Here is a 1,062,966-nt window from a genome sequence, read left to right as displayed (position 1 = left end):
CTGCCAAAATCATGATCGACCTTGGCTCTACCTGAGGGTAACCCTAATGTGTCGCAGATGTACCTTCTATGCACCTAGCTCCCCCTCGCTTCCAGGTACATTTGCAAAGTCTTCCAACACGGTTTTCAACACACTGGCGGGTCCATCCCAGAATGAAGGTTATTCCCGCCCCGTGGTCCAAGTGGAGATGAACCATCGGGTGGTGCCGAACTATACTCCAGTCAACCGAGACGTACCAGGTAGCCCCTTTTGCGTCACTTCTGAAGAGCTGAGAATTTTACCAAAAAATGACCCGACTCAGACAATGTCCCAGTCGAGCCCGACGGCCGCGCGGAATGTCTGTGGTGCCTGGCGCTTCGTGCGGTTTGGCCGATCCAAACGGGGATGATGCACCTGACCACGTACGAGGAGAGCAGGTTTGCCGAGATCCCGATCCGCCTTGATCTTTGACCTCCCATGTACCTACCCTGGCTACGCTATCCAGTCCTCGTGTCAGACCGCATTCTCCCCGCTTCCACGCGGTAGAGTGGGAGCTCCAAATTTTGATTTGATTTGATTTTTCAACCGGGGAACGAGGCAGCTGGAGGCCGAGTCCAGAGCAGTAGAGAAAGCGCCCACCCTGTAATATCGCTATAATACCCAGGCATTGGTGCATAAGCACGATCAAGCCACCGGACAGTGGTTCCCGGCTCCGAACCTAACAAAAAAAAAGTGGATAGGTCTAGTACAATTGGGGTGGTGAGATGCGTGATGGGCCACCAAAGTTGAACCGGTAACAGCGTGCTGGGGCCAGGCACGACAAAGATGCTCCGACCAGCTCAACAATTTCCATGTCACATTTACCCCAACGCCATTTCCAAAGAGAAGGCGGGTGAAGGTCAGACCGACCGACGGTGACTGGAATCATCCAGTCACCGAACGATCCAAGCAAGCGCCAATAACGGGGCGATCATCGCGCGCTAAAATAGCGCTGTCCGTCCCTCGTTTAGCCTTACTGCTCTCGTGTTGGTGGACTGTCGCTCCCCGTCGGATTTACTCCGTCATCCCGCAGCCCCAGCTGCCCTTCCGAGAAAGAGCACCTGGTGTCGCGCGACTAGGATGCACCCCGCTTCGTCAATCTCCGGTCTACGGAAGTTTCACATCGCTCGGCGCTGACTATTCCTGGCTCGTCCATTGGGTGAAAAGCTACGGTTTTTGCGATGGCTTCATCAAGTTCCTGAGCAGGTCTTCGCTGGTTCCCGTCATCGATGGGGGAAATAAGTTGGACATTTCTATTTGGCCGATTGACCGCGGTGCTGGAACCAATATTAGTCCCGAATTCTTGGTCTGGGCTTCTTCCATGCAAAAAAACAATAGGATGGCATATCTCTCTTCTGTCCTAGACTGATGCAGCATAGTGAAGAGACAGCCGATCCTGCGTCGTGTCGTTTGCTGAGTGAAGACAAGTGTCAACACGAAGTAGTTGGGCACCTATATTCTCGATCGATTGGGTAGCAATCCGATTCGCGGCGTGAATCGCTAGAAAGAGCCATGGGTTTGAAGGAGACCGATACCTGTGCTAAAGTTCCATTCTTCGTGAGACCCCGGCGGTGCTCCGTCTCTGAACGATACCTACAGGCTTGGCAGGACTTGAATGTCAAGAGGTGTCGAATTTCCTTTTGGTCAAATAGTTACTCCCAGGACAACGGTTGAATGCAATGGTATATGTCATATTAACCAGTGATCTTTAACATTGGAGAGACGTGCGCCACAGCCCCCCGAAAATCGCGCACTTTGTATCCCTTCAAATCGACCGGCAGTCTATTGAAGGCCAAAGCCACCTCCTCCTCCCAGATAGTCCAGTTGATGACACCGGTGGCGCGAATGATATGGTCTAGCGGCATATGCTCGACGACTTAGGAAACACACACGGCCTCTAAACGTACGGGTCCAAGCGGTTGAGATGAAGGCTGCGTTTCGATAGATAACCAGTGGTCGTTGCGCCACGCATTGACTATCGAAAGATCGATCCTCTGATCCGAGCCCCATGATCGACAGTCTCTGCAGAACTATTGACTGTCAAGCTCCCTTCTCCATCAAATGCCTCGTTTGTAGGCTGTCAGAAGTAAATTTATCGGTAGACCCCTGAATGATTTCCCCAAGGTTCTCAATCCCCCAGAGTTGGCCGGTTTCCGGCAGATCGGTTCCCGAGCCGCACCTTTTCCAGCCAACATACTAGAATACAGAAGCCTCCACAATAATGAACGCAGAGCCAGAGACGGAGCTAGATCGTAGGTTAACCGTAGGGATAGAACGCAGGAAATAATGAATAACGCATGCTGTATCATTCCAACAATACCAAATTCCGAAATTAGGGCCTCAACGCATCACTCTGACACCACAGACCAAGAAAGAAAACAAGCTACCCAGGTCTCCATGAAGCGGCTCGTGCTGGGATGGCCACTGATAGCTGCAAAGAACTCATAAAATTCCCTCAGAGAGGTGATGGTATCCCGTGGACACGATTGCTTGGCCTTCATCTCATTTACGAACACATTTGCTGGCTGTCACCCCGCGAAGGTCGTATCGCATCAATAACCACCTGCTGAAGTGGATGACAGCGACCGGTTCGAAAGGGGGTGTTGCAGCAAATGGCGCCTGCCTTTGTCGTGGAAGTGGTCGTTTCACGCGGCCTCGAGCCTCAGAAATTACCGAACAGCATCCTCGACGTGGAGCACGAGCTTTAGGGAAGAAGGCCATGGTTTGGTAGTTGAGCGCTCGGAAGTCATTGATCTCGCGAACATGTTCCTCTTGCCCGGTCTGGCTGGTTGCTGATCGTATGATGATTGCCCTCGCTATTTCATGGACAGTGATGGTCTCCAGCAGCTTGTTCAGGCTGCTGAAGCCGACAGGCGAGCTGTGACTTCGTCGTCTGGTGGGAGATACGCTGCTTGGACTGGCTTATTGACAGTGCCACTCAAAATAACCCAGCAGGACTCATTCAGGGCCAGAAGCCCGATCTTGAGGCCCTCGCGTCGGGTTTCCCAGTCAGTGGGTTTTTTCACAGTAAGCGAAATATTCCTTGAGCCTGAGCTGCTCCATCGGGGCAAGGGGAAGGTCAAATGGATGACAGGTGACGCATGGAGAGAAGGAATAAGAAGAGATTGACGGTCGAGGGTGAGATAAGGAATAACAAGTGGGAAGCCAAAGAGAGAGTGGGCGTAGAAGAAGAGAGTAGGAGATTACGAGAGAGGCGGTACGTGAATGAGAGATGGGAAGAGAATCTACAACCGAGTTGACGACATAGAAGCAAGTCAATTTGCCTAATTGAATAGGGTATCCGAACCGTATACTAAACCATATAGACCGATCCCAATGCAGAAATGTATGAAAGGCCCATGAAACATGACCCGCGACCTAACACACATAAACAATGCAGATTGTCCCCGACCCATGCAATGCTAACAATGACCCAGTCAAAAACAAAAAGACAAAATGGATATCACAGAAACAAGACACCCAGCTCCGTAAAAGCACAAGCCGAATCAGGAATATACTAGAAACGACATTCGAGAACTGAAGTGGAGATCAAGCGATAGTGAGGTTTTGACTGCTTTGGCTTGATCTGGAGAATTTTGAATAGAACAGAACTGGCTTTACGCCGTGAACACCCGGTCCAGTTGGCGCAGTGCGCGCATGTCCTCGCCTGCGAAGCTCATCTTCTCATTGGGGATATCACGGGGTCCGTCGGCTCCGGTGATGGACGGGTGGCGGCTGCTGGGACTTCCAGGACCAGCTGCAGGACCGTCTGGACCTGAGATCGGAGCCAAGGATGTGCCGCTCATTAATGAGCCGATGCCAGGGACGCCTGCAGATTCGACGGGCTTGGGCGGGGTGCCCATGGAACCGAGCTGCTGCGCAGGACCGGCGAGAATTTGAGGTGATCGCTTCAGCATGTGCGGGCTGTGAGCAATGCCGTTGGCTTGCGGCATGGCTGATGCTGGTACTCGGGGTGAGGCAAGGCGAGGGTCTGCTGCGGGTGGTCCGTAGGCGCGAGGACTGCGCTGCTCGTGTAGGGACTCGTGCATCGACCGGGGTGAGCGACCCGGATATCCAGGTGGCACTGCTGCGGAAGGACCGGCAGGCGGCAGGGCTGATTCCGGGTGATGAGGACGATCGTAAGGACCGGGCAATCCTTGGGGTGGGGGCGGCAGGGGGTGAACGTTGGGGGGTTGGCGGGGAGGGGTTTGATGTTGCGGCTGGCCATAGGGCGGAGGAGGACCGTTAGCTGCAGACACCGAAGGGAGATAAGCAGCGCCATACGGCAGCGCGACTGTCGGCGGGGTAGCCAACGGTGTGGGCGGCCAAGCATATTGCGCTTGATACGAAGGCGCATGTGTGGTGCGCGGCGCATAGGCGCCCATGGGGTGAGGCGTGATCGGATAAGCTGCGCCCGCCATCGGACCCCGAGTAACGACTGGGAGGTTCTGCTGGTCATTGACGGTGGACTCTGGGTACAGACCCTTCTGCGGTCGTACTTGTTGCAAAGCGGGGTCGGTGGTGGGTTGTTGCAGGTTTGCCGCCGCGGGATGCGATCGCGAGTAGTAGCTGATCAGATGAAGATGCTGGCCAGTTGAAGTGGTGATACTGAATGACTGCTTCATTAAACCGTCCGGTTTATATCGATAACCATCTGGGCCTTCGTCGGTTCCATCTCCGCGGTCGTCATCGCTGCCCCGGCTCTCTGGCGTCTTGCCTCCTCTGGATACCGAGCTCTGGGAAACGCTACCACCTCCGCGCTTGCCCTCCATCTCGCGATAAGTCAGAAAGCTACCGGATACTCGACTGGCGCTCCATGATTTGCCGTCAGTCCATCGTCGCATGCCCGCTTCCCGCTCATCCCAAACAAAGACGGAGCCGGATCGAATCGACTGTCGCTCCTTTTCTGAAAGTCGTCGCTGCACTCGCGGAAGAATCCCAACGCGACAGGCCTCGAAGAGAATAATTGCGTCCGCGGGGGTGCGGACGTGCCCGTAGTACGTCTCCATCCAACCTCGTAAGCCAACCGACGACCCCGACGGGTGAGTAGCTTTGACGGCCAGGTTGTCTCTGGCTTCAAGATCGTATAAAGTGTTTTGGAGCTGGGCTGAGTCCCACGGTCCAGGCGATCGAGTATATTCAGTGACTTGTTGTGTCGGTATCACCGAGGCAGGAACAGATAAAATGTCTGTTTACCGGCTGTTAATGATTTTACTTCTCCAAAGGAGTGGTCAAGGGGAGGGGAGGAGTTGCAAAAGGTGTGGAGAGAGTGTAGGGATTCAGCGATATAAAAGGAACCAAGTAACTGATTATCGGGTATGGGGTAGGCTGAGTAGAGTGTATGAGACCGGCGTTCTGGGTGGGTAAGGCCGAGCGTTTTTACGTCACCCAACAGGGTTAGGCAGGCGTAATTTTCCTTTAATCTTTCTTTTGCCTTTTTTCCTTTTCTTTTTTTTTTTTTTGGTTTTTTATTAACCCCAAAAAGGGAAAAGGCTAAAAGGCCAGCCCGAAGAGATTTGTTGTGGGGCAGTGGATTGGGAGCGGGTGTAAAGAATGCCGACAATAAAAAGGGAAATTGGCTCAAAAATTCGGGGAGTTGGAGTTTAACTCACAGTCTTGGGCCCCGCAGGCTTGTGGATTCAGGCCCTGTAGCGGGTGTCTCAGAGAAGAAAATAGAAAATGTTTAAGATGGGAGAATGAAAAGAAGAAGAAAGATGAGGCAAAGGAAGGGGGTTGCTGAAACAGGGTCGGCGGTCTTGTTCTACTATCGGAACCTTGTAAAGGAGGCCTTAGGAAGAATCTTCGAAAGAAGGTTAAATAAAGGAAGTCAGAGGGGACTGAGCCAGGATCGGACGGAAGTTGCTAAACGCCGAGATTCCAAGAATGGGCGACCGGATGAGAAAAAAAGGTTACAAAAGGAAATTAAATTAAATTAAATTAAAACTGTAATACAATAGCCTCTTGGAAACAGAGTTGGGTGGGGACAGACAACTAAGCTTGAAAGATGGAGCGAATGATGATCCAGATGTGATAGGGTGAGCCAAAAAGAAAAAAAAAGAAAAAGAAAAAGAAAAAAAGAATTAATTGGAACAATGCAGGTAAAGAATATGATTTGAAATTCGCACTCGCTACGGATTATCCCATGACTCTCTTTATGCATGGAAACCTTGGTTAGCACTTGAAGTCGGTCTGGTTGTGGCAAGGTTGATGAAAGGTGGCACTGTCACTTTGAAGGTGGCGCCCGATCCATTCGAATCATGATAGGACATTATTCGTGTAGCCTATGTATACGGATTTACGGTGGACGATGTAATAAACCAAATTCAAGTGGTACCATCACGTCAAGGTTTCAGATCCGGCCCCCTGGAGAGAGGGGGCCGTGGAGCAAAGAGCCTAAGCTATGCTAAAAACAGAGTCATGGCGCGATCGGTGTCGGTTAACTCGGGTAAGCCAAGACTAAGACAAGACAACCATTTTGGAAGGATTGGTTCGTCATTCCTGAGTTGGCTGTGCCATTCTTGGAAGCTCTTGGAAGGGCCTTGGCTAAGCTTACGGTGGCTTGAGCAAGAAGGGGGGAAGCGCGGTAAGGTTATTCACGAGACCTTAGCTTTGCCCCTTCGCAAGGCATCCCCATTCCAGCGTAATGTGCAAAGGACCAGTGTCAGCACGTAAATCCGAACTGAAATAGAAAGGTAAGAAAGGGAGAATGTGACTGGTCGCTGGCCACCGGTACGTGTACTGTATGGACGGCGTAAAAATGAGCTGTGTCAGACGCATTCCCAAAAAAGTGGCGCTCTGATCGCAGGAAAAGGTGGTTAGTGCGCACTCCTTGAAGCTTAAGCTTAATCCAACACGAGGAAAGGATGGCGCTGAACTTTATGCTCGCTTAGAGAGCCCGCCTCCACTCCGTTCCATCTTCAGCCTGATTCGATCCTCGCTGATGCTTGGCTTCCGGACTAGGCCTGGAGAGGCAACACTTGATTTCTTCTATATTGCATTTAAATATTCGATATATGTTTAGCTGCTGGTGTGGGTTTCTTTTCTATCGTCTTGTCAGATACACGGACCTCTTCGGACATTGCGTTAAAATTACCTCAACCAGGGTTCGGGTCTCGGAAATGAGCCACCCCAGTTTTCATGACAGAGGCTGCTGCACGGAGTACAGTCATAGAGGAAAGAAAGAAAGAAACAGCAGGTGGCAGGCGAAAGTGAGATGCCCACAGGACTATCGGGATTGCGACCACGGAACCCGATTCAAACCCCACCGATAATCCGGAATCCGGTTATTAAGGAAGCGAATAAAACGACGAGGTCGGTTCTGTCCGCCTCAAAGTGCCCAGATTATCCCAACGGCAGTTCTCCGCCGTGGCCACTCGGAAATAAAATAAAAAGAGTATCTCGGGAAGAAGCCAGTGGCCCTTTCCCCTCGTGACTCGTTTTCGTATCTGGTGACGCGGCCGTGGTCTTGATTCTAACTGTGCTGACCGCAAAGCTTAGATCCTAGCACCAATGAACCCCAAACCACCGTCACGGTGGATAGCTATGTGCAAGAGTTATTCAAGGTAGGACCCCTTCCCCCCTTTCTGCCCGGGCACATCCATGTCGGGAACTATTTACTAAGTTTACGTGGGATGCACGGCCGAAACCCCACGCCGCGTAATGATGTATGGATCATCGTGCTTCAGCGCATTCTACTAGTTCGGTGTCCGCTTGCGAACGAGGATCATCACACTATAGATTATAGGCTGGGAACCAGGGTTGTGACCCCCCGGTTCGCAGTGCAGCGGCTGACCTCACTCGACGATAAGATAAGCATATTTCGGGCAAAATGGAACGAACCCCATCGACGTGCAGCTGCGACCTCGTTACCGGTGCATAGTGCGAGTGTTGGAGCTTGGCCCAGGAAGAAAAACCACGCGAACCAATGGCAGGGGTGGTTAACCGAAGCCCCCGGATGTTGTCAGTGGACGGAGCTAAGACATGAGCTGTCTGGCGCGCTCATAAACTGAAATCAAGCTCCAGCCTGCGCACGGGCTTCCTGTTATCGCGTATCGCCAACAAAGACCCCGTCCCAAGGTGGCACAGAGCACGGCCACTATAATAGGGTTCGGAGGCTGATCCTGGCAGCTCTGTATTCAGATATACTGTGTAGATTTCGAGAAGGCTGGGGACACCATGTGTCTTCCTCCGAATTGAGGAACATGGTCTGGGTGTACCTTTCATTCGGCCCACGGCTGCGTCGGATGTCTCACATGGCGTCGGTACTTGCTGATGCCGAGCTGGTGTAGATTACGGAACCCTCTCATTAAAAACAAGATCAAGAGCGAGATTAAAAGAATAAGGCCAGTACCGACTTACTTAGGCGTACTCCGTAGACTGCAGCGATGCAGTAGTATTGAACTAGTACGCTGCAGGCAAGAATAGCCGTTTCCCAAATGATTTGCTCCAGGGTTCAGCCGATCGAACTGATCGAACTGCGCCGCAGCCGATCACGAACATATCAATACCGTCTACTTTTTGCGTTTCCCAAATCCAATAAGCATAACACCGCATGTCACCACACGTCTCTCCCTTACATGATGTACCATGTGCGAGATCTGTCCAGTGGTGCCTCCCTTGTGCAAAGATCGCTCCCCAACCCATTTCTACACAGGACACATCCGGTCTTCCCGCACCGTTTACTGAATCGAGGCTGTGCCATTGGTTTAAAGCTTGGTAACGCAACCGAATGTAAGCGCCCCCGGGGCCGAGGTGGGGATAACACTTTTTTTTTGGATGTGCCAAGTGCACACGTACATAAAACATCTCAATTCAACCATCACACGCATCCGATCATCCGGACTCGTTTTCGAGCTGGGCAGTGGACCTACCCAGGCGGTCCACTGCTCGCTAAGCATAACAACACCCGCAGGTCAAAGGGCGCTTGCGGGCCAAGCCGACACAGCTTGGCGACCGTGGTTCCTGTGAGCAAGTCTGCAGCCCGGGCTCGGTTTCTGATTTCTCCATAATATTTTGCGTTTGCTCCACATGGTCCCGGCGCTCCCACTACCTTATGTCCGAACGGCCGAGCGTATTTCCCCCCTTTCCAGACCACGGTGTCTACATTGGGAATTTATGCACTTGTTACCTCGCTCGGGGGGCCCGAGCCAACCGATGACGTGACCTTGCATGCACCTTGGCACACGATTGGCGTTCCGATCAACTTTACTCGCGATATGGTTGCGTGTCATGTATTGTCACGCACGGTTGCAACCCTGGAATTAAAGGTTGCCAAGGCCTGATTCCGTGAAACGTCGCACGAGCTTATCTCCACCGACATAATTAAGGTGTCCGAGATTATTAAACGAGGAATGTCCTTGGGCCTGAAACCGGGATCAATTTCCAGTCGAGCAAATCACCGTCCACGGTGTCAGAGATCGGCCTGTACACGTACGGATTTACATTAGCGAGCACGGAGTGGCCTAAAACGTTGGTGCCTCACATGCCCAGGTAACTAGTGTCATCCTGCTCAAAGCCAAGAGGGCTCTCGGCAGCGTGAATGGTGCCTGGTCACTCGCCAAGAGGGGTCGAAGTGGTTCCCCTTCTCCTGGGCTTTCCGGGCCAGGTGTCCTTTTGTGGCAACTGTCATCGGCAAGCCTAAATTTACAAAATCCAGTTCCATCCTTGTTTCGGGGTGGGATGAACCATGGAAGTCGATACCTAAAATTCCAAAGTGGCGCAACGAGCACGGCAGTCTTACATTGAATCAGCAGGAAATCAGCACAAGCCATGTGGCGCCGCATTTGAATTTATGCGCCGGGGAGTTTATTCAGCCGAATACGAAGGGGTTACGCATTACAGGTTTACCAAGATTCCATTCAGGGCTGCCTCGTCTTGGTACGCGACCCCGATACAGACTATATATGCGGTTGCCTTTCTGTTTATTTTTTTATTTCTGGTATTTCCTCATGTCACATCGCAATCCCGACCACATTCTCGAATATGATACGTCAGACAGAGACATGCATGACTCGGGCAATGCCCGAACATCCAGCTTATGCTTAACCCCGGTAAGGTTGGGTCCCCTTGGCCCGCCGACCCTGGTCTCCTGATTGGCAGGGCCGTGCGCACGCTCGTAAAGTGTATTAGATTGATCCCTTCCAAGGCAGCCAACATTCCGATCTGTGAGCTTTAATCTCTTCCCCTGGGCCTCGCTCCATGTAGAACCAAAATTCAACTCCCAAGGGAAGCAGGAGGGGGCTCCACACGGAGCTCGGCAGGCTTTACGTAGGCGAGCTGCCCATAAAATAAAGTATTACCAAAGGGCGAAACGGAGACCCACGGACCACGTTTTAGCGGAGACCGCCGGTCCTGATCCAGCATATTGATTACTACAGTACGGAGGTCCCTACCAAAAGTCTTTGCATATTTGCTTTTTTGGTATTTTTGAATATTACTAGCGTCGTTTTGGTCTGAACACACCTCCTTTCATCCTCAATGCCCCTTTTCCTACCAACCTGCCAACCAGCTACCAATCTACGTCAATATGGCTAAATACGACATTGCTATGCGTGCTGTTGTTATTACAATGAAAGCGCTTGGTATACCGCCTCTTACAATCTCTGCTATGACTGGTATACCCACTCGAACGATCAATACTATCTGGGACCGCGCTATTGAGCGAGGGTTTAACCCTCGTCAGCAACCCTTGATAGTAACTGACGCTTACGTCGCTGATGCCCCTCGTTCTGGTCGCCCAAAGAAGCAGACACCTGAGCTAGTAGCTACAGTGCTTGCGAAGGTTCGACGTGATCGCTATGGGCGTGAGAAAACCTACGCTGATATTGCTAGCGAGCTATCTAATATCTCGGCTATGACTGTGTGGCGTGTTCTACGGAGCTCTGGTCTTAAAAAGACTAAACCAACGCGAAAACCTAGTTTAACAGCGCGAATGCGCACTGAAAGACTAGCTTGGTGTCTTGAGCATCGACACTGGACACTAGAGGACTGGAAAAACGTGATTTGGACTGATGAAACCTCTGTTGTCCTACTACATCGTCGTGGAAGCTATCGGGTATAGCGTACAAAAGATGAGGCCTTTATTCGAAGCTGTATTCGCGAGCGCTAGAAGGGAAGCTCTGAATTTATGTTCTAGGGCAGTTTTTCCTATGAGAAAAAAGGCCCTTATCATTGCTGGACCCCTGAGACTGCTGCTGAGCGTCGAGCTTCTGAAAAGATGATTGAGGCTTGGAATGCTGAGCTTGAGCCTAAATTACGCGAGGAATAGGAGCTTATATCTAGGGTTCGACGAATAAACCTACGACGTTAAGCACCTGGTATGAAGCCTACTTGGCGCTTTACCTCAAAGACTGGAAAGCTATCTCGAACTAAAGCGAAGGGTGGGATTGACTGGTTTCGGTATAATACTACAATCCTTTTGCCAAAGCTTCTACCTTTTGCGCAAGCTTATATGATTGATCGGCCTGATACGATGGTTCAGGAGGATAAAGCGCCTGCGCATGCGCATCACTACCAGCAGGGTGTATTTAGCCTTGCTGGTGTTCAGCGGCTGCTATAGCCCGGTAATTCGCCTGATTTGAATGCTACCGAGCCTGCTTAGCCCTGGATGAAGCGCTATACTACTAAAAAAGGCGCACCAAAAAGCAGGGCGGAGGCTATTAAGGCATGGGGTGAGGCATGGCATTTACTGCCGCAGGAGCGCATTCAGCAGTGGATAGAGCGCCTACCTAGGCATATTGAAGAGATTATACGCTTAGATGGGGGTAATGAATATAAGGAGGGCAGATACTAGATGAATACTGGTTTAAAAACACCTAGTCTGTATTAGGCATGGTAGAAAAAAGCAAATATGCAAAGACTGTTGGTAGGGACCTCCGTAGAGTGCTACGCTTAGGGTGAATAGCCTGCCCTCGTTCGGGCCCTTCCATAAATTCACGCCCTTGGGCCTCCCCCTTTTTTTTTCGTGTGTGGACGCCTCCATGCGCACTAGAGTGCTTGGCCTTGCTTGGCCCGGTCCGAGTCCCGGGGCGATGTCTAACTACAGTATACTCCGTACACCTTGAAAAGTAACAAGAGCCTCTCCGAGTCATGACTCGCTCGCATCTATTCTTAGTTCGGTAGCATAGGCTCGTATAGATGGCCAATTACATATTATTCTGTCGAGTCTCACCCCTGCAAGGCTGCCCTCTAATTCTTCCGCCCCCCCCCCCCCCCCCTGCCCCATGCGCCCCCCCCCTGCAGTGTGTACCGCTCGGGTCTACCACCTGGGCATGGTCACCCCGACCTCGATCGCTCGAGACTCCAAGCGTTCGCGATCTGCCCTTTTTTGTCCCTCCTTGGAGATCTGACGGGATGATCCCGCCGAATTCGGCCCGTTCATTAAACTTGTTTTGGCTCCAGATAATGGACGAAACACTAACTGCGTAGGATCCTACAAATGACTAATGGTGGGTGTACCCGGGTGTTTTTGGAGTCGCTGATCCTGGTACTCGATGTGAAACGGGACGCCGTGTCAGGGTGAGATGAGGGCCGATGACTGTTGATGGGTCATGCTGTCTGTGGTGAAACTGGGTTCGAAAGGTTTTTTTACGACCTGCCGTGTGAGCTTCGCTTGGTTGTGGGTGTGAATGGAATAGACTACTAGGCCGCTTAGAGTCACTTCCCATCTACGGATATACGATATAGCCATGGACCTGGTAAAGATACATCGCCCCGCTATGAAAACCAGTCATTTCTATGGTTGGGTGGTGGACTTTACAGTAAATTCTATCGTACAGTTTCAATATGATAACATTCGTCAGCTGTGCCTTAGCAATCAGCTCGGCCGAAATATCGCGGGAATGACACGACGTCGCGGACGCTGGACACTCCGGACAGGTAGCCCAGGAACCGATCAAACCCGAGTCCGAAGCCACCGTGAGGCGCTGAGCCCCAGCGGCGGAGGTCGGCGTACCATTGCAGATGGCCCAGATCCTCGGTCGGAGACAGGTGAGGGTATAACGGCTGGCTGGGAGCCGGAGTATCTGGGTCGGTGGAGGTGCGCTCCTTGATCAGGCCGTACTCGCGCATGTTCTGGATAATATTGGGCAGGCGATGCTCGCGCAGAGAGCCGCCAGCGACTTCGCTGACCTCTGGAAGAAGCAGATCGAAGCAGGCGACCGTCTCTCCTGGTGTACTGTTGTTCTGCCCGACCTGGGACGGGGCCATATAGAAAGGCTTGATGGCCTTGGGGTAGTTGGTAACAAAGACTGGACTGCCTTGATGAAGCACCTCGACAATGTACTTCTCATGTTCAGTCTGTAAGCCCCCTTCCCATGTTGGAGGGTGCTCAAACGAGGCACCGTCCTCTGTAACAGCCCGCTGTAGTTTTTCAATGGCTTCGGTGTATGTGATGCGATGCCATTTGGGTCCGTCCATTAGGGCGGTCCATCTTTGACGTAGATCCAACGCCGGCTGGTCAGAGTTGCTTTCCTGTCCCGACTCACCGGTCCGCTTTGCTGACAGGATCTCCTGTCCAACGGGATGATCATACAATCGACGGGTCAAGTCCCGAAGGATATGCTCCACCAAGCCAGTGAGCGAGTCCAGATCATCCATGAAGTTGGCCTCGGCTTCCAACATGTAGAACTCGCTGAGATGACGCGGCGTGTCGCTCTTCTCCGCCCGGAAAACAGGCGTCAATGTCCATACATTGCCCAGTTCGGCAGCATAGGCCTCAAGGTGTAGTTGCGACGACACAGTCAGGTATTTAGGTGCCCGGAAGAAATGATCGGTCTCAGGGCTTGACGACGTAACGGCACCCCGCGGAAGCAACGTGAATGTTTCACCGGCTCCCTCGCAATCGGAAGATGTGATTATCGGAGGCTGTACTTGTGTGAACCCGCCATTGGGGTAGGAATGGAAGACGTTGCCCAATTGGAATAGACATTCGGAGCGGAATCGTGCAAGGAGCGACTGGAATGGAGTTCGAATGCGGAGGTGAGGGATTTGGCGAAGGAAGTCGGTGCTTTGGTACTTCTTTTGGATTGGAAACGTCTGCAATCAAGAGGCGAAAGTCAGATGGCGCATTCCTGTTCGCGGGTATTGCAAAGAAAGCTCACCTCCGGGTCTGATTCTCCGACAATGGTCACGTCGGTTGTCTGAAGCTCATGTGTCTGCTCCTTTCCAGGCGGGCAAGCTTTCCATACTCCTGAAATTTCGACAGCGGCACCGGTAGAAAGACTGAAGCAATGATCGCGTTAGATCTGGTTCGTGACAGACGCAAGCTGCGCATCGCAACCTTTGGGCAGCAACGTACTCGACAGCCTGTGACGGCTTCAAGATCGCCTGTAATGGCTCAACGGTAGAGCCATCTGAGATCTCTGCGAAAGCAAATCGCTTTTGCTTTCGGACGGATCGAATGAACCCATTCACTTTGACTTCCTGGTCCTCCAAGCTGCAGGGTCCCTCCTTCTTGCTGGACTGGAGAATCTGCGCACATCGCAGAAGCGCGGGGCGCGAATTAGGTGTCGGATTAAAGCCAAATCTTGCTACAGATGTGGCGAAGGTCCGCCGCCATATCTGCATGGCTAGGTCCGGGGTGTTGTGTTGGTTGAGTCAAGGTCGGAGGTTGCGGGCGGGAAAATCCTCGGTGGAGTTGGGCCGATCGGTCGTGGCGATTCCTGATGCTGTTGCTCGAATCGCCACGACCTCAGTAATGGAACCATGGGGATTTTAGTGCAAAATGAATTCAACTTTAGGTATCCTACTTTGTTAATTAACCTCTGTACATTGTCGATCTCTTTATTTTGGTAGTATCCATGTTTGTAATCAAGCATGGAAGCGGACCATGTCTACAGATATATAGTGCAGTAGATGCATAGAATAGAATTGAGATTAAATAACTGACAGACTATCACCCATAAGAGTGAGGCGGGGTCATTAAGCATGAAGAATTCGTAAAACCTGGGAGCAAAGAGATATGCAGACCTAAGAAAAGTGATTCAGGCCCGGGGAGTGTGAAGTTTGAAACACAATTGGAGCCCGCAGATACATCCTACTGTCGATGCTGTCCAGCATATGCCTTCCTTTCCTCCTCAATCATCTCGATCGCATCCAGGAGGCTGCCGTTGGATGCAGCTGCATAGACAGCCATTCGTGATCGCCCCCCTTCTTGGGGAGTGCCATACCCCATGTCGACAAGTGAGGAGACACAGCTGTCGATACTGTCGGATCGGATGTCCTGGGCACCATCGGTGTTGCCTAGGCTCGCGTTCGTGACTGGTGACTGGGATACTTCCTCAACGGGGAAACTCCCGGGGATGCTCTGGGTGGACGATGGCCGGGAATGCAGGCGCTCACGTCTGTCCAGGCGCGCCCAAGTATCTATTTCGGCACTCTGACGAGCGCTGGGCCGGAGCGAGTTGCGCTCAGTTGCTCGGCGTCTCAGAGGAACTCCAGCAATAGAGTGAGTCAGAGAAGCCTCATTGAAAGGCGTGACGTTCACTGTATCTGAGCGCTTGACTGGTGGCAGAGGCTTGCTGCCACTGCGAGAGTTTTCGATATCATCTTTCTTCTCGAAATCATGCCTTTTAGGACGAGAGGCGACATCTGTAGGGACCTGCATTTCCTGGATATTGGAGCCAAAAGTAGCTCCCTTGAGAGGAACCTCAGGGGATGGGTGCGATGGCACACGACTTCGGAAAAAGGCATAATCCTCAGGGGATACACCATGAGGAGGTACAGATGAACGACCTTGCCGTTGATTTGCCCTGAGGTGGGCATCCAACTGCGAAACAGGAGGGAAACGATCCATTTGAATATCTATCATTTCCTTGTCTGTCAAAGGCTGCCCCTGCTTCAGAGGTGGGGAATGACTGTCCGCCCAAACAGGAGGAACACCCGCAGTGGACTCATCCGTCAGGTCAATCAATGCAGGAGATGCAGCTCGAGGGGCGTTGAAATCTTTATTGGCATCCCCCCTTCTAGCCTCGGTGAAGTAGCTTCTGGCGCAGACAAGACTGGCTCCCGGAAGGTAACAGACTTTCTGCGCTTGATTGAGCCACTGCTGTTCCTCCGAGCGGTGCCCCCAGGAACAATTCGCTCTTTCCCTAAGGTCTTGTCCTGAGATGAAGATGCACCGCTGACAGGAGCGGTCTGAGAACTGCCCTGCTGAGAGCTGGGCGAGCTCGAGTTTGCGGCCTCGGACGAGGGCTGCGATGAAGGGATGCGTTCAATGGGTATCTGATCACTGAACTCCAGGTTGATCGCGTGGCCATCAACGTGGAAGCCCTGCAAAGCGCTCATTGCAGCCATCGCCGGGTGCATGGACGGGAAATGTAGGTAGCCGAAGCCTGCATGTTTGCCCGACATGGAATCCGGAGGAAGATCAACATCAACAATGAATCCCTTTGAAGCAAAGACATCCTGGATCATATTTTCGGTGACATTAAAGCCAACGTTTCCGATGAACAAGGTCTTGTTTTCGGGTGCTTCGGTTCGCATGCTTCCATCCCTAGGTTGCGTACTTGCTGTGTATGGCGGAGGAGCCGGAGTGCGGTATTGCAAGATACCACTTCCAGGCTGTCGCATATTCGCCGGGGGATATGAGGGCGTAGAAGGCGACTGGAACCATTGAGGGAATGAAAACGGACCCGGTGGCGGAGGAGCAAAACGACCCAATGAATTTGGCGGATGACCGAACTGGTGCCATTGCTGCCCGTCGTTCAAAGACGGCCAGCTCGGTGGCTGAGCAAGCGATGGAGGGTGTGGAAGGTGTGGAGGGTGGAATGGAGGAGGCTGCCAGTGACGAGGTTGACGAGGTGGGAGACGTTCCCAAGGCCGGGGCTCTTGCTCAACATGCAGATTGGGGTGAGCACGTTGCGAGCTGGGCGGACTGGGTGGTTTGGGGTCTTTGACCGTGGGTTGACCGGAAGCCGTGGTATCTTTCTGCTGTGTAGTACCCACGGGATAGGCCTGACCTTCCTGACAGTTGGGGACAGAAGGCGCAGTCGCATTGTTAGGGGGAGGGCAAAAAAAGCCAGGTGCAGCATTTGAGCTGCCACTCGTAGTGCTTGTATTTTGGGATCCGCCTCGGCCGAATTCATTCTCAAATGCCGCAAACAAGGTTCGGGTGGATTGATCCAAATTAGTAGCAAAAGCCCTCAGACTTTCCACGGCGTTTTCGGCTACTGGCCTGCCGGCTTGAACTGCTTCTTCTGCCATGTGTCTTCCATTATCCGGCAAATTGTTGAAGGCAGCTCTCATTTGAACCTCAAGCTGCGCGAAAAGAGCCTGCAGTGAGGTGGTAAGATTTTCCGGAAGGTCCCTCTGAGCCTCACTCAGTTGACGCCGCAACTCAGGAATCCTTGTTCTCAGTTCAGTTTGCATAACATCGACCCCACTGCAAAGCTGTTGCAGCATCTGAGCCACAAACCGTTCCACAGAGGGATGGATTCTCTGTGAGCCAGCGCTGGCCGATGGCTCGATAGTAGGCTCAGATCTAGTCCCTTGGGTTTGAGTGTCAGAAGTCTCAGCGGCCTCAAGTATATTGGCCAGTTCAGCCTCGAATGCTGCCATGAGAGGCTGTGAATCTTCCTCAACGGTGGAAGGAGGAGAAGCGATGTGTTCCGAAACTGAGGAGCCCTCGGGTTTTATGCTGTTAGCTGCAGGCTCCGCCGTAGCAGGGACATCACTCTTCATTTCAGCAGTTGGCGCTTTATTGGCAGTGTTCTCGAATTGTTTCCACAACTCGGTCACAGAATTCGATCGACGAATATCAAAAATGTGCATCGGTTCTGGCTCATCTTGAGAGATATTGACGGAATCCAGGCGTTGACTGATGTCGATGGGTTCGTCTAGGCGTTCAGAGAGCTCGAGAGAGGACCCGACCTATACATGCATGTTTAGCCACCTGACGGAAGACAACTGTACTTGAGATATATACTCACTGTGATCTGATCACCATCATCATAGTCCATGTATGTCAACCTCGCCCGGGGATAGTTCGAAGCGATGTCATCATAGTCGGTCGCAGAGATCTGCACCACTCCCTGAGAGACCGGAGGGTCTGAGTTGACCTCATGGCCCGAGGATGGAGACACGTGAAGGTCCCTGATCTGGAAGGGTTTCAACATTATGGGCAGAGCAACGTTGTGAACCTTTGGGCCCAGATCGACGAGAGTGGGGATGTTACACGGATGGAGTAGATGCAGCGGGAGACCGTGATGATTTAGGAGGGATTCTCGAGGGAGAGAGCCTCAGTAGCGAATAGATATCAGGGAGGTCATGGGACAAGTGGCTGTTGCCTGACACAAGATCCTGGTTGATAAAGGAGGGGATGTGTAGAAATGCAAGGACTCGAGAATGATCTCACTTTGACATTTGACATCCCCAGGCAACAGCGGATAAGATAGCTCTCCCCGCCTATCGCCCCGCTGACTCATCCATACATTTGCGGCCCTTGCTAAACCTCAGGTGTCAACATATTCAATGCATACGAATTTCCCACACGGCGCGACTGATTCTACACCATTCCTACAGTACAGTGCATAACAGCTCCTGTCGGCCGGACGGTGCCAATGGCTGGTCCACTGGAGACGACTCCTTATATGCAACCCCACGCAACCTAGCTCCTGCACCACCCGCATATCCCAATCGAGCGGCCCACCCCGAAAGAAAGCCCCAATGGCCACCGGAAAAACCTCGTCACGACTGCAGAGTCCGGGCGACCGCAATTTCAAGAGTGTTGTGCTAGGAGATCTTTTGTTCAAGCCTTGGTACCAGTCCATCTACCCGGAGGATCTGGTTGCCAAAGACGCCGAGTGCCTCCACGTTTGTCGGTGGTGTTTCCGGTATTCCTGTGACCGAGTCACCTTTGCAGAGCACACTCGAGAATGTGTGCATCGGAAAACACCGCCGGGCACGAAAATATATGATCATGGCGGATACGCAGTGTGGGAAATCGATGGGGAGGAACACAAGCTCTTTGGCCAGAATCTATCGCTCTTCGCTAAGTTGTTTCTTGACCACAAGACTGTTTTCTTCGATGTTGCGACCTTCCTATATTATATCCTCACATTTACCGACCCGGACAACCCGGACAACTACCATATTCTTGGCTTCTTCTCGAAGGAGAAGCTATCCTGGGATGCGAACAATCTTGCCTGCATTTGTGTCTTCCCACCATACCAGCACAGGCAGCTGGGAAAGCTGTTGATGGGGGTGAGCTATAAGCTCAGCGGCTGGGATTCCCCCGGTGGATATATTGGTGGACCAGAGAAACCTCTCAGTGACCTGGGGCAAAAAAGTTACAATCGCTTCTGGGCTGAGCGGATTGCGAGGTATCTGCTATGCGGTAAACGTGGCGGCGGCAATAATGAGGCCGAGAACGCAAAGCCTAGCACTTTCTCCACAGCCTCCAAAAAGAGAGCTCCACGAGAGACCATGACTGTCGAAGAACTTGGCCTGGCTACCGGCATGCTGACAGAAGATGTAATAACCGCCGTCAAGTTCATGGGTGTCGTCCAGCCAGAGACACCAAGGAAGCGCAAAACGCCTCGTTTAAGCGGAGATGATGCGCCAGCCCAGGGTCCGACGATGCTCATCCGGAAAGAGGATGTCTGGAAATGGGCTAAGGCTCATCACCTGTCATTGGAGGACCCGGTGAGGGAGGATGGGTTTATTCTCCCATCTCCCCTTGTCTCTGATGCCAGCCAGAGTGCCTCCGAGGAGGAATAGCCCTCTGCGGCGCGATACCGTGTACAATAATGTTTGACGTAACCCAGGAATGTTAATAATGTAAAACATTGTTTCTCTAGGGAAGAACTATAACGGCCTCGGCATACAACCTGGAAATGTCACGAGGATCGACGACTGAAGCTTACGAGCTCCGTGATGCTATGCAACGGCCCTGAGACCATGTCTACGTCTACAGTCTACAGCCGACAGTAAATGATTTGCAATTATTGTATGCAATTTTTGACTGGACTTGTCAACAGCCAAAGCTGTAAGTCCTGGGTCCATCTAAATCTTTACACGAATGCCCAAACTTCATCAATCAGGAGCACATTACTCTTCCATACCGCCAGGACCACTCGACTTGCTCATTTGGCGAGCCTTCAGCAGCTCGTCACAAAGAAGCAGGTTCGAGGCGATACCAGTGCTAGAGGCAATGCAGTTCCGCAGAACACGGAACGAGTCGAAGATACCTTCCTGGATGGGGTCCATGGGCTCGCCGGTGTTCAGATCCAGACCAACAACGTCGTTGCCTAGCGAGCGCTCATCCTGAATAGTGGCCAGAGAGTCCTGGATATCGTGCCCGGCGTTGGCAGCGAGAGTCTTGGGAATGATCAGGAGGGCATCGGCAAAAGCATCAACACCCCACTTGGCCTTACCCTTGACGCTGTCACGGAACTTATCCGATCTCAGGTAAGAGGCACAGGCGATTTGGAACGCACCGGCTCCAGGAATGACACATCCATCAACAATGGTGTTGTAGACGGAGCGAAGACCATCGCGGACGGCATCCTTGACCTGAGCGATGTTGTGCGCGTTGGGTCCCTTGATAAGAATGGTCACAGACTTGGGATCCTTAACCTCCTCAACGAAAGTGAACTTCTCCTCACCAAGCTGGTGCTCGTAGACCAGACCGGCCCACCCGAGAACATCAGGGGTCATGTCCTCCACGCTGTTCTGGGCAATACCGCCGCACACCAGCTGCAGACGCTCCATGTTCCTCCGTTTGGCACGGCGAAGAGCCATGATGCCGTTTTTGACAAGAATATCCAAGCTGAGAGGATCGATACCCTTCTGGTTGATCACGACGAAGCCCTTCTTGGGGTCGTTGCCGCAGACCTGCTTCTTGAGCTCCACGATTTTAGCCAGCTTCGAGTCAACAAACTTGCGCTCACTCTCCACCAGCTTATCTCTCTGCTCGGCAGTAGAATAGTAGAAGCCGGAGTTAATCTCAGACTTCTCGTACTCCAGACTGACGTTCAGTGTCAAGATGAAAGCATTCTCCACGCGCTTGGGCATGTCGGGGTGTCTGGCACCGTGGTCCAAGGCCAGGCCACGAATGAGCTGGGTGTCGGACGAAGAGCGGTGCTGCATCGTCATGATCTCAATCATATGCAAATCGGGCTTCTCGGGGGCGCGATGGATGGCGAGCACGGCATCGACAATGTCAGGGGTGAGCTTCTCAGCGAGGGCAAGGTTCAGCTTGGTGGAGAGGGAGGTGCGGGCAACAGAGAGGAGCAGCTCGCGGTCAACGGTCCGCTCGAGCTTGTACTTGTCGAGGAACTGCGGGCAACATGTTAGATCAAAACTTGTCATCAATTCATTTTGTGATTCGATATACCTTCAACGCCTCATTCTTCGCAATCTCATAACCGTCGGTGATGACACGAGGGTGCAATCCCTCGGTGATATGACGATCCGCCTGCTTCAAGAGCTCTCCAACCAAGAGGACCACGGACGTTGTGCCATCACCTGTGATGTCGTCTTGTGCTGTCGCAGCACGGGCAATCATAACCTTGTAAAATTATCAGAGAGGATCGAGGGATTTTCGAGGCAACGGTGTCTTACAGCCGTGGGGTTTTGAATTTGCTGCCGAAGGTTAGCATTCATGCTCCAAAAAAGAAACAGCTGGACCTCAAACGAACCATCTCACGCAGCAGAACATTGCCATCCTTGGTCAGCTTGATCTGTTGTAGCACCCTCGCATTAGAAATCCCGATCTGAGGCATTACAGAGGATAAAGGACATTGCATACTCCGCCAGAACCGTCCACCAGCCTATTAGTTTTGTCAGCTCTATTGCGGTCGCTAAAAGAAAATCATCGACACTTACATCTTCAAGGTACCCGCGGGACCTAAGTTCGACTTGAGGACATCCTGGAGACCCTCTCCAGCGGCGATGTTCACCTTCAGGGCCTCTCCTCTCCGCTAGATGAAATGTTAGTGCGGGCCACGGAGGGGTCAAGCTTAGGGGGTAATCAATGCATACCCGGGATTCGGCTTTGGGGTTAAGTAGCTGAGTTGCCGACATATCTGCAGGCAATATTGAATGACAGCGACCTTTGCCCAAGAAAAACAAAAGTAATGGGGCAATGAAAGGGAGCTCGTTAGCACACAGGAGTTTGGATGCCCGCGCTCGTCGGAGGCGGTGAGCGTGGGTTTTGGCAAAAAGCCCACATTACCGATTTGCACTAGCGTTGAAAAAAAAGAGCTCCCGAATTCTTCGCTTTTGCCCGTCCGTCCGCCTTCTTGAACGTCCGTCCCAAACCCACTACGTCGACCGTCGTTTGTGGGCCTTTGCCGCTGCAATTAATCCTCTGGTCACCCTCGCGACCCATTTGGCCTAAGGATCTAGCACCATGGCCGATTATCTCCTGTTCGAGAGCCCTGTGGGCTACTCGCTTTTCAAGGTCGCCCTCCAGGGCGACGCTGTGGGCAACCGTCTGAAGGAAGTCCAGGAAGGCGTCAATGATCTTGCCAAGTTCGGCAAGATGGTTGACCTGACCAGTTTCCTGCCCTTTGAGTAAGTATTTTTGCGATAAAAACCACACCGGGAGAATTTTGCCTCGAACCGTTCGCTAACGCAACATAGAAACAACAAGCAGGCTCTGGGTGAAATTAACGATGTCTCTGAGGGTGTTGCCTCCGAGACTCTGGTTTCTTTCCTTGAATTGAATCTCCCCAAGCCGAGCAAGAAGAAGAAGGTTGTTCTGGGTTTGTTGGACAAGGGTCTTGCGGGAAGCATCAAGTCGGCTTTCCCCTTTGTGGACTGCGAGACCGGTGACACCAGCGAGGTCGTCCAAGATCTCCTCCGTGGTCTCCGTCTGCACTTCGCCAAGCTGCTGAACCAACTCCGTGAGGGTGACATGGACACCGCTCAGCTTGGTCTGGGTCACGCCTACTCCCGTGCCAAGGTCAAGTTCTCCGTCCAGCGCGACGACAACCACATCATCCAGGCCATTGCCATCCTTGATCAGCTTGACAAGGCTATTAACACTTTCTCCATGCGTGTTCGCGAATGGTACTCGTGGCACTTCCCCGAGCTGTACAAGGTTGTCTCGGAGAACCAGCGCTACGCTGAGGTTGCGCTCTTCGTGCAGGACAAAAAGACCTTGAACGACGAGAAACTGCATGACTTGGCCGCTCTCGTCGAGGACGACAAGGGTGTTGCTCAGAACATCATTGATGCTGCCAAGCACAGCATGGGTCAGGAGATCTCCGAGTCCGACATGGAGAACGTCATTGCTTTCGCCGAGCGTGTTGTCAGCCTCTCCAACTACCGCAAGTCGCTCTACCAGTACTTGGTGTCCAAGATGAGCGTTGTCGCTCCTAACCTCGCTGCTCTGATCGGAGAGGTTGTTGGTGCCCGCCTGATCTCTCACGCCGGTAGTTTGACCAACCTGTCGAAGTACCCCGCCTCCACCGTCCAGATCCTCGGTGCCGAGAAGGCTCTCTTCCGTGCCTTGAAGACTAAGGGTAACACCCCCAAGTACGGTCTCCTGTACCACTCTTCCTTCATTGGCCGGGCTGGTCCCAAGAACAAGGGCCGCATCTCGCGTTTCCTTGCCAACAAGTGCTCCATTGCTTCTCGTATCGACAACTTCTCTGAGACCCCTACCACCAAGTTTGGTGAGGTCCTGAAGCAGCAGGTCGAGGAGCGCTTGGAGTTCTACTCTACTGGCGCTGCCCCCACCAAGAACGAGGTCGCTATGGTATATTTAATCCCCTAACTCTTTATGATAATCTATAACTAATCTCGATCTACAGAAATCTGCTATGGATGCTGTCCTGGCTGGCATTGACGTCGATGTTGATGAGAGCGACGCAGAGATGGAGGATGCCGATGCGGCTGCGGCCAAGAAGGAGAAGAAGGAAAAGAAGGACAAGAAGGAAAAGAAGGAGAAGAAGGACAAGTCCGACAAGAGCGACAAGAAGAAGAAGCGCAAGTCTGACGTTGGCGAGGGCGAGTCTGAGAAGAAGAAGAAGCGCAAGCACGATACCGATGCCGAGCCTTCGAAGAAGAAGCAGAAGGCATAAAAGCGCTTTTTCTTGGGACTGGGAGTCTTCGTCATGGCGTTAGGTTTTTATTTTTTATTTTCTATCTTGTTTACGACTCGATGGGCTCGGGGATCTGTAAATTATTGATTTAGGCCTTTGTTGGCAATAAGATTTGCTATATCTCGTGCTATCTGATCCTCGATTCTCCTTTACTTTCATCTGAATACCAGTACCTACCAGAATTCCAGTTTCCTTTCTCTCACTCGGACATTGTGCGCGGGCCTGTCCTTTTCCCTAAGGGTTGTACGACAACCATTGGCCCGCTGCAACTCACATCCGAGCGTCCAGTGATCTGCCCCTCCTCAAGATCTCCGCACTCAAGTATACGGGGCCTGCGGCACCATGAATTCACTTGAACCTCAGTGAGACGAGCCCATGGAGTTGGGTTTCCAACCCCTGAGATCTTTTCGTTTAGGTGAGATCGGGAGTGACGCCACCATCTTGTCCGTTTTCTCCCCGCGATGATGCCGGCAGACCTCCCTCACTACTTCTCGCCTAAGCGCAAGCGTGAGCCCTCCGAGTCTGACTACTACAGCCCATCGGTGTCTCCAACGTCTACAGTATCCGTCGTTAGTCTACAAGAGGCTCGGCTTCGCGAGGAGGTTGAACTTGGACGACACAGTCCTCGAGCAGCGGTGGCAGGGCGTTTTGGAGAATTGGCCATTCGGGGAGATCGTTTCCCTGAGCCAGGGCCACTACACCGCGACTTTCACCAAGAACCCACCCCACAGTCCTCACAGGAAAGATGTGCACCCGAAAGCTATCCCCGTATCGAGAGTATGCCGGAACCTTTGCCAACTCGTCGCGGCGAACTGCATGAAGTTCCAGGCCGCCAGTCGCCACCCGAACCGTCGACGCAGGCTTCAATAGACATTGCACCGCCTGCCTCCGCCCTATCGCCTTCAAAAAGAAGCTCCGCCCCATCATATCATAAACAAACCTCTTCTATTTCACCTTCCAAGAATCGCAAACAACGACTATCACCTCCTCTCACAGATGCCTCGTCAGAAGATTCGTTGACTTGGCATGATAATGAGATAACAGGCCACGAACCTACAGACCCAACTGATGATGGGTACGGCATCAATGGCGTGGGATTCAAACCGACAGCGGCCATGGCTTGGGCTCGGTCACAGAAACGCCAAAAGCAAGTCGCCGAGTGGAAGACGCGCGAGGCACGGGACGCGCGTGAGAAGCGACGATCACGGAGGAACGAAGACATCGCTCTGGAGAAGATACATGGTGTACATCAAGGCGCCATTCAGAAGCGAGTCAAATTTGACGTCTAAATGGGGACTTCTCAATCCCTACCACCCTACAATATACAGTTTTCTTTATTTGTATTATTGGGGGTTTAACAAACTTGATGTCTTGAGAGCAATGATTGCGAATTTTTGGGATGATTCGACCAGCAATATGGACATTGGGGACTATGATACAAAGAGATGACTTTATGACATGATGCAATGATCCTAGCACAGGATTGGAATATACAGTTTTGGATATATCCCACAACTTTGAAAACACCGTGACTCCAGCTCGTCAATGAGCAACGCTACCAGAACTTGTAGTTGGAGAGGTTTGTCCAACTCTTCCTCCGCCGTTCCTCCTCCGCGCGCTTGGCAGCCTCCTCGGCAGCCCTGTCCTTGTCCCTTTGCTTTTTCTCCTTCACTTGCTTCATCAGATCGACCGCTTGTTTCATTCCATGCAATTCTTCGATGCGTTGTCGTCGGCAGAACTCGTAGGCTGCCAGGGAGGTAACGGCGAACACTCCGACGGCCCAGTTTCCAGCGGACCATAATGAGCGCATACCTATGCAAACAAATTAGTCATAAATCCCATTTCCAATAACTAGAAAGCATATATATACCTCCGAAGACACCTCGGATACCACCAGCGCCAAATCCGAGACCGATACCGGTCAATAACGATTCCCTTGCGCATGGTGCTTTGTGGAATGAAGATATCTCGGACACAGAGACTGTGCCCACGACGTCTGAGTAAGACACATCCTTGGGATCCTTCCCGCGGGGCTTGTAGGTCGCATTTGCGAGAGCATTCACGCGGTTTTCGGGGTCACCAAAAGCATCCCATAACTTTCCGACTTGCGACTGGGGGAAGTCGTGCCTGGGTTTCTTCGGATCGGTGTTCGGAATGCTAGCGGGAAGGTGGCTGCCAGGTTCCTGAGAGGAGCCGGGCTCTCGTGGATCCTCTGACATCGTTATCAAGTTGTGATCTTCGAAGAGATACAATTTATCGGACCGCCGTCAATATCATGCGGTTCATTGATGATCCGGCGTAGACTGTATTCGGATAGTTATTCCGGAAACACGCTGACTCATCTACGCGTGGACGCGGACGCGTCGAGAGAAGTGATTGAGATTGCCTCGATTGGTGCATGTTGCAAGGCCCATTGCTGATCCCTCTTCCAGGCACTGGCCACGGGATTACTTTAATGTTCCGCGTCTTCTTCTCTCTCGCACTCTGAATTTTATACAGCCCTTTACTCGAGTGTTTCATGTCCATCTACCCGCCCTGCCTTCCGATCTAGTCTGAGCAGCCCGGCCGGGCGACAGTGTCGCAATGCCTTCGCGAAAACCCAGCAAGTTTGGGAACAAATTCCGAGGAGCTGCTGCATCCTCTGGGCCCCGACGAACGAAAACAGTCGAATTTGGTTCCCTCCGTACCAGCGAAGCAACCTCTCAAGATGAGAAATTCGAGGCCATTCGGCTGGCCAATAGCATCGATGAATCCCTTGGTTTCCCGCGTTTCGAGTCCGGCGAGACAAGGGCCGGTTGGCTCGTCAACATGCACAGCACGACAATACAGGACCCCAACGTGCAAGGAGGCCGCGCCGGTGTCGACTTCTATTTCCTCCAAGATGACGGGGGTAGTTTCAAGGCGACGGTCGAATACGAGCCCTACTTTCTTATTGCGGTGAAAAAGGGCCATGAGATGGAAGTAGAGGAATGGTCCAAGAGATCCTTCGAGGGTCTGATCAAGAGCTTCAAGCGACTGGACAAGGAGGACCTGAATCTTCCGAACCATCTGCTCGGACACCGGAGGACCTTTATCAGGCTAAACTTTGCCAATGTGGGCAACTTGCTCGAAGTGCGAAGAACCCTTCTCCCCTTGGCAGAGAAGAACAAAAAGAATGCAGGTGTGATGGACGCATATGTCGAAATGTCCAGGTTTGTGTCGTGCTTTGGTGGCTTTGACATGGTCCCGTACTGATTGTGGATATTAAAGTGCTAATACCGGTTTCGACCTTTTTGACGACGAAATAATTAATGAGCAACGACCTAATGGCAACACGCAAGCGAGTGATTTTATTGTTGATATTCGAGAGTACGACGTTCCTTATCATGTCCGGGTGTGCATTGACAAGGGTACGTGATTTTGTTTTTCGGGATTGGGAACATCAGGCTGATACTCCAAAGATATTCGAATCGGAAAGTGGTATAATGTGCAGGCAAAGCACGGCGAGATCTCGTTAACCTGCCTGGAAGAACGACTCCAGCGTGCCGATCCCGTGGTACTCGCCTTCGATATCGAGACCACGAAACTACCCCTCAAGTTTCCCGATGCCGTGATCGACCAGATCATGATGATTTCGTACATGATTGACGGGCAAGGATTTCTGATCACCAACCGAGAAATCGTCTCCGAGGATATCAACGATTTTGAGTACACACCAAAACCGGAGTACAACGGACCTTTCGTGATTTTCAACGAGCCCAACGAGAGAGGTGTCCTGGAGCGATTTTTCGAGCACATCAAGATCGCCAAACCCACCGTCATTGCTACATACAACGGTGACTTCTTCGATTGGCCGTTCGTGGAAGCGAGAGCGAGTGTTCAAGGAATTGACATGTACACGGAGATCGGGTTCAGAAAGAACAGCGAGGACATCTACCAGGCCGACTATTGTGTCCACATGGATTGTTTTGCATGGGTGAATCGTGACAGTTATCTTCCCCAAGGAAGTCGTGGCTTGAAAGCTGTGACTGTCGCGAAGCTCGGTTACGACCCCGACGAACTCGATCCCGAACTGATGACTCCATATGCGAGTGAACGACCCCAGACTCTAGCCGAGTATTCAGTTTCCGACGCCGTTGCCACCTACTACCTGTACATGAAATATGTGCACCCCTTCATCTTCTCTCTGTGTACCATTATTCCTTTGAATGCCGACGAAACATTGCGAAAGGGAACTGGGACCCTGTGTGAGATGCTGCTTATGGTCCAAGCTTACCAACACGAGATTGTCCTTCCCAATAAGCACAAAGACCCAACCGAGGCCTTTTATGAAGGCCATTTGCTTGAGTCGGAGACCTATGTGGGTGGTCACGTCGAAAGTATTGAGGCGGGTGTTTTCCGAAGTGACATCCCTGTCGCCTTCAATGTCGACTCGAAAGCTATTGACGAGCTCCTCCGGGACTTGGACCATGCCCTCAAGTTCAGTATTGAGGTTGAAGAGAAGAAGTCTATGGACGACGTGGCAAACTTTGACGAAGTCAAGGGCCAGATCGCAGAACGTTTACTTGACCTGAGGAACAACCCCGTCCGGAACGAGGTGCCTTTCATCTATCACTTGGACGTCGCCTCTATGTACCCCAACATCATGATCACCAATCGATTGCAGCCGGATTCTTTGATCAAAGAATCAGACTGCGCAGCATGCGATTTCAACCGGCCGGGAAAGACCTGTGACAGACGAATGCCGTGGGCCTGGCGTGGTGAATTCTTGCCTGCAAAGCGTGACGAGTACAACATGATTCGGCGTGCTACTGCCAACGAACGATTTCCCGGTAAATACAAGAATTCACCCATGAGGTCATTTGGCGATCTCAGCGTCGAGGAACAGGCTGGAGTGGTAAAGAAACGACTACAGGATTATAGCAAGAAGATTTATCACAAAATCCACGACAGCAAGACGATGGAGCGAGAGGCCATTATTTGCCAGAGAGAAAATCCGTTCTACGTCGATACAGTGCGCAGCTTCCGTGATCGACGATATGATTTCAAGGGCAAGCAGAAGGTCTGGAAGAACAAGACCGACTCTTTACAGTCGTCCGGTGCTTCTGCAGCGGAGATCGAGGAGGCCAAGAAGATGATTGTTTTGTACGACTCTCTTCAGCTTGCACACAAGGTCATTCTCAACAGTTTCTACGGATATGTCATGCGAAAGGGTTCGCGATGGTACTCCATGGAAATGGCTGGAGTCACTTGTTTGACGGGTGCTCATATCATTCAGATGGCACGAGAGCTTGTTGAACGCATCGGCCGACCTCTGGAGCTGGATACCGATGGTATTTGGTGTATGCTTCCCGGGACTTTCCCTGAAAACTTTTCTTTCACTCTAAAGAATGGGAAGAAATTGGGAATTTCGTACCCTTGTGTCATGCTCAATCACCTTGTCCATGCCAGATACACAAATCACCAGTACCAGGCACTCACCGACCCATCCACGTTCAAATACGAAACCCACAGCGAAAACTCCATTTTCTTCGAGGTCGATGGACCCTACCGAGCTATGATCCTGCCGACGTCAAAGGAAGAGGACAAAAACTTGAAGAAGCGATACGCTGTGTTCAATCACGACGGATCTCTAGCAGAGCTTAAGGGTTTCGAAGTCAAGCGAAGAGGCGAGTTGAAACTTATCAAGATCTTCCAAACCCAGATCTTCAAGTTCTTCTTGGAAGGCACGAACCTTGCTGAGACATATGCTGCCGTGGCTCGAGTTGCTGATCGGTGGTTGAATGTACTCTACGAACATGGTGCAACATTAGCCGACGAGGAACTGATTGATCTCATTTCGGAGAACCGAAGTATGTCCAAGACTTTGGAGGAATATGGAAATCAAAAGTCCACATCCATCACAACTGCGCGACGCCTCGCAGAGTTCCTGGGCGAGCAGATGGTTAAGGACAAGGGTCTCAACTGCAAGTACATTATCTCCTCGAGACCAAGGAACACTCCCGTTACCGAACGAGCTATTCCGGTGACAATCTTCTCTGCAGAGGAGAATGTCAAGCGCTTCTTCCTGCGAAAATGGCTCAAGGAAGACCCTGGAGACATGGATCCTCGCACAGTCATCGACTGGGATTATTATCTCGAACGTCTGGGGTCTGTGGTGCAAAAGCTCATCACCATCCCTGCTGCTCTCCAGAAGCTTCGAAACCCCGTCCCACGAGTTGCTCACCCTGACTGGTTGCAGCGACGCATCAATCAGAAGGACGACAAGTTCAAGCAAAAGAAGATGACTGATCTGTTTGGAAAATCCGAGAAGGCTCCGCTTTCCTCGATTTCTGCCAACATCCTGGACCACCGCGTCCAACATGTTGGTGACATGGATGAAGTCATCGCAAGCTCGACCCAAAAGATCAATTCTCCCGAAAGCAAGGTTGCCCAGAAAAGGAAGCACCCAGAGAGTGTTCCAAAGACATCACTCGATCCTTTTGCTACTCTGCCGGCAATCATGCCATCCATGTCGGAGGATTATGAGGGTTTCCTCAAGTATCAAAAGCAAAAATGGAAGATCCAGAAGCAAGCACGGATTCGTCGTCGCCAACTCTTCGGTGAGCGGACCAATGTCGCTACTGACTCCTTGAGCAGCTTCTTCCGCAATCAGGCCCAGATGCTGTACATCAGTACTTGGCAAGTTCTTCAACTCTGTGAAACGGGCCGGCCAGGCATTGTGCGAGCCTTTGTGCTGATTGATCAAAAAATCCATGCTCTCAATGTTAAAGTTCCACGACAATTCTTTGTGAACTTGAAGCGGGACTCTCTGCCCGACATTGATGTGCCAGACTGTGAGGTTGAGAAGGTCAACCATACCCTACCCAATGGACATCCTTCAGTTCACCTTTTCCGGGTGTCGTTGACCGAAGACAAGTTCCTCGAAGAGGCGGATAAGATGGACGCTTTGTTCCAACATCCCAGTATCGAGGGTGTTTACGAGCGAAACATTACACCCAGCATCCGAGCAGTGCTAAAGCTGGGAAGCCACTGTACTTTCGACGAAGAGCAGCGTGGCGTGCTGGGTGACGGTTTGGACAAGGGCTTCGACCTCTCTACCTTGCTTCATGCCTCCTCCGACCAGCCCTATCTTATGGATTCGCCCCTGGCATACCATTACCTGTACCATGTTGCCTCTGGAGATCGACAGATCTTCGCCCTTTTCTCAACCACGAAGAAGGAAGCCAATATCGTCATCCTCAACCGAACGAGGGATGTTCAAGGCCTGCCGAACGTCGACAAAATCTACACTGAGCTGCTTACTCGCAAGATGCAAGACACGGCGGGCGAAACAGCACAGAATGCGTTCGAGTACCAAGACAAAATTCATTTTAAGACGACCCAAGTGATGACCCGACGAAAGGCCCACCTCGAAATCGGTGACTTGGTCAGGAAACTCCGCAGCGAGGAGACCCAGCCAGCCGTTTTGGTCATCCAGTCTCAGCAAAAGGACCGACTATGCCACGACATTCCTATTCTGAAGGAGTATCCCACCCTATTTGTGAAGCCCGAAGTGTCGGACATGGACCTTCCACCCCTTGGTTGGCAGTCTTTCATCGCAAGGCGCCTGGTCACCCACTATCTGTATCTTGCAGCCTGGATCCAGCACCTGACCCTGCTCGCCCGGTATGGAGACGTACCGCTCTGCAATTTGGAGACAGACGATCCTCGTTATCTGATTGATATTTCGTATGCCAGACGGCTGCAAAATAGCAATGTTGTTCTCTGGTGGTCTTCGGCGCCACGACCAGACCATGCCGGCTATGAAAGAGACGACATCGTCGGTTCGCTGGAGAAGGTCAACATGCCATCCGTGAATTCTCCCAGTTCCTATTCGACAGTATGCATCGAGCTGGATGTCCGCAACCTTGCCATTAATACAATTCTCACTTCATCGATTGTCAATGAAATGGAAGGAAATGACAGTCTTTTGGCGCCTTCTGGAAATGGTGCAGATGATACAGGGGTTCTGTACTCCGAGAAAGCATTTGCATCTGCCGGTGCGGTGGTCCTACGGGAGATGGTCAAACACTGGTGGACGGAGGCGTGCGCTGGAAACAGCATGGCTGATATCATGGTTCAGCACCTGATCCGATGGGTAGAATGCCCAGTTTCATGCCTCTACGATCGCTCCCTGCATAATTATGTGCGACTGCTCTCCCGCAAGTCGTTCCAGAGGCTGATGGCCGAGTTCAGACGGGTCGGCTCAAATATCATCTTCGCCAGCCCGACTCGTCTTCTGCTCCAGACCACGAAGACCGAGGTCGGCAATGCCTATGCCTACAGTCAATACGTGCTGAAGTCGATCCGAGCCAACCCCCAGTTCCATTTCGTCGATCTTGAGATCAAGGAATACTGGGACTACCTCGTGTGGTATGACGAGTACAACTATGGAGGCAAGGGCTGTCGCGAAGTGGTTGAGGCCGAAAAGCAGGACCTCGAGACCGTCATGCACTGGCAACTCAGCCGATTCTTGCCGACGCCCATGCAAACCATTTTCCACGACTGGGTTGTCGAATACATTGAGCTGATGCATACGGCGAAGCGGCCAGATCTTCAAGATGCTGAGATCTCTTCCACGCCCCGTTTGACCCAGATTCCCATTGGAAAGTCCAGTCAGGGTGATAATGAAGAGCTCACGGCTGTTCTCGCGGAGCGATTCTCGAAGCCCCTAAAGAAGCAGATCTCGGGCCTTATTCGCCGTCAGCGTGATGAGATGCTCCATCCCGAGCTCGCATCCGACTATGCCTTCCCCGTGCTGCCGGGTGTTCTGGTGAATCCAAACGGAGACAAGCGCAACCCGGCACTGGAGCTGGTGAAACTGCTCATGCAAGTTTTGAGTCTGTCCAAGACGACCACCCTCGAATCCAGACTGCTACGTCGGGAGCTACTGGCCCTGTTCGAGGTGCGCGAATTTAGCAAGGAGGGTCGCTTCGAGAACCCAAGCGCCAGTCTGAAACTGACGGAGCTCACCTGCAACGCCTGCTGTCTCATCCGCGACCTGGACCTGTGCCGCGACGAAGACGTGCTTCCGGACCCGGGCGACACCAGCAAAACACCCAAGCCTTGGCGCTGTCCCTTCTGCCAGACCGAGTATGACCGGTTGGCCCAGGAGGAGATCCTTATCGGCCAGGTGCACGGCCTTGTGGTTGAGTGGCAGACGCAAGACCTCAAATGCTCCAAGTGCAGTGGTCTCAAGATCAGCGAGTTCATGGAACATTGCTCCTGCAGTGGTGCCTGGGCTCCAACTGTGGACGTGAAGGAAACGGAGAAGAAACTGCGTGTGTTACAGAGTGCCGCCAAGTTCCATAGTCTGCAGCTGCTCGAAGGGGTGGTGGAGGGCGTGCTTGCCCGCATGTAGGATGTTTTTCTTTTCTTTTTTATGTTTTCATGCTTTTCTTTTGTGCTATTATGTGCTATATCTTTCTATGTCGGGTCGCACAAGGCGTTTGGGTGAGAGCATGGCATACTCGGCATATCCGGTGTTGGGCCTAGGTGTAAATAGCCTCTGGTTGACGATCTTCGTCGATCTCGTAATGTGAATCCCTTTTTATCTTCCACCTTTTATCCACTTCCCACTGTCCTCTAAGCTTCCCCTATATTACTATTCTCCATTCCATTTGACCCTCTGGAAGGTATCACATCTCCGGAGAGTAAACAATCCACTGTGAGTGGTCCTGCGTGTGCGCCCTAGCGGGGTTGAAGCGCCGCACAGGTGGACTGACCGCACTGCAGTCGGGCTGACTCGTACACACAGGTACATAGATACTACGCATATATTGTCTGCGCCGACCCCGTCGATCTCGCATTGCTTGAAACCCCCCTCTCGTCCGCATTACCGATCCCAATGGCACAACCTGCGAGCGGTCAGAAACCGATGGTCCAGCCATGCCGATACAAGACGGGCAAGACCCTCGGCGCAGGCTCGTATTCCGTGGTCAAGGAGTGTGTACACATCGACACCGGTCGCTACTATGCTGCGAAGGTGATCAACAAGCGCCTGATGGCAGGGCGCGAGCACATGGTACGGGCCCTTGTTCCTGCGGCGGAACTCACGATGCTAACCACCGTCCCCGCGGGGCACATGCATAGGTCCGAAACGAGATCGCCGTGTTGAAAAGAGTGTCGATGGGCCACCAGAACATCCTTACGCTGGTGGACTACTTCGAGACCATGAACAACTGTGCGTTCAGCCTCGGCGGCTAGCTCTTGTCTACGATCTGACGCTGATGATCGATGCGATTTAGTGTATCTTGTCACCGACCTTGCTCTGGGTGGAGAGCTTTTCGATCGCATCTGTCGCAAAGGCAGCTATTACGAGTCCGATGCTGCCGACCTGATCCGTGCCGTACTCTCTGCGGTGGCATATCTCCATGACCACGGCATCGTGCACCGCGACCTGAAGCCCGAGAACCTGCTCTTCCGCACTCCGGAGGATAACGCAGACCTTCTGATTGCCGACTTCGGCTTATCCAGGATCATGGACGAGGAGCAGTTCCACGTGCTGACTACAACCTGCGGGACACCGGGATACATGGCACCGGAGATTTTCAAGAAGAGCGGGCATGGAAAGCCAGTGTGAGTATTTATTGAAGCTGCGCTTTCGGTACACCGCTAATACACAACGCTAATTCTTAGCGATATCTGGGCCATTGGTGTGATCACCTACTTCCTTCTATGTGGGTATACCCCATTCGACCGCGACTCCAACCTGGAAGAGATGCAGGCCATCCTCGCCGCAGACTACTCCTTTACACCACTGGAGTACTGGCGCGGCGTATCACAGGAAGCACGCAACTTCATTAAAGGCTGCTTGACAACCGACCCGACGAAGCGTATGACCGCTCACGAGGCCCTGCAACACACCTGGATCAACCCGCCGTACGACCAGTCGAAGATGGGATCCGGCGAGGACCTCCTGCCCACCGTCAAGAAGAATTTCAACGCGCGTCGCACCCTGCACCGGGCTATCGACACCGTGCGCGCTATTAACAAGCTGCGCGAGGGCGGTGGCTTTATGATGGACGGGGTCATGAGCATTGACCCGAAGCCTGAGCGTGTCAATGGCAATGAAGTTGTTGAGGAGCAGCGCCAGGCAAACAATGACGGTGCAAGAGAAGGGGGCAGCCCCATGCAGATTGATAGTCGGGGCAATGCGCGTGGCCAATCGGAGGCGCAGATCCAGGAGCAGGAACGGAGGGTTAAGGCGATGGTTGCTGGCTTATGGAGTCGTGGAGCTCATGGCAAGTGAGACGTATACACAGCAAGGTTTTATTTACTTTGGATCTGGGCACTGGTGTCCGATCCTATGTTTTGAATCTACATATCATGGACCAAATGCAATGACTGATGAAATCAAACAGCTCTGCGGAGGCCTGACTCTTCTATACTGTATCTAAATAGGCCCATTGAACGTATATGAGTGGAATCGACCCAAACCGGTCATTTGTATTGCGCCATTACCGAAGATTATGCCAAATACTGTAATCATTATCGTCATTATTAGCCCGCGCCCGACGAGACGACGGGATTGTCTAGCAAAAGAAGCAACCATCAGGCCGAGCCCAAAATGTCCCATCCATCGTCTAGAGAAAGCACCCAGTTCCGCCATTCCTGCCAATCCTCATAACTAGCTTTTGCCTTGAGACCCTGATACTTGACAGTACGGAAATCTGAGACTTGGTCCCAGGGCTTCGTCCCGCTGGGAATCGCCCCGGTTCCTCGCAGTAGTCGCCGCGCAGCACTTCCACCGCCGCCATCCCAGCCGGCTTTCCGCATCAAGCTCTCGACTGTCTCCTCTTTCGTCCAGCCCTGCTCCACGGCAACGTCGGGTAGGTATGTGGCTCCGTAGCGCCGGCCGCGGTGGATAAAAGAGATGCGAATGCCGTGTGTGCCGAGGGTCCAGTCCATGGCGTTGGTGCAAGGCTCGAAGGAGCCCAAGAGAGTCAGAGCGCATTGTAATGAAGGCAGGAGAGATTTGGGAATTGGAGAAAAGCGCGTATCGTCAAAGGCCCTGTAGTTTCAACATGTTAATGAATGAGCTTGGAGTTGGGGTTGTGCTGGGAATGGTGTGGGCTAGCAAAAGGGAGGAAAGTCCACGTACGAGGTTAAAGCATAAGACTTCAGCCCCGCCGCGAGATCTTGCGCCTCAAACGTGCCTATGCATCCGCGTAGAGACTTGTGGCCGCTTCGAGATAGCGTGTTCCAGGTAACGAACAGCGGGTATTGTTGTTCGGTGGATTTCGAAGTCTCCGACTGCGTGCTGGGAGTCGTCATAGCGGTGGAAGTGGACAGATTCGAGTTGGATGAAGTGTTCGAGGCACTTGATGGTGTGCTGGATGAGTCGGACGCTTGGCTCTGCAGACGGTTGATGCGAGGGATTTGCAGGCCCTTGGGCCGACTACTCGTCTGGAACGACTGTTTGGCGTCCTCGTCGTCATTTACAGACTCCGCATCCTCTTCCTCATCCACGGGCTGAGCCGCGAGCTTCGATAGTTTCTTAGACTGCTCATGCTGTTCCCAGAGCGCTTCTATAGCAACTAAGCTAGCAGGCTCGCGATTCTCAAATGAGGCAGAAAGGCTCTCAAAGCAATAGTAGCACTGGGCTGGATTTGCCATCTCCGCAAGGATTCTTGTTCTTGGCCTGCTTAAGAATTGTCGAAAAGGCTTCTGCACTGCCGCACCGTTTCAGATCCCTGGAGCAACCGCAAGCCTGGTGATGGCAGAGAATGACCTCTGCGGGGTCCTGAGATAAGATAGAGGCCTGCTTATCGGGGATAAGACCAAACGGGCTGCCTGGGACAGACTCGGAGCAGCGCCGAAGGTGACCTGAGGAGGTTTACAAGGGGAACGGCAGTGCGAGAATGAGCGAACCAAGGAAGAACGACGTGTAAAAGACGAGTGATGACTGGGAAGGCGGGGAGATATGGTCGGCACGTGATGGGCCTTACATAACACTTACAACCTTGCGGGAAATCTGGGACTGCAGGTACTTTTCAGAGTACGAGTTAGTAGAGAAACATGTTTACCATGGTAATGGAATTCGATTTCAGTAGATGGTGATGTACAGCCAAATCAAAAGGCCCCCACGCCAGATCATGTTGAACTTTTTGGTCTTCTGAAAACCATGCCCTCCCGCAGTTGAATAAGCGGCGAGGTTAAGAAGTTGCTCGTGTCACACGCTGAAAACAAGAAATAAATAAAAATTAAAGAAACCCTGATGTCCCTAAGGTTGAAAGAGCAGACCTGTATATAAACCCCAAATAACGCACCGTGTGGTATTGGCGTCTTACCGACGCTTGATGTTGAATTGAACTCGCGAGATCCTCGGGATCTCTCTTCGTAACTTTCATATCATGATAGTCACTTCCCCTGGATGGTCATATGGAGACCAATTTAGACGGGCAGGGGGTAAGAGCTGGCCCAGTCGGCAACTTCCTTGCGGAGAGCCAGGATCTCAGGGACGGTGCCGGAGGCGACCTTGGCCTTGAAGTCCTTTTGCTTGTTGGCCTCCTTGGGCAACTCGCTCTGGATCTTCTTGCAGAGAGTGACGGTCTGGTCCACGTAGCGGGCAATGCGCTTGAAGTCCTCCTCACCCATACCACGGGAGGTCATGGCGGGAGCACCAATGCGGACACCGCCGGGGGTCAGGGCAGACTTGTCACCGGGGATGGAGTTCTTGTTGCAAGCAATGTTGATCTGCTCAAGGACAGCCTCAACGCGAGCGCCATCGAGGGCCTTGCAGCGCAGGTCAACGAGGACCATGTGGCTGTCAGTGCCGTCGGAGACCAGCTTGTGGCCGAGGGCCTTGAACTCGTTCTCAAGAGCCTTGGCGTTCTTGATGACCTGCTCCTGGTACTGCTTGAACTCAGGGGTGTCGGCCTGCTTGAGGGCGACGGCCAGAGCGGTGATGGTGTGGTTGTGGGGACCACCCTGGTGACCAGGGAAGACGGAGAAGTTGATAGGACCCTCAAGGTCATACATGATGTCCTTGCCGGCCTTGTCCTGACCGCGGACACCCTTGCGGAAGAAGATCATGGCACCACGGGGACCACGGAGGGACTTGTGGGTGGTGGTGGTCACCACATCGGCGTACTCGAAGGGAGAGGGGATGACGCCAGCGGCGATCAGGCCCGAGATATGGGCCATGTCGACGACAAGGTAGGCACCAACCTTGTCAGCGATCTGGCGCATGCGCTTGTAGTCAATTAGGCGGCAGTAGGCGGAGGTACCAGCGACCAGGATCTTGGGGCGGTACATCTCGGCGTTGGTCTCGAGTTGGTCGTAGTCGATGATACCGGTCTCAAGGTTGACGCGGTAGGGGAAGGTCTCGAAGTAGGTAGAGACAGCAGAGATCCTAATGACGTTGTTAGAGCAATACATAAAAGGTGATGTTCGAACGGACGACTTACTTCTTGGAGGGGGTCTGGTAGCCGTGGGACAAGTGACCACCGTGGGGGAGATCAAGACCCATAAGACGGTCGTGGGGACGCATGAGGGCCTGGTAGACCTGGAGGTTGGCAGGGCTGCCAGAAAGGCATTGGACGTTGACACCCCACTTGGCAGAGTCCAGGTGGAAAGCCTTGAGGGCACGCTGCTGGCAGGTGATCTCAATGGCATCGATGTGCTGGTTACCACCGTAGTAACGGGCACCGGGGTAACCCTCGGAGTACTTGTTGCACATGGGAGAACCCAGTGCATCGAAGACTGCGCGGGAGGTGAAGTTCTCCGAAGCAATCAGAACGACGGACTCGCGCTGACGCTGGATCTCTTGCTCCTACAGACGACAATTAGCAACCAGATTCCAGAAAAATGTACCAGGCAGCTTCATCAAGCTACGGAATCAATTGGGGTATTCACATACCATGATCTTAGCGATCTCAGGGTCACTGTCCTTGAGACTATCGTGCATTTGCTGTGTGGCATGATGAGTCAATGATCTGCTCTAGGATGAAGATGGAAGCAGAATACTCACGGCCTTGTGGGCCTCGGACAGAGCGTAGGCGGACATTGTGATGAATGGTATCTCCTTGAGACTTAGGGAGAAATGAAAAAGGGGGAGAGGATGAGGAGAAGTTATAGGAACGACGGAAATGAAAAAAAAAGTAAGAAAGTTCGTTGGTGGGGGAGGGGTTTCATCTCCCGATTCCTCAGGCAGCAACGCGATATCGGAGAGTTTCGCCGGATTCGGTTCGAGGACCCTCTGCAAGTACTGTATAGCGCTTCGTTTTGCTATATTTTGCCTTATTTTGCTCGAATATACACTACTAATGTTGCCTGGAATCATGGTCCGGCCCAGAACAGGCGCCGTTTCATCTGTAGTTCCGAAGCACGATATGTGCTTGATGCAAAATAGGACAGAGGTCCTGGATGAGATGACTGCTAAAGACACATTGGGTATTCCCTTTCCATAACTCCAACGAAAACAACTAGGAGGAGAACCGGGGCTTGCAAGCCGTCATTATTTGACCCCAGCTTGTTGCCATTTCTCAAAGAGTATGTTGCTCATGTTGCCACACCGGCGCGGTCCGTCTGATTCACCCCTGCCCGACTCCCAAAGTCTGAAATCACGGACCGTAAACGGGCCACACGGTCCTCAAGCTCGTCAATTTCCTTTTGTTGTTCTTCCACGGATCGATGCACGTCTGGGAGTCCCTCCACTACACCACGCGCCTTCTGAATCCGAATCTTGACCGAACTGGTTTCTGTGGGAAGATCTTTGATATCTAGAGCCCCCTGGGCCTTAGGATTATGGATAGGAATATCTGCTGCAGACTGTGAAGCCCCAGTGTCGTTGTTTCCACCTCCAGGATTGCTGGTGGGAGCTTGTTGTGACTGCGCATCACCCGATGCTCCTGGAGCTCCATTGGCATCACCGGGAGCTCCACCGGTTTGGTTGGACTGTGCCTTCTGAAGGAGCAGGCGAGACAGGATACCGTGGAGTGGTGGAATGATGTCAAACGTCGGAGGGGGAGGGAAGGGCACTGGTTGTTGTGGTGCGGTCGCGTCTTTGGGACTTTCTGGTGCGGCCGAGGATTTGGGCAGCGGCGTGGCTGCAGGCGGGGATCTAGAAGCCATTGCAGATCAAGGTCGAATCGGAACCCGTGGGAAGAAGTGCGAATAACGTCAGAAGCCGGGGCCTGGGGTAAGTCTTTAGGGAAGAGTCGGAACGCACGGTGACGTCGGGGCTAGGGAACCAAAAGTGTCACCGGGAATGCCCCTCCCTCACCGGGGACATTTTCCTCCTCTTCACTGGCGCCCACGATCTACTCCTTTCCCCTCAATATCTACCTTGTAGGTAAGCTTTTTCCCAATTGCATGCTGGTTATACTTCTTTAGATCATCCATTGACCTGTCATAAAGGTGTGATTACGATACATACACCCCCACCATGGCTGTCGACCAAAAAGTCGCTTTGAGTATGATCGGCTTGCCCCCCAGGTCCCCAAGTCCCCCGTATTTCAGAACTAATGCGGACTTGCAGTTGTCATTGACGGTTGGGGTATTGCCGGACCCGACTCGCCCCCGGAGGGCGATGCCATCGCCGCCGCCGAGACCCCGTTCATGTCCGGTTTCGCCGAGGTCAACTCGAAGACTGCCCAGGGCTTCACCGAGTTGGAGGCATCCTCGCTGGCCGTCGGTCTCCCCGAGGGCCTTATGGGCAACAGTGAGGTCGGTCACTTGAACATTGGTGCCGGTCGTGTTGTCTGGCAGGACAGTGTTCGCATTGACCAGACCGTCAAGAACGGCGAGATGAGCAAGGTTGAGAACGTTGCCAAGTGCTTCACTCGCGCCAAGGAGGGCAATGGCCGTTTGCACCTGTGCGGCCTGGTCTCGGATGGTGGTGTTCACTCCAAAATCACTCACCTGTTCGCTCTGCTCGAGGTTGCCAAGGAAATGCAGATCCCCCAGGTCTTTATTCATTTCTTCGGCGATGGTCGTGATACCGACCCCAAAAGCGCCGTTACCTACATGGAGCAGCTGCTCAACAAGACTAAGGAGCTTGGTATTGGTGAGATTGCCACCGTCGTTGGCCGTTACTACATCATGGACCGTGACAAGCGCTGGGAGCGTGTCGAGATTGGTATGAAGGGTCTAGTTACTGGTGAGGGCGAGGACAGCTCCGACCCTCTTCAGACCATCAAGGACCGCTACGAGAAGAATGAGAATGACGAGTTCCTGAAGCCCATCGTCGTTGGTGGCAAGGAACGCCGTATTCAGGGTTCGTCTCTAGTTCAAAATGGATCAACTATAATCACAGGCTGACACATCCCAGATGACGACACCGTCTTCTTCTTCAACTACCGTTCGGACCGTGTTCGTGAGATCACCCAGCTGCTGGGTGACTACGACCGCTCTCCTCGCCCCGACTTCCCCTACCCCAAGAACATCTCCATCACCACCATGACCCAGTACAAGACGGACTACACCTTCCCCGTTGCTTTCCCTTCCCAGCACATGGGTAACGTCCTGGCCGAGTGGCTGGGCAAGAAGAACCTCTCCCAGTGCCATGTCGCCGAGACTGAGAAGTACGCCCACGTTACTTTCTTCTTCAACGGCGGTGTTGAGAAGCAATTCCCTGGCGAGGTTCGTGACATGATCCCCTCGCCTCATGTGGCCACCTACGATCTGGACCCCAAGATGAGCGCTGCCGGTGTCGGTGCCAAGATGGTTGAGCGAATTGGTGAGAACAAGTTCGACTTCATCATGAACAACTTCGCCCCGCCCGATATGGTTGGCCACACTGGTGTGTACGAGGCCGCCATTCAGGGTGTTGCTGCTACCGATAAGGCTATCGGTGAGATCTATGAGGCCTGTAAGAAGCACAACTACATTCTCATGATCACTGCCGACCATGGGTGAGTTCTATCTCCAACAGAGAGGTTCTCGTGTATATATTTGACGCTAATAAATCCTTACAGCAACGCTGAGGAAATGCTCAACGAGAAGGGCACTCCCAAGACTTCCCACACTCTCAACAAAGTTCCTTTCATCATGGCCAATGCTCCCGCTGACTGGAAGTTTGCCAAGGACGGTGGTGTCCTGGGTGATGTCGCCCCCACTGTCCTCGCAGCTATGGGTATTGAGCAGCCTGCTGAGATGACCGGCAAGAGCCTGCTCATCAAGTCGTAGAAGTGATTCGCACATATTTCTTTTGGTTACGAAAATGAATAAATGAACGAATATTGAAGATGTTGATATACGGGGTTGTGTGCCCATGTGGTTCCTGTTCAAAAACTTATTTAGAAATGTTATAGATGGATCGGCATAAATTGAGATTGATCATAAACGTCATGTTCCTTCAATTGAGTGACTTTGTGGCCACATTATATTTCTAGGCGTATACAAAGTCTGATTGGGTATATCTCTGTGGCAAGCATCACCTGTTGTATTCATCTTCGTCCGTCTTCGAGGAGCTTCGTGCTACCAATAGACACTTCAGCAAATGAAACCAGCATCTTAGTGCCTGCTAGACTGCATTCCAGCATCAAGCGACACTCTCTTCGGAGTACTTCGACCAGATCAGGGCCATATAAGTGCGCAGTGCACAGCATATGGGATCTTCAACATCTGCATCACCTTCCCTCAAACATCATCCATCGGCATTATTGTAGAAGCATCGAGGCTGATCAAGCTCACGCGGAGGCAGAGGCAGCTTGTTGCTGGGCCTGGGCTTGGATTGCCATGACCTAGACGGGAACATGTCAGTATAGATGCGCCTGGAGGATTGCGGAAAGTCATTACTTCAGCGCGCTTCTTCTCACTTGTCTCCTGCTTCTCTTCAATCTCCTTCTCAATTCGCTTGCTGTTGAGCACGAGTCAGAGATATATTCACACTAGACGGGATCAAGCCACCCACATTTCTTTCTCAATGAACTCCAGTCGACCGTTGACGGCCATGGTCGCTTCGGTCTTATCTTGCTTCAAGAGAACGGGCCCAACAAGCTTGTAGATATTGGCGTCATCGTCCAGCTGGTTGAACTCGGTTTGTACGCCCTGGTTCTCCTGCTGCTGCGACTCGAGCTTCTGGCGGGCATCGATCAGACCTTCGAGCTCTGGGTGCAGGGAAAACAATTAGATATCGAGAATAAAATAAATGGATGGCACATTGAAGCTCACCGGTCTGCAGCTGCTGGAACTCATCCGAAAGGGCCTGAAGCTGTTTCTGGGGGTCCATGGCTGTGTTGGCGGGGGAGGTGGGAGAAAGAAAACCGATCGATCTTCTGCCCGCCCGTCAACACCTCTCTCCCTTCCCACTTCAATTCCATCCTCCACACCCACCGTGGATACCGAGACTTCCTTTCCTTTTCTTTTCTTGCTTCTCGAATCCCTCCTTCTAGTCAGAGCTGCTCTCGCTTAAACCATTCCCAAGCATACACGAGACCCTCGGCCCCCTCACGTCCTCCCCGCTTTATCACTCCGCGCTTGACTCACCACTCCGAGACTTGACCACGGCAGGGCCACGCTCGCCAGCATGAGCAACACAGACTTCCTAGGACGAGCGATTGACACGGTCAAGAAGGCGATCGAGAACGACAATGAGGGCGAGTACGAGAAGGCTTATCAGCTTTACTACTCCGCATTGGAGTTGTTCATGCTGGCCCTCAAGTGGGAGAAGAACCCCCGGTCGAAGGAGATGATCCGCGCCAAAACTGGTGAATACATGGACCGTGCAGAGAAGCTGAAGAATCATTTGGCTTCAGGGGATCGAAAGAAACCCAGCGCGGTGGGCGCGAATGGGAAGGTTGCGCAGGGAAGTGGGAAAGGGTATGACCTTGGCATATTGCGACTCGTCCCTAACCTCTTGCTGTTCTCTTTTGGACAAATTGTCTGCCAAGGCCCAGCAGGGGCTCTAGTTTCCAACGATTGCAATGCTGACGGAAATGTACAAACAGGAAAGAAGATGATGACAGCAATGGCGAGGATGCCGAGTCGAAGAAGCTCCGCTCGGCCCTCCAGGGAGCGATTTTGTCGGACAAGCCAAACGTCAAATGGGAGGATGTTGCCGGTCTGGAGAGCGCAAAAGAAGCGTTGAAGGAGGCAGTGATTCTTCCGATCAAGTTCCCACACCTGTTTACCGGCAAGCGGCAACCCTGGAAGGGTATTCTTCTCTATGGCCCTCCGGGTACCGGAAAGTCTTATCTCGCCAAGGCTGTCGCGACCGAAGCCAACAGCACGTTTTTCAGTGTCAGCAGTAGTGACCTGGTGTCCAAGTGGATGGGTGAGAGTGAAAGGTAGGAACCAGCCTAGGCCTTAACGCTATTGACATGCCCTCGAGAACTCTTGACTGACTCTCGCAGACTTGTTAAACAACTCTTCAATATGGCCCGTGAAAACAAGCCGGCGATTATTTTCATTGACGAGGTCGACGCGCTGTGTGGACCGCGCGGTGAAGGCGAATCCGAGGCCTCGCGCCGTATCAAAACTGAATTGCTTGTCCAAATGGATGGTGTCGGAAAAGACTCCAAGGGGGTGTTAATTCTGGGAGCAACCAACATTCCCTGGCAACTGGACGCCGCCATCCGTCGACGATTCCAACGACGAGTTCACATTAGTTTGCCCGACATCAATGCACGAATGAAGATGTTCATGCTGGCCGTAGGATCTACACCGTGCCAGTTGACCCAAGCGGACTATCGTTCTCTGGCCGAGATGAGCGAGGGCTACTCCGGTAGCGATATCAGTATTGCCGTACAAGATGCTCTGATGCAGCCCATCCGCAAGATTCAAACAGCAACACACTATAAGAAGGTTTGCTGGCCTTATCCTACTCATGCCCTTGAATGAAAAGGTTTACTGACTACATCTCACTGCAGGTGACTCACGAAGGCACCGAGAAGCTCACCCCGTGCTCGCCAGGTGACGCCGGCGCTGTGGAAATGAGCTGGCTCAGCGTGGAAGCCGAGCAGCTCCTCGAACCACCGCTCGTCCTGAAGGACTTCATCAAAGCCGTTCGTAATTCCAGGCCTACTGTCAGCCATGAGGATCTTACGAGAAACTCGGAATGGACGAAAGAGTTCGGCAGCGAAGGAGCTTAGACGGTTTCCTTTCTCGCGTTTCATCTGTGGCATTCAAGGCCGGCATAAATCTCATCTTGGCCAAACCCCTGCAATAAATAGACAATGTCTCGCCCAAGGTTTCTGCTTGGGTCCTTGGTCTGGTTTCCCTGGCTTGAGTGGGTGTCTGAAGAGTTTGGTGTTCAGAAGCGTTGATCACTTCTTGTTTTCTAGTACTTTGGCAATGGCGAGGCGTTAATTGAGCAAATATTCATGTGTTTATTCCGGCGAATTCTCGTCAAAGAGCAGTGCATACATATTAGCTCGATTTTATATATTTTCGGGTCCGAATCAATCGGCTCTAGCCCCAAGGATAACCAACATCTCGATGCCCATGCACGGATAGAATAGACGAGTGCCAACTAGGGTCAATTTCTAACAACGCTACTCGAAATCATATTGGGATCAGACCCATGCCAGGGTGACTATGCTCCAACGATGCCAGATCTCTGCAATAAAACAATGCCTTTGTTCACAAACCAGTCCCATTAAACGCCCTGAAAAACACAAGCTCAAAGGAAAGAAGGAAGAAAGCAGAGCGTGTATACTAGACATGACGGGGAATCTCTCGTGGCAGAAGGGCGACGCTTGAAAACGAAAAAAAGCAAAGGATCCACAAAACAAGACAGAAATCTAGCAACTATCCAACTCGTACAGCCTACAGGGCAAGCAGGCTCTTGTTCGAGCTTTCGCGGCGCTTCAGCATCTCGCTCTTGGCTCGTTTCAAGCCTTCGCCTAGCTTCTTGGCCCGGGACCAGTCTTGGCCCATGTTTTTCATGCGGACAGCGGCCACGACGAGGCAAATAGCAGAACGAAGCTTGCGGCGTGGAGTGCGGACTGGGTTGCGGTCGCGAGATTGAACGCCCATATCGGAAATCATACGGAGGTCGGCTTCGTTGCTGTAGGATGTTAGTCGAATTGTTCATCGGGTATAGGAGGGTAAGGGAGTCAACTAACCATGCAACACGGACGCGTTCACCAAGTTCCATCAAGCCCTTGCTCCAAGCCAGGTCGCGACGGAACTTTTCCTCGCGGTGTAAGCGGGCACGAAGCCAGATGATTTCCTTGCCGAGGCCGCGGATTTCTTTTTCGTGTCTGCTCTTGCTAGACGATTTGCCAGTTGAGATCTTCTCCAGAGCTTCATCATAGCGTTGTTGCAGGGCTTCCAAGTCCTTGGTGGCTGCTTCGGCCTTGCGAACGCAGAAGGCTCGCTCTTCTCGTATGCGGCGGACTTGGTTTTTGAGCTCGTTCAAACGCGAATCGCGCTCAGAGACCTTGAGTGCCAGGGACTCAGCCTCGAGGGTCGATGACTTGAGAAGCTCGTGTAGGTCCTTTTGATCCTCTTCTCTCATCACAGCACGCTCAAGATCACGGTTCTTAACCTTGACATCCTTGAGGGCCTTGTGCGCATCCGTAAGTTGCTTCCGTAGAGCCTTCAACTCTTCATGAAGCTTATTAGATGGAGAATTTTGCAGAGAGTGTGAGTCAAACTTATTGATGAGAGCGTCATGAAGGTCCCGCTCCAAATCAGAAACCCGGGATTTCAAGGCGCGAGCAGAAGCCTTTTGCTCAGCTTCGCGCTGGAGAAGAGTCTTTTCGCGCCTGCGAGCCTCTTCCAGGCTCTGGCGAAGAACCGACAGGTCCCCATGGGCAGTTGACTGGTCATTCTCCAGAGGAGCCTGGTGCTCAAGAAGCATCTCCAACTCTTGAACGCGTCGCTCAAGTCGTTGCACTTTGGTCCTAGCCGTAGCCAATTCGCGATCCCGATTGCCGGAGCCTGCAAGCACCTTGTCCTGGAGACGATCGATTTCAGCTGAAAGACGACCCTCTTCTGACGTGGCACGTTCAATTTCGGAGCCGAGCTGCCTTTCGAGGGTTTCCTTGGCCTCCAAGAGAGCCTCCTTGTCGTCTCGTAGTCGCTTCAATTCGGTTTCCAGTCGTGTTGCAGTTCTCCTAAGTTCAACCTTCTCGCGGTCAAATCGAGTAGTGTCATCGGCAGTCTGGCCTCGGTCAAGCTGAGCATGGAGCTCATCCCGCTCGGCTTCAATCTCGGCCATGGAAGTTCGCAGGTCGTGCAATTCGACGTGAGCATTAGCAAGTTGGTCACGGAGAGTCTGTCTGTCGGCAATTGCTTTTTGCAACTGATTTTCCACGTCAGAAGACCCCTTCTGCTGTCGGCCCTTGGCGTACTCTTGCTCATCCGCCAAGCTTGATTGCAAGACGACCACCTCATCTTCTAGGGCCTGCACTCTCTCCTTGAGGGATTGCTCCTCACGCCGAGAAACACGAAGTTCCTCCCTCAGGGTAAGAAGATCAGAGCGCTGTTCATCTATGGTACGTCTCTTCTGTGTGAGCTCGTCGCTCAAATCTTTGATCTGGCGATTCAGCACAGCTTCCTCCTGCACATGGCGCTGCTTCTCGCTATCGATGGCATCCTGAAGCTTGTGCTCCTTGCCGGAAAGGGTGTGTTCTGTCTGCTGTAACATTTCGATCGTTCGTTTGAAGCCCGCAGCTTGTTCTTCTGCGCGCTCCTTCTGAGATTGGAGTGTTCGCTTGGTGCTCTCCCACCTGTCCTGCTCGAGGGCAAAGTGTCCTTCTTTATCCTCGATCTCGTGCTGAAGAGCTTCGATCTCGTCTTGCAGGCGTTCAATCTCCACCTTATGTTGCCAGCGAAGGTTTTGTTTGTCCTGGGCGCGATTGGTGGCCTCTTCAACGGCTTGCTGGAGCTCACGAATTCGAGACTGCGATCGAGACAGCTCGCTTTGCAGACCGCCCGATTCGTCAGTCAATGCTTGGTGTCGAGTCTGCAAAAGCTCTTTCTCCTCCGTTCGACGTCGGATGTCGTCGAGGGCTTCCTGGAGTCGAGCAGATGTCCTTTCTTGCTCTCTCTGGGCCAAGTCGAGTTCGTGACGAGCTGATTCAAGGTCCTCGCCTAATTTGCCGGCATCACTCTTTAGGTCCTGTTGAATAGTGTGATAACGCTCCTCTAGGCGAGCAATGGATTCCGATTTGCTGTCGATTTTCGTTTTGAGAGTGTTGTTCTCTTGCCGCAAATCACGCACTTCCTCCTCAAGCCTCTCAGCTCTATCCTCCATTTGTCGGCTCAAACCCTTGGTCATGACAGACTTGTTCGACATCTCGTCCTGCAACTCTCGAAGGTCGTCTTCAGCTCGATCTTTCTCATCCGCGGCCTGCCTCACGGATTCGTTTGCTTCTTGAACCTCCGATCTGGCTTGCTCGAGGCTCTCCTGCAATTCTTCGACCTGTTCTCTTGCTCGGTCAAGTTCGGCTTGAAGATCGGCGGCTGCATCGCTCTCCTTGCCGTTCTCCCGAAGCTCCTCAAGTTCTTCGTCACGCTCATCGATGGCCCGATCCTTTTCTCGCACCGTGGCCTCCAAATCTTCGACCTCATCACGTAGTTTCTCCACTTCTTGGGATTGGCTGTCCTTGAGCAGTCTCAATTCTTCACGAAGTTCTCTGACCTCATTGTCCCGCGATTCCACCTCTTCACGCATAATATCCATCTCACGTTGTGCCTCCTCGTCGGTCTGCCTTCGTCGAGCCTTGTCGCTCATTTCCACGAGCTGCTGCCGATAATCCTCCAAGTCGCGTTCCGCTTGTAGGAGACTCTTTTTGTATCGAGAGATATCGCGTTGCATCGTTAATCGCAAGACCTTGAGCTCGGTGTTCTCTTTGAGTGCTGCATTGTTGTATTCCGGACCAGCCTTCTCGAGTTGCTCCTCCAAGTAATGGATTTTTAGCTTCAGATTCCAGTTGTCTTTGTCGAGTCGGTCGATGATCTGTAACAGTCAGGATTTTTTCTGTACAGCAATTCCACATAAGTACATACTCGCTCTTGTTCTTTCAGTGTCATGTTCTGTCCATCGCCCAGAATCCCCGAACCATTGCGTCCCAAGAGGCCGGGAAGCGGAGTGCTCTGGGCACTGCTGCTGGCAACCTGAGGAATTGGAGTGGCCTGATCGGTTGTCGCGTCGTCCTCGTACATATCAGACATGTCGATTGTAGGTAACCCAGGGGTATGGGCGGCGCCACGGCCACCTTCTCTCAGGTAGCCTGGCGTCTTCGGGTCGTCCATCCCACGAGTCGTGGATCCGTTCCTCAAGAAGTTGTTCTTTGTTGCGCTCCTCATGAGCGGTGTAAACTCGCCCTTGGCAGGTCCTGCTGCAGGAAGATGTCTTAACGCGGTTCTTGCTGGCTTCGAAGAAGTTCCGGCGCGCGGCGTGCCGGACTTGTAGCTGGCCGAGTCGCGTTTTCTCCCGTCTCCAAATCCTTTAATCACATCATTATCCTTCGAAGGTGTATGGAACGAGTTTTCCACAGAGTCGAGTGCTGAGAGGTGAGTCCGTCCCACACTGCGAAAACCGTTGGTCAGGTAAGTCGCGTTCCCGTCGATTTCGGTGCGCGGCGTGTCGATATAGGGGAACGCCATTGTGATGGGGCCGCGAAAGGTTACGGTTGACACGCGACCATCACTCTCCAAAACGGTGGAACTGGGTTGAAACAAGCTGAAGCAGCGTGTTGTGACGAAGCCGCGCGGGCGAAGCGTCGGAGAGACTGTTGATGTCTAGCCCGATTGGGTTTAGCGTGCGAGTCACGAGTGGGTCGCGACCGTCGCCGCTTTTTTTTCTTCATGAGGTCATGTTAAGCTACAACTAGCTACTTGAAAGACTTCAATCATGGCGACTGAGGAGGACATCGCGTGGTTTAAGTCCACCTTTCATCCTATTCCCAAACCGCAGCTCCCCGATGATTCTGTCGAGTATTACATTTATCACCTGCCTTCCCCCGCCCCCGCCGTTATCGATCAGGCCGCCGAGACTCGCGCGCGATTGCTCGAAGTGCAGCGCACAGCTGCCGAATTAGCCAAGGAGTTGCTCAAAAATTATATCTGGCAGCGCGAAGGCTTTCGGTTGGAGATTAGCAAGGATGATGGTAAAAAGCCCCATTCCAAGGACTTGCTCTATCCGGATTCTCCATACCAGGTGCTGATCGCGAAATCTAGGGATCACCTCACTCCACGGGCGCACCAACTACGGAGATTCTATCGAGGATGAGTGGGTGGTTGTCTACCTACTTCGTGAGTTAACGAAGCGACACAAAGATATTTGGGTCAAAGTGGCAGACAGCGATGGCGAGTTCTTGCTCATTGAGGCGGCGGGCACGCTTCCTGCGTGGCTGGAGCCTGAGGTGGCCGATAACAGGGTGAGCATGAAGCTTTTATTTTCCTTGAATGAGTTCTGTACTTACCTTTGACCCTTATAGGTTTGGATCAACCAAGGAGACCTCAAAATCATCAAGCCGAAGAAAGACACGGGGAAAACGGTCTCGGAAAAATTGTCCCTTCCCGAAGCACACAAGATCATCCAGGAAGAGCCGAGCCGCTTCATACGGTCCAGAATCATTCAGGAGGAAGCTTTCTACCGACTGCGCAACTACCCCAAGCAAATCTCCGAGAACATCCACTCGGCGATCGTGACAATTCCACGCAAGGCTGCATTCCTCTTACACCAAAAGCCGGCGTACATATCGCCTGCCGTGGAAGCCTTCTACATTCGTGACCCTATAGCCATGCGTCCCCTCAAGTCAAAGGACGCATCTGACCTCGTTTTCAAACCCGACGACTTGGTTACAGTTAGCGTTAAGTTCACTCGAGTAGGATACGCCCAATTGAAGAGTCAGGAGTTTCCCATCCCGAGCACCTGGGAGGGCAAACTACCTCCGACAGAAGATGTCGAAGCGCACACGCGCGCAGAGACTGGCATGAAGCTCTCGTGTGGGCTCGAAATGCTGCTCTACGACCCCCACCATCAAGACAAGGCTTCCGTCAGAGAAATGAAGCTGCTTCTTGAAGATGTCGACTCGGGCGATGAGAAACTTCCCACGGATGAAGAGATTGCAAATAAATGGGATAAACAGGAGGACGATGAAAAGTGGCTGGATATCAACTTTGAAGATCTGGATAGGGAGCTCAAAGGCGGCGGCAAGAACAAAGAAAAATCTGGCGGCGACTTTGGCGATGCAGGCGCTCAAGAGAATTTGCAACGGATTGTCGCTCGTTTCGAAGAATTTTTGAACGATAACTCTGCAGGCTTCGACGGCGCAGACTTCATCGATGACTTTGGATCAGACTCTGACGACGACGAACTCAGCAGTGATGGAGAGGACAAAGATGCCTCTTTCGATGAAGAGGAGTTTTCTCGGATGATGAAAGAGATGATGGGCATGGCTCCTGGTCCGGGGGGTCCGGGGGGTCCGTCTTTCAAAGCACCCATGGGCAAACGTGTCCAAGAGCTCGATGCAGAGGAAGAAGACGACACGGAACAGATCAAGGAATTGTCTCGACAGATGGAGGCTGAACTGCGAGGAACCGGAGTCCTGGACCTGAACAGACAGCAACAGAGGCTGGCTTCTGGAGAGGATGCATCTAAAGGAAAGGCCGCCGAATCCGCCAACCCAGATGATCACGAAGATGAGGATGACAATGCCAACATCAATCTTGCCAAGAATCTTCTGGAAAGTCTTCATGGCCAGGCCGGTACTGCAGGCCCGGCGGGCAATATGCTTTCGATGATGGGCCTACGGATGCCGGAGGATGATCGCCACTAAAGCCATAATACCCACGAGCCTATGTGATTTCAAATTCACTTCCATGAATTATCTCCTATTGCTCAAATCTGGATTTCCAGCCCTTTCAGGATGTCTGCGTCTGCCACTTCGATATTTGCAAAGGGTAGATGAGGACACCGACGGTGTATATGTCCGAACCATTGTGTTCTGGCAGCCTTGACTCAGGACCACCGAGTCAAGGATATTCAGCTCCACCACCGAGAGCTTGGCCTGGATTTGCAGCGCCTGTGGCAGCTTCCCTGCCTAGTACGATTGGATGACTTTTGCACCTCTGGTACCACTGCCAGGGCGGAGGTTACACCGTGCGAGTCAGCAATCTATCCGGGCAAAAGAACTAGCTTGTCCCTCCAGGACGAATCTTAAACTACGGAGACCACATGATAGGTACCGAGGACTTACCGGGGTTTCCGTATAAGAACATTGCACCAACCAGCTAGGGCATGAAAAGCCAAGGTCGATGGTAAAGTCCAAATCCAATCTATGCCAGACGTCGCTCCAGGTGAGAGGCTGCAACTAAGAATCAGCTACCTACCTCCCGAGGTCTACATGGATCGCCTTGATTTACCCGCTGCCTACGATCAAATTACTTACTTGGGACAAGTGCCTCGCTCTCTTATTTTTTCCAGGCCAGGTTCTTAAGATCCTCGAAGTATTTCTCTGAAACGTCTTTCTAGTCATCTTGAAATTTTCTGTATATGTACTTCTAAGCTTCTCTTTAAACATGTCGAATTGACATTCTAACTGCTATTTAGAAAGTAACTTACATCTGGTCTTGTACAACCCCGAAATATCCGCCCGAATGTGAAGTCTCCCACGATCACCGACTCCATTGCCGTATCCGATGGATCTAAGCAGATTTCGCCACCAGGGCACCGGGGCGGACTGGAGAGATTACAATAACGATTTGCAGATCAAGTCAATCACTTCGCCAAACGCGCATATGGGGCGAGCCGGGCGTGGATACGATTTGCCTACCTGCGGCACGCACGGCACGCAACAGAGACACCCTCTCCACGCAGATCATTACACGGACAGCATCTGGATTGGGAGAATGTCTCCGACACGTACTCGTGGGCAAGTTCAGCTGGTGATTACTTTTCGACTCCACAGACGGCCTCGGCGAACCACTCCTAGACACCAGCGGTTGGATGGATCTGCATATCGCAAGGAAGAGGCGGTGGATCGTCAATTGAGGATAATACTGTATCTCCGGTCTTACTGTATATGGAGACAAGTCCACTGATGGGCACCATTATTTGTATCTGTACAGTAATCTGGGATTGGACTTGGCAGGGGCACACAGGGGGGGGGGGTTTACGGAGTTCCGGAGGAGAGTTTTGAATCTGTGGAGGGACTTTTGTATAGCGACTACACTACTGGATCGAGAAGGTCGGGGCGTAGGCTACCTTGGAGTATGTTTCAGCGCCACGGTAACGCTGAGTTCGCAATTGAAGGTTGACAAAGGCTCCACGGTGTCCACCGGCGTGGAGACTCGGGATGCCTACAAAAGCAGGGTCAGGAAGAGCTGAGTTTCCACTCGCCCCCACCGAGTGCCCTGTATTCAGGACCCGATCGGGCATTTTGTAGAGTTGTGATCGGCATGCATCTCAGGGGGTGCGAGTGTACTGTAGTCGCGATAGTGCCATGTGTGTGTTATCTTTTATCTTTGGATCTCCGTGAGAAAGAGAAGCGCCACGTGGGAGATCAATCTTGGCGATCGAGTAGAATCTAGGGAAAGATCTAGACTAGGGCCTTACTAGGGCCTTCTTGATCTACTGCACATCCTGCAGCTGACTCGAGGCCGAGGTACCGAAAACGCCGACTAAAAAAAGCCACTTCTTCACCTGCCTAGGTTGGCACCGAAGTCGTAGGCCATCGGGCCAATTGCCTCGGAACGAGTCCCTCATGCGCAAAGTGAACGCCTATTAATAATATGGGCATGGCTGGGCCCATCAAGAGACCCCGAACCGTTAAGCTGTCGTGTGCCACACTGTCTAGTGGCGGGAAAAATCCCACCAAAGTTCCAGAAGAATAGTAGCGCGGGCGGGGGGCCCACGAAAAAATCGGGTCGGAATTCATTCTGGTGGATTCCAGAGTCGGGCTATGTACATGTGTTCCATGAACCCCATTGGCCCTGCCTTTATTATTTTGCTACGATCTTTCTTAAATGCCTCACTGGTTAACGGTTCCGGTGAAAGCCATGTCCGGAGTCGGAGCGCGGCTCGAGTGGACGACAGGGGAATATTCCCTTCTGCCTTCTGGCCCGAAAAACGAACGCACGTCGAGATTAGTTCGCTGAGAAGGAGAGGGTCCGGACAGGAATCCCAAATCATCGACATCAGTCCGATGCAAGATCATGAAAAATATTCGTGCCAAGTTGCGCACGTTTTGGAGGGTTCCAGTGGCTCCACCGTGGTGGGTACTGTAAGGCAACGATCGTAACCGACGGACAATCAAAATTCAATGGAGTGTAACTTCGACCCGGTGGAATAACTCGAACGAGCAAAGGGAACGACTATCATGAGGAGTAGAAAGTCATGACGCCAGTCTGGCTTCCGGGCGAGAACAATACGAGGGGTCTTGGAGCATAAGCCAAAGCTTACATCCCTGTCCCGAAACGCCCTAAGGAGATTTCGAATTCGAATTCCTGAATTTGCCGCGGACTTCTGGAAGGGGATCGACCAGATCGCGCCGGAACCGAGGGATCCGCAATCTAAAGCAATCAAAAGCAAATAAAAGCAAATAAAAGCAAATAAAAGCAAATAAAATGGCCAATTTCCGGTGGATATATCGTCGAACTCATAGAGTTCGGGCCAATTCGATGATGTCCTCGTATCAAACACCCGCGGAACGGCGACAAATCGGAGGCCCAGGAATCAGCCTTCCTCTGTCGGAGGGTTGTCCCCAGATTATCCCCCGACGCGTCCCGTCTTGCAACGCCGGAGATGACGGTCTGGCGGTGTGCTTCACTGTGATGATGTGAGGTGAGATGGAAGAAGCAAAATCCATCTTCACGAGAAGACGAAAAAGCAAGGCTGTCCGAGACAAGTCCAGCTGATGGATCACAACGAGGAAATAGTGTAGTTCGAGGAATCCCTAGTTAGGGAAGACTAGACTACCGGGACGAATCCCGACACCCGCATTCTCACCCCTGTTTGCAGCCACCCCCACTCACCAAAGGCCCTCGGCTTCCGCAGATGCGGACTAGAGCGCCCTTGGGCCACTAGGGAATTCATTCGCCGTCGGGCCGATGTAGCTGGGACTACTTCACATGCTGGGGGGAAATCAAAGGAGTAAGGAGTGGAAGAAAAAAAAAACTTGGAATGTGAGATATAGAGATAAGCGATGTAGAAGTCGACATGTACGACGAGACGCAGCCCTGGCAAAGTAATTGCAACAGCCTCAGTGGACTGAGTGGAGTCGTTCGATTCTTCCATCGGGCTTCTATCGTCTCAGAAGCAGACGGTTGGAAGCAGATCCACTCCGGTCTTCGACCGAAGCCGAAATCCAGATGTAACTTTGGGCCGTGGCAAACGCCCCTTCTTATCCCTTCTGTCTCCTCTTTATATGCGCCCGTCTTTCCCCTTCCCCCTTCGTCTTTCCCCGGGAACCTGGTCTGTGGAGCCCAGACGCATACCAGTCCATGCCAATCATGATGCTTCGTCATGGACTAAACTGAGATCTCTGCGCCATGGATTTCATTGTACGTACCCTTCTCCAGCCTGGTTTTCTTTCCCTCGTGCCCAACTAACTTCTGTAGCTCTCGCTGACGCACTTCTGTGAAGTGCATGGCCCCACGTCTATCATCTGCTCGCAGGTCCTCCCTTTCGCATGCACGCAATGTCATCCCGAGGCCGATGACGCTTCCTTTCCACGCGATGCTTCCAAATCACCCTCCATATCCGAGACCGCGAGCTCTAGATCTCCGAAGATCGAAGACCACCCGTATTTTCTGCGTACGCAAGTGGCATCACCCGAAGACCGATCCAACCGCGTCGGCGGTACGGACGGCGATTCCTGCGCCAGCTGTAGCTTGTCTCTGCCCGAAGGTGTGAGCAAGCAGCTCCCTGCTGGTGCTCCCGGCAGCCACGATGCGAAGGGCAAGAACGGTAGCCCCGTTCTGCGCTCGCGCGAGGTCGTCTATTCCTGCGGCAACAGCCACTCCGACGTGGATGATGACACGCCAGACCCTCATTCTCACGCCTCTCCCCCCGAGTCACTACACTCATCCTCGGTTGCGTCTGACGCATCCTGCCATACGCACATCTTAACTTACCTCTCACTTCGTGGCCCGCCGAACCCCGCGGACTACGCTCTACTCCGCCGCTCCTCAATTCGCACCCTTAGCTGCGAGCTTCTACCCCGCGGGCTGTCCTCCGGGCCATTGTGTTTCGGCGACTCCGTTGCTGGCTACACGATTGCATACATTTTCCGACTTCCTGACCCCATGGCGCGCGGCAAGCGACGCAGCTACGCCTTGGTGGCGCTCGCCGGCAAAGACGCCGGAAAAGCGTTCCGGGCGTGCCCCGTGATCTGGCGCACGTTTGGTCGCATCGCATCAAGCATTGTGAACGCCGCCGAGCGCTTCCAAGAAGAAGAGAAACGCCGTGAGGAGCAGACTAGCCCCGGCAGCAACGCCAAGAGCCGGCAGTACACACCGGTTTCTTCTTTCCTTACGGGTCGTGCCATGGACCCGACCGGACAGCCGCGGCGGCTCGGTCAGATTCGGGCCCGCAACCTTGCCGAGATTGTCGGCAACGAGTACATCTTTACTGAATTGCATGCGCACTTCGTTGCGCTCTTGCAACAGCTCGGTTCGATGTTCGGAGGTGTCCCCGTCTCTGATGAACGATTTGTCTGTAGCACTGTGGGTGACGCAGAGAGTACCTCTCCGCAACCAGTGCTCGTCTCGAAGAAACGCCAGTCAGTATCCAAGTACGACGACAACGAGCTCGACATGGCCAACCTTGACATATCTGCCGGCCCCAAACCCATCCCTATCACCGCCCGTCGGTCCGTTGCGGCCTAGGCTTTGAAGCCTCTCTTCGCGCTCTCGCCGTTTCTTCCATTTGAGATACCCGCCTGATTTATTTTCGCGCTTTGTTTTACATTGTTTTTCTGCCTTTTTCTGCCCCGCTTTTTATGCTTTTCCGCGAGAGGCACTTGTGACCTCGACTTTTGATTCCAAGCCTCTGTTTCTTTGCTTTCCAGCGATGTTGCCCTCCATGGCATCCGGCTTCTGCATACCAAGTCGGCTTTTCTGTTCATGCAAAGGTTACTGGGCATAGACTGGCGTCTCATATACACGGACACGGCGTTATTATTTGGGTCTTGGTTTCTTTTCTGGCTTCTTTCTCTCGGGCACCGTGCTTTCGTCCTTTTCTGAGGACACCGGTGATTTTTGTTTCTCGGTCCAGTGAGGACTTCTTTATCGGCTTGTGTCCCCCCTTGAAGCGGGTACTGGTTTATGATTGGGATATGATGGCCACGAGGATTCCAGAGACATGTATTCTATGTACTATTTGAACACGATTTAACCACAGTCTAGCTTTGACTGATGTTGCTTTTTAATTGGTTACTCTCTGTATAAGAAGTAAATTGGCCTTTGCAGTTCACGTTTAAATGGTCGCTGTGGAGTACATAGCCCTGGGATACCGAGGTGGACTAAAGCGCAGCGGAAAGTGGCTACATAATTTTTCATTTTGAGCTTTTCTAAGCTTCAGACTACCAAATTCAGGTTTCTCTGATGACTCGTTCATTCACTAAGTGATGGCCATTCCAGAAAATAGTGAGAGTAACAGACCCCGGAATGTGTATAGTGGCTAGTGCTACTCCGGAAAAACCATCCCCGCCGGGTTCTTCCGCATCCGGGCCACAATCAAAAATCCCACCAAAAAGACGTCCAACAAAGACCCGCATTCATCACCCCTCAAACAACAGCCAAGATGGTCGCCTTCGACAAGTGTGAAACCCGGCCGGCTCATATCGATGCCATCCTCAATGGCCTCGACCGCTACAACCCCGAGACCACCACCGTCTTCCAGGACTACGTGGCACAGCAGTGCGAGGACCGGACGTTCGACTGCTACGCCAACCTGGCCTTGCTGAAGCTGTGAGTGCACCTCCTGTCTATTACAAACCTATTTCTCTGTTTCTATGATGAATGAACTTCTTCATACACGTTTCCTATTACCTGACAACCCGTCACGAATGGGGTTGTTGAGAATTTCGAATGCCTGAAAACAATCATTGTAATGCCATTGCATTCAATGCACAGAGGCTTCTTGGCTTTCTTCACGGAACAGACATTTCCAATATGCATGCTAACACCGCAATTCCTCTACAATAGCTACCAGTTCAACCCCCACCTCCTCCAAGCCGACACCGTCACCAACGTCCTGGCCAAGGCCCTGACCGTGTTCCCCTCTCCCGCCTTCTCTCTCTGCCTCGCCCTGCTCCCCGCCTACACTCAACCCTTCCCAACCACCACCGATGCCCAGACCGCCTCCCAGGCCTCCGACTTCGTCGAGTCCGTGCAGAAGCTCTCCGGCCTGTCCACCCTCCTCGAATCCGCACAGTACACCCAGTTCTGGTCCACCCTCAACTCGGATGACCTGTACGCCGATTTGATTGCCGACGTCGCGGGCTTCGAAGAGCTCGTCCGCATCCGCATCGCCGTCGAGGTCGGCAAGGCCTTCCGCTCTGTCTCCGCCGAGACTCTGGAGGCCTGGTTGGACGTGCGCAGCCGCGACGCTCTCGAGAAGTTCGTTGCCGATGTCTGTGGCTGGAAGGTTGAGGGCGGCGTCGTCCGCGTGCCCACCAACAAGGAGAACGAGGCCCGCAGCGAAGTCAAGAGCGAGCGCGTCGGCGTCGACATGTTCGGCCGCGTGATCCGCCGTGGCTTCGAGCTGCCCGTATAAACGGCTTCTTGTCTAAACTTTCTTTATTTCTCGTTTTCTTATTCTCCGTCCCTTTTCTCGAAAGAGCGCGGGATAAAAAAGACATGAGTTCATGAATCCCCGATCCGTGACGACGGTGATAGATTTCGCATGGAGGAGGCTCGGAGATGAGTCGGGATCTGGCGCATCCGGCGTTTCTTTTCTCGATTTATGCCCTTTGTATTGGAACCCTGTGTTTTGATTCTTCTAAAATGAGCGGATGACGCCGAGAGAGACGCCTTGTTCATAACCAAGTACCATATCTACGCAGAGCCCATCGGCTCGCGAATAAAACATACATCTATTCCAAGCCTTTTTGCAGAATAACTGTAGATTGAAGTTGCACACGTCTATTCGTCAATTGAGATCTATTTTTTATGCGCCATCACCTCCCCGGACTGGGTATAATCAACAACTAATTCATCTATTTCATCTCTTCCCACTGCACACCAGCCCACTCCTCGCGCCAGCCAACCTGGCCGATGGTCTCTGGCCCACAGTCCTTGCTACAAACACCCAGAATGATAGTGCCCCATTCCATCCCCCCTTCACCCTCTCCCAAGCCGACGCCGGGGCGTCCCTCTTCCAACACACTGATAGCATGCGGCGTAAGCTGCATCTCAAATACCCGCCCACTACCGCAGTACTCACACGGCGGCATGTTCCCACCACCGGTGGTAGTCACATGGCCAGCAGAATGCTCCGGGTGCAGGCGCTTGCCAATCTGATCTGCGTAATTGTAGAGCAGCGGAGAACCGCGGTATTCGTAGCGCAGCACTTGTTCCGGGTTATGCGCAAGCCGAGTAGAGAACTTCATGAATGCCTTGTCGATCTCCGACTCGAAGGTATCCTTCAACTCGGCGGTGCCACTGCTCTGACCTTCTTCGTCCATGGGTTCCATGGTGACGTTCTCGGGGATAGTAGGCGTAGACGGCCGAGACATTGTCTCGTATTCAGCGTCCAGGTAGAAGTTTGTATAGGGAGCGGGGAAATCAGACTGAGCGGGCCATGGAGCCTGCGCCTGCGATTCGGGTTTGGGTTTGGTGGCTGCAGAGGGGTTTGCAGGGCCTGGAGACGAAAGCCGGACTTTGTCAGCGAATGATTCGGCCAGAGCATTGGTGGAGATCGTAGACGGGGCGGGGGTCGTCGTTGCGGGCTTGGGCATCGCGAACGGGTTGGCATCAGACGCCGCTGGAGCCGGGTTTGACGAGAAAGGGTTGGAGAAAGGGTTGGAGTTTGCAGAAACACTGCTCGTCAACGACGTAGCGCCGAAAAGACTCGCGCCCAGATCTGTCTTGGGCTTTGGGGGTGCACTCGGCTTGGGCTCTGGCTCCGTCTCCTTCTCCTTCACTTGCTTACATTGTTCCTGGATGCTTTCCAACGTGACCTTGCGAATTGAGCGGTAGGCCCGGATGCTGCCAGGTTTTCGGTTGCATGGCTTTCTGGGGCATCCGAACAGGTACAAACGGCGCTCGTCGGTTGGGAAGTGGTCGGGCAGGTCGCCGTGCAGTTCGAGGAGCAGAAGCATCGCGCTATTGCAGACTTTGCAGTTTGCATAGTCGCCCGGAGGCGGAGTCTTGTCATCGAGCCATTTCTGTAGCAGAATTGTCAGTGCGATTGTCCTTACTCGAGTGTGGAAGGGCACATACCGGCCAGCCGCCCAGATGGCTGATGGTGTCCTCGATGACTTCCTCGGCAGCGTAGCCAAGGAGCACGCCGGTCTCGGTAAAGTCTTCGTCGAGACTGGAATCGCTGTCGTAGGGGTCCATGGCGTGAGGGTTTAAACGGTGTAAAGTTCCCCTCTTCAAAAAAAATGTTGCGATAAGCGATACGCGCGCCCCACATGTTCTGGTATTACCGCGTCATCCAACGCTTCCCCAGCTTCACTCTTGACCTTAAAAGCACTCTACTCTCTATAGTCGCAATCATGTCGGTGTCTGCAGGCAGCCCGATCAATTTATGCATTCTCTACACCGTTCTTGCCTTCTTCTTGCCCTTCAGCAATGCGGCTCAGCAGCAGCCCTTGCGAACAGCTACAGCTCCGAAACGGGTGGCTGTCATCGGTAAGCCGTTCTCCATGTGCCCAAATGGGCCATATAATCACCTAGCTAGTTATCGCAGAGCTAACCAGGCCTGCAGGAGCCGGCGCGGGAGGCTCGTTTGCTGCGTATGAGCTACGCAAACTAGCAGACACCGCGGACATCCATGTTGACATCACGGTATTCGAGCGCGCATCTTATATCGGCGGCCGCTCAACAACAGTCAATGCATTCGAAGACCCTGCATATCCAATTGAGCTTGGAGCCTCGATCTTTGTGCAAGTCAATCATAACTTGGTGAATGCCTCGCGTGATCTGGGTCTCGATGTCCGCAGTGCAGATCATGCGCAGCCTCGGGAAACCGATGAATCCATTGGTATTTGGGATGGTAAGGAGTTTGTCTTCACGCTGAAGAATAGTTCCAGCTGGTGGAATATCGGCCGTCTCTTCTGGAGATACGGGCTAGCCCCACTGCGCGCTCAAAACCTAATGAAGAGCATCGTTGGAAAGTTCCTGCGTCTGTACGAGGAGCCGCTCTTCCCGTTCCGCTCGCTTTCTGAGGCTTCAGTGGCCCTGGATTTGATCAATGCTACTTCTACCCCGGGAGATGCATTCCTCGGTGCAAATCAGATTTCTGAATTGTTTTCCCGGGAGATCATTCAAGCAAGCACGCGAGTGAACTATGGCCAGAACTTGGCTCTGATCCATGGCTTGGAATCTATGGTTTGCATGGCTACTGATGGAGCAGTGTCCATCGATGGCGGGAACTGGCTGATATTTGACGGTGCTCTCAAGACCTCCCAGGCTGATGTCAGGTTGAATACCACCGTCACCGCGATTCTCCGGGGCGACGACGGCACTGCACGCATTACTTCACACCCGAGTGACGATGTCAACTCGGGTCGTTCTTTAACGGAGACATTTGATGAAGTTATCGTGGCTGGGCCTTTGCAGTACTCTGGAATCTCCGTCTCTCCACCATTAGAGCACATCCCGGATGACATTCCGTACGTGAAGTTGCACGTCACGCTTCTCTCTTCTCCGCATCGCATCTCACCGCATTACTTTGGTCTCGACGGCCAAGGAGCGCGAGCCCCAGAGACCATTCTGACCACCCTCCCCGAAGGCCTTGATCTCGGGTCAAATCCAAAGGGTGTTGGACCCGCTGAGTTTTGGAGTATCAGCACTCTCCGCACGGTAGACCGACTCGTCCTGAAGAACGGGAAAGAGAAGCTAGAGCAACACTACGTGTACAAGATCTTCTCGCCAAAACGGCCGACAGCCGAGTTTGTGGCTCAAATACTTGACATTGATTATACCAACGGCGATGGGTCGGTGACGGTTGCCGAGGGCAACACCACGATTGGAGACTTGTCCAAGAGCGATATTAGCTGGTTCCACGAGAAGCTCTGGTACCCATACCCATTGTTGTATCCGCGGGTTACGTTTGAAGAGACTCTCTTGGCGCCGGGTGTCTGGTACACCAGCGGAATTGAGAGCTTCATCTCGACGATGGAGACCAGTGCTTTGATGGGTCGGAATGTGGCGACGCTTATGGTTCAATCGTGGCAGCAGAAGGATTCGACGGACCAAACGTCTTGGGCTGCGAAAACAGAGCTCTGACTTTCTCTCTGATTGTCTCTCTGCATTTCCAGCTTTTAGCCACCCTAGTCGAATATCATCTACCTTCTTTCAATCCTTCGCATTCTACATTCTGTTCACTATTCACGAGTCGTTCAAGACTTGGATATTCCGGAATAGGGGATAACTGAGCATGTCGAACCCAAACGGCAATGGCGTGTCAAAGCTTGCGTTGCTGGGAATTTGCTCGCGGTTTGGTCGTGAACTCATTGAAGAAAACACTGACGTAATTAATGACATTAAACATCGCAGACAGTTTCCTTATCTCTATATATTTGAAATCAATAGCTGGCGGGTAATCCCATATTGGTTGGATTCCATGGTTGGCCCTGATAATCATCAACCGCAAGGTTTGGCCTGACAGTAAAAGGAACCTGAACTCGGAAATGTATTACGTTTGCGATATTCTTCACTTTTCAAAAGTGGTCTACATCACATATCTTCTAGCGTGTTTAGAATTAGAGTTCAGGAAAACATCACGAATCATGAAGTGGCGAGAATAATTTCGATCTGCGCGGCAGTAACCCAAGGGTTGAAGAGTGAATAACGAAAGTGGGTCTGGATGAACTTTATCCGCCGAAGATGGCTTTATCAGTGACCTACGTCCCACTCAAAACTCGATATGTATTTATCCTATGACTCTTAAGTTAACAATGAACCAAGAAAATTCCAAAATTATTCAAGCTTTGGCTCTCCCGGGTCTCAATTGTAACGTTAGGGGCGCAAGTGGAGACCTATGATTTGATTTCTTATGGAATTATTGATTCCGAGGGGTTCTCGCTGAGCCCGAGGTCCACCGACTTTACTCCGAGAGCCTGATGAGCCCCTTGTAAGAGCGGCCCAGCTGCAGAGGAATCTCCTATGGACAGGTACTACTACCGCTTCGGGTAGTCGCCGCACCCTACGAATCCCGGCATGCAAAGGTTGTTCAGGCAGCGTTTGCCGTCGCTAAAATTATGACTCGGCCCGACCTGTCTGGGCCCTGGCTCTCAGGTATTTAATTGTACATGTTTCCCTCCCCTACCTAGCTACACCATACTGAACATCCTTCAAACCTCATCCTTTCCACCTTCAACCTTTTCTTTCAGTCGTCCCACCCGACTGTCGAACCTCATACAATTACATCACCATGTGGACCTGGTGGCACAACATCACACAGCTGGTGCAGGCATCCTGCCGCACTTGGGATTGCAACCTTCTGGCGGCCAAGACGGATCTCGATGATGAATACAACTTTGAGCCCGGCAGGTATGCCGGCCAGGGATACAAATAGTTTGTTCCCTTACCAGGAGAGACCCACTAGGTGGCTTGTGCTCCGCAATAGACCCTGGACGAGTCTCAAATCTCGTAAGTTTCCTGCTCACTCGTGCACATCCCACTCGGCAATACTAACGCCTGCAATAGCAATCTGATACGAATCACGACTCGGCCGGTCCGAACCCACCTTGAACTTCACAATAATAATACAGCGGGCATTGCAATATGGGCGGGATTAGGATAGACCTTTGATAATGAAGAGCCGTAAAGCTCGAATGGACTGAATTTTTTTAAACTCTCTATGCACATGAATCATAAACGGTATTCAACTTTCTAAACACCAGGCTTTTTCTATTATACCTTGAATCGCCAAAGATAAACCAATCGACACTAGGGGGACTATATTTACTCCATCTCAATGGTACCCGGGGGCTTGCTGGTGAAGTCGTAGCAAACGCGGCAAACACCGTCCACCTCGTTGACGATGCGGGTCGAGACCTTGGTCAGGAACTCGTAGCTGAAGGGGTAGGGGGTGGCGGTCATGAAGTCACGGGTGGAGATGGCGCGGAGCAGGATAATGTTGGCGTACACGCGCTTGTCGCCCATCACTCCGACGGCCCGCGACGGGTCAAGGGCGGCGTAGGCCTGGCCGATATCATCGTACAGACCGGCTTCACGGATCATGGAAATGAAGATGTTGTCGGCCTTGCGGGCCATCTCGACCTTCTCCTTGGTAACCTCGCCGAGAACGCGAATGGCGAGACCGGGGCCTAAAATTGGGATTAGTTGGATGTTTGGATCTTGTAATTCGATAAGTCTTACCAGGGAAGGGGTGGCGTCCAACCAGCTCAGCGGAAATGTTCATCTGGCGACCGAGCTCGCGCACTTCGTCCTTGAACAGTTCACGCAGAGGCTCGATCAGCTTCAGGCCGTGGCCGGCCATCAGGCGCTCGGCAATACCGCCGACGTTGTGGTGGGTCTTGATAGTCTGCGAGGGACCCTTGAACGAGATACTCTCGATAACGTCTGTCCGACAAGTTAGTTTGGAAGCATAGAATGGATTGCTGATCGGTACTCACCAGGATAAAGAGTGCCCTGCAAGAAGAACTCGACCTTGCCGTTGCTCTGGGCCTCAATCTTCTTGGCCTCCGCCTCGAACACATCGATGAATTTGCCACCGATAAACTTGCGCTTCTTCTCAGGGTCGGACTCGCCCTTCAGACCAGCAAGGAACTCCTCGCTAGCATCAACGACGGTGAGGTTGATGCCAAGCTGATCCTGGAGAACCTTCTTGACCAGCTCGCACTCGTTGAGACGCATGCAGCCGTTGTCAACCAGCACGGCATGGAATCGGTCGCCAATGGCCTCGGTCATCAGCTTGGCGGCAACAGTGGAGTCGACACCACCGCTGACGGCACCAAGGACCTGGCCCACAGGGCCGACAAGGTCACGGATACGCTTGATCTCCTGACCGATGAACTCAGACATAGTCCAGTTCTGAGAAGCACCGCAAATACCGACGGCGAAGTTCTTCAGGAGCTGACCACCTTGAGGGGTGTCTGGAATCTATCAGTATTTGGCAACGACGTTGGTACTGAGCGATTGGGGAGACTAACGGGTAACCTCGGGGTGGAACTGAATGCCGTAGACGGGCTCGCTCTTGTGGGCGATGGCGGCGAACTCGGAGTTCTTGGTGGTACCGATGGTGTGGAAGCCCTCGGGCAGGTTGCAGAGCTTGTCACCGTGCGACATCCACACGGTCATGGCATCCTCCAGACCCTCGAAGAGCTTGTCAACGTGGCCGCCGAAGCGAGTGGCCTGCAGATCAGCATGGCCGTACTCACGAGCGGTTCCAGCGACAACGTTGTCCGCGTGCAGACGGTGGGCGATCTCCTGCAGACCGTAGCAGATTCCCAGGATCGGGACGCCGAGGTCGAAGAAGGCGGGGTCGATATGAGGAGCATCCTTCTCATACACGGAGTAGGGTCCACCCGACAGGATGACTCCCTTGGGCTTCCAAGTCAAATCAGCCAGCTTCTGGGTGCAAGGCAGCATCTCGGAGTAGACATTGATCTCGCGGAGACGGCGGGTGATGAGATGGGTGCTGTACGCAAAGTCCGCATTAGAATTCATTGCATGATCAACGCAATTGAGCTTGCGAAAGGCGATCGTAAGGCAGAACGTACTATTGCGATCCATTATCGAGCACCAGAATGGTGTCGAAAGAGTTGTGGGGGATCACCTCAGTGGAAGGCATTGTGAAGACGGCGTTGATTGGCAATCCGTCTGGGTGGTAGTTATAGCAAGTAGACACTGCTCCTGGGGAGAGGATGGAGGTTAAAGAGTCCAAATATTCAATGACTCAGGACCCCCGCAAGGCAATGACAAAGAGGATTTTCCAGATTTTCTAGAGGGGCCGCGATAAGAAAAAAAGTCATCGCGGGACCGATTGATCACTCACCGCCCACATGACGAGGGGCTATAGTTCCTTATCGATAAGGTCAACCCTACATGTAACTATACCGACGCGTGGAGAAAACCTCTGTTCGGGCTACACTAGGTAAGGAACACGGAGGGACTTCTGAGTGGCTTTGGTTTAAAAATCCTGCATTGCTTAGAACGCCTCATTTGGCCTTCTTCTTCTCTTCTCCCCCTTCTTTCCCCTTTCTAACGTCCCCCTCAATCCACGAACAATCCCAAACGAACCACCAGGAAGAGAGCTAAAAGCTAAACGCCAACAAAGAATGGCGCTAGACGTAAGCAATATAGTAGCAAGTGAGCGAGCGGCTGCATAAGCGAACGAAATTAGATGTGGTGAGGTAGAAGAGAGAGGGAAGCTAATGTTTACCAACATTAGAAGTGGTTAGAGATAGCAGAGAATAGAAAAATAGGCCAAGAAAAGTATTTAGAAAGACGCTAAGGTTTCCTTTCTAAATCCAGCGACCTCGTTGAACCAGTGGCGCTATTCTTTCTCGTTCACTCGGATGCAGGCTTATTCATTATATGGAACCGTGACGCGTTTGTCAGATTGCTTTGAAATACAGCGCTTGGGCTAGTACCATTGTGTAGAATGCGTAGACACAGCCATATTGGATCCAGGAGTAACCAAGGCATCTCGGGGTTAGTCATTTCCTGATATAATATAATGGTCGTCAATTTTACAGGATTTTTGAGCGCTTGGCTCCAAATAGCGCCCAGAACGTAGGAAGACTATTGTTTACCAGAAGGTTGGCTAGTGTGATGAGCTTCCAAGGCCAGAAAATGAGATTTGATTTCGGAAGTCGGCAGTGCTGTCGGCTAATTATGACCTGCTTAGTTGGAACAAAAGCCCACCTGCGGACATGCAGTGACAAACCACGTCGCACGTACGCTAAAAAGCAGGAACACGGGAGGCCAAAGTCAAATTTCAGGAACACCTTCCCAGCTTCGTGGATAATGTATCCAGAAATGGGTTGATTTGATGCCGCGATTCGGCATTTGGCTTATGACAACCCAATTTCCATAAAGTCAATTAGAACCAGGGGTTTGTTGACACTGACCTCGGTGACAAATCTCTGCGAGAATCTTAGGCTGACAGGGCCACTCCAACCCCTCCCAGGGTGCTCCCTCACATTTTCCATTTTGGAATCCAAAAGGGCTCGAGAGCCTAGACTCTTTGTTTCCCACTGTTCCGCATAAGAGGCCTCTCAGATTCGGCCTTGGCCGCCACGTCAAAGAAGAATCTTCCTCTTCCTTAAGCTTGCCCTGGATCTCCGGGTCCTCCACTAACTCCGGTGGAGGTTTTCTGCGAGGCCGATATTAGGTAAACAAGAAGATTATCAGGTTAAGCGGAATCTTACGGAGATTGCCTGTCCACTCATCGGAGAGGCACAGGAACATGTCATCATTCTGAGATTGTCCGTAATCAACAAGGAAGAAGCAATGCGGACTAGGGATACCAAATGGAGAGTTACATGAGGATCAGCGAAACTTGACACATCAACATTGAAGTTCCAGTGGTCCAGTCACATTCATCAAACATGTATTTGGCTCGCTCGAAGTTGTCATTACCGGTGGGTCAGGATTTGAAGCAAGATCCGAACCGGTGGCGAAGGCTTTGCCTGTTTACGGGGTTTATGGAGCTTGGACTATTGCTTGCAGTTGTTTCCATTTGGGGTGATGATAGGAGAACCGTGCTTGTTGGTCAAAGAGCCGTATCGGGGGCTGAGGACTATGATGATATTTGAAATGAACTGGTGCACGGGTTCTGCTGTGATGATACGTATTCGCCCAGGGCTTGTTGATATCCAAGGATGAGGGTAACTAGACTGGGCGATGATTTCATCCACAACCCGCATCGGAAAGTGGCGTGCGAGAAAGAAACAGTGCAGATGATCGATCGCGCTTGTAGTCGTTCTCGTTCGTTCTCGTTCGTTTACGACAACCTCCGATTGGAGCCCGCGTCTCCCACGAACCAACCCACATGGACCCGGGAACTATACGTTCCGATGGGACCAATTCTGTTCCTGCCAATGACAGTTTGCAAGGCTAACAACAAGTGCTCGCTAGTTCTTCACTTTTCTTGATTTCAATTGCTTTTAGGGGTATTCGGAGATTTGACGAGATCTGAGCCCTGGAAAGTTCCCCCGTTCTTTCTCCCGATCCAGCACCGGTTGACGTAGATCACAAAGCACAGCCCAAGAAACAGCTGGCTTGGGAAGGGAAAGCTCCACCACAGTTGATTTGAAGAGCCGTTCGGGAAAGTGCAGAGGACTGTATCCGAAGTCTAGAGCTTGTGGATGATGTAGGTACAGCTTCTCGGTCCCCAGGTATCCCAACCCTACATAAGAAATCAATTCGCCCTTCTTTTTTGGTTTAACCTTTCAAGAAAATACCATTGTCTTGTCATCTCCGTTCCTAATTACGTCCCTTCTTCAACATGAAGCTTACCTCTGTGGCTCTTACCGGTGCCGCGCTGGGCCTTGCCCATGCCACTCCCGTCACCAAGCGTCAGGCCATCAGCGATGGTATGTCGTCCGAAATATTGCTCGAGGAAGCTTGCTTACATGGTTTTATTTAGCTGATATTCTCAACTACGCTCTGACTCTTGAGCACCTGGAGGCCAATTTCTATGCAGAGGGCTTGAAGAACTACACCCACCAGGACTTTATCAGTGCTGGATACATGGACCCCTTCTACGCCAACCTGCAGACCATTGCTTCGGACGAGCAGACCCATGTGCAGTTCTTGACCTCGGCTCTGACTGGTATGATTCATTTTGACACCGGTGTAAAAGAATAATACTAAGCAATCGTTCTCATTAGCTGCCGGAGCCAATCCCGTGGCGGCATGCAACTACTCATTCACCTCCACAGACGTGAAGAGCTTCCTGGCCCTCGGTAGCGTCTTGGAAGGTGTCGGTGTGAGCGCCTACCTCGGTGCCGCCGCCTCCATTATGAACGGCACTTACCTCACTGCCGCCGCCAGCATTTTGACCGTCGAGGCTCGCCACAGCGCATACCTGCGCTCCTACCTCGGCGAATCGCCCGTCCCGCAGCCTTTTGACGATCCCCTTAATTTCGATGAGGTCTACACTGTGGCTTCACCTTTCATTGCCTCGTGCCCCTCGAGCAACGGCAAGCTCCCCGTGAAGGCCTTCCCGTCTCTCACTCCGACCTCGAGTGGATCCGTCATGAGCGGCGCCAAGGTCCAGCTGATGACCGGCTCTGGTTTCAACTCCTCAATGGACATGTCGGATATCTTCGCCGCCTTTATCACCGTCACTGGTCCCGTCTTCACCCCGTTGATGTCGAGCGGTGGTGGAATGTTCACCGTGACTGTTCCCAGCGGCGTTGCCGGACAGAGCTACGTCGTCCTCACCATGGGCAACACCACTGTTACTGATGACACTATCGTTGCTGGCCCCGCTATTCTTGAGGTAATTTGATTTTATGTTCACTTTGAAAAGTTGCCGGTTTGGAGATGACTAACAGGGTTGATTCGATAGGTTGGTGCGATGATGGGAGGTATTACTGGTGGTTGCTCCAAGTCTAAGACTTGGTCTATGTCTGGCTCGTCTAGCATGTCTATGATGATGCCCACTGCTTCGCCGTCTATGTCGATGTCCATGTCTGGTTCCTCGACCATGCCGTCTGGCTCGATGAGTTCCTCGTCTATGATGCCTAGCAAGTCCCCCGTTTTCAACTCGGCGAGTGGAATCTCACCGAGTGGAGCCATTAGCGTCTTGATGGCTGCCGTCGCTGCGTTTTTCATGTAAATGTTTTGCATGTAATTCTGTTGTACAGACCCTTGAACTTGAGAGATATGGGTATTAGTGGAGGAAACGGTCATTATCACTAGGCCTCGGTCATATCGGGGCTTGTATAATTAATTAATACTCTCGAGCAATGAAAAGAGGTATATTTCAACGCATTTCAGTACCCAATACCGTCATCACCTTAGATACGTGACCTGTATAGTCCCGATCCTGTTATGACGTAAACCTAAATTCCGTTAGCTCCGGATCATGTGGGGATAACAACGCGACCCCAGCCTTCCAATTTAGTCACGTATTAGCCTTTCCCCCTGCATATATATGCCCACAAACGAAATGTCATGATATTTAGCCCAGTGTCATGCCACGCCGAGCCCACACCAAATCCCGCTATGGCTGTGATAACTGCCGACGGCGGCGAGTAAAATGCGACGAACAAGGCCCACCCTGCACGAACTGCATCCTACGACGCCTAGATAATTGCATATACTCACGAGTTCTCCCAGCCTCGCTTCTGGACAACCCCCGCCGCCCAAGCCAGAGCAGTACCTCGCCGCACTCAGACCTGGTTCTCCCTTTAAATGGCTTCAGTCCCGAATCACCGAGCTCTCCGCTCAAGCACCCCAAAGTCGATGAGTTGGAGCTGATGCACCAGTTCGCAACGGATACGTATCGAAGTCTCTGCGTCAGCGACGATGAGATCGGCACGTGGCAGGTTCTCGTCCCGCGACTCGCGCTCAAACATCGCTACCTGATGGACGGCATCCTGGCACTAGCCTCGCTGCACATCGCCAGCACACTCGAGCCTGCCAAGGCTCTTGTTTACATAGACACGGGGCTGGAATACCACAGTCTGAGTCTGGAGCCCTTCCGACGCGCAATCGACAACCTAGCCCCGGAAAACTGTGACGCGGCCTTCGCGCACTCCGTCATCACGACCGCGATCAGTCTCTCACTGCCGCAACTGACGGTGACCCGCGAGAACGCGGCCCGTATGACGGATAATATGATCACCGTCTTTGAGTTGCTACAGGGCGTCAAGAAGATCTTGACGATCGGACAGTCGTGGATCAATCTGAAACTCTTCTCTCAAGGCGCGTTCTGGAAAGACACAAATGCGACTCTGGATGCGGATACGGATGGCGCGCTGAACCAGCTCGCTACTCTGAATGAACAAACGAGGGCAAATGGCGACGAGACTCAATTTCGCATTAATAAGGACGTCATATCCCATCTTCGCCATTGTTTCACGAAGTTTTCTGCTTCTTCTGACCCTGCGCCGGTGCTTGCTTGGCTGGCAGCTGTCGACAAGGGTTTTGTGGATAGCCTCCGGCGACGTCAGCCTTTTTCGCTGCTCGTTCTTGCATATTGGGGTCTTCTTGTTGCGGAACTTAATGGACAGCGATGGTGGGCGCTGGATTCGGGGCGGGCATTGGTGTCGGAGTTACTTCAAGCATTGACTGCGGAGGATCTGTTATGGGAAAGCTGTTTGGGGTGGGTGCAGCGGAGGATAGCGTCAAAAAGTGATTAAGCCCATGTTTCAGTGTTGGTTTTTTTTTTTTTTTTTGGATGAAACTTCATCAGACTGGGTCGCTCTTGTGAGTATTTGCATAATCTTAATGACTACCTCGACCGTCCCAAACACGTCGGGCGCGAGAAATTCTTCATCTTGATGATCTCTAATTCTATTTCCAATGGTGTACAATGATTATATACAACAGCGTAGTTTGGGAGGTGAAAAAGTACAAGTTTAAACTCGCTCAAAGGGATATCTCATGCAACGCTCGCATCAGAGATAGGGAAGATGGGGGAAGATGGAAAATGGATGCACGCAGAAGACGAAACAGCCGAGGCAAATTGACCGCCAAAGACGCGCCTGGTATCTCAAACTTTTCCCTTGAACCTGAGTGGAATCTTGATGATATTGCCCATGATCCAGGTTAAAGGACGCGGTGACCCAGCCCATTCACGATCCTCCATGGCCGCAGCTTCTAGCATCACGCCCAGGGGATGACGGGAACCGAATAAGACACCACGTTCGATATCGCGATTGATGATACAGGAGGCCAGTCGGAGCTGGAGATCACGACCGGGGCCCATTGGCTGCAACGTGCGAAGATAGAGATCTGGCGCATACTTGAACTCGGCCGGGAGAGCCTTGATGATATCCTTTGGGAACGGGTGCTGGGCCTGTTTTTCGATGCCAACGATGGCCTTGCCAGCATTGGTACGCCAGATCCTCCCAATGTCGTTGTCTTTCATGACGATTGAGACGTTGCTGGTGAGAGAGCTCAGGACTGCTTTGCGCATCTTGTAGGTCACTTTGCGTTCCATGCAGGCATAGTACCACAAGACACGGCAGATATTGTAGCGGCGGGATTTGTAGGCTATTAGGAAAAGACGTTCGTATGTTTCGCGGTAGAGTTTGAATAAGGGGCGTTTTAGGAGTTGAATGGTGTGGTGGATAGCGTTGAAGACGTTTCCACGTAACATCCCCACGATAGGAGTGAGAGAATCGCTATCAATCGCAAGGTCGTGTTCGTTGCAAATCCTCAGCAACTTTTCCAGGGCATCATAGTCTTTCAGACGAGCAATCACGGCGAACATTTGGGCAAGTATTGACGAACTGAACCAATCGGCTCCAAGCGTTTTGACCATTAAATCAATAAAAGATTCAACTCCTTGGCCGCTTTCCAAATGCACGAAGAATGAATCCTCGATCGTCAAATGAAGAGGGCTTCGAATTGACCTAATATCATTCATATGGCCATTCTGCGCCATGTGGTTGATCAAGGAGGCCTTGTGACTGGGCAGGACCATAGCCTTCAGTAACTTGACCCATGTCAATGAGTTGGGGCGAATATGTCCTCGCCACATACAGTGTAGGAAAAACCGAAAGGCTCTCTTGTCCTGGCGCCGCGCTGCAGAATCCAGAAGGATATTGTAGGTGTCCACAGTGGCAACTTGCTCTGCCAAGGTAAACACGTCCCGGGCAGTGGCGAACATCTCGCGCTTGGATAGATATTCCAGGGCACCATTCAAAGCCGCAGTTGACAAGAATGTGCGGTTGTCCTCTTGTTTGAACAATGCCAATATTTCACGTGCAACCAGCTGCTGACATGGAACGCTGGGCAGGCCCGGGGTTTTCTTAGGCGACTTTCTCTGCACCCGAGTCAGGTCATCGATGTGCTCCGAAAATTCTTTCACGGAGTTAATGGAGGAGCGATGTTCGAGGACTTCATCCAGACTCAGGGAATCTTCCCGGTCAGTGTACCAAACACCGCGGACCAAAGGTACCGGTATATTTTTCTGCCGCATGGTCAGGGTCGAGGCGAATATAGGAACAATGGGCTTAGCCATTTCGACGAGTGGGTCGCCGTTTGTCTGCGAAAGGTGTGCGCGAGCAATCGAGTCCTTCACCAGCTCCCTAGCATGCTCAGAGCCGGACAAAATCGCTCTGCGGTGGACACCATCGCCTTCCGACGGTGGTAAAATATGGATGCGGCAACCGTTGCGCACGGAAGAAAAGTAGATGTTCTCCCCGAAACTGGCTTTCGATACACCAACCAGCAATCCAACAGTCTCTTCGGGGATCAGGATCTCCTTGTGCTTGGGCACCTTCCTAGGTGCTGCGCGCGGGTTAGCCTCCACCTTCACCATCAAATTCTTGACATCGTTCCAGTTCCCTGCAAGTCTGCGAATCGATGTCGTGGCAGGTGTCGCCCTGATAAATCTCCCGTAGCGTAGCTTCTTCCGATCCCGAGCGGATATACGTCTTGGTAGAGGTCTCGTCCCTAAAAGGCCTAGCGACCCTAACACCCTCCTTCTTAATGTCCGTTTAGGCACAGCCGTTGGGACAGCCGGAAAGGAAATATGGAAATTGACAGGCTGTTTTGGCCCTCCCACCGAGGGGCTTTGAACGTCCTGGCCTGACACCGCATCTCCCTGAAATTCCGTCTCTCCATCAAGCTTCGTATGTCCATCAAGCTTCGTATGTCCATCCTTCGTGGCCAAACTCACATAGCCACTCGTGCTATTGTGAGTTTGAGATTGAGCAACAGCGCTCGAAGAGATCCATTGACTCGATTGGCTCCGGAACGATGAGACAACGCGGGGGTAGACGACGGTTCGAAAAGGGGCACTGCAGCCCTTCACCGGAGCTGCAGCAGGCGTCAAGGACGAGATCGGTCGGCGACGGCGGAGAGCAGACGCGGCCCATCGGGGGTAGAGGAACAGTAGAGGTTCATCGGGGCCAGCCGCGACGGTGTCCAAGACGACAGAAAGGCGTCTTCTTAGACACGGGCGGCCACACGAGAACATATGGAACGATGCACTCGCGGCATAGGCATGGAGGGGAGGGATTGGTTGATGCAGAGGTTTGACGGAGCGATTCTTTTGCTCCGAAAATTGTTGCGCGGGAAGGGCAGGCGGTGGATGCGGCGGCCGACACCTGGGCTCCGACGTAGCACCGATCCGATTACTGACCCTAACACAAGTATGGATTTGAATTGACTTGAATTGATAAGAAATGTGAACGATCATTACACGGAGGTATAAAGCTAAAAACAAATTCTATAATCCAGACGAGGATCGCGCCCTTCACGGTATAGCTCGCGCTCAGTAGATGTGCCATTCACGGCCAACCTGAGCTGCCTTGGGAATGCCCTTGATACCCTTGCCTTTGAGAGCATGTAAAGACTCATCAGTAGCTTGTGCTCGCTTCGAAAGCAGAATGTCATGTCTAGACACGGGAGTAAGGTCAAGTAGGTCTGTCGCCGACTCGCCTTGTTTATCGGTAAAGACCTCTGGGCCGGTAATATGACACCGGGCGCTTTCTGCTGCCCGAATAAGATTGTCTTTCTTGCGTTGAGCCCGGTCGGTCTCGTCGTCAGACTCGGTGATTTGTTTGGATAGTTGGTGGATGACGTCGACGAGGTAGGTCACGAATTGCCAGCGTGAAGCCTGGAATAGAAACATTGACATGATCTCGGGGATCTTGTCATAAAATATGAGTAACTTGTAACATAGGGTTGAGACTTTCTCGACTTACCTTGTCATTTAAATAATATAACTCCTCGCCTCCATCCTGCACAAACTTCTTCAACGCATCGATCTTCTCTCGATCAATTGAAGCAAGTTTCAACTCGTATATCAGAGATGGAATATCGCCAATCTCCTCCAGATGCACCTGCTCATCCACCTTGGTGCTGACGCGGTTCAAAATTCCGGACTCGACGCGGCTCATCCCAGCCACGCTTTGGTCACGACTCCTCACCTTCGAAGAATGAATAGTGAAATAGTCCTCGTTGAGCATATGGGAGCGCTCATAGTCCGTGCGGCCCCGATGATGTCTCTCAGGAATTTTGGTCCTCAACCGGACCCAGCGTCTTCGCCGGACGAAAGAGTGAAACCACGGATGCGTGCCGTGCCACTGCGACGAGCCAAATGAAAAGGCGTACTGCCATCCCTGTTCGTCCACATCGCCAGACATGTCCACGTACCATGCCGGCCAGGCCCATTCCCAACTAGGGTCTGGCAGTTGCGCATTGGTTATGTTGACCGCGCTGTCACGTTTGTCCTGTGTCATCCAAGCACTGGGATCGAAGTTCAGGAGTGAGCTATGGGAGTAAAGGGGGACACCGAAGAAGAAAGTACCGCGCTGGTTTTCATATAGGATATCCAGCTCCGAGCGCGGCTTGGAGCCTTCGGTGTTGGTTGTTTCCTGGTTTAACCCGGCGGATTGGGAAGTGTCTGTGTGGCTCAGGCCTTGCGATAGACCAAAGTCGACTGTATTGACGTCTCCTGCTCCATCTCCTGCTCTGGATTCTGTTCCGGGTCCTGTTCCGTTCTCATTTAATGAGGAGAGTCCACTCGGTCCTGCAGCCGAACTTGCGCCCGATATCGACCCACGCACTCGAGACGACTCCCTACTCGGGGAGGCTTCTGTGTTGGTAGTCGACACGCCGAGTCTGTCAGGTTGCCATTTGGCGTATTTCCTCTTTGCAAGTTGCCCCGATACAGACACATGACTCAAATGCTTGGTCAGGCTGCCTTGGCGACCAACTGGGGAAGCTCGTGCAGGGGACTCCAGACCTGAAGGTTGCTGCGGGACAGTGTTGTCCACGAGGGAAATACTGTCGGTGCTTGCCATATCGCCGCACGGTATTGAAATGTAGAACGGAGCGACCAATTTCTCCTAGGGTTCCGAGAACCCCCGTCGTATCACAAACGTGGTTGGCACGTCACAGTCATTATCCAGAGCTTGGTCGTATTAAACCACTGTTGCCTGTAGTGGACTCAGGTCGTATCCGTAGTCGACTATTGTAGCGACAAAGGGTATTGAAAAGAGAGGGAAAAGGCAAAAAGGAAGGAGAGTAGTAGAGAGAATCAAGACGGGAGTTCCAACCTTGGAAAACGCCGATGACATCGTTTGCGGGGGGAACACTGCCAAGCCCGCCCAACGCGTGCAAAAGTGAACCGCTGCAAATCAACACAACGTGCCCAATCCACAACCATGGCAGCGCCGCAACAGCGCAAGGTCGAGCTCCAGTCTCCGGCGGATTTCACCTACCTCTACGCCAACACGGTTGCGCTCTCGCGCCAGAAACTCGACCAGGCCCTACCCCCTTCCGCGACAAACAATGACGAACCCGATCCGATGCGCGAACGCGTGCAGGAATTGGTGGACGAGGTGAGTTTACACGCAATTCTAGCCTGCAAGTTACATTGCTCTGAAGTTTCTTTTGACTGACTCGATCAATAGTACATAAATCGCACCTTCACAACAGCCTCCGCCTCAATCAGCATCAACGGGATCGACTCTTCGTCCTCCCAGTTCCCTTTCCCGGCTGCATTCACCGCGCCAGAGACCATCGAGTATGAGGCGTACGACTCGGAACTAGCCTCGCGCGTTACATCTCTCTATGCACAACTGGAATCGCTCACCACGACCGTTGCCCAGCTACGACGGGACGCGCCGCGACGGGCTGCGAGGGATTATGCGGCACAGCTGACGCAGTTGTTGAATGAGGAGGACGAGGATCTCGACAAAGAGCTCGATGATCAGGATGAGGCAGATGCTGGTCAAAACGGCATGGACGTGGAAACAGAGTCTGGCTCTACGAAACGACCCTCTCGCCGACGGCCAGATCCTACGTGGAAGCTGGATATTCCGCTTGGTACGGAGGAAGAGACGGAGCGTTGGTGGAGCGGCGATATGGCAGATGTGTATGAGGATGCGTTGCGGACATTGCAGCGGCTGCAAGGCGAGGGCGAAGATGTCGAGGCTGGCGAGGGCAATGCGTTGGCCACGACGGTTGGCAAGGCTGAAAGGGCTGGAAGGGCTGCCGAAGTGGTTGAGAGTATGTGAGAGCTTTGTCTCTCTGAATTTTATTTCCAGGGTTAATGGCGGCGTTTCGGTGCCCGGGGCCTGCACCGGGGATCATGATACCATGTCTTGTTAATGTTTTTGGACCTCTGTCGGTCATTTGTTACATTTACCTTTTCTACAGCTTTACCATGACCGAATACTCAATCAGCAAGGAACTGTATTTTCCTTGGGCCTAGCGGCCACGATTTCACTATGTGCTCTCCCGTGTATACACTCCATGAGACAAGGAAACAAAGCCAGCCATCTTCACTCCCCAACTCGCTTTTAAGAATTTCATCCCGCCCAGTCCCTTCTATATTAGCGGGCGAGCCGCGTATTTTAAACAGGCAAAAAAACATATGTGAGGAAAAATGGCTCTTCATGATATCTAGATCAGAAGTATTCAGGTAAAGCCATAAGCCAGTGAGTCCACAGGGATGTGGATGGGTGGTCGGCGAGGGTGTGTTGAAGCGCCCAGACACAAATGTCTGGGTGAAATCGGATGGATCGAGTTTCTTCCACTGTTGATCGGCGGGGTTTAAAGACAGATAGATCACACATCGGTGAGAAATCCCCCGGCTCCACAAACCGATTGTTCTGTTTTTGTATTTTCTTTGGGTAGGAAGGAGGGGCCCTGAGGAGCAACGTCGGCCCCCAGTGGGTGCGACTAGCGAGTGGAATGAATCGTTCTATAACGTCTCTATGCGCTGGCCTCGGCGCCCTCGTGGGCCTCGTCGCCCTTCTTCTCGACACCGGCATCCTCGTTCTCAACGACATCCTTATCGGCCTTGGGGGTGGCCCAGGCGGGAGTGCGAGCCCACTCGGGATCCTGCCACGGGCCCTGATCGGAGAGCTCGCAGCCACCCTCGCACTTGCAGGAACCGCCAAACTCGACGGGAAGGTTCTCGGGGGGCACCTGGGAAAGCAATTCGGACTTGTAGCCGCTGCCGAGGACGTGAATCTTGTTGACGGTGACGGGGTCGAGGAAACCCTTGACGACGCTGAAAGCGCTGCTGAAGCCCCACGGGGCGTTGATGATGTACAGCTTGCCCAGACGCTCGGGGTAGTAGTTCTGGGAAATCTCGGAGGCCTGGCGAACGTAGCCGTAGACGGAAGGGATGCTGGTAATGCCGACACCCTTCAGATCCATAATCGTGCAGCAGGTCTCGAGCAGCTTGCCGGCCTTGCGGGAGCAGGCGGGCAGACGAGGGTCGGCCAGCTTCTCGTACTCGGTGACGAGATTCTGCAGCATGCGCTCACCGGTGGTGATCTTGTACATGGCGTTGAGATCGATCTTGCCGAGCTTCTCGATGTAGACGGGGCGGCCATCCTGTGTGGTGAGGGGGATATTAATTCTCTTCCTGTACTGCAGACGAAAATAGTTCATTGGGGGGCCTACCTTGTCCGTCTTGTGGTAGTATTGAGGGTAGTACTTGAAGACCTCGGGCTTCTCCTTGTAGTCGAAGGTGCGAGGAAGGTCGTCGGTGCCGAATTCCTTGCGCCAGGCCTCACATTTCACAAACCTAGACAGCCATGTTAGATAAGATCGTTCTCTACAAAGGTCGCTGGGGCCAAGCTTGCAGGAAGCAGGGCTCCAACAATCATCGGAATTGGTCAGCGTACATAGCCTTGGCCAGCTCAACATCGAACTTGCGGGCGCGCAGGAAGCGCAGCATGGTCAGAGTATCCAATCGCTCGGTGTAGCCCTCCTGCTCCAGCTGCGTGCGCAGCTGATAGACCTTTGCATCCTGCTCCGGCGTGGTGTGGCCTGGGTGACCACTCTGGGGCTCCGGTGCGGTGGTGGGGAAGTCGTACGAGTCGTACTTGGGCTCCAGAGGCAACGGCTTCTCAGCAGTAGCTGCCATTGTGATAGATGTATCTGAAAGACGGGGTGGGGAGAAGGGAGAAAAGAAAGTTGGGAGGTGGGAGAGGGAGAAGAAGGGAAGGCGGGAAGGTTGGCGTAAGTGGCCACTTTCACTTCCGGCTCTGGGGAGGATCCGCCCTGGGAGTAAACAAGACGCAAGTCGATCTTTTCGGTGGTAATTTACGGTGGGTTAAGAGGACAACGGATGAAAGTTTCTTTTGAAGTGCTCCATGCAAGCTCACAAGAGGATGGTCGATTCTACACTGCTTCTCCATCGTATCTGCCCAAAACGGGATATTTCGCCCATTCCCCCCTGGATTGCATCCCGGTACGATTTCCTCCATTGAAGGATCAGCACCGCCAAAAGGCCCCTAAAAAATCTCTAAATCACCCGAGATGAGGGGCGGACACCAGGCGGTGTCGCTAGAACGAATCCACTCTGCAGGACAACGCTTGACCGAAGGAGCTAAGACGGTTGGTAGCAGTGTTGATGGAGCCCAAAATAAATTCTACCTATGGTGATATTAAGGTAGCACCTGTACAAATTGGAAACACAGAACAGGGTATTCAATCAGAACAGACAAACGCATGTCGCAAAGCAGGTTATTATACAGCGCATGGAGACCCAAGGCCCGAGCGGTGATGGGACAAACAAGAGTAGGATTACAGGACGGATCCCAAACCAGGTCGATCAAAAAACAAAAACTGACCAAATAACGAAAACTATGCGCTGGGTATAACTTGCAAACATCCACAACAAAAGAAAAGGGAATAGAAGATTCGGTCCAAAATAGATAGTCGGGGACCCCGAACCAGCGGGATCCCGCCTCGATCATCCTCCATCAGATATGTTCGTGTTTATCGGCAACGTTCACACTGTCATCCATCTGGTTGGCGTGGACGGGTGAGATTCATTGCAGAGAGCATTCATCCAGACCGTCGAGGATGGAATGGGTATATGTATAACGGATTATGTTCCGTGTCCATCAGATCATCACAAAATTAGGCCGCATGGGGCAGCCAACCAACCGAGACGATTAGGTCGCAGAGACGGAGGCTGCTCGCCGGTAATCGGTCTCGTTTCAATCATAAGGGGAGACTGGAAGTCTCGGGGGCGCGTGGCCCTTACCACCCCTTCTTTCGTGCAAATCGTTTGTTCAGAAGAGCCAACACCTTCGTGACGTTGAACTGAACGTATTCCAGATCAAGGTCTTCCAGGTTGTCCTTCTGCATCTCCAGAAGATCATCGAGCTTAAGATCAAGTTCCAACAATCCACGGGCTCGACCTGCATTCAATGTCAGTTTCAAGTTCCCAGGATAATCAATTTTAGGTTAGTACTCACCCTTGTAGTGCAGGCTGATAACAAAGGTGCCAGGAAGAGGGCTCTTGAACATAAAATAGATGTTCGCCCGGCGATTTTCGGGTACGTTGCTGCGTCGGATAACACCCTCCTTCTCTAGTTGCTGGTGGGTGAACTTGTACGGACCAAGTTCCTGGTGCTTCTGTGTCTTCCGCTGCTTGCCCTCTGACTGACTGCGGACATTGTGGAGGTAGGACTTGTAGGTCTCCAGCTGCCCAACCAGGTATGCATTATGATCGCGGATAGTGGCAAAAACCTCCTCCAGTTTCCGGGTTTCCTCCAAGACATTCTCCTTCAGAGAGCCCAGATGGACCAACTCCTGCTCCACTTCGTCGCGGAGCATACTAAATTCGTCCGAGCGATCAATCACGCCCATATCCTGCAGCTGACTGAGCAGTTCCATGGTGCGGATACCCTTGCGCACCATCACCGCATCGTTCTTGAGCGTGGCAGCCGCTTCAGCGATGCGGTCCAGTCGGAGCGGTCGACGGGCGACCGAGGAGTTGTGGGGAAGGGATCGCAGGATCTGGACGAAAGTAGACTTGGCCTCCATGAAGAAGACCTCTTCCTGGGTAATGTCCAGGGCAGCGGTCAAGTCATCCAAAGCGGTCTCCCACCGGCTGAATAGCGGGACATTGATGGTCCGGTTCTCCTTGCGAGGCACCTGTGGCGGCGCCGCACCCAACTCCTGAAGCAGCATCAAAAGGTGCGAGTTCTGGTCCTGAGTGAGGGCTGCGGTGTGCTTCTCCAGAAGGGCGTGCGTGGCGTACATTTCGTTGAGGGTGATCTGGAGCTCGAGGTCGCGCTTGGACAGAGCAACGTAGTTGTCCATCTCAAGACTCTCGTAGAAGTCCTGGACCTCGCACAAGTCAAGAAGGAACTTGTTCACGCGCTCCTTGTTGGACTCGATGAAAGGCTGTAGTCTGGCCATGTAGGGCTCCTTGGCATACGAGGGCTTGTTGGCCAGGTTCTGTATCATCTTGGCGATCAACGTCAGGGTACGGCGGGGTTTGTCGGTCGGGGTGGCATCGATCAGCATATAAGAGCGCGGAGTGACAATGGCAGGGTTGATAAAGCGCAGGAAGAAGAAACCACCGATCAGGGTGCAGATAGTCTGATCCTGAGCGTCGGGGTACTTGCGGCGGGACAGGCTGCGAATCTGCTTGCAGATCCATCGGATGCCGTACGGGGTCTCGTCCACGGATTCAATGATAGTGGTCAAGAAACCGTTGGCAATGTCGGTCAACATCTTCAGGCGAGGGGCAATGATTGCCTGCACCTGCTCGTTGGCTTCGGCAACCTCCGCGGTCACCGAGCGAGCCAGGTAGTCGGGAAGGGAACCGGTCTCCTCCTCAATCTGCTTCACCATGCTCTCGTACACCTTCAAAGGGTTGATCTCCAGGTCCACCTCGCGCAATTCAATCAAAGAGTTGATGCGGTCCGCGAGGACCTGCTTCAGGTAGCTCTGACCGGGACCGCGGCGTGTGTATGTGGTCATCATGCGAGACACGGGGGTGTTCTGGCGCAGGAGGGAGGAGTACTCGGGGGTGTTGTCAAACTGGTAGGTGAGGACGGACTGGAACATGGTGAGCAGCAGGTGCTCTTCGCGGCTCTCGTACTGGTTTCCATAGATGGTGAACATGACGGTCTGAAGCAGAGAGTCAATCTCGGCCATGGAGACCAATCGACACAGATGAGCAATGTGGCGGGGCTCCGACTGCAGAAGGAACAAGAGATTGCCGTATTTCTGAGTTCGTTCGTCGTTCGGGAAAAAGCCTTCTTGTGGGTCGGCGGTATCGTCGAGATGGCTGGCGACTTCATTTTGCTGCGGGATGTGTAAGTGACAATTGACTTCGGCACCGGTACTTTCCAAAAATCAATCATACCTCTTCTAATGCCATCCGGTTTTGAATCAGGAGAGCAATTCGCGAGTCCAGGTATCGCACGTCCTTCTCCAGCACGAAGTTCTTCTTGGACTGGGACGAAATCTTCGACTTAAGCTCTCGCAAGTGTTTCTGCGCTGTGCGGGAGTCAGTACACAATCATGAAACATAGGGGACATCCAGACGCACCTCGCGCCAGGTCATCCGAGATCTCCAGGTCCCTGTCCTTCGCGGACATGGACAGGTAGAGAGCGGTGACCGACATCCGCTTGGATTGGCGGATCGAGCGAGTATCGTGCGATGACATGGTGTTCGGTCGTGCGACTGGCTGAAACGAGGAAGAGGAAGAGGAGGACGCTCGAGAGATTCTCGATGCGGGCTGTAGCATGGTCGCAACGGACATGGTGAGAACGGGGGAAGACGGGTTTCGGGCGTTGATTGGAGGTAATTGCACTGCCGCTAAGCAGTGTCAATGGAAGACCGTCGCGCGAAATTAGGAGCGGTCGTTAGATGCAAATAAGGCGCTGGAGGAGTCGAGGTTGGTCCGGGTCCCCAGCGTTGAGTGTTGCGAGGCGCAGGACGGGACAGGGGCAGACTTTCTCGGGTGGAAAAAGGGTGGAAGAAACACGGATGACGGAAAATGCAAGTAGTGCAGGGTTAGGCGACGAAGATGCCCAACCTGAACAGACAGGCCACGAGTTGAAGGAAGGGAGAGGGGAGAGGAGGCAGGGAGGGGATCCTTGGAGGGGAGGATTATTATTTCGGTAGTTTGGCGTTAGGGCGGTTCTGGGGAAAAGGGAAAAGGGCAGAGGGTGGATGCGGTGGAGCTGCAAAGAGAATCATGATTTCCTCTAAATTGGACCCAAAAAAAAAGGAGACCGAAGAGGGACAGACGAAGGATCAACTCTTTGTTTAATCGCTATGACTCTTCTGTTTTACTCTGAATTTACACATACAATTCGCCATGCAAGGAGGTCCCTTCAAGGCCACCGCACCGGTTTACCCCTGGCTCAACGCCCGCTTTTGCCTTTTTGCCACCCTCCCCTTATCCGATCTCGAGGTGCCGTACCGTACTCGTATGAATCCATGGATAGGGGATAGGGGCAAGCCGGTTCCACTTTTTGAGCAGAATCTTGATGTCACCAACGGTGCGATCCTAGGATCATGTTACTCCGTACTCCGTACTGCGTACTCCGTAATAATGCGTACCTGCATCCGAGCATGGGCCGCACTGACCGGGTGGAGATCCTCGACCTTGGCCAACTCGGGTCCGTCCACGAGACCTCCATGTGGACGTGGATGCTGCATTTTGTAACCGCAGGGTTTCAGGTTGATTTGTCTCGGGCGGAAGTCGGTTGTACGTACATTCAGACGTACATTCAGCAGTGTTCTCGGGGGAGGTCCGCATGCATTTGCTTATCTCCAACTCCGACTGAACTCATCCCGGACGAGAGCTCCACTCGATCGCGCACCGTATGTAGTCAGAACCTGCTGCAGGTGCAGCAATCGTTCGTCACTATCAAAGCGGATGTCTCAGACGCAAGGCCCGGGGCGGATCTCAGCCGGATTGGCACCCTGCGGCATCCGACATCGTGTGGTCCGCGTGGACGATAACGCTTCATTTGAGAATTCCTTCTCTCATTCCGTGGCCCCCAATTGCATTCAGTCACGTTCAGCGTGACCTCCATCAAGTTCCGACTGGGCCATAGTTGATCATCTACCATGTCGAGGGGACCGAGGCTCTCCCCCGGTTCTCTCCATGTTCACAGCTCGACTAACAACCAAAATCAAGACGATGCTCAGTCTGCGGGGTGGCACTGAACGCGCACTCGTCCGTTGCTTTTTTCTCGCTTGACTGCCCCGGCCACCCTGCACTTCCACTGGCATTCCTGGTCGGTGCTTTGTTCAGGGGTAAATGCGCGCGAGAAGTGGATCCCGTGTGGGACCCGGGAGGGAGACTCGAGAGTTTCCTCCGCTTGATCGCGAGACGCGTACTACTTGTCCTACGCCCTGTCCTACACACACCTACACAACTTCCCCACCCTTGATCCAGGGTCTCCATGCCGCCCGTCCTGCCGAGACAATCCACGTATTTCGGGGTGGCGGAGAGATAGAAAAGAGTCAAATGCGACGTCGGAGGTCATCGAATGACAGCAATTGACCAGTGATAATTCGACCCCATGCCATGGCCGATCAACCACACGGGCCATATGCACCCCTCCCGTCCGTCATGTAACGCGCCAAGCTCCCGTCGCAGATCTGTTGCAGTTCGCATGTTCCTGCTTCTCTTCCCGTGCATTATACTCCAGGACTGTAACTGTATATTCGATGCTCCGTCGTGCAGTCAGATCAGCGATCAGCGGCACATGCCCCCTGGACATCCGTCCGTCGACAAGCGAGTGGGACACCGGAGCACCGCCCCTAAGCCCTTTTCCCGTTCGGGTTATGGGACCACTGAAGAAGATCGCTCGGAAGTATATTTGTCCACCGTCGAACCTTACTGTACATTCTTTTTACGGGGAACGGGCCATGCGGTATGAGGTAGTCCGGCTGACCCGGCCTGCGCAGTGACAATATGTGGAGTGTGTAGAGTTTGGAGCTTGGAGCTTGGGCTTCTAGGCCATGTGACTGGTATTTAGCATATTGAACATGCAGTGTGTAGTTGAAATGACTGGCAGGAACGAACCCCATTCCCGACAGCCTTCGAGGTTGACAAATCACCGCAACCAGCTGGAAACACTATTGAGCCTCGGTCGACTTGGAAAGTCATCTGCACATTGATCTGACGATATCGACACTAGTCATGCACTAATTACAAAAACCTAGAAAGACACAAGACATGATTCAGTCATACCCGTGATTAACCTCAACTATCTTTCTTCTCATTCTCCGCAACCGATTCATCATTCTCTGGAGCCGAGTCATCGTCCTCCCCCTGACCCTCCCCCTGCTCCTTCTCCTGTCCTTGAGGAAGCCAAAAGCGAGTAATCATTCCGCCGAGGAACATCTGATCGACCCATTTAACCAGCCCGTACAAGATCCATCCCCAGCCCCACAATGATATACCCATCATGCTGGCCACGAGGAGGATCGGCCCGAGAATGAGCAACGACAGGAGCGCCCACAGAATGACGGAGACGATTGCGAAGACAACCACACCCACCAGGAAGACCAGCAGTGGCACGCCACAGCAAATCGCCTGGCAAACGAGGAAAGTAGAAGCAATCGGGCGATTCAACATAGCCTCGTACATGGCCGCCTGCTTAGGCGGCGGGAAGTAGCGGTTCACAACCCATTGAACGAAGTACTCGAACATGTCGACAGCTTGTGGGAACAGACCGGCACACCATTGGCTGAACGAGGCCCAGAGAGCGGTAAAATTAACTTCGGGCTGCTGGGCTCCATCATACTTCTTTTCGGCGGCGTCGTCGGCCGGGAACTCTCCGGGGATGATCGGATCGGTGACCGTCTTGGTTGTGTCGCTGACTCCCTGCACCGGGTCGTTCGCTAGCGTTTTCACACTCCCGGTTGCCTTATCGGTGACTTGGTTTACCGGCAGGCCCTTGCCCAGGCCGCTGGTGACGGAGTCGAGAGACATGGATAATATGTGCGGAGATCAAACTGAACCGAATATAAAGAATTTAATATCGCACGGAATATCAGCCTTGCACAGACGTTGTTCGAGAAAGAACTTGTTGAGGGCATAGATCTATATCAACCGATCGGGGTATTGTGCCATGACGTAAGGGGCGTCTGATAAACTTGATGAAATATATTAATTTCCGTAATCACTCGATTTCAAGGCCTTGATGTAACTGCCAGGCTGCAGAACGGCGACAGGTGCCGATGCGCAACCATGGCTGTGAGCCTGATTACGATTGAAAGCCACATCCCCATCTCATTTGATGGCAAATGTGGCGTAAGGTTTGAAGATTGGTGGGGCTGGTCTTGCTCGTCACGAGTATGAGCGTGGATATCGCATAGCCAACATTTGCATTCTCTTCATTCTTCAAATCTCTTGGGTATCGAGTTTTTAAATGTCTTTCTAGACTTCTTCTCAGAAAGAGGTACCACTGAGCGTTTTCCTTGCGCGACATATGTGCCCGCTTTAACGGGCGACTGGGACAGCGGGTATCATGAGCATAGATCAGTCGCGATGAGCTCCAGTAATCCTAATTTAAAGTCTCCAACTCTGTAATTTATGGACCTTAGATCCGTCTCGTTAGCCACTACTATTCAACCGCCTCTCCTTTAACCACCTTTAACCACCCTCTTCAGCCACACCCTTTTAACCACACCGTTTAAATACCTCTCTACTCAACTGGTAAGTTACCATCCCTCAGGTTGACAAGATTGCCTAGCTTACGATCCCTTTGGAGCTTGGTAGAGCTTTCTGTCACCCAGTGGAGGGCCGCAGCTTTGTCTCATTTTACAGGGACATAGATCAGGTGAGGAACCAGACGCTCGGCATTGCCATAGCAAATTTTCTGGGCGCAAAAGTTTCCGCGATTTCTGATGGGTCGACGGAAAACATTTCCCCAAGCTGCGGGTAGCATTTTTCTGTCTCGATGTTTCCGCGCTCAAATTCGTTCCACGGGTCGCATCGCGTGATAGAGCGGAGCAAAACAATGGAGACTTGGGTATCAGCTTTTGGGTTCCTTGTACTACGTCTTATTGGATACTGTCGAGTTTACATGGCACCACTGTGGACCCTACGGAATGTATGTGGTCCCCTACCCTTACTGATATCTACATTCCTCAACGAGGTTCTCGGCTCGGTCGCTACCCTAATGCCAGCTGAAATTGGGTTCCCAGTCAAGCTACACTACAGACTCAGCGGGATCCGGGATCTCCTGCATTTTTATTAACTTGTTTCGGCTTTTCAAACATGATTGTTCCATTATTACGTAGATTCTAACTTCGGCAATATCAGCACGATGCAGCTCCTCACTTCAGGTAATACCCTGCCCAGTGGCTAATTCTAACCTCCACCCCCACTGGGCGGGTGGTTCCCAAATGATGGTTGTTCAAATCTTCCTTTCGACTATCTGTAGGGGCCCCTGTCATCTGTTCTCTACATGGAAGGGCTCATGTTTTCTTCTCTGTTCGCTTATTCCTGGTCGTTTCTCCTTCCTCTTGACTAAGGAGAAATCTACGCCAGTCTTACCCTTCTCTCTTGTTCCCGCAAAATCCCCCCAAATGTCCCTACTCCTACTCACAGCGATCATTGCTGTCACATTACTTGTTTTCGGCAAAAAAGGGTGCCAAATATAGCTCGTGACCTGAGATGACTATGGCTCGAGAGGTTATGGCAAAAAAAAACAAGCAGACTTCCAATATTTCCTTCGGCGATAAGTGGAAAATTCATAACCGCATTCATCTCCCTCACTTTTGAATCCTCAAATGTCCCCAAAATATGAGAAATCGTTGAGCTTGAAAGCCGACGGGGGCTTTTTCGGTTGCTGAACGCGGACGATATCATCCTGTCTTCTAACCGTCTCAAGTTCAATATCACCTATACTCTTGCCTATGGCAAGGATCCAGAACAAAATGATGCCGACTTTCGAGAAATTTTGGACCTGGCGGACGGCTTTGCTCAGGCATTGACCAACTCCACTTGGATTGTTGACATTTTCCTCATCCTTAGTGACCTCCCGGGGTCTCTTGCACCATGGAAGAAGTTCGGCGACAAATTCTTCGCACGCACACAAGAATGGTTCGAGAATAACACTTCCCATGCATTGAGTGCAAACTTCTGGAGCTGGACCAAGCGTGTTACAACCACCGAGCAGACTGGAAGTCTCACACTGACCGAGACACGGAGCCTTACTGGTGTTTTGTTTGAAGCAGGAGTAGGTTCAACTGCCACAGCGCTTCACCTTTTGTCCTCGCAAGTATCTTTCACCCAGATGCTGTTGTACGGGCGAGAAAAGAGCTGGACGATGTCGTCGGTCAGTCTCGGCTGCCAACTCCACAAGATGTTGTTAAGATGCCATATGTCAAAGGATTTTTCAAGGAAGTCTTGCGCTGTCGACCAATCCTCCAAGGCTTGCCGCACCACACCACCGCGCCTGATTCCTATATGGGCTATGAGATCCCCAACGGAACCACTGTCCTCTTCCATAATTGGGGAGCACATCAAGACGAGAACCTATATCCCGGGCCCGCCCTCTTTCGCCCTGAATGCTTCGTCGAAACCCCTGGTCTTCCGCTGGGTGTCTTCGGATATTTCGGAGAGCATGCCCGGGCCGACACCTTGCATTAATGACTCTGGATACAATCATACCCAGCCTTCTTTGGGCTCATGGCTTCCAGAGCTCTGGTGATCTAGAGCTGCATAAGGACGCTCCCACTGGGGCTACTGCCATTGGAGCATTCCTAAAGCCACTTGACTTTCCATTTGTATGGAAAATACGTGATGAACAGCGGAGGGCCGTGGTTGAGAACGCATGGTATGTGGCCGAGCAGGATTTAAGCTCTGCGATCGACATGGAGTAAAGGCTCGGCTTGAAAGATCTGCTCAGTATTCCCCTATCCTTTAGACTTCCCATAAAACAGCAAATTTATCTCCTGCCAGAGAACAAGTGGAATTGACGGCCGTAATCACCGGCTACATTGCTTTTGAAATTCCTAGGGTTATCATAGCTCATAGCTTGGTCAAACCATTCACAGGAATACCAATACATGTTGATCCAACAAATTTTCGCTTTGCTCTCGGTAAATCCGAAACAAGAACGTAGCACCCAGGCATTCCGAAAAAATCTTAGCATCATGTAATGTGGATTAAAATAACCAAAATGACGTATAGAGCCAGCTACAGATATGTAAGATGTGAGCTGTGAGTCGAATTAAGTTGTGATTTTGCATCAGGGCAAGGAGTCTCGGCTTTGAAGCTAGGGGTTCATATCAGCCCAAAACTACAAGGCAGCGGCTGGGCCCCTCTCCTCCTGGAAGGATTATTGGAAGGCCATTATCGTATACTCGAAATCTATAATATTTTTACGGGCAACAGCAGCTTATCCATCTCTCTTGAATAAGTTAAGATGAGAAACACGAATCCTATTTTATACGGTCACCGGTGGAGATCGTCAAAAGCTTTCCTCATTACCGTCGGTGTCGTCAGTTTGTTTTCAGGTAGGACTGCTTGCCAACTTGCCTAGGTTTTGATGACATTAACCATTCCAATCAGAGAAATTTCTATATGGGTTCATTGTTCCCATTTTGAAGTATATGCTTGAAGATCGCCTTGGACTTGTTTCCACCCGCACCCAAAAGCTCACCACCGGTCTTCTTGCCACCCACGGACTCTGCTCTCTGGTCGGGGCACCTGTTATCGCGCATTTCGCGGACAAAATAACGGACAGAAAATACTTGCTTCTCTCTTCTCTCGTGGGATGTGCCCTTGGCACCTTGCTTGTGGCAACTACACCATCACGTATGAGACTTCGCTCATCCTACTAATATAGTCGCAGCTAACGTATGAAGTTTGGGCACTCTTTCTTGGACGAGTCATCCAAGGCTTTTCTGGATCTGCGACATGGATTTCTTCATTCGCGATGATTATGGATAGCATGAAGCCAGAGCGTATGGGTCAGACCCTAGCATTGGCCATGTCTTTCGTGAATGGCGGTGTACTTGCAGGCCCAGCAGTATCCGGCGCCTTATATCAAGTGGCTGGGTATTGGCCCGCTTGGTCCGTACCATTTACTCTTCTGGGGCTCGACTTCTTTGCCCGAATGGTAATGATCGACAGAAGACGTGGACTAACCCAGCCTGCATCATCCCCAAAGTTGACGGCGACTCCAAAGGTCCAGGGACAGGGGCAAGGCATCGGCCTACTTTCACCCCAAATAAATGACCACGAAAACGCAAAGTACAGTCCGGGCCAGCCTTGCGGGGAGCGATTAGAGAGTGCTGATGGCCAGAAAGCACCGGATACAAGCCCCGATCAAGCTAAAATATCGAGCCTGAGGTTATACCGCGTTTTGCTGGTAGTTCCTCGAGTTTTAGTCGGACTGGTGCTTACATTGGGCCAGTCGATTATTTTTGCTGCTTTTGACACCACGTTGCCTCTTTACCTCCACGAAACCTTCCACTGGGGAACTTTGCCCGTGGGGATGGTGTTTCTTGGAATCCAGGGGCCATCCATCATCCTAGGTCCTCTCATTGGCGGCCTTCGCGATCGTCTGGGACTGCGATACCCTACCACCATAGGGTGGACCCTTGTAGTACCAGCCCTATGGCTGGTTGCGACTCCAGGGCAGCATGTATTTCCATGGATTCCTGCCGACTCTCATGGAGAAGCTGTTACGATAACCAGTATCGTTGTGGCTGGGTTTGGATTTTTATTAGTCCGCGGGGCCGGAGCTTTCCAATTGATTGGTAGGTTCATCTAGCATCGTTGCTTATATGTCTCTTATTGACCATGACCTAGCCGTCACCAAGGAGATTGAAAATAGGACCCCAAATTTATTCGGGCCGCATGGTGCGAACTCCAGAATTTCGGCTATGATGGAGGTCTCGTCCAATGCAGGCATGGTCATCGGGCCTCTTATTTCCGGCGGTCTCTCCGAAGCAATTGGCTATTACTATATGAATTGTGTGATGTGTAGGTAGAGCAGTATAACTCGGTGAATGGTTTGGACATCAGCTAATCCTGACTAGCAAGCATCGCTTTCATAATTGCCATTCTGTCTCTAATTTACCTCCAGGGGTAGCTGTATATTGGTACTGTTTCTTTAAATGATTATCACTTGTGCACACTGAGGTTTACAATAAATCAATGTTGGTGAATGAGTACTTGTAACCGCTAAATACAATCCAATAGAACCATCTCCCCGATCAATACGGTGACTCAGTGCGTATTCGGCCCAATGCTCTTGACATAATTGGAGATCTAGCGTGTGGTGAGCCATTTGGGTGCCTAAAGGATTCTGAACATCACCCTTGGGTGGCCGGTATATTTCCCAGCATCAAAACAGGTGCCTTCCTGCGAGCACTATCCGTTTATCCCTCTTTGGCTAGGTGGGCCCGCAGATTCTTACCAAATTGTTTAATTCAAAAAAGAGGAGCACACTACAAGATGAGCAAGGACAAGGTCACTCCGCGCCTTGCGACCAAGACGTCTCGGCCGGACTTCATGTCATACATTCTGAGGTACAATGACGAACGCGGTATGGAGATTCCAGAAATTGAGGTCAATGCGGGAATCATTATTCCTTCCTGCCAACACGTTGGCTTGAGGGCAATGACAAGGACAGTTCATTTGCTTCCGACCGACATGACGCACTGCAGCCGTTGTCTTTTGGGCCACGCGCGTGTATTGGACGAAAGTAAGTTTGTTTATAGGTGCTGTTCCTATTCTTGCAAGCAAATTTTCTAACTAAGTTTATTTTTAGTCTTGCATATGCGGAAATGCGTACTGTGTTAGCCAAGATACTTTTACATTTCGATATCTCTCTGCAGCCCGAGTCGGACGAGTGGAATAAGGCAAGGAGCTACATTGTCTGGGAGAAAGGACCGCTGTGGGTTCGCTTGAGCGACGTGGCTGGGGGTTAGAGAAGTGTTGTGATATGAGGCTGGTGCAGATCAGGAACAAAGCCGCAGCATCTGAAATAAATCCCGAAGTGTCTTAACGAAAAATCAAGTTAATTCCCAATCAACTTCATGTAGCTTTACTTATTCCCTCCGGGCCCCCATACCTTGGCGACAACATATGTGCTTCGTGAAAAATAGAGGCGAGGAGACCCGTAATGCCCTTGTAGTCTATATAACGTGGCCAAATTTTGGCGCTCATCACTTTGGCAGTCAACTAGAACGATTTAGCATATCGACCTGTCCGAAGCCCTTGAGGCAGAGAGTCCTACCTCGCCATCATTTGAGATGCAGTAGAACCAGAACCCGACGGCGTCGGTAATGAGACCATACACGACACAGTCTACTTCTTCTTGGTTCTTGCGGAGGTTGTGGATCATGACTGTCAAGAAGTTAGCAGCACTCCGATGTGGAGGACGCACGTCTACCCACTCATATAAGCTAAAATCTGTGCTGGGCCACAGCAAGTATAGCGTTGATTCCGTGAACAGCAAGCGAACCCGGGCTGCTTCGCGGTGACAATAACAAGTTTAACAGCCGCCTTCTTATCGGCATTATAGCGGACAATGTAGTCGGGGATGCCTGAAAGAGTATATTTCCTTCCCTTGTAGTCAACTGGGCACCTGTATTCGATTCCACTTTGCAAAAGTAGCTTGGGCAGGCTGGACCGCACTTGAAAAGCAACCTCGTCAAATAGCGTTTTCAAGCAAACGTCGATCATGAATTCTTGGTACATTGGGTTGAAATGAGTTGGTAAGAATAATCCTATGCCAGTTTAGTATTCTGCAAAATTTATCTGGATAAAGAATACTACACTCACTGAAACCAACTCCTAGGCGTTTCTCCATCCATGGCTTTTTCTCTGCAGAGTATCTTGGCCCCGGGAACATGGACTCAATGTCGTAAGTACTGATAACATTCACTGAGAGTTGGGGGAGCCTCGTGAGTCCCGATGTGAGGTGTGCTTCGTAAGCCTCTTGTCTCAGGCTTTCTAGGAGGTGGTTGTTCTCGACGTTGCTATTGCAATAGTTCATAACGGAGATACTTAAGCGCTGCATCCCACTTCGGATGACCTCGTCCTTATTCTCTATTTTTAGTGAGTAACGCATTGTTGGTGGAAATATATTTTATTGCAAAGAGCTCTGAGATTTGGAAGGAAAGGTGGCAACCTTTGGAATATATTCAAGTGCCTCCTCCGTTCCCGAATAGGCATAGTAACAACCATATGAGTTGGACTTCCCAAATAAAATTCGCCTTAGTTTTACCTCCAGATTGACTCAATCGAGTGAACCAAATAGGCGCGGAGAGCCTTTTGCAGCTGATGGTACGGTACGGACCTGTCTTGTGGCAGTAACGTCTTGCCCGTGGAACCGACGAGCTCTATTTTGCGGTAAATCGGTATGCTTTGCATGAAATAAAAGAGAATCCAAATCTGATTGAAATGATATGATTGAAATGATATGCTGCAGTACCCAGACGCCGGTTTCATGTAAAAGTGCAAGTCTATCTGTTTTGGTCGTTTCCCATAAAGCATATCATGAAACTTCATGTTGGCGCATCCTGCTCGTAGAGGAGTGGAGATGCGTATTTCTCCAAGCCATGAAACAATCAGCTACTCCCATTGACTTGTGTAACGGTCACAACAGGAGGAGGGGGTGCCGGATAAAGTGGAGGATAAGAATCAAAAGTAGTTCGAATCGAGCCAGTGCCTTCTTTCAGATAGAGGACAAGGCGGTAGGCTGAGTTGCCATTCAAATAGTATCGGTGGAGTCGCTTGCTGCGGAGGAAGCCGAGTCGCTCGTAGAGTTTCATCGCGGCGGTGTTGGTCATCTCGGTTTCGAGAACGATCTAAACGCGACAAACACCTGGTAAGCGAGAGACCTATCTCGAATCTGGAAATAACATACTTCGTCTGCGTCGCGCTCAATCATGGCATCAATTGCCATGCGCACAAGCTTCGTGGCAATTCCGCGGCCCCGGTACCCCTCGCTCACAGCCAGCATGGCAATATACCCCCTCAGAGGGCCATTGCGATGCGGCTCAAGTTTTGACACGACCACACCGACCATCTCATCCTTGTTGTCCATCGCCAGGAAGCAGAGGTCGCCCCATTGGTACAGGAAGTAGCGGTAGACGTAAATGCTGTAGGGCTCGGACAGATCCTTGGAGATCAGCTGGCGCATGGCGGCGACGTATTCATTTTCGCGAGCGCTGTCGTATCGCACGTAGCGGAGGTCATCGGGGGCATCTTGGCTCATCGCCGCGGCGTCATGAAGGAGGGACGGAGGTTCGGAGGTCGGAGGTGGTTGGTGGGATGAGAGGGCGGAGTAGCTGAAGGTCCCGATTGCCATGTGATGCCGATCCGTGCTCGACGGGCATTTCCTGGAATTCCTCTTCTGGCTTCATCATTGTTCTGTACCTTTCCCCAGGAAACCTCCTTTTCAATTGGTTCGATCCTTTCTTCCTTCTGAGCGGTCGCTATGCTGCGCCGCCGCACGGGGAAGGATGACGTCCCGCCTTCGGACTCGTCCCGCGACAACAGCAGACCCGGACTCAATCGGATTAAAACAGAAGAAGACAAGCTCCGCGAGGAGTTTGACGGTGCGAAAGTCAAGCAGCTGATCATCCGGCCACGCAGTAAACGCCGGAATGGTTTCATCTTCGTGCTGGGCGGCCTGTTCGGCATATTTATCGCCCTATTCTTCGCGAACCAGCAGGAGGTCATTAGTTTCGACTCGCTGATGGACTTGAACCTCGACTCATTGATCGATGCTATCCCCCAGGGGATTATCCGTGATGCAAAACAATTCTCGGTATAGTTTCCTTTGTTCTGTTACCGCCCATATAGCTGTGCCTTGCTAACGAAACGCCGTCTTACAGCAACACGAACGCGACACCGTCAGCTACGATTCCTTCGCCGTCGGGTTACACCTTCAGTCACAGGGCGTTAAGGCGAAGCACCCCGTCGTGATGATTCCCGGAGTTATCTCCACCGGTCTCGAGAGTTGGGGAACCGGCACCAATTCGCGCCAGTACTTCCGGCGACGACTATGGGGCAGCTGGAGCATGATGCGGGCGCTGGTCATGGATAAGGCGGAATGGAAGAATCACGTTATGCTCGATCGCGAGACAGGTCTTGACCCGCCGGGTATCAAGCTGCGTGCGGCGCAGGGATTCGATGCAACCGACTTCTTTATCACGGGCTACTGGATCTGGAATAAGATTCTTGAGAACCTCGCGACGATCGGCTATGACCCTACTAATGCGTTTAGCGCTGCCTACGATTGGCGACTGTCGTACCCCAACCTTGAAGTCCGCGATCAGTATTTCAGTCGGCTGAAGTCTTATATCGAGACTGCGGTCGCAGTGCAAGATGAGAAGATCACTCTTGCGTCGCACAGTATGGGGTCGCAGGTGGTGCTGTACTTCTTCAAGTGGGTTGAGAGCGAGGATCATGGCAATGGCGGCAAGGACTGGGTCAACAAACACATTGACTCGTGGATCAATATCAGTGGATGCATGCTTGGCGCCGTCAAGGGTTTGACAGCCGTTTTGTCCGGAGAGATGCGTGATACGGCCCAGCTGAATGCCTTCGCCGTGTACGGGCTGGAAAAGTTCCTGTCCAAGGAGGAGCGAGCAGAGATCTTCCGCGCGATGCCCGGCATCTCCAGCATGCTCCCCAAGGGCGGCGAAGCCGTTTGGGGCAACGCAACCTGGGCACCAGACGACCAGCCCGGCCAGGTCATGAGCTTTGGCAACCTGCTCAACTTCCGAGAGACCAATTCTTCCTGGACGCGGCGCAACCTCACTACCTCCGAAAGTCTGCGGTACCTTCTAGACCAGAGTGAGGACTGGTACCGCAACCAGGTACTGGGCAGCTACTCACACGGGGTGGCACACACAAAACGTGAAGTCGAAGCCAACGAGAAGGACCCACGAACGTGGCTCAACCCTCTCGAGGCTCGTCTACCCCACGCCCCCGACATGAAGATCTACTGCTTCTACGGCGTGGGCAAGCCCACCGAACGCAGCTACTTCTACCAGGAGGAGCTGGACCCCCTGACAAACTTGAACGTCAGCATCGACACGACGGTCACCATCAACGAGAACATCGACCACGGCGTGGTCATGGGCGAGGGCGATGGCACAGTCAACCTGCTCAGTACGGGCTACATGTGCGCCAAGGGCTGGCGCATGAAGCGATATAACCCAGCAGGTACAAAAATCAAGGTCTTCGAGATGCCGCACGAGCCCGATCGGTTCTCGCCTCGCGGTGGTCCCAACACTGGTACGTTCTACGCTCCCATCCACTATTAACAACCATCTAATTCTGCCCAGGCGACCACGTCGACATCCTCGGCCGTGCCTCACTCAACGACCTGATTCTGCGTGTCGCAGGCGGCAAAGGTGACCAGATCGAAGAGACCTTCGTGTCGAACATCCGCGAGTACGCGGACCGAGTACAAATCTTTGACGAAGAATAGACATGAACGAATATTTCGGTGAGGGGCGCCTGGTTTTGTTTTATTTTGTTTTCAAACGCTCCACTTTGCTTTTTCCTTCTGATATCCACATACACCTGCCGAGTTTTTCGTATTGCAATTTCTAGATGGAGGCATGGCATGGTTTATTTCTTGTCCGGGGCTTGTGGTTCCTGTACATTCTTTGGCGCTCGTACGAACGTCGATTCGTATGTTTATTTACACTGCGTGTACGAGACACGCTTTGATGTCATCAATCTGCAGGGTGCAAGGTTCTAGACATGAGAAACTTTTTTTTCCCCAGGTCAACTTCGTATTGATTGCCAGATGCGTGTCAGATAGCGGTCATAGCCGAGCCTTGATAGCAAATCATGTGAATCATGCGCATCTGCCCAAGACCGACAAACCCAAAGACTTGGTTCGGTCTCGGGTAAGTTTTGACTTCGTCTATTAGCTCCTAGACCAGCCCTAAAGTCGAAACCTTGGAACTTGCCCAGCCTCAGACGTCCACAAAGAGCGAACAATATCGTGGCTCAGCCCCTCTCCGGCAAGCCTGGGAAGTCCACATGCAGGCTTAACCCGTTGGATCGACGTGCAGTAGAGCGAGTGGGTGATCAGCCAAAGAAGCGGGGTTTAACTGGCCCAAGTGGCATTCCAAGTGTCCCGAGGGATCTGCATGGACTGATTCATACCGACCTGATGAAAGTGAAGCTAGTAAAATACGTAACGTTGAAAGGTATACGAAGTAGTTTTGCAGTGAATAGTAATGTACAATTCTTCATAACTTCATCTAGGGAGTATGAATAATGCTAACGATATCCCCCACCGGGTGTCCCCGTTGGATCTGACTCAAACACCAGCCCCCTCCCATCTCAAAAGAGACAAGACATTAGGGTTCACACATTACTGTGTTGGTCATTTGGATTCGCGCTTCATTCCAGCCAGAAGCCAAGATATCGGCGCAGGGTCGGAGAAACGGGCTCCGTCAGATGCCGTTCTCCTCCCTCGCCGAAACCCCATCGCTGAGCTCAAAAGAGTCCCAGCTCTCCACCTGCTTTGGAAGATCCACATGGGATCATCCATGCCGACGCCGGTTATCACCTGCCAGCGGCGTAGGCACCAAAACGAAGGGCAGACCAAATCGACGGTCAAACGCATCCCTTCTTCTATGTGCCGATGCAAAAAAACAATGTCCTCAAAAAAGCAAAATGTCCAGGGTTTCTAATGCACAGCGAGTGGGTGCAAGCAATGGCGCCGAAACTTTTGTTCAACCGAACCCAACTCCCCAGTTCCCAGGCGCCAGTCATAAGCGATCGACACGAATAATAAAAATGTTTGTGCATCTGGACGAGCCCGAGCGAATGAAGGTGGCTCGTCCAGTCGGAAAGTCGTAGCGAAAGACATGGGTCAGAATAGAATGATAAAAGTGCAGATCGTTTCTAGTAGGAAACGTCTGAATCTGTACAAGCGAAGGTATCCGACGGTGACGATGCGGGAGTCGCAAACCCCAGGCAGGTTGATGGGGGCCCGCCACCGGAATTAATATTATAGACGGAGAAAGTCACACCACACGCGGAGTGACAAGGCATGTACAGCCAAAAGGTGAAAACAGAACCTTCGGCTCAAGGCGGATCGAGAACCGCGCGAACCGGAGGTTTTCAATAGGGGATTAAAAACCTGTAGGTGTCGAAAATGGCTCGATGCAGATAAGGGTCCCAACATTGTCGTGAAGTGAAACGCCGTGTGAAAAAAATAGATGCAATAATGAACAGGGGTCGAAAAATGGTATATGCATGTCGAGTGGTCATTCAGCGGCCGGCCTCGATGTCGTGGTTGGATGTCAAGGTCTCGCTCTCCCAGGTGTAATGGTCGTCAACCGGGGAGAGGGTACCCGAGGAAACCGAGGACGAAGAGCCCACGGTCCACTCATCGCTATCCAGGTTCAAGTCGCCATCCAAGCTTGCGAGGTCGTAGCCGAACTCGCGCGAGGAGTCGCCGACCTCGACATAGTCGTAGTCCCAACGGAACATCTTGTCGCTCTGGATGCGAGGCAAGAAGCGAGTCTTGGCAAAGTAGAAGGCCACGGTGGCCAGCAGACCACCGCAGACCAGGTCCACGGCGTAGTGGTGCGAAAGGTACATCGTGGCCCACCACATCCAGAGGGTGTAAGTGACCCAGAGAGGCTTCAACCGCGGGAAGACGTGGCTCATGAACAGAGCCGCGAGAGTCGAGTCGGCGGCATGGAGCGAGGGGAACGCACCAAAGACCACGGGGGATTGCTTGAAACCCGAGGTGTACAGGTCAATTCCGAGAAGCTTGTCGATACGAGCAAGACCAGCGGGGTTGCCTTGCATCGAGTAATCGGCCGGGGCGAGACCGTATAAGTTCTCGTACCACGGGGGTGAGCAGGGGAACACCAACTGAATGGTGACAGCTAACATGCTGATATATCCGAGAGTCCGGGCAAAGAGGGGAGTCGTGCCCGGGGGACCAAAGATAAAGAGGATTAGGGAGACGACGAAGGGCGCTCCATAGTGGCAAAGGCCGTAGGGGATCCACGCTAGAACGTCAAGCACGACGTTCTGGTGAGCGGACAGAATGTTGCTGATGTTGGCACCGTACAAGATATTCTCCATGGCCGGCAACACCCGGACCCAAATGGCAGGCCGCCAGTCGCTAGGAACGAACCTATTCACGAATTCAATTAGCCATGCTCCTTCCGCCACGCGCCCAATGACTTAATTTTTTGCCTCAGGAGGCGCACTGTGCACAAAGGGAGGCAACACTGGGGTGTGAAACTTACTGGCATCCATAGAAAAAGATAAGCCATCCAGCAATGGGCAGGAAAGGCAGGAAGAACTGCCGAGTGATGGGCAAAAGCAGGGAGAAGAGGAGGAGAGTCGAGATCGCAGTCTTGCCGAGCGGGCCAGCAGATTGAATGATCGTCAAGGAGAAGATGCCGATGATCAGAAGCAGGAGGTATTGGAAGTCATACATCGTCCACCGATGCGCCTGGAGGGAGCGCAGGGTGTCGGCGGGCGAGAACGAGGTCTGCAACGTCGAGATAGACGAGGTGGGCGATAAGCGACTCCGGAGCTTCGACCGGATCTTGCGGCGCATTCGATGCGGTACGAGCATCTGGAATGAACGCCATGGCATCTGAATCTGAAGTTTGCCGAACTGGTTTTGCGTGCGATCCTTCCATGACGGATAGGTATTCATCTTCGCGGCGAGTCTCCCTTCAGGAGACTCTGGATCACTCGAGAAGGGGCGAAGGGTCGAGGGATGCCGCGGGATGAGACGGAAGGAAGTCGCGGAGTGTTCGGAGGGGAGGAATTCAACGTGGACAGCCCGGCATGCGAGAGAATTAAAGAGGAGGGTAAGCAAGGCGCGGAGCCTAAAAGGTGTGTCGAGAGTAAGAGGAGGGAGGTAAGGATTAAGAAGGGGAAGATTGCAAGTTGGGAGGATTCCGTATCGTGTATTGGTATTACCGCGTTCGCGGTTTTGACGCCGGCGAGTCCATGGCGTCACTAGTCTTCTTCAGGGGGCCGTCTCTATCGATGCAACGTGCATATAGTCGTATGCAGTAATCTAGGTATTGGATGCACTACGTAGGCTACAGTTTGCTCAACACCGACGAAATCTATCGAATCTGTCTTTATAGTCGGACTATGGAAGAGAGACCAAAAAAATTCTCCGTATCAATACATTCGGACGAGTGCCGGGCGGATGCGGCGGAACGGAGATCACGGAGGCCGAGGGGGCAGACGCATCAGAGATCACAATGCCAGTCGGAGATTACTGGATGCAGGATCCGAATGGACAAGGCCAAGCCTGATTTCTTGGTCATCCGGTTCTTTCTTCTTTGTCGGTCTGCTGGGTCCTTATTTACGAACCCGAGCTGGGGTGACACTATGCACCCCGGGACAGATTATCTGATCTATAGAATGAGCTATGGCCTCGCAGGAAATGAATAAAATACATGTCTGGGGACATCATCCCTTGAAAATAATGCGGTACACTTGCGAGGCCGTACCGGTTGGGACGAAAATTTTCAGTATAAGATTCATTGAAGGAGGCCGATTGGTCCATGCTCCCCTTCCACGGGCCCATCGTCCCCCGTGGTATCCAACGGTATCCTTCAGATCTCCCGGCCAATTTCGCTTAATGCACCCAAGTTGTACTGGCCGTAATTCTTATGCGTATTATACACTGTCGTCCTGGTGATTATTCAACTCGCGTACCCGCAGGAAGAAGTCTCCAACACCAGTTCCAGGGAACTACCTCCTAATTTTTGTGGCCGAGACAGGGGACCCTCTTGGGCCAGGTACTTAATATCGACTACCGAGGGACATGGTTATCACCGCTCGGATATTGAGACTCTGCTGATACTGTCGCGGGTGGTCGCGTGTCCGGTCGCGTGTCGAGAGAAAAATTAAGGGTGAAGCTGTTTTTGACAGCTCCTTACCGGGTTGAGTGTAGCTCGCAGCAAGCTCGGCACGGATGAAAGGTATAAAAAATACTGTAAGTTTGTACTAGCTCTGCACTACCGCACGCTATCGTTCTTATTAGTCCTGTTTTAGTGCCGGGTCCAGCGCGTAGATGAGGATGTGCATGGCATCGTCCAAGTGTCTCAGTAGGGGATGACCAGCCACCCGACTTTTATTTCTGGTGGCGCGATTCCAAATCCCACCGACTCAACTTCGGTCTGGCGCATGTATTCTTAAGGGTACTCCGTATATGGCCAGTAAGTGAAGCACGACTAGCTTGCCGCCCCCAAGTTTCAGATTCTTGTGAAGCGCGACCGCGGCCAATCACGAACCCTTTCGGCGGTCAAAGCTCCCGTGTGTCTGACGAGGCGCCTTGGCGAGAGGGTGGTTGCTCTTCGATCGGAATTCTGTATAGTGTATAGTGTCAGTCAAGGCTTTGGATGTACGGAGTAGACGTACAGTTGTAGGGTGGCTTCGTATCAGTGCGCTGAGACTGTTGCCACTGACATCAAACTCGCATGCCGGTGGAGATGGCACCCGTTCCCGACGATGCCGGTATAGTCTCCAACTTGATATACTGGCTTTCGAGATTGTCTTCGCGCTGGTGAGGATCACTGCTTTCTTCTGTGTTGACCAGTCAGTCGAGACAAAACACCACGGATACTCTCAGATGAGTCTTACCAGCGACACTACTTGTCTCAAGCCACCATATCACAATGTAAAAGACGCAGATGTGCCCAAACACAACCAGGATCAGAAACATTTCATTGAAGGTGAGTTCTGGGCCCGTCTCTTTTCCGGCGATCGGTGCGTATGCTGCGGAATTGGGCGCCATTGTCTAATAGTCCCGACGAGGTACGGTATAGAACGGTGATGGTGTTTTCAACAAATGCCCGGCTCTGAGATGGAGGTAACGATGCTGATACTCTCACTGACGATACTCTGAGAGCTCGAGATGACGCTGAGTAGGTCCGCCATCTTGCCTGTTCAAGGTCGCCGTTGCCAAATTAGGACTCGGAGGTGATGTGAGGTTTAGTACATGGCAGTTGCTACTCAATGATGACATAAGGCTTTTCGATGTAGCGTCAAACGTCAAATACCTCAAGAAGCAGAAAATTAATTCAGATAGCATTGGCCTTCAATTTGTACTGTACGAGCCTGACTCAGGAGAGGCATTCCAAGTCAATACTCATAGAGCTGTCTGCTTCTGTATAAAGTATAAGCGCCACGGATGACGATCTCGGATATCTGCGAAACGGTGTCTAGAGGCTCTCTACGGAGTACTCGAAACATCTTCCAGTCAATGCTCGATCTCCTTGAGCGGCACCAATCCACGAGACCCGATTCGATGCTGCAGCGGCACCAACACCAACCCAATGCGATATATCGAACGTTTACACCCCAGCCTCTGACCCCAGCTTCTAACGTCGCAGAACCCAAGACCAATCACAAGCCAAAGAACAATGACAAAAGCCGGTGCGCTTACAAGGCAAATTAACCGTCTCAAATCCAAAATAGAAGACGGTAACGAAAGATCCGAAAAGTCGACGTGACAGCGTAATAATACTAGATTCTTCATCAAGACAGATTGTACATCGTACTCGTACAGCAAGCACGTTGACCAGTCTCGGCACCTTCGGTGGCTGCCTGGCACGAAGTGGATCCTACGTGCGTGGGGAATGATGATGAAGCAAGGCTTACAGACGACCCTTAATTTCGTGCTGTGTCCGTGTCTGTTTTTCCTGCACGAGTCGCTGCGTCAATCGACGGGGCTTGTACGCTGACCTCATAGCGGTGGCTTGGTTGAGGCTGCTTACTGCGAGCTTACCCTACGAGGAATGGCATGTGCGTGCCGAAGTAGGCTAATGAGATTGGATTTGAGGTCGGTGGGTACTATTTTCGGAGAGTGTCGGTGCTTACGGTACGTAATGTTTTGCGCTGCGTAGAGTCTTTCCGGGCGTAAAGTCGTTGGGCTGATATTTCTTGCTGACGGAAACTTTAACTACGCGTCTCCGTAACTACCTACTCTACTCCATGTGGTCATGAAGGATTGTTCAAAGTTGACTAGCCCGACTCTTTCGATCTCCTTCCAGCCCAGCGAGATTATGGCAGTGAGCAAGTACGCCATAGAGGGACGTCAGTGTCGATCGAGATCGAGCCTCCACCTGACCCAGAAAGCCAAAAATCAGAAAACCTGGTGATCTGGCGATCTACAGCCCTGGTATGTGGCACGAGTCTTACGTAACTCCACGAACAATTTATGTAGACTACAGTATGACAAAAGTCACAAAAGTCAGAGAACGAGATAATACCGAAGAATACACTTCATCCCTTCCTACACAATCGCAGCCTCGTGCCTTGCCAGCCCCAACCGAACCAAGACTGATGATCCCTTACGCCCGTACACCGTCCTTGGCGTTGCACAGCCAAGGTAATTGGCAATCGTGGCAGTATTTAGGCATCACTTGGTATGTGCAGCCTACCCAAGCCACAACCACCCGGCTATGATCCACCATAGTAGAAGCATCGTATGCCCATCGTAGATCCAGACGTGTGCTCCACAGGCATGAGCATCGCGTCCACGGTATAGGGAATGCGCAGTGGCTCTACTGTATGATAATTGACAATTTCCAGCCGGTAATTTCCGGTAGACGGAAATACAATACACATCGATGTAATTTCAGGTTATGTATTAGGTAGTGCCTGAAAGTTACTGTGGCAGTGTAATCTAGAAGGATGCCGGATCCGGATGGCGATCGGGATGATGAACCCATGAGAACGATATGGCGCAATGGCCAAGTTTCTAGAATACAGGCCGATACAACACCACATCGACTTTAACTATCGGAACTAGTTTTTTGCCGGTACCCAGAACTTCCGGATCGGCGGACGCAAGTCCCCGATGTATGTAGGTCCATGGCGGTGGCGGCGGCGGCGGCGGTGGTACCGACGTTTTTTATGGACCTGATGGAATGCTGAACTATTGACCCGCTTTATGCGACTCTACTGATAGGAGGAAAATCTATAGTATTTGGAGTTGATATGAAATGCTTAATTTCAATTTATGGAGATGAAGAAATCCATTGGAAATAAATGAGTCGAGCCACCCGAATTCTATGTACTGTGGATGTTTTTGCGAGCCGCCTCGCCTGGTGCAGAATGAAAGAAACCGCTTAACGCCAACCCGAGAGTCATGAGATAGATGCCATGTCGTCAACGCCAGATTACAAGCGAGATAAAGATTCAAAGTCGAAATAAGGGTATCGGGGCGCGATTATTCGTGCTTGGGATGATCTGAATGAGCCATCATCTGGAAAGCCTTGACCAATCCCATCGCCGATCCAGCGGCAATGCCTCCGACAAGGACCATTTGCAACCCACCAACGAAGCCCTTGCGGACGTTCTTCCGGCCCTTCCAGCCGGTCACGAAGCAAGTCTTGCCGTATCCGAATATGAACAAGGCGATGATCATTGTCGCGATGGACCAGCGCAGCGCGACGAAAGCATCGTGGGGACCAACGAAGAAGTAGGGCAGAAGAGGAACGAATCCACCGATGAAGTAGCCCAAGGCAATGGTGAGCGCGCAAGTGACTGCTCGAGATCCCGAGGGCTCAGGGAGGGTATGGTGGAAGTTCATCAGGAAGGAAGGGAGCATGGGTGAAACAGCGAGGTGGTTGGTGAGCTGGGCCACCAGTTCCGAAGGCAATTCATACGGCTCGAAGATGTCGCTGATGGTGGTTGAGACGGAGGCCGGGTCGGTCACCGTTTGTGTTTCCGTCTCCCTCAGCGTAGCCTTGTAGGATTCCCTGTTCCTGAGTCAGTGGACCCGTTGCTAATACACTTTCTCGAACGGGACTCACTCTTCACTCTTGGCTCCGAGATATCCACCCAGTCCCATTGAGATGGCACCTGCAATGAGCTCGGCCATACCACCAAAGACAACCACCTTGGTATCACCAAGAGCAGACAGGCCGGCCGTGAGGGCAAACGGCACAGTCATGCCGTCCGACAGACCGATAATGGCATCGGACACGGTGCGACCGTCAATAAAACGACCGGGCTTCTTCTCATCCCGTCGGCCTTGTTTGTCTCCGTTCTCGACATCGGACTGCAGACGCATATGCGATTCCTTCTCGTCATCGGTGGTCGAGCCGCGGTCGGACAAAGGCGAGTAGCTCGACATGAGGCCTCGGAGTGAGTTGGTCGACATGTTGATTGGTGACTGTAGCAGGGGGGAACCGTAAAGCCGAGTCGTAAAGAGGTTGCACACGAGCAGAGAAGAAAAGGGCGAGCGACGGCCAGAACTTAAGAGCCGAGCAAAGCCATGTGCTTCGCTTGGGGGGTCGCACGAGAGTGCGGAGGCGCTATCCTTGTCACAAACGGCATATCCCAGCCTATTGAGGCACAACGTGCTTGGCAACGACGGGAGCTCGAATGCAACGCCAGGCACGTGCCGCTCTGATTCGAGGACGCCGGCCGGACTGCGGGGCCAAGTGGGTCGTGTGCTTTGCTTGTTTTTCAGGAGTTCTCCAATCACGTCGTCTGTATTATAATCGCGGATAAGACGTTTTGTCCGATTGGCCCCATTCCCTCCGAGTGGACCTCGCATAGATCGCGTGTCCACAGTGGACCGCGTAGCCTGTCAAAGACTCTGCATCGGGGACATGCGATACACTTTCGACGTGCAAGGACTAATTCTCGTGCAAGTACCGACTGATCATGGCACGTTGCGCTATTGTTCTGAGGTAGTGGACTACATTCCCTCCCAAGTGGATTCCTTATCGCCCCCCTCCCCCACTCTCCTACAGGGATGGGATTCTGCACCATGCCGCCGGTCTCCGTTGAATAAACAGTCCCGGACAGAAGTGCGATCCCGGTGTGCCATATCCTAGCATCGGTCACCCTCTTCGTGCTCTCTTTAGCTTCTGTCGGAGATCCTGATGAGATGGTTTATCATAGATAGCAACCGTGCAACTATCGCTGGTGGGCAGGTGCCAACGAGGAGAATGCGGGATGCGGGGATGCAGAGTGAGGTGTAGATGCCAGTTATAATGAGAAATACCTAGGTGAGACGGGCGTGTCGTAGTATTCTTCTATAAATACCTCCCTTCTTCTCTCCCTAGATTCTGCCTTCGCAAGGAATGTGCAGAATTCCGATCAAGATTTCTCACGCGACATCAACACAAGCCACCATGAAGTCGATCTGGAGTCTGATCTGCCTGTCCGATTTGTTCATCGTAGCAGCAGCCCGCCCAGCAGCACGCAATGCTCAGGTCTGGGGCCAGCTGCGGGAGAATGTGGGTGCTTGGAAACCATCCCAACCTTCCTTCACCAATATCACTATCTAATCTTGGCTAGATCAAACATGTGATCTATCTGACCCTCGAGAACCACTCCTTTGACAACATCGCAGGCTACTGGGATTTCCATGAAGACATTGACAATCTGGTCGACATCTCATACTGCAATGAGTACACCAATGCAAACTGGACTGTATGGGGAGAGCCACTTGCGATCTGCGCTGCCCCATTCGAGCTGGAAGTCCCGCTCAATGATCCGGACCACGACTTCGCCGGCGTCACCTATCAGATCTTCCGCAAGTGGAATGCCACCAAGGACGATGTTCCCGACATGGGTGGCTTCATCGAGCGTCAATCGGAGAAGTACAAGTCCACGCCCGGCGATGCATCATTCGTGATCAAGGCCTATAATCAGAAGAAGACGGCACTGCTTGCGGAGCTGGGTCAGAACTTTGCCTTCTTTGATTCATATGTATGTGTCCATTCGCCATTCAAAGGCAGGAGATGGCTGAATTCAGAGTACAGTTTGCTGAGCATCCGGGCCCGACTAACCCCAATCGCCAATTTGCGACCTCGGGTTCGACCTGCGGTTTTGTCGACGACACTAACCAGGCCGCCGGTTTCTTCAACAACGTTACTGGAACCACTTGTGCCACATCGATCTTTGAATCCCTCAGCAATGCGGGCATCACCTGGAAGAATGTACGACGACGCAATCATGTAGATTTTCTATACTTCGGCTAACCATCTTCCTTAGTACTACGAGACTGAGATCGTGGATGCATTCTTGTACAAGGTATATATCCCCTCCCCCCATAAACAGACCGCCACTAACAGCACACAGTGGGTTCAAGACAACGCCATGGACCGTCTCGTGCACGCCGATGAATTCTACCGCGACCTGGAAGAGGGAACACTGCCCAGTTTCTCGTACATCAACCCAGAGTGCTGCACCATCGACTCGATGCACCCGACCAGCCCTATGGCCTCGGGTGAACAAATGGTCAAGCACTTGTACGATTCACTACGCCGCTCACAGTACTGGGACAACGCGTGAGTCAAGCTTCTGACCTCTTAGCGTGCCAAGCTTCTAACCGGTATAGTCTGCTGATCATCAACTTTGACGAGCACGGCGGGTTCGCCGATCACGTTCCCCCGCCGATGAACGTGCCCCAGCCCGAAGACGGAATCACCTTTGACGGTACATCGGAGGGACATCAAGTGACCTATGACTTTACTCGGCTGGGTGTTCGGTACGTTTAACGAGGTACATTTTTACCAAGGAAGAAACTGACTGAGTGACAGCGTTCCCGCTTTCTTGATCTCACCCTACGTTCCGGCCAACTATCTCATTCACGATGAGGGTACCATGTACGCTGACAACTCGGCTTACACGCACTCCTCGATTCTGCACTTTTTGCAGGAACTGTGGGGGTTGGAGGGCCTCAATAACCGGGTGCAGTGGGCGAAGACATTCGAGTCGGTCTTTATTGACGAGCAACGCGATGACACGCCCGAGACCTTGGGGACTCCGACCTGGTATGGCGGTAGCGGACAGCCCGAGCCGGATCCTTTCTACCTTTTGAACCAGGATGCGGCTTACTACAATGCTCTTCAGGACTAAGATAGCCTGGAAAAGGCTGGTCAAAGAGTCAGAGGACACGCGTAGATAGAGATGAGTCGCTCCATTCGGAATGAAATACCTGCATACCTAACTAGCATTCAACGCGTTAAAACAAGTGTCTACAAACACCCATGAAATGTACAATCAATAATATATTCAGAGAAATGGTTTTTTTTGCGAAACCAAAGAATGCCATGTCCAAGCACGTAAAAGCGCAAAGTTAAAATCAAGGTCAAAGTCGAGATGGCAATACCATCACGGAAAAGACCCCTGGGTATAGGGTGTGATCGGACATCGTGACGCATTGAGCGGTGTCAAAAAGCCGCAACAAGTGGAATGGGAGATGGACAAATGGCCATGAGAATAGATCAAATCACAAGAACCGTAAACGTGAAGAGGTGGCGGGAGCCATGCCGGAATATAAGAAGAAATGCCCGCGACTGATCGCGCTCCAAGTCTCAGTACCTTGGCGAGGGTATCTGGGCCCGTTTGCGCGAGTAAATGAACGAAGTGAAGAGTAAAGAATTGCAGGGCTAGACTGCGCGTTTACTTCGAGTGCCTGCAGTCCCAAGTTAGTAGACGGAACCAAAGTCAGGAACTAGATCGCATACGGCTTGCGCTTCTCGGCGTTCTTCTGTTCGCCGGTCATATCCCACAGCCGACTCTTGTATGCGGGGAAAGAAGTGTGATTCCACATGTTAACGAGGACACTGCGAATGCGAGCGATTAGTCTCCAACCCAACCCATCTCGACAAGAGAACACACCTCTGAGTTCGATCCTTATACGCCTCATCCTGGACTTCCTTAACCTGCACCTTCATACCATCCTTGGAGAAAACCATGTGCTTTTTCTCCATCTTCTCGCGCGTGTTCTTGCTGACATCCTGCACGATAGTGTACACCACGTATCCGACGACAGCGAGGACGGCGACGAAGAGAAGCAGGAGGACGAGGGGGAGGACGTTGTGCTTGGACTTTGCCATGGTGATCGGATCGGAGGGGGTTGTGGCTGGAAGGAAGTGGAGGGTGGAGAATTAATCTCTTTTGATCGGAGCGCCAAGGGCCGTGGTCCGTGTAGGGCTTGGTGTTTTCTGGGCACCGTTGCTGCCTGGAGGTTGTGCAGGAGGGTCCTGGAATACCCGGAGAAGGTGCTGTTGAAATAAAAGAGAATAGAGGAAAGAGCAAAGAGAGAACGACGATAACCATGAGCCGCCAGAATGAATCAGGGGCTCCTCTTAACGGTTCGGCTCAGGCCCCGGTGACGTCTGATTCGATGAAGAATGTGGCTGTGCCGTGTGGCTTGCAATGTCTATACTTAGGTCCATGGTCAAGGCAGTCCAGTCCCCGGAAGTATCCTTGGAAGTAGCCGTATTTGAGTCGCTTCGTTAATTTCTAGTCATCTCGGTCAATAAACATTTTGGACATCTCATACAGCGCGTCCCCGCAACCATCGGCCCGGTCGGGTGGATCGCGATCTCATCTGCGTCATAATGATAGAATCCAAACTCTGGCGGTGACCGTCCTGATCTGGGGAACCCTATCTCTTCGCTCTTTATAGCTTCCGAAACCCCGATGAACCATTCCAATTCATAGTCCCTAGTAACCACACACAATGTGCGACGTACCCTTCTTCCCCATCTTCCCCATCTGCTTCCAGTGCGGCACCGACCAGAACCCGTGTCACTGCAAAGTCGTCGGGCCGACTCTGGGTAAGTCTACCTACCTTTCCACGAAAGAAAAAGGAAAAAGGTCATTTCTAATCAATTCCTGTGATTAGGCTTCTTCTGTACCATCGTCGCGGCGGTATGTACACCCCAGCGATAACTGATCACCTTTAACCTCCGAGCATCCCGTGGCTGCATTGATGGCTGACTGACGCAGGTGGTTTGCTGGCCGGCCTCGATCTTTTGTGGCTGTGGCTGTACCCAGACTGGCCGAGAGTATGATTCTTGTACCTCGTTAAAGGCGTGGGCTAATGCGATACAGTGTGCTCGGGTACCCGGTGAAACTGAATGGGCAAGTTAGTAATGCTATACCGTTCTGATCGAGGTGGTAAATTTGGGGGGGGGATGTTGGAGATTCTATAATTGATTTCGGACGGAGTTTGGATTGGGATTTCCGCGTACGCCCGGTGCTCTTTGGGAGTCGGTGAACGAATATACGTATCATTTCTCAATTGGATGTCAATTAGATGTCGGTCGCACTGGGATTGACATGATTTCACTACGTTGAAGCAATTAAGCACTAAACCCTACAATCTTAATTTAATCAATTTGATGGCAAGAAGAATTCCCATTTTCATGTTAAATTCCGGGTGTGAGTGAATTGAAGGAAAAGACCAAGTGAGTCCAGTAATCCAGAAGCGTAGACACTATTAGAGTAGGCGAAAACAAGCCTTGCTGGAATACAATGCGGTGCAGTGCAAAATGAGGTATCCAGGTCAAAATAACAACGAAGTCAGCGAAAGCAGGCAATTTAAAAACAGAAGAGATCCTCCAACTGTTTTAGCCGTATTGGAAACGACTCCACGAGAAGCGTCTATTTCAGCTTGTCCTTCAACTTGCCGAAAAAGCTGCGGCGCTTCTTCTTCTTGTCTTCCTTGCTGCTGCCCTCTGAGGTAGTGGCAGCGCTGGCACCCGCAGTGTTGTTGGACTGCTGGGCAGGCTTCGCGGTACTAACTTCGTCGGTCGTCGCAGTCACAGGTCCGTCGGTAACAACAGGGGCGGTCTGGTTCGTGGTGTCAGGGACGGTCGGATTCGTGGTAGGGGCAGAGGTTGGCGCCGGCCCCGTAGAACGACCCGGGGGAGGGGTAGAAGTCGGGGACACATCGGCGGAGTCGAAGCCTGGAGCGGCGAGACCAGCAGCGTGCCCGGGGGCAGTGGGCTGGGTGGCAGCGGAAACGGTGGGAGCTGGAGTACCAGCCGACTCGTTCACGTCGACTTTCTTCTGAAGTTCTTGCTCGACTTCCTTTTTCTCTTGGACAGCCTCCTCGTAGGCTGCCGCCTCGGGGTCCCGGTGGGCGTCAGCGATTGACTCCTTCACAATCTTCGGAACATCCTCCGAGGGCTCCGTGCCGTTCGTCTGCGCGTTCTTCTCAAGAGGAACTGCGCCAGCTAGGGCTGCAGTGGTCGAGGTAGGAGCTGCCGATTGCGTCGTGTAGTCCGGTTCGGTGGCAGGCTGCTTGTTCTTTTCCAGAGGAACAGCGGCAGCCAGAGCGGCGGTGGTCGAAGTGGGAGCTGCCGACTGGATGGTGTAGCCTGGGTCGGCGGCGGCGGCCTGCTGAGCAAGGCCACCAGCAGACTGTTTTTGCTGATCGGTCATGGCAGCCCGCTGTGCAGGCCCGCCCATAGGCAGACTAGACTCGGGAATGAGGTTCGTGGAAACGGGAGGCACCGCGAAAGCACTGGAGCTGACGGTATCGCTCTGAGTGCCAGCACTGCCGAGGGGCATACTGTCCGCCTTTTCATACGACTCCTTGTCAAGCTTCACGGTCGAGTCAACGGTGTTGCCATGGATCGAGCTAGGGTCTGGAACCTTCTCGCCAGGGTTCAGCTTGATGGGATTGCCGTAGCCACCCGACGCGGGGATGGGATTGACGGATAGGGTTTGCTCGGACTCCTGTCCCGGCGTCTCGGGGAAGGAACCAGGCAGGTCGCCATTAAACTTCTCCTTGGGAACTTCAGCAGCGAGGGCCGCGGTCGTGGAATCGGGGGTGACGCCAGACATGGTTGCGGGTGCGTGGACGTTGTTGGAAGTTTCTTGGATATCTTCGGGCAGGATCACGTTGTTGATATTGCTGTGTCCGTCACTTTCCTCTCGCACACGGCTATCGGTAGTCCAAATGCCGTCGACAACAAACTTCAAAGTCAAGTCAGCACTGGGATGATCCAAGGTTTTGCATCGCACAAGTGGTTTTATAGTTTTGGAGAGGGACACGCCCAGTGACGTCAGTGGACGGGTGAAGCGTCATCAAAAAACCGGGGTTGCCTAGAACTGCCTGAGGCAGCTCCTGCTCACCGCAACGTTTATCTAGCGTGGCGCAAAGCAGGTGCCCAGGGGCAGTATAGGAAGGGGGATAGTCAGATGAAAGAAAGGGGAGACCTGCCTTGTACTGGACCTTCTCAATGGGGAGAGACACTGTCTTCGCAAAGCCGTCGTCCACCCGGTCAAGTCTCACCGTCTTACCCCAATCATCGAAAGTGCCCGTGACGAACACCTCGTTCGCGTTGTAAGGCCTGAAAATGCGAGGAGCCGTCCAGTCAGCGATCCAATCCTTTCCGCCTTTTTGTCCGTGCCACGATTCGATCCGGTCGCGAGTGTCCCGGGTCCAGAGTCAAGATTTCGGGAGTCGAGGCAAGAGGGACTCACCATCGGAATGTAAACGTCCCCATTTTTGTAGAGGGATGCAAGCTGCCACAAGCCAGAGAATGACAAGAGATGTGACAGAAGGAAAAAGGTGAAAAAGTTGGGAAAACTGGCAAGCTCCATCCTATCGGGTGGGGGGGGGGGTGACACAGACCATGTTCTCGCCCTTAGTACATTACTCAGGCCCTGAATCCCTTGGAACGTTGGTATTGATACATAGTTCTTGCCGTCTGCCATTGGCGCATTCCTACTACTATAGATATACCGAGTGGACGAAAAGAAACAATTTGGACCGGCCGCGTGCTTTTCCCTTGACAGTGGCAGTGGCCATGACGGTGAAAGTGACAAGCGACAAGCGACAGACTCCTGCTCTTTGCATGGATGTGCGACCGCCCCAATGCCGCCCAACTGGCCCCGATCGACACTACCCGCACACCTGACTTGAGACGAAATGCACAAAACTTTAGATTTGGATATATCCAAATCCTATCAAGGGGGAAGTCAATTATGTCCTTTAGGGGTGGGTCCATAGTCTGGACTATGATCTCCCGAGACTGTCTGAAAACGGTAGCACTCTAGTGAATGACCTCAAGAGTCACCACCAGCCCATATTTGCCACCCAGTCCCACAGCTGTGGCGACCAATGTGCATCATCTCCCTCCTCTCCGCTGCGTGTTCTAGAAGACACCTGGAAGATGCCGCGACAAAGCTTTTTTTTTTTTTTTTTTCCCGCTGTTTCCTGTCGTGTGCTTCCCACGGTATACAGTGAAAGAGATCAAGCTCGGTAAAACTCTGGCTCTCTCCGCTCGTGATCCGCGGGTGGAAGTGACGTCGATCACGATGGTTAGCCAGTCGTAGTGGAAGTCGGTTAAGGTAAAAGTGTAGGAGTAAATTGGTCGCCCATGATCGACAAGAAGCTCAGACCAACTGCCCCCGACTTTACTCCTCCTCTCTACCCCTCCCTCCTTTCCCTTTGCACCCATTGAGCTCAAGAATCCCTGAAACCCGGGGATCTGCTCCTTTCTTCTGGAGTCTAGCTGTCTTCTCTATGTGAGTGTCTTTCGTCATCCCGAGACCTTCTCCTCCACCCTCCCACCTTCCCACGTCTCCACGAGCGGTTTGTCTGGGACGGCCTCCAATTAGACTCATCCGTCACCCATCTCCACTCACTGCTGGCCGAGACTGCCCCTCCATTCTGAACGTCTTTCCTCTTCCACATCTCCTTTTGTGTCTCGAACTTCCCCTTTAATACCATATCCTAATCCTCCTCAGAGCAGACCAGACTCTCTCTACACGCTCGCCGTCTTTACCCTCCCGCAACCACACTCCCTTTCCCCAGTTTCGTAGCCGGAGCCGCGGCCCCTTCGGCCTTTACAACCGCAGTCATGGCGGAGAGCTCCAACTCTTTCCCGGGAACCAACCCCTTCATCAACACCAACACTGAAAAATCCCCCAACATCCAGAAAATATCGGAGGAGGAAGAAATCGAGGTGACGTCACCTACAGACATGACATTTCGACAGGCCAACGCAGGCGACTCTGGGGATGCCGGCTTTGGAGGAAGTGCTTTCAACGAAGGTTCACAAGATGGAGGCCCTGGGGCCTCGTTTTTTGGCCAAAGTCCCTTTGGCACGGGAGCTGCATCTGGAGAGGGCGAGGAGGAGGGTGGCCTGGGTGCTCTCCCGACGGGTTCTGCACAGCATGGCTTTCCTAACAACTATGCGCTGGGTCGTCGAACCTCCGTGTCGGCGGAGTCTTTGAACCCCACGTCTGCAGGCGACGAGAGCTGGTCACCCCCGTACCACCCTAAGACCGATGATCAGCTGGCTCGCCTCCGGACAGCGGTCAGCGGGAATTTCCTCTTCTCCCATCTCGATGACGACCAGTTCAAGACTGTACTCGATGCCCTCGTTGAGAAGCCTATCCCTGCCAAAGACATCAAGGTGATCTCGCAGGGCGACGCCGGCGATTACTTCTACATCGTGGAAAACGGCCACTTCGACATCTACATCCATCCGTCTGGCTCCGTGCAGCCAGGTCCGGGCGGCCTGGGCAACAAGGTCAGCTCCACCGGACCCGGTGGTTCATTTGGCGAGCTGGCGTTGATGTATAATGCCCCGCGTGCTGCCACCGTGATTTCCACCGAGAAGAGCACCCTGTGGGGCCTGGACCGTATCACCTTCCGGCGGATTCTGATGGACTCGGCGTTCCAGCGACGCCGCATGTATGAAGCCTTCCTGGAAGAAGTTCCGCTTCTCTCGTCCCTCAAGCCGTACGAGCGCGCTAAGATTGCCGATGCACTAGACGCCATCAAGTTCCCGGCGGGAGCGACCATCATCACAGAGGGCGATCCGGGCGATGCGTTCTACTTGTTGGAGTCGGGTGAGGCCGAGGCGCTCAAGAGCGGAGTATCTGTCAAAGAATACCACCGGGGCGACTACTTTGGTGAATTGGCTTTGTTGGACGAGAAGCCGCGCGCTGCGAGCATCGTTACCAAAACCGAGGTCAAGGTGGCCCGTTTGGGACGAGATGGGTTTAAGAGGCTTCTCGGACCGGTGGAGGAGATTATGCGACGGACCGAGTATCAATTCGATGCGTCCAAGTCCCCTACTGCTTCATGAATGTGATACGATACGATGAAATCGATTTGGGACATGACATGCAAGAAACTCGGATTGCCATGAACGGTCCCGAGTCTATATTTTAGGTTCTCTTTTGAACGATATCCATTCCTCCATGCGTGCCCCGTCCCCCTTCTTTTTATTTTAGTACTCCAGTGACTCCTCTTTCTATCCCGATGCCCCACCGATCCAACGCTCCTTATGACCTGTATCTACAAACTTTTGTCTCTTTTACGTGCGGCGTGGTCCCTGGCACAGGTACCCATTATCATCCTTGTCATACTATCTTGCTGTTGTTCGAATTATCCATGTCCCGAGCTCGCTCGGGTCAGAGCAAATTGACTAGAATTTTACGCATTATATTCCACCGTACACGGTCCTCACCATGCAATGTCGCGGTCACCTATGGTATTCGTTAATCGTAACCCCAACGCCATCCATGTATATACCTTGGTTCTCCATCACCGTGGAACAACCAAGTCACTCCGCAACACCCACTTCTCACCACTTGTCACTTCTTTCCCCTCGTGCAGCATGCAGTGATCACCATGCCGATGGAACAAGGCCATTCCTATCTCCGGAGCCACCGATATAGGCTCAGGATTGCGATCAGCCCGCGTAGGTTCCGGATAAAATACCGTCTCGCCGCCCCCGCAAGTAGTCAGATAGATAAGGAGGGTCCAAGTCGTGCGCGCGGGTGTAGACTTCGTCGCCGTCGAGGGTAGGAAAGTAAGCGAATTAGACTCGTCGTCTGCAACCCATTAGCACACACCCTTTCATTATCATATACGTGCAAACCCACAATGCTGCGCAAAAAACTGCCCTGCCGAGTAGCGATAGATGCGAATATTAGGGTTCAAGCCCAGTGGCTCCCCGCCCCAGACTTCCTGTGCTCTCCGCGCAAGCTCCTCCGGCGAAGGAAGAGTCGCGCCCTCGTCATATTCGTCATACTCATCCTCGCCAAATCGCGTCGTTGCAAGCTCCTTCATTGCCGTCCCGCTCCATAGCATCTCCGCAAACCGCGCATCCTCTACCTGGAACCGGTCATTCACCCGCACCGCCTCGTCCTTCTTGGGTTTTCCAGGTGTCGTGGTCAAGGGTAGGGATGCGAGGAAAGAGGCATATGTCTTGCATAGTGAAGCGGGGAGGAAGTTGCGGATCAGGTAGATCTGATCGGGGACGAGGGTTTCGAGTCTTAAGTCGGCGGCGGGGAGGAGAGGGCGGAGAGGAGGCCAGTTGGGGGGTGGGTATGCTGGGCTTGGCCTTGGGCTGGGGCCCATCAGACTTTTTTGTTTTGGGCATGGTTTCGAGTATAATCAGGATGACATGTGTCTAGGTGCTGAGTAGATGTGCCATGTAAGGTATTTTTTAGCGGTGGGGAAGTGGAGGATTGTGCGATAAGATGAGCCCGAGGTTCTGCACGCTGTTTCTTCTCCAATTGCCTCCGCTTCCCCCCCCCCCACAACTACAGAACATAGTGACTTGCATAGTACAGGTGTGACACTTGGGATGGGTGTATTGTCAGTTTGGACGTCAGAAAGAGGGGTCCAATTTCTAGGATCTTCGTTACCCCTCCACTCCAAGCGCTGATCCATTGGAGTATATAGATGGACGAGCCGAGTGGCAGCGGAGTCAAGCCACCGACTATCTGGAGAGGGGTCGACTCCACTTGCAAAACTTGTTCAATTCTGCTTTCGAATAGACAAATATACATTTTATTTGATCATAGGGGAATCGCAAAAGACACAGATCTCTTAACATCGAGTCGTTCGATTCTGTAGATCTCGACCGTCGGTGAGGAACCAGGCACCCAACTCGGTGGATCTGGTCGGAGGGTGGAGCGGGGCGGCAGAGAAAATTTGTCCCAGAAGATCGTCTGGTGCCAGGGGAAGGATCAGTTCAATGCAGGCTTTTGTACGGGGATCAACTCAATCGTCTCTTCTTGACTTCCTTTTCTACTTTTCGGTATTTTCAGCGACCATCACTCCCATATAATGCAGTGAAAGGAAGAATCTTCAAAACTACGGGCGTCTGCAGCCACCATTTCGGCAGGCCCTCACCGCCCGGCCCAAACTGAGAACTTCAGCTTTTGCTCCTCTCCTCCTCTTTTCCCTCTCCCAGAGCCATGTCGTCGCAGACCATGACGGCGCCAGCAGTGGGCCATCGACCGCCTGATCCAGGTCCCGATACGCCCATGTACGACTATGGTCTCCCCCAGAATGACGGCCCTCTCCCAAACGAATCGAGGAGCGACTCCGCAATCCGCGACATGCATAATTCTGCCCCAACCTCCAAGGGCTTGCCCGCCACCCCGATAGGTGTCAAGTCTGAACCCTCCGAAGACCAGGATTTTCCCATGTCCGAGAACCAGAAGGAAATCAACACCCAGTCCGCTGCCGGCGCCCTACTAGCCCAACTCCTCGGAAATCAATCCGCGCCGAATTCTGCTGCGATAGACCAATCGACCGGGCAACAATTTGACCAGAAAGATGGAAGTTTTGACGAGTTAAATAGCCATTTGATGGGTCCATCCGCTGATTTTACCACATCCTTCAATCCGAGCCAGCAACAGGACCCAGCCTCGATATCCAAAGGGATGTCCAATGGCGGAAAACCCGCCGTTGATGTCCTCGCGGCCGCTGAAATGAGTCCCCGGGGAGGAAACAGTGCAGCGCATCGAGGATCCGATGCAATGGATTTCCTCTCCGATCCTTTAAATCCCAAATCGAGCATGGATCAGCCATCTCTTCTCCCCCCTTTCGATTTCGCCGCTGCCCCAAAGAATGCGTTCGAGGCCCTCCAACAGAACGAGCTACTCACTGCCGCATACCTCTCTCAGGGCGCAGACCTTTCGGCTCTCGGATATCAAGGTGGAGCGGCATCCATCGCTGGGTCAGAACCTCAGATCCAAGCGTTTGCCAAGTTGGAATTTGACGATGGTCACTTTTATGTCAATACCTACTCGTTTATCCTAGGGCGAGACGTTCGGGCAGCGCGCGCCGCCCATCATCGAGAGATCCAGTACCGGCAGGCCGTACGAAGCTCTCGAGCGAAGAGTTCAAGTGGAGGCAACACTTCGCACACCCCCAACCGTATGAAGCGGGAGGGAAGCGGTCCAATGATGGGCAGTGTTGTCAGCGACCGGGGAGGTATCATGGGCTTTGACCCTGATGTTCCTCCGAATCTTCCAGCCAACGTGGAGCTTAGCCGACGGTCATCAAAGTCTTCATTCGATGGTTCCGCAGCGCCCCTGCACGCCAACCCGGCGCAATTAGAGTCAACTACAGACTACAATGCGCTCGCAATGCAATCCTTACAAGAGGAACCTGGAGAGGCCAAGCCCGTTGATACGTTAGCTTTGCTCCCTTCTCCGGACTCTTGTCCTACAATTCCCATCCATCCTCCATCGACTATTGATGGCATCGCCGCAGGCCACCGAGGTATCTCTCGCAGACACGTCCGCATTTCTTACAACTTCGACCGCAACCTCTTCGAGATGGAGGTTATGGGTCGCAATGGCGCATTTATCGGGGCTGACTGGCTTTCACCGGGGCAAATTCGCCCGTTGCACAGCGGTGACTATATCCAGATTGGAGGCGTGCGCATCCGCTTCTTGCTACCAGATGTTCCCATCGGTGACACTGGAGCGGACCGGATGGAAGAGAAATTGGCAGAAGAAAAGGAGGCTCAAGAATCGATTGATCTCGATGCTGATGCTGATGCTGACGCTGACGCTGACGCTGACGCCGATGCTGATGCCGAGCACGAGATTGACGACATGGACAGGCCCTTCAGCGAGAGTGCTGATGGCAAGGATTCCAGGAAGTCCTCCTTCAAGAATAAGGATGATTCGAAACTCCTGCCTTCTATCGAAGCAGGTGGAGATGGCCAACAACCGGCTCGCCGCCGTGGACCTGGCCGGCCTCCCAAGGACGGAATCATGTCCAAGCGCGAAAGGGCTGAGCTTGCTCGGGAGCAGAAAATGGCCGCCAAACGCGAAGCCAACGGTGGAGTCACACCGCCGCCTCTTGCCAACACCAAGCCCAAGGCTGGGAAGACTGTCTCCAAGGAGCCTTCTCAACCCGAGTCGCCGACATCCTCCAAGCCTGCCGAGAAGCGCAAGTATACCAAGAGGAAGAAGGGTGATGGCACTCCGACGGATTACCCTCTACCCTCAACCGAAGGTGGCCAGTTTACTACAGAACAACGGCCTGAAGAATACGTCAAGCCCCCCCCTGTCAAGAAGCGCAAGCCGTCACGGTCACCATCTCCCAACTATCCTCCGGAGTCTGCCTATACGCCGGAAGACCTGGCGAAGCCTCCTTACAACTATGCTGTGCTTATTTTCGACGCTCTCACGGAGGCTTCCGTTCCAATGACGCTGAAGCAGATCTACCGTGCATTGAAACTGAAGTATCCTTACTTCCGCTTCAAGTGCGAGACTGAGGGTTGGACATCCAGTGTTCGGCACAATCTGAATGGTAATGGGCATTTGTTTATGCACGCAGAGCGAGATGGGAAGGGATGGTCATGGCAGCTTCGTCCTGGTGCTTCTGTCGAGAAGGAGAAGAAGAGACGTCCTTCGCCTCCTCCACCTCAACCTCCACAGCAATCGGCACCTCCTCCGCAGTACATGTCTCCCATGACCCATTCCTACGCACCCCCAGCCGGGGCTCCTGCTCCAATGCCAAACCAGCATCAGCAATTCCAATTCCCCACGATGCCATCCAATTTCTCTGCGCCAACCGTGCCCCCTCAGCAACATCCCAGTCCTTATCCTCCCCCTGCCCCAGTCACATCCGTCGCGACTGCGGCTCCCACTGCGGCCCCTGCAGCGGCCCCGGCCCCGGCCCCTACGCCAGCTGCTGTTCCTGCTCCTGCTCCTACACCCGCTCCTGTTTCAGCTCCCACTCACACTCCCGTCCCTGCACCTGCACCTGTCCCTGCACCTGCCGCTGCATCTTTCCCCATTCCGAGTACCATTCGCAACAGCCTCCCGGCCGCCTTCGCTCAGACAATACCTTCGACCTACACATCCCCTTACGCCACCAGCTCTGCTCCACAGGCTCCTCAGCCCGGACAAATACAGGCTCCGCAACCTGGCCAAGGGCCGCCGGCGCAGCATCAATCGCCCTATGCACCCCAAAAGCCACCTTCCTCTCAACCGCCACACATGAACCCGCAACCTCAAGCTTTCCCTCCACCCGCTGGGCCATCATATCAACCCCAGCAGCACCAGCAACCGGTCCAGTCACAGCAGCATCCGCATCCGCCTCAGCAAGTGCCCCAACCACACCAGCACCAGCACCAGCACCAGCAACAGCAGCAACGTCCTCCGCCCCAAGCACCACAGGCGCATTCACAGCCGCCGCCTCCGGTACAGCAAAATTCCGCACCTTCCGGTCCGTCGGAGTCATCCTCGTTCACTGAACGCGCGAACAAGGCCATCGATGACTTTGAAGCCGTTCTCATGGAAGACTACGAAGACAAGAACTACATCCGAGAGGTGCTTCGGAGTGCGCGCGCTCGCGTCCTGGACAATGCCACCGAAAGCTCATTCCCAGGCGGCGAGCCGAAGGACGAAGCGGTCATCATGGACGTCCTGCGCAATCTGGTCGGAAGCTTGAAAGACGAGTAGAAAACGCCCGAGTTCTCTCGTCATGTATTACGATTTCCTTTTACCCGCTTTGGGGCACGGGTTCCGGCGTCTTTTGGGTTTGGATGCAACCCGGCTTTGCTGCCCTGCTCGGGGTTGACGATGGTAACGTCTCGAAGAGCGCTCAACCGGGAGGGGAATGGTCCTCCCTGACGATCTTACCGAGTATACGAGTCTTATGTCTATGTTTGCGTCTGGGTTCTCTTGAATCTTAATGATATCCCTCTGTTCTGGCAGGCCGAAGCCTCAGCCATTTTGTTCTGGATTTGATTTTGTCTTTCTTTCTTATTTCGTGGGTCGGCTGGCAACCGTAGTACTTCAAGTACTACGGTGCCAGATGGGGGGTCCTCTCATATTCCCGAGGTTTATGTTTGGATCAACCTTTTTTTTACTTCCCGATGCCCGTATCCGGGCGCATGTCATAAAAAAATCCCAAAAGCTGAGCATGATAGAATTACTCAATCCATATTTACGGATACTACATTTCCATCCTAGTATTAGTTTATACGCAGTATTCAGGAACTAGTTCCTTCCACCCGACCCGGTCCGCGGCACATGTACTTCCCCCGCGCGCAACAGTGAGGGGTGTGCCCGGCTTTTTCCTAGGTGGGGGTCCAGGGGAGACTTCTGCCCGACTCCCGCATGAGCGTAACCAAGAGGTGGGCCGAGAGTAACCGGTGAGAATTTCAGGTTTTCCTTCGAGCATCACAACCTCGACTTCGGTATAGGCGGGTCATTATTGATGCAATTAATTTCCTACCCGTGGACAGCGGTGCTGACAGCCGGAGTAGGCTTCCATGTATCCATGTACAGATGGGAGGCTATACCGGTGGCTTGGGTGTTGGCCTAGGCATCTGAGAACTCCGGTTCAGCAGCGGCTAGTTTCATTCTAGAACGGAGCGACACGAAGTACCTGTGGAGAGGGTACCTGGCCACCTGTTGGAGTGGGGGGCTATGCTGTCGCCACTTAGAATGTGCAGAGTCCGGCTGACTGAGTATTTCCCGTAACTAAACTCGGGGCCTGGGACTTTGTTCATCAATGCTCTACGCATAATTTGAATGAAACCGTACTAGATCTTTGCCGAGCCCTGGAAGTCTGTACTCCGCCGAGAATATTTGTGCGGAGATGAAATTAATACAGACCCAGGGTTATTCTCCTCTTCAGAAATCATCATAATTCTCCGCATAGGATCACCATCAAAACATAGATCGGTCATGCTGAAGAGCGGGTGTAAATTACTAGTTGCCCCCCGGTAGGGAATGATCCCTCGCTTTGTCCTATAGATCAATGACAGCCACGGCCTTACGGAGCCTCTTGACTCGGACTTCACGGATCTCGTCCACCAGAGAAGACCGAAATTCCTCAGCTCAGGCCCAGGGAGAAACAGCAGCGAGAGGTGCACACTAAAACAGATGGGGAAAACCAGAGGTTCCAACGTAGGTCACTGGGTACAAGGGCAGCACCAATGGGATGGCCCATGGCGGTCCGGTGTCAGTTCGACACGGTGTTCGCCCCCTCTCTGCTGTCACTGCCCATGCGGCATGACGCTATGCACACCGCAGGGATCACCGGTGACTCAGAGGGGCCGTGGCAAGTCATCGGCCCTTACTTGGTTGTACGGGGTGATAAAGCGTGTGATCGTGGTCTATAGTCCGTGAAGTGCATCTTGACCCTATAATAATACCAGGAATACAGAACCCCAACCCCCGAACCCCTACGGGAAAACCCACCGTAACTTAGCAACGGCGGGAATGTCTAGTGCAACGCTTGGGCCGGCTCTCCGTTTGGGGTTTCATTGGATCCATTCGAATGGAGTCTTTTTTTCTGCTGACTCAGGTGGACCCCACGAGTCCGTTTTTGTTGGCTTTCATTGGATTTTTTATTTTTTTTCTGACCAGTAACATGGGCATTGCATCACTGGTGGGCAAGGTGTAGAACGTCGGATAACATGGAATTGCCTAGGTTGATGATCGGAGGCATTGCGAGGTACCTAGAGTGCTTTTACCTGCAGAAGAATCCGAATCGACGTCAATAGGGGGTGAATAATTGATGGGGTCGTTCGGCTGGGGCGGTTTTGGATTGACCGTCTTCCTTGTTTTTTTGGCTGGTTCTGGGTAGGGTTTGGCGTGCGGCGAAAAAAAAAAAAGCGTCGAGGCCTGCGTCACGTATTGTCACGGGGGCTGCCTGCCCACACAACTCCAAACTCCCTTTTCACACCCTCTTCTCTCTCTCACCTCCCCTTGTTCAATCCATCTTTCTCCCCCTTTTCTTTCCAACGAGCTTTTCACTAAGTGTCGTTGCTGATCTCACGACGGTGAGGTTTGCCTCTACGCGAGGGAATTTTAACCCTTTTTGTGCTTTTTTGTGTCGCCCGGTCCCTCTCGACGCGTGTGTCCGAACAAAAATAATTGCCGTGCAGGGCTCTATCGTCCGCCTGGTGATCCAGAACTCTCTCGACTGCTATTGAGGAAAGGAACCGATCTATTCAGATTCCGAGAAAAGAGAAGCTTCGCCCTTCCTCGTTTTCGACACGCTCCTTCACTCTCCTTTGTCCTCGGTCCGTTCGGTTGACACTCCCCTCGATGTCATTCAACTAGAGACGTTCTCTACGACTACATTTGAGCGACGCTCTCGCTGAGCAGCGTTCTTCTCTCCCCCCAGGATCAGGACGTGGTGGAGCTGTAGACGGTTCGTTTCTTCTTGCACCCGCAAGTGAACTTGCTTGCTGATATCTATCGCCAATCCACAGCACTTGATCGTCTACCTCCCCCTCCTGAACTGGTACTCCCCTCCCCCCTTCGAGATGCCGTCTTTCTTCGCTCCAGGCCACGGCCTGCCCCCCACCCCTCCTCACGTCAACAGCGGTGGTCGCCTGGATGAACCCACCTTCTACCCCATCGGTCACGCAGCGTTCCCGCCTCGCTACCATCAGAATGGCTGTGAGTTTATCGAACAGTTCTCGCAGTCGATGTGCTATGCGAAGCCCAACACGATGAACCTGCACCCGGCGTCGGCGCACCCGATGCACGCCACTCGGGACATGCACCACATGGGCCAGCCGATGTACGGTCCGATGGCAAATGCTTTGCCCCCGATCCGGACCAACGTTCAACTGCCGCCCATGGACAGTGCTATTCCCCAGCAGTACCGCCGCCAGGAGCTTCCCCCGATGCAACATCAAGAACAGCCCCGCAAGGAGGAAAAAGCCACTGGAGGCGTCGCCGCCCATCTGGATTACGAAATGGACCGCATGTCCGACTTCGTGGCGGAAATGACCCAGGGAATGTATGAGCTATACAACACCAAGATCACCCTAGCAGATATTGACATCGCGCGAAGCATCTCCCCAGGATCTTCGGTCCCCCCACAGTTCCGGAAATACGTCTACCAAATCTTGTCCTCGACCCGACTCCCTAGTTCGACCATTCTTCTGGGCCTGTTTTACATGTCCTGTCGCATGCGCAAGTTGTCTGCCCAGCGGGTCTTTCAGACAGGCAGTGGCCAGATCTACCGCATGTTGACCGTGGCACTTTTGCTAGGAAGCAAGTTCCTGGATGACAACACCTTCCAGAACAAGTCTTGGGCAGAAGTTAGCAACATCCCCGTATCTGAGCTGAACAAGATGGAGTTGGAGTGGCTTTTTGCCTTTGAGTGGAAGATTCACGACCGCATCTATGACCAGCAGGATGGCTTCGCCTCGTGGCGCCGACACTGGGAAACCTGGCGTGCCAAGGCCAACGTCCGGGCTCAACAGGAGTCTCGCCAGACCCTCAAGCCCCTCGACACTAACGTCGTCCGACACCAGGGCGTCTCGAAGCCTCTCATGTCCCCCGAGGGCCCCATTCCGCCCCAATACCAGCGCAGTTCACACTTTGAGAACTCCTGGCTCAACCCAACTGCCTCCGAGTACTCTCCGCCGTCCGCTCCTCACAGCGGTCCTAACACGCCGGACTACTACTCGGTTGGTCCTTGGGCTTACTCGAATCCCCCCGCCGCCCTACACCCGGGCCTGGATTCCCCCTCCGCAGCATATGGCCCCATCGGTGCCCCGTTCGCAGCCTCCATCCTACCATCACACTCCGGCGTACGGTCTCCCATTCGCCCAGAGTGCCTGGACTGGCCACGGTTCATCGTGTGGCTGCATGTACTGTGCCAAGCATCTTGAGCATTACATGTGCAACAGCGCCTTCCCTGCGTTGCAGCCTATTGTTGCAGGCTAAGCCTGGCTTTGATTCACAGTTTTTTTCTTCCCATTTTTTGCTGATTTCATGACTTATGGATGGATTTGACGGCTACTTCTTTGGGCGCCAACACGGCTCCTTGTCGTCTTTTCTTCCCTCGCTTTTCTGCGGCTTTTTTCTAGAATTCTTTCTTTGACGGTTGGGTGACTGCATGGTTTTTTTTTCACTTTCGACGACACCGTCTTCTTGTCTTCCTGGTCTGATTCGACGTTCACGCCTTGAGATTTCTTCCTTTTGACTCGCTGGCCATTCTCTACAAGTGCGATCGGCATGCGCCTCTCCCCCGAAAAGTACATTTTTTTTCTGCAATCTGCTGGTTCGTGTCGGCTTAGCGAAAAACTCAAAAACATCAAAAAAAGAGGAAAAACGCTCCCGCGGCGACATTGGCACGTCCCGGCCATTTGCTTTCAAACCGACTCATCCTATCCAGGTTGAACGCGGGTGTCACGCACGGCGACTGATCGTCATTTCGAACTTTCACCGAGGCCGGGGCCGCAGTCACGACGATCACGAATACCCTAAATCTGACCTTGTTTATTACCCATGATCATTCGGTTCATATCGACTCAATTCTTTCTACCATGCTTGGCATTCAGCCTGCCGGTGATTACCTATAGATTGCTCTTTTCTTTTTTCTTTTTTCTTTGCCTTCCTGCTTTTCCGTTTCCAGTCGGTACATTATTCCCATTCCACGCGCTACAAATCAGTTGCCCGGCGTTAATACTTCAACTTCAACTTCTTCAATCCTTTTTTCGAGTCTTCGATTCGTCAACAGCTCCTTGACTTTGCTTCTCAATTTTTGAATTTATGACCCGGTTTTCTTTCGGCTTGGACGTGGATCCATGGACCCACGATTCCCCCGAAGGACCCACACGACGTTCTTCTTTTCCCCAGCTGGACGGTATTCGAATGCCAGGGCATGTGTTTCTCGCTTGGATTCTTCTAAAGCTGCACTATCCCCGTTCCTTATCGATTCTACTTTGGGAATCACGCCAGCTTCAGTGACTGGTCTGTATGTAGTCTACAAGTTTCTCTTTGCACTGCTTTTCATTTCTATGTGCCTGCCCCATCGCGTTCCTACAAGTTACGTCTCTGGGTTTTTGCTCTCGAGCTAGAAATGTCTCGCTGGCGGCTATGGCTTTTGTTTTGAATTGCCGAAGATGATTCTAGCACAAATTTGACAAACTATTATCTTTGTCATTTGGTTTCACTCGTAGTTTCCGTTCTCTTTACTTCGAGGACAGGCCGGTTGCTTTATTTACCTCCAGGCCCCATATCACCCAGGGACCGCCAATCCTCGAGTTACTTCTCGACATGACTTGATAAAAATCCAAAATAAGTCCTGCAATGAATGCCTTGGATCTCTCTATTCATGACAGACATAAAGAGGTACCTCAATTTCTTCCGTATAAGTGTAATATAATCCAGTCATTCATGATCGTTGCAGTCCTAACGCTTCGCTTGTAGTCAATCCCATATCCATAATCCATGTATGCCCCCAGAAAATACAAATTCTTTTATCCTTGAAATGATGCAATGGGGAAAAGAAACCACGTATCGCGGTCCCTTAGTACACGCTACCGCGAACACTCTGGTCCTCACGCTGCTGTGCTTCTAGAGACCCATTTCCTTCCTGTTGGTTGTCGTTGTGCGTCTCCGGAAGGTCAGGTGTCAGGGCGCCCGATCGAGTGGACATGTCGTCTCCGTCACCAAGGATATTGGCCATTCTGTGCAGAGGCAGCGACGTTGATGAGGAACTGCGGTGGTGGGTGTGCGTGTAAACCGGGTGGTGGTGGTGGTGGTGGTGATGATGATGATGACGGTGATGTGCGCGTGAATGCTTTGTTTTTTTGGCGCTTAGCTCGTCGTCGCCGTCATCTTCAAGATCCTGGGACGGCGGTATAATGCGTGAGACTGATGATTGCTTGATGGTGCTTGACCGAGAGATATGGTGGTCGTGGTCGTCACCTTCATCGTCGGATGGCGCGAGGCTGTTCGCACCGCTCATGGAGCCGCCCCCGTCGCGCCCACCTAGATGCAGGAGCGCTAGTTTGAGACAATCTGTGGATGATGTTACAGCCGGTGGGTGCAGGAGGTGGTCCTCGCTGTCTCGGTGCATGCTTTGCAGGTTAGGCCGTCTTGGGCGGGAGTTATCAGATCGGGAGTCCGAGTTCAAGTCGCCAATGGCCCTTTCTCTAACGGATTCCTCGTCTTCAGGTGTGAGTCGGGGCTTATACGTAGCAGACGTATTTTGGTGAGTACTTGCACGTGGGAACGGGAAAGACCCATCCAAGCTTTCCGACTGGGTTGAGGCGTGCTTGAGAGGTGATGGCTGGTCGGGCAGGGTGCTATGAACAGTCTCGTCCACTGATTTTCGTCCAAGTCCATTCTCATGTCGCATCAAGTCCACCACGGGCGCTCGCATGGTCCGCTTGACATCGCCAGTCAAACCGTGGGTGCACCCATCAGGGCAGCCACCCCATCTCCGCCGGATGGGTATATGGTCTGTAGGCGATATGGGAGAAGAGTCTAGCCCTTTTGCTGTACCTTCACGCTCTTTCTCGGCAGCTCTTTCCTTCTTTAAATCGGACCACGTGCGCAGCTTGTTCTGAAGCGTATATTTGCCGTTATCTTGGTTGTGGGTCATGATCACGAACTCGCAGTGGTTGATGTTGCGCAAGTCTTCGAAATACTCTACGCTCCAATGGTACCACTTCATTAAAAAGACTCGGGTCATTAGGCCGTGAGTTACAAGGACGCAGACACTGGCCATGTCCTCTTCACCAAAAAGTCGCCACAAAGACTCGTTGAAGCCGCTTACTCGGTCATAAGCATCTGCCGCAGACTCGCCGTTGGGAATGCGATAGAAGAAGTGGCCGTAGTCTGCTCGCTCCATCCACATCCGCTCCATTTCGGTCGAACATGGTTGGAAGTTGCCAAAGTCCTGTTCTCGCAGCCGGGGCTCCTCGTAGACCTTGATGGCATGTCTCGGAAACGGCGAGGGAGAAGGCGAATCGGAAGTCAAGGAGTCCAGCATGCCCTCAGCAGTCTCCCTCGTCCGGCGATATGGAGACGTAAAGAAGTGAAGAGTATCATCTGGACGTAGGAGATCACGCAGCCGGCGTCCAGCCTCCTGAGCCTGGCGGTGTCCTTCGGGTGTGAGTTTCACTCGGTGGTCGGGGGTAGTTTGGTGGATATCGCGATTCTTATTGCCCTCGGACTGGGCATGGCGGACCAGAATGATCATCTGTAGACACAAACACATCAGCCTATAAGCCCACAAGCTCCCAAGCAACACAACTTACCCGTGGTTTCCCCATGACTGCAGGTATGCGGAACAGAAGTGAAGATGCGGGGGAGAGGTAAGAAGAAGAACAAGCGCGATCAACTCGACAAAGGCAAGTCTAAGACCGTGCGACAATCTTCGACAAAGCCCGTCTATAATAGACCCGTCGTTGTTCCAAGGAAAAAAGCAAAGCGAAGGGAAACTGGAGGATGTGCAAACCGACCGCACGGGCCACCGTAACGTGCTCCATACAGCGCGCTTCCTTTACGCAACTCCAACTTCATCAACCATGGCCGACTCGCTGTTGGAGCTGCTGGCTCCGCACTTGGACACGCCACAGACTCACGATGCTACGACTGCACAGTATCTCAATCGCCTGTCGACTCTGTCCTTACAATCCCTGCAGGACACCGAACCCCAGTCTCTCGCACAATCATCCCATTCGACGCTCCTTTCTCTCCAAGCCCTGTCCAATCGCTCACATCGCGCCTTCATTACATCCGCCGATAATCTATCTACACTACGATCCTCCATCCCTCAACTAACCCGCGAGGCTCAACAAGTTTGCGATGCCCTCCCGAAGCTCGACGAGGAGGCGGTTGGCTTCTCTACCAAGTACAGCAAGATCACAGATAATCCCGCCCTAGAACGGCGGAAGAGGGCCATGCAGCTGGCACGAAATGTCGATCGACTCTCGGATATCCTAGAACTGCCGACCTTACTGTCCACCGCCGTCTCCGCAGCGTCTGCCAACTCCGGCGCCGGAGCTGCCTCCACCACCTACTCGTCCGCCCTCGATTTGCACGCACACATCAAACGACTTCAGACATTATACCCCGATTCACCTTTAATTCAAGATGTGGTTGCACAGGCAGAGGATGCGATGAAGGATATGACAACCAACTTGATTGCGGGCCTCCGGGCCCAGAACCTACGGTTAGCAGCTGGCATGCGAACCGTCGGTTGGCTACGACGAGTGGCTCCGGATTTGGAGACACTTCAGAACGAGGGTGCCGCCGGCACCGGAGAAGGAGCGCTAGGCGCCATCTTTCTGATCTGTCGACTCTCCCATCTGGTCTCGACCCTCGAGGCCCTGGACCCGCTACGGGAACTTGCAGACCAAGAAACTCAGCGAAGGATCAGCGGCAAGGACAAGTCCGAAAACTGGTCGGACGGTCAGCAGACTGACCGCTATTTGAAACGATACATTGAGATCTTCCGTGAGCAGAGCTTCACCATCGTCTCGCTATACAAGAATATTTTCAGCTCGGAACAGTCTGATTCCGAGCCGGCTGTATCAGGCATGCGAGCTGCGGACAAATCTCGATCACAGTCAAGCCGCCCAGACGACCCATTGCAAAATCTCCCTTCGGCCCTCGCCACATTCCCGATGCACCTGGTGCAGTTACTTACTGATACGATGCGGATATACCTTCCTAATGTCCGGGACCGGAGCTCGCGAGAGTCATTGCTTACGCAGCTTTTATACTGTGCAGCTAGTTTGGGGCGGCTCGGGGGCGATTTTGGCATGATTCTGACCGAGCTGAGTGGGGAGGAAATCAGTTACGAATGGGAGGAGGTGATGCGTAAGCACCGGGCGCTGGCAGGACGGCTGGAGCAACTGACCAGCCGAGTGCCTGTGCATTGAGCGTTGAATATCCAATAAACTTTGTACCGTGAAGTAGATCGTTGACCAAAAGTAAATCAGAGGTCCGGGTGGGTCTCCGTCGTTCCCCGTACTTGTGTCACCTCTCTCACTTCTTCCTTCCTTCACTCGTTCACTCATTCGCTCCTCCCATAATTATCCCCCTTTCAATACTTACAAGATCGATCTGAAAATCGCCTCTGTACACATCAACTCAGCGCGGAGTCATGGCCGCCCCCTCTCTGTCCACCATTGACCCGACCAAGCAGGCTGAATACCCCATCGTGCTGGGTGAAAGGCTAGCCAACGGAGACTCGACTCGCCTGATCAACGTCAATTACAATTACAAGACCAAGTCCGCGACGCCGCAGCAACGTTCGACCATCTCTCGTTCCGCCCGATCCAGCGATCTCTACGACCTCTCAGTTACCGATAAGGCCCCCAGCGCCGATCATACGTTGACGTATTCATACAAGGGCAGCGAAGACCCGGCGGCAGAGCGCAATCTGGTTCTGGTGTTTGATCCCGACCGGAAAGTCTTTGTCCTCGAGCCCGTGTCGACCAAGTTGAACTTCAATCTGCGGTCGGCGCCGGGCAAGACGGAGAAGCAGGTCCTGGAGCAATACGAGCAGCTACGGATAGCCGAGGGGGAGGAACCCACATCGGGGGATGATCGCAACACAGTTAGCACCAGCGAGGATGAGGGTCCGGCCGATGAGAGCAACCCTTACGACTTCCGGCACTTCCTCCCCAAGAAGGGTGCGGTGAATGTCAAGCCGGCCTCGGGCTACTCGACGCCGGAGCTAGTCAACACAAGCCGGGTCAACACACCCCTCATGCCGGCGACGAAATCTGCCGCCAAACCCCTGCCTCGACCGAAGAAACAGGCGAATCCGCTCCGAGAGACGAAACGTCCGGCAAAGCCACCGGCGAGCGCCAAAGCACCAAGACAGGCCGAGCCGCCCGCTCAGCAACCGACTCGCGCAGACCTACCCGAAACTGCGGCACTGCGCGATTCTGTTTCAGATGCTGGTACGGGGACAGCATCCCAACAAAGTGCACAGTCTCCCAACTCGAATATCATCGTTGATGGAGACCTGATCATCGACATGGGCTCACCGCCACCGACCCGAGCCTTCAAAGTCGATCCATCATATTTCTCGTCCAACAATACACCGACTGATGGCCTAAAGGATGACGGAGACGGAGATGAGGAAATGGGAGATTTCCGACTGCCGTCCCCAGCAGGAAATACCAAGCCTACGTCGGCGCCTACCGAAACGGCTCCAGGTGGTGATGATATGGACGACGAAGATTTACTCGCAGCAGAGATGGAGGCAGCATTTGAAGAAAGTGCTCGCGAAGAAGAAGCGCGTAGCCAGCAATACGGTCACGCTTCATCCGGGCGGTACAATGTACCCAGTGACGATGAGAGTGAAGTCAGCGAGGAGGAGTGAGATATCCACATTGTTTTTTTGTTTGTTTTTTTTTTTCATTTTACATACCATCAGCGTGGCGCTAGGGGGCAGGACGAAGATACCAAGCTCGGCACTGCAAGTTCATCGTGTGCTTTTTCATTTGCTTCATTTCATATACTTCCTCCAATGGATCTTGGTTAGATCCTCGGAGTTCACTTTTGCATATTACTGGACGACTTTGAGAAAAGTCAATAGGATTCTTCGCCAGGTACAATACCAGCCACTCTCGATTTCCCTTTGATGTCCCTAGTATACCAGATTTTCCTTTTCGGCTTCAGCTTGGGAACCTGTACCTTGGGCATATCTGGACCCTTCATCAACCTCGAAGCCTTCCTCCATGTTCCTACTATCCGCTGACTCTCTTTCCATTTTCTCTGGGGCTCAGGGACCGTTGTCAAATCCAGCCTCTCTTCGGGAATAGAGTCCAACGTCCACCCAAAAGTATACAGAAACAAGGGTACCAAATTTCGTATCTCAGGCAGGCCGTGTGGCTTCCCTGTGCACCGGGCTTGTCGACTCAGTTCATTCAGAACGTCCGATAGAGTATATTCCTCGATGGGTGTATCCAGAATCCCTGCCACAACTTCATCAGAGAAGTACGGCCGACCGAGATAAAAGGGGCGATGAACTGATGTAAGTTGATTCCTCGAAAACCGTCTTTCTTGCCGTGTTGTCCCTAAAACCGTGGAAAAGACCAGATCTTGGATGAATACTAGTGCGTTATATTCGAGATGCGGATGGTCAGTAGCCAACCGTGTCAGATGCTTCACTCTCTCCGGGGGGATCAAGCCAGATTCATTCCAGACATGACCCCATAATTTGATCCTTTCAACAAACATGCCCAGTACATTCGGCTGACTGCTGGAATGCGACGTCGAATCACTTTTACATCGTGCTATAATAGTGATGGTGGGGTCGTTCTTGCAGAAGGTCATGTAGAAAAGGACCAGTTGACTCTCACTGGGAACCCTTTCGGCGGGGTGAAGGGAGTCGCTTGTTAGCCAGAACTCGACATCATCAGTTTGATCGAGATCGAGTATTTCCTTGAAATTTTCAAAAGAGAACAGGCTAGCTGCCGTTTTGTTGAGGTTTCGCTTTTCGAGGTAGCAGCCAGAGCTAGACATTCTCTCGCAGAGAAGAAACCATGTTTGGTGCATCCTTTCCGCATTGTTTTGGTGATAAAATCTTGAAATTGCGTTCATTTAGAGGAATAAAATGAATCATGTTAGAGATTCATCGTCTAAAGGAGATCGGAGATCTAGGGAGTACTCGGCGTTGAACTCTAAATGCTTAGAGAGTGCGAGAGCTTCATTAGGTCTAGATAGGGATGAGACTTGGTTGAATCTTGGACAAAGGGGTCAAGTTCCAACGGACGACGCTTCCAATATTGGCGTTACTTTCCTTCCTCGGGTCCGATAAGGAACGGGTCTGGCGTAGCCTTGTCGTTTAGCGACGTTTAGCAATGAGTTGGATCTTCGGAATGAAAATACACCACAACGCTAAGTGACGGTAAACCGGGCGCCGAAAATGGCTACTTTTGACCCCATTTTAAGCGTCCTATCTAATAGAATCTTAACCATCGAGGCCTCACGTGAGTTCACTTTTACCGTGTGCCCACTGGACCCGCAGGGAGCGCTCCCTCGGCACTTGGGTTTGTTCAGGTACCGTCTCAATATTTACTCAGGGAACCTACGTCAAGTAATCCTTCTGAGTGAATACTCGTTCGGTCGAAGATATTTTCAAACCCCGTGTATCCTCACTGCGTTAATCCCTGAGGTCGGACTCTAAAAGACGTCTCATCCTTCTGCAAATCTCTCTCATTGTCAGCGTTCATACTTCTCTAGATACTCCCATCGGATTCAAGGGCCGCGAAACGATCCGCCAGATGGAACCCAAAGACGAAGGATACTGTACCCGTCGACGTCTTCCTAATGAGACCTCGAACCGCGGGGTACATGAAATGAGCAAAGGTGACATGAGCGTTGCCAGCCCCTCCCGAGCTAGGACTTAGGGCCAGATTAGGAAACTCGGGACTGCAAGAACGTCGTGTCGCGGTAATGTAGGAAGTGATATCTTACAATGGCAAAGAAGAAGATTAGGATTTCATTGTTGCATGAAATCGAATTCATAAGGTTTGGGGTTGCATTGTCACGCTTTCAGATCAGTAGATGTCTACACATGACACTACAGTGATGTGATGAAACAGGGGTACGTAGAAGCAAGCACATTGGCTACTTTGAAACTGGAGTTTATCGTACCGTAGTTTCTTCAGGCAATTTGCCTTAATCTCCCATTTCCCCAAAATTTCATGGTAGGGTACCATACCTGGCTGGGTAGACTACTACCCTCTCTTAGCCAGGTAAGATCTCCGCCTTTTCTACTACGAGTGTGATCACTAGTGTATACTACCTTGGACCGTGGGTGCAAGAGCCGAAAAAGCACGTTCCATCTGCTTAAGGGCATCGTGGTTTTGTTCTGTCGGAGGAGGCATAAATAGAGCCAGATCCCACTGCGTTTTTTCTTTCTTTCCATCACCAGCGCCAACTCCCACGACATTCCTTCGGTTCACAGCTACCTCGTTCTTGACGAACGTTCCATTCTCCAGTCCTTTACAGTAGAGTTTATACTCTCAACATTATTTTTATCATTATTCTATATCCAAGTCCAATCGACCTCATCCAATATGCACTTCGCAACTCTATTTACCGGCCTGAGCCTGATGACTACCGTTGTTTCAGCGGTGCCTCATAGGCTCAAGGCCTCTCCCCGTTCATCTGGCGCCCAGAACGTTGTTTACTGGGGTCAGAATGGTGGTGGCACCGTTGAAAACAATGATTTGTCCACGTACTGCACATCGACTGCTGGCATCGATGTCATCGTGCTCGCCTTCCTATACGAGTACGGCAACGGCGATGAAATTGCATCTGGCATCATTGGAGAGTCTTGCTATATCTCTCCAGCCGGCGAACCCCAGCAGTGCGATGCCCTAGCGGCTGCCATCACCACATGCCAGGCTAATGGCATCAAAGTTATCATCTCGCTCGGTGGAGCTGTCGGCGCATACTCTTTGTCTTCACAGCAGGAGGCTGAGACTATCGGCCAAAACCTCTGGGATGCATACAGCAAAACCGGGAATGGTAGCGTTCCTCGACCTTTTGGCACCTCCTTCGTGAATGGCTGGGATTTCGACATCGAGGCCTCTAGCGGTAACCAGTACTACCAGTATATGATCAGCACTCTTCGCTCCAACTTCGCTTCTGATCCTTCCAACACCTACTACATCACGGGTGCGCCACAGTGTCCGATCCCAGAGCCTAACATGCAGGAAATCATTGTGAACTCCCAGTTTGATTACCTCTGGGTCCAGTTTTACAACAATCCCGGCTGCTCTGTTAACGGTCCGATCAACTACGACGCATGGGTCTCAAACGTCGCCGGAACGCCATCTGCCAATGCCAAAATCTTCATTGGTGTGCCTGCCGCCCCGGATGCCGCCACAGGAACCGCTAGCGGCGCACAATACTACCTCGATCCAAGCGCCCTTGCTACCCTGGTCGGTAATTACAGCTCCAATCCCGCATTTGGTGGAGTCATGATGTGGTCTGCCGGATTCTCCGACTCCAATGTCAATAACGGATGCACTTATGCCCAGGAGGCTAAGCGTATTCTCACTACTGGCTCGCCTTGCTAGTTCAAGCGTCGCGCCATTATTCTACATACTCCGAGGTCCAGTGACTAAAGTGACCTTCCATTCTTTTCTGCCGGCCCCTGGATTTGGGTACAGGCTCGGGTACAGCTCTTCAAGAGCGATCCATTCTTTCAAACATCTATTGAAGTTTTTTGGCTTTGGGCCGAAGTTGTCGACGGAGGCTGTGGTCTGTCTTACGGATCACATATATACATTGAAACATGTCATATGTATATACAATTACTATGCGAGAATTAAGTCGTTGAAAAACTGATTTCCAAGTAAATACCAAGATTGCAGTAGCAAGATGCGTCATTGTCACTGACTTATTCTATGTCATTCACATGTATCATGGCCTCAATCTCATAGAACTCATGACACTTTCAAGCATGGCTTGTGATCAGATTCCACATGAGCACACCTCGTCGTCTAACGGTGGTATGAAACGAATCCGGTATAACAGCCTCGCTTTCTGGATTAGGAAATTGCCATCACTGCCTGGTAGTTAGCTTGACCCACTTTCTGGAGGCCCAAGAACCGTACTACCGATCCTTCGATGCCCTTGATCTATGAACATCCAATGAGAAAGAATCCAGAGCTAGTTGAAACAAGCCATCTGCTTCGAGGCTCTTTGCGTGCAGAGTAGTACGAGTCATGTTACCACGAGGCTTTGCACGCCACCGCGATTGTACGACATCGGAGTTCCGCCGGAACGAGGCTTTATCTGGGCCTCACAAGGCGCGGTGATAAGTTACAAAGGCCACATTAAGCTTTGGACAAGGTAGCCCTCGGAGCTGACTTGTTCCAAGAGAGTTTGGGTGTAGCGCTTAGTGAATGGGTTCAGCAAATTAGTAGGGGCCGACTGGCGTGGTCATTTCGGCTCTACCGTCTTGATCGGTCTAGATTGTAAAGCCACTGAATGTCTAACCCGACGAGACCCACATTATTGCTTAAAAGCCCAGGTACATCTTTCTAGTAGATAGTAGATCTTCTGATGCATACCAAGGCAGATGACCTATTCGTTTTCAAGGGTTTGCACCTTTTGTCAACTTCCCCTGTATTCAAAGGCATATCAAAGTACGCAATATATGTAGTGTCTACCTACTCCAGCCATTAAGCTTTTGTCATGAAGGGGAATGTAACAAGCCTATACTGGGGTACAGGAAATAGTTTGGGTATAGTAGTATCCCTAATTTTCCAAGGACCCTCAAAGTCGGCACCAATCGGCAAAGTAAGTATATTCCAGGGGCAAAGGAATTGTATCACATAGATTACGAATCTTAGGGTTGCATTTATTCCAGAGTGCGGGGTTCTTTGGTTCCTTCAGTATACTAGTCGGGATTAGCCGTTGTCAGTGCTGAAAAGCTAGTCTGGTCTAAGTATAGCGCCGCCTCGGGTTATATTCCCGTTCGGTTTCATTCAATCAGCGCCCAAACTACATCTCCAGGCGAGATAAGAAATAATAAAGGACAAGGATCCGAGTGTCTATCACTCGTGACGTCCAGGTGATGGTTGCTATCATCTGACGGACGTTAAATGTGATAGGGCTTTCTGGCATCTACCCTGTTGATGCTCCATTCCCCTCTAATCTTCCTGTCACAGTAACATCCTGTAAGAAGATTAGCAGAGATAGCATGCGAAATGAATCGGGAGTTAGAGCGGGTGAGCTATGGCGTAAAGCCGCCTCAAACCCGACGCCATAAGGGGGAAGCTCCGACGACCAAGGTCACGGCGCTCACTAACTACCTGCATACTTCACAAAAATGTGTTTGTTCAAGCTACCTCTTTCATCGCTCATGATCTAATTTCCCTATAGTGGAAACCGATATGGTATCTTTTAATTGATTGAGTACGGCGTGTAGGGCAATACGTCATAATGCCACATCTTGACCCCACGTGATGGCTTTTATATTAGATCAAATGTACGGTATAGATAGGGGATTGATACTCACACCATCTCTTTTACTGCTCGCACCTCCCTCTGTCTGTGTCCTGGTGTACACCGTAAGGGGTGGACAAAATTCTGGCTCTCGAAACAAAAGTTCACAAGATGGTAGAGTCCTGTCATAATACTCTATCTCCTCTACCCCTATGAACAGTCATAAAACAGCTAACTATAATAGAACGGCACCTCGTTGAAGAGCTATGTTAGATGCGCATTTTGTGGAAGTGAAGCTCAAGGGTGAAGTGAGAAGCTGAGACATTCGAGGTCGCCAACTTCATCACATGGCTGTAAAGCCAGTGAATGAACTGGCTAAAGCACTACGCCTTGAAAATCAAGAACCAGACCCCTTACTCTTCCCTGCTATGGCATTTACTTCAACCGGTTCTTCAGCGTATACTTCGGGTAAACCCTCCGCCGAAGAGCGAGTTTTTCCGGCTGCAGCTCACTTTCCGCTCACAATCACAATCTCACGTTGCCATAACCATCTCGACTCCAAACTTGGTTCCTGCCCTCCTTGTTGGAGCCTTCTACTCACCCATTTACTCCAGGGCACTTTACCCCGCTACTGTTGTCTACCTGGAGCTTTTGGATATGCGATGAGAAGCTCCACTTGGGTCGATTGGACCGGACCTAGACAACTACGACTCGAATTATAGAATCGATCGCTAAGCGTGCGGGCGCGCTCTTCGCTTTTTCCTGCCTGGGAAAAACAGACAGTATCCGGCCTCATTTAGCCTGCTCCGCGGACCTCGTTGCCCACCGTCTCATCCCTACGCACCTCGGCCATTCCCATCTCCATTCCGCCCTTCCAATGGAGTCCTCCGCGTCTCCCGCGCCAACGAAGCGTCCGATTCCCGGTCTTCCCAATCCCGTGGTTGCAGCCGCACAGCAGAAATGGCTTTTCACAGAGGAAGAGCTCGAGCGCACGCCCTCGCGCATCGATGGCATTAACCGCGAGAAGGAGGATTACATCCGGCACCGTGCGGTCGAGTTTATATGGCAGGTCAGCATGATGCTGAAGATGCCGCCGCAGACCTCGATGACCGCGACTGTCTTCATGCACCGGTTCCTCATGCGATACTCGCTGATCGGCAGTGACCCAGACCCCGAGAAGGCTCGGGACCTGATGCATCCGAAGGTGATTGCGGCCGTGGCTCTGTTCGTTGCGTTCAAGGTGGACGAGACCATGCGCCGCATGAAAGACTTTGTGGTCGCTTGCTGCAGGGTCGCGATGAAGAAGCCGGATATGGTGGTTGACGAACAATCCAAGGACTACTGGAGGTGGCGCGACCTCATTCTTCAGAATGAGAGTATCCTGCTCGAGCACATGTGCTTCGATCTGCAGCTCGAGTCGCCGTACCGTATTCTGTGGGATTACTCTCAGTTCTTCAATGTCGGGGATAACCGACCCCTCCGTCATGCAGCCTATGCTTTCCTGAACGATTCTACATATACCGTGCTGTGCTTGCAGTTCCCGCCGCGTGTCATCTCAGCTGCAGCTCTCTATGCCGCAGCCCGCTATTGCAAGGTCGCATTCCCGGATGACTTGCAGGGTAGGCCATGGTGGGATCAGATAGACGTGAAAGTCGAAGATCTGATCCGCGCCAGCAAAATGATCGTGAAGATCTATGAACGCGTCCAGATGAATCTGAGCAAAGGCTACCCGGACTTCTCCGTGTCAGACACCGACCCCAACGATCCAACCCGCATCTTCCACACCGATCCCACCACCTATAAACCAGCAGAATCCGTAACAACACCATCCCTCAACACGCCCGGCTCCGACTCCGGCGCTCCAAACGGGCGAAAGCGCTCTCGTGACCCAGAGTCCCACGCCCCCGAAAACAACCACCCAACTCCCTCCTCACAACCACCTTCCTCCCTGAACGGCGGTCGCTCTCCGAAGCGGCAACGAACCGTTTCACCCTCGACCGCGGGAGCTGTACCGCAGTCCCCTGCACCCCGCCCACGCATTCCACTGCGAGCAATGGCCCAATTAAAATCTGAAGATAGCGCCAGTCGGAATTGCCCTGCACCGGGGTCACTTCCGAAGGAAGAGACCAGTGCCGAAGAAGGCGAGGTCTCAGATAACAAGGGACCCGGAGCTAGTGTTCCTCATTCACGCCCGAGACCGCAAAAAGAAAGTAATGAACAAGGGGGAGGCAGTGAAGAAGGCGAGATCTGAGTTGTTTGAAGTGCAAGTATGAGGTCTATGCATTTGGTGGACTGGAAGTGTACATCAATGAATATCTACGAAGGAATCAACGACAAAGAATAGAAATCCATGCTTCCAATATGCATTCAAATGTTTGCTCGTATGCTTAATGAAAATGTAATGCTGTATGACTCTTAGGAACAAAACAAGGGGAGATCTCATAACTCCAAAGGCGTAGAACAGACAGGTAAAATGGAGTGTAAATAGCCAATAGCCGAGATGAAGGAAATATCCAAAACTCCGATATTTTCTGCAAGCTAGTATGCCCCTGTCGTAGCGTCGAGTCCATGGTCCAGCAAGCTGCTCGACGCCACGAAACTGAATCCGCCAAAGGGGTTCCCATCATCGACCGACAAGCCACGACCGTGTCGAGAAGAAGGCGAATGGCCCGTGTAGAAATCGTCAATGCTAGTTAAAGGAGGACTGAGTGGTAGGTTGGTGAAGTCAAGAGAGAAGTTCTCGGCGAGGGCCGGGTCGGTGACCACGGGTTGAATCGGCGGGTCGAGCTCGCGGCGCTCGAGAGCAGCCCAGTCGATTTTGCGGAAGAAGCGGTGTTTCTTGATAGTCTGCAGATCCTTGGGCATGTGGTAGCCGAGACGCTTGGTAGGATCTTTGCGCAACAGGCGGATGAGAAGGTCTTTAGCATCGGGGCCGAGGAAGTAAGGCAGGACGAGCTTCTGCTTGACGATTTTCTCCTGTAGCTTGGTGTGATTGTTTGCGCGGAAGGGTGGCGAGCCTGTGAGAAGATCATAGCCCAATGCGCCGAGTGACCACCAGTCACAAGCTTTGCCGTACGGCTTGCCTTGGACGACTTCGGGGGCCATGTACTCGATCGTGCCGAGGGACGAGTTGCAGCGATCGTCATCGCTGACGGCGATCTTGCTGAGCCCAAAGTCGGTTAGCAGCAGGTGGCCCTGTGTGTCGAGAAGGCAGTTTTCGGGCTTGAGGTCACGGTACAGGACGCCAACGTTCTGGTGCAGATGCTCCAGGGCAAGAACCATCTCTGCCATGTAGAAGGCTGCCGCATCTTCCTCGAACATGCGTTCCATCGCAAGATGGGTGAATAACTCTCCACCCTGAGCATACTCTAGAATGAGATACAGCTTCTCGTGGTCCTGGAAAGCATAGAACAGCTTGACAACGAATGGGTGTCGGTTGACACTCTCCAACACCATGCGCTCCGTCTTGGTCTGCTCCACCAACTTCTTGTGGACGGTGATCGACGCTTTTCGGAACTGCTTTTGCGCATACAGTTTGCCCGTAACAACATGGCGGACCAGTAACACAGTTCCAAAAGAGCCTTTGCCAAGGCAGAGAAGAGGCTCAAAGTCATCTGCAGTCATCTTGCGGCAGAGCTGGCTTCGCAAGTCCATGCCATTGGTAGCAGCCTCCGGGCTTGTACCAGAAGATCCTCCTGTCGCAACATCCGGGCTGACAAAATCTTGATCCAAGGGAACTTCGTAGCTAGTCAGAACTTCGGTCTGGTCACTGTCGGATTGAACACTCGCGTTGCTGGGAGTCTCGGAGCATAGGCCGCTGCTACCCGCGGAGGGTTTACCGGCAAGACTGAGCGAATCAAATTGGAGCTTCAATGCGCTCACCCCATGACCAGTAGCCGGCTGTGCCAGTGGGCTCCCGCCTCCAAGAGACGTTGTTGGGCGCGAATCCGCAGCACGGGAGCTAGTAGTCGAAAAGTCTGAGTCCTCGTCAGCCGAGGCTAAAGGCGTGAAGCCGCGTACGGTGGAAAGAGCCTGGTCCGCCTCATTATTCTGCTTCTTCTTTTTCTTCCGGCGCTGCTTTCCCGTCAGCAGGTTCGGGTGGAACACCGGAGGCTGCATCGCGTTGTCTCCGTTGGCCCCATAGTTGGCCATCTGTTTGCGCGGCGAAAGTCGGTCACCCATGTGGACGTCCGCGCCATGGTGATTGGTCGGAAGGTCGATAGAAGGTTGCCCACTGTCGGCTTGCGGGGTGAAGACGTCTCCCACAGAGATATCATCATGTGGCGGCTGGAGAGACATGGTGCGCGAGTGTCACTCGTTGTGGTCGTGGTTTCGCAAGAACTGGAGTCGAAAAGACGCCGATAAAACGCTCGTTCCGGAAGGAAGCCGGCGATAGTCGTTGACCGGTGAACAATTCGTCTCACGCGGTGTTAATAATGGCAAGTATGTACTCAAGAAGCCTGTATGGCAGCCACTATTCCCAGGAACAATCCGTCAGCTTCATTCTTGGTTGGATACGGGGTTATGGAGGGGTAAATTTGGAGCTTTTCAGCTCGACCATTTGCCCCACCAATAGGACCAGAGATAAAGAAAGACGATCGCAAAAATACGTACCTCAACTTGGAAGAAGAACAGCTCTGTCTCGTCGTCTTGGTCGTATTAGACCAGATTGGATCTCTCGAGTAGTTTTACCGTCCGCCCTTCTTCAGGACGGACCCGGGACCCCTAGCCAAATCACTTCGCTAACCGCGAAGTCGAAGGCCAAGGCGGATGGGGCCAAGAAAGGATATTCGGTCACTTCGATAGGATCGGGAGACACGCGAGGCAGGTATGAAGTCTGAGGAATTGGGTTCAGGTGGGCCAGATCGCTGGTCAGAAGGGTCGAGAGCGAAAGGGGTGGCGCAGATAGGCACATAGAGAAGTGGCAAATGAATCGAGCTGGGAGCTTGAGAGTAAGTTGCTGGCAGATCCTCCAGGAAGATATGAGGAAAGGTTGAAAGCCAAAGGAGCCAAAGCTGAAAATAAAATCAGCTTTGGCAAATCCGGGGAGTTCGCACTAAACCCCTTCCGGCATTCACGTGAAGTGCATTGTGCATTGGATTCGCTCCGATTTGCTAACAAATCCCTCTTCTCATCTAGTCGGCATTATATTCAAGGGTATTGTTACATTCTGCCTCGCATTGTCTACGCGATTCAAAGTCAACCTGTCTCCTGCAGGGCCCTGCATGCCTCCGGTCCGTGCCCCCGGCATCACCGCGCCGCTTCATGCTTCTGGAAGAATGCCTGGGATCGAGTGATCTCCACGCCAGATCGCTGCACGAATGCCAAGGCGCTGGGCTTCTCGACTCTAGCGGTAACTTTCTCGTTGCCAAAGTCCATCGTCACAATGCGAGCCACGAAGGTTGCTAGCGCCTCGACACTCTGGAAGGTAGTCTCGTCAACTTTCTATACACACTGTTAGCACCTGTTTCAAATGGTAGTCAAAATAGACGTACTTCTGCCACAGCTCTCGTCATGGCCTGATAAGTATCGAGGAAAGTTGATCCCCACGCTTTCTGTCCAGGACCTTCGAACACGAGAGAAGTTATCACGGCCTGCTTCTCGATACGCTCGTGCGGGTTCACACCCAAAACGCAGTAAGAGCGGATTCCCTCAATGCGAAACTCCTCCTCCAAGACAACTAGAGCCCGTGAAGACGGATCGACTGCCTCTCCTCGCTCCGGTCTTCGCTTGTATCCCCACGCCGTGACGCTGCGGTACATGAGTCCCTCTTCTGCGCGCAGCAATGCCTTAGGCATGTGTAGCCACACCTCGCACTGGCCGTATTCACTACCAAGTGGATATTCAGCCTTAGCAGGTAGTTCACCAGCACCCGAGAAGCTATTCCACGGGCTCTGCTGAACATGCTCCATCCGCTGCACACCAGCCGCGGTCTCATCCAGCAATCCGAGCCCACAATTCGCGACGATCCCTGCCGTAACTCGGGGGTCCTGACCTACGGCACTGACCCTCATATCCTCACGCTGCGTGCCCTCCAAGCTAATCATTCGGTGGTGTGGATGCTCAGATGAAGTACTGGGGTCCGCCATGTTGCGGATATCGGCCTCGAGTCGCCGGAAAAGCTTGCCGTAGTCCAAAGAGAGCGAGACCTCATCCTGAGCGGCGGAAGCAATGGCGGATGAGTAGGATAGTTTTAGACTTGCGATGCACGGCTGTGCTTTGTCCGGGCGGTGCCATGCGTCCGGGGCTGCAGGGAGAGGAAGCTCGATGTCGCGGAGACGGACGCTGTCGAGAACATCTGGGACGGAAGGGATATAAATGACGGAGCGTGAGCTGGACATTGCGTCTGTATACTGCGAAGCCGGTTGTCAGGCTTCCAATTGCAAGGTAGCGCAGTGCAGATGAAGGGCGGGGAGGGAAGCTCGGGAAGGGTTTTGGGCGGGGCAGCTGCAGATCAGGGCCGGCAACGTCCGCAGGCAGCTTATTTGACATGGGCAGCGTTGTACTACCTACCCATCTAACAATTTGGTCCCTGGATACTAAAATAGAACGGAAGACTGTATTCATCACTCCTGAATCCTATGTCAAGACTGTCGTTGAAGAAACAGATAGATCCACAACCACAAAATTGCCACTCCATCCGTTGTCCTCGTAACCTGTGCAGACCACTGAAACCAGCTGAAGAACAAAGCAAAACACCCATCGATAGAAAAGAAAAGGAATCAAAGATGGTCGTTGCAGACACAATAGTACCAGCCCAAGGGACGAGGGCTGGAACCTAGACCAGAAGAAATGAAGTCCAGTCCGAGGGAAAGGTCCCAGGCAGGAGAAAACGCTCAGAACAACGGCAGATGGAAAATAAAATCGGCACCATAAAGCTCAATACGATACGTAGCGGGTATTAGGGAGGTGAAAAATTATCTGCAGTAAAAATCCAAGGAATGGAAAACAGAAATGGAGACGGGCCGCCATCTACCAGTAGCGGGGGCGATCATACGCAACGTAGTCAGCTCGCGGCGGCGTGCGAGGTCGACCGTAGGGCCGCCCCGCCAGATAGGGGTCATCATAGTGGCGCGGAGGAGGCGGAACCCGGGCATCATAGGGGTCCTCGTAAGGACGACGCGGAGGCGGGTAGTCTTCTATGCGAGGACGCGGGGGAGTGCGACGTCCGTATCCATCACGTTCATAGTAGTCTCGGCGGATGGGGATGGGCGACCGTTCACGGTAATGATCCCGGGGACTGTATCCACGGGGCCCGGGGAACCTTCTGTCGTATTCATCCACGGGAGGGTAGGGCCGGCGAGGGGAGCGAGACCGATATGGGTCACGGTGGGGACGCTCTTCGAAGGGTTGGATCTGGGGGGTATCAGATGGGGATCCATTTGCGGGTTCCTGGTCGGGCTGCTCCCTTACATCCGCAACGCATGTCACGCGTGAGCCTTTGAATTCGCGCTGGTCCAGCTTCTCCACGGCAGTTTTCAGGTCGTTGGCGGTTTCAAATTCAACAAACCTTTTTCCTTGTCAATGGGGGGACGAACACACGAATATGGGAGCATGCTCAAGATGCAATGGTAACCCACCCTTTTCCTTGTTCACGGCCAGTTTCCGAGTAGACAACATCCAGTCCAGACTGGCGGGCAAAGTCTTTGAGGTCCTATAAAAAGAACAAGTGGTGAGTCCAGGTCCAGAAAGAGGAATATCCGGCAGGTCCAAGTGGAAAGTGGGCAGCAAAAGATCTACGTCCGGGCAAAGAGTGACAATATGGTGATTGATATCCGGAGTGACCAGGATGCACTATTCTTCCAGTCCAGGTGAAACCCGAGTTTCGCCCTGCCAGGTCCTCGGAGCAAGACATGAATGCCTCCAAAGCCTAGAACGGTAAACGGTCCTTGGTTCCAGGAATCAAGTTCCACGACCCAGCAGAGGAGCACAGACTGGAAGGCATATGTTCGAGCAAAGTGGCCAGAGGGCAATGAGGTCCGGATATCCAAGGGGGAATGGGCATGGGCTGGAACTGCTAACCTGCCAACTTGTTTCTGGAAGACCGGATATCTGCATCCGGAACATGGTACGGCGAGGGCGAGGAGCAGTGGGACGGTCCGTAGGGCCGGGGAAGTTCTCCTTGCGCCGAGGACCACGAGCGAACTGCACGGTCAACCGCTCACCCTTGAAGTCACTACCGTCTGTCGGAGGCTTAGTTAATGGGTCATTTTTATTGGTCCAGCTAAAGTTATGAACATACGAAAGGCTGCAAGAGTTGTTAGCAGATTGATAAACAGCGGGTGTTCACGGGGGCTTACCGGGCACGACATCACGGGCATCCATGGCATCCTCATATTCGATAAAACCGAAGCCGTTCATTAGCTTGATTTCGGTAATCTTACCAGAGCCATGGGTGCTGAAATGTTCCTCGATATCCGGTTTAGTGACTGCAAATCATTTGATCAGATCATGTCAGCGGGCTGTTCAAGTGTTGAAGGTCCACGGGACTGCTCTATGTGCTGCATGGGTGGAACGCTGCCAGGGAAGTGGGCCGGGGGCGCCTGCAAGCGGGGACTGAGAGAATCCATAGACAAGATCCAACCGGTGATGTTTTGAGGGAAGAGGGTGTGGGTTGCCAGCATACCATTGCGGGGAAGGTTCCCGAGATAGAGACGGGTCGATGACACCTCCGTCATGGTGGGAAGTCAGGCCACTAAGAGATGGATCCGGCAGGTACTAGAAAAGTGGCCAAAGAGAGTTCCAGCGGCGAGCGGAAAAGCCGTGTGGCTAAGGGAAGATGGCGGTGACTCCGGAAGCTAACCTATTCCCCCCAAACGAGAAAAAGGGTTGGGCTGGATAGGATATTGGGCACACACTCCTCGGGGAAAGATGAAAGAGAGGCAGGATGCAAGAGGGCAGAAAGGAGAAAAGAGGGGGGAAGGGGAAAAAAAGAAGACATGGCGGTGGAGGGCGCGACAGGTAACACAGGCCGCCTCACTTTTTTTTGGCTATTTGATCCACGCGCTCCCCACCAATGGGCTGTACTGAGTACAAGTTGCTTTGGATTTTGATTTTATTGTTTAGGTAGGCGCAAGCCCTGTGAAATACCGAGTAGTGCACCTGTACCACAACTATAAAAGACCTTGTAGTAAAGTAAGTAGATCGCCTGGTGGACCTCCACCTTCCATTCCACGGTTCTGTCCGCTGACCCCGACGGGGCGACCCATTTTTGCCACGTACTTTTGACCTCAGGCTAGCTTCCTGTACTAGCTGAAAAATAAAAAAGAAATCACCTGCTTTTTGGTATTCGATATATACAATACAGGGCTATATTTAATTCCACAACTCCAGAGCATACTGAAGTTAGCTCATGTCATGATGTACTTGGGGCCCTCTCCACCCTGAGGGGTTTGCCAGTTGATATCCTGAGTGGGCACCTTGATGTCACACGTCTTGCAATGGATGCAGCTACATGGCTCGTTAGTACTGTTCACGACCGACATCGGTGTCAGGGGGCGATGACTTACTTCTGCGCGTTGATCTGGAACCGCACCCCGTGCGTCTTGCTCGGGTCTTCCACGTATTCGTACACTCCGGCCGGGCAGAACCGATTCTCCACACCCTTGTAGACCGGCCACGCCAGGTCCTTGTGCTTGTCCCAATCCTCCACCTGCAGATGCACGGGCTGGTCCTCCTCGTGGTTGGTGCCGGTTCGGCTCACGCTGGTTAAGATGTCGAAGCTGATCTCGCCGTCGGGTTTGGGATATTCGATCTTGTTGCACTGAGATGCAGGTTTGGTGGCGGCGGCATCCGTGCCGTGGTGCTTAAGTGTCCATGGCACACGGCCACGGAGAATGTAGGCCTCCAATCCGGAGTACATCAATCCACCGAAGAAGCCCAGAGGGGTATTGAAGGAAGGCCGCATGTTGCGCACCTCGCGCAGCTCCTTCCAAATGTACGATTCCCGGAGGGCCTTTTCATAGTCGAAAAGGAAGACGGTGCCTTCGCTTGTGCTTTGCAGCGCAGAGAAGGTAGCCTCGGCTGCCAACATACCGGACTTCATCGCAGTGTGCGTACCCTTGATTTTGGGCACGTTCAAGAACCCAGCAGTGTCACCAATCAGGGCACCGCCTGGGAACGCGCACTTGGGAATGGACTGGAAACCACCCTCGTTCAGTGCACGCGCACCGTACGAGATGCACTTGCCACCCTCCAAGACTTCTTTGAACAGGGGGTGGTGCTTCATTTTCTGGAACTCCCCGTACGGCGAGAGCCAGGGGTTCGGGTAATCCAATCCCACCACCAAACCAATGCTGACCATGTTGTCGCCAAAGTGGTACATCCAAGCACCACCGTAGGTATCCCTGGGGAGCGGATATCCCATCGAGTGGGTGACCTCACCCGAACGGAACTTCTCCGGCTGGATTTCCCAGATTTCCTTAATTCCCAGTCCGTAGGTCTGAGGCTGGCTGTCCCGTCGCAAGTCATACTTCTTAATCACCTGCTTCGTCAAGCTTCCGTGGCAGCCCTCTCCGAGAAGGGTGACGCGGGCGTGGAACTCCATTCCGCGCTCGAACGTATCCTTGGCCTTGCCATCCCGGCTCAGTCCAAGGTCATTGGTCGCAACACCCTTTACTGATCCATCGTGAGTGTAGACAATCTCGCTGGCAGCAAATCCGGGATACACTTCCACTCCTAGTTCCTCCGCGCGCTCACCGAGCCACTTGGTCAACTCGTTCAAACTGATGATGTAATTTCCATGATTGTTCATCTGCGGCGGGGCGGGAAGAGGGTACGATGAGTTCTTGGTCAGGAACCGCATCTTATCGCCCGTGACAGGGGTAGCACCCTCGAAGCGGGAAGGGTTATCTTCGTCGAGCCAGTCGGGAAACAGCTCGTTCATGGAGGTCGGTTGGAGGACGTTGCCGGAGACAATGTGCGCACCCAGCTCGCCAGCCTTTTCTAGCAAAACGACTCGGAATTCCTCATTCCCGGCTTCGTTTGCAAGCTGCTTCAATCGAATTGCGGCGGCGAGACCAGCGGGACCTATGGTTATCAGAGCTCAATTAGATCGGGCTCCAGGGTCAGTATTGCGGTGTAACACATACCACCACCCACGATACAGACATCCACCTCGTCGGATTCACGGTCAATTGACCGCGGGTCGAAGTTGCCATTTTCATCGGTAAAGCGCCGTGATACCGATTGCGAGAACGCCCGGGTTTGCAGCGGAGTGAAGGGCACCGTTTGGCAGGCCAAACGTCTCCCGGAAGACGAAAAGGGACTGGCGGGGCTGCGAGCAGAAGAGACGAGGGAGGAGATCGAGGGGGTAGTTCGTGAGAATCGAGAGGCCGAGCGCATTTCGCGCCTCAGCAGAGGCAGAACGGCACCTTTGGATGCCATCGCCGATGTAAAAGGAGGTTGTTAGTAAAACGGCAAAAGTACTACTGAGCGCGCATGAACATGTCCGCTTAGAATCGCACGGGGAGCGGAGAGGATGGAGTCCTTGAATAGCCGAGTTGAAGTCGGAACGGCGCCCGAAGCTGGTGAGCCAAAATCGCCGAAAAGCGCCTACCCGAGGCCCATCGCCGGTCGCGGGCCAATGAAATCGGGTACGTTGTCAATCCGGTCGACGTAGCTTGTTTTTCCGCTTCACCGAGAGCGTGTCAATGGGAATCTTTGGGTGAAATGCTCGAATACACCCGGATGAGTCCAGTTGATATCCTCAGGAATATTTTACCTGTACGGATCATATATACACTCTAGAGTCTGTAGCTACTGTGTCGACGGAGCCAACGTAATCATCACGTGGACCAGTCACATGCACCGAAAACATCTTTGACATCATCGAAAGGTCAAATGTGACGGAAGTGGACGACTCGATGCAGGTTCTCGAGTGTCAAGAATCAAGCTTAATTTACTGTCACACCGCGGGGTCTGGATTGGACCAGTACCAGTACCGGTGCCTCGTGGTTATTACGATAACTGTGATTACTCTGATAACCGTCGGTTTGCAGGAATGTGACGGGTGAGGTGCTGGGTATGGTATTCAGCATACCGGAATGGAAAATGTCCAGATGTAATAATAACAGAACCGCGGGTTAGTAGACGGTGACAGATCAGCGACTCATTAGGGCTTGGCGAGCGGTGGATTACAGATCCGCAAGATTCGACCGGTCCAACTTGCAGTCCTGAACGGCCACCTGTCCTCAACGGCAGGAATGACGGCGCTGACACCCTTCTGAGTTGGGGGAAGCCGACGGAAGGTATTTGGAGTTTTCGCGTCAACAACGAGTGGCGAGTAGGCGATGAAACACTTGGGAGGCACATCCGGCGCTTCCAGCACCCTTTGTTGCAGGAAGGAAGAGGGAAGCGCTGACAATTTTTGTTCAGTTGCCATCCGCTAAAGCGGCGAGAGGGTAGCGCGTCGTACAGGGAGCGGCCGAGGATATCGATGCGCAGTGATTGGGCCGCGGTGAACAGGATTGGACGGGTCCGACTATCGGTTGCAGCAGCCCCGTTTCATGGACGCTGAGTGGTTGATACGGCGGCGCGGCGGAGGATAAAAGCAAGGGCGGGTGAGCCATTCAGGGGCCAGTATTGAGCCAGGTGGATACAGGTATTCACCAATAGCAGACATGTACTGGAAACCAGCCACTTCATTGGTGTTCAGATATCTTCCAGAGCCGCTAGCGGCCCACCGGTGGAGAGGCAGCCGTGGTTGAAGGGAGGCCGACCGTCGCTGCTTTTACCGCCACCATGGGGCCAGCCTCCCCTGACGCGGGCAGTGAGTCAGCACTATATAAGGGCCCTGCCTCCCACTCCCGCGTCGCTCCTGGGATTCCTGTCTCGGTCTTGGCATCCGCTATCTGGAGTTCTATACTTCCCGCCCCTCCCCCCTACTCCCTTTTCTCTACTAATCAGATCTTTTCTTATCTGAAAGATCTCCTCATCGGGAAGCCTTTTTTCTATCGAAAAAAGGAAAAAAAATATTTCATCTCGGTTTTCCTACGGGCTTACCTAAGGAAGCTTGTCCTGCGACTCCCAGGTACTCGCTTCACCACTCTCCTTCAGATCGCTCTGCAGATAGAACACAAAATCCAATTGAAAAAAAGCAGAGGAAAAAAAAAGAGCGAACAAAAAAAAAAGTCTCTCGCGTGTCTGCCATTTTAATCTCCTCGGCGATCTGTCCTCCTGAAAACACTTTAGTGTGCTTTTCTTTCCAACCCTCTTCGAATCAAGAGGATCAGTGATCTGAGATTCGTGTCACCTTCACCATCATCTGGGTCGAGCAGCAGTTGCCTTGGGGGGATACATTGACTTGTCCATCTCCCACTACAACTAGGTAAGCTTTTCTGCTGCACTCCTTTACCATCTCGGGATTCTGCCACTCCTGACCGCCTCCTATAGGCGGTCGTCATCGACGTCTTTCACTTCTTCCCTCGTCAACATCTCACTGACTCGTCCCTCTTCCTCCATAGTTGTTATTGGTTCCTTCATCTCCATCGCATCAACCCGATCGCGTTTGTGGATCCTGACGTTCATCATGGAGCACATGAACACCCTCACCACCCACCCGAAGACCGCGGAGCAGGCGCGTGCCTTCACTTCGCCCTCATCGCTCTCCTTCCCTGGTGGAGCCGGGGACCTGACCCCGCCTTCCTCTGTGAAAGAGGCTCAGGGTATGAACGGTCAGCAGGTTGGAGGAAATGCCACTAATGGCAATGGGGTGACCCCCGCCACTCCAGCTGCGACTCCTGGTGCTACTTCGGGAAGCAGCGGCATTGTGCCGACTTTGCAGTGAGTATACCTCTTTTGTTCTGGGTTTCTCGTAAGACAGAAATACTGAACTTTACCGTCCTCAAGAAACATCGTGGCCACCGTCAACCTTGACTGCCGCTTGGATCTGAAGACCATTGCCCTGCACGCACGCAATGCAGAGTACAATCCAAAGGTATATTCCACACCTCCCTGAGCCGTGGCAAACCAGGGGACAGTGTGGCTGAACTTTTCTACCTTAATAGCGTTTTGCCGCCGTCATCATGCGTATCCGTGAGCCCAAGACCACCGCTCTGATCTTCGCCTCTGGCAAGATGGTCGTTACCGGTGCCAAGTCAGAGGATGACTCCAAGCTTGCATCCCGCAAGTACGCCCGTATCATCCAGAAGCTCGGCTTTAACGCCAAGTTCACGGATTTCAAGATCCAGAACATCGTCGGCTCCTGCGATATCAAATTCCCCATCCGTCTGGAGGGTTTGGCTTCTCGCCACCACAACTTCAGCTCCTACGAGCCCGAACTCTTCCCCGGTCTGATCTACCGTATGATGAAGCCCAAGATTGTGCTCCTGATCTTCGTCAGCGGTAAGATCGTCTTGACTGGCGCCAAAGTGCGTGAGGAGATTTACCAGGCTTTCGAGCTGATCTATCCTGTGCTGTCTGGTAAGTGACACTTGTTTCCATCACGCTCAATATACGTGCTAACCAATCCCAGATTTCCGCAAGGTCTAAATTTCCGCAGGAAGATCACCACTTGCTTTCGCATTCAAACCTGTATTAACACACGCTGCCTTTTCTTCACCGTTGCCATGGGTATGGCAGTATGCTCACGCATCTGTTACTCCTGTGTTCGCTCTTTCTATTTTCACGATTCTTTATGCACAGCATCGTTCGGCGTTATAGCGATTTGGTGATCCTCGGTCTGTTTCTCATTTTTCGACTGTTACGATTTAGAAGATTGCTGCACACCGCAGTGAGGCGGTCCCGTGCGCTGGTCGAAACACTGCCTCTTAATCTTTTTTCTGTGCTTTCATTTCCGTTGATGGGGCAACCTGTCGCCGGCCAAAAAAATTTCTGCTGGGCCTCTAGATTCCGTCATTGCTTATGCCCAGGTGGATGACTGGGGGATTGAACGGCTTTCTGCCGTGGTGTTTCCGTTAACAATATCAATGGAAATCCAACAAAAAAAGAAGTCTGTTCCAAGTAAAATTTGTAATGTATTTTTTGTAGGCTTTCATCTCCGCCCTTATATGTCCATGTGGTGTTCAAATGTTGGATGTACCTAGGTTCAGACTCAGTCCGAATGTTTCGAGGCCTATGCAAGTATGTACAATGCCCATTTAGACATCTATTCGTCAACTACTTATAGTACACTGGCTCTGTCACCCCTCCTGGTCTTTGCCAACTCATCTTTCAAAATGGGGTTCCTGTCCCCAGATCGGCTTCCATCTCCATCAAACAGATCATCGACATTCGCTGCAGGCGTGGTAACCTCAGTCCAAGCCCACATCTTCTGCAATTCCGGGTCAAGCGAGCCCTCCATAGCATCGACGACCTTGTCTCCAATAACAGGGAAGAACTTGTACGCGTGTCCACTACCACCCGTGGCAAGGAAGAGCCCGTCGTAAGCGGGGTGGTATGAAACAATAAAGTCACCATTAGGCCTGTTCATTCAAGATCAGCAATCAATACACTTCACAAAGAAGGTCCAAACTTACGTATCGGTATACCAACAAATCCTCGTACCAGCAAATGGACGGTCCATAAACCGCGGCAGCAGCTGCTTCAACGCTACCCGGAATGCCTCCTCTCCTTCCAGCGGCACTGGCGCCCCCGGCTCAGGAAGACTAACCTGCATCGTCTCTCCAGCCGCACCAGGTACAGGAATAGATCTCGGGTTGCGGTACCCATACGCATGGCGCGCAATCTTGAGCAGGTTGTCCCGCGGCGGGATGATGAAGATGCCCGTGGCAAAGTTCAGGATAGTCGGCAGATTTTCGAGCTCGCGCTGCTCGGCGTCTGAGATGCGGATGTAAGCGATCGCCTGGCCAGTTGCGACGGCTTTTCCGCGCAGATCAACAAGCTTGGATGACCATGCACCTGTAGCGAGGACGACCAGGTCGGCCGTGATGGTGGTACCATCTGCCAGGGCAACACCGGTAGCCCGCGGTTTAGCACCAGATGTGTCGTACAAGACACGCTCAACATCACCCGTGCGGAAAGTGACCTTTCCCTCGCGATCAAGCTGCTCCTTCGCAAAGTGCACAGTAGCTGCAGCATCCGACCAGCCAGAGCCCCAGTTCACATACCCACCAGCCACATCGAACGTCTCGCCATACAGCGGGACGACACGGAGAACATCCTCTTTAGTCGGGAGAAGGATGACATTATCGCCCTCGATGCGACGCACATTGGCATAGCTCTTGCGCGCATACTCTTTAGCGCTGGCACTGTTTTCGGGGTACACGAGCAGCAGACCATTCTGCGTGTAGCGGCCCTCACGACCCCATTCCGTAGTTCGCCAGCGCTGAATCGCCGTATCGGCTAGCCTGGCGTATGCAGCATTCGCATAATCTGCACGCACAATGCGCGATGTGTCCACAGACGAACCATGCGGGTTCGGAATGGTGGGTGATGCCTCGACCAACGTGATCTGCGAGTCCGGGTGCCTCTTGCTCAGCGATTGTGCCGTGGATACTGGAAAATGTTAGATGAGAGCGGCAATCGGCGTGGGGATCCGGGGTTGAATTGTGTGCGCCTCTCGCGTGTATAATTACTTACGGCCGAAGACTCCTCCTCCCACGATCAAGATCTTTGGAGGCAGCGCCATTGCGATTGAGGGGATATTTTTATGTATGCTTGAGAGTGTGGCGTGATTCTGATAGAGTGGCCGAGGGAATGGTTTGATAGTTCCTGATAACGGCAGTTTGTCAGACTCGGCTCCGGACCCGACCATTCTCCATTTTATCCCGAGCTAGTCGGCACTGGGCCTCACTCAGCTTGGCTAGATAAGAGACCAAGGGCACTATACAGGGAACGGGTGCAAGATTGAGACCCCTTGAGCCGCTTTCTCGTACTTCTCCCGCCTTTCAACGCGCGCCCGAAATTTTCAGTCGCCATCTCGCACCCGTACTGTCGACATCGGGATAGCGGGAGACAGTCAATCCACCATCCGAATCTATCACTTTTCTACTGTTCTGAAACACTCTTCCAACAGGTCACCCTGAAGGTTGCCTGTCAGTGCATCGCCGCGATGAACACAACCCGATTAGGAAGAGCCTCCTTGAGGGCCGTCACGCCTACGATCCCCTCCAGAGGCGTGCAAAGCAAAGCACCTCGGCCAAAGAAACCAACGTATGTCCAATTTTGCTCTGAAGTGTAACATTCCAAACATTGACCAACCCTACAGTACCAAACCACCACCAACGCGCAAGCAATTTAACCCAGAGCTCAAGCGCTTCCAAGAACGCTTCGAAGCCAAAGAAGCCCAGTCCAAACCCAACGGCGGCATTCCACCACGCGTACTAACCTTCCTGGGCATCTCAGCCCTGACAATAAGCACATACTGCGGCTACTTGTACGCGTCTTACCAGCGCCAGGTATCCAAAGGACAAGCGCTGGACCTGCCGACAGACGTGTCAGACCGGTACAATACCACCGCACCGACGTTCGATGCAGATGTCGAGCTCTCTGAAAAGGCTATGCGCTTGGGCTCCAAACGTGCTGATCTCGTTCGTATGGCGCGCGGCGATGTCCTCGAGGTTAGCTGTGGTACGGGGCGGAACTTGGAGTACTACGATCTGGGCGAGCGACGAGGTCTCGACAGCACGGATCGACTGGGGGTTATTGGATGTCGCAGTTTGACGTTTGTGGATCTTAGTCCGCAGATGGTGGCTATCACGAAGGAGAAGTTCGAGGCGCTCAGGCCGGATTTTAAGCGGGTGGCATTCCGTGCGCAGGATGCTGGGAGCGTGTCCGTTGAGTTGAAGGGGTTGAGAGGGTCTACTGGGTCGAAGGAGGGCGAGTACTATGATACTATCGTGCAGACGATGGGTCTATGTTCGATGCCGGATCCTGTGGGCACGTTGCGCCATTTGGGTGAGATTACGGAGCCGAAACGTGGGCGCATCTTGTTGTTGGAGCATGGACGGTCGCACTACGATTGGCTGAATCGTATTCTGGACAACCTGGCTCCGACGCATGCGGACCGGCATGGGTGCTGGTGGAATCGTGATATCGGGGCTATTGTCCGAGAGAGTGGGTTGGAGATTGTGGAGGAGAAGAGGTGGCATCTTGGGACGACTTGGCGGTATGTTTTGAAGCCGAGGCAGAACTGATTCTGCCTGGTTTTGTTTGAAGGGGTTGTTTAAGGTTGTTGTGATGCCAAAGGTGTGCTTGGTGTTGAAGCTTTGATTGTATATATCCGAGGACTGTATAAATATTGTAGAATGGACCAAATGACTTGATATTCAATACCATGTACCTGCAGTTCAAGATTGAGTCACAGTTAAATAAACCGATTCCTCTATTCGCCATGCCATTCTTGCAGGTGTTCATGATAGTACTTGTCCATATCGAAGGGTCTGGATGCGTGGGCCTAGCGGGTTGCACCTTACCTACCCGACCGGCTAACCAACAACGCTACCCAAAATACCGTTAGCCTCACCCAGAAAATGACCCAACAAGCCCACCTGGGCAGTAATCTACTCGGGATAACGCCCTTCCAAAGAGGATGGGGACGATCTCGATATGTGGTTATGGAAGCCATCAAAGACGCAGTTGCATAACACAACATCCAAGGAAACCGTTTTCACCAGCCAATTCACATCGATAGCGTTAGCAGACAACCCCCAAGTCAATGGAAATTGGATGCTGATTGGGTTGATTGATATCAGTCCCACATAAATCCCTTACCATTCGCCGTCCGTTATCGCAATTTGATACGTGCAGGGGCCATCTATTTACTCTGAAACAACAAGGAGCACCGAGCGCAAAAACTGTTTCAAAATTAGGATTCGATGTACGGAGTACTGTAGGGGAGGACACCTTATTTCCCTAACAGTGTACTTCTGGACCCCCAAAAGGGGAGAGCCGTATAATTTGAGGCGATCCCGTTCAGGGCCATCCATCTCCAGGTCCACAGGTGCCAACAACTTGTTTACGGGTCACAACCCCTGAAGACAAGTATTCCAGCCAAACACAAACGCAGCCAATTAACCGTCTCTCATAAAAATGGATGGAGGAGATGTTAGCATATCCAGTTGAATGACTTGCCACGGCTCGCAAACGACGGCACGCACGGTACGAAGCCCTTCCAATTTGCGCCGATAGACCAATTAATGGATGTTGCAGATCCCCTGCAGGGGTATTTCTACATGTCTTGGATGCGACCGGTTTCTGTTGGCCCGGCAATTCCATGGCAGTACTTTTCGCCATGATATGCGGGGTCGCAGATGGGCTATGTAAGGACTGCATCAAAACAAAAAAAAACAGTTGCGATGTGGGTTTGATGTTGATGTATGATTGTGCATAGTGCGTGGCTAGTGGGTGTCTATGCGAAACAAGTATGTTGGTTGTTTGGAGAAGGAATCGGGCCAACTACACTACAATGCACCCCAGCACTAGATTCTTATTGGAACGGTCGCAAGATCGACTCGGTATGACTTCACAGAAAGTATAAGAGCCATAGGATAGCCTTGGAATAAATGGTTGACGCTAGCGCGCACAAGGCTGAGTGGTCGGGGCACACATCCTAGCCGTGTGGAGATGCGGAGATATTAGCGTGCGTCCGCTGCTGCATGATGCATGCTGTACTGTATGTGCCGGGCGCAGTTCGCGTATCTACACTATGGGTGGGAACTTTGATGATGTTGCAATGCGACGGATCTGATTACTCCTTTCGGTCGACGCATTCGAACAATAGGCTGATGGCAAAGAAAGTCTAGGGTCCCATGGTTAGGCGTTTGCCTGGGGAAGTGACCCCTCGCCTTGGCGAAAATGGACGATGTCATGAAAACGGAGATGAGTATCAGGGTTGAGGTGAAGATCGGGTATTAGATTGATTGAATGATGTTCCATGGGCGAGACCTGCAGGTTGCTGCAATGCTTGCACCCGCGCCCTTACTGAGTGCCAAGATCAGAACCTTGGCTATGATGTACAGTCCACCACATCCCTCGAATTAGAGGGAGGGGGAGAATATACCAGCGCTGTGGCCTCGGGTGCTACTGTGCTACAGGAGGTTGGCATCATATCGACACCCGTTTGCCCTCCCGGCGATGGCATCATCACTTTTAAGACCAATATTCAGCAACTCCGATGAGATCTAGATCTGTTGATCGGTAAAGTCTAGTTGGGCGTAGGTTTGAGACACACCATAAACTCAGCTACATAAGTACGGAGTAAGTACGGAGTACGGAGTACGGAGGTGGTGCAGCGCGGTCGATAGCTGAGCTCATGCATCATCAGTGGCGAGGCTCCTGTTTTCCCCCCGAGACGCTACTGCGAGCATCCCTTACTAGCGTAAGTTACATTACCGTACATCGTCCCGTGGATTCGGCCGGGGATCCACTGGCTATGGACGGAGTGGGCTGGGATGTGGACCGAAGTGGACTTGTCTCTTGTGAAACGGCGACGCTAGGGATCTTTTCAGGGAACCGGTGTTTTTCGTCCGGGAGTCTCGGGTTGACTTCCTATGGTTCTCGGGGATCACTCAGTGATCACCTTTTGCATGCGTCAATCATATCTACGATTGTTGTAGTAAATATTTGGATGTCGGTGTCGGAGGCGGTCAACATCTTACAGGCGACTGGTCACCCGGCAACCGAACAGATCTAGTCGAGTATGTACGGAGTACCTGTATAGGATAACATGCGTGTTCTTCATGGCCTACGCCAATGGGAAGATTGCATTATTCACTTGTCCGATGTGTGATTAGTCCAGGGCGATGTGTACGGAGCCCCGATGGCCGCCGCTGGAGCTCGGCACAGGAGCCTTCACCCAAAATGGAGATGGAACACATGGTTGTTCTCCACCTACTTTTTTTTTTTTTTGCCTCCCAGTGTCTTGGTATGCCACTACGGCCGAGGTTGGAATGGAGCGAGGCAACTAATGAAATATGGGCATGGCGCGTCTTGGGATCCACTGACCGCCTGGAATGGGAAAAGTTTGATTCCTTTTCCCCCTGCATCTGCGGCGGTGTAGCCTCACATATAGGCGTGGGCCGAAGACATAGGGACAGCTGTATAGCTGTATAGCTGTAGATGTGCCTGGTGGTGGTGAAGGGCCCATCAAAACGGAAAACCCAACGGATGAATCCATGGATGACCAGTCGAAGATGGCGTAAAAGAAAAATCGAGAGCGCAGAAAGTCCCGCCCAGCCAATCAGCGCCACATCGATTCCCGATGCCCGTAACGTAATTACGCCATAAAAAAAAACAAATTGAGAAATTCCTCAGGCCGTTGTCATTCGCCCCGAAGCAAGAGGTCGTCGCATCCCATATGCGCCCCTTCCTCTTCGATTTCCATCCTCCCCATTACTCCCCCCCCTTTCAAAAAAAACATATCCAAGCTTTGTATTGTTATATTATTTTCCATTCTGGTTATACTTTATTATTACTCTCTCTCCTTTGATTCCCACCTTGACCTCTTTGTTGTCGACATCATCACTATGCCTTACAATACCCGTCGCAAATCACTCTCCCTCCCTTCGCTAGGCATCCATCTCCCTAACTCTTCGCGCCGCTCTCTCTCCATTTCAAAAGGCTCAACCGATGACCATCCGCCATCCAAAAAAGTTAAGCGGTCGCATCACTCATTATCGCCCGAGCCCAGGGAGTCCGCTGTGCGCGCTGGTCGACACGGGGCTCTCGAGCACACCCCGCCTCCCTCGCCTCTGGATGCCCGCGCCGCGCCCAAAATCGACACCGAAGGCATTAATGATGATATCGTGGTCGCTGTGATCGACCAGTTGGAGAAGACTGGGAATCGCCCCCATCTGGTCAAGGAATTGGCCGCCGTTCTCGTTGCCCTAAATGCGAATGTCGCCAAGTACGTTTTACTTTCCAATTCCGAGTGTCGCGCAAATGCTAATCTACTCATCAGTTCCGCCAATCCCGCTGCCCTCCTTTCCTCCCGGCTGGCAGCATATATGAAGCGTTCTTGGACGGCTCTTGCGCCGTGCCCTATCGCCAAGGAGCTTGTCTTAATTCATCCTCGCAAAGTGTATTATTATCTGACGACCTTCCCTCGTCAGCCTATTCCGGAATCATCAGACGATCTGGTTTTGGGCATCGACGGCAAGCACATCACCCCGAGTGTGTCGAGTCTCGACGAGGACGAGGAAGACGCGATCCGGGAGCGCAGCCCCAGTCCCGAAGTGGACCTGTCTTCGCCCGACTTTGAGCAGAACGAGGACGATCTGGATAGTCCCGCAGGTCGGGGAACCTCTATGGACCAGTTTCCCGACTCTTCCAGCCACAGCCGCCTGATGCATTCTAATCGCGCGGCATCTCCGCCCCTGGAGGGGGACGAGAAGGAGTTTACTCAGACCGCCAGTGCGGTGCGCGAGCGTGCCTCGGAGGAAAAAGCCCAATCGGAGCGTGCCATTTCCGTTCTCTCCGAAAGCCTTAGCAACATAGACGAGGATATGAGCAGCGCCGACTCCTCCGTGAACAATGGCTCTGTGTCTCCCGCACCCCCTATGACGGAAGAAGAGTACAGTGATTACTTCTCACACATGAATCCTGCGGAGGGTTCCCAGGACTTGGATGAGGCCGCTGCCGCCACCCTCTTTGGCACATCCCCTTCGCCCTCCCTCACCTCGGTTGCATCGTCGGTCTCGTCTGGCACGAGCGTTATCGATGCCACGGATGAGGGGCGGACTGTTACTCTTCCGGTTGTCCCACAGATCAGTCTTCCGACAGACCCGGATGCCGCTCCCGTCTCAACTCTGAAGCGATCTCTTGATATGTTGAACAGTGGTCTTCCGGACGTCGACCTGAAGATGTCTGATCTGACCGAATCTCACGAAAAGCTCACCCTGGGCCCTCGTGCCTTCGGCAACCTGAACCACGAGCCCAATTTTGACTCCTGGAGAGAGTTGCAGAACCCGGAGTCCGTGGAGGTTGATGAGCTCGATGAGATGTTTGGCGAAATCTAAACTTTCGTACCTTTTCTCCTCTGCTCCGGTCTGCGCCCCTCCATACTTGCTTCCATTATTCCCACTTCTGTCTCTCTCTCCACTCTCGGTTGGCTAGAATGCTATACCATGGTCGTTTATCCTTCCTTGCCCATTTCCCCTCTACTTCTTGACCTCTGTACATGTTGCCGACGCTCTCACCTCGCCGTGCCCTACTCTTTTGATAATTCCTTCCTGTACATATACATCTTTTGTTGATTTTCATTTCGGTCTCGCCCTAGATGGGTAGAAGGAAGATATGGGAAATTTCCGGGTCATTTCAGGGGCAAACAAAAGCGACTTGATGAATTGATACAATTGCAAATGGCGTTTCAAATTTCGTTCAACCATGGAAATCATGAACCATGACACCTGACTAAGCCCTACCGTAGGGCCAACGGCCCAGCCAGTAATCTCGGCCCTGTGATTAATCTCCCGCCACTTTGCCATGGACTTTTTTATCCATTCCATTCGCTTTCTTCGCTTGTGACTGAATGTCTTATCCTCTTCGGATCTTCATGGATTCGTAGTCTAAGCTGACGTCCCGGTTGCGCTTTCCCCCAACCCGACCGCTGGAGCCGTTGGAGCCGTTGGAGTCGAATCGCATCGAGCCGGAGTCGCAGAACGCCGAATCGGGATCCCTTCGATACCGATCGATACCACCCATCGACCTTTGTACCCCTTCCGTATGCTCTTTGCGCGATACCGCGACCATGACGATGGAAGATCCGCCCCAGAACCCTCCGGGGGATAGGCTCGCCAATCAGCAAAAGTTGCCGACCGTTCAAGTTGATGGCATCCCCGCGCCGGCTGCATCGGTCGCAGAATTCGGATCAACAACGACCAAGAACGAGCCCGGTGCAGTTCGCTCGGAAACCAAGAATTCTGCCAAAGTTGCTATCCCCCGTCAACGCTCGGGGATCGCCCCACGCTATAACCGGCGTGTCCCTCGCGCTTGCGAATCCTGCAGGCAGCGCAAAACGAAATGCAGTGGCGACACCCCGGTCTGTCGTCAGTGCCGGGAACTGAGGGTGACATGCCATTATCCCGTGGGATGGAAGGAGAGAACGAAGAAGTAGGTGATGCCGTTTTCCTTATCATGATCCTGCAGGTTGGTGGAGTCGAGTTGTACTAACCCGCCGTGGCAATTTAGACAAGTTGAGAAACTATCCGACAAAGCACAAGATTATGAGAATATGCTGAAAGACTTGGGATCCTTTGTTGAGTCTCGCACTGCAGACCGGATCAGGAGCTTGCTGGAAAAGGTTTGTACTCTCCCGTCCCTTGGTCGCAGGTTTGTTTGGTTGCTAACATCTTCATCTGCAGCACGGTCTGGACCAGGACTACTCGTCGAATAATTCCCATTCAGTTACCCCACAAGATGAGATCCAAGATGATGCACCTGACGGGGATGATATAAGTTCGCCTTCGTCGATTGGGTCTTTGGAAGCGATCGATCGCGTGGAAGAGGACCTGAACCGGACTGAAAAATCGCGAGCAACAGGCTTTATGGGAAAGAACTCGGAAGTCACTTGGATGCAGCGTCTCCAGAGAGAGGCAGAGCATCGTTCTCGAGGATTGCCCGGGTCTTTAGAGCCGGGTCAAAGCAAACGACAGGACGATGACCTGGCCCTTCATGCCGTGAATTACCACTTGGACGACATGGACATCTCCGTTCCTGGTCCGGTAGAACTCTATGGCATGCCTCCTCGCGAGCACGCTGATCAACTTTTTGACGATTACTTACGAACTGTGCACCCGTTCTTCCCTATCATCAACCGGCCCCTTTTCCGCGCGCAATACAAGACCTTTTTCGAAAGCAACGCGCAACCGGGGGACAAGTGGCTTGCCATATTGAATATGATCTTTGCCATCGGTGCAAAGCATGCCCATCTAATTGAGGCACCTTGGGCCGGAGATGAAAAGGACCACCTCATGTACTTGACCCGTGCCAGAATTCTGAGTATGAACGGCGACGTACTGTTCAGCCACCCAGACCTGCAGCAGGTCCAAGTTGAGGGCCTAGTTGCCTTCTACCTACTTTCATCAGATCAGATCAACCGGTAAGTACACATCATAGTCTATACCTGGCTCGGAATCTAACACCACCTTTTTAGGGCATGGAGGATGTCGGCTCTTGCTGTACGGTCTGCTATTACCCTCGGCATAAATATGAAGAGCAGTAGTCCTACAACTCCGAATATCTCCAAAGAGGCTCGCTACCGAGTCTGGTGGTGTCTCTATACCTTTGAGCATTTGCTTGGCATTATGACTGGTCGGGCAACTTGTATCTTAGATGGAGTCTGCACAACGCCACTACCTCTTCCATTTGAAGAGGAAGATCTATCGGAGCCTATTGCTGCCGAAATACTCAATAATTCGCACCTTCGGGATGATCGTGTTAACCAGGTGATGGCGAGTGCGTGGGTTCGGCATATGCCACTCAACCCGCCGGGTGGCAAAGAATCCAGCCCCTCTTCTCGCGCACGAGACAATTCATGGGTGAAAAGCCTGCCGTTTAGCTATGGACTCACCTATCTTTACTACTGCGATCTGGCAGTCATTACCCAGGAGATTGTGAACAAAGTGTACTCGGTGGACTGCGTGATGGTGCCATGGGCACATATCGAGAATCGCATTGGTGAACTGAGGTCTCGCTGCGACCTCTGGTACCGAAGTCTTCCGAACGTCCTCGACTTTACCCAGAAGAATGATGACGGCCCCGACGTCCTCCGCAGCAAGCTGGCTTTGGCATTCCAATACTACAGTGCACGAATTACCCTGGGCCGCCCATGCCTGTGCCGGCGCGATGCGCAGCAGAAGAATCCGGCCGACAGATCATGCTTCAGTCACGATATGGCCGTGCTCACCCTGGAATCTGCCATGCGCATGCTTGATCTTGTCCCGGATGAGCCAAATGCCGTCCAGCTCTATCAGATCTCCCCTTGGTGGTGTATTTTGCACTACCTCATGCAAGCAGCCACGATTCTCCTTCTCGAGCTATCTTTCGGAAGTGTCCATATGCCCGACGACGAGAAGAACTTCATTGCGTTTGCCAAGAAGGCCATTCGGTGGCTCTTCGCCATGTCTGAACACAGCGTTGCGTCCCGTCGCGCATGGCAACTGTGCGATCTTTGCTTGCGTAGACTGGCAACTGGGATGAAATTCGAAGTGAACGACATGCCCACATTCACCTATCAAACAGCACCCACCTCCACTCTGGACTGTACCGACCCTGGCCATCATCCCAACCAACCCATAAACATTGACCGGTCCGGATCGCATCGAACGGACTCTGCCGGTTACTGGGGTCCTCACTTCGAAGATTTGAACCTGACCGGCCAAAATCTCCCCACCGACCACTTCTATAACGCCTTCTCCGACGTGCCTACATCTGACCCCACGGCCTCACTTACCATCGATGGCTCGATGGCGGACGATCTTTACTTCCCGTACGATCCCATCAGTGGCGAGTTCATCCGCAGCTTCTTCCCTCATGGCAATGAAGAAGAGTCGTTGTGGGGCCAAAACTGAATGACCAGGAAACAAATAATAAAAAAGAAACAAACAATCACGCCCTATGATGAGCCAAGAAACAACGAAGCATGGATTTCATCTGCCTTTCACAAATCCTCATACCTCATATTCCTTTGTTGCCTGCTTCCTATGCACTATTCAACTTATCCTTGGGGTTTCTCGTTTATCAAGATGGCCATTGGCTCAGATACATCTTCTAACGCTTACCTTTACTCTTCTTTCATCTTCCACTTGGTATATGGCTCATCATATTTACCAAAAGCATTGCACATTATCAATGGATCACATCGGCAGGACCGACGGCGCTATGATACAAGGGAAAGGAGCTGGTACCATTCAGGCTAAAATCAAAGGGTTGGGGTATTTCGAATGGTTTCTGGGGGGTTTTTTTTTGATTTGAATGGGTTTCGGCAGGAACGGAACTTGGGATCTTAATGCATTTATGTGTTTAATCTCTTTCATCCATTTCTACGGGAAGCATTTTACGTTATGGTTCCAACATTATCATGATTTTGTCACGTACTCATTTCGGTTCATCTGAATATTTATCAATTTCAATCCACAAGTCTTGAGTCTATATAGCAAGATCGATTTCATGATTGTACACGTGGAAAGAGAAGGGGGTATATACACGTTGGTGCCAAAAAGAAACATAGTACTGTACATGTAGACCTCAACACTACTCCTGCGCAGCATCAGCCAGCCAAGAGGCCATGAACGGATCGTTCTGGAGCTCCTTCGCTTCATCTCTGACCCGTTTCGCCGCCGCCCGCTCGCTCCAGTTATCGCGAGCACCTGAACGCTTGGTCAAAACACCGCGAGCGCGCAGGCGGGCCAGGTGGCCTGGAAGGTCGGCGTCGATTTGGTCTTCGGGAATGCGGGCGCGCAGGTACCTGGTTGCGCAGAAGTCGAGCGCGGCTTCGGCTTCTGAGGCCGGAGGCCTGCCGCCGTTTTTGCTGACGTATTGGTAGAGGGATCGAGAGACGTCGATTTGGTAGCCATCCTCGATGAAGTGATCGGTAGGGGGAGATGAGGGAGGAGGTTCGTCGGGAGTTGAGGAAGGCATGTTTGTCCGCTCGGCCTCAAACTCTTGGAGTGCGGCTTGCGCAATGATGCGGATGGTGTTCACGTCTGGAACCACTGCTTTGCGTTGGATCTCAGCGTGCCACGCCGGGTTGAAGGTTGGGTTGCCATTATGATCCCTCATTTCTGGCAGGGTCAGGAGCCGCGATACGCCGCCCTCTTGTTGACGGGACATCGTTGGGCTTGGAACGTCCTGGCACCATTGGGCATAAAGTTCCATGCCGACTTTGCTGCCGTGGACTTCCACTGCAGCGGTGAGGATATCGTTGAAGGAGACGCAGGGAATGTAATGCATTCGTTGGTGGCTTCTGGGAGATCGCTTAAACTTCACCTGCTCCATGAGACCAGCCAGAGGCTCGGGCAGGGTTGACAATACCTGCTGGAGACGGCGGAGAGCTCTTCCTTGGAAGTCGGCTACCCGGCGGTTCTTGCTGGCCTGCGTGTTGAATTCACCTTCGAAGAAACGCAGGAGTATGTCTTTGGCGGACTCGAGGCTTTCCTCTTCCTTCTTCTCCACAGTGACTCCGCGAGCATGCTTCTTCTTGATGGTAGCGTCCATTCTGATGACCTTAGCCGCCAGGGAGGCGAGATTGTGGAATCCCCAAGATTTCAATCTGAAATCGCGCATATAGTTCAGTGTCATGCGCACGCGGGTCCAATCGGCTAGTGCGATGTGGAAATTAACCAGGCACTTAAGCGTGTTGACAGAAAGTGGCATGGCTAGGGCAGCAATGATCTTTTCGCAGAGCTCCGGATTTTTGGTGGCAGTTGCGAATCGTAAGAGCGCTGGCGCCAGCATTTGGTTGCCGTAGGAGCTTGTAGGGATTGAAGGTCCGTCAGGGTCATCGTTAAAAAGCAACCAGTTTCCAAACCCATACGCACGGCTCGAAGTAGCCAGATCTATCAATTCGGCCATCGTCATATCGGAAATCCCTGGCAAGGAGGACTGGTGTATCTTGAGATTAGATGAGTGGGCATCGTCGAAAAATAGGACATCCGCAGACTGTGATTGGTTTATATGTTCAAAGAAAGCTTGGATGTGTTGAGCCTTGCTGGCATCAACAATGTTCTGAAGCCAAGCGAATTGGTAGAAAGAGCGTCCAGCTTGGCGTTGATTGGCAAACGCCTTGATGTTGTACTCCACCAGGCCGGAAATGGCCGCTGACTCGTCATACAGCTGAGACCTCGTCACTTTATCAAGTTGATGCTCCGATGTATCGAAGCCGGGTTGCCATGGTGGCACCACGCTTTGAGTGGACCGCAGTATCCGTTGAAAGGCGACTGGGTCCTTGTTGGGCTCTAGGCTGCCCGACTCAAAAATTCGCGTCATATGCCAGTTCGTCAACTTGTTTGTCGGCCGAAGGTCGTCTTTAGACCCGGCGGGGTCGAGGAGCTCGCTCAGGGGAGCCTCGAGTTGGAGTAGCTCCGAAGGAGATGCTCCGTAGAAACCGACTCCTGTATAGGCTTTGTCGTACAGTGTGTCTCGCAAGCATACAACCACCTCTGTGCTTATGGTCCTTTTGCCGAGACCATTGAAGGGGGGTTTGTTGCGTCCCTTGAACACCTCGGGAGGACCGCCATTATGCGGACGACGCCAGGACTGCTCCGTAGTGATGTTTGTTTGTCGTACTATATCAAGATTCTGGGCTAGAGGTGCCCAGCTCTCGACTTTCCATTCGCCGTCGCCCTTCCGCTTCTGCATCGCTTTAACCAACAGGGCGCCTTGTTTTGCCAACCCGTGCTCAACGCAACACCAAAGGATGAGCTCAAACCAAATTTCCGGGCCCAGCTCTCGGAATTCGACAGGGAAAGGCAGGAATGGAGGATCCTCTCCTGCTTCGGTAGCCGCCTTGGCCAGTTCAGACTCATGCTCTAACCATGCTGCGTCAGACAGAACTGTCATAATATGGCTTGAAAGCAGATGTAGCCCGGGAGGACGAAACACTTGTTCATGAGAGTTGTAAGGCTGGTATTGGTATATTTTGTCAGAAATCAGGCCCAGATTATGCATGCGCGCAAGAAGGCGGAACACGCAGGACATCGCGGCCTTAGATTCCTCCGGGGAGCGATCTGCTGCAGCCAGAGCCAACGATCCAATATTGTATAAGAGTTCCCCCAGATAGCGATCACTAAGGCCCTTCGCGGCAGGCCTCATTGTAATAGCATCGAGAGAAGTAGTGTCTGATGTGGGAAGCGATTCGACACGTTGACCCAAAGCTGAGGGAGTGATGCCTGTGAGTTGGTTCAGAGACATATCACCCGCAAACCAGTCGAGGGTTGGTGCTAAATGCTGAGCGATCTGGAAAGGCCTGATGATCTCGTATGTGTCGATAAATTGGCTCAAAAGCGCGTGTACTCCAGACCACTGCTTCATATTAAAGCCCAAATGCGCCAAAAGGTCCAGATTCGCATGCGTTCTTGATGCCCACAAGACTCCCATCAGTTTATGTACCCGATCGAGGTCCTTTTTGTGTTGCATGAGCGAAACGGTGGGGTTTTGCGGATCCGCGCGGTTGTCGGGTCGTTGTGTAGGCCGACATGCCATGAGGAATGGTATCCATGATTCGATAAGGAATCTCCGCTCGGATTGGAGGGGAGATGCCGGAAAATCATTGTATGAGGTGATAAATTGGTGTTCTTCGTCAGTAAGAGGCCCGCGTGTCGAGGCAGGTCGAGTCTGGGTTCGAAGCGCCAAGGGGGAGGAGAGGGCGAGTAACGGAGTGATCAACCGGCGGCCAATCCGCAAGGACCGGCCGGTGCACAAGCACCTTCTCATGACAAAGCGTCGAGTTTCGTGAGAGGCGCCTGCGGAGGAATCTCGGTCTCGGTGGGCATGGAAATAGGTATGGAGTGGCGCATATCGGATCAATCATGAATCGCACATGTCGCGGAGGTTTCCGGGTACATATCCCGCACAATGCCGCACTTAAACTCAGCTCAAGGCCGGATAAGTCGTCAAGGAAGAGTTGACGACTCGGCGGAAAAGGAAGATCATGAAACGGGAAATTTAGATGCTGAGTAAGCGGCCACCAGCTGCGGCCAATCAACGTAGCCAGATTTACTTCCATGGGGATATGTCTTTCAACCTGTACAAAAACAAAGGGAAGGAAGGAAGTAAGCCTCGGAGAAGAGATATAGAATCACAAGTTTGCTTATGATGTTTCACAAGGCCGCACGTAACGGTCCTGGGCCCGGTGTAACGGTGGGAGCACTGTCCGTTCAAGGAAAGCTTAAGAATGTTTGCTACTTCGGAGGAACATATTGAATATCAATTTTCAGGCCCTCCTTTCATTTCATGCATCCATCTCCAATGTACTGGATGTTACCAGCCCACATTTGCTCGGGAGTATCTCGCCCAGATCCATGCGATGAGACCGAAGCCATCATCGCCGTGACCCAAGGCTTCCTTGCTGCGTTGAGCACAAAATCACGAGCCGACTTTGAAAAACACTGTGTTAGAGCTGGAGGAATGTCACTCTCGCCTCCATCGTCAATTGCACCACGTTTCTGCACCATCGGGTCTTTCATCGAACACGTGGCCACACTCAAAGATGAGATCGACGAGCGGATTTGGGATCCTGAGGTGAAGGTTCACGAGGAAGGGAATCTAGCTACGGTGTGGGCACCGTTTCGAGCCAAGGTCAATGGCATAGTCGATCATGTCGGTGTCGAGCTTTTCGTGCTTCACAAGTTCAATGGCGAGTGGAAGATCACTGGGCTAGCGGATTCCTGTCGGCGGCCGACCGAGGAAGAGAAAATGATGGAGTAGATGAGTCTTATATCTGGGAATTACGGGAGAGCAATGTAGCAGGATCCAAACTCGTTCGCACGAATTGCAGGCTATATTATACAACACTTTCTCTATAACTGAACCAGCAGCCACTGTAATACAACCTTGACCTAATACACAAAGCATTCGGGGACCCGAAACGAACGTAGAGATCTGGAAAATCTAGACCTGGATAGGGCGAATCTGGCGACCGTGGACCCGCTCAAACTGTTTGCTACCCTGCTGAGATCCCTCACCTCGGCCAGCGCGGGGAGTTTCGCTAGGCATACCACCGCCGAAGCCACCGCCCTGGATGCTACTGGCACTGCTTGACTGAGGGAAGCCAGAAGGAAAACCAGTTGGGACTTCGCCGAAGCCGCCGCTGGGTTGAGCACCACCGGAGGGGAATGTGGTAGGGACAGCGCTAGAGTGGTGAGGACCATGACGACCACCACGGTGGCCGCCGTCGTCGTGGTGACGTACAGGTGACCTGGGAAAGCCGCTGGGAACACCGGTAGACGTACCGGAGGGTTCACCGGAGAGATGAGCGGTAGGAGTGGCGTGTGAATTACCGCCAAACTATGAAGTTATCAGTATGGATTCAGACATCGTGGATGGATATACCTACTCCAGGCAGGGCCCAGCCGGCGGCATTGGGAGCCAGAGAGAGAGCGGCAGCCAGGCCGATGGCAACGTTGAGCTTCATGATCAATGGTGTTTAATGTATTGATAAATGGAAAGATGTTCTAAAAAAGAATGGATGACTGAGTCACTCAATGACGGATGATTTCAGGTCTGTAGAAAGGAATGAAGCGCGCAGCACTGTGATCGAAAGAATTGGAAGGAATTCTCATGAAGACAACCGAAGTCCTTATATAGCTTGGAGCTGAGCTTATAGAGCGGGTCGCAGCAGTTGAGACCCTGGTTCTCCCTGGTCTAGATCGACAGCCCAACATTCTGTGAAGATCGGCACTGAGTCTGCTAGGAGGGGTTCTCAACTCCATCAGGCGTGACGGATTTGTCGAATCACCGATGATCATGGGCGAAGATGGGTACGTAGCCGTAAGGAAGCATATTGGTGCATCATCGTGGAGCCAAAACATGAGTCCAGTTGTGGAAGTTGCACGGGACGTCACCGGGAGTTATGAGGCAGATGGCGCCACGGACCAATCCACCTTGGTATTTCGCTGGGGGGACCCAAGCGTACATGCAGAGTTCGTTGGAGGCGGAGTTTAAGGTGAAACAGGGAGGCAGCGGTGGACTCCACATCGGCTTACACGTCGCTGCCGATCGGTCCACCGAGTGCTTCAGGTTGGTGTATAAATTGACCAGTCGCTAGGAGCCGAAGGTTCTGGCCCTGCCAGACCCAATATGGCTCAAACGACGATACCATGGCTCTCAAACTAAGGTTCTATTACAGAATTGTCCCGCGATTGCGCGTCCTTTCTCAAATAAATATAGCAGATAGCATTTTACAATTGCTCGGGGTATTGTACACCATATCATGGAACGGCTCAATGAAAGTGATACCGACAACACAGAAACCAATACGCCTAGTTCATCACTCATGAAAAAAAAGGGGCATAGGGGAGCAAATCATAGCTCTTCCTCCTCAACCGACATGTCGCCACCAAGCTCTTGCTCCACTTCGTCGACCACAAAGCTTTCGTAATCCTCGAGGCCCTTCTGAACATGCACCTTGAAGCGGATGACATCGTTGAGCATCGTCTCCACATTGGTATGAAGTTCCTCACGGAGGGCATTCGCTCGAAGTGTGAGCTGCTCGTACTCGATGTTGGTGTTCATCTCACGTTGCTCCATCAATTGGACACTGTCGCTAAGAGTCGCCCGCATCTTGGCAAGCTCCTTCTCCATCTTCTCAATCTGGGCGTCAGATGCCGTCTTCTGAGTGGTTGTAATTTCCTTGGTGCGGTCGAATTCCTCCTCAGCCGCCCGGCGCCGGTGTTCCAGTGCCTCAACCTCGCTGCGCTTTTCATCCATCGCCTCCTTGATATTGTCAAGTAGATTGCGGCGGTCAAGGTCATCATCAATGGCCCGTTTTCGGCGCTCGTTGATCTCCTTTCGGAGCGACTGTAGGCTGTTGCGGACCGCGCTCCGAAGGTCTAGATTCAACAGATGCGCCGGGTGGTAGCCGGTGAATGGCTCTGCCAACAGACGATCGCCCTCCGATGAAATCCGGTTTGGTGGGCCGCCAATTTGGCTCGTGGAGAAGTTGTTCTCGTTGACGTTCAGAGTTAGCTCGAAGTCTTGGCCCTTTGCATTTTCCGCAGACTCGGGAATCAGGCTGGTTTGGTAGCCGAGAGAATTGTACGCCTTCACCAGATGTTCTAGATCCTCCAACTTCTGACTTGCCTCCGCCTCCTTCTCCATGACGCGAGCGTGGGTCTCTTCCAGGCGAACCATGGTATCCTCCAGACTCTTTTGAAGGCGCTCCCGTTCTGTGTTCATGCGGTCGATGTCCTGGATGGTGATCCCCTGTCGGTCGACACTGGCCTGGAGATCGAGGCGTTCCGCCTCACTCTCCTGCAGCTCGGCATCGGTCTTCTGTATTTCAGTGTCGAGGAATTTAATGCGGACTTCATATTTCTCGATCTTCCCCTTGACGTTGTTGTTGTAGTCCTCGAACTTTCGCTTGTCGTCCTCCAGGATTCGGAAATGCTTGTCCAATTTGGCCATGTCGGGTGCGTTCTTCTCCAATTCTTCGATCTGTTCACGGAGAGCCCGGTTCTCGGCCTCCAAGGACTCCAGCTCCTGTACATAACGCTCATTCCCGCGAGCAAACTCCTGCGACATGTTTTCGATATGCGGGACCAAGCGCTGCTCGGCCATATCGTCATCCTCGTCTTCACCACCCTGAAGCCAATCATGGTAGGCGCCAGTGAGGAAGCGGTAGATGATGCGATCACCGATAATATCAACACCCGCCTCAACACAGGCCTCATCATAGTCACCCTCCACATAGCGGTCCATCATCTGCGCCAATTGCATCAACCAGTGTAGCATACCGAGGAAGGTCGACCAATTCTGGCCACCCACGGCCGCAATTTGCGACTTCGTAATGCCCTTCTCGTAAGGATAGCGCAGCTGTTTGAGAATCGGGGGCACTTCGGAGTCCATGGCTTTCTGGAACTTGTAGCCTGGATCAATGCGATGGTAGAGCCACTGGAAGATGTAGTTGAAATCCTTCTGGGTTGGCGAGCGCAGGGTATTCTGGCCCAAGGTATGCTTCATCTCCAATTCAAACTTGTTATGGGTCAAGTACTCCAATAACTCTTGACCAATGCGCGCTTGGTAAGCTCGGTCTCGCAGCGGTCGAGGGTCCCTAGGGACTCCGGCCACGGTAGGGACTTGGGTAAAGAAAGACTGGTGGCCCATTGGCCCAGCCATGGACGGTCGCGAGAAAACACTGCTTCGGCGTTGTACATTTTGAGGAGCGGAATTGGACGAAAGAGACCCTGGCGCAAAGCTTTGTCGACCGGCACTGGCACCATGGAACATGTTGCTCGAGACGGACCGGCGAACGGATGAGAGACCGGCTTCAGCACCGAAAGGTCCCCCGACGGATGCGCGCGAGAAGTTGGGTTGTTGAGGCCTGCTTGCCGAGTTCAACAGGGAGTGGCGCGCATGCTGCGATGTAAACGGAGGATTGTTGAATCCGATGGAGCTCGTGCGTTTCATTGCCGACGCCGGCTGCGGGATGGACGAGTAGTTCTGGACGCTCCCCAGAGTCTGGAGGCTAATATTAGCAGCTGCATGACTTTGCGACGACCCAGAGAGCATTCATACCTCTCGGGGGCGCTTAATACTGAACAGCCCAGTATCCTGCGACATGATGATAAAAAAGCCGCGATTGCGACGGGAAGGAGGGTGAGTCTTCAAACAACAAGTAGTAGATGCAGAATCCCAAGTGTGGAAAGCCCAAGTGGGATACGCCGCGCAAGTTCCTCGAGAAAGAGGGGATTGTTCTCACTTCCGCGCAAGCTTTGGGCGGGAACTTGGGAAAGCGCTCAATGTAAACAAGAGCGTGCCACCTCCGGATGTAGCAGGCGGTGTAAGGTGCAGGAAAACAATGCGGCCGGCAATCACGAGACACGATCACGGGACTTCGGTCTGGGGAAGTCTTGGCGGCCCTGGGTTCCGAGGTCCACGGCGGCTGCCGATGACGGTCGCTCCCCTGCTCTCGATCTTTCCCTCCGGCATCCTCCTGCTGCGGTTGACACTCTCTTCACCATGGCTCCCCGCGAGGAGTTGATCGCTTCTGCTGTAAGTTCATGCCGTTCTACTCTACTTCCGTTTTCGGTCGCTAACTGATGATCTAGGTGACTTGTATGATCTACCGACATATCTCGTAATGGGAGTGTAATCGCTGACTTCGAAATAGTTCTCCAAGATCCTTCAGTGGCATCGTCTCCTATTGAAAAGAGAGTCGCGTTCCTGCAATCGAAGAACCTTACACAAGAGGAAGTCGATCTCGCCTTATCACGAGTGGGCGAAGACCCAGCCTCCGCGGCCGCTGCTGCAAATGCGGCGTCATCGTCACAAGGTTATTCCTCACAACAGGTCGCATATCGCCCACCGCCACAAGCCCCCCAGGGATATGGCTATCCCTCATACGGTCAATGGCAGCCTCCTCCGGAGTAGGTCTCTTGGTCTCTATCTTCCGAACTTGAGCACTGATCACATGGCAGGCCCCCGAAGCGCGACTGGCGGGATTGGTTTATCATGGCCACTGTAGTGGGTGGTGTAGGCTATGGGATGTATTTCGTCGCAAAGGTAACGCGTTCAGCCAATACTTTCCATTTCCTCAGATGCTAACTTACAATTCAGCGCTACATTACTCCATTGATCGCCCCGCCAACTCCCCCGCAATTGGAGCAAGACAAGGAGAACATCGATGAGCAGTTCTCCCGTGCTTTCGCTTTGATCGACCAACTATCAACCGATACCTCTGCCCTGAAGGCCGCCGAGGATGCTCGTACAGAGCGCCTGGATGCCGCTCTTAAGGACGTGGAGAACCTTGTTTCAGACCTCAAGAGCTCGTCGCGTCGACGAGACGACGAGACCCGTCGGATCAATGATGAAATCAAGTCTTTGAAGGATGCAATCCCCAAGGCCCTTGAGGGTGCCCGGGAGGGCAACGAGAACCGGTTGAAGGAGCTTGGAAGCGAGCTGAAGAGCTTGAAGACCTTGTTGGGCAACCGCCTGGGTGGCAGTGGCTCTGCTTCTCCCTCGGCGGGCCGAACTGTTGGCAGCTCGACTCCCACTCCCGCTGCTACACCTCGCCCCGTGGAGGAGACTCCTGCTGCTATCCCCACTGCTACCTCCACTTCAACGGCCATTAACGGTCTGCAGCCAACCGTTACCCCTGCCGAGCAGGAGCCCCAGCCTGTTGCTGCTGCCCCGGCGCCTGCTCCTCAGAACAGCGAGAGTCCCCTCTCGAAACTTGGCCGGTCTGCTTCTATTCCGGCCTGGCAGATGGCTGCCGCCAACCGGTCCAAAAACGGCTCGCAGTCGAGCCCGGCCCCCGCTGACGACAAGCCGGCCGGCAGTGAGCAGAGCGCTCCTCCCAGTTAAATTTTTGGTTGATTCAGTTTGAAGAACACTGTATACCTCTTCGCTTAGATGTATTTAACACAACGGCTATTTTCTTGACGCATGTAATACGATTTTAAAAAATGTAGCACATTGGGAATGGCTAGGCCGATAAGAGATAAGAGGCGCAAACCACCTCGGATCTCACTCAGTCAAGCTCTTCTCTCCTCAACAAACGAACCTCGATTCCAACGAAAAAATGCCGTCGCCCACTCGGCCTTCACAAAGACTGCAATCCCCGTCAGCGCAAAATCCAGAGCGTCCCCATCACCGGAGTAGTCATGGCCATTCGCATTCCCATCGCCACCGACACCGTGACACTTCACGCTCGCGCTCGCGCTCGCGCTCTCCTCGCCGATCGGACGGACACAAATCGGACCGTCGCCACCGCCGTGAAGATCGGGGAAAGGAACGAGAACGGGATAGAGTGCGCCGTGAGCGACGAGAAAAAGAGGCACCTGCAAAGCCCGTGATTCTGCCGTTCCGGGCGCGGGAGCTGTCAAGGCGCGACCTCGAGACCTACGAGCCGATGTTTGCTATGTACCTGGATATTCAGAAGGGGCGTTACATCGAGGATATGAAAGAGGATGAGGTGAAGGGGCGGTGGAAGAGTTTTATTCAAAAATGGTATGCATGAAAGTGATCCGGGGTAGACGCTCTGTTTCTAATCAGTCGCAGGAATCGTGGAGAACTTGCCGAGGGTTGGTATGAGCCAGCCACGCTTCAGAAAGCACGCCAAAATGCAGTCCAGCAGCCAGCCTTGGATCGAGAACGTGCATCGCCGGATTATGCACGGGGGGAACAAGCGCAGAGTGGGGACGCGGAGGATCTGCTGGCGGACAATGATGACGACGATGAGGACTATGGACCGAAATTGCCTCATCCTGGCTCGATGAGAGCTGCGGCACGTTCTGGTCCGGCGATACCGAATATGCAGGATCTCGAGCTCCAAAGAGGTAAGCATTTCATAGACCGACCTATAGATAACCAACAATCAGCTGACATTTTACAAAAGAACCCGCCATTGAAGATGCCATAGCTTCACGCGATGATTCGCGACAGCAATACCGTAGCGACATGCGCTCTCACAAGGCGGAACAGCGCCACCTGGAAGACGAGGTTGCGCCTCGGGCTGAGGCCGGCACGAGGGAGAGACAGCTCGAGAAGCGCCGAGAGGCAGCCGCAGCGAATCGCTCATTCGCGGAAGCTCGTGGACCTTCGCCCGAGGCTGCTCCTGAAGAAGAGCTGATGGGCTCTGGTGACAATGACCTGGCTGCTCTCAAGCGAGAGAAGGAAAAGGACCAACGCAAGAAGAACGAACGAGAGATTCGTCGCGAAGAGATTCTGCGTGCTCGTGCTGCCGAGCGAGAGGAGCGCATTCAGAAGTATCGAGAGAAGGAAGAGGAGACTATTGGCTGGTTGCAGACTCTGGCAAAGCAGCGATTTGGCTGATCCGTTGGCACCTTTGCAATTTTCTATCATTTAGCGAGCGACAGTCCTAGAGATTCTTTGGATTCGACATAACTTTATTGCATTGCCACATAGTCTGGGAAATTTTGAAATCTGATCACCAGTATATCTAGAGCTATTATTTTGTCTACACCGATTCCTCTGTTTAGAATACACGCCACTTCAAACACCCCGGAAAGCCGTCAACGAACAAAGCTGGTTACCATCAGCGTCGAAGTTCGCTGGATCAAGCCACTTCTCAAAAGAGTACTTCAGCGCCGGCCACACCCTTCTTCACCCCTCAACCATCCACAATGAGCATCTCCAAGGCCCTGCAGGGCCTGAAGCGGTTCACCACCTGCGACGTATGCCACATGTCCCTGCAGTTCTAGTCAGTTATTAACAAAGGGCACCAGATTGGCGACGCGCTCGTCAAGCTCAAGCACCCGTACGGCGGCTTCCTGGACGGCCTCCAAATGTTCTCGCCGGGAAGCGGAACCAGCATCTACGGACCGGCCATTACAGTGAAGATGGTCGAGACAAAGAGTCCCGGCCCGACGCCTCCCATTCACTTTGCGGACTCAAATAAACCAGGCCACGTCATGTACATCCAGCAGCCTAAGGGGCTTCCTTCCGCGTGCTGGGGCGGCTTGATGTCGACCCGGGCGCAGAAACTTGGCAGCCTGGGTACTATCATCGATGGTCGTATGAGGGACATCCAAGAACATATCGATATGAAGTACCCGGTATGTGATGCGTTTTCTACCCAGCTTGTATCTGGTGCTGAAAAGTTCGAACTAATAAATGTGACTACAGGTCTTCGCGCGAAGCACATCCGTGCTTGGATCGAATGGATTCACCCGTGCATCCGAGATTAACGTCCCACTGCAATTCAAAGGCGATCTCTGGATCTACCCGGAGGATATCCTAGTGGGTGATGAGAACGGTGTTGTGGTTGTGCCGCCGACTCTGGTGGAGCAGGTCGTTGAGCTATGCCAGGAGCGCTTTGAGATTGATGAGAAGACTATGGAGGCTCTTCGGGCCGGTGAGGCTATGGGGCCGACGATAAAGCGGCTGCGCAAGTAGCTATGATAACAGCTGCTTCTACTGATTTTAAAAGCAGATTTCTACAGCCCTGGGAGTCTTGAAATATAGATTAAGGGAAACTCCAGAATTCACGCATTCAACGCTATATACTTGTAATGAACCGACATCTGGATGGGTAGTTTCAACAGCTTCTAAGTCGAGGGTATCCAAAGACGCGTTACGTCTGTGCGCAGCTGAAAGGACGCCCAATATTTCCGGTTCGATATTGTTTTCTCTGCAAGACCAGTTAGCGATTGACCCATCTTTGCTTTAAGCAAGAACTTACTATATCATCAATGCTGGAGTATAATCCACAAACCAGCACCGCCAGACCAAACAGGAATACCAGGCTGTTGACAATGGCAAGAATCAGGTTCTTTCCTGATGTCAACTTGCCCTTGCGAAGAAGCACCAGCCACATGATAGGAGGCAGATAGAAGGAGAAGCCGGACGTAAACAGGGAGGCAACAATAGATAGCAAGTCCGAGAAGAAGGGAATAGCTTCAGCAATCACCCATGCTAGAATGGTGATAACTGCAATGAAGGCGACCCACGTCATCCAGCCCTTGGGCGTATTGACATATCGGAGAACGCTGTCCTTGTAGACTCGACTATGCAGTAATCGCCCAGTCACGATCGAGTTGATCGAACCCGAGATGAAAATAACGGGTAAGGCCACGCCAAAGGCAATTCTACTAACAGTGTCCCCAGCGGAGAGAAGCGCCGGAGATTGGACACCTGGGCCAACGAATGCATAGATCGTAGCCCCGGTGATGGTGTAAATGGTGATCTCAAGTAAACCCAGTGCCCAGATTGATTTAGTAAAGTCCTTCGGCGTGTGCATTTCCTCCATAAATGAGAACTGGCAGGTCGCGAACGAATATGCAAACACGATATCGCCAATGGCGACGTAGGCTTCGCTGAACGTCACGTTCTCTTTAGGCAGGGCAGTCCAAGGCACAGAGCTTAGGCCACCGGGAGAGTTGGTCCCTTGAATACCCGTGGCAATGATCGTGATACCAATGGCAATGATAATAGAGGCAAAGTCAATGTAGCCGAGAATCGTGATATCGGCAAAGGATGAAGGGAGCGCGAGTAGGAAGAGAATAACGGCCGTCACGATACCGAACACCAGAGAGCAGACACTGCTCTGTGTGATATCGGCGAGCGCAATAGTTCCAGTAAGGCAGTGTGAGCCAATGACACAGAGGAGCTGTATCACAAAAATGGACGAGAAGAGCTCGTAGCCGAATCTGCCCATCAGCAAAGTGCCGACATCTCCATAATGCTGCACTGAAGGATAGGCAAGCTTGACCTGGCCGATGATCATCGACGTGTAGATCGCAATGAGGCCAATGCCAACGCAGCAGATAACTCCGGTGACCATGCCCAGGGTTGCAAATGCCTGAGGGATGGATAGTGCTCCAAGTGCAACGGCCTCGACGATCAACATCAGAGTCAACTGCTTCCATCCGAGACGCTTGTATTTCGCTTCTCCCGCAGTGGCGATCTGATGCTCGGCTTCTCTCACGTCTTTCATAGTCTTGCAATTGGAAATTGAAAATCCCGATGGAGATTCAGGCCTTTCCATGTTCGCGTCCCATCTGGGATCGGCGACATGTTGGTTGGCAGCGTGTGCCACGTCTTGGTTGCTCATGACTCAGACAAGATATGTGAAAAAAAATGGATCAAACGAGAACGCTTTAGAAAGGGAAATGAAAGGAGTCAATGTCCAGGTCTCTGACTTGCAGACCATATCCGAAGGATGCGGAGAGAAGGATGAACCGTTCAGTTCACTATGACACATCGATACTTAGGTAGCCGACCCTTGCAGTTTTCCTCGGCTAACTCCAAGTGATCTCCAGGACTCTCCAAATCTTATGGAACTTTTTTAAGGCTCGGCGCTTGAACTCATTGTGGGCCTAGGGCAATGAGGAAAAGTGGGACTTGGTTCCAATTGTTTTGTATCAAAGGGCACGCCGGTAGACTCCGAAGAACAATTTCGGTAGTATCAAGCTCTTTAAATACCCGAGGAGTACTTGTAGTTTTTATCTATTGGATCAAATTCCAGAGTTCTCGGTTGCAAATATGATCGGTAGGCTATACCAACCCAAGGGCCGCATAGAGATGCTCGCGGCGATGGTGCAGGTGAACTAAACTGATGCGTGCGGGGAAATCAGCCACATAAACTATCGCAACTGGGTATGCTATGTCTTATCTTCCCCCATTTACGGGGCGCCCCGAAAGCAAAGATCGCATCAACGACGAAGATTTTATAGACCCATAATCGCGCGGAAAGGGCCGTGATTGGTCAGAGATTCTGCGCGGCGGCAAGGACCGCCATTGGTTGAGTCTTCTTCAGGGGACTGCTCAGTTTTATTTTCCTCTTGTTTCTCATATTGACAACACATCCCCCTAAGAGTCTACCAGCTGAGCTGATGATTAGCAGGCCTAGGTAGCGTACTCCATGCACCCGGGGCGTATAGATGTGAGAACTCGTTAAAACGGTTCAAACTAGCCCTGTCAACGTGATTGTAATTTCATCTATACAGTCTCAACGTATCGTTTGAATTCCCTGTGAGATATATGTTATCTAATGTTTTTTTTTTTTTGGGATAAAAGCCTATCCTGGGAGGAGGAGATCGAGTTATAAGTCAGTCACAGCCTCACGGTATAGCCGCAATTCATGCTCGCGAGAGGCAGTAAAGAAATCAGCAAAGTCTGAGCCCAAAGGTTCTCTAGCAATACTACTTGGCGCTTAAAACCGCTCCACCGCCGACTCGAGGGTATTTGGCAGATACTCCAGCGACTTTGGAAGTATTAACACTAGCCTAACTCCCAAAGAGCCCTGCAAACAAACCTCCTGCTACCTGCTACACCCCGGCAACCCGATGCGCCGTGCGGCAGATGCCGGCGATGCCTCCAGTTTGAAAGCGGCCCTCGACTGGTCTCTGGAGCAACTGGGTAGCAAACTGGATGTCCTAAGCTACAATGCCGGCCGGGCATCAGAATCATTCGTTACCGGTCTACGCCTGAGACTCTCGAGTTGGATTTCAAAGTCTCTGCCGTGGGCACCCTCGTTGCCGGTCAATGGTTCCGTGAACATGCCCGGCTTGACCGCGTCGCAAAGGGCGAACTGCCGTTGTTCCTGGTCACCGGCGAGGTTCTTGACAGGGAGCCCAACCCGGAAATAGTCTCACTCAGTGCAGTCAAGGCTGCTTCACAAACCATTACTCCATAGTTCGTCAAGGCTTTCCCGCAAGAGTGTCAAATCCTGGTCGGTATGCCAACTGTGACGGGGAGGATTATTGATCGGGAGGCCGGTGACTACTTTACGAATTTGCAGCCGGATAAAATTATCCAAACTCTTTTCAAGCCGTATTTCCATGATCGAGAGAATATGCGGGGTAGATTCAATGGTAGTCAAATGTGAAGTGTTGTTCAACTTGAATTCGCGTATACTTCACCTCGGATTCGCCGCGTCTCGCCGCAACGGATCCTCCGCTCCGATCGTCGGAATCGCGGGAGACAACCGCGTCTCAAGGAAAATATTACATCTGCATATTTCTTCACACTGATGTCCTAATGAGCACTTATTCAGAATGCGCATTCCGGGACAGATACACCGTCTGCCCACGCACGCTTCATTAACCGGCAGACGCGCCATGCATACCAAACAGCGCTCCTTACCAGCCGCCTACTACCGCGGCGGAACATCGCGCGCAGTGTTTTTCAAGCAGGAGGATCTCCCACACAACCGAAAAGACTGGGACTCGATATTCCGGAGTGTCATCGGCAGCCCAGATCCATATGGTCGGCAACTTGATGGAATGGGAGGCGGCATCTCCAGCCTCTCCAAGGTGTGCGTGGTAGGCAAGTCCACGCACCACGACGCAGACGTCGACTACACCTTCATTTCGCTGGGCATCAAGAACACAGATGTAGACTACTCCAGCAACTGTGGGAACATGAGCAGTGCCGTAGGGCCATTTGCTGTCGATTCGAGGTTGTTTCCCTTAAAAAATAGTCGCGACTCTGCCTCGGTTCGCATCCATAACACCAACACCGGCAAGATCATTCATTCTTCTTTTCCTGTCGTTGATGGAGAAGCCGCTGCTGATGGCGACTTTTCTATCGATGGAGTTGCCGGCACCGCGGCTCGCGTCCAACTGGACTTTATCAACCCGGCTGGCTCGGTGACGGGGAAACTGCTGCCCACGGGCAACGTCACAGACACATTTGACGGTATTCCAGCGACCTGTATCGATGCCGCGAACCCCTGTGTCTTTGTTCGCGCCGCTGATCTTGGCGTGGAGGGGAACCTGACTCCGGACGAGATCGCCGCGCAACCCGGTCTTCTCTCGCGCTTGGATTCCATCCGTCGTCAGGCTGGAGTTAAGATGGGCCTTGCAGATACACCCGCTGCCGTAACGGGGAGCATACCCAAGATCGCTCTGGTGGCACGGCCTTGTTCGTCTGGTTCTGGAGATGGGGAACAGAAGCAGACCTCTGCTGATGTGGATTTACTTGCTCGCGCTCTTTCCGTTGGGCAACCGCACAAAGCTGTCCCCATTACCGTTGCCCTGGCTCTGGCTGCTGCTGCACGGGTTCCTGGAAGCACTGTTGCGGAGGTCGTGGGAGGAAAGGAGCCCGTTGATGGTGCTGGCATCACAATTGGGCATGCGAGTGGGAATCTCCTCGTAGGTGCCAACTTCGAAAATGACGGTGCCCTCGCCTCTGCAACCGTGTTTCGTACAGCTCGCCGGCTGTTTGAAGGTCGAATTTTCTGGAAGAATGAGAACTCAACATGAATCGAGCCTCATTGAACACATCATTGAAATTATCCACGAATCTGATACCAAGCATGTACAATCCCCAAATCAAACAACTTCATAAATCATCTCCATTATACGCCTATCTACCAGATCCGACTCAATGCTTTTTTTTGTACCCAAATGCACCGACAGAAACATCTCCAACACGACTATGCCTTCCTCCCCAAATCAAGATCCTTCACCAACTTCATATCCCCATTCCCATCAGACGTCTCCAGTCCAAAGAACGGCTTCACGGCAACATCAATCGTCTCCTCAAACAATCTTCCAACAACAACCTCCCTGAGTTCCTCACCAGTTTGCCCGAAATCAGGGAACGCATTCAATTCTAGCAACCACGCATTCCCGGACGCATCAACTAAGAAGTCAACACCAAACAGTTCGAACGCATTAGGCAGCGTCTGGAAATGCACCATCATGCCCCGCGCAGCAGCTTCAAATACTTCACCCGTCACATTGCAGATCTGGTCGAAGATCTTCTCCTTCCAGTCAGCCGCGAGGCCGGGAACGTGGTGATCGAGGTCCCAGAACCGGCGCACACTGCCCTCGTTCGAGCTTCCACCTTCCTGGAAGCAGGTATTGGTGAGATGGCGAGCGAGATCCATGACCTCGTCTTCTTCTTCGTGCGGTGGGCAGTACGGTTTCGCAGCGAATAAAGCCAGCATCTCCTTGAAGACGTAGACCTTCAAAGCGCCCGTTGCCAGAACGTAGGTGCGGATGTGGAACTTTCGGTTCGATGACGAGGGTAGGAGGAGCGGAGGGTCGATGTAGGGCTGGGCCATGAAATGACGCAGCTGGGAGGTGACGATGCCTGCGTCGTGGGCAACCTTTTCATCTTCGTCTTCCTTGGTTTCCGAGCCTTCTTCTTCTTCGTCGGAATCTTCCTCCCACTCCTCGAAGATCTCGCGTAATTGATCTTCGTTGTTGAAGAGTCTAATGCCTTGGCCGCGGTCACTCATGCCGGGCTTGAGGATCCACCATTCTTTCTCCGAGTCCGGTCTTTCTTCGTTCTTGTCCATGCTCTCTCGTAGCTCGTATGCCTCCAACAAAGCATCGTCTAGGAACTCTGCGTAATCAAGTTCGAAGTCGAATGCAGGCTTGAAGTGGTGTCGCAGAATACTGTCGGGATTCTTGGAAATCCAGTTGGCGACCGTGTTGGAGAGGTAGTGTTTGCGGATGAGGGCCTTGCGGATGATGTATGCGTTTGCGAGGGAGGTCGTCGGCCGTACGAGGACGTGTTCGAATTCGAGGCGCTCGTATTCGCGGTATTGGAAGACGGGCGCGGAGCGGTCGGGCATGTCGTCGAGAGATGATACCATTTGAATAGAGGCCACATCACCGAGACGGCGGGTCAATGCTTTCTGCACGAGGTCTTGGACGTAGGGATCGTCGCAGTCAACGATGGAGTATACCGTATGCTGTTTATCTGATCTACATGATCTCTATCAGAATCCGACATGTATTGCAAATAGATAGGGGGCATGATGTCTATCAGCTAGGCCAGATGTCTAAAGTGCATGTATCAGGTATATCTGAAACGAAACCGTCGTAGCCAGCATGCTATAAATCTCCACTCACAGCTTGATCTCCCCAGCGATACCAGGCGCATGCATGAAACTCGCTTTGAGCGGCGTGACACTGTAGAAAAGAAGGTTAGGATAGAACGGTCAGACTTGGAGGGAATAAAAAAACCTTGTCATCTGCTCCTTGACGGCCCAGCCATCGTTTCCTGGAGGATTCTCCTCGACACTGCGATAAACATCCTGAAGACTCGGCGCCCACTTGAAGTGCTTATGCTGGAATCGTGTCTGGCTCGGCTTGTCACCAGAAAGATCGGGATTCTTGCCAGTGGTCTCACTGGCAATGCGCAGCCGCTGCTCATCCAGCTCAGGATCGTCCGCAGCAGCGGCGTCCGTAACTTGGAAACAGCTCCCAGCAGACCACTTATTGATCAGCATATCAGTATAGAGAATCTTGTTCTGGCTCACGCCAGGCTCCAAAGGAACATTGACACTGTAGAGATCCACGCCATCGGCCCAGTTAGCGCACAGGTACTCGATCAACTTGACCGAGTGGCGCGAAGCCTCTGCAATAACCACTGGATCGTGGTTGCGCGAGCTGAAAGCATATGACAATGCAATTGAGTGTTTACCGCAGACGGCACCCTCCATGGCACCACCGATAGTCCCGCTCGACAATGCGAACAGCGCAGTAGTGTTGCGCCCGTAGTTGGGGCCAGACACGACGAGATCGATCGGTCCGCGTTCCTGGAAGTAGTGGTAGAGACCGATCTGGACGCAACTTGCCGGTGTTGAGTCGATCAAGATCCATTCATCGCCGCCGTCGTCGGGCTCGCCGTCGCTACCCCGCGGTAGGTGGTGTATTGTCCCATCCTCCTGGTGAAGTGTGCCGGGCCGGAAGTAGGTTGGCTTTACGGAAGCACCTATTATATGCGCTTTACCGATCCATGATCGCTGTTGGTGTGGGAGAACGACCGAGACAGTGTGGCCGGCGGACTGCAGCGAGTGGACAAGGGAGTGAACGTAGGGCGAGGACTGGTTCGACGGCGGACCGTCGTCGTTTGTGACCTGGTCGAAGGTTAGAGACACTCAGGAACAACTCATGAGGCCGGTATTTACCAAAATGTGCATGGTGAATAGGTCAATGGCAAGTTGGAGGGGAAGCGGAATCGGAGATTTGCCCGTGCAGCGGGGCCCTTTTTATCGGAACATTGGACTTGGCATTTACATCACGTCACTTGAAGTACACGTTGGGTATAATTTGGGCGCATAAATAACATGTTTAAGAATCAACGGTCGTCCTCGGTTAAATGACTCCGTCGCTTTTGCACGCCACGGGCCTCTGCGCTTTGAAGCCCTGAACCTTGTCCCGCATCATCGCCAGCGGGTGGGTAGCTCTGCAGTAAACTCTCGCGTTCCTCCTCCTTCGCATTGACGGGGTCACTAAAGGAGCCATCGTCTTCCGGCTCAGCTTTCACGAGCTCAGGCAATTCCTCCTTGACCTCCCCCTCTTCCTCATCCTTGAGGGTGGGTGCAGGTTGCAAGACCCAGCTCAAGACCAACCAAGTCAAGCCGGCGGAGCTCATCGAGATAGTCCAGAACAGAGAACTAAAAACGACAAAGGAAGTAAGCTTCCAGCGGTACATGCACCATCTGTATATCTGTTAGCATATCTCTCTGAACAACCAATAGCCAAGAGACCTACCGGAGTCCTGTAAACCTGGCCCGAAGTTCCACCCGGGCAGAGTAGATTTGCATCTTGTTATCGCTCTGAATCTCAAGGCGCAAGCTCTGCGGTAGGTTCTTCGCACCGCGCGCGAACTGAACTTTCTCCATCATCGGCACCTCTAACCTCTCGGCCTCCCGGCGCCAGCCAACCACGTAAAGCGGTAGGCGAACAATCCTCCGCGCAACATCCACGAGCGGCGAGGAATAAGTCAAGATAGCCGGTCGGCGAGACTGCGAGATCGGGTTCAATGTGCTGGCCGGTAGCACGGATCCTCCTGTCTGGCGAGAGTAAAGGGTGAGTTCGACCATGAAATTGCCGACGTCAAGGTTATTGGGCGTGCGCGGTAGATCGAGCGTCACAGCAACATCATAGGGCTGGGAAGACACAAACTCCGACTCGAAGGAGGCAGTGCCCCATGGGTTTCCGTCTCTGTTGCGACATTGTCAGTACGTCATTGAAGCTGTGGAAGCGGGCCTCCCTACCCGAATTGCAGATGCACGTCGCGATAAACTCCGACAGTGGGAATGAATTTCATATAGAAGATGCCGTATGCGATCCCAGAGATACCCAAGAGAAGCAGTGTGGCGCCACTAAAGAGGAAGATATTGAGGTAAATGCGGAGGGCGGTCCTGGAGAGTAGGACGCGGAACGGGGCTAGGAGCGCGTCCTGTCGTTTGTCAGTCGAGCACATGGGGAGGGTAGGAAGGCACCGACTTTGATGACCGCCTGCGAGTTAGACGGGCTATCATATTCAGTCTCGTCGTCTGCGTACTCCGAATCGGCCATTTTGGAGGTTGATGAAGGAGGATGTCGAAAGCAAGTTCCTCGGCAAACCAACGCGGGTGTCCAGCTTATCGCAGCTCCACTAGATAGCCCGCGTTGAGCATCCTAGATTCGACTGTCTGAACAACGCAATGCAGGTGTTTACTGAAGCGAACAGTGATAAAGAAAGCTATGCATTCAGTCCACGTAATAAGCTAATCTTGAAATTTCATCGACCACATCTACCCCAAGACTGTACATATGTAACATCTAAGGAAACCCAGCCCACGAACAGAAATGATAGATTGAATTAAGAATTCCCACCGTATGCAGAACCATTCAACTCCAGCTTTTACAATCTTATCATTACAGGTCGCGGTCTCGAAACGCGAGAAATATCATAGTATCTCAGGCCATGCGCAAATCATGACATAGGAAAGATGCATGCCATCCCCACGGCCACCCCGGCCGTAACGTGAGACATAAAAATAAACGTGAAAGCAATAAGAACTCCGTGAAGAAATACAATGAGACGTGGAGTACGACATCAAGCTGCCGGTTGGAGAAATTGTGTGGAGAGGAGGGTAGGTGGCACAGCTTCAGCTTCACGCAATGGGGCGAGGACTTTGCTGCTGGATGTGCTGGAGGAGGGCATCGAAGAGTCGACCGATCTAGAGAATCAATGTTAGTGGTTGTCTCAGCAGAGATAGGCATCCAACGTTCGAAACCGAAGAAAAGTAGCCAGAAATGGAAGAAGGATCTCGTCGTACCTCAGGAGCCGCCTGGATGAAAGGGAGGCGGAAGAAGGAATAGCTCCGGTTCTGGAGGAGCTCTTGGAGGGTGATGATAAGACCCCACGGGTGAGGACGGTGCACAATGAGGCGCTCAAGCAGCACACGGATGATCTGCTGACGGATGTCGGAGTCATCCTGCTCAGTATAGTCAACGCCGAACAGGCGAAGAATGGTGAAACTGAAGAAGTATGTGTGGCTGTTGGGGTACCGCAGCTGGTTCGCCATCGCGCTGAGCAGGTAGTAGCGGGCCTCGGGCTGCATGTTTTGGGCCAGCGCCTCCAGGAGGGCCGCATGAGTCGAGTTCTCGAATGCAGAGCGGGTGTTGCTCTTCGAGGCATGCTCCACCGCAGCTTGCTGGCCAATGTACAGGACCAGTGCATTCACGAGCACGACATCCACATTGACAGGCACGTAGAACAAGGCGGTGTCGTTGGCATCGTCACTGAGGACAGCATCGCAGATCTGCTGCACAGTAGATTCAGAGACGCTCTCATTTTGGAGGGCAGCATCCACGGTGTCCTTGATATCGGCTTGCAGCAAGGGAGCAGCAATGTCGCCCGCAATCTTTGGGATCTCGCGCATTTCTTCGATACGTTCGACCTTGAGACCCTCCCTGAAAGGATCAGGCAGCTTCTGGAAAGAAGAAGGGTAGGCACTGAGGACCAGGTTGCGAAGTTGAGCGCAATGAGCGGGGATCACATTGCAGAACTGGAAGTGGTTCTCAGCAACAAACTCCGGGAAGTCGTGGTGCAGGATCAACAAGATGCGAAGCACGCCCTTGTACAAGTCCTTGGCGACATAGGTGATGTTAGCAGCCTTGAGCTGTTCGCCAATGTAGGAAAGCAGGGCCTGCATGATTGCGCAGTAAGGCGCCCAGCCAGCGCGCTCCGGCATGTTAAGCATGTCGGACATGAACACACGGTGGGAGACAAGAGACAACCATCCGTAGACAAAGCCAGGCACGTAGCGGGGCTGGATGGAGAGGAACTTGTTGGCCAGCGCAAAGATCATGCCCTGGTGCTCTTCGTTGTGTTGGAGGCCAGCCATGGAGTACTCGCACAGGATGCTTGAGAACAGACGGAAGAAGACACGCTGGTTGAAGCCTTCTCCTCTCATGACCTGGTGGTTGTTGAGGACCAGGACCAGAGTAGCAAGGATGGAATTGAAGTAAGCAGGCTTGCTGGCCTTAACAGCGCCAGCATTCTCGCCCTGGAACTTGACCAGGAAGACAATGAGCTTCGCGAGGGCGTCGATGTAGAGGAATGCCTCATCGAGGCTGCCCCCGGTGGGGTTCTGGTACTCGTGCTCGAACATGGCAACCGAAATGTCGATGCTGAGACGGAAGAACAAAGCAGAGTCTTCCTGGGTGTTCATTACCTGGCGGTTGTGCATGTCCTGGAGGAAGGAGAGGTAGGTGCGGTCATTGGCACCAGAGGCCTTGTAGATGCCAATCCACTCGCTGAAAATGTACTCCATCTGGTCGCGCTTAGACCGTGCCTGGTCAGTGAGAAGCGGGTTGACAACCTCGGGGATGCCAACATCGCGCAACTTGCGGATGATCTCCAGAGCGGGGGCCAAATTGGCATCCTCGGCGAGCCACTGGCTCATAGCCTCCAAGCTGCCAGAGAAGTCCGATCTGAGAGCAGACGGCTCGTCATTGAAGAGAACCCTGTCCATCAGATTATCAAGCAGCTCCAGAGAGCTGGCATTCTTCTGCAAGATGAGGCGGGTGAGAACCATATCCACTCGGCGAATGTCCAGGAGACCTGCGTCGATGAGAGCGACAGTGACGGGAACATTGAACATGTGCTCATCGTCAATCTCGGACAGAAGGGCCCAGGTGTAGCGTGCGATCAAGGTAGACATGTCGCAAAGCTTGGCAAGAAGGTGCACAAGAACCTCAATCTCCAAGGAGTTTGAAGACTGAGAGTAGAGAGTGGTGCAAACTCTCAATGATGTCAGGCGCGCCAATTCCTCTCCGTTGGGCGAAGCGAGGATTGCACGCAATGCCTGATTGTACTCCTGAAGGACAGTGCTCTCTCTGCCAAGGTCCTTGACGTGCTCTTCGGGGGCACTGCGAGCAGATTGTTGGAGTTCAGAGATGAGAGTCTCAACTCGGTCCCGGGGGCTCTGGGCGTCAAGGAAGCCGTTGGTGTGCACAGGTATCTGCGAGATTGCGTGCTGTGCCTGAGGGGTCCGGTGAGGGACGGCAGGTTGTTCAGCCGGGGTAGAGAGGTTGGGAATGGCGGGGTAGGATTCTTGAAGGACATCTGGCAGTTGGCGACCGGAATCAGTAGAGGCGTTCTGCGGGTGAGCAGTACTGGTGCCTCGGGATTGACGCGCAAATTCTTCGTAGATAGCCAGCTGCTCCTTGTTTAGGCCTCCAGGGTTCTGACGGTAGGGCTCAGGGATGAAGAGCCCCCAGCGGTTCATTGACGGGTCAATGAATGGCTCATTGGGGCGAGTGGCAAGGTGACGCCGACGCGCCTCCAGCTGAGGTTCAATCACCTTCTCGATCTCGGGAAGAGACTTCTCCTCGGCTGCTTTCTCGACAATACCACACGCGGCATCCAAGTTGTCATTGACACACATCAAGATCAAGCCTTCGGGCATTGGCTGTTCCGAGAATTCTTGCTGGATGACCCGGATGTAGTTGGTCATGCTGACCTTGAGCGGCTCCTTGCAAGTAACGAGAGCCAGGCTACCGGCCAGTTGTCGGACCATGATGCCGGCGGCATGTCGCACCTTCTCCTCATCGGGCTCCATAGCAAAGTCCTTGGAAACCAGCTGGACAGTGGAGATGGAAGCAATGGTCACAGAGCGCTCTACAACGGGGGTGATGATCTCCCCAATAGCACGCTCCACCGCAGTTTGAACGATTTGCCGCAGCATTGTGGGGTCAACCATGCTGCTTGCCGATGGGGGCAGAACGAGAATCTTGTCAAGGCTTGGCAGAGTCGACATGATCGATGCCGGTGACAGCCTCTCATTGCGAATGCCCTGGTTGAGGCTGCCGATAGCCATGTCCTCAAAGGGCTCGAGACCTTGCGGAATGCTCGCAGCCGGCAAGGCTTCTTCGGCATGGCCGCTGCGGTCGCGGATGAAGACCGCCGGCTCGATTGTCTTGTGATCAAGATCAAGGTCTTTGCACAGCACCTCAATTTCAAACTTCAGGTTGAGTTTCAGCTCGGCGAAATGGTAGAGTTCCAGCAAAAGATGGAGAATGTCCATCAACCATGGGTTCGGAGGCTTAAAGATCGTGGACTTGGTGGCCTGCACAAGAGTCTTGCAGGTGAAGGGAATCGTGACCATGAGACGTTGAGTATCGTAACCTTCCAAGAGCAGGCCCTTGAAGTAGATGTTCTTGTGAAGGATAGGCTTGTCTTTGGCGATAGTCAACGAACCAAGCCAGGCTCCGAGGTTCTTGAGGTGGCCCCGGTCTTGGGAAGAGGTGAGGGTCGCCTCGGAATTCAACAACTTCGCGAGGCTGACGTAGGTCTCGCGGAGGACCTCTGTCCAGAGTGTTTTGTCATCGATGCGCCCGAGAAGGTCGAGATAAAGCTGCTGGAAGTTGGGTTGAAGCTTTGCGCGCTCCTCCACCAGGTACGCCGCGAACCACTGGTGGTGATGCTCACGCAGAACTTCGTTGAGATCCCGCATCTTCTCCTCAATATTCTGCTCGGAGACATTGTTCAACACGAACAGGATCTTGTCTTGGACGTCTTCGTCGGGGTCTTGGAAGAGATCGGAACGAGCGGGGTCAACTGAGACGGAGCGGAACTTGCGCGAGGCGCCGTCGGTGACTGGGGAGTCGTCCATGCCGTTGGGCAGAGGAGGAACTGCAAGGTCAGAGAATCCGGGGGTGGCACCTGCGTCGCCCGCCTCGCGAAGGACCTCTTCCGCTTTCTGGAAGATTGGCGTTCCTTGCAAGGTGGGGATTTGAAGGAGAAGGTGACAAAAGCCGGCCCACTCTGAGAGACGATTGATCAATTGTTCAATGGCTTCCACACCAAACTTGTACATGGGATCGTGGGGTTCGTGTTCGCGCACAGCTTCCAGAATCATTCCGAGACCCACTTTGAGGGTAATTCCGTCAACCAAACGGAAGTTAATGATGCCACCGAACATGACCGCAGTCTTTGTCAATGCCTCAAGCGGGTACTCGTGGTAGCAGTGATACTCGTCGATTAAACCATGGACCATGCACGAAAAGAGATCTTGCTCCTCGGGCTCCCGTGATGATTTGTACCGCCGCATCAGCTCCAACATTTCTCTGAGCGACAGTTCCTCGTGGTACATCTTGCCAAACAGTTCTTGCATTTGCTTGTCAATGTTCTCAGGCAGAGTGTTGCCATTCTCGCCGTTTGCATCAATGATATCATCAAACCCTTCGCCGTAGTTGATAAGCCGGGGGTATGTCTGGATACAAATACGTTGAACGGGCGTGAGGTTTTCACGATCGCCCACATACTCCTCCAAGACGGAGAGAAGTGTGTATACAGTTTTCACAGCGAGGGTAACCATTTGTGGACCAGGTTGTTCCTTCCGCTGCACATGAAGCTCATCTTCTGCCTTGATCCTCAAAAACTTTGACAAAAGACTGCCCATGGTCATGTTCGGGGAGTTCGAAGGGTGCAAAGCAGCCGTCTTCTCAGCAGCACCCCGAACCCACTGCTCAAGGTCAAATGAACCCTTGCGATGACAGTAACAAGCAAGGTCAAGTGCGAGACCGTTGGTAAATTGAAGCAGGAAGTCAAGCCAGCCAAATGCGACAGCATGCTCATAAGTCAACTCAGTGACGGTAGGATCCGAAGAGAAGAGCGTGAACAGTTGCTCTGCAACCCATTGTCGGTCTTGGTGCCAGGCTCCATGGAGTGCAAGTTGGTAGCCATCCTCTTGTTTGGAAACAAAGACCACAAAAGTTCGTACAACAAAGCTCTTTTGAAGCTGAGTCCACGGCTGCGGGAGGGCAAGAAGGGCAAGCGCGGAAACAAGGAAAACCGGGAGATCGTATTGGACCATCGCTTTGATCAGAAGCTGGCTTTCTGAAGCGGCCCAATTGGCCTCAGAGAACAGGGTGAGGTCAAAGATAGCCCTCATGGCATCCATGGACCGGAGAGGCGACTTGGCTGCACGTTCACCCTGCAGCTTGACAATTTCGGGTGCGTCCTCAAAGAAGTCGGCCGGGAATGTTGCCCGCAGATTAGGAATCTGAGATGCATCTGTACGCGAGGCTACAAAGGCAGTCAAGAATGACAACTGTGTGTCGCGGTGTTCCCAGTCACCGCCCCAGAGCTTCTGAACATCCAGGGTAGAATCATCTGCCGCAGTAGCGCGGAGGACATTATACAGCTTAGCAAACTGCTTGGGGTCCACTCTCAGCCCTTCGCGATCAAAGCTCCGCACCACCATCGGCCAGTTTACTTGCTTCTCGGTATAAGCGCTCAGAAGAGTCTCCAGAGAGAACTGCTGCCAGTACTGTGACAGTATCATAAAGAGGAGAGCACTAGCCAGGTGCTCCTCGCTCCAGCTCTCTGGTCCAGCCGCATTGATGGTCTCTGTCATAGCTTCCGTGCTTGCAGTCGCGCGCGGTCCCTTGGCATGAAGTTGTCTGACAAGAACGTATCTGGGGTTCACAAAGTTGAACATCTGCAGAGCCGAAGACACTTCGAAGGGCATGTCCAATCCCAGCTTCTGATAACGCAAGTTGGATGCATATACCAATTTGCCCTTAACCTCGTCGCTGAAGTTGCGCGGGGGATAGAGGATGAATCGCTCGATCGTCATTCCAAGGAAAGGAGTGTGGAAATCTTTGGTCGCTTCCAAAGGAGTCGCCAGGCTCTGCAGGAAAGGGGTGACGGAGTTTGAAAGGATCGCATCGGCTGATTTGGCATGACGTTAGCATACAAGCAAAGTCAATAGAACAGAGCAGAAAAAACTTACCCTTGGCTCGAAGATCAGATTTGTTGGTCATCTTGAAGGCCAATGCGAGTGCCACCTTGACAATAGGGTCCAGACGGAAATGATCCAAGAACGTCGACAGATCGAAATCACGGAAGATGTCTCCCTCGGACGTATCTACCGTCTCGGCGATTTTCTGGGCTTGTTCGATGTCCGAGGAAACTTTCTGCATTTCCTGGACTAAGAGAGGGTAGTTGCCCGCATTTTCGACGGACTTGTTGACTCCCGGGAAAATCTGAGGCGCATTGCCTGTAAGAAGGCGACGAAAGTACTTAGAAAAGACCTCCATTCCGTTGGATGTCACAAGCTGTCGGTTGTTAATATACGTATAAGGGAAGGGGCGTTGGGAATGGCGTTGCTTACTTTGTGTATTTGAGCAGCCTTTGTGTCCCACTTTTCTTTTCCTTCCTTCTCCGTAATGGAGTCTAATAGAAGGTATACCTGTGCGATCGAGATCTTTGCAAGAGACGATTGACTAGAGTGTGCTGCTGAGCCCGACTTATCGGATGCAAACCCCGTAGGTGAATTCACGGTTGTGCCAGACGACAGTGGTGAAAAGGCGACACCTCTGGAAGAACCCGGCCCACCACCTCCCCCAGTGCCTCCAACACCCGGGATGGAACCTGTTGCAGAGGCGAAATGAGACCCTGCAGATGGGGTATGTGCGCGGAACTTCGGAGACGAGAGCGACTGAGCCGACTGTTGGGAGCCAGACTGCAGTGAGGAGAAGGGTGAAGGTGCGGGCTTCGGGCTGCCGCCTGAGAGACCCCTGGTGGAGCTCAGAACGGCAGAGAAAGACGACGGCGTTGAAACCCCAGGGCCTGCGTCGAAGCCCCGGGAGGAAGCAGACGTAGCGTTGGAGGAGGAAAGGTTGGTCGCGAGAGGAGTCAACCCACGACGAATGCCGGACTGTGACGTGGACCGACCCCAGGCACCAATCTCAGGCCTGGTCGGGGAAGATTTATCGGTGCCAGAAGCAATCGACGATTGGGCGGAAGGGTGAGGGGGAGGGAAGGTCATCTAGGAGACGCGATCATTTGATCTGAGAGGGTCCAAAGACAGATTTTGAAGGGTAAAGGCGTAAGTGAACAAAGTCAATATGACCGACCGATTAGGAGGAGATCGTGCGATATCGAGTATTCGAGGCGACGGAGAAAAGGATGGGGGGTGGAAGGGGATTGAGATGGCGGAGATGGAGAGGTAGGATGGGATCGTGTGCAAGGTGCGAGGTGTCGGAACTGTCCGCGCCTCAGGTGTCGAGAGGGAGCTTTGGGCAGTTGGGCACAAGCAGCGCCATTGAGAGTCCCGCATGGGAATTGAGCACCGGGAAACTAAATTTATATACTTCTTGGACTATTTCAGGTGAAAATCAAACGACTATCTGCTGCTTTACGGCAGCACGCTGTCTCATGTCTTTTGGGCGAGTGGTCGCAGTAACATCACGTGAAGTGTGCATTGTTAGTCATACACGGGCAGCCCTTGCACGATATCAGGGCTTCCCCGGTATAGTCTCAGAGCGAGATGATAGGAAAGTGTGATCAATGATAACCAACAAAGATTGCCTAGTGGGACTGTAATTTTCCCAGATGTATATGAGAAAATGTGGAAATGAGCATATACTGCCTGTTTGCAAAAATATTTATACCTTCTACGATTGCCATCTCTCGACTGAAATGCCGATGGAGGGGGTTTGATAAGGTATCCAGAAGCTCTTGGTGAAAGAGTAGTGCATAGATAATGGATAGCATCTATTTACTTCTCAAGCTATCCATAAACTTCGATCAGGTTCAGGTACACTGCCAATGGATCTACTTATGATCAAAAAATTTCCCATGAATCGCCATCTTGTATTCGAGGCCAAACGACGTGGATGGCATTGGCACCAAGCGAGATGCTAACATAGGACAAAAGCCGGCATATCAGCTTCAGCAGAATGAGAGAAAAAATGGCAACAATAGATTGACCAGACATGTCACAGTACCCGAATATCCTCCAGTGAACGCCGGAATCACTCAACGATGAACAGAGTAGAAAAAGACGATATACAACCCTAAAAAAGAAGAGAGTTTGTGAGAAAATGAGGATCGTATCATGTTGCAGTGCAAGGTAGGACAATGAAAAGCATAGCAAACAGGACGAGCTGCGTGGGCTGCAAAAAGAAAAAGACAATTCCCACGAGGCCGATAGCTTCGGAAGACAAGAACCAAATAGAATCACACATAGTAGAAGGAAGACAATCGTGTGCACATGAAGCCGATGTTAGATTGACGGCCATCTCAAACGCCAACGCCGGGTCTCCGGACCGAAAGACCATGATGAAGAACAAGATACTCGCTCGAACGTCAGAAAATTGCACTAATCAGTCAAAGACAGACAATAGCACGGCGTGGCGTATTGCGCCTTAGCCGTGTATGTCTGGGGGGAGGTACCCTCGGTATTGACGTAGGTGGTGGTTGGAGTGGGCTCCCTCTCTTTGATGTTGATAATGGAATTCGCGATAGGAACCGCTTGGCCGTTAGGCATCACTTGCATCTGCTGGCAATAGGGTGACACTGCTCCGGAGTAGTCTCGTCGCTCTTCAATCTTGATCTTCCGAGAATAGTCGGGGGCATGACCAATACGCTTGGACTCTTGGTGGTAAGAGCCAGTAGCAGTGCCGCCTGGCATTTGGCCATCGGTAGTCGCAGTGCTGCCGGACGAGATGTCTGACGACGACTGGTTGATGTAGAGGAAGAATTCCATCATGGTGCTGTTCCACCAGCAGAACCACGGCATGTCGCCCGGCTCCGCTGTCTGCTTGCGATCCATGAAGGCCTCATGGAGGGTGTTGTCTCCTCCGTCCAAATACGAGCGCTTCGAGACGGAACTAGACGTAAACGTTTCGTCCGGAAGAATGACCAGCTTGTTGAACAGGGCATAGAAGAAAAGTGCAGGGCCCATGCTGGCGTCACTGGTGTCAATCGCCATGTTCAAGCTTTGCGTGGGAGTTGGAAGATACGGCGGCTGTGCTCCATAGGTGAAAGTCGAAGTTGGTCCGTCGCTCCCAAAAACAATGGAGTGTTCGTGATCATCCCCTTCAACATAGACTTCAAAATTGTTCGGCTTGTCCATGCAGGCCCAAGCCTTGGTCATTTCGTAATCTCCTTCAATACACATGCGCGAGCAATTCCGCAAGATGGAAGGAATTAAATAATGACCGGTCGGCACCGACTTGAGATTCGTCGGCGTGCTTGCCATTGTCGAGAAGTCCAACTGAGGTGTCTGAGTGACTGTCACGATGTATGGGCCACTCGACTGCGCTTGTTGGGCTTCCCGCTCAGCTTCAGCAGCTCTCTTTGTGCCGAGAACACCACCGATCACACCTCCAATGGATCCTCCGATGAGCATGACCGTCGCAATTAGGACGAGTGTCCAAACAGGCAGTCCACAGCACGCTGTTTTCTTTCCTTTCTGCTTCAGCTTCTCCTCGAATGCCATGATGCCAGTGAGTGGCGCCGCCCTTGTGCCTTCGCTGCGCTCATTGTTCCAGACACGCTCGTTGTTCCCAGATTGTTCGGGAACAAGCACTCTCGAGGAGGCCTCAGAGACCGGCACATCTCGTGAAACGGAATGGAGCTGCTGATCCTCTGGGGGAGGGTTGACATCAGCCATTGTCTCAGGGCTGGGAGGCTTTGGAACGACGCCTGTCGGGTAACGTGAATATGGCGGCAATGGCTCTGCGTGCCCATCCGGTCCAATAATGTCACCCAACTCGTCATCTCGACGACCAGAAGGCGGCTGGTACGGTGGGTTGTGGCCGGGGAACCCGACCGGGATCACATCGTCATCAATCCCATCATCAACAACATTCTGAGAATACATCGCGTAGGGGTGTTGAGGGCCGTTCATTTCATCCAGTGGGCGTTCCTGTGGGCGAACTGTCGAGGTACTCCCCACACTCGGGGAGCGACTGACGCCAACCTGGGGGTACATGGCGTACGGATGGCTGGGGCCAGTGGCTCCGGTGTAGGGGCTCATGGCACGAGGCATAGAGAAACGGGACGAGACGCTATGATTTCGTTGCACGAAGGGAGCATTGTGAGCAGAGGTGATAGAGTTGCGGTTGTTGGAGAAACCGCCCATCCCCTTCTGGGGCAGGCTTGACCGATGGGGGTCATCGAAGGAGACCCGGGCTTCGTCGGCAAACGGGTTTTCGTTTTCGGTCGTGGCCGAACTGACGTTCTTGTGGGGATGGTTAGTCGAGCGGAGAGTGATAGAGGAGGAGATGGAGGCGGGGCTGGGGGCGCGTTCGATTCGGTCGGCATCGATCGGTTCTAAAGAGTACTCATCGGAAAAGACGTTGGGGTTGGAGACGCGCGACATGCGACCGAAGGAGTGGCGAGGTGTCGAGTCCATCGCCTGACCTTGAGAGAGACGAGGGGTCTGGGACGAGCGTGATGCCGACCGAGAGTGGTCGGAAGAGATGCGTCCAGACATGTCCCCTTGATACGGCAGCCCTGTCGGGCCACCTCGTGAGTCCCGTTCAATACCGATTCACAGACTTGCCCCCCGCGTCGAATGGGTGGCGATAATGGGAGCGACGTGAGCTCTTCACACGAGTTGTTGAGGATGGCGAAGAGTGGTCGATGAAAGGGCGAATGGTGGTGTGGTGAGGTGAGATTTGAGAGGGGGAAGGAGAGGAGGTTGAGTCCGGGAAGGGGAGGACTGAGTTTGAGACTTGGTGTGACGCGGTATTACTTCGTACTTGAGAGGGGGCGCAGGGCCCAACACCGTACTATGGTAACTTACACGGGCCTACGAACTGGACACTTCCTTTTCTTTTCTCTACTTTCTCATGCTCGAGGAGCCTGCCCAGGTTTTCCCTTGGCCCCGACAAAGATCCTGTGATGGAACTTCTCCGAGTGCGCTATCAGTTAGTCCGTAGACGGGCGACTAGAGTATCTCTGGCTGCGCTCGGTGGGTCTTGGTGTCGCCACCCACCACCGGGCTGCAAATCACGCTCATGTTTAGCCGTTTTCAAAAGATGATCTAGAATCGCTACTTTGGTGGTCTGGCCTACATCTGCGAGTTCGGACCTGGTCCGGGCATTTCTCAGATCTGGACTGCCGACGAACGGATTCACCGTATGACTGCGGGCCCTACAGAGATCCATTCTGGCTCGGCATTGCTCTACTCTCATCGAAACACAAAAGTGGGAAACTGGAGAGACGGGAAAACTCAATCTGGCCGAACCCGGATTGTCTGGCATCCGGGCAGGGCGGCGGATAGGCCATATCTCGGATCGTATGTGAACATGTCTCGAACGCCGGACTATCCGTTACCCGTAACAGTTCAATTCCTTGTTTCATCCCATGACGAATAGGCCGTTCCATTGAACTTATTCTCACTCTTGTGCAAATGTAAAGTCTCTTTCAATCAATGAGGAAAATTACGTTCAAGGCTAGGAGATTACATCAGGCACGGTACCCGTGGAACCAAGGTGAGGTTTTCTGGAAACGCATGGGACCACCACCACGCAGCCTAGAGGTTTTCGAACCTTGTTAATGGAGTTCGTCCTGCCCCGAGATTTGGGTCGAATGACGCCTCGCGACCAACCTGGGGTACGAGGACAGGGTGTGTAACGGCTCAAGGAACGGACCCAAATTTCTTTCATCTAGGCCTTTGTCATTCTTGTATCTGAAGTCTGGACCTGCGTGAGTGTCTGATTCTGATCATCGTGGGTGTTGGCCGTGTCCACCGAGCCGCTGATCGGTGGCTCTAGCGGGAAAAGTAGCAGATCTGATTCACGCAAAAACAGCTCCATAATTTGCCATTCGAGCGAACGGAATGGAATTGAAGAAGCCTCGACACTCGGTGACCCAGATCCAGGGCTGAGTCTTAAACCGTGTCTGGGTATTGATTGAAATCTTTCAGGGGACGTACCTGATACACTGAACTTTGGATATCTCCTTCCAGCCCATGCCAGCTATCGCATTCGAAGACTAATCGGCCCAATGAAATTCATCAAATGTCTTTGGCGTAATCAGCCTCCGGGCTAAGACATTTCGTCACATTCACTTACCCTAGCCATTGTTGACCGTCCACCATACTCCGAATTTTGCCCAGATTAATTTCGCCATAATATGACTGCTCAGTATCGGTTGTTTTATGACCTATCGTGTAGAGCTAACGTCAAATCACGTCACAACAACATGTGCGCGCTATGCAAGGGCTGATCCAGGCAAGGGCGCCGTCGGAGAATATTCGTCCGGGGTAAGCAGCTGATAGATGCAGAGTGGCCGACCGAACCCCAGAATTTGGCCCTATCCGAGGAAATAGCCCCTGGGTCATCAATGGCTTAGCCTCGACTCTATACTATACAAAATGTCCACATTTCGGGCTATCGGTATACGAGTTTCCGAAACATGGAAAGGTCGGTGATCTCCAGCGCAATGAGTGGGCGAGTCGTTTATATGCCAAGATGGGCTCTCGGTATGCGATTGGACTGGATATGCACCCTGACACGAATCGCGCCACGCGCTCTCTAGTGCTACTACCATGGTAGTGTGCTGCAGCCCGTCCGGCAGAAGGGTCTGAGAGCTGGCAGAAGTAGACGGGAAGGAAAGCTGGGAGTCATTTTACACTTCCAAGCAACGTAAACCGCCAGGGAGCAATAGGTATGAAACCTAGCAGTCCAAGAGATGGATGAAAATCCCCAGCTGGGGATATACAAAAACGCAATGGGGAAATTCGGCGGGAATTGGCCATCGGTCCCATCCGCCCTCCACTTCCCCGGCTTTGCAAAGCAAACTGTCAAGAAAACAGACCGGTGAAACCACCAGGCTCCACTGCTCGGATTCTTTTACCTATCGATCTTTCCAGATGCCACTTTTGCTCGCTCATGATTGATCCATCCGGACCGAACGCGTACAAATGGCCGACAAGGGCCTAAAATGGCACGAAATCAGGGGCCGAAAGGGCGCCCGGTGATCAGCAGCCACCCGTGCTTCGCTATGTTTTATCCCGGACCCGATGCCCTCGTGGCTCTCCAAGGCGGTTTGTGGAGAGTCTGGGGATCAAGTATAAGGTCGTGGGGAACTGGTCCACTTCTGCATTATTATGAACTGCATCTGTCACTCAATCCTGCGAGAGCGGCCCACCAAACCCACACGCTCTCCACATCCAAGGTCGATTCATCATGGCCATCTACAAGAGAAAGATCACTGTCGATGACCGTGCCATTACATCCGGTGTCAATTTGACCTTGAGACAGTCCCTGCTTCCCAATGCATTGGGTAGGTTTGTATCGTTACCCTCAGGACTGTTAGCTAACTTGAGCGTCCTTACCCAGTCACTATCCTTTTCTTCCTCTGGGGATTTGGCTACGGCTTGCTTGATACTTTGAATTCGCACTTCCAGACCACCCTCAACATTACCGCCAGCAAGTCCAGTGGCCTGCAGGCTTCATATTTCGCAGCATACTTCATTTGCCCGTTGACTATTTCGGGATGGATCGTTCGCCGATATGGATTCCGAGTAACTTTCATGACCGGTACGAGCCTTTGCGTTTGCGTCGAAGAAGCGATCTGACCATGATATTTTGGAGTAGGTCTTGCCGTTCTTGCCGTTGGATGTCTCCTCTTTTGGCCGAGTGGAGTGAAGAGGTCATTTGGAGGATTCTGTGGTAGCATGTTTGTGAGTGTCTCCAAGGGACGAATTTTGTTTATCCGGTCTTCTAACTGTCTTGCTAGGTTGTGGGTGCCGGTTTATCTACACTAGAGACTGCAGCAGATCCGTACGTCACAGAAAACCTTCACATTTATATACTTCAGGTCCACGTTTCTTACCAAACCCAATTGACAGATTTCTTGCGATCTGCGGACCCCCGAAGTACAGCGAGGTTCGACTGAACCTGGGACAAGCAGTTCAGGGTGTTGGGACTTTCGTCGCTCCACTTTTGGCCTCTCGAGTCTTCTTCGCTAACACCGTGGACACAAATGCTGGGTTGAAGAACGTTCAATGGACCTACCTCGGGGTGGCCTGCTTCGTCGTTTTGCTAATCATCCTCTTCTGGCTTGCGCCTTTCCCCGAGATTACCGATGCTGATCAGGAGGCACTCGAAGGACAGATTGATCAGAACGAGAATGTGGGCCCATTCAAGAAGCAAACCAATCTCTTCCTTGGTATCTGGAGTCAGTTCTGCTACGTTGGAGCGCAGGTCGCCGTGGCTGGATACTTTATCAACTTTTGCGAAGAGTCTGGTCGTGACTCTGCCACCAGTTGTAAGTGGGCAATCATTCACGCTTCTCGCGCGGGGCAGCGCTCTGACAAAGTATTCTAGCCGACTTGTTGGCTGTGGGGCAGGGTCTCTATGCCGCTATGCGCTTCATTGCCAGTGGCCTTATGATGATGAAAGCGTTTAAGCCTCGATACATGTTGAGTTTATACCTGGTTCTTTGTGTTGTTTTCTCGATAGTCGCCATGACGACCCATGGCACGACCTCCGTGGCCATGATTATTCTCGTCCTGAGTTTCGAGTCTGTGAGTAACACACTGCCTTAGGATAGAGCAAAAATTGTTACTAATGACACCCCTTCTCACTAGCTTTGCTTTGCCACCATCTTCAGTCTTGCGCTTCGTGGCTTGGGTCGCCACACCAAACTCGGCGGTTCCATGCTTGTGGCCGCGATCTCCGGTGGCATGGTCTTTCCCCCGATGATGGGCGCCATCGTGGTATGTCACATTCCATTCCACGTTTCAAGATGTTTACCCCAGGTTTCTAATTATGCAATCCACTACAGACCAGAGTAAATGCCCATACCGCCATGGTAATCCCTATGATAGGCTACATTCTCGCGTTGGTCTTCCCGATCTACGTGAATATATACAAGAAGGATACCATGGATCTGCATCGCAACACGGAGATCAACGTCACTGCCCAGATGGACAAAGAGCTTGCGCTGGAGGAAGGTGTTCCAGGCAAGCCCACTGTCGCAAATGTGTAGACGGTCCAAGAAATGGTGAGCTCCAAGTGATATGGCAGGATCAAGGGGCATCTAAGAAAAGCCGGGTACGGTAATTGTACATGTTATAGTCGGTAATGATGAATATAACCTGTAATGAAGTTATCGAGGAACAATTTTGTCTTAATTGCATATGGACATATTTGTAGAATTTTGAAGATTAAGTGTCAAAATAGTTCCAGTCGCCTCAAGGTGGGAGTGGCGGCGGATTACGTTATGAGTCGATGAGGCACCGCAGGATCCAGAACCCGATTCTTTTTTGCTACAGCACCACCGTCTGCAGACAAGCGAAATCGAACTTCATGTGACAAATCTGGCTGTAAATCGTGGCTTTCCGGCTCAAGTCATGGTCAACGTCCCAGGACGAAGTAAAGGCTGCTCCACCTGTCGCCGACGTAAGATCAAGGTGCGATCATTGGGATTTGCAATTCGCAGTGGCAAGCTAATTCAAAGCCATGCAGTGCGATGAGACCTTTCCAGAATGTCTGCAATGCATAAAAAATGGATCGCGGTGTCCTGGTCCTCGAACGGGGGCTTTCTTCGTTCATGCATTGCCAGACAGGTCGCTGGTGAAACATGCACCGGCGCACTCTCAGGCTATCTCCCAAAAACAGCAGGAGAAGTATGATGTGATTGTACGGTCTCCTTCTGCTATCTCTATTCAACAGCCTGATCGAGCCGACATCTTCGACCAGCTATTCGTGTCTCATTTTATTGAATCATTTGGCTTTAACGCACCGGCCACGAATACCCCGACCGTAACTTGGCTAGATGAACTTTTTTGTTTCTCAACTTACCAACTCCAAGTCTAGTAAGGCATTCAATCCGTGCTGGATCCATGTTCTTCTACGGTTCGCTGGCCGATGATGTGTCTATTCAGACGGAAGCATGCAAATGGTACCTGAGGGCTCTACGGGGCCTCCAAGACCTGCTCTCACAGGAAACTTCCTCTTTTACTGGCGATGTCGTCTGTGCCGTTGTCATGCTTACTCACTTTGAAACCCTGGCCGCTACGTCCACGGATGGGTGGTTCCAGCATGTCCGGGGCGCGGCGACGATGCTTGAATCAAGCGGTCCAGAAAGTTGTCGTGAAGGGTTTTTACACCGGCTGTTCCGTCATTTACGGCTTCTCGTTGTGAGTAAGACCCGACTTAGGCGATAAAATACTCATTGCTGGATTCTCTATACTAACGTTGTCTCTACAAGTTTGTTGCATCGATATTCAAGAATGAAGAGCATGTCTTCTCATCCCCTGAATGGATGGACATTCCCTTCGAAGTCTATCCTAAAGGTCCATTCGACGTCCTTGTCGACAATCTATTCTCCTTGTTGTCATGTCTGACAACTGCGCAAGATCTGTTAAAATCCCAAGCCGGAAACGCAGAGCCTCTTAGAACCAAGTTAATCACATTGGTACTGGGGTTGATCACCCGGTTACACAACTGGTGGGCACAATGCACCGCCATGATGAACTTGGGCGGATTTAACGCACAGGCTCCGATGAATGCTGCCAAAGACGATTCAGATTTTCAAGCCCTTGACCCCGATCATTTCCCGATTCTTCATCACTTGGATATGCCCACGGCTGCTCTGGCTACCCTGTATGATGCGGCAAATATCATCGCTCTGCGGCTTCTTTCGCTCGTTTCGCCGTCTGCATATTTATACGAAGAACGCATTCAGCGACATGCGAGATCGATCCTGTTGGCAAAATCGTTTGTTGAAGAGATCCCAGGTCCCACTTCCAATCGTGGGTCTACTATGGTGGGCTTCCCCTATCAAATTCTCTGCATATGGGGACCGTTCACCACGGATGGACATTATCCTGGCGCCAATAAAAAACAGCTCTTCTCGAATGTGGCTGCCTACGTGCTTCGGCATCGGGGTTTAGGGTGCACCGGGCAGATTTCTGATGACCGGAGCCTGGAAGACTCCGTGTCTTCTTCTTACCAAAATAATAATATGAGGCTTGAGCTTGACAGGGCACGTTTGGCATGTACATAAGAGATAATAGAAGCAATATCAGGGGAATAACGCCCCACCTACGACCGTGAATCGTTCATGCTGCCTTGCACCACCGAGCAACTCGAGGACCAACCTTCTTCACGGGCAAAGCCGTCCAATTCGCATGTGTTTGGCCGCTGGACGGCAGAACGCAAATCTAACCGTAATAGGTTAGCTTTGCGGTCGCGGGTGGAGCCGGCGATGGCAAGGTATACTTGCCCAGCTATTTATTCCTTGCATCGCAGCACGGTCTCGATTTCACATCCTCCGATTTCTTTCTAACCCTGAAGCAATACTGCTTTGCTCCAATGAAGATTGTCATCATCGGCGCCGGCATCGCCGGGTGCACAGTGTACCTTGAACTGAAGAAACATCTCCCGAAACCCTCTGGCCCAGAGGCAGACCATGAGATCACCATCTATGAAACATACAGCACCGACTTGGATGTCACACCAGAGCAACGCCAAAAGAACGAAAGCACTCATTCATCAACTCTCGTCGTTGGCGGTGGTCTCGGCATTGCTGTAAATGGTCTGAATGTTATCCGCCGCCTTGATGAAGATCTACTCAAGGATATTGTCCGAGGCGGATACGTTATAGCCGCCTCTTATTTGAAAAACAAAAACGGATCGATCCTTGTACCTATGAAGAATACTGGGCCGAATGCCTCGAAAGACACGGACCCTGCTGAGAAGATGAAAACGGTCGTGACTAGCCGCCACTCTCTGTGGAAAGCTTTGCGTTCTCGAGTTCCGGATGAAAACATTGTCAATAAGCGGATTTCGGAGGTAATTGCCCGTCCGGATGGGAAGAATCTCGTCCGTTTCGAGGATGCAAGTTCCGAGGTGGAGGCAGACTTGGTGATTGGTGCGGACGGAGTGCGAGGCACGGCCAAACGGGCGCTTTTCCCCGATTCGAAAGAGGACCCTTACCCACCTCACTACGAGTAAGTCATGCTCTATACGTTCCATTCATTTGCGCCGAGAAAGTCGTCTGACCGTCTATATAGAGGTCTTGTGGGCGTTGGTGGCTTCATCCCATCGGCCGATGTCAAAGGTCTCGTCGAAAAGGGATCTATCAGTTTCGTTCACGGAGGAAATGGATTCTTTGGCTATTTCTTCTCGGAGAGCGCACCTTCTGCTGAGCACCGTGACTCTCCATACCACGTATCCGAGCCCGGTGACTCGCTCGCTTGGTGGTCCACATACCAGATCACAGAACGTCCTGACCCAAAGACTCTCGACATGGCGGACGTTACCCGTCAACTGCGAGAGAGGCATGCAAACTGGAAAGATCCAGTCATCCAAAAGATCCTCCAGTCCCTTCATGTTGATAGCATGTACCCTACCTGGACATCACCGCCTCTCCCGACGTGGGAGCGAGATGGCGTCGTTCTAGTCGGAGATGCAGCCCACGCACTTCCCCCGACATCGGGGCAGGGATCGTCGCAAGCTTTGGAAGATGCTGAAGCGTTTGCGCTTCTGTTGGCTCATCATCTCCGCAAGAGTGCTGCGCCAGAAGGTATGACACTGTTGGATCACAAGAAGGCTATCACGGCTGCGGCGAAACAGTACACCGCTCTACGACAACCACGAGTAACGGCAATACTCAAACATGCCCAACAAATGCAGGAGAAAAAGCGTGACATGGGAGTTGTGCAGGAATATTTGATGTACGGTTTTTTGAAAATTATGGGTAAGCGTCTTTTCTGGAGGTTTCTGGGATTATACTAATGTGTTTCTTATAGGACTGTTCCCCAGTTTGGTCACTAATGAATTTGCGAAGGTCGTCGATTATAATATCGCGGATCAGGTTGCTCAAATTATAGCTTCAGAGGGTTGAAAGCTGCGTCCTGCAGTAGTGAGGAAGACAGCTTTGTGCATGTCATTCACTTTGAATTCATTGGACTCGTTGCGAATTACAAGAAGATAATCAATTGAGCATGGTTCATTCATAATTAACGTGTTCCATTCAAGGGTCTCTCCGAAGGGCGAGTATGTCTGAAAGCTTGACATGTCCCTTCTCACCCCAGCCTTGAGCGCCACTTTGAACATCTGGCCGTAGTCGAAGATACCAAGCCCAAGCACGTCTATCTAGTTCACTTTTGCTTAACGTCGTGGCCCATGAGCTGCAGACCGAGTCAATGGCATGCACAAGATGGCCGACATAATCTTCTTTTTCTTGTACGGCTGCGGCAGCTGATTTTGATTTGGGTGGTATTCCCTCTTGTAGTTTGGAAATTGACCGCAGGAGATACGATCGAGCAGATTCTGCCGTGTAGATGGGCAGTGCACTAGCCGGTTTCGGGTCTGAGCCAGCGATGGTAGCTTGGGATTTTCGGATAGCTTCCAAGTCAACGCCCCATAGCGGGGGCATCTTGTCTGCGTCTTCAATATCTCCATTTCCCACGAAATCTTTGGCAGATACTGCGTTTGGTTCCTCTGACGCAGATGCCTGATCGGGCTCCCCTTCGCGCGGGTTGTAGTCCCATCTTTTCAAGACCCGGATATCCCTTCCAAGGACTTTGATGGTTGGATGGCCTTCTCCCCATCCCTCTTGCTCTGCTGACTGACCACTTTCAAGGCCCAGGCTGACGGCCTTAGTTCGACTGTTGGCACTGACCACAGCCTGTGCAAGGCTTAATCTACTGGAGATTGGCTGTTCGGGCATGGTATATTTCAAGACACACACTGCAAAAGCGAGCACCAGAGGAGCACGGTTGGTTACCACTGTCATGTTGCAGAGCTCGCTATCGCTGGCAGAAGACATGGGCAGGCCCAGGGAGGATTCAACTTCAAAGGGTGTCGAGTCTTTGGTAATTTTAGACTCCTTCTTCTTCTTCTGAGGTGATGTCGTTGCAGAGTCAGCTGGGGCTCCCCGCTTCTTGGAGACCCGTTTGGCAGCGTTGAGAACTTGCTTGGCGAGCTTTTCATCTTTGAAGATTTCTTGGATAGCTTTGGGATTTGCTTTTGAAATTTGCTCCGCACTGTGTACGTGTTAGATAAAGAACATCATTCCAGAAGGATGGTGTTTACCTGGTCATGTTAGCTTTCTGCAGTTCCACAACCTTCCCTAGTGCAGTAGCCAGAGGGACTTTGGCATCCTGCGATAGAAAGCGCAGAATGTCTGTAATTTTTGCACCAGACATGGAATATTCTGTATGCAGATTCACTTCACAAAGCTTTCAATCAGGTTGACTTTGGAAACTTTGGGGAACTGTGTCTTGATAAGTTGATTCAATGACGATATATCGGCAGAATATGCGATAAGATACCGCCTCCCCCACCGCCCAGAGACGCCCCAATGAGGAAGGACACCAGCTCAACTGCACAAGCCTCTCCAGGACTCACTTCTACTGCAGGCCCATAACCGCTGCAGTGGCAGCTTCTACAACATGCCGGACGATTCGAAGGGGAAGGGGTTCCCCGATGTTTCCGCCAAGCTCTCCGCACTGCCCAAGAAATCGCTGTTTGAGCGCCAAAGAGCCGAAGCCGAAGCTAAACGCGCCCGCGAGAAAGCCGAAACCGCCGCAGTGTACGAGGACTTTGTTAAGTCATTTGACGATGATGCTCCCCAAAGGGCTTCTGACACGCGTCCGAATACATTTGGCTCAAGAGGTGGTGGGATGACAGGAGGACCGGCACGGCGACATTTCACAAGCTCAGGTCCACGCAGCAGTGGTCCCGGTACACTAGGGCCACCGCCACCATCAATATCTCGTAAACGCACCCATGAAGGATTCGCACCGATATCGCGCAATCGTGACACTGCGCAAGGGGCCTTTGGGTACGATCATGCAAGCACAGGCCCAACCGGTCCCCCGTCAGCATTCCGCAGCGCATCCGATGACGATGAACGGATGGCAGATACCAAAGACGCCGAGAAAGCAGCTGCAAAGCCTACCCTATTTCTGGCCTCGCTTCCTCCTGGGACTTCGCCGTCAGTCCTCAAGTCGCTGATACCATCTTCCCTGGTTGTGGACAATGTGAATATTCTCCGACCACCTAATCAATCCGCTACGGAGCGAAAATCATCGGCAGCTATTGTCACGTTGTCTAGTGACTCTGCAGCTTCAGATATTGACAGTGCTGTGAGTGCGCTGCAAAACAAGTATCTCGGCCGGGGATACAACCTATCCATCTCTCGACATCTCTCATCTGCTGCCATTGGCTCAATTATGCCACCAACTATTGGCATGTCTTCAACGACTTCACTACCATTTGGTGCTAAGACCGTCCAACCCACGTTTGGCGGAAGTCTGAGTCGTGCGCCGCCGCCGGGACCGCATCGAGGGGGAATTGCCCCTCCAAGTTCTTATGGGAACTATGTCAGAGGTGGACCTTCCACACAAGTGGAAGTAAAAACACCCTCTGACATTAAAGAGTTAAGGTTGATTCACAAGACGCTTGAAAACCTCCTCAAATTTGGACCTGAATTCGAAGCTTTACTCATGAGCAGGCCAGAGGTTCAAAGAGAAGAAAAATGGGCATGGATTTGGGACGCCCGCAGCCCCGGTGGTGTATACTATCGTTGGAAACTATGGCAGACCATTACCAACCCGCGGTCTCGCAACAAACGAAGGGCGGGCACACAAAACCTTTCTTCAATATTTGAAGGCGGCTCGAGTTGGGTACCTCCGGAAAGTGAGATTAAATTCGAGTACACTACACATCTTGATGAATTTGTTTCAGACGAGGACTACAACTCCTCCGATGAAGAAAATTCGGACGGAGAAGATGAGAGGCGGAATGTGGGAGGAGGACCTCCACCCGAGGGAGTGAGCGCAAAGAATGACAGTCTCGGCTACATGAACCCTCTACGGAAGGCCAAGCTGACACATCTCCTTGCTCGACTACCGACGACTCATGCCAAGCTCCGGAGAGGTGATGTCGCGAGGCTCACGGCCTTTGCAATTGAGAATGCGGGTGCAGGCGCGGACGAAGTTGTCGACTTGATTGTGCTCAACATCCTCAACCCTCTGGCCTACACTGGTGCCAACCCTGAGCGCGAGCTGGAAAAGGAGGCGGCAAGGCCGGATGATGGTGACAAAGATAACTCAAATGCCCCTAAGGCACCCATGGATGTGTCTGCAGCGAAACTGGTTGGGCTCTACATCATTTCCGACATTCTCTCGTCATCAGCCACCAGCGGTGTCCGTCATGCATGGCGATATCGACAGCTGTTCGAAGCTGCCCTTCGTGCGCATAAGGTTTTTGAACATCTCGGTCGGCTTGAGAAAGATCTCAACTGGGGCCGACTCAAGGCAGAGAAATGGAAGCGCAGCGTTGGCACTCTCCTTCACCTGTGGGAAGGGTGGTGTGTCTTTCCACAATCCAGTCAGGAGCACTTTGTCCAGATGTTTGAGCAGCCACCGCTCGCGGACGAAGAAATTCAAAAAGAGAAGGAAAAGGCCGAAGCAGAAAGAGCCGCCAGCGCATTTTCCAAAAGCAAGAGTCGCTGGAAGACCGTCGATGATGACTCTGCAGCTGAAAAATTCGATCCAAGCAAGCAAGCTGAAGCTGAAGATCGAAGTCATCTGCCAACTCAGCAGATTGGTCTGGCAGAAGACGAATCTATGAGTGACATTGATGGTGTCCCGATGGAAGATAGCGACTTGGAGATGGCTGATGAAGATGTGGAACCAATGGAGGAAGACCAACCACCGCCAGGCGGTGATGATACCAAGGAAAAACCGCATGTGCAGCCCCAGCAGATACCCGAGCTGCAAGAGCCATCATCTCAGCGCCCGCGTCGGGCACGGCCCAAGGCCGAAGACATGTTTGCCTCGGACTCGGAGTGAGCTAGACGACCGACTTAGGCATAGCGATGAATGAACGTAATGATACCAGGCATTTCCGCCAGTCAAGTACTCTGCATGGTATTTCTTACTAAATATTTCGACCGAACTAAAGGCCAGGTGCGCATTCAACCACATTTTATACTCGACTTGGGCGAGCGTAAGGCAGTCAGGCATCAGCGGCAGAATTCGTGCCCCACTCGGGCGATTCCCCTCCCGCGTCAACAAATACCTTCCTCCTCAGCTCTCTGCTCTCTTTACAGTCGTATCTCTCCTCTTCGAACGATATCTCTCTTCAAACTTCAAAATGTCCGGTATGTTTGACAATGCCCTCTCTTGCGCCTTCTTCCTACTGCCAGCCCCTCCCTTCTCAAGGTTGGGTAGTTCTGGACCATTCCCGACACTGTGTGAACCAGTTGCGCCAGGCTACCAAATGATGGCCAGGTGGAAATGAGCCCATCTTAAAGCCAGCATGGGCATCAGCTAACGGAGCCTTATATTTCAGACTTCTCCTCCATCGCTCGTATGTGATACCCCTCCCTCGATCCCGGATGCGCCCACACAAGAACAGCCCCGCGATGTCTCGCAGCTGTGCCCCTCAATCAAGAACCAGGCCTCTGACCCGTGACCTTCCATTCTACAGAACAGTTCGTTGAGTTCTACTACAAGACCTTCGACGGCAACCGTGATGGTCTCGCCCCGCTCTACGTAAGACCTTACCCCGGTCCCGAACAGGCCCCTCGAAAACGTCACGTTGGATTTGGATACTGATGGCAATTGTGAATTTGAACAGCGCGACCAGTCGATGCTCACCTTCGAGACCAGCTCCGTCCAGGGTACCGCTGCTATCGTCGAGAGGCTGAGTGTATGTTCCCCTCCAATCGCAACAAACAGACACATTGGGATACTAATGACGAACCCAACCAACAGAGCCTTCCATTCCAGCAGGTCCGTCACCAGATCGCCACCTTTGATGCCCAGCCCTCCAGCGAAGGCGGCATCATTGTTCTGGTTACCGGTGCTCTCCTGGTACGCCCCCAATGCATACCCATAAGACACATGTGAGCCTAACATTACATTCACAATAGGTCGACGAGGAGCAGAAGCCCATGAGCTATACCCAGCTCTTCAAGCTGCAGCCCGACGGTGCCGGCAGCTACTTCGTTCTCAACGACGTCTTCCGCCTGATCTACGCCGCATAAACGCGCGACACGGATGAATAGATACGACGCGATGACGGGGGGATATCTCTTTGTGAGGTGGACCGTGGCCCGGGGATGCAATTGTCAATGAAAATCTCTAGAGTCAATATCTCTACGGGGTACCGCCCACTTTGGACGAGACGAATTTAAATCAAATCTGTTCTCATTGGAAATCTCTCTTTGCTTTCGTTCTATATACGCTATCCCGAGATTTACTGACTTTGCAGAAGCGGAGTCTCTTCAGAAGGCTGCTCTGCATTGACAGCCTCCGGCGCAGGCGCCTCGAGTCTCTCGGACGCATTCTCATTCTGTTTGCTTTCAGGACCAAAGTATTCAAAGTAGATCCCCATCACCAGTAACGTTCCCTGTAGACAGGCCGTGACCACCAACACGCCCCAAATACTCCAGCCCTTGGCGCCCTCGCGCGCAGCCAAGCTCGCAGCCCAGACCAAACTTCCCGGTGTCTGTATGCACATCATCGGGATGCTCAGACTTCCCACGCATCGGAGTCGGAAGGTCGTGTAGATCTGTGGGAAGTACTGGATCGACGCAAGGACGGCAGACAAGACGCCGAGGAAGTTCGCCCAGGCAGGGAGCGCGGATGGCCGGCGCAGATAAAAGGCGACGGAGATGATGAGTGTCGCGATTGCATGCAATAGGCAGATTGCGGTGATGGTGAGTGCGGTACGATATGTGGGACCGCTCGGGGTGGAAGACACTGACGCCACGGGGTCGGTGGGCGACGTCGCGCGCGGGAAGTAGATTACGAAGAGCAGTAGGCTTTTTATCCCCCGCTGTCAGATAGATTCGTCCGAGGGGTAGTGGGTAGACACTCACATGGAAAAGAAACACAGCCACTGCATGCCCATCTGGAACACGCCTAGCAGACCGGCGAAGCAAGCCGGCCCGCTGAGCTGCGAGCAGCAGGCGACGTCATGGGCGGTCTTGGGGAAGACAAGGATGTTGGCAAAAGCCGACGTGCCTGAAGTCGTGCCCAAGAGAACGAAGTAGGGTGATATGCCAAAGGAACTGCGGCGCGCGATGATGCGGATGTGTTGGGGCAGGTAGGAAACGAGGATGCCGATGATGATCAAGCTGCCAGGGTCACGTCAGTTCGCTGGGGGACCTTGTTGCGGGAAAGGGAGACAGTACACTGATAACACAGGCTGGAAGATGCCTGGCGAGGCCAGCTCGCGACAATATGGGGTGTTTGGGTCCATGGTGTGTGTTAGGTCTTGGGAGACTAGGGAGGTGCTGGAGGGAGATGACGTTGAGGAGCTCCGTGTGAAGCGGAGTCGGGGCTTGGGGTCTCGTGAGGCCGTGACTACTTAGGTACCTAGACAGGGCAGTCACATTGGATTTCGGCTCTATCGGATTTGAGCTGTTTTACTGTTGAGGACTGAAAATGTTAACTTATAGAAGATGAAGAGGTAAAAGGCACGACCGGGATGCCCCCGCATTGATAAGGAGCCCAGGCACGTCGGGTACCTTGGGCTTGGGCGCTAACTCCCGTCTCCACCGTGGTCGATCATTCATAAGGCTACGGAGTACAAGGGTTCATTCTCATACGCCAATTCTTAATTCCAAGTTGAGAGAAAGCTGACATGTGTCTTGCCGTGGGAGAACATTCATGAAACATATCCCGATTTTCCCTCCTGACTTCCAGTGCCGATACAGCCAGACTCGGAGTCTTCGTTCCGTTCCCCCGAAAGGCATGAAGTGGAGAAGCCAATTCTTCAGGCCCCTGGCTTGGCTTTTTCGTCTCAGAAGCATTTGCTTACTACGGCAGCCAGTCATACCCTTTTTGCGCAGGAGTGACTTGGCCGGTTCCTAATCTCAATCCCCGACCCGCGTCTTCCTGAAGACGTCGCGGCAATTGGGTCGCGGTCCTTCTGAAGGAGCAGTCTGAGGATATTGTGGTGGCCCTCAACAAAGGCAATATCGATAAACAAGAAGTTACATAGAAAATCGTGTCCTCAAGCGGTCAGTGCTCATATTGCGGGGGCTACGGAGTCAACAGAACCAGGCTGCATGGAATACAGCTCCAAGTGCGCATTTAAATTCATAAGGTGGCGTCTGGCCACAATTTGGTGCAGAAAGCTAGAACTGAAAGATGCTCCCGCAAGATTATTTTGTCCAGTATTTGGACTAGGCATTCCTCCCTATCCAATATCCCTCCATCTCCCACCGACACGCACGAGCAAATCTTTCCACCAATTTATTGGAAGACGTCTCCTGCGCCCACCACTTATAGTGCAACAAGGCCATGTCCCCCGCCAAATCATTATTGTTGGGCCAGTTGATATACCACGACGCATGCAGTCGTTTCCATGGCATAGGTCCTCCCCAACGGTGAGCATAGTTGATGAGGTCCTGGTCCGGAGCACCGGTGTCGTAGAGTTCAGGTTGGCTCAGAAGGCTCTTGTAGTATTGGAAGACCTCTGTTGTAGGTGAATACATAAACAAGCCGCTGTTGAAGTATTTTACTGTTTGGTCGGGATCCAGGAACGGGTATGCATGGTCTCTTTGAAGCGATTCGGGAGATGCAGCCATGAGGTATCTCTCTGGGATGGTCCCCAGCTCTGCGCTGGCCTTGGTTGTGTCGTTGACTAGAATGGGCTCTGTATTCAGATCCCCGAAGATGTCATGGATGGGTCGGGTCAGAACCATGTCGGCCTCCATAAACAGGACCTTCTCGTAGGGTATGATGGTGGGATCGAAGAGGCGCAGCTTGGTTGCCGTCTCGGTCCAGGTGTCATTAGACGCGGCCGCGTTTTGTGCCATATACTGGGTCTCGATGACGGTGGCTCCATCAGCTCTCAGTCTCCGGCGTTTGCTCTCGCGAACGTCGGGTGTGACAGCTACGATGACGGGGATTTTGTATCGTAGCTTGGTGTTGGGCGAGTGAAGTAGCTGATACACGAGGGTCCGCGCGCTCGCAAAGTATGGGTCTTGCTCATCCCCAACGGGGTGTGTTCCGTCATCGTGTGAAGCTAGAAATGTGATGATGGCGTATCGACCGCGGTATGTAGGCTTGTGGGTTGCCGGTCCATCGCTGACGGCGTCTGGAGGAAGCGGGGTTCCAAACAAAAGGAAGAGAGTGCACGCAGCCGAAAGCACGCAGAAGGTCAGCAGCTTCTTGCTGATGGTCTCCTCCCGGTCTGCCGTTTGTGAAATCATTGTTCTTCAGTAGCGTGTGGCATCGGGAACTCGATAAAGATTCACGAGAGGAAGACTTGAGAAAAGTGCTTCGAGCACTGCTTGAATAAAAAGCTATTCTGCCTATGTAACCCCACGTTACCTATACTCCGGACAGTGCCTAGACGCAATGGTCGGCTGAAAGAAGATTGCCGGATTCGGCTTCATAGATCCGTGTGCAGACGGCGCTGATGAGCAGCCGAATTGGGGATCCGGGGATTTGATTGGCTGAAAGACGGAGTATACCACCCGATCATTGCCATAGGCTTGGCCATCTTGACAGGGGTCATAACTGTATCTAAAATACCAAGTGAAGTCGCTGTCCTGCTTCTAGGGTCCCTGTAATTCATTGCACCCGTAGACCTAGACCTTGCGTTGGTCAGGAACAAGGCCGATGGCGAATTTCCAAATGTTGTGGAGCCGATCAACAGGGAGCTAGAACACATTCCAGTCGCGTTGGCACCTGCCAATTCGTCGCAAGCCAAAACAAGACAAAGGTCAATTAGGAGTTTTCTGAAACGACTGTTAACATATCGAGCTTTGTAGGATCGGCTGTCTAGGTGTTGAAGCTGTCACTAATCATATTTGATCTGTGGTGATGCGGGTGGAGCACCACCGAAAGACAAGGCTCGGCGAACACGCTCTTCAACTATTCAACAATTGACGGTGCCAAGACATGGCGAAGACAAAGTCTTGCACATGGGATATTAAGATGACGCCGAGGGCTTTGTCATGAAAGAATGGGGCCACCTTTAGCCACTTGATGAATCATGCACTGCTCTGGGAGCTTGGAACCAGGCAAATTCCCCAACTACGTCACTCCACGATCATCCCTGCTTGTTACTTTTCCCTGCCTGCTCCCTGCGATCGCGATCAGATCCTTCGTATTTAAAGCCATCGAGACCTTTTTTCCTCTTTACAACTCCACTATTGACGGTGAATATCACACTTTTGCTACTTCGTGGCCCCATACTGATTCTTCGCGATAGCTTCATAGAGGCTCTACCCCATACGAAAAATAAGAACCATGAAGTTGAACTTGGCCACCGGCCTGGTGTGTTTACTCGCTACCACCGAGGCTGTAGCAGCTTCGAGCTGGTGGAGCAAAGCTGGTGAGCTTACGATCTCGCGAGGTCGCTGCGAATAAGCTATGGAGCTAACGTCATCGCAGTCTACAACAAATGGCACGAAACTGAGCTGGAGCGATGGCTCTCCGACCACGGTACGTTGGACTTCCGTGTCGGTCGCGTCGCTATCAAAAGCTGACAAACACCCCGTAGACATTCCTCACCCTGCCCCTGCCGACCGTAAGGATCTTGAGAACCTGGTCAAGACCAACTGGGATAGCAAGGTTCAGAAGCCTCTGGGCCAGGCTGCGGACTCTGTCTCCGATGAACTCCACCAGGCGAGGGAATGGGTCTTTGACACGTAAGGTGCTCTACCTCGTCGCCGCTAAACATACACTGACCTGTCCACAGCTGGTCGGACTCACAGCTGAAGGCATTCCTCGATCGCCATGGCATTCCCGCTCCTCAGCCCCGCAAGCGCGACGTCCTGATCAAAACCGCCCGCGAGAACTACGAATCTGTTGCGAACAAGGTTGGCGAGACCGCAGCCTATCCCGGTAACTGGCTGTACGAACAATGGACCGAGTCCGATCTCAAGGAATGGCTCGATGAGCGTGGATGGCCTGTTCCTCAGCCCTCCAGCCGTGACCGACTCGTCGCCTCTGTTCGCCGCAACTCTCGTCTGGCCAGCTTGCAGGCCCGCAGTCTGTCTGCGTCTGCAATCTCCTCCGCCGAAGCTGCTCAGGCTTCTTTGGGTGATGAGTTGTTCAATGCCTGGTCTGATTCCAAGTTGAAGGAGTTCCTTGATGAGCATAACGTCAAGGTGCCCCAGGGCTCGAAGCGCAATGAACTTATTGCTCTTGCCCGCAAGAATCGTGCCTATCTCGTCGACAAGGCTGCCAGCGTGTCGTCCGCCGCTACGGATGCCTTTGGCGCCGCCACCACCAAGGCCGGCAACCAATATGCCAAGGCTACGGATGACGTCAAGCTGAAGGTGGAGGATCAGTTCAACAACGCGATCGGCACGTGGTCGGACTCTCGCCTCAAGGCCTTCCTCGATGCCCGTGGCGTCCCTGTTCCCCAGAACGGCAAGCGCGATGAGCTGCTGGCCAAGGTCCGCGCCAACGCGCACAGGGCTTCTGGTGGGTGGAATGAGTACAACTTTGATACCTGGGACAAAGAGCACCTGGTGTAAGCTTCGCCATTTCCTGCAAGGAATATTAGAGCTAACTTGCGTTTTAGGAAATATCTGTCCGCTATGAATTCCAAGGCCGCAAAGAAGGCAGATGCCTCGCGTGAAGAGCTGGCCAAGCAAGCCAAGGATGCATATATCAAGGCTTCCAAGGCTGGTGGTAAAGAGTACGCGTCGGCTACATCCAACATCGCCGTGGCGACCGGTTCTGCCAAGGACACCACCTTCGACAACTGGACACACTCCGAGATTAAGAAGTACCTTGATTCCTACGGTATCCCCGTGTACCAGGGCTCGAGCATCAATGAGCTTCGTGCCGCTGCCCGGCGTCATGCTACCTACTTCAAGTACGGTACCAACACCCCACAGGACACCATCTACGCCAAGATCATGGAGACCGTCAACTGGCTCATTGATCAAGTGAAGGTTGGAGCTTCCAGTGGCCGGGCACAGGGCCAGGAAGCCGCGGAGAATGTTCGCGAGAAGGTCTCCGAGCAGACCGAGAAGATTCGCTCGGAGTTGTAAATGTTAAAGACGGAAGGAAGTGGAGCGATTTCTCATTCTGCCGTGATTTTTGGTTACGATGATTATGACTTTTGAATTTGGGAATTGCTGGAGATGTCTTTCGGGAGCTCAGTTACGTCAATAATAGTTTAGTCACTAGTTAAAATGAATCCTGAATCGCCCTGAACCGGGCTCGTCTATTTTCAGTGTGAGCCTCGGCAAAGATCAGTACGCATTGCAATGTTGAATCCCGAATTAAATCGTACATGGTTTTTACGTGGACATAAATTGCTCAATAGTTATACCCTGCATCCTGGGTCCTTTTCACCCACCCGGTTCGGGCATCATCATAATTGGTAGCCACGCCCAGCTCATGATGCCGGCGCTTCGGGATCGCCCTCGGCAACCAGCTTGCCGACAACAAGGTACTTCTCGGAGAAGCGCTCTTCCCACGACTGTAGGTTCTCCAGCTGGTCGGCATCCAGATCTTTGAGATCATCCAGCGGTGCCGACAGATCCTTGGTCAACATCTCCTCGTCAAAGCTCTGGTGGGCCAGGCCTCGCGACGCATCGCGGCCAGCAAAGTTCTCGTACGGACCTCCCTGTTCATCATCAGTCATATCCCCATCATCAGTGACCAGACACCACCTACCGGACCATAGAAGTTCTTGCCGGGGGTGACGTCGAAGACCCGGCCACGCACGGCTAGGAAGACGGGCCGGTCGCCCTCGCCGTTGAACTCGAGTAGGGTCTTGGGGGTGTAGGTGCGGAAGACGACCGGGGCCGGGCCGCGCGGGAGCACGACGGCTGGCTTGGGGCGGAAGTGCCAGTACAGCAGCACGACGAAGAGGGAGAGAAGAATTAGGTTAATGGGCGAAGCAATCGACATCCTGGGAGGGTCAGCGGTTGCTCAAATTGATGGAGCTTGAGATACGAACACTTCGGCCTGCGGCGTGGTGCCCTCTGTGATGATTTAGCAGGGGTTCACCTAGGCATTCACGGAGGGGAATATCTACCAGTAGCCATTTTTGGATAGAGGAGGTTTGCAACCTTGGAATGTTGGACGTACAGAGTTCAGAAATGAAGACCGGAGGTTGCGGAGAAAGATGTCATCCCCGCCCCACGTGATAATGTTTTCATTTCTACTTTCCTGTACACATTCTACATCTATATATTTCCGTGTATTTCCGATGTATTTCCTATGTATTTCCTGATCAGGCACGTGGTGATACATGATGAAAGAAATGACTGGAGAGCGTCGCTCTACGGGCTATATTAATAGACGCCCGAGAGAGCTTAAGCCCCGGAGATGAAACGACGTCAACACAGCCCAGTCCCTGAAAGCTCCAGTGTTTCAACTCCACTTGTTCGCCCCCATTTTAATTGTCGCAGCCCACTTAGTTCAGCTTGGTGAATGCCATGCTGTTCTCGGTGTGAGTCTGCTAGACTTCTCTTCTTCCCTGTTTCCAAGGTTCAAACCCGGACTTTGATCCCAGGCTCCTATCCTTCGCTTTGTTTCCGTGGTAAACACTTCCTTGACCCTCCTTTTTTTTGCTCCCAGGCTAGTCCCTCTTTCCTTTCATCGCACTTCGTGGAGCTCGAGTTGCAGCTATTAATACGCCGAGCTGCAATAGCATCGCTAGCCGCTCATCGCAGATCACGATGTGGCCCAAACGACCCTTCAATCAATCGCTACGTCCGGTTGGCAGCCCCACATCGACCGAAGCACCAGAGAAAGCGTCGGCCGCCGCGGATCATGCGCCAACAGACAATTATGCAAAGGACTTGCCTGCTCTGCCATAGTAAGTGTATCAGAAGACTACCCGAGGTTTCCCGTTTGCTTATTCATATACAGTGACTTGGACTCGACCTTGCACGGACAACCTGGCCATCTAACCGTCCTGCCATATTCACGCAATGATGATGACAAGAGATATTCGGCCGTATCGCCTTTGATATCGCCGGTGGGATCTGGGAATCGCGGTAGCGGAAGTAGCTTCTGCGTCTCGCCAATCGACGACACTGATCAACTTCCCCGCCACGAGCGCAATGACTCTCGGGCCTCTGCGCCTAGTTCCGCCCCTCCATCGCTGAGGGACGCTTCTCCATCGCCTGAATTATCAAAGCCCGTACCCAAAGGCGTCCAATTCGCGTCTAGTCACGATGATCTCTCGGGTGAGCCCAGCCATATCGGAAAGGCAAACCAAGTGAACCCGCAGAATACAAGCTCAAACAAGTCCTCTGGATCGCACACCTCCAACCTTCTCCACTGGGGGCGGGAACAACTCCACCCCAAGAAGAAACTCGCCCAAGCGCGCAACCGAATCAGTAGCTTCTCGAAGAACGAGCCCCCTGTACAACCGGAGACCAGAAGTCGATCATCATCACGTGTGTTTACACTAGGAGAGCATTCCAATAAACAATCTGGCACGGCGGACAAAGGCGCTAAATTGTCCAAACTGGGCTTCATTCCATCTGTCGTGACGACGATCACTGCTGGTGGTCCAAACGCATTGCCAGAGAGACCGGCCCCACGGTATCCCCCCAAGAGCAGCCGCCGATATCTGCCAGAATACAAGTTCGACACTGCAATCGACGACATGTTGCAGCCCCAACAACCTGCCGACCGCTTCGGCATCGTCAATACCGTTGCTCAGGTTGGCAGCCCACTTGAAGTGCCCAATGACGGCCCACGCGGCAGCCTCAACATTGAGCCTGGGCCTACGGACGATCTCTCTATCATGTCCCGACGGCGCCCAGTTCCAATTTCCTTGCCGACTTCGAAGAAGCCTGTACGAAAGCCTACTCCCTACGAGACAATCCAAGTCCCGGCCGTGGCTCAGCCTCCAGTGGACGATCGCCCCAAGGACCCTCAAAGTCGCATCGAATCCCTCGAGGCTAGACGGGATGAGCTTGCACGGCGCAGATTCAATCTGGAGACCGTGATCAAAGAGTTGACCCGGGTCATTCAACCTGACTCTTATGCATATGACCAGGCTGCCAAGGCAGAGGTGAAGAGGAGTGTGCAGAGCATCGAGAATGAGATCGCGGAGATCAAGAGGGAGGAGCACGAGCTTGGTATGAAGGTTACTAGGGCCTGGAGAAGGTTGGATGAGAAGGAAAACAATGGTGATGGGAGTAATCTTTGGGTCAAGCGCGTCACTAGTTAGGTGATGTTGCTTTTCTTATGGTAACTGGGTTGTTGACTCCGATTCTGTTCCATTGGATCACATTCATTTCTTGTCTTTTCTGATTTGGATACCCAGTCGTTTTACTTGCCAGCGTTTTCTTCCTGTCCAGGTGCTGCTGCTTCAAAGCTTCTCAAGCGTTCTTTTAATGTGTACACAGGCAAGCTGCCACTGATATCCTCATTCACGTGGGCTCCCTGTGTTTAATGACAGTTATTGACTTTTTTTTTTTTTTTTGAAATCTTCCGATATCGAAATAAATAGTATTCGTAAGATGTCAAGTGACAGGTGCTAGACATTGAAAGTGGAATCTAGGAACGGGAAATGTAGAACGTAACAGTAGCGCGGTGTAAATGCAGGCATGGTATTTGCTATAGTTGAAAGAAAATTCGCCACCCTCTTCGCTCTTATGGGACATGGCTCGTTTCGTTTGGATCGTAAAACGGACGGAAGATAATCATGTCATCCCGTTTATTTCTTGCCAGACTTCTTAATACCCTGCTGGCCGGTGTTGAGAGGGCCTTTCTTGCCCTTGGCCGCCTCCATCATGTCCTTCTTGGCCTTAGCATCTATAGGGCGTGTCAGAATGATAGCTAGCCGGCGTCAGTTGCAAAGAAAACATACCGGCTCTCAGCTTCTCCTTGTAGGCGAGCTCATCCTCGTCCAGTTCCTTCTTCTCCTTCTTGGCAGCCTTCAAGGGCTTGACCTTGCCACCTGGATTGTTGTTAATGAAGTTCTGTCTTTTGGGACTGGGGGATGTCACACACCTTCTCTGCTAGCGCCACCCATTTTTGCAGGTATGGAGGTATTGAAAGGACTGAGACTTGAGAGGAAAGAGAAAGTTGGTGTTTGTCGCAAAGGCGAAAAGAAAAAAAACCTCCCCGACACTTATCAAGCTGAGGGGTGGTACACCGCCTACCTAATTAGGGCTAACTCAGAGCCTGTCCCGATTCGGCGCGAAATACCGGCTTCTCATCTTGCTCTTTGACATACCTCATCTCAGTCTGGCCGAGTCCGATATTTGCGATTCGCACTTGCCCATAACTATCCCAGATATCTGCCCTCTCGACTATGCGCTTGGGATAATCGAAGCTTCTAGGCTTTGGTGTGAAGGCAGGCCCTCAAGCCGGTTGGACTTTCAATCATCCCCAAAGATTCACTTCGTCCCTGGAGCTTGCACTAACTGAGCGTTTCTCATCGAAGCCTCCTCCAAAGGCCTAAGAAGAGCCATTGCAAGCAGAGGAGGAAGTATCGGACGGTTATCTTCACGGCGATAAGTCGACAGCATGGCGTCACGTCGCAGGTCGAGCTCTCCATCGACCCCTTCTGAGGGTGAGATCATCGAATCGGGTTCAGAGACGAAGGCAACTGCGTCAAAACCTCCTCTTAATGGCACCAGCGTTGACCGTCCCCCCAGAGCTAGTTCACCCTCTGCGTCACTGAAAGGCAGTGGATCGCCCCGTCGACAGAGGTCATGGACCAGGTCGCGCTCGAGATCCGGATCTCGCTCACCGTACCGGGCTAGCAGAGGCAACAAGCGCAGGCGCAACGATGACTATGATGAGTACGAGACCCGGCACTCCCGGCACGAGCCGCCGCGACGTTACGAGTCGAGATACGATGATAGGCACAATGACCGAGGTATTCCCTCCCGCCGACCAAGGTCATACTACGATTATGACCGTGAGGAGAGCTATGGAGAAGGACTGCGTTACACCGACGATTACGATCGGCGCAAGGACAAGCGACAGCGAACCCGAAGCCGGTCCCCGTATCGCGATGGGAGAAAACCCAAGCGGTACGATGATCTGGATCCCAATAGGGAAAGCTCCGTGTCTCAATCGGATAGCAAGCAGCGCGGACCATCTGTGGGAAAATTAGTGAGCGAACAAGGAAAGACTCAGGCTGGCGTTCGTGACTCCAAATTGAGTGCTGAGACACGAAAGAATCAGGTGCAGCAGACTCTTCCTAGACGTGCACATTTTGCCGACGAGTATGTTTATATTTGCTCTTTTGATAATGAAGACCACGCGGCTAACCTATATAGGGTCGATACTCCTTCCGCATCGGAAGCTGTGGAAGAATCGCAACCAGAACCCATTGATGAAGCTGGTGCTCTTGAAGCTCGTCGTAAACGTCGCGAGGCAATTCGTGCTAAATACCGAAGCCAAGCGTCCCCTCTGCATCTTCAGGCCCTGCATGTTGATACAGATTCATCTACCGCAGGTTCGACTGAACCTGCGAGCGCGCAAGATACATCGGGTATGTTTAGAAACTAGAGGCAGAAAAGTTTAACACAAACTGACGTTCTTTTGTTTGCATTTTCAGATTCCCCGCGCTTGTCTCCAGCTCAAACCCCTATCGATCAGCCTGGTGAAACCTTTTCGGATTTCAAGATTGGCAAAGACACTGATCTTATCAACAACGATGCACCAGTGGATGGGTCTGGGAAGGAAGAACCTTCTGCTGCAGACTATGATCCGACATTTGACATGAAAGAGGATAGACAAAAGCATGGTATTCAGAACTCCAAAGACGATGTCTCATCAGCGTCATATGATGAGACACAGGCCACCAAACAGGACATTCTTATGCCAGATACTCCGCAGCAACCACCACCACCTAAGGCGAAAGATCCTTATGACATGTTTGCGGAGGACGACGATGACATGTTTGCTGAAGAGAAAGACGATCATCCAGCGCACGCATCAGCAACAGCCGTTCCACAGGCTCAAGAACTCGATATCAGCATGATGGACAACTGGGACGACCCCGAAGGCTATTACAACACCCGGCTTGGCGAGTTAATCAACGGTCGCTACCATGTGAAGCAAGTGCTGGGCAAGGGAATGTTTTCATCTGTTGTGCGAGCGCTCGACGAGAAGACCGGAAAATTGGTGGCCGTCAAGATCATCCGTCAGAACGACACCATGCGCAAGGCCGGTATGAAGGAGATTGGTATCCTGGAACAGCTTCTCGAAGCCGACCCAGATGACAAAAAGCACATCATCAAATTCGAGCGCTACTTCGACCACAAGGGCCACTTGTGCATGGTGTTCGAGAACCTGAGCATGAATCTTCGCGAATTGCTTAAGAAATATGGTCGCGACGTCGGGCTCAACCTGCGCGCAATTCGCGCTTACGCTCAACAGATCTTCCTCGGCTTGAGCCTCCTCCGCAAGTGTAACATCCTCCATGCCGATCTGAAGCCGGACAACCTCCTCGTGAGTGAGAATCGCAACATGCTCAAAGTTTGCGATTTGGGTTCGGCATCCTCGGCCTCCGACAACGAGATCACGCCCTACCTCGTCAGTCGCTTCTACCGCGCCCCCGAAATCATCCTGGGCATTCCATTCGACTACGCAATCGACGTGTGGTCAATCGGCTGTACGCTCTTCGAACTATACACGGGCAAGATTCTCTTCACGGGCCGAAACAACAACCAAATGCTACGCTCCATCATGGAATGCCGCGGCAAATACCCACCCAAACTGCTGCGCCGCGGCTCCCTGGCGCACATGCATTTCGACGACATGCTCAACTTCCACAGTATAGAAGAGGACAGGATCACCGGTCGTCCGGTGACCCGGATCTTGGATTTCAAGAAGCCCGAGCGCGACTTGAAGACCCGGTTGATGGGAAAGGGTACACGCGGGATGGCTGATAGTGATGCGAAGGATCTGACGCTGTTCGTGGACTTCCTTGATCGGTGTCTGACTCTTAATCCTGAAAAGCGGTGCACTCCTGCTGACGCGTTGAAGCATCCTTTTTTGACGCGGAAGTAGAGCATCTTCGATTCTAGCACAAATTCATAGGGAATATATCATATCACATTCCAAGGTTCCAAAGCTTAACGTAAATCCTCTATCTATGGCAGGTAACGTCCGGGTCCGAATTGAACGGAGGTTCAAAATTATCGCATCGTTATTGACCCTAACTCGTTGAAGGTAACAACTTTCAGAAGGGGACGAGAGCCCAACAGCTAAGAAAATTGACCACGATCCTCTTCGGTCGGGTGTAGTTACCAACACCTGGGCATGTTGAGGATACAATCAGCTTTCCTCCGGACCATCGCAAATGCTACCCAGTTACGTGGTTCGAACGAAATCAGCAACCAAACGGGTCTCTTTGTCTCGCAAGCCCCGGTTCCACTTTTTGTCTTTCGATGGTCTTTTTGGATTGATCGATAGACCTCGGTGAAGCAAGACCTTGCGTGATGCTGGATGTCCACGTACAGGTGGGATTGTTCCTATAGGATAACGGCCATCTTATCGAGATACGATGTGGGCTTTTTAGGCGGACTTAAGAGCTTCTAGCTGCATAGAAGGTGAGCTGCTGCGTCGGTTAGCGCGAAACGGCGGAGCTCGGGCTGTCGAAATGCTCCGGGTTCGAGCGGATGTGGTAGGCTGCTTATCGGCTTATGTACCTCCAAAGCTACAGTCTGCAGTCCTAGCAATGAATGGTATCTGTTCAATGCCTCTTGATCACCTCCAGGGCGAAGCAACATTTACATCATTTACATAGATAGGTAGGATAGGGGGGGGAATGTATTCCGGAAGAGGGAGACATCCAATTAGGAGAGAGTTCCTTCGCAACGAGCATATCTCGATTGATTCTATATCACGGCAGAACCTTGCAAGGAAGTGGGTTCGCTGCACCTTCCACCGCACTAGCAGCTGCCGGACTCCTCCAACGTATCTACATGACAGATGAGCAGTTACTGTGTAGATATGATGTAGCAACTCAACGTGTTAACCCTCACTTCCTCAGGCCGCAGTCGATGCCTCAGGACGCACGGGGCAAGAGGGGGGACAGTGGAGGTGATTTCCGTGGCAACTTCAATCGAAGCTAGCATGGGGTCGGGCAAGGCAGAGGCAAAGGGTAGCGACATGGGGAAATGGCCACACCCAATCACCCACCCGGATTTGGCTTCGACGCCATGTGTACAAGGCTTAAAGCGGGGCGGAGATGCATTTCACCGACATCATGTCGACTGCAAACGAAGAAAATGCCAAATCTATCGAATCAGCACATAAAGTATAAGTCGTCTCCTTCCGCATTGGCTCAGGCGCGAACCTTTTCTCAGATGGAAAGGCCAAGATGGTTCACGGTCCCGGGTCCACGGATCTACTGTACTCCCGCACAGTCCAGCCTCCTCAAATGCCCCCCAGCTGTCTGTCTCTTTCCCCCCGGATCCGAGGGGATTCTAGATCTGCACGGCGGATCACAATCCACGGTTCCAGTCTCCAGATTTGACCCATCACAAACGGTTGCCCGTTTATCCCTTTGCTCAACCGGGGGTTACATGGATGCTGTCAGGTTTTCCCCTTCGCTCCCTCGTTCCATTGCCCGAAACGGTACTCATTAATATCGACGACGGGTTGGGAGTCGGTGGATGACAGCCGATTGGATGTTTTACGAAATTGCGTAGCCAGTGAGGAGTGAATGGGAGGATACGACCATATGAAAAAGCGGCGATTCAAGCTGGTTGGATGTCCTGGTTGGATGTCGGCATGCAGCTGAGCTCAGGCTTGCATGGATATGCAATTATCTACCGGGAGTATGTACAGTATGGGAGGCCTGAGAACTACGAAATGGGCGTGGGCAGGTGTTTGATGCCAAAGTGGACCTCGGGAGTGTTCTGGAAAGTGACGATCTCCAGGGCGCTGCTCGCTTTTGCCACCTACATGTAGCACACCAGTGGCAAAGGAGGAAGGAAAGCCTCGCGAAGTATTCCGCGACCCGGGCAAAGTGGTGATGATAACTTGAGCTGGATGATATCAAAGATGTGTTTATTTTGTGGGTCTGGTGATTCATGTTTCTCTTCATCCCCTGCGACGAGCATTCCGCCACCTGCAGGGTGATCATTGTGATCATTGTTGATGGGGCATTGCTCGCATTTCTGTGATTTCTGCATTTTCGCCTGGGCCAGGGGAGATAGTTCTACACTAGGTGCATTTTTCAACGGCGATCGACCAGACTGGTAATATGTAAGGTAGAAAAGGGGTGTAGCGGTGAAGGGCGCGAGTGCAGAATCCTGGGGTACATGACGGGAGATGTGATGCGTCAGCGCTCAGATCAGGTGATCCTCTTCGACTGACTTCATGCCGTGGTTGTGCACTGGTGAGCATCCCCCCTGTAGGCGCCGGTCCTGTATCTACAGTACGGAGACAGTGGTCACGGTGAGTCGCACAGGTCGACAGATGGTCCATCCACCCAATGACTCCCCAACACCAGAACGGCCAGGGCCGGTGGGCCCGTGCCAACGATCCACTCGTTCTCGAAACCGACCGCCCCAGACAAATGGTTGGCCGGGGCGGCCCTCCTCCCATCGCCTCACTTCTGCCCAGGAGTTTCACTGCCTCAGGTGCCCTGTGGGTGGAGAATAAAGTTGGAGACTCCGACCGGGACTGAGTAGGTCCAGAACCGGGTCTGGAAAATACGGTGTGGCAGGATTACGGACACCTTCCCAACAAGGCCCTCCTATTGGAAGCTCGTGAAACGGGAGCCAGAGTTGGAACCGCGAGATGGGCTGGGACTGAGGAACCGGATGAGGTGGCGGAGTCTATTGCCACACGTCGAGTCAGAACGGGTCACAGACAAAGGCAGCACGCAGGGAAAAGGGGAGGGGGGGGAAGCAGCCTGCAACGCCAGTCGATCGTTATGAGTCTCCACTCCGGTGAATCGGCCGCCTGCCAATCAACGAATGCAGGTGGCGCCTGCGATGAGCGGACAGCGTGGCATCTCATTGGGACAGAGAAGAGACCCGCATGGTATGCACACCGCTACGAGCCAACAGAGCCACGGTGGCCTGGGCTTTGGAGTCCACATGGGGGCCGCTGCGTGGTCCTTGGGGCACTCGACGCATCATCGATATTTTTATCCTTCCCGCCCCCCTCTATAATCAAAACATCCTATACCTTTATTCTTTACCTACCTGCCGACCTCTCTACCTCCATCATTTACTTCACCCTCCTACCTCTTACTTGATTACTCTCGACTCTCCTTTTGTTTATTCTATCCTTTGGACCCTTGGATCCGTGGAATGGACTGAATCTTGAATGCCGTGGATTTTGGACCGTATATAAACCCCCTGGACTACGCTCACCTCATCTATATCCTTAGATTTGAGGTTTTGGATTTCTCCCTTCCCTTCCTTACAATGTATCCTGCTATGCTCCCAACTCCTCCGCCCTCTCCGACTCCCCGCTGCTATGCTCCCGAGGACCGCTTAGGATTTATCTTGGCCAACCGGCTGGAGCTCACCGGGATCCTGGGCGTCGGTGCGTACGGAGTCGTCTACACGGCCGTGGACATTCACACCAACACTCGCTATGCCGTCAAGGCCCTCAACAAGGCCGGGCTGGATCCCCGGCAACTGAAGTACCAGCAGCGTGAGATTCGCCTGCACCATCTGGCCAGCCAGCACCCCAACGTCGTTTCCCTGGTTCGCATTATGGACTCCTTGGATTGCACCTACGTCGTAATGGAATTCTGCCCGGAAGGTGATCTGTTCTCCAGCATCACCGACAAGGGGAACTTTGTCGGCAATGATCCTCTGGCCAAGCGCGCGTTCTTGCAGCTGCTAGATGCCGTGCAGTTTTGCCATAACCTTGGAATTTACCACCGCGATCTCAAGCCTGAGAACGTCCTGGTGACGGACCAGGGAATGACCGTCAAGCTAGCGGATTTCGGCCTGGCCACCACGGACTACTTCACCTCGGATTTCGGATGCGGTTCAACGTTCTACATGTCGCCTGGTAAGCCATCCCGGATCGCCCCCGTCATCGGAAACCGATCTAACTAACCTATGTCCAAACAGAGTGCCAGCAGACCAACCCTCGCCCCATGTCCTGCTACGCCTCAGCAGCCAACGACGTCTGGAGCCTGGGCGTGATGCTCGTCAACCTGACCTGCGGTCGCAACCCATGGAAGCGCGCCTCGTTCGAGGATTCCACATTCCGGGCCTACCTCAAGGATCCGTCCTTCCTAAAGACCATTCTGCCCCTGTCCACGGAGATGGTGTATATCCTGTCGCGCGTGTTCGAATGCGACCCATCCAAGAGGATCACCATCCCGGAACCGCGCCAGCTGATCGTGGAGTGCCCCTACTTCACCGAGACACCCGTGGCCCCCTGGGTGCCGGACCAGATTCCTCAGGACCTCTTCGTCCAGCCTCAACCCTTCGCTGCCGTGGAACCCCTGCATGCCCAGCCTTCCGGCTCCTCCTCGGACTCGTCGCACTACTCGGACTTCTCCGAGTCTGCCGTCTCCGACACTTCTGCTCTCACCGAGGACTACTCCGACTACAACTGCATGTCGCCCGTCATCTCCGAGCAGGTCCAGGTTCCGGACTGCAAGGTCGTGTTTCCCCATTCCATCTGTGTGGATCACTCTATCCCCACGGATACCTTCACGGGACACCCCATTTCGGTCTGCTGAATCTGAGGCCACCTACATTCTTCCCTTAACGCAGCTGTAACGACTATAACGCCCCATTCTCTACTTTTCTTCTTACGGAGTTTTTGCATTCGACTATTTCGGCACATTTCTCCACATGGATCTTTACCCAAAAGCTGCTCCCCCAAAAAAGGTCTCGCCGAGAATTACCCTGGACTCGGCCACCAGCTTTTTTACCTTTTAACCTGGACATATTTTCCACATTTTCTTTTTGGACAAAAAAATCTCGTGGCTCAGCGATCGTGACTTTTCGGGATCGTCCACTGGATCCTGGGCCAACCATCTGACCACATGTCCACCGTGACCGGTCAGCTTGGATTTCTTTTCTACTGTTCTAATATTTTCAATATTTCCTACATATCGGTGGATATTTCTTTTTGATTTCGCTAAATCTGGCGTCATAATATATTGGGAGACACGACTGCAGCATATCGCCCCTGGGAGGGCTGTGTTTGACGACACATTTTTGTTTTTTGTTTTTTTTTTTGTTTTTTGTTTTGTTTTTTGAATAACGCAAGGGTCGTTACGGCGTTGAATCTACTGTGGAAACGGATGTGAACGATTTTTAATTCTCTTGTCTATTTTCGGGAAAGGATTTTTATATTTCTTTTGGTGTGGTTTTTACGGGTGGCTGGAAACTCTCGGACTTTTTTGCATCTGTGCATAGACTCGGCATGGTTGGATTTTTATTACGATATGATACCTTGGGCAAATGGAGCGATACTTGCATCACTCAACACTCTTTCCTTTTTCAGTGCTTACATGCTTTGGCTCGGTGCGGCCTCACCCCGTACCACGTTGCGCCGTGCGACCTGCCCGTGCCGCCGAGCGACCTGCCCGTGCCGCCGACTCGACGGGACCGTTTCGTGTGGGCGTTCAGATGGCTTGTGTCAGTGTAAGATGTGTCTTGTGTAAGATCCGTTGCTGCCCAAGTGAGACTTAAAAACGTTCTGAGCACCAACCCAATTAGAGTGTGTTATGTCACGAGGACCTTAGTTACCTTAATGTATTTAACTAAACTAATTCTTAGTCGGCTATTATGTACGATATCACATATTTCCAAGGTCAGAGAGCCTATACAAAGAGATTTTGATTCCCTAATCCGTAGCTCCTCGAATGAGGAAGTTTTTACATATTACGCCCTCCAGTAACCCGGATCGTCTCGCCGTTAACGTACGAGAAATACGGGCTCGCAACGCCGAGAATAGACCTCGCCGCCTCCTCGGGACTCGCCGGGCGACGCAGCGGGATGTCGGGATAGGAGTCCACCTCCACACCCTTCTTAGTATCCAGCTGCTTGCCGGGGATACCCAGGGCAACCTTGGTGCCGTCGGGGGTGGTGATGAAGGCACCGGCCTCCTTAGCGGCGGTCAGACGGGTGGTCACGTAGCCAAAGGCAATGGTGTTGGAGCGCACGCCGAAGGATGGGCCCCATTCTTTAGCGATTGTCTTGGTCAGGCCCACGACTCCGGCTTTGGCGACGGCGTAGTTGGCTTGGCCTCTGTGGGGGTATGTTAGTGTTGGTTTCCAATGCGGATATCAGGGATAGATGGGATCCGGGGATAAAAAGAGGACATACGCATTGCCGTGGATGCCGCTCGTGCTGCTGATGTTGATCACCACACGCGGCTCCTGGTCCTTCACGCGGAAATACGGGGCCGCAGCGCGCACCAGCCGGAAGGGCGCGGTGTTATGCACAGCCAGCATAGTATCCCATTGCTTGTCGGTCATCTAGATAGCAAGTCAGTCAAAGTTCCAGAGCTTGTTGGTACATCATAGTTCGAGACACACCTTGTGAATAACACCATCCCAAGTAAAGCCGGCATTGTTAACAATAATGTGAATCTTGCCACCACCAAACTCGGCGGCTTTCTTAACAAGCTCCTCGATATATTTAGAATCCAGAACATCGCCCACAACGGCCAGAGCGCGGCCGGGCCCGGCAGCGTTGATGGCGTCAGCGACCGTATTGGCCTTTTCTGTAAGCGGGATTAGAACAAGCTCCGGAGTCATGAATACTACATCACGAAGGTTCAATGGCGTCCGGATCAGTGTCACACGTACTCGCGTCGATGTCTGCAACTACCACTTTCGCGCCTTCGTTCGCGAACAGCCGCGCCGCTTCGGCGCCGATGCCCTGTCCTGCGCCGGTGATGATAGCTACCTGGCCGGCGAGCATGCCGGCCGGGTAGTTGAGGTGCTTGTTGACTTGGTTGAGACGGTCGGAGGGAGCCATAGTTGTGTTTGTATGGCAGGTGAGGGGAAGTCGAGGTTGGGGATTTATACATGGGGAAACTCGGCGATAGCAAAGTACCGAGGCACGCCGCGGACCGAAAAAGTGTGGGGTTGCCAAAACTACTACAGCACGAACATAGACACACGATATAGGCTATTTGCTGGACCTTTGTTCCTTCCAACGAATTAGCTGGTTTGCGTTTACGCTCGAGCTGTGAATCGCCTATCCCCTCTACAAAACGTCCCTCCATTAGGGTACAAAAACCTCTCGGCATCCGCCCTCACATTAGAAAACATGTACAGTATGAGTCAAGTAGTATCGTCTTGTGAACTGCATTTCGATCTGCAGATACATTCGTTGGATGAGACGGTGAGCAGGAATGCCTCCACGGTAGCTTCATAGTCTGCGATGATGGGTAAGAGACAGTTGTTTGCCGGGCCGTTGCCCACCATGTCCGGGTACAGGTCAGACAACGCAGCGCCGAGGTGATCTGACGAAGCCCAGAATTGACTGACCTCGTCGGGTGCTATTTTCTCGGGTCCTTCGCACTCGGCGAGCTTCGGAGCGTCAAAACAGACTGTATTGATGGCGGCGGTCATTATGGACAACACTTCACGACATTGAAGGAGCAATCCGCGAAGAAGAAAAGTGTGAATTTGCCGACTTTCTTCCTGGCATACCTCGTAATATCCATACCTGATGTCAAGGTCGTGCTCCGCCCTCGGGGTCCGAGACGTCTCGCGAGAGACCCAGTACTCGAACAGTTGCAGAGTCAGATTGAGCACGGAGATGACAAGTAACGAATTAGCACTGTCTTTCGCGCATTTGACACACTGCAAATATATATGGCATGCACCGAAGGTGGCTTTGATGGCCTGGAGACTGTGATCGAATCTGAGAGGTAGGGATTCGGCGAGTAGATGATTGAGTCGGTTCATATGGAACAGCTGCATATCTACACATTCGCACGGGCCTGGATAAGGTGAGGATACAGATTCGCCAAACGGTGGGCTTGCTAATCCGTCTGCTAGAGGGTCTGACGGCAAGAAGGTCGGGGTCACTGGCGTATGGGGGTACCCTAAACCGACGGGTAGAGTAGGACACGAGTCCATCAGATCGGCAAAGGGGGAGCCATCGACGGCCAATTGCGAAGGGCATATGGGCGTCTCCAGTACTGCTGCACTGCCGAAACTTTGAGGACTCTCCCAAAGTCCCGGTGGACCATGAATCAAGCAAACCTGAGCGAACATAGACCTCAGAGCTAGTCATCGGACCTGAAGCAAAGGGACTTACGTCGTTGTCCACCATTGAATTGGCTATATACCCTGAATGTCCCCCGGCGAGAGGCTCTCTATCAACCACGCGAGGCGGCCGAGTCCCACGGAACCCACGCATCGGCGGCTTATCCTCCTGCAACTGGCCCAACTTCCGTAGCGTCGCGCGGTTCTTACTTCCCTTCGGTTTGCCGGATCGATTGGCAAAGCCGTACAGGCACTGCAGGCCATGGCGCAGACACCGCATACACACGTTCTTGCCGGACAAATTGCATTTCACCTTGGACTGCCGACAGTTCTCGCAGGCCGTTCGGAGTTTCGGTGCATCGCTGCCGGCATACGGACCTGGGGCTCCAGACTGGGTGAGCATCGGGAGGAGGTAGACTAAATGATCGAATATATCAAAACCACGGAGTATTTGTTATATTCCTAGTGATCAGGGGTATTGTGCATTTTAAGGCCCCAGGTCTGACCACAAGTAGTACTCCCATCGTATATATAAGAGAAACAAAACAAGCTCAAGCTTCAGAGAACCAGCTCGCTCAAAATGTCACACTCGCATTCGGATTCCTGTACCGACGGCAGCCGCATCAAGAGGTCAGCCGCTGTGAAACCTCAGATGCTTTCCATCTGATCAACCGAGCATGGACAACGAGCAGAAAAGCGTTCTCGACCTTACAACCGCCACGTCGGTATGTCCCAGACCCAATTGGGAAATGCGTTGGCGCTGCTGCTATTCCGGAGTAGTGTTCAGGGCAAAAGCCGGCTCTCGGGTACCGTATGTTCCTCTTGGGAAGGGGTTCCTCCCCCAGTCGCACACCCTGATGCAACATCGAAAATAGCCTTGATTCTTGTCCGGTTGATGACCGGGTTGGCTCGTCGCCTAGACCGTCACCGTCACCTACGGCCACGACCGTCTCTGACATTCACGAAGCTTGCCAATGGTCTCAGAACCCTATCTACTCCCATAGACGGAAACGCCATATGAAATGCAGCAGATCTGGCTGACCAGTCCCAGCCACGGCTTTCACTAAACGACCTGTGTTCACCGCATCCTCAGACCGTGCGTCATCGTTGCACATCACGAACCGGGTCATCAGCAGGGTCGAGGTGAGAGGAATATACTACAATGTTTCATTCCATACTACCTCTAAAATGCTATATGCTGTCCAACCTCGCCCCTCCTCCCCAAACCCGTCGTCACGACTCAGCCGCGTGGAATCTGACAAATCTCGGCAACCCCGCTGTGCCGATAATCAAACGCCTTCAAGAGTCCCGTCAAATGCGCTCCCGCTGCACACACCACCAGTATATGGAAGATCTGATGCGAGCTGCCCCAGATATCGAATTTGCCGGGGTATAGTCTTTCCGGCACTCGCGCTGCGTAGATGCCCGCTCCCAAAACATACAGGAAGCCCTGGAGTAGTAGCCAGCTGAGACCAATCTGCCCGCGCATGCGGTCGAAACCAAAGACGGTCAGCCCATGGAGCACCGGGAAAACGGCCGACAGGCCCATCCCGACAAACATGGCTGCACGGAAGGGCCGCCAGCCGGGAGTCCGGAACCGCGGGAGAATGGAAACGATCATACAACCGAGACCGATTGTGCAGATCATGGTCCAGTAGCGGTGCTGCAGTTCAGGAACGCAGTAGAATCCGTAGAAGATACTTGGGACGAAACTTCCCACGATAAGTCCCACGATGCCGATGTAGTCGAGCGAATTGCCTATGCGCGCCACTGCTGGTGAGTGGTTAGAGATGGTGTGGTAGGTTGCGGACATCCCAAGACAGAATGCAGCTCCCGCGAAGAAGCAGCTAAACGCTAGGATGTCCGAGTCGTTCGCCGTGTGATAGCGCGGCGCTAGGGCATAGTAGAGCTGGTACGCCGCAGGAGCCGCCAGCATACCGGGTAGCAGATGGGTGTAGATGTTGACTGTCTCATTGTGGATGTAGCCCAATGATTGGAACGAGCCCAGAAACGAGGACGAGGCAGGTCGATATCCAGTATGGATATGGACGTTATCGCGTTGCCAGTGCTCAAGATCGTCCCAATGCAGAAGCTTCTTGATGAATTTGGGCGGGTCTTCCAACACTGGAGACAGAGACTGACTGTTTTTCTCCTGAACAGGACGACGCTGGCGAGACATCTTCACATGCACGTCAGATGCAGGGTACGAGGTTTAAAATTCAGCGGATCAGCCACGTATATGCACGACAGGTAAGCAGTTCAACGGTGCGCCATATGCTTCCTTTTTATGAAAGAGAAAAGAAAATTCAGATATCAGAAATCAGAAAAAAACATAGAAGAGCGTTGAGTAGTTGGGAAAGTAGATCCACGGGTTGGGACCTCGGTGCAAACCGGCCAAACATCGATCCACATGTTTCCCCGCGGCTTCATCTCGATGCTTCAATCACAATGTCCAAGCAGGGAAGTCGGTTGCGGCCACCACCACTGGCGGCTGATTCGCTGGCGAATGTGGGGTTTGTATCCAAGGGAGACAAGAAGTATGGCTAGATACAATCCTTTCGAGAACACCGTTGACATGTGATCAACAGGCTACTCAACTATCCCGCGCAGAAGGAATACTTCGACAAGATCACCAAGCGGTACTTGCAGTTCTGTGCAGACCACAAGGGAAATCTTGATGCCGCACTTGCCTCGCTCCCCATCAACTCCTCGAACGATGCCACCTCCAACCCACCCGCCGCCGGGCCATCAACGAAGTCGAGCCCCGCAGTGAAAGGGATCCCCTCACCATCCGCGGAGCTATCTACGCTTCTCCTCTCGCTTCGCAAGCTGCGCGAGGCCGTACTGGCAACATCTGCATCGACACCGGTCGACTTCTCCCAGAAAGTCCACTACTTTTCAATCCGCCTATCAATCCTTGCCCAACACCCTCCGTCCTATTTCCCTTCTCTGCGATACAGCCTCGACAAATTACACTCCACTTCGCACCCTTTCGAAGACTCCGAGATCAACGAACTACTCTCATACATGATTCTAGACTATGCCTGCCGACAAGGAGACATGGGCGCGGCCTTTGATCTGCGCGCACGAGCACGCAAGGAGCACAAGTTCCACTCACAGACCGTCGACCAAGTCCTAACTGCATTGATGAATGACAATTGGATTGCCTTTTGGAGAGTGCGGAAGGGCGTGGACTCGTATGTTCGGGCTGTGATGAATTGGGCCGTCGATCGAGTCCGGAGACATGCCTTGAAGGCTGTTGGTAGTGCCTATCTCAATGTCCATGTTAGTTGGATCGTCGGTGGGTGCACGGGCGATGACGGGGACTGGACGTGGGATAAGCTTGTCGAAACGGAAAAGCTCGGTTGGCAGAAGGAAGGGGACAACGTTATTATTCGACGGCCTAAACCGAGGCCTCCGCCTCAGGCGGCCCATGCACATGCTCAGATGAGTGCATCAGTTTCATAGGCATACGAGCATTTTGTTGGCGTTGGTTTTGGATGCATGGTGTTCAGGATGGTATTATTATTGGGGGCCCATTCATGAAGGTTTAATTGGGTTCAATCAAGATTATGGTCACTTTCAATTGGTATCATAGCTTAAAGTCTGTGTTTGATCGGTCCAGGTTGGTCTGTCCTGAAACCGGTTGATTGGCGATAGTGCCTGCTAGCTGCGCTTTCAATTGTCCAGCACCGTCGGAGCAGAGCTCGTAGATCGTTGACAGGTTGAAGATGAGACTTCCAAATGAGTGGTTGGCCGAGATCTGAGACTCCAGGAGTTCGCGTGCCTAGAAAGGTCGTTAGTTGGATCATCGATCAGCCACGGTAAGACGCTCGGCATACCTCATTCAGCTTGCCGGTGTAGAGAAGACACACGGCCAGATTCTGTGCGATCAATCCCCCGTCCGTTCTCGTATTATCTCCTTGGAGAGAACGCCACTCAGTTACTGCATCGCCATACCGACCATCGGACATGCTAAGGAGTGGTTGTAACAGTGCTGCCTCCTTGGAGTCGTGAGTATCGCCGAAAACCCGCTCGGCAGCATCAATATCACCAATTCGTAGGAACAAAAGCCCCTTCCTTAATTTCATGATATCGGACTCGGGTCCAGACTCCCGCAGACTTTCAAGCGATCTTTTCGCCGCATCAAGATCACCCATCTCTACCAACGCATTGACGGTTCTTATCCCAAGATCTGCCAGTCGCTCTCTCCAGATCTTTCTTGTAGCATCGTCGGTTTCGGGTCTCATAACCTTCCGCCGTGCTTCCATTCCTAGCTCATATAGACCTCCAATACTCCTGCGCGAGTCGCCGAATCCGATGCTTTGAAGTCTGACAGCCAAGACGCGAAGCGGCCAGGGGACGATATGGCGAGGAGTGTGTTCATGTTTTCCATCAGTTTCAGGTGAATCAAAGCTCGAGTCAATAAAGTAAAAGGCAGAGTTCAGATCCTCCAAAGCTTTGGACTCCTGGGCTGCCAGGACTGTATTCCCAGATAGTTCCAGACAGGCTAAGCGGGTGTAGAACAAGGAGAAGATAATTCTAATGTCCGTAGGAGAAATCAAAGAGGATGTCAGGATTGAGCCTGCGAAGTGTGCAGCGATTAAGAAGCGACCTTCCACCAGTAATTTCTCTAGAACGCTGAGAGATGCTGATAGCGGTTCGCTGGGGTCGAGGACAAGGAACTCGGAGCGTAACGGAGAGGGAATATCAATTTGAGAAAGCGGGTGAAAGATACTGTGTCGTAGGAGAAATGAAAGATCTTTTCCAAGCGTCTCTGGTAAGTCATCGGGGGCCAGTGGATCTAGTTCGTGAAAGGAGTTGCCGGAGAAGTGGTCGCTGCCGGAGAATCCTTGTTTGCTTGTTTCTGGAGAGTTTGGCATATTCGATGATGCCAGGGGACTAGTGAGCGTAAGCTATCATGAATTCGGTGATCCCGAAGTTTTATAGCGCAACTTACTCGTCCAATTCATCTAAGGGTCCCCGTGTTGAGCTGCGGGGTCGTGAAGCTGGGGAATTGATCAGCATTGTTGGAGCGACATCAAAATTGCCCGATTTGAACTAAAGCATCTTACATCTGGAGACATTGTGATGATGTTTTTGAGTGGGCGACGCCATTTCTGCAAGTTGCGCTCGATAGAAACGAAGCAGAGCAAGTTGTTGTACGGAGCTGCCGATAAGCTATCGATTCTGCCAAAAGCGGTGGGCCCCCGATCTGGCGAGTTGGCGCGACTTGTCCATCCCCGAGTCAACAAGCTACTCGCCATTCGTTCCCTACTTTCTTTTATTTTGCTTGATTTCTACCCGTGGACATTAATTGAGCTCTGCATACATCTAATTCAAAATGGGTGCCACCAAGAACAAGTACTCGGTCATCCTTCCGACCTACAACGAGCGCAAGAACCTCCCTATCATCACCTGGCTGATCCAAAGGACCTTTAACGAGAAGTATGCGCTTGAAACTAATCGCATATCGAATCTTATAACTGACAGTGCTTCTCTCTTAGCAACTTGGACTGGGAGATTGTGATTGTGGATGATGGCTCCCCTGACGGCACCCTCGAGATCGGAAAGCAGCTCCAGAAACTCTACGGCCCCGAGCACATCAACCTGAAGCCCCGCGAGGGCAAGCTCGGTCTGGGAACGGCCTACGTCCATGGTCTGGTCCACTGCACTGGTAACTTCGTTATCATCATGGACGCCGATTTCAGCCACCACCCCAAATTCATCCCCGAGATGGTCCGCATCCAGAAGGAGACCGACGCCGACATTGTCACCGGTACCCGATATGCAAACCGTGGAGATATCAAGGGTGGTGTCTACGGCTGGGATCTGTTCCGGAAGTTCACCTCGCGCACCGCCAACCTGATCGCGGACGTGATGCTGATGCCCGGTGTCAGCGACTTGACCGGTAGCTTCCGGCTGTACAAGAAGCCCGTCCTGGAGAAGGTCATCACCAGCACGCAGAGCAAAGGGTACAGTTTCCAGATGGAGATGATGGTTCGTGCCAAGGCTATGGGCTACAAGGTGGCCGAGTGCCCAATTACTTTCGTGGATCGCCTGTACGGCGAGAGCAAGCTGGGCGGATCCGAGATCGTCGAGTACCTCAAGGGCGTGCTGAACCTGTGGCTGAAGGTTTAAAATGACACGCCGAGCAGACGCATTGGCTTGTCTAGCTGTGCGCACTCATGCGGGCCGTTTGGTGTCAGCTTCTGGCGCCGTAATCTGGACGGGTCCGTGCTTCGATATACCCCATTTTGACCTCTCTTATTTCCGATCCTCTTTACGCCTGGGCGGTGTTTGCATGTCTGTTCAATCATTCTGTGGGTTGATAGAAAACCTATGTTCCAATTTCACGTTCTATGGATTCTTCAAGTTACCCCGAAATAGCGGCGTAGATGTATATCCTCACTTTCACAGGCTCATCAGGTATCGCAAGACGCGATCAATCAGGTCTTTCTGGCCTTCATCCTGGACGTTGTGGCTGGCGCCAGGAACGACGCCGCTGTTCTCATCCCACTTAGCACCTCCGGCCTCAGTCGCCTGCTGCCATCGCTGCATCAAGCGCTCCTTTTCCACCCACGGTGGGCACCACTCATCACTGCCCGAATAGAGTACCAGCAGCTTCGATTGCAAAATACCACGGATTCCAATTTGGCCAAAAGTCTCCTGGAGACGCTTGTCGTTCAGGTCAGAGCTGAACAGGTCATCCTGGGATGGCTTCTCGGGGCTATCCGGGCTGACCAGACTCAGGAATCGGCGGGCACTAAGAGGCGCATCACCGGGCAGACCAAGCTTGGCGGTCATTTTCATGGGAAGAATGGAGTCAAATTGATCCGCGGTCCACGGTTCTATCTTGGCAGAGCTCACGAGCTGGTCATATGCACTGCGGGCCTCTTGAGGATCATTCGCAGACTTCAAGATTGCCTGCACCGCTTCACGGTCAGATACGGGCGCTTGCATGATGGCACCGTCGAGCTCTGGGCGATGCATATACTGAAGTCCGATGTCACGCTCCGTCTTGGGGAGCGGGTTAGGCGCGTGAAGGTAGTGGAGGACGTCCTGGCTACCGGTAGAGTGGCCCATGACAACGATTTTGCCGTGCTTTGAAGTAGCCCCGGGAATTCGATCGGCCTTGAGATCGCGGATGAATCTCACACACTGCCCGAGCTCTTCTACATCGCGGTCGAGGCTGCTGAGCCCGAATCCATTGTACGAGGAAGTCAACAGGAGAGAGAACACCGACCAGTCTGTGTCCTCCAGAGCCGCAGCCAGCTCACATACATAGGGTACGGTGCAGAAACCATCAGTCAGACCACCCACGAAGATCAAGCTGTTCTGCTTGCTGCTCGCTTTGGCGGGCGAGGTGAACTCGAAGGCTACCAGCCTGGGAGCCTATCCTGTACCATTAGCTTGGGATTTTTAAAGAAATTAAGAGTACCATACATATTCGTGAAGAACTCCACTGTGCGACGGTCCACGGTCTCCTCTGGAAGTCATTGTTGCTAGAAGGAAAAGGGCCGAGAAGAGAGAATGGAACAAATGATCCGTGATTGACGTATCCGACCCACCGCGGGGCTTGATGATCAGGACTCCACGGTCCTCCTTTCAATTCGCCGATAACATGCTCACCTCTCCATAAAAAGTATCCCTGATCCTTTATATGGGCTTTGTCGGCTCATCAGATAACGGCCCTCTCAACCGTGGGAACTAGCGCTGATGTCATGGAGCGCCGCGAATACGCGTGAGCTGGCAGGGTTTCGGCGGGCCGTGCGGTTTACATCGTATCCCAAATGAGTCAACTTTGGATTGTATTTAACGAACTCGATCGCCCTAATGAATACTGTTAAGATATCACCGTCATGATAAAATCGCCCAGATTTACCCTCCGCCGCAATTACTGCCCCGGTGTAGTCCGATATACTAGCAGCGATGCACGAGACAGCCAAACCTTGGGCCTGCCCGACGGCCGCACTCTGGGATTCGCTGAATGTGGCCGACACGATGGTTTTCCGTTGATGTTCATGCACGGTTATCCTTCTTGTCGCCTTGAAACCCTGGGATTGGACGAATTAGCCCATCGTCACCACCTTCGCATAATCACACCCGACCGTAACGGCTACGGCCTAACCACCTTCAATCCAAACCTTCGTATCTTGGATTGGCCGGCTGATATCCAGGCACTTGCCCGTCATCTTGAGCTAGAGCGCTTTGCTGTTCTGGGCGGCTCTGGGGGGAGCCCGTATGCTCTGGCATGCGCACATCTTCTGCCTCACGAGATGCTCTCCGGAGTGGGAATTATGGCTGGCGCAGGACCTTGGGAGGCTGGCGCGCATCACATGTCGCTTCCGTATCGAATCAGTGCCATGACGGTACATTATTGGCCGTCGGGATATGGAGGGCTATTGAATCTGATGATCTGGATGCTCAGACGAGCACTATCCTCCCCATCTGGAGTTTCCCGGGTGGATAAGTGGCTGGATGAGCGTAGCGAAAAGCTCGACTCTGAAATTTCGACCAAAAGGCGAAGGGAAATCCTTGCTCGCCAGGTACTCGAGGCGTTCCGCCAGGGCGCAGCCCCAGCTGTGCATGATGCGCAATTGTTAACGTCGAGTTGGGGTATCAAATTCGAGGATGTCACTTACAACAAAGTGCAAATATGGCACGGAACCCAGGATGCGAATGCACCAGTGCAAATGATGCGCTATATGGCTGAGCGCCTGCCTCATTGTGAGCTCCATGAGTTCGAAGGGGACACACATTTCACGCTACATCGTCATCTGGATCGGGTATTGACGGAGCTGGTCCCAGAGCACTCTCGCACCAGCATTGATGTATAGGAGAGGTATTGGGCTCAGAAAATTTGTTACATCCCTCAGCCCTCATTGGCGATGCGTGAGACCTTTATGTATAATAGACCTTACTCCCCTCTTTATAGAACTGGTCGAAGAGCCTCTTCGATTGCGCATATTGAATGCGGTTCATACTGCGTATAACAGTCAGGTACGATGGCTCTTAACAATGCAAGCATGAATATATTCACCAGTCCATTTCTTTATCGAATCTCATTCAATCTGGAGGGAAACCCTTCATCTTATGTTGCGTAGAGATTTCTGGGATGAACCGCAGGACACTGCAGACATCTGGTTGTATCCAACATCATCAACTAAACGCCAGTTGCCAAAATGATGTATAGGACCATCGGTGTCTGACAACTTAATATTCTTCACAAAGCGACCCTCGATTAATGGCGTATACTTGACGGAACTTGTTACAAGTTCCACGGCTTGCAACGAGTGTGGGGAATCTGTCCCGATCGGGTATAGCGTGACTGAGCTTCTTTAACGGCAGAGTCAAGCTCAAGCATTCCTATGCTCGCGAATCGCGCCACTTTACTCTGCTGCTACATCTTTACATCTGGCTGTGTCGGATAAATACTACCCTAGGCGGCCTGCACCGCTGTTTGCATGTTGATGGTGCCCCCGTTCCCCCTTCGCTGAGATGCCGCTCTCCCGCAGGTCAGGCCGCGTCAAGAGCTCCCGGACGAAGTACACCGTGGACCCATTCGCGTCAGCTGGTATCAGTGATGACTCCGACTCTGAAAAAGTGGCAAAAACCCCCAAGGGAAAGGCGAGGCGACGGGCAGAAGATTCAGCCTCTGATGAAGAATTTGTCGCGCCGGGCTCCGATGAAGAGATGAATGATGGGCCGGATGACGGTGATGACGATGTCTCTGAAGCGGACGAAGAAGCTGGCGACGCTGAAATGGAAGTCGAGGAAGATGTGGCTACTCCAAAACGCAAAGAGGCCGTAGCACGCCCTCGTTTCAAAAGGCGGTTTCCCAACAGCCAGGTTGCCCCTTCGCCGGATGACACTCATTTCCGAGGCATCATGGATCCCAAGGACCATGTGGCCAAGCCCATACATTATGCCTTGACTTTTGGCGACGATGACAGGGATTTACTGTCGGCGATCTACATGCGGGACCGATGGTTCCGAGGTATCGATGCTTGCTTGCCTACTCGTTTCGCTCTGGAACAGTCGGAAGAGCCAGACTATGGATGTGGCCCTACAATGGGTCTTGATCCAGAGGATTTTGAAAGAGAACGAACGAGGGGATGGGACTGGTACTACGACAAGGACATGGGAAAGAGTTTCCAAAAGAAACAAAGTCTTACCAAACTCAAGGCGGCAGATGCACACCGGAATTACTTCCCAGAACCAAAGAACGGGAAGCATACCATCCTCATGGGCCCACCGAATCAACAAACAACAGTCAATCTTGGTTACCACGAATCTTTCAATTACGGCAAGATCTGGAAAGATATCAAGGGCAGGAAGAGTGATCAATCCACACAAATGCAGGTCCGAGAAGGCTGGCTGATCAACTTCGGACAAAAGGTTCAATGCATGGCATGGGCCCCCAATCAGGATGGCCTCTCACAATACATGGCTGTGGTTGTCCCTATTTCCGACGAACAAAAGAAGATATACCATCCTGCAGGCAGTGAGCCTCTATCGGTCTTCCATACCTCGCCACCCTACCCTTGTACTCTACAGCTGTGGGAATTCAAGGGTAAAAAGACGGGTGAGCGAACCAATACTCTCGACATGGATTTCGAGCCTCGACTTCGGCTGGCTTTGTGTTCCGACTGGGGAGATTTGCGCCGCATGGCATGGTGTCCAATGGGCCGGGAAAAGCGAAGCGAGGACGAAAAAGGCGACACCGAGCATCTCGGGCTACTTGCTGGAATCTGGAGCGATGGAACTATGAGAGTATTGGATATAAGGATTCACCGGAAATCTGAAAAGGCAGAATTCTGTAAGACCGGCTCTCCATGCTCACCCCCAAGGTCTGTGGCTAACCAATGCTCGAATGTAGTGAAAATCAACTCGCCAGTCTTCGAGGCGAGACCACCCTCAACTCTCTGCTCATGTCTGACATGGCTTTCTCCCAGCGACATTGCAGTAGGCTGCAACAATGGTTTCGTCGCCATTTGGAGCATCCAACCATCCAAAATCTCCGATCAACTACCCTACTTTTATCACCCCATCCACACAAGTTATGTGTTAAGCATCACATCCGCATATCCAACCAACCCTCACCTCCTTTCCACAATATCTATGGACGGCGAAACCAGACTCTGGTCTATGCTCGACCCTCAGGGAGAAAACACTTCCACGCCCCGCATGCGAATCGCTTCCCCTCATCTCAGCTACTCACCGACCCTCTTTTCCGTCTTCTCCACGGACGAGAACAACTTCGGACGGATGATGCCGATCCGTCGATTCTTTGCCTCCACCACGGTCGGGAGAGTCCCCAGTACCGTATCCTGTCTCGCACCGTGCAGTTTTTGGCACCCCTGTCTCCTGTACGGCGGATCGGGGGGGAGGTAATGGCCACCAACCCATTTCGCCGACTCCTCTACAATAAAGAACAGCAATGGCAGCAGCTGTGGTTTACACACGATTGGGCTCAGGGGCCAGATCCAGCCAGCTCTGGCGTCAGCCGGTTCTATGAAGGATACCAGGCGGAAAGCCAAAGTCTGGCCCGAAACCTGGTGGGAGAGAAAAAAGCTGCCCAGGGTCTCAGTCTCACCACGATCCATGACGAAAGCACTCACGTCACATCGCTGGGGTGGAACCCCAGTCGGCCGTGTTCAGCGTGGGCCAGCGCAGCGCTGGGTTGCGGCCTGGTGCGAGTGGAGGATCTTGCCATCTAGAATTGTCCCGCCACCGCGGACGGGGGCTCGGCAGTCGGTAGATCAAACAAATGCAGTCAGTGTGACATATCGATCTAGGCAGCGTGCCCAATCGATGGCAGCGATGATACAGCGTAAAGTGCTAAGAAAAGTAACCAGGCACCGGCTTTCGACTGTAATCAAGGCCCAGCCACGCCGATAGCTTATGTCATCCAGGGATCGCCCGGACAACCGCGCCAAGTTTCCAAACTAGGTTGTGGCGCTGCCATGTGGGCCCACGTTCAGAGTAAATACCTGAAGACGGTGGCTGGGAAACGTCAATCTGTCATCCAGCCACCCGTAGATCCCAGCCTGCCGATTTTCGTACCAATCGCGAGGCTGCCATGTGGGCTGGGTATACTTCATCGCTGGATCTGGAGGATCGAGACCGATATTTCCCCCTACCTTTTAAATCCTCCCATTCATCTATCCTTCTCCTCTAATTCACTCCAAACCTATCTCTTCCTGTCTCTTCTTACCCTTCTACAAATCAAGCCTGCACATCATTCGACTTCCTTGTTTACAATTTTCTCATCGAACACACATCCATCTACAATCTTCCATCATGCATTTCTCCACGGCCACACTCCTTGCCCTCTCCACCCTGAGCCTGACTTCTGCTGCGCCCTTCGCGGGTCCCCAGGAAGACCTGTATGGCCGCAAGGTGAACTACGAGATTGTCAACGTCGGTGGCGAGTCCAGCTCTGCCGCTCCTGAAATCGACACTGTGACTGAGACCGTCAAGTCCGTTGTGACTACTCCCGGCGCGGCGCCTGCGCCCATAACCATCACCGTGACTGCCACTCCCTCCAGCACTCCCTACTCGTCCGCAACTCTCAGCTCGACTCCATCGCACGCTTTTGCTCCCGGAGGCTCGTCCTTCTTCCCTCCCGGCGCAGGCTTCCTTCGCCGTGGCTTGAACGCCGCTGGTGACCCGTACTACTTCGCCCGCAGCTACAGCTCGGCTGCTTCAAGCACTTCCAGCCCCGTTTCTGCTACTTCTCTTGCTGCCCGCGGCTACGCTGGCTGGGCCTCCGCTACTCCCTCCGCCTCCAGCATGTCTGTCTCCGCTACTCCCCTCGCTGCCCGCGACTACGCTGCCACCTCCTCCAGCGTGGCCTGGAGTTCCACCCCCTCTCCCAACCCTCTGGGTCGTCGTGCCATCCGCAACCAGCACTGGTTCAGCGCCGCCTCGGCTTCCAGTTCCAGCTACTCCCTCTCGCCTTCGGCCACCCCTCTGCTTTACTAAAGCGCTGATGATCGATTGCGAACTCAACGACTTTGCATGAATGATTAGATCTTCGACCAATGACATGATACGAAGATGATACTGAGACAACATATGATACATGAAAGCTATGTGGGCTGTGATGACGTTAGACATTTCCTTTTTGTTTGCGACTGTTGATGACGGTCTTTGCTTCGGGGACGCATTACTGGCGTTTGGGAAAAACTTCACGACTTGTATTTTCTATTTCTTGCAAATTTGGGATGGCCAACTTGGCCTTTTTGGGGCATTACATAGACTGAACACGATCATATGGCCCCAGTATGACATACATAGAAAAATATGACCAAAGGATCAACAATATATCTAGTTTCCACTGCAGTATCCGTTCTGACATGTCTAGTCACCCACCTGATATTAACGAGGCGGGGTACAACTACCCCCATGGGATAGATATACGCTGAGCACTAGATACTAGGGTAGGGACACGATCTACATGGACCTAATCTGAGGTCTATCACACTTTTTGAGACTCGGTTCAAATATCAGGAAGACGGTTTCTCTCTCGATCCAGAGATCAAATCCGGAAGAAAATACAAATTCGGAGCGACCGAAAGTCTCACGCGACCTAAATTTTTCTTGAAAGTCAAATAGAGGTAAACTGTCAAAATGGGGCAAGAGTTGAACAGTAACGCGCCAGTTTTGGGTAAGGCGATCGCTGACGTAACCATGTGTCCTTCGTTGCCCCGAGCGACGCGCCCGTAAACACATTGGGCTGCATCCCTCTCACCATCCCAGCGACCGAAGGGTCACATTTACCTTTTACCCTTTACTTTTTACGCCTTACGTGCTATCTCTGTTATTGTTTTCTTTCATTTTCTGTTTCGTTGTGATCTCTTTTTTGAGCAAAGGCTGGCCGAGACTCAACAACCACCACAATGCCTGGGACCATGGCCGAGGGACCTTCCGTCACCATGTCCTGTACGTGAAACAGCTCACAGCCCCAGCTTCACAAGCTAACCTTACTGTGCCCGTAGTTGCGAACAACTTCTGGGGGAAGGATGATGCAGGCCTCCAGCCCATGCTCGACCGCATGCACGGATCGAAGACTACAAGCGACGAGTTGAAAGCTTTCTACACTGGTACGCAGCCGAAATGATGGGTTCGGACAACAAATTGCTAATGATCTCGAAGTACGAGCTGCGATCGAAGACGAATATGCGCGAAAACTCCACGCACTCTGTCGCAAACCGTTGGGGACGTGCGAAACAGGATCTCTCCGAACCTCGCTGGACGTGGTCCGCGGGGAAACCGAAGCCATCGCCAAAGCACACTCTGCTATCGCCGGTCAGATGAAAAATGAGCTTGAGGAGCCTCTGACTGCGTTTGCTAGTGGGATCAAGGAGCGACGAAAGATTATCCAAAATACAATTGAACGCCTCCACAAAACAAAGATGCAACAAACAGGAGCTGTGAATAAGGTATGCGGGAGAGCTCCTAACAAAGTGAAATGAAATGCTTATGCTAGACTTCTTTCTAGACTAGGGATCGTTATGAACAAGATTGTCTCCGCATCAAGGGTTATCTGGCACAAGGCCATATGGTTATGGGCCAGGAAGAACGCAAAAACAAGGCGAAGCTTGAGAAGACCCAGATTCAGCTCGCGTCAAACAGTCAAGAGTATGAGGCTGCGGTCAAGACCCTCGAAGATACGACTGGTCGCTGGAATAAGGAATGGAAAGCTGCTTGCGATAAATTCCAAGACTTGGAGGAAGAGCGCCTCGACTTCACGAAGAGCAGTCTATGGACCTATGCAAACATTGCATCAACGGTTTGCGTCAGCGATGATGCTGTATGTCAACCCTTTCCCATCTTCATGCATAGTGCTAACAATCTACTCCAGTCCTGCGAGAAGATCCGGCTCTCCCTCGAGAACTGCGAAGTCGAAAAGGATATTGTCTACTTTATCAAGGAGCGAGGCACTGGTCAGGAGATTCCGGACGCCCCTCGCTTCATCAACTTTTGTAAGGAAGACAGTGACACAGTATCCGAAATCGACGAGGGCGAGGGTTACTCGGTTGCCCAGTTCCAGCGCACCATGAATCCGGCTTTCCGCACTTCCTCTCCCCAGCCCTCGACATTTGAGTCGCATCACGATCCGCAGTCTGATCTTGCGGCCCAAATGGGTCATCCGGCTCCTCCAGCAAACAATGTGCAGCAATCCCAACAGCCTCCGCAGCCTCAGCAGGCCCAGCCCCAGCAACCTGCTCCTCTGGATTTGCGCCGAGGTGGCTATTTGCCCCCGAACTACGACCCCGAGCAGCACGGCGAAATTAATACGATTCCTCATAATGCCTACCCAACTGACGGTATGACCATGTTCTGCCGAACCGGTCCTCCGTCTGAGCGAAGTTCAACAAATAGCGCATACCGACCATCCAGCCGCGACTCTCAGAGTGAAGTATCAAATCCCACCTCCATGTCCAGTGTGGAGGCGCCAATTCCAGTCAGCGCCAAGCAGGTGTCGCCCCAGAAGCCGACAAACAGTGCACCACTTCCCAGTTCTGGAGATGATAAGTCGGTACAGAAGAAGAAGAGTGCCTTCTTCAGCAACAGCCCCTTCCGTCGCAAGAGCCGTCATGAAAAGGAGAGACCAGTCATTTCTCCCCAGCCCGCATCCCAGTCTGCATCGCGAAGCCCCTGGAACTCTCCTACCAAGCACTCCAGTCCATCCAAGGCTGGACATCCGGCCCAAATTGAACGTCGCGCAGCGAGCCCGGAACCTGTCGACCCTCGCGCCAATTTCCAGCTTAACGTTGGAAACAACGTCTTTGACGTTGCCTCCCCTGACAAGAATGGAAACAGGCCAGGTTCTCAGCAGTCAAAGGGAGCCGAGGATGATCTGGATCCGATCGCACGCGCTCTGGCCGATTTGAAGACTGGCGGAAAGCAGTCCACCCTTCGTGTCTCGGCTGATAGGTACCATGGAATATCAACACCCACTCCTTCTGCGCCATCATCTGCTTATGGTGGAAGTAGTTCTGGAGCCCCGCCGGCGTACAACGATCCCTCGGTAAAGCGACTCGATGCCCCTGAGCCGGCCTTCACGTCGAAGCAGATGCAAAAGACCACTCAGCGGTACACTGGCCAGACCCAGAGTATGCTCCGTGGTGGAAGTAACAGCCCGGCCATGGCTCCCAAAGCCCAGGAAGTTCCCCGTGCCAGGTCTCCCGCATCCCGACGAAGTGCTAGCCCTCAGGTGTCTCCCCGTGTTGATACCCGGATGGGTGCTCAATATTCTGGCGGAGCACCCGCCAGCCCAGGTGCTCCTCAGTCCAACAGCATGCGCAGCCGCTACAGCCAGTCCCCCACGCCACGCCGCGCGCAAGATCCGCCTTACTCTCCCAATGACTTTGCCCAAAGGGCTTCGCCTGCCACCTCGCACCGCGCGGTTTCTCCTCAGCCCCAGTTCCGCCAACAGGCTCGTCCTTCTAGCGCCGGGGGCATGGAGCTGCAGTTGTCCAGCGGTCAGGTTGAAATGTACGGGGGCAGCGGTGGCAGTCAGGGCTATAGCTCTCGGCGCGATGGCCGGCCCTCGTCTTACTATGGTGATGGTGGACCCCCCCCGGTTGGCCGATCTCGCAGCCGCACCCTTGCAGTGGCGGAATCTGGTCGCAAGTTCAGCCGCGATGGGCGTCCGGTCTTGCACTTCGGTAAGCATTCATTTCCCCATTTCTTCAATTCAAACCATATACTAACTTTACCTCGCAGCTCGCGCAATGTACAGCTACGCTGCTGCCATCCCCGAGGAGCTCGGCTTCACCAAAGGCGATGTCCTTGCCGTTATCCGCCTTCAAGACGATGGATGGTGGGAAGCCGAAGTCACCAACGGCCGCGGCCACCCCGGCTTGGTGCCGAGCAACTACCTGCAGATCATCTAGATACCCATCCCACCTCTCACGACCCGCCACGACCCCCACAACCTCTTGTCTTGACGGATATCCTTTCCCTTGTGTCTTTGTTTATGCTCTCACGTAGATACCATGCCTTTCTCCGAATCCTTTTACATACTCACGATCCTTGTTTAACATCTTCTTTTCTCTTCGGCGTCTACGTGCGCATTTTCCCTCGCTTTGGCAATCTGTTCAATATTTCCGATCCTTGCCGGTGAATGATTTTGAGAGCTTTCAGCGTGTTTTGTTGTTACTGGTGACGTTCCATGTTTCTGATTTGCCGGATATGTCGATTTCCTATTCTCGGGGAGATTTGTTCAGTTTCAAATTGCATGACGAACGATCTCTGACCATGTGCGTTTGTCATGGTGGATGGATGCTCTATTTTTCTCCTCTTTCGATGGTCCTAATTTTTATGATTCTTGTTCTAATTCTTCCGCTCGCTTTGGAGTATGATGCGTTTCACGTAATGGAATGTTTTCCTCGTTCGTAATATGGTCCTTGCTGTAAGCTTGCTCTGTGATTGAATCCGGACCGGGGAACCTCTAGTCGCTCACCTACCCAGGTGGCAGCTACAGACTGGGCAATGGGAACCCCACCGAACTGATGGTGGGAAAGCGTTGATGCTTTGTGACAGAAAATGAGTCCAAGGTCAATCATGCCATTTAAAGTACGATGAAAGTCAAGCCAGTAGCTTCGAGATATAAATCCGGTGGTGAGATTAGATATATCCAAGCCCAATTCATTAATAACCTTGTAACCTTGGAGACTGTGGATGGAAAGCACACTGGCAGACAGGGGTATATGGAGAAACAAAACACATCCCCTCCTAGCAATAATTTCAAGTACGTACAAAGCCCATGAGCATCAAAACCGATCATACTTATTCGTTGTCCACAAAGGAATTGGCCAGGCGACCGAAGAAAGGAACTTCAAAATGATCAAGGGTATCCACTAAAAGTTGATGTCAGTGCACTTGACGGGATCGCGATGGACATGGCAGACTCACCATCTCGATAGGCATGCATTCCGAGAAATCCGATGAGAGCGAGATCAATGATGAAAAGGGTCCAGGAAAGGAAACTGCTCCAGGCGAAGATGAGGTGGATGACCTGTGTCGGCCATTAGACGGTGCTGAACAGTCAGACTACTCAGGAACTCACAAAGAGCGCAGAAAACAGCATGCTCGACTGCCAAGCGTGGAATCTATCAGTTCACATTAGCGTCCAGTTCAATTGCTCCACGCGATCCAAGTACATACCGCACGTAGTCACTCTTGTGCTCCATCAATAGCAAAAACACACCTCCGGCCGGAGGCAGCAGCAGATATGCCAGCATGGCCTCGATATCCATGCGAATGGGCAAGCTGGTCTCGAAGGCACCCAAGCTCACATGGCCACCCTCCACATCTCTCCCAAACCCCGTGTTTCCACCACCCGCGAAGTGGCTCGGAGACGGGAGGTCGGCCGAAGCCCGCGGTGAGCGGAGACCGGGGGACTTGATGCGGCCGTCCACATTCGGAGGGGACAAAGCCCGTTCAATCTCGGGCGATTCGTCTTGATAGGGAGCGAAGTTCATCGTTGGTGCGGAGAAACTTGGGGGGAAGTTCGTTTGGGGAAGCTCTCCTTATCCAACGCTTATCGCGTGTCGGCGTTTGGCTGCCTTAAGGCATGAACAATGCCGAATTGGGTATCATCTTCATTGGGCGCGTTTATCTCAAGAAATAAGAATATTGTACAAGAATTGTATCCAATTATGCCTTTCCACGACCACGGGCAATTCCACTTGTAGTTCCGGTTCCGGTTCCGGTTCCAGCTCCTCGCCCAATCCCACTCACCGGTCGCCGGGTCGTCGTCGTTGATGATCCCCGAGTTCCCGTGCGGCTGGTGTTCACACTCGGCGTCCTTCCGAGCCCGGTGCTGCGGACTGTGCCTCGACTGGTTCCCCTACCACCTCTGGTATTCAATGCTCGTCGCCTCTCGTCCTCCTCGGCCTTGCGGGCCGCTGCTTCTCGCTGATGCTGGAGAGCCTGTTCGCGTCGCTCAGCCGCCTGCTGCCTCTGTATAGCCTCGTTCTCGATATCGGCGACATCTTGGGTAGCGCCTTGCCAGTTCGGGTTGAGTATCAAACGCTGGTTATGTTCGGTCTGGGACAAAATGCGGGTCCATGTGTTGAGGAGAGTCGACGCGGATGTAACTGTGTTGGAGACGGTCTAAATTGTGATTAGAGGTATAAAATCGTAGCCAAACCGGACATATCCTACCTCCATATTTCCCTTGGCACGGTCGATACTGCTCAAAAGGCCTTCAAGGACCTCATTGATGTTCCGCACAGATTGCAATTCGTTGTGGAGGGCTATTTCACGCGCCTCTTCTCGATCGAAAAGTGTGTCGCCTCCACTGTGAGACGCTTGTGACTCTGCCGGGGGGATCTCAACGGATGACTTTGGGTTGGGTCCTTTCTTCGCTCCTCTTTTGGACGGCGAGTCCCACAGATCTTCAGTATCTTCATCGGACAGTTGGAGCCTCTCCATCTCTTCAGCGGCACTTCGGGCAGCCATAACGGCAGATTTTTAGCAGACGTGATGCTTTTAGAGACGTGTTTTCGACATATACGATCAGTTCTGTAATAACGCGACCGGCGGTACCATAGCAACAGTCCAGACTCAGGAGAATCGGAACGGGAAGGAAGTCAACAAAAGACCCACGGAAGATGAACGTGGGAACCGCGGGGCGGGTGATAATCGGGCGGTGAGAAGGCGGTCAGGGAACTGAGGTGGCTGGGCGCCAAACATGCGCCCTTTAATGGAACCTCGCCCTTCTTTCGCAACATTCACAACACTTCGCTGTTGCTTTGGCGCATTGAAAGACCTGATAAATCAGACTCAAGTCGGTCTTTTTTCGCTCTCGATTGCTGCTGAAACCACGAGCCCTTTTCGCCCAAGTTTGGACCAAACAACGCCTCGCCCTTGATTGAGTCTTTCCCAACGTCAACCCAAGACCCAATCAGCCATTGGCCGGATAACATCGAAACCAGCCAGAACATTCGTGCAACCGTTGTTTGCGACATCTCAATCGAAAAACACCGTTGATCCTCATATTGTCAAAGTCGATGTTCAATATGGCAAGCACTCCGCCGCCGCCCTCGCCGTCAGCATTGAGGGTCCCTGCTGCTCCTCTCCATGGAGGAGGATATGACCAGTTTTCGCCGTATCCAACTCGACATTCAACACGGTTGGCTAAGCAACGCGCTGCTCGAGGTGCTGAGAGCACACCCCCACCAATTTGCCCGAGTTCTCCGAGCAAGGCACGATCCAGTGCTTCACCGAAAAAGTATCGAAAAGTTCAAGTTGACGGAGAGACATTATCACCGCCCGGAAGTAGCTCGCGTTCGAAACCGTCAGCTGCCATTTCAAAAGATAGTCGCCGCTTTCACAGCACTCATGCTGCCTACGACCCTTTTGATCTTTCTGCCTCGCACAATGCCCCCTCCTCTGCTCCGGCTCGCTCTCGCACAGCAATGAACCTAGCTCTGCCCACCCCTGCTAGGACACCTTCAAAGAAGAAGGTCGATCATTTCTCATCCGCCTCCCGTACTCTCTTCCCCACCAACGCCATGTCTCCCAAGAAGCCTGCCCCGTTCTCCCTGGAGAGCTTTGACGGTTCTGCCTCTGGGAAGAAGGATATCCAAATCTATACGGACTCCCGTGACCGCATCCCCAAGGCTTCCCAGTTTGCAACCCCATTTGCCGCTTCCTCGCAGTCACCCAGCACTGCTTCCCGTGCTCCACGGGCCGTTGAAGCACATGATCTGGATGTCCCTGGGCTTGGACCACCCAGTTCAGCTCTTCGGTAAGTTTTCTGACTCTGCAGCTTATTATATCCTTTCTAACATGTCTATAGACGCGGAAAGGATGCCCGCCGCATTCCTGATGATCAGATGACAATGATCTTGTGAGTTTCCAAACTACCCTGCACCTCTATCATCAGATCTAACTTTTTTTGGCAGCCGTGGCAAGAAAGTCATCCACAGTTTCGACGACGAAGATGAGGATGAAGATGAAGACGAGCTGGGCCTGTTCGCTGCTCGCCCCGACCTGCTGGACGACAATGATGAGATCCTGAACAGCGTTCAGTCTCTGACTCGTGACTCCATCCAACCTCGCCAGCTCTTTGAGAGGAAAGGTAGTCCGCCACTCGGTGGAGTTGTGAACAAGGTGGTTGATGATGACGATGCTCCGACCGATACGGAGGAGAAGGGTGAGCCTTCGACCTCCCCCATCGCTACTCCGAAGTCCCCCGAGTTTCCTCAAGCCCCGGGTGCCACTCGCCTCACTCGCTCGTCTGCTCGCGGCACTCAGATCGAAGATACCCCCACCGCAAACATTGCTTCCGAGGTCGTCAAGCGCAAACGTATTAGCCCGTTCGACCAGTGGTTGCGCAAGAAGCAGAAACCCGACACCGTCACCCCCGGTCAGACCACTCCTCAGAAGCGAAGTGCCCGAGCTCCCAGTCCTACTGCTCCCCCGACTGCCAAGAAGACCCGAAGCAACCGTTCTGCTTAGATACAATTTTGTCTCTCTGGAGTTGGTGCTTTAAACTCTGCTTCTGAGTTGTATGGTGCATTGAGTGAGCGCTATTTTCCCTTCATTTCGCCGTTTTGTGTTTTCTTTCGTCCTTCCTGGTCTTCTCATTGCGACCTCTGGACACTTTTTCTCCTGCATAAGTTGGATGCGTGACAACCATTCTTATCAGCATGGATACATATGCTGCGTTTACACACCTACAGCTTGCAGCTTGATTTGTTTCTTTTCGCGATTTAATTTGTTTCCCCCTTTACGACTCGTGCGTCTTTCAAGCGCTGGGATGTTTCATAATTCGGCGCGTGGGTTTGGGGCTTGGGGAAAGCAATGGATACCAGGTAGTTTGTCTTTCCTTTTCAATGGAGCTCGGAGTTGGAGTTCTTTCAGTCATTTAATGTGGCTTCTCTTTGTGCTTCAGTGAAGAAAATGAAGAACCCTTTGATACTATCATCTACTCCTTGTAAAGTTTTAGACTGTAAAATGAGGACCTGTGAATTCCCTTTTCGGGTTTGGCGCCCCAATGTCTTAGATCACCCAACACCCTTTCTCTACTTCTCTTTCCTCCATTCCCTCTGTCCGTCCTGTCTAAGACTCATTGCTCCGCCCCTGCAACTTTGCCCAGTCAACTGGAACCCCCCATCTGTCCCACCTTACCCGCCTGAAATGCTATAGGTTCCAGGAGGCCCACCCCCGTTCTATACGACCATAAAGATAGGGATCAGGTGTGACCTTACTTCTACAAGGGTCTTACGTAGACGTGTACCTAGGTCTCAACTTAGGTTAGCCTGATAGGCCTATTTAGGGAAGCGGTCAAATATAGCGTGTTTTTCCCAAACGCCCAATGACATACGACAGTAGCTGGGCTAAAAGGACCTTGCCGATTTCCGATCTTTCTTAATCTGCTCTAGACTTTCCGCCTAGATCCACCTAGATACATTATCAAATCTATGAATGGAGTTTCTAGCCATCGCCTTTGCCGGCGTGCTTGGTAATATATGTTCTATTCTATCATTATCCACCACCTCCACGGGCTGGTTCAACAGCTTGTGCAGCCCAGGGGATATATCGAGCGTCCTCGGTCCGCACCTGTCAAGTGGAGCTCACATCTACCTCCCTGGCTCCGATCAGTTTACACAGGCTACGACCCGATGGTCAGCTTATCAGGCGCCCAATTTCACTGTTATTGTGAAGGTTGCGACCGAGAGTGATGTGGGAGAGACGGTAATTCACAGGATATACGATTCATGGCAGCACTAATCCACTCAGGTCAAATATGCCAACAAACAAAATATTCCGTTCATCGCTGTCAACGGCGGCCATGGGGCGATCAGATCGCTTGGCAATATCCAAAATGGAATTGAGATTTGGCTCAACCAGTTGATTCTGTTTCAATCGCAGAAGATGGAAAGACTGCTACTATCGGCGGTGGAGCTTTGTCAAAGCAGATCACGGATTCCCTCTGGACAAAGGGCAAACAGACCGTCACAGGTATCTGTGAATGTACAAGCCTGCTAGGTCCTGGTCTTGGTGGTGGCCATGGAATTCTTCAGGGACGGTATGGTCTCATTGCCGACCAGTTTGTCTCGTTGAACGTAGTACTCGCCAACGGAAGCCTCATTACCGTTGGTGAAGAATCAGATTTGTGGTGGGGTCTGAAAGGTGCGGGCCATAATTTTGGCATCATCACCTCTGCTACCACAAAGATATACGATGTTCCCGATGATGGCGTCTGGTCGTATATCAGATTTATCTACACTCATGACAAAGTTGAGGACCTTTATGAGGCTATCAACACGCACCTTCTGAAGAATGGGACTCAACCAGTGGACTTTTTCAGTTACTCTTTATTTTTTAACTTGCCTAGCTTAGATCCGGACCATGTATGTGCACTTGCTCTCCTCAGCCTATCGCTATATCGCTAACTCGTTCAGTCACTCATTGCATTCTTTATACTTCAAGGAGGCACCGCCTCAGTTGAATCCCAATACGCAGATCCATTCAAGAAGATGGGCCCCGTGATGATGAAAGGCGACCATGGTAGCTTCAAGGACATTGCGAAATGGACTGATATGGCAACCGATTCCCCTCCATGTCAGAAGACAGGGCTGTCCCATATCCGCTTCCCCGTAGATCTACAGCAGTACAACCCTATTGCACAGCGCGATGCTTTTGACCACTTCTCAAGCGTGACTCATGTCAACAGCGCTGAATAACTCGTTTTTCCTCTTCGAAGGCTACTCAGTCCAGGGAGTACAATCTATCCCCTCGGATTCCACCGCTTTCCCGCACCGCGAAGCGAATCTACTGGTCGCACCGGTAGTGACATACGAGCCTGGAGACAAAAAGCTTGAATCTGAGGCTTTCCAGTTTGGCGAGACGCTTCGTGAAATTATTTTTCAAGGAAGTGACGAGAAAGAAATGTATAGCTATGTCAACTATGCGTCCGGTAACGAAGGGCCGCAGAGTTGGTATGGATATGAGCCATGGCGGTTGGAGAAGCTGCGAGTGCTGAAGGAGAAGTATGATCCGGACAATCGACTTAGCTTCTATGCACCTTTTGTTTGATAAGCACTGTAAGGTCGGGCAGGGATGTTAGAGATGGAAAGGAAAGGCATCGTTTCTGTCTTCCAAAGCGGTCACTGTCGGCCTCAATGCCACAGGTCCTCGGATTCTATGTGTAACTGTAAACGGCGGACCTATGAATTGCCTGTTCGAGAGAGTTTTAACCTCGCCCTCTAACTTGCTCTACTGGAGATTTCTGTTCTCCATGAGTCCCCCTTAGGACACCTGCTTTTGGTGCCACACGCGTTTGTACTTTAGTAATCGATGCCAAGTGATGGCCACCCTTATGAGATATTCTTCTTGAACTGTAAGTATGCTTCTACTGGCCGCCCTCTGCCTCTGCCTCTTCCGAGGCCTGGTATGGGTTGATCCCATCCCTGCCACCGATTTCTGGTCTCCTCCAGTAAGTCCTGCGGAGTTGTACCCTCCGCATTTGGTTGGCTCATTAACAGAGCAGTATCCTCCCCGGCAGCCTCCTTCAGAACACGCATCATCTCATCCTGAGGCCTGATCTTGCTGATAACCGAGTAGTGCTTAGTGTCGTATGATGTGTACTCTTTTTCTCGCTGTAACTTACCATTGCGATGTGTAGAATCTTTTGGATCTAGTCGCCGACTCAGTCATCCAGAAATGTGACAAACCACAACGCAGTAGACAGTATGGGATCTGTAACTATACAAATTCTGTTTTTCTCCCAGGCGCTTCTTTTACATAGGAATTAGAACATAGAGGAAGGAATGAACATGAAAATGCTTCATACGTGCTATACACCAAATCGTAGAAAAAAAACCCGCCCTGATGGGAGTCCCAAGGCAAGTAACTCCCCATTAGTCGCGGAACAGCTGGGCCGACAGTCAAGAGGAAGCCATAGTGCATTTTTGCCGTTCAGGTTTATCCATTGCCCTCGCTCAATGAAGATCGTTGGGTTTTTATTGATTGAGTTAGAAGCATGATTTTCGTGTCCAGACTGAATATAGAGGGTGCCTAAGTTAGTGATTAAATATGAACCATCTCGAGAAAATTTGAGTTTCTGGACAGTTCCCTTAGGGTTCAACGTCTCTTGCATTGCTCCCGTCGCCGTGTCCCAGAGCCGCACTGTCTCATCGTCGGAGCCGGATGCTAGTAGCCTGCCGTCGGGCGAGAAGGCCACCGACCAAACCCAGTCCGAATGGCCCTCGAGGGTCTGCTGCAGGCCGCCCGTCGCTATGTCCCAGAGCCGCACGGTCGCATCGCTGGAGCTAGACGCCAGCAGCCGGCTGTCGGGCGAGAAGGCCACCGACAAAACCGACTCCGTATGGCCCTTGAGGGTTTGTTGTAGGTCGCCTGTCGCTGTGTCCCAGAGCCGGACAGTGGTATCATCAAGGGAGCCGGACGCTAGTAGTCGGCCGTTGGGAGAGAAGGCCACCGACAAAACCGAGCTCGTATGGCCCTTGAGGCTCTGCTGTAGGCCGCCCGTTTCCGTGTTCCAGAGCCGGATAGTGTTATTATAGGAGCTAGACGCTAGTAGCTGGCCGTCGGGCGAGAAGGCCACCGAATGAACTGCTCTCGTATGGCCCTCAAGAGTCTGTTGTAGGGCGCCTATCGCCGTATCCCATAGCCGGATAGTGGCATCGTGGGAGCCGGACGCTAGCAGCCGGCCATCAGGCGAGAAGACTACTGACCAAACCCAGTCCGAATGGCCCTTAAGAGTCAGTTGTAGGCCGCCCGTCGCTGTGTCCCAGAGCTGGACAGTGTCATCGTGGGAGCCGGACGCTAGTAGCCGGCCGTCGGGCGAGAAAGCCACCGACGAAACAGAGTCCGTATGGCCGTCGGGCGAGAAAGCCACTGACTCAACCGAGTCCGTTTGGCCCTCGAAGGTCTGCTGTAGGCTGCTCATCGCTGTGTCCCAGAGCCGGACGGTCATATCTCGGGAGCCAGACACTAGTAGCCGGCCGTCGGGCGAGAAGGCCACCGATGAAACCGACTCCGTATGGCCCTTGAGGGTCTGCTGTAAGCCGCCTGTCGCTGTGTCCCAGAGCCGGACAGTGTCATCAGAGCCAGACGCTAGTAGCCGACCGTCGGGCGAGAAGGCCACCGACGAAACCGACTCCGTATGGCCCTTGAGGGTCTGTTGTAAGCCGCCTGTTGCTGTGTCCCAGAGCCGGATAGTGCCATCAGAGCTAGAAGCTAGTAGCCGGCTGTCGGGAGAGAAGACTACTGACGAGCTGTCGGGAGAGAAGACTACTGACGAGCTGTCGGGAGAGAAGACTACTGACGAGCTGTCGGGAGAGAAGACTACTGACGAGCTGTCGGGAGAGAAGACTACTGACGAGCTGTCGGGAGAGAAGACTACTGACGAGCTGTCGGGAGAGAAGACTACTGACGAGCTGTCGGGAGAGAAGACTACTGACGAAACCCAGTCCGAATGGCCCTCGAGGGTCTGCTGCAGGCCGCCCGTTGCTATGTCCCAGAGCCGCACGGTCGCATCGCCGGAGCCAGACGCCAGCAGCCGGCAGTCGGGCGAGAAGGCCACCGAATGAACTGCTCTCGTATGGCCCTCAAGAGTCTGCTGTAGGGCGCCTGTCGCTGTGTCCCAGAGCCGGATAGTCTTATCGTTGGAGCCGGACGCTAGTAGCCGGCCGTCGGGCGAGAAAGCCACTGACTCAACCGAGTTCCAATGACCCTCGAGACTCTGCAACTCTGCGCTCCAGCTTTCTTTACCCTCTGGGAAGTATATCCAACCTGGGAGCTCTGCTTCGAATTGCCTTCGGATCATTGCCGTTCTGGGTGCAAATAGAAGCCCTGAGCAATAAAGTTGGAGGGGCGCATGATCAGTTATCTGGTGGTTCTTTAGAACAAAGCGCATTCCATCGTGTAGAAATTCAGACATTGCAGAATTGGTATCACTCTATTTATGTTAGTGTAAATCGCCACATCGGAGTCCTTAAATAACTCACATGAACACACTTGTGCAAAAGACTAATAATCCTAGCAACCTCTGACATAAGACCTAGTAGGCTCATTGCTTCTACCCAGTGCAGGAAATGCCGCTGGAGGAATAAGAGAGCAAGATGAATCACAGTATCCAAATCAGAGCTTCGCACCAGATGATATGCCCAGTAACGACAAGAGTATTGCAGTTCTGGGGTAAGACAGTGATTTATAGTGCTGGGATCAATTTCCACACGCCGAATCCCATCACTTGGTAGTCCACAAATATTTTGTTTCAAATTGTTGCACACGGAAAGGCACTGTATGGCCAATCTTTGATGTATCTCCTTCTCGTCTACCCAGAGGTCAGTCTTCTTGCGTGTTTCTGGATCAAGGAGAAAGTCTCGAAATGATAGATGAAAAGGCCGTATCGGCTTTGTCTTGTCTTCGGGTATACGAATCACCGAGTGCAATGAATTTAGTCTCAACTCGATCATTCTCTCAGAGACACCAATAAGCCTCGAAAGTGAGGTTATCGAGAGTGGGCTCTCAAGCATCACGATTGAACCCACTACCTCCCGAAATTCTTGAATCAGCTGCATTCTTCGTTTCCCATCCTGGTTGTTGATAATCCGATTCAGCACAGGAAGATATGTCCCGTTCAGTTGAGATCCCTCACGTCGATGGGTGAGAATCTCGGTGAGACTATCCACGGGGTCCCACTGGGGATCTTCAAAAACGCGGCATACGGTCGCAGCGAAGATAAATAGCGGAACAGATAATGTCACAAGAGCTTGGGTATCTGTGTCTCCAGGCCAGTCGACGGGGAGTGAGCGTTCGTTTCTGATCTGTAAAAGCTGCCAGTTCAGGAACAAAGATATATCGTGTTCTGTAATTGCCTCCGGGATGTCATGGAGAACCAGATCCTGATAGACCTGATGCCCGATTCCCGAAAATCCTAGTCGGATTGGCAAATCAGGTCGACTTGTCAAAAAAATGCGGAGATGCACGGCGCTCAGCTCCCGGAGCCGAGGTAGTACTTGGAGTATGACACGTATGTCATTATCCCCTTCACATTCGTCCAAGGCATCGAGCACTATCACCGTGGTTGGGATCTGCTCAGTGGAGTGTTCCAAGCTGAGCAGTGGTTGGAGAAGCAATTTGTCAAACTGCTCCTTTAGCGACCTTGTTCCAAGGCTGGGGTCATCATTGATGGCTTTTTGAATACCTGGGATGAGTTGAGGGAGGCTAACCACAAGTTGTCTTGCGATAGTCGGAAAAAGCTTCGCAGCATTTCCACGGTCACCTTCTCCCCTCTTGAAGAAGAAGCTCGCTCCTAGTACCTTCGCCTGTTTTAACGATTTTGCCACGGTTCGGGAGATGGTCGATTTCCCCGTTCCCGCCATACCATTCAACCAAAATATGCATTTCCCTTGTGGTGACACAGCCCATGCAGCAATTTGGCGACGGAGCTCGGTTCTAGTCCCTGGGAGGCATTCATCTTCATGTTGATCCATATACGAGTCAAGCTCAGCCCCAAGCGCGATTGGCAACTGGTCTAAATGCAGATTTCGCTCGATACGGTCGGCAGTCTGAGTTATATCATTAAAAGTTGTCCTAAGCAGCTGTAAGCCAAAGTTCTATAATCAAAAGATGCGAGTACGTACGCCTGATCAATCTGCAGGGATAGACTGAATGTTGTTTTGTATCTGTCGATATCCTTCATTATTCTCTCCACTTCGGTACGTTTTAGGGGCCACTTCAAGGCCCGAAGCCCGACTTTGCTCATCGCTTTTTTCCCTCTCCCGGGATCGATCTTCCCTTCTAAGTCTTGGAGGAGCGCAAGGCAATTAATGGTCCCATCGACCAACGCCCGGGAGGTTGACAGCTTCGTGCCGTGGGTGCCATGGATGAGGCCTGAGAGCTTCTCAAGAATTTCTCTCAGATCTTCAACCTCCTTTTGCAAGGAAACAACGTCCTTTGGAGCATCCTTCACCTCCTTAATATAACCCCCACAAATTTTCACGATACTCCCTGTCAGTTGGATGACCGCGATAACGCTAGCTGCAGCCGATATTCCATCCATCATAAAGCGTGTCAAGTAGTCTTCGCTTTTCCCGGCTGGGCTGGGTTGCAATAGTGGTGGAAGTCGCAAAGGCCAGGGTTTTTCCCCGGAGAGGCTAAATCGGGGCGAAGGAGGGGTAGGCGCCTAGAATGAAGCTGCGATTCAGAATGTAATTTTATTGAGGCAGTGTCACCGGCCACTACGGGATAATTCGTGTGCCATTCGGAAAGACTATAAATTGAGGGAATTACGAGAAGAGAGAGCAAGCCGCCAGAGCAACCACAACACAATACTAGATCCACTAACTGATCCCAAACGGGACTAGCTCCTTAGCCCACGTGCCATTTCCACGTGACCTGTCATCGATGTCGGAGTACGTAATACAAGGGCCAATCAGCGGTGACAAGAACACTATATTGCTATACCCCTCGTTCTGGCAATTTGCAGCAACTGGGCATTGTTGAGAGTAGGCACCAGTCTCGGGACGTACCCCTCATCATTAAATTCATCAAGATGGAGACACTGCCCTTCGAGCTTCTACACGACATTGTCTCTCGTCTTGATGATTGCACATCCCTGTACAACCTACTACGCGCATCGCCAGCCATCTCCCGCCTGTTCGACCACGATGGCCTTCAGCTCACCCGCGCCGTCTTCTCTAAAGACACCATGTGTGATCAAATCCGGGAATCAATCTCCCTCGTGGCCATACTTGACTCTTTCACCTTTCCATATCGGAGCCTAGATGTTTTCATCGCCGGCTTCATTCATGAAACGGTCAGAGATGTATGCCCACGACGACTAGACGACCCACGTCCGACAAGCCCACCCCTTCCGAACGACTTGCCTGACAACACTCCTATCCCGACAATCCGCCGGGTTCTCTCTATATACGCACAAATAGTACACTTGACTGTAGCGTGTCTTGATCACTACCTGGAAAGATTCAATGTTCTCCGACCGGAGAACATAGTCGATCCTGAAACTCGGTATTCAATGAACCTCAAAAAGACTCCGCCGTGGACTCAAAGATTCGAAAGCTTCAAGGCCCCCGTCAGCGATCATGGCCCACCAGTGTGGGAGGAGGAGCAACGCGTTTCCCGCGCCCTCTGGAGAATTCAATTATTCTATGATCTGCGCGCCGCCGCTGGCCAGTCTCGGCTCGGCTGGCCCGCTGAAGACGTGGCGCGATTGCAAATTATGAAAGAGCGAGACCTTTTCGTCAACTGGAGCCTGCGTTACGAGGCGGAGGAAATCTACACCGTTACCGAGTATCTCGACCATGCACGAGCAGCAAATATCGTCGTCTTTCATGACCCCAGTGGCAGCGGCTGCGGCGGTAATAGAGGCCCTCAGCGACTGCCATTTCTCCGCCACCCAGTCGAACGAAGGTGGCCAACGCCGCGAAGACCTTTTCTGGAGCCAGTGACACAAACGTACACGATTGATTTTGCTACACTTGGCCTGCAACAATGGCAACTGCTGTCAGAGATGCGGTTGTCGCCCTTGCGCACTGTCAAGTTCGACTCCTATCGACGGTTAGGGGTCGCCCTTTGGTGCCAGGAGAGAGTCCAAGCGATCGGGTTGGCCCCTCTGAATCGCAAAGGCCCGGAGACCTCTATCAACCTAGCGCTGTGGCAATTCGCGTGGCGAAGTATCTTAGATCCGCGCGAGGTGGTGGAAGTAGAGAAGAGATTACAAAAAGAGTGGGAGGAGCGAGAACCCAAGGATTAGCACCATTCCCATTGAACATCTCTACTCTACCTAGTTCTAGCACCCTCGTGTGTTCTCAGCGAAAATTAGCATGTCCATGTCCTGGCCTTGCTTTGCCTCTCCACCACCGAACTCAATCACTCTGGCAGCGTCTTTCAGCCGCGCTCAATCAGACCACATCGATCGGCTCCGCCACAGTTTCCACCATAAAGAGGAGATTTAGATTCTGCCCCAGGGTACCAATCGGTGCCGTAAGCGCGAACGGTGTATTCCCGCTCATCCATACACTAACTGATGTCAACTGCTTAATACCCAGTTGCGCCTTGTGCTGCGCCAACAGGTACGCACATCCCGCTCCATTGGGGCTACCCAGGATAGCAGCAAAGAAGTCCCCATCGTCTGCGCGCGTCAGGGTGAGCTGGTTGTTCGCATCCCACGTCGGGATCTCGGTCACAGTGCCCTTGTTTTGGAGTGCCTGGATGACGAACTCCTGTGTCGCGGTGTTGGTTATACCAGCCCGGACGATGCGATTCAGCGACGTGGATTCCTCCGCCTCAGCAGCTAACCATTGGGTATATACGGCATCAGACCACTGTCGTATAGGGCAGAAATTGCTTAGCGTAACCGCCTGGTAATTCATGCTCAAGGGGCTCCTGTTCAGGTCGGCGACGATGGTGCCGGAGGATGTGTCTATCATATTGCCGAATATCCCCTGGGATGCCTGATCATCATTATCGATGGTATCAGTCAATAATGTTTCTTCCAAGGCAAGGACCGTGAGGATGCACTAATGACTTACAATGCAATATGCAAGATTGCCATCCTTGGAGTAACGCCCAGGAGCTATGCTCATCGCATACTGAGCACTATAACTGTTAAAGGAAATCCCCATCGAGGAGAAGAAAGCGTCCAACTTGCTCCCATAAACAGGCAAGTCGATGGTCAAGTCTTTATACGTGAAGGTCCCCATATTCATTGGTCTCCATCCCTGGGATATGAGATCGTCCGACGCCAGCCATGTTGACTGGATGTTTCCAGCTAAGTTGAGAGTGGCTGCTTTGGCGATCGTGGATTCCATAAGGCACATCAGGCCTCTTCCCTTTCGGACGGCTGCGGCATAGGTGGTTGTACGTCTTTCTTGCAGATTGTGATTCAACACGTCGTGTTTATGTTCGGTACTGCGCTTATGGTGATGGAGATGGTCATGGCCGTGACCGTGGTCGATGACTCGGAGGGGTAATTTGGTACTTAAAGCAAGCGAGGCAACGAGCAAGGTGACGGCAAGTGAGAATAGCAGTCTCTTGAGAGTGCTGTTACGCATCACGCTTGCCATGGTGATGATCCGGATATAGGAATAAACCAAGTCCGTTCTTCACCCAGGAGTCGTGCAGAGATCATCAAGCCAAAATCATTCTCCTAGAAGATAATCAGGGTGACAAGACATGCCGCAGCCACCACTACACATCGCAATACCATGTAACATCCTACAGAGATTACGGAACGCCTGGCAGAGGCTGAGCAGAGCTAAGACCGTAAGCGAAATTAATCAGGCACACCCGCAAACTTGTACTCCGTAGTGCTTGGCATCATATAAGCTCAAGACCCTGATAGGCCGAGAACAGCCACCCTCACAAGCGTAACATGGTAAGCAATCTAAAGATACCAGACTTCCGGAGGGGTTTAATCTCCCTTAATCTAAGAGTCACCCTTTGTGATCACATGGACTACTCAATGTAACCATTGTTCCTGGCTCCTGCAGGCGCCTGCAGGCGCCTGCAGACCACCGGTGTCTCCAAAATAGGTAGGCAACTCCTTTCACGTGTTTATCAGCTGGATGTGCATTGTGTACGGAGTACTATAGCTGCTAGCGTGGGGGAACGGAAATAAGTCCTTGAGCACTCATGGCTTCGGATAATTCTCTCGCTTTTCATGCTTACTGATCCTACCATTATTCTCTCTCCCTGCTCCAATCAATTCTCTCCTTCGTTCGGCATTGATCTAGCACAATGCGGTTTGTGAGGGTTCTGGTTGCTGCTGCTGCTGCTGCCACGGCAGTCGCAGATCATTTGAATCTACCGCCACTGCCTTCTGGCTACAGCTCCCCTGGGCTACCAATTGGCCCTCCACAGGTTGGATAAAACTTCATTCGCCACTTTGAAAGTTAGCTTATCATGAACTGTAGCCCCCTCCGGTGTACATGGTTGACAATCAGGGGAACACCCACGGAGTGGCTCCTGATGCCGGTATGATGCAGTTCCTCTGGGATTTGTACCGTATAGTAATTGATTATCTCCAGGGACCATGAACGGGCCGGTTTTGACCAACAAGCAAATGGATGGCGTAGTCAAGGCGGAGAATTCAACCGAAAGCACTTCCAAGCGCGCAACAAGCGGATTCTGGATGGATGGTATAACCCATGGCCAAGTAAGACACGACACAAAAAGCGCGTTTCAAGTCTCAACTGACTCGTGGCAGATGCCACTCGCCGGAGATGGATATCAGTTCTATCGCAATGTTCAGGATTTTGGCGCGGTGGGAGATGGAGTGACGGACGACACGGAAGCGATCAACCGTGCAGTTTCATACTCCAGCATGTCCAATTCCAGCGAGCGGTGTGGTCAGTTTTGCGGTTCGACTTCGGTCTATGGTGCCCTTGTGTTCTTTCCAGTATGTTCTCTTGTTTTTCTTTCTGATGATTTCAATCATATCGCTGATCTGGAAACGGGGACCAGCCAGGAACCTACCTCATCAGCACTCCAATCGTCCAGTACGTACTCCATCTTCTGAAACTCCCCACTATCACCGCTCACAGAAACTGTACAGGTATTATTACACGCAGTTTGTAGGGGATGCCACGGACAGACCAACCATTAAAGGCAGTGCCAATTTCACTGGCATTGCTCTCATCGACACCGATCCCTATATCCCCGGCGGAAATGGAGCAGAGTGGTACATCAACCAGAATCAGTTCTACCGTCAAATCCGCAACTTCATCTTCGACATGATCTCTATGCCTTTTACCAATTATGACGGGGACCAGGAGTACAATGCCACCGGTCTGCACTGGCAAGTGGCGCAGGCTACCTCCCTGCAAAACCTAGACTTCCAGATGAGTGTCTCCACTGCGTCAAAGACAACGACCATGGTGGGCATTTTCATGGAGAACGGATCAGGCGGCTTCCTGAGCGACCTGACTTTCTTCGGATTCCGCGCGGGAAACCAGCAATATACCGCCCGGAATCTGCAGTTCACGTCTTGTTTGACGGCTATTTCCATGATCTGGGACTGGGGTTTCACCTGGCAAAACATCTATGTCCATTCTTGCTGGGTCGCAATAGATTGTACTAGCATCGGCGGTATCGGTTCCCAGGGCACTGGCTCAATCAGCGTCATAGATTCGCATTTCAACGGTGTGCCGTATCCGATTACTCTGCGCAACGGCGGTCCACACCCCAACATTATTCTAGACAATCTGCTGATCGAGAACTCTGCCGACGTAGTGCTCATTTCTGGGGGTGAGACAATCGTCGCTGGATCTGCCGATGCACTTTACTTCACGTCTTGGAACATGGGACGTTTCTATGATTCCTTGAGTGGTGACGGCCAGGACCACACTGGGTTTCTGAGCCCCACCCCGAACAAGCCGACTAGTCTTAAAGACAGCTCTGGTCACTACTTTTCGCAGTCCAGACCTCAGTACGAGACTTATTCCAGCAGCGACTTTGTCGTAGCCACTGCAAATGGCATCTCGAATGACGGGACGGGAGATCAGAGTGGTGCAATCAATGGTCTCCTTTCCAGCTCGGTTGGCAGTCCCGTCTTCTTTCCTGCCGGTATCTATCAGGTTCAGTCAACAGTCAAAGTTCCAGTTGGCTCGATCATTGTTGGCGAGGGGTGGTCTCAGGTAAGTATTTTGCCATTGTTTTCTCTCTTCAAATGAAAAGATTCCTACTCATGGCCGGATCTTTAGATTAGGGGGACAGGGTCATATTTTGAGGATGCTTCGAATCCGCAGGTTATGGTTCAGTATGTCATCTCTACACTCAAATCTCTTTTATCCATGCACATAGAATTACGAATCCTTACGTTCATACAGAGTCGGCGACGTTGGAGACTCTGGAGTGATTCAGATCTCCGATATGCTGTTCACGGTCAAGGGTGCTACCGCGGGGTGCATCCTTATGGAATGGAATGTTCATGAGAGCACACAAGGCAGCGGTTAGTAAAGCACAACCAGTTCGCTTAAAATGTTGTAAATCTTACCCTCTATCTCTAGCTGCTATGTGGGACTCTCATTTCCGCGTCGGAGGAGCGGAGGGGTCCGACCTCCAGATGGGGAATTGTCCGAAAGGTTCAGACATCAATACTGATTGCATTGCCGCAAGCATGCTCCTCCACCTTACCAAGCAGTCCTCGGGCTATTTCGAAAACCTTTGGGTCTGGACAGCCGACCATGATTTGGACGAGCCTGTAGGAAGCGCAAATACGACAACTGCGTCGCAGCTCAACATCTTCACTGGTCGTGGTGTTCTGGTTGAATCACAAGGTATGATATTGATACATGTGTCTTTTTTTTTTGGTTTGATCTGACCGTTTATGCCAGGACCAACATGGTTTTACGGCACCTCTGTGGAGCACAGCGTGCTCTACCAGCTCACCCTTTCCGCCGCGAAGGATATCTTCATTACCCATGTCCAAACAGAGACCCCCTATTTCCAACCAGACCCAGATGCATCGCAGCCCTTTGATGTAGGCTTTTGGGACTCCGACCCAGATTTCTCGGGCTGTGTATCAGGCTCCAACTGTGAAGACGCCTGGGCTTTCCGCGTACTCGATTCATCCGACATCTTGGTATACACAGCTGGATTTTATAGCTTCTTCGACGCTTTTGAACAAACCTGTTTAGATGATGAGTCATGTCAGGAACGATTGGTGGAGACCAGCTTTACGCAAGGGTTCTGGCTGTATAACATTTTTACGATTGGCGCTGCGCAGGTCGTCAGTCCCATGGGAGGCATTCCACCCACCTTGCAGAGTGATGATAACCAAAAGTAAGTTCCCATATCCCATACTAGAGCGCTTTCTTACACGCCCTCTTTTTTTCTTCCTTCAGTGGTTATTCTACCGAAATCAGCGCTTGGCTTGTTCTTGCCGAGAGCGGTGGTGATCTAGGTGTCTCGTCCGGAGTCGATGGAGATGCCACCATTGTATACATCGGTGGCTTGATTTGGGTTGAACCAAGCCCCATCGTTCAATGCTCTCCTCCATGTATCATGGTGCTTCCGCCATCGCCAGTTCCCACGCCCACTCCTGTCAGCTTTAATCCAATTCCTACATCGATCAATCTCGGGGGAACTGTCATCTCTGAAGTTACACCATCGCCTGGTAAGTTTACCCAATATCAAAGCTTGCTGAGTAGGTCAGTTAAATCATGAATTGATAGTGACTCCATCCGAGATTGGATTCTTTCCGGTAACCATTCCGTCCGGTGTGTATGGTTCCGTCTTCAATATAAACTCGAGTGTTACCCCCGGACCCGCGGTTGTTAGCGGAGGAGGAACCACATCAAGCATCACTTTCGACCCTACGGTAGGCCCCGGGGGCGTCTGGTTCAATGCTTCGCTCGTCTACTACACGCTTCCTACGACGGTATATACATCCAACGGAGTGACCCAGACATTCTCGGAGGCTCAGTTCACCGAGTGGGCGACCATACCAACAACTACCACCATCACCACCTCGCTCAGCACGCGGGCTTCTACCTCAACAGGCTCCTCCGACTCGTCAACAACAACACTCTTGCCAGTATGGGTCAATATCGGGGGCTTCTACTGGTCTCCAGTGCCCCTGCCTGGCCCAACGCCCCTCCCGATTCCACAGCTCCCCGAACTACCCGATATCCCAGAACCGCCGTGCTTCAAGCTCTTCGACATATTCTCAATCGACTGTCCCCCAGATAAAGGCAATCCCACAACAACGTACACCTCCGGCCCGGCCTCACCAAGCTGCACCAGTTCCTGCGGAACATACCGCACTAGTGACTCGTCCTCCTCATCAAGCACGTCATCATGCACGACAACAACCTCGATTGAATGCACCTCTGCGACAACCTGCAACACGTATATCGGATGCGAATGCCACACCAAGACCGTTACCGACTATTGGGTCTCCTGTTCCGTGGAGAGTTGCACCACTACAAGTTCAAGCGTCGTAAGCGGCTGCTACGTGACAGGCACGACAACGACAACAGGCGTCGCTTGCTTGACAGTAAGCTTGGATCCCGAGACCGACGACGAAGGCGACGACGCCTTTTTCCCTGCTGTCGGCTCTGCGGTCATTGTAACAAAACCCGAGATCGTATGGATCGGCGGCTCAGTCTACCCGGTCTCCGGCGGAGAAATCACCCTGGGGAGAGGGGGAGGGTCTTACTCTATCCCGTCTGTGACAGCAGCTGTGACGACGATCCTTGGCGGAACGTCCGCCGTTATCTACCCGTCTACCACTGGAACCTCTTACGAAGTCGCTGTGCCAGGTTTGCTGGCTACCGGATCCTCCTCAAGCGCCACCTCCACCACTATTCGCACAACGACAACGACAGCAACAACTTCAACCACCAAGCCATCCCCAACACGAATCGCAGCTTTCATGGTCTCCCAGCAGGATATGAATGGCCAAGGCGTCTTCCAATGGTGGGTTATAGACGAGTACACAAACAGCATTACGGACGTCTGCGACGCGCACGCCGACATCGAGGTCTCGTCGGACTCAGCCCCAGGCTACGACTTTACTTACCCGGATAGAACAATCGGTCCTTTCACTAGCCATGGCATTAAAGGCTGTGTGTATAAAGGTACCCACGGTGGGGAGACAGTCGGCACGATGACTTGTCCTGGAGTGGACTCGATTGTTTGTGAGAAGGATCCCCAGTATAAAAAAAACTTTGATTGTTTAGGCGCAATTTTGACGTCTTGTGTGCGCTGTATATTTTGATTTGGGGGCCTTAATATACTGCCTATTCAGCAAGCAGGTACCTTAGCAGAGTACCGTACGATCTAGTGGTTTAGTTTATAAAACATGTGGATTTTGCATTCCCCTCTTGTAATCCACTAGTTGAACTTGGTGGTCAGCCCTATCTTGTCATCAGGTACTGTTGGAGTTATCTAGCTCTATATTTTGCTAACTCCCCTTAGGCCTAGTTTTTCGAGCAATATAGAGAGCTCAAAATTTTGGATCTAGTCGCTTACCTTCCCGTGGCCTAGATCCTGCTTCGCATTAAGCTATGCGTCCCTCTCTTCGAGTATCGTTAAATCGTTTAGTTAGATTTGGCTAGGTATAATTATGAACTGGAATAATAATAGTAGTGTCATTAGCTATCACCCGGCGGTGGCGGGTAATTTTTTCGTTGTAGAATCTTTCAAATTTTTTCTCAAGGAATAGCTACCAGAAGACACTTAGAGCTAAAACGAGGTCTTCCTCTGTGTCCTTTGCTACCTCCTAATTACTAACCGTCACTCGCCACTCTATGCGATAGTGGATATAGATCGGCGGATCTAGGTTGTATACTCTTCCTTCCTTCTATTTAGATAACCAGAGCAGCCTAAGAGCATTAGGTTATAACTGACTCTCGAGTATAATAGACATGGAAGGACTGTATTTAGATCGCGTTGCGTAGGGGCTACTAAGATAACTAGGAGTCGGCGCGTATTACGAGTCGTGTTCTTATAGTTTAGGCACGTCGGGATAAGAGATTGTATCGTTATGATCTAGGCTCTGTCTTATCTCTATATATATCCGGTAATTCTTGAAAAGTCTATATCAGCTTCTTAAGACTACTAGCTTTTAAAAGCCCGACCGGGCTAGGCGAAGGTGGGTCTAGTTGCTATAAAGGGGTGCCATTTTCGGCGTAGAGGAAATAAGGAGAATAACTTCCTCAGGCCTACCGCTCACATCAGCTCAGAAGGATGACTAAGGGAGCTTGGCGGGTGCAGAATAGTGGTGGTCTAGGGTGGAAAAGCGGCCGTTTCTAGCGCCAGAAGCTATCATTTTCGGCGTCATTTTCATAAGTCCTTATATTCTATATGGAAATTCACAGAACAGACTCTGCCTAGATTTCGTGGCGATGGGGATTCTCTCGCTCATCCAGCACCTTCCCAAGGTTACGTTACCTTTCGGTAGTCTCCTGTCTTCAGCTGAGCTAGGGCTCTATATGTGACAGCTTTCGCTCTTTATGAGATTGTTCTATTTGCAACCTTCGAGTCTACTTGAGTATCTCGACGGACGTATTTCTTATGCAAGAACACCCTTCTTTTGATTCGTAACAGCGTTATGGTAAGCCCGGCCTACAGCATCGCTCAAAAATAAGTGCCTTCCAACGAACACATTAGATGATATCTAATTCATCGTCATCGTCATCGTCATCCGACAAAATCTGTCTTCTGCTAGTGCCAGGTTCAGCGGGGCCACCTAGGCTTTCTCGACCCGCTTCTCGTATCCCATTCGCAGTGATGAAGCGTGTTTTCTTCACCCCGCTACCATGCGGGTTGGCATTGGCACGCTTCATGGGGCCCAGGCGGACGTTCTTTGCTTTGCCGAAGCTAGCCAGGTTCATGCTGCTGCTCTGGGGAAGAGTCTTCGGGGTACTGGGTGTGCCCGGTAGTTTGTCTTTGTTGCCATTGCCAGGGCTTTCATTGGCAGTACGGGTGCGAAGATAATCTGCACCGACACCACTGCGGCCAGAAATGAGCTTCTGTGTGATCTCGCGCTCACGTTCCTGAGTTGCGAGACGCCTGCGCAATCGTTCTTCCTTATTCTCCATGCCACGACCCATCATACCAGCGGCAATGAAAGGGTCATCACTAACAGCATCGAGCAAATTCGCAGCTGAATCACCTGAGGCATTGGGATGATAGGAAGAACGATTGCCGTGGCTCTTGCGAGCCGGCGCTACGTAGTACGTGGACTGGGAGCCCCAATCGTACTGGGCACCTTCCGGTTTCAAGCCCTGCTTGGGGGTATTGGGATCACGCTGAACGCTGCGTCGCTTGCCTCCCTCGCCGAAGAAACCGGTCCGTGATCCAGACTTGCCACCAGGGCCGAACATGCCTGTATCGCCATTGACGCCCATGCGCTGGCCTTGGGTACGCCGTATCTGGATATCCACATGGTAATCACAGAATTCGGTCTTTCGACCATCCACCCATGCCTGGCAGGTCTTGCCATCTTTCTTCGTGGCCTTGCAGTAGCCGATGTCTCGAGAGTGTCCGATCTCGAGGACCTTGTCATCTGATGATGAAAGCGCCAAACTAAACCGGTTGGTATCTAGCTTATGTTTTGGAGGGGGCATGATTGTAGGGTTCAAGATCGCGATGAGTGTTCCCGTTGAGACCTTGTAGTAACGGGGGAAAGCTGTATCAAAGAGGAAGAGGTCAATGGTCCATTTGAGATCAGTCAAAGTGATGACCATGTATCGGTCGGTGTTTTTTAGGCCGTCATCGTAAGGATCGATTGTCTTTGCAGAGGTATTCCCATAGTTTTGTTTCTGCTTTGGGTCGGATTTAGATGCAACGATCCCAAACACCACAAAGTCTCCGTCCATTTCATCCGGCAGCTCAAAATCAGGTGCCTTGACTGTCTTGAGAAGATCGGGAATGCAGAGGACGTTCTTCTCTGCTAGGGTGCGGCTCAAGAAGGAATGGGGCAGGACGCGGCTCGACAGATGCTGCCTAGAGTAGGATTCGAACTTGGATGAGTCCCCTGCTTCTTCGGAGGGCGTGCCAGTGCCATCCCGATTACTTTCCAACCGTCTGACATTTGGAGCCGTTTCGCTGCGTGTCAACCCGCCAGGTCGGGGTTTGCTCAATGCCCGCATGATATCTTCTCGACTGTAACTTGGCGCTTCTGGCTCCCGGATAGAAGATGGAGGTGGTGAGGGCACTTTGTTGGCAGCTGCGGTCTTGAAAGCAGCTACCTCAGCCTTGTCCAATTTGAAAGCGGAGCTTCTGTTCGCCTGGACTCTCTCTGCTCTTTCCAGGCGCGACTTTTCAGCGGCTCGGCCCTCGGCCATTCGCTCACTGAAACTTTTGATCCTATGCAACCCTCCGCCTCCGGGAGAGGTCTGTGGTCTCAATGAGAACACATCACTAGAACGTGATATAGCACCACTTCGGGTTCCCAGCTGACTGGCCGGCCGAGCGTCCTTCCTTGCGCTCGGGGGTCGCTTGAGTGATACATCATTCGCTTTCCAACCCTTGTCAATTCCCATCCGATATCTTTGGGGAGACCAAGGATCCGGGGGCGCTTCTCGTTTTGTTGGAGATACCGGAACTTGAACCTCGTCGGGTTGTGTCCTTCGTTGGACGTTTTGCGGGCTTCTAGGGACCAAGGCATGATTTTGTGGCCGTGACAAAGAAGCAATGCCTGAGGTCGGGCGGACGTGCTCATCCTCTCCTTCCTCTGCATTCGAGCTTGTAGTGCCAGATCTGGCGCGTTTCTTCTGCAGCTGTTTCAATTTCAGGCGAGCCTGGATCTCCGCCAGCTGCAATTCCAGCGTCTCTTCGTCCTCGCCTTCATCCTCATCTTCGCCCTCGTCTAGGACCTGATTGGCTTTGGACCGGAAGTTTGGTGTTGTATTCGAGCGTTTCAAAGGTGAGGAAAGGAGTTCTCGCCGGCGCTGTATGTCCTGGTACTTTTGTCGGCCTCCCGGCGAGCTCAGAAGGGCATCGCGGGGTGATTTTGGCGGCCATGCGCTGTCGACCACTTGAAAAAGAATGGTAAGCAATAATTGCCATCTCATTTCGGAGAAAAACTCACTTTTTCTGTGTTGAGACTGGGGAATTCAGGTTCTGGAGTCACCCACGGCGCTTCATTCCCCCGCTTCTTCAGCCGCACCGTCGGCAACACGCAAAACCGGATCAAACGTAGAAGCTGAGAGGAAATGACTGATGAAGAGAAGAGATCAACTTCAGAACACGAGGACAAAAAGCCAAAAATGCTCAGAGTGAGCAACGCAAGGAGATGTGAGAGATCACACACATGATTCGCAGTCGAGCGGCGCGTCTCGCGCCGGGACGCGCCTTCCCAGGACCCGCGCCTTCCACTTCAATTTCCCCTTCAACACACCACGATGCCTCGCACTCGAGCAACTGCTCCTCCCAAGGAGGAACCTCGGCTTGAAGAGAAGAGGACACTGGTGCGCGCAGAAAAACCCAGCAAGACTTTCATCCTCCCGTCGTCCACCAGCACCAACGCGCGTTTGCTCTCCCTTCCCAACCCGCAGTCCGGCGAGCTCTCTCGCTATTTCTTTTGCCCTGAACGCGGTATCTATGAGTTCATAATCGTCGCATCCCCTCCTACGGCCGCTCGGAGTATTCTATTCACCCCTGCAAAACAACCAACTACCGTTGAGAAGGACGTTCCTTTGACAACGGCGTCAGTCGCTAAGAAGGCGGAATTGTTGGTCGCGACACCAATTGACGCCCTGTTCTTCTTGACACACCTCTTTTCGACGACTACAAAATCTGGCCAGTCTCTGTTCCAGCCATTGGACGACATTATCGACTCCAATGATGACCTCCATCCCCATTTCCGCCATGTCCTCTACGATGAAACGTTTCGAAGCACCTTACTTGCTCGCGCAGAAGCTATCTGTGAGACTGTCGAAGCGGGTGACGAAAAGATGCTCCGCTTCAGCGAAATGAAACTTCTCAAGGAATTGATCGCCAAGGCAGAGCGAATGGCTGCGCAGGGCTTGCCAGCAAGTTTGGAGGAGCGGTTCATCCGCCAGGCACTGGCTGCTCCACTGATGTCGGTCAAGCGAGAGGACACCTTGACCGGTCAAACTTCGAAAGAGGACGAAGCAAGCTCCAAGTCGGAAGAAAGGCAGGATAGCCCGGCTACGGTGGCCACCACTGCCACTCCCTCCGTGTCAACGCCGGCAGGGGAGTCCACGCCAGCTCCTGGCGAAGATTCGAACTCTTCAGATCATGTTACTCGTTTGCAGCGAATTGCGACGGCCTTGTCTTTCATGAAAGAATCCTACCTACCACAGGTCTTGTGTTCTCGAATTGATGAAATACTCGCCTCGCCGGAAAGTCCATTGGATCTTAAGCCTTTGCAGGACCGTCTCAAACAACTTGTGGAACTCCGTGCTGAGGCATTTGCTTCCCGAAATATGTCTGATTTCAGTCGCAAGCGTGGCCTAGATGATGAAGAGGTGGAGGCTCGCGCCGAGAAGAAACGCAAGAAGGACGAGGAAGAGAAAACCAAGAAGGCAGCGGAATCCCAGGGAGTACGCAGTCTGAAAAAGGTCAACACGACTGGCATGAAAAAGATGAGCGACTTCTTCGGGAAGTCTGCTGCGACAAAGAAGACTTGAATGGTTCGCTGGCGAATTGTTTACTGGATTCTTTCGACATGACTCTCATAGTTGGTGGTCATGAAGCAACGGGGCCCAGCGGCATCGGAAAGCGCTGGGCAACAGTGTCTCCAAACTATGACGCGAGCAGCCTCCATGGACCACGGCAGCTACCAAGACAGATTCATGGGATAATGTTTTCGAGGCGCTCCGAGTCGGATCTGGCCGACTCCTGGCGCATCGATACGATTTACTGCATGGATGTAAACCCGGTTGAGCCTCAAGCTGAAGAGTGATGCCCTAGGCCCAGGATGCCTCGGGGCAAATGAAGACTCCCAGTTCCCGCCCGGGCTATGCCAGTTAGGTCTGGAATAATGGAATCGGGGATTCTTGAAATTTGGATTCTTTTAGAACACTTATAATTCAGGATTCAACGCTAATGAACCCCGGGAAATGATGTCAAAGTTTTTAAAGAGGAATCTGGTCAATAGCAGCTCCCGCAACACTATAAATCGTTAGCCACACATTCCTGTCCGATCGGGGGAGCGTAGAAGACATACACAAACGAGCCATTGGAAGGCTTGCTAATTACCATAGCCTGTTCCAGCTTCTCAGCACTGATATCAGGGAACTTCTTGAGGTAGTACTCATTCCGCAGGGCGGTCGTCACAGCCTCAACCTTACCCTGAGGCAGCATGTGAACAGTGCAGCCACCCCATCCAGCACCAGTCAACCGGCTACCCCAGGTACCGGCACGGCGAGCAATGGCACAAATATCATCAACCTCGGGTGCACTGCACTCGTACTGCGTGCGGCACGAGTCTTGCGACTCATTGAGCAGCTGGCCGAGATAATGGATGCGCTTCTCATCCAGTTGAGAAGCGTTGGCAAGACACGCCTTGAAGTCCAGCACGCGACGGGCCTCCTTAAAGCAGTGCAACGCACGCTGGCGCAGCAGGAACCGCTCCGCCTGCACCGGGAACGCAGATAGGAACTTGGACTCCAGCTCGGGGATGGTGATGCCCAGCATCTGCGCCATCTCCTCGCGTGTGTAGCCTTCCGCCTTGGTCAGAATGTCCTGGACGGCCTGAATGACGGAGTCGATCTGGTACTCCAGAGGGTCGTGCAGCCGCTCTTCCTTGGTCATCAGCTGGTGCTGGAAGTTGCGCAGACTGTAGCCCAGCGAGCTGTTGTCCTTGGGGAGGGTCACGTCGAAGCTCTTGGCCAGGATTGAGGCAGCGAGCGTGCACTCAGCTACGCGCAGGTTGTAGTGCTTGGGTGCGGTCTCGGCCTTGTTGGAGGTGACGAAGCTCTGAGCCATGAGGAACGTAATCTCGTCGGTGGCCTTGGGAATCGGGACATGCTGGGCGTGGAATTGTGGGAAGAACTGGGTGTACAGCAGGAAGCCGCGCTTCGAGAAGATGGAGGCGGCCTGGTCCATACTATTGCCGAGGACATTCGGGGTTAGAAAATCAATCACACTGGTTCCAAGCAACTCGGCTCTAACTTACCCGCCAGAGTACACGCCGACAGCGCGCTCAGAGACAACGGCCAGATCCAACAGATCCTGCTTGGACACGTTGTGGTTGTTGGCCTTCATGACAGCCAGAGCACTGGCGCATACGAAGGCGGCACTGCTGGAGATACCACCCCCCGGGGGAATGGAGCCGTCCACGAGGATCTCCATGCTGGCAGGAACCAGCGAGCCATCTGTCTTTTCCTTGCGCAGGAACTTCAGAGCACCGAGCAGGCCGGCCTTGAAGTAGTTAATCCATTCGTGCTTCTTGGGATCGATCTCGATGTCCGAGTCGTGGGGCACGCTGAACTCGCGGGTGGGGAATTTCTCCGGCGCGACGTTGGCAATCTTGACGGTGGAGCCGGAGGCGCCGGCGGGGACGACCTTGACGGCCATGATAACGTCGACGCTGACGGCGGTGGGCAGGACATCGTAGAGGGAGTAGTCGATGTGCTCGCCGATAATGTTGACACGGCCGGGGCTGCGCGCCACGAAGTCGGGACGGTGATTATACTGCTTGTTGAACTGCTGGATGAGGGCAGACCACCGCTGCTGGTGTTCCGGGGCAACCGAGTTCACTGAGGCATCGTCGGTGGCGTAGACCTCCGCGATGGATTCTGTTTGTGGGACAAGCTCCAGGGATGGCATGGCGGGGTAATGGTCTGTAGTTTTTGGGGGGGAAAGGAAGGAAAAAGGAAGGGAGATGTAGAGAAGGGGGAGGAAATTAAGATGCAATTGAGTAATTAACAAAAATAAAAAGGACAAGTGGAAAAGAACGATGACCGGCCCCAGTTTCTCCCAGATTCAACCCCGGGCAAATTAATGGAATGTGGTGGGGGTTCTTCTCCGTACCGCACTCGGTTTCATTCCCGGTGTCCCTTTGCAGCGTAGTCTTTGCGGGGGGCGTGGCATGGACCCCCACGGTTCCTGGATTTATTGGTCGACGCTTTGCAATTGACGTAGCAAGGTAGCATGTGTTCCTGGCCTGAGTGAAAGGATTTAAAGTATACGTTATTGTACCGACCTCCATGCCCAGAGTTGACGGTAGAGTAAAGCCAGCGGCCGGGAACGTCGATATCCCTTGGTAGTTAGAAGAACCGAGAACCCCGAAAGTAAATTGAATACATAAGGGGCATAGGAATTGGGGCATAATCCTGAGGTTAGACGATATCTACGAACAATGACCGGCCCGAGTGTCATGGGCCCACCCCGGCTTTCCGTGTAAAAAGTTCGGGATCCCTCATCATCAACCACTCGGGAAAAGAAAACATCACCCACAGCGACGATCGGCAATAGAGGGCCATTGAAATTGGTAGAGACCGAGGATCCACCATGTAGTGCAGCTTCACGTACTTAAAACTGCTATGGATATAGGGAGTATAGAGACGACATTTGAGAGAGTACAATCGCCGTCTTCATCTCCTCGGCATAACTTTTATACTTCATGCAAGGGATCACATGATACGAAACCGGTAAAGAGTCAGGTGACTGACGTTCGCCGAGGTCGGAGGTGTGGAGGAGGCTGGGGCCAATAGAAAGGGCCGAATTCTTGACTCAGAGCGATCGGTCGGTTTGGTTTGGGTTTAAGGCGTTTTTCCTCTCTCCAGAAGAATCACAGTCCAGAGGCAGCTTTTTCCTTTCTAGACCTCCATCCTCGTTTTCTTTTCTGGGCTGCCGTCGGTCATGATGATGCCTCTCAGACCGTCTAAAAGCGCTCTGCGCGCTCTCCACATCCAGAGGCAGCTCGCCTCTGCTCGTCGGCCTTTCTCGACATCCTTCGTGGCTTCGGCTGCCTCGCCCCACCGCTCTTTTCCTCAAAAGCGTGCTCAGAGCACTGCTACTGCTAAGTCGTGAGTCCCTCGTGCTGCCATTGCCAATGCCATTCTGACTTTGTGCCATCAGGAACACGAGACCCGTGCCCAGCCCGGCTTTCAACCAGGAACCCCATCGCAATGAGATCTCTCCTCTGCAGAACCGCCAGCTCCCCGAGCTCGATGACTCGTAGGTCGAATCTTGTGTGGTCTTGGCAAAGGATGGACGCTGACAAAAACAAAAAGAATGGTTGGCATGAGCGGTGGTGAAATCTTCCATGAGATGATGCTCCGTCTCGGTGTGAAGCACGTCTGTAAGTGTCAAATTCCCCCGGCTATTCAAAGTCCCGCCGTCGGCTCATATATTGGATTTATAGTTGGTTACCCCGGTGGTGCCATTCTTCCCGTCTTCGATGCCATCTACAACTCGAAGCATTTTGATTTCATTCTCCCCAAGCATGAACAAGGTGCTGGTCACATGGCAGAGGGCTATGCCCGTGCCTCTGGACTCCCCGGTGTGGTTCTTGTCACTTCCGGCCCCGGTGCTACCAACGTCGTCACCCCCATGCAGGATGCTCTCTCCGATGGCACCCCCATGGTTGTCTTCTGCGGTCAGGTCCCTACCAGCGCTATCGGTACCGACTCCTTCCAGGAGGCCGACGTGATCGGTATCTCCCGTGCCTGCACTAAGTGGAACGTGATGGTCAAGTCCGTTGGTGAGCTGCCTCGCCGCATCCAAGAGGCCTTCGAAATCGCTACCAGCGGCCGCCCCGGTCCCGTCCTCGTCGACCTACCCAAGGATGTCACCGCTGGCATCCTCCGCAACCCGATCCCCATGCATAGCACTATTCCCTCCCTCCCGACTGCTGCTACTATGGCCGCTCGTGATATGGGCCAGAAGGCGCTCGAGCAATCCATTAGCCGCGTTGCCCGCCTAGTAAACATGGCCGAGAAACCCGTGCTCTACGTTGGTCAGGGTCTCCTCGCCCGCCCTGATGGTCCTCAGATTCTCAAGGAATTTGCCGACAAGGTTAAGATTCCCGTCACTACAACCCTCCAGGGTCTCGGTGGCTTTGACGAGCTGGACCCTAAAGCTCTCCACATGCTCGGTATGCACGGTTCTGCCTACGCCAACATGGCCATGCAGGAGGCCGATCTGATCATCGCCGTTGGTGCCCGTTTCGATGACCGTGTCACCCTGAGCATCCCTAAGTTTGCTCCTCAGGCCAAGGCCGCAGCTGCCGAAGGCCGTGGTGGTATTGTGCACTTCGAGATCATGCCCAAGAACATCAACAAGGTCGTTCAGGCCACCGAGGCCGTGGAGGGTGACTGCGCCGACAACCTTCGTCTTCTCTTGCCCCACGTCAAGGCCGTGCCGGAGCGTAAGGAGTGGTTCGAACAGATCAATGACTGGAAGTCCCGTTTCCCTCTGTCCCTCTATGAGCGCCAGGTCGATGACGGTCCTATCAAGCCCCAGAGCGTCATTGAGAAGCTCAGTGATCTCACTGCGCACATGAAGGACAAGACCATCATCACCACCGGTGTCGGTCAGCACCAGATGTGGGCTGCTCAACACTTCCGCTGGCGCTACCCCCGTACCATGATCACCTCCGGTGGTCTTGGTACCATGGGTTTCGGTCTGCCTTCCGCCATCGGTGCCAAGGTGGCTCGTCCTGACTGCCTGGTTATCGACATTGACGGCGACGCGTCCTTCAACATGACCCTCACTGAGCTTTCCACCGCTGCCCAGTTCGGCATCGCTGTCAAGGTTCTTCTGATTAACAACGAGGAACAGGGCATGGTCACACAATGGTATGCATCTCCATCCCCCACCTTTTAACCTTGAATGCGGCTAACTCTTTTATCCACACAGGCAAAACTTGTTCTACGAGGACCGCTACTCCCACACCCACCAGCAGAACCCCGACTTCGTCCCTCTTGCGCGTTCCATGCGCGTTGCCGCCGAGCGTGTTTCTCGCACCTCCGATGTCGAGGCCAAGCTGAAGTGGCTCATTGAGCAGGAGGGCCCTGCTCTTCTGGAAGTCATCACTGACCGGAAGGTCCCTGTCCTTCCCATGGTGCCCTCCGGCCGTGGTCTCCATGAGTTCCTGGTCTACGATGAAGGTAAGCGCATTCATCTACATCTCAAACAAAACATGGAACTCAATGACTAACTCATTTATAGCCAAGGAGAAGGAACGCAAGGATCTGATGCGGAAGCGGAATGTCGACTTTGCCGTCAAGCACCGCGACTGAACGCCTTCAGGGGTAACAGTCTATTATAACCGTCATTTCTTTTTACCGTTGATATCCATGGCGTTTTCTTGGCGGGTTCACCAAAAGCGATTGGGAAGGATCAGTTGACCATGAAAATTCTCATCAGAAACATCGCCTTCCCCGCGGATCTTATGACCAAGTTGCAAAAGTTCGGCACCCAATTACCGGTTTGGGTTCCATCCTGATCCCCCCTTTGCTGGGTCGGCTTGGTCAGGAATCCCAATTCGCATGCATCGTGGTTATTTGATCACATTTCGGGTTTTCTTTCTATCCATTCCGCCTCCACCTTGTGTGTATATAATGTTCATGTGTTCGAGTCATGTGTTGAGATTGAGGAGTTGTTTCAGTTGCAATTTCCTTGGAGCAGGTAGTTATTGAAACATTCAACGTGCTTTATCACCATTTGGTCTTCTTTAGTTCAATCGTACATTTATTACAGCAAATACCCTTAGATAAATGGACATCATCATGGCACCTTCAATAATTCATTCCTCTGGAGCGGTGAGCCTTCAACTCACTCCCGGGCCTTGAATCTCACCCGGCACACAAAGCGCCTGACTTCGACGAGATAGATTCAGACCACCTCTATGGCCCGGCCGTGCATAATCCGCCCAAACAGAAAGCTCATAGTACCATCGGTTAAATGTAGAATGCGAAAGACAGTCCAGTCCAGATCTGCGGTGCTTTCGAGCAAAGAGCTTTGGGAATGTCCCGTAAAGTGATAGCGTCCAGGTCGCGACATCTTGTCCATCTACCTAATATGAAGGTGTCGATAGAGCGAGTAATCGTTTGACTCCATTGGCTTCCATAGCTTGAATGATTGTCGGGAAATAAACGGCAATTGCGTTGTTGTTGTGACGGTTAAGAATGGCGGATGCAGATATGCTTACGCCAAGAAAAGAGATGACTGATGATGGAATGTTTTCTCATGACAAGGCCCGGGCCACTTGCGGGATCCTTGCTAGTTGTAAATGTCACTTCTCGCCGGAATTTCTAGATCTGTACCAGTTGTGCTTAAGACAAAGATTATTTCCGATTCCATGCCGAAGGGTTTATTACCTAATGGGAGAGTTAATAAAGATTAAAAAGTATGAGGTTGAAGTACACTTCGGAGAAAGACATGGTCTCTATGGACTTCATTCGCGGCGTTATGCGGCTTAACTGATTGACCCGTCCGTTCGGAATGCGGAGGAATTAATTAGGGTTTCGAGGTCGTCGTCGGGGTCCGACAACCCCGATCGCTGATTAATGGTGCAAGTATGACACAGGGGCTTACCCCGGATTTTGTCACATTATGAAGAATGGATTTATAAGTGGTTGGAAATAGATAGAATGATTCGCAGGGGGCCGGATTTACGCTCATACTTTAAGAGGCAAATTGCACCATAAACATCTCTATTCATCATCACATTTCCAAATTGACTTCGAGGCAAAACACATCTATAACATGCCTGCTTCTATTAAACCAATCCAACTCTACGGAGGAATTCTCGGGCCCAACCCCTTGAAAGTCGGCATCCTCCTTGCCCTCCTCGACCTACCCTATGAAGCCGTGCCCGTCAAGTTCGACGAGATCAAAGAACCCGAATACGTCGCCATCAATCCCAACGGACGTCTACCATCCATCCACGATCCCAACACGGGCCTCACAATCTGGGAGTCTGGTGCCATCATCGAGTACCTCATCGAGCGCTATGACAGCGAAGAGCCCCGCAAGCTGAGCTTCCCCAAGTGGAGCGCCGAGGCCGAAGAAGCACGCTCGTTCCTCTATCTCCAAACCACCGGACAGGGTCCTTACTATGGCCAGGCTATATGGTTCATAAAGTACCACGGCGAGAAGATCCAGTCGGCTATTGATCGATATGTCAACGAGGCCAAGCGCGTGAGTGGCGTACTTGAAAATTGGCTCGTCAAGCAGAAGGAGACCCACAAGGACAACATTGGGGATGGCCCTTGGCTGGTGGGCAACAAAATGTCGTATGCAGATATTTCCTTTATCCCGTGGCAGAGAGCTTGCCATACCAAATTCCCCGAGCAGGGCTTCGGACCAACAGATTTCCCTCATGTTAATGAGTGGCTTGAGCGCATGTCTGCCCAAAAGGCAGTCCAGACTGTTCTGGACTCGGCTGATAAGCAGATGGCTGAATTTATGAAGGCGAGGGAATAGTCGCGAACATCAATCAAATTCAAGCGATTTTGCATATTTCAATTCTCGTAGATGGTTCTCTTAATTTGGTGCTAGTCGACCGATCTTGTCATCCTTCATATCTTTGGTGATAAAGAGGCTTTGGATAGAGGGTTGAAATAATTCTATTCTAGACATCTACCATGCTTTTCATGGATTAATGCGACTCTGCGGATTGCTCTGATTGGGGTTGACTATCTCCACTCTGCTGCAGGTACTCTGCGTAGGTTCAATCAAAAGACAGCCGATTCGAGAGTACGTCCATTCAGAGTGAGCAGGAAGCCTTGAGATAAGCCGCCGTTGACAACTTCCAAATCGAGTAAGGCAAAGATGTGGTGATCTCACTTGTTATATGCAGCCTGGAGAGCGATTGCGGCTTTATGAGCTTAAATGATCGTGTGAACATCCTTCTGTCTCGCCGCCAACACAGGCTGTACGTTGTCGGCAACTCACGACCTCGGCGTGTGGGCAGACTTCATCAACATGATGCGACGAAAGGACCACATTGGGACGACCCCGGCACCTGAATGCCCGCGACACCCAGACACGCCTATCCCCGTTTCCTCCCCCGATGATTCCCTCCGACTTTGCCCTGAAGGTGGCTGTGATGTCCGTTGTGCGCACCGTCTGCCTTGTGGCCATGCCTGCGGCCAGAAATGCCACTTGGAAGACCTTCACGATGCCGGCCCTTGTCTTGAGCCTTGCCTCAAACCACGAGCTGGGTGTAACCATTCATGCCCCTCGCCATGTGGCGATCCCTGCCCCGTGAAATGCATGGTGGATATTTTCCAGGAGGATCCAGTACTCAAATGCGGCCATCCCTCACCTGAGCTTCCGTGTTGGCAGTATCAAGATGAGATGAGCGGTCGTTGTCAGGTGCTGACCGAGAAGCTCGTGCCTGACTGCGGTCACACGGTGGCCATTGAATGCCATGTGGACATCACTACCGTTCAATACCAATGTTCATTTCTCTGCGGACAGCCATTACCTTGCGGCCACATTTGCAAGAAGCAGTGTTCCGACTGTAACACCAGGAACGCGGATGGGAACATTCAAGTCGACCATGGTATCTGCCGAGAGCCGTGCGGGCGGAAGTACACCACCTGCGCCCATAGCTGCCCTGCTACATGCCACGGCGCACAGGACTGTCGTCCCTGCCATGCTAAATGCGAAGTTGCCTGTCGTCATTCGAAGTGCCGGCGTCTGTGTTATGAAGCCTGCATGCCCTGCGAGGAAAAATGCCTATCAGTCTGTCTACACCGTGTCTGTATAATGCCTTGCTCTGCACCCTGCGTCCATGTACCCTGTTCCCGAAGATGCGAACGGGTACTTGATTGCGGTCACCAATGCCCATCACTTTGCGGCGAGCTGTGCCCTTCTTCCATCTACTGCCAAGAATGTGGAAGTGACGACGTGAAGAATCATGCGGCTGACTTTTTCCTCGGTCTACCGTATAAAGATGTCAATCTGGATGAGAACCCTTGCATCTTCCCCGGGTGTGGACACTTCCTGACCATGAAGAGCATGGACAGGCTGATGGAAATCAAGAAATTCTACACAGTCGACAAAGACGACAAACCCATTGGCTTGCATGCTCCACTTCAGCCGTTTTCTATTGAAGATGGAGTTATGACTTGTGCAATCTGCCACGGCCCACTGCGAGATATCACCAGATATGGCAGGCTTGTTAGCCGCATGCAGTTGGATGAGTCTACGAAAAAGCTGAACCTCTATCACAACCGAGGATATTCAATTCTATCGGAAGAGCTCTCCCGACACGTTCAACGGCTGCAGCAGGCGAGGGCCCCTCGACCAGTCCAGTGGGCAGGCTCGCTTCAAATCTATGGCGTGAGGGACAAAATCCTAAATGCAATGGTGAAAATCATGCAAAAGCTCAACCCGGGCCGCTGGGAGAAGTTGCTCGACTTCCGGAACCGAATCACTGAGTATCGTCGACGGGTTAAGTCTGCCGAGCAAAGATTTCAGCTGGTCCGTAACAAGGTGCTCGCTGAACAGAGGCGGCAGCAGACACCGGGTTACTTCAGGATCACGGTTCATGACGAAATCCTGCAAACCAATGCTATTTTGCAGGCAGAAGCGCTCGAAATCCGCCTCGACATCGCGCTTATTGCTGATCTTCTGTCGCCGGCACATCTGTTACAAATGGGCGATATGAAACTTGACCTCAATCTACAAAAGCCTAGGGACGAATGCTTTGTACTCGCTCGTACAGCGGAGCGATCCGGTCGGCTGCCCCAGCAGGTGGAAGGTCAAATCTTCATCGCCCAGCTGCATGCACTGGAACGGCCCCATACATCTCCATCAAATGCCCAACGCTGCCTGGAGCTCGGCAAAGAAGCCATTGCGAAGGCCCGATCGGTTTGCGAGGCGCATCCCGCTCAGACATCGGGATTCGCCAGCGAGATCAACGGCGCCGAAAGGATGCTGACCGGAGTCACGTTCTACGGCGAAGTCACCAGCGAAGAGCGCATGGTGGTGATTAGAGCAATGGCACGCGAGTTCCAGAGGACTTGGCAATGATATCCATTGTCGCAACGACCATCTGTTCACCATTGGCGAGTGCGGAAGCGCGAGGTAGTTGATCGAGAGAGTCGTGCAGACGATCTAGAAGAGAATCTTATCTTGACTAGATAGAACTTCAAAATGAATCGAAATGAAACCGTGCTTATGTAGTGCAGTAAACAGTGCAAAAGTGACGTTTCGGGGAATGTCCACCCCCATGGTGTCACCATCCAATGAGCTCGGCCTCCAATTCCAACTCACCTTCTTCCCCTCCCTCTTCTCCCAACTCACCTCGTCACTTCCATGAATTGTTGCGTTCGCTCCTGAGAGTGAAGAGTCCCTCAAGCTTCGCCATTGCTTTGAACCGCCGTTCCCTGCCTCCCCAGCTTTCCCCTCATTCGCTCCACGATGGCGAGCCCACCGCCTGTCCCCGAGGACCAAAACCGCCTCCTCGAGGAGGCGTTGGGGGTGGTGCGGCAGCAGTCGGCTATGATGCGCAAATGCCTTGAGACCCCCGGGAAGCTGATGGATGCGCTCAAGTGCGGGTGAGCGATTCTCTTACCCCCCAGGAGGCGACGTTGGATGACTGTCGGATGTCCGCGCAAGACAACCCACGTGCTAATTGCTGCGTCCTTCGGACGTGTGTCTACAGATCAACCCTTGTTTCTGAATTGCGAACTCCCAGTCTCGGACCGAAGCAGTATTACGAGTTATACATGGCCGTTTTCGATTCGCTGCGACACCTTTCCGTCTACCTGAAAGAGAACCACCCCGTCAACCACCTGGCCGATCTGTATGAGCTGGTCCAATATGCCGGCAATATTGTACCCCGTTTATATCTGATGATCACCGTCGGTACCGTATACATGTCGGTCGAGGATGCGCCAGTCAAGGAGATTATGAAGGACATGATGGAGATGAGCCGCGGCGTCCAGCACCCGATTCGGGGCTTGTTCCTGCGATACTATCTGACAGGCCAGGCGAGGGATTTCCTCCCCGATGGGACTGGTGACGGGCCCGAGGGCAACCTGCAGGATTCGATCAATTTCGTTTTGACTAATTTCGTGGAGATGAATAAGCTCTGGGTCCGGCTACAGCACCAGGGTCCCTCGAGAGAGCGGGAAAGACGGATACAGGAGAGGCGTGAGCTAGAGCTGCTGGTAGGCAGCAACATTGTGCGATTGAGCCAGCTGGTGGATCTCGAGACATACAAGTCCGGCATTCTACAGGCGCTTCTTGAGCAGGTAGTGCAGTGTCGTGATGTCCTGGCACAAGAATATCTCTTGGAAGGTAGGATTTCCTTGTATTTGCGCTTTTGTTTCAGTTACTGACGTTGTCCGCAGTTATTACCAAGGTCTTCCCCGATGAATTCCACCTCCACACGCTGGATCTCCTCCTGTCCGCCATCGCCCGACTCAATCCACATGTCGATTTGAAGAAGATCGTTATTGGTCTGATGGACCGCTTGTCATCATATGCCCAGAAGGATTCGGAGTCGCGTGCTGAGCCAGAAACGCGGAAGCAGAATGAGGAAGAAGCAGTCACTCGGTTATTGCAGAAGCTCGAGCTGGACAAGGAGAAGAAAAAGCAAGAATCCACCGAGGCGCCTGTCGCTGGCACTGTCAAGGAGAATGGTACCGATGAGCCAAGCAAGTCCGAGGAGCCGTCAGGGCATGCACAGGAGCAAGACCAAGCCGTCAACGGAGAGGATGAGAAGGCTACTTCTCCCCCGGAAGTCAAGCTGTACGACATCTTCTACAAGCAGGTGGTTGATCTGATCAAGACACGCGCATTGCCGATTCAAGATGCCATGGCTCTCTTGGTATCCCTCGTCAATCTCGCGTTGAATATCTACCCGGACCAGCTGGAGTATGTCGACCAGGTCCTCGACTTTGCAGCTCAAAAAACCGCTGAATACACCGATCACGCCGATTTGCACTCAGCACCAACACAGCAGCACATCCTCCACCTTCTCAATGCTCCGATCCACTCCTATGTTTCCATCTTCACAGCCTTGGCTTTGCCGCACTACCTGCCGCTTCTCACATCTCAGTCGTATCCCACCCGGAGATCTATCGCGGGCGAAATCATTCGAAGTCTTCTCAAAAACAAGATTTTCGTCTCGACAACGGAGAACCTTGACCGTGTGCTGCAGACTGCAAAGGTCCTGATTAAGGAGGGCGTGCAGCAATCTGCAGGATACCCGGGGGTGCAAACGCAACGACGAGGAGGAGAGACCGATGAGACGATTGAGGAGCAAGGATGGCTTGCGCGGTTGGTGCACTTGATCCAGGCACCAGATAATGATACCCAGCTCAAGGTACGGCCCCCTTCTCATGATATTTATATTACACGCTAATATGGTACTCGGCAGCTTCTTCAAGCAACGCGCAAGGCCTACATGGAGGGCAATGAGCGCATTCGATACACCACACCCGCCATTATTACAGCCTCGATTCGCCTGGCTCGAAAGCTGAAGTCACGCGAGCACTATGATGACAACTGGCAATCACAATCCTCATCGCTATATCGCTTCATGCACCAGTGTATCAACAACCTGTACCAGCGGGTGAATCCTGGCTGTGCGGATCTGGCACTACGGCTATTCGTGATGTGCGGTGAAGTAGCCGACCAAACCGGTTTCGAGGAAGTCAGCTACGAGTTCTTCGCGCAGGCCTTCACTATCTACGAAGATGCGATTAGCGACTCGCGCGCTCAGTTCCAGGCAGTCTGCGTCATTGCAGGTGCCCTTCACGGCGCCCGCGGCTTCTCCAAGGAGAACTACGACACCCTCATCACCAAGGCCGCCCTGCACGGGAGCAAGCTTCTCAAGAAGCCCGATCAGTGCCGTGCAGTGTACCTTGCAAGTCACCTCTGGTGGGTTGTCGAGAACCCGCAGCGCGGGGACGAAGATCCCCAGAATGTAAGTTCACCCCTTGCATCTTTTTTTTTTAACTGCCCCAGTACTGACACGCAGCTAGCTCTATCGTGATGGGAAACGAGTCCTCGAGTGTCTCCAGCGTGCTCTGCGAGTCGCAGATGCCTGCATGGACACTGCTGTTTCCGTCGAACTCTTTGTCGAGATCCTCAACCGTTACGTCTACTACTTTGACCAGCAAAACGAGACCGTCACCACCAAGTACCTCAACGGTCTCATCGAGCTCATCCACTCCAACCTGCAGACCAGCGAGGAAGAGCCTAACTCCAGTCTTGATGGACCGAAGCGCCACTTCGAGCGCACCCTCGAGTACATCCGGTCTCGGGATTACGAGGGTGTTGTGACTGAGCGGCAGTAGGGTGACGTGTGATATGTTCGTTAGGCTAGAAAGTTTTTGTTTTGTTGGAACCGATTGAGCCCCTGGACGCGGGGTTTCTGTGTATGAGACTTGCAGCGCGGGATCGTTTCGCCTTGGTTGTTTATTTTTTTCGTTTTTCGTCCTTGGAAGCCAGCCTCTCGCCTGTGGTGCTTTTACTTTCGCTTCTGAGTATATACAAGTGTACCATTGTCTCTGGATAACACCATACCCTTCCATCAAGTTTATTACCTCCGAAAATAGATGACTGCTGGTCCTCTTTGGCTTCGTAAGTGTAGAACGAGGCGATCTATGACGCCAAGTCCCCCGTTCTGTCTGTTAGCAATGCCTCGATCAAGACCTAGAAACGAGTGGCCACGCTCGCGGACCTCGGACCTAGCTATCTACGAGAGATCCCACCACTACATCAGCCACAGGCCAGGAACAAAAGACGAAGAAACCTTCAATCATGCAATTGGTTCAAGGATGACGACGGAGAGGGAGATTGTCCCAATCTCCACGGATATCGCTGCATAATGCAGAAAGGCCAGTAAAGTCATGACGTACACAAAAACAGACCTGAATGCCCCAAGGTCAAGCCAAGCCGACTTGACCATAAACCAGAAAAAGAACAAACGGGTCAGGAAAATACCCATACCAGCAAAGAAAAAGACACTTCAGAACGTGTGGATGAGACGTGAACCCGTGACGCTTCAATTCAGAGACAAAGAAAACAGGAAACAGTAGAAGAGAGGCATTTCAGGAGTCATTCCCATAGGGCGCGTTAACAAGATATCAGGAGCCTAGGAGGTCCCGCCGAACAGTCCAGCCGGAGGCGAGGTATACTGCCGCAGGACGGAGGGAGTACCGAAGCCACCAAAGGCGGTCGGGTTGCTATTCCCAGGGATGGGGCTGCCGATATCGCCGGGCACAAGGCTGCCCCGGTGGCCAGACACGGCGCTGTTGGTGTCTGGCTCGAACTTGACGTACCGGCCATTCTCATCTTCCTTGGTGGAAAAGGACCCGCCGCCGTTCTGGGGGCTTCCCTCTGTGTCACAGATATCGAGCATTTCATCCAATGAGATTGCGGGCTCACTCGACGGCCGCAGCTGCTCAACCTGGCCCAGCACTAGATTCACGTTGTGGTAACCTCCAGAGCCGGGATGAGGGCTCAGCGTGTTCAAGTGCTTGCACGCTTGGATTACCAAGAGACGGATGGTCACGGGCCGCGATGTATGAGTGCGGTGATGACCACCGGATGCGAAGGCGTTGTGAGACCAGCCACTTCCGGCAGGCGTTGGACCCCAGGTAGATGCACCGGGGAAGCCGGCGCTCCCAAAGGGTGCAGCACCCCAGCCAGGGCCGACTGCAGGGAAATTAGCATGTTTGGATCCTAGAGCAAGTTAGTTAAACCGTTTCATAACCATTCATATATTCAGTGGAGCTTACCGAGAGGGTCTGCGAAAAGTGACGATCCCTGGAAACTAGCTCTTGATGGCGTGGGGAACTGTCCAGGAGCCGTGGCACCGGGCAATGACTGGGACAGCTTCGATGAGTATGGATCATCGGTATCATCGAGGAGCGCACTGCTACCCAGCTGAGTACTCAACTGATCCACCTCCCGCTGATATGGAGCATGGCCACCTTCCTGCTGATCTTGAGCAGTGCTTGAGGGGCGCTTGATGGGGCTGAGTCGTGTGATCGGGAAAGGTTGAGAACCCGCAGAACCCGACTCCAATGGAGAGCGTTCAAACGAACTAGATGGCTGCCGTGAATGAGATTTTGACAGACCAGCTTGCATAGGGAATGCACCGGGTACCCCATGGGGTCCGGGGAAGGGGAAGCCATGTCCAGGCTCTGTCGGGAACCCCCGACCCTGTGGCATTGGGCGCACTCCCCCGATCCCCGGCGGTGCAGGAATTCCTCCTGGCCCGGTGAAACCGCGCAGGTGATTCATCATGCCCGAGTTAGGGGAGTACATTTGCAAGTCAGATTGGAGAGGCCGGCCACCCATTGACGGTAGACCTGGAGGATTGGAAGGCAAACCGCCCAATCCCGGAAATCCAGGCGGGCCAGTTCGACCTAAAGGCGAAAGGGGAGCAGAGGGTTGAGGATGGTGTAAATGAGGTTGCTGCAGCGACCCTTGTCTGCCGTGTGGTTGCGCCAAAGAGCGCGGTGAGATTGACGGCTGCAGAGGGAAATCCGAGGATCCAGGCTGCGAATGAGGAGAGGATGTGTGCGATCCCTGCTGGGATGGCTGGCGCGGCCTCACTGGGGTCGACACTTTAGCAGCAACGGGTGTAGCCGTAGCATAAAGCGGCGATTGGAGCGAGCCGGTAAACGGATGCGATGGAAGACTCGGAGCAATAGGGATGGAAGCAGGATATAAGGGGTTTGCTGGTCTCCTAGCACGTTCCCTATCCTGTTCCGCTCGGGCGGTCTCTCGATCCTTCTTCGCCTGCTCCTCGCGCATCTTGCGCTCTTGCTCCTCCTTGATCTTCCTCTCGCGCTCCGCCTTCTCCTTGCGCATCGCTTCCTCACGTTTCTTCTTCTCCTCCTTTTGCTCGCGTTGCTTGCGTTCAGCTTCGGCTTGGCGTTCTCGGTCTTCCTTAAGACGCCGCTGCTTCTCGGCGTCCTTGCGTGCACGTTCTTCCTCTTGGGCCTTGCGTTCAGCCTCACGCTTCTTCCGCTGTTCTTCACGTTTCACTCGCTGCTCCTCAAGTTTCTTGTCCTGTGCAGCCTTGATGGCAGCCTCCTCGGCCGCTTTCTCGGCATCTCGACGAGCCTTCTCCTCTTCCTTTGCCTGCTTCTGCAAACGCTTTTTGTCCTTCTTCTTCTGCGCCTCGCGGGCCTTCTTGGCATTCCGCTGCTCATTTCGGTTCTCCTCTTCCAAGAGTTCCTCTATGAGTTGCTTCTGGCGCTGCTCGGCGACTTTCTCTCGATATGCTGTCATGACTCGTTGTTCGAACATTCGGGCCGCAAATATTTGGAACATTCGTCGCCCTTCCTGCATGCGCTGTTCTTCGGTCATAGCATCCATTTCATCTTCATCGAACTCTTCCTCTTCTTGGCTGTCGTAGTCCTCGTCCTCTTCGTCGTCGTAGTCTTCGTCGTCGAGAGGACCATGGTTGTGACCGGCATGGAAGGATTGGTGAGCGGCAGCTATGTTGTATTGAGTATCTTCTTCCCGTTGCATTCGTCGCTCGGCTAGTTGCTCCATCATGTCGATAAAGTGCTTGCCATCATTTTTGAGAAGATCATCTGCCACGGTCAGGATACCATCTAAAAAAATCATCGAGTCAGAAAACTGCCAGGCCAGGATTAGATCAGAGATGCACTACTGTGCTTACCTTTTACAGTGAGACTGTTCCCGAATGCGAAGAAGTCGGCACGAGCAGCACGGGCTTCCTCGTCCTCGAACTCATCCTCACTGTACAGCTCATCGTCCTCCTCGTCCTCTTCCTCTTCCTCGTCGTATTCATCTTCAAGGTCCTCGTCATCCTCAGGTAACTCTTGAACTCGGCCCCGTGACGGGTGAAATTGACCATGAGTCCGAGTATGCTGACCGGGTGATCGAAGCGGAGGTTGGTACAAGCGAGGCGGGGGGATAATTGGAGCTCCTTCCTCAAAGGAGCCTTGATTGTTGTTGGCGTATTGTTCAAGTTCTTCGTAGTAAGCGTCGTACAGTACCTCCAGCTCTTCTTCAATCGCGGTGCGCTTCCGGCCACAGACAGTACAACTGCATGAGTGTTTCTGCTGTTCTTTCATCTTCTTCAACACGGCATCTTTCTCGACTTTGACAAGCTGGCGACGTTCCTCTTCACCAAGCTCAAACCAGAATGTTCGGATGTTCTCGCGTTCTTCCAGTGACGACTGATTCCAGATGCTGCTTTCCTTGGCGGATCGGGCAGGAAATCTGGTGGGATAAGGCAAAGAGTGTGACGGCGGAGGGTGGGAGAAGGTGGCGGAGGGAGTAGAGAGGGGAGTTGAGCTGCCATCGGCGAGGTTGTGCGATCCAGAGCGGCCTTTCTTGCTTTTCTTCTTCTTTGATCTCTCACCCATTAAGTGGAGATGATCGTCGGGCTCGTCTGGCGAAACGAGATCGTGCTGTGAACCTGACTCTCCGTTCCTATAGAAGTGGCCATCGCCAGAGAGATGTTCATCTACACTGTCGAGGTCGGCATTCTCATCGTAGGAGTGTCGATCGTCAGCCGGGTCGACGAGGTCGCCGGAGGCATGAGAGTGGGCTGGCTCGGCTGCCAGGCGAGCAGCTTGCTTCTGTCGACGTTTTTGCTTCTTGCGATTCACCCCGGATGCCGGTGCTGGCATGGTTCCGGGTGTCGAGTGGCTCAAAGGTCCCCGCGCGTCGCCGTTGATAGGTGGTGTCGGAGCAGTCGATAAATGGGTCGCCATGGTGAATCGGGGAGCTTGTAGTGACTGCCTGCGCAGTGGACTATTGCCACGAGCGAAGAAGCGTCAGTTTAAGTACAGAGTCACGCCGGGGTTGAGGAGTGGGGGTCCAAAGCGAGAGACTTCAAAGCGGAGAGGCGGGAAGATGAAAGAGCCTACCAACAAAGCTCCGGTCAATCCAATGCAGGGACCGACCTAAGAGAGACTCCGCTGCGCGTGTCAACAAGGACGGGAAGCCTTTGTTTCTCGTAGAAGGGCCAGTGTAGCAAAGAGGAGGGGTGCGGGATTGTAGTCGGGGAGGGGGTTTGAAAGCCAATAGTGCCGGCGGGTCAGGACCTGATCGCAGGTCGGAAATGAGGCCGGGGCGGTGGGAGGCCTGCGGAGTGAGAGGTACAGGAGGTCAAAGCCAGGGCCAGCAGCAACGCAGAGCCCTGAGAGTCGCGGGACGCAAAGACAGCGAGATCTTATGCCGGATGATGAATGAATCGACGGCCTTTCCTGCGTTCTGGCTGGTTGTCGTGCCGCCGCAACGGGATAGCCGCCGCAAGCGAGTCTGGTGCCTGATCAATCAGGCATCAAATCGATACAGGACTTGTTTTACCAGATACATACTATGCGAGGATACTATATTTACATATCTCCGGTATAAAGTTTTATATACATCGTACCAGTCTCGAAGAAAGAGCGTCGTGGAGCGCAAACTTCCCACTCGGTTGAAGATCACGTGCGTGCAAGGCACCGCTCCGTTCTGCCCGGTTATCAAGGCGGTATCTCCCCACGTGACAATAGCCTTTTTCCTCCCCTGCCGTGTGAGACACGGACAGCGCTAATCAAAAATAACTTGAGGCAATTTTTCGAAATAGAAACAAAGCGGATGATCGTAAACGGAGAAGTTGCCGTCTGTGTATTAAGTTCGGTAGTCAAAACCCCCGGGGTAAGCCTTAAATCTCCGGATTCTACTTAACCGCATTCCCTCCCACCCTCAACCCTCAATCCTTCATCTTGTCAACAAAACGGCTCTTTTTCTCTGCGCATCTTCGCATTCACTCGTTTTCCTGCGTGTATTTCGGATCATCTAGGGTTATCCAATCCGACGACTTTGCCCACCTTCAACCCCGACCGCCTTTGAGCCCCCCCCCCTCCTCCCAAACCCTGACCCGTCACGTCACTGTTTTTGTGCTTGAGGCCAACCCATCCCAGTCCTTCCGTGCCTGCTATTGGGTGGGAGAAAAAGTACATTGTGCGCAAGGCTAAACTTCTCTTACCCCTGTTCGCTCCCGTGTCGCGATCGTGGTCAGCACGCCTAGAAAGTCTAGCTGATCGAGCCCCCGAGACCCGGTCATCCTCTCGATCATCACCCATTTGCTCTGCGAAGGACCTCATTCGACGTGCCACTGTATAAATCATGGCCCAACAACAGAGTGATAATGTGATGCGGAGGTACGCGCGGCCACTTGCTTTCCCCGATGCGTCTTGTCATACCCCCCCTCAAACCCAATCGAACGAGGCCATCCCGTACCTCCAGCGACTCAGTGGCAATTCCATTTCTGGAGACACTGGAGCCCGTTCCATAATCATAATCTGAAACCGCTTAGCCTATGTGATCCGCGAATGCTAATCTGATCGACCGGTACAGGAAGCTTGTGATTATCGGAGATGGTGCCTGCGGCAAGACCAGTTTACTCAGTGTTTTCACCCTCGGCTACTTTCCAACAGTAAGTTGTTATCTACGATATGCTACTTGATGAGCCAAATGACTAACTGGACTTGCAATCACAGCATTATGTTAGTCCACAGCCCGCCCGCCCGCAATTACATTCTCTAACTGTTGCTGCCTAGGTGCCGACGGTATTTGAAAACTACGTGACCGATTGTCGAGTCGATGGCCGCTCAGTACAATTGGCTCTCTGGGATACGGCAGGCCAAGAAGACTACGAGCGGCTGCGACCGCTGGCATACTCGAAAGCGCATGTCCTCCTCATCGGGTTCTCCGTGGACACGCCAGATTCGTTATCCAACGTCAAGCACAAGGTTCGGCGCCGCGCCCCCAGAACACAATACCAGTCATTGACATTTGGACATAGTGGATCGAAGAAGCGAACGAGCGATGCCCCGGCGTCCCGATCATCCTGGTCGGGCTTAAGAAAGACCTCCGCGAAGATCCCTTGGCCATCGAAGAAATGCGTAAGAAGTCCCTGAAGTTCATTACGAGCAAAGAAGGCAACGATACTGGGACACAGATTGGTGCTCGCAAATATCTCGAGTGCTCCTCCTTGACAGGTGAAGGTGTCGACGACGTATTTGAGGCCGCCACCCGAGCCGCGCTCCTCACCTTCGACAAGCGGAAAACCTCCTGCTGCGTGGTTCTCTAATGACCCGAATACGTCACCTTGTCCACATCGCGACTCTTTTCTCTGTCCAGCGTTCGGCTCTTTCTCTTTTCTTGGATCTCGATGGCCTTGGTTTAACGCTACTTTGCCGGCTGATTCGACCTTCCGCTGTATCATGCATCATTGGCGTTTGGGAGGTTCTAGTGCGAGCCTGACTCAATTGGGTCGGGAACGATTGCTTATGTGTTCTTTTCGGTCCTGTTGGGCCTGTCTATTCTCTGGGGTACCTTTACAGTCATTCCTTAACGCCCTTCCTTTATATCCTGATCTCATGCACGTGCGATTCCGGATTCCAGTCTCTCTCATTCCGAAGTGCATTGCGATTGCCGCTCATTCCTACTTTCTCTTCTTTTCATGTAGTAATTCCTGTGATTTTCTTGTTGGTTTCATACAATGCGGTCATTTTCTTTTTTCCAAGAGCCTTCCTTCTACTTCACCGTTCCGACATATCAATCTACATACTGTACACGCTTAACTTGTAGATATTGAGTCCATCGACCCGTGAATTCGGCAATGACTAGCACTTTAAATTTAAAACAAATGGAATATGGCATAGCCTCCCGGGATGCAGGTCAAATGCTCTCAGGAAGCAACAAAAAAAGGGCATATAATACATGGCTCCAAATGATACACAAAGTCTTCCTTTGCCCTCCATAATCAAAACTTCCCCGTGAAATTTTCAATTTATTTCTTTTCAGGGCGCTTCCAATCATGATTCCACCCCTCAGCGGCCGGGTACTCGGTTTGCATGCGGCCGTACTCGATCGGGAACATATCGTTGAAGATACCCTTCTTGATCATCGACTTGCGGAACAGTCTGCCGCCATCTCCAGCACCAACGCGCAATTCCTCACACGCAGACTGCATGGCCTGGTACTGGCGCTCGAGTTCGAGTTCGTGGGCGCTGCGCTGCTTTGCCTGGAACAGTTGCCAGGCGCGGTGGATGGTCCAGTGGCGGAGGTAGCGGTTGCGGGAGAAACGGAGAGGACGGGGAGTCAGAGGGTGGTAGAGAAAGTAGCGGATGAGAGCTGGGAAATGATGTTAGACTTGTGATATTTTTCATCGGCCATGGTTGAGATGCGTCGGGCAATTGATGTGCCAGTCTGCCTCTTTGGTGTGAAACATACTGATTCGCTTATCCACGTTAGATCCCTTGCCCTTTCTCTTTGCCAATGAACTTGTCGACGAGAACGGAGCTGATTGCACGGCCGCGGTGATCGGGCCGGGTTGTGGTGACGGCCGGCGGGCCAGGATCTCGTTGCATGCCCGGGAGACAGTCGGGCGGGCCGGGGTCAGCGACATGGGGATTCGGAAGACATTCGCGAGAGACGCGAGGGCCGGTGATAGAGACCGCATTGTGATGGTTTACGGGGGATGCAAGACACGCGGTGCGCTGCAGTTACGGGGGGAATAATTCCCTGACGGCAGAATCCTGTCCGCCTTGTGTTAGCCGCGCGCTTAGCACTCACTCCAGCGTCAATCTCTACTACAACCGGACATCGAGTGCCTTTTTACAAGAACCAGCATATCTCGGTGTCAACAGATTGCGATAATAGTAATTTAATAACGAATTTTCTATAGTAATATCAACCCAGTTAATTCTCGTAGGTGGATGAAGGACCTTCAGTTTCGGCTAAGTACAGGAAAAGAAGGCCCACTCGGAGAATAAAAGGAATGGGAACGTATCGAAGAAGGGAGTATCAATCAGAATGTCAACGGTATCTTAAGGGTCATGAGAGGCATCATATGTCAGACATGCATATCAAAGGCGAGTCTCGCCAAATCATCAATCGAATCCCTTGTTAAACGCCATAAAATGCAAACAGTGTCCGAAGCCGAATCAATGGAGAAAAGAAGCAGATACTCCTGAGAGCGAGCAAGTTGAACTCCTTATCTGCCCAGGTTTGACCGCTTGTGCCTGCCCTGCTTTTTGGACTTGTCGTAATTCAACACCTTACGCCGCCGGTGTGTCTGGGCCAGCTTCCACCGACAGTAAAGAACGAGTGCATCTTTCAAAAGCACAAACATGCATCCGCCAACCACGCTACGACCCCAGCGGGTCTGGAGGAGACCGGGGCGACTCCGCTCGAGAACCGATGACGGGGTGGTCCATGACTTAGGCAGGACGTATTTCAAAAGTCCTCCCATTGACGCGGAGATAGCGGGGAAAACAAGCGCTCCGAGAACGATGTCGGCAAGGTTACCGGTGTCGTGGATGATTTCATTTTGGCGGCGCCCGAGACCAAGGCCCTGCCCGTTGTTCTGACCGTGTGCCTGTCCATTCTGAGCGCCTACGTCAGCGCCATCGTGATTCTCTGCGGCAGGGAGAGCCGGATCCTCTGGCGGCTCGTCGTCATCGCCCATCCCTACCTGCAATTCGAGGTCAATCTCCATGAGTATTTGGCCGTTAAGATTTTCGCCAAATCGATTGAGGCCTTCGGCCTGGTCCTGTTGCTGGACTTCATCCAACACTTCCTCCGCGGCACGAGGTTGAACCTCTGAGATCCACTTCCTCTCCAGTCCACCGAAGAATCGATCGTAGAGCGCACCGTAGAAGCTTTTCACATACGGCAGGGCAGCAAATGTCATGGCTGGCGTCGGCGGCCAGAGGTCGAAGTCGGGCTCTTGCCCAGGGTTGTGAGCGGCGAAAAAAAGAACTGGGATAGCTGGGAGGAGACCCTCGGCATAGCGAGTTCGAGAGAAAACCAAGACCAATGGAATAAGAGGTAGGCCGAGGTTCATCCCAGGATTCCACGGACCATCGATACTATCCTCGAGTATCTGCCTTGCCTCTTCTGAGCCGAAGACGAGATGCATCGAGTAGACTCCATGTGCACAGCAACCGGCCCACACGGTTCCGGCTACTGTAAAGACCATTCCCGGGAGGACCAAACGGCCCGCAACCCTCTCAACCAGGCGCAGGGTATCGACAACGTAGCTCCGCGGGCGAGTGACGATAATTTCCGATTTACACTGAGGACACACCATCTTTGCACCGTTGCCATTTCGCCTGCGGGCTCGAGGGTTCTCCATATCAGCAAGCCAGTCCAGCAGGCATGCCTCATGGGCTGTCAAGGCACACGGGCAGGGAGATCGCCACTCCAAATTCAGGGGCGAATCCTCCGTCTCGTCTGTATAGCAAATCCAGCACTTGCGCGGCTCTTCTTGGTTTGACACATCATCCGTATTTGAAGGGCGACCGACGGTCTTTTCGTTCATTTCGGCGGCGTTATCGGCAAGATTCGGGGTCGAGGAACCCTTGTTCAAAAAAATGGTCTCGGCTTCGTCGAACGGCTGCGTCTGGGAAGATTCACCCTCGAATGTGGAGTTGCCATCAGGGTTGGTGGCTGTGCCACCGTCGGACGATCTCGTTCTCCCCGCAGCCGGGTAGCCTGGGAGCGACGCCATAGTGGAGAAGTGAATGCGACTCAGGCTGAAAGAGAAAGGAAGCAGCGGAATATTTGAAACACCGAATCAGAACTCAGATGCGAGAAAGTAGGGTCATCTTCAGAGCCACACGATGGAAGTGACAGAAAATAGGTAGAGCAAAGAGCGCTGGAAAGAGAGTAGCTCCGCCGGAGGTGGAGGCGCGGTCTCAAAAAGGCATCTCGGTTGTGATCCGCGGCTGTCGTGGGTATCACGTGCTGATCACGTGCTGATCACATCAGTCAGGCCTGTTGGCAATGTTAGTTAGCACCGCAATCGGCCTGATCGCCATCTTCGTTGTAATCGTCCGATTCGGATATGTGTCGGGTACGAGATGGAGTGCATTGATGTACGGCTCCCTTAGAGCTAGCTCTACGAGCTGATTGCTGGTCTTGTTCCGATATCCGCTTTATCAATCAGGCGATACTCTTATCGCTATAAATCATTACTGGTAGTTGACTACCCAGCACCCAATTAATTTCTTGTTAGATTTTTATAAGGAAGATTTTTGGTCTGGGTTAGCAAATGGTGACCAGTCTAACTTGGGCAGAAAAAACTAAGGGTCTCCGAATGTCGATGTCCGACAGCCAACATTGAACATATCAAGACTCTCCCCGCACCGAAAAATTTGGCGGCTCAAATTGGTTGTATAAACCGCTGCGAGCCATGTGGATCAGATTAAGTCTATCTCCCAACGGTTCAATTAGTGGTTCCCCCTACCGTATATTGTTTTCAGGGCTGTTGGCCTGCCTGGTTGCCAATTACTCCGTTGATGCACACCGCTGACACAGGAAAGAGGTCACCATTCTTGGACTTCGAGATTTGAATCTCGAAGTGCATATTCTCAGGGTAATAGTACCAGTAATAATTAGATGCAGCAAACAGATTACCGTTTTGGGGTCTTGGCAGAGATGACATCGGGATACGTCATCGCCACGACCAGCGATATGGACAAGCTTCGCAAGCTCCAGAAACCTGATTCCTACCCCTAGCTATGATGATCATTTAGCTGGGTGATATATGTCAGTGAACAATTAAATGAGGAAGTGAACCCATGTGAATTTTGCCTTTCATACTCCTCAAATACCAAACCACGCAACATGGCTTCACTGCTACGACTTCAACCGCGCCTGCGCGCCCCTTCCTCCATGGCCTATCTTAGTCGCCCAGTCGTCAATCTCTCTGGTCAGCGATACTATGCTCAAAAGTCTGAGCAGAACGATGGAGACAGCAATGCCACGCAGCAGGATCAGAAAGATACCACGGACACAACCCCCAACCACCCCATTCCCTCCAACAAGGCGCGTCCGACTCTTCGCGATGGAAATCAGTCACCTATCGCCGACCATGAGGGGCATCTCCGAGACGACCTTCCGGAAGATGTGAAGAAACACAACGAAGAGGTGCAGCAACGATACGACAGACCGTACAACCATATCGCAGATGAGGGAGATGTTGAGACCTCGTGGGAAAGGAAATGATGCTATTTCATCCTCTTCATCAATTATGCAGTTACCCAGGGCTGCTCGGTGTTCAGGGTTTTCTCCAATTTGTACCATAGTGTTGACGGGTTTAGCGGAATGAGATTCGATGTACTTTTGTGATCCCGACTAGAAAATATATAATTGTGAGACATCCATAGTGGAAAGTCCGACGACATTCTTAAGCGGCTCTTTAAATCAATGTGTTACTCAACCTCCCTGCCCAGGGGTGGACAGGGGGGAGGGGAAAAAAACAAAAGAAGAACAAAAAGAAGACATGACAAGAGTGGGATTCGAACCCACGCCCCGTAAACGAGATATGGAAACTTGGATCAGGTGAGCCTGAACCATACGCCTTGGACCAACTCGGCCATCTTGCCTGATGATTGTAATGCCTTGGAATTTTATGCTTTATGAGCCACGGAAATCCAAGTGCCTAGTTCCATTCTTTGTTTACCACGATGGTTCGTGTTGGGCCAAATTTAATCGACATCTGATCAACTATACAGCCTCGGCTAACAAGACCGGTCAAGCCGCCGACTCAACCCGCGAATATCCGTAATTCAATCTTTATTTTACTTTGAGTCATTGATTCCTTCTAGTGACGGTGACTTCGCACGAACATCGTATACAACCTAGACCCAAGTGGTATGACTCACTCCGGATGTCACCTTCATTTTCACGTATATAAAGCCAGAGGGAAGTCAATCACTGTGGCCTTGTCAATCGGCCCTAGGAATTATCTCTGTCCCGTGAGCAGACTGGCAGAGTGAGAGGGCAAAATGACCGTCCATTACAACAGATTGACCAAAGAGCCCTACCTGAGGCTGCCCACTCCGCTGTCTAACATCATCATCACTCCACATCGACTGGAAAATATCGATGAGACCGCCACTGCATTAGCGGAGATTCTCAATGATCCACGTGTGTACCCTTGGCTAGAAGGGCCGCCTTACCCATATCAGCACGAGGACGGCGTGAAATGGATTGAAGCGAAATGCAAAGAAAACGAAGATGTCTTGTCCACTTTGCGCAGATATCTGGAACAACGCGAAGGCATGAGCAATTCAAAGAGCGCTGCTGTTGTTTCAAAACAAGACCGAGAATTCATTGATACGTGTCCCTTCACTTGCATTCGCGAAGTCTTGGAAGAAGACGCTGCGAGTGGGGCCCCGCTCAAGGACCGCCTGATCGGTGACATGACGTTGGCCCGATACACATTCTACGAACACCCCCATGACAGCGAGGAAAGATCTGAGGCACAACGCCGCAATAATGAATTGCCTACCGGGGATGAAAATATTATCTGGGCCCTTGGAGGTAATTGAACCGATGTCAACACATGTTGATTCCCCACTGACTTGGGTATTAGACTTTCTTGCCCCGAGCCATCACGGCAAAGGAATCATGTCACTCGCGATTCGAACCTTGATTCATGAATGGGGCATTCCTCACATGAACGTCCGCCATCTGAGATGCTGTGCATTTCAGGGAAATGAGGGTAGCTTGAAAGTATTCGAAAGAAACAACTTTGAGAGAGGGGTCACGTTGAAGGATTGGGTGCCGGTTTCTGAAAGTCGAGGAGGGGGAAGGAAATCAATTGTATTGATGACATGGCGAGGTGCTTAGCGTAGAAAGCGCGATTTTTTTGTTTGTGGTGCGCTGATTATTTATGTACATGGTTATTATGGTATCACAGTGTCACGTCTCGATCATAGCATGTTCTCTGTCCATCACGAATTGCATATCATCACTTAGAGTCATGAAATCTTTTTGGCAACAACCGCAGCTTCGTACGGTGTTATCCCGTCGTCGAGAAAAGCCAACTCGGAGAACGAGGATTGATAAAAAAAGGCTCAAAGACAGGCCAGTCAGCCCTGGACCCGAGCCACATAATAAACTCCACAGCTTTATCCCCATACATGTCAATGTATTTGATGATCAATTTCGGGTCGCTTGGGTAGACAAACATCCACGCCGGCCCTTGCTGGGCGTTGGAACAAAGACCCCACCCCGCCCCCGCCAACGATGTTCATATCTTCCTCGGCAATGTAGCGATTAATGGTTAAGTCCACCTCGACTCCTTCCACTGATATGTTTTCATTGGAATTCACAATCAAGCCTTCGAGGAGGCCAGATCCGCTGCCGACTGAGATCGTAAACGCGGAGTTTCTTTGGGAGGATGGAACCCAAGTAGGTGATCAAGGTGCTGGAAATAGCCAGACAGCAATCGGGAAATCTTTGGGTGACGACTCCAGCTGGGTTAAAATTTGAGAAACGTCCATTTTGTCCGTGGAACTTGAAGTCGTATATCATAATGGAATACAGTTCGGCATTAAGAAATAACGTAATTCACAAGCGAGCCGGCCACCCAAGCGAGCCGGCCACCCCAAAACACCATATTAAATGCTGTTTTTTACAACCTTACATCTCAACAATCGGGGCTCTTATAGATAGCAAACTCTAAGGCCATATTCTATACAGTAAACAAAGTACTTGGATGGAGTCTAGGAAATTTTGGTAGCGGAATATATATATTTCTGGTTTATTTAGCTAAATTACAACGTAATTTATGGTATTGTGAGTATACGACATTTTGATCGGCTTGAAATTAATATCCACAAGAAAAAATGCCTATCAATACCAGTATACTTATATTGGAATAAATTAGAGCTTTGGTTGTTGAGATATAAGGTTGTAAAAAGCAGTATTTAATATGATGTTTTGGGGTGGCCGGCTCGCTTGTGAATTACGTTATCGAAATTGGATGTGGATTTACTAAGCGCCCGCGTAGGGGATTTCATTGGTTCACTGAGTGGTCCGTGAGAAGTACTATGTATGCAGCGTAAACATAGCCCCGGGGTTCAAGAAAGTGGCAGCTTCTAATGAAACACCAATTAGCAATGGCAAAGGAAGACTAGCCCAGGAATTGGAAATAAAGACAAAACAAACTCCAACCACGAGGCCTCCGGGACTCGTTGCGGTATATGTGATCTTGACTGAGGCTCTCTAGATATGTTCCCGGCAATATCTCAATCAGATCGCATGTTTTCCACACAGACACTTGACAAAGGCACAGATGTAAAGGCCTTAGGATCTACCAGAGGAAACTTCTATGGGTAGTAACATCTAGAAGCCGTGACAACAAGGCCCTAGATCGATTATTCGAGACGGTCGCTCAAGTGAATGACTTCGAAGGTGCGGAATACGACAATCCTTTACAGGTAGCTTCTTATTCAGGCCATACCAAGAAGAGCAAATCACAAGGTACCTTATCGACAAAGGACATCGGGAGCCGGTGTGAGCTCCCGGGGCAGAGAGCACAGCCGTAGTGCATTATAAGCTGCTGCCCTGCAGACCCTTTACGAAATAGTCCAATTGCTTATTGAAGATAGGGAGGACGCGGATTTTCAGTCAAAGAGCTTAAGTTTTGAGAATGGGATGTATTCAACTTGGTTTGTCGGCATCTGGGGCATACTGAAATTGTACGGCTGATACGGTGCAGGCGTCAACACGGACGGAAGCTACCATGAGTGTCTACTGCATACTGCTCCAGTCAGAGGCCACCCCGAGGTTATCGATTTGATTGCTGACCATGGAGCTGAAATGGCATTTCCAGGTTGCAGAAACGATGAAACTGCACTGGGCATTGGCTGCACTGGTCGCGATAACGGGATTGCGGTTTAAACCTTTGCTGGGTAATGGTTTGAATTGCGTGCGAGGTGCAGTATCGGATATGGTGATATTCAAGTTATGGAACCATTAATCAACTGCGCAACGCAGTTGGGGATGTGAATACTCAAGTAGAGACGAGGCGATAGAAGTGACTACGGCGTGTACAAGGACCATTGTCTATCTGGGCTTGTGTATGTGCTTTACTGAATGTTATCCCGAGGTCTCGACGTAATAGTTTTGCTATGATAGACGCTCAGAACAACTGTTGACCAGGTGGTTACTGCTCCTACTGAATGGCCTTTCACTTGCTTCTATACACTGTACAGCATCTAGACTCGATCGCCGCGTCCAGGCCGGTCCCCAAACCGCGCACGTCACGGGCAGATCCTGTCCCGGAACAAATTCACGGGTATTGCGTCATTATCCGGATTGGGACTGGCGTAGACCGGGTCAGTTCACCGCACCGCATTCCGTTCGATCTCTACAATGACTGGCTGCCCTCAGCTTCTAGACCCACACGGCTGCTCCGACAGCCCGGACGGATTCCTGTCGTCGTCATCGTGAAATCATTCACGACACCCAACATACTCGAAGCTGTCTGGCAAGTGCAGGGACTCTCTCAATCTGCTACAGAGGTATCATACCAGGAGATCTCAGCAGGATATAGAAGGTACAGGATTTTTCTGTACTTTTTCCTATATTTTCATTGCGTGTCAGAAGAAGCGAGTGGCCAACTGGCCGGGAAAAGAGGGCCTCCGCTGGTTTCAATCACAACGGTGATTGGATAAAAGTCGACTTTGGGTTCCACTCGTCCTCCGGCTTCGACATCGACCTGCGAGGGCGCTCTTTTTCCACTCCGTTCTTCCGTTGAAAGGGATAAAGCGGGATATCCATGGTTCATAGGGACGGATACGCAGGATCACGAATGACAGCTCATAAAAGAAAAGAAAATCAAAGGAAAAGCAAAACTCTGTAGGGGCCAAATGAAAGTAGTGTATAGGTCGAGACCGTATGGAATTTTTTTTTCCCTGATTCGAAGAACCCGCGTCCGGCACACGCGAATCAGAAAAAAACAGGATGGGGTGGTACCTGGCAGTTACATTACTTACCCCCCTTCAGAGCCAGGTCTGCGGGCAGCTCGCGTGGACGCACTGTAACGGTACGGGATCGGTACGACGGGGCCCGAGTGTTACTTAATGTTTTTCACTCCCCTAAAAAACTGTCGTCATTCCCTCCCTCTACGTCACTTTTCTCTTCTCACCATCCTCGGGTCTCCATACAGCAAGCCACTGGACTGTTACTCGAGTTTGCCTGTGCCGTTTGAAATCTATCAATCGCGTTGAGATCGGTGATGTCTGCCGCGGTCGCTCCTAGTGTGTCGACTCTTCAGAGTACTCTATCCTCCATGGACTCCCAGAAGAATTCTCAGAAAGAAGGTTCGTCACTGCAATGCTGGCGCGTGCGCGTGCTCTACCCTCAAATCATCACATCATATTCGGGTGCCCCAAAAGAAACTCCCCTTGTTTATGCGTGTGCATTATACTCTGGCGCTCCCCCCCCTTTTGGCTTGGTAATACGCCACCTGGGTGTCCCGTTACTTTAAACTCCAAGCCCCTCTGCCGTTGGGATGATCTCACACCTGGCGTCATCGATCTTCCACCTTCACACGATGAATCGCACTCGATCGGGTGTCCCATTCGGTACCTTTGCGCTGTCGCACACATCCTCATCTTCGCGCGCATGCTAATTTCCACCTTCTCGACAGACTCGCAGGCCGTGTCTTCGGATAATAACGACCAAAAACCGGACGTTGACACCCAGACCTCGCTGGCGCCACCTCCGCGTCCAGCTCCAACCACTGCCAGTGATACCCCGGATTACTTCAACTCCGTTCACAATCCATTCTCCCTGGAGCCCAACCCCTTTGAGCAGTCCTTCGGCACCGGCTCAGGCGAGACTCCCGGCAAGTCGCTGCTTCCACCCGTCGCCTCACTCACCTCACCTGCCATACCCGGTGCCAGCTCCGGCGGCGGCTACAACTGGACTAATTCCCTGCGATCGGGGCCTCTGAGCCCTGCCATGCTACCCGGCCCGACTGGCTCTAATGACTACTTCGACAACATCGGTCGCGGCTTTCCCACCCCGAACGAATCCTCCCTCCGCACCGGATTGACCCCTGGTGGCGGTGGTTCTATGTTCCCGGCCCCCAGCCCCAACTCCCAGGCTTTGCTGCAACAACTTCAGAGCGGTGGCGCGACCCCGTCGACCATTGAGTTCCACCGCACCGCGTTGGCGGCCAAGAAGAATAGCGGCTCGAATGCCCCCACCTCTAACGCCAAGCTGGAGGAACAAAGTGTCCCTAATACCACGATGGATACAAAAGCTGCCCAGGCCGCTTCGGACCCTTTCACTCAGCACGATGCTGCTGATGCCGCCAACGGTCTCTTCATGTTGGCCAAGGGCGGCCAGGCGAATAACATGCAGATGAACCAAGCTTCCGCAATGCAGAACGAGACCCGTGCTGCCGCTGCCCGTCGCGTATCACTAAACACCAACGGTACCAGTGGCCAAGAAATGAGCGCCGACGCTTCCGACCAGGAGCCCACTAAGCCTGCTAAGGGCAAAGGCAAGAGGAACGGCCCCAAGCCCGCTGCCGCCAACAACCGTCGCAAGGCCGATGATGCTGGCAAGGGCCCTAATAAGAAGGCGAAGACCAACAGCATGATGGATTCGCCATCCGATATGGATTCCGATGATGAGGACATGAAGAGACTGGGCGGCGACCCGAAGAAGATGACTGATGAGGAGAAGCGACGAAACTTCCTGGAACGGAACCGGTATGTTTTACAAGAAAACTTAAGTAGAAACCGACTCGATCAGTCTTGCTAATATTCTCATTACAGTGTCGCAGCTCTGAAGTGTCGTCAACGGAAGAAGCAGTGGTTGGCCAACCTCCAGGCCAAAGTCGAGCTCTTCACCACCGAGAATGATGCGTTGACCGCCACCGTGACCCAGCTCCGAGAGGAGATTGTGAACCTCAAGACTCTCTTGCTGGCTCACAAGGATTGCCCTGTCTCCCAGGCCCAAGGACTTGGCCCCCTGATGATGAACGGCATGCAATCTGGATTTGACCCCCACGGCTACGGCATGCCCCAAGGCATGGGCATGCAACCGGGTGCCCCGATCCCCACCCAGGGCATGCGCCGTTGAAGTTCGCTTCTTGGGTGAAAATTCCATTTCTCGCTAAACCGCATGCAAGGAGATATTTATCTTTGCTTAGAACCGGCGGTCACTTCTTTGTTCTCTATATGTTTTCGGCTACGGTTCCCGCCGAACCCCTTTTTGGCATGGCCAGGTGTTTATGATCCTCACGACTCAAAATGAACGGGACGATTCCGTGGTCTGGGACGGATGAATTTCGTTAAAGTTCGAATGGCGCGTAAAATTCGGCGTCTGAGATTCTTATGGCTGCTTTACGGTTGTTCTGCTTTCCGATGGCTTATGCTACGCCCGCCACGTTTCTCCCTGTTGTATTCTTCCCCTATTCTCTCCTTTTTCCCTTCCTAATGTTTCTCTCCGGAACTTGAGAGACTGTCTTTTACTCCTTTTCGCTTGTCTAATACTTGGAGGACCCGCGGGTGCATGTTTCTCTTTTTCTGAATCCGGGTTGCTTGTGTTGAGATACATGATTTCTGGGTGGCGTTCTGGTGGCTTTGTTTTTTATGTACTAGTTTCCGTGACCGAAATGCTCGAGCAATTGATTTGAACGTTTCACAGAAGAACGATTCCCCTAGTTCGTAGTTGTATTGTACCTGCAGAAGCTAAGGTTAGGGCCGAGTTTGATAAGGCGATAACGACGCGCTTCCCCTTACCAAACAACCCAAACACCACGAACTCTCTCCGCCTGGAACTCTGTTTCGAGCTGCAAGTCCCCAGATCAAGTCCGATAAGACAACATTTCTCAATCTCGAGTCCATGGGACTGCACGGGCACAATACCCTCGAACCCACAGCCTGACCCGTTGTTGCCCCAACATAATAACTAATAACCTGCCCGCCCGCGGTGAAAAACAAGCATCATACGCAACTCCGGCCAAGATCTTATTCGAGAATCAGCGGGTGAAAGGGCAGGACCATGGCGACCTCGACCCGCCAACCTGCTCGCCCACGCCGCATCGACGACGCCCTCTCCCAGCTTGTCGACGCCCTCACCCCCGCGCTCCCCATCTCCGCCATCCAGGATGACGAAGAGTACTCCGACCCCGAAGAAGCCCTCGCAAACGCCGAAGAACACCGTCACAATGCCAAACTTGACCATGCCTGGCGAATTATTGACGCGCACTCCAACAAGCCCACCGACGGCGGCTCCCCGGGGCCGGGTGGGCGTCGAGGAAGTCTCGCGGGGACGGAGAACATAAACAACGCGCCAGACCTGATCAAGCGCAAGCTGCGGCGCGAAAATGCGAGTCCCGATAAAGCGGTGCGCTTTTCAAATCTCTATTCCCGCCTCCTGACGCAGCCGGTGCTCTCGCAGAAATGGGGGATCTTGTATTTGCTCTATAAATTGTCTGAGAACGACGAGGTTCCTGCCGAGGGCGAGCGGAGTCGCAGTCCCCTGACGGATGATGGTAACTTGCAGAATCCATTGGCACGAGGTGGATCGCGACCTAGGCGTGGCACCAACTCGCGCCCTTTCGATTCAGAAGACGAAGGTCCGGCTGTGAGCTCTTCTGCGTCGCAGCAGCCCCGCCCACGGTCTCGCCCACCGTCCGCAAAGCCGGAACGGCAAAGTTCGCTGCGCCGGGATTGGGAGCGCGAGGAGACAGATGAGGCAGTGCGTCCATCATTTGGCAAAATGCACGATGACCATTCCGGTAATGAGCAAGTGGATGCGCACTCGCCAACTGCGACGCCGGCAACCCTTGCTCGTTCGATGGAGTCGATTGAGCATGGACTCCTACGTGACCTGCCATTCAACTTGCAAGGTCTCTCGTCGTCGAACCTGCAGTTTCAGTCTTCTAAAAGCTTGAAATTGCCGTCGAATTTACCGTCACCCATCGTTTCTCTCCTAAACTCATTGGCGGAGCCGTGCCTTCTCTACAGGGAGCTATCTGCATTTGTGGAGGACTCTGAAGAAGGACTCGTGAATCAGAGTCTACGAGCTGCCGTTGCTACTGAGTTACGATCCTATCTTAGCTTGGTTGCGACGCTGGAAGCAGAAATTCGACAGGCACTTGCTGCGATTGGTGATGGACGAGAGCCCAAAGGCGTTCGAAAAGGTGGTGTCACTCTGAAGCGATGCATGGTATGGACGAGGGATGCTACAATGGCTCTTCGATTGATGAGCCTGATTGTAGAAGAAGCTCGTGGTAAGTGAATACTCACCTAGCTTATTCTATCTTTACTTACATACAACAGATAAAAAGGGCGGCCAATTAATTTCCCTGATCCATGGTTTCTCATCGTCACATGGTGATCCCTTCGTTTGTGCATTTGCTGAGAAGCTTTTGGCTCATGTAACCCGCCCATTCTATGATATGCTCCGGCTATGGATCTACGATGGCGAGCTGTCCGACCCTTACAAGGAGTTCTTTGTTGCAGAGCCGACCTCCCGGCCCAGTACCAATCAACGACACATTGCCACGAGCGTCTGGGAAGATAAGTACAAGTTGGATGATGATTTAGTGCCTTCGATTATTACGCAAGATTTCGCGAAGAAAGTTTTTTTGATCGGAAAGTCATTGAATTTCATCCGCTACGGCTGTGGTGATTCGACCTGGGTTGAGGCGTATTCCAAGGAAGCTTCAAAGGAACTGCGATATGGTGACACGGCTACCTTGGAGACCTCAATTGATGAGGCCTACAAGACTACGATGGCGCGGCTGATCTACTTGATGGATGACAAGTTTAAACTTTTCGATCATCTGCGAGCATTGAAGAAGTATCTTCTGCTGGGACAGGGAGATTTCATCGCTCTCTTGATGGAGTCGCTGGCCTCGAATTTGGACCGACCGGCGAATTCGCAGTACCGTCATACTCTCACTGCCCAGTTGGAGCATGCCATCCGTTCTTCGAACGCGCAGTACGACTCTCCGGACGTGCTCCGCCGTCTCGATGCACGCATGCTCGAACTCACCCACGGAGAGATTGGGTGGGACTGTTTCACGCTGGAATATAAGATCGATGCCCCCGTGGATGTTGTCATCACACCCTGGGGATCTACTCAATATCTGAAAGTATTCAACTTCCTCTGGCGCGTGAAACGGGTTGAATTTGCCCTCGGCAGTACCTGGCGCCGATGCATGACCGGCGCTCGAGGTGTATTGGGAAGTGTAGACGACAAGGTCGGATCGGATTGGAAGCGTGCGCGATGTGTGATTGCAGAAATGATCCACTTCGTCAATCAGCTTCAGTATTACATCCTGTTCGAAGTGATAGAGTCCAGCTGGGACCAGCTGCAGGCGGCCGTCTCGAAGCCGGGTTGCACGCTCGACGACCTGATTGAAGCACACACCAAATATCTCAACTCTATCACCCACAAGGGCCTGTTAGGCTCAGCCTCATCCTCCAGCTCGCGATACGGCTCATCGACCTCTGCAAATGCCAAACAACCCGAAGAGAGTTTCCTCAGCCAACTGCATCACATTCTCAAGATCATGCTGGCATACAAAGATGCAGTGGATGGTTTGTATTCATTTTCCGTCGCCGAATTCACCCGCCGCCAGGAACTCAGCGCCAAAATCGAAACTCGCACCGCCCAAGGCCGCTGGGGCGTCACAGAGCGCGATCTCAACTCTCGTCGAGCGAATAGCCGCGGTGGCGCATCCATGGCCTCTACACCCGATGTAAGGCCTGCCAGTTCTGGCCCTGACGGCATCGATACCCCGTTCTCGCTTTCAGCGCAAGACCTCGCAGCCGACGACAACATGCTGGCGACACTGCGTGTCCGGCTTCATGATCTCTCCGTAGATTTCAGGTCACGTTTAAATATCCTGCTCGGTGATCTGTCCTACCAGCCTGACGTGGACATGCGTTTCCTTGCTGTCGTGATGAACTTTAACGATGTCTACGAGCCTGCCCGGCGGAGAAAGACGGATAAAGAAAAGGAGAAGGAGCGATGGAAACGTAAGCTTGCCGCTGGGGCTACGGCATCAGGGGGCACTGGCTCGGGTACAGAATCGAGCTCTCATAAGGAGATGCGCAGGGATCGAAGTGCTGCTCCAACTGAGCAGGGCTACAGTGCCAATGGAGCTGTAGCATAGATCATGGATGTGCTACAGATTCTGTCGTATTATAGCTGTCAGGATACCATAATGTGAGATGAAACCAAGAGAATTTCAACTTGTAAAAAAGAGGACGCGCAGATTTCTTAGCAGATGGCGGTATACTTGCCATCTCATCTCCATCTAGATCGAGACCGCCCTCGCGTGGGCCCGGCAGAAAAAAAAAGTCGATTCCGCCCTCGCGGAGAAAGAGATGGTGTCTGCAAGAAACTCATCAAGACTCGCTAATTGAGTCATCCTCCCAATTGAGATTGCAAATTGCAATCTTTAATTCCTTCTATACGGCAGATACTGCTCTGGACCAGCCAACATGGCAAAAGACACCCTCAAGTCGGCGCAAGATGTCTCGGCATCGAAGAAGTCGGAGTCGAAGCTGAAGCACGCAAAAGACGCCGACGCCGAGGCACAGCACGATGAACAATCCACATCCGCCAATACCAAATCCGAATCCAAGGACAAGAAAAAGCGCAAGAAGTCGAGCGAGGACGGCGAATCGACCAAAAAGAAACGGCGACACGACGAGGAGGACTCTACACAAAAGAAAAAGAAGAAGCGAGTCTCCTTCGGAGCGGGTACCAAGACCGAGGATGGGTCCGGCGACGACAGCAGCGAGACGGTAACAGGCGCCGAGGAAACCGAGTCCGAGCCCAAAGCAGACGAAGCCGCCGAAGCCGAAGCCGCGTTGGAGGAAATGAAGAAGCGCAAGCGCGAGAAGAAAAAGGAGCGCAAGAGTGGCACTCCATCTACTGATCAGATCCACGAAACCCCTATCCTGTCATATCTGAACCGCTACTACCGGGACCGGGATTCGTGGAAGTTTCAGAAGAACCGCGAGACGAATATCTTCAAGCACCTCTACTCGCTGGAGCATGTTCCTGCGCCATTCAACGCTGCGCTTTTGGCGTATTTGAAAGGCTTGAAGGGTGACATGGCGAAGATGCGGTTGAGTCAGGGTGCGGTAGCGGTTCTCAAGAGTGAAATGGACCAGCCTGCGGATGCCGAGTATGAACAGGCTGTTGAGGAGTTCCGATCGGTCTTGTCAGCGGGTGGTGATGGCGTTAATGGGGCTGCTGGAGATGGCTTGAGCGCCGATGCTAAGAAGCGTCTCCAGAAGAGGCAGCGTGCGGAGCTGGTCTTCTTCGCTGTTACTGCGAAGCTGTTTACCAACGAGGAAATGCGGGAGCAGCAGAAGGCTGCGGCTAAGGAGCGCGCTAAGGAGGCTGCCAAGTTGAAGAAGAGGAAGAACAGAACAGCTATTGTGGATATCTCGAGCAGCAGTGAAAGCGATGGTGATAGCGATGACGAGGACAAGCCAAAGCCAGCTACCAAGGCCAAGCCTGCGGCTAAGTCTGCTCCGTCTGATACCAGCAGCGATGGAACGAGCAGCGACGAAAGCACGAGCAGCAGCGGCAGTGATTCCTCAAGCGGCGACAGTGATGATGAAGCCCCTGCCCCCAAGAACAAGCCTGCTGCAAACCCTACAAAGGCCAAGAAGGAGAAGCGTGCTAAGCCCGCCAAGGTGGAGGAAGCTGTACCGTCGAAGAACAAGAAGAAGCAGAAGCGGAAACTGCGCACTGTCAACGTTGAGATCTCGAGCAGCGAGAGCGATAGTGATTAAGGGTCTTTAAGCTGAGGGTTTGTTTTTCTTTGGCCTTGGTTTTGATAATTGCATGTATATACCACGGCATTATGATGATGTATCGTACTTCGAAATGCATAGATGATCATCCAAGTTGGTTCCAGTAGATGGGGGAAGGCGGTGAGCGGTGTTCAAGCTCAAGCTCGAGCTTAGGCACCGCAGGCACCGTTAGCACGCGTCACTGCCAATTCTCCCTCTCATCCATCTCTCGCCCTCTCCTTTTCCGATCCTACCATCTTAATCGCTTCCCTCTGAAAGAACTTGCATATCGCCGTCATGTCTGGTAAGTCTCCCAAGTGCCGCCGCTGATCAACTCCAGCCCGATGACCTCAATCCCGACTGACCATCTCCTTCGCATTCTTGCAGGCTACGACCGACACATCACTATCTTCTCTGACCAGGGTCGGTTGTATCAAGTCGGTATGTTCCTCAATCGACACCCTGAATTCCTGACACCGAGGCCCCTTTCGGTCAACGACGCCGTGTCATTATCATCACCACTGACAACGCATCCACTTTCTAGAATATGCCTTCAAGGCCATCACCTCCGCCAACATCACCTCCATCGGTATCCGGGGCAAGGACTGCGCCGTCGTGCTCTCCCAGAAGAAAGTTGCCGTAAGCGTTCGCCCATATTGAAGCGATGAGTGCGCCAGGCTGACTTCCCTACCCACCAGGACAAACTGATTGACCCGTCTTCCGTTTCACATGTGTTCAGGATCTCTCCGTCCGTGGGCTGTGTGATGACCGGCTCGATAGCAGATGCTCGCGCGTCCGTCGACCGGGCCCGTGGAGAGGCTGCGGAGTTCCGGTACAAGTTCGGATATGAGATGCCCTGCGACGTTCTGGCAAAGCGATTGGCAAATATCAACCAGGTCTACACACAAAGAGTGGGTTATCCTTTGCCGCCCGCATGATATGGGGACAGGAATGTTCCCTTTTGACCATCGGCTCTGCTCACACCTTTCTCTAGGCCTACATGCGACCACTTGGCGTCGCTACTACCCTGATCTCCGTTGACGATGAGAACGGCCCTTCGCTCTACAAGTGTGACCCGGCCGGCTACTACGTTGGGTACAAGGCCACGGCCTCCGGTCCCAAGCAGCAGGAAGCGCTGAACTACCTCGAGAAGAAGCTGAAGAACAAGGATGCTGCGCAGGGCAACTGGGAGGAAGTTGTGGAGTTGGGTATCACTGCTCTCAGCAACGTGCTGAGTGTCGACTTCAAGAAGCACGAGCTGGAGATTGGTATCGTGGGTGGTCCCAAGCCCGAGGGCCAGGAGGGCACCACGACGGCGTTCCGTGCCCTGACGGAGGAGGAGATTGATGAACGGCTGCAGGCCATTGCCGAGAAGGATTAAGCGGACCGAGCAGCAGCAGATTTGGGCGGTCAGATACACCGAATAGGACCGAATACGGAAATGGTTTCTTTTTTTTAGAGAGACGATCTGTGAATGACAACTTGGATTTTCTGCGAGGTTTCGGTTTCGGCCGCGTTTCAATTAACCGGGTCCTGTATCCTCTGACGCTGGCGTTGCGCTATAGCTGGGTGCATCGCGGGGATCGTCTCAGCAGTTCAGCAGTTGAGTGGGTCTTATATCGCCACCGAGCAATTCGCAAGTTGTAGATGGATCACAGTATCAAAGACCTACAAGGAAGAATCTGCATATTTGACGTACCTACGTCGTAGTCCCAAATCCAAGACCGAGTGTGCGTGCAGCTCAGCTGCCCCAGGGTGATGAATTGGCGCCACATGTGGCTCAGCCGGCTCGTGGCTGTCGTCTGGACTGTGCGCGAGCTGAAATGTCAATCGATAGATTTGTTGACATCTCTCGCTTCGGTCCTACTCGGTGTAGTCGCCACACATGCAAACCGAGCAGGTTCACGATGCACGCTTGTGTCTTTTCGGTGCCGTGCACGGGTCCCACGAGCCACCACCGAGATTGAAACCCCTGACGAGTTCTCAATTCACCAAAAGTCTCCACTTGAGTTGATTCGGTGCCCTCCAATCAAGGCTCCCAAGTGCCAATTGCAAGTTTCGCCCTTGACGACCTATATCGGCCACGGAACCTAATCTCAGGGCACGCGGCGTGATCTCATCCCCACTCGATCCTCTCAAGCCCCATAATACTCAGAACTGCCGCATGCACACAGACCCTCCCGCGATCTTTTCTGGAACAGGGAGACTCCTGGCCCTGCGGTTATTCGGGAGCTATCGCGTGGCACGATCCACCGTTCCAGCTGTACTTGACTCCGCGAGGTTCCTGATCCTACTTTTTCACCGTCCATTGGCCCAGCCGGCCATGCCCCTCGATGATCACTCCCGATGTTCGTCTGCGCTATCATAAGCTGGTGTTTTATTTTTATTTTTATTTTAATTTAATTATTTTTTTAATCCCTTTTTCAGAACCTACGTCCGGCCGAGATCGTTTCCTGTCATGTATGGGGTAATGAGGAGACGAGCTCCAGTCTGCTTGCCGGATTATAAGACTCGTCTTTTCCTACCATAGTTCTGACCGTTGGATTCTTTCTCACGCTCATCTACTCGGTCTTCTTTCCTTAATTGGTTTCTTTTGATGTCATTCTTGATTTTTATTTCCCACTCTTTCTAGATCTACTTTTCTAATTCCTCAATGGCCGACGGATGTAAGCATATCGCCGTGATGTGAGGGCAATTGCTAGATACTGACGAATCCATGGGGACAGTCAACCAGGCCCGCGCAGTGCGAGTGGCCGAGCTCATCAACGACTACCGAACCCTCCTGTTACACATCTCCCAACAGCAAGTCGAAGCGACACCCCAAGATCTCCACGAAGAAGGCTTCGTCGTCCTACGAGAATGCCACAACGCTGCCCAGAGACTGTTATCGGCCGACTACCACCCATTGCCAGTAACCGGACAAGGCAGTGCCGAGACCGAAAAGGCCGAACTACAGAGGTAGAACCCAAGTTCCCGCATACCTCGACCCTACTTTATCTAACCATCCTACAGAGTCATCATCGACAGCAGCACCCGCCGCTTCCAAGCACACAAGATCTACCTCCGCGCCGCCGCAGCCCGCAGATGGGCCATGACTCGCGCAAACATTCTCCGCGGCCAACGACCCACGCCAGCGCACGCCGCAGCTTTGAAAGGAGCCCATATAGCGCTGCAACAGGAACTGGCGCGCGTCACCGACCAGTACGTCGTCGCTGACCTGCGAACTGCTGATCTGCGGGCGGGTCATTGGCTCGAGGATGATCCTTCCTTGGATATGATCCGGCGCTGGATCCAGGGGCGGTAATCGCGTTGCCTCGGTTCTTCGGGTCTCCATTTCTTTGGACAGTAATTGTCCGATGTACAATTGTATTTTACGGAGGGGCCCCCGGTGGGATGGGCATGCGGGGCCTTCTTTTTTGACGGGTACAGCGCGGGTCGCTGAGCCCGAGAAAAATAAAATTGCACCTTCAGTTGGAAGAGTGTCTATTTTTGAGCATAAGCATGGCGACGATATCCTTGTTTTGTTCCAATTGGTTGATTTGACTTGTTCCATGGTTTCTATTGCTTTGGGTGTTCTATATATCGCGCGTGGATGGTTCTAGACGCTTGCATCATTCCTCCTGGAGGGGAGTGTATATTTCAACACGAGACTATACTTTCTTTATTTTTCTACTTCCTTTGGCGGGTCGCCATAGATGCACAGACAAATCAAGCATAACACTAAACGTCTTCACCGAGTATATTGGACGATTACACGCACCGAAAAAGACTAGAACAAAAGAATGACCGGACTAGGCTAGTCAGGGGCCACGGTCCCAGAGGGGGCTTATTTCAAGGCCCCAACTCGAAGAGTCACCAATGGCGGCATCAGGGATTCAGACACCTGGACCTCGAGGCACATACCAGCTGAAAAGCAAGCCTTGGGCCGGCAATTCGGTCCAGCCGGTGCGCTACTGCAGACTCCACCGTGCCTGAGGTATCCAGTCATGCTTCACAGACCGGAGTAATTGTGGACCTCTTAATGAAAAGATTGAGAATGCGAATGCAACGCAAATTCTGACCCAGTGTGGCTGATATACACCGTTTTGGGGGGGGCACCCTGATCGTCGATTCGACCATCGAATCAGCGACGACACGACGGATGGCTTAGATCGAGTGGATCTGGGGCTAATGCGTTAGTCTGCGGAACGCGCTGCCAATCGGTGTCGAGATCGGGCGCGTGTCGGCTCATGTTCAGCTGGTGTCGGTCCTTCTTCTTCGGGCTCCTCGTTTTCCTCCATAACAAAAAGCATTTGTGCTGAGGCGGCCTGTTCTGGCGTCAAAGTGAGCCGAAAATGGCCTCCTCGGCACCGGTGTTCCGCACACGCACTTGCGGCCCTAGAGGGTAGGACTAGCTAAATATTATCTGCTATTTGCTGATATAAGGCCGCCGTACGGAAAACGGAATATAGTATATCCGTCCTCCGTCTGGCCCTGGAGACCACACCTTGTAACGCCGTCACGTTCTTGTTCAACCATGTCGGTGTCTGGGCGCGTGGTTCCCCTTCCCCTAGACCCCGAGCCCGCTCCTGCTTTCCATCGACTTCTACTCACCTCCGGGCCTGCTCCTTGAGCGCTACCATAACCCGTACGACTTCCATTGATTTCGTCGCATGAGAGGGTTTAAACCCTATTCTCCAGTCCCACAGCTCCTAGTTCACATCATAGCCTGGACACCCAAACATGTCGAGCAATTTCGCAGACAGCAATTTGCCCCGTTTTCAGGGACAAGCCACCGAGACGCCGGCAACTGTGTCCGAAAATATGCTGGATCTGATATCTTCTTCCGGTCGTGAGATTGACGTATTTCGCGAAGGCGTAAGTGGCAATCTCCAACTGCTCTCATCTAGAAATAAAACGCCCCTTTACTTCGTCTGTTGCTCGATCTTCCACCCCAACCGCCCAGATGTGACCTTGTACACTGGAAACGACAGAAAAGGCAAGGTGATTGGGGTATGCAGCAATACAAGGTTTTCCGACTCCATTACCGTGGGCCGTGGAAATCCGGCACACCCAAATAGCATGGAATGGGAAGAAGTCGTTAAGGTCTCGCGTGACCATAGCTCGTACAAATTTTCTATTTGGTCGCGAGCAGCAGAGCGACGGTCATACTCATGGAAGCGGACGCAAGATTCAAACATGAAGGGTATCAAATCGTCAAAGCTCGATAGACGCAGCTGGAAACTTGAAGATGATATGTCGGGAGAGGTGGTGGCAGTATTTGCAGCAAACGGGATCCAGAAGAGTTTTAAGAAGGTGGGAAAACTTCGATTTTTAGTTGGTGAGGAGAAGGTATCGGGGGAGTGGATTTTACTGACGTGGATCAGCTTGTATGAGAATGCCAGACGCAGGGCTCTTGCTAGGAGGGACCTAACTTGGTTTTTTTAAAGTAGCTACTTTCGAGGAAATCGGATGAAATATCACATCCACTGACTGCACTGCCATTTTGCCTCCTTAATAGCCATATCTTATATTTTCCTTGATCTTTTCACTTGCATCCCAGTCTTAACCCCTTCAGCGTAAGCTTCTTATCACGAGAGATATCGATTGCAAAACGGGCGTTACCATTGAAGTTCTGCAAAAGTTACAAAACGATGACCATAAATGGATCCTATATCCAAAGCCATGGTACGAGGTCTTTCGCCTGTCCCATCCGGCGAAACCGCCTTTGAAGTCGAAAGTTGCCACTGCTGCCCTCGGAATAGACTATTGCCATCTTCGCGGCCTTCCCCTCGCCGAATCAAGGAAGTAAAGAACCCATCACGCTAAAAAACAGAGACTGACTCGAGTGCATGCTGAAAGAATTCGCTGGCAGCATGACTGAGAACTCAGGTTACACCAAGACCCTGCGCAGGCGGAGTTTTCACGCCCCGTCGTTCGTGAGTCGGCGGGATCGGCTATAAGAATTGCTTTTCGGGGCCATGGTAGGCCTCACGGTCTCGATTCTATTTCCAAATCCTACCAGTTACAACGTTGTACATCAATTTTGATCTATAGTCACCAGCCACAGGTACGTCCCTGGCCCGCCACATGCACAGCCACATATTCGCCAGGGCTGTGACGTGGGGCGCGTTATTTATAACGAGGTACAAGTATCCGCTAACAACTTAGGCTGCGACATTAAGTACCCCATATATTCATTCGACACTGTACTTGATGCATCTCATTGAAACTTGATTTTATTTTTACGAACGATTTTCAGTGTGGCTTTTCGATTCTCGCCCATTGTATCACTTGGTGGTTTTGTGTTGCTCGTGGCCGTTCTTGTGCAATATTGCTACTCCCCGTGTACTACCCCTCCTGCGCCAACCATGTCAACTGAACTGAAGAGCATCGCCTACTTTGTCAACTGGGTATGTCTATTCTCGATTTTCCCGTTCCCGTGGATCATTTGAAGCGGACATGTCCGAAGTCCACGTGTATATGTTACCCGATATACAACGCGTGCTAATGCCACTGTGCGTAGGCCATCTACGGCCGTGGTTATAACCCACAGGACCTGCCCGCTGAGAAGTTGACTCATGTTCTCTATGCATTTGCCAATATCCGCTCCGAGACTGGAGAAGTGTAAGTAACCCCGGGATACTTTTGGCAAGACAGAATGCTAACAGTACTGCGCAGATACCTGACCGACAGTTGGTCGGATGTCGAGAAACATTATCCTGGAGATTCGTGGAATGACGTCGGTTCCAATGTCTACGGATGTATTAAACAGCTCGGTCTTTTGAAGAAACAAAACCGGAAGCTGAAGGTGATGATCTCCATCGGCGGCTGGACCTACTCTTCCAACTTTGCCCAGCCTGCCAGCTCTGAGGCCGGAAGAGCCAAGTTTGCCGAGTCGGCTACTCAACTGGTCCTGGACAACGGACTTGACGGTACGTCGATTCGTATCTCCTCACTGGATGATTTTGCTGACTCTTATGAAAGGAATTGATATCGACTGGGAATACCCCCAAGGTAAGCACCCCTGGGATATACAGACCGCTTTTTGGAACAGAGTCTGACACTTCCTTCAGATGATACCCAGGCCCAGAACTTTGTCTACTTGCTTCAAGCCTGTCGAGAGGTTCGGACCCTGCATTCCATCTGTTGACAGTTGATTACTGACATCAAATCCCAGCACCTTGATAGAGCTGCCGGCCCGGACCGCAAGTTTTATCTATCCATTGCTTGCCCTGCTGGCCCCTCCAACTTTAACAAGCTTAAAATCACCCAAATGACCCCTCTGCTGGACTTCTATAACCTCATGGCCTACGATTACGCAGGCAGCTGGGACCAATCCGCCGGTCACCAGGCCAACACCTACCCATCCGACTCTGTCCAAGCCGCGACGCCCTTCTCCACAGAAGCCGCACTAAAATACTACATCGATGTCAACGGTGTGCCAGCATCTAAGATGATCTTGGGCATGCCGCTGTACGGCCGCGCATTTACCAACACCGATGGACCCGGCTGCGGATTCAACGGTGTCGGACCCGGCAGCTGGGAGAATGGAGTGTGGGACTACAAGGCGCTGCCCCGACCCGGAGCCACCGAACAGATCGACACACAGGCCGGCGCATCCTGGAGCTATGACAGTAGCGCACGCACGATGGTCTCCTACGACAACCAGCAGATGACCCAGATGAAGGCGGACTTTGTCAAGCTGCGCGGACTCGGTGGAGGTATGTGGTGGGAGAGTAGCAGTGACAAGGGAGACAAGGGAGCCAATGCATCGGATGGCAGTCTGATCGGTACCTTTGTGGATGGCATCGGTGGTGTCAATGCGCTGGACCAGAGCGCGAACGCCATCAACTTTCCCGAGAGCAAGTATGCCAACTTGCGCGATGGCTTCCCTAGCCAGTAGGGCGGATCGGTGTATGAGTATGGTTTGCAGTGATGGGTGAGACGGGGTAGATTATCCAGAGCCTTCATTACATGTTTACAGTCTGTCATTTACTTCTACGTTTGGGAAATCGAGATTGGCAGAGCCGAATTTTTGTGATTTTTTAATTCACAGTCAAGAACCTTAGTAAGTGCCTAACCGTAACATCCACCGTGATATCCCAATCATTTTCATACCAGGCCTAGCAATAACCATGCCCGAACTCGACAACGGAGACATCGCGGTCAAACGGGGTCCATTTATTTGGACTCGTCGAAGACGTAGGTGAGGTGGCACTTGCCGCAGTACTGACGGTTGTGCATAGCAGCCATGAAGACACCGGCACCACACTGGAAAATGGATTAGTAAAGGTTCAAAGACCGTGGGGAGGACGAGCGAAGAAACATACCTCGGGGGCGGGGCACTCGCGGCGGAGACGCTCAATCTTGCCATCACCGTCGACCTTGTAGTACTTCAGGATGGCGAGCTTGGTCTTCTTGTGCTTGTGCTTGATCTTCTTGGGGGTGGTGTAGACCTTCTTCTTGCGCTTCTTGCCACCACCACGCAGGCGGAGCACGAGGTGAAGGGTCGACTCCTTCTGGATGTTGTAGTCCGAAAGAGTGCGGCCATCCTCGAGCTGCTTACCAGCGAAGATCAGGCGCTGCTGGTCCGGGGGGATACCCTCCTTGTCTGTGCGGGGCTGTCGTTAGTTTTGCGCATTCTGCAAGGCGGGAGGAGATATATTTCGTACCCTGAATCTTGGACTTGACATTGTCGATGGTGTCCGAGGACTCCACCTCAAGGGTGATAGTCTTACCCGTGAGGGTCTTGACGAAGATCTGCATCTTGATGAAGGCCTGTGATGGGAGTCAGTGGAAAGTTACAATTTTTTGAATGCGGCGTGACGAGCAGGAAGATGTCGGATCAAGTGCGCGCGTTGCACACATTCTGATCCGACTGGCTGCAGTGGGCTGAACTGTAGGGGCCAGGGGCATCAAAACTCACCTCGACAAGTTGTCTTCCTTAACCTTGCAAGATGGAAAGAAATTCGATGTGTGGGACTCGGTTGACGGTTAAAATCGTTGTGCGGTCACCTGACCACTTCCATGACTACTTTGGGGATAGTGCGAGACGCGAAAGGAGTAACAATAATCCGGGCCCGGGTCTGTGGTTTCTTGCCGTAAGGCCACAATACTTCATGCCTGAGGCCTCACAATGACATGGTTCCACATCTGGGCGGGTACCTTCAGGTATCGCAGTCCCCAGAACCCAAGATCCAGTAGATCACGCCCTGTTTACGGTTTCTAGGGGTATCCCCATAGCGACGGCAGGAGTATCCCCCTGGCCAGGGACAAAGATACTCCCTCCTCACAGCTCATCGGCCATACCCTTGCAGAACGGGAGCAACCGAAGTCAGGGAGAACCAGACGGTGAAGAGGACGACGAGAGTATATGGCCTGGATCGCAAGATGGAACTAGCATAATCGCACAAGTGGGCGCGAAAGTGGGCCCATTCGTCGTCACAATCGGTCACATCTGGTTTCCCAGACTCCCGACACGGCGCGTTGCCATGCCAACACATGCATTGTTGACGGGAACCGTGGGTTCAATTGATAGATCGCCAATGCTCACCCGAGGCTTCATGGACTTCACATACTCACTTATTGACTCTGATTTCCTGTCCTTCAGATCCTTTGTTTCTACGGATCCTAGGAACTTGAGAAAACACCGTGTGGTGATACTTTGATCTACACAAACACAGGAATCTCTCTACCAACAGCTAAACCTTAACTGCTGAGGCTCTAGCTTCTTTTTCTTTCCGTCGTCTTTTTTTGCGCGTGTGTTGAAGTTCACAGGCTGACACTGTGACAGGGTTGTCCGAATCGAACGGCTGGGTAGCCATGTTCTCCGCCACCCCAACGTCGCAAGGCCCCGGTCACCACCGTCGTCAACTATCGACTCCAGCATTTCCCGAAGTTGCTACATTCACAAAACCAGTCATGGCCGGAAATCCACCCCACCGAGCGCACCGACGCGGACAGACTGTGGACTACGGTTACGCACCACAGGTCTCCGCTGGCCGACAACCTGCGCCCAAGACGGTTCCAGAGCTTCGGGATTATTTTAACGAAAAATCAGGTTACCCGCGTCAGGCGAGGCCTGCTCCTCAGCAGGTGCCTCCTTATCTCCAGCAAGCACAGCAGCATTTCATCCCAAATGGGCTGCCTATGCAGGACGACGCATATCAAGCATATCCGCCGTCGTGGACATGGAGCCGAGAAGAGCTTCAAGAACTCTACCAAGCTTCGGCTTCCTCCTCTTCCCCGGCACCATCTATTGCTCCGGCTCTCTCAAGATCCGCCAGCGAATGCTCAGACAAACAATCACCGTTGAAGACTGCCCTGCACCGTATGCACCAGGAGCAGCAGCACAATCTTTCGATGGCCCAGCAAGCGCAAATGGCTAGCTACCGGCCCATGCAACACCTCTCTATTCAACCAGAGGCGTTTTCTCCCAAAATGGACCCATATTTTTCTTGTAAGTTTCTATACTCGATATAAGATACCGGATCGGTCGCAGGCTAATCAATTGGACAGACACTTCCCCTCTTACCCCCGATGCTACACCTTTGAAGAGTTCGTTTGATTTTCCCATGTACAGCAATGAGCATACCCCCACCAAGTCCCAGAGCTTTTCCTACCCCCGTACCCCCGTCAGCACTGAAATGCAGAGAGCCCACTCCCTCCAGAGCGTGTCTTTGTCAAGCCCAATCCCGTCCAGACATCAGGTACCCTCCCCTGCCGAATCCTCGTCAATTCCTTACACAGAAATGGCGGCGATGCCGTCCCCCAGCCATGTCGATGTGAATGAGACGCCATCCACCGGTCGACGTCAGAGTCGTACCATGTCTCCGGCGTCTTCTCCTATGTCTGAGCACGAGCCGCAGGCTGGGGGTCTCAGCGAGGTTGACCTCGATGCCCGAGTCAGAGCGTCCGTTCGGAACACTGGAATTTCTAGCGAAAAGATTGCCGAATACATTTCTGGCCCCGATTCCAAGGATGGCAAATATGTGTGCATGTATGATGGCTGCAATTGCCGCTTTGGTCGCAAGGAGAACATCAAATCTCACGTTCAAACCCATCTCGATGACCGCCCTTATCAGTGCGACGTCTGCGACAAGCTTTTCGTCCGAGGCCATGATCTGAAGCGCCACCTCAAGACACACACCGGCAAGAAGCCCTTTGAGTGCCTCTGCGGTGCTAGCTTCGCTCGGCACGATGCCCTCACTCGCCACCGTCAGCGCGACATGTGCGTCGGTGGTGTGACCGGCTTCGTCCCCAAAACCACCCGCCGTGGACGCCCGCCAAAGAAGAGCCGCCCTGATATGGAAACTCGCCAGACCAAGTCTACCCGAACCCGTCAGCGTGTCGCTGAGAAGGCCCCATCTGTGTCATCTGTCAAGCTAGAGGATGCTTCCCTTCCTGTTTTCAACTCGCCCAACTACGCCCCGTCTACTGCCATGTCTTCCTACACGCCGCCTACTTCACCAGGACACGCCCAGTCTCCCAACCACGTTGGCACCTCGCTCATCTCCCACCTCGAGGACGACATGCTTCCACCTCCGTTGTCGCCCCCTCAAATGGCGCACGTCAGATATGAGCAGGCCATTTCCCAATTCGTCCCTAGCCTGGCTGCGCAGCAGGAGAACTTCTACAGCGATCCCGCTCTTTCTCCTCATGAAATGTCATCACCACACACTGCTCCTACTCTCGATGAGTATACTTCCGGCTCGGAGATTGACCTGTTTATCAGCCAAGATTCCTCCGAGCAGGTGCGTGACGAATTTGCCAACATGACAACGAACGGAATGTCCGATTTCTCCACTGGCTACTCCTTTGTCGACTCAGCTGGTTTCCCACCATCGTCAATGTACTCCACTTTCCCCGAGAAGACCTTTTCCGGTCTTACCAACCTTGACGAATCCTACGTGGACCAGATCGACACGCTTTCTCAGGAATTCCTCAATGATCCTTAAGCGTGACAAGCAACGGCGTTTCTACTTATCACGAATACGGCATGAAATAGACAGCGTGTTTCCCTTCATTTTCACGGCGTGACAATTCTGCGACGATTTGAATGAGTTTATACAATTCACGACACACGACCTACAACGGGAGTTTTTCTTTCCTTTCGGCACGAGCGACCTGCCTACGGCATCTGACGTTTTCTTTGAACATTTGTTTTTTTACGGGGCTCCGGATTCTCTGGCGACTTGGGGGACTGAGGAGTTCTTGCTCTTTTGCTATATTGCCCCACCTTGCCCTTTCTGCCCTTTACATCTCCTTCAATTCTTGTTTTCAAGCTTCCGGATATTACATCCAAGGTTCATTTGAACCACTGAGCTGTTCTTTTTTTTCTTTTCTCTGGCGGTTTGATGGTTTCATCCCTTAATTGCCCCACTTTTTCACGATCGATATGTACTTCATGGGTCCTAAATGAAATTTTATGTAGCTAGCTAGCCAAGGCGCCTATTTTCTGGCGGATTTATTCTTCTTTTGCCTTTTAGCGGCCGATGACCATGGGATGGTCTGTATTTTAGTTTTCTTTCTAGTTGCTGTTCAATCATAACCTCATTGCAAGCTCATTTCGATTCCTCTTTCCCTCTCATATAGACTCTACCCCCGTCTACAAAGCTAGGTAACCCCAGTTTTAGCCTCGGGAGACGCAACAAACGTACATGACGTTTTGTCCTCGGCATGATGAAATTCTTTCTCAACGCGAACGCCACCATTTTGAGACTCGGTGTTTTGCATATTCCCCAAGGTAGTCAATATGATCATAACCACCATTTCATTAGCCTGTTCATACTCGAATATGCTCGAGGCTGTATACAGAAGGGATCAAAATCAGATTCACCAGAATATTCTCTCCGATTCTTTTCCGAGCACGGACGTATCGGTTTCCTACAGCACTGCTACAGTTTTTTTACTTCATTCTTCGCGGAAGACTTTCTCGCAAGGACCGTTTCAAGGGTTTGGGTACCAAAGCGGAACTCTTTTTTGAATGGATAGGTTATCATGTCTGTATGTATATATGTATTCATTATGTCTAACTAGCATGCCATAGCGTTATAGCTATCCCAATCTCAAAATGCAGCAGAGATAAAGATCGAGGGAATAAACAAGGAAGAGAGTCACTAGGACCAGTCATGAGCCTTCCACGAAATCTCTAGTTCAATCGGGTGCTCTCCCTGCGAGGCGAAGACTGTGCTCTGCACAAAGCCCTTGGGCGGCTTATCGGCGTAGAATGTGGTGTTGCCTTCATAGCAGAGCTTGTCGTCTTTGACCTGTTCAATAAAATTTGCTTAGTACCTAGAAGCCATGAAATCGAAGATTGAGATAAGACGTACAGTGAATTCGCTGGGGGTGGTGACGTGGGTCCCACATTTGAGAGCGTCCTCCTGGATGGCGCAAAGCCCTTTGCTTGATTTGAGGGTGAATGTGTCATCTGCAGATTCATCACAGTGTTAGTCTTCAAGACTACAGCACAGGTTTTATTGAAGCAGCGAACCTGAAGCCTTCTCGGCCCGGAAGGTAGCACACGTTCCAGATGCGTACCACGTCCCCCAGCTGATGATGCATCCGCGAATTTGGTTAAAAGTGGAGACGATCATGTTCCCCTTGCCTGAGAACGGGATTCCCGTAGCAGTAGGCTCCGAGCCACCGGTTGTTGTGGTCCTCGTCGGCTCAGGCTGGGCCCGCTTAGGCAGGTAGCGGATGCCTCGACGGGGACAGTTGGAAGTTTGACCATCTGTGATGCATGTAAGCTAACTGTCTAGTCGAGGAGATTTCCTGGAGTTCAACGAACCTGGACTTGCGGGAACGAATCTCCCAGTCTGCAGACTTCCTGCAATGTTGAAGTGGTACCAGAGCTCGCTGAGCTGGCCGCGCCGACAGTGGACAGTGACGGGGTGACCGTGGGCAGTCTCTAGCGCATCTTCGATATCCACAAGCGCATATGTTTGCGAATGGGATGGGACGATGCCAGCCTTGGCCAGATACTTTAGAAAAGATCAGCGACTGCATGGATAATGGCGAATTTCAAATATCGGACTAACCTCATAGGAAGGCAAGGTCTTAAAAACCTCAACAGTTCGGTCAAAGTAATCTACCACTTCCTGCTGCGGGAGATAATCCTCATAGCAATGTGTTTCGAGGGTGCTGACACAGGTGCCGTGCTTGTTCCACTCATGTTGCCACAAGTTCTGATCATCGAAATGAAAGTCTTTCCAGTACTCACTCATATATTCGAGCAGGTCTCCACGGCCAGCGTCAACCAAGATGAGCGATATATTGCTGTACTTGCGTCTGGAATCACAGAATTGGTCGAATCCGCCATTACAGTGGTCAGGCCTGGCAGATGTTAAGACCAGGATCATTGTGTACACGAAGTTTGAGAGTAGCCTACCAGAGACCGTGAATACCCCAGGAGTCATCGGGGCCGAGAGCGGGGTCCACATCCCAGAGCTGGGTCTGCAGCATCTGCCCGCCAGGGTAGTTGAAACAACAGGTGTCTTGGCCATGATACTTGACCTGACAGCTAGTTTCTGATAGAGAACATGATGAAGAAGTGCCTGGAGTTGACTTCTCGCTGGACTGCGACAACCACAATGAACTTAGGGTCTTGAGGAGCTTCTGGGGTCCGGGGATCTCCAGGACTTGTTGGAAGGAGCCCCACATGGCGGGGGATCGGTGGAGGGTTGGGAAGCTGTAGCTACTGAAGTTGAATGAATTGCAGACAGATAGTATCCCTTTCAGATCGAAAGAAAGACGAATAGAAGAGAAGTAGAGATGGGGTTGAGGTCAAGGTGCCGGTATCGCCTCGGATGACTAAGGCGATCATCCGTTCAGGTGATCCGATCCCGTGAACCGATAACAAATGTGGGATATGAAGTTGAAGTGGGGCACGTTCATTGATGTCTTGAAAAGGAGGAGGGGATCTTAGTTCTATTCACCCTGACCGTGCTGTATCAGCACCTGGGCACGTTGAAGCTTCAGCTTGATCAACAGAAAGCCCGTCGAGAAAACCACGCGGATGTGCCCCATTTGAATCCACTATAAGAACCGCGTTAGTCCCCTTCCACTGAATTTCGAGTTCGATAATGACGGCACCACCCTCACCGATGCTGGTCCCCCGATCCCACTGCTAGAGTTCCGATATCGACTGTGCCAAGATGATATCGACGGATCCCATCAGATTATCTCTGATAGAAAATGGTGGAGTTTCGCTAAGAGCCGGAGTTGGCCACACGGCGGCATGGTCGCGTTGTTGGAAAGCGGCAAGCCATATGATGAAGGTTGCATAGGAATATAGGAGGCTGCTGGTAATGCTTCATGTAGCTGGCGGGCGATAACTGCCATGAACCATCGCACCTGCCAAGACACTGAATGATCAAGTTTCAACACGTGGACCGCTGAGGCCCGCTCCGCGAGAGATGTGGGATCTGAAATCGAGCGATCGGAGATTTCACCGGTGGGATTTGGGTTGCTTATGGATGGCCCACTCTGCTCGTTATTTACCTGCATAACTATACGGGCACATAGTCGGTGTTGAAAGCGCACACACGCAATTACTACGCGGACTGCACCTAATTCGAAAAAATAATTATTCGGGCGAGATTGAGCGAATCCAGGCTCCCGGACTTCGGATAGGAACGGCGCATACTTCCAGATGGTGTTCGGTCTTACCCGCACAAGCTTAGCGTTTGCGCGAATTTGAGTAGATTGCCTCCGCGCCCAGAAAGAATGGAATGGGACCAGTGATGGCAAGTATGGAAAATAGTAATCCACAAGGCCCACTTAGCTGTCAGCCTCTCGGGTCTGGCTCCTGGATCTGGTCCCATCTAAACCCAACTTGTTAAACAAAAAGAAAGGAAATCCCTGGCCCTCATTACCTCCATGTATTTATACTCAGCTGGTCAAGCTGGCCTGGTCGCTCCCTCTTCGCCTCCGTGCTTCCACCCTCGAGCCTCCAACATCCTTGCAGCTGCCGAAACTGGTCCAACATAATGGCGTTTCACAATCGAGACAAAGCCGGGGGCACTGTGGACATACACACAGCCACGCTGGAAGCGCAGCCAAATGCAGACGACCAGAGCTTAGAACAAAGGGATGAGAGAGAAGTGCTTGAGCACCCCGATGAGATTACCCATCATGCACAGGCTGGAATTCAGAAAGCCGAAGCTACTGCTCTGGTATGGTCCAGAAAAGCCCTGTATGGCACATATGCCTGGTATGTCTCCCGAAGTACTGAGACTGTTCCATCAAATGGATCAGTGCAGTTATTCACTTGCCCATAATCCTTAGCCGAGATTAACACAGGATACCCCTTTGCAGGATCTGGTTGTGTTTCTTCGTCCTGTCCATGCAATCATCGATTAGCAGCAACATCATCTACTACGCGTACGCAAACTTCGCTTCGGCGCCGCAAATATCCCAAGCGTATATCGTGTCGACCATTGTGGGGGGAGTACTTCAACTTCCCATTGCAAAGACTCTAAACATTTGGGGCCGCACCGAGGGTTTTCTGACGTTCTTGGGGGTTTTCATCCTTGGACTGATCATAATCGCCTCCTGTGATGGTCCCAACGGGTTTGCTGCTGGCTACACCTTATACTGGATCGGCTATTCGGCCCTGAATTTTATTCTTTCCGTGTTTGTCGCCGACGCATCCGGATTGAAGAATCGAGCCTTTGTCTATGCCTTCATCGGTACGCCAACCATCTGCACGGCGTTTGTTGGGCCCCTCATTGCCCAGGCATTCGTCGCTCACTCAATTTGGCGCTGGGCCTACGGCTGTTTCGCCATCATTACCTTTGTTATTTTTGTGCCGCTCGCCGTTGTTTTCAAGTTCTACCAACGCAAAGCCGAGAAGCTGGGACTTTTCACGCACATCTTAAGTGACCGAACCACGACCCAGTCAATCGTCCACTACATCCATGAGTTTGACATTGTTGGTGCTTTCATTCTCATGGCTGCATTCATTCTGTTCCTCCTGCCATTCAGCCTCAAAACTTACGGCTTTACCGGATACTCCTCTGCAACGTTTATCGCTATGGTAGTCATTGGACTACTGCTCTTCCCGGTCTTTGCTCTTTGGGAGGCCTACTTTGCCAGAACTCACTTCATCCGATGGGAGTTGTTCAAAAAGCGCACAGTTCTTGGAGCTTGTATCCTGTCGGCCATCATTTTCTTCAACTACTACACGTGGGATCAATACTTTTACTACTATGTGCAAGTGGTTTACAACCTCGACACATCCAAGACAGGATATATGACACAGATTTACGGCGTTGGATCGACCATCTGGGCGGTCTTATTTGGCATTTGGATTCGCAAAACCAAGTACTTCAAGAATGTTTGTCTTTTCTTCGGTGCACCACTACTGTTACTTGGCGCAGCTCTTATGATCCACTTCCGAGGCTCGCAAAGTGACATTGGATACCTGGTGATGTGCCAAATCTTCATTGCCTTTGGGGGTGGAACTCTCGTTATCGGAGATGAAATGGCTGTCATGGCTGCCGCTGACCGTGACGGTGTCCCATTGATGCTTGCCATGATTAGCTTGTCTTCGAGTGTTGGTGGAGCCATTGGATACGCTGTTGCGAGCGCCATTTATGCCAATACGTTCCCTCAAGCATTACTCAGGGCCCTTCCAGAGTCGACCAAGGCGGATTACGCCACTATCTACGCCGGTGGATCAGCTGCCCAACTGATGTATCCTCCAGGGAGCGAGACAAGAATTGCGATCAATTACGCATGGGCTTATAGCCAGAAGTACGAGTGCATCACGGCAGCTTGTCTCGTTGTTCTTGCTTTCCCGGCGATTGCCATCTGGAAGAACTACAATGTCGACAGGAAGCAAGTAAAGGGTACCGTCATTTAAACGGAACTTTGGGCCTGTTACATGATTGGGAATATCATGGAGCGAGTTGAAGAAAGAAGACATCTCGACAACTGGACCATGACCCTCAATCGTGGTGAAAATACAAGATGTGAACGATTACAATACCGATTCATCTTAATTCCAATTACATAGTACAGACAGCTTCCGTAATGCATGCGCATCACTTTCCAACTAAATAATATTGTGTCTATGAAGACAACTTGAAAGCTGTCACATTTGCCGGAAGAGACATTTCTATGACCCGGGCACGATGTAACCTGAAGTCTTCGATTTGTCCTCATTGGTTAAAGTTTATACGGTTGAGGGGAAAAATCCATTTGCTCCATAGACTACTGTAGATTGCTAACAACCCATGGCTTATGGGAATGTAGATGACAGCATTAACTTGAAAGTGAGATTTTAGTTTAGTTTCACTACTGTAGTTGGATACGTCCGTGCACCAGGGAAGTGTCTATCAACCCGTTAGGCACAAACCACACAACTTGCGCTTTCGTGCCTGGGCTTTCTCAAGTGAGCACTGTTAGCCGAAAAGCCCGCCCCTGCCGAAATCAGCGCCGGTTCTAATAGAGGAACTTTACGAGTGTTATTATTATAGTTGCTTTTTGCCCGGGTTCCTGAGACCGAATCCACTCCCTTGCAGAAATCTGCTCAATTCGACTCGCATCCTTCCAATTCTTAGGTATCCGCAAATATTAGTGTCCGTGCCCTTCGGCCGCACCCGAAGGGAACTCTAAGCGATTGGCCGCCCCAAGGCTTGTGGAAATTGAAAGGAAGTCTTAGGTATTAAGTTTTCAGTGTTGCCTTCTTTTACGATGGGGGAGAGGTTTGAATTTTGCTGGATTTGTGCTGTCTGATTTTCCCATTCCTCAAGCGCATCTTACCCGAGCTTACTTTCGGGAAAGAAAAATATTTCTATTGGATCTCATCGGTCTCTAGACCGTCAGAACTCGGCTATGACTGCCGAGCGGATATGTAGATTGCGGCTTTTTCACGTGAGAGACGATAGTTGTATCGTCATTCGACAGCACATCGCTTTTCTTGACACTCTTCCACTCCACAAACAAAGTTGTCACAAAGGCAGCAAGCATTAAAGCCAGGCTGACGCGGTAAGTGTCTCGCAATCCGTTCATGTATGCCTTGATCACTCCATCCAGCTGATCGAGCTGGCCCAAAGTTGCCAAGACGTGTCTCATCTCGGTAGCTCCTGCGTTGAGGATGGCACTCGGATTGACTTCGGGTGCGTATGCGTAGATACCTGCTTGCAAGCCATTCTGGAACACCGACTGACCCACTGCAAGGAAGATGGCGCCCCCCAAGGTCTGGAAGAACATGACCGCGGCGGTTCCCACTGGAATATCCTCGGGCTTCAGTACCGTCTGCACAGCTGTCATTGGGATCTGAAGACCCGCACCAATGCCGGCACCGACAACAATCTGGTAGCCGATCCATTTCGCCGTAGAAATATTGACATCGTACAAGGTGATCAGACCCGATCCGATAGCAGCAATAGCAGTGCTGCCAATCAAGAAAGGCGTATAATAACCGGCTGCTGTCACCATAGCGCCAACCATGATAGATGAAACCACGGTGGCAAGCATAAATGGCAGAACCTGAAGTCCAGCAGTCATTGCAGATGATCCTCTGACGCTCTGGAAGTAAATAGGAACATAGTAGACTAGAAGGAAGAAGCCGCCGCTAAAGAAGAATGCAAACAGTCCAGCAGACCAGATGGTGCGCTTTTTGAGGATTGAGGGTGGCAAAGTTGCGGTTGTGCTCTTCTTAATACCCGCCTTTTTCTCATCTTGCCAACTAATGTAGATCTGGGACGCGGCAAAAAGAAGAATAAGCAGAGCGAACCCAACAAAAAGTCCGATAATTTGAGAGCTCCCCCAGGCGTAGGCATTTCCGCCCCATTGTAATGCGAGAATCAAGCATATGACAGCCGGAATGAGCAAGCTCGCACCGATCAAGTCAAGTTCTTGAGCAAATCTAGAAAATGATAGCTTCCTATCCTGATTGTTGCTCGGTAGGTGAAGGACCAGCAGAACAACTACCATAGAAACTCCGCCCACCGGCAGGTTGATATAGAAGCACCATCTCCAAGACGGACCATCAGTAAACGCTCCACCAAGTAGAGGACCGACGATTGAGGAAACGCCCCAAACAACACCATAGACACCAAAAACGAGCGGCCTCTTTGGCAGAGGCACAGTCATGGAGATGATCACCAGAGCGCCCGAAAAGATCCCTGCAACTCCGATTCCTGCCACTGCGCGACCGATGATCAAGACTGTGCTGGAAGGCGCAACACCACAAATCAGAGATCCGATTTCAAAGATTCCAACAGCAGCTAAGAATGACCATTTCACCTGAGACAGGTCAGAAGGGTCTTTTGATAGCGGAAAAAAAATACAAGGCGAGGATTTCAAGAACAACCAACCTTGAATGGCATTGGGGAGACTTACATTGAGAATCTTATAAATTCTGCCATATGACGGCTGCAGAGCGGTTGAAGTCAAGAAATAAGCGCTGCCATACCAGGCAATATCGGGAATACTCTTGAATTGGTCGGTGATCTTTGGAATAGCCACTCCGATGATAGTCTGATCGAGGGCTACCAGAAACGCGGCCAGGTAGATTGCCAGAACAATGATGATAACTTGCCTGAGGGGGGGGGAACTGGGCCTTTTTGTTGGAGTCTTGATCTTCAATACTGGCAGCGTCGGTGTTCACCTGCAGAGCAGTTTTCTCCCCGCTGGCCACGAGATCCGGAGGATTGGGAGCTTCACTCATGACGGGACACGTACTTGAAGTCAGAAAGGGGTTCAGCAGTGATATTGATCTGTGAAATTGTGCCTTGAATGGCGAAGCATCAAGATGAGAGCACACGGGAGCTGGATCCTTCTTGATTACACCAGTCTCACGAGGTACAGCAGAGACTGAGCAGACCAAAAGAAATATTATCTCCTCCGCCGAATAAGCCCGGTTATGCAAAATAAAAGGGATACCCTTTTCCAGTGCCCTATGAACTTTACGGGACCTCACTACCGCTTCTCTGGATGATGATAGGTCCCAATTCAGAGGAAGAGCTAAAATATGACAATTACCTCAAACATGCTCTCCTTAGGGAAAGGTGAAAACTTAACTTTGCACGTTTTTCTTTTGATTTGGGCTTCTGATTTACCACGACTCTCATTAGCCTCGTCACGAGGTCTATCCACCTCTTTACACCAATTGATTCTGCCCGTAAGAGGTACTCAGTGTGGGCTTACTGGGCTTTTATCCACTTTCCGTACTAGTGCACGAATGGTGGACTGGAGGTAGGTAGACCCTAGTAACGTTACTCACTGAAAGACTAACCACCATTCAGTCTTCCCGAGTCCCGAGGCTGATCAATCGGATTCAAAATCACCCATCCTCCATAATTCACCGTTGGCACGGAACTTTTTGAACTCAAACAACATAGATGGTTCACTTGTCTACTTCAGCCCTGCATGGCGGGTCTAAACAATTCCCCGAAAGGTTATTCCCAAGAAAAGAAAATTACACTCAATCCTCGGGAATTACAATCAACGGCCTCAAATACACTCGGCGTTGGTTTCGAGAACGTTCTAACTCGTATTGAAGTCCGAAGTCTGAGTCAATTTTCACGATGACTGCCTTGGCTGTCCCAAGTACCACGTGGATATGCAAAATCTGCACGTGGGACTCCATACGGCATACGGAGTTCCTTTTTGGGATGCGGTCCTCCTAGCATTGAGACTCAAACCGGGCTGACAATAAATTCCCGACGGACTCCACCAAGTCTGAGTTGCTCTACTGCTGTTCATCGCATCGTACCCCTCTCTTGTACCACCACTGCACCCTTTGGGACTATCCAGCTTCCAGCTATAATCTTCCCAGACGCTGGGAATATTGATACAGCATGGCGTCACTTCACTCTGATTCTGGCCGACTTGATTCCGAGTCCAAATGCTCGACAGCGGAACTCCTTGATACCCCTGCCGTTAACCCTGCCGTTAACCCTGCCGTTAACTGCACGCCATATTCAAGTGACGTGGAATTGACGTCCCAGCGAATCTTGGATGTCTTTCTGAAATATGCACTCAACAAATTTGAATATGCACCGGACCATCTGGGTGGTAATGGAAAAGGCTTTCTTTCTGTGATAGGCAGATTTGTCTCCCAGGGTACCCGTGTACAGGCTTGCCTCCCTGCGTTTCCCTTCAAGTCAGCGAACAAGGTGTACAAAGTGCTCGGGAGCTTGCCAGACAAAGCAGAGGAGCTGGCACTTGATCGATTGAACGCTCTTTGCAATTCTATTCAGGAATTCTATGCCCCGGGTGCCGAGATTGTGATTATATCGGACGGCATCACCTACAATGGTTCGTGGGCTATTTCATTGGCGTATTAAAATTGTTTTTGTCCAATCTCTGACAGCTTCATGGTCGATTATAGACTTGTTATGTATTTCGGACAAAGAAACCTGGGAATATGGCGAAGCCCTACGAAGCATGGCCATCGAGAAGGGATTTGACAACATTTCATTTTCGCGAACCCGAGACCTTCTTGACATCTCTCTCCCCGACAACCTCACTGAGATCGTCTATGTGGCTAACTGTACGAACTTTCGTCGCTTGCTCTTGAACCAATATGGGAAGGCCAATCTCGACATCGACGAGGAAATTACAAAGAACGCAGATACAAAATTGACGTATCTTGGCTATAAGCGTTTTTTGGAATCGGATTTGCAGCACATCTTTCCTCGGGGAAAGCGTCGCTCTGCCCACAGTTACAAGCGGGATTGCAAATATCTGGCGAAACAAATGCTTTTGAGAGGATACGTACGTATTATTACGCCCCGGATATGCCATTTGGGGGACCCTGCGGCTGACTTGGAGGAATAGGCTTTTGCCGGGGCCGTCAAGCACGCCTTCCCACACCATCTGCGGCTTTCAATCCACGAGTCTATCAGTGGAAACAAGATACCTATTAGTCTGCTGAATACGAAGACAGGTTATACTACCCCATGGCATTGTTCTGTGGCTCAACTTGCAGATGGGATGTGGGTTAGTGCTCCGATGGGCGAGTTCAGTCAGGATAGTCGGTTGGAATTGGTTCATGTCGATGGGGCCCCCAGTCACTACAGGGAGAAATTGTCCGATGGGGGACATACTCCCATCAGGGAGACAACGGCACGCTATCTCCAGTCCGCTAAATCCATCACGGTCACTGCGTACGTCAATAGTGCATTCAAGGATGTATCATCACTTGCATCCTATTCTAGCGAGGGTTCCGTGTCTTCATCTGAGGGCAAATACCCCGACAGCCGTTTCACTACCCCGGAAATCCCAGCAACGTCGGAGATTTCGTCTTCAATATCTGGCCTGGGAATCGAGATAAATTCGAGGCCCCGAGTTGCGCCATCACCGCTGGAGACACAGACTGTGGTGTCAGCGGAATACGGTAGAAGGCTCATTCCCCAAATAATGGATGATCTTGCTGCTTCCGAGCCGGAAAGAACTGTTTTCTCTCTTGCATCACTCTCAAATGGCTTTCTCAAACTCAACCCAATTTCTGCCCAGCAATTCACCAGAGCAGTCGATAAGACTGCCTGGTGGCTTCGTGAGCAGGTTGGCACCCCCGATTCAGTTCAGCCCATGGCTTATATTGGACCACGTATGTTTTGCAATTTTGCAAAGAACCTCATTTTGACTTTTAATCTCGGCTTCTGACGGCACTGCTTGGTTTAGATGATCTCAGGCATGTTCTTTTGACATATGCGTGTGTTAAAGCGGGTTATTCGGTATGTTCTCGACCAGGTCAACATCATCACCATATCATGAATGCACCGATTCTAAGTATTCTTCTTACTACAGGCTCTTTTCCTATCCCCCAAAAACAATGCCGACGGAATCTTGGCTGTACTCAGTAAATTGGACTGCAATATCTGGGTCAATGCAATTGACGCATCGCCAGTCCAAGTGGTCAAAGATGTTTTGCAGGAGCGGTCTATGAAGTATTTGCAGCTTCCTACGCTCGACGTGCTTCTTGATGCTGAGTCTACCGAAGCTTTCTCATACACAAAGACCTTTGATGAAGCCATAAATGATCCATTCTGCTACTTGCATACGTCTGGAAGCACTGGATTGCCCAAGCCCATTCCTTGGTCTCATGGGCTCATTGGCACTATGGACGCAGTCCGACTGCTGCCACCCGTGGGTGAAAACGCTGATTTAGTTCCTTGGACTTCAGACTGGAATGAAGGGGACAAGATATACTCGTCCTTCCCAATGAGTCACGTACGTCAACTCCTCCTGTATCTAGGTTTCTGGGGCTCAGGATGATGTGGAAGGAGTTCTTAGCTGACTGTATCACCTATAGGGCGCTGGAATAATCATGGATATTTTGATGCCTGCACTTTTCAACCTCCACTGCATCTTGGGACCAGTTGGTGTTTTACCAAATCTGAACCTAGTGGAAAGGCTAGCTGTAGATGTGAAGATTGATATCTGGAGTATGGTCCCTTCGCTCGTCGATGAGCTGGGCGAAACCCCCGAAATTTTGGAGCATCTCCGTCCCAGCAAGTTCATCTGTGCATCTGGAGGCCCTGTTAGCTCAGCCAGCGCTGGCAAGGTGAATGAGGTTGTCAGAGTCCTTAACTTGACGGGTACAACTGAAGGCCTCTTCATTGGGAACTTGAAGCCCGAAAGAGAAGACTGGTTCTGGTTCTGCTTCCATCCTTACTCTGGCTTCGAGTTTAAGGAGCTCGAAACCGATGTCTATGAGCACTGGGTACATCGCAACGAGCACTGGGCTCTCTTCCAAGGAATTTTCCACACATTCCCGGATCAAAATTCAATCAACTTCAAAGACCTTTACATGCGGCACCCTACCAAGCCCAACTTGTGGGCCTTCAAGGGAAGAAGTGATGATCTTGTGGTCTTGTCGAATGGGTATAAGATATCGCCCCTGGAAACAGAGGCATTTATCACAACTCACCCCGATATTAATGGCTGCCTGATTTTTGGAACTGGATGGCCACAAGCCGGTCTACTCATTGAGTTGAATGATCCTTCCAACAAATCACCTGAGCTGATCGACAGTATTTGGGCAAAGGTCCAGACAGCCAATTCTATGTCCCGGCACAAGAACCAGCTACTCAAGGATTTCATAACTTTTGCACTCCCCGAAAAGCCCTTCTTGCGAACAGACAAGAGAACGGTCAAAAGATCTGCTACACTGGCATTGTACTCCGATTACATTGAGCGATTCTACAGTTCGCGCAATGACGACGTCGATCAAGTTGTGACATTTGATATGAGCTCGCCTGAGGCAACCGAGGGCTCCATACGAAAGATTCTTGGCAGCTCTCTTTCAGAAGCCCAGAGCGTGCTTCCAGAAACAGACTTATTTTCTGTTGGACTTGATTCGCTCGGCGTGTTCGCGGCTGTCAAAACGATCCGGGCAGCCACAGGCTTGGGTGATAAAATATCGCCTCGTCACATCTACGCCAATCCGACGATTATGAGTCTTGCTACAACGGTTTCTACACTAATTGAAGAAGCAAAGAATGAAGAATCTGAGGGGTTGAACGATAAGGATTCAAATAACGCCGCTTCTCTCATGAACAATCTGATCGCTCAGCACAAAGCACGACAATCCTTCCGCCTGAACGCCTTCGATTACGTTAATCCAAATCACGGCATGGGAATTATGCTGTTCTTTTCCATTCACGAGGAAACTCCTTACGTGGAAGTGTTTCAAAATCTTCAAGAAGGGCTTAATCGCACATTCGACATGATACCTGCTCTCAGTGGAAAAATGATGCATTGCTCCGAACAGGAAATTGGATATAATAAAGGAGACCTTTGTGTGACGATTCCGCCGCTTTCCATGGCAAACTCTGTAAAAAACCGTCTGATATATAAGGATCTCTCCGATGTCCTTCCGCCATTTGAGAAATTGAAAGAGGCAGGCTTCCCACCTTCTGCTGTCCCGGACGACCTCGTTCTGCGAGACGACCCGTTTCCGAAATTCCCTGCGGACATTTTCTCAGGCCAAGTGAACTTCATTCCCGGTGGCTGCATTGTTGCTGTTGACTTAAACCACTGTTGCCTCGACGGTCTGGGAGCCATGGTTGTTCTCAAGGCTTGGGCTGAGAATTGCCGATATCTTCAAGGCGATCAAGGAGCAACTTGCGCCTGGTATCACCCGGAGAGCTTCAACCATGCATTACCGGAAATCATCCACGAGCAAGAGGGCTGGGCTCGCCCGGTCGAAGAGATTGACCCCGGTACATGGGGATTCTTACCTTTCTTCCCACCCGATCAATACCGGAAGAGTATTCAAGAAGCTACCATTGGATATGAGAATTGCAAGTTACCACCTGCTCCTGATTTCAAGTTGCATGATATTTGGCCGCTCCCACGCGCTGAACGGTGTACCGAAACAACAGTGTTCCTGATCAGGCCCGAAAACCTGGAGAAAATGAAGCAAGAGGTTATGTCTGATCCCGAAGCAAAAGGGGTCATCAATTCAATCAGCGACATTGTGCAAGCCTTCCTCTGGCGTGCTGCCATTCGGGTGCGACGAAAGGTTGCCACGGAGATCCGGAAGCAGATATTCAAGCCAGATGAGGTTTCTATCCTCGAGCTCCCTACCGACGGCCGCCCATACTTCTCTCAACTCTTGCCCGAGACATATATGGGTAGTCTGTTGATCCTGAATCGATCAACGATGCCCATCGAGATGCTTTGCTCTGATCACACCACAATTGGCCGCGTCGCGTATCTGCTTCGTGAGTCTGCCGCACGCATCACACCTTCAGTCGTCCATGATGCATTGTCAATTTTGCAGTCACTGCCAAATCATGAACGATTTTCGACGGCAAACATGGGCCTCGAGCATATGCATGCTATGATTTCCAACATGATGCTTTTCCCAACCGACGAGGTTTGCTTTGGCGATGCCTTCTTTGCCAACGGGGGGTGCCCTGAGTCCTTGAGACCACAGATTGAGCGTGGAAATGGACGTTTTAGATTCCTGGTAATCCTCCCAATCAGAAGGGATGGCGGAATTGAGCTTTCCTTGGGTACACATCCGGAGGAACTGGAGATGTTTCTGGCAGACAAAGAATTTACGAAATATGCTGAGCTTCTCGCTCCGTTCTGATGAGTTGATTATTTTGTTGCATCTTGTGAGATCTTCGTAATATTAATTGATGCAATTTTTCATCGTCAACAGTTTGTTTGATGTTATTGATTACGAATAAAATTTGGTTCTAAAGGCCTAGAGGGAGTCAGCATTCAGTGACATGATTTAATTACAATGGTAGAGAATAAAAGCTCTAGTAACTCAGGGCATCCAGATAAGCTCAATCTTGCGTTCTCAAAAATCAGGGAAAAATCTTCGTTATATTGTCTTCGCTTGGGCCAATCACGCACGGTTCGTATCGTGTATTGAGAAGAATTGGCCATTCTTACCCTGTCTATTGCACTCTCACCCTGCTCATCCCTGGTGACACGATGCTAGGGAGTACTTGATGCATAATTGACAAATTTCCAGGGTATATGGAGTGCTTCAACTCGCTCCATGCCACATACGACCATAGGGTGTGGAGAACAGGGCTTCCCGACCCTGTAGTAGCTATGCAAAGACGCTTAGCTAACCTTCTGTAAATATATATTCACGAAAGCCCTTTATGGCGTCTCTAAGTTGTTGGCCTAAAAAGAATAGTTAAATTTAGTATAAAGGCGTTGTTGAGGATAAGTCTAAGACGATCCACGGAACCTACATGTACGCTTTTTTGCCGTAGGGGGATTTTCCAACAGGCGTAAAATTCAGTAAAATCCAATGGAACTACTCAGATTCGGTAAACGTAGCTTAGAGAACAGCCACTAGCTCAGCTTTTTTACCGCCAGGCACGCCCTCGGATGACTAGTATAATCTAGAATCCTAGGTCCCAGCCAGGACTAGTGGCTGACTGGGACCTAGGATTAGTCGGAATTTTCTGGGTCCCAGCCAACCTTTTCTGGGTCCTAGCCAGCTGTGACACCCGGTGCACCTATAGCAATATGGATATGAAGCCCAAGTGGGCACAATCATTGATGCCTTGAAAAAGAGGGGGGTATCTTGTATTTCCTATGTTCATGTGCTTTTGTAACTCTGCGTAACATGTCTTAGATGACGGACGCCTCCTTCCGCGTATTCTCTTCCTGCTCATGCACTCTCTCTTTCCACAGCCGCAGCACCTCGAAGCCGACCTCGACGGCAATGAGCAAAATGATGATCCACTCCAGTCGGAGACCGTGTGTTTCACTGAGACGTTCTCGCAGCACACTCGCAATTTCTTGCGCGTAGTCCATCTTCTCGTTCAGGAGCTTGATACGGATCCCTACATCCAAGGCTCTGCCCACCTGTTCGTAATACCCCTCAAGGCCAAGCTCATGTCGACTATCCCAGAAAAGGTCTGGAAGAGAGTCCGTAAGTTCGGAGTAAAGATTGAGTTGTGCACGGACGCTGAGAAGCTGCCCGGTCTTGCGAAGAATGAAGTCCCGGGTATATGGGAGACGTGAACCTTGAGAGAGAAGTGTGGGGATAGTGCGTGTCGACTCGAAATAATTCGACAAAAGGCTTTCCAGAACAGCCAGCTTCGTACTTCGAGCTAGGCCCGAGGAAAATGCAACCTTAGTCAGAACTGTGTCAATAGTTTCTTGTTTCGCAGGAGGCATTCCTAGCCCGTCGACTCCATTTCGCGTGCCCAAAATGATGGTGTCGCCCTTGATGCTGCTATTGTCTCGCCTTGGATCTTCCACGAATTCAAGGTCTTCCGTTTCCAGATCATCCACATGAGCTCCTTCAGCTGCGGGGAGTAGAGTTCTTGTTGCCAGAAACGAGGTGAATCCTTCGGGGAGGGCCCACGCCACCACCGTTCCAGACGGAAAGACAAACACATCGCCAGCTTCATCGGACGACAATCCAGTGGTCGATGGGTTTCCCACCCGGCGTATTGAATCGATGGGTATTTGGACGTGGACGACTTGGGGATAGAGACCTGTCTCTAGTGGATCCGCCTCATACCCTTTGTCTTGCAAGATTTCCCGGGCTTTGCGAATATCAAATTTCTCGGCTACGGCGTAGGCAGTCACTGTCTAAAGAAGGAAATTGTTAGTGGAAACAGAGTGTAGACATGGCCAGTCACTTTACCTTAGTCTGGTCAATGCCCTGCTCCTTGAGCTGGGCTTTTGAAAGAACCCCATCCCTCGACCTTTGTGCCTCCACGGCAACTCGACGTAGGGAAGTTGGTGCTGCTGGGACTCTACTAGCACGTTTCCGCTGTTTCTGATGTTCTAGTTGATCGATTGATTCATCATTCCTGTTCGGTTGGTTTTGCGCCAGGATGGCATTTGATGAGAAGAAATCCCTCCGGCGGGGGAGCTCCAATGTCGGCGCCGCATGAATGTATTGATCCTGCGGTCGTCTCAAGGGCCGCAGAGCTACCAGTCGCTTGCAGGCGAAACAGACAGGGGCCCTTGCAAACATGGTTGGAGAGCGTGGGAAGCGCGATGTCATCGTAGACATCGTAGAGCAAGCTGCAAGAGGCCGCGGAAGCGCTTAGTCAGGTGCTCCACCCCCGACCCCAGCTGCTCCCGAAGCTGCAGCCCGGTCACAGCTCCCGCTGCTTGTCGCATCTTGATCAACACCCGCTTGAGAGCTCCGGGTGCCACGAGCGACTCGCCATGGACGCGCCTGGCGCGAATACGGCCAACGGGAGTGCCAACAAGGGCCTCTCGGAGCCCGATACATCTCGAATCCCACCTACGGACACGAACCCTGACGAACACGAGCGACGTCATGCAAACAGTGACGATGATTCAGAGGGAAGCGACCACGATGCTGAAGAGGAAGAGGAGGAGGAGTCTGATGAAGAGGATGAAGAGGATGAAGAGCCCCGGCTCAAATACGCATATCTCACCAAGCACTTGGGATCAGTATATCGTAATGGAGACGCGACCAGCACGTTTCTGGTTGCAGGGGACAAAATGGTGGGTATATATCTGGAGATGGAGCTATTTTCACGGAGCTAATATTGTTCAGATTGTTGGTACACATAATGGAGTCATCGTAAGTGGATTACATCTGCGTGCATCCATCCCGGCGACAAACTAACGTCGCCAAGCATGTTCTATCCTTGCCGCTTCTGCAGCCCCTCCGTGTCTACCAAGCACATTCAGCCAGTGTGACATCCATATCGATATCGCCGTTTCCTCCGCCTTTGCCGAATTTCAAGGCCGATGCCCTCGCTAAGCAAGCTGCAGAAGAGCATGGTTCTCTGTCGCGAGCATCATCAAGTGCGGGCAGTATCCGCGGCCAGCCCAGACCGAACCAACATTCGTCTGTCCCGGCTACGCCGTCGAACTCATTTTACATTGCGTCGGCCTCCATCGACGGCAACGTGTGCGTCTCCTCGTTAGTGGACCCGAAGGATATTCTTAAGCGAAACTTTGGTCGACCTGTTCAAGCAGTCGCGCTCTCTCCGGACTACAAGAGCGATCGGACATTTATTTCCGGTGGCCGAGCTGGTGAACTGGTCTTGACTACTGGTGGCCGTCTCGGGGTTAGCTCGAATGCCACTACCATGGGAGGTGCAACAGCAGCAGCATCAAGTTGGTTGGGATCAATGGGCTTGGGTGCCAACAGTGGCAAGGACACTGTTCTGCATAGCGGTGAGGGCACAATTAGTACCATTCGATGGTCCTTATCTGGGAAATATGTCGTCTGGGTCAACGAGGAAGGCATCAAGATTATGCGATCTAACTTGCACCTGGAATCTTCGGAGTCGGAGTTTGCATGGAAACGTATCAGTCACATCGATCGCCCGAATGGACCAGGCTGGGAGGAGATGGCCAGCGTTTGGAAAGCGCGGGCAGAATGGATTGATCAAGCTGCCCTGGACGATGCAGACAATCTGGACCCTACCAATGAAACGACGCATCATAAGGCGCCTTCAAACAGCACTGACGAGAAAGTCGAGAAACTTGTGGTGGGCTGGGGAGGCACCGTCTGGGTTATTGATGTATACCCAGACCGGGCAAGCAAGTCTTCAAAGGGCGAGAAATACGGTTCTGCAGAGGTGTCTACGATGTGAGTTGAATGACTTGTTAATCACTGGAGCAATGACTTATTTGCATTTACAGTTTACGAACGGATTGTGTGATCTCTGGCATCTCATTGTACACACAGCGTCTCCTTGTCGTCCTTGCATATATTGAAGCAGATAACGATCCCGCAGAAGGCGATGGCAGAAGCTCCGGGATTCGTCATCGACAGCGGGGCCTGGAGCCTGAACTTAGAATTATCGATATCGCGACAAAAGAAGAGCTCAGCGCTGATACGCTATCTGTCAGTCGCTTTGCAGGCTTGACTTCGTCTGACTACTACTTGAGCGTGCTACCTCCATGGAGAACCCCAGAGGGACAAGTTGTTCAACGCGGTGCTTTGGGTGCCATCGGACACGGTCTATTGGATGCTACTATGTACTCGGCGCGACTCTTTAGCTCTGGCGCAAGTATTCGCAGTACCACCAGCAGTGGCGATAAGGTCTCCGGCAGGGTTCCCCCGTCTTTCAGCTCAAGGCATCTCTCGGCGGAAGATGGTCTTCCAAAGGAGGTGCAGGAAGTCGCGGGAGCCCCTGGCGCAAAGATATTTGTCCATAGCCCGTACGACTGTGTTGTTGCTGTGAAGCGAGATTTGTCCGACCGATTGTCCTGGTTAAGCTCCTGTGGCCAGTATGAAGAAGCATGGAACCTCGTTGATGAACACCCTGAAGCCGCAGGCCCAGCTCCAGACCTGAACGAGGCCACTGCAGGGTCTCTGAAGTCAAAAAACAGCCTCGGTGACTTTTTCGCTGATGGCCAGTCATCTGTTATGACCGCTGGCCGAACAACAGCTCCAGCCGCGGAACAAGAAAAGGCTCGCCTTGGTGAACTATGGCTTGAACAACTTGTTGGTGACGAGAAATGGTCAGAGGCCGCCGAGGTTTGCGGAAAAGTCCTCCGTAACCCTGCTCGATGGGAGCATTGGGCATGGGTCTTTGTCAAGAAAGATCAACTCGACGAGATCACTCCTCATATTCCCGTTGATCTGCACCCTTCACTGCCCGCCGAAATTTACGAATTCATCCTCAATCACTACGTTTCTCGAGATCTTAACCGATTTAAGGAGTTGGTTGACACATGGCCTTCCGATTTATTTGACCCAAATAACGTGGCCGTGGCCATCGAGGAACAAATCAACTCGCCATCCATCGAAACCGAGTCCGAGGAATGGCGAATCCTCACGGATTGCCTGGCCAAGTTATTCCTCGTGGGTGGTCATTACCGTGAGGCTTTGCACTGCTATGTCCGACTCCAAGATGCAGATGCAGCCATGTCCCTGATCAAGGAACACCACTTGGTCGACGCAATATCCGATGACATCCCAGCTTTCATTATGATTCGCATTTCCAAAGCACAGATGAAATCGGCACCGAAGTCCGAGCTTGAAGAATTGGCTGCAGAGCCAATCCAGCTCCTCGCGAGCGAAGCTTATACCGGTATTGTCCGTCCTGAAACCGTAGTGTCGCAATTGCAGGCCGCGAATCGAGTCCTGTTCATCTATTTCTATCTTCGTGCATTGTGGCGCGGCGAGTCTCTTCCACATGAGACCTCTAAGCCTCGAAGAGGCCGTGGTGCTCATGCCCGGGATGCAGCGAGCAAGCTAGCCGCAGACGAAGGAAAGGCACTGATTGATGGCTTTGCGGACACGGCGGTGGAAGTATTTGCGGATTACGATCGACCTCTTCTCATGGAGTTCCTACAAACGAGCATATCGTACACCTTCGAGACCGCCATCCACATCTGCGAGCAGCGCCGCTTCACGCAGGAGTTGATCTATCTGCTCTCAAAGATGGGCCAGACAAAACGAGCTTTGAACTTGATCTTGTCAGACTTGAAGGATGTGTCTCAAGCAATCTCGTTTGCGAAGTCGCAGGACGATCCGGATCTTTGGGAGGACCTTCTGGATTATTCGATGGACAAGCCTAAATTCATACATGGGCTTCTCGTTGAGGCGGGCACGTCCATCGATCCCATCAAACTTGTGCGGCGTATCCCAAGTGGGCTGGAGATCGAAGGCCTTCGAGATGGCCTCACGCGGTTGATTCGTGAGCATGACTTGCAAGCTAGTATCAGCCACGGTGCCGCACGGGTCATGCAAGGAGAGGTCGCTTTAGGAATGCATACATTGCGCAGAGGACAACGACGCGGTATCAAGTTCGACACTTTTGAGGAAAAGGTCAACATTATGAGGGATGGAGACCTGACACCGACAGCGAAGACACACAACCAAGAGGCAGTGTCAGAATCCAGTCTCTCTGCAAAGCGTGCCGGTCCTGGACCAGGGAAATGCGGTGGCTGCAACGCCCGATTCGAGGCAAATGGTAAGTTATCAATATATATTTCCCTCCACTTCAGGATGATACAATCTAATCATCTTTTATTTGCAGAGAAGGAAATTCTCATCGGCTTCGCATGCGGTCACGTTTTCCATCTCTCCCACCTGCACTCCGAAGCATCGCAACAATCCAACACAAGCAGCCCTACTGGATCCGCAGGTCGGACTCCTCGGCCCTCGTCTCCATCGGACGAACCCGCTTCTTTCACTGCCTCTCGCACTGTCGGACCTAAGGTGACGACAGCGCGACTTCTGCGTGATAAGATCGGAGACGGATGTCGGATCTGCGCTTTGACAAGAAAGATCGAGTCGCTTGGCAGTGAAGTCGAAGCATGAGCTGTGTGGAAATCGGGACCTTGTTTACCTCCCCTTTTCATCACCGAACCCCATGTGCATACTCATTGTATACCCATTGTATACCCATTGTTTCCTTCAATATACCCAGTCACCTGTCTCGGACTTCTCGGGTTAAGCTTGTCATTTAAATACCACGTGTAAATTCAACTGCATAATGCATTACTGACTAGCAATACTGATACAACCTTAATTTGGACCTAGGGTTCGTGAACAAGTAGTCAATCGGATGTTTTTGGGGTAGCGAATGTCACGTGTTGAGGCTCTTGGATGCTCGTGGCGTCCACAATATCAGCGTGGTGGGTGCTTCACGCCCTAAATCACCGCATTGACCTTCTAGCCGGCTATAAAAAGATCGTTACATCTCATCGTCCCCTCAAAAAAGGGGTCTAATCTCACTGTTGAATGCTAGGCTTACTCTAGACCTAGGAAGCAGGGTTCCGGACTAACCTGTTTAGGGAAAAGTCATTGGGCCCTGCGAAGCGAGAATAGATATTATTGGCGCTAACATTACGTTTTCGCGCTACAAGCCCAAAGTTGGACCAGTTCGGCTCCGTGTCTAGAGAGGCTCAGTGGACGGTTGTATCGGCACTAGGGCACTTCTGGCGAATTTGCCCGGGTCTATGATTTCCCTCCATGCTCTCGCGTAGAGAACTGGGGAACCCGCGTCCCGTGCTCTAAAAGCTTCTACTGACCCTTTTTTTTTTCGTATAGTAGGGGCTTCTGCAATTCCCTGTGCCCCATTGTTTCCGAAATATCTCAACTCGGCTCATCCGCGACTCGCTTTTGTCACTTTTGTCACTCGTTTAAATCACTCGTTCAGAGCATTAACCATCATGGCGCGATTGGTTTCTTTGTTCGTGCTCCTCAGCTTCCTGAGCACGAGTGTACTGGCCCAATACAACGAAACCCTACAAAACATCCATGCGGACTGCGATGTGAATGAGCTTTCATGGGAACATCTACCGAGATTCTCCAGTATCCATCGAGCGCCAGACTTCGGATTGTGAAGCTAGAAATATGCCGTTCACTTTCAACGAAGAGGCGGCCTGCGGTATCTCTCCGAGTTCTTGACCCATTATGTGACATAATGGGTCCTATTGGTCAGCGTGCTGGCCTACATATTGCTTCCAAGATGGCGAGTGAAGTCTGCTTGTGGAACCCAAAGAACATAGAATAGACTACATGGAATAAAATTAAATGCAGACATTGATCAGATTAGTGCAGGCTCAGCTGCCGCTATTGTCTGCACAATAGAACGAAACATTGCAGTATTAGGGAGCACTCTTGATAACTCCATATCTCTTAACGCCAACCCCCTATTCACTGAAAGCACAAAAGAACAGCTGAGTATGACCATCAACTGTCAGAGTCCCGACATAGTCCCTGTAAACAGAAGACTCGCCTGCACGAGGAGGCGAAAGGACAGGAAATAAGGAAAGTTCTCAAAGAGCATTGAGAAAGACCACGATGGAAACTGCAACCATGATGGAATGGGTCAGGAATCCACTCTGGTGATCAGCCACACCCGTGTGCACAAGCACCGAGGTAGTGGGAGAAACAGGGTAAGTTGTATTGGTGATACCAGCAGGGGGAGCAGCAGTAGTACCCGCAGTGCCAGGTGACTTGGCGCAGTTGGAGCACGAAATGGTGACGACCATCCCAGTGGGTTTGATACCAGCCGACAAAGTAGAGAGATCGACTGGAGCTGTAGTCGTGCCGGCATTGACTCCAGGAGTCACAGTAGTGAGAGGCTTTGGGATTACCTTGAAGGTCTGGGTCGAGATATCAGAGGTGGTATGCTCGGGGGTTTTCACGGAGCTTGAGAAAGGCACAGGCTCCGTCTCAGTGAGGGTCACAGAGGTAGCCTTGGTGCCGGTGGGAGAGAATGAAACAGAAGTCATCTCCTTGACCGAGGGGCAAGGCTCAGTCTCAGTTTCAGTTTCAGTGACCGGGACCCGGACCGGGGTCGAAAGAGTTGCAGAAGTCACCTCAATAACTGAAGTCCAAGTCGCCTTGGTGCTGGGCAGCGAGATAGTCACTTGAGTTACCTCAGTAGCGGAAACCGAGTGGGTGGTAGTAGGCTCAGTGGCAACGACAGTAGGCATACCCGAAACGATGAGGTCAGTAGGTTCTCCCAAAGGTAGGACACCAGCGGTCACAGAGGGAGGGGCATGGGAACCGCAGTTGATCTCAGTGACAACCCGGGTAGCAGTGGCAGTAACTGTGAAAAAAGGAAAAAAAAAAGGTCAACAAAGGCACCCACAGCCAGGTTTTGTTTCAAGCGAACTCACCGAAGCCACGGTCAATGATGCGGGCAGCGATGCCAGGCAGATGATCGACTTTATGGGAATGGTTAGCATATCAGTTCACCAGATGTATGAGGCGAACATGCGGCCGTAAATGACGACACCTTCAGAGGAGTCATGGTGAGGCTCTTCAAAGACATCCAGGTCTGGATAGAAGTGAATGTCAGACTGCAAATCACACAAGCATTCATCGCAAGAATCGGTGACTTACTGTGGACGAGGGACGCGGCCACCATCGATATGACGGTCAGCAGGATGAGGGCGTGGAGCCGAGCGAAGAACGTCATTGCGACGCAGGTGTTGACGAGTGGTCGTCGAAAGTTGGTGAATTGAGAACTGGAACGAATGAACTCGGTTGGAAACCGAGAAACGAGCGTGATGTAGATGCAGAGGACTAGAGAAGAGAAAGACAAAGAGAGGGAGGATGGGGGAGAAGTACTCGAGCGCGAGGCAACACTCGCACATCCACAGCAGGCGCGACCTTCTCTCCCTTGTCCCGTGTGACACTGCACGGGCAATTGCAAAGATACTTCTGATCCAGTACGTCCACCACACACTTGCACGGTACCGTCCAGAATAGAGTACAACCGGGGTGACCTTCTCAAGTGCAAACGCCTGGGGAGTTGCAGCTACCTGTCGTACAGCCCACAAAGTTAAATGAGACGCTAGAGCAGAAAAGTACGCAAATCAAACAGTGTTTATTGTCGGATTGGTAACTGCCAAGGACACTCAATGGACATTGAGTGCGTCTTCTAGACGAGGGTAGTGTTGCCAAAGCAAAGTGCAAAAGATGCGAGAGACCCCAAGCCCGGAGGAAAGAAGAAATCACGCAGGTACACAGGTACATATGTCGTGGAACCGAGAGCCGATACAACCCAAAAAGAAGTGGCGTTGAAGCTGCATTATTCCACAGGGTTGGTTCAGTTATGTCCTCGGGAGATAACGAAGTGTTGAAGTTAAAAAAAAACACGACGAGAGTGTCGATAAACCCTGAACTGATAATCAAAGATCAGATAGGAGTGGAAGATTGGTAGAAAGGTAAGAAAAAGCTTTTATACAGTTGCATTTCGATATTCCCCGAACGGAGGAAACCTGAACACACTCAACCAGCAACGGAGATCGAACGAACCACCAAGGCTATGCGAGAAAATTATAGAAAGAGTAGAATGGGACGCTCGGGCCTGCCCAAGGATTCAACGTTAGAGGCTCCTCCACGTCGGCGATCGTCAGCGATGAAGTATACAGTAGGCCATCTCCAAGACGGTCAGGTGACGGTCGAACAACCCGACAGCTCGGTCGATAGGGCTGTCCCAGCAAAGTCAATCCAAGATATCGATTCCCAAGGTTCTCCGGCCCACATGCCATATCAAGACTGCACGGCCACACGCCAAGACCAAGATGCGTTTAGGGTTCCTGCACTGATCTCGCCCGAGTTCGAGCGAAGAGATTCCATTCCAGCACAATTGAGCCTCGACCGATCCAAAAATCGCACATCGACGTCCACGCGACGATCCAATCTCCCGCAGACCAGCCAACCCAATCAAAAGCGCAGATAGCCCGTGAAACACTAGCGTGCCAACGGGCGCAACGACTATCTCCAAAATCCAAGCGAGATTGCAGCGAACGGAGGCTGACCGCAATGGGACGGAGTAATGTGATGAATACATACATATACGAGAACCGTACGGGGGCCAAAAATAGTGGTAATACGGAACACGATACGGAGTATTTTTCCCGGTGGATCTGATTGGCATAAACCACTCCGTAACGGGACGATCCGCGTCAGCAGGAAAAAAGTGGAGGTTTGACCTTCCGTCTCCGCTTCGGTAGAAATGACGTGATGGCTTTTGGTGGCTGGGGCTAGTAACTTGGGGTGGCATTTGCGGGCAGACTTTTTTTTTGGGGTGATGAAACAGGGGGTTTGGGGAGGTGGAAGGGTTAGGTTACACGGTGGGCTGACAACCGTATCCACGTAGCCCGCGTATCGTATCCACCCCACAGGCTAGAGGGAAGGGGAACGAGAGATCGGCAGGTACGGGAGTCCCTGGGTCAATTTAACCGGCACGAGTCAGCGAGGCTTTTTACACTGACGTCATGGAGAAAGCTCTTTGGCCTAATTTTTGAGAATTGGGGTCGACCGTTGCAAATTGACAGTTTGATAGGGATACATCGTGCATTAATACTTTTAGTTTGCCTTCTCTTTATGCACATACATGCCCTACAAAGCACCGAGTCAAATTGTGTCAAATCCTACAAGAAATACACCCACCTTCGCCCCAACCATTCGGGGTCCAGACTCCGCCCTTTGATGGGGCTTACTAGTTACAATTACTAATCCATGGATAACACTCCGAGCCTACACGCTAACGCTGTACCCGGTGTCAAAAGTCATCCCCCGACACCGACACGAGAAGTCGACTACCTACTCCGTACACGTAGTAATAAAAAAAAAAAAAAAAACAACCTCCCCCTGGAAGCAAACGGAGTATCCCGAACCTCAGTCATAGGTCACACCCGACACCCCCGATCGGGCAGCAAAAGAAGATACCGCACTTGGAAGGAAGATTCTCCTGTCGCGCCTGAACGGTCTGAACTCCCGCCAATCACGATACTCCGGGAAGACAAATCCAAAGAGCTCCCGAACCGTTCACCTGTTCTACGGTTCGGTCGAGGGCTGCGACCGTGGTAAGAAACCCCTGTGGGCGTTACCTGGTTGCTGGGACCGGCTCTGGGGTTGGGTCTCGGGAGCTTTAATCTCGATCTGGGAGGCTGTGCGCGCTACGGATTTGCATTTCCGTGGGTGAATGATGGGGTTGGACGGAGATGTTGCCTTCTCGCGAGCTCGTGCTTGTTCGGGCCTTAACTCTTAGCCGTCTGAATTTTCGAGTCCACAGATGGTATGGTACGTACGCAACCCTGAATGCCAAGCACCGATCGATCGATCGATCGCGCAAATTCTGCACTTCCTAAGACATTCATTCCATTGTCGCAAGGGTCTGTCTCTACGGAGGCGATTGCGAGGTCTTTCATTAGGTAAGACATCGTATTATGTTCCTATGGTTGGAATGAATTGGTTTATAACCCCGTCCCCAGGTGACTACCTAGGTATCTGCATCCAAGACAAAAAGTCCGTGTACATGAGCCCCCCTTAGGTAGACAAAACAATAAAGGGAAGCCGAACGCTCGACACCGAATGCACACAGCAAGACCAAGGTAAGGCTTCAAAAAGAAAATCAAAAATTGGATCGGGGATATAAACATCGTGTGCTGCGTCCCGGAGGCCGACAAAATAAAAGTCAAGAGAAAACGGAAATATATCAACGAGACTGCACCGTAAGTTCCATCGACTCATGTATCGTCGTTGGGGAAACGCCGGAAAAGCACAGCGATAATTCAAAAACATATGACGACAGGGTATCATTGCCCGGAAACTCGTGTATTGTCTCCGTATCCAATAACTCCCCGAAAATGATGTCCGCCGACCCGATGACAATAGGATATAGTATAAAAAAAAAAAAGGTAGAACCGCAAGTGGTGGAAAAAGCGCGATCACGAGTCCCGTTATCTGCTGTCCGTCGGGTGCAACCGATATCTCCCCTACGGCAGGAGAGCATGCCCAGTGAAGGGACATGCTTGGGGATCGTGGCAATGGTCGTGAGAAAAGAAAGTCGAAACAATCTATTCGAGTAGAAGAGAGTGGCAACATCCGTGAAAAATCCACGTTGCGGCTTAATATGTTAATTTGATCTCCATTGGGGGGCTGTGGGTGCCGTTGCAGCCGGCATCTGCTTCGTAGATATCGGCAACCATGTCCTGGCCCTCCGGAAGCTCGCGGACGACGTCGTCGTCGACCATTATCCGCATTCCGTTATGGTTGACGTGTAGAACGCGGACGATGCGCGAGGGATCGATATGGTGTTTCTCGGAGATCTTCTTCATCAGGTCGCGAACGGTGCGCTCGGTCAGGTAGATGGCACGGTAGTAATCGTAAGGCTGCTGCTCAGTACCGCCGAATCGGATATAGAAGCACGCAACTGGAATTGGGTTAGCAACGTGAAGGATAACAAATCTTGGTGGTCAAACTTACTCGGCTTGGGCGGCCGTTCCGCTGGAGGCCGGTATGTAGGGTCGATGTCAATGGCTTCGATGTATCCCGTCCGAGAATCATCTAAGACCCGCGAAATGGCAGTTGGTTTCTTTGACTCCTTCCCAGGCATTTGTCTCCCGTTCATCCGTGGGGAGTCCAACGAGATATTGCTGCTGGTTGGGGAAAGGATCAACGATTCCATAGACTGGGATGCACCGGTGTTCTGACGATTGAGAGACTCCATATTGGCGGAGTCACCGTCGGTCGGCAACCGGACCGGGTACAGGTCGGGATCGTCATGCTCGTCACCACGCAGAGCGAGAGCGCTCACGGCTCTTGTTGACGAGAACATGTCTTGCATCATGGCCAACTTCGATTGCAAGTCATCCTCCAAAGACAGCTTCTCTGGCTGGTCTTGGGAGCCGATCGACCACGTCCGCTTATTCTTCAAAGCCTTCATATTCCGGTCTGAGCCCTTCATCGTGGGTGCGGCCTGGCTGCCGCGCTTGCGCTTGCCAAATCCACCACCCATTTCTGCCTGCGCGATCTGCTGCTTCAATTTTTCGATCGTCTTCTTGACATGGGCGACATCGTTGGACAGTTTTCGTTCAGCACCGTGGTCTCGGAAGAGCTTGACTCTGCAATAGGCCACTTCAGCCTCCCGCGAGGCACCTGTTTCTTCTCCCGGTGAAAGGAGTTCCGTCTTGTGGCAGAGTCGCACCGGAATGCCCTTGACGCCCTTCGAGTGACTGAAGTCGGTTGAGAGAAAGTTGAATCGTACAGGAATGGTACAGTCGGAGGCACCTGTGAGCGGATTGGCAGTCCAAGTAACGCAGAACCCATCGAATGACATGCTCTCCACTTGGATCTGGCGAGACTTATGATCATCACCTCCCTGAATCGGGTCCACGTATTCGACGGCTTGGAGTTTTCCTCCACGTTGATGCGCCTCGTTAATACCTCGACCCTCCTTCCATAATTGCCAGCAGGAAGCCGGTTTGAACTTTTGCTCATCTTCTTCAAAGGAAACTCGAACGAAGGTTCGATATCTTATTGGCTCCGTGGTGACAATGGGCGGGCTAGAATCCGTGACCGTGAGGTTATACGCCTGGCCCTTGTTGAGATAGGTCACTGGAATTTCTCTCTTATGCTTGACCATTGCGGTTGGTGCTCGCAAAGTGACATTATAGCGGAATCTAGAAAGCCCGTTAGCAATGTGACCACGAAGTTATCTGGGGGCCGTTCTGAACATACTTTTCTCCTTGAGAGTATGGCATTCCTGACACACTCGAGAATTCGGTGGAGGTAGAGATAGTCGATGCCTCATCGACAGGGAATTCATTCAGTGAAGAACTATCCCCGGATTCATCCATGGCCTCGTAGCCCGATTCGCGGCTGTTCAAAAACGCGCTGGGTGCGTACGACGCTGGCTGGACAAAGGGGTTCATTTCGACGGACTGCCCAAGATATTGCTGGTTAAATTGATCGATACTGGCCTGGTTCGGAGGGGCTGGCATAGGGTTCGAAAGCGAGAGTGGCGTGATCATATTCATGCCGGCCGTAGGGGTGTGCAGATCGCCTGCCTGGTTGTGGAAGATTGCGCCCATGCCGCCAGAGTTGGGTGTATAGAAACCCGGGTACTGGCTGGCGAGAGGCATCATCGGCATGGCACTCGGGTCCACCCACGACGATGTGAAATTGAGGTCCTGAAGGTTTCGTGGAGTTCGATCATGCGGGAATTTCATATCGGACTCCTCCATTTTCATGTCACCCATTGGCCTAAACCCGCAATTTGGCACATCAGCTCCGAACTTCAGAGATGTTGACTCGTGGTCTACATACTTTCCATTCATCATAAAGCCGCCATTTGGGTCGCCCTCGCCATCTCGTCGGGGGACAATATCAGAAAAGGTTCGTTGGAAGCGGCCGATAAACTCTTCATCGGGCTTCTGGGCGTTGTTTCTATAGCGGAAAAAGACACACACTGTTAGCCGTTGCTTCATCAAACCCAAAGCCACTATGTGCAGGGAGAACCTACCGGTTGCGGAACATTGGAGCGAATTTACTGGCGGATCACGCCAAAGTAGTCGCAGATAGAGAAGTATCAGATAAGAATGAAGAAAAAAGGCTGCAGAGTTAAATGCAACATCTGAGCCAAGCTAAAAGAGAAGACCACGAGCGCGAGGCCGTTATGTTTTGCGGGTATCGAACTCTTGACGCCGATTCCTCGGATTAGATTCGACCCGCAAGAACGGGGGATCTGGTCTGGAAATATTCGAGTCGCAGTCCGAGTGGATTCGTTTCGAGCGCAAAGTCCAAATCCAAATGAGCGTGGGAGGTAAGAGTAGTCGTGTCGGTGTGAGGGTGTAGAGAGTAGGAGAGGCTCAAAGCGGAGAGGAGCTTAAGGCGGAAGATCGCGGGACTTCCCAGGGAGCAGATGATTTGGGGTGATATTTTGGATTCGCAGGTCGAAGAAAGGGAAAGCGTTCCAGGTCGAGAGCGGTCGATGTGCGAGGCCCCTTTTTTTTATCGGTAGGAAAGAAAAAAGTTGTAGAGGCGAGGGGTGGTGAGGGGTGGAGAAAGGGTGTATGACGAACGGGCTAGAATAGGGAAGAGCAAAGAAAAGCGAAGATGGTACGGTCCATGGGGCCCTCCAATGAACTGTACTATACGACCTCAGTCCCGAATGACATCCGACTGAGCCACAGTTTCGGAGGGGGGGAGGTGGAGATCAGAGTATGGCCGGAGGGTGGAAAGTGAGAGAGCCCTCGGAAATTTAGAGAGTGAAAGGTGTTGCCACTGGAAGGCTCCCGATAAGGACCATGAATCGCATGGAGCTCTCTTTTTTTAATTTTTATTTTTATGAGGTTGAAATGATTGGCAGCGAGAAAGGAAGGAGAAGGATAAAAATGGGGACTCAGAAGGGGAATGGAAAACAGACCCAAGGAATCGGTGGGGAGTAAAACGGAGCACGAAAATTAAAAAAAGAAAAAAGAGGTAAGAGACGAACGAAAACGACGGTAAATTACGGTATACCCAATGTAATGCCCGTGTATCGAGTACCTCCGGGTACGCAAATCTTCTGTGAACATCATCAACATTCTCTGGACCCGAATATCCGATTTCTTCATGTATGTCTCGTAGCAAGCCGTCCATGCCTACTGGCCCATAGGTGATATCAGACTTTCTCTCCCAAGCTTTTTCTGCCGTCTATCATCGATTCCAGACGTTGACCAGCCGGAGTCATTCCGTCTATCGATAGGACGGACGGCTTCCCAGAGTGTCGGGACCCCCCACACGCCACATTCCCTGCCTTACCGCCTGAGTTGTATAGGCAAAACATTAAAGGTACAGAACAGAATGCATCCCAACGTAGCAAACGGCATGAGATCAGCAGAATAGCTCTTCGTGGCGTGGTGGCGGTGAAAATGGACGGTGTAGTCCTGTGTACTGTAGTCCCCGTGTAGTCCTTATTCTTCACAAATCAGACCATACGGAAATGCATCTCCAACGGCCCACATGACCAGGTGGCAGCAACCGTAGGCAGCATAAATACAAAACGGACCGAATAGCCGTTTGAGCAGAATGGATGTGGCTTTTTGAACCCTTCCCATGAGTCCAAAGATTTGGCTTTACGTCCTGTTGTGATAGGCGGGTTGTAAGGCCCGGCTAGGAATCCGGAGGATGAACCTCTCGATCCACCACCACGATATGGGAATCCAAATTTGTCAATGTGGCTAGATCGATTTATGGTTCACGGTGTTTTGATCGTCGGGAGAGCTTCCACGGATCTGGATCACGTGCTTGGGGTCATGTCGTAAATGCCAGGGTCCATGAGAATCCCTACCCGATGGGAGATGTACCTGAGTACATGCCCTATGTATATGGCTGCCTCTCCATACCTTAGGCGCCAATTGTACCTCAGGTATAACTACATATGTGTGCCTCGGGTCTCAGGTGTTACGTAGTGCCTTGGGTCAATGCAGCATGCACGATGCGGACGCTCTGGATAGTGAACGCCCTACATACTGTGATAATAGTATTAAGCCGTGACAATACAAGACGGAGGCCTTTTGGGCGCTGTTCATTGCTGGGATGGCATCCCGCCAATAGGAAAGCCGAGTTGGCAGGCCATAGCTCTCGGGGCACGTGCCGAGTACGATACCGTACAATATACACACATATGGAACGCTCTGTTGAGTGAGTTGCGAGCTTTCAGACGTTGCTAATTGTCATTTATGTAGACCCGTTCCCGAGATTTTCCAAACCCATTAGGCGCTACAGGCAAATTGCAAGGGCATCCCAATCTCGGAGTCATTGCCAATTGCAGCGCGCGTATAAATTACGCACGCTGATTGGTCGGTATTCGTTGCCGAACGAATATATCGAAAAAGAATGGAGAGCTTCTCGAAGTGGCAGGTATGCGCGACTATCCTCGTATCGTTGTCTTCAGGCTTCCATCAACGTTCACTACGTTATCTCGTCCGCGGCACACACCCCAGGTTTGAATTTAAGCTACGAGACTACCGTAAGTGGCTAGCCATTGCGCGATGCCCCTCTACCTGTGAGGGCACGGGTAACGGGGAAAGCGTTCCCCGTTACACAGGCCAGCCACGGCATGTTCTCGGAAATAGATATCCTATGTAGGGTCGAGCGCCTCGGGTCAATCGGGATTTCCCCACGCCGTTGAAACGGCCGGAATGACGTCAGAACCATTCTTCCATTGAGTTACACAGTTCCCACCGGGCGCAAAGCCACCCCCGTCATGGGGAATGTTTTCGTGATGTGGTCAGGGGGTTTATCCGGGACCGGTTAAACCCGTGGTTGCTGGGCTCGGATAGGCGGCTTTGCTATAGTCGTAGTTGGGTTTGTGTGCCCGAGGGAGAACAAAGAATGGGACGGGGGGCAACTGAACGAGATCATCGATACGTCGTATAGATCGCGACGGCTGTGATTGGCGTATCTATGCCGGGCGGATACCTCGTTTTTCAGCCCTCAGCCACGTCTGGGCCTCGGTCGCGTCTTGTATACAGAAAGAAATACGTCCGTGGAGAAAGGTACCAATTGACCGTCGAAGCGGGTCGATCAAAATGTCCCGGTGGTCGAGTCAAAAAGTACACGTTAGTACTACATATGAATAGTATACATGATAGTGAATACCCAGTGAGGGCACGATCAACGAGTCCCACGGTTACAACGGGTGGTAGTTTGCCTCTGTTGTGTCTGTATAGGACAAAAGGAAGCGGCAGCTTCATCCGATCGGTCCGAGAACGACGGGGATTCTCAGTCGAAACGTGTGACTGCAGACCGTGCGTAGCCAGTCAGCGCGTCCAACGGCCTTGCCACAGCGGAACTCTGAGGCGTCCGAAGACTAGGTTCAACCGCCACAGCACCCGCTGACGCAATCCCTTGGGGCGTCAGCCACAAGAGATTCAAAGGGATGCACGGGAACCTTTGGAGCTTCCGTGGAGGGGGAGAATCTACGTGCAGAGCCAATGGAGGGAGCAGGCGGAGATTGGCGAAGGTGTGGCAAATTCCCCATCAGATGACAACTTCTGCACCTTCGATCAGCGTTATATTTCATTATAATTGCACGGAGCAATTGCTGGGGCACTTGCGGTGGAGAGTCTCCGCTCATGCTAAGCGGGACTTCTGTACGGAGTACATGAATGACTACGACTCAGGCCGTCGCACACGGTGGACCGTGAGCCAAGAGTCGATCCCTTCCCCACATAAGCGCGGAGCTCTTGGATCGGTTGGCTGCCATCGCTTGGATTTTCTTCCAACGAATGACCTCTACGGATTCTCGGCAGCCTTACGATGCAACCAAACTCACTACGGAGAAAGTATCCTAGTCTTGTACTTGCCCTAGGGGTCTGTCCGGACCGACAGGTGGCTGTGTCGTGTGGAGATTAAACTCAATCCTCGTCGAGTGGTTTCCTATGTTGGAAACCATTGGCAGACATACCTTCCCGATATGCATCGAAGCGTCATCTCCATGAACACCATCGGGAATGAGGGCTGGAAGTCATTGGCAAAGATACCGACCCAAATGCATCGGAACGTCATATCCATAAATGTATATGATATCAAGCCGCCAAAGGTTATCGTCACCGATTCCAGCCGAGCTGCATTGCATAATCACTCTATTAAGTTTGTTTATCTATGTGCGTACTGAACAGAATTGAATCGAGCACTCATTGGTGCCACGTTCATGATATTACCCTCTATAAACCGTGTGCCCGATATGAATGTCCCTTATACAAGATGTTCCGAGTAGCCGTGTATGAATCACCGTCGCCGCGATCCCGGAATGCTTCTCGACTGCGCGTCTAGCCGAAGATGGAAAATAATACAATGAGGAAATACCCCCGCAACATCTCCTGCAACGCCGTCAAACGGAAATGATCATATGAACAAAGACATCCCGGATCCGACAGGACCGCGTGTGTATGTGCTGGCCGACCTCGGCCAGTCCTGCCCCCTAGAATGCCAATTCCGCAGTGGGATGGAAAAAAAGATGGAAGAGTGCGCGGGTGCGCCTGAGGTGCAATGGCGCAGGTTTAGTGCTGGATGATAAGGGAGAAGCCATCAACCCAGGATCCACTCGAGCCTGAAACTCCGGCAATCTTGTATCCCAGAGGTGGTATCAAGGTGTGTCTGTTCAGACGTCAGTATCGCAAACTCAGAAACCTAGGTCGAGAAGTCTTACCCCGATCCACCCGAGGCATTTCCATAGAAGCCGGACTTCCTGCCCATACTGGTGAGAATTTCAACACCGTCGATCCAGAGCCCAGCTCGAACGTAGAATCCAAGGAGAATCTCTCCACGTCGAGTATCTAGACAATGTCAGAACACTCGTTTCAAACCAAAAGGAGTGAGCGCTTACCGAACACAAACTCATCACCGCCAGGCTTGCCACCACGCTTTCCAAAGAGCTGGCTCGTCGCATCCTCGTAGCAGAATTCAATGCCGTCCAACGCGTATCCATGATAGACCTTGATGGAGGTGAGGAGCTTGGACTGAATGAAAGCGCACTCGAGCAGCACTTCCTCGGGCTCGCTACCCTCCAAATTTGAGTGGCCGAGTTTCCCACTTCTGTAGCCGGATTGGCTCTTGGGAAGCTTGACGAGCGAATTCTTCGATTTCAACTGCCCTACGTCCTCAACGGTGTAGCTGCCCAATGCCCCAGAGACAACGACCAAGCGAATTTTCTTTTTCTTCTCCTTTTCGCTGCCGAAGACTCGTTGGCGGAGCTCGGATTCCGTGAGGGAGACTTGCTTCGGCAGGCCGTTGCTACTCGACTCGGTGTTCAAATACTCAATGAAGTTGTGACACAAGTTCTCGCCCTCCGCATACAACTCAATGAACGCGATGCCCGACGAGGCAGTGAACAGAATCTTGCCATTCTCCACGGGCCACACTTGCACGCTATCATCGGAGCTCGGAGACGCATCACTTGGGAGGCGGAAGCATGGGTGGAAACGGAAACGCAGTGCATCCAAACGATGCCACCCGCACTCATCATTTGGCACGCACACCTTGAGTCCCTGGGTCTTGGTGCGCGTCGAGAACGGCTCTTTCGTAATAAATGACCGACCAAGGCGCACATAGTCGCGTAGCATGATACCGGACTCCTGGTGAGGACAACCAAAGAGATGTCCAACCTCGTGCAAGTGAGCACCAATTCCAATGTTTGCTGATTCCCAGTTTGATCCGGCTTCGCCACAGTCGTTGGCGACGTAATTAGTGTCGGTTCGTGTACAGTCTGAAAATGCATCCACCACTTCTTCAAGACACGATGGGTAGCTTTGGAGACTGTGGGAACCGAAAATGGCCATCTTGATATCGTCACCGCCAGATCCAAGAGCGGCGTGACCGGTGATGGTCTGAGACTCTATGTCCCAGTGAGAGTCGAGCAAAAGGACAGAAACATATTGTTGCTGGCCCGGCTGGGGGTTGAAGTGTTTCCGTACAGCTTTCTTCGCGATATCAAAGAGTTCATCTTTCTTCTGAGCTTCACTGTATTGTTGAGCAATGTTGAGATCGCGGAGCTCTGCTACTGTCTTCTCGCTCCGAACGACGTGAATCTTGGCCTCGTTGCGCATCTGACCGACTGCCGAGTCTCGGGAGCTGAGACTGCCGGACTGCCATTCCTCTTCAAAGCGGAAGCACCGTCGTCCAAAGTTATTCCGGAACATCTGCTCTCCGGTGAAAGCTTGCCAGAGATATGCGGCCGTGCGGTACTTTCGGATTGCCGTTTCCAGTCCGTTGCCTTCTCGCTCCGCTCTCTCAGGCACGGCGTCGTAAGTGCCATCGGAGTCCTTGCCAATCAAAATGACCAGTTGTAGGGGCGGAGTGTTGACCAGCGGAAGATAGTTGATGCAAATCCACATCGAGTGGACCGCAGGATGGGTGCTACCAGTCGACAGCTTGGGCGAAACGAAATCAAATCGGAGACGATTGGGACCGGGGACTAGGTGGACGAGAGCTTTGAAGTGGGATGCCGTGACGGGCCAGCCGATCGACGGAAAATTATCTTGGTGATGGTAGACCGTTACATTCCCGTCCAGCGGTTGATTTCTGGGGTCTCCGGCCTGGCCATAAACGAGAAGCACTTTTTGATGGACCTGCAACGGGGATCAGTCGGCTGCCGGACCAGGAATGCAGCTTGTACCTACCCATGAATTGTCGGCGATCGATACTATTCTCGGCGCATAGGGCGAGCTGGGAATGGCCGAACGATATACTCCATTGATGGACGAAGAAGAGCCGCCCTTTGAAATTTGAATGGGTCAGTTGATGGTACGGTCGCAGGGCGCTCGAATGTACTTACGTAGACGCTATTCCGTTGCGGATTGGCCACCAAGAGCCCTGGCCGTTGCGGGGGTGGCGGCAGTGTCGCGCTCGCCGAGCTGGCGCCATTGGAATCGGCTTCGCTCAGCGACGGGAGATTGGGGGAAGAGAGGGTCGGCTTAATCGACGAGGGCGGAGTGATGGAGCTGTGGGAGGTAGTGTCGATCGTGGAAGAGGACTTCCCGGAGACCTCCTGGACCTTATGCGATGCGCTCTTGGATTCGGAGTGAAAGCTGGCCCTTGAGCGGCGCCTCAACTGCTTCAAGAACGACATTGTGGGATGCGACAGAGAAGAGAAGCTCTCGCCAGGAGAAGTCCCTAATAGTGGATGTGGGTAGCTGCCGTAACGGGGAGTTCAGGAACAGGACAGCGCGACCGTTTGCGGACGGGAGACGACGCCGCTGATGTCGCCCCGCAAGAACCGGTTGGGTCAGGACAAAAGGGATATAGGGGAAAGGGGGAGGGAGATAAATTTGTTGGAGACTAAAAATTGATATCAAATAATTGAAAGGGAAAAATTGAAACAGGGTGAACAAGCCGTGTGGACGGCAATCGACCGTTGCCCCGCTAAGTCCCGGGCTATGGATAGAACTGCGATGGAATACAAGATTATCCTACTTCTCTTAACGCCCGCAGGCGGGCTCCAACCACGCACTTGCTGAGCATTACGTACCCCCCGCCTGCGAGACAACGAGGGCCGCTTGCCGGGAGTCGCAATGTCTCACCGGTGGATCTCTCTAACGATCGCCCTAACGCTCTTAGCCCAAGCTCTAGTGACTGGGCTAACCACATACCGGCCCCGTGGCCATCCCTGAGTCTCTGACGAGCTGTTGCTGATACATACCTATATCAGCACGCATTGTCCTCCGGCTTGCATGGTCTATCATGTCATCACGTCCGGCGTGGCGACATGCCACGACACATCCGCTTTGAGCCACCATAGATCTCTGCTCGGCCATGGCTGCCTTCCACTTGGCGTAGATGGATAAACTCCACCACTGCTATGCTGCATTTTCGGATCTGCGTGCAATCAGTGCTCAGATCGGAGACGTAGGCGTCATTATTCGACCAGGTTTTTCTGCAGGGCTGGCGGGTTCCCGAAATTGAACGGGGTTACTTTATAGTCCCGCTCACGCGATCTGTGCATAAGCAGGCTGACTCCGAATTAGGGTCTCGGGATTTGTGCGTCGATCTGCCATTCACCGGAGTAACCAACCCCACGGTTTGGAGACACGAATCAGTCTCTTGAGCCTCAAGGGTCTCTCAATTTGCTTTCCCTCTATACTCAATTCCCGTGGACACGCTGACCGAGGTGGAAGCTGTTCCACACGCCCCGTACATCCGCATGCCGGACCTGGAAAATGATTCCGTCTGCTGCACTCCGTGCTATGATATTAGATAGCATCGCATATTCGGCAGGGCACAAGTGGATCGGAATCCTCGACGGCATGCCGCATTGTTCCTACGGAGATTGGCCAGGAATTCAAGGGGAGAACGTCCCGAAAGGGCACAAGTATAAGCTCCGGAGTGGGTCTGGAGTCTGGATCCCTGATCCCTGCCTTGCGATACATTTGTTTTCATCCTCAGGGTGACATTGTGCAAGACACTGGCTCGTCGTAAAAGAAAAAAAAAGGGCGTGGGAGTATACAGTCGGGAAAGCCAAGTAGAAGTGAAACGTGGAATGCCTAGCTGAGCGGGTGTGGAGCGGATGTGACACGATCGCTTACATCTCCGCTATATGGGATTGCCCCTTTGTTCTTGCGAATGTATCAAGATAATCAAACCGGAATACAACCAATTGAAATACGTTTACAAAGGAGGAAGGGCTATTACTTGAACGCTGTGACGGAGACAACCCCCTTCGTCAATGTAAATACCTAGGTACCTATCTTAAAGTGAATTTGAACATGTTAACATGAATTCAAAATTGCCGATCTTCTCTACCAATTGGGCGTGTCTCTACTTATATGGAATAACTGTAGCAGAGCTGATACAAATTTGAAATAGATAGGCTTAAATGCCGCTATATAACTATATAGTGACTCTTTTCTTTTTTGCTGAGTTTTTCTTTCTCGTCTTCTACATATGAGAGGAACACCAATAATCCTAGAAAACGAGAACCTGGCCCGATTTGACCTTGTGGGAAGGCACAGGTCCAATTGGATACCGTTCTCCAGTCGTGAATCGGTATCGGCGCGGACAACTGGTGGCGAAAAGACGCCTTGAATGCTGTTTGCTTCCCGTTTTACATCAATTGATGATTTCAGTCAGGCCAGTCCAGAGTATCGAAGTCAAGCTAGGCGTGTAGTTTGAAATCACGTTAGCTGGTGTGTTCGGGTGGTAGGGTGAATCGCTGCCCGTGGAATTGGGCGGGACACGATCGCGTAAATCTGCGCGGCACGCGTTTCCCGTCACTTCAGCTCAACCGTGTACCAAACCCTTCTCAGGTTACCCCGGAATAAAATTTAAGGAGAGACAAGGCTTGCAATTTCAGCACATTCTATTTGTCCAGTCTGATTCCGGCCCCCGAGGTGTGGGCTCCATTCTCGATCGTAAAATCCACTCCCTTCCCAGCCGCCCTTGCCTGAGCAACGGACCCGCCTGCGCAAAGACATCCCATCCTGCCTTCCGAGGGGCTTTTCCTCCTGCTACTACCCACCATGACGCTGTCCCAGCCTAGTTCGGCGGAAAAAACCATTCGCAAGATCGATATTGCCCAGGTAAGAAAGGAGAACCTATAGCGATGGGAAAATCGTGCGTCTACCTAGGCCCTTGGTCACTGCAAGTTCTGCACTTGGACCCGCCCTGGATGTCTCCAAAACGACATAGATTGCTAGAAATCATCACCCGGAGGAACCTTGGCTAACATTCTACATCTTACCTAGGTGTCTTTGAGTTTGCAGGACCGATTAGGTCTGGCTAAACTCAAGTACCAGCATGGCCGGCTGCATGGGTTGAACCAGCAGGATGGCAAGTCCGGTCTCCTCGATAGCGACAAGCCCTCCGACTCCTCATCCGACTTCTCTCGCAGCCGATGCGAGACCCCCTTTACCTCTCCTCCCCTCCAAGGCGCAACCTATTCCAAAGAACTCCCTCGATCGGCCCGCAATAAACATGCAGTGACATTCAATTCCCGGGTAATGCAGCCTATGTTGTCGGCCAGTCGCAAGCGGCTTCGGTCTGACTCTGCTTCGGGACGTCCGGCCAAGGCTGCCAGGGTTTCCTGGAAGGCTTCTTATCAATTGCCAGAGTCTTCTCCGGGCCTCAATCGGCACCTGACTGCCCGCCACAACATGCCTTTCATGTCCGAGGCCACCATCCCCGAGCTTTCTTCTCCGGCATACCATGGCCCGTCAGATGAAGAGAATGACCCGGATCTGCCTCTGCATAGTTTCCAGAATATGAGCTCTATGGTGGGCTCTTCGCCTCCACGCACTCCACCTCCCAAGCACTCTCGGCTGTCACGCGCCGATCGTCCCTTGCAGCATGAAGATGGTGCAGATCTACTGCTATACCTTGCCAATTCTCCAACTCCTGCCCGCGTGGCTAGGGGCTCCCAGGCTCACGGGCTCCCTCCTTCTACTCCTCCTAGCCAGCATGCCGTTCTGCCGACGATGACTCCGAATCTTGGAACTCCCGGCCAGAATTTCAATTTCGCAGATTTCGTCAATGTGACCCCTAGCCCAGCACAACAAGCATGGAACGGCCGTACACCTGGCCCATCTCGCACCCCTCTCGCAACCAAGGACGCCCGCAAGCGCCTCAACTTTGATGCTCTGGTCCCTCCTACCAGTGCCGCCAGCCCTCACAAGGAAAGAGGGCTCGCTCTTCAGCTCGGTGGCGAGCTGCGGCCCTAGACTTCTTTTTCTTTCTCTGTTCACTTATGTCCCCTCCCTCTTCCCCTCTATCATGCCTTACGATTCTGTTATGTACGCATTGTTGATGTTCCTCTCATATGTAATTCGTTATCTGGTGTGACCGAAGACCTAGCACGAGCCCTTCGAACCTCAGCGGTCACGGCGCTCCCCCCATTTGCATCCACGGCGTTTCCTTGCGTTTCCCATTGCTTCTGCATGACCTCCGTCATTGTTTGTTTTCCCTACCCATGAATGATGTTTCTTTTCATCCATTGCCTTGGATTCTTGATACGCGCATGTCTACCTGCGGCATTTGCATTTGCTCTGCATCCAACATGCCTCGTGATGATACTGCGCCGTTCTATTGCTTCTAATGATCAGGCTACTTAATCTCGCCGAGAGATTGAATAAAACGCAAGCTGTATTTAGTGACCTGACTTGTCCATGCCTGACTTGACCCTTTTCTCGTAAATATCTTAGCGAAGTGCATACCGGTCTTTTGCCCAAGTTTAGCCAAGTAACTCCGAGAAATGAATCTTGGAAATCTATCAGACGCGACCACTTGCTTAGGTGGGCAATTCATTCAATCATCTTGCCACCCAAGCTCCTCCTGCTGACCCCCTTCAACCCTTGCCTTCTCCGCCTGCTTCCTCCATAGCAACGCAAGATAGTCACGACTCGTGGCCTCATCAATCCCCTTATCCTCCCTTGCCTTCAAAAACCTTGGAAATCGCAAACTCAGCCCGCGCTCCTCACTAACTAACCCAATAGCAGCCGTATACGTCGGACTGAGCGTGATATCCGCAAACGCCATTTCCCACACCTCCTGCGGCTCGAACCACACATCCGGCGCGCCGTAATATTCGACATAGGCAGGCCGTGAGATTACGTTGGGGCTGCCTTCGGCGTATTTGTCTTTGTTGGCTTGGTAGAATTTGTCCGTGAAGCCCGACATACATTTCGTTACGGCTTCGAGGGCCCCAGATTCGGGATTGCGCACTGCGAGTAGGATCGGGGACCACCATTTTGCTTTGCGGCCTTGGCCGTGCCATCCGGCTATGGGGATCAGGTCGAGTGTCTCGGAGGATGTGCTATAGTCTTTCTTTACTTTAAGCCATGATTCGAGGCGCTTGTCGGGTTCGTAGGTTGACAGGAGGGCTTTGCGTCGGGTGCCTTTTTCTTTCGATGGTTTAGATGGGTCTGTTGGGACGGGGTCTTCGGCGATTTCTATATTGTTGGTGATTGGAGCTGATTCTTCTGCTTGGTTGGCGTTCGCGTTGGCTGTGATCGTGTTGTCGAGGACCTTGACCATGATACCCTCGCACTTGGCATCTGTGGCGCCCTTGAAGAATTCCAGCACGGTCTCGGAATTTGCAGATGTCGCATCCAGACTTTTGACCCATGTGAATCTGTTGGTAACCTCGACAAATAGACTGTGAAGGAGCTCTCGTCGCTCGCGGAATGGTCGATCCATTAGAGGCTCGCCGTTAAGATACATCAAGTCAAACGCGAAAAGACATACGTTGACGGTGATGGCTCCAATCTCGACATTCTTCTTTGCGCGGTTGGTAAGGGTCTGGAACGGCTGTAGATCACCAGTCTCGCGATCCACTGCGACGACTTCTCCCTCTAGAATAAAGCTGGATACGCTTTCTCCTCGAATTTGAGGTACCAACGATACGAGATCTGGATACTTCTCCGTCATGAGCTCGAGATGGCGCGAGAAGATGGACACCTTTCCTTGTTCATCACAATGTACCTGAGCCCGCTGTCCGTCATACTTGTATTCACAGCTGAAGTCTCTTCCTTGAAGCTTCGTCAACATGTCCGAGAGGTCTCTTGTGATGCTGCCAAGCATTGGTCTGAGCGGGATGTGTAGCGTCAAGCCACATCGGATCAGAAGCTCTTCTGTCACGCCAATCTCGAGAAGACATGGCACAAGATCATTATAGTTCGGGTGTCTGGCATAGGATGCCTTGACAATCTCTTCTGCATTGGAGTAGGTTTCTGCCAGCTGGTCCTTTTTCATACTGGCCAGTTCGTGCTGTGGCCGAACCGTGAATTCAGCACCGTCTGGTTTGGAGTAGAGGAATGCACGCGCAAGAGCAATCAACATTGTTGTTTTGACAGCGCCAATTCGTAGATTCTGCACCAAAGTGCGCACAATATATCGGCTCTCTTCGGCGCCTCGAGTATCTTGCAGTAACTTTTCAACGATTCGTTGTTTTGTTTCTTGACTGCCAGAACCCTTGCTTTTAGCAACCTTGAGAAGAGATTCGTACACCCCTTTGATCTTGAGCGGCTTAGGCCTGACTAAAGTAAAGGTCTGTCGCTTCTTAGCCTCGAATGCAACATCGCCTGCATCCCCATGTCGGTCGTAGAGGGTCTTGAGACTTTGACTGTCAAGACCGTATATTTTCTTCAAGGCTTTGGAGATAGATGAGCCTCCCAGCCCAAGCTCTAGCTCGTCGTATGGAGGAGAGATAGAGTTTGTTGCTAGCCACACAGCAGGAAGAAGACTAGACGGATCCCCTTCAATCAAGACCCGTATGAAGTTCACCAACGTATCAACAATCTTTATTCGGCTGGTCGTGGCATTAGCGAGGACGAATGCCCTCGTCAGTAACGCGTAGGAAGCATCGCCGCCTTCGCTGGCCCAATGGGATCGCAGCTCCCTGGCGTATTTGGTCGCGTCGAATGTCTGCGGGCTTTGGTCAAACGGGACAGCAAGAGCGACTGTGTCTTCCGTACCCGTTGAAGATTGCAATGATAAAGTGTTCTTTTTGGGGGTCACCGGGGCCTCTGGGGTCGCATCTGCAGGTATTGGGGCCGCCGCTGGAGCTGTGTTCACCTCGGATGCTGCTGTTGCAACTTGATCGCCGTCTGCGAGGGAAGACTGGGCATTTTCTTCTTGATCCCACTCCGCCTGAAGCTTTCGAGCTAAAGCTTCGTCCGATAGAGTCTGTTCAGTGACCTCCGGTTCATTCTCTTGATTGCGCTTGACTGCTGGTCCCTTGAAGAACGATTCAATACTGCGGGTCTTTGGCGAAGAATCGCCATCTCTCTTGCGCTTTTTAGCCGGACTGGACATGATTCAATGCCTGGGAACGCAGCGTTGAGAAGAGCATGTTGCCACTGAGCTGCAGTGTTGCGGATGCCAGACGTCAGACCGAAAGGCGGAGATCAACAATCGCGACACCTGCGCTCCCGCCACTATTTCCCTCCCCAACCATGGCGCCTCCCACGTCCCTGTCGTCGCACGAGCGGACGCGGGTGGAGGACTACTTGAATGACAAAATCCAGGTCTCTGCTGACCTTGAAAGTCTGAACTCGCTACTATCGAGCCTCCGCGTGCAGCAGGAGCTTCAGCGGAAGCAGGTATCCTTCCCCTCCTCGTTCCCCGACACCAAGCCTTTCCGCGCATATGTTACTCACACAGCGGTCTATTAGCTAGCAGAAGCACATGAAGCCCTCTCGAACGCGACCAAGACATCCAATGACCACGTCGAAGCTACTAGGAAGTGTGCCGAGGCATTCTCGGCGGAGCAGGCGGACATCGACCAGCGGCTGAAGGCCATTACACTGTCGGAGACCAGTGATGAAGCGGTACGGCGGCTCGAAAAGAGCATGGAGAGGCTTCAGCGACTGGAGCTTTCCAAGGGATACATGGAGCTACTGAAGGAGGCTGAGGAGTTGAGGTACGCATCCACCGATCCTGGAAGGACAGGGCCCTGGAAGCTCATGGACGGGATACAGCAAGCAAGCTTTAACAGTCATTTCATCGGAACCTCGTGCTAGTCTGAGGCCGTACGCTCGGTTACGCAGTATCGTGGTTGCGCTGAAGGAAGCCCAACCTGCTGCTGAAGGCGCGGCCCCCCACCTTGTCGACTATACGGAGAAACTGGCCTCCGCATTGAGACAACAGCTGAAAAAGTACTTTGGCAACCGACTACAAAAGACGCTCGAATCGTTGAAGTGGCCGACGCGAGAGATGAACATCACGGATAAACTGCTGGCCCAATGGAGACAGGATGTCGAGCTTCTGATCGACCTGCAGATACCGTAGGGAACGTTTGTCATCGCAACAAGATTTCTTCTAATGAGTCGCTAGGGAACTCCAAAGTCGCGATACGTTGATTATGGGGCAGAGCCTCGAACCTCCTCTCCTATTCCCACTGGAGGTCATGGTGCACCCTCTGGACCTCCGGTTCAAGTACCACTTCAGTGGTGACAAGCCCACAAACAGACTCGACAAGGTAAGCAACTCCCTGGAATTTGCGAGGATTCTTCTAACATGCCTTTCTAGCCCGAATACTTTTTGTCGCACATCATGGACCTTATCAACCAATTCGGAGGGTTCTTCACTTCTTACTTGCAGCCAATCCTTGATGAAAAGGCACAGTCAGCAGATTCAGGAGTGGAATGGAATTTTTACAATTCACACCATGCCTTTATTACCGCATTATTGCCACTGCTGCGCCAAAAGATCGATTCGTTTCTTCCTCAAATCGCAAACTACCCGCAATTGCTCAGCCACTTCATCCACGAGCTTATGAACTTCGACAACGAGATCCGAGAAACCTGGAATTACGTTCCTGATCCCTATTCGGAGGATAACTGGAAGGGTATGACCTGGGAAGTTCTCACAAAGCAGGGATGGTACGACCGCTGGCTTCAGGTAGAGAAGGACTTTGCACTGGCTCGATACAAGGATATCATCGACACACCGGATAGTGGACAGATTGACTATGACGGTGTCGAGCTTATCGCAACTAAACCCACCAAGGCTGCGATTAGAGTGAACGATCTTCTGGAAACCATTACTGAACGCTACCAGCCTCTTACCTCGTTCAGCCAGAAACTGCGATTCTTGATTGACATCCAAATCACAATCTTCGACCAATTCCATGAGCGCCTCCACTCAGCCCTAGAGGCCTACCTTGCTATGACTTCTACCCTGGGCCGAACGGTACAAGGAGCCGACGGACAAGCCAGCGTGGAGGGTGTTGCCGGTCTTGAGCGGCTATGCAGGGTCTTTGGGAGTGCTGAATATCTCGAGAAGAAGATGGAGGATTGGAGCAACGACGTTTTCTTCGTCGAGCTATGGTCTGAGCTCCAGGAACGTGTCCTGCAAAATCGGGACGGCCGAAACGTGGCTGGCACCATGTCCATCGCCGAAGTGGCCTCGCGCACCTCACCAGCTGTCGCCAACAACGGGTCATCCAATGCGTCCTCATCAGATGGTGCTCTCTTTGACGAAACGGCCTTGGCCTACCGCCGTCTTCGACTTCGATCCGAATTCATCATCACCTCTACTTTGACGTCCAATATTACCGCAGCCTTGAAATCATACTCCCGCCTAGCTACATGGGCAACACTCTCCACGCCCTCGGCCGGTGCAACCACCTCTCCACTCTCAATGACTCCCGAAATGGCTCAAGCGATGCGCACGCTATCTACCCAGCTTTCCTTCCTCTCCCGAGCCCTAGGAGTAGCACCTTTACGACGAGTCTCGCGTCAGCTACTTCTCTCCATTCAGACCTACGTCTGGGACAACGTGGTGACAAGGAACACGTTCTCCCCAACCGGTGCGGCTCAACTGGCAAGCGACATCGACCACTTGTGCAGCATGGTTGATACCGCGCTCGGCGTAGCTGGGCAAGTGGGTGGCTCATTGCGGATTATGAAGAAGCTCGGTGAGGGACTCCGTATTCTCAACTTGAATGCCGCGACCGATACAACGGATGAAGCAGCCGGCCTGGGCATGTGGGATGTGGAGAAGAGGCTCTTCAAAGATAATGAAAGTGCTCGGGCTGTACTTGCTGAACTGGAGATTGAGGGGTTGACTGAGGCTGAGGCGCGGTCTGTATTGGAGCGAAGGGTTGAGATTGGTAGTTAAGAGGTTGAAAGTTCATAATGTCCCATTATCAGGCCATATTTATCGTTCACCATGTGTTTATAGACTGGAATGAAGACGATGGTATCATTGAAAACATATTTCTAGTTCCGTTTATCCAATACGTAAAAGCCACAAACCAGAACTACTGTAGTTGTCGGGGCGTTCTCATCAACAATCAATTCATGTATGGTGTACAACAGGCCCATGTCCATGCTCACCAGGTCGTTTCCGAACAACTGGTGGGGTTGACTTCAGCGAGTCAACAATAGCCGGACCGATCTCCTCAATACAGCGCACGAGAGACTCGACCGTCTCCTTAGATGTCAAGACATTAACCACACAGCGGAAGAACTTGCCATTTCCGACTGCATCTTCATCACAACTGGGAGGAGCAAAGTCAATCATGAAGCCCTTGGAGACAAGGGCGTGCGTGATCTGCGCAGTGACCCGGCTATTGTTCTTCTCGCGCTGAGCCTCCAAAGCATCATTCGAGACAACGCCGCGAGGGTAGACAAACTCCTTTCCGGGAGCGTAGTAGAAGCAGACCTGCAAACAGGGAGGCGGGTTCTCGCTGATGAGAATGAAGTTGGGGTTTTTCTCAACGAGAGTAGCCAGGTGCGCTGCAATGTCGCATGCTGTGTCGATTTGCTGCTCGTAACCCTCGGTTCCGTAGTATGTCCAGCCCAAGAAGAGTTTGAGAGAATCGGCACGCCGGCCGCACTGCAGAGTCAAATCTGCCAGGTCCCATACCTCCGGCGACTCGACCTCAAGCTCGGACGCATCGCTGTTTTCAGCTGGCGCGGTGTCTTCGTTGTGGAAGAGGTAGCCTGCAGGAAGAGTATTGGCGCGGTGGAATTGGCGCATGTCTGCTGCCAATAGGTACGAACAAGTGACCGGTACACCAATCATCTTGTGCGGGTTGATAGCAATACTGTTTGCCTTCTCAGCGCCGGCCAGTTTCTGTCTCTGTCGGCGAGAGAAGACGAACGAGCCGCCCCAGGAGCCGTCAATGTGCATCCACATATTATACGTCTGACAGATAGCGGAAATCTCCTCGAAGGGGTCAAAGGAGCCCATGACGGTAGTGCCTGCTGTGGCATTGACATAGAAGGGGGTACGGCCCTCATTTTGAGCCTTTTGCACCAGTTTCTCCAGCTCCGAGGGAATCATCCGACCCTGCTTGTCGACAGGCACAGTCCAGGCAGCATTGCTACCAAAGCCAAGCATCTGCGCCGCCTTCTCCACACTGTAATGACCATGGGCGCTAGTAAACAGCACGAACTTGTAATCACCATTGCCGTCCGACTTCGTCTTGGGGTAGAGATTGTTGCGCGCAATGACAATGGACGTAGTATTCGAAGCCGAACCACCCTGCACCGAAATACCTCCAGCTCTGGGACCATCCAAACCGAAGAGATTCGCGAGCCGCTGACCCGTGTATTTCTCGATGACTGTCAGCGCAGGCGAGACTTGATAGACATGGACATTGGTGTTCAAAGTTGCCAGAATAAGCTCCGCTGCAACACCCGGTGCATTGGTCGATGCGTACAATTTATCCATGAATCCCTGGTGCCAGGTGTTGACCGAGTACTGCAGGACTTTTTGCAGAACCTCGATCAGGCCTTCTTGTCGTCTGCCTTGCTCGGGGATCTCAAGATTGAGGATGTCGCGCAGCTCCTCGGGCCTCTTGTATTCCACCAACGCTGATCCTGCTTGTTTTGCGTGTCCATTGACGCCGTTCGTTTGTGGGGTGTGCTCGTCTGCAGATCGAATGAAGGGAATGAGAAGGTCTTCCACGGCTTTAAGGAGCTATGGTTGTCAGTATGAGGTTAGCTTGAGCGCAAATAGAGCGGATATCGAATCGCAGCGTAGCAAAAACAAAGAACTCACACCGTGCACCTCATCGGCGCGACTGGATGGCGAGGTACCCGACATCAGGACGAATGTATGCGACTGTCTATGAAACAATATGTGCGATGAAATGCAAAAAAACTCAAGGTCTATGATCTATTAAAAGAGAAGGAGAAAGCCAATTGGCGTGTGCGCGGCGAGGGCGGAAGAAAAAGTTCGCGATGCCGAATTCACCGGAGATGGTCTGACATCATCTGACCACGCAAACATGCACGTGGAGGAACTGATAAGAAGCCGATGATTTATTTATATAGTTGATTTTATTTTGATTAGACAGGCTATTAAATGGGCTGCGAATACCGGGAGTATTCTAATCCAAGTTGGTCCCAACTGTCTGTGAAGCGTGGATTTGCCCCACAGCGCTCAATCTTATCTTAGCCCGCTCTGAAGGGCTCGAGCAATCGGACTTAGTAACTGGATGATTAAGATGCGATGTGGAATACAATACAACCATTAAAGTTAGAGTAACCAATGGAATAATGATCTGCAGTGCAGGGGCCTGCAACCTGCAACCTGCAACCTGCAATGTAACCGCAGCCACATAATCTTTGATCTAGATCTATTCAGACATCAAATGTTATTAACACCGCCATCAAATTGAAGATTGTACATTGTATTCAGATTCACGACTCCGCGGCGGCCTTCTTGCTTTCGGCCTCCGCCTGCTTAGCGGCAAATCGTTCGGCCGCCAGCTGAATCTTCGATTTAGGTCGCGGTGCTGCGCCTTCGTCGTCCGGTTGTGTGTCAATTCCCTTGGCACGCGCGGCCCACTCGCCCCGGCGGCGTTTGTAAAGATCCATGGACCAGTTCCTCCACACTGCGCGGCCTAAGAAAGAGTCACGCAAGGTCATCTCGCTCTGTGCGAGCTCCTGAGCCATGCGCTCCTTGACGAAGTAGATGTCCTTGGTTGCTTCCCAGAGAGAATCGACAACGTGGGAGCCGCTGGTGTGTAGAGCCAGATCAACCAGATGGCCTTGGAAGCGGGAGACAAACTGTCGGCGGAACTGAGTGGTGGAAGTCGGGAGGGTCAGAGCCTGCTGAAGGACGCGGGATGCAGTAGGCTCTCGGGCGAGTTGCAGTATTGTGTCGGGGTCTTGCGCGAGAAGGCTAGAATATACAAGGTCACTCAATGGCCCACGAACTGTGAGCATGGCCTGTGCCAGTAAAGAGCCATGCAGCTTTTCTGCGGCAGCAACAGAAGAGCCTCCAGCAGGTCTGCGCTCCTTGTGACCCTCGTCGTCTGCATCCTCCATTTCATGGTCAGACTCCTGTACAGTGTTTTCTGTGGGTTCGCCTTGGCGGAGCATCTGCCGAAGCCGAATTTTCGGGTCCTTGTCGTAAGCAGCCGCAAGTGCCTCGGCGAAGGGTTTTGTGTCGAGGTTTCGAACAACGCAGCGATCAATCAGTGTACGAGGAACGATGAGTCTCGCCCTTTCGATCAGACCGGGGATCTCGGGGATGATCAGATCCATCGCATTCTGCAAATCATCCTTTCCAAGTCTCTCCAAGGTTCGAAGGACCACGTAGCCAGCCGTGCTGTTTCGAGAAAGAGACCCAATGCGATCGCGGATGTTGTTCTTGTAGAGGTTTTTGAACACCTTTCCTGGCATGTACTTCACCATAGTCTCCACTAGGCGCGAGCCAACAGGGTCATAGAGCAAGCCGCGAATAAAGGTGGCACTTTCTGTGCCCTCCTCGAAAGACTCGTCAGGGACAAGTCTTCGCAGAATCGATTTGGGGTCTTTCGCGCTAGACTTTCCGAAGTGAGAGAGCTCCAGGAACAGCATCACCTGAAGGACGGGGTTTCCAACAGGCTGGGTAGCCAGGGCACGCAGGTAGGTATCATCAAGTCCCGAGACCATATCACTCATCATCTTCTTAAGCGCGGGCTGGAAAGACTCAGGAACGTTCCGCTTCCCGGTGGATGTCTTTTCTTCCTGTGCGCCGGCGGCCGGCAAACCTAGTCTCTCTTTCTTGCGGCTTGCGACGATCGAGTCGGTCGATGTCACATCCACCGGCTCTCCCGCAAGAACCAGCAGCAGTACTCGGATCGTGTGCGATGCGAACCGCTCCGTCAGGAGATAACCCCAGTTTCCTTCCAATTCATTGATCACGGTCATAAACATGTCCGCAAGCGACAGATCCGACTCGGTTTCCTCGCCGTCCTCGGTTGATTTCTTGGCATGGGATTTTGGCGTTTTCTGCATAACTGCCGGCGCAGCGTGGATAAAAAGTGTCTCACAGCAATGACTGGCGAACCGATGCTGCACAAGGTGGAGGAAGTGGCCAATGAACTTGCTGAAGATCCGACGAATCTGCCGGACATCTGACATGGAGATCAATTTTTCCATGAGTCTCGAGCAGCCCTGACTACAGGCAATTTTCAACTCCTTGCCATTGGCCTCCTGGTATACACTTTCCACGAACAGGCCTCGTTCCTCGGCATCCTGGAATTGGTTCGCCTCGAGCATCTCGCTGGCGCGCGAGAAGTACTCAGCCTCGTCGGTGTCGAGCAGACCGTAGAATGGCATGTCGCCAGATCCCATGTTTTCGCCATCTTCTTGCTGCACTTGTTGCTCGTCTGACTCGAGAGGAATGTAGTCTGTGTTCTCTTCGAGAGGGTTGTCGTCGGTCTCATCGGTCTCGTCGGTCGGCTTCATGCGTTTTGCGACGGGGTCTTCGGGTGCCTCGTCGCGCTTACGCTTGACCTCATCTTTTTGGGTCTTGGCTTCCGCGCGGCGACCTCTTTTTTGCTTTTCACGAGGCATGTTGATGGTGTTTGGAGACACAGCTCGGAGGACGCAGGAAATTTTTTGGATAAGCTGTGGTCCAAGCACCCGTTTGTCTTGTTTGCATCGCTTATCGCTGAGATCCGATACTGACGTAGTATACACGACCATCAAGACGATTCCAATTGTCCTACTTTATCCATGTTTGGATGACCCGTGGATTTCCATTGTCAATTTGTGGGAGAATTCAATTACACATATAATATACACTGCTTTTGCTGCATCCTATAAGGCAGAGAAAATGGCAGAAACATGTTTTCCACATTCGACCCGTTGCTCCATGCTCACATTACGCTTGCCAACCTGGCCCTTGTGTCGAGGCATGATCTGCAGTCGGGCTTCGGTCTCCTGCTGCTTCTTGGACTGTGGAGGCGCCTTGATATGGTTCGGCTTGGAAAGATTGGTTCGCTTGCCAGTGCCCAGCTGGAAGTGCTCGTTACCTCCCCACCAGAACACCTCGTAGCCGAAGTCCTGTGATTTATCTAGCGAGTCCGTCGTCGCTGAGCTCAGGCTGGTCTTGTTATCCAAAATAGCAGCGACATGGGTTGTACCAACGGATATGGTGCGAGGGCGGATCGGTGTCATCTGCTTTGTCTGCTCGTTGTACTCGGCCAGCCCGCTCAGGTCTTTCACCTTCAAAGGTGAATCTTGCAGGTGAATCCACTTGCCCGTTCCAAGAGTGCCCCAAATTCCTCTGCCGCAAGACCATGTATCGACAGTCACATTGCCCAAGTCGCGGACGTCAGCAGCCTCTTCCTCAGGGCCAAGAATCCGCTTGGCATCGACGGTGAAGAAGGTGTTGGCGCCGCCAGCGGCGATGCTGGTAACCTTCGGAGAGTACTTGCGCTTTCGGTAGAGTTGGTTCAGGGCAAAAACGAAGGGAGTGTCCTTGAAAGGAAACTCTGGCTCAAATTCCACTCCTAGTTGCCCGAACGAGTTATCTCCCCAGCCAAAGAGTCGGCCATCCTTCGTCAGCGCAAGAGAGTGATAGTCACCCGCGGCAATTTCGGTCACTTTAGAACCCTTGAGGGCGGTGACTTCATGGCAAGTGTCTGCTGGTCCGCTGGGACGGGTAGACCAGGTCAGGCCAGTCACACCAAGTTGACCAAGGGATGGGTAGTTTTCAGTAGATGAAGCTGCTGTAAAGACACGGCCGTAGCTAGTGACCAAAACGACGTGTTCCAGGCCACCTCGGATAGCTGTTACCCGTTCACCGAGCTTCAAATCAGGATTCAGGATGCGGTAGCTCAGAGAGGACTTTCCGGGCCAGTAAGGCACCCAGGAGCTTTCTCGGGCTTTGGGACCAGTTCTCTGGTCATGCTGGGAGATGGGCAACGAGTAAACATTTCCATCCGAAGCCAGCGCAATGATCCGGCTCTCAGACAAAGTAATCGACGTCAGATTCTTGCCGGTCAGAGTCTTGCATGGCTTGTAGTCGGTCTCTGAGTATCCCTTGCCCCATTGTACCAGATCGCCCTTCTCCGTGATTGCAGCACCGGACTTCTCGTCAACCTTGAAATCTCGCAGCACCTGGCCATCGAAAAACTTGAAGCGCCGGGGGATCTTGATATCTCTGTCTTTCGATTCCGGATCCACCGCTTTATACTCGTTCGAGCCCCATGTGTAGACGGCAGGGCTCTTTAAGCTCCTTTTCTCTTGGATGAACTGAGCTCGGAGATTGTTGACATCGATGACTTCTTTCTTGAACCTGGGATCGCTATCAATCCAAGCTCGCTCCAAGTCGCCGTTGACGTATGAATATCCCAGATATGCTGCAGCACCTGCGAATGCGACTCCAAGGGAGCTGCGAACCCAGTTGGATGAAGGGTTCGACCTCTGTGATTTACCGCTTGCCAGTCGTCGCCATGGCGCATTCAAAGGCTGTTTAATCGCGACGTTCGGTTGGCGAAGGAGGCGTGTAATTTGAGCCGAGGGCCGTCGCACTCGAGTTGCCAGCATTATGGTAGTTGAGGGCTCAACATATGCCCGTGAGCTTCCCGAGAAATCAGAAAATAAGAACTCGAGGAAGCTCATCGTTGCGTCAGATCGAGGCGGAGTCCCCCGGCAGAATGCGGCGCCGTTGAACACCTCTCACTTCGGCTTCATTCACTGTCAACACTTTTCAATTCTCTGGTCTCTGGCAGAGATATGAGCTGGAGACTGACCTAATATCTACATCCTGGGCCCTGACGGCAGCATGCCTTCCACGAAGCAGCAGCGCGCCCGCCGCCAAACCGCGCCATCTGGCCCTCCGCGGAAGCCACCCGCCAACGAAACGCAATCAAGTCTCGCGCCGACACAAGAACATCCCCCTGGCTTTCTCAAATGGAGCATTCCTAGCTGGAACAATGAGCTCGAGTTCTCAGAGTGGCTCAATGGTGTCAAAGATGACCTTGTCGAGGAGAGCTACGACCAATACCAGTACGTGAGGTCTCAACCTGAGAGGACGCTATTGAGACTAATACGGGCGTTTTACCTGAGATAGGAGCTGTCTTGATGAGCTTCAACAATCGAAGGAACACATTGACGAAATTCTGATGAGCAACTTGACTCTACTTGAAGACCTGTCCAGCCTTTCCGAATCCTTCAGATCCGTCGAAACTCAGACCTCGAACTTTGAGAAACAGTGCGAGGGGCTTCTGTCTGCGCAGGAGCGTGACACGAAGCTTGCAAATGGTATTCAGAACAACCTCCACTACTATGACTTCCTAGATCCTGCGTCTCGGAGGCTCAATGCCCCGGGTGCGGGGAACACTGTCCGCGATAAGGAATTCTCCGACATGCTCAGGCGCCTCGACGTGTGCCTGGATTACATGGAAACACATGTGGGTCCTCCGTGGCTTTCATCGGAGACGCGGATCTATATACTGACATTTACTGCAGCCGGAACACAAAGAGGCGGAGGTTTATCGTTCTAGATACAGGCTTCTATTAACGCGCGCCCTTACACTCATCCGAGGAAACTTTGTGACATCTCTCCGAAACATCTACCAAAACGTATCAAAGAAAATCTCAGACCAGCAATTGAATGACACGGCTCTATCGGCCCTTCTCTATGCCAAATTCAGAGTCGGCGCCCCGGAGTTGAAGCAGATCGGAATCGAAATCCAGAAGAGAGCGGTCCCACCTTTGAACCCGGATCAGAACAACGAGGCAGAGTACCAGAGTCTGATGAATGAGCTGCACAGCAATTACTCGGCAACTCGTGCGCGACTGATAATACCACTCGCTCGCAAAAAGCTCAGCGAGATTACGCAGACCCCAAGTTCATCCAAGGACTTGGTCTCGTTCGCTCGGGCGAGTATTAGCTACATCCGTGGTTTGTGTTTGGATGAATACGATCTGTGGGGTGAATGGTTCCATGGACAGGGTGGATTGTATGACTTCCTCGAAACAATCTGTGAGCCTCTATATGACCATCTTCGCCCTCGCATCATCCACGAAACCGACATTCGCAACCTTTGCCAACTCTGCACGTTACTCCAAACCCGCTACTTCTTGGATCCAGAAGATGAGCCAGAGCAGACCGACACGAATCAACTGGATTTTGCCGTCTTGATCCAACCCGCTCTGCAGGATGTTCAGACTCGGCTGGTCTTCCGCGCTCAGGCATTCCTGCGTGACGAAATCGAAAAATACAAGCCTCTTCCGGCCGATATCGATTACCCCATGCACAACAAACAAGTTTCCTTGACTGTGACCGATACTCAAATATCAAGCAAAAAGGATACCTCGGCAGATTCCATGATTGACATGACCAAACCTGGCAAAGAGGGAGATGACGCTGGTGGCACTCCACAAGAGCAGGACGGAAAATGGGACTTTGAGACTCAGACTTCACTGAAGGGGTGGTATCCGACGTTGCGAAAGGCCGTCTGGCTTCTCAGCCGGATCTATCGCCTTGTCAACGTAAGCATCTTCTGCGATTCGGCCGAATTATTCATGCTAACTTTTCCTAATCAAGTCCACTGTCTTCGACGATCTGGCACATCAAGTCGTACATCAAACCACTCTGTCTCTTACCAATGCCTGCACACTCATCTCCGGCAAATCTACCGCAGCCGACGGACAACTCTTCCTCATGAGCCACCTCCTCATTCTGAAGCAACAGATTGTTGCATTCGACATTGAATACGTCGCGCCAGATGTCTCCCTCGACTTCTCGGGTGTTACAAACACATTCTGGGAACTGCGGGAGCGCGGCGGCCTGTTCAACCCACGCAACCTTATGCGCCTAGTCGGCCATGGGCTTATGCCCCGTGTGGTGGAGAACATGCTTGACGCAAAGGTCGAACTGGATGGCCGCCTCCGCACCGTCATCAATGACTTCATCAACGCCTTCGCTGCACGCATGACCGCTTCCCTGCCGACGAAGTTCGTCGACACCCGTAACCTCCACCGCGGAGAACTGGTTCACCCCTCATGCCACACCATCGAGAAGGAGGTCCCCATTCTCCGCAAGATTCTAAACGAATACATCGACGACACCCGCATGAAGGAAACCCTCGTTGGCGCCGTGCAGGATCGCACGATTCAGATTTACGAGGATTTCTTCGAGAAGTACACCTCATCCGAGAAAGGAAAAGGCCATGCTATCAGCAAGAAAGGCAAGGGCCGGGACGATGCCATCTGGGACGTTGAGACATTTGCTGAGTGGTGTGAGGGTGTTTTCCGAGTTGGTGTAGCTGGTCTTCAGTCTGAACAGGTGGACCTGGCTGAGGACGATGATGATCTACTGAGCACGACCTCTTAGGGTTTTATCATTTTCTGCATCTTGTGATCGGAGCATTTTGAGCATAAATACCATAGGAAATAGCGTCGTGTACATGAACGCAGAATATCATTATGGCGTCTTCATAGCACTTGAGTACCAAGGAGCTCAAAAAAATAGATTGAGCAAAGGCTATAGACTATATCGCCGAACCGTCAATTACCGGGACTATACCGGGTCGTATGTACATGAAATGCAAAAACCAATGGACACCGAATGCCGAATCCTTGCAATGCTGAAGGAATGGAAACATTTTGACAGGGGGTATGTATATACGATGCAGACGAGGACAAAACACATGAAAATTCGAATTCAGCCAGAGCAATACTTCCATGGCATGCACGAAAAGAATTGCCGACATCTCAAAGCACATGTTGGATCTTGGCATAAAGCTCGGTGTTGAGGAAATTATAGGTAGGATCCTGTTGACAGAATGGGTGGCCGAGCAAGGTGCCTGCAGTGGGACGTTCGGAAGAATCACTGGTATGGGATTAGTTTCTCATCAATCGAAAGGGAAGGAAATGTAGAACTTACATTGTGAAGCAGTCATACATGAACGCAAGAGCCGCAGGAGTGATGTTCATGGAGACATCATCGGGAATAGGTGGGGCCTGACTGAGACTGCCCAGCTTGAAAATAGCACCGATAGCCTCCTCCCTGCTCCACGGTCGGCGACCAGCGAACATCTCCAAGACCACACAGCCGAGGGACCAGATGTCGACCTTGGCACTATAGCCTTGGCCCTGGGATTGAATGACCTCCGGGGCCATCCAGAATACAGAGCCCTGCATAGAGTTGGACGAGTCGTTGCCGTAGATATCGTCTGTTTTTTTGGAAATTCCAAAGTCGGAAATTTTGCACGTTCCGTCGAGGTCCAATAGAATATTGTCGGCTTTCAGGTCACGGTGGAGAATTCCCATGTCGTGTAGGTAGGCCAATCCTTTGAGAGTTTGCTGTGTCAAAGACTTGACGACGCTCTCTTCGAATTTGCCATGCTTGCGGAGACAGCTTCCAACCGAGCCACCAGAGATATACTCGAGGTAGATGGAGATCGATAGATCACCTCGTTCACAACCGAGGTACTGGACGATGTTGGGATGCTCCAAATGTTGCATCGTGTCGATCTCCTGGTCCAGTGCCGCCACCATTTCCTTGATACGGTCTCTGTCTGCTCCAGCTATTCTCGCGTTGATCTCGACTTGCTTCACAGCTAGAACCTCACCATTATCCGCGTTGATGCCCAGGTACACTCGTCCATATGTTCCTTTGCCGATGAGTTGACCACGAATGATGCGGAAGGTAGCCTGTCGTTGCGGGACGGATCCACTCGGCGGAGTTCTATACTGAGGGATAGGGTCGAGTTGATTGATTCGGCTCCCAGGCTTTGGACTGATTTGCATAATCTTCGCACCAAACATCTTGGTACTCTTTCGGCGCAGAAGATTCCCTGACTGCTGAGGGCCAGCAGAGCCAATACTTTTAGTCCTAACAGCTGCACCCCTGGCCACTTCTCGAATGGATTTTGCTCGCGAAAGACCACCGCCGCCGCGGTCTAGTTGGCGGCGTGCGATAAATCCAGGTTGCGGGCGCACTGTTGACGAATCTCCCCCATAATTTTTGTTTGCATCGCCTTTGGGTGTGGATGCAGACGATGGAGTTGCTTGCTTCTCCTTCGTGCTGGAGTCATTCTCCGCGCCATCCCTGTTATTTGGAGATGGAGGCTCATCCAGATAAGGTGCGTCAAGATCAACGTTCGGGAAGAAGTCATCCAGATTGTTGATGACGCCTTCGACTGGAGGTCTGCTAGCCCAAACGTCTCTAGCAAAGGAATCAGGCCGTATAGGCCTCTCGTCTTCGGGGGTCGCAGATCCACCAAAGGGCCCGGTTGCTGACTCCATGCTGTCAGAAGCACCACCAGCGGAACTTTGAGTCGACGGCCCAGGGAAGCTCTCTCCAGAAGTAGTATTTGGAGAAATGAAACTGACACGACGGGGATTAGCATGACCCGTATTCACAGTGAGACTAGGCTTCTCGGTCTTCTTTTCAGGCTCGGGCACAGGTTCAGTCTTCTGCGCCTTCTTGTTGGCGAGAGGAAGAGCAAAGAGTCCATCGTCAGATTCATCGTCAGACTCAGGATTTGGGTGCGGAGTTCGCTGGAAGGAAACTTCATTCTCTTCGAAATCGAACTCCGGGCCAAACGACTTGCGAGATACTAGACCGGGCCTTGAAGGTTCAGGCGAGACATTCTTTGAAGAAGAGTGAAGATTTCTCGAAGAATCTGGATAATCCACATAATCAGCACATGATCCGATATGGGGCGATTCACTCGTATAGTGGATTGACGTGTTCGGATACTTACCTAATGTTGTCCTGCTCGAAGCGGTTGCTGGCCGATCAGAATCCGAGCCAAAGCTTTCTCGAGTGGCGGAAGAAGGCTGCGATGAAATCTGTACTGAAGGGGCCGGTGTGCCAATGGCACTTGTCATCCGACCCATACTGGTAATCATAGCTCCCAATCCGTGGGTCTGAATAGTCCCTGAAGACCCTGAACGGCTACCACGCTCGCTACGCTCGCTAGGAGCTTTTCTGAGAGAATTGATCTTGGTGAGCGTGTTGGACTCAATTGGAGCGGTTGGCGGTTTTCGCAATGGCACCAGAGTTTCTGCCTTCTCCTTCTCGTATGGCGAAATGCGAGGAGAGTCAAAGTCGATAACCCCTTCACGTCTATAGCCATTTTCGCTGTAAGTGTCTTTCCGGGATTGTTGTATGGACGGAGGTTGACGGGAAATGTTGTTCTCCTTTTGCTTCCGATCAATCTCACGGAGGTGAGCTTCATGGCGTGTAAGCAGATCGGCTTTTTCAGGGTCCAGTACTTGGTTGGAGTCTTGAGAGCCAGCCGGAAGTGTTTTTTGGGCCGAGGCCTTCAGTGTTGACTGTCGGGAGCTTAACAACGGCGAGCCTGGTTTTGTGTGAGTTTGCGGAGAAATTCTATCAAGGGCATCTTGATCCAGCGGCTTGCGAATAATTGGAGCATGCGTCGTGGCAGTGGGAGACAGGGTCGGCTTGTCTCCTGGAATGGAAACCCCAAGGCCGTTGAAAGTCGGAATATTAGGAAGTGTTGGGTGGGCGAGAACCCCTTTAACGAATAGTTTCAAGGAGCCATAAGCATCAGACCTATTTCGGCGGGAAATCTCTAAGTTTGTGTCGTTCAAAGGGTCTTGATGGTCAGTCTGTCCAGGCTCTGTCAGGAAGATCTGGGCACTGGACCAATCAGACAAGCCTAGTTTCTGGCATATCCCTGAGCGTAGGCTCTCAACAGATTCCATATCAGAAACATCAATCAGACGGTACTGGATGCCATCCATGGTAGCGAAAACCCATTTCTTTGTCTTCGTCGTAGTTGCCGAGGACGGGCGGTCGCCTAGTGACATGTCACTGGAATTAAACCTGGGCTTTGAGTATGGAAGATACTGGCCATTCGAGCGAGGCTCGGGACTTGGTGGTGAGTCCGGATGGCTCTCTTCTGGAGATGGGTGACTCGAATCATTTCTGACCTGCTTTCTCCTGCTGAAGATGTTTGAAAGAATCCCTTTGCTGTGATCTCTCGAGTACGAGGAATTTTCTCCGCTCCAAGGCCGACCATGTGGATCTGAAGGTGATGGGCGTGCATTGTCTTGGCCTTGTCGACGACTATCATAATAGCGGCCAACTGCCGAGGAAGCACCGCGTCCGGCACCAGGGATCGAATCCGTGCTGTTTCCACGAGAATGGTCGTATCTCAAGGTCAAATCTCCAGTTGAAGAAGATGCGAGCCCTCCAGATGAGGGCGACACATACTGCGTAGCTGGACTACCACTCTTCGGACTATCTTGGGCCCGAAATCCTGCGCTTGGAAGCGTTCCGGCGTCACTGGATTGCGAGGGACTTTGTCTGCGGTGATCATTGGTAGACGCCAAAGCATTTCGTGAGTACTCTGACCGCAGCCAGGACGGAAACTCCCGAGAAGGAGAATTGAACATTGGCGAGTCATGGCCGCTGGGGACAGGCATGGTGACGGAACGTTTTTCAGTGGGTTGCTTGTGGCCCTGGCCGGAAGAACCCTGTAATTCAGCTAGCTGATTCGCGCTGATATCGCTCACTCCGCCAGACGGACCAGCCGAGCGGGGTTCAGGGAAATGCGTGGAATAATATCCAGTCCCACTTTCAGCAGATGTGGGAACTAAAGCTGGCGGTTCTCCGCGCATCGGCGTAGAAATAGCAGTGTCTGGGCCACCATCGTGAATCTGACGGATCAGCTTGCGCATACGCAAGCCCTCTTCGCGTTCGCGGGTTGAGTCCCATCCAGTGCCGCTCCGCGAGCACTCTTTGGATAGCTGAGGGTAGACAACCTGATGCATTTTCCCCAGGTTTCCTCGCCCACCGGACGCTAGACCGAGCTCAAGGAAATCGCCTCCTTGGATCTCCAAAGACTTGAAAGTTTCTTGCCAGTCCCTAGAGAATCCATTCCGTGCCAGCCAGAGCAGGACTCGGTCGAGCGGCCATTGAACGCCGGCCTCATTAAGAGTCAATCCGCCCAACGACGTACCGCTGTTGTTATGACGATGGCTGGGCGACTTGGTGAGATCTATGCCCTGGCCTGCACTTTGCGATGGGTTGTCATTCGTCACAAGCTCATGCACATTGTTGTGGAGAGCGTAAGGCAGAGCTGTGCGACCCCCTGGAGTTTGCGGATTGTATGTTCCATCAGTGGGGGGAATCTCGTATGCCTGATTGGCTGCTGGTCGATAGGCATCGTATGGAACTCTTCCATGAGACTCGAGCAATGGCGGGATGCCGACGCCGATCGTATCATGGCCGGGAATATATGTCGCAGAGGTGAGAGGTTCAGAACCCACAGACAAAGGAGCCATCGGACGGTATGGTTGATGCTGGCTCGGGGGCAAAGGAGGTGGTGGAGGTAAATAGCCGGGGGTCATTGCCTGTCGGCCCCAAGATTGCTGCTGCCATTGCGTCGGAGCTCCATAGCCTGTTCCTGGCGGTGGACCAGGTGGTGGCGGGGGTACAATAGTCTGAAGTTGCGCTGGCGGGCGTGGAGGTGGCGGAGGGAGGTTCATGGGATGGGACTGAGCGGTCGGGGGTCCCGGGAGATACTGTTGCCTCTGTCCGTCCATTCTGAGTGATGAGCAGCAGGACTTTCGGAGTCGCGATCACGAGGCCGCTGTCGGGGAGAAGAGGCCGGGTATGGTTGTCTCCAAAAGAGTCCGCATTACACTCGTGTCAACCCGGTTTCGAGAGAAAATTTCTGATGAAAAGATAGCAGAAAGGCGGTCTAGTCTCGATGTCGAATTCAGATCGTGATATCGACAGGTTTGGCTGCGAAGGGATTCAAACGGGCTGGGTGAACATGATCAATGTCGGTGACGCCGAATCCTTATCGCAGGCGCTGGGAGTCGCTTGGCGAGGAAAGGGGCAGCTATATGCACCCGGCCGAGCAACCGCCAGCGGAGAAAGGGCTGGGCTCGGGGCTATACTGTAGAAGACTACCGTCAGCAATCGGTAACGAGATGCGAGGGCGATCCGCCGTAGAAATGGGGGAATCCAAGCGACGGGAGGGAAGACTCCAGCCATGCGCTCCTTGCGTCGGAGAATTAATCGCCAACCGCGTCGAACAAAGACACTCACCGAAGGCGCAAAAAATCCTGCAGGGATGAGATGAAAGTTATTGTTGAGAAGAAACAAAGCTGCAAGTTTGATCATCAGCCCTGGACGGATCGTCACGTGGATCCGCTTTTCGGTGGAGTCGTGAGTTTTCTATTTGTTTGTTTTCGACATGGATGTGACTCCGGTACCTATAGTCGTCCACAAAGTAATAATTGAGAGTAGTACTGACGGTATAGGAGTACGACGAAGACCTTGTGGGGAGAAACCCCCTTACGAAGCAGGCAGGTGTCATATTGGACCCCTGCCCCATTCACGACCGACTCGGCCTTCTCCATCAGTGTCTCAGATTGACTAGTGGCGCCAGCTGCAGCTGCTCTGAATGTTACCCAATCTAGCTAGCGCCACTGTAGCGGTACGCAAGCTCCGTTGGTTTCAGTTTAGAAATTCATTTGATATCGAGACTAGGGGAGTGGATTTCGCCTCAGATCGCTCGAAGCAAATTAAGCACTCCTGATTAAAACTTTACACCGATCGTAACAACGTAAATGATGAGAGGAGATCGTCAATCCGTTAAATGAATCCCCTATTCGTTGCGCTTGGCCGCAGCCTCAGCGGTCACCTTGAGAGCAGATGGGGCGTCGTCTCGCGGCATGTACAGCTCAACAAGCTAAATAAAAGAGATTAGCCCAGTTCATGCCATCAGTGGGAAGCCTAAACTTACTCGAAGCTTATCAGAAGTGCAGAAATCCTGGTCGGCAAATAGCTTGTTCAGCTCATCCCGAGTCTTCACCCGGTAGCCCTTGTATCCATCCTGGCCACCGAATACCTTAGGGACGTTGTAGAAGTCCCAGGTTTGAATATCGTTGTAACTCGCATCCCAGCCGTGGATGTAGCGTTCGATGGTGTAGCCTTCGTTGCAGATCACAAAACTAAGACAATTAATATGAGCACGTCACACTTTATCGCGGAATATGTTGTTGTGAACAAACTTACACAATAGGACTCAACTTGTTCCGTAGAATCGTGCTTAGTTCCTGGACTGTCAATTGAATGCTGCCATCTCCGATGAAGAGAATAGTGCGGCGGTTGTTTTGCTCCTTCGCAGCTAGTGCGGCGCCCTGGCAAGATCCGAGCGAATAGCCAATACTGCCCCAGAGGACCTGGCTGATTGCAGTCACATTTGCGGGGAATCGAGTGTCCCAGATACCAAAGTTGGCCGTACCTGTTTCGGTCATGATGATGTCCTTCTCCTTCAGCCACTGCCCAACGGTAGGCCACAGCCAATCATGGGTAATGGTCTGGCTGGTTGAGTTCTTCTCACTATCGGGGAGAAGATTCGTGAGAGAGGGTGCGGGGGCGGCATTCACTTTGCCCAACTTCTGGACAACCTTTCGCAGAACGCCCTTCATGTTGGTGTCGGGATACTCGGAATACCGCACACGCACATACGTGCTGTGGAAATCAACGGTGTTCAGCTGTCCGATGCGATAAGTGAATCCGGTCGTGTTGAAGTCCGACTTGATTGCACCAATGCTGAGAATGAGATCCGAGGACTCAACCGCATCTCTCACACCGGGCTGCGAGCCGCTGCCGGCATATACACCACCGAAATTCTTGTATGTCTCATTCACTGCACCTTTGCCCATCGGTGTGACAAATGTGGGCAGTTTGGAAGCCTCCACCAAGTCACGAACCTCCTCCAGAGCGCGGTGTCGAATGGCGCAGGCATCGACCAGAATAACAGGGTTTTTGGCGGCATGAAGATACTTCAAAACCACATCCACAACGTAATCCTCCTTCTCCGGGTCATTTTCAGGTAGAGATAGGTCAATCGGCTGCTTCAGACGATCGCCATCGACCTTTGCAACGACGATATCAGTCGGGAGAGTCACATAGACCGGACGACTTCGGATCCAGCATTGGCGGATGGCGCTGTCAATTTGAGTCGCTGCGTCGTGGGGGTCATTGAGTCGAGCAGTGTAGCAAGAGATGCCCGAGTTCATCTCGGTGAACACGTTGAAATCGCCATTTCCGAGGGTATGGTGGAGTAGCATCCCATCCTTCTGCGACTTGGTGGTCGGCTGGCCCACGATGTGAACGACCGGGACGAATTCGGAGTATGCGCCTGCAATGGCATTGATGGCCGAAAGCTCCCCTACACCGAAGGTGGTGATGAGGGCGCTGATTCCTTTCACACGAGCATAGCCATCGGCCGCATAACCTATCCATGGTCTGTTAGAACTCAAGTCCAGTGGCTTTCTGGGGTTCGGCTTGAAACCATACCTGCGTTGAGCTCATTGCAATTACCTACCCAGTGCAGCCCGCACTTGGGCAGATAATCCAAGGCAGAGAGGTTGTAGTCACCAGGTACACCGTGGACGGCACGGATACCGACCTCATGCAGACGCCTGAAAAGGTATTCGGCCACGTCCATGGGATTCTTAAGCTCCCTTGTAGCAATGTCGGTAGATGCCATAGCTGTTGGTGATGGGAGGGGAATGGGTGGGAAGGTGGGATGTAGAAGGAGATGGAGTGGGGTGAGGAGAGTGAGCAGCAAAGGCACCTTTGTACAAAGGTGATACGGAGCAGTCGGAAGGTGCCAGGCCGAGGAAAACAAGGCACTTCGGGATACTGTTTTGGCCGGTTCGTCGGAAGCTCTCGAATTCGTGAACGGGAGACCCATTAATCTACGTCATGATTGGACCGTTGATGTCATGCCACTCAGCAAATTGTATCACGGTGACCGTACAACCGCGCCAAAGGGGGCAATTGTTAGGACCTGCCCATCTACCAATAATGGATCGAGCCAATCTAAAATCGAAAGGCCCTGAAAAGTATCGAAATGAAAAGTAAACATCGCGATAAGTTTTGGGCAAGGTGAAGCTCTCGCGATCCACTTGCGGCCCGCTAAACCCAACGAGGGGGCTGATCACACAAAACTCAGCTTCACCCCCACTCGGTCCTGTCTCTTATCGGCCACCTGAGCTTTATCAACCATCTCAGGCTTAATGATGGGCGGATCCGGCAAACGCAGTATGCCGGGCAAATCGAATGGCATGAAGCGTAGAAAGGTACGCCTTCTCCAGCGGGAGCTCCACAAGGGTTATCCCTCGCCTCGTTCTGGGGAACTAAACGGATGCACAGGACGGCAAGGCTATGTATAAGCAGCCTAGCAGCCGAGTCGGCATGGAGAGCGGGGACTCGGGTGTATTTGTGACCTGCGACATGGGCCGGGAGAGCAAATGTATCAGAGAGGCCGTCGATATCTTCTCTCATGTCGGTCCCAACTCGAATTGGAATGGTCCTTATCAACGCAATTGCTAACTCGTCATCTCAGGCCATTGAGTCTTCCGGTGAATTGAAGACCGAGGAGGATTCGGACGAGGACTCGGATGATGGCGACATCGAGGCCCAGATCCAAAGGGAGCTTGCCGGCTTACAGCCTAGCAAGGATAAGAAACACCCATTTCAAGGAATGCAGTTGGAGATGCCCTGCGGTTCGTTTACCGTCTCGGCGCTTTGGCCGATGCTCTGGCCTTTCATCGGGTCTTTCGAGGGCCGTGCTAACTCCCCGCAGTCACATTCGTGCGACTCGACAAGTCGATCGACCCCGTCTCGCTGGTCCACCGTTTGTGCTCCGAAGCACATGCCAATCCAAACACCAAAAACAGCCGATGGATTAAGCGCATGACCCCGGTCTCTACCCTCAGAAAGACTCTAAGTGTGGACCTAGAAGCCTTCGCAAAGGAGATTCTCAAGCCGCACTTCCATTCTGGGGGCCCGCCGAAGAAGGTATGTGTCCCCTTTGCCGTCATGGCTTCTCACCATCCCAGCCACATGTCCGATCTTGCATTTCGCTTGGATAATCACGAGGCTTTTACTTGGCATTGATGATCTGACATTCGCAGTACGCTATTCGACCGACGATTCGAGGCAATAACAAATTCAAACGAGACGAGGTCATCAAGACTGTTGCTGACGCCGTCGGTCCCGAACATCCGGTGGACCTGAAGAATTACGACTTGATGATTCTGGTAGACGTCGTGCAGGTGAGTCTCGGAGCTACGGCCTTTTAAATCCCCACATGGAAGCTGATGCTCGCGTGACAGAATGTGATCGGAATGAGTGTAGTGGGCGGTGACTACGACCTGCTGAAACGGTATAATTTGGCCGAGATCTACGATCCGGCGAAACCGGCGGCGGATCAGGCCGCAGAAGCTAAGTCTTAGCGCTAGGCGGCGCATCAACGGGCCAATGGCGGGGACATGTTGTCACCTCGCTTCAAGCCTCCATTGTCGGAACAACGATGACGAGCCCACGCTACTGTATTACTGAGGTGGCCGTGCATAAGAAGATTGCGCACCCGGCGCTAGATCCAATTCCAGGAACGACTTCATGCAGCCACCAGGCCTCCCAGAATATTTGTTTATCAGTACATCAGAAATAATTCGGATTACTTCCCGTCACACGCAAAAAGAAGACAAGAACAAAATTTCTCTCGAATGCGAGCCTGGACCTTTACTGCCGATCAGCGGCTCGGGACTTACACCGGCAGTTCCGTGGATCTGGATCAGATGGACAGGGATGGCCAGTACATATAGAGAGAGAAAGAGCTTCGGGTCCGAGTCGAGTCGCTCCATTGTTTCAGGTCTGAAACCCAATTGGAGCAATCGGAAGCGAGGACCCTGATAAGCGGGGGTACCCTAGCGATGAGAATTGAATTCAAAACGGAGTCAACACAGAATTAGGGTGATGACAGCGACATGAAGAACATTCCTCGCGTTCCAAGACCCGCACGGGGGGATCCACGGCTGGTTATTCGGCAAGCGGCCCTTCTGATTGGCGGTGGCCCGGTGCTCGGATGCCCGCGATGCTCAACGCGGGATCCTTACGCGAGTGGTAACATCGGCTTTCTTTCTGGTCTTTTAAAGCTGGAGCCTGATCATTTTTTCTACCGATCTCCAACCCTACTTCATAGTATTCGCTGGCTATACCTGGATGACGGCCGAACCGAAGCTCCACGGCCCCATATCTCGCGTAGTCAAACCTACTGTATGTCATGTCATGGCGTTGCTTTCCCAGGCCCGTGGCCGCCTGCTCTGCCAAGCTTGTGATTTGATTTGATGGTTGCATGGGCATTGCAGCGATGGCGGTGTGGTGGCCCCTCGTTGCTTCTGTCTGATGGAGACCACGGTGGGTTTCTTTTCCGTTGGAACGTGCCCAAACTCCATAATCCTTCCCTAAAAGGATAAGATTATTGTAGAACCGTTCCCTTGGAGTATGAAGGCTGGTCTTTGAATAGCAGTAGCTCCGAACTCCTTTTTCTCCTTTCGGCTTGTCACCTTGATACATATCAGAATGCATCGCTCCGATGTCTCGACTTACCTACCCTCTTGTCTCCCGAAATGGGCCCAAAATGCATTTCACTCCACGCGGCACACATTCGTCTGATTCAGATGAACCCCAGAGACTGGATGCTGTACTGTCGTTGCTATTTCCCTCGACCGTCCGTGTGCAACGCTCGCGGAATATTCTCGGCCACGTCCATTCCCTGCGCCTTCTAACTCTCTCAAATGGGGTCCGCTTGCTTCTCAAAGGATCTCCTTTCCCTGGCACTCCTCTTTTGCGACAGGAAAGGTACTTTCTCGAGACTGAAGCGCGCTTTCTGGCTCTTCTTGGACAAAGTGCGAATCCATGCATCCCACAGCTGTATCATTTTGATCCTCTCGGAAGGCTTCTGGGTTCTGCCTACTTGATACGACAATATGTGAAAGGAACGAGTTTGTTGGAGATGGAAAACCAACTTACCACTCGACAACGAAATGACATTGACCGCCACCTGGGCTTTCTAGCCAGCACGATTGGACAAAATGTGGCCCCTGGATTTGGCTCATTGCAACAAGTCGCCGCCGGAGCTGGGAAACGTTCCTGGCGCGAGTCTTTCTGTGGTCTTTTCGAGAGCGTGCTGCGCGATGCAGAGGACATGTTCATCCATCTTCCGTACGCTGAGATCCGCCACGAACTCGGTCGCCTGGCATCAGCCCTCGAGGAAGTAACTTTACCGCGTCTGGTGGTTGCAAGCTTCGGTCGGTCCTCGCATGTCTTGCTGGACGAGACGTCGAAGCAAGTTTCTGGAATAGTCGACTTTAGCAGCGCCTTTTGGGGCGATATGCTGATGGCGGAACTATTTAAGAACCCGAGCACTGCCGTGTTGGAGGGAGCAGGAATGCCCTTGACCAGGACGAAGATGGAGGATATCCGATTATTGATGTACCTTTTCCCCACCCATTTTTCCTGCTCTCAGGATTCTCCTTGCTGATCTATTCATCTTCACCAGGTACGCATGCTATCGGTTGGTTTCTCAAATTACTGTACAATACTATCGAACTCGAGATGAAACGAAAGAATTTGATGCACGACGACGACTGACCGCGACAATCGCACACATGATCGCGTTGGAGGCGATATAAATACAGGATTAAGCTTTTTGCATGTTCGGGCAAGATGATACACTTGGATTCATATAGATTTTTTGCATTGTCTTTTAGGTTCGAGGCGTGAAGATTGTTCCGGGGCCCCATATATAGTTCAGCATGTGATTTAACGTTGAAAGCGATCATTTTCATGTCAAATTCGCTCGGATAAGATGGAATAAAAGATAGAAGGGCTCTTAGGATAGACTCAACAGATTAACTTTATCAACGTTGTCCAAACGCAACAGAGAACACCAATAACGTACGCAGACGATCCCAAGAACCCCTCGTACATAGGGCGGGAAGCGGGGCAGATCCGTTTAGCTTTAGCCTCTCCGCCATGTCGTCAGCTGGCGAACATTCCCCGAGCTCCACCACTTTTTTCCCCTTCCTCCTGCAACATAACCTGCCACACCTCACTTGCCGGAGATGGCTCAATTTTTGAGAGGCAAGCAAGCCGGCATCCAGAGGGACCTGTCCGAGGGTCTCTCCCAGGAGTTCTTTCGGCTTGACGACGTTCGTCTTGGCAACCCAGGCATCCTCTTTCTGCTTCAAACTGACCTTTGTCTCCCAGTTCGAGCGCTGTGGTGTGAACTCGCAAATTAGCGTCGTCGCCTATGATCCCGTTCAGTCCCTACTCGCCGTCGGCACCAGTGATACCAAGTTCGGAAGCGGCCAGATCTATGTATTTGGACAGCGGCGTGTCTTGGTTATCTTTGAGTTCCCGCGCAAGGCTTCGGCCAAGTTCCTTCAGTTTTGCGCCGACAAGCTCATCAGTGTCGATTCGAAGAATGAGATTAGCATATACTCCCTTGCAACCAGGTCTTTGGTGACCTCCTACGCGCCTCCCGGTCAGGCCACTGCACTTGCGACGGACCCTTCCCTGGACTATGCCTTCATCGGCCTATCGAACGGTTCGTTGGGGGATTTCACTGCGAAATAGATAAATACCAATTACTGATTCATAACAGGCGAGGTTGTTGCATACGATCTCGATCGAGAGTGCCTGACACCTTTCAGGATCCCGAACCTGTGGCTAGAACAGAACCCGCGCGCACGCCTCTTCCCGGTTGTATCACTCGCCTTCTCCACACGAGATATTGGCAAGATTTTAATTGGATACCCGGAGGGAGCTGTGACATTCTCCTTCAAACAAAATGTCACCCAAAAATACTTTGTCTATGAGGTTCCTCCTGGTGCTCCAGGTGGCGATCCCGAGATGCCCTCCAATGCCGTGCGCCGTCCCAGACTGATCGACGCGGTCTGGCATCCGAACGGGATCTTTGTACTTACCGTTCATGAAGATACCAGTCTTGTGCTCTGGGATACCAAAGACGGCCGCAAGCTTCATGCCAGGACACTCCAGGCTACAAATGTTGACCAGCCGGGGATGACCCGGTCTGACCCTGCAGCTGGGGAATCTTCTGGGCCCAAGGAGCCCATCGTCAAAGTTACATGGTGTGCCAAAGATAGCCCCGATGACACCGGCATCTTGGTTGCTGGTGGACGCTACGTAGGAGATCCAAACAAGGGCCTAACTTTCCTCGACATGGGCCCGACTCCCAACTATCAGACATCGTCGTGGCAAGTGCTTTCTGGTTATCTCGAGCGAACACGCCGGCATATGAATCTTCCTATTCCTCCGGGAGCCCACGCCTCCACATACTGCCTCATCCCTCGCACCGATCCGTATTTTGCCGGTGCTCATGACCCAATCGCCATTCTTGTCGTGCTCTCCTCAGGAGAGCTGGTCACAATGAGCTTCCCCAGCGGTCATGCCATAACACCAACCAATATGCTTCATCCGTTCCTTTCTTTCGTTCACCCCTTCGTGAACAAGGTCACACTTACCCCAGTCGATCGCTCTGTCTGGCTAGGATTGAAGGAGCGCAGATTACAGGGACCCAAATTCGTCTTCGGAGGTGCGGAGGCGAAGAACCCTCTGAAGCGTTTCGAGAACAGGAATATCATTTCTACTGCACATGCTGATGGCACGATCCGCCTATGGGATGCCGGCCATGACGATGAAATCGAGAATGGCGACGCCGTGCAAGTGGACTTGGCTCGGGCCGTGGGTCGAGTTCGCAATATCGAGGTGACCGAGATGTCTCTCGCAAGTGGTACGGGTGAAATGTCTGTGGGTCTCAAGAGTGGTGAGGTGATAGTCTTCAGATGGGGCAACAATGCTTCGTGCGGACAGGAGAATCCTCCTGGTGCCAATCAGGGACCCGGGAGACTGACATCAGTTACTCATCGGACAGATCCTGGGCTGAAGACCGGGCTCCTGCCCTTGACACTTCTGGATATGCAGCAGGGTGCAGTGACGGCTTTAAATCACAGCCCGGTAGGTTTTGTCGCCGCTGGCTTCGAAGGAGGTATGTTGGCGATCATTGACCTGCGCGGTCCGGCAATCATCCACACCGCCCATCTATCAGAGTTTACAAAGGCGCCGAAGCGGAGCAGTTTCCTGAAGAAAGGTGCTTCAGAGGAAGCTCCGCCTGAGTGGCCCACTAGTATCGAATTCGGTGTGATGACATTGGAAGGCGAAGGTAGGAGTCCATGGCCTCGGACTAGTATAAACGGCGCTAACATAATATGTTCTGTTCAGACTACTCAAGTATCTGCTGCTTTGTTGGTACGAACAGAGGAAACGTGGCAACGTTCAAGGTGCTTCCCTCTTCAAATGGTACCTACACAGCAGCTCTTGCCGGGTTCTCAAACGTCGAAGATAAGGTCATCAAACTCATTCCCATCGACGCAGAGTCTGGAGGCCACGCTCTTGCTACACCCAGTGTCGTTGCCGGCCTGAGAAACGGCATGAAAGTCAATGGTGTTGTGATTGCCGTCACACCCTCTGGCTGTAGAATCTTTAAGCCACCTACCTCGAAGGGTGCACACAAGAGTTGGGATGACTACCTTTGCGACGCGGCCGCAGTCGTGAAAAGCGAAGGCCGTGGCTACAGTTTAGTCGGACTATTTGGCGATGGCAACGCGCGTGCATTCTCCATTCCTGGTCTCAGGGACCTAGGCTGCGAAAGAATCAACCACATCGCTGATATGCGACGACTGCCAGAGGCATGCATCACACCCGGTGGAAGTGTGATGACATGGACCGGCCCTTCACAGATTGGGCTATTCAACGTCTGGGGAACTGGTTGCAAATTGTACGTCTCTCGATTGATTCATTTGAACCATCATGCTAATCCTCTTCACAGGGCTGTTTCTCAAGATCGTCTTTACGACCAGGACAAGGTTCCCCCCACTCGTCCCACAATCACCAACATTCAGTGGATCTCCGGCACTCAATATGTTTCACCTGCAGATATGGATATCCTGAGTACGTGACGAAAACCCCCTACCCCCCGGCCTTCAGTATGTCTCGAAGTATGTCTAACCCAGAATATAGTTGGAGGCCCCGACCGCCCGCCATCCAAGCGCATGGTTGAGCAAATGAAAATGGAGGACCAAGAGCGCCGCAAAGCACTCCGTGAAGGCCGTGCGCCACCACCCGAGCTGCAGGGCAATCAGGAAAGCTACTGGTCTTCCATGTCGCGCGCAGTCCAAGAACGCACCGAGCGGCTTGGTCTGGCAACCGATACCATGGACCGACTAGAGGAGAATAGTAGCAACTTCGCCAGCGACGTGGGTAAATACGTACAGAACCAAAAGAGAAAGGCAGTCTTTGGCGGTAAGTGATTCCCGAGGGTGTACCCTTGTGAACAGCCCTCTCCCTTGCATACCACGGGCGGAACTGACAGATCTTCACAGCACTGGGGTCGAAATTCGGGTTCTAGGTTTTTTGTTCAAGCGGCCATTTTCTTTTTGCAGGAGGAGTGAATAGACGATCCCCACAATCAAGTTACATTATTCCCAAATTGAAATTACCCCTCCTCAAAATAAACATTGTGGGACTGGATTTTGTGATGTATATAACGTGCTTTGGACGATCCACAGTGATCAAATCGAGAGTGTAGGGAATTATCCATTTCAACACCACATAGTAGAAGAAAAACGGTTCAAACATTCCTGACTGTTGATCATTTTATCAAGGATGCCAATTGCAGGTGATTGACGTTATTTCGAAAGGTCGACTATGTTGACTATGGAGACGAGAAACTCCTACATACTCAACGAAAGGCTTCCGATCTGCAAGTGGCAATGTCAAAGTGAATTCTATTTCGTCGACCCTGATCAACGCCAGTTGAAAATGGTATAGTATGATAAAAAGATATTTGGTCCAGGTGTCATAAACGTAGCATACTGGTTGTCATCATAGAACATTGGGAATAAATGGCAGGCGAAACGCAAGGAGGTTTGAGCTTAGTGCACCATAACCTCCGGTTGGGGCTGGTGGGAGGGCTTGTCGTCGCCCATCTCCACGTCTTCATCGCCCTCACCGGCCTCATCCTCATCCAATTCATCGTCATCATCGTCACTTTCTTCCTCAAGATCCTCACTCTCGCCGTCGGAGATTTCCTCTTCCTCGCCCTCATTACCAGCGGTAACCTCACCACCGCCCTCCATTTCGTGGTCATCACCCTCGTTCTCGCCCTTGTTGGCCTCCTCCAGTTCCTTGACGAGCGCGGCCTCGAGTTCACGCTCCTCGGCACCGTAGGCGTTGCTGTCATCATCCAAGTTGTCCGCCTCGGGCTGGTCAGGGGGTACTCGGCGGGTGCAGACTCCTCAGAATCCCTTGAAAGGAACTGTCAGCAAAGTAAAAAACGAAAAAGATCAATGGGTCGAGTCTTACCACTTGATGGCGAAGCGAGTCACACGAGGCTTCTCAGCGAGGACATTGCGGCGGATGTGCTCGATCTGGGGCTTCGCAGGGGGGTCGGCGGCCAGTTCTTCCGAGTCGTACTCGTTGTTCACGTAGTAGCCCACACGGACGAATTCACGACCGTCATAGCTGCAGGTGAGCAGAATGACGGTGACGCCGAGGACCTCAGAATCGGGGATCCGCTTGTAATCGGGCGCATCGGCCTCGAAAATGAACTTGTTCACTCCGACCGGGATGGGACCGACGAGCAGCGAGTCGAGTTCCTGATCTTGCTCGGAGCTGGGGAGGTCAGTGAGAGGAAATTGAGAATGGTAGGGGGTTTGGCTTACGAGGTGGCGGAACCAACGTACGTGAGTTTCCACTCCAGATCTAAGAAAAATATTAGCAAGGGCGATCGAGGCAGGGATTCATCAGAGGCATACCTTTTTGGAGCTGCTCGAGACACTCGAAAGTAATCTCGAATTGGTAGGAGGAGGAGAAGTGGGCAGGGTTATTGAGGACTTTAACCCCCAGGAGCGAGACGACAGACATGGTGATAGATGTATGCGATTATGTATGGTAGCAGACCGAAGGGGAAAGCGAAGACAATTTATAGGGCAGAGGGCTCGAGTCTGGGGGAGAAACAAACAGCTTCACCGCATGGAATGCGAAGGCGGGGACTCGTCACTTAAGGAACGAGACTAAGGAACTGAGGATCGAGTGCCTTCATGCGAGGAGACGCGCCTTCGCGTCCCTTGCGCGCCCACCGCCCACCGCCCACGTGACCACCGCTCCGTGTGCAGATTCCATTCGTCGTTTCGGGACTTCGTCGTGCTGCGCTGTATTCAGTCTCCGCTGCGCCGGTTACAGTTGGGCTACGATTGGATTACGGCAGCTGGAATTTCCCCTCTCACATCACCTCCCTTTCTCTTTGACCCTCTGCACCTCCCCAATCACCACTCTTGAAGCCTTTAGTCACAGCACCGCGCGCACTGAGTTACTACTCATCACAGACATCGCCAAGTATGGCGGACAATGACGCCGAACAGGCTTTCTTGCAGGCCCAGGCCATGGACGCCGACACGACAGAACCCGTTGCAGCTGAAGAACAAACGGGAAATGACAACGACGATGAATACGACCCCTCAAACACCCTGGACGACCAGTACCAGCTCACACAGGCAGATGTCGAGCAGGACGAAGAAGATGTCGATTCCACCGCAGCTTCAAATCCGGATGAGTCCTCAGACCCGACCACTGACCAAGTCGGTGACGCGCCGGATCCTTCCCAGACCCCCTCACGTGCTGAGTCTCAGCCGTCCACGCCGGTACTACCCACTGGTGCATCGGTGCAGCCCCAGACCAGAACGATCGGGGGATTTGTGGCCGAGGATGAGGATGATGAGGATGACAAAGATGAGGCGGACTACGAGCCGCCGGCTGCATTGGGGGTGGATGACACAAATGCCATGCCTATGACCATGTCTGAAGATCCAAGTTCAGGAAATGCAATTCAAAACACTTCCCCTGATGTATCGTCGCAGCCGCTTTTGGGCTCTGCCAGCGTGCAAGATGTTGCCAATAGTTCTTATTCTCCTGCTCCTGTTCCTAATATTGATCCCTCTGCTCCTGGTCAAATTCAGCTGGCTGTGCATGATGTCAGCACACAGAACAGTACTGTTCCTACCCCTGTACCCGACTCACCCTCTGCTGCGAGAGGCCGTTTGCCTCATGACCGCGTGGGGATCCTGCAAGACAGGATCGACAAGGATCCGCGGGGAGATATCGCGGCGTGGTTGGAGTTGATTGGGGAGCACCGGAGTCGTAACAGACTGGACAGTGCTCGCGAAGTGTACGAGAAGTTCTTGAACCTGTTTCCGATGGCTGTACGCGCATATCATTCCCATTTGACCAAGTATTGTGCTAATCGATGGATATCAGGCCGATCAATGGGTGGCATATGCCACTATGGAGTCCGAACTCAATGAGCTTTTCCGGCTGGAGCAGATCTTTAATCGCACGCTTCTCACAATCCCCAATGTCGGGCTGTGGGGCGTTTACCTGGACTATGTCCGCCGCCGCAACCCGTTGAGCACAGATACCAGTGGACAAGCGAGACGTACCATCTCTTCGGCATACGATCTCGCCCTCCAATATGTGGGCATGGACAAGGACAGCGGGAACATCTGGAATGACCACATCGAGTTTATCCGATCTGGGCCGGGTACCGTCGGAGGTTCTGGGTGGCAGGACCAACAGAAGATGGATTTGCTGCGAAAGGCATACCAGAAGGCCATCTGTGTTCCCACGCAGGCAGTCAATACGCTGTGGAAGGAGTACGACCAGTTTGAGATGGGTCTCAACAAGCTTACGGTATGCCTAATTGCTGACACTAGACAAGAAGCCGCACTAACTTCGATATCCAGGGCCGGAAGTTTTTGCAAGAACACTCGCCTTCGTATATGACAGCTCGCAGTTCCTACACAGAGCTGCAAAACATCACTCGGGATTTGATCCGCACCTCGCTGCCGAGGATGCCTCCCGTTCCGGGATACGATGGTGACGTCGAATTTGCTCAACAAGTTGATATCTGGAAGCGGTGGATCGCCTGGGAGAAAGAAGATCCTCTGGTTCTCAAGGAAGATGACCCTGCTCTCTTCAAGGCCCGCGTGGTATATGTCTACAAGCAGGCACTTATGGCACTCCGATACATTCCTGAGATCTGGTTCGAGGCAGCTGAGTTCTGTTTCTTAAATGAGATGGAGAACGATGGCAACGACCTTCTAAAGCAGGGAATCGAGGCAAACCCGGAGAGTGGCTTGCTGGCCTTCAAGCGCGCAGATCGACTGGAGGTCACCTCGGACTCCGAACAGGATTCAGCCGGGCGCGCCGCTAAAGTGCGGGAGCCCTACGACAAATTACTTGATACTTTGTACGACTTGATTAACAAGGCTCGGACCCAGGAGACCCAGGACGTCTCGCGGATTGAGGAGACCTTTGCGCAGCAGAACCCCGAAGGCAGACCCACCGACAACGAGGACGAGGAAGTTGATCCGGAGATGAAGGAGAGGGAGGCCGCAAAGAATTTTCAGATCGATGCCGTTCGCAAAGCCTACTCCGCCCAGATCACCCTTCTTTCCAAGACCGTGTCTTTCGCCTGGATTGCACTTATGCGTTCTATGCGCCGCATCCAGGGTAAGGGCAAACCGGGCGAGCTGGCTGGTTCCCGTCAAATCTTTGCAGAGGCCCGCAAGCGAGGCCGGATTACCAGTGACGTCTACATCGCCAGTGCTCTCATGGAGTATCATTGCTACAAAGATCCCGCCGCGACCAAGATCTTCGAGCGAGGTGCGAAGCTGTTCCCCGAGGATGAGAACTTCGCCCTGGAGTACCTGAAGCATCTGATCGATATCAACGATATCATCAATGCCAGGGCTGTTTTCGAGACAACCGTCAGGAGATTGGCAGCCAACCCCGAGAACGTGCACAAAGCCAAGCCTATCTTTTCTTTCCTTCACGAGTACGAGTCCCGCTACGGTGATCTGGTCCAAGTGGTCAACCTGGAGAACCGTATGCGCGAACTCTACCCCGAAGACCAATCGTTGGACCAGTTTTCCCACCGATACGCCACACCCACCTTCAACCCAATGACTGCCCGGCCCATCTTGTCTCCCTCGCAAACCAGGCCGAAGTCAATGTATCCCGGGATCGCTCCCGAAGCTCGCAGCTCTCCCGGACCCCAGTTCAAGGATCAGTCTTTGAGCTCACCGAAACGGCCTTACCCTACCGAGGACTTTGACTATGACTCCGATCGCCCACGCAAGTTCGCTCGAGCCGAGTCGCCCCTAAAGCAAGGCCGGCGTGTTGATCAGCAAAAACGAACTCAACAACTCAACGGCCAGGCGTCGACCGGTCACTATAAACCCCAAGGTTCTCCGGCTCCTCTGCCCCGGGAAGTAGTCCACCTTCTCAGCATCATTCCCGGTGCTTCAGCCTACAATATCTCGCGCCTCTCTCCCGAAAAAATGGTTGACCTCCTCCGTCACGTGGATATCCCTGCCTCTACTGCTCAAATCCCACTTCCCGCCAACGCACGAGGTCTCGGAGCATCTCAACAGTCTGGCATGAACCCCTATTCCGGTAAGTCTCGAATGTCACAGTCATCACCCTGCAAAGTCCTCTAACGCCAATTCCCCCAGGTTCCTACCGTTGAAGCCCGATCCTCTGCTGAAATGTTTGCCGCCATTATCTCCTGTGTATAATATCACCATCTGCGATATGAATTTCCCACCTAATCTCCGAGACACGCAAAAACGGTGATTTGTCTCCTTAAGAGATACTCTTTCTTTTTATGCTTCCCAGGATGTGGTGGAAGCTTCCGTGGTTATCCTAGAGCCCGTTGCATCATCGGCGTCTAATTTGCATTCTTCCCTGGGCATCGGAAGCCCAGTCTAGCACTCTCGTGTCTCTACTCCAGCATCCATTTTCTGATGGACGGGTTCCTGGTGCTTTGTACAATTTGTGGCAAGCGCAGATACTTCAATTGAATAATTCCTAAGCTTTGTCATGGCTGTCTTTCCTACTATGGTATTTCTGGTAGACTTGATGTGTACTTCTTTCCAAATTAGTAGAAGTCCGCTATTTCTATAGTCGGCACGTAGGCTAAGACTGAGGTTGAAATGGACATATGGCAGGGCAGTAAATACGAATAGATAGATTAAGCTTGAGGAACCAAAGCACAAGAAAAAAAGAATTCGAGGTAGGCATATGGTGTTTATGATACACGCAAGGAATGATGGCAGGCAGAATGGATACACGATTATGATTGATGCATTGCGACCTCAGGATGTGTGAGAGAAAAATAATACATGAGACGACAAGAGTAGGGTCGAAGTCGGTTGGGTCACGGGCTTGTGACACACCAGATGCCTCTGGCTAATTAATATTGCTCTCTTTCTCTTTTCCAACATCGCATCGACACCAGCGTTGGAGCCATAGTATGATCAGTAGTAGAAAGACGATATCCGTATCAAAGCCACCAATAGTAGTGACTTGCTCATGAAACATCAGGGTCCTTTCCCCGATATGCATAATGAGGAATGGGAATTGGTAAAAAAACCAGTAAAGTATAGATCGTGGAAGAAGAGAAAAAGAATAAAGATTCTTGGAGTTGTCAAATCTTCTCAATGAATAACGGATCATGCGGTCGTGCCATTTGTCATGGATACATCTTGCTGGGAAGGTTCACCATTTCCATCTGCTATATTGGATCCATCGATGGGCTTCATGTCGGCTGATGTGGGATCTCCTGCACCATCGATAGACCCTGAGTTCATATCTCCATCATAATTGAAGTTGGGCATCTCCAGAGCGACACCGCTGTTCTTCTTCGATTTCTTCTTGCTTGGCTCCGAGGCCGCTGCCTTGGCGGCCCCAGATGCGCTGGGCGGCGCAGCCCGTTTTTGGGGACTCGAGGTAGGACCTGAAATGCCAGCCAGAGCAGGAATCTTGCCCGAAGCTGGAAGACGAGGTTTGGCGGCCATGGGTCTTTGCTTAGGGGGAAGCTCGAGATCTTCCACGAGGGGCTCGTCGTTGTTGGCGTCAAGCTTGCCTTTGAAAAATGCCTGAAGCAACCCGATCTGATCGGACACGTTGTCGACCGAGATGCGGGCGTATGCAGGCGGTGTCGGGAAGAGAGTGACCACTTGAGTAGTGTTCGTGTTCTGCGACTGGGCTGCGTTGAACATGCGGTTTTGGAGTAGATGAAGTGGCACGCTGAGGTTGGAGAGACCGAACTCGCGGTCCAGCCCGAGTTCCTTGAATCCGAAGAAATCTTCGTCGATGTCTTCTGCAAAGTCTCCACCAACGAATTGCTCACTCCCATCGTTGAATGCGTTGGAGCCGTCCTCGCCACCATCCGCAAGTGCAGGTCGAAGGAGCTCGGTGAGAAGCGACTTGAGGCGATCGTGAGCAGTGGTGAGCTTGGATCCCAGTCGCTCGATGTCGTCTTTTATATAGGACTCTAGCTCTTCGATATCGATGCCAACGGCACCAAGAGTGTGGAGAACGACTTCTGGCTCGGTAAAGGCAGGTTTCCACTCAGCAGAGGATGTCGCATTTTCCACAGTCGGGACCTTGGGAGCTTCCATATAAGTCTTGACTGTTTCACCAATCTTCTGGAAGAAGTCTGATGCAATATCGGTAACAACCTCGATAGAAGATGGCTGGTATTCCTCGAAGCCAGCATGGTAGAAGATCTTGGCGACAGATCGTTGCAGCGCTGCTCGACAAGTTCCAGGCGCAATGACGGGGCCATTGTCGTTCATGACGTGAGGTGGAACATCCTGTTCGACAAAAGGCTCAGGGCTGTACTTCTGGAATTGATTTTGATACATCTAAACACAAGTTAGCTTGGCTAAACATTCACGACAAGAAAAAGCACATACCTGAGATTGCAGCTGCATCTGCTTCACAATACCAATCTTTGAGCAGATCTTGCGGGTCTCTTGCATTTGGCGCATATTTGAGTTCAACTTGCGAGTCAACTTGCTGTCAGGCTGCGTGAAAGAGCCCTTCGGGAGCATTCTAAGATATTCCTCCGAAGCATCCACCATATTGCCCTGGGCATCTTCCTTCCAGACAAGTCGTTCCGAGAGGTCAGGGACACCAGACATGACGTCGTAGTAGTAGGGAACCATTTTGTCGTCTTCGTCCTCGATGCCTTCAGCAAGGGTCTCGCCAGCAGCTTCAGGCTCCCTCGCCTGAGCCCCGGCGTCGTGTATCTTGCCGCCCTCAAGGGCTGCTCGTTTTTCATGTCGAAGCCACCTGCGCATGCCGGCTTTGGTTCGCAGCAGGGCAGGTTCATCGACGTTGAGCTTGTCACCCTTGAGGAGACGGTGCCGTTCTGAAGCCATAAGAGCACGATCTTTTTTGGTCACTTGCTTCCACACCTTATACTCAGGATCATCTAGCTCTCCACCGGGGCCGGCGAGAGCACTGAGTACGGTAGTCGATGTTGTCGGTCCATCGATATCCATTGCATCTCCCTGCTGACTAGCCGTGGCACCTGGCCCGCCACCTACAGGTTCTGATGGTGTGTGAGACCCGGGGGGTGGAGTGGAGAAGCCATTCTGGCTTGCTTCTATGGCAGTGTCCGATTCTGCACGAACAGGAGCGGGAGGTTGAGAAGAGGGTGCCCCTGGGGGTCCTTCGGAACCACTGGGAGTGCTGCGGGACGGGGCGGTGCCCTTCTTAGAGGATTTACCGGGCGCCTTTCTTCCGCGCGAGGACATTATAGGTTCATCATCACTCTCATCGGCGCCGTCCAGTTCTGCCATCTGCATACGACGTTCTTCAGCTTCAACCTCCGCTCGGTCACGGATAACAATGTCGGGAATCAATGGGACGAGCTTCTCGGTCTCTTTCCGCATATAGAGGGCATGTTTTCGTAAGAAATGTTCGGGGTTGGTGTTATATTTCAAACAATTGGCCCAGATAAGGTTGAGATCATCGACAAAATCCTGCTTGGACCGGTATTGCAACCCTTTGAGCTTCTTCGTCATGCTTCCGAGGTCCATGGGGTGCTTGATGACTGTTTAGAGGTTAGTATCAAGGTTGTCTAAGTAGTGAGTGCAGGAAGCTTACTTGAGTAGTAATCCGGCGCATCGCGCTTGTTGACCCGCGTTAAAAAAGCGGTAGAGTGTTCTGTCATGGCCTTGAGTTCACTCAAAACCTTTTCCGCTGCTTCATAAAGCTCCTCCTGGCCGATTTTCTCTTCGCTTGCCCACTTGCTTCGATTCTTGCGAACCTCACTTAACAAACTTCGAAGTTCCGCGTCGGACGCCTGCACCATATCGCGCTTCTTATCGATCCGAGCAATCAGATTCTTCAACGTCAAACTTGAGGCACCAAGGTTCGTATTGCTCAGCGAGCTATACCCAGCCGAACCACCAGCGGCATTGCTCCCACCAGAAGTAGCTTGACCAGATATCTCAGCTTCGACCTGTCGTTCAGATTCCTCCAATCGCTGTTGATCCAGCATGGCATCGCGATCATTTTCCAAGGTGTAAAAGAGTGTGTGAAAGCTCCGCCTTGCAGCCTCCTCCGTCGCTTTCTTATCCTCCTCGAGTTGTTTCCGAAGATCCTCCAATGTCTCTTTCTTTGGCTCTTTGTTTCCGTCGGCGCTAGTCGATGCTGAAATGTCGGGACGTTGAGCATTTGGTGTTCCGGGACCGAGGTCCTGCGACGGCGGGACGTTGGTTTTCGAAAGCGATTCCGTTGAATCAGCCATATCGGCATCATCGTCCTCGTCATAGTCATCGTAATCGTCGTCGAGTTTGCGGGCGGGTTTCTTTGGCGCAGCCGAAGGAGGTGCCGGCGCATCGACGCATTCAGCTTGGCTCTCGGGCTGTTCGTCGGCGACCGCGATATCGGCAGAATCGTCGGTAGCATAGTAACCAGAAAAGAGCGCGTTTATTTTCGCCTCACTAATCCGATACAAGTCGCGGAATTGGGCAATGCGCGGATCCTCCTCGATCGCGATATCGGGATCCGATGTCATACTACCGGGGTTCGGCCCGTCGGCGCTGACAGAACCGCGTATTTGGGGAGTGCGCGAGCCTGACAATGTCTTTACCAAGCCATTGACAGGGCGCGGTGAGTCCTGGTGCTCATCCGGAGGGCGGACGTTGCCCGGGGGCCAGGCGTTGTGGCCGAGCGACATGCTCGCTCCAAAACCCCAGTTATGGGGCGGGAGAGACTCGATGCTCCACGATTGGGATCACGGGCCGAGAAATCACAACAGGGATGTTTAACGGGGAAGTAAAGGCATGTAGAGAAGCCGCGCAATCAGCCGAAACGATAGGCGATGTTCAAAAGGCCAACGGCGATGGCACGGCGACGACGTTTGATGAAGAAGATGAGGGCTTCTGTAGGGAAGTTTCTCTGGATGGGGATGAAGTAGGGCGTGAAGGCGGAGAGCCGCGGCAGATCGCGAGAACGTCGTCGACGTCGATGACCTTTACTGCCTACGAGCTTGGATCTATACTGGGTGCCTGCTGATTGTTCTTGACTCGGTTATTAGACCATGCATTGAATGTTGAGGCATTGTCCTGGTATGGTTCTTTGGCAACTTACCCCTACCTAACTCCACATATGATGCACAAGGCAGCAGCTGGGGCCAATTGATCACCGCTTTGCTACCTATCGCCAAGCTCCGCTAAGCTGCCTACTGCACCCAAGCTTGACCGGAACACCTTGGAAGAAGCCTTGAGCTTCCTCTCTTACCTCCCGTCATCATGCGCATCCGCTATCCTTTCGCAGGTACATTTGAGACCATGATCACGTCCCGGGCTAAGTGCTCTCAAGCTAACCAACGAACGTACTTTAGGTGCTTTCATCTTCCTCATCATTCTAGCCGGCTATATTGGCCTGCTCCCACATGCCACCTCATCGAAGATCCCCTCAAATCTTCAACCAAATGACAAGTTTCTCCACCTGATTACCTTCTTCCTCTTGTCCGTCGCCTTCTACTGGATCTTGGACACCACCCGCCGGCGCACTCTCCACTTGACTCTGATTGTCTGCACCCTCGGCCTCGGTGTCGGCTCTGAAATCGTCCAAGGATTCCTGCCGAATGGTCGAGAATTTGACCCATTTGATATCCTCGCCAATGTGGTCGGCAGCCTCGGCGCCGTTGGTCTGTGCGGCTGGTATCACCGCCGCATGCTGGAACGTCGCCGAAAGAACCGTTTCGGATTGATGGAGGATGGCGATGGCGACGTTGAGCTTGGTGTCGGTGTTGGGGGCCATTCTACACGCGATGAGGAGGGACTGGGCCCACAGGAGTCCGGTGTTATGAACCTGGAACAAGAAGTGGATAACTGGGACGAAAATGCCGCCGACAATTGGGATGACGACGACGGACCAGGACCTTCCGAGCACGATGACTCCCCTCCGAGCTACCAGGAGGGCCATAAGGCTAGCATTGGCAGTGCCGGGCCCACAGCCGGAGAAGCTGCCGGGAAACGCGCTGACTGATGGCCCTTTACTCAAACTAAGTGTTTCATGCGCTCCCATAGCCAGATTTAGCCGTGGTAGCCACATCAAAACGTCTTATGATTATGGACTGACGCATCGATGGATCTCATGTTGGAAGTATATCATTCGTCTCGTTCGAGGTTTATGTTCCGCAGCGCTTTTGTTCTTTTCTTGTTTAATGAGCTTTGCAGCGCTTTCCTTCTGAATATTGAGGGAATGGCAGAGATGGCCGGGTTTGTCTTGATTTTTAGTGCAATGGTTCTGGGACAAGTGAGATTTTATCTCTTCGGGGAGACTGTACAGACAAATCCACTCAATCTAATGACTCTTCGACGACCGAATAAGCTACATTATCATAGGTCCATGGGTGCCTTACAAAAGATCCAGAGACTGGAAGCCGGTTTATTGTATGTTGTCACCGAACAGTCGATGGTCTAGTTTATGTCAAGATAGACATGTTTAAGTTGCTCTTAGTTGAATGATTGTCCCGCCCTCGGCTCTTCTAATGGGGCCAGTATAATCATCATTCGAGGATTCGGTAGTATACAGCACTTCTAGGGCAAAACTAAGCAACTCCAGTCAACGGGCATAGAACTACATAGGGCGAAAAGGACATCAAACAAGGTGACCATGCAAAACCGGGGGTATTTCAAAAAAAAAAAAAATGGTAAAAAGGCTGCCGGCGTGCTTCAGACGAGCATGGAGGAAGAAAACAAAACGAAAGACAGTCTGCTAAGCATGGGAGGAAAAAATTCAGCAGAACGCAAACACCAAATGCCATGATGGGATGCATATGAAAAATGAGATCAAATAACGGTCAAGGGGCTCGTAAACAAATCGTGGCGGGGAAGAATGGGATTCAAGAAATCGAAGCAAAAGACGCGCGCGCCGAGACAAAGAGACAAAGACATCGCCTCTACTCATTATCGGAGACCTCGGGCGTTCCGGACCAGCTTCGTGTCGGAGTTGGAACTCGGTCTGAGGTGGCCTCCAGTTCGGGCTTTGACGCAGGCTGATAATCCGCCTCGTCAGCCAGCTTGGTCATCTTTGTAGATCGCTCGTCGGTCTGGCTGCCGGGTGACTCGACATCATTGGGCTTCGAAATCTTGCCCAGCTTGGTATCAGCCTGCTCTCGAAGCACCTCGTAGATGAACTGCATCTGCATTTCGTTATATACCATCATCATGCGTTGTTCGCGCATTTGATTGACGGTTTCGAATACGGGGTCAATCTCCGGATCGTCAACCTGCAGTAACTGGCCCGACTCAAGCTCGCGCAGGAGATGGTCGAGCGCAATAAAGGTTCCTGTGCGGCCAACACCCGCGCTGCAATGCACCACACGTGGGTTGTCCGAGCTGCATTTGGAGGCCGACAGATTGATCAAATCAAGCAGCGCCTGGCGGTCGCTTCCTTCGGGTTTAGAGTAGTCCGCCCAGCCCGCGAAAAGGAAGTGCCACACGATCTTCGACTCCGAGCCGATGGTGAGCTCGAGTTTACGAATCTCAGAACGTGACTTGCTATCAAAGGTCGTCTCTAACAGGGTAACTTTGCCCCAGACGCCGCCATCTTCCTGTTGGCCATTCTTGTCGCTCGAAAAGGAGTCGAATTCACTTTTTGATAGGACCATCGAGGCCTGCTCCGAGTCCAACGGAAAATATTGAGCGCATTTCTCCCGGCCAGCTTCAAAAGTCTGAGTGAGCATAACGATGACGCCGACCTCCTTGCTCTCATGAAAGACCATGTGCCAAAAATGTGCGAGATTCCCATGTTTGGGACCCTAAGTCACGCTTAGCAAAAGGTATGATAGCATTAAGGATATCGAATGCTCTGTCACCTACCTGCGTCGCAATATACTTCCGCTCTTCCTGCGTGATCGAATCTTTAAGGGTGATCGGCGAGGCGTTGATGAAATCACACTCGCCTTCAGGTACCCGCAGATGGATTCGGCAGTTCGCCCATGCCTGCACGTTGATGTACCGATTCCTCGCCTTGACCTTGGGATCGGCCTCGAGCGCGTAGGGGTGAGAGGGATCGTTGGAGAGCAGACCCTCGGCCATGCGCGACCTCTGCATCCATTCTAGGTCCTCGAATTTGTCGTGGATCTCTGCAACATACCAGAGCGGTCAGTCAGACTATTCCCACGTGCAGGTGGTATTCTCCGATAGGTGAATGCACCCCTCACTCACCCGAAACTGATTGGCATAGGAACGGCGGTACGTCGTCCGTGTTTCCAGCTTCCAACCTGGGATTTCCCTGCTCACTAATATCGAGGCCCGCATCGCCGTCCGGCAGCTCGCGCTTGGTTGCCGGGACGCTGGTATCGATCTTGATAGCCGGATGCGCCATCTTGGCGGCCGCGATCCTCTGGAATGCGCGAACCTTGCCGATCACACCGCGCGCTTTCCTGGAGACGACCTGACTCTTAGAACGTTTCTTCGCGCCGCGCAGGTCAGGATCGGGCGACGGCGAGCGAGACGGTTCAGTGCTGGCTCCCCGGTCAACAGTTTCGAGACGGTAGATGGCGGCGGATACGGAAGAAATCTGCAGCGTTGACAGATCGGGACAGCTATTGAAGCTGTCCCGGGAAGACGTGTTCAAGGCCAGATTTTTGATGATCGCGGGGGTAGGACGTCGAGCGAGAAGGAGCAGAGCGTCGCAATAGCGAATCGTGTGACCTCGTATAAGGCGAAAACGCCAACAGATGAACCGGCGGGGACTTCGGAGGCTGACACTCTCCCAGGGTAGAGGGGCCAAAAAAAAAAAAAAAAAAAAGGAAAGTTGCAAGAAAGTAGGACGGACGGACGGGCGCGAAGAAGGGAAATCCCGAGGTCTCCGCCACCCAAATAATAATTAACGAAGAGCCGAGTATACCTTAGGGTATAGTATTTCGATAACCGTGGAACAGCCCGAAAACGGCTCCTATTATTAAACTCCGCCCCTGTTCCTCCGTTTTTGGCACCGCCGTTCGGATTTGTACTGCCTTTGCTTTTACCGCCCCGGCCTCTATAAACGCTCTCTTAGCTAGTCCACCCTTTCTTTCCCCCCCTCCGTCTTCTTTTCTTGCGTGCACTTCCATATTTCCAAATCGCCACTTTCTCAATATAAATTCTCTTATCTCCAAGACATGACGTAGGGCCGGTGGCCAAAGATCCCCAACCACCATGAAACAAGACACGTTCCAGGGCCCAAAGAGACAACTATAACCGGTTCCAGTTGAATTTCTAGAAAGGACCCGATGTCGCAAGAACGTTTTGTGTCATATAGTTTGTGTTCTTACCTAGCTAGCCTTTTCAGTCGAAGACTGACTGTTCATTTGCTGCAATTCTACACCTTCTGGAATTGAGAGACATTTCAAACATGACAACGTTCATTATCTAAATTTTCCACATGTTACATAAAAGTTGCAGAGTTGAACCTAGGGCCTCAATATGTTAAGCGCTCCTCCAACCAGATGTAAGCTACCAGTAACAAAAGCTTGCATGCCGCCGTGCTGAGCACCTATTCGGTCCGCCAACTTTACGGCGCCCTCAATGGTTGGCTCAATCGATACTGCAGCATTAGCATCCTGCTCCTTCCAAAATGAAGAGTACATCGAGCAGAGGTCCGGAAAAGGTGTCTCTGGAACCTTGAGTGTTTTATCTGACATGGCAATGGTTAGCTCAGCACCTAAATATGGCTGTTTTTGAATTTCACCTATTCTTGTGGTTCCATCCTCTCGCTCTTGATATGTGGTGAAGATAACATGGTCAGGCATCACTTTATGCTCCGAGAGCGCAGATGCCAAGCATTTCACAAGATCCATCCCGTCGCGCCCTTCAGAAAAATGACTGAAGATAAGAACCCGACATCTGCATCGTACGCCCCTTAGTAAGTCAAAGATGAAGCATGAAGGAAGTATACTTACCTCGGCGTATCAGTGGCCCTCACGTTTTGTGCAAACCACTCCGCTACTTGCTCGAGACTCAGCGGGTTGTGCGCTCCATCCAGAAACCACTGTGAACTCCCCCTTTCAATAACCTCGAATCTCCCAATCCAGGAGAAATTTTCAACGCCAGCAGCTATGTCCTCAGATGACATGAAAGGGCCTGAACTCTCAGGGCTTTTGAGCTGCAAGAACTTTTCTGTCATCTGGAGGGCCAAAGAGCAGTTCAACCGCTGTACTGGGACACCAATCGCCCTACTATTTTCCGGAAGGGCACTGGAAGGCGAGACAAAGGTCACCTCGGTCTTCTTCTCGATGGCACGCCGCCGTAGAACTTCAGTAGGGCCAGCCTCCTGAATGGCAGAAAATGCAGGTGCCCCGGCCTTGAATATACCGGCCTTGTGCCAAGCAACATCGTCGAACGTAGGACCCAGTTGGTCAACGTGGTCCATACCAAGGGACGTGATTCCCGTCACGACTGGCTTCGAAATCACGTTTGTAGCATCATACTCTCCGCCGTGGTGAGTCTCAAAGATGGCTGCATCCACTTTCTCCTTGATGAATGTATGGAAAGCCAGCAGAAGAAGAAGCTGCAGGTACCGGGGTTGTCTTTCAAACCCCGTGAGTTGATGTAAGTCGGGCGGCGAAAGACGTTCCCATACTTCAAAGAAATAACGTGTGAAGAGATCTTCCGTGATGGGTCGACCACCAATCTGGATTCTCTCCCGAATACATTGCAGGTCGGGGGAAGTATATAGCCCGATCTGTTTTGGGAATCCCGTTCTCAACCCATGCGCGTGAAGGAAGGAGCGAGTAAAGGCGCAGGTGCTCCCTTTGCCTTTCGTCCCGGCCACGTGTATAATGTTCAGATTATTGACATCGTTTTCCTAGTCCTAGTAAGCATGGGCATGGTATTTAAGGGGACATAATTTGGTATCCTTACTGAGTGTCCTAGCGCGTGCAGCCATTCCTTCATTCCAACCAAACTAGGCACGCCCTTCACGGTGATCTCGCCGCTAGGAGTTGCAGAGTCAAGAGCCGAAGGGTGCTTCGCCAGGAGTTTTGGTCGGGCTTTTCTTCTTCGTGATCCCAGAATTTTCAGCGCATTCTGTGAATGTCAGATCAATGGCCGCTGTACGCTGAGCAGAGAGAACAATTACTTCGTAGGTACGCTTCATTTTGCTCAATATATCACAACAAGGCCCTGTGTAAAGGCGCCGTACAGAACATTGATATTGACGAATCAATATATCCGGATAATTCCCGTCCCGGACTGTTGGGTTGGGCACGCAGTCGGAGTGAAGTCGAGGGGGCGCCTAACCTGTTCGGGCCTGCTGACCAAATCGGTGACCCACAGGCCTAATCAGGAAGGCATCCATCAACACCTCAGGACTCAAAGACCCCATGGCTTCTTTGAAGTTGCTGTTTTTCCCAGGGTGCACTTTGGTATTACCGGTCAGAATTATTCTCGTAATATGGGATCCATTGATTGATAATCGTAATGGGAAGTATCCGCTATTTCAATCACTGGATGTTGCACCACGGCAAGAGGGACGATGCAAGCAATTCGGCGATGCTCCGGGCTACTTCTATTTCTGACTGACTGAGACACTCGGTTCCGAACTCCTTGAGAAGTAATTGCGTCCTATCCTCAAGTGCGAGTGAAGCCAATACCTGGTCCTCTTTCACTCCACTACCAACCTCTCAGTGCTGCTATCGGGGGGTTTTCTAACATTGAAGTTAGGTATCTACCTTGATAGCATATCCACAAAGAGAAGCATATTCCATTCCCAAAAGCTACAAATTTATTTTGAGGCTAGCGCAACAAGCGCCAGGTTTAATATTCATCATACTCAACCAGACTGGCACTAGCCATCCACCTCTACTCCGGAAGGCAACATAATGTGACCGGATGTCCACATTCTGGTTATCTTCGAGGATCAAATCGTTGTCCGAATGATCGTTTACGTGGTGACGGTTTTCTCAAGTCACACACGGTTGTAAAGGTTGCATCGAGGAACGCGAGCGAGCAATAAGATGAGGCTCGCGGTTGCATCACGAGTGGAAACCACCCTAAGGCGGCCTCGGCTGTAAGCCGACGCGAAGTGGAAGTTAGATGTGCGGGTCGTGGAAGACGCCGAGTCGCGGTTGAGTGAGGCGATTGAAACGGCCTCCACCATTTTGCTACGTAGGTACAATGTAGATAGAAAGGGAATGTCGGAAATAGAAAGTGGAAACCGGCAACCAGAAAGCGGAAACCGGATCTGAAATAGAAACAAAGTATATTGTGATTCCACGGTTATTGGCCGCAGTCAGCTTTGCCACTCGCGAACTGAGCTGGTTGCGGCCACTGCGTTGAAACTGGACACTGAAACGTAAACTTCCAGGAACCGGTGAATATTATTGTTCCTGTTCGATTCCAAGGTTCCATCTCCCCACTCTTTGGATCCCGCGAATCGTTGAATCCACTTGTTCCCGAAGCCGTGTTTTGCATCTATTTTATCGATAACCCCCGGTGTTTGGAGGCGATCGCGGGGGAAAAGATATCCTTCCCGTCGCGCATCCGCATCCCTTCTACCATATCAACACGCCCTCTGGTTTCGACTTGGATGACGGGCTCCGTTCGCGACGGGTGTTGATCGCCCTTCACTTTTGTTACAGTTTCGCGGGTCATGATCACGCGCGAAATGGTATCCCAAGCTCAAATCCTCGATCGCGCTGCGCCGCTACAAAGCGCCCCGTCCGTCGTGTCGCGACAGTCGCACTCGGGCCGACGACATCGCTCGGGTCGCTCTCACCATGGCGGCCCTCTCAGTTCCTCGTCGAACGATTTCCCCATCTTCACATACACCGGCGATACCGAGGTTGTCATCCGCGCCGGGTCGCAAGAGAAACGATACCTCCTCCATCGACTGATTCTGGCGCAATGCTCGGGATTCTTCGAGGCAAGCACAAACGAGGACTGGACCCGTCAGAATACATCGGCGGTAGGCGCGCCAAAACCCGACGGGACATTGTCTCGACTGAGCGAAGAAGACTCGTTGTCTAATGGATCCACGCTGGCGCAGTCGGAAACCGGAGGATCGCTGGTACGGCCGGGAGAAAAGAGACGGTGGAGGTATGAGCTGGATTGGGAGACTCGTGCGGAGGACGAGGAGCCGATTCTGGTACAAAAGGTTGGTCTCTTACTGGAAAGCAGTCGCCCTAATCTACGTGCACATCGAGCTAATAAAGGCCCCCTTACAGCAACCGACCTACGCTCCAATGTTCAATGGCGATCAAACCGCATTCCCTCCGACGATGACGAAGCCGTCCAATGCACAGGCAGGCTTTTTTCGGTCCATGGCGAACTTGACAGGAATGCAGTCGGTCGTTCATCTTCCCTCGTCCGGGGGTGACGGCCAGGGCGTTGTCAGCCCTTTGATACGCGACTATGAAAACCTCTTCCGGATCTTCTACAACCACGCCCCGGCCCTCAACAGCGTCAACATTGCCTCTGCCTATACAGAGTGCAAGTCTCTACTCGCACTAGCAGATATGTATGACGCACTGCCGGTGACAGGTCCGCGCGTAGACCACCACCTATTGGGATTCGGTTCGCGCCTTTTTAAGCAAATCGCCAAGTACCCGCCCAGCTACCTCAAACTCGGGTATCTGGCTCGCAGCCGGGTCATCTTCTCTGAAGCCCTGATCCATGTTGTGGGCCAGTGGCCCTCGGCCTTGCCAAACCTACGCAGCGGCACATACGCTCCTCTTCCAAACTCCGTCCTCGATCTAATCGAGGACAAATACGAGGATCTCGAGGACCTCAAGGCCCGCGTCGAGTCCAAACTCCTCCGCCTATCCCTAACCACCTCGCGCGGCGAGCGCGTCGGTCCCTCAAACGCCTACCTGGACTGGCTTGCAGTCTCATTATTCCGCCAGTGGCTCATTGAAAACACCACACCACCGCCAGCTCCTATACTCAAGAACTCATCCAATAGTGCTCCGCCAAACGGGCAAGGATCCCAAACAACCTCCTCGAGGCCAACTGCTTCGCCCGATCCAACAGCCCGCGTCTATAGACTCGTGGGATCATCCTCTTCACAAGCGTATTTACCTCATGACGAACTCAAACGATTCCTCAAGCTCCACCCCACCCCCTCCTCCGACTCCCCATACAGCCGCGAGACTTTGAAACGCTTCGAGCGCAAAATGGACGAGATCAAACGGCTAGCCCGCGAGATCGTCAAACCGTTGATGCGGAACTTCCTCGAGCTCGAAGCAAAGAGTAGCAGCGAACATGCGAATAGCAACACTACCGTCCAAGAGAGCCCGGGCTTGCCATACTTGACCTGTACACGCGTCGAAGAAGCCGACCTGCCCTGGAGCTGACCTAGTGAGTTGAAGTTTTGATCCGTTTTCTTTGGTGCCTTGCATTTCTCGGGCAGCTGGTTCTGTCTGGGATTGGGTCGGCTGTACTCAGACCCCTGTTTTTCTGCCATCTTTGCGCGATGATGTGATGTTTATTTGATTGATGCCTACTATTTTACCAATATCTACAGTTAATGTGTCGACGATTTCATGAATATGCTTTTCATTTTTCCATTTCCCTATCCAGGTGCTGACACTAGAGAATTGCCATGTAAGGTCGGTGGGCTTGCGTATGTCAAGATAGCAATAGAATCCAAGTTGATCATGAACTATGTATACACGTCACCCGGGGAAGTATTCTACAGTAATATACATGGCAGGGAAGAGTAGAGACGTCTGTTGCCAGCCTCTACTCCTGCTTTCCAATCGTCTCCATCCCATCCATCCAGGGCCACAAGACTTCCGGTACGACCACGACACCACGCTCGGCATCCCAGCCGTTCTCCAGAATAGCAGCCAACACGCGCGGAACAGCCATTGCAGTGCCGTTCACTGTATGCGGGAATCGCGAGTCCTTGACAGCACCGCCGCGCACGCGAGTCGCGAGACGCCGGCTCTGGTAGTCCGTGCAGATAGAAGCGGAGGTGACCTCACCCCAAGCCGATTCTAGTCTTTGCACGGCCGGATCGACAGTAGAGGTGGATTCCTCAGTCCCGGGGCGGAAGCGCGAGGGAAAGAGGGCCTCGATGTCACGCTTGCGGGTCGCGCTGGCGCCCAGGTCGCCGGTAGGCATTTCGAGCACGCGGCAGGGGAGGTGGAGCGATGTCAGGATCTCGGTCTGCATCTCTAGAAGCTCGGCGAAGAGGTCATAGGAGGCCTTTGCGGCCAAGTCAACATTATCTGCCCACCCGAATAGCTCGACCTTGGTGAACTCGTGCACGCGATACAATCCCTTGGTGTCGACACCGCGCGAACCAGCCTCCGCACGGTAACAGCGGCTAGCACCGACCAGCTTGAGGGGAAGATCTTTGGCATCGATGTCACGGCCAGCGTACATCGCCGCGAGGGGGATTTCAGCAGTGCCCGTGAGTGAGCGGGGCGGCTTGTGGTCGCGATCGCGCTCATTCTGTTCGATCGACCAGATCTGCTGTTCGTTATGCTGGTCTCGAGGCTGGAAGCCGCACGCCTCGGCGATGTAGGAGTAGACGATTGATGGCGGCGCGACGGTTTTCCAGCCGCGGCGTCGTGCCACGCTCAGCGCGTACTGCACTAGCGCCTGCTCCAGCATGGCTCCCTCGTTTATGAGGAAGTACCATCCCCATCCGGTTGTTGTGGCCGAGCTGGTGAAGTCGATCAGGCCCAGCTCGGTGCCGATTGTGACGTGCGACCGCGCTCGGAGCTCGACCGGTGACTGGCTAGTCCATGCCGGAGGGGCTTGCGGGTCGAAATTGAGGTAGTTGATCAAACGCGGGTCATCTCCGACAGGGGTTTCGGAGGATGAAAGGTTCGGAAGGGACAGCGCTAGCCGGTGGATGTCCGAGTCGCAGATCGACTTGCGCGCGGCCATAGCAGCAGACTCATCTTTCAGTTGCTGTGCCTCCGATTTAAGCCCTGCTAATTCCTGAGATGTATTACCACCATTGCCTCCCTCCTTGGCCGTATCCTGCCGAGCTGCAATAGACAGCTTGGCGATCGTTTTCTCCAGCTGCTTGATTCGGGAGCGCGGGGTCTTCAGATCGTGATCGAGCTGCTTCGCTTCATCGTACAGGGCCTGTATCCTCGACGGGTATTCGGCGTGGCCTGCGTAGTTTCGGTCGACGCAGTTTTGCGCGTAGAGATCGACATTCTGGCGGATGTGTTTGACGTCTGGCGTGGGCTTCGGAGCTGTCGCGGGTCGCAGGATCTGGGGGTTTCGCGGGGTCACCGAGAACCTGCGACGGAATGGCAACTGTGATAAACCATATCGAGGAGCTGATCTGCAATTGAAGCAGATGTAGGGGTAGGAGGCCGCCATGGGCAAAGCGTTGAAAAGAGAAGCGTTCGAGGTCCGCACAGGAAGTGGATCGTCCGCGTGGGTCCCGCTCTCATGATCCTCCCACTATACTAAACTATACTCTACTTGAGCCTTCGGTTTTGTTTTTCTTTTGCATTGCAGAATATATTCTCCCGAGGATTCCTCCTTCGCTATTCAATCATTACAGCCGTTTCTCATTCTAGATCCATAGATTGCTGTAAGATCAGATCCTTCATTCGATTACCCCCCGGGCCTCAGAGTCCCAACTTATGCTTTTTGATTCTGGCACCGACTCCCGACAAAGTGATGAGAAGGGTGATGAGAACTGCCCAAGTCGGAATACCCAAAACCGCTAGGTTGTAGTCGGTCCGCGTCGCCGCCAGAACAGTCGCACTCTCCAGCAATAGCAGAACATATCCGGTACACCGATGGTATTTGTAGATCCGCTTACCGGCGTCGACGCTTCCCAGAACAGTGACGGGTAGAAAGAACTGAACGACCCCGACTAGGGCCTGTAGCACGATGAAGATCACCGTGAGAAGACCGAGGATGCCGTGAGGGGAAACAAAGTGCGGGTGGTCGCCTTTGTTAACTTCGATGACGGTAAAGGCACCGAGGAAACACACGACGTTCACTAATTGGATGCTGCTGTGGATGCGTGTGCCGAGTAGTTTTTGCTGGGGGGTTACAGTTGGCTGGAGGACGAGCGCAGCCTGGATTTGGAGGAGTAGACCGGAGGTGGCGAGCAGCTGGGAGAAGTCGTGGTTAGATACAGATTACAAGCGTGTTTTTCGAAGGAAATGAAAATACCGGATGAGCAGTGAAAAGAGCCACGGGTTTTGTCAAGACGTTTGACCAGACGAGTGCGACCAACTTCCCCCCGTGTTAGTTATCTGGTTTACACTCTGCGACGTATCTTGTCAAATGCAAAGTGAAAGAAAAGAAGTACTTACAATGCACACCCCAGCTTGAGCTACATTCGCGGTTCCTGCGATCGAGTTCGCGGTGAGTGACCGTCAAAAGGCTTCCGGGGTTTCAATTCACCTGAGATGAGATTGCGGGCGATGCTCTGATCCTGTTTCTGTGTGACGTCGCCTGGGCGGCCAAGAAGAGGCGCGGCCTCCTCGGAGACAATCGTATCTGGATGAGCCTGCGGTATTCCCGTGGCAGACGCCATTCTCTCTGCTGATACCGATGTTACGGTCCGAAGAGGGGGAGAGTGGCGAGCTTGGGATTTAATCGAACACGCAGACCGAGTGCTTGGATTTTATTAATATGCAAGCATTACCAATATCGATGCGGAATGATCCCATACCAGTACTGTAAGATCGAGCTGTACTCCAACTCGATTCGCCGATCGTCGATTGCAATGACGAGCGAGTCCATGGGCAACCTCGGCAATGTGGAGCAGATCACGCCAGCTCGCCAGTCAACTGGCAGCGTTGCCAATCGCGCTGCTCATCTTGGGGGCGGGCATTCTACTCTCGTATAACAGGATTGGATGAGAATCGGCTCACAATATTTTCGTAGGAACGTGTACACTATCTCTACCACGGCATTTTCAAGACGGGCCCCTCCTCCCCGGATCCCACCCGACCAAACACCACCTCGGCGCTTACATTCTTCGCTTCCAAATTCATCACGATGTTAAACAAGGAACTGCTCCGGTTCGAGATGTGCCGCGACGGATCCTCTTCGCAACAAATAGCCTGCGGAGCATTGAAGGTATCTGAGAAGATCCGGCCCCTTAGGAGAGACGGCGTAATAGCATCGCCCTTGATACCCTTCGAGATCAATCCTTGTGTTAATTCACCCAAGCGTTTGAGGCGGATCGGGGATCCTGATAACCACGGTGGCTCATCCACGTATCGGTTCTCAATGAAATGGTTGGTATGACCGACAAGGCCTGATGCATCTTCAGGGAGGTACTTGTTGCCTACTGGTGATAGTTCCAGTCCCAAAGCCGTGGTACTATCCGCGATTAGGATGTGCTGGGCAGATGCCACCCCGCCGAGCAATTCGAGGGTCTTTACAGCAGCTTCCGCGGAGTCGCTTTCAAGACATAGTCGGAGAGCGATATGAATCGGGAGTTTGCTGCTGATCATCGGTTTAGCGCGAATGGCATTCAAGCAGGTTCCAACTCCGGCGGTATTGAATCCGATTTTGCCTACTATACCTGCCTAGAAAATGAAGCGATTTGGCGTGAGCGTACGTAGACGTTGAGAAAAAAAAAAAAGGTATATCTCACCTCGGTCACCATATAGATCGTAGGCTTCCCCGTCTGCTCGATGGAGACCATGGCCAAGTTCTTCTTCACCGTTTGGGTCCAGTCCCAGTTCTGGGAAAGAACTCGCGCATTATCGTTCTTCTTCCAGCACAACGTAGTGCAGCCGTCGGAGAACTTTCCCAGGGCAATCTCGCTGCGGCAGTTGAGAGCCACGATGTCGAGGATGTCGAGTTCCGCTCCCTCGGCAATTCCCTTCATCTCGGCGTACAGGTGCGGCACCATCCTCTCGAGATGCGGCTGAAACTCCTTGGCAACTTCGCGCACTTCCGGCCATGATAGCTTTGAGGTATATTGAAACATGGTGTCGTAGATGCTGATTTGGCTGCGGATCTGATCTCGCAGAGATCTTCCATGGCCCACACCGATCTGTTAGGGGTACACTGAATAAGCTCTCTTTTCTCAATGAAATTCTGATTTATAAAAAATAGAAATGTACCTCGCGGGGACTGCCCACCAACGTGAGCTTGATCGGCTCCCCATTATTGGTCATTTTGATAGTACGACCGGAGCCACCCGGTCAAAGCTAGTCAAAGATGATTCAAGTATGAGATTTCAGGACCTGCCCAAAAACTGACAGTCAATGTTCCGGTCCAAACCTACGGACCGGGCTATTCCGTTGCGGAAGCGACTCTTTATCAGCCGCAGAAACACGCTCCCCTCAGTTGGAGTCATGCGGGGTATAGCCGAGAGATCGCAATGACCTGCCCAATTGGCCGTGTCGGCAGTATCGGAGGCGTCCTCGGAAAGGGAAGGTCAATGCTATCGAGAAAACTAACTGGTCAGATTGGTATCTAAACGAAGGTGGCCAACTAATCAGAGCTCTCTAAGGTTTGGTGACAGCTACTCCAAAGACCCCAACCACCGAAGCCGAGGTCTGCGCCTTCCAAAAAGTTGGAGTTATGTTTATTAGTCACAGTTCGGACGTGATCTATTTATGCTTTACCAAGTGCTTGAATAGCTTATCCAGATAGTAAGCGGATTGCTTTGGATAGCGCGTCTTGTCGTCGGACTCAAAGTCGATGAACGTGCACCCAAATCGATCCGCATAGCCGGCAGCCCATTCTATCACCGGTCAGCAATGGCATCAAGCAGAGAGGAACTACTTACCCCAGTTGTCAGTAAAAGTCCATGCAAAGTACGACCGAATATCTACGCCGTCTTCTTTGACAGCTCGAGCCAACGCGTTACCCACATAGCCCTCGAAAAAGCGAGTCCGAAACTTGTCATCAAGAACGTCCGGCGTTGGGGCCACTTCCCCTTTCGCGGTAGTGCCGTTCTCCGTCACATAGATTGGCATCTGGTAACGATCATAGATCCAATTCAACAATTTCCGGAAACCCCAAGGTGCGGCTCGAAGCCACTCCGTGTCAGTTTCCTCCCCACGAGGCACACCATTCTTATTTTCATCATGAACCTCCACATTCCCCTTGTGATCATTGATATCCGGCGGTGTCGTCGTGTGCTTCATGAAGAAAGTCGTATAGCTATTCATCCCATAGAACTCGGAACTGCCTAGCACGAGCTTCGACTCTTCTGCAGTGAACCGTGGCAATCGATCGCCAAGCTGCGCTCGCATTGACGCGGGGTAGTCCCCCGTCTTGTATACCGGGTCAGCGAACCAAGAAATCTCAAACTCGCGCGCCCGTTCTGCGGCCGCTTGGTCACGCGGATCATCTTCGTCCCAAGCCTCGGACCAGTTACCGTGGAGCGTTATTCCAATCGTGCCCTTCTGATGTGGTTGGAATTCTTCACGGTACATGCGGGACACATGGCCGTGGGACACCAACTCCGTGTGCGCCACGATAAATGGCTCCGTCGACGAGTCTCCTTCGGCATTGCGTTCTCTGAAGGAAGATCGACCGGGTGCATGTACGCCGGCTGCGTATCCGGCAAGTGTATACACACCAGGCTCGTTGTACGTGATCCAGTGCTTGACTCGATCGCCGAAGCGCTCGAAGCAGACTCTTGCATACCGCACAAAGTCAGGTATATAGGCATCCTGGTTCAGCATTCCTCCGTACCGATCTTCCAAAGCCTGCGGGGTGTCCCAGTGGAAGAGGGTGACGAAAGGTGTGATACCATGCTTAAGAAGCTCGTCAATCAGGTCGGAGTAGTATTGAATGCCCTGTTCGTTCACGGGGTCGTCGCAGCCTCCAAGGGGTATAATGCGTGACCAAGCCAATGAGAATCTGTAGGCGTTTACGCCATAAGTCTTCATCAGCGCTACATCTTCGCGGTAGAAGTCGTAGGCTCGCACAGCGTCATCTGGGGTGCTCCCGTCGGAGATTTTGCCTGGGGTGTGGGCGAACGAGTCCCAGATCGAGACGCCCTTGCCATCTTTATTCCATGCGCCTTCAATTTGCGCTGCGGCGGTGGCATATCCGTGGTAGAAGTCAGGACAAAGAACTCCTTCCAGGTCTTGAACCGATTTCATGTCCATAATCGAGATTTTATTATTTGATCTTGATGGCAATAGCTAGCGCAGAAAACTTTTGAAAAGACGAGCTATCCGGCCAAGGTTGTATATTTTTCCTGTGAGGATTCCATTTATCCAGCGTCCGGGAAAGACGGGGCTTGCTCCGTGACTCTTTGGCTCTTTAGGGAAAGCCGAGCGGCAAGGATAGTGCGGAGCTGTGGATAGCTAGGATTCGCCGGTCTAGAACTAAGTACGGAGTAACTGACAATCTAATTCACGAGGATACGTGTACTGCTTTATTCTCTTGTATTATACGGAGCCGGAACTATTATGCATTAATTACATGGATTCCCAGGTAGCCACCGGCATTCTTAATCCTCACCCTGCGGCCATCTTCACCGGGAAAACAGATAGTTGTCTCCTTTCCTCGCGACATGACCATCACCTGACCAACAATACACCCATTTTCCCAACTGAATTCTAGTTCAAACCCACCGCGCGCTTTTACCCCGCGGATGGATCCTGTCCAACCCTTGGGACATGCGGGAAGAAGCCGGATCAAACCAGGCTCGTGCGATTGCACGAGCATTTCTACAATACCTGCTCCCCCGCCAAAGTTGCCATCTATTTGGAATGGAGGATGACTGTCCAGCATATTGGGTAGCGTAGAATGAGCCAAAAGCAAGTCCAAGTGCTTGCTGCAATCTTCAGCTTCGAGCAAGCGAGCGTGCAAATTGATCAGCCATGCTCGACTCCAGCCTGTATGACCACCACCGTGTTCGGCTCGTCTGCGGAGTACTACACCACAAGCCTCTGCCAAATCGGGCGTTGTCGTTGGCGTTATGGCGTTGCCCGGATAGAGCGCCCACAGATGCGAAGTATGGCGATGCCCCGGCTCAACCTCATCGTAGTCCATAGCCCACTCTTGTAAGTATCCAGAATCGCTGATTTTCATAGGTGCGAGACGATCACGGATCGTACGAACTGACGGTAATAGAGCATCCATCACCCCCAGTTCATTTACAGATGATTCAAAAGCATCCAGAATAGCACGGACAATTTGGATGTCGATTGTGGATCCTTCACATAGCACACCCTTTTGTCCCTTGTCGTAAAAGGAGTTTTCTGGGGATACGGAGGGACTCGTGGTAAGGTATTCCATCGTTGCATCCTCAACCAAGAAATCAATGAGAAATTCCACACATCCTCGTAGAATGGGGAACATTCGTCTGAGAAAGTCGTGTTCTCCGGTAAACTGAAAGTGCTCCCAAATGTGATAGCAGAGCCAAGCACCACCAAGCGGCCAGATAGTCGCCGGCATCCATCGGTCAACGGGAGCTGTGTCAGCCCAAATATCGGTGCACGAATGGGCAGCCCAGCCTCGGCATCCGTACATGCGTTGAGCTGTAGTTCTTCCTGACTCGGCCATTCGCTGTAACAGGTCAAAGAGAGGAAGCTCGCATTCGGACAAGTTGCAGATATTTGCGGGCCAGTAGTTCATCTGTAGGTTGATGTTGATAGTGAACTTGGAGCCCCATGCTGGGTGAAACGATGGGTTCCAGATGCCTTGCAAATTTGCTGGAAGGGCTTTATCCCCATTGCGACTGCAGGATATCAGAAGGTACCGACTGTAATTGTGGTAAAGGGCGATCAAGCCGGGATCTCGGGAATCTTGTATACGCTTATCAGTTGGGATTTCAGGCTGGGTCGGAATCATTTGCAGATCCATTCGACGAAACAAAGACTGGTAGTCGGCAGTGTGTCTTTTGTACAGTTCTGAGACAGAGTGCTGAACACAATTGAGAGCATGGTGGATGTCCTGTGAAGTGCGCTGATCAATATCTGCGTGACGAAAGGTGGTCTGAGCCGCAACAAGAATAAAAGTGTCCTTGGAGTTGACGACCAAATTATTTCCGATGTTTTTGACGCTGCCCAAGTGATCCAAGCAGTGAACGGCCACGATACAGCATGCGCGGTTGCTATCGCGGCCTCCGGGGGTAACGTGCATCCTGATATAATCGTCGCCAGCGTAGACATCATCCAGGTACTCATTGGTCTCAAACTCAAGCTCGCTCATCCTAGACAGTCTGACAATAAACTCAGTTCTAAGCTCCGACGAAACCCGGATGGCAATGACGTTGTCGGGATAGCTGGCGAGGACCGTCCTCTTGCAACGATGTCCGTGGTACTTGTACTTAACGTTGGCGGTGGCATCATCAATATTGAGCCACCGTCGATACCCGGTAATATGATCTGCTCCGTGACCGAAATCCATGAACAGAGTGCCGAGAGGCTCATATTGTCGCTGGCTGATCGGGTTGGCGAAAAAGGAAAGTGTGGCCAGCCTCTCGGCCTCTTTATGATCTCTATCACGAATAGCCTGTCGCAGCTTAGGCAGATAATTGAATGCGTCTCGGGGGTTGCGATCCTGAGGGGCCCCATACCACACCGAGTCTTCGTTCAGCGGTAGCATCTCCGTGTCCGTGCGGCCATAGACCATGGCGCCGAGTCGCCCATTGCCGACTGGCAGGGCCTCGTTCCAGTCGTTCGCAGGCTGTTCATACCATAACTCTTCCATAGCGGTCTCCTCCACTACAGTAATTTTATCCAAGTCCATCTCGATTCCGGGTGAATAGAAGAAAATATGAATGTAAATCAAGATTGATAAGATCGGTTGCGTTGTCAGCCTCGGATCTTAATTTGAGCGACTATACGAGTTTCGCTGGGGTACCGGTTAAATTATTGCAAGTCCCCGGATTTCTCCACGGCAATTTAATTTTAAACACTCGGACTAGCGTGATAAGGAAAGCGATCGGCTCTGCCCTAGGCCTGAATTTTCACTAGTCTTTCCCGCAATCACGTCTCAGTGGTGGAGAATCTCCCCATCTGCTATGGGCGCTCGAGAGGAATTGAATCACCCAGTCAGAGCCCAGATAGCAAGCTTCTTTTGCGTTACTTCCAGTGAAGTCATCCACATGAAAAGGACTAAATATGCCGATGGTCAACGTGACTCCTGCCAGCTTGGGGTCTGGCGATCCGCCACCAATAATCGTTGCTCTTTCCACCAGGGTCATGCCTTGACAGGTGAGATGGCCGACTATTCAGTTCACGCTCTACCCTTTTCGCGTCGGATACTTGACATATCCGTGACAAAATGGAATGTGGCCAAACTCAGTGCATTTTTTGGATTGGATGGTTTCTCCAGCCTTGCAAAGCTATCCATGTCTACCGAAGCAGAAATATCAAGGGTCAGCCCCCTTGACTTCTATTTTCTTGCAGGAGACGGCTCTGAAGGGTTGCGGCATTTGACTCCGCAGAATCTCCAATTTTCTCAATATTGAACAGTGCCAGACAGTTCGTTTCTACTTCGACAATCCCCCAAATCAGAGGTCCCGGACGTGATGGAGGCCGAGATGATCAAGGGCGGAGGAAAAGAACACATTGAAGAAATCGTACTGACCCGTCTGACCGAGGAAGATTTATGGAAGCTGTCGCAGGAGTCGCTGACCGTTTGGTCGTGGACCGGCTTCCGTCTGGGCCTCATTATGTTTGTGCAAGGCTGCAACCAAGCGGGCTTTGGTATCGACTGGGGCGTGATCAGTGGTATCAACGCATTGCACCCTTGGCATGACTACTTTGGCTTCGGGACCACCGGAGGTACATACGGTCTTATCAATGCCCTCATGAGCATCGGCACTGTCTGTGGTGCCCCGTTTATGGCCCTCGCGGATGTGATCGGTCGTCGCGGTATCAACTTTCTGGGAAATGCCATTGTCATCTTTGCGGCTCTCTTGCAGGGCTGCGCCATCAACCTGCCGATGTTCATGGCAGGTCGCTTTTTCATGGGATTCGGCACTGCTCTCATGTCTAGTTCCCAGTACATTGGCGAGATTTCCCCCTCCACCTTCGTGGTCGCATGGTTGGCTTCTTTGGTGCCTGCTTCCAGGTTGGTAGTCTTGTCATGCTGGGAGCCATGATTGGGCTGTCCAATCTCCCTGGGAACGACTGCTGGCGGATTCCTTTGATTCTCGAGGCTGTGTTCCCTACGATTGTCTGCCTGACGATCTACTTCTTGACCCCTGAGTCACCTCGATACTATGTTATGAGGGGCCAGCGTGAAAAGGCCAAAGAAGTCGTCGCTAAACACCACACTACCTCCACGGATATCAACCAGCCCATTGTTGAGATCATGGTAACTCAAATGGAGGAATCGCTCGAGAGCGACCGAGATGGGATTCGTTCTTTCTGGGATTACCGAATTTTCTTCACCAAAACCGCTCGCTATCGTCTGCTGGTTCTGGTGCTTTATTCTATCTTCCAGCAATGGAATGGAGGAAGTATCATTACGTACTACGTAAGTCCCTCCCTTTGGATATATATCTCTCACCTATTGTTATGGCTAACAAAATGACTTGCTCCAGATGGTGGCAGCACTGGAGACTGTCGGTATTGACGGTACTAAGCAACAGCTGGGTGTCACTATTGGCACTACGGCTGTTTACTTTGTTTTCACAGCTTTCGGCTCGCTTCTTGTCGATAAGTTCCGCAGACGAACCCTGATTTTTGCAGGTCTAATCAGCATGATCATTTTCCAGACCGCTACTACCATCACGTCCTGGCAGTATAGTCTCCACGCCAGTCACGCTGCTGCTGCACTCACGCTCCTCTGGATCTTTCTGTACCAGACGTTCTCCGCAACGCTGATTGCAACCATGCACAATCTTTACCCGGTGGAGATCCTCTCATTGCCACTTCGTGCGAAGGGGATGGGTCTGTACAGTCTGATCCAGGGCGGTGCAAGTGCAGTGCAGACGTATGGTATCGGTATCGGTATCGGTAAAGTCGGATACAAGATATGGGTGGTGTACATCGCATATAACACCGTCCAGCTGATCCTATCCTATTTCATCTTCCCGGAAACCAGTGCTCTCAGTCTGGAAGAGATCGATAGCGTGTTTGGAACACCTGGTGTTGCGCCCGTCAAAATGTCCCTGGATATTCAAAAGGCCAAGAAGGAGCGAGCGGCAGCAAGACGGGATGAGGAGTCTTGGTCCCTGCGTTGATCTAGCGATACTGAGTACATTCGTTCCTGAATTTCATAGTTTTTGAAGTTACAGGTATTGACAAATTTCAAGGCAAGCCTCACTATGTGTACCTGAATCAAAAGGCTGCACCTATCCGGGTCTTGTCAAAAAGTCCGAGCGTAGCTCGTAGAGGATTGCCTTCTCCAAGAGCCTAGATGAGGAAAGTGACATGAAATTCCAATGTCCACGCGGCAAGGATGAAACGAAGTCGGATCCGATGCAGCTGTGCGTACCCGTCGGAGGGATGCTTGTTCTGTTGCACCGTTTTTGTCTTCCATTGCCGGGACCTTGAAGAGAGAAAAGGGTAAATTTAATCAAATCTCGGAAGAAACCATGATTAATAGTCGTAATCTGCTGTGTTCGTCGAGGCGGCTGACATGTGGCATCAGATGATGTGCGGTGCCCTAACCTTAGAATGCGAGCCCGGTCATTTCCACAAGTACAGGAGATTTGGAAAATGGATCATTCCCATACACTCACACTTTGTTTCTCGACTTGTACCCGAAACTGCTAATCTATATTTGGATAGACTGACCGCATTACGTATGATACTGTATATTACGTGCACTCCTTAGGGATACACTCCTACCGCAGTGGCTCTCAATGTCTATCCGGCATCATTCCTTCTGCAGCGCTACTATCTCTAGAACTACTATAATCATGAGCATGGTATGGCACTGAGACTACCTCTCTTACATGCATTTTATTCGTAATATAAAGCCAACCACTAAATATTCGTGACGCGTAGTGGAGTCCTGTGCTCGGATTCCACGTCGAGAGGTGGAAGTGGGATTGGGATTGGGGAACCAGATCACCCTACTCATGGCGTGAACATTGAATCAAGGCCACTGCTTTAAACTCAATTTTTCTCCCTCTTCAATCTTCAATCGAAAATCCTCTCTTGCAACATGATTACTCCTTTTGTCCAATGGATCTGCCACGTCAACCTCTGTCCAATGTATCGATCAAAGCCCATGCTACCTAGGCTTAGTACAAATCGTGAGTGAGTTAAACGGTAATCTGTTTTCGATATATACTGTGCCTTTGAACTCTGATTCTTTTTCTCCGAGAATCATTGTCACCAGTCTGAATTCCAATCAAATATCAGAGGTCCATACATCGCGACGTACAGCGTCGCACAAACAGATCAGGTACCGAGTTAAGTGACCCCCAAGCACCGTCATTTCTTTCTTCTTCGGCCGAATTTCTCTAAAAGCACATATGCTCCATATCCCTACTCAAGTAGTCTTGATCATGTGGTCCTGAAAAATACAACGGTCAACGAACTTTCAGCATCGGAGAGAGTTGCAGAAAGGTCTAGTTTGATGCGACCAGCGGCAAGATTTCCTATTGAGGCTATTGCTCTGATACTTCCTGACTTGAATGTTTGCTATAGCACCATTGTTATCCTTACTGATGTTACTCCCTTTGTGTGAAGATAGCATCTTGGTGATCTGAAGTTTGAATACTCCGACAGTCACAACTTACTGTCTCGCTGTGGCAACACAACATCATTCCGCATAAAATGACGTCGAGATAACTACCGCGACCACCACTCGGAAAATTTAGAGCTTTTGAAACGGTACCTGTCCTCACAGTTATTCTATACAGAGATGTCAATCCATCGACACGGCTAGCCGGTCAACGTAGAGGTATCTGCCTCAGAGACCGCATGGAGAGCACGGTGAGACGACGGGTAGGCTGGATGACTGGCAGGCTACATTAACTCTATTTTCGTGTAATTTCCTTATACCTCGCCTATCATGGTCGAGAGCCTTCTGGTAGCTTACACGCATGCAATTCGCCAATTCCCGCGTGGCAGAGCGTAGAAGGGGTTACCTTGTATCCGTTTCATCTGCAACAAAGACGTTCGTCAAAGCTTCTGACCGTGTCTGCACCCAAGGCGATTCCTGAAAAGCCTTTCCATCTTTCGTGGAAAACCTCTCCATACCCGCACATGCAGAACCGCCTTACATGCACGCACGGCCATACGGACCGAGACGGGACTGCTATCTCCCATGCTGCTGCTTCCAGCAGATTCTTCCAGCCATGCATGTCCGGTTGTGCGGACGGTAGAGGGAAAATCGTGTCACCGTCGAACCGCCAATGAGCAAGCGGGATAATACCGCCGTACGGTCCATTGGCTCGGTCGTCATCACGAGACAAATAACAGCTTTTTTTTTTCCAAGAAGAAGCGAACGGGACGTCACCTCCAGTACACAATGGGTTGGAGGAGGCCCGTTGAATAGGCTTCTTCCTGTGTCTTTCAAACTCCTTCTCTTTCCGGGATGGCTTGATCCTGCCCTATCCTCTACGCTGCATCATTGGGGTGTTTCGTGGTCGCGTCAATCCCTTCCCCCTTGGTATCACCCTGGGTGTGCTTGTCGGGTATTGGAAGGTCCGTTCCTCCTTCGCAGGTGGAGGGCAAAGGACGGCGAGCACGCTGGTAATATAACTAGGGACTGTCGGGCACCCAGATGCTCGCAATCCCCATCGTCGGTCTTTTATTTCGGGGATTCGCTGCTTTCGCCACGGTGTTGACCCTTGTTTGCCCCAAAGACAGTGCGCGAATCATTCATTTTCTTTCCGTCCCCAAAGCCCTATACATACGCATGCTCTAGGCTGGAACCCTAGCACCGTTCCATCCCTATAATAATTTCTTCTTTCTCTACTTGGGCACCCAGCCTGCTACTCGACCAGTCTACATCTCAATCTTCAGAATCATCGGCTGATACCTACCGAATTACCCCAGCCATGCCGCTTAAGAGTGCCCAAGATGGCTCTGCGATGCCCGAGGCACAGGGGCTGAAGTATAACGAATCCAAAATGGCGCTCTTCCATGCACGACTGTCGTACGACTCCACGATCGATGAACGAAAGGCATCGCAGGATCCCAACCTTGCGTCGATCGCCGAGGCTCAAGCCAAGATACTCAAGCGCTGGGACTTGCTACAGCAGGCCGAAGAGGAGCTTGCCGCACAGGGAAAGAGCTTGTCTCCGACCGATAAACGACAACTTATGCAATATGCGTGGCGATTCAAGCATCTGGAACAGACGGCGACCAAAACCACTGGGGGATAGAAGGAAAGGAAAAGTGAGTTTGTGGTTTTTGCGCTTCCATTGATACAACGATTGAGCGGCGGGACGAAGGCATTGCTGGCGTTGGTTCAGATCCAGGAAGGACTCCGTTCGCGAGTCATCTCTGGAATTGTGTCTACTCTTTTGCTCATGGGTTGAAGCTTGCTCTCTCTGTTTGCCTTTTCTTATCGCACTGTCTATAATTCCAATATTACCCCTCACTTTCTTTTGGGCAGCAATCTCGAACCTCGAACCTCGGGAGCGTGAGAAGGTATCAAATAGAAAAGAAAAAGAAACTCGTGGTCGATCTGCTGTTGCATGTTGCATATTCGTAGGGCGGTGTTCAGGTTTCCCAGCGGGACTCGAGAGTGATTCCGCAGCCCGTCGCACAAGCAGCCTAGCAATCTGGTCAACATTGCAACAGTAACGTAAGTGACACTGTCCATCAAGTGCCCAAGGGCCAGGGCCCGATTAGAAATTGACCAATTCAGAAGGCGATCATCTGAAAGGAACTGCGGGAAGGAAAATCTCCATCGCATGACATTGTGGCACCCGGGACGTTGAAGAGAAGGGAGCATATCGTAATTTCACCACTTGAGGGATAAAGAGCGGCTCCCGATCCTGCAATTCCGATCGAACTCCGGTGTCGTGCAATTCGCATTGAGAACATGCAGTCGAAGTTCCTCTCCACTTGCAGGATAAGACTAGAATTCTCCTGGTTTTGCAAGATTTCCACTCGTCCGATATAGGTCAAAGGGCAAACTGCGATAATTGGAGCCATCCTATTTGACTGACAGCACAGGGGACGACAGATGAACTCCGGAAAGTACGCTGAAACGCCGGTCGTCGGTATTCGACGCGGAATACATTTACAAGACACGGACTCGGGTCTAAGTGTATCATATTCAATCATGAAAATCATTAACTTGACCAAGCACTGACCAGCCGTGCAGAAAACATGAACTCGATGAACCAACCCAGGCACCCAAACATAAACATTCTAATCTCAAAGGATCATGAAAAATAACGTGAAAAGACAAATCCGCTTTATCGAAAAGCAGAGCACGCTAGCGCAGAACAGAAAAACAAAACAAAAATTGACAAATATCAACTAGCTCCATAAAACGATGCCTCGTTCTATCTTCGCGCCTCTCAAACTGTGCAGGGTATCATGTGCAAATGCGTGAAATCATTTTTCGTCTGGCGTCCGAGGAAAGGGGCGCTGAGTATCATCCGAGCCAGAAGAGGAAAAGCCGGTCGGTGTACCAGCCTCATGCCCAAGACTTGCCCTAGACCCCTTTTCACGGATGGCCAGACGAGTGCGCGGATGCGAAGGCACCGGCGCGAGGTATTTATCCAATAACTCGCTCAATATTGGCGACCGGACTGGCTTGGGGAGGTAGTTGTTCATGCCTGCCTCGAGGCATTTCTCCCGGTCGCCTTCGATGGCACTGGCTGTCATGGCAATGACGAGGACTTCGTTCACGTTTGGATCGGGGTCTCGTCGGAGCTCGCGAGTGGCGTTGTAGCCGTCTAGCGTGGGCATCATCACGTCCATCAAGACCACGTGGAAGGGGTTGCCTTCTCTGGACTTTGCGCGGAGGGCTTCGACTGCTTGTCTACCGTCGCTGTATGCCTCGCACTGGAGGCCGAGCCCGGTCACGAATTTAACGGCTATTTTCTGATTGATGGGATTGTCTTCAGCAATGCAGACTCGAATCTGGTCGCGAGGGATTTGGGTAAGATCACGGGCTTTGGCCCGAGGTGCATCTTTGCCTTGTTCTGCCTGGCTCAAGTCCTGAGACCACGGAGTCTTGACGGTTGTTTTCTTGGGTGCTTTGTTGAAGGCCAAATGGAAGGTTACTGTAGTGCCAATGCCAGACTGCGATTCGAGCCAGATTGCACCCCCAAGAACATCCTCGATGATGGCCTTGCAAATACTCAATCCCAGCCCACTGCCACCGTATGATCTTTCGGTGGAGGGGTCTGCCTGTGAAAATGGTCGGAAAAGACGTGCTTTTTGCTCGTCGGGAATGCCGATTCCAGTATCGGCGACGGAGCATTCTAGGCGTATGCGACCTTTGCTCTCACGAGCAACCCTGGCTTTGACGGTGATGGATCCTTTAGGCGTGAACTTGTAGCTGTTGCTGAGCAAATTCATGAAGATCTGGTGCAGACGGACAGGATCGCCGAGAACGACCAGCTCCGGTGGGACGCGTTCCAAATCTTCGATGGTATTCAAGCCTCGTTCACGATGGGTATAGCGAAGAGCACGAACCACCTCCGAGATCGTCTCTTTCAGGTTGAGTGGGACGGTGGAGATTTTCATCTTACCAGCTTCCAACTTGGAGAAGTCAAGAATGTCATTGATAAGCGTGAGTAGCGTGTCGGCGCATACACGAATTGATTCAACGTATTCATCTTGCTCTTTGTTCAGCCGGGTACCTTTGAGCAGCTCTGATAGGCCAATCACGCCATTCATTGGAGTACGCAAATCGTGGGAGATGTTGGCAAGGAAGATAGACTTGGCTCTAGCGGCGTCTTCCTTCAGCTTCACATTATGTTTAGCTTCTGCCTCAGCCACCTTTGCTTTCTGTTCCGACTCGCGGGCTTGAGCAAGGGCACGTCTCTGCGACTCGATCATCGACGCATTCTTGGCGCTGACCTTGCGGATCTCACGGAAGAGCAGCGCGTTCGAGAGCGAAATGCCGATCTGGTTACAAAGCAGGTGCAGAACGACCACATTCCGCTGAGTGAACCAGTTTGGTTTGCCTTCCAAGTGAATGACGCCCAGGAGATGATCCGCCTGAACAATCGGAAGAGCAATGACTGACCGGCCCAGTGGGTAATTGGCCTGATAGGCTTCCGCCACGTTGGAAAAGCGCTCATCTTCGAGCACGTTGTGAACAAGAACCTCCTCTTTCGTGCGCATCACATAATGCGAAATTTGTTGAGCCATCTGAGCTTCCATTTCTGAGAAGGAAAGGCCTTCTGCATAATATTTTTGACCCTTTTCGGTATCAACGGCTGCGGCGATTGCAAACCCATGCTCCTCAAAGTCTGTAGCAATGACGGCGAAGTCGGAGCCATTACATGACTCCAGGATAATCTCCAGCATCTTTGTGAAGAGCTTGTCGATTTGAAGCTCGGATGACATGACTTGGCTGGACTCGAGTATACTGGACAGATCGATGATATCTTCTTTCGTCAGCTAAATTGAAGACCGAAAAGGGGTAGTAGTTATGATCACTTACCAAGTCCAACACTCGAGATGTCCATTGACCTCTCACCCGCCGTGACATTATTCTGTTCAATCCATTGCTGCCTCCTCTCCTCCTCTTCAATCTGCGAGGGAAGGACAATCTCTTCCTGCACGGCGTCGCGGGTAATTTCAGCGAGAGAGTCCATGGTTTGGCAGCCAACATCAATGGTTCTGGCTGACGTGGCTGTCTTGAGCAGCCATTCGTGCTTCTCTGCAAGCATTGCTGCTTTTCCACTGGCGCTGATAGAGCTCCATGCAGCGATGGCATCTTGCATCATTGCACGAGCAGCCCGCTTTGCCCCACGCCTGATCAGGAACTCACCCTGCAACTCCAAGGCAAGTGCCTCCTCAAGGGGCCATCCGTGAATTTGACAGTGATCAATGGCAGCCTCGAATGCTTGGATTGCAGCGCTGTGGTCATTCCGAACCTCGGAAATGAGGGCATCTAGTAGTAGTGCCCACATTCCATAGTTTGCATCGGAGCAACTTCGAGCAAAGTCAATCTCGAACTTGTACTGAAGCAGAGTATCCATTTTTCCTTCGAGGTATCCGTGAGAAGGATTGTCGTTGTGGAGAGTCAGGAGTGAAACCGAGAGATAAAAATAAATTATGTAGGACACACGCACAGACCAGAGTCTGTGTGCCGTCTCAAGCAATCGAGTGCCCACCTGAATCGCTCGTGTCTGGTGGCCATACAAGAAAAGAGGGATCATGGAGAGGCCATAGTAGATGCCGCGAGGTCTGTCGGCATTGCTAGCGTTGGCATCTAGGTACGCCATGTAGGAACTTGTGTGGTGCTCCTTATCCGACAGGACGTCGTCGGCACTATGGTAGTCAGTCTTGCCTTGGAGGGCTCGTGCCACTTGTCGAACAGCAATTATACTGGCACCGCCGCGGGTGTCTTGAGCCCAGTTTGGGATGTCCTCGGGTGTTTCCATGCAGAAAAACTCCAGTTGGGCCATGTCTTGGCCGAGGTAGAGTCTCGTCATGGCCATTGCTGAGATGCTGATAAGTGTGATATACGGATCGCCCATCGTGAATGAGGCCTCGAGTGAAGCCTCGAGCGCTGGTAATGTCGACACCATGGGAATACGTAGATGGCTGACATAGAGGCTGTGAACGATGGATCCTCTACTCTGCGTCCACAGTTCAGGGCATTTCTCAAGAAGGGAAAGGGAGAAATCACTGAGCTTAGCACCAAACACGACATCTTTGAAACGGCTGAGGGAGATCATGGCCAGGTGAGAGCAGCCGATCGAAACCTGCGTGAAGCCACCCCGGAAGATGTGGATATTTATCATCTCAATTGCCATGCGGTAGAAGGTCAAGGCGTCATCCCAGAAAGTGACGGCCATCGCCTCCGCCATAACGGCTCCAATGGTCACGAGATTGGGATCTTTACTTGGGGGCTTCTGGGATATAGCCTCCCAATCTGCTGCTTCGAGATACGCCTTGAGCTTCATGTATGCGGTATCACAGTCCTCAAAGGTAGTTGGTGTACGAAGATGGACACCCAGCTCATCGAGACAGGTAAGCAAGGCTTCCATTGAGCGGTGGTGGTTTCCCAATTGGGCATATATCTTGGCTTTGATGACCCAGGCTCGCGACTTGCTCACCGCATCTTTGCCATGGGTGAAAACCGCCTCTATCAATGTGAGAGCTTCCTCGTTTTGGCCTTGAGACCATGACATTTCGGCCGCAGCAATGTAAAGACGCATGGTTTCATCATAATAAACGTCGCCATGGTGATCGTCCCATGGATTGTCTTGAAGAAGTGCGATGCAATGCCGGAAGTACCATAGCGCAGTTGGTCGCGCACCGGACTGGGCAGCCGTCTGGCCAGCCTCCCAAAGGATGCGTCGGTAGTCGACACGTCGACGAACAGAGGCCTTGATCGTACGCGAGGCCAGCGCCACATGGTGGGCCATGGAGTAGCGGCTGCGATGGTCATGGTAGTATCTCATCAAGGCTTGTGAAACAATGAAATGCATCTTCTCCACGTTTCGACTCTCGCTCAAATTCAGTGCAGCTTGCGCAAGGCGATCATTGCCGAACTTGAACTCATCGTCTGTTTTGCCTGTGTTCAGAAGATTTGACTGAACCAAGTACTGTAGCCCAACGACAATATCCCCTTCAGATTGCCTGACCAGCGTATCATTTTGTGGCAATGTGAGATCCAATTCTTCATCATCGTCCGATGCGAAAAGGAACTCACTGGTCAGAAGCCTTTGGACTAGAGAGAAAGAGAATGGGCTTCCAAGAAGAGCACCCCATACCAGGATCGAACGGGCAGCGGTTGGGATCTCCTGAAGCCGCTTGGTGAGGAAGCCTAGTCCCAGGCCTTCTCCATACACGGGCTCCACGAACTCGGAAAAAATCCGGTCAAGGTCAAACTGCCATTTTGAGTCCTTCCATGAATACCAGATGCAGTTCTTGCGATAACATGTTTCAAGCATCAACCTCACGTAGAATGGATTACCCTGGCTTTTCTCTTGGATAACGGCCATCAGGGGAGTCAGCGTCGGATTGGGGTCTTGGTGCATTGTCGCCGCCACAAACTCCATGATATCCTCCTCACCAAGCGGCTGAAGCTCAAGGCGCGTGGCATTGGAGCCATCCATATCGAACAACGACCGAATATTTTCCGAAGGTATCTCATCCCTACGACTACTCAGTATGAGAACGCAGGGCATTTTCACTCGAATAATGTTCAGGACCAGTTCCATCGTCTCCTCATCTGCATGCTCGAGATCGTCCAGGCATATAGTGATGAGCCGGAACTGACAAAGAGTTTTCAGAATCTCAACAAAAACATCCATCAGGCGCATGTTGTTGGAAGCAGCATTTGCCAAAAAGAAATCGGCCGAGCTTTGGCCTTGGTTCAACCAGGGAATATTGACACGCTTCGACGGCTCGCCACTCTTGACCACATCCTGCTTAGCCATTTGGGCACCAGGCATTTTTGGCGAAGGCTTGTACTTTGCGCCAGGTGACATCAGCTGCTCGGGAAGCTCCAACACCTTGTGAAGAGTCGGCCACATTGATCGTAGAGCCGCCCTGATGGAGTTGTGATAATCGGTCGTGACATCTCCCTCGGAAAAGATCTGACGTAGGAGACTGGCTACAATTTTGGCGAAGGGCTCAAAGGGCACGCGCTTAGCTTTGTCCAGGCGAGTGATAGCGATATAACCAGCTTTGCGAATGTTTGGTTGCACCCGGTTTAGAAGATCTGTTTTTCCTATCCCGGCTGGGCCAGTGATCGTAATCAACTCGCATCGCCCACTGCGCCGAAACTTTGCACCAGCTTTCTGTTTGTTCATAGAGTTGTATGAATCTGCTTGGCTAAAGACATTGCTTGATTGATAACTGCCGGTCCCACCAGAAGGATGGCTCTGGTTATCCGTGTGTTGAGAAGACCGAGAATGAGAGGGGCTCTTCAATTTGCTCGAAATTGGGATGACGGACGTTTGGCTCGGAGTGTCTTGGCTCGAAGAATCATGGGTATTGACAGATCCGATATGATAATTAGTGGAGTTTGAGTTCGTCCTTGGGGGTAGATGGAAAGACCCCGAGTCGCTGGAAACAGAAGCGAGATCAAAGCTATCCACGCGGCCGTCCGAAGCCGAAGAAACTGAAGCAAGAGCGTGAGCTGCTCCGGGATTCTGCAGGGATGATTTTGCTGCTGCGGACGTCTGACGCTTCTTGACCTTTTCGACCACGGTCATGATTTGGTCGTATTCTTTTTGTCGACCAAACATTTGAGAAGGGAGGGTAAAGAAGGATGATACATCCCTCTGCGCGATTTGGAAATTATTCAAAGCTTCAATGTCGCCATCACCCAATAACTGTGCAATCTGTGTCAAATCCCGCTTCACCGAGGAAATTGTGTGGTAGCGGTCATGGACAACTTTCTGCGTCATCTTCTGGACCACAGCCGAGAGAGCATCAGGGACGTCCATTCTTTTCGAAGAGACTGGCGTCAGTTTTTTGCCCAGCACATTCTGAACGACCTCAACGGGGTCAGTGCCTTCGAAAGGCAGTTTCCCTACTAGCATAGACCAAAAGAAAAGGCCTAAGGCATAGATGTCTGTCCGGCTGTCCGGCTCTGTTGGCATCCTGCCGGTCTGTTCGGGGGCGATGAACTGCAATTTGTATTTGGCACCCAGCTCCCGTGAAACGGAAGACCAGCCTTCACTGAGAACATTGTCAAATGCTCGGGCACCATTGCCGATATTGGCTAGTTTCACTGCACCGTCGTCGGCGGAGAAGTGAAACGCATCGCCGCGAATCTCCCCGTGGACCGTTTTCAAGCCATAGTGCAGAATTTCCAAGCAATCGCATGCACCAATGGCAAAGTCGAAGAACGCGGGGAGAGGGATTTGCTCGTTCGGTGTCGAGTTGTCGTCGCCTTTACTCCCTGCGACAAATGATGCGGGTCCAAATGTGACCAGGTCACGGAGGTGATCATGGCCTGGCGATTCGAAAATAGCCACCAAAAGCGTGCCCTGGTCACCAGGTTCCGGAGGTAATCTTATCAGGTCTATTGGCCGTATTGTGTTGTTACAATCCGGATCGGAGGATTGGACGATCGACCGTAACATATGAAACTCGCGCTCGAGCCGGATAACATTGGTAGAGACACGCGCGATCACCGGGGTCCATATCTGCTCCTGTTCGCCAGCTCTGGATAAGGAGAAATCACTGCTTGTTTCGCTCAAACTAACTCTGCGGTTTAAGACGCGCGGTCGAAATTCGATATGGGGCGAGTTGCGGTTGAGGCTCGACGGGCTCGACGAGGCGGGGCCGGACGAGGTTGCGAATGGCGTGGAAAGTTCGTTCTCGACGGCATGATGAAATCCATTAATATGCCAGTGGTTGTATGTGGAGTGAAAGGGCTCGGTCGACTGGTCCCAGGTATAGCCAGGCAGATGGGCGAGCCGTTCGAAAAGTCGCGAAGGTGGGAGAGGGAGATCCTCGCCAAGAAAGTGGCTCAGCTCCATCTCAAGATCAAAGATGGTCGACAGTGATTATGGCCATGAACCGATCTGCCCAGGTGCTCCTAAGATCTTGCAGCTCCCTGTTCGGGTGTTAGGGAAGGCGGGATTGCGGCGAAACGGACATGAAAGATGGAAACGGCGCCGGGAAGGTGATGAAGAATCCCGATTCAAGATATGCACGGCGTAAGCGACTTGAAAGATGACCACGAGCCTTGACCTCAGCGATCACAAGGGAAGCAGAACCCGTGGACATGGACGTGGACTGCGTTCGTGCAAAACTGCGCGGGTGAGATGGACAGATCCGATGGACAGATCCGGAAAATCTATTTTACGAGATCTGGGTGTTTGGATCCTTAATACTTGGGACCGTAGGTATGACACAATCGGTCCCAAGGTTCAGTGAAGATCGACGTGAATAGGGTGGTGTATGGGGGGGAGTAGCCATGCATTGCTTGGAACAAGTTGAGTCACTGGTCAGTTGGTTAAGGGCAGATCGGAATTTGTGGCGTTTTCAGGAAATATATAGAACAGCAGAAACCTTTGTGCTAAGGATGGATTATGTAGTTCGATATTTTTGATTCTTGTAAGTCCCTGGAGATGCCCAGGTACCCAGTTGTCAATGCACAGCTTTACCTCCCAGGTGCCAGCGCTATCTACCGACCTCTTGATATATTTTGACTCAACTCTCCCTTTCCTTTCCGATCCGCCGATCCTCCGATCCTCCTAGAACCCATCCAGCTAGATACCATGAACACGAAGATCACCCAACGACCAGGACCAAGACCAGAACATAGAACATTGCTTTGAGGGAAGTGGAGCATGATTGAACTTCTGATAACCACGCGTAGGATCCGAAGAGCCTCTGTTATGGCAGGCCGTGGAGTGACGGAGGTGTCAGCCAAGCCATGACGTATGGTGCCCCTACGGAGCCGTTAAAGGATCCACTGCCAGTCGGCACGGCTGGCATGGCGCGTCTATGCACCTCCCTAGACATGCACCCATGCCTCTATGCCGGATGACGACAGTCCAGGTGGTCCACTCTGATCGCCTGACCCAGGACTCGTCTCAAACATGGCTTACCCCGTACACCAAACGGGGTAAGCGTCCCCATCGAGTTCGTTCGATTGTGATGGCCCGGTCTAACTGGGTTGAGATCCGACCGAGTCGACCCTCCAGTTTTCCAAGGGGCACGTCGCCTTTCTAGAACGAGCACTAAACGCGAGCAATGCCGCTTGCATCATGATGCCGCGCTTTCGGCATAGATCACCAAGGGATAGGGCACCCACCCACGACACCCGAGTCTAGACTTAGACAGTCCCTGGAGAGACGGAATTCTTCGCGACCCTTTTTACTCCCTTCCCTTTTGCATCGTTTGTGCCCCATCCAAGGCTGGACGAGAGTGGATACGTGCCAATCTAATAGAGCACACGCTAGCCAGATGGGCCGGTGTCCTATTAAAAGAGAATCGTGTCGATTGAGACCGCAGACCAGCGGTCCCTCAAATCGAGCAGAACGAATGATTGCAAACAGCATATATCGGTGAAGAAAGGAGGGAGGGATTGTCATTTGGGCGGGAATTGTTCACACAATACTCGGGGCCCCCGTTCCACCTACCCTAGTAGTGAGTGATAAGACTAATTCGCAAATCAGCACATGACCCTCGGAGACCGGTAAGTAATAGTCTCCCATCATAATCGTAAATATAGTCATCTAGCATAGCAGTCCAGGGAATAAAGGAGCTGAAAGCGTGGGCTCATGTGGCCACAACAGAGCGTAAGCTGCATCGGCGCTCCCAGCGCGTGCAAGGTTTTACTATGCCGTCAGGGCGGGCTACGTCATAGCCCACTCTCCGGAGGAGGCCCATCACCCAGAATCCACTTTTCCTTTCCCTTCATCCACTCTCAGGTCGATCCAAGCAATGGGCCGGCGGGTACTGACGCCAGTTTCCAGAGTCTGTGTCGAACAAGCGCTGCTGGTTCCCTCGATCCCCGAACACCCACTCAACCCCCATCACACACTCGCTCTCACCTCCGCCTCCCCCCCCTCTCTCTCGGTGTTGATCCGTTCATAGGCTCAGGTACATACACCGCCTGGAACCTTGATCTCTTCAACTTACACCTTGATTCTAAATCAACCTCGTATCTCGCTTTTCCCTTTGGATCTGCCTTTCCCCTTTCGCTCGGTTGTGATCTCACCTTCCAACCGTGACCGTTGCGGCCGAGACATGATCGCCTCACCTGACTCATACATTGTCTGTGTCTCGTAGGCGTGCTGACTTTTCCATCGGCGGAGGTGCAAGATATGGGAGACCTGCATAGCCGGAGGAGCCCTCCATTTCCTTCGCCAACCGAGACCGTGTCGCCCGTCGCCGTTCCCCAACCTCACCACCTGCAACCCCCGCGATCGCCACCAAGCTACAGAATTCCCCGCGATAAGCATGCTGGAAATATATCGGGAGATGGAATGACAGGTGGGGGTGACGGGTCGACCAGACAGACAGCTCGGATGCCTCGATTCTCACGTGGAGATTCTACCGAACAGGTTGCTGGCCTGACCCCCGTCACCGAGGACGTACGGTCTGGGAGCGAGCGGCAAGAGGACCAGGGACGGAGTTCACAAACCTTAAAAGAGCTGCGAAGACAAATGGAAGAGCTGCTTGTATACCAGCAGATGCAGCAAACTCAGAATCAGCGTTCTTCGACGGCCCAGCTGACACCCGGCCATTCGAGCGAAACTCCCCGGAAAAGGCGCCTGTCCAATACGTCCGCAGAACTTTCTCCTACGATCATGCCACCGTCGTCTGATTCGGTGGGCTCGGGGGGAACTATCAAAGGCGTCAATGTCCGATCCTCACCCGGCCGTCCTGTGAACCAAACACCCTCATACCCTTTCCCGAGAGTCCACAATCAACCGCCGGTGGAGGCTGAGCCGACGGGGCGTTCGGGCCAATTTCGATTGAAGCTTCCCTCCGACAAACTCAAATCACCATCACCGACAACTCATGCCATGAAAGAAGACCCTTATGCGAAAAATCCGGCCTCGGCTCCAGTGTTTCTACCGCCTGATCACAAAAGCCTAGCTTCTGACCCGGCGTTTCCAACTCCAAATCTTTATGATCTGACGTTAAAGCTGAATGCGGATCCCGGACTTGAAGCCTGGTGGTCTAATCTGGTCGAAATTCTAGAATCTCATTATGGAGCGGAACGTGTGTCTCTTGCGGTCCCAGGAGACGCGACAGACCTGGAAAATGTGCCATGGGGTCAGAAGGCCTTTTATAGCCAGAATGGCAGCACGTTGTCAGAACATGCCCAACTCGCTGTACAAGACGACCCGCCCTTGGGAACTCCCGGTGGCCGCAAAAAAGGCGATTTAACGCAGGAGAAATTGGGTGGAGTGCCGGATTCTCAACCCAAGGCCTCGAGGCCCTTCTCTGCAGCGACTCGACCGTCCTTAATGTCTCGCCATTCATTTGGTGGCTTCGGTCACGGTAAGAAACCCTCGCCAGAGACGGACCAGGACGGACAGCAGCACTCGTCGAAGACCAGCACTGGTAAATCCGAGAAGAAACATGCTCGCATTTCCGAGAGGACTGAGACTATGCAATCATCGAGCAGCCACAGACATTCCATGGCGCAACCAAAATCGAGTGACTACGCAAGCATTTCTCTACACGCCTTGCGACAAGCAGTTTTTCCAGTAGCAAGACCACTGGAGATGGAATCGGACCCTTTAATCAAACGCACCGGTGTAGTCAGGCTGTTTGGACGGCCAAACCCGGTAGTCCTTACACGGGAATATTCACCAAGGTCAATGCATGCTTCCCAAATGTCGAATGAGTCAGCTTTGAGCCCTTTGGAAACAGTGCAGGTCACACCGAATGTTGAAGAGCCCAAGGAGATAAACCCTGCGACAACCTTAAGCTCGGTGAAACAGGCTCTCACGGCCAGCCTCACTGCCCCGGGATTTAGACACTATGACGAATATGAGCAGGTTCCTCAGTCACCATGGTCTCAATCTCCTGCACCTTCACCGGCTCCCCGGACCCATGCAGATCAAAACCCATTCTTCACCAGTCATTCTGTCGATGAAGGTGCCTTCTCGAAGAATCCACCCGCGCACGACTACTCCAGCGCAAATCCTTTAGAGGCTATCGGTATTGATCAGTCCAAGACGTTGATCCATATTCCTCTTCTACATGGTGGCCCTTCCGACTCCAATTTCTCGTCGACGCTGAGATTCCCCGTTGCTATTATATCATTTATGACTCCTATTGTCCCTTATCCGCCCAACCTTCGGCAATCTCTCGTCTACCTAATGCCGCACCTGACAACATCTTTCTGCTTGGCTCAGCACTACAGTCAACTTGAACGTCAGGTGGTCTCAAAGGTGGAGACCCCACGGTACGGGAATCTTCTGGGACTTGGTGGAACGTTCTCCGATGCGAGCAGCGAGCTGGAACTTGTTGCGGGTTTGAGTAGCCATGTCAGCTGCTCTGTCGGCGATGAGAACTCTACGTCAGGACGTGCCAGCATTGCCAGCCCCAGTGATCGCTCGTCCATGAAATTCAGCCCCGCTATATCCAGCATCGGAACACCTGGGTTTGAACTTGGTCAGATGGGACTCGGCTCAGCAACCCAGTCTCCATGCTTCGTTTCGCGCACCGGTGAAGGCGCAGACAGCTACTTCAATGTGCCACAGTCGAAGAGCACTCGTGATAACGTTCATCCTCAGCGACCTCGCCTTACGAAACCTAAGTCTAATCTTGTGTCATCGACGCCGGAATCCCCTGGAAAGTTGCCTGGAAAGGCACCGATTGTTGAAGACAATAATTCTCAAGATCCATCTGTTGTTGCTTCTCCATTAAATGAGATGAGGCCGTCTCTGATTGTGTCCCCAACTCAGCAATCGTCACGCCAGGCATCTACAAACTCCTACTATGCACAGCTTCAGCGGGATGTTCCACGTCCCTTTTCCGATACAATAACACAGTTGATGCTCAATTCCATTCCTCTTCATCTCTTTTTGGCCAAGCCACAAAGCGGCGAGGTGATCTGGACCAATGCCAAGTTTGATGCCTATAGAAGAAGCAAACCGCAAGAGCAGAAGCTGCGAGATCCTTGGCAGAATATCCACAGCAGCGAACGAGACCATGTATCTGGTGAATGGGCCAATGCTCTACGCACCGGCTCACAATTCACGGAGAGAGTTCGTGTGAAACGATTCAATGATGAAAGTGCGTATCGATGGTTCATTTTCCGAGCCAATCCCCTCCTGTCTTCGACCGGTGAGGTTCTATATTGGATTGGATCCTTCCTCGACATACACGAGCAGCACATTGCCGAATTGAAGGCCACGCAAGAACGGGAAAAATTTGCCACAGATGCTAAATACCGGGCTTTCTCAAACTCGATCCCACAGATCGTGTTTGAGGCAACAGAGAACCGTGGTCTGATCTTCGTCAATGAGCAGTGGAATCTGTACACAGGCCAAAGTCTCGAAGAAGCTCTCAATCTTGGATTCGCAAGACATGTTCATCCAGATGACCTGGATAAGTGCGGCGGACTCTCCATTCCACTTAACCAAGAGTCGAATGACTCTGGCACTGCCGAATCTGACCAGCCATCTTCAGAAAACCACGGCGTCGAGTCTGTGCTCCACGAGCTTGTGAGGCGTGGTGTCGCATCATCTCAGAAAGATGAAAATGGGCGTGTATTCTATTCTACGGAAATTCGTCTCAGCTCTAGGGGCGGCGATTTCCGATGGCACTTGGTCCGCTTGGTGCGTGTTGAGACGAGCAGCTTCGGGAGTGAAGAATCGTCTTGGTACGGCACTTGCACCGACATCAATGACCGGAAGAACCTCGAACGGGAGCTGAACAAGGCCATGAGTCAGCTCAACAACCAAATGGAATCCAAGACAAAGTTCTTCAGCAACATGTCGCATGAGATCAGAACTCCTCTCAACGGCATTTTGGGCACTTTGCCATTTATACTCGATACCCAGCTCGACAGTGACCAAAGGCGGATGCTGGATACGATTCAGAATAGCTCCACCGGTCTCCGCGAGCTTGTGGATAACATTTTGGATGTTTCTAGAGTGGAGGCAGGCAAGATGTCGATGGTCAACTCTTGGTTCCATGTTCGGTCCATGATTGAAGAAGTGATCGACACAATTTATTCCAAAGCGATCGACAAGAACCTTGAAGTCAACTACCTGATAGACTCGGACGTGCCGGTATTGGTGATTGGTGACCGATTCCGAATTCGTCAGGTCCTTCTCAACCTGGTCGGAAATGCCGTCAAATTCACTTCTCAAGGCGAAGTTCACATCTGCTGTAACCTTTACCACCAGAATTCGGGAAAGATCAATGACACAGAGGTTTTCCTGAACTTCGATGTCGTCGACACCGGAAAGGGGTTCAGCTCCAACGATGCCAAACGCCTGATGCAAAGGTTCAGCCAGTTGGGCGAGAATGGGTCGCAGCAAAATGCTGGTAGTGGCCTGGGTTTATTCTTGTCCAAGCAACTTGTGGAAATGCATGGTGGTAGGCTCACACCTAGCAGCAAAGAGGGTCAAGGAGCCAAGTTCTCCTTCAATGTGAAGGTTGATGCTCCTGCACCTCCATCGCCGTCTGAAAGACCAGGATTACTCCGCCAGCCCTCGAATGCGTCCAGACGACCGGGAACGTCCAGGGTGAACTCTTACGAGCAAACCACAGCGGTACCATCACGAGGTTTGGATCCAAAGCTGCAAGACCTCTCGAACATGTCACTCGGTCTTGAGTCCCCGGCAGTGGCGTCAACCGAATTATCGGCAAACTCGATTTCAAAGGGTCTTTTCCCGTCTTCCACTATATCGTCTGCTCTCCCGACTCCGGATATTCACACCGTGCACCAGGCACCAGGCCTGCACCAAGCTTCCAATACCAGTGCATCGAATCCACCGGGCCGTCTGTCACCGCCAACATCCAAGAGCTCTGTATCTCCGACAAAGGGGTCTGGACCATCTGCTGCCGTCATGCCTGAAGGTCCACTTTCAATCGTCATTATTTGTCCCCTTGACAATACACGCGACGCTGCAAAGCAACACATCGAGCATGTCATACCACATGAAGTTCCATTTACCATCACAACTCTGCCCGATGTCGACGAGTGGAAAGATATGATGCAGTCAGGAGGATCCAACGGTCACTGCACCCATTTGGTTCTCAATCTCCCTGCAGCCGATGATATTTCAGAAGTCATTCAGCATGTGTCGGAGCTTGACAAGGAAAACACTCCCGCTGTTGTCGTCATATCAGACCCTTATCAGAAGCGCCAAATTGCTACCCGAGTCTCCGAGATTGCCGCCACGGGAAAGCGGATCTTCATCGTGAACAAGCCTGTCAAGCCTTCGGCATTTTCGGCCATCTTCGACCCCGAGAAGAAGCGAGAATTGAGCAAGGACCGCAGAGATGACGAAAAGCAAGAGGATAGCAATAACTTCAAGACTGTCTCCAAAATGGTCAAAGAGGTTCTTGGTAACAAAGGCTACCGGATTCTGCTTGTGGAGGATGACGAGACCAATCGCAATGTAAGTCTGCATTCTTCTTATCCTTGCTTTTCAGGCCCACTAACAAACTCTTAGGTCATGCTCAAGTACCTGCACAAGATTAAGCTTTCTTCGGAGACCGCCTCCGATGGAAAGGAGTGCATTGACATGGTGTTTTCGAAAGAGCCGGGTTACTACTCTCTCATCATTGTATGGCAGATCCCTCACTTGCAATGGCCAGACCAGACCAGCTAATTCGATCTATAGTGCGATATTCAAATGCCGGTGAAAAACGGCTACGATACTTGCCGTGAGATTCGGAGCTGGGAACAAGCGAATCACTACCCCCAGATCCCCATCATGGCTCTCTCAGCGAATGCGATGAAGGATCAAATTCAGGATGCTGCGCAGGCAGGCTTTAACGACTACGTCACTAAGCCTATCAAGCACAATGATCTGGGGAAGTCGATGATGGAACTTCTTGACCCTAGCCGGCCTCTCGTATTCCTCCGAGACCGTCTTGCCCTGGATGAACAAGATCTATCCACTCTCCATTAATGCCCTGCATCTTTTCCACGCCTTTTATGACAGCATTCCTCTTCCTTTGTCCCATGAGCCGTGAGGCCTTTTTCTGCAATACCCTTTGTATTCATTTTTCCTGTTTTCTGGGTTTGGACTTTTATAACGACGGGTTCACGGTGCAAGTTTTCGGTGAATTTCTGCGGGACTAGGAAAAGGGTGCGATCAAGGGCTCCCAAGATAATTGGCATTCATTGGCGTGAGCACCCTATCCGATCCGCATTGCAATCACATCATTTCACGAGGAATGCCTTTGAGCATCCTACAGGTTCTCTGCATCTGCATCTACCACCGAGCAAGCGATGGCGCTTTCAGCATTTTTCGGGTCGAAAGAGCCGCTTATTACTTGTATTATTTGACTTGTTCCACCATCGAGTGGATTTATTTCTGGCTCTTTGCGACTCGAGCGCATGGCGTCGATGCCCGGATATGGCTCTCTTCTCTCTTTTTTTCTTTCTCTCTCTTTCTGTTCCTTTCAGCCTTGTTTTGTACCTTTTGCTTGTGATACCAGATTACGATCACCTATCTTCTAGGTCTGTATTTGTCAATAATTTCACTTATCCCATTCTTCTCTCATTGCATCAAACGGGGTTTTAATAGCTAAAATATACGGGATACCACATAAATGACCTTTGATAACTCATAACAAGAGATCAAAGCTTTCCTGGAATCTCGCCGAGGGTATCGACGGCGAGATCGGAAATAGGGCATGCTAATCGACCAAATCTTTCCGTCTGACATCGAAGACAGAGCAGTGCAGGCTATTCGCGGAACAAGAAACAAAGTTTCCAATCGAACAATGAACAGGGCAGAGGTAATCAAGGGGCAAACCTAGGTCAAGCAAGGTGTGAAATCATATGAATCTATGAATCATGGGCCAGAGCCAAAGGCCAAAGGCCAAAAGCCAATCGGGGCAAGAAACATTCTTTCCCGACCGGTTCAGTGAACTTACACTTGGTAAAGTAAAAACAAAATCGAATGTAAAAAAGCTAGACCCTAAACAGGAAGCGTAAGATAAGAAAGTGTACCGCGTATAGGCCGAGTATTAATCGGTAGTAGGACTTGAATCGTATAATTCCGATGAAAGGCCCCCGGTCCGAGGCTAGCATGACACGCTGTCACACGTTTCGAAAAAAAAAAAACGAAAAAGAGGACGAAGCCCAAAGTGGAAAGGGAACTGTGAGTTGGCCACGACATCCATCCAGTCATGGCGCTGCATGTGGCGGTGAAGGAAGCGTGGAGGGAAAAAAAAAGTCCCCGCAACCCCACTTACCTCTGGCGACTCAATGATTAACTCGTCCAGTCTGAGCCATTGCTGGAATGGGGACTCGGTAATCATGGTGAATATCGAGTAGCCGGTCCTAAAACTTAGTATGGCGTTATCTACGAAGCCCGTAGTGCTATGGCACTAGGCAGGAGAGGTCTGGAAGCCTCCGGACTAAAGCAGCCTCGTGTGACGCATGCAACTCTGTTAGACTGGATGAGTTGTTGACAGGCTGCATATAGGGCTCGGGGGCAAAGCAACGGGTTCGTCGCAATTGGGGGAGGAAAGAGGGAAACCCGGTCTCAAGTGCACCGGGGTCCGAAGCATCGAGGCTCAGGGAGGGGCCGATCGTCGGGCGATGAATGGACGGAAATTGGGAAATTCGGGGCTATGACGAACAGAAGGCGAAAGGGGATGGGCGAGTTGTCATTGCATGGCTCTGCGCGTTATGGCTGTGGTGCCAGATGGGCTTGGAGACGAGCGATAGATTGGTCGAAAGACGTAGTATCTCTGCAAAGATGCCGGGGAATGTTCGAGGACGTGGAGGAGGGTGGTGACACGGTGTAATTCGGCGGATGCGTGTCAACGGGGCATATTAGTTTTTGGTCAGGCTTCAAGGCATGCAGAAGAGCCACGGTTCATTAAGGCGCAGTGCAGCGAGGCAGTTGGCAGGGCAGTTTTCCAGGGTATGGGGTGTTCCCAAGGCTTCCAAATGGGTGCCTTGCGGCGACATCGGTTCGGAGTAAGCAGGGTATCTGGGGCCAATGATGGCAGGGTGTTGCAGTTATTTTCCATGTCTTCGGTGGGCCATCTTTGGCCCCGAAAGCAAGTCATTGAACCGGGTGCATGGGTGGGGGTGCTCTTCCTAGGCGTCTAGAGCGCTTGTGCTGCATCGCTCCTGTCTTTCTAGCCATTTGCGGGTGTGAGGCATGGTCTCTTGAGCAATAGCCGCATCAAAGCGGGAAGGGCAGGTATCAGCCATTTCCTCATGGTCTTCTGTGACCTGACCTGGTTCATTTCGGTGACACAACGGGCCTGTCGGGTTTTGCAGCCGGGATGGTTCTAGTTCGACGGATACTTGGGCCTGAAGACATGGGACCACAAGTCTCGGTTGAATCGTTGCCACTTTCTCCACGTTTCGTCGGGCCATGCAGTGATGTCCAACCTTTGATCTTCAGGCCGTGTGACCCTGATGCTCTGTTCTTGCTGCCTTGCAGCCCGTTTGAGTTTGAGGATACTTTGGATGCGTGAGACATGGTCCTGTCCCTGGAAGGAAAATGGCTCGGGCTGAAGTCCGTGAACTCGTCCATTGCCACATCTTCCAGTACGGAGTCAGGCCCGCTCTTCTCACCACCCCTCCGGCATACTGAAGAGGATTCGGGCAAAGAAACTGATTCACAGTTAGCATCCAAACTGGATCCTGGAGCCAAGTGTTTGGGTGAAGGGGGTACAAACAAAAGTTCTATGCCATACCGGTTCTTCTGTAGGTCGCAGGCGGCGCCCTCGTTCGACGAGCGAAACAATCTCGAGTCTCGAGTCAACATCTGCAACCCCAGCCACCGAATTTTGAAACTCGGGAACTCTCGAGTGAGGAGGGGCGATACGGAAAATGGGAAGAAATCAAAGAGGCAGGTAAAAAGACGGGAAAAGTGGGAGAGGTAGGAGAAAAAAGGCGCCGTAGTCCATTTTTATACTTCAATCCCTCAGCTCCACCACCCCCATGTGCTTCACCATTCCCTTCCCCTCTTATCCAACTTTTCAGACGGGTTTCCAAGGTTCCGCTCGGACCCAGACGGTCAGACCAGAAAGGCGTAGACCAAGGCCGAAGATCCTAGAGTGGAAAGACACGGGAGAGCGGAAGCCCTAGTGGAGGCATGGCTGGTCTCCCCGACCAGACATCGTCGATGGCTTCCCACCCGGAGCGGGGTCATGGCGGTCCAGAAGACGAATCGGCGAACAGAATCGGATCAGCAAATGCAGCCGTAGCTCGGGGATTGGGGGTTACAGACGGAGAGGGGGGCGAGTCCACGCCTCCATGTCCCTCCGGGGGGTCCAATGGCTCCATCCAGGCCTTCTCAATCCTTGCCCATCCCTCCTCACTTCGTCACGACAATGCCCCCGCCGGGAGGAAGACTCTCCGGCGAAGGCTATAAAATCCCTCGTCTGGTCTGGCAGACGAGGGATCCCTCCTTCTTCCTCTTTCATCTCTCTCGGCTCATCCGTTTGCAAGCCCTAACCTTGGCATCCATCACTTCAATCTTTTATATTATCTCACTCACCCTCAGCAATAGACTTATAGTCTTGCACATCATCACCTCTTGCACATAACCAATCCTCTCGCCAATTGTCTAGCACCTCACCGTCATGGCTACTCATCGCCACTACTACCAGCCCTCCGCTGCTATGCACATGCCCTCCAAGGCACCGGTGCCAGCCAGCATGTATCCGGTATCTCGACTGCCAGGTTCGCCACCAGACTATTCTGACGCCAGCACCACTGCCGGCAGCCGTTCCTCTGGCGGGCTCACCTTCAGCTCCGCTGGCGGCGATTACGACTACTCCAGCTCGGCGTCGTACTCTGGCGTTGACGTCGTGGACGTCTTGAACGACCGCATGCAGAATTCATTCGACCCGACACCACTTGACAGAGGAATGGCGAAGCAGGCGCAAACGTGAGTATCTCATCGCGCGAGCACCAATCTTCCAGTTGGCGACTTGACGTTCTCGCAACGAGAGCAGCCGGTCCAGAATTGCCCCTTGACGTTGAAAGCACTTGCGATTGGCGAGACATCGCGCTAACAAAGCTGCACCTGAAACAGATCCGGCCATCTTAACGCAAAGCAGCAAGAGCTGCTAGAACTGCAAGCCCTAGCCCAGCGCCGTCTGAAAGGCGTGCGAGCCAACTTCAACGAAGGACTCAAGACCGCCCGTGAGACGAAGAGAGATCTGGAATGGACCCAGAAGCGCGTCAGGTAAGAGATCCCCAACAGCCCCGAGCATTTCAACCCCGAAGGATGAAGTTGCAAGTTCCGCCCCGCTCCGCGCAGGGGGAGGTGAGATAGCCTCCGCTCCGCCGGGATAGCGCTTGGCACGTGCACTGGGATCGACGGGGGCAGAGAAACGGTGTATGCATGAAATAGAAGGCTAACAGGCGACTGCCAATAGCGCGCTGAAGAGCAAGGCCGAAAAGGCCCACCCGGAAGAATACCGGCGGGCCGCGAAGAAGTACACCTATGATGAGTACTGATTCGGTGGTGGACCCCCTGAGCCACCCCTGTAGTGTGTTTCAATGCTTAATCTGACGACTGTGATGAATTTCGGACAAACCCGGGACTATTTGGGAATATGGGACGGACTGCTTTGCTATTTTGGGTTGCGATTGGCGTGTGAGTGGTTTTTGTGTGTATAGCTCTTACCCTATGTGGGTTCTTGGGACTCGCCACGATGTATATTGATGTGGATGCCGTGAATGGTACTCGTTTTACCTGTTTCAACGTATTGCTGGTGCTTTCCAGCCATTCAGGGGGCACTGATCCTCGATCTAGCTTGTATCGTGTCGTAGAGGCGTACTCGGTATTATACGTAGCTAACCCTAGCTAGGGTTAGAGTCTGAGTAGGATGGTGGCTAGTCATAGGCTGTGAGCTTCTCAAGTTGGGGCCATGACTATGGGTAGCTCGTATGCTAGACCTAGCAGGGCTGGATTAAGTTTAGTCCTTGTCTTAGTCATTTTCATTTTGCGTTGGGCTTGCTGAAGTACTTCTTATTTAGAAGCATTGGTATTTGTTCAATGCCTCTCTAAAAAGGGTGTCGAATTTCCTGTTCTGGTATTCCAAACCTTGGAAGCCGTGGATAGTGAAAGCATCAATTGAAACTCCAACCGGCAGTTATAGACCGACCTGATCCGTCCTTTCAACACCTTATTGTTATCCTGGCAGGGTAGGGTGCTTAGCTATTGCTGACATAGGACTAAGGACAAGGAATACAAGAAGGAAGTTCTGCACGCAAAGCTTGTCATTGGTGTAACGGTTACAACTTTAAGGCTAATTCTATCTATATACTATCACGAGAAGCTCTGCTCTTCAATAGCCCGATTGATCACACGGACAAAGCGGCCAACCTTATCAACATCTTGCTTAGCCGTTTCAATGCCAAGCAGAACCTTCTTGATACCAACACTGAGTCGGCCGTCATCTGCCAGACCACCGACTCCCTCAAGAGCCTGAGCAATTTCTTGAGCGTCAAATGCACCGGACTGTTCCATGACATAACGCAGCTCGCCAAAGGAGCTAACATTCGGAACCATAATATCCGAGTTAAACGAGTTGTAGACGTCCAGCTGCTTCATCAAAGCACGCTCAGTAGTCGTGGCCAGAACCAAGAGGCGGCGGCCATGTGTAGGCTGCTTCCTGAGGAAGACCATAAGGGCCTGCAGCACGCTGTTGCTGAAGCGAGGGCCGATGGGCACCCAGTCAATGATTCTCTCGATGTTGTCAACGACAACGATGCTAGTTTGACTCTTGTAGGCACTCTCGAAGATGCGACTGATGTGCTGAATCTTTGCCGGCTCACTGTAGCCAACCATATCCTCCGGGCTGATGAGCTTAATGAAGGGGAAGCCGGACTCGATGGCAATGCGTGCAGCGAGAGCAGTCTTTCCGCTTCCCGGGGGACCATGCAGCAGGACAGAGAAGAGTGGTGTGGATTCAGCGTGACCGACCTGCTTGACGAATAGCTCGCCTTCACGCATAATCTCGTTGATGACATTCGAGTAATGGATCACGCCGTACTGGATGCGGCTGGAAAGCTCCTCCTCTGAGACACCGAACGCGGGCTTGACTTCGTCAAGTGCTTGGTGGAAGTCAGCTCGGTTGACCTTCATATTGACCACATCATCGTTGATACTAGCCATCGTGCCGACCTTGACATGACGGGAGAAGGCAAACGATGAGGCTGACTTGACCAGACCGGCAATCTCGGCACCGGAGAAGTTCTTGGTCAATTGGGCAAGCTCCGCCAAGTCAACATCGTGGTCCATGACATTGTTTGTTCGCATCTTCTCCGTGTGGATCTTGAGAATCTGGCTTCGACCCTGCTCATCGGGGAGCGAGATCTCCATGTGGACCTCGAGACGACCAGGACGCAGCAACGCCTCATCGATCATATCCATACGGTTGGTCATTCCGATCAACAGGATGTTGTTGAGCTGGTCAACACCGTCAAGCTTCGACAAAAGTTGGTTAACAACGCTGTCACCGACGCCGGTACCACCACCTGCACCGCTACCACGCTGCTTGCATACGGCGTCCAGCTCATCAAAGATGATAATGTGGAGACCACTCTCATCACCCTTCTCCTTGAACTCCTTTTCGGCATCTGCAAACATCTTTCGAATGTTCTCCTCAGACTGACCCACATATTTGTTCAAAACTTCTGGTCCATTGATAATCTTGGGTTCTCTGGCGTTGAGCATCTTTCCAATTTGGCGGGCAATCAAGGTTTTACCAGTACCGGGGGGTCCGTAGAGCAAGAGACCCTTGACGTGTTGAATACCGAGTTTCTCAACCAGGCCCGGCGGGAAGATGCGAGACGCAAAAGCACGACGGAAAATTGTGCTGAACTCGGAGTCCAGGCCACCGATTCCCATATCCTCGAACTTGAAGCCGGGCTGGATGATCGAGTTCGCAGCGGGGCGGCGGTTTGAAGGTTTGACATTGATTCCGGATTGAGAATCCTTGAAGAAGTTTAGCTGTGTATGGCGGGTAACAATTCCTCTTGCCAAAGGATCAGTCTCGATTTCCCCAGAGGAAAGGTCGGGCTTCTCCGAAGTCAGATCTACCCGCTGGACAGTCTTGACATGTAGAAGCAACGGAATGCTTCTGTTATCCATCAGGATCCTTTGTCCAGGGGCAAACAATTGGTTTTCGAAGTTCTGATCTTGTTAATAAACATCCAAATGTTGCCGACGGGCTCGACTCACTTTGATAACGGCATTCGCCAATTCATCCTGGTCGTACGCAGTCTCCACACGCTTCTTGATGGACGCAAAGCTAACTTCGATATCCGCAGATCCCAGGTAGGCCTGACCACCTTGACTGAATGGATCATACAGCTGTACTTTGACGGCATCTCTCATACCGATGTTTGCCCATGTCCGCTGAGGGTCCGACATGCTAATAAGTCCGGGAGGGAAGCCCTCGAGAGGGCGGGCGGAGAAGACATAGAGGTCATTGATGAGAAGGAGGACGTCGGTACCGTCTCGAGAAGGAGGGATATCCTGGGGAGATACGGCAACACTTGGGAAATGTAAGTATTGATCGGCAAAGGGCTAGAAAGATATACATACAGGTTACCAAAAGTGTAGTTCTCGTTCGGGCTCTTGCTGGGGTTGAGCATCCAACTCGGACCTCCACCTGGCCGACCGGCCGGAGGCCGGGCAGGCATCTGTTGCGGAGATCTTCCCATTGATGGTGGCGGTGCCCCATATCCCCTTGTCACAGTAGAAGCGTCAGTCATGGGCACATCGTAATCGCGGGAACCCCCAGCGCTGGATACGGGGGCAAGGCTGCTGTCATACCGTGGAGGTGCTTGGTTCGGGTTCGAGTAGCCTTGGGGCGAGGGACGCTGACCGCCAGACCCAAAGGGATTTGGGACTGATGGAAGGTTGTTCCGATTAAACATGATCGGCTCGTGTGTTGTTTGGTAGCCCGAGAGTGAGAGGTGTAGGAGGTTGACGGTGTTGCGGTATCGCCACTCTGTCTTCACGGGAGCAGGCAGCGATGTAGATCAAACCCGCGTGGGCAAACGATGTGTGGTCCGAAAGGATGTACCGGGGTTCAGTACCTTATTTCACAAAGACAGTAATAATTGTAAGATAGTTGAAGCTGGCAAGTTGTGAAGCTGGGGAACTCAGTTGCGCCGGGAACAGCGTCGGGCCGTGGGGCGTTATCGATAAGACAGCTCCGACTGGGCTGCTTCATCCATCAACCGCCGGCCCACGATGCCACTGTGAGTCTTCTTTGGCGCTCTTCTATCGAATGTTACTGACATGAAATAGCCATCTTCTCGGCAAAAAGTCATGGAACGTCTACAACCCAGAGAATATCGCCCGCGTCAAGCGCGACGAGGCACAGGCCAAGGCCCGCGAGGAGGAAGATGAACGACATAGGCAAGAAGCCGATGCCGAGCGTCGAATCCAGATTTTGCGTGGAGAGCGCGTGCCTACACCTCCTCCGCCACCATCTCCTCGTGAGTCGACAGAAACGGGAGCTCGGCAGGACAGAAAATCCCACGACGGCCCTGGGAGATTCCTCAAGAGACGCCGCCTGGCTGGTGAGGATGATACGGACAGAGACATCAGAATAGCCCGAGAGGATGCAGCTCAGGCTATTGCTAAACGAGAAGAGCTATCTCTGAGTTCACAGCGGGACCGTAAGGATACACAGGTCCCCCCTATTGGACAGTGCTGGCCACATTAACCTGTTCCCGGAGCGCGCAAACAAGAAAGCTGAGAAGAACCTCGAGGCCGAAGCCGAGGCGGAGCGAAAGCGGCGCGGCTTTGAAGACCAATATACAATGCGACTCTCCAATGCGGCTGGGTTCAAGGAAACTGCTGGCCGTCAACCATGGTACTCGTCCGGTGGCCAGGCTGCGACAGCACCGGATGCAATGCCCGAGAAGAACGTATGGGGCAATGAAGACCCGATGCGCAAAAATCGAGAGAAGGCTCGTATGGATGTCAATGATCCTCTTGCAGCTATGAAACGCGGTGTGCGCAAGTTGAAAGCGACGGAACAAGAACGAAAACGATGGCACGACGAGAAACGAAAAGAGATCGAGGACCTCAAATCTGATGAGCGCCAGCAGTCAAGACACCACCGGAGGAAGCGTTCAAGATCCAGGGATAGTCTTGACGATTTCCGGCTCGACGGACCGGCAGTCAAAGACCGAAGCCTTGATGAAAAAGACCAAACGAGTTCTCGCCGGCACCATCGTCACCACCGAGAAAGAAGCCGGGAACACTCGCGTCGGGACCGTAGTCGGGACCGCTCACATCGGCGGTCACATAACTCTTCAGATCGTGCTCATCGCCATCGCCATGATGAACCCCCCGTGATGATCACAGGCGTTCACGAAAGCCAGAACCAGGCAAAGTTTACGAGAAGCGTTGATCGCACTACTTTTAGTAAAGATTAAAATAACATTTGCTTTTTTCGTATGCAGGTTTCATTTCATCGGAGCTAGATTCGAAAGCCATAACCAGGTCGCAGAATCTATCCTTCTCTGGGTATAGTCATCTCTATCCATGCAAGTCGTCACCGAACCCTGTATCTATCATGCCCATGAACGATTCAAACAAATTTTAAACAACACTTCGTTTATTGGAGGGACCAGTGCTGGCCACTCTTGGTGTTCTCGTCTTGCCACTCGATGGCAAGGTCCAGCAGGCGAGATCCCTTTTCTTTCTTCTCGTAACCAATCTTGCCGTTGATGACCTGTCCCTTCTTGAGAGGCTTGGCTTGATGTTTTCCGTGATCGATGAGACATATGGTCTGCATCCAATGAGTCTCAGTTCCATCAGGGCCGGTGGTAAAGGCCACAATGCCCTTCTTCTGCATGTCCGAGGGCACCGCATTATCGGGGACGGTCGAGTCCCTGGAGGGCATGAAGAAGATATCGAACCAGATAGCCCAGCCATCAAGCGCGTCAATATCCTCCTTGAGAGTGACCTGGAAGTCCTTCAGGAAGGTCAGTTCGTCGACGGTGATTGTGTGCAGGGGCAGCGGCAAGAACACGGCCGAGTCACCAGCAATGGATGTGGGCTGATTGCTGCGAACGAGAGCCTCGTCATAGATGTTCAACTTCATGCTGTTCATCTTGAATCCATAGACATTATTCCAGAAGGAAATGTGGGATGCAATGAAATCCGGGTCGGCGTAAGGAGCAATCCGGAGCGTGGCGTGCGAGGGGACCATGAGACCATCGGGGGCGAGGTAACGGTCCCTGGCGTAGATGACGGAATCAAACATGGCCTCGAATAGGAGGGCGTAGCCCATCCATTCGGAGATGATGATGTCGACCTTCTCCACCGGCAAGGTGACCTCTTCGATCTTGCCGCGGATGCAACTATCCCATGTCAGTGAACTATGTACCTAACAGGCATGTATAGGAAGGGCCCTTACGTGATGACGTCTCCGAGGCCATTGTCGTACACAATTTCCTTGGCCCGGTCGATGATGTTCGAGTTGTCAACCGAGATGACCTTCTTCGCTCCAGCCTTGGCGCAGAACATGGACAGGATACCAGTTCCACAGCCAACATCCAGAACAACCTTGTCCTTGAAGACGTGCTTGTTCTCGTAGACGAAATCGCGATAGGCATCGGTACGAATAGTGTCCTTCAGCATGGACTCGTGGATTGCTTTTGAAATGCCATTAGTAAAAGAAACGAGAAACATAGAAAGGAAACCCCAGGACGTACTATTGTAGGAATAAGAGGTGAAGTAATCTTCATCGGCCTCCCCAATCTTGTCGGCGGGGGACCTCTTCACATAAGCACCGGGCTCAAGCTTCTCATCCTCCTTGTTCAACTGGTCTGCCAGTGACTTCTGCACTGCCAATCTGTATTCGGAAAACTGAGTCTGCAATCGTTCCAGATCCTCCTGAAGTTCAATAACTTTGCGCTCTGCCTCGTTACCAGATGCGGGTTCTGCGTCCTGATCCTGCGCGATGTCGTCAAGACTGTACAGAAGAGCATCGTCCTCCAGCACGGGCTTCATATACGCATCGTCGGCAAATTTGACCTTGGACGAAACATCGGGGGTCTTGTTTCCGGCCTTAACTTCGGAGCGCACGTAGTTAACCAATTTAATGGTATCCAGGAAGTCCAGGCCTGCCATAGTACATATCGTCAGTCACATATTTCCAAGACGTTTCGCAAGCTCCAAGGCATACCAAGGTCCTTCTGGATCTTCAGCAGGTCGAAATTGTGCTTCTCCTTGCAATCTTCTATCATGGAGCGCACATCAGGGAAGACCTGCTCTGTGAAAAGTCCGACAACGGGCTGCGACTCATCGTCGGGCTCGACATCTTCCCAACCTTCCTCGTTGCCAGAGTCGGAATCGTCCGATACCGAGCGCAAATCGGCGGGAACATCGTCCACAGGGGGCTGAGCAGCACTGGAGGATGCCATGATGGATTCAAGTGCAATTGGCAAGAAAGGGAAGCAGATCGTCCTGGTGGAGGGGCACAAGTTCGCCGATAAAAAAAAATCCGTTATCAGAGCCGCGGCCTGAGGCCAGCCGTTGCCCCCGCCCCGGTTTGTTTATTACTGCCGTATCACTGCGTACCGCCCTTCGATCCTCGAGCCTCGATCTTCGATCCTCGATCCTCCCTCCACACTTAAACATTCAAGTCCATGGCTTTCTTCTTTAATCGTGGCCGGTCGCGGCAGCCTGCCGATGTTGTCCGCTCGACCAAAGAGCTCTTGCTGAGACTCCAGGAATCCCCCAATACACCCAAGGTCCGAAGCTCGAGCCCAGTCGTAAGACGGAACCGCTAACATGCTAAGTAGGCCGAGGAGGACCTCGCGAAGCAGCTCAGTCAGATGAAAGTGATTGTTCAAGGGACACAAGGTTGGTCCCCGTTTCTTATGGATGATTTGACGCCGAACCCGGGGCTTTCGGACTGAATTGGAATGCATGGCTGACGTCTCTGAGCTGTAGAGGTCAACACATCGCCGGACCAAGTCCACGCTTTAATCCAAGCAAGTGTTCAGGACGATTTACTCTACGACCTATCACGATCAATCCATCTGCTCCCCTTCGAAGCCCGAAAAGATACCCAGACCATATTCTCCCACATCCTGCGTTTCAAACCCGCCTCGTACCTGGACCCCAAAGAACCTCCCAAAGACCCCCCGGTCATCTCATACCTTGTCCACCACCGACCGGAGATCCTCATTGAGCTATGTCGAGGCTATATGCAGAGTCAAAGTGCCATGCCATGCGGTGTGATCTTAAGAGAGGCGCTCAAGTTTGATGTGGTCGCTGCGGTGGTCCTATATGATCAGTCGAAAGAGGGAGAGCCGGCTGTACGCCTTTCGGACTTAAAGCCCAACCTCCCCCAAAAAGGTGACGGCGTGTTTTGGAACTTTTTCGATTGGATCGATAAGAGTAATTTCGAAGTTAGCGCCGATGCATTTACAACTTTCAGGGTAAGAACCGGGCAGCGAGGAATCAGGTAAACGGTTGTGACTGACGCGTCTGCCTTAGGAAATTCTGACCCGCCATAAAAACCTGGTGACTGCATACCTCGCGACCAACTTCGAACTGTTCTTTGGGCGATTCAACAACATTCTGATCCAATCTGACTCTTATGTGACCAAGCGACAGAGCATCAAGCTGTTGGGAGAGATCCTGTTGGACCGTGCCAATTACAACGTAATGATGGCTTATGTGGAGAGCGGGGAAAACCTCAAGTTGTGTATGAAGCTGCTGCGCGATGATCGCAAGATGGTGCAATACGAGGGGTTCCACGTTTTTAAGGTATGTTCTGCCGATCCAGGGGGACGAACCCGCACTGACCAGCGCAGGTATTCGTGGCCAATCCGAACAAGTCGGTGGCCGTGCAACGGATTCTCATCAACAATCGCGACCGACTTCTTAGATTCTTGCCTAAATTCTTGGAAGACCGCACCGACGACGACCAGTTCACCGACGAGAAGAGCTTCCTGGTGCGCCAGATCGAACTTCTGCCCAAGGAGCCCGTGGACCGGAGCCGACCTGCTCAGTCACAATCCGGAGTCAACACGGCTGCTGTGGCTTAAAGTTGATCTAACTCTGGGCCGCTGGATCGCAATGACGGTTTGTTTCGCTTTTTGTTATGCCCGTGATGACATTTGAGGAAGTATAGCCGGGATACTTGGCCTTACCCCTTTTGCATTGGCAGCTGAAGGTCTGCTGGTTTCACAGCCTCGGCTTAGTGGAGTTTCACGTTTTTTCTATGTACACATGTTTGCTTCGGGGGGTTCTCCAAAAACATTGAATTGAATTCTTGTATTGCTCGGGAGTAGATCAACTCGGTAGCCTAATGAGCTCCCCCCGCAGAAAGCAATATAAAATGGCTATAAAAAGCACACTTCATCTATAGAAACCCGGGAAGAATAATACGCCGTGGACCGTTCTAATCTAAGGACAGCTAGCGCGCTCCACACGGTCTCCTTGTCTGGTCTCGTCGGTCCCACTACGGCGCGGCCCAAGTTTGTTGGTGGGACAAAAGATGCGACGCCCCTAGAATTGAGATTTTGGCCCTTGACTATTCACTCCTTTTCTGGTATTGCAAGAGATTGGCCTTCATTCCTTGTTTGCGTGGAATGATAAAAGCGGCCACCCGCGCCAAGCCTCCACCTACTCCATATCTTTCTCTTCAATTTTACTTTCCAGATCCCGACGAAACGGTGATGCGGGATCACTTGTCGCTCCTTTACGCTTCCCTGTGATCCAGATCCAGATCGACTCTATCTCTTTCGCGTCCCTTTGGCCATGCCGGGATCATGGTGAATGAGGCTCCTGCATCGTTACCCGTCCCGGAGTCGCGTCCGACCACCCATCCAGTGCCCGACGACACTGATCCTCAGCGCCCGCCCGCCATTCGCTCGGTCTCACTCCCTTCACCTGAAGATGCGCTACAGGACATCAATGGCCGATCTTTAAGCTCCAGCACCAGCGCCGCGTCGCCCAGTCCTAATGCCCGCCCCGCCAGCGCCGTCGCGGGGGTGAACTATTCCAGGAAGCACCAAGGATTAAGACCGTCTACGTCCGGGGGAGATGGAAATCGGTCGTTCAGATCGGAAGGCGATTGTTCTGGTACACCCTCGCTGCACAGCGTGCCCAGTATTGTGATCAACGATGCGGCTTCCCGTCCTAGCTTGCGTCCGGGCTCCCGGCCAGGGTCTCGCTGGTCGGAGCGCAAATGGCCTGGCTTGAGGACGAGATCGACGGAATTGGAACGGAAGATGAGCATGGAGGAACAACCACCGGTGCCTCAGATTGAACCCGCATTCAGTGGCATTAGCTTGGATATCCCGACGGGGACTTTGGATGGACTGGGGCAGTCGATGAAGTTCTCGAATCGTGGTAGCCTTATCAGGAAGGACAAGAAACGTCCACATCCAGGACCCAGACCCGAGCAGGTTTGTGAAGAGCCAAACGACCAGCGCTCCGAGATAAGCTCTGAACCCGCATCGGAGGCACAATCCATACAGCAAGACATTGACATCACACCGGGCCACTCCCCCTCACTGAGACAACCGGACGCTGAAAAAGACATGCCCAAGGTGACTCCGCGACGTCCGAGACCGCAAAGCACACTCTGCCCAAGACAGACCAGTCTTCAGAGTAGAGCCATTTCTGCCGACGAGGACATGTTGTCCCGTCGCGTACGGCTCATGTACGAGAAGGGCGACGACGATGTCACTGACTCGGACGTTGCCAAAGCATTGGCATCAGATAATGGTGTGCTTTGGGAAGAGGGTACGCCCGACGCGGAAACAGCCTCAACCCCTGGCCCCAACCTGTGTGTTCGGAACGGGAATCTCGGGTCAAATGGCAGGGCATCTGCCGAGGTGGAACGTCTTAGAATGAAGAGGGAGACCCAGGAGCTGGCGGGAGGAATTGAGTACTGGCAAAATGTTGGTGCAGGGGATGTAGACCGCTATGGCTTTATCCACGCACCCCCAGACAGCGCAGAGCCCCATCCTATTCAACGAGTCACTACAAGTTTGCTGCTTGCCTCTGAATCGCCCCGTCGCAAGCGTTCCATTCGACCCCCGTCTGCCCTGACTAGCAGTCGATCTTTTCATGGTCGTTCCCCAACCCGGAAGGGTTCCCAAAGCTCTGCAGGACCCCGTCCATCTTCGTCGGCGAGCACAACTAGTGCGCCAATACGGCGTTCAGCATCACGTCTGCGTTCTGCCACCAATCGCCTTCCTCACAATCGAGACCGAAAGTTCACAGACGAGGCAGCCGACATGCTCACTCTTCCGGTGGATTCTCCTAGTGGCGACGGGCTAGACACCCCCAACGCGCGCGCGATACGCAAAAAGGAATGGGAGCGCGAGGACAAGTGGACAAAGATGGCGAAGCCGACCAAAAAGAGTAGAGATGGCGGCGGCATGACATTCGAATTCGATACACAGAGCTCGAAATTAATTGAGCGGACCTGGAAAGGTATCCCAGATCGGTGGCGAGCAACTGCATGGTACTCTTTTCTTGCGGCCAGTGCGAAACGGCACCCGGACAGTCCGTCCGAGGACGACCTTATTGATGCTTTTCACGAGTACCAGTATGTTTCTTCACCGGATGATGTTCAGATCGATATAGATGTGCCGCGCACGATCACTAGCCATATCATGTTCCGACGGCGCTATCGCGGTGGGCAAAGACTCTTATTCAGAGTCCTTCACGCTATGTCATTATACTTCCCTGATACCGGCTATGTGCAAGGTATGGCGGCTCTGGCGGCGACTTTGCTGGCCTATTACGACGAGGAGCATGCATTTGTCATGCTTGCCCGACTCTGGCGATTGCGCGGTCTGGAGGAGCTGTACAGGTCTGGATTTGCCGGGCTGATGGAGGCTTTGGACGACTTTGAACGAGAGTGGCTAGCTGGTGGTGAAGTAGCCACCAAGTTGGTAAGATCAATCCCCAAAACTGGACTTTTGAAACCACTCGTTGACACATCTTATTACAGACCGAAGTTGGAATCCCACCTACAGCTTACGGTACTCGTTGGTATCTGACTTTGTTCAACTATTCCATTCCATTCCCAGCTCAGCTTCGGGTCTGGGACGTTTTCATGCTTCTTGGAGATTCTGAGGATCCTTCCGTTTCCACAAGGCCAAGCACATCCTCCGGTAAAGGAGGAAAGAAGGATGGGCCCGGACCACAGTCTGGCACGTTTGGCCAGGGCCTGGACGTGCTCCACGCCACCTCGGCTGCGCTGATAGACGGCATGCGGGAAATCATCCTCGAATCTGATTTCGAAAACGTCATGAAAGTCCTGACCAGCTGGGTTCCAATTAAGGACATCGAGCTGTTTATGCGTGTCGCCAAAGCGGAATGGAAAGTTCACCGCCGCAAGAATCCCCACCACTAATTCTCCTGTCAATTCCCCATCTGCCTCGTTCAGCTGCACACTTTTCTTTCCCTATTCATTGTCATGACGGCCTTCATATACCCTAATGATCGGGCCGAATCCTGAAACACACGATGTCTAAAATTATTATACCCAGCCCCTGGCCTAGTCATGACCGTTGCGGGATACCAGGAGCAGTCTTGTACTGTTCATCTTATTCTTAATACCTATGTACTCTGCCCTATGTTGTTCCCTTCCATATTTCCTACGCAGCCCTCTTCAAGCACTCGTCTTCTGCCATGATGGCCTTGACCCTGTTTGGTTTCCAAGACGATACCTTCCACGCTCCCTCCCTTTTCCTTGACTCCACTGTTTCTAATTCGCCTTGTGTCCTGAGGACTTGTGTATATGTTCACTTTCTTTTCACAATTGGCTGGTGTCCGGGCCATTGTCGTGCACCGCGAAGGAGCGAGTGGACTGTCGATACGCCATTGTTGAGTCTATTAATACATAAAGAATAAACTGATACCCTCTTAACCAGAAATCTCCACTACCAGTGTTCATCTGATGATAGACCCTCGTTGTAACCATTAATCTTCACCTCTTTGTGCAAAAGTTGACCAAGACAATGTTTACCCCAGTAGACTCTTTCCACCCTTCGCACCCAAGTTACCCTTGTCAACATAAGCCGCCTTGAGCCAATCCTTAGAGCGAAGATTCGTCCCCAACTGTTGCTCATACACTACCTTGATATTGTAGACAGTATCCAAGCCAACAGTATCCATCATCATACAAGGACCCTTCTCCGCTTTGAACCACAACTTAGACATCTCATCAATCATCTCCCCATCACTGACCCAATCCGCCATGACAGGCAGACACTCGCGCTTGATAGCCGCCCAGATCAGATTTTACACCAAACCAGTCAAGTCCTCCTTCGCATGCACTGGCTTGAATGCAGCCGTTGCCGCCTTCTCCATTAGGAACGGGAAGATTTCCGGACCAGTCTGTCTACACGACATGGTCTGCATTCCCGTGCTATATGTACTGGTCAAGGCTATGCCAGTGTCAAAGAGGCTTACGCTTTAGGCACCTTTAGACGTGGTCTTAAGATTCTTAAGAAAAATGAGGTACCCTAGCGTATATAGTAATACCATCATCTTTACCACTATTAGGCCTGTTGTATACCACTTTCCTCTATACTTTCCGAATAACTTCCTTGACTATAGGGTTTGGAAGGTTACGCGATGTTATATCATGTAAATGTTCCTTGTCGTTATTATTGTTATTTTATTAAACCGAAAACTAAACAAAGTAGCAGAACGGGAGCATCTTAATCAGAGCTCCCACTCTCAGGGATGAGAACCTGGTAAGAAGATAGAAGATGAAGAACCAGCATGCTGGCCATCGTCAGAGCCATCGCTCTTATGCCCCGCTTCAGATTCAATGGCAACCCCCGGATAAAACTTCCGGTCCAATGACCCACTTGTCATGTCTGCCAACTCTCGAACTGAACATCCTCCAATCATTTGCAGAACTGGAATATCAACATCCAACTCCTGCGCAAACAATCGACGCAAGTCAACCGCGATCAATGAGTCGACACCAAGTTCGGTTAGTCGCGTGTCGGTGATGACGCTGCCGTCCCCGACCTGGCTGGGAAGATGCAGACGGTGATGCAACTTGGCTGTAACAACAGCCTCGACAATCTCCACCACTTGCGCTATTGTGGTTGCAGATTTAAGCTGCTCGGCGAGAGGCACCGCTGTACCCGACGATACGGGGGGGCCATCACCTTGGTGATGGTAGCGGATGAAAGGCCAGACTTTGGGAGTGCGGAACCAGAGAATGTCTGGGTGTACAGCAGGGTCCTGAATTCGGATACCGCCTAACAGTGACAAGACAAAGTTGAATAAAGTCCCAGTCTATGCTTGTGTATTTGACATAAAGCCTAGAAGATAAAGTAGAAAAAAATATCTAGACAAAGTGTCAGGCTCCCTGGGCAGGCCGACGTAGAAAATATCATATTTCACTGACCCATGTCATCATTCACTTGGGCTGGCTGGACAATGCTTACCACGAGGCCGCGTGCACGGCGATGGGCTGCCAGCTCAAGCAGGAAGTTGCTGGCAGCTGTGTACGCGGACTGGCCCAGGTAACCAATGGTGGCGACAGCACTACCAAAGAGGACGAAGAAGTCAAGGGTTGGCTCCTCGCCAAAGATCTCGTCAAGCAGCAGACTACCCGGGACCTTGGGTGCGAGCTGACCAGCTAGAAGGGGGAGATCCGCATCAACAAAGAGCCGGTCCCAAAGCACCATGGCCCCGTTGAGAACACAACCCAGTGGCGGAGAATCCGCTTTCAAGCGCTGGGCGAGGGAGAGGACTGATGCTCGTTTGGTTACGTCCACGAGTATGATTCCAAGCGTGCCCCGGTAGTGTGGTACAGCTCTGCAATCCAGGCCGGGTCAATCTGTGGGTTGCGGCTAGTGAGAATGACATTGCGCGCACCACGCGAGATTAGCCAGTGAGCGATGGACTGGCCAAGGGCGCTGGTCATGCCGACCAAAAGGTATGTCTTCCTGGGGGAGAGCTGCACCAAACTGCTCTCTGCTTTTATGTGTGCCTGTACGAAGTCGGGGGTGGATGTAGCCCAGTCGACAATCATCAGGCCTATCCTAGAGCAAGGAAGGTCGGCGATAGGAACAATGACAGGAGGTGAGCTGGTGGACTGGGTGACCAGCTGATCTGCAGTCACGGTAGCAGTACGCAGAGCTTCGGTCAATCTCTGCAGTTGAACTGCAGATGGAGATGCAGATTGCCGAGCAATGGTCTCCGTCAAAGTGGCGAGGAGATGCTCTTTGTGCATACCCGACGAGCCAACTGCCGACACCATGCGATCGAAAAGCCGATCAGTACTCGGATCAAGATTCACGGCGTTCGTGATTCCCCGTGGGAGTTGACGAGCCAACGTTCGCAGTGGGTCATTTTCGTGCACATGGATGCTTCTTCCTGGGCCGATAGACGACTTGCTGGTGGTTGTGAAGACAGGCCGGATGGTTTGTGCAGCAGCTTGGATAGCAATAGCGCGACGAAGGGTGTCATCGTCCGCGCCGTGCACCAATACTACATCGTCGTTTGGCTTGAAAACAGTGGCAGCAAGCAGAGACGAAGCAGTAGCATGGAGATATTCCGATTCTTGCTCCGCGGAAACATGGTCCGGGACCTCCCAGAAGCAAGAGGAAGAAATGACGCTTGCGAATCGGCTAGTCAGAGCTACCAGCCTTGTCTTCATGACTGAATCCTTTCCAAGTACCAACATCAGGTATTCACCGCGATTGATGCGGAGTGCGCGAGAGGTAGAGTATCGCACATCGATGATGGTCTCGCCAACCTCAGGTCTCACTTCCCCAACAAGGCAAAGTCGAAGCTGTTTATCTGGGGCCTGGTCAACAGCGACCACCTCCCTATGTAAATCCTCGACTGACTGGACAACCGGACGGCGAACAGCTGCATAACGGGTGTTCAAACCATCACTCGCGTTGATGCGCGGGAATAGGAAGTTACCCTCTCGGTCCACTCGCAGCTCCAGCTCAGTGCTGTGAAGACAATTGGTGAGTGCAAAGTCATTTTCCTGGGTTGTGAAACCCAAGCGTAAGAGCTGCTCTGCTAACATTTCCGGCTTCGCCTTAGCCGGGTCAATGACATTGAGGTACTGGAACATGGCCGGCGCATGCTCGTAGTTCATGCAGGTGAGGAAGCCCTTGCTCAAGCCAAGATGGGGTCTATCTGTCTCAGAACCCCCCGTCACCCAGAGTGTCTTGTCGGCTGTTCGCACAAGGGTTTGAAGGCCAGCTAGTCGTGACTCAGTCAAATCCTGGAAGCACGGGTCTCCGTCTAGATCGGCCAGCACCAACACCACGGCTCGTGGACCCGTTGCGAAATTGTCAATGGCAGGGTAATACTCCATCGTTGCAAAGAACGGCTTGATCAATGCCGTGATTTCTGCCACTCGATCGGATGACCCCCCGACAATGACTCCTCGCTCGAACGGAGGTGAAGTTAGAACTGGAGACAATGGCTTTCGCAGATTCGAGATCCGGTCGTCCACTGCCTGGGCCGCGAAGACCGAGTACATTGTCAGATCACCTGGAGGACGGTCACTAATCGTATCAATCCCTCCAAAGCCTGTCTCTTGGAGCAAGTTGTTCCATCGGGATGCCGACACCATGGGCCCCTGGGACGACCGTCTTCATTGCCGAGCCACTATCTGTCGAGGGCACACCCCAAAAGACATATGCGAATGGTATGCAAATTGGTGATCTCTAGCGCAACGAGATAACCGCCTGGCTTGAGGAGCTGTCGTATATTGCGCAGGGTCTGTTCCAGGGAAGGAGTAGCATGGAGCACGTGGGCGGCGATGATCACATCGTAGGCATGTTCTTCGAATCCTCTCTTGACCGGGTCCTGGCCAACATCCAGCTTTTGGAAGATGAGGCGGTCGGCATGCTCGAGCAGTGAGTTCAGCGTATCCTGAAAGAGCCCGGCGGAGATGTCGAGTGAAGGTGTAGGAGTGGTACGCTCTCCCAACGTGGCGATGCACTTCTCGTGTCGCTGATGCCATGCCAGCCGCCAGCTTCAAGGAGCTTCATTCGCGGATACCGTACAGCCAGATCATCGACCAGCTCTCCCACGCGATGGTTGACATATTGAAGTTCCAATTCATCGTGGTTAAAGGTCGTGCGCAGCTCGTCTTCTTGTAAAGCATCGAGTATCTGGGCTTTGGCCCGGAGAAAAGGAATCATAATCCGGTCCTCGATTCATCGAGCAACGGGGATCACGACAGACACCGAATGGGGGAGCGCGGGAGGTTGGCCGGGCGGGAACATGATAAGCCAGACGAGGTTTCCGATCTGTTTCATGCCGTCGGGTGACATGCTGAAGTCGGTCTCGTTCGCACGCTTTTGACGATTGAATACATCTTGGAATGAGATGTTCAAGGAGCCGGAGATTTGATGGTCTCCCATCGATGGATCTCGAATGATCTCCATCGTTTGATCGGGCTTGATGTGCGATCCATTCCGAGTTTCGCAAAAAATCCATCGATGAATCGTAATCTTTGATTGCCGTGTCACAAACCCCTGGGGACAGACCCTCTCATTCTCCACCCTTATAGAGAGGGCGACGTTTACCTGACCATTAGACTCACGAAGCCAGAAATCGATATCTTGCGCCAACTTATGGCTACTTTCACTCCAGGCGGCTTCGACAAGGACCGTAGGCCATTTCCCATCTTTTCCACGCCCTCGGACTGCTGGTTTCCACGATGAATCAGGGCATTTCTTTCTCGTAGGTCCTGTGAATTCGCCCCCTCCTGTGGGGATAAGAACACTTGTCGCTTGAAGCGCCCAAAACTCGAAAACCCGACTGAAGGCCCTGTGGGCCACGTCATGAATGGTACTAGGCATTTTGAGAATGATGGTGTGAGAAATGAAGTTGTAAGTTTTCCATGAGTTTGTCAGGAGCGTTTCTCCCGAATTCTCGAAACACTCGCGGAAGGAACGCTCATCCACATCGGAAACAACAACGTACCCCCTGCGGTTGCCTTCCCTATCACAACGCTCTATCTCAAGCTCAAAGCTTCTGAGACATTGTTCTAAGCCTTGGTATTGGTATATTGGCGTTGTAGCAGGAAGACCTTCTTCAGCCATGATAGATGAAGCTGTATAATGTATTAGGAATGATTGTATTAGTCTTCCCAGATGTATAGAGAGAAGAACACGAAGCGGGAATGTTTATAAGTTAGGGCAGTTGAAGATTCCAGGCGGTTTCTGCACCCTGCGTGCTGTCATCAATCGTCATCCATATACTATGTAGAGCGAAGCAGGAGGAGACTTTGTTGTGGCCTTTGGTTAACGGTACCCACTCGGCCACACCGCCCACGCGGTCACCCAATTAAATAATCGCATCCTGACCCGTCGTTCTGCATACATCTCCACCATGGCTCTAGACCGCACTCGATCAGGCCGAAACTTAAAGAAATCAGCTCTAGTTGCGACGTAGCCGCCAATTGAACATACCACGTTCGACACTGAATAATCGTATTAATAGCCACCGATTTCGCATCGAACAACTGCACGATATTTTAACAATCAACGAGCAAAACAGGAGGATCCGAAGGTGATTCAAGCGTGTTATCGAGTGCAGTACGTTCTGCGAGCTATAGGCTCTACATTACTGTAGGCTTTACATCTGTAGGCTTTGCATTACTGTAGGTTCTGCGAGTGCTGTAGGTTCTATATGGCTGTAGGTTCTGCGTTGCTGTAGGCCCTACAAATCCTATAAAGCCTACGAACCCTATAAGTACTATGAGGCTCTATAAGCTATACGGACCCTATAGCGCTATGAGCCAGGATACTACGCACCCTATGAATACTGCGGGCCCTATGATCGCTGTGAAAAAATGCTTAGCTAATCTTCGGTAAATATCTTGAATTTGCATAAAGGGTAAAATTTAATAAAATCCAGTAGACCTATTTAGATTCGGTAAATGTAGTTTAGACCAGCTCAGCTCTTTAACAGCCAGGAACGCCCGCGGATGACTAGTAAATAGCCAAACGTAAAACCAATATCGATTACTAGTCTTTAAAGGGTATAATAGTAATTTGACACCACAATTCGATTAAATTCACTAAGGAAGCCCGGTTCTAACGGGCCAGTCCCCGGCTGAACCTATCGACCCCGCTCGGCCCCTTCCTCTCGTGATTGCTTATGTGTTCTTTGTTGAGGCGCTGAAAAACGAATCTGAGGAAATGGAGATGGTGATCATTGGTACTGTGCTGATGTTTAAGGCGCTAAAGCCTCGTCGTAAGGAAGGTTTTTAGAATGCATGAGCTGAGGGGAGGTGGATGACCGGGATGATGGCAGCAGGGGTATATGGTATAGTAAGCTGCAAGAAGGTTACCTTAGGTTTAGCAAGTGAGAAGAATACTAAAGGACTTTTGCTTCTCAATCTCTAACGTCTATAATTATTGCCTCATAGCCTACGGCTTCCTTTGCTACCTTAGGTCAACTGATTGGCCCCCAATGGCGTTCTCGGATTTTTCCTTCTTTCCGCTCCTGTTCATCCTTGCTCTGGACGCGATATATGGCTTTGGCTATCGGAATGGCTTCCTCGAGCTCATGGCCAGTAGCTATCGAGCTCGTAGGCTATCTGAGACCACCGAGCCTCTTCAATGTAACATGACGAACACGGGGTTCGATGAGCTGCTCGACAATCCGATTGTCTTCTACTGACCGGTGATCAACGGGAACAATCCTGCCCTCAGCCTTCAGGCATTCTACTTCTCCGCCCCGATCGTAGCGATGTGGACGGTGATGCAGGTCGAATCCTGGTGGGATTCGTCTCCTGCGAGATGGCTACTTTCGTGGGTCTCCCATCCAACTCTTATCATGCATTTCGTGTCTGCAAGATGATCTCATGCTGTCATTCCAGTCCCACGTTCTGGGCCCTGCTCTCCTAAGTCATTGGTATCGGTGCCATCGTACCCCTATGGTTTAAAACACTTAGTCCACCTTGCCTACGCGGCGAAACGCATTTTGCGCAAGCGTATCTGCGAGCGGTGGATGAAGCAGTGGGAGAAAGAGAAGACGGCTTGTCCGACCAAGCAACTGGTCAAGAAACCGAGTCGGAAGACGCTGGAGCTATACAGTGGACTGTATGTATAGATCGTACGCATCGATTCTCATTCAAATGAGGTCGACGCGCATCGGCCTACGGCATTTCCTGTATAAGATCAATAAATCCGAGTCAGATCGATGTAGCTGCGATACTAGATCTCAAACACCGAGACATATCCTATTGCAGTGCCCGCTGTACACCGATCTACGACGAACCATGCTTGACAAGATCGCTCGCACCGATCTTGGACACACGATAGAGTACGATGACATCGTATCTCACCCGCTGGCGGCTCGCTACACCGCCGCAATAATACACTAAACAAGTCTCCTAGGTCATTTCCTTCACATTGAACCGAAACAGTACCCTAACGACGACCATGAACGGGCAGGTCCTACAGCCATGGTGGTGGCAGCCGGACTAGATGATAACCAGGCGTAAGAACCTGGGACTATGAGTGATAAATACTCAGTTCTAGTTAATCCCTGTGGTAACTTTTATGGCACCTCTAGCCTCAAATTTCGAGAGACTAAAGGATCTATAGGCCACACTTTCATGGTTTGTATTCACACTGAAAATCAAAATACATGGGACTTCTACCCTTTCGTTCTATTGTAGATTTCTGTTCTCCATGAGTTCCCCTTAGGACACATGATTGAGCTAGTAGGTTTCGAAGACACTGAGCAACCAAAACTGTACACAAAATGACTTAGCCACCGAGAATGGCAAGGCTACTCACCATCCACCGACGGCCTATAAGGCTACGATAACGCAATTAATTGAGAACATGGCAGTTAAGATTCTGATGCTCGAGGGGCATGAGCAAGAGCAGAGGAGGATACGGAAGAGTGCAGTGGACTTTGGGCTTATGGGCTCGTGGGCGTTTGGGATTAATCTACGTTCGTTTCTGCGCTGATCTCATTCCAGAGATCAGTTTTCCTTTGTATGGTCTTGTTTATAGGCGCACCTGGTGTTCAGGGCATCAAGTTCAGCTTCGGTTCGGACGAAGCGCCTGCATAGCTTGACGCAACTAGTTAGGCCCCATCAGCATCAGGTTAATTGAACTTTGATTGATTGATTGGTTGACCCCTGTGGTTTATCATTCACTTGTGGTTGCACCCGGCGCCTCGGACTCTCTCAGCCTCGGGCGCGCATGCCGTCAAATTGCCGCCGTTCTGCATGATTCTGGGATTCGGGATTCCCATTTCGGCCATAATCCTTCCGGAAACGATGGCACCAGCATACGTTCAATAAACAGACAGCTATTTCCGCATGACAGCTGTGGGCTGTAGCCTTTGTACGTGTCGAGTCTTCGACGGGTTCTGCGCGCGACAACAAGCCCGAAAGGGATTACGGCACCCCAAGCATCTCGGCATGAATACATATTTGCATTTGCCATGACGGCGATATCTCGTCTCGTCAGTTGGAAATTAGCCTTCGGCCTCGTCCCGGCGAGTCTCTTGGCAGATATCTCACCGTGGGGGCTTAACGATCGTGAAGTGCAGGTGGCGTCCACGGCAGAAGGGGCATTGTGGTTTTTGCAATGGGACCACTTGACAAGGCTGGGGGACAAGAGACCGGAGAGTCGCAACAAAGACAACCACTGATCGGAAGGATTCGTCCGTCGGATAGTTGCAAAAGGATTCCGATCGCCGCGCCACAGGGTCCTGAGACCAAACAAAGAGCTCCAATTTTCAGCGCCAGCCAACAACCAGTCCGGACGCTCTCTTTCCCTGGCCCCTGCAGGTTCATATGCAGTTCCCAGAGCAAGAAGCCACTCATCTGTGTTTTTTTTTTTTTTTTTTTTTTCGTGCTGCTTTTCGTACTTCGAGTTTCTCTCTTCTGGTATCCTCTGTTTGTGCTTTTGGCCCCAGTTCTGACTTCGAGACTCACGTTTTGTTTTTTACTGCTTCCACGTCCATCGCGTTTGAATGCTGCCACTCCTTCGCTTGTCTTCGGTTCTTCTCCCTTAGAAGCGATACAGAATGGAAAACTCTACAAATGACCCTTCTTCAGAGAAAGGAGCTACGACGCCTGAAGATAACCAGGAAAGTACAACTCAATATGTGAGCGGCGTCAAGCTCGTTGCGATCGTTTCGGCCGTAACTCTGGTTTACTTCCTGATTCTATTGGACATGTCCATTATCGTGACAGTATGGTCCTCAGCCTATCTTCCTCTGGCTCTCTGCGACTGACCACACTTCATGGGCCTAGGCCATACCCCGCATAACTACGCATTTCCACTCTCTCGCTGATGTAGGTTGGTACGGAAGTTCCTATCAGCTGGCATCGTGAGCCTATCTCCCACCCCATCTGTCCCAATGTGTGTATGCACGCTTATGTTTGCCTGACTCATTCCAGAGCTTCTCTTCAACCACTGGCCGGAAAGGTCTATTCCAATTTCTCGACCAAGATCACCTTCCTTTGCTTCTTTGCAGTGTTCGAATGCGGCTCCATCCTATGCGCCGTCTCGGTGTCGTCGAAAATGCTCATCATCAGCCGTGCGGTCGCAGGCATTGGCTCGGCTGGATTGATTAACGGCACACTGACTATTCTGTCAGCCTGCATGCCGTTGGAAAAGAGACCCAGTATGTTCATAACCCCCCCCTGAACATTCACACTTCTACGAGGGAATGGCTGACCGGGATCTCTCTAGCGGCTTTTGGTATCATGATGGGCTGTACGCATTCCTGCTCCCACCCGAATTTACACAGCTGACCAAACAGTTGGCCAACTTGGTATTATTATCGGGCCGTTACTAGGTGGTGCGTTCACGGAGTATGTCTCCTGGCGGTGGTGTAAGTCATAGTCTCCCTTCATCCCCGTATACAACATGTCTAATGGATAGTCAAGGTTTCTATATCAACCTTCCGATCGGTGCCATCGGCGCAGTTATCCTCCTGTTTACCCGCATCCCTGCCGCCATCAAACCTCGCGACGTGACAATATGGGTGGCTATCAAGAAGCGGTTCGATCTGATCGGGTTTGCCTTGTTGCTTCCAGCTTGCGTGATGTTTTTCTTGGCTCTTGACTACGCTGGTCACCAGTTTGAATGGAACAGCCCAACCATCATCGGCCTCTTCTGTGGTGCCGGCGTGACGTTCATCCTCTTCGTCGTATGGGAGTTCACTATGGGCGGTGACGAAGCCATGGTCCCTTACTCAATGATCCGTATCCGGGCCGTCTGGTCCAGCTGCCTGGTGATGCTTTTCTTCTTTGGAATGCTCGAACTGGCTTCTTATTACATGCCGATCTACTTTCAGTCTGTGAAAAACGCAACTCCGTTGATGAGCGGTGTGTACATGTTGCCGAGTATCATCAGCCAGTTGATCTCGACGGTTGTGGGTGGGGCGCTTGGTATGTGAAGGGCAGCGAGAATCGTTTTGATGGCAGTGTTAACCGTGTAACAGTCTCGCGCGTGGGCTACTACCTCCCCTTCATTATCGTGTCCGGTGCCTTGTCATCCATCGGCAATGGGCTCATGGGTACTCTGTACGCCCACAGCTCAGACGGCAAATGGATCGGGTACCAAGTACTCCTCGGTTTCGGTCGAGGACTGGGCTTTCAAATCGCTGTGATCGCCGTCCAAAGTTCGCTGTCTGCCGACCTCGTGCCCGTCTCCATGGCCCTTATTTCATTCTCCCAAACTCTCGGAGGCGCCGTTTTCCTGGCTATGGGGGAGACACTCCTGACCAACAGCCTCAAGACAAACCTGCCAAAGTTAGCTCCCAAAGTCGACCCAAACACCGTGGTTGATGCCGGAGCTACGGGAATTCGCGATGTGGTCAAAGATCCCGTCCAGTTGGAGGGAGTGATTGAGTCGTACGCGAAAGCCGTCAATGTGATCTTCTACGTGGCGGCAGCCTCAGCTGCCCTGGTAGTTTTCTTGTCGTGGGGAATGGGATGGAATGATATTCGCAAAAAGGAGGATCCTTCTCGGGAATCCGAACCGTCTGCTCCGTCGACGTAAGCTGCATCGCCGTTATCTTGGCCGTATGTTTGTTTATCTATTTTCAGTTCAGCTGTACTTTTTATATATCTGTGTTATATTGATACGACCCCTGAATCGGCTATTTCCACTCAATCTGTCAACACCTTAAGGATCACAAGGAATCTCTCTATCCGTTTCCAAATTCGGCCCCCAAATCCCCCGTCGGGAGACAACACCGTGCATATGCAATAGCAACGCCTCCAGAGTAGCCCTCACCATCTGACATTGATACGTAAGATGTTACTGTACCAAAGAGGAAAGCCATTCGCCAACAAGGTGCAGCGCCAAGAAACGCGCATGCAGGTTCCACAATACAGCCTTGAAGGATCGAATCCTTCAAACCTTGAGCAACCACGGCGCTAGTCTCGGGCCGCGATCCGGCTATCTCACCGTGGGGGGTCGATCTATATCCACGGACCCTCCTTACCTCAATATATTGATGTGATGCTATCGTGTTACACCGCATTACATTCCCGTGCAGGGCATGATCCGCGGAGCATGATTCCTCAGCTCGTGGCGGAATGTCCCGGTGTACGTGCGGCTGGTCCGGGGGCCTAACGAGGCTTAATCTAGCCCTGACTAGGATGAACATCGCGCATATACGTAAGATCGGGGGATGGATTGGCCCGGTGCTTCTGCATGACCCTGATTGTATGATCCCCTTATCGTGCTATATGACTGTCATCACTGGAGGCCAGTCACGACTTTGAGGGAATATCACTGACAATGGAGGAGAAAGGCTCATTCAAAGTTATTATCATCGGGGCCTCGGTCACGGGTCTCACCCTGGCCCATTGTCTTCATCGCGCCGGGATTAACTATGTGGTTCTGGAGAAGCATGTCGAGGTTCATCCGCCGATTGGCGCCGCCGTGGCTATTCTGCCCAATGGTGCGCGAATTATGGAACAGCTGGGCATCTTCCATCATGTTGAACAGAAGTCTTCTTCGATCCAGCGGGTGCATCTTTGTTTCCAGGATGGATTTTACTACGATAGTCTTTCTCCCAGTGTCATACTTGAGAGGTTGTTTCATTCCTATCGAAGTATATCGCATAATTACTGGAGCGTAAAGCTGACAACGTGTCGATCAGATTTGGCATCAAGTTCGCTTGTCTGGAGAGGACTCAGCTTCTTGAAATTTTGTATACGACCCTCCCGGACAAGTCAAAGGTTCTCACGAAAAAGGATGTCGGGACAATCACTCCGCACGGAGCCACAGTCTCTGTCACCACCGCTGCCGGCGAAGAATTCCAAGGCAGTTTGGTTGTAGGAGCAGACGGCTTGCACAGTCTGACAAGACGCGAAATGTGGCGGATCGCTGATATCGAGCAGCCGGGGCGAATCACACTCAAAGAGAAACGCAGTGAGTTGACAGGCAATTTCACCTCGCTATTATTTCTGATTCTTGGCAGGTATGGGGGTTGAGTTCAGCTGTATCTTCGGCATGTCTAACCCCATCCCGGGTCGGGAGGGCTGGCAGCACGTAATTCGACTTGGCCCCGGGTTCACAATCCTGATATTCCCAGCAGCCGCAGACGGCTTGTTTTGGGTGCTCATTGAGAAGCTACCACGAAAGTATACATATCCCGATGCACCGCGGTTCTCGCAGGACGAAGCCGTTTCGCGCTGCGAAGCAGCTGCCAATTTGCCCATCTGGGATGGAGTCCGGTTTCGAGATATCTGGGCTCAGCGCCGGGGGTTCCGGATGGTTGCGTTGGAGGAGAATCTTTTCCAGACCTGGCATCATGGCCGGATAGTCTGTATCGGAGATAGCATGAGCAAGGTATGTAATTTAGTCCACACGACTGGATACGACTAATACTGGGTTTGAGATGACACCGAATATTGGTCAAGGAGCCAATACCGCCATGGAAGCAGCTGCCGGACTGGCCAACATGCTCCACGCAATCACTCAAGACAACAAGCTTCCCTCGACCGATACGATCGAACAAGCGCTTGTCACGACCACCGCAAAGCATCGCAAGCGTCTCGACGCAATTCACATGGAATCCCGCTGGATTACGCGGCTAGAGTCATGCCAGGGCTGGCTGACGACGGCCTTCGCGCGCTACCTAGCGCCACATTGTGGTGATCTCTTTGCCCTAGGTGTCGTGCGCAATTCCTACAACGGCGAAGTGCTGCAATTCCTGCCCTTGACGGAGCGTGCGGGGAAGAACTGGCCAGAGTTGGAATGGTGGAATACGTGGGGCCAATCCAAGTGGCGGGAGGTGAGCCAGAAGATGGGCTACCTCTTTTTCATTCTGATCATTTTGTGGTCTATCAATTGGATGTCGAGAATTGCTGACCTGTGAGAGATCGGGCTACTTCCCATAGTGAGATGTCACTTTCCTTAGCCACCTGGGCACATTCTAATATACAAGTTCCATCGAAACTGTAAGCAGGTTTAAACAATCTTTTCAATTGTTTTAACTACCACGCAACTTTTCCTGTGATATAGGTGACGGTAAGGTGATTGACTCCCTAAGCATCGGAGTATAATTAGTCTGTCCCACGGTCTATATCACGTTGGTATTCCAAGAAACGCTTCTTCTAGATAACCCACTGCCAATTATCCAGCGTAGACTTTCATATGATTACGATATTTGAGGTTGGTGCCTGTTCCGTACGGAGCCACCCTGAAACCTGATTGGTGGGGATTCTCCGCCCCCTAACAAGCCGAAAAAAACCTCACCCTCTACCTAATGATACAAATTTATGAATCCCCGCATGCAATTTCTACCCGTCGAAGCAGTTGAGTGAGGGATATTGAACTTGAACAGCATTGACTGGGAGTCATGGCGAGCAACATTCTCGGTGAGCTGCTCGGCCCCGCCGTGGTGGGTCGCTTCAGTAAGTGATACCTCTTGTTTGTGATGCTGAATGGACCCTGGCTGATTAACGTGACAGAGGCAAAAGACCCGGGACCACTTCAGAGAATCCAGGGGCTCCAAGACTGGCTGAAACCAACCGACTCGGATTCCCCAGCAAGCGAATATAGAAAACACCTCTACTCCCATGCCCCAGGGACCGGTGAATGGATATTTGAGACTGACCAATATCGCGACTGGAGCACGACCGATTCAGTTGGGAATCTCTGGATCAGAGGAATCCCTGGTTGCGGCAAGTCGGTTGTCGCAGCTAATTTGATCAGTCGACTCCAGCAACTCAACAATGGCCCCGTCTTGTTTTTCTTCTTCAGAGAGATTGTCCACAGTAACCGATCGCCGCAGTCATTGCTGCAAGACTTTTGTCATAAATTGATCGATAGCTCCCTTCATCTTCAATCTGCATTGGAGCAACTGCGGAAGGATTTCCCGGCGGTGGAGTCTGTTCCCTTTGACCAGTTTTGGGAGTGCCTAGCAACGGGTCTGCAATCGGTAGATAGGGTCTACTGTGTCGTCGATGCTCTAGATGAAATGGAACAGGGACATGACAGATGGCTTGAGCAGTTCCTCGACTTGGGCCGTCAGTTTCCCCGTTCGATCAAAATTATCACCACTAGTCGTCAGGTCCCTCATGTGGAGAAGCACATGCAGGGTACTTGCATCGTGGATCTACGTCTTGACCGTCTGCATGTTGACCAGGATATATCTGTTTTCGTCATGCAACACCTGAAGGAGTCTCAACTGGATCTGGGGCTGGCAGAGATTGAGGATATCAAGAAGGCTATCTGTGAAAATGGGAAAGGCTTGTTCTTATACGCAAGACTTATGCTTGATGAGCTACTACGGGACCCTAAAGACATACAGATTCGCGTGCATAATCTCCCCAATGGGTTAGGAGACATGTATACCAATCTCTTGCGGGATTGGGCCACACGGTCAGGAACCTCCACACATTTCCAGAGGCTTATTCTCGAGTGGATTACTCATTCAGCCCGACCACTGCGCCTTCTCGAGCTTACCGCTATGATCGAATCATTACCCGACCGCGGAGGCCTTGATCCAGAGTGCAATGTGAAAAATGCTGTTCGAACAACTTGCGGACCTCTTCTTGAGGTCTGCGAAGACGGTGCTATCCAGATTATCCATCACTCTCTTACAGAATTTCTTCTCAATCGCGATGTCGAGCATACCCAGATGATGCATCGAAGCCGTGACTATGCCACAATTGACCCACCTGCTGTTCATACGATGATCGCACGAACATGTCTTCAATACCTCACCAATGGCCCTTTACGGCAATGGGAAATCACAAAGCACGGAGGCGACCGGCCAAGTGATAGGAAATCGCTTTTCCTGAAGTTCTACTTCCTCCGCTATGCTGTCCTAGAATGGCCATTTCATGTTAACAAAGCGGGAGGCTCCAATGACGAGCTTCTGGGGCACTTGGACACGTTCTGTAAAGACGGCAGTCATGACTATGAGGCATGGAATGACATTTGGCGAGCGGATCGAGATGACATACCTAACTGCTGCTCTGTTATGCATATCACTGCCTACGCCGGACTAGTCCCATTTGCTAGCTATCTCCTTTCCCGAGGATCAGATCCAGATGTCAAAGACGAGGATGGCCATACACCTCTGGTATACGCAGTTATGAAGGGTCAACATGAGATGGTCAGCATCCTTTTGCAACATGGTGCTTCTCACGATATCAAGATCAAATCGAAAGATTACACGCCACCACAGTCCTTGATTACATATGCGTGCAGGCTAAACCATGTGACAGTAATTCGTGCCCTCATTAATGGAGGTGTGGATCCAATGGCTAAAGATACGATCGGCGGCGGAATCACCAACAGATTCTCTCGTCGGCCTGATCCTTGGGATGGCCCAAGTTATCCGGACCCCTGTAAAGATGTCACGGCTCTCGCATCTGCGTGTGAATATGGACGCGTTGGGGCTGTTCTCGAGTTGATTAGACTTGTGGATCCATTCTACCTCTACAAAGATAACCTTCTTCACTTCGCTGCCCAAAAGGGCAAAGATTGGATTCTCTCGGCTTTACTGAAGCATGAGAAGGTTCGACTCGCCATCAATGATCGGGATACCAACGGTGACACTCCAATTTACCTAGCAGCTCGCAATCGAAGTGCTCCCACAATAAAAATTTTGCTTCACCATGGCGCGGATGTCATGATTCGATCCATGAACAAAAACTTTCCCCCAGAGCCACCCATTGGGGAGGAAAGTCGAATCACTCCCGCACCTCTTCCAAGCTATACGCCTCTACATGCATGGGCCTTTGGCATTCCGCGAGGGTACTACAACGTAGCAAAGAACCAAGATTTAATACCTTGCCTGGAATTGCTACTCAATGCAGGCTGCGATATCAACGCAAGAGACCATAGAGGGCGCACAGTGCTCTTCGAGTGGCCAAGGCTTCATTGGGCAGACATGAGTGGTGAAGATCTCGTTACTGCTCTCCTTGAGCGCGGTGCTGATGCTACTGTCGTCGACTTCAACGGAGAAACTCCTTTGCACAGTACAGAGAGAGTTAATGAGAAGGTTGCCAGGCTTTTAGTCAACCATGGCTGTAACATCAATGCACAAAGGAGGAAAGACGGATTGAGCGTCCTCATGTGCAACGCAATGCAGCAAAATCACGGTGACCCCTCGATTTTCCATGGACTGGGGGCGGACTTTGACCAACAGGATTGGCTGGGGAATACAGCTCTCCACCATAACTTCAAAAGACGTCCCGCAGGCAAAAGTTGCCATATTGATGGGTGGCTGTCCAAATCAAACTTGCACATACAGAACCATCTTGGCAGAACACCTTTGCATGAGTTTCTTTATCGACAAAATGAAATGACCAAGGAGAAAAGAAGCGGGGAGAAGAATATACCTGAAGACCTCGTGGAAATGATCAAACGCGGCGTTTCGCTCGAAAGCCGGGACGGGCTCGGACGTACAGCCTTGCTAATTGCACTGGTGGGTGAAGAGCGCAATTCTTTGAAGCTGGTCGAGGAGTTACTTCGACTAGGAGCAAGTGCTCAGGCAATAGATTACGAAGGAAAATCTCGTGAGTTCTTGTCCGCAACCGTATATTCCTGTCATGGAAATGCTGACTATTCTTAGCTTTGCACTATGCTTTCAAGCCATCCGCCAATTCCACGTATCTGGTGAAAGATGATAACAGATGCGTGCTTGCTCAATGTCTTATTGATGCTGGAGCGAGCATAGAAGCCATTGACCACAAGGGAAACAACATCTTTCATGACTTCATCAATGACAAGATGATTCAAACATGTGGTAGCTGGTCTGATTTTGAAAAACGCGCTGAGGCGATTATAGAGCTCGGGGTTCCCTATCGACAGGCTAACTATCAAGGAAGAACAGCTTTACATGCTGCTGCTGCCATTGAAGATCATCTTGGGTACAGCTTCAGGGGAGGAAGAACACGACTAGAGTTCCTTCTTCAGTCATCTATGCACTTCGATGTCAACGCCAAAGACAATGATGGAATAACTCCACTGCATCTGGCGTCAGCTGTCTCAGACATCAACGCACTGACTTTGATTCAACATGGAGCTGATATTCAAGCGAAAGACAACGATGGCCGCACACCTCTTCATTTTGCCGCCAGGGCAGGTCAAAGCAACGTCGTTGGCCTCCTACTGGAAATTTATCAGCATCATTCAATTCCAATTGACCACCAATGTGTCAAGAGAAGATCTGCTTTGCATGAAGCTTCCCAGTCCGGCAGCCCGGAAAGTGTGAAACTTCTGCTCGATGCAGGGGCAGATCCCTCCCTGTCTGACGAGCGAGGCCGAACAGCTTTACATGCAGCGGCCGAAATTGAAAACACAACTCCGGCTCAGAAAGCGCAGATTCAGTACTATTCTGAGCCTCCCTTGCTAGCAAAGCCGGAGCTTACTTCTCGACTGCGAAGAACCGAGAAGAGTGATTTCGACAAGAAAGATGCTTTCTCTCGCATGGGCCTTGGGATCTCCCATGATGAAGACGCCAGATGCGCCGGAGAGGTTGTTCGATTGTTACTGGCTGCTGGGGCGCAGCCTCATCAAGTCGATGAGAATGGCCATCATCCATTAGATGTGGCTGTGATGCTTGGTTGCGCTCCGGTTGTTCAGGCGCTGAAGCGCAATGTGACCGAACCCCCGGTGCACTCCTTAGATCCTTTCCGCGAGTCACTTCTGACCTTGAGTGATGCCCAAATGCTAGATGTTGTCAGTTCAGTCCAAGTGCCTGACAACTATATTGAGTTCCTGGAGCGGCTTTTTGCAACGGGTAACGAGGTGCTAGTTGAGGAGTTCATCCGTACCAAGCAACTGAAGTTGTTCGACAGTGACGACAAGTCTAAACGGGCCGGTATCTTTTTGCTTCCACGCCTGGGCTTGACCTCCATGATGAAACGACTGCTATTATACCTGGACGATGCCACTAGTATGATTCCTACTCTTCTAGCACGCGCTGCTGAACGGTCTCTCTGCAACCTTGAGATGGTCAAACTTCTGATGCAACAACTTCCCAGAGAGGACAGAAATGTTTTGGCAGCCTCTTTGGCTGAATTCTCCGCGGGGAAGCGCTGGTGGCATCCTAAGGCTCTTTCCATACTTCTTGAAGGAGGTGTCGATGCCCAGGCTCGAGTGAGCGCCGGCTCTCAAAGTGCTATCAGTAAAGCTGTATCGACCTCCGACGGAACGGGAAAAGCGCATCGCCACAAGTGGAATGGCGAAACTCTCAGGATTCTGCTCAAACATGGTGCCGATCCCAATGATGTACGAAGTGAGCGTGAAAGTCCACCCCTGCACACTGCCGTTCGGAGTGGTGCGGACGCAGAAACAATCACCCTACTTCTCGACCATGGGGCTTCATTGGATTCTGGATCTTCCAATCTAATTAATTCGGCAATTCGTCAGAACAACCTTGCTATGATTGAGCTCCTATTGAAAGCCGGTGCCGACGCGAACGGCACAGACAATAAGAGAGAGGTCCCTCTCCTGCAACAAGTTCCTCCCCCACAAGGCGGATGGGAGTCACGGAGCGAGCGCGAGGCTGTCATGTCTCTTCTCCTTCGGTATGGTGCAGATCCTCTCCGACCCATTGAAAATGGATCCACGACTGTGCTTCACGAACTCTGCGCCGAAACCTGTAACCCTCCAATTGGGCCTATTCTGGCCGTGGGTGTAGACATCAACATCATCGATAGTGAAGGACGCACTCCACTCATGAAAACCTGCATGAATAACAGGGATTTGGAGACAGGTTCCGCAGTTCTCGAGTTGATTGAGGCTGGAGCAGACATTCATGCGGCTGATCACGTTGGATGCACCTCATTGTACTACGCTGCTGAACATGGGGGTGTAGATATCGTTGCGGAGCTCCTGAAGCGATCGGCTGCGATATCCGCACGTAACACCGAAGGATTCACGCCATTGACTGGAGTTCTAAACACCTATGCCGAGAGCTGCACGTCGAACCATTTCGCAATACTGAATATGCTTTTGGATGCGCGTGCGGATCCTCTAGGTGTTTTGCCTGATGGCAGAACGGCCCTTCATTGCATTGCCACCGCACTCATGGATTCCAGCAACGTTGACCGGAAGGAGCAGATTAAAGAGGACGGGGGTGAAGATCATTTCACCGAGGCAACTTCGCTATACCAACGTTTTCTCGACGCAGCATGTGACCGTGAGGCGTGCGACAACAACGGGGATACTCCGATATTTCACTATGTGAGGGCGCCGAAATCTTACAATGGCCATGACCACCCGGATTTCGCTCCTATGCGTTCCTCAAACCCTGAGGACTATACCAAAATGTTCGCAGAGCATGATGTTCACAAAACAAACCTTGCCGGAGATACACTGCTGCATGTCATTGCTCGTCGGGGGGAAAGCCCCTGTGATACAGGGGATGACGAAGTGTTGTTGTTCAAGACCCTTGTAGGTTTGGGGCTTAATCCATGGAAAGAAAACAACGACGGTCAAACAGCATTGGACATTGCCGCGAGTCAAGAAAAGACCAAGATATTGGCGTTGTTTGCTCGAAAGGAATAATTTGATCGCCGCTAGAAATGCTAGCGGTCCATTATTTACAGGAGTCCCTTTAATCAACCGCTTTGTTATCATTGGTTCTCATTATAAATCACTTGGTCAGGGCACTTGGGCTAGTGTCATATTTCTTACTCTCGAAGTTTAAAATAAAGAAGAAGAAAAGAATACATAGGTTGCACGGATACGAAAAATTTGCACATATATTGAAACTTCAAGTATTTTTAAACAATCTCTTCAACTGTTTCGACTGCCACACAACTTTCCTTATAATCTACGTGATGATAAGGTGAGTGAGTCACCCCGCCGCCCTGGGTGGCTCTCTAAGCATCAACCATTGGTCAGATAACTAGTTATAGTAGTAATCATTTTATCATGGAGGTCAAGCCCAGGTGTGGAAGTAGAAAGATATCAGTCTGTTTAAACTTGTCAAGCATGCTTGTCGCTTTATGAGATGTACTGGCAAAATTCGAAGGCGGTGGAGTCGCGCCCTCGATCAACTGTTTGTCTGAAATCGCGCAGCCATTCAGGAGAGGTCTCTTCTGGCCATCCAGTCCGTCAGGAACCCATGAGATAACATACCCTGCTTTTTTGATGTTTAACAGATTGTCTGCCAATGTGTCGCGAATTTCATCACCTTACTTACCTTCGCGTACGCCTCGATGATCACACCCTTGACAACAATCTACCCGGGTTCCAACGCCAGCTAGAAATCAGTCTCCCCTGCAAATCACCCGCCGCAGGTCTGAGCCAATTTGATTCTCTCCCCCTTGAGATACTGTGGGATATAGTTCCTCGGCTGGACCTACAGACACTCTCCAATTTTCGACTCGTCAATCGACGGGCTTACCATCTGCTTGGCTCCCATCCTCAGTACAAGGCAATCATCACACATGCACGCAATGCGCTGTATGGTATTTTGAGCATCCAAGCTGGTAGATGGATTACTTGTAAAACACTATACGACACACTGTGCACGTCAGAATGTGAACACTGTGGCGATTTTGGTGGATATATTTATCTGCTTGGATGCAGACGCGTATGCTTTCTCTGTTTGTCGCAAGAGAGGCAGTACCTACCACTCCTGCCTACCCACGCGTGTCGAAAGTTTGGACTCGACCGCCGTCTCATCAATGATCTACCTCACATGAAGGTCATACCAGGTATCTATTCACCGAACGAGAAGAAGGTCAGTAGATCTTCTACATTAGTGGACTACGAATCTGCTCTCCATGCTGGCGTTGAGCTACATGGATCTCTGAGTGCGATGAATAAGTATACCTCCGATATGGAAGCCAAGCAACACCGGAAATACCAAGCAAGAGCGTCGGGGTCACGCCAGTCAGGAAGGGACAGTCGTCGGGTTCGACAATCTTGGGCGGCAGAACCTTACGATGGGCAATCAGGGAACCCTTTGCGATTCGTATCTATCGTACGTGTGCCATGGCTTGAGAAAACATCACAAGAAGTTGATTGGGGCTTTCATTGTCTGGGATGTGAAGAAGAAATCCAAGTACCGCTCCATTTCAGACGAAAGTTCACGGAAACTACATTCAAGAATCACTTACGAGAATGCGGAGAGGTGAAATATGGAAAGCATCGAAGGGTCTAAGCCCTATGCATGGGAAGGTGACTTGGGCTGCACCTGATGCCTAGCTGCTCCGCGATATCAAATCGTTTTGTCTGTATGTCAAGTTGCGTATTTAAATGAAACCAAGGAAAATTGCTTGAAAATAAAAGAACAATAACGTAACATGGCTTCTAAGAAGCAAAATTGCCCATAAACAAAACATTCGAAAGAAAAAGAACAAAAAATCCAACGCAAAAAGGCGAGGAAAGCCTGAGCCCGCGGCCCATAGGCAAAATCAAACACAAAGCACAACAGCTCAAATGGAGCAGAGGCCAAATGGTCACTTAAATTGTCATTTCATGAATGATGACCTTGGCGCTCTTTTTGCCCGTCAACAACATCACACACTGGCCATTTTTCCAATCAACATCCCTTTCGTCTTCCTCTTCCTCACTGGCGCAACGATCAGCGATGCATTTCATCTTTTCCAGGGCGCACCATATGTTTTGTGCACATGTGGGTTGAATCTGGTAGCCGAAACGGTCTCACACGGCTGCACTTGACATTGGTACCCTCCCTGCCCTTGCACTGGATGAAGGTCTCATTTTTCTTGCATCCGCAAGTGTATATACGGTAATTCTGCTGGCACATGTTTCTGAGCTCAATGCCCCGTCAGTAAATTCAACTTTATCCGTAAAGAGCAATACCCACCACGTTTGAAAGTCTTGTCCGAAGAGATATATAAGAAGGTAGATGGACAGCCCTATATGGGGTAGATTGAATTATATGAGTCTGAGCCTTGATTAGATTCAGATGCTGAGAAAAGCCTAGTTGGTCGAGAATGGGATGTGAACAAAAGATATTTTTGAACCCTCTCCAAGGCTGGGAAAACTCACGGATTTATATTCACTGGGACTGTGCCCAGGTGTATGCTATACAATATTTATTTTAATATTCTCCATAACATTTGGAAGTATGTAAATAGATCAGGAAGCGCGCGGTAAGTGAGACGTTTGGGATAAAAAAAAGGGGTTTGCTGGAATGGCGTCAAGTGAAACGCACACGCGTAGAGCCGCCATGCTAAAAAGGCAGTCTGTTTGTAGATAGTTCATCATTTGGGCATCGGAAACATCTCGGTTACCCCTACATAGAATAGCGTAGGCGCTAAAGCCTTTTTTCTCGCTGTTATCCACCTGGCATTGGATTAAGTTTCGCCCCACCTGGGCACTGAGTAGTGTCGACTGGTGTAAGGGGGGGGGGGGGGGGCGCATTTCTCAAATAAATAACGAAAAAGCAAGAAATTTCTTTCTATTCTCTCAAATACATTGTTTTCATGCTGCATTTTCCTTGCCAACATGGCCAACACCTATACTAAGATTCAATTGCTTCAAGCAAGCGTGGACCCGGATAACGAGATGGAAAGCGAGTTTCGAGTCCTAGTCGATGGCCAATTCGTCAAATACATTACCATCGATCCTGGGCTCTACGACCCTGACGACATGTGTTTTCCCCCTGCTTTTGCATCGCTCTTGCCACAATTTCCAGATGGAGACTGGAATGAGGGCCGCATCTCCCGCGACCCGACAACAGGAACCCCGCATCTCGTTACCTCGAAAGTCGATCTTCCGGGGATCCCAGATATTTGGCATCCTGCTCAAGTCGATCATCTCGAGCTTCACGTAGAGAATCAACTACGTTCGAATGTTCTCGAGGTCGCATGCGATCGCTTTGATTCCGTCGTCATTGCGAAATTCGCGCGCTTTCCTTGGGAGCTGCCGCGATTAGAGGCCGAATCGGCAGTGTACAAATGGCTCGAAGGCCATGGAATTGGCCCTGCGTTTCTGGGTCATTTGACTGAAGAAGGCAGGGTGATTGGATTCATCATGGCCCGGATTACACACAGTCGACATCCTACGCCTGGGGACATCGACGTGTGCAGGCTTGCTTTATTGAAATTGCACAAATTGGGAATCAAACATGGAGACATCAACAAACATAACTTCCTTTTACATAACGGGAATGTGACCCTCGTGGACTTCGACAGCGCAACACGGGTCACGAGTCAAGAAGAGCTAGACGAAGAGCTTCATTCTCTAGATAGCCAACTACGAGATACATCTGGGCTTGGCGGTGTTATCATGGAAGAACTACGTTGAAGTGTTCTTTTGGGTGTATCTACTCCTTTGTTTTCGCCTGTCTTTCTGGTCAGGCTGTACAGTCGGACCAAGGAGATAATGCAAATGGCCTATATACTGGATTCTCCTAGTCTTTCCAGATCTCATTTCGGAGGGTCTTCCAATCTTGAAAGTATCTTTTTGAGCATCCCATGGGTCCTTTACAATGTATTACGTCAAAGGCTGCTTCGATCTGGTGCTTGCTCTTTTAAGGTTAAATATCACTGGATCTTCGTATACTATAAAGTCTTCAGCTCGGTCATCAAAAAAAGCGCTGGTTTCCCGTCTCATAGCTATGTCCGTTAGCAGCATGTATTTTCGTAGGCTCAAAATCATTATATGTCACTCGCAAATCATAGAAGTGCTTCCCACTAGCAGATTGAACGCTTGACACGGAGTCAAGCATCTGGTTCACAGTCTGTCTAGCTACATCAATCTGGAGGCTGTTGATCCCACAGGGCTGCACAGCGCCCTTCGCAATCAGTCCCCATCCATAATGGACCTCCACAAGTATTCTCCTAGTGCCAGACAGAAGATTAATATATGTCTTGATCTCTGCCAACACTACTTTTCTACCAAGGTGTCTTACTCTCAAGCACTTGGCTCTGACCAGTGGAAACCAATCCAGGGGTTGAAGAGCATTGACAGAAGAAGCAAATAATAAAGCTTGTCAAGTGCATAGAGTTAACGGCCCACTTCGCCCGTAATGACCACCTGCATTCGAGGAATTCATCCCCCCGCCAACTGGCACCTACTTAATTCACGAGGGTAACCAAGGTGGGGCCTATCTTAAGGTTGCATTGACTAGTTCTGAAACTCCAATATGTGCTGGCTGAGATATCGGTTCTGTGTTAAATGAATATTCATTGAATGTACCGTGAATGACGGTTTTCTGGTATTGTCTCGCTATATACATGAACAATCATAATCCCCGTGCCAGTCTTGCGGGGCAAGCAGTAGGGTCATCAAGTAAAATGAACGATTTCCATCAAACTTTGTTTACGAGTGCTTAGCCTGCTCTGTGGAATTGTTAGTATTCCATCATACAACTGTGCCACGCTGGTCGACTTACCCTTGTGGAGATCGGCCTTGGTATCGTGAGTCTTCTCGTCCTTCTTGTCAACGACGGCATCCTTGGCAGCGGTGGCACGGGTGGTCAGCTTGGCGTCGTCATCCTTGGCGATCTGCTTGTTGGTCTCCTTGGAAGCCTCAGCACCGGTGCCCTGGATGGACTCGGAGACGTAGTTGGCGGCGTGCTATTGATAAACACGTGTTAGTACCTTTGGCTAAAGTAACCTTGCACCAGCGTAATTGTTGAGCATAGTCACGAACCTTGACAGTTTCCATGGTGAATGAAGAAGTTGAGTTGAAGATTTGGTATTCAGTTGTAGTTTAGATTATACAGACTCAACGACGGTGGGTGAAGGGCTATTTATGCTTGTCGCAGAGCAATATCCATATGACATGACGTCATCTTTCCAAGGTCAAGCCACTACGTCAAGCACGTTACCAGTCTCACCACTCGTACCACAACCGGTTATTATGGTTCAAAGCCAAACTGATTCTAGTCTTCGTGGTTTCATTATTAAGATTTGCAAATTTTACCCGTGATACTACCTCGGTTAATCGCGGAAGGGTATTGACGCTGGAGGCTCCTTTTGCCTTCCCAAACAACACGACATAGTATCTAAATCAAGGAAGCAAAAAGTTTTAATATTCGGCTTTCATTATCGTATATTTCTGCAATGATAAGAATAAAAACAGGGATATCATCAACCATGTTGTATGTTGTGGACAGATATCCATCCACAATGTAACATGTAAACACTCAAAGTCGTGCTCGCTCACGCCACGCCCTCTGCATTTCCTTCTCGGCCGCCAAACGTGCCTCCAGGCTCCTTCGCATACGGGCATCAGCCTCCTCATCAGTAGTCTCACAGGCCTTCTCAAGCAGAATGTTACGAGTTGATTGCATCTTGAAGCCGAGGTAGGTCAGAGACCCGGTCGGTGTGACACGGCCAGCCACAGCATCGCGGCAGAACTCCGTAATACCTTTGAAAAACCGCTTCCCTGCCGGTGTCGAGATCATGATAAGGCCGTGGCAGTGGGGCATGCCCTCGAACTGCTCCGTGATAACAGGAACACCCGCCTGATGCATCCGACGGGCTAGGATTAGGTCTTCGTCGGTAAGGCCCTCTTCTCCGGTTGAGATCAGCACTGGCGGTGCGTCTTTCCAGAGGTCTGCGCTGGCTGCCAGTGGAGAGACCAAGGGATGGAGGAGCATGTTGGCATTCGCGTACATGTCCACGCGTGGAGGAGACATGGGCCATAGTGTATCAGGAGGGAAAGGAAGCGGAGAGAATGGGATTTCCTCTGGATCGAGGGATGGCCCTGTCGGTAAGTCGATGTAGTCAAATTTGGCATTGCGAATGATGGAAGGCATCGATCGACTGATATCGCACCAGGGCGAAATGGTCGCCACGCCCGCAGGCAGCTCAACATCAACGTCCTTGCCATGGAAGCGGATCGATCGCGATGCACGCTGCAAAGTCAGCAGCGCCTGGAGCAGGACGAGTGATAAGTTTCCACCGGCAGAGTCGCCTGCCAAGATGATCTTGTTGGCTGGGACGGCCTTGTGCAATGCGCCTGGTGGCGGGTGAATGAGTGACAAATAAGCAGTCAGAGCATCGACAAGTGCAGCAGGGAATGGGTTCTGTGGCGCGAGTCTGTACCGCACTGAAAGGACCGGAGCACCAGTCAGACGAGAGAGATGTGCGACAGGCACGCGGTGCGTGCATGGATCCATAAGGCTAGATTATCGATCAGTAGTTGTCCAGGATGTTTCCCAAGGTAACTCGAACTTACAAGTATGCACCGCCGTGGAAATATAGGATCGTCGTGTCAGAAGGCGACTCCATTCGTAGCTTGGCGTACTTCTCGGCCTCCGAAAGGTCAGGTTGGGGAGTGCGCTTTCCCACGCCACTGCGGTAGCCAGTCCATTCAGCCTCAACAGCAGCAATGCCAGGGACATCAAAAGTCCCATGGCCGGTGTTGAGATCTTCAATTGCGCGGAGGATCGCGTCGCGCACGTCGAACTCCGGCTCCGGAAGGGTGATCTTGGACACCCACATGGGACCCTTGATCCCAGGGTCTCGCTTACTATCCTCTTGCGCCTTGGTAAGCGGCTTGCTGAATGTGATAAACGAGCGGATCACCGCGACGGTCAATTCAGTGCGCAGATCCTGCTTCCCCTTGACGGGTGACATGTGAACGCCGTGCAGGAAGAGCGTCTTGAGGATCAGTGGGATCCGGAGCAGCAGCGCTTTCAACATGCCAATGGCATGCTTGAACGAGCTCATATTGGGCAGACAGGTATATCACGGAGCCCGACTCCGGGGTGGAAGATTTGAGGTTGTATATAGATTTCCCTTGAACAAACTGGACTTGGCGGTGGCGTCTGATGCCGAGGTTCGACCTCGGATGCATAACTTCTCCCCTCAAGTTGTGATTTTTGGGGATACTTGTACATGTGAGTGTAGCCTATCTACATCATTCTTGAATTTTCGAATGGAATATGTCCAATTTATACTGATTCGCTATGTATGCCTGCGGCCTAGCATGTATGCAACCGCCGACCCTAAGTAAAGAGAACAGAACGCCATGCAACCCATAATTTCATGCAAGCAGATCAGATCAGATCAGATCAGATCGATCTTGAGAATCTTTCGATCTCTCTGCGGCCTGTTCAGTTCCCACAGTCTCCAACCCCTCTTGGCGATCACCCGCCAAGTCTACGTCAGACAAGCCGGTCCGAGAACTGAGCTCCCTCTCATAAACAGGGTGCTCTTCATTTTTGAGACCCGATCCAGTCGGGTCCCTCCGAATGAGGAAACTCTGCACACGAGCATCGTTCGAGGGCATCTGCTGGACAGTATGCTGTCGGCGGCCGGTGAGAAAACGCATAGAATCCTCGTTGACTTCGCGCAGACGTTGCTCATATCCAGTGTTCAACTGAGAAATCCAGGATGCCTGAACAGCTCCTCCGAAGAGGGTAAGAAGGATCACGAGCCGGGTGAAAGTGCGGTGGTCGACGACATTCTGTTGCTTCTCTCCGTGACGGTTATGCCATCGCTCCCAGTCTTCCCAGGTAGCATTAGCGTATATTGTTGGACCGTATGGTCCCCACTCTGCCGTTGCATCCGCTACGGTGTTATATCGTTTGGGCTGATGTTTCCATCCCGTTCCGAACTGGTCGTAGGCGGCCCGTTTGTCGGGATCGGAGAGGATTTCGTGCGCGTTGACCACGATGTGATACCGCTGTAGACGGACTTCGGCGGTGATGTTTCGACAAAGAGGATGCTCGTTGCAGGGCCGATCTGGGTGGTAGATCTTCACAAGCTCGAAGTACCGGCCTTTCGAGTACGGGGCGGTGCGATTTAAGTGGAGGACGTCATATGGAGTGAAGTTAGGCGTGCTAGGCCATGTATATACATGCTCCGGGGGATCCGATGCGGTGGCATAGGTCCTGTTGGTGTGTGTTGCCCAGAGTCGTCTATAGCCTGCGGCTCCGAAGCTGGGACGGGGGTGTGGCAAGGCTGCGATTGGCGAGCTCAGAAGCTGGAGGCCATCGCAGCAGAGAAAATTTGCCTTCCTAAACATGGCCACATGGTTTTCTGGGAGAGAGCACGGTAGAAACCCCGGTGCTCTCGAGATATATGAGGTGCGGAGAGCGATATGCGTGCTCCCCTCCCTGTTTGGGCCCGTTCGGACCGGGTCACGTGGAACGAGCTTCTGAGATTCTTCAACAAAGCTTCAATCTCATCTTCTACACTTTCCCTCGTCTGGATATTCACGCGCAAAAATGACCGGATCAGACGCCGAACCTCATGATCGCCGGCGGTCTCCATCACAATCCCCAGGCCGGAGCCGCGATCGACGGCGAGACAATCGCGACGACCGCAGCTCGCGCCCGCGAGACAATGACCACCGGAGCTCTCGCCGGGATAGCCCACGACGTCATTCTACTCGCAGCCCGTCTGGGAAAGAGAGTGGGCGAAGAGACCGAGACCGAGACAGACGCCATCGAGCACCCAGGGAACGATCTACAAGTTCTGCAGATGAGCAAGGCCGAAGACGCAGACACCGCAGCCATCGACACCGCGAAGACCGTGATCGCGATCGGGATAGTGACCGGCCATCAAGAAGACACCGAAGCCCGCGACGACGGTCTCGTTCCCCCAAACGGTCACCAAGCCCACGGGCATTGGAACGACGCGGTCCACTTCCCTCGCAATCGGATGCATTCACAAACGAGGTGACGCAGACCTCCGACGCACCTCCCCCAGAGAAGGAAAAGCCCAACTTCAAGAACACCGGGCGGCTCGCCGCTGAAACCAATACTATTCAAACCGAAGACGGACAGGGAGTAGTCTTGAAATACCACGAGCCCCCGGAGGCCCGCAAACCACCAGCGAAGGAACCCTGGCGAATGTATGTCTTCAAAGGAGAAGAGTTGCTGGAGATGGTCGAGCTGGGTGAACGCAGCTGCTGGCTGATCGGCCGCGAGCGGCTAGTGGTGGATTTTCCACTCGATCATCCCAGCTGCTCGAAGCAGCATGCCGCAATCCAGTTCCGCTTCGTGGAGAAGCGCAATGAATACGGCGACCGCATCGGCAAGGTCAAACCCTACCTGATTGACCTGGAGAGCGCGAATGGGTCTACTGTCAACGGTGAAGCTGCTCCAGCAGGTCGCTATATGGAAGTGATGGACAAAGATGTGCTCCGCTTCGGATTGAGTTCTCGTGAGTACGTTCTCATGCTGCCAAGTTCCTGAGCAAAGAGATACGCATGTTCCCGACACAGAGCTACCCAATCCTCCAAGCAGTTCCCGGCCATTGGAAATTCAATCATTACAACACAATAGTAATGCAGAATATGATATTATTACAAAATATTGGAGGCAGCTATTTCAGTACGAACATGCTCAGGTATGCTTGTGCTTAATTTCCTCGGCCTTGCCCTTCGCCTCGCCCATGGCGGCATCTGTCTTGCCCTTGATCGTTCCCGCAGCATGCTCGGCCTCACCCTTGGCCTTGCCCGCTTGCTTAGAGGCCTCGCCCTTCATCGACTCGGTCTGGGATTTGGCACTACCAACAGTCTCGTTGATCTTATCGCGAGCTTTCTCTGTATTTGCAAAGAGAGCTAATTAGCATTTCCTTCCAAGCCAACGGAATGGGCAGCTAATTGCCTCGAGGGGTGAAACAAACCTCCTTCGTCGATACCCTTGAGAGCTGCTTTGGAAGCCAACTCATCGGCCTTCTTCAGGGTGTCCTTGGCCGCATCGACAGGGCCCTTCTGATAACTCGGGGTAGAGGAGATCGACCGGAAAGCGACAAGTCTGGGCGCAATGGGCATTGCCACGCGCGACCGGACGATTGGAGCAAAGCGTACGGACATTGTGATGAGAACGGTGCGGATAGCGTCGACTGGTGGATGTGTAGATTGAGGTCGTTTAGATGACAAATAAATGCGATATTGTCAATTGTCAAGTGTACTGCTGATAAGAAATAAGCCCTTTTTGTTTGCCGATAGCTCTGTTTTAAAAGGAAAATAGTTGGGCCATGTCTTGATTCTGGCTGTCACCGACGTCATCGGCATCGCATTCGTTACGTCGACACCCGGTCACACCCTGGATTCCCGACTAATCATTTCCCGTGGCTTGTCTTTTCCTTGCTTTCGAACTGGATTGGAACGGTACCAGTGAAAAGATCGGCTCCGAGCTCCTCACATGGATCACCCTGGAGATCGAGGCGTCATGAAGTTCATGCGGTGGGGACCTCTGTACTCGGCGCCACTACACACGGTCCAAGAAACAACAAACATGTACAGCATGAACATGAACCTTAGTTCAGCCGGAGTTGGAAGAATCTATATCTCCAGAACTACCTAATCTTAAAATAACCGTATTTAAACCTTTTACGCCTTCAAGGTTTTTTGCGGCTATTCAAGAAGCTGACGAGCTTGGCATCTCTTGCCTAATGAATACATTCCAAAGCCGTTACTCGGTTTGCATCTGCATGGAATGCTTACGGCGTACATCTACACATCAAGTAGGCTTGTGCCCGAAACAACCAAGTTTGCAAGGTTGGAAAGAAAAATATTTATTTTTGTACAGATGTCAAGTATGAGTAGACTATTTCCAAAGTGCCACTCGATGCAAAGGATTAAAGAAAGTAATCGTGATCTCGTATCCAAAAGGTGACCTTCCCAATCCCAAAAATAGCAGATTCGCCAAAGTACTATCAAAGTAACAAACATGTCTATGCACAGATAGATTTCAAGGAAATATGGGTAATCACCGCGGGACCCGATACGACTCGTACGAGGTGTGGTACGGATCGTCGTCCTGCTCGACAGGGCCGTAACCACCCGTGCGCCAGCGGTCGAGGTGGTTCGCCGATTCGGTCTGTGCGGGGACCTGGGCGGAGCTCAGGAGTCGAGTCTCGCTCTCGTCGGATTGGTAAAGGCCGTTACCGACGGGGCTGTCGCTGTTGCCTCGTGAGAGCGGAACGCGGAAGGCCGGGTGGACGAGGACTCCGTCGGGGTTGACGTAGGGCTCTGCATAGCCTTCATGCATCTTCAGGCCGGACATTGACGGTAGAGACGGGGCGGGAGAAGAGGCTCGGGATGAGCTCGGTGACCACTCGCCTCCCAGGGTGCTACGCGGCGTCTGCGAGCGTTCGGTCATGAGATCCTCCGGGCGGCCGTAGATACCTCCGCCAAATTCTTCGCGGAAGTCGGCGCGGTCCTTGAAGTAGGAGAAGTCCAATTGGTTTTCTGGAACGACTTCGAAGGGAGCCGGTTCGGCCTTGCCGGGCTTGGAGGCCATCATTGGGTTCATGGCAATGTCCGAGTACTCGCCTGCCATATCGCCATGGTCGAGACGACCCTGGTAGATTTCCTTCAATGCCTCCGCGGCCTTGGCGTGGACCATGGGAGTCATGAGCTTCTTGTAGAGGGCTGGATGACCGAATTTGGAGTTGAGACGATCTGCGGCCTTCTTACCAAACTTGGAGACACCCAGAGCTTCCGCATCGGAAAGATTGGCGCGGTTGTAGAAGTCGATGTCAGAATCGAAAGTCCTCATGCAGTACCACTTGAAGCCCAGCATCAAAAACGGCAGCGGGACGATGCAGAACACCAAAGTCCAGTTGGCTCTCGCCCTAGCAACCAAAGCAACGATGACGTTGGCGAGGATGGTCGCGAAGATCAAGCGGTTGAATAGAACGCGCCAGAAAGAGCCAGCAGACTCGTTCTTGGTCACGAACACATACATAAGCATGTATTTCTTCAAGATGGCGTCAACCCCGAAATACAGAGCTGTCACGGGTAGCACAATGGGCTGTAGGGTGGCGAAGCACAAGGCAACTGTAGCGTAAAACAGATAGTAGTTGTAATAGCTGGCATAATCGAACGGCGGAGGCGCTGTCCACTCGATAGATTGTCGAGGGGTAGGCGATAGGAAGGTCTTCGAGAACCAGACCCAGGCCAATGTGACCATTTGTACAAGGTCGATGGCAGCGCCGAGGTTCCGCTGTAGAAGCCAAGTAATCCAGAAAGGAGAGATAGTGCACAAAGCGCTCATCAGCTGGCTATAAAGCTGACTGTCCACAATAGCCTGCCAGGCGTTCTCATTATGGTTGGTCTTGTCAATCACATTCGAGGCAAAAGTCCACGCAGCAGAGAACAGCGAGAAGACAATCAGGTTGTTGAAGACGAAGAATGCGTACAGCTGGCCAAGGACATGGCGCTCTCGAGAGGTCTTCGTCTTGCTGCCACCCTTGACGGACAGGCGTCGGAAAATAATCGGAAGCAGCAGATACACGAGCGAGGTGATGGCAGGCGAGGCAATACCCTGAACAGCAGCCCAAACGTCAGGATGGGCCTCCAGCGAAGTCATGAATCTGGGCCAGACTTTGCCCAGATTGTTCAAGTTAGACAAGAACACTGCAATGAGGGCGTTAGGAACGATCCACACCACTGTGAGCAGGGTGACCCAGAGAGTATTGGCAAATCGCTTCCATTTACGCGATTGCTTGGAAAGAGGCAAGTTCTCCCAAATCAGATCGCTAGGGCGCGGTGCAAGGCTAATCGTAGTGCCCTTGGGATGTTTTCGGCGTGCAGTCCAAGCCACGGCGTGGGCATGCTCGATGTTCTCCCAACTGGCAAAACCGTAAGGCATAGCGTTTCTCCGGTCGATCGACGCGCGGCCATGCTTGATTTCCTCCTCCAGTACGCGGATACGCACGGTCAGGTAATCAATGGTGTCCACCTTGCCATTGGGGTGCTTGCTGTGCTGACTCCGCGGTGGGCGCATCATCGGTCGCTGTACGGGCAGCTGATCAGGGCGCCTGAGATATTTTGCGAGAACCGACTCCAACTCCCGCACGGCCTCCTCGTGCTCCTTGATGATCCGGGGCAATTCTCTGACATTGCGGCCAATAGCTGCGCGGGGGAGGGCGGCGGTCGGGTTGACTTCGTCGGTAAGTCGCAAGATACCTTCGTCGGAACGGTCTGCCTGGGGTATGTCGGTTATCATGAGGGTTCGCGCGTGCAGACTTCGCTGATAGTCGCTGCTTTGATAATACCGTCTCCGCAGCGCTCGTACGGCCCGGTAATTTCTCCAGAGGAAAAATGCAATGATGGCATCAAAGGCCCAGGCGCACGCGACTTGGCTCCAGATGGCCTTGGAATTCACGTAGAGAGGCGTCATGGTAGTGAGTGCCGACAGGGCCGAGGTCTCATTGTTTTTCTGACTCTCGGCCATATTGACCGGTATCATGACCATGCAGCCAATAATGCTGATGAAGATGAAGATATTGCGCAGCATCTTTGTGAAGCGAAGGAAAATGGCCGCATCCAAGCCGATGGTTTCGACCAACTGTGTCTCGCGAGTACGGATTACAGGCTTGATCCAGGCAAAGAAGCCCTTGCCCACCGGGGGCGGGGTGTGTTTTTGGTCGGCATGCTTGACCTTGGGCGCATAGACGAGCGAATGACGAGGACGAAATAGGGAGAAGGCGATGGTGAGGAGGATAGAGACGCCGATGGAGGTGCCCAGCGAGGCCCACAGGGCACTGACTGTAAACTTGGGGGTTGTCAGCTTCTGAACCGTCATGAGCGTATGTCATTTGAACGTACAGCGGATTGGAAGGGATCCGCGATAAGCTTAAGGAACTGATCAGTCCCGTCGTCGCGGAGCTGCAAGCTCTGGCGCGGATCCATATCCAAAGATCACGAATAAAACGAAGGACGAGTCGGCATGAAGTTCAGAGCCGGGAGAAGGTTAGAGGACCGACATGAACTGCGGAGAGTGAAGGAAAGGAAAACCGAAAATAAAGTCGCATGTGAGACAAGAGGCCCAAGATTGAAAGAAAAGTGGGCACTGGCGGCACCGTACGGTCCAGAACGGGTTATAATTAGAAGATTAGCGGCGTTGCCGATCTGCGTTGAAGTTGACTTTCGCAGAAGTCCGTCAACACCGGTTCCAGTCGATTCCACCGGTAAATAATTGCATGCAAAACGTGTACCTGGTGGCGCTGGGACACGTTAAGGCTCTCCATCTGCCCCATCGTGCGTAGTATCATTGGCAGGCCGTCTCACTGTAACATATGGAGGGCCAATCACGGGCCCCACAGGGGTGAATCTGGAACATCGGTTGCTTTGGTTCAGATGGACATCCGGTCACACTGACACACGTTTTGGAAATCAAGTCCTGACTTGTACACACGTACCTACAACCGCTCCAGGGGGAGGTCACGGAAAGGGGTCACGGAGGAGGTCACACTGGATTGGAGCCTCAGGTGTCATTTCTATCAAGCCTCGTCCTTCAGGCAGCGAGGCATCAACTGCCCCTCCTGGTGGCGTCACATGGACTGGAGACTCGGTCTGTTGCCATTCCAATTGCAATTGCAGGCATATAGCTGCATGTCTATAGCATTTTTCTATACAGCAACACATTTCTGTCGGCCTGCAGACTTACCTTGCTGACTGACAGGCTAACAAACCCGACAGTCAACGTCACATGAACACCGCCACCAAGTGCAAGGTTTGGCCTAGTGCCGTGCAGCTTTTAATAGTACTTCAGCGTGCCTCTAAGATGGTTACCCTCGGGCATACACTTCTACGAGTTCCCTTACATTGAACAGCCTTGGAAAATGTTTACATGCATTCTTTTTTTCCCAGAAAATGGATATGGACATTTCATTACAACGTGTCGAAATTCATCGCTACATACAACCGGTACACCACACGTCCCCAGGCGTGCTCAACCTATTTTTTCGGCATGGAAGTATGAAAGTATCAGGCGATCGTAAAAAATTAAAATCACCCACGGTCAGGCAATTTACAACTGGCCGGAAGTGTTGAAGTCCTCGAGAGCGACCTGAGTGCGCTTGCTCATGGTCTTCTCACCCTCGCGGACCCACACGCGGGGGTCGAAGGACTTCTTGTTGGGCTTGTCGGCACCCTCGGGGTTGCCGACGGTGGACATGAGGTAGTCCTTCTTGGACAGGATGTAGTCACGGACACCGCTCAGGTAGGCGTACTGCATGTCGGTGTCGAGGTTGACCTTGACCACACCGTATCCGATGGCCTCGGTGAACTCCTCCTTGCCGGAGCCGGAGCCACCGTGGAAGACGAAGAAGACGGGCTTGTCCTTCTTGGAGCCGGTCTTCTCCTTGACGTAGGCCTGGTGCTTGGAGAGCAGCTCGGGGTGGAGCTTGACGTTGCCGGGCTTGTAGACACCGTGGACGTTACCGAAGCCGGCGGCAATGGAGAAGTAGGGGGAGATGGCGGACAGGGCGTTGTGGATGGCCAGGATATCCTCGGGCTGAGTGTAGAGGGAGTTGTTGTCAACATCCTCGTTGTTGACACCGTCCTCCTCACCACCGGTGATACCGATCTCCATCTCGAGCCACTGCTTCATGGGGGCAGCGCGCTTGAGGTAGGCGGCGGTGGTGTTGATGTTGTAGTCGACGGGCTCCTCGGACAGGTCAATCATGTGGGAGGAGAAGAGGGGCTCGCCGTGGAGCTTGAAGTAGCGCTCGTCCTCAGCGAGCATGCCATCGAGCCAGGGCAGGAGCTTCTTGGCGCAGTGGTCGGTGTGAAGGATGACGGGGATACCGTAGATGGGGGCAATGCTGCGGATGTAGTGGGCAGCGGCAATGGAGCCGGCAATGGAGGCAGCCTGGCCGTCGTTGCTCACACCCTTGCCGGCGAAGAAAGCGGCACCACCCTGAGAGACCTGCAGGACGATGGGGCAGTTCTGGTCGCGAGCAGCCTCGAGGGCAGCGACGACAGTGGAGGAGGAGGTGACGTTCTAGTGATGGTTAGCTCGAGGATCGCACATGAATCACGGGACGGAACATACGATGGCAGGGAGAGCGAATTCCTTCTCCTGAGCGTACTCGAAGAGACGGAGAACGTCATCGCCGACGATGACACCGGCCTTGCGGTTAAGCTTCTCAAGGACACCCATGATGATAATGATGAATTAAGAAATGTGATCTGGGAGGAGGAAAGAAGAAGGAGAGAAGAGTCAGTTCAATCGTAGAAGTAAGAAAAGCAGTCGCTTTACCGAACGACGAAAACGGGCGTGTTAAATAAAGAGGGGCAACACCGGCACGGTTTGAGCTGTTTGGAGGGGCAGAAGCGTCATCGGTGAAGACTCTCGTGTACTCACCGGTGGCTGTGGAGACTCGGGCAACCAGTAACGGGTCTGTTGAGGTCACGGTGATTTCAGGGTAGAAACTCTGGGAATGAGATCATCGAGTGGCTAGGGACCACCTTATATGTCTGCCCTTTGTGTTCGTCCCGGGTCTCTCCGCAATGGCCCGATCTGCGTTGCCGTTCGGCTTCGTGTTGTATACGCTCTGCTGCCCCGCCGTGGGGCAGCTAGCAGCTAGCAACGTGCAAGGAGCAAAACTAAAGCCGTTTCCAACGTCCGGAAGAACCGTCCATGCTACGAGACTATCTCTCTACGGTGTACCCCGTACGATGAAGCTGTAACTAGTATTGGGGCAGCTGTAAAGAATTAATCCCTTGCGGTCCCGTCGACTCCGTAATTTGTTCGTGTACGGCGGGGAACCGAGGAATTCAAATGCGATTCGAAGCCGTTCGCCGCTCTTCGATGCTTCACGGGCCGCATTTGAAACTCGATGTCTGGGTATGTAATTGCAACCCGGCTCTGTCCTGCTACTCGACCAGTTCCACTTGTCCTCCAATCCGGTTATGTCTTGCTCGCTGGATTTTGGATCTGCGCGTGCCTGGTCGAGGTTGGGTTCTAAGGGGTTGCCCTGACATCAAGCCGATCCACTACCGGACGCTAGCGGCCTCTATGATTTCAACGTTCAATCAAGTTCATTGTGTTTATATCCAAGATGCGAACTAGTATGATCGGATCTTCTATCTCTATGTCCTCACAACCTCGAACGCCCCATGCCGCCCTCCACGTACGATACAGGTCTTTCTTTATATACTGATCACGGTCTTCTACATGAATAAGAGACTCGAAAAATAATCACTCCCTCATAGCCGCTCTTCGGCCACCGTTGGGCTCGTGTCCGGCCGCTCAATCTCGTAGAACAGCAGATAGACCTCCTTCTGCATGCCCAGCACGTCCGAGGTCTTGCACTCTTTGATCTTCTCGTCCGAAATGCGCCACCAGCGATCGTTCGGCTTGCGGCGGCGACGAAGCCGCGAACTGACCCCCGTGGAGGTCTCCGTGGACGGGCGGGGAATGGTTCGGGAGGGGCGCGGGGCAGACGATGTACTGAATCGTCCCCTTTCCGGAGTCGGACTGTTGCTATCCGAATCGGCGATTTGTTGAGGGGTCGACGAGCGGGAACGAGACCGACTGCTCTGGAACGAGCGGCGCGAGCTGGAGGTCGTAGGACGCGGCAGGGAAGGCGTGAGTTGTGAGGTGGGCGAGGCGGCCGAGAGCGATGTGGTCGAGGTCGCTCTTGAGATGCTGCTGCTCCCGCCCATGTCTGCGTCCGGGCTACTGCGTGGTGCCAATCGCGGGCTCGGTGCTGCTGAAGTGCTAACACTGCTCACACGGCTTTGAGCGTAGGAACTGAAGGCCTCTGGCGTTGAAAACGGGGCATACAGATGATTGCGACGGAAGGACTCGTAGTGGCCACTGTGGTGGCTACCCTTGTGGCAGACGATGGCCAGCAGTTTATACCAGGTCTGGCTCAGGATGCCTCCCAGAGGCAAGCGTTCGGGAAACGACACCTTGGCCGCATTCTTCGTTGAGCTGCTGCGGTCAAATATTGACCGTGACAGATGAATCGCAATGACCTTGGGGAATGATACGATGCGCATATGCCGTGCAATTCGTCGCTTGGGCGCGAGATCCGACGGTGGCAGAACGATTCCCTCCAGCTCATTTTCAGGGTCCGTCTCCAATGCTTCACGAATGCGCGTAATCTCTTGATCCAACCGCTCCTGCTCGGTCTTTGAACGCGTCCGGTCTCGCTCCTGGATCTTAAAATCCACGGCATGCTGTAGACGGCAGCGATCACATCGGAAATCCTCGATATATTCGGTCTTCAACAGGCCATCGAAACAGTTGTTCAGAGTCGTGGAGCTTTTTTGCGGCACCTGCAGCGTAAGGTTGACAAAGGCCGTCTGGTTGGGCTTATACTGGTACTGGCAAAATTGGCAAACGATCTGCGACTCTAACTTGCCCTCGAATAGGAATCCAGGCTCATTGTCAATTTCCTTCAGTTTCGTGTCGATAATGGCCGGCAGACCATTCTCCGACCCATCGTCAATCCGTACTTCCACCTCGGTCGGGCTCTCAGGCACGGCTCCCGTGTCGCCTGAGCCAGCAGGCGCACTATTTAGTCCGATTGCCCGCTGTCTCGCACGCACACCAGCATGGTACTCGTCGCAGAGTCGCTCCAGGACAATCTGCAAGAACTCCTGCGCGTCTTGCTGATTCCGGCTGATGCGGGTGCGGAAGGCGAACTCCAGCGCCTGGATGAACCCGCGCGCCGAGATGGTCTTCTTGCAGATGGGGCGCTCATTCAATGAATCCAGCATCTCTTTCAATGCCCTGGTAATAATCCCTTGTTGTAATTCCCGCACTTTGTCTGGCCGCTGGCCGCGCGAGAGCTCGTTCGGGCCCGGCACCGCGTGGTAAACCTCCGGGCCGTCTAGCTCGCGTCGGTGCAGCTCGCGGATCAGGTAGACGCGAAGGTCGCCCAGGCCGGCCAGTGCCTGCAACACGGAGTTGATGAAGCAGTCATTGGCCAGGTTGGACAGGCCCACGATGCTCTTTTTGCGGTTGTTGTCATTAGATTCGTCGCCATCGATCGTATAGTTGGGACCGAAGACGTAGAATAGCGCGACTGCGGCGAGCGAGGCTCCTGCCGCATATGCAGCGACCGTGGTCGGTTTTTCTTGCATCAAGGCGCGGTATAGTGGAGGAGGGGGTGTTCTGGGGAAGGGTGGCGTAGGCGGAATGTATCAAGATCAAATTTGTAATTTCATCGCCACATCGTCAAATTGGCCGTAACGGTGGCGAGGGGAGCGCCGGGTGTGTAGGTAGTATTGAGAAAGAGCAGCTGAAGAGTAAACGGCGAGATGCAGTGTCTGCTGAGGGTTCAAGAAGAATTGTGCTGGGTTAGGCGGGTTCGGCCGGGGAAGAGGGGACGAATCGAAGGGTTCAGATGCGGAGAAGGGGTTTTGTCGCGCAACGCATTCCGGCTCTTAGGCACCAAACGGGTTAAAATCCGGATCTTACTGTCGGCACAATTCGATGCCGCTGGATCCTGAGGCTGCATTTGTGGAAGATTATTGGTTTCCCCCAATGTTCGCCGTTGCATTCTGTCCCAAAGCCCTGCACTAAGTCATTTCCGCGTGACGGATGCTTCGGTTATCCGTCACAACAATACCCCGCATTTGGGCCTGGAGTCGACTTCAGAGCCGTGGAAGCAGTCTGGGGAAGAATCTCTGGAGGCCTGGGGGGCACTTGGTGCTAGTTTTTGGACAAGCGTGCCTTGTATCCAGATGGAGGGGTCCTGCGCCCTACTTATATTGCATGCACTGTCGGGTTATCGGGTCACTCGGAAACCACAGTTTCAGGACTTTTATTCAAAACGCCGGTGGGGGATAAACTAGAGAAAGGAGAAACTGAAAGGTCTCAGAATATAAATTCCGACTGACTTGTCACACATGGTCTCCACAAGATCAGAGACCTCCACTAGGTAAACATACGGAATTGTTGTCACTATCGCTTGAGGACTTCCGACTTCTAGTGAAAGATATAAAAAGATTACAAAAGTCAAAGTCAATGAATAATGAAATTTTGTCTCGAGCAAATAATCGAGAACAGTGTCCCGAGATATACTACTTGAACATACAAAGACTTTTATTCTTTTGTGCTTGTTGCTCCAAATCCAACCAGATATTCTATCAATATACCATCAAGTCATAGATCTTCATACTCATTATCAAGGGCGCAGCGACTCGGGCAGAGAGGCGACCTTCTCATTGAACAGGTCCTCGGCCTGCTTCCACACCCGAGCAGTAGTGCGGTTCTTCAGCTGGAGGAGGCTGGGCAGAAGAGCCTCACTGAACTGTTCAGAACTCTCACGCGGCATCAGAGATGGCAGGTGGTCGATGCTGATAACGCTCAGGGGCGGGCCCTGGTTGCCAGCGGGGAAAGTCACAGGCACGGTGGGTTTGTCGAAGGTGGTGGTAATGTCGTAGATGGGAATGGGGTTGTTGGGGTTGGTACTATAGGAAATGACGGTCAATGTCCATGCGTGCCAGGAGTCTTGCAGATGATACTTACGTGTCAGCGCTGACATCGCACACAACAGACAGCTTGCGGTCCGGAGTGGAAAGGGACTCGACAGTCACAAACTTGGGGATAGGGGCGGACAGATAAATGCAGTTGACGAAGATATCGGACTCGACAATCTCCTGGAAAGGACCACCCTTCTTGGTCTCTTCCATATCCCACTGAAGGATGTTGGACTCGGGAATGCCAACGTCCTTGGCCAGCTGAACGGCGCCCTTTCCGCAACGTCCCAGCTACAACGCTGTTAGCATTGACAAAACATAAGCTTTCAACGATTGGATGATAACTCACGGCTCCAATGACAAGAATCTGGGGGTAGTGACCCGCAACCTTCTTCCCGGCCTCGACGGCCTCCGAAACAGACTTGATCAGGAGGTCCTGGTTGGCATAGGGAACCTCACCAGGCAAAGTCTCACCGTTAGGGTGAGTCAATTGCCAAGCCCAGTTCTTGACAGCCAGGGCAGCACCGGCGTAACCAGCAGAGAAGCCGAACGCAGCCACACGGCGACCAATGTCATCAGTGAGGAACTCGAGGTCGAGCAAGAGGCCGTTTCCGCGCGGCCAGCGGCTCAAAACTTGCTCCCAACCGCCTTGTTGCTTGTAGCAGTGGGCGAAAGTGACGTGCACGTGCTCGAGGGGAAAGTCATCCTCCGGGAGCTCCTTCAGACCCAAAATGACGGCCTCCTTGGGCGCATCCTTGACCCACGATCCTTCCTCGACGAGAGGAGCACCGATCTATAGATAATTGACGATTTAGCAATCTTGTAGTTGTAGGGGTAAGGCGACGAAGTTGGAGCTAACCTTGGCAAATTCCTCGTCTGTCTGAAGTTAGAAAGGGTGCGCGAGGCAAGCAGGGAAGTATTCGAATACATACCGTCAAAGATACGCTGTGTAGAGCGCTCGACAGTCACATCATAGCCGGCATCCATCAATGCCTTGCAGGTGGTCGGGGTGACTAGTTATTCAAGCTGTGAGTAATCCGGCCTCCAAGGTCTGATAGAGTTGCCATTGAAAGTAGGCGGGGCACTCACGGGCAGATCGAGCCTCAGCGGGCTTGGTCTCGGCGCGCAGCCAGATCTTCTGTGAGGACATTGTGTGAATTAAGCAATTGATAGTATTGAAGAAGAAGTAGAAGAGCAAAGCAGTTAGAGGTGGAATTCCCCCTCTGATAGCGGGGCCGGTTGTTCCGTTCCGGAGATGTGAGTCAGCCCCGATCATCGGCGCCGTTTACTCAAAGAGGTCCCCGATGGAAGGGCATCACAGGATTTACCTCAAGTGTACTTAAAAAAGTGAATGCAAAGCCAATGCATAGTGCAGATGACTCAAGTTCTCAATCTACGATCTCACAGCGACACCGTATATCCTTGTGGGAATCCGAGGCAATTTTGAGTATTTAATACTGATCAGAATCCCTCCGTAAATTTTTTGACTCCAGCCGCCACAATTGATCGAGACCGTCTTCAAAGCCTTAATAGGAACATGTTTGGTAAGAAACAGACAACCAGGTTGAGTATGATATGCAGCACGACCATGTGTCAAATCGAAGATCTCTCGATATCGTAGATTCAAGTCGGTTTGGTTCGGCTGCGAGTCCGACTGCCGATACCACCGGTCGGAATGGCCTCCTTCACGGCATCCTTTACCTTCCCCTTCTTCGGGGGTGCGGCCTTCTTCGGCTCTCGATTGGTATCACCAGGGGCCGGGGCAGGTGCGGTACCATTCGTACCCTTGGCAGTTTCCTGAGCGAGTTCCGTGACAGGCTCTGGTTCCGTCTTTTGCTTTTTAGTTTTGGACTCATCCGGTTTTTCAATGGTAGGTTTATCCTTATCCTCGGAGATAGGAGCCGTAATCGAGTCAATGTCGCGCTTCTCACCGATATTCGGCTCTGACGTGGGCTTTGACTCTTCTTGTTCTGAATTTTCCTTCTTTTGCTCTGTTGTGAGCGCACCAGTTGCTTCCACTGGAGCTTGGGCTTCTGAGGCTGCACCAACACCGAGAGGGTGATCTGTAATGACAGGCGGCTGAGTATCCGCTGGGGGCTTAGAGGCTTCTGGGTTATCAACGTTTGCCGCAGCCTTTGCGTTCTCGGCGGCGACAGGCTCACTGTCTGTCTGGGGGGTGTTCATAACACTATGGATTGGTTGTGCCTGTTCGTTGCTCTCAGGTGCCGCGACTGTTACCGATTAGTCAGCATATACAGTTCCCATGCAGGATGAGCGAGTGACGGCCAAGCTAACGGCCTTCCGGAGTAAGTAGCCCAGTACAAGAAGGGAATGGCAACCAATTACAACGAATATATCATTTGCTGACAACGGAGAACGTACCTGGAGCTAGGGGAGCGCCCTGCACGGGGAAGCCTTGGCTGGCCATGGTCATCGATGATGTCAGGTGCTGGCACGTGCTTGACAAAACAGAAAGAAATTTCGCAAAAGGAGGATCGCGGGTTTAATGCGACAACAGATATGCCTTGGACGATGGTTTACAGAAGAAACAAGGGCTTGAAATGGAGTCGATCGGTGTGGGGAGAGGTGTGAAGTGAGATTGCTCGGTGACGTATAATAAGAGCAGCGGGTGACGCTAATCCCGTTTCATCCCATCACGACTGGGCTGATTCGCCCCAGCAACCCCCATTACTGTCGCACAGCGGCCAATCCATCCAGAAGCCCCATAAAAGGCTCCTCTCGACCCTCAATTCAGAAATTCCATGCATTTCCAGGCTGGTCGCCCTCTAGCGTCGAAGCACTAAGCATGCCAAGGAAGCCTTCGGGAGGATATGATTCTCCTGAGGGCGCAACGAGAGTGGGGAAGCCAGTGCGGAGTACCTGGTTCAATCTTCGTCATCGCAATGGAGTGCTCTGGTGGAATGTGGACTGATCGTCCTTCGGACAAACAATCCTTCCCGTTTCCGAAATGAAGGTGGCAAGACTTTGAGAGAGGCCGTAAGTCATGAAGAGACGCGTCTGCCCAGCACTGTACGGGATGTAGCCAGAAACAAACATGACGGCTTTCATTGCTTGCCGAAGTGCCCCAAGGTATGGTCGTGAATGTTCAAAACATAGCTTTACGGGTTCCTTCAAGTCATGTTCAAGTCCAGACGATTGAGTAGATAGTCCTCCGAGGAGGCGCGGTTGCGGGACTTCCCGTTGGCGGTAGTATCTGTCGTATTTGGAAGTAGATGTTGCATTTGCTGCGCCAGTTTGGTGGCACCTCGGTAGTTGTCCCGGTCGACCATGAGTATGCGAAGGGCGTCACAGCCGACTCGGAGGAAGGCATCTCGCCTGGCTGTGTTGTACTTCTGAAACTTGCTCGGTGAGAGTGTTTCCACGATGCGAATGAAAGGTTGGGGGTCAGGCTGCGAGGGATGACAGACTGCCACGGAGGCGAAGAGTAGCGACCGAGTAGAAGTCAGGGTAGAGATCACATCCATAAACTCTTCATACAGATAGATCGAGACATTTTCAATAGATGGCTTCTGGTCCATAGCCACCCGGCTCAGTTGAGCACCTGCTGCCAACAGCATTGGTTTGGCGGCGGACGCATCAGCTTGGGGAGAGGCAAAATGCAATTGACACGCGCGCAGGTAGAACTTTAGGGCAGAGCCGAAACCATTCCCATATCGAATCTCCGCGTCCAGAAAATCGATAAGGAGGTGGCTGAAAGTATGCCGGGCGAGCCCTTCTATGATCAAGCCGTTGTCTCCGCCAAGGTCTCGATTGATGAGCAGTCTCAACCAATCCAATACGTTGTTATGAAGGCCCTCAGCAACCATGAATTTGGTCAATGCGGTGGTCCAGGGTCGCGACTGTAAAAGCTTCCGCCTAGAAGCGCCGTCCGAGGCCCAAAACCAATTCACTACCCTTGAAGCGGCTCTTGAGGCTTTCATGGCCTCGCTCACTCCGTGACCATCACGAGACCGCGCAAGGACAAGCTGTGATTTCAAGCACTCAGTGACGGCTGGCACAGTGGCTGAACCCGACGCTACAAGCTCATCAAATACCAACATGGGCTCTTCTGCCAATCGCCTCTGTTCTTCCACGCTGCGCAGCGCGTTGCGATCATGAGACACTAGTGTCGGTTTCGGGGGCACAATTCGAAACAAAGGGTTATCCAGAATATTATGCAGATGCTTGTCAGTTGCATGAGCTGACGACTCGGTATTCAAGGGCTGCCGATCGCCTTCATTATGGTTAGAGACATTGGATGCCGGGTATGCGTGGTCGAGCTGGCGGCGAAAGGACGAGGTGAGAGCGTTGAGGAGTTGCTGGGATTCACGCGGGGTGCGAGGCAGCGGCTGGTGGATCTTGGGCCATGACTTGAACTGGAAGATAGAGGTGCCTTTCATGATGTGATGTCGGTGAGTCCCAGGGCGACCGAAGGGGATCTCAACTGCAGGAGAAGGGAGATCGCCGCGAGGGGTGGGCGGTGAGGGAACAGCGGCCAAAGTTGATGACGAGGAGACGGGAGAGGAGACGGCCCACAGTGAAGGCCACACAGTGAAAAGAAAGAAATAGTGAAAGAATAAAGAGTATAAAGGACCAGCCTCAATACGTAGACGATGACTTCGAGCAATCGAGGCCAGAAAATATACCAGGAAGTACAGAAAGCGAGTGAACAGCCGCAAAACCAATGGGCGCCACTCGCTAAAAAGACTGACAGTGCCAAGACCAGCTGCGACTGGGAGCAACACATCAGAACTTTGGATCTCCCGAGCTTTCAGTCCTTCTTCATTCACGTCCTCACCTCCCCTCTCTTTCTCCTTTCAACAAAGCTTGTCCTTCTGGATTACTGATCTTGGCCCCCGTGCCTGTGGTCCTGGTGCTGTTCCTCTTTTGCGAGGGTGCATCCAATCTCGTCCTCGAATCCGATTCAGATCCTTCCCTCACCCCTACCGAAACCCTTGCGACGCCATCGTGACCTCCTTCCCAATTCCGAATTCTTTCATCTCACACATTCATCAGACGCCATGTCCGAAGTTCAAAGCCGTTCTGCACGAGGCAGAGTATCCGCTCGCGGTGGTCGCGGCGGTTTCAGCTCCAGAGGTGGTCGTGGTGGAAGCAGCAGATCCGCAAATGCCGACAACTCAGACTTTTCGTCCTTTGAGGAGGGCGAAATTGGAGAAATGAAGAAGAAATACTCGGACACCTTGCCCACTCTTAAGGAATTGTTCCCCGACTGGAAAGACGAAGACCTCGTTTTTGCTCTCGAGGACTCCAACGGCGAGCTCGAGGAGGCAATTGAGCGCATTACCGAAGGTCGATTCCCCTCGATTCCCTACGGACCACAGGTCCAGAATCTATCATTCAAAGGTCGTTACTGACAGCTCTGTTATTTATAGGCAATGTATCGCAGTGGGGAGAGGTCAAGAAAAAGACGGCCGCAGACCGGACTAAGCCCAAGGCTAAGGAGGTTCAGAGCACCCCGACCGAGTCGATTGCAGCTTCCGCTCGAGGTGGCCGCGGTCGTGGTGGTTTCGAGGGTCGTGGACGTTCCCGCGGAGACCGGGGTCGTGGCGGTCGCGGCGGCCGCGCTGTAACTCATACGAATGGAACCCGTGCAGCAACTGGTACTACAGAGACCCCGATGACTGTCACAGCGACCGAGCCTATCACAACTAAGGCGGCAGTTGAAGTTGAAGGCGTACCCGCAGCTGGAGGCGAGTCGGAGTCGGCCGAGCCTAAGACCAGTGTGATCCCCGAGGGCACAAAGAAGGGATGGGCAAGTCTCTTCGCGGCACCCCCGCCGCCTCCTCCCCAGAAGAAGCCACCCCAGGCGGCTCCTGCACCTACGTCTCAGAAGCCAGCCGAGCCCTCGACCGAGCAGAAGGCCCCCGTCCCCGTCCCCGTCCCCGCCCCCGCCGCCACCCAGAAGACTCCCGTTGCGAAACCTACCGAACCTGCTGTCCCTGTTATCCCTCAAACTACTGCTAAGCCCCCGGCTGATGATCTGACTGAGACCAATCTCGAGCAAATCCCTGACGTCTCCGCTCCTGCTCCTACGGCGACTGCTGCCAGCACCGTTGGCAGTGCTTTCGACCCGGCCGCGGCCGCCAATGCCACTCCTTCACGTGTGACCTCTTCTGGTCTTCCGGGCAGTGCTATGAAGCAGGGCACCCGTGCACCTGGCTTCCAGCGCCGCGTGATGGAGCAGCAGCAAGCCGTGGTCATGCCCGGCAACCACGCTGTGGACCGTGCGGTTGTGCAGTTCGGCAGCATGGGATTGAACGGCGATGCCGTGGACATTGATGAGAACCGTGAGCAGGCCGAGACCCGCGCTCAACCCCCTCAGCACTCTCCTGTCGCTCCTCGAGCTTCCCTCCCACCTTCGAGCCAAGGTGTTCCCGAGGCCGGTGCTCCTCGTCCCGCCCCGGGTCTGCCCCCGGTTCCCCAGGCTTCCGCTGCCGAGTCTTTTACCGAGTTTGCGCGCTACGGCGAGCCCCAGAAGCCCTTCGACCCCTTCACCCAGCAGGTGAGCCAGCCTCAGCAGCAGATCCAGGAACCCTTCGCCAACCAGACTCCTCAGCAGCCCACTGCCACCACTGGCGGCGACTTCTCTCCCTTCTACGCTGCTGACCAGCAGCGCTTCCCCTACAACTACTACGGCAACTACGGCCAGACCCAGGATGCCGGTGCCGGTCCCCGGGCTGCTGGTGGCTTCGGCGTGTCCGCCGCTGAGGCTCAACCTCAGGTCCCCACCACGCAGCCTCCCAGCCGCTACGGTCCTGTCGATGCCACTAACAGCGGCCACAACACCCCCAACCCGACTCTGCCTGGTGCTACCGCTACCCCGGCCGCTCAGCACATGCCTGGCCAGAATGCGCACGCCTACGGCTACGGCGGCTATCCCTACTACTCCAACCCTCAGTATGCTTCGTACATGCAGCAGATGAACCAGCATAACTACGGCCGGAACCGTGGAATGTATGATGACGCTCGTCGCTACGACCAGGAGCAGCAGCAGCAGCAGCAGCAGCAGCAGCAGCACTACGGCATGCCCCATGCCTCTCAGTACGGCTATGGCGGTCAGCAGTACGGCCCCTACGGCGGCAAGGGTGGCATGTACGGCCAGCCCCAAGGCTTCTATGACCACTCTTCTCCCGCCAACGCCGGCAGCTTCAACCAGGGCGTGCCTGGTCGGGACTCTGTCTACGGCCGCACCGGTTCCGCCCAGCCCTCTGACAGCCAGCAGTCCGCTACTGGCACCAACGCCTTTAGCACTGGCATGTCGGACGTCTTCGGTCGCTCTCAGGCTGGCTTCGGCCAGAATCCTCCTGTCGCTGGTCAGCCCCCCGTGACCGCTGAGGAGACCAAGGGCTTCGAGGGTTCCAAGACTGGCGGCCCCAGCCCCTCTCTCGCTCAGAACCGCCCCGGCTCTGCCAGCAACAGCGTTCCTAGTCAGCCCCAAGCCCAGACCGGTCTGCCCCCGCTTCAGGGCCAGCAGGGCCAACAGGGCTTCGGAGCCTACCCCCAGCTGAACCCCCAGTACGGTGGCCTCAGCGGTCTCGGTAACCACCAGGGTGCGGCTTCGCAGACTCACCAGGCCTCTGGCTACGGTGGTTACGGCGCTGGCTTCAGCAACTACTACGGTGGTAACACCCGTGGCGGTTGGGGCAACAACTACACCCACTAAAGGGACATAAAGTCGGGGAGGTTCACTTATATTTCATTTATTCTCTCCGCCACACACAAACACATATGGCGTTGCATTCGCGGGTGATCTGAAACGGGGTTTTCGTTTTGTCTTCCAAATCACCAAGGCGATGTCTCTAGTCGACCGGTCGACCGGAAGGACAAAACCCAAAATTTCTCTTCATCTTTCTTTCCTCAACATCTGTGTAATCTCTTCTCTCTTCTGGGAGCTTTGGCTGGCTTGGGACTGTGTCTGTGTGTTTTCCTCCTCCATTTTACGTTTTTGATTTTCCCTATCTCTATTTTTATTTTTTATTTTGCTACTACTGCTCCCTGACGATGCAGTTTGTATTAAATCCACCAATTCTCTCAAGGTTTTCCTGTCTTTTTTTTTTTACTGTTTTCCTGTCTCCAACCCTAGCTCACGGTGTCAACTCGGGTCCGGTGTCATTCTGTGTGAAGATGGGGTTTCGTTTGAGGGCCCCCTTTCATTCATTCTTTCTACCGTGTGCATTATCGACGATTGGTGGTACTGGGTCTGGTAGAGAGGTAGATCGTGATGGATTTGGCTCATGTTACTGGGCTGGCCAAAAATATGATGAGTTATGTTCGCACTTATACAAATCAGATATTTCAGGACCAACCTGTCTTGCTTCGCAAAGAATTCTGTCTCTCGCAATCTCAATATCATTAGTACCTAGTATGGGGCTTACACGCTTGAATTGCCCGTCTCAGTCTCGGTCTTCTACTGAGATGGGACCACATGCCTTACTACATCGGCTCCAAAGGCTCCTCATGCAAGGTACTAGCGTTTTGACGTGGCCAATCCCAGAAAAGGGATGTTAAGGTTTAGATCATGATAACAAATGTTCATTAGATGGTAGCAGTCAACCGCCCATTCAGGTAGATAGGCGGCAATCGCTTCAGCCCGGAACTATATACAATCGCAATGCAGCAGGACTACCCAGCAAAAGAAAAGGACATCAAACGGCCAACTCTATGTGTGCAGACAATTGGTTTAGACGGGACTGCAGTCAGCAAAGGGACTAACCGTCTTCCAGCCTCGATCCAAAACCCAAGTGAAAACTCAAAGTCACGCAGTGGAAGCAGGGCCCAAGGAGCCATTTTACTCAGTGATACCGAGCCCCTCGCCACCAATCTTGAAGTAAGGCGGTTGAGAACCAGCAGCGCGCTCGGCGTCGAAGCGCCAGATGCCGCCGGTCTTGTCGCCGTCCAGGTTGGTAGGCAAGTCGAGCGAACTGGCCAACTGCTGAATATCGGCACCGTCATCGGTGGGGTTGATTCGCTTGAAGAATCGACGTTCCCACTCGCGGCCCTCGGACTTCTCAATGCGGCGCAGCTCGCGCTGAGCATTTTCGATGCGCGACTTGTGCTCGGAGACGGCGTCCATGTCGCTCTTTTGGATGTTCTCCGCAACCTCCTTCCAGGCACGGCGGCTCTCGTACAGATCCTGCTCCTCGAGAGGAGCCAGGGTGAGCGCGGTAGTCTTGTTCTCTTGCACAACCCATTTGTCAACCTCTTCCTTGTGGGCGTTCTTCACGGTGAAGGTGTTGGACCATTGGCCGTCGACTGTGTACAGGGGCTTCTTCTCGCCCTCGCTAGCCTTGTAGAGGACGGCAGTGAAGGTGTTCTTCTTGCCGCTCAACCAGCCCTTGCCCGAGAAATCGATCTTGGAGACATAGCCGCTGCTGCTGGCGATTTTAGCGGTTTTCTCGAGCTCGACGAACGGGGTGCCGTAGATCAGAGATTCGATGTGCAGGTTCGGGAGGGTGATCAGGTATCTCTCCTTCTCTTCGGTACCGGGCGGGGTGAGGGTGTAGAGGGCGTGACCGATCTGCTTCACTTGGATAGTGCTCGAGAAGGACGCTTTTTGGGCATTGTATCCTTGCAGCTGAAGTTAAGACGTCGCCAGGTTAGTATTGAGGTGATCAATTCTAGGCTGCCATGATTCTCACCTCGACTCCGTGCTTCTCGTTCCAGATTGCGTATGCAGTGGCAGGAGGGTGGTGGCTATAGTAAGGAAACGTCAGCAGTCTAGATAGCTTGTCATGGGCCAATGGGGCATCACCTACCTGACCTGCTCACTGATCAATTTGGTCTCCCCCACTTCCGGGTCCGACTCGTCGGCGAGCCACTTCCCGATAAACAGCTCACCCAAGAACGGGTTGAGAGGCTTCTTCTCACTGCCCAGCTTCTCGCTACGGCTGCAGTACTGCTGGTGCAGGGTGGTGAGGAACCACTTGAGGACGAGGAGAGCCCGCTTTTCGGGATCGGCCTCCCTGCCAGGAGCGACGAAGACGGCCGGGTGCTCAGCCCAGTAGGCCGAGTACTCGGTGAGCGAGGTGGTGGACAGGATGAAAGGAGGGGCAGTCAGGGAGGAGAGATCCCCGTTGAAGGAGGCGATCGACTAGGAAACGGTCAGTTTCAGGCTTAGAATTGTCGCATGCCATCGTCATAATCATACCTTGAGAAAACTGGTCCACGAGCCCTTGCTGTGGGCGGGGACACCGCCAGAGGGATCTTTCTTGGACGACATTTTGTATAAGGTGAAACAAGGAAAGAAATTCTCGAACAGGAAATAGGTTAGAACTCCCCTCGATATGAAGGTGGGGAAGGAGGGTTGATGTCGGTGGTTGGCGGTCAAATTTGAGCGACGTCATGGCGCCAGGAGGGGGACGAGCGTTGGCGTACAGCCACACTCTGCTTTACTGTGTACTTGTTCGACATTCAGCCTTCAACCCTCAGCCCTCCCTGGAGCCTGGAACAATGCATTGCGCGCGTGCTCCAGTTGTCAGCTGTCAGAACGTTATGCTTTCCAATAAACTCCTAGCGCCACGAACTAAGTAGCTGGTCGGTACCTGTGGACCATTCCTCCACCATGGGCTTGGCCTGAGCACCTGACCATGCGAGGATCTGAGGATCTGAGCTGTCTGAGCTGTCTCAGCTGTCTGAGCTGTCTGAGCTATCTAAATCCTGACGAATCATTCCAGCTGTCATATGCGATCCTAAATATGTAGAACGTGCCGACTGCTCGGCCCCAAACCATCTTTGATCGCATCGCGCCGACACGGATTCTTTTCCGCCCACGAACTACGACGGAGTCCTGGTTCCCCACGGTCTTCTACCCGAGCCCATTTCTGTTCGAGTTCACTCATTGGGTGCCCAGTGACCACGATATGGAACCCTGGATCAAAGCGAGTCTCTGTTTGGGCGCTTTGCTCCCTACGCCTCCTGGGACGCGACCTCCCCGACCCTCGGCCAAAGATAGCCAGCGCCGAAGGCCGAAGAGTCTGCAATTATTTCTTCTGGCTCAGTGTCTGTTCTGCTTTGTATTCAATGCATATTCACTTTTTTCCCCTCCGAGTACTTTGTCTTCCAATTGAAGTCTCGTCCCTGAATCCTGGAGAAGCTGCTACGGAGTATGTCCGGTGCCTCGGAACGAAGCCGCTGAAAGCTTCGAATCGCAACACTTTGTACTGAGAGCAGCTTGGCAAATGCATGACAGCTTCATTTGTTCAATACCTACTCGTTAAATTGCATCGGATGCTGTATACAACATGCCGTCGACCCATTCCATATCAAGTGTCGAGGAAGCCTCGACACCAATAGAACCGATCAACACCCGAGGGTCTAAATCGCAGCAGATAACTGACACGAACGATCTCGATCTGATGCAGAGTCATCTTTCCCACCATGAAATGCCCGTGGCCAACGACTTCCAAGAGGTAGACGCAGAACAATATCTACGTTTCTCGCCCACACGCAAGATTGTCATCGTCTTTGTTCTGTCGTTCTGCTCTTTCCTGGCTCCGATTTCCTCGACCTCGATTCTCTCTGGTATCCCCGAGGTAGCCACGACGTACAATACCACTGGCAGCATCATCGATGCCAGCAATGCCCTATACTTGGCATTTATGGGGATCTCCGCTCCGTTCTGGGGTCCATTCAGCCAAGTGTGGGGACGACGTCCGGTAAGTTGTCCCTGGCAATCATATGTGATACTCTTTGGACTAATGGTGGCCCGTTAGATTTTCCTCACAAGCGCATTCCTTTTCTTCGCATTCAGCATTGGCACTGCGCTGGCCCCGAATCTTCCTTCATACTTCATCTTCCGCGTTCTCACTGCCTTTCAAGGCACGTCCTTCCTGGTAGTAGGCAGTTCAGCCATCGGTGACGTCTACGAGCCCCGTGCTCGCGCAACAGCATTAGGATGGTTCTTATCTGGCACGCTGATCGGCCCAGCATTCGGCCCATTCATCGGCGTGCGTCCCACCACCTCACACGCACCCCAATCCACTGACATAAAACGCAGGGCGTCATCGTAACATTCTGCTCCTGGAGAGAAGTCTTCTGGCTACAGACCGCATTGGGCGGCTGCGGCACTCTACTAGTGTTCTTTTTCTTCCCTGAGACACACCCACACATCGACAAGTCCGACTTAACCGAAATGAGCCTCTCGCAAAAAGCAAAGTTCCTCTGCCACCGCGTCAACCCGATCCGCGTCGGCGTACTCCTCTTCACATACCCTAATCTCTTCTTTGCAGGCATTGCGTCCGGCGCTCTGATCTGGAACCAGTACTCCCTGCTCACGCCCATCCGATATGTGCTGAACCCGCGCTTCAACCTCACTAGCCCGATTCAATCGGGACTCTTCTACATCGCTCCCGGGTGTGGATACCTTTTGGGTACGTTCATGGGTGGGCGGTGGGCGGATCATACGGTCAAGAAATGGATCCGCAAGCGCGGAAGACGAGTCCCTGAGGATCGACTGAAGTCGTGTCTGGTCTTTCTGGGTGTCGTTATCCCGGGATGTATTCTTGTCTACGGGTGGACTGTCGACCAGGCCGTTGGCGGCATCCCGGTGCCTGTGTTGGCCATGTTCCTGCAAGGCGTGGCACAATTGTTCTGCTTCCCGAGCCTGAATACCTACTGTCTCGACGTGATGCAGTCTAAAGGCCGCAGTGCCGAGGTTATTGCCGGGAATTACATGTTCAGATATGTTTTTGCCGCTTTGGGCTCGGGACTTGTTCTTCCTGCCGTAGAGGTGATTGGCGTTGGGTGGTTTAGTACCATCAGCGCCGTATTTCTGGTTGCCGCTGGGCTTTTTGTTTGGACTACTACCATCTTTGGAGATCGATGGCGCGACCGCATCGATGCGAAGGATCAGCGCAAAGCGGCCGCAAAAGGCGAGACCGGGCCTACGCGGGAGGCTGAGAAGACCGGTGAGGTGTGAGGTTTGAATTCTCTTCAGTCCGATCATTTCTGATCGATCCGGTCGTACTACTCCGGAACGTTTAATGAACCTAAAAGCTAGATATTTTCGATGAATCAATGACTTCTTTCTATCGTCATCACAGTTCGTCTGTAGACTAAGCATCGTTGCCAGTAGCCACTGCCACTCCATCCACCGTCTTCCCCTTCACAATTGCATCAGCACTGAGACCAGTTTCGGCTACAACACGATCCACTTTACGCCTCTCAGTAAATGCTCTGCAGTCGTCGCGGCCCTTCTCGATGTCCACAAAGGCGATGGCAATCATGGCGCCGGTACAGATGGCAAATAGGAAGGGGAATCCCATCCAGTTGTTGTTGGTGTCATTAATGATAGCCTGGATGACATTTGGACCGATGATGGAAGACTTGGTGACAAAGTTAGCAGGGTAGACGAGAACTGGTGGGGCGAACCTACAGCGCGGTTGGTGATTCCAAAGAGTGCAAAGAACATGTTGTCGTAGCCGCGGGGCATTAGCTCGCTAATCATTGTTTGGGCATACTGTAGTTGACTGAATTAATGATCCAACTCTTTAGAGGGAAGGGAAATTGAACTTACGGCGTAATATGGCGCCTGGAAGAGCCCGAAAATAATATTGTAAAAGTAGAACTCCCACTGTAGACAGGTTAGTCTGAAGTCAACTTGAAGACGGTTTTTAGGGAATACTTGCCCTGTTATGGTATCCAATCCGGGTGGTCCAGAGACCTAGCATACCCCAGAATGGAATGAAGACGGTGAAGAAGTTGGTAAAGAGGAACATGGTCTTGGTCTTGAACTTGAAATATTTCTGGATGTACCAGAACCCGAAGGTCGAAGTGATGGAGCACGCTGCTTGTGTGATACCGAGGTAGGTAAGTTGGAGGAATGAGAATGAAACATAGTCATTCTGAATGATGCTGACGAGAGTTCCTGCACAACATCAGTTGGGCTGCTTAAACCAAAGAGGAAGACACGCCAATAGAATTACCCGTCGTATTGAGCCCATCGGCGAGGAGGAAGTAGGCCACGAAATACAAAAAGGTCTGGGGGAGAGCCTTAATTTCTCGAATTGCCAGCCAAATCTGTTTGAAGCCGATGGTGGCATAGTTGGATCCCTTGGGAATCTTGGGCCCAGGTCTCTTCTGCTGGAATATGAACCACCAAATACCCAAGACCACCCAATCTGCATGGAGTGTCAGATGAAAAGCAAGAATGCGTATGAAAAGGGCCTACTTGCATGAATTTGTCAGGCAAAGTGCCAGATTGTTGGAAAATTGGTTGCTCTGCATGGGGAGTAGGACACTCAGGTTAAGGGCCAGGGTGAGCAAGTACCCAATATTGCTGTGCGCAGTCGATATGTTGCTGTAGGCATGTTAGTAAAAGGCATTTTTGCCAAAATTCCCTGTCGTGACGCTACCTGAGATGGTTCCTCTCCAACGACTCGATAGCATCGTATTCCTGCTGATCAATCTTGCCCTCTCTTAGATCTTCCTCTCGGGCCTTGCGGACATGCGGCATATACCGAGCGAGGCGAGGAAAGACCGCAGCGTAAAACACCAGTGTAGCCCCATAGGCAATATACGCGATCACGTACATCGCCATGGCAGCCGGCCACTGACTCGGATGGCGGATGGACATCATGCCATACTGTAGCGCCCAGCAGACGACAGTTAGGACCAGAAGAAGCCATCTGCCAAAAGACCCATAGTCGGCAGCACTGCCTAACCAAACAAAAATGACTGTCATAAAAGCGAAGCATAGACCGTTGGCGATCAGGACGACGGAGGAAATAGATTTCGTGCCACCCGCCCAGGGGACTACGCATGCCGATGTATTTGTGCAGGGCTTTGGCGGATTAGTGCCAGGCTGGAAGCCCGCACCATTCAATGCCCACTGAAAGCTTCGAAATGTCAGTTGAATGCTCTTAATGATCCAGTATTCTGGCGCGGAGTACATACAGGGCTTGGCTGTATGAACCCGGACCCACGCCGTTATCCCCTGAGTTGCAACATTGGTTAGCCGATGGACCTGATCGATAAGAGAAGAGTACTACCATTGTAATAGAGATAATAAGACCAGAGCTCTTTTCTAGTCGTGGTAGGCTGTTCATAGGCATCTTCATCGACTCCGAACAATCGCTCATACTCCTGCAGGGTCTCCAGTGGCTGGGCCTGTGCGGTCTCTACCTTGACCTCGGTCTCTTCCTTTGATCCGGGGTTTTTGCCCCCATGGGGTTTATCTGTCGCATCCTCCATCGCTGTGATCAATGTGGCCGGGAAACTCGGTATAGAGGAAGACGAGGGTGAAGGGAAAAGTAGAGGTTGAGCTTCACCTTCTCGCCCTTTCCCTTTCCTTTTCTTTTCCGTCGAGTTACCCCGCATTATGTGGGCTCGGCTCGGTGATTGAGCCTAGTGGTATCGTCCCACGATGTTCAATGCTCGGCAAGTGCGAGGCTCACTGGAACGTTGCATCGGAACGGTGTGGATCAGTGGAACCACGGGGAGCAACCCAATGGCACGACTTCCCTTTATCGACTTACCAACCCCCGCGCATTGTAGCATCTCTAGAGTTCACTAGAGTTCAGGGTCAACACCATGTCGGATCTTCAGAAGGAAGTCGGTCAGGTATGTCCTTCTTATCCATGACATGACAGAACCCGTTACTGATCAGTGATAAAGCTGTTCGCGGTCGGGTTCCACGGCTACACTCCAAGCCCGGAGATCAAAACATTGATTCATGAGTATCATGTCGGAGGCATTGTCCTCTTCGCGCGCAATTACCAAAATGCCGAACAGCTTCAGGTATGGCCGATCTCTCTTTTCTGCGTCTTCAGCGCTAACTCTACAAATAGGCCTTGACATTAGCTCTGCAGAATGAAGCTCGACTGGCCGGGCACCAGCGACCTCTGTTGATAGGGATTGACCAGGAAAATGGCCAAGTCACCCGCATTGCTCCCCCAATAGCCACTCAAATCCCTGGGCCGATGGCTCTTGGTGCCACGCATGACCCAGAGCTGGCCTACCAAGCAGGGATAGCCACTGGCGAGACCCTGGGCTTCTTTGGAATCAACATGAATTATGCACCTGTCTGCGACATCAATTCGGATCCGCTGAACCCCGTAATTGGTGTCCGTAGCCCTGGCGATGACCCGGAGTTCGTGAGTCGGTTCGCAAGTGCGGCTGCGCGTGGTCTGCGCGAGCAGAACATCATCCCTAGTGTGAAGCACTTCCCCGGTCACGGAGACACGTCTACCGACTCACATTATGGTCTGCCGGTTATTGAAAAGACAAGGGATGACTTGGAACGATGCGAATTGATCCCTTTCCGTCGTGCAGTTGCTGAAAATGTTGAAGCCGTAATGACTGCCCACATTTCAATCCCGCACATTGATGACAAGTTCCCCGCCACACTTTCTGCCAAGGCCCTTGGTATTTTGCGCAACGACATGGGCTATGATGGCATGATTATCACCGACTGTCTTGAAATGGACGGCATTCGGTCTACGTTCGGCACAGAAAACGGCTCGGTCCTCGCGCTGCAGGCTGGAAGTGACAGTCTGATGATGTGCCATACATTTGATGTGCACGTTGCCTCCATCAAGAGGGTTACCAAAGCGGTCCAGTCCGGTGAGGTCTCACGCTCACGATTTGATGATGCATGTCGTCATGTCGCCAAAGTGAAAGACAAATTCTTGAACTGGGACGTAGCTTTGCGCCAAGGGGACTTTGCAGATCTTGATGCACTCAAGGAAAAGCAGTCGCAGATTTTCAAGGGTATCTATGACCGCTCTGTCACGCTTGTCCGAGACGATGCTGGTGCTCTTCCACTGTCAAGCACCTCGAACGTTGTATTTCTCTTCCCGGGAGACGGTACCCCTGCAGGAGGCGCCGTGGATGGAGAAGGCACGGGCAAAGCAGGCGACTATGATTCCGCCAAATACCTTAACACTCTTCGACGATACAACCAGTCTATCACGGAAATCAAATATCCAAAGGCTGGGTTGTCGGAGGAGGAATGGTCCGTTGTCAGGTCCGCTGATGCCGTGATCTTTGTTTCGATGAACGCTACGGAGTCGCCATATCAACTGTCACTTGGAAAGGCGCTTCCCAGCCAGGTTCAATCATTTGTGGCCATTGCTGCCTGTCAGCCCTATGACTGGCTCAATGTTCCTGAAGTCAAGACGTATCTGACCACATATGAGCCTACTGTTGAATCCTTCTCCGTGGTATCCGACATCATATTCGGGAAGAAGGCTCCACAAGGCTCACTTCCAATTGGATCGGGCGCCTCGACCAAGTCTACTGCCGATGTGGCACCTTTCAATGCCGAGACAGATCTTGATGCAATTATCTCCGTGTGGAGAGAAGCCTTGCCAACTTATATATTGCCGGCAAATAGTTTGCACCCGCTGATTGTCCGGAAAAATGCGCACCACTTGGTGGCTCGGGTCGGCTCAGACCTTGTGGGATTCTGTCTTGCTTACACCAATGGTCAAGGCGAACCAACCACCGTTCACATTGCAGTACTGGCAGTGGCGCCGAAATTCCAAGGTCAGGGAATTGGCACTGCGTTGCTTAATGAGACACGCTCGTACTTCAGGAAGCAACTCAACATGAACTGTCTGAAACTTGGCAGTACATTCCCTCGCTTTTGGCCAGGAGTACCTCGAGAGCTGCCCGGTGCCCAGGAGTTTTTTATTCACCGTGGCTTCCGGCTGAGCCCGCCCGAGGCCAGGTCCACCGACCTGTACCAACGCATTCGAAACTTCCAATCGCCTGAGAAGTACATGAATCGTGCGCGAGATCGGGGATTTCGGTTTGCACCTCTCCAGCCTGAAGACTACGAAGAGTGCTTGATCGGACAGCGAAAAAACTTCTCTGACAATGCCGTAAGCACACACCATTCTAATCGACATACGCATGTTACTGACATGACACAGGACTGGGTTGAGGCATATGTCAAGCTACATCCCAAAAATTATCCCTCCTGCGTGATGACCGCTTTCGATTCCGAGAATAGACAAGTCGGATGGACTCTGATGCTGCCCCCAGTCGCGGCTCTGAATAATCTCTGGGCCTTCCCCCAAATCTGTGGTCCAAACACGGGTCTAATCGGCTGTGTGGGCATTGACGCCGACCACCGCGCGTCTGGAATCGGGCTGGCTCTCGTTTGTCATGCTATCGAGAACATGAAGGAGCGCGGGATTGAGGGTGTCTTTGTGGATTGGGTTGCCCTGGATGGATGGTATGAGCAGATTGGCTTTAAGACCTGGCGGAGCTATCGACCCGGTGAGATCTGAGTGTTTTGCATGTCACTCTATAGATAGTCATCGTCAGGTCTTCTGATTGGTCTATTTGCTCGGTCAGCGCTCTGGTATAAAGTAGTTAGATTGATCTTTCTCTAAATCTTCCCCTTAAGACCTTCTGCTCATACATAACCGTCGATGATCTTCTACTTGCATAACATGTCTTTCTCTACGGACTGATCTGTCTTCCGACGCCAGTCTAACCAGGTCATTTGGCTTCAGTGGCTTTTAAACCCCGCATTTTATAGAACAAGGATCCGAAATGAGGTCCAGTTCACCATGAGTTACGAAGCCTGTTCAATTCATAGTGCAACTGTACAAGATCAATATGATGATACCCAGCCCAAGCCTAGTGCTTGTCTGAGTTAGTCATGCCATCAATCTTAGCCCGAGCATTGCGATAGAATTCATTCCGGTCCTCATCAGTCCGGCCAGTCGAAGGCACATCCGCCCCTTTCTGCACAGCAGCCCGCTTCCCGATCTCATCAGCCCACTTCTTCAGAGCCGGGAACTCAGACAGGTCAATCTCCAGCGCATTCGGACCACTGCGGACCCATGAGTAGTTTGCAATGTCGGCAATGGTATACTTGGACCCCGCTAGGTAGGGGCTCGCCTTGAGACGAGACTCGAGAACCGAGTACAGGCGCTTGGTCTCGTCGATGTACCTCTTGATGCCGTACTCGGAGCGGGCTCCGGCAAAGAGGCGGAAGTGGTTTGCTTGGCCTGTGGAACGGTCAGAAGGGCTTCCAGAAGTGGTTTGCTCGTTTGTTTCTAATACGTACCCTGCATGGGACCGAGACCGCCCATCTGGAACATCAACCAGGATAACTGCTCGATGTGCTCGGGTGAGCCTGGGGCATAGCTAATTTTGCGGTCGGTGTCGTATTTATCGGCAAGGTATATCATAATCGCGCCGCTCTCGAAAATGCGCTGCGAGCCATCGAGGAGCGCGGGAATGCGGCCGTTGGGGTTGATCTTCAGGAACCAGCTGTTTGTTTTTGTTTAGTGATTGAAACTTCCATTAGACCTCACGGGAGTTCATACTCTTCTTTTTGGACGTTGGTGCTGATATCAATTCCCTCGGCCTTGTACGGCAGGCCGAGCTCCTCCAGGGTAATGGAAGCCTTGATGCCGTTGGGTGTGGGCCAAGTGTATAGGGTGATATTAGACATAGTGGAGAAGGCAGCGCTGGTAGATGATAGACGGGAGAGTCGTGAGACAGCTGTGAAGGAGTTGGAGGTGATACTGCGGAGGACCATTACGGCAGTTATAAAGCTTTATGGAAAGGTTTCCAGGGAACATTCCCTGGGCTTTGTACACATCCGATAGGCCCCCGAAGCTCCCATCTCTCGGGCTTTCGGGGCTCCATTTGTCAGCCTGTGTCGGATGATGTCATCGTTCCAAGATTCTTACTGAGCTCTGGCATTCTCAATCTTGTTCCGGTTTACTCTGATTTATTTGTACGGGGACATTCCTGGCAATGGAAAAGTTGTGATGTATAGATCTGCCGCTGTGGGTACGGAGTCGATTCGCTTGTTGGGGCCAGCCTTGTTGGACCACTCCCGGACTCCGTCTTTTTTTTTTTTATAGTAACTATCTTGTTCTCGCTATTGGCTGCCTGTGGGGTTGCTTATAATCTTCTCTCTCTACCTCCAATGGCGTGTACACCTCAGCTGGGATCCGTCTGGGGACCGATAAACAGATTTCTGACCAAAATAATAATATCAAATTTATCGGCCCCACTTTCCAGCTATGACTTGTGTTCCTGGTACAGTCGGGGGGCTGATAATTGGCCATGGCGATAGGAAATATAATTCCTGATTGATAGTGGGAACGTGTGGGTTACAGTCGATATATCATATCTGGGGTAAAGGTTATACCCCGGGAAATCCACATTGGCAGACGCGTCAGATCAGCTCGAGACCGCCCAAGTCTCTCAACGTTTTCTTCGATAAAACATACTTCCTAAGCCTGGGGGGAGGTAACCGTTACACGTCTTCCCGGGTATTTTAAACGCCCCTATAATCCCGAAGTGGGCCCGTCCCAGCAGCTGCTACATAGTATTAACGCGGGTAGCGACGCGTGTAAGATCTGCCTCTTTTCCCTTTCGGGACAACTGACTCGCAAGCTCTCTCCAATTGGACTGACCCGGCATCCGTTTACCGGATTCGCAAACGCTCCTAGGGGGCTTGGCTCAAAGTGTCCAGTTGCAGCATGACCAGACCGGTCTGAGTATGTCGACCCGAGACCTCCCCAAACACTCGAACTGCACGAGAGCCGATATCGTTCTCAGGCGCACGGGCATTCAAGTGCTGCGCAATAATCTCCCCTGGAACAGCGGATCGGCAAGTAGATCAGAGAGGTACACGGAGCCCGCATCCCGCCCGCACAGCATCGCTTGGACCTATCGGCTATCATTAGCGCAGAATCCATGATTTGCCCCGAGGCGGCTCCATGAGGCTAAGATGGAGATACGATACACCTCCCACCTGAGCGTCCCACTGTGTCATCCGCGATCTGCCCCGTATCCTAAGAATCACGGGCTGCGCGCGTGTACTCCGTACTATCACGATCTCGCTCTGCAGCCACTCAGTCACTCTGACCCCCCGACCCTTCGACTCCTCGACTCCTCGACCCCTCGACCCCTCACTGCTTCTGCACTCCATCTTGCACCCCACGGTCCGACCCGCACTGAACGGTTCCTGGTTTCAGGGTTGCGTGCGAGCCCCTCGTTTAGTTCATGTTTCAAGCACTCGCCTCCCCCTCCCCCTCCTTTCTCTGTGCCTTATAGGAAGGAGGTCACAGCCTCGCCCGGAAATTACGCCTCGCCCCGGGGCCCTCGAGTGCTGACTCATTTGGTGGTAGGTGCTTTCCTATTTGGGATCCCATTCTGGACCTTGAGCTTCTCCGGGGAAGTCATTTCGTTTTGTCCTTTTCTACGTTCTACTCCCACGGTCTTACTGACACTCAAATCCCCCACAGTGAAGTACGAATCCCAATGAGCACTCGACCGTTCACGACAACTCTGTGGTCTTCACCGTGATCTGAGTCCGTGCCCGGACTGGACTGGTCCATGGACTCCTCCCAAATCAATCTTCCCCCATTGTCTTTATTGACTCGGTCACCCAAATCCATGCCAGCTCCTATGCCTCCGCCCCCGGGCTATTCAGAGGGCCCCGAGCAAATGCAGCAATGGTTGCAGGCAAAAACAGAGGATGACCGCCGCAGTCAAGAAGAAGAGAAAACTCGCCAAGAAGCCTTAAAATTGGAGCAGCGCAAGGTCGAACAGGCTATTCTGGCAGATTCCCTACGTGCAGGTGTTCCTCCGCATATGCTGCCGCTTCTCTTTACGGGCATGTGTGCAGGTAATGCAATTTCAAATTCGACACAGGATATGATTCAGCAGTCTACAGTCCAGACATCTCGAACAGAGAGCCCCCGCTCTCGTTTCCAGCCAGCATTTCCAGACCCTGGAATATCGACGACTTTTTCCCCACTAGCTCAACATCCGGCTGGGTCTCAACGTGATCTACCAGTGAACACGGCTCAAAATGTACCTGCTGGAGCTGGAAATAGTCCCTCACATTCCGCAACTACAGGCATTCTGAAACCCGTTGGCCATCTTGCTCGATCGGTAGAAGTGCCTGGCCAAGCTCTGACACCACCAAATTTTCCCTCGATCCCACATGCCAGTGCTTCGCAGCAACAGCAGCAACAGCAGCAGCAGCAGAATGCCGCAATCCGAAATGATTCCAGGGCGCGTCGGTCCTCTCCGTCCATCTCTTTCCACCACTGGATTCCCCCACAAGCCCACATGCAGGCCGATGGTCAGATCACATCGAGCCGTAAGCGAAAATCCTCATACCCCCATCATCAAGTACCTCCACCATCCACTCATTCGTCCGATACGCCTGCAAGGATAGTCTCATCCGACATAAAAGGATATATTGGAGAAATCAGCAGAATATCTCCAAGATCTCCACGCCAGCGGCATCAAAGCGACATGTCCAGTTCATACGAATCACGCGAAGTGGATTACCCGGGCCAGACCGCAACCGTTGAACAAACCGCCGCTGGACTGCTACATCGAAAAGAGCAGGAAAGATGCAGGGGTTTCAAGCACGAGGAAGATCGCAGAAGTCCAGATCGCGAAGCTCAAAATCAACCGTCCCAGACATTGACCTCGGACAACGAAAACTTATCGACGCCCTCGCTAGGCACGGGCGTTAGCACAAGGTCTGGAGGGACCAGCAATCGTGATCGACATTAGCTGGTGGCGATCTCAAAAATCTGATTATTCGCATACCTTTCCAAGATACCCTGGCTAGAAGGGGATGACGGCTGGTCCGTCTGCTGCATGGCGTTGTGAAGGGGACTTGTTACTTAAGCCCCCATTCTTACATTGTGTATATTTTACGAGTCAGTATCAACCTCCAAAGATGGGTTCCTGAATTTAGCGGGAGCAAGTTTCTGTATAAGCTCTTTATTCATCGCATGCCATCTGTACGTATACTGGGGTGAATAATGGCCAACCCCCTCAAAACAAAAGGAAGAAAAAGACGCAGGCTACTTTGAAAATAGTAGATAGATTGTTACTTTGACACATTCAAGAGACATTCAGAGATCATCTAAAACAAGACCTTGGAAGGATGTATAAAAAGACGGTCAAGCCGAGCATTGATAAGCTCTCGTGGTACGCTCTTTCCTAATGGCCACTACTCACGCCCGTATACATACTGGGAAGCCTCTTGGAGCTCCAAGCTCACAGCATGTACCTAAAGAGTGGAGACCGATCACCCATCGAGTCAGGATCGGACGGATACTGCGAAGGATCAATACGATGTCGGTTTCGGTTGATGCGTTGGTACGTAAATCGCATGATGACAGTGGCGATCATGCCAACGATCACGAATCCAAGTTCCAGTGAATGACCGAGGATGTATTGCGGCGCGTCCTGGGTGCGATAGAAGTTCGAAGCCATAGCTAAAAAAGGTACCTCGTCAGCTACTTTTGGAAGATCTGGGTAATAGTCAAACTCACCTCCTGCGAGATTTCCGAGACCGATGTACATGGCCATTCCGGCGGCGCGCTTATAGTCTCCGGCCAGGTTGGCGCTTAACCAGGTCACGTTGCCGGGGAAGGCAGGGTAGATTCCTTGGAGCTCAATTAGTCTGCGTTGGATTCTGATTGCTGGTACGCTTACCGATCACCGCAACGAACACTCCAAAGTATACCACGCCGGGCACGTTGCGGCCGCTGGATGCGAGACAGATGATGAAACCGATAGCAATCAAGGCCATGAAGAACAGGACGAATGGTGATCTTTGTTTGCGGCGGTCGGAGAACCATGCTGCGGAGACGGCGACGACTGCGGCCGTGATGTAGATGGGAACCTTCACATTCGACAGTTAGTGACGGGTTTAAAGAGTCTCAAAGATGACCCACAGTAAGCAGCTGAGCGGTAGATGACTTGTATCCCAGATCTTTAATAATGGAAGGAAGGAACAAGGAGATCCCATACAGCGGACAGGTGATGCCCCAGTACACTTTGACCTCGTTAGCACCGACCACGCAGCTCGTCGTGACAACTTACTAAACAGCCCGAGATAGATCTGCCAGTCCGTAAACGCATCAATAACATACTTCATGTGGAACTCAGCCTCATCCTGCACCATCTCACGCTCATCCGCCGAGTTCTGGATCCGCAGAGCATGGATCACAAAACGGCGTTCCTGTTCCGTGAGAAAGGTCGCCGTCTCGGGAGAATCATGGATGGCGAATGGTGCAAAGAGCGCTACTATTATCGTGAGAAGGCCTTCGAGGATGAAGATCCAGCGCCATCCAGCGTAGCCTCCGACGCCGTCCATTTTCTATGTCAAGTTAGTATAGCGGAGTCTGAGGTGAAAAGGGGAGCGTACTGCAATGCCGTACGCCAGCAGTCCGGAAAATGCACCGGCGATACTGGCCGCGCTGAAGAACAAGGCTTGGCGGTATTGGGCTCGGTGGCGTGGGTACCATAAGGTGATATAGTAGGCTACGCCGGGATATAGACCGGCCTCTTTGGTGGATTAGTATGTACTGTAGCTTTTGGAAGGAGATTGGAACGTACCGGCAACGCCCAGAAACAGGCGGGTTGCGAGGAGGCCGCCGTAGTTTTGCACAATACCCATCAGTGTCTGTAGGTTTTGGTCAATATCATTGCACAGCCATTGAAATGGGACCTACCATCACAATTCCCCAAGCCACCATGATCAGCGGTAGCCATCGCGAAGGCCTGAGCTTTTTGAGAAGGAGATTGCTCGGCAATTCGAAGACGCAGTAAGTAAAGAAAAAGACGGTCACTATCAGCTGTCAGTTCCAAATCTGAAAACGTCCCTGGAAACATACAAGTCCAATTGTACTGCGGGCCGGTCATGTTCAGATCCTCGACCAAACCCTCAATCTTGGCGTTGCCGATATTGCCTCGGTCCAGGAATGCCAGGAGATACAACAAGCTGAGCATTGGAATCAACCGCAGGTCCATCTTGCGCAGTACTGCCGCTTCGTCTATCGATGCAAACTCGTCCGAGCTAACGGCGTCCGACTCCTGAATCGGACTTTTCTCGTGTACCACCACCTTCTCGACATGGTGCTCGGAGACTTTCTCCCGTGTCTCTGTGGAGTCTAGCATTGCAGAGATTGTGTCAGATAATCTACAAGCGCGGAGATATCATCGTGTGTATTTATACTCGGGCTGCGCAACCCCGAATATTCCCGCGTTGAGACCCTCGATCCCTGCCTTGGCATGAGGCTGGCATACCTACCCCTCATGCCAAGGCAGGGATCGAGGGTCTCAACGCGGGGTGTACTTGCTCTCGTCTTAGAAATAGACAGATAGTCTATGCGGCCGATCTTGATGTATAGCGTCTCACGGGCCTCACACTAAACCCTCGGAGGCAAGTCTGTAGATCAACGTTTTTGAAGACTGGTTGGGACCTTGGAACAAAGTCTGCCGTATCTTGATTCGAGCTACTGAAAATAGTTCTTTGATTCTTTAAACACCTGGCGCATTGCTGTACTTTCTGAAGCTTTTACTGTGTACCATAATGACTTGGAAATTGCCATAGCCTATTTTCCCACCACGAGAACCCCACTCGTTCGTCTAATTACTATAGACTACCCCTGTGGCTTGCAGCAGCTGATAGTGCTGAAATATCTGGTAAGTTACATCAGCACGTATCTTGATGTGCGGAGAATCACGACTGCGGATGCCCTAAAACACCCATGTCCAGGCGAGACCGTCTTCTTAAAGAAGCTTAATTGCTCTCTTATGGATTCAGAGCTGTCAGTGGATGAGTAAAAGTCCGATATGTATGTCACTGTCTGTCTTACGTATTGATTCGGATCGACGATGTGAAGGTACTTTCAGATTTTGGTTGTAAACTAAAGATATTCATCATCATCCATCGACGGCTGATCCTCTTCAAACCTGGCGGGAGCCTCATTACATGATGTCCACACGGGCGCTTGCGGCTCCCGAGGTGGGAGTGATGGGGTTACAGGTGCAGGTGCGATGATATTCGCTTGGGGAGGCGACAGCCAGGGGAACGAGACCGAAGTGCCGTTGATGCGAATCTCTCCCATGAGTTTGCCGAGGCTTAGCTGAGAAGGCTCGTCCACATACCCATCCCATAGACCAAGCAGCTGCGCAACAAGGCGAAAGACAGCCACGCCTATGGTGATGAGGGGTGCCAACAAGGTTGACAAGTGGGACCATCGCCAGAGCATTGTCACGGTCACGTATGGAAACGTGGGTGCATCGGGCTGGAGGCAGTAGCCGTCGCACGTGTCTGAGAAAATGGGGTGGGAGTATGCCTCGCACAAGGAGCATTCAATGACATACCAGCTCAGTGTCACGAAGGTGAACCAACCGAGCATGGTGAGTTGGATTTGTCTGGATACGGGGTTTCGCTTCCACAAACGGGGAAGCGGAATGGCGGCGTAAAGACGACCATCAGAGGGTATAAAGTAGTTGCCGCCCTGGTGAAGTGCCTTCGGACCATCTTTCGGAGAATTTGGCCGGGAGACAAGATCCGCCTCGTGAACAACATGCTTTTCCAGGCTGTTGAGTCCTTTCTTCACCTCTGTGATGTTTCTTGCCAAAGATGACAGCTTGTCGTGCAGTCTGTCCAGGTCCACTGAATTCGAGACGTTCTTATCGGCTTCCTGAAGTCTTTCCAATAACTCTTGCTCGTATGCTGCTTCTTCCTCCTCTTCCTTTAGTTCAGTCTGATCGTCCATTATAGCGTTTAGATATTCAATGGTATCATCTCCCAGATCCATATTTTCTCTGCCGGATTTGACGTCTTCCATGACTGTTTCAAGGCCACTCTTGGGCAGTTTGGGCCGAAACACGGGCGGCCTTGATAGTTTACCGGACTGAGCGTCGGGAACAGACTCCGGCTTTGTGTTTTGCTCTGGACTTGGTTCTTGAGGTTTGGGTTGGATATCCACAGATGGTTTCACAGGCGGCTTCGTCTGCTGGGTCGAGGCTTCGGTCTCCTTTGGAGGTGCCGGCGGAGGAACAATGTCCTTGGTCAGATCGCTCGGTAGTTCAGTCACCCGTTCAGTCACCTGTTCAGTCATAGGAGTATCGATCCATGCACCAGTAACTCTAGGCGTCTTGTCGTAGATCTTTCTTTCAAACAACTTCGGCGGTTCCGGCGTCTGTATCGAGTCCAACCTTGGACTTTCAGTCCTCGAGAGCCTCCTTAACAATTCTTGTGAATCTCGCTTTGTGGTGGTCGGTTTGGTGAATGTGGAGTTTTTGAAAACCACTATGGGTGTATTGGGAATCGGGGCGCCGTCGCCCGGTGCTGCAGTCTGGTCTAAGCCGGACGTCCGTTCACTTTTACCTTCTTGTGCTTCCTCAACATGGGGATTGACGTTGCGCTCCCCAAGAGCATTTCGATTCCTCAAGGCGGGCCGGCCAAGAGAACTTGACGCAGGAGCATCAGCGGGTGTAAGTTTGGATACAGCAGGCTCCTCTACTTTCGATCTCGACCATGGAGCATGAGCACGGTTCTCTTTTTCTTGTGTCTCTGAAGCACTGCTGCCGCTGACGTTTCTGGTCCAGTCCTGTCGTCGCGCGGCGCGACTTCCCCAGGTACGTGGAAGGTTCAGAGATGGACCGCGCTCGCCATCATCCTCAGACACAAAACGCTCTTGCTCCACCTGTCCCTTGACCTGTTCGTCACGTCGCTGCAGATTATCCGCTGTTAGAGCTGCGCGAGCTCCACTCTTGGCTTTGCTGAAGATTGGAGAATCCTTGCCCGTCACACGTCGTAGGCGCTGCTCGTCCCTGGTGTAATCGGTGGTCCTCCTCGCAGAACGTGGTGGGTAATCTCCAGAGCCATCAACTAGACCCGCATCTGAGAATGTGTATCCATCACGAGACACTGCATCGTGACCCTGGCTTCGATCTCTCGGCTTCGAGGACGATCGGTTGAGGCGATTTGTCGAACGGGCTGCGAGGGCAGCATCCCAATCGTCATACGCAACGTAATCAGCTATCGTTCCATCCTCCTCGATTCTTCGGTAGACATCCGCCAGTTCCTCGGGCGGGTTCGAGGTCTCAGATAACGGGGAGCGCGCAACAAACGGCTCGCGGGTACGTCGAGGACTGGGGGTCGAACCAAGTGGCGCGCCGTCATCGGACATGCTTGCGTGCGATGCAGCTCGATATGCGCCAGCTAGAGTGCCGGTGCGAAAGGCGTGTCGAGAACGCGTGCCATTCTGTTTGGATGACGGGAAGGCGTCTAGATCAAGGTCGTAGTTAGACTCGCGAGCGTGGCCAAATGGAGATTGGTGAAGGTGATGCTTTTGACGCGCCAGCGAAAAGTCGTTCTTGTGGGGCGTTGACATGGCGAGAGAGAGAGCCCTTGCGCTGAAGTGAAGCTTCTCAGATGGTAATCCAAAGTAAACGCGACGGAGATCCCGCATTCCCCGAAGGGGTTAGGGCGCCGGTGAGCTTGACTTGGCTTCGGCACCTTACCTTATCCACCTTTGTCCCCTTCTTACTTTTTTCACTATTTGCAGACGTGACCTTCTTTCCTCTTCAGTTCGACTCGAATCATGAGAACGCCGCTTATGACCTGAGACATGTGACCTGTCACTCGCCGTGATCATTCAACACCACACGCGAGGATACAAAAAGCCAGCCCAGCCTCAAGCTACCTCAAACACCACCATACACCATGACGAAGTCCTCTCGTCGCAAGAAGCCGTCGACGCCGCCCTCGGGCGCCTCGACACCCACGTCTGGTCCCATCCCACCATTCACCAAAGTCCCGGCGATCCTGACACCCTTCGTCGAACCACTTTGCTATGAAGAAGTATACCTCGTCCACATCGACACTACCCACACGGACCAGAAATGGCAGAGCTTCCTAGTTCCATCCATCGTCAACATCGTGGTAGCCGTCGTAATCGCCGTACGCGCCTACATGGCCATCAGCACATACCCAGCACTGTTCAAGATGCTATTCGGACTCCGGAGCTCTCTGAGCGTGGACACGGCCACCGTGTCATGGATGCAACAAACCGCAATCATTCTTCGCCGGACGGGCACGATTCTCATCGACTACTTCCTCGTGACACTTTTCCTGTCCTGGCCCTTCCACTTCGCGCTCGGACCCGTGCGCTGGCGCCGTGCCGTCGGTTTCCGCGATCGCGAGGTCGTCGTGCGCCGTAGCGCCAGCAGCTGGAGCCGCAAGCTCGAACGCAACACGTGGATCCGCGACAACGATGCCATGCGTGACAAGATCGTCGCTGCCGTTACACCCGAGCGCATCGGCAAGACGGGCTACCTGCTTGTTGACGCGGACTGGAATCTGGACTATCCTGCCATGATTCGCGCCCACGGCCTAGTCGACCGGATCCGCAAAGGTGACGGCGTGCAGTTGGATGAGTTCCGCACGGCTGTGCTGGTCCATACCGATACTGACGGCTGGCTGATCTGGCGGGTCGGGGATGAGAACACGCCTGCTGGACTCCAGCGGTCTGAGCAGCGGGATCAGATCCTCGCCTTCCGCGATAAGTTGGCTGCCATGGGCAAGGAGGATCTGTTCTTCCGCTGGGTTGAGGTGGTCCAGTGGGAAAGCTCACAGCCTGGTGGGTTTACTCCGGAGAGGCAGAAGTCTGCTATGCTTCAGGCCAAGCAGATGTTTGAGGAAGAGAATGTGGATTTCAGTAGTTTCTGGGATGATTTGGGTGGCATGGAAGGCATGGATATCTCTGAGACATGACATTTCACCCACTTCTGAACAGTTTAGTTTCTAATCTAACAATAGATTTTGATGTCGTTTTGTTATTTGGTGTTTTCCAAGTGTTTGATGCTATTACTTAATCCCGTAGCATGGCTTTCCTACGTCCTAATTTACTAGAAAATTGGCCAAAGAAACATGCTATGATTCGTACTGCTGGGTATCTCAGGGTAGTCCCATCAAGGGTCATATATCGAGCCTCCAGCCGCTTAACCGCGGATTTGGGAGATCTAAAAACGCAATAAAAAGACATAGGAAGAAAAAAAAACAATCCACAATACGCCCCACAGCCATTCCGCAATCTACTTCTTTCGCGGATCATCCTCATGTCGATAATCGAGCGACCACAGCTTCTCCCAAGGACGTGATCGACCACCTCGGCGGGTGGACGTCGACCGTGACGGAGGAGACGCTGGAGACGTGGCGAGGCTGTCTGACCGAGGCTGTAGCAGGGACGCAGACGTAGGATCCTAGAAAGAAGGAAGTTAGCCCGCAGCGCTGGGGAAGAACCCGGGAAAAGCAGTACTTTTTCACGGGCCAAAGAGCAGATCGCGGCGAACCTCGTCGAATATCGGATCAGCATCTCGATGCTGGAAGCCGGTGTCGGCCTCAGCGGGACGGACAAGATCCGTGGCTGAGTCGTTGGCCCTTTGCGAAGGCGTAGGAGTACCCCGCTTGGAGTTGGAGCTATCGCGACGGCTGTCTAGACTTTTGGAGAGCGTCTGGGCGACGGTGCTGTCTTCGTTAGGGCGTTTCACGCGAATGCTGCCTTTGGCGTCGACATTTGCAGACGCGACAGTGCTTTTCGAGATTCCAGGCGTAGCGGGCGCGCCGGGCTTTTCTTCCGTGGCATCGATGAGGTACCAGCGAAGACCATCTGACAGTTCGAAGGGATTTTCATCTTCCAGCAGTGAAGCGCCGTCGCTGGCATCGCCAAGAGAGCGTCGATCGGGGCCACCGCCATTCAGGGACCTTGATAGATCAACCACACGTTCCTCAATTTTGTTAATGCGGGCAAGAAGCCAATCTCGTGCTTGGAGTTTGTGGGTGTCTTGCTCGCGTAGGAAGTAATGCGGTGCACCGACGTTAAAAGCCGCCCAGGAACGGATGGCTTGGTTGCGAGTGGGCAAAAACAGTGCGAGGTCTCCTTCTTTGAAGGAGCGATAGGCAATCTTCTCGTGAGCTTCGCTCTGGACCCGATGGTACTTGTCGCGGTACGACTTGTATGTTTTGGCTTCTTTCGACCATTTCCGGGCAAGTGTTTCAATGTCCTTCATGCGTTTGATGACCGCTTCGCCGAAGATAGAGACATCGAAGAGAGCGATGCTTTCTATGAAAGCAGAGAATTTGGCTTCCTCTTCCTCTAATGTTTCGGCTTGCATCCAGCCGAGTAGCGACGTGTCGGGTTTCGCAGAGACAATGCCGGACTGGGTGAGACTTTCCCCGAGACCAGACAAGGCATTGACCTTGGAAGCTCGTTGGACAACAAGTTGACCCTCCTGCTGGATGATTGCGAAGCCCAGCTGCTCGAGCACCCATTCCAGCTTCTCAATTTGCTCGTAGAGTTGCTTGGAAAGGTTGAGAGACTTGGTGCCTCTAGCCTCGAACCGTGCCACAGCTTGTCGCTCCGCCTCAGAGAGTGTTTCACACTTCTTCTCCCACTCTAGCTCTCTATCCTGGAAGCTCTGAGCCCGGGACTCGGCATCAGCCAGTTTCTGCGAAAGATCTGCATGTCTACGCTCTTCCTCGGCAACTCTCTCGCGCTCTTCCTCGGAGCCGCGCTCTCCTGTTGACATTTGAGACTGCAAGGAGTTCAACTTCGAACGCTCCTGTTCCAGCTCAGCTCTTGCGTCATCGAGTCCCGTCCGGGTTTGCGAAAGCTCTTCGTTGAGGCGGACCAACTCAGCTTCACGCGCTTCGAAATTCTTTGTATGCTCCTCTGCTTCTGACTCGAGTTGCTTAATTCGCTCATCGAGAGACCTATTCTCGGCCATTGCCCTCGATGCGCTCTCATCTGCATTCCTGGCGTGGATCGAGAGCCCTTCCGAAAGGACCTCGATGGCTTTGATGATGCCAGGAAGTTCCTCGGGCACGGCACCTCCGGGAGACAAGCTCATGAAGGCTGCCTGGAGAGCGCTATAGTTGTCTTGGTCTTTCTGGTCGGAATTGTTTCGCTGGTGCTCGAGTTCGTTAACCTTCGTCTCCAGCTCGCGCTCCTTGTTCTCGTGAGCTTGGATGCGTTCATTCAGATCATCGACCCGGCGTGCGTCTTCGGCAGAGATGGCCTGAGCGCTCTCCAGATCAGCCTCGAGTTGATGTATCCGTTCGTCGGTTTCCTGCTTCTCATGGTCTCGACTGTCCATGAGCCTGTCGAGTTCCTCCTCGACTTCTTCGTTGCGCAGCCGGAACTTTTTCACTTCCGCCTCCAAGTACCTTCGCTCATCCTCGAACTCACGCTGACGTGCTTCGAGGTTCCCAATGAGATCTTTCTTTGTAGATTGAGCCTCTTGGTACTTGTCGGAGTTGGTTTGGCGCTCGGCGTGGGCCTCTTTGTGAAGTCTCTGGACGGTCTCCTTCTCGGCTGCCAGCTCCGCCTCGAGTGTAACGATGCGTTGGACAAGTGCCCTGTCCTCCGGGGGCTGGGTCATCGAGACTCGTCGGGATGAGACTGAAGAACGTCGGGATAGGGCATCCGGGTGTGGAGACGCTGGAGGGGGAAATCAGGTGCAAAATTGCCGCTAGATGGGCGACTGATATGGCTTTGGCGATGAAGCAGATCCTCGAGTTTGCGGACCCGGCTGTCCGACCCCTTGAGCCTATCTTCTAGCTTCGCTTTCTCCTCTTGGAGACTCCGAACCATGTCATCACCGCGTAGCAACATAGAGCTTCGGCTCAGATCAAACACACTGCCATTTTTGAAGGCTTTCGCTCGTCGTCTTTGCTGACGCGTGGGTGCATCCAATTCCTTAAACTGTTGAGATAAGTCTTCTGCAATTTTAGTCAAGGAATATTTTGACCGTAGGTCTTCAATATAATTTTCAATCTCTTTTCGGCTCACTTCAGGCCATTCATCATCTTGCCCTTGTAGGTTAATTTCGATTCCGGGAGCAGCGGAGTCTGCAGATGAGATGAAATCTCCCATGGTTTTCAGCCACTTCTTGCGTCGACGCTGCTCCTCATCTCTCAACACAGCCATCTCCTCGGCCAAGGTCAGGGAATCGGTCTTGATTTTGTCGCTCCATTCCCGCCGCCGCACCGACTCTACTAAAATGGACCCATAAAGCATCGGCATCTGCAAGACACCGTAGATGACGTCAAACGCGTTACTGTTCACATCCAAGTTGACCAGATGAGCGTGAGCATCGGCCAGTCGTGATTCAATAAAGGAAATCGTGCGCATGTGTTGGAGAGCCGCTTTTTCTGCGGCGCCGCGGCGCCGCACAGCTTGCTCCAAGGCCTGCTGCATATCTGCGCCGAGTTCCAACAGCGATGGAAGAAGGTTTTGGGTGTGGTTGAGCGCAAGCCTGGAAACATTTGCGAGCATCTTTTGATTGTTTGGGAGGCTGAGGATATGTTCATAATCGGAACCGATCTTCTTTGCAACCGTTTCCACCTCTTCGAGCAAGCCCTCATCTCTCTCGCTGGGCGAAATGCTCACCTCATCGACCAGTTGTTGAGTGTCCGATGCAATAGCGCTGACGGCCTTCTCAATATCCTGGACCTGCCCAGCAAAGCGCGGCGACACAGATGCCGCCTCCGATCCGGCTTGTTGGACCTCGGCCATATCTACAAAGTCACGAAGAGTCCCCGTAGGCCGACCCTTGTCTTTCTTTGGCGTGGATGGGCGGCCGATGAGTGGGGAGTCTTTGCGAGCGGGGATCTTCTCCAAGGTCTCGAGAGCAGTATGCCAACCATCCAGGGCCGCCTGCTGCTCTTCCAAAAGGTTGTTCGCCCATTCCTGTGCCTCCTGGAACCGATGTTCGAGGTTGCCCACGTGAGATTTCAGATTCTCTAGAGCAACGCCCACTGCACGATTGATGACATCCGTTCGCTCATTATGTCCCCGTATGTTCTTATCGGTGATTCCGCAGCGACTAGACAACTCAAGAGCCCAGCTCCGTCTCGTCATAAAGAGGTTCCGCCATGCCTGCAGGTCGTTTTGGTCTGTGAGGGAGGCCGGAGGCTTGCTCGGCTGAAATGGTTCGGGCGGAGGTAGCTCCGGAAGCTCGATCTCGCCGGGTTCGCTCACGTATTGTCGGTCATACACGAAAATCTCGGTCTTTAGTATTTGTAGAATGTATTAGCATGACCGCACTCATCTCTAACTGGAGAGATGGCGTAGCTCCTTACCTCGGTGGCTAGGGTCTGGATCTTGACATTCTTGCCGCGGGCAGTCATCAAGATCTGTCTAGCCGGTGGGATCGACGTACTTCGAACGATCCATGATTTGAGTGCCTCCAGGCTGGGAACAAACGGTGTTAGCATACATGTGCGTGAAACTAGGGGAATGACAAGGTCTCCCGTCATCTCCACACCGATAGGGAAGCTTACGAGGCAAAAGCGACCGGATCAGCTAGTAAATGCTCACCCGAGTGAGCAATATAGATGTGTAACGACATTCCCCCTCCTCACTCGCCGAGCGCAGAAGCTCGAGATTCCAGAGAAGTGGGAGGGGATGGGCTTTGTTACGAGGATGTAGGGAGAGGAAGCTCTCTCCAAGTCGGCGTATCAACTCCACCGCCTCCGCGGCATCACACGACAAGGTACGCGCGCCGGGTCCACGAGATCCTCCATGGCTGCAAAACTTGGTCAGTCACTGCCTCACCTGCTGCCGGGTGAGGCAATCCTCCTCGATTACGCTGCAGATGACTCCCGCGATATCGTGCCACTCTCCGACAAAGAAGCTCTAGTCCTGCAGCTTGCCAACCAGGTCCAGGAACAGCGGCTGGAAAAGGCGTTGCTGGAACAAGGTACGTGTATTGCTTGGCTTTTCTATTCTTTTCGTTCTTTTGCTTTTTTATGCCTCATTCGACTAACCCTGGTACAGAGCTTGAGGTGCTTTCCGGCGATAATGTGGAAGAACAGCTCGCGATCGCGGAGCGCGAGTTCCTACAGGCGCGATCTACCTACACCGTCAGGAAGAAGGCCGCTCGCACCATCCTCATGACCGATCCCATCCTCAAAGCTGTTCACCTGAAGACAACTAGTCCTCCCGAACGGTTTGTGTTCCCTGTTCATGTTTTGGTTCAAAGTGTCTAACGAAACTGCACAGGGCACTACTCCGCCTTGTCAACCGCCGCGATGTGCTTGCGCTTGCACATGAGAATCTCGCTTCAGCACACGACCTAGTGCTAAAACAGCTGTCTAACTCGGAGGTGGAAAATCTACAGATCAACAAAGAGAACCAGGAGCTAGTGCGCGAGCTCCTGGAGCTCACGCGGCAGGATGACTCCTGGAGAGAGAAACTGCAGGATGCAACCCTTGCATCACAGTTGGACGACCTTGAGACCGATCTCAAGAAGCGCAAGGCACAATGGGAGGTTATGAAGAGCGTTGCCAGTGCTATGGTGGTTGGCAGCGGGCTCAACTGGGCCGACGACGAGAAGCTTGAAGCTTTGGTACTTGACGAAAGTGACGACTGAGACGCGTCTGGATGTTTTGATTGGCCATACCCCGGGGATTTGAAGCACAAGGCGCTATACCCAACTCATTAAGGTTGATTTTCAAGGATATTTTTACCGTTTCGGAGCTGCCAAGCCAGGATAATAATACATATGACCACCCTAGGCTTCAGTCAGTGTGGCCGTGTAAGACCTTGACCCACGCCCTACATCACCGCACCCGCAATGACGGAGTGTAAGGATGAAAAAGGCGCACGGTGGACTGTCTATGCACCAGTCAGGACAGTTCAAAGTGCCCTAGGGTAGCAAAGCCAGCGGAATACGGAACTAGAGAGAGGTTTTCTGTGGTCATCAGAGCTGTGGCCGTGGAAACCTGTCGAGTATTGCAAGAATTACACAGTCAAGGGCAATACGACGCGACGTGCGGACTCTATGACGCTCTCCTCTCGGAAGAAGTGGAAGGGCTGTAACTTACGGTACGGGCTGTATCGCCGGTACTTCGTACTGGCGGTACTTTGCTGTGTAGCCGATGTACCGGAATGTTGCAACTCTGCTAGGGAAAGTATGTACCCTGCCCTTGCTGTGAAGGATGGGCTTTCATGCACATCTCCACTGCCAAATCCCCTCGCAAGATACTGCAGACTCCACTCGCGACATGACAGCCAGCTGCCCCAATATTAGTAGCTTCTGGTCAAAGATACCGTGCTGTAGACGCGTCGCTTGTAATCAACAGGGCCAATTGAGCTCAGACTTCAAGTCGGACCGTTTATCCAGCCTGTCTGACCCAGCAAGTTGGATCGCGATCGTCGGGTCCAAATACAAAACACCGATGAAGGCGGCAGGTCGCGTTCATTAATAATGGTATCGCGTCGCCATTACCGCGTCCTCTTGTTTTGATTTTCGAGGCGATAACCCGATGCTGGGTACCTGGGACCCAGACATAGCCGTATTTCCAATCGGTGGTTACTCCAAAAGGGCAAGCCACGCTCATGACTGAGCAACGCTCCGGCAACGGAGCCCTTACCTCGAGCTAGCTTCCTCGGGGAAGCGTCTTACACGGGCCGGCAGGGTCAGCCTAAGTACTGTACTCTGAACAGTAGTGTGCTGTGTTCACGCGCACTCGGTTACTGGGGGAAAGGCGATTTGCCAAGACGAAGCTCCGTACAGCGGTCACTTTTCAGGCTTATTGCCAGTACAGCCAGGGTGCCACTATGCAATCGCAATTTTTCGGTAGCTGCCCCCGCAGCTTTTTTTTTGGAAGCAAAAATGCAATGGACTGCATATTGAAAAAAAAAAAAAAAAAAAAGTGTGCCATAAGCTTATAGAGATAGACCTCGGTATCGCCCAGATGTTTACTTGGAGACATACATTTGATCATGACTAGGTAGTTTGAAACGGATTTTTAAACAGAATTAATCTACTGAGGAACGAAATGAAGCATTACTACAGCTTCCCCGATTATTTGATACTTATTTGAGCGTTGGTGGCCTCGGGGTGGAGGGAAGAAGACCATAGTATTGTAGAATGCGTATTGACCAGGTACTGGGTACTCGCCTGGAGTCACTTTACTATGGGTTACAGCGTACTCGGTACGACGGCTGCGCGGTTTATGGGAATGGATCATGGCGTATTACTCCACCGCGAGATTGGTCAAGTATGTTACCGTCTCTTACAGAGAGAGAAGAACACAGGAAAATCTTTCCAGCAGCATTCAAAAAAGAGAGGGAAAAAGGGAAAAATAGGAAAAGAGCATATATAAAAGTATCAAATCGTCAAAAAAACACGAGTTCGAATACCAATATTGGCCATAGTCCAAGGGGGGCTGCGTTGGCAGAGGACAGTTACCCATACATGACATGGAATACGGTACATTCCCCCAGTCAGCAAAACAGCAGGTGCCCTTGCTGTGCAGCCCACCCTTTTATCCTTTTCCCCCTCTCTCGCCCTTTCCCCCTACTACTACGCTGCCCCCTCCCACTCTCTCTCTCTCTCTCTTCTTCCTACACTACCACTCTCCCCCCATACACTATTTTTGACCATACAAATCAGGTACTGCATATCCCCCCATCTATATCAACCCCCGCCATTTGAACTCCCCATTCTCAACACCACCACCCTCTCTTCTTTTTTTTTCTCGTTCTTTTTCCCCTTGATTCTCTTTTTCAAGGTCATCGCGATTGTCTTTTTTCCTTCAACGCGCGACCGCGCGCGACGTCGCGCGCTGCACTCCATCTATGTTTTCCAGACCACCATACTAACCTGACCTTGTTTTATTCAAATAGGTCAAATTTCAATTTCTAAAACAAATTCAAATGTGAGTTGCAATTTTTTCCCCCAGTCGGGGATGTTTCGGTCGAGTTGAACCTGTTGCGCCTCGGAGCGCGTTCAAACGGCGCGCATTGCTCCATGTCGCGCGCGACGAAAGTCGCCTGACTGTCCTTGACACCTTTACTGTTTTCATTTCGCTGTCCTTCGTTGATTCATTAATTCGCGTCCCCGAATCTGTCCAAGTCATGTTCGATCGATATCATGATCAAGCTCCCGTACCAGTACTGACTGTTTATCACAGCAACCATGCCTAAGGAGAAGACTACCACTACCCGCAAGGGCGGCAAGGAGCGCGTCCAGCGCCGCAAGAAGGGTATGTTGACTCTCCGACCGGGCGCAATTGGCCCCATCTGCTCTTTGCCTTGATCCTAACTCTCTCCAGACCCCAACGCCCCCAAGCGTGGTCTCTCTGCCTACATGTTCTTCGCCAACGACAACCGTGACAAGGTTCGCGAGGAGAACCCCGGCATCTCGTTCGGTAAGTCAATTGGTTCGCGCGTTTTGTAACCCCCTCTAACACCCACCCCAGGCCAGGTCGGCAAGAAGCTCGGTGACAAGTGGAAGGCTCTGACCGAGTCCGAGCGCAAGCCCTACGATGAGAAGGCCGCCACCGACAAGAAGCGCTACGAGGAAGAGAAGGCCAAGTACCAGGCCGTAAGTGCAAATTCCAACCCCAATGTCATACACGACTAACACCAATCCAGGGTGGTGACGACGAGGAGGAGGAGTCTTCCTAAGCGCCTCGCCGCAAATCTCGATTGCGCAGCCGGCGTTTGTGTTTCTTTTCGCTAATTCTTCGGTATCGTTTTATCACTTACGGGCTTAACGGAATGGTCTCCACGGTGGTTTCTGCTTGCTTTATGATGGCCTCGGAAAGGCTTTGTCAATTTTGAATGGGAAACGGATCCTTCTTTGACTCCATCTTCTTTCTTGTGCTCTGGTTCTGTTCGCCGCACTGGGTTGTTCTGGGATGGAGAGATGGCCAAGACTGGCGTGCGAGATTTCCGACGCCCGTCGGGCTTTACACTTAGTCTAATCAATCCAACTATGTTTCCCGGGATTTGTTTCCATCTCGTAGAGTTACTACACACCATGCACCTGCGTTGTGGCCCACGCTTCAGGTCACCTTGTGCTTCATCAGGCTTCTTCATATACATGATGACCCCAGGGAGTACTATAGACGAGGAAAGGAAGGTATCAAATACACTAAGTGAAGGGGCGAGAAGATCATTCTCCCGAGCCGAAAAAGTCCACAATCCAGCTCCAACGCATACTATCTTGAAATTAGAGCCTGCAAACATATCTCAACGACTCCCAACGGCATCATGTAAATCATTAAAAAAAACCAATCCAACTTTTATTCGTCATGCCAATCATTACCAGCATAAATCATGATTCATAAAGGCCTAGTGCACCCGTCTTGTCCTTCATGTCCTAAGTAATGAGCGTCAATGCTGCATCCTCCATCGCACCCAGGAACTCGTCGGCATCTATTCAGATTCATTAGCACAAAGATTGAGGATGTAAGCCAGAACAACACTCACCGCTGCGCGAAGCAAATTTTAAAATATGCTCTCCACGAGGTGTCACGGGTGGGTTGTAATCCTCCGCCGACATGAGAATGGTAGGTCTCAACTCGCGCACCAGTACCGTGCGGTGGTCCAGACGGCGAAGCCATCCACGCCGGCCGAGGTGCGGCGTCACGAACGCGGTCCAGACGGGAGTTCTGCTGATATGAGATTCCGATCCAACGTGAGGGGGGAGAATAGAGCTTACCGGTCCATGTCGCTCAGGTGGACAGACGCTTGCAGTCTTATGGCTCCGGATACCGTATCGTGGTAGATGCGTAGGGCGTGTCGGTAGTTGTTGTCGAGGATTTGGCTAGATATGTCAATTACAGGGTGGACGAAGGGATTTTAAATCAGACTCACCCGCCAAAGAGTTCTTCTTCATCTTCCATTTCATAGTCCCGGATATTATCAACGGGTCGGCCCGAGTCTTGGGAGCGGAGGGCCAAGAATGTGCAGAAGAATACAACCATGCCTGATGACCTGGTTAGATATGACTTGGTCTCGAACAATGTGAGATACCTACTCTCAATCGTTGTGAATTTCAGAGTCGCCCATAAAACAAGTTGGGTTCCGCCATGCCGTCTTCGACACAGTTGAAGAGAGGAACCTTGTCGGATAATTTCCAGCATGTTGAGGGGTAAGCAGAAGTACTCGCTGGGTCTGCTTCGGTGGGGAGTTTTGATAACAATTCGCACGCGATGATCACTGTCCCGCAGGAAGAAGTATATAGTCATATTGGAAGAGTCGTTGAACGCGCTGTCCGATAATCAGCACTATAATATAGTCAAGTTTGCACCCAGCTTACAGTTGAAGAAGCTGCTCGAATCCCTGTTCTTTGAGCAACTGCTTAATTCCAGACTGGGGCTCCCCAAAGCAACCTGCCTTGTCTGGAGTATTCGGAATTGGAGTCTCCGAGTCATAATTGGAAAATGCTTCTCTGATCCAATGGTACTGAACGGCTTCTGAAGTGTTGGATTGGCTGGTGGCCGTGGTCGCGGATGTAGACCCTGTCAATATGGAGCTTGGCGCGTCCGGCGCATCCGGTGCAGATGGAGGGACGTCAGAGAATGTGCCGGATATAGGCGATTGAGGTGATAGAGGTGATTGAGGAGACCGGTGCGGCCGAGGACGCTCAAAGGAGCGACGGCGTGGCCGACGGTCGCTGACCGGACTTGGAGGATCGGTGCTACCACCCGAAGATAGATTGCGACCCAGAGACATGCGCGCGAAGCGCGCTGCAACACGCTTCTCTTGGGAAGTCATGAGTGTCTTGATCCCGCTGCGGTACCCCGCGATAAGTGGCAAGTCGTGAGCACGGCTTTATACGAGTCAGTATATGATCATCCCGGAGACGGCTGATCTTACTCTCTCATCAAATCACTAATCTCCCGCAGAAACGTCTTATACTGTGCCAAACGTGTTCCAAGGGAATACTGCGACTCGTCCCAGAAGAAACGGGACAAGTCCAGCCAGACACGCTTGTAGCCGGCCTGAGTGGCTTTGCCGCCGTCGAGACGGCCAAAGAAATCCAAAATATCCTCGATAGTGTACTTCAGACTAAAGCGCACCAATTCCAGATCACCTTGAACGAGAGGCCAATTGCGGCGATAGCGAGGATCTTTGATCGTGTCGTCCAGGCTGCCTAGCGTTGAGCTGAGGGCATAGAAATCGGACATAAGAGCGGTCACCTCCGTCGCGTGCTCGGGAAGAGGGGCACGGAAGGTGCTGAAGCCGGCCGCCGCATCTTCGCACTCATCGGCAGATAAGCGCAGGTCCATCAGGTCAAGCCATTCGAATGATGAAGGAAACACGAGAAGTGCGAACACACAAATCGGCGGATTTCTCACGTGCAGATTGCGGCTCTTCTCCCTTGCGTTTGACGTGGTCGCGCGCGAATGGCGGGGCGAGTTGTGCAAGGTGGGGGTGTGATCATTTCACCCAGATTCTGGGTGGTGTGGCTATCTTGCCCTGGTAGATGGGGTAAATCCATAAGGTAAGACCCTTGCTCAGCTGGCATACCCTATCTCCGGGGATTGAAGCAGGGCATGGGATTGTTTTGACACAAGTCCATGGTTCCCCACTCTCGAACCAGGGTTCGTCTCCCCACATATCAAGGTTCGGAATAGGCCAAGGCGAACAGTCATCTCAGTAGGCAAGAGAAAGGAAAGAAAGAAGAGGAGAAATGCCTGAGGACATATCCTAGGTTATATGGACTCCCCACTAACGCAATACTCAACAAATGACAATGGTGTTGCCTATACTCCGGCCCTAAGTTGAGGCTGTGCAGTCTATGTAAATTTGAGGCGCCTAGCGCGATCGGATCGTACTATTGTCTAATGCCTAAATTCAAATTAACTTTGGAAGATACAAGAAGATCCATCGGAGCATCTTGAGACCAGTCTTCCTGGGTTCTGAAGTTTTTATGATGTCTTTCTTTCCTTGGCCGTCCTGTTTTTTTGGGGGTTTTTTTTTTTTTTTTTTTGGAACAAGCCACCTCTAAGCACGCTATAGAACTATCTCGCATCTCATTGCCACTTCTGCGCCGTGCTAAGCAGTGTAATATAATTGGGGACGGTCCTCGATTTCTAGCTCGTTACTCTATTTCATTACATATTATTCAAGTGGGATTTGGGCTTGGGATGAACCTCTAGTCTAAGGTCAACACAAGGCAACGACGTGGGAACATTGCCTTGTGATTACAGAGTTCTATTTCAAGAGTGAAAATTTAAGGAAATCCATAACTCGCTTTAACTGTAACCGTTCCCAAAATGCTATATCGCTAAACATACAAGACTAAAACCCTTTCCTTATGTGCTTGTTGCCTTTGTATCGGGAAATCCACCCAAGAACCGCACAGCCAGCCTCTTACTCCGCAGCTCCTGGACCTGCCGCCGCCGGTCATCAATAGTAGCCTGGTGCTCCGCGGCCCTGGCCGACAATCGGTCCCGCTGGCGCTGCGTCTCCTCTCGAGCCCGTTTCAGCTCGTCCATTTGCTTCTGCCGCTCCGTTTCATCACGTGAAAAGGCATAGAATCCCGTTCCGCGATTTCGCACTTCGGCATCGGCATCGTAGTGTCTCTGATCCGGTGGTGTGGCTGACCGGTCCCGACGAGCGGCAAGATTAGCCATATGCGATGCGATATTTGCGTCCGGATTGAATGCCTCCGATTGGACAGCCTCGCCGTAGATCAAATTCTCCGGCCTGTTTGGTCGCCATCGTTCTTGCATCGAGTGGCCTCGTTCCTCTTCCTCTTTGGCGCGCACAGCTTGGGCAGCCTCGGCTCGGGTGCCGCGGCGGGAGCGACCTAACTCGTCCTCGTAGGATATCATAGATGCATTGTCGTCATCATCATCATCATCTTCTTCCTGGGAGTTTTCAAGGGCCTCTTCTCTTTTGCGTTCCTCATTTGCCCATTTGCGATCGAAATCCACGAGCCCCTCTTTCTCCTTGCGACGCAACCGCGACAAGTAGTCCTCTGGGCGGTTGGATCCGCTCGGTGTCTCATCTTCATCACTGCTGTTGCCTGCAAGATAGAGTCCCTTCTTCATATCCTCGTACTGGCGCACCTTCTCCTCCATGCGGCGCTTGGACCGACCCAGCGTGACGTCGTCGATGCCTCCGATGTCCTGGCTTCGTTGATGGACTTGCTTGGAGACATGGTGGTCATCCTCTTGAAGATCTGCAGCTGCGCGCTTCTGGGCACCTTTGTTTTGTTTGCCGAAGATGTCGGATTTAGGGTTCTTGGATGGTCGTTGGCGACCCTGGGTTGAGGAGTTGGAGTTCTGCGAGATGAGGGAGGATAGTTGACTGGTGAAGGAGAGGGTGGAGGAAGATGGGAGGCCTTGTGTTTTTGATGATTTCTCACGGCGTTTCCCGTAGAGGGAAGACTGATCTGAAGCCATAGTATAGTAAGTGTAGCTCTGGAAACTTGCGACGGGCGCGAAGTGAAAGTCGGCGTTGATTGCGATTGCGATAGGAGATAAGAATCGGTGCCTGGCTTTGCTGGCGAAAATTGACTCGGATGATCTACGGCTGTAAAATGGTGGACATCATGACTTAAGATTGGGAATTATTCGATCTAGGTGCAGGTTTTAATGCTTTCTGGATACTTTTCAACTAGTTTTTGACTGCATTATCTAGTAGAGTAGAGAGTACTAAGTCGGGATTCCGATGGCCGCAACCGGCCGTACCTGAGTCAGCGCTGGGCTGCCCCGCGGACCCCACGAGATGACGAGCTCGGTGATTGACTCGATTTTAATCTTTGCATTTCCCGACTCGTCGTCCTCCGTTTTATACTTGCGCCATTCAATTGAGCGTGATCTTGTCCTGTCTTGAACCAACTGAACCCATTGGCTCTTCACCATGTCTGCCAACCCTATCTATCTCGGCGTCGTTGGTGAGTATTCTTATCTCAAAAAGATGTTTCCAGCGAGATGTTAACATTTCTATTCAGGCGTCGGCGGTGTTGGTACCGCATTCCTCTCCCAGCTCGCTCATCTCCCAAATGCTCCTAAGCTCGTCCTTCTCGCCCGCTCCTCGCAGACTCTCCTCGCTCCGGCACCGGCCTATTCGCCGGCGATCCCCCCGGCGATTGGGCCACCGCGTCGGCGACTCCCTCTTTGAACAAGACCGGCGCTCTGCCCGCCGAGGAGATGGCCACATACCTCGCCTCGGCTCCTGGACGTGCTATTCTGGTCGACAATACCTCCGATATCAACCTGGCCCGGTCGTACCCCACATTCTTGAAGAAGGGTATTTCTGTCGTGACCCCCAACAAGAAGGGTTTCTCCGATGACCTTTCTCTGTGGAAGGAGATCTTCTCCTCGGCCGCTCAAGGCAAGGCTCTTGTCTACCACGAGAGCACTGTCGGCGCTGGCTTGCCCGTCCTGTCCACTCTGAAGGACCTGGTCGCTACCGGCGATAAGGTAACCCGCATCGAGGGTGTCTTCTCCGGTACTCTTTCTTTCCTCTTCAACACATTTGCTCCCGCTTCGGGCTCCTCAAACGCCCAGTGGAGTGCCGTCGTCACCCAGGCCAAGGAGTTGGGCTACACCGAGCCTGATCCCCGTGATGACCTCAACGGCATGGATGTCGCGCGCAAGCTCACCATCCTGGCCCGCCTGGCTGGTCTCGAAGTCTCTCGCCCGGATTCTTTCCCCATCGAGTCCCTCATCCCCGCCGAGCTCGCTTCGCTGCCATCCTCTGCGGATGGCATCTCGCAGTTCATGACCCGCTTGCCGGAGTTTGATGCCCAGATGGCGAACATCAAGGATGCGGCCGAGAAGGAGGGCAAGGTCGTCCGTTATGTAGGCAGCATCGACGTTGCGAGCAAGGCCGTCAAGGTCGGTCTGCAGTACTTTGACAAGGACAGTGCCATTGCTGGCCTGAAGGGCAGTGACAACATCATCAGTTTCTACACCAAGCGGTACGGTGCCAACCCCGTTATCGTGCAGGGTGCTGGTGCTGGTGGCGAGGTCACTGCTATGGGTGTGTCGACTGACCTGCTCAAGGTCATGGAGCGTTTGCACTAAAGCACTTTTGGCGAGATAGAGAACAGTCCTATGTATATCCCGATCGCAACTTTATGAAGCAAACTTTCTTTGACAGAATTAGTAAATGTCATGTATAGTTAACAGCGGCGCGGATGAGCACATCTGTCATTGCACTGCAGTCCTCATTGGCGATCACGATATCATGATACTGCTGAAGTAATTCCTTGCGTAGTATCAACGGTCTTTGTACGTCTTGTCTATTGGTATTAGCCCAACATGTACTCCGCACAGACTCCGCAGGGATTTTTTTGATAAAGGCACATCTACCTCTCGACTTTCGACGGCTTCGGCCGATTTGCAGACGTCGTATCAGTCGTGGACTATAAGAATCATAGAAATATTCACATTAGAACATATGACAGCTGAGTCCCCGAATAATGCATAGGACCTATGCCCTACAAAGTCTGCCGAACACGGGTATCACCCGGCAGATCAAGTTAACACCATAAACGCCATGACACAAACCAAACACAATACCAGACCGGCAATCACGCAAATAATGAAACCGTAGACACCATTCCGCATAGTTCAAGCTCGTCCGGCCCTGCGTTTCACGTCTTCATTGCCGGAATGCACTCGCTCATCTCTAGCAAGGGCCACATTCTCCTTCTCTGCGGTTCTATCCATCGACCCGCCGCGCGATCGTCCGCCCTCGCCTTCGCCGTCGGTCTCCACGGTGCCTAGTCCGAAAGATCGTCGTTGTCCATCCAGTCGTTCGTTCAAGCTCGGTGCGCGGGGGCGCTGTTGACCACGTGCGCGTCCGCCAATCCATGGGAATTCCCAGATGACTATTCGGTAGAGCCAGAGGCTGGCATCGAAGACAATGAGTGCGGCCCACGGGATGATGGTTATGAGGCCGAGGAAGACCTGTTTGGAGAGCGGGTGTTAGAGAAAAGGGAACGGAGATCACTGTTGTGCAAAGGAGACGTACGAAGATCCGCACTGCCCAGCTCTCGAACTGGATGAGCTGCGGCGGGAGGATGGAGTACCACGCCATGTCTCCGGTCTGTGGTGTTGTCCGGTGATCAAGGCAATAATTACTGCTCAGTGGAGCTGGTGGTGGTACTTGAGGTCAGTCAGACCTCTAACTTTATAGATTGCAGGCTGGGATTCCGTTTGTAAGCTCAATGTCTCGATTGTCGGAGCTGGTCGTGTGGCTTATTGTGGCACCCTTCCAAAATCCGGGGTAAGGGGATGATCAGCGGAAACGGTCGTTTGAGCAGGCGTGAGAGCAGAGCGAAAGAAGGTACTCCAGGAGCAGGCAATGAGGTATTAACGGAGATCGCGCCCCCTCTCCGCACGGTCCCTTCGGTCTGGAGAACTTGGTGACTGGACTGGTCGAGATGCGAAGGAGCAAAGCGGTGTCGGGAACGAGGGAGGTTGGGCGCGGCTCGGGTGCTGGTATGATCGTGGGAAGCTTGCAGGGGACACAGCAAGACAGCTCTCCCAAGGTCACAAGTCGTAAGTCGTAAGTCGGGGGAGTGGGATCCACCGCGGCAATCGACGAACGGGTGGCCCGGCAGAACCGCAGATCCCGTTTAGGCAACATGGAAACACCTCGGCGTCTATACAGTCCAGGGTGTCGAATCTACTTCCAACGTGCGGTGTTTTAGATATCCCCGGTGCCATACAAGCAAACAACAGACTCTTTCATTTTGTCAATGTCTCTTCAGATTAATGTTCCAATAGCGCGTAGCATAGTTCAAGCTCGGTGTTCACGGCCGCCTGGTGGGTATAGAAGTTACTTCAGAAGGAACGGTTTTGAATGTGTCAAGAGCAGATTTAACAGGTATAGAAAAGGATCGGAAAGTGTTCCCCGCCGTCTAGTATAGGGTATATCGAGTTTATCCGGTGAGATGACAAAAAACTTCACGAGAGCGAGAAAAACAACAATATAAAGACAAGTTGACGCCCTTATAGATGCATATGCATAACATCGCATGAATGCAAACAAAAACCACCCACAAAAACAGTGTCCGCTAGGTGTCTATCATGACGATATTAACCTCGATGATGGCTTAAACTCCACGAGCAAGATGCCCACTCTGTAACGACACCGGACATGCAAATCCTGCTGCTGATGATAACAAATGAGAATCGCAGAAAACAAAAAGGCACTACACCGGCTCTCCCGTATGCTAATACAACTTTAAACACAAATATAAAGAAAAATTTGATCAGAGTCAAACTGATGAAAAACGAACCCCGAGCCCGTCATACTCAGGTCTGGTCGGCGAGCTACCACTCCGTGGCCGCTTGCCATATATGTCTAGGGGCGGAGCTGGCGCTGTCGCATAGATATGGCTTCCATCATGGATCAGGGGTCCAGATATGTTCGGGTGGTAAAGCTGATAGGTAGGAACATGGCGAGGGGTCTGGAGCCTGACAGACTCATGCAGTCGCTGGCGCGCATCTCGGACATCGACACGATGCCCTCCGAACTGAAGAATTTGCGCAGGCTCAACTTCAGGGTTCCACGCTAGACTCATCTCCCTCAGTCGCTCGTCCACTGAGCCCAGTCTCGGGTGCGATGGAGGGATATGTGGATAAAGTACATCGGATTGAAGGGCGCTGTCTGAGATAGAACCACCTGGCCAACTGCTAGTACCGGAGAGTGTCTGCGATTGGACTATCTGTGATTGAGCTATCGGTTGTTGAGTCATCTGGAATTGCGATAGAATTGCCGGGGCGGCGCTGCGTGTTATCTCGCCCGGCTGTTGAAAGCTTGGAATGGGTGAGAACCGCGGTGGGTAACGGACCGGCTCTGTAGCCCAGGAGTGGTGTGAGAATCCAGAAGAATTGCGAGTGAGGGACTCAGGACCCGGAGGATCGGGAGCTCGTTGGAGTGGGCCATCAGAGAGGGTAACTTGGAGAGGCTGGGCTCCGGGCATGATGGCAGATGGATGGAGCACAGGAGGTGGCCTAGAAGATGAAGATAGGAAGGCCGCATCTGCCGGTCTTGAACTTGACCTTCTTGGACTTGACACTGTGATACTGATATCTTCGTCGTAAGGTAGTGGCGGTGGTGGATAAGGGAGAATAGTGGGAGTACTGGCAGACAGTTCCCGCGCGGCGGGGTGATATGGCATCAGCGAAGGTGTGCTAGCAGATATTTCTTGCACAGGATCGTATATGTGGGCAAGCGAGGAACGGCGAGAGTCCAGCCGGGACCCTGGCGCAGTTTGGAGCTCCACCTGGAGTAGCTTTTGACCGAGTAAGTCACCTCCGGGCTCACTGTATGTCGATCGAGCCAACGGTTCAGACATCAGTTCATAAGTTGTCACCTCATGAGCGAGCGGAGACGCAAATTGATAGCCTATCTGGCCATTGAGTGATTCCGCAGATGGTTTCATCTGCAACCCGGGAGCTGGTTCCGGACCTCGTAAAGGAGACATGGGCGCCGGTCGTCTTGTCGGAAGCTCTGCCTCGAGCATGCGTCGAGCTGCCACGCTCGCATAAGTTGGTATATTTTCTTTACTAACAGGGGCAGGAGTTGCAGAGACGTTCGGATTTTCAGCGGCTTGGCCGTTGCCATTGTCATTGCTGTATCGCCGAACGGCTGCCAATGCTTTCTCGGCCGCCGAAGCCAATATCGAAGAGCTTCCCTGTGATTCCGAAGATACTCGACTTGAAGAGCCTCGTCCCTGGATCGGCGAGACTTTGACCAACGGAGTGGCCGGTTTGGTACCACGCAAGCGATGAATACGTTTGGTGCGTTTTATTCTGTCCTTTGGCGGCCGCGATTTAGAATGTCGGTCAACCACCTGCCAGTCCTTGTAATCAGATGGAACAGGAGGACTTTGTGTTTTCGGAGACGGCTTCTCCGTATCCTGGCTTATCTGCGAAAGTGCCGGGGAAATTCGAGGTGCCTGTTTTGCTTCTCCGTCTGTTTCGTAGCCGTCTTCTGACTCATAGCCAGCCTGTCTAAAAATATGAGGAGGGAACAAATCCAGTTTGAAACGAGGAGGCGCCATTATTTCCTCGGGCGATTCTGCACGAGCAGACCCTGAGTCTGTCCAATTCCAAGTGGATTGGCGTGAAAGGCCCTCATCAGCAGATGATTCAGGGAATGATGACGATGAGCTGCTTGATCGATCAAAAACGGACTTTTGGTTGCGAAGAGCCTCCTGAGAAGAGCTTGGGGACATGCGGTCTATCTCATTGCTGATGCTTTTCATCAGTTGTCGCAGGTACTCACGCGCCTCTCGAAGAACAGGAGGATGTGAGCTCATTGCTGATTTCTTCGGAAATAGCTCAGCTAGGCTTGAGGCATGGGTCTCGTATTCTCTGTAATCGCGGACAATACCGCAGTCGTGGAAATGTGCCATCTTGTCTTTTGCAGTCTCGTAGGACTTGCAGAGGAACCGCGTTGCAACGATCAACCACGAGTCGTAGAATCCAGGGTCATTCTTATTCAAGGCGTCCTTGTACTCTTCGTCTTTGATCCTGAGTTCATCTCGGCAGAATCGCTGCACCACACTATGCATTTTGACTACGTCAACAACTGAGCTGCGGTAAATTGAGAAGAAGCCCCCGGCGCTGCTCTCAATCAGAGACTCGGTCAATCCTGGGATGCCAGGTGTAGGCGTTGTGTCAATGCCCGTGTCATCACTCGACTGATGCCCAGAGAGATTCTGGATGGACGAGGAATGATTATCGAGAGTCCGCTCAACCAATCCATAGTGGATAAGTGTTCCCAGGGTGGTGTCGAGGTCCGGATCCTCTCCTATCTGGGCACTCGACAGTATTTCCGCGTTTTCGGCAAGCATCGCGGCCTTTCCGAGATTGAGCAGGCCTACAGGAACATGGTGACCAAGAAACGAGAGCAGATTGATCAGATTCAAAGCCTGTCGGTGGTTCAAGCGGAAGAGATCATTCATGATGCCCAGGAATGGTTCAGCGAGTTTCTTGTCTGTCACTTGGTACTTCACGCGGTATTTCTCAATTGGCTTGCCCGTCGCGTTGAGACGATGGCCGATTGCATGAATGGCGAGTGGTAAGCACTCGTAGTACGTAACCAGTTCAGTGGCCTTGTGAACCTGCTCTTCCGTGGGCCTTTTAATTCCGAGGTCCTTGAACAGCAGTTTGCAAGCATTTTCAACTCGCATGCGAGGCATCGAGAGGCAGTACGGCTCAAATAGACGTTGCTTCTTCCGTAACGTCGCATCGATCGAGGTATAGATGATACTGCACCTCTTGTTCCACGGGAGAAAAGGTCGGAACTCATTGATATCATCATCGTGGTCAAAGGAAATTCCATCAAATACCAGCAGCCACTCATGGCGTGTCTGAAGCCAGTTTCGGACAGAGTTCACATAGGACTGGGACTTTTGATACTCAGGATCATGGGCCTCCTGGAGGTCAACTAGCGCGGCTGCTTGTGCGATTTCCCAGAAACATTTATATGACGACTCTCGGGACTTTGCATCGATCCAGAATATTCCACCAGGGAAGCTCTCGCGCTGTGTAAAGACGTACTGTCGGGCCAGGTGGGTCTTGCCAGATCCCGGGACACCAGAGATTAGAACGGCCATCGTCCGGTCTGCGCGGGCTCGAGCCTTAACTAAGCGGCTGTGTAGCACCTCCAGCTCTTTTGTCATGTCATAAAATGTCGCATTCGGATGAAAACCAGGGGGTGTGACGAAAAGGGGTGGTTCTCTATGGGAAATTTGCGAGCTGCCCATGTCAGATACTGATGACTTACGGCCGCCGTCGGTAAGGGGCACTCTTGGTAGAGTCGCCACAGAGTTGCCTATTGGAAAAAAGAGAGTCAGCAAATGCCTGACTTGGGAAGTGGGAGCAATTTGGATGATATCAGTTAGATTGAGGGAAAAGACGGGAGCCACCCTGAAAATAACGCAATGCAAGCTAAGTACATAAATGTAGAATCATAAAGTGAGAACGCACGATAATATGATCGGGGAAATATTCAAGAGCATGGTGGTCGAATGAAGATGCCCAGAAAGATGTCGGAAGACCCCAAAGATGGGTCATCGAGGAAGACTTCAAGATGAACGTCAAGGGTCACTTCACGGGGAACATCAAGCGAGATATCCGTAAATCGGAGCAGGGAGCAGGGAGGGTCGTAACAATCATTTGCGGGGAACAATGATTTCTCTTCGCGCAATCAAAAATCGCTAATAAAAAAAAAGCGCAAAATCAAACAGAGGGCTCCTCAATCTCATATTCCTTCAAAGTAACTGATTCTTCCGGAGAAGGTAGAAGGTGTGAAGCCCTACCAGGCGTGATCGACTCCGGCATGCTGCGTTCCACGGTATCATCTACTCTACCTGCAATGGTCAGTCGTGTCACCTCAGCTGGAGAATATGACTTACCGTCGTAAATTTCCCGAGCCTTGGCCTTCTTCTCCAGCAGGCGAGACTTGTATTCTTCAACCCAGCGATCTGCAATGATAGAGGGAGCCTGGCGCGAGTATCGGAGGATGGCCTCGGCGACTACTTCATAGCCAGGAGCATTCTCGTCGTCAAACTTGCACATGTGGCTGTGGTCCGCCTCGATGCCCATTCGCTCGACACCTTCAAGGTATGGCGCTGCGGATGCCTCGTCGACAATGATCTCACGCGTCCCTCGCATATCGGTCGACCGAGTTTCATGGAACAGGTAGATGTGAAAGCGACCCATGATATCAGCGAACAGACTGTTGATATGCTGTAATGTCTCGTTATCCTTTCGCAGGGCCTGCACGAGCTGCGATGAGCCCTCCATAACCTTTTTGGGGAGAACGGCAGTACAGATGTTCTGCAACAACAAGCCCCATTTCGCAATGTCGGAGCCGTTATGCGGTGTACCGAGAAACAGGATGCCGAATGTCGACACGTAGACGGAGCGCAGGTGTTCAGTCTTCTCACTGGATAAGCTTCGGCTGTAGATTATGGCGCGCTTGACGACCAAGCCACCCAGTGAGTGGCAGACGAAGATGATCGGGCGCTCGGAGCAGTTTCGCAACTGTGGACAAAAAGTGTCAGTTTAGGGAAAGAAAGTCACGATCGGGAAAAAACCACGTACATTTCGGTTGGCAGCAAGATTGGACGCCAGTGTCTCTGCATGGCTAACGATCGAGTCGCGCGACGCGCCATCGGTGAAGGCAGCGACGCTTGCATTATAGCCATAGGTCAAGATGCGAGGACGTAGTGGGGCAAGAATCTCTGGCAGTAGATCAACGGGCCAGAAACAGCCGCCCTTCTCAGTTTTGCTGGGCTTGCTGGTCCAAGAGTCGTGAGGGTGGCCGTTGAGACCATGAACAAAAACAATATCCACCGTGGGGTCACCGCGGGGAACGTAGACCTGAGACAAGCCAAAAGGCTTGACGGGTCGAGGTTCAGACATGTTCAGAGATCATGCAAAGGCCATTTCTTTCAATTTGTAAATGCGGAGGGGCAAATCAAAGGCACCGAAAGGCCTTTTATACGAGACACGATGCAGGCTGCAGGTGACGGGCGTTGTTCCCCTGACCCACGCAGATGACTGCGATTCAGGGTCGAGTGGAGCCGCCGGCCCGCTTGCAGATTGCTTGAACCGGGGTCTCTCCTTGACGCCCCGATCCACGGGCTGAGCAACTAGGATATAAATGCGCCACGGAACACGATCCCAGCTGCAGGAACCCAGGTCAAAATACGCCCGGGATTGTTGCCCGGGGAAATCTGGGCGCCTGGCCGTGAGTCATCTCCGGTGAAACGGCGTGTGAGAAGTATAAGCGGGTCTCAAATAGACGCCTCACAAGGCATAAAGGGCGTGAACGTATCGGGGGAACCTAAAAAAAAGTGCTGGTGTGATTTCTCGACGGACAAATAGGACGATGAAGGTGAAGCGGCGGTGATCTTCCGGGACGCAGTGTGCATGAGTTGGGGTGCATGAGCACCCGCAAAACAAGACTTGTAGTCACGCCGGCCTCAACGCGTGATCGACACGTCCCACACAAGCTCGTTGGCGCAAGATCCACGGTTCGATTTCGATCGACCGGATCTACAGTCATTCTGTGGGATAACCACCCGGAATAGCCTGAGACTAGAAATAGCCACGATTCTGCACCTGCCAAATATTGTTTCGTCACTATCATGAGGCTATGTCCGAGGACAACTTTCTTGTTCCGGGGCATGTCCTGCTATCCTAGGAACCTTTTTGGCTGCCTACTCTAGATGGCAAGAATGTATCTGAATTGTTCAAAAGCCGCAGGATCTGATTGATATGTTGATCTCACTTTGTGTTGATATCACCCCATGTGTACTCCATCAGCCAAGTGCTATAGAAAACAAGTATCTTTCCAAGGTTTTGTACTGCCAGGCTACCCCGATACGGTCAAGGTTCAACACAAATGCCGAGGCGGATATACACTGACGGGCTACACCACGGATTGCCTAAATAAAAACAAATTTGAAAAAAAAAAAAAAAAACATGGTAAACCCAGACCTCCCGGCTCCATTTTTAGAAATCGAGAGAATAGAACCCATCTCTCGTCTACCGTCCCCGGAATACAGGCTTCCGCTTCTCGGTAAAGGCGCGCAGCGCCTCGTACCGATCCTCGGTCTCAATGACACCTTCATAAGCCTGGTTCTCGGCCACTTCACCCAAGGGAGATCCCTGAACAGCCAGAAGGGCCTGTTTTAAGGCGATGGGCCCGCCCTCGCAGATATCCAACGCCAACTTGATACTCTCCCGCAGCACCTTCTCGCGAGCTACACCCTCCTCCGCACCCTCCTCGGGAACAACCTCAACCAATCGATCACACAGGCCTAGGAAATAGGCCTCGGGGCCGTGTACCCGGCGCCCGGTGAGGATGAGATCGCGCGCACGAGTAGGCCCGATCAGCGCTGGCAGACGGTAAGTGCCACCCGCACCCGGGATAATAGCTAGCCGAGTTTCCGGCAGGCCGACAGTGCAGGACGAGCCGAAAACGCGAAGGTGGGTGCATAGGGCGAGCTCGAGTCCGCCGCCCAGGGCCATGGAGGAAATGGCGGAGATGGTGGGGACTTTGAGAGAAGCGAGTTCTTTGAAGGTGTTACGGAGGTCCATAAGGAACTCTTCTGTTCTGTTGAGTTGTCACGTCGGGTTAGCAGGATGACAACAAGTTTTGGATAGGAAGAAGGGAAGCTCACTGGCGGTGGGTCATTTTGGCGCGCTCTTTCAGATCTGCGCCGGCGCAGAATGCTGCGTCAACGTTGCTGGACAAGACAACCGCTCTGGTGGGTCCATTGCCTTCCTCCGCGGCGATAGTTCTCACATGCTTGGCGAGGGTGTCGAGCAGGTGGCGCGAGATCGCATTGCGGGCTTGGGGCCGGTTCAGTTGCAGAACGCGCACATGTCCGGATCCTGGGGCCGGAATCTGCTGGGTCAAGATGACGTCTTCCTCGGCGCTGGTACTGAGTCGCGACACGAACACCCGGGTGGAGGTCATCGTGGAGGCCATGGTCGGGCGCGCGAAGCGGGAGAGAGGTGTGCGGCGGATTAGCCGCGGCGACATGATGGTGGCCATCACCCGGGTCAATTCAATGGATCGGGTAGTATCGATCGCAGGTAGAGTTGCAATATGGGACTTTGGAGGCTTCGAAGACGGCTATCTGGGGACTGTGTCTTGAAGAAATCGGATGAAGTTGAAAGTTGGGTCGGAGCTTTTGAGGTGTGGGGAGAGCTCCACAGCCGACGTTTGCCGAACAGAGTTCCATGTTGGGGGTATCACATTCATATTGCAACTAAAAATACACTTTCTGTACATCTTAATCAAGATATCTTTCAACATCCGCATCACTAGGCCATTCCCAGCCCGTTGTCTGGCTAATGAGATCGTATGCCTCTTGCACCTGGGGATCCGATGCTACCCGAACATGGCCCGGAGACCGACAATGCAGCTTCTCCAGGAATACTCGGATCGCTGTAAGGGTCTGATGCTTCATTCTTTCGCCGTTCAATTCCTCGTCCGCAATTTCGTTTAATCGAGCGGCTGATCGGCTCATCCACTGTAACAGATGTAATAAGCCTTCGTCGTCTCCGACGAGCCCCAGAACTCGCACGAAGCTATGTAGCGTCGCATAGGACGGGACATGCAGCCCAGCAAGCACATGAACCTCCGAGTCCGTAGTAAATATACTCCGCTCTGCTAGCTCCGACGTTTGCGACCCTGGAAGAACAAGGCAGTCGAATTGTGACTTTAGAAGCTCGAGTCCATTTGCGACCATGGTGTCGAAAGTTTCCTGTGCGTCGGAGATTCGAGAATGGCTGGATCTCTGTATAAGCTGTGATGCTTCCTCGACAAGGCCAGCATGATGCATTGCAGCGTCAACTGCTCTACTGAATGCCATGCAGAGAAATTGGAAGTTTTTTAGACCAGGTTGAACATTTCGAACTTTCATCCATCTCAAGACCTCAATAACCTCTTGCCATACAAGGATCCGGTAGAGATCTTGATTTCTCTGGGTTCCCGAGCCCAGGCAACTTCGACTCCATGATCGTCGGGATGTTGATTTTTGACTCAAGATATTGAGAACATGGGACCAGGCCTCATGACAGGCCGGCTGTCGCAACTTGATCAGTTGGACAGCATGCCACAAAGCCTTTGGATGACACGTTTCCCCCAAATCTTCTCTGAAGTCAGAAAGATCGGACATGCGTTCAAGGCGTTGCTTGTCTCCCATGAGAACTGGAAAATGGTAGAGCATGGGAGTGTGTGGGGCGACATGTCTGGCAGTCATGAAGAAAGATGAGCAAAGGAGCTTGATGAAGGACGCAAAGATAAAATCTGGTAATTCTTGGAGAGCCTTGGTATCTTGCGCTTGTTTCACGTGCTGTGCTGTTTTTTCTGATTGGTATAATGCAGAACACAGAGCCGTGATCTGATCGTCTGTCAAGTCACTGTATTTCAGATATTTCAGACCCAAGCGGAAGGTAGAAGCCGACTGGAGAAGTAAGGCCAGGAATCTCCCAGATGGGCGGATTCCCTCCGAGAGCATCTGATCAAGGAACTCCTCCGAATTCGGTGGCTCTGTTTGCACATAAATGATGTCTCGAGCAGAAGCCGGCTCGGGATGAACTTCACGGCCATCGCCTGGAAGAGCAGAGCTTATGTGGTCAGACCCTCTCCTGATTGCTTTCTCACGGTAAATCAACTTCTCGGCCATCACAGCATAGATGGCAGCTTTGGGAGGAAGATCTTGGTCCCGATAAGCCAAGAAGCAAGCCCATGCTTCTCGAACAGTCCTCGTTGCGCGAATACGTGCAACCCAAATGGCATAATGGTTGGGATCCACGTCTCGCGTACGAGACAAAGACCCTGTCTGAAGCACCAGACTTCTTGTCTGGACTGTCGGACTACGATCGGTATCCCAACCAGCCAGAATAGAAGACATTTCTTCCCAGAGCTGGTGGGAATATCCGGCCTCTTTCATTTGTGAAAGCACGTTCATTGCACGACTAAACATGCCGTCATTGCCCCGCTGGGCATCAATGCCCAGTCTTTCTTCCTTCCAGGGCGGCCATGAGGGTGCCTTCAACTCGGCGGACTGGCGCTCTTCACTTGTCTTCTTATGGGCAAGCTGAACTGCAATGACTGCTCGATAACCCTTTCGAGTAAGAGGTAGGACGGGTCTATGTGTCGCCATAGCTCTGAGGAGCTCGAATTGCGCTTCCTGTTGAATATATGATGATCGGAATGGATGGATTTTGGTAGGGAGCGAAAGTAAGTAGAGGCAGCTGTTAAACTTCTCTGTTTTAAAGCGATCAGCTTTGTGTTTGGCCAGAGCCGAGCGCCCGCCCTCATTATCCGGGACAGTCGTCAGGAATCGAGAGAATGCGCGGGCGATGATGGGTAATGCGTCGGGCCACACCTGCCGAGCATGTCGGATCAATCGGACAACCAGGATCATGCATGTGCTTTGGTCGATCGAGGGACGAGACTCTGCTGGCGACGGGTCTAAATGGGGTTCCAGGATCCTTGGGAGGGCGTCCAAAGCTGGCAATGGCTGTCCACTCATGAGATGTAGAGAGTAAATGAGGAGTAATCGAAAAGACTGAGCATCCAAATGCCGCTCCTTCGAGAGGAAAAGAGGAATGAAAATCGGAACACGATTTGTTTTGGAGTCGGCTTCCAATGTAAACATACGGGACACCGCCTGGTGATGGTTCTGACTCTTCATGACCCATGCCCATGAAACAACATCCTCAACACCATAGCCTTGCTTGATAAGAAACCGCTGGCTGTCCGTTCGAAAGACTTCAGCAAGAACAGTGTCCAAGTCGTCCACATCGTCAATTTTTGTGGTACGCGAGGGAAACGGATCCACTAGTCGAATGTATTCACCAAGGGTTGTTTGGAGAGCTCGTCGCTCTGGTCGGCCATATGTTTTCCTTGGACCCCGGTGTCTTCGAAGCACGTTTCTCGAGATCTTTCGATTGGGGTTTACGAACGACAGATCGACAGCCCGCGTCGATGGTTCGCCAGATCCTAATGCATGGCCATATTTTTGAAGACTTTTGGCAAGGTATTCGGAGGGGGTAGGTTTCGGTTTCGGTTGCAATCTTGATTTTGATTGTTGAATATCTCCCGTAGGATTCTCATGTTGACTGTCAGAGGAAACGGGTGTTGCGGAGGTACGATTGAGAAAGGCTTTGGATCGAAAGAAACGTCGGGGGCTGCGGGAGGCACTCTGAAGCAGAGCACTGCATCGAATATCACGGTCATAATGTTCCTTGCGACACGATCCGAGCAGATGCGCCGCTCTCACAGGTACCCCCGACAGGATTCGGGCATGATTGAGAGCGGATGACATCCATGAATGTTGTCATGAAGATGCCTTTTCCAATGCCACAGCTCCAGTTCGGAGCTCAATGATATGTAGAAGACTGTAAATACCAAAAAGCGCGCGCAACGGGGCAGAAAACGGATGCGGTCACGTGAGGATCGTCACGGGCTGCGCTTTTCGGGAAGGCGCGCATTTCTGGTCTCGAGCGGTTCTCTACTTTGCCCCCTTCTGCTTTGGTCTGATCTATTCCTTGGGAGTAATTTCAGGCAATGACATTGTCCGCCTGATTTCATTTCTCAATTTCTTTATTTATTTCCCCGCTGACGTGGAACATTCCTGTGTTGACCCCTCGTCGCGATCTCATCCTTTCTCGATCCTGTCTCGAGCCTCCCCCATCAAGATTGCTCGAACTCTAGTCGCTGAACCGACTACGGATCATCGCAACCTCGATTGACAATCGATCTTCTGCCTCTCGGTCGCGTCCTCCCAATCTATTCCTCGACGGTTTCAGAATCATTGTGGGCCATCGTTTGCTTGGGAGGGGATCGCGTCGGAAGAAACCCTGTGAACATCTTTATCGTCGCGACTTTCCCACCATGAGCGCCGACGAAGGCGGAGACACAACGCCGATGCCCGCTACAAATGGCGAGCCCCATCCGGAATCGGGTGTGGTCGCGACTCCTGGAAAAAGGAAGCGTTCGGCCCCAGACGAGAAGTCAGGCGGAGATTCCAATGCCTCCGCGGCGCGCGAAAAGGCAAATCTTCACGAGAACTTGCGCAGCCTCGTTGACCTACTTTTGAAGTGAGTGTAGCTCATGATTTTTGCATCATCCATCCTGTGACTAACAATTAGTAGGCATGACACCGAACTGCAACTGCTCACCTGTCCCTTTCCAACCTCCGGAGCAAAGCCCCGAGCGAAGCGCGCCAAGGTTTCGAGTGATCAGGAAACCTCGAATGTTCAAACTCGGGTTGAATCCGACCGCTACGGTACCCTGCAAGAGTTCCTGGCCGACATCGAAAGGGCCTCTGCCGCCGTGATCGAACGCAACCAGAACCAGTCAAATAGCACCAAATCTGACGGCACGCCTCTCACTGAGGTCGTCAACCGCATCGCAGCCTTCAAAAAGCACATGAACAGCTTAATCGGCCAATCCTTCGTCAACCAGCCAGAGGTCAAGATTGAGGCATCGGACGATGAGGCCGATGACGAAGCTCATTGTTCCGTGTCTAACGTTGGCGCTCGCGAGGACAGACAGGCTCTGACATTGTTTGGCGGAAGCCAGTCGAATCCGAAGCAGCTGTTTTCAAGTCTGCAGAAGTCGGTTCAGGTGCCTTTGCCTTCCTCTGGATCCGATGAGCCAAAGTTCGTTGAAGTACATGAGGAACTCCGCGAGGGTGCTTTGCCAAATGGTATCGCGGCTTCCAAGGTGGTTCCTTATAATCTTAACGCCACAACGCCTCCAAAGAGAACATTCAGGGAGGTTTTTGGCCCTCGCCCGGGATTTCCCCCACTAGAGCCTCCACGAACACATGGTAACCGAAGCAACTCGGTTTCCTGGATCGATCCATTCGATGCTGTCTTTGATCCCAAATCATTTTTCGGCGAACGCAACAACTACTGTCTTTCCCCGCTTCCATCTGGACAGTGGCTGCAATACGGTGGAGTCACATCGTCACCTGCATTCTGGTCTCGTGTCGAAAAGAACCATGCAGAGGGGAGCGTCAGACCGAAGCATGGGGATCCAGCCCTTTGGACCGGCGATGACTCGTCCCTCCTCCAGGGAGTCTACTCTTCATTTGCACCCTCTTTCGACAGCTCCGGTGCTGTCCTAGAGGTTGACTCGAAGGATATGGTGTGGTGGGAGAAAAGAGGCGCAAAGCGCTTGCGTACCCTTCTCTCCCTGCCATATCAAGGCTCAGAAGATGAAGTTACCTCTGTGGAACCGGGCAGCATCGGTGATCTCGACGATGCCACTCTCGAGGAGATGATGAAAGCTTGCGACTCTCAGGACTTTTCGTATGACTTTGAACAAGAATATCCAAGCAAAGAGGATCCGGAGAGCAGAGAAGTTGAAGAGATGCTTCAGGAGATTTCTGAAATGCTGGACACCTTGAGTTCATATCAGAGAATTCGCAACCTCGTCGACCCTTCTGAAGGCGATAAGGAGGAGTCGGACGAGACCCCTGCGCCAGAGTTTGGCACCCCGGACAGCCCGTCAGATGCTGAAAGGGCTGTTTACGAACACTTGAAAACGACACTCATTGCGATCATCAGTAGCCTGCCACCATATGCTATCGCAAAACTGGACGGTGATCAGCTGGCAGATCTGAACGTCAGCCAGAAGATCCTCATCGAGAACCCAGACTACAGTGGCACCATGGAAAGGGACGACTACACATTGCACCAAGAACGGATTAAGGCGATGGCAGCTGCGTCAAGCGCTGCCAATCGGACCTCGACTCCATCCGCGGCACGACCTAGCAGTTTCTCGACGCCCCAAACCGCATATAATCAGCGTGCCTTTGCTTCCAATTCTCGCGTTTCGCAACCACAAGGAGGATTCCAAGTGCCACAGAGTGCGCCCCGGCCCTCTGCCACGGGTTCATTTACACCTGGATATACCGGAAGCCGCCCACCGAGCACTCCATCCCAACGTCCCGGCTACACCTCGCAGCAGTATTCGCAAGGAAATTCGCAGTACGGTCAGGCCAACAATGTGCCGCAGTTCCAACGCTCTGCGCAAAACGGCTATTCTGCACAGCAGAGTCAGTCTCCCCAGCCTTACACTCCAAGGCCTGGGCAACCCGGATACAATGCCACCCCTCAAGGCCGCACTCCTTATGCCAACGCGGGCCAACGACACCCGTACAGCACCCAGACTCCGTCGCAGGGTGGCTACTCAAATACCGCTGCCGCCGCAACCTACGCCCGCAGTGCTGCTGAACAAGCCGCGGTGATGGACCGCAACAAGGCCCAACTCGCTGCTCAACAAAGTCGTCAGAGTCCTTCGACACCACAGCCGGTTCTTGAAGCTCGCCAATCACAGGAGGGCAGCCTGACCCCAGGAAGCAGGCAGAACGGCACACCCGTCGCTTCATAGAAGGACATCCTCGCTTCTTTTTTTTTCAGCTTCGGAGTGAAATGGATTTCAATGCCGTCTGAAAAGTTTTTGTCACCTTTTTTCCGCAAAAACCAACCTCTCTCGGATGCGCTGATTTACTTCAACCGTGGCTTCATTGCCCACGATCTTCTATTATTCTATTCTTTCCCACTGTGTTGCTAATGAATGCTCTTTGTCCTCATATATCTGCGGATTCATGTGATTTCCTTTTCTCCGGTGTTTCCAAACAGCGATCGGCGTGTGTGGATGGGTTTTACAAGGCGGGTCTAGCCTGGGTGGTACGGGCTGCCGATGGCGAGGCATTATGTCCTTTGTTTACATGGCTCATTTAGAATGATTGCTTTCGTTCGATTGCATTTACATCCAAATTATTTCTTCGTAGATTAGAATCTCTCAGGCTCTTCCTACCTAGTCCTCGTTGGAAGTCCATAGTAGACAGGCGTTCTTGGTTTGATAGAGATCAATATACAGGCCGTCATGTAATATGAGCATAATACACCCGTAGATATACTTCAAGTCGTAAATCAGTCCCGGAATTCATTACCATCTCATAAATAGTACAGACAAAAATAATAGAACGTAAACTGTCCGTAATACACCCTATCCAAGTCCCACTGTATATCCGCCCCCAGCCCGTAATCCCACCTAGTCGAGAATCCAGATTTGCCTGGTTTTTATCAATTCCCCAAAAGATGTGAACGCCATGTGTATCATCGCCCGTTCCTAGAATTTTGGCGAGCTTTTTTTCTTGCGCAGACTTTGAAATCGTTGCCTTATCTATGGATCGAGGCCCGATTTGAAATATCGTGTCAAAGTAGCAAATAATTCGCACAGCAGAGAAAAGAAAGGTAGAAGATATGAAATATGAAAGTGACGGAAAAAAATTCGTAATTGGGCATGTTGCTCTACGTAAGAGCTATGGTATGAACATAGCGGCGGCGGTCATGAAGCCGAAGTATCTGAATCTATGTTAGTCATCTCAGATCGGTAAGGTTAAGTGAAACATACAATGTGGCACATCTCCAGCCATCACGCGAATCAACAAGAGTGTCAATGCCGGCAGAGTAATTGGCTGCGATGGCCGCTGCTGCGCCGCCGACAACTGTGACGACGACGAGTCGGCCTGAGAACTCGGCGATCATGCTGAAAGCCAGTAGCGGAAGTAAGATGGCCCCGGAGGCGATGACGATGGCCATGTACACAGGTGCTGCTGCAGCGGAGGCTGCCAGGCGGGGCGTGAGAGACACGAGATCGGCATCTTGGTCCAAGAAGCGGGTCTCGGCGGCAGCGATGGGGTTGTGCTCTTTCATCCAGGAGCGGTAGTTTTGGACGTTATCTTCCGAGGCCCGTGGAAGAGTCTGGAGAACCTTGCTGTATGCGCTCAGGGCATTATCTGTAGTGGGTTAGAGATACGGTACTCTGTAACGATGCGAGAATATGAGGAGGCTCACTATATTGCTCGGTTTTATGGGTCAGGGCAGCCATTAGATCCATGCGTCGATAATGCAGTGAGGAATACGCCTGCGACTGAACTTCCATCCGGCGGGAAGCAGGTAAAGGTTTGGTGCCTTCTTGTTCAGCAGTGGCAACGCGGTGCATCTCTTCGTACTCGTCAAGCGTCTGGAGCTCTTCCTCCATCTGGGAGATCTCATCTTGAAGATGGAGCAGCACGCGGTGGTTCACGCTCTCGAAGCGGCGGTACAGTGGTGGAAACCCCGCCTTTTCTTGGGCAGCTGAGCGGGTCAGGTGTGATGCGACTAGCCCATAGCCCGATGACACCTGCGAGGCACTCGATTCTCTTCGTCTAGTTGGCGTGCCACGGTGAAGGCTATCTTCTGGACTACTCGGTGGGGATGGTGGGAGTGGCGGCCGGTGGACGACAGATGCATCTTGTGAAGCGTAGTAGTTCTCAGGCCGAGATACCTGCAATTGGCGTTTGCCGGGAGGAGGCGAGTTATCTGCTGGTTTGTATACCCCGGCGGATGTCTTCCGTGCATGCGATTGTTTGCGCGCTATTTGCAATTGATTCTCGGCTGGAGGAGGAACCGGCGCCGGGGGCGGGCGCGAGTCGCTTGGGCTTCTAGACTTCACGGTTGGTTGATGTTTAATTGTAGGTTGAGAGATCTTGGTCTCTGATAGCAGCGAATGCAAGGGAGCAGTCCTTGGCTGAGGTGACTGGATCTTTGTCACGGCTTGCGTTCGGACCGAAGGTGCTGGTTCATCGTCATCGGAGGAATCTGAAGACGAAGACGATTCATCATCGTCCAGAAATTCGAAAACATTCGGTGACTTCTTCTCCGAGTCTGCCGATTTATCCAGTGATGATTCGGAAGCCGCCTGCGGTTCCACGGGTTCTTTGGGCCCATTGGCCTGTTCAGTTGGAGAACCGGCTCTTTCAAAATTTTTCATGATTTCGACAGGACCAGCCTGTGTGCTTATGGTGGAAACGGTTGACGAGGTTCTTTTCCTTCCGTCTCTCTTGCTCCTCCTTCGTAGACTATGAGATGGGTTCTGGAGCGGCATGGTGATCGGAGAAGCGAAGCAGTATCCGGGTCATCGCATGAAGAAAGGATTGTAGTTTCAGGCCATGCCCATCAGAAGAGAAGTTGAAGGGCATAGAAGGGGACTGTGCTGGTAATGGCGACGGATCCTCAAAGCGTCGGTACGTGGGCCCGAGGCATGGCACAAGGGAGGGGCCAAATTCCAATGATATCGGTACCTCGAAGACGCGGAATCTAGGGTTTGAGACCTGTGCAATCGAAGGAACTAAGAAAAGGAACTGGAACAGCGTGGACGGTCAAAATGTGATGCGTTGGGCCTCCCCCGCGTCCCTTGACATTCCTCAGCCGGGCTGATAAGAGGTATGTATACCCCAAGTGGTTCAAGAGCACGGAACGTCAGCCCCTGGGGTCGGAAACAAACTTGGCGTCACCAGAGGGCTCAAACGGGGCCGAGGCGTCTCCCTTGGGCAAACGGAGCCATGCAATTCGTCACACAGCAAATCCCCGACAATCTAAAGCAGATGAGAAGCGCCGGGGGCCCTCAGATCGGCAGCCAAGGACGAACGAGTCGCAAGGAGGATCCTTGAATGCCTGCCGATCACAGGCGGCTACCTCAGGTCTGCTATAACTCCCGTCTGACTAGTGTCGCACGGGAATCGAAGAGAGATGGAGAGAGGATAGTCGGGAAGTTCTCGGGAGCCTTTCAATAGTTGGTGTCAATAGTGTGGGCCGATGGAAGTGCAGCAAATCAGCAGGGCAACCCAGGCCCGTCCAGTTCCGGATTGCAACGCACGCGTGTTTCGACAGAGTTCAGTCATTGAGACCTTCGAGGGGCCATGCGCTGGCGATTCGCCGGACGATCCTTCGCGCCTTGCGTCCAGCCCTTCTGGCGGTCTGGCGGCCCCATTTTCGAGGTATTAAGCGGGGACGGTGAGAGTTTGTGACCAGTCCACGCCGTGCCACATTGCAACTCTTGCTTGCAGAGTGTCTTGCATTGGAGTGCATCGTCCGGGTCAATTGATGAACTGATGAATGTATGTGTTGGCATTGCACATTGTATTGTCATTCCGAAAGAAGTGTTGATGTGGGTCGAGACTTTCCCGATTCTCATTCTGGATTACTTTGCGCCCAACAGCAACCATGGATCGATCGGGTATCAAATCTTGAATGTATGTCCGGGTATTCCCCATAGACCATATCTACATCGCTATCGTCTTTAAGCATTCCATGATGAGTGTCAACGCCTCTCTCTATGGGGTTGTTGTGATGCTGTAGGCATTCTATACCTCCTGATGGTCTTGTGTGAGGGCCCAACAGATTACCGGGCTATTAGGGGCGTTTTAGCAGCTCAATCCATCTCATGAAGGAACGAGAGGGCAGAAATAACTACAGCTCTGCTCTTTGATAACTGTTTATGTGGGGCAAGGGCGGAGATCACAGGGCTTAGAGTGATGATGCGGTAGATTCGATCACGTCGCATACCTCTTGCAAGGTTCCCCGGCAGAAATTGGTCAGATTTCAAAGAGGCTCGGCTGATATTTGAACATCGCCCGGGTTGCGGTTTAATCCTTGTTGATGCGTGGGCCAGAGAACAACATAGAGGATCGAAGTGGCGGTGATCCAAGTTGTGGCTGGTGCAGTGGCGGTGCCGACGGCTGTAAGAGACCATCTACACCATCCCATATATTTAGTTCACAGAATACTATAGCTTGTTATGATTTTAAACAGTTCAGGCGATATGGGGGACATTCGAGTCAACGCAATGAACTGCAAATTTGGAGACCGTTTCCTTGTAGAAGTACACTTGAGCCTCTCGACTTCGACTTCCGCTGGATCCTCCGTCCTCAACCACCACCGCTCTCCATGCTGCGGCCATGGCCTTCTAGCGGCACTGTCCGCGCACTCTGTCGGACTGTTCACCGTCCATTGCTGATACGCTCACATAACTTTCGTTTCTCCTCCGTCGCACCCTCCCTCAACTCGACCTCCGCAGACCGCGTCCCTCTCCGCAAGCAGCTCAAGCAGGAGGCCAAGAATCTCAGAGCCCAAAAGAAACAGCGCAAAGAGAACGAGGAGGCCTTTAGACAGGACTGGGAATTAACCGTCGGTGTGGAGATTCATGCACAGCTGGATGCTGGAGCCAAATTGTTCTCTCGTATGGCTTTGACTGTCCCCGCGACTCATCGCGTGTTGCTAACTTTTGCTTAGGGGCTCCGACCTCCGCCAGCGAGTCCCCAAACTCCAATGTTGCCTTGTTCGACCTAGCCTTCCCGGGTAGCCAGCCAGTTCGTCTCGACATAATGGTGGATGAGAAAGACTCGAGCTCACGCGATACAGGAATTTCAAGCTGCCACTCTCCTCCCGGCCCTCCGCGCGGCCGCCGCTCTGAACTGTGAAATACAGCCTGTCAGCCGGTTTGACCGAAAGCATTACTTTTACCAAGATCAGCCCTCAGGCTATCAGATCACACAATACTACGGTTCGTATCGTCCTCGTCAATCAACGAGAAAGACGCTAATGGCTTGCAGAGCCATTTGCGCGCAATGGATGGGTCGATCTTTATGACTACGATGGGATCGCCCCGGAAGATGGCAGCCGGATTCGCATAGATATCAAGCAAGTCCAACTGGAGCAGGATACCGCCAAATCCCAGGAATACCCGCCCTCGGCACAACTCCTCGACTTCAATCGCGTATCCCACCCTCTGATCGAAATCATCACCATGCCGCAGATCCATACCCCCGCGACAGCCGCAGCCTGTGTTCGAAAACTCCAAGCGATGCTCCAGGCATGTGGTGCCGTGACAACGGGAATGGAAATGGGTGGACTTCGTGCCGATGTCAACGTCTCGGTTCGGCGTCGGGGTGAGGCCCCGGGAGGCTATGAATACGACGGAATCAGCGGGCTGGGCCAACGTACGGAGATCAAGAATCTGAGCAGCTTCAAGGCCGTGGAAGACGCCATCGTCGCCGAGAAGAACCGCCAGATCGCCGTCCTGGAAAGTGGCGGTGTCATTGAGGGCGAGACCCGCGGATGGACCATTGGCAGCACCGAAACTCGCAGACTCCGAGGCAAAGAGGGTGCTGTCGACTATCGCTACATGCCGGACCCCGACATTCCGCCGCTGGTGATTGGCGAAGACCTGGTCAACTTGATTAACGACAATCTTCCAACGCTGCCTGATTCGCTGGTGCAGACCCTCCGGACAGGTTACGGCCTCTCGATCGAGGACGCTAAGCCATTGATCGAGCTGGATGACGGGGCCCGACTGGAGTACTACAGAGACGTGGTGGATAACCTTTGCTCGCTTTATGCCGATCGGGATAACAAAACACAGGCAGCCGTCGCGCGTACGGCGGGCAACTGGGTCCTCCACGAGCTGGGCGGACTGTTAACCAAGGCGGACCGACCCTGGGACGAAGAGATAGTGCCGGCCCGGTCTCTAGCCGACCTCATCGACCATCTCCAGCGAAAACTCATTACCGGACCCACGGCCAAGCAGGTCCTGGCCGCGGTGTTCGACGGAGATCGTCGACCCATCCCGCAGCTGCTGAAAGAGGACAATCTCCTATTGCGGCCGCTGTCGCGGGATGAATACCTAGCACTTGCCGAGTCGGCGATTGCACAGAACCCGCAGATGGTCGAGCAGATCCGCAGCAAGAACCAGCTGGGGAAACTGGGCTGGTTCGTGGGGCAGATGATGCGCACGGGCGAGAAGGGCCGCGTGGAAGCGCCCAAGGCCGAGGAGGTTCTCCGCGAACTAATTCTGGGGAAGTAGATGTATGAATAGTGTACTACACATAGATGCAATGATACCCTTGTACTTTTAGATTACCCTAAGTGTACCTTGAGTGTACCTTGAATGTACCCGAGCATAGATGAAATCACCGTTCGCAGCCAAACCGCCACGAACGCGCCCCAAAACATCACCAGAAAGTCGGAAATCCATTCCAACCATGATTCAGCTTTGCCCTTCACTAAAAATGTGCGATTGCAACACAGTGGACACCTCGGTGCACTAAACGGGGCAGCTCTCCTCGACCTGTACTTAACGGAAGTGATGGAGAACCCGGCGGAGTGCCATGATCCCTAAAAGCAGTTTTTAGCGACTGTTCCTGTCAGCGGCCTGGAATGAAGCAGGTGCCGGTGCGAGTCGGGAAAAGGGGTGAAAGATATAAAGCTGCGCTCTTTGGCATTCTTATTTCCCTTCTTATTCCGTCGAGACATCATCCTGACTTCAATCCGTCTTTTCGTGTCTTCATCGACTGCTCCCACCTGCTCCACTTTTATTTTATAATCTTATCGCGGATCTGACTTCCAGGCTCCGATCTTTGGCGAGCTTCCTGCTTCTTCGACGAGTATTTCTCTAGGATATCCTCCTGCACACTCTGCATAACTTCACGCACAATGACGCAACCACCTGCAACCATCACCTCGCGCTTCCTCTCCCACCCCAACCAGTTGGGTGTCGTCGCCGTTGGCTTCAATGGCGGGCAGGTAAGATAAGAGTCGCATGAAAATTAGAATGTGGAACCGTGATCGCTGAGACCCTTTGCAGATGAAGAAGGGCGTCGAGGCGGCCCCAATGGCCCTGATTGAGGCCGGCCTGCTCACCCAGTTGAGCGAGGACCTCGACTACGATGTTCACCACGACAACATCGTCCACTACTACGAGAAGGATATCCCCGCCGAGGACCCTGACCACCGCAACATGAAGAAGCCGCGCGCCGTCAGCGCCGTCACCGAGCGCCTGAGCTCGCAGGTCTACAACTACGCCAAGGACGGCAAGTTCGTGCTCACTCTGGGCGGCGACCACTCCATCGCCATTGGCTCCGTCTCCGGCACGGCCAAGGCGATCCGCGAGCGGCTGGGCCGTGAGATGGCGGTCATCTGGGTCGACGCCCATGCCGACATCAACCTTCCCGAGTTGAGCCCCAGCGGTAACATCCACGGCATGCCCATGGCCTTTTTGACCCGGCTGGCTCGGGAAGACAAGCGCGACATCTTTGGCTGGCTCCAGGATGAGCACATTGTCAGCACCCGCAAGCTGGTGTACATTGGTCTGCGTGATGTCGACCGCGGGGAAAAGAAGATCCTGCGCGACAACGGCATCAAGGCATTCAGCATGCACGATATCGACCGGTATGTTTCCCGTCGCCCGATTGACGAGTCCTTGCTAACTGGTTCACAGTCACGGTATTGGCCGCGTCGTCGAGATGGCTCTGGCTCACATTGGCAACGATACCCCGATCCACCTGTCGTTCGATGTCGATGCGCTGGATCCCCAGTGGGCGCCGAGTACCGGTACCCCGGTGCGCGGAGGTCTGACTTTGCGCGAGGGCGACTTCATTTGTGAGTGTGTGCACGAGACTGGCAACTTGGTGGCCATGGACTTGGTGGAGGTGAACCCCAGCCTGGAGGCCGTAGGCGCTGCAGAGACCATCCGCGCCGGATGCTCGTTGGTGCGCAGTGCGCTGGGCGATACCCTATTGTAAAATTGAAGTTCATAGAAAAATAGAAGCGAGGGATGACAATAACTATGATGAAAATTGAAAACCTGGGAGGGCTAACGCGTACTCCCGTACCTGACACTAAATTCCCTGCCACCTCAATTTCCCGCCGATCATCAACAAACTCCCCCCCCGCTGACTTTCTTCTGTTTGCACCTTTCGTACTTCTGTCGCTTCACCCCAAAAATCGCGCCAGGCCCCGAGTGCTCATCCATCGATTCAGGCCATAGTTTCAGGGTCCAGGGACTCCCAGTCTCCGACGCAACGCCCAGTAGCGCCCGATGCGCTGTCCATCCTTATCGGCCCCCGCCCCCGAATTCAATCGAATTATTCCTCGAATCGAAGCATCTGCGCTGTGCTGTTTGGGTCCCAAGTCGATCGCAATCCCGCGACACCCATAAGGCGATCATATCGGGCATTTGCGCAAACTCGCGGGTCCTTTATATCGCTGGAGGACTGCTGCCTCGGCGCCGGGCAATATCCACAACACTTGAACCATCACCTCTTAATACTCTCACCTGTTCACCATGGCGGTTGTGCGCCGAGAAACCCGGCCTCGCTACCACTGGCCAGAGGCCCAGCTCAACGTCTGGCTCATCGTCGTGCTTGCGGGCTCGGCAACATGTCTTGGGATATTCGCTTGGTTTATGATGGTGCAAACACAAATGAACCTGGGGATACCTTGGTGAGTGCTTCCGGGTGAACAGACAACTCCATGAACATGTATTTACTGACCGGTTTCCAGGCTCTTCCCCTACATGGTCGTGGTCAGTGCCCTGGGCGTTTCCTTCATTTTCCTCGTCCTCGGTCTTATCGCCAGCCATTTCCTGCTCCCGGGCATCCTCATCCTCGGCAGTTTCATACTCTTCGTCCTGTGGTTAACAGGCCTCATTGAAACCTCGGTGCAGCTGTACGGCGCCTCGGGCAACGTCAATGACAACTGCCAGATTTACGTGGTCGATAATGTTTCCAAGGGGAACGACATCAATACAATGGCGTGGATCATGCAAAGCACACTCTGTGGGTTTTTTCTTCGTCTGATATTCGTACACTTTTACTGACTGGTCCCTCCAGGTAACTGCTGGAAAACTGCGTTTGCCTTTGAGCTTGTCAACACCGTCTTCTATCTATGGATGATAGTCATGTCGTGGCAGGTGCATCGGGATTACTACCATTAATGCATGTGCTCTCTTTCTCGTGTTCTATATCTTTCATGATTTGTGATACCATATTCTTTGCATACCATCTGGCGTTTGGTCTGGGTGAATAGCATGTTTCCTGCGATTTTGATATCTGCGTGTCCTACAACACAATTGTTCTGAATTTCCAATTGCTCATGTCCATACGTCTCTATCTCATCTTAATCAACAGCATTCACGTTCCAATGCCAACTGCTCACTTTCGTCACAGGGATGAAGCTTGTACATGGATCTTCGCGTCAATTGATCTATCCGAGTCTACTTTTCAAACATTTAACTTTGTAACCTTGCAACTTAAACTCTGGTGGGAGCTACTTACAATTCCATGGTACGTGTACTCAATGTCACATAGTGCCTTGTACAGTCAACCCGTAAATCATCAAATCTTTTCAACCATTGTCAGTCCCCTTCGTCGCTTTCCAGTCGCTAATATTGATAGATCAGCAGTGGCACTCTGCAAAGAACAAGGAAACAGTTTTAAGGGGTTGTCCCTCGATGAACTCAGTTGCGTGCATGATCCAGCCGTATGTTGCGGTCATAGCATTTGAAACAGCGGGCGAAGACTAGAACTTTACGATTCAAGCATATTGGAAGCACCCGTGTAGATCTCTCGCATTCAGTCGAGGGTATTTTGAGGATTGTACATTCAAACAACAAGCACGCTATCTCACAATGGGAAACGACAACAAAAAGAAAAACCCCCATATCCACCGACGCCCAGAAAGACTAAGATTGACCATTGGCTTGAGACATGAGTACAAATGACATGACAGAATTCAGAAAATGTCGTATATGCTGCGTGCAAGACAACTCTCTCGCCTTCACCAACGCAGATCCCGTTCTTGTGGCCTGCGAGCTTTACTCTGCCAGCCGAGAATACGTGATGAGTTGTCGGATGATGGTAGGATCAATGTTGGGGAGCAGCAGGGCCCCGAGTAGTTGTTCCTTGCGAGGGACAATCCCGGATGGGAAGCGAAGCGGGTGGGAGTCATCCACTTGCTTCGACTTCTCGGCGAGCCGGCGTAAGATAGCCAGGCCACGATGAATAATCGAGCCAAACGCGATGGCTTCACTTTCAGCTTGCTGTCTTGGCCGCATGCTGATTTGCGGGAAGCGTTCGTTGCAGAGCATACACGAGAGTCGCAAGAGATGAATGGCGAATCCATCGGTAGATCCGAGCCAGCACTTTGCCATGGCTGGATCTGCAAATGTCGTCAGGACATCAGCGGCTAGGAGACCATGCATGAGGAAGATTTGGCGCGCATCTGCAGCCGCCAAGACACTCTTGTGAGGAATTGGGCTGATGGCAAGGCCGAAGGCACGGGTGAGGAGCTCTGGCCGGGGTGCAGACCCGTCCCCTGAGAAGATGGCCGAGAAATAAGTCCGGTTCGTATCATCCTTTGCAAGGAACTTCGCAAGAGCGTCCACGGCTGCCGGGGTGTATCGGTGGATGGAGGGGTTAAATGAGGTGAACATCACCCGGTCCGTCTTTATCGATGGCTCGGGCAACGGCGAAAATGCAAGCAAGAAGGTCAACAGATTCAACGCCTCCTCTTGTCCGGGCATTGGCATGACATGGGCCGTGTTGCTCATGAAAATCACAGCGTCCTTCATAAATTCCAAGGTGTTCTGGTTAGTCCGCAGGAACATTTTGCGGGTTCCAAGGTGACGGCAGACATCGGCAAAGAACTGGGTGAGCGACGGGACTGCAAAGGCCGCGAGAGTCGAATCAGCGGGGAACGAGAAATTGCGGAGAATCGTAGTGATGGCAATCATTCGGTCCACTGCTCGATCAAGTTCATAGGCAACACTGCCAAACTCAGGCACTTCAGCGAGGGATGTAAATTCGGAGTAGCAAGCCCTCGTAATTTCTTCGTACGAGGGTATCTGCATGACATCTGATGTCCGGGGTATGTGCTCAACTAGATAATCAACCTGATCCTGGGCACAATCAACCAAGCTCTCCACCAGATCTTCGCAGTTATGGAGTGAGATATGCACTGCGGGATCACAGGAGACGGTGGTGAGGGTTTCCAAGGCAACTCGAATTTCACCCAGGATGCCAGACTTAAGGCTCATGTTCAGAGCATGGAAATCGATCACGCCCAATTCTGCGAAACTCGGTATACCTGGACGGAGTTTCAAGATATCGTCTCCGAGCCGGTACATTTCGTCCACCGATATGGGTCCGTGCATGCGGTGATCATCCAAAGCCATGGGTTCGTATGGATCCTCGATGGGTTTCTTGACAAATTTCTCGGGCTTTTGTTCAGGTTGGACGGGGGTTGGTGTAGCACCTTTCCCTTGCTGTGATGGCGATGGTGCCGCAAACTGACCTGCAGCATCAGACGATGGAACTGAGGACTGTGATTGGCGGGAGATACTGAGTCGATGCCCAGATTGAGTAGGTTTCTTTTGACTTGGTGCTTGCGTCGGTGTTGCAAACCCATTGACCGGAGTGGGCTGCTGAGCATTGTGCGGGATGGGTGTGTTGTTCTGAGGAGAGCTGGCGAGCTGCTGAGGTTGGTCGAATCCTTGGCCGGGTTTGATCGAGGGCGACTGGAATTGTTGCATGGCCGAGGCGTCGCTTGGCTGGCGAGGCATCCCACCTTGCTGCATTTGGTCGGCAACTTGTTTTTGTTGCGAACTAAGGAACGCCTGCTCGTAAGGAGCCAAATTTCTTGCGTGGTAATCCCGGATCTCCTGCGCAGCTGTGGGGAACTGCATCTGCGGGAATTGGAACTGTTGCGCAACTGCAGGCCACATGTTCATTTGGGTGACCTTCTTTGACCCGCCCATTCTCATGACGGTTCCGTAAAGTTGAAGGAGGTTGAGAGGCCGGCCACAAATAACTGGGTTCATGTCCAGTGGAAGGTTCCGTGCCATCATGAATTTCTGCAAGCCTCGCACAAACACTTCGGGGTTGTTGGGCTTTGCGATGTTTTGTTGCATCTGCCGAATGGCCGCCATTTGCTGAGGATTCGCCTGTGGGTTCATACCACCGGGAGCAACGGGACGCGCTGCCATCTGCGGATTGGCATTCATCGGCCGATTTTGATTCTGCTGTTGCATCTGCATCTGGAGCCGGGCCTGCTGAGCTGCGATCGCCTGATGATACCCTTGGGGCACTTGTTGCATCCCACCAAACTGTGCCTGCATGGATGGCTGAGGCGCTGCCGAGCTCATCCCGTGTCCTTGCTGGAACTGCCCACCCATACCCTGAGGGAAGGCTTGCCCCTGCATGAAGTTGTTATTCTGCGGGGTGTTCACCCGGCTCCCGTGATCCGATTGGGACGGGGACATCTGGGCACCGACATGCGGGCCGGCCGGTGAGAAAGGACTGGGGGAGGCAGTTCCCATGCGGATACTCTGCTGATCAAAGTCCTGCATGATTGGCGACTGCGTCACATTGGGCGAGCCTCCTTGCTGGAGATGCTGATAAGGAGTAGGATGTTGAGAAAATTGGGCTGCCCCGTTTGTGGGGCCTTGGTATCCAGGATATGGTACCTGAGGAGTTTGCGATCGCGATCCGGGCATGCCACCGGGGCCTTGTCGTGGCGACATAGGCATGCCATCCTCCGGTCGGGGTCGTTTGGAAGGAATCACCTGGTTGGGGTTGTGAAAGCCCGGGGAGGCATTCCGTGGCACGCCATTGAACATGCGCTGGAACTGATTGGGGTCCTGAGTAGGAGAGGCGTGAAGGAAGGCGGAGGGGTCGATAGTGGATGGATTAAAAGCCCCATTATCCTGGCCAGGAAGGGTCGAGGCGTCGGCGAGCCAGGCATTCATGTCGTGCGGTTCTACCAACCCATCTGTCCAAGCAAGCCGGTCAGCAACAGCATCACCGAGGCCCACGCGCCATCATCGCGTGGGGGAGAATCACGCGAATATCATCTCATTTACCAATGGATGATAGGTAAATGGAATGGATTATGAAATTCCAAGATCATATAAACGCGTAGGGCTGGGGTGTTTGGGGTCGCGCTCGGTCGCGACACGCTCTGGGGTGTATCGAAAGATGGGAGGAAACCATTCTTCCAACAAATAGAACCCCCTAAAAAAAGCGATGGAAGAGGGAGGAAGAAAAGATGTACGTACCGACAAGGCTGGATTACTTAAATTCCCGACTTGCTAATGGATGACTGAGGCCGGGACCCGGAATTAGCAGATGAGACGAGGAGCAGAGGTTGGAGTTGAGCTGTCACGTGGTTAGTGGCCTGAGGCTGCCAAGTCACGGCGAGGCCGAGAAGGGGGCAGTTCGGATCAGAGGGGGAGGTGGGAAGGTCCGATAGGCTGGGCTGGGCAGCTAATCATGGGCTGGAAAATACCCTGCTGATCTTTTCTAGGGCCACGACAATGCTTCGGCCCGAGAAACCATAGACAAATTGGGGCAGAGGAGGGTGCGTTGGGTGGACTGCGCCGGAAGAAGGGGGGGGGGGGAGGCGAAAAAGGGAAGGGGGGCAGTTGAGCGGGTGCGTGGCCACAGCAAGTAAAAAAAACAAAGGAAAGGTACGGAGTATGGGGAACGGCCGAAACCAAGCAGAAATACTTACAGTCCAGAAAGGCAAAAGCCTCAGTTAGGGATCAAAGGGGGAGTGGAGGCAAAGAATGGTGAGGGAAAAATTACTCAAGGGCGATGGGTGCGGGTACCGGAAAGTAAGGGAAGTCAGGCAAACTATGGCCGCTGCCACGTCCGGTCCTTTGTACCACCAATACACTCCGTACCGTACACCTTTTTCCCCCTGCTTTTTTTTCTGTCGTTTTGTGGTCTTTTGCTTCGCTAGTTAGTTGTCTGGGTTAATTCATGGTTCACATCTTCATGATTTGGAAACCCCATTTTGATTTGGGGGGAAATTCCTTTGCCATGCCTCTGCGGTTAGCGGGTTTCGGCAGTCTCAACCACTAGAAGGAAGAGACTGAGCAGATCAATCACAATGCACAAGGTGGGCAGCTGGGGGATTTTCCCCCCGACTTTCCAGTCCGTGGGGAGGAGGAGAAAGAAAGGAAAGAAAAAAAGCACTGCGCTGGTCAGACGCAAACCCAGGCGAAGATCCATTCCAACGGTCTTCGCCCAGTCAGGTTAGTCCGTATACTCCAGCGCTGGGTACAGGTGCGAGATCTGTGGTCCCAGCTCGCACACAGTCTCGATCCACAAGAATATCATAGAAAGATTTATAGTAAACCACCTTCCGAGGGGATCAGGGAAATGTGTACGGAGTAGTGGGAAGGAAAAAATGGAGAGCCCAGATCAGGCACGGTGACGGGCGTCGGAACTCCTTATATAAAGCTCTGACTAGCGTCCGATAATCATGACGAGCGCCCAAACCTCCGAAGTCTCTTAAAAAATAATTAAAAAAAAAATTTCAGCATGACCCCTCAAGTACAGAAAAAGATTAGCAACCCCCGCCAAGAAATGGCCCAGGTTCCCTGACCGTGCAAGGATCCGACTCGATCCGCATGGGAAATCATGATGGTTCTGTGCCTGTCCCACCTAACCGCGTCCCGGCCCTGCTCCACCATGATTGGGTCTGCGATCCCATGGACTGGGAATTCGAGGCCCAAGCGAGGCTGGAACACGTTCAACTCTTTCTCTGTCTCGATAATTGGAAAGTTGGCAGGTTTGAGTTGGTGAGGATCAGCTGCCTCGATCCGTGAGGGCTTGCAGCGTCATTTCAACGGATCGTACGAATCATATGAATCACCCCGCGGCCCTGCCCCATTGAACCCGGGCGCCTAAGCTGAGCCCGTGTCGAACGATGTGCTCAGCTTGAATGATTTATGGGTGCATTGCACCAGAGAAGGCCTGGCAGGGCGCCTCTGAAGGAGGTTTGCATACTCGATACACAGCACAATGTATAATGAAACCAGCAACGACAAAGCACTCTCTGACGAGTACATCGTAATTCCACCTAATCCAACCCATAAAATACAAATCATAAAATCAAGGTGGCTGTGATGCATGGAAAAAAGAGCCGTCGACTGGCCAGCACGGCAAGTCTCACGTGACACAACCGTGAGCTCCAGGTTCCCCGATTGAGCTCCAAGGACCATCATCGGACTCTTCGCGGCCCACGTCAACATTGCTCACAAATTCTAATCTCAACGCATCCATCATATATCCCTGCCTCTGATTCATTCTCCTTCTTTCTGTTCCTCGATCTCACCATGGGAGACGTCGCCGTGGAGAACCCGGCGAACAACGTCACGCCTCTTCCCAAGCCCAGTGCGCTGGACACTCTCGGCAACCTGGATACCCTCGAAGGCACTGGCATCGATGGAAGCGATGAATACGCATCCCTGAAGCGATTACAGAGACACCTAGAGTATGTTTGGCCCGTGATGTCAAGCTCGGCGGTACTGACGCCTCCAACCCAGATACATCCAGTTGCAGGAGGAATACATCAAGGATGAGCAGAGGTAGGTCTTCCGATACAGCTGCCTTGGTGGACGGAATACTGACCATCTCGGTCACCAGGAGCTTGAAGAGAGAGCTGGTTCGAGCACAGGAGGAGATCAAGCGGATACAGAGTGTGCCGCTGGTGATTGGGCAGTTCATGGAGGCTATTGATCAGAAGTATGCTTGCGTTGCCATCCCTGTAGGCGATTCATTTTACTGACACAGTCCATCAGCACTGGTATCGTGCAGAGCTCGACCGGGTCTAATTACGTTGTCCGAATCCTGTCCACACTCGACCGCGAGAAGCTGAAGCCGTCCTCCTCGGTCGCCCTTCACCGGCACTCCAACGCGCTGGTCGACATCCTTCCCCCGGAAGCAGACTCTTCCATTGCTATGCTGGGTGACAATGAGAAGCCGGATGTGACCTACGCCGACGTCGGTGGTCTGGATATGCAGAAGCAAGAGATTCGGGAAGCCGTCGAGCTGCCCTTGACGCATTTCGATCTCTACCGGCAAATCGGTAGGTCCATGAACTTTACGTGGTCGTCGTATCCGCTAACCAAAGGATAGGTATTGATCCTCCCCGTGGTGTCTTGTTGTACGGTCCCCCCGGTACCGGTAAGACCATGCTGGTCAAGGCCGTCGCCAACAGCACAACCGCCAGCTTCATCCGCGTGAACGGCTCCGAGTTTGTACAAAAGTATCTGGGAGAAGGCCCCCGTATGGTCCGTGACGTGTTCCGGATGGCGCGGGAGAATTCGCCGGCCATCATCTTCATTGACGAGATCGACGCGATCGCCACCAAGCGTTTCGATGCCCAGACCGGTGCCGACCGAGAGGTGCAACGTATCCTGCTGGAGTTGCTGAATCAGATGGACGGATTCGAGCAGACCAGCAACGTCAAGGTCATCATGGCCACCAACCGAGCCGATACCCTGGATCCCGCCCTCCTGCGTCCCGGTCGTCTGGACCGAAAGATCGAGTTCCCGAACCTGCGTGATCGCCGCGAGCGTCGTCTGATCTTCACCACCATCGCATCCAAGATGTCGCTGTCGCCCGAAGTGGATCTGGACTCTCTGATCGTGCGCAACGAGCCGTTGTCAGGTGCCGTGATCGCTGCCATCATGCAAGAGGCCGGTCTGCGGGCGGTGCGCAAAAACCGATACAACATCATCCAGTCCGACCTTGAGGATGCCTACCAGGCACAGGTCAAGAGTGGCCAGGACGATGACCGGTATGTTTTCCCTCATGTGCTCTCATTTCCTTGTTTCGTGTTACTGATCTATCTCGATAGTCCCGACTTCTACCGGTAAATGCTCTGTTCCTTACGAGGCGCGTGGATGCGGATGGTTCAAACTTGGCTCCATTCGTTGTATTATCAATACTCAGAAATTTGGAATCCATGGATGATGTGTCGTAACTTATAATACAGTTGAAAGTCCCCGATAACGACCATGTAGAGTGTAGACTGGCCGGAGACCCCTGCATAGTAAGGTAACCCTATCGCGCAGGGTCCCTGTAGAGAACCGAGAACCTTCGGGATCATGACCATAGGCGCCTGGACAGATAGTACAAGACAAGGTTTTGCCTGTTGGTCTCACAGCGCCTTGGAGGACCGACCCCTCAGCGGCCTTTGCCACCTCTGCAGCTGCCAGGTACAGTTGCTCCGACCCTTTCCCTGCTTGCCTGCTTGGCGGATAGGTTAGGCAGCTCTCCCAGCCACCGCGTCAACGACCATCACCACAGTTCTACAGTTCTACAGTTCTGCGGTTCTACGGCAGAATTCCCAATTTCATATATTTCGTAGTAGACGAATAGTTGGATAAATGATAATAGATAACGAGGAGAAAACGGAAGGGAATGTGGGATGAGTGTAACCCTCACGGCGCCGCTGATTCCGGGAATGACGCACACCCGTCACGTTATGCCGATCGCTCTCCAGGGCTCCGCCTCCAGCTTCCTCTTATCTTCCTCTCCATCTCTCCCCCATTCTTATCACATACCACCATCATGAAGTCCTTCGCTCTGCTTACAGCCTCTGCGCTGCTGAGCACTGCCTCTGCTGAGGTTTACAAGCTCAAGATCGGAAAGGTTCCTCTGGACGATCAGTTCGTAAGCAAGACCCCGTTTCCGGTGATGGTGCACGGCTCTAACCGCGTGGTAGTCAACTCACAACATCGAAGAGCATGTCAAGGGCCTTGGCCAGAAGTACATGGGCTACCGCCCTAACGCCAACCAGGGTTTCCAAGACACCTCTTTCAAGCCCAGCAGCGGTCACGACGTCCTGGTCGACAACTTCCTGAACGCCCAGTGTAAGCGTCTCCCTTGAACCCCTTCCATCCAAGAAACGAACGACGATGTTAACCTTGATCAGATTTCTCCGAGATCTCCATCGGTACCCCGCCCCAGACCTTCAAGGTCGTTCTAGACACGGGTAGCTCCAACTTGTGGGTCCCGTCATCGCAGTGCACCTCTATTGCCTGCTTCCTTCACACCAAGTATGACTCGTCTGCCTCGAGCACCTACAAGGAGAACGGCACCGAGTTCTCCATCCAGTATGGATCCGGCAGCCTGAGCGGTTTCGTGTCTCAGGACACCCTGAAGATCGGCGATCTGAAGGTCGCTAAGCAGGACTTTGCCGAGGCCACCAGCGAACCCGGCCTGGCCTTTGCCTTCGGTCGTTTCGATGGTATCCTGGGTCTGGGATACGACACCATCTCCGTCAACAAGATGGTCCCTCCTTTCTACAACATGATCAACCAGAAGCTTCTGGACGAGCCCAAGTTTGCTTTCTACCTTGGCGACGCTAACAAGGATGGCGATAACTCCGAGGCCACCTTCGGTGGTGTGGACAAGAGCCACTACACTGGTGAGCTGATCAACATCCCTCTTCGCCGAAAGGCTTACTGGGAGGTTGAATTCAACGCCATTGCCCTCGGCGATAACGTTGCCGAGCTGGAGGACACCGGTGTCATCCTTGACACTGGTACCTCGCTCATTGCTCTGCCCTCTACCATGGCCGAGCTTCTGTAAGTTTTAATCATGGCCAGTTTTCTGCGATTCAGATCTAATTCCATAAACAGGAACAAGGAGATCGGTGCCGAGAAGGGCCTCACTGGACAGTACACTGTTGACTGTGCCAAGCGTGACTCGCTTCCCGACCTCACCTTCACCCTCAGCGGCCACAACTTCACCATCACCTCTTATGACTACATCCTGGAGGTCCAGGGCTCCTGCATCAGCAGCTTTATGGGAATGGACTTCCCCGAGCCCGTCGGCCCTCTGGCCATTCTGGGTGACTCGTTCCTGCGCAAGTGGTACAGTGTCTATGACCTGGGCAACAACGCTGTTGGTCTGGCCAAGGCCAAATAAGTGCCTTGATCAGATATAGAGGCTGTAGCTGTCGAGAAGCCGAGAGGATATCCCGTATATATGCAATGTACATGCGGCTTCTCGCGGGGTGATATGTGGTTCGTAAACACGGCGAATCATCCGCCTTTGGCTACCAGCATTTCTTGCCTGTTCTTTTCTGCTGCCGACACCGGCAGTCTGAGGCTTGTCCTCTGACGACACCGGTAATTGCTTTCCCCGAGGATGGATTTTTTTTGCATTTCGTTCATTCCACCTCGTTTTCAATCAATTTCCATGGATACTGTATAATATTTGTGATCCACTTAAAGTAAATTCACGTATAGTATTGCCATCAAACGCTTAAAGAGGCCCCGGTCGTTGTAGACCGTGTTTAGTGTCCTGGGACCGCTCCAATTGCAACGGGCCGAGGAGCTTGAATGGAGCCGGAGGTCCGTGACGCAACGAGTGTCTTCGAGGACAGCCAATCATGGGTTCCAATTCCAATTCAGTCCGAGGATAAGATCCTTGCAGGTCCCATCGAGTGGATTTAATCAATTAAATACATAGATATCAATATGAGGATTGAAAACATCGCCCAAAAAGAGACTCGCTGAGTCGTCGAGGGCGGTGGGTGTTGACATAAGCGGAGCTCCCAGGTCATCCCAGTCCCCGCACATTTCCCCGTCGAGCTTTGCCTTCTCCGATCGCAATCCATCTTTCATTCATCCTCTTTTGACCATCCTCTTTTTTACGTCATTCTTATCGGCCTGGTGCGTTGTCTGTCTTTGACTATTGCGCGCCAGGTTGTGCAAGGCGCACGGCTTCTTCCATCCCCGTCGTGTGGCGATTCTGATTACCCGACTGCTAAGGCTTGAGCTGCGCGCTATCTACTCCTTGACCTCGTGAAATACGTGTCTTACCAGACAAACACCCTTGTAGGCGATAACCATCCGGCTCTATCGCCCCACGTCTCGAACAAACGCCACCCACGCGTCGCGTGTTGGGGATGACCGCATAGCCGGAGTTGCACGCGATCAACCTCACACGACCGTCCACGTCCGCCTCCGAAGCGGGCTGGACCAAAACACGATTTTACGAAAGAGATCAAGACTGTGGTAGGAGAGACATTGAGCTGACCCGTGGATTCCATCGCCTGGGGGCGAACTGAGAGCAACCATGCTTCTCCGTCTGCCGGCCAGCCTGCACTATCCTATCACCGTGACCTCGCTGCTGAAACGGCCTGGGGATGCGGTGGAACGGGATGGCGCCCTCTTCTGGTATATTTACCAGACAACCGTTGAAGAGGGCGATGGCCTAGGCAATAGGGTCGAGGTCAAGCGAAAGTTCCCGACTCGCTTTGAATCGACCGTCGATGGAGAGATTGTACAGTGGAAGATTGCCAAAGGCGACGTGATCACAGGGCCGTAAGTTTTCAACCTGGTCTATCCCTCGCAGTCTGCCGACTAACGATGGCCGTAGCGTTGACGTTGTCGAAATTGATGAACCATGCGCGCACGAGGTTCAATACGGTGGACTCTGTGCAGAGTGTGGAAAGGACATGACTGAGTGCGTATATATATGTAATGACAGATTGAAATGATTATATACTAATTGGTTGTTTTTTGGTAGGGCCACATACAACACGGAGGTGATGGACTCCTATCGTGCTCCCATTCAAATGGCACATGACAATACGACCTTGACTGTCAGTGAGAAGGAGGCTACCCGAGTTGAAGAGGATGCGAAGCGTCGCCTCTTGGCATCCCGACGTCTGTCCCTAGTGGTGGACCTCGATCAGACCATTATCCATGCCACCGTTGACCCGACTGTTGGGGATTGGAAAGAAGATAAAGACAACCCCAATTACGAAGCATTGAAGGGTGTTCGGCAGTTCCAACTGATCGACGATGGACCCGGCATGCGTGGATGTTGGTACTACATCAAGCTCCGGCCCGGACTGGAAGACTTTTTGCAGAACGTGGCCGAACTTTACGAATTGCATATCTACACTATGGGTACCCGAGCATACGCCCAGAACATTGCCGACATTATCGATCCGACACGCAAGCTATTCGGAGACCGTATTCTCAGTCGCGACGAAAGCGGAAGTTTGACTGCAAAGAACTTGCAACGGTTGTTCCCCGTCGACACCAAGATGGTAGTTATTATTGATGACCGCGGCGACGTGTGGCGGTGGAGCCCCAATCTGATCAAGGTCTCTCCTTATGACTTCTTCGTGGGAATTGGTGACATCAATTCCAGTTTCTTGCCTAAGAAGCAAGACATTGGCGAGACAAATAAGGCAGTTAAGGCTGCGAAAGAGAAGGAAAAGCGAGCGAAACGAGAACCGGCGAATGGCGAAGCTGGGAAGGCCTTGGCAGAGAATGACGTCTCCGCACTAGAGCAACTAGTGACTATGGGAGGTGGTGATGACCCAAGCTTGCTGAAGGAACAGGCAAACGCCCAGGAAGAGACAATTATGCACCAGGTAGAAGACCGACCGCTGTTGCAGAAGCAGAAAGAGCTGGACGCGGAAGATGATGCTTCCGCAGACGGTAGCGAATCATCCTCGAGCGTTGATGAATCTCAAGAAGCTGCCAAGCAGCGCCACCATCTCCTGGAAGACCATGACAAGGAACTTTTCCAGTTACAAGACCGGCTCGAGCAAGTGCATGCCACATTCTTTGATGAATATGACAAGAAGCGGACCCATGCCCTTGGAGGCCGCGTGGCGGCCCTGAGGGGCGAGAAAGCTGCGCACAAAGACAAAGACGTTGATTTGAAACTGGTTCCTGACATTAAAGATATCATGCCACAATTCAAGCGGTCCGTATTGGGAGGGGTGGTTTTGGTATTTTCGGGTGTCCTCCCTCTCGGAACAGATACCCAGAATGCCGACATCTCCTTATGGGCGAAGAGCTTCGGTGTCATTATTGCAACGAAGATCAACGCTCGAACTACTCACCTGGTGGCCGGCCGTAACCGCACAGCCAAGGTGCGCGAAGCCACACGGTATCCAAACGTCAAGATCGTCACGACCCAGTGGCTTCTGGACTCTTTGACCAGCTGGAAACATCTGGACGAGGTTCCGTATCTGCTCCCTGTGCATCCAGATGACCGTGGGGAACCCCTCTCCCCGGGGTCACGGGAGCTTGCAGAAAGCTCGTGGTTGTCGTCTTCGGACGAAGCAACGGGCTCTCTCTGGGCCGATGACGAGGGCAACGAGGAAATGTTCAAATCTTCTGGGCTCGATGATACGGCAGTCCCTGGGTATGACGAAGACGAGCAAGCTGCCGTACACGATGAGTTAAAGGAGTTCCTCGGCAGCGATGACGAGAGTGAAAGCGACACCGAAGCATGGGGTGAAGAGTCGGCCGAGGGAAGCAAGAAACGGAAGCGTGGAGAAGGAACAGAAGGCGAAGGTGAAGAGGAGTCTGGAGAAGACAACGGGGACGAGTCTGATCCTAAAGGCTCACGTTTGTCACAGCGCATCAAGCGCTCCTATGAGCGGAGCACAGGTCTTCGAGAAGTCGCAACAGCCCCGAGCTCTGCCTCCGAGAATGACCGTGCACGTCCATCAGGACCGCAAGGCGAAGAGCCCGGTGCAGAACAGGCCGGTTCTCAGCCCGACCAAGACGACGGTAACCCGGAGAATCCAGATTATGACGACGACGAGCTAGAGCGTGAAATGCTTGCCGCCTTCGAAGACGACGATCCCCAAGCAGAAGAGGAAGCTGCCGCCGAGAATGGGTAGTCGTTGCACCAGTGCCACCTTCATCTTCCCTTCATCTCTCATTGTATTTCCCCGGCTCTTTGATTCGGCTTTGTCATATCTCACTTTCTGGGTTGTGCAGTAGCGCTGCTCTCCTGGCATAGCGGCGGCGTTCATCCGTGTTGATTTGTTTGTGTATCTGCCTGCACCGGCTGTGGATCTGTATTTCTGATCTAGAATCGATGCTCAATACAAGTAGGTGGACACCCCAGTTTTTGTTTCTGTATTATTTCTGAAAAATTGAATATGTTATTTGTAATCTTGTGCATGTCCTGGCTAGAAGGGGCGCGGACCATGCTACGTAGGAGGTCGGTGGTCCAAATAGCAATTCGTATAAGCTATTGATATTGATATCCCGGCATGTCATTCTGCATAGGCACACTAAGCACGGAGAGATGAACGTCAATATCACTTTTACACTCACTCGATGCTCTTACGGAGGATGAACCGAAAGATGTCCCCAATAACCGTTTTATATCAACCGAGAGGACGGAATGAAGCTTCCCATGAACATGATAATGCATTGGTCCATTCAATTAGGGAAGTGAACTAAGAACAGTTCCCATCGAGTCATTGAACATATACAGAGAGGAGGAATGGTACAGGGAGTGAAAGCAAGCGCCAGAAAACAAGACCGGAAAAATTCGCAACACCAGCAGATAAAGACGAAAAAACCCGTGATTGCAATTAGAAAAATACACCGAGGCAAGAAGGGAATCGAGAAAGAAAATTACCCATGGTCGTCACGGGTCACCAGAAGCGTCTGGGTTTGTCCATCTTCATGCTTTTTGTTCCTGCCCTTTGCTCTCTTACTGCTTACTGCTGATCCCTCGCTCAAGTTGGGATCCGCTCAATGCTTTTTGTGTCCATCCCTCACCCGTGAGAGTGGCCAGTGGAAAGATGAATGGGATGAATGTCCGCTCAGAAGTTTCGCTCAGAGAGGAACTTGAGGATTTCGGGTTTGCGCCAGCCCTACCACGGAGAAATCAGTCTTATATTCGCGGCAGGTTCGCGTGGAACGGGTAGGAAATAACATACCTTGACAATAATATGGCCAGTAAGTCGGTTGATAGACACATCAGGGCTTCGCACATCTACGTCCAAGGTATATGCCAGGTCATCGCGCAGTGCATCCAGATCACCCTCCGTCTTCTGGATCTTGGTGAGTTGCTTAGTGCCGCCGGCTTTTGTGACGAGGTAGACGGGTAATTGGTTGGAAGCTGTCCGGCGAACAAAGTAGGGGAGGTTGTTGAGTTGCGCGGCTGACTGCGGCTTCTTGGCCTGATTCGGAGAGATCGGAGCCGAAGGTGTGACGGGCTGTTCTTTAAGAGCTTGTGCCTGGCGCTGGAGGTAGGTGAGGAAGCCACGCATTTGACGAGAGGAGGAAGTCAGGCATGGTGAGGATTGGAGAGAGACTGCAAAGAGGAGATTAGTGTTAGATTCGAGTGGTGTGATCCGCTAAGGTAAGATATCGACCAAGCGCTTTTTCTTCACAACAGGTATAGAGATACCATAATGTGGCTCGTCGCTGGCAGAATTTGCTATTTGCAAATACAATAGGGAAAAAATCAAGGGATTAAAATCAAAATTCAGACTTACAGGATGTAGGCCGCGCTGGAGAAGATAATGAAGAAAACGGGCTAGATGTCTGCACGGAAGCCGCGGAGCGAACAAAACCACGGGGGTTAGCAGCCTGTTTGCACACGGCCGAAGCAGCCACAGCTGAATTCCGGAAATACGCCATTGAGCGGCGACGTGGGCAGGAGCTAAGAACCTGGAGAAGAAAATGGTCAACACGAGACCGAACGAAGCAGGTTTCTCAACCGGGTTCTGCCACCGCCCTGCAACCCGAATGGGCTTAGCGCGGCCAACCCTCCCGCACACAAATTCAAAGTTGATCGGATTGTCTCTTTGAAGCACATCCCAACGTCCATCATGGCCACCACCGCCCCCGCTGAGGGCACTCGTCCGACCGACTATGATCTGATGCCCCGGATCATTCCCTACCTCGACCGCCACCTGGTTTTCCCCTTGCTCATGTTCCGCAGCGAGGAGGACAATGAATACATTCGGCTCGCCTACGAACTGCTCAAGCCCACCAACATTGTCGGCTTCAGCGAACAACTATGGGGAATGTTCAACGACACCGAGGCCCCCGCGGAGTTGAAGAAGAAGGAGGCGGATATCGCGGCTGAGAAGGAGCGTCTTGAGGCCAAGACCGAGAAGATGAACGCGGTTTTCGCGGACGAGGAGGTCTTGAACAGCATGCGCAGCGACAAGGCTGCCAACTTCCGCTTCCTTGAGGAGAACTACAACGTCACCAACGAGATGGTGAACGACCTCTATGACTACGGCCGGTTCCTGTACAGCACTGGCGACTATGGAAATGCTGCCATTACCCTGTTCCAGTTCCGTTTCCTGTCCACCGATAACGAAAAGCTCGCCTCCGCTACTTGGGGTCACTTGGCATGCGAAATCCTGAACGGCCGGAACCGTGAGAACCCCGCATGGGAGCAGTCCTTCGAGGCCGCACTGGGTGAGATCCCCAAGGTGAAGGACTCGATCGAGACCCGCCTGTTCAGCAACCCTCTCGGCCAGCTCCACAGCCGCTCATGGCTCATCCACTGGTGCTTGTTCCTCCTCTTCGACCACGACTCCGCCCGCGACACCATCACCGAACTCTTCTTCTCCCCCGCCTTCATCAACACCATCCAGACCAGCTGCCCGTGGGTCCTGCGCTACCTTGCCGCTGCCGTTGTCACCAACCGCAACCGCCCTCACAAGCACAGCGGTGTGTATCCCAAGCAACTGAAGGACCTGGTTCGCGTTGTGCGCCAGGAGGGCTACGAGTACAGCGACCCCATCACCGACTTCGTCAAGGCACTCCACATCGACTTTGACTTCGAGGAGGCCCAGAAGAAGCTGGGCGAGGCTGAGGCCGTCCTGCGCGACGATTTCTTCCTTCACGGTCAGGCCGATGCCTTCATTGAGGCCGCTCGTCACCTCATCTCCGAGAGCTACTGCAAGATTCACCAGCGTATTGATATCAAGTGAGTACTGAAATAATCGAATATCAAGAACCAAAATATCTAACCTCGCTGCAGGGACCTGTCTACTCGTCTCGGTCTGAGCGAGGACGAGGGTGAGAAGTGGATTGTCAACCTCATCCGCAACACCCGCGTGGATGCCAAGATCGACTACAAGGCGGGCACCGTCATCATGAACCACCCTCCCCAGTCGGTGTACCAGCAAGTCATCGAGAAGACCAAGGGTGCCTTCTTCCGCACACAAGTCTTGAGGTATGTTTCTCATCTACCTCCTGGATAAACCCGCGAAACAGAAATCACTAACGTATCTCCAGTTCGGCTGTCGCAAAATAAATTCCCTCCATGAGCTGATGCCAAAAACCGACTTCTTCTTTGTTATTATCAAACCCTGTTTTCTGCCTGCCCGGTTTAGTGATCTCCCCGTGTATGTCACAACACGGATCTTTCGCGATAGAGAACACCGAGCAGAGTGGCATCCGGCTGGCGTTCTTAGGTGGTCCACCTTATTGATGTTCCTTTTTTTTTACCTCTTAGTCCACAGTCTCCGATTCCTATTTTTTACCCTTCTCTGTCGACCGATATTTTCTCTTGTTTGGTCTTTGTTGCAAGAAGGCCTTCAGCCCCGGAGGTCTTGTGGAAAGAGGGGATGTTGGAAAAGAAACCAGGGGAGACACGGCGCTCCCGCCTTGAAGAAAAAGAGACGTGGTTTATGTAGAAGACCCCTGATATTCGAGGGTCTAATGGATCTATGCTGTTACGAACGGTCTATAGAGATGAGTGAAAATGATGTCTGACAAATATCTGCTCCAGTGTCGTTGAACGAGATTCAGTAATGAAAGTAAAACAGCCCATGTACTCTGCGCTTTAGGGTAGGGTATCGTTAAGGAAATGGGCCCGACAGTTCCGTCCGCTATAACTTCACGGAGACATTCACTATGTCCCGGTCGTCCTGAGAGGATCCTGATAACCAGTATGGGTGCACGATTCCCATCCATATTTCAAGGTCTCGGAATCCGGGCGCCTGCATGTCCGTGGATTATGAGCCTGGATTGGGCGAACAAAAGGGGATTGAAAGCACAAGGGTGCGCTCTTCGAAAGATTGTCAAGGGCCAGACATCACAGAAAATCATCTGAATTTCCTCTGGAATGACTGGGAAAATCCATGGAGAATCCAAGAAAACAGGGCAATTGTCCCCTAGGATATGCATCTCAACGGCCGGGGCCTCTCGAGTCCGGCTCCCGTCTGCGGCTTCGATTTGGATCCACGGGAATGAGCTCATTAATATAAGGTTCCGGCTCTCTCGACGATCCTTCATGAGTATTATGACCGGTGGTTTTCTGGTTGGTCATGCGCAAAGCCTCCTGCTTCTCGTACTCGCGAGACATAGCCGCCAGATCATCGATTTGTTCCTGGAGCAAACACAAATTAGCACACCGGTTCTGTCCCTCTTTTTATCGTTCTCAGCAGAGACAGACCCGTGTGAGAGGCATTCCAGTGATCAGATAACCTTCGCGCCCCTTGAAACATTGTCAGATATCTGGTTAGAGCCCGTTAACCGTGGCGCGCCGCGGGAGGTCCGATCTGATATACCTGGAGGCTATACGGTCTCACTGATGCGGATGGGCCCAGGAAGTAGTGGATGTGTCCTAGGACGATATGGCGGGACAGTCCGTAGCCCGGGAGCCAGTATTGCTGTTCTGGCGGCATTGGGTCTTTATTGTAGATCGAGAAGGTTCGGAAGGATCAGCGGGTTGGAACCAGCTCAACCCAACGGGAAGACCAGCAGACACGAAGATCTTTGTATCTTTTCTTCCAGGGCTATGGGGTATAAATAATAGGCCACGGCTACCTATCGCCCCTCCTCCCCCCTCCGCAGCGGTCAATAGAGAATTCAGCCGGAAAGCCAGAGACGAATGAGACTAGCGGAGCTGCAGTGCACCTGCGTCCCTTCTCAATGTTATCGGAGACTCGGCTCAAGATCCACCTCCGATCTCAGGACAAATGGAAAGCGCCACGAAGACAAATCCCAACGAACCGTCAGGGGCGAGCAGCTCAGGGGGATTCGATTCGCATCGGAACCGTCGGGGGGTTGTGTACGTTAGATGGCCGCCTCACTCTATCAGACAACGAGGCCCAACCCTTTGGTATTCTAACCCTATCAGCCCTGTTTTTATCAATGAACCTATGCCCGGGCCACTGTTAAAAGTGAGGCTTGCTGGGAAATGCTCGAATCAGCAACATGGCCGAGATGCCCCTGTAAAGGAGATTCCGGGCGATTTCCTCGTAACCCTTTTCCTCACCGCACGTTGGGGAATCCCCGGCCATTTTGGCTCTTGCTGCGGTGATGTCGTGGCACCATGGGGCTGCGCTGTTTCGCGGGGCCCAAACTGAGCTGCAGGAGGAAAAGCTGCATCTTGCACGATTGGGATAGATGGATGCTTTGCCCGGCTGGAACAGGTTCGATTGACGCCGAACACATGGCAGATGCAGGTGCCGTTACGATAGGTTCGAATCCAGGTGTTTTTCATCTCACGGTGAGGTTGCATCGTTTGACTATCGCCGGGCTCCAATTTCTTGCTGTTTGGCCGCGGCCGTGAACGAGGTAGTTGAAGAGGGAAGTCGAGGGGAGTTGGAGTTTCTAATCAGATGTGACGAGGTGTGCATATTCAACCGTCATTGGCCTGGCGTTTCTACCGTCTATACAGAAGCCAGATTGGCATGCATAGTGTCATGTATTATTCTCTAGTCTTTTCATAATTCGTCCCGGATAATCTCATCTCGTATCCTCACAGAATCAACACCCTATTGCGGAGGGACATACGGGTGTACAAGCATGTTGCTGAACCTAAAGTGAAGAGAGTTAGTCTGGTTCACCACCAGTACAAGGTCAACCTCAACTTACTTCTCCAACTTGTCCTTTCCACGAACTTCCTCAACCAATAGCGGCATGCGAACCACGTTGAAGTCCTCGTACAGCTCCTCGATCTGCTCGAGATACTTCTTCTGCATCTTCCTCCGCGCATTGCACTGTTCGCAGCTGCTTCCATCCTTGGGGAACAGCAACTGGTTGACCACAATAGAGTGGGTATCGATGTTGTAGCTGGTCAATTCCTGAATCATGCGCTCAGTCTCGTACAGCGACAAGAACTCCGCAATGCAGACACACACAAAGGTGGTCATGTCTGGGTTCTTGAATTGTGTGTTGACCTCGCTAATCGTCTCCCGCAACGACTCCATCTTCTGGAGCAGCTCATCCATGTTCTGTCCACCGGGCAGACCACCGCGCGCACCGAGGATCGAGTTCAGCATCGGGCCGAATTGCGACGACAGCTGCGAGAGCTTGGCCAGCGCCTTCTCGAGCACGGTGGGGAACTGCAGGAAACGCAGGGTGTGTCCAGTCGGAGCGGTGTCGAACACGATCACTTCGTACGAGAGCGACTTGACCTGCTTGAGGACTTCGGCAAACGACATGGCTTCGTCAACACCGGGGATCTGTGCGGGTTGATGGCATGATTAGCGACTTCGTAATCGGTCCAGCGGGGTCTGAATGCCACTCACGCTGAACGCTAGGTCCTGCATCATGTTACCCATGCCCATTCCGGCCATGGGGTCTTCCTGTCCTTCGCCGTTGGCCAAGAGATCCTGGATACTGCCGTTGGGGTCAATCTCCATGGCGCTCAGGTTATCGTAGCCGTCGATGAGACGGGCTTCCTTGCCAAATTTCTGGCCGAAGGCATCGCTCAGGTTGTGCGCGGGGTCGGTCGAGATGAGAAGGACGGATTTGCGGACTTTGGCGAGCTGGATGGCCAGCGAGCAAGAGGTGGTGGTCTTGCCCACACCTCCTTTGCCTCCAACGAAGATCCAGCGCAGGGTGTTCTGATTGAGGATCGACTGGAGCGTAGGCTCCATGTCAAGATCGTCGCTCTGGACGACGGCGGAGGAGGACATTCTGGCGGTGCGGACAGAGGTGGGTTGGAGATGGTGGAGGGAGGTGATGTTCAAAAATGACGGGTTTGCCCCGCAAAGTGATCGAACGTTCGGGAAACAGTCTAGACAGGAGTCAGGGAGGACAATTGGCAGTTCTACGAAGTAGAAATAGTCGCTTTTGCTTTTTTACCTTCTGCTAGTTATCTTTGTCCGTATTGAAGTGGAATCTGCGGTACCTTTCTTTGTCCAGTCAATTCGGTCTGTCCGCAACGCCAATTGGTACTGCACACTTCTACTTCGCTAGGAAATGACTCTCCTTTTCATCCATGAGTCTCAAAATTAGTTTTCCGTCTACGAAAAATATAGATATGAGCTATCTTCAGCTCTGCACGAGCCGGACGGTGCCCGCTCCACCCGCGCAGAGTGGTCCATGGCATCCTCCGCATCTATCGGTGCCCTCCGATACCAACGGACCATAGAAATGGCGACGCAACTCCCCTACTTTTTTTTACCTTTCCAACCACCTTATTCCCTCTGACCTGCTTGAATGGACTCCCGCGAAACTGATCTGGGCCGTATTACCAACCGCCTCGCTCTGCACCAGCAACACCTTGAACCGGCCCCGATCTCCAAAACAGCACCCAAGCAGCAACCACCCACCAAGATGGCCGCGCGCGACCCCATTACCTGCCATGTCCTCAACACTATGACCGGCACACCGGCTGCGAACCTGTCCGTCACTTTGACCCTGATATCCTCTTCCACCTCTTCCTCCAACCCCGTCACCTTCCGAGCTACCACCAACGCCGACGGCCGCGTCGCCAATTGGACACCCGTCGGCGGCTCCGCCTCGGTCCCCTCGATCCTCAGCGCGCTCCCCGCTGCCGATAGCAAGACGAACTGGGCTGTGCGCTTCGAGACCGGCCCTTGGTACGAGGCCCAGGGAATTGAAAGCTTCTGGCCTGAAGTGGAGGTTAAGTTCACGGTGAAGGGCCGTGGTCGCGAGGGTCAGGAGGGCTGGCGCCATTATCACGTTCCCGTGCTGCTGGGTCCCTGGAACTACTCGACATACCGGGGATCTTAAAATGGTATATAAAGTTATCAATCTGGATTGCAAATTTCTGAGAGATGGGAGATTGGTTTTTTGTAGATCTGTAAACTTGTCGCATAGGGAAGATACTCCTGTTCTTCAAAGCACCAAATAAGTTACTTTCATGTGGTGATAGTTTGGTGCAACAGAGAGCATAAAATGGCCTGAGGTTACATGAACAGGCAAGATGGCCGAGTTGGTCCAAGGCGTATGGTTCAGGCTCACCTGATCCAAGTTTCCATATCTCGTTTACGGGGCGTGGGTTCGAATCCCACTCTTGTCATTTCTTTTTGTTTTTTTGTGGTGTGTTTTCCAGGAGGGAAAGTAATGTGATTTTCAATTTAAAATTTTCGGGTTCTTTTTGAATCCAACGTTGACTCTTCTTTGTCTCTGCCTGAGCTATTGAATACCTAATTTGAGTATTCTATGACTCTATTGACATGAAGTCTCTTGTGGCCCCAAAAACAGTGTCAGGATATTGTTACTAGGAGAGAAGAACTCTTTTTGTTCAGATATGAGCCTTCTACTGGTATTCTTTGAACGTCATCCAAATAATTGATCGTTGAAGAGGTGCCGGGTGGAGATATAAATACTACAGCCTTGTTTGTAGAAGTGGCCGTAGACCAAGGCATTAGTGTCTGCCTGGGCGTTGGAGAAAAAGATCATAGCAAACCGAGGATGGAACGAAGATCGGACAGGGATATCAGATCAACACTGACGAAACCCCAGTTCTTCTGCAGCTCGATCGTGCCTGATCGACAGTAACGTCGCAGTTTCCGCTTTGTTTTGTTTGCGTTTCAGTGATTGACCGCCCGGAGTCCTAGCTAATCAGCCGCGTGTACACATCTTCTTTCCTCCAACTCAAAGCTTTCTGAAACCCCGCCCTGTTGCCAACGAGCTCGAATTATTTCTCATTTTGGTCGCCGCTATACCCTTACTGTCACCTTGCCCATCATGACGCTGGCCGAAGAGTTCCGCTCGAGAAATTTCAGTGAGTACCTGACTCGTCCTGGGGTGGCGGCTATGTCGATCAGCCCCATTCGGTTTACAGCCTTGCTAACGGTGTGTTCATTTAGGCATTTACGGTCAATGGTTAGTACTCTCATTCGCGTCGCCCCTTTGAGCGCCGGTGATCCCGAATACCACCGTGAAGGAGGAGTGTGGTGGTCTGACAGACGGGAGCCTGGAGCCTTTCAGAGCACTTCCCAGAGCCTCCGGGCTGCTGCTCTTCATTGCGAAAACGACCCTGACACATTCGACATTAGGACCGGTGTGCTGTGCATTATCCTTTGCTTCGCCCTCGGTATTGCCAATATCTTCACTCTTAACGGTTGGCACATTGTCTTCGCCGTCCTGTGCATGTGAGTCCAGCCAGATTCCTTGAAACGATGCGATTCTGACACCCAGCAGAGTTTCCGCATTCATAATCCTCTTCGTCGAAGTGCCCTTCCTTCTCCGAATCTGCCCGACCTCCTCCAAGTTCGATGGCTTCATTCGCAGAATCACGACCAACTGGATGCGCGCCGGAATGTACGTCATCCTCAGTGGCATCCAATGGGCCAGTCTTGCTGCTGGCAGATCCAGTCTTATCGCCGCCGCCGTCTTCCTCATCATTGCCGGTATTTTCTACGCGCTTGCCGGTATCAAGAGCCAGGAGTTCATTGGTAGCAAGACTCTGGGAGGCCAGGGTATTGCGCAGATGATCGTTTAATGCTTCTGTGGCTGGAAAGGTCCCTCTCTACTTTATCTTATCGGAAAGTATGCCTGCTAGCGTGACACCTGGTGGTTGACGAACTGGGTAGAATGATGAGATGCTCGATACGAAATTCTGGGAAAAGAAGCCTTGTTCGAGCAACATGCATTGGAATGCGTCACGACCTTGCGTTGATTTTAATTGTTGTCCTGTACTTGTATGTCTCTGTTGCGGTAAAAGAGCCTGCTCAACACACTTTTGTTTTGCACTGCGGACATATTCGGGGTTTCTTTGTGTATGGAATTAAGTCCATGATTATTCCCTATAGCTTCCCGAATGATTATATAGCTTTAAGTTCAAGAAGACTGTCTAACGGTTATACCTGTACTCTCTCTTTATCCACAAAGAACCACCAGATCGCAATTTTAGACCCCGGAGCACTCAAGGTGTTGGCCTCGTCCAACGACAGCCTACAGCTGCTCCATTCGTTTAAAAGCGCCATCCCCGCGGGGCAGATCAAGGACATTGAGGATCTACTCAACAAATACATTGACGTTACCTTGTGTCAAAACAATGCCGTCTTAGAATATAACTCGTCGATTCAACTTTTGCTGGAGGCCTTGCACACGCAGGAGTACTTCAATGGCCAAGCTCGTCGACTGGGCGAGAGACGTCTGGCTCTGGACCCCAACATTCCGCCATCGTATTTTAGCTCCGCAAAATGCGCGATAACATGCGACTGGGTCTAATGCAAGGTATGAACTACGAGAGCCGAGCCATCCAATACTGGGGGCTGAGGAAAAATCTGGAATTTTCGCAGCCCAGTCCCCACCGGTCAGCCTTGCAGCTCCGGCAGAGCCAGCAGTCTCTAGACGACGCCTTTGAAGAGAGTCTAAAAAAGTATGGTAGTAATATCCGAGAGACATGGCCCCGAAATGACACCCCAGCAGGGTCTTTTATATCGTCTCAGTCCCACGCAATTGTCGGCTCTCAAGAACCCTTAGCCGGGCGCCAAAGAGTCCCCTTCAAACTACATCGTATACATCAGGCTCACTGAAGTCCAGGGAGTGCACCGTTTGATGGGCTTGCGGATGTTCGCATCACCCAAGTTCGACTTGGCTAGCCGAGGTCATCATCGACAAGGACGATGCCGGCAGGCAGCCGCTTCTCGTGGAAATTATCGTACCGAATTTCATTTCGCGCACGACTTGGTGAACATTCAGTTCGCTTATGATACTGCCAAGACACAGGATATGGAAGAGTTCTATTCAAGGTTGTGTTCGGGAATCGAGAGTAACTGCAGCGGTGGTGATGAGAAGCCAACTGCCGCGACTTTTGAGCTATCGGCGCGTTTACCGAATGGCGGTTTGTTATCAAGGAAGCGGAAAATAAAGGTTTGGACATGCGCAATGTCATGGCAGTTTATATTGAGTTTGCGGGGCCAATTGACCGTTCTTAACTACATCTCGCAGTTAAAGATGTGAAGCGGCACTCTACAAGCAAGGCATATCTATAGTTCCTTCGAATGGCCTTAAAGATTTTTTTACTTTAAAGGATCAGCTTCGCTTGTTCCCTCGGCAGACAGACCCAAAAACGGACTATTAAAATAAGCAGATTGGAAACAAATTAACGGGAGGACTCCTGATCTACGTTTTCGATGCAACAGAGCCCTAGAACCAATACTAATAAGCGATCACCGATCATTCTCAAGTTGCCGTTCACCACTAGTCCTACCATTTCAACCTCCTCGCTATCGCTTGATTTGAGATTTCCACGCGAGCCTGGCACTTATTGAGGACATGACTCGGCCTTGCGATAGACTTTGAGGCTGTCGATCATCGATCGAGCTACGTTGAACCCTTGACGTGGGAGGCGTTAAGGTTGGGGGCGGGTGCCGAGTTATGTCATTGTGGAGCAGGCTGTAGGGGAAAAGCGGCGTCTCGCTGAAATCGAATGTGAAATGACCTCACAGGTCCGCTCGTTTGTATATAATATAAAACAGTGGGGATTTATCTAAGAGAGAGCAAAAATTCTAGTCCAAAATCGAGTAGAGATCCACCCTGATTGGGTGGTTCCCTGGATATACCCATTGCAGAAAAACCTGCTTTGAAACCGACCGAGTATTCCTAAAGGGCTCGGGAAAACTGATTCTCTCGGACTTTCAATGATCATGCGCGGATCGAATCCTCGAATTCTTCAATATGAACGGGATTGTAGGTCCTGATCCGCGTGCGCCCTATCGTCTGGCGCAAGAACGCGAGTTTCGCAAGTAAGGATTCACTACGTCATACATCGAGAGATTGATCGAAATCGCTGACCTGCCTCGCGCCAGGTATATACCGCGCGAGTATTCTGGATCGCAATTTGCTCCTTTCGATCATGCCAGTCGCCAAACATTCACTCCTCAGCCGTCGCCAGACCCGGCCTTGACTTCTTTTGCCCAGCTAGGTGCCATCCGTCTTGGAACCCAACGCGCTCTCGTCACCCTCTTCGATCGCACTCACCAGCATATCCTCGCGGAGGGTACTCCGTCATTAAGCCTTATCGGTGGAACCCCGCAAAATGAATGCGACAAGCTGCTACTGGGATCCTGTGTGCTCCCTAAAGAAAGAGGTCTATGTCACCATGTCGAGGGCCTGCCAGTCTCGGCGTGTATGCAGGGCGGCGAGTTAGTTGAGGGCGGCGCCTTGGTTGTTGGGGACGTGACCAAGGATCCGCGTATCAAATACAACGAGTTGCTGGAAACACTATCGGATGTCCGTTTCTTTGCCGCCGTGCCCATCATCAGCCCTCGCGGGCTCACAGTCGGTTGTTTTAGCGTCTTGGACACCGAGATCCGGACCTCGGATCTACCAGAACACTCTCTTCAGTTTATGAAGGAGATGGCTCAGGCCATTATGAAACACCTGGTAATGGGTCATTTCACCCATAAAAGTCGCCAGGCTGAACGAATGCTCGTCGGCCTGGGCAGTTTTAATGAAGGGAAATCCACGCTTCGCCATTCATGGCAAGAGGATAATGCAGCAGAAAACATTGGAGATTCAAAGGAGGGCCAGGCGAACAGCCAGCAACAGCGTGAGCAAGACGCCCAGGAGACCAATTCAACTGCTCTTGTCTCTCGCGGCCCGCGAAAAGCCGAAGCTTCTTCGGGAGCGGCATCAAAGGACAGCAGCCAAGGGGCGGAGCACGGCGAAAAGTCTGGGATAGAGATTTCTCCAAAGAATAAATCTATTCGAAGCGTGATTACTGGTGAAAATCCCCAGGAGGACTCGCATGAAAACAGCCTCAAACAAGTCTTCTCACGAGCAGCAAACCTGATCAGGGAGTCAATTGGAACTGAGGGTGTGGTCTTTCTTGATGCGCAAAGCGATCGCTTTAGAAAACTCGACAACCAAACCAGCCATAGAAGGTCGGACCCCGGCATTAAGAGTGACCCATCAAGCAGTGATGAAAGCACTGATTCGGGCTCCTCAACCAAGCACAATTTGACACCTGTTGGTCAGGAGACAGAAGAGGATCGTTCGCCCCTGTCCACATGCTTGGGATTCTCAAGCTCGTCGGGATCGACTATCAACAATGATTCGGTCACTGGCCCGCCATCGATGGTGCATGAAGCACTGTTAACTTCACTTCTTCGCCGATACCCACGTGGGAAGATATTCACCTACGACGCCAACAAATCCGTCTCTGATGAGAGCGACGGTAGCGCTTTGGAGATGGTCGGAACTGATTCCCGGGTCAAACCCATTCAACGAGAATCTTTCAGCAAGAAGAGCAAATCAACTTTCCAAAAAGACGCCCACCACCTGATCAAAATTTTCCCTGAAGCCAGGAGCATCCTCCTGTTCCCGATTTGGGACGCGGACAAACGGAAGTGTTTTGCTGGGACGCTGGTCTGGACGAATGACCCTGAGCTTGTCTTCACACTTGAAAACGAACTGATGTACGTTTCAGCCTTTGCCAACAGCATCATGGCCGAGATCAATCGTCTCGACGTGGAGATGGCGGACAAGGCCAAAACTAGGCTGCTCAGCAGTATCACTCACGAGCTTCGAACACCCCTGCATGGAATCCTGGGTACTGCGGATATCCTCAGTGACACGGCCATGAATGCTTTGCAACATGGCATGGTCCATACTATTGAATCTTGTGGCCGTACTCTTCTGGACACCATCAACAACTTGCTGGATCTCGCCTTCCTTGGCCAGAATAAGAAATCTGGGAACAATAAGTCTGGGAGCAATAACTCAGGAGAGAAGCAGGGTCAGATACCCGACGGCTCAAACGAAGGGGGTCGCGGACAACTTAAAGACCGCGGTGAAATGGCTACATCTTCGCATGTCAAGCTGGATGCGGTGCTCGAGGAGGTCACCGAATCCGTCTTTGCGGGATACAGCTTCTACAATCACCCCAAGATGCCGCCACCTGCCTTGACCGACTCCTCGTCACGCTCAGCCGGTCAAACGAGCGCGTCCAACCAGGCTGGCCCTCGGGCTAATGAGGTCACCATCATTTTTGACATCCAGCCCGACACGGAATGGGAATTTAACACCCACCCCGGTGCCTGGCGCCGCATTTTGATGAACGTCTTTGGTAATGCACTAAAGTATACCAAATCGGGCTATATCTACCTTGGGCTGAAGTCATCCGAGAACAGTACCTCTCGAGACGACACAAAATTAATCCCAGGTCCATCAGGGGAGCAAGTGGCTGAGTTTGAGATCACTCTTATCGTTAAGGACACCGGCAAGGGCATTGGACCGGAATATCTGCAGAAGGATCTCTTTACTCCCTTCATGCAGGAGGATTCACTCATGTCCGGGAGCGGACTGGGGCTGAGCATCGTCCATCAAGCTGTTGGATCCCTTGGTGGCTCGATTGAAATCAACTCTACTCAGGGAGTCGGCACTGAATTATCGATTCGGACTCCGCTCACCCGTTCCCTCGATGTCTCAGACAACGTTTCGTCGAGTTCGGAATTCCACTCTCTGTTGAAATACACTCAGGGAAAGACAATAGGGTTCTTAGGCTTTGGGTCATCCCTTAACTCTCAACGAGATAAGTCCCTGTATGAATCCCTGGAGCGATTGTGTCTCTACTGGTTTGGCTTGTCAGTGACGAACATGTCATCCTCACCAGGCAAACCCCTTCTCTTGGACTTCTATTTGGCCGTGCAGACAGAGCTGGACTGCGAAGACACAGGGGGCAGAGATCTCTTCGCCCTCGGAAAACATCTCGGTGGCGAAGACGGGAACAGCTCGCCGATCGTTGTCATCTGCCAATCCCCTGAGGAAGCACACCACATGTTTGTATCGACTAAGAACCGCCGAGAGGCGCCCGTCTTCGAGTTCATCAGCCAACCTTGTGGGCCTCGCAAGCTGGCCCGGGCACTAAATCTGTGTATTAAGCGACAGAAACATTCCCAGTCCGGTCGATCTAGCCCTGTCGAGCCGACCCGCTGGGTGGAATTGCCGGAATCCTCTCATCTTCCAGTGGATCTTGAGCCTAGCGATCCACCTGACGAAAGAATGAAGATTAGCAAGCGACCAACGACGGAGACGATGGGGTCGCACAGTCGATTGTCGAATGATGGGACCCAGAACGGGGCTTTTCAAAATGGGCCCCAATCGACCTCGTTTGCGAATGGGGTACAGGAAGACCGAGATTTCTCTAAGCCATCCGTCTTGTTGGTGGACGACAATGATCTGAATCTCCAACTCCTGTGCGCCTACACGAAGAAGAGCAATTACGAATACATGACTGCTCGCAATGGGGCTGAAGCCGTCGATATTTACAAGGCACACCCCAATTATTTCCGCGTTATCATCCTAGGTATGTGCAATTATTCCGTTTTACTACTTGCTGCAGGTACTAACAATAATTAGACATGTCAATGCCCATCATGGATGGCTTTGAGGCCGCTCGCCAGATCCGCTCCTTTGAGAAGGAATGCCGAGCCTCGCTGTCAGGTTCCGACCAGGAGGCTTTGCCCTCCCTCGCCATTGCCGCCTTGACGGGACTCGGCGGTACCGCCGCCCAAGAAGAAGCAAGTGCTTCCGGAATCGACGAGTTCCTTATCAAGCCGGTCAAACGGTCGGATGTGCAAAAACTTCTACAAAAAATGCATTCTCGGTAGACTGGTGGCTGATGATATATGAGCGACGGAACGCGCAGCAAGTCAAAAGACACCTTACCCCGTTTTTGGATCACAAACTTGGAGCTCCAATGTTCAGATGAAGGCTCGTTTTGGTTTTGCATCGCAGATACGATTTTCCTTGGCATTCTGTTAGAAAGCACTCTTTATATATGATGTACAAAATGTACACAATGTACACAATAGCAATGATATGTTGAAAGGTTTTTTTTCACTCTATATCCCACCCACTCCCCATCGACCAACCAACTCAATTGCAAAGTTGGATCCGTTCGAATCAACTGATCAGTATCACCGCCGCCTGGGCTTGGTCGTCCAAATTAAACTTAGACGGTCAATCACGAACTGTTTTGTATGTTTGATGGGCATCCACCATGGGAGAAAGTAGGCACCGTTTGACACAGGATAGTTTAAAGTTATAATACCAATTTCGTCAAATCTCCACATCGTCCGGGCAAGATGGCCGAGTTGGTCCAAGGCGTCAGGTTAAGGTCCACCTTAACACCAAACATTGGTTTCCTGATCTCGTTTACGGGGCGTGGGTTCGAATCCCACTCTTGTCATACCTTTTTGTCACTTCACTTTTCTCTTCACCTGTTTTTTTTAATATTTTTTTATTTATAATTATGGCTTCCATCATAGTGAAGTAATTACAAGCCTTGATTACTCTCATTTCCTTCCCTAAAGAAGTGGGCATAAGACAACCAGAACATGGCCTTACAAGCTCTTGGCAACACAGATTATGATTTGACGGAGAATCATGTGTACAGATACTGTATAGCAATCAATTGACACTCCACTCAGAGGACAGACACTTCCTCCACCTAGCTAGCACCGATCTCCAGAACAAAACTGTATCGATCTTCGCACCGCATTACACAGACCCTGAACATCCTCCACGAGTTTCGCAATCATTAACTCTTCGCGTGACCATATTGCATTCCCCCTCAGTAAATTACCTGGATTAACTTTTGCCATACGTATCCTGTCCAGGAACCACGTCAGAACAACCGGCAAGCCAGGACCCCCCGCGTCATACACCCGGACTAGTGCGGTGGTAATACTTGCGACGTTTCATAACGCTAAGATCGGCTGAGTGGGTCCTCAAATGTAGACCTAGGCCTCAGGATGCTCTCACGTGCCTCCCTCTTCCTGTTTTACTTGACCAATTTGTGGCATGGAAGCAACTTGAACGACTATCAATCATAATATTATTCACTACCCTAGCCACGTAGATACATTAGTGCGTAGCTGGAGTCGAGGAAAGAGACTGGATGATGCAATGCGGAGCGCTGTCGCTCACCGCCTCGGCTAGCGCAGCCAATCCAAGGGCAAAGAAATAATCCGCGCAGACCGATGCGAAGAGTGTCTTATCACGAGTCAAGATAGAGTCTAATTTTCAGTGAATCAGTGAACCGGATTGTCCACTAGCACAGCCACTGAGGTCCAAAAGGGGCCCCGGACCAACGCTACTAATACACTTCATGGGTCTGGCCCAAGGGATTATCGGTCCAATGCCCCTAGCCAAGGAGAGGCATGATTTGCCCCCGAATGAGATGTCGACCACTCACTCCACTCGGGTGAGGCATTTGGACAAAAATGCCGCAAAGATACTATTGCTTCTCAATTATAGGGCTATAGTTAATTCCTCAACTCAAACAAAGTGTAATTCTTAATTTTAGGGGGACTCGCCATCAGTGGAGATCGTAGATGTCTATATGTACGCAATGTGTCTACCGAGAAAAGCCGGGAATACCGAGTCTCAGTAACTACACGGTAATACGACGGTATTCTGGATTTGGGCTGGATTGGATGCGGTCAGAGCACGTCACGCGCCCGGTGGGTTGTGGCAGAAAGACCCTCATACATCATCCTCGCTGCAATTGCTTCACTGCTCTCTGATCTCCGTACTTTCTCCCTTTCCATTCCGCTGCCACGAATTTGTTTTCCGTTTCAATTGGTTCCGGACCTCGATATCGGGCATATCAATCTGGGTAAGCAAAATAGTCCATATCTGCTTGTCAGTTTTACCTCCCTTTCCCTCCCTCCTTGGCTATGGATTGGTCCCAATCCCGCCTTGCATCCGCATTTATGCAGGTCATTCAGGCGGTAATGCTCCATGATTTAACCGACTTACCTAAGGAGTTATTGGGCGAAAGAAAGGCCGAAATTTCACCCGCACGTGGCCATCGGGCTATGAATTGTTGGACCTAAGCTGATATTGAACCCCGGCAGCTTCAAAACGTCCTCCATTATGTCTACCCAAACAGCTCCGGCCATCCCCCCTCGACCGGCTCGATCACCAAAACCCCCTACGTCTATAGACAACAGCATGCCCAAGATTCCCCCACGTCCGAACCGAACCATGGACCGATCCATGTCTCCCATGCGGGATAGATATGCCCCATCCCCGTTCAACGAGTGGAATGGCCCGAGTCTCAGCCGAACCACCTCGAACGACATTCCCCAGCGCCCTCCGAGTGTGACAATACCCTCTCTGGGTGAAGAGGGCATCGAGTATGCCGATCTCAATGTGGGGAACGTGTCCGATGGCCTTAACCAGGCGCCGGCAGAGACTCGTAACGTTAGCAATGACCTTCACATTCATGCGCCGAGGCCCTCTCTTCCCACATCAAGTGCTAAGGCAAAAGTGCAGGCGGTAACCCGTACGGATTCCCGCCAGGCCGCAGCGGCGGGACTGGGTCACGAAAGCTCCCCCGCACGCGAGGAGCACGAGCGCCATGGTCGTTCGCTGCACTCCCGGGCGAGCCACTCGCGGGCCGAGTCCTCCACTGCTTCGTCTGATCGCCGACATTCCGCGCAGCTCGGCGAAGAGTCCGGTTTCCGAGTTCCCATGTACCCCAATGCGGGTGACGTCCAGGCGCCGTCCCCCAGCCCGTATCTAGACCAGGGCTCTCAGCAGCGACGGGGTCGCAACCACAACAGCACCCGTAGTGGTCGAGACACTTCTCTGCCTCCGGGTAGCTACGGACTTCACGGACACGGTGTCCAGAACAACGACAAGTTCGAGAAGGCATGGTACGAAAAACACCCCGAGGAATTCGTCAAGGAAGAGGGACAGTATGGTCCTGGTGTGGGCTCCCCTCGTCCTGATTGGGCATTGAGTAGCGATGATTTGAACAAGATCGTCCGAGCTCCAGCTTCGGCTTGCTCTGGTGGGGGTCAGTGATTTTAATTCTTGAGCTCTTTACCTTCATCAAACTGACAATTCCTAATTAGGCGCCTCGCCCGCTGCTATGGGCACTCCTGAAGAGGAGGTCGGCTACCTCGCTTCAGATGAATATATGCACCGCATGGCATCCCCAGCCCAAGACTCTCGATTTGATGCCCAGCCAGCCGTGGAGTCACCGCTGCGAAAAATGAGTTTCCCGGTCTCGGAGACTCAGCCTAAGAGCCCCATTCGACAATCGTCAAGCCATCCCCGGAGCAGCTCGCACGGCCATAGCGAAGGGGTGATTCATGTTGATGATCCAATGCATCACCTTCATCACCCAGACGGCTTCGCCCCTACTCCTGTATTTGAGGACCACACATCCGAGATAGAGGAGCCCATTGAAGAAGAGGATCCCATTCTTGCTGCCGATGAGGTGCGCCCAGAGTCCGCGTACCTGCACCCTGCAGTTTCTCCAACCTTTGAACACAGGGGAAGCTTTGATGAGGATGCGCATAGCCGGACCCCTAGTATCTCGCATAGTCGTTCCAACAGTAGGTCAGCAAGTGCTGGAGGTGCTCCTATGTTGACTCGCTTCGACTCGCGTGAAATGCACGACGATAATCACACGCCCTTGGAAGATGTGGAGGAATACGAGCCACTTTTTCCCGAGGACGAGCCAAAGAAAGAGGGCTCCATCTCAACAGCAGAACGTTTCAAGAATCGCCCAGACATGCTCAAGCACCGATTCCCCAGCCAAGATATTTGGGAAGATACGCCGAACAGTCTGCAGTACTATGCTACTGTGACCACCCCGGATCTCCCCAAACGTGATTCCTCCGAGGCCTTTGAGACACCTGAGCAGGAGGCCGCGCGCAGAATGCAGACCGATAAGTTTGATTCTCATAAGGTCGCTAGCCAAATTCTTGAGGGCGATGGTGTTCGTGGGAAGGGGAAACCTATGCGGCCAGAAAACAAGCAGCGGTTCCCCAGCCGAGACATCTGGGAAGATGCTCCCGATAGCCAGCAGCTGGTTACTACCGTCGAGCCCGCCACGGACGAGGTTAAGAGCCCAGAAGGGTTCTCAAAATCTTCAATTCCCACGCGTCCGCAAAAGCAGGCACAAGCAACCTCGCCCACAGAGAAGCGCCAGCCGCCGACGATTCCAGACCGGCCGAAGCCTCAAATCCCAGCTCGGCCTGCAAAGTCTAGCCCCCAGGCTTCAGCCGAGGGTGCAGCCGCACCCAAGGCGAAGCCCGCAGTACCGGCCCGACCCGGTGGCAGCAAGATTGCGGCTTTGAAGGCAGGTTTCCTCACAGACTTGAACTCACGTCTCCAACTGGGCCCCCAACAACCCAAACCCCAGGAGAAGGAGCCCGAGCCAGCAGCTGAGAAGCAGCCGTTGAGCGATGCACGCAAGGGAAGAGCCCGTGGCCCAACTCGGAGGAAGCCCGCCGTAGAGAATGCCAATGCCAGACTACCCTCGATCCCGGAGATCAAGATTACTACGGCATGGAATGTATGGTCTGTTGGCGAAGACGGTGATCTGACCGTCGGCAATGAGGCCTCTCCCAGCAAGATCAAGTCCACCATTCCGTCCGAGCTCCCCGCCGCCCCCGAACTCGCCAAGAACACAGCTGGTGAACCCGTCGATCCAACCCCGGAATCCACCGTGGGCGAGGTCGTCTCACCCGGCACCATCGAACCGTACGTTGACTCAATCCCAGCCAAATCTCCCGAGACCTCAGAACCAGCCGAAACCCCAGTGGAAGCCGCCGAGCTCGCACCTAAGAAAGACGAGCCCGAACAATCACCGCCCGGGGCCACCGCTCTCGCTGAGGCAGTGCCAACCTCTACGAAGCTGGACAAAGCTCTAGAGGACATGACCGCATCGGCAGATGGGAAGCGGACGTCCGACGGTGACATCCACGCGAAGGAAGAGTCCTGATTGCGGTATTAATTTCCAATTCTATTTCATACCTTGTCTTCTTCATTCGCTTTACCTGTTTATGACCTCCCATTGTCGGGAATCCGTGCCCAGCTTAGCTGGGCACAGCTACTTATCCCACAGTGCTTTTTGTTCGTGCTTTAATGAGTGCTTCAATCAACAAATCCATTCATGTGGTATCTTCTGATGCTCGACCGCCCCGAAATCCCCTTTTTTCTTGCCCGGCTTGCGTTGCATGTTGTGCATCAAGGTATACACTGTTTCAGTGCTGTAGATAAAGAGTCGATTCGGATTTAGGGCCTAGAGTACTACAGCTAGATAAGTCTACACAGAACAAAGAGTCAAGCTAGAATGGGTGTATTGCAACTAGCGTTTTGTGTCTTGAGCAAATGTACATCTTAGCGAGCACCACGATCTCAAGAGGTGTGTCGTAAACCAAGGGAAAATAAAAGCAAATTTGTTTTTGGAATAATCTCTCTTTTCGATTCTGGGGTATTGCGTAAATCAAATGTTCCACGACGTGGTGATGTCAGGTTGAGTACAAGGCAGGTCATATTCCCCACAGGATGACCGGGGCTGACCGGGGGTATTTTTTGGTTGAATTCTTTTGCGGCGAAAACAAAACCATGGAATAATCATTAGGACTGGGGAATGATGTAGAGACCGTGACTGAGCATTGGTTGCTTATTTCAGCGAAATGCAAAGCAGCAGAGGTGTGCCGTTTCGAGCATTTAGCTCACAGGCAACTTGGACATGTCGCCCTTGCCATCCTTGATCCACTCCGGATCAATCAAGCGCTCGCGCTCAGCGTAGAGCTGCTTGTACGCTCCGCGGATAGTTCCGTCACTAACATGTGCCACCTGAGAAATTTCCTTGGCAGACTTGCCGTGACCCATCAGGTACGACGCCATGTAGATGCACGCCGCGACGATGGACAACGGGGAACGGCCAGCGAGATCGCCCATGCTGGTGACATGGTCAGAGAGCGCAGAGGAGACACTGGTAACCTGGTAGGGCAGGTCGAGTAGGTTGCAGAAACGGTTGCAGAGCTCGCTGGGCTTGGTGGAAGTGGTAGTGGTGTAGGTGTCGTTGGGGTCGACCACACCACCCATCGACAGGATCTGGGCCTGGCGGTCGATGTTTTGTTGCTGGAAGAACTTCTCCAGCTGCTTGTAGATACGGCCAATCTCCTTTCGGGTAACTTTGGTCATGGCGAAGATCTCGGTGAATGTGCGAGGCACTTTGCATTTGCGGCATGCAATGAAGATGCAGCCCGCGATGATCACGTCCTGGGACTTGCCCTTGAATGCCTTGGCGTCGTCCACGATCTTGTAGAGCCACTTGGCGGTGGTGGCCACGTTCGTCTGGATGTTAAAGCCATCGCACAGGGCACCGATTTCCTTGTAAGCCGCAAGAAGCTGCTTGTTCGCCTTCTCGCTAGACTGCTTGTTCTGAGCACGGTAGAGGTCGCGAGCACGGCCCGAAGCGCCACTAGCGATCGAGGTTTCAAGCTGGTCACCGTTGAGCAGCGGGTTCGAAGCATCTCCGACACGGGATGGGTCATCGTTGTTTTGATCGTCGTTGGAGAAGGTACGCCATTCGGAATGCATGTCGATCTCGCGATCAGCCAAAACCAGGCCGCAGGAGCCGCAGACAGTCTCGTGGGAGTCAGGGAACTCCAAATTGGGAGGCACCTCCTTGCATTCGGGGCAAATAATGGTGGCGGAGAGGTTTTTCTTCCACGGGGTGGTCGCATCGGACCCCGCTACAGCAGGCATGGCAGCCATTTTCTTCGCGTTTCGGATATCCTCAAAACGTTGCGTCTGTCTCTTGGCGACTTTCCTGGCACTTATTCGATGATTATATTTGCGATAACAACGAAACCACAGTGGCGAATACGTCTTGACGGTGGTGGTCTGCAAACAAAAGATCCTTCTAGTGAGCAGAGCTCAGTAGGGAACAGGAAACGACGGCTTGTATCCTCAGGATGCGAGCCACTAGATGCACAGTCATGTTAGTCCATCGCTTTCACCGTCAAAGGCAAAGACGAGCCAAAACAGGGCCATCGGACGATTCATCCGCAACGCGAAAAGACTCCTCTTTGAGGCTGTCATTACCTTTCAGATCGTAGCCACTCGCAAGTTGAAGTTGATCACCCCCCGGTTGTGAAAGAGCGCTGGCAAAGCCTTTGTTGGAAACGAAAGGTCACAGAAGCCTCGAAGCCTCGGCGTGTCCGACCACGATGAACCAGTCAAGGTCTCCGTAAGAGGTATCTCACGAAAGAGGTCGCAGAATCTGACGGGTCGTTGCAAGCGAGAAGAGCAACGTCGAAAGTCGAGTTCCAGGAAACAAGCAGAGGGGGGAGGGAGGGGGGGTGAATGGAGGGAAGGGGAGATGATCAATCAATGATTACTGAAAGCCGATCCTCAATAAGGCAGCACCAGGCAGGTGTGGTCACGTGTTAGTTGATTTGATGACTCAGCGCCAAGGCACCCGATTCCGAACAGAAGTCGTTTTGATCCTCAAACTGCACGGAACGACGGATCAGATCCATCTTGTTGAGCACCACCCCCTCATCCCCCTCATCGACAATCCCCCCTGTCAAGATGATGTCCCAGACTCTCCGGGCTTCGGTGAGTGCGAAATGATAATGATGCGCCGCTGGACATGGCTAATGCGAACTCTCGCAGCGCTCCCTCTTCACCCGTGCCGCTCGGCAACAGGTCCCTGTCGCCCGCACCTTCCTGACCTCCGCCGTCCGCCGCGGTATGTACCTATAACGATTCTCTCGGACCATCTCCATTGATGGCTACGCAATCCGATCGCCCGTTCGCTAACATACCCTTGCAGCCGACCCCGTCCAGGACCTGTACCTCCGCGAGCTCAAGGCCTACAAGCCCACTCCCATCAAGGCCGGTGACGCCGAGGAGCACGTCCAGAAGTTCGCTCTTCCCCAGGCCCCTGCTTCTCCCGAGGAGGCCAACCTTGCCGGTGAGCTTTCCGCCTACGAGAGCCAGGAGGTCGAGGTTGAGGGCCAGGCCGCCGCCGGTGAGGCCGCCCCCGCCGAGCAGCACTGGTTCGAGGAGGACGAGGAGGAGGCTGCCGCCGCCCACTAAATCTCCTTTTCGTTTTTGGCAAGGTCTGGGGAAATATGAGAGGACGGCATCACTTATCTAGCCGCCTTTCTTGGTCCTGAAGCTTGTAAATTAGACCACATTTGAACGTTGATCCTTTTTTACTATGTTCTCAGCTGCTGTTACATTTCTCATGGGTGACTATCCGGTCGACTCGGTATGCTTGACGTGTAGATTTGATACAGGAACCTCCTACCTGGGCACTTCCCCGGCCCTAGGTCACGCTACTCGCGGACACCGGTTTGCATAAAGATATTGCCACTCAATTGTCCACGAGTGACGCCCAGCCTCCTCATGCATCCGAAGCTATCTAAATCACCGCAACTAAGCAGATCAGCCAGCCTTTTTTGTCCCATGTCTCCCTTCGGTCGGCTCCGGGAATCGGATGACGGTTTTACATTTCGGTTGAAAAAAACAGGCATGGAGAGAGTGATTCAAATATAGTACCTCCAACCCTTTTAGAAATGCCGAACAGATAGCTAGACGAGGTGCACGGGAAAGTCGATGCATACTTCGGACATGCCTAAGCCTGGAAATATGCGAGAAGTCGCAATTGAGAATCGAATCGTTTGCAGGTACATTTGACCCAATCGCGACTGGTCCGACGCATACCCTAAAATAAGAAAAACCAGCTATTATACGGAGTACATAGAACTCAGTTGGAATTAGAGCAGTGAAAGTAATAGACGGCGCCGCCCGAAAGGGATTGAGACAGCTCTGACGCCAGCGGCTGCCATTAGTAGATATCTAGCATACAGTACTTGATCTGTGCAGGTCATAGATCTGGGCTATTGAAACTGTCCTGTCAGGTTTGCAGAACATGCGTGTTCATCATGATCAATAGGATATCTCCGAACAGGGGAAGAACCCAGGGGAACCTACCACCCTCTATAGATTACTCCGTATAATCGAAAAACTGGTTTCCACGAGAACAATTTGCTCCGTAATTACCCGAGTCAATTGAGGAGGCACGAAAAAAAATCAAAAGAAAAAAGATATGACAAGAGTGGGATTCGAACCCACGCCCCGTAAACGAGATCAGGAAACCAATGTTTGGTGTTAAGGTGGACCTTAACCTGACGCCTTGGACCAACTCGGCCATCTTGCCTGGTACTTGTTATTTTTGTCCAGAATTGCCAATATGATGGCTATCCTCGTGGAAACCCAGAATTCAAGAAGATGAGGCGTCGGCGTCGACCATGTTCTTCTCACCAAGCCATCACGGTGGATCCGAACGCCCTGCATCATTCCGTGATGTGATGCATTAGTGGAGAACGCGAGCTTATTTCCGTGGCTATCTCTGTCTCCGAATTTTGACTTTCTTTTTTGGCTCGGCGTTTTCTTTGTAGGGCGGGATGGGGCGTTCCGCAACGAACTATTGGGTACACTCGCAGATCCAACCTCTCCCGATCCGCAATAGTCTGGGCAGGGGTGTGACTATTAGTGAATAGTCAGAACTTGCGCATTGCACAAAAGTCCCTGGATACACTGGGGCAACCGAGCCAAACCCAAAATCCACGGCAGGCATAGGGGGCTCATCCATCGCTATTTAAGCATCTCCCAGAACCCCTGCAGCGCGGATTGTGATCGGCTGGACATCGTGATCCGAATAAGCATGCACATCGCCATGTACATGCGACGATAATTTGATTGTGATCCTGGCCGGACATCGTGAGAACTGGACATCTGAAAAACTGGAAGGATGAACGAGGCGAACGGGCTATTTCCCTTTTTTGGAGGAGAATGCGGGGCAGGATACACCTTTGTCTGCTTTGTTCGAATCTGCCCTATACATTCCTCGCCCATACAGGTACAGTAAGAATGTAAAGAAGCCAAGAATGACACCCATGGTTCGAGAGACAGTCGGAAGTGGCGGATCGGGTAACGAGTCAATAAGAAGTTGAGGTACACAACTTTGAACACTATATTCCCCCACGGAGTCCACATCACTGGGTGGTTGCCAACGGGGCTGAATCGACTAAGGCAGCTCCTTCGTATGCTCAGCCTCTCTCTGATAATAGAAATGGGCGAGATTACGCTAGAATGATGGCTACAGCTGGGGCAGCCATGAATGGGAGGATCTCGGTGGAGCCCGGAAGTAGCGTGTCTCACCCATAGCAAAGGGGGGAAGAGAGACTGGAGACTTGAAAATGATTCTTCGCGTTCTCTGACTTACCTTCTCCAGTTGTTCTATCTCAGTAAAAAAAAAAAAGAATTTGTGTTTTAGCCTCTACAAACCTCTCTACCTCCGCCTCCTCCCCCTTCCATTGACCCCAGCAATTATTTCCCAACCTCTATACTCCCTCACTTCCCCCGCCCGAACGGACCCTTATCCTTGCACCCTCACGAACCGCCCGTTGTGAGGAGATCCCCGCTGATCAGTTGCTTCATCGGACCCAGTGGCGCCCTTTCTAAGCGGGTGTGCAGCTGCATAGGCGATCGATCTATCCAACACTTGTCACCGACTTCTCTCCCTGCGCGCTTGCCGTTGAGTGGACCCGTCCTCTATCTGACTCGTCCGAGCTTCTGTCGCTAGCAATCTCTTTATTGAGAAGGCCCCCCGTTTGTTGTGGTGCCTTGTTTCCCTTCTTCGCCTTGCAATGCAGCACTGAGAAATCATACCGACGGGAATCTCTGGGTGCATGGAGGAGCTGGCCTTCTTCAACACCTCTCTCACGTCCACGCCCCCGGAGGAAATGTGCACTCGTCGACAGTCGCTCCCCTGACCTACCTCCCTCAAGACCATGCCTTTGCCCTCCCTCGAGACCCAGAGCAGCTACACCAACGACGACGGGAATGCCTTGCTCCCTCGTGCCGCCAGCTACACTGACCTCCCTAGCCAGGCCGTAGCTGACCAGCCGAGTCTAAGGCGAACCTTCTCCGACTACGCCGTCCCCACCCTGTCCGACTCGCCGACGAAGGAAAGCGTGGCCGCTGGGAAGGACATTCTACGACGGACATCCCTACGCTCCAAGAAAGAGCCGCCCGCAGCCGTTTCGCACTTTACGCTGTCGTCGTCGGAGGACCTCAAGGACACGGAGTCGCTGATCCCCAATGCTTCCAAGGTGCCGGAAACTAGGGCGCCGGAGCCGGCTGTACGGCCGTCAAAGAGTCGCTCCATGTCCGGGCGGATAGTCAGCCTCGCACGGAAACCATGGAGCTCTTCTTCGCGATCCCCGTCCCCGTCAGCCAAGAGATCGAAGCAGCGGCCTGAAGAATCCCCTACCACAACCCCTACCAAGACTGGACGAAAGGCGGAGATGACAGATTCAGATTCGGAAAAGCCCTCACGCAAGCGAACCATTTTGTATAAACGGCCGCGGCGGCCAATGCTTGCAGTGGTAGCGAAAGGAGGGAATGAAGAGACTCCTAGCTCGCCCAGCAGCCCGTGTGGTAACCCGCTACGGCAACGGACGTCTTTCGACAAATTCACGGCTTCTCTCTCCGTTTCAACACCGGTTCTCCCGCCGATGCCCAAAGGGGCCGCAGCAAAAGCGGCGGCAGCAGCCTATGTAAACAGTGGAAGTGATCATTCGCGCAAAAAAGACGAGCTCTGGGGCATTTTCCGCGGCCTCGAAGCGGATTATCAAAAGTGAGTTCAAAAGGTCCCAGTTCTATCATCGATTGCTGACCAGATACCAGGTTTCAATCCAAATCGAGCTCCTTGAAAGCCAATGTCATACGAACCTCACTCCTCCCCTTTCTCAGCCGCCATCATCTCCATGCATCGTGCAAGAATCTACGACCTGAAGACTTGGATCGCCGAGTGAATATTCTCAATAAATGGTGGATTGGCATGCTGGAGATGCTCAATGGCAAGAACAACCAGTCGATATCTGGAACCGACAGACCCGTCTTTCTGGAGGCAATTGTGGGCATCATGACTCGACCGGAATGGCGTATCCCCTTTCCCACCGTGCATCCGGACGGCGGACCTGCAGACTCGTTGAAACATGCTTCAACTTCAATATCAGAAACGTCTGATGGGTCCGGTTCGTCGGGATCGGGCTTTTTGGTTGAGTCGATTCATCATAACATCCGCAACATCTTCACTCAAAATCTTCTGTCTCAAATGCAGTTCGTGGTGGAACGGATGTCCATGAGACATGCTCCAGCTAGTCTGGTGGCCTTCTGTGGCAAAGCATGTGCGTACGCCTTCTTTTTCTGCCCCGGAGTAGCAGACGTTTTGGTTCGTCTGTGGAGCACACCCCCTGCTGTATTCCGTCGCATTTTGGTGGATTCTGCCAAATCTCGACTTGGCAATATGCGACCATACGCCCAGGAGCTTTCTTTGAGCTTCCCTGCGTCCCTACGGCCTCTGGCCTTCAGCTCACATGGACATTTGCTGCGATATTTGCGCAAGAAACCGGAGGCACCTCTGAACACCGCCAACATTCCCTGGCACGGTCCGTGGATAGCACGCTGGTGCGGCCGCGACACGGATCTTTTCTTTGTCTTTGTGAAATACATCCATATTTTGTACGCCGAGTACTTGCCGCCAGAGACAGAGAAAGCCATGCGGATACTGGCGCCCGGCCTGCTTCTCATCCATGCGCAGCTGCTGGTCGCTCTGGAGGACACAATCTACAAGCAATCGATGCATTTGATGACTGAGAACACTCATTCTGCAGCCGCAATCACCTTTGATGACTTGATTGAGTCACCAGATGCCTCGGCTCAGGCTCAGGCTCTCGGAGGTGGCAGGAACAGTAATCGATCCATGGCCGAAAACCGTCTGATTATTCTTCTGCGAGATTTCCTCTCTGAATCCTCTGCGGAACCAAACCGTGCTCGGTTGCTCTATGCTGAGACTTTCTGTGGAATTCTCAAGATCTCTGCGCAGCGGATTTCTCTATTCGACCACAATGCCTGCTTTCTTCTGTGTGACTTTATCGAAGAGATTATCCCGATCATCACGCGATATGCCCAGTCCATCGAAACCGAGTTGTTTGATTGGAGCTTCTGGTTGGATGTGTGTCGGCGGATGATGCAGAGCAATAACTCTCTGACTGAAGTACGGGTGTTTTCTTTCCTATACTGCGTCTGGGGCACCTGGACTGCCGTTGATGAGAGGAAAGCTGGACTATGTTTGGACTTTTTGTTACACGAGCCCGTCTTCTACCATTACTTCAACCACTGGAGTCCAATGGTACGCGCCTACTTCCACCGTCTTCTGTGCTGGCGACTCGGTCGTTTTAACGGGGAGCCTTCAGCACTCGACTCGTGAGTTTCCACTATCTTCTTCCATTGCCATACCCACTAAAAAAACGAAATAGTACAATATATGAGACTCTCTCTGAGCGGCTTCTCCGAGTTTGGGAGTTTTATATTGGATTCCAGTCCAAGGCTGAAGAGGGCCTTACTGCGCCTTTGTCCTCTGCTCCCTGCACGCCAGCCCCAGGGCGCCGAATTATCATTATTCGGTGCGACAATCAAATGTCCCCGGTGAACCTCTTTGTCTCTTTCGACCGAGTTGTTCCACCAACCCCTACTGACCAAGTCATGACGCACCGGCGGTCCGGCTCTGCAGACTCGACTGGATCGGATGGCCAGCCTGTCAAGAAACGATGGGGTCTTCTTCGGGCCATGTTTGGCAACTCAAATCTGCGATCCACAGATAGTGCAGGGGGTGGCAGCAGCTCAGATGAATCTGAAGGCGGCGCCGATCTGACAGTGATGCCCGAGAGCAAATGCTTGGAGAATCACGAGCCGAGCCCGAACAGCAGCACTGACCAGCTCTCCCGACCTAAAACTCCTCACCAGTCGTTCTTCTTCAAGTTCTCCCTGGAGTGGATGGACCGGCCACAATGGCCCACTAAGAACAAGCGGCTTTTCACACCCTGCCTCCCAGTCGCTTCCCAACTACACGTGCAGCACCGGCGCTCTCGAACGAAGTCAATCACCGAGTTCGACACAGTATCAGAAGGGGTGTCCACCGCAGAGAACACCGTGGATGAAAACCCTTCGGAAATCTCGACAGAGAAGGACCTTCCAGAACCTGTTCCCGAACCCCAGCCGAGGGCAGCAACCACCAAAAACTCCCCGCTTCCGGAGCTGCCATCCGCACCCTCCTCTGATCACCTCGTCCCTAGCAAATACGCAGGCCGTGCCCTGGCCGAGTGGGCACACATCGTCTCGGAATGCGACGGTTTCTTCGCACGACGACGCGACGAGGGTGTACCAACCGATCGCATGGTCGAAACGCCTACTCTGGGCGTCGACAGCTTCAGGAAATAGGTGCAACCCTTTTGAAACACGCTTCAAAACACCCCAACACTTCCGATCAAATATAGACGCCTCACGGCTTCCTGAGACCTGACACGCTTCGTGTTTAATACCGTTGGCTTCTTTTTACTTTTTTCTTTCTTCACACACCGTGTGCATCGCGGGATTTGGGGCATAATGTACCGGCGTTCAGAGTCTTCGATTTCGGGGCTGGCTGTTTTCTGTTTTCTTTTTGTTTGGAAGCGAGCGCACCTGTGGTAATCATAGAGAGCAGATGATCAATTGAAATAAAGAATCAAATTCACAATCCTATTGAGCTCTATTCTCCAAGTCTTATTTGTTGATTATATAGCTAGATCTTCTAATCCGTGGGGGTTTACTTGCCTTCCTTCTCCTCGGCCTTCTGCTTATTCAACAGATAAAGCAACGGCCCCTCCACATCCTCCCTGTCCATCATCACCTCGAGAATCCGTACTCCCTGCCCACTGTGCACGCGCTCATTCTTCAGAACCTCCCGCAACTCGCCACAAGTCCGCGCCGTAAACGTGTTCTGTGCAACGTGTTCCTCGTCCGCTCCGAAGTAATTCAGAGCCTGCGTATGCCGCCAGAAAGGCACGTCGTTGTACGCTTGTTTGCGACCGTGAATTACACGCTCGATCGTGTAACCCTCATTGTTGATAATGATGATCAGGATATTCAGCTTTTCCTTGATCATCACGCTGATTTCTTGGGCTGTCATCTGTATACTGCCGTCCCCGATGATCAGGGTCGTTTGGTTCGAGGCACCGCTTGCTTGGTTCAGTTCTCGCTTGGCGAGGGCGGCACCTAGTGTGCAGGGAAGCATGAAGCCGATTGAGAGCCAGGTTACGGCGCCGAAGGTTCGGGCTTTAGGGGGTAGTTTGAAGAATCGGCCACCGTAGGCTGCTGTGCCGGTTTCTGTGAGGATGATGTCGCCTTCGCCGAAAATTGGGTTGATGAGGCGGTAGAAGTTGTTCTGGGCGACGACGTCTGTGTCTTTGATGTCGCTGGTGGTCACCTCTTGCTTCGGGGGTCCTCCTTGTCTGACGACTCGGGAATCGTTCTCGATTTTCTTCAGTAGGTCGGCCAAGACGCGAGCGGGGGACATATCCTGGTAGACATCGCTCTCGATTTGAATGGTACTGTCCTTGAACGTGATCGCGGCTGCGTCCTTGGGGATTGTGGTCCCAAAGTAGCTGTTGGTGTCGCTGTAGTGTGGGCCAAATGTGAGGATGAGATCTGCGGACTCGAAGTATTCCTTTGATGGCTCGTCACCAAATCCAGCGGCATACAAGCCGTACACGTTGTCGTAGGATTCATTTACGAGTCCCTTGCCGTAGACGGAGGTCCAGGTGGGCCATTTCGTCGTTTTGATGAGAGTGTCAAGCTGATCCAAGATTCCAAGTGCTCTGCTTTCGCCATCCACCAAGATGACGGGTTGTTTGGCGCTGTACACTCGATCCACAATGCGGGCTAGGACCTGCTCCTCATGGTCTGGGCTGGGCACCTCTGGAATACGGATAGGGGTCTTCAGGTTTGCCGCCGAAACAAGAACACCGGGCATGTCATCGGGCAGTTCAAGATACACAGGCCGGCTGTGGATGAGCGCTTGCTGCAAGATCCAGTCAATCTTATCTGGCGCCGTGAGCGTGTCCGCCAGCGCAGTCTGAGCAGCGGTGATGTGAGTAGCCATGGCAGCAAAACGACCATACTCGCCGTCCGCGAAAGTGTGATGCATCAATGCACGCGAGGTCCGGAGAGGCCGCGGAGGGGTGCCAACGATGTGGATGACGGGGGATCTCTCAGCGTAAGCACATGCGATGCCGTTTGCTGCAGACAGCTCGCCGACGCCGAAGGTGGTAATCAGCGCCGATAGGCCGTTGATGCGAGAGTAGCCATCGGCGGCATACGCAGCGTTGAGCTCATTGCAGTTGCCCACCCAGTGCAGGCCAGCAGGCACGACGTAATCCAGCAGACGCAAGTTGTAGTCACCGGGGACACCGAAGACGGAGCCAACACCCAACTGGCGCAGTCGGGTGAACAGGTAATCGGCCAATTTGATGTTATCCGTCATGTTGAGTATGTTGATGTACCTGGTGAGATGCAGATGTAGGTGCAGATCGCATGTCTTATAAAGCCACTCGGGGTAACTATCAACATCTCCCCGCTCCTCCCCCACATCTTATCGCCGACTGGCCGATATCCCGTCGGTAGCCGAGGAATTTCTCTGCGGACAGAACTCCGCAATGGCAACGCGCCTGGCCGCCTGCGAGACTTGTCGGAAGGCTAAACAAGCCTGCGATCACGGGCAGCCCGTTTGCTCGCGCTGTCAAAGCAGCGGAGGTATCTGTATCTACCGCACGGCGCCGTTCAAGCGGAGGCGCACCGAGAAACCGAGGTACGAGTGACTCGAAACTGGGAATTGGGACTCGGGAATTGCGATATTGACATTTGACCCTACAGTCTACGCTCGCCAGACCCGTCGCCATCCTTCAGTCCCAGGCGAAATCCGTATCCGAATCCCGGGTACTTGGGCTCGTCCAGCCATGCCGCCATTTTCAAACATATCGCGTCCGACGACCACAGTCACAATGCCCCGGAAACGGAGGCGCCGCAATCGGTCGGTGACAACTACATGTTGCTGCAAGGTGCAGATGTCCTTAGGCACCTGCTAACCCGTTATCCACTGTCTGCTATGAAGGAGCTGGTCACGTTCTGGTTAGCCAAAGGAGCCAATCTGGCCCTCGCAGAGCCGTTCGTCGCACGATGTGCCGAGAGCGTGAGTCAGCTCTTTACACTCCATGATGACAACTGGCATTTGGTCTATGCGCGACGTTTACTGGAAAACTCCGCCAAGCCGCTGCAGTTCAACGAGCACTCCGATCTCGGCACGTTCTCGGCCCAGTTTCTGGATCATAATGCCCGATGGGAAACGCTGGGGATTTTCTTTGCGGCCGTGAGCAGAGCTACCATTGATATACCCTTCTTTCCATTGCTTTATACAGCTGAAGAAGATCAATATACGCTGAGGAGACTTGTGACCAAGCTGAGTGATTTCGCTCTGGAGGTCTCCCTTTCTCTAGACTGCTTGAATGATCTGCAGTTGATTGTGCAGTATGAGAATTTCATTGTACACTCCTACGTGGATGGTGACCAAAGTGAGTTCCATCTCTCTCTACTCCAAAAATCTCGATTACTTACCAATGAACTAGGCTACCACTCGTGGCGCAAACTTGGTGATGTAATATCCTCAACCTTTGCACTTGGTTACCACGAGAATTTGGAGACCAAACCGGGAATCCCCCTCTTTCTGATGGAACTGCGCAAAACTGCATTTGCCAGAATCTACTCCGCGGACAAGAACATTGCAATCTTTCTTGGGAGGCCACCGCGGATGAACAAGCGTTTCTGCCATTTCCAGATCCCGTTTGACCATCAGACGCCGGGCCAGAGCAGCTCAAATGAATGGGATCCGGATTCGAAACCTGGGTATAGAGCAGATACGCGCTGGTCTGCGCTCTGCGCTTTCCTGAAAGAGGAGGTGTGGGAGTTGTTACAAGATAAGCATGATGCTGCATGTGGCCAGCGGGCGAGGTAATGTCCCCCCATCTCTAAACCGCTTGATATAAGCACTAACATGATGATCTAGTATAATTCAAAGAAAAGCGGAAGAACAATGGGAGGCCCTCCCAGCCCACTTTCGGCTAGAGAGCAGCCTGAAACAGTGCGCTCGGAGCCCGTTCGAGCGAGACTTCCTCGCTCATGTGCGATTGACACATCTACACGTCCTCTTCCTGCTTCGTCTGCTATTGTTGAATACACTCACCGAGCCTGATATTCCAATCATTGAAACAGCAGGGCAGATGCTCGCCCTCGTGGTCGAAATAATTCTCCTCCGTGAGCAATTGACCAATTCTGGGACTGGTCTTATCTGGAAGGTACATTCACTGGCCCAATGGGAGTATGGTATTCAGAACTGATAAACTATAGGTTGCTTACTACGGCCTCCCAGCTGCAGGAATCCTCCTCCTAGCACTCCTAAAACAACACCCCCATGCCCCGGGGATATCCCGCAACAAGATCCTCCAAGACCTAAGCGTGTTCGTCGCAGAAGTACAAATTGGAACTATCGTCAAACCTGGCGACCCGAATTATGCACTGCTGTCCAAGGCCACGTCGACTATCCAGCGGTTCCTGGATTCCTTCCACTCGGATGCGGGGCAGCCTCCTCTTGAAGCAGGACACGAGGAAGGCAGCGATGACTGGGCGGCGTTGCTGAGCCAGGATCTGTGGGATGCCGAGGCTGGGTTTTGGCAGAGTTTGGCGGACCATCCTTCTTTGTTGGCGTTGGATCCACCGCTGCTGAGTGTTTAGGACCAAGGTTGATTATTTGTTTGATACCCCCAGTAGTTATTCCAAATCGGAACTACGATTCAATACTTGTGAAGAAAATATTTGAGTCATGTCATCCATTTAATTATTGTAGTAGGATATGGGATCCAGCTATCTTCATCACTCATCTCGCCGAAGCGAAGATCAAAAAAGAAATTAAAAAAAAGAAATATTAGCAAGGACAACCTTGCAATGGTCTATACTTACACCAACGAACAAAAAACGCTTGGGGGAATCTTTTCTGGAACCGCCTAAACAAGGGTCATATCCAACGGCGAAAGAAATGGCAGAAGGGACCGATTAGGCCTTGATCTCGTACTTGCGGCGGAACATGTCGTCAACCTCGGTGAGGTAGTAGGTACCCTTCTGGAGAGTCTCGATGTTACCGGAGGGCTTGAAGTTCTTCTTCAGGTGAGCGTGCTCGCGGAGCTTGCACATGTCATCGTAGGCCTGGGGCGCCAGGACAGTGCGGGAGTCGAGACGGTTCTTCAGGTCGAGCTTCTCAACCATGTTGGAGACGTCGCCGACGATCTTGGCACTGAACATGGAGGCGGCAAGACCGGAGCCGTAGCTGAAGAGAGCGATACGCTTGGGCTCGGAGGGAGAGAAGGTAACGTGGCTCAGCAGACTAGCCAGGCCGGCGTAGACGGTAGCGGTGTACATGTTACCGCACAGGGTCGCGACCTGCAGACCGGGGTTCACGCGCTCGGCGAAACGCTTCTTGGTCAGAGCCATGAAGGTCTTCTCAACGGCCTTGTCGGTGACGGAGGCATCGTAGGGAATGTCGCGCAGCTCGGGGGCGACCTCGGCGAAGGCGGAGTGGGAAGAGTTGTTCAGGTAGTCGTTGTAGAGCATGCGGCCGTAGGACTTCTGGACGAGCTTGCAGGTGGGGGCGTGATACAGGATGTAGTCGAAGCGGTCCAGAGGGGTCTGAGACTCGTCGGTGACGCCGTTGGTGCCGTTGATGCCGTTGTGGTTGGCCTTGAGAACCTTCTCACGGGCATCGTAGGCCTTGTAGCAGGCGTCGACGGCCTCGGTGTAGCAGCGGAGGGAGTGCTGGCCGTCGACAACGGGGTACTCGCTGGTCAGGTCGGGCTTGTAGAAGTCGTAGGCGTGGGTGAGGTAGGAGCCACGGAGACCGGGCTCGAAGACGATGGGGGCGTCGGGGCCGATGAGCATGGCAACACAGCCAGCACCACCGGTGGGACGGGCGGCACCCTTGGCGTACAGAGCAATGTCACCGCAGACAACGACGGCGTCACGGCCGTCCCAGGCGGAGGACTCGACCCAGTTGATGCTGTTGAAGACGGCGTTGGTGCCACCGTAGCAGGCGTTGACGGTGTCAATACCCTCGATGTTGGTGTTGCCGGAAGGAGTGAACAGCTGCATCAGGACGGACTTGACCGACTTGGACTTGTCCAGGAGGGTCTCGGTGCCGACCTCGAGGCGACCGACGGACTTGGGGTCGATGTTGTACTTGTTCATGAGGGAGGAGAGGGTGGTCAGGCACATGGAGTAGATGTCTATGCACAGGCTAGTTAGTATTTGCTGTTCCGTCCCGACTGTCGCTTTTCGGTGCCATTGAACATACCCTCACGGTCATCGCAGAAGCTCATCTTGGTCTGGCCGAGACCGATGGTGTACTTGCCGGCGCTGACGCCATCGTACTTCTCCAGCTCAGCCTGGTCGACGCACTGAAGGAATTGTTAGTTGAAATTGAGCAATGCGAGAGGGAAAAAGACCAACCTGACTGGGGAAGTAGACCTCAATGGCCTTGATGCCGATGTTCTGGGGACGGGCAGACATGGTGGGGGAGGGGTTTAAGAGTATTGGAGGGGTTATAGTAAAGCGTCCAGCACAGCTGAGTAAAGGAAAAAGAGAGAAGAAAGTGAGGGGTCAAAGGAGAGAACTTATAGTGGAGAGAAAGCTCAGGAGAAGATCGCTGGTTGAATTAAAGGGAAAAGGAGGTTGTTGTGTACTCGGATCTACAGTGTACGATCAGTCACCGTGTATTTTTTTTTTTTTTTCACGTTCTGCAAGTGGGGGGGATCGTCTCTGGAGTGCTTCCTTTAAGCCGAACTGGTCTATAATTTAGGTAAATTGCATTCTTCGAATGTGGTACCTCTCGATGGTACCTGGCTACAGAAGCGTGTAGGTCGTAGGTCCTTGGGTATCCAAGTACTCGGGGACTGCTAATGGGCGACTCTACGCAACCGCGGGACAGGCGCGCGGGTGTATCTCCAAGCACACCAAACAGCTCTATCCCCCTCAAGTCCATGTTCACCGACTTCTACCTTCTCAGCGCTACCGTGTAAACCTCAGTCTGTCATCTTATCGATCTGGTATCCACTCTCGTTGAAAGTCACCTATCGGTCTTCTGGAGTGGACCGCACTGATTTCCGTGCAACGAGGGCTTCACTTGTGCCTGTGGCATCATTCCGGATGGGTCCCTCCGTCGAGGAACTCGGTTCCTCACGGCTGGATTTCGTACCTGGCCGAGTACTCTGCCCATATCCATGTCAGATGTCAAGTGGCGACCCGAACTGCGGGTGGGACGCCCCCGTAGATTGGGCACCGGGGAATGATCGGCCTAGGATTGTATACAATTCTTTGCATACTGGCACATTCATATATTCCTCCCGCGATGATACTTCTTTTCATGTCAGATGTCATGCAGGAGAGGCGGACGCATGGTGCGTGGAAGGGAGGCCGTGGGTCGCTGCGCCACGAGAGTCCGGGGAGGGAAAGTCAAGGCAACCTTAAGACATCCCCGACACCTCCGACTCCCCTTATCGACACTCCTTCACCACCCCGTCACCCTCCTCCCCCTCCTTTGCGCGGAAGATCATGTCGGACGCTCGTTTCTTTTCTTAGACAGCAGATCATGATCTTCCAGACCCCTGCATTATTCTCCGCTTGTTACGGCTCCAGGGAGCCCACCTCGTTCCGCCATGGGCGACGATAAGTTCGACTACCAATCTCTCCCCATCCCCTCTTACGAAGAGGCCACTGCCCAGCCTTCCTCCTCTCGCTCCGACCTGGACGATGGCAACGATGCCGAACGCCAGGGTCTGCTCGGTCGCAGCGATGCCGGAAACTACCAACCACCCACGGTCGAATCCGTCCGCGGCAGCCTCGACGACCTCGCCTCCTCCGTATCGGGCTCGGAGCGCGGCTCGACCGATGAATTAAGGAGGGAGTTGGATCAGATGGACGTGGATGACTCTGCACATGGGTCGTCGTCCAGATCTCGCCCCCATTTACGACATCAGTTCTCCAAGCGATTCTCCAGTCTGACACGAACGCTACGACCCCTACAACGATACCTGCCAAGCCTGCCGAGCTTCCGCTTCAACTTCGACCTCAACAATGCTCGGGTGCACATGAAGGATCATGGATGCATCATGTTGCTGCGCCTCTTTGCCCTGATGCTCGTGGTGTCCCTGGTCTATGTCTTCTTTATCGGCGACATCTTCAACCTCAACAATCGTATGGTCATGGGTCAGTCCTACAGCGCCTCGTCGGTCGAGAACTTCGTTCAGGGCCACATCAATGAAACAAATATCGCGGAGAATTTAAGGCGAGTTACCAACTTCCCTCACGTCGCCGGTACCGAGGGCAGTTTCGTACTGGCAGAATGGATCGAGCAGGAATTCCACCGAGCGGGATTCGATGGGGTTCTGCGAGAAGAGTTCCAAGTCTACCTAAACTATCCCCGCGATGATGGACGCAAGGTCGCCATCATTGATCCGCCTCATTTGGCTTGGGAGGCCACACTAGAGGAGAACGACTCCCAGGTCCCGGTGTTCCATGGACACTCCAAGTCCGGAAACGTTACCGGACCTCTGGTCTATGCTAACTTTGGATCCCGCGAAGATTTCCAATTACTCGCCGATAAGGGTATCTCCCTCAACGGCTCGATCGCTCTCGTGCGCTATTACGGCACCGAGCCCGACCGGGCGTTGAAGATTAAAGCCGCCGAGCTGGCTGGAGCGGCGGGTTGCATCATTTACTCCGATCCACAACAGGACGGTTTTGTACAGGGACCGGCGTATCCGAAGGGACGTTTCATGCCCTCGGATGGTGTACAGCGGGGCGGTGTTAGCCTCATGTCTCACGTCGTTGGAGACGTACTTTCCCCCGGTTTCGCATCCACCCCGGGGGAGAAGAAGAGACTATCTCCAGAAGACAGCCCTGGATTGACCAAGATACCCAGTCTTCCGATCGCCTGGCGCGATGCGCAGCGACTTCTCCAGTCCCTCGAGGGACACGGGTCTAAAGTTCCCCAGGAATGGGTTGGTGGTGTGCCCAAGGTTCAAGCTTGGTGGACAGGAGATCAAAATTCGCCAGTCATTCACTTGATGAATCTGCAGGACGAAGTCGAACGACAACCCATTTACAATATCCATGGAACGATTATTGGGCTTGAGGAGCGTGACAAGAAGATCATTGTTGGAAATCATCGCGACTCATGGTGCTTGGGAAGTGTTGACCCCGGCAGTGGTACTGCAGTCTTCTTGGAGGTGGTGCGTGCCTTTGGTGAACTGCTCAACTACGGATGGCGACCACTCCGCACCATCGAGTTCGTCAGCTGGGACGGAGAAGAGTACAACCTCATCGGCTCGACTGAGCACGTTGAAAAGGAGGTTGACAACCTTCGCAACAATGCATACGCTTACCTGAACGTGGACGTTGGCGTGTCGGGCTCCGAGTTCCGTGCGGCAGGATCGCCTGTCTTCGAGCGCTCGGTGCATCAGATCTTGGGTCGCCTCTCTGATCCCTATGCCAACAAGACGTTGAAAGAAATCTGGGATAATAAAGGCATGAAGCTTGATCCACTCGGCGCCGGTAGTGACTACGTCGCATTTCAGGATATTGCGGGTACCTCAAGCATTGATTTCGGGTTTGAGGGCGGTGCATACCCCTACCACAGCTGCTACGAATCCTATGACTGGATGGAGAAGTTTGGTGACCCGGGCTTCCGGTATCACAAACTTCTCGCTGAATTCTGGGCCTTGCTTTTGCTGGACGTTTCCGAGAACCCCATGCTGCCCTTTGACATGGAAGCCTACGCCAGGTACATCACGGGCTGGGTGAAAGACTTGGATGAATTTGCAAAGAAGAAGGGCGCCCAGGTTGATATGCAACTGATGTTCAACGCCGCGGCCGAACTCGAGGCCGATGCTGCCCGGTTCCAACAGTGGAATCAGATCTGGCACGACAGTGTTTGGGGCTCTGGCGGGTACGAAAGCAACGTCATGGCGATTCAACGAGTCAACCACAACGTCCGCATGGCCAGTTTTGATACCCACTTACTGGATCTGGAAGAAGGTGGCGGGATTCCGAACCGCACCCAGTTCCGCCACGTCGTCTACGGACCCGAGCTGTGGTCCGGCTACGATGCTTCCATTTTCCCGGCCATTCGCGACAGCATCAACGCGGGCGACTGGAACCTTGCCCAACATTGGATCAACCGGGTTGCCAACATCATCCACACTGCCAGCAACAAGCTCATCAACTAACTGTATTCTACGTCTTCCTGTATCCAACAACCCCCTCACTCTCGTCATTGCATACCCCATACGCTTTTGCCTTTGCGGCATTACTTTTCCTATCTATATTGATCACTGTACAGTCCGGGTCTGGCTGGATCTTTCACATCTTTCACATCCTTCACATCTATATCTCTTACCTGCATATTGAGAATCTTCAGTCTGTTTGGCTCATATACCACGTTTCTTTGTTTCTTGTGGTGGCTTCGCAGCGAAATACCAGATTTCTTGCTATCAATACTGCATTCAAACGGATTCTACCATGAACATAAATAGTTTCTCGGCTACAGCATACTCAGCCCGTATTATAAATTGCCCTAATCCCCATCTGGCGTGTAAAAGAAGAACAGGAGGAGGAGTTCTGCAGGCGACATGGCGATAACTGGACCGGGGAAACCACCAGCCTCGGGAATAAACTGCGGGGTACGGTAGACGAAGTCGAGAGCAATGCCTTCCGGTTGGACTCTGTAATGCGACCCTCGGCTTTCCAGAGGAATACGAGATTTAGGTCAAAAAAGGGGAGGTCTGGGCCCTTCGGCCGAGTACTATAAATAGAGTTTTGGGGAGATTTGTATACCGGCGGGCATCAGATTATCGTACAAAGGATATAAATTAGAAGATATTAATTATAGGTACAGTTCGCTCAAAGACCGCAATAAACAGAATGAACAAAAATAGAAACAAGAACCAAGGATATTCGTGGCTGATACAATAAATCATCAAACAGAGCAGGTTATAGCACCTTCTGAAAATAGTGTGTGGGCGTTAGTGGTCGTCGAAATGATAGTCTTGACGACCTCGATCGAGGTAGAGGTTTCTTGAGACGTGATGGTGACAGGGGAGTTGGTTCGCGTAATCGTCTTGATTGCTCGAGAAGTTATGACTGGCAGCGCTGATGTGACCTCCACAGTGAATGTTGTCGTGACCACGGTCGTTGATGGCGTTGGGTGAACGGTTGACTTGAACGTAAAGGTAGTGAGACTCGTTGATACCACGGTTGATCCATTCAAAGTGGTGAATGATGTCTTGGTCGGGAATACCGTGACTGTTTGGGTTAATGGTTTCCGAGTGGATTTTGTGTGAACTATGGACGAAGTGCTTGTGAATGTGACATAACTTGTGCCGTTCGTGATTGTGGAGGTGAAAGTCTTGGTGGAAACTGAGGTGACGGTAGAAGTTATAGTCTTGGGCTTGACTGTTCTTATCTTCGTGACCATGTCTGCCGTATAGGCGGTGGCTGGTGAGATGATTCTCGTTGAGGTGGTCACGTAGTTAGTCACCGTTGAAGTACTGGTCACAGTGGAAGAAGCAGTATAGGACATGGGCGCAAGAAGACCCCGCTTGGCTTTTGATACTGGGATACACCTGAGGGTTGTCGTTACGTTCTTTGTGGCCGTCTCAGTGGAAGTCAAGCTCGATGTGATGGTGGTTGGCTTGATCGATTTCGTCGTAGTTGCTCCAAGTGTAGTTGTTAATGTGAAGGTACTCCTCGATGTCCTTGGACTGAAGGTCTTGACATTGGTCGTTGTAACGGTCTGAGCTGAGGTGACGAGGGATGGCGAAGCAGTGATAGTTTCGGTTATTGAGAGTGTACTGTGTACAATCTTGGTGAAATTCTTGCCAGTAACTGTGTTGACGACAGTAGATGTGGCCTCGCCAGTCTCTGTCTTTATGAACGAAGCAGGCACTTCAGTGCGAAGGTGAATCAGTGAGATGATATCAGTGCCCAGTCCAATGTCAATGTTAATGATTGAGGTTCTTGTATAAGTCACGGCCGGCTCGGTGGTTATAATGGTGGCCGAAGTCATTGTTACACGTGTTGTTGTCTCGGTCACGGCATCTGGTGTCACATCAACAGTTGTAGTCATCTCTGACCCAGAAATTGAGCCAGAAACTGTCTCTGTAACGCAGGAAGTTGCATCATCAGTGACTACAACGATGGTAGAAAGGGTTGTAATTGATGTGGAGGGTCCCGAGCCATTTCCCGAGTTTGAGCCAGAGGCTGATCCATCACCGGTGCTGGTGCCAGGGACAAATCCCGAGGCAGTATCAGAAGACCCTGAGCCTGAGCTTGAGGTTATACCGGACGTGTCCCCGGAGGAATCTGGACTGGAATCGTTTCCAGAAGAAGCAGTACTAGACGAGACAGTACTAGGCGAAGCAGTCCCAGACGAAGTAGTATGAGACGAAGCGGTATGAGACGGAGCAGCACTAGGCGAAGCAGGAGGAGATGAAGTAGTATGAGAGGAGGTCGTATGAGACGAGATAGGAGGTGGATGAGATGAAGTCGTATGAGACGAATGGGACGAAGTAGTATGGGACGAAGCAGTATGAGACGGAGCAGCACTAGGCGAAGCAGAAGTAGACGTAATAGTATGAGAGGAAGTCGTATGAGACGAAGTTGTGTGAGACGAAATAGGAGGCGAATGAGACGAAGTTGTGTGAGACAAAGTTGTGTAAGACGAAGTTGTGTGAGACGAGATAGGAGGTGAATGAGACGAAGTAGTATGAGATAGAGCAGCATTAGGCAAAGCAGGAGGAGATGAAGTAGTATGAGACGAAGTCGTATGAGAGGAAGTCGTATAAGGCGAAGCAGTATAAGATAGAGCAGCACTAGGCGAAGCAGTACTAGGCGAAGTAGTAGTAGTACAAGGAGTAGTATGAGACGAAGTAGTATGAGACGAGATAGGAGGCGGATGAGATGAAGTCGTATGAGACGAAGCAGCACTAGGCGAAGCAGGAGGAGACGAAGTAGTATGAGAGGAAGTCATATAAGAGGAAGTCGTATGAGAGGAAGTCGTGTGAGAGGAAGTCGTGTGAGACGAGATAGGAGGCGGATGAGACGAAGTTGTATGAGACGAAGTTGTATGAGACGAAGTTGTATGAGACGAAGTAGTATGAGACGAAGTAGTATGAGACGAAGTCGTATGAGAGGAAGTAGTATGAGACGAAGTCGTATGAGACGAAGTAGTATGAGGCGACGCAGTATGAGGTAGAGCAGCACTAGGCGAAGTAGTAGTAGTACAAGGAGTAGTATGAGACGAAGTAGTATAAGACGAAGTAGTATGAGACGAGATAGGAGGTGGATGAGATGAAGTCGTATGAGACGAAGTCGTGTGAGACGAGATAGGAGGCGGATGAGACGAGATAGGAGGCGGATGAGACGAGATAGGAGGCGGATGAGACGAGATAGGAGGCGGATGAGACGAGATAGGAGGCGGATGAGACGAAGTAGTATGAGAAGAAGCAGTATGAGACGGAGCAGCACTAGGCGAAGCAGAAGAAGACGAAGTAGTATGAGATAGAGCAGCACTAGGCAAAGCAGGAGGAGATAAAGTCGTATGAGACGAAGTCGTGTGAGACGAGATAGGAGGCGGATGAGACGAAGTAGTATAAGACGAAGCAGTATGAGACGAAGCAGCACTAGGCGAAGCAGGAGACGAAGTAGTAGACGAAGCAGTATGAGACGAAGTCGTATGAGACGAGATAGGAGGCGGATGAGACGAAGTCGTATGAGAGGAAGTCGTATAAGAGGAAGTCGTATGAGACGAAGCAGTATGAGACGGAGCAGCACTAGGTGAAGCAGGAGACGAAGTAGTATGAGACGGAGCAGCACTAGGCGAAGCAGGAGGAGACGAAGGAGTAGACGAAGCAGTAGACGAAGCAGTATGAGACGGAGCAGCACTGGGCAAAGTAGTACAAGGCGAAGTAGTACCAGATGGCCCAGAATCATTGCCCGACGAGCCAGAGGAGCCAGAACCATTGGAATCAGAACCATTTCCCGAGGACCCTGAGCCTCCAGAAGCTGCAGATCCTGAGCCATTACCGGAAATATGTCCAGGGGATCCAGATCCATCACCCCCGGAAGACCCCGAAGAACCGCCTCCTGAAGACCAAGACTGAGACCCAGCTCCGGATCCCTCTCCTGAAAATGAGTAGGGACCAACAACATCGGCGCTATCAATAGCTGCAAGGGTACAGGGATCGACCCAGTTAGTATCATATCTCGCCAATTCCGTTTGCCAGAAGTGCCCTATTAAGCGCCCTCCTGACAAAACCGCGCCAACGCTGTAGGAGGACATGTCTGAGGGCTCTAGCTGGTTGATGTAGTCAGCTCTGGCAGCCTTGTTGTTTGAATAAGCTCCGGGGCCGGTGTTGGCATATTCCGCGTAGAAGTTGTTCTTATCCTGTGATGTGCTGTCGACATGCACACCGGAAGGTGCAATTAAACCTCCCAGCACAGAATTGCGGTATACGATGACAGAGCCTTTGCCAGAAGCACCGGCCAGATAAACATTGCTGGTGCTTCCTCTCGCCTCTTGGTATATTGATGATCGATCGAAGACAATGGTCGATTTCTGTAGCTTGCCTTTGGATGTGATGCCATTGGCTTTGGCGATCACTACCGAGTCCTCAGTGGGGACAATATCTGTGTCGAAAACGTAGAGATTGCCTTCGCCGGCAATCATTGTGTCGGATGCTTCGATATAGCTATTCGCAATCAAGCCGATGCCAGCATTGTTTGTGATCGCCCTTGTACCGGAGATGAATTGGCAGTGATAGAATCCAATTTTGTGTCCTTTGAGCGATACCGCTTCGCTGGAGGATGATGTATCAATGAAGTTGATGTTTTTGACAGTGATCCCGTCAACATCGGCTGATAGTGTGAGAGCCGTTCCATCGTTCGAGACAACGACCTTATTTTGCGTGTAGTCGTTTTCATCGTTGGTTTGACCGAGGACTGCGACGGACGGTGTTGCAGATACTATGACAGGTGGATACGTTCCTGGCAGAACTGTGATTGTCGGGATGTTGTTTTCCTGGGCATAGGATATCGCATCGCCGATTGCCGTATATTGACCACTGTTATCGGTTGCGACTGTTACAGCTGTAGATTTTGAAACATCAGTCCAAGTTCTTGATTCACAAACGTATGCCTTTGAATAAAAAGAGCTTACCGGGGGCAGTAGGTGAGATTCCTCTCGCTGTGATATAGGCTGTGCTTGAGCAAGTGCCATTAGATTGATCTACGGCAGCTGCTAGCCCAACCAGGCCTAATAATAGTGAGAAGAGCATCATCAGTTACCTGCAAAAGCAAGATGAAGCATAAGTTGAGCTTCGATAAACTTGTCCAAGATATCTCGGAATAGAGTTAGGTCAAGAATGGACGTGGTCTTCAGGTGGTTACAACATTCCAGGCCCGAGCTTTCGTTCTTTTCCGTTTATTTATCGAAGTCAATTCCCGATATGGATGGACACGAACATCTCCGAGAGAAGCGTGAACTGTAATCACGGAGTGTTAGCAACTGCTATTATTTGGCACTAGCATTTTTTAGCTGACTGATAACTTTCAAGATACAAACATCCCTAACTCTAAACAAACTTCCATTCCAGGATGAAGATTTACTAATTCCAAGTCCACCGTATCGAGATCCGGGTGTCAAAGTAATTCCGCCTAAATCAAAAACATGACGGAAAACGAAACGGTTGGAGAACCCTGAGGCTCACCTGTAATGGGAAAGCTCTAATAAATCCATCTCAAGACCGATCGTAACGACGCAGCACACCACGCCCCTGCATAGTGGGCCCGTGCCAGACATGGCACACCGGCCAATCGCAGAGCAAATACTGCATTTTTGGACCACGAACCCAGGAATAACCAAGCGAGTTCGAAACCTACACCAGAGGCTGCCATCCAATTGCGGAGCGGCAGTGAGCAGCCAGCATCTTATCCACCTTTATCAACTTGTATCGGAGTAATGGTTTTTGTGACATGCCAACCACGTCAAAGTGGGACTCACGGCCCAACAATGCGAAGGACCCTGAAATTAGCGTTTTCCAATTTAGGCAATTTTGCGTATTGGGAGCATAGCATAGGTAGCATGACATGACCCGTCAAACGCTGACCTGACAGTCGTTGCTCGGCAGCAATTGTGGATGGAGACATAGAACCACCGCACCGACCATGCAATTATTAAGTAGATTTAAGTCTATGTACTTTGCTCTACCTTAAAATTAATGTATATTTTGGTCCTTAAAAATTAGGAATTTAGTTAGACTTTGGAAGAGCGATTGAGACTGTAAAGAGCCATTCCCCCCTGGCGCCTGAACACCAAGTGGACGGGTGACAGACTTTCAGGTATGTACCTTGACGGATTTAATCTCCGATATCTCGTTGTACAAATGGGCGGGGGACAGACAGACTTTCAGGTATGTACCTTGACGGATTTAATTTCCGTTATCTCGTTGTACAGTTGGCCGGTGACGTGTTTTAGTTGGCAAATGTGCAGATATTCAGGGATTGCATCGCTGAATTGACGCTTTCCCCTGAAATATATCGTTGCAATTACGGTTCTTCCCGAGGTGCCCCGGAGAGTGAACCCCGGGAAAATCATTCGAAGTTCAATTTTCTCTGGCTTGTAGAAGCTAGCCAAACTTGGGACACGTTAAAGCTTTGAAATATATTCATATCTTGCGCAGAAGTCAAGAAAATCTTTGTAAAATCACACCACAGCCCGCCCATTTTATCTCAACCTACTCTACAGAATCATTCATGTTCAATCATAATCATCAGGGTCATAACCTTCCCACCCGGGACCACCATATGTCATCGAGACACAGGAGGATATCCTGCGTCTAAATGCTCGAACCCGGTCTCCGGCGACCACATATACCTCGACCAATCCTCCACATGAAAGACCTCCTCCGTAATTCCCTCCGTAATATCAACCTCCATATCCTCCAAGTACCGCAGCGCTCCATCATCGAGAGTCAGCGAGGGGTCCAACGGGAAGTCGAACGGGTTCACGCTCTCGAGAGGACTGATCAGTGGCGCGTTCTGTACCAGCGATGCTCCAGACAAAGTGGAAGGTAGAAGGTTGTAGGCGGGATCAAACATATCGCTGGATAGCACGGGATCCAGCGCGAGATTGTCCGCCGAACGCGAGAGCCCGCCGGACCCAGCACGACTGTTACTTCCGGACACGGGACCACTCATAGCGGACTGCGTCCGACCACTCGACTCATTGCCCGACCCCTCCGACCCCGACCAGGGTCCCGTGCTGGCAGAATCACGACGAGAGTTCGCGCGGACGGAGGTGTGCGACGCCGACGACCCGGAGCGAGACACACGAGCCGACGAGGAACCGCGCGAGTTTTTTCCACTCGGACGAGGCGCGATGGGTTGGAAGCCGTTGGGATTGTGATGGCGCGGATAGAGTCTGCCGTGCGTTGCTTTCTAAGAACCACGAAACATCAGCACCATACCGTCTGCATCTCTTCTCGTCTGGCCGAAGATCTGCCTTCCGGGTGCTGGAAACGGCTGTGTGGCGTGTTTGCGTTACTTTTGAAGGATGTTTGAGCTCTGCCTCGCGCTTTTGCCGCGCGTGTTCGGTCGGCGCCGAGCACGGCGTAGAATGACAGATCGAGCATGTCGCGAAGGGTCGCCCCTTGCGCTTGATGCGAATCAACGGTCGATCTACTGAGTGTTCGGGTGGTTAACTAGTGCGTTTGTGCGAGTCACGGCCTCGAGATATAGAAAAAGCTTATCGTGGAAAGGAGTTGGTCCTTGCACTTACCATGATGTTTGCAGCTGCTCACACGGTGGCCCCGTATGCAAGCTTCACAAGCCCACTTTTGACCGTCGATGAGCATCCCTCGATGAGATGAAAGGAAGGTGTAAAGGCAGGGTAGGGCCTTCCAGATTTTATACCTTTCCCGAAACCATTGATCGACCAGACCCGCATTTACGGAATACCCCAGTACCTCAGGTAGGACTGAGGGGCCATCCAGGGAGGGGTGGGGGAAGCTATGACATACGATGACACAAAAAATTCCTTTGGATGTACCCTAGCTACTCCAAGTGGGATTACCGACAACTGCTGAAATAGGAATGGGCGCGTTTTGCTGTGTCGAAGGACTTGCAGCCTCGTCGTGATTTGGCGTCACAGCCACAGGATCGCCTGACAGTGGGACTGACATATGCTTTTTCGGAGGGTTCTGTACCTCTGGGTAGCCTTTTTTATTTATTATTTTTTAATTAGTATTTGTTTCAGTTTTTGCATGTAGCGTGGGGAGCTCGGGCCAGGGGCAAAATCTCGGTGTCTATGGCGGCCGTAGTATAGATGCGGTACTTTTTCTTTTTTCTTTTTTATCGCGCACAGCGGGTCCCAGGTGCACGGAGCAGGTCTCGCAAGAACCCCAGTGGAATCGTGGTTGTAGCCGGGAGAAGAAAAACAGCAGGAAATGAGCCTACGCTCTAGAAAGGCCTTTGCGGGACGTGGAAAATTTGGTCATGGTTACAACGTGAGGGATTTTCGAGAGGCCTCGGCTGGAGATTTGCACCTTGGATGCCTCCACTGCAATAATGAAACCGAACGGGATTGACCCCAAGGAAACAACTCCCAGGCACCGGTGTGCGGTCACTTCCCCCGGGCTGCCAGATCGGTGCAAGATCTTAGCTACAAATCCCTCATAATTATCTGTAGCCCAGTACTTCGCTTCGGGACTGCTGAGTTGGTCCGGGAACACTCCCCCGGTAGCCCTAGCCAATACCTCATTCGTCATTTGATCGCGAAACTGCCGCTCGGTTCGCGATGGGACTGGTGAGTCGTGCACGTCGTGCACGGTGTTGACGCATGAGATTATCTCAAGCTAGCAGGGCCGACGCTTGGCAAGATCAAACCGTAGATGGAGGTGGCTGTGTCGTGGGTTCGCTTGGTGGCGTTGCACTGGGTTTTCGGATTTTCTTGATACGCGCAGTTGCCTAGAGTTCGTTGCACGAGTTTCCGATCCACATTTTGCTTCACATGAAACCATGTCATTGATCCCCTAGGAACCCTAATCCTCCCAAAAATCAGCTTCGTCCCTAGTTTTGCCAGGAACACAAGACCCCGGGAGCCAAACCACGAGGTTCAGGAAAATTAAGCTCCGTCGAGAAACGGATGGCCCGACCTGCCGTTCTGCCACTCAGCCGATGCCCACAGCCGTTGGCCACCTATCGCGTGGCAGGTAATTAACTATGCGTGATTTTGTACACCTGAGGCATTTTTCTGTTCCAATTGTTCCCTTTGATAATGGAACACTCCCTCACCGTTCCTCTAGGTACCAGAGATGCTGCTGCCTCCCCAAGTCGATTTCCATTCGCGGATCACCAGCTGAACGGCGGTTGATGAGTTGGAAGGGCTCCGGAGATTTTTTCTTTTTCCCGCATTAGCCTGGAGTAGACACATCACTCCAACGAATCTGTTAGTAGTTCCCGCGGGCCCCAAAGGACCACGGAGAATATTTTTCTTCCGTCAAAATAGGTGCCTCGTACCGGGACACTCTTTAGCCATCCGAGAGCACACAGAAAATTTCGCGCTCGTGAAGACCGTCTCCATATTCCACTCACAATTCCTTTCCAGGCCCGTTTCTAGCCGGTGGAGCGGAATCACGTCGTTATATCCTTAAAAGCTACCTGGCCTCCATCGTGGCTCGAGAGCGATATGAATTCGACCTGAACAACGTCGACTCGTCTAGGTGTATCTTGTCGCGTGGGAAACAAACGAGCTATTTGAAAGGCAATTAAATGGATTGTTGGTCTCGGTTGATCGAGCAAAAGGTAACCCTTTGAACAGCGGTGCAAACAAGCATATTTATACTTCGTTGGGCACTGATAAATGTGCCCGGGGCCCCTGACATGGTGATGCACTAGGCAGTCCTAGCGGTCTATTTTTGTTCGTGGAGTTATATTGCTCAATGCTACGTGATACGTCTGCTTTCAGCCCCAACCTCCCCGATGTATGGTTTTGAAAATTCACGCTTGACGGCAAAATGAAGGACCCCAGACTCGATCGTTGTCTATTCGACAAAAGTCTTGTTCTCTGCTCAAACTGCATGAGATGTTATCTCATGCTGTCCAATTGGAAGTTGCCAGCGATGCACTGGCCAATATTCTGCTCCACCTTGACTACCGTTTCTTCATTGGCCGTGGAAGCAGACGCCGATGCCACAGGATCCCGAGTTTTGGCCGCTAACTCCCCGCAAACTTGAAGATCTGTGAAGGATAAGTATGATCCGCTGCTCTATATTGGTCCTGCGACGGCGGGATGGTTACGACCAAGGCCCGAGGTGTTTGAAAATCTTCATGTGTCCGGGCATTCCGACCCCCAGGATGGGAAATGTGAGAGGCTCGCCGCTCCCCAATTTGGTGACGTAACGGCGACAGCGATATCTACTTCAAATTGATCGGAGAATACAAATGAGTTGAACCATGGCGAGAGACCTGGTGCCTCTGGGATGGGTTTGTGGATTACTGAGCTTGCCAGCGTCATTTTGTCCTAGACCGTGTTTTATGACACAATTCTGGTGTTTATTCAGCGACCTTGCATCTTGCACCTAGATAGACCATTTGTTTATTTACCCCAAATCCATCTAGAGTCATGGAAACAGGAGTCATATATCATGACAGCGCACTTTTACAGCTGACTCCTACCACTCGGCCCTAGAGCACAATTTGAATCTCACCTTCTGTATTTCTGATTCGCATAGCACTCCATCTCGCAAACTGTCTTCCACGACTCCACATTCACTTCACTGCAGGTTTGTTGAACAGCGCCTAGAAGCTTGACAAAATCCCGATCGATCAGGTGAACGGGGTGTAGTCGGCCTAGCGGCTTGTGAAGATATGCCAGCGAATGAATTCCATGTATCTAGTCGTCCACGTCATCAATTATCATTCCAGTAACATATGTAGAAAGTGAAATCACACATGGGGTTGCCCTTGTGACCCCCTCGATGTGGATGGCTGGGTAGCAAGAAAGAGAGCGTGCCCCTTGACTTGTTCATGCTCGGGCCACCCAGCCCTATGCACGAGAACCTGGTTCTCTGTGGTCCAGGAAATGCTGATTGGCACGTCGAAATGAGTGTCAATAAGGCACTGTAGAGTAATGAAAACACAAAACGATGTGATGAGCGATGGATATCATTGGCGAGGAAGTTTATACAGAGCCGTGTGTAAATTTACCGATGGCCGGGGCCGATAAAATGACTGCTTGTTAATCTTACCTGGATTTGCGTTCAAGAAAGTCTAGGCTACTCAATTTTGGGAATACTTCCAAGAAAAAAAAAAAGGGTTGTCATCTTGTCGCAGGAATGCGCATCATAATCGATGCAAGCCAAACACGACTGTGTAACCAACCCGACCTCTTTCGTCTATTTTCACAAACGGCCTGATCATCATTCCAGACCGACATTCCCCCCCCCAAAGCTTGGAAATAGTAGCCATGGAATCCCGAGAAAAGACTATCATGCATCAAACACTCGAAGTTCAGCCAAAATCAAGACATGGCCGTCTCCGCGGGTGATTCCAGCCATTGCTTCGTTTCTGGATCCAGTAGTCTCTCAGCCTCTTGCCATTCCTTAATCACCATATCTGCACGTGCCTGTGACCTTGGCGTAATCCTCGCAGGGAACTCCTCAGGCATACAGACAAACCCTTGAGTCAAGCGATCGGGGTCCGGCAAGATAGGTCTACCCTTCTCATCCAAAGCAGGTTCGATCTTGAAAGCCCACAGGATACGCGACATGCCGAGAAACAGACTCCGTTCGGCAACATGGATACCCTGGCAAATCCGACGACCTGCTCCAAACGTAAACGTATCTCGCTTCGATGGGTCCGGGTTTGCCGCTGCATCGCTAAGGCTTTGATAGTCGTCACGATACCGATCGGGGTCGAATGTACGTGGATTCGGGTGTCGATTGGGATCCATTCCGATACCCCACACGTTGTTCACGACTCCGGCCCCCTTTGGAATGAGGTAGCCATTGTACACATCATCTTGGGTCACAGCATGAGGCACCGCGCCGAGAGTGGTGGTCGGCATCCAGCGAAGTGTTTCTTTCATGCAGCCGCGAATGTACTGCAGCTTGGATAGGTCGTCCATCTCGGGCAGCCGATCGGGGCCGATGACCTTGTCAATCTCATCCTGCGCTTTGCGTTGGGTTTCAGGGAATAGGACCATGGCCTGCACGAATGCGTACAAGGTGCTCGATGTGGTGTCAGACCCGGCTTCAAGCAATGTTCCGGCCATGTAGGCTGCCTGATCGTCACTAAATCCATCTTCCTTTTGTGCCTCGTACATTCCAGCACAGAAGCACGGTTTGATTGTATTCTGTTGTGTTTCTTCCTTGGCACGCATCCAGTGTGATAAATACAGAGCTTTTTCATGCTTGTGAAGCTCTTTTGCCTTTCGTTGGAGTGGGAGGAGGAATTCGGGTAGATTCCGGAGCCAGGGGAAGAAGTCAATGAGAGCCGCCGTTCCAGTCTGGTTTATGACTGCGAATTCGGAGAAGCCTTCGAAGAGCTGTATCATCTTTGGGTCCTCGTATGTTGGTGTGCGCCATCCGTATACCATCGTCGTGGTAAGTGCGTTTGAGTATCGGCGAATGTGCTGCAGGAAATTGTCTGGCTGTTTGAGAAATTGGTAGAGCATTTGCTTGTTCTCGAGCATTTGATAAGCGACATATTTCCTCGAGGTGGTTACGTTCAATAAGCCGTGGACCATTTTGCGGAACTGATTTCCCTTTTAGTGAATGGAGATTTGAAATCCTGCTTCAATACTTACCCCACGCCACTTTGGCCCATACTCCTGTATTGAATTTAGCACCTGCGTTATGAGCGCAAAGCTTTCGAGTTGTGACTACATACCATCATCAAAAATCTGAGACCTCCGCTGCACAAAGTTTGACCAATGTACATCTCCTGCCGGTGCGAATAAATGCCACTTCGTCTGTCTAGTAATTCCTTCACGGCCTCATCACTCGACAGGACGATGAGGCACTTTGTACCCAGCATCAAGCTGTAGACAGGACCGTATTCACGAGCCCACCTTTCGAATTGAAGATGTGGGTCTCGAGAAGGCATCTGTAGTGTTTCTATCTTAACATAAGATACGTTGTGCTAAAGACCGTGAAAACAGACCTGGTGAATATTCCCTAGGATGGGTAGAGTCGGTGGGCCAGGAGGGTACTTCTTGGGCCGGCGTCCTATCATCAACACACGAGATAGGATCACAACCGCTATGACAGCGCCGATAATAGGTGTTACGGCTAGCATTTCGACTTCCTCAAATATCGTAATTCAAAAGATAGATCATTGATTTGATTGAACTGGATAAAAGTACGACCATTTTATATGTAATGATCTCAGATTAAGCTTTCCTTTTACCCCATACCTCCGCAATTTGGGCCTCCATTCTTAGACTATTCAACACAAGATATAGCTAGTTACGTCGAATGTCGGACCTGAGTGGGGGAAATGCTCAGTCGCGGTTGCGGAGGCGGGGTACGGATGTGGGGTGCGGACTTGTGGGGACCAGAAAACGTCAAAATTTTGCACAACAGCTTGAAGGCAGGGCGGTAATTGCAGAATATGAGTAGTAGTGTGCCGTATGTGGAGATACACTTGTACACGCATGATTGCAGCCGCATTGTGCGATTGAAACTTGGGTAGCCACGTCGGCTTCGAGTGAGCCGGACCATGTTCAGTACCAAAAGTCGCAGACAAATATTGAGAAGGGAAAATAAAGGGCATCAAAGACCCAAGCACAGCTTCAGAATGAGGGGAGAGTTTGCGAAAGACCTATTGGGTACGTTCCATGTACAGGGGTTGATAGCGATATGGCTTGAGGCTACATAGATATTCACTTGACTTGATAATAGTGCAATTGATATTTGAGTTTTAAAGTTGAAACGTCTGAAGCCCCATGATAAGCTCATTTACCTGTCGCATACTAGTCTGATCGTATTTGTTCAAAATAGGATCCAATGGGCCCTCTCCTAGAGGCCCATAATCATTGCCCTGCAAAGGACCTGGTATGATAAGGCGCTCTGCCATGAGATTGGCAAGAAGCCAATATTCATGACAAAACCGAGAGAAGCCGATCCTCCTCCACATGTTGTCGGGTCGAAGGTGTTGGTCATCGACCGTAATGTGTGGTGAGATGCCGAAAAATGAAGTTGAAGAAAAGAGTTGCCAAACGCTCCGCCAATTGCTCAATGTGTTGCGGACTGGAGTCAGGTTTTGCCAGGTGCTCACTGAGCTGCGATATTGGAAAATCTGAGAGTGAATCGCTAGACAAGACTTTCTGTAAGCGCGTGCTTGTGAACTTGGAGGTGAATTGACGTACCTGATGTCAAGGCAAATAGATTCAGATATCCCAAGTCGGCGAGTGCTTGGCACGTGTCAGGGTATAAGCTGTTCTTTGATAATGACTCAAATGCACCGCGAAATGAGATATCCCAATAGCAGCTGCCAGCTGGAAGGTGAAGCAGAATCTGATTGTGACACTGATCGGCCGTTGGTGCTTGAAAGCAAGCCTCTGGAGATGCCATATGCATCTTCATCTCCTTGATTACCAGGCGAGGCGGCAAATTGTTGAATATGACAAAGGCGGTATCAAGAAGAAAGATCCATGTAAATACCCTTTTAACAGTTAGCATCGGAAGTTCCGAGCCATGATTGATTCATACCGAATGAGCTCCTCACGGACAGCGAATTCTTTCCATTCAAATTCATGCCTAGCTAGTTCGGCGTAATTCAGATGGGTGGCTGTCGCAATTCCAATGTCTCGAGCAGTCTGTGAGTGTAAGAATAATGATCGAAATCATTACTAATGGGGTTTACCTACAGATACTAGTGTGGCGAAACGATAACGGCGGATGCGGCCTTTGCTAGAGTCTGTACCTTCCCAGGTCTGGAAAAGGCAGACTACGAATGCCGCTTGCAAAATCTGAATCTTCCTGCGATGAATGGCAAGGCTGCCAGATGAAGAATTTGGAAGATCACTGTTAAAGTCATCGTCGATGAACACGATCTCTTCCACACAGTTCAGCCACATTCGTGCATCTTCGTTATCTGGCAGCTCTGGTGACACGCATGCCCCTGTATTGGTTTAGCAAGGAATATGGTATTTCCAAGAGTTAAGCTTACCCATAAGGGCCATCGCGGCCACAAGAGCAGGCTTCGCGGACACTGGGTCAAAGGTGGGTCGATGGACAAAGTTAACGTTCGGATGCCAGATGGCCCAGTACATCCCTAGAAACCTGCGTAGATTGCTTGGTGAAAAGAATTGCAGACATGCATTTTTCAGTGCCGCTGACCAGTCAAGCGTCACTGCACTGTTTCGAGGTTTGATCGTCACAACCTCCTGAATGAGCAAGAGTATGTCGTGAGTCTTCAGAGACAGCGGATCACTCAGCCAGTTCATCGGGAAACAATTTTCCGTACTGGAATCACTTATATTATCCAATAAAGGAGGTACTGGGCCCAGAGACAATCCGGATGGCACCGGCTGGTCTGGCATGTTCGCATTCACCGCGTGAAGAGATTCAAACTGCAGCGCAGAGGCAATCTGTTCTCTTTGATCCTGGGTTCCACATTCAAAGCTCAAAACCAAGCCGGTGTTGCTTGTAATTCTGCCGAGAAAATAGAGTGGGTGGTTACTGCTGGCCACTGACAGATCCTCGCGAATGACCCGCCCCAATGGCGGATCAAGAAGCTGAGGCCAGTTCGGGGTAGCCTGCTCAAGGGCACCTGAATTTAATAGATCATCCAGCGAGCTTGCTGCAAACGCCTGCAAATCTTCCGACGTAATACCAAAAGGCAAGGTTATGCCAGCTGATGAAGCAGGGTCTTCCTTTCGATCGCCATCTTTGACAGGTCGGGTCGGATCAAGTATTTGGGTTTGATCTAGGTTTCCGACATTATCAGAGACTGGAGAATAATAGCACAGAATGCCCCTTTTGGCACAGCCTTGGCAGGGATCGTGCGAGCTACACGCTTTCTTCTGGCGGACACAACGATCGCAGGCGCGTCGGCGAGCCCCTGATCTCGGGGTCCCACCATTGCAAGTTCGAACATGACGCTTTAGAACATCGGCTCTCTGAAAAGCTCCATTGCAAGAATTGCATCGGTGTGCCCGCTCTGCCGTATGCGAAGTAGCGTGGCGGGAGAGGTGTTCGCGCCGTTTGTAGCGCCGTGAGCAGGTCGGACATTGGAATTTTCGTGGTGCCGATTGCGCTCCAAGAATTTCTTCCGTTTCTGGACTTGACAACTCCAAAGACATCGTGATAATATCCCTTAATATCGAAGATAATGCGACAAGAGATTCCGAGGTCCTCGGGTTTGTAAAATTGCGGGGGGACCCGCAAATAGAGTTGCCCAGGTCATCAACCCCGGATCTTGATTCGGTACTTGGTATGCATCATTTCATTGGCTAGAGATTTGGCACAAATACTTAGGCTTCCCAGCAAGTGGAGCGCCTGAATTCTGCGGGGCAACTCGGTCCGACGGCACGGAGCCGGGGTCGGAAGGGTAAGATCACATCAGCAAGATAGCTGAGGTCTGGAGAACATTTCATTAAGAACACATTTATTCAAAGATACTATAGCAAATACAATCTATTTTGTACCTCGAGATTGGCGCCATGACAGTGCAAAGTGTTCCGTCCGTCCGAATCGTGGAAGTAGGACCGCGAGATGGTCTTCAAAATATCCGAGATTCGATTCCAACTGCGACCAAGTTGGAATTAATACGCCGGCTTGAGAGTACCGGGCTCAGCACTATTGAGTTAACCTCTGTGGTTTCGTCGAGGGCGATTCCGCAGCTGGCTGATTGCCGTGATGTGCTTGAGAGTTCGGTGGTTAAGCGGCTCATCAGCAAGTCTCATTTGAGACTTCCTGTTCTGGTGCCGAATATTAAGGGGTTGGATATTGCCATTCGACACAGTATTAAGGAGATTGCTGTATTTGTCAGTGCTACCGAGGGGTTCAGCAAGGCCAATATCAACTGCACTGTTGAGCAGGGTATAGAGAGAGCGAGGGATGTAGCGTCTCTGGCCTTGAAATCAAATATCGCTGTCCGAGGGTGAGTCAGTACACTCATAATGTTTATACCTTGCTTCTGACTGCCACAGGTATGTTTCGTGCATATTCGCAGATCCATACACCGGACCCACGCCACTAGCAGCAGTTCTTCGTTGTGTGAAGGAGCTCCTAGATGCAGGATGTTATGAAGTCAGTCTGGGTGACACGCTAGGCGTTGGGTCACCGTTAAATATCCGGACCCTCCTAATATACCTTCTCAACAATGGCATCCCACTCGAGAAACTCGCAGGCCATTTCCACGACACATACGGCCAAGCAGTGGCAAATGTCTGGGAAGCTTACAGCCACGGAATGCGCGTGTTCGATAGCAGCGTAGCCAGTCTCGGGGGTTGTCCCTTCGCCGAAGGAGCCAAAGGCAATGCGGCCTCAGAGGACCTTGTGTATATGTTCCACAATGCCGGTATCAGTACCGGTGTTGATTTGTCAAAGCTGGTGGAAACGGGAGTCTGGATCTCAGAGCAACTCTCAAGGACAAATTCTAGTCGAGCCGGCACAGCGCTTGCGGCTACGAGCAAAGCCACGTTGAATGCGAAGAGCAGGCCTTCCAAGAATTCTTCCCTCCCATGGAACTTCGTCTCCGAAACAGAACGAGCGCAGCTTCACAGATCAAGCGTCATCTTAAATCGCCCCAAAAGCGGAAATGTCTTAACAGCGTCCGTGATATCAGACCTGACTTCCGTGGTCACGGACGGCAGCAAAGGTTCACAACGGCAAGTTCTTCTATACTGGGATGGACCCAGGAAAAGGGAGTAGACCAGTTGCATAGAACGTTCTAACTAGTGATGTCGAGTTCGAGCGGCCGACTGGATTGTTCGAGGCCACTGACCAGTCTCCCAAAGTGAACATTGCCAGTCCGAGTGAACCTGCGACCGCGGAATCTCGTGTCAGATGTTGCTGACAATGCGGAGTATATCGGGAATAGACTGGATGTGTCTCTTGATCGGTTGAAGGTGGCGTCTCCTGATGCGTCTTGCAGGTCGAAGGAGTTTATCTTGGGCCCATGCTGGGGAAGAGGAACTAATGGATGGGATCAGAGGTTTGTTTGAAGCAATGATGGGTCCGGGCGCTGATGGTGCGCATGGTGTGAAGCAGTTTCAGGCGAGAAGGAGGGAGGGTTGGGATGTCTTACCTCCCGAGGATGTCGAAATTCCAGCTGTAGAAATCCAGAGAGTTCACCACATGACATGTTTCTACAACAAACTACAAGCAACGAGGAAGATATTCCAGTGACCTGAAAAGGTGGCGGGTATTATTCTCTGCTGTACACTCTCAAAATAAACCTCCGTGAATCAATAATAGCCACACTGGCCAACCCAGCCAAGGGAGCGAAGATCATCGCCCCATAAGAAATGCAAATACGCCGTGTGAATGAAGAAGCCGGCGATCAACGAGAACTTGGGATGTCTGATAGTTTTACAGAAGAATGAGACCGGCGCCGAAGACGCTGGACAGAACGGTCACGAGACCGACGGCAATGGGGGCGAAGCTCAGGTGAGGAGCCTGGAAACCGGCAGAGGCAGCGTTGGTGTGGGTGCTGGTAGAGCTACCACCGGAGGAGCTGCCGGAGCCGGAGCCGGAGCCGGAGCCAGGAGAGGCGGTGGCAGTGGACTGCGTGCCGGCGTTTTGGCTACCCTTGCCGCTGAAGCCCTCGCCTTTACCAGCACCGCTAGTCAGGTACTTCTTGGCGGGAGAGGGAATAGCGGGCAGGGCATCACCCTCAACATCCCAGTTGGGGGCGTTCTTCGCCGGGCAGCCGCTAGCACCACCAGTGCTGTTGTACTCGCCGTCCCCGGTGGGGTTGTTGGTCTTCTGGAAGGCAGTCTTCAGGGCGTCGTAGTCGGGCAGCTCCTTGACGGAGTCGCCGTTGATCTCGACCAGACCGTAGTGGCTGGCCTCTTCGGAGTACTCGTAGACGAGACCACCAGAGTAGACACCGGTCATCTTGGTGGAGTAGAGAGCGCTGACCTCCTCGAACTTACGGGTGTTGGTGTTGCAGCCGTATTCGGAGAGGAAGAGAGGAATACCGTAGCCGGTGAAGTTCTTGACCTTCTGGTCCCAGCCAGAAATCTGGAAAGAGGAGGGGTCGCACCAGGAGTAGTCATTGAAGGCGAAGAAGTCACTGCGCTCGTCTTCGGTACCGCAGTTCATGTACTCGGCCATCTCCAGACGGTTGGTGTCAATATCGGCAGCGGAGTAACCGACGGGAACCTTGCGCAGATTGTTACCAGCCAGGAAAGAACGGATGTCACGAGTGACAGCCTTGACGTAAGGAGCAGCGGCCGAGGATGGACCGTCGTTGATGACCTCGTTACCGGAGAAGAAGGCCAGAGTGTTGTCGTACTTGGCGAACATCTGGACCGTGGCGAAGATGTACTGAAGGTAGACGTCGTTGTAGGAAGCCTTGGGATCAGCACGGTTGATGGAGTACTTGGGAGTGTTGACATCCAACACCAGGTAGATCCCGGCGTCGGCCAGGGCATTCATGCACTCATCGTGGTCCTGGGAGTTGTCGACGGAGTACACACGGATGGTGTTGAGGCCGAGGTCTTGGAACTTCTTGATGTCACGCTTGCAGCCATCGACATCGGCGATGGGATCGGCGAGCTTGGAGGAGCCGCCGGGCTGGTAGTCAACACCGCGGATATAGAAACGGTCGTCGCCCTTGAAGAAGGCATTGCCCTTGACGGTGATGGGGGTGATACCGCTACCACGCTTCTCAGTGTTGGAGGGGGCACCGAGGACGGTGGAGACGCCCAGAGTGAGGGCGGTTGCGAGAGAGGCGACGGAGGCCTTCATAATGTCGATGTCGGTGATAGGGGGTATTATTCAAAAAGGAAGAAATGGCGTAGATGAAGAACGAATGTCGAAAAGAGCCGGAAGCCACCAAGTAACGAACGAATGACTGGTGAAAAGAATAAGGAAGGAACGAGGGTGAGCGAAGAACGTAGGGATGAAGGGGGAGGAAGTCGGGCTTGTCCCTGTTATACGATACACAAACCAAGCCCAAGTCCCTGATCGGCCCAGAAGGTCTCAGCAAGGATAGGCCAAGACCCTGTGGGATTCATGATGCGTTGATTGGCAGGCACAAGTTGTCAAACAGAAGTCCACCGGCTGCATAACCTCCGACTGGTCGATCGTCGAGCAAGGGGGCGCAGGGATGGAGCAGTGGAGATGCAGGACCCGACGTTGGGTATGATGTCCAGTCCCTTTGGTCCTTTCGATGGTCTGTTTTAAAGTGGTACCGTGGATCGGGACGGTGCTGTCTATTTACGTCCTCAATCACGCATCCTCCGCACCACATGCCGTTCCTAAACACTGTACTTGATCAACTCAATTGCTGCAAGTCCCTGAAAATGACATCGGCTTGGCGATAACGCGCCTCTTGGCAGTGGAGACGCCGATCACAACCCACGAAATCTTCAGCATCTCCAGGGAATGTGTTTCACACTTCACCTGCAGTTCTCCGGAGTAGAATTGGCGAACTGAGAAAATGTGTTGGATCCCTCCCGTGCTCCTTTTCCCTACCCCGTACTGGGTACGGAGGGCAACCTGCAGACTGAGACATGTGTTGCCACGGTACGCCTCGCGCCTCGGCGTGTACTCCGCCGTTGATGTATCGGGAGATGCATCCGCCACGGTGGATCCAAAGCCCTGTCTCGCCCTTTGTGCCAATCTGAATCTAGAAATTTGGGCACAAATTCAGTCGGTGGATCTCCCCCGGACTCGTCATTCGTTCGATGGCCCGTCCGTCTCCATCAAGGGTCTTGGCGTTCGTCCAACCAGAAGTACCAGGCTGCAAAATACAGTACAGTACATCTCGGAATCAAGCGTGGTGGGTGTCTACAGAACGGTGAAGTACATGAATGGCAGAGAATGAGATCTGGATCTAAGTGAATCGGGTATTCTTCGGTTCAGGCCCCCAGATCATCTACCCGCCGCGGCTTCCGATGCCCAAACACCGCCTGAAGATCCGCCCACATCCCCTTCGCTATGCTTCGCAGAGCTCCCATACTTTCAACCTGGTAAGAGTCAGCATTTTGGTCCTCAGTTTCCACCGTGTTTCAGGGGTATGGGGTCCACTAACCACGGGGTACACAACGCAGATCACCACACTAGTCCAAACCCAAATAAACGAGACCACCACCCAGCCCGTAAAGAACGATTTACTATAGACATAGCTTGTGCCGAACAGAGTGAATGGAACCAAAATCACTGCTCCGAAAATGAAGATTCCGTTAGCTGCCCACGCGATACGCTCTCCCCTCTTGACCAGGACGGGATCCATGGGTTCGGTGTTGTTGAATTCGAGATAGTCGACTAGTTCGTTTCTGACCGGGACTGGAGGGGCGAGCTCGTCGGGTGTATGTGACGTGCTCACCGGTTCCTTGGCTTCTGCCCCTTCGTTGTTCTCTTCTTCCCTGGCTCCTTCATGCTTGGCAGCTTGCTCAGACGGGATGCCAGTAAGGGCATTCATTTCTGGGGATGCGTGCTTCTTTGGGAACACGAAGGTCAGAAAGACCGCCATGATAAAACCTACGCCAAAGGACGCCAAGTTTCCTGCCAAGGCATTGGTCGTGTCGCCCGTCGTGGCTACATTGATAGCCCCGGAGCGTTTCCACGTTGTCACAAACCAGACAACAAGGCCAGAGAGGAAGCCGACCCAGGGTGCACTGACTGCAGCGACTGTAGACATGGGCTTCCACAGGAGGATCATTCCAACTGGGAGCGATGCACCACCGACGATGACACCCAGCACGGTCAGCAGCCAGGTTAGGTTGATTCCAACGGCATTGAGAATGCAGCAAAACGCAGCCAACACAATTGCATAGAACGCAATCGCCCAGTGACTGACCTTGACCAAGGTCTCCGAGCTGGTGTCAGGTCGGTAGTATGTCTTGTACACATCGAAGGTCAGAAGCGACGAGACAGCGATTAACTCGGCGGATGTGGAGCTGGTCACAGCCATGAAGAGCAGGATCAGCATCAATACGGCGCCGCCCTTTCCGAGAAGCGTGATTGCGGTTGCTGGAGCAGAGAGACCCGCATTGGTCTGCTCAGTGGATAGAGGACTCGGGAAAGTAGGGAAGTTTGGATTGCTCGTCAAAGCCGCACAGCCCAGGCCCATGACTGTCGCAAAGCCAAAGGGAATTCCTGACCCTATCAGCAATTGTGGGTTAAATGCAGAAGATTCACCACTCACCATACCAGGCAATCCCACCCAGAATATATGCCTTGACAGAGCTCTCGGGCTTCGAAGCAATAGCTCGCTGCCAGTATGCCTGGTCCAGCCACACGGTCGTGAACCCAGCCACAAAGAGATCAAATGCAAAGATCAAGCCTCCAACCGATCGAAAAGCCAGATACGACCCGTCCGTGTTCCGTTCGATCGGCATAGTCTTCGACGCATCCTGCAGAAGGTCATAAAGCTTCGCCGGGCTACCCACAATATCACTGGTGGCAACCATCGAAAACCCGAACACCAGAATAGCAATGAACAGAATGACCGTGTGCGTGTAATCAGCAATGAATGTTGACCGCAACCCACCGGCAATAACGTACGCCGCAACCACAAGAGGAATCAAAAACACCGCCGCATACACATTCATGCCCGTCAACGCACCGACGACCTGCGCCCCACCCAGCACCAAACACGCCCCAACGAGCATGTTTGTCGCAAGGCCATAGTACAGGTACGTAACATGCGCAATCTTACCATGACGCGACAACACAATCTCCGGCATGGTATGGGCACCGGGCGCATTGGCCTTGATCTTAATAGCGATCAAAGCAAACATGAGGATCTGCAGGGTACCCATAGCGCCATACCACATGGGTCCACAGACACCATAGCTATATCCGAACGTGGAACTTGTAAGGAGTGTTGCAGACCACGTCCATGAGGATACGATGCCGGCGCTGATGAGGCCCGGTTTGACGGATCGAGAGGCCGTGTTGAATTCCTCGGCTTTGTGTGTTGAGAATTGGGTGTAGCGGTTTTGTAGCCAGGTCAGCCCGAGCATGAATAAGGCGAAGATTCCTCCGATGCCGATTACGATGCCGTAGCCGGCTCCTGGTGGGAGGACTTGGAGGTCGTTGCCCATGTTGGCAATGGGTCCACGGGTGGAATTATGGTACAAAGAACTGATAAGAGCACTCTTAGGGAGGGCCCCTTTTTGTATTCAATGGTATATCTACAGGGATGTGCAGGTGGCCATACAGCGTGCTTATCGACTTAACTCCGCAGATAAGCGCCGGAAGGTAGGATTGATAGTCCCTGTCGTGAACTTACCCCAACATCTCGTTGGGGTAGGTGATAAGGGTGTCCGCATCATTGCCTGGTTGGGAGGGATATGGTTGGGGCATTCCCTCTCGTGATAAGTCCTATGAAATCATTTGTTCTATCATGGGAGCATTTATCGCGATTCATCCTGAGCGCGGTCGCTGAGCGACTTACTGGCTACCCCAAATGTATACCAGCACGGTTATAGAGTCGGAATACGAAAACTATAATTTCGCGGCCTATCTCAGGTCTTTCCTGGGGATTATTTGTCGCTTGATGGAGACGGGAATTCTTTTCAGCAACGGAACGCTTTATCTTCCCATATTACGCGGCAAAAACAGGTATTTTGCTGGATATTTATCATCATTTGGTTCATGGAATATGTTCTCTTGTTATTGATCATAGGATGACTGCTCCAGCAGGACGCCCGGGATACTACTGCCCATGTATGAAAGGTGCAGTCAAATTATCAACATGTGTTTATTAATCCGGGCCTTTTCAAAAAATTAAAACCACCGCCCTCGAACAGTGAATGATCCCTCCTGCCGAATATCCCGACTAGAGCTACCGACATAGACACGGAAGGTACCAACAGGTATGACCCATTTTTGCATCTTCACATCCCAGTAGCTCAAATCACGTCGAGTAAGCGCAAAGGCAGCCACGCCTGACTGCATTGGCTGAAGCCACAGCTTCTGGAATCCGCGCAACTGCTTTGGCGGGCTCCATGGAGCAGAGTACGGAAGACCGATATAAAGCTGGGCAACCTCGGCACCAGCGACAGAACCACTATTCAGGACGTGGGTTATGATAGTGCCCACGCGCTCGAACAGCTCTGAAGGACCGCCGGGAATGACTTTGCCAGTCGAGGGGCCAGCTCTGGCAGATACCAAAATAGAGATGCCGCTATACTCAAAGGTAGTGTATGAAAGACCAAACCCGAACTCGTAGCGAGGCATGAGACCGTTCTCGTCGAAATGGCGGTAATCAATAAAGATGCTCTCTTTGAAATCGTCAACCTCGGCGTTGACCCAGCCGGTGCCGTAGTCGCTGCGCTGCTTGGCAATCGTGTAGGGGCGCTTCCCGCTGGGAGAAACTTTACCGTATAGTACGTCGGTCAGGGCACTTCCGCTTTCTTGGCCTGGTAATCCGGCCCACACGATAGCCTTGACTGATGGTTCGGCGAAAATGGTTTCTAAGATCACGGGGCCCACGCTGTGCACGACTACGATGACGTTTTTGTTCACAGCTGCCACGGCTTGGACGAGCTTGTTGCCATCGTGCCAGGGGTCAAGGTTGTTCCTGTCACCCTTGTTGCCTTCCACTGTGATGAATCTGTAATTCGAGGATAATTAATTGTAAGTACGTTTCAGGCGATACATGTCACAGGTCTGACTTACCCTTCACCGGAGTCGGAATTGATGAAAACCACCGCAGTCTCGGCTACCGCCGCCGCCGAAGCAGCTGCAGCAGTGTCATCGGTGGTGCTTGGAATGACCTGGGTGCCGGTCCGTTCGGATTGCGCCAGAATGGCATGGAGTGGACCGATAAGATACTAATTAGACGAGTTAGCTTTAGAGGTGGGAATTCACGATGATGATAACATACCGGGAATTGGGCGGTGCCGCTACCCCATCCCATCGCTAGCGTGCCATTATCGCAGCCACGATCACTGCACGCATTCGGTCCATCTGGGTTGACGATGGCATCCGAGCCGATGACGGCCAGGCTTCTGGGTCGTCGAAGAGGCAAAGCCCCCTCTTCGTTCTTCAAAAGGATAATCGAGTCGCGGGCAACGCTGCGGACAACAGCAGCATGGTCATCCGTCACGTCGACACTGGCTTTGCCACCGTTCCAAGAACTGAAAGATACTTCCGGGTACTCCTCGTCTTGATCAACGAGATACCATGCGGCCAGAATACGGGTGACCATATCGTCGAGGCGAGACTGAGGAACTGAGCCATTGTCTATAGCCTTCTGTAGATTTGGACCCCAGAAGATGCTGCCGGGTGGGGAGCTGAAATCGCTTCCGGGCATGGTCATGTCCAATCCAGCCAACGCACTCTTGACGGTAGTATGCTGCGCATTCCAATCGCTCATAATGTAGCCCCGGAAGCCAAGCTCGCTTTTCATGAGCTTGTTCAAGATGGCATGGCTCTCGCAGGCCCAAGTCTCATTTACCTTGTTATACGAGCACATCACCGAGGCGACATTTGCCTTGACTGCGTTCATGAACGGCCACACGTAAAGCTCATGCGCCGCACGATCATCAATATTGGAACTAATGGTCTCTCGGTTATGTTCCTGCTCATTGCCAAGCCAGTGCTGTTCATGGAGTCAGAAAAGTCCCCCATGTGATAGAGTGTCTCACATACTTTGGCGCATGCTTGGACGCCCGAGTCCTGCATGCCTTGAATGGTCTCCTCCATCGCAACCCCGCTGAGATAAGGGTCAACAGAGAACCCCTCCCAGTTTCTACCCCCGCCGGGATTCTTTCCAAGGGGCCCTGCAACTGGTCCAAGCTGCACATTGACGCCAAGTCCCTTGGCCTCCGCACCCAACGCGGCACCGCGGGCGTACATCAGGTTGCGATCCCAAGTTGCACCGGCGTTAATACCCGCTGGGAAAGCCGTGACGGGGTTTGCAAATCGTACACCCAGAGGCGAGTCCTGCAGACATAATGACGGGTATCCAATAGACTCGGCAGCGTACGTGTTGCCGACACAGGGACCACCTTTCCAGGTCACACCCGTCACGATGCCGACTTTCTCGGTCTGGTTGAGCTTCTGCAGGGCTTCTAGAGCTTTCAAATAGGCCACATCCCACCCAGAGCTCCCCAAGCCGTAGGCCTGGACAGCTGTGGTAGTTGCCAGAACACAGAGAAGAAGATGCTGCATGAGGAAGGGGCTGCAGGTTGTCGTGCATCGAGACCACCAAGGTCTGGAAAGGTTCGCCCTTTATAACATCCTGCTTCACCTACCCAAAGTTACCGGTTTGAAATTGCTTCAAAGCCCAGGCCCTTCAATTTAGACTCTATCCGCTCGGACAAATTTCTAAATCCTTTAACTCCTACATGACCACCAGATTGGTTTAAACCTTGTGTCTGGCATGAAGCATCAGAAAGTAGCTCCCAACAAAGTCAGGGGCGCATTCCTGGGATGTCAGTGCCACGCCAAGTATGCAAAACAGTAAACAGTGAAGCTAGTAACCCGTGGGTGAACTCGTGCCGTCCCGTAATCTACCAATGATTGGCCCACGGAGTCCGGACGTGCTACTCCATCCAGTGCACATGTCGGACCTCAAGTGAACAGAAGGCGAATTTGATGTTCAGTACCAGAGTAGTAGAGCAAGACAGATCTTTCATTGCCCAATGTGAAGTTGATTGACGCTGTAATTCAACGGCTTTGTTCCCGATCTTTACAAGCATTGTACTATAACTTTTCTCATTCAGAAAGAGATTAAAAACCAAATCAGGTCAGACATCCTCCGGTCCTCCCTTGGGTTCAGTACCGAAAGCTTCCTCTCCGTCAAAAATCAGCGCAACTTCTTCCAGGCTGTGGCCCTTGGTCTCTGGGAACCCGAAATACACAAGGGCGATTTCAACAGCAATGACGCAGCAATAAACAATGTAATATCTCCAGCTGATCGCGTCCATGGCAACAGGATTGGCATACCCATTAAAGACCAAAACACACGTGGAAGCAATTTGCATAATGTTTGTGCCCTTGGCTCGAAGGTGAGTAGGAAGCACCTCAGTAACATAGACCCACGGCGGCCCATTCAGCCCCGCATTGTAGAAAAACTGGTAGAGGAAGATCATGACAATAACCCCAGTCCCTAGGGAGCTATCCTTAAAGCCACGTTCCTGATTGATGGCTGAGAGAATCGTCCAGATCACGTAGCAGGTCAACATTCCTACCGTAGAAAAAAGGAATAGTCTTCGGCGACCAGCCATTTCCATCAGCGAGGCCAGTGCAATGGACACTCCGAGATTGAATACTGTAAGACCGCCATTGATGCGAAGTTGCTGTGGGTCCGAGGTAAGCCCAATAGAGTTCAGAATAAGGTGGAGGTAGTAAGCGATCAGACCGTTGCCGGATAGCTGCATCATGCAAGGTACCGCGATGATGATGAAGAGGCGATGCAAATTGCCGCGTGTGCTTAGGAACTCACGATAGCCAGATTTGGAAGCCATTTTGGCAGTCTGGATCTGTAGGATAATTTCCTTCATCTCAAAGTCTACCAGGGGCGAGTCTTCATCCCCACCGGCATGGTATTTGACTAGTACCTTCCGCGCATCTTCATAGCGATCTTTCTGCACAAGATACCGCGGCGATTCTGGAAGTAGATAGACGAAAAGCACCTGAACCAACGGAAAGAACCCCTGTAGTAGCGAAGGGATGCGCCATGCCCATGATGCGTTCGGTCCCATAAAGTACGTTCCATATGTAACCCAGGCTGCTAGCATTGCGCCCAAATACCATAGGTTATTGTAGTAGCCCACCAGAACAGAACGGTGCGTTGGAAACGCAAGCTCGCTAACCAACATCGGCGATGCCTCGACCGCAATAAGACCTCCAAACCCGATAATCATGCGAGAAACCAGGAACATAGCATAGTCCTGTGCAGCGCATTGAAGGACTGCGCCAATGACAAGGAGAAGAGATCCAATGAAGATTGGAAAGCGCCGACCAGTATGGTCGCATAACCACGGAGCGATAGGAAAAGCCAGAATCTGGCCGAAGATTACCCCATTCGACAGAGAGCCTAGTCGAGTGCCTGTCGGAGAGCCGAAAAAGCCCTGCCATTGGCTCATGGACTGCAGACCGTTGAGCATCGATCCATCATAGCCATTAGTGGTGGAGGAAAGATAGGGAATAATCATCCCCAGGTTGAGAAGAAGAAAATGTCGTTCCTTGTACCACGGCTTGCTGGTATTTGGTAGCACACCCTGAAGGTTCCATTCGGACTGACTGTGGTCGATATGCTGGATTTCAGCCATCGGCTTCTCGTCTTTGTCAACCATGATGACCGCTCGCCTAGGTATGGATGGCAGATGAATGGCCCTTGGGCTGGACTACTGATCCAGGTTGAGATCGCCGATCAAGCTGTTGAACATATGTCACTTCACGTTCCCCGTTCAAGAGACGCCCGATCACCTGGGTAGACGTGAGGACATCCGTGGCTTCGTAATCCAGACATGTGCTGAGATGCGGATGGCGCGATCAGCATGATAGTTTTTGGCCCGGGTAAACTTTGTTTTTTCGGTACACCAGACTTTGCCTAAAGGCCACGGCTTGCTATTCGGCATTTCATGATCGCACCGAGCCCAAACCACCGTGGCATATCAAGGCTCGGTGAGTGGGTTGAGGGTCAAAGTTAAAGTGACTTTCCCCGCATCGACAACCCCAGCTTATCCCCGGCCCGGAGAAGTGTCAGCACGAATCGAATGAGGTTATCCGGGTTGATGGCGTTGTGGGAGATGAAACCCTAACTCGAATCGGGACAAGCGCTATTAGTCTTGGAACGAATACGAGCAGGATACCCGGTGGCCGTCCGATGAAACCCTACGCATCCCCGAAAATCCGCTGAGTATTTATCTCGAGGTCTTAGATGCCGTTCCAGTAAAGACACCCTTATGGCGGACCCTCTGCCTACCCAATCGGAAACTGCAGACCGACCGAGTCCGCCAAAACGAAAGTATTCCCGGTCGGCAGCCATTTACCCTCGAAAGCGAGCCACTCAGGCCTGCCATACGTGTCGCTTTCGACGGACTAAATGCGACAATACTAGGCCTTCGTGCGATTCATGCGTGCGACTAGGCGCGGAATGTATTTACCAGGAAAGTGATCCCTCAACGTGAGTTCTAGTATCCTCGAAACGTCGGGACCCAAGCAACTAAGCGTGACGACAGGTTTGATCCTGCCAGTCTTGCCATTCTAAAACGACTGGATGATCTGGAAGTCCTGATTCAAACCAAAACAAACGACCCGTCTCCATTGTCTCTGGTGGAATTTCCATCGACTTCGCCCTCTGACCCTCGTGGTGATTTGAGCTCCTCTGCAACCGACCGAAGAATTCCACGGAAACTGCCTTTTATCACAATTGAGACAGTCCTGGAATGGCCCGTATTTGATGATTGCAACTTTTCTCGGCATTTCCACTTGCTGGATGCCTTTGAAGAAAATACACATGACAGGGCAGGCCCAATCTCGGTCGATTTTGACCTGTATAACACCGACAGTCTTTTTCGGGAGTTCTTTGACAACGTCCACATTTTCAATCCCACCCTAGAAGAAGAAGAGGTCAGGGAATATGTCAATATTGTTCGTTTGAATGGTATTGGCTGGGACGCCATGTCCTGCCTTCTGGTCATCAACCTCTGTCCATTCGACGAACTCGACTGACTTTGAATAGCTGTTGATCTATGCCCACGGCTCTATTGCAACTCCGTTTGTAAAGAACGGACGAGGAGTATCACCAGCTTCATTCGGAAAATCAACACCTTTCCTCCAAGCTGAAGCCTACTTTTGCGCGGCGCGAAAGCGCATGGGCCCGTTGCTCTGTAGCAGTGGTGTGATTGAAGCGCAATGTTTCTTCTTGGCCGGTGCTTATCTTATGGCAACCTTACGACCTGTCGCAGCCTGGAGAATGTTTGTACAGGCATTGGCCTGCTGCCAGGGGTTTTCCCTCCGGCAGAGGAATGGCCCTCGTGGACAAAATGAATCGAGCACTAAACAGAGGATCTACTGGACTTGTTTCAAATCTGAGCTGTAAGTCATTGATCACCAAGTGAGGAGGCCTGTGACTTAAATGGATGACAGAGAACTCCGTTTGGAGTTGAACGTCTCACAAACAGGTGTCTTGGATCTCAGCTATCCAATCCTATTCCCTTCACCACCCGAGCGACTCAAATCAAAGGATGAAGCTACGTGGTATTTCTATCTCGCCGAAATCGCTTTACGGAGGCTGAAAAACCGTATCCTGGACTCTCTGTACCGACATGACTCGGCAAGCCCCGAGTTCACCATTGAACATGCCATCTTTGACTTTGAAGAGCAAACAGACGCATGGTAGATAGAACCACCTTGCAATCTGGGCATGTACAACAACTGACTTCACAACTAGGCTGGCATCACTACCCGAAACATTAGCTCTCGGCGTGGTCAACCCCGACACAGACCAATACGAACCCTTTCGTTTCATCCTCAGCGGCCATTTCCTCGACTGTCAAGAGACGATGTACTGGCACTTTGTAGTAGAGGGCATCCATGGCCGAGTATCTAGCAGCAACGAGCATTTCGTTCGGAAGGGCTTAAAAGTATGCGTGGACAGGATCCAGCAAAATAAGACGGGTTTCTATCACCGACATCACGGGACGTGGCTGATGCTTCGATCTTGTACGCGAAGCGCTTTGGTGTTGCTTGCTGCCAGACGGTGTGTCGAGCTTGCTGGGTTTCTATCGCTGGGTTGGAAGGAAGCGGTGCTTGACGTAACGAGGATGCTGGCTTTTTGGAAGGACGAATCTGGGGATATATTGGAGATGCTGAACGTTTTGCAGGCATTGCTAGATGCTGACGATGCAGCTATGTGAATTTATCAATCAAATTAGTATATACCCAAAGAGAATATATGGGCTTCAACTATTTACATCGACTCTTGGTACAAGCTTCCGAGACCGATCACTCGGAATGCCGCTTCCCCAGCTTATCGGTTCCATGTACCCAGTCCAGCAAACCAATTGATCCATAATTCAAATTGAACTTCTCATGGTGCAGGTCATGCATCTTCGCCTTGTTATGGAAAAAGTCATACCCACTATGCACGGTGGCAGTATTGAACAGCTCCCAAGCCAAGAAGAGCCAGAACGTCAGCACATGGCTCCGCAGAAGCTGCGGCGGCAGTGATATAGGGAGTGCATTGGCAAATATCTGCTCCAGGGGGTGGGCGAATTGCGCAGCGAGGGCGATCGGTGCGGTGAATTTGTGGTGTTTCTTGTGGATGCGGCGGTAGAAATACGGTACGTGCAGCAAGCGATGGCTGTAGTAGAACAGTGTTTCGCGGATCAGAATACTGATGAGGAAGTCGCGAACAACCTCCGTGGCCGGCGGTAGGGCTTTCTCGACGCGGTATGAAGATGATGACCCGGCGCGACTGGTTATGAAAAGAAGTGATAGGTGCAGTGCCGAGGACAAGATCTGGTTCTGGGTCACGACCAGGAAGCAGCGCGCGATGTCGCGTTGGGTGGGTTGTTTGGGAGCCGGTTGGATCTTGTGTCGTTGCGAGAATGAGGGCGCAATGGCATCCAGGAATAGATAGAAGATAGATGGCAGCCAGAACGAAAGGACCTGGACAAGCAGTGTCCCCACGAACTCGATCCACTGGGGTGAATAAGCCGCCACAACCTCAGACCAGAAGGCCGCTGCCTTTGGCAGCGATTGGCCAACGTGGAGATAAACAGCCTCCATAATGAAGAGCTCACACTTCTTGATAGCACACGATCAAGGACTGTCGCGGGGGCAGCGCTATGTGAGGGTCTTGCCGCCTCTTTATGAACCTCGGCGTCAGGAGCCCCAGAAACCTTTTACCGCGCCCCGCAATCGATCGACAGGTGGATCTCGGCTAACATCTCGCCACGTGAAGCTGTCACGGAAGTTAAATTAGTTGTGACAGCAAGCAATTGACTTCAGAGTGATAATCAAATGATAAAGTGGATATGAATGATGAAACTGCTATGGACAACTGGACAAGGGTCTCAAGGTGATCCTCCCCGCAACAGCCCGAAAGCGGTCCCGCAAAGGAGAGGAGCGAACAGAATCAATTCAAACCATCAAAATAACTGAGAACTCGATGATCTGGCATCTCATACTTGGAAAGTCCGTTGATCAGCCCTGGGCTCCCGTCGCCGCTTCTTTACTCTGATCGCACCCAACGAGCCGATCGATGAGTGTTCCACCCCTCCTTGAGGAGATGGATGGATATGGCTGGTGCCACTGAGAGGAAGGTTGTTGCCTGGGGAGAGTAAATCGGTGTTTACGAGAGAAAGTGGGAGTAATTTGGGCTCTAACTGGCTCAAGATGAAATGATTTCATTGCAGCTGAGATCGACTCGTCGTCATCTATATCCGAGCGAGCGCAATCGGTTTTCCTCACATCAACAATTGAATATCACCATCATTCAGCGCAAAAGCTAATCGCAGAGACACGCAGAAAGATTGAATACGATAACGAAAAGCGACGATGGGTGGGATCGGGCCACAATTCCTTTGTTTTCGCTAAACTCGGGCAGGAAACATCCGGCCCAAGTGTGTCGATCGGATCGACGCACAAATCCAAGTGTCACATTATCTCAAGCAAAAAGGGTCCTACGGGAAACTCCGAACTTAAATACCACTCAGATCCCCGATTGTCGACACCTCATACGCTGGCAGTATGTCTACAGAATCCTGTTTATTCCGCAAAGCTGTACCTCCCAGTACCTCCACGCCGATATGAGTTCCCAATCGGCCTGAATCAACCAGGCCTCAGCCAGCAACTTTACTCAACCTCCGATAGGTGATTTGTCAAGGCAGGGCCCAGTGCCTGACGGGCAGTCAATGTGGAGGCTCGTTTCTGGCAGCCGAAGGGCCCAATACAGGATGAATCTCATTGGCTGGTTAGTAGTTCGGAGACAGGAACTACCTACAGCGCGGTTGAATGGGGTCAAAGGTTGAACTCTGTCAATGGGGCGATGATCAATGTCTCATATGGCCCTGATCATTGTGAGTTGTCACCTGGTCATCTGCACGCCCTAACGCGGCCTAACGCGCAGCTTGCTTCCACGAACATGGAGACGTTCGGTTGGGGACTCAATTGATTAAGTCATGACTATCCAGATATTGCAGCGAGGTATTAAAAGGAATTGCGAGACTTGCAGTATATCAAAGGGGTTTTATAGACGTCGTTGCGATGGTCGAATAACGAGCTCGGCTCTCTTAAGGTTCCGCCCCTGCGGTCCCTGGTGGCTGCAGATTATCCTAGTACGACAAAGGCGTGGTTTTCTACCTGGGCATCTGCACGTCCTTTGCTACAGCCAGTAAAGTCATAATCTAGAAATATCCGAGGGGTCTAACCCCCAAGCGGTGGACTGGGCCAGAAGGACTCCCTATATCCTGGAACTTATAAGGAATCCCAGCCGCCAGCGTTCTATTGAATTGATCCCATCTCCTTTGACGTTCTCTTCTCTCTCTCTCTCTCGTAAACGGTCAACATGGTTAATCTTAATTACTCTTGGCTACTACTCATATTGGGTCAACTGGTTCGTTCAGCCTCTCTTCCGAGACACCAACTCGGCAGAGCCGAAACCCTAGGCATTCGAAGGGAATGGTACGTTGCACCCGTGACACGCTTTGTGCTATACAATTGACAGATATTCAGGGGCGAGCTACTCCCGAGGGAGCGGATCAGCTACACGAACGCTGTGCTATGCCTACAGAAACTCCCGAATCAGGTTCCAACCGCAGAATATCCGGGGGTTCGGAGCCGCTTTGATGACTTTGTGGCGTATGTATCGAACCCATCACATCGGAGAGATCCGACGCCCCTCGACTTATTCTAACTTCGGTTCAGAACTCACATTAATTACACACTGCATACCCACTACAGCGGTCTGTTCTTGCCTTGGCACCGGCGGTTCATCTGGTTGTGGGAAAGAGCTCTGCGAGAAGAGTGTGGATACCAGGGATATCTGCCGTATGCCCCCTTTCCATCCTCTCTATGCACGATTCTATGCACAGCTCTATGCATGACTCTATGCACGACTCGCTAACTCGGTATCAGATACTGGGACTGGCCTCTTTGGGCAGACAACCTTGCAGCGAGTCCGCTCTTTGACGGTAGTGAGACATCCCTCTCCGGGGATGGAGAATACAACCCGGGCGAACAGAACATGACCGGTGGGAATGTCACTCTCCTCCGAGGCTCCGGTGGAGGCTGCGCCAAGAGCGGGCCCTTTAAAAATATGAAAGTTCATATGGGGCCATTCTCACGCACCCTGACCTCAACCACCGAGATCCCGGCGCCGAGATTCGACTACAACCCGCGCTGTCTCAACCGCAGTCTCAACGACTTCGTCGCCAGCCGGTACACCAATTCCACCCTGGTTTCCACACTGATGGCAACTACCAAGATGGCGGATTTCCAAATGGCCCTGGATCACTGGCCGCCGCGAGAGGACGGGGTTCTTGGCCCTCACGGCGGCGGACATTTTAGCATCGGGTCAACAATGCAGGATTTATTCGGGTCGCCCCAAGATCCGGCTTTCTATTTGCATCACTCCCAGATCGATCGATTGTGGGCGAAGTGGCAAGATGCGGATGATGCGAACCGGCGGAACGCGCTGAATGGAACGAGTACAATCATGAACCCGCCCGCGGCGGATCCCGTCACTTTGGATACGATGATGGAGTTCGGGTATCTCGATGCACCCCGACCGGTACATGAGGTCATGAGTCCCCTGGCCAACGGGTTTTTTTATATCTATGCTGGAGACACGTAAACTGATGTCCGAGCTTTGGGGATTGGGGACGACCAGGCCGAGATGACTGCAAACGGTCTCAGGTGGAATTTTGGAACACCGAAGGCCTAATGCCTTAATTGTAATGAGTGATGAGAGTTAGTATAGATGACCGCAGATGTAAATTTCATCGTGCTTCCAAGGTTCCAAGGTTCACCGTTTTTCCGAAAACGTTACAAATGGGATTGTGCACGACGAGAGCCACGGTTGGGCCAGGAACCCGTGTGCTTCGCTGTTCCGCTCTGTTTCCACGGTCTTCTCCATTTTCAGGGCTGTGTATGACAACACGACTGCCGTGCTATTTTCAGTGTGAGACCGGGCCAATCATGCCGAGGCCGATAAGCTAGCGCTTTCTTTGATCTCCAATCGATTGACCTGCCGATCCGTATTTTCTGCATCAAGGCTGGAAAGCATCTGTCAAGGCATCTGAGGTAGCATTCCCAATCAAGCTCCCGGTCGGCATGTGTCAATGAGAGAGGGGGGTTTCCCGTATAGTTCGCCAATGATCGGCCGATCGACCGGCTTTCGAGACAAAACGTCCACGAAGGAAGAGCTAGCACCGGCGAGCTAGTGGATTTAGTGGTTGCCACCGGATCCAAGCTTCCCTGGACTATTCCTTTCGGGAGTTGATGGGATCCACTAGTTCTAGCGCCGCCTGAAAACCGGATACCTCCAGCACTACGTTGCGTCTGACTTTTCCTTTGTCTCTCGTCCTCTTTAACCCTGCGTCCTCAAACCCTCCCGCTGCATGCAATTTAATTTCCCCTCAACAGCCCGCCCCAATTGATCACTTCTCCAACTCCTTCAACCCCACCCGACACCTGCCCACCATGCTGCGCGTCAGCTTGCTCCAGGTGTTCATCCTCTCGCTGATGATCCTGGCTACTGTTTTTGCAGCCGATCAGCCTCCTATTCCTCAGGACAAAGTCGTCCATCGTGAGTCTCTCCAGGATGCGCTCGCTGGTATCAACGTGGCCTCGATTCACGATGCCTTGCACGCCTTCTCCACCAGGTTCCGTGACGGCATTTTCCCGACTGACATCAGTGCCGCCGAGGCCCTGCAAGATGAAGATGAGAAGATTGCCAGTCTGCTGCGCGTTGTGAAGCGTCAGGACAACACCACCACTTCTGAACCTGCTTCCACCTCGTCGACTGCCTCGACCACCTCCAGCAGCGACCATACTACCTCGGCCGATACTACCAAGACCACCTCGTCTACGGTGCCCTCTACTACGAGCTCTAGCTCCAGTTCAAGCTCCAGCTCCAGCTCCAGCTCCAGCCCTACCCCGACATCCACTGACGCGACTACCACTTCGAGCACCGACAGCTCGACGTCGACTGTTCCTAGCACGACGTCGACTACCGTTCCCTCGACGCTCTCGACTACTACCAGCACTTCGTCGACCCAGTCGTCTGCACAGAGCACGACTTCCTCCACCAGTTCTGAGAGCTCTTTCACCTCAATCTACAAGAGCACCACCACCTTGCCCAATGGCAGTCTGAGCACCATCACCTCTACCACGATCGTGCACGTCAAGCCCACTGGCAACTCCGGCACCACCACCGCCGGTAGCTCTCCTGGTCTGCAGACCGGTGCTGCCGCATTGACCACCGCCGGTCGCGCTCGGGAGATTATCGCCATGGTCGGTGGAGCCGTCGTGGTTGCAATGGCTCTGTGAGGAGCTCCCGACAAAATCTTGATTTCCGTGATCACTTTCATCTTTTTTTCTGCATAGTCATTCAGCAAACTAGCATCAGTCCATAGCATTTTCGATGACGATTGTCATCTCACGATCCTTACGAGCCTCCGACTTACGCCTTTCCTTTCTCTGGGCTATCTCTATGCTTTCTCTGGCGTTTACATGACCGGGATATGGTCTTCTATTTTACTTCGCACACAGTTTGCAACTTAAGACGGCGAGCATCTACAGCGTGCAGTTTCTTATCATTTTTCCTGTGACTAGATATCTTGGCACATTTGACATCAAATGCAATCATCAACCTCGACGGCCTCTTGAAACTCTTCGTACTATAACTGTAAACTTCGTATGCTGTATATCTTTCAAAAAAAAATACAAATATAATGTGCAGTAGGGTATGTATGCGCCACGGCGCGTCTGAAATCCAAAATATAAACCAATTGCGTCAACAAAATATTTCCGATCGTGGAATGACCCGACCTTATAATCGAGATCACCGTCCAAAGTTGGTATTTCCCTGCCATCGCTCCTCGCCTGTCCAATATCGCACCACGCTTTCCCAACCGGCAATGTCACCGTCACGGAGCAGCGCCGCGACATCGACGTTGAGTGGTGAGTCTGTCGCCGGTTCCGTCAAGAGTTGGTGGATGGCGGTGAGGGTCGACGAAATCGTGTAGATGGGGGTCCAGTGCTCGGACGTCAAGAGGGTCAGGCAGATCTCGCCCTTATCGAAAGAGATGTTTGGGTGCGATATCCGGGTCGTGAAATTGATCGTGGGCGGTGCCAGAGGGTAGTTGGGTGGGATGGCGATGCGCAGGTGCCAGAGGCCGCCTGATGGTTCGTTAGCTGGCAGTCGTAAATGGCCTGAATTCCAACATACCTTCATACGGCGAGCCATTCACGCCTTTCAGAACGGCCTCCCATCGCAGCAGGTCTTCTTCATCGACGGGACCCAGATGGAGTAGCGCTTCGTTTGGCGACTTGGAGTAGTCCTTGAGCTCGCGCAGGAGCCGTTGTGTCGTCTGCGATGAAGGCGAGGCCATTGTGGAGGAATGCTGGTGGCCTCAAGTGGAATGTGGCGGGGTGAATGGTGGTGAGAAAGAGTGCTTCCCCTCGGCGGAAAGTTGGAAGTCGGAGAGTTGGAGAGCTGGGGTCATCGCCGAGGCTGGGGATCCCGAGTTTGCCCCATCGCGTTCGATCCGCACTCCACATGTGAAACTGTCTCCCTTTTCGACTTGATTTTGTACTTGCCCATCATGCGCACCTCGCGTGCTTCCAAGGAGGCCTCCAAGGTCTTCCAGGCACTGTCGCCTGCGCGACGCTCAACGCGTAATTCCTCGCTCAATAGCAGCGCGCTGCGAAGTTTCGCATTCAATTCAGATCCGACCGTGAAGACGGAGTCGATCCCAACGATCGCTCATCTTCCTGTCAGAAGCGACGATGAATCTTCCCTCTCGTCCGCCGATACAGCTGACATCGAAGATCTCGTCGAACCGCCTCCCAAACGTCGGAAACGCAATGCCAGTCCCAAGATCCTCCCGACGCCAACTCGAACTGCGCGCAAGCCCGTGAAAGAGGAAGCTCCAGATGAAAAGGCCACACCGCCATCTAAGGCTCGCCGCATGCCGGCAAGGAAAACTCGTGATGCCCAAGGGGAGGTCGTTATGGAGCCACCATCCAACTGGGAGACCATGTACAACATTGTGAAGAAGATGCGTGAGGATAACCCGACGGCACCGGTGGATACAATGGGTTGTGCTGAACTCTACTGGCGGGCCTCATCACCGAAAGACCGTCGCTTCCAAACTCTCATCGCATTGATGCTTTCATCCCAGACCAAGGACACCGTCACTGCGGTCGCGATGCAGCGGCTTCACACCGAGCTTGGAGAGCAGCAGGAGAGTGCGGATGGCCTCAAAACCGAACAACCGGAATGCATCAGCGACGTCAAGATCAAGACCGAGGAGGGCGAGACCAAGACCCCGGAATCGAAAGACAGCACGCTCAACTTGAACAACATCCTCGCCGTATCCCCAACTAAGCTGAATGAACTCATCCAGAAAGTCGGATTCCATAATAACAAAACCAAGTACATCAAAGCTGCCGCTCTCATCCTACGCGACCAGTACGAAGGCGATATCCCCCCGACCCCAGAAGAGCTCATGAAACTGCCCGGCGTGGGCCCGAAAATGGCCTACCTCTGCATGAGCGCAGCTTGGGGTAAACACTTGGGCATTGGAGTAGATGTCCACGTGCATCGGATCACCAATCTATGGGGCTGGCACAAGACGAAAACGCCCGAGGAGACTCGTCTGGCGTTGCAGTCTTGGTTGCCAAAGGATAAATGGCATGAGATTAATAAGTTGCTTGTTGGGCTTGGTCAGACGGTTTGTCTTCCTGTAAAGAGACGATGTGGAGAGTGTTATCTGGCCGGGACGAAGCTTTGCAAGAGCGAGGTGAAGGGTCTTTTGCCGGTCAAGACCGAGGCTGGTATTAAGAGTCTTGTGGATGAAGAGCCAAAGATCAAGATTGAAGCCCTGTGATCTGCTGGACAGTCTACATTTTGTGGCTCAAGTCGTCCTCTTGTTTCTGCTCTCTGAGATGGAACGACGGCACCGCATACGAGAAACCCAAATTACCACTCTACCTCAGTATGACCGCGCCGAAAGATTTCCAATTTTCTCTTCAATTCTCTTCTGTCTCGGATTTCTTCCTCGGGCCTGTGAAAGTATAGATCTAATCATTTGCAATACATTATCACGTGGCATCATGTCCCTAAGTGGTTTCTGGAAACCAAGAGCTCTCTTAGTAAGTGTGGCGGGTCGGTTCGGTCGGGTGAGAATATAATTTACCGAGTAAAAGGTTTATTGTCTGGGAAACGATTAATGAGTGTCGACCTGAGGAAAGGAGAATTACTACATGTACAATCTCGGATCGTGTCTCGGTCCGTATCCGAGCCCGACGCAATCATATTTGGTGAGTATGTAAGTGGGTGTTTATAAGTTGGTAACTACGGGTTTACCGCCGATTTTCTGCTATGTTTTCTTTCACGAGCTGGTCATATTGTGATAAATAGATAGACAGGACAGGAACCAAGGGAATGCCTTTCCGTCACAGTAACAGGCAGTGGATGAGTTGACAGTATGGAGCGTAGCCGGGACTGAATTCCCTCATAGCAACCAACCCGTGGACCCTTTCCTTCGCATATATCGTTGCAGGAGCTATTGACCAACGTATTGAACAGTGACACTGTTGCCGCTGGCAGAGCTGGATGTAAGAACCTGCCCGCTGCTTGACTGGATATCCACAATAGTAGCACCGTCAGTTCCAACAGTCGAGCCGCCATCCATAGCCTCAGCGCCGGAGAAGGTGACAGCCCCAAAGTTGGCAAATGGAACCAGAGAGCCTCCTTCCTCGAAATCCTCAACAATCCACTCGGCATTGGTTTCGCATAGACTACCATCCTCGCCTCCATTGAAGGTGTGGGTGACCGACTGGCCAGTAGATGTGTTCTCAATAGTGGCAGTGCCAGAAGTAAGTGAGGAAGCGTCCACAGTCATCTGGATCGTGTCTCCCGCAGAAATTTCGAGATTGTTAAAGTTGTAGGCGTTGTCGGGGAACCACTCGTACCATGCACTGTAGGTCGTAGAACCGTCCTGGATACAGAAGTCCACTCCAGTCTGCAGGATAGCAGAGCTGCAGGTGTCTCCATCAATACCGACCCAAGCCGCGGCACAGTATTGCTGGCCCGGAGATGCGTCACTAGGGGCCTGGGGGGTGGGAACAACGATTGACGCAGTCACCGCGGTGTATCCAGAGCCGATCAGGACAGCACCAGCCCAGTTTGAGTCATACTGCTCCTCGGTGGTTTGCTTGAAGTGCATAACCTCGTTGGTCCCAGGCTTCATAGGCAGTTGGGTCTTGCCAGCACGTGCATTTTGGCGAGCAGCATTGCGCGCCTGGCGTTGAGCAGTCAAAGGTGCAGCAATGGCAGTAGCCGCAAGGAGCGAGCTGCTGAGAATGGAGGTAGAGAACTTCATGATGCACACAAAAGTGACTGTATAGAATAGACTGCCTTTGATATAAGACTCAAAGCTAGCTGGGCTGGACTGAAGAGAGGCTTGCGTGAGGGATGAAAGTCTTCTCGGAGGGGATGGTCTCGGTCTTATATCTTGACATCCTGCGCGGGGGTGTCTTCCCCCGTAGCACGATAGAGAAAAGGATCAGCACAAAAAACCCCGAGTATCAACTGTGTTCTGGTGATCCAAACACTATGAAACTTCATGTCGATGCAACATTGATAGTGAGCTAGCGCCATTAGGCGGCACAGAGTATATAGTTTGGGTTTGGCTGAAGAGTATAACGCCGCCGGAGGCCGATGGAGCGGGTCAATCTTGTACTAGAAATGCCACCTAAATCAGCCTAGAGAGATGAGGGACGAAACTTTGGCTCAGATAGGAAAGTAATCGGATCTGGATGTACCCTGAAATGAAGCCCAGAAGAAATTCATTGGTCTTCCTCAAAATTGGTCATCTGTTAAACTTGAAATCTTTTTGGCGACCTTCCGGAGATTTATACCGTGGAAGATGGAAATTAGCCTGGTAGCCAGTGAGCCGTTCGAAGCCGCCATACCTATCAAATGTAGAAGCAATAAAGAATTAGTTAACTGTGCCTCATTCCCACTGTCATGTTAGACATACAATATTGTCCGCATCGACCACTTCTCCACTCTGAGACATGACACGGCATATGCTTCCCCGCCTAATTTCGTCAAGTCAACCCTAGTCAGCCACCGGCATTCCCTTCCGGGTAATGGAACCGTAGGATAGAAGTTTGCGGATTTCCGACGGAGTTTGGTATCGCTAAAAGTAAGATTCAAGATTTAATTTCACAAGCCAGCAGAGAGAGACCTGGATGTCACGGTATACCAGGTGATAGCCGTATCCAAATAAACTAGCGCGAACAAGGGAACGATCAGCTGTTTTGCTAAGTACGTTGGACTGATATTTGATTAGCGACACCGATGCGATGCTACTGTGGCGCCGACGCTAAGGACTCTTTATCGGCCACGAGGAGATGCAGAATCGCCACTGCCGACTGTGGGGTGAGACCCCTGGAAAGCGTGGCTAACCACTCGAATACCAACAGAGCGTTGATAGCCAGGGGTTTTTGGAGGGGATTGCGATAACATAGTATCGCGGGAGGTCATCGCGATAATTTTGATTACCGCAGCCTTTTAGCTGACCCTGCGTGACCACGGAGGGGGAGAGGGGGACTGGGTTGGGCGCCACTACTGCAGGGTGCAGCCTAGATCACCCACGCTAACTCAGTCCGGGAATCAAGTCCCAAGTCCACTGGAGATAAGGGTTCGGGAATTCAACTCTTCAGACTCGGAGAATGGCGGAAAGCTTGTTTTCTATGGCCAAATGGGATGTCCAATCAATCAATCAATCAATCAAAGCCCAATTAACCTGAGGGAGGCTAACTAGTTTCGCCAAGGCTATGCGGGCGCTTGTCCAAACCGAAGCAGAACTTGGTATCCTGAACGCCGTGTCTGCGGAACCAGACCCTATACAAAGGAAACCTGGCCTTTTATTGGCCAGTACGGTAAGGGATGTAAGCAAATAAAGAATCCAACGGCCTCGAATTCCGCAAATCCCAGTGTCTTCCCCCGACATCTCCCTAGCCCCTATATTCCATCTGCTCCGTTCTCAATTAATCGCGGTGGCGTATTATATCGTAAGATGGTGAGGTCTGCTGGCCTTTGTGGATGCCCGGTCTTTCTGTATTCGGTGGTGGATGCGCAGCGTCCTCGCAACCTACTCCATGGCCGCAAGCCGATTCGTTCGCGGTCGTCACCGAGTTGATTTTCAAACAGTTCCTTGACGAGCGACGGTTCTACCATCACGGGAATACGATGCTCTGTACGAAGAATATTGACAAGGGTCATGAACAGGTGGTGACGGAACGCGCTGGGTTGCAGTCGATGAGGAGAGAGTCTCAAGTTGAATGGTACATGATCAGCCAAAGAGGTAGAGTTTTCAGCATAATTGGCCAAACGGGATGATTCCCCAACCATCGTGAAGCCCGACACGCGTCACATGCTTTTCCTAATACCCTCGCATTCCCCGTCACGCCAGGAAAGTCCATCGGGGTTCGGGCAGAAGTTCGAATCCCGTTTCCGATTATACTAGTGGCCGTCATATCCCATAGTAGGAGTTCGGACATACATAGTAGGAGTCCGGGCATGCATAGTAGGAGTACGGGCGTACGTCCTACTGCCCTGTCTGATCGTATTCTTTCTAAGCCTGCCACTATGGGTACTGCTTCGGATGCTTTCTATTTTGCTCTTCATCCGAATCAGCTAAGATTCCTGGTTCAATGGTGGGTCTAGAATCTAAAATGCCCTCTCTTGAATGATTGCCGAAACTTATTGACCCTGGGTGTATCAATCCTGTAGGAAACTACGACGTATTCCCATACACAAGAGAGACGAAACGCGAGAGTCAACGACAGCCAAGATCTGCTTCGAATTCTTGGATCAGACAGGTCGCAGCTTCAGTCCGGTTATCAAAGAGCTACACCCCGAGCTACTCTTGCCCGTATGCGTGTTTTACCTGATACTGCGTGGCCTCGATACGATCGAAGACGATACATCAATTTCCCTCGATGTTAAAGAGCCACTCCTTCGAAGCTTCAAAGGTCATCTAGATCAAGAAGGCTGGACGTTTACCGGCAATCGCCCAGAAGAAAAGGATCGCGAGCTACTGGTGCAGTTCGACAATGTCATTACCGAGTTCAAGACATTGAAGCCAATTTACCAAGCGATTATCAAGGATACAACCGACAAAATGGGGAATGGTATGGCTGATTTTGCGAAAAAAGCGGCTCTCGAGGATGTAAGCGTGAATTCCGTGGCAGAGTATGACCTCTATTGCTGGCATGTAGCCGGGATCGTTGGCGAGGGTTTGACTCGCCTCTTCGTCGAGGCCAAGATGGGCGAGAATACCCTGATCAACCACTCACTATATAGATCAATGGGTCTCCTCTTGCAAAAGAACAATATCATCCGTGACATCCGTGAAGATTTCGATGACGGTCGCCGGTTCTGGCCCAAAGAAATCTGGTCCAACCATGTCGACAACTTTGAAGACTTGTTCGAACCCAAGTTTCTCAAGAATGCGCTTGATTGCAGCTCCGAGATGGTCTTTAATGCTCTAGAACATGCGTGTGACTGTTTGTCATATCTTGCGGGCTTGCATGAGCAGAGCGTGTTCAACTTTTGCGCGATTCCTCAAACAATGGCTTTGGCTACGCTGGAGTTGTGTTTTCGCAATCCGGCGATGTTTCAACGAAACGTTAAAATCACCAAGGGGGATGCGTTGCAATTGATGGTTGAGTCTAGCCAGGATCTCGAGGGCGTGGTGAAAGCCTTTTGTCATTATGTTCGTCGAATTCAACGAAAGAACAACGCCGAGGATCCGAATTTCTTGAAAATTAATATTGCATGTGAAGAGGTTGGTACTTCCATAACTGATAAAGGGTTGTTGACAGTAGCTGATTTGATAAGATTGAGAATTTTGCTGAGACTCTGGCGCCAAAGAGTGTTGAGCTTGCCAAGAAAAAGACCGAAGGGATGGAGCATCAGGCTGGGTCTAATGCTGGAAAAGTGACTGCCGCTTTGGCAGTCGCTTCAATCTTTGTACTGGGGTTATCCTGGCTCATAGCTCATAGAAGTTCGTTTTGATTTTGCTTGAGTTTCTACTAGATAGGTAAAAGCTTGGGGTAGAAATGGACACTGGAGGTATATTCCATTGTATAAGATGACTAAACCCGGTGAGGTCACCCGTGGTTCGGACATACCAGCTTCAAATTATCCCCGAGAGCTCCCCACAACACTGACCTTGAACACTTTGCGCCTCGCCCCCGGAGATCCAATTGTCCTGCCGCTATCAAAAGCAAACCGATATATCCTCCCGGGCAGCTGCAGTTCCTCCACCACACCGGCCAAAATGGCCCCAACCCCAATCTCAATCCCGCTCTTCGCGGAAACCCAGCTCCAACTCCTCCTCCACGAACACGAAGCCGAGGTCTCCTCCTCTTCCCTCGCCTCGACCGCCGCGTCCATATCGCCGTCAACCCGACGAACACTTCAAGCAACAGGTTACGCCCTGACAGGCCTGGTGCTGTCACAATGCCGCACCGGCATGGGAGGTCGCGTGGTGGGCGAGTTCACACCCGACCCCGCTATCGCGTCGGGATCAAAAGAAGATGGTGAGCGGGCGTCAGATGGACAACCTCGTCTTGGATCGCATGGAATCCGGGTTGGCGATGTTGTTCGTGTCAATGATGTTTCTGCGGGGTCGGCGAAGAAGGTGGGGAAGGATAAGGGTAAGGATGGGAAGGAGGGGGCGAAGGGTGGACCGGAAGGTGTTGTTACGAAGACTGGGGATAAGGCTATTTGGATTGCGTTTGGACAGAGGGGCGGTGGGGGTCGTTCGAAGGAGGAGGATGAAGCTATTGAGGAGTTGTGGGGGAAGAAGCTTTGGGCGTATGTTTCTTCTGGTCTGGAGAAATGGCACGTTGTTGCTGATATGAATGCAGGATTAAACTTGCCAATGATGTTACTTATAGACGGTGAGTCGTGATTCTGAAGGGTTATGTGGAGGTTGAGACTGATCTTTGCAGGATGAGGCAGACTATGGAGAAGATGGTCAAGATGACCGAGGCAGACCATTCGCATTTCATGCGAGTTGCATTTGGACATACGACCCCGTTACAACCGGACCATGAGGAGACGGGGCCAATTGGATTTATGGATCCGACATTGAACGACTCGCAGAAAGATGCCATTCGATTCGCCCTGGCTTCGAAGGATATCTCTCTCATTCACGGCCCGCCCGGTACCGGAAAGACGCACACTCTTATCGAACTCATCATGCAATTGGTCGAGCGGAAGAAACGCATTTTGGTCTGCGGTCCATCAAATGTATCCGTGGATAATATCGTGGAGCGACTGGCCCCGAAAAAGGTCCCGGTCGTACGGATCGGACATCCAGCCCGACTCCTTCCTTCGGTGCTCGAGCACTCTTTAGAAGTTCTTACGCAGACGTCTGATGCCGGGAATATCGTTAAGGATGTGCGCAAGGAGATCGACTCCAAGCAAGCTAGTATCCGCAAAACCAAGTCCGGTCGAGAAAGACGGGCAATCTACGACGACTTGAAACAGCTCCGTAAGGAGTTCCGAGAGCGCGAGTCCAAATGTGTTGATAACTTGGTGCGCGAGAGCAGCGTGGTTCTGGCGACGCTTCATGGTGCTGGAGGTCATCAGCTGAAGAATCAGAGGTTCGACGTGGTCATCATTGATGAGGCTAGTCAGGCTCTAGAGGCTCAATGTTGGATTCCACTTTTGTCTGCGGAAAAGGTTGTGCTCGCTGGCGATCACTTGCAACTACCACCGACTGTCAAATCAGCCAACTTGAAGTCCAAGGATGCAAAAGAAAGTGGCCAGCCGAAGAACGAAACTGCCGACAAGGAGATTCTCAAGGGTGTTTCCTTAGAACGGACGCTGTTCGACCGCTTATTGTCTTTACACGGCCCAGCCATCAAACGGATGCTAACTACACAATACCGAATGCATGAGAAAATCATGCGGTTCCCATCAGACGAGCTCTACGAGTCAAAGTTGATGGCCGCAGACTCGGTCAAAGCCCGACTTCTAGCCGAATTACCCTACGAAGTCCAAGGCACAGACGACACCCAAGAACCCCTTGTATTCTGGGATACACAAGGCGACGACTTCCCCGAGCAGGCCGAAGATAAAGAGATCGGCAACAAGGAGGCTCTCCTGGGTGAAAGCAAAAGCAACGAGATGGAAGCAATGGTCGTTGCCAGACATGTGGACAAGCTCATCGACGCGGGTGTCAAGCCCGAGGATATCGCCGTGATCACACCTTACAACGGCCAGCTTGCACTTCTGTCTCAGACGCTTCGTGAAAAGTATCCCGGTCTTGAACTGGGCAGTGTTGATGGCTTCCAGGGCCGAGAGAAGGAAGCCGTGGTCGTTAGTCTTGTACGCAGTAATGCGGAGCACGAGGTGGGATTCCTCGGGGAGAAACGACGGCTCAACGGTATGTACTTTTACCCCGGCCTTGACGCACCTGTCACCCGGCTAGAGACGCAACTAACGGCGGGGTTTAGTGGCTATGACGCGCCCCAAGCGGCATCTCTGCATCTGCGGGGACTCGGAGACCATCAGTCGGTAAGTGCCCACGCGTCCCGTGAAAGCTCTGGGGTTAATTGAATGTTCGTTACAGCGGCAGCAGCTTTCTGAAGCACTGGATGGACTATTTGGAGGAAAATGCGGACCTGCGATACCCCGACGCTGGCGATCTACTGAGTTAATCCTCGAGCCTATTCCGCGATGAGCACGGACAGGCACCGTTGACAATCTTGCATGTCAATCTCCAGGACGAGATCTGCAGAATGGCCGGACCCGTTTGGGCCATTGTAGGACAAATCAAGTAAGCTCGTTCCGATTGCCTAATGGGTGGCACGGGCTGGAGATGGGGCCCGAAACTTCCAGCTGCCGTGTTAAAGCGAGACCCGCAGGCGGTGAGACGCGAAGAGAGAGGCGTGTTTCAACACGCGGCGGGAAGATCTTCGCGTATCGTAGCTGTCGGAGATGCTTTACTGGATGTAGATTAAGCGTGAGGGGGTCCTGCTGATCCTATCACCGCGGCCGAGGCCGTGGCCATGTCCCATTCCATCGTTGCAGATTTCGAGATCGTCTGACGTTCTCGTCAGAGGAGCAGGGGTGATTTTAAGCTTGATTCGTGGATCCATGGATTTGCCTGTGCCACCAGGGCGTCTCGGTCGCAGCTCTGTGCGAGGGCTGAAAGAAACATCGGGCGCGCTTCTACGTCTGTGCGGGTTAAGAAACGCCATCACCGCCCATGTGGTGTTTCAGACCAGACATGCAGCTTCCTCCTTTGTCTTGATGGCTCTTCGCCCGTCCATTTGGTCCAACTGGTCCAACTGATAGGATGACTGAAGCTCGAGACCCGCTCGACGCCAACAGGAAAAGGAGCAGTTCAAAACGGCCGTTCATCTGCTGGCTCCACTCAGGTTCGGCTCATGGGTCCACGGCTTTCGTGGAAGGGCCGGTTTTCGCTTTGATTCGGTAGCTCTTCTAGCGTTTCCTCGTTTTCTCGGGTTTCTTAGCCTTGGTTCAGCCTTGATCCAGTCTTGATCCAGCCTTGATCCAGCCTTGGTCCAGCCTTGGTCCGGCGTTGGGCAAAAGTTACTTGGGTCTCACTGCTGACCAGTCCCTTTAACCTTGCGCTCGGGCGTAGGTCCGGAAAGAGCATCGGTTCGTATCGCAACGGGATCCAAGGAGGTTCGGCTGTGGCTGCAGTAGACCCGACCCGTGGGGGTAGCTCTCGACTCCTAATCTTAGCTCTCCCTTTTCTCTTTCTTTCGGCCTCTCTTTACATCACCCGTTCCCTTCCCCGACACTCGTTTTGGTCCACCGCTGCTCGGAACTCCTTATTCTTTGTTTCCTTTTTTTCCCCTTTCAATTCAATCCTATCCGTGGTTGTGAACCCCCTCAACCCCGGAACACTCCCGAGACTGGCAAACGGGAACTGCGCATCCTGCAACTATGACCCTCGGTATACCCTCTGTATGTTCTGTGTCTCGTTTCGTTTGTAGAAGACTCGGGGCTAATCGGCGTTTGACAGCCCTTCTCATTAGCTTCGCGATTCGACTGAATCGATCCCCTGGCCTTGATTCGAATCCTCCGCTGTGCGGCCCAGTCTGATACCCCATACTTATTTTCGCTTCTCGACACTCGCTTCTGTCCTTTTATTTCGATACCCATGTGCTGCAAATACTTTTTGTAATGTTTGCGGGATCCATTCGCCAGTTTTCGCTGTGATACGAATTCGCTCCTTTCACCATGTTGAAGAACAGCACACGGTCGATTGCGAGCGCCGGCAGCGAGACGGTGGGGAGTCCTCGGGCGCGATCGCCATACGCGCGAGGAGAACGCTCCTCTTCGAATCCGCCGTCGTTCTCTACGGACATGAACCATTATGACACCGCCCTGCCCCCCATCGACTTTCACCACGTGCCTATGGCTCACCGCCGAACCGGTAGTACATTGAAGACCGTCATGCGCAGGATTTTCAACAGGAAAAGACAGAGCCAGGCAGACGGGGTGGAAGAAAGTCCACATGAAGCGTACTATTCTTCTTCCCCGCCGAGGCAATCGGGTGGGACATTGGGAAAATCGTTCTTGGCCGTTCCCCCGCCATCGGAGTCAAAACGAAGTAGTCCGCTCTCGGTGGAAAACCTGCAAATTGCAGAGACCCATTTGTCTCCCACTCGCTTGAATTTCGGATCTCCAGGGTTTCCCGGCATGTCACAGCGCCGGCGACGTGCTACACTTCCCAGCGTGATATTCTCCGACGATGAGTCCCGATACGGGGTAGCATCCAGTGCCATCTCCGACCCTCAGGAAGAGCGACTTATATCGGAGCACCAACGCCGGCACGATATGATGCAGGGTCGACGACGATCAAAAAGCATCGACGGGCTTCGCGATCTCGCAGATGAACCACCGATGGCTCCTTGCCCGTGGCCTACGCGCACAGCTTCTATACCCAACTCCGCTCCCGATTCAAGATCCCCACCTCTCGAGGGAAGTTCTGCGAGTGGCCACTCTGGTCGGCGCTCTACGGCGACTACAGTGACCAGTGTGACTCGGGCATCTGCTGCACCATCCCTCCCCGAGTCTGATCAACGTACAGAGCATCTGAGTCTCCCACCTAATGTGGGCAACTTGGTCCGGAGCATGCAGCAAGACGACGGCCTCACTGTAGAACAGCGTTTGAATACGTTAGAAGTAAAGATGATTGATCTTGAATTCGCCATTGCACGGATGCAGTCCAACTCCGTCGAATCTCAACCCACGTCCCGCCAGAGACAAACCCCATCCACCGGCTCTTTCAGCTCCAACGCGCGCAACAAACCTTTCGGCCTGTCAAGTACGATAGACCGCGACGAATCACCGACTCCCTTGACGAGTCTGTCCGGACGCCCAGTAAGCACCAGCACAATCCGGCCTGACACCATGAACTCGCGCACCCTTCGCCCTGCACCATCAGCCACATCTCTATCCGACTTCACGGCCGTCTCAATCGAGCAGTACAGCGCCCTGGTGACGCTTCTCCGCCGCGAACAAACAGCGCGACGGAATCTTGAAAGCCAAGTCTCCAAGTTGCGCGATGATATCCGCTACATCCAGCGGGCGGCATTGCAGTCCATGGAAATGGGCTCAATGTATCCCATCCACACGGTCGATTCACAAGAATTTATCCGGTTCCGACGCGCACTCGATGATTCAGACTCGTCTTCCCCTATCCGCGGCGATGAGAAGAACGGAAAACATGACAGTAGTCCAGAATGGGATCCGCCTGAGAATTACGATCCATTCGGACCTCCCAGATGGGAGCAGGGGAAGCGCATTGCCACGGCACCAATGATTTGATCTAATCTTCACGTACGACTATTTTCTTCTCACAACCCTCTTTCAGCCTTCGAGGCTTATCCTCGTTCGAGATACGAGCAGAGCTGTAAGCTCGAATCTGCAAGTCAGATTTGCGTTGGTTCTGTAATGGATTGAGCTACGACACTGGCGGGTTTCCATCAAGCGAGTGTTTTGGTCTTACCGTAGCACTCTTGTCTATTACGGCTAGGAACATCTTCACTTCGAATCTCAGGGGAATGAACACCCTTTCACGACAGGCTCTGAGCCAAGATTGGGCTCAAATACGATTGCCCAAACCAGCTCGCCAGGTTCTCTGGCATTTCACCTTTCTATCATGTACCCACGGCAGGATCGGGGTAATTATCAATCTCAAATCAATGACTTTCCAAAAACTAGTATATCCTCGATGGACGCTCCTTTCGTAGTTTATTGTATAATCCCTTGTCACACAACTTGTACATGCAAACATACATTTCCACAAAAACAATAAATACCAGCTTCGTCTACGGATTATATCAATCTTCGTCGAAATGACACATAACCTCCCCCCATCCGGCCCCCACCGTCCGCTCCACACGCCCGGGGCGCAGTAAAATGTAATGCAAACCAACCCCGCATCAAATCCTATTTCCAAGCCACCTTCGAACCCCAATAACCATCCATCCATTAATTCTCGAAGTCTCAAAATGGGAATCACAGACCCAAAAACCTTCACCGTCACCATAATAGGCGGCGGCATAGGAGGCCTAACCCTAGCAGCAGGCCTCCTCCGGCGCAATGTCCGCGTGCAAATCTACGAAGCCGCATCTGCATTTGCAGAAATCGGCCTCGGCCTCTCAATAGGACCTGCCGCACACCGCGCAATGCCATTGATCGATCCCCAGATTCGGGCAATCTACGACTCCCTCGTGACGACCCACGCGGATAGTCCCGGCTACGAGTCTTTCAAAGACACCTGGTTCGAGGTGATTTGGGCCGGTGGGGAGAAAGAGGGGGATCTGTTGATGGATCTTAAGGCGTTGCCGTCTGGTCAGACGACGCTGAGACGGGCGGACTTTTTGGACGCGCTTGTTCGTTTGGTGCCGAGGGAGATTGTGCATTTTGGGAAGAGGTTAGAGAGTCTTGCTGAGGGTGGTGATGGGGTGCTGTTGAAGTTTGACGATGGGACGACGGTGAGTGCCGATGTCGTGATCGGGTGTGATGGGATCCGGTCGAAGGTGAAGGAGTCTATGCTTCCGGAAGAGTCGAAGCGTACCCAGCCTAGGTATAGTGGTATGTATGGGTATCGCGCCGTGTTGGATATGAAGGATATGGTTGATGCTGTCGGGGATCAGCGGGCGAGGGTGTCGACGATGTATATTGGGGAAGGTGCTTATGGGATTTCATATCCCATTATGCGGGCGCAGAAGGTGAATGTCGGGGTTTATATTTTGAGTGAGAAGTGGGATTGTGATACATGGGTGAGAAAGGCGAACAGGGAGGATATGGTCCGTGATACGGAGAATATGGGGCGATATGTCAAGTCGCTTGTTGAAGTAGGTGAAGCTTCTTCTCAGCTTGCTTGCATTTCTGACGTCTTTTCAGCGCATGCCGGACCCTTCGCAGTGGGCAATTTTCGAACATCCCCATATCTCTACTTTTGCTCAGTCGCGTGTCTCCATCCTCGGCGATGCAGCTCATGCTTCTACGCCGCATCAAGGTGCCGGTGCCGGGCAAGCTATCGAAGATGCGCATGTTCTTTCAGAGCTTCTTGGCGACAGTCGCGTCAAGTCCGCAGAAGATGTCGTGGCCGCTTTTAAGGCTTATGATGAAACTCGCCGACCTCGCAGTCAAAGAGTCGTCACTAGTAGCAAGGAGAATGCGTATCTCCTCTGTTTGTGTATGGATGGTGTAGGAGATGATGAGGCAAAGCTCAGGGATACTTTCCAGCAACGTCTACATTGGCTTTGGGATTTGGATGTGCAAGGTCAAGTGGAGCAAGCGAGGGTAAAGATGGCTGCTTATATGGAGTCCTGAAGATTGATTCCTGACTTCTCGCCCTCGTTACATGTATGAGGTATATAGACGAGCTTTTTCATTCCATCATTCCAAGCCGATTCTCGGCAAAACCCGATAGCCATGAAGGCATAATAGAGTCCTACAGTGTCCTATTTCAAAGCCGTTGAGTCTCAGCCCCACGCGCGTAGTAGCTGACTTGAGGTTCCAAGGTGATCGGCAATGATACCCGGGGTGGGGGAGTGAGGAGGTGCGGGCCTCGGCATATCCCGTCGACATTTGCTTACAAGATTCTCTCCATCCTGATCTTACCCGGTAATTCATTATTCTTGTCATCGAGGCAAATCTCAATATGGCCGACATAACTATTTCCGATGACATGCTCGTGGGCCTTGAAGACAAGGTTGTTTTGATCACCGGTACATCTGCCTATGCACAACATTAGCGCAATACTAACGTCCTGCAGGTGGGTCATCCGGCATAGGCCGAGCAACTGCACAGCTATGTCTAGACCTAGGCGCGAACGTCGTCATTGGAGATATCAGCCCCCCCAAAGCAGAATTTGAGAAAACCGAGAAGCTCAAGTTCTTGGAAGTCAATGTGACGGACTGGGAAAGTCTACGTAACATGTTCGTTCAAGCGAATGAATGGTTCGGGCGTATCGACCACGTCTTCGCCAACGCGGGTGTCGCTCCCACAACCGACTTTTTGGATGTCACGCTGAATGAAGCCGGCCAACTGGAACCGCCGAATCTTCGAACTGTCAGTGTCAATCTTCTGGGTCCAATCTATACGGTTCGACTTGCGTCGGCCTACATGACGAGTTTGGCAAAGGAGCGTCCCGTCGGAAAGGGCTCCATTGTGCTGACGGCCTCGACTTCGTCGTTCCAAAACTTCAGCTCCGGCGATTACACCATAACCAAGCACGGAGTTTTGGGTATGATGCGTGGCCTGGGAAGACAAATCGAGAGCAAGAACATCCGATTGAACGCAGTTGCGCCTTCATGGACTGCTTCTGGTATAGTTTCTCCTGAGAACATCAAGGTCATGGGAATTACGGTACAGTTGCCAGAGGTTGTGGCTCGAAGCGTGGCACTGCTTCTCGCCGATGATAAACGACATGGCGATGTTATTTACAGCTGGAACGGCCATTACAGAGAGGTTAACAATGCGGAAGGTGGACTTCTTTCAATGGCAGCGAAGCTTCTTGGAAATGCCGAGAATGAAGAGAGCGTCATGCAGAAGCTGAGGGAGCACAAGCAAAATGAGTCCCCTAGCTCCTGAGCTATGTAAAATAACAAGGAACACCACGCCGCTCATGAACTTCATGCTTCCAAGTCAAATAGGAATCTGCGTTACAACCCAAGTCGGGAGTAAGCTCTCTAATATGGTAAATAGTGAAATAACCAGCGAACCAAGTCTTATCCTGATGAGTTATCATCGTATCTCGTCAGTAGGATAGCAAATGCAAAATTCCATTGAATGACGAGCCTAATATTCCACAGGCTGCACATATCAATGAAGACTGTCATGAACTAATCGCGCTACATGCAGTGATCTGGATTACCAGAAGGATTTCCCCACCAAGTAGGGAAGGGATGCGCAGTGCCACTAGCACCGTAAACAGCAAAGGAAAGAATGAATATCACAATCTGAGAACCCCCATCTAGTGCAGCTCCGATGAGATAGTTGTACTTGTTGTAAATGCTAGGCATCCTGCGGCGAAGCCAGAACTGCGAGAATAATCCGACTGCGATCGATGACCAGATCCAGGACGTATTTCCATAGTAATATTGCCCAGCGTATGAAACAATAAGGGCCGTATTGATGGGCCACTTTTTCAAGCGTGGAAACAATCGGATCAAGCCCCAGTGAATGACCGGTAAGGCGAGTCCGATGAAAATACCGAGGGGAACAAGAAGGTAGCGCCCCTTGGAACCGTACATATCCTTGGCCAATGCCCACGTGATGGCCTGGGAGTTCATGCTTTGTAGTGTCGAACCACTCCATATGTTGTTTCCTTCGGGGTTGAGGAGGATTTCTCGTTTACTGCTCACGATGGTAGTCATGACGGCGTAGTTGAGACCTGCCCCGAGGAGTGTCGCATATATCTGAGTGCCAAACATAATGCGATGAGGCACCTTTGTGTATTGTCCGACTTTCAGCCAGTTTGCAAGATTGACAGCGAGGAGAATCACCTGATGAGACCAACTGGCAAAGTAGAGGTTGGCGAGCGGTCGTCCCGGTTGGACGGCGCCTGCGACCATCTTGGAAATTTGGTTGGTAGCGACTCCCGAGCCGTAAAGTCCATATAAAATGCAAGAGAACGGAGCGATAAAGCCACCCAGTAGAAGTGAAATGAGGTAGCCCCAAACTGGGAGAGTAGTTTCGCCTTTTGCGTTCACAATGATACCCGCAACAAATGCCAGTATAAACAGGGTGATATACCACCATGTCGGAACCTCTTTGTACTTTAGCATTCCTTGATAGTGGGGATCAGGCTGAGTTCGGCTTCGGGCCGTTTTCCATGCGAGTACCATGTCCTTGCCATAGAAGATGATGACATGAGTGATCAACGCTCCAATCGCTAGATTTTGGGTAAAGTAGCCCCAGACCGTGGTAGCTGTCAGATTCGGAAGACCTATCTGCTGAAGCTTTGCCTCATCGACGGTGTTGTGTTCGTTCAAGATCGAGGTCGTTGAGAATGATGTTCCATTGGAAGCAAAAAGCGATGTTGACATGAATGGGAACGTTTTGGCGCTCCAGACGTTACTGAAATACAAGCCAAGCATTGCAGGATAGAATATCAGGTATCCAATCCAGCTATTGAGTTGTTGTTTGAGTGGCAGTGACAGGTAAGTGCTTTGGATGTATTGCCAATCCAAACCGAAGTTCAACAAGCCAACTCCCTCATTGGATGATGCCCCTCCAAATACTTTGGTGAAGATGGAACGAGTCTTGGTTGGAGCATGCATAGAAGCAAGACAGAAGACAGAAAAGCCACCGAGCCATGTGATGATATAGGCAGGAAAGATCTCCCAAATTGCAGCAATTCCAAGAGCCCAGCAGAACTTGGTGAGACGCTTTCGGTTGGCTTGGCGATCGAAATGCAGATTCTGGAACAGGACGACTTGGGGTAAAGTTGTCCAATATACCATTTCGGCTGGATAAACGATGAGGGGTCGCAGCAGACCTGCTACCACGAAACCACAGAGTCCAATGGAAAAGGTTGCAAGAACTGCAGTAGATGCCGAGACACTGCGATCATAGAAAAGTCGTTCGACGGCATAAACCTCCACACCGGACAAGCCATTATTTCCAGATGACGCGATGAGAGACGCAACAACGTGTTCTTTGATTTTGAAAGGCTGTCCAAAGTTCAGAAAACGAAGTGTAACTCGCAGCCACTTCCACTTGAAATGATCTGGACGAGGTGTGAGGTATGCCCAGGCCTCGCCGAAGAGATAGATCAACACTAGGCGGAGGGTTAGGCATGCCGGTGACTTTCAATGAGGGGGAAACGAACGTTGCAAGAAGACCGCAGAAACCTGCATCTGAACAGGTTTAAAGACATAAAGCATAGTGATCACACTAGAAAGAGCCGTGAAGAGGCTTCCAAGGGCGACAGAGCGGAATGTCAAAGCCGGATCTTCATCATCCCTGGTTGAGATCAAGAAGTTGGACACGTCAAGACCTAAAGAGACGTGTTAGTGACATTTACTTGTAGATCAACGAGAATGTAATGGGTACCAGTTTTAATGACGGGATGGCCCTTGACATAGACTGTGTCATCCTTATCTTCAAGACCCAGAGAATCCTTGCCGTCCAATTCACGGGAAGCACTGTGAGCTTTGCTGTCGAGGGCGACAGATGGTTCCTCCGTCACCACAATTTCCTTCGTCATTGCAGATCCATCGGATTGGGGTTTCGTATTGACATCCTTCGCCATCGCGATAGATACGAAAGAAATAAGGTAAACTTAGGTAGATAAGAGAAAGCGACGTGGGTCACGATCTAACAGGAAGTCGCGTCCACTGCATGCGAAGACGTTAGTTAGGGAAGTGAAAAGAAAAAAGGCAGGGATCAAGAAGAAAATATTTAAGCGCGACAGGGCGCTCGTTTTAAGGGACCCTGGATTTAATGTGGTCCACTAAATGAGCCGGAAATCAAGCAAACTCACTGACAGGCGAATAGGTGGATGAGGTGATTTGCAACCTAGATGGTGCGTACCGGTCGGCAACGATCGGGACCCATCATATAAGAGCATTTCCCCAAGTCTTAATCACACCAACAACTGTAGCGCAGGCCTAGGACAGGATGGTACTGGCTCTTAGGCCTTGCTTTGACAAATGATGATGGCGCGATTGCGCTTGGCGATGCCGTAGAAGAGCCAAATTCGTCCGCAGCCAGTCAACGGGCCCATTCGTACAGAACACTAACATGGAACCGGATAGTTGCATTAATTAATCTTTAGTTTGGCGGGGCAGTGCACCATGGCAGGTTTAGGTTACATTGAAATGCATCATGAGGAGTACTCGGCTGCACGTTGTGTTCCAAGTTTGCTCAAGGGGGAAAACCACGTCGACTCGGAATGATGATTAGAGCTGGCCATTATTAAGGGTCAGGGCAGCTACTACCTCTTGGTCTCCTCTGGATCATGCATAAATTTGGGCTGTACCCCCTAGGCTGGCGGCTCCCATGAAGGGTTCTTCTTTGTGACTGCCTAGGATCAAACGCGGGATAGAGATAGGGGGATTTCGCCCCTCGGCGGGGTAGAAGACACAGGGATGAGCCGATCTTCGTTCATCTTATCGCAAGTTATCGACTATGAGGTCATAAGAGATTGGGTTGGGAAGACACGACACGATTGACTCTGTCCGAAATCACCTCTGGATTGAAGCTATGGCCGTATGTTCCGACAATGGGGGACGTCAACAACAAATCTGACCTCTGCTGTTCTTCGCTTTCGCGCAAACTACTTTCCGACAAGCGCAGATAGCATTACCATTTATTCATTCATATAAAAAGGTCTTAAAAAATAAAACATAACGTCTTGTCCTGTAGAAATATGGATTATATACACGGTCGCCGCTTATGCTCCTACTATCTGCCGAAGGAACCAAATCTAATGAGATAGCAAGCATTACGAATCGCGCTGATCGTTTATACTCGTTTAGAAGGCTATAGGCGTATTTTATAACCTATATAGTGTTACTAGCTATTTGCACTTCCGCCATATCGCATGTACCACTCTCGCCCAAACAAAATCCTCATTATCCCGATGTTGTACTGTCAATGGCCTGTCTGGCCAATCGATCTTCTCATGATGCCCGGGCGAGTTTCAATTCCAAAGATCTCGACAATTCTCGAGCCACCAAAGAAGCCATATCAGACTTTCTTCCAAGGTATTGAAGCGCACAGATGCAGAACTCACAATTCTGCCGTAAGCACTCAGCGTCCATATTTTGATCTGCAGATATATCCAAACTTTCTAGTGAGATATATCCCGCCTTGGCGAATGAATGGACTAGAACGGCGGTCCACGGTTCGACCAGGAAAGCAACTTCGTTCAGAGAATCATGAATATTTTGGTGCAGGATTGGCTGCTGCCCTTGGATTGAAGCACGAGCAAGTCCGCCAACTGCAAACGCATTATCCATCCTGAGTGTGGCGACCAAGTCTGTAGCTTGTCGGTCCTCACGCGCAGCATCAGACCCGAGCCTCCCTTTGTCGATGCCTTCCAGCGCGTCCGCCAAAAGCATTGCAGCTAAATGCCAGTGTCCGTCGAGGATGGCGTACCATGACTGTATGCGAGAAGGAAGATGTTCATGATTAGTAACACAGTCGAGCATGAATCTCCGGTATGTGGAATTCCAGTGATGGTAGACCAGGAGAGTCTTCTGGATGAAATCTTCAAGACGATCGGGACTAGCGCCTCGATAAACCAGAGTTTGCAGTTGCGTGACCCGACGATAGATCAGAACTTTGACAGGAGTCGCTTCTGAAAGTACGGATGCAGCTTCTTCGTAGGGGCATGGCCACCTTGGCTGGGCTTGGCTCGATTTCTGACGTTCAATTGAAGAACGGAGAAGGAAATCACCCCATACATCCTGCTTCTCACGTATTTCGTTTCTTGGAATATGCCAGCCGCCAAAATCAATCTGGTCTTCAGAGTCAATCATCGACGGCGAGGCCGATGCAATTTGACTATCCTCATCCGACACTATCAATGGACGTTGATACATCGCAGCACTCACCGTATCAAACATAACGCCCAGCCAGAACATGAGGCCTAGTGTAGTGCGATGCTCTTGGTTAGTCAGAATTGGATCGAGCTGCGGAGACCCCGACAGCTGTGGCATTTCCAATACGTCGGTCATTGTTGACCCTATTGATTCCCTCCGAAGCTCTCTCACTTTTGGAGGAGATTGTCGCTGGAGTCTCATGAACTTGTGCCGAAATGTGAAAAGTTGGCGATTAGCGGTTTCCAAAAATATCGGCGCACGATCATTCTCTAATAGCTCGCTCAAGCTTCCTTCCTGCCCTCTGTCTAACGGACTTTGCGTTAATGAGAAAATGATATTCGCGAACGCGATACGGAAAGACGGTATGCCTAACGAGCACTCCAAAGCGTGGCGTGCTTCGTTCCACACTTTCTCTCGGATAGATTTCTCATCGTTATCGATTGCCGCTGGGACAGACGCGCCTGGGCCCTTCTGTGCATGTTGAGTCCACTGTGAGGCAAACGACATGATTGCTAGATGAAGCGTTCGAGCCGCTATTTTATCTTCTTCCGCAGTTAAAGCTCTGCCGCGTATTGAGGGCGACGCGCGATCCAATCGACAGACCCGCATACACATCCTGTTCGACCAATTCGGGCCCCATTCCTTCATCTCTCTGTATGGAAGCACATCAATCATCGAGTCGCTGTAAGGGCAGTTGTGCTCTGTCAGCCAGCATGACAACGCATTCTCCATGCTGTCGTGATAGATGCGGATCAAGTTTCGTGACATCGTCGAACGAGCATATTGACTAGCTGTATTGTCAGAAGCAATGCAAAAGCCCCATTGGAAATTTGGGTTCGATTTTGGGTCGGTCTCAGACTCTGATGGATATTTTTGTCCACTCTGCTTCCATGCTGGGGCCGGGAATACGAGAGAAGCATCGGATACACCGTCCTGTGGGAACGTGTCGTATGTGCCCTCAATAGAGGTTGGTGGCGGACCAAGAAAGCTAGACTCGGGGCCTGGTCTCATCGGGATTTTTGGGGATTTTTGTGGCCATGAACTGATCTGCCAATCATGTGGGATTACCGTATCCCAAGGGAATAGTTGATACTGGCCACTACTTGCGTCGTGACCTTGTATTCCCTCGAGAATGCCATTTTCCGGGTGTGAAGAGGATGACGAGGACGCATTATTTGAGGTTTCGGGGGAGGCAAACATCCCCTCGAGATTGGCAGGATGACATTGTGAAGAGCGCAGTACCTCGTCAAGTACTTCGCCATAAGAGCTTGCAATAGAACTGATATCGCGTTCCTGCGGGGTGCTTGCGGGCCTAAGTTGTGTTCGTCTCCGACCACCTATCGACTCGGGGCGCTTCGAGGAGACCCAGTTGAATGTGCATTCCTTCTTCCATCGTTTACAGTTCGAGCAAGAAGTGAATGCGCTCTCTTTCCGGTTCTTCTAAGACTTGAGGTCAGAAACCGCTGCACATGATGTAGAAATGTGATAACAAACAGGTGCGTCGCAGCCTCTTTTGCCTTTGCGGCATGGGTCGCAACTGTGAAGTTGACGTCGACGAGAGCCCTCCATGGCAAGGTATCGAATGTATTGATAGTGGGCGATTGTACCTGCCAGGAAGGAGGCAGATGTTTCGACCCCAATATGCTAATTGTACAGATGCATCGAACCTGGAGCCGAAGCACAAGCACAAGCAAGAAACAGGAAAGAGTCCCCGAGTTAATGTCATATTTCCCGGGGGTCATCGCAAACTTCGCGGGGTTCGAGTGGGGTTGCGCACGTACGCCACTTACCTTCGGGCCAGCAGTATTATGCTCGTGCTCTGCCTTGACTATCTAGAGAACTTTCGCCAGGTGCCAGATTGAATAAGAAACTGAGAGGCGTGTCGGATCGAAAGGGATTTGACTCTGGGGGCTTAGCCCATGAGTGTAATATGTAGAGAACCTATGACTTTATATTAACTGCTAGTTTTACGCTACGGCTCAGTGTTGAGGAGATGCCTAAGACAATCACGGCACCTACATATAGGCTTTTTGCCGTACTCCACACTCAGGACGCAGTAGATTTTTCGGATAACGCGTCCAGAATCCGGAAAAAGAAAGAAAATTGTGTCGGCGAAACTGAGCCAATGGTAACGCACAAGTTCTTCAGCTGTATGTGGCGAAGGCCATAGACAAAAAGGAGCGCACGGAGATCAAACGCGCCGACGATCGTGGGAATGATTGGCTATTACAATAGTCCCTTTGCGCTCTACAACTGGAGCAAGAAGATATGGTAAGTGGGCCTATTTAGGCGGTCATAACTATGTGTCCGGGAGGTTTGAAAAAGACTTGGTTAGAAATGATCATTGTTAAGAATAGCGAGACGGCTTATCCAGCCCGGAGCTACGATGGGATGATCCATCGGATCTCTCAACAAGACTAACTAAGTGTATAAGGTAGACAGGAAATTGATTGCAATTTTCCATGGAGGAGTGGTATTTCCTCGAAGACTTGCCGATTCAGTTGTCCCTTCCTGATCCACTGAAGTTACCAACCAACCAATTAACCCCCACGTTTGGCTGGATGGTCGCGAGGCCGTCTATTGGCTTCAACTTAGAGGAATCCCAGGGTATAAAGGCTTCATGTTCGTACCTCAGTGCCCAGCTGCTCACACATTACTCTCTTCTCATCGCCTCCATCAATGGCGACCACTCTGAGTCCCATGGCCTTTGCGTACTGCTGAGCAAGCGAGCCAAGGCCACCCCCCGCTCCAACAATAGCAACTGTCTAGCCAGCACGAGCTCCAGATTCCTTCAAGCCTTTATAAACAGTGATACCAGCGCATAGTACCGGATCACTGCATCAAGAGGGACACTCTTTGGAATCTTAGAGGCTTGAGTGGCTTTTCCGACCGCATATTGCTGGAAAGTACCATCCACATTATACCCAAAAAGCTGCGCATCAGCGCACTGGGGGGGGGGTGCGATTGCTTGCAGAATTCACATTCAGAGCAAGACCCATTGAGCCACTTAATTTTGGCGTGATCACCGAGCTCGAAATCTTTAACGCTTGCATTCTGCGCTTTTGGCTGCCATACTCATAGATCTGTGGGGCTCTTCTTCAATTTCGGAAGGAAAAAATGTGCTTGACCAGCCACTGCTGATAGCGAATCCGCAGGATGATTCGTCGCTTTTGAATTCCTTGACCACATGCTCGTCATAACTATCCGTATTGAGGGCTTGGGATCCAAACACCTCAAATTCCTGTTGCTCCGCTAAGCTGTCTCCAGGTATGTTCTCCAGGGTCTGGTGTCCCTTGTCTGTTTCACTGTGTTCGGATTCGGTAGAAGATACGCCTGCCCACGACGAGTATTGAGTATTTCGGAAGAAAGGGTCAAAATGGCCATTTTCTTCCACAGTAGTCCCCATGGAAGCATGGTTCTCAAGTGTGATACTCGCGCTTTCGGTGCAGAGGAAGGTTGGATCAATTATTTCATCAAAGATTTTCTCAGATACTTCTCTCCTGCGGTCTTCGATCTGTTCCTCGAAACTGGCGTCTCTTTGATTGGCCGCATTGCTATACCTGGTATCAGCACGAGAACACAATCTTGTCGAAGAATATTCAAGCTCACCCGTAATTTGGGGTATTGAGAATATTCTCTTTTGCGCGATAGAATTCAGCCTTAACTGCGTTGTTCGGCACTTCATGGAGATATTTAGGCGGTTTGCGGTTCCCGTCGACACATTTCGATGATAGTCCAGGTTTGTCACATTGCTCACATGGCCGTTCATTTCCTAACTCTTCTTTCAGTATATCGTCCTGGATGTGTGTTTCTCGATACAATAGGAATAATTGGGGCTCTTAGCCTTACCACATGATTTGTGAGCTCGTTGACAGTTTAAACAGGATCTTCTTGCCTTTTTTCGGGGCCGCGACGTCTCAAACGCATTGCAAGCTGCCATGTTCAGACTATCACTGGTCATCTTGCACTTGCACAATGCGTGATCTTCGGGGAAAGAAAAAAGCGTCACGCTTTCTTTGCAACAAATTTGGCACTAAGTCTTATAAATGTTTAAATGAAGTGTTCGTTATGAAAGCCACTAGCACCAAGGGTCCTTGGGAACCTTGCTAGCGAGATCCAAAGCAGGTATTGTCAAAATGCGGGTTTCGCCGAAGCTTGCAAGCGGGTATGGAAGAACTATACGCCAAGTCTCATGGCGCGCGCCGTACTTACTTTCCATTATATATGACCTCCATCTACCTGTGGGTTCTGTGTAGTTTACAGTCCCAGAATCACCGATACAAGGACTTAGGCCATCAAGTCTTAGATTTCCAAGTTGGAGCTTACGATGGTTAGCTTCTGTCCCCGTGCAATAATGTGGAGTCTATCCTTCACTCCGTAAGATGCGGGGTAAGCTCTAAAGGCCCCTGATCAGCTTGATTTTCATCCGTGCGGCTCCGCATGAGCTTCGGATCCGCATGGCCCGAACCACACGGATCGCGGAGTCTTGGTAATCAATAATTCCTTCCAATCCAACAAGGAAGATGCCATGATCTGCATATACCATTCAAGAAAATGGTCAACTGCCATTAGTGAATCGGAAAAAGAGCAAATACCCCACAGTGCAGGCCGGCCACAGTCTGGATCAAGGTTAAAAACCACACAACCCCCATGTTGAAGACTTGGAACGCTTATTTCTCGGGGCATCCGTTCTCAACACCTACTATTATATTGTTGTGCTCTAGTTCAGTAACGACAAAATGGACAGTGCAAACAGTCAGAATGGCGAAACAAAAGACGCTTTCCAAAACAGGGAAAGCACACTACCTGGTCTCACTACGGTCCCAACATCGGTGACGCTGTCAGGCGAGCAATTTGAGAGGCTCTATTTGACTCCCATGACGGCCCGCCAGTCATCACTAGCCAAGCATGTGGGAAATCCGACACCTTTGTGAGTCTTCAAATCATATCTCCTGTGCCTCTTACCATGGCATTTTCATCTAACGACATGGTTCAACTTGCAGAGCACTAGGAGGCTTTGTCATTACTACGACCCCACTTTCGTGCTCCTTGATGGCCTGGAGAGGAGCCAGTGGAAATGGAATTGCCTTCACGTAAGACATAATCGAACAACACTACGAGGGGTCCTTGTCTGATTAACGATAAAAGCGGGCCTATTGTCTTCCTTGGTGGTCTGCTGTTACTCATCACGAGTATTCTTGAGTTCATTCTCGGAAATACGTTCCCTTGTGTCGTGTTTGGTACTATTGGTAGGTCTTCCAACCCCATGTAAGACGTTCCCATCACTTGTTCGCGTCGCTGATACTTCACGAAGGCGCATTCTGGTTTGCATTCGCAGCTACAATGATCCCCTCTTTCAATGCAGCCGGTCAGTTCCTATAACCAGGAACCCATCTCATCTAATTTATAGAATCAGCATGCTCACTCATATACAGCTCCATATTCCTCATCAACCACCGATACAGCTGCCGGTCTCGCCAGCCCGGGCTTCTTGAATACCTACGGTAAGTGCAATCAATGGTTCTCGAATGTTGATCAACGGCTCTAACGGATAACGCCAGCCTTCCTATTCGTAACTATGGCTGTCCTGATGTTGATCTTCATGATTTGTGCAACTCGCACCAACATAGTATACACACTCATTTTCCTCGGTCTACTCTTGGTTTTCCTGCTCTTAACAGCGGCCTATTGGCAACTAGGTCAAGGAAACACAGCGATTGGGAACCGATGTGTAAAGGTGAGTATTATGTGTTTTCCTAGTTTTGCGGATGTTTGGGTTGAATGCTGACTCGTCCTTTCTCTCTTTCAGGGGGCTGGAGCTTCACTTTTTGTCGCAAGTCTATGCGGGTTCTACCTGTTGATTGTTCAGCTATTCGAAGCCATGGGATTTCCATTCCATTTGCCAGTTGGAGACTTGGCGGCGCTTTGGGTTCGCAACCAAAAAAAGTTAGTTTCCCAAGAGAGGTTGAGTCCTTCGTTCTGACAAAATAAAAGGGGTGCGCGGTACGATGTCGAAGAGGCTGCTACCGTTGGCGATAGTTAAATCATTTGGTATGACAAATCTCATTGAACAGCGAAGGATACCTCCCCGGGAGATCTTATCGTAAAAAGATGATAGTTAACGTGCATCATCCGCCATTTGTCATGCTAGGTGTTTTCTAATAATTGTTTCTGTTTGACCGATTGCCGATTGGGTGCTCGTGGAGGCGACTCTCGCTCTGCGATCTGCCTCACCACCGTACTCTGTTGATCGGTCAGGGCAGCCAGATGATAGATATTTAAGAAGGTGTCAGATTGCACAATATTAACCACTCCATCTGAGGGCTGGTATTCCATATACTCTGCATCTCCTTTGACCTGATAGACGTGGCCAGGCTCGTTTTCGACGGCAACAAAAAGTAACCAATGGAGCGGTTCGCCTGAACCTTGTACTAGGTGGACGAGAGATAGATACAGCAATGAGGATGAAGGGGGTGGCCTAGAATTGCTGAGGGCATGGGCACCCTCAGTCCACTCCTCTGTGCCCTTTCTGCGAGTGAAGGTACGACCATTGACCTCGCACATCTCTCTCAGACCAATGGTCTTTATGGGAGTCGTCGAAGATGGGTAATCGCTCATTTTCTGGAAAGCATAAAGCATCAGCACGTTGTAATCTTGAAATTTGGGGAGTTAGTGGTGATACAGACTTGTTGCGTAACGTATGCAGTGGTGTTGTGGGGTGTTGTGGGGGGGTCGGTGGAGCGTAAGCAACGCCACGGGCGAGTCAGGGCGCGTAAAGAACAAAAAAACTACCTCGTGACTTTCGGATCTTTCCGATTAGGCTTAGATCACTACTGTGTACCGGGCAGCATTGGAACTTTATCGCGCTTGCACCACTTTGCCATCTATTTGATCGCGACTGCCGGATCCAGAACCTACTTGCAGATGACTGAAATTCCGTCAACTGGAGTTCCCTATGAACAAAAAAACCTTCACGAGGGGCACCAATACATCAAGGAGGGCAACATCTTATTACCATGTCCGCCATCCGTGGATCCACTCTCCCTCGAAGCTGGCCAAGAGGTGATCACCGTGTTAGCCAAGCAAATAGGCAGGCTTATACTTGAGTGGGACTTCTCCTGGGTGACCAAAACGGGGTTCGGAGTGCGACTTCCTGAAGCCGAAGCGATGAGACTTGTCTTTCAGCATACCGATGTCCCGGTCCCCGAAGTGCTTTTTACCAAATTCAGTCCAGACAGAGAGATAACAGATCTGAGTGAATTTTTCAAACCCGGCTTCCGTCTTCCGGAGGGCACGATTGGGATGACGATAATACCCGGGACCACTCTAGAGAAGAAGTGGGACATGCTGGACGACGAAGCCAAAGAGTCAATATGCCTTCAACTGTGGGATCTGATCTCGAAAATCCGAAACATCCCTCGCCCGCAAGGGCTTGCGGGACTGTACCAGTGTCTCGCGGATGGCTCTCTCTCCCGGGACCCGATGCTAGAGGATCTACAAAAGCCCGGTCGACCACTTTTGAGCGACTCGGAATTACGTTCGAGAATCTACGAGCGGTATCTCCATTGTGGGGGAACACGCTACGAGAATCAACTACTGGATATGTTACCCACGTCGGAGCACTCGGTATTCACGCATGCGGATATTGCGCCGCGTAATGTGATGGTGGACGAGCAGAACAACGTCACCGGCATTCTCGACTGGGAATGGGCGGGCTGGTATCCGGAGTACTGGGAGTATGCGCAAATCATGCGGCCGGCCTTTTGGGGGAACTGGTCGATCTGGATGGAAAAGACGGCGCCGCGGCGGGTGGGATCTACGAGGAATCAATGCTGCCAGGAAGGTTTTGTTTTGAAAATTACATGAATATAAAGCAGACACACAAAAGAATAAACTGCCAAGCCCACTGAGATCCGGAAGAATACAATCACTACATTAAGGATATCACATCGAATATAATCATCACACAAATGTACATAGACCCGCAATCCATCAAACCACGATTACAAAGTAACGCCGAACTCAGCCAAGGCTTTGGTAACATTCAAACCAACCGTCAGGGTGTTCGCGGCCAGTGCTTTAGTGAAATACGGCAACTCTTTTCCATCGTAGACACTCGAGTTACCTGTGATGACGAACGGCACGAGGCCGTCTTTGTAGGGGTTGTTTTTCGATGTAACGATGTTCAGGATGGCGCTTTGGTTTATCGAGGCTGTCATTGGGATGAAGTTGTTGCCGGGTTTGAGGACCAAGTCGTTCAGATAGGATTGGCCCATATATTGGCCTCCGACGGAGAGGTCAAGGGTGATGTTACCCTGTTGTTTGTTAGTTCGTGTTGAGGGTAATATTGGACGGGACGGGAAGGATTACCATGGTGATTGTCATGACGGAGGGATTGGGGATGAGGACGGTGCCGTTCATGTTCTGTCCGGAGCCGAGGTTTGTGATGTGGAATTCGGTCACGTTGAAGCCCTTGAGTTTATTCAGACCTGGTCTCAGTCAGTATATTTTTGACATTGATTCAAGAAATGTCAGAGAAACGGAGATGTACCCTTCATAGCGACCGTCTTATTGTAAGTCACGGTAGTCTTCGGCAGTCCACCCTCCTTCAAGCCAGGCTTGCCATAGATATTCAACGTGACCTCCTCATTGAGCATTACGGCCGTTGCATAACCTCCAAACGCACTGGCGTTACTCAGGTCCACGGTCTGCTCGACGACGAGCTCCGCACCATTCTTGGACTGGACACTCGGCACCATGACATTCGCAAAGGGCACCGCGGCACCGAGGAGCGAGACGGCCGCTTCGAAGGCGTAGATTTTCGGGTGGAAGGTGGCATGCGTGCCAATGACCTGCGTCTGCCTGAGATCGAAGGAGTCCGGCATGGGGTTGCTGATGACCATGCTGGTGATGTTGAGGGTAGAGTCGTTGACATCGCCCTGGGCGATCTTGGGGTAGGCCACATAGACTCTGGATGGTTCGTTAGACGCGAGGTCATTGTTTCAGATGGATACACCGGGGTTGAACAATCGCGTTTCAAACTTACACTGGCAGCAAGATGATGAGGAACACGGCAATGAAGATAATCAAGTGCACCCACCACCACCTCTTAAAGTGATTACCAACTCGACCGCCGCGGCGGCGCGGAGCCGGGGGAGACATGGTGGTTTCCATGACTTGGGATTTGGTGGCGGACATGGTGGAATCTCGTTAAGAAAAGGATCTGGAAGGTAACCGAGTGCCACAAGAAGAAGCAAATACCGGTCGACGGCCTTTCTGACAACCAAATGCAAGTCCTACAGTCGAGGACTGCTAAACGAGCGACGGGTAGAAAGAAAAAAAACGGGCCTCAGTCCAGGGTAGCCCCTTGGGACGTAGCGTTGCTTTATATTAAGTCCCGCGTATTATTAGTAGTCTCTGGGGGCGAAATAGACCATCACATGCCATATAATGCAGAATTTTGCCAGGAACAGCATAGACCAAAGCGTGGAGCCGGAGTCTAGTCCTAGAGTTTACCGCTTGACTCCCGATTGACATGCGGGGGCGTTCCTGGATCGTTGATCGAGCGATCTTCGGACAAGATGTTTCGTGTTAATTAAGAAGCACTGTCGTGATGACCGTTGTCCAGTCCCAGCCATCAGGCGTAAATAGGGGACGACCGAGGTTTGCATCAGCTTGCTCGACGTTTTCTACGACAAGCCACCCGCGGTTGGAAGACAGATCCAGGCGGAGCTGCTGCAAGGTGCGCCATTGTCGGTCGCACAAGGACAAATCTGGGCATTTGGGGCTGACCATTTCCAGCGTTGCACCGACCACCTAGAGTGTGCATGTTTTATTGGTCGCGGCTGGGACTAGCTGCAGTGGCGGCGCTCGCCAAGGTTCAACGCAAACTGTTTTCGGGCAGTTGCGGTCTGGCAAGCGACCATGAGACCCCATGGGGCCGCTTTTCTACCTATCCCATGGATTCTTGGTGTGGCGTCCGCGAGCGAGGCGAGGGTCTAGTGCCAGTTTGGTCAAAGCTCCGGGGTCCGGGGTCCGGGGTGGTTGTGGTTGTTCCCCACTTCAATGTCAGGAACGAGATTTGATTGCGGCAATCCACGGCCCGGAAGGATCATCACATGGCTACAATGATAAAAAATAATGTTCAGAATTAATGCCTCGATTGTGTCATTAGTGTCATCGTCGCGCGATTCACCTAGTAAGAGTCCGCCGAAACACAAAGTAGATATGCAGTAAAGAAATGTTCAGAAGAAACGAAAGGGCGTCTGCCCTGAGACTATGGCGATGAAACCAAAAAAAAAAAAAAAAAGAAAAAACAGACAACGAAAATGGCCATAAAAGGGATGAAACAGTGACAAAGTAGAGGGTATCCACGAAGAATTGAAGGATTAGGCCGAGGCAGCTGGACGAATTAAGATCCGTTCAACATGCTCGAAAACAGCTGCCCAGGCGGCTCGAGTAAAGGCGTTGGAGATGAAATGAAGATGGGAAATGGCAGCAAAAATAAAAGAAAAGAAAAGAAAAGGTGTGCATTAAGGAGTGCAAGAAAGGGAAATGACCAAAGGTGGTCAACAGGAATATCGGCTCAGAACGCCCCAAAAACAAATGCTTTGGAATGCAGAGTGAACGTAGGACAAATCCCATGTGCCCTGGAAAAATCAAATCGATTCGGTACCGTGAGACAATCTATGCCTCGGGGACAATGGACTTCTTTCGCTGGAACATGCTGCGAGTGCGCGACTTGCTGCGCGGCTTCTTCTCGCTCTTGTCTTTTTTGTTATCGCTGACGGTCCGTCCGCGACCACGGGAGCGGCCCTTGGACTCGTCTTCAGCCATGTATTTATCCTTGTAGATCCTGCAGGGCGGGTTAGCTAAAATCCGAAACTCAAAAACACCGTTGGACGAAACACTTACCAGCTGTTTCCAACCATGCTCATGCCGTTGGTTTCTGCCTGTCGGTAGAACCGCGCAGCCTTCTTCATGTCCTTCTTGCAGCCAACGCCTTCCGCATAGCAGAATCCTGCTTCGGCCATGGCATCCACATCACCCCATTGTCCGGCGATCTCGAAGCAGCGCAGAGCCAGGCCCTTGTCCTGGTCAATGCCCCAACCGTTCAGGTAGCTGACGCCCAGTTCATAGATACTGAGAGCAAACTGTGACCGGTAGGCCTTCTGCAACTCTTTCGCCTTGGACGCACCAGGGGCATCGGGATTCTCAAGCATTTCCAGCCCAACGGAGTCCACGGCTTTGCGAAGCCATCGCACGCCCTCTTGCTGGTTGGATCGCATACCCCAGCCGTGACGGCAGGCGAGCGCGTACAACAACATTCCGGTGGGGTTGTTTTGCTTGGCCGCAATCCGCAGATGATATGTCGACTCGTTCAATGACCCCTTCTCGTGTAGGTCAATGGCCTTCGCAACATGGTCATCGGGGGTCATGTTGAGCGACGATGCCTGGGTTGCAGCGGTTTGCGGGCGCAATGTACTGGCCGAATCCGCTGATGAAACGGTCTCGTCCTTATCATTCGTCTTAATGCTCCTTGGCTGGCTGGACGGCGGGGTAGACTGCTGAATAGACTCGCTGGACTTTCGGGGAGTGGAAACCACCCGTGCAGGCGCTGCTGGTGCAGGCGCGGGCTTGGGTGGTGAAGGCGGCATGGGTACTGATCTCGGGGTCTGAGGAGCAGGTACCTCGTGCATCGAGTGCGGCTTGGGAGAATTGTCTGGGTCGCGACGCATGGAGGGTGGCGGAGTGCGAGCCGAGCGCAAGTGGTCCTCTGAATGGCGAGGCGGGGTCTTCTCAAACAAAGGTTCACTCCATTCGAAATGAGGCGTTTGTAAGCCTGCAAAGATCACCGAGTCTCTTGCAAGCTCGCGTCCACGGGGAAGGTCGTATTTAGCATATACGTAGGAAGAGACGGCGGAAGACGGGTCGCCCTCGCCGGGGGCGGTTTCCGCGGCCGCTTCAGTTGCCAAAGGCAAAAGGATCGGAGCGGGCTTGGTCGCACGATGCATATTGCTAGGCTGGTTCCATTGATTTGACTGGGGTGCCACGGTTGGTTCCGATGTGGCTGATGGGCCAGGAGCGGACAAGCTCGTGCTTGAGCGGCTGAGGGGCCGGGAGAAGTTGAAAGAAGGTCGGGCGAGGTGGCCAGTATTTGATGTTTCTGAGCTCAAAGATGGTGAACGCGGGTGAGCTCGAGCGGGGAAGGTAGACATGGGCGAGTATGGCAACGAGACGGCACTGCCAGAGGACAATTTCCGCGGTTTGGAGAATGTGGAGCCCCCATTCGAGCTACTATAATCATCATCAGAGCTCTCGGGGTGCGTCACCTTGGCACTGCTCGAAGACCGCGAATTGGGCGACATCGGCGGCGCTAGGGTTCGAGCAATATGGAGACGTGACACCGAGTCGGTCGAGGATTGCCGAGATGGATCAAACATGGCAACACCAACCGAATCCTCTGATTCGCGGGCGAGTATCGGGTCCTCGTCAGGAGACTCTGCACGCGGCATCCCGTACGAGTCCGACTGGATCATAGTTGTACGGGGGGTAGACTCATCGTCGTTGTCGTCGCCGTTGCTGGTAGCATTCGAGACGGAACTGAAACGTGGGTGTTCGGACACGGGGCGGTATTTGGGCTCTGAAAACTCCGGAAGCGCCTTCTGTGTTGGTCTCCGCGTGAGAGTATTCGTCTGAGAGTCGCTGGACGCGCCACGGAAATAGCCCGGTCGACCGTGTGACAGCGAGCGAGCGACGCTAGAAGGAGGCAACCGGCTCATGCGCCGGTCTCCTAGTCGAGACTCATCTAATTGTTTAGCGAGGAATCGCCCCTGGGCGGCGAAGGCATCCAGAGGAGAGAGGGCGGGAGGGACCTCTCCATCGAAGTGTTCGATGCGCGGCGATGGGATGCCAGAACGGAGGGTGTCGTGGGAGGTGGAGCGGCATTCGCTCAGCTTTCCTCGCATCTCCATCGTGGGGATTAAATGCAGGTCAAAGAATGCGATCGTAAGGACCCCAACCGGGTCAAATCCTCCAGATATCCAGCTCGGTTATCGATTCTTGAAAGGGGACGGGGGTGATGGATCATCCAGAGTCGGTCGGGTCTTTGGAGACTTGCACTGGACGCATCGAAGAGGGGGGTAGGTAGCGGAGGTTGCGATCGAGACCGGGAGGTCGGAGGGTCGGAGTTCAGATAGGGCGGGGGCAATGAAGCCAAAGGAATGACAGCCCGGGATAAAAGGTCACGACATGAAGTGCGTCAGAGGAAAGGAGGGAAAAACGGGCGAGGCCCTGACGATCACAATGCAACACGGTAACTGCAGGCTGCGCGCCCCGTGCACTAAAAGCTAGGCAGTCTCCACAGTAGGGGGGAGGAGGTGAAAGGAGTAAATATAGTGTGTCGGCCTCCTGTGTATTGTGTACGAGTTCCCCACGTACGCACGGAGAGTACGCGCAAGTTCAAGTCAACGCTACTCCCACTCTCAGGGGTATTGACCCAGTCCTCCCATGGCGTGCCATACATCGGGGCGCAATCTTCTAGAATGTTTTTCTTCTCTGTTCTCCCCACACACGGCTTGTTTCATTCAACTCTCGAGTTCCACTCGCCTTTCTTTGGCTCACCAATCGTGTGTCGCCCGGTGGAGGCCCGTTTCTTATTTTGGCCCCGTTGAACCCGTATTCCTGAAAATTTCATGTGTTTATTTATTGGTTAGGTTTGAGGACTTAGGTCGAGTTGAACATGTCTAGTACGTGTGCGCGTAGGGTGTGTTCCGCTGCATGATGGATAATGTGATATAGCAACTCAACATCAAAAAACAGCATGGCGCATCGCGGCCAGCCATCCCTATTGGAGGACGGCACACAAGATCTGGCACCCGCTGACTAGTTAGGCAATACAGATTTCCTAATTTACGGCCCAACTGCCCCGGTGCAACGCTAGCCGGGTCCATACTAGCTGAATGCGTCCACGCCCCGGAACAATGCTCTAAGAACGTATGTAGCACGCGCTCGCGTAGCCTAGGTAGACGAACCACACGAATGGCTTAGCCTTAAGCTAACGTGGTACTGCAAAAAAAAAATTCCACCATGGCACCGGCTCTATATGACCCTGCAATCTCTGCAGACTCAACGTTCCCAAGGTTGTCATCCTCAAATCGACCGGGTTCCAAATCAACCCAAAATTAATTGATCGCCATGCGTCGAGTTCCAGCCGCCACGCTCTTCAGCGCCGATCCTAGCACGGACAACCTGCATCGCTTCGAGACATCTTGGCTGTTGCCTCCGACTCTACTCGCTGCTCTGCGCGGCCTCATCTCGCTCTATATCTTCACCACGATCATTGTCATCTGGGCCTGGTATGGTACTCACGATGATCGCGTTGATATCGGCGAGACTTTCAGCTACTTCACCTGGTTGACCTACTGGGGCCTGGGCTTTTACTTTCTGTTCTCGGCCATCCACACAGCCTGCTATGCGTGGACAGGACGCTCCGTGCTCTTCGACCGCTGGCCACGCTTCTTTCGTGTGCTTCACACCCTGTTTTATGCGACTGTCACCACCTTCCCATTCCTGGTGACCATCGTCTTCTGGGTCATCCTTTTCACACCGCCGTTCTACAAGCAGACCTTCCCCCGCTGGTCGAATGTAAGTTTATATGCGACGGGTGGCTATTGTGTCTCACATCCCCCTCCCCCGCCGCCCCCTACATTCCTCAGATAAACAGTATTTTTGGCACGGGGCTGACCTGAAACAAAGATCTCTCAACACGGCCTCAACTCCTTCTACGCCCTGCTTGAAATTATCCTCCCAGCCACCGCTCCACACCCCTTCATCGCGATCCCCGTTCTCATCCTGATCTTGTTGCTCTACCTCTGCGTCGCATACATCACCTACCACACCGAGGGCTTCTACACGTACGGCTTCCTGGACACTGAGGGTGGGAAGAAGAGCGGCATCGTCACCGGCTACTGCTTCGGAATCCTTGCTGCTATCCTGGTTATCTTCCTGGTTTCTTGGTCTCTGATCTGGCTGCGGAAGCGGTTGACTGGCAGTAAGATTAAGAGAGCTGCGCGTGATCCCTTGCGCGCACAGGGCGAGTTTGTCGATGCGCCGGTGGATATGCAGGAGCGGGCGAACGAGCCGAAATATCCAGATGTGTCAGTGTAGAAATACTGGGGACGATACCATTCCTGAACATAATTATAGATGCCATGATGTACATGGAATAATGTTAGATGTTAATCAAAGCCAGTCCAGTAGCGCCAGCAAGAGCGAGGAGTATTCGAAAGATCATGTACATTAAATAAATACTTTCAAAGAAGTTCAGAGATTTTTGGCGCCAGATGCCAGGTTGGGTCAAGACCTAGACTCGTTCCCAGCTGTTTTCACTGCCGACACTAGGACTGACGGCGCCATTTCCACTGCGATAGCCCATCATTAACCCCACGAGACCGCTGGGCACCCACGCGCCGATCACGTTGTATGATCGAGCACCTCGGCCGACGTATAGAATCGACTTCTTAGATTTCCGTTGTCCCAAGAAGTTCAGAGGCGCAGGCTCCAGTGCATCCAGTACGGCATGATGGAGGTGTCGAGCTGGAGAGCCTCGGATGGCTGCAGGTCCCGCAGAGGCAACGGGCCGCTGCTCGACGCTAGAAAGGTATTGCTGGCCGTAGAGCGCGCGCTGCTGCACACTCCATGCCAGAACCTCGGTCCCGGCAACTTGACTCTGGGCATGTCTGTACGAAGGGCCCAGATCGATGTTGCCGAGACGAAGCTCGACAACATCGACATTTGCATTTTCGAGGAGGCGGAGCTCCTGGCGGAGCGAGGTAGCGAATCCCGAGATGGCACGGGTTGTGGTAACTTCGGGTCCAGCGAAGGGTGCAGAGAGGGAAGAAGAGATAGACGGGTAAACAAAGGCAATAGTGCTGCTGTTGCTGCGGAGTGTCAACAGAGGGAGGAAGATCTGCGCGGTAAGTATAGGTGAGAGGAGACGAGTATTGACCGTGTCAGCCCACGACGACGCCGGAATGGTTGCGACGGGGCCTGCCGCGTAGTTGGGAGACGGGACAATGAAAACGCCGCTCAGCTGGCAAGTGTGCGGTGGCATCCCGGGGTGAGGATATTGAGGCTGAGTGATCAAATCACGGAGTTCGTGAAGCGAAGGGTGGATTTCTGACGGCATGGGAGATGACTGTTTCTATCAGAATTTGAGTCTCTGCACGATCTGAAGATACTCACGGTTGTCAAATCCAGCCACAACGGCTTTATATCAGCCCGGCTCTCTGACTGGACAATATGTTCCTCATCCGCAGATGAGACCGTCACATAGACGATATATCCCCGGCGCTCCAGATCCGCAGCCATGGCTCTCGTCATCGGCTCGTGTGGTGATCCCGCAATGACTATCCCGTCCGATTAGACCAAAATCCAGCAGCAGTCAACTGAGATTTTCTCCGACTCACCAACGATTTCTTTCCGCGCTCCGTTGCCAGCTTTCCTGGCCTTTCTGCGCTTTCCATGCAACTTCTTACTCCCGTAGTACAAGACGCACCCAGTCCCGACAAATGCGACGATGGCCGCCGTCCACGCGCGATTCCGAACCATCCAGTCCTGGACCCGGTCTGTCAGACCGCGAGGCGCGCGTGCGTTGCGGGAAGGGCGCAATGGGCGAACAGCTTGCGGCAGCCATGACTGGTCGGAAAGAGTGTCTCTGATCACAGTCGCCGCATGGTCGAACTGGCGGTCGATCGAGTCGGCGACTTGCGTCGAGTAGCGCCTTACGTCATTGGGTATGGCCGCGAGCTGGAGACAGGGTCAGCACTGGGGTAGAGGGCATATGGTCAGGAGGTGAAACACACGTAGTCAAAGAAGAACTGGTCGTCGCTGGTCATTTTGTTGTCTGGCATCATGAGAAAAAGAAATGATCAGAGAACGATAAGAGTGAGCGATAATCATCGGTGTTATCGGATCATCACATGATGTGATGCCATAAATGTCCATTGTCTTCCAAGGTTCAACGACAAGGGAAGTCGCATCTTTTACTCCATGGTTATCGGATTTCCGTTTGATTTGTCCTTTCGGTTCTTTTTTGAGAAGTAATGGAAATCGTGAGTGATACAGTCGGCATTTGAACTATGGGCATTAGACATACATATATTGACCTCGGGATGTCCACTAATGTTATCAACGAGAAAAATGACACCTCCGGGCAATCGAGATTTTCGAAGGGGAACAAGACATTCAAACCGACTTCTCTATGAAGGTTCTATATATGAAGGTTTATGTATTCTCCTCAAAATAGCTTGCGTGAAATGTCTTTTGAGTACATCTAGTTTTACTCACATGACCGTCGACACCTGAATCCGCTGGTACCAATTGATTAGTTATCACTGAAGACCGGCGCAAATCGATTCAAACGACAAGACATTCATTCCAAAAGTTTCTGAGGTTTCTTTCGCCTCCCTTTGTGCTTTCTATGGGAATGCGTCACCAGTCGAGACTGTTGTACGAAGAATGATACCCAGCCAGAGGCCTTAGCCTCTGAGATCTCGTCCTTACTATTCCCTCCTTTGCCATATCATCAATCATTACGAACCTCCAAGATGCGTGAGATGGACGCTCTCATCTCGGAGTACCGCCATGAGAAGAAGCGTCCCCGAGAATCGGAGGCCCTTTTCATCCTCCGCAAGGTGGCCTCTATCGTCAAGCCGATCATGCGTCAGCGCTCCTGGCGCGTGGGGGCACTCTGCGAGTTCTACCCAAAACAGAGCAATCTGCTAGGGCTGAACGTCAACTCCGGTCAGAAGATTTGCCTGAGATTACGGTATGCTTCTGACCAGAAGCAGTTCCTGCCTATCGAGCAGGTTGTGGATACCATGCTTCATGAGTAAGTCAATATCCCCGAGATTCTTGGCCACTGGCTTATAAATTTAGACTCTGTCATATTGTCCATGGTCCTCACCACAGACAATTTCATGCATTGTGGAATCAACTTCGGGACGAGCACGAAGAACTCGTGATCAAGGGATACACCGGCGAAGGCTTCCTTTCCCAAGGAAAACGTCTCGGTGGAAACAGGATCCCGCTGGATGAGGCGCGGCGTCAGGCTCGTGCAGCTGCTGAGCAGCGGCGCGCTCAAACTAAGAACTCAGGAAAGAAGCTCGGTGGGGCTCCTGTCCTGCGTGGAACCGACATACGCAAGCTGCGCGCAGATGCCGCCCAGCGACGTATCGAGGTGACCCAGGGATGTGCATCAGGAACCGATCACAGCACCGAGCTTGCTGAGGAGGCATCTCGGAATGGGTTCAGGACGAAGGCTGAGGAAGATGATGCGAACGAGGCAGCCATCATGCAGGCCTTCGTCGAATTAATCCAAGAAGAAGAGCGCGAGAAGTATGGCGATTCTTACATTCCCCCGAGCCAGGATAATCCTGCCGGACCCCATACGCAGTCGTCACCACCTCCACCTGATTCTCGAGACAAATCACAAGTCACACCTGTGGAGACACCTCAAGCGGAGACTCCCGAGGTGCTCGATCTCGCAACGGATAATATCTCATACGACACTCCGTGGACTTGTCCGGCATGCACATTGAAAAACCCTCCCAACTTTCTCTGCTGCGAGGTCTGTGCATCAGAACGGCCCGCTCCCGCAAACGCCAAGTCAGAAGAGCCTGCGGAAAGTCCAGCACTCCCTGATCGGACGTGTTCAGAACCGCAGAGGCCAAATAAGCGCTCGCTGCCAGATGACAAGACCGAAGAAGACGACAAAGCCGCACCACGCGATACCTTTGCTTTCAAGAATCGAACCCGGGCTTTAGACACACTAAAGGCCTTGGATCGCGATGTCAATAAAAGACGTTTGGGGTGGAATTGCGGCTTTTGCGGTTCTTTTATGGAATCGCAATGGTGGACATGTTCTTCCTGTGGAACGATGAAGGCGACCTCTTGATTCTTTTTATGATGACTAGATCTGGATCATGAAGCCCATAGATCACGAAATTGATGAATTTAATGAGATTAGAATATGAAATAAGCATAAGCTCCAAGCCCATCCTTTGCCTACCCGACGCTGTATACTCCGCTCTCTATGCACGTGACCTACTGACTAAGCTCGACTCCACCCGGTCAATTATTTTCGCAGAAGCTGCGAATCTCCCACCTCTCCTCTTCTGCACCTGCGAAAAACCCAACTGCACGCCCTCGACTCTCACAGCCAGCAGGGCAAGGTCTAAAAATATCCTTGGGCCTTGCTCATGCTGGCAACGCACTAACAGGTACGTACTAACGACTGCCAGAGGCGAGCAATGAACAGCAAGACCGCGAGAAACATCCAATGATGAGATATTGCAAATGAACCGAATTTTTTAGGAAGAGCCGGAAGAGGTATGGCAATTGGACATCCAAAGAGGTGCCGTTGTCGTCGATGCTTATAATGGTTCCGCTGAAATGGTGTTTCGGTCTTGCTGTTCGCTTGTTTTGTCTTGTGGCAGAGGCAGGTTTGGGATTCATTGCTAACTTTGTTTCCCCTCAAGATCCCCGAGATTCGATACGAATTGCTTGGTGGATATGGTATTTGTGGGCTGGAGCTAGATTAGGGGTTGAGGGCAAAATCGAACTAGATACAATGAAATCCTTGAAATCCTAATGCTCGAATTGAATATTTGTGATGAAGCTAGTATAATACATCCCTTGATCTAAACTCCCAAGATATAAGACTTTTAAACGACATTAACATTTGAAATCCAAAGGTCAACGAAATGACCCCAACGCCCATTGACATGCTCAAGCCTTGCCCAATCAAGCAATGCTCATGAATTGCCGCTTTTTGCCCGACCCCTTCTGGTTGGCTGTCTTCTCCCAGTTCTCTTCGTCAATATAGTCTTTGGTGCCGTGATCGCGGATCTGGTTGCCGATGAACTGCAGTGCAGACAAGTTGAAGCCCATCTCGTCCTTTTGGCGAGCAAGAACTCGGCGCAGCGAGACCCGGATGTCGTCCAGCAGCGGGCGCATCATCTTACTAGCCACGATCTGCCGGTGGTGTGTCTTCAGCATAAAGAATAGCACGCGGCAAGTGAGGGGCACGTTCCATTCGCGCTCGGCGAAGATTTTAAGGAAGGTGAAGAGTGCGCCAAGCTTGGAGAAGGGGAGGACTAGGAGAGCATCTTGCAGGGCAGCGGCGGGGACCTTCTGTATGGTGTTCAGAACGTGCTGCTCAGCAGAAACGTTGTTCAGCGCGAGGTAGAGCGGGTTACGATCAGGCGGCACGGCCGCGGCCTTCGGGTTAGCGGCCTTGACCTTGCGCCATTCGCTCACGAGTGCGAGGTCTTCGACACCAAAGTCCAGAGCTTCCATGATCTTTTCTCCAGCCATAAAAGTGCCCGAAGTCTGTTTGCCAGCATCGACGGCTTCGGCCTTTTCGCCTTCTTCACCGTCCTCCTGATCCAGAGACGCGGTAAGAGTGGCGTCGTATTCTTCTTCCATCTCCTTCTCACGCTCCTCCTCGAGGAAGAGAGGCTCATCGGTCTGCTGCCAAATGCGAATACTCTTATCGTGACTAGCACTGACGATGAAATCACCGGAATGAGCCATAGCCAATGCCCAGATCTCGCCGTGGTGTCCGGTAAGTCGCTGGATGTTCTCGAACTTGTCGCCGTCCCAGTACTTGATGACCCGGTCCTTGCTTGCACTGAAGAAATTGTGACCGTTTCCATCCTTGTTATGGGGAACGAATGCCACTGCCATCACACTGTCTTCGTGGGCCAAGAAAGACTTGTGGGAGTCACCAAAGTCCAATCCCCAGATACGAGCGGTCTTGTCGGCCGAGCAAGTAACGATCAGCTTGCTATCGTAAGAGATATCCATGCTGAGAACAGGAAGCTTGTGGCCGTAGAGGTTCAGGAAGAGTTTCAATGAGTCAACGAAGAAGACTTTGACGGTGTTGTCCAGCAGAGAGACTGCTAGCAGGCGTGCATCCGGTGAGAAGCGGAGACTGAGGATGTCGTCGTTGACCTTCAGCATTCTTGTGTGCACTAGCTTGAGACGAGGCGTGGTGCGCTTCGTGCCAGGAATCTCCTCTTGGACGACCTTGAATTCCCAGAACTTGGCCGTCTTGTCTGCACTTCCACTGACCATGGATTTGCCATCGGGGTGCACATGGAGCGACCAAACAGGGCCGTCGTGTGCCTTAATAGTATCCAGTAAGGTAGAAGACGCGATGTCGAACACTTCCAATTCACCGTTCTTGTTTCCAACCACCACAATCTTGTCACCCGGGAGGAATGCAGAGCACAGTGCATAACCGCACTCGAGAGTACGCAAGCAGGTTTCTGTGCGCACATTCCAGATCTTGAGACTGCCGTTTGATACCGATGCGAGCATGCGGTCATCGGAGCTCAACGCAATTGACCGAATATCTGTTCGGTGACCAGGAATATCCACTGCCAGGTTGCGAGTGTACTCGGAATCTTCCTCATCCTTCTTCTTCTTGTTCGCCGTGACGACGCTGTAAGCTTCCAACTGGTTGTTTGTGGTCGCGGCAAGTATGTTGAGGTTGCTGGACTTGTTCATCATCCAGTCGAAGGAACGAACCTTTCCACCAGTTCGGACAATGACATGAGAGACAAAGACCTCGGTAACAGGCGCAGAGGAAACATCCTCAGGCTTCTCCAGGGCAGCTTCAACCTCCTTCTCTCCATCCTGACGTTGCGCCTCCTTCTCCTTTCTGCGCTTCTTCTTACGCGCAAGGCTCTTCTGCACTTCTGCCGAGGACCGGATGCGCCAAACCTCGACCGACTTTTCCGAGCCATGGAAACCAACGTAATCTGCCTTGGGGTGGAAGCGAATGCCGATGGTGCGATCCTTGCCGTGACGATAGAATGTTCCTCGATCTGTGAGAATTTTGCGACCTTCTGCGCCAACCTTTTCCTTCGAAATTTCAAGCATAGCGCTCTCGTCAATCGACCAAACCCGAAGCTCTCCGTCATTTCCTGCAGTAATGCAACCACCCTGGTCAGGCGAAAGACCCAGACTCCAGCACTCGCCATTGGACTGTGCAACATGTGTTTCAATGCAGTGCTGCGATGCCAGATCCCAGACCTTGATCAATGCGTCCTTTCCAGTAGTCAATAGGAAGCCCGAGTGTTCGCTGAGCCCAGAAGCAGTGAGGAGCTCTGCCGATGGGAAGAGGAAGTGAAGCGATGTGATTTGATCGGTGTGTCCGCGGAGTTTGAATAGACCAACTTCGGAAATCAAGTCCCAGATGATAATGTCGGTGTCCTTGGAACCACTGGCAAGGCGCACACCGGCGTTGTCGAAGGCCAGCTGGGTGATGGCGGATTTGTGTCCATTGAAAGAGATGATGATGGTGCTAGTTCGCGAGTCCCAAATTCGAATGCTGCCATCTTCGTAGCTATCAGGGAAGAAAAGAAAATATTAGCGGAGTAGTTGTTGAGCTGCGCTGGGCAACTTACCCAACTGCGAAGATATCTTCATCCGTTTGGCTGTGGGCGACCACAGTCACTTGCGCCCTACAGGCTGAGTCGCGCCAGCGGCCGAGCAATTCTCCCTTTTTGACATCCCAACACAAGACCGCCTCGCTAGCACCCACGATTGCCCGCCCGGCGCCTGTCTGGCGACCAGCACCCGCGGTCTGGTCATCCTTCGCCCAGATCGCATTCGACGACGCCGAGGCGATGAGCCCGAACGTATTCGAATGCTCGAATTTACTGCAGAGAATGTTAGTGATACCAGCGCAATCCTGAACGTGTGAATGGCACGTACAAGTAAGATTTCACCATGGTCGGAGGTGGATGGGAAAATTTTTGGAGACGATTGCTATCGATAGCACAAAATTAATTACGGGCGGCGACAGCGACCCGTCGGGCTCCCCCACCGCCCATGACGATCGCGCCGCCATCTCCCACCGTCTCCTTCCACTCCCTCTCTACTCCCCCATTGCGTCGCCCGTCATGCTTCTATTGGATTATCAGAACGTTTTGATCCAATCCCTCCTCACGGAGCGGTTCTCTGGGTACGATTTCCCCTCCGCCGCTCCCCTCCGCACTCAATGTCCCCCTCATTGTATACACAGCCCCCCCCCCCCAGGCTTCCAGCTAACTGTTGCCCGCAGTGCTCCCCCAGCTTCGATTGATCAAGTGGTTTCCGACTTTGACGGCGTGACGTTTCACCTCTCGACCCCTGAATCCAAGACCAAGATCCTCGTCTCCATCCATGTGAAATGCTTCAAGGAGCTGGTGCAGTACGGCGCCCAGGCGGTGCTGGAGCGGGAATACGGCCCCTACATCGTGTCTCCCGAGCCCGGATATGATTTCTCAGTACAAATCGATCTCGAGAATTTGCCTGCTGAGCAGGAAGCTCGGGAGGAGCTGATTATGAAGCTCGCCCTGCTCAAGCGAAACGCGATGGCAGCTCCGTTCGAGCGGGCATTTGACGAATTCGCCGAGCTTGCCGAGGAGGCTTCGAGATATACCTCAGAGTCGGCACCGCAAGGTGTGAAGGAAGGTGGCGAGGTTATGTCGATCCACTACCGCGAGGAGGAGGCTATCTACATCAAGGCTAGCCACGACCGCGTAACGGTGATCTTCAGCACTGTGTTCCGTGAGGAGACGGATCGCATCTTCGGCAAGGTCTTCCTACAGGTTTGTCTCTCAGACGAAGTTGATACCGAATGCGCGATGCTGACGAACTGTAGGAATTCGTCGATGCCAGACGTCGCGTCGTGACGCTACAGAATGCGCCTCAAGTACTCTTCCGCAACACTCCCCCGCTTGAGCTGGAAGGCGTCCCCGGTGTGGAGAACGCAAGCGAAGGCGAGATGAGCTATGTCACTTTCGGTGAGATTGCCTCCATGCTGCAATGCGCATCCCACACTAATGCAATATAGTTCTATTCCCTCGACACTTGACCCCCCAGCGCCGCTATGATAGCATCTCCCACATCCAGACTTTCCGTGACTACTTCCACTACCATATCAAGGCATCGAAGGTAATATCCCCTTGCTCCATTGGAAGAAAATTAGTTGACCATTCACGACAGGCATACATCCACACCCGTATGCGCAAGAGGACAGCAGACTTCCTCCAAGGTACGTGCAACCGGCAATCGCATCTATCACAGACTGCTAACAGGTTCCAGTCCTCAACCGAGCCAGACCCGAGAACGAAGAGCGCGAGCGCAAGACAGCGAGTGGCCGGACCTTCCGTGTGCAAAGCTAGACTTGTGACACGTCCCTGTTTGATATAACCTGGCGAGCGTTTTTTGGACATGCACAGCTTTTGATTATCCAGTTCCCTTCCCAGGTTGTCTTCTCTGCAAGTAGTTTCATGATATCGTAAGGCAAGTAACCCGAAGATGTATCCGAGGTCCATAGGTGCCCGACAAGATGTTCTAAGACGTGTCGAGATCAAAGACTCCCCGTGGTGATGCCCATGGATCACGCGAAGAGCCGTGTCTAGGTAGGTAGCTATGAGTCGCTGGCCGGTTGCTGTTGCCTTTCCGCGACAACGCCTTCTCTACAAATTTCAACGTTTTGCCCTCAAGCATTGTCTCATCCTGAAAACATCGCTTAATATGCAATCAATGATGAAAGATTCACGCAAGAGTTGGTGGACCAACTATCTGTCGAAGCTTCGCTCGAAGCGTGAGTCTCATCGAGATGTTCATCGAATTACAGCCCTCTCAATCTCGAGCCCCCGAAGCAATAGCGATGAATTTTATTCATTGGGGCCTATGAGTCCTGTTAGCCCGGAAGACTTTGTGAGGACCGAAAGCTATGTTGACATGGTCAAGGAACAGGGGGACGACTGTTACAGATACTCGGCCTCAATCTACGAAGAAGACATCAAATCATCGACTGAGTCGTTGGTTCTTCGGCCAAGCCCTACCAGTGACGAGTTTTCTAACGACTCCATGGTAGGCTTCTTCCTATATTCATCATCTCTCACTTATTTCAGTGTCTCGACTTTACTAACTTGACAAAGATGGCTTCCAGCAGACGGCATTCTCGGACATACACGATCAGCTGTGATGAATGGGTCATTCCTTCGTCGTCATCCTCGTTCTCGTCGCAGGTCTTGCCGATGGATGACCTGGACGCAGTGCAGTTGTCAATCCACTTTGGCACCGTCATGAAGATCTTCACGAAGATCTTCGCTATCGCCAAACTCCTGCATGTGGTGTTCCTGGCATACGGAGTGAAGGTACGCTCGTCCACTTGCTATAAGGATCATCCAGAAAAGATTTCTGTCCTGAACATAGTATTGGATACTCTGTACTTTACCATTGGAAACTGACACATACGCAGCTCGATGATTCGATCAACGGCCTGACGTACTGGACCAAGCGAGCTGAAGACGAGATCAGAACCGATCAACTCGCCATTCTCGTCGACATTGTGGAGCACCTCTTCTACACACTCTACGCTAGATTGCAGATAGAGATGGCCGCTATCGAGCTCTGTTCTCTCATCAGAAGGGGAGAACGTCCAGTGTCCACTCACTTCAAATTCGTCCTTCCGAATAACGACCATCTCTACCGCATCTTCACGGCATGTAAGGACTTCCTTGATTCCCCTATGATTTGTGGAAACCCGCGGGCCGCCATAATATCCGGGCTCGTCGTTGAGTTCCAGGAGTGCCACATCTTCAGCCTCGGTTGTAATGATGTCGTGCAAGGAATTGATGACGATCCGATGGGCTACCGCGAGCATGCGCGTACAATCCTTTCCGAGCGGTCTTCCCCGTATCGTAAGAAGTGGAATGGTCTCATTCCATTCTTTGACACCATCCCAATCGAACTCATGGCCGTTCTTTGTGAGAAATACTTCACTGTGATTCCCAAGCAAGAACCGGAGCTGGACATCCCTCTCTCAGAACTTGGCCTCGTGGATCTCAAGACTGTCGATCCAGCCCGGTGGGAAAAGAAGATTATCCTGGACCACCGCTTGTCTGCCCTGAGTCTGCTGGAAGGTAAATCCATTGGCGAAATGCGCCGCGACGACCCTAAAGCGAGCATATTTTCTCTGTCAAAGACACACAAGTGTATCTGCAATCAAGTTTGCTTCTGTGCCGAGGCCTGTACGAGACATGACGGTGTCGAGCGCTGGTGCCCCTGTGCCGAACGGCATTTCCGGATCATGACTGCTCGTCGTCGCAGCTCGACTGGCCGCGCCCCGTTCAACATCCGCGCCAACACGCTTAGCTGGGTCTGTTTCCAGGGACTGGCAGGTCTCCAAGAATGCGTTCCCGAGCGCCAGCTGCTGTTGGAGGTGTTTGAAATGTTCAATATCTTCGACATGGAAATTCAAAAACAGCGGAGTGGTCTAACAGCAGCTCACTGGGCCTAGAGAATTTCGTAATTTTGAAGAACGAGTGGCGTGCCAAAGTTACTTTCAAACATAGCATCGGTGTGGAGTATGGCGTTCGAGAGAGTGGATGGAATGATGTTCTCGAGCACAAATACAGTAACTTTAACGATATCTTCAGCAATGTCATTAGCAAGATCTTTAAAAAACATCTTGAACAATGTCGTAAACAAGATCTTGCAAGTTACTGGTCTCGTGCGTTGAAGAAGTGTAGATTCGATGTACCTGGTATAGTTCGGGAGTCGGGCCACACCATAGTATGGGTGTTATTCACTGCATCCAGCAGGGAGTATTGCAGTATCACTGAATTCCCATCATCTCGGTCATTTTCGGTAATTGCAAAGTAAAAAAGAACAGGCTAAGTGCAGGCGTTGTCCAAGCGCGGAAGCGGCCGCCTTCATATGACACGCGGTACTCCGTAGAGCAGAGCACAGCACTCGGCGCTGCAGGCCAGTGAAAACTTCGCGATGCAATTCTCGACCGGCCCTGCCGGTGAACACGCCCTGCAACTTTTGCTTCCCTGTATTCAACGGTCTTTCCATCTCTTTCTTCTTGGAGATCATGACTAAATCACTTTAAATCCTCCACCCATCGACTGGCCCATCTGCGTGCGCTGAGAGGCGCCAAGTCAGGCATGGTGACCACGGCAAGGGTTCCACCTTCACTCTCATCATTACCACGGCCGAGTAGATGGATCGCACGAGCCGTCAGATCGAGTCCGTCGGCCTTAGTCAATGCCAGTGCCCGCGACAGTCCCAACGGGGCCCGCTGGCGACCGACGGCACGGCTATACCACGCGGCTGTGTGGCCCTGCTACGGTGTCATCACTCCCGTCCCCGACCGTCACGATCTCCGCCTCGCCAAATCACCCTTTCGCTTTGAGACGGGCTATGCTCTTTGCGCTAAGCGTCCTTCACGTCCCTTTCCTCCGCCGTTTCTGTCCCCACCGTCCTCGTCTTTCTCCGATCCCTTGACTACCCACTCGCTGAACCAGGATAAGAGATTATCCGTCCAGGGCGAACTGGTTCGTGGCTTGAATAATGGAGACGACGCGATCGTCGTTGCGGAGAACTTTCTCGGAGTGAATGATGGTGTAGGTGCATGGGCGACAAAGCCTCAGGGCCATGCTGCGTGAGTTTGCTTCGTACCGACGTCAAAGGTTTCCATCGGCTGACTTTTTTTTCCATATAGGCTTTGGTCAAGGCTGCTTCTACACTTCTGGGCGCTCGAAGTTGAGCGCCAAGTCACCGCGGACGCTCCTACTCTCGACCCCATCGAGTACCTCCAGTCTGCCTATGAGGAGACCATTCGCGCAACCTCGAGTCCTAACGAGTGGTTCGGAACCACCACGTCGGCGACGGCCCTTCTACACTGGATCCGTGAGCAAGATGGTACACAGAAGCCGCTACTCTACGTGACAAATTTGGGGGATTGCAAGGTGATTGTTATCCGACCGAGCGAGGAGAAAGTCTTGTTCCGCACCACCGAACAATGGCACTGGTTCGACTGTCCCATGCAGTTAGGAACGAACAGCATCGACACACCGCGAAAAGACGCAGTGCTATCCAAGATCACCTTGCAAGAAGACGACATCGTTCTGGCGGTGTCAGACGGCGTCATGGATAATTTGTGGGAGCACGAGGTCGTCAAAGTGGTTCTGGACAGTCTTCAGAAATGGGACAATGGGGATTACTTGGATGTACCTCCGCCACCGAATTTGTCGAATGAACGCATGGTCTATGCGGCTCGTGAGGTTCTCAACGCCGCTTTGGATATTGCGCAGGATCCTTTTGCAGAGAGCCCGTACATGGAGAAAGCTGTGGATGAAGGTCTTGCGATTGAAGGAGGTATGTTTTGACACTTGAAGATATTCCAGTGTGGTTATCATATATTGACTGTGTATAGGCAAAATGGACGACATCTCGGTCGTCATTGCGTCTTGTAAGAAGCGAGCCGGGTGAATAAACGTGTTCCAAGGAATATCGAACCTTTTATTCTCCGACTCACGAGACTCATCGTCTCGAACAACCCAACAGCTTCGCATCGGCCTGGGCGCGCACTTTTTCACTGTCGGTACTTCAAGTCCGGTCGCGATTACATACCACTCTGTATGCGGTAAAGATTCGCGCACTCTGAAGCAGACGTCGCGTACCCTACATGCCTGAGAGCACCCTGCCCAGGCCGCAAGGAGACGCTCAGTCTAACACCGAGGCCTCAAGATCACGACTCAACGAAATCTTAGTATTTATTGCATATGGTTACAATGGGGAATGGAACCGCGTTGAACTAGATTGAGTACATTGCATGCGTCGGGTCTCACGTAGAGATACCCATCTGAGTGTCAACTGCTCTGGCAAGCATATACGATACGAGAATGGTAATTGAACCCGATCATTAAAATTGCAATTCACATGGAAGTAGAAATGATTAAGTCGAGTGTAGGTGGTATACTTCAGCTCCGCACAGACCATCACCGCCTCGCCCCGCCGCCCGGCAAAATGAAAAAAGTTTCGTCGCGGCAGCAGCGCAGCAACCTCCGCATCTTCAACCCGATTTCTTGACCTACATCATTCACAATGAGGGCCAAGCGTTCGAAGAAGTACCGTAAGCTCATGCACCAGTATGAGCTTACATTCAACTTCCGTGAGCCCTACCAAGTGCTTGGTGAGTTACCCAAAGCTATGCCCACGGTCACCATTCTAACCCGCGAACAGTGGACTCAAACTTCCTGAGTAATGTCGATGCTTTCAAGATGGACCTGCTTCCTGCACTTGAGCGGACTCTGCAGGGTAAACCCAAGCCATGTAAGTGCCACTTCCCAGTCCGATTCTACCGAATGCCGCAAAGAAGATTTCGGGGAATTTTAAATGAGAACGCCATCGAACTGACAATCCCGGTACAGTGCTCACAAAATGCTCCCTCAACGCCATCATGAAAGCCCAACCTATCAATCCCAAAACTCAACAGCCATATCGCCCGCGTCATCTCCCCCCACCGACAGAATTACCGCTCCGCCACTGCTCTCACAATGTGGACTCCGAGCCCATCGACGAGGTCGAGTGTCTTCTCTCCCTGCTCTCTCCTAGCGCAGAAGCCAAGAAGAACAAGGATCACTACATTCTCGCGACGGCGGACCCAATAGTCAAGAAGAACGACAAGAACGATGGGCAACGCAAGCGCAAGACTGACGAAGAGCGCCAAGAGGAACGGGCCATGCGCCGCGCCAGAGCCCTCCGAGTGCATGCACGCTCCATCCCCGGTGTCCCAATTATCTATGTCAAACGCTCCGTCATGGTTCTGGAGCCGATGAGCACGCCATCCGAAAACGTGCGCGATGGCGTGGAGAGGGGCAAGTTCCGTGCTGGACTGGATGACCCATCGCTGGGCAAGCGCAAGCGGGAGGAGGATGCCGAGCCTTCAGTGAAAATACCCGGACTCAAGAAGGCCAAGGGTCCCAACCCGCTCAGCGTGAAGAAGTCCAAGAAAAAGACCGAGTCTGGTCTTTCTGCCACTCCGAAGAAACAAAAGTCTCAGGCTGCTGAAACCCCGAGAGAAAGCGGTGATGCTGATGCTCTGGAGAAGCCGGATGGCGAGGCTAAGACTAAGCGGAGACGCAGGCATAATAAGAGTGCTCCTCACGAAGGGAACGAGGATGCGCCTGCCGACGCTGTTTCAGCTATGGAGGTCGACGCATGATCTGGGTTAAAGCTCTTTGTGGCTGTTACTGCATCTATATTCTCCACGGCACGGCGTTTGGGCAAGGTATCCATTTTCAAAAAGTTAAATGAAGGTATTATTTTAGGTGTAAATCCAATGCAGTTGAGGCACATAGTTCCCTTGGAAGTTTGTTCATTTGATATCATGAAAGATACGTAGAGATCATCCCATGAGGAGTGTTGATAAATAGACCCATGAGCAACCTTGAAAGGTACCAATGCTTCATGGCCTGTCACCAAGGTATATATACACTAGATCTTCGATATCGTACAGCGGCCAAACCGCAAATCAATGAGAAGAGATGAGGTAGACGAAGATCCCAGAACAAAAAGCAGTACTCCAAACTCCACGAGTCCCATATAATCACACACGATGCGATGCGACCCTATTGCTTGGAGTCACCGGCATTCTCAGAGCCAGCATTTGGGGCCTGATCCGCCGCTCGCTCCCTCGCCCAGATGTCCTCGATCCGCCGCCGGTTGGAGCGTGCTTCGTCTCGGTTCCGCTTCGCTCGGTCGTAGCGCTCGGCAGCGAGACATTTGTTGACCTCACGCTTGATGTCATTGCAGTTGCCAACAGCTTTGTAGAGGAATCCCTTGGCGTGGCATTCGTCGAGGGCGGTCATAATCTCCTCGCAGTCTGCGTGCCTGGTTAGTGGTATGATCTCATAGACCCGAGTATAGAGGACTCGGGAGAAGGCGGAACTGGCAATGACGATACATACTGACGTTGTAGGGGGTATGCAGATGAGAATGCATGATTGCGGTAGTGATATATCCACACAGGAATCTTGGAAACAATCAAGATCGACGATTCAAATGAATGTGAAGCAACTGGCAGCAAAATCCCCGGGCGGTGAGCCGATCCCGCTGTTCTGCCGGGCGGAACCCCCCCTCCCAGCACACCGATAAAAAAAAATATCGCCGATAAAAAAAAGTTACAGTGAGGACTTGTGAAGATCACTCACGATGTCTTCTATGATCACGACCACGGCATGGGTGCGGCGAGGTGTCGCTGCTCAGTTTCCTGTTAAATATGAGATCGACGAGCAGGAGATGAATCGGATATCTGAGCTTGCCCGCATGCAGCTTGAGGAGGCCCAGAGCGATTTGAAGGCTGCCAAGGATGGCAAGATGGACGATGGCGAAGATGACGCTGCTATGGATGAGGACAACAAGGCCGATACTATGGACGACGCGAGCGAGAAGAAAACCTCCAAGGACGGCAACACAAAGTCGACTACGTGAGTACATTGGGACTAAATGGGTTGTAGCATGTGCTAATTGCTTATTCTAGTGATGACGACGTCTTGAAGGAGTTCGATATGGACAACTATGACAATGAAGAGGTCGACGACGACGGCGAGAAGGTCACCATGTTCGGCAACGTCCAGTCATTGGCGTACCACCAGCCCAACGAGGCGGACCCATACCTCGTCATCCCCGAGGATGAGGACGATGAGGATCGCGAGGAGCTTCAGATTATGCCCACAGACAATCTCCTTTTGTCCGGAAAGGTCGAGGACGAGGTGGCGCACCTCGAAGTCTACGTCTACGAAGATTCAGCCGACAACCTCTATGTGCACCACGACATCATGCTGCCTGGCATTCCCCTGTGCCTGGAATGGCTCGACATCCCCGTTGGAAAGAACACCGAGGGCAAGACACAAGGCAACTTCGTCGCTGTGGGAACTATGGAGCCGGACATTGAGATCTGGGATCTGGATGTCGTCGACAGCATGTACCCCAATGCCATCCTGGGACAGGGCGGCAAGGAGGGCCAGGCGAAGAAGCAAAAGAAAAAGAAGAGCAAGGCGAACGACGAATACCACATCGACTCCATTCTGGCCCTGGCGGCCAACCGTCAGCACCGTAACCTGCTGGCCTCTGCATCCGCAGACCGGACCGTCAAGCTCTGGGATCTGAACACCACCACCTGCGCCAAGTCCTACTCCCACCACACCGACAAGGTTTGCTCGCTCGACTGGCACCCTAAGGAATCTACCGTCCTGCTGAGCGGTTCCTACGACCGCACCGTCGTGGCCGCCGACATGCGCGCCCCCGACTCAAAGGCCCGCTGGGGCGTTGACACCGACGTCGAGGCCGTCCGCTGGGACCCTCACGACCCCAACTACTTTTACGTCAGCACGGACGGCGGCATGGTGTACCGCTACGATATCCGTAACGTCCCTGCCTCCCCAGCCGAGTCCAAGCCCGTCTGGTCGCTGCAAGCCCACGACTCCTCCGTCTCCTCCTTCGACATCAACTGCACCATCCCCGGCTTCCTGGTCACTGGCTCCACAGACAAGGAGGTCAAGCTGTGGAACGTCGAGAACGACAAGCCCAGCCTGGTCGTCACCCGCAAATTCGACATCGGCAAGGTCTTCTCGACTGCCTTTGCGCCCGACCCCGAAGTCACCTTCCGTCTGGCGGTGGCTGGCAGCAAGGGTGTTGTGCAGATTTGGGACGCATCGACCAACGCCGCCGTGCGTCGCGCTTTCGTCTCGCGCATGCCCGAGTTTGAGACTCCCGTTGCCGAGCGCACTATCGGTGTGAACAATGACGACGAGGTGTCTGATGATGGAGAGGAGCTTGCTGATGGAGACGCGGGCCCTGATGGCTGGGAGTCCATGGATGAGGATTAGATGATGTCTCTAGGAACACAGATACCAGCGGAGTCATGATTTGATGTACGAAAAAATAGATCTCATTTGTTATTATCCCATCTCTGGAAATGAATCAAGTATTTATCACGCGAGATGGCCACATGGCAAAAAGACGTCTAGATGAACTGAATCTAACACCATACCTTAAGGTAGTTCATGCTCTAATCTCTCCAAACTCCATAAATCCCAAAAGATCAAGAAGCCTCCTGGGCGTGCACCAATGTCGTCAAATCCAGCAGACGGTTCGAGTAGCCCCATTCATTGTCGTACCAAGCAATGATTTTGAAGAACTGTCATACAGTCAACGAATGGTTTTATCATTACTAGAAAATGATAGGACATACCTGAGGATTGAGCTCCGCGCTGGCAGGCGCATCAATGATGGCACTGTAGGGGCTTCCGTTGTAATCGGTGCTCACGAGCTCCTCATCTGTCACCTTCAACACGCCGGCCATGCTAGACTTGGCGGCGACTCTGAAGGCAGAGATGATTTCGGAGAGGGAGGTTGGCTTTTCCGTGCTGATGGTAAGGTCGATCATCGAGACATTAGGCCTGTATGAAAATCAGTGTCTGCGGTTGAAAAATGGATTGAGTGCAGCTTACGTTGGGACGCGGATTGACACGCCGGTCACTTTGCCTCTCAACTCGGGCAGCACAGAAGCGACGGCTTTGGCAGCGCCCGTTGTTGTGGGGATGATGTTGTTGAAGACACCACGTCCTGTTTAACACGTTAGTTATTGTTTTGATAATTTGTGACGAATTCTCCTACCCAGACGGGGGTTCTTCTTGCTGTACCCATCCAGAACCTGCTGGGAGCGAGTAGCAGCATGCACGGTAGTCAGGAAGCCCTGCGTGATACCAAAGGTGTCGTGAAGTACCTTCAACACCGGAGTAACACAATTGGTAGTGCAGCTTGCATTAGAAACCACGCGGCAGGCATCACTAGCCTCATACGAGTCCGAGTTGACTCCGTAGACGAATGTAGGCGAGTCCGAGCTAGGCGCGGAAATGAGAACGCGCTTTGCCTGTCCGTAGGTGACGTGATCCATAGCCAGGTCCCGCTTGGTGAATTTGCCCGTGCATTCGAGGACATAGTCAGCTCCTAGGGCAGACCAGTTGAGTTTCTTGAGGTCACGTTCCGATGTCAAGGCAATACGGTTGCCGTCGATGGTGAGGAGGCTATCTGAGACTGCTTGGATGTCGGTTCGCTCATCGAGGTTTCCCATTGAGGAGTCGTAGCGGATGAGGTAAATGAGGTCTTCGATTGTGACGCAGGTGTGGTTGATGGCGACGACTTGGATATCGGAGCGGACTAGGGCTGCGCGGAGCACATTGCGACCTATACGGTATAGTTTAACAATTGTTACTTGAAAGATGAAGTGTCGTCACAAACCTATACGGCCGAAGCCATTAATGCCTACTTTGCAGGCGGAAGGGGACGACGATGGGCCAACGGGGACGTCGTTGATCGAAGGAGCCATGGCCGAGTTATTCTATATGGCCTTCAAAGGAATTTGCTCAAAGTAAAGCTTCTTGAGAGAAGTATTGTTGATTAATTCTAACTAGAGGGGTCCTTCTTCAAGAAGGAGACGCCAGGATCTATAAGTATAGTTCAGCTCAAACCTGCATTTGCCGTGCATATGATAATTTTTCGAGGAACCCGAAATATCCCGTACTACTATGGATACCGTATCGGCTTCCAACCTGTCCGATAATAGTATCAGGCATAATTGCGTCAAGCTGTCTACAAGTCAGTCAACCGAGAATGCCATCGCGGTACCGCGATCGGTTATCCGGACAGGACGGGGCCCGTCACAGCCAATCGCGTCTTCTCTTCCCGCCGAAAATCCCGCTCCCACGACCCGATTCCAGCAGTGGTGCCAATCTCCGACGAATCGATGTGCAGAGGCCTCGTGCGGCCGAATGGAATTCACGTTTTAATGGGGCTGGGCTGGACTCCGGGGTAAAAAGTACCGATATACGGAGCGGTTGGTCTACGCGGCGACGGTGTCCAATTGGCTCGTATTTTCTTGGTAGATGTTACATAAAACACTGAGAGGCTGCGGCTTTTACTCCATGGAGATATGGGGCTGCGGCTTCGTTGACCTATTGGTGCCTTTTGATTTGCGGAAGAAATTTACTCCCGGCCTTCTTTTCCTCCGTATCGGCATTCCGATGGCACTTCGGCATATGGCAAGGTTCCGATTTCGCCGATCCCAGTATGAAGGATGGTGGGCATGGGCGAGACTATAATTGCCCTTTCATGCTTTGAGACCTCGGGCGAGTAAATGGAGCGTATAACCTCGCGCTTTTCATAGTTGCATGTGACTTGGAAGCGTCGGTGGATGCACACCATGTTTGCCCGGGTGAAGTCTGCACGATCTACATCCATGAATTTGTTCCGATATCTTACCTAAATCAAGCATCGTGGGTTCCGGGTTATATACCTTAAGAGATACGTGGTTCAAACGTGATAATTCTACAGTACGTCTCGAAACTGGTTCCACCACCTTACACCTAGATTATTTCTCGAACCTTAACGCCAAGAACGCTAACCTATATTAGGTGTAGTATCGGAATAGCTACAGTATATTTCTGTATCGTTTTATGTATGGTATGCTAATAAGTCAAAGCTCTTTAAGTTGATTCGAAACATATCAAGAGTCATATCATAGCCGACCAAAAAGGTGAGTAATCTAGTGACATGGCTCGTGCTTTACCAGACTGACCATCCCGAAGAAAAATGTCTTTGGTGTATACACTTACGGGGATCAGATAGTCTCGGGTAAACGGAGCTAGATGGGCACAGGAACCTCTACTAATTATCCTCAAACTTTAAAGACCTTTCTGAATTCGCTTGGACGAATGGAGCGAGTTGGCAAAATCGAGTAGCGACCAAACGTGTGAGCCCTGCGTAATCATCTCCCCCTCAACATCGAAATTTAAATGAGTCTAAATGTCTCTAATTCCCGTAACCATATATCTAGCCCTCCTTGGATGCATCTCATCCCTATTTCTGGCGGTAGATCCAACTACAACAATGAACATCCTCAAGAACACTTGTCCTCTAATGTCTGCTTAAGAGTTTGAGACAGGCGCGAGGGGGAAGAACCCACCTGCCGATTATCGCTGAGAGATAGACTCCTGATCTTCGCCTGTTCATCGACGAGGGGGGAGGGGGTGAGTAAACGATCTTGCTCAAAATGGTTGGCTCGATAAACAAGAGTCCCAAGCTGCAAGTTGCCTACAACCGACAGACATGAACGAGTGATCACCATCCATTACTACGGACGAATGATGCCGGCACATGCTGGCTTGGGATACCCGGTTTTCTGAGGACTGGTCTAAAGTGCCAGACCTCTTCGAACCTAGCAACGAGCAAGATTCATTTTATCGACGGCCATTCGCCGAAGACAGCCGAGGCAGCGAACTCCTGCGAATAGGTAGGGAACCGGAGATTACTTCTGTTGTCTTAGGTCACTGCACCGCATTTGCGGTACATTTGCATCGGGATGAGTCTCAAAATCCCATGAGACCGGATTCTGGCGGCTGTAGCTGGAGCGTACATGGGGCGCGTAGGGAATTCATTGAAAGGTTCTGAGACTTAGGTCTAATGCTGCAAATTCTCGGCGGTGTTGGTCAGCTGCGTGATGACGTCCTCGGCTCGACCCGCGGGTTCATTATCACCTCACTCTACGCTGTCTAAACAAAGCGTACCACTTCCAATTGTTAGATCCCGACCCAAATATTCTCGCTGTAATTTTTCGAACTCTCAATTTTACCTGGCTCCTCTCGCAGAAGAATACTTCGAAATGAACATGAACTCATCCGTACATCCCTCTTGAACCTTGACCTTACGGTGTCTCGGGGCCTAGGGACAACGGACGGTCACCAATGGGGAGGCATTGAGGTGTCGGGTGTATTAACGATACGAGGAGTATACGACAATTTCCTGTCCTGACGCCGTCTGTGCAATGCAATACAATCTTTCAATAGGTCCGTAATAATTCCTAATACATTGTAGAGTTCTTGGGATTAGTGTTCGAGAAACAGTCGAAGAGTGTAGATGGTGACACCAGTTTCGAGACGTACTGTAACTCAACTTGGAAAGTTTTGTGCAATTTTGTTTTATCAAGTTAAAAACTTGATCTCGTGACACATAGACCTACATGACACCTTTATTTCGAGCCCAGCTTCTTGATCTCAGCGACAACGGCATCTGTAACCTCCTTGGTGTTAGCCGTGCCACCCAAGTCGCGGGTGAGAATACCCTGCTCGCAGACATTCTCGACACAGGTAAGGAGCTTCTGGGAAGCTTCCTCCTCGCCCAACCAGGCGAGCATCTCCGCAGCAGTCCAGAAAGTAGCGACGGGGTTGGAAATACCCATGCCGGTGATGTCGAAAGCAGATCCGTGGATGGGCTCGAACATGCTAGGGTACTGACGGGTAGGGTCGAGGTTGGAAGTGGGAGCAATCCCAATAGATCCAGCCAGGGCAGCGGCCAGGTCAGAGAGGATATCGGCATGCAGGTTGGTGGCGACGATGGTATCGATGCTCTTGGGGTTCAGAACCATGCGAGCAGTCATGGCATCAACCAGCATCTTATCGACGGTAACGTCGGGGAAATCCTTAGCCACATCCTTGGCCACCTCGTCCCACAGAACCATTCCGTTGCGCTGAGCGTTGCTCTTGGTGACAACGGTCAGAAGCTTACGAGGCCGCTTCTGAGCAGTCTCAAATGCAAATCGCATGATACGCTCGACGCCGTGGCGCGAGAAAATAGAAACCTCGGTCGCGACCTCCCACGGCTTGCCGGCGTGGGATCGACCACCCTGACCGGCATACTCGCCTTCGCTGTTCTCGCGGATGATGACCCAGTCAAGATCACCGGTGTTGCACTTGCGCAGAGGCGACTCGGTACCGCGGAACACTCTGGTTGGGCGGACGTTGGCGTATTGTTGGAACGGCTGGCAGATGGCCAAGCGGAGGCCCCAGAGAGAAATGTGGTCAGGAACATCTGGAGTTTATTAGAAGATGGACTAATTTTCATGGCCAGTATACTTACCAGGAGCACCAACAGCGCCGAAGAAAATGGCATCATGCTTCTTCAGCTCCTCAAGACCGCCATCGGGAATATATTTGCCGGTCTTCTTGTATGTCTCAGAGCTCCAGTCGTAGTTCTTAAACTCCAGCTTGAAAGTCTTCAGGGTGTCGGTCAAAGCATTCAGCGCAGTGATACCGGCCTCAATAACCTCGGGGCCAATTCCGTCTGCGGGAATAGATGCAATGCTGTAGGTCTTATCGCCGGAAACAATGGAGGGAGACATGGTGAACTATGTGTTGGTAGTTCTGGATTGAGGGTTTTTGGATAAATCGAGGGGCAAAGATTCGCCCATGCGGGGACTTTAAGACTGTCGTTGCCAACGTGCCGACTCGGTCTTAGTTTGGGTCTTGAATGGAGATCAAGAATCAGGGCCCCTCATCTTGAATAGTTTGGCCAATGGGCCGTTGAGAACAGTACTTCGGAGGTGTTCAAGCCCGGTGACGTCTGGCAAACTTCGGAGGTTTCATTCTCCGGTTCCCCGCTAGGACAAAGATATGTCCGGGCGGATGTAATCCCACTTCATGGACTGGGAAATATTTGTGGTACCAAAAGCATTGAATTTTAATTTAATTGGTTTATTTAAAAATGCCAATTAAATCTAGCCGTTCACCTACTTCCTTGTCTCGCCTGGGTACGTTCCCTGTCCACCCTCAACTCCATTGAAGATAGATGTACAATATCGAGTCAATCATAACATGTTTCCATGAATCATCCAAGGCCCATCTGCCACACTCCATAAATCTCCCATGACAAGAGATTGGTCGGAAAAGGGCAGAATATCCTGTCCGAGAATCCCAGGATTGAATGCAGCATTACTATTTACCATGTTCCCAAATATCAGGCCGGCCGATGTTTGTCCATTCCAGTGCGTACCATCATTCGGGTTCATATCCATCCCAATTCCTGGATTCGGAGTTGAGAAAATTGCCGAATTGTATTGCTCTCCTGGGTCAACGCCTCGCAGAGCAGAACCTGTCGGTGGCTCGAACTGCTGTGTATCCACGGATGGTGAGACGTCCTGGTAATCTGCATTTGCATTTTCTGGGGGAGTTGATCGACCGGGTGTCATGTTGATTCCGGCGGACTGATGACCTCTATTTTGGATTTGTGATCCATTCATCGCTCTTGCTGTGCCTTTTCCTGGAGTTCCCGGGCGATGTTGGAGAGCGTTTCTGTCATCTAGAGCCATCCCTGTGGCGTTTTCATGATTCCCACTTGACTGGTTGGTTGACAAAGCTGACTCCATGCTTCTTATTGCCTCGATGCATGTTTCAGGCCAGCCGCTTCCACGCAATGCAAGATTTTGCAACACAGAAATTCCCAATCGTCCATATCTCAGTGCGGTTGCAACTGGGAACTCCCCTTCCCATGCCGCATACAGCAGGATGAGACAAGCCATCCATGTCGTCCACGTAAAGGAGGGCCACGTGAGTGGTGCATCAGACGCAGACGACATATATTTATTTAATGCTGTAAGTAAAGACCGCGAAGAAGCAATGCATGTCTGCAAGGCATTCTTGTAATCCGGGTTCGGCTTTTCAGCGGCAAGCAGCGGACGGTTCATAGATATGATGGCTTCATGTCTCAGGACAATGAGCAGCAGTCGGTGGTATGGAGCAAGGACTGGATCTTGTCCAGGTTCCGTATCTGCATGATCCTCAATGGAATTGACGTCGTCATACACTTCATTCCACCATTGAGATAGCTCGCCATTGACATGCGCTGCTTCCACGGTGCCAGCATGGCTGTGCAAAATGGACTTATTGCGAAGCTCTAGAATCAATCCCCGTATCCTCGAAAATTTTGCCAGATGGCAGAGCAGTCGTAGTCGTTGATTATGGAACGCTTCCGGTGTCAAAGTAGCATGTCTTTCCTCGCCTGGGTAGCAGACGTCAATATCGTCGTCTCGGATGCCGAGCGGGATCCCAAGGGCCTGTGACAGATAGCGTTCCAAAGAATAGATTGACCAAAACAGCCGCCTGCGAATATCGACTTCTTGGCTGCTAAAGCATGGAAACCGTCCTGGACAGCGGTGCAAGCCCAGATGAAATGCAGTGCGCGTGATCACACCGCCCACCCGAGAAGCCGCGTTAAGACGTAGTAGGGATGTGAGTGTAAGCTGGGCGCAGAATGCAGCTTGTAGTAGCGGTATTGTTGTGGGCTCTGTCAGGAGGTTCTGGATATCATGCATGACATGATTAACAGACTGAAACACCAAAGTGGCCGGCACCGGCCCGAGATTTGCTTCAGGCCCTTCTACTTGGCGGCTATCCGCTAAGGATATAGAAACGAGAGAGCGGATGACGATCATATCGAGTCGACTGGCACCTGATAGACCTTGGTGGCTGAGAGTTTCCATGGCCTTGAGGATCGTTGGTGCATGGAGACAAGGAAATATTGGATGCCAGTTTTCAAAGTAGCAGCGAGTCCAATTGACTAAATTCTCGAAGGAAAATGAGGCATTCGGTGCAAAGCTCAACTCTTCTTTTAACCAAATCTCCTCTGTATCACGAGAGCTGCCAGAGCCTCGCCGTAAGCGATCATCTTCCCCTGGCACAGAGCTTCTATCCCGGGCTCGATTCTGCTGCAAGTCGGCAGAGCGACGAGCAAAAGCGCTGTATACATGTCTAATAAAGTGAATACCACTAGAGCTTCCAAGGAAAGTAGCAGATCCGTAATTCTGAGATTCCCTCATAAAGCCAATCTCACGAGGAGAAGGTCTCGATGCACCTGCTGTTGAGGCTCGTTTGCGTCTCTTAGCAGCACGAGGGCCATATTGCCAGTTCGGTTCATTCTCCTCGATGCGGGTGCTGACTGAAGATGGGGACTCCATTCTTGTCGTTTGGTGTTCTCACATTTCCAGATATTGGGCCGTTCTACTCGATGTTCAACATGGAAAGCCGTCCTGGTTACGAGGTGGTTGCTCCCACACGGCTTAGTCATGTAACTTGTCCGCTCGGTGTTATTTCCAAAGTCCCATCCATGTTAGCCTCCTAAGTCCGCGGGGCCCTAGAAAATGATTGGCAATTGAAATACCATCAAAGTCCAAATGCAAGAGCCGACTAAACATTATGGCACAGGAGCGCCGACCACTCTTGTGTTTGGTAATTCCCCCCCCCCTCTCAGGCCGAGATAATGCTAAGCAAATGGGGCGGACCCACATCATCCTGATTGATGAAATAATACCATCGGACTCGTAATAAATCCCGATGATGCAGCCACCACGTGATCCAACTGCCGGAGGTTTCTTCCTCCGGACAATACCGCACCCGCCGTGGTACACCAAGACAAACAGATCGGCAAAAGGGACTTGGCAGTCTTGTATTTTAACATTTCCCGGTTTTTTTTGACGTCTTTTCTCTGGCGCTAAAGCAATAAATGGGGCCTCCACGATCTAAACGGAGTCGGGCATCCTCTGCCACTATGCCAGGTAATTCGCACATGGCCATGGGATGAGCATCCATCTTTGCTAACACCTCAGCTCTAGATAATGAGAGTTTGAGTCCTATCTCCTGTGAAGTATGCAGGCATCGGAAATGCAAGGTTGGCTGGCTTCTTAATCCTGGTTTCTCCTACAGCGCTAATCTCCGCCATAGTGTGATCGCAAATTGTACGGCCACCTCACTCGACCACGAATGCCCAATGTTTGCTTCTAACGTGTCCGTGCAGGCCTTTCTGCTCGCAATGCTCCAGCGAGCCGTCGAAATGTGTTTATCCAGAAAGTGGCAAGAGGTATGAATATTTTTTAACGAGCTACCCGCCCAAGGCGAGGCTAATGAATATAGAGGTCTGCCTCTCGGGTATCTCAATCAATTGGAACAAAGACTAGCAGAGACCGAGTCCGCTCTATATGGTGCTCTTATGACGCTACGCTCAATGAGTCCAACGACGGTGGTTCAAGCCACTGCAACGTCAGACTCGCTGCATAAGCCGAAAGCTGCACGGATGGATGAATGGTCACAACTGCCACTACGTGACTGGTCGCAAATGTACCGCTGGCAGGTAGCAATGGGCGATCAGTTCACCATCGAACAGCTACAGGGGATACCGTTCACGAATTCTTCCGGTGGCGGTCATTCGATGCCAATTTCGCCAGTGGCGAATAATACCCACGGCTCTCAAGGAGATGGAGAAGCATCGGGGTCACCGGCCATTTATGCTTGGCAGCCAAGAGAGGACATCCGCGTGGAGAGTCCATATGAGATTCATGTTCGGCGTCCGGGGACGATGTCTTCACCGGTATGTTCGAGAAGCCAGGTCACTGCAGGATCAGGTGTGACTTCACCGGCAGGTGGATTGCCCGACTATATCAACGTGACTGGGGCAGGTGAAGGTCATTCGAGAGAGACCGGGAGGTTCACCATGGCAGATGAGCTGTCGAAAAGTAACCCAAGCATATACTTTTAATCATGACAAAGCTGGTGTGCGGTTTGTGGTAGCGTTCGCCATAGATAGCGTAGCATTCAACCTGCAACACGCTAAATCGGAGAAAGCCGATCACGTGGTATTGGAAAGGGGGTGGTCTATATCCAGCCTTGTTCAGTGTGCACCACAGTGAGGTAGGTAGAGATGTCGGTTGAGGACGTGCAGCCGTGATGGCCACATCAACATCGCAGCCCAACCATCCCACGATCTCGAGACCCACACTCCGTCTTTTGAGCCGGGTATCGGTGGAGGCCGCACTAAGATAAAAGAGCGCGGCCCACAGTGTACCCACGGCCACGAGGGACCCCTCACAAGTTGAAACGCACAACTGGACGCAACCCACCTGGCATAATCAGGTGGTGATACCCTGCAGGTCCTCAAGCGCCGGTCGCACCAGGAGGACGCCATCTGATTCGGTGTGCGACAGTGAAAATTATGATTGGCCTGGGTGCAGATTGCAAGCCGTGCCTGGCCCTGTCGATCTGTACGAACAACGGAGCACGGACTGCATCTAGCACGGGACGAGTGGTTAGTGGGTGGTGGTGAAACGGGCTCCGAGTCTTTACGGAGCCGGGATACCAGTCCGTTTCAATTCAAGTCATAGTCAAACATTATGGAGTCACATCAGCAGTTCGACTACGTAGTGCACGTGGTGACACGCAGTGACAGACCCCTCGCATACGTCGAGTCTGCAGGTAGCGTATGACCGGAAGGGCGAAGGGACCGCCCTCCTCCATACCTAGGGCCTGGCAGGGCACCTTGGCGCCCTCGACCCGGATTGCCCTTTCAGGCACGGACTCTATTTCTGGGTATGGGTATTTCCAGGGGATGGCGAATGCCGAAAAAATGGCCTCATTATTGTGTAGAGGGCAGAAGGGTCTGGACGAACCCGTTCGCCACAAGAAGGGCCAGAACACTGGAGCCCAGGGCGAGTGAGGCTCGAGAGTGGACGAGAGAGCAATTTGGGATCCATCGAAAGTCAGGCGAACCTTGGGCCCGAGTAAAGTTTTGCCATCCGGACGAAGTGGTGGAGTGGTACGCGCCCGGGACTCCACGGTTTTTTGGATTCCCGAGTTTCAGCGTAAGGGACTCTCCCTCCCCCTTCGGTCTTTCTTCCTTCTCCAACCACTTGGGCTCTCTTTCCCTCTTGCCTTCCCTTCATTCCTTTCATTTCAATTCTCTGTCCTAGATACTGTGATCTGTGATCCTGGACTCCCCTTTTTCTTTTGCTTTTTACCTATCCCTGGAGCGTCCTGGTTGAACGCTCCTCATTCCTTCCCTTAAGGCCCTAGACAAGGACTACACAAAGAGACCTTTTCCCTCGCAATTTTGCTGCGCAAAATCCCCAGCGAAGTCTCGCCGTTCATTTGGAAACTGTGCAAGAACACAATCGCCTTCAAAGACTACATCTCCCGCGATCTCATACCGGACATTCCCGGTAGTGATCTCCATTCCTCGCCGTCTCCGCATCCGCGATCGTCTGCCACGCGAGATCTCATCATCACATCCGATCTATATTGAGTGTTTGGAAAACGAAACACGAAAAAATAAACGGGGCGACTCGAAACTCCTGTTTAAATTCATTCAATCGACAGAATCCAGTCGAAATACCAGCGTCGATCGCAACCCGCGTCCGTGTCGCGAACCGTACAAGCTCCCTGATTCATCATGTCGACCATCACTCGCGCCTTCACCAAGCGCAATAAGCGTCCGGAAGTGTCGGCCCCGATGCCATACCGTGGCGAAGGGCATGTTCGATTTAATTCTGGCACCATCAAGCGAGGCAATATTTCAGGCCCGGTCCAGCTGCTGTCTACGACCAACATGTTGGTTTACAACGCTCCCGATCTGAACTCGCCCAACGCCTCGTCCGCTTCATCACTGCAGTCACGAGACGACGAGTTTGCCTTTTCCCCTCAGAGCTACGCTTCGTCCGGTTTTACGACTCCCGACCACTCGCCCTGCGAGTCTTTTCCCATCGAGGCGCATCCATCCTATTTCCCCAAGCGATCTGTCACCGTGACCAGCCACCCTCGCTCTTCTACAAATTCCTCCTCTTCTACCGACGCCCCAATGATTCCCAAGCGAGCTCTCTCTCACACCAAGCGCTCCCACCAGGAACTTGCCCGCAAGCGCTCCCAGCGAATGTCGCCCCCTCCGCTGAATTCTCCACGTAGCAACCCGGCAATCCGGGACACGCAGGAGATTTTCAGGCCGGATGCGCACCCGTTCAGCAAGGAATTGGAGCAGGTAAACGAGGTGGCCGAGGAATTTGGCAGCCTGCACGTGAATGATGACGAACGAATCCTTCATCGCAAGGGACTTAGGAAGTTCGCTGTCGACGATTACATTCTCGAAATCGAGGCGCTGTACGAAAGTATCTTTGATGATGACCTTGGCCCCATCAGCGTGGGACCCTGGCTGTGAACTCATTGATATCTTCTCGACCCGGTTGACCCGGTTAATCGACGACCCAAGCGAACTGCGGAAGACTGGATTCTTTCGCCCGCTATGACCAACTTTTATTCCCTCATTTACGACCCTGACTTGTTATTCCCCTGCACGATACCATGGGAGGACCCACTTATCTCTACGTTCGGTCTCATATTTCTCGTTTTCTACGTGGTCCACTCGGATCTTGATAGTTCAGTTTTCGAATATGCGATGCTTTCTCACATGGCATATGACATTTACCGCTCGATCTTCAAGTCTGTTTGCGCGGAGTTTATGATTAGACGCGAAGTGAATTCATACTAAAAAGTTGTGATTCCATGTATCATTTTTGTACCTGCACACTGGAGAAACTCTCCACGTAGAACTTACGCATGCACGAAAGAGCTGAATGCCTCAGGCAGCATGGCACGGTGAGCATATGATGACGTAAGCCAATATTACCCGATACGGTTAGCTTTGAGTACACCGCTGAGAGGCCCAAGTCACGGGTCTTCGCAGCCCCACAGCGCGCGAGGGAAAAAATTTCGCTCGAGCCTTCGATGTAAAGCTCCTCGTCGACCCTTCGTCAATATCTGCTTCCATTTCATCGATTAAAACGACCGAGTGAATGACCTCCATGGGTGCAGACAGTTGCCTGTGGTCCGATCCCCTCAAACTGTAGCACAAAATTCAATATTCGACCGTTTCGACGGTCGTGTGCTTACTTGCCCTTGAACTCCTGGGCAACTCTTATCAACAGTTCTACGCTGCTCATCCGCCTCTCACCGGAGGTGTAGACGGGCCAATGTTAAAATCTCCCTGGCCTCTCTAGACTCATTCCCACAATCTCTTCTTTTTTAAAAGCCCGGCCATGGTATCCGTTGCCACTGCTTGCAACCCGGCGCTTACGGCCACCTCCTCCATCAACCATTCAAAAATGCTAGCGACCTCCTCTCCGGTATCCATCCTCAAATCCTCCAAAACCGCCGGCACGAAACGCAAGATGGACGATTTCGACCTCGGCATGTCTCCGTCCCCCATGTCCGACGGGTTCAACGAGGACCCCGTTCCCAAGAAGCGTGCCCGCGTCACCTTCGACGACAAGAACATTCGGATGCACGAAGCATCTCTCAGCAAAGTCGACTCACCGGACACTGGTAAAAGCATGGGAGTTATCCGTGAGGAGATCCGTCGAGCTATCCACCGCCATGTTTCCGCTGGCGATAGCGAGGCCTACGACGAAGTCAAGGCGGTCTTCACGGCCGACCCGAAGAAGTCCGATGACACCATGTACTCCTATGATCTCCCGACACACACAACATTAAGGAACCATTTGCTGGGTCTTCTCTCCCACGTCGCCTCCCTGAACAGAGACTGCAGCGGTCTCGTGCACGCCGTCATCAACAGCGAATGGCTCGGTCGGGACGAGGCGTACGTCAAGCTCTATATTCGCTTCCTCGGCAACCTTGCAGCCGCACAGGGCACATATCTCAGCGTGATTTTCAAGAAGCTGGTCACCACGCTCGCTGGCGTTTCTCGCGGGACCGGTCGGCTACCCGGCTACCCAATTGTCCCGGTGTCTGAGATATACGCCCGAGTTCACATGGCACTGCGTTACTTGATGCGACTGCTCCCTGCTGGCAGTAGCACGTTATCGCCCATTCTTTCTCAACAGTTCCCCTTTGACACCGACTCTGCCAGATCTTTTATCGCCTATACTCGCAACATCATTCAAATCATCAGCTACGCCCCCGAACTCCAGTCCGATATTCTGGCTCTCATCACCGAGAAGCTGGTCAAGGTTGACGTCCAGATCCAAGCTGATTTGGAAGATTTCGAGGATGAGCTCGAGGACGAGCTTCTGAATTGCTCACCCGATGCTGATGAGGAGCTGGATAGTGATGACGATGATTCGATCATGAGCGACGAAGAGGATGAGGAGGACCGACGTGTCTCGGAGATGAAAGGGAACATCCACAAGGTGGATGGCATGATCGACGTTCTCTTTGAATATTATACTCCGCCTTTCACAAACGGCAGCCTGGATGACAAGGAAAACACCCTGGACCTTCTCCTCTCCCACTTTCAATCAATCATTCTTCCGACGTACAAGTCGCGACACTCGCAATTTCTGCTCTTCCATTTCTCCCAGTCATCTCCGGTGCTTGTGGATCGCTTTGCTTCCGCCTGTGTCCAGCTCATCTTCAACAAGCTACAGCCTGGTATTATGCGCCAGTCAGCGGCCGCCTATCTGGCAAGCTTTGTTGCCCGCGGTGCCCACATTCCCGGCGAGGTTGTCCGTGACGTTTTCGATCTTTTGCTTGTCCACCTAAACAACCTACGAATGGACTACGAGGCTAGTTGCCGGGGCCCAGACCTTCGTCGCTACGGGCCATTTTACTCCACCGCGCAAGCGCTGCTGTACATTTTCTGCTTCCGGTGGCGCGACCTGACCACCGCTGCCGCCGAGGGTGATAGCCCCGAGCAAGTGGAAGAACTGGAGCCGAGTCAAGTGGCATTCCCTCCGAACATCAAGGAGTTCCTTCACAAGGCGATCTACTCTCGATTAAATCCTCTTAAGATTTGCTCACCCGGTATCGTTACCGAGTTTGCACGCATTGCCCGTCATTTCCAATTACTCTATGTCTATCCCCTCATTGAGACCAACAAGCGTCTCCGGATTACAGCCTTCCGAAGCATTTCTACCCTCTCCAACCCCAACTTCAGCCAAGTCGAGCGCGAAATCCGCGCAGGTGACAACCTGGGCTACCAACTTGATGCATACTTCCCCTTCGATCCCTATCAGCTCCCGCGGAGCCGTCGCTGGCTGGAGGGTGACTACGTCGAGTGGCGCGGTGTTCCAGGACTGGACAATGGCGACGACTCGGACAGTGGAGCCGACGACGACGGTGAAGATGATGACGAAGATGCCACTGGCACCGACGAGGAGTGATGATACATCTCTTCTAGTGACTGGTTTATTTTGATACACATTCGGTTTTTTCAGCGTGGCGTCCTGGCTCGATCTTTATTATTTTTCTCAAAAGTTGTTCGATACCATACTCTGTCATACTTCATGATATCGTGCTTTTGAGCGTGCATAGCACTTAACGATCTTTGTTTTGATAGATTCTGGCTTATGCATGGCCTGATCACCATAGCAAAAAAATGGAAAATCATTCAGATATAATCTCTTTCATTAACCCATGAAACCACGGCCCAGGAGGGTTCCTGTCAAGCTCTAATCTCACATCTGCGAACCCGTTTCATGCGCCTCTTATCTGCAACCCAGACATCAATAACCCCGATGTTGATAGTCTGTATGAATCTCCTGCCAGAAAATCTCAACCTGACTCTTCTCCTAATCGTGTCTCACCACCACATGTGTATCGGGAAATGATCTAGCTCGGTCCTCTTGAGAATTTATATCTGGTTTCTGGTTTGTGGTGTCTTTTGAACCGGTTTGATTCAGGGACTCCCGCATCTCCAATCGTACATCTGCTTCGAGAACCGATGTTATATTTGGCAGAATCTCGGGTTGGGCTGCTAATTCTGCACTAAACCGAGTGACAGACTTCAACGTCTAGTAAAACTGCCTAGTATCATCGAGGTTTAATGTCTTGGAATCCCGTGTTGGGCATAGATTGAGGACTGGCCCGGCTAGATCCTTTTTAGAACAGAAATATGGTGCAAACAGACCAGGATGATTTATCAGAATCCTAGTACAGAAGTATATGGCCTCGTGCATGCACTTTCTACGTGGCTGTCATTAATACTGACACTCACGATTGAGCAATGTCAATTAAAGCAAAATAAAATGCAACGCCATGCTGGTTCATGCTGGAGATCCTATGATAGACAATGAGTGACTACAACACTGACCGTACAGACTTGGCGGAATCCCTGGAACTTCAAAACGACACGTTGGCGCAGCCATTCAATTCTGATATCAGTACAATCAGTAGCGATTGTCTGGTTCGAGTTATCAGAAGGCTTACAATTTGGAAAGCCTTGTCTTCGCTGATGGTGGGACTATATCTGCGCACCTACTTCAATACTTTGGATACTACGAACATCCCCAGAAAACCCCAGAAAACACATTGCGTTTATTCAATTGGTCATACACATCACGTCTACCTTGGGTATTATGTGCAAATAACTCCCATTTTTGAGAAGTCAACCTTCAACCACCGAATGTTGCATTTTATTGACTGAAGAGTCATGTTACGGTCGCTCTCGAGGATCCACTGCCGCTCTTCCGGAGCTCACCACAGGGAATGTTGGACGAACCCGTGTGCAAAACCTTTAGACTTTCTGTGCCTTGGTCAACATTCTTGGCACTATTTCTTCTCGGCCTGCCTCCCGAACATCAAGTTAAGACCTCGTATCAAGGCCCCGAATGACATCACTAGCCGTGAAATTGGGCAATCGATAAGAGCCTGGTTTCACCACGATCAGGCAAATCTCGCTGATCACACGGCCAAGGCGTTGCAGATCTTCAGGCCAAGACGCTTTTCTCTGCTGCCTGGCCTGTCATTGCGGGGTCGGGACACCGGCCAATGGTGATTGGGTTGAAGGTGCGGCAAGGTGCGAAGTATATGTATATACGAAACACCAAAGTAGCCACGTGCATGGCCAACGCGGCGGGGCTTACGTGAGGCTCGTATTAGATCGGATTACAAAAGGTGAGGGAGGTTCCATGACAAGGGGGAAATCAATTTGTGATGAACTATATCGTGCCATGTACAGAAAGAACGCCATAAATGCTCGACCGAACGCCAAATGTCAAAACCTCACAGTGCTAGTAAAACACGCTTTCCATGAGAAGTAAAATGAGAGAAGCAAAAATCACCGATCGAAGATTGCCTTCATGTCTGCACAAGCATCGCGGTAGAGGATATTCACGCTGTCTTGGTCCCGGAAGGGGTTGGGAGACTTATCCCAGGCGTGTCGGACCTTCTCGATCATCATGGCACGCACTCGCTTGCCCAGCCCCTCCAGGCGGCGCACAAACGTTTGGCCCTCCTTCATCAGCATGTCCCACTCACAAATGTACAGCCACACGTCACGAGGCAGAGCCTCGGATAGGATGCGATCGGAGGCACGCACGGGAGACGCAAAGACCGAGGAGCGATCATTCAGGTCGGGTAGGTATGATTCGTCGAAGAGGGAGGTGAAGAATTTGGGCATGGACTTGTTTGGCATGATGCTCATCGCCCGGCGATGATCGCGAGACTCGAGGAAGTCGAGAATCGGGTACCAGCAGAACAGAGCCACGATGTGAAGCTGGCTGGTCTGGTCGACCAATCGCTGCGTCGACTCCGCTCGGCCAAAGTTCTCCTTGACTTCGCTCGAGATGCGGCCTTGCAGACGCAGGGGAACCGTTATGGCCAGGTTGCCGCCCGCCGAGAACCCGCTCAGCGCCACGCGGCTCACATCCAAACCCAAGTCTCCGGCATGCCGTGCGAGGTAAATCAGTGCCTCGACGCCGTCATCGACCGCCGCAGGGAAGGGGTGCTCCGGTGCCCGTCGGTAGCTTACGCTGGCCACAACGGCCCCGACGTGCTCAACCACCGAGGCCGCCCAGCGGGAATCGTCCGTGGCGCAGCCCAGAGTGAATCCTCCGCCGTGGAAGTTGACAGCGACCGGGTAACGATGACCTAGCCGTCGCTGTTGGTGATAGTCAGGAGGACAGTAGAAGTGAATGGTGACAGGGTGACCGTGGGAGTCGGATTTGACGGTCCGGGTAAACTGGGGACGAGAACAACGTGGCGGCGTGATGTCGTGCAGGAACATGCCGATGCGCATGAGGAACCGCCAGACGACGGCCTGGACGTAGAGCCACCATCGCGAGGCCATCGGGTCGGTCGGCCGATTTGATTTCAAAGACGATTGTTCACGGAGGCTCGGAGGCTCGGACTGGAGAAGTCGGCTTCCGGACGGCTCCGGGACGGGGTCAGGTGGTAAAGATGGGAGGGAAAAAAGTACGGGAAAAATCCAAGTGGCGTAGATAGAAGAGCGAGTCTGTATAAATCAGAAACATAGAGCTCTCCGGGGCTGGAATGATATAAACATGTACGTCAAGGGACTCCGAGGTCGATACCAAACACATTCCAAGAATCAGGGTCGAGACTCGCGCAATCCGGTAATCGGGAGGTGATGTCATTGTCTTTGGTACCAACACGAACGCAGCGACTTTTGACTTGATTTGACTATTTCTACTTTAATTGCGACTCTAAAATTTGGGTCCCCCTTTTTCTCGATTATTTATATTTTCTTTGCCCGTCATTTCGTGGAGTCGTCTGTTCGATTGTTCTCCGACTACCAAAAGGGCTGTGAGCAAGGATCATCGACCGCGGCATCTCACCCCTCCCCCCGGCTCGGCTCCTCCCAGTTATACACAACTCTTCACCTTACTGTTCCTCGCCCATTGCCCTTCATGTCTATCAAACGGGCCCTTTCCAAGGCCATCAAAGGGCACATAGGTGACGATGACTCGTCCGGCACCAATATTCGATCAACCCTCTCCCCCAGAGCGCGCACCTCCATGTCACGCGATTCCAAGGAGCATTCTCCCACTCGCTCCCCACGCCGCAGCATTTTGGGAAGCTTCCTTCGTGACAAGGACTACGCTTCTTCCTCCGAGGATGTCTCCGATGATTCTTCGAGTGGCGCCATGAGCAAGAACCAGCAGAAGCGGTTGGTCCGCCAGCAGCGTCGGAGTGAACGAAGCCGTCTCAGTGAAGAAGCTTTCTCCGAGCCCGACCATCGCCGCAAATCAGAGGAGATTGCCAAGGCTGCGGCTGAGGAGACGGCCGAGATGAAAGCTCGCTATGGTGAGCTGCCTCTGATGCAGTCGCAGGATCGACCGCGCGAGGACCGGACGCGGCTCGAGGATATCACCGCCGACATGGTGGGAAAGCAGATTTACTTTACTGCGCGGTTGCACGTGGTGCGTCGAATGAGTGCCAAGCTCGTCTTCCTGGTGTTCCGCCAGCAACTCTCCACCTTCCAGGGTGTGCTGCACGAGCGCCATGGGGTTTCGTCCATTGCTATGATCCAGTGGGCAGAGCATCTGCGTGTCGGATCTTTCCTTCGTGTGCGCGGCACCATTCAGAAACCCGACGTGCCCGTGCTGGGCTGCAGTATTCACGATGTCGAGCTGGCTATCGACTCCGTGCACCTGCTCGTCCGCCGTGAGGAACCCGTTCCTTTCAGCGTCTACGAGGCCGAAATCCGCACCAATGAGGAGGATAAGGTCGAGGGACGCCGCAGTCACATCCCCGATCGGACGCGTCTGTCCAACCGGCTGCTCGACTTGCGCACGGCAACCTCGCAATCCATCTTCCGCCTTCAGTCGGCCACCTGCAACCTCTTCCGTAGCGCTCTCGACGAGCGTGAATTCATCGAAATCCACACCCCCAAGCTGCAGGGTGCTGCCACCGAGTCTGGATCCAGCGTCTTCCAGGTCAATTACTTCGGCCGGCCCGCATTCCTCGCGCAATCGCCCCAGTTGGCTAAGCAGATGGCCATTGCCGCTGACTTTGGTCGCGTCTACGAGATTGGTGCCGTCTTCCGTGCCGAGAACTCCAACACTCATCGCCACTTGACCGAGTACACTGGTCTGGATATCGAAATGGCCATTGAAGAGCACTACCACGAGATGCTCGAGACTCTTGATGCCGTCATCAAGAATATCCTGACCGGTGTCTACTCCAAGTATCGCAAGGAGATCGATATGGTTAAGCATCAATTCCCGTCCGAGGATGTCGTCTGGTTGGAGGAGACTCCGATCATTCGCTTCTCCGACGGTATTCAAATGCTCAATGACTCGGGCTGGAGGAACGAGGCCGGTGAGCCACTGCCGTTGGATGAGGACCTCTCGACGCGCGATGAGATCCACCTTGGCCAGCTGGTCAAGGAGAAGTACGGCACTGACTACTACGTGCTGGACAAGTTCCCCCGTGGCGCTCGTCCCTTCTATACCATGCCTGACCCGGAAGATGACAAATACACCAATTCCTTTGACATGTTCATCCGTGGCCAGGAGATTGTATCTGGTGGTCAGCGTATTCATGAACCTCACATGCTTGAAGAGAACATGCGCAAGTCCAAGATCAACCCCGACGACATGGAGGAGTACCTTGAAGCTTTCCGCTGGGGTGCTCCGCCTCATGCAGGTGCGGGTGTCGGTCTGGAGCGTCTGCTGATGCTGCTTCTTCAGGTGGGTAACATCCGCCTCACCTCGCTCTTCTATCGTGACCCGAAGAGTCTGCCGGCCAAGCCTCCCGTGCAGCAGCTCCGTCACCCAGAGGCATCGACGACGGATCCAATCTGGCGGCACGAGCATCACAGGCGCGTGGCCGAGGATGTCAGCGAGTTGCAGCCGTTGGAGAAGCTGATTGCCAACTATGGTGATGCTACCTCCACATCCTGGTTCGATGAACGGTATAAGATCTGGCGTGATATGGCAACCGGTGCCGCAGTTGCCTACGTGCCAAGCTCCCACAACTACGCCATCATCCCTGGTAACCCGGTGTGCGATCCATCTCAATACACGCGCACTATCACCCAGTTCTTGCAGTGGCTGCGCCGTGAAACCAAGTACAAGCCGGTCTGGCTTCTCTGCTCCCCCGAGGTTGAGACCATCCTTGGAGAACGCTTGGGATGGCGCAGCTTGTCCTGTATTGCCGAGGAACGCGTCGACCCGTCGCGCAACCAGGCCGCGTCGGATGGAGAAATCGCCCGCAAGTTGCGTCGTGCTGAGACCGAGGGCATCAAGATTCAATCGTTTGACCTCGGCGAGCTGCCTCCGGATGATATTCGCAAGAAGATCGATGAGCGTATCGCCGAATGGCTGGCAAATCGCAAGGGCACACAAGTGCACCTGTCGGAGATCCGCCCGTGGTGTGACTCCGAGCACCGCTGGTACTTCTACGCCCAAGACAGAAACGGCACCATCTGTGCCTTTGTTGCTCTTGCTATGCTTTCGCCTGCTCATGGCATGCAGGTCAAGTACAGCTTGGACTTCCCAGGCTCGCCCAACGGTGTAATTGAGTCCATTGTCACTCAGGCCATCCAGACTGCCGCCAAAGACGGCGTCAAGGGTCTCACCTTCGGTGCTGGTGCCACTACCCAGCTCATCCCTGGTCACAACATGCACGGTGCTAAGATCAAGATGCTGGAGCACACCTACGAGGCATTGGCCAAGCAGTTCCACCTGGTGCGAAAGAGCGAGTTCCGTGCCAAGCTCGGTGCTATCGAGGAGCCTCTGTATATCTCTTATCCATCGCACGGCCTGGGATCTAAGGGCATCCGTGCTGTGCTGAATTTCTTCGAAGATTAAGCCATCTGATCATGAAATTTGGACTGCATTTATGAAAGTGGCTACGACCTTATGGGTTCTCATTTACGACTGGTATTATTGGGATTTGGGCTCATTCATTGCGACCTCGGTCGAGGCCAATTGTCGCGAGACATAGAATAGAGCGGCAAGGAAATTTCTGGATTATTTTTGATCTTATTGGTTCCGGCGTTCGTCTTTTTTTGGCTTGATTTCTCGATTCTGCACATTCAATCTGTTCGCGCATTGCTCGATTAACAGTATTCCCCCTCCTGTATCCAGCACCGCATGTATCGCTTGTTGTGTAAATATTACTGCTAATCTTGGTATTTACATTAACTAGTCTTCCACTCTTCTGAACGTTGAAATGCTTCTACAACGGTCACTTCCTCGTGTCTCCCAAATAGTAGGACTCCCATATGCACCTGCTGCAAAAACTAATTCAATAATGATACAATGGCGCACCAATCTTGCGGAATCAAAGCCACTACTTAATATTACCTCGCCTTCTTTCCTTCCTGCAAGTCCCGCTCCTTTTTCGCATCATCGACAACCCTCCCAAGCTCCCTCGCCACCCACCTTGCGACCACCAACGCGACCACCGCAACAACAGCAATCCACGCGGCAGTTGGAACGAGCGACCGCGGGAAAACATTCCATAGGAACGGATCCAGAATCAGGTCTACCGCCACAGGCGGCACGTCCCGCATCAGCGCCTCGTCCGCGCTGAAGTAGTCCGCTACGGCCCGCACGCGCAGAAACAGGACCGAGTCGGTCGTCGGCTCCAGGTCAAGTACGCTCTTTTTGCTGTTCCCCGTTGCGCGCCGTAAGATAGTATTGACTTCCATACGTGCACTCAGCAATGCCAGACGCGCGGTGGAGAATATGCTTAGACTGGAGAGGAGGGATGGATCCTCGATTGTGTTGGCCAGCGCGTGTGTTGTAAGAGTAAAGGCCGTCGGTTGCTGCACTCTTGTTAAATTTTATTTTTCTATCACCAGTTGAAGTAACTATACATACAGTGGCTAGCCAGCAGACTCGTACTTCGTAGCGCTGGCCTGGGATGAGGTTCTCGAGGAAGAACCACGAGTCAGTTCCTTCTGGAGCGTCATTTGATGGGAAGGTCGCGTTGAGCCGCGTGCGCACGACGGGACTTTCTGGGGAGAGCCGTTCCAGGCCTAGGTCGTCGATGGCTGGTTCGCCAGATGGCACGGTGGTTCCTGCCGGTGCTAGGAAGATGGTTTTTTCCACATTGGCCTGAGCAATTGTGGCGCAGAAGGCTAAGAGGGCCCATATAAAAGGGTACATCTTGGAAATTTATCTTTGTAGAGTCGGAGTTTCTCTATCGGTGAGCCATTTCAGCTGGATATGGTTGTTGGTGTTGTCCGACGTGGAGTGGAGATATATTCCGACTAGGATGTAGCTCTAGCGGACTTGGCGGTGAGGGCCCTGACCGGGCTAACCAACGCATTCACGGGGATGCGACAGCTATCTTAAGTGCAATTCAAAATCCTGTCCACGCACTGAATCAATTGATTGAAACAACACTAAATAGCAAGCTATATAAGACGACAGGTCGATGCTCGTCACCAGTCACGTGACAATAACAGTCACGTTACCGGATACGGCGGTGAAGAAACTGACTAATCCGCCAATCACGGGCCCCGACGCGACCCAACGAGTGGGATCAACAACGAACTCCCCCCCTGCGCAGCACAGACGCCCTCCTCCACAACCTTTTCTTCTCCTGTTTTCCTCGTCTTCCATTCCTCCCATTCCTGGTGCGTATCTGATTGTTACCCCTTCTTCCAACGTCCGCTGCCCCTCCCCCTTGACACGTCGTAGTGATCGATACCCTGAACTCTAGTACTGACCCCTGAATCACAGACCCGTGTTTGTTGTTGGGTCTTTCTCCCCCTCCTTAATTTTTGATCCTCGAAACAACCCACCAACACAATGAGAGAGATCATCAGCTTGAACGGTATGTGCTGTCATGTTCTTGATATTCTTGATGGAATTCTGTTTTTCCGAAGAAAATGAGGCGCTGACATATTATCCACTTACAGTCGGCCAGGCCGGTTGCCAGATCGCCAACTCCTGCTGGGAGGTAAATATTCGATTATTTCCCCATTGAGGAATCGGAATGCAGTTGACTGACAGTCTTTCGTAGCTGTACTGTCTGGAGCACGGCATCCAGGTACGTTATAATTCCAAACTCGCCGTGGCGCCTGACGTCGATTTCGGGCGGCTGCTGCCCCTTTTCCCTATCGGGAAGCGAGTAACCGCGACTAATCTGGTTGATAGCCCGATGGATACCTCACCGATGAGCGCAAGAAGGCCGATCCCGACCACGGCTTCAGCACTTTCTTCTCTGAGACCGGTATGTCAATTGCAATTTTTTTCTGGGGAGGCGGCCTCCCCCACCCGAGCTCGGATCATCTGCCCACAGCTTGAGCATTATATCCTAACAGTCTTCTTCCCTCACCCCGCAGGCCAGGGCCGCTACGTTCCCCGTACCATCTACTGCGATCTCGAGCCCAACGTCGTCGATGAGGTCCGCACTGGTACCTACCGCTCGCTCTTCCACCCCGAGCAGATGATCACTGGCAAGGAGGATGCCTCGAACAACTACGCCCGTGGCCACTACACCGTCGGCAAGGAGATGATTGACCAGGTTCTCGACAAGGTCCGCCGTGTTGCCGACTCCTGCGCCGGTCTCCAGGGCTTCCTGGTCTTCCACTCCTTCGGTGGTGGTACCGGTTCTGGTTTCGGTGCTCTCCTGATGGAGCGTCTGTCCGTCGACTACGGCAAGAAGTCCAAGCTGGAGTTCTGTGTCTACCCTGCTCCTCAGAACGCCACCTCCGTCGTCGAGCCCTACAACTCCATCCTGACCACCCACACCACCCTGGAGCACTCTGACTGCTCCTTCATGGTTGACAATGAGGCCATCTACGATATCTGCCGCCGCAACCTCGGAATTGAGCGCCCCAGCTACGAGAACCTGAACCGCCTGATCGCTCAGGTTGTCTCCTCCATCACTGCCTCGCTGCGCTTCGATGGCTCCCTCAACGTCGACCTGAACGAGTTCCAGACTAACCTGGTCCCCTACCCCCGTATCCACTTCCCTCTGGTCGCCTACTCGCCCGTCATCTCTGCCGACAAGGCCGCCCACGAGGCCCACTCCGTCACTGAGATCACCTCCAACTGCTTCGAGCCCAACAACCAGATGGTCAAGTGTGACCCCCGCAACGGCAAGTACATGGCCACCTGCCTGCTTTACCGTGGCGATGTTGTCCCCAAGGATGCCCACGGCGCCGTGGCCACCCTCAAGACCAAGCGCACCATCCAGTTCGTCGACTGGTGCCCTACTGGCTTCAAGCTCGGTATCTGCTACCAGCCCCCCCAGCAGGTCCCCAACGGCGACCTTGCTCCCCTCAAGCGCGCTGTGTAAGTTTTCCCCATTCGTTGCATACATTGCCTGATAAAATTCCCTTACTAATGCTCCTTTTTAGCTGCATGCTCTCCAACACTACCGCTATCGCCGAGGCCTGGTCCGCTCTCGACCACAAGTTCGACCTCATGTACTCCAAGCGTGCTTTCGTCCACTGGTACGTTGGTGAGGGTATGGAGGAGGGTGAGTTCTCCGAGGCTCGTGAGGACTTGGCCGCTCTCGAGCGTGACTACGAGGAGGTTGCCAGCGACTCGCTGGAGGATGAGGAGTTGGAGCCCGAGTACTAGATTAGGGAAGCTGTGTGACCGTGTCTGGAATGTTGGAGAGGGTATCTGCAACGTGTTTGAAAGATACACTTCGATGTTGATGGCTCGGATTTCCTGGATTTCCTAAATCTCCTCGACTTCTTGCAAATAGAAGGGAACATAGGTTTCAGTCCGACGATTTTTTTTCGCTTTGTTGTTCGACATATCTTTAATATCCCTGAAGCAGCGATGAGTTTTATCCCCGCTCGTTCCATCCATTTTCCATTTAAGATTGGGATTCTGCGAGACTTGTAATTACAAAAGCCCAAAAAAACCCATTACCCTCCTTTGTTCAATTTGCCACCTGCCCTGGTGCATTTAGTGCTGGTCCGATCGGAATGTATACCAGTGGACATGGGGAAGAACGTGTCTCCAGTCGTAGAACAATCAGCACCCATTGATGATCAACTGACCCATCACATTATCAAAAGTAAATTCAACAGTAGTCAAATAATTACTTCAAAACATCAAAGACCAGCATTCTGGAAACTGGTCGTGTACGATATAACCGAGCGGATCCCCTAGTGAAAGACCCTGCTGGGCGGAATGGGCGCTAGAGCCAACTGACCGCCTTGGGGCCACCTTACGACATCAGCTCCAGCCACTCTTTACTATCCCCCCGTTTAGAACACCTCCGCCGCACGCCGGTTCTCGTTCCTGCTTTCTTGCATTGGTGCCGTCTCTTTCCTGAAGCTACGTTTGGACCTTCCCAGTCCATGCTCGTGGCCTACACCGGCTAAGCGACGGCTTCCTGTCTACTACTCCATATCCCCCAGGCACCAAGCTATTCGGACCCCCATCGACCAAGGAGAGAGCAACAGCTCTCCCTAACTCACAGCCATGGCCGATACTTGTGAGTGACACCAATATGCTTCACTACTGGGAAAAGAGGGGTGCGAGAGGTGCTCTGGCGCAAGTCAGGAGGCCTGCCGAGCTCCGCTTCATGTCACCCCCTCCCCTTCCTCGACATGCTGCCCCAACAAGAACATCGGAACTGACGGAGACACTTTCAATGATACAGCACAACGACATCCGAACCTCAATCTTACGCAGGAGGAAAAGCGCGTCTTCTACCAGCTTTTTCAGGTAGCAGACACTACCAACCTGGGCGTCATCACCGGCGAGATTGCGGTTCCCTTTTTCGAGAAGACAAAGCTTCCGTCCGGTACTCTCGGAGAGGTAGGTTGCTTAAACAAAGGTAGTTCTCACAGCGACTGACCATTTATTGCGTGTCATTAGATATGGCAGCTTGCGGACAAAGAGAACAGGGGTCTTCTGACCCCGTCTGGGTTTGGCATTGTGCTACGATTAATTGGACATGCCCAGGCTGGGCGTCAGCCCTCTGATGAATTGGCTCTGCAGCGTGAGTGATCCGATCCATATCCCTGAATACAAGCAGCAAGACACCGAACCAAGACTGATGACGTGCTCTCCGCATTCCAGCTGGCCCCCTGCCCCGATTTGAAGGCGTTTCGGTAGATATGTCCGCGCCTATCCCGGAGTCCGGTACCATGAGCCCTCCACCGGGCGCTGGTCCCCCAATTCGAGTCCCGCCCCTGCAGCCCGATGATGCCCAGAAATTCGTCTCTTTGTTCGAGAAGTCGGACGTCCAGAATGGGATGCTTCCGGGCGAGACCGCCAAGCAGATCTTCGAGCGCGCCAGACTACCTAATGAGGTCCTTGGTCGGATTTGGTTCCTTTCCGATACCAAGCAGCGCGGAGCTCTCGATGCTACGGAATTTATTATTGCTATGCATCTCCTGACTTCTTACAAGTCGGGTGCCCTGCGGGGCATTCCCCAGACTCTGCCTCCTGGTCTATATGATGCTGCAGCTCGCCGAGGCTCTGGCAGGGGGTCGTTTGGATCGCGTGCCGATGTTCCTCCTGTCCCGGCAATCCCTAAGCAGTTCACTGGCCCCCAGCGGACTGCCAGCCCTATGAGCCCCACTATTCGGACCCAATTTAGCGGCCAGCTGTCAGCTCAGACTACTGGGGATTGGCTGGTCACCCCTCAGGAGAAGATGCATTTTGACACCATCTTCGAGACCGTCGACACAGCCAAGGTGGGTGTGATTACGGGTGACCAGGCCGTCGCATTCTTTATGAAGGCCCAGCTGCCCGAGGAGGTTCTTGCACAAATCTGGGACCTTGCTGATATCGATGCCGATGGCCAATTGACTCGCGAGGAGTTTGCCGTCGCCATGTATCTCGTGCGCATTCAGCGCAGTGGAAAGGAGACTTTGCCGCAGGTCCTTCCTCCGGCTCTGATCCCGCCCAACATGCGCCGTCAGGCCCCTGTACCTGCTACTGCACCAGTCCCTGCTCCAGCACCTCCCGCGACTGCTCCTATACCGCGATCTGCTGCGGATGATCTTTTTGGCCTGGACTCGCCCCCTAGTGCGCCGACTCAGCTGCCCCAGGCTACTGGCGGTTCCAACTCCGCATTCCAAACACCTGGTTCACCTGCCTCTAGACTTTCTCCGCAGCCCACTTCTTCTACAACCTTCAAGCCATTCATTCCAACATCCTCCTTTGGACAAAGTCTGCAGCCCCAACAAACGGGCACATCGGCAAGTACACCCACTGCGGTTCGCTCGCCTCCGCCCCCGGCAGATGACCTCTTGGGTGACAATGATCCCGAAGAATCGGAGAAGCTCACCAGCGAGACTACTGATCTTGCAAATCTGTCGAATCAGATTGGCTCTTTGGCGAGGGAGATGCATAATGTGCAAGAGAAACGCACGTCTGCTGAGCAGGGCATCTCTCAGACGTCGCAACAGAAGCGCGATTTCGAGAACCGCCTTGCACAAGCACGTACAATGTATGAGCAGGAGGTAGCCAACTTCAAGGCCCTCGAGGAGCGACTGAGGACCTCCAAGGCCGAGACTGCTAAGTTGCAGCAGGAGTATGCCTTGATTGAGGGCAGCCGCCAGGACCTGCAGAACCAGTATACCCAGGTCTCAACAGCACTGGCTGCTGACCAGCAGGAGAACGCCAGCCTGAAGGAGAAGCTGCGCCAGGCGAATGCAGAGGTTGCCCAGCTCAAGCCGGCGCTCGAGAAGGCGCGCTCCGATGCTCGACAGCAGAAGGGTCTCGTTGCAATCAACAAAAAGCAGCTTGCTACAGTTGAGGGTGAACGGGACAAGGTGCAGGCTGAGATCGATAGCCTTGCACGGGATTCTCCCCAGTACGCCGAGGAATCCGCCACGGCCGTCAGCGCTGCTGACGTTACCAGCCCTGCTGTCTCTACTGCAAGCCACAATACCAATCCCTTCTTCCGGCGAACTGCCACGGGCTCAAGCGAGCACGCTCGCTCCCCCGAGCCTCCAAGTGACCAGCAGAAGGCATTCGACAGCCTCTTCGGCCAGTCCTTCGTTGGTGGGGCCAACGGCCCGCCACCAACTTCGTTCCGTGCCGACTCGCCTGCCACCTCCAATATCCCAACTCCTTCTGTGTCGCCGCCTCCTGGAGCTTTGCCTGGCGCTTTCCCTGGCCTGGCGTCTGATATCCCGCCGCCCAGCCAGTCACGCCAGCTCACCCCGAATTTTCTTCCCTGTCATGAAAACCAGTCCGTGACCTCGTCTACTATGGTCTCGCCCCCTGGTAGTCGATTTGGTGGTCCTGCGACCTCGGGGTTTGACTCTCCATCCATGACGAATGTCAGCGACACAGGAGCACCATCCGTGAGTGAATCTAGTGACTACAGCCGCCCGCCGGCGACAGGCTCCTTTGAAGGAACCCCGGCACGATCTCCATTCGACGAGATTCCGGAACCCACTGTAGCAGCAGCAACAGCAGCAGCAGCAGCAGAATCTACTGTCTCTCCTACTTCGGAGAACCAGGAAACCGGCAAAGATCTGTCATTTGACGAGCTGTTCGGTAGCAAGGCACACAAGCGGTCGGAATCCCAGAAGGAAAACGATTTCGAAGAGGCATTCGCAACCCTGAAGCAGAACCCTGGGTCTGAGAATGCTAATGGAGCTTCTGCGGTTCCTACCTCGGAGTTCCCTCCCATCCAGGAATTCCACGACGACGAGGATGAAGAGAGCTCGGATGATGAGGCTCCGATGGGGTTTGATGACGACTTCACCCAAGTCTCATCGGCCACTGCCAAGAAAGAGAAGCAGCCCGAGTCCCTCGATGCTGCCCAGCTTGCTGCCTTCCCTGCCCCGGGATCATCTGTGCCCCAGCCAGCAGCCCCCACTACATTTGTGCCCCAACCAGCAGCTCCCACAACATCTGTGCCTCAGCCACCCGCTCCCGATGCTCAGGCAAGCCCTCCCAAGTATGAGACTAGTGCTTCCGAAGAGGCTAGTCACGTTCCCCCGGAGTTCAACGGCCTCCTGCCCGAGCGGTCCGATCCCACCGCTGCCCCGGATGCTCCTCACTCGATTGAATCGAGTACTGGAGCTCCGATGATTAACAATGTGCCTCAGCATGATGATACGCCCTTGAGTGCTGCTGCACCTGGTGGATCCAAAGGTGGCCCTGACTTCGAGGCAGCTTTTGCTAACTTGAACCTCGCGCCAGCGGCGGAGGCGGAGGACGAGGATGATGACGAGCCCGCGGGCCAAGCTCACAAGAATGCTCCCGATTTTGACTTCTCCTTCGATTCCCCATCCCACAAGAACACCGCTTCCCCTAGCATTGATGCTGGCCAGAGTGGCTCGTCTGACTTCTTCTCCTTCGAAAACAACAACGTTCACGCGTCGACTGCCCAGACCACTTCCTCACCCACTGGGGGCGACTCCAAAGCCGGGGAACATGACTGGGATACTCTGTTTGCACCCCTCGACGGCTCCAAGCCGGCAACTAGCGAGGAGCCTACCAATGGGTCGGACCCCAAGAGGCCTGGATGGGCTCTCAACACCGACACGGGCGAGGATGATCTGATATTGCAGCGACTAACGGGCATGGGATTCCCGCGAGACGATGCACTCGCAGCTCTGGAGAAGTTTGACTACAACCTTGACAAGGTGGGTTCCCCTTAGGCCAATTTTACCAGAGCAATCGAAACTAACAGGGTAGTAGGCGGCTGATTACCTGACCACCAAGTGATGAATGACCCGTGACTCCAATCAACTTTGCACATAGTACCATCCACACATATTCTTGCGATGTCTTTCCTTCATGACTGTTTCTCCCCCCCACCTGCTTGCAATGCCTGCGATGTGATTGGGGACGGGGCTTCGCACGCTCGTCTCGTTCACACTCGTCTCTATCCTGTTCAGCGCTCTGTATATTTCTTCTTTCCCTTCTGTCTCTTTGTCATCAGGCTGCACCATCACTGACACCTGGATTCATGGCTCGTTGAGGTTGCTTTCCTCGATGAATCGAGTCTTGACACCTTGTCTCATCTGCCCCTCCCCAGTGTAGTGTAGTTTACGATAGTCCACAATGGAATTAATTCATGAGAAAAAAGGATATTTGTGACAGTGATGTTTATCAACCGACAGCATCCTTTCGAGGCCAGCGTTGCCGAACGCCTAGAGAGTGTGGATGATTTCCAGGCCGATCGGGCCCTGGCTAGAATTTTCGAGCGGAGTGGATTCTTCTCTAATAGCTCCCAAAAGGCTGCTGGAAAGTGTAATAATGGTGATGATAAAACTGCCTCCTCGGGAAGAGAACAGGGTGAGTTAGTCACCCCGCCGCCCTGAGCTGCGCCCTGATCAACCTGATCGTTCACCCCATACATGCCATTGTCCGACAAGTCAGATCTACCCTAGCATTTCACAAGGAGTCATTTAAAAAAGAAATTACAGAGTATTAGGCACTATCTTGCAACTGCAATGCTTAATGTGTTCAACGTCTCCGCAGGTCACTGAGTCCTATCGTGATCTCAACCCAGAGCCTTCTCCTTGCCTGCCAGTGCTCGTTGGTACATCTCTTCTGCCTCCTTCAGCTTGCCTTGAGCTTTGTAGAGACTCCTGAGGCTGTCAACTGTATTGAGAGTAGATGTATGATCAGGTCCTAGGACCTTCTCCCTGCCTGCTAGTGCTCGCTGGTACATCTCTTCTGCCTCCTTCAGCTTGCCCTGATTGAAGTAGAGACCCCCAAGGTTGTTGACTGTATTGAGAGTAGATATATAATTAGGAACCAGGGCCTCATATCCTGCCAGTGCTCGCTGAAACATCACTTCTGCCTCTTTCAGCTTGCCTTGAGCCTTGTAGAGAATACCAAGGTTGTTGACTGTATCGAGAGTAGATGTATGATCAGGTCCTAGGACCTTCTCCCTGCCCGCCAGAGCTCGCTGGTACATCTCTTCTGCCTCCTTCAGCTTACCCTGATCACAGTAGAGAACACCAAGGTTGTTGACTGTATCGAGAGTAGATGTATGATCAAGTCCTAGGACCTTCTCATTGCCCGCCAGTGCTCGCTGGTATATCTCTTCTGCCTCCTTCAGCTTACCCTGATCACAGTAGAGAACACCAAGGTTGTTGACTGTACTGAGAGTAGATATATGATCAGGTCCTAGGACCTTCTCCTTGCCCGCCAGTGCTCGCTGGTACATCTCTTCTGCCTCCTTCAGCTTGCCCTGATTTAAGTAGAGACCCCCAAGGTTGTTGACTGCATTGAGAGTAGATATATGATCAGGCCCTAGGACCTTCTTATATACTACTAGTGCTCGCTGGAACATCTCTTCTGCCTCCTTCAGCTTGCCCTGATTTAAGTAGAGACCCCCAAGGTTGTTGACTTCATTGAGAGTAGATGTATGATCAAGTCCTAGGACCTTCTCATATACTACTAGAGCTCGCTGAAACATCTCTTCTGCCTCCTTCAGCTTGCCTTGAGCCTTGTAGAGAACACCAAGGTTGTTGACTGCCTTAAGAGTAGATGTATGATCAGGACCTAGGGCCTTCTTATACCCTGCCAGAGCTCGCTGGAACATCTCCTCTGCCTCCTTCAGCTTGCCCTGATCAAAGTAAAGATCCCCTAAACGAAGGAATGCCCACCATATCTCAATATTATCATCTGACCAATCTAGATGATATACATGATTGGCGTGGGGAAGAAGTCGTTGCTGAAGTTCTGAATAGACCCTATTACTTTCACTGGGCACAGAGTATCCAACAGATATGAGTGACAGGTCATTAAGCTGCGTCCAATTCACATTGTTGTCTGTGTTAGCAACATGAAGGCACCAGTCTTGCACTACTGGGTGCAAAGCATAGCTTCCTTCTTGTTGCTTACTCTCAAGAAGAGAGAATCTGATGAGAGACTTCACACCAATTTTGAATGCAAGTCCGCTTGACGTAGCCTTTTTGAGCCAGTCCGGGACGTCTGGGCTATGGCAGCCACTCTTCACTAACTCGTACCAGATATCATGATTATCAAAACGAGCAAGTAGCAATAGAAGGTGTGCTGCGTTTGGGTCACGCTTCTGGATCTCAAGATATGAGACCGTCCATGTTTGCAGTATATTGCCTTGCTGGTACTGACGACCAGGATTCGATTGCAGCTGTAGCTCAGACCAAGATTCTTGGTAGTACTGTAAGTACTCAGTGATGCTGGTTCCAGTTTCACGCATAAACGCCCCGGCGATAACAATGGCTAAAGGCAGTCCATCCAGACGACTAGCAAGAGTAAGGATATCTATATATATTAGTATAACTTATAATATCTATTCATCAGGTGCCACAGTACCTCGATTGCTGTCAGGTTTGCTAGTGGTGTTCTTTGCTGATAGTCCACTGCTTTGCAGGAGTAGTTGAATTGAGTTGTGAGAGTCAAGCCTGTGAACCGGGAAAGGCTCCCCTAGCTCAGTCAGGTCCTGAAGTCGAGAAGTGATAAGGATGGAGCCATGTTCTGCTTTAGGGACAAAATCCCAAATGTCATATCTATCACCAGCAGCGCTGTTAAAGGGGGAGTATTGATCGATGTTGTCAAAGATGATTAGCCAGCGCGAGTTGCCATCCAATGCTAGCCAACGTAACATATGCCTAGCTCGTTGCTCCACTTCTCCGTCATTAGTGGCCGCACTATCCCAACCCTGTCCTGGTATTCGGTTCAAGGCAAAGCTCAACGATTGCAAGAGCGTATCGCGATTCTTGCCACTTAGCCAGAAGATGGCCGTAAAATGATCTCTATGATCTCGCGCGAAGCGAATCGCTAGCTGCGTCTTTCCTATTCCGCCAAGCCCGTGAAGAATTGCAACTTTCCGAGATGGAGTATCTGTGGGTTGTAAATGCTGCCATAGATTGTCTAGCTCGTCTTGTCTTCCGACGAAATTTGTAATCACAGGCACTGTGGTAAGGTCTAGAGGGACATTGAAGCGGTGGACTACACACGGAAACTTTGATTAGTCATGGATTCGAACCAGGCAATGAGTGATATAGTTTGAAACTTAGGATCTCTCACCAGAATCTGCTAGCGTGTCTCGTGCTGTTGGAGTAGTTTCAATCTGATCGGTCGGAACCACCATGACAAGTTCTTTAGCAAAGGCTGCTGCCACCGCTGCCGCATATCCTTGCCATTCGTTGTTCTTGTGGGAGTCGGCATAGTCACAGATACCTCGAATCACTAGGCAAGGAAAGTCATTCATGAGCCCTGCAGCTTCCATTTCCACACAGAGGACCCCTAGGTCTCGAGCCAGCTGGTCTCGCCGTCTAGCATCTTTCACTACCTGATTTGCAGATGCAATCAGTCCATAGTGGATCACTGGTTCTTCGTAGTCTCGTGAAAGCCGCGGAACCAGTTTGGATCGATCACAATCGGTACATGTATCAGATCTTCCATGGATATATTCTGATTGATATAAACAGTCCTCTTGAGTGGGCCGTGCAAAAGTTGTAGCTCTGCGCGGGGTCGTTTTGACTTGGAGGTCAGAGATAAATTCAAGAACTTGACTATCGTCTGTGAAGTGGTGGGCTTGGAGGGTAGCGAGGGCAGTCAGGAGGACCTTAGGTGGCCGATTAAGCATCCCCGTCCGCTGAAATTGACCGCCGTTTAACGCTTTACCGAGATCGTATTGAATCACGCCTCCGGATGTATCTGCTGGCTGGCTCACCACGATATCGCCTAGGCGAATGTCTGCGTTGCTGCTTGGTACGCCTCCACCGATACCGACCAGAAGGCCAAATCGGATAGAGTGGAAGCTAGAGAGCAATTGCGTCGCTACAGTTGCCGCTGATACAATGCCATATGCGCCACTTGGTAAACAGGCAATAACAATGTTGTGTTCCTCGATGTTTCCAAGAATATACGTGTTTTGGTCGGTCGGTGGGCGAGGTAGATTCGGGTGTATGGCGTCCAACATTAGCTTTGCGGCTGCCATCTCCAGGGGTAAAGCGCAGATCCATCCGACCGTGTAATCGTCATGGCATAGAGGGGCCCTAGCTGCCATGATGGGATATATAATGGTGGATTTTGAGACAAATTATCCTACCGTGAGGTCATGGTAAATATGAGATGAACAAGGATGTATGCAGCCTAGGAGAATGCCAGAGTTCATGAGAAGACGAGCGGCGGGGTTAATAGGCGAGGCTGTCGCATAATACTCTCACAACCAATCATTTTTGCGGTGGAGAAGGAAAATGTTGACCGATTACCAACTCAAAGACGTCGATGTTTGCTAGGTTTGCATGGTATCTGCTAGTCCAGGCGTCTAGTTCTATTTCAAGCTCCTAGTATTTATTACCCGGTTAAGGTACAGAACGCTTAAAACGGCGTCAAAGGTAGCCTTTTTCGGCGCCCAATTTACCGTCACATAGCGCTGGGGTGTACTAATGTATGCATTAGATGATTATGATGGCATCTGATTTGATAGAAGATAAGCTTCAGGCATGTTCAGGAACAAGATTCATATTTTTTATTTGAACCACAAAACCACGCCGCGTCTTCCCTACTTGCCCGACATCTACCCCGCCACACACATACACACACACACACACACACACACACACAAGCTCTTCAATCTTTGTTTCAAGTGTAAAGGGTTGGCCAATCCGCGGCATAAGCCATAATAGCACCACCCAAAGCAACAATCATAATCTGAACCAGTGGATAGAGCACGGAATGTCAAGCCTGGCTTCCGGCACTTTGAGAAATCGTCTTCTGACCATTGATTTTGTTTTTGATTGCGAAGTCTATAGCCTCAGCTTCGATATCGTTCACGGGGTGAGTGAGCTTGATATAGCCTTCGTCATCTAACGCAAAGAGTGCCTGTTTGAGCCACACTCGGCAGGTGATGCTTTCGTGGAATCGGGTTGAATAAGCGATTGGGGTTTCCTGAAGACGATCACGTAAAGACTGGTGGAGTATAGGGTCTAACACTCCTATCTTGAGAGCCACAAGCAGTCCCTGAGAAGCGATGACGTTTTCGCTAGGTTGAGAGTCGAAGTGCCAGCTAGTCGAATTGGTCTCATTTATCAGGTGATAGATGTAGCCCGAATTCGTAGCCTGGTGTAGGTAGAGGCGCCAGTGGAATGTGTAAATATTTTCGCCACGATCAGACAGAAGAATATATAGTGCGTTGACTTCAAGGGTGAACTGCGTCGACATTTGGAAGGCTTGTAGTGATTTTGTCTTAACAATACTAGAAGTGATGGTTTGAATGTAAGGATTGAGCGCAGGCACAACCCAGTCTTAAATGTGGGTATCTAGCTCAGCCACCCGCCTGTCAATAGTGGCAACACTCCTTTTACGGTTAGCGCTTAATTTGAGTAACCCAACGTGTTCATAGTGAAGATGAGTTTCCAGGGCGTTAAATGGGACGACTAGAAGAGTACTGCGCCTCCACAACTTGAAAGGATTGGCTGTTATTCTAATAATCACCCTGAAATGTCTAAATTTAGGGATAGTGTGTTACGAACACTGCAACTGCCACCTGCTTGAGGGTCAACTTACCGGGCACCGAGAGCCAACCAAGTTTTCAAGAGACGTACATTTGGCCTCTCTCCATATTCGCGACCGCTTCCAGTTCGCTCAAGAACTTCTACCGGCGCTTATCTGATTAGGTGCTTACTACACGTGACTCTTCCTCAAGCTCCTCAATCCAATTCCCAGTAGGATCGTCCAAAGGCAGACAGAAGTACATTAGACATTGCAGTCTAGATACACTATTCGCTCATTTCCAGGAATGGAGCCACTGCATGGAAAGTATGAGGCGACTATCCGGCTAATTAAATCTGCCCGGCTCACACCAGCCGAGCACTCGATCTGGGGAGCCTTTCTGGACGAGGCCGTCAATCCGGAATATGCTGCTCAGTATATTTGGGAAACGGTCCACGACGGTTCCGATCGTCCTCCAGAGCAAGTCTTACGAGAATTAAAACTAGATTGGAAGCGAGTTGTCACTAAGTGTCGGTCGAAACAGAGTATTCTCCTGAGGCTTCGCTAACCACCAAATCAGTGACCAAACGAGACCTAGTCCCGTCCGAAGCACAAACTCTGGTCGAAACTCGGGACGATTCGCACTGCTTTATGCTGGATCAGAAACCATCGGACCCCGGCGTATCCGTTTGTTTCGATCATGCTTGGGTGATCCCACCGAGCCTTTTTGATGACAGTGACATGAATCCGCAGGTGGGTGTTCATTAGGCATCTTTACGCTAAGGTTGAAGAAGAATAGATCTAACCAAAATTATATTATGCTACTATTAGGGCCCTCTTTATGCTCTTCTGCAGGCCTTCTTGACTCCAGCTAAAACATCCGAACTTCAGACTCTCCTGCAGACTGACACTTTGGAATCTCCACTGAAAAACTTATTCTTACTCTCTCCTAGCATTCATTTGGCTTTTCGAAGTGGACATAACAAAATTTTTCCTCCAGCTGATACTGCCGACCGATGGAGTGAGGATACCGTGACCAAAATGAAAACAGCGAGCAAGGTTTATGTCTGTGCCACTTGGCTTACACCACAAGTAATTCTAGCTAACTTGGTACTAGTATTTCGTCTCAAGACTGCGACCCGAGCCTTGTGGTAGGCTTATCCTCAGCGATGGCAGCCTATGGGACCGGACAATGCAGATGTTCATCATGGAGACCCAAGACGCCAATCTACCTCTTCCAGATCCTTTCTTATTCCAAACGCACTACCGCCTTGCGGCCTCCTTGCATCTATTCCATGTTGAGGAACGAATCTCCGAGGGTTGGCCCCCACCCGCCTTGTGTATGGGACCCTAATTCCCCTGCAAATGAGACTACAAGGCTGATTGGTCACTTTGATAGTCCAATTGAGTGCAACGACGCAGAAGAAATTACGCTCTCTCTGGCATCTCGTGCCCAAATTGATACGTGTTCAGTGCTACCGCGTGCTCCTGAAACTAGGTAGCCACCTCTACCCGCGGTCTTTCACCGGCCTCGTGCACCGGCTGCCGTTCGGACTATATGCGAAAGAATGCACACGCTCCCCTCGTAACGAAACCGAGACATTGCGCCTGGTGGAACAGTACACTTCTATCCCAGCACCTCTCTGGGTGGATGATTACCAAGGGGCGCACCCGGTCCTCATTATGACAGCCGTGCCGGGACAAACGCTGGATGCGGTGTTTCACCGACTCTCTTTCGCGGAGCGCGAGCAGCTGTCGAAAGATTTGAAGAGTGCCTTGTCGCAGCTGCGGTACATTCCGAACCAGACCTCGTACGTCTTCGCCAACAGTCATGGCGGCCCGCTGAAGGATCATCGATTCCCTTCCGGCACATGCGGTCCGTTCCAACTGATTTCTGAATTCAATGCCTTCCTCGTTCATGATTACGTGCGCAATGAGACAAAGGATAAAATTTCGGCCGTCCACGCGCGTCCGTACCGGTCTGTCTTCACCCATGCGGACCTGCATCCTAGCAATATTCTTATTGATCGCGGACGACTGTCCGGAATTGTGGACTGGGAATGTGCCGGCTTCTACCCTGAGTACTGGGAGTATACGAAGCTCATGTATGGTGCAGAACGATTTCCGGAAATTCAAGACATCATTCGTGATGCGTTCACAGAGGGTGGCTATGAGGAGGAGCTGGAGGCTGAGACGCGGCTATGGAATGACACGCCGTTCGGTATATAAGAATTTAACTAAGCATTGGCATTATATGGTATATAATTTAACATATGACGTCCTTTCTTCTGGATTTTCCACGCTCCTTGTGGGCCCTGCCGTGCGTTTTATAGACTATATGTTGATAATTAGAGCAACCTCAAGATGGAATTATAGACACAAGTTAGTGCAGATCACTGATCCACTGCGGGTCACGGTGGGGTAATAGGTGGATAATTAGGAGATATCAAACGTTGGATGCCACACACTGTAAGCGTATCAGCTTAACCAATGGGAATTTTCTTGATCAACGGGTACTCGGTGATCGATTGATGCTAAATGGAGACCGTTTCCGAAGAGACGTATGCTCGGATCTTGGCCATACACGCCCATCACAGTAATTATACTTGATTTTGAGAGAGAGAGAGAGAGAGAGAGAGAGAGAGAGTGTGTGTGTGTCATCCTAGGAAGGTTTCGATATAAGGCGAAATAAAAGTCCATTTCTTCAACGGGGCTCGCAGCGTGAAAGCATGGCCTTCGTCTCTAATGTTATTTTCTCGGAGCCACCTCCCCGAAAGTAACGAATATCACTCATGCAGTCTTTTTAGCGCGAGCCATCGAGGCCACTTCAGCGCCAGAAGGACTGAAATCCACAAATCCGTGTCTCTGGTATAGCGATGCGCCCTCCTTGCTGGCGTCCACGTAGGCCGCAACGCCGTCCTTATCCGCCAAGTCGCAGCCCCATTGGACAAGCATAGAGCCAGCTCCGCGCCGCTGATAATCCGGGTGAGTACCGAGTGTATCCAGGTCTTTTTCGTTTCTCAAGTCAGCAACTATCTCCTTCGTTAATCGTAAGGGATCTCATTCATACAGTAATGCTTCTGATCGCCCATAACGCGCTTCCTCTCCGCTTCCAGCCCTGTGATCAAGTCCTCGCAATCCTGGTAAGGCGAATCCGCATGCCATTGCGGGAAGCGACGACCTCGCTCGTCGGGCATGGCGAGATCCCATTTGCCAAATGCAACTAGCCGCGGTCGCCCGTGTTCATCCTTCGACTCGGTGTCAACCACTCGCAAGTACTTTTGGTAGGGCCTGGTCTGAAAGCTGTCAAGGTGCCAGTCCCGGTGCCATTGATGCATACCGGGGGTGTTGGGGAATAGCTTCCCAATCACCGGCTGAGTGAAGGCAGCGAACCATAGCTCTGTAATGGCGGGGACGTCTTCCGGGGTGGCCGGCTCCAGCACAAGAGAATTGGTTGTTGACCGCATAATTTGAATTGGTGCGGACGCGTACTTATTCAAGTGTTTACCGGAGGAGCATTAGCCTGGGGCATGTCTGATTAATATAATCTCACGCGCAAGTGGTGGGGGCCATAATGGCGCGGGGCAACGCGATGGGAAACGGCCCACTCGGTATCGAGGAATTCTAAATTCCATCTCAATCATGACTGCATTTGTATTCACCTACGTGTAGGCTTCTTATTGTAACTGGATCCTCCAACAGATACAGATTCGTTCCACGAGTCGAGTTTTCATAATTTGCATAAATACATCATGCACATCACAGAGGAACCTCCGGCCGGACATAACCCAGTGTACAGTAGATAGAATCGTCCGAGGCCCTCTACGGAGAGAAAAGTCAATTACACGTAGAACGTACTCAGTCCGGCTCCTTTGGGGGGAATGGGAGCGGGCCTCGGGTTTGGTGGCGGTTTCAGCGCGTTCGGGCGGGGGCAAACAACATGTGAAAGAAGCCAGGGGTTGTGAACAGCTAAGCTGCATTGCAATAGATTATGAATCCTTCGACTACGCGAAGGCGAAAATACTGCACATCGAGAGGCCTAGCCGCTTCCATTGGCTCGGGGATTAGATGAAGCATGCTTTCGGCCCCGGCGGCCCCATCCTACGATGGAGTCGATCAAAGTTCAAATGGAACCGGGTCCGTGCGAGAACGCCGGAGCTTTTAGAAAAGTGAAAGAAGATTCCGCCGTCAAACACTATTTACATTGGGTGCCATCGCACGGTGGTAGGGCTAGGCCTCGCTAAGTTATTGACTAAGAAATTCAATTAGATGAAGCAGGGGTAATGAAGGTTCCGATTGGCTAAGAAAAAGAAGTGGTTTGGAAGAGCTCTACTGTAGCACGTCCACGTTGTATCTAGAATACATATACGGAGTATAATTATTGACTTAATCGATCGGGTGATCGCTGGCCGTCGCTCGCCCAGGGGTGGGTCTCCGGCCCCACGATGTGCGCGCGGCTCGACTGACTGTCGACTTCCCAAGTCTGCGAGTCGACTTCCCAGTTCTGCGTGACGAGGATCTGGTCTGGTTGTATCGGGAGGGGGTAGTTTTCATGGCTCTCGGGGTTGATCTTGCGGTCCCTCGATTTAGACCACGACTGCGTGGTCATCTTGTAGCTCCTCCAACAGGTCGGGTCTTCTACGCCGCCGAGTTTGAGTCCGTTCGATCGCATCCAGGACAGCAAAGGCTTGATTTGCCCCCAGCAGGCAGTCACGATGCTGAGGCACTGGATGATCGCTTCGAATATGGTGATCTCGCACATGTGATATGTCGGGTCGTTGGTTTGCGTGCCTTGCTTAATGAAAGCGAGCTCGATGATCGTTGCTACCACGACTCTATACAAGGCAAGGTGATGAGCTTCGAGTTTGAATGTATGAGGAAAGAGAAAGGTTGGGTCACCCACAAGAGCCGGGGCAGGAAGATACCCGCAAAAATCAGGCGTCGGCCCAGCGTCGTTTGGACGCTTGCAACCAGGATCATCGCCTGCGTGAAAATCACGAGGTCGGTAGCCACGTTGGAGATGACGATGAAGTAGCGCCATGCTAACTGTAGATGTCCATCAAATTCCATTCATTAGTACGGCCTGGGTTCGTGGCGTAGGAAGCGATAGAGATGAAAGAAGACACCGCTTACCAGGTCAAAGCATTGGCCATTCCAAAAGTCCCAAGTGCGTGGCACGGAGCATTGGAAAGCAGTCCCAAAGATTGCAACGATTGCCCAGACATAGACAATTGTTTTGGCGACCCGGGCGAACCATTTATCTTTCGAAGATGGTGTGAGGCTCCCGATGAACACGGCCAGGGATAGTTTCGAGAACACCAGGCTCAGAATGTATAGAAGAGACCCCGCGAAGAGGTTCTGTCAATCAAAACATTTAGCAGTCGCTTCACACGAATAGACAAGAAATTGAGAGATGCGTACCTTCATCACTTGGTCCAATTCGGCGCCAGAGACATCTTTGTAATGCTTCCCATAACCGGACCCAACTGCCAGCGAGACAGCGATAGTTTGACCGACGCCAAAGACCAGAGAAGCAACGATCAGGAGGTCATCGACGGTGAGCTTTTTGAACAGTTGAAATTTAGTCCACAAACGACCCAAGACACTAAAAATGATCGTGACCATAAGAACCCATGAGGTGACGTTGATCGCCGGGTCTTTGGTGTCGTCTTTGAATCGTGTCCCCATTTGAGGCAGAATATGTAAACGAGTGAGGGGGTTTCAAAAAGAAGGAGAATATTATGGAGTTAAAGCATTGCTGACGAGAGAAATTGCATTACTATACCCTTTTATTATACCGCTGTCATCTTTCGCAATGGGCGCTCCAGGATCCAAAAGAAGCTAATTCGAATTCTGACGGCCAGAAATGAGAAACCAGGATGTGAATCGTCTCTCAGGCCTTACCACAGCAAGGTTACAGAAGAGGCGTCGCAGCCCGTTCAGGGGCCCTATCTCGTTCCACGCTTATTCCCATCCCACAGAGACCTCTATCTTCCCCATCTCGACCTTCATGTGTCCGGTCTATTCTTTTTTTTTGCAGATATTTTGCTGGAGCTTTTTCCTGTTTTGTAACTTGGTCCGTCTTTTTTCAATCACCATAGCCAATTCAAAGGACGGGGTCACATCGAGAAGATTTTAGGTTTCGCCCCCTTCGTTAATGGACTTTGCTCGAAAGATTCATACCCCAGTTCTGCCCACGGGCCTGGCGGCTCGCATGGCCGAACCCGTATTGCTGGTTGCCCCTATAAGCAGCCACGACTAATATAAGGCCCACATGGTATCTGGTTGGCGTTTTCCGATTGGATGTGGCGCGCTTCCTGGGGAAACCTTCCCCGCCGGGGATCGACAGCACCGTATAACGCGTTTGTGGCCTCAGCGTTCTGGGGCCGTCGGGCAGTCCGCACGGGGTATGCAATCGCCAGGGTCTGATGCATTAGTGTCATTGAGTTATGTTTTCGAAATCCTAGTCGATGTAACATGCATCTGATCAATAGGAATCCCCTCCGCCCACGTTCCAATCCTTCTCCAATGTTTCTTTCAATTTTTTAATTTTTTAATTTTTTTTAAAACAGACTTGCATCCCTCATTCTGCCCACGGTGTAAACTTCCCACTTCCATTCGTTTAACTCTGCAACAAAGGAACAGCCATGGTGACATATGAGTTGAAAAGCCAGACGTCCGTCACCACCAGGGGCGGGCCACCCATGGCCTCCTCCGTTCGGGAGCGCGATAATGAGCATCTCCAGCGGATGGGAAAGAAACCGGTCCTCAAGGTATGCAATGCAATTTTGAAGGCCACAATGGCCATCAAGTCAGAATACTGGAGCTTACATCTTATCAGCGAAACTTCGGCATTCTCTCGATCCTCGGCTTCAGCTGCACTATTCTGGGTACATGGGAAGGCTTGCTGGGGTGAGTCGGTCTGATTCTAAATCTTCGCGAAATCCATCACTAATCATTTGATCAGTACCTTCGTTGGCCCTCTGACAAAGTTTGTGCACCTCTCAATGACCCGTTGTCCTTTTACAATTCTCTGACAGATATCAGCGGCGGCTCCGGGGGTGCGATCTATGCCTACATTTTCGGGTGGGTAGGCACAACTGCCATTTTCGTGGTCTTGTCGGAATTGTCCTCTATGTATGTTGCTTGCCCTCAGCTGATCTGATCTACAGCTAGAGCTAGAGCTAACGATCAAATAGGGCGCCTACTGCAGGAGGCCAATACCACTGGGCTGCCATGCTTGCCCCGGCCAGATTCCAGAAGTTCCTTAGCTTCATTACTGGTAAATCTCCGGTTCATGCACCCACTAGACGCATTCGTTATCGCTGACACTTCAAACTACAGGATGGTTTACCGTTATCGGTTGGCAGACTGCTTTCGCCGCGGGTGCCTTTTTAACGGGACAGATGTCCCAGGGCGCCGCGATCCTAGGAAACAACCTCTACAATGCTCTCCCGTGGCAGGGGACATTAATTATCTGGGCTTCGCTGTGTCTCGCATTGGCCGTGAACCTGGTCGGCGGCAAACTTCTGCCCCGCATTGAGGTGACCATTTTAGTTTTGCATATTCTTGGATTCTTCGGCATCTTGATCCCCCTCACTTACATGGCGGATCATAACACAAAAGAGCAAGTCTTTCTGTCTTTCCAGAACGGAGGAGGCTTTGCCACGCAGGGATTGTCCTGGTTCGTCGGTATGACCAACTGTGCCTTTGCCTTTGGTGGAGGTGATGCCGCCGTGCATGTAAGTTTTGACTTACGCTCCCCCTCTATACGCTTTCGGCTAACCATCTCTCGAACAGATGGCCGAAGAGGTCGCGAATGCGTCGAGGGTCATTCCTTACGCTCTTATGCTCAGTGTCATGGTAAACGGCTGCCTTGGCTTCGGTATGATAATTGCCATGATGTTCTGCACCGGTCCCGATCTTGGTGGTACGTTGGGGAAGATCACTGGGTTTAACTTTATGGGGATCTTCATGGAAGCGACCGGCTCAGTGTCGGGCTCATTGGCCATGTGTGCTATCATTCTCATCCTTTACATTTGTGCGCTCATGGGTGTACTGGCCGCGGCATCCCGACAGCTTTGGTCTTTCTCCCGAGACAGGGGAGTTCCCGGATGGCGATGGTGGAGTCGGGTAAGCAGTTCTCAATTAAGCAGAAAGTCTTCCATGGTCTAACATTTGCTTTTCCAGGTTTCCTCCAGCAGAAGCTTGCCTATTTACTCCATCTTCCTTACAGTGACCATCGCTGGGCTGCTGGCCTTGATTAACATTGGCTCCAGCCTTGCTATGGAGGACGTGGTGTCGATGGCAGTGTCGAGCGTCTACCTTTCGTACCTCATGATTGCGGTTCTGCTCTTTTACCGCCGAATCCGTGGCGACATCTCCCGATATGACGATAACGAGGATGGCATTGTCAATGTGCCCGGTGCGAAACTTGTCTGGGGTCCGATCCATTGTCCCGGCATCGTGGGCACCTTGATCAACGGGTTCGCGATCATTTATATCGCCATCGTCGTCTTTTTCAGCTTCTGGCCAACTCAAATGAACCCAACGGCGGAGTCGATGAACTGGAGCATTGTCGCAGTCGGGAGCAGCTCCCTTCTTGCCACTCTATATTACTTTGTGCGTGCCCGGTTCATCTACACGGGCCCCGTTATTGAGGTCTCTCTGTAGAGGGTTGCCACGTGGGACTGAGAGAAGACGGAGCGACCAGTAAGAGTCGTTCTCTACCAGACCTACCAGACCCATTCTGGGTCCTTCTGCCGCACTGAAATTCTCCTCCCAAATTGCTCCATCGCTTACCCGCGCTCACTTCTTTTAATTCCCATGTGTCCGGTTATTTTTTTTGTCTGATCCGATGCTAGCCGTACTGCTCCGTAATCATAGTTTCGGAGAATTCCGACGCCACATAAATATAGAAGAATCACTGTGCATCCCCGTCTCTACTGTAATGATAGCGATAATGATAACGAATCTCTCAGCCAGTGAGTTTTGGAAACATTGATTATCTTCTCACTGCTGGAGATAAGCTTTTCCGAAGCCTTCTGGAAAAGGCTTATACTCGGCACCCGAATAATATAGCGAATCCTGGTCATTTTTTCAACCTGCAGTGGACTGCATGTGCCTGTGATCCCTTGACAAGTGAAGCGATCATATATTCCCTGTAACGGAAAGAGTAGACCGAGGAATACATAATCTTTGCCACTCATGACCCCCTGGCCGTTTAATTGTTACGTTTTTTTTTATAAGCGAAGACCGTTGGGCGTCCAATAAACTGCGTGTGGCTTGTAGAGGCAGGAAATATCAGCCGAAGCGCAACCTCAAGTTGTCGGCCCGCCTATTACATGCTCGAGATAAGTAAATAATCTAACTCGATTGGAAAACGGGTGGATCTGCGCGGTTACTCGCTGAGACAAGCCTTATCATTCTCCACAGCCTTGTTAAGATCCACAAATCCCCCGCAGAGTGTCTCGTGCCTTTTTACTTTTCCCATTCGAATCCACCTCCGCATGGCTTTCGACGCAGAAAAAGGCCTTGCAAAAGGCAACTTTTCAACCGAATCACCAGATGTGATCTCGGTCGACAACGATGCCCATTCGCACAATACCGGTGTCCTGGCCAGGCTTCGCGCCCTGGAGGCCAGGATGGACAAGAAACTCGGGGTAGAGTCCGAAGCCATCGTTCGCAAGCGCCCCGAAGATAAGAAAAAGGTGCATTGGGTAGAGGAGTTGTCGATGGCGGCACTGTGGGCGAGCGGCACAATGAACACTTCCTGCTTTGCGACCGGCTTCCTCGGCTGGGAATTTGGCCTGACCCTGAAACAGTCGATCGTCATAACCATCTTTGTCTCCATTCTGGCTGCCTCGCTGAGTGGCTTCTGTGCCACCTTCGGCGCCGTGACCGGTTTGCGCCAGATCAGTGTCAGTCGGTACAGCTTCGGCTGGTGGCCTAATAAGCTGGTCGCCTTGCTTAACAGTATCCAGCAGATGGGCTGGGCTGCGGTCTCATGCATCACTGGAGGTCTCGCCTTGACGGCGGTTTCGGACGGCCACGTATCTTTGATTCTTGGAATCGTCATTCTGGCCGTCGTGGCGCTGATCATCTCTTTCGTCGGGCTGAACGCCATTTTAATTTACGAGAGATGGGCCTGGATGGTCTTTTTCGTCATCTTCCTTATCATCTACGGCCAGACCGGCAAATATGCAGACAATTCGGCTCCGGCCACCGTCACTGGTGCGAGTTTCTCCGGCGCCGTTCTCACCCTGATTGCCATTGTCTACGGGTCCAGCGCTTCCTGGTGCACCATGGCCAGCGACTATTACGTCCACTACCCCGTCAACGTGAGTCGTGTGAAGGTTTTCTTCATGACTACCTTTGGTATCGCCATCCCGACCTCGGTCGGCATGGTAGCCGGCTGCGTGGTCGCTTCCGCTCTGAACAACAAGCCCGAGTGGTCTAGCGCGTACGACGAGGGAATTGGCTACCTCATCCAAGACATGCTCTATCCTCGCGGGTTCGCCAAATTCCTCCTCACGCTTCTCGTCTTGTCCGGTATCAACGTCAACGTCATCAGTATTTACAGCTCCGCCATTTCATTCCAGCAACTTTCAAGACCCTTTGCTCGAATTCCTCGGTTCATATGGACTCTGTTCTGTTTCGCCTGCATCCTCGCGCTGGCCATTGGTGGTCGCCAGAAGCTGAACGCCTACCTCCAAAATTTCCTAAGTCTACTGGGATATTGGTGCACGAGCTATGCCGTCATTCTCTTCGAGGAACACTTCATCTTCCGCAAGGGAAACTTTGACAACTATGATTTGGAAGGGTGGAATGACCCGGCGAGGCTGCCCAAGGGCATTGGTGCGGGAGTAGCATTTGCCCTCGGGGTTGTGGCTTGGTGTATGGGTATGGATGAGACTTGGTTCATCGGCCCTCTTGCTAAATTGATTGGAACGGGCGGTGGTGATGTCGCCAATGAGTTCACTTTTGTGGTGACGGCTTTGAGTTATATACCTGCAAGGTACTTGGAGCTCAAGTACTTTGGACGGTAAAAACACCGGGCCGAAGATACCGATATTATTTTACTCTCGGTAAAATCATGAGTTCAAACTTATGAAACCCACTGTATTAAACCCGATCCAGCCAACGTGTCGTAGGCACGACTTCCATTCTTCGTAACGACGCCTATGCAAGCATCACGCCGCTCTGGGAGGGAGGCTGAGTGATTTAGAGACAGATCTCGTGCTGCCCCTATCACTTACTCAACTCTGCCCCCAAGTTCTGTAACGTTCCGATAAGCGTGAACTCGGAAGGGGGCTTGAATATGGCAAATGAAGTCCGATTTGCTGTAGTAAACACCACCGGCGGTCCAGTCCATGCAAAAAGCCACCAACAACAGAACAATGAAACGCCCAAGAGTTTATCCTGCGGGACTTGTCGCCGACGAAAAATCAAATGCGACAAAATTCTTCCTTGCAGTCAATGAGCATCCATCATTGTATGGTACAGTGGACTATTGCCTAACACAGGAAGGAAAACAAAAACTCGAATACTAATTTGACAGATTGCTCATATTCCCAGCCAGTCCACAAGAAGAGGAAAAGGGCGTGTGATGAAAAGAATGAATTGCTCGAGAACAGAATAAAGGCCATGGAAGCATCTGCCCATTCGGTTTTGGCGCCTGGCGCTGCTATGAGAATGAGGAAACCTCCAAGACCAACAGAGCCGGCTTTCTGCTGCGCAGCTCGACCACTCCTCTCCAGCTCCTTTTCCACTCACCCATCGTTTCAATCATTGCCCTGTATATTGCAATCGGTTACGGTTGTCTCTACCTCCTCTTCACAACAGTCCCCGACGTGTTCCAGGACACCTATCACTGGAGCGTTTCCATCAGCGGACTGTCCTACATCGGTCTCGGCCTCGGCTTTATCACGAGCCAAATCTTCTTCGGATTGACGAGCGATAAGATTATCATCCGACTCAAAGCACGCAACAAGGGGCACCTTTGAACCGGAGATGCGCATACCGCTTTCCATCCCGTTCGCCGTTGTCGTGCCCATCTCATTCTTCTGGTACGGCTGATCTGTCCAGGCCCGCACGCACTGGATAGTACCGATCATTGGCCCGTTCCCATTTGGAGTGGGCATGATCAGCATCTTTGGGACCCTGCAGACCTGTGTCGTTGATTCTTATCCACGGTATGCTGCGTCTGGACTTGCGGCGATAACCGTCACTCGAGCTCTCTTTGGAGCGTTGCTGCCGCTGGCTGGCCCTTTCACGTATCGAGCCCTCGGTTACGGCTGAGGGAATACCCCGTTGGGGTTTGTGGCCCTTGTTCTTATTCTAATGCCGATCATTTTCTATCGCTTTGGTCGGGTTCTCAGAGAACGGGCCGTGGGGAATTTTAAATAACTTAATCTATATTTCCCCGACAGCGACCAAATCGAGGTATTCAAGGTCTCCACACCACTTGTAGGTTTTTGACACGTATGTTTTCACACGAGTGTTCAAGAGGGTGGAGTTACAACTGATTTCGAACATGACCGTACTACCTGTAGATTACCGGGGGTCTCCCTGATTACTTGGGGCCCGTTATTCTCATTTTTTACAATCCGGGATAGACTCAGACTGGGTCAATCGTGGACATGTCTGGCCCCCTGATCGTGATCCTCCACGCTGCTGATCTCTTGGCGGGTGGCTTCTCGGTGGAGCCGTGGCTGCTCACATCAGACGCCGGAGCTCGTAGACCGGCACATTATTTTTGGATGGCTTTTCATTGACTCACTCCAGGCATGACGGCCTTTGTCGTGTTGCTCGGCTTCTTCTCCGGGACAGTTCACCCGTCTCCTCCCAACCATCGTGGTGATGACGGCAACGAAGCCGGATGAATCGGCTCTCGTATGAGAAGGGCATTCGGGGCCCTCAAAATATTTGGGTAGGGAGCCCTATTACCGGAGCCATGATCAAGAACTATGGATCGTGTCAGCCATCAGATTCGCCGGGGGTGGCGAATCTCCAGCTCAGTCCTCAGGGCGAGGGACATTGCGGGAGGAGAGCACCTTGCATAGCCCCGAGGCGAGAGTGAAATAGGTTGCAAGAAAAGACAGGGGCTACAGCGTGACCCAATCCGTAAAAACGTGCTTCGTGGCCTCAGGCCGGGTTTCCGTGAAGAGCAACTTTAGGCAACGCAATTCCACGGCCCCCGAACAATCCCTGAGAAACATCACCCCGACATCGATCACACGGGGTCTTGCAGACCATCACGCATCACGTAGGATTGTTTCCTTGGCCCTTATCCCCAATTCTATCGCGCAACACCGCACAGATTTCCACATTCAGTACCAAACTCCAGGGGCCAATCGACGGCCCAAGTGGAGAATCTAGCTAGGACGGAGTAGGCAGCCTCATATTGCAATTCTGCAATTCTGCACTTCCGCAATTCTGCTGCCTGAGAAAGTCCATGTCACCCAGGGGGCCCTGAAACAGACACAGGCGATGGCTGAAGCTCACCCTAACGGGCCGAAAAACCCTGTCGGCCAATGGCGGCGCCTCCAGCGGTCAATTAGGTTCACAAGCCGTCGCTCGCAAAGCTTGGCCCCCTGAGTTTACTGCGAGTTTACTGTGAAAGAAAAGGGTCCACCGGGGGTTCATTCGCTCTCTCGTTTACTCCCAGGCAACCTGGGGTCCCCGATCCGAGGTTGTATCGCGAAAATTCTCCACCGCAATTTTCATCCTGGATGAGACTAATGGCGCTCGTACCCCCCAAGAATAGTTGTGGCGATCCTAGATCTAGTTAGGCTTTGCAGGAACCCTGTGGATCATCTTGCCGCCAACTTGGGTTTGGGGCCCGAGGATGTGTAGCTTGTGGCAGACGGGGGGAAGGTTTTCAATAGTTGATTTAAATGGATATTTCTGCTCAATTCCTCGGGGCCCGTCTCTTTCACGTTTCTCTTCGCCTTTCACCATGTTTGCCTGACCCTCTCGTTGTCCTTCTTATTAATTTCGATTCTTCCTTCATGAGGCACTCCATCGTTTGATTAAGTTTTTCTTTGACCACCGTCTCAGTTCTTTGGATTCCCCTTTCTAGTCCCTCTCTCACCTCACGTTTTATTTTATTTTATTTTTTTTGGGAATCCCTTCATACTCCAACCTGAGCCCTGTATCCCATACCCAACGCCCATCATGACCGAGATCAACAATCTGAAAGATAGGCCCTTGGTGCCTATATCGGTCCTGGCTCCTTTCTCCGGGCTGATCCTCTCTATCGTCCTCGTCATTCTCTTCCTCGTTCGATTCTACTTCCTCGAACGCTTCTTCATTCCATGGCTCTACGGACACACCTACACCGACCAAAGCGAGACCAACCGCCGCGGCTTCATTAATCACCACATTGCCGGCGCCACCAAGCTCCTGATTCTCATCGTGGCGGTCTACCCATTCATTCGCGTCATTTCCGGCTCCGCCGACCTCCATGCACTATACGTCCCCGGCGGGCCCGCGACCATGGGCGATGCCCTCGTCGTCGTGGCTCAGATGTTGATCGGCATGTACATCTTCGAGCTTCTCTACCGCGTCAAGCTCTCCCCCGTCGCAGTGCTGCACCACATCGGCACTATTCTGATCGGGCAATCCGCCATCGCAATCAGCTTGAGCCTGGCGCGGGAGCCAGATGCGGATATCGAGTTTATCCTGTGTCTTGTCTGGGGTATGTAGACTCTCTCTCTCTCTCTCTCTTTTGGCCATCCAACGACCATCCACTGACTATAGACCGCAGGAGCCTTCGATCTCATCTCCGAGTTCTTCCCCCATGTCGCCATCATTTTGTACCGTGTCTATCCTGACCGCCACCACTTCCTCAGCCGCGTCTTCCTCCTCTCGTGCATCACGACGGCGATCGGCACCCTCTGCGAGACCATCGTGACCATGTGGCTCTTTGGAAGTCTGTGGGACCGTTGGCAGATTGCCTTCAAGGTCGCCACGCCTTTGCTGCATATTGCGTTTTCCGCAGCCCAGATGCACGGAAGTATTGTCTTCTGGCGCATGTATAAGAGACAATTGCGCTTTATCAAAGAGGCCAAAGAGGCCGACGAGTTCAAAGACGGTCTCGCGTTGTCGAATACCCAGAGCCCCGTGGAGTCTGGTCGTGTTACTTGCATGAGAGATATGTGTTAATTTTGCTTCTACTCTGTACATAGATTGCATTGCGAGGATATGTCATATTATAATTATTTTTTTTCACTCATGGCCATCGCGCGGATGTAGTCTCCGCATTGGCGTCTTGGCCCGCAAAGCCACGTTGACTCTTACATCAACGCGAGACAGTATAGAGCCCTCAAACTCCGGGTCTCTCTCTCTCGCGCGCGACCAGCCTCTTGATATAGACTACATCAAGGTGTGCATAATGGCGTCAACCGAGAAAAGAGCTGATCTCATTGCCATTGCCCGTGGCCTGTCCGGCGTGCCGATGTGCGATGATTACGAAAAAATGATATCGGGCATGTTGTAAGTGTTTCTTCATTATGGCCAGTGCCGGTGCATCGATACCATCGGATACGACATCCGTGGATGTGTTACATACATACTGTAGTAGGGGCGTTGCATGCTAATCCCCTGTCAGGTACAACCCCCTCCTTCCCCGCCTCGTCGAGGGCCGGCATCGGTGTCGCATTTTGACGGGCGACTACAACCTGCTCGACCCGCGCACCGTGTCTTATGATAAGATTGCCGAGGTCCGCTTTGAACTTTTGCAGAAACTCGTCGGTTGCGTGGGCGAGGGCACTTTTGTCGAGCCGCCTTTTCGGCCGGATTATGGCTGCAATGTCATCATCGGGCGGGATTGTTTTTTGAATTGGAAGTAAGTCATGATACTCGTGCCGATTCTACTATTGGAAACAGGACTAATGCATCCAGTTTGACAATTCTTGATACGTCGCTGGTGATTATTGGCGACCGTGTTCAGATGGGACCGAACGTGGGTATCTTCACGGCGGGCCATGAGACCAGCGTCCTGTCCAGACGCAAGTTTGTTGAGTTTGGACACGCCGTGAAAATCGGCGATGATTGCTGGATCGGTGGAAATGTGGTGATTCTGCCTGGAGTGACTATCGGCGAGGGCTGCACGATCGGAGCAGGCTCGGTGGTTACCAGGGACATCCCACCCTTCTCGGTGGCTGTGGGTAGTCCATGCAAAGTGCGCAAGACAATCCAGTCTGCGGAAGAAGAAGAGAATGACCCGGAGAACCCCTACAGGAATATGGTTAGGGAGTTGTGAGAAGGATGAGGGTCATGCGTTCATGATTATACGTATCAACGACGGGTCGCATGCAAAAACATAATAATAGACCGTGTTATAGTGACAATAAGAAATACTGCGACGACGGCCGATAATCGCGAGTAGGCAAAGGCCTCAATTCAAACCCGGCATCCTTCCCGCCCTCTCTTCTCAGTACCTGTTCCTTTATCGCCACCGAAGAGCACATGTGGCTCATTAATAATTCATCAATCGTCTCGATCTCAGCTGGTCTTCTCGTGCTGGCTCGATACTCGCTGCAAAGAAAGCACTGCAATTGGTTAGCCGTCCGTCATGATTCCAGTCCGGATTTCAACTCACTAAAGTCCTCCCAGGATCGCTCCTTGCCCTTTCCGCGTGGGCTCCGACCGTGCATGATGTTATCGAATGCTTGCGAATCCTGCAGGAAATTGTAGACAACCAAGCAGACAACTTCCACTCCCAGCGAGAAGCCCCACACACGGACAATCGTCACGATGGAGGTATTCCTGTTAACAAAAACACCGAAGATGACCATCAGCGTGGCTGCAACATCCACGACCAGAACGGCCAGAAACAGCTGCAACGATGGGAGATGCTTCCAGAAAGGGCTCTTGACTCCTCGTGTGATGAAGATCAACCAGTTCTGAGTCAGAGCAATTTCGAGAAATAAGACCGAGTCACGAGCCCCGAAGTTCTGCACCATGCCCCCTTCCTCGCCTCGCAGCAGAATGGTACCGAATGCAATCCAAGAACCTGATGCCAGAATCATTCCCATGATGACAGCGATGCCCCACAGTTTGGGCTGGTTCCATTTGACAGGTAGTTCCGAGTATGGCGCGTTGTCATAGGCAATTGCCAGGGTTGCAATATCCGCAAAGATTGCCAGAAGGACAACAAGACGCAGGTCGAGGCCTTCATTCATGATGGCAATCCACAGTCCGAAAAAGATCTCGAGGTGCAAAGACAAAGCGATTCGATAGATTACATAGGCATACATCCGATGAAAGATTTGGCGAGAGACCTTGATGGCAGTGATGATGGCTGACAGACCAGGTGCAAGGAAGACAATGTCGGCAGCCGAGCGAGCAGCATCTGAAGCACCTTCGACTGCGATACCCGTGTCGGCTTTCTTCAGCGATGGGGCATCATTGACACCGTCCCCGGTCATTGCCACCAGGTAGCCTCGCTTCTGGAGGATCTCCACGACGCTGTACTTGTGTTGAGGAAACACCTCTGCAAATCCATCCGCAGCCTCCACGAAGTCATTGACTTCCGAACCGGGCATGTCGCCAGCACCGGTGACTCCGAGTTTCTCTGCATTGTAGATGTTTGTGCCCAGCCCGAGTTGGCGTGCTGTCTCTCGCGCAATGCCTACCGCATCTCCGGTCAGCATCTTGATACAAAGCCCCAAGCGCTAGGCTTCAACGATGGTCTTTGCAGTGTCATGGCGTGGGGGGTCGGAGCAGGGGACAATCCCCATGATTTGCCATTTCCCATCGGCGCCTTTTCGGGCGACTCCGAGAGCACGGAAACCACGGCTGGCAAACTCGGTGACCTTCGCCACGTATGCATCCTCGATATCTTGGGGCACGCGCTGGTGTTCTTTGACGGTGTTCAATACCGGGATAGGAGCCCCTTTCACACAGGTAATCCGGTCGCCGTCGCATGATTCTACCACAGCGGAGACCTTTTTCGAAACCGGATCAAAAGGATAGAACTCGATGGTTCTGAATGATTGGATTTGGCTCTTGGCACGGGGATATCCTCTCAAGCCCTTGATGAACACCCTATCGATAGCGTCAATCCCCTTCTTTTTGCGAGTCGCGGCCAGACAGGCTGTGAGCATGAGGTCTTCTCGATCAACACCTGCAGTCGTGTAAGGTTCACCCAACGCGAGTTTGTTGCGGGTGAGAGTGCCGGTTTTGTCGGAACAGAGCACTTCTACTCCAGCCAGGGATTCAATTGCAGAAAGCTTCTGGACAATTGCAGAGCTCTTGGCCAGGTATGATGCACCTACAGCCATGGTTGTGGTAACGACTGCAGGGAGGCCAACAGGCACTCCAACGACGGTGATAGCCAGGGTGTATTCTAGGATCTCGACGATAGAATCAGACCGATAGAAGGAGGCAATCCAAACCATCAGTAGACAGAGAACAACTAGCGTGAGAAGAACTCTACCAATTTGGTCCAGGACCTTGGTAAAGTGGCCAGTCCCATTGTCAGCCTTGTTGACCAGTTCTGCTGCAGCCCCGACAAAGGTTCGATCCCCTGTATGTGTCACTATGAGAAGACCGCTTCCGCGCTTGATGGTAGATGAAGCAAAGCAGCGGTCCCCTTGGTGCTTGTCCACCGCCAGGGACTCGCCGGTGATAGAGGATTGATCGACTTGCAAATGGGTGCCGTCGGAGACAATAATCCCGTCGGCCGGGATGATCGTACCCTAAAGTCCGATCAGCATGCGATCCCCAATGTTGCTTTGTGCACATTGAAACTCACATCGTCAACATGAACCACATCTCCAGGGACAACTTCCTGAGAAGGTATCTCAATCATCTCTCCATGACGAATGACAGTGGCCTTGAGTGCAAGATTTTCTTTGAGACTGTCGACAATATTGCCAGCATGGTATTCTTGAGCAAATCCCACGATGGCGTTGAGAAGGAGAAGGGCACAGATGACACCGAAATCGATCCAGTCTTGTAAGCCGGCGGCCAGCAGAGCGGCAATCTATGCAACATCATGGTAAGCTTTCCCTACAGGTCTGATTGCAATGCTGCGAGTGGAAGGGTACTTACTTCCATGACGAACTGGACGGAGCCGACAAAGAGCTTGAAGAACTTGACGATGTTACTTCTTTTCTGCTCATTCAGACGGTTCCAGCCATACTTCCGTCGCAAGGCAATGATTTCAACATCCGTGAGACCTGTCGTCAAGTTGGTTTCCAGCAGGAGGGCTGGGACGGGTCGATCTGCGCCAGGGCCGATCGTGAGAACTTCGGGATCAGGCTCTTTTCCATCTTCGTCCTCGAGCTCGGCGATCAGTGTATCCAAACTGTTTTCCGCTATTAAGGTAAGGTCTTCCTCGTCCTTCACAAGTGTCTCATCTTTTTTGCCGCAGGTATCGTTCGGGGGATGACTGTGAAGTGCCAGACTTCTGTTGTCCGTGGGATCAATGATCTTGGCCAAGTTGGCCGCAGCTGTTTGCGACATGAGTGAAGATCGTGAATATTATCAATAATATTTTGCTGATGTGACCCTTGCGACGGAGAAAGAAAAGACCAGTGAAGAGGGAGATTGAAGAGGAAGAAGTCAAGGAGGCGAGGCAATTGACTGCCAAAGCATAAACACCCATCGCCATTACGGGAAGGCACGATGGCCGGCACGCTTTTAGTGAAGGAGGCACGACTACTTCTTTGAGAGCGTGTAGCAACCAAGTGAGAGTTGCGGATTAAACAGAAGTAAAAAGCCCAGAAAAGGTAAACATCGTCCGCCTTGGTAGCTCTGGGTGTATTATATAGTAAACGTTACCGGTTGTAATCACATGAGGAGGAGAAGCAACAACGATAGAACATTAACGATCATGCCGAGCAGCCGAGTGTATATACGATGGCATGATCTCTCCAAGACGCATACCGTGAGAGGGCGACGATCCGGAAACATGATTCAAGCAAGATCTCGGAATTCGATCGGAAGCGAGTTGAAATCCAAAGGACCAATCACGCAATAGAACTATCTAATAGAGAGTACTTGCTGCAGTCCGACGGGTCGGCTTAAGTTGTAGCGAATAAATAGTTCTGTTAGTGCCCTCTCTTCGTCCTCAAAGCTCCAGAGTTGTGAATATTGTACAGTCAGCCTCTCCCCGTCATACGAGGCTTGTATGATTCTACCGTGATGTGGGCCCATGTAAGAGAGAACTAAGATCTTCATAGACAGAGTTATTAGTTTCCTGCATACAATATTTATATGGCAGTATTGAAGAACTTACTGGATGAATATGACATTCGCGGAAGGGCTTATGAGTTATGCGGATGACCATCAGGTTCACAATAGCCTGTACCTCATGAAGGGTAAGCGCAGTATCTGCATCAGTTGCATAAACATCTGCGACATTCGCGCAAATGGTATGCGGCTTAGGGGAACCTTCAGCATAATATCGGTAAGTGTCAATCACAGTCCATTCTAGGCCCTCTGATGGAAGCTGCATGAGAGTAGGGTCTTCAGGTCTCTTTCTCGGGCTAGTAAAAATTAGTATCATTGCTAACTGAGAACTTGAAGGTCTTTTCTGATTAACCTACTCCCAAAATTCAAGATTTCCGAGGCTGCGAAGCTTAAAATACCAGGGCTGCCCTTCTGGAGTGGTATCAAGTTGGTGTTCAATATAATCGAATGATTCTCGGGCACGCCATTCCGCGTCTTCCTCCCTTTTAGCCCACCTTTTTGTTGCCGAAACATAATTGCGATTTGCAATTTTTAGGTAATCTCCATTCAGGAAGTCCTCCTGAGCCTTTTTGAAAATACCATCAAAGTTAGGAGGACCTGGGTTCCGTCCACGTTTATAATCATCTAGTTCGGCAAGGTGAAGTAGGTGATGGAGTTTCTTTGGGTATGGCCGGAAGAAACACGGGTTGAAATGTAGGCTGTGGCCATCCGATATCTCCACTTGAAATGCCTGAATCCCAAATTCCTGGAGGACATCAGAAGAAAGTGTCCAGGATTTATATTCTTTAATTCGATGGTAAAGCCGTATAAGAGCGTCATGGCCTTCGACATTGGCTTCCGCACCCATTTCGGCGACAAGGAGATTGAGGCTGGAGAGGTAAGTTAAGAAGGGAGAATATGACGAAAGTGACAAACAGCTGGTTGGCTGAAGAAGAGGTAATCAGAACGAGAAAATAAGCAAAGTCGTTAGGAAATTCCTACAGTTATGTTGGCCTCGGTGGCCCGAAGTTACTTGGCTCTTTTGGGGAATGTCAGCGTCATTCAAGCCAGAAAAAGAATAGTACCTAATTATTACAAGTACTTTTCACCAAGGGATGTTAGTTTTTAAACCATGTCTATCTATCTAGGTGCCAATGGAAAGCGTCAAACTTCAAGTTCCCAACGTCCACGAGTCACGGGTACCTGCTCAGGTGCTGTTGCAGGTGGAATTGGAAGACAGGTTTGACTCCCATTATGGAGCAAAGCCAAATAGGCTACGAGCACATCAATCGACCATACATTATACTGAACTTCCGTGTATCGTTAGACGTGCTGAGAGTCGATTGAACACTGGCATCTCGTCGGGGGTGTTTGCAGCATTCGGATCATTGCCATCGACCACGGTAAGCGTCGCGGTAGCTAATCCCATTAAGGTTCAATTTGTTCGGTTAGATTCCTGATTGGTCAGAGGGTATGTCACTGATGGGGCGAGACGGCGACAGCGAGGAGTAGAGCCTGTGCAGCTCCAACAGCGACGGGGAAGGTGAAAAGGGGATCTCGATATGTTCGTGTTCATGACCATCGACAGATTCGTGACCTTGCGGCGATACTTTTTGACTTAGAATTGCTGCTGCTCTTGGGCACGCTCAACTGCCTTGGCAGTGCCCGTTTATAAATTTCGTATCCGCTTCGCGAAAGCCTGTGCATCCTCTGTCGACTAAGAGGTTGGCGACTCTACAGTAGGTAATTTATAGTTGAATGACATTATTAGTTCGTATCTGCACTTCATGAAGAACGAGTATCTCTCTTTTTAGGCTTGCTACAGAGCTGATGCTACAAAGTCAATCATCGGAGACTATGGGTCTAGTCATTCTGATGTTCGTTGACAAGGACCCTTGAGCTATCCACTGATTGGTGATCTCGCTCTAACCATTGGTCTATAGCTTGTGGGCCGTTGAAATCTTGCACTTGATTTCTAGGATACTGCAGACCTTTGTCTAGTACTGGGACACAAATTATCCACCGCAGTCAGTCATAACCCAATGCGGCGTTCCCACCCTAAAGGTCGTGCTATATCACAGCTCATCATTGGCAATAAACGCTATTTTGCGCGGCTTGCAAGTATGGTCACAGAGGTGGTAATGATTTATATGGACAGGGAGCCCTAATCAATTCGTGTCCTACGACTGTTTTCAACGGCACCGAAAATACTTCACTTTTATACCCCATACCCGCACAGCTAACTGGAGCACTCCCGCAGCAAAAATAACCGCCGCAGTCCTTGAGGCCGAGCATTCTTTTTTTAAAATACGCATTCATGATCAGGAAAAGTGCATTCATAATTTAAATATAATTTACCTTTACCATCAATTGAATATTGCATTCGTTTTTACAGTCGTCGAACTCTGCACCTTGGCCTAGGAGATAACCTCTAATCAGAAAGTTGCATCGTGCAATGCGATGGATTAACCAAGTCATGGTGAGGTTTCTCAATGGAAGCCTTACGATTTGTGTCTAAAGAGGTGTTATGGGGAACCTACGTCTACACCAAAAAGTAATAGTTGAAAGTGTCTCGAAGCAAATCCCGGGTCTGATTAAATTATGTAGGACATGTAGCCCGGGAAAATTTTTACTGATCATACTCTTTCTGAAAATGAAGAAAATCCGCCCTTTACTGGGGGAAGGGACCAAGGTCCACGCTCATGTCATCCTCCTTCTCCCCGTCCTTGTTCTCCTCCTCCGGGCCCGCGATACTCTGGCGTACGACGGGGTTCCTCTGACCCGGCTGCTGGCTACGCCCGTCCACTTGAGGTGAAGCCCCTACAGAGCGGGCAGCCATGAACTGGGCCACGGCAGCGGACACAGCCGCATCCACGACACCAGTCAATTGCTGACACTCTGCAGGAGTGAGCCCCTCAAGGTTCAGGGCTACACCAGTGCCCTGGGCAAAGGAAACACCCGCTGCAGCCGCAGCACCGGCATGCTTGGCAGCTACACGAAACGTTAGGATATATTTTTATGATGCAAACGTGGTGCATTGATGACAGGAGGAATTTGGGACGGATGGCTCAACACAAGCTGAACGAGAGCTCCGCGTAATCAACGGAGCCCCGTAGGCTTGGTTATGAGACAACCTGATAGACAGATATGTATTTTTGGGATATCGGAGTGTTGAACTTGCCAGGAGGGCCGGAGGAGGGATTGGCGGCGGCGGGGGCCTTGGTGGCACCGGGGGAAGAGGCGCCTTTGACAGCTAACCACGTAACATTAGTATATCGCTTGCAAAACGCGACAAGGTCCACTGTCTGAATTGGATGGGATAAATGACATACCCTTCTTCCCCCTCCCAGCGCGGGTTCCGCGGCGGGTCTTTTTGACCCCCGGGTATCGCTATATTAACCATCAAGTTAATCCATTGTTCTGGAACCATCATAAAGGTGTGCCTCTCACTTTGGGGGGAGGGAGGGCGGAAACACTGTTGATAAACGCCGCTCGGCGCGCCAAAACATGCCAGCAGTCACGGACATCATGCCCGGGCCGCCGACAGTGGTTGCACCAAAGCTATTATGAATTAGTGTTATCATCATAATGATTGGCGGGAGCATGTGTAAAAGAATGAGTGGAGTATATTGATGGAAAGTTGCATCTTGCTATCTCGCCCATTGTTGTGGAGTTCAAGAAGTGCTGATATCAATGGCATTCTCAAGCAAGGTGATCCCAAGCTAAAGCAGTTTGATGGTTTGGGGGCAGAGGGATGGGGTGGTGACAGGGGTATCCAGCGCTTCTTCATTGAGGCATGGTCATGGAGCTCCAGACGAAATAACAACTTACATTAGGGGGGCGAGGAGGCTCACCTCCAGCATCTGCCATATTGGAAATGGCAAAGAACAAAAGAAATGAAAAAAAGGGTGATGATGATGGTGATGATGATGGTGATGATGAGTGGCGTGGGGTGGAAGAGAAGGAAGAGTTCGAATGACCCCGTCAATCCTCTAAATTCTCAGTTCGCTGCCTGTTCGTATCGGAGCCTGAAAAAACAATGGAAGCTCCCACTCAGCCTCTACGAAATATAGCGCAGATGCCTCAATGGTTTTTCACCAAGGGATGTCAATTTTTAAACTATGTCTATCTAGGTGCCAATGGAAAGCGTCAAACTTCAAGTCCCCAACTTGCCTAGAGTTATGCGTGGATATGGATAAAAGCATACTCTCGGACGCGTGCTTGCCTTGCCTTGCAATGTATATGAAATTCAACAAACAACTACTCGGGAAACCGGTAATTTAATATCAAATCGCCATGGCGACTGACAGCCGGACCAAGGAGATATTACAAATGGGCCCCAATACTTTATTCTCTTGGTCCTTCTAAATCTCCTCCTGTGTATTTATGTAAATGTTATTCTGGACATCTTTTGATTCCATTTTCCAAGGTACCTTTCTAAACATCTTTCTAAACGTCTTTCTAGACATCTTTTGATTCCGTTTTCCAAGGTATCTTTCTAAACGTCTTTTTCAACCCCCCCGGACAGATAGTTATGACCGCCTAATTAGGCTCACTTACAATATCTTCTTGGTCCGGCTGTAGGGAGGAACCAGGTGATCGCAAGTGGGCACGCATCACGCACGTCGTTGCCTTGGATGTCAGGCATTATATATTATGTAAGCACATGAGACGTCACCGTCGCGAACAAATCGTGAACGAATCTGCAGGACAACAGTGACTCGGGGTGAAAGGTGTCTGTTGCTCCATTTCATGCTATCAGATAATATCAGCTTGCTCCTTGCCTAGGGCATTTTGACTCCACGTTCAAAGCCGGTGGGCGCCTCTCGACTCCGCAACACGCTGATAACGCCGCCCGCCAGCATTCCTTGCCTCGCCTCAGGAAATGTAAAAGGTCCAGAGGAGCACTTCACCGTTGGACATTTGCACGGTGCTATCGACTACGGGGTAGACTTTGGCCTTCCAAGGGGTCTGCCGGTCGATCTCTGCCACCAATATGGCTCCAGAAATCCCTGGCTTTTACTTTGGTAAGCCCCGGCGATTTCGCTTGCACTCTGCACCTGCTCTGGATCTCTTGAACGTGGCTAAATGACTGCACCAGATCCGGAGAAAAAGAAGTACTTCAAGATTCAGGCCAACCATGTCGCGCCACCGGGATCACAGTACTCTAAGGAATCTGTCAAGAGGAAACGGAGAGAACAAGAGGTTGGCATGCAACTCCTGAAACAAAAGAGTGTGCTGACCTCTTCAGAAATGCCACAAAAGAGTCCACCTCAAGCAACGTGAATCTCGAGAAACGGTTCGCAAGGCGGGCTTCTTACACCACCCCTTAGTCGGCGCTGACAGAGAGATCGGATCTCGTCTTCCTGCTTCTGCCCGACACGACCAACAGGCTCGTGTGTATGCAAGCCAGCTGTGGAAAAAGAAGCTTCATCAGTTTGAGCCCTGGCCAAAGGACTACTCCATCCGCCACGTAGTGCGAAACCCGCGCTCGGGGATTTTGATTGCGAGCGGGCATCGTGGTGGTGAATCGTCGGTCTCGTAAGTTCCTCGGCTCTGCACATGGGCTTACTGCTGACAGCTATCTAGGATATGCTTTCCAGACTCAGACGAAGAGCGATGGACATATAACCGCACGATGGAGCGAGTGCTCTTCAAAGAAGCGTATAGGGTATGTTCTCTGCGCCTCTCGGGTCGAGAGATACTGACATGCGTTGCTTTTAGTTATCGTCAATCTCTTTGAGCCATACGGGTTATCTCCTGTACGCCAACCGCTATCCATATCCAGATTCTCGATTTTGTTGCTGATCAACCCAGGGCAACAATGGACAGCGGTCCAAACGGCGACAGCTTTCTTGCACCACGCATGCTCCCGGACCCCGACGAGGCTGGTGACTATCGATGGCCTGTTTACTGTACGCCTTGACCCTTCAGTTCCATCTACTCTGCCGAACTAACACAACTATCCAGTCGCACACCCAATCCGCATTCGCACCACACCATCCCTATGGTGTTCAGCAGCTTGTCCAACAGGCAACAAGGCCCTCTTCGCTATTGGTACTTCGGACGGTCTACATACTCTGGAAGGATTCGGCAGTCACTGGACATTGTCCCAGAAGCCATTCCCCAATGAATCGAGCGCGGGGAGCCAGCCATTCCATCGACACGGTAATTCCTCACACGCGAGCGTCAGCGCCGTGGAGTGGCTCTCGTCGGATGTCATTGCCTCGGGTCTCAGAAACTCGACTATCTTCCTCCATGATCTCCGTAGTGGTGGCAGTGCTGTACGGTTACAACACCCACATTCTGTTTCCAAAATTCGCAAGGTCGACGAGTATCGGATGGTCGTTGCAGGGCCCAACTCGGTATGCAACCAATAAATCCTCTTCACTCTTGTGGAGTCGTACATTAATCCCCGAGTTTCAGCTCCAAATGTACGACATCCGCTTTGCTCCCAACGGCATCCAGCGCAAACCCAAGCCAAACTCCCATCATCATACCTCTACGCGTCCATACTTGACCTTTCTCGACTACTCGCCTGACGTGATCCCCGATTTTGACGTCAGCACTGAGCTCAGTCTCTTGGCAAGCGGTATGTACCTACTTCCCTGTTCTCAAATCGCCCACTGACACCAAATCCAGCCTCGGACGACCGCAAAATCCAACTTTTCTCCCTACACACTGGCACACCAGTGTCCTCACCTCTCTCAAAGTATCGATATTCCGACCCTATTACTTGTGTATGCTTTGAGTCGAGTGAAGGCCAATTAAATCGACATGGTCCTCAGACGCCCAGTTTGTTGGTTTGTGCAAAGGCTACGGTTGACCAGTGGATATGGTAAATCCTCTGTACCCTCGATGTCTTCCTTCTGCTTTGATCTGTTCATATTTGACAGATATTATCCTATTCTGCCTCTTTTTTTTTTTTTTTTCCGCACCAGTCACTGCCACTCAGCCTGTGTGTCATGTATCATAATTCTCACGATTTTATAATGCAAATCATCATACATACTATTCACGATACATTCCCTTCTCCTTCCTACACCGTTGAATGTACATAGAATCGAATGAAGCAGATTAATGCAGATTATCCTGAAAAAACGGGTATAATTCATCTACTTCCTAGAGATGCTATGCAAGTAAACCAACACCAAACCAGAAATGCCATAAAACCCCAACTCCATCTTCATACTCCGATGCACAGCCAGACCTCAGTCCAAGCCACCAGCGAGCCACTCCCCAACTTCCACACCGATTCCCTTCGCCAGCTCGCCGATCCAATCTCCAGAGACATTGACACACCACTTCTCGCCTGCATCAGCGCTGGTGTTTCCGCTGCCCATGCTTGTGGCACCGACGTGGCCCGAGGCTGGGACGACGAGACGTAGGCGGCGCAGTGTAGCCAGCTCGGTGTAGATCTGGTCTGCTACGGCGCCGGTGCGGATGGGGTTGGCGGGTGGGTTAGGGTCGACGGCGTGGTAGATGGCTAGAAGACGTTCCAGTGGGAATGGACGTGCTGTGAGGATGGTGGAGGGACCGGTGATGCCGCCGGCTCCGGTTGCTGAGGTGGTGGCTGAGGACGTAGCGAAAGCGGCGGAAAGGGTCGATTTGTTGATCCGGGTCTTGGTTCGTTTGCCCTTCTTGTTGGGCGTTGAGGGGTCATCGTTGGCTCTGTCTTCGGCTTGGGCTTGAGACAGGACCTTCAGGCGACGACGGTGGTGGGCACGCTTGTTGCGTGCCGAGAGCGAAGATGAGGAGAATTTGGAGAAGAAGATTGTGTCCAGTCGCTGTGGAGTGTGGGATGCCAGGTACGCTGATGTCAAGATCAATGTAGAGAAGTATGGCAGAGATGGAAGAGCGGAAGGTGCTGGCTTTGGTGCCAAAGGAGCCCGGAATGTCTTGCTCGGAGCAGATGATTCCTCGGGCACAATTCGGTGCACCAGTGCTGATTCTCCCTGGTGGCGGAATAGAGCTCTGTTTTTCAACAAGAGATGCGAAAAGTCCCATTCAGTGTTCCCACCTGGCGGGGATTCACCTTGCACCACTGGATCAACAAACAAAGGCCATAACCTCTCGCAAATGGATAGAAAGTTGGGAATGGAGCCCGCTGTCGGTCCAACCAGAGTATCGTAAATAGTCGCAACGAAGTGCGGGTATATCCGTGAGATGATTTCCTCCGGCAAACCCTCTACCACCGGCACAGGAGAAGCCAACAGAATATCAATGGACTCTTTGCGCGTGTATGGGGGGAAGCTGATGTGAGGAACTGCCGCATTTTGGAGGAATAGAGGACGAGGAGTTGAGCCGAGGACAAGAACAACGCAAAGTGATGGGATCTGCTAGAATGTCAGTAACGACCATAAAGCACCTGCGCCGGGGCCGGGCTTTAAGTGCACTCACGATTTCTCCTAGTCGGGCCAGTGCCGACAACAGCGTATGCGGCGCCTCCCTTTGTCGGTCAATCTCATCCAGCACCAACACAAATTTCCCTTGTTTCTTTTCCGCCCTGGAGGCGAGACACTCTTCCAAGAGGACAGTAAGTGAGCTGACGTGTTCGCACCGTCCCTTGCCAAACTTCTCCCACTCGTCCTTCTGACCGACTGCTTCGAGGGTATTCCAGAGAATCTTCGTCAGGAGATGGCGGCCAGTAATGCACTCTGTGCTGCGAACAACTGCGTGTGGTACTTCGAGGGTCGACAGGACACCGCGAATGATGGTCGATTTGCAGGTCGCGGAGATTCCGTGGACGACTAGCGTTGGTGGACTAGGGATATCAGGCTATCACAGGGGGTCCAATGTCAGCAATATGATCAAGTCGAGCTTTTATGCAGTGCGGAGATCCTCAAGCCGCGGAGGCTACTCACATGGAGGAGACTGGCGAGTTGCCGCGCCTGAACCTCCCGGCATGGCCATTGTGCGCCCAAGGAGCGCGCAACGTCTGCTGGCTGCATGAGTCAATGGTTTCCCTTTGGCCTTGACTTGGTAGATTGTCGATGCGCAAAGATAGAGTTGCTGGCGGGATTGCTTGTCTCCGAGGACGATCATCCCCGGCTACACGTGACCTCAGGACGCGTTGAAGGGAGAAGGTTCATTTTCGAGAAATAGAATTACAAGCTACTTAGGGAATTGGAAATTACGATTCCCGAAATTTTTGGATATGGTTTCATTCTCAGATGATAAAGTACAGCAATGCAGAAAGTGTGTGAAGAGAGCACATGCGGTACGGTGACTTTCAAGCCAAGCAACAAGAATAGACAGTGATACTGCCTGCGCTCGACCTAGAAATCCAGGACGAGCAACATACAAGCTGCTTCTCTCCGATAATCCCCTCATGGGACTATCCATCACCAGCGAAACTTCAAATCCGAACCGCTCTGACAATGTTTCGAAAAAAAAACATTTTAAGAGTCCGAACTTCATTGAAGAATTCAGCAGGGCCAGAACACATCACGAGGTGCAATGGGAAAAACCAGAATGCAAAGTACATGGGGAAACTGGGGGAGAAAATGTGAGAAACACAAGGACAGGAAGAAAACTGGTACGTTGCAAGACCAGAGGTGACGAGGCCATCATTCCAGAGGAACGATGCAATGCTTCAAATCGCCAAAGGCACGAAAGTCGCGAATTGCAACACCATTGGAAACAAGAGAAGAAAAAAAAAATGAAAACAGGGTACAAAGTGGAAGTGGAAACAAGGCTGCGGAGCACAGGGGAAAGAATATGATGCTCCGATGCTGACTGCATCAAACCGGTTTCGCGTCAAAGGTTGTATGCAGCATGCAACACGTGAAATCTTGCCAGATGTTGATAGTAGTCGTGACGCATTGCTTCATGCAAAGGCAGGTATGCAGGTATGCGGGCGAAACAGATGGCATGGTGAAACAGAAAGAAGTTGCAACCGAGAAGATCATGGAAAATGCAACTGGCCCGTCTGATGAGTCTTGTGAAAGGGTCCGTGAAATCATCAAAAATCGTCACGTTCATGGCTATGGGTACACTTGAGGATGAAGGGTATGCACGAAGGGAACTGTACAAGCCCCTGTTTAGAAGTAGGCATAGAGCGGGTTCGGCGTAGTGAAGTTGCTGGCCTGGGGTGCCTGGAGATTGTATGCCGAAGGACTATCGCCTGGTCCACTGGGTGGGGTGGTGTTCGAACTGGTGGCAGGTGTTGGCAGGTAGCCACCATTGAAATTGTTGGCCCCATTACTGGGGCCCTGGTACATGAAGGGCTTCTGCAGCATCTTGGGGATTTGGGCGCCGTGAGAACTGTTGGGCAGCTCGTTCGGAGTAACCTGTCCACTGTTGTTGCCACTGCTGCGGCCAGAGGTCTCAGATGCCATCATCTTACCAGCAATGCGACGTCCGTGGGGGGTCTGTCTGATGGTAGGCAGGATGGGACGAATGGCGTCGACAATGTGCTGACGGGTTTCCGGGTCAGCGAAATCCATGGCCGTCTGGACAACGTAGTTGGCAAACGAGTCGCGAAGCATCTTCTCAAGCTCGTTGCCCTGTAGTATTTCCTCGATCATTTCACGTCGAGCAGAATTGTCAGCAGTGCGAAGGCACTTCTCGATGACATTGGAGCTGAACTTCTGCTTCGAAAGAGAAGCCACATTGCCCGCGAAGGTGCGGCACATCGGGTTGGTGAACAGAGGCTCAGCAAGATCCAGAATGTACTGGACAACGTAGTTGCCGAACGGATCCTGGACTAAGGCAAACGAGTTGGAGGTGATCTGTGCGATCAACTTGGCCTTCTGGGAACCCGAGGCATGGTCGATGCACCGCTGCAAGACACAGCATCCATGACGATGAGTGCCGACAACGACACAGTGTGTGCCGACGGCTTCGTAGATGAACTCAGCATCCTCCGCACCGAGACGGTTAAGGCACTTCTGAATGACATGATTACCATTCAGATCCTGAACAAGATCAACAACGTGCTGTTTCAGAGCGTTAATCACGGTCTGGGTTTGTTCAGAAGTCGAGATGAACTCGATCATCTTCTGCAGAGCACGGGTTCCATGCTGGTTAAGGGCAATCTTGACCAGCTGAGGGGCGGCGTTGTCGATAAGTGCGGTGCGCTGCTCATCATTGGAAAACTCAAGAAGCTTCTGGCACAGGTAGTTGCCAAAGGGGTCTGAGAGAAATAAGTTAGCAAAAAAAGGAACAGCATACAACAAAGAGGAGCGGATTGCGTACCAGTCATCAGTTCGATCACGTGCATGTAGGTCTCACTGAAAATCAGTTGGACATGCTCCGGGTTGCGCTCCTCCAGCTTGCGCTGCAGATAACGGCAGCCATGCTGGTCCTTGCACAGACTGTACAGCTCACCCTTGTAGTGCTCGAGTGGGAAATTTGTGAACCGAGTCAACTGCGAAGCCTCTCCCTCAGTCTGGCGACGCTGAGGGGGAATCCCACCGCGAGTAGCAGCCTCATTCAATCGGTATCCACCAGCGTAGTTGGGGTAGCCACCAAAGGCGCTGGGAGCACCGAAGGAGGGAATCTGGTTGGGGGTCTGAGTCGGCTGTCCAACATAGCCTTGGATGCCATAGCCATAGAGAGGGAAGGGCAAGCCATTGGGGCCAACAGATCCAGTCACGGCGGTGTTGGGGGCGGCCGATGTCATCTGAGGACCGAAGGGTGCCGCACTTGCCTGCAGCATGGTGTGGTTGACTTGGTTGCTCGTGCTCTTGGGTCCGTCGGACTCAGGTGAGTCCTGCTTGGCAGGTCGGTTACTGACAGCACCGGCGGGGATCCGTCCCAGACTCGCGTTGTGCTGATGAAGATGCTCCGTGTGGTTCTTGGGAGGGGTAATGGCCGCATCAAAACCGTTGCCCTTCACGGTTGGAAGGTCATTCGTGGAGTAGGACGTCTGAAGAGCAGTGGGGCGGCTTGAGGGCACAGGGGTTGTTGCGTCAGAAGTACGCTCATTGGGGAAGATGAAACCACCCTCAAGTGAGTGACGAGAGAGATGGCGTGAATGAACCCCACTTCCGTGCTCCTCATGAGTTGGGCTGCTCAGGTGATCCAAACGAAGATTACCTGAAGTATTCTGAGGCATGCCAGAGTGAGCCGAGCGGTGACGATTGTGATACGAGTAATTCTCAGGGCCGGGCGCGCGAGAGTTGGCTAAGTCAATCGCATCAGGGTTTGCGGAAAGCTATTCAATTCAAGTCAGAAAAAAGTCAGTCATCCTCAAATTGAGCGTTGCGTAAAACTTACCATGTTGGAACCATCGCGACGAGAAAGAGTCGGGAACTTGTCATCAGGCTCAGTCATCTTCATGTAACCCTGAATGTCCGGAGTAGACAGTCGGTGCTCGGCATTGAAAAGAGAATGCTTGTCGTCATCACGGTTGAATAGGTGCTTGGCTGCGGCAAACGAATCAACCCCACCTCCCACATTGGGGCGGTATGGGCTATTGAAATTGTTGGCAGGCAGCGAGTACCGATGCACGCTGGCCCTTTTGTTAGCCATAAATCCGGAAAAACAAACTGGGCCAGACAATTGGTCCAAGTCAGTACTAAGGGTAACGGAAACTCACGAAGGACTGGGGCGAAGGGTGGAGGAGGGATCCATGATATACTCCTCCTTCTCAGAGTTGCGGCGAGATCCAGGAAGAGAGTGTCCTGCAAACCGATCCACGGACCCTTGAGCCGCATGCGAAGGAGCTTGAGGTGAAGTAAGCTGCGAGCCGGCGAATGCATTGAAGAAACCGGGCGACGAGGTCACACTGGAGGTTGAGAAGCGGGCAGGGCGAGACATGGCGCTAGATACAGGAGCATCACGATACTCCGGCGGAGTAGTGGGCTCACTGACCGGGCCAAGTGAGCCCGGGCCAGACAAGCCAGCCTTGGCAAGGTCGCGGGCAAGCTGGTCCATTTCAATTTTTTCTTTCTCGTGTTGCATATCGAGGAGTTTCATGTCCTCCTCAAATCTGCGTTTCTGCTCGCGCATGTACTCGATATGCTGGCGCTTTTTCTCGAACTAAGTCTCGTCAGATCGGTTGTTTGAAGAATTGATAGGAGAGCCGCACTGGCGTGAGACTCTTCAAGATATGGGAAATAGAAGAAATGATGGGTGAAAGGACAAGTTGGGGGAGGGTTGGGGAAGAAAAGACGATGGGACGAAAGAAGCGTCAGGGCATAGATATTTAAATAAAAGATATCAGGTGCCAGCGAGGTTGGAATAGGTTGCGATATCTCAATAGCATGCCTCGAGGCAGCACTCCAGGCGTCACAGGTGAATGCAGGCAGGTGCAGGGAAGGGAACAGTGAGGTGAATTAGGGCACAGGGGAACAATATAGGTGCGCGTTGCCGGACTCTGACTTGAAACGAGCTTCTTGAGATATGGGAACGACCAATCCCATTCATGTGGCTGAATAGGCAATATGACTGAGACTGGGCTTGTATCGGATGGAACAGGCGCTAGTGCATGCTTCTCTGCCAATCTCTATGCTCTGAAAACTGGGAGTACCATTTTCACAGTCGCAGCACCCGCACCTGCATTGATTCCCTGATTTCCCCAACAAAGGCAGATGCAAATCAGACTACAAGGAAACACTATGCTTACCGAAGAGAGCAGATCCAGAGGATCCGGAATCTGGGCAGCCCCCTGGCTCAAATAATTCAATGACGAGATCTTGCTCGAGTCCGTTGTGAAGCGGCGTTGAAGGTTGGCGCGAACGTCCCCCGAGGGACGTGAGAACCCCGGCACATAGTTCGAACGGCCTGGCGAGAGTGCACTATAACCAGGAAAGGCGGACTCCGACGGAGGAGATCGAGGAGAGGGGAATCGAAGCTCGTCGAGGCGTTCGCTGAGCCCATTTTTGAAAGCCATGGTGGGCACAGGCAGCCGAGAGTCCAACTACAGTCCAACGAAGCCCGGTCAGCATTGGGGTGTTCCAACATCAGAAAGCTACCCCCGAGCTTTAAACCCCGACGACGACCCTGGGGTACACGCCAGCCAAGTAGAGGTGGCAGGGAAAGGGTTGAGGAGTGTTGGTGGGCTGGCGGTGTGCCCCATTCGGAGAGTCGTCTCAAAGTAAGGGGAAGGGGGTCGGGGAGGGGCTGAGGGGTGAAGCGGAGACGATCTGCGCGAAAAAGAACCGCACTCACACAAATGAACGCCTCGAGAGGGGAGGAGGAAGTTGAGTCAAGAGTCGATATCTAAGGACCGGTTCGGAGTCATCTAAGGAAGCTTTGTGGGAGACGAAAAAATCCAACGTCGGTGTGTACCTGAAGAGTGCGGAGATCAGCCGCAGGGAGTTACAGAGTGGGATGGAGCAACTTACCGCTAACCCTCCACTTAGCGAAACACGGGAGATCCAACAAACGAATGTGTTGCCAAATACAAATTCACCGAGAGCCGACAATATAAGGAAAGGGGGGGGGGGATGTTGTACACGGAGGTGGGAAGAAGAGAGAGAGGGGGGCGAAAGTTGAAGAGGCTGGGAAGAAGAGTCCAGAGCGGGGAGACTTTCAACCCTAATCGGGTTTGGCCGTACGAAAGCCCTTCTTTTGCTCCGCCAATTTCACGTCAATTGCATATATTACGCTATTCCGTTCCCTGAAATATCGACAAATTTCCATTTCTACCATCGGGTCACAGTCCTCCATCCATTCCGGAACTCCCATCAGCTTTCTATCCGCAACACTACGCCAGTGGGAAGTTGACGGCCACAGCAGATGATCGCCAGAGTTACCCGGGGATCATTTGGGAACCGAGCGTGATTGGAGAGGCTCCGGGTGCTGTACCACCAGGATACAGCTCCCGACGGTGCAGCTTGGGGGTAGGCCCATCGCTGGAAGGACTCGAGGGTCTACAAGAATGGACAATTCGTAGTCGGCCTGGTACCAGTACCGTTACCCTACGCAATCCTAGTAGGCGCAAGGGGCAGAGGCGGAGAGAAGACGCGCTGTTCGCGAGAGCGTGGCAGCTGCAGGTGTATCTCCCACGCCGACAGCCACTGTATCATTTCAGTTGAGTGGAGACGCGCCGAGTGGTGCAGCGCCCGAAGTTGTGACAGCGGATCGCCCTCTAAAGCCACCGCACGGGGCATGTCAGATGTACCTGATCGGGATTCCTCAGTGATCCAGTGCTGGTACATAATGTACCCTAAGGTTCACTCCCAGCAGCCGATGAAGTGCCTCGAAGATGGGTCGAAGGTAGCATCCCGGTTGAAAAGGGGCACTCGTCGAATGGTTCGCGCCCGTTAGTACCCAAGGTTCGTGTTTCCGGTGGACACGCGCCAGGTATCACCTCTCTAGACTAGCCAACCTTGGAAATGTGCGAATGAATCATAAGCACTCGGGCCTCAAGAGAAGCGGTGAACGTGATACAAGCCATCCATGCTGATCGGGTCGGTTGGAGCCCCTGATCCACCGAATGACAAGCATACCAGCGCCAGTGTGGAGATCCTGCGCGAACCCCAGTCACCCCTCTCTTCTGGTTCTGACTTTCTGCTGTCTAATCGGACATGCGATCGCCAATCATTGCTGGCCACCTTTCCCTTCTAGGCTCTGGAAATACTTTCCACCCATCTAGATCGTTGTGGCGAGGAGTCCTTCGAGACTTGGCTGTGACGTGATGATCCCAAATCTCAAATCCTCGTAAAATGATACATCCAAACCGACTCGCCTGAACTAGTGCCTGCTATTACCGATGGATTCCCCAGGCAGCCGAGCCTGGCGCCTTTGTAGGCCCAAATAAGCCAAAGGATCGGTGGGGAGGGGGTCTTTCATGCCCAACGCCAAAAGTTGCGCCTCGGCCGATTCGCAATCGTCTCGTACGCCAGCTCAGCCTTTTTCTGAACGGAGTATCCACGTAGTTTCGGCCCTCGACAATTGGAATAGTGTTCCAGGTCGACAAAAGAACATCGACCTGTGCATGGCCATATGGCCATATGGCCATCTGGGATCTGGGATCTGGGCAAAATAACCCTAAAGCTCCGCTCACTCCACCTGCCTGCGCCAACGCTTCTAGACCAATAATTGCCGTACGGGTCTAGCCCTATAACGGTATGGCAGTATGAATAGTCCGGAATACTAATTAGTCTTACGGGCCCAAGTAAAATTACAAAGATTTCCCTTCCGTCTTCAGACCCGGTCCACCCTCAGCCACGTGTTTTCTTTTGTTCAAGCTCAACCTTGGAACCAGGGAAGTCTGGCTCTCAGGCATCCGGCTTTAAACTCCGTGCCGCGATTGTTCTGGAAAACGAACGATACAAGCTACAATCACTTTTCCCCGTTTCCAAGAGCCAGTGGCGACTTTTGTAGAGTTGCGGTCAGGCCATTATTTGCCACAGAAGACACCACCGATATTTGGGGCCGACGAGTCTCGGGGTCTGCTGCACGGAGCTTTGAACAAATCAAAGTACCACGGGAGCTGTGGCCACCGTGTAACGGAGCTATTAATATTCCTGCTTTCTTACGGAGTAGTATTTTCTTCCCTTCGTTCCAGCGATGCCGCGTTGCTACACTGTTGAGGTTCCCATTTGTTGACTACTTCCCCTCCCTCCTGTCATTGGCCTGGGCCGGGACAAAGAGTACACAGTGTAGACACCTCCCTTGACTCTCCCTTGACTCTCCCTTGACTCTCCCTTGGGTCTCCCTTTAGTCTTCCTTGAGACATGATTCAAATAGATCACGATTCACGTACGACGTGCCAGCTTGAAAAGCCGTCCGTGCAGACGTCAAAAAAATAATCTCGTGCTGGCCACGCTGTGCGAAAGAGTCTCAAGGACCCACCTGGGCCGTGACCCCGATCGGGTTGCACTCAACACTACAGTACCCTAACTCTTTGAGACATACCCAGGCTTTTATCTGATAGACTTTGGGTCATGGAAAAACCCTTGCAAACACCTGGGTAGTACCAGGTATTGAGGCGGTTTGTTTGAATCTCTATAGTTGACGGTAGGATCCCATTGTGAGTCTCGCCTATACCAACAGTGCAACTTTAGATAACCTGAAATCAAGAGAGCACTTGAACATTTCCTTTTTGATGGATTGTCCTAGCTCGATATAAACCAGGGATCTCTTTTAATCCCGGATGATTAATTCCTCGTAGCATTTGTTGGGTTTGTGATTCCTTTGTTGGAAAAAGCCCCGCGGAGATCTATCGAGACATACCTCACGCGGGGAGAGTGACGTTTCATAACCCCAACGCCAACCTTCCAAGGATGGAACCATTACTCAGATATTTCCACACGGCATTGACCTGTAGCTATTAGAAGTCATACCTAGGTACTGCATTTGCTGAAAGAATCTCATGGCAAGGCATTCCTGATCACTCGCAGACAACAAATCCATTCATGCCTCAGGTGTCTACGTACTAACTGTTTGTGGATAGCTGACTGATTAGATAAGCGGTCTCCAAATTTCTCGGCCTTCCCCTCCATGAGAAATGCGACGACCCATACCAGATTCGCCTCTCCCTCAGACAATCGTGTGGCTTGACGTTGCCGAGACTGCAGATTTATTGCCATCTGCTCTCGAAACATGCCGCCCCGCAAGAGGTCGCAGCCCTCTGCGGCCAGCCAGGCTCGGCGCCCGTCGGAGGTAACAAAACTTTTTTGCCCGCGCATCAAGTCATTGCTGAATGGTCACGCTAATTCTGGATGATAACAGGCTTCCAGTCAGTCAGCCGCCGAACAACTTAAACGAAAGCGTCCTTCTTTCGCTGCCACGGACTCGAAAGAGCAGTCCGAATCCAATGCCGCGAAGGCCGATGATCAGCTTCCCAAATACAAGCCCAAGGATCCCTTCGATGCGCTTCTGGAGCCCTTCTACTACAACAAGTCCCTGACCGACCCGATTGACACCGCCAAGGACAAATGGAACCTCCTCCCGGCTTTCCTCAAAGTCAAGGGTCTGGTGAAGCAGCACATTGACTCATACAACTATTTCGTCGAAGTTCAACTGAAGAAGATCGTGGAGTCGAGCTCGACTATCCGCAGTGATGTGGACCACCAATTTTATATCAAATTTACCGATATCTACGTCGGCTCGCCGCGACGTTCCGATGAGACCCAGGACTCTGGTATCGATTTTCAGTCAGACGTGACACCCCAGGAGTGCCGGCTTCGCGATACGACTTACGCGGCGCCTATCTTGGTCGATTTTGAATATGTTCGTGGTCGCCAAAGAGTTATTCGACGGGGTGTCTCTATCGGTCGGATGCCGGTAATGCTCCGTAGCTCCAAGTGTGTGTTGGCGAACAAGTCACCCGCGCAAATGACGGTCCTCAACGAATGCCCGCTAGACCCGGGTGGTTACTTTATCGTGAATGGTACAGAGAAAGTCATTCTCGTCCAGGAGCAGCTGAGCAAGAACCGTATTATCGTGGAAACGGACCCGAAGAAAGAGATTGTCCAGGCCTCGGTCACCAGGTATATTCAGAAACTCCACCTTTTTATACCGAACCATTCTAACTTACTCTTCTGATAGTTCTTCGAACGAGCGCAAGTCGAAGAGTTACATCGTTCTGAAGAAGGACAGACTTCACGTGAAGCACAACGTGCTTAGCGAAGACATTCCGATCGTGGTGCTGCTGAAAGCTATGGGAATCCACACCGATAAGGAGATGCTGCAGCTGGTTGCCGGCTCCGACGCTTTGTACCAAGACGACTTCGCCATCAACTTCGAGGAGGCAATCAACCTGGGTATTTTCACCCAACAGCAAGCCCTGGAGTGGATCGGCACTAGAATCAAGATCAACCGAAAGCAAGGCGCTTACCGCCGGACACATGTGCAGGAAGCTGTCGAGGCGATTGCTTCCGTCATCATCTCCCACATCGAGGTCAAGGATATGAACTTCCGACCAAAAGCCATCTACGTCGCTCACATGGCGCGTCGTGTGTTGATGGCCAAGAATGACGCGACTATGGTGGATGACCGCGATTACCTCGGAAACAAGCGTTTGGAACTGGCTGGTCAGTTGCTGGCTTTGCTTTTCGAAGATCTGTTCAAGAAATTCTGCTTCGACATCAAGATGAACATCGACAAGGTCTTGAACAAGCGCAACCGAGCCGAACAGTTCGATGCATGGAGTGTCATGAGTATGCATGGCAATCACATCACTCAGGGCATGAACCGAGCTATCTCGACGGGTAACTGGAGCTTGAAGCGTTTCCGCATGGAGCGTGCTGGTGTAACCCACGTCCTCAGTCGACTGAGCTACATTGCTGCGCTCGGTATGATGACTCGTATTAGCAGTCAGTTCGAGAAGACTCGGAAAGTCTCCGGCCCTCGTGCTCTGCAGCCATCCCAGTTTGGTATGCTGTGTCCTGCTGATACACCCGAAGGAGAGGCTTGCGGTCTGGTCAAGAACTTGGCCCTTATGACGCATATCACCACCAACGACGAGGAGGGCCCAGTGCGAAACTTGATTTTCATGCTGGGTGCAGAGGACATTTCAACCGTCAGTGGCATGCAACTCTATGCACCGGGATCCTACACCATCTCAATTAACGGTACACCGACTGCTTTAACACGACGGCCGAAGTATTTCCTCAATGCATTCCGCAGGCTACGCCGCATGGGCCGAATTTCGGAGTTTGTCAGCATTTACATCAACCACCATCAGCGAGCTGTTCACATTGCGACTGATGATGGCCGGATCTGCCGGCCTCTCATTGTCGTCGAGAATGGCCAATCGCGAGTCCGTCGTCACCATCTTAAGAAGTTGCGAGACGGCACCATGCAATTTGACGATTTCCTTGCGCAGGGTCTGGTCGAGTATCTGGACGTGAACGAAGAGAACGATTCTTACATCTCCATTTACGAAAAGGACATCAACGATGCCACCACGCATCTCGAGATCGAGCCTTTCACTGTCCTTGGCGCCGTTGCCGGTCTCATTCCCTACCCTCACCACAACCAGTCTCCTCGAAACACTTACCAGTGTGCCATGGGTAAACAAGCTATTGGTGCGATTGCCTCGAACCAGTTCCAGCGCATTGACTCCATCCTCTATCTTATGGTGTACCCCCAGAAACCCATGGTCAAGTCGCGAACCATCGAACTGACCAAGTACGACCAACTGCCTGCTGGGCAGAATGCGACCGTGGCTGTGATGAGTTACTCTGGCTACGATATTGAGGATGCTCTGGTTCTGAACAAAGGCTCGGTGGACCGTGGGTTCGGACGTTGCCAGGTCTTCCGCAAATATGTCACCAATTTGAAGAGTTACCCCAATGGGCTGAGAGACCGTCTGCATGGACCGGAATATGAAAATGATGCTCCGATCCGCAAACATGCACTCCTTGAGAGCGACGGTTTGGCTGCAGTCGGTGAAGAAGTCAAGGCTGGCGAAGTCTACATCAACAAGGTTACTCCTGACGCAGCGCAAACCATGGGCATTCCGGGCTCCGACTCCGGTAAACCAGTGGACTGGAAACCGATGCCCATGACCTACAAGCTCCCGGACCCTGCCTACATCGACAAAGTCATGGTTTCGGCTACCGAGGGCGAGACTCAGCTCCTCAAGGTGCTGACCCGACAGACCCGTCGTCCGGAGGTCGGCGATAAGTTCTCCTCCCGTCACGGTCAGAAGGGTGTGGTGGGTATCATCGTGGACCAAGCCGATATGCCATTCACCGACCAGGGTATCAACCCCGACATTATCATGAACCCCCACGGTTTCCCCTCTCGAATGACGGTCGGAAAGATGCTGGAGCTAGTTGCCGGCAAAGCAGGTGTCCTGTCTGGACAGCACGGTTACGGTACCTGCTTCGGCGGTAGCCCTGTCGAGGAAATGTCTCAGATCCTGATTGATCACGGCTTTAGCTATGGTGGCAAGGACATGCTCACCTCTGGTATCACGGGCGAGCCGCTTCCCTTCTACGTCTTCACCGGTCCGATCTACTACCAGAAGCTCAAGCACATGGTTCAAGATAAGATGCACTCGCGTGCGCGTGGACCAACAGCTACGCTTACTCGCCAGCCCACCGAAGGTCGTTCGCGTGACGGTGGTCTTCGTCTCGGTGAGATGGAACGTGACTGTCTGATCGCCTACGGTACCAGCCAGCTTCTGCTCGAGCGTCTGATGATCTCCTCCGATCGCCACGAGGTCGACGTTTGTGAGAAGTGCGGTTTCATGGGTTACCTGAACTGGTGCTCGCGGTGCAAGTCGTCTCGTTCGGTTGTGAAGATGGTCCTCCCATACGCCGCGAAGCTTCTCATCCAGGAACTTATGAGTATGAACGTTTCTGCTCGTCTGAAGCTGGAGGATGAGTTCCCAGAGATGAAGGGCCGATAGACACTCGGTCAGAATTGGATTTCGGTCACGGTGTTGGGGAACAAAAAAAGCAAAAGCACAACGGTGCATCTGGTTACGCTCAGTGTATGTATATGGTCTTGCATGAATGGCATAGCGCGGCGATTTGAATATTATACGACCTGATCTCTTGTAGACGTAGACCATCGTAAATCTTGGAAAGTAAAACTGGAATTTGTTTTGATAGAAAAGTACTCAAACCCCAGAAATTGATAAATTCTCCTCGCACTACCATTAACTTAAGCTCATTACCTACAACATTAGGATATTAGACTCAAAAGCAACATGCTGATACCGCATAAACTCAACTAACTCCTCCAAGGCCTCAACTCGGTATTCTAGTGCCTCAGTCAAAGACATGGGCATGTTCCCCTTTTTGTCTTTGTTATCAAGCGCCAATTTCGCCATAGCAGCGGTGGAATCGGTCCCGTCCTCCGTCAGATCAAGCGTCCAATCCAGCCTCTGCGGCGGGATATTGGCTGTCGAGATAATTCGAATATTAGGATCAACCAGATAGAACACCAGTACGTGTAAGTAACCGGGCTTCGTCTTGTCCAAAAGCTCGAACCCCGTGTATCTGTGCTGCACCATGCTGGGGAATATGACTGTCCGGCCGGTTGAGCATTTGATGGAGCCCGAGTGTTGAATGGCCGGCTCGCCATTTTCCAGGCCAAAGACTTGTCGGAGCCAGACAAAGTCGTTTGGTTCGTGCTCGACGTCTGCGAGCGGCCCGATTTCGATTATGTTGCGGAACTCCATGTTCGCATCCGCGATGTTGTCGGAGTCGAATGTCAGGAAAGCTGCTGCGCAGATATGTTCGTTCTGCGCATGTTAGAATTGTTTCTCGCGTTGTGGGGTTTAATTTACCATCTTGCCCTCGACGTGCCAGTCTGTTTGGTAGAAAGGATCCTCGGGTATCAGGTCAATACCCATAATTCGAGTGATCACCTGCAGTCCACGATCTTTGTAGTTCTTGTTGAGGTTGACTGGCTGCTCGATGCGCACCGCGCTGGGCAGATCCTCCGGCAACCTAGCCATCATACTCGTAGGCACAGCCCAGGGAATGAATCGGCCCGCGTCAGGCTGGACTGCGCGGTAATTCTCCATCCTCCACTGTTCATCTCGCTCATCGAACTCGCTCTGTGCCTCTTTAGGCTGAATCTGCGGTTCCGAGTCGGCAACTTCCTTCGATACTGGATAGTACTCGGCCTTTTGGTATTCGATACGTGCGCGGGAGTGGAGCATGTCTTTTAGCGGTGTCATGGACATGTTGAACTGTGGGATCATGCAGTTGAATACATCTTCGATGGTCTTGTATATACCCCGGTGTTTCACTGGGTGGAGGTTATTGATGTACGTTGCAATGTGCCATCGACCGTCATCACCCAGTTCCCAGTCCGACGGGAGGATCTGGTAGTGTCGGCTATACGGCCGTACTTGGATGTCTGCTCGATCCGTGACGCGCCAGGCGATGTCCTCCCTGGTGATTCCGTTCTCTTTGGGGACGGGGATGACTTCACCCTGACCGGCGTGGTGTAATGCCTCGTTAAGACCAATGATTCGGTCTGGAAGGATGCGACTCTTGCCGTATACGAGGGGGTATAATGCCATCGCGAGCAGATCTCGCTGCTTGCCCATACTGCCTGGGTGGTAAAATTGGAGCTCAGGCTCATCGTACTCCAGGATCTTGACCGCATTTTTCAAATCTTGAATGAGTGAATCAGACACGCTGGAGTCGGATTTGGTGATATCTCCATTGTACAGTGAGATAGCGTTGGTATCTTCATATATCATGGCTTTATATTTCAGCTCTTCGATGATCCAATCGGCCATATTTTGTGTGATGTCTGTGCCTTTGTTCAGGGCCATCTTTTTCCACGCTTCTGATGTTCCAGGTTCGTAGATCTAGAGAGTTCAGTATCCAATTCATGAAAGAAGGAGGACTGCGTCCTACCTTTTTCCACCACTGGGGGATATCGGTGATATCCTCCATTACTTTTACCATTTCTTTCTCTCGAAGTGTTAAAACAGACAGGCTGCAGGACGTTAGCGGGGTATTATTGATTTCGAGTTTTACTGACTCCGTGTATCCATTGTCGATGTCGCGGTCATCTAGAGCAGACGGGAACATGCTCCGGGCCTCCACGCCATAGATGTTTTTCTCCACCGGTGCATAGTCCAGCGGTCGACCATATCCTGGAAGAGTCAAGCGACTGTCCTTGTTCTTGCTGATACCCAGTAACGCCTCCTCCTTTGTACCGTGTTGAACCATTGCTGAAGTTTATCTGAAAGATCCCTGTTCTGTTCAGCATGCCATGTTGTTAGCGAAGTCAGGTAGATGAATTGAGCAAAGTATACTCACACCAGGCCAACAGTATTATCTAGGTAGGAAATGGAATAATAAACTGGAAGGTCACCTTAGAGACAGAGTCCTGCTCTGGAAATATGAATCCGTGGTTGACCTCGAGAGAGTGACCGGCGTGAACTTATGATGCACGACTGTCGTAGTAGCTAGCCAATGCAAAACGCAACCCTCTAAGCTCTTCAAGGAGAATTGCGGAATTTCCCTCCGACCATGAACTCGACATTAGTACATCAGGACTCTGTGCTCATGGTCATGGTGACTAAACATCGGTACCATCCCATGGGAACATCGAATTCAATTGCCTTATATTGATTATATTGACAAGGAATAATGCAAACAACAAAAGTAATCAGCAAATGCCATTCACAATATTCACACCCGAGTAATGCGGCTCATGCAGAAATGTGAGGTTCCAAATACGTCTTGACGATACCCCAGTATCGATCCGGGTCAGCTCTCATATGGCCAACATGAGGCGTCCCTTGGAATAGTTCCCGATGCACTGCCCATCCGGATGCTTCCGAATCTGATGCATGCTTCTCTACGTCATGCCAATCAACCAGCTCGTCTGCATCCGAATATATGTAGCAGCGAGTGGGGACACCCTTGGGATTGGCAGCCTGCACAAGAGAGGTATCATTGATCAACTTGCGAGCAAGGCCAATTGGGTCAGACGATCTCCTGACGGCCTGAACCATCTTGATCAGAACCAAAGAGAGCCATAAGAAGCTTTTGCTAATCAGTCGCAGGATCCACATTCGCGGAAGCGCAAAGGAAAAGGCCCTCATGGCCGCGGCGACACTCGCAGTCCCTGGGGCGCTGTCCATGATCATCGACGAAATAGGTAGTGGTTTCCCCGTTGCGTTGAAATATGCCCGTAGCACTTGGGTGGTGTTTGATAGTCCGCCGTTGGAGAAGAGATGCACGAACACGGGACTTCCAGAGGCCTGTGAGCGGAGTGCGTCTACCGCAGGCGCAACTCTGGCCTGCTGCGCCCGTGTCATCGAGCCCCAAAAAAAGTCGTTCGATGAGCTGAGCATAAATACAATGCGTGCTGAGGGCGCCATGCGTCTATACTCGACCACATACTTGGCGAGGGCCCGCGCTGGTGCATTCATCCAGAATGCAATGAGGATCAACGGCCGACTGTCTTGCTTGGCCGAGTCTGCTGGGTCCTGTAGGTAGACCGAAGGACCCAGCTTGGTGAAGGGTGCCAATGGGTCAGGAATTGAGGCCATAATGGAACGGCCGTGTCTATGAAGGGGCTGAGATGTAAATGGAACCTAAATCGCGGACCTCGGCTTGCCAAGACGCGCCCCGGGGCGCTCGGACGAACCGGTTGCCTTCTGCTTGCCTTCTGGGCGAATTCTTCTCATCTGTAACCTCCTCTTCAACCGATCAGTACAAAATCTACAAGATTTTCACGTAAAAAAGATTCAAATATATTGTATCCAGTCACCTCGGAATTACCCCATTGCTAAGGAAATATATGAAGCACAGATGATATCAAACTTGTACTCATCTTTCAAGTAACGAACTACCTCGGGGGAGTCAAGTCCACTAGAAAAGCATACACGCTTATTAGGGATATCACATTTTCCGCTGCAAGCATCAAATCAGTAGACCAAGCCCTGTTGGTTTTGTTTTTCAGGCGAAAGATACCCACACAACATTAACCATCCGAATTGCAGATCATGTATTGCGATCAGAACAGAGTACAGGATGTGGAGAATCCGACAGATCCACCCAAGACAATCCTCAAAGACACTACGCATGAGATGATTATACATCTCGACGACGATCACCACGACTGCCTAACAGGAAATAAGGGATTGCTGGCTTATACTCTCCAATGGACACAAATATGAATGCAAGGCATACCTATGTCCAGCTGTGCGAGGCACTTTTGGATAATTTTGGACAGGAACTCACGTTTAACGACATGGCATATGAGGTCAAGCAGTTGAACGGCGCTGCTGAATACATGGCCCAAATGCGCAAGGCACCGGTACACATTGACAACTGCATGCCCTTTTACGTTACTATGTTTCATGAGGTACGTCGATCATTTCTTCTGGGGGTGCCCATTACCTTATTTGATTCTGATCTGGATGTCCAGTTTATACATACGGTTCAAAATCCTGAAGTCGAGGGCACAGCCGGCTATGGTTGGAGAAACGGCCACTGAAGCCTAAGCACTAGACAATGCGGAATTATATTCATTCACGGCTTTATGTAAGTACCTTGAAAGCACCAATAGAGTGTCAAGAATGGTAATGACAGACATTTAAGGAGCATGGATCCTTAGTACTTTTGGAGCAACTATCTCGAATCAAGGCAAAATCCAGTTTGATAAGTACAAGGACCCCCTCGAAAAGCGAGATGAGCTGGTGGGTCTGCCTTGGTTTTCATGAATGGATAGGCTTTACCGTGCACCAGTTTCGTCGGCGCACATTTTATATTGATTCTCTATCGAGCTGACCCTGTTATGAGACCATCAAAGGAAAATATACAGCATATTGAAGCATTCGGACATGTCCGGGTCCAACACATGTTTTGTTCCCCGATGTTGGGACTACAAACAAAATTTTAATACCTCCCACCCCCCAAGTCTACCAGCGATGTTTTTCTTCACTCGACTCATACAAAGATGACCTAGCTAGCCTCCTGTCTCTGCCCAGGCAAGAAATATCCGGTCATCCCCATGACCAGCCAGGGTGCTTGGAACCTCTACCACAACACAATGAAGAAAACACTGCTACTTTGGTTGACGATTCAATTGGAGATGAATATACTGTGTACTGAAGCTAAAAGAAAACCGCCCGAGAACGCCCGGTCCATGCTAAGTCCGCATAAGAGACCCCACGCAATCTAGAAACCACATCTAGAGTTTTGAAGTATCGTGCAAGGTTATCATCAATAGAAGCGGATGTCTAGATCAGCGCTTTCCTAGAGTCCGCCCACTAGCGCTGCTCTTGCCCTTTTGGCTATCGGCTTCGCTTCCTGATGTGGGAGTTGCTGACCCGCCCACATCCTTCTTCTTCCCCCGCAGTGTTTGACCGATTCCCTGGAACTTGGGCTGGTTCTCTTGGATGAGTTGGCCGTTCTCGTCGCGGGGCTTGGCCGGTTTGATGGCATATCCAAAGAAGAGTTGATTGGGAGGAAGACGCAAAGGTTGCGGGCCATTGGTCTTACGGATAGGCGGGGGATGCTGGGGGTTTGTGGCTCCCGGGGTAGGAGTAGAAGCTTGCGGAGTAGGTGCCTTGCTTCCCTTCTTTGCGTTGAGGCGTTGGCCTCCTGACAAAAAGTTGGAGGACACGGCCCGGGCACCAGCTGCTGCATCAGTCGCCTCGGGCGCAATGGCGGAATAGTTGATAGACTGTGCCATTGTACCGTGAGGATGAAGCAATCCGCCTGCCGGGAGCTTCCCCCCGCTGACGACACTTCCAGGCGTGCTAGTACCACTGGTGCGTTGAGACTCTTCATATCCAACCGGAGGGGCAAAATCAACCTCCAAGTCGGTTTCCAGGACGGACACCGCACTCTTGGCCCCCGAAGGTTTTGTCTCGAGAACCGCCATTTCGTAGACTTGGTCGTTATATGCGAATGTGAAGACGTCGCCCTTGCTGAGGCACGAGAAGTTCCGGAAGGCGTTTTCAAGGACAGCCTTGGGGTCGCTAATGTCAAGAAAAGAGGTCGATTGCGCTTGCAATTTAATGAATTGACCGGGAGGAAGATCAGTTGACTTGATCTGGAGAAGATCACCAGGTTCTAAAAGAAGCGTTTGCATGAGCTGTGTAAAATATCAGTGTTAGTCGTGTCCAGATAGCTCCCCGCTCCGAGTTCGGCTGTGCAGCTCGTACTCACCCAGAATGGAAGATAGATCTTGCCCTCCTCAGCGATAAATTCCAGCACGCCCGCGTGTGTCATTCTCTCCTTGGCACCGTTGTGCAGCTCGAAAAGCATCGGGTAGGTGATGTGAAGGCGTGTAAGCTTATCCAGTGCGCTAGGCGGCATAATGACCTTGCCGCCATGGTTCACATTCTCTCTCTCGGGCCCTGGCAGCATTGCAACGGGGTAGCAGCGGTAGTACTCATCGAAGCGACGAGCTGCACCACCTGGGCGCATCATGCCGCCCATCACACCCTCCATAGGATCGTCCAAGAAGCCAGGTCGGTACTGGAGCTATTAGATGGAGCTCACAGAATACGATACGGAGAAGTGAAAGCAAGCAGAGATCAACTTACCATGATGAATATAGCCAAGGAACACGTACAAGAGATGAAGTGTCCGGGAAAAAAGTGTCGAAGCTCTTGAAGGTGGTGAGTTGCTGTGATGGAACTCGCCGAGAGTGACGCAAGTTGCCTCCGCCGTGATTTTCCGCTCCGACCCCGGACGTTAATGGAAATCCAACCCACCTTCACAGCTTTACAACTGCTATTGCCGAGCTTTGATCCCACCTTCTGAGCAATATGGCAAGCTCACAACCGCGACCTAAGCGGGCGGGCGAAGATTACGCCCGCACCCACCACGAAGATGACTCCGAAGAACCTTCCAAGAAACCCCGGTTCGACCTTCGCAATCCCTCGGCTCTCGCGCCTGACGCTCTTGAAGAAGATGCTGTTTTAGATGCCGATGAGATCGGTCGGCGTGGTCAACAGGTGCGCCGCAAAGCGGTCAATCTCGACGGTTACGACTCGGACAGCGACAATGAGGGGTTCTCCGCGCGCATGGAGGAAAAGTCCAAGCGCGAGCGCGAGAAACACGACGCCGAGGACGACGATATGTTTGCGGAGCTACAAGAAGATTTTGGCGAGGAGGAAATCGACGGCGACGAAGCGATCCGCAAAAACAAAAAGAATGTTCGGTTCTTACGAGACGACGAGATCGAGGGCCAGGTCGCTTCCTCGAAAGGTGGAAAAACATTACATGCGGACCTGAGCAAAGGCCCCGATACGATTGATGCCGAGGATGATGAGAGTGACAGCGATGTTGGGGAGGAGGAGCGCGCCAAGGTCGACGAGGAAGTCGACGAAGAACTCGGCGCGGGCGGCAAGAAGAAGCATGCGCCTTTGCTTGATGCTTTCAACATGAGCGCGGAGCAAGAGGAGGGACGGTTTGATGACCAGGGCAACTTCGTGCGCAAAGCAGTGGACCCAGATGCAGTCCATGACTCCTGGTTGGAAGGAGTATCCAAGAAAGATATCCGGAAGGCGAAAGAGGCCGCCGAGAAACGCGATGCTGAAAGGAAAGAAAAAGATCGCAGGGACGATGGCCTTTTGACGGCCGATGTCCTCAAAACCATCATCACGCATCTCGAGCGCGGCGAAACGATATTGGAAGCTCTGGCTCGACTAGGGAAGGGTCTACACCGGAAGCCTAAGTGGCAGAACAAGAAGAAGAACAAAAAGAACCACGGCGCCGAGGATGTTGAAATGGCCGAGGAGAACCCGGATGAGGTCAACAGGAGGGAGGCGATCGACTCCATTACCGGTGCCGCTGATATCCTCATGGGTCGAGGCCAACCAGAGATCTACCACACAGAGCGTGAGCTTTTAACAAGGCAATACCGCAACGAGACTGGCGAAAACTGGGTAGACCCGCCTTCGATATCGACCGGGAAATCTGAGCAGGGGCCGGTGATGTGGGAGTATCGCTGGTCCGACGCTCGGGATGGAGGAGATGCCCATGGACCCTACGATGGCAGCATGATGGACTCATGGAAAACTGCAGGCTACTTTGGTGAGGGCGTAGAGTTCCGCCGAGTTGGAGATACAGGAGCATGGAATAGCACCGTGAACTTCGTATAATGAATAAATGCAGTGTCTCAATTCAATTCCAAAGCAAACAGATCAACAAGCGCCAGTCCTATCATACATCATTTGATGTGGCAAGAAACAGAGAATCCAATATTGTTTTTTGACCCGCTAAAACCCGCCCGATCCGAAAATTATGAAATCTCCATTGCGTCGCCGTTGGTGGCAGCCGAGAAGTTGACCGTTCCCTGGTCGCCGATAAATCGCTGCTCGTACTGGTTGACAAATTTGACGCTGCGAGAAGGGTCGTAGAACAGCTGGAAGCTACGCTGGACGTCGTCGACGCTGACCTCCTTGGCCTTGCGCTTCTGGCTCAGGAGATGAGAGGTGGTGATGATGTTGCTGGCGTAGCGAAGGTTTGATTCTTGGCCGATCTTGGTGAGGAGGGCCAAGGCATCGGGCGAAAGGTCAATTTCCTCTTCCTGTGCCCGGATGGCGAGGATTTGCCGAATTTCGTCAGCGGAGTATGCCTGAGTGCTCACAATGACCACGCGGTCGAGGAAATCGAGAGGCAGGCCGTGAGGAGAGGTGTAGCTGGTCCCGCGAATCTTCGCCTGGCCGCGGTTGCTAGCCATGATGACAATGGGTGCCAATTCGGCCTCGAGGGCACGGTTGACGTAGGAGAAGCATTCGATGTCGAGCATGTGAACTTCGTCGATAAAGAGAACTCCAGGGATGATCTCTGCCTTGCCTTCTTCCTTCCACTCAGCCACCTTGGTGTTGATCTGGTCCCGGACCTCACTGCGAATCTCGCCAGTGTCACCGGAGAACAGTGCGAGGAATCCTTGTGATCGCGAGTTGATGACGTCGATCTCGTGCAGACTGACCGTGTGGACAATCTCCTTACGGACCTGGAGCTCGCCCTCGGGGCATTGAACGAACTTGGTATCCGCGCCCATGGCGTCGTAGTCTCGCGAGCGAGCATATGAACGGCCAAGTTTGGTGATCTTGCCCGAAGACTTGTCGATCGAAATCACGTCGCCTGCCATCACACGCTCCTTGGTCATCGAATCGATCATCTTAGTTCCCATATCGTAAATCGTTTCCATGTCCGTGGTCTTGATTGTAAGCTTTCCTTGTTTGTTGCCCTGGACAGGTCAGTAATCAGCGGTTTTTTCAAACAGGAACGCTCCTAAAGCACGTACCCCAGTGACGCTGCGGTCAATCTGAATTTCCACGACTTCACCCTCGATAATCTCGCTCTCCTCCTTGATTCGCACACCAATGGACCTCCGGAAGGCCTGAGTGAGAGCCTCTGTCTTAGACATCTCCATCGAGAAGATTTCCGAAGATGCGAGCATCGTAAAAGGTACATCAGAGCCAAGCGATTGGGCCATACCCATGGCGATCGCAGTCTTGCCCGTGCTGGGAGGACCGGCGATCAGCACGGCGCGACCTGCAATCTTGCCCTCCTTCACCATCTGCAGAATCACTGCAGCGGCTTTCCGTGCCTTCTCCTGACCCACGAGGCCCTGTGAAGCCCCACGAGGCTGTAGTGTGTCGGCATCGACACCAAGTCCTCTGATATGCGAGTGAGCGGCGATGAGGTTGAGCCCTCGGAGCTCCTTGCTCTCCGCGACGGTGGAAATTGGCTGGATTCGGAAAGTTAGCAAGCACAGGGCGATGGCACAGTCAGTGAATACTCACGGCAGCCATTGTAACTGAGAACCGAGTTCCAGGCGCTCAGAGTCAAACGGGAGTAAAGAGAAACAAATCAAGGTGAAGGTCGCGCAAAGGAAAGAGCAGATTGCAGATCGAGGGAGGCGCCCTCACCGCCCGGCAATATGAATTCGTCCACGTCTGGCGTTCTATTTCGTCACTTGGTATCTTTTTGTTCTTCTTTCTCATATTCCTCAAAAGCTACTACGATGCTTACACCATTTGGACCGAAGTCAGAAACACGTCGTCCTGCCCACACCTAATCTGCCTCCCGCACCGACGCTTGTCAGGAGTCTATCCTGAGTCTTGTTTCACACCCGACCAGACTTGCGCTTTCTTAAGTGACGAAACAGTGGCTGTATAAGAACTTCGCGACCTCTTGACATTTCACTCTTCATTCATGTCCTCAAGTGCTCACACTGGCCCGCCGAACGTTACGATTTTCACATGGTCCGCATTGGGGTATCATGCGCCACTCCTGATGTTCCTGGTAAGACTGGCTCTAATCAGAAAAGATGGATGGTGATGGTACAAATCAATCCGCACTAAACGAGTCAACCGCTCCCCCTCCACCGGTAGCGAACGATCCTCGGATACACAGATCGCCGCAGCCTTCCGCCAACTCCTCTACTATCCCCCAACATGCAACGTCAACTTTCGGTCAGAACCCGAGCTTATCGCTATCGGTTGAGCAGCCAACCCATAGTGCTGCTCGAGATGATATTACAAAACGAGGGGCCGGTCCGGTCGAGCCAGGCCCTTCCGCAAGTCCGACAATGTATGACATAAGTCACATTTTACCAGACCTAGTCCAGTTCGTCCGGGCTTGTGTGTCTTTGCGCATAAAGAAAACCGAGATGGAGTCTCTGAAGGCGGACATTGCTCGGGATACGAAGGCTCGGGAGAGAACCAAGGGCATGTCTCACCACCCAGGGATCGTTTCCTTGGCCCATGCTCTTCGTGAAAATGGAAAAGGCGGACTCAGTAAACTCGATGCGGAGGTCAAAAAGCAAGCTGCTACTTATGAAGAAGTTGCGGGTAGACTGAAAAAGACCCTGCATCTTGCGCCTCCTTCTTTGGGAAGTGATACGGTCGCAAAGCTCGAGGCAGAGCTCATGGAGAAGCTGAAGGCTGAGTATGACGAAAGGGAGGCCAATTTCTTGAAGAAGGTGGAGGCTGATAATGCCAATTTCAAGAAGACGCTCAAGGCCGAGTATGATGACAGGGAGGCCAGGCTCATGGAGAAGCTAGAGGCCCAGCTCATGAAGAAATTCGAGGCCAGCTTCACCAGCAAGAACAATTCCTTGGAACAGAGCGACACAGCAAAGCTTCAAGAGGCGGTTGGAAAATGGGAGGACGAGTTAAACAAAGTGACGGAATCAATGAAGTACGTCGCTAACAAATATTCGGATCTTCGCCAGAAGGTTTTCGACATCGAGGTATGGAAATCGGATTTGTCTGCAAATCCGCAATCAGATCAAGACATTGAGAAAGCAGCGAGGGAAAGAGCTGAAGAGGCAATCGGAAAGATTGCCGTTCTCGAGAAAGACTTGGCCACCCTTCAGACCGAGTTGGATGGTTTCAAATCTAATTCAAACCCTCCTGCCGGTGTTCCCCCGGGCCATGATGCTCGCTTAAGCATTGTTGAACAGCACCAATCGACGTTACAAGCCTTGGACAATCAAGTGCGAGAAAACACCGCCGCCATATCTGCTTTGCGATCTCAATTGGAAGAGAGTTCCAGAGGACAACAGAATCAGATCAGCCGGCTGGACAACCAATATGCCCGTCTTGAAGGCAATGCTACCACGCTGTCAACGAATCTCGGCACTCGTATGGCAAACCGACAGCCGTCGAACAAAGCCGATTTGACTCAAACTGTTCAGTCCATAAAGAGTAGTCACGGCAGTTTGGCGAGTACCGTGAATACTCTCACCGAGTCTTTGTGGCACAAAGTACACAAATTGGAACATGATACACTGAATACCTCGCAAGCAGCGCAGCGATGTCTTGAGCAGAATCAATCGGTCAGCGACCGAGCGTTGTTGTGCGAGAAGACCATCAATTCGCTCATAGTTGCCATTCGATCACTGGAAACTCGGTATTCGAATATCACTACGGAATACTTGCACAACCACATACTTCAGGCTATGACTGAAAGGTTCCCGTCGATGGAAAAGCAAGGACAGGATATCCAGGCCCTCAAAGAACAGCTCACTTCCCTAGCGGATCAATACCTGACCAGGGTTGACTTTGGGAAGGAGGTCGATGTGCTCAAGGATGGGCTTGATAAAAGTATCGATGCGCTAAAGGATGGCATTGTGAAAAATATCGATGCGCTCCGGCTAGTCAAGAACGATCCGGATTCAAATGTCATGAATGATGCGGTAAAGCACGTCGAAGAACTCTCGAGCCAGATTCAAAGGACTCAGAAAGAGCAGGCCGCAGAACTCGTGAAAAGACTCGAGGACCACAACGACCTTCGCAATCATTTCGAGACACTGTCACCTATCGTGGCAGATTTGGCGGAGAAGGTCTCAGACTTATCCAAGCAAAATGGAGAAGTCAAGGGCGTGGGTTCTGAATTCGAGTGGCTTGGGCCTCGGCTTGCCGATATCCAGAAACAGCTCAACGGTTTCAAAGCATCTTGCTCACCACAGACCATCAACAAGATTTGCCAGCAGATGCTAGAACCGACGGAGGCTCGCATTCTCACACAGATCCAAGATGTCCACAGCCTCTCAGATATGCTTGCCAAGCAATATTCCGACATCAAGAGCCAAGATTTTGGATATCGACGAGTTCAGAAACCTTTCCAACCACAGAGCAACGGGTCACACTCTGGATCCGATCGTGACAACGGAACGTTCATGCCGCCTCAAGCGGTGCAAAGGAGCCCTCGGGATTTGCCAGGTGTGCCCTGGGCATCCACCGTACCTCGACCAACAACAGCAACGCCTACAGATCCTGACACCCCGTCTATTCAAGCGCCCCAGGAATCTCGATCGGTCTCTAACCCCTCCTCTCCTGCGACGGCCTCCCAGCCCAGCTATAGGTCGTTCCAAATCAAGGACAAACCATCGCAGCAGGAGACTGGCAATAGCCATGCCCCTAGCCATAATCAGTCGCTTGATTCCAGAGTCGCCCCCAGCCGTCCACCTGTCGTGAAAGTTTCCCGTCCGCCTTCCCGGTTTAACGATCCACCTAATATCGCCCTTCAGAATACCAGCGGTTCGAGTAAGCAGAATAAGAAGCGTAAACGACGGTTATCAATTCTTGGTAGTCAAGATGACACTTCACCGGATATCCCAATGGCGGGCGATGACTCGCCAGCTCCTTCCTCGACCTCTTATACGCCAAGGAAAAAGAAGAAGGGGAAGAAGGATAAGAAGGACAAGCGCCCGACCCAACTAAAATAGGCCATACCCGAGTCGAGTCACGACAATGGGTGTCTTATCTTACCGGTATCCTAGGAGAAGGATTTTTCGAGGTGTTGATCTTTACTTTTTTCCCCCTGCTATCTGCACTTGTGATGCATGAACAAGAGCTTTCTTCGGTGGCTCCGTGATACCCAGACTCAGCTTTCTCTTTTGTAACTATGTTTCTGAAATATTAGTCATATATTCTTCTATCAGTTTATTGTTCTTCGGTGTACAGTGCAGTATATAATCTCTGTGGTAGATCACGAGGATCCAAAGAACTTGATGACCGCTAGAAATAATGTTAGCCTTTACCCCGTCATCAAGAGATTGTTTATATTTGAAGATTTACCTTGCCGGAAAGCCTCGGGGTTTTCAGAGATAAGCCAGTGCCCCGCCTCGACGTCCGCGACTTGCGCGTTGGGGAAGAACTTCTTGATTGCGGGAATAGTATCGTCAGATACGTATTTCGACTTGGTCCCACGGACAAAAAGCGTAGGTCCGCTGTACTGGATGCCGTCCGATTCGCTGAAGGGAAAGTCTGCCATGTTTTCAAGTGACTCGCCCAGCACTGAGAGAGGCACGCGGAATTCCAGCGTGTTATCTTCCGAGCGGATGAGATTGGTCAAAAGGAATTGGCGGATGCCAAGCGACTGGTAGAGACCGTTAGCTGCCACATTGAAACGCACAGGTTCGCCTAGTGATATGTTTCTCACCTCTTCATAATCCTCGAGAATCTTGTTAGCATCGGACTGCTTCGAAACCTTCGCCCGCTCGACGTGCTGCATTCCCCGGACATATTTAGGGAAGTCGCTCTTCAACACCGCGTTGACGGGTGCATTGTCAACGGGAATGAGTCCAGATACGCGCTCGGGTGACTGAAGAGCCACCGCCATCGCGACTTTTGCACCCCTTTTTGACATCAGCAACGGACATGAATACGGTCGTGTGGACTTACATGGAATGGCCAATTAGCACGCATTTGCCCAGTTTCTGCTGGTGGATGAACTCTTGCACATCCCCGGCCATGGCACTGTAAGTATGCTCCGGGGAGTGGAATGACTGGCCATGGTTGCGCAGATCCTATAAGATATCAACTTTTGATCTGTTTCGCTGGCCTGGGAGATTCAAAACATACCAGTGTGAAGATGCGGCACTTCAGGTCCCGCGCCAGAGCTCTGTCTCGCAGATTAGAATTGCATATGGGCATAGAGTGGAATACACTCGGCGTACTTGCTGATACTCCGGTTGTTCTGCTTGGACCCGAACAGCCCATGCAGGAACAGGATCGGGTCGCGCACGGCTTGGTCGGTCTCCGGGCCATACACCTGATACGACAATTCCTCCCGGCAGACGCGGGCCGTTGAGAATGCCCGAAGGCCCATGGCGCCTCGCGCGGCTGTCCGGGCGAATAACATGATGCAATGTGAGATGCTGATGTCTATCGGAGAAGCCGACTTGCATCTTGAAGATCGGAAAACCGGCCAGCGCTGACTCAGCATGAGGCCCGTTCTCCGCGGCGTACAAGTATATCCACTTTGGGGTAAAAGGTGGATCTTTTAGGCTCTATTGATGTCCCTTTACGGAGGATTCGTGCTTACAGATGACTTTATACTTTCATATTGATTGTGGGCTGCAGTTCGTTCCTGCGGAGCGTAGGATCTCCAAAAATGTTATCCGTTACCCTGCTCCAAATCACCACCGTCACAAAATTGGAAATATTAAGGACTCTTGATTCCCTAGGCCAGTGGACTCTTTTTTTGCTATATGCTTTACAATCCATGAAGCAGGAGAGATGCCAAGGCAAGGCGGTGGACTCTTGATGCCTTTGACATGGCGGGGTCTGTGCATCCAACCTCTCGTTTACAAATACAGTTTAAGCCGACTTAAGTTATCTTAAGGTAGTCCATGCTTTCAAGGTCCATCTGTTAACTTTGTTCTTCCACCATTTTTAGGTAATGGAAAGTAACAATTCATCGTCTCCCACCCCCATCATGGTTGATCAGCCCCAGCCATACTCCATCTCCGTCTCCGATGACGCACTTCAAGAGCTCAGACAGCGACTCGCCTGGGCCCGATTCCCAAGCCAGCTCGAGTCACCCGATCAAGATTCGTGGGACTTTGGTGTTCCAGCAGCAGAGGTGCAACATCTCGCAACCTACTGGAAAGATCGATTTGACTGGCGTAAAGCCGAAGCTCAGTTGAACGAACTCCCGCAGTATCACATTGACATCGAGGTGGAGGGTTTCGGCTCATTGGACATTCATTGTAAGTTTTTTCAACCGATCCAAAGGACATTTGTTTCTCACATCGCCCCCTAGTTGTTCATCAAGTCAGTCCGGTGGAGAACGCCGTCCCTCTACTATTCTGTCATGGATGTAAGTTTTAGTTTCTGCGTGGCATTATAGCAATGACTCACTCAAAACCCACTCTAGGGCCGGGAACCTTTATTGAAATTACCAAATTATTGCCGATGCTGAAAGTCGGTGCTGATTGCCCGGCATTTCACATTGTAGCACCTTCATTGCCGAACTTCGGCTTTTCTTCAGGTGTCACTCATCGCGGTTTTGGCCTTGCTCAATACGCCGAAACCTTGCATAAGCTTATGATTAAGCTTGGGTACAACAAATATGGTGTGTTGGATTCTCTCACCTGTCTTCCACTGTCAAAAGTAAATACTAACACTCCCGTTTCAGTGACCCAGGGAGGAGACTGGGGTTTCTGGGTGACCCGCAGCATCGGCCTCTTATATCCTGAGCATTGCAAGGCCTCTCATGTTAACATGATCGCCGCAAAACCACCACAATGGAGCGGAAGCCCTTTACTGGCACTACAGCACGCAATCATGCCCTACAATGCACGGGAAAAGGCGGGCCGAGAAAGGTCTGACTGGTTTGACCGTGAGGGTTTCGGATACAATTTGATTCAAAGCACCAAGCCACAGACCGTTGGTACCGCACTTGCTGACAGCCCGGTTGCACTGCTAGCCTGGATCTACGAGAAGTTGCACGACTGGACAGACTCGTATCCATGGACCGACGACGAGATCTTGACTTGGGTATCTATCTACTGGTTTTCCAAAGCAGGGCCCGAGGCTAGTATCCGCATTTACTACGAGGTCTTTCATGCCACGCTCACCACCGAGATCTCTTATGCCAAGCTCTACTCCTATATCCCCGATGTAAAACTTGGTCTGGTCCATCTTCCACGGGAAATCTCGGTTGTCCCCACTACATGGGCTGCCGCGCTTGGGCCCGTTGTTCGACAAAGTGAGCATGCCCACGGAGGTCACTTTGCGGCGTGGGAAGTACCCGATGTGATTGTGCGGGATCTACATGCAATGTTCGGCAGGGGAGGTCCTTGCTTTGGAGTGATCCCTGGCAAGGATGGCTATTAGGTTAGTCATGTATCCCGTGTTGGGCTTCCGATCAGGACGTACGCGTTGCAATTCGTATGGTTGCTATCCAAAGACTCCAGATAAATTGAAAGTTCTACACAAAGTGAATACACTCGTGAGGTGACCCGCCGGAGTATCTTTGACAGTAGCCCATTAATTATTTTTCATACTGAGGTAGGCGAATCCCTCCCTCTTCCCCCTGGCTATTGTGGTCATGCTAACATAGTTGCAGAAATTTGAACGGTGAGCGAGACCGGGTATTAAATAAACCCTTAGACAATTGGAATATGACGCGGTGAAGCCCAGGCTACAATTTCTATAACTTTCTTATTTAATGCAATGACTTCATAGACTAAAAATGGACTTGTTTTCTTAACTTTCCTAGACCATTGCCTCGCAACCAAATCCTACCGCTTGCATAACATATCATAATATCATTGTCGCAATCGTATTCGTCGCTCGAATTATGAACATTATTACCGTCGGACAGGAATATTATGCAAGGCTCTCCGTTCGTCTCCCTATGCCAAAATTAATAATAATGTATATATCAATTGTCCGTAGATATCAGTTGATAGACCCATCCAAGCGGCCCTTGATGAAGTTCACCACGTCCTGGCTGTACTTATCGACGTAATCGTGGTGGGCTGCATTGTCGTCCAGGGGGTAGATTCCGCAGCATTGGTCGTCGCCGTAATCGCAATAGCTTTGCAGGGAGGAGGCAAAGGGATCGCAGGTACTCGGAAGCAAACGGGGGAATATCTAAAAGTTTTCGTTATGTGTTAGCTGTTGCCCCTTGGGCGATGAGGTTGTTTCACTTACACCCAAGCCGATTGTGCAGTCTCCCACGTTCCATGGCTGCAAAGGAACGTAGGTCTCATCGCCGTATGCAATAGCAGCAATAACTAAATGTTTTGTCAGCTTCTGTTTCCCGTACAGCCATATTGTGTGGTGCATCCTTACTGGCCTTGTTCAAGGAGGGATCGAAAGGCTGCGTGGGAATCAACAAAGCAGAGCTCGTGCCGCAGACGGCTTCCATCATGGTAACAGCGCCCTGTAGGGATCATTAGTAACATGAACAGCCATAGTGCCAGTGTGTATTGTGTATCATACCAGGGAGTATCCAATCAGCGCAATCTTGGAATCCCGGCAGACCTTGAGATAGTCGTTGACATAGTTCTGCATCATGATAGCTCCGTTGTGGACCGCAGTGAATTTGTCCTCGGCGTCATGAGCATAAGGCAGACCAAGACTGGTTGATCCCGGAATCTGGTCCAGGATCATATTCTGAACCTTGACCATGACGTTCAGATTATTGCCAGGGCCTTGACCCCGAGCAATGATAGCATGAACACTCGTCGCGCATTGCTTCTTCGGTACAGTCTGGGCATGGGCCTGCTGCACAACCAGACTCGACGAAATGGCCACCAGTGCCAGAGAGATGACCTTGTTGATCATCCCAGGCATGTTGGATATATAATCGAATCGACGATATACACGGGTCAGCAGATTAACAAACTCCAAATTTCTTGGCTTCTTCGTCCTTCTTTATAATGTTCTTCAGATCGACGGTCATCTGAAGCCCCGTAAAGCCAAACGAGAATTGTCCTGGCTAGCCCGCCGAGCCGGGTTGGCTATTCGGTCTAAGGCCGACCAGGGGGTGGAGGGCGCAGTCCACCGTTCATCACGGCATTGGGTGTATGGATAGCCCTTCGAATTCAAATCCCACGCGTGGGCCTGTTCCTCTCGGCTTCTTCCTGAATCGAGTCGGATCGAAGTGAGTGCGGTCCCTGATAGGATCTGCTTAAGATTGGGATCGACAGGACCAGCCGCGACAAACCCAGCTTGATCGCCAAGTAGCTACATGTATTGGGCCTTGCGCTCGGCTTAGCATTGGACTTTTGATTGGTACGTGCATGTCTGTCTTATCGATACGTTTTCCGAAGTGGTCGACATTTCGGTAGGGGTTAGTTGGGGTGAGGGTTTGGAAGGAGTAAATGGAATGGTGTGTTCCGTGGGTTTCCAGCACTTTTGTCGCGAGTAGCAATAGCATGTAGCCATTTATGCTTAGATAGCAAAATAGCCTGTTGTTAATGCAATGGCTACGATAATGGCCAAGACCGAAGTCCCAGATCCCATGTTGACAGGAGGATCCACATACCAGCCCGAGCCCCACCGCACACTGATGGATGTAAAATTTGCCCAATTACACATCAATTGGCAAGATGGCCGAGTTGGTCCAAGGCGTCAGGTTAAGGTCCACCTTAACACCAAACATTGGTTTCCTGATCTCGTTTACGGGGCGTGGGTTCGAATCCCACTCTTGTCATCTCTTTACTTTTTTGTTTCGCCTCCAATCTGATAGATCTTCAACTGTATATTCATTCTGTGTCCACAGGTCCCAGTTGTTCATCATCGACATCGCGGGTTTGGATTTTGCTTGTTCGATGACTAGGGCCTTTGAGACCAATGGGTGTACGTACGTACCTCTATGGCCTTCCCGATAGCAATAGGATTAAAATTTTCACCATTGCTAACTAAGAACGATAATATCGTCTGAACGTCCGACATGGCTTCACAAATTTGCTCCATTTGGGTGCCGTCGAAAGAGATCCTGCGACCGATATTCCCTGAGATCAGGGAACCTATGTAAGATTTCCGCGAAACTTACACTCTTTGCTTCGACGGATCACTAGCTCGTGTAATTCATTGTCAACTGGACCCATAAACACGTTGGAGTTTGGGACCCATCAAAATATTCCCAATCTGCTCTTTTCTCCGAGACCATCGATAATATCAGCCCCATCGCAGTTGAGCCAATCAATGAGATCAATCGCACCTTTTCTCGCAACGCCTCGCCGATGTCAAGGGCCAAGGGGGATCCACCGAAAAAAGAGATAGCCTACATAGGGGACTGAGACAATCCATCCCCAATTTGTTGGGTGGCCCACTCGCTTACCAGTTACGTTCTACAGTATCTTTTCTCTCTCCAGGCGTCCATCAATCCGCTTCGACAAATTATTAATGACCAGCAAATTCCTTCAAATAGCTTACCAAGACAAAGGCTCACTGCATGCTGCGCTGTTGTCACTAGTGCGGAACATACAAAAGGTCGACTGATAAGTTCCTTCATCTGCAACACCTGTTCACGAACGGCGTCAAACGTTGCCACATGAGAGACGACTACACCGAGTGGGAACGCTTCTCCCATCCGGACCCAGATGAAGAAGACCCTCCAACACTGGACGAAATCCAAAGTCTGCGAGAATTTGCTGAGCGCTACGGCACATCCGATACCATTCCAGCAGATGACGCTGCTCGCAAGCTAATGTCGCTCGCTGACGAGGGCCGCGTGGTAGATGAGCGCCAGAATGATGTCGTGGACAAAGGCGAACGCGTTTCCTGGTTATTATGGGATGCTGCTATCTACATGCCGCGCTATCAGCCTGCCATTCTCAAGCTGATTGAAGCTATTCGGGCGCTTCCCGGGCTAGAAAGAACCGAGGAGCAGATCCGTACCGGTCGTTTCGAAGGCAAATTAGAAACATGGAGGTCCCTGGAGGCTTTCACAAGCATTTGGTCTGTGACTTATCTGCGTGAGTGGCCCACTTCCCCCTACCCCCTCACTCCAAAAAAGCAACCCAGTCGTCTCCTTTGCTAGTGTGGCATCACGGCTTGAACCTTGCAGGAGATCCTCATCCTCTCAGATTCATAGAGTTCCACTACGCAATATAATTTCACGGACGCAGTGTGCCTTAAACTAATGCTTCCATTATAGGCTGCTGGGAGATGAGGTACGGCCCATATCCCTACTACGGGTGGGTTGACTTCCACAACGCTAGCGCTTTCAATGCGCACTATCTTGCCGCCTACCCTCCCGATTCTCCTAATTCAAAGGAGTTAACCAGAGCATTACGACTTATCATATTCGCTTTAGAGCAGGATCCATGGACTCGTGCACAACAACCCCCGCCGCAGTGGCGAGGCCACCGCTTTATTGATAATGGCCGCCCGACTGATTATGTGCAAATGTTGAATGTGAGTGAGGCCGAAGGCCACGATTGCACTTCAGATCCATAACTAATGAAATTCAGACCGATGTACACGCTATGGTTTCTTTTTTTGAGATTGCCGGGCATGTTATCTTCGGTTTTGTGGGGAAACGAGATCTGTCCCTACTCGAAAAATCAAAATTGAGTGGTTGCAATCTATGGCAGGGAGACTCATCGCTCTCGATGGAAAGATGGGAGTTTTGGAAAAAGCGGCTGCAATGGGCAAGTGGGCAAGATGAGCTGATGGAACGGACACGTGCTGACGCCCGAAAGCTTGTGCAACTTATGCAAGAAATTGAGCAATAAAATCGAGGGTTGAACTCGAGGGTTCATGCTTAGCACAAATATGCCTCAACATTCGACCACCCCTATAATGTCACACAGAATCCTCTTAAGGTCCCCGAAGTTCAGAAGGCAATTGACCGCGCGCGAAAAGTCAGAAGGGAACATCTAAAGGGCGGATCCAGTAAGGCATCATTGGATGTTGCTGTTATGATCGCCGAATTCATCTGCCCCATTGACTATACAAAGTCAGACCTTAAGAACATACGAAATACACTCTCTGCATTCCAATGGAGGTTACCTGATTGGTTTTGGGAGAGGCGCCTCAAGGGAGATACTTTCTTGGAAGTGAATAAGCCGAGAGAAGCCAATTCTCCAATCGACTGGCAGGCCTTATGGCTCGACTTGATAGAGATGATTTCTGACCGGGAATGGTACCTCTGTAGTGGGTTGGGAAATCGTGAGCGGGTTCTCAGGTTGATGATTGCTATCAAGTCGAATTTCCTTGGAATGCCCTGAGAATGAAAATAGATCGCTGTGTAAGGACATGCTTTACTTTTTGGGTGGGTTTGCTAGATCGAACCCCTTTTGGCTAATGGAAACACTATGAGAAATTGAGGGAAGCATCTCCGAAAATGTCCACAGGCAGCATTGGTGAGCTCAAGGTGTCTAGCTACAGGTCCAGTTGCTGCACAGTCAATTGGGCGACTTTGTTGGGCTGCGGAATATTTGCCATAGCAGTTCAAATTAAGAAAATCAACTATCGCAGCATAACTTTGAAGCGAGCGTCATCGGGAACTGACATTTGGAGACCCCAAAACCCCTAGCCAATAAGCGTGGATGACGGTTATGGCAGCGCTTGCTCGGCGTGAGATGACCCGAGACCTCATCCCCGCCCGAACTTATAAATGCATTGGCACACCCCCGATGACAGCTTGCAAAGCACAAGCAAAAATGGATTCAAACGAGGAGCAAAAGGTCTGTAATATGCCTGATCTTTTGACTTGCAGGTGATATAGTGCCAAGTACTAACTTATCGGACCCGAAACAGACCATTCATAACCTCCAAGCGAACTGGATATGGGTCCCGAACTGGGTGGATTCTTCGGACAGTAACACAGCTGGAAAAATCGTCCACTTCATCCGTTCTGTCAATTTGGCCTCGCAACCAACGCGATCAATATTGCATTTTTCAGCCGACACACGATATAAGCTCTACGTCAACGGCAAGCATGTTGCTGTCGGTCCGAGTCGAAGCAGTCCGTTGATCTGGTATTATGACACGCTGGACATTGCGCCGTACCTTAAAGAGGGACACAACGAGATCCGATTTGTCGTGGTGCGGTACTTTGCGGCCTTGCGGTGTGCGATGCCCTTTGAGCGAACGGCTCTTCCGGGATTGACGGTCACTGGAAATATCGAGGCGCGCTCAGAAACCATCGATCTCAGTTCTTTGAAGTCCTGGAAAGCATATATAGACGACAGCATTCAATTCCCGATGGGATTGGCTGAGGATGTGTTTCTCCATGTAAGACCTGGTCATGAATTGGTGCTCTGTTTCTACACTAACCTTGATTTTAAAGATCAATGAACGCATTACTCCAGCAAAGCCTGGACCCCCAGTGACACCCTTTGCCTACCACCTGAAGACACTCAACGGCGACATACCACCTTGGCATCTGCGCCCACGATCTATACCGATGCCCGAGTCAACACCGGCCGTTGTCAATAAGGTCAGAAGATACAAAGGTGATGTGGACGCAAGCAATTGGACGGCTTTCTTTTCTGATAACAACGCCCTGACACTTCCACCAAATTCCACACATACACTTGAGGTACAGGCAGATGTCCACTCAACGGCATTTCTGCGGTGGGCTTTCAAGGCTGCGAAAAGCCCCTCTCAAATCAGAATGCGGGTGACATATTCAGAAGGATATGAACTCGAGTCTCATTCATACCCATTCTTTCGATCCAAGGCCGATCGTTTGGATGCAAGTGTCGGTCATATTGTCGGCCCTTTCGACGAGTTGACGCTCGACCTGCCCGATTCGCAAATCGTTATCTATGAGCCATTCTGGTTCCGGACCTTCCGTCTAATGCGAATCGAGCTCACTGTTGGTCCGGAACCGATTATATTGGTGTCATTTGATGCTACCCAGGTAAATTACCCGATGGCCGTGAAAGCCTCTTGGAAAGAACCTGGCAATACACACAGCGAACAAATATGGGATGTTTCAATCCGAACTATGCGAAACTGCATGTTCGATGGGTATTCTGATTGCCCGTTTTACGAACAACTCCAGTAAGTGCAGCTCTAACACGATGATTAAACCCATTTAACCATTCAATAGATATTCTGCAGACACTCGTTCCGTCGGCTTGTTCCACTACCTTCTGTCAGGCGACGACCGGCTCATGCGACAGGCCATCACCAACTTCGCCGCTTCGGTGACACCGGAGGGGCTTACGCAGTCACGGTTCCCTTCACATGTGCCTCAGGTGATTGCTGGGTTCCCTCTCTACTGGATCATGCAGGTCTGTGATCATCACTTGTTTTTCGGTGATACCCGCTTCACACGAAGTTTTATCCCACGTATAGATGGCGTACTCGACTTTTTCGATGCACACGTCGACGAACTTGGTTTGATCAGCGGTCTACCAGAAGTCGTATGGCAATACGTCGACTGGGTGACAACCTGGGGTGCGACCGATGAGCATCCTGACAAAGGGGTACCCACTTCGGGTCGGAAATCAAACAGGCACACTTACTTCAGTATGCTGTATGCCTGGGTTCTTCAGAAGGCTGCCGGGCTTGTGCGCGATGTTGGTCGACCTGGCCACTCAGTCGAGTATGAGGCCCGTGCAGCTTCGCTTGTGGAAGCCATTCGTACCCATTGTTATGATGGGAAGTATTTCACAGACTCCACTGCGGATGTCGCGGATGAGCTGTCTTATTCGCAACACTGTCAAATATTCGCTGTCATCTCGGGAGCAGCAAAGCCCGAGGACTCTGTGCGTATCTTGACTGAGTCATTCACGAACGACCGCTTCTCCAAGTGTTCGTATATGATGCGCTTCTATGCATTCAGGGCACTTGCTTTAGCTGGTGATGACATCTACGAGTCGTTCTGGGAGCGTATGTGGGCGCCATGGCGCGGCATGTTGGCGAATAACCTTTCGACCTGGGAGGAAGACGATGTCAGGAAACGCTCGGATTGCCATGCCTGGGGAAGTGTGCCAATTTACGAATATTGCACTCAGCTAGCCGGTATTCAGCCAGTATCCTCGGGCTCGTCAAAGATATCGTTCAAGCCGCGTCTCCGACTGGCTGAGGCGTTAGAAGCGAAGGTGGCACTTGGAAAAGAAAATACCGCCACGGTCTCATGGAACTTCGTGGCTTCTGATGAGAAAATTGTGGAACTCATATTTGAGAAGCCCGTGGATGTTGTCAGTCAATTGCCGGGAAGCAAACCCAAAGAGCATGGTGTAGTGGACTTTATTCAGTTAAATTATGAGAATTGAGAGATCCTGATTATAACCTTAAGATTTTGCGCATCGACCATATTTTTGGGATCAATAATAACCAGCTACTAACAATCACATCGAAAACATTCAAGCTGTGACTATTATCTCATGCTCGTTACGTTTTTCATTCGCATTCATCTGCACATCAGTAAGATATCCTTTGAACCGGCGAAGGTTAACTCTCTTCTCAAACCTTTGAGAAAAAACATGTTAGCTAGGCGCAAAATCCAACAAGGAACTTGATAGGACGGATATCAAGTGTGTTGACTTACAATTCATCAATTTCAGCTGGTGTTCGGCGGGTTACTTCGGGAAGAATAAACCAAGCGACTATGACAGAAAATGTGCCAGTGCCTGCAAAGCTTTTCGTAAGAGAATAAAGTCAGTTTTTGTTCTGAAAGTGGGGGGCAAAGTCCGGGAATTTACAAGAAACCGGTTTTGACGCCCCAGCTGGACACCGGGGCATTGTTAATCATCAGAGGCGTGCAGAAGCTGAACATAATGGCAACCAAATTCGAAGAAGCGAGGGCCCAGCCGGCTGTCTTTGCACGCAGTCGTTGCTGGGGGATTTCAGTGGCGTAAGCGTAGCCAATTGCCGATGCACCAGTCGTCGACAAAGTCGCCAAGCAAGCAAAGAAGATCTTCATGGAATTGTTAAAAACGCTGTCAAATGGGAAATCCTCGGATGTGCCTGGTAGGGACTTACCAGTAGAGAGCTTGTCGACGGTTTGGTATAATCGAAGCAGCCAATGATTCCAAGACACAAGACCGACAACGATGTCACTGCGTAAGGGTATACGGTCAACGGACGACGGCCAAACTTATCAGTGGTAGTAGCACTCATGATCATGGACAGTAATTGGACACATGACAGAATGACAGTGACCATGAATGGATCCTTGCTGCCAGCATCTTGAACTTGAAGTGGTATCAGCGTGATGAAAAGAAAAGGGCCAGATAGAGAGATAACTCACAGAAATAAGTAGCATATGTATTAAACACAGACAGGCCAACTAGCTGCTGAGCAATCTTTGGCCAAGCAGCAATCAGAAAGCGAATACCATTGCGACCTTGAAAGACAGCCCAGGTTCCTTCTTCTGAGTTGCGCTCTGCAAGAATGCGCTCCTGCGCAACTGTAGCGGACATGATTTCCTAGAGAGAAAAGTAAGCGCTTCATAATATTAGAATAAGATTAGAGAGATAGACAGACGATTTGCTCATCAACGCTATATCCATTGATTTTGCCATTACACCTGTTCAGAATCTTGGTGGCCTTGACACTCTTGCCTTGACTCACGAGCCACCATGGTGATTATGGGAGGAGAACAAATACAATTGCAATGACGCCAATCATGGCCCACTAGTGCGTGTATTGGGGATCAGTGAGATACTCTTTGAGGCTGTTTATTGCACCGAGAAAAATAATGCGGGGGTCTATGTCTTTGAAGCGGTGTACCCATCTTGTGAAGATCGACAGGCCCCTTTCTTCTTGTAAATCTCCAGTAGCGAGTGATATCCACGGGGTGATAGCTATTTCCAGAGCTTTTTCATTCTACTGCAGGCTGGCTATAATTTTCGCAGTCACGAGAGTATTCCAGCAGATCTTGAAAAAAGCATTCATGTTTCAATTCAAATTTTAATTTGAACCAATGCCTTTGCTAAAATCACAACTAAGCCCTATCTAGATAATTCCTGGCGGCACTTGCGGGACTTCAGCTCTCGGATCAGTGTCTCCCACTCTCTACATTCTTGGACAATAATTTCGCCGCGAGTCATTTTCTAGTGGGAAAGTGAACTGGTTAAATGTATACCAAAAGAGCCTCAGAGGCCGCGAGGGTGAAGGTAGCCTTTCCAGCAGACACGATCACAGTTTCCACACTCTCCGTGCCCTCGATAGCGCAAGTTCCATTGGCAAATGTCTGTCCAGCAACGGTCGGATTTTCACCTTGATCAACCCGAGATGTGGCGTAAAGGGCGGTCAGTCGTTTAGCAGTAACGCTGGAAGAATACAGACCTGACAAAGTGTATGTCTGCGAGGTTCGCGTACCATTGGTAGCGGTATAATAGTCTGAGTTATAGAGAAGAGCCCTAACAGGAGTCCCGGACTTGTAAATGGCGTAGGCAGCGTAGGGAGTATCTTGGCTGTCCAAAGGCGCAATTTGGTCGGCATTGGCCAACGCCATGGTGGCGAAATAAGCACCGTAATAAGGGGAGCCCATATCGTAGCGGCCCCACCAGCAATATTGGCCTGGAGAGTTAGACTCTGGTCATGCAAAACTTTCCTAGTCACTCACAGTTTCCAATTGTTCCCTGATGGAAGTAGAGGGCATCTGTCCCCAAGAGAAGAGTCTGCATCACATAATCCAAAATCCAGAGCCCTGCGCCAAACGTTGGGCTAATACCACCGCCGCCATCAGTTGCTAGAATGAAACTTAGTACATCGCCCAAGAGGTGGTGGTAGATGGAGACGTACCAGAATTGGTTTCTCCAAAGATGTGTGGCTTGCCCTTGGCAGCAGCAGCAGAAATTTCGGCAGCATAGGGCTCAATCTGAGTCGCAATCTCGCTATGGCCCATGAGAGCAGCCAGATTGTAAGTCCCAGAAGACTGAGGATAGTTGTGAGAGCAATAATCCTTGACGTAGTCATTTGCACTACCCTCTTTCGCGGTAAGGCCAACTATACTCATCGGAGAAGTGCCAAAGTAGACTCCTGCTGAGATGAGGTCTGACGTAGATAAATTCCCGCAGACAGCCTCTTGCCAAGTCACCTGGGAGGCCTCGTCCGCTGCAGCTGTCCAGGGCTCTCCTTGGGCAATGGGATCACTTGCAACATAAACTTTAGATTCTCAGTTAGGGTTTCATTCATCAATCATATGGGTGAAATCGGAAAGGCCCGTGGAAACTTACAGTTGGGTTCGTTTCCAAGTTCAATGGAGTATAGGTTGTCCACCCGGCCCTTGGCAAAGAGCGCCGCAGAAATGGTGTTGGAGATGTTATCCAAACGACGATTTAGTCCAATGATAACCTCTCCCGCATACGTTGCCGCCAAGGAAATAAAAGAAGGGCCATAGGTCAGGGATTCGGGGGCATCGGCGGTGCTGGCCACGGTGTAAGTGACAGCTTCCGCCGATGACGCATTGTAAGTCGCACGGTCCCTGCGTGAAATAAGTATGGAAGTTCGTGCCGTCAAGTGATTCTTGTACACACTGAGTTGTGCCCCCAATTCTCATAGGTGGCCATGTTCCTGTCAAGTCCTTCATGTTTTGTAGACATGCTAAAGTTGATGGAACATCTTGAATGTACTCGGGGAAGGCAAAGAATTCCAGTCTATACTATGAGCAATGTATTATTCATTGGCGTTGGATACTTACGATATACCAACTGGAGCTGCAGAAAGCTGCGCACTGGAATTCGACGGTGGGGATGTCGGGATGTTAAAGCTCAGTCCGGAGACGAAAGCGGCCAGGCCCAAGAGCAACGCTGAGATGGGGAGACGGGCAGTCATGACCTTCTGATTTTCAAAATATGGCTCACTTTGGTAGCAAAACTGAAGAGATTGGTCGCCATTGCTGTTTCAGGATTTCCCTCTTAAGTATAGAGAATTTCAATCCAATTTGGTCCGTGCAGAAAACGGACCGGGAAACCCCACATTACTGCAACCCATCTCGGCCCCTGGTCCTGCTTTTCCCGCAAATGACAATTTCCCCGAATGATTAGCCTAATTATTAGCGGCTATCTTCCTATGTCCTGGGAAAGTGTGGGTAGGTACTGATCGGGGGTCGGCATACGAACAGGGTCGGCTATTGACGGGCTGCATTAACCCGAACGTCTGCATCATGAGACCTTGACCGCGTGCTTTTTCGATTGAACTCAATATCAATAGTCGAGCATTGAGACTAAAGATTCGATGATTTGATGCAGGGTGCCCTCTGGGCTTACTTGGTCTTGAGACTCTATGGATACGAGATGAGCCATGGCATGGCTTATCGTTGCTTCACTTAATTGGATTCTTGCTGACCCACACGAATCTAACAACTGAGCTATTCCAGTACTCTCTCCGAATGTTGACCAGCATCCGCCCCGGGCTTAAAGCTGTCGTTTTTCGGAGGGAAAATTCCCGATCGGGTGATTCAAGAGCGAATTCATACACCCTATACAAGTCTTGATCATAACATGGTATTTCGGATCATATATGAAGGTATATACATCTGAAGTGGCATTGTGCATTGTCCATCTAGCTGTCCAGCAGCGGGGGCACCTTCTCGCAGAGGTACTCGACGATGGCATCGGGACCGCGCTCGACCTGCAGGCCCTCGGGGATGGCGTGCAGCTTGATGCTGGGATTGACAGACCGGGCTATGTCGTGAATCTGCTTGGCCTGCTCGTCGGACCACATGGAGGCGCTGAACTATGATGCTATTAGAGCCTAGTTCTCGATCATTCAGACTCGGATATCCCGAGTGACTTACCAGCACGTCCGGCATGTGCTCCTTGACCTTGGGCTCGACCTCTTCGATCTCTGTATGGGAATTAGTTTTGTTTTGTTTTTCTTTCTTTCTTTTTTCCAATTATTTGTAGAATACTTACTCTCGCAGTTGTCGACGTGGAGGATGGTGTAGCGGTCGCTGAGCGCCTCCGCAACGCGACCGATGAGGCGCTTGGCACGCTCGGGCGCAGTGTTAACGGTGACGAGACGGAAGGGGCCCTTGGGAGACATGGTGAACGATGAGGATTGCAGCAAAAAGGCGATATCGGGGGAGCTTTGTTGGTTTTATTGTCGCGTTTCGGCGTTGCCACCGATTCCCCACATTGTGGGAGCGCCCCTCCGGCTTATCCAGCGACGGGGTAGACATATTCCGGGCATAAAGACCGCGTCTCCTGCTCTCCCCTCACTCATACATCATTCACCATGTCTAAAATTGCGTCTACATTTTCGCGTATGTTGTATTCTATATTACCATGAACTGAAAACTGACAGCGCCAGGCCTGGTGCGCTTCGTGCCCAAGTCGAGCCCCGCCAAGGTTCTGATCGGAGAGCCCGTCGATCCCCAGCTGGATATCGGATTGGCCGTGTACCAGGGCAAGGAAGTCTCCGTGCGTCCTTTCTCGGGCTCGTCAGTCCTGAATCCAGGTACCGCGACGGGCTTGACGGAGACGATCGAGCGCATTCTGTCCCCTCTGGCCCAGTCCGAGGTCGGATCGATCCGATGCATTGGTCTGAACGTGAGTGATTCATTGCAATGGCGAAGATGTCAGTAGGATGTTGATATATGTTCAAAAGTATGTCTCGCACGCCAAAGAGATGTCTCTCGCTATCCCGGACGTGCCGACCCTGTTCATCAAGCCAAGCACCGCGCTGGCTGATCCATTCCCCGCACCGACTGTTCTGCCTAAGATCACTCAGCAGGATGGCACAGGTGACTACGAGTCCGAGATGGTCATTGTTATCGGCAAGGATGCCAAGGACGTGCCCGAGTCCGAGGCCCTTGACTATGTTCTGGGCTACACTGCCGCCAACGATGTATCCAGTCGCACTTCTCAGATGAACCAGAGCCAGTGGTGCTTCTCCAAGGGCTTTGATGGCTCATGCCCAATTGGTATGTTTCCAGTGTACTTCCCGGGTTAAGATGGAAGCTTACACAATTTGCAGGACCCGTCCTTGTTTCTGCGGCCCTGGTGCCCGATGCCAGCAAGTTTCAGATCCGCGGTTTGAAGAGCGGACGTGTCATGCAGGACTGCCCCTTGACGTAAGTATAGGCCACGGCATTTGACTGTACTAAGAAACTAATTACAATTGCTCAAGTGACCTGATCTTCAGCGTCCCGCAGCTGGTCAGCTTCCTTTCCCAAGGCACTACTCTGCCCGCCGGTACCATCATTCTCACCGGCACCCCGCCCGGTGTTGGTGCTGCTAAGAAGCCCCAGGAGTTCATTAAGGCCGGAGATGAGTTTGCCGTGGAGCTGCTCCCGCACGTCGGAACTCTCATCAACAAGATTGAAAACCAATGATACGATCCATGATATGAGCGATTGATCCAGCGAGGTTGAAATTGTATATAAATGTGTGATTTGATAGACCGAGTAATATACTTGGAAAACAATAAATATACTTCAAACACTGACAGCTGTCATTGACTATATCTAAATTTTGCGCATTATGTAGCGGTTGATGCCGATCGCTGAAAATGCCACACACCGTTGGTATACGCCACGGAGTACACCACATCCCGCTACTCAATTCTGTTCTCGTGAGCATTAATTTCATTTCAAAATGCCCTCATGCCATCAAGCAGTGGGTAACACGAAACAAACAGCGGCCATGATTCATCGAGCTGTGGAGAAATATACCTGGCGCTTCTACCAATCAAGGAGTAAAACGGGATATGACTTTTTCCGCAGCGGAGTAAATCTCTTCCACGATATCCTGTTTTAATGACTCGAGCATCAAAGTATGTACCAAGAAAAAGCGACATTGAGCGTTATGCGGAAATGGTATATCATATTTCAACTCCTTCGTGCCGTTATAGAAAGATTCCATAGTCAAAGCCTGTCGTAGTTGATAAAAACATCCCGAAAGACTACAGCGACCCTTCTCTACAAAGAAGTTTCTCCCAACCAAGAAAGTCTCATTAAAATTGCCTCTAAATCCCAAGATCAGGAGCCGACGGTTTGACCGCTGCGCTAATGTGCATTTTCGGATCTTGGCACAGAGCTACCGCAGTCGGCCCGTCAGTTTAAAAGATGACATTCTGCGGCTTTTCGTTTACGCCGATGAGTTTTTGTTAGCTGATTTATATATCCGCTCTGCTTTTTCTGCTTTCTTTTTACTTTCTTGATCTTTGATTTTCTTTCGCCCTTGAATTCTGTTCTTGCACGTTATCGGCTTCTTGGTTGTGGGTGTGAATACAATGTTGCCCAGGCAGGCTCTATGCTTGGTCTGCACCACCGGGGCCGCACTGATTGGGCCAATGGCTTTTCGTACACCCAAAAGAATTCTCTTGTTAAAAAGTTGAACATACATTACTCATGCATTGATCTATATACAGTCACGGAAACCTGGGCCTCGGGCCGCGTCCGATACCGAGTCTAATCTATACCCCTCCCAATACCGAGTCTATACGGCCGAGTCTATACGATTCTATACTTCCAACCACTCGTCTAAAAAGTCAAGACGCTCGATACGGTGCGCTGATTCAACCATGCCAGACATCAAGCCGAGCAAATGCCTGTCCTTTACTCCCCGTCCTGCTGACGCCAAAACCGACCCCGCCACTGAAGGAAGATTGTAGGAATTACGCTGGCGCCAACAATGAGCGCCGCTCCGATGCCTGCACTCGGGGCGACTCCGACATTTGTGAACATAGGTGTAAACCTAAACAACGCGGTTAGCTACACTTCGGGAGACACACGAGGAGGGAACATACCAGAAGGGTCCGATGAATCCCCAAATCTGCCGGACAAAGGTGATGAACACACCAATGCTGCCAGCCTCGTGGGGGAAGCAGTCTATGGCATAAGTCATCATCACGGTCGTGACCAGCTGGCTTCCGACCGCTCCGATGGCCGTGCCGATGATGGGGGACACGTTCCAGTGGCCGGAGGCTGATTCTTGCGTACAGACGAGGAAGACAATCACGCCGATGATTGAAAAGGCAAAACCGAAGTAGCTGAGCCAGAGTCGGAATTCGGGCTCTGCGTTGCGGCCCAAACGCTTTCCTCGCCGACTCATCCACAAGTCGGACAGAACACCACCCATCTGCTCGCCGATCACAGATCCGATGATTAGACCCAGGAACTGTAGACCCAGCTGCTCTGCGTTCAACCCGAACTTTTCCTGCAGTAGTTGTGGAACTTCGACAGTCGCGAGGATATTGCCGAACAAAAAGACCATCGCATATGCAATGGCGGGGATTACAATGGATGGATGGCGGGCCATGGTCAGGGGGTGCACGAACTCGTACGCGGTCATAGGAGTTGGATCAATCCGACGTAGCGACAGATATTCGGTCTTCCAGTTGGCAACCGGACGGTCGACACCGCTCCCTACGAAGCGAGTCTCCGGTCCAAGGAACAGATACAGGATAAACTGACCACCATTGATCTACGCAACAAATCAGCATGATAGAACTAAAAGGTGGGGAAAGTACTAACCATGGCTAGGATCCAGAAGATCCAGTGATAACCGGCACGATACGTGACGAAGCCAAAGATGAACGGGCCAGTCGGCACGCCCAGGGTGATCATCAAAGTCCAGACACCCATATACTTCGCTCTATCCTTCTTAAAGGTCGTCTCCATCACGACCGCACTTCCAATGGCCGAAGCAGGCGAGATGAAAAAGGCCACCAGGGCCCGACAGGCCGCGAGCGATGCATAAGTGGTGCTCTTGGCACAGCCGATGTTACACACCAGACTGCAAATCAAGGAAAGCAGGAAGATGGGCCGACGTCCGAAGCGGTTGGACAGCGGCTTCCAAAACAGGGGGGCACCACCCAAGATGGCAATTTGCAAACTGGTGAGGTAACTCGCCTGTTGCAACCCGCAACCCAGCTCTGCGGCGATGTCGGCAAAGGCGGGGATGATGCCAGCCGCGGTAAATGTGCCCATGCAGGCGTGGAAGGCTACGAGGATGAGATTGGCCATTTTCTGTTTCGTCGATCAGTTTTGTTCGGGAATCAGAGAGAGAAGTTAACGTACCTTCCATTCAGGCCAGTTATAAGGGTCTGCCGGGCCCATTCCGGGGATGGGATCGAGGTTCAAGGTACCATGTCGCTCGAGAAGATAGTCTCTGTGGGCTTTGGGGAGACGAGCCGCCAGTGATTCCTCATAGGTGGCTGCTCGTCCAGCGCCTGCAGACTCGACCAGATCAATATCGGTCTTTGAGCCGTAATTCTCGATCTGTTCGGTTTGTTCTACCGCCCTAGAGGAGGCCGGTTGCAATTCGAGGGATGTCATGGCCGACTCCCGATGGTGATAAAAAATTTATACCGGAGTTTGAATGTCCGTGGAGACAAAGTTGGATGACTACAATGAAGGAAGAAATAGGGTAATGGGAATAAAAAGGACCTGTAGTTGCCAGGGTGAAGACGAGACGAAAACCAGTCAAAAACAGTTGACGTGCCAAAAGCCGACGGTGAGTGAGAATAGCGGAGAACATGCTGGGGTAAATTTTGCTCGGCTCCGTCGGCTGAGCCTGGAGATGCGGAGGACTTCACGGCCCACCGGTCGGTGGATTTTGCTTCTCGGCTTCAGCGAGTCACAACGTTCATTCCCGTGGTTTGAATGTCATGCAGGTTAGTCCACGCTTAGATCTGGCATTTAAAGACGGCAGCCCGAGCCCCGTCCGTGTCCTTGCGGCATCTCCACTGCCGAAGAAGTACCGACCTGGACAGTCCAGTGCCGATGTTCCCCATATCTTCATATCTCGACTCCGGCATGACTCCGGCATGACTCCAGGATCCCCGGGTTTGCTCGGTGTGCGGCATGGGTGCGAAAGTGAGGCGATGACTCGTATAATAGGCAACGTTTGGATCGACACAAACAAGCCGTGATTGCTCTGATTGTGGGACGCGCATAGTAGGGAGACGGCCATTGGTGCAAGCGGATGGAAAATCATTTAGTAGAACAACGTTGAATGGTGGAGGCAAAACCTTGCGGCCACACACTTTCCCTTCAACCACCACAGGCCCAACAATAATGAAAAAAGTATGAGAATATCTCGGTCGTCGTAAGCCCCACGATGGTCAAAAGGGTGCCACACCCCACAATCCTCCTCTCCACACTTTTACCGTCTTGCATCCTCCCACGATTACGATGGCGACGGATATCATGACGCCCTCTGCAGGGGTCAAGAAACTAGTGTGTCGTGTGTGTCCAAAGGCATTCACGAAAGCCGAGCATCTACGAGTGAGTGTCGATGTCCCCACGATTGCGACACTGTGTAAGGAGTGAGCACTAACGGATTACATAGAGGCATGAACGTTGCCGTAAGTACCCTGCTGTTCTCTTCCATGGCCCCTCGGGTTAACCCGCGCCGTTGGCTGATAGGAACTATCTCCAGATACCGGATCCAAACCATACGTCTGTAAGGAGTGTCGCCGGCCATTTGCCAGGCAGGATGCTCTCACACGCCATGGGAAGCTACACTTACGTGACATGAATGCAAAGGGTGGCCCTTCTCCGGCCTCAATACCCCCCGTGTCATTAGATTCCATTCCTTCGTGGGATACCAGCAGTGCTTCCACGACAGCCCAGGTTTCAACATCGGCCACTAGTCACTCCTGGGAGGAGTCGACGTCTAACCAACATTCTAACATGCACAATGTTGCCTCCGATTTGGACTTTGCGCTTATCTGGCCAGACTCGGAGGATCTCTTCCAGAGTCTCATGTCGTCCGATACGGCGGACCAGTGGCAGGTGCCCTTGGGGACACTCCCTTTCCCACCCGTTGTGCAGGATGTCAACGGAACGAACTATGGATCTCCCAATTCATTTGATGATCGGAGTTCTTCCGTGGGCGCAATCCCTTTCGGGGAAGGCCACCAAGCCGTGCGCGGCATGACGGAAATGGTGACCAGTTCGGTGAGTTGATGCTCCTGTCTGCATGCTTGTTGGAAAAGGACTTCCAATTTTCCTCGGGAGAAGATACTTGCGCTAACATCTGTATTTGACAGTCTTCAAGTGTTACAGCCGCTGTCAAGGCCTCGTCGATCACATCTGTCTTTCTCGATGAATGTCTGCACATGTTCTTCGTCCGCTTTATTCCTACCTTCCCCATCTTGCACCGAGCCACCTTCGTTTTCCGGGAATGCTCCCATGCATTGCTGCTCAATGCCATTGCCATCGGGTCCTTGTACCTCGGACCTAGTGACTCTGTCGCAAAGGGCGAAGCTCTCTGGCGGCTCGCACACACTGCCGTCGCTACTTCGTGGCAGTCTTTCATCACCCACAACGGTCCCCACGATGCTTGCAAAGGGGTACAACTTATGATTACAGCCCTACTAGGCCAGGTCTACGGCGCACTATCTAAGAACCGAGCGATTCGTACAACAAGCCAAGTCTTCCGTCCGCTTGGCTTCTTCTGGGCTCGCCATTGTGGCATGTACGACAGTGAGCCCTACTCGATGGAGAACCTCCCTTCCACGGATGCACCCGCTACAGAGAAAGACCGTCAGTGGCGCATCTGGTCCGCACGGGAAATCCAACAACGTGCTCTGTTGGCGTACTATGTACTCGATGGCCTCGTCGGTCAAATGTCTGGCGATGGGGCTTCTGCCCAGCATGTTTCCAACCCGTTGAGCCTTCCCAGCAGTGAGGCTGCCTTTGATGCTAACACTGCCGATGAGTGGCTCGCACACATGTACTCCCAAAAGCCTGATCAATCTTCCTTCCGCGTAGTCTTCCGATCGTTGTTCCCGCCAATTGGGAATTTTCGCGCCTTGGATTATCAGTTCTCGGCATTTGCTCTTCGTGTGGTGCTCGAAGGCCTCCAGTCTCTGATCTCGGACTGCGATGACCACGAGCTCGCAGTTGGTGTGCCTAGTCGATCAGATGTGCGAAGAGCACTAGCGCAGGTTTATGAGACCATCTCCATGAGCGTACATTTTTCAGCCGCTGAGCGATTGGAAATCTTGTTGCGCTGGCACACAGTATGCTTGGACATCATGATAAACTCCACTGTCCTTTCCCGCCACGTCTGCTCTCGCTACAATCTCCCACAGCATGTCTCCGGGGGCTGCCGAACTGTTCAGCCAGGCTTTGACATTGTGGAATGGGCCAGTAGCAAGGATGCTCGGCGTGCGGTACTACACGCCGTCGCCATCCAAGACATTGTCGAGCAGTTGCCTCGTGGTCGCGCCCATGTTGTGCACATGCCGAGCTCGCTGTTTGCCGCAGCCACAATCTACGTTGTCTTTTCTCTTGCCGGCATGGCTACCGTTAACCTACCCCGCCCGATTATCTGGCAGGACGCTGTGCTATCCCATTCGGACCTCCATCTCGGCCATGACGAAATCAGGCCACCTTCTGGAGAGACTCGGCGTTTCGTGGAGACGGAAGAAGGGATCACGTCTAGCCCGCCAGGTGGCGCTGTTCGCAATCTGCTATACGAGCTCAACTCGATGCAGAAGCTCTTCCGCTGCCTTTCTTCGCAATGGGGGATTGCTCGGGATATGGAGGACATTGTTGCGCAGTGGATACAACTCTGTCATTAGAGGCTGAGTAGGACTCCGACTTAGGTGGGCTGCTGGGCGCTGGATGGACTGGTCTTTGGTAGTATTTTGTATCATGTGGTTTGCTCGCTGTATATAATGAGACATGAAAAAGAACAACTTTTATTAGGATCAATTAGGTGATTCAAACCAAGTCAAGGGTTAGCGAGACGAATAGAAATATAGTATGGTGTCTTCCCCCGCTCTAGGAAGGCCAATAGAGACTAGAACATTTAGGTTTTTGGCGCAACTAATGCAACATAGCTAGGCGTGATGTCTTCTATGATCCCAGAATTTGTTATAAAAAGACGCTTAGCTAACCACCATAGCTACTATTTTTAATCCTAAATCTTCGTCTGCCTCTCTCTCTCCTACCCTCACTTAGCCATCCTTTAGCCTTCTGGTTATTACTTAGCAATGATGCTTTCACTTAGCGTTTGATTTATCGTATACCTCCTTGTGTGCCATAGTATATAATGCACGGTATTATGTGAATGCCTGGCAATGTGTAACGTAATTTAATGCTGAATAGGCGAGTACATAATTGAGGTTTAAATAGATTGACTGGGCAGTCAAACTCTTCCTTCTCTTCCACCCCGTGCCGGTAGCGAGCCTCCTCGCCCCCCTCAAGTAAGTGGTTGTTTCATCTTGAGCTCCATGACTACGCCTCAATGAAGAAGCGTTAGATACCCTAGTCAACCACCTCATGAATACGCATTAACTAATAACAGTTATGGTGCAACCATTGCCAGCGGCCAGGGCACGATGTCCGTGACTGCCATGTTTTGGCGCGCTTAACGGCGTTTGCCAACAGTGTCTCCGCCCTCCCCCCCCCCAAAGTAAGAGACACATCATTTATGATGATTCCAGAACAATGGATTAACTTGAGGATTAATATAGCGACACCCGGGGGTCAAAAAGACCCGCCGCGGAACCGCGCTGGGAAGGGGAAGAAGGGTATATTATGTATCCCATCCAATTCAAGCAGTGGACCTAGTTGCGTTTTGGAGAGCGATATACTAACATACTATGAGTATGGGATGATCTGAAACATAATAGTTCAGCCTCCTAACATTTTGGGGCTGAGAGTGAACAAGCCCCCGGTCCACGATGATGCATGGGCGAGAAGAACCACGATGTTTGACACCATTTCCCCTGCCATACATATGTCATACCATCAAAATTTACGCCTAATTATATTATCTCGGTTTTAGAACGCCCCGGAAGATGTTTACAGTAAGCTAGGTCTCGAAATAGATTTTTAGAACCAGGAAACGAGTCGAAATCCAAAAGACCAATCAAGCAAGGTAGCTATCCAAGACAGAGAAATTGCTCCAGTCCAGCTGGTAGCTTAAGTTTTAGAACAAATAGTTCGGTTAGTAGCGTCTCTTCGTCCTCAAGCGTCAAAGTTGTGAATATTGAATAGTCAGCCTCACCGCGTCATACGAGTCACAGCACTTTAAATAACCACGCTCGATACACCTGACTATCATTCTAGCCAAGTCTAAGTGTGCACGTAATATCTTCTAACGCTCGAAGAGAATATTCTAAGAGAAAATTTAGCATGTATTAGCCTTCTCAGCAATACCGATAGGGCCGCGTCACGGGCGCGTCGTTGGACGCGACGCGTTTGACGGGTACGTCTCCGCACAAATCGGAATCATCACGTAGTCTCCACCATTGTGCGCCAAGACATTTCGTATATCGAATGTTTCAGGAGACCCTTGTCCGATAAGTGCAATGACATGATATTCTCCATAAGAGGACTTACCCAGATCCACGGAAAGGCATCATGCCAGAAGAACCAACCGACTCGCCCCCGGCGCCTCCTTCAGGCCGAGGCAAGCAGCTCAGCAGGTTCCAAGAAGCCGCCTTGATAAGGATCTCCAAGGAGCGCCAGGGAATCAACCCATTCATCAAGCACAGAAAGGCCTTTTGGGTTGGGATATCCAAGCTACTTGAGAAAGAGACTGGCCGCGTCTACTCGTGGCAGTCGTGCCGGCGACGCATAATCGCCTGGGAATCCACCTTCCTAGGGGCTCCGCACACCCACAAGCCGAAGCCGCCTTATTCCCCTCGCGATGAACTTGGCCAAGAGGCCACTCCCACTCCCGTGACTGCTCAGGAGAGTAGCATTATCACCTCGGTCGAAGAGAGTGACGATGAGCTGCTGCCCGAAGCACCCGTCATCTTCCAACGTGGTTTCGGCGTCCGTCTTCAAGCCCGTCAGAAAAGGACAGAGAACGCGCTGCGCAGTGACATTCTCGGCATGGTCCGAAACACCATGGACAGCGTTGCGTCTCAGATCGATTACTTGACCGATGTTCTCACCGACGACGTAAATGACTGTGAAGGTGTCAGGGCCGCACTTCTGAACCTCCAGAATGAAGTCGCCCAAGCAGTGGAAAATTATGAGGATACTAATGGTATGCATCCACAGAAATAAGTGGACCTATGCCGAGCGCGCTCCTCATACCATCTTCGGTGGGATGCCGCGGATTTCGTTACGGCCTAATTTGTCTTTTCGGCGCGGCGTTGACGGTGATATTTGCTCCTGTGCCGCGGTTCTTATGTTGCGATGACCTGATTCTCCTGTGATATTTCTCAAGATACCCCGTTTTCTCCGTCGGTCGTGATGATTGCTGATCGTGATCTTCACGACTGGATTTCCTTTCTGTTGTTTCGAGATTTTCTCATTTCGTGCGCCGGTAGGCGTTCCATAATGGTATAAATATTCGTTTTATTAGTTCTTCGTGCAGAGTAGCCTACATGCAACCAATCGGTTTCCCAGCATTATCCAAGTAACTGTTTGATTACTCAACCTGTCCCTCACATGTGCCTCAAACGACGGTGCCCGTACCTGTAAAGTCCATCAGACTTGGTCGAGGGCGCGGTCATCTGGCATCATGTTGGACTTGGGCATTGGAGATAAGGGCTCTGTCGTGGCTGGATCTGTCGCCGAGATAGAGCTCCAAGGCGGCGTACTTCGAAAAGCACGGCGGTTAGTGCGATCCCAACGCACTGTTTCACTCCGGATCTGGGAAGAGGAAGTACGAGGAAAGCTTCGGGGAAACTGTGTTTTGAATCAATCATGCTACGCAACAATCCCAGTGAGCAAAGCTAGCCGAGGTATTCTACTTGCGCCATTTAACCCATCAATTACATTCCATTCTTCCACTATGTAGATGGCTAACTATCTTGTTCACCGATCTTGAACCCGACAGTCCCCTGGGTCCGTACGAGGCAATGAAAAAAAAAAAAAAAAGGAAATGCCATCCGAATATGTAGCAGCAATGATCATGAAAGTTTGCAAAGCATCCCATCTTGTCCTGTATGACGACCGAACTTCCTCCCTGCTCCCCGGTATCTTGTTTCACCGGAGGTTGTCTCACGCCTCGTCCTCATCTTTGAACCATGACTGGACAGGCCATTTGGGCGCCGCGTCGAGATCGTCGGCGCACTCTTCGGCGTCTTCGAAAGTTTCATGGCGAACATCGACGTTGCACTCTCCATTGCGAACACTGGATGACTTGCTCAGATACGCTCTGGCGACAGCAAAACCTTCCTCAAGGAATGGGTTTTCGTCCTTGATCTTGACAATGGTGTCGCCGTCGGAGTCGCTGTCAATTTTGATAACATCGTCAACTTCTATCTTCATCATGTTGTCGAACTCCGTCTCGCTGGTAATGGTGGGGGTATTTTCATCCGTGGTGTCATGGATATCTTGGCCACTCTTCTTGTTGGTAGAGGTGGCTTTGGCCTTGGGCTTTTTGACACGAGTTCGTGGAGTACGCGGAGATGGCTTCATGGCGACACTTGGGTCGCCATTTTCTGCTTCCGCACGGAGTTTCTCAGCCATCTGCCGTGCTGCACGCACGTTGTGATAGATGCCGTAGTGAGTTTTTCCTTGGCCAAACATCTGTGCAACGCGCCGGGTGTCGATCTAGTTTCCCGTCAGATCAAAGCCTTCCCGTGGATCTTCAGTCAGGTACTTGCCTTTATGGTAGAGTCCGCAGCGAGGATAGCTGCTAGAAGCCTTTCATGATTGACAACCATGATGTTCTTCAAACGGTAGCGTCAGCAAGGACTCAGCGCTTGTGCTTATAATGAAAGGTGGCTCGAGGCAGCTGGGGTTTCATACCAAGATGACTGGATGATGATGATAAGAAGAATTTGGGAGAAGGGCGTCAGGCGATGATGAGGTAGATGAAGGAAAGTGAGAGTGAATGAAGGAGAACGAGAATTGATAAAGAAGGTTGGTGGGATGCAAGGTCAAAAATGCCTGGCTCGTAGGATTTGTCTGTCGAGTTCATGAAGATAGACCGACTTAGAGAGTTGGCAGGTCTACGCGATATCTTTTCGTGACGATTCTAGACCACGACACATGTCATGCACCATTTGCAACGTGCGCTGACTGGTGTCCAAACCGTTCATTCTTCTCTCGGCAGGTCTGAAAATTCAAGCCACTGTAGGCCGCGGAAGGTAGGAAAGCGCTTCAGATGTCTTCCCTTGTATGAGGTCGATTGCATGCCCGCATGGCCTCACACCGGGGACCTCAACAGTCGCAATTGTAACAGAGCATAAACACCCTCTCGACTTTCTTGGCCCATGTGTCAACTGGTGTTGGCTGCTTTCGGTGCTCTTTTCCCTGCAACTGATGGACCTCGCGAACGATCCCAAGATCTGCCTGGACCTCTTCCGAAGCTCTGTTTGCTCAACAGGAGGCTCGGACCTTCCACCTCTACGTATTTAAAGGGATCTCCTCGCCTTCCAGCAACTATCCATCAACATCAATCTATTTGCAGGACCTTCTGTCTTCTCAATCTTGACAAGTCTTACTCGCTCATTCACACTATCACAACGATCAAAGCAACTCTGCTCATCATGCCTATCCGGTGGACGGAAGTAGCCGACCAAATGGTAAGTATTCTATCCATTTCTACGACAAAACCACATACCCTCGCTCCTCCTGCCTTTTTCACACTTCCGTTTCAGCCGGTTCAACCGCATATCCTGTCTTCAGCCCTGTTGAGCCTCTGTCTCTTCGTATAACCCCTGTATCCTTTCAACTTCAACCTTGTCCTTTTCAAACTCGCACCTATCACGAGCAGCAAAGCAAATCTACCCATCATGCCTATCCGCTGGACAGCACTCGCTGACCAGACGGTGAGTGACCTGTCTTCGTGAAAGTCGCCGTCGGTTTTCATGATAGTCGCACTTGGCTCTCACTCGAGTGGCGTCGCGCCACCTTTCTATGTTTAACACAGACCCAAACTGACAATTCGACTTCTGTATAGCTTCTGCTGAAAATCTTGGAGACCCAAGATCTAACCGTCGACCACGCCAAGGTCGCGGCCGCATGGCGTAAGTCCAATCTTGGAAGCAATTCTCTTGCAAGTGTTCCCTAACCAGATTATAGCCGGTCCACCTGAGAACCAGCCCACTGCCCGTGCAATCAAAGAGCGCATTGCCAAAATCAAGGAGATCTCAAGAGACCCATCTTCCGCCGGCCTCGGACAGTCCAGTCCTTCTCCGCGCAAAGGCCGCAAGCCGGCCGCCAAGTCTACGGCTGCCAAGTCTACAGCCGCAAAGAAGACCGGCGGTAAGCGCAAGCGCAAGCCTTCTCCCAGCCCCGAGATCGAAAGTGACGAAGGTGCATCCGACATAGCCTCACACATAGACGACCCTGCCGTCGCTCCAGATACCCAGGATCCCGAGAGCCCTGTCATGCTGGCAAAAGTCATCCTCAAGACTGAGAACAGCCCCGACGATGATGACTTCGAGCGTGTTATGCACTCCAGTGAGGAGTGCTAATCTGTTTGTCTAATCCATCGCTACTAACGGGCTTTCTGGGGAGCTGGCCTGCTCGATCTGACTTATGATCTTTTTTCAATATGTGAAATCTCGTTATTTGCTTTGACTTTGCATCGCCAAAATGCGTTGCCAACTTTATTGTTCAAGTGTCCTTCGAGCTTCCTAGTTCTTGTGGCACTTTGGTGATCGGAGAGCCTTTGTTGACTGTGCAAACGGGGAAAGATTTGTACACGGGGATTTTGTCAGGAGGACAAGTTCGTGATGTCGAAACCGTGAAGAATTGGAAAATTAGAAAAAGAAAGAAAAGAAAATGCTCCCCGGATAATACTCCTCCTCGTACGTATTGTCGTAAAGTACCAACCTTGAAGCTTGAATGTGAGGTTCAAGCAACCTTGAAGTACGTAGGCGTTGTGGGAACGGGTCTAGCTCTTTCGGAATCCAGCCCCCCTTACTAGGGACTACAAGTTACGGCTTTCTAATGTGGGATCAATCATTGAATTTCCAGTTCTCTCCCTAATTGGGACCAGCTAGCTACAAGCAGAAACTCCTACGGAGAGGAGTTGCTCAAAAGCAGAAATGAAAGCCAGCCAGCGATTCCTGGGACTGGTCCCATTGAAAAACTAGATAACTCCCTCACCATCCATTTTATCTTTTGCTCCTGAATAGAAAAGCCCCGTCCGTGAAGTCCCAAACACAGTCACATGGTTTGAGATACTGAAGAATGTGTTTGTTGAATGTAGAAGGCGCAATGAAAGCGGCGGCGCCTGCCCTTGAGAAAACACGATAACGGGCAAATTCAGGGCGGGCATCTAGGCGGAGGACAGTCCCTCGCCGTCGGTGATGTCATTCAAGTCACACTCGGACTCCTCAGGGGACTTTTCCTTCTCGGCCTTCTTGCTGGCGCGCTTGCGGGGGGGCTTGGTCTTGGAGACCTTGGAGGTAGAGCCGGAAGCTTTGTCGGTGTTGCCATCGAGCTTGACTTTCTCCTTGAGGCGGGTGATGCGGTGCTTGAGAGCACTCACGGTGCAGCCTGAGTTGAATGGTCAGTTGAGTTTGAATCGGCTTAGAATTGCAAAAAGTAGAGCTTACCGTCACCCATAAGCTCGGCAACCTTGTCCCACTGCAGGGACGAGCCGACGGAAGCAGCCAGGGAAGTGATGAGCTGTTTCAGAGTTAGTTCATGTGCTGACGAGCAGGGTCGAGCTTGCCAAGGATGGACTTCAGTGTCCCTTGTAACCATCACTCAAAAGTGAATACGTACCTTGTAATCAGCGTCGGTATTCCACGTGATGGTCATGACGGCGGCTTTTGTATCGTATTCGGTAATCGATAATGTTTGTATTGAAATGTAAAATGGTTGGGGGCGATGGGACTAAAGATGAAGGAAGAGGAGAGAAGACGGAGGGAAGGAGACAAGACATAAATAATCAAGTGAGCTTGTCTGGGGGACTTTAAACCCATAATGAGGCGAGACCTTGGGGAACGGGATACATGATCCCGCATTTATGACACAACTTAAACGAGGGGGAAAATGATTCGAAGCCGAAGCTTAATATTTTTGGGCTTTTTGTCTTTTTGACTAGATACACTCAAACAACGGGATCTCTGTTGAAGGTAGAGCCAGAACACTCAATGGAAAAACAGAACAAGCAAAGCGCAAGAGATCCCCGAGAAACCGAGCACAGCTTATCACTAGAGCTGTCCTGCCGCAAGGCTCGTATGCGCCACGATAAACAAGAAGTCAAGGAGGCCAGATAAAAACGGACGCATCAGAGTAGGCGGGACAGGGACAGGACCAGAGCTGATGAGGCCTACACCTCCTCAGATGTGGAGGGACTACCCTCGGTCTCGTTCTTGACAGACTTCTTCTTATCCTCTGTCTCGATCTTGACAAGCTCCTTCTTGCCCTTGGTAGGGGTGGCGCGGGTGCCAGCACGCTTGGCCTTGGAGACACCGGACGAGGGGGTGGCAGGAGCCTTGGGGCTGGGGGTGACCTTGGTCTGATCGTTCGACTTGGAGGTGCCGAAGCCGGGACCGCCCTTCTTGCGCAGCGCACGGATGTGCTGTCTGATTCCTTCGGCGGAGCATCCTAAGAATTACTGTTAGCCGAGTTCCTCGATAGCTGTGACTCTGAATAGAAAAGGCAACTTACCATCGCCGAACTCGTCGGCGGCAGCCTCCCAGTCGAAGGTTCCTCCGCAGGCCGTGTAGATGGCCGCGAGGAGCTATTTAAATGAGTCAGTACAAAGCAGGTCATGTGCATGTTGTATGAGGCCATTAGGGAGTCCAAGATGTAGATCAACCATGGAGTCCGTGAGGCTCATGGCAGTGAAACTTACCCGCTTGTCGGCGGTATGATCCCAGCTAACCATTGGTGCAAGGATCTTTGGACTTGATGATGTTTTTGAAAAGATACAGAAGAGGATCCTGAAAATGTGGATTAGGTGGGTGGATGAGAATGGGTGGAGGAAGAAAGTTGGGAGGAGAGGTTCGCAAAGAGGTGAGAGGAGACCCGGTCGAGCAAATGGGTTCTCGTCCCCCACCAGATTTTGCGGCGACGTGACAATGACTGGGCGCTTCTCAATCGTGTGGTGCCGCTTCAGCGCCCCTCTTTTCCTTTTGAAAGTTTTCATTATGCGATGCTTCGCCTTTAGCGCTACCTTAACTTGTAGCTGATGATGTCCATATGCTTGGTGCCTAAACATGTCCACCATCGTATTACCATGCTAACCGCCAAAATTCAAATGTGTCTACCCACCTAAGGCTAATACTACATTTACGACTTTACATAGCTGGCCAGAATATTTCTTTTTCTTTGTTCTACGTTGTATACCACTTAGATCTAACACCTCCGTGAGCAGGGACTTATTACCTATTTTAAGCGAGTTATCATCTATTATCATAGTATATATATGGACAGCATCATGCGGCTTTTAGTCAGGGAGCAAATAGGCCTACTGAATTGAGCTCATGATATCAAAAGCACAAGAGAGTGAAGATATACGACATGGAATAAGTACCTAGGTAGGCTTCTTTCGAAGAAATACTTACACGCACGGAAGGATGCATATAATAACTTTCAGTTTTTAGAAATAAAAATAGAATGTGTTTAAATCTACAAACAACGCCTTCTTACTCCCAATATACAAACCCTTCAGGAGAAGTGACAACCCTGAACGTGAGGCTTAATTCGTCACGAACAGGTGGCTCTCAGCCAGAGCAAAGCTACTTGCCCCCGACGGAGTACCAACCTCATTTTCAGGTCTTTGCAAAAGGTGATCACTGGAACGTACCTTCAAAACGGAATATGTGGGCGTCTGTCTGGAGCCTTTGTTTTTGCACCGCGAGGCCTTTCACTCTACCTTTTGCATGCTCACCTGGCCTCCAGTGACTGACATTCTCCAATCAGTGTCCTCAGAGCTCCGGTGCAACAATTCTAGCTTGTGATCTTGCAATCACACGTTTAAGTCGAATTCCATGATTACAACTTGGCATCGAAGTTAGGTCTGGGCAGGTCACGAGACCTACGGCGGGCGGTTGCGCCTATCGCGCAGCTCGCGGAAGAGCCCATAGAGACCATGGCACGCAGGAATTCATACCTATACGTATGGAACATTGGATTGATGGCTATTTACTTGGGGGGGGGGGAACAAGATGAATAAAATCATGGCGAAAATTTTGAATTTCAGGCTAATACAGAGACCAGAAGCCCAGCGACGGTCGTCATGCGTTGAGATCTATGGGAAAATCACACAAAGGGGGAATAAGAGAAATCAATGAATGTGAAAATTGGCCATATCCTTCACTCCCTTGTTTTGGCTACTCGATCACCATTTCAGCCCTGCCTAGACTGCTGGCCCGACGCTGAGGCGGGAGGTGTACCAGTCGATGATGCCCAAGGACCGCTGACGAACTGCGAGTCGGATGTTACTATACGCGAGGAAGTGGAGGCGGGAGCACCCAATTCTTGGTTTTGGTGACCAGTCGAGACTCCAGAATGGTATTGGTGCGCCATGTCATGATGGCTGGCTTGCTGCTGAGGCAAGTACTGTCGAGCGCCGACCTGAACAAGAGGGTTCTGATACTGATGAGCATTGCCGTGCGCATCGGGGATCGCAGGAAAGCCCAGCGAGGCAAACCCAGGCCCGGATTGTGCCCGCGCCATACTGGTACTATGGTATTGCCCGTGTGAGGTTGGTGGTTGCGACTGATAACCCTGTGAAGAATGTGCCGTTGCAGCCGGATCTGAAAAGCCTGGTTGTTGGAAGGAGGAACCCTGTTGGGAATGGTTCCGGGCTAGGGGATACCCCATAGACGACTGACCGTGATCCATTGAGCCAACGGAGTGTGTAGAAAATGACCCGTGCATGGGTTGAAGTCCTGGTGGATCGCTACCGGGCTCGCCGTTTAAGGTCGAGAGGTTCGAGAAATGCGAAGCCTGGGCAGTCATATTACCTGCAGAGTTTTCGACAGTCTGCGGCGCATATTGCGAGGCGAAAAAAGGCTGCGATAAACCCGATGAGCCTACCCACTGCGACCCGGGATTCGAAAGACTGGGGTGTTGTGACACCTGCCACTGAGGTTCAGAAGGGCCATGTTCAGATCGAAGGTTAGGCATATGGCTTGCAGGAACGCCTTGTACCGACTGCGGGAGGAATGGCATGGAACCTGCAGCATGGCCTCCATATGGGTCGCCGATATGTTCCGCATTGAACGGCCCCGATTGACCGTGAGTAGCGTCTCCACTGCTGCCCCAGTGTGTCGTGGGATAGTTCTGCCCAAAAGTATGTTGGCCCATAACTTGCTGTGCATGACTCAGATAGACACCCGTTGATCCCATTCCCGTGTTTTCAGAAGAGCTTTGATGCTGCGATTCCTACAAGACCATTAGCGACATCCACCGTTCGCGGCACCGAGGTGATCCAGCATACCGGTCCATATCCGCCGTGAGCCGATGCGAATTGTTGCCCATATCCATATGGCAAGTGTAGTCCGGTCTGGTTCGCATGCCACCCCGTCTCCGAGGACCCATACGTGGGGTTTGGAGATTGCCTGTTAAGCTGGGCATTCAGAGAGCTCTAACCCGCCATCAGTGCCACTCTTGCAACGTTATCGCCGACATAACGAGCTCAAATCCATACGGAAATCCTCGCGTTGTCCGCCAAAGAGCCTATCCGCTCCGCCAGTGTATTCCCCTGCCAAACCTGCGGGCTGTTTGTTGATGGTCTCGAGGGTGGTGCTTGCGAGGGGCCGGTGCCGATAGACGTGGGCGTTGTCGATGGAGTCAGCACGACTGGCTCAGTTGGGATCTCCCATTGCGACTTGCCGGTCGTTCGTTGGACATAATACCACTTGCGTTGGACCCCCTCCCATTGCGGAAGCCTGAAGTGCCTGGTGTCAATATCGGGCAGAAAGCCACTTCCGCCGAGCGGACTTACCATCCCTCGGGAAGTCGAGGTGGAGGAGACGATGGGCCTGCAGTATCAGCAGGTGCATCTCGCGCCATTATGCGCAGAAATGATGGGTAACGGAATTCAAGGTGAAAGCATTCCTGACAAAAGGGGTGCGCTGCGTTTAAGGCCGCACTAAGACGATCCTGTGGGGCTTGGCTTGGCGATCACGCTTTTTGACTGGTGTACATAGTACATATTGCGGCATTTCTGAGCTAAGCCTGTGTAGTGCTATAGAGATTATAAAATATACCCCTGATATCCCCTGGCTTTCCGCATTTTGGAGAACGTAAAAGGACCCGAAAAAAAGACACCACACCTTCTAAATGATACCCTGACCTATCCCATGAATGAGTCCCCAAAAACCATAACGCCAATCAACAAGCCAAAGAATAAGAATTCGTGCAAAAAGCATCACCAGGCATGTCCACCTCCGGTCTCATAATCGTCACCGGCCCAGTCCGAGTCGCCGCTCGGTTCGTCATCCAGGAAGTCATTTTCGTTGAATTGAGTCTCGCTAGGTCGTTGATTGTCAATTCGAATTGATACCACATCGCACATCCCTTGGACATCGTGCTCTCCAAACTGAGATGGGGTAAATTGGGTTGATGCAACTTTTTCGTGGGCCTCTGAGGCCTTACTCTCAGCCAACCGCGAGCTGTGTCGCTTGGAAAGGGTGGAGTGATCACTGCCAGCAGTGTCTCGGCGTGCTGGTTCCGCAACTCCATCAAAATGCTGCAGAGCAGGCTTCAGCTCTCGCTTTCGAAGAGACCGCAAGTTGGGGTCTGGGGGCTGACTGCGTCGCAAAAAAGTCCTTTCAAGCCGGCTGATCCATCGCTCACGGAAGTTCGCACGGTCGCGCCAACCGATTTCGAGAATTGCACTGACAACCAAGCGGCGAAGGTAGGGCAGGTTGGGGGCAGCATCAATCAAAGACATGAAGAATGATTCTGCTGTACCATGATCTAATCGCCGAAGCTGAATTAATTCGATCTCCTGCAGACTCTTTGGCCACGTTGGCACCTCGGACTCTTTGATGAGCTCAGTGAAGTGAGGCTCAGTGTCATGGTAGCTAGACGTATCATGAATGGAGATATCCATCTGGAACTTTCTCAAATTTGGGCAATACTGAGCGAGCTCGGTACTGAACGCCATGTTCAAATGCCGATTGTGGCTCAAGCACAGCTCTCGCAGATGCTGACCGTGTGATTTCATGAACTCCAAGAAGGATTTGGCGTACACGCGGTCGCAGTTGGAGAGGGTAAGTGAGCGGATAGTCGTAGGAAGTTGTTGGAAGAACGTGTCCTTTACCACCGTGCATTCGATAAGGTCCACGCGTTCAACCTCAGGGAGTGCCCGGAGAGATGTGGCAAGTGCGGCTTCTTGGATGATAAGGTCGTCTGGCTCACCATCGCCAAGATGAAGTAGTCGGACCTCCTTCAAACTTTGAAACGCAGGACGTAGGTGCTTCTCCAACATGAAGGGGAGCAGTTCAGATGTTGGAAGAAAACGAGCATTCCAATCCCAACTGCGAAGAACGAGCCCAGCGTGGTCGATTGCCGTAAATAATGGATCTGAATAGACCCACTTTGAAAACGTGATGTTCCACGGAGGAATTCCAACGGTGTCGTCATCTTTGTGGTAAAGTCGCAAAGTCTGGACCTGGGGCGTTTTCTCAATCAGTCGGGAAAGATCGAAGTAGCCCAGCGTGGGTCCACTTTTGTAGAGAAGAACCTGCTCAACATCGACATGAAGCTCCTTGATTTTCGCGGCGTAGTTCATTGTGCATGACTCTGGTGGCATGGAGAGTAGCTTCAATAGGCCATGGCTTTTATAGGTAGGAAGTAAAGGTGGGGTGTGATAGAGAGCTGCAAGAGCTGGTTCATGGAAGGCCCGACATAATAGTGCCACATTCACAAGCCACTTGACGGAGCCCGTTCGCGTCAACTGTTGTTCGTTGAGTAGCGGGTAGGATGCGCGAAGAAATATGTCGAACAAGACTTGGTATGGCAGTGTCTGCCAGGGAGGGATAACTCCAGAGCCCAGAATGATACCATCACTCGTGTTCACCTTCTGTCGCTTTTTCAGAGGCCGTGCCAGTCCGGTCTTGCTCTTCTGGCGTCGTTTGGGCTTTGGTGGCTGCGAAGGAGCCGTACGCCGGGTGTGCTGAACCCTCGGAGCGTTCGCACCCCGAGGGGCAGGCCCGGGGGCTGCTTGAGCTTGAGGCGAAATGATCAATTGATTGGGTGGATTGGCAGGGGCAACATCGTATTCGGCATCGCTTTCATCTGGAATGTCACCCCAGTCTGCATCGGTCGACTCCTCGCGATAAGATTGGGGAATATCGCGGGGTCGCAAAGTGAGCGATGGACGTCGGGCTCTGCCATACTCAGAATCTGCCTCGTGGTTGGCATCGTCCTCTGAAGTACTCTCCTCTTGATAGGTCTGAACCGTAGTGCGGTTTTGACGAACGGGCCGATTGGGCCTAGAGCGAGCAGCGGAGCGTGACGGAGCCATGGCGAAGTTGTTCACGCTGTATTGACGGCGGACAGGCGTCAACCATTGTTCGAGGATCCACGCGATCCAGGCGATCACTACAAACGTGCTGCAGCCGATTGCAGAGACGTGACTGGGATAAAACCGATGAATGGGAGGAGCTCCCAAGGATGCGGATGCCGTCGGACGGCAGGGACGATCGCCCGTTATCGATAAGCACGGACACGGTGACGCTAAACTTAGACGGGGTCCAGGCCATCACGTGTCTACACCAGGCATCAACGACGAGGCACCAAGGCATCAAACCCCGCCCTCAGGCAAGAACACTAAGCCGTAACAGGTAGCACTAGATGGGACCAAAATAGAAACTCAGCGTCGGAGCTTGAATGGCGCCTCCAGCCACCTCGACACCCTCGTGGGATGTCCAACGGTTTTGTCTTCCTGCCCGTGCTATGCAACATAATTCTCAACCGGCCCTGAGCATATAATAGTGTGGACGGATTGATGAGACCTATGAAACTCATGATCGTCGGTCTACGTTGCGCCTGTTTTACCCGCTTTGTGATCGGGGGTTTGGCGGCTGTCCAAGCATCTCATTGGGAACCACGTTTCCCGTGATGGATTCTAGTAATCATTCAAGTCGAAATGATATCGGTGGGTCTCAGATGGTGATTCAGCAGTATGCCAGGTACCCATCAACGCTGGAGTCCGCGCTGCAAAGTGCTTCTTCTCTGGGAAGTGCTCGAAGTCAAGCCGAAGCAGCAAATCAATCACCCCCGGTACACCGCAAAGGAACTCCACGGAGCCTGCAGTCGTCACCGAGAGGAATGCGCTCTGCGATACCTCCATCTTCAGCTGCTCGGTCCGGACCGTCCATGTCTCCACCTCTCTTGGAGGCCATGCGTCAGCACCAGATGAAGGATCCCACGGATCAAGCAGAATCTCGAGTATTGCCCTCTCGAGATTTCACCGACGAGACAATCGATGATACTTACGTTGCATTTATCTTGTATTGCAATCCTAATGTTCCGTCTTCCGTTGATACTTCAGAGCTGCGGAAGACGTTTCGCTGTCCTCCACGCAGCGATGGCAAAAGCTTCAGTGTCTTCAGATTATTTGAGCTCATCCGCAAACTTGATAGCAGAGAGCTCAAAACGTGGATTCAATTGGCAATTGAGCTCGGAGTTGAACCCCCTTCCATGGAAAAGAAGCAAAGTACCCAGAAGGTTCAGCAGTATGCCGTCAGGCTCAAGGTACGTTGTTACTTCCGCTACCATCGGAATTTGTGGATTTGCCTAACCTAGACTAGCGATGGATGCGCGCGATGCATGTTGATGCCTTCTTCGAGTTTTGCATGGGCCACCCCCATGCGTACTACACCCAGCTTCCTCCCTCTGCCCCTTTCGTAGGCGAGCCCCGCGACGGCGTGCCACTGGAGGAAGATTTGGCGCTGCGAGCTTTGGTTCCTCAATGGAAGCCTAAGCGTGGCAGAAAGAGAGCCGAGGAAAGAGAACTCGAAGAGGAGAAAATCATCAAGAGGCCCCAACTGGACACTTCTGTAGCAGCATTGCACCAAGGAACCTTTCAGGACCACTCGGTCACATTTCCACAGAGCGCTATTCCTTTCAGTGCATTTCCTGATGCCGATGGTCAAGATCCATGGATGACGGCATCATCAGCATTCCCACAGGGCGGTTCATCGGACCAGCACGGGCAGGAACTTCGTTGGAGGCTTCCGGAGCGAGACACGTCGCCCGCTAATTACCCCCAGTCGGCCATCACTCCCCGAGGAAACCAACCTGCTGATGTTATCATGTCAGGTGAGCCAATGTCCGCCGTCACACCGTCATCCGGCAGTAGGGGTCGTACTCGACGGCGACATGGCCCAGCTGTTTCATCTGCTTGGCCGAGCAGCAATGGCTCCTCGACTGGCAAAAGTCGAGGGAGGCCACCCAGTAAGCCATCAACATCGGGATCATTCTCCACGTTTCAAGTCAACCCAAGCCGAGAACCCTCACAAATCCCGCATGTACCTGCAGTTCTATCGTCGCCATTTCCTGTTGATCACAATTCTTCCGCCCCAATTCCAAACGCTTGCAGCGAGTCACCAACCCCGGCCAACAATGGAAGGCCAGGTAAGCTTCAGTTACAGGTCCCTCAGCATTTGGGAGCACCCGTGAGGCTTGCAACACCCCCAACACTTTTGATCAATGGTGCGAATGGTGCAGAAATTCACCAGGTTGAGGGATCCGAGGAGCCTCGACATGACAGTGTGGGTTCTATTCGTGGCCAAGTATTCGAGGGTACAGATCCAAAGATCCCTATAGATGATATTATCCGCGCTTTATCTGAAGAGCTTCTTCAAGCCCGCATGACGGGACGGATGGTACCCTTGAATACGCATGAAGCTCGAGGTTTGGCTTCGGCAATGGTGACAAGCTTCTTGACCATGCATTCACATCTTCCGCATGGTCTTCCATCTCGTCTCCTAGCTTTCCATCTTGGCGTCAGTCATCGCTTCGGACTTCCAGCACCCAACCCAGTGACAATAATTGTCAACGCTCATCAAAGTTCTGCGAATACCTACACTGGTAGCGGAATGGCTAGCACTAATATTGGGACACGGTTCACCATCTCGTTTGAATACAACCGATCATGCCATTTCTCTATGCAGATCGCGCTGGGAAATCAAGGCCCAGCCACCGCAGACTCTTCTAACAAAACGCTTGAAGATAATGACGCAGATGAGTTTGATATCGAGGAAGATGACCTTGAACGTCCTGTCTCCGAGGCAAGCTGGAGACAACGGTACATGAAGCTCCGGACACAGATGAAGAAGAAGGAGCAAGCTTGGTCCCAGTATAAACGCAAGATCGTTGAATCGGTCATGGCTGATATTTGATGTCATTAAATCTCCTATGCAGCTTACGACACCATCTTACGCCCAACTTTTCTTATATTTCTTGTATCTAAGTAGTTAGTGATACTATACCCACATATATGCCATGGCATGTTGCAATCTGATTGTTTCCTCGTGAGGTTTTAGTTTGTAAAAACAACCCACGTATCCAACGGAGACTACAGATGACAGAATGAATATTACGAAGTAGAGACTCGGTCGGAGTCGAAAGATGAAAAACGGTGGATTATTGTACACAAGGCTATAATTGCAGAAGGCGATGGACCGAAAAGGAGATAGGACTTGTTCATCGACTAAAGGGTATTCTCCGCTAGTCGACTGGCCAAATTATGGTGCTTACATTTTCATAAGTTACCTACGAGATTATCGTTTTCTATTATCACGTCATTTGTAGTTCTTGTCAATTTTCTCTCGGTTTTCTCGGTAGCTCACAGGAGAAATTAGAAACTAGAAGAAAACTAGAAACGCAGGATTTGATGAATTACAAACGTCCAATCCGTTAAGAACAGCCCTGTCATTTGTAGGCAAGGTTATCCAGGTACCTAGATTCTCAGTGGTGCAGCAATTTCCATAAGATCAAGTCCTATAGAGAAGACATACATGATTAATTCTTCCAACGTTTCATCTTCTTAATCCATTCTATCCTTTGCAACCCTCCTCGACCTTGATCGGAATTTTGTCAAAAACAGTCCTCTCAATAATTTCTGGCTCATCTTCAATCTTCATTGGTGTGGACTCCTGTTGAGATGGAGCAGGTGGCTCCCATGTTATCACAGGGGCATTGTGGAAGGCAGGTTGCTGTAAAGAGAAGTTCTGCATGCCGGCATCATTTGGAGGAGCCCTTGATGGATATGAATTTTCGAAATGCGATGGGTGCAGGGACGAGAGCGAGGGTGACGCGCCTGAAACCATAGAAAACTGCAATCCATGAGGCAGATACTGGGATATATGCGATGGATACGGCATGCCGCTGGGCGATATTATCTGCGGGAAATGCTGTTGAAAATCGGGGATTTCGTTAATCTCTGGATTACCAGGAATTTGCTGAATTCCAGGCTCGCATTTGACGAATGGATTGGATGTGAACTGTGAGTCCGAAGGTTCCATTTTTGGCACAGGCCCAGCGCACGCCAATGGAAAAGGCATCTGCATTGACATGGGCACAGGAATCAATCCCGGAATCTCCCCCTTAGGTTCTCCCTTCTCTCCTTTCTTGCTGTTCTTCTTTCTGGCATTCTTCTGGGCTGACGAGGGTTCCATCTGGGACTTGAACCGAGAATACCGCATGCGCGCGGCATGGCCGTTAGAGATCTCGAGATCGGAGGCAACCCGATTCCAATCGACCTGACGCAAATTGAAGGTTAGTATTTTCTTCACTTTTATCTAATGCGGAATTCTCACGGTCTTCATGTCCAGTTGTTTGATGATTGCGTAAAGAAACTTGGGGGTTTGGCCCTCGGTGTCCAACACCTTGCTTCGTTGACCCATCACCACTTAGCTAATCTTGGAAATGATGAAGCCAACTCTTGTGATATTTTCGAGCTCCAAAGCTGGGGGAAAGGGTGAAGCAGCTCTAGTGCAACTGGTGAGTGCACTATCTTGCACATCCACATCCATATATAGCTGCTGACACGGGAGTCAGAACAAAATACGAATGTGTTTGTCCACATAACTACGCCCATAAGCCAGCCTAGGTACCGGGCACTGCAATATTCAAACATTCCCTCAGTCATGGGTACTACACTGCACGAGGCTGCTCTCCAGACAAGATGATCTCCCCTTTGGGTTGAAAGAAGCAATACGCAATTCCACGTCAACACAGCCACGTTGCATCATTAATCTCAACAGCATAGAAAGAAATTGTTAAAGGCTTTGAAATGCACGTTTCCTTCCCGTCAAAAACAACGCCTTCTTCAATCGTAGGACGACAAAAGTGCGTTTGTTATGGCAACGCAGCGCGCACGTGATCTGCAATGTCCTTGTTTAGGGCAAACAACATATTGGCAGTCACAAAAATAGACAAGAAAGTTCCTGCAAGAGTGTCCTGCCACTGAATTTGTAATTTTGTTCTCATTTCAAGAGTACAAGACCTCCAGAGCATTTCAATTCATGTCTGATGATGTACACTTCAATGGATGCTTGGAATTCATCATAAGAGCAACTCCATAAACAGAATGAAAGCTTTGGTATGCTTTTATGCGCTCTTGGGACTAAACATATCAAAGGTTCTTCGACTAGCATGGTTACCTACCCGTTTCTCGGATTGGAGAGAGAGATGTGACGTCTCACTGGGACGAGTACAAATCTATGACTAATCTGCCCCGCGTCACGGACATCCGATTTACAGGTTCGAGATCGAGTCCACCATTTGGTTTTGACAAAGGCTTGATTGTTGGATACTGTGTGTGGGACTCCTGGAAAATTACAATTATGTCTGTGGTCGCAGTCGGTGCATGCTATCTGGACACCATCCTCACGTGAGTATTTCACTGCAAAGCCTACAGAGAAACCTACTGGGTTTACTGGACTTGAATTCATTCTGACTTGAAGCAAAGTACATCGTATTATCCAGCAGAGGATGAAAAGCTGCGAGCGTCCAGCATTGTCCGTCGAAGGGGCGGAAACTGCCCCAATACTCTGGAAGTATTACAACAATTGGTTGCTCACCCATCGACGGAGAAAAAATTATCAATGAATCTCGTTACTATTCTTCCTGCAAAAGAGTCATTAGTCTCGCAGCAGATAAGGTCGGTTTTTGAGCCACATGTGCGCCTCGACCACTGCATCTACCGGGAGGAGTTTCAAGAGCCGGCGTCAAGTTACATCATCAAGAGCCAATCCACTGGCAGCAGGACGATTGTGAATTACAACGAGCTCCCAGAGATGACTGTGGAGGAGTTTACTCAAATTGCAGACAAGCTAGGCCCTCAAGCGACCTGGTTCCATTTCGAGGTATGTTAAGCCCGAGCCTTTGCCTCCGTCGGGTCCAGAACTCCAGCGACTCAAGTATAGTACGATGGACTAACTGTACTTAGGGCCGGGTGCCAGATGTGACTTTGGGCTGTATTCAATATCTCAGGAAACAGTTTCCCTCTGTTCGCGTAAGTATTGAGGCTGAGAAGCCGGGTAGGCCTGGTCTCCAAGAGCTTGCCGACGCAGCAGATGTCGTTTTCATCTCAAAGTCATGGGCAGTGGTAAGCTCCTTTACTTGTACAATATAGTTTTGACACTATGGCTAATTATTCAAATAGAGCAATGGAAGTTCTTCAATAGAGGACTGCTTATCCAAACAAGCGGATCGATTACCCAGGTGGGAGCCCAGCCAGCCGAATTTCAGACCATTGGCTAACGAACTTGGAATTTAGATCACTCGTATGTTGCACTTGGGGAGCTAAAGGGGCCGGGGTTTACGACGGGAGAAGTATGGGAGACATTGCGGTGATTCCTGCTTATAAAAAGCCGCACTCGGAAGTTGTCGAGTGAGTTAAAACTAGAAACATTCAAATCACAAATTGTGTGACTGACTATTACTAGTCCTATCGGAGCTGGAGATACATTTATTGCCGGTATGCTGTATGCATTAAATTGCAGGGACAAGATTTGGTCCATTGCCGAAAGTGTTGAATTCAGCACAAGGGTTGCGGGCATGAAAGTGTTCCAGGAAGGATTCTCCGGGCTTGACCAGGTGCTTTCATCATTATCATGAAAATGCCAATTAATTAAACTGGTACCCGAAGACAACCGATATTACTCTCCCGGAAGGTGGAGAGATTGCGTTCACGAGCCATGTAAAGCTTGCTGAGAGTACAGCCCGCCTCATGCTACAAGGCAGATTTGAGAACATGACGGTTCTCCTTACAGCTGGGGAAACTATCACGGCTAAAGAGCTCGTAAGCGTGATCCACAGCCGTCGCATGGAGCCCGACATGTGTCACCGAAAGAATTCTGTAAACATTACGATCCGTTAGGAAGTCAAGCCCTAAAGTCAACGATCCGTCTTCAGTTTCATACATCCCATGGCCTACGACAGACTACCATAGAACGTGTGATTTGGTCGATAGAATAAATTCGTAATACTTAGCTCTGCATGAAACGCATTAGTCCCTTTCATATTAGGATTTCTAAACGGGGACTGAAATCAAGCCATCCACGCTGAGGCCCTCTCCAGAGAAGTTTATTATATCAATATATTGTAGATTCTAATACTATGTACAGTTATTCTTCTAGTATTCTCAAAATTTTGTAATATCTTGGAGTGCAATTTTAAGTGGGGCGGATTCCGAAGGTGTGCGGACTACCAGTACCGTGTCGCTGGTATGGGATCGGCCTATGTATATAATATTTACTTTTACTCGCGGGAACAAAGAAGTTATTCGCAGACTGGGCGAGGTCGCTGAGCAACTGAGGGTGATGGAAAATTGCAGAAAAAGTTGCTGCGAAGGATTTGATTGAGGGTCACCATAGACATTTAATTTTTGTTTCTTTTTTTTTTCCTCTTTCCTTTTAGAGCATATAGCCAGAAATTAAATCGAATACTATTGAGCGTGGATTGTAGTGCAACTGTATCGTGTGGGGCCAAGTGCAGATACGCACACGTGACTCGAAATAGACCCAGGCGGTGAAGAACAAAAAATATTCTGCCATCAACTTTTCTCCGAAGCTTCTTGCTCGACTTCAATCGCACTCGCTGTTACAAATTCGAGGGTCACCATGGCAGCAGTTTACAAGAGTATTTCCAAAAAGCAGGCCCGTCAGCCTGTTGAGGAGGTGGATGAGGATATGGATATGGATATGGAGGATCTTCTCAACGATGCGGACGACACCACGGACAGCGAAGAAGACGAGGAAGAAGACCGTATCGCTGCGGCCAAGAAGCAGTTGGCCGCTGGGTTCATGCCCAAGACCCGAGTTCTCATCCTGACCTCGCGAGGTGCCTCGCATCGGTAAGAATTCTCTTATACACTGTTTCAGACTGCCTTTGCTGACCGGCGATGATTTGCAATCTTCCAGTCACCGACACTTGATGTCCGATCTCTGCTCCCTCCTCCCCCACACTCACAAGGAGACCAAGCTTGATACCAAGAAGAAGACCGCGGGTTACAACTTGTTGTTGAACTCGCTCGCCGATCTCCACTCGTGCAACATGATCTTTTTCCTGGAGGCTCGCAAGAATGGTCAGGATCTCTACCTCTGGCTTTCGCGCCCCCCGAACGGCCCGACTATCAAGTTCCATCTCAACAATCTTCACACTATGGGTGAGCTCGGCGCCGGATTCGCGGGTAACTGCCTCAAGGGCGGCAGAGGTGTGGTGGTGTTCGATCGGTCATTCGACGAGCAGGGCCCCGACATGGCTGCCCCCGGCTCTGAATACCGGTCGCTCATTCGGGAGATGTTGCGCGGTGTTTTCTGCGTCCCCAAGCGCGGCGTCAAGGGCATGAAGCCCTTCGTTGACCGTATCATTGGTATCTTCGGCGTGGACGGAAAGATTTGGATTCGTGTGTACGAGATCCGCGAATCTGAGGGCAGTGGCAAGAAGGACGGCGAAGAGACTGCCAAGTCCGCGCCCAAGGACAAGAATGGCCTGCCCGAGGTCTCCTTGGTGGAGATCGGCCCGCGCTTCGTTCTGACCCCCATTGTGATCTTGGAGGGCAGTTTCGGCGGCCCCGTCATCTACGAGAACAAGGAATACGTCAGCCCCAACCAGGTTCGTCGCGAGATCCGCATGGGCAAGGCCGGTCGCTACTCTCAGCGCCGGGACGTGCAGACGGATCGTATTGCCAAGCGTACCGAACTGGGACTCTCGGACAACTCCTCCCGGAAACACGATGCCATGGAGACAAGGAAGCTTTTTGCATAGATGGTTGTATGTTTTTCGTCGCCAATTTCCTCAAGCATCTGCCCTTCGGGACTACTTCGACTACATGTATATTTGATGCGACGTTTCATGGTCTATTACGGCGTCAAGGCAAATTTTCATAGGGTTAATGTCAAAAAGTACTTCGCATTCCATTATATTTGCCAGTTGAAATATCTCATTCTTACCTTTTATCATTAAGCCTTTTCCTGTCTACAACTTTGGAATATTTTGATGTTCAGGCCCCATGCCGAAGCTGCCCTGTGGGCGCCCATACGGGCTAGCTTAAAACTTAGTGTTTACAGACTCCCGATATGCTAATCAGTTTCAAAGCTTCAAGGAATGGGACCAACAGACTAGTTCAGCCCCAAAGCCAAATCAATAAGCTGAAACTGAAGTGGTTGACTATGAAGTTTGGATGCCACAAAATGCTCTCGTCTGACTCAAGGTGTTCCACATGGATATGTATACATGATATTGAATACGGTTTAGAAACCCCATAGAAGAGACCAAGTACTTTAGGGCTTTAGGGTGCCCACGCCCTGGGGGCGACTCGGGCACATGGCCGCTGGAGTAGGACGGCTTAATAGGAGAAGGGTCATTTCTGGGTGGAGCTGTCAAGTGGGCCCGAGTCGTCGTGGCATCTGGACCGCCATTATGTACACCGTGGCGGTCGAGAACTTGGCTACGACTCTTAATCACAGACCACTTGCACAGGAATTTCAAGGTTATAAATATACTGAATTTCAAAGGCTTCATACAAAACCCGTCGCCAAAGTGACGCCTAGCCCATATCATTGCACCTGCGACCGCGGGGAAACCATCAGGGGGGGGGGGGGGGGGGGGGGAAACAGAACCGATCAGAAGTCTGGTGGAAGAAATCAATTTCATAGGGGACCAGAGCAAGCGAACAAGAAATAGGAGAAAAAAAATAGAACCCAAAGGTCTGACTATCGGGAGTTATGTCCTGGTGGGCCGTCTCATCCCATGCTTGCTACCGCATCCCGCTCGTGTATCATCGCATCAAATTACACACTCCGTCACGGACCCAGGCTTTTCCAATATCGCATTGTAAAAAAAAGAAGAGTCGTTGCTGTTCGATCCTCCTGAGTTGTCTAGCAGCAGCCCTGCTTCTGCTCGTTGTCCTGAGGCGTGAAGTCGATAACGGGCTGGCGGGCACCGGGCTGGTTCTGGCCAGATTCTCCGGAATCGAGGGCCTTGCTGGAGACGATGCGGTAAATTTCTAATAGAAAAGCAGTTAGCGTGGCTCACGGCTGGTCTCGTGCCCGCAAGTGACCCACCTGTGAGGATATTCTGGAAGGCAAGCTCGACGTTGCTGGCGTCAAGGGCGGAGGTTTCGATGAAAGAGAGGTTGTTCTCGCCTGTCCAAATGGTCAGCACTGGAGCCCCGCCGTTCATTCCCAGTCTCGACACTTACTGGCAAATTGCTTGGCCTCCTCGGTGGGGACCGCACGAAGGTGTCTCAAATCGCTCTTGTTACCGACCAGCATGATCACAATATTGGAGTCGGCGTGGTCCCGCAGCTCCTTCAACCACCGGTTGACATTGTCATAGGTCTGGTGCTTGCTGATGTCGTAGACGAGGAGGGCACCGACGGCGCCACGGTAGTAGGCAGAGGTGATGGCCCGGTAGCGCTCCTGACCAGCAGTATCCCAGATCTGTGCCTTGATGGTCTTGGAGTCGACCTGGATCGAGCGAGTCGCAAACTCCACGCCGATGGTGGACTTGGAGTCCAGGTTGAATTCGTTGCGGGTGAACCGACTCAACAGGTTGGATTTACCAACACCCGAGTCTCCGATCAACACCACTGTTCATCCGTTAGTTTGTCCGCAAGCGATATTTGGAGCGGGCGCAGGCAAGGAGGAGCGAGGCGGCGATATCCACAGGAGGCAACGTTACCTTTGAAGAGAAACTGGAGGCGAGGTCAGCACAAGACAAAACAGACACCCTGGTGTTATTAACTCACGTCATATTCGTCGTTGGCCATGGTGGAAATGTGGTAAAGAAAGTGGGACGAGAAAGGAAGATTAACCGAGGGGAAGTATGTTGTAGCGATAGGGAGAGAGTGTTGATGCTTCTTGGAGTGGAGTGCCTCCTTAACGTTGGGTCACGTGGGGCCGTGTTTCGCCGCTTCACTTGCAAGTGGGATGCACGAGTGACGCGCACTCAGCTCTCCATACATGTTCGCATTGTCTGCGGAGCTTGTTGATGTCTCCAGCTTCATCTGAGCTGGTGGCTTTCAATGAGCTACCGGCAGCCTACGTATTCAAGAGCTACAACTGACCGTGCCTGCGTCAGTAGCAATATCAAACATCTTTTCTACACCAAACTCATTGGTGATTCATCGGGCTCATCACATACCAGTCACTATGGCCTCCTACACAGCAATGGAAGATGCAGGGGAACTGTCTGAGCCCGACTCTCTGGTTTCAACTGCCGAGAGTGAACCACAGGAAGAGTATGAAGTGGAGGCCATTCTCGCCGAGAACGAGGAGAGAGGGGAATATCTGGTCAAATGGGCCGGCTACCCCAATCATCGTGCGACATGGGAAGGCCCTGAAAGCTTTGATAATCTCGATGACACTATGAAAGACTGGAAACAGACGAAATGGGAAATCTCAGAAGGCCTACGATCTCCATTCAATGTTCGTCAATGGCAAAGGGAGCAAAATCGGCTCGCGAGAGAGAAAGAGGCCCGACAGAGAACGCGCAAAATCAAGAGGGCTCAGAGAGCTCGAAGGAAAGTCGCGCGCCTCAATCGACCCGATCCCAACCTCGCTGCCACCCTGTTTGGTGACGACGAAGGGTCTTCTAATCCTGCAATTCATTCGTCTGCAACACGACGCTCATCTCCTGAACAAGACATGAGCTTGGAGGGGAATTTCGATGAAAAAGACGCCAGTGGTGAGAGAGGGGTTAGCCTCAATCTCGACATCGAGGACGCCGTTGACGCACTGGCTGAACGCACTTCGTCAAGAAGAAGCCCTTCTGTCACTTCGGCTAAATCGGATAGCTCTTCTCTCTTTGTCTCCGAAGTCAAAACCCCGCCCCTTAACAACCCGAGGAAGAAGCGATCACTCGAACACAGGGACACGGCGCTCTTCGTTCCATCTCACTCTGAACAGTCGACCATTCAATACGAAGAGGCCGAAACGCACGAGCTTCAACTTCAGCAGGAGCTTGAGCAAGGACTTGGGCAGCAACATTCTCCACGAGCCCGGCAGTCTCAAAGTGAGAAACAACAGGGAACTGAGCAGCACGAGCTCGAGCCCCTAGAGCGACATCAGCCACCGCAACTACAGCAGCCTCCGCAACCACCATGTCAACAAGAGCCTGGACAGCAAAAGCAGACCCAGGAGAAGCCGCGTTCTCAACACCACGAGAAGCCTCTGCAGCGGCAGGCGCAACAGACGCACCTGCCATCAAAACCGACATCGGCACCAGCTCCTCCTCCCCCGACACGATCTGTGCCAGCGCCCGCTCCGTCCTCTTTTGGTGTTGCGCCTAGGCCCACCCAAACAGCTCGGCCTCGTCGTTCAAGATGGGCCGAACGTGAACCAAATGTGACCGAGTTGGAGCTCAGGAAACCATCGCAATATCGAGCAAGAGGGGAAGGCGCCGATTCTGCCACACTCAGCATGCTCCGGCCTTCAGCTGAATTTCAGCCCTTATCCGACCCAGGGAACAGGCCTAAGGAACCGCCAACTACGACATCAAGTTCAACCCCTGCAGCACCGCTTTCTCTTCCGCACGCAATCACCGATAGGTTCTCGGACATGTCGCCGACTTCAGTGGCACGACCTCGCGTGGGAAATTCAGGGGCCCTTGAGGCAGAAAGGCCACATATGCCTTCCAGTTCTCTAATCCGTGATGTTGTTCTGGTCCCACGTAGTGGAGGAGAGAGCTATCGACCGATCTACCCCAGGGAGCGATCCGCCTCTCCTGACGATGATTATTCCCGCAGGCGTTCTGACGCACATCCTATGTCCTATCGCCATGGAAATGCATCGTGGTCCCGTTCCCGTTCCCGCTCGCCGCCCCCTGATTTGATTCGGTCCCCTGATACCTCGCGCAGAAGTCCATACAGGAACAGGCGTGGCACGCCCTACCCGCAGTCTCCCTCTTTGCATGCCGATTTCCATCCACGGCAGCCTCGAAGGACGCTTCCTCCGATCCTAGCACGCCTTCCTCCTACCAAGGCTGAATTGTCCGCACAAGACTACATTGCAAAGATGCCTATTGGTACTTACAAAGAAGGGGAAGGTGTGAAGACTAAAAGCGGTTATTTCTGGAATTTCGGAGAAGTTCTTGCGCATGTGTACTTCGGTCCAGAAAGGGATTTTGTTGGTGTTTTCAGGATATGCGGGATGAACGACAAGATAAAGCAAGACCTCCTTGCTTCAAAGATGCCTGGAAATACTTTCGATATGTGGTTCAAACAGGTCTGCACCAAGAGTCAATATGACAGACTCTGTGATCAGGTTTGATTGACCCCATTCGCCGTCATATTGTTCGCTGCTGATTCTGTTCCGACTCTATAGACGCCCTATAATGACCGGTGTGGTAATGCTTGGATGGAGGGCTTCCCCGACACAAACTCTAAGCTTTTCCATACGGCCGAATACCTCCGTCTGCGGAATTCTGCGGCCATTTACCGTCCTGCCAAATCGATGGGAAGTACATGGGTCATGTATTCTTGCCAGACGACGTCTTTCACGGAAGAATTGAACTACAACAGCGATCGGGTCCCTGCCAATGTCCCTGCCTTTCTTGCAATACGGCCACCCTTACCCTCATTTCTACATGTGGAACCGAGTCCCAGAGATGAATCAAGCAGAGGCCGAAGAGATTTCCCAAAGAATGTGCATTTCCGAGACGGTGATCCCACGAGACATGAAAGCTTGGGAGATTTGCCAAATGCCAAAGATCGTGCCGGGGTAAATCGATCTGCTGAAACTCTGGAAATTCCCAAATCTGCAGAGCAACGTACTTTGACCAGGGTCCTGGAAAGTACAATGTCTGGGGATCTTCAATCGTCCGAATTGAGGATGACAGAGCAGCCCGATTCAGTATCCGCGGGCCCGCGCCTCAGAAGACGAAGTTCTATTTCGAAGAGTACGCCACAATCTCCTACTCAGCCCAGGCTTGCCGAACAAGACCGTTCCCCGAAGGAGGGAATCAACAGATCACATGACGAGGATGAGCAGATTCGGGGAGGTGAAAGGGATTCTGAAATGACATCGCTCGAGGATCTGATTACAGATCCCCTGGAACATGTCACAACAACTCCCTCGACTGCTGCGGATTCCATCATGGTACCATCTCCGGAGGAGGCCACCCAGACGATGTTAAGAATCTTCCGGGATAATTACAAGATCACGCTGGAACAGCTTTCGACTGTTTCGGAGGGTACTCAAAGTCAAGTGCTTTCACCAACGCCAAACTTTTACCTACACTCTTGTTCGAATCAAGAAGGCGAGGCTCGAAAAGATGGTGAATTCCTGGAGGCTTGGCTCAAGACATTTCCACAGATCAACATATTCTCCGACTGGAAGAAATTTCTGAACGAATGTCCTCGCGGCGTGATCATGGTATGTATACTATCATCTCGAAAATTCCATCCACAGGAAGATTGCTAACTTGAGACAAAGTTCCATGAGTCATTCACGTGTTACGATGAATTGAGGCCTGAGCTTCGGCAGCCTCTCTGGTCAAGTCGTTACATCTTCTGGAATTATAGACTGTCTAGGCCCCTCCAGACGGCCGATCCATTCTTTTGCGATGAGGGCGCTCATTTTCAGCTTATCTTTCCTATCGGGACCGCATTCTTGATTACAGAGGATGTTTTCAGCGATCTCAAGCGAGCGTTGGTGCTCATCTGCTGGTTCTACTACGGGATGGCACATTCATATAGAATGAACAAGTTGATGCTCCATCCTGGCATCATGCAATACCTGGACAGGCGACTCGATGATCCTGAACTACGTGAGGATGACGAACAGCTGTATGTTTGTGATTACTTTTTTGAAACACTCCGCTCTAATTTCAACACTTTTTAGCTTGCTCCTCATCATAGGCTGGATCCAAAAGGCAAATTCTATCGACCCTCGTCGCCCAGTCTTCCAAAGCGAAAGCTTGAATCCACGCAAGATACACATGGTCAACAACAATATCATTTCCTTCGAGCCTGAAATCATCCAGAATTGGATTCGAGAAGGAGGAAGCATGGGAGTCCCTAAGGACATTTCGCAAGATGAGCGCAACGCGGACCATGTTGTCCAGATGTTTACGGCGTGGACACTCTTGAACGCGGCCTGTATACGGAAAACCGTGGTGATCACCAGCACCAAAAATCGGGCTCTTCATACCCGGTGGCTGTCCAACGGTCGTGTCGTTCTCTACTCCCCAAGTAGTTTCATCAACAGTTTCAGGATCCCGGAAGACCTGTTCCTTGCGAAGGCCTTGGGTGAAAATCCAAAGGGTGGAAATGCCGATAATGGCCGGTTGTTACCAGCCATGACGCCTAAAACCCCGGCCTTTGACCCACGCACTCCTCGAGCGCCTTGGACCAGTCATACCGGCGACGGCACCTCCTCCCCGAAAGAAATGGGTAGACAAAACTACCCTGCCCCTTACAAATGAAGCCGTTTCATCACTCGCCGAGAGCAAGCGTTGCAACCTGTTACTAGGTCCTCCGCGCACCCTCCTCGAGCTGTTTTCGACAGCTACTCTTCCATTCCTGTATCCCACTTACGATCAAAATCACACTGTGTAACATTTAGCCTACCTTTCTTGATATGCCGTTTCGTTTTTTACTTGAGATATCCCCCTCTTCGATACAATTTGGACATAATGCCATTGTCTAGCAATCAAGACTTTACGATCAACCATTCTTCGCAATCGATACGTCCTTCTAGATCTTAAAAAAATCTGCGCTTGGGCTGTTCAATGTGGATCGATTTGATGAAAAAGGAGAACTTTAAAAAGGTACACAAGTTCTGGAATCGTAAGAGAAGAAGACTAAAAGAACTTCCATGTACACCGGGTATGTCATGATCGCCACCAGGGCGCAATATTCATTGCATTGGCAATAGCTTAGCCTATCGATCGCTTCCGGTATTCCTGGAAGTTCGATGCATGCTCATTGCCTTCGCTATCACCGTCGGCCTTGTCTTTCTTCTTCCCCTTCTTTTCGCGCCTTGTCTTTTCTTCCCACTCGCTCTCCTCGGCAGAGATCATCGCGTGGAACTTTCCGCCTTGGCCACGGGCAAGATAGATCGGCTTCTCCTTGCGCTCGGCCACAGCCTGGGTGACAAGAACGAACTTGACACTGGAGCCGGGGGCTTCGAACATCGCGTCGCTTAGAATAGTTTCCATCTCGGTGCGCAGAGCACGAGCCCCCGTGCCCATTGTGAAGGCATTAGCTGCGATTTTGTGCAACGCCGGCGTGGTGAAGCGGAGCTCGATGCCGGACAGCGAGAAAAGGGTCGTGTATTGGGCGAGTAAGGAGTTGCGGGGTTCAGTGAGAATGCGCAACAGTAAGGGTTGAGTTAGGGTCGAGAGCGCGGCAGTGACGGGAATCCTGCCAATCAGCTCGGGAATGAAGCCATAGCTCTGCAGGTCCGCTGGAGTCAGAAGGTCGAGTGAGTTGAAATAGGTCGGCTCGCCGCCTGCGGCAGGAGACACGGAGGTGAAGAAGGGGAGGTGCTTCTTGTATAATGCCTCTTCTTCAGACCCTGGCAGGATGGGAAGTGGTTCGTTGTTCGAAGAATATGGGGCACCGGGAATATCGCTTGTGCTCGAAGCTGAACGGACTGGTTGGCCAAATCCGATGGAGCCACGCGAGATGCGGTCCATGACCACTTTTTGCAGACCGACGAATGCGCCAGAGAACACGAACAGTATGTTGTCCGTGCGCACGTTGTAGACTTCGCCCTTGGCAGCAGGGTTGTTGTTGTGGGGCTGGAATGGTGTGTTTCCCAGCGGACTGTTGGAGGGATAGGAGTTCGGAGGGCTGGTAGTCCGTGGGTTCTTTTCATTTTTGGCCTGCACTTGTATCGTAGTACCCTCGATGATCTTCAGGAGCGCTTGCTGCACTCCTTCACCACCGACATCCTTCCCGTGACTGACCTTGGCGGCCGCGAGTTTGTCGACCTCATCAAGGACAATAATACCTCGCTCCGCCTGCTCAACGTCATAGTTGGCAGCGGCCAGAAGTCGGTGAACACAGGTCTCGGCATCCTCTCCGATGTAGCCAGCCTGAGTAAAAGGCGTACAATCCGAGATGCTGAACGGCACCGACAGAACACGAGCCAGTGTCTTTGCCATGAGCGTCTTACCAACACCAGATGGTCCAAGTAGCAAAATGTTGGACTTGTCCAACTGTAGAGGAGATGTGTCAACCAGCTCGCCTTGGTCCAACAGAGTGGCCTGGCGGGACTTCGTGGTGGACGGGAGACCGACTGTGCGCTGCTGACCAGAAAGTTCATCTAAACGATACCGTTCCAATCAGATATGCCATTTCAATACAAACGGATGGGCTGAAAACATACCTTCCAAGGGGTGACCTTCTAGCGCCTCCCTCCGTTGTCGCTTCATGAGAAGCTCTTCTGCCTCCTCCTCGCGTCTTTGCACTTCTTGTACCCTCTGGTAATGGTTGTAGACAGCCACACTCAACACCTTCTTCGCGCGATCCTGTCCCACCACATACTGGTCGAGGTAATGCTTCAGCACCTTCGGTGTTATGCGTGGGGCGCCAAATGCCGGTGTCGACCCCAGAGGTCCGGAGGTCGGGAGTCCAGTCTCATAGCTAGATGTGTACGGCTGACTGGTAAAGTCTGACCGGTCAAATTGTGAGAAGGTCGGGAAATGGAACGAGGAGCTAGACAATTGACGCCGGCTGATGGAGGATAGGGTTGGCCGACATCGGACAGGCCGGACAACCTCGTGATGCGTCCAGGCAAGCGCGAGCCGACGCTGGACAGGCCGCCACTGCATCGCCCGAGGACTGCAGAGGTGTAGGCTAGTGAGTGTTAAGATTTAATGAGATGAGAGAGGGTTGAATCAGATAGGGAGCTTTCCCCGCAGGTGATCTTATCGGCTGAGTCATCTCGGTTGTCCACGGCCGTGGAGAGCCTGATGAATGGCGTGATATACGTAGATCGGGGGAGCGTCATTGTTGAGCTTGAGCACACAGCTAAAGTGAGATATGTCTACTGTTAGATTGTTGCTAGGAAAATATCCGGTCAGTTTTAAAAAAGGAGATCGCTATTCGACCCACCAAAACTCATCCCAACCATCCTTTTTTAGGCCAGGTACAAATGTGATAAACTTTTAGTAAAAGGGTCTTCGTAGGGAGCAAATGAGAGTGTCGAAAACGGTAGATTTGTTTTACCCATTCGTGTTGTATTGTTCGTGATGATCTGCCTTCCTATTTAGGTCAGTTACCGCGAGGTCCCAACGGTTTGGACTCGGTACGGATAGACTCACTGTGAATACGGCACTACCTTAGGTTGGTTTGTCATGATACTTGACAATCTCGTATCGCGCGAGCGGTCTCCACCTGCAGCAAAGCGGCTCTTCGTGTTATTATGATTTTATTTTAGGTACACCTGGAGCACTGCCACGGGCAAAAATGTTTATATATGGTGCTGGGAATCCTGGGACCGCGTAGTGCTGGTGACAATAGATTTGGCTGCTTTCCAATATGGTCAAGCCATTCTTCCTTCCTATTCTTCTTTCTGCGGGAGCTGCTGCAGCTTCCCAGACTTCTCATTGTCGCTGCAGACCCGATGAACCTTGTTGGCCCTCGCAGGAGGAATGGCTCTCCTTGAATAAGACCATCCAGGGCAACCTGGTAGCGGTCCGGCCCGTTGCATCAGTATGCCATGGAGATGAATATAATCCCCAGGCATGTAAAGCAGTCATTGGGCTCTGGTCCAATTCTGCTTGGCGCTCAGCTCAGCCAGGCGCTGTCCAGTGGGAGAATTGGGAAGCCTGGCCAGAAAATCACCAGACCTGTTATATCGACTCACCCCGGGGAACCAAGTGCGGTCAAGGTCGGGTTTCCCTGTACTCGGCCAAGGTTCAGACGGTATTCCAGGTCCAGCAAGCCGTCAAGTTCGCCAATACCCATAAACTTCGTCTCGCCATAAAGAATACAGGTCACGATTTCCTGGGTCGCTCGACGGCACCGGAGTCGCTGCAGATCTTGACTCGCGGGATGACGGATATCCAAATTGTGGATGACTTTGTCCCGAGAGGAGCACCCAAGGGTAAAAGCGAGGGCCACGCGATGACCATCGCAGCTGGTGTACAGTTGCCTGAGCTGTACACGGCGGCTGCCAAACAAAATAGAACAGTTGTCGGTGGATCCTCGCATACCGTGGGTGCAGCCGGAGGGTATATTCAAGGCGGAGGGCATTCGCCATTTGGGGCCTGGGGAGGCCTTGGATCGGATAATGCCCTTGAGTTTGAGGTTGTCACCGCAGACGTAGGCAGAGCTATGTCTTGTCGCTCAGAATGAAGCTAATGCACTGTCTAGGGCACCCTCGTGTATGCGAATGCGTATCAAAACTCTGACCTCTTCTGGGCTCTGCGAGGTGGCGGTGGAGGAACATTTGGTGTGGTTACCAGTGTCACGGTGCGCACGTTTCCCGAAGTGCCGGTTCTTGTGTACAACCTCAACATCACCGCCGTTCAAGGGACCCCCCAGTTCTGGGAAGCTTGGAGTGAATTCCATGCTGCTCTCCCGTCTCTCAATGACGCCGGTGGCTCAGGCTACTACTTCACTGTGCCCAACTTCCCTCTCAACACCAATACTAGTGTTTCCGTCTTTATCTCTCTTCTCATGTTTCCTGGGAAAACTGACCCAGCCGAAATCGACAAGTTATACCAACCGCTAAAGTTGAAGCTGCAGCAACTCCAAGGAATTCAGGTCCAGAACATATCATTCCCCTTCCCTACTATGAACTCGACCATCTTCACCCTACTCCTGAGCGGGGAGAATGCCGACAGCACGGGAAGCATCTTGATGCTCGGCTCGCGCCTCTTCTCGAAAGATCTCCTGTCATCGAAGGATGGGGCAGATCGCCTAACGGACGCCTGGAAGAGTATCAAGATGGACCCCTATGACCAAATTCTCGGCCACGTTGTGGCCGGCGGTGCTGTAGCAGCCAACGGGGAGAAGATAGATAGCGCCGTCAACCCAGCCTGGAGAAAGACCGTTACTCACATGGTCTACTCGAGGAACTGGGAGGCCAACGCAACTCTCGCACAGCAGTCCGCAATCATCAAGAACATGACTGAGATCGAGATCCCGATTCTGCGGTCTGTCGAGGGCGAAGACCGGATGGGCGCTTATTTGAATGAGGCTAATGCCTATGAGGACGGGTTCCAGCAATCGTTCTGGGGCGAACACTACCCCCGTCTGTACAGCATCAAGCAGAAATGGGACCCCGCCGGGCTGTTCATCTCGCGCAAGGGCGTTGGCAGCGAAGATTGGGATGACGCGGGCCTGTGTATGACTACCGGGGGCCGCAGCAAGGCACTTGGCCACTGATATAGGACCGAAGGGCTGAGATCTTGGGATATTCGTGTAGGTTTAGTTTTGCCTTTTGTATTTATCTTATCTTGCTGAACATATTAGAAATTCTCTATGTATATTTGTTCCAACGATGTAGAGTAGGCCCGTTCAGTCTTAATAGTCTTGTTCACGTTGTTGACTAGAGCTCGGACGAGGAATTATCAGGACTCGACAAATGCGGAAAGAGCTGGAATATCTGGATATCCGAGATTCGCCGTGGGTATGTCGCTCACTGCGCGGGATCAAGCGCCCCGAATGGCTTCGGTTGGTGTATACGGCATCATCTGGATATGGCGCCTTCCTCCCGCCATTCTCGTTGATAAAATCAACTTCCTCGGTATGCCGATGGATTGCAGGCGTCATGTGGTCACCCGCCGAAGTCAGGTTGCAGTTTTTTGTGTCTGATCGTGGTCGCGTGCTCATTTGTTGGTCTTGAAGACGGGCTGCTGCTCCATGGTCTGCGAGATGAAACTCCGCAGTGCAGACCAGCGATTCGCGGTCGGGTTCGATTCGGAGGTGGTCTCTGCATTTCTATCGGCCACTTGAGTCTGCAAACCGGACATCTGGGCCATGTTCCGTGCGAACCGATCCCGTTCCACCTTCTCCAGCTTTTCCCGACGCTTCAAGGCACCGGGCTTGTGTCGCAGCGTCTTCTGCTTGATGACATTGGCTTGACTGGCGGCATCATGCGACTCTTCAGCAGCGTCCGGCAGCGCATCGGCCAGGGATTCTAGGTTGGCGACCAATTTTTTCGAGGGTCGGCGCTTCTTCTGAGATTTGGAGCTCTTGGCGATCTTGGACATGAGGGTCGCATGCTTGATCTGACGCTTATCCTTCTTGCTGGTACGGAAGTCATCTCCAAAGGAACCCGAGCGCCCGGCGGCAGCAGCGGGAGACTTGGTCTTCATGGTGAGAATGTGGGTAATTTGGAGTTGAGGACGAGAAAGAACCGGTGCAAAGCAGGCAAAATCGGAGACATGTGAGGATCGGCTTCGGGACCAGCAAATTTGCGTCCCGAGGATCCACCGTCGCCCCTTGTCCCTTTGAGTTCACCCAAGATCTTCACGAAAACGCTTCGCCGCCCTGTGACGTGACCGTTCTTGTATGATATCGACAGATCCACTTTGTCGGAGGAATCCTCTGCTCCATTAGGAACACCCAATTCTGTGACATCAGAACGGACCCTCGTGTGGACTGGAGTCCACCGCCGACCAGACGAACAAGTGAGATCATTGGGACAAAAGCCCGCCCCGGTGTCCCGTATGTGGATGCGAACCCCAACGCGCCTTTATCGGATCTGCTTTCCTGAACGCTGTACCACGGCTTTTCTGCCTCGGTCGCCGCCAACCCTGTTCCAGCCCCAACTCCCCCGACTGCCCCCGTCGCCCTTTAAATCCGCTGTTCCTGCTCTGCGCAGATCATTCTCTTCATCTATATCCTCCAACATGGGTTCTCTCGGTACATATCAGCGCAAGCACAAGATCGCGGTGGTCGGCTCCGGTAACTGGTAAGCGCTTCCCCCCACCCCCTCCCATTTGCTGTGTCCGTGGCTGATTGCAATTCCTTGTACCTTGTAGGGGCACCGCCATCGCCAAAATCATCGCCGAAAATGCCGCCAGCAACTCCGACATCTTTGAGGAGAAGGTGGAAATGTGGGTGTTCGAGGAGAACGTCGAGATCACCAAGGACTCCCCGCACTACAGCTCTGGGCTTCAGGGCACCCAGAAATTGACACAGGTGATTAACCATACCAATGAGAACGTCAAGTACCTGCCAGGAATTCGGCTGCCCTCCAACCTACACGCCAACCCGTCCCTGGAGGACGCGGTCAAGGACTGCACCCTTCTCGTCTTCAACCTTCCCCACCAGTTCATTCTCAAGACCTGCGAGTCGATCAAGGGCAAGATCCTGCCCTACGCCCGCGGTATCTCCTGCATCAAGGGTGTCGATGTCAATGAGGAAGGTATTAGTCTCTTCTCCGAGACCATCGGCAGGACCCTGGGTATCTACTGCGGTGCCTTGTCCGGTGCCAACATCGCCAACGAGGTCGCCAAGGAGAAGTGGTCCGAGACCACCGTCGCGTACGATCCCCCGCACATGGACTCCAAGGCGCCCACCCCTCAGCGCTCGCCCTCGGCCTCCCAGGTGGAGCTGGTGCAGTTCCAGCACAAGGACACCACCGGCCAGTACTCCAAGGTGCAGCTGCAGGCACTTCCCTCGGACTATCCGCCCGTCGACCATGTCACTCTCAAGTCTCTGTTCCATCGCCCCTACTTCCACGTCCGCGTGGTGCACGACGTCGCCGGTACCTCCGTCAGCGGTGCTTTGAAGAACATCGTTGCCCTTGCCGCTGGCTGGGTTGTTGGTATGGGCTGGGGTGACAACGCCAAGGCTGCCGTGATGCGCGTCGGCTTGTTGGAGATGGTTCGCTTCGGAGACACCTTCTTCGGAGCCACCATCAACCAGGCCACCTTCACCGAGGAGAGTGCCGGTGTGGCCGACCTGATCACCAGCTGCAGCGGTGGTCGCAACTTCCGCAGCGCCAAGCACAGCGTCGAGCGCAACCTGCCCATCGAGGAGATTGAGAAGCTCGAGCTGAACGGCCAGTCACTCCAGGGCACCCTGACCGCCCACGAGGTCAACAAGTTCCTGAAGAAGCAGGGCATGGAGGACCAGTTCCCTCTTTTCACCGCTGTCTACCGTTAGTATCACCCGCCTGTTCATCGAGATTCAATGGCTAACGTACATTTATAGGGATCCTCCAAGGCAGCATGCAAGTTGCGGAGATTCCGGCCTACATTGAGCGGTAAAAAACCTGTTCCTTTTCCTTCGTGTCTGTGTTATTAATTGCGAGATTGTCTTTCCTTTCATAGCCCTCCGGTTTCTCGTGCTCCGACTTCTACTTCTGATTCTGGGAATGGCGATGGCGATCAGTATTCTGCGCGACTTTGATTGAACTTGGGGTTTTGGGCTTGGCTTGTAGATAGATTTATGACTTGTACCTATGCATTTATACGAATGGACTACGGATAGACTTTCTTCAGCTTCAACGTTGGGAATGTGTCAAAGCACGCGTAGTACAAAAGTCTAGACCCGGCGCTAAAAATGCCCTGCCAAGGTGTTCCTCCGACCACATCCATGATGTCACCGACACCCGGTCCTGGTGAGGGGGGAAAATCTGGGAAATCTGCTGTCCCGTCTTCTTTCGATTTTTTCCCTTTTCCACATTCTCTAGAGGCCTCATTTTAGGCCATTCGCTCGTTGAGAACTCCCCAGTAGACGCTGGGTTGAGCTCAGGTTTCTTCGTGGATCGTCGTGACCCCTCCCCTCCACTTTCTCCGAATTCCCCAACACGATCATGGCCCCCTCACGCCAGGTCTACCTGCTTCCATTGAAGGATGACGGCTCGCCAGATGTGCCCGGTGGGTACATTTACTTGCCACCTCCGACAGATTCCGGCTATGTGCTGCGGTTCATCATAGAGGGCACCAGCTCCATTTGTCGGCAGGGAAGTCTCTGGGTGAACATTCCCGAGGAGGGCAAGGCGTTCGATCGCCATTCTTTCCGCGAGTTCAGGTATATTACTTCTCTTCCGTATAGCGCATGAGGGTTGAGGAAGGACCGAGGCTGAAAAGAAGTAGACTGCAGCCCAATTTCAACCAGAACATTCAGATCGATATCCTGGTGAACAGTGCTGGCTCTTTTGCCTATTACACCACTTTCTCCCCACTGCCGGAGTTCTCTGTCGAGCCTGTGCCTACACCGGAGCCTACGCAGTCTCCAGTTCATTACATAGATGTGTCGCCGAGGCTTACACTCCAGGGGAAGGACCTCCCGCTCAATGCGCTCTCGATCTTCTCGGTCATTTCCAAGTTTATGGGAGAGTATCCCACTGACTGGGATAAGCATCTTCATGGCATCAGCCAGCGAAACTACAACATGGTCCATTTTACGCCCCTCATGCAGCGCGGGTCGTCCAATTCCCCGTACAGTATTTTCGACCAGCTAGCATTTGATCCTGCCTTCTTTCCCAATGGAGAAACCGATGTCGCATCGCTGGTTTCACGCATGGAGAAGGACTACGGCTTGTTGACTCTGACTGATGTTGTGTGGAACCATACCGCGAATAACAGCAAATGGTTGGAAGATCATCCGGAGTCAGGGTACAGTGTGGAGACTGCGCCTTGGCTGGAAGCGGCACTAGAGCTAGATACCGCGCTACTGAAATTTGGCGATGACCTTGAGGGTCTTGGCTTGCCAACGGAGTTCCCCACGGCTGACCATCTGGTCAAGGTTATGAATACTCTACGAAAGGATGTCATTGACGGCATTCGTCTTTGGGAATTCTATGTCATAGATGCCAAGGCCGACACAAAAAGTGTTTTAGACGCCTGGACCAACAAGAAGGCCGATCGTGCTGCCATTGAGAGTTCTGCTTTGAAGCAATTCAAAGAATCGTCAGTGAAAGACCAAGCCAAGGTCATTCGTGAACACGGAATTCCTACTTCGAACCGTATTTTGGGGAGATTTGGACGAACAGTCGACCCAGCATTCGGTGCTGCCGTACTTACGGTGCTTTGTGGCGATTATGACCAAGGCAGTTCGAATGTGGCCGAAGCCGAAGGATCTTTGGCTAAGCTTCTTGATGAGGTCAATCTGCCCTTCTATGAAGAATTTAACGCAGATGTGGCGGTTATCATGGATCAGCTTTTCAACCGAATCAAGTATCTCCGCATTGACGATCACGGCCCCAAACTGGGCCCAGTTAACAAGGATAGCCCCCTTATTGAGTCATACTTTACTCGGCTGCCTCTCAACGACATAACTAAGAAGCACAGTCCGAAGGCTCTTGCTTTAGTGAACAATGGTTGGATCTGGAATGCTGATGCTATGCGGGATAATGCTGGACCAGACTCCAAAGCATATCTTCGCCGTGAGGTGATTGTCTGGGGTGACTGCGTGAAGTTGCGATACGGAAACTCGCCAAAGGACAGCCCGTTCCTCTGGGACTTCATGACCCGCTATACTCGCCTCATGGCGAAGTATTTCTCCGGGTTCCGCATCGATAACTGTCACTCCACGCCTCTTGTTGTTGCCGAATACTTGCTGGACGAGGCCCGCAAAGTACGACCGAATTTGACCGTCTTTGCCGAGCTCTTCACAGGCTCAGAGGAGGCTGATTACGTCTTCGTCAAGCGCTTGGGCATCAGCGCTCTAATCCGGGAAGCCATGCAGGCTTGGAGTACCGCGGAGCTAAGCCGTCTTGTTCATCGCCATGGTGGTCGCCCCATTGGAAGTTTTGATGTGGGCTTGCCATCTGCTGGTAGTAGCCACGCGATTGCCTCTGCCCAGAATGGTGATGCAAATGAGGAAATTACCCATATCCGCCCGTCTCCAGTTCAGGCACTATTTATGGACTGCACCCACGATAATGAAGTCCCTGCTCAGAAGCGCGATGCCAGAGATACCCTGCCGAATGCTGCTCTTGTCGCGATGTGTGCTTCGGCCATTGGCAGTGTCATGGGCTACGACGAGATCTATCCTCAGCTCATTGATTTGGTGCATGAGAAACGTCAGTACTCTTCTCCCTTTTCTGGATCACAAAACCTTGAGGTTGGATCGGGAGATGGTATTGGGGGGGGTGAAAAAGCTGTTGAATGAGCTTCACACGATGATGGGTGTTGAGGGTTACGATGAAACTCACATTCATCATGATGGAGAATATATCACTGTTCATCGCGTTCACCCCAAGACCAGGAAGGGTATCTTCCTTATTGCACATACTGCGTTCCCGGGCAACGAGAGCGGTGCTGTCCTGGCTCCTACCCATATCACTGGCACCCAAGCCAAGCACTTGGGCTCGTGGATATTGGAGGTTGATGCAAACGACGATGCCAAAGACAAGGTTCTCGCCGACGATAAACAACTTAAAGGTCTACCTAGCAAAACCCGCGATATTGACGCTTCCAAGATTGAGGGAGATGGAAAGGACGTGACTGTCTCGGTGCTTGAGACCCTTGTACCCGGTTCCATTGCTCTTTTCGAAACCTGGATTCCTGGAGCCGACCATGCAAAGGGATTGGATAACTTCCTCTCTAGCGGAGCAGATGAAGCGTTCTCTGGGCTCAGTCTGATTGACATGAATTTTGTGCTCTACCGCTGCGATGCTGAGGAAAAGGATTCGAGCGGCGGCCAGGATGGGGTGTACGACATTCCCAAAAGCGGTCCCTTGGTCTATGCTGGTCTCCAGGGCTGGTGGAGCGTCCTCGAGGACATAATCAAGTACAATCAGCTTGGCCACCCACTTTGCGACCATCTCCGTGATGGCCAATGGGCTCTGGACTACGTTGTCGGGCGCATGGAGAAGGTAGCCACGAAGGATGGATTTACCGCTTTGCACAAGCCGGCCGCATGGTTGCGTGAGAAGTTCGATGCTGTTCGTGGCCTGCCTAACTTTTTGCTTCCACGGTACTTTGCAATCATTGTGCAGGTGGCTTACAATGCTGCTTGGAAGCAAGCTATTCACCAATTCAGTGATAATGTTCGTCATGGTCAAGAGTTCATTCATCAGTTGGCTATGGTCAGCGTTCAGCAGACCGGCTACGTGAACTCGGCATCACTGTGGCCCACCAAGCATGTTCCCAGTCTCGCAGCAGGCTTGCCCCATTTTGCTGTGGACTGGGCAAGGTGTTGGGGCCGTGATGTCTTCATCTCCATTCGTGGTCTCTTCCTTTGCACCGGTAGATTCGACGAATGCAAGGAGCATATTCTTGCTTTTGCAAGTGTGCTCAAACACGGCATGATTCCCAATCTCCTCAGCAGCGGTAAACTTCCTCGTTACAACTCGCGTGACTCAGTCTGGTTCTTTTTGCAGGCCATCCAAGACTACACCAACATGGTTCCTAATGGAATCAGTATCTTGCAAGAGAAAGTTCCTCGCAGATTCCTGCCATACGATGACACTTGGTTCCCATTCGACGATCCTCGGGCTTATTCGCAATCTCCCACTGTCTTGGAAGTCATCCAGGAGGTATTCCAAAGACACGCCAAGGGCATGTCGTTCCGTGAATATAACGCGGGTCCTGACCTCGACATCCAGATGAAGCCGGAAGGCTTCCGGATTGACATCAAGGTTGACTGGGACACTGGAATCATTTTCGGTGGTAACCAGGATAACTGTGGTACTTGGCAAGACAAGATGGGAGAGAGCCCAAAGGCCGGGAACAAGGGTGTCCCAGGTACACCCCGTGATGGTGCCGCTATCGAGATCACTGGTCTCGTCTACAGCGCCCTTTCATGGGTAGTGAAGCTTCACGAGTCCAAGACCTACCCGCATGCCGGAGTCGATATTGGCGATGGAAAATCTATCACTTTCAAGGAATGGGCTGGCAAGATCAAGGACAACTTTGAACGGTGTTACTTTGTGCCTCTCGATCCCAAGGACGATGGCCAGTACGACGTGGACGCCAACGTTGTCAATCGCCGTGGCATCTACAAGGACTTGTACAAGTCTGGCAAGCCTTTCGAGGACTATCAACTCCGTTCCAACTTCCCGATTGCCATGTCGGTAGCGCCAGACCTCTTCACACCCGAGAAGGCGCTCACTGCTCTCTCGATCGCCGATTCCGCGATTGTCGGCCCCGTCGGCATGGCTACCCTAGACCCAACGGACCTCAACTACCGCCCTTACTACAACAACTCGGAAGACTCTACCGATTTCGCAACTTCAAAGGGCCGCAACTACCACCAGGGCCCAGAGTGGGTATGGCAAAGAGGGTACTACCTCCGTGCCTTGCTACACTTCGACATTCAGCGCCGCAAGACACCCGAGGAGCGGATCGAGTCCTTCCAGCAGGTTACTCGGCGTCTGGATGGATGCAAGAAGGCCTTGCGTGAAAGTCCCTGGAAGGGATTGACGGAGTTGACCAACAAGAACGGCGAACACTGCGGAGATTCGGTATGTGTTTTCTCCATACCACTTTTTTGATTAGTGCTAACATGAAGATATCCAGTCCCCCACTCAAGCCTGGTCTGCTGGCTGTCTTCTCGACCTATACTACGATGCCTCGAAGCTTTCTTAGATTTCCTTTTCAAGATGAATCCCCAAACATGGCATAAGAGAGCGTTCTCTTCCTTTTTCCTTTTGCATAATGTGACTCAAGCATAAAAGACTTATATTTGGCCCGCTTTTATCAAAATACATGCGACATATACAAATACGTTTCATTCCAGGTATCAACAATCCCAAAACTTAATAATCTTGGCCTTTACAAGCGTGAATGGCGGTCACCAGGAGAACGTCTATTTTTCAACAGTGAAAATCAATGGCGATTGCGGGTTTATCCTCGCTTGTGAAAACGCCTGGCGCAACCGCGGCGTTGACGACAAGGCTTTTTTTCGAGTGATTAGCACTAGTTGTGGTTATCTTGCTCCGAAGAGTCTGTTTCAAAGCTTCGACAAAATCGTATCCTTCCCATCGCATTTGTAGTCCGTCTCGAAATTCTTGGGTTCCATCGTGTTGAATAACAGCGAGGCCGAATGCTCCGTGGATATGCCCACATACGACCATCTTGGGCTTTACCCTTCGTATCTCACGCAATAAGAACCCATCCCCCTTCACTTTGACTTCTCCGGTCGGTCCCTTCTCGCCATCACTGTCGCCATATAGAGCCGGGGGACCGTGAACCACCAGTATATCGGTATCATCGGGGATCCGCTCGGTCCACACGTCGCGGATTGGAGGATACTGAAAAGCCCAAGAGCCGAGCTCCGGCGTCAGTGGAGACCCATATATCTTGACTCTGCGCACTTGCTGGCCTCCGAGGCCGGCGACCGGCAGCTCCAACGTGACTGCTGTGTCTTGCAAGTATTGGATCCCGCTCCAATCCAATTCCGTCCGCCTTGTGGCACTGTCTTCACTGCGCGTCAGAAACCTCGTGTCGCTTGCTTCATCGAGAACAATGTCATGGTTTCCCGCAATGATAATCTTATGAGTATGCGGCTGTGATGTCAGCCACTGGAGCTGGGCTTGCACCTCGTCGAAGGTGCCATGGGCCGTTAGGTCGCCTGCATGGACCAGAATGTCGCCAGGAGGAAGAGGGGGAGTTTTATTGTGAGTGTCTGAGATGCATATTATGCGGATTGGGGGAAGACCATCCCCATTACCATGAAGGGTAATTGGCGATGTTGATGGTTTCTCTGGCGTGGACTCCTTTAGGGTACCTCCTCCGAATATAAAGTCGGATAGCGGACGTGTTACACGCTCCAGCCACGTTGACGATTGTGACTGATTGTATGGGAATGGAAGCAGGTGTTTATTCATTTGTAACTGATCCGACTCGACCTTCCTTGAATACAAAGTAGCGCTCATGTGTTGTAACTTAGATTATCCCCAGCAGATGCCACTTTAGGGATGAATAAAGTGCTGAGTCAGCAGCGTCGTCATGAGCAAAAACAACGCGATCGTCCTTTCCCCGTCACTAATGACCTCTTCGATCACCTCGAGCTCGGCCTGCGCTATCTGCTTTTGATGGATCGGGAAATCGAACTTTGAGAGACATACGACTATATCCCCAGCAGTTGAGGCGAGTCGACCCAGAGAGATGTCGCTAACGACATCGGCGGCCACTGCGCTGTGGACCGTTCTTGCCGATGATCCGGATGATAATGGGCGAGAAGGGAGCGGCTGGGGGGATCAGACGAAGCAGCAGCGTGATCTGTACACCCAGATTGTGATTAGCTCTGCTTTAGGACTGGGCGCTTTCCTGTCATTTTGTGTATGGATTTATTTCCTTTCCTGCCGGCTGGTGTCGGTGCTCGTTACTAACTCCCGTGGTCCTCGCAGGTATTGCGGCCCAAATGGACAGAACTTTATGCCGCACGGAGAAAACAACGCAATGCTGCGTCCCATTTACCCGAGCTACCGGATAGCTTCTTTGGGTGGATTCCAGTTTTGTACCGGATCACCGAGGACGAAATTTTGCAGTCCGCTGGACTGGACGCATATGTGGTGCGTATTCTGTATCTTAAGGGCTTGCCGGAGTTGTGTTCTGGCTAACGTGGAATCGACGATAGTTCCTGTCCTTCTTCAAGTTCGCGATCCGCTTCTTATTATCCGTCTTCTTCTTCGCCGTCGCTGTCCTTCTTCCAGTGCATTACAAGTATACCGGCAATAATGGCCTCCCCGGCTGGGATCACGAGGACGGTCCGGGCGACAAACCAGCCAGCAAGGTAGGAGAACTGTCTAAGGACAAGGGCAAGAACGGAGACAACCCCGAGTACTTGTGGATTTACGTCCTATTTACCTACGTCTTCAGCGGTTTGGCCATTTACTTGCTGCTTCAGCAGACTGACAAGATTATCCGCGTTCGACAAACCTATCTTGGCAATCAGACAAGCACCACAGACCGTACAGTCCGTCTTTCAGGGATCCCGCGCGACCTGTCGACAGAAGATAAAATCAAGGACTTTGTGGAGGGTCTACGGGTAGGCAAAGTCGAGTCTGTCACGCTGTGCCGCAAATGGGGTGAATTGGACAAACTCATCGATGAGCGTATGAAGATTGTACGCCAGCTAGAGCGGGCATGGACGAAGCACATGGGATTCAAACGTCCTCGCCGTGACAGGGGTGATACCTTGCCCCTGACAAACCAACCCCCTTATGCCAACAACGGTACCCTAGACGAGGATGATGAGCGCGCTCAGTTACTGTCAGGGGCCCATCAGGACCACGTCTCTGGGTACGCCCATGAGCGGCCCAAGGCCCGTATCTGGTACGGCCCCCTAAAGCTACGGTACAATACAATTGATGCGATCGACTACTACGAGGAGAAGCTGCGGAGAATCGACGAACAAATCCAGTCTGCTCGGGAGAAGGAATATCCTTCGACTGAGATTGCCTTTGTGACGATGAGTTCTATTGCGGCCTCTCAGATGCTCGTGCAAGCGATTCTCGACCCTCACCCAATGCAGATGTTCGCTCGACTTGCTCCTGCTCCTGCCGATGTCATCTGGAAGAACACCTATCTCTCCCGCTCTCGCCGGATGACCCAATCGTGGCTCATCACCGTGCTCATCGGATTTCTCACAGTGTTCTTCTCGGTCCTTCTCCTTCCCATCGCCTCTCTTCTGCAACTGGAGACACTCCACAAAATCGTACCCCAACTCGCGGAGTTCCTCAAAATCCACCCTCTGTTGAAGTCCTTGGTCCAGACAGGTCTGCCCACGTTGGCCTTCTCGCTGTTGACAGTTGCCGTCCCATATTTGTATGAATGGCTCTCGAACAACCAGGGGATGACGTCGCGTGGCGACGTTGAACTATCAATCATCTCCAAGAATTTCTTCTTTTCCTTCTTCAACCTGTTCCTAGTTTTCACCGTCATTGGTACAGCAAGCGGTTTCTACGGGTTCTGGGAGCATCTGCGGGATGCTTTCAAAGATGCCACAACCATTGCATTCGCCCTGGCAAAATCCCTGGAAGGCCTTGCGCCGTTCTACATCAATCTGTTGGTTCTGCAGGGATTGGGTCTTTTCCCCTTCCGACTCCTCGAGTTTGGAAGCGTTGCCCTGTACCCCTTGCAGTTCCTAAGAGCGCGGACCCCACGGGAGTATGCGGAGCTATCAACACCGCCGCAGTTCAGCTACGGGCTCTCGATTCCTCAGACGATCTTGGTCTTGATCATATGTATCGTGTATTCGATTTTCCCAAGCTCGTGGTTGATCTGCCTGTTCGGTCTTGTCTACTTCTCCATCGGCCAATTCATTTACAAGTACCAGCTGCTCTATGCCATGGACCACCAACAACATTCGACCGGTCGTGCCTGGCCGATGATCTGCAATCGGGTATTCATTGGGCTGGTCGTGTACCAACTTGCCATGATCGGAGTGCTTGCATTGCGCACAGCGGCTACTCGGCAGCTGCTCCTGGTGCCTCTCCTGGTACCTCTCTTGATCTTCACTGTCTGGTTCACGTACTGGTTTGCACGGACATATGAACCGCTCATGAAATTCATTGCTCTCAAGAGCATCAACCGGGATCTCTCGGGTGGCGGCGAGCTCTCTCCCTCGCCGTCAAACACCTTCTCGCCGCCCTCCGGCATGGATCGCGATGCCCTTCCCATCCGGATCGGCGGCCATGAATTGGAGCTGCGTCTGAAGAAATATGTCAACCCGAGTCTAATTGTGCCACTGCATGGTGCCTGGCTCCCGGGCCACCGGCCTTCTCGAAGCAATGGCGGTCCTCTTTTTGAGAACCACGAGACGTCGAACAACATCCATCCTTGAAGGTGATACCCCCGATATTTTTAACCGCTGATCGCATGTTTTGTACATTGCCTTGATCATTCGATGATGATATACGACTTTGATACCTCGACTGCATTCTTTCCCCTCCTCGTTGCACATCTCTCGTTAACTGAAGGAGATAATGCTCTTTGATTCCATTGCTCGGCAGTCTTCTGTTCCTGTTCCTGTAACTTATCTATTTCGGTGTTTTCGGGTCAGGTTCTCTCGCAACATTCATCCCCGTTGAGATATCACGCAATGGTTTTCTATCTCTAGCGCTGCTTTTTTGGTCGGATGTCGGATGTCGGATAGATTGTATAGACAGAATCTACCCGCCGCCGCCACAGAGACATTCCTCGCTTAGAATTCTAGACTTTTCTAACCACCTGGTACCCGGTCAAGCCACTTGAATCTCCGTGTACATTCCTCACGTTTCGTGGCGAACGTGGCAGTATCTCGGATTTGAGCTAGTGGGAGTCGTGTGATCTATCGCTTATGTTTTTATACGCGGTGGATCTTGGCCAATATGCGAACCTGCGAACCTGCGAACCTGCGAACCTCCGGCACTTACGAGTGAGCGCGAACTCGGGATCGTTACACCGAGAGACAATCTACCCGAGGTATGGCGGACTGAACCAGAAGCGGCACGGCGGACTCGAGTTCATAGACACCGTTTGCTTCGGGAATCCCTGATCGGGGCCCACTTGGCTTGCATGAACCGACGGGGATACATTCCGCGCACTCTGCGGTGAGCAGCTACGCACAATCCACGACCCTAGTAATTTCCGGGCCTTGCATGAATCAAAACAATCACAACGATCAACGATCAACTATCAAGGATCAAATGAAGATGAAGTGTCTCGGTGAGGGCCCCCTCAGCACATCGCCGCATCCGGGAAATCGTCGCTTCCGCCGCATTCTTCGCATTCTTCGGTCGCTCAGGAATGCACATGGGCCACTGGACCACTGGACCACTGGACCACTTTCGATGCAAGAGTTGCATATTATTGATTTGCCGAACAATCCAGAGCCAACTACCCGCCTGAACTCGTTGCCTTCCCCCATTCCAAGGGCTCCGCCCGCCCATCCGCGCCTGTGACTCGTCTGCTACCGCCCAACGCCATCGGCTGAGCGCTCGTGGTTGACGGGAGTCTATCGCCGCAATGGTGGCCTAATTCCAACGATGTTCACGGCTCCACCGAGCTTCGGACTTCCGCCATCAACGTGGTCCCATGTTTCACAAGTACGTGTCGACGTCGGGACATGTTGGCGCGGAAAGTCAAACTCTCGCCTCGATGTATAAGATCTCCCATGCAGTTAGAAAAGACCCTTGCCTCGTCCGCCATTTCTCATTTCCGCGGGTTTTCGCTTCATCAGATTTCAACTCCACCGCTTTCGCTTGGAATCTGCATTTGGGGATACAACCTTGCAACATATTTTCTTTAGATCCCGATCTTGCGATCCCGGCCCCTCATTTCTGGCGCGGTAGTACTACCAAGAACAGACCCGATAAGATTGTGGCAGATCAGATCTTCAGGTAGCCTCGTTGGTCGATCGGCCGTTGATTTACTCCACAATCTTGATCGTTGGCTCCACCTCGATTCTTCCGTCGTTCGTTTGGCCGGAGATATCTTCACGGAACCACGCTCCATTTTATCTCCTCGTTCGCCTGTAAATTCTCATCGGCCATTTTGTCTCGTTTGACGTGACCTTCCACCCAATTTTGGTCCACAAACTAAACGAAAAATTTCGCGGTGCATGTCGAGTCCCTAGATCTACTGGAGAGTCTCGTCATGCCGTCCTTGAGGTCTCACGACAAAAGGCGCGCGGGGCACACGCCCGGGCATGACGTTTCTATGGAAGGACAAACGACGCAAATGGATCCAATCCCTATTGCCTGGACAGGTCATTCGCCGACGAATCCAACTCCACCGCCAACCCCCGAGTCCTCAGCGGCATTGAGAGCATTCGCACGACGAGAAAGCATCGGCGCGGCTGCAGATGGCTCACCCCCTGCTGCCAACATTACGCCGCCCGAGATTATGCTCCAGATCTACTCTATGCTGACCCCGAGAGACTTTGATAATGCACGCCGGGCGTGCTCACAATGGATGAGAGTCAGCTTGAATCGGGATCTACTAGAGGGTATGTTGAAGCGAGCAGGATGGTGGGATGCATATCAGCAAGACTGCGAAAAGCAGCGGATCCGACACCGGCCGTCTAACGAAGAGAGTGACGTATGGAGGATGAGCAAGCGCTTTGCAACCGAATGCTTATTGTCAGGTCGGAAAGCGAACGTCGAGAGGCCGGGCTTCCTTGCCACTGAAGTCGTTGATTTCTCCGGCCTTGCGCCGCGCCTGTCTTCGAAAGCTCGTGTAGCTCGACCTGTTCGAGGCAAGCGCTCGCATTCCATTTCAACCTTCAGTGTCAGCAGCTGCAGCAACTACCTTCTCGTGACCACCGGTTGTATGATCTATGTCTTTCGTCTTCTTGACAAAAAAACAGCGAAATTCGCATTAGAGAATGCTGATCTGAAACCAATATCGAGCATCGAATGTCCCTTCGAAGTACTATCTGCTACTCTAGACACCTCTACACCTCGATTCGTTCTTGCGGCCTTACTTCAGAATCGTGTCGGGATGGTTTGTGATCTGGATCTACCCACTGATGACTTGGTTCATGGTGACGGTCCGGTGAGCAATACGCAGTTCGCTTCATCCTCAAGATCGACTCGATCAAAGACGTCGAATAAGAAATTCTCCTCCCCGCAATACTACTATAATGTTTGCTCCGAAGACCATCCGCCACGAACAATCGCCCTCTGCCCCGGACGCCGGTGCGTTGCCTTTGGCTGTGCAGGCGGCATCGAGATCCATTGGGTCGACGAGACAACCAACCAAACCAAGCGAAGACATTTTCCAATGTCACAACCCTCCGAAATTCTCCATTTCCTGCCTCACACCCCTGAGGCCCCGAAGGACCTCCGACTCATCTCATCCTTGGTCGGACCTGGTGTCCACGAGTGTGCATGTCGCCAATCTCCCTACCCCGACCACCCTAAAACGTGCCAGTTCCATCTACTGGCAGACGTCGAGTCTTTCGGCCGCCGTGGTGCATCGAACTCCTCAAATCTCAGTTTCGTCAGAGCCACTCACTGCCATCATTACCGTGCCGTTCCCATCAACGACGGCTTCCATATCGTCTTCATCGAACCTCGCACCGGCCTCCTCTGTATTGGATCAGATGCACCCGTCGGTGGTCCCACCAGTCTCACGCGAGCCTTCGTCTGTGTGCCGCCATTTGGCAAAGATGGGCCGAATAGCACTAAAGAGGCCCGTGTCCCTACGACATTTACCGTGGGCTCGGATCTGAGATGGGGTCTCCGAGTCGTGGCTGCATACCAAGACCGCATCATCATGTACTCCGTGCCTCTGGATGTATATAACGTCATTCGCAAGGAGCGCGAACGACAAAGCGACGGCGTGATGGGTGATAGCGACCCTATGCGCGACTGGTTCGTCGACTCGGAGCGCTTCCGCAAGCGGCCAGAGAATCTTGTCCAGAATCAGAACGGTGACTGGGAGTTCCTTTTGAGTGTCAGCTATCGTCCAACCGCGATGATGTGGCCTTTTAAGATCTATGGGAAGGAGATCGGTCGTGTCGATAACCTGGTCGAGCTTGCTCTTCAGTCATCCAATGGAGGTGCTCGCGTTTGGGCTTTTAATGCTTCGGGTGAAGCGACCATCTTCGACGTTGACACATTTACCTCTAGAACAAGCAATGCCGCCGATATTCCTTACAAAATGGTCACCGTCGGCTCGGATGGTAATTTGCAATCAACGCAGTCGATCGATCGAGCCGAACTTGGTACTTCACCGTTGCAGGACCGTCGGAAGCGCAAGTCCTCGGCGTTGCGTGATGATTTCGTCGGTCGATATGGGATAAGTCGCTATGTGCCCAGCGCGGCATTCGATGGCTTTGAGCCAGCGAATGGTGTCCCTACTGAGACGCAAAATGATGACCCAATCCACCGCTCTTCGTTTGCTGCTTGTATAGTGGACTTTAAGATCCCCGATCTAGGATCGCGAGAGGGCTCATGGAGTGAAAGTAGTCGAGCATAGTCGTTGTTGCATGACTTTCAAGCGTTTTGAGGATTCATACCGATCAGTTTGTTCGCATCTTGCGATATAATTCCGGTCATTGCATATAGCCATCTGCACAGCGTTGGTTCTGAATATACCAAATTGCATTGACTTTCATCCCTAGAGCTCTCGAGATAGATTTCTACCATGCTTTATAGATAGGCTTGCTTAAAACCCCGAAATAAGTAATACCATTCAAAAAACTTTTTCCTAATTCCAATGACATAGTACGCTCGAAATGCCTCAATATTCCAACCCGGGTGCTCATTAAAAGGCATGAAACAGAAAAGAAACAGGATTCATCGCTTATTTAGCGCTCAGTTTCTCTCTCCGGGTGCGCACGGCTTGTGCCAGCCCTTCCAGCGTAGACTCGGTGTCTTCCCAGTTGATGCACGCGTCTGTGATGCTGACTCCGTACTTGAGACCGGCCTTGCCCTCCGCCGGCACCTTCTGGTTGCCCTCGTTAATGTTGCTCTCGATCATGACACCCATGATGGCGGACTCGCCCTGAGCAATCTGCTCGCTGAGAACGGCGGCCACCTTGGGCTGGTTCTTGTGGTTCTTCTCCGAGTTGCCGTGGCTGCAGTCCACCATCAAGCGGGCCGGGAGTCCCTTGGCCTCCAGCTTGGCCTTGGCCTCTTGGATGCTGGCAGCATCGTAGTTGGGGCCCTTCTTACCACCGCGCAGAATCACGAAGCAGTCGGGGTTGCCGACGGTGCCCACAATAGACACGACACCGGGTTTGGTGACGGAAAGGAAGTGGTGAGGGTGCTTGACGGAGCCAATGGCATCCACGGCCACATCGAGAGTGCCGTCGGTGCCGTTCTTGAAACCGACGGGGAAGGACAGACCAGAGGACAGCTCACGGTGGACCTGTGACTCGGTGGTACGGGCGCCGACTGCACCGACGGACAGGCAATCGGCAAGGAACTGAGGAGAGATAGTGTCCAGCATCTCACTGGCGATGGGCATGCCCTTATTGGTCAGGTCGACGAAAAGCTGGCGGGAGACACGCAGACCCTTGTTGATGTTGAAGCTGTTGTCGAGATCCGGGTCGTTGATCAGACCCTTCCAGCCGACTGTTGTGCGGGGCTTCTCCAGGTAAGAACGCATGACAATGAGCAGTTCATCCTGATACTTCTCCTTCAGCTTCAACAACCGATCGCAGTACTCGAGGGCCATCTCCGGGTCGTGAATGGAGCAGGGGCCGACGACCACCATCAGACGATGCCTCTCGGTGTCGGTACCGTGGACAATTGCGACGGCCTCATCGCGGCCCTGCAGCACGGTCTGGCGCGACTTCTCGGTCAATGCGATCTCATGCTGGAGGAGGTTGGGCGGGGTGAGGGGGTTGTAGCCGAGAACTGCATGCCGAGATGTGAGTTGGACTGCACCAATTGCAAAAGAAATGGATCGCACGTACTGCGAGAGTCTTCCAGGTGACTGTGGTTGCCCACATTGGGATTTCCAATGAAGAACTGGCGATTGGATGGCGTCAATGGCAGTTTCGCGGTTTCATATGAGGGGTTGACTCACCGACATGGCGGAGTAGTTGACCGATCGGTAATAGGTGCAATGGGTGCAATTGAGTTGATTTGGGGGGTGTTTAGGGGGATACGAAGGGTATTAAGAAGGAATTGGGAATTAAGAAAATAGTTAACAGGAACAGGAAGTAAACTGAAGCTTAAAGAAAAAGTCAAGAATGAGTCAACGCCGACACGTGATCCTCGGTGAGCGGCGCATGGCGGTGAACAGTTCTAAAAATATTAGCTTGCCCTTTTGATGGATAGCGAACGCTTGGATCGCTGGTGATTCCCTCTGGGATCTCTAGGACCTCTGCTGCACCCGATCGTCTAGTTCCTGAAGTCCGCGAATGAGCTCCCGGCAAATCTGTGTGTGCTGCTCCTTCACCGACGACATCTGCTGTCGATAAAGTTCCATGCGCACCTCCTGCGCTCGGAAAAGATCGTCGAGAATGCGGTGACATCCCATGCGGTAGATCTGCAGTACGTCCCGAATGGTGTCTTGCTCGGCTGCAAGTTGAGTGGACAATTGCTGTGTTAATTCATATACTTTAGCACGAGGGTCTCATAGTGGCCTTCAATTGATAAAACGTACTTGATTGGTCTCTAACAGCAGGTTGTGTGCACTCCTCTGGGCTGTTTGTAGAGCAGATATCCATTCCATACCATTGGCGTCATCCTGCATGAGCGATCGATGTGGCTCCAGGGCGGGTTGAGATGTGCCCGAGGCTCTCGCAGGCAACGTATCGTCACGACGATCGTCTGCATGCTGTCTAGTACACAGACCAACCTCATCAGTGGGACCTGGCGAGGATATTGCGGCTGTCGCAGAAGCTTTATCATGATAAATGCAAGCCCTTGGCGCTGCAGCGGTGTCATCTTCCCCTCGTGGAGTAGTCGTCCCTCTGGTCTCCAACAGCTTCTCGGTGCGCTGTCGATCACCGAGGCTGGTCCCACATGTTGCGGTATCGACTTCAAAGGCTTTTTTGAGGGAGATAGGACGATCTCCTTCACGGATCAGTTGCTCCGTGTCAATGCCATATTCTGCGACGATGTCGCGATGAAACTTGGACCATGTCCGTTGGCTCTCGGGGGTGTAGCCGGGAGAGTACATGTCAGAACTTTGATCATAGTCACTAGAACTTGCATCTGTCATCTCGGTGCTCCACATTTGGTCACCTTCCACAGGGGACTGCATCTGGATTATGTTTTTGTTCCCATTAGTCGTAATTCGAGGGCTGCCGTTGTGATCCACGATGATACTCCTTGGCATCGACAGGGGAATAAATTCGAGCGGTGCTTTTTTGGTCAGAAGGGGTTTCTCGGATTCAGGTGTATTCTGGCTTTGATTGTCATGGGTGAGTAATGTGGCCTGCCGGTCAGTCTTCGCTGCAGATGAGGCTTGAGACGAGATGTCTGCCTTGCTTCTGAGGAACTGGACGAATTCTTGTGAGTTTGCTGTTTCTTCGTCTACCGTATTTGCGGAGTCCATGGCTGTTTCTATCGGAGCTTGTATTGCTGCCTTAGTATTTGCATCAACCCCCACAAGCCCCTGGTTCTTGAGAAGCCCTTGAAAGCCCATCGATTCTGGGAGACTCAAGTAATCTGCTGGGACGGAAGGTGTCAATTTTGCTGGAAGCGTTCGAGGGTCCGGGGTTGACCGGTTTGATTTGAAGTCAACCTGTCCTTGATCCATGCTAGATTCTGAGGTGAGTGAGTTCTGGAATAGGGAGATCCGGGCCAAAGATTTGGGTGAAGCCGAAGTATTAGCCTTTCTGTGGTCAATCCCGGCTCCAAAGGTCCGGGTGGAAACGGACCCGGGCTCGTTGGTGAGACTAGAAGATTGTGCAGCCTCTCGTAGCGCATCAGAGAGCTTGGAACCAACGAGCTTTCCCCTTCCTTGGATGTTGGCATTGGAGGGAGCATTACCATGACCGCTGTTCTGGTCGACATCGTCTCCGGAACTTGATCGATTTAAAGGTGATGGTGAACAGCTGGATATCTCGACGATAAGCTGACTCTGGCATTGCTGTTGCGTTTCGCTGTTGAAAGTCAAGGTTCCGGGTGGGGTTGCGGTCCCTTTTGTGGAAACAGCTTTAGATTGTCCATTGAGGGGCCTTGATCTCGAATTTTCATGAGGGCGAGATACTTCTCTTCGAGGGACTACGATAGGTCCAGTCGTCAATGACAATTGTAGACTCTGTTCTCTCTCTTTCGGAATGTGGTCAGGCTTTCCTTTGGTAGCCCTCCGGCGTTTCGAAGAGTCGGGCCCAGACTGTCGTTTCTTTCGCTTCGGGGATTTTCTTTCCGTGGAGTTCCTATACTCCGGATCTGGCGAGGTCACTGCGGTTCCTTCGTAGCCCTCAGCTTTGTCTAACTCATCGTCCGTAGGTCGGAGATCTTGGTCCCAATCGACATCGGGTTCTAAAAGCCATGTATACGACTTTCTGGTAGATCGTTTGGGGCGTGAGGACGCGGTAGACTCCGGCTTGCCTGGCTCGGACAACTTTACCTCCCCGTTGATTATCTCGAATTTTGACATGCCATCGCTCGTGGCCATTGATTTGGCATCTGAGGCAGTGACGCTCTGAATGTGTTGGATTCTGGTTGGGATCGAGTCTTCTTTTCCGAGGCCACAGATCACCTTGCTTGATGGGGCCGCACCACCACTCGATGTAGCATTCGTAGAGTTAGCTTTGACTGAATCGTAGGCACGAGTAATGGCGCTGATTCCATTCACTCCGGACTGCGGTGCATCCGGTAATGCGTGCTCGGGGGCGCCAGCCTCATGCATGATATCCACCAATCGTGACGAATCATCTGGCGACTTCATACTTAAAGCCAATGTCTGCTCAATGTTCACCCCGCGCGAATTCTTGCTCGTCTCCTCTTGTCTGGCTTTCTCGGCGGCTGTTGATAATTCGGGCCCTGGGTTGCCTATCAGCGTGCCGTCGTTCCTTCTAGCCAAGGCAAGCTGTCGTGATCTTTGATCTTTGGCGCGAATAGCAGGCAACGGTTCCAAAGGGATGAGTCTCGAGACGATTCGACGGGGCATCGTTGCAATATCCTTAGGAAGAGATGGGCAGATGGAGAGCAGACAGATGGACAGACGGATGACAGGCTGTGGGGTAGTAAGAGTAACGGTGAAGGACAGTGGAGTCAAACCCGGAACAGCACCAGATCCGAAATGACCTTGTTTTACAGCTTTAACCGGGAGCAATGCTTCGACTGATGATAACTGGAGCAAGTTCAGCGTGGTTTGTTTACATCGCGAGCCTCGCGAGTTGACATTCATGACATTCATAAGCGTCACATGATTCACAACAGTCACGACGAGTCTACTTCCCACATTTACTCCATTTGCTCTCTTCCTCAATTAACATCCCATGGGCTGACAAGTGGAATTTTTGAGAATGCTAGAATGCACATTGCGGTCTGCTATCTTGATCTGCAACCCCAGTCTCCATCCGAGGCAATAAGTAGTGCCCGAGCGTCTCCTGCATGAAGACCAATGCTCACAGCCAACTCCATCATCAAGAGATCTGGAAGTTTCTTGATGATGCCCGGCATTCGGAATGTCACAACTCCGTTTTATCCGCCGCCGTACCAATTGCCCCGTGCCCGCGATTATTAATTGCGGAGACCCGGCTTAGCAATGATCTGGTTCGCTCTGGTTCGCTGACGGAAGCGATGCATCAATTCAGCCGATCGAGTACCCTATATAATCATGCATGCCCGTGACTAACCCTTCCAAGCTAATTGTCAAATTTCTTGACCTCGTCGGCCAAGGATTTCAACCAAAGAATGGCGCCCAAAAAATCCCCAGAAGCCGACGAAGACGCGGCGTCAACCACGGAAGGCCGCTTCAGCGCGATCTCACCTCTAACCCGACTTAGAAGCCTTCTCCCTGCATTTCTCTCTGGATCCCCGAGCCCCGATTCTCGCACCCTTCCCACAACCTCTACAGAGCGCCGTCGTGCATCCAGTGTCGGTGCCTCTCTCGATCAGGATGAATTCCTTTCAGAAAAGGTCATCGAGCAGCAGGAGGGCGGGACAGGTCTTACGGACACAGTCGCAAAGAAAGAAACAGTACTGTACCTCGCATATGGCTCTAATCTTTCGTCCAAGACATTCCGCGGCGTTCGAAACATCAAGCCGCTCTCCCAGGTTCCAGTGCTCGTGCCAGAGCTCAAGTTGACGTTCGATCTCCCCGGGATCCCGTATGCCGAGCCTTGCTTCGCCGGGACACAATACCGGGATCCGGATGCTGCGGAGGAACAGAGTGTAGAGTCGACCGATGATGACTCGCTCATGGATGGAGAATACATGTCAGAGAAGGTGCCACTTATGGTTGAGACGCGAGAAGTACGAAGCTCGGATCTCCACAGGAACCGATGGCACAAACCTCTAGTCGGCGTCGTCTACGAGGTGACTCTGGCCGACTATGCGATCATCATCGCTACTGAAGGAGGCGGCCGCGGGTACCGCGATGTAGTGGTTGACTGCCATGCTTTCTCGGAGTCCTACAAGCCAACCGACCCAGTGCCGAATCACCCCGATACTCCGCCCTTCAAAGCTCACACCCTCCTCTCACCCGCAGCGGATGAAGCTCTAAAGAAGATCCACGCAGTCAAAAGCGGCCATTCGTCAGTGGCACATTCTCCATGCCCTACCACCTGGCTGCTGGCTGACATTGGTCCGCACGTGCGTCCCGACGGTGAATACGCGCAGCCCTCTGCGCGCTATCTCAACCTGCTTATCACCGGTGCCGCTGAGCATGAGCTACCAGTATCATATCAGGAATATCTCTCCCAGATTCGACCATATCGAATCACCACGATGCGCCAGAAGTTCGGGAAGGGCATCTTCATTGCTGTGTGGGGCCCACCCATTCTCTCCCTTCTGGCCTTATCCAAGGTGTTCGCAGGCCCGGATGGACGCAGTCCTCCATGGTTGATGACGCTGGGAAATGTTTTATTCGCCGTAATGTGGAATAGTTATGATTGTATCTTCAAGCCGATGTTTGGAGATGGTGAGCGAACTTTGGAAGATACCCCACCTCTGTAGTTACTACAGGTGTACATCTATTTAGCCAATCTTACATTAATCTTGCCCATCTACCCAATGACCGGCTCTTCTCGCATGTCTATGTGCGAGTGGGTCGATATCAATAATTCTCTCTTATCCGCAAGGTATGGGATCTAAGCATCATTGCCCACGTCATCCAGCCTTGGAACTTATTTCGGCCAGCTTAACTGGTAACGAAGATTTAAGCAAGTCTGAGCATGCAAGGTTGCACATTCACAAAGGAAATTAAATTCAGTTGACTCCACGAGCACACAGTTTTCGGAAGGACAAGAAAAAGGAATATATCTAGGATACAGATACAAAGTGTGCTCGTAGGGCATTCTAGCACAAACAAAATGATGAAAGAGATCGCTGCCAGGGACAGGACCAACGGGGCAATTGGTACAGGGGGAAAATGCCCAATGGGTCATACAGCCTCAGTCAGCCTCTCCCATTCTCCAACTCATACAGGCCTTGCGTCATCACATTCAGCGGCGGGGGCCGATCGGGGGGCTGTACACGACCTTCCGGGACTTGATCGGGGCCCACTTGTAGCGCTTGACCCAGACGCTGATGGCGAACATACCGGTCAGGAGGGCGACGGCCTTGACACCCATCTTCTTGCGGTCGTCCATCTCGGGCTCGGAAGACCAGTTTAGGAACTCAACGACGTCCTTGGCCATCTGAGAGGTGGTCGCGGGGGTGCCGTCCTCGTACTCGACAACGCCGTCGAACAGGACACGGGCCATAGCAATACCTAGAAAATCCGTATTAGAGGTCGCACTATGGCAAACAAGGTAGATGCCATCACGTACCGGTACCAGGGAAGTAGGGGTTGAAGTTCATGCCCTCGGCAACATTGGCGCCCGCCGGGGGCTCATCAGGGTAGCCGGTGAGCAGGTTGAACACGTAGTTGCAGCCACCGTGACGGCCCTTGATGATCAGGCTGAGATCCGGGGGCAGAGCACCGCCGTTGGCGGCACGGGCAGCCTCGTCGTTCTTGTAGGGAGCGGGGATGTAGTCCGACAGCTTCCCGGGGCGCTTCTCGATCTCGCCCTGGTCGTTGGGCTCGGTGTCGTACTCGTTCTCTTCGGCCATAGCCTTCATCTCATCGACGGTGTGCATAACACCGACAAATGAGCGCCAGGGAACACGGGTCAGGGAGTGGCAACTGGAGCAGACCTCACGGTAGACCTGGAAGCCACGGCGGAGACTGGGACGAAAAATTAGCAACAGTCGTGGCGCGACGCCAATGTCGGGCGGGTTCAGGGGGCGTGGAACTCACGCGGCGTGGTCGAAGGTCTTGTTGAAGCGTTCGTGAACCCAGGGGTAGTGGGTAGGGTGCAGGCTGAATAGAGCTACAGGTTAGTCCAATTATCCTTCACGGGCGTGGTCGCACAATCTTCAGCTCCGGGACTCCGGAGCCATTAGGATAGTCGGTCCGACCAGGGAATATCACTCACCCCTCCTCAGCAGGTGTCATGGCGAAGGCCTCCTGGCCATAGAGGTGGTAGTACCAAGCGGCGGAACCGGCGGCGGCGGCAGTCGCGAGCGAGGCAGTGAGGGTGAGGTAGAAGGGGGAGCTAGCGGACTCGGCGCCGGCGGCGGTGGAAGACGCACGCTGTGGAATGAATTAGCGAAAGCCCTTGCAATGAGATTGGCAGGGTCCGGAAAATGGATTGCCCTGTTCGGCCGGACTCAATGGGTTGGAGGTTGAAGGACTAGGCGTACCGTGGACTTGCCGAGCGACTGGCGTGCGATGGCCCGGTTGGGCACGCGCAGGAGGGAACGAGCCAACATGGCGAAATCAGACCCTCCAATCGATTTCAAATAAAGAAAGGGGGGAATCGCAAGAAGCGGGAAGAGGGGAGGGGAGGGGGGAGGAGGACTGGGAGAAGAGCCGATGAGGTTGGAAGTTGAGGTCGAAGGTCAAGTTTCTCTTTGGGGGGAATTGGTCAAAACCCTCGTCCTGATTGGTCCAGCGGGTCGTCCGAGCTGCCTTCGGTGAAAACCGCGATTTCTCGGAACGAAATTCTGTGCGTGTCTTCTCTTCACCTTCTCGACCTGCTAGCTTGCATTTGGTTGTCAAGCAATGACATGGAATCATTCTATCTATCACCCTAGGTTCTTTCCAAAGGCACCCATCACCATCCCTCCCCGAATCATCCCGGAACACCCGACCGGTGATAGCCACGCTGTGATTGGTCAGTCAGGCCTGTTTACCTCGTGGTGACTTGTGAGGGAACAAATGAATAACTAGCCTGGAATATAAATTACCATTTTGACTAGTTATGATCATAGTGCATCAGTCTTCGGGGGAGCTAGCGGTTGATCCGTCTACTTCCAAAGAAAGTATTCATAGTAGCGTTATATCCCGTGATTACGATCACGAAATAGTTCACTTATCTGAACCAACGCGCCAAGATATCAAAAACAGCTAGAATTACCAAGGATGATATGCTACAATAGGTCTTTTCGACTTCTCTAGAGAGCTTTCATTATGCAAAGTAGCCGCCTGGTCATGGTCCACTCGCCCCTTTCACTGGCCCCACGTGTATCATCGTGATAACGGCCTGCGCAACCCCGGGAGGATGCAATTACATCGATCAATGTTTAAAAGGTGAACCCCTTGAAATTGATAGTAGTAATTGGATATAATACCAAGCAGTATAACCGGCCATGGGACAGCGTGAAACCTCATCTAAAAGGCGCTCGTGATACTGCTTATGCTCTCGCAAAGTGTGCGAGCTCCGCGGCGCCTGGGAGTGTGAGTCTTTCTTGTTTCAAGCCATTGGGTGGAATTGACTTTAACTATAAGGTATGAGGTAGGTTAGACCAGACATCAGTCAAACCGCTCAATGTTTAGTTTACGAGTACACGTTCAGAGTCCTGACCCCTCGACCGAAACCGCAGTGCCTGACCCATAACCACGAGGCGCTAACCCGATTAGGCCGGGGAATATACATATTTGGTCGGCTGTAGACTGGCCCCCTCGCATTGATCAATCATAGATTGATCGTAGTGATGCGTCAAACATGCATTTCTGGGCCCGTGCTACTAATAAATGAGTGATAAATTTACAAATCTCCCCCGCTTCATTCCTGTGTAATAATCAATGGTTTCTCCTGGTCATCGACTGTATCTCGTGAACTCCCCTTCAGCAAAGATCCATTTGGTGTCTTCCTGGAGACGAAAGAAGAATATCTCGACTCCTGCTGCAAAGATCGAACAATCTCAGAGCATACGCTCCGAGGAAGACTTGGTTTCGAGCGTCATCCTCCATTGCTACCGGTTCGGTTGTTCCGGAGGGGGACACCCTTCCCACAAGCAACCGCCCGGTCGTGAGATCGGACAAGATCCAACTAAAAAGGTTGGCTGATGCAAAGCACATTGAATGGCAGGCTTCAGTTCTCAGATATGAGCTAATTTGATCCAGAGTGCCATCTCCCCTCGAGCCCAGGATAACCCCAAATCGTGAAGACTTCGTCGGGAAAACGGGCGGGCAGGTCTTTAACGAGATGATGATTCGCCATAAAGTGCGTCATATTTGTAGGTATCCCATTGACAGCTCAGGAGTCTTTCTCTAATATTCTTTCTCCTGGAATTAGTTGGCTATCTCGGTGGCGCTATCCTCCCTGTTTTTGATGCGATATACAACTCCAAGGAATTCGGATTTGTCCTACCCCGTCATGAACAGGGAGCGGGTCATATGGCACAAGGATATGCTCGGGCTACAGGAGAGCCTGGAGTTGTGGTGGTGACATCTGGGCCCGGGGCAACCAACCTAATCACACCAATGATGGACGCCTTGGCTGATGGGACGCCGATGGTCGTGTTCTGTGGCCAGGTCAGCACTCAGGCTATCGGTATGGATGCTTTTCAGGAGGCAAATGTGCTAGCGATGTCTCAGCCCTGCACCAAATGGAACACTACCGTGCATGACACATCGGAGTTGCCCAAGAGGATCGACGAGGCCTTCGAAATCCCGATGAGCGGTCGACCAGGGCCAGTTCTGGTGGAGTTGCCTATAGACGTGACAGCGGGTGTTTTCCAAAATCCTCCTCGGACCTCAATTGCTGGGTTTCCGTGTGGCTTAAGCCCTGCACATTTGGCAATGGGTCAATTCAGACGAGACAGACCCCAAAGCTTTGCACATGCTTGGCCTACATAGATCTGGTTTCGCAAGTATGGCCATACAACATGCCGATCTAGTAATTGCCTTGGGTGCAAGATTTGATGACCGCGTGACTGGCAGCATTCCAAAGTTTGCACCAGAGGCTAGATTAGCCGCCAGTCAGGGTCGAGGTGGTATCATACACTTCGACATCTCACCGAAGAATATAAACAAGGTGGTGGAAGCGACCGTGCCTGTCATCGGCGATTGTGCGGAGAGCCTTGAGTTCCTTCTGCCGCAAATTACCAAAACGCAACGACCAGAATGGATGGCTCAGATAACCGCCTGGAAAGAACAATATCCATTCCAGGCATTCAACCGCAGCGGTAGAGATGATATGATTCTTCCTCAAAACGTTATCGAGCGCTTGAGCGATGCGGTGGACCCAATCAAAGACCGTACGATCATCACCACCGGCGTCGGCCAGTATCGAATGTGGACTGCTCAGCATTTCCGCTGGAGACATCCTCGCACCTTGGCTACATCAGGCGGCCTAGGCACAATGGGCTATGGCCTTCCCGCGGCGATTGGAGCGAAAGTTGCACGCCCCGACGCTCTTGTGATCGACATTGATGGAGACGCATCTTTCAATATGACTTTGAGCGAGCTTGGTACAGCAAGTCAGTTCAACATCGATGTCAAAGTGGTTCTGCTCAATAATGAAGAACAAGCAATGGTCACCCATCTCCAAACTGTCTACTATGACAATCGCTTCTGCCACAGCCATAATCTAAACCCCGATTTTGTTGAAGCCGCCCGAGCGATGGGGGTTCAGGCTGAAAGTTGCTCCGGCGTCCCGGATACTGACATGAAGCTCAAGTGGCTCTTGGAATCCAAGGGACCCGCCCTTCTGGAGGTGAAGGTGGCTCCTAAAGCCCTGTCCCTGCCCATGGTTCCATCTGGGCGTGGTCTTCATGAGTTCCAATTCTATTCTGATTGAGCATATTTTAGAAAAATAATGGCAATGGGTTTTTGAATTTTGACGTTCGAGAGACAAGACAGAGAACCGGCGTACTATCGGTTCGAGAGGCGACGCGCCGGGCTTTAGACTTTGCGGGACCCAATCGCGCCCTTCCCTCATCAACTTCACTTCCTCCACCATGGCCACTAGATCTACGAAGCAGAGCGGGCTGGCCTCGCTAGCCTGTACAGAGTGTCGCAAACAGCATCTCAAATGTGACGCACAGAAACCGTCTTGTTCTCGCTGCCTGCAGAATGCGTTTGTCTGCCAATATCTCCCTTCCCGACGCGGAGGCCGCAGGAAACCCCGGGATCTCAATCGCCGAACGGTTTTGTCTCACTCCAATGAGTTGAATGTCAGTACATACCAACCACCCGACAAACTGATGAGATGCATACCAACTATTTTCCAGGACTCTGTAATTTTGACCAACAATCACAGCTCCGTGCGGCCTCATACGCCTGACAGTACGTCAGCGCGACGGGAATCTGTTGCCGCGGGAATTTCTGCTGGGCAGGTACCCTGGCCCATGATTCCTCCGAGAAATGAATTGCATCAGGAGAGACTAGAGCCAGCTCGGGATCCCTGGTTTCATGATGATCGCTTCCTACGACTCTTTTATGAAAACTTCCATGTCGCCCATCCCATTCTGGTGCCTAGTGCCACATACCATGACCGACAGTACCCCGAATTCCTTCAACTCGTTGTTAACTTCGTCGGGTCTCACTATGTTCCGTCTAGTACCAGTCAGCAATATCGAGACAAGGTCAATGCAGAGTTGGCCTGCAATCCCGACCGATCGCCTTGCATGGTTCAGGCCTGGTTGATCTACTCAATTGCCATCTACGCCCGGGGTGAGCCACAGGAGGCACAAGATGCGTTTTCGCGCGCTGTTGAAATAGCTTTGGAGCTTGGTATGAACAAAGTGGAATTTGCCGCGTCTCTAAATCCTGAGACCTCCATTGAAGCCGAGAGCATGCGACGGACGTGGTGGGAGCTTTACATCACTGATGTTTTCATGGCAGCTCCATTCAAAGGCAGTGCCTTTCAATGCAGCACCATGGCTCCTGAAGTTGCATTGCCTTGTGAGGAGTCAGCATACACCGGAACTTGCGACATTCCTACACCTCGAAAGATGCTCGACTTCAAACGAAGGGTCTTTGCTTCAGAGGAGACGGTCTTTCCCTCATTCAGCTATCGTATTGAAGCGACAACGATATTGTGTCGGGCACTTGTCTTGAACAGGCTACGCGACTACCATCGAGATCATCTTCAGGCTGTGGAGAACGCGCTCGTCAGTTGGGTCAATCATTTACCATCGAAGAAACTGGACATCGTCGACTCCTATGGTAACATCGACGAAATGATGTTTCAAGCCCATATGACCATTTCATATGCCACCATGATATTGCATCTTCCACGGAGTGATCTTCAGTCTATCTTATCTCAAGCAGATGACCAGTTCTGGCCGGTCGCTTCGCGTCATCTAGCCTCAACCCTCAATCGTCCAATCCACAGCATCAAAGCAACAGAGGCCTCCAGACGAATATCCGATGCCATTTCACTCTGCCCGAATGTCCCTAAGCACACCCCCTTTGCTATTCCCGCATTAGCGCTCTGTGGCATGATTCAACTCGCCACGTCCATCAAGCATACCGAAGAATGTTTTGATCATCACTACAACCGGGTGACGCTCATACTCGGGTGTTTGAAAAGTACGAAACGAATTTGGGGTCTGGCAGACGCTGCTTTTAATAGTCTGCGAACCTCGGCAGGGGAAGCCCTGTCGGACTCGATGGAACGTTGGTGCACAGAACCCCTAAGAAAGCTATTCCCGACGGACTCCACGCCGAGTAGCACAGAGCGCACAAACCAGCCTACGCGGCCAACGTCGGCGATTTCAGATGCACAAGACATCCTGTTCCCGCCGATCGTACCCGGATTTGTTGATCCGACTTGCTACAACGACGCCTTCTTCACCTCTATTCCGGATTTCGATATAAGCTAACTGGGCTGATCCTATAAAGACCCAGACATCTAGATAGATGCACATGGGGCTAAAAGTCCGTCATTTGAGCTCTTCATATTCCAGGATCTGCAGGCCGATCTGGAACTCTCTCTATAGCTCTGCTTTCAATGCCCAGTGCCCTAATGTAATTGATTTCACAGTCTGCCCGATGGTGATTGCCTCGTTTGGCATTTTTCCAGTAATTACGTAGCTCAAACTTGGATCGATGTGCTATTCTTAGTGTGAAATAGTTCATCTCTGGCAATCTTTCAGATAACAGGGGCATCTGGCCTGCGCACGAGCACAATCAAATATCAACACCAGGTGTAAGTAGGAGTTGTGATTGGGCCGGGATCTCGCGTGTGCCGATCTTATCTTTCGGGGATCGAATTTATTTTGAGGGCCCGGTATCAATCGCCGATTGAACCACGACGTCAGTCCTCGTCGGGGACTGCCGCACAATTGCGATCTGGGACACGCTGGAATCCTTTATAACTCCTTAAATCAAATACTTTCTGCTCTACGTACAACTTTACCTCCATCCTGAATCATAACATTCCTCGCACACGAACACAAAATGTTTTCTTCTGTCCTTCCCAGTCCCGTCACCATCGATAAGGACTTAGCCCCTTCCTACCAACCATTCAAGGAGCGATACAATCTGGACGGTGTCATTCAAGACATCAAGCAGCATTTGGGACAGTCCGGCGGCATCTCATCCGAAGATGTTGACCCTGAGTATCTGATCTCGTTGTTGAAAAAATATACATCGGATCCCAGCGACTGGATCAGCTACTTCCATAACGACACGAGCAAAAACTATACTCGCAATGCGATCGAGAATATCAATCACAAGGCCAACATAGTGAGTTGAAAGAGTGTACCTTTTCCAGAGGGCTTAACTAACTTCTATAGCTTCTTCTGGTTTGGAACCCTGGAAAGGGTTCGCCCATCCACGACCACGCCGACGCCCACTGCATTATGAAGGTTCTAGCTGGACAATTGCACGAAACCGTCTACCATACCCCAGAAAACAAACCCGGGGAATCCAAGCCTTTGACAGTCAAGTCCTCCACGACCTTGGGAATGAATGAAGTGACCTACATCGCGGATGACATTGGCCTTCACCGGGTTCACAACCCCAGTAACAACCAGCTCGCTGTCTCTTTGCACCGTGAGTATCGCCTAGCCCCACCGCATTCTCAACAGAAACTAATGGTTCTTTTAGTGTATACCCCACCAAATGCAGCTGACTACGGCTACAATATTTTCGATGAAGCCACAGGATCTGCGAGCCATGTCTCCCAGGCTCACTCGGTCCCAAAGCCTCAATAAGGGTGGACTTTGATTTTTATGACGATACGTGGCTTGATTTTCCTCTGATTTTGTTATTTCATGGCTTGGACGTCGATTCAACCACCTCTTGGCGTACTTGCACGCGAGCCGTCCAGTTTTATTATACCCAGCGCCTATAAGGCTTGTTCATTTGGGAGCAGTTTTGAGCTGCTATGAGGCACAAATGAATACAGATAGCGATAGATAAATTGCACTTCACCATCCGTGGATGATCTTGGATATTGTTCACACAACTGCTGTTCACGTAAAAGTAGATATACATGTCTTGAGAACTTGACCGCCACCTCTAATGATAGGCTTGTTCACTCAATGTTTTTACCTGGTAAGGGCAAAAAAGAGAGCGGCTATTTACATCAGACCGCTTCTAGGCGAAAGCAGCCGAACTCACGTCAGTGTGCAGATGACCGTAGCAAGAAGAGCCCAATTGAGCGCGGTCGCCGACTGTCCTTATCGTCGCCATGAAGCCTGGCATTCGCCGATTGTAATTAAGCCAGCCATTCGTTCAGTACATGTGATCCCCTAGATAACAACGTATCCTCATCTCTGCTATGACGTCCTAAAAGTGTATCTGCTTCCTTGGCCCACTACCATACCTGACAGTGGTCACCGGAGCTTGAGTACAAGGGCTAGTACAGAGAATGCCTTGAAGGTTGAAATGAATGGACGCTCAAAAAGATCCCTTTCAATTTCAACCTAAGTTTCAAGACTTCCTGGTTCCCTCATAATTCAAGGAAGTTTCTCGCAGGTTATTTTCAAATCTGACGGATATTGGTTGTCATCTAGCGAGACTAAGCCTCTCCATTTAGGATGATCCGGCGGTAAATTCGTGAGAGGACAGCTGTGAAGCACTTACTTGTGCCATTCCAAACAGACATCGTCCTTAACATGGCTTCCTGGGTACCGGACTTCAGAAGCCATGCTCAATACCTATACTCCAACATTGAACAAAGCAGTCATTCCTTTACATTTGATACTTCGTTGATTGCATACTGCCGTATCACCAGGAGGCGGTGAGATGGACCCTTGGCGCTGATCGCCGCTCGAAGCGGAGGTCGATCATTCGTGTGCCGATGCGGCGAGCGACTTTGTGGGATTTTTCCTCTTTTTAGACTGATGGTTCATTAAACAATCTTTATCGCAACCACCAAACAGTTCATTGCCTCGGCTTCACGCGACTTGGGTGGAATCGAGGCTTGAGGCCCACGTCCCCGCGCCGAGCAACTCCGCACACGCTCGATGTCCCGATGAAGATAACAGGAACACAAAATGCCGAACGGGAAGAAAGGCCAGGCGCCGGCCAAGCCACGCAGAGATGTGTTGGCCTCATTGCGCATGGCGTCCATGGAGGAAATTTCCAAAGCTTCGCTTCCAGCAGGTGCGTCATCACAAGGCCTACAGACACGACAAATCCGCTGACAAGCTGTAGAGATCATGTCCTCGATCCTCGACTACCTCGGTCCCGTCGACCTCATCCATGCAGCCCGCTCCTGCAAACTCCTTCACGAGATGGCGTATGACGATACCCGGTGGGTGCAGCGACTGAAGCGAATTGGCTGCTGGGACGAATCGGACGCCCGAAAACACCTTGAGGAGACCTATGGAACTATTGCGGACGTAGATACTGTCAAGCAGCAAGAATTTGCAGACCAGGTGGATGGCACCGTTCCTATGATCACGGTCGACAAAGACGTCACAGCCGTTTCCGATGGCTTTGACAAAATCGACATGAGCAGCACTGCCCCTCCACCCAATCTGTTGGAAGACGCTGTCGACGACCCCGTGCTGGATGCCTTGAAGCAAGCTAGGTCCATCCGAGGTGAAGCACGCCAGGAGTATGGGAAGATCCATGCTGCGTTGGCACCCTTCTATGACAATATTGCCAGCAATGGGCCCTCGACCGAGAACCTTGTCTTCACCAAATATAAAGACCCGCAAGCACAGGCTCGGATTCTGTCGCAGCTATTGGATTTCTCAAAAAGCGACATGACTTCGGGATGGACCGAAAGAGTGGATCGTCTCGAACGCGCCACATCCATGTTCGAGACCGCCGCGTTGAATGAATTTCGAAACGCATATGAAAAGGACGACATTGATGGCACGATGCGCAAATACGCCCACACTTTGTGGACACTCAATGGCGGAAACTCTGCCGTGGATATCTTCATCCATCACAATCATTTGATAACGCGCAAGTCTGAACTGGGCAGCGTGGCTGATTGCATTGATAGTTCTGGCCACATAAAGACCCAGCACACACAGGCGTTCTTTACACGCTTGAGCGTGGGTTACAATGAGGAGGTGTCGATTATGAACCGCGTGTTTCCTTCGGCGTTGGATGTTGCGACTCCTTTCATGGAGAAGGTGGGACAAGATGTCCTCTATCCTTTTCTAACGCCCATCTTTGATGAGCTTCATCGCACGAACTTGGAGTCCTATCTCACGGCGATTTCTGTGACCTTTGTACAGTGCATGAACCTCTCAGAATCGTTGCTACCGATACGGAACTCGGGGGACAAATTCGACCAATATTTGGACTCAGTGGTATGCAAGATCTACGAGCCGCATCTTGACCTTTATCTGGCCGAGGAGCTCGATCATTTCCGCAAGAACTCCGAAGCCATCGTGTCTGAGTGGGATCGCCAGCTTTCTGAGCAGGCTGCTTCGAGAGAATCTTTCTTGATGTCCAATGTGAATCGACAGGCCGACAAGCGAGACTTCCTCACTTCGTTCAAGAAAGTGATCATGATGCCAGTGAATATTCTTCCTAGTTTCTCCGGTACAAAGGCCAGCGAAGAAGCCAAGTCGGGCTCCGAGGCAGATGGCAATCCTGTCGCACCCAAGAGCCCGAACCGGTTCTCCACCATTTCATCACCAACGACGCCAGCCATTGAAGAGGCCCCGACCACTGAACTCGCGGCCAAGGCAGCGATCATGAAAACGAAGATGGAAGGCATCAGATCCTTGTTCAGCATCGAGATTGCACTGGGTCTCGTTCACTCCGCCAAATCAAGCCTGGAGAGAGCTGCGCAGTTTGTTCGACTGGGCGGAGAGTTTGGACGAGCGGCAAAGCAGCAGTGCGAGGCGATCTTCGTTGCTCTTCTTCGTATCTTGGGTCACCGCCATGTGATTATTGGTTTCGACAAGGCTGTCGATCACCTATCGAACTACCGGCCGCGCGAACACGACGAGCGTGATTCAACGGGGGTTGAACCATTGGTGACTTTCTTGGAACTAGTCAACGTCGGTGATCTGATCTTGCAGATGGTAGATGTCTTCTATGAGCAGGAATTGATCGGCACGAGGCTGACCGATCGGAACGACTTTCTCGACCCGGCCGTGAAAGAAAAGAAGAAGTTCGAGCAGATGCTTGATGAGCGCGTGGCTGCCGGGTTGAACAAGGGTATTGATGTCCTCATGGAAGAAGTGGATTACATTCTCGCCACTCGACAGTTAGCTACGGATTTCAACCCTGGCGTCTCGTCGAATCCCCATCGACAGACCATGGACGTGGGTCTCAGTGAAGCCGCCACAGCAGTGGTGGATGTGGTGTCATCCCACACGCAGATGCTGGTAGGGAGCACCGACAAGAGCACACTGGATGTGTTCAATCAAGAGGTCGGACTCCGGCTGTTCACTGCCTTGTGCAAGCATCTCAAGCGACAGCGAATCAGTGTGGAAGGATCCCTGAAGCTGATCAGGTATGTAATTTCCGCAATGTTTCGGCGCAGGCTCTGCTAACTCCTTTTCTAGCGACATGAACCACTACTTCAAGTTCATACAGGCCCTAAGGAACCAAGAGCTCCTGCTATATTTCAAAGCCTTCCGCGAGCTCGCCCAGATCTACCTGATTGACCCGTCCGACGCCAAGGAACTGGCGACAATCATCGCCGACGCGGATCGGTTCCAGGGGATCTGGCGTGTGGAGGAAGTCTACGAGTTTGCAGAACGGCGAGCCGACTGGTTCCAAGTGAAGAGAGATGTTGAAAGAGCCATGTACGGCATTGGATGCAGCGTGATGTAAACAGATACCCCAGCTGTATAGCGAGTTGCTAGCATAGAAGTATAGTACTAGTCTTGGCATCTCACACCTACTCACCACCATATCATCACGAATTGACAATCTCTACTAAAGCTAAAATTAACAATTGTTCCGTATTAAAATTGTAGGGATCATTATGTTGTTCAAAGGGTCCCGGCTCATCCGCTGCGAGGTAGCATCTCTGCGCGGGTGACGTCAAAGCGGCTGTTGGAACATCGCGCTTCGTCTGAAACGACATCCAGACCCTCCGAGCCAACAAACCCTTCGTCCGCTTTCGGGCTCAAACAGCGCAGTATCGTACTCAATTTGCCGGGGTCTCAGGCACTGTGTTTCCCTGTGCTTCCCTCTGCTTCGTGGGGCTGAACCGAACCTGGCTTCGATCGATTGGATGTGACGCTGATACCTTCTCACTATACCGGACGTCATGTCTCCTGTATCTGGTTCCACTGGTTCTGGCCCGCCAAGTCAAAGAGGACCTCATATATGTTCCTGATGTTCCTGATGACACTCCCTGAAATGAAATTGTCTTCATCGGCGCGCGATCATCCCCGGTCCTGGCGCGTATTGCGGCGGCCTGACACAGCAGCAACAGCAGATGTGAAACTGGCTCTTCTTCAGAAACCGCACTATTACAACTTGGAGATTTTTGCAATGCAGTGATCGATCGCGGAGTCTCAATTTCCCAGATTTATAGGACGGAGGCCTACCGAGATGGTATAGACAATGTCGATCCCCTCCCACTATGCGTTACTCCTTTGGCTTCTCGTGTTTGCCATCAGCTTGATTACCGGTGTCAATACCGACAACGTTGTCTATGTGACCCGCACCGTGGACGCATCGACAATTGTTCAAGCGACGCCCACCGCGCCCAGTGCGGCCTCGTACACCTCGTTTGACGGTTTCAAGGAAGCAGTCTTGCAGACCAGCAATGAATATCGTCGCTCTCATGATGCAAACCCATTGGTCTGGAATGAAACTCTGGTGAAGTATGCGCAGGACTGGGCGGAGGCTTGTATATGGAAACACTCGGTAAGAAGTTCAGTTTCCGCAAGTGCAAGACGATTTTCTAACAGTATTATGTCCAGCACGGTCCCTATGGGGAAAATCTCGCCTTTGGTTACCCCAATGCCACTGCAGCTGTCGATGCGTGGGGCGATGAAGGGAGACTTTATAATTTCCAAAAGCCGACGGGCTTCACAGAGCAAACCGGTCACTTCACACAGCTGGTGTGGAAATCGACGACCGAAGTGGGATGCGCTGCGATCAACTGTGGATATACACACGATAAGACGCGGAGAGATGTTGACGATGAGAGCTACTTGAGCCCCAGAGCGGACGGCACCACGCGGGTGCAGGGCTGGTACGTGGTATGCGAGTACACCCCGGCTGGGAACGTGGTTGGCGAACACGACATGTACTTCAAGAAGAATGTCGTGCCGAAAAAATCGAGTCCATCTGCCAGTCAACCCAACGGAGGCGCAACGATGAACGGTGAAAGTGACTTCTCGCTGCGCATGATGTTGCTGGCTCTGGGAAGCGTGGCCGTTGGGATGTTGTATACATGAAAGTTTACTATAGAATGCAAAATACGTGAATGTCGACATCTGCTTGTTCGTAGGCATTTCTCATGCTTATCCACATGGCACATCAAGAGGTCGCACACAGCTCCATCTATCGGATTTTGGGAGGCCCCGATCCTCGGACCAAACAAACGGGGAAAAGCCGGGTCGAAGCGCAGAGGACGCCGGCAACAAAAAGGTGAAAAAGAACATTATATGCGACAGAGAAAAAAGAAATGGGTTCGTCAACCAATGACCTCCTCGGTCTCCTCGATGATTTCCTCCACGATCTCCTCCACCACCGTGTCGCCCTGCTCCTCGCCGCCGATCGGTGCGTCGAGGGCCAGCTTGCGCGAGTCGGCATCCTCGGGGAGTCCGAAGGCCTCCTTCTCCTCGGCCTGGAGCTCCATCTCGCGGCGCAGCCAGGCAACCCACTCGCTGAGCACCCGCTTGCGTGTCTCCACAACGGCGGTGTTGGCAATGTCCACGGCGTACTTGTCCTCCTCGTCGAACTCCTTGGAGTACTCGCGAAGGTTTTTGCGGACCTGCTTCTGCTCCTCCTTGCTGAGGAGGGTGGGTGGGCGCGGGCGCCAGGCGAACTGCTTGAACTTTTCGGTGGGGTTTTCGGAGAGGGTGTTGCCGGAGAAAGTGTGCATGTTCCAGCCGTTTTCCATCTAAAGTCTAGTTAGAATCTGTTCAAATAGAATCGGGTAAAAAGGGTCGCCTTACCGAGTGAGTCCACACACTGGCACTGCTGACCACGTAGCGACCGGTAGGGTCCCACTCAATGTCAGTCACACCGTAGTGCTCGACGGTCTTCATCAACTGAAGGTTGGCGGCCAGGTCCTTCTCAGCATCATTCTTCTCGCCCTCGAAGTCCATATCCCAGAAGTCAAGGTCGAAGTTGGACTGGGAGTGGACGGTGGCGACGACGACGAAACGGCCCTTGGGGGACCAGTAGATACCGTTGCTGGTCTTCTTCTCGACCGTCCGCACAAGCTTGAAGCTGCCGGCGGTGTTGCCCTTCTTCTCGGGGGCAAAGAACGAAACAGCGGTCTTGGGAGGAATGGCAGCGCCGGTGGGGTTCTCGCCAGTATTGATCAGAACGAAACGCGAACCGTTGGGCTCCCAGGCGAAGTTGATCACGGTGTCCTTGAGGCTGTCGACAACCTCCACGGGAACACCCTTCTCGCGCACACGGAAAATCTCCAGGTTGGTGGCCATAGACTTCTTGGATTTGGAGTGACGGTCGACCTTGACACAGACGTAGGTACCCTGGGATTGCCAGTGCAACTTGACATCGGAAACATTGAACAGGTTACGGGTACGGACAATCTCCTTGGAGGGAACGCTCATCATGGCGACACGAGCGGGGTTGCTGCCAATTTCGGGAGTCCAGAAGCAGAGCAACTGCTCGTATTGCTTGACACCGTCACGAGTGACGGTGGCGGGCGACCATTCGAAGTCGTTCACACCCTCGATCTTTACCGAGGTACGGCCCAGGAGGTTCATGTTGGGGAGCTCGTAGATGGAGATCGACTGACCCTGGAACATACGGGCCACGTACTTCTCGTCCGCAGACCACTTGAAAGCGGGCCACTGGACCTTCTTCTTAGGTTGAACGTCACCCTCGATGGCGGGGGGAGAGCAGCGAGGTCGTGGGAGACGAATGACCGAAGGGGCTTGCCGGTCTCAATATCCCAAACAATAATGTTCTTTCCATCCTCCTCGAAGGTCAGGATAGGCTGGCCTTCCTCGACCTGAATCGGGCGGGCCGACCATGTAGTCAAATAGCCCTCCAAGGGCGAGAACTCGATCAATGAAACGAATGGATGGGGGAATTGCTTTTGTTTTGAGAAGGAGGATCCACCCCAGAGCTGGACACCCTGGGGGTGGACGGAGGCAAGGAAGTTACCCTTGGGGGACCATTGGATGAAAAGTTGTGTCCAGTGGGCGCGGTCGACGACGTTCTCTGGCGGGTTGCCCTTGTTGTTCCAGAACACGCCCACCTTGTCGTTGCGGTAAAGGGCGAACTGATCACGGGCGCTGGCATCGCCCAACCACGAGCGCAGGTGCTCCTTCTCCTTGAATGGCTCGACCTGGGGCTCCTGGTATTCCTCCTCAATGCGGCCCTCGCGACCATAGCGCTCGATATCCATCAACTTGTTCACGGCGAGGGTGTGCTTCTTATCGAGAGGGACGCCGTGCAGCTGCTTGACGGCGGCGACGGCCTGTTCGGGGGTTTCGTACTCGACAAAGGCAAATCTGTAAAACCATCCACATCAGATCAGTTATCGCATCCACCACAGTATTCCGAGACCCATCACGCACCCTTCGGTCATGTCCTTGTCGTTCAGCGGCATAAAAACGGCATCTTCGGAGGTTTGACCGACGGAGGTCAGCTTCCTCAACAAGAACTTGACGAGTTTCTGTCGGCTATCCTTGGGGACGACGGGGAGGCCATCGATGACGACGAATGTGTCCAAGCCCTCCTCGAGTTTAACTTCGTATTGTTCCTTGAGATCTACCGGGGGACATTGTTAGAGAGGGGCACACGGCCGGGGCGAAAGATTCTGCACGCACCGGAGAAATCGACCTCCTCCTCCTCCTCTTCGTGGAGGTCCTGCTCGGTCAAAGTGTCGAAACTGGGCGCCATGATGGGGTAGCGAAAGGCGACAGCCGTGGAGCGGAGCAGATGTGCGGACTTTGAGGATTTTCCCACAAGAAACAAAAGTGGACGCCAAGCCGCTTTCTTTGTGCGCGCTGACTCAGCTTCCCGATGGATCACGTGCGCTTAATCATCAATTTCCCCGGCCTGCGCATCGCCGTTGCTTTCGGAGCTGCGGCGGGGTCTCTCTTTGTTGCTGCGTCTGCCGTCTTGTCCAAATCTCGCGATTGCGTCCCGGCTCTCATTTCCTCGGCTCCTCCCTCGTGTTGTGTCCTTGCGCCCCAGGTCCTCCCGCCCTGCACAACCCCCCAACCGCTCCTAAGCGCCAGTGCGACTATACCCACCTGACCTTAAGTACCGGGTTGCGCTGTCTACAACTAACGGCCAAAGTTGCCGGCGGGAGCTCCAGCGCAGGATCTTTAGCTTATCAACAGTGATAGCGAGCGGCTACGGAGGAAACAATCAGAATTGGCCGCAGACAAGATGTCGCGTGCGTTGCCCTCGGTGTTGCCCCGGCTGCAATTGCCGGAACCTCAGCGTGCGCAAGTGTGTCGCTAACTTGGTGCCATAGTTTCTCCAGAACTACGCGATCAATATGTCGAGATCATTGACTCGATTCTCGGAAAGAGTGATCTCAATACCATCTCCGAGAAGCGGATTCGCAAGGGTCTCCAGGAAGTCGTCGGTTATGATCTCACTCCGCAGAAGGTATGTCTGCTCTGGTCAGATCGCCTTCGTCGAGACCAGGAAGTGCAATAACTGCTTCGAGGAAGAATGCTTACAATTTCGATGGACAGGCTGCCGTCAAGCAGCTCATCATGGAACGATTCGATGTCTATGCGGAGAAGAACGGCGTTGGGTCTCCGGAAGAGACCACCGCCAGCAACGGCCACAAAGAAGGCGACTCCGCTTCTGCAGTCCCATCCCCACCCCCGTCCTCGTCCCCTGTGAAACGCGACGCCGATAGCGAGGAAGCATCGCCTGTTGACAGCGAGCCGCCCGCCAAGAAACACAAGCCGGATGCCGGGGCCAATGTCGACGCAGATGCCGACGTCGACGCCGATGCGCTCTATGCGGCGAAGTTGCAGGCCGAGGAGAATCTGCGCGCGCGGCCAACAAGAGGCGGAGGCACTCGTCGCGCAGCTCCATCTAAGAAGAAAAGCAAAGCCAAGACTTCAAAGCGGGTCAAGGCGGACGACGACTCGGACATCGAGTCTGGCTCGGACACAAACAAAAAGAAGGAGGTCAACCGAACTGGCGGGTTCCATGTAAGAGGCATTACTCGGGTTGATTGTAATATGGCTTTTAACATTGCTTGCAGAAACCCCTCAACCTCTCTCCGCCTCTGTCCGCGTTGCTAGGTGGAGAAGTGACGGTAAGCTCCTCTCGCTTTGCGCTCAAGTCCGTCTGGCTAACTCTTAGACTAGCTTTCGCGGCCTCAAACGGTGAAGAAGGTCTGGGAGTATATCCGGGAGAATGAACTTCAGGATCCCAGTGACCGACGCCAGATCCGATGCGACGACGCCATGCGCGCCGTCTTCAAGCAGGATCGAGTGCACATGTTCACCATGACCAAAATCCTGAACCAGAACTTGTACAGCCCGGATGAATAGCTTTGGTTGGGATCATGGTCTGTTTTTTTCCCCCAGTGCCAATGCTCCCAGATGGGTAGTTCATCGGCCCTAACGACTCTCGTTTTTTTTTCTGTCATTTGGATTTTGCGATGCATGGGGATGCTGGCGTGAACCCCCTTTTTAGGGCTGTTGTTTCTCTGGCGCTTTTGCTCTTTTCCCAAGTTATTGATATTGCCCTCCAGCGGGAGTTGGTGAAGCACTCGAATAGTGATCATTGTCGAATTCTATCAATTGCATCTATGGTTGAATAGTTGAAGGCCGCGTAAAGGTAAATTTGTATGTTTGTAGACCATCCCGCCTTGCGTTTGCCAGGCAAATAGTGGTTTGTTAAAATTGTCTGATCGATCCCAGTGAATGTAGGTAAGCTGTATGTAAAGTCTTCTTAAGCCAACCACATTATAATATGATTTCTTCGTTCTGACATCTGGATCTTCAGAAACCAAGCCCGCAGCTCCGCTCAGTCAGCGGGCCGAGATCTTTTTCTCTCCCACCCCACACACAATTTCGAGCTCTGCAGCTGTCGGCGATAATTGACCCGTGAACCTTAACTGCAGCGCTGATCTTCAACTCCCCCGTCTGCGCCATGGCTGACAACGCGCCTCCAGCACCCGGGTCCTCAGGCCAGGGCCGTGGTGGTCGCCGCCGAGGCCGTGGAGGGGCACCCCCCTCCGGCCGTGCAGACGCCCATCAAAACTCCGGGGACGGCGCAAACAGAGGAGGCAGGTCTCGTGGTCGTGGAGGCAAAAACTCTGGTGGACGCGACAAACAACAGAATGCTGACGGTGCTCGCAACGATTCGGAGCCCTCCACGACTGCGACGGTAGGCTCCAGGCAGGTTGCCGCTGCCACGGACGATGCGGATGACGGAGAAGTCTGCTTTATTTGCGCCTCCAAGGTGGAACACACCTCGGTCTCTCCCTGCAATCACCGGACGTGTCATATTTGTGCTCTCCGCCTTCGGGCGCTGTACAAGAGCAAGGGTTGTGCTCATTGTCGTGTAAGTTTGCCTCCTGGTTGGCCCGCGATCGGCCCTCGGCTTTATGGATTTTCATGGAAAAAACTAACTTATACGGGTGTCCAGACCGAGTCTGCCTTCGTGATATTTACCGACGATCCCGTGCGACGCTTTGAGGATTTCCAGAAAAAGGACTTTGCTCGGACCGACGAAAACCTGGGCATCCAATATGAGAAGGATGAGATCTTCGAGGACACTGTCCTGTTGCTTCGGTATAATTGCCCCGATGAGGACTGCGATGTAGCTTGCTTAGGTTGGCCGGACTTGCATCGTCATGTGAAAAGCAAGCATGGGAAGGTGATGTGGTATGTACCTGCATATCTACACCACTAAGCGACGACTAATCGGCTAAAATTTTTAAACTAGTGACCTTTGTACACGGAACAAAAAGGTCTTTACCCATGAGCATACCCTCTTCACGCACGCCGAATTACGAAAGCACGAAAAGTATGGCGATGACCAACCTGGTGCCATCAATCAGAGCGGTTTCAAAGGACATCCCGAATGCGGTTTCTGTCGGCAACGGTTCTATGGTGATGATGAGCTATATACCCATTGTCGTGAGAAGCACGAACGCTGCCATATCTGTGACCGCCGTTCCAACAATCGTGAGCAACAGTACTACGTTGATTACTCGGCCCTTGAAAGTCATTTCCAGAAAGACCACTTCCTCTGTCTTGATCAAGAGTGTCTGGACAAGAAGTTTGTGGTGTTCGAGACCCAAATGGACCTGAAGGGTCATCAGCTGGAAGAGCATCCCAACGGCACATCCAAAGATATCCGAAGAGACGCCCGGCTGGTGGATCTTAGGGAGTTTGATAACATGCGGAGCCCATATCAACAACAGCAACGACAACGTCGTGGCGCTGGTCGAGGCCGTGATCCCAATGCTGAACCATTACCACCATCTAGCGCTCAACCTTTGCGGCGAGACCAACTTGCCTACCAGCGACAAATGGCCATCCAAAGCTCCCAGTCGGTCACTCAGCGTAGCTTTGGTGGAGCGCTATCTCGCGATGAGACGCAGTCCGTCCAAGCCCCGGCCCGATCAGCCGCTGCCACTCCAATCCAGTCTAGATCGCGAACACCACAGCCGCCCACCGAGGGACTCAACGGTCTCAGCCTTGCTGCCAGTTCACAACCACTTGGTCCGGAAGATCAAGCTCGTCGGCTACGACACACAGCTGTTGTTGAGCGGGCATCGAATCTCCTGCGCAATGATGCTACCAAGTTGACGGAATTCCGCAACAGAGTCTCCAGCTATCGCACATCGTCCATCTCGGCCACCGAGCTCATTGACGCTTTCTTCTCTCTGTTCGATACATCCAGTTCCGAGCTCGGTAAGCTCATCAAGGAGCTGGCGGAGATCTATGAGGACAACTCCAAGCGCATTAACTTGCTCCAGGCCTGGAATGACTGGCGCGCCATTAACGAGGACTACCCTGCACTGCCAGGCCCTGGCGGTCTCTTGCCAGGCATGTCACCTGGCACCGTCAACACCGGCGGCAGCCGTGTCTTGCGCTTGAAATCATCCACTGCTCAATCCTCTCGTTCCGCCGTTGGCAGAAGCGGCGCCCTCTCATCCTCAGCTTCATCTTCATCATCAAATCCCTTCCCGCCTCTCTCCGCCGCTGCCGGTTCCTCTCGCCGTACCGGTGGTCAGTCTGCTACACCCTGGGCCGCAGCCGCCCCGCCACCATCATTTTCACGCCCGTCAATCAACATTGCCCCTAGCCGGCCCTCGGCTGCGACACCCTCTAGCTCCGTTCGCTCGGCTGCAAGCGGTGGTGATGCATTTCCTGCCTTGCCTGCGGCTCCTAAGCCGAACGTTATGATGGCCGGCAAGACCCGCGGCTATGTTCGATGGGAGGACCGGCGCGGACCGGCGCCAGATGCCTGGGGATCCAACCCTTCCTCTGGCATTGCCTCTCCCGCTGAACCGGCTGACTTCGATGATCTCGGCGAGGGCAAGAAAGGCAAGAAGAATAAGAAGGGGAAGCAGACGCTTTTCCACTTTGGTTAAGTGGTCAATGTCCCATCTACTTGTCAGATACCATGTTTTCAGCGTTTGATAGATGAATGAGTTAATGTGAGCTATTATCTATCTTTTTTTGTTTTCTCTTTGAGTTCTGTCTCGAATTAAATATGCCGTGTTTAACGAGATATTAACTACTCTGAGAGGTGGAGGGGTAAAGGTATACTCGACTCTGCTGCTCATCGCCAAGAGGCCATGGAATTATGGGTACAGGCCATATAGATGCTAAAACCATGGAAGAATTATTTGGTTTGCAGCCACGGAAAGTCAAACCAGTACAACAATGTCAGTGTCAGCAGTCTCTGATGCGAAGTCGGATTCAATCGAGATAGGTTCGGAGCCAGTCCCCACTTTCGCTGCGGAACGTTTCGAGCCTTCCCTTATGCTCGATGAACGATGACAAGAGTCGAGAACTGGGCTACTATGAATTGAGGTTTGATGCTCAGCGGGTTCACTGAGGCTGTCGCTAGTCGAATCCATTTCCTGATCCATGGCTGCCATTTTCATCGTGAAATCGTTTTGCAATTCAAGCAGCCAGCGGCGGAGAGATTCGTCATCCATGGTGCTGTCTCGAGCGATAAAAAGTTGTTCGCGGAGCGAAAGAAGAAGCTTTCGCTTCCGTGCGATTGTAACCACACGCGACGAACTATTTCGGCGCTGAGCAAAGCCGTCCAATGTCTCTGAGACTCGTTTCGCAACTTCCAGAACAGCAGGGGGGAGGTCGACTAGCTGGGCGAGAACGAGACCATATCGTCGGTCTGGAACTGGACCCTCGGCAATTTGGTATAACATGGTCATTTTGCTCGCACCGGCTGTAATATCTGCAGCAAGGTGAAGATTCGTCACGCCATTTCGATCAGACAAAATACGTGCCAGGTCATGAAAGTGTGTGACAAACCATACCAGAGCGTTGCTGGCAAGAAGAGCTTCTGCCAATGCAACCGCTATTGCGAGGCCATCTGTTGTGCTCGTACCTCGACCGATCTCATCAACGAGTACCATCGCCCGAGGTTGGACGTGGCGCAGGATAAATGCCATCTCGCGCATTTCCGCTGCGAAAGTGGATACATTGGCATCCAGGTCGTCGGTTGTCGCCATACGTGCGAACAGTTGGTGTACAACGGGGAAAGAGGCATATTGAGCTGGTATAAAGCAGCCAATCTGTGCCATGACGGTCATGAGTGCCATTGAGCGGATATACGTCGACTTGCCACTCATGTTGCAGCCAGTAATAACTTGGAACCGTGTTTGAGGTGTGGCATAGGCGTCGTTTGGTACGAACTTGCTGCTGTGGATTCGCTCTCGGATTGGGTGGCGGCCGGCTTTGATCGCCAGTGTGGCCGTCAGCTCCGGACGAATGTAATCATAGCTGGTAGCCAGCTGGGCGAAGGCTGTCAGCATGTCTAACATCCCAATGGCTTCACTGACTCGAAATAGTCCTGAAACCTGCGCGCACACATCTCGGATCAGTTCCTGGACAGTTTGGTCGCTCATGCTTATCACTTCGGTGTGTGCATCGGTGATTTTCTGGTTCAATTTGACGAGATCTAGCGTTTGACATTCGACGCGACTCCTCTTACGGAACACATTGATGAAAACATCAGGCAGTGACTCCGCATCTGAAATGGAAATACAGATGTAGTATTGACGAGCTGTGTCATATTTGAGATCCAAGGCCATTTCGCAGGTTTCTGAAATACTTTAGTAGCCAGTTCTAATGATCTAGGCGGCTGCATACCTGCTAGCTTGTCCACAAGCTCTGAAGCATCCGCATTGGCCTCCTTGTACGTCTGTCTGGCCACATCGAGGAGACTGTTAACCCCAGCCTGTAGTACGTAAGAAAGTAGAGAGGAGAATGGTTAAAAAGGTACGAGACCCACCTTGACACAGTACACTCGCTGGTTCCGAAGATCTAATGGTTTGCTCTGGTAGGTGATGTGCTCGTTCAACGTTGCATTGATGAGCTGCTCGACAGCACGATATCCTGCGGGACAACATAGCTAGAGCAAGTCAGTCAAATGGCAATTCAAGCAGCTCGACTGCAGTACCTCGCGGATTGTCGAGATTAAATCACTTTGTGCAGCCCCCAGGGCTTGGTAAATTTTCTTGATTCCAGACACAAATGTTTTCAGCATGATGACATTGTTAACCGATTGCTCGATATATTGGACCGTTCGGTTAGTGGGGACAAGAATGATCTTCCAAGTCAGCCCGATTTCTATATGCCGGAGAGAGAGGAAAGTGCTTTACCGAGGTCAAGACTCTATCGGCGTCGACGAAGCCTTTCAATGCTTGGCGGACAGAAACAAACATATCCTCTTTGGAAGACAAGTCTTCAACGGCGTTGTACCTTGCTGTTAGCTTCACTCTTTCAGTGGACGGCTGCAGGATGTTTGCCCGCAACAACCTGGCCCCCATGGGTGTTAAGGTTTCGTTGAGCAGCCCATACAGGCTATCCTTTGACTTCGTATTGTGCAAGTTCTGGATGAGTTCAAGGGATATGATAGTCGCTAGGTCGATGGTCATGGACCCTTGTGACGGCTCGAGTCTGATCCGCAGGGAGTGGGAGGAAAAAGCGCATTGGAGCTCCAGCTCAACATACCTCAGCACCTGTTACTCAATTATTCCACGTCCGATGGCTTCGACGAGCAAACACATACCGCAGCGAAGCAACATGCCACAAAGAAGTTCCCTCCCAGTGTCACCTTGAGAGAGTCAAGCTCGTCAGGGAAAGCCAATCGTTCCAGATACTCATGGCCCATCTTGTCAGACCAATACTTGCGATCCAGAAAGGTGAATATCGGGCCTGGTATGTTCTCTTGAATGATGTAGCGCAGCTTGGATTCCTTGACGGTATTCATGAATAGAATTTCACTAGGCTCGAAGACACCGATCTTGGTGACTGTCTTCACATAAGTCTGGCTATCGCAGATTTGGGACAGGACCACCTCCGCTGTGGCGAGGTTGACAAAGGCCAAGCCAACAATGGACGAGACGCCACGAGACTCGCTGATGGCACAGACGATGTCTTGTCCAGCGACACTGGTAGCCGTGGTGGTTGGCCGACCCGTTGGCGGGTACCTGCTGCTGATCCTTGACGTCAAGGGGACAAACGAGTCATCCGTTGCTCGCGAAGTGATGGACATTTTGGTTGTGATGATGGTAGATAGGTCAAAGTGGGCAACAAGGAAGAGATGGCCGCGGGTCCCTCTGACCTGCTTCTTCCTCCCAAACAAACCAGTTTTTGCTGAAATTTCACTAATGTCACAATTGGTAGCATTTAATTAAAAACTCGACCAAACATGCAGCGATGTAATATCGGGTCTTTGGTGGAATTATAGCACACCTTACATCTATCTCCGCGTCAGTCCCAATCCAATTGGAATTGTACCGTACTAGGATATGAGCTGGGACATCGTAGTGATAGACATTGGAATGTCTGAATGTATTTCCGGGTTCTCTAGACAGGTAAGATTTGTTATTTCGAGCAATATGAAATCACACAAAACGATTTTCTGTATGCACTTTGCTCTGGTGATATATACTCCCCTATGGCACGCTGCCAATTGCTAAATCACATCGTTCATCAGGACCTCGGGAGCATCGGGGTAAAGAAGCATATTGACAATTCTATAACATCGGAAATGCTAGAAAACATGTTAAAAAGTATGTTCTCAAATAGTGGATCTGCCTTGACCACCTTGTATTTGCACGGAGTGACGTTTGGTACCCCCGCGATAAGCTCTGATAAGCCGTCAAAATTTCTTCCTCCTCCAACTCCCCCAGCAACATGTCGACCCTCGTTCCCCCGCCTAGCAAGCGCCAGAAGGTCGCTGCGGCCGAAAAGGCTAGGGAGCAGCAGGAGATCCAGAGTATTCCCACCGATCTCGGCAGCGTCCGCGTCCAATTCTTCGACCAGGCCACCGGCAATGCTACCGGACCTGCGGTCTCCGTCCCAGTGGCCGATGCCAACACCAAGAACCTGGAGACCCTCTTGAATACGTTACAAGGAAATGTAAGTACCGGAAGGAACCATTCGAGGGTGTGGCGCAAGATCTCGATTAACAAATTACTTCATACAGGACGACGATGACCGTGTTCCGTACCGCTTCACCTACCAATCCGACAAGGGCGATCAGACAATCGACATTCTTGCGGACCTGTACCACTCGCTTCTCCAACCAGGGATCAAGACCACCGAGGATACTGTTTCCCTATTTTTCACGCCGCAGGCGGTGTTCCGAGTCAAGGCGGTTTCGCGCTGCGCGGCCTCCATTGCGGGACACGGCGAGGCTATCCTCGCCACGTCTTTCTCCCCCATTAACTCGTCTACGATGGTGTCTGGAAGCGGTGATTCCACAGCACGTGTATGGGACTGCGACACGGGTACGCCGTTGCATACATTGAAGGGACACACCAGCTGGGTGCTAGCGGTGGCCTACTCGCCCAACGGAGCGATGATTGCCACCGGTAGTATGGATAATTCGGTGCGAGTGTGGGATGCGAAGAAGGGAGCTGCGCTCGGAGGTCCCCTCAAGGGCCATGCGAAGTGGATTACCAATCTGGCTTGGGAGCCATACCATCTCCAGGAGCCCGGGTGCCCCCGCATCGCTTCCTCGTCCAAGGACTCGACCGTCCGGGTGTGGGATGTGGCATCGAAGCGGATCGAACATGTTCTCACTGGACACAAGGGATCGGTAACGTGTGTGAAATGGGGTGGCACGGGCCAGATTTATACGGCGTCGCATGACAAGACCATTAAGATCTGGAACCCGAAAGATGGCACACTCATCCAGACTCTCGCATCGCATGCTCACCGTGTCAACCACCTCGCTTTGTCCACGGACTTTGCTCTGCGTACTGCCTACCACGACCACACCGGCAAGGTCCCTTCGACTGACGCCGAAAAGGTGGCTGCCGCCCGGAAACGGTACGAACAGGCAGCGACCGTGAACAACAAGATTGTTGAGCGGCTCGTGTCTGCCAGTGATGACTTCACCATGTATCTGTGGGAGCCGTCGAGCTCTAACAAGCCCGTAGCCCGACTACTGGGCCATCAGAAGGAGGTCAACCACGTCACATTCTCACCGGACATGGCATACATTGCGTCCGCCGGTTTCGACAACCACGTCAAGTTGTGGAATGGACGTGACGGGAAGTGAGTTTAATATTCTGCTGTTCTTGATTGCATTGATTGACTAATCACGTTCCAGGTTCATCACGACCTTCCGCGGCCACGTCGGCGCCGTCTACCAGTGCTGCTTCTCCGCCGACTCGCGGCTGCTAGTCTCGTCCTCCAAGGATACCACTCTGAAGGTCTGGGACGTGCGTACGGGCAAGCTGTCGACGGATCTGCCGGGCCACAAAGATGAGGTGTTTGCCGTAGACTGGAGTCCCGACGGACAGAAGGTCGGCAGCGGAGGCAAGGACAAGGCGATTCGGATCTGGCGGAACTAAAAAGTCTATATAGAATGATACCCATTGCCTGTACTCTGCATGAGCCCTGGACATTTTATTTTTATTTTTATTTTTATTTTTATTCTTTTATGAGATAGAAATGATAGAAGCAAATTATTAATTCTTGCTACTGGTTCACTATGCACTCGTATGGATATTGTACAATGCTAAACGATCAATCCAAGTCAAGGAAACGCTAGAACAATCAAATCGAATCTATACGTACTGCCAGGCAGGGACGGGACCCTTGTAGGTCAGAGCCATGGCGGAGAAACCGAGACAGTCCTCAACGTTGCCGGAGGGAACAGTGGCATTCTCCATGGCCGCAAACACCTGCCAGCGGTTGTCGTCAGTGGGGCAAGCCATGAAGCCACTGGCGCCCCAGCCGTTGAAGGTGTAGTGAGACCAAGGCTTGCCGGGCTCGTACTTGAAGCCACCGATGGCGGAGCCCGGGGGAATGGAGGCAGAGTGGGCCTGGGTGAAGCTCAAAGCTCCAGAGGGGTCGACGTAGATTTGTTGGCCGCCGGGGACCTCAACGTCCTGCAGTGCCGTTAGTTTTAATGTTGTGGAATGCGAAACCGTGCAACGTACCAGGGCGCAGCCGCTACCAACGATGACGGTCTGGTTGCCCGCGGGGCAGTCGAGACCCTGCAGGTCCGGGCAGTAGGAGGAGGTCTGGCCGCCCAGCCAGAACTTCTGGCCTGCGGCGTTCATCTGCATGTAGTGGATGGGAGAGGCGGAGCGGATGGCCATCACGCCGAAAGAAGGGTTGCCCTCGGGGGTTTGCATGGCCGGAGCAGCAGCCGCCAGCAGGGGCAGAGCGAGAGAAGCAGCGAAGGTCTTCATGTTGGAGATTGGAGGAAGTACGGAAAGAAGGGAGGTATAGAATGGAGCGAAGAAGTATGGAATGATGATGAATTATTGACGAGGAATGTGTGCCGCTTTATAACTCTTGAGTTGTTCGGGATCCTGTACATGTCGTCAGGGACGATCAACTAGCTCGGACACCCCGCGTGGTTCGATCCTACGGTTTCCCAGGGAAACACCGAAAAACTCGGCTTGGGATATCAAGTCGATGACGGACATCCCCGCTGGATGGAGACACCAAGTGGCCGGACAGGAGTCTTCATTGGGCACGTTTAAGACACCACTGCTTGTCCCTGCGCGGAGGCAATGCCGATGCTACATAGTTCAGCAACGAGTATGGCATGCAAAAGTCCGAGTATCAACGCTAGCCACAAGCGAAATCAAGCGCCCCTATAACAGTGAGACATCAAATGCCAAGCGGCCGAAGCAGGAAACTTCAGCGGGTCCGTGATTTTAACACGAGTTTGACCGACCGTGGATGATGCTGATCGGCATGCATGTCTCAGCTATTTGTGGAGGGGGAAAATAGCGCTGTACTGTGTACGGAGTTACCGTTCTTCAATTAGACTGTTCATGCGACGGGAACGAATAATTATGCCTATGCCTATGCCTATGCCCATGCCCGACAAAGGGACTCCAGTATTTACGGTAAACCCTGTCGGATCTCGCTCCGCTCGTTGAGGCCCCACGCACCGCCGCTGCCGTCATGAACCGTCGCCCGCCGCATATCGCGCCGATGTTTACCCTCGAAGCTGCCTCCCACCGCTCGATGCATCACGCACGTATTGTCCCATAGAACCAAGTCTCCGGCGTGTTCCCACCCCACGCGAAGCACAAACCGTGGCTGCGTCGCATGCATGAATAGCCGATTGAACAGCGTGGAAGATGCATCCGCGTCCAGTCCTTCAACGTGGTGGATATGCGCTGCGAGATAAAGTGTATCCCGACCGGAGGCTTCGTGTTTCTGAAACAATCGGTGTCGACCCATTGGGTACGCCTCTGGATCCACGTCTGCAAAGGTCGCCGGCGATGCAACCTTGCGAGAATGCCACAGCGAGTGCGCGGCGATATAGTCCTGCTCCTGCAGATCCATCTGTATCGTTCGAGGGAGCCGGTCGAAGGCGGTCCGCAGGTCGGCGAACTCGGTGTCGCCGCCCATACCCGCGGGGGAAGCTCGGCTGCGCGTAGCAGCGAATATCCTGCCCGTCGTGGGTTGAAGCTCGAGTCCACGTGGAAGAGCCCATTGCCCTATATCGATGAGTCTCGCGAGGTACGAACGTCCGGAAGGATCACACACCTTGTTCCACTCCCGTCGTACGTTATCCAGCTCAAATACCTTGCCGTCGAGTTCGATATTGCCGACGTCGAACAGGCGCACGTCTGACAGTCGGTGCGGCCGGCCACCCGCCAGGTAGGGGGTCACGTCGTCCAGCTCGCCAAATCGTGCGGCGAAAGCGACATGATGGGCGTCGTCGAGGCCCGTGTTGCGGAACACGCATACCCCGTACTATTTCTGTTCATATGCATTCTGATGGCGGCTTGCTAGGTATATACCTACCTTGCTGATTGCAGCCAGTATCTCCTGGAACACATCGTCCTCGACCGGCCGTGAGAATTCCACGCCACTGATCTCTGCTCCGAATGTGGGATGCAGCTCGGTGATGCTGATCTTGTTAAAACTTGGGACGTGCGAGAGTCCGGGCATCGTGATGGAGTTATTCGGGAGATTTCCACTGCGCTGAGTAGGATTCTAACTTGGGTAGATGTGTTTTCTAGAGTATAGCACTGGTATTATATGGGGTATTATATGGTCACTGGGATCTCGGAATGAACAGCGTAGATACTTACTTGCCGTGCGGGGAACGCCCGGACTTCTGTCCAGATCACATCGTCGGAATACTGACGGATGAAGCGCACATTTATTTAGATTGCTCGAGCTTATTGAAGTGGCTTGATACAAAAAGTGAGAAGACAGGCTACGTGTCACACTCATAGTTCTTGAATGGTGCTGTTATTGGACGTTATTGTAGACAGAGTTGCATGCCGTTGGAAGTGATTCTTTCCTTTCGACCGACTCTATATGATGAAGAACCTTGAAATAAAAAGCCACCTATTTCAAATAAAACAGCTTTGCATCCTAGCTTGTATACACGGTCTTTAGATACGGCGGTGAATAAGGTAGTTGTCTACCGGCTGGAAAAAACAAAAAAAAAAAGTTCGAGGTATGACAGCAGTGGGGTTTGAACCCACGATCACAAAAGTGAGCAGAAATCTGGTATGAACCTTAAGTCTGCCGCCTTAACCACTCGGCCATACTGCCTCCAATTAAGTCATTTAGCAAAAAAAGCAATATCACTCACTATAAAAATATCCAAATTTGTACATTTGATCATCAGTGGCTTTGAAATGTAAGATTAAGCACAATCTATGGGAATCGGTCAAATCCACTGAAATGCGATATTAAATAGCCCCTTCGAAAGCGGGCCGATTTCTACTGTGACCAAGGCCTAAAATCTAAAATGCTCGTCTATCCTCCTCAAGCTCCCAATCGGCTTCCGATCAACCATGACTGGGCTATTCGAATTAATCACGTATCGGTAGTGTGCCAAAATTCTGCATTCAAGGATAAATATTCCTTCCGAATCGGTCGGGGGCACTTAATAGATGCCACGGTATCCAAGATGAGGAGTTTTAGGTCAACCTTCGGTGTGGCTGCCGACCACGACTATACTGCACGGCACAGGAAGGAGATATATCTCACTGGCTACGAGTAATGAAAGACATGCCATTTAATATTATCTATGCCCTCACTTGAATGCTCCTCGGCTGTCGCTTCACTTGAAAAGGTATCTATATGCACAGTCCTCTTTCTGCTTACTTTCCCACATCACAGTCTTCGTGAGTCTGAGGTTCATCCTGATCTTCCAAGTTTCCGCACCCATGCTTGATCTGACCATTGTTTGGCTGTACCATCCCTATTGAAGCCTACAGCTAGATGTATTGATAGAAACAGGTCAGATGTATACACTCTTGCCTAGGTACCTAGGTGCCCACCATATACATGATGACTAGAAAAGACCGATGTCTCTATCTTTGAACGTGCACTTGTTTTGTAAGCGAGCGAGCCATGTTTCACCGACCGTGTCTAGGTAATGGTCTGCTACTAAAGATAGGGACAAAATGCATCCATCCCGCCGTCATGAGTTACCCGTGACCGTCAGAAAACAAGGCCAAGGGTAGCAATGATTTGCTCTGACCGAGCCAAGCAACCCTGCATGACAGGGAATAACATGCGTTTTAAGGTTATCTCCACTACCATGGGCCCACATCAACCCTCGGTGCCACTCACGGCCTAGGTAGGTACCTGAGGACATTCCTACGAATTTACGGTTCCAAGCTTACCTTGGTACGGGTCGCATTATCTGACAGAACAAGTAATTCACCGAATAAGATATATACGAGCAGCTGGTCGGCCACCGAGGTATAAACACGGCCGAGGGCCAAACAAAACCCCAGACACCCCCAGCACCTGTCCGTGTAGCAATATAAAAACCCAGCAAAAAAACATAACAAAAAGAGGCCCCAGAAAACACCGTAAAAGCCAGCACGCCTCCTTTTTGCCTCGCGTCTTGGACCCGCCGATCCAAGCAAGAGAAAATATCTTCTGTTCATTCATCGTCTCCATGCCGGAGTATGCACTCCGCGGCGGGTGGGGACTCGTTTCGTACTGGAGCAAGATTGGTTGACTGCACGTCTAGAAGTCCACACATTTTTTAATAGTCATCACCGTCATCGTCATCACCATCGCCGCCGCGACCGCGCGGGCCCTTCACTCCATCCTTGCGGATGGGGATCTTGATGTCCTGCAGCGCGAAGCATTTGCTGAGCTGAGTGCTCTCGATCACACCAGGGAACTTCTTAGCCGAGAAGACCTGGAAGGGCTCGCTGAAGACCGAAGCTAGGACGGGCGCTGAGCCGTGGTTGATCACGGGGGCGCCGTTGCTGGTCTCCGTGGACGGTGAACCCACGTTGACAAAGCTCATCTTGAGTCTGCTTCTCATTAGCAACCCATTCAATCGCAACGTATAGATTGAAAGAACCTACCGGAATGTACCCTCTGTCCGTACACTCAAATCCTGCAAGATGAACCACACGCCGATCTTGTTGTCCGGATCCGTCAGGCGGAAGGCACTGGCACTAAGGCTGCCGATTAGGTTGCGCGTGAACATTCCTCCCGGGCCTCCCGAAACAGGCTGTGCGGGTGACATGGCAGTGGGCATCTGACTGCCCCCGTAGCCGTACTGGGGATAACCCACGGGCTGACCGTAGGGATTTTGATATGCCATCTGCTGTCCGCCGTAGTAGTTATTCATCTGCGGGTAGCCGACGGGCGGACCGTACGGATTTTGGCCGTAGGGCGGGTAGGTAGGAGACATGCTCTGAGGTGGGGGTGGGTAAGAGGAGGACATGGCGGTCGAGATGGAGGGAGAGGTGGCCGAGTGCTTCACGAGGTTGACTTCATTGGTGCCGTCGGCGTTCCATAGATCGACCGTGAGCACGTAAAACGAGGTGTCGATTTCACTGGGAAGCGGTCAGCAAGGGAGAGCGATGGAGCAAGCCGAGATTGGGGGGCCCATACTTGATATCAATCTCTTTTTCTGTGTGCGCATCTCGTACAATGAGACGGATACACGGAGGTGGGGTGATTGGTCTTCGATCCTAAAGAGGGAAACGCGGGTTAGAATTTAGTACTGTAGGATCGCATGCGGCGGAAAAGTCACCCACCTTATCACCGAAACCGCACATGCGAGCGCGGATGGGCTGCTGGACAACTTGCAAGCTCCAGATACGGCCCTCGTGTATGGTTGATATAGGCGCCAGGTGGTCGGAGGACCGTAGAGGACCCGAACCCGGGGTGGGATAGGCGGCGGACGGAGCAGAGATGCGGTCCATTGAGAGGGGCGGAGGAGGTGGCGGCACCGGATGGGCCCTATCCTGCTCAACGGCGTACATGGTTCGAGAAGGGTAGGAACCGGGGACGACTCTGGCGATAGTAACGACGAGTCCCTCCTCTTTTATAGATCTGTTCGACGGCGGACCCTCAGCTGCTTAGAGGTGGGGGATAGACGTGACATGCGACCCCGCGAAAATCAGACGTCACAGTTGGAGCATCGACTTTCGGCCGGGCTGACGCGGTCGCGAACGGTCTTATCGGCCTCGCGGGTTCTATCCGGGGAAAACGAGGGATGTCGAGCGAACAAAATGGTGGGTGAGTCGGCGCCTTCAGTACGGTCGGAATGATGCGATCGGGGGGAAGTATTTTGTAGAGAGAAAAATCGAGCAGGCTGGCGGAAGCGGACGGCGCAAAGGCTTTCCCACCAGAACCACCGAAACGAGTGCGGGAGTGGCGACGGGTGGTTCGGAGAGGTTGGGCAGAGGGGGAAAGTCCGTGGTAGATAGAGGAGTCCGATAAACCAGATCGCTATGAAACATCGGAGTTAGAGAGCGCTATCAAGCATGAAAGCATTCGTGCCCGGGTCGAGCCATGAGACGAAGCTGTCAGAGTGCGGGAGATTTGCTGGGATTCCACGGATCGCACGAAGTCGGGCTGATCCACCCCAAGGAAAAGTCAGGACGTACCGATTCAAGAACTCCGATAAATAAAAAGGACCTGAGAGCACTTCTCAACCCGCGGATGAAAAGGGGGGAGAAGAAAAGAGAGAGGGAAGAGTTAAGGGGAGGAGTTGGAAGGTGTGGAGTTTGGAGGGGAGTGACGTTCTCGAACTTCTCTGGTTGCAGTCAAGTGCGTCCGCCTTTTCGCATTTCATTCCCAACTGTCAAAAAGATCCGCGCAGCCGGCGCAGGAACCTGGACCCAGTCCGTCGGGCCCCCTCCTCGAATGGGGACGAAGCGTTTGCGCGAGAGCTTTGAACCTGCCGATGTAACCGCGACCCGGTTCTTCTGAAGAAGTTTCTCTCACGGTCCCAGCTACTCTTCAACCCGCCGGTTGCGGCGATCCAAGGATATACCGATTCCGGATTTGTACGGTCTTCCACCGGATCGGGTTAATTACTCAGTGGACATGGCGTCCAGTCATCATCCTCCGTTCCAATGACCATCTCGTATCGGCTGAGCCTCGGGTGCTTCCGCGGCCGAGAGCGAGCTGCTATTTCGGCCTCTACAGTGGTCCCGAGGGGCCGGGGGCTAGGGACCGTCAGCGAGGTATAGAAAAGATGATGGATAGAGGGAGAGGCCAAGAGATGAAGAGATGTATACAATCTGAAACAAGGAACAGGTTCCGTCCAGCATTCCAAGCATCGAGGCTGACGCGGGCCCGAGCCACATTGCGCCGACCCATGTTTTATCACGATCTCGCGAACCTCGCCAAGCCTCCGAGTGGTACGTCCCTGTGATGGCTACGGTTCGGAGACCGAGTCCGTGGATGGGCTCAGGAACTCATATCTACCACCGATCGGGGTGGAGTATACAGTGATACTTCCGACACTCATTGGGTCTGAAGGTTGGATGCAAGTCATGTCATACTGCATGGACTCGAGCATTGGGTACAACTTTTACTAGGTTTGGTTCGGCCGGGGTTGGGGTTATTCAGTCACGCTGTCCCATTTAGAGCCGCATCATGGTGTACTTTTACGGCAGTACAGAAGGAAGTTTTTGGGAGCAACTGTGAGCCTAGAGTGCTCGCGAACATGATTTGATATTGGGTATGCATCGGACCAGGCCACATACAGGATGATTCTGCTCGGGGCCCCCAAACCACTCTCGTGACTGTTCTAAGCCTCAGATGTCAGGCTCAATAGGATGCACCATGACCGAATAAAGCCTGTATTCTGCCAGAAAGCCGCATTTCTGCACATCGAAGTTAGTTGCGAAACTCGGGGTTTCCAACCTGAGTCTGATCCCTATAGTGATGAAAGATCACCCCTCTAAATAAGCCCTTATCAAGCCCTTACTTAAGTGGCTGCTGTAACCTGCCCCTACGAACCAGCCTGAATACTGCCACATGGAATCATCATGTCAGGAACAAGAACTTGGGGCCAGGGATGAGCCCCTTGGACTCTTCAGGTTCAAGAGTCAGGTCTCCGCCTGAATCGAAAGCCACATCTCGGTCAGCTGCCTTGATTTCTGCGCATGGTCTGATCAGACGTGACTGCTTCTCGCAGTCACCGGAGACTTTCCGGTGTGGCCCAAAGGGTCGCACTGCGATCCCAGGGTCACAAAATCTCCATACCTGCGAAGGATCCAACACCCAAATTTATCGGCACCCACTCGGCAACCCGAGATTTTACAGTTCCTGGGATCCAGGGGGAACGAGCTGTCCGGCTCGGCCCCTTGCAGCATCTCCTGGATATCCATGTGCAACGAACCCGTCCTCATGGTAACTCCCGGGGAGTGGTGTGCGTCGAGAACGGTGAGTGGTGAGCGCTGACAAAGTCGTCGTCAGCAGTCGTCAGCAGATCTGCGTGCCCCTGATTATCATGCAAGCTTTGAAGCTGCGACAAGATCAAGCTGCACGAGATATTTCTGCTCGTTGCAACTTCGTAGGAATCGATATGTTGATGGGTCATTGTCGTGAACGTGAGAAAGGGGTACACCTAGAAGCCCACGGCCGGGACGGGCGAACAAGGGCGGGGGACGATATGAGAAAGCGGCTCGGCCAGCTTCGTTGAGTCTCACACCATCCCAGTCACCGATGCCATGGACTGCAACCCCAGTCGCTTCACCCCGGTCATGCGGCAGTCAGAAGACGGGACACATGGCCGTCGATGTCCCGAACCCCCCAAATACCAGCGCAGGCCTCTTAAAATGATTCCGGATGACCTCAGAATTCACCGCGATATCGTGCACTGGCCGTGCGTGCTCCGGGGATGCTGATGCAGAGGAAGAGTGATTGGCTCCAGACATGAAGATCGGATGTTCGGTAGTCATACCCCGCAGTGGGCCGAGATACACTAAAATGGGCGGAGATGGGCTGCGATAGTGTGTGATGGGGCTCCATGGATCGCTTTTTGAGAAACGTACCAGGCCTGAAAAAGGAGTCCAATCCTGAGCCCAAATCCAAAAGCCCGAAGCCCATAAGACCCGAATTATTAGTCCGAATGGAATGAAGGGAAGAATGTTGGGGAAGTCCAGACCGTGATGCATCCACTTTGTTGCATCGCACTATTCATTTATCCCCTTGCTGGCTTCTTGGTCTCCGTCCGGGGGTGTCTCATTCTGTCTGCGAGTGCGAGTACGATCTTTGCGGGCTATCTCCGCCCTAGGCAGGGATTGATCGGTTGATCTATCATGTACTATGTAGTATTCCAAGCCCAGCGGCCTGCGTTTGCGACTTGGCGATGTCTGGGTCGAAGCCAAACACCCCTGTCCGACTGTAGTTTTCACCTTGGCAACTCTCCAAATTCGAGGCCCAAAAGCACCGAGTGCGGAGTTTGCGACGATTGCCTGGAAAGCGATGCCCGAGCCCCACGTCAGATGCTAATCCATGTGAATGATCATAACACCATCCGACCGCCCGTTTGCGAGTTTTCCTCCGCTCGGCTCTCGCCTATCCTATGGGACATGCGATTGGACTGGGATGAGGACTAAGAGAGTACGATGTTGTGGTGGTCGCAGCGCATCATGAGCCCGCCGGAAGGCGTGCTTAAGGTTGCTTAGCTTTGTGACCGAGTGAAGTATAATGGGCTATTTTTCTCCGTCTTTGCGCATCAACTGACATCCACCCCCTCCGACTATGGGCAGGATGTCCCGCTGATGTGCATTAGGGCTCTCGCACAAGGAGCACTTGACATGTTGTGATTTGGAGAAGGGGTTGGATCGGCATCCGGACACATGCGAGAGATGCATCTCGCGTGGAGGGGAAAGAGACTAGAACTAGAACTAGAACTTAAGAAAGTATTTGTAGGCCCGAATCTCCCCTTGTTTCCCGGGATGGCATTCTGCCTTGAAAGGGGCGTCGGATCTCTTTATATACCCCCTGGATTCGCATCTCGCGGTCCAGATCTACATACCTGGGCCATTTCTCGACTTTGACCGTTTGGCATCATGTTTTCTCGTGCCTTGGGGGTCGTCGTTCTGGTGGCATCTTGCTTGGTGTCGACCGGTACTGCTGTCACCTATTCTCCCGTAAAGCCTCCGTCGTATCCATTGGCCGTGCGGAGTCCGTATCTGTCAGGTGTGTTGATCAACAAAGTGGACCGAGGGAGGTTTTTTTTTTTTTTTTTTTTTCGCTAACTGATCGACAGCATGGATCCCCGGCAGTGATGTCGCATCACTTCCCAATAGCAATGCGCAGTTTTGGGCGGGCAACGATCTGACCTGGTCGGTCATTGCACGCGTCGATGGCACCACGTACAATCTGTTCGGCGTTACCAGTCCCCCTGTCGGAACCAAATCGGCCACCGTGACCGAAGCCAGCTACACCTCAACACATTCGACCTTCGTCGTAACTGCCGGCTCGCGACAATTCACGCTCGACTTCTTCTCCCCGGTATCACCCAAGAACTATATCCGCCAGTCGCTGCCGTTTTCATACCTCACGGTGACCCTCGCTGCAGGCGATTCAAGCTCTGTCCAGATTTATTCGGACATTGACTCGACGTGGACGGGTCAGACCAGCGACTCGAGCTGGAGCTACACCACCAGCGGATCGACGAGCGTGTTCCAGATCCAAACAGTCGGAGCGGCGACGTATTCGCAGAACAGCGACGGCCAAGCTCTGTGGGGCAGCGCCGTCTACGCCACGGCTGGCACTTCGCTGTCCACTCAGTCCGGGCCGATCTCCACCCTGCGCAACCGTTTTGTCAACAACGGCACTCTCAGTGGTGACCATGCCGACTGGACTTCGAACGGTGCCGTGGCATTCGCTCATGATCTGGGGACCACTGCCGACGAGACCGCCGTGACTTTTGCCATCGGTCACGTGCGAGAGCAGTCGATTGACTTTCTGGGCGCGGCTCAAACGGGTTACTATCGTTCAGCATACAAGGAGACCCCGGCTGCCGTTGCGCACTTCCTCAATGACTATGAGGCCGCCAACTCCGAGTCCACCAAGCTGGATGATCTAATTCAGTCCATCGGTACTTCCAGTTACGGATCCAACTACTCGGACATCTTGGCTCTCTCGGTGCGCCAGACCTACGGTGGAACCGAAATTACCATCCCCGACGACTCCTTGGATACTAGCGACACGCGTGCCTTTATCAAGGAAATCTCCAGCGATGGCAACATCAACACTGTCGATGTCATCTACGCCACCTTCCCCATATTTTACATCCTGAGTCCCGACTACCTCAAATTGCTCCTCTCTCCCGTCTTCGACTACATGGGTTCCGATGCCTATACCAAGGACTATGCGGTGCATGAGATCGGAGCAAACTACCCGAACGCGACCGGGCATCCGGCCGATGGCGAGGAAATGCCGATTGAAGAGAGCGGCAACGTGATCTTCCTTGCCTACGCTTATCAGAAAGCCACGGGTAACAGAGACTTCGCGACCACATACTCCGCCCAGCTCAAGAAGTACGCCGACTACCTGCAGGAAAACGGTCTGTATCCTGCTTCGCAGCTGTCCCTCAACGATGCTCTGGGCGCTCTCGCCAACCAGACCAACCTGGCGGTCAAGGCTGCTGTCGGCTTGGCCACCTATGGTGCTCTCACAGGCGACATGAGCTACACCACGGTGGGCAAAGAGTGGGGTGATAAGATCTGGACGGACCACCTCGGAACCGATGCCGATGGTACCCACTTCCTGATCCAGTACGGGATCACCCCCTGGTTCCTGGTCTACAACCACTACCCAGACCTCTTGTTCTGCCTGAACGCCTTCCCCGATGAAGCTTACAACGCGACTGCCAAGTTCTATCCAACCGTCCGCGGCACAGCCGGCGTCCCCTTAGATGGGACCCTCGGCTGGGGCCAGACAAATTGGCAGGCTTTTGTAGCAGCTACAGTCAGTGGCGATGCTCGAGAGATGTTCATCAGTGATTTGCACGCGTATATGGCCAACGGCTTGAACACTGCCCCCTTCTCTGACCGATACTGGGTTGACGCGAGCGGATCGTACTCCGCCGGAGAGTCGTATTCGTTCCGCGCGCGGCCCACGCTGGGCAGTCACTTCGCTCTTGCTGCTTTGTCGGGGGCTAATATTTGGTCTTGAAATATTTGCATAATTTTTAATTCCTCGTTTGATATTTTGAGATGCTACGATATACACTAGCCATCTTTGCATCTTGGATACCCATTGGAACTTGTCATTGGAACATCTCGGTTTTGACCCGAGTTGCATTGCATATTTCTGTCCTACCTTGATCAACTCCAGTCCATATTCATATTTATTAAATTGCATTGTCCTTATCTTCCTTCTTTCCCTTCCCCTTCGTCCTCGGGATATTGTCCAGCCCTCAGCCGGTGCAGGGGAATATGTCCATATTGAGTTGGGGGTTAATGGAGATGATCAAGGAACCAGGGGCGTCTATGTACAGCTGTACCGACTTTGAAAGATAGCTCTTATAACTGGAAGCGCCCGAGGGCCTGCAAGTCTTAATCCGAGCTTTCATTTGTTCTAGAATTAGCGAAGCAGTAGACCTGGTCCACTTACGATCACATGGCACTCTAAGAACAACGTTGACATACGCGAGAGAATAACGAGCCCTTAAGAAAAAGGGGAATAGAGATGGTGGCACCAGTCGCAAAGCTCGTAGAGCACTCCCTGAATGTCAACTACCGCATCCCACATCCGCGAATACGGATACGATCAACCGCGCAAAAGCAGCACGATGCGATTGTTGGACCAAGAAGCTGGCGGAAGATGTGTGCGGCGGAGACCTGGACGAAGACGAACAGGGATGTTAGTCTCGGCGCTAGGCCAGGTTCCCCGCGGAGTGAAGAATCGCAAACATGCTCTCGGTTGAGCGGTCACTGATATTTTGATCATTGAGTAACCACCTACCCATCGATGATGATATTATGGGCGAGTCAAGAGATCCACCGGTATCTCGGAAGATCCTTAATTGGTGCTGATCACAACGTCGGGATGAACCAGCCCGAGAGTGCGGAACTCGTTGGTTGTCGGGTTTTTTGAGCCCCTCGCTATAAAGGTGTGTTCTAGTGAGTGTAGATTGTGAGTAGTGTTGGTCAATTTCGCTATGTGGAAGCCATTGGTACATCTTCTGAGCCCGTGTCTGCTTCTGCCGCCCGTGCTCGCAGACATAGATGATCAGACATCAGCACAAGTACACAGGGGGTCCTTTGAGAATCCTGCAGCGCGCCTTCGTCCCCGGTTTCGATACTGGCTTCCTGATGCCAATGTCTATGCCAAGACTTTTCAGGATAATATCAAGTCTGCTGGAGAGATTGATGCCGGTGGTGTCGAGTTTCTTCCGTTTTACATCTATGGTGGTCAATTGAGCCCGGCCCCCAATGGCTCCGACTGGTCCAAGTATGGATTTGGGACACCGGCATTCAGAAAACCGTCCTTGACGGCATTACGAGCACATAAAGAAGCCGGCCTAGCCGTGGACTTTCCATTGGGTCCAAATTCGGATACAATTTAAAGGCGGTGCTACCGCTCATCATGTACAACGATAATAATATCAACATTCAGAGCACGCAGCCTGGCAAGATCCAGTGTCTTCTAGACACGCCCGACCAGGGCCTCGGTTACGTGAACGACTTTCGCGGTGCGCTGGTTGAAGGATATGGCAACTACCTGCAGGGGCTTACTAGCTGGATCAACTCAAAGCTGAACCTCCAGATGTCGGCTCAGGTATCTTACAATCTTCCCATGGATATGGAAGCCAATATCCCTTATGTCAATGCCCCGGAATGGGAGAGTCCACAGTTCGCCAGTAATATCGGCGGCTATAGACATCACCGACAGTGGCAACGGCCCCTCGGAGCACGCCACGCAGCTGCCTTCTACCGTTCTCGGCTACGATTATGCAAATGATACCAGTGCGATCTTGCATATTTCGGACAAATCGAGCCCGTCTCTCCTCCTCTCGAACGGTACACGGGTCGCTCTTGGAGCCACCGACGTCGCTCGCCCCAGTTCACTGAGAAATGCTTCTGGTCTGGGATACTATACCACGACGGTGGACTGGCTTCCTTCTCATGGATCCGCAGACGGGGCTTATCTGTTCCTGCCGACTATCGAGCACGCCGTACGGATCTTCGTGAACGGAAAGCGGCTGCCTGCTTTCGATTTCGCAGCCCCGCGGGTAGCTCTGGGCCCATAGCTGCAGCGGGGAGCGAATCAGGTGGCCGTGGTGGTCCCAAGCACGATGTAGAATTATATTCGGAGCATGGCTGACGGAATCGAAACCGCCGGGGTTGGAGTGGAGGCTCTCCTGGCGGGTATCGGGGCAACGGCGCTTCCGCCCGCGAAGTGACCACGGGCTGATCGGAACGGTGGCGTTGGTCCCGTATGTCAATGTGCCTTTGAAGATATAGATGCCCATAGATGATCGCCTGGGCCTCTCATTTTATTTTCATTGTGGATAGCAGCGACTAGAAATCCAAATTTATGCAATACCGTCGTACAAGTCACGCAAGAAGACAGAATCCCCGAGGCGTTTTTGTGTGCGGTGGGGGGGGGGGGGGGTGGCTATCCCCTCCGATTGCGATGAAACGAACCGACAGTCTCACGGATAGCCGTATGCGGCATATGTATACCCAACCTCCGGGGAAGCTAGTGCTGGGGCTGGCTGATAATCAGTAAGGTTGCAACCGGTCCAAGGAGCATGGGCCACCGGAAAAGCGGATGGTTTTATAAAACCTGTGGGGCAAGGTATGCATATTCCCAAAGTAGTAAACCCACAAGGTGCACGGACGCTTCCAGAACGAACGGGCTGACCCCCCCGGTCCCGCGTACATTCCTTGGTTTCGTGCGATACCCGATCCAGTAACAGTACTTGTGTCCCTTGAGTATGCGATGAATCAGAAATTCCGGGACTGAGCACTGATCAGCCAGTGATGGGTAATTGGTAATTGCAGTCGCGGGGGCTACGCTAGGGTATTAGATTGAAGCCTCGTTAAACGGATCGACGAGTCATGCGTCGGCTCCCTATGCAAGACCAAGACTTGAGGATCATCGTGACGTGGCTGTGATGAAGCCCGGTACTCCGTAAACCCCTGACCAGTGGCGCTTAGATAAAAGCAAGGCCCTTTGAGGCGATGATGTGGCTCCGAACTAAGAAGTAACTAGGAGCATGAAAGCCGAGAACTAAGTTTAGACGGAGGGTAGGCGCGAGGTAGCATAAAGCCGATCATACGAGTGGTTCAGGAGACGGTGTATAGATCAGAGGCTACGACGCACGCTGCACGCCGAGTTTGGTGTCTAACCGGATTTGGAAAACGCATGGCTCGTCCAGCTGCGAATTGCGGGAAGTGATTGGCCGGACGGTGATCGACTCGGGGTGTTCCACTGCGCTAAACGTGAAGCGGCAAAGACGGCTGGTTTTTGGGTCCCTCGGTGGAGGCCCTGCGACCCTGATCTTGACAATGACAGAAGATGCCGATCAGGAGATGAGTGGTTATGGTTATGGTTATGGGACGTTCTTGGGAATTGCTTCGATGAGCGATGACCGGTGCACCCATAGTTCGGATTAGCTAGGGACTATACGGTACCATCGCAAGGGACACGGAACTAGTGCGGAGCAAGATCGCTGAAAGGGGGAACGCCGATTGTGTATGTCACTCTGTATCGGAGCTGCATTTACCGATTCGGGGAATCTGCGCATGGCATCGCAGTGCTGTCCCTTCCGATCCACTTTGCATCTCCAACTCAGCTTTTCTCTATTTTTTGTCCAAGTCTTGTTCGGGCCCACTATAAGGCCGTGGATTGGGAATGTCGTTTTTTGTTTTTCTCGGGTTTGACATCCTCTTCTTCCCAAAGGTTCTCTATAGATCCGCGCAGAGAGATCCAAAAAACAAAAGCCCTGACTGACCTCAGCGTCTCTCTACGGTGATGCCCTGGCAGAATAAGCGACCCCGACACGGAAGACTGCAGACTGAAAGCCGGGTTCGTTTCTTTACCCTTCCGGTTCCCCCCTCTCGGTCCACCCGAGGAACATCTGAGCTCCTGCATCCAGTGGTCTTTCCCCCTCTCTCGTACCTGCCCGCTGACTCGCGATAGTATTCCCGGTCGAGCTGCCCGCACTGCGTGGACCGCAAGATGACCAGCCAATATCTGCCTCGCCCTCGCCTGACGCGCCTGGATAAGTCCCGTTCGGCCTCATCTGTCTCCAGTGCCTCTTCCTTTTCCTCCGAGTCTCTTCCGCCCACCATGACCGACCTCGTACCTAGATCCGCCCAGCCCCATAAGGACGATGCCGAACCGTCGTCCGTGACCCCACTGCCGTCGAAAATGGAGGAAACGTTGGGTCTGCAGGACCTCGAGTTGATGATGCACTGGTGTACAACGACGTACCGGTCTATGGCCCGCGACGATGTAGCGGAGTCGTTGTGGCAGACGATCATTCCACAATTATCGCTACGGTTCCCGTACCTGCGGCATGGGCTGCTGGCTCTGTCGGCTCTCCAAAGAGCGGGGACTAGTACGAGCCCGGGGCGTAAATGGCGCTATCTGGTCTTGGCGCGCGAGCACCAAAGCCATGCTCTCGCGGGCATTTCGCTGGACGGAGTGCAGGATCCCACTACGGCGCAATGTAATGCCACCTTTGCTCTTTGCTGTGTTTTGTTGGTCTTTCCATATGCATATTGCCTGATCGACGACGATGTGGACGAGGCCGAGGAACAACCGGGCGTCTTGGACGAGTTCCTCGAGGTATTTGAACTCACGCGGTGGCTGGTTAGCGCCATGATGATGACCATGGACCGAGTGGCAGCTGGCGAACTATACCCGCTCATCGACCGCGAGCAAACACGGCCAACCATGCCCGATATGTCACACCTGGTAGTTTCGACTCTTCGGCGGCAGAATGAGAGCGAGGCCCAATTAGACCCCTCCCATGAGAAGGAGGTGTACGGCCAGGCGATTGAGCATCTGCGCAGCTCACTTGAGCGGTTGATGAATGGCGGCGAGCCCAAGGACTTTGCTTTTTGCTGGGCCTTCCGCATTCCTGTTAGGTATCAGGACCTGGTACGCGAGCGAAAACCGTTTGCTCTGGTCGTTCTGGCCCACTACGCCGTCATCCTGCACCACCTGCGAGATTCCTGGTGGATGGGTGATTGGGGCATCCGCATTCTTCGGGAAGTCGATGCCTGTCTCGAGCCGCAGTTCCGCCATTTGATTAGCTGGCCCATCGATGCCACCGGTGGGTACTTTTCGCTCGAGGAGTGAAATTCTCCAGGATGCGTCGAGCAGAGCTCACGCGCTTGAAAAAGGAAAAGAAAAAGACGGGCCGAGGACCCCGCCGATACTTTGCAGACTATCCCGTGTTGGGTGACACCTGTCTCCCATGGCAGCGAGTAACTATCTTGCACGGGCAGAGTCCAATCACGACCCTCTCTAGGGGAACACGAACATAAGCTGACACCGGCTAGAATAACGCCCTTGCATATGCATCGGAGGGATTGTGGATGCGACCATTGTGTATAACGAGTCATGAATTGTGTCATTAGGATAGAGTAGAGTATCCCACTGATCAAGAGAGGGGCATTCCCTCTGCACCGAAGTGCTGTGCGCCAATCAAAATAATCTAGAAAACAAAGAATAAACCAGAACCCAGAAGCCAACGGACACCGAGCGCCTTTCCATTTTCCGGTGCATGAGGTACTGCGGCCCTTGCAGCCATGCAGATAGGAGAACGGGAGAGATAAGAAGAATAGTGAAAAAAAAAAAAGCAACAGCACCAGATAAGACGGCCCTCAACCCCGCATTGCAGCTGCACTTCTCGCAGTTTCGATTTTGGCCATCTTGTGTCTCGATGATCTTGGCTTCTTTTCATTGTGAGGGTGGACATGATGTGGAGAGGTTCGCGAACCATTCGCCGACCGAGTGATCGTTCATATCGAGCTCGGATTGAAATGTCTATTGCTGATTTCGCAGCTCCTGTCGCTCGTGCTCGGCCTCCCTGATGCGATCCTTGGACTGGGTGCGCACTCGCAGAAGCTCGGCTTCCTGGGCGTGAGCTTGCTGACGAGCGCGCTCTTCTTCCTCCGACGATGGGATGTAGGCATTCGCAGCGCCGCCTGGGAACCATCTTGTCAGCTCCACGTTATTATCCTTCCCACTTGCAGGTTCATTCATACCTCTTCCGGTGTGGTGAGGGAATTGCTCCGCTCGCAATGGCGGGGAATCAACGTCCTGGCTTTCACGCGCGATCTCCGGTCGATCGGGGTCGTTGTGAACCATGTTTCCTGTGCCTCCACGACCGGTGGTATAGAAGTCTTGTTTGATTGTCGGGGTGACGAGGTCACTGGGCGTGGTGGCGGACTGCTGGCGGGACATGGAGATATTGCCTGTGTGATGGTCAGGATCTGCGACGGGGGGTCGTTTTCAAGGCAATAAAGATCTTACCGGCGCCTCCACGGCCGTAAGAGATATTTCGGCCAGACATGACTGGTGTTGGTCAAGCTCGACGAAACTGAGAACACGAGTACAGAATATGGTGGGAGTCGAGGAACTTTCGGCCAAGACGGGCGGCAAATTCTGTTCCGCCTTGTGGTGACTTTGGTTTGTGAGCTATGCGAACTATACGAGCTAATGTAGGTGTATACTGCTCAAACTAAGTGATAATCAGGGGAAATCTGAACTTTGCCTTTTTTACCCTGCCTTATTTCTGGATACGACGTAAAGTGGCGGACCTGAAATATTTTCCGCGCCAAGCAGCTTCCGGATGAGGTCATGCAGCTGCATCCGGCAGTTCCCATTCAGTACCGACTGCCAACTTGGGACTCCCCACTGCTATAAACACAACATGTCGAGGAAATTGATCAGATTTCAGAGCGGCAAGTTTCAATGGAGGGAGTTCGTTAGAAATACAATCAACTACCATTCAAGCTTTCCCATCCAGAATGAGGTTAACCATCATTTGGCAGTAAAACAACGCTTGCCGAACGACATGTTCAAAACCAAGCATGACAAATTCAGCGTGGGGCACGAATGAATTTACCCATCTCATGCCAGGTCCAATAACTTTGAATATTGGAAACAGATTTAACTTACAGAGATACAATCGCATGATGTTCGTTAATTTCGTCATTGCCGAACATGCTCTGCGAGAGACTGTTCAGCGAGTGGGAATGTGCAACAATAAATAGTTATATAGTAATCAAAACGGGAGAATGTCAAATTATGGCCTTCCCAGATCCCAAAAGGCAAGGGGCTGCAGAGGCCCCTAGCTTTCCCCACAGCCGAACCGAGGCCGAGCTTCAATTTCCACAGTCTTCATTGAATTACCGCCTAACCTAGCATGATCTTTGACTCGGGTGCCATAGACCTACCCTGCGTGTGAAAGTGGTACGGATAGGCATCCATTAATTGCAGACAATGCGAATAATGCAAACCAAAACGTAAACGCGACTTGATTCAAACCACAAAACTCCTTCCCCTCCACATCCTCGATGCACCGCTTGCCGTTGTTATCACTGGTTTATTCTAACGAGTAACACCAACGACTGCCGGTCCAACAACAATTTCAATTTAAACAAGCATCCTTATCTCTCCGGTCTTCCTTTGATCAATATGCTCTCACGCGATTCGAAAGGCGGGGTACCCATCAAACAAGAACGTGTATTATTAACGCCTCTGATGGTACCAGATTCTCCCGATTTCGACGCGAAGGCTTCTCAATTCTTCGAGAAGTTCACCAACCTTCCTTCACCGGAAGAAGTCCGCGCACAAGCCAAGGCCCAACATCTCGCAGGGGTTTGTCCGGACGATAGAAAAACCTTCTCGATGATCGGCCCTCACGTCCGACCACCACCTGTGATATTCAAGGATCTAGGCCTGTTTGTCAAATGGGGAAGTGGTGTGATACTTTTAGAGGGCCAGTCCCTCTATGCTATCGGCCAGCTCCTCAAAGACTATGTCCCAGTACCGGAGATATACGGGTGGCGACAAGATGGCGATGAAACATTCATTTATATGGAGTATTTGCATGCACAAACTCTGGAGCAAGTTTGGGATATGCTGAAACCTGATGATCGCGTTTCGGTTTGTCATGAGCTTCGGACAATCTTCAACAACCTTCGCGAACTCGAACAAAAGCCAGCAGATCCATTCATAGGTAGGGTTTTCTCAGAAGCCTTTGCATTTCCCGAATTTCATTGTCTAACTCCTTGTCCGCGTACAGGTAACATTGTGCGAGCTTCTTTCTACGATAGGGCATTCCACGTCGGGTCCATGTCCGAAGCAGGGCCGTTCAAAACTGTTCAGAAGTTTCATGACTGGTTCACTTTCCTACATCGAAAACCAATGCCCGATCCGTATTCTGTCCCAATCGAACCGTTCCGCCAAGATCTGCCTGATGATAGTGCCATCAAATTTACACACGGTGATCTCCACCGCAGCAACATATTGATGACATGCTCTGAGCCCTATCATATTTGCATACTTGTCCAAATATCCCTTCCTCCAAATCTGTTCAAGTGAATGATCATGCACCTCGGTGTCTGTAGATGTGATCGGCGAAAAATAGACGTGTATACCGAGATGTCGGTAGGGGATCTGGCATGGCAATCAAACCGGGAGCATGTCAAACTATACAAAAGACCAAGTGCGGGGGCCCCAGCTTTCCCCACAGCCGAACCGAGGTCGACGCTCCAGCCGAATTCCATTGTAACATGTTCGCCTTTCATTTTTCATTTGTCTTCCTTGAATTAACCTCTCATCCAACATGATTTTTGATCCAGGTGCCATAGACCTACCCTCCTCCTACGAAAAGGTCCCTACGACCGGCCAGGTCGCGGTGTCCCATCACCCGGCTAGTTCCCCGACAGTAACGCCTGTGATCGTCGTGACGCTGAATAGACCAGCTAAAAACAATGCGTTCACATCACAAATGGTCCAAGACTTTGAAAAGTTCTTCCCCATGTTCGATGTCGACGAACGCGTCAAGGTCGTCGTCCTGACCGGTGCGGGGAAGATCTTCTGTGCAGGTGCAGACCTGGATATCGGATTCCGTAGCAATCCAGAGAGACCGGCGGACCACCGTGATGGGTAGGGTTATTTGCTGGATCCTGGATGACCTGCTCATTTGTTGATTTGTTTTGCTAATGTTACTAGGGGCGGACGCGTCGTGCTCGCCATCCACCGCTGCCGTAAACCGACCATCGCAGCCATGCAGGGCTCGGCAGTTGGAGTTGGGATGACTATGACTCTACCGGCCGTTATTCGGTACGTTCTTGAGCTTCCGATCCGCCGAACCCCCCAAACTGATCTCTTCAAGGGTCGCCTACGAAAAGGGTAAATATGGCTTCGTCTTCGGACGGCGTGGGATTGTCATGGAATCCTGCTCGTCATATTTCCTACCACGTCTTATCGGCTTCTCCAATGCCAGTTATCTCGTCAGTACGGGTGGCGTATTCCCACCTACCTCCAAGCACTTCGGTGACTTGTTCAACGAGATCCTGCCCGACCCGTCTCGTGTTCTCCCTCGTGCCCTTGAACTGGCCACGGAGATTGCCGAGAACGTGAGCCCTACCTCTCAATATCTCAACCGAGCCCTTATGTGGCGTAACCCTGGCACCGTGGAAGAGGCGCATCTGCTGGAGTCGAATGTTATTTGCCAGATGTTTGGAGCACAGTACGTGGTATTCCTTCATACAGTAGACTCGATGCTGACCGTGGGAAAGGGACCAAAAGGAAGGCGTCCAGGCGTTCTTCGAGAAGCGCAAGCCCAACTTCCGTGCTAATCTTGACGATAACCCCCCGCTCAACGTACCCTGGTGGACCGAGGTTGACACTGGCCGTAATCCCAAGGCGAAAACTCCTGCTAAACTGTAGCAATGGAAGGGTCCATCCAATTCTACATATTATACATGCGCAATTGCTACAACCAAGTCCAAGATAAACTGTAGCTTGGCGCTATTGAAGAACATTTTTAAATACATATAAAATACCCCAGCTCGCCCGGACCGCTAATGAGATCGAGAAGTAAAACACCAGTCCAGAAAGAAATTGACCTGCATGGTCCTGAAGGCGCGGGTTTGGCAGACAGGGTCAATCGTATGCACACGAACAAGGAGAAAAAGGCTGTGCCTCAGACAAAAGAGAAATTAAGCAATGAAGTTGCGGCGCTTTCGGTTGTATGCGCGCTGGTCCTTGAGCCACTGTCGGTACCCCTGCACACTGCCAATCTTCTCGCCGTAGTAGTCGGGAACCGGGTTTGCAATCGAGTTGGTCGAGGGGTCCACGCGGAATCGTCGAATCCGATCGAAGAATTCCTTCTCTTTCTGCGGAAAAATGATATGTTAGAGGTGCTCGTCACCGGTCCAGGTTTGTAAAATTCGAGCTTACTGTTGCAACGGATGGCTTAAATCGTCGGTAAACCAGACCCCAAACACCCTCGCCGACAACCGGGCCGGCCAGCCAACCCACAGCACCGCAGGCTGCGGTTGCCAGGCCGAGAACCACGAAGGGGTCAAGGCCCATCACCTGAGCACCGAGAGACTCCAAATCCTGCGAAGTAAGGAGCTGCACACCGATTGTCGTCGACACAAGGCAGGTACCAATAGAGGATGCCAGAGAGTAGCGACGGCGAGAGGCGCGGAGCTTGAAGAAGGAGTTCCAGTCCAACTTGACCTCATCCTTTCCAGACGCGGAGGTCGATTGTGTACGAACAGCCTGGCGGTTGGTGGAAGCCTGAGGAGTTCGGACATGTCGGAAGACCACCTTGGGAGCTGCGCATTGCGATGGACGGATGGCCGTCGAGTGGAGGCGGGTAAACTTGGATGCTATCTGCGGGGCGGATTGGCGGAGCGGCGAGGGAGAGGCGAGAGAGTTGATCATAGCGGGGGCACGAGCCCCGAAGACTGAACGAACGGACATGCTGGAAGGAAATGGCGATAGGAAGCTGTATGCGGAGAAGTGTCGGACCAGAGATTGAGATTGCATTGCTTTCCGCGAGCGCGGTGGAGATGCTGATTACTAATCAACGCTGTGGTCCGAGCCTGCCTCCTCTAGTGAAGACGTGAAGCTTTGCTCGAGGTTGCAAATTGGAGTCTCAGTAGTTGAAAACAAAACGATATAGCTTTGGACTTCTCGAATCGACAAGTAGTTTTGTTGGTACAGAAGATAACTAGCAAAGTGGATGGATGGGTTTATGTAAAAAATATCTTGAAAAGTGTATTCTTTCCGAGAAGCTCCCGAAATGCATAGCAAGTGCCATGAAATCGCTCAAACCAGTTAATGCAAGGAAAATGACCGTCCATCAAATCCGCTGCAATCACATCTATGTATAAAGGTACTCAGGTAAGTAGACATATGCTCAGCTATTCAGATAGTTATGATCTGAATAGGTCACGTGTTGGCTTATCGTCAAGGGCATTTATCCCAGTCAGAACCTCCAAATTTACAGTCCGTCCTTTTCTTTGATGTCACCGGGTCGAGACTGAGCCGGGACAGGAGTTCCAAATCCATTGACCCGCCCATACAGCCATTTCAGAGTGGCAGTGCTCAGTGCCATGACGATGGCACTCAGGGAGAACAGCCCGATGCGACCAGGAGTGGGCAGCAATTCAAAGATGGGATACGGGTACCTATATCGATCAGTAAGTTGGTCTACATGATTTTGATTTCTGGACCTACCAGCCATTGTAGCTGAAGCACCTCTCCACCCAGAACCAGTAGCCGAAGGCGATGGCACCGGACAAACCTAGAGAAGGAAGGACGCTGATGGTCCAAGGTGGGGAAAGTAGCAGCAGATCCACCAGCATGACAATCGAAGGAATTGCATGGAAGCCGATATCTGTTTTCGTTGGTTAGTACGGAAGCATTCCGAAATGAATCACTGAAGGTTTCGGCGACGAACCGGCGTGCATCGGGATGAAGACCCAATCAGGAATGACCAAGCGTTTGTCAATCTAAGTACGCTTGTTAGGTTCGACTGTCATGTTGATATTCATCCGTGTTACTCACCATTCGAAGGCCCCAGTACAGAACGCTGATCAGAACTTCCATGGGGCAGCTGCACACCGACAGTATGTTCTTGGCCAGAAACAACCGTCGAGACAGCGTCACATCAGCCAGCAGCCCACAGGCAAAGGTCAGAGTGGAGAGCCCCAGGCCGATGACGGTTAGATACTGGAAATGCCAGCCATAGGCCTGGTTGCTAGGGTGGATCAGCACATTTCGTTCTCCATAGAGGCCCGAGCAACTTACGCCTGATTAGGGTTGTCGTGCATCCTTTGGAGATCAGTCAGCATAATAAAACTTGTTATCTTATCAATTATGGTAGACATACCATTTGAAAGACCAGAAAAAACTGGCAAGTCCCGTTGCCTGAGCATGTTAGCCATGGAACCCAGCCACCTGGTCGTACCACGCACGGAACCAGTAACCATGGGATAGCGAACATACATGAACGAGGGCAGAGAAGCCCTGCGAAGGACTAGAAAAACGCTGCAGCGGGTGCCGCTGAATCAAAGTTTGGGCCATGACTGAGGAAATTGCAGGGAGGACTAATCATCAAACCAAGATCTAAATCCCAGGAATCCGAACAACTCCGATGACGGAGTGCACGTGACCGGGATACCGCGGCATGCCGCCTCGGACCGCGGGTTTTCTCGACCCCCGATTGAGTCAGCATCGCTCTTATCGCTTTCCCCACACTTTGCACGCTCTCCAGATTTGTGAATCTTTTCTGCCTCGAGCTCATTTTTCCTTTCCCTTGCGTGATCCTGGTGCATGTTGAATAAGGTCCCTGAATTGAGTGGGCCCTAACTTCCCCAGTCCCTGTTTACGAGATCGTCATTGATCGTAACTGCCCTATCATTGTTTCCTGCATTCTTGCTGCTTCTGCAGTAGAAAGCTCATTTTGCTGTCCCTGCAGCCGACTCCAGTTTGTCCCTGGCACATCTCCCTCCCACACCTCGATGTGCTTGTCTACTAGGTGTGGGTGTCTGGTCGATTATCGTTTCGTTGCTACTTGGGGACAACACAACTGCAGACGCAGAAAGCGAACCAATTGCAGTTGTGGTTCGTGAGTTGCATCAACCAGGTGAGATCAAGCACTGCTGCATGGCAGATCAGCTTGTTGGCGCCTAGGGCAAGTTCAAGCCTCTTTTATACATTCTTTCTCCGCGTGCTCGGGGTCTGAGGTGTCATGCCTCGCCCGCGAAGACCCGGCGCGCCGGAGCCTAAGCGCCGGAGTCGGAAAGGATGCTGGTAAGTCCATCTGAGTGACGTATAATTGGTGGCTGTTAATGCTTTTATAGGCCCTGCAAAGCTCGCAAAGTGAAATGGTAAGCCCACAGTTGTCCCACTAGCCCGCCAACAACTAGGCTAATCATGACTTGTGTAGTGGTGAGGAGAAACCCATGTGCCTCAACTGTCAGCGACAGGGAGAAGCATGCGATTATAGCGTGCGCCTGAATTGGGGTGGTAGAACTAAACGCTCATCCGTCGATTCTCCCAGCTCCCAGTCCAGTGGATATGGGGGGACGTTGATTGGGTTTGCAGATGTCACGCCGACTAGTGTCAACCCGGCACAAATGCCGACTCCAATGACCAGTGCTCCTGCAGAGGGTTTCATTCATGTCCGCGCTAGCGACCTGGGCTCTCCAGGAGCCATCTCACCCAGTACACCGGCACTCGGTATTTTCGAGTCCCCGAAGCCCCACTCGGTGTCTGAAGGGGTCCATTCGCCGACTCAAGATGAAGGACATTTCGCTACCACTTGGGCGGAGCATTCATCCCTATCCAGTTCGGTTTCGCCTGGTCAATTCCCATTTGGCCAGGGTTTCCACGGATCATTCTCAGCGGCGGCCGATCAGGGTGTGGGCCTTCGGTCTCTCTCCGCGTTTGCATTCCACTCCACTCCAGTGTCGCAGCCGGTGTCCTTTCTTCGCAACTCGGTAGATGCTTCCAATGATCTGTCTGATCTATCACCACATCACAATCAGAATGAGGCTCAGCTATCTCCGCATAATGAGCATGGAATGGGATATTCCATGAGCTCGACCCATCCTGATGGACATCATCGCGACCTGCCTAGTGCCGGCGGTATCGCTGCGTTGATGCTTGGTTCTCACGAGGTGGGAACTCCTGGCACGTCATCTTCGGGTCATGATGGTATGGCATTCGGATCAACACCTGCAAACCAAACCGAGTCGCTGCATTCATTCCATCAGTCGGACGTGTTGTCGCCCGATGCCAAAGAGGATGACCGGGCTGCCAAGGATGCGAATTTAGCTCAAAGCAAGTGGCAGGCATATCTCACCAGTGTTACCGACAATTATGGTCTGGATTGCGGACGTCCAGACCGAGATCTAGCTTTCAATAATGACCACGCCGCGATCGACATTAATGCCGCTTTAGACATGATCAGCTCGCGAGGGCGAAGTGAGGACACTGCATCCTCGCCGGTATCCCGAGCTGCATCCGATATCATAAAACCCGATTATAGTGGGTATTATGCGACCCCAGTGGCCATCAACATCCCGAGATATCTGTCTCCACTTCCGAAGACGCTGTTGGAGAACCCGATCAACCTGATGTACTTTCATCATTTTCTCAACCACACATCTCGGATGCTGGTTCCGCATGATTGTGATAATAATCCGTTCATCTCTGTCCTGCCGGCGAGTAAGTTTTTCTTTGTCTCATTTTCGAAACGTTCTTCGGTATACTAATATACTAACCGATCAGTGGCCATTGGCGATCCCAATCTCTTAAATTTGCTTTTGGCGTACTCGGCGAGTCATCGTGCCCGGTATCTGGGTCATCCAGAGCCGGCCAACCGCATTGCGCACTTCGTTAGCGATGTGTTTCCGACCTTGCGTGTGGCGTTGGAATCATCTCATGATGAGATCACCGACGGTCATCTGGCAACTTCTATTTTGCTTTTGTCACTGAAGATTGTTTCTCCTGGGACGTTCGAGGTACCCATCACGTGGCAAAGCCATCTGAAGCTTGCACGAGATTTGTTCCTAGCCAGGAGTGAGCGTATCGCACGACCAGGTAATCGAATCGGTGCCTTCTTTGCCCGCTGGCTGTGCTATATCGACACCATGGGCGCTCTGTCCTGTCGTGAAGCGGGTCCTCCGTTGATGCTGTACCATACTGTACTGGCGGCTTGCTGCGGTCCCAACAATCACGATGAGTTCTGTGTCGACTGCTTCTCGGGATGCACTCCGCGGACTGGATTCTTCCTTATCCGTCTTGCACGATTAGTTCAGCAATGCGACAATCAGCGGTTTGATGAAATGGGCAATTTCCGAGAAGGATGGCACCCGTCTGCGGATATGGTTATGGAAGCCCAGGCCGTCCTGGGTGACATGGATGGCCTAGGTGACCGCGCCCATGCAGACCCAGATCATCATCTGGGTGAAAGTGGAGATATGATGGCCATTGAAGAGGCCTTCCGATGTGCAGGTCTGCTCCACCTTCACCGGCGGGTGTTGGGGTCATCCCCCGACTCTTTCCCTGTCAAAGAGGCTCTGCGTAAGCTTACTGGAGCCCTGGAACGTATGCGGCTTGGAGCATCCACTGAGGTGTGTGCACTGTTCCCGCTTTTCACTGCTGGATGTGAATCTCGAGACCCCGCGCAGCGCAGAAAGCTGCTGAATCGGTTCTTCGTGCTGGAAAAGTCGGGGCTGAAGCAGGTTAGTTTCCTCTTTGATCATGTCTCCGTTTATGGACTCCATTAACAGTGTCACAGATACAAAATGCTCGTCAGTTGATGCAGCACTGCTGGGATGACAAGCTGCCGTGGATTGCACTGGCGGAGGGTGAATTCCTTGGATGATACCATCTCAGTCATTTCCTGCGGACATTAGTCTCTGAATATCTTCACCTTTCTTCACTTCTCTTCCTCTTTCTATATCATCACTGCATCTGTATCCCCATTGCCTAACACCCGAGCGACCAGGACGTAGCTATCGCGAAATTTCTCGAATTCACGTCACCACAACGGTGAGGCTCATGCTGCCAACTGAGAGCCAACTGCAAATATACTAGCCACCAGTAGTAAGCACCGCGTAGACGCCGCCACCTCAAGATGGTGCCCATCGCGCTTTCCCCGGAAATCCTGCGGGGGATTCTCCCAACCCCGGGCATTGGGTTCCTGATCGCCTTGTTTTGCCCCATCATCGCCCTCCTCCTTTACTTTCAATCCCGCCCGTCCTCTGCTCCTCTCCCACCCAAATCCAAGTCGGAAATTATGGCGTCCGTCGGGCTGCCTCTTGCCACGAAGCCCAAGGCCTTTCCTTCGACTGGGTCAAAGATCTTCCTTCCACTTGAGCACAAGGAATTTGAGATTCCCAAGACCTCCAATTTGCTGGACGGATTTCCAGAGACTTTTGAGTTCCCAACTCTGCAACCCGTCAGGTAAGTTTGCCTGGATGCTCGCCGATGAATCGCCGTTCTGACTTGTCGCATGTAGCACTCTTTCGACCCATGCTCAAAAGCCTATCATCCGTGAGGTACATCCCAGATCTCCTCGTGTTGCACGCGGACGCGGCCGCGGCTGTGACCGTAGCAGTCGACGAGCTCCAGATTTCATCAGGCTGATTAATCTTCAGGGTTCGCCAATCTATCTGGGCTCGGAGTCAACCGGGGACTCCAATGCTCCTAAATTGATCCCCGGCGTCGGAAATTCTAGCCTCCCCCTCCGTCTCCAGCACGCTAATCCGCACGATTGGCTCCGTTGGGCCGTCAGCGACTCGACTGTGTTTGCCACTCAGGAGGAAGAGCTTCTTGCGGCCCGGTATCCGGGGAATATCATCGACCAGGAGGGTCTGAAGAACAACATGTTCTTCCAATATGGACTTCGTTACGTTCCACCTCTCGACGCTGACAACTTTTATCGCGCAATTGTGATCGAAGACCTCCCGCTGCATGTTACCCTCGACCAGATCCTCCCCCAAATCCGGGGCGGTCAGATCTATTGTGCATCCCTGCTCGATACCACGCCTCGGGTTCTGACTGGGTCCCCGACCGCGATGATAACCTTCGTGAATCAAGACGGGGCTCTCGCTTTCCTCCGCCGGGTTGCTCGAGAGGGCTTCTACGTGGGAATCACACGGGTCCGGGTGCACCCGGTGCCCACCCCCACATATCTCATGAGCGCCAGTATGCAGAATGAGGTCTTACGAAATGAGCGGACTCGCTGCCTGGTCGTAAACTCTCGCAATCCCACGATCAAGAAGACTCTTCACGGCGTGCTCGCGAAGTCTTCTTTCTCGACTCACGTGGAGTGCTTCGGAGAGCGTGAGGGGGAAGGAGTAGTCACCGTTCGTTTTCATTCGATCAAGGTGGCCATGCGAGCATACGAACATCTCATGAGCCAAAAGGTCTTCCAAGGAATCGTCAAATTCGGTACTGACCCTTGCTGCCTGTGAGCGGGCAGGACGTGGGGGTTGTGATGCGGTAATTTGTTTGGGGGGAGGAGCAGAGGAAAGAGGAGATATGGGAGAGGGAGGAAAGGTGAATAAAAGCACAATCTGTCTCCATACAATATGAGTTGTTTGATTTCTCCTGATATATTCCGGAGTCAGTAATCCGCGGACTCCCCAAGTTGCCCCGATCGGCCCCCACGGAGATCCACATGCCCTAAATTTGCTCGCCGCGATCGCTCGAATGGAGGGCGGGTAGTATACAGCCTTTGATATCCCGGGGTTCTCCAATTTCGTTCCCACCGTCCTCCCATACATCTCCCTTCCTCCATTCCACCAAGGCAAGTACCGGAGTATACTTGAGAATAACCTCCGTCTTCCGCAGATCATCTCCGTTCCCGTCCCGAAGCGGGCCAGGCCGATCGAAGTTTAATCGAAGTTTATGTGTCAAGCTATTGAGTAGTAACAGTGAGACCCCTGTACGTCGAGTTGGAGAATGCTACCATCATTGGTCCGGCTGAACTTTAAGTCTGCACTATGCTGCAGAGATTTATAAGCTCGCTTGTGGTTCCCGCTCTGATGGAAGGTTTTTTGCGTCTGCCGTTCGGGACTTGTGTTTTGCAGCTCTTTCCTGCGCGTCCCTTGCCCCTGCGTACAACATGGTGTCTGATCAGAAACTTGCTATCGACAATGCAACGCAGCTCTCGGATCCCGAGGATGCTACTAAATCCTCCGACAGAGTGACTGGTTTCGAGGATCCCGATGCTGGCTTGAGCGATGAAGAAAGGGCCCAAATTGTATGAACCCTTGCGCCGTCCCAGATGATTCGCTACAAATCACTAACTTGGAACGTACAGGATCGCAAGCTTCTGTGGAAACTCGACCTCCGCCTGTTGCCCTGGCTGAGTCTGTTGTACCTCGTTTCATTCCTCGACCGGTACGTGCAATGATTAAAATCGCGCATACCCTTGCCCTTACGGCGGAGCCCCCACAATATTGACTCTCGCCAGAACCAACATCGGAAATGCGAAGATCGTGGGTCTCAAGAAGGATCTGAACATGACCTCGAATCAGTTCAACGCCACGCTGACTATCTTTTTCGTTTCATACTCGGTCTTCGAACCCTTGACCAATGTCCTGCTCAAGCGGCTGAGACCGAGTGTCTTTATTCCCATTATTATTATATGTTGGGTGTGTATTACACTACCCAGCCATGTGTTTGTGGATATTCTTCTCTGACTGTGATCGCGATTAGGGTATTTGCATGACGCTCATGGGCATCGTCAAGAACTATTCAGGTTTGATGGCCGTGCGTTGGTTCCTCGGTCTCAGCGAGGCAGGTCTGTTCCCCGGTGTAGGATACTTCCTTTCTTGCTGGTACAAGCGCTCCGAGTTTGGTGTGCGCATGGCCATTTTCTTCTCTGCCGCTGCGCTGGCTGGTTCATTCGGTGGACTGCTGGCTGCGGCTATCGCCAACATGGACGGAGTCGGGGGCAAGGCCGGCTGGTCATGGATCTTCATTCTGGAAGGAATTGCCACATTCCTGATCGGCATTGCGTCCTTCTGGTGCGTCTATGATTTCCCCGACCAGGCCAAGTTCCTGTCGCCGGATGATCGGAAGCGTGTTCTGCGCCGCCTGGCTTGTGACCAGCAGTCGAGTGCTGAGCACGAAGAGTTTAAGATGTCCTACTTCTGGGCCAGTGTGAAGGACTGGAAGACGTGGACCGGTGCCGTTGTCTATATGGGCGCGGACGGCTCGCTTTACGCTTTCTCGCTGTTTGTACCGACCATCATCAACGAACTCGTGAGTTTCCCAGCATTGACAAGCTGAATAACTAATTGCTGACTTATAATTCAGGGTATGAAATATTGGAATTGATATCAAATGGAGCCAAACTGACTTCCTTCACCCTGTTACAGGCTATAGCTCGATTCACGCTCAGCTGCTCAGTGTGCCCCCGTACGCAGTGGCCGCCATCCTTACCGTGGCAGTTGGGTTTATTGCAGACCGCACTCGTCAGCGTGGACTGTGCAACATCGGCGTGTCCATCCTTGGAATCATCGGTTTTTCGATGCTTCTGGGATGCGAGTCGGCTGGAGGACGATACGCTGGGACTTTCCTCGGGGCGATGGGGATTTATCCGGCCATCGCCAACACCATCGCCTGGGCCAGTAACAACACAGAAGGTAGGTTGCGCTACTCAAAGCAATTCATGTGCAGTGACTGATAGTTTCGCAGGTGTCTACAAGCGCGGTGTGTCTCTCGGTATTATTATCGGGTGGGGTAACCTGAACGGCATCGTCTCGTCCAATATATATCGTGACCAGGATGCACCTCGCTTCTATCCCGGCCACGGCGTTGTACTAGCCTATCTCGTCCTATTCCTTTGCGGTGGATCGATCGTGCAGTATTTCCTGTTGCGCCGCGAAAACAGCAAGCGCGTGCGTGGTGACCGCGACCAGTGGATCGAAGGTCTTGATCAGAATCAGATCGAGTTGCTGGGTGACGAGCGGCCGGACTTTATATATACACTGTAAGATTATATATACGCTGTAAGAGGAGGAAGGAAGGAAGGTGGATGTGGATATGATGTGTCAACAGATGGGGATATAAATAAATGATGCGCTCAAAATGCAAGAAATGATCCGCCGTGGACCTCGTAGCACCCAATCTGCCTCAAACGGCTTACTTGCTTCTTTCGTATCGGTTGACAATATCCTGGTCCTTCTTCGGACCTCGAACCACGTGTCGACTCGCCCAACTCACGACTTCGCCGGTCTCCGGGCGGATGCGAAATGCGTATGCGGTGCGGTACATGTCGTTGATGCAGAGGTGGTTCCCTCGCGCCGCGAGAACCGCAGTCTCGATACCGGGGGTCGCAGTCGGAGGCTTAGGGGCAGTCACAAATTCAGACTTGCTCTCATTCTCACCGGGAGCCGGTGCCGTCTCGAAGTCGAAGTCGTGGAAGAGATAATCTGCCTCATCGGGACCCGGGGCAATCTTCACAAACCACACGCTGATTTTGCCTGCGTCGGTGGTCCGCCAAATATATTTCTTTGTCCAACGCAGTCCTGCTAGGGCAGCTCCGCCACCAGCCATCCCCGGGATCTCGCCTTCCTCACTGTATAGCCAATCGTGGTCGGAGTTGGGCAGCGCGCTGAAGCTGGCCGTGCCCCGCAGTTCACCATTGAGATCCAAGGGGTTGTCACTTCGTAAAGTACGGGTCAGAGTCCAGCGGGAATTGCGCAGAGACCCGAACAGGGTTGTCAAGAGCTGGCGCGAGGGCATGGGGTCGGTCATGACGAGGAATGCAAAGAGGAAATACCAAATACGGAGAGAAGGCTCCGACCTGGTGGATCTCCGCTCCAATCAACTCCCCGCAACAATAGATCTAGGAAAATTACATGTGGAGGTTAAACTCTTCTATATGCGTGCTTGATATCATTTAGCATAACCGAAGTCACTATAAACCACGACTTTACCTACATTCCTCACCCTCTTAGATAGTTAGCTAGACCTAAAGACAAATTTTTAATCGTGTGTACTATTATATCATTAAAAAGAAAGCATGACCATCAGTTGGGGTGATAGCTCAGTTGGGAGAGCGCACGACTGAAGTTTCAGTCATTGAATTCGTGATGTCGCCGGTTCGATCCCGGCTCACCCCATCTTTTTGTTGGCCCATCCTCTAAAGTTTTTTTCTAAAATTTTATAGGACCAGAGAGAGCTCAATGCATGGCAACAATACAACATGATGAAATGGAAAGAAGAGAGAGACTACTGGCTGCAAGTGTAAGTAATATGTATGTCAATTCCTGAAGTAGGTTTCTCCAGTGAGGGCTTAGTGAGGTCCTACGCTCATTCTCTGTCGTTCTCCTTATTGTTAAGATATTTATTTTTATTCTAATACCACTATATTTGTAATTATATCTCTGATATCTGGTAATTGGCCGTGCTGTCAAGTTACTGTCAATCCCGCTTTTTTATAGAAACTTGGAAACAGATCAACAAAACTCTCAATTGGTCTAGGCCTAAATATGGGCCATTTTCGTTCTGTAATAAATATATGTAAACTGACTCCATATACATTTATGTAGGTATGTATTTACGTATCCTGGCAGAGAAGTAGATATAGTTGAAATTTGGTATGTATCAAAATAGTCTTGGGTCTGTGGGACAAACATCCTAGCCTATTATAGTCAAATTTTCAACTGATTAATCATCAAATGGGGTGATAGCTCAGTTGGGAGAGCGCACGACTGAAGTTTCAGTCAAGTTGATTTCGTGATGTCGCCGGTTCGATCCCGGCTCACCCCATTTTTTGCCTTGGTAGATTTTACTTATCTCTCTCCTGGATTTCTTCCCGGGTGTTCCTTGAACGCCTATCTTTCTTGATAAGCTTTTTTGTGTTCTGTATGTGGCTAGCCCCAAAAACCTCACAAACTACTTATCATGGTGTCTATTGAAACATCTTTTTTAGCCATGTCGGCAGTACATAAAGTGGTCAAAGAAGGTAGGCGGACAGACAGGCAGAACACTTACAATATCTCTTTGGTTTGTCTTCCTATAGTAGTTGGCTGAATAGCTCCTGAACTTTTTTCTCCAAGAATCAGTCTCTGTGTTTACTAGATTCTCGATTGACAGTTGTTCGTTCCACCCTGACTTCTAGATCTCCTTTACAAATTCCGGTATGCTTCCTGATCCAATAGGCAGGCTTCTACCCTCGATTATTGTGAAGATTTGATTTCATTGTACTAGTGGGCCATGAATAGTTGTCCGAGTTGTCCGCATTTTTGGTGAATGACCTATACATGTTAGGACCACGCCCGGGAAACGCTAGCCAACAAGGCCAAAAGACTATCATTACCCACTAGCTGACGAAGCTCGTTGATCTTGGCCCTATATACCATATAGGAGTCCCAACAATACATTTACCTAGCTACCGATTCAACATGGAAGCATGTTCTCTATCCACTCTGAACGCCTGTGCCCTTGTGTAACCTATGGCGGTTCATATGGTAGTATATGATTATCATTGGCGCAAACTCAATAAAGTCTATATGGGGCCAGAATTAGAGGAGGAATTTGATTTAGTTTATGACCCAGATCGACTTTTTTCTGTGCTTTTCAGACTATAGAGTAGCAAACTGTTTGAGGTAGGTATTCAAATCTTGATTAATCATCACGTGGGGTGATAGCTCAGTTGGGAGAGCGCACGACTGAAGTTTCAGTCATTGAATTCGTGATGTCGCCGGTTCGATCCCGGCTCACCCCATTTTTGCTTCTTTGAAATCTATATATTTTTTTTAAATTTTCATTCCTTTAATCCATCATCCCTTCTATAAGATACTCAATTAGAGGCTAGAGCCAGAATATTATATAATAGAAATGAGGATAATAGAAAAAAAGCCAACATTCACTTTTGAATACCTGCCTATATTATAAATTAATAGCTCTTTCCCCCCTCTCTCTTTATTTTTAAAAAATATAAGAAAGAAAAAGAGACACTAAATCTCAAGGAAGGGGAATGGGTGATGATAGAGGAAATAAAAGTATAGAGAAAAAATATGTGGAGGAGGCAAAAATGGGGTGAGCCGGGATCGAACCGGCGACATCACGAATTCAATGACTGAAACTTCAGTCGTGCGCTCTCCCAACTGAGCTATCACCCCATGTGATATAGAAGGTCGGAAATTCTAGACATGAGAACGGTATTACGTTTCTATCTCCTTTCTTTCCTTTTCTTGATTTTGTAATCTATATCTACTCTACTCTCGACTCTTCGAGGTCAATGAACATGGCATCGAACACGCGTAAGATATACCAGCCCACATGAAAAGTCAGAATCCAGCAGAGAAAAGTATGACTTCCCCTCTTCCATCGCGTCACACAAATGTCTTGGTTATTGCTGCATCTGCGGGGTTCATAAAATGAAGAATGGAGCTCACGCGCCATTTTATCGCAATCGGTGTCGGAATCTTGGTCTGAAGTGACCAAGATACTGGATTAAATCACGCACGGCTCTACAGGTATCTTTGAGTCTTCATGCGATCTGAAATCCTAGCGCAACGCGACTAGCGACCGAACCCTTTGCGCGACTGAAAATCGGCGATGTCTCCTCGGAGCCAATATCGGTTGACGCCGTCGCACGGTGGCCCTAATGTGAACCCTGTTTTACTCCCGAGCTAACAAGGTAGCGCATAGGTGGAAATTCGAACCATGTACCTCGTACCTGATCGGCATAAGTCACGGTGTAGTGTATTCGGTAGAAGGTGAAGCCAATTGCCGGAAATAGCAGGCCGCTAACATAAAATCACCGCCGCCTTGGGGATTAGTGCCTTCAGCTTTCATCCTAGGGTCGCACGTTCTTTGAAGTTATCGGTGCCGACCGAAATTGAAGCTCGAAGATTAAGATCCAAGTGATAGGCGACCTTAACGGCGGATCGTCGGTGGAGCCGCGTGTTTGGTGTTGATGTCGCGATCCTTGCGTCGGAAACGTGGGAATGTCAATCATTTCCCGGTTGATGAAGTTGGAATTACAAGGTAGATGCAAGCGGAGCAGTCGAACGAGGAAGAAAGGACACTACAGGGTAAGAATGGGCCCCGAATGCAAGGCATCGGGGCCCCTAGTCGCCAGCCCCGGCTGCATTCGGCCCAGACCCTTTTTTTTCCCTTTTCCCTTTCCCTTCATTTCCCCTCTTTCTCTCCTTGCGATATGGGCTGCGTGTACTGACTCCAGTCTCTCGTTCAATTCCCCACCTTCCACTATGTTTCTCCTCGGTCGTTGGGCCCTGCTGCTGCCTCTAATTTCCTCTGCTTGGGCGGCCGACAAGAACCTGATCCCCACGGCCGCCTCCGGCTCGTTCCCGCAATGCGGTCTCCAATGCTCCCAACTCTACGCTGCGCAGGATAGCTGCACGGCCAACCCTGACTCTTCCACCTGGGTCTCCTGCTTCTGCCAGTCCTCTTTCATCTCCAATCTGAAAACCTCCGGCGCCGTCTGCACCAACTGCGACTCCGGCGATCAAGCCAAGGTCTCTTCGTGGTATAGCAATTACTGCAGCTCGGGTGGCACCAACGAGGGTACCGCCAGCACCAGCACCAGCACCAGCACCACCTCCAGTGCCACCGCCAGTGCTACCGCGGGCGCCAGCACGTCCCAGTCGTCCGCGTCAAGTACAGATGAAAACAAGTCCTGGTGGGTTTCGTCACGAATGTGAATCTCTTTCCGTGTGGACGGTACTAACGTAGACCCCGTTGCGCAGGTGGAGCACCCATTACAAATGGGTGATCATGCTGATCGTCCTCGCCATCGGCTTCAGTGTCATCGCCGCACTGGGGATCTGGCTCAAGCGCCGCTACGACGCCAAACGACCCGGCCTGTACCATGGCGGAACCACAGAGGCTAGCAGCAGCGGCGCCCTCCGGGGTGGTAACTCGGGCATCCTCAGCCCCATCCCTGTCGGAGGCTACGCTTCCCCGCCACCGAACCAGTCGCGCACCTTCGGCGACGAGTCCGTTGCCAGCAGCTCGCGCACCGATATCGCGCCCAAAGGTATCCCTGCAGCGGGAAGTCGGACACGCCTGCAGAAGACGGGACAGTCCCCGGCTGGGGATGTGGAGATTCGACAGGTTTCGCGCCGGTGATCTTTGGATCTTTTTGCTTTCGAGGGAGGAACCTCGTTCGATTTCTCTGGGACATGTGAACTGGTCTCTGCGACGATTGCTTTTTCTCCGTCGTCTCACTTGCATTTCTCGGCGTTGTAAATGTGGATATTTTGGTTAACGGATCTGGTTCTCTTTATTTCCAATCGAGCCGAGTAGGCTGGAGTCATCTGCTATTTTGATGTCAAAGTGCCGGCTGCTATTGTCCGTGCACCGGAGTTGCTTTTCACTTTCTAGTTCTGCGTTATCTATGCCCCGGGCGTAGACTTGTCAACGTATATAATGTGCGCGGGCTAGGTTCCCTGCAATTTGAAGTTCAATGCGCCCGTTATCTCGTATATTATATATTTACAGTAGAATCCTGGATCCTAGGAAATGCTGATGCTGACAATCTTCACATCCACCTCCGGCTTCTCCTTGTGAGTCTTGACGTTCTCGATTTTGTGCACCACGTCGAGTCCTTGCACGGCACGGCCGAAGACGGTGTGCTTGTTGTCGAGCCAGGGTGTCTTCTCGGTGGTGATGAAGAACTGACTGCCGTTGGTGTTGGGCCCCGCGTTGGCCATGGACAAGGTATACGCCTTGTCGTGTCGCAGACTCGAAAACTCGTCGGCAAATTCGCCGCCCCAGATCGACTCGCCGCCGGTGCCGTCGCCTTGCGGGTCACCACCCTGGATCATGAATTTGCGGATGACTCGGTGGAAGATGGTGTTGTTGTAGTATCCTCGTCGCGCGTGCGTCACGAAGTTTTCCACCGTCCGCGGGGCCGCGGATGGGTACAAACGCAGGTGGATATCGCCCAGGGTAGTGTGCAGAATCGCGGCGGTTCCGCTCTCTGCAGCCTTGCTGATGCCCGCGCCGGAGTCTCCAGCGACCTGAGTCGGCTTCTCGTTCTGTACATCACGGCTCGACTTGGACACCTCAGTCTCGTTGGTGAACATGTAGAAGCGCACCTTGGCGAATCCAGTGCTGAGCAGAATTGGGTCGCGTTCTTCGGCCTCCTGCAATAACGGGTTGCTACTGGCGGCCATTGACACCGTAACCACACCCTTTCGCTGCGGCTGGCCCTGGTAAAGAGCCAAGTTCAATGCTCGGAAGGGCTCGTCGCGACCGTAGACCCGAATCACCCGGTTGGTGTAGGTGTTGATGCACTTGATCCCGTACAATGACCCGTAGAGGAGGAAGTGGCCTGACTCATCAAAGGAGACATTGACCTTGTTGCGAGTAGACTCTCCTTCCAGCTCTCGTTCCACGCCCAGTCGCCGTCCAAATTCCACCTCGTCCAGCTGATACGGTGCCGTGCCAGCCTGTTGCATGTCGGTGATGGTCGCTATTGACTCGTCGTAGGTTCGATAGAGCTTTCCCGTTGCAAATTCAAATACCCGTACTTGCCGATCGGGGAATGACATCGTCGCAAAGTGCTCTCCGGAGGGCGAGATAGTGATCGCGGTAGGGACAGACTTGGCCTTTTTGAATGCAAACAAATTGGTCGATGACTTCAGTTCAAAAACGTTGTCCGGTTTTTCAAACGACCCGTCTCCAGCTCGCCAGTATTCAACCATCCCTGATTCATCCGCCGACACCACACAGTCGAATGCATTGTTGAAGGCTAATGACACCACGGGGGTGCGATGAACGGTCTTGACCGTGTGCAGAGGCTGAGGATTCTCGCCTCGCCCATCGAAGACTTGAATGACGTTGCTCGATTCGTCTGTTACGGCGAGCAAGGGCAGAGAAGCACCTCGTCGATGCACCCAGCAAACACAGCGAGGTACAAATTCCAGTGTATACATGGCCAGAAGGTCTGCTCAAAGTTCAGCAAAATGGCCCAACAGCATAGCACCGCTAGACTTACCGAATGTTATCACATCGAAAATCTTGACCGTTTTGTCGGTTCCTGCCGTCGCAAAACTGCGCCCATCGGCACTGACACTCGTACTGCGAATTTCGCCGGGGTGGGCTCTGAACTCCTTCACGAACTCAATGCCATCGGCCATCTTCTTCCAGAACTTGACTACACCATCGATCGAGCTGGTGATGACAAAGTCGGTGACCGGAGTGACGGTCACGAACGACAGTTGCTCCTTGTGCATGAGGGACTTCGAGTATCGAGGCGAGGCAGGCAGGGCATTGACGTAGACATTCTCGAAGGGTAGCTTTCGGCGTTTCTTCTTTGGCGCGACTTCAGAGGGCAGTGCTGGACCGAAATCATCGTCGGAGGAGTCGTCGTCACCTGTACAGCTTCGCGATTAGCAGTCTGGCGCAAAGAAGCTGCGGAGCTTCGGGCGGAGGATAAATCACCGTTCTCGTCGCCATCGACGGCGGAGTGAGGCCGCTTAGTCGCGGCGGAAGCAGCGAGCACTTCAGAGTCAACCATTGTGGAATCGAGAGTAGAAAAAGAAAAGAAGCAGGGGAGAAATTCAAGGGAAACGTTCGTGGACAAGGCGGGCGGTGATGACCGCACCCAACCAGAAGCTCGGGCCACGCAACTTTTCTCCTTTCCCTCGTTTCCCCCACTGTTGACCGAAGTTGCTCATCTTTCCAGCTACTTTTTCCAACGAACAGTTCGTGTGTTCGTTATAGCTGGTCAACATGGTCTGTCTCTTACTGCCATGCTCATTTTCAATCTATCAACTGACACCCTTTTCGTACAGGCGTCGTTCGGCAATCCCACACAGATCTTTGGTGACGATGTGATCGAGGAGAAAGGCGAGAACGCCCGTCTGTCGGCCTTTGTGGGCGCCATCGCTGTCGGTGACCTCGTGAAGAGCACACTGGGACCCAAGGGAATGGACAAGATTTTGCAGTCTGCGTATGTGGAGGGGTTCTTATCTGACGACCGCGGGGAGAAATATATACTGACGTGAATGGCGGGACAGTTCGACCGGAGAGATCCTCGTGACAAACGACGGTGCTACGATCTTGAAATCCATTGCTCTCGATAACGCCGCCGCGAAGGTGTTGGTGAACATCTCCAAGGTTCAGGACGATGAGGTTGGTGATGGCACAACATCCGTCACCGTGTTGGCCGCCGAGCTTCTGCGCGAGGCCGAGAAGTTGGTCAGTGCCAAAATCCACCCCCAGACCATCATTGAGGGTTACCGGATAGCCAGCCGGGCCGCTCTCACTGCTCTCGACTCCGTGGCCATCGACCGAAGCCAGGACCCCGAGGCCTTCCGCAAGGACCTGCACTCGATTGCCCGTACCACACTGAGCTCCAAGGTGCTCGCACAAGACCGCAACCACTTCGCCCGCTTGGCCTGCGAGGCTGTCCTTCGTCTCAAGGGATCGACCGATCTCAGTCACATCCAGATCATCAAAAAGGCCGGCGGCAAGCTGAACGACTCGTACCTGGATGAGGGTTTCATTCTGGACAAGAAGATCGGTGTCAACCAGCCCAAGCGGCTGGAGAATGCCAAGATCCTGGTGGCCAACACCGCCATGGATACCGACAAGGTCAAGATCTTCGGTGCTCGCGTCAAGGTCGAGTCGACCGGCAAGCTGGCCGAGCTGGAGAAGGCCGAGCGGGAGAAGATGCGCCAAAAGGTGGAGCGGATCAAGGCCCACGGCATCAACTGCTTCGTCAACCGTCAGCTTATCTACAACTGGCCCGAGCAGCTGTTCACCGACGCGGGTATCGTGTCCATCGAGCACGCCGACTTTGACGGCATCGAGCGCCTGGCTCTGGTCACTGGCGGAGAGATTGCCTCTACCTTCGACCACCCCGACCAGGTGAAGCTGGGATCCTGTGACCTCATCGAGGAGGTGATCATCGGCGAGGACACCCTGATCAAGTTCTCCGGTGTCGCTGCCGGCCAGGCCTGCACCATCGTGCTGCGCGGTGCCACCGAGCAGCTGCTGGACGAGGCAGAGCGCTCGCTGCACGACGCTCTGGCCGTGCTGTCACAGACCGTTAAGGAACCGCGCGTTACCCTGGGTGGTGGCTGTGCCGAGATGGTGATGGCCAAGGCCGTGGAGCAGGCGGCCCAGAACACCACGGGCAAGAAGCAGCTGGCAGTGGACTCTTTTGCCCATGCCCTGAAGCAGCTCCCGACCATCCTGGCGGACAACGCCGGTTTGGACTCGAGCGACCTGGTGACTCGTCTGCGCCAGGCGATCAACAACGGATTGACCAATTCGGGTCTGGATCTCTTGACCCCCGGTGGCGGCATTGCGGATATGCGTGACCTGGGTGTTGTGGAGGCCTACAAGCTGAAGAAGGCGGTGGTGTCCTCGGCCTCCGAGGCCGCTGAGGTACGTTACTTTCCGAGTGTTTTAACAAACGTTGATACTAATGAGTATAGCTTCTTCTCCGAGTGGACAACATCATTCGGGCCGCTCCTCGCCGACGGGACCGGATGTGATATGATTGATACGCTAGTGAACATGTACCTATTCCCGGGAATTCAAAAAGAACAGTCTATAGACATCGCGTGGTACCTCGACACCTTGTGGCCTTACTCCGATTGTAGTTTGTAGCCTTGTAGCCTTGTAGCCTTATTGCCTTATTGCCTTATTGCCTGGCGGCGGTCATCCTTTGTCAGCGCCGCCCTGGACCCGGTTGGACCCTTTGGACCCTTTGGACCCTTTGGACCCTGCGGACCCTGCGGACCCCTGGTGCGTTCTTCCGAACGAAGAGATTGCTCGATACGGAGCGAGCATGTCTCATACTGTACTCCGTAGTAATGTCGGAATGCCGGGTACGATGTGCAGTACGATGTGCGAGTCCATTCCGAAAGTCTTGGCACAGGCAGCAGAATAAGCCGGGCTGAATACTCCGTAGAACGAGACGAGACTCGGTAGTGGGATGACGATCCTGCGGGTCAGCGGTATCAACCGAGCTGGGGAGACGATCCGAGGAAACTAGATACATCTCGATCATCCGAGATAGATCTGCTCTACAGAGTCCGAGGAAATCGGGCGAACAAGGGCAAGCGAGGGATGCCAAGCACGCTGTCTCATGTAGCGCTGCAGGTTCCGCCCTCTGCCGCCAGGGAGACAATCACCCCGTCATAGAAGTCGATTCGGGCAGACCCCTTTTCACGCCTGAGATCAGCCTGGTAATCCAAAGGTGTGGACAACGTATATCGCTACAATTCTCAAGACCTCGATAGGTGACCAGGTCACCGGAATTCCAGGTGTCTAGGTACATAAAGTAAAAGAAGGGTGGAGCCCAAGGCCGGGGCTCAGCGATTGAAGGTGGTACGGTAACCCATTAATGAAGGTGGCCCTGCCCCGATCTTTTCCCTCCCTCTTTCTCCCTTGTACACCTCTCTCAGTCCCGACCCGACTTACTCCTTCGTTTCGATGATCCTTCCGCTCGTTTGAACTTCCCCATGATCTTCTCCAACTGGCTGCCCACCCTACTGGGCGGCGCTCTAGTCGCGCAGGGCGCGCTGGCCGCCATCGACCTCAGCATCAACGATCCAAGTACGTGTCCCGCATTCCGGCTACTTACCCCATGTGGCTCCCTCGACTGACCTGAAGAATGCGCTCTCTAGATTCTATTAAGCAGGCCGCTAAGACGGTTGCCACCGATATGATGACCTACTATAATGATCGCGACTCCAAAGCAATCCCCGGAAAGTTCGACGGTACGTGGTGGGAGGGTGGCTCCATGTTCATGATCCTCATCCAGTATTGGTTCTTGACTGGTGACTCCGAGTTCAACGAAGAGGTCCAGGCAGGCATGTACTGGCAGAAGGGCGACGACAACTACTTCCCCAGCAACTACTCGCAGTATCTGGGTAACGATGACCAGGTCTTCTGGGGCCTGGCCGCCATGACCGCCGCCGAATTGAACTATCCCGAGCAGGACGGACAACCGTCCTGGGTCTCGCTCGCTCAGGGTGTGTTCAACACCCAGGCCCCACGCTGGGACACCAGCAGCTGTCACGGTGGTATGCGCTGGCAGATCTGGCCCTACCAGCCTGGCTACACAACCAAGAACGCCATTTCCAACGGTGGTCTGTTCCAACTATCCGCGCGCCTGGCTCTTTACACCGGCAACACGACCTACAGTGAATGGGCCGAACGCATCTGGGACTGGAGTGCGACCACCCCGTTGCTGAAGCAGAAGAACTGGAATATCGCAGATTCCACCACCTGCGAGACCCAATGCACCGACCACGGCGATTGGCAATGGACCTATAACTATGGGACGTACATCAGCGGTGCCGCCTACATGTACAACTTCGTGCGTTTCTTGCTACCTCCCCTTCCAGTGAAACGATGGCTGATCTGACACTCTACAGACCAACGGAACCCAGAAATGGAAGGATGGCATTACAGGTCTCGTTGGCTCCTCCAGTCAATTCTACCCGACCAGTGGCGGCGGAAATATTCTGTCGGAGATTACTTGCGAACCCATCAATAAGTGTGATCGCAATCAGATCACCTTCAAGGCCTACTTCGCCTCCTGGCTCGCTTTCATGACCACCATTGTCCCGGGGACCTACGATCTTGTCATGCCCAAGTTGCAGACCTCGGCCCAGGCCGCCGTCAAGACCTGCACCGGTCTGTCGGATGGCACGCACTGCGGTATTAAGTGGTACACGCAGACCTGGGACGGCACCGACGGACTGGAACAGCAGATGGCCGTCCTCGGTGTTCTCAATGCCGTCCTGGTCCCCTTCAAGAACCAGGCACCCTTCACGGCCGACAACGGTGGCATATCCAAGAGTAACCCCAACGCCGGTACCAACAGCTCCGACAACGCGGTGCCCCAGCTCAACAACATCACCACCGGTGACCGCGCGGGTGCCGGTGTGCTCACCGTCATCTTCGTGACCGCCTGGGCCATTGCTGTGACATGGATGATCCGTGGCGGTTGAACACCTTTTTTCGATTCCCCCTTTTGTGCCATTCCCGGGACCCCGTGGGTTGCCCTTCTGTTCTTATAAATTCCCTTTGCCTCGGATGTGTGTCTATTTCCGGTTTCATTGTATCTATTTTGCTCTTTTTCTCGGCCGGAGCATTGACCCGGCCACGGCGTGGGGTTCTGCGGCGTCTAGGAGACCGATCTTTTAATTAGCCCGAAACAATTGGACTTTTTCGGCTCGTCAGGATGTGATGGTTTATTGCGTAGTAGCCGAGTAATTTTAGCGGGGTGCCGGGGGCCAACTTGGGACTGTGCGCATGTCAAGGCAGTGACGTTTCGGGACCGGTCGAAATGCACCGAAACGGAAAGGAGAATACTGACACGGAGAAATAAATAGATCTGAAGCAGGGGAAAAGGGGGGGCCAACTCCTTGATGGCGTGTACACCGAATTACGACGCGGGTGGCTGGTGACTGACTGTACTGTACACGTGTATTACACACAATCTTCGACTCAGCTCCTGTGCTTTGCTTTCTTCCCCTTCATCTTTCCACTCTGCCTCACGCCCCTTCTCCTTTTTGCTATCCTTCTCCTTCTCCCATCTTCCATCGCTCGTACGTCCATCATCTGAACCACCCACATTGGAGTGGGGGATGATCCGCTACCCGGATTCTCGAAACGCTCCACATTCATTCCTTCTTTCCAAACCACCCGCGCCATCCCTCCATCGCCAACGGATGACCGAGATACCCTCCGACTGCCAAAGCACTTCCGCCTCTTCGTGCTGACGTTCCCACAATGCGGTGGCGGCTGCCGGGCGGCCGATCGACCCTCCCCGCCAGCGTCGCCCTCCTCCTACTCCCCATACTGGTGGCTCCGCAGCAGCACCCAGAACCTCATGACTCTGCCTCTCGAGTCTCCGTGCCCTTAGCGGCGGGAGCAGACCCCTCTATACATAACACAGCCCCCGTGGCTGAACCCATCGTGAAAACTAACGATGCGAGCGCCCTGGCAACTCTGGCTCTGGCGGGCTCCGGCCGCGCCGTTCGAGCCCCTCCTGTCCAGGCCAGCAGTACTGCTGCCGGTCTGGCTTCGCAGCTTCACGCGCGGTCCTTGCAGGACTGGGAGGTTGAGGACTTTGTGCTGTTGGCGACCGTCGACGGAACCATTCACGCCCGAGACCGAAAGACGGGCACTGCTCGTTGGGCTCTCGAGGTTCCCAGCAGCCCCTTGGTCGAAAGCATCTACCATCGTGCTAATCGTACCAGCTTCGACGAAACCGAGCCGGAGGATGACTTCCTGTGGATTGTCGAGCCTAGCCAGGATGGCAGCTTGTACATCTACAGCCCCGGACAGGAGGCTGGGTTACAGAAGCTTGGCCTCACGGTCAAGCAGTTGGTGGATGAGACACCCTACTCTGGCACCAAACCCGCCGTGACCTATACTGCCCGGAAAGAAACCACACTTTACACCATTGATGCTCGCACTGGGAGTATCCTGCGGGTCTTCAGCTCGCGTGGGCCTTTCACAGCCGGGCAAGAATGCCGAAAGGTGGACGGACAAGATTTGGACCCGGAAGAGTGCGAAACAACCTCTGGTACCTTGGTGCTTGGCCGGGTCGAGTATGCCGTGGCCATTCAAAATACCGAGACTGGTGATCCGATCTGCACATTGAAGTACTCGGAATGGGCGCCGAATAACCGAGACATGGATCTCCAGAGCCAGTATCTCCGTACCATGGACCAAAGCCATGTCTACAGTATGCACGATGGAGTCGTATTGGGGTTTGACCATTCCCGCATGGATCGCCCTCGCTATACACAACGTTTCTCATCGCCGGTGGCACGTGTATTCGATGTCGTCCGACCAGCCAACAAAGACGCACCGGATGCCTCGACACCGCTGGTCCTCCTGTCGCAGCCGCTGCAGCCGCCGGACCCCGACTACGGCTCCTTAGACGAGCGTGACCTGCGCGTGTTCATTGATTCCACCAATGCTGGTGGATGGTATGCCCTGTCCGAAGAGACATACCCCCTCGTCACTGGTCGCGCCCGAATGGCTCCGGTATACGACAAGGACTTCTTTCGTCGGGGACAGTCTCTCATGAGCCTGACTCCAAACCAGCAGCGAGATGCCCTGGCTGGTGTGCACTCACTGAACGGCCCACGCATTGTCCCGCCCATCCCACGACTCGCGGGCTCGTCCACGACCGAACTCTCCAACGACACCCCTCGGGGTGTCCTTCGCAGTCCCTCTGAATTGGCCCTTCCTCCGGCCCTGCGACACAGCACAATCATCCGCAAGAGCTGGGACAATGCACTGGACATCGCTGTCACTCTTGTGTTGTTGTTCATCTGCACATTCATTTATTTTAACTCTCACCATATCCGAGACCTCGCGAAGCAAAAGCTTGATATTAAGAACATCATCAACTCAAATGAAAAAGGATCCATGTCGACTCCAGCTACCCCGATTGTTGGCGGAGCGCCCGATATCAAGCGGGCATCGACTCCAACTCGACCGGTGCCTGATGTAACCGTGGACGTGGATTTGACTGATTCTCCTGATGGCGATGCCACTCCGCGTCCCTCGCGAGAGAGCAGTGTTCCGGCCGGAAACTCGATTCCTCGGGTTCAGTTCGACGATGGGGATGCCGACGACCAAGAAAACGATAAGCCGGCCAACAAAAAGAATCGCAAGCGTGGTACACGCGGTGGGAAAAGCCATAAACGTCGCCGGAAGCCTGGCACCGAAGGCGATGCGATTGACCAGGCCAACCAGGTCGTGGAACAGGTCAATCGTCTAGCCCCGCAGGCTCGACTGGAACCCGATGTGCAGCTCAGTCGCACTGTATCAAACGAGATCACGGAGATGGATGGTGTCATCCGGATCGGACGACTGGAGGTCTTCACTGACGTTGTTCTTGGCCACGGCAGCCATGGCACTGTTGTTTATCGTGGCTCGTTTGACGGCCGAAACGTGGCGGTTAAGCGCATGCTCATGGAATTTTACGATATCGCTTCACACGAAGTTGGACTGCTGCAGGAAAGTGATGACCATCACAATGTCATTCGATACTTCTGTCGTGAGCAGGCGGCCGGTTTCTTGTATATCGGCCTGGAGCTGTGTCCAGCCTCTCTGCAGGATGTCACTGAACGACCGACTCAGTTCCCAGAACTGGTTCAGGGCGGCTTGGACATGCCTGACGTGCTCCGCCAGATCACGCAAGGTGTTCGGTATCTGCATTCCCTTAAGATCGTCCACCGGGATCTGAAGCCGCAGAATATTTTGGTGGCCATGCCCCGTGGCCGAACCACGTCGCCGGCCCTTCGACTGCTTATCTCTGACTTTGGTCTGTGCAAAAAGCTGGAGGACAACCAGAGTTCTTTCCGTGCCACGACCGCCCACGCTGCCGGTACCTCGGGCTGGCGTGCCCCCGAGCTGCTGGTCGATGACGACACTGGACCGCTGAGTCTCGCATCGCAACATACAGAGTCTTCGGAGCCCGCTGTTGTCGACCCGCAAACCAACCGCCGTGCCACTCGTGCCATTGACATCTTCTCTTTGGGCTGTGTGTTCTACTATGTCTTGACTCGTGGTAGCCATCCGTTCGACAAGAATGGCAAATTCATGCGCGAGGCTAATATTGTCAAGGGTCAATTTGACCTGGAGGAGCTTAACCGGTTGGGTGACTACGCCTTTGAGGCCGATGATCTCATTCGCTCCATGTTGTCTCTTGACCCACGTCTACGGTACGTCGCTGCGTAGGAATTTCTAATGTATAATACTGACTTTCACCAGCCCCGATGCAAGCGCCGTTCTGATGCATCCCTTCTTCTGGCCGCCGTCAGATAGACTCAGTTTCCTCTGTGACGTGTCCGATCATTTCGAGTTTGAACCTCGCGATCCTCCGTCGGACGCCTTGCTCTGCCTGGAATCGGTGGCTCGGGATGTGATGGGGCCGGAGATGGATTTCTTGCGCGTGCTCCCCCGGGACTTCAAGGATAATCTGGGCAAGCAGCGCAAGTACACTGGTTCGCGCATGCTCGATCTCCTACGTGCGCTTCGCAACAAGCGCAACCATTACAACGACATGCCGGAGTACCTGAAAGCGCATATCGGAGGACTACCAGAGGGATACCTCAACTTCTGGACGGTGCGCTTCCCGAGTCTGTTGATGAGCTGTCATTGGGCCATCACGGAACTGGAATTGACACAGATCGACCGGTTCCGTCGTTATTTCACGCTGCCAGAGTAGTTCTGTTACAGTAGATAGGCAATAATTTGACATTAAGTTCGCGCTGTGACTTTCACGCTGTGAGATCTCGCTGCTGAGTAAGAAAACGAAAATAATTGGACCATTTTGACTGCGTTCGTGTCGACAAACGCGAAATCGCGAAAATCTGCGGGGTTGCCTGAAGTCTCAGGCGACTACCCGCGACCTGCAGCTCCGCGGCTTCTTCACAATCTCTCTTCCTCCCATCCACCTTGTCTCTCTTCCTGAGACTTCTCTTTTTCCTTATGTCATTTCGAGGGTGATGCGTGCTTGAGACTTTCTTTCCTCTCTTAATTGTCCCACCCACGCGCTCCCAGTCCCCACAGTGAGCCCGAGATGGTTTTTTTACGACTGGAGACCAGGATCTTCCCCAGGGAACAGGTATCGTCCAGTCCTAGTATTTTCCGCAGTCTCATTGGAAGTAATGGTGAGCGCGGTCGCGAAGACGCCTCCTCGGCGAAGAAATATGTTTCTTTCCTGCTAGCGCTGGAGAAACCGGAGGATGTGAAGCTCGGTGACCTAGCCTCCATGATCTTAGATGAGTGGAGAATGCTCCGGCCTGACCAGGAGTAAGTACCGAGTCAATTGAAATCGTCGTCACTTTGAATAGCCGTTTGCTGATCGTTTCTTTCTGACAGACCTCTCGCGATCAAGAAACTACTCGACGATGCGAATCCTTCCGTTGATCTAAATGCTGGAATGACCGTCGCCGATGTATTCGTGGACCGAGGCAAAGCCCGCGCGGATGGTTATGATCAGAGAGCTGTCGTCCGTGTGATCCAAAGACCTTCAGAGCACTATTCTCAACGATTTGGCTCCGTGGAGCAGGACTGGGAAAGTGCGGTACATGAATCTAGGCGAAGACGGTCCCAAGCTAAGAAGGAAGCTACCGCCAAGCGGTTCTCCCCCATTGAGGAAGAAGATGGTGGCATGGAGGATGCTCCTATGGAGGATACACCGTTCGAGCACCGGCATCGCGACTTTCCCCTTTCCTCCGTCGAAACCCACGAGCATATGCCGCCATCGCATCAGGAACAGCCTTCGGATGCTGCGATTCCTGGAACTCCTCCTTCTAATCGCCTAGGAAGCGAAGAGCTCGGAGGTGACTCTCCGAGTCCACAGCAGCACAGAAACGAATCGCGCCGTGATAACTTGTCCCTTAAGCGCAAACAAAGCCCAGAGCGGGATGTGCCTGCGAAGCAGCCACGGCTGGAAGAAAAAGCTACAGCAAATCAACCGACGACCGAACCTACAGCCGAGACAAGGACCACGTCGACCCCGAGTCCAGCTCGAAGACGCAATATCCCAGCGTTTGCTAGCCCTCAGCATCGGAGACCCAGCGCCTCTGAGAACCCCCCCAGTCCCTCGAAACAGGGTCTTGGGCTGGGCATCACTAAGAGCCCTGCCGCGGAGAGACACGCGATGCTCGATCTTAAGTCCAGTCAGAGCTCTGTTGCTGGCCCATTGTTCCCTAGTAATGCACCGCCTCCGACTGTGAACCGTGGATATGGCCTGGAAAAGTCCCAATCTTTACAGTCCGCCATGCGCAAGAATACTCCTATTGACAAATCGGATCGACGTCGATCTGTTTCTTTTGCCGAAGCGAACGACATTACCACGAACAATGACTCGGAAGCCACTCCTCAAAATGCTTCCCAGCTGGCTAAAGTGTCTCAGGATACCCCAATGTCCAATTCTGGCACACCTTCGAGCAGTCAGATCGTGTATCCGTCCACATTCTCCGCGGAAAAGATCCAAAGGATGAAGGAGGATGCGGAGAGGAAGTTTGGGCGGTCCAAGGAACGTGCGGGACAAAAGATTGGAAAGCAAGATGAAAAAGCCAGCACGAGCCAGAAGGACAAGGCGAGGAAACAAGAAGAAGATAGGGCTCGAAGGGAGCAAGAAAACGCTCACAAAGAGGAAGAGGAGAAGGCCAAGATACAGGCTGAAAAGAAAAGAAAGGAGGAGGAAGAGAAAGCCAGAAGAGAGGAAGAGAGTACGAGAAAGCAGGAAGAAGCCACGGTTGAACAGGAGGCAAGCGATCGACGGCTGGCCAGCCGCGACCAGAAAGACGCAGAAGAAGCCCAGTTGATCCGGGATAAATTACACGATCTCGATACCGACTCGCGAACCATGGAATTTTGGGCCAAAATGCTGGAGATCTACAACGCGATCGAGATTGCAAAGGCTGCTGGCAAACCTCGAGAAGTACGGAATCTCCGGAAAAGAATCCCACGCCTGCGGAACAAGATTAAGCAGTTTGAGAATTCAAGCCCCCGTCCGCCCGATCCTCCCTTGCCCCGATCAGCATCCAAAGTGAAGCGGTCGATTCCGACCACGGCGCCTGCCGCATCCCAAGGCGTCAACACGAGCCCGTCTTGGTCATTTGGCAAGTCGAACTCCAATCGTCGACCGAGTGCCACATCCAACCAGTCATCGGGGTCGCAGGATGACCGGTCGCCTTCTTCCGGCAAAAAGGTCGTTGACACTACCGAGCCTAAAGAGACACATTTGCCTAATCCCTCGGCTCCAAGCTCTCAGCCTTCTCGTTCACTTGGTTCCCCTGGGCTTCTACCGTCCGTGGTGATTCAGTCGCCGCGAAAGCGATCGGAGGGAGCCACTGCCGTCGCATCCACCGATGACGAGGACTATGAGGATGCCAGCCACAGCATAGGCGAAGATGACAAGCAAGACACAGAAGAAAAGCAACAAGAGGCTCGGGACCAGCGGAAGGCTGATATGCAGCTAAATGCCTCTGCAGAAGAGTCTGCAGAAGATTCCGCGGAAGAATCTGGGGCAGAGCCGTCTGCAGACCCCGCCAAACAGTTCATAGATGAAGAAGCGGAGTCTGAAGACCAGGAAAGTGAAGAAAGCGAGGACGACTCTGACTCCGTTGACTCTGACTCTGAATCTGACTCTGACTCTGAATCTGACTCTGACTCTGACTGTGATGACTCCGATGACAAGCCCGATTTCAAGTGAGTTTGGGACCCTTGTTCTTCTAGGAGCGAACCTATCTAACGCAGTCAGCTTCTCCCACGGTCAATCCTCAACCCCGGCCAAACGTACTCCGATCAAGACTGCCGGTCAATCTTCACCGCAGCCACCATCTTCCCAGTACAACGCGTCTCGTCCCACTTTGAAAGGACTGATTCTGTCCCAAAAAGCAGAGCAGACAGAGCGACAATCCCGATCACAACCTCCCTCGGCGTCCACTAATCCTCCAGAACGCCGAGATATTTTCAGTCCACCTTCCTCCAGCGCCTCTGGCTCCGACAACTCGAGCAGTGATAGCGACGACTCCGACGACGACTCCGACGACGACTCCAGCAACCAGGGCGACATCCTGTTCGATGGGAACTCTGACAAAATGCGCAAGCCCTACGCTACTAGATAAAACTTACTCTTTTGTCCGGGTCTCTGTCGCACTCGGCTTCTCATCTCGTTTCCAGCGTTGCATTTCTGTTGATATCCCTCTTTCTGCCGTGTCCTTGATATGTAACATCTCAAATCATCCGTGTATCATCCGTGTATCATCCGATTTCAATTCGAAATGTCCAGATCAATCTAGCACAAAGCCACTCGCATGTGGATAGCAATGTCTACAATGAACATTCAAGTCTTAAATGGGTTTGTCTACCTGTTCGAAGGCTCGGTGTATTTGATCATCAGCTACAACGCCGCTCTTTTGAAAGACTTGGACGAAATTTGTGGCTCACGGAACATTCGCTCCGCTCTCATCACGTTCGGCGGTGAATTCCTCCAGCAACTCTTTTGGTGGAGCATGGATCTCCATGTTCCACCCCCAAGCGTCCTTGATTGTTCCCGACTGGATACCGCGCAGTGTCTGTAGCAGTTTCACGCAGACCTCGCCTCCCTGGCCCTGGTCACCGCAGCGATACTGGAACTTGTCGCTCTTGGAACGCATAGTAATGCTCCGCACGGGCACCAGCGCTGCCGCGGTGCCTGCGGCAATGACCTCGTCGAATTGACCCAGTTCTTCATATGCAACGCGCCTCTTTTCCACAGAGAACCCGAGGCTGCGCGCAATCTCACCCACCGACGCTGCAGTGACCGAGTCGATGGCATTGCGACTGTCCGGGTGCACAACGGTGACCTTGTCACTGTTCCGCTTTACGCCGATGAAGGCGGACGTGGAGAACTCGTCCACCTCGCTTCGGGTGGCACTGTCCAGGTGCAATGTGATGCCGAATCCTTCGCGTCGTGCTTTGTCACTGTGCCGGAGTACCGGGGCATAATTTCCTCCAACCTTGGCGTGGCCGGTTCCATGGGGCGCGGATCGGTCGAAATCCTCGAGGATCAGAGCGTCGACCGCATTGGCTCCATGGTACACTCCGGTCGGCATGACGAACACCGCCAGGGTGTAGCCGTCCGGGGGGCTGAGTCCCAGCTGGGCGGACGATCCAAAGAGGAGCGGGCGCACGTACATTGCAGCCCCAGACTCGTGAGGAGGGACGTATTCGGCGTTGGCACCCACTGCCAGGCGAACGCACTGGAGGAAGAGGTCCTCAGGAACCGGCGGGATAGACACTACCTCGGCGGAATTCTGCATCCGCTTGGCATTACGGTCGGGCCGGAAGACGGTGATTTTGCTATTGTTCGCATGCCGGAAGGCCTTGAGGCCTTCGTACACCTGCTGGCCGTAATTCAGGCCCGGAGCCATTCCGTGAATGGACATGAACGGGCTGGCCACGAAACGCGGGGCAGACCACTGGCCGGAGCCGGTGAGGGAAAAATGACACTCGACATGGCCATTGACTAGCAATTGTTAGTGAGGGAGTGTTTACAACGACGGATACGCACCGTCGCGGACTTTGAAGCCGATATCGTTCCAGTCGAGAGCTGCGGGGGGCGGTGGAAAGGACATTGTGGAGCTGGGTGGAGTTTGGCGGGGAGAGCGGGGAGTTGCTGATCTTTATAGGGAGGCGGAAACACAATACGAACGGAGACGGGGGATTACAGTAAGATCGGGATTGTCATGCACAAACATGCAGGCCAAAAGTATACCGAGTGAGGAAGAACAGGGCCTCGAGGTACCTTGGAGTAAGAGTCGATGATGTGACTCACTAACCTTCAAACCTTGGAACCTTCGGAACCTTGGCTTCGTGACAGTTGAAAGGCACCACAAATGAAATACCAAAGCAATTTGAAATATTATTCCATCTATGTACCAGAAGCAGGACAATTCGCTTTTTCGCTTCTTAACCGAGCAATGCTAGTAGTCTGTCGTGACCTCCACTTACGCCGACTTCTTCCCCTTCACGACCTTGGCCTTGGAGGTCCTCACCCGGAACAAATAGTACAAAAGAATGGCCCCGAAGATGTTAAAGATGAAATAGCACCAGAAGATACCGTAGTTTCGCCAACGGTCGCCAAAGTAGATCTCTCGGCCGGCCAGGTATTGGTCCGCCGAAGTCATGCTGCACCATTCGCAGCTCGAAGTGGAATTCCGACTGGCGTCGGTCAGAGTACCGGTGCTCATCTGTTCATACTTGGCCATATACTCTTGGCAGGTTTGCCCCGCCGGCGGATCGAAGATGCTGAGCTCGGCCGGGCTGCAGGACACTTTTCGGCCGTGAAGGGCCGTGCTCGCGATGCCACTGATGTAGTAGGTGAAGGGAGAAACACGATACATGAAGATCCAGAAGCGAGGCAAGGCGGACGGTGGTTGCATAACACCGTTGAAGATGAAGGAGAGACCAAACATCAACGTGGCGAGCATTGCACCCAGAGTGGGTTCTGGAATGGCGCAGACAACAAATTGCGCCATGGAGGCCGCGTAGATGAAGAATTGGACAATGAACAACATGATCAGACCGCGCTGTTCGGCGTCCTGCCCGGTACCAAAGACGGACCAGTAGAAGGAAGCCCATGAGCAGACACCCAAAGCGATCTGCCAGGGAACTTCCAGCAGGATCTGAGATAGAATGAAGACCTTCCATGAGTAGATGCGAGAGGGCCGCTCCCGCACCTCATAGAGAGAGCGCTGGGTGACGAAACGAGGCATGATCTGGTTCACGAGGGTGTTGAAAATGGTACAAAGCAGGAAAATACTGAAGAGCACGTTTTGGAAACCCTGCACGGAGTTGTCGGCCTTCCAGAATGAGAAACCGATGAAAAGACCCGATGCAATACCGAGAATGAACTTGGCGTAGATGTAGTCCGGCTGTCGGTAATAGCCCTGGAAACATCTCTTAAGCACAATCCAGAGTTGGATGTACAAGGGCATGGCAAACTCGGCATTGTTGTCATCCTCGAACGGTTCGTGGGTTGAGCCGTTTCGAATGGAGTGAAGTCGATCCACCTCGGCCATCACCTCGCCATACTCTGGGCTCTTGTTCCAGACCTGGGCCCAGTCCACGCCCAGGCATCCGTCCCCGGCGACCATATCGAGGATGTATTCCGCAGGATTTTCCAATTCCTCACACTCTCGGGCCCCGGCGCGCTCGAAATACTCCAGAACGGTAGAAGATTGCTCGCCGATGTCACCAAAGTACACGGTCTTTCCTCCCTTTGCCAAGAAGAGGAGGCGATCAAAGGACTGGAACAGGGATGCACTTGGCTGATGGATAGTGGCCAGTACGGCCTGCCCGTGGTCTGCCAGGCGTCGGAGGAATTGACAAATGGTCCATGAACTCTGGGAGTCGAGACCACTGGTGGGCTCATCCAGGAAGATCAAGAGGGTGGGCTTTGCAGCCAATTCAACACCGATGCTAAGCAGCTTTCGCTGTTCAACATTCAAACCCTCACCAAGAGAGCCCACAACGGCTTCGGCAAAATCGTCCATGCCCAGGACCTTGATGACTGATTCCACGTACTCGTACTTCTCCTGCTTCGGCACACTATATGGTTGACGCAGCATGGCACTAAAACGAAGCGCCTCTCGCACGGTAGTAGTATCCAGATGAAGATCCTGCTGCTGCACGTAGCCAGTGCGACGGGGGAAGTTTGGCAACAGGGGCTGTCCATTGACCAAAATATCTCCAGTGACGACACCAATAGACACTCTCTGAGCGAGCACATCCAACAAAGTCGTTTTGCCGGCGCCAGAAACACCCATCAATGCAGTCAGAGTGCCGGGCTTCACCCAGCCAGAGACGTCGTCGAGCAAACGGCGAGTGCCTTCTTTGACGGGAATGTCGTAGTTGACGGCTTTCCATGAGAATACATCTTTCTGCTGAGGTAGACGGATCGTGTCGGTTGTCTTTTGCACTTGGAGGATGTTGGGATCCGAGATGCCACCTTCGGCATCATGGCCAGGCTGCAGATACTTGGGTGCGTGACCGGGACGGAAGACAAGAGCTTCTGCCTTCGATTTATCGGTGCCAAGGTATTCGGTAGCGGTTAGATAGACTGCGTTGAAAAAGATCATGAAGGCAATCAGGATTCCAAGGTTTCTCCACAGGTGGGCGTACGTGTATTCGTAGTTTTGCTCGATGAACGCATCACCGGATACCTTGAGCTGGCCAGCCACTGCTCCTACAGAGGAGCAAATGAAAGATGTGCCGGTTCCGTAGCTTGGAATGAATGCCGAACAGTCATACTCGCGGCCATGGAACTCATTGGCAATCAGTGCCTCGAACGTATAATAGATGGGGTTGATCCACCGAATCCAAGACAGCCAAGGATGCATGTAGGGCTGAGGAAGCGTAAATCCGGTGTAGACGACAATGCAGAGCACCATAATACCAGCAAAGGCCATTGCCTGGCCGATAGACTTGGTCAGGGCTCCCAGGCTGCGGAACAAACCGGACATGGTCAACACGGCAAGGACCAGGAACAGGTAGAAGATGAAGAACTGAGAGGGTTCCCTGCGCAGATTGGCCATGAAATAGAGGACGATGCTGAAGACGGAGATACGCAAGAGCTTGATGGGCAAATCCACAACCAGACTAGCTAAAGCCTCGGTAAACGGATGAACGAAGGCATAACCACGTTGCTTTTCTACCACGGGTCGCTGGCTGTACAGTTGCATGATTTCATTGATTGTCAACAATGCATTCATGAGGACTGCAAAGTAGCAGACAGCACCCTTTTGGAAGAAGTAGCTGGAGGTGTTGGGGGTGTTGTAGAAGACGGACCCAATAATCAGCGAGAGGATCAGCTGGACGATGAACGGAGATAGAGCGGTCGGCAAGTCGTTGAGCATCCGTTGGTAGGCCCTTCGGGTGCATAGTCGAACCTGCATGGGAACGGATAGAAGATACGGGCTGCGAGGCCGAGTGTGACGAGCCTGCTGTTCCTCGTGGCTGGCCTGAAGCCTCTCGGCGTCATAGCCACTCGGGGGATGCTCTCTTTCAAAGGTCGTGATTTCATTGCGCAGGGCCTGGTACTCCGGGCTTTTCTTCCAATACTCGGCAAACTCCTTCGCGGTGCGAGGCACTTTTTCTTCCATGCCGGGAAGAGCCTTGCGTTCCGTTGGATTCGTGATTGCGCTCAAATAGTCACCACTGACCTGGCGCTCGGGTCTTACCCATCCCATCTCCTGGAAGTAGGAGACTGCTCGATCACGAGGGCCGTAGTAAATCTCGTGTCCCTCATAGAGAAGGACGACTTTGTCGAAGAGATCGTACATGGACTGCGATGCTTGATAGGCGGCGATTGCATGGCAGGAGTCACCCATGTCGGCTGCAAGGCGAAGAGCCCGGACGAACTTCAACGCCGAAGCGGCATCCAACCCGCGGGTGCTGTTGTCCCAAGCTCCGATGCGGCAGCGAGACAGGAACATTTCAGCGATAGAAACTCGTTTTCGCTCACCTCCACTCACGCCACGCACGAATTCACTGCCGACTTTGGTGTTCAAGGTGTGAGAGAGGCCGAAAACCGACATGACCACCTGGGTGATGGTATCGACGTATTCATTGCGTGTCATGTCCTCGATGCGTTGGTGAGGAGCACGGGCGTGGGCAGCAAAGGAGAGTGTCTGACCGACAGTCAAGTGGGGAAAGTGTAGATCAACCTCTTTGTTGTATGCAACTTCTCCCCGGTACTGCTTGATCATTTGTTCGAAGTCAACGCCTTCGTAGTGGATTTTGCTGTTGGGGTCCATCGTGAGACCTCCGAGATGTCCACAGATGGTTTTGAGGAAAGTGGTACATCCACTGCCCGGACGACCCAGAACGAGCAGAAGCTCTCCACCCCGGAGGAGGCCATCGAAACTGTGAAGGATTTTTCGGGGAGATGAACGGTTTCCGGAAAGAGCTTTGGTGGCGAGGCGAAAGGGGACCGTGAGGCTAGATATCAAAGTTTCCTGGAATTGCAATGCAGAGCCAGAGCCACTGACCGAAAGATCGGAAAAGACCACGCTCTGGTGAGGAATATCGATTCCCGATTCATGCACTTGGCTGAGAACGCTCTGGGCCCATCGGTGATGATCGAATTCGGGGCTGTCGGGATCTAATCGAGGATCCTTGCTTTCTTTCCGGCTAGCAGTCGCCGACAGCTTTTGACCGAGCTTACTCGATGCAATGCGATTCAAGGTTTCCACCTCACGTTCATCGAGTGCAGTCATGGTCCGCTCCGTAATGGGAGCGAACTCCATCTCGGATTCCTTGTCCATGGCCAAGGGTCGGTCCCGCCAGGGGAGTTATTTCGGGAGGGGAAAGATGCTAAAACATGATCTGGGAGCAGATCAATAGAAATAGAAACCATGGCAGAAATTGAAAGGGGCCGGGGGCCCGGGGGGCGCAAATGCCGACGATGCTTAAATTTATGATCCAGTGTTCGGAGATATCCATCCCGAGCCACGTACACCGGCGTTTACAGTGAGAGATCGGGGACGGGGGTTCCGACCGCCGACTTTTCTGCTCCGCTTCTCGTCGGGAGTCGGCCACGAAAACCAAGGATCCTCGCATGACAAGTAGACGATCGGCAAATTGGCGATTGGACGGGCAGGACGGCCACGCACTTCGCTCCGGGCCTATTTCAGGCACAGTTTCGGGTCCGCGGAGACCAACCGTGGAAGGTCCACCACTTTTACTCCTCGTCCTTCGAGGTCTGCTGCCGTCAGCGAAGATATATTCCGGCAAATGCAGCATCGGAGTCTCCATCACCCGCGAATCCCATTGACGAGACACCAGTTGATCCGGACATAGCACACTCCTATACCGTGCAATTATGCTTCATGCCAAGTCGATATCGCAACGCCACCGACAGGGGGATCACGTGGCCCACACGGACATTCAACCGGTTTCCCGACTCGGTTAGCTTCACCGGATGAACCAAACCACTTTGAGCATCTACTGGGGAATATTCAGTATGCAAGTAAGTATACATGACGAACATTCGTAGAGATCGTATAAAGACGTGAATGTGCAAACGCGTCCTGCTATACGATTGCCGAGGACGCGGAGATGGACTGTTGAGAACTGTCCCAAATCCCCGGCGGGCTATACTGGCCATGCAGGTGGCGACGAGAGGATGGAAGAGAAGTAGTTTCGCGGGCATTCGGCGGTACCTCATCGTGATTGTAGCCGCCGCGGGCGATGGCAACCATTTTCCCCAGGATGGCGTATTCCAGTTTGAGCTTGATGCTGTAGGCGACCGGCTTGAACATGACCTGGATGGAGTAGTAGCCAACGAACTCGATGACGACCACGGCAACGTCAAGGACGAGAATAATGATGTTGATGACGAGGAGTTGGTTCAAGATACCCTGGGGTCGACCATGGGGGCGCAGGTGTAGCAGTGTGGTCGTTTCCCATACGTATATACCGGAGATGATCAGCTCCTGTATACAGAAACCGACGAGCTGGATGCGTTCCATGATATTATAGCCATTGAGCCAGTTGCTATCTGGCTCGGCCACCGCGCCGTACAGCAGCACGGTCGTGGGGACGTGGAAAAGAAGGGCATCGATGATAATCATCCATAAGACCCCCCACAGCACCTTGGTGTTTTGCAGAACGAGGTGCAAACGTGACCATAGCACCACCGACTGGCCCGTCACCATGGTACACCAGCCCAGGATAATGAGGGTGACGCAGAAGTAGGGAGTGACCCCGGTGGGAAAGAAAAGAAGGACATAGCCGAGGCAAAGAGGAATGATGCCAACGGAGGAGATGAGGAGACTCCAGAAGTAGCAACCGCGGCGACGTTTGAAGGAGACGAAGTAGAGAACGACGAGTTCAATTGAATTGTACCAGGCGATGGCGGCAAAAGCAGCGAGGACCTGGCTGGGAACTACGTCTCCGGTGCTATACTGGTGCATCAGCGCCGCTGCGGCATTGGAGGCGCTGGGCGACATGGGTGGAAGGGAAACATCGGGAAAGGGTTCAGGAGGTCAGGGATTCAGGAGTTGACGAAGGATTTTCATCAGACTCTGTGCTCGAGCAGCAGAGTTCGGTAGAGAAGAACCCTTTTCTTCAACGGAACCGATCAACTGCGGAGAACCGTTGGCCTGTGCCTCCTCGGTTGGAGATGAGGCGTGGGATTTTTCAGGAGCTGCCATCCATGGATACAAGCAACCATGATCTCCTGGACCCCCAGTCAGGATACTGCTAGGTCGTCGATCCCTTCCAGTGGATCCGAAGATCTGCTCGGCCCCGTCTGGCCCGTTTCTGTCCCTGGGACACAACGCGGCGTTTTGGTGGTTCCACTGCTGATCCGTGATGATTCACAGACTACTGTTATACCCTCGAAGTATCCTGATTCAACAAGGTTCCGACCGTCATTGTGCCTACAGTATTCTGTTAAACTCTGCACCCTGCATCCTGCATCCTCCATCCTGCATCCCTGGATTCTTGATGCATCCCCGATTAGCTGACTTCACCCCCTGTCCCGATCTGCAGATCTGGGGAAACGGGGTCCTGATCGTCACTACCGCCTACCAGGTAATCATAGGTCTTAGGCGGCCCCGGTTGCGACTCGCAATATCCCCAATGTCCATGGGCAAATGAAAGGAAATGTCAAATGAAGTAACTCCGTCTTGTGTGGATGCTTTCCGTTCTGAAGGCGCCCGAGTGATATTACACCTTATTAATGCGCATGAAAATACAGTCAGCCTTATCCGAAGTCCCCGCAAGTAAATGCGTATATATGTTGGAAATGTCCCAAAAGGGAAACCCGATCGGCGTTTCCGACTCGACTCGATTCAGCTCAACGAGATCCGGTACCTGCTTCCCTTTCTTGCGCCCGTGAAACCTGTTCCTCTACTGGGCCAACCATGTCCCATATCTCCTAGCTATGGAAACCCTTGAAACCCTTTCAGGCGTTGGCTCCTCCCCGATCGGGGTGACGTCAGGAATCTCGATCGCTCGATCGATGACATCGCGTCGCAGCGCGAGCTGAAAATGGGAGTCGCGTCCTGACACCGGGTTATGCAATGCGTCCTCTGAACCTCACCTACCATTACCGCCGACCCCTGATTTATTATCTGTGGACATTGACCTCCGGAGCTCCAATCCTTCCCCGTGCGCTCTCCCAAATGGCGCCCAAACGCAAGACCTCCGACGCGGACGGTAAGCTGCAGAATAGCCATACCGGCAAGCGAAGCCGGACTGGTTTGCGCGAACCGCATCCCAATGCCAAGCAGGCCGAAGATTTCGGCATCGTACTGCGCGAGTTTTACCCCCCAGAGATGAGCAACGAGCGATGCCAGGCCTACAACGACGGAACCATCGAACGACCCATCGAAGTGCTGGAGGCGGCATGCCGCGATACGTCCGACAAGCGCCGCTCGATCGGCCCCGGGAAAGCCGTGGTCCATTGGTTCAAAAGCGACCTGCGTCTTCATGACAACCGTGCTCTCCATGTGGCCTCGCAGCTGGCACGCGATCACAAGATCCCGCTGATCGCTCTCTACATCCTTTCTCCGGAGGACTTTACGGCACACCTGGCTAGTCCGGCGCGAGTTGACTTCACACTGCGCACGTTGAAACGGCTACAGACAGATCTGGCGGAGCTCGATATACCTTTGTATATGGAGAGCCAAGAGAAGCGGAAAGCCATCCCGGGTCGGATCGTGGAATTGTGTCAGCAATGGAATGCCAAACACCTTTGTGCAAATATCGAGTACGAGGTGGATGAACTCCGGCGCGAAGCGAAACTCGTTCGCCTGTGTGCTGCAAATGACATCGATCTGGCTCTTTCCCACGATACCTGCGTCGTGACCCCGGGAGCCCTAAGCAGTCAACAGGGCAAGCAGTACGCTGTTTATACACCCTGGTTCCGCTCCTGGCTTGCGTTTCTCAAAGAGAACCCGGATTACCTCGAGATATCGGAGGAGCCCGGCTCGAACCCCGGGGATGCGCGGAGGACGCTCTCCGAGCTTTTTGATTGCAAGATCCCGGCTGCGCCTGGCAACAAGCAATTGTCGGACGAGGAAAAGAAACGATTCGAACAGATGTACCCGGCGGGCGAACACGAAGCCTTTCAGCGCCTGGAAAAATTCCTAGAGAAGAAAGGTCGCGAGTACGACAAAATGCGCAGCGTGGTCGCGGGGGAACACACCTCGGCCCTCAGCCCGTACTTTGCGTCGGGTGCCCTGAGTGCCCGTACCGCCGTGGTGACGGCGAAGAGGGCGAATAGAAATTTCCTGGACCGGGACAACAATGGCTACGTCACCTGGATCAGTGAGGTAGCCTGGCGTGACTTCTACAAGCATGTGCTGGTGAATTGGCCGTTTATCTGGTGAGTGATCTACCGTTGCTGAAAAAAAGACCCGAGGTTAACCAAGAACGCAGTATGAACAAGTGCTTCAAACCGGAGCATACCAATATCGAATGGGAGTATGACTTGAATCTATTCCGGGCCTGGTGCGATGGCAAGACCGGCTTTCCCATCGTCGATGCTGCGATGCGCCAGCTCAAGCATTCGGCCTGGATGCACAACCGCACGCGCATGGTGGTCTCGTCCTTTTTGACCAAAGACCTGCTGCTTGACTGGCGCCGTGGCGAGCGATACTTCATGGAGAACCTCATCGACGGTGACTTTGCGTCCAATCACGGCGGCTGGGGATTTGGATCCAGCACCGGCGTAGACCCGCAGCCCTATTTCCGAGTGTTCAATCCCCTCCGACAGAGCGAGCGATTCGATCCGGATGGAGAGTACATCCGCCATTGGGTGCCAGAGCTACGCGACGTCAAGGATAAAGCCATCCATGAACCCTACAACCGGGGAGCCGGACAGATCGCGAAGAAGAACGGATATCCCGAGCCGATCGTGGAGCATTCGGAAATGCGGAATCGGGCGTTGGAGCGTTTTAAGCGCGCTTTGCAGCGGTGAGACGTGTCTCGGAGCAGTGGACTTGGATAGGGTGGAAGTAGCAAAGCAGCCGTACCTTAATTTGTACTTTTTTTTTTTATATTATACATTTTTCAATAGTCAGCAAGAGGAACAATACACGATACGAGGGCCGAAGCGCGAGTGGCTACTAGGAAGACACGGAGAGTCCACCTTCCCCGCACGTCTCCCGGCTTTTTCTGCTTTCCCCATCATCTTGCCCATACTCCCCCCCCCCCCCCCATGACGCCTTAAAACACCTCATGGAATCCCAGTCCGGGGACTTTCCCTCAGCCTCCCCCGGCCCGGTTGACCTCCCCAATGGCAAGCGACGCTGGAGGCGCAACCGAGTCGCCTGCGATTCCTGCCATACTCGCCGCGTCCGCTGCGATCGCGCCTTTCCCTGTTCGCGCTGTCTACGGAGCGACATCCACTGCGAATTCACTCGCGAGCGTCGGAAACGAGGGCGCATTGCGCGCTCCAAGATGGAGACCGAGGCGACCGAGGCGACTGATTCGACTTCGAACTATGCGGCCGGAAAAGAATCGAACGGAGACCACAAAGCCACTCCCCAGTCGGCCGTGTCGCCGTTGCAGCAGAGCTCGCCCGGGTCAGCCTTTCGCCATCGCTCACCCACAACCAACGATGTCAGCCTATCTGCGCCCAGTGTAGATGGCCCGCATTCGATCGGGAATGGCTCTCGCCCGCAGCGAGCCGGTCCGGAAGGGAATGCGACGGAAGAGTGGTTATCAGCCGCGCATCTTTCTCCAGACTCCTACGATATGCTGGGTGGTTTGAATGGGACCAACGAGCCGACGCCACCATTGGCAGATATTTGGAACTCTGCTGATCTCGCAGGCCATACGCATCGACCCCCTCAAATCCCCTCGTCGATCTCCACGCAGAAGCTACCGAGCCAGGGACAAGCGTCGGCGGAACGGCCGGGCCTGAAGTACCCTGTACTGGAGCCGGTGATGCCGTTCCTGGAGTCGAATCTTCCGCGCCGCTTGGTATGCGACCTACTCGAGCTCTACTTCACCAGTGCATTCTCAACCCATATGCACCCCGTCTGTCACCACATTCATTGCTACGTCTTGCGAAAAGTTTCTTTTCTAAGCACGGACTCCCCGCGACCCAGCAGCCCGGCTTTGCTGGCCAGCATGCTCTGGGTAGCTGCGGTGGATGATCGAGCGTTTTCCCTCTCCATCTCACCGCTGCAGCGCCGGAAGATTTGTCAATTTTTGTGCGCGCTGACGATCCGCCTCCTTCGACCACTTATCCACGTTTCCTTCAAAGATCAGGAGCAGGCTGAGAACGCCGGCGGGCCCCAGGACTTTGCCGCAGCCGCGGCACAACACCCCTTCGAAGGCGTGGGTGACGACAAAGGGCTGGTGGGCCCCGCTGGATCTCTCGATGATGTGATTACGTATATTCACGTTGCGTCCATCATCTCGTCCAGTGAGCAAAAGGCTGCCAGTATGCGATGGTCAGTTGAAGATTCCTTCCTTCTTCATTCTCCACTGACACAACTCTAGGTGGCACGCGGCATTCACGCTGGGCCGAGAGCTCAAACTGAACCAGGAAATTGAAGTTACAACCAACCTAGATGGTCAATCGGAGGGATCCAGCCCATCATTTGGCTACCTGGCAGGGTGGACTAGCTCCCCCGGTGGCCCCTCTTTTGACTATTCGAACCCATCTCGACCGAGTTTAAACTGCGTCTGTGAAGAAAAGCACGGCTCCCACAACAATTCTGCCGTGACCGAGGAGCACCGGGAGGAGCGCCGCCGGACCTGGTGGCTGTTGTATATTATGGATCGACACCTCGCTCTATGCTACAATCGGCCCCTCGCCCTACTCGACGCCGAGAGCGAAGACCTGCTTCTTCCACTAGATGAGAGCTCCTGGCAGTCTGGGAACATCCACAGCAATAGCCCTCGCGCGGATGGACCACAGTGTGTGCGATCCGGCGACCGGAACAAGCGGCGTATGTTCCCCAACTTCGTCTGTCACGATCACTCCATTCTAGGGTTCTTCCTGCCCCTTATGACCATCACCGGTGAATTGATCGATCTCAACCAAGCGCGAAACCACCCAACGCTGGGCCTCCGATTACAAGGAAAGGAGGTTTGGGAAGTGCATGTGGCCGAGGTGCTGCGACAGCTGGAGGTTTACAAAGCAAGTCTTGCAACCTTTGTTGCCGCTACCGCCGCGGACCCGGAGGCTTCGCTCTCGACCGCGTACCCCAACAAGCCAAATCATTCGGTCGATGCCCAAACCTCTCAGGCCTACTCGTGGCATACCCAAACCGTCATCGCCTATTCCTCGTACCTGGTCCATGTGCTCCACATTCTCCTGGTCGGGAAATGGGACCCGGTCTCGCTGATCGAGGACAAGGACTTTTGGACGTCATCTCCGGCATTCGCGTCCACCATTTCGCACGCATTGGAAGCGGCCGACTCGGTGCAGCAAATCCTCCGATTCGACCCCGATATCAGCTTCATGCCGTACTTCTTTGGCATCCAGCTGCTTCAAGGGAGCTTCCTTTTGCTGCTCATTGTTGAACGCCTCCAAAAGGAAGCGGGCGAGGGTATCCTCAATGCCTGCGAGACTATGATCCGAGCGACCGAATCTTGCGTCGTGACCCTGAACACGGAGTACCAGCGAAGTTTCCGACAGGTGATGCGCAGTGCGGTCGCGCAGGCTCGGGGCCGCCCGGTGAATCCCAGTGAGATTCGACATCGTCGCAAAGCCGTCCTTGCGCTCTATCGATGGACGCGCAAGGGGACTGGCTTGGCTCTTTGAAGAGCCGGGAAGCAGTTCTCGATGTTTGGTGATTTATTCCATTGTCTCGTGTATATGATTCTGGGCTTGTATAACGGTCGGTGTGGCGTTGGCAACGGATGCCGGGTCTGTGTAGGGATTTTATAGGCTCACCGAGGAGCAAATAAAGGAAGGGAAATCACACCTTCCCGAGGTCCCACGTTTAAATCGTGATTGGAATTTTGATTATTATTAGTAGAGACCTATAGTAAACCGCCAAGCCCTGGAGAGAGTTGAGGGATACGGTGGAATCTCGGTTTATCCGAGAGGCTTCCACAATAAATAGCGAGCGGTCGGAAAGGGCCGGACTGTACGATATTTCACAACCGTGAAGGCATGAATACTATTTCGCTATCATTGAATTGAACCTATGTAGACGGAGCCACCGATGGCATCGTTGGGCTCGACCTCCCCCGGACCCGCTTCAGCTTTGCCGAGCTTAGTATTCCCGCGTATGAAGTGACCGTGTCGATCGCGGTTTCCGAACATTTCTCAACACCATGAAGCTTCTCGCTGCTGCTGCCAGCTTGATCGTGGCCACCGAGGCTGCCGGCATCGGATCCAATGTTCAATCCGTTCTACAACAAGTCATTGGGCTCGATACTCACCAGCCCAAGCCTAACATTCTGTTCGTGATCACGGACGATCAAGACCTAGAGCTCGACTCGGTCGCATACACTCCGCTCATCCAAAAACACCTGCGCGACAAGGGTACCTTTTTCTGCAATCATTTCGTGACGACCGCGCTCTGTTGCCCCTCGCGAGTCAGCCTGTGGACCGGGCGCCAGGCCCATAACACAAACGTGACCGACGTCCGCCCGCCATACGGTGAGTACTGCGAGCAGTCAAAAGCAACAAGCGAAACGACGCTGATGAACGGCAGGTGGGTATCCCAAATTCGTGGATCGCGGATTCAACGAGAACTTCCTGCCAGTCTGGCTACAGGAGGCTGGCTATGATACGTACTACACCGGCAAACTCTTCAATGCCCACACGATAGACAATTACCATCGTCCTCACGTCAACGGCTTCAACGGCTCCGATTTTCTACTCGACCCGTACACATACACCTACCTCAATGCGACGTATCAGCGCAACCACGACCCTCCCATGAGCTACGAGGGCCAGCACACAATTGATGTTATCACGGAGAAAGCCCTGGGTTTCCTAGATGATGCGCTGCAAGGCGAGCGGCCCTTCTTTGTTACGGTCGCGCCCGTGGCGCCGCACTCGAACGTCGACCCCAACGCCATGGAAACCGGTAGGATCACCATGGGCGCGCCGGTTCCTCTGGAGCGGCATCAGCATCTATTTGAAGATGTCAAAGTCCCTCGCACCGAGCACTTTAACCCCGATGAGGTACGTTGATTCTATTGATGTGGTGCAGATTCAAGTCTAACGGTGCAATAGCCGAGCGGCGTCAGCTGGATTCGCGATTTGCCCCAGCAGAACCAGAGCGTGATCGATTACAACGACCACTTCTACCGTTCTCGGCTGCGTGCCTTGCAGGGAGTTGATGAGCTGGTGGATACCCTCATTAAGCGTCTGGAAGAAAGCAACAAGCTGGATAACACCTACATTATCTATACCTCTGACAACGGATTCCACATCGGCCAACACCGACTCCCACCGGGCAAGACATGCGGTTTTGAAGAGGACATCCGAGTCCCCCTGTTCATTCGTGGGCCCGGAATCCCGGAAGGCTATGTGCAGGATTCGGTGACGACTCACATCGATTTGGCTCCCACCATATTCGACCTGGCGGGGATCCCGCCGCGCTCGGATTTCGATGGAACTGCGATTCCCGTGACGCCCGACTTTGCTGGTCGACGCCACGAGCATGTCACGGTCGAATACTGGGGAAAGGGTATCATGGAGGGCACCTTTGGCGGTATCGGTAAGTTTCTGTGAAAGTAGCAGTTTCATGCGTGCGCTGATGGTGTCGCAGGCCCCGGGGGTTCCTCGATGGTTCCCAACAACACGTACAAGTCAGTTCGTCTGCTAGGAGAAGGATACAACCTCTACTATTCTGTCTGGTGCAACAACGAGCACGAGCTTTATGACCTTTCGGTGACAGCAGACCCTCACGCATCGTTTCACCGTGCTGACGATAAACAGACCGACCCGTATCAGTTGCACAATCTTTATCCGAGTAGCGCTCAGGCAGATGATGACGAGCCTAGAATCCTCGGTCGCAGTCTGTCCCAGGCCATCACCAGGCTGGATGCGCTTCTTCTCGTGTTGAAGTCTTGCCAAGGTAACACCTGCATCGAGCCGTGGAATGCTCTCCAGCCGGAGAATTCAGTTAGAAGCCTTCGGGATGCTCTCGACAAGCGCTACGATGCATTTTACGAAAGACAACCTCAAGTGTCTTTCGATTGGTGCGCTGCAGGACATATTATTGAGGCCGAGGGGCCTCAAGTGCCGTTGACCAGTCGCTATGGCCTTTCCTGGGACAACTGGGTGTAATAGACAGATAGTACCTACCGTATACCCCGACGGCCAAGTGCCAAGAGACATTTGTAAATGAAGAATACGATACGTTACGAGGCAAAGAGGATTCCCTATTTCCAACTTTGGAAGGTCGATCGTAACAACCCGATACCAGACGCGATCGCAAACGCTCCTCCGCATGAAGAACCGTTGTATGGAGGTGAACAGAGGCCCGCCACATTTACACGTTTGGAGGCATAGACTAACGAGCTGGTCCTATCATATTAGTTCATCGGCAAAACGTGAAGATCGGGTCCGTGGCCGCCAAAACTGATTGCGCCGTACGTCCCCGTCGTGTCGCGACGGTGACTGGGGCCATTTTGGGAACTTTTGAGGGTTCTGGATCGGTGTTGATCCCATTCGCTTATCGTCACAATGATCTTCGGTACTAATCTTCTGTTAGCCTTGTTGTCATGGCTGCCAATTCCGCTGGAATCTCTGGTTCTCAGGTCTTCCAAACAACATATGCGCCCAAGTACGTGCATGGACTCACGGCAATCTGTTCTCTCGCTGGGGTTTCATGGGCCTCGGCAGCGGTGCTTTTGCGTGCAGTACTACAACCGTCGACGGGAAGCAGACTCGGGTTAATAAAAGATCAACTTCTGCCGCAGATTATAAAGCCGTGGACTCGTTTAAAGATTAAAGATTAGATTATATTCTTGATGGCCGAACTGGATAGAGTCGATACACGAGATACGAAATGGCCCATCTTTCTCTTCACTGGAGATGTTGTTTAAGATATGGAAGATTGAACCGGGTCCTATGGACAAATCCCCCCAGCGATCCACATCGTAGTCTAAAGCATGGAATTTCTAGCCGATGTCCGTCTGATTGTCAGGCACAGATCAACGGCCGTTATGGATGGTGATCTATTCTTCGAAATGATCATCAACTGGCCCTTACGTGCTTCGTTCGGTCGAGAACATGGTTAAAAGGCTGCAGAGAAAAAGAGTGCACTCAAACCAAAAGGGATCACAAGCATAGAAAAGATTCCACGTTCCACATGCAGACCAATTATAGGTGCACCGTGTTCAAAGCGATCGGCATGGGGAAATCATGCGGAGGATAGCATGACTCGTATCTTGCGTAGATGTCCACCCGCACGTTCAGGTGTCCCTAAAGAACTAACTCTCTTCAGTCTCACATCTGCGGGGCTCGGTTAAAGAGAAGCGCAACCGAAGCCGACTCGAAAGCACCGATTGGCGCAACCCACTCGGTCCGAACCGCCCACTGACCACAGACGTTTACAATCCGGGGAAGGCTCGGTTAATATCTTTGATCATGCGATCTGCAGGTGCTCGATCCCGGTGGTGGATTTAATTTGCCGAGCTGCCAGCTCTCGCTTCGGAGCTTCAAGGTCGCATGGATCTTCTCCGCAATTCTTTTAGTCAGGATTTCCCCTTTTTGCAGGGGATTCTTTTTCATTCTGCAATGGGTGCAAGACTATGCTCGACTTGGAATTCACGTTCGTCCTCTCTGCTTGTTTTGGCGCCGAAACAGTCGTGCATTTGCTACCTCTGAGCATTTGATAACTTTGCAGAGCAAAGATGACCTCCAATATCTTCCACGATGCTTCCACCTGGCATACGACAACTCCTCACGAGGTTCAGAATGGAGGTCCCGTTCCCGACGTGAGTAACGAGGAGCTCGGTCACCATCCATTCATGACAGGAAGCTTTCCGTTCATCATGAATGGCGATCTTGATCCATGGCTCATGGAACGCTGTGGTTGGAACGGTGGAATCGCCCCGCTTCCAGAACAATATGCAGAGAAATGGGATGCGACATATATCGGGAGCGAGGAGAAAGAACAGGGAATCAGTGATCCAAGGTAAGATGACATCAATTCATTGGGACGTTCGCGCTGACAACCTTGGAATGGCTTGAAGTTGCGCATATGTATACACAGACTCTGCGCACTTGCTACCGCAGTGGGATGACTCAGGAAGAGAACAAGTCATATCACAGCCCGCCACCGAAAGGGCCTTGTTTATGACTCCGTCCGCATATTCTCCATCGTTCCCGACATTCCCCGGGTCCCCCATATCTGATCTCTGCAGCACTCCCGACATGAGCCATGCGGGATCGAGCCTGTGGGAGGCCGATCCAGAGAGAGACAATGTGCGGTCATGTCTACATCCAGACAATGAGATGTATTTGCAAGCCGTGAGTGAGACTCCGAGCATGGCTTCTGGTCATTCCTCCGGAGAAGATGAGGATGACTACCAAACAACTTTGGAGATGCCGGATGGTAGCACTCGCAGAACATCCAACTGGCTGCCGGTGGACCCCCAGGCTGGCTTCACCATAGGCTCTCGTTTCCGAAAGCGAACCGGTCATTCAAGCTTCATGCACTTAGAAGACATGGGGAACATTCAAGAAGCCTTCATTTCACCCAACGCTGCCGGATGGAAATACGATGGTTGAAAAATACATTCGTTTGGGTTAATCGAATACTCAACCGGTGGATGAGTGACACTGCACATGTGTGCTATTCATTAATGGAGGGTTGAAATTGCTCAGCTTCAATCTAAAGAGACAGAGTACGAGCGACACTGATAGCCTGACAGTGAGACAGACGTCTCCCTAGGCATGGGCAGCACATCTAAAAATGCTTTTATCCACATCATCTCCGGTTGGAGAAGTCATTGCCAAAGCCAGGAGCGGCATTCGCAGAATGACTCTGCGCCGTCTCGTTTGCCATTCAACCTCACGAAGGCCGGCTCATGTTACTCATGGGAGAGATCCCAGACCAAGAGAAGCGGTGCTACCAAGTTTCTGCAACTATAGCGTGCCTATTGAAGGACGCATCCTGGGATGGATAGGGCACAAACTGCGATCGAGTTGATGACTTGAGAAACACAGCAAGATTGCATCTGAATCGCAACTCGCTATTGCATAGTAAATACCAAAGCTGGCCCCCCCAGAAAATCAAACCTAAAATGATTTTGTGCATGTCTAGGGTGACCCTTATGGGTCCCTTAGAGATATAGATGGAAGATCCTAATCTTAGAGCTATAGGGCGGGTGAGTGATAGGTGTACTCTTAAGCAGCCTGCTGTACAGGAACCTAAGGTATTGATTTTTCTCTTGTTTATATGTGTTGTGATATGACGCTGGTGCAGATCAGGAACAAAGCCGTACCATCGGAAATAATTCCCGCAGTATCTATATCAAGAACCAAGTTGATTGGAAATCAACCTGATCCTCCCATTGTATATATCCCCTCACTTATTCCCTCTGAATAATAGCAATCAATTCATTCTTCTCCTCTGACTTACAACAATATGTCCTTTTAATAGTAAGAAATCCTCAAATATCCTCACCTCATGAAGCGATAAGAAAGGCAATTTCTTTTGGATTAAGTTGTTTGAATCTTCTATTGGAAGTGATATACGTCTCAGTCAATCTCCAATTGATTTGCAACTATTCACAGGCAGCAGCCCAAAATGTCCCCCACGGCTTACTTAAGTTAGCCCGTTGGCCATGACGTCAAGAGCCGTCGACGTGCCTGGCGTTTCCCGTCCTGCTCTTCTGCCTCGACCCATTGAACCATGCCTGGACATTTCAGTCAGAAAATACTAAACGCTCTCGGTGGAGGCCACTCCAACCGTGATCCTCCCGATCAACACCTCCCCGGTCGCGGTCTGGTCCACGAGGACGAGCGCCCGCTGTCTTCGCCGCCGAACGGAGGCACCTATCCCCGCCTCGCACGACTCTCCGACGGCTCGATCCTGTCCTCCTTCACTCGATTCCCGGACGGTCAGCGTGCCCTCTGCGTCGCACGTAGCACGGATAATGGACAAAGCTTCGAACTCTTGTCCGAGGTGACCCGAGCCGCAGGAGACGTGGATAACATGTTCCTGGTGGAAGCGGCTCCGGGCGTGGTCCTGGCAGCTTTCCGAAACCATGACATGGGTCCAAACGGCCCAACCCATTTTCGCATCACCGTCTGCAGGTCGATGGACAGCGGTCGCACATGGCGATTTGCCTCTCAGGCCGCTGAAAAGAAACCTCCGTTCGGCATCTGGGAACCGTTCATGCGAGTCGGCCGCCATGGGGAGGTCCAACTCACCTATTCGCAAGAGTTTGCGCCCGATAACCAATGCACCATGCTCGTCGTCTCACAGGACCAGGGCAGTACTTGGACCCCTCCAGTCTGTCTTCACGGTGACAACGATCCCCTTCGGGACGGCATGAACGGTATCGCAAAAACTATTGACAACGGGCGCGAGGCCCTGGTCATGGTATTTGAAACTACCAGGTACGGACCTTTCAATATCGAAGCTCTTATTTCTTACGATGATGGTGCGACCTGGCAAAACCGCCACGAAGTTTTCCGCCCGCGCCGTGGACACAATGCGGGGTCCCCGCAGATTTCCTCCTTCGCAGACGGCTCTCTGGTGGTCGCGTTCATGACGGATGAGGACTCTTCTCAAGTGGAATGGGTTAAACACGCTGCGATCAAGGTCGTCTTTGCCGGGCCACCCCACAACGGGCAGATCCAGTGGGGTACTCCTTCGGTGGTCTCTCCGGCTTCGAGTTTCTGGCCCGGCGTCATGGCCCTGGACCACCACACCGCATTGGTCACTTACGATCGCGGAGGCCCTCTGGCCAAAACGATCTCTTGGCAACCCCGGTAGATCCGCGATATCGAAAGCGGAAGGGGTTCATTTGTGCGAGTCCGCACTCTCAAATAGCAAAACCTCAACACAAAATAATACACTTTTAGTTCTCGGACCAGTAGAGATGCTCAGATGTATCATGATACTTTCTTTCGGTGGAGTCAACAGTCGAGGGTCGCTTGGGATGGCGTTCCCAGGGAAACTAAAGTGCAGATTGTTTTTTGGTTTAGAAAAAGTAAAAAAATCAACACCCAAGAGGTAGTTTCCTGGATGATTGAAATGGCTTTGCAAACCCGGACAGACGAGACACAAAACTGAATGATGCCACTCTTTATCGCTGTTGGATATGATGGCATGCGCGCACTATTTGAGGCTGGAGAGTGTCTTGCATGTCAATGTGGTAAAACAGGGTATATCTTCAGAGCCTAGTATCTACTTAGATACGCGGATGATTATCCCGGCGATCATATAATGATTTTATTGTCATGTGTGCCAGGCATTATATTGATGAGGTTCATTCATTCTAGAAGAAGGGAGAAGGGCGAGAACGTCAATCAATTCCACATATTAGATAGAATTCATTACAAAGTGAAGGTAATCCTAGAAAATGGTATCAGGTAAATAAAAGATTTCCGCACGAATTAGAATACTTTTCTTGTCTTTCAAATAGTGACCAGTCTCATGAAACGCCGCATGTCGTTTCATACCCAGATACAGATTCTCAGCGTTGAATAACCTTGAAGGGTATTCCTGACCGGAATAGCAATTCGTTATGTCACAAAGAATAAAGGTGAGGAATTGGCCACAGACCCATCACCTGGACCGACGTTCATGCTGAAGAGCCGGACAGGTAGCGCTGCACAGGATCCGCGTCGCCAGACCCGCATTGTGATACCCTGCGTCCGGCGGCCTTCCTGTCCGCAGCCAGCACTTGCGCGAATGGGGACCTGTCGCGAATAGTAGGGCCATACCAGTAGAAGACGTAGATGGGGATGGTGAATAAAATGGCCATGAATCCGAGAAAGGTAGAGGGCCACTCCAGTTTGTACTTGGTTCCCATGTGTTCGTACACTGGAGTTCTTAGCGATTCCTTCCAAACGAGTGTTGGGACGGTGGAAGACTTACTAGGAATGGAGTACATTGCAGCAACACCGGCGAGGAAGTCGCGTGCGAAGCCATTCCCGCCCGTTGCCGAGGCTGCGTATGGCCCGTACGCAGCGATCATGTAGTCAATCGTGGCCATGTAGATTGAGAACTGAAGCCACGGTGTATTAGTGAAGGTTCACTCGGCATTCCAAATCTTGGGACCGACTTACGTTAGCTATGGCGATCAAGGCGGAAAATATCATCGGAGCAATCCAATGCACCTGCGGCGGACCCAAGCTGGTCCAGGCAAAGCCAAACAGTCCGATTGATAGAAGTGGTGCCACTTTCAAGATTAGTTGCCAAAAACGAATGCGAATTGCCCGTACACTTACCCCATAGCAGCCAGTAAAGACGAGCCTCCGGCTGTAAGGCATCTGGATCCCGTTCGCGAACTCTACAGTGGCGATGGATCCAAGGCATGAATGAAAAGTAGGCAAGGAAATAGCCCACGAGGATCCTATCAACGGGAAGCTGGGTCAGCCCAGGCTTTTATTTCATTGAACGGGTAGGTACTCACGGGATGAAGGCAAGCCCGGTATCGATGGTGCTGAATTTCCACTGCTTGTATACCGGTGTATACGACTGCAGGAAGGTGAAGATCAAGGCGTCACTGAAACCACTCAGGAGAGCCAGACACAGGACGATGGGCTCCCGAACGAACATAATGAACGGGCGTATCCAGACCATGAAGAGATATGGAAAGGTCATGCGTGTGCCCTTGAGCTCATCACCGCTCCAAACCATATCCCCGTTCTTGCGTCTCTTACGAGCCTCTCTAGTGATGAGAACACTGCATCGAGTTTCCGGGACCGGCAGATGAAGTAACTGCACGAAACCCCCGAGAATGAGCTGGATCCAAAAATTCCAGTGCCAGCTGAGGAACGTCGCGACAAAACCTCCAACGATCGGGGCTATGACGGAGCCGGTCACCGAGGACAGCACGATGTAGGCGACAGCCCACTGTTGATCCGCCGGTTCCCACATATCGGCAACCATTCCCAGTGTCACCGAGCCTCCGGCAGAGGACAGTCCGCCCAAGATGCGACAGACCACGATGGTTCCAAAGTTGGGTGCCAGGGCGCAGGGAATCTGCCAAATGTTGACCAGAAACAGACTGAGCTGCATGACGGGCCATCGGCCAAACTCCTCACTGAACGGAGCCCAGAACTCGCAGCCGAATGCATAGGCGATGAGGAAGCTCATCTGGCCCACGCGAGCTGCCTGTTCCGAGATTTTAAAGTGCTTCGCATAGAGAGAGATGCTGCTGGCGTAAAAGCTGGCATTCCAATTCATGGATACTTGGACGGCGAAGATGACCGATATAATGGCCCATTTCTTCCATTCCGGGAAACTGTAGCCAAGTTTATCGTAGCATTCGAATTCCTTGAGTTCCGCCTTGTCGGGATCATTGGTATATCCATTCGCGGCCCCATCGGTGCCTTCTTTCTCTTCGTGGCTGGGCTTTGGAGTTCCCCCCGGCGAATGGATTCGGCCATTGCCTCCGTCCGTCAGCGTGGAGGGATCGTCTTCAGCCATTGAAAGATATCTTTGGAATCAGTAGAACAAACGTATGGGCCAAAGGATGAGCGTCTGAAAAGGCGAAGCCATCATTCTTCCCAGATAGTTATTCTTTTTTCGTCAACCGACTCGTCCCTTTGAACGGGGTTAAGTAGTCTCTCCATTGGCAATCACTGGTCGGTAACAGAAAAGGCACTGGAATCTTCAATTGCACTGCTTATGCTTCCGATTGGCCCGGTGAATTGATACCATCGGGCCAAATAAGCTTTACCGGGGCTTCTCGCGTGTTTGCTGGCGTGGATTAGACATCCGGGGGCGATGACCCGACCTGGCGTCACTAAACAAACGCCCCAACTGCACATTCTCTCCTTGTTCAGAGCCGAGGGGTGGCCGAAGGAAACTTTTGACGGTGGGACTCTAACCCAGCAGGTGGCGAAACCCATGGCTCCCCTCTCCAGGTTGAGCCGGATCTCTAATGGGTGCAATCCTTCTCAAGTGGTCCAGATCTTGCTCTCCGGTCTAGAGGGCCCTATGGTCTCCATGTCTTCCACAGAAAAGGCGAATGGATCCTTGTTCCACCTATGCCGGTGCGGCTGGATCCTCAGTGACCACCGTTCCATCACCGAGTATACGGCAGTCAAACTCCACGGGGGCAACGATCTGAGATTTACAATCGACAAACCCTGTTCTTCTATTTAACTACCGTAGATGATTTGCTTATTAAAGCATGGGGAATGCCATTCCGTCACCTCTGGGGTCACATCCAGCGCTGTATACCTGCTGTCCTTCATCGTAGTGCAAACGAATGATCTGGCCCCGACCAAACATGGAGCGCTTCCAGCCTGAAAGCACCTCGATCTTATGGCCCAGACGGCGCAGGCCCTCCACAGCCTGTTCGCTTATTCCTTCCTCGACGTAAATCGTGCGGTCTGTGCTGTCGGATGTAGGTGCAGCAATGCAGATACGTGGAGAGTCCAGGGCTGCCTGGGGGTGATATCCGAACGCGAGCATGTTGAGCAGAACCTGAACATGACCCTGGGGCTGCATAAAGCCACCCATGACTCCATACACGGAGTGCAGGGATCCATCGGCCACATTGGTAATAAGTGCCGGGATAATGGTGTGGTATGGCCGCTTGCGCGGTGCCAGTGCATTGGGATGACCGGGCTGAAGCGAGAAGTTGGCGCCGCGGTTCTGCAGAGTGAAGCCGCATCCAGCGGGGATGATAGCCGTTCCGAAGCCGGCGTAGTTGCTGTTAATGAAGGAAATGCCGTTGCCTTCACGATCGGTCACGGCAAAGTAGACGGTGTCGCAGTGATTATGTGCCGGGCTGCCGTGGTCCAACAGATCGGCTGCGCGCTCGGGGGCGAACAGCTTGGCTCGCTCGGCCAGGTATTCGCGCGCCAGTAAACCTTGCGATGGCACTTGCTCCACGTCGGGGTCGGTCACCCACCAGGCGGCATCGGCAAAAGCAATCCGCAAGCTTTCAATCACTGCATGGAGATACTCCGCCGAGTTATGCTGCGCTTCACTGAACCGTGGGATCTTTCCACTTCGCTCAAGCTCTTCCATGATTCCCAGCGCCATCAGGGCGACGATGCCCTGGCCGTTTGGTGGGTGCTCCCAGATCTCAACACCCTGGTTGGGACCGTCTGTTCCGGCACCTTGCTTGGGCACGATGTCTTGACCGGTGAATTTCAGAGAAATGGCATCGACCTCTTGAGTGCCGACCTCGGCATGGTAGGCCAGATCTTCCAGTGTCATATATCCACCCAGATCCTTCACCACCTTCACGATCTCCTGGGCGATTCGACCCTGGTAGAAGCCCTTCTTTCCCTCCGCTGCCAGAGTGCGGAAGGTCCTTGCCAGTGTAGGGTTCTTCATGATCTCCCCCGGGCGCGGGCTGCGTACACCGTCCTTGGCGGAGGGGTCATTCTTGAGCATCTCACGGAAGTTGGGAGATGCGTTGCGGATGTCATTTTCAGCTTCTTGCCACTATGCAACAATTAGCGCACGGTGGACCAAATCCCTCGGGAATGACAAATACTGACTCCCCGAGACGAGAGCTCCGACACTGGGAATCCCTCTTCGCCCAGGTCAATGGCCGGTTGTAGAATCTGCTCCATCGACAACTTGCCGCTACCGAATTTCTCCACGGTATCCACCCAACCGGCAGGCGCTCCGGGGGTAGTCGAGGCGAGGGCACTTAGCATGGGAATGCTTCCCTGCTCGGAGGGGGCGATGTTCAGGTCTTTGCGCACCTGCTCCAGGCTCGCGGCGCCTGGGTATCGACCCGATCCATTCATTGCATGAACCTTCTTGGTCTTGGAGTCGTAGAAAAGGCAGAACATGTCGCCTCCGATTCCAGTCGAGCCTGGCTCCGTCATGTTGATTGCGGCAGCTGTTATCGGTGGACATCGTTAGCTCTCCTCTCGACGATTTCGGAGTGTCTTGAGACATACCCACGGCCACGGCTGCGTCTGCTGCGTTTCCACCCTGGCTGAGAATTCGTTGACCCGCTGCAGCGGCCAGCGGCTGAGTGCATGACACGATGCCATTTCGGCTGTGGACGGTGCTGCGCCGGCTGGCGAAGGGGACCAGGTCCGCCTCGGCTCTGCCGTAGACAGCTTTGGCGTTGAGCGGCATGTTGATTTGGATTGTGAGTTTAGGGTCAAGAAGGCGGGTACTGCGCGCTGGCCCTTTATACGCGACGATCTATCGGTGTTGAGTACGAGCCCCGGGGCCTTCCCAGACGGGAAAAGGAGGGGTGGAAGACCCCGCCATCTGCGTTGGAGAAGTTGGGGTTACCTTGACACGGAGAAGACGAGGAGTTCCCCGAAGCGAGATCTACCGAACGTCGGGGTGCATATCAGTGATGTGAATCGAACCGTTCGGGGGATTCGTGTCGTGCCAAGTTGCAAATGCATCGCTCCGTAATTATGCATCGCGGCTGCTGTGCCTTGCCGTGTTTACGTGACTCGAAAGAGTTCAACGGAGACATGGTATGTAATCGTGGCGCGGATTCGACAGGCATCAAATGAACGAGGATATCCCTACGACTGTCGCTTTCGTCGGTTCGTAGCTCACGACTCCTGCATGCCTCTTACTACTACGAGTCATCCCCGATGGACGCTCCGAACGCTGCGAACGCGCTGAGGACATCGGCCTAAGCAGCCGAGTCTCGGAAAGACTTTCCGAGGTCGACAATGCACGTTGCAGTTGAACGGAAAGAATTCACGGGTTCGCAGGGCACTAGATTCAAGCACGGTGCGAATCTATAATCGAATCGAAGTGGTCGACCACGACCACTGCGGTGTAAATAGCGACGAGAGCTCGAAGTCGCGGGTAAAGGTACAAGCGGCCCCGCAGGTCCATTTCTCCGCGTCGCCGGAGCTCGTCCGATGCCTCTCCAGACTGCCTTTAGTGCCTCCTCCCCCCAGCTCTCCGGCCTCGACGCCTCTCCCCCGTACTCTCAACACCGTCGCACTACCCAATTCTTGCCCATCATGGCCTCCATCCGTGCCAATTGCCGCAAAATCATGTGTATCGGCCGTAACTACGCGTAACTCCCCCCGAGTTTTCACGCAGCAACCCACATGCTAACGCAAATACGTGACTTGATAGCGATCACATCACCGAGCTCAACAACACCAAGCCCAAGCAGCCCTTCTTCTTCCTCAAGCCTGCCTCCTCCATCCTCATCCCCGGTGGCGGTCCCGTTCTCCGCCCCAAGGGCGTCAGCATGCACTACGAGGTGGAATTGGGCCTGGTGATAGGCAAGACCGTGCGTGATCTCGATCCTGAGGATGAGAAGGGTGCATTGGATGCTATCCACAGTGAGTCGGTGTTTTGTGTCGGAAACGGGCATCACTAAATAGAATCTTTCCTTCAGGTTACATCCTCGCTATCGACATGACCGCCCGCAACGTGCAGGACGAAGCCAAGAAGAAGGGCCTTCCGTGGTCGATTGCCAAGGGCTTCGACACCTTCCTGCCCATTTCGCAAGAGATTGCCAAATCGCGCATTCCGAACCCTCACGATGCCTTTCTGCGCCTCCATGTCGGACAGAACGAGCGCCAAGCGGACTCGACGAGCCTGATGCTGTACCGGATCCCCCAACAGTTGGCACATATCTCGCGAGTGATGACCTTGGAGAAGGGCGACATCGTGTTGACGGGAACGCCCAAGGGAGTTGGCCAGGTCCATGCCGGAGATGTGATGCGAGCATCCATCGAGGTGGACGGCAAGGAGATCGAGGAAGGACGCATCGAGGTCGAGGTTCAGGACCGAGAGGGCCCGTACGAGTTCAAGGAGACTTAGTCACGGCATCACGGCATGCGAATTATACCGTGAGTATCGTATAGAAACGGAAACCATGTACAGCGTTCCGAGGTCCTCGACGTGATGCCCTCGCTTCTATTCCCACCGATCCGTTCCAATTCTATACGCTCAACGCATATTCTAGACCCTCGGACTACTACCGTAGACTCTACACTTCCAAGAATTATGCTTCGTATACATTCACACCTGGACGTCACTGGCTAAGGCTTTTGCCGCAGCAAATCACACCGCACGATAAGACGATTCCACGCCCCACACCGCTCTCGGCATCCGGGGAAGATGCGCTCGCCCACTTTCCTTCCTTTCAAAACTTCTAAGTTGGGTTCTCTTGCTACTGCTACTGCTGACTGCTGACTGCGACCCCCACTGCTCTCGAGTTCCTCCGACCATGGCACTCACGGATTCGCGCTAGCCAACTCCCGACCTCAATATCCTCGACTGGCATTCCCCGCGATTCGCGATACCAAGCCCGGTTCCCTCGCATGCTCCCAATCGAAGAAACATATCTCCCAGAAGATGCATCCTCCGGCAGCCACTGCGCCTCGCACTTTCGCTCCCGATGCGTCACTCATCCTGGTGGGCATCCGCGGTTGTGGCAAGCGCTCGCTCGGATTCGTCGCGGCCGCGGCCCTTAAACGGCGCTTCATCACCGAAGACCATTACTTCAAGGAAATCACGGGTATTGCAAGATCGGAATATCTCAAGCTCCACGGAAGCCAAGAATTCCAACGTCGTGATATAGAGGTCCTCAAACTCATGCTCGACAATCACCAGTCTGGATGTGTGATTGAATGTGGACTGGGAAGCCTTACACGACCTGTACAAGATCACCTGCGACACTTTACCACCACGAACCCGGTGGTACATATCGTCCGTGACATCGACCGCATTCAGCAACTCCTGGGGCTTGAAGACCAGGCTGTACGACTTCTGAGGGAAGGGGATCCCCTGCACCGAACGTGCTCCAACTTTGAATTCTACAATGTTGAGGATCGCACTCGCATCGTGTCGGATGACGGGAGTCCCGATCCCCGATCCGCCGCCTATTCGTTTAAGCTGCAAGAAATCAAAGAGGACCTCACGCGATTTGTGCGCTTCATCACCGGGGTGGACGTCAACCATTCAAGCTACGACTCGCCATTCGTCCTGCTGGAAACTCCCCCCGAGCTTCGTTCCTTCACCCATGCTATCCTTGTGCGCTCCTCCGATTTAATTGACGATAATGTGAGTCTGCCAGAGCTGGAATCGGGAGGAGATGCCATTGAACTCTGCGTCGACCGCTGGGGCCCCGATATGGCCACCGTGATCAGCAAACAAGTGTCGCAGCTGCGCCGGAATGCGCAAACACCTGTGATTCTTTCCGTCGACACATCAAAATCCGGAATCGGTGAGAAGGACCAATCTGCGTCATATTTCGATATCCTGGAACATGGTCTTCGTCTCGCAGTGGAATATCTGGTCGCGGATCTTGGCCAGAATCAGTCCCAGCTGGCTCGGATTGTCCGCGCCCGTGGCAAGACCAAGATCATTGGCCAACACATTTTTGAACCATCTTCACGCGTGAAATGGGAGGACGAAGGTGCTGTGGCCCTCTACCATGAAGCAGAAAAGCTTGGCTGCCAACTTGTTCGCCTCCTTCGTGTAGCAACTGCTCGTGAGGAAAACGCGACAGTCGTCGAGTTTGGCAACAAAATCCGGTCGTTGCCAGGGGAGCATCCTCCACTGATTGCATATAATATCGGTCGCCTTGGGCGGACATCACAAGTATTTAATTCGATTTTGACTGGGGTAACACACCCCGCCATCACTCGAGAAACGGAGAATGAACGGGATGTCCAGATTACATCTCACGACGCTGTCCGGGCCCTCTTCCAGAGCTACGTGCTTGATCCGTTGAAGTTTTGTATTCTCGGAGCCAGCGTCGCCTACAGTTTGTCCCCCGCCATGCACAATGCGGCCTTCCAGCATTGCGGTATGAGTCACACTTATAGCATTCCCGACTCTCCCTCGCTGGCGGTGTTGGATGAATTGCGCCGGAACCCACATTTTGGAGGGTCCAGTGTCGTCCAGCCGTGGCGGGTGGAACTCTACCAAAGGCTTGCAGCTAAAAGTCGACACGCTGAAGCCATCGGCGCAATCAACACCATCATGCCACTGCGAGGGCATCTGGATGGAACGATGTTTACTCTGCAGGAGCAAGCCAGTCGACGCAACCAGGCAGGCCCGGTTCTCGGCTGGTACGGAGAGAACACGGACTGGGTGGGCATCATGACCTGCATCAATCGCCATCTTTCCCCTCGCAATGCGATTAGTGCAAAGACCACGGGTCTGGTGATTGGAGCGGGTGGCATGGCCCGGTCTGCCATCTACGCGATGCTTCGGCTGGGCTGCCGGAAAATCTTCGTCTACAACCGAACTCAGTCGCGGGCGGAAGAGGTTGCCCGGCATTTCAACTCATGGGCCTCGTCTCCCGTTGACTCGGCGGAGGTCGTCCGGGTACTGCGGTCGACGCAGGATGATTGGCCCGACGATGCCAGTCCGCCCAGCCTCATTGCATCCTGTGTGCCCGCCGACCCGGACCGTAATGAGCCTCCGGCGAACTTCGAGATGCCCCTGCAGTGGCTGGGAAGTCCAACCGGGGGAGTGGTTTTAGAAGTAAGTTCTACCGAATCCTGGTCTTTACGTGCAATGCTGACGCAACATATAGCTGGCCTATAAGCCTCTTGATACGCCTCTTCTACAGCAGATGCGTCGTATCCGGAATGATACCGGACGGTCATGGGTTTTATCGGATGGACTAGAAAACGTGATTGAACAAGGCATTGCGCAGTTCGAATTAATGACCGGCCGCAAAGCTCCCCGGCGACTGATGACTCTGGAGGTCTTGCGTCACTACGAGGGTGAGAGTGGACGATTTGATGAAAAAACGATTCAAGCTCGAATGGACGGCGTTTGGTCATAGACTAATGGGGAAGACATTTGATTTGGAACTAGATCAAAGGGCCGCAGGAGTTTGGGTTGTATCCAATTTATTACGTTATATCATGAAGGAGGAAAAATAGGATATGTGTCGAGAAACCAAACGCCTAGAATGTTCATTATGTGTAAGTTTGTTGATGCAAGGACGATTCGCCATCTATATGCCTAGTATACAAGTATTATACAGAAAGAAAGGGGAACACAAGGAGATTTTATACAACTTCCAGGGTCTCATACTTGGCTTTGTGAATCCTAAATGCCATGTTGCATGCGGCATTGTAGAATGCATGGAAGTCATTTTCCACGGACTCTTGGGGTCGATGATGTTCAGGATCCGAGGCAGCGTCTGGAAGTTCCATATCCAAAAGCAACTCCGTTGTTCGAGCGGCAAGGAATGGCCCGCTCTCGTAGAAACGGTAAGTCAACGGCCTGCCGTCGAAGTCGTATTGTTGAGCCATTGCACCCCTGATGTCGCTTAGCGGGGGAAGCAGGTACTCGGCAGTGGTGGAATCGGTCGAAATCGGGTCACCCAGCGACCGAAGATCACCGGGGACCGAAATTTGACAAAATGCAGGCAAAGGTACGGCGCGACGAGACGCATTGCCAGAGACTAGGACATCCCGTAAAGATTCTTTGATGCTTTGGACGAGGGATTCGTACTGCGATGATCCAGCCAGGGTCTCTTTTGAGACCTTGCGGTAGACGGTGCGAGTAAAGCGTAGGTCCAGGCTATTCTCCGGCAGGAGATAGTCGACACTGTTGGTGCTAAAGATAGACTTCACACATTGCACTTCGAGCGTGTCTTCGGCCTCGGCATTTTCAGCAGGGGTGAAGGCGACCTCAACATCAAGTTGGGGAACGTCATCCGCGTAACGGGCAGATGGGGTCATGCGAATGTTGTATCTCCGAGTCTCTTCTTTCGGCTGAATTAGAGTAAGCGACTCCAAAAACGGCGCAATCCGTGGTATCTCCGTGGTGAAAGTTCGAGGAAGGGAGAGTCCGCCCAGTTGCGGGGCAGTCATGACAGTCTCTTCGGAGGGGCCTTTTCGTGCAAAAAGACATCTCCCAGCGGCAGCGGTGACAGATTCATGCACATGGGAGCTGCTTTGGAAGTCGACCTTGGTGGGACGAGTACTGCGAAGAAGTTTCAACAATGCAGTCGAGAGCCTGGTCTGGTGGGTATCAAAGAATGGACTGGATGGTGTCGCTGCCTCCACACTCTGAACACTGGACATGGCCCAACGGAACCATGACATCTGCCGATCGAACCACGAGGCGTTTGCCTCGGGGTCAAAGTGGTATACGCTGGCCTGTTCCGACGCCGGCATGTAGGAGGAGAATGGCACAGGGGTAGGCTTGGTTTCGTTGACGGCCAGGTTGAGCGTCCTCCGAGCATCATCAGCGCCGCGTTCATTCTCTGCAAGGTAAACAATCTTCTCCGGTACATGAGAAGATCCTCGGTCAAAGGCGACTCCATATGTCTTGCCCACCCATTCCAGGAATTCCGAGCCGAAGACCTGGCCCGAGCCAGCGGTATCGACTCCGACCTCAATATCGACGTCTTGCTCGCGAATTCTGGCTGTGGCATCAAGAATGACTTCACGGATGGATTCACATGCATTCTGCTTCCCGGTGATTCTGACCAAACCTAGGGAGCTCGTGATATCAATGCTGGATCCATGAAGGCTGGCCACTTCGTCAAACGAGAAATGCTCTGCGTTGAGGAGCAGCACAACGAACGCGGATGGCATCTGAAGATCCAGCTGGCCAACTTCATCGGTGATAGATAGTTTCCAGCAGTTTCGAAGGATCTGCTCTGCTAGAAGAGGCTTGCCCTTCAAGTCTCGCGACGTCGCAACGCGATCGGTGACCTCGTCCCGCGCACCCCCGGGGGTGGTATGTAAGAACATAGAAGTCCCTGGCCTCCATCTGCCCGTAGTTTTATCGATCTCTGACAGTTTGCTACGGGAATCGGCGAGGTAGTCGGATAGTTGGTTGTAGGTAAACGACGAGGCGACCTTGGATCGGAGCTCTTCCCATTCGCCGGGGGCCAAAGTGTCGTTGGGCTGACATGCTCCTCGGCACGCTTCGAATCCTTGATGGACCGCACTGGCGGTCAGCTGCGATGCCTCCTCATCCAGGTCATCGAGCATCGAGCCCAGTGTCAACCGCTCTGTATCCCCAGCCGCATCGTTCGGCTTCCTGCGTCTATTTCTGGTATTCCGACGAGATGAATCCGGTACCACCACAATCTCGCCGGGTTTGCCTAGCGCATCAATCCCGAGCGAGTGTTTCTGGCTCTGTTGCAGTCTCTTCCATCGACGACGACCGGCGAGATGGTCTTGTTGGTGTGCGGGGGCATGGTTGGTGGAGCTTTGAAACCGGATAGACGACTGAACAGGAAGTACGAGAGGGCGGTGCAACGGAGAGCGCCAGATGGCGAGGGCACTCTGTGTATGGCGTCGCATGGTCGACTTGGCGCAACGTAAAAAGACGCCGATGATCGAGTCGCGAGATCTTGCCGGGCGCTAGTCCCAATCGGGAATGCCTGCCTCAGGCGGTGAATCCCGCAACGAGGTCCCGCGTGTACTTGATACTATATACTCTGGTTGCACACGACACGACATTTGACATTTAAATTCCATCGGGAAACATAGTAGTGGTCGATATCCCATCTCTGCCGTGTTCCAGTCGCAACCGCTTCTTGGAGCAGCCGAGGACGCTCTGACTGAAACGGACGGATGCATCAGACGAGAGTACATGGCACGACGCACACCACACGGCCGAGAGACGCAAAAGTCCAAAGTTCAGCCCTACCAGGAACGGGGACCTCTTTGGTGCCCTCGCGAGCCACTCACGGACTGCGTGGGGGCAACCGAGTGGATCCCAAACTGCGCTGACTCGGGCATCGGCCTCGTCCGTCTCCTTCCCTCGTCTTTTTCTCTTTTTCCATCCCCCTTCCCCCCGGGCTCTCCTGGACTCTGGACTCCACGTTCGCTGCTCTGTTGAACCGCGCGATCCTCGACCGTTCACCCAGACATGGAGAACCCCACTCACCCTGCCTCCGATCTCGAGGCGAGTCCCCCACCGGAGAAGCCCAGGGAGCCCGCCCCTCGGTGTTGGAAGCAGAACGTGGACCCGACCCATGCGGACTTGATTTGTCTGCTTCTCTGCTTTCTGACCGGACTATGTGATAGCAGCGCATACAATGCGTGGTCTTGCTTCCTGGGCATGCAAACCGGTATGAGTCACGATCTACGCCGAACCTCGCCCGGTCCCATACTAATTCGTGATGGTTGAACAGGAAACACCATCTTCCTCGGACTCGGTGCATCCAATCAACCCATCAGCAAGCCCTGGGGCTGGCTCAAGTCGCTCGTCTCCATCGTATTCTTCTTCTCCGGTGCCATGATTTTCTCCACCATCATGCGGCGCGTGGGTGCGCTCCGGCGCGGCACCCTCTTCGTTTCCTTCCTCGTGCAGACCGTCCTCATCATCATCGCCGTTGCTTTAATTCAGGCCGACCTGATCCCCCATACCTCGTCCGATATGTCTCTGGGCGGAGGCCCGCTCTTCCTGGAGCTGATCCCCATCGCATTACTCGCTTTTCAGTCGGCCGGTTCGATGACCTGCAGCCGGTCCCTCGGGTTCAACGAGATTCCGACCGTCGTTCTCACCAGCGTCTACTTTGACATTGCGTCGGACCCGAAGATCACGGACAAGCCGACGGCCAACGTCAAGCGAAACCGCCGTGTCGGAGGTGTGGTGTCACTGCTGGTGGGTGCAATCGTGGGCGGATGGCTGAGTCGCAGTAGCGGCGGCATGGAGTCGGCGCTGTGGCTGGCGGCGGGCCTGAAGTTCGTCGCGGCTTGTGGCTGGCTGTTTTGGAAGGGCGCGGTGCCGAAATAGAGGAGACTGAGCTACTGCCAGCATCGTGTGTTGCCATCGGTGCCTTTGCTGCGGACTCGATACACGGATTGATTTTATAGAGCGGTCGAGGACGCCGGGCGATGCTCTCGGGGAGATATGACTCGGGTATTGCATATAGATATTATATAGATATTGCATATAGATATTGCATATAGAAGCACAGGGTATATATTATGTGCGATTTAGATTCGTATACCCTCGGGGTCAATTTGCTTTTACTTGATATTAATGGATGGTGGATTACGGGGCAGACATAGTCCTTCCTCAATTGCTCACGTCTTTTTCCTTTCAATGGTTTCCGATGGTTTCCCGTTATTCACCGGACTCTGGCTACGCATGTCCCCAGCAGTGGGAGATGAAGTATATCAACAACGGAACTTGGAAACCAGTAGGCGAGTCTAGGGTCCAGGCAAGTGGACGTTCGATTGTTTTTGGACCGAAGCTTCTGGGTCACTCCCCCTCTCGATTCCCTATGGCTCCTACAGCACCGCAATGCATTCAATTTCCACGTCGGTGTTCAGCGGCAGCGTCTTGACCGCAACGCATCTGCCATGCCATGCATTAGCAACGTCTCAGATGCAGAATCACGCAAACCCAATCGCCGAGCCGGGGTAGAGGAGCAAAGAGAACCAACTCACGTTCGACATGGCTTCACGTCACCCCAGTATTGCATGTAAACCGAGTTCATCTCGGCGAAGTCGTCCATGTTGGACAGGAAGACGTTGACCTTGACGACCTTGTTGATGTCGGTGCCAGCCTCCTCCAGAATGTGGCTTAAGTTTTTGATACATTGGTGCTATTCCGAGAGAGATGAATTAATTTTCTTCCGGGATCGTGGAGTTACAGTCGACAAACCGTATGGGCCTTGACATCGCCATCGACGAGCTTGCCGGTGATGGGGTCCATGGCGACCGCACCGGAGCAGTACACCACGCCATTGGCGATGATGGCCTGTGAGTAGATGCCGGGCAGAGGCTTGGGGGCCTTGTCGGTGAGCACGGGAGTCTTGGTAGCCATGTTGAAAGTGTGAGAAGTGAGAAGGAAGAAGGAAGAAGGAAGAAGGAAGAAGGAAGAACGAAGAACGAAGAACGAAGAAGCACTTGTACTTTACACCCCGCTCCGTTTTCCACGGGTCGACATCCCACGCGCGGGAAAACGCTCGAATCGTAACGATCCCATGTAACGCACCGCGCCGAAGCGCCGAGGCGATCCTTACTTGCGGACTCGTGTCTTATCACCGTGTTGCTTCCCCCGCATTGTGTATCCCGCGCGTTGCGTGGGGGTGACTGGCGCGGGCCTCGCATTTATTACGCATCTTTCGCTCTTCTCTTTCGGTTGATCTCTTTTCACAAGAACTCGCCATGTCCGCCTTCTCCGTCACACAGCCTCCATACCCGCTCCACGAGTCCGTTCGGGACTTGCTGGACCCGGAGTATGTCGCCTTCTACAACAAACACGTTATCAACAATCAACAAGTCCACTTGCAGCCCGTCGCGGCCTCACGGACCAGCGGCGTGTTGATTCCCGGTGCGGGACCAATGCTAGAGGTGGGCAAGACCCAAGATCTTTCCATTCAGCGTCGAGCCACCGATGGGCCTCCTGTTGCCATTCGCTGCTTCACCCCGAAGGGTGACACCCCCGCCGGTGGATGGCCGGTGATGCTGTATTTCCATGGCGGAGGCTGGGTTCTGGGGAACATCGACACCGAGAACGTGGTCTGCTCGAATCTCTGCGTGCGTGGTAACTGCGTGGTGGTGACCGTCGACTACCGGTGAGTGATTATCCCTTGCATCCGCGAAGACGCGCAACCTAATCACTTCCCACTTCTCACTTCCCTCCAGACTGGCTCCCGAGAACCCCTTCCCTGCCGCTGTCCATGATTGCTGGGAAGCGCTGCTCTGGCTGGTCGCCGAGGGTCCCGCCGCGCTATCAGTCGACACGTCCAAAATCGCAACGGGCGGGTCCTCGGCCGGTGGGAACCTCGCTGCTATCATGACCCACAAGGCTTTGACCCTCTCGTCGCCGGTGCACTTCCGTGCGCAGCTGCTCTCGGTGCCCGTCACCGACAACACCGCCACCGTGGAGAATAACGAGTCTTATCGTCGCTACGAACACACTCCCGCGTTGCCCGCCCCCAAGATGATCTGGTACCGCGACCATTACCTGCCGAATGAAGCGGATCGGACCGATCCCGAGGCCAGCCCCCTCTTTTACAATGATGACTGGTCTCCGTTGCCACCTGCTCTGATCATGGTCGGCGAGTTAGATGTGCTTCGGACCGAGGGTGAACAGTATGCCCAAAAGCTGCAGAAGGCGGGCGTCGAGGTGGACCTCCAGGTCATGAAGGGAATGCCACACCCTTTCCTTGCCATGGACGGGGCATTGTCCGAAGGCAAGCGGTGTATCACGTTGATGTGTGATGCATTGCAGAAGGCCTTTTGGAGTTCGTAAGCGCCACGAGATGTAAAATATACCCGACCGGATAGAATTGGAGGGCCTCCAAAAAGAAAACCATTTCATAGGGCATTGAATATAGGCGAGGATTGATCGGCTGAACATTGAAGCATTAGAGAATACAACGACTAAGCCATGGAGATAAATATCAGGTAAATAGCTGCGTGTCTACGGGTACGTGGCAGGGACAACTACATCTGGTACAGAGAATTCATTCGAAGCCGGGTGAGAGAGAATATCAAGTGTCCGATCCGCTTGACCGAGGAGTATTTCTTAGAGTACCGTAGAATAGATTGATTATACGAGTTCTGTATATTATATTCCATTCATGATCATCTCGAGACAGACCAATGTACAGATATCCATTATTTGTTGGACAATTGCACATCTTTACAACCGTGCCTGGGTCATTGGGGTCGTCATCTCAGTCCAAGCCTCGGAAGACTTCCTCAAATCGCAGCTCGTTCCATCTGACATTTGGCTTCAGGCCCGCAAATTTCCACACCCCGTTCACTTTGCGGTAGTAGTGCTCATTCGTAGCATGCGAGTGACCGCGCAGTTTGACCTCCTGGAGATCCACCGTCTCGTACACCTGATGCGCGGCACGCAGCTGATGATGGCCAATGACCTCGGTGTCGGAAATCTTCTCCCACCAGCTTTGACCCAGAAGGTGTTGCGTCTTGATAGTGGGATCGCCCAGGAAGCCGGGATGTGTCACCATGGCCATGTAGTCCTCCGCAGACATGTCATCCCATCTCTTGAGCCCGATCTTGGTGTAATCCACCTATTTGGATTAGCCAGGAGTCTTGTGGCCGTTGAATTCAGTCGCCAGAAGAGCTTACCGTCAGCGTCGGGGCGATGATGCTGCGGAGGCGGTCCCAATCCTTGAAGAGAATGATCAGTCATGAAATCAAACCTGGAAATCCGGTAAGTTACCTTGGCATCGTAGCTATCGGCCCAGTCAAAGACCAGCTTGGAGAGAACGAGGTAGTCTGTCATCGTCAATCATCACGTTTTGAATCCTATGGGTAACGGAAGCCGACCTTGGAAGCTGATGTCCAGATTGGGCTCGGAGATTTTCACGGCGGGAGACATATTGACCGCGGAATGAGACGTTTTGCGAAGGGATAGAATTCGAGAAACGCGCCTTCTGGTATATCTATCGGCTTGTTCCAGGGAGGTATCGCCGGTCCGTGGCTTAGGGTTGGCCCAGACTTGGGCGTTCCGGATGCGGTCCACATTCCAAGTCTTCTCTCCATCTGCAAGAAGACAAGAATGCAACCGAGACCGAAAGATGTGACGTGCAGTGGAAACCGTAGCTCCGCTTCGTGATGAGGGGCTTTCCGCATGCGGTAATCTACACATCTTCACATCGCCAAAACCAAACGAAGTGGACTCTAGAGCAGCCGGAGACCTGCTCATGCATGGAATATCCACTTGAACCAAGCCCGAATATGTCCTCTCACTGGTTCGATAGAATGAGGAACAAGAAAAGGTGTCTGATTTCAGCCAGGCACCATCACATTGTCGTATTCTTCGGGAACCAATTGTTCGATTTTAACCGTCCTTTTTTCCGTGCGGTCTAATCTGTCTTTTGGTAAAATCAGATTATCTTCCATCGCTTCGGTATTACACCTTCCACACCTTCCCGCACATTCAACTGAAAGGCGAAGATGGTTGCTACGAATCTCAACGCCGCTCCCGCGGAGCTTGCAGGCAAGGTCGCCCTTGTGACAGGCGGCAGTCGCGGTATCGGGTCTGGGATTGCCCTCGAATTGGCAAAGAAGGGTGCCTCCGTGGCCATCAATTTTGCTCGGGATTCCAAGTCTGCCGATAAAATGGTGCAAGAGATTGAAGCGCAGGGGGTCCATGCGGCCGCCTTCCAGGCGGACTTGACTCAGGTCGAGGCCATCGAAAACTTGTTCCGACAGGTGGTGGCACACTTTGGCCAACTCGACATCGTCGTCTCCAACTCGGGCACCGAGAAGTTCGTGTCTCTCCAGGATACGACACTGGCTGATTTCAACGACGTCTTCGACCTGAACACACGAGCTCAGTTCTTCGTTGCCAAGAACGCCTACGACTACATCCAGCCGGGCGGACGCGTCGTGCTCATGTCTTCCATCGCTGCGGGCGTGGGTGTCCCGGGACACTCGCTGTACGCGGGCAGCAAAAGCGCCGTGGAGGGCTTCACGCGCTGCTTCGCGGCCGACTTTGGAAAGAAGCGATGCACGGTGAACGCGATCGCCCCCGCCGGTGTGAAGAGTGACATGTGGCTGAAGAATTCGTGGCGCTATGCCCCGGGTTGCAACCAGAACTCGTCGCTCGAGGAGATCGAGCAAGCCCTGGCCAACGGCAGTCCTCTGAAGCGGTGCGGTGTGCCGGCAGACATTGGCCGCGTCGTGGCATTCCTGGCCAGTCCGGCAGGAGAATGGGTCAACGGTGAGTGGTGGAATGCGACAACGGGACTCGGGATTCTGGCTAATTCGTCGTTCTGTGCAGGTCAAATTTTGCCGTTGAACGGCGGTGCCAACATTTAAGTTGCCGTGGTCGGAGAGTTTTGTGGAAATGCAGGTGAAATGCAGATGTTGATAATTGCGGCACCGTAATCTTATTCATTTGAGAGGTCTAGCTTAATACAAGCAAAGCATTTGAGCATTCGTAATATTGCATTGACAACCTTGCCACTTGGCGAGGTGCATTAAACGGATCTCTGAGTTAACTTATGGGGACAATTCATCGCTGACAAAATGTTCGTCAGGCGTAAAAAGGGGAGATGGATGGCTTTCCCCATCCATCATCTTCTGAGACTGCGGTGGACTGCGCTGATCACTGTTCATCGGTGTAGAACTTGCCGTAGGAGAGCCGCAGGGCTCGTGTCTATTTCGACGATGATCGCAACGGAAATGACCAGTGTCGCCAAAATGATCTAAACGCATTAGTTGCGTTGGTCGGACTATCCGTGACGGGAAGATTCACCTACCGCAAAAAGTAATATCCCGACCCAATTGAGCTCCCATCCTCCGGCGTGGACTTTGCCTCGCGAAATTGCACTCTGCTGCCTCCAAAAGCGATAGGCTCCGATCAGGGCCACTACGACAGCCACACAATGGCAAGTGACCGAGAGCGGAATACCGACATTGTAGAATTGCAGACGGTCTTCGGATGTGGGTGATTGTTGGAGGCGGAAAAGCTGCGCGATTAGAACCCCTTGCATCGCGATTACAACCGAGGTGCGGATGTAAGCCAGGAATGTTCTTTCCAATGCTAGAATCCCGTCAGTACAGGCTGTCCGTGCCACTCTTCACACCTGGAGTACCTCATCACTCACCAAAGTGGTCGCGGTTGCTCTTCTGGGGCACCGTCAGAGTGATCTGGTGCGTCCAAAAGCGACAGATATTATGCCACGCTCCCTTTCGCTCGACGCGCGGCCGTCGAACACTGGCGCGGGAGGGCCGTCGGGTAATGCGGTATTCCTCGCCGGATGAGGCGGACGGGGAGGAGTAGTCTAACTCATGGTCTTCCTGTGTTTGGATCTCACGCAGCTCGAGCGCTTCCCGATCGTCCCGATCATTTTCCCAATCGTGGGGAGGAGGCGGTCGAGTCGCTCTCAAGACGGCGCTGGCGAGTCGTTCAGGATCCTGGGGCTGGGACTGGGTCGGCGGATCGGTCATGGTGAAGAGTAGTCCACCGTAAAGAGCATCGTGGTATGATCATGGCCTTGGGGCAAGTGGTCCAAGCAATCCGAGCAAGCTTTTGCGTTCGGGGTGTGGTCGGACAGGTCCCCGGATCGGTTAGAGCCGCCTGTGGCGACCATGTCAAACCCCGCAATTCACCGCCCGAAGTTGAGGGTCCTGATGAGGATGAGGATGAGGACGAGGAGGATGAAGAAGATGAAGAGGAACAGGGCCAAATAAAATGGAGTTTGAACGGGCGCGGCTCAATTGGTTATACTGCATAGGGTAACCACCGCCAATCACCGCATGCGGATGGCGGTTTGCATAATTTCCGGGGTCGATGTTGACATCGCACTTTTCAAACGAGTCATGTCAATGCTGTTGAAATTCGTTCTCTTTCCCTTATTTGTTTACTATATGTTTTGGATTGAATGGCTAACGTAAGGTAGTCGGCTGGGACTAATGACGTTATTGAAAACCCGCAAGGTTAGAAATAGAAACGAAGTCAAGTGCTTAACCAGTAAATCGTAAATCTGGCCGCTCTCTGTAGGAAAGCGTCTCATCAAAGGCCACCCTGAAACTCGGGGTTTCAAGCAAGTCCATTCCCCGAAGATCCAAAAAGAAGCGGTTATCGAGGTCAAAGTTCATGATCGTATCGAGGTCGGTAAAGTCAAAGGAAGGTTCTGATCTCGGCTCTAATATTTTATCAATGGTGCTAGAGAAAACGGTTGTCGCATGCCTGAGCAACGAAGATGGACCCCGTTCTGAACGGGCTATGGTCTCTAGATGTGAAATGAATACGCTTAAATTGCGAATAAGGGCAGATCGAGACCTAGAAAACAATATCGGCTGACCTGCGCGAACTTGTCTGTTTGCAATGCTCGGATCAACACGCCGGCGCAGGAAAACCCATAGACACGCGCCTAAGAAAAAAACGATTAGTGGTAAACAAATAGATGGTCCAAATGACTGCTCACAGTCCAGGTGAAGTCTCCGTTAATGTCAACGGATCATTCCCACTGTTGGCCTAGGGTCAAAATAGCTGAGAGGATGTCAGAGTTGACGTCCAGCAGCGCAGCATTGGTGTATCAGAATCCTGCTTCAACAGGCTTTGGACTAGAAACTCGTTGTAGAGATAGGCGAGATATGAAATGATCGACATCAGCTTCACGCCTATCGGAAGGTCGGTCTCCCAGAAACTAGGCGTATATAGAGGATGTTCGGGCAACAAATTCCAAGCTCCATGGCAACGGCTAGATACTTCCCCTGTGCCAGCAGCCAAATTATAGCAACAACACACAACCATAAACTTGTATATTCTAATCATTATAACAATCTCACAGTTGCTAGAACCCTAAAAATACATATTAGGAATCATTTAACGCACTAGTCATAGCATAATAGTATTCTAAAGTTGGCCAATTTCAGCGTGGTATCCACCTAGAGGCCGATCGCGCTAACCATTTGCGAAGAAACGATACGCTACGCTAATCATATTTAAAAAACGTTACATGTTTTGTTCTCTTCTAATACAGATTTAGTCATTTAACTTTTAAGTTCTTAGGGTAATTCCACGATCTTCTATAAAGCTTTAAGGGCTAGAGGTAGAGATTCTAGGATCTTTAGCGTTCGAAGTGTAATAGGCTAGTGCCTGGTTATGACTAAGGCTATACGTGTGATCGTTTCCCCTACTATATAGTGCGCTGGCGAGCAACAGACAGTGGTCTTGGCGTTGTATGACATTTTGTTCAGGGGAATAACGGTGAAACCAGCGCCCCACCATGACTCTTCACACTGAGTGTATTATCAGTAGTGCCTTAAGAAATATAGGTACCAGGGGAAATAGTCTCTAGAGTCCGATACAGCGGGCTGTCTAGAATCTTAGTCTTCCGTAGATCAGCTGACACTGCAGCATGCTAGATGACCGTGAGAGAGTGTAAGATAATATATAATGAAAAGCTTGGCAAGGGAAAAATGAAATTTTTTTAAATTTTTTTTAACGAAACTCATGTGCCAAGATGCAAAGAATACTTAGGCTACGTGCAGTGACCCAAAATCATGCAAAGAGGGGAATTGGTAGTATAAATTTCATAGAAATATAGAGGGTAGGTAGGTGCGTAGCTCATTTACATTCGCAGCTCGCTTAACGAATACGTCAGTCTATAACCCGCGCAGTTTCGGGTTCGGGTTGATAATCATAGCGCGCATGCGGGTTGGGTTATAACGCAGTCTAGTTAGCCGTCTATCCGTAATCCCAACCAGGAAAGCAGTAAAATGTCGTGTTTCTAACCGATCTCCGGGCTAAACCCTTTTGAGGTGCCGCTGTAGGGTGGTAGCGAGATGCACGTGCAGGAACAAGGTCCCACTGATGGATGGCTGGTGTCCTCTATGGGACCATTTCCAGAGGCCTCCAAGGCTTGTATTATGGAGCCGAGGGGCCACGCGTCAATCGTGGTGGATACTTTACCAACTCCCGGAAATTGGCCCCGAAAGCGGGGCCAATTTCCTCCCAATATTTGAGACAGTTCGGGAACGTGTTATCGATCCGCGATGGTGATTAGCTCTGCCCCTCCCTGGTAAATCCGGCCACGTGCGAGTAATTTGCACGGTCGCATTGATTAAACCAAGTGCGATGCCTACATTAGTAAGTTATAAAAGAGAGGAGTCGGGCTTTTTGTTTTCTAGACCAGCAACTTCTTCCATTTCACCCGATATACCCCCGCTGCTTTGCCCTAGATGGCTTTTGTTGCTTCTCTTCTTGTAGTGGCCGGTCTGGCTAGTGGTGCGACTATAACTACGACAGAGCCTGCTTTGGCCGCAATTGAACGAGCTCAGGCCACTACCGTGCCACAAACCTGGACCTCTAACGTTAAGGGCAAGGCTTTTGACCGTTTCTACCAGATCTGGCTCGAGAATGTCGTATGTTTTGTCGTGTGCTGTCCTATGTGGATTTGAGTCAAAATTACTGACCTCGTCACAGGACTACAGCAGCGCTGCTGCCAATGCTGACCAGCAGTGGTTGGCGAGCAAGGGCATTACGCTGACCAACTATTATGGTGTCGGCCACACATCTCAGCCTAACTACGTTGCCGCTGCTAGTGGTGATAACTACGGCATGGACAATGGTGAGCGGACCTACTTCTAGGAAAGATTAGCTACAGTTTCTCCGGAAGGCTTTTCTAGCGCCGTCAAAAGCTAATGTTGAATATAAGATCTGTTCCACGACATCCCGTCCAACGTGTCGACAATCGCTGATCTGCTGAACACCAAGGGTATCTCATGGGGCGAATACGAGCAGCATATGCCCTATGCAGGCTTCCAGGGCTACAACTATTCCAACCAGGAGACTTATGCGCTTGACTATATGCGCAAGCACAACCCCCTGGTGTCCTTTGACCAGATCTCCAGCAACGACACTGCTCTGGGCTTGATCAAGAACTTCACTTCGTTTTACGACGACCTGAACAAGAAGCAGCTGCCCCAGTGGGCCTTTATCACCCCCAATATGACCAACGATGCCCACGACACCAACATCACCTTTGGTTCACACTGGCTCCGAGGCTTCGTGTCTAATCTAATGAATAACACCTACTTCTGGGACAATACTCTGCTGCTGTTGACTTTCGATGAAACCGAGACTTACAACGTCCCTGAATCCGAGATTTACAACGACCGCAATCGTGTGTTCACTATTCTACTGGGCGGTGCTGTCCCTAAGGACATGGTTGGCACCAAGGATGACACAGTATACACCCACTACTCCAGCATCGCATCTGTCGAGGCCAATTGGGGCTTGCCTTCGCTTGGTCGCTGGGACTGTGGTGCCAATCTGTTCAAGCTTGTCGCCGACAAGGTCAACTACACAAACTGGGATGTCGACGCTAACAGCCTGTGGCTGAATCAGTCTCTGCCCGGCCCGCTGGAGCGCTGGGGCTACTCCAAGTACCGTTCCAACTGGCCTGTACCAACCACAAATGACTCGTGCTCGGCTGGATACGGTATTCTCCAGTCAGTGGTCGAAGCCTACAAGGGCCGTGCCCCGACTTATAACTACTCATCGCCGTTCCCTTACGATGCCGCGTATGGTCTGGATACTGGTGTTGCGTACTCCCGCAATGGTGAGACCTATGTTTCTGGAGTCAATGCTACCGGTACCATCGGCTACGATACGAATACGACCACCAGTGTTAGCTCTGCCGCTGCATCTTCGAGCACCGGTGCCGCCCCTAATCCGGCTATTCCATTCACTAGCTTCGCTGTTATCGTGACTGCATTTTTTGGTCTGTTGTAAACACAGCCAGCCTATATAAGGGGATCTTTTCCCGGTTGCAATAATTGATTATATCGGGTATATCCACGTTCCTAGAAAAGCAAAATCGTTTTGTGCTTTAATACAAATATTACAATTCTCTTGTTCTTTCACTACGAATTGCGCTTGAGGTGAAGCATCAGTCATGAGAAATAATTAAAGGTACCACTTCTATTCGGTTAAAACAATAAGAGTACAAGTTGACATAACGTAATTTCCAGCCGAGTGACACATCCAAGCAAGTGACGCACCGCAAACACCATAGTAAATGCGACATTTCAACTCCTTATATCTCAGCAACGAAAATTTATTTCTCTTTGATCCCTTGGCACACTTTTATCCTTAGGTATAAAAATCAGTATATATCACGGTCCTAAAAATACGCGAGATATATTATAAAGAACATAGAAATATAAGATGACTCTGTAAGAACCTATCGCTGCTAAGATATGATATTGTAATCTATTGCATTCACTATGGTATTTAGGGGTGCGCCACTCGCTTGGATGCGTCATTCAGCTTGGAATTACGTTAGTCAATTCCAGTGCCTATTATATTTGAAAGAACATAGCAGAATTGGGTTCAGATTCACAGGCAGGTCACCACTTGGTGTGCCACCATGATTAACATGTGGCGAATCTCTCCAGCATCATCAGGGAAATAAAACTTTTTGCCAAATTGATTACACCGAGGAAGACGGGCGCCACAGAATATTGAGCTGTCCACAAGATTTGGTATATCTGCACTTCGCAGAGGACTTCTTCCGCGGTCCCGACGGGGTTCCCTTTCCGATGACAGTAGACAGTAGAGCCATAATCGGCATATGTAACTGGCCACCAACTGACTCCCAAGGAAGGTACTGTCAGTGTCGGTGATCTCTTGTTCGCCAAATACACAGCAGTCTCTCCTGGTCTGGACGAGCATTGGATGATGACCCCGGGGAGTGCATGTAGATGCCACAGTTGAGTCCCTCGCTGGCCGAGCCAGTCACCCACGAAGATGACGGTGATGCTGCCGATGAACGCTGTGAGCTCATATACGGTCATGATTGTGCCCTGCAGGCCGGCGTCCGAGTGGTTGAAGGTCTTGCCAAAATGGTTGTTGGTACCTATCAAGTTGGGCATGACGCCTTGGTCGTAGCCAAAGAGAGAGAAGGCAACGGAGCAGACCACGGTGATAAGATTCACCAGGAGCTTGCCCTGCAGACGGCTCTCGAATCGGGTCCTGAGAGGGGACATATCGCAAAAGGTGAATACTGTCCAGAGTGTGCTGATCAATAGTAAATGGGCTTCTTCAGTGCCCGCAATATCGATGATAAAAAAGGGTTGGACGGAGGTTACGAGTGGGTGCATGCAGCCATATTATTATGTACGGGCTTCAGGGGGGGGGGGGGGGGATGAAGCTCGGGGGGATGAAGCTCATGTCATGGCACCACTAGAGTTCAGGGCGGGCTTGCAACCTGAAGCATGCAAAGTATGGTTGCGAAAGGCACTCAGACGGCATTCAGTCTATGAGAGGCCAGCTGGTTCCGGAAGGCGGTACCCTGGACCATGGCGTGGCGCCGCCGTATCATCTCCGATCCTCGCGTGCAGACTCTCAGCGCGCGGAGGCACCACTCTCGCGGCGGCTTTCCTACTGTGGTTTATATTTCAAGATACCTGGCGACTAAAGCGCAGGAGGCCGCGGAGTTGGTCCGACCCAAAACAAATCGAGAGAGGAGTGGGGATACGTGACCCCAGGCCCACCCATGGTTGGGATTTGGGATCTGGGGAAGACCTCGGACTGTGGAGTCTTTTCCTCGTGGATCCCGGTTCCCGCGGATCCACAGTGTCCTGTGCGGTTGGCCCGGGCCCATCATGGCACTCATGACCGGAAAGAAGTAGCGCGGCTGGAGCGCCATTCAAAACTCGCCATCCCGTAGGAGCGACCGATCAGGAGTGCTTCGGTCGACGCACTGTCGCAGGCAGAACCGCACCGCCGCGAGTTCCCGCATAGGAAACAACGCTGTCCAGCCCCGGAATCACTCCTCGCCGCGGTCGTCTAACGACATGGAGTATGCCGCGGCGAGATGTCCCGCCGGCCGCAGGAGTGCTGGTGGATTGGTTCTGTTCTATGGGTGGGCTTTGTGCATGGGACATGCGTACAAATATGGGGACAGATGGAACGACGAGGAAACGATGCCATCTTCTCTGACCGGTGTTTGATGTTGAACCTTTCGCAACACGTTTGCTCATAAGTAGACGTTCACTCTTCCGGGTCAAGGCTACTGCCACACTCTTGACACAAAGCCGTTTTGTGACTTCGCCAAGCCGATACAAACAGCCTTGCCATGGCGTTTCTACTCTTCATTGCGGCAGGGACCACCATATTCCTGCTCTTCTACCCATTATCGAATATTTCGTGGACTAGAAGAAGCTGCAGCGCTTCCCTTCTCCTGGCATCGCTGGCATTTCAGACTTGCGGGCTTTCCGATATCGGTGGACAAACAACCTGCTCGAGGCAATACACAATCCATACCGCCGCCTTGCGCCGGTTGTACGAATCCAGCTCCATCATGTTTCATTCACGGATCTGCGGGCCTTGAAAGACATATATGGGCATGAATGTCCGATCATAAAGGCCCCTTATTACGACAACATTGCCGCCGACTACCACGATGTTACTAATTCAATCGATCGAGTTGAGCACTCAAGGAAGAGAAAGACCATAAGCCACATGTTCAGCCATAATTACATGCTGACCATGGAAGAATTTATCAACCAAGTCCTCACCGAGTTTATCATGGCGCTGGACAAGAGGTTGGCCCAGGATCTTAACATCAGGTACTGGTTCGATCTCCTTACATTCGATGCCATTTCCAGCCTAGCGTTCTCGCAACCGTTCGGCATCCTGCAGAGAGGCGACGACCTCACTTTCTGCGAGAGATAAGACGGCTCGACTCATTCCGTCAAGATCGTCCAGAAGTTCCACAATACAACCACGTATGCTGCCTTCATGGCCAGGTCAGGATAGGTCTTGCCTCTCTCATCAAGAACGTCTTCGGCCTCATTCAAGCTCACGGAGTTAAGTCACTACGAGACTTCAGAGCTATGTGCACATATAAGGCGAATATGTGCATCAAATCCGGTAAGGAAGGCCGGTTCCACTTTTTCTCCAAACTTGAAGAAGCCTGCAAGGGCCAGGGCTCTCCGATGCCTTACGGCAAACAGGTCGCGGAAGCAGGTATCGTTCTCAACGCCGGAAGCGATACTACAGCCAGCGGACTGACAAACACAGTTGTCCTGCTGGCAAAACACTCGCTAGCGCTCCGCAAACTTCGCCGGGAGCTCGAGGGGGCATGGCTGCGGACGAGAACGCATCAGAATTTGACAAGTTAATGGCATCCCCCTATATACGGACGTGTATTGATGAGTCGCTGCCCCCTTTATGTTTCAGTCGCTATCGGCTTCCCGCGCATGACGCTTGCCTAAGGAGCAACCATATGTGGCCGTTTCATTCCCGGAGGCGTCACCGTCTCCGCGCCAATTCTAAAGCTCAACAGGAACCCGAATCTCTTCTCCAACCCCGACGAATTCCACCCTGACAGATGGTTCGACAAGAAGCAACTTCCCAATCTCATGAAATGCGTCCAGCCATTCTCGATCGGCGGCAGGGGCTGCGTTGGGAGGAACCTGGCGATGATCGAGCTGACCAAGGTCGTCGCCACCGTGGTGAACAGATACGAGTTGCAGCTCTTACAGGATGAGTTGCCTTTTATGGCGAGATTCAATATGAACCCGGGTGAAGGTGGTGAGGGGATGCGGGTAATAGATTCATTGATTCATCTTCCTCTTTGAGACCGATTCTAGTAGTTCCAGAAATAGTCTGCAGAATCGCTCATGGGCCTCAGATTGATGAGAGCTGCGATGAGCTTTCGCACCTGGGGCTCATAATAAGACATATTTGGAAGATGTTGATCCATTAAAACTTCTGCAGCGGAATAAACCGGATATGGTGTCGATGGATGGACCTTTTTAGGTGAGAACCTGTTGCAGATAAATCCCAAGCTTGATATCGTACCTTAAGAATACTGACTTCGTCTAGATACTGCGTAAGGTCGATAATTTCCATCGCGGCTACCCGTTTTTGGTGCTGACACTCAACCATCATTTGCTTTTCCCAAGACCCCCATGCCAGCAATTCAGAAATACTGCAAAGATATATCATGTGCCAGCCACCAATATTGCGAAAAGATGCGTAGGGTCCACGAAAATTCCATGAGGGCCAGACTGCAGAGACCCAACTCCAAGGCTCTTCATCAAAAGCGAATGAAGCCATTGGTGCCGGTCGAAAAATTCCTGGGAGACAACGCCGTAGACAGGCTCTACGGCTGTTTGTTGTTTATGTGATAAAGCAGCGTCCACAGATCGTAATGAAGATGAACAATTCAGTAAAAGATGACGTGTTGGTTTTAGGATCGGCAGAAATCTCTTCCGATAAAAACCCACCAAGGCTGGTTTCGCCTGCTTGACACTGATCCTCGGGTATAGGGAGGCGCGTGCATACCTTTAAACCACGTCAACTACAGATCCATGACTGTGTCCAAATTCACTTACCGCAAGTTCGTTAAACGCCATTGGCCAGTTATGCCTGGTGCCGAATAACGATCAAGATAATATACCATCCAAAAGGGCCTCCGTTCTTCTTCAAATTTTATGTTGTTGGTCTGGCCAACCCCCGAGAGCTTTGTGGTATCTTCCGGGCAATCAATTTTGTGAAGCCCATAAGATTTGTATCAACCGGCACGCACGCCCAATGCTCATCCACGCCGATTGATGCCGTATGCACATAGCCTCATATAGTGCCACAAGTACCCACGATTGCACTTGCCCAACGGCAACTGACTGGGACCACACGTTTCCAAGCTCTAAATCCTTGAGAGTCTGTCTTGCCTGTCGGTAGATGTTATTACCGATTTCGTGATATTGGGGCAATCTCCGCGCAGCTGCCGCCCACAAGGCAAATTTCAGGCAGCGCTGGGAGCTCGTTAAATTCTGTTGACGATCCCAGGAAATGAAATGGTGCTGTTGAATGAACGCCGCGGAAGGGTGAACGCGTTCGAAATATAATTGATTCCTGCAATTGGTTGAAATTATTATCTATCTCACTTTTTGTAAGTCTTTAGGATTTGGTTCAGCTAACAGGTCTGCCTGTATGAGATATGTTAATTCAGGTATCAGCTTGATCCTGGTTTTGACTGTATAGTGAATCATTTTTTCGTAAGTCATTCTGAAATTCGCATGACAAAATCATGCTGGAGGCTGTAGTCAAATCCGCAGTGATTCGATCTGGTTGGCTCTCTGAGTCAACGTATTTATCACCCGGATTATTTCCATCTTCGCGATCTTCGAGGCGTTGCTGTAGTTCTGCTTCAGTTTCGTAATGCGCTGACATCAGTCCATGTTGTTTTTCCAGTCAGTCCCAAACTTACCAGCTTGGATTCCTTTCAGAAGACGCTTCTTCGGACCTCTTGTTGAACGCCTAGTGTCAATTACGCAGACGTTACCTGTCTCGGTACAAACTCCGACCCGTGGCTGTTGGCCGTCGCAGCGAACCTTCCGTTTTCGGCATTCTTCCCATGCTAACTTGCATCGAACATCGCGCGAGATTCATTCCTGTTCTGAAATCTGGGGGGTTGTGTTGTGCCTACCTACAGTTTCTCCGATCATTACGGAGAAAAGTAAAAGCAGAGATACCGTGTTTCATGCCGGGGAGTAGGGAACTAGAAGAAATATTTATTTCATAAAATACCGGTTGGAGAATCGTAAAACCGGAATGGTATGCGTCATTGTCTATTTAGGCCCATGTAAATGGTGTTTCGGCCGGATGACAGGGTACCCCTAGAATCTCACTAGGGCCGTTTCTCTTCTACAGTATAGTTAATAACCGCTACAGGATAGGTGAGTAATTAAGGTCCTAGATCCTAACGTTACGTGCAATCGCAAATTAAAACGCCCGCTACCACCTCTATATGTACATTAAATAAAATTCAGGCTTTAAGAGATTGTATGCGAAGGAAGCGCGTATTAAATTTGAAAGTCTTGGGCTATAGTGAAAGAAAACAAAGGTATATAACAATCATTTGAAAGCGCTTAGCGCGGTCGGTTTCTTAGATCCCGCGCCGAAACTGACCAACTTTGGAAGACCATTACACCACAACCCGTTTGTCAAACAATTTTTAATGTGCATTTCTAGGAAACTGGCGACCGTGGAACTTTCATGTAACTCAATATATTTAAGAAATATAAATTGTGGTTTTGTGTTGCTGCATTTTGCCTAATGTGAAACTTTAAAACAGTGGGAATGTGACACGATTTTCGTAGTCGATGTTAGCCTTATGGCCTTCGATGCGTTCACGACAGGTGCCGAATATGCGGTCCCAGAGACGGGTCTGCTTCCCGTAATTATGGCTTTGTCTCCATCCGTAGCGGTGGTGCAGGTCATGGTCTTCGATTACTAACTCTGCATCAAAGAACTCAAGTATCCAGTTGACAGTGGAGGGTGCGCCCCCATGAACGCGGAGACCACTATGTCCGATGATCTCAGAGAAGACCACATATTGATAACAAATATACCATTCGTAAAACGACATGGGCATGCCGATCAGCTTGAGAGTACCGTACGCAAGGAGTGGGATGCCAATGATATCAAAAAACTCCTGCTCATGGTCGGCATATGCACCAAGCATCGGGTGAGGGTGTTTCGTCAGGTGGTGCGTGCGGTGAAACTTCCACAACGGGGCCACCGAGTGCATCAAGCGGTGATACCAATAGAACCAAAAGTCTACCGTAATGCTGTAGAGTCCAATCTCGAGCGCCAGCCAGCCGCAGTTGAAAGATAATGGGAGCTTCTCCGGTTGATACGATAGGTAGACAGACATAGCCAGGCGAAGTGTCGGGACGGAAAGCAGTTCCGTCGCAACCCTTCCCACACCAACATCAGGGATGTCGTCCCGTTCATGCTTATCTCCGTCCAGGAAGCCGTAGACCCAACCGAGGCGGCGAATTACTTGTACTAGATGGATACCGGTCCCATAGAATGTTGTGCTATACAACAAAAAGACAACGATCGGGTGGGGGGTCCGCCCACTATAGATCATGTATGCTTGTTGAAGAACGTGCGGAATCAAACCGTGAAGCAGGATCCACAGATGGACAGTCCATTCCCGCACGGACGGGATCTTTTCTTTCTTAGAAAAGACAGGCACTTCTCCGTCGCTGGGCTTGAGGTGTGTACCCAGCAGATCAAGCAGCCAGTGGGAGGATGTCCATTGTGATCGGTCACCATCGCGCCAGGTGGATATCATAGAATCGCGAGGGTGGCTTTTCGTAATAGTTTGGGTCGCCATATTTCGCTGCTGTTTTTGCATTGAAAGAAAAAACGAGACACAGAGAACTAAATCTATACATCCTTCTATCTTATATTCCTGGGCCAGCTCAAAGTCGCTCGGTACGATGCGTGGTGGAGACTTCATGTGAGATCGACGACTGCGAGCCCCTGCACCTGTTGCATGTGTTTAGTCGCTCAAAAATTCCACCCCACCAATCTGCCCCCACGATACAAATAGAGGACATTAGGATATGTCACGCCGTTCTTGCGTAGGAAATTAAAAAAATGTTCATAATTGGCCAAACCGCCTGTCTGTGGTGGCAGTCTGCCTCGGCCCCGGGGTTTCTCGGGGTCGCGAGAGCGGGGAAACCCTATACCATTCGTTTATCCCCCAATCCCCATCACAAAGCTTAAAGCACCTCGCATCTATTTCCTAAACAGAAATGAAAACCATGTTGAATGGATCCGTGGACGCCTTGGTCTCTCTTTCCTTCCCTCGCCATCTTCCATTGTACACACATATACGGAAGTTGTGCATGCATGGATAGATCACATACCACTTTGACAACAATATATGCCAACGAATTCTGTAGAGCCGGACAAATCTATGCAAATTTCTAGCACCAAATGATAAACTCATTATTTTTGAAGACTCTTTATACGGTCGCGGTGGAGGATTGAACACAACCCATCGTTTGGTTAAGACTTGAGCCTTGGAAACGGGTGATTCGACGAGGATGAGGGTGATGGCGGCAATAGCTACAACCATTGGTCGAATTGGGGAACGCGTGAAGAATAATACGAATCGCTCAGACATGTACATTAGAGAGACTAGCATGTAACCTATTATCGTAAGAAGTTGACTTAGTATTCAGGTGATTTTCCCTCATATAGCCTAGCGTCTTGGCACCAGGGACGGAGAAATAAGGCATAAACAATCCTTTCTCAAAATATACCCTTTTTTAACTCCGAGACGAACGCTTTACGTATAACACTGTAGCTTACATGAATTTCCTATACTCTCCTACCTCACTACACCCCCCTGTATTAGTAAAGATGGCTATGGAAAAAATGGAATAGGTGCTAAGAGGCGGTAAACAGGTAAAGAGAGAGCTATATTTGGAAATTGAAAGGCGGTGAGATGCGACAAAAAGGATGCTTCCATGTTGAATTAGAAGCTTTACGTAATGTATAGATTATGCACCAAAATCCTGGGAGATATTAGATTAATCCGATGGCAGTGGTTTATTTCCTTAATGGTTAGAGGGTCGGACATTAATCAGCCTCACTTGCTACCTTACTAACTGCACCTAACTTTCCCGACCTGGTCTGAGGATTTGTGCAATATATATCCGACTATCATAGGCACGTATAGAATTGTCTAGTAACATAGCTTAAGTAGAGATCAATAAAGGTGTAGGCGAGTATGTTGAGAAACAAAGGGGAGATCAGATGAAAGGAGGATGCACAGATAGGTGGTAGTAAATTCTGATACTGTCTGCCTCAACCCGAAATCCAAAGTTGTTTAAGTCTTGCTTTATATATTTACCAAAGACAATTTTCAATTAATAACTAAGGTATAGGTCTCCCTATGCATTAAGTAAGCTCCTTAGTAACTACTATAAGTATAGAGAAAGTAGAGTCTCGACTAGTTTTATCAAGTTCTAAAATCATATTGCCACTTTTCCCTTTGCGGACACTGCACAAATATAGATATACTAACTTCGTGAAGGTAGCTTGGAGAGCGCATAAGACCTTTTCGGCCACATTTTCCTCGCTCACCACAGCAATTTCCTATTTAAATAACTGCCTCATGAGATAACGCGCTTAATATACTTACGCTAGACTAAGTTTGCTAGGCACCGAAGGGAATATAATCAAGGGATAGGTGATAAGTGAGATAAGGTATATAAACAGCGGCTCTATAAATTGGTTGTTCGAATTAGTTTGCCTAGACCTAGCACTCACCCGCCCTGTGGATCCAAGATCGTGGACCTCCACCCGCACCTCTAAGGGTTAGGGTATCAGTATTAATCACCAAATTGTCGGAAATTATAAGTACCTACCGTCCACGGAGAAACATTGATATCGGATGGAAGTATGTTATCACGGGTGTTGATAGTCCCAGGATTCGTAGTAACCGATATAACTGTCTCACTCGAACTACCAGATTAAGAACTACATTTTATAGTTAGTCAAATATTTTTCACTCAGGATTTTGATCAAAGTCATATATTACGGCTCATTTACAGCATTGCTGCCACTTTGGCATCCATCACCACAAGTCGTTCCGCAGAATCTATTGATTATTATTGTTGATCAGCCGGTTGGCCAGCCACGAATATGATAGAAGCTATATCATACCATATGGGGAACAGCAGATGTTCAAGAGACAGGTGGTATCGGCTACTTCGGCATATGCTTCAAGGGATATCGGCATCAGCAATGGTCGCTGTAAGAGAAAATTGGAGGAAACGTACGGCCACATTCGGCGACAACAAGTACTGGGTCGTCTGCTTGCAATGCTCGCAACTCCTCATCACCCGAGAAAGATCATGGAATATAAGTCCGCAAGAATCAGCCAATATCTCTCATGAGCTCATCAGGTCCTGGAGCCCATCACTCCGCGCTATCTTCAAAATGCAGGACTCGAGTCAATCGGCAATTAGATTGATTCTGTCTGCGAGGCCAGAGATCACGACCTGGGAGCCTTTTAGTCGAGTCACTCTGCTCGGCGATGCGATTCATGTCATGCCTCCGAAGGGTGTGATGGGTGCCAACACCGCTTTACGGGATGCGGCTGATCTTGCACGTCGGATTTCGTTGGCTGGTGGTGTTGATGGGATAGACCAGGCTGCCATTGGGGATTATGAGGCTAGCTTGGGTGGTTTTGCGAGAACGGCGATCGAACAGAGTTGGCAGGGGGGTATTAAGAGCTTTGGGTTGAAACTGGTTGAGCAATGCGAATTGATCGCGCTGTAATCATTGGCATATTAAGTCCATGTAACATAGGTATATTTATAAAGAATTAATCACTCCTCAGTCACTATTCCAATACTAGCCGAGGGCCGAATATGACGTCCTTGTTTGTCGATCACGTCCCAGTAGGGCATTTTGCATTTACTATCGTGAGCGGACAATTTACAGATAGTATTTGACATGACCAGAAATTGCCCCAAACATCAGACAGGCATTGATCGCAGTGTAAAGGCCTGTAGTCAAAAACTTTATGGTTAGGTGTGTCTTATTGCAATTGCTGCACAACAGACCTTTCACAAGGCTCTTATTGTAGACTCTCATTTTCATAAGATAAATGTGCGTTGTAATAGTAGCTCGACGGAGTGATCGGTTCTACTTCAGCCCATGTATTGACTCGGTTTTTGCCGCCGACCCGATCCAGAACAGTCAGATGATAGATGCCGCGGCTCGCGATAACCAGCTAAAACTTCAGATGGACTTTTAACCTCACCACCTGAACAGGCTAAGGCTTTCCACTTTCCCTCAGGGGTCATATAAGATCTTCTTAATATATTTTCAATATTACTCAATTGCTGACATACGCCATTGCTCCCCCTAGATACTGTATTACATCTCAACAACTTCCATAAAAAATTCGCCATCCCATCACATGGATATCCTTCAAATATCAAAAGTCAATTCGGTACTATAGCCTCCACATCCGATTTTTACCCAGCCAGTGGATCTAACCTATTCCGAGTTTGAGCCATCCGAGAATGCGAATTCGACATCGTCAGAACCACAATAGGATGGGGCTCTGGGAGAATCTCCACTTGCAGCAGATTCTGCAACAACATGATTATTGAGCTCGTTGACCGTGGTACCCATCACCCGGATATTTCGGAGATGTTCTAGAATCCCCTGCCTCTTTATGAGCTCTATTTCATCATCAGTGGGGGTAGGAAAAATTCTGGCATCAATATTCTGAGAAAAGTCCAGAATTGCTGCCTTGAACTCCTCCCCTTGCGCGTTGGTGATTTTTTCAGCATATACCGCCTTGTCGATATCTTCTAGCGTTTCATACCAATCGTAATTTGCTTTCCCATCACTGGATACATAGTCATACGCAGCAGCCGGAATAGTCATTTGGAGCGCCTCATCTTCGATCCCTGCGTACGTCTCGTAACGTTCGCTTTGAGCAGTTTGAACCGATTTAATCGCCTGTTTGATATCCGCATTCGATGGTTTGTACTTTTCCACGTTGAGAGCCGTGTTGGCGGCGTCTAGAATTGTTTCCAGGACGACTGTAAAGGGCATTTCATGGCTGAATTGAGCCATCAGTTGTTTCAAATAGTACCGCCCTGAGCTTGTGATCTTTTGCGTAATTGCGGCTACTTGATCCTTGCCGGGGGTCGTGGTGTGATCAGCTGTCGGAGGATTGTAGGGCCAGTTATCTTCGATCAGATGCTTGACGAATTGATCGAAATAGCACATATCGCCCTTATTGCTGGAGGGGGCACACCCGACAGCAATGGTTCTTTCGACTCCGGATTCCCATTGGAATTTGTACGCGTAGTAGAAGTATATCAGCTCGTAAGGAAGGGAGCGGTTGTTGGCAAGGACGTAGGTGGATAGGACAGAGCACCAGAGGAGAAGGAGATTGAAGAGCCTCATTTTAAAGATGACATACGGTCAAGAGAGCGTCTTGGATAATAAGTGAGAAATAAAAAATGGGAAAAAATGAGTGATAGATTGGAAAATAACGGAAATTGCAAGAGAGAGAGTGACAGAGAGAAGCGATTGCGAGCGAAATAATGAGAGAAATTTCAAATTGAACAAGAGGAAAAGATGGCGGTTTGCTAAATAATGTGATGGTCATTGTAACAGTGAACTAACCTGGATTGGATTAAAAAAAAGGAGAAAGAAATGGGGATTCTTACAGTACTATCCCTCTTGGGTACTTGAGTCTACGGCCTAAATCACTCAATCGCACAATCAATCGACATGTCGTTCTCCCCGTGGTTAGGCGGATTCGGATTCGATACGAGCACTCCTCGGGGCGGCATGTCGCCATCCGGAAATTATCACGATCCTCCCACCTTCTGATCATACTACTGGAAGCGAAATGAATACCCCTCTCGGTCGGAATGTTGATCGGAAGGCATGGTAGCTCCGTGATTAGCCAAATTGAGCAAAGAGAGAGTCCTTTCTAAGCGAGCAATCCGAGGGAAGACACAAGGAGATCCAATCGGATCCAGAGTAAAATGGAGGGTTTAAAGACCTTGTGCTGTAGACGAGAGTTCATGCATATCTAGCTGCAGCCTTCGTGGCTTCAAGGCTTGTTTTGGTCCCTGGATCTATTGAATCGTTGCAGTACCGGTCTCTCGCACTAAATGAGCGAAATTAAGCCCCTGCCTTATCGCCGTGCCGTTCCTTCCGCGATCAAATCAGGATCATCCGCCTTAAATGACAGCTCCATATCCAAGGGTCCATCGACCCTCCATCTGGTTAATGCGCCGGCGGTGCAACATGAGGCCGTCAAAAACTGAGGGTCGTGGGGGCCATTCCCGGCGGGCGTCCGGACGGCTTGGGCTTCGAGGCAACTGGTAGGGCTACTTTCGCAAGGTTGGTGGACCTGCCATTTAATTAAAGCGGGAAATGAGTGATCCAAGTGATCCGAGGGATGCGAAGAGACAGAGCAGAACAGATCATTTCGTTTACAAACCCGTGGAGAGGACAGGGTTGTCGTGCCAAGCGATTTGGGGCATTCGGGAGGGGTGACCAGATTTGGAGGGAACCGAGAACAATACAGTGGCACCGCACAAGTCTCCAGCCCCCCTACGAAGTACAACATACAGGACAATGGTATGTAACATTGTAAACCCGCTTTACGATCCGATGTCTCCATGACAGGGTAGTCAAATTTACTCGAAATCAATACAATACACAATGGTGTGGAAACTCTCACCCTTCCCCTTAGCAATCCACATGAACAAAACACGAAGCCCCCCAAATACTCCTCTAACTGCTCGAGGCCGTGGCTGCCGCACAGTAATAGCTTTCGTAGGCCAATACGGCGGTGGTCTCGTCGGTGTTACAGGCCTGATCGGAACAGTCGCGCAGGCCATAGTAGAAGTTGATGTTCTCGCAGAGACAAGAAGCGTCCGTTGTACTACTACACCCGAGGGTGGCATATTGGGCCAACATGTTGTAGAAGCAGGTCTGGCCGCATGTAGAGAGATTGGAAACGGCCGTCGGGGTCGCCGTCGCCGTGACTGTGGTGGTGACTGGATAAGTGGTCTCAGCTGCAATGGCCGATGTACAGTAACCGCTTTCAAAAGCAAGCACGGTGCTGGCAACATCCATTCCACAGGCCGCATTCGAGCAGTCGCGGATACCATAGTAGAAGTTGATGTTTCGGCAGAGGCAGGATGGGTCTGAGGTGCTACATCCAAGGCTTTCATACCTGGCCAGCATGTTGTCGAAACAGATTTGCTAGCAATTTAGCAATATAGGGTTAGTCAATAGGTTTTTTTGGTCACGGCAGCTGACTTACACCACAGCTAGGGAGCTGAGAAACTGCTGTCAGGCTGGCAGTCCCGGTCCTAGAGCTGGTAGAAGTGATGGAGGTAGTAGAAGTAGAAGAGAGGGTCAAAGGAGCAGTGATGCTGCTAGTGACGGGGACGGTGGAAGCGGCAGCAGTGGAAGTCGAATTGGCCACCGAAGTCGCCGGAGTGCCATCAAACGCAGTCGCAAATACCAAGGTTCCATTCACACCAGCGGTCGCCGGGATGACGGTTGCAAAAGCCGTGGAATCGTAGCTCGTGATGTCTATCAGCACCGAGGGCCAGATGCTGGATATGCAGACGGCCCCGAGCCCAGGACGGGTCGCGTTCTGGTAGTTCGGAGCGTAGAGACCATAGCGTCTACAGGTCGGCCACATTATTCTCGTCAGCATCTTCTCTCCACCCGAAGGGCGCAACACAAAACACATACCTGGGGCAGCAAATGATGTACGTCTCGGTGACATTATACGTCTCCCATTCTTGGGGGCAGACCAGCTGACTATACGGGGGCAACGTCGACGTGGCCACCGCGCTTTAGTAGAATTGACTGGGATAGCAGGATGAGAGCGTTAAAGTGGGGACCGGATTAATGATGTTTTGCCATAGCTCAGTTCCCCAGGATGCCACCATGGTCACCCCATCGCTACATCCTGAAGGCTGGGTAAAGACCGTGGTGAGGACCAACGGGTCTCCGGACGTGGAGGCTGCGGTGGTGGTATTAGGCGTTGGCGTAATGAGCGAAGTCGAGGTCGACGAAGTCGAGCTTGACAAAGACGATGAGAGGAGAGATGTCGGCGATGCTGTAGTACTACTAGTCGCGCTGACACCGGAAGTGGTCACGCCAATGGTCTCGAGCTGAGCGAAGGTGAGGGGCATTGACCCCAACGCAAGTAAGAAAAGTTGGGATACGGATTGCATCTTGGATGGTTGGTTTGGGAGCCAACAGAGAATGAAACAAGAGGCGTCCGAACACAGCCAGGGGAGAAGCAGAATGAGTGTGGCAATGGAAAATAATTGAAAACTTGAAAACTAAGCAAAAAAAAAAAATAGAAACGGATCAAGGAGGTTCGGCTTCACTAGATCCCTAGAGGGCTGTAATACAGAATCTGTACGCAGTGTACTTCCTCAAGATGGGATTAGGGCAGAACCGTGGAACCCGACGTACTCCGTAGCGACGGTTAGGGCCGCAGGGACTAAGCACTAGGAACAGCACTAGGGACTATTAAGGGAGTTAGGGACTAGTACCAGTCTACCGGGATGTACCCAAAGTCGGTCTCCGGTTCATGCCCGTCGGAATACACCCCTTATCGGATTTGATCTCAACTAGCAGGAGTCACGGAGGCACGGATACTCAACCGCCATGTCTTCGCCTCGGGTGACCCCGACTTAACGAGTACCGGCTCTATAAGTATTACACCCTAGTGCTTGGTGATTTGTGGATGCGCAGAGCCACTGCATTTTTCAATCCATTCAATCCTTTCAGTCATTCATCGGTCTTTGGACACTGGAACTTTCCAACTTATTCAGCTGTTCGGTCATTCACCCCTCGGTCTCTCTTTTTTCGCCTATCCTTTGTGACTATGAAATAACCATGGTGGCCTTGTTCCCCAAGAATCTCACCCTTTTACTTTTCCTATTCTACCTTCTCAGCCTCATTGCTGCTGCGACCCATCGCGCAGACGCTCCGTTTCACCTATGGCATCAACGGCGGGCCCTCGCAAATCATGCCAGCTCGAGCTACATTAATGCATCGAGGACCCTCAATGTCTCGAGAAGCGCCCTAGAGCAAGCCCAGAACCTGGTGGCATCGGCCATAGCTCAGCAATCCAAGTACAACGCCTACCGGGTAGCCGACCCAAAACGCAACACCTATAAGACACGACGATCCGGGGAGGCCTCGTCCAAGCGAAAAAGGTCCGGCGAACCCATGGCGCCCGTATTAGATGGCATGTTGAGGACCGCGGCGGCCCTCTTGGCCGAGCACCACGCATTACAGCAACTATCCAATGGAACTCTCCACAAGAGCTACAGCCAGTTGACCAAGATGCCCAATGGCCTTACGGGGACCAAACGGGATACATCCTCCAGCTACTGGCCGTCGCTGGTGGACCACGGTGTGCCCCCTATGGGATGGGACTCGTCCTACCCGGTCTATCGCGACGTTACGGACCCCCGGTTTGGCGCCAAGGGGGATGGTGTGACCGACGATACCGATGCCATCAACGCCGCCATTGCCTATGGCGGTAGCTGCGAGGAGGGTTGCGAGTCGTCCTCGACCAAGGGCATCTTTGTCTATTTCCCTCCCGGCACCTATCTCATCTCCTCTCCCATCGACGCGTCCTACTACTCTCAACTCGTGGGAGATGCCAACGATCTTCCAGTCATCAAGACTTCACCATCCTTCATTGGCCTTGGGGCCATTCAAAGCGATGTTTATATCCCCAATGACAATGGGGATGAGTGGTATATAGAGCAGTCGAACTTCTATCGGCAAGTCCGGAACTTCATCATCGACATCGAGGAGACTACGACAGCCTATGCGGCTGGACTCCACTGGCAGGTGGCTCAAGCGACCTCGCTGACCAATGTGTACATAACGGCTAGTGACGACTCCAAGACCACTCAGATGGGGATATACACTGAGAACGGCAGTGGTGGCTTCATGTCGGGCTGTGTGATCAGTGGAGGCCAGTATGGAATCTACGGGGGCAATCAGCAATACACGGTCCGAGATTTCTCCATCGCTAGTCAAACCACGGCCAATATTTGTCTGATCTGGGACTGGGGATGGACTTGGGCCGGAATGTATTTGTCGAGCGCCCCGGTGGGAATCAGCTTGATAAACCCGGCGGATCCCTCAGGCCAGCAGGCAGGGTCAACGTACATCCTGGATAGTTTGTTCGATGAGACTCCCATTGCTATCCAGGCCAACTTTGAGCAGTCGAGCATCTTGAATACCAGCATCATAACCCTGGACAATGTCGGAGTTAATGCGGTTGACACCATCATTTCTTTCTCGGACGGCAGCAGCCTCGACCTGGCAAATAGAGACCTAGACTTTGTCATTATTGGAAATGTCAAGGACCAGTCATCGCAGTCCTTTGGATCCTATTCCGTCAGTGTTCAGACCCCACCTGACACTCTTTTGGCCGACCCTCCCGACATGATCATCTACCGGGACAACTACTTCTACAAAAGCCGCCCTCAGTACCAGACCTTGTCAGTAGACGATATTGTCAGCGTCACGGACCACGGCGCCACCGGGGATGGATCGACGGATGATACGGCGGCCATTGTTGCGGCCTTGGCCCTAGCCACAACGGACAACCTGATCTATTTCCCTCCTGGGTCATACCTCATCACTGAAACGATCGTCATCCCGCCCAACGCGCGCATCACCGGCCAGGTCTGGTCCCAGCTCGTGGCATCAGGAGACCACTTCGCCGACATGACCGATCCCAAGCCCATGATCCAGGTGGGCAACGCCGGAGATATGGGTACCGTGGAGATTAGCGACATCCTGTTCACATCCATTGGGGAACTTCCAGGGTTGATCCTGGTGGAATGGAACGTCAAGGCGGAGACCCAGGGCTCCGTGGGTATATGGGATTCCCATTTTCGGGTTGGGGGCGCCTACGGCTCCAAATTACAGGTGGCAGAGTGTCCTGCCAGCGCGTCGATCGAATCGGCATGTGTGGCCGCGTCTATGATACTGCACATGACGGAAGGGTCCAACGGTTATTTCGAGAATATGTGGCTGTGGGTGGCCGACCACGACATTGATGACCCGGATAACACCCAAATAAATGTGGCCGTGGCCCGGGGCTTTCTCCTCGAGTCGACTTCCGGGCCGACCTGGATGTACGGCACGGCCTCGGAGCACTCGATTCTGTATCAGTACAACTTCGTCAACGCCACCAACACGTTTGCGGGCATGATCCAAACTGAGTCGCCCTACTTCCAAGCCACGGACTCAACCGAGTCTCCTGGGCCCTTTAACGCATCTGTGGGCCTGTTCACGAATGATCCCACCTTTCCCGACTCCACCTGCAATGCGACGGCTGAGTTGTGCGATATCGCATGGGCCGTCATCATGAAAGATAACACCAACCTGACCGTCGCCGGTGCAGGTCTGTATTCCTGGTACGATAACTATAAGGAGGAGTGTGTTGATACACAGAATTGTCAACAGCGGTTGGTCCTGGACGCGGGCGATAACGGGGGCCTCTATTTCTGGAACTTGATCACCATTGGATCTGTGGAAATGATCAGCAACACGGCGGACAACGACATCATTCTGGCCAAGGACAACACTCAGGGCCTTAGGCATCCCTTCTGGAGTGCCCTGGCGGGCTATCTGGATGACTACCAGCCACAGATCCTCTCGTGCCCGGACAACTCCATCGATCCCGCGTGCCTTTCGACCTGGAAATGCGATTTGAGCCAGACATACACCACAGTAGACAGTCTCAACGTGGCCGCGTCTGACTACCCGAACCAGTGCATGCCATACTACGCCCTGGGCACCCTCTATTATACCCTAAACAACACCATGGCAAATTACACCTCCACCAACGTGGACTACGACAAGTACTTCGGATACTACCAGGAATATGTCCGGGACATGGTCCCTGACGCTCTAAACGAATTCATGGCGGCCTCCACCCCCAGCCAACCTGAAGGTGGTGCCGGCAACAAGTATTTCGACTGTACGTGCTCACTCTACGGCCCGACCTCGACCCAGCAGTGCCCGTTCAGATACAGTCAACTTTTGGGCGCGTTGATGTTCACCATGACCTATACCCTGAAAGACGCGGACGGCTTCTATAGCGAGCTCGAATCAACCTACGGCATCGATAAGACCTGGGTGAAGTTCGGTGATACGGGCGGCCCTGTTCACCAGATCGGCCACTGCCGCCCCGGCGAGTGCTCCTCAGGCACCGACTACCGCTACATCAACATCCCCCAGGCCGTCAGTTCCCACAAGATCGACGTCTCAAACCCCAAGGACATTATCACCACCGCTCTGCCCTCTGTTAGAAAGCTAAAGAACAACATCATGGCCCGAAGCATACAACTCAACCTCGGCGGCTGGAATGGTGCCTCCCAAGACTTACTCGAAACGTTCTCACTCCCCGTCTTTATGCTCCAGCAGGCCGTCACCTCCATGGCCAATGTCAAAGAGATCGGCAAGAAACAGGCCAAGAAGGACAAGATCAAACTTATTCTCGAGATTCTGGGCATTGCCTTCGCCTTTGTCCCTTTCCTGGACGACATCAGCCCCGAACTGGAAATCCTGGACGGCGTCTTTGAAACCGTCGCTGCTGCGGGGAATGTTGCTCTTAGCATTCAGAGTATCATTTCTGACCCGGCTTCCGCCCCTATGGTTCTCTTAGACTTGGTCGCGGGCGGTGGTCTGAGAGATGACGAGAACTTCGCGAAGGCGGCTGCCGCGCGTCGCGCGCTCACGGCGGATGACCTTGAGAGTATTGGAAAGGATTTCAAGGCTGAAGATGATAAGTTTGAGGATCTGACCAAGATTACCTGTGAGATTTAGGGAGGAAACTATCTCCCGCTTGAATGGAGGGTGGGAAGAGGGGGAATGTTTACCAGGTTATACATCGCTAACCGGCTGAGATATAGGAGATGTCTTTTCGAAGTAGATGATGAACAATCAGCTGTAAATACAATGCGACCTTTCTTTCAAGTGCATTGCGAAGGCCAAATATCGCGGGGCCCGGTTGTGCTAATAGTGTTAAAATATCCCTAGTATGTGTTGAAGAACGTGAAATATTCTCTAGAGTCTAGCATTCGCTCCACATCCGCTCAATGAACAACATATCGCCGTTTGGTATCAAAATCCCGGACCAGGCATACGCCTCAGCCTAAACACCTCATTCCAGATATGCTCTCTGATCAGATTCTGACGGCGATGTGCCGCCTCCTCCATTCCCATCGGCCAGTCATCCGTTCCACGGAAGATCTCATCCACCAGTTCGCGAGGCAGTCCCGCCGTGGCAAGAGCGTTACCCGCTTCCTGCATCCACCAGTGATGCTGCTGCGGCGGCACATTCCGAGTCGAACACACGCGGTAATGTGGGTCAACTAGATACATCTTGATTGAACGATAATGCCCCGGGAGAGACGCATCCAGCAGCTGAAACGGTTCGACCCGGTACTCCAAAACGCTCGGAAACGTGATTAATCGACCCTGAGGAGTCGCGACAGACCCGATACTCTGGTATGATAGTGTCCCGTGAAAATCGCCCCAGAGGTCAAGAGGGTTGTCGAATCCCAGAATATCCGCTATTGCCACGATTTCTCGCCCGGCCCCTTTGCCACATCGGTGGGCTCGTAAATTGCGGATATTGAAGTCCCCCGTAGTATACAATTCCTCGGCGTACTGGTAGTAGACTCCGTCGAGGGTAGTGTACTGTCGGAATGAAATCTGGGGGGAGGTGATGTTTGAGACGTCGTAGGCGAAGATGGCGACGGCGGCGAGATGTTCGTTTAGTTGGCCGTCGAGCTGCCAGGAGTCGTTGGTGTATGTGGGATTTTTGGGGGTGAGTTCGATATTCTCCATCTTTATGATGATTTGCAGGCCTTGGTCGCGGAAGGTGTCTTGGAGAGAGATCGTGTAGGGGGTGTGTGGAGGGGTGAGAGGCTCAAAAGGCTGCCGATCCGGATCCCAGTTACTCCGGTGACGGACGATGTCGATGATGGCTTTATCTTTGTGTCGGTTGGTCTTCCACTCTTCATACGAAAAAGCGGTTCCCGGTTCCGGGTGTTTAAAGCGCAGCAGACGCTTTAATTTATTTTCAATGCTCCGCCACGGCTTGACCTCCCCCTCCATCCAGTCGTCTGGAGCTGCGACGGGGGTGTTTGAGCCGTCCTCTGGGAGTTCTAGATACTCCTTGGCTCTTTGCCAGAGGTCCGAGTCCGGCGGAGGCAGCTTCTTGTGTAGATTGTCTGCCACATCTCGTAGCCCGCTGAGCCGCCTTTGCGCGTCGAGGTGCTTTTTTCTACCCTTCCTCGTTTGGTCATCCTTGCTGCTCTGCAGCGCTTCTTGGGCTTTGCGGTATATTTTAATCCTGGGTTCAAAGGGTATTCTAAACGCGAGCGCCCATTCAGGAAGCTCATTCTCCCATTCGACCCCGTAGGTGATGATACGTAGGGGAACCGGCCCCAATTGCCCCTGGTTGAATTGATCATCCCAGCCACTCTGTCCCTTCACCAGACAATCATTCCACGGCTTGATTGTCATGGAGATGAGTTTCTCAATAGCCTGGTATAGACCCTTATGAGCTGGGTGCAAGTTATTGATGTAAGAGGTGATCTGCACCTCCGTTCTGAAGTCGTGGAGAAATTCCACCTCACATGGAAGGCATTGGTAGTTGGAACTCCAGTGGTAGAACTCGGACTTCTCACCATGGGGAGGGCTAATACCCCAGCATGGAGTGCCAAGCCTGTCTATATCCTTCTGCACGGACTGGGAGTTGATCCGTCGATCGTAAGGCTTGGGCGCGACCGTTGCATCTCGATAGCAGCCCAGCACGTCGTCGAGGTCCACTCGTCCTCCGTCCGTCAAGACCAGGCTTCGTCCATAAACCAAGGGAAATAACAACGGATCAACCACATTCAACACGGTTTCGGACTGCCAATCTAAAATTCGCTGTTCCTGCTGCTCCTCCAATAAAGCCGGAACGGACCCTCTGAACACCGCACTAAGAGAGTCCAGAGTCTCCGTATCTGCTTTGCACACGCACGATCCGGTATCAAGAACGCGGATATGGGTCTGGCGATTCTCGCGGAGATCAACCGCTTTATCGCGGAGCTCCTTTACGCACCATTCCCACGCCTTTTCGCTCATCAGTGGGGTTGTGTCAAAGGTCTCTTGTTTCCATTCCGCGACAACTTCATAGTCGAAGATCTTCACGTACCACGCAGGCCGATCGGTGAGGTGGTTCATCACGGCGACCATGGTCAGCTCGCGGGCCGTGACGGCGGGGGCCTGTCGCCACTCCACCGTTCCGTGCGCAAAACGGGCGTTGGAAGGGAGTTCATAGTGGACCGGGATGCCTGCGAACCCTGGGACTCGAAGCGGACCGTGGCCAGTGTTGTCGAATTTGGTGTCAACCTGCTCGGTTTCTTCAGTCATGAGAGAGGAATCTAGTTTGGTTAGAGCATGCGTGGATACCGTCAAGGGGGGAGATTGAAAGATAAGTGATTGCGATATGAACAGGTAGCCTTACCCATGGATGATTGAATCAGGATTAGTTAACGTAACGTATTCGGTAAGCGAGCCGGCCACCTCAAAACACAATAGTAAATGCGATAAATTACAACTTTATAACTTAACAACCATAGCTTCCTATAATATCTTCTTATAAACTTATATTCTTTATACTGAGTCTAACATTTTTCAAAAGCCTTGAAAGTTTTTAGGATATACTGATTAGAAGACATATCCTTGAAGCTGAAAAAGGTTAAATTACAGTGTATTTTTGGTAAAGATTGTCAAATCAAAATTAAATTGAGCTAGACTCTTAAGATGTCAGAACACGTAATATAAGGGCCAATCAGCGGTGAAAAGAACTCTGTATTGCTATACCCCTGAATCTGGCAATTTAACGTAATTCACGGCCAACCCGTTAACACGGCCAACCCGTTAGTCCACCTCCATTACCAATTTTCTATTCAAGATAACTCCACCAAGAAAGTATAAATTCATCTCAAACTAGCGCTTCTTACAACGATTAATCTTATGCCCTAACTCCCCACACCCGCTACACCTTGGCGGAGCCCTCTTGCGTGGCAAATCTGCCTGACTAGCTGATTCGCCTGCCTCACGCGATACCACCGGGCTATCTTCAACTGGCTGGTCTGGCTGCTGAGCTAGCAGTTGGCCCTCTGCGATAGATAGGCCTCCTTCATGTGCTATTTGTCGATTCGACCGTGTACGTTTCTGGCGTTTCTTCTCGTTTGCTCTACGTAGACTAGCGTTCTCCTGCGCTAGTATCGCAGCGTTATACATCGATAAATAAGCACCTTTGATAATCTGATCCACAGCAGTTTTTGAGGGTGACGGAGGGCTATTTGACCGCTGTCTCAATAGATTCTTGAGTAAGGTAGCCTGCTTTTGTAGCTGAATCACTGTTTTAGGCGTTTTTGGTGTGAATTGGCTAGATCTACTGCTTAGTCGGCTTCCTGGCGGTGTTGGCGTTCGGAGCGAGATATTGAGCTTAGAAAGCACACGCTCTGGGTCAAACGGTGTAAGACCAGTAGCAGCGAAGCTAGTCTGGATAGTCTGCGGTTGAAACGCCTCGATACGCGCCCGAGGGTAATCTGCGAGAAAGTCGAGCTTATCGATGTGGTTATAGCCATATCGGGCGAGGTCGCTCACGAAGCGACCGTATGCGCGCTTCAACGGAGCAAAACACGCAACATCAAGCGGTTGGAGTAAATGCGAAGAATGCGAAGGCATACAGAGCGGTATAATATTATTCTCAGCGCAGATTCGGTCGAATTGAGGTGTAAGGTGGCTACCGTGGCCATCAAGAATTAATAGCCGATATCGACCTCGTACGCGCGAATTCGTATATGGAATGAAGTGCTTCTGTAGCCAGCGAAGGCCTATCTCATCGGTAGTCCAGCCGTTATTCGAGACCTCAATCCGCCAATCGCTAGGCAGATTTGATTCGAACCAGCCAGCAATATAAACCTTGCCTTGAAATATCACACATGGCGGTAGTGCGTAGCCATCGGCGCATATAGCCTCGATAGCAGTAACCCATTCGCGGTTTCCTGGCTGTAAGATAGAGCGCCGACCGTAGTATTCAGCTCGCGTAACCACCTTCTGTGACGATATAAGGCCCATCGCAAAGCCCGTCTCATCAAAGTTATAAATATCCTCTAGTTGTATCCCATTCTCATCGACCACGCGCTTTACGGTATTAAACCACTCTCGTATCGACTTCGGATCTTCATTCAGGGCGCGCTGGTAATCGTAGCGTCTCGAGAAGCGCGAGCGGATCTCTTCGCGGCGTTTAACGAAGGATGATGTCCAATTCACGCCTACAGTAGGCGGAGGGTGAATCCCACGAGTGGCCAGTAGGATATTAGCCATCTCTCTCACAGTAGAGGGCCTAGGTGCTGCACCACGCGAATCCATAGAGATGATCCACTCAGTAAGCGAATCCTCTTCTAATTGTGTCATTTTATGGCTATGCCAGCGTTTATCGACGCGTGGAGACGTTCCGGTAGCGCGGTCGTGGAGGGTAGTGTAGGGCATATCGTATAGCTTCGCTGCGGCGTAGAGAGATTTAATTTGGCCCTTTTGCACCGCCTGAAGGGCTAATAGGATCCTGCCCTCCTGCTCAGCAGATTTATGCCAGGATTCAGAGCGATTTGGTGGCATGGTGGGTAGTTGAAGATGGTAGGTAGGACTGGACGCGCGATTTCTGGTGGGGCTAACGGGTTGGCCGTGTTAACGGGTTGGCCGTGAATTACGTTATGGGGGTTTCTGATTACATAAGAAATAATTACTTCGGATCATCCAATAATCCGGTCTCCATAGGCTGTTCGTTCCGACAGAAGGGGGGTTGGTAGTATCAATTCCCTATATGTAATGTACCAGGGACCTCATTATCTTCATTGCCTACGCTCCCTTGAACCTAATAAATACAGTTCTTCATTATCACGAAATCTCAACCCTCTCAAGTCAGCACTAATCGTCCTCTGGCAAGTCAAAAGGCTAGGTATTTCGCAGGTCTCCTTCATTTGTAGTTGGTTCATCGTCGTCTGGATCTTTGTTTTCCAATACGGCTTTCAACGTTCCCTTGAACATTGCCAAGTTTTCTGCTTTTGCCGCTTCTCAGCCCTCTAGAGGCACCCACCCATCAGATGCACTGTCAAGCAGGTTTGACAAATCACGCTACAGGTTCTGGGCCGCTACAAAACGTCTGCATTCCTTCTGATGCAATCCGTATCTTCTGGGACTGACAACGGAAATGGACGCGAGTCAGAGAATCCGAGTGCCTCCCAGTTTTTTGAGGTCTCAAGCGCTCGGGCTGAAAAGCAACTGCGCCATCTTTTCAAAGGCTGTAGCAGTACCTAGAAGGTCGAAATGGGCCTTGGTTCATCAATCAAGGGCGAACGAGCCTCGGGGTAAGAAATTGAGTACAAATTTCGTAGGCTTTTATGCACAAATTGCCGTCATCAACCTCGCTGGCTCTCAGGTTTAACAGCAGGGTCTTGTGAAGTCTTGAAGGGACTTGCGTTACGTCCTTCAGCGGGTCGTCGACGTGGAAATAGATTACACTCTCCACCACGTCTATCCCAGCATTGTCAAGCAGCTCCACCATCAGCCCCCGCTCATACGACCAATATTACATCGAGGGTCATGGATGCCCTTCATCAAGCAAAAGAAAAAGAGTAATGGCATCTTCAAATTATATTTAAAACAGAATTGAGTCCATAGACAAGAAAAGCCACCTCATGGTCCGAAAAGAATGCACACGAGATCTTCATCACTCCTAGCCCGCGCTGATCGAGACAGTATGCAGGCTTACAGCATCACAATACCAACACCTCCCATCCTGTTCTCATCCGGGAGATTCTTTTGGTTGACACCGCCGGCAATAGGGGTCGTCCGGTAGTTGTACAGGTAGAAGTGGAGCTGGCTAATACCTGCGCCGAACTTGAGCTGTTCGAGAAAGAGAGGGTTGTCCTGGGTGGTGAGTGCGTTAAAGACGTCGAAGTGGGTCTGACAGACACAGGACATGATTAGTACCGACAAATAAGGTGAACAGTGGACTCCAGGGGACGAGATAAGTGGGCTTACCCGCTTAGCAAGGATAAGTGCATCGTTCATCAGCATCAGGAGCCGGTCCTTGTAAGCCTTCATGTCGTTCGTGAAGGCTGTTTCGGTGGCGTAGTAGTGCAGGTAAGCAGCGCGTACCTCCTGGTGTTTCGGGTGCTGGATCACAGTAGACGGAAGGCAGTAAAAGGAGAAGAAGTCGGTAATATTATGCGTTTCAACATCCTCCGCCACGTACGACCACACTACCTGCTCCTTCCCGGGGCTCTCTTTGTGTACTAGCCAGTGTGCGACTTCCTCTTTCGTGAACGTCGGGTTTATATCGTAACGGCGTAGGTAGCGCTCTAGCAGATCATAAACTGCGTCGATATCCTTGGGTCCCATAGGTCGAAGCCGCGGGGTCGACGTACTACTCGGGAGATGGTTCTTGGTAACTTGGCGGGCCTTGGTTGAGCCGTAGGGGAGCGACGAAAAGCCGACCTCATTCAGCTTCAGCCAGTCCAGGGAACGGTGATAGTAGCGGCACGAGCTCACCGGGGTAGGCAGAAGTACACCGGCAGTGTAGACAGCCTGGTAGATTCCATTCAGGTAGCAGCGACGAGTGATCTCCTTGATCAGAACGGGGGCCAACCGCTTGGACCGCAGCTTCTTGTGGACGCAAAGGAAGTTAATCTCTATGACCTTCAGCTTCTGGCCCCGGACGCGGACCTCCGTAGGCACGCCACAGATTGACGCGACTAGCTTGCGGGACTTGGTCGCACGCACGCCGACATGCCATTCCTTTTTCCAGCCGGGAGACATCAAAGCCCTATTTATATTAGCATGCGTATTAGCATTTGACTTTCACTTCTTCCTTGATACGGGGACCATAATAGCACCATCAACTCCAGCCAACGTACCAGTGTAGAAATGACTGAGAGTATCTAAAGCGGAACATGGCATCATCGTCTTCCACATAGTGATAGGTGAGCAGATCCCATAGCTCCTGGAGCTCCGTCTCGTTCGTCAAGTCGAGGGTCGCCCACTCAAAACCCTCGATGAGCGGATCGGGCTTCTTCGATACCTTCTCGGGGTCAATGATCTTGATCGGTCCATCGCTGACCCTGCCAGACCCGTCGAAGCGAGGCACCGGCTGCGTCTGCCAGAACTTGAAGGAAGCCATGTCCTTCAGGCTCTTTCCCTCCAGTGTGAGTCCGGTCGATAGATTGGTGATATCTATCTCGCGCAAGGTGGCATTGTCCTTGTCTATTGCGCCCAACGCATTCTTCAAGACGGGGCTGGTCTCCAGCAGCGCTTCCGCGACACTCGGAGTGTTCTCCTTGCTGGACAATTTGGTTGCATTTGCGTTGTCGGCTTCAGAGGCCTGCGTCTTGCCCTTGCCATTGAGATCCTCAAGGTTCGACATCGTGTTGGGCGGTTTGCATGGGTAGGGGAAAGCGGGGGTGAAAGAGGGGTGGGAGAAAATAGGAGCGAAAATGACTCTATCGTGGGTAGACCTCGGCAAGGACCGCAAGGGACCGGACCAGACCGCGGACCGGACCGCACTATGCAGGGCCCGGTCCTAACTTTTCAAGGACCTGCACTAATGCGGTCCGGTGCGGTCCTGCGGTCCTGTAAATAGGACAAATATAGAAAACCCCGTGATATACATATTTTATGTAGAATCTGTAGGTATTTTTTAGTATTTTACTTTTATTCTTTATAAGGAATAGTTATAGCTAATGCCTACTGAAAAGATTGAAGAGGATTTTTGTAGAAATTGTGATAACGGGAGTATCTTACCGGGGGTTTACGGTAGACCTGGCACTCACCCGCGGGTGACCCTCCGGACCCTCCACCCGCACCTCCTCTTGGCGGGTGGAGGGTCCGACTTCTAGACCCTGAGGGTCGGACATAGAGGTGCCCGACCCTCCGAGGGTCACCCAGGCCAAAGGGAACCTAGACGGGTCTAGGTCTAGGTCCGGGTCTATAAGGTTAGACCTAGACCTAACGCGGGTCGGTTCACGGTTCCTGATCATAGATCCGTGGGTTGGGTGAGTGCTAGCTCTAGTTGATATAGGTTAGGTATAGGTTATTTATAGGTTTTAATAGGTTTCTATAGGGTCTTAATAGGTTCTCGCTGGTTATAATAGGTTCTCGCTGGTTATAATAGGTTCTTGTGGGCTCTCAATAGGTTCTCGTGGGTTATAATAGGTTTTCGTGGGTAGACTGCGCCATAACCCGCAATACGGGTCAAGACCTTCAACCCGCACCCGAACCCATAGCGGGTTCAGGTTATAAGTTGTAACCCGGACCCAACCCAGCGGGTTATAAATCTAGATTTAGAAACCCGCAAATAACCCATCTCAACCCGAATTTACATAAAATTTAGGTCTTGGCATTCATAAAAATACTTAGTAATTATGTACGGTATTCTTTAATACACTTTATATCTAGTTATCTATTACCTTATATATATAAATAGATATTATATAGGCTATATATAGGCTATATATATTTTTATAATAGATATAAGGCTAGATTAGGTAAGTGGGGTAGATAATTAGGTCTAAATTATATATATATATATTTCTCGGAGGGTAGGTGCACCACTTTTTCTAAGAGCTCTATAATTTATTCGAAACCTCGAAATCTAGCTTTTATATATATATAAGCCTTTATATAAAATATATAGCCTATTATCTATATAAATATCTCTATATATACTAATATTACCTAGGATAATATAGTTAATACAACACTAGAACATACGTATTTTTGCATAATCTATATATAGCTCTTGCGGGTTGGGTTCGGGTTGGCGCGGGTTTTGGCGCAGTCTATTCGTGGGTTATAATAGGTTTTCGTGGGTTAGGCCTACTAAAAATGCCTACGCTAAACTAATTATATAAGAAATATAAGAGTTATTAGTCTAATCTAGTAAATAATCGATAAGTCTATTAGCGTAGAGCTTATTTCCTATAATAATCTCTTAGTATATCTTCTTTATTTCTTTATTTACCCTAAGTACCCTCTCACTTCGCGATATATCTCGTATTGAGGGATTTATTACCGTGGATCTTTCCTCAATCTGTCATTTGTCAGCTGAGGTGTCTTGCGTCTTACCGGCTGCAACGTTACAGATTGGAGTAAGAGGCACCCTTGCACAGTGGGGCCACGAACCCAAGGCGTCCTTCGATGAGGCGGCTCGGCTGAACTCGCCCACAGTACTTCCAATTGATGTGGCAACGAGGCAGTGATTTAGTCGTTCTGGGGTCGGCGAGGCGGTATACTGCACGGTTCCCGGCTAGCATTGCCCTGGCAGCGTCTGGGATTCAAAAAGGCTCACTGACCCCCTTCTTTTCACTCTCTGGATAGGATTCAGAACGGACATAGACACACTAGGCCAGTGACCGCTGCACTTATCTCCAAGGTTGCTTTATCATCTGTCGGTACCTACCTCCGCTATCTCTATCACTTTCTGTGAGATGGAGGTGAATCTTGATCAAATCGAGTTCTCCTATAGCCCAAGTCGCCAGTCGCCTTTTACCAGTGCCAAAAGCGTGACTCCTAGTCACGTTCTGGCCCACGTGCCGCGATATCTCCAGCAGTCCTTTCTCGCTGGAATTGGCTTCCGTCCAGGACCGTATGCAGTGCCTCTAGGACAGCCACCGCCACTAGCCAGTAAGACTTATAGGTAGAATATATTTGATTTCGAGATCAATAATGTCTACGGTCCTACTCGGCCTAAAATAACGAAAGATGTCGAACCCCTAGTGACAATAAATATGCTAGCTGCCTATAATATTCTGTTGGTACGCGGAACTTCCGCTATACCTTCTTTAGGGCCAGTGCCACTGATAGACTCTCCGAAAATATTCCTATATCTTATAGGGCTAGATATACAGGAAAATGATTTACTATGTAAGTTGGCACAATATTTATGGAAGTCGGCTAGCATTCTCTGATTGTCTGACTTTTCTTAAAAAACTTTTTAGACGCTTTTCCTGATACTAAAGAAAAGGATACTTCTCCAACCTCGTGCGTGCCTTGTGTGACCGCGCTCGTGCCTGCACCTAAATAAGACAACTATCCCTTTAGCGACCTGTCCGTGATCGGTGATTCCCGATAAGAATCAGTTAAGCGGAATATATCTACTATAGAGCCCTTAGACAGTCTGCACCCTCGAGACTATAAAAATGATACGGAGCTAAGTCAGATTACTAATCTAGTTGAGAATTCGTGCTCCAGGGCAAACGACGCTCTAGAGTGGGAAGACTTCGGCACTGCTAAAGATACGTCAGCCCTATCTAGCCCGTCCGCTCCGCTAGGCGTGCGCTCTACTCTAGAGTGTTCTCGTGTTCTATAGATACGGGCTTCCAATTAGACCTTGACACAGCCCGCCCATGGGCCTAAGGAGGCCGCCCGTAGCCCGCCCGTCCAAGCCCGTCGGGCGGGCACGTACATACCAGGCCCGCCCATGGTGCCCGCATAGGGCGGCCCTGGGCGGGCCCGCTTTCGCCCATCTTGTGCACAATTATCCCGATTAGGATGTATACTCTGATGATTCAGCTGAAAAATAACCTGTTATTAACATATGTTCTAGTTCTGTATTGTCTGACTAGAGATATTTACCTACTTCCTTAATGAAATAAAAGAAATTTAGGCTGTATTTAGAATTGACATTGGTGTATGAATATGAATACACCACAAATTTAAACCTATACGATTGTTATGGTGGGTGATTTGATGAAGTAGTGTAAATGCTTGACTTCATCCTGAATATATATATTCGCATAGCATACTCTTGGGCTGTCACATATAACAGTGTAACTGTTGCAACAAATTCTTTTAAGCTACTCTTAATTACGTGTCAAGGGCTAATAATGATTTAGATTAGACAAAGTAAGTTCACGCTTTTAATTCATTTCATATTCTAACCATGGCATAGAGGCCCGGCCCCTCTGGATGTTGGAATGAATCCTAGGGGGATGCCTTCCTGCCTAGTTTTCTAACATAAACGGGCCGGACCGGGCGGGACTTGGCAGCCCAGGGCACCGCCTAGGGTGGCCCGTTTATCTTACCCAATCATACCTCTTATATTCTAAAGCGGTGGATTCTTTTCTGATAGATCACTCTATTAACCACAACACTCTTGTAGATTGCCCCTTATACGTAGTGTACTTTTAGTATTATGAAAAGAGAGCATAGTAAGTCTTCTGATTTCTTCCTCACCCTTAAGCTTTGGTACATAAGGCTACTAGCTCTGCTTCATTATGTCGTAGTAGTTAAATTATTATAGCTCGTCTGTATATGAGGATAGTATAGCTTTACTTACTCCTGTTCCTACATTGACAGACGCGCTTTCGACTTCATTTGCCGACTTAGATAGTCTAGCACCATTTACATCCGAGCACTTTTTAAGCCAAGCATCCCTTATATCTGCGCTCGATCTCGATTTCTCTCAACTTCTCTCGGTTCCCCCAATCCTCACCCGCGTTAAACCTGATCGCCGATCCGAATTCGTTCTTTTCGATACTATAAGTAAAGAAGTCTTTGTTCACTGGTGGCTATAAATAACCTTTGGAAAGAGACCTGAAGGGAAAGGATTTGTCTAGGATCGAGCTAGACATTTATCTGAAGTATGGAAACACTTCGATTAGCTTGCTTCAACTTCCGATGGCCTTCCAAAAGTTAGATGCTAGCGATGTCATAAGATACTTGAGCATCTAGGGCATACTAAGTAAGGAACAAACTCTATGGGTCGGCATTAGAGAGGAGAAAAGTGTCGTCGGGCTAGAACACAGACTCAACAACCTAATATTCGTTGGCTTTTACAAGACGAGGTAAGTAATACTCCACTAATAAAAGACTTTACTAATTATTTAATAGGCTAGTCATAACGGTCTAATAACCTAACCACCTAGCAAAGAAGAGTGGGAGGACGAACTCACAACCACAATCGCTATTCTCCGGCTTCCATTTTAGGTTGTTGAGCACCCACAATTCCGGAAGTTTATCTAGATATCTCACTCAGTTTCGACTCTACCAGAGTTCCCTATAGGCCGAACACTCCAGCGAAGGCTCCGTGCCCGTACAAAAGAGAAGCAACAACGAGTACTCGAAGCCTTACCACTAAACACGAAGATTTCAATTGCTCTTAACTGCTGGACATTACCATATGGATAGGCATTTATGGCTGTCACTGGCTACTTTATTGACCTAGATTGGAACTATCGCGAGATTCTTCTTGGTTTTGAGCCACTCTATGGAATACATTCTGGTGTTAACTTGAGCGCCGTGCTTCTAGGTTTACTTCAACAATATAATATTGCCGATCGGATCCTGGCGATAACCACCGACAATGCATCTAACAACACTACTCTGGTTTTAAGTATCCAGGATTTAGTACAATCACTCGACCTTCAGGATGATACAACAATCATTCGAGTTCTATGTATCGTTCATGTGATCCAATTGAGCTTAAAGTAGCTCCTCGGCCAGATGAAAGCCAATCCAAGAAACGAAACTACTGAGAAGTGGTCAGAAGCTCGGTCGCAATCAGTTTCAAAGAACGCACGACAAAACAAACGGGAGATTGTGGACACTCTTAATAAGGTAGGGCCTTTCTTCTATTATAAGGGCTTTTTATTAATAATAATATAGGTTCGAAACCTCGCTATCTATATCAACGCAAGCCCACAGCGTCGTGAAGCATTTTCTAGTCTCCAGACTTCAACACTAAAGCTCGTTCCTATCCAAGATGTGAAGACTCGCTGGAATTCAATATTCCTTATGCTCCGTCGAGCTAAACGACTATAAGCTACATTTAATGAATTTTGCTCGCAGTTCCAGTTAAGAGACCTCACTCTTAGTGGAGATAAATGGCGGCAGATTGAATATCTTCTCTGGATCACTTAGCCATTTTTTAAGTTCACCACTGCCCTCTGCAAAAGCAAAGATACCACAATCCATATTATCTTTGAGATCTATAACAACCTTTTTGAACACCTTGAAACATCAACCCGCCAGCTTCAAAGAAAGAAAGTTCCTTAGAAGCAAGGTATGCTCAAAGCACTTAGTGCTACGAGAGATAAGCTTGCAGAGTACTATGCTAGAACAGACGAAGTTCATGGTAATCTCTTTACGATTGGTACAATCCTTGCACTAGAGCATAAGCTTCAGTTCTTTAATAGTAAAGACTAGGAATCTGATACTGCTGACATAGACTGGCGACAAAGATACCATAAAAGCTTGCAAGATACCTTTGAGTCGTATAAGCGACGTCTTACGAACACACAGACGTCATCCCAAGCTCAGTTATCTACGCAATCTATAGAGATAGATGAGCTCTAGGTTATGCTTAAAGGAGCAAAACATCGCTAGCGATTGAGCCAACGTGATGAGACTACACAGTACCTTGAGAGTGGTAGGTCAAAACCTATACTATTAATTGATTATTTATTAACTCTTCTACTAGATACTATTAAGATTTCTCCACGGATGTTCTGGAAGGAAAATCAATATAAATATCTAATTCTTTCTGCAGCAGCGCGTGATATCCTCTCTATCCCTGCGATTGGTGTAGGTGTAGAGCGACTCTTTAACTCTGCGCGTGATGTCTGTCACTACCGTCGGGGCTCACTAAACGACACGACTATCTAGGATCTAATGATGTCGATGTGCGCGTCGAAATTCGATATCGAGGAGAAGCAGCTTGCATTAATAGATGAGTTTCTATTAGATAAGGAAAAAGAGCAGGCTCGTGAGGAAAGGGACACCCCATTACTTGAAGATCTAGATCCAATTAGTGACGACGAGGAGGATGATTTAGTTGTCTCCTAGGTATAGCCTATGACCCAGGAACTTTCAGAGCGTGCCGTAGGGAAAAGACGCTAGACTATAGCATCTAATATTGAGGATGAGGGTCGGAAAGCTACTCCATCTGATGATGAGGCTGAACATCCTTTGCCTAATACCTAGCGCGTTTCAGGGAGAAATCGGAAGCGTGTAAGACGTGAGGATGAAGATTTTGTTTATTATTAGTATATCATTAATACTTTAAATTGATCATATCGCGTTTACTAAAACCTATATTCTACTCCATGTTAATCTATACACCAAACAAAAACCAGGTGGTGTAAGCTAGATACCGAAAAATACAGAAGAAAACTGCATATTTAATGCATTTCCCAAGACTCTCTATGTTTGCACTGTTTGACCGCCCGCCGGGCGCCCGTCACGCCCAACTGGGTAGATAAATCCGCCCATAGTAGCCCGCCGGGCAGGGGAAACCCGCCCAATGCCCGCCCATGGGCGGGCTCGGGCTCAGCCCATTTAGGGCGGCCCAGGGCTGTGTCAAGGTCTACTTCCAATATCCCGGTGCGCTATCCATCGATAGCTATGGTTATACCACCCCTATCCTAGCAGCAAGGAGCCGCTAGTACAAGCACGAGGGCCGCTGCGGTATTATGCAAGAAGCGACTCCGCTCTAGCCGAGGCACCGGCAACGACTAAGATAGGAACACCACCTTTTATAATATAGAACTACTAGTTCAAAAGAGGAAGAAAAGACGACCTTCACTTAGGCCGCTTTCCGGCCCTTCGGACTTATCCATTCCCGCTTTATCTCGTTGTTCTAGTGCTATTCAGGGTGTACGTGGCAGTGCTCTCCTCACTATCGATACCAATTCTAGCTTGAATCCGGCATATTTCCGCGTAAGGCGTTTTACAATTCTCAAATGGGACTAAGCTTAAATTGCGTTTGGCATTATTGGTCTTCCTACCGCTGCTAGTATATGACTAGGTGATGACTTCAAGATATAGACGATAGGCACCTAGGCGGCGTTAAACAGCAACACTATAATACGATAAGTTCACTAGGTTTAGACCTAGCACTCACCCGACCCATGGGTCCAAGATCAAGAACCGTGAACCGACCCGCGTCGGGTCCGGGTCCAACCTTATAGACCCGGACCCGGACCCAGACCCGTCTAGGTTCCCTTTAGGTCACCCACGACGGGTCCAACATACCCGCATAAGCTACGCTTTACCTATTTAGGACGCACAAAATTAATGATTCAGCTTAGTAAAATACTGTTATTTATAGCTATTCTGGTATCTATTTCGATTCTTTCCTAATTATTCACTAATATATACGAAATTTAAAGAAATTAGATTATATATAGATAGCTCGTATATCGTCACCTAAGTATTCTAAATTTTGACTAGAGTGATATAGTGTGTGGGTAGTTTTTAAGTGGGTTATAGAAAGTTGAGAGTTTTATTACGGAAATATATATCGAAGGTAGAGTGAGAGTGCTCTATTTAGATAACGGTAAATATATCTTTTTCTTTTAGTACTAAATTTACTTTAAATCGAAAGCTTTCTTTAGTTATTAAATAACTATAGTCTTATCTAATTAATTCCTAATTTAGTTTTCTCGTAGGTATTATAGTTCTAGTACAAAATAAGTTTAAATATCTAGATTATTAGACTTAGACATTTTTCTATTATAAAACTTAAGACTATATAACTAGAGGACTAGGTCTTAAGGGTTGGGTCTTATAGGTGACCCTAAGGGTTACCTATAGGTGACCTATAAGACCTAATATATAAACTAATTAGACGAGAGAATTTTAGCTAAAGTAAGGGGATAGGATAATATATTAACTTACGTCTTCGCGCGACTAGGGTAAACGGATTCCCCCTATATAATAGCTTTTTTTTGTCTAAAATCTTTATAAGTCCTCTTATTCTACCTCTTTATAACTAATATCTACTATATCTTAAACCTCTAACCTATACTTATCCTCGGTGATCGAAGGGGTTAGAATAGATAAGTTATAATATCTTATCCTAGACGATACTCTATTTATAAGCCTATTCCTATTAAGTTAGTTTACTATTAATACAATACCTAATACTCTACGAAGAGCACCTTTAGCGCTCGAGAGCCTTATATAAATTAAACCTAACTAAATAAACTAATTCCTATTATATAAAGATAAAATAAGTAAGGAGTTTATAACTTAGTAGCTCTAAATAGACTATAGAGGGAAGAAATAAATTAATTAGGATAGAAAGCGTTAAGTAAGTTACTAAGATAGCTTCGAGTAAATAGCTTATACAAAGGATAGAAAGCCTAGCGTAATATATATAAGATACTAGAAGGTTCTTAACTATCTAGCTACTAGAAATACTAGCACCTTATCGATATATAAATATCTTAAAGGGCTATAATATTAAAAGGGAATATATAAGCTAAGTATCTATAAGCTACTTATATAAGCTATATATATAATCTCTTAATACTTAGCTTAACACTAATTAATAGTTTACCTACTAAGGTTAGTAAGCGCCTACTTAAGTATTTAATTAGAATATTTAGGAATAGAAGCTTCTAAATCTAGTTATTATCTTATATTTACCCTTTCTCTTCCTTAAGTATTAAGAGTTCTATAATCTTATCTCATATATACAATTAGCTCCAACGACACTAACTATTCCTTCTCGGAAGGTAATATATATAAGGCTCTACTAATTTATTACTAAAAACTAAATAACTACCCTCTAAAGCCTACCGCTAGGGGTAAAGCTTTTACTAGCACTTAATTATTAGATATCCCTATTCTAATAAGCCTTTATAGTAATTATAGTATACTTCCTAGATTAGAACTAAGAATATTACGAAGTCCTCCTTAGCTTTAAACCACTTTCTAATATATATTTAGGCGCTAACCTTAGTGATATTATTATCTAGATTCTCTAATAATATAAAATTATTAACTACGTCCTTACGGTTACTACTAATAATATATCGAATAATATAATATTTATTATTATAGTAAATAATATAATCTAGGCTCTTTAGCTTAATATAGACTTAATAATTATTTAAGTGCCTTATATTATATATATTATTTAAATTAGTCTTATAGATCTACTTAGAAAGATAAAGGTAACCCTAAAGAATAACACTATAAAACTAGAGTAGAAAGAAGATTATATATAAGCTCCTTCGAATTCAAGAAGGCTAATATATAACTTAAGAGGCGTAATTTCTAACGGCCGTCAAAAAACTAGTACTATAGTTAGAGACTATAATTCTGACGGCCGTTAGAATTCTCGAACTACTCTATATTAAATATTATAAATAAATATACAGAAAAACTCCCTAAATCTATATAACTTATGCGTAAACGAGTAAGTCACGTTTTCTACCTATTTATCCTGTTTGTAGACCCTATAGGTCACCCGCGGGTCACCTAAGACGGGTCTAGCACCTCGAAGACCCGACCTTTGGGTCTAGAAGTCAGAACCTTACCCATCCCGCGGGGCGGGTCGGGTAAGGTTCCTTAGGGTCACCCGCGGGTGAGTGCTAGGTCTAACTAGGTTAGTCGAATGAAAGGGCGATTTTTATCTGCAGGGTGGCCTTGTATAATGTAGCTAATATAGGATTCATTAGCTAATAGGTCTTGTTTGACAGCTGGGCTAGCAACCTTAGCCTCTTTTCCCATCCCCGATCTTGGATATGTCTATTTAGTTGAATGAACGCTATCTAGGGTGATTAGGACTGAGAATAGGAATGAAAATTTGGACAAACTAGAAAATTGATTATAGTGCTATAACTAGTCCTAATTCATTCCTATCTTCAATTTCGAACATACTTAAGAATGACCTTCTAAGTCTTTCAAAAGCCTTACCATTTCTGCTTTATTCCATTTTTGTGCCCACTCTAAAGCAGTATCGCCATTCGCGTCCTTCACCTCAGTGTCTGCTCCGAGATGCTTCAAAAGGCGGATTGCATTCGTCTTCCCCTGCTCTGTTGCTGTGTGAAGCGCAGTCCCTAGGCTTATAAGATAGAAACGCATCAAAGTCTGGCTATCCTGATATATTGTCGCATTTAAAGGGGCGCCTCTTTCGACGAGCAGGGAGATTATATCTTCTAGCCCCTCGTCCCGACAAACGGTATACTGAAGAAGTTGTCCTTTTCGCACATCTCCTCCATAGTCCAGCATTAATTTGATGACACTTAGACGTGCATTTCGAATAGCATAGGATAATGGGGTGTAGTCTACCTCGCACGACGTATTTAGGTTCGCACTATGTTCCAGAAACCAACTGGTCATCTCGACGTCTGTTACCGCGTAGGCGGCGTAGCTATGAAAATAGATCTCTTATTATTGGAATGGCTTTTCGAATAGTGGAACTAACTTACTAAAGCACAGGAGGAATTAGAACATTAACTGGCTCATTTATGTCCCACCTAGCTCCAAGAAAATATTCGAGAACGCGCTTCGCCTTGAATACTGCTGCCTCTCGACCAAAAGAAGGCTTCATCGGGAAGCCATAAGAGAGAAGTAGTGAAACAAATTTAACTCGGCCTAGATGAATTGCTTCCATTATCACATCATGAAGGTCCACTATATCGAGACTATCAGAGCACATTGCATTCTGAAATCCTTAGAAGTTATTATCGGCGCATATTGAACGCAATTTTTTAATTGTATTTACTGCAGTTCCATAAGGAATTGAGAACTCAGTATGGTTGGTGAGTTCCGCTTTCGGAAGAAGCTAGATATCTATAGGGGATGAAGAGGATTTGAGTATTACATAGGTTGCTAGTAGGATTCAAGGAAAAGTAGGGCGACCCGATCGCTTAAATACCCGTATTACGTGGTCGATGTGATAAGTCACGCGCAATTGTTATTTGGTTCTAGCTAATGGGAAAGGAATAAGAAGCGGGGGCTATCCGATTCGGGATAACTTGCGGGGATGATTTGCCAAAGAATGAGCTATAGAATGCATGTGGCCTTGCTATGTTCGGCTGCAATGCTCGTTATATGCTACATAGGGTTGAAAAAAACCTAGGAAGTACAGTATATATTTTCCTTTTGGTAATTAGACCCTAGAGGCAGTCATAACAAAAAGAGCCAACTGAAAGCACTTGATGAAACTGTGAACTTGATTGCCGATCAGCAACCTATTGCAATAATCTTGAATATTTCGTCTCAAGAGCATATCTAGCCTAAATCAGAGCATCATCATAATATATCGAAGGCCCGTTCGCTCCACTCGTGACCACGACCGTCCCCTGGCCCGGAATGAGCGGATTCATAGGTACAGCATAGTATTTAATAGTCGGAGTAAGGCCCATTGCCTAAAGATAACTCGTTATAATTTGCACTTGACTTAGCAATGCCAGCTGGCCTTGATACACAGCGCAAATAACTCGTGTTTCCGAGGAGGAGAAATAATTTCGATTAGCATTATAGTGAGTTTGTACTTAGTTCATCATGAACCGAGCATTGTTGTCACCTACACCAAGAACTTGTGTTGCGGAAGGAAGTGGTGGTATATAGGCGAATATTGCACCGTATTTCGAGGCTATAATAACAGCGGAATAAGATCTAAGCCCGGAAGTTCCAATTGCATGCCTTTGTTGAAAAGCAACGAATTGTACCCCTCCCATCGGAACTTCTTAGATTCTTGCATCTCTCAACCGTTGGAGGTACCCAGTAGCCATTTTGAAGCTTTGCCTGTGAGTGTTTAGATCGGATCTAGGTTGAAAATTGAAGACCGCTTAGCTAAATAAGAAATACACGAATGTACTGGGAAAGCATTTACGGGTTGGGGCTTTGGAGTACTTATAGTAGATAAACCCTATACTCCCTTACTGTTTACGGAAGGGCTAGGTCGCATCGCTCTGTCGAGATTGAGATGCCCGTGACCCCCTCTCAAGCTTAACGGATCTGAGTGGTCCAGAGCACGGATAATAAACGCTAGACAATTATAGCCTTTAACGCGTGAGCATTGAGGCTCCTCTGGACCTGTTCTCAAACACCCCACAAATCAGTAATTGACTGGCTCTTGAACGTCTAGAATGTATGCATTAGTGCAAGGCTGTGTAACTTATTCCCACGCGATGACTTTGACCAAATTTTTCTTATGCCGGCGGCTACGCTACCTACAGCTAACCCGTCATATTAAAATTCAAATGGCTGGATCAGCAAGAATTACTCCAGTGAACGTTTCAGATCAGCTTGTCTCCTGCATGATAAGCGGGGTCAAAGCTATTATATATCATTAGGTCGAGAGCGTCGTCATTGTTAAATTAACACGTCGATGGGCGGCTGCGTACCTCAAAGCATACGAGGCTGACACGTACTGAGCCAATAAGCGCTACTACTAGAGAACGTAACCTACGTTAAGCTGTAAAACTAAACTTAATTTGGTTCAATCCCACTTTGTTCACACGCGAACGTGTCGCGTCAGCAACATAAGACGGTTAATTTTCCTTTTACCCTGCCCACTGGGGGGTTCTCAGCTTCTTTTCTGGTGCTTGTGAAGCCCCTTCCCTGTCCAAGCCTTGCGCTCATGAGTCCGACAGTGTGTATGTTAGGAACCTTTCTCCTACCTTCTTGTCAACCAGATCACCCAAGGCGACAGAAAATAGGCAGCGTACGGCCGACACACCTAATTGGTTCGCTCAGCGAGGCAGTGGGTCAATAATACAGGAGTCTATTACCGCGTCTCCCTCGAAGGTTCACACTCTAGTGACGGCTCCGTTATCTATACCTATTACGACCGCGCTATTTATAGCTACCGTAGAACCGACTCCTATCTAGGAGACCCCTATATAGGTTGCTTTATCCACCGATGTTGATTTATATATATATATATAGTGCATTGATTATTCCTAAGCGCTAAGATTATTCTTTATAGTGTTTACTTCGGACGCTACCTCTAAAGGTCTTGGTAAGAACGTCTCTTTAGGTTCTCGCGCTTAGGGCTAGGGCGAAGGCAAAATACGGAGAAGAAAGGGCAAAGAGACTAGCAACTCTAACGAGTTAGCCAAGGTATTCAACGCTACAAAGGTCGCTAATTCCGCGCGTGTAGCTAATTCTGCGCGTGTTCTAAAGGCGCCTACTAAGTCTCCAGCTATGCCTGCTCCTAATTCTGACTCGGATTCCGATTCTAAAGATTCGGATTAATTATTCTGACTCTATATAGATAGTCGTTAACTAGCAGAAGGGGAAGGACAAGGTCCCCGTCGTCGTAGAAGAAGATGAAGTAAAATATATATATAGTGCGAGGTTCGTTGCTCCCCCTTTCCCCTTTGATCTAACCCCGCTGATTCAGTTCTCGGGTTAGGCCTTAGGTGTCTAGGTATTGGCATGTCAAGTGGGACGGGCGCGGCTTTTCTACTTGTTAACTATATTTATGTATACTTATCTAGCTATAAGTACAATTTAAGTCACATTAAGAATGCCAGAATACTAAGGAGACGCTTGATTGAAGCACCGATAAAATTACTCTCTATTGGTTATCAAAGCTCTACCGTTATTTTATTGTATGTCTGAGCCAGAAAAGTGCGGTAATATAGCAATTACCGGGCCCCCTGTATCGTCTCACCCAATGCTAATAAAGCATTGGAACCCCTTCCTGGGTGTGTCGAATATCTCAGATCTTCCATCCATTCACCTTTTTTACCAGAATCACTCGCAAAATTACAAAGCAGATTGTCCCCGCCGCCACAAACACGGCACTAAAGAGCTGCGCCTTCCAGAACTCCGCCTTCGCCAAATGCAACAGAGTGGACGCGATCGGGGTACCGATCAGGAATCCGCACCCGGCAAACATAAAGATCATGCCCAGCCGCGTGCCTACCATAGTCATGTTAGGGGACATGCGCGTGAGAATGGAGGGCGGTAACGAGACAATTGCTCCGGAGGCATAACCGTAGAAACAGGCGAAGACAACGGCTCCAGCCACGTCACGGATACCGATCCACACGAAGGCCAGAATAGTCGCCAGGAGACTAATAGGGACGAGGGTGTTAAGTCCGCCGACACGATCGGCCAGCAAACCGGGGGTGATACGGCCCAGGACCGAGGTGGCGTTCAACACAGAGAAAATGTAGAAGGCTAGGCTGCTGTCGTCATGGAGGTAAAAGGTGAAGTAGCTCTGTAGATAGAAGAACGGGAAGTATAGTCCCACAAAGGAACAGAAGAGCCCAAAAGCAAACACAAGGAAAGTTGGTTCTCTCAGCGCGCCGAGATCGAGGAGTGATCGGCTCTGCTTAGGCGGAGGCAGTCGTCGTTTCAATACCAGTAGCGACACGCTTAGACCCGCGAGGGCCACGAAGGCGATGATACGCGTTGTCCAGCCAAACCCAACTTGGTCGATCAGCTTGTGGAACATAATGGGATAGATCACCGCGCCGATACTTCCGCCCGACGCGGTGATGCCAGTCGCGACTGCACGACGGGAGGTGAAGTAGGTGGCCACAACAGCAATGCTAGGCAGGAATAAAAAGGCGCAACCAATGCCCACGGTGACTCCATGCGCTAGAAAGAGTTGGTAGTATTCGGTTGACAGGGAGGTCATCATCAGACCAAACACAACCAGGAAAGCTCCGATGGCGACTAGGCTTCGGAGGTACCCTTTGTCGAAGATGGGGCCCACGATAACGCCCACTAGAAAGAGGAGGAACCCTTGCACGGTGCCGATCCAGGTGATGGACGAAGAGGAATAGCTGGGAATGAGATCAGATTGATAGTAACTCTGAAAGACGCCAAAGGCATTGAGCAGGCCCCTGTACAAAGAGAAAAGAGAGATTAGCGATAGATACTTTTTTATTTTTTCTACTCTTCAATCAGAGAATCCTCACCATGAGTTGAAAAAAAGAAAGAACGCTCCTACGACCTGTAGCCACGCGGTCAGTCCGCCATCGGGCGGTGGGGGCGGCGTGTCGGCTAGCTTCGAAGGTGTTTGTTTCTCGGTCTCTGATGCATCGGTGTCGGCCATTAGGACGACGGGAGGAGTAGTGGGCTTATTAAACGAGTCCTCGTTCAAAGGGACAGACATGGCGCCAGGATACAGTAGCTTGAATACCGTATGGTTCGTTCTCGGAATGGATGAGATAAATGAGGCATGGCAATGTGATGGAAGCCAATTATTTATAATACAGAGTCATTCTCCCAAATATAATTCAAAGGCTGAATTGCAAGGTTGAATTGCGAACATTTGTCATCGATGAGCTGCTCGGCCTTTCGGTCTTACCGTGCAGCGGGCGTCGAATAGTGAGACAAAAGGGGAGCAGAGGGTTGCGTGAAATCTCTGTTGCAGTAGTTGCATTTAATGTTCCACTTGTGGCTGCAGTGGGCCGGGTAAAGCCTAAAAGTGACTGGTTCGCTAATGGGGCCAGGATCGGACCCCTGAAATCAGTTACGAAACAGGGATTTGAAGGGCCAATTATAAGGATGACAGAAAGTAAGCAACTGGCGCACAATAAGCAAAAGGCTATAAAGCTTGGTTAAAAAAAATTGTGCTCTAGATGTTTTTGAATACATAGCAGGCTCGCTCATACAGCTAGCCTAATCCAGTAGAGCAGGATGGCCCGATGATATCCGCTAGGTCTTACTTGCATAAACGAACCTAACCATGTAACTAAGAATTTCACTCTTCGAATACAAGAATTGTCTTCCGTTGGCCAACCGATCCCTGCTCCTGTTTCCAAATGGCATCCTGGAGCCACTTTTCGGACCCTTGTTTCCAGTGGACGTATTCCAGCGCTGGGGCTTTCAAGATTCCGCGGGCGAACAAGCCTCCAAGCCACTCGAATAATGCGGTCAGCTGCGGCAGGTCCCGTTTGCCAAGGCAGTCACTTAGCCGAAACGCCTTGAGGCTTATGTTTTTCTGCCACAGAAATTGGCGCAATTGCGGGTCGAGTCGAGCCGTCGCGGCCCCCAGGAACCCGGCCGTCACTAGCGTGGCCCCCGGGACCATGCGTGCCGCCATAGTGCGCGCCTAAACATAGAATCGCCCGGTAGGGGGGGGGGGTACCCATAGTTAAAAAGTCTTGGCAAGGGGGGGGGTACCGAGTCAACACGGTACCCCCCCCCCTAAGTAGGTCAAATCTTAGTATTTTTCGATCGGGTCTTTTAAATCTGTATATAGTCTACGTTGAACTCCGCTGGTGTTCACCCACTTTACTAACAAAATGTACCCGGCCCTAAACCGGAATGGTACTAGCGCCCGCTGGTATTCAGGGGCAAACCCGCTGGTATTCACTACTTACTGTTAGCGATATTAACAATATATTTTTATTATTTTTTTGATATTATCTTATTCTTTAATCCGTGAAATATGCCCCAATCTAGATTTAGTACACCACAGTCTATGGTTGGGGGAGAAACTGACATCTTTCCACCATATGTTAAGATCCTACGCGAATGGCGGGTGGCCCTTTGCACTACCCACGGCAACTGCTACATTCGCCAGAATCTGGCCCGGCATTTACTTGAGAAGCATCGAACACTAAGTGGGCAGCGTAGGAGAATTGAATCTAGCGCTCTATTACAAGATGTGGCCGCTACGAAAATTGATGTGGTACAGCCACCCGATGGCACGGAGGAGATTTATGGGCTGCCGACCGTGTTGGGGTATCTCTGCCATTTTGCACAATGTGCCTTCCGCACGACTAGCACTGATCGGATACGACAACACTACAATCAGCGGCACTAGTGGCAAGTTTCGCAGTAGGGCGCGATGCCATGGCATCAGGCCTACGTTTAGACATTGTTTTGCCAGTCGCAAGCCCAGCGCTACTTCGCTGTTGTTCTGACAGACTGGGTCCACCGGACCGCTACCCCACAATATATATATCTCCACGCTAATGCACCCACCAATGCACCACCCTCTACCTATGAGCGATCTTCTTCCTGCCCTATTTCTGATCAATTATGGGACGATATTATGCGTCGATACCGACAGCGGTAGTCTCAGCCGCTCCGAGATTGTGTCTAGGCTGCACGATATGTCTCTGAGGTCACACCGTGGATGAAGCGGACTGGGATCTATATCTATCTCTAGGGACTTAAGCTAAGCGAACTCGGTCTTAGCTACCGACTGCCTAAGTAGGAGTAGGAAGAATCACTCTTCATGATCTATAAGAGTGTCGGACGAGTCCTCGAGAATGCTATGACCGTGCTTGTGCATAACCAGGACCTAGAAACCCGGCATCTCAGTCGCCGAAACGCATAGCTCCTTAATACCTTTACTTGGGGAGAAGCCTCTTAGGACCCTATCTCGGACCTACAAAACGAGCAGTCCCGCCGGAGATATATCGATACCTGGCAGCGACTGATCTGCTACTGGGACCGAGTGGTCGAGTAGGGCTAGCTCCGAGATACCCTATTCTAACCGAGCGACCGATAGCGTAAGGCATAGCTTGAGGTAACTTAGGTCACGAGCGAGCTTATTAGCCTTGTCGACCTGGACCGAGAAGGTATACACAAAGCGACTCTCCGCGACCGACTCGACCGGGCAGTCTTGGAGTTCAGCCTTGCTATTATTCAACACTCCGTTCCCCGTCGCAAGTTTGATTCCGTCCTTATTTTATACGTTGCCGTGCGGTACTGGAGTCCCACCCAAGGTGCATAGCTGATGGTCGGGAATTATACCTCTATTCTATCCCAGTTAATCTACGACTGTCAAATGGTGGTCCTTGCGTATGTGTTAGCGGAGACTATGGGTGGCCGAGAGGCCGAAATTGGTGCGACGATCGTGGATATCCGGAACGAGTGGTTATTAAATGACACCGAGGGCCCCGTGGCTGAATTGCTCGAGAATCGGCTATTGGGGTTTAGCATCAGCTAGACCGAGGTTCCACCGGCATAGATTCGCTGGTATGTGGACGGCGAGACGCTGGTGTGGTCGGACGTCATCTTTTATCTATCCGACTTATATCAAATTATCTTCCAGAAGATTTCTGAGGCTCGGCGAATTTTTGACGAAGAGCTATGCCTTAGTGGCCGTTCTAGCCCTACGTCTGAGATCCCTATGCTGGATCTACGGCTCCTTGTCGACAACTGGGATGCCACCGCGCCCGGCCAGTCATTCTTGACGGATTCGCGGAACGTATGCCACCTAGCCTCGTTATAGGACTGGTTGATCTCCTGGGTGGGTAGGACCCCCGTTCTCTTCCGTACGTTCTGGTCGCGGACCGCCGAGGGGCATTAGGTGGTGTCCGCGGATGCCGCGCAGTAGTATGAGGATGGGGTGCAGCGTTTCCTTCGAGCACTCCTCGTCCCCTTCTTTATTGGGTTGGGTCAGCAGGGGCGTCGCACGGAGTTCATTGGGCTCTGGTGGAGGAACACGACTTTAATTACTCGAGACTTATTTCTCCACGATGGGCAAATGCTATTTATCCTTAGCTACCATAAGTCCCGGAACCAGAATAATGCGTCTCGATGGCCGGTTCGCTTCCTACTCCCTGAGGTTGTATAGCTCGTGACCTAGTACCTCGCTATGATCCAACCATTCCGCGATTTTCTCCAGCACGAGACGCAGTAGCCCGGCGCCGTATCTAATTACCTCTGGTCCTATGGCCTTGATCTATGGGCTGCGGATGCTATGACTCGGATTATGGTGAATGCCGGTAAGCTGGTTCTTGGGAAGTATATCCACATCTAGGCCTGGCGCTAGATTACGGTGGGTATCGCCCGACGGAAATTCGCTGCTGTCGAAGCTAATCTCCTTATTGAAGAGAGGGACGATGGCGAGGAGACGGATCCCGCGCGAGGGAGTATGTCGGACGCACTACACTGGCAGGCAAGCTATACCCTATCTATCGGTAATCGGGTATATAGAGGGACGGTGAACTTCCGTGGTGGGTTAACTGATGCCGGGCTCTAGGAGTTTCGACACATTAGTCGGCTCTGGCATTAGTTCGTGCGTGATCCTCTCTAGTTTCAACCAGCCCTCGCTATGCCATATAAGCGTGCCGAGCCAGCCACGCTATAGGAATGGGAGGAAGGAGATCATTCCCTGCGTGGTAGCCCGCGCAGCACTTCTAGTAGGACCCCTAGTAGTCGAAGCGTAGTCGGCAGCGCGGAAACCCGATCGTCCGCTACCCTATTTAAGCGACGGCGCGATGATGACGAGACCCCTATCGCACGGCGTATTGCCCGACGCGAGGCCCCCGCTAGGACCTGGCGGCGATGGCGAATGGACTAGGCGTATGAGGTTCTCTAGCGGATGTACGGCGTGCACGCTTAGTATCGGTCCCGCGGGCAGTAATAAGCGATAGAATATATCTTGGCGGGCGCGGGCTAAGTCCTGGCTATCCTACGAACTAGTGAGGGTAAGAGTCTATTATACCTTCTCCCTTGTCAGCTGCCTAGGGCTAGCATCACGGTGCTAATCCTTCCACTGGTGGTGCTTAAGGCCAAGATACAACGCCGATGCGCAGAGGCCGGGGTTGATGCCTATATCTGGGACGCGTAGTCGAACCCGGATTATTTACACTCCTGCCCACTTGTTGTCGTCGGGGTTGAATAGGTAGTGCGGCCTCGGTTCCGGCAGTTTCTGAATCGCCTTCACGTTGCGAATAAACTCGACCGGGTTGTGTTCGACGAGTGTTATCTCGCGGTGACCGCGGTGTTCTACTGGCCCGCGATGGCCTTACTCTCGCTATTGCGGGATTTGGCTTGTTAGATGGTTTTCCTGATAGGCACCTTGCCGCCGTCGATGGTGTTTAGGTTCGAACAGGCGATGTTGCTATGTGGTGCGTGGATGATCTATAGCCCTACAACGCGTTGGGATATCACCTTTCGGGTTAGCCACTGCCCCCCTAATTCTGATCTTATCTAGGACTTTGCACTTCCTAGAATCCGCGAAGCGATTGTAAGCCTTAATCGTGCTAGGTGTGCTATTATCTACTGCTGCGTAAGAGGCGTCGCGGATGAGGTTGGGCGGGCCCTCGATGCGCCGGTCTACCACTCGTAGTCTAGTAGTGTTGAGGAGAAGGTCTAGGTCCTCTAACGCTGGCGGGATGGCGAGCCGCCGTATATTGTGGCGATATCGGCGTTTAGCATAGGGATCGATCACGCGGCGGTTCGGTGGGTGGTTCATATCGGGGTCCCCTAGGACTTAATTAGCTTTACACAGGAGGTCGGGCGGCTTGGACGAGATAGGGCTGGGGGGCGATCGATCATTCTAGTACCTCGTTAATGGAAGAGTGCTCTCACTGACGGCAGTGGACGATCGCTGAGTGCCGCGGAAGCCGCTATATAGAGATATATCAGTGCTACTAGTTGTTAGGTGTTTGAGCTATCTATCTTCCTGGACGAGCGCGGCAGTCCCTGCACCCCCACGGCGCTTTTATGTGACTGCTGCCAGAATTCCGGTACGGTCCGTTTACCGGAACCTTCTAATATCGCGGATGCCTTGGTTCGAGGGCTAGATGCAGCGGAGGTTGAATCCGACGACTTGAGCGATTTATGGGCTAGGGGCGAGCTACTTCGATCTTAGATATAGAGGCGGGCGCGTGGGTTAGCGGATTACATCGCGTCCCTAGAGGAGTGGCGCGGGATATGTATGATCTGCTACTATCTCCCTTATCTAGCATCTAGGCAGGCTTTGCACGCGCGCCATCGACTAGCGAATTGCCTGTACCCACAGCGGTATAACTACTTCGATGCGAAGAAAAAAGCGTAGTCCCGGGGTTAAGCGCGGGGGGGATGGTTCGAGCTATATAGTAGTTGCTATCGATGCTTTAATTCGCAAGTGGTGTGTGATCTAAAGGGACTGGATAGGTGCCGGTTTAGGGACCTTGTGATGCCGCTCTGCTAGGCTATCTTCCAGAAGAAAGGGTGGGTCCGGGAATTTCTTGGTGGACTAGGCGGTGGTCACGTCGTAGGCGACGAGGCGGCGTATATGTTATGGCTAGGGTTGGAACAGTCGGTGTTTGGTGAACGTGCATCTAACGCGATCGTTGTGGGCGATTCGGTCTTGTGGTAGATGGGAAAGGTGCCGATATAAATTTGATAGGTCGGCAAGGAGATATATATCTGTTAGCATCGAGGGAAATAAAAGATTTTTATAGGTTTCTTTCTCTAGGTTCGGGGTAAATACAAGGTCGTGCGGAAAGTCTATATCTATATCTAAACGAAGAACGTTCCCGCATCGGTAGGCACTTTTTATACTATATATAGTTATAGTTGCTTGGCTCGCTCCTTCTCCCCCCGACGTATATTTAAGGGCGAGCTACTGGTTAAATGCATCATCGGTCTCCCGAGCATCAGACCCTAATAGCAATATATCCTAGAGAACGAAACGCTAGGCGACACGGATTATCTTCGCTACAACATCTGTATACGAGTTAAGAGTTAAGCGATATATCTCTATATTACGTAAGGGCCGCTAACGGGCACACTAGGGTATATTGGAAGGCTAAGCGGTAGCACTATTGCCGCGGATAGGTATTGGATGAATGGATCCTAGACGAAGGTAGGGTTTAGTCGTGGAGGGAGTAATTGCGTGATATAAGGTTGCTCTCTTTCCGATAGAGATTTTGGGTTACATTTATCCAGAGGGTTTTTGGGCCGAGCTAGGGGTTTCTGAAGTGTATAGGGTATTAGGGCTCGCTCGTTTTGGCGCTAGATAGGCATTGAGCTATTCTAACTAAGTGGCGTATCGTATTAGGGTAGGCGTTAGGGTTTTTATACTCGAACCGTTTAGGGTTACTCGCGCTACCACCTTAGTCGCTAGTAGTTTTAGTCTACAATTATTAGCCCTTCTCTACGAAGGGATATAATAATTTCGGATTTACTATTATTTACTATTAGAGGGAGGGGATAGGGTTTCTTCGGTCGGGCTTATACTAGAGAGTGAATATATTTCGCAAACGTAGTGTTTTGGATCTTAGAGTAAGTACCGACGCGCTAGCCCCCGCAATCCCCCCGGCGCCCCCCGCTGACCGCTGTGTTGTATTGGAAGAAGGGTGAAGGGTTTAGGGTTT

At 52.0% G+C, this 1,062,966-nt stretch overlaps 416 protein-coding genes across 416 annotated transcripts; 215 read left to right on the top strand and 201 right to left on the bottom strand.

Annotated features, from left to right (window-relative positions):
* Positions 1-3,635: 3,635 nt before the first annotated feature.
* On the bottom strand, positions 3,636-5,027 carry N7498_003484 (camp independent regulatory protein; the record flags this gene model as incomplete). Its single annotated transcript, XM_058450546.1, has 1 exon — positions 3,636-5,027. The coding sequence occupies one exon, from the start codon at positions 5,025-5,027 to the stop codon at positions 3,636-3,638; it is 1,392 nt and encodes a 463-aa protein (XP_058310008.1).
* Positions 5,028-10,543: 5,516 nt separating this feature from the next.
* N7498_003483 (uncharacterized protein) lies at positions 10,544-11,077 on the top strand (the record flags this gene model as incomplete). Its single annotated transcript, XM_058450545.1, has 1 exon — positions 10,544-11,077. The coding sequence occupies one exon, from the start codon at positions 10,544-10,546 to the stop codon at positions 11,075-11,077; it is 534 nt and encodes a 177-aa protein (XP_058310007.1).
* A 1,748-nt stretch (positions 11,078-12,825) lies between these two features.
* Positions 12,826-14,583, bottom strand: N7498_003482 (asparagine--tRNA ligase SLM5; the record flags this gene model as incomplete). The annotated part of the gene is made up of 3 exons (XM_058450544.1): positions 12,826-14,052; positions 14,118-14,238; positions 14,315-14,583. The coding sequence occupies 3 exons, from the start codon at positions 14,581-14,583 to the stop codon at positions 12,826-12,828; spliced, it is 1,617 nt and encodes a 538-aa protein (XP_058310006.1).
* A 469-nt stretch (positions 14,584-15,052) lies between these two features.
* On the bottom strand, positions 15,053-18,131 carry N7498_003481 (uncharacterized protein; the record flags this gene model as incomplete). Its single annotated transcript, XM_058450543.1, is given in 3 exon segments — positions 15,053-16,001; positions 16,013-17,886; positions 17,946-18,131. The coding sequence occupies 3 exon segments, from the start codon at positions 18,129-18,131 to the stop codon at positions 15,053-15,055; spliced, it is 3,009 nt and encodes a 1,002-aa protein (XP_058310005.1).
* A 550-nt stretch (positions 18,132-18,681) lies between these two features.
* On the top strand, positions 18,682-19,734 carry N7498_003480 (putative histone acetyltransferase (MysT1); the record flags this gene model as incomplete). Its single annotated transcript, XM_058450542.1, has 1 exon — positions 18,682-19,734. One exon carries the CDS (start codon positions 18,682-18,684, stop codon positions 19,732-19,734), a length of 1,053 nt encoding a protein of 350 aa, XP_058310004.1.
* Positions 19,735-20,064: 330 nt separating this feature from the next.
* N7498_003479 (chaperonin-containing T-complex subunit CCT6) lies at positions 20,065-22,041 on the bottom strand (the record flags this gene model as incomplete). The annotated part of the gene is made up of 7 exons (XM_058450541.1): positions 20,065-21,294; positions 21,353-21,526; positions 21,580-21,600; positions 21,657-21,698; positions 21,767-21,788; positions 21,844-21,938; positions 22,000-22,041. The coding sequence occupies 7 exons, from the start codon at positions 22,039-22,041 to the stop codon at positions 20,065-20,067; spliced, it is 1,626 nt and encodes a 541-aa protein (XP_058310003.1).
* Positions 22,042-22,249: 208 nt separating this feature from the next.
* Positions 22,250-24,206, top strand: sik1 (snoRNP complex protein NOP56). The gene is made up of 3 exons (XM_058450540.1): positions 22,250-22,533; positions 22,603-23,722; positions 23,778-24,206. Exons 1-3 carry the CDS (start codon positions 22,370-22,372, stop codon positions 24,045-24,047), a joined length of 1,554 nt encoding a protein of 517 aa, XP_058310002.1. The 5' UTR covers positions 22,250-22,369; the 3' UTR covers positions 24,048-24,206.
* A 323-nt stretch (positions 24,207-24,529) lies between these two features.
* On the top strand, positions 24,530-25,357 carry N7498_003477 (uncharacterized protein; the record flags this gene model as incomplete). The annotated part of the gene is made up of 1 exon (XM_058450539.1): positions 24,530-25,357. The coding sequence occupies one exon, from the start codon at positions 24,530-24,532 to the stop codon at positions 25,355-25,357; it is 828 nt and encodes a 275-aa protein (XP_058310001.1).
* Positions 25,358-25,623: 266 nt separating this feature from the next.
* Positions 25,624-26,287, bottom strand: N7498_003476 (COX20 family protein; the record flags this gene model as incomplete). Its single annotated transcript, XM_058450538.1, has 2 exons — positions 25,624-25,880; positions 25,939-26,287. The coding sequence occupies 2 exons, from the start codon at positions 26,285-26,287 to the stop codon at positions 25,624-25,626; spliced, it is 606 nt and encodes a 201-aa protein (XP_058310000.1).
* A 364-nt stretch (positions 26,288-26,651) lies between these two features.
* On the top strand, positions 26,652-33,450 carry N7498_003475 (DNA polymerase epsilon catalytic subunit POL2; the record flags this gene model as incomplete). Its single annotated transcript, XM_058450537.1, has 3 exons — positions 26,652-27,259; positions 27,318-27,457; positions 27,509-33,450. 3 exons carry the CDS (start codon positions 26,652-26,654, stop codon positions 33,448-33,450), a joined length of 6,690 nt encoding a protein of 2,229 aa, XP_058309999.1.
* Positions 33,451-33,936: 486 nt separating this feature from the next.
* On the top strand, positions 33,937-35,340 carry N7498_003474 (serine/threonine-protein kinase; the record flags this gene model as incomplete). Its single annotated transcript, XM_058450536.1, has 4 exons — positions 33,937-34,113; positions 34,182-34,272; positions 34,337-34,667; positions 34,728-35,340. 4 exons carry the CDS (start codon positions 33,937-33,939, stop codon positions 35,338-35,340), a joined length of 1,212 nt encoding a protein of 403 aa, XP_058309998.1.
* Positions 35,341-35,642: 302 nt separating this feature from the next.
* On the bottom strand, positions 35,643-36,707 carry N7498_003473 (AMMECR1 domain-containing protein; the record flags this gene model as incomplete). Its single annotated transcript, XM_058450535.1, has 2 exons — positions 35,643-36,102; positions 36,193-36,707. The coding sequence occupies 2 exons, from the start codon at positions 36,705-36,707 to the stop codon at positions 35,643-35,645; spliced, it is 975 nt and encodes a 324-aa protein (XP_058309997.1).
* A 777-nt stretch (positions 36,708-37,484) lies between these two features.
* N7498_003472 (glycine hydroxymethyltransferase SHM2) lies at positions 37,485-39,099 on the bottom strand (the record flags this gene model as incomplete). Its single annotated transcript, XM_058450534.1, has 4 exons — positions 37,485-38,445; positions 38,501-38,865; positions 38,953-39,003; positions 39,064-39,099. 4 exons carry the CDS (start codon positions 39,097-39,099, stop codon positions 37,485-37,487), a joined length of 1,413 nt encoding a protein of 470 aa, XP_058309996.1.
* A 494-nt stretch (positions 39,100-39,593) lies between these two features.
* N7498_003471 (mediator of RNA polymerase II transcription subunit 9) lies at positions 39,594-40,166 on the bottom strand (the record flags this gene model as incomplete). The annotated part of the gene is made up of 1 exon (XM_058450533.1): positions 39,594-40,166. The coding sequence occupies one exon, from the start codon at positions 40,164-40,166 to the stop codon at positions 39,594-39,596; it is 573 nt and encodes a 190-aa protein (XP_058309995.1).
* A 313-nt stretch (positions 40,167-40,479) lies between these two features.
* On the top strand, positions 40,480-42,221 carry N7498_003470 (phosphoglycerate mutase, 2,3-bisphosphoglycerate-independent; the record flags this gene model as incomplete). Its single annotated transcript, XM_058450532.1, has 4 exons — positions 40,480-40,507; positions 40,573-41,310; positions 41,365-41,947; positions 42,011-42,221. The coding sequence occupies 4 exons, from the start codon at positions 40,480-40,482 to the stop codon at positions 42,219-42,221; spliced, it is 1,560 nt and encodes a 519-aa protein (XP_058309994.1).
* A 387-nt stretch (positions 42,222-42,608) lies between these two features.
* N7498_003469 (tubulin-binding prefolding complex subunit YKE2) lies at positions 42,609-43,378 on the bottom strand. Its single transcript, XM_058450531.1, has 4 exons — positions 43,209-43,378; positions 42,949-43,144; positions 42,834-42,894; positions 42,609-42,778 (listed from the first exon to the last, which is right to left on the bottom strand). The coding sequence occupies exons 1-4, from the start codon at positions 43,264-43,266 to the stop codon at positions 42,725-42,727; spliced, it is 369 nt and encodes a 122-aa protein (XP_058309993.1). The 5' UTR covers positions 43,267-43,378; the 3' UTR covers positions 42,609-42,724.
* Positions 43,379-43,450: 72 nt separating this feature from the next.
* Positions 43,451-45,127, top strand: N7498_003468 (AAA family ATPase VPS4; the record flags this gene model as incomplete). The annotated part of the gene is made up of 4 exons (XM_058450530.1): positions 43,451-43,856; positions 43,985-44,323; positions 44,390-44,840; positions 44,906-45,127. Exons 1-4 carry the CDS (start codon positions 43,564-43,566, stop codon positions 45,125-45,127), a joined length of 1,305 nt encoding a protein of 434 aa, XP_058309992.1. The 5' UTR covers positions 43,451-43,563.
* Positions 45,128-45,803: 676 nt separating this feature from the next.
* Positions 45,804-49,595, bottom strand: N7498_003467 (putative spindle-pole body protein (Pcp1); the record flags this gene model as incomplete). Its single annotated transcript, XM_058450529.1, has 3 exons — positions 45,804-46,044; positions 46,103-48,945; positions 48,996-49,595. 3 exons carry the CDS (start codon positions 49,593-49,595, stop codon positions 45,804-45,806), a joined length of 3,684 nt encoding a protein of 1,227 aa, XP_058309991.1.
* Positions 49,596-49,842: 247 nt separating this feature from the next.
* On the top strand, positions 49,843-51,772 carry N7498_003466 (putative regulatory factor Sgt1; the record flags this gene model as incomplete). Its single annotated transcript, XM_058450528.1, has 3 exons — positions 49,843-50,098; positions 50,169-50,368; positions 50,429-51,772. 3 exons carry the CDS (start codon positions 49,843-49,845, stop codon positions 51,770-51,772), a joined length of 1,800 nt encoding a protein of 599 aa, XP_058309990.1.
* A 3,712-nt stretch (positions 51,773-55,484) lies between these two features.
* N7498_003465 (folliculin domain-containing protein) lies at positions 55,485-56,822 on the top strand (the record flags this gene model as incomplete). Its single annotated transcript, XM_058450527.1, has 2 exons — positions 55,485-55,496; positions 55,554-56,822. The coding sequence occupies 2 exons, from the start codon at positions 55,485-55,487 to the stop codon at positions 56,820-56,822; spliced, it is 1,281 nt and encodes a 426-aa protein (XP_058309989.1).
* A 916-nt stretch (positions 56,823-57,738) lies between these two features.
* On the top strand, positions 57,739-58,713 carry N7498_003464 (CSN8/PSMD8/EIF3K family protein; the record flags this gene model as incomplete). The annotated part of the gene is made up of 2 exons (XM_058450526.1): positions 57,739-57,905; positions 58,143-58,713. The coding sequence occupies 2 exons, from the start codon at positions 57,739-57,741 to the stop codon at positions 58,711-58,713; spliced, it is 738 nt and encodes a 245-aa protein (XP_058309988.1).
* Positions 58,714-59,155: 442 nt separating this feature from the next.
* Positions 59,156-60,500, bottom strand: N7498_003463 (small subunit rRNA maturation protein TSR4; the record flags this gene model as incomplete). Its single annotated transcript, XM_058450525.1, has 2 exons — positions 59,156-60,325; positions 60,381-60,500. 2 exons carry the CDS (start codon positions 60,498-60,500, stop codon positions 59,156-59,158), a joined length of 1,290 nt encoding a protein of 429 aa, XP_058309987.1.
* Positions 60,501-60,658: 158 nt separating this feature from the next.
* Positions 60,659-62,393, top strand: N7498_003462 (putative prenylcysteine lyase; the record flags this gene model as incomplete). Its single annotated transcript, XM_058450524.1, has 2 exons — positions 60,659-60,794; positions 60,871-62,393. 2 exons carry the CDS (start codon positions 60,659-60,661, stop codon positions 62,391-62,393), a joined length of 1,659 nt encoding a protein of 552 aa, XP_058309986.1.
* Positions 62,394-63,540: 1,147 nt separating this feature from the next.
* On the top strand, positions 63,541-63,684 carry N7498_003461 (uncharacterized protein; the record flags this gene model as incomplete). The annotated part of the gene is made up of 1 exon (XM_058450523.1): positions 63,541-63,684. The coding sequence occupies one exon, from the start codon at positions 63,541-63,543 to the stop codon at positions 63,682-63,684; it is 144 nt and encodes a 47-aa protein (XP_058309985.1).
* Positions 63,685-64,073: 389 nt separating this feature from the next.
* On the bottom strand, positions 64,074-65,925 carry gua1 (GMP synthase (glutamine-hydrolyzing); the record flags this gene model as incomplete). Its single annotated transcript, XM_058450522.1, has 5 exons — positions 64,074-64,438; positions 64,491-64,694; positions 64,748-65,227; positions 65,285-65,772; positions 65,855-65,925. The coding sequence occupies 5 exons, from the start codon at positions 65,923-65,925 to the stop codon at positions 64,074-64,076; spliced, it is 1,608 nt and encodes a 535-aa protein (XP_058309984.1).
* A 2,661-nt stretch (positions 65,926-68,586) lies between these two features.
* Positions 68,587-69,924, top strand: N7498_003459 (ferritin-like domain-containing protein; the record flags this gene model as incomplete). The annotated part of the gene is made up of 4 exons (XM_058450521.1): positions 68,587-68,674; positions 68,728-68,913; positions 68,972-69,585; positions 69,655-69,924. 4 exons carry the CDS (start codon positions 68,587-68,589, stop codon positions 69,922-69,924), a joined length of 1,158 nt encoding a protein of 385 aa, XP_058309983.1.
* A 358-nt stretch (positions 69,925-70,282) lies between these two features.
* On the top strand, positions 70,283-71,452 carry N7498_003458 (Zn(II)2Cys6 transcription factor domain-containing protein; the record flags this gene model as incomplete). The annotated part of the gene is made up of 1 exon (XM_058450520.1): positions 70,283-71,452. The coding sequence occupies one exon, from the start codon at positions 70,283-70,285 to the stop codon at positions 71,450-71,452; it is 1,170 nt and encodes a 389-aa protein (XP_058309982.1).
* Positions 71,453-71,805: 353 nt separating this feature from the next.
* On the bottom strand, positions 71,806-74,241 carry N7498_003457 (uncharacterized protein; the record flags this gene model as incomplete). Its single annotated transcript, XM_058450519.1, has 1 exon — positions 71,806-74,241. One exon carries the CDS (start codon positions 74,239-74,241, stop codon positions 71,806-71,808), a length of 2,436 nt encoding a protein of 811 aa, XP_058309981.1.
* Positions 74,242-74,538: 297 nt separating this feature from the next.
* N7498_003456 (uncharacterized protein) lies at positions 74,539-76,072 on the bottom strand (the record flags this gene model as incomplete). Its single annotated transcript, XM_058450518.1, has 2 exons — positions 74,539-74,916; positions 74,972-76,072. 2 exons carry the CDS (start codon positions 76,070-76,072, stop codon positions 74,539-74,541), a joined length of 1,479 nt encoding a protein of 492 aa, XP_058309980.1.
* Positions 76,073-76,435: 363 nt separating this feature from the next.
* N7498_003455 (uncharacterized protein) lies at positions 76,436-77,290 on the top strand (the record flags this gene model as incomplete). Its single annotated transcript, XM_058450517.1, has 2 exons — positions 76,436-76,612; positions 76,685-77,290. 2 exons carry the CDS (start codon positions 76,436-76,438, stop codon positions 77,288-77,290), a joined length of 783 nt encoding a protein of 260 aa, XP_058309979.1.
* A 700-nt stretch (positions 77,291-77,990) lies between these two features.
* Positions 77,991-79,155, bottom strand: N7498_003454 (SEC14 family lipid-binding protein; the record flags this gene model as incomplete). The annotated part of the gene is made up of 3 exons (XM_058450516.1): positions 77,991-78,620; positions 78,690-78,813; positions 78,914-79,155. 3 exons carry the CDS (start codon positions 79,153-79,155, stop codon positions 77,991-77,993), a joined length of 996 nt encoding a protein of 331 aa, XP_058309978.1.
* A 1,124-nt stretch (positions 79,156-80,279) lies between these two features.
* On the bottom strand, positions 80,280-82,801 carry N7498_003453 (Ras GTPase activating protein IRA2; the record flags this gene model as incomplete). Its single annotated transcript, XM_058450515.1, has 4 exons — positions 80,280-80,440; positions 80,498-82,340; positions 82,402-82,535; positions 82,588-82,801. 4 exons carry the CDS (start codon positions 82,799-82,801, stop codon positions 80,280-80,282), a joined length of 2,352 nt encoding a protein of 783 aa, XP_058309977.1.
* Positions 82,802-83,443: 642 nt separating this feature from the next.
* Positions 83,444-83,706, bottom strand: N7498_003452 (uncharacterized protein; the record flags this gene model as incomplete). The annotated part of the gene is made up of 2 exons (XM_058450514.1): positions 83,444-83,554; positions 83,608-83,706. The coding sequence occupies 2 exons, from the start codon at positions 83,704-83,706 to the stop codon at positions 83,444-83,446; spliced, it is 210 nt and encodes a 69-aa protein (XP_058309976.1).
* Positions 83,707-85,264: 1,558 nt separating this feature from the next.
* Positions 85,265-85,996, bottom strand: N7498_003451 (seipin co-factor family protein; the record flags this gene model as incomplete). Its single annotated transcript, XM_058450513.1, has 1 exon — positions 85,265-85,996. One exon carries the CDS (start codon positions 85,994-85,996, stop codon positions 85,265-85,267), a length of 732 nt encoding a protein of 243 aa, XP_058309975.1.
* Positions 85,997-87,597: 1,601 nt separating this feature from the next.
* On the top strand, positions 87,598-88,663 carry N7498_003450 (uncharacterized protein; the record flags this gene model as incomplete). Its single annotated transcript, XM_058450512.1, has 3 exons — positions 87,598-87,659; positions 87,839-88,254; positions 88,308-88,663. The coding sequence occupies 3 exons, from the start codon at positions 87,598-87,600 to the stop codon at positions 88,661-88,663; spliced, it is 834 nt and encodes a 277-aa protein (XP_058309974.1).
* A 778-nt stretch (positions 88,664-89,441) lies between these two features.
* On the top strand, positions 89,442-91,115 carry N7498_003449 (uncharacterized protein; the record flags this gene model as incomplete). Its single annotated transcript, XM_058450511.1, has 5 exons — positions 89,442-89,532; positions 89,588-89,833; positions 89,884-90,780; positions 90,833-91,006; positions 91,063-91,115. The coding sequence occupies 5 exons, from the start codon at positions 89,442-89,444 to the stop codon at positions 91,113-91,115; spliced, it is 1,461 nt and encodes a 486-aa protein (XP_058309973.1).
* Positions 91,116-91,480: 365 nt separating this feature from the next.
* On the top strand, positions 91,481-91,886 carry N7498_003448 (uncharacterized protein; the record flags this gene model as incomplete). Its single annotated transcript, XM_058450510.1, has 2 exons — positions 91,481-91,730; positions 91,864-91,886. The coding sequence occupies 2 exons, from the start codon at positions 91,481-91,483 to the stop codon at positions 91,884-91,886; spliced, it is 273 nt and encodes a 90-aa protein (XP_058309972.1).
* A 333-nt stretch (positions 91,887-92,219) lies between these two features.
* N7498_003447 (uncharacterized protein) lies at positions 92,220-93,101 on the bottom strand (the record flags this gene model as incomplete). The annotated part of the gene is made up of 3 exons (XM_058450509.1): positions 92,220-92,445; positions 92,493-92,757; positions 92,813-93,101. The coding sequence occupies 3 exons, from the start codon at positions 93,099-93,101 to the stop codon at positions 92,220-92,222; spliced, it is 780 nt and encodes a 259-aa protein (XP_058309971.1).
* A 499-nt stretch (positions 93,102-93,600) lies between these two features.
* Positions 93,601-94,343, bottom strand: N7498_003446 (peptide alpha-N-acetyltransferase MAK3; the record flags this gene model as incomplete). Its single annotated transcript, XM_058450508.1, has 2 exons — positions 93,601-93,840; positions 93,900-94,343. The coding sequence occupies 2 exons, from the start codon at positions 94,341-94,343 to the stop codon at positions 93,601-93,603; spliced, it is 684 nt and encodes a 227-aa protein (XP_058309970.1).
* Positions 94,344-94,472: 129 nt separating this feature from the next.
* On the top strand, positions 94,473-96,476 carry N7498_003445 (phospholipid:diacylglycerol acyltransferase; the record flags this gene model as incomplete). The annotated part of the gene is made up of 3 exons (XM_058450507.1): positions 94,473-94,805; positions 94,873-96,280; positions 96,331-96,476. 3 exons carry the CDS (start codon positions 94,473-94,475, stop codon positions 96,474-96,476), a joined length of 1,887 nt encoding a protein of 628 aa, XP_058309969.1.
* A 1,805-nt stretch (positions 96,477-98,281) lies between these two features.
* N7498_003444 (phosphatase PAP2 family protein) lies at positions 98,282-99,695 on the bottom strand (the record flags this gene model as incomplete). Its single annotated transcript, XM_058450506.1, has 2 exons — positions 98,282-99,161; positions 99,277-99,695. The coding sequence occupies 2 exons, from the start codon at positions 99,693-99,695 to the stop codon at positions 98,282-98,284; spliced, it is 1,299 nt and encodes a 432-aa protein (XP_058309968.1).
* A 1,776-nt stretch (positions 99,696-101,471) lies between these two features.
* On the bottom strand, positions 101,472-101,798 carry N7498_003443 (uncharacterized protein; the record flags this gene model as incomplete). Its single annotated transcript, XM_058450505.1, has 2 exons — positions 101,472-101,587; positions 101,645-101,798. The coding sequence occupies 2 exons, from the start codon at positions 101,796-101,798 to the stop codon at positions 101,472-101,474; spliced, it is 270 nt and encodes an 89-aa protein (XP_058309967.1).
* A 2,439-nt stretch (positions 101,799-104,237) lies between these two features.
* Positions 104,238-105,173, bottom strand: N7498_003442 (VIT1/CCC1 transporter family protein; the record flags this gene model as incomplete). The annotated part of the gene is made up of 2 exons (XM_058450504.1): positions 104,238-104,769; positions 104,824-105,173. 2 exons carry the CDS (start codon positions 105,171-105,173, stop codon positions 104,238-104,240), a joined length of 882 nt encoding a protein of 293 aa, XP_058309966.1.
* A 982-nt stretch (positions 105,174-106,155) lies between these two features.
* Positions 106,156-107,887, top strand: N7498_003441 (uncharacterized protein; the record flags this gene model as incomplete). The annotated part of the gene is made up of 7 exons (XM_058450503.1): positions 106,156-106,260; positions 106,322-106,735; positions 106,789-106,965; positions 107,021-107,059; positions 107,108-107,316; positions 107,367-107,516; positions 107,569-107,887. The coding sequence occupies 7 exons, from the start codon at positions 106,156-106,158 to the stop codon at positions 107,885-107,887; spliced, it is 1,413 nt and encodes a 470-aa protein (XP_058309965.1).
* Positions 107,888-108,485: 598 nt separating this feature from the next.
* N7498_003440 (uncharacterized protein) lies at positions 108,486-108,870 on the bottom strand (the record flags this gene model as incomplete). Its single annotated transcript, XM_058450502.1, has 2 exons — positions 108,486-108,597; positions 108,653-108,870. The coding sequence occupies 2 exons, from the start codon at positions 108,868-108,870 to the stop codon at positions 108,486-108,488; spliced, it is 330 nt and encodes a 109-aa protein (XP_058309964.1).
* A 1,555-nt stretch (positions 108,871-110,425) lies between these two features.
* Positions 110,426-112,278, bottom strand: N7498_003439 (carbohydrate-binding module family 48 protein; the record flags this gene model as incomplete). Its single annotated transcript, XM_058450501.1, has 3 exons — positions 110,426-111,745; positions 111,993-112,122; positions 112,256-112,278. 3 exons carry the CDS (start codon positions 112,276-112,278, stop codon positions 110,426-110,428), a joined length of 1,473 nt encoding a protein of 490 aa, XP_058309963.1.
* A 1,359-nt stretch (positions 112,279-113,637) lies between these two features.
* Positions 113,638-114,873, top strand: N7498_003438 (cyclic nucleotide-binding domain-containing protein; the record flags this gene model as incomplete). The annotated part of the gene is made up of 1 exon (XM_058450500.1): positions 113,638-114,873. One exon carries the CDS (start codon positions 113,638-113,640, stop codon positions 114,871-114,873), a length of 1,236 nt encoding a protein of 411 aa, XP_058309962.1.
* A 461-nt stretch (positions 114,874-115,334) lies between these two features.
* On the bottom strand, positions 115,335-116,153 carry N7498_003437 (uncharacterized protein; the record flags this gene model as incomplete). The annotated part of the gene is made up of 2 exons (XM_058450499.1): positions 115,335-115,624; positions 115,676-116,153. The coding sequence occupies 2 exons, from the start codon at positions 116,151-116,153 to the stop codon at positions 115,335-115,337; spliced, it is 768 nt and encodes a 255-aa protein (XP_058309961.1).
* An 845-nt stretch (positions 116,154-116,998) lies between these two features.
* On the top strand, positions 116,999-120,511 carry N7498_003436 (forkhead domain protein; the record flags this gene model as incomplete). The annotated part of the gene is made up of 1 exon (XM_058450498.1): positions 116,999-120,511. The coding sequence occupies one exon, from the start codon at positions 116,999-117,001 to the stop codon at positions 120,509-120,511; it is 3,513 nt and encodes a 1,170-aa protein (XP_058309960.1).
* A 2,822-nt stretch (positions 120,512-123,333) lies between these two features.
* N7498_003435 (uncharacterized protein) lies at positions 123,334-124,695 on the top strand (the record flags this gene model as incomplete). Its single annotated transcript, XM_058450497.1, has 1 exon — positions 123,334-124,695. One exon carries the CDS (start codon positions 123,334-123,336, stop codon positions 124,693-124,695), a length of 1,362 nt encoding a protein of 453 aa, XP_058309959.1.
* Positions 124,696-126,338: 1,643 nt separating this feature from the next.
* N7498_003434 (acid phosphatase DET1) lies at positions 126,339-128,091 on the bottom strand (the record flags this gene model as incomplete). Its single annotated transcript, XM_058450496.1, has 2 exons — positions 126,339-128,018; positions 128,077-128,091. The coding sequence occupies 2 exons, from the start codon at positions 128,089-128,091 to the stop codon at positions 126,339-126,341; spliced, it is 1,695 nt and encodes a 564-aa protein (XP_058309958.1).
* A 255-nt stretch (positions 128,092-128,346) lies between these two features.
* N7498_003433 (Dor1-like family protein) lies at positions 128,347-129,705 on the top strand (the record flags this gene model as incomplete). Its single annotated transcript, XM_058450495.1, has 1 exon — positions 128,347-129,705. The coding sequence occupies one exon, from the start codon at positions 128,347-128,349 to the stop codon at positions 129,703-129,705; it is 1,359 nt and encodes a 452-aa protein (XP_058309957.1).
* Positions 129,706-129,929: 224 nt separating this feature from the next.
* On the top strand, positions 129,930-131,159 carry N7498_003432 (ELL-associated factor; the record flags this gene model as incomplete). Its single annotated transcript, XM_058450494.1, has 1 exon — positions 129,930-131,159. One exon carries the CDS (start codon positions 129,930-129,932, stop codon positions 131,157-131,159), a length of 1,230 nt encoding a protein of 409 aa, XP_058309956.1.
* A 2,704-nt stretch (positions 131,160-133,863) lies between these two features.
* Positions 133,864-134,871, top strand: N7498_003431 (class III chitinase ChiA2; the record flags this gene model as incomplete). Its single annotated transcript, XM_058450493.1, has 1 exon — positions 133,864-134,871. The coding sequence occupies one exon, from the start codon at positions 133,864-133,866 to the stop codon at positions 134,869-134,871; it is 1,008 nt and encodes a 335-aa protein (XP_058309955.1).
* A 2,753-nt stretch (positions 134,872-137,624) lies between these two features.
* N7498_003430 (uncharacterized protein) lies at positions 137,625-138,998 on the top strand (the record flags this gene model as incomplete). The annotated part of the gene is made up of 1 exon (XM_058450492.1): positions 137,625-138,998. One exon carries the CDS (start codon positions 137,625-137,627, stop codon positions 138,996-138,998), a length of 1,374 nt encoding a protein of 457 aa, XP_058309954.1.
* A 287-nt stretch (positions 138,999-139,285) lies between these two features.
* On the bottom strand, positions 139,286-141,046 carry N7498_003429 (AGC family serine/threonine-protein kinase; the record flags this gene model as incomplete). Its single annotated transcript, XM_058450491.1, has 1 exon — positions 139,286-141,046. The coding sequence occupies one exon, from the start codon at positions 141,044-141,046 to the stop codon at positions 139,286-139,288; it is 1,761 nt and encodes a 586-aa protein (XP_058309953.1).
* An 892-nt stretch (positions 141,047-141,938) lies between these two features.
* N7498_003428 (dihydroneopterin aldolase) lies at positions 141,939-143,088 on the bottom strand (the record flags this gene model as incomplete). The annotated part of the gene is made up of 2 exons (XM_058450490.1): positions 141,939-142,192; positions 142,243-143,088. The coding sequence occupies 2 exons, from the start codon at positions 143,086-143,088 to the stop codon at positions 141,998-142,000; spliced, it is 1,041 nt and encodes a 346-aa protein (XP_058309952.1). The 3' UTR covers positions 141,939-141,997.
* Positions 143,089-143,719: 631 nt separating this feature from the next.
* N7498_003427 (uncharacterized protein) lies at positions 143,720-145,425 on the bottom strand (the record flags this gene model as incomplete). The annotated part of the gene is made up of 7 exons (XM_058450489.1): positions 143,720-144,103; positions 144,161-144,257; positions 144,328-144,401; positions 144,770-144,930; positions 144,990-144,995; positions 145,048-145,176; positions 145,374-145,425. 7 exons carry the CDS (start codon positions 145,423-145,425, stop codon positions 143,720-143,722), a joined length of 903 nt encoding a protein of 300 aa, XP_058309951.1.
* Positions 145,426-146,032: 607 nt separating this feature from the next.
* N7498_003426 (electron-transferring-flavoprotein dehydrogenase) lies at positions 146,033-148,132 on the bottom strand (the record flags this gene model as incomplete). Its single annotated transcript, XM_058450488.1, has 3 exons — positions 146,033-146,197; positions 146,257-147,775; positions 147,838-148,132. The coding sequence occupies 3 exons, from the start codon at positions 148,130-148,132 to the stop codon at positions 146,098-146,100; spliced, it is 1,914 nt and encodes a 637-aa protein (XP_058309950.1). The 3' UTR covers positions 146,033-146,097.
* Positions 148,133-150,275: 2,143 nt separating this feature from the next.
* Positions 150,276-151,237, top strand: N7498_003425 (TBP family protein; the record flags this gene model as incomplete). The annotated part of the gene is made up of 4 exons (XM_058450487.1): positions 150,276-150,529; positions 150,596-150,683; positions 150,754-151,168; positions 151,221-151,237. 4 exons carry the CDS (start codon positions 150,276-150,278, stop codon positions 151,235-151,237), a joined length of 774 nt encoding a protein of 257 aa, XP_058309949.1.
* A 631-nt stretch (positions 151,238-151,868) lies between these two features.
* Positions 151,869-153,376, bottom strand: N7498_003424 (NAD(P)/FAD-dependent oxidoreductase; the record flags this gene model as incomplete). Its single annotated transcript, XM_058450486.1, has 3 exons — positions 153,287-153,376; positions 152,224-153,202; positions 151,869-152,169 (listed from the first exon to the last, which is right to left on the bottom strand). The coding sequence occupies exons 1-3, from the start codon at positions 153,333-153,335 to the stop codon at positions 151,869-151,871; spliced, it is 1,329 nt and encodes a 442-aa protein (XP_058309948.1). The 5' UTR covers positions 153,336-153,376.
* Positions 153,377-153,758: 382 nt separating this feature from the next.
* On the top strand, positions 153,759-154,842 carry N7498_003423 (class I SAM-dependent methyltransferase; the record flags this gene model as incomplete). Its single annotated transcript, XM_058450485.1, has 2 exons — positions 153,759-153,859; positions 153,915-154,842. The coding sequence occupies 2 exons, from the start codon at positions 153,759-153,761 to the stop codon at positions 154,840-154,842; spliced, it is 1,029 nt and encodes a 342-aa protein (XP_058309947.1).
* A 3,330-nt stretch (positions 154,843-158,172) lies between these two features.
* Positions 158,173-159,663, top strand: N7498_003422 (uncharacterized protein; the record flags this gene model as incomplete). Its single annotated transcript, XM_058450484.1, has 2 exons — positions 158,173-158,552; positions 158,607-159,663. 2 exons carry the CDS (start codon positions 158,173-158,175, stop codon positions 159,661-159,663), a joined length of 1,437 nt encoding a protein of 478 aa, XP_058309946.1.
* Positions 159,664-160,400: 737 nt separating this feature from the next.
* On the top strand, positions 160,401-163,215 carry N7498_003421 (Zn(II)2Cys6 transcription factor; the record flags this gene model as incomplete). Its single annotated transcript, XM_058450483.1, has 4 exons — positions 160,401-160,756; positions 160,835-160,946; positions 161,008-161,744; positions 161,799-163,215. 4 exons carry the CDS (start codon positions 160,401-160,403, stop codon positions 163,213-163,215), a joined length of 2,622 nt encoding a protein of 873 aa, XP_058309945.1.
* Positions 163,216-163,897: 682 nt separating this feature from the next.
* N7498_003420 (uncharacterized protein) lies at positions 163,898-167,077 on the bottom strand (the record flags this gene model as incomplete). Its single annotated transcript, XM_058450482.1, has 1 exon — positions 163,898-167,077. The coding sequence occupies one exon, from the start codon at positions 167,075-167,077 to the stop codon at positions 163,898-163,900; it is 3,180 nt and encodes a 1,059-aa protein (XP_058309944.1).
* A 534-nt stretch (positions 167,078-167,611) lies between these two features.
* On the top strand, positions 167,612-168,070 carry N7498_003419 (uncharacterized protein; the record flags this gene model as incomplete). Its single annotated transcript, XM_058450481.1, has 1 exon — positions 167,612-168,070. One exon carries the CDS (start codon positions 167,612-167,614, stop codon positions 168,068-168,070), a length of 459 nt encoding a protein of 152 aa, XP_058309943.1.
* Positions 168,071-168,253: 183 nt separating this feature from the next.
* On the bottom strand, positions 168,254-168,776 carry N7498_003418 (uncharacterized protein; the record flags this gene model as incomplete). Its single annotated transcript, XM_058450480.1, has 2 exons — positions 168,254-168,649; positions 168,699-168,776. The coding sequence occupies 2 exons, from the start codon at positions 168,774-168,776 to the stop codon at positions 168,254-168,256; spliced, it is 474 nt and encodes a 157-aa protein (XP_058309942.1).
* Positions 168,777-169,666: 890 nt separating this feature from the next.
* N7498_003417 (kinetochore-associated Ndc80 complex subunit NDC80) lies at positions 169,667-171,922 on the bottom strand (the record flags this gene model as incomplete). The annotated part of the gene is made up of 2 exons (XM_058450479.1): positions 169,667-171,820; positions 171,878-171,922. The coding sequence occupies 2 exons, from the start codon at positions 171,920-171,922 to the stop codon at positions 169,667-169,669; spliced, it is 2,199 nt and encodes a 732-aa protein (XP_058309941.1).
* Positions 171,923-172,321: 399 nt separating this feature from the next.
* pex14 (putative peroxisomal membrane anchor protein (Pex14)) lies at positions 172,322-173,665 on the top strand (the record flags this gene model as incomplete). Its single annotated transcript, XM_058450478.1, has 5 exons — positions 172,322-172,354; positions 172,411-172,417; positions 172,473-172,728; positions 172,780-172,864; positions 172,919-173,665. The coding sequence occupies 5 exons, from the start codon at positions 172,322-172,324 to the stop codon at positions 173,663-173,665; spliced, it is 1,128 nt and encodes a 375-aa protein (XP_058309940.1).
* A 217-nt stretch (positions 173,666-173,882) lies between these two features.
* Positions 173,883-175,135, top strand: N7498_003415 (uncharacterized protein; the record flags this gene model as incomplete). The annotated part of the gene is made up of 3 exons (XM_058450477.1): positions 173,883-174,310; positions 174,362-174,639; positions 174,699-175,135. The coding sequence occupies 3 exons, from the start codon at positions 173,883-173,885 to the stop codon at positions 175,133-175,135; spliced, it is 1,143 nt and encodes a 380-aa protein (XP_058309939.1).
* A 311-nt stretch (positions 175,136-175,446) lies between these two features.
* Positions 175,447-176,218, top strand: N7498_003414 (RraA family protein; the record flags this gene model as incomplete). The annotated part of the gene is made up of 3 exons (XM_058450476.1): positions 175,447-175,497; positions 175,549-175,878; positions 175,949-176,218. 3 exons carry the CDS (start codon positions 175,447-175,449, stop codon positions 176,216-176,218), a joined length of 651 nt encoding a protein of 216 aa, XP_058309938.1.
* A 178-nt stretch (positions 176,219-176,396) lies between these two features.
* On the bottom strand, positions 176,397-177,875 carry N7498_003413 (N amino acid transport system protein; the record flags this gene model as incomplete). Its single annotated transcript, XM_058450475.1, has 2 exons — positions 176,397-176,453; positions 176,505-177,875. The coding sequence occupies 2 exons, from the start codon at positions 177,873-177,875 to the stop codon at positions 176,397-176,399; spliced, it is 1,428 nt and encodes a 475-aa protein (XP_058309937.1).
* Positions 177,876-179,109: 1,234 nt separating this feature from the next.
* Positions 179,110-179,459, top strand: N7498_003412 (NAD(P)-binding protein; the record flags this gene model as incomplete). Its single annotated transcript, XM_058450474.1, is given in 2 exon segments — positions 179,110-179,263; positions 179,278-179,459. The coding sequence occupies 2 exon segments, from the start codon at positions 179,110-179,112 to the stop codon at positions 179,457-179,459; spliced, it is 336 nt and encodes a 111-aa protein (XP_058309936.1).
* Positions 179,460-179,820: 361 nt separating this feature from the next.
* Positions 179,821-181,029, top strand: N7498_003411 (DUF453 domain protein; the record flags this gene model as incomplete). The annotated part of the gene is made up of 1 exon (XM_058450473.1): positions 179,821-181,029. The coding sequence occupies one exon, from the start codon at positions 179,821-179,823 to the stop codon at positions 181,027-181,029; it is 1,209 nt and encodes a 402-aa protein (XP_058309935.1).
* Positions 181,030-181,202: 173 nt separating this feature from the next.
* Positions 181,203-183,704, bottom strand: N7498_003410 (uncharacterized protein; the record flags this gene model as incomplete). Its single annotated transcript, XM_058450472.1, has 4 exons — positions 181,203-182,484; positions 182,632-182,691; positions 182,746-183,641; positions 183,693-183,704. 4 exons carry the CDS (start codon positions 183,702-183,704, stop codon positions 181,203-181,205), a joined length of 2,250 nt encoding a protein of 749 aa, XP_058309934.1.
* Positions 183,705-183,862: 158 nt separating this feature from the next.
* On the bottom strand, positions 183,863-185,088 carry N7498_003409 (seipin; the record flags this gene model as incomplete). Its single annotated transcript, XM_058450471.1, has 4 exons — positions 183,863-184,226; positions 184,279-184,731; positions 184,785-184,969; positions 185,017-185,088. 4 exons carry the CDS (start codon positions 185,086-185,088, stop codon positions 183,863-183,865), a joined length of 1,074 nt encoding a protein of 357 aa, XP_058309933.1.
* Positions 185,089-185,669: 581 nt separating this feature from the next.
* N7498_003408 (CCR4-NOT core subunit CDC39) lies at positions 185,670-192,839 on the bottom strand (the record flags this gene model as incomplete). Its single annotated transcript, XM_058450470.1, has 4 exons — positions 185,670-185,735; positions 185,835-191,740; positions 191,802-192,126; positions 192,183-192,839. 4 exons carry the CDS (start codon positions 192,837-192,839, stop codon positions 185,670-185,672), a joined length of 6,954 nt encoding a protein of 2,317 aa, XP_058309932.1.
* Positions 192,840-194,174: 1,335 nt separating this feature from the next.
* On the bottom strand, positions 194,175-196,295 carry N7498_003407 (uncharacterized protein; the record flags this gene model as incomplete). The annotated part of the gene is made up of 1 exon (XM_058450469.1): positions 194,175-196,295. The coding sequence occupies one exon, from the start codon at positions 196,293-196,295 to the stop codon at positions 194,175-194,177; it is 2,121 nt and encodes a 706-aa protein (XP_058309931.1).
* A 1,177-nt stretch (positions 196,296-197,472) lies between these two features.
* N7498_003406 (uncharacterized protein) lies at positions 197,473-197,889 on the bottom strand (the record flags this gene model as incomplete). The annotated part of the gene is made up of 3 exons (XM_058450468.1): positions 197,473-197,707; positions 197,742-197,800; positions 197,881-197,889. 3 exons carry the CDS (start codon positions 197,887-197,889, stop codon positions 197,473-197,475), a joined length of 303 nt encoding a protein of 100 aa, XP_058309930.1.
* Positions 197,890-198,996: 1,107 nt separating this feature from the next.
* On the top strand, positions 198,997-200,803 carry N7498_003405 (uncharacterized protein; the record flags this gene model as incomplete). Its single annotated transcript, XM_058450467.1, has 8 exons — positions 198,997-199,093; positions 199,150-199,350; positions 199,408-199,493; positions 199,550-199,593; positions 199,662-200,080; positions 200,140-200,339; positions 200,403-200,531; positions 200,600-200,803. 8 exons carry the CDS (start codon positions 198,997-198,999, stop codon positions 200,801-200,803), a joined length of 1,380 nt encoding a protein of 459 aa, XP_058309929.1.
* Positions 200,804-201,659: 856 nt separating this feature from the next.
* Positions 201,660-202,825, top strand: N7498_003404 (uncharacterized protein; the record flags this gene model as incomplete). Its single annotated transcript, XM_058450466.1, has 2 exons — positions 201,660-201,956; positions 202,028-202,825. The coding sequence occupies 2 exons, from the start codon at positions 201,660-201,662 to the stop codon at positions 202,823-202,825; spliced, it is 1,095 nt and encodes a 364-aa protein (XP_058309928.1).
* A 308-nt stretch (positions 202,826-203,133) lies between these two features.
* Positions 203,134-204,667, top strand: N7498_003403 (FAD-dependent oxidoreductase; the record flags this gene model as incomplete). Its single annotated transcript, XM_058450465.1, has 3 exons — positions 203,134-203,771; positions 203,835-204,520; positions 204,573-204,667. The coding sequence occupies 3 exons, from the start codon at positions 203,134-203,136 to the stop codon at positions 204,665-204,667; spliced, it is 1,419 nt and encodes a 472-aa protein (XP_058309927.1).
* Positions 204,668-204,796: 129 nt separating this feature from the next.
* On the bottom strand, positions 204,797-205,973 carry N7498_003402 (uncharacterized protein; the record flags this gene model as incomplete). Its single annotated transcript, XM_058450464.1, has 2 exons — positions 204,797-205,811; positions 205,861-205,973. The coding sequence occupies 2 exons, from the start codon at positions 205,971-205,973 to the stop codon at positions 204,797-204,799; spliced, it is 1,128 nt and encodes a 375-aa protein (XP_058309926.1).
* Positions 205,974-206,219: 246 nt separating this feature from the next.
* Positions 206,220-208,625, top strand: N7498_003401 (SWAP/Surp domain-containing protein; the record flags this gene model as incomplete). The annotated part of the gene is made up of 1 exon (XM_058450463.1): positions 206,220-208,625. The coding sequence occupies one exon, from the start codon at positions 206,220-206,222 to the stop codon at positions 208,623-208,625; it is 2,406 nt and encodes an 801-aa protein (XP_058309925.1).
* A 304-nt stretch (positions 208,626-208,929) lies between these two features.
* Positions 208,930-209,997, top strand: N7498_003400 (nuclear transport factor 2 family protein; the record flags this gene model as incomplete). The annotated part of the gene is made up of 6 exons (XM_058450462.1): positions 208,930-208,936; positions 209,128-209,145; positions 209,266-209,330; positions 209,416-209,487; positions 209,553-209,651; positions 209,711-209,997. The coding sequence occupies 6 exons, from the start codon at positions 208,930-208,932 to the stop codon at positions 209,822-209,824; spliced, it is 375 nt and encodes a 124-aa protein (XP_058309924.1). The 3' UTR covers positions 209,825-209,997.
* A 39-nt stretch (positions 209,998-210,036) lies between these two features.
* Positions 210,037-211,044, bottom strand: N7498_003399 (PQ-loop repeat-containing protein; the record flags this gene model as incomplete). The annotated part of the gene is made up of 3 exons (XM_058450461.1): positions 210,037-210,604; positions 210,662-210,919; positions 210,977-211,044. 3 exons carry the CDS (start codon positions 211,042-211,044, stop codon positions 210,037-210,039), a joined length of 894 nt encoding a protein of 297 aa, XP_058309923.1.
* Positions 211,045-211,972: 928 nt separating this feature from the next.
* N7498_003398 (uncharacterized protein) lies at positions 211,973-213,004 on the bottom strand (the record flags this gene model as incomplete). Its single annotated transcript, XM_058450460.1, has 1 exon — positions 211,973-213,004. The coding sequence occupies one exon, from the start codon at positions 213,002-213,004 to the stop codon at positions 211,973-211,975; it is 1,032 nt and encodes a 343-aa protein (XP_058309922.1).
* A 1,045-nt stretch (positions 213,005-214,049) lies between these two features.
* On the top strand, positions 214,050-215,806 carry ish1 (double-strand break repair enhancer MSC1; the record flags this gene model as incomplete). Its single annotated transcript, XM_058450459.1, has 5 exons — positions 214,050-214,134; positions 214,194-214,244; positions 214,303-214,450; positions 214,501-215,280; positions 215,332-215,806. The coding sequence occupies 5 exons, from the start codon at positions 214,050-214,052 to the stop codon at positions 215,804-215,806; spliced, it is 1,539 nt and encodes a 512-aa protein (XP_058309921.1).
* A 350-nt stretch (positions 215,807-216,156) lies between these two features.
* On the bottom strand, positions 216,157-216,811 carry N7498_003396 (cytochrome b5-like heme/steroid binding domain-containing protein; the record flags this gene model as incomplete). Its single annotated transcript, XM_058450458.1, has 4 exons — positions 216,157-216,387; positions 216,438-216,675; positions 216,724-216,748; positions 216,802-216,811. The coding sequence occupies 4 exons, from the start codon at positions 216,809-216,811 to the stop codon at positions 216,157-216,159; spliced, it is 504 nt and encodes a 167-aa protein (XP_058309920.1).
* Positions 216,812-217,447: 636 nt separating this feature from the next.
* N7498_003395 (uncharacterized protein) lies at positions 217,448-218,955 on the top strand (the record flags this gene model as incomplete). Its single annotated transcript, XM_058450457.1, has 2 exons — positions 217,448-217,524; positions 217,641-218,955. The coding sequence occupies 2 exons, from the start codon at positions 217,448-217,450 to the stop codon at positions 218,953-218,955; spliced, it is 1,392 nt and encodes a 463-aa protein (XP_058309919.1).
* Positions 218,956-219,444: 489 nt separating this feature from the next.
* N7498_003394 (translation machinery-associated protein 7) lies at positions 219,445-219,762 on the bottom strand (the record flags this gene model as incomplete). The annotated part of the gene is made up of 3 exons (XM_058450456.1): positions 219,445-219,542; positions 219,598-219,687; positions 219,741-219,762. The coding sequence occupies 3 exons, from the start codon at positions 219,760-219,762 to the stop codon at positions 219,445-219,447; spliced, it is 210 nt and encodes a 69-aa protein (XP_058309918.1).
* Positions 219,763-220,259: 497 nt separating this feature from the next.
* On the top strand, positions 220,260-222,758 carry N7498_003393 (putative serine/threonine protein kinase (Prp4); the record flags this gene model as incomplete). The annotated part of the gene is made up of 3 exons (XM_058450455.1): positions 220,260-220,966; positions 221,021-221,235; positions 221,302-222,758. 3 exons carry the CDS (start codon positions 220,260-220,262, stop codon positions 222,756-222,758), a joined length of 2,379 nt encoding a protein of 792 aa, XP_058309917.1.
* A 2,434-nt stretch (positions 222,759-225,192) lies between these two features.
* N7498_003392 (uncharacterized protein) lies at positions 225,193-225,387 on the top strand (the record flags this gene model as incomplete). Its single annotated transcript, XM_058450454.1, has 1 exon — positions 225,193-225,387. One exon carries the CDS (start codon positions 225,193-225,195, stop codon positions 225,385-225,387), a length of 195 nt encoding a protein of 64 aa, XP_058309916.1.
* A 720-nt stretch (positions 225,388-226,107) lies between these two features.
* Positions 226,108-227,415, top strand: N7498_003391 (serine/threonine-protein kinase; the record flags this gene model as incomplete). Its single annotated transcript, XM_058450453.1, has 2 exons — positions 226,108-226,733; positions 226,796-227,415. Exons 1-2 carry the CDS (start codon positions 226,136-226,138, stop codon positions 227,413-227,415), a joined length of 1,218 nt encoding a protein of 405 aa, XP_058309915.1. The 5' UTR covers positions 226,108-226,135.
* A 1,114-nt stretch (positions 227,416-228,529) lies between these two features.
* Positions 228,530-229,682, bottom strand: N7498_003390 (SDR family NAD(P)-dependent oxidoreductase). The gene is made up of 4 exons (XM_058450452.1): positions 229,498-229,682; positions 229,225-229,412; positions 229,013-229,164; positions 228,530-228,934 (listed from the first exon to the last, which is right to left on the bottom strand). Exons 1-4 carry the CDS (start codon positions 229,667-229,669, stop codon positions 228,562-228,564), a joined length of 885 nt encoding a protein of 294 aa, XP_058309914.1. The 5' UTR covers positions 229,670-229,682; the 3' UTR covers positions 228,530-228,561.
* Positions 229,683-229,977: 295 nt separating this feature from the next.
* On the bottom strand, positions 229,978-231,313 carry N7498_003389 (Zn(II)2Cys6 transcription factor domain-containing protein; the record flags this gene model as incomplete). Its single annotated transcript, XM_058450451.1, has 2 exons — positions 229,978-230,907; positions 230,963-231,313. The coding sequence occupies 2 exons, from the start codon at positions 231,311-231,313 to the stop codon at positions 229,978-229,980; spliced, it is 1,281 nt and encodes a 426-aa protein (XP_058309913.1).
* Positions 231,314-232,150: 837 nt separating this feature from the next.
* N7498_003388 (hemolysin III family protein) lies at positions 232,151-233,089 on the bottom strand (the record flags this gene model as incomplete). The annotated part of the gene is made up of 1 exon (XM_058450450.1): positions 232,151-233,089. The coding sequence occupies one exon, from the start codon at positions 233,087-233,089 to the stop codon at positions 232,151-232,153; it is 939 nt and encodes a 312-aa protein (XP_058309912.1).
* Positions 233,090-233,358: 269 nt separating this feature from the next.
* Positions 233,359-234,378, top strand: N7498_003387 (uncharacterized protein; the record flags this gene model as incomplete). The annotated part of the gene is made up of 2 exons (XM_058450449.1): positions 233,359-233,447; positions 233,499-234,378. The coding sequence occupies 2 exons, from the start codon at positions 233,359-233,361 to the stop codon at positions 234,376-234,378; spliced, it is 969 nt and encodes a 322-aa protein (XP_058309911.1).
* Positions 234,379-234,502: 124 nt separating this feature from the next.
* Positions 234,503-236,028, bottom strand: N7498_003386 (uncharacterized protein; the record flags this gene model as incomplete). Its single annotated transcript, XM_058450448.1, has 4 exons — positions 234,503-234,697; positions 234,753-235,812; positions 235,871-235,919; positions 235,986-236,028. 4 exons carry the CDS (start codon positions 236,026-236,028, stop codon positions 234,503-234,505), a joined length of 1,347 nt encoding a protein of 448 aa, XP_058309910.1.
* A 226-nt stretch (positions 236,029-236,254) lies between these two features.
* Positions 236,255-237,051, top strand: N7498_003385 (dolichyl-phosphate beta-D-mannosyltransferase; the record flags this gene model as incomplete). The annotated part of the gene is made up of 2 exons (XM_058450447.1): positions 236,255-236,358; positions 236,418-237,051. 2 exons carry the CDS (start codon positions 236,255-236,257, stop codon positions 237,049-237,051), a joined length of 738 nt encoding a protein of 245 aa, XP_058309909.1.
* A 273-nt stretch (positions 237,052-237,324) lies between these two features.
* N7498_003384 (uncharacterized protein) lies at positions 237,325-238,420 on the bottom strand (the record flags this gene model as incomplete). The annotated part of the gene is made up of 2 exons (XM_058450446.1): positions 238,357-238,420; positions 237,325-238,305 (listed from the first exon to the last, which is right to left on the bottom strand). Exons 1-2 carry the CDS (start codon positions 238,408-238,410, stop codon positions 237,325-237,327), a joined length of 1,035 nt encoding a protein of 344 aa, XP_058309908.1. The 5' UTR covers positions 238,411-238,420.
* A 352-nt stretch (positions 238,421-238,772) lies between these two features.
* Positions 238,773-239,750, top strand: N7498_003383 (alpha/beta fold hydrolase; the record flags this gene model as incomplete). The annotated part of the gene is made up of 1 exon (XM_058450445.1): positions 238,773-239,750. The coding sequence occupies one exon, from the start codon at positions 238,773-238,775 to the stop codon at positions 239,748-239,750; it is 978 nt and encodes a 325-aa protein (XP_058309907.1).
* Positions 239,751-240,411: 661 nt separating this feature from the next.
* N7498_003382 (transcription factor TFIIIC subunit TFC6) lies at positions 240,412-242,633 on the top strand (the record flags this gene model as incomplete). The annotated part of the gene is made up of 3 exons (XM_058450444.1): positions 240,412-241,732; positions 241,793-241,878; positions 242,052-242,633. 3 exons carry the CDS (start codon positions 240,412-240,414, stop codon positions 242,631-242,633), a joined length of 1,989 nt encoding a protein of 662 aa, XP_058309906.1.
* Positions 242,634-243,216: 583 nt separating this feature from the next.
* N7498_003381 (uncharacterized protein) lies at positions 243,217-243,900 on the top strand (the record flags this gene model as incomplete). The annotated part of the gene is made up of 1 exon (XM_058450443.1): positions 243,217-243,900. The coding sequence occupies one exon, from the start codon at positions 243,217-243,219 to the stop codon at positions 243,898-243,900; it is 684 nt and encodes a 227-aa protein (XP_058309905.1).
* Positions 243,901-244,817: 917 nt separating this feature from the next.
* On the top strand, positions 244,818-247,820 carry N7498_003380 (formin-binding protein HOF1; the record flags this gene model as incomplete). The annotated part of the gene is made up of 6 exons (XM_058450442.1): positions 244,818-244,860; positions 244,917-245,021; positions 245,074-245,360; positions 245,420-245,731; positions 245,783-247,592; positions 247,651-247,820. 6 exons carry the CDS (start codon positions 244,818-244,820, stop codon positions 247,818-247,820), a joined length of 2,727 nt encoding a protein of 908 aa, XP_058309904.1.
* Positions 247,821-248,715: 895 nt separating this feature from the next.
* Positions 248,716-249,410, bottom strand: N7498_003379 (DUF4870 domain-containing protein; the record flags this gene model as incomplete). Its single annotated transcript, XM_058450441.1, has 4 exons — positions 248,716-248,786; positions 248,842-248,944; positions 248,996-249,038; positions 249,094-249,410. 4 exons carry the CDS (start codon positions 249,408-249,410, stop codon positions 248,716-248,718), a joined length of 534 nt encoding a protein of 177 aa, XP_058309903.1.
* A 175-nt stretch (positions 249,411-249,585) lies between these two features.
* On the bottom strand, positions 249,586-250,392 carry N7498_003378 (DASH complex subunit DUO1; the record flags this gene model as incomplete). The annotated part of the gene is made up of 2 exons (XM_058450440.1): positions 249,586-250,044; positions 250,096-250,392. 2 exons carry the CDS (start codon positions 250,390-250,392, stop codon positions 249,586-249,588), a joined length of 756 nt encoding a protein of 251 aa, XP_058309902.1.
* Positions 250,393-250,943: 551 nt separating this feature from the next.
* N7498_003377 (uncharacterized protein) lies at positions 250,944-252,396 on the top strand (the record flags this gene model as incomplete). The annotated part of the gene is made up of 3 exons (XM_058450439.1): positions 250,944-251,683; positions 251,735-251,785; positions 251,841-252,396. 3 exons carry the CDS (start codon positions 250,944-250,946, stop codon positions 252,394-252,396), a joined length of 1,347 nt encoding a protein of 448 aa, XP_058309901.1.
* A 969-nt stretch (positions 252,397-253,365) lies between these two features.
* Positions 253,366-254,979, top strand: N7498_003376 (FAD-binding oxidoreductase; the record flags this gene model as incomplete). Its single annotated transcript, XM_058450438.1, has 5 exons — positions 253,366-253,635; positions 253,681-253,753; positions 253,813-254,294; positions 254,346-254,505; positions 254,618-254,979. 5 exons carry the CDS (start codon positions 253,366-253,368, stop codon positions 254,977-254,979), a joined length of 1,347 nt encoding a protein of 448 aa, XP_058309900.1.
* A 281-nt stretch (positions 254,980-255,260) lies between these two features.
* Positions 255,261-259,972, bottom strand: N7498_003375 (NACHT and WD40 domain protein; the record flags this gene model as incomplete). Its single annotated transcript, XM_058450437.1, has 4 exons — positions 255,261-255,580; positions 255,985-257,863; positions 257,913-259,503; positions 259,554-259,972. 4 exons carry the CDS (start codon positions 259,970-259,972, stop codon positions 255,261-255,263), a joined length of 4,209 nt encoding a protein of 1,402 aa, XP_058309899.1.
* A 492-nt stretch (positions 259,973-260,464) lies between these two features.
* Positions 260,465-261,685, top strand: N7498_003374 (uncharacterized protein; the record flags this gene model as incomplete). The annotated part of the gene is made up of 1 exon (XM_058450436.1): positions 260,465-261,685. One exon carries the CDS (start codon positions 260,465-260,467, stop codon positions 261,683-261,685), a length of 1,221 nt encoding a protein of 406 aa, XP_058309898.1.
* A 148-nt stretch (positions 261,686-261,833) lies between these two features.
* On the bottom strand, positions 261,834-262,997 carry N7498_003373 (uncharacterized protein; the record flags this gene model as incomplete). The annotated part of the gene is made up of 2 exons (XM_058450435.1): positions 261,834-262,385; positions 262,464-262,997. The coding sequence occupies 2 exons, from the start codon at positions 262,995-262,997 to the stop codon at positions 261,834-261,836; spliced, it is 1,086 nt and encodes a 361-aa protein (XP_058309897.1).
* A 673-nt stretch (positions 262,998-263,670) lies between these two features.
* Positions 263,671-268,501, top strand: N7498_003372 (glycoside hydrolase family 55 protein; the record flags this gene model as incomplete). The annotated part of the gene is made up of 11 exons (XM_058450434.1): positions 263,671-263,793; positions 263,847-263,907; positions 263,961-264,331; positions 264,397-264,431; positions 264,488-265,568; positions 265,635-265,690; positions 265,761-265,882; positions 265,941-266,210; positions 266,268-266,715; positions 266,778-267,049; positions 267,108-268,501. Coding segments are annotated over 11 exons (4,233 nt in total), but the record flags the coding sequence as incomplete, so codon positions are not given.
* A 1,543-nt stretch (positions 268,502-270,044) lies between these two features.
* On the bottom strand, positions 270,045-272,456 carry N7498_003371 (Mcm10/DnaG-type zinc finger protein; the record flags this gene model as incomplete). Its single annotated transcript, XM_058450433.1, has 1 exon — positions 270,045-272,456. The coding sequence occupies one exon, from the start codon at positions 272,454-272,456 to the stop codon at positions 270,045-270,047; it is 2,412 nt and encodes an 803-aa protein (XP_058309895.1).
* A 330-nt stretch (positions 272,457-272,786) lies between these two features.
* On the top strand, positions 272,787-274,037 carry N7498_003370 (uncharacterized protein; the record flags this gene model as incomplete). Its single annotated transcript, XM_058450432.1, has 1 exon — positions 272,787-274,037. The coding sequence occupies one exon, from the start codon at positions 272,787-272,789 to the stop codon at positions 274,035-274,037; it is 1,251 nt and encodes a 416-aa protein (XP_058309894.1).
* Positions 274,038-274,484: 447 nt separating this feature from the next.
* N7498_003369 (uncharacterized protein) lies at positions 274,485-276,180 on the bottom strand (the record flags this gene model as incomplete). The annotated part of the gene is made up of 3 exons (XM_058450431.1): positions 274,485-274,521; positions 274,577-275,458; positions 275,528-276,180. The coding sequence occupies 3 exons, from the start codon at positions 276,178-276,180 to the stop codon at positions 274,485-274,487; spliced, it is 1,572 nt and encodes a 523-aa protein (XP_058309893.1).
* A 1,035-nt stretch (positions 276,181-277,215) lies between these two features.
* Positions 277,216-279,599, top strand: N7498_003368 (acetolactate synthase catalytic subunit; the record flags this gene model as incomplete). The annotated part of the gene is made up of 6 exons (XM_058450430.1): positions 277,216-277,382; positions 277,435-277,533; positions 277,590-277,657; positions 277,721-279,155; positions 279,217-279,467; positions 279,529-279,599. 6 exons carry the CDS (start codon positions 277,216-277,218, stop codon positions 279,597-279,599), a joined length of 2,091 nt encoding a protein of 696 aa, XP_058309892.1.
* A 1,468-nt stretch (positions 279,600-281,067) lies between these two features.
* N7498_003367 (glutathione S-transferase family protein) lies at positions 281,068-281,787 on the top strand (the record flags this gene model as incomplete). Its single annotated transcript, XM_058450429.1, has 1 exon — positions 281,068-281,787. The coding sequence occupies one exon, from the start codon at positions 281,068-281,070 to the stop codon at positions 281,785-281,787; it is 720 nt and encodes a 239-aa protein (XP_058309891.1).
* A 589-nt stretch (positions 281,788-282,376) lies between these two features.
* Positions 282,377-282,574, top strand: N7498_003366 (uncharacterized protein; the record flags this gene model as incomplete). Its single annotated transcript, XM_058450428.1, has 1 exon — positions 282,377-282,574. The coding sequence occupies one exon, from the start codon at positions 282,377-282,379 to the stop codon at positions 282,572-282,574; it is 198 nt and encodes a 65-aa protein (XP_058309890.1).
* A 746-nt stretch (positions 282,575-283,320) lies between these two features.
* Positions 283,321-284,346, top strand: N7498_003365 (putative NF-X1 finger and helicase domain protein; the record flags this gene model as incomplete). The annotated part of the gene is made up of 1 exon (XM_058450427.1): positions 283,321-284,346. The coding sequence occupies one exon, from the start codon at positions 283,321-283,323 to the stop codon at positions 284,344-284,346; it is 1,026 nt and encodes a 341-aa protein (XP_058309889.1).
* A 239-nt stretch (positions 284,347-284,585) lies between these two features.
* Positions 284,586-287,624, top strand: N7498_003364 (vacuolar protein sorting-associated protein 35; the record flags this gene model as incomplete). The annotated part of the gene is made up of 5 exons (XM_058450426.1): positions 284,586-284,873; positions 284,981-285,618; positions 285,672-286,648; positions 286,703-287,251; positions 287,310-287,624. Exons 1-5 carry the CDS (start codon positions 284,737-284,739, stop codon positions 287,622-287,624), a joined length of 2,616 nt encoding a protein of 871 aa, XP_058309888.1. The 5' UTR covers positions 284,586-284,736.
* An 800-nt stretch (positions 287,625-288,424) lies between these two features.
* Positions 288,425-292,034, bottom strand: N7498_003363 (uncharacterized protein; the record flags this gene model as incomplete). Its single annotated transcript, XM_058450425.1, has 3 exons — positions 288,425-289,014; positions 289,071-290,903; positions 290,972-292,034. The coding sequence occupies 3 exons, from the start codon at positions 292,032-292,034 to the stop codon at positions 288,425-288,427; spliced, it is 3,486 nt and encodes a 1,161-aa protein (XP_058309887.1).
* A 1,402-nt stretch (positions 292,035-293,436) lies between these two features.
* rho2 (uncharacterized protein) lies at positions 293,437-294,420 on the top strand (the record flags this gene model as incomplete). Its single annotated transcript, XM_058450424.1, has 5 exons — positions 293,437-293,471; positions 293,668-293,746; positions 293,811-293,816; positions 293,871-294,062; positions 294,116-294,420. 5 exons carry the CDS (start codon positions 293,437-293,439, stop codon positions 294,401-294,403), a joined length of 600 nt encoding a protein of 199 aa, XP_058309886.1. The 3' UTR covers positions 294,404-294,420.
* Positions 294,421-295,105: 685 nt separating this feature from the next.
* Positions 295,106-295,777, bottom strand: N7498_003361 (mitochondrial 54S ribosomal protein mL40; the record flags this gene model as incomplete). Its single annotated transcript, XM_058450423.1, has 2 exons — positions 295,106-295,449; positions 295,549-295,777. The coding sequence occupies 2 exons, from the start codon at positions 295,775-295,777 to the stop codon at positions 295,106-295,108; spliced, it is 573 nt and encodes a 190-aa protein (XP_058309885.1).
* A 534-nt stretch (positions 295,778-296,311) lies between these two features.
* Positions 296,312-297,829, bottom strand: N7498_003360 (RING finger domain protein; the record flags this gene model as incomplete). Its single annotated transcript, XM_058450422.1, has 1 exon — positions 296,312-297,829. One exon carries the CDS (start codon positions 297,827-297,829, stop codon positions 296,312-296,314), a length of 1,518 nt encoding a protein of 505 aa, XP_058309884.1.
* Positions 297,830-298,947: 1,118 nt separating this feature from the next.
* On the top strand, positions 298,948-299,328 carry N7498_003359 (uncharacterized protein; the record flags this gene model as incomplete). The annotated part of the gene is made up of 1 exon (XM_058450421.1): positions 298,948-299,328. The coding sequence occupies one exon, from the start codon at positions 298,948-298,950 to the stop codon at positions 299,326-299,328; it is 381 nt and encodes a 126-aa protein (XP_058309883.1).
* Positions 299,329-300,110: 782 nt separating this feature from the next.
* On the top strand, positions 300,111-300,957 carry N7498_003358 (GNAT family N-acetyltransferase; the record flags this gene model as incomplete). The annotated part of the gene is made up of 2 exons (XM_058450420.1): positions 300,111-300,648; positions 300,701-300,957. 2 exons carry the CDS (start codon positions 300,111-300,113, stop codon positions 300,955-300,957), a joined length of 795 nt encoding a protein of 264 aa, XP_058309882.1.
* Positions 300,958-304,557: 3,600 nt separating this feature from the next.
* atfA (bZIP transcription factor atfA) lies at positions 304,558-306,446 on the top strand. The gene is made up of 3 exons (XM_058450419.1): positions 304,558-304,703; positions 304,769-305,840; positions 305,907-306,446. The coding sequence occupies exons 1-3, from the start codon at positions 304,631-304,633 to the stop codon at positions 306,211-306,213; spliced, it is 1,452 nt and encodes a 483-aa protein (XP_058309881.1). The 5' UTR covers positions 304,558-304,630; the 3' UTR covers positions 306,214-306,446.
* A 691-nt stretch (positions 306,447-307,137) lies between these two features.
* N7498_003356 (tubulin gamma complex associated family protein) lies at positions 307,138-310,264 on the top strand (the record flags this gene model as incomplete). Its single annotated transcript, XM_058450418.1, has 2 exons — positions 307,138-308,371; positions 308,421-310,264. 2 exons carry the CDS (start codon positions 307,138-307,140, stop codon positions 310,262-310,264), a joined length of 3,078 nt encoding a protein of 1,025 aa, XP_058309880.1.
* A 331-nt stretch (positions 310,265-310,595) lies between these two features.
* Positions 310,596-311,903, top strand: N7498_003355 (WKF domain-containing protein; the record flags this gene model as incomplete). Its single annotated transcript, XM_058450417.1, has 1 exon — positions 310,596-311,903. The coding sequence occupies one exon, from the start codon at positions 310,596-310,598 to the stop codon at positions 311,901-311,903; it is 1,308 nt and encodes a 435-aa protein (XP_058309879.1).
* Positions 311,904-312,200: 297 nt separating this feature from the next.
* On the top strand, positions 312,201-313,284 carry prs2 (proteasome core particle subunit alpha 1; the record flags this gene model as incomplete). The annotated part of the gene is made up of 5 exons (XM_058450416.1): positions 312,201-312,207; positions 312,291-312,344; positions 312,448-312,542; positions 312,602-312,814; positions 312,898-313,284. 5 exons carry the CDS (start codon positions 312,201-312,203, stop codon positions 313,282-313,284), a joined length of 756 nt encoding a protein of 251 aa, XP_058309878.1.
* Positions 313,285-314,556: 1,272 nt separating this feature from the next.
* On the top strand, positions 314,557-315,207 carry N7498_003353 (uncharacterized protein; the record flags this gene model as incomplete). The annotated part of the gene is made up of 3 exons (XM_058450415.1): positions 314,557-314,569; positions 314,630-314,861; positions 314,916-315,207. The coding sequence occupies 3 exons, from the start codon at positions 314,557-314,559 to the stop codon at positions 315,205-315,207; spliced, it is 537 nt and encodes a 178-aa protein (XP_058309877.1).
* A 1,418-nt stretch (positions 315,208-316,625) lies between these two features.
* Positions 316,626-317,330, top strand: N7498_003352 (uncharacterized protein; the record flags this gene model as incomplete). The annotated part of the gene is made up of 1 exon (XM_058450414.1): positions 316,626-317,330. One exon carries the CDS (start codon positions 316,626-316,628, stop codon positions 317,328-317,330), a length of 705 nt encoding a protein of 234 aa, XP_058309876.1.
* An 859-nt stretch (positions 317,331-318,189) lies between these two features.
* On the top strand, positions 318,190-319,788 carry N7498_003351 (glycoside hydrolase family 18 protein; the record flags this gene model as incomplete). Its single annotated transcript, XM_058450413.1, has 6 exons — positions 318,190-318,295; positions 318,409-318,509; positions 318,564-318,817; positions 318,870-318,899; positions 318,959-319,008; positions 319,063-319,788. Exons 1-6 carry the CDS (start codon positions 318,254-318,256, stop codon positions 319,786-319,788), a joined length of 1,203 nt encoding a protein of 400 aa, XP_058309875.1. The 5' UTR covers positions 318,190-318,253.
* A 1,919-nt stretch (positions 319,789-321,707) lies between these two features.
* Positions 321,708-323,842, top strand: ace2 (putative C2H2 transcription factor (Swi5); the record flags this gene model as incomplete). Its single annotated transcript, XM_058450412.1, has 2 exons — positions 321,708-322,344; positions 322,404-323,842. The coding sequence occupies 2 exons, from the start codon at positions 321,708-321,710 to the stop codon at positions 323,840-323,842; spliced, it is 2,076 nt and encodes a 691-aa protein (XP_058309874.1).
* A 1,161-nt stretch (positions 323,843-325,003) lies between these two features.
* N7498_003349 (T2 family ribonuclease) lies at positions 325,004-326,546 on the bottom strand (the record flags this gene model as incomplete). Its single annotated transcript, XM_058450411.1, has 6 exons — positions 325,004-325,153; positions 325,217-325,314; positions 325,378-325,617; positions 325,675-325,867; positions 325,925-326,219; positions 326,275-326,546. The coding sequence occupies 6 exons, from the start codon at positions 326,544-326,546 to the stop codon at positions 325,004-325,006; spliced, it is 1,248 nt and encodes a 415-aa protein (XP_058309873.1).
* A 1,328-nt stretch (positions 326,547-327,874) lies between these two features.
* On the top strand, positions 327,875-329,751 carry crmC (siderochrome-iron transporter crmC; the record flags this gene model as incomplete). Its single annotated transcript, XM_058450410.1, has 2 exons — positions 327,875-328,098; positions 328,203-329,751. 2 exons carry the CDS (start codon positions 327,875-327,877, stop codon positions 329,749-329,751), a joined length of 1,773 nt encoding a protein of 590 aa, XP_058309872.1.
* A 953-nt stretch (positions 329,752-330,704) lies between these two features.
* On the bottom strand, positions 330,705-332,565 carry N7498_003347 (MDR family MFS transporter; the record flags this gene model as incomplete). Its single annotated transcript, XM_058450409.1, is given in 3 exon segments — positions 330,705-332,141; positions 332,238-332,436; positions 332,453-332,565. The coding sequence occupies 3 exon segments, from the start codon at positions 332,563-332,565 to the stop codon at positions 330,705-330,707; spliced, it is 1,749 nt and encodes a 582-aa protein (XP_058309871.1).
* A 1,132-nt stretch (positions 332,566-333,697) lies between these two features.
* N7498_003346 (transferase family protein) lies at positions 333,698-338,946 on the top strand (the record flags this gene model as incomplete). The annotated part of the gene is made up of 6 exons (XM_058450408.1): positions 333,698-334,157; positions 334,231-334,616; positions 334,680-335,451; positions 335,526-335,578; positions 335,652-336,074; positions 336,157-338,946. 6 exons carry the CDS (start codon positions 333,698-333,700, stop codon positions 338,944-338,946), a joined length of 4,884 nt encoding a protein of 1,627 aa, XP_058309870.1.
* Positions 338,947-339,953: 1,007 nt separating this feature from the next.
* Positions 339,954-341,316, bottom strand: N7498_003345 (RMD1 family protein; the record flags this gene model as incomplete). Its single annotated transcript, XM_058450407.1, has 2 exons — positions 339,954-340,925; positions 340,981-341,316. 2 exons carry the CDS (start codon positions 341,314-341,316, stop codon positions 339,954-339,956), a joined length of 1,308 nt encoding a protein of 435 aa, XP_058309869.1.
* A 197-nt stretch (positions 341,317-341,513) lies between these two features.
* On the top strand, positions 341,514-345,603 carry N7498_003344 (uncharacterized protein; the record flags this gene model as incomplete). Its single annotated transcript, XM_058450406.1, has 5 exons — positions 341,514-341,819; positions 341,872-341,898; positions 341,954-342,918; positions 342,972-345,253; positions 345,320-345,603. 5 exons carry the CDS (start codon positions 341,514-341,516, stop codon positions 345,601-345,603), a joined length of 3,864 nt encoding a protein of 1,287 aa, XP_058309868.1.
* Positions 345,604-347,066: 1,463 nt separating this feature from the next.
* On the bottom strand, positions 347,067-348,217 carry N7498_003343 (uncharacterized protein; the record flags this gene model as incomplete). The annotated part of the gene is made up of 3 exons (XM_058450405.1): positions 347,067-347,845; positions 347,916-347,963; positions 348,142-348,217. 3 exons carry the CDS (start codon positions 348,215-348,217, stop codon positions 347,067-347,069), a joined length of 903 nt encoding a protein of 300 aa, XP_058309867.1.
* A 3,442-nt stretch (positions 348,218-351,659) lies between these two features.
* On the bottom strand, positions 351,660-354,069 carry N7498_003342 (grainyhead-like protein; the record flags this gene model as incomplete). Its single annotated transcript, XM_058450404.1, has 5 exons — positions 351,660-351,964; positions 352,018-353,213; positions 353,272-353,796; positions 353,860-353,979; positions 354,056-354,069. 5 exons carry the CDS (start codon positions 354,067-354,069, stop codon positions 351,660-351,662), a joined length of 2,160 nt encoding a protein of 719 aa, XP_058309866.1.
* Positions 354,070-358,580: 4,511 nt separating this feature from the next.
* Positions 358,581-361,147, bottom strand: N7498_003341 (zinc metalloproteinase family protein; the record flags this gene model as incomplete). Its single annotated transcript, XM_058450403.1, has 5 exons — positions 358,581-358,677; positions 358,730-358,856; positions 358,907-360,647; positions 360,699-360,794; positions 360,854-361,147. 5 exons carry the CDS (start codon positions 361,145-361,147, stop codon positions 358,581-358,583), a joined length of 2,355 nt encoding a protein of 784 aa, XP_058309865.1.
* Positions 361,148-363,533: 2,386 nt separating this feature from the next.
* On the top strand, positions 363,534-364,730 carry N7498_003340 (uncharacterized protein; the record flags this gene model as incomplete). Its single annotated transcript, XM_058450402.1, has 2 exons — positions 363,534-363,593; positions 363,759-364,730. The coding sequence occupies 2 exons, from the start codon at positions 363,534-363,536 to the stop codon at positions 364,728-364,730; spliced, it is 1,032 nt and encodes a 343-aa protein (XP_058309864.1).
* Positions 364,731-365,313: 583 nt separating this feature from the next.
* Positions 365,314-367,821, bottom strand: N7498_003339 (putative DNA ligase I; the record flags this gene model as incomplete). The annotated part of the gene is made up of 1 exon (XM_058450401.1): positions 365,314-367,821. The coding sequence occupies one exon, from the start codon at positions 367,819-367,821 to the stop codon at positions 365,314-365,316; it is 2,508 nt and encodes an 835-aa protein (XP_058309863.1).
* Positions 367,822-367,961: 140 nt separating this feature from the next.
* Positions 367,962-370,629, top strand: N7498_003338 (RINT-1 family protein; the record flags this gene model as incomplete). The annotated part of the gene is made up of 5 exons (XM_058450400.1): positions 367,962-368,108; positions 368,181-368,428; positions 368,487-368,792; positions 368,842-368,986; positions 369,037-370,629. The coding sequence occupies 5 exons, from the start codon at positions 367,962-367,964 to the stop codon at positions 370,627-370,629; spliced, it is 2,439 nt and encodes an 812-aa protein (XP_058309862.1).
* A 180-nt stretch (positions 370,630-370,809) lies between these two features.
* Positions 370,810-372,564, bottom strand: N7498_003337 (pyridoxal phosphate-dependent decarboxylase family protein; the record flags this gene model as incomplete). The annotated part of the gene is made up of 2 exons (XM_058450399.1): positions 370,810-372,438; positions 372,520-372,564. 2 exons carry the CDS (start codon positions 372,562-372,564, stop codon positions 370,810-370,812), a joined length of 1,674 nt encoding a protein of 557 aa, XP_058309861.1.
* A 599-nt stretch (positions 372,565-373,163) lies between these two features.
* Positions 373,164-375,308, bottom strand: nop9 (RNA-binding RNA processing protein NOP9; the record flags this gene model as incomplete). Its single annotated transcript, XM_058450398.1, has 1 exon — positions 373,164-375,308. One exon carries the CDS (start codon positions 375,306-375,308, stop codon positions 373,164-373,166), a length of 2,145 nt encoding a protein of 714 aa, XP_058309860.1.
* A 246-nt stretch (positions 375,309-375,554) lies between these two features.
* Positions 375,555-377,288, bottom strand: N7498_003335 (uncharacterized protein; the record flags this gene model as incomplete). Its single annotated transcript, XM_058450397.1, has 1 exon — positions 375,555-377,288. The coding sequence occupies one exon, from the start codon at positions 377,286-377,288 to the stop codon at positions 375,555-375,557; it is 1,734 nt and encodes a 577-aa protein (XP_058309859.1).
* A 238-nt stretch (positions 377,289-377,526) lies between these two features.
* Positions 377,527-380,082, top strand: N7498_003334 (Golgi transport complex subunit COG3; the record flags this gene model as incomplete). The annotated part of the gene is made up of 4 exons (XM_058450396.1): positions 377,527-377,750; positions 377,815-378,154; positions 378,213-379,238; positions 379,294-380,082. The coding sequence occupies 4 exons, from the start codon at positions 377,527-377,529 to the stop codon at positions 380,080-380,082; spliced, it is 2,379 nt and encodes a 792-aa protein (XP_058309858.1).
* A 380-nt stretch (positions 380,083-380,462) lies between these two features.
* Positions 380,463-385,271, bottom strand: bck1 (uncharacterized protein; the record flags this gene model as incomplete). The annotated part of the gene is made up of 2 exons (XM_058450395.1): positions 380,463-380,580; positions 380,635-385,271. The coding sequence occupies 2 exons, from the start codon at positions 385,269-385,271 to the stop codon at positions 380,463-380,465; spliced, it is 4,755 nt and encodes a 1,584-aa protein (XP_058309857.1).
* A 1,073-nt stretch (positions 385,272-386,344) lies between these two features.
* N7498_003332 (alpha-keto acid decarboxylase family protein) lies at positions 386,345-388,237 on the bottom strand (the record flags this gene model as incomplete). Its single annotated transcript, XM_058450394.1, has 4 exons — positions 386,345-386,428; positions 386,483-386,690; positions 386,755-387,982; positions 388,045-388,237. 4 exons carry the CDS (start codon positions 388,235-388,237, stop codon positions 386,345-386,347), a joined length of 1,713 nt encoding a protein of 570 aa, XP_058309856.1.
* Positions 388,238-388,769: 532 nt separating this feature from the next.
* N7498_003331 (THUMP domain-containing protein) lies at positions 388,770-389,990 on the top strand (the record flags this gene model as incomplete). Its single annotated transcript, XM_058450393.1, has 6 exons — positions 388,770-388,832; positions 388,906-389,037; positions 389,099-389,258; positions 389,339-389,553; positions 389,670-389,810; positions 389,871-389,990. 6 exons carry the CDS (start codon positions 388,770-388,772, stop codon positions 389,988-389,990), a joined length of 831 nt encoding a protein of 276 aa, XP_058309855.1.
* A 1,142-nt stretch (positions 389,991-391,132) lies between these two features.
* N7498_003330 (phosphotransferase family protein) lies at positions 391,133-392,231 on the top strand (the record flags this gene model as incomplete). Its single annotated transcript, XM_058450392.1, has 2 exons — positions 391,133-392,031; positions 392,099-392,231. 2 exons carry the CDS (start codon positions 391,133-391,135, stop codon positions 392,229-392,231), a joined length of 1,032 nt encoding a protein of 343 aa, XP_058309854.1.
* Positions 392,232-392,663: 432 nt separating this feature from the next.
* N7498_003329 (uncharacterized protein) lies at positions 392,664-396,047 on the top strand (the record flags this gene model as incomplete). Its single annotated transcript, XM_058450391.1, has 7 exons — positions 392,664-392,750; positions 392,809-393,148; positions 393,206-394,783; positions 394,843-395,398; positions 395,450-395,571; positions 395,641-395,922; positions 396,003-396,047. 7 exons carry the CDS (start codon positions 392,664-392,666, stop codon positions 396,026-396,028), a joined length of 2,991 nt encoding a protein of 996 aa, XP_058309853.1. The 3' UTR covers positions 396,029-396,047.
* Positions 396,048-396,554: 507 nt separating this feature from the next.
* Positions 396,555-397,545, bottom strand: asf1 (nucleosome assembly factor ASF1; the record flags this gene model as incomplete). Its single annotated transcript, XM_058450390.1, has 5 exons — positions 396,555-396,855; positions 396,900-396,926; positions 396,985-397,293; positions 397,344-397,383; positions 397,437-397,545. The coding sequence occupies 5 exons, from the start codon at positions 397,543-397,545 to the stop codon at positions 396,555-396,557; spliced, it is 786 nt and encodes a 261-aa protein (XP_058309852.1).
* Positions 397,546-398,018: 473 nt separating this feature from the next.
* rna14 (cleavage polyadenylation factor subunit RNA14) lies at positions 398,019-401,206 on the top strand (the record flags this gene model as incomplete). Its single annotated transcript, XM_058450389.1, has 4 exons — positions 398,019-398,879; positions 398,935-399,366; positions 399,420-401,133; positions 401,193-401,206. The coding sequence occupies 4 exons, from the start codon at positions 398,019-398,021 to the stop codon at positions 401,204-401,206; spliced, it is 3,021 nt and encodes a 1,006-aa protein (XP_058309851.1).
* Positions 401,207-402,191: 985 nt separating this feature from the next.
* Positions 402,192-405,715, bottom strand: N7498_003326 (SAGA histone acetyltransferase complex subunit SPT7; the record flags this gene model as incomplete). The annotated part of the gene is made up of 3 exons (XM_058450388.1): positions 402,192-403,388; positions 403,440-404,584; positions 404,638-405,715. The coding sequence occupies 3 exons, from the start codon at positions 405,713-405,715 to the stop codon at positions 402,192-402,194; spliced, it is 3,420 nt and encodes a 1,139-aa protein (XP_058309850.1).
* A 574-nt stretch (positions 405,716-406,289) lies between these two features.
* Positions 406,290-407,031, top strand: N7498_003325 (VanZ family protein; the record flags this gene model as incomplete). Its single annotated transcript, XM_058450387.1, has 2 exons — positions 406,290-406,314; positions 406,382-407,031. 2 exons carry the CDS (start codon positions 406,290-406,292, stop codon positions 407,029-407,031), a joined length of 675 nt encoding a protein of 224 aa, XP_058309849.1.
* Positions 407,032-407,947: 916 nt separating this feature from the next.
* On the bottom strand, positions 407,948-409,377 carry ptpB (tyrosine protein phosphatase PTP1; the record flags this gene model as incomplete). The annotated part of the gene is made up of 3 exons (XM_058450386.1): positions 407,948-408,808; positions 408,870-409,135; positions 409,218-409,377. 3 exons carry the CDS (start codon positions 409,375-409,377, stop codon positions 407,948-407,950), a joined length of 1,287 nt encoding a protein of 428 aa, XP_058309848.1.
* A 1,554-nt stretch (positions 409,378-410,931) lies between these two features.
* N7498_003323 (bifunctional folylpolyglutamate synthase/dihydrofolate synthase) lies at positions 410,932-412,131 on the bottom strand (the record flags this gene model as incomplete). Its single annotated transcript, XM_058450385.1, has 3 exons — positions 410,932-411,840; positions 411,897-412,061; positions 412,114-412,131. The coding sequence occupies 3 exons, from the start codon at positions 412,129-412,131 to the stop codon at positions 410,932-410,934; spliced, it is 1,092 nt and encodes a 363-aa protein (XP_058309847.1).
* Positions 412,132-413,640: 1,509 nt separating this feature from the next.
* Positions 413,641-415,327, top strand: N7498_003322 (uncharacterized protein; the record flags this gene model as incomplete). Its single annotated transcript, XM_058450384.1, has 2 exons — positions 413,641-414,129; positions 414,200-415,327. The coding sequence occupies 2 exons, from the start codon at positions 413,641-413,643 to the stop codon at positions 415,325-415,327; spliced, it is 1,617 nt and encodes a 538-aa protein (XP_058309846.1).
* A 388-nt stretch (positions 415,328-415,715) lies between these two features.
* N7498_003321 (putative serine--tRNA ligase DIA4) lies at positions 415,716-417,320 on the bottom strand (the record flags this gene model as incomplete). Its single annotated transcript, XM_058450383.1, has 1 exon — positions 415,716-417,320. The coding sequence occupies one exon, from the start codon at positions 417,318-417,320 to the stop codon at positions 415,716-415,718; it is 1,605 nt and encodes a 534-aa protein (XP_058309845.1).
* A 254-nt stretch (positions 417,321-417,574) lies between these two features.
* On the bottom strand, positions 417,575-418,497 carry N7498_003320 (cytochrome b561 domain-containing protein; the record flags this gene model as incomplete). Its single annotated transcript, XM_058450382.1, has 3 exons — positions 417,575-418,069; positions 418,274-418,308; positions 418,365-418,497. 3 exons carry the CDS (start codon positions 418,495-418,497, stop codon positions 417,575-417,577), a joined length of 663 nt encoding a protein of 220 aa, XP_058309844.1.
* A 126-nt stretch (positions 418,498-418,623) lies between these two features.
* N7498_003319 (uncharacterized protein) lies at positions 418,624-418,812 on the top strand (the record flags this gene model as incomplete). The annotated part of the gene is made up of 1 exon (XM_058450381.1): positions 418,624-418,812. One exon carries the CDS (start codon positions 418,624-418,626, stop codon positions 418,810-418,812), a length of 189 nt encoding a protein of 62 aa, XP_058309843.1.
* Positions 418,813-418,867: 55 nt separating this feature from the next.
* Positions 418,868-422,047, bottom strand: N7498_003318 (uncharacterized protein; the record flags this gene model as incomplete). The annotated part of the gene is made up of 4 exons (XM_058450380.1): positions 418,868-419,500; positions 419,569-419,973; positions 420,551-420,669; positions 420,715-422,047. 4 exons carry the CDS (start codon positions 422,045-422,047, stop codon positions 418,868-418,870), a joined length of 2,490 nt encoding a protein of 829 aa, XP_058309842.1.
* Positions 422,048-422,351: 304 nt separating this feature from the next.
* N7498_003317 (glycoside hydrolase family 95 protein) lies at positions 422,352-424,640 on the bottom strand (the record flags this gene model as incomplete). The annotated part of the gene is made up of 1 exon (XM_058450379.1): positions 422,352-424,640. The coding sequence occupies one exon, from the start codon at positions 424,638-424,640 to the stop codon at positions 422,352-422,354; it is 2,289 nt and encodes a 762-aa protein (XP_058309841.1).
* A 784-nt stretch (positions 424,641-425,424) lies between these two features.
* Positions 425,425-427,086, top strand: N7498_003316 (putative MFS sugar transporter protein; the record flags this gene model as incomplete). The annotated part of the gene is made up of 3 exons (XM_058450378.1): positions 425,425-425,900; positions 425,978-426,377; positions 426,445-427,086. 3 exons carry the CDS (start codon positions 425,425-425,427, stop codon positions 427,084-427,086), a joined length of 1,518 nt encoding a protein of 505 aa, XP_058309840.1.
* Positions 427,087-429,861: 2,775 nt separating this feature from the next.
* On the top strand, positions 429,862-430,188 carry N7498_003315 (uncharacterized protein; the record flags this gene model as incomplete). The annotated part of the gene is made up of 1 exon (XM_058450377.1): positions 429,862-430,188. One exon carries the CDS (start codon positions 429,862-429,864, stop codon positions 430,186-430,188), a length of 327 nt encoding a protein of 108 aa, XP_058309839.1.
* A 1,186-nt stretch (positions 430,189-431,374) lies between these two features.
* Positions 431,375-438,447, bottom strand: N7498_003314 (putative sensor histidine kinase/response regulator; the record flags this gene model as incomplete). Its single annotated transcript, XM_058450376.1, has 2 exons — positions 431,375-433,383; positions 433,440-438,447. 2 exons carry the CDS (start codon positions 438,445-438,447, stop codon positions 431,375-431,377), a joined length of 7,017 nt encoding a protein of 2,338 aa, XP_058309838.1.
* A 2,298-nt stretch (positions 438,448-440,745) lies between these two features.
* Positions 440,746-446,597, top strand: pkhB (putative sensor histidine kinase/response regulator; the record flags this gene model as incomplete). Its single annotated transcript, XM_058450375.1, has 3 exons — positions 440,746-446,016; positions 446,071-446,184; positions 446,242-446,597. 3 exons carry the CDS (start codon positions 440,746-440,748, stop codon positions 446,530-446,532), a joined length of 5,676 nt encoding a protein of 1,891 aa, XP_058309837.1. The 3' UTR covers positions 446,533-446,597.
* A 3,558-nt stretch (positions 446,598-450,155) lies between these two features.
* On the top strand, positions 450,156-451,229 carry N7498_003312 (KxDL motif-containing protein). Its single transcript, XM_058450374.1, has 3 exons — positions 450,156-450,489; positions 450,637-450,789; positions 450,983-451,229. The coding sequence occupies exons 1-3, from the start codon at positions 450,182-450,184 to the stop codon at positions 451,062-451,064; spliced, it is 543 nt and encodes a 180-aa protein (XP_058309836.1). The 5' UTR covers positions 450,156-450,181; the 3' UTR covers positions 451,065-451,229.
* Positions 451,230-451,878: 649 nt separating this feature from the next.
* On the bottom strand, positions 451,879-454,496 carry N7498_003311 (AAA family ATPase SEC18; the record flags this gene model as incomplete). Its single annotated transcript, XM_058450373.1, has 4 exons — positions 451,879-453,747; positions 453,796-454,111; positions 454,162-454,305; positions 454,393-454,496. The coding sequence occupies 4 exons, from the start codon at positions 454,494-454,496 to the stop codon at positions 451,879-451,881; spliced, it is 2,433 nt and encodes an 810-aa protein (XP_058309835.1).
* Positions 454,497-454,815: 319 nt separating this feature from the next.
* N7498_003310 (uncharacterized protein) lies at positions 454,816-456,011 on the top strand (the record flags this gene model as incomplete). Its single annotated transcript, XM_058450372.1, has 3 exons — positions 454,816-454,823; positions 454,873-455,246; positions 455,323-456,011. 3 exons carry the CDS (start codon positions 454,816-454,818, stop codon positions 456,009-456,011), a joined length of 1,071 nt encoding a protein of 356 aa, XP_058309834.1.
* Positions 456,012-456,193: 182 nt separating this feature from the next.
* Positions 456,194-458,006, bottom strand: N7498_003309 (protein arginine methyltransferase RmtB; the record flags this gene model as incomplete). Its single annotated transcript, XM_058450371.1, has 4 exons — positions 456,194-456,941; positions 456,998-457,235; positions 457,296-457,706; positions 457,769-458,006. 4 exons carry the CDS (start codon positions 458,004-458,006, stop codon positions 456,194-456,196), a joined length of 1,635 nt encoding a protein of 544 aa, XP_058309833.1.
* A 225-nt stretch (positions 458,007-458,231) lies between these two features.
* On the top strand, positions 458,232-459,641 carry N7498_003308 (Mo25 family protein; the record flags this gene model as incomplete). The annotated part of the gene is made up of 5 exons (XM_058450370.1): positions 458,232-458,336; positions 458,388-458,448; positions 458,539-459,029; positions 459,088-459,360; positions 459,408-459,641. 5 exons carry the CDS (start codon positions 458,232-458,234, stop codon positions 459,639-459,641), a joined length of 1,164 nt encoding a protein of 387 aa, XP_058309832.1.
* Positions 459,642-460,367: 726 nt separating this feature from the next.
* Positions 460,368-462,970, top strand: N7498_003307 (putative TBC domain protein; the record flags this gene model as incomplete). The annotated part of the gene is made up of 2 exons (XM_058450369.1): positions 460,368-462,506; positions 462,566-462,970. The coding sequence occupies 2 exons, from the start codon at positions 460,368-460,370 to the stop codon at positions 462,968-462,970; spliced, it is 2,544 nt and encodes an 847-aa protein (XP_058309831.1).
* A 611-nt stretch (positions 462,971-463,581) lies between these two features.
* Positions 463,582-463,818, bottom strand: N7498_003306 (uncharacterized protein; the record flags this gene model as incomplete). Its single annotated transcript, XM_058450368.1, has 1 exon — positions 463,582-463,818. The coding sequence occupies one exon, from the start codon at positions 463,816-463,818 to the stop codon at positions 463,582-463,584; it is 237 nt and encodes a 78-aa protein (XP_058309830.1).
* Positions 463,819-464,301: 483 nt separating this feature from the next.
* N7498_003305 (uncharacterized protein) lies at positions 464,302-468,659 on the bottom strand (the record flags this gene model as incomplete). The annotated part of the gene is made up of 6 exons (XM_058450367.1): positions 464,302-464,837; positions 464,987-465,334; positions 465,460-467,111; positions 467,234-467,562; positions 467,616-467,723; positions 467,790-468,659. 6 exons carry the CDS (start codon positions 468,657-468,659, stop codon positions 464,302-464,304), a joined length of 3,843 nt encoding a protein of 1,280 aa, XP_058309829.1.
* A 3,955-nt stretch (positions 468,660-472,614) lies between these two features.
* Positions 472,615-474,593, top strand: N7498_003304 (MDR family MFS transporter; the record flags this gene model as incomplete). Its single annotated transcript, XM_058450366.1, has 7 exons — positions 472,615-472,782; positions 472,844-472,920; positions 472,991-473,217; positions 473,286-473,309; positions 473,356-473,427; positions 473,483-473,986; positions 474,040-474,593. Coding segments are annotated over 7 exons (1,626 nt in total), but the record flags the coding sequence as incomplete, so codon positions are not given.
* Positions 474,594-475,346: 753 nt separating this feature from the next.
* Positions 475,347-476,931, top strand: N7498_003303 (FAD-dependent oxidoreductase; the record flags this gene model as incomplete). Its single annotated transcript, XM_058450365.1, has 4 exons — positions 475,347-475,642; positions 475,711-475,982; positions 476,032-476,402; positions 476,452-476,931. The coding sequence occupies 4 exons, from the start codon at positions 475,347-475,349 to the stop codon at positions 476,929-476,931; spliced, it is 1,419 nt and encodes a 472-aa protein (XP_058309827.1).
* A 483-nt stretch (positions 476,932-477,414) lies between these two features.
* On the top strand, positions 477,415-483,584 carry N7498_003302 (ankyrin repeat domain-containing protein; the record flags this gene model as incomplete). The annotated part of the gene is made up of 3 exons (XM_058450364.1): positions 477,415-477,469; positions 477,527-480,586; positions 480,643-483,584. 3 exons carry the CDS (start codon positions 477,415-477,417, stop codon positions 483,582-483,584), a joined length of 6,057 nt encoding a protein of 2,018 aa, XP_058309826.1.
* Positions 483,585-486,503: 2,919 nt separating this feature from the next.
* On the top strand, positions 486,504-487,304 carry N7498_003301 (uncharacterized protein; the record flags this gene model as incomplete). Its single annotated transcript, XM_058450363.1, has 1 exon — positions 486,504-487,304. The coding sequence occupies one exon, from the start codon at positions 486,504-486,506 to the stop codon at positions 487,302-487,304; it is 801 nt and encodes a 266-aa protein (XP_058309825.1).
* A 1,017-nt stretch (positions 487,305-488,321) lies between these two features.
* N7498_003300 (uncharacterized protein) lies at positions 488,322-488,669 on the bottom strand (the record flags this gene model as incomplete). Its single annotated transcript, XM_058450362.1, has 3 exons — positions 488,322-488,341; positions 488,395-488,578; positions 488,655-488,669. The coding sequence occupies 3 exons, from the start codon at positions 488,667-488,669 to the stop codon at positions 488,322-488,324; spliced, it is 219 nt and encodes a 72-aa protein (XP_058309824.1).
* A 481-nt stretch (positions 488,670-489,150) lies between these two features.
* N7498_003299 (alpha/beta hydrolase) lies at positions 489,151-490,681 on the bottom strand (the record flags this gene model as incomplete). The annotated part of the gene is made up of 2 exons (XM_058450361.1): positions 489,151-490,132; positions 490,188-490,681. 2 exons carry the CDS (start codon positions 490,679-490,681, stop codon positions 489,151-489,153), a joined length of 1,476 nt encoding a protein of 491 aa, XP_058309823.1.
* A 334-nt stretch (positions 490,682-491,015) lies between these two features.
* Positions 491,016-491,981, bottom strand: N7498_003298 (J domain-containing protein; the record flags this gene model as incomplete). The annotated part of the gene is made up of 1 exon (XM_058450360.1): positions 491,016-491,981. One exon carries the CDS (start codon positions 491,979-491,981, stop codon positions 491,016-491,018), a length of 966 nt encoding a protein of 321 aa, XP_058309822.1.
* A 227-nt stretch (positions 491,982-492,208) lies between these two features.
* Positions 492,209-493,155, top strand: N7498_003297 (putative FHA domain protein SNIP1; the record flags this gene model as incomplete). Its single annotated transcript, XM_058450359.1, has 2 exons — positions 492,209-492,598; positions 492,646-493,155. 2 exons carry the CDS (start codon positions 492,209-492,211, stop codon positions 493,153-493,155), a joined length of 900 nt encoding a protein of 299 aa, XP_058309821.1.
* Positions 493,156-493,305: 150 nt separating this feature from the next.
* On the bottom strand, positions 493,306-493,778 carry N7498_003296 (uncharacterized protein; the record flags this gene model as incomplete). The annotated part of the gene is made up of 2 exons (XM_058450358.1): positions 493,306-493,505; positions 493,589-493,778. The coding sequence occupies 2 exons, from the start codon at positions 493,776-493,778 to the stop codon at positions 493,306-493,308; spliced, it is 390 nt and encodes a 129-aa protein (XP_058309820.1).
* Positions 493,779-494,676: 898 nt separating this feature from the next.
* Positions 494,677-497,606, bottom strand: N7498_003295 (putative DUF221 domain protein; the record flags this gene model as incomplete). The annotated part of the gene is made up of 2 exons (XM_058450357.1): positions 494,677-497,469; positions 497,523-497,606. The coding sequence occupies 2 exons, from the start codon at positions 497,604-497,606 to the stop codon at positions 494,677-494,679; spliced, it is 2,877 nt and encodes a 958-aa protein (XP_058309819.1).
* A 1,047-nt stretch (positions 497,607-498,653) lies between these two features.
* N7498_003294 (fructose-bisphosphate aldolase FBA1) lies at positions 498,654-500,152 on the bottom strand. Its single transcript, XM_058450356.1, has 3 exons — positions 500,065-500,152; positions 499,753-499,889; positions 498,654-499,701 (listed from the first exon to the last, which is right to left on the bottom strand). The coding sequence occupies exons 2-3, from the start codon at positions 499,858-499,860 to the stop codon at positions 498,727-498,729; spliced, it is 1,083 nt and encodes a 360-aa protein (XP_058309818.1). The 5' UTR covers positions 499,861-499,889; positions 500,065-500,152; the 3' UTR covers positions 498,654-498,726.
* A 757-nt stretch (positions 500,153-500,909) lies between these two features.
* Positions 500,910-502,796, bottom strand: N7498_003293 (putative ubiquitin C-terminal hydrolase; the record flags this gene model as incomplete). Its single annotated transcript, XM_058450355.1, has 1 exon — positions 500,910-502,796. The coding sequence occupies one exon, from the start codon at positions 502,794-502,796 to the stop codon at positions 500,910-500,912; it is 1,887 nt and encodes a 628-aa protein (XP_058309817.1).
* A 1,046-nt stretch (positions 502,797-503,842) lies between these two features.
* On the bottom strand, positions 503,843-505,287 carry lys1 (saccharopine dehydrogenase (NAD+, L-lysine-forming); the record flags this gene model as incomplete). Its single annotated transcript, XM_058450354.1, has 6 exons — positions 503,843-504,128; positions 504,187-504,428; positions 504,487-504,930; positions 504,997-505,013; positions 505,070-505,150; positions 505,227-505,287. 6 exons carry the CDS (start codon positions 505,285-505,287, stop codon positions 503,843-503,845), a joined length of 1,131 nt encoding a protein of 376 aa, XP_058309816.1.
* Positions 505,288-505,760: 473 nt separating this feature from the next.
* On the bottom strand, positions 505,761-506,565 carry N7498_003291 (uncharacterized protein; the record flags this gene model as incomplete). Its single annotated transcript, XM_058450353.1, has 2 exons — positions 505,761-506,368; positions 506,520-506,565. 2 exons carry the CDS (start codon positions 506,563-506,565, stop codon positions 505,761-505,763), a joined length of 654 nt encoding a protein of 217 aa, XP_058309815.1.
* A 703-nt stretch (positions 506,566-507,268) lies between these two features.
* On the bottom strand, positions 507,269-508,537 carry N7498_003290 (uncharacterized protein; the record flags this gene model as incomplete). The annotated part of the gene is made up of 1 exon (XM_058450352.1): positions 507,269-508,537. One exon carries the CDS (start codon positions 508,535-508,537, stop codon positions 507,269-507,271), a length of 1,269 nt encoding a protein of 422 aa, XP_058309814.1.
* A 621-nt stretch (positions 508,538-509,158) lies between these two features.
* On the top strand, positions 509,159-511,821 carry N7498_003289 (putative RNAPII degradation factor Def1; the record flags this gene model as incomplete). The annotated part of the gene is made up of 2 exons (XM_058450351.1): positions 509,159-509,447; positions 509,531-511,821. 2 exons carry the CDS (start codon positions 509,159-509,161, stop codon positions 511,819-511,821), a joined length of 2,580 nt encoding a protein of 859 aa, XP_058309813.1.
* A 1,125-nt stretch (positions 511,822-512,946) lies between these two features.
* On the bottom strand, positions 512,947-514,377 carry N7498_003288 (OSBP family protein; the record flags this gene model as incomplete). Its single annotated transcript, XM_058450350.1, has 4 exons — positions 512,947-513,732; positions 513,797-513,851; positions 513,914-514,248; positions 514,306-514,377. The coding sequence occupies 4 exons, from the start codon at positions 514,375-514,377 to the stop codon at positions 512,947-512,949; spliced, it is 1,248 nt and encodes a 415-aa protein (XP_058309812.1).
* A 1,135-nt stretch (positions 514,378-515,512) lies between these two features.
* Positions 515,513-517,074, top strand: N7498_003287 (putative MFS transporter; the record flags this gene model as incomplete). Its single annotated transcript, XM_058450349.1, has 3 exons — positions 515,513-515,812; positions 515,870-516,103; positions 516,154-517,074. 3 exons carry the CDS (start codon positions 515,513-515,515, stop codon positions 517,072-517,074), a joined length of 1,455 nt encoding a protein of 484 aa, XP_058309811.1.
* A 136-nt stretch (positions 517,075-517,210) lies between these two features.
* Positions 517,211-519,347, bottom strand: N7498_003286 (uncharacterized protein; the record flags this gene model as incomplete). Its single annotated transcript, XM_058450348.1, has 9 exons — positions 517,211-517,480; positions 517,531-517,614; positions 517,672-517,728; positions 517,784-518,022; positions 518,081-518,275; positions 518,330-518,454; positions 518,510-518,992; positions 519,051-519,090; positions 519,146-519,347. The coding sequence occupies 9 exons, from the start codon at positions 519,345-519,347 to the stop codon at positions 517,211-517,213; spliced, it is 1,695 nt and encodes a 564-aa protein (XP_058309810.1).
* A 339-nt stretch (positions 519,348-519,686) lies between these two features.
* Positions 519,687-522,391, top strand: N7498_003285 (uncharacterized protein; the record flags this gene model as incomplete). The annotated part of the gene is made up of 4 exons (XM_058450347.1): positions 519,687-519,716; positions 519,771-519,893; positions 519,944-521,980; positions 522,032-522,391. 4 exons carry the CDS (start codon positions 519,687-519,689, stop codon positions 522,389-522,391), a joined length of 2,550 nt encoding a protein of 849 aa, XP_058309809.1.
* Positions 522,392-522,746: 355 nt separating this feature from the next.
* N7498_003284 (glutathione S-transferase family protein) lies at positions 522,747-523,656 on the bottom strand (the record flags this gene model as incomplete). The annotated part of the gene is made up of 3 exons (XM_058450346.1): positions 522,747-523,120; positions 523,180-523,385; positions 523,442-523,656. 3 exons carry the CDS (start codon positions 523,654-523,656, stop codon positions 522,747-522,749), a joined length of 795 nt encoding a protein of 264 aa, XP_058309808.1.
* A 1,874-nt stretch (positions 523,657-525,530) lies between these two features.
* N7498_003283 (uncharacterized protein) lies at positions 525,531-526,667 on the top strand (the record flags this gene model as incomplete). Its single annotated transcript, XM_058450345.1, has 1 exon — positions 525,531-526,667. One exon carries the CDS (start codon positions 525,531-525,533, stop codon positions 526,665-526,667), a length of 1,137 nt encoding a protein of 378 aa, XP_058309807.1.
* Positions 526,668-527,159: 492 nt separating this feature from the next.
* N7498_003282 (uncharacterized protein) lies at positions 527,160-529,067 on the bottom strand (the record flags this gene model as incomplete). The annotated part of the gene is made up of 9 exons (XM_058450344.1): positions 527,160-527,380; positions 527,438-527,551; positions 527,601-527,790; positions 527,843-527,943; positions 527,991-528,267; positions 528,316-528,455; positions 528,507-528,573; positions 528,623-528,738; positions 528,785-529,067. 9 exons carry the CDS (start codon positions 529,065-529,067, stop codon positions 527,160-527,162), a joined length of 1,509 nt encoding a protein of 502 aa, XP_058309806.1.
* A 752-nt stretch (positions 529,068-529,819) lies between these two features.
* N7498_003281 (uncharacterized protein) lies at positions 529,820-532,300 on the bottom strand (the record flags this gene model as incomplete). The annotated part of the gene is made up of 1 exon (XM_058450343.1): positions 529,820-532,300. One exon carries the CDS (start codon positions 532,298-532,300, stop codon positions 529,820-529,822), a length of 2,481 nt encoding a protein of 826 aa, XP_058309805.1.
* Positions 532,301-532,632: 332 nt separating this feature from the next.
* N7498_003280 (uncharacterized protein) lies at positions 532,633-533,682 on the top strand (the record flags this gene model as incomplete). Its single annotated transcript, XM_058450342.1, has 1 exon — positions 532,633-533,682. One exon carries the CDS (start codon positions 532,633-532,635, stop codon positions 533,680-533,682), a length of 1,050 nt encoding a protein of 349 aa, XP_058309804.1.
* Positions 533,683-534,002: 320 nt separating this feature from the next.
* Positions 534,003-538,375, bottom strand: atg11 (autophagy protein ATG11; the record flags this gene model as incomplete). Its single annotated transcript, XM_058450341.1, has 5 exons — positions 538,252-538,375; positions 538,051-538,162; positions 536,452-537,979; positions 534,261-536,407; positions 534,003-534,170 (listed from the first exon to the last, which is right to left on the bottom strand). Exons 1-5 carry the CDS (start codon positions 538,317-538,319, stop codon positions 534,003-534,005), a joined length of 4,023 nt encoding a protein of 1,340 aa, XP_058309803.1. The 5' UTR covers positions 538,320-538,375.
* A 117-nt stretch (positions 538,376-538,492) lies between these two features.
* On the top strand, positions 538,493-539,342 carry N7498_003278 (centromere protein H; the record flags this gene model as incomplete). Its single annotated transcript, XM_058450340.1, has 3 exons — positions 538,493-538,670; positions 538,748-538,919; positions 538,973-539,342. 3 exons carry the CDS (start codon positions 538,493-538,495, stop codon positions 539,340-539,342), a joined length of 720 nt encoding a protein of 239 aa, XP_058309802.1.
* A 2,553-nt stretch (positions 539,343-541,895) lies between these two features.
* On the top strand, positions 541,896-542,386 carry nhp6 (high-mobility group nucleosome-binding protein; the record flags this gene model as incomplete). The annotated part of the gene is made up of 4 exons (XM_058450339.1): positions 541,896-541,962; positions 542,032-542,127; positions 542,179-542,303; positions 542,354-542,386. The coding sequence occupies 4 exons, from the start codon at positions 541,896-541,898 to the stop codon at positions 542,384-542,386; spliced, it is 321 nt and encodes a 106-aa protein (XP_058309801.1).
* A 697-nt stretch (positions 542,387-543,083) lies between these two features.
* On the bottom strand, positions 543,084-545,182 carry N7498_003276 (uncharacterized protein; the record flags this gene model as incomplete). The annotated part of the gene is made up of 7 exons (XM_058450338.1): positions 544,586-545,182; positions 544,026-544,538; positions 543,744-543,976; positions 543,581-543,692; positions 543,426-543,530; positions 543,194-543,375; positions 543,084-543,139 (listed from the first exon to the last, which is right to left on the bottom strand). The coding sequence occupies exons 1-7, from the start codon at positions 544,996-544,998 to the stop codon at positions 543,084-543,086; spliced, it is 1,614 nt and encodes a 537-aa protein (XP_058309800.1). The 5' UTR covers positions 544,999-545,182.
* Positions 545,183-546,027: 845 nt separating this feature from the next.
* N7498_003275 (CCDC174 family protein) lies at positions 546,028-547,122 on the bottom strand (the record flags this gene model as incomplete). The annotated part of the gene is made up of 1 exon (XM_058450337.1): positions 546,028-547,122. One exon carries the CDS (start codon positions 547,120-547,122, stop codon positions 546,028-546,030), a length of 1,095 nt encoding a protein of 364 aa, XP_058309799.1.
* A 460-nt stretch (positions 547,123-547,582) lies between these two features.
* On the top strand, positions 547,583-548,751 carry N7498_003274 (homoserine dehydrogenase; the record flags this gene model as incomplete). Its single annotated transcript, XM_058450336.1, has 3 exons — positions 547,583-547,616; positions 547,674-547,688; positions 547,736-548,751. The coding sequence occupies 3 exons, from the start codon at positions 547,583-547,585 to the stop codon at positions 548,749-548,751; spliced, it is 1,065 nt and encodes a 354-aa protein (XP_058309798.1).
* Positions 548,752-549,300: 549 nt separating this feature from the next.
* Positions 549,301-549,769, bottom strand: N7498_003273 (uncharacterized protein; the record flags this gene model as incomplete). Its single annotated transcript, XM_058450335.1, has 2 exons — positions 549,301-549,639; positions 549,704-549,769. The coding sequence occupies 2 exons, from the start codon at positions 549,767-549,769 to the stop codon at positions 549,301-549,303; spliced, it is 405 nt and encodes a 134-aa protein (XP_058309797.1).
* A 1,186-nt stretch (positions 549,770-550,955) lies between these two features.
* On the bottom strand, positions 550,956-554,456 carry N7498_003272 (uncharacterized protein; the record flags this gene model as incomplete). The annotated part of the gene is made up of 1 exon (XM_058450334.1): positions 550,956-554,456. The coding sequence occupies one exon, from the start codon at positions 554,454-554,456 to the stop codon at positions 550,956-550,958; it is 3,501 nt and encodes a 1,166-aa protein (XP_058309796.1).
* A 475-nt stretch (positions 554,457-554,931) lies between these two features.
* On the bottom strand, positions 554,932-556,119 carry N7498_003271 (esterase/lipase family protein; the record flags this gene model as incomplete). The annotated part of the gene is made up of 3 exons (XM_058450333.1): positions 554,932-555,062; positions 555,108-555,738; positions 555,799-556,119. The coding sequence occupies 3 exons, from the start codon at positions 556,117-556,119 to the stop codon at positions 554,932-554,934; spliced, it is 1,083 nt and encodes a 360-aa protein (XP_058309795.1).
* Positions 556,120-557,247: 1,128 nt separating this feature from the next.
* Positions 557,248-558,292, bottom strand: N7498_003270 (putative mitochondrial methylglutaconyl-CoA hydratase (Auh); the record flags this gene model as incomplete). Its single annotated transcript, XM_058450332.1, has 2 exons — positions 557,886-558,292; positions 557,248-557,818 (listed from the first exon to the last, which is right to left on the bottom strand). The coding sequence occupies exons 1-2, from the start codon at positions 558,260-558,262 to the stop codon at positions 557,248-557,250; spliced, it is 948 nt and encodes a 315-aa protein (XP_058309794.1). The 5' UTR covers positions 558,263-558,292.
* Positions 558,293-558,503: 211 nt separating this feature from the next.
* On the bottom strand, positions 558,504-561,548 carry N7498_003269 (uncharacterized protein; the record flags this gene model as incomplete). Its single annotated transcript, XM_058450331.1, has 1 exon — positions 558,504-561,548. One exon carries the CDS (start codon positions 561,546-561,548, stop codon positions 558,504-558,506), a length of 3,045 nt encoding a protein of 1,014 aa, XP_058309793.1.
* A 569-nt stretch (positions 561,549-562,117) lies between these two features.
* On the top strand, positions 562,118-564,625 carry N7498_003268 (uncharacterized protein; the record flags this gene model as incomplete). Its single annotated transcript, XM_058450330.1, has 2 exons — positions 562,118-562,323; positions 562,378-564,625. The coding sequence occupies 2 exons, from the start codon at positions 562,118-562,120 to the stop codon at positions 564,623-564,625; spliced, it is 2,454 nt and encodes an 817-aa protein (XP_058309792.1).
* A 937-nt stretch (positions 564,626-565,562) lies between these two features.
* On the bottom strand, positions 565,563-567,169 carry N7498_003267 (uncharacterized protein; the record flags this gene model as incomplete). The annotated part of the gene is made up of 3 exons (XM_058450329.1): positions 565,563-565,605; positions 565,655-566,039; positions 566,098-567,169. 3 exons carry the CDS (start codon positions 567,167-567,169, stop codon positions 565,563-565,565), a joined length of 1,500 nt encoding a protein of 499 aa, XP_058309791.1.
* A 1,841-nt stretch (positions 567,170-569,010) lies between these two features.
* Positions 569,011-570,925, top strand: N7498_003266 (glutamyl-tRNA(Gln) amidotransferase subunit PET112; the record flags this gene model as incomplete). Its single annotated transcript, XM_058450328.1, has 4 exons — positions 569,011-569,302; positions 569,356-569,432; positions 569,485-569,626; positions 569,676-570,925. The coding sequence occupies 4 exons, from the start codon at positions 569,011-569,013 to the stop codon at positions 570,923-570,925; spliced, it is 1,761 nt and encodes a 586-aa protein (XP_058309790.1).
* A 629-nt stretch (positions 570,926-571,554) lies between these two features.
* On the top strand, positions 571,555-572,642 carry N7498_003265 (arginase; the record flags this gene model as incomplete). The annotated part of the gene is made up of 3 exons (XM_058450327.1): positions 571,555-571,644; positions 571,706-572,289; positions 572,339-572,642. 3 exons carry the CDS (start codon positions 571,555-571,557, stop codon positions 572,640-572,642), a joined length of 978 nt encoding a protein of 325 aa, XP_058309789.1.
* Positions 572,643-573,184: 542 nt separating this feature from the next.
* On the top strand, positions 573,185-573,835 carry N7498_003264 (uncharacterized protein; the record flags this gene model as incomplete). The annotated part of the gene is made up of 3 exons (XM_058450326.1): positions 573,185-573,342; positions 573,403-573,677; positions 573,732-573,835. The coding sequence occupies 3 exons, from the start codon at positions 573,185-573,187 to the stop codon at positions 573,833-573,835; spliced, it is 537 nt and encodes a 178-aa protein (XP_058309788.1).
* Positions 573,836-574,714: 879 nt separating this feature from the next.
* On the bottom strand, positions 574,715-577,645 carry N7498_003263 (putative ARID/BRIGHT domain protein (SWI1); the record flags this gene model as incomplete). The annotated part of the gene is made up of 1 exon (XM_058450325.1): positions 574,715-577,645. One exon carries the CDS (start codon positions 577,643-577,645, stop codon positions 574,715-574,717), a length of 2,931 nt encoding a protein of 976 aa, XP_058309787.1.
* A 2,376-nt stretch (positions 577,646-580,021) lies between these two features.
* On the top strand, positions 580,022-581,566 carry rpt3 (proteasome regulatory particle base subunit RPT3; the record flags this gene model as incomplete). The annotated part of the gene is made up of 6 exons (XM_058450324.1): positions 580,022-580,179; positions 580,232-580,273; positions 580,332-580,430; positions 580,487-580,773; positions 580,824-581,487; positions 581,548-581,566. 6 exons carry the CDS (start codon positions 580,022-580,024, stop codon positions 581,564-581,566), a joined length of 1,269 nt encoding a protein of 422 aa, XP_058309786.1.
* Positions 581,567-582,263: 697 nt separating this feature from the next.
* On the top strand, positions 582,264-583,625 carry N7498_003261 (uncharacterized protein; the record flags this gene model as incomplete). The annotated part of the gene is made up of 4 exons (XM_058450323.1): positions 582,264-582,365; positions 582,418-582,565; positions 582,628-583,282; positions 583,337-583,625. 4 exons carry the CDS (start codon positions 582,264-582,266, stop codon positions 583,623-583,625), a joined length of 1,194 nt encoding a protein of 397 aa, XP_058309785.1.
* A 1,155-nt stretch (positions 583,626-584,780) lies between these two features.
* On the top strand, positions 584,781-587,358 carry fcpA (protein-serine/threonine phosphatase; the record flags this gene model as incomplete). The annotated part of the gene is made up of 3 exons (XM_058450322.1): positions 584,781-585,028; positions 585,084-585,170; positions 585,234-587,358. 3 exons carry the CDS (start codon positions 584,781-584,783, stop codon positions 587,356-587,358), a joined length of 2,460 nt encoding a protein of 819 aa, XP_058309784.1.
* Positions 587,359-588,283: 925 nt separating this feature from the next.
* Positions 588,284-589,146, bottom strand: N7498_003259 (mitochondrial 54S ribosomal protein mL49). The gene is made up of 3 exons (XM_058450321.1): positions 588,976-589,146; positions 588,415-588,791; positions 588,284-588,348 (listed from the first exon to the last, which is right to left on the bottom strand). The coding sequence occupies exons 1-3, from the start codon at positions 589,118-589,120 to the stop codon at positions 588,298-588,300; spliced, it is 573 nt and encodes a 190-aa protein (XP_058309783.1). The 5' UTR covers positions 589,121-589,146; the 3' UTR covers positions 588,284-588,297.
* A 143-nt stretch (positions 589,147-589,289) lies between these two features.
* Positions 589,290-591,048, top strand: N7498_003258 (eukaryotic translation initiation factor 3 subunit E). Its single transcript, XM_058450320.1, has 3 exons — positions 589,290-590,426; positions 590,481-590,675; positions 590,738-591,048. The coding sequence occupies exons 1-3, from the start codon at positions 589,312-589,314 to the stop codon at positions 590,754-590,756; spliced, it is 1,329 nt and encodes a 442-aa protein (XP_058309782.1). The 5' UTR covers positions 589,290-589,311; the 3' UTR covers positions 590,757-591,048.
* Positions 591,049-591,632: 584 nt separating this feature from the next.
* N7498_003257 (uncharacterized protein) lies at positions 591,633-592,131 on the bottom strand (the record flags this gene model as incomplete). Its single annotated transcript, XM_058450319.1, has 3 exons — positions 591,633-591,833; positions 591,900-591,941; positions 592,015-592,131. The coding sequence occupies 3 exons, from the start codon at positions 592,129-592,131 to the stop codon at positions 591,633-591,635; spliced, it is 360 nt and encodes a 119-aa protein (XP_058309781.1).
* Positions 592,132-593,226: 1,095 nt separating this feature from the next.
* On the bottom strand, positions 593,227-594,372 carry N7498_003256 (ArsA family ATPase; the record flags this gene model as incomplete). The annotated part of the gene is made up of 3 exons (XM_058450318.1): positions 593,227-593,269; positions 593,327-593,916; positions 593,983-594,372. The coding sequence occupies 3 exons, from the start codon at positions 594,370-594,372 to the stop codon at positions 593,227-593,229; spliced, it is 1,023 nt and encodes a 340-aa protein (XP_058309780.1).
* Positions 594,373-594,898: 526 nt separating this feature from the next.
* N7498_003255 (hydroxyisourate hydrolase) lies at positions 594,899-595,435 on the top strand (the record flags this gene model as incomplete). The annotated part of the gene is made up of 1 exon (XM_058450317.1): positions 594,899-595,435. One exon carries the CDS (start codon positions 594,899-594,901, stop codon positions 595,433-595,435), a length of 537 nt encoding a protein of 178 aa, XP_058309779.1.
* Positions 595,436-596,395: 960 nt separating this feature from the next.
* On the top strand, positions 596,396-597,152 carry N7498_003254 (Tvp18 family protein; the record flags this gene model as incomplete). Its single annotated transcript, XM_058450316.1, has 4 exons — positions 596,396-596,432; positions 596,518-596,533; positions 596,707-596,802; positions 596,852-597,152. 4 exons carry the CDS (start codon positions 596,396-596,398, stop codon positions 597,150-597,152), a joined length of 450 nt encoding a protein of 149 aa, XP_058309778.1.
* A 2,183-nt stretch (positions 597,153-599,335) lies between these two features.
* On the top strand, positions 599,336-603,270 carry N7498_003253 (putative sensor histidine kinase/response regulator; the record flags this gene model as incomplete). The annotated part of the gene is made up of 3 exons (XM_058450315.1): positions 599,336-599,403; positions 599,467-602,966; positions 603,020-603,270. The coding sequence occupies 3 exons, from the start codon at positions 599,336-599,338 to the stop codon at positions 603,268-603,270; spliced, it is 3,819 nt and encodes a 1,272-aa protein (XP_058309777.1).
* A 2,272-nt stretch (positions 603,271-605,542) lies between these two features.
* On the top strand, positions 605,543-608,408 carry N7498_003252 (Aim21 family protein; the record flags this gene model as incomplete). The annotated part of the gene is made up of 2 exons (XM_058450314.1): positions 605,543-606,470; positions 606,529-608,408. The coding sequence occupies 2 exons, from the start codon at positions 605,543-605,545 to the stop codon at positions 608,406-608,408; spliced, it is 2,808 nt and encodes a 935-aa protein (XP_058309776.1).
* A 731-nt stretch (positions 608,409-609,139) lies between these two features.
* N7498_003251 (transcription factor SUA7) lies at positions 609,140-610,195 on the bottom strand (the record flags this gene model as incomplete). Its single annotated transcript, XM_058450313.1, has 1 exon — positions 609,140-610,195. One exon carries the CDS (start codon positions 610,193-610,195, stop codon positions 609,140-609,142), a length of 1,056 nt encoding a protein of 351 aa, XP_058309775.1.
* An 819-nt stretch (positions 610,196-611,014) lies between these two features.
* On the top strand, positions 611,015-611,524 carry N7498_003250 (ATP synthase subunit H; the record flags this gene model as incomplete). Its single annotated transcript, XM_058450312.1, has 3 exons — positions 611,015-611,041; positions 611,099-611,174; positions 611,259-611,524. The coding sequence occupies 3 exons, from the start codon at positions 611,015-611,017 to the stop codon at positions 611,522-611,524; spliced, it is 369 nt and encodes a 122-aa protein (XP_058309774.1).
* A 2,762-nt stretch (positions 611,525-614,286) lies between these two features.
* Positions 614,287-617,779, top strand: N7498_003249 (DUF1765 domain-containing protein; the record flags this gene model as incomplete). The annotated part of the gene is made up of 3 exons (XM_058450311.1): positions 614,287-615,134; positions 615,185-616,765; positions 616,819-617,779. 3 exons carry the CDS (start codon positions 614,287-614,289, stop codon positions 617,777-617,779), a joined length of 3,390 nt encoding a protein of 1,129 aa, XP_058309773.1.
* Positions 617,780-618,143: 364 nt separating this feature from the next.
* Positions 618,144-619,859, bottom strand: N7498_003248 (alpha-keto acid decarboxylase family protein; the record flags this gene model as incomplete). The annotated part of the gene is made up of 1 exon (XM_058450310.1): positions 618,144-619,859. One exon carries the CDS (start codon positions 619,857-619,859, stop codon positions 618,144-618,146), a length of 1,716 nt encoding a protein of 571 aa, XP_058309772.1.
* A 172-nt stretch (positions 619,860-620,031) lies between these two features.
* N7498_003247 (uncharacterized protein) lies at positions 620,032-622,159 on the top strand (the record flags this gene model as incomplete). Its single annotated transcript, XM_058450309.1, has 5 exons — positions 620,032-620,183; positions 620,249-620,943; positions 620,998-621,379; positions 621,435-621,723; positions 621,776-622,159. 5 exons carry the CDS (start codon positions 620,032-620,034, stop codon positions 622,157-622,159), a joined length of 1,902 nt encoding a protein of 633 aa, XP_058309771.1.
* Positions 622,160-622,477: 318 nt separating this feature from the next.
* erg13 (hydroxymethylglutaryl-CoA synthase) lies at positions 622,478-623,983 on the bottom strand (the record flags this gene model as incomplete). The annotated part of the gene is made up of 3 exons (XM_058450308.1): positions 622,478-623,700; positions 623,769-623,871; positions 623,924-623,983. 3 exons carry the CDS (start codon positions 623,981-623,983, stop codon positions 622,478-622,480), a joined length of 1,386 nt encoding a protein of 461 aa, XP_058309770.1.
* Positions 623,984-625,128: 1,145 nt separating this feature from the next.
* Positions 625,129-627,699, top strand: N7498_003245 (M28 family metallopeptidase; the record flags this gene model as incomplete). Its single annotated transcript, XM_058450307.1, has 1 exon — positions 625,129-627,699. One exon carries the CDS (start codon positions 625,129-625,131, stop codon positions 627,697-627,699), a length of 2,571 nt encoding a protein of 856 aa, XP_058309769.1.
* Positions 627,700-628,448: 749 nt separating this feature from the next.
* N7498_003244 (uncharacterized protein) lies at positions 628,449-632,805 on the bottom strand (the record flags this gene model as incomplete). Its single annotated transcript, XM_058450306.1, has 2 exons — positions 628,449-632,617; positions 632,688-632,805. 2 exons carry the CDS (start codon positions 632,803-632,805, stop codon positions 628,449-628,451), a joined length of 4,287 nt encoding a protein of 1,428 aa, XP_058309768.1.
* Positions 632,806-634,336: 1,531 nt separating this feature from the next.
* Positions 634,337-635,468, bottom strand: N7498_003243 (uncharacterized protein; the record flags this gene model as incomplete). The annotated part of the gene is made up of 3 exons (XM_058450305.1): positions 635,307-635,468; positions 635,073-635,206; positions 634,337-634,966 (listed from the first exon to the last, which is right to left on the bottom strand). The coding sequence occupies exons 1-3, from the start codon at positions 635,380-635,382 to the stop codon at positions 634,337-634,339; spliced, it is 840 nt and encodes a 279-aa protein (XP_058309767.1). The 5' UTR covers positions 635,383-635,468.
* A 3,579-nt stretch (positions 635,469-639,047) lies between these two features.
* On the bottom strand, positions 639,048-640,633 carry N7498_003242 (cytochrome P450; the record flags this gene model as incomplete). The annotated part of the gene is made up of 3 exons (XM_058450304.1): positions 639,048-640,283; positions 640,335-640,358; positions 640,418-640,633. The coding sequence occupies 3 exons, from the start codon at positions 640,631-640,633 to the stop codon at positions 639,048-639,050; spliced, it is 1,476 nt and encodes a 491-aa protein (XP_058309766.1).
* Positions 640,634-641,449: 816 nt separating this feature from the next.
* Positions 641,450-643,835, bottom strand: N7498_003241 (putative C2H2 transcription factor; the record flags this gene model as incomplete). The annotated part of the gene is made up of 5 exons (XM_058450303.1): positions 641,450-641,841; positions 641,898-642,193; positions 642,241-642,347; positions 642,399-642,652; positions 642,701-643,835. The coding sequence occupies 5 exons, from the start codon at positions 643,833-643,835 to the stop codon at positions 641,450-641,452; spliced, it is 2,184 nt and encodes a 727-aa protein (XP_058309765.1).
* A 360-nt stretch (positions 643,836-644,195) lies between these two features.
* Positions 644,196-645,408, top strand: N7498_003240 (hydroxymethylglutaryl-CoA lyase; the record flags this gene model as incomplete). The annotated part of the gene is made up of 2 exons (XM_058450302.1): positions 644,196-644,635; positions 644,685-645,408. The coding sequence occupies 2 exons, from the start codon at positions 644,196-644,198 to the stop codon at positions 645,406-645,408; spliced, it is 1,164 nt and encodes a 387-aa protein (XP_058309764.1).
* Positions 645,409-645,437: 29 nt separating this feature from the next.
* On the top strand, positions 645,438-645,701 carry N7498_003239 (uncharacterized protein; the record flags this gene model as incomplete). Its single annotated transcript, XM_058450301.1, has 2 exons — positions 645,438-645,483; positions 645,508-645,701. 2 exons carry the CDS (start codon positions 645,438-645,440, stop codon positions 645,699-645,701), a joined length of 240 nt encoding a protein of 79 aa, XP_058309763.1.
* Positions 645,702-646,068: 367 nt separating this feature from the next.
* Positions 646,069-647,451, bottom strand: gel1 (1,3-beta-glucanosyltransferase gel1; the record flags this gene model as incomplete). Its single annotated transcript, XM_058450300.1, has 1 exon — positions 646,069-647,451. The coding sequence occupies one exon, from the start codon at positions 647,449-647,451 to the stop codon at positions 646,069-646,071; it is 1,383 nt and encodes a 460-aa protein (XP_058309762.1).
* A 1,115-nt stretch (positions 647,452-648,566) lies between these two features.
* On the bottom strand, positions 648,567-650,756 carry N7498_003237 (sodium:solute symporter family protein; the record flags this gene model as incomplete). The annotated part of the gene is made up of 3 exons (XM_058450299.1): positions 648,567-648,674; positions 648,740-649,806; positions 649,856-650,756. The coding sequence occupies 3 exons, from the start codon at positions 650,754-650,756 to the stop codon at positions 648,567-648,569; spliced, it is 2,076 nt and encodes a 691-aa protein (XP_058309761.1).
* Positions 650,757-651,441: 685 nt separating this feature from the next.
* Positions 651,442-653,832, bottom strand: N7498_003236 (beta-glucosidase; the record flags this gene model as incomplete). The annotated part of the gene is made up of 4 exons (XM_058450298.1): positions 651,442-652,270; positions 652,336-652,490; positions 652,544-653,260; positions 653,311-653,832. The coding sequence occupies 4 exons, from the start codon at positions 653,830-653,832 to the stop codon at positions 651,442-651,444; spliced, it is 2,223 nt and encodes a 740-aa protein (XP_058309760.1).
* A 578-nt stretch (positions 653,833-654,410) lies between these two features.
* On the bottom strand, positions 654,411-655,961 carry N7498_003235 (sugar porter family MFS transporter; the record flags this gene model as incomplete). The annotated part of the gene is made up of 1 exon (XM_058450297.1): positions 654,411-655,961. The coding sequence occupies one exon, from the start codon at positions 655,959-655,961 to the stop codon at positions 654,411-654,413; it is 1,551 nt and encodes a 516-aa protein (XP_058309759.1).
* Positions 655,962-656,573: 612 nt separating this feature from the next.
* Positions 656,574-658,529, top strand: N7498_003234 (fungal specific transcription factor domain-containing protein; the record flags this gene model as incomplete). The annotated part of the gene is made up of 6 exons (XM_058450296.1): positions 656,574-656,644; positions 656,729-656,794; positions 656,850-657,306; positions 657,353-657,708; positions 657,760-658,008; positions 658,064-658,529. The coding sequence occupies 6 exons, from the start codon at positions 656,574-656,576 to the stop codon at positions 658,527-658,529; spliced, it is 1,665 nt and encodes a 554-aa protein (XP_058309758.1).
* An 88-nt stretch (positions 658,530-658,617) lies between these two features.
* Positions 658,618-659,403, bottom strand: N7498_003233 (sterol desaturase family protein; the record flags this gene model as incomplete). The annotated part of the gene is made up of 1 exon (XM_058450295.1): positions 658,618-659,403. One exon carries the CDS (start codon positions 659,401-659,403, stop codon positions 658,618-658,620), a length of 786 nt encoding a protein of 261 aa, XP_058309757.1.
* A 1,893-nt stretch (positions 659,404-661,296) lies between these two features.
* On the top strand, positions 661,297-662,470 carry N7498_003232 (tyrosinase family protein; the record flags this gene model as incomplete). The annotated part of the gene is made up of 4 exons (XM_058450294.1): positions 661,297-661,299; positions 661,343-661,476; positions 661,543-661,665; positions 661,753-662,470. The coding sequence occupies 4 exons, from the start codon at positions 661,297-661,299 to the stop codon at positions 662,468-662,470; spliced, it is 978 nt and encodes a 325-aa protein (XP_058309756.1).
* An 848-nt stretch (positions 662,471-663,318) lies between these two features.
* Positions 663,319-664,167, top strand: N7498_003231 (putative GPI anchored cell wall protein (Dan4); the record flags this gene model as incomplete). Its single annotated transcript, XM_058450293.1, has 1 exon — positions 663,319-664,167. The coding sequence occupies one exon, from the start codon at positions 663,319-663,321 to the stop codon at positions 664,165-664,167; it is 849 nt and encodes a 282-aa protein (XP_058309755.1).
* A 514-nt stretch (positions 664,168-664,681) lies between these two features.
* On the bottom strand, positions 664,682-665,231 carry pex4 (putative ubiquitin conjugating enzyme (UbcJ); the record flags this gene model as incomplete). The annotated part of the gene is made up of 2 exons (XM_058450292.1): positions 664,682-665,019; positions 665,069-665,231. 2 exons carry the CDS (start codon positions 665,229-665,231, stop codon positions 664,682-664,684), a joined length of 501 nt encoding a protein of 166 aa, XP_058309754.1.
* A 213-nt stretch (positions 665,232-665,444) lies between these two features.
* N7498_003229 (endonuclease III domain-containing protein) lies at positions 665,445-666,731 on the top strand (the record flags this gene model as incomplete). The annotated part of the gene is made up of 1 exon (XM_058450291.1): positions 665,445-666,731. The coding sequence occupies one exon, from the start codon at positions 665,445-665,447 to the stop codon at positions 666,729-666,731; it is 1,287 nt and encodes a 428-aa protein (XP_058309753.1).
* A 678-nt stretch (positions 666,732-667,409) lies between these two features.
* N7498_003228 (A4/G1 family peptidase) lies at positions 667,410-668,228 on the bottom strand (the record flags this gene model as incomplete). Its single annotated transcript, XM_058450290.1, has 1 exon — positions 667,410-668,228. One exon carries the CDS (start codon positions 668,226-668,228, stop codon positions 667,410-667,412), a length of 819 nt encoding a protein of 272 aa, XP_058309752.1.
* Positions 668,229-672,200: 3,972 nt separating this feature from the next.
* On the top strand, positions 672,201-674,592 carry N7498_003227 (putative DNA helicase; the record flags this gene model as incomplete). The annotated part of the gene is made up of 5 exons (XM_058450289.1): positions 672,201-672,739; positions 672,793-672,825; positions 672,877-674,318; positions 674,389-674,449; positions 674,505-674,592. The coding sequence occupies 5 exons, from the start codon at positions 672,201-672,203 to the stop codon at positions 674,590-674,592; spliced, it is 2,163 nt and encodes a 720-aa protein (XP_058309751.1).
* A 1,555-nt stretch (positions 674,593-676,147) lies between these two features.
* On the top strand, positions 676,148-677,740 carry N7498_003226 (uncharacterized protein; the record flags this gene model as incomplete). Its single annotated transcript, XM_058450288.1, has 1 exon — positions 676,148-677,740. The coding sequence occupies one exon, from the start codon at positions 676,148-676,150 to the stop codon at positions 677,738-677,740; it is 1,593 nt and encodes a 530-aa protein (XP_058309750.1).
* A 686-nt stretch (positions 677,741-678,426) lies between these two features.
* Positions 678,427-679,756, top strand: N7498_003225 (uncharacterized protein; the record flags this gene model as incomplete). The annotated part of the gene is made up of 2 exons (XM_058450287.1): positions 678,427-679,275; positions 679,325-679,756. 2 exons carry the CDS (start codon positions 678,427-678,429, stop codon positions 679,754-679,756), a joined length of 1,281 nt encoding a protein of 426 aa, XP_058309749.1.
* A 331-nt stretch (positions 679,757-680,087) lies between these two features.
* Positions 680,088-681,019, top strand: N7498_003224 (uncharacterized protein; the record flags this gene model as incomplete). The annotated part of the gene is made up of 2 exons (XM_058450286.1): positions 680,088-680,154; positions 680,202-681,019. 2 exons carry the CDS (start codon positions 680,088-680,090, stop codon positions 681,017-681,019), a joined length of 885 nt encoding a protein of 294 aa, XP_058309748.1.
* A 260-nt stretch (positions 681,020-681,279) lies between these two features.
* On the bottom strand, positions 681,280-683,639 carry N7498_003223 (OPT family oligopeptide transporter; the record flags this gene model as incomplete). Its single annotated transcript, XM_058450285.1, has 3 exons — positions 681,280-683,210; positions 683,262-683,429; positions 683,486-683,639. The coding sequence occupies 3 exons, from the start codon at positions 683,637-683,639 to the stop codon at positions 681,280-681,282; spliced, it is 2,253 nt and encodes a 750-aa protein (XP_058309747.1).
* A 1,417-nt stretch (positions 683,640-685,056) lies between these two features.
* N7498_003222 (uncharacterized protein) lies at positions 685,057-686,991 on the bottom strand (the record flags this gene model as incomplete). Its single annotated transcript, XM_058450284.1, has 1 exon — positions 685,057-686,991. The coding sequence occupies one exon, from the start codon at positions 686,989-686,991 to the stop codon at positions 685,057-685,059; it is 1,935 nt and encodes a 644-aa protein (XP_058309746.1).
* Positions 686,992-688,598: 1,607 nt separating this feature from the next.
* Positions 688,599-689,834, bottom strand: N7498_003221 (Polyketide synthase enoylreductase; the record flags this gene model as incomplete). The annotated part of the gene is made up of 4 exons (XM_058450283.1): positions 688,599-688,745; positions 688,796-688,947; positions 689,056-689,534; positions 689,830-689,834. The coding sequence occupies 4 exons, from the start codon at positions 689,832-689,834 to the stop codon at positions 688,599-688,601; spliced, it is 783 nt and encodes a 260-aa protein (XP_058309745.1).
* Positions 689,835-690,719: 885 nt separating this feature from the next.
* On the top strand, positions 690,720-691,963 carry N7498_003220 (uncharacterized protein; the record flags this gene model as incomplete). The annotated part of the gene is made up of 7 exons (XM_058450282.1): positions 690,720-690,910; positions 690,984-691,073; positions 691,129-691,229; positions 691,295-691,348; positions 691,416-691,484; positions 691,542-691,717; positions 691,790-691,963. 7 exons carry the CDS (start codon positions 690,720-690,722, stop codon positions 691,961-691,963), a joined length of 855 nt encoding a protein of 284 aa, XP_058309744.1.
* Positions 691,964-692,904: 941 nt separating this feature from the next.
* Positions 692,905-693,846, top strand: N7498_003219 (uncharacterized protein; the record flags this gene model as incomplete). The annotated part of the gene is made up of 1 exon (XM_058450281.1): positions 692,905-693,846. One exon carries the CDS (start codon positions 692,905-692,907, stop codon positions 693,844-693,846), a length of 942 nt encoding a protein of 313 aa, XP_058309743.1.
* Positions 693,847-693,983: 137 nt separating this feature from the next.
* On the bottom strand, positions 693,984-695,184 carry N7498_003218 (DUF3712 domain-containing protein; the record flags this gene model as incomplete). Its single annotated transcript, XM_058450280.1, has 4 exons — positions 693,984-694,295; positions 694,351-694,469; positions 694,532-694,950; positions 695,027-695,184. Coding segments are annotated over 4 exons (1,008 nt in total), but the record flags the coding sequence as incomplete, so codon positions are not given.
* Positions 695,185-696,666: 1,482 nt separating this feature from the next.
* On the bottom strand, positions 696,667-698,954 carry N7498_003217 (tetratricopeptide repeat protein; the record flags this gene model as incomplete). Its single annotated transcript, XM_058450279.1, has 2 exons — positions 696,667-696,835; positions 696,895-698,954. The coding sequence occupies 2 exons, from the start codon at positions 698,952-698,954 to the stop codon at positions 696,667-696,669; spliced, it is 2,229 nt and encodes a 742-aa protein (XP_058309741.1).
* Positions 698,955-700,176: 1,222 nt separating this feature from the next.
* Positions 700,177-701,148, top strand: N7498_003216 (uncharacterized protein; the record flags this gene model as incomplete). The annotated part of the gene is made up of 2 exons (XM_058450278.1): positions 700,177-700,626; positions 700,738-701,148. 2 exons carry the CDS (start codon positions 700,177-700,179, stop codon positions 701,146-701,148), a joined length of 861 nt encoding a protein of 286 aa, XP_058309740.1.
* Positions 701,149-701,344: 196 nt separating this feature from the next.
* On the bottom strand, positions 701,345-702,893 carry N7498_003215 (DUF1776 domain-containing protein; the record flags this gene model as incomplete). The annotated part of the gene is made up of 4 exons (XM_058450277.1): positions 701,345-702,178; positions 702,226-702,389; positions 702,450-702,789; positions 702,846-702,893. The coding sequence occupies 4 exons, from the start codon at positions 702,891-702,893 to the stop codon at positions 701,345-701,347; spliced, it is 1,386 nt and encodes a 461-aa protein (XP_058309739.1).
* Positions 702,894-703,589: 696 nt separating this feature from the next.
* N7498_003214 (metalloendopeptidase WSS1) lies at positions 703,590-704,938 on the top strand (the record flags this gene model as incomplete). Its single annotated transcript, XM_058450276.1, has 2 exons — positions 703,590-703,873; positions 703,921-704,938. The coding sequence occupies 2 exons, from the start codon at positions 703,590-703,592 to the stop codon at positions 704,936-704,938; spliced, it is 1,302 nt and encodes a 433-aa protein (XP_058309738.1).
* An 848-nt stretch (positions 704,939-705,786) lies between these two features.
* On the bottom strand, positions 705,787-708,785 carry N7498_003213 (snoRNA-binding rRNA-processing protein DIP2; the record flags this gene model as incomplete). The annotated part of the gene is made up of 3 exons (XM_058450275.1): positions 705,787-708,397; positions 708,459-708,713; positions 708,769-708,785. 3 exons carry the CDS (start codon positions 708,783-708,785, stop codon positions 705,787-705,789), a joined length of 2,883 nt encoding a protein of 960 aa, XP_058309737.1.
* A 171-nt stretch (positions 708,786-708,956) lies between these two features.
* Positions 708,957-710,222, top strand: N7498_003212 (actin-related protein 2/3 complex subunit 2; the record flags this gene model as incomplete). Its single annotated transcript, XM_058450274.1, has 6 exons — positions 708,957-709,018; positions 709,118-709,646; positions 709,700-709,841; positions 709,892-709,992; positions 710,044-710,092; positions 710,143-710,222. 6 exons carry the CDS (start codon positions 708,957-708,959, stop codon positions 710,220-710,222), a joined length of 963 nt encoding a protein of 320 aa, XP_058309736.1.
* A 765-nt stretch (positions 710,223-710,987) lies between these two features.
* N7498_003211 (uncharacterized protein) lies at positions 710,988-712,351 on the top strand (the record flags this gene model as incomplete). Its single annotated transcript, XM_058450273.1, has 2 exons — positions 710,988-711,206; positions 711,311-712,351. 2 exons carry the CDS (start codon positions 710,988-710,990, stop codon positions 712,349-712,351), a joined length of 1,260 nt encoding a protein of 419 aa, XP_058309735.1.
* Positions 712,352-713,003: 652 nt separating this feature from the next.
* Positions 713,004-714,330, top strand: N7498_003210 (uncharacterized protein; the record flags this gene model as incomplete). The annotated part of the gene is made up of 3 exons (XM_058450272.1): positions 713,004-713,500; positions 713,561-714,216; positions 714,275-714,330. 3 exons carry the CDS (start codon positions 713,004-713,006, stop codon positions 714,328-714,330), a joined length of 1,209 nt encoding a protein of 402 aa, XP_058309734.1.
* A 615-nt stretch (positions 714,331-714,945) lies between these two features.
* N7498_003209 (rRNA-binding ribosome biosynthesis protein UTP23) lies at positions 714,946-716,065 on the top strand (the record flags this gene model as incomplete). Its single annotated transcript, XM_058450271.1, has 3 exons — positions 714,946-715,033; positions 715,084-715,173; positions 715,272-716,065. The coding sequence occupies 3 exons, from the start codon at positions 714,946-714,948 to the stop codon at positions 716,063-716,065; spliced, it is 972 nt and encodes a 323-aa protein (XP_058309733.1).
* A 406-nt stretch (positions 716,066-716,471) lies between these two features.
* N7498_003208 (COX assembly mitochondrial protein) lies at positions 716,472-716,844 on the bottom strand (the record flags this gene model as incomplete). Its single annotated transcript, XM_058450270.1, has 2 exons — positions 716,472-716,725; positions 716,811-716,844. 2 exons carry the CDS (start codon positions 716,842-716,844, stop codon positions 716,472-716,474), a joined length of 288 nt encoding a protein of 95 aa, XP_058309732.1.
* Positions 716,845-717,054: 210 nt separating this feature from the next.
* N7498_003207 (rRNA-processing protein PWP1) lies at positions 717,055-718,730 on the top strand (the record flags this gene model as incomplete). The annotated part of the gene is made up of 2 exons (XM_058450269.1): positions 717,055-717,329; positions 717,383-718,730. The coding sequence occupies 2 exons, from the start codon at positions 717,055-717,057 to the stop codon at positions 718,728-718,730; spliced, it is 1,623 nt and encodes a 540-aa protein (XP_058309731.1).
* A 215-nt stretch (positions 718,731-718,945) lies between these two features.
* On the bottom strand, positions 718,946-720,232 carry N7498_003206 (type I glyceraldehyde-3-phosphate dehydrogenase; the record flags this gene model as incomplete). The annotated part of the gene is made up of 5 exons (XM_058450268.1): positions 718,946-719,041; positions 719,096-719,303; positions 719,355-719,469; positions 719,521-720,090; positions 720,145-720,232. The coding sequence occupies 5 exons, from the start codon at positions 720,230-720,232 to the stop codon at positions 718,946-718,948; spliced, it is 1,077 nt and encodes a 358-aa protein (XP_058309730.1).
* Positions 720,233-722,929: 2,697 nt separating this feature from the next.
* Positions 722,930-724,078, bottom strand: N7498_003205 (putative tartrate dehydrogenase; the record flags this gene model as incomplete). The annotated part of the gene is made up of 2 exons (XM_058450267.1): positions 722,930-723,768; positions 723,817-724,078. 2 exons carry the CDS (start codon positions 724,076-724,078, stop codon positions 722,930-722,932), a joined length of 1,101 nt encoding a protein of 366 aa, XP_058309729.1.
* Positions 724,079-724,543: 465 nt separating this feature from the next.
* Positions 724,544-726,688, bottom strand: N7498_003204 (CeGAL family transcription factor; the record flags this gene model as incomplete). The annotated part of the gene is made up of 1 exon (XM_058450266.1): positions 724,544-726,688. The coding sequence occupies one exon, from the start codon at positions 726,686-726,688 to the stop codon at positions 724,544-724,546; it is 2,145 nt and encodes a 714-aa protein (XP_058309728.1).
* Positions 726,689-727,278: 590 nt separating this feature from the next.
* N7498_003203 (uncharacterized protein) lies at positions 727,279-728,134 on the top strand (the record flags this gene model as incomplete). The annotated part of the gene is made up of 3 exons (XM_058450265.1): positions 727,279-727,285; positions 727,688-728,094; positions 728,123-728,134. 3 exons carry the CDS (start codon positions 727,279-727,281, stop codon positions 728,132-728,134), a joined length of 426 nt encoding a protein of 141 aa, XP_058309727.1.
* Positions 728,135-729,948: 1,814 nt separating this feature from the next.
* Positions 729,949-730,707, top strand: N7498_003202 (uncharacterized protein; the record flags this gene model as incomplete). Its single annotated transcript, XM_058450264.1, has 1 exon — positions 729,949-730,707. One exon carries the CDS (start codon positions 729,949-729,951, stop codon positions 730,705-730,707), a length of 759 nt encoding a protein of 252 aa, XP_058309726.1.
* An 877-nt stretch (positions 730,708-731,584) lies between these two features.
* N7498_003201 (rDNA-binding RNA polymerase I transcriptional factor) lies at positions 731,585-733,666 on the top strand (the record flags this gene model as incomplete). The annotated part of the gene is made up of 1 exon (XM_058450263.1): positions 731,585-733,666. One exon carries the CDS (start codon positions 731,585-731,587, stop codon positions 733,664-733,666), a length of 2,082 nt encoding a protein of 693 aa, XP_058309725.1.
* A 1,895-nt stretch (positions 733,667-735,561) lies between these two features.
* N7498_003200 (uncharacterized protein) lies at positions 735,562-736,572 on the bottom strand (the record flags this gene model as incomplete). The annotated part of the gene is made up of 1 exon (XM_058450262.1): positions 735,562-736,572. The coding sequence occupies one exon, from the start codon at positions 736,570-736,572 to the stop codon at positions 735,562-735,564; it is 1,011 nt and encodes a 336-aa protein (XP_058309724.1).
* Positions 736,573-737,152: 580 nt separating this feature from the next.
* Positions 737,153-740,059, top strand: erdS (aspartyl-tRNA synthetase, cytoplasmic; the record flags this gene model as incomplete). Its single annotated transcript, XM_058450261.1, has 1 exon — positions 737,153-740,059. One exon carries the CDS (start codon positions 737,153-737,155, stop codon positions 740,057-740,059), a length of 2,907 nt encoding a protein of 968 aa, XP_058309723.1.
* Positions 740,060-740,553: 494 nt separating this feature from the next.
* N7498_003198 (uncharacterized protein) lies at positions 740,554-741,364 on the bottom strand (the record flags this gene model as incomplete). The annotated part of the gene is made up of 2 exons (XM_058450260.1): positions 740,554-741,021; positions 741,077-741,364. 2 exons carry the CDS (start codon positions 741,362-741,364, stop codon positions 740,554-740,556), a joined length of 756 nt encoding a protein of 251 aa, XP_058309722.1.
* Positions 741,365-742,012: 648 nt separating this feature from the next.
* N7498_003197 (tubulin alpha chain) lies at positions 742,013-743,794 on the top strand (the record flags this gene model as incomplete). Its single annotated transcript, XM_058450259.1, has 6 exons — positions 742,013-742,037; positions 742,123-742,163; positions 742,227-742,253; positions 742,361-742,436; positions 742,528-743,503; positions 743,569-743,794. 6 exons carry the CDS (start codon positions 742,013-742,015, stop codon positions 743,792-743,794), a joined length of 1,371 nt encoding a protein of 456 aa, XP_058309721.1.
* An 858-nt stretch (positions 743,795-744,652) lies between these two features.
* Positions 744,653-748,870, top strand: N7498_003196 (EF hand domain protein; the record flags this gene model as incomplete). The annotated part of the gene is made up of 5 exons (XM_058450258.1): positions 744,653-744,665; positions 744,834-744,991; positions 745,052-745,175; positions 745,256-748,788; positions 748,844-748,870. 5 exons carry the CDS (start codon positions 744,653-744,655, stop codon positions 748,868-748,870), a joined length of 3,855 nt encoding a protein of 1,284 aa, XP_058309720.1.
* A 781-nt stretch (positions 748,871-749,651) lies between these two features.
* N7498_003195 (uncharacterized protein) lies at positions 749,652-753,155 on the bottom strand (the record flags this gene model as incomplete). Its single annotated transcript, XM_058450257.1, has 3 exons — positions 749,652-751,405; positions 751,457-752,092; positions 752,171-753,155. 3 exons carry the CDS (start codon positions 753,153-753,155, stop codon positions 749,652-749,654), a joined length of 3,375 nt encoding a protein of 1,124 aa, XP_058309719.1.
* Positions 753,156-753,829: 674 nt separating this feature from the next.
* N7498_003194 (uncharacterized protein) lies at positions 753,830-754,312 on the bottom strand (the record flags this gene model as incomplete). Its single annotated transcript, XM_058450256.1, has 1 exon — positions 753,830-754,312. The coding sequence occupies one exon, from the start codon at positions 754,310-754,312 to the stop codon at positions 753,830-753,832; it is 483 nt and encodes a 160-aa protein (XP_058309718.1).
* A 577-nt stretch (positions 754,313-754,889) lies between these two features.
* On the top strand, positions 754,890-756,811 carry N7498_003193 (uncharacterized protein; the record flags this gene model as incomplete). The annotated part of the gene is made up of 5 exons (XM_058450255.1): positions 754,890-755,112; positions 755,163-755,335; positions 755,414-755,647; positions 755,700-755,922; positions 755,982-756,811. The coding sequence occupies 5 exons, from the start codon at positions 754,890-754,892 to the stop codon at positions 756,809-756,811; spliced, it is 1,683 nt and encodes a 560-aa protein (XP_058309717.1).
* A 561-nt stretch (positions 756,812-757,372) lies between these two features.
* N7498_003192 (uncharacterized protein) lies at positions 757,373-758,049 on the bottom strand (the record flags this gene model as incomplete). Its single annotated transcript, XM_058450254.1, has 2 exons — positions 757,373-757,590; positions 757,653-758,049. The coding sequence occupies 2 exons, from the start codon at positions 758,047-758,049 to the stop codon at positions 757,373-757,375; spliced, it is 615 nt and encodes a 204-aa protein (XP_058309716.1).
* Positions 758,050-758,960: 911 nt separating this feature from the next.
* On the bottom strand, positions 758,961-760,270 carry N7498_003191 (uncharacterized protein; the record flags this gene model as incomplete). The annotated part of the gene is made up of 4 exons (XM_058450253.1): positions 758,961-759,417; positions 759,486-759,628; positions 759,716-759,940; positions 760,004-760,270. The coding sequence occupies 4 exons, from the start codon at positions 760,268-760,270 to the stop codon at positions 758,961-758,963; spliced, it is 1,092 nt and encodes a 363-aa protein (XP_058309715.1).
* A 959-nt stretch (positions 760,271-761,229) lies between these two features.
* N7498_003190 (uncharacterized protein) lies at positions 761,230-763,255 on the top strand (the record flags this gene model as incomplete). Its single annotated transcript, XM_058450252.1, has 8 exons — positions 761,230-761,355; positions 761,424-761,494; positions 761,550-761,573; positions 761,630-761,719; positions 761,782-761,864; positions 761,927-762,324; positions 762,383-762,715; positions 762,773-763,255. The coding sequence occupies 8 exons, from the start codon at positions 761,230-761,232 to the stop codon at positions 763,253-763,255; spliced, it is 1,608 nt and encodes a 535-aa protein (XP_058309714.1).
* Positions 763,256-764,091: 836 nt separating this feature from the next.
* On the top strand, positions 764,092-765,630 carry N7498_003189 (nucleoside transporter; the record flags this gene model as incomplete). The annotated part of the gene is made up of 1 exon (XM_058450251.1): positions 764,092-765,630. The coding sequence occupies one exon, from the start codon at positions 764,092-764,094 to the stop codon at positions 765,628-765,630; it is 1,539 nt and encodes a 512-aa protein (XP_058309713.1).
* A 351-nt stretch (positions 765,631-765,981) lies between these two features.
* N7498_003188 (uncharacterized protein) lies at positions 765,982-766,587 on the top strand (the record flags this gene model as incomplete). The annotated part of the gene is made up of 3 exons (XM_058450250.1): positions 765,982-766,076; positions 766,143-766,185; positions 766,219-766,587. 3 exons carry the CDS (start codon positions 765,982-765,984, stop codon positions 766,585-766,587), a joined length of 507 nt encoding a protein of 168 aa, XP_058309712.1.
* Positions 766,588-768,760: 2,173 nt separating this feature from the next.
* N7498_003187 (uncharacterized protein) lies at positions 768,761-769,750 on the top strand (the record flags this gene model as incomplete). Its single annotated transcript, XM_058450249.1, has 2 exons — positions 768,761-769,283; positions 769,353-769,750. The coding sequence occupies 2 exons, from the start codon at positions 768,761-768,763 to the stop codon at positions 769,748-769,750; spliced, it is 921 nt and encodes a 306-aa protein (XP_058309711.1).
* A 229-nt stretch (positions 769,751-769,979) lies between these two features.
* Positions 769,980-770,849, top strand: N7498_003186 (sugar O-acetyltransferase; the record flags this gene model as incomplete). Its single annotated transcript, XM_058450248.1, has 3 exons — positions 769,980-770,080; positions 770,196-770,432; positions 770,489-770,849. The coding sequence occupies 3 exons, from the start codon at positions 769,980-769,982 to the stop codon at positions 770,847-770,849; spliced, it is 699 nt and encodes a 232-aa protein (XP_058309710.1).
* A 242-nt stretch (positions 770,850-771,091) lies between these two features.
* N7498_003185 (plasma-membrane proton-efflux P-type ATPase) lies at positions 771,092-774,058 on the bottom strand (the record flags this gene model as incomplete). The annotated part of the gene is made up of 5 exons (XM_058450247.1): positions 771,092-771,138; positions 771,189-772,263; positions 772,321-773,289; positions 773,346-773,576; positions 773,645-774,058. The coding sequence occupies 5 exons, from the start codon at positions 774,056-774,058 to the stop codon at positions 771,092-771,094; spliced, it is 2,736 nt and encodes a 911-aa protein (XP_058309709.1).
* Positions 774,059-774,577: 519 nt separating this feature from the next.
* N7498_003184 (uncharacterized protein) lies at positions 774,578-775,634 on the bottom strand (the record flags this gene model as incomplete). Its single annotated transcript, XM_058450246.1, has 3 exons — positions 774,578-774,769; positions 774,834-775,083; positions 775,144-775,634. The coding sequence occupies 3 exons, from the start codon at positions 775,632-775,634 to the stop codon at positions 774,578-774,580; spliced, it is 933 nt and encodes a 310-aa protein (XP_058309708.1).
* A 1,803-nt stretch (positions 775,635-777,437) lies between these two features.
* On the bottom strand, positions 777,438-778,636 carry N7498_003183 (uncharacterized protein; the record flags this gene model as incomplete). Its single annotated transcript, XM_058450245.1, has 4 exons — positions 777,438-777,757; positions 778,099-778,156; positions 778,217-778,327; positions 778,598-778,636. 4 exons carry the CDS (start codon positions 778,634-778,636, stop codon positions 777,438-777,440), a joined length of 528 nt encoding a protein of 175 aa, XP_058309707.1.
* A 1,081-nt stretch (positions 778,637-779,717) lies between these two features.
* N7498_003182 (uncharacterized protein) lies at positions 779,718-781,608 on the top strand (the record flags this gene model as incomplete). Its single annotated transcript, XM_058450244.1, has 9 exons — positions 779,718-779,793; positions 779,868-779,971; positions 780,018-780,307; positions 780,356-780,437; positions 780,491-780,528; positions 780,584-780,681; positions 780,737-781,131; positions 781,193-781,358; positions 781,409-781,608. Coding segments are annotated over 9 exons (1,449 nt in total), but the record flags the coding sequence as incomplete, so codon positions are not given.
* Positions 781,609-781,977: 369 nt separating this feature from the next.
* On the bottom strand, positions 781,978-783,717 carry N7498_003181 (origin of replication complex subunit 5 family protein; the record flags this gene model as incomplete). The annotated part of the gene is made up of 3 exons (XM_058450243.1): positions 781,978-783,102; positions 783,167-783,544; positions 783,631-783,717. 3 exons carry the CDS (start codon positions 783,715-783,717, stop codon positions 781,978-781,980), a joined length of 1,590 nt encoding a protein of 529 aa, XP_058309705.1.
* A 1,092-nt stretch (positions 783,718-784,809) lies between these two features.
* On the bottom strand, positions 784,810-788,606 carry N7498_003180 (uncharacterized protein; the record flags this gene model as incomplete). Its single annotated transcript, XM_058450242.1, has 5 exons — positions 784,810-785,903; positions 785,966-786,926; positions 786,989-787,223; positions 787,311-787,753; positions 788,340-788,606. The coding sequence occupies 5 exons, from the start codon at positions 788,604-788,606 to the stop codon at positions 784,810-784,812; spliced, it is 3,000 nt and encodes a 999-aa protein (XP_058309704.1).
* A 3,659-nt stretch (positions 788,607-792,265) lies between these two features.
* N7498_003179 (DNA-directed RNA polymerase III core subunit RET1) lies at positions 792,266-796,025 on the top strand (the record flags this gene model as incomplete). Its single annotated transcript, XM_058450241.1, has 3 exons — positions 792,266-792,325; positions 792,395-793,155; positions 793,214-796,025. 3 exons carry the CDS (start codon positions 792,266-792,268, stop codon positions 796,023-796,025), a joined length of 3,633 nt encoding a protein of 1,210 aa, XP_058309703.1.
* A 270-nt stretch (positions 796,026-796,295) lies between these two features.
* Positions 796,296-798,315, bottom strand: N7498_003178 (DUF4246 domain-containing protein; the record flags this gene model as incomplete). Its single annotated transcript, XM_058450240.1, has 4 exons — positions 796,296-796,865; positions 796,911-797,948; positions 797,998-798,079; positions 798,125-798,315. 4 exons carry the CDS (start codon positions 798,313-798,315, stop codon positions 796,296-796,298), a joined length of 1,881 nt encoding a protein of 626 aa, XP_058309702.1.
* A 485-nt stretch (positions 798,316-798,800) lies between these two features.
* Positions 798,801-799,646, bottom strand: N7498_003177 (TMEM53 family protein; the record flags this gene model as incomplete). The annotated part of the gene is made up of 1 exon (XM_058450239.1): positions 798,801-799,646. One exon carries the CDS (start codon positions 799,644-799,646, stop codon positions 798,801-798,803), a length of 846 nt encoding a protein of 281 aa, XP_058309701.1.
* A 626-nt stretch (positions 799,647-800,272) lies between these two features.
* N7498_003176 (uncharacterized protein) lies at positions 800,273-800,596 on the top strand (the record flags this gene model as incomplete). The annotated part of the gene is made up of 2 exons (XM_058450238.1): positions 800,273-800,464; positions 800,528-800,596. 2 exons carry the CDS (start codon positions 800,273-800,275, stop codon positions 800,594-800,596), a joined length of 261 nt encoding a protein of 86 aa, XP_058309700.1.
* A 750-nt stretch (positions 800,597-801,346) lies between these two features.
* N7498_003175 (polyubiquitin-binding protein UFD1) lies at positions 801,347-802,658 on the bottom strand (the record flags this gene model as incomplete). The annotated part of the gene is made up of 3 exons (XM_058450237.1): positions 801,347-802,201; positions 802,276-802,587; positions 802,656-802,658. 3 exons carry the CDS (start codon positions 802,656-802,658, stop codon positions 801,347-801,349), a joined length of 1,170 nt encoding a protein of 389 aa, XP_058309699.1.
* Positions 802,659-802,880: 222 nt separating this feature from the next.
* N7498_003174 (GYF domain-containing protein) lies at positions 802,881-804,218 on the top strand (the record flags this gene model as incomplete). Its single annotated transcript, XM_058450236.1, has 1 exon — positions 802,881-804,218. One exon carries the CDS (start codon positions 802,881-802,883, stop codon positions 804,216-804,218), a length of 1,338 nt encoding a protein of 445 aa, XP_058309698.1.
* Positions 804,219-804,358: 140 nt separating this feature from the next.
* Positions 804,359-805,880, bottom strand: rvb2 (RuvB family ATP-dependent DNA helicase reptin; the record flags this gene model as incomplete). The annotated part of the gene is made up of 3 exons (XM_058450235.1): positions 804,359-805,312; positions 805,370-805,816; positions 805,872-805,880. The coding sequence occupies 3 exons, from the start codon at positions 805,878-805,880 to the stop codon at positions 804,359-804,361; spliced, it is 1,410 nt and encodes a 469-aa protein (XP_058309697.1).
* An 860-nt stretch (positions 805,881-806,740) lies between these two features.
* Positions 806,741-809,302, top strand: N7498_003172 (uncharacterized protein; the record flags this gene model as incomplete). Its single annotated transcript, XM_058450234.1, has 1 exon — positions 806,741-809,302. The coding sequence occupies one exon, from the start codon at positions 806,741-806,743 to the stop codon at positions 809,300-809,302; it is 2,562 nt and encodes an 853-aa protein (XP_058309696.1).
* Positions 809,303-809,565: 263 nt separating this feature from the next.
* N7498_003171 (uncharacterized protein) lies at positions 809,566-810,720 on the bottom strand (the record flags this gene model as incomplete). The annotated part of the gene is made up of 6 exons (XM_058450233.1): positions 809,566-809,594; positions 809,655-809,955; positions 810,019-810,214; positions 810,261-810,385; positions 810,441-810,480; positions 810,536-810,720. The coding sequence occupies 6 exons, from the start codon at positions 810,718-810,720 to the stop codon at positions 809,566-809,568; spliced, it is 876 nt and encodes a 291-aa protein (XP_058309695.1).
* A 576-nt stretch (positions 810,721-811,296) lies between these two features.
* Positions 811,297-812,699, top strand: N7498_003170 (epoxide hydrolase family protein; the record flags this gene model as incomplete). The annotated part of the gene is made up of 4 exons (XM_058450232.1): positions 811,297-811,570; positions 811,624-811,680; positions 811,738-811,935; positions 811,999-812,699. 4 exons carry the CDS (start codon positions 811,297-811,299, stop codon positions 812,697-812,699), a joined length of 1,230 nt encoding a protein of 409 aa, XP_058309694.1.
* A 567-nt stretch (positions 812,700-813,266) lies between these two features.
* On the bottom strand, positions 813,267-814,166 carry N7498_003169 (uncharacterized protein; the record flags this gene model as incomplete). The annotated part of the gene is made up of 4 exons (XM_058450231.1): positions 813,267-813,461; positions 813,522-813,604; positions 813,663-813,753; positions 813,813-814,166. 4 exons carry the CDS (start codon positions 814,164-814,166, stop codon positions 813,267-813,269), a joined length of 723 nt encoding a protein of 240 aa, XP_058309693.1.
* A 1,705-nt stretch (positions 814,167-815,871) lies between these two features.
* On the top strand, positions 815,872-817,057 carry N7498_003168 (uncharacterized protein; the record flags this gene model as incomplete). The annotated part of the gene is made up of 3 exons (XM_058450230.1): positions 815,872-816,295; positions 816,478-816,737; positions 816,794-817,057. The coding sequence occupies 3 exons, from the start codon at positions 815,872-815,874 to the stop codon at positions 817,055-817,057; spliced, it is 948 nt and encodes a 315-aa protein (XP_058309692.1).
* A 930-nt stretch (positions 817,058-817,987) lies between these two features.
* On the top strand, positions 817,988-820,555 carry N7498_003167 (putative rhamnosidase B; the record flags this gene model as incomplete). Its single annotated transcript, XM_058450229.1, has 4 exons — positions 817,988-818,011; positions 818,085-818,561; positions 818,617-819,335; positions 819,385-820,555. 4 exons carry the CDS (start codon positions 817,988-817,990, stop codon positions 820,553-820,555), a joined length of 2,391 nt encoding a protein of 796 aa, XP_058309691.1.
* Positions 820,556-820,645: 90 nt separating this feature from the next.
* N7498_003166 (uncharacterized protein) lies at positions 820,646-821,865 on the bottom strand (the record flags this gene model as incomplete). The annotated part of the gene is given in 7 exon segments (XM_058450228.1): positions 820,646-820,751; positions 820,831-820,920; positions 820,985-821,199; positions 821,265-821,476; positions 821,533-821,710; positions 821,769-821,845; positions 821,856-821,865. 7 exon segments carry the CDS (start codon positions 821,863-821,865, stop codon positions 820,646-820,648), a joined length of 888 nt encoding a protein of 295 aa, XP_058309690.1.
* Positions 821,866-822,357: 492 nt separating this feature from the next.
* On the bottom strand, positions 822,358-824,063 carry N7498_003165 (glycosyl hydrolase family 79 C-terminal domain-containing protein; the record flags this gene model as incomplete). Its single annotated transcript, XM_058450227.1, has 6 exons — positions 822,358-822,806; positions 822,853-822,978; positions 823,032-823,394; positions 823,466-823,713; positions 823,766-823,885; positions 823,930-824,063. The coding sequence occupies 6 exons, from the start codon at positions 824,061-824,063 to the stop codon at positions 822,358-822,360; spliced, it is 1,440 nt and encodes a 479-aa protein (XP_058309689.1).
* A 729-nt stretch (positions 824,064-824,792) lies between these two features.
* Positions 824,793-825,275, bottom strand: N7498_003164 (uncharacterized protein; the record flags this gene model as incomplete). Its single annotated transcript, XM_058450226.1, has 3 exons — positions 824,793-824,966; positions 825,028-825,077; positions 825,146-825,275. The coding sequence occupies 3 exons, from the start codon at positions 825,273-825,275 to the stop codon at positions 824,793-824,795; spliced, it is 354 nt and encodes a 117-aa protein (XP_058309688.1).
* Positions 825,276-825,467: 192 nt separating this feature from the next.
* N7498_003163 (fumarylacetoacetate hydrolase family protein) lies at positions 825,468-826,566 on the top strand (the record flags this gene model as incomplete). Its single annotated transcript, XM_058450225.1, has 5 exons — positions 825,468-825,495; positions 825,543-825,781; positions 825,840-826,155; positions 826,209-826,305; positions 826,362-826,566. The coding sequence occupies 5 exons, from the start codon at positions 825,468-825,470 to the stop codon at positions 826,564-826,566; spliced, it is 885 nt and encodes a 294-aa protein (XP_058309687.1).
* Positions 826,567-827,790: 1,224 nt separating this feature from the next.
* On the bottom strand, positions 827,791-829,512 carry N7498_003162 (uncharacterized protein; the record flags this gene model as incomplete). The annotated part of the gene is made up of 4 exons (XM_058450224.1): positions 827,791-827,929; positions 827,982-828,658; positions 828,709-829,203; positions 829,255-829,512. The coding sequence occupies 4 exons, from the start codon at positions 829,510-829,512 to the stop codon at positions 827,791-827,793; spliced, it is 1,569 nt and encodes a 522-aa protein (XP_058309686.1).
* An 858-nt stretch (positions 829,513-830,370) lies between these two features.
* Positions 830,371-832,769, top strand: N7498_003161 (uncharacterized protein; the record flags this gene model as incomplete). Its single annotated transcript, XM_058450223.1, has 4 exons — positions 830,371-830,463; positions 830,528-830,543; positions 830,618-831,138; positions 831,231-832,769. 4 exons carry the CDS (start codon positions 830,371-830,373, stop codon positions 832,767-832,769), a joined length of 2,169 nt encoding a protein of 722 aa, XP_058309685.1.
* Positions 832,770-834,558: 1,789 nt separating this feature from the next.
* N7498_003160 (uncharacterized protein) lies at positions 834,559-835,212 on the top strand (the record flags this gene model as incomplete). Its single annotated transcript, XM_058450222.1, has 1 exon — positions 834,559-835,212. The coding sequence occupies one exon, from the start codon at positions 834,559-834,561 to the stop codon at positions 835,210-835,212; it is 654 nt and encodes a 217-aa protein (XP_058309684.1).
* Positions 835,213-836,154: 942 nt separating this feature from the next.
* On the bottom strand, positions 836,155-836,685 carry N7498_003159 (uncharacterized protein; the record flags this gene model as incomplete). The annotated part of the gene is made up of 1 exon (XM_058450221.1): positions 836,155-836,685. One exon carries the CDS (start codon positions 836,683-836,685, stop codon positions 836,155-836,157), a length of 531 nt encoding a protein of 176 aa, XP_058309683.1.
* A 1,211-nt stretch (positions 836,686-837,896) lies between these two features.
* N7498_003158 (uncharacterized protein) lies at positions 837,897-838,580 on the top strand (the record flags this gene model as incomplete). The annotated part of the gene is made up of 3 exons (XM_058450220.1): positions 837,897-837,932; positions 838,064-838,130; positions 838,186-838,580. 3 exons carry the CDS (start codon positions 837,897-837,899, stop codon positions 838,578-838,580), a joined length of 498 nt encoding a protein of 165 aa, XP_058309682.1.
* Positions 838,581-839,389: 809 nt separating this feature from the next.
* N7498_003157 (uncharacterized protein) lies at positions 839,390-839,877 on the bottom strand (the record flags this gene model as incomplete). The annotated part of the gene is made up of 3 exons (XM_058450219.1): positions 839,390-839,610; positions 839,670-839,742; positions 839,842-839,877. 3 exons carry the CDS (start codon positions 839,875-839,877, stop codon positions 839,390-839,392), a joined length of 330 nt encoding a protein of 109 aa, XP_058309681.1.
* Positions 839,878-840,391: 514 nt separating this feature from the next.
* On the bottom strand, positions 840,392-840,952 carry N7498_003156 (uncharacterized protein; the record flags this gene model as incomplete). The annotated part of the gene is made up of 3 exons (XM_058450218.1): positions 840,392-840,669; positions 840,733-840,805; positions 840,920-840,952. 3 exons carry the CDS (start codon positions 840,950-840,952, stop codon positions 840,392-840,394), a joined length of 384 nt encoding a protein of 127 aa, XP_058309680.1.
* A 1,463-nt stretch (positions 840,953-842,415) lies between these two features.
* On the bottom strand, positions 842,416-844,086 carry N7498_003155 (WW domain-containing protein; the record flags this gene model as incomplete). Its single annotated transcript, XM_058450217.1, has 4 exons — positions 842,416-843,456; positions 843,512-843,658; positions 843,722-843,962; positions 844,019-844,086. 4 exons carry the CDS (start codon positions 844,084-844,086, stop codon positions 842,416-842,418), a joined length of 1,497 nt encoding a protein of 498 aa, XP_058309679.1.
* Positions 844,087-844,444: 358 nt separating this feature from the next.
* N7498_003154 (uncharacterized protein) lies at positions 844,445-846,547 on the bottom strand (the record flags this gene model as incomplete). The annotated part of the gene is made up of 1 exon (XM_058450216.1): positions 844,445-846,547. One exon carries the CDS (start codon positions 846,545-846,547, stop codon positions 844,445-844,447), a length of 2,103 nt encoding a protein of 700 aa, XP_058309678.1.
* A 470-nt stretch (positions 846,548-847,017) lies between these two features.
* Positions 847,018-849,428, top strand: abp2 (putative ARS binding protein Abp2; the record flags this gene model as incomplete). Its single annotated transcript, XM_058450215.1, has 2 exons — positions 847,018-847,779; positions 847,836-849,428. Coding segments are annotated over 2 exons (2,355 nt in total), but the record flags the coding sequence as incomplete, so codon positions are not given.
* Positions 849,429-850,085: 657 nt separating this feature from the next.
* Positions 850,086-850,934, bottom strand: N7498_003152 (uncharacterized protein; the record flags this gene model as incomplete). Its single annotated transcript, XM_058450214.1, has 2 exons — positions 850,086-850,790; positions 850,848-850,934. 2 exons carry the CDS (start codon positions 850,932-850,934, stop codon positions 850,086-850,088), a joined length of 792 nt encoding a protein of 263 aa, XP_058309676.1.
* A 942-nt stretch (positions 850,935-851,876) lies between these two features.
* On the top strand, positions 851,877-853,152 carry N7498_003151 (pfkB family kinase; the record flags this gene model as incomplete). The annotated part of the gene is made up of 5 exons (XM_058450213.1): positions 851,877-851,923; positions 852,002-852,398; positions 852,482-852,640; positions 852,720-852,925; positions 852,981-853,152. 5 exons carry the CDS (start codon positions 851,877-851,879, stop codon positions 853,150-853,152), a joined length of 981 nt encoding a protein of 326 aa, XP_058309675.1.
* A 1,004-nt stretch (positions 853,153-854,156) lies between these two features.
* N7498_003150 (ribosome biogenesis protein BRX1) lies at positions 854,157-855,303 on the top strand (the record flags this gene model as incomplete). The annotated part of the gene is made up of 2 exons (XM_058450212.1): positions 854,157-854,389; positions 854,457-855,303. The coding sequence occupies 2 exons, from the start codon at positions 854,157-854,159 to the stop codon at positions 855,301-855,303; spliced, it is 1,080 nt and encodes a 359-aa protein (XP_058309674.1).
* Positions 855,304-856,415: 1,112 nt separating this feature from the next.
* N7498_003149 (Rab family GTPase) lies at positions 856,416-857,308 on the bottom strand (the record flags this gene model as incomplete). Its single annotated transcript, XM_058450211.1, has 5 exons — positions 856,416-856,543; positions 856,602-856,682; positions 856,739-857,128; positions 857,221-857,233; positions 857,288-857,308. The coding sequence occupies 5 exons, from the start codon at positions 857,306-857,308 to the stop codon at positions 856,416-856,418; spliced, it is 633 nt and encodes a 210-aa protein (XP_058309673.1).
* Positions 857,309-857,690: 382 nt separating this feature from the next.
* Positions 857,691-861,963, top strand: N7498_003148 (uncharacterized protein; the record flags this gene model as incomplete). Its single annotated transcript, XM_058450210.1, has 4 exons — positions 857,691-859,802; positions 859,863-860,912; positions 860,973-861,325; positions 861,381-861,963. 4 exons carry the CDS (start codon positions 857,691-857,693, stop codon positions 861,961-861,963), a joined length of 4,098 nt encoding a protein of 1,365 aa, XP_058309672.1.
* A 453-nt stretch (positions 861,964-862,416) lies between these two features.
* On the bottom strand, positions 862,417-864,318 carry N7498_003147 (putative ATP-dependent Clp protease; the record flags this gene model as incomplete). Its single annotated transcript, XM_058450209.1, has 2 exons — positions 862,417-863,810; positions 863,874-864,318. The coding sequence occupies 2 exons, from the start codon at positions 864,316-864,318 to the stop codon at positions 862,417-862,419; spliced, it is 1,839 nt and encodes a 612-aa protein (XP_058309671.1).
* Positions 864,319-865,027: 709 nt separating this feature from the next.
* N7498_003146 (FAD-dependent oxidoreductase) lies at positions 865,028-866,881 on the top strand (the record flags this gene model as incomplete). Its single annotated transcript, XM_058450208.1, has 2 exons — positions 865,028-865,813; positions 865,865-866,881. 2 exons carry the CDS (start codon positions 865,028-865,030, stop codon positions 866,879-866,881), a joined length of 1,803 nt encoding a protein of 600 aa, XP_058309670.1.
* Positions 866,882-867,324: 443 nt separating this feature from the next.
* N7498_003145 (FAM207/SLX9 family protein) lies at positions 867,325-867,813 on the bottom strand (the record flags this gene model as incomplete). Its single annotated transcript, XM_058450207.1, has 1 exon — positions 867,325-867,813. One exon carries the CDS (start codon positions 867,811-867,813, stop codon positions 867,325-867,327), a length of 489 nt encoding a protein of 162 aa, XP_058309669.1.
* Positions 867,814-868,350: 537 nt separating this feature from the next.
* Positions 868,351-869,857, top strand: N7498_003144 (glycerol-3-phosphate dehydrogenase family protein; the record flags this gene model as incomplete). Its single annotated transcript, XM_058450206.1, has 4 exons — positions 868,351-868,412; positions 868,483-869,606; positions 869,660-869,711; positions 869,779-869,857. 4 exons carry the CDS (start codon positions 868,351-868,353, stop codon positions 869,855-869,857), a joined length of 1,317 nt encoding a protein of 438 aa, XP_058309668.1.
* A 406-nt stretch (positions 869,858-870,263) lies between these two features.
* On the top strand, positions 870,264-874,986 carry N7498_003143 (putative glycogen debranching enzyme Gdb1; the record flags this gene model as incomplete). The annotated part of the gene is made up of 4 exons (XM_058450205.1): positions 870,264-870,481; positions 870,547-872,518; positions 872,568-874,862; positions 874,918-874,986. The coding sequence occupies 4 exons, from the start codon at positions 870,264-870,266 to the stop codon at positions 874,984-874,986; spliced, it is 4,554 nt and encodes a 1,517-aa protein (XP_058309667.1).
* A 227-nt stretch (positions 874,987-875,213) lies between these two features.
* N7498_003142 (metallophosphatase domain-containing protein) lies at positions 875,214-876,227 on the bottom strand (the record flags this gene model as incomplete). Its single annotated transcript, XM_058450204.1, has 1 exon — positions 875,214-876,227. One exon carries the CDS (start codon positions 876,225-876,227, stop codon positions 875,214-875,216), a length of 1,014 nt encoding a protein of 337 aa, XP_058309666.1.
* Positions 876,228-876,507: 280 nt separating this feature from the next.
* N7498_003141 (putative DUF221 domain protein) lies at positions 876,508-879,187 on the top strand (the record flags this gene model as incomplete). The annotated part of the gene is made up of 3 exons (XM_058450203.1): positions 876,508-876,681; positions 876,750-876,914; positions 876,980-879,187. 3 exons carry the CDS (start codon positions 876,508-876,510, stop codon positions 879,185-879,187), a joined length of 2,547 nt encoding a protein of 848 aa, XP_058309665.1.
* Positions 879,188-881,064: 1,877 nt separating this feature from the next.
* N7498_003140 (F-box protein) lies at positions 881,065-883,308 on the top strand (the record flags this gene model as incomplete). The annotated part of the gene is made up of 1 exon (XM_058450202.1): positions 881,065-883,308. One exon carries the CDS (start codon positions 881,065-881,067, stop codon positions 883,306-883,308), a length of 2,244 nt encoding a protein of 747 aa, XP_058309664.1.
* A 327-nt stretch (positions 883,309-883,635) lies between these two features.
* On the bottom strand, positions 883,636-884,871 carry N7498_003139 (3-deoxy-7-phosphoheptulonate synthase; the record flags this gene model as incomplete). Its single annotated transcript, XM_058450201.1, has 3 exons — positions 883,636-884,693; positions 884,753-884,807; positions 884,866-884,871. 3 exons carry the CDS (start codon positions 884,869-884,871, stop codon positions 883,636-883,638), a joined length of 1,119 nt encoding a protein of 372 aa, XP_058309663.1.
* Positions 884,872-885,156: 285 nt separating this feature from the next.
* On the bottom strand, positions 885,157-887,907 carry N7498_003138 (uncharacterized protein; the record flags this gene model as incomplete). Its single annotated transcript, XM_058450200.1, has 2 exons — positions 885,157-885,384; positions 885,448-887,907. 2 exons carry the CDS (start codon positions 887,905-887,907, stop codon positions 885,157-885,159), a joined length of 2,688 nt encoding a protein of 895 aa, XP_058309662.1.
* Positions 887,908-888,656: 749 nt separating this feature from the next.
* On the top strand, positions 888,657-889,919 carry N7498_003137 (uncharacterized protein; the record flags this gene model as incomplete). The annotated part of the gene is made up of 1 exon (XM_058450199.1): positions 888,657-889,919. The coding sequence occupies one exon, from the start codon at positions 888,657-888,659 to the stop codon at positions 889,917-889,919; it is 1,263 nt and encodes a 420-aa protein (XP_058309661.1).
* Positions 889,920-890,407: 488 nt separating this feature from the next.
* On the bottom strand, positions 890,408-891,719 carry N7498_003136 (ubiquinol--cytochrome-c reductase catalytic subunit CYT1; the record flags this gene model as incomplete). The annotated part of the gene is made up of 5 exons (XM_058450198.1): positions 890,408-890,676; positions 890,735-891,132; positions 891,205-891,267; positions 891,383-891,540; positions 891,651-891,719. The coding sequence occupies 5 exons, from the start codon at positions 891,717-891,719 to the stop codon at positions 890,408-890,410; spliced, it is 957 nt and encodes a 318-aa protein (XP_058309660.1).
* A 1,315-nt stretch (positions 891,720-893,034) lies between these two features.
* On the top strand, positions 893,035-895,033 carry N7498_003135 (uncharacterized protein; the record flags this gene model as incomplete). The annotated part of the gene is made up of 4 exons (XM_058450197.1): positions 893,035-893,210; positions 893,356-893,468; positions 893,528-893,962; positions 894,018-895,033. 4 exons carry the CDS (start codon positions 893,035-893,037, stop codon positions 895,031-895,033), a joined length of 1,740 nt encoding a protein of 579 aa, XP_058309659.1.
* A 550-nt stretch (positions 895,034-895,583) lies between these two features.
* On the top strand, positions 895,584-897,062 carry N7498_003134 (fungal specific transcription factor domain-containing protein; the record flags this gene model as incomplete). Its single annotated transcript, XM_058450196.1, has 1 exon — positions 895,584-897,062. The coding sequence occupies one exon, from the start codon at positions 895,584-895,586 to the stop codon at positions 897,060-897,062; it is 1,479 nt and encodes a 492-aa protein (XP_058309658.1).
* A 577-nt stretch (positions 897,063-897,639) lies between these two features.
* On the top strand, positions 897,640-898,397 carry N7498_003133 (uncharacterized protein; the record flags this gene model as incomplete). Its single annotated transcript, XM_058450195.1, has 3 exons — positions 897,640-897,927; positions 897,978-898,236; positions 898,291-898,397. The coding sequence occupies 3 exons, from the start codon at positions 897,640-897,642 to the stop codon at positions 898,395-898,397; spliced, it is 654 nt and encodes a 217-aa protein (XP_058309657.1).
* Positions 898,398-899,684: 1,287 nt separating this feature from the next.
* On the top strand, positions 899,685-902,439 carry N7498_003132 (exocyst complex component Sec10 family protein; the record flags this gene model as incomplete). Its single annotated transcript, XM_058450194.1, has 3 exons — positions 899,685-899,793; positions 899,845-902,116; positions 902,169-902,439. 3 exons carry the CDS (start codon positions 899,685-899,687, stop codon positions 902,437-902,439), a joined length of 2,652 nt encoding a protein of 883 aa, XP_058309656.1.
* A 741-nt stretch (positions 902,440-903,180) lies between these two features.
* Positions 903,181-904,022, top strand: N7498_003131 (putative extracellular SCP domain protein Pry1; the record flags this gene model as incomplete). Its single annotated transcript, XM_058450193.1, has 2 exons — positions 903,181-903,486; positions 903,531-904,022. 2 exons carry the CDS (start codon positions 903,181-903,183, stop codon positions 904,020-904,022), a joined length of 798 nt encoding a protein of 265 aa, XP_058309655.1.
* Positions 904,023-904,045: 23 nt separating this feature from the next.
* On the bottom strand, positions 904,046-906,732 carry EifCb (translation initiation factor eIF3 core subunit b). The gene is given in 5 exon segments (XM_058450192.1): positions 904,046-904,690; positions 904,746-905,561; positions 905,573-906,281; positions 906,348-906,540; positions 906,600-906,732. The coding sequence occupies 5 exon segments, from the start codon at positions 906,670-906,672 to the stop codon at positions 904,262-904,264; spliced, it is 2,220 nt and encodes a 739-aa protein (XP_058309654.1). The 5' UTR covers positions 906,673-906,732; the 3' UTR covers positions 904,046-904,261.
* A 435-nt stretch (positions 906,733-907,167) lies between these two features.
* Positions 907,168-908,297, top strand: N7498_003129 (SWIB/MDM2 domain protein; the record flags this gene model as incomplete). Its single annotated transcript, XM_058450191.1, has 5 exons — positions 907,168-907,174; positions 907,256-907,392; positions 907,482-907,952; positions 908,006-908,059; positions 908,112-908,297. 5 exons carry the CDS (start codon positions 907,168-907,170, stop codon positions 908,295-908,297), a joined length of 855 nt encoding a protein of 284 aa, XP_058309653.1.
* A 604-nt stretch (positions 908,298-908,901) lies between these two features.
* Positions 908,902-911,356, top strand: N7498_003128 (E3 ubiquitin-protein ligase HEL2; the record flags this gene model as incomplete). Its single annotated transcript, XM_058450190.1, has 3 exons — positions 908,902-909,315; positions 909,400-909,638; positions 909,700-911,356. 3 exons carry the CDS (start codon positions 908,902-908,904, stop codon positions 911,354-911,356), a joined length of 2,310 nt encoding a protein of 769 aa, XP_058309652.1.
* Positions 911,357-911,635: 279 nt separating this feature from the next.
* On the bottom strand, positions 911,636-914,514 carry N7498_003127 (MutS family protein MSH4; the record flags this gene model as incomplete). The annotated part of the gene is made up of 6 exons (XM_058450189.1): positions 911,636-913,059; positions 913,107-913,194; positions 913,249-913,368; positions 913,417-913,566; positions 913,619-913,978; positions 914,029-914,514. The coding sequence occupies 6 exons, from the start codon at positions 914,512-914,514 to the stop codon at positions 911,636-911,638; spliced, it is 2,628 nt and encodes an 875-aa protein (XP_058309651.1).
* A 644-nt stretch (positions 914,515-915,158) lies between these two features.
* On the top strand, positions 915,159-916,825 carry N7498_003126 (Ribosome assembly protein 4; the record flags this gene model as incomplete). The annotated part of the gene is made up of 3 exons (XM_058450188.1): positions 915,159-915,383; positions 915,451-916,526; positions 916,582-916,825. The coding sequence occupies 3 exons, from the start codon at positions 915,159-915,161 to the stop codon at positions 916,823-916,825; spliced, it is 1,545 nt and encodes a 514-aa protein (XP_058309650.1).
* Positions 916,826-917,041: 216 nt separating this feature from the next.
* N7498_003125 (putative IgE binding protein) lies at positions 917,042-917,671 on the bottom strand (the record flags this gene model as incomplete). The annotated part of the gene is made up of 2 exons (XM_058450187.1): positions 917,042-917,365; positions 917,417-917,671. 2 exons carry the CDS (start codon positions 917,669-917,671, stop codon positions 917,042-917,044), a joined length of 579 nt encoding a protein of 192 aa, XP_058309649.1.
* Positions 917,672-918,335: 664 nt separating this feature from the next.
* Positions 918,336-919,397, bottom strand: N7498_003124 (TauD/TfdA dioxygenase family protein; the record flags this gene model as incomplete). The annotated part of the gene is made up of 2 exons (XM_058450186.1): positions 918,336-919,199; positions 919,251-919,397. 2 exons carry the CDS (start codon positions 919,395-919,397, stop codon positions 918,336-918,338), a joined length of 1,011 nt encoding a protein of 336 aa, XP_058309648.1.
* Positions 919,398-921,465: 2,068 nt separating this feature from the next.
* N7498_003123 (velvet factor family protein) lies at positions 921,466-922,705 on the bottom strand (the record flags this gene model as incomplete). Its single annotated transcript, XM_058450185.1, has 4 exons — positions 921,466-921,742; positions 921,797-922,273; positions 922,332-922,411; positions 922,478-922,705. 4 exons carry the CDS (start codon positions 922,703-922,705, stop codon positions 921,466-921,468), a joined length of 1,062 nt encoding a protein of 353 aa, XP_058309647.1.
* Positions 922,706-926,755: 4,050 nt separating this feature from the next.
* On the top strand, positions 926,756-928,868 carry N7498_003122 (glutaminase family protein; the record flags this gene model as incomplete). Its single annotated transcript, XM_058450184.1, has 2 exons — positions 926,756-926,885; positions 926,956-928,868. The coding sequence occupies 2 exons, from the start codon at positions 926,756-926,758 to the stop codon at positions 928,866-928,868; spliced, it is 2,043 nt and encodes a 680-aa protein (XP_058309646.1).
* Positions 928,869-930,284: 1,416 nt separating this feature from the next.
* Positions 930,285-930,659, top strand: N7498_003121 (uncharacterized protein; the record flags this gene model as incomplete). The annotated part of the gene is made up of 1 exon (XM_058450183.1): positions 930,285-930,659. One exon carries the CDS (start codon positions 930,285-930,287, stop codon positions 930,657-930,659), a length of 375 nt encoding a protein of 124 aa, XP_058309645.1.
* Positions 930,660-932,996: 2,337 nt separating this feature from the next.
* Positions 932,997-934,013, top strand: N7498_003120 (uncharacterized protein; the record flags this gene model as incomplete). The annotated part of the gene is made up of 1 exon (XM_058450182.1): positions 932,997-934,013. One exon carries the CDS (start codon positions 932,997-932,999, stop codon positions 934,011-934,013), a length of 1,017 nt encoding a protein of 338 aa, XP_058309644.1.
* A 690-nt stretch (positions 934,014-934,703) lies between these two features.
* N7498_003119 (DUF3602 domain-containing protein) lies at positions 934,704-935,232 on the bottom strand (the record flags this gene model as incomplete). The annotated part of the gene is made up of 3 exons (XM_058450181.1): positions 934,704-934,864; positions 934,925-935,134; positions 935,193-935,232. 3 exons carry the CDS (start codon positions 935,230-935,232, stop codon positions 934,704-934,706), a joined length of 411 nt encoding a protein of 136 aa, XP_058309643.1.
* A 2,280-nt stretch (positions 935,233-937,512) lies between these two features.
* N7498_003118 (enoyl-CoA hydratase/isomerase family protein) lies at positions 937,513-938,621 on the top strand (the record flags this gene model as incomplete). Its single annotated transcript, XM_058450180.1, has 4 exons — positions 937,513-937,835; positions 937,902-938,012; positions 938,065-938,421; positions 938,471-938,621. 4 exons carry the CDS (start codon positions 937,513-937,515, stop codon positions 938,619-938,621), a joined length of 942 nt encoding a protein of 313 aa, XP_058309642.1.
* A 272-nt stretch (positions 938,622-938,893) lies between these two features.
* On the bottom strand, positions 938,894-939,731 carry N7498_003117 (presequence translocated-associated motor subunit PAM17; the record flags this gene model as incomplete). The annotated part of the gene is made up of 2 exons (XM_058450179.1): positions 938,894-939,070; positions 939,135-939,731. The coding sequence occupies 2 exons, from the start codon at positions 939,729-939,731 to the stop codon at positions 938,894-938,896; spliced, it is 774 nt and encodes a 257-aa protein (XP_058309641.1).
* A 457-nt stretch (positions 939,732-940,188) lies between these two features.
* N7498_003116 (androgen-induced gene 1 family protein) lies at positions 940,189-941,273 on the bottom strand (the record flags this gene model as incomplete). The annotated part of the gene is made up of 7 exons (XM_058450178.1): positions 940,189-940,375; positions 940,425-940,584; positions 940,648-940,699; positions 940,755-940,947; positions 940,998-941,021; positions 941,080-941,117; positions 941,196-941,273. The coding sequence occupies 7 exons, from the start codon at positions 941,271-941,273 to the stop codon at positions 940,189-940,191; spliced, it is 732 nt and encodes a 243-aa protein (XP_058309640.1).
* Positions 941,274-941,940: 667 nt separating this feature from the next.
* Positions 941,941-944,583, top strand: N7498_003115 (Zn(II)2Cys6 transcription factor; the record flags this gene model as incomplete). Its single annotated transcript, XM_058450177.1, has 5 exons — positions 941,941-942,002; positions 942,053-942,079; positions 942,139-943,421; positions 943,485-944,440; positions 944,497-944,583. The coding sequence occupies 5 exons, from the start codon at positions 941,941-941,943 to the stop codon at positions 944,581-944,583; spliced, it is 2,415 nt and encodes an 804-aa protein (XP_058309639.1).
* A 252-nt stretch (positions 944,584-944,835) lies between these two features.
* Positions 944,836-946,177, top strand: N7498_003114 (uncharacterized protein; the record flags this gene model as incomplete). The annotated part of the gene is made up of 2 exons (XM_058450176.1): positions 944,836-945,164; positions 945,271-946,177. 2 exons carry the CDS (start codon positions 944,836-944,838, stop codon positions 946,175-946,177), a joined length of 1,236 nt encoding a protein of 411 aa, XP_058309638.1.
* Positions 946,178-946,830: 653 nt separating this feature from the next.
* Positions 946,831-948,709, top strand: N7498_003113 (uncharacterized protein; the record flags this gene model as incomplete). Its single annotated transcript, XM_058450175.1, has 6 exons — positions 946,831-946,968; positions 947,029-947,108; positions 947,182-947,362; positions 947,427-947,979; positions 948,092-948,358; positions 948,411-948,709. 6 exons carry the CDS (start codon positions 946,831-946,833, stop codon positions 948,707-948,709), a joined length of 1,518 nt encoding a protein of 505 aa, XP_058309637.1.
* Positions 948,710-948,857: 148 nt separating this feature from the next.
* N7498_003112 (uncharacterized protein) lies at positions 948,858-949,472 on the bottom strand (the record flags this gene model as incomplete). The annotated part of the gene is made up of 1 exon (XM_058450174.1): positions 948,858-949,472. One exon carries the CDS (start codon positions 949,470-949,472, stop codon positions 948,858-948,860), a length of 615 nt encoding a protein of 204 aa, XP_058309636.1.
* A 3,409-nt stretch (positions 949,473-952,881) lies between these two features.
* Positions 952,882-953,824, top strand: N7498_003111 (uncharacterized protein). The gene is made up of 2 exons (XM_058450173.1): positions 952,882-953,370; positions 953,438-953,824. Exons 1-2 carry the CDS (start codon positions 952,940-952,942, stop codon positions 953,817-953,819), a joined length of 813 nt encoding a protein of 270 aa, XP_058309635.1. The 5' UTR covers positions 952,882-952,939; the 3' UTR covers positions 953,820-953,824.
* A 381-nt stretch (positions 953,825-954,205) lies between these two features.
* N7498_003110 (WD40 repeat domain-containing peptidylprolyl isomerase) lies at positions 954,206-956,214 on the bottom strand (the record flags this gene model as incomplete). Its single annotated transcript, XM_058450172.1, has 3 exons — positions 954,206-955,641; positions 955,693-956,070; positions 956,139-956,214. 3 exons carry the CDS (start codon positions 956,212-956,214, stop codon positions 954,206-954,208), a joined length of 1,890 nt encoding a protein of 629 aa, XP_058309634.1.
* A 215-nt stretch (positions 956,215-956,429) lies between these two features.
* On the top strand, positions 956,430-958,201 carry N7498_003109 (chaperonin-containing T-complex subunit CCT2; the record flags this gene model as incomplete). Its single annotated transcript, XM_058450171.1, has 4 exons — positions 956,430-956,432; positions 956,492-956,649; positions 956,717-958,091; positions 958,142-958,201. 4 exons carry the CDS (start codon positions 956,430-956,432, stop codon positions 958,199-958,201), a joined length of 1,596 nt encoding a protein of 531 aa, XP_058309633.1.
* Positions 958,202-959,173: 972 nt separating this feature from the next.
* N7498_003108 (glycoside hydrolase family 76 protein) lies at positions 959,174-960,670 on the top strand (the record flags this gene model as incomplete). The annotated part of the gene is made up of 3 exons (XM_058450170.1): positions 959,174-959,267; positions 959,339-960,033; positions 960,092-960,670. The coding sequence occupies 3 exons, from the start codon at positions 959,174-959,176 to the stop codon at positions 960,668-960,670; spliced, it is 1,368 nt and encodes a 455-aa protein (XP_058309632.1).
* A 784-nt stretch (positions 960,671-961,454) lies between these two features.
* Positions 961,455-964,914, top strand: ireA (bifunctional endoribonuclease/protein kinase IRE1; the record flags this gene model as incomplete). The annotated part of the gene is made up of 2 exons (XM_058450169.1): positions 961,455-964,408; positions 964,458-964,914. 2 exons carry the CDS (start codon positions 961,455-961,457, stop codon positions 964,912-964,914), a joined length of 3,411 nt encoding a protein of 1,136 aa, XP_058309631.1.
* A 354-nt stretch (positions 964,915-965,268) lies between these two features.
* N7498_003106 (uncharacterized protein) lies at positions 965,269-968,329 on the top strand (the record flags this gene model as incomplete). The annotated part of the gene is made up of 3 exons (XM_058450168.1): positions 965,269-965,501; positions 965,571-967,910; positions 967,963-968,329. The coding sequence occupies 3 exons, from the start codon at positions 965,269-965,271 to the stop codon at positions 968,327-968,329; spliced, it is 2,940 nt and encodes a 979-aa protein (XP_058309630.1).
* Positions 968,330-968,647: 318 nt separating this feature from the next.
* On the bottom strand, positions 968,648-969,820 carry N7498_003105 (branched-chain amino acid aminotransferase; the record flags this gene model as incomplete). The annotated part of the gene is made up of 2 exons (XM_058450167.1): positions 968,648-969,711; positions 969,757-969,820. The coding sequence occupies 2 exons, from the start codon at positions 969,818-969,820 to the stop codon at positions 968,648-968,650; spliced, it is 1,128 nt and encodes a 375-aa protein (XP_058309629.1).
* Positions 969,821-970,192: 372 nt separating this feature from the next.
* On the bottom strand, positions 970,193-974,512 carry N7498_003104 (uncharacterized protein; the record flags this gene model as incomplete). The annotated part of the gene is made up of 1 exon (XM_058450166.1): positions 970,193-974,512. The coding sequence occupies one exon, from the start codon at positions 974,510-974,512 to the stop codon at positions 970,193-970,195; it is 4,320 nt and encodes a 1,439-aa protein (XP_058309628.1).
* Positions 974,513-975,280: 768 nt separating this feature from the next.
* On the bottom strand, positions 975,281-976,198 carry N7498_003103 (uncharacterized protein; the record flags this gene model as incomplete). Its single annotated transcript, XM_058450165.1, has 1 exon — positions 975,281-976,198. One exon carries the CDS (start codon positions 976,196-976,198, stop codon positions 975,281-975,283), a length of 918 nt encoding a protein of 305 aa, XP_058309627.1.
* A 1,179-nt stretch (positions 976,199-977,377) lies between these two features.
* Positions 977,378-979,176, top strand: N7498_003102 (deoxyribodipyrimidine photo-lyase PHR1; the record flags this gene model as incomplete). The annotated part of the gene is made up of 2 exons (XM_058450164.1): positions 977,378-978,582; positions 978,636-979,176. The coding sequence occupies 2 exons, from the start codon at positions 977,378-977,380 to the stop codon at positions 979,174-979,176; spliced, it is 1,746 nt and encodes a 581-aa protein (XP_058309626.1).
* A 260-nt stretch (positions 979,177-979,436) lies between these two features.
* Positions 979,437-981,978, top strand: N7498_003101 (Zn(II)2Cys6 transcription factor; the record flags this gene model as incomplete). The annotated part of the gene is made up of 2 exons (XM_058450163.1): positions 979,437-980,659; positions 980,709-981,978. The coding sequence occupies 2 exons, from the start codon at positions 979,437-979,439 to the stop codon at positions 981,976-981,978; spliced, it is 2,493 nt and encodes an 830-aa protein (XP_058309625.1).
* Positions 981,979-982,496: 518 nt separating this feature from the next.
* Positions 982,497-984,465, top strand: N7498_003100 (sulfatase family protein; the record flags this gene model as incomplete). The annotated part of the gene is made up of 5 exons (XM_058450162.1): positions 982,497-982,824; positions 982,880-983,355; positions 983,407-983,893; positions 983,945-984,066; positions 984,115-984,465. 5 exons carry the CDS (start codon positions 982,497-982,499, stop codon positions 984,463-984,465), a joined length of 1,764 nt encoding a protein of 587 aa, XP_058309624.1.
* A 1,571-nt stretch (positions 984,466-986,036) lies between these two features.
* N7498_003099 (uncharacterized protein) lies at positions 986,037-986,916 on the top strand (the record flags this gene model as incomplete). The annotated part of the gene is made up of 2 exons (XM_058450161.1): positions 986,037-986,320; positions 986,550-986,916. 2 exons carry the CDS (start codon positions 986,037-986,039, stop codon positions 986,914-986,916), a joined length of 651 nt encoding a protein of 216 aa, XP_058309623.1.
* A 1,126-nt stretch (positions 986,917-988,042) lies between these two features.
* N7498_003098 (sialidase family protein) lies at positions 988,043-989,131 on the top strand (the record flags this gene model as incomplete). Its single annotated transcript, XM_058450160.1, has 1 exon — positions 988,043-989,131. One exon carries the CDS (start codon positions 988,043-988,045, stop codon positions 989,129-989,131), a length of 1,089 nt encoding a protein of 362 aa, XP_058309622.1.
* Positions 989,132-989,942: 811 nt separating this feature from the next.
* On the bottom strand, positions 989,943-991,795 carry N7498_003097 (putative MFS multidrug transporter; the record flags this gene model as incomplete). Its single annotated transcript, XM_058450159.1, has 5 exons — positions 989,943-990,184; positions 990,239-990,368; positions 990,430-990,542; positions 990,592-990,716; positions 990,777-991,795. The coding sequence occupies 5 exons, from the start codon at positions 991,793-991,795 to the stop codon at positions 989,943-989,945; spliced, it is 1,629 nt and encodes a 542-aa protein (XP_058309621.1).
* Positions 991,796-992,497: 702 nt separating this feature from the next.
* N7498_003096 (gamma-glutamyltransferase family protein) lies at positions 992,498-994,423 on the bottom strand (the record flags this gene model as incomplete). The annotated part of the gene is made up of 3 exons (XM_058450158.1): positions 992,498-993,772; positions 993,829-994,178; positions 994,240-994,423. The coding sequence occupies 3 exons, from the start codon at positions 994,421-994,423 to the stop codon at positions 992,498-992,500; spliced, it is 1,809 nt and encodes a 602-aa protein (XP_058309620.1).
* An 860-nt stretch (positions 994,424-995,283) lies between these two features.
* On the top strand, positions 995,284-996,097 carry N7498_003095 (fumarylacetoacetate hydrolase family protein; the record flags this gene model as incomplete). Its single annotated transcript, XM_058450157.1, has 3 exons — positions 995,284-995,339; positions 995,402-995,613; positions 995,670-996,097. 3 exons carry the CDS (start codon positions 995,284-995,286, stop codon positions 996,095-996,097), a joined length of 696 nt encoding a protein of 231 aa, XP_058309619.1.
* Positions 996,098-996,634: 537 nt separating this feature from the next.
* On the top strand, positions 996,635-999,080 carry N7498_003094 (repressor protein; the record flags this gene model as incomplete). The annotated part of the gene is made up of 2 exons (XM_058450156.1): positions 996,635-998,773; positions 998,826-999,080. 2 exons carry the CDS (start codon positions 996,635-996,637, stop codon positions 999,078-999,080), a joined length of 2,394 nt encoding a protein of 797 aa, XP_058309618.1.
* Positions 999,081-999,309: 229 nt separating this feature from the next.
* N7498_003093 (putative respiratory complex assembly protein Rmp1) lies at positions 999,310-1,001,565 on the bottom strand (the record flags this gene model as incomplete). The annotated part of the gene is made up of 1 exon (XM_058450155.1): positions 999,310-1,001,565. The coding sequence occupies one exon, from the start codon at positions 1,001,563-1,001,565 to the stop codon at positions 999,310-999,312; it is 2,256 nt and encodes a 751-aa protein (XP_058309617.1).
* A 571-nt stretch (positions 1,001,566-1,002,136) lies between these two features.
* N7498_003092 (YoaK family protein) lies at positions 1,002,137-1,003,006 on the top strand (the record flags this gene model as incomplete). Its single annotated transcript, XM_058450154.1, has 2 exons — positions 1,002,137-1,002,338; positions 1,002,402-1,003,006. 2 exons carry the CDS (start codon positions 1,002,137-1,002,139, stop codon positions 1,003,004-1,003,006), a joined length of 807 nt encoding a protein of 268 aa, XP_058309616.1.
* A 500-nt stretch (positions 1,003,007-1,003,506) lies between these two features.
* On the bottom strand, positions 1,003,507-1,004,044 carry N7498_003091 (putative L-PSP endoribonuclease family protein Brt1; the record flags this gene model as incomplete). Its single annotated transcript, XM_058450153.1, has 3 exons — positions 1,003,507-1,003,573; positions 1,003,666-1,003,823; positions 1,003,883-1,004,044. 3 exons carry the CDS (start codon positions 1,004,042-1,004,044, stop codon positions 1,003,507-1,003,509), a joined length of 387 nt encoding a protein of 128 aa, XP_058309615.1.
* Positions 1,004,045-1,004,388: 344 nt separating this feature from the next.
* N7498_003090 (alpha/beta hydrolase) lies at positions 1,004,389-1,005,472 on the top strand (the record flags this gene model as incomplete). Its single annotated transcript, XM_058450152.1, has 2 exons — positions 1,004,389-1,004,798; positions 1,004,869-1,005,472. Coding segments are annotated over 2 exons (1,014 nt in total), but the record flags the coding sequence as incomplete, so codon positions are not given.
* Positions 1,005,473-1,005,905: 433 nt separating this feature from the next.
* On the bottom strand, positions 1,005,906-1,006,576 carry arp1 (scytalone dehydratase arp1; the record flags this gene model as incomplete). The annotated part of the gene is made up of 4 exons (XM_058450151.1): positions 1,005,906-1,006,265; positions 1,006,324-1,006,365; positions 1,006,418-1,006,473; positions 1,006,525-1,006,576. The coding sequence occupies 4 exons, from the start codon at positions 1,006,574-1,006,576 to the stop codon at positions 1,005,906-1,005,908; spliced, it is 510 nt and encodes a 169-aa protein (XP_058309613.1).
* A 578-nt stretch (positions 1,006,577-1,007,154) lies between these two features.
* arp2 (hydroxynaphthalene reductase arp2) lies at positions 1,007,155-1,008,021 on the top strand (the record flags this gene model as incomplete). Its single annotated transcript, XM_058450150.1, has 1 exon — positions 1,007,155-1,008,021. The coding sequence occupies one exon, from the start codon at positions 1,007,155-1,007,157 to the stop codon at positions 1,008,019-1,008,021; it is 867 nt and encodes a 288-aa protein (XP_058309612.1).
* Positions 1,008,022-1,008,317: 296 nt separating this feature from the next.
* Positions 1,008,318-1,009,155, bottom strand: N7498_003087 (DUF202 domain-containing protein; the record flags this gene model as incomplete). The annotated part of the gene is made up of 3 exons (XM_058450149.1): positions 1,008,318-1,008,410; positions 1,008,465-1,008,748; positions 1,008,813-1,009,155. 3 exons carry the CDS (start codon positions 1,009,153-1,009,155, stop codon positions 1,008,318-1,008,320), a joined length of 720 nt encoding a protein of 239 aa, XP_058309611.1.
* Positions 1,009,156-1,009,196: 41 nt separating this feature from the next.
* On the top strand, positions 1,009,197-1,009,442 carry N7498_003086 (uncharacterized protein; the record flags this gene model as incomplete). Its single annotated transcript, XM_058450148.1, has 1 exon — positions 1,009,197-1,009,442. One exon carries the CDS (start codon positions 1,009,197-1,009,199, stop codon positions 1,009,440-1,009,442), a length of 246 nt encoding a protein of 81 aa, XP_058309610.1.
* A 2,452-nt stretch (positions 1,009,443-1,011,894) lies between these two features.
* N7498_003085 (phosphoesterase-domain-containing protein) lies at positions 1,011,895-1,013,449 on the top strand (the record flags this gene model as incomplete). Its single annotated transcript, XM_058450147.1, has 3 exons — positions 1,011,895-1,012,077; positions 1,012,139-1,012,283; positions 1,012,371-1,013,449. 3 exons carry the CDS (start codon positions 1,011,895-1,011,897, stop codon positions 1,013,447-1,013,449), a joined length of 1,407 nt encoding a protein of 468 aa, XP_058309609.1.
* A 641-nt stretch (positions 1,013,450-1,014,090) lies between these two features.
* Positions 1,014,091-1,014,705, bottom strand: N7498_003084 (uncharacterized protein; the record flags this gene model as incomplete). Its single annotated transcript, XM_058450146.1, has 1 exon — positions 1,014,091-1,014,705. One exon carries the CDS (start codon positions 1,014,703-1,014,705, stop codon positions 1,014,091-1,014,093), a length of 615 nt encoding a protein of 204 aa, XP_058309608.1.
* A 312-nt stretch (positions 1,014,706-1,015,017) lies between these two features.
* N7498_003083 (uncharacterized protein) lies at positions 1,015,018-1,015,200 on the top strand (the record flags this gene model as incomplete). The annotated part of the gene is made up of 1 exon (XM_058450145.1): positions 1,015,018-1,015,200. The coding sequence occupies one exon, from the start codon at positions 1,015,018-1,015,020 to the stop codon at positions 1,015,198-1,015,200; it is 183 nt and encodes a 60-aa protein (XP_058309607.1).
* A 982-nt stretch (positions 1,015,201-1,016,182) lies between these two features.
* Positions 1,016,183-1,017,303, top strand: N7498_003082 (uncharacterized protein; the record flags this gene model as incomplete). The annotated part of the gene is made up of 3 exons (XM_058450144.1): positions 1,016,183-1,016,289; positions 1,016,334-1,016,839; positions 1,016,939-1,017,303. 3 exons carry the CDS (start codon positions 1,016,183-1,016,185, stop codon positions 1,017,301-1,017,303), a joined length of 978 nt encoding a protein of 325 aa, XP_058309606.1.
* A 2,492-nt stretch (positions 1,017,304-1,019,795) lies between these two features.
* Positions 1,019,796-1,020,854, bottom strand: N7498_003081 (sterol desaturase family protein; the record flags this gene model as incomplete). Its single annotated transcript, XM_058450143.1, has 1 exon — positions 1,019,796-1,020,854. One exon carries the CDS (start codon positions 1,020,852-1,020,854, stop codon positions 1,019,796-1,019,798), a length of 1,059 nt encoding a protein of 352 aa, XP_058309605.1.
* Positions 1,020,855-1,023,475: 2,621 nt separating this feature from the next.
* On the top strand, positions 1,023,476-1,023,817 carry N7498_003080 (FAD-dependent oxidoreductase; the record flags this gene model as incomplete). The annotated part of the gene is made up of 1 exon (XM_058450142.1): positions 1,023,476-1,023,817. One exon carries the CDS (start codon positions 1,023,476-1,023,478, stop codon positions 1,023,815-1,023,817), a length of 342 nt encoding a protein of 113 aa, XP_058309604.1.
* A 726-nt stretch (positions 1,023,818-1,024,543) lies between these two features.
* On the bottom strand, positions 1,024,544-1,025,467 carry N7498_003079 (uncharacterized protein; the record flags this gene model as incomplete). The annotated part of the gene is made up of 1 exon (XM_058450141.1): positions 1,024,544-1,025,467. The coding sequence occupies one exon, from the start codon at positions 1,025,465-1,025,467 to the stop codon at positions 1,024,544-1,024,546; it is 924 nt and encodes a 307-aa protein (XP_058309603.1).
* A 1,347-nt stretch (positions 1,025,468-1,026,814) lies between these two features.
* On the bottom strand, positions 1,026,815-1,027,736 carry N7498_003078 (CFEM domain-containing protein; the record flags this gene model as incomplete). Its single annotated transcript, XM_058450140.1, has 2 exons — positions 1,026,815-1,027,288; positions 1,027,350-1,027,736. The coding sequence occupies 2 exons, from the start codon at positions 1,027,734-1,027,736 to the stop codon at positions 1,026,815-1,026,817; spliced, it is 861 nt and encodes a 286-aa protein (XP_058309602.1).
* Positions 1,027,737-1,027,987: 251 nt separating this feature from the next.
* Positions 1,027,988-1,028,218, top strand: N7498_003077 (uncharacterized protein; the record flags this gene model as incomplete). The annotated part of the gene is made up of 1 exon (XM_058450139.1): positions 1,027,988-1,028,218. The coding sequence occupies one exon, from the start codon at positions 1,027,988-1,027,990 to the stop codon at positions 1,028,216-1,028,218; it is 231 nt and encodes a 76-aa protein (XP_058309601.1).
* Positions 1,028,219-1,028,950: 732 nt separating this feature from the next.
* Positions 1,028,951-1,032,916, top strand: N7498_003076 (glycoside hydrolase family 55 protein; the record flags this gene model as incomplete). The annotated part of the gene is made up of 1 exon (XM_058450138.1): positions 1,028,951-1,032,916. The coding sequence occupies one exon, from the start codon at positions 1,028,951-1,028,953 to the stop codon at positions 1,032,914-1,032,916; it is 3,966 nt and encodes a 1,321-aa protein (XP_058309600.1).
* A 297-nt stretch (positions 1,032,917-1,033,213) lies between these two features.
* N7498_003075 (DUF4246 domain-containing protein) lies at positions 1,033,214-1,035,517 on the bottom strand (the record flags this gene model as incomplete). The annotated part of the gene is made up of 1 exon (XM_058450137.1): positions 1,033,214-1,035,517. One exon carries the CDS (start codon positions 1,035,515-1,035,517, stop codon positions 1,033,214-1,033,216), a length of 2,304 nt encoding a protein of 767 aa, XP_058309599.1.
* Positions 1,035,518-1,038,287: 2,770 nt separating this feature from the next.
* N7498_003074 (uncharacterized protein) lies at positions 1,038,288-1,038,722 on the bottom strand (the record flags this gene model as incomplete). The annotated part of the gene is made up of 2 exons (XM_058450136.1): positions 1,038,288-1,038,428; positions 1,038,516-1,038,722. 2 exons carry the CDS (start codon positions 1,038,720-1,038,722, stop codon positions 1,038,288-1,038,290), a joined length of 348 nt encoding a protein of 115 aa, XP_058309598.1.
* A 203-nt stretch (positions 1,038,723-1,038,925) lies between these two features.
* Positions 1,038,926-1,040,582, bottom strand: N7498_003073 (Glycylpeptide N-tetradecanoyltransferase; the record flags this gene model as incomplete). The annotated part of the gene is made up of 3 exons (XM_058450135.1): positions 1,038,926-1,039,123; positions 1,039,202-1,039,985; positions 1,040,077-1,040,582. The coding sequence occupies 3 exons, from the start codon at positions 1,040,580-1,040,582 to the stop codon at positions 1,038,926-1,038,928; spliced, it is 1,488 nt and encodes a 495-aa protein (XP_058309597.1).
* Positions 1,040,583-1,043,321: 2,739 nt separating this feature from the next.
* N7498_003072 (uncharacterized protein) lies at positions 1,043,322-1,047,701 on the top strand (the record flags this gene model as incomplete). Its single annotated transcript, XM_058450134.1, has 2 exons — positions 1,043,322-1,043,489; positions 1,047,558-1,047,701. Coding segments are annotated over 2 exons (312 nt in total), but the record flags the coding sequence as incomplete, so codon positions are not given.
* Positions 1,047,702-1,050,713: 3,012 nt separating this feature from the next.
* Positions 1,050,714-1,051,607, bottom strand: N7498_003071 (ankyrin repeat domain-containing protein; the record flags this gene model as incomplete). Its single annotated transcript, XM_058450133.1, has 3 exons — positions 1,050,714-1,050,761; positions 1,050,863-1,051,319; positions 1,051,378-1,051,607. The coding sequence occupies 3 exons, from the start codon at positions 1,051,605-1,051,607 to the stop codon at positions 1,050,714-1,050,716; spliced, it is 735 nt and encodes a 244-aa protein (XP_058309595.1).
* A 3,015-nt stretch (positions 1,051,608-1,054,622) lies between these two features.
* On the bottom strand, positions 1,054,623-1,056,029 carry N7498_003070 (uncharacterized protein; the record flags this gene model as incomplete). Its single annotated transcript, XM_058450132.1, has 2 exons — positions 1,054,623-1,055,757; positions 1,055,833-1,056,029. 2 exons carry the CDS (start codon positions 1,056,027-1,056,029, stop codon positions 1,054,623-1,054,625), a joined length of 1,332 nt encoding a protein of 443 aa, XP_058309594.1.
* A 591-nt stretch (positions 1,056,030-1,056,620) lies between these two features.
* On the bottom strand, positions 1,056,621-1,056,962 carry N7498_003069 (uncharacterized protein; the record flags this gene model as incomplete). The annotated part of the gene is made up of 1 exon (XM_058450131.1): positions 1,056,621-1,056,962. The coding sequence occupies one exon, from the start codon at positions 1,056,960-1,056,962 to the stop codon at positions 1,056,621-1,056,623; it is 342 nt and encodes a 113-aa protein (XP_058309593.1).
* Between the last annotated feature and the right edge of the window lie 6,004 nt (positions 1,056,963-1,062,966).

Source organism: Penicillium cinerascens (genome assembly GCF_028974065.1).
Source record: "Penicillium cinerascens strain IBT 15544 chromosome Unknown contig_24_segment0_segment0, whole genome shotgun sequence".
Lineage (NCBI taxonomy): Eukaryota > Fungi > Ascomycota > Eurotiomycetes > Eurotiales > Aspergillaceae > Penicillium > Penicillium cinerascens.
The sequence above is the reverse complement of the archived record's forward strand: the minus strand, read 5'-3'. Positions and strand labels throughout refer to the sequence as shown.

Excerpts from the sequence above, each read along its gene's own strand:
- N7498_003258 (XM_058450320.1), top strand. The coding sequence starts at position 589,312 with ATGGCCACCACCGCCCCCGCTGAGGGCACTCGTCCGACCGACTATGAT. Across the intron at positions 590,427-590,480 it reads CACCAGCGTATTGATATCAA|GGACCTGTCTACTCGTCTCG; the intron begins GTGAGTACTGAA and ends ACCTCGCTGCAG.
- N7498_003390 (XM_058450452.1), bottom strand. The coding sequence starts at position 229,669 with ATGGCTCCCTCCGACCGTCTCAACCAAGTCAACAAGCACCTCAACTAC. Across the intron at positions 229,165-229,224 it reads GGGATGGTGTTATTCACAAG|ATGACCGACAAGCAATGGGA; the intron begins GTGTGTCTCGAA and ends CTTGCTATCTAG. Across the intron at positions 228,935-229,012 it reads AGCGGCATCCACGGCAATGC|AGGCCAAGCCAACTACGCCG; the intron begins GTATGTCCTCTT and ends ATACCCCCACAG.
- N7498_003469 (XM_058450531.1), bottom strand. The coding sequence starts at position 43,266 with ATGGACCCCCAGAAACAGCTTCAGGCCCTTTCGGATGAGTTCCAGCAG. Across the intron at positions 43,145-43,208 it reads GTTCCAGCAGCTGCAGACCG|AGCTCGAAGGTCTGATCGAT; the intron begins GTGAGCTTCAAT and ends CCCTGCACCCAG. Across the intron at positions 42,895-42,948 it reads GAGTTCATTGAGAAAGAAAT|CAAGCGAATTGAGAAGGAGA; the intron begins GTGGGTGGCTTG and ends CGTGCTCAACAG.
- N7498_003111 (XM_058450173.1), top strand. The coding sequence starts at position 952,940 with ATGTTTCTCCTCGGTCGTTGGGCCCTGCTGCTGCCTCTAATTTCCTCT. Across the intron at positions 953,371-953,437 it reads ACAGATGAAAACAAGTCCTG|GTGGAGCACCCATTACAAAT; the intron begins GTGGGTTTCGTC and ends CCCGTTGCGCAG.
- atfA (XM_058450419.1), top strand. The coding sequence starts at position 304,631 with ATGATCTCACACCTGGCGTCATCGATCTTCCACCTTCACACGATGAAT. Across the intron at positions 304,704-304,768 it reads TCGATCGGGTGTCCCATTCG|ACTCGCAGGCCGTGTCTTCG; the intron begins GTACCTTTGCGC and ends CCTTCTCGACAG. Across the intron at positions 305,841-305,906 it reads AACTTCCTGGAACGGAACCG|TGTCGCAGCTCTGAAGTGTC; the intron begins GTATGTTTTACA and ends TTCTCATTACAG.
- EifCb (XM_058450192.1), bottom strand. The coding sequence starts at position 906,672 with ATGGCGCCCAGTTTCGACACTTTGACCGAGCAGGACCTCCACGAAGAG. Across the intron at positions 906,541-906,599 it reads GGAGGAGGTCGATTTCTCCG|ATCTCAAGGAACAATACGAA; the intron begins GTGCGTGCAGAA and ends GTCCCCCGGTAG. Across the intron at positions 906,282-906,347 it reads GACAAGGACATGACCGAAGG|ATTTGCCTTTGTCGAGTACG; the intron begins GTGCGTGATGGG and ends ATGGTTTTACAG.
- N7498_003259 (XM_058450321.1), bottom strand. The coding sequence starts at position 589,120 with ATGGCGTATTTCCGGAATTCAGCTGTGGCTGCTTCGGCCGTGTGCAAA. Across the intron at positions 588,792-588,975 it reads TCCAGCGCGGCCTACATCCT|TCTCTCTCCAATCCTCACCA; the intron begins GTAAGTCTGAAT and ends TCCTCTTTGCAG. Across the intron at positions 588,349-588,414 it reads CTGGCCATATTATTGTCAAG|GGCTGGCGCAAACCCGAAAT; the intron begins GTATGTTATTTC and ends TCTCCGTGGTAG.
- sik1 (XM_058450540.1), top strand. The coding sequence starts at position 22,370 with ATGGCCGATTATCTCCTGTTCGAGAGCCCTGTGGGCTACTCGCTTTTC. Across the intron at positions 22,534-22,602 it reads ACCAGTTTCCTGCCCTTTGA|AAACAACAAGCAGGCTCTGG; the intron begins GTAAGTATTTTT and ends AACGCAACATAG. Across the intron at positions 23,723-23,777 it reads CCAAGAACGAGGTCGCTATG|AAATCTGCTATGGATGCTGT; the intron begins GTATATTTAATC and ends CTCGATCTACAG.
- N7498_003312 (XM_058450374.1), top strand. The coding sequence starts at position 450,182 with ATGGCTACTCATCGCCACTACTACCAGCCCTCCGCTGCTATGCACATG. Across the intron at positions 450,490-450,636 it reads ATGGCGAAGCAGGCGCAAAC|ATCCGGCCATCTTAACGCAA; the intron begins GTGAGTATCTCA and ends CACCTGAAACAG. Across the intron at positions 450,790-450,982 it reads TGGACCCAGAAGCGCGTCAG|CGCGCTGAAGAGCAAGGCCG; the intron begins GTAAGAGATCCC and ends GACTGCCAATAG.
- N7498_003294 (XM_058450356.1), bottom strand. The coding sequence starts at position 499,860 with ATGGGTGTCCTTGAGAAGCTTAACCGCAAGGCCGGTGTCATCGTCGGC. Across the intron at positions 499,702-499,752 it reads AATTCGCTCTCCCTGCCATC|AACGTCACCTCCTCCTCCAC; the intron begins GTATGTTCCGTC and ends AACCATCACTAG.